At 40.0% G+C, this 1,111,810-nt stretch overlaps 7 protein-coding genes and 1 pseudogene across 8 annotated transcripts; 5 read left to right on the forward strand and 3 right to left on the reverse strand.

Annotated features, from left to right (window-relative positions):
• Positions 1 to 99,332: 99,332 nt before the first annotated feature.
• Positions 99,333 to 130,765, forward strand: TNIP2 (TNFAIP3 interacting protein 2). The gene is made up of 6 exons (XM_036762409.1): positions 99,333 to 100,433; positions 112,962 to 113,264; positions 120,285 to 120,374; positions 123,982 to 124,248; positions 125,759 to 125,878; positions 129,668 to 130,765. The coding sequence occupies exons 1-6, from the start codon at positions 100,026 to 100,028 to the stop codon at positions 129,953 to 129,955; spliced, it is 1,476 nt and encodes a 491-aa protein (XP_036618304.1). The 5' UTR covers positions 99,333 to 100,025; the 3' UTR covers positions 129,956 to 130,765.
• A 27,127-nt stretch (positions 130,766 to 157,892) lies between these two features.
• Positions 157,893 to 409,163, reverse strand: FAM193A (family with sequence similarity 193 member A). Of its 2 annotated transcripts, XM_036763452.1 has the most exons (22): positions 409,117 to 409,163; positions 283,512 to 283,577; positions 268,703 to 268,948; positions 247,913 to 248,079; positions 246,741 to 246,908; positions 237,371 to 237,605; positions 220,813 to 220,937; positions 216,477 to 216,624; positions 213,497 to 213,574; positions 211,156 to 211,268; positions 210,777 to 211,019; positions 202,512 to 202,665; positions 201,761 to 201,940; positions 199,175 to 199,426; positions 188,500 to 188,698; positions 186,210 to 186,482; positions 185,367 to 185,649; positions 184,646 to 184,832; positions 184,080 to 184,310; positions 180,627 to 181,452; positions 165,926 to 166,007; positions 157,893 to 158,815 (listed from the first exon to the last, which is right to left on the reverse strand). In XM_036763452.1, exons 3-22 carry the CDS (start codon positions 268,823 to 268,825, stop codon positions 158,722 to 158,724), a joined length of 4,161 nt encoding a protein of 1,386 aa, XP_036619347.1. In that variant the 5' UTR covers positions 268,826 to 268,948; positions 283,512 to 283,577; positions 409,117 to 409,163; the 3' UTR covers positions 157,893 to 158,721. The 2 variants fall into 2 exon arrangements, with proteins under 2 accessions (XP_036619347.1, XP_036619346.1); XM_036763451.1 differs by lacking the exons at positions 201,761 to 201,940; positions 283,512 to 283,577; positions 409,117 to 409,163 and having other exon boundaries at positions 268,703 to 268,899.
• Positions 278,724 to 309,193, forward strand: LOC118854893 (annotated as a pseudogene).
• A 34,076-nt stretch (positions 409,164 to 443,239) lies between the features above and the next one.
• RNF4 (ring finger protein 4) lies at positions 443,240 to 522,027 on the reverse strand. The gene is made up of 8 exons (XM_036764134.1): positions 521,942 to 522,027; positions 475,215 to 475,387; positions 466,789 to 466,909; positions 465,691 to 465,770; positions 453,433 to 453,442; positions 452,516 to 452,675; positions 446,965 to 447,013; positions 443,240 to 446,130 (listed from the first exon to the last, which is right to left on the reverse strand). Exons 2-8 carry the CDS (start codon positions 475,221 to 475,223, stop codon positions 445,981 to 445,983), a joined length of 579 nt encoding a protein of 192 aa, XP_036620029.1. The 5' UTR covers positions 475,224 to 475,387; positions 521,942 to 522,027; the 3' UTR covers positions 443,240 to 445,980.
• A 17,451-nt stretch (positions 522,028 to 539,478) lies between these two features.
• On the reverse strand, positions 539,479 to 713,472 carry CFAP99 (cilia and flagella associated protein 99). The gene is made up of 17 exons (XM_036765417.1): positions 713,390 to 713,472; positions 696,545 to 696,671; positions 694,773 to 694,775; positions 678,748 to 678,892; positions 674,202 to 674,296; positions 620,323 to 620,435; positions 607,044 to 607,221; positions 606,032 to 606,112; positions 586,771 to 586,848; positions 583,068 to 583,139; positions 574,084 to 574,172; positions 564,603 to 564,807; positions 562,108 to 562,249; positions 560,641 to 560,792; positions 553,770 to 553,975; positions 540,635 to 540,815; positions 539,479 to 539,637 (listed from the first exon to the last, which is right to left on the reverse strand). Exons 2-17 carry the CDS (start codon positions 696,653 to 696,655, stop codon positions 539,479 to 539,481), a joined length of 2,010 nt encoding a protein of 669 aa, XP_036621312.1. The 5' UTR covers positions 696,656 to 696,671; positions 713,390 to 713,472.
• Positions 713,473 to 714,605: 1,133 nt separating this feature from the next.
• ZFYVE28 (zinc finger FYVE-type containing 28) lies at positions 714,606 to 927,030 on the forward strand. The gene is made up of 13 exons (XM_036765515.1): positions 714,606 to 714,661; positions 768,330 to 768,470; positions 789,341 to 789,478; positions 791,074 to 791,276; positions 800,940 to 801,029; positions 802,858 to 802,947; positions 812,252 to 812,353; positions 839,195 to 840,532; positions 897,236 to 897,390; positions 903,371 to 903,487; positions 904,525 to 904,629; positions 924,065 to 924,168; positions 925,131 to 927,030. The coding sequence occupies exons 1-13, from the start codon at positions 714,623 to 714,625 to the stop codon at positions 925,260 to 925,262; spliced, it is 2,754 nt and encodes a 917-aa protein (XP_036621410.1). The 5' UTR covers positions 714,606 to 714,622; the 3' UTR covers positions 925,263 to 927,030.
• Positions 927,031 to 1,003,033: 76,003 nt separating this feature from the next.
• MXD4 (MAX dimerization protein 4) lies at positions 1,003,034 to 1,056,520 on the forward strand. The gene is made up of 6 exons (XM_036763059.1): positions 1,003,034 to 1,003,289; positions 1,004,232 to 1,004,331; positions 1,018,383 to 1,018,412; positions 1,039,282 to 1,039,396; positions 1,049,751 to 1,049,910; positions 1,051,392 to 1,056,520. The coding sequence occupies exons 1-6, from the start codon at positions 1,003,226 to 1,003,228 to the stop codon at positions 1,051,538 to 1,051,540; spliced, it is 618 nt and encodes a 205-aa protein (XP_036618954.1). The 5' UTR covers positions 1,003,034 to 1,003,225; the 3' UTR covers positions 1,051,541 to 1,056,520.
• Positions 1,056,521 to 1,074,322: 17,802 nt separating this feature from the next.
• HAUS3 (HAUS augmin like complex subunit 3) lies at positions 1,074,323 to 1,097,052 on the forward strand. The gene is made up of 6 exons (XM_036763457.1): positions 1,074,323 to 1,074,386; positions 1,085,254 to 1,085,346; positions 1,087,750 to 1,088,769; positions 1,090,355 to 1,090,794; positions 1,092,808 to 1,093,036; positions 1,094,879 to 1,097,052. The coding sequence occupies exons 3-6, from the start codon at positions 1,087,849 to 1,087,851 to the stop codon at positions 1,095,110 to 1,095,112; spliced, it is 1,824 nt and encodes a 607-aa protein (XP_036619352.1). The 5' UTR covers positions 1,074,323 to 1,074,386; positions 1,085,254 to 1,085,346; positions 1,087,750 to 1,087,848; the 3' UTR covers positions 1,095,113 to 1,097,052.
• Positions 1,097,053 to 1,111,810: the final 14,758 nt, after the last annotated feature.

The following is a 1,111,810-nucleotide window of genomic DNA, read 5'->3' on the forward strand; positions in this document are numbered from 1 at the left end:
CTAGCCCTCTATCCATTTCACCAACTACCTGCCCCTTACTCACTACGGCCTTGAGCAAGTCGCACTAGAAAAACTCAGTCAACTCATAATCTCTCTTGAGGTATGTGGAACATTTTATACCATTTTATATCAAATTTGTAATTTCAATAAGACTCAGAGTCTGAACTGATTAACCAGAAGAAAAGCCTGATCCTAACAGTCTCTTTGTTCTCCGAGTAAACTCAGAATACCTCTATCTTATGTCAACAAGCCCAGATGGAGCATTCTTTCCTCTGTCCATGGCCATTAAGGATGAGACCTTTAGCCCCGAGAAATTATCTTGAATTATGTGACTTTTTCTTATCTTAATATTTCATGAGCATATACTATATTATGGAATGTTAATGGTAAATTAAACACAGAGATCTTGTGTTGTAATTCCAATTGATGCTTTGTCAACTATCCTGACTTATTGTATTTACAACCTATTCCATTAAGGAAAATCCTTGTCTTGTATCATGGTTAAACATACATGGGGGTCATAAAAGTGATATAATGCAGGCTGCTGTGTTGGGACTAGGAAAAATGTATACGAGTTTTTCATTTCTTTGTTCAGGCAGTCTGAACTTATGCTCTGGCTCCTTGTATGTACAAGTAAGCTAACTCCACTAGCTTTAAGAGAATAAACAATATGGATTTTTCTATCACCTAGCTTGCTTGCCTCCTTTAACCAAACTCTCAGGTCAACAGGTACTAGGACACATGTCAACATCTGTATACTTTTAAAGACCCTGTATTTTCCTTGCATTGACCAAGGAAGTGCACGAATCAGAGCAAGAACTGTAGATAAGTCAGACAAGACTGGATTTTTAACTAATTTCATGGAACTGTTGCAAAGGATTCTGTCTCCTACATCTCCTTTTTAGTAAATGCATCTGGAAAAAAAAATAACAGAGAAATTTCCATTTGTCTCATCAGATTTCATTTCCAATCCCCTCTATTTCTGAGAGGACTCTATAATTAGCACCTTTTTTTCTTTTCCTGAAGAACAAACCATTCCGAATACAACATGTTAAGTAAGTACCAAGCATGTGACCAGATATAATCATCATTCCATTTTCTTCCTAAAAAACAAAAACATAAAACCCCCACACACATCAACTTCCACTTAGGTCCTACAAGGCCTGGAGGAACTAGGGAACTCTCTTTCCTTAAAAGGATACTTTGGGGAATTTCCCTTTCCCCTTGGGCGAGGTCTGGGGCTGTCTTGGCTGAGCTGGGTTACCTCACTCCAACTGAGAGAGCTCCTTCCCACCATTTTATCAGCTATAAATTCCCCTAAGTATGCTTTCCCTGATTTATGTTTGTTTGTTTTTGCTATTGACTTGGATAAATAGGTTTCTTTGCTTAAAAAGCAGAGGGGCAGATTTACAGATGAGGGCAGCTAGGTGGCCTAGTGGATGGAGCACAGGGCCTGGAGAATCTCAAGAAGACCTCTTCCTGGATTCAAATTTGGCCTCAGACACTTATTAGCTGTGTGACCCTGGGCAAGTCACGTGATCCTTTTGCCTCCATTTCATCATCTATAAAATGAGCTGGAAAAGGAAATGAGAAACGACTCCAATATCTTTGCCCAAAAAACCCCCCAAAACCAAATGGGATCATGAAGTGTTGGACACAACTGAAGAACAAAAAGTTTTGCAGAGACACTAATGATCTGTAACTATCATTAGTAGAATCACAAAATGTCAGTATGGAAAAGCTGATTCTGTTTCATAGCATATCTTAGACCAATTCACACTGAAGCAAGAATTTCCTTTCTGACATTCTAAGACTGGTGGTCATTTAATCTCTGCTTGATATGAGGTCTTTTCCAGAAGCCTAAACCATAACTGACTAGCTCTAATGATTAGGTGGTCCTCCATTATGTAGATCAAAAGCTGCCTGTTGTCAACTTCTACCCGTTTGTTCTTTGTTCTGTCCAGTGGGGCCAAGCTGAATAAATGCAATCCTTCTTCCACATGACAACCCTTCAGGTGTTAGAAGGGAGTTATTATGTCCCTTCTAAATCTCTTCTTTAGTTTTCTCTAGTTCAGAAGAGGGGAGGATCACTTTGTCAAAGGAATCTGGGTGGGGGGCTTTATGGAAGAGTTTCAGAATCCCACAATAGGAGAGCTGAAATGTTGGATTCTAAAAATGTCACAGTAACCCCTAGAAAATAAAGCATAAATATGGAAGTATGTTTTACATGATTTCAGATGTATAACTGATATTATGTCATTTCCTTCTCAGTGAGTGTGGTAGGGGAAGGGAGGAAGGGAGAGAATTTGGAACTCAAAATTTGGAAAGAAAAGAATGATAATAAATAAATAAATAGATGTGTGGGTATTTTTTAGAAAAAAGATAAAAGCATAAAGCTGAGAATATCAGAGCTGGAAAGAGCCTTAGAATATAGGACGTACACTGTCAGAGATAGAAGGAATCTTGTGTTATAGAAAATAGACTGATGGAGCTGAATGGGGCCCTAGAATAGAGACTATAACTCCTCAACTTCTTTCGTGTACCCTTTGGTTCGAAACATCCTGGCTTCAACCCACTACCTTGCTCTGATGGGCAAAACCTGGATTTATCCTAACTTGTTTGTTTTACCAGTTTCAGCCTGCCCCCTCAATATAACTGATATAACCACAAATATTTTCCTAGACCTAGTCTGAGCTTCCCCCTGCTTTTCACTCCCCTTTCTTTCTGAATGCTGTGTGATGTCGTTGTCTCCTACTACTACCACCACCACCACTACTACAACCACTACCACTACTACTACCACCATTACTACTACTAATTCTCCTACTACCACCACCAGTGCTACTATTACTACTACTTCTACCACTATGATCTCTGTCCAGGTCTCTAATTTCCTTCCAATCTGGGCTATTCACCATTCCCTGTTCCATCCTGCTCTCTTCTGTCTCATCCATAGCATGGTGGAAGGCTACTATAGTTGGACTTTGGAGTCCTGGTTTGAATCCTGACTGTTACTTATCTATACAGGAAGTCAGGAGACCTGAGTTCTGTCACCCAAATCGGCCACTGCCTAGGGATGTGACTTTGGGCAAATCATCAAGAAGAAGGGAAGGGCTTGGGGTGAAGAGGAAGACTGTGACCCAGGTATTGAACTCAAATCAAGGACCATTTTCTTTTTTTTTTCTCATGGACCATTTTCCACATATAGCCTTTTGTGAATTCCCCAGATGATAGTGCCCTCGATCCCTAACTCCTTTGTATTCATCCTGTATATATTATTATATTTATTTATATATCTTCTCTTCTCTTCCTAACCCCCTCCTACCACCCACATAGCAGAGGCCAAGAACTAGCTTCTAGAAGAAGACATTCTTTGCTCCCCTCCCCTCACAGCTGGGTGGGAAATCACCTCTTTCAATTGGTTGGGTAGCTGGAGTGGGCTGTAGTTTTAAAAGAACCAGAAAGTCTTGTCCATCTCCAATATAGGCACTATGAACTGAATGGGGTGACCTTCCTCTCCCTTCTCCTCCTTTCTTTTTGGCCCTAAGATCCCACAAAATTGACTTGAGGTTTTGTTCTGGTCTTTTTGGTTATAGGTATATGGGACTGAATTCCTACTGGACCCAGATTCGAGCCATGGTGACCTTGGGGACAAGATTCCAGGCCATCTATTGCATCATGCCCAGCAAGGAAGCCCTGAGAAGCCAGAGTGCCTAGGACTTAAGTCCAAGGCTGGGAGGGGGCACACTGGAATTGGAACTTGGTGGGACTTTGTTGTGCAAGAACTGAACTAAGCTTGAACCTAATCCCCCTACTTCTTCGAGGGTGTAAGAGGAAGCAGTTTATGTCCCCATGTGTTGGGAGGAGTGTTTTTCTATTTGTTCTTGCTATGTTTTTGAAATAAATATTCCTTCATAAAAGCTAATCTGACTGTTAAGTGGTTAAATGGAATAGTGGCACAGGGGACCCCTAAAATTGAGGGGGAGGTTGGAACCAATGGCCAAGGGACTAGGCACTCCACAATACCCCCCTCTTTAGAATACCTTAGAACCCTGGGGGAAAGGGGGAAATGAAACCTAACCTTCACGTAGTAGGGGCCAGGGTAATATCTGTTATATTAAGATCAAACACTATTTTTTATAGATCCAACTATAGGTATAAATGTATTCTGTGCCTCTCTGATTATCAATACCCAGTCAGACATAAAACAGAGAAACAGATATGCTGTAGAGGAAGTCCTGTGAGTGTAATCTATATATTCACATCTCAGGATACTTCAAAGCATACTGACCCATAACTTGGTGCACCATGGATTCAATAAATAAATACTTCCCAGATGTGACCTGGTTTGCTGTGTCATGATGCTATTCTTCCACACAGGGCTAGTCAGACCCCAGCTATTATCTATCCATCTGGTAGCTCATGCAAAAAGATCTCGCTGTGGCAACTACCCCTTTTCTCTAACATGTAAAGGACCAGGCAATTGGCTTTGGTGGGGTGTATTATGCTAGCTTACTAAAGGGAAGTTTCTCCACCAAAACCAAAACATTCAAAGACTTGCCTTTGAGCCCAGGACTGAAGTTGAATAAGGTTCCGTTCCATCAGCACAGCATGCCAAAGTTGCTATTCCACAGAATCTTAGAGCTGGAAGGGATCTCAAAAGTAATCAGTCAATAAGCACTTAGTAAACACTTACTATGTGTCAGGCACGTGCTATGCACTGAGGAGCTGGTCTGACCTCTTTCCTGAGTAGGAACTCTCTCTCAACATCCTTGACAAAACACCCACCAGCCTCTGCTCAAAGCCCTGCAGGGACCGGCAATGCGATTTCCAAGGCAATCTATTCTACTTTGGGACAGCCCAGACTCTTATCAGTCAGTTGAGTCAACAGTCTCTTACTAAGTGTCAGACACTGTGCTAAGCAATAAGAATACAAAGAAAGTCAAAAGGCAGTCCTTGCCCTCAAGCAGCTCACATTCTAATGAAAGAGAAAACACATGAACAACTCAACACAAACAAAATATATACAGACTAAATTGGAGATACCTGTAATAGTAGAGAGAAGGCACCAACATTAAGGGCAATCAGGAAAAGAAGCTAGAATGCTTTCCTTTATAAAAAGCCATAATCTCCCTGCCTATAACTGCTGCTCATTGCTCCTAGTCATTAGCTGAACTTCTTGAGACCAGGGTCTGTCTTTTGCCTGCCTTTGTATCCCCACCCCTTAGGACAGTTCCTGGCACATAGTAGATGCTTAGTAAATGATCGTAGACTTGTTTCTTGATGAATTCTGCCCTCTGAAGTGAAGTAATAATAAAAATTTTAAAAAGTAATAATAATAACATTTATGTATAAGGTCTGCAAAGTACTTTACATGTGTTATCTCATTTCATCCTGACCTTTTTTTTATATTATATAATTTTATTTCTCCCCTAATTACATGTTAAAACAATTTGTAACATTTTTAAAAAGTTTTGAGTTCCAAATTCTCATTTTTCCCTTCCCCCCTCCCTGAGACAGTAAGCAATCTGATACAGGTTGTACATATGCAACCATGCAAAACATTTCCATATTATTCATTTGTATAGGAAGATAAAGGAAGGAAGGAAGGAAGGAAGGAAGGGAGGGAGGTGGGAGAGAGAGAGGGAAGGAGGAAGGGAAGGAAGAAAGAAAGAAAAATAGTACGTTCCAATCTGTATTCAGACAATATCAGTTCTTTCTCTGGAGGCAGATAGTTTGTTTCATCATGAGTCCTTTGGGATTGTCTTAGATCATTGTTTTGCTGAGGATAGCTAAGTTTTTCACAATTTATCGTCATTACAATATTGCTATTCCTGTGTATAATGTTCTCCTGGTTCTGTTCATTTCACTTTGCATTAGTTCATGTGAGTCTTTTCAAGTTTTTCTGAAACTATCCTGCTTGTTACATCCTATAGCACAATCCAATTCCATCACAATCATATACCACAACTTGTTCAGCCATTCTCCAGTTGATGGGCAGCACCTTGATTTCCAATTCTTAGCCACCACAAAAAGAGTTGCTATAAATATTTTTCTCACAACCTTTTCTAACCTGCCTTTCCCATGACAGACTTTCAAATACATTTCATTCTTTCATTTTGTTTCATTCTTTCACTTCCCCACTCCAAATCTCTTCTTCAGGCTAAATAACCCCAGTTTCTTCAACAGAATCTCCTGTGACATGCCCTCTGGAGCCCTCACTATTTTGATTGCACCATTCCCCTTACAATATAGGATCTAGAACAGGATGCAGTATTCTTGACCAAGGTAGAGGAGAGTAGGCCTTCCCTGTTCTGGATGCTATGCTTCTTAAGGCAATCTAATATCTAATAATTTTAGATAATATATAATTAGATAATCATCTAATCTTTTTTAAATTTTTTATTTTTTTGCAGAGTGGGGGAAGGCAGGGTAATTGGGGTTAAGTGACTTGCCCAAGGTCACACAGCTAGTAAATTTGTCAAGTGTCTGAAGCAGAATTTGAACTCAGGTACTCCTGACTCCAGGGCCAGTGCTCTACTCACTGCGCCACCTAGCTGCCCCTATAATAATCTAATCTAATAATTTTTTTGGCTGCTGTGTCACAGTAATGACTCATTTTAAGCTTGCTGCCAAAGTCCAGACTAATTCTCCATCTTGTTTTCCTAGTGCAGAGATAAATAGGAAGGTGACCTTTCCATTTCTCAAATAAATAAGTGGACAATAGTGGTAGAGGGTGGCTTCTCTTGATACTTCTGGATGGGAGAAGGCTACTATTAGCCCTCCAAGGCAATGGAGCTGATGATTCAGTCCAAAGCCTTCCAGCTCCCCAGTGACTAATGCACCAGCTGTCCCAGCATAGTCAGGCGGATGTCAAATCACCAGAGCGGTGGGGCCACAGACACCAGATCTCCAAGGTATCCTGTTGAATAAACAACAACATTGTCTCAAAAGATCAGAACTGACTTCTAAAGTGGTCTACACATGAGGCAGAGATGAGGAAGGTGTCTTTGCAGGAAAACCCTCTGCCCCTACATTTTGGGTATCTGTGGGAAGCCTTTGGGAACAGTGGCGAAGTCATCTTAATATAGCAGCACGATGGTAGGCTCCAATGCCCTCCCATGCAGATTGCTGCATCAGGTTCCTAGCAGGTCTTCCTGTCCCCCCCCCCAACCCCATTCATTTTGTACATACTGTTGGAGTCTTCTTCTGCAAATGGATCTGATTCCAATTCATAAACACCAGAATCAATGAATCATAAAGCTGGAAGGGATTTAAACAGCCAACTGGATCAATGTGTGCCTGACAGAGAATCACCTTAACAATACCACAGACAAATGGTCATCTAAGCCTCTGCTTTCACATCTCTGGTATATGGAGCCCACAAAATATGTAACAAATATGGCAACCTGGAGACGCTCATTCAAAGAGGTAAAGCTGTCCCATAGACACTTTCTGGAATTGCGACTCAACACTGTAATATGGCTCTGGAAGAGTATACTTTATTCAAAAGGAACAGAATGCAAAGCCCTGGAGAGTAGCTGGTAGTGAGCATTTGGGTGGGGATCAACTGCAGTAGAAATGGCACCCTCCATTAATAGCAACTTGGTAGACACATTACCACTGGAGATATCCCGTTCCACTTTGGGCTATCTCCAATTATCAAAAGATCGTAGTTTTGGAACTGGAAAGTCACCTAGACCAACTCTCTCATTTTCTAGATGAGGAAGCCTAGGCCCAGAGAGGGTAAGGGATTGGTCCAAAGTCACACAGGTAGAATATTATAGAGCTTTCTGTCAGTCATATCTGAGATTTGAAGGAACAGAGACAAAGCCAAAGTGACCTTAAGTGAACTACAGGATTTATTGATAACTTCTAAACCGCCAGTGAAATACTTATATCAGAATGTATGTGCCTCTGCCTCTCCAATGTCCTTGGTCTCTGCTTTGATCTCAGTGTTGGAAATGAGGCTTCTCTGTACTTTGGAAATTGACTTTACACAGATTAACAGATCAATTCAAATGGACCATGCATGTCTAAGACCCATACAGTTTTATGCTAAGGAAGACAAGGGCAACTGGAACATTTTAAATATGCACCAACCAGGGACAGCTAGGTGGCACAGTGGGTAGAGTACTGGCCATCGAGTCAGGAGGACCCGCATTCAAAGCCAGCCTCAGACATTTACTAGCAGTGTGATCCTGGGCAAGTCACTTAACCCCATTGCCTCAAATAAACAAACAAATAAATATGCACCCCCCCTAGAGTAAGCAGACCTTTCCAATACAACAATGGGCTTTGGATTAATTCCTTTGCTATCTGAGGCTTTGCTAAAGGATTCCTTGGTCACTTTAGCCATCCATATCTCTAGAATCTAGAAACATCCAAAGTCTAGATATTTTCCCTCCTCCTTCTGGGAAAGGGACTCCTGTAACTAACCTACATAAAATTCCAAATCCAGAACTGCTTCCATAAAACCACATTATCTCCTTTTTTAAAACAAAAATATTTTATTCTCCCCCTCAGTTACATGTAAGGATAATTTTTAACATTCCTTTAAAAATTTTTTTTGAGTTTCAAATTTTCTCTTTCCTTCCTTCACTTGCCCCCTCCCTGAGACAGTAAGCAATTTGATATAGGTTACCGTATTTCCCCATGTATAAGACCTTAATTTTGGGGCCCAAAATTTGAAAAAAAAATGTATTACACTAAGTTATTGAACTCAAGTTTTATTCATCTGCTCATAGCTTTCAGGTATCTTTTGGGCAAGTCTGGCGCGTGTATGCATGCTTAATCCATTCCGTTCCATGAACCTGAAGCACCAACTGTGTCCTCCTTTGAAATCAGTAACTTATTTTCCATCAGCAGTTCCTTTTGCCTCATGCTGAACCACCTTTGTGGACATAGGAATTCCAATTGCCCTTTGCTCTTCAATCTATATCTTTAATACCCCCTCTAAATCAGGCCATTTTGCTGACTTGCCTTTTATGGCCTTCTTCTGCCGTGGCATTTTCAGTAGGGTTTCTTCTTCCCGTAGCCAGTCTCGGATTGTTTTCTCAGTTGGAGGAGGACCAAACTTACATTCAGCAGCACGATTTCTATTCACTTTTGCAAAATGGATCACTTTTAACTTGAATTCAGCACTGTACAAAAATCTTTTCTTTTTTTTTTCTTTTTTTGTCATTATTTATTTATTTAATATTTTTCATTTTCAGCATTAATCTTCACAAGAGTCTGAATTACAAATTTTCTCCCCATTTCTACCCTCCACCCCACACCAAGATGGCATATATTCTGAATGCCTGAAAATCTTTTCTGAACCATTTCTGGGCAGAAGGTGGCAAAACATAACCTAATATGCCAGTAACAAATGTGAAACGATGAGCGCAAAGACAACAAGCACGAAAAAGTGGGAAATGCAAGTAAAAAAACTACAACCACTGTATAAGAGACACCCAGTTTTTAGACCCCAAATTTTTCAAAAAGGGGTGCATCTTATACATGGGGAAATGTGGTATGTCTACCTGAAAGTTTGGTTAAAGGAGGCAAACAAGCTAGGTGATAGGTAAATTCATATTGTTTATTCCCCTAAAGCTAGCAAAGCTAGCTTACTTGTACATACAAGGAAGCAGAGCATAAGTTCTGACTATCTGAATAAAAGAATGAGAAAGCTTAAATACATTTTTAGAACAGTCCCAACTCAGCATGTTTATGTCACTCGAATTTATGCTCTCCATGTATGTTTAATCACAATATAAGAAAGGAATTTCTTAATTGGATAGGATTGTAAATAAAATAAGATAAGAGAGTTGACAAAGTGTCAGTTGAAATTATGATCCAGGACATTGGTATTTTCTTTACCATTAACATACCATAACATAATGTATGTCTATAAAATATTAAGATAAGAAAAAGTCCCATTATTCAAGATAGTGTCTCTTAAGAGTCTCATCCTTAATGGCCATGAACAGAGGAAAGAATGCTCTTAAGTCAGCCCCATCTGGGCTTGTTGACATAAGAAGAGGTATTCTCTGAGTTTACTCAGAGAACAAAGAAGCTGTTAGTTCCAGGATTTTCTTCTGGTTGATTAGTTCAGGCTCTGTCCCTTATTGGAGTTACTAAATTGATATTAAATGATTATCAGTTATAATGCTCAATCAAGCAAAACATATTACCATATTACTCATGGTATGAAAGAAGACACAGACCCAAAGGAAACATACACACACACACACACACACACACACACACACACACACACACGCACAAATACAGAAAATGAAAAACAGTATGCTTAAATCTGTATTCAGACTCCATCAGTTCTTTCTCTGGAGGCGGATGGCATTTTTCATCATGATTCCTTTGAAATTATCTTGGATGATTGTATTGCTGAGAACAGATAAGTCATTCACAGTTGATTATCATACAATATTGCTGTTACTGTGTACAGTGTTCTCCTGGCTTTGCTCATTTCACTCAGCATCAGTTCATATAAGTCTTTCCAGGCTTTTCTGAAATCCATCTGCTGATCATTTCTTATAGCATGGTCATATTCCATTACAGTCACACACCACAACTTGTTCAGCCGTTCCCCAACTGAGGTATTGGCTCCTGTTTTAAGGACATTTCCCTTATATTGGGCTGAAATTTGCCCCACTAGCAATTTTCTCCATTGCTCAAAGTTCCTCTTTCTAGAACTAAGCAGAGCAGTTGTGCTTCTTCTTTTACATGCCTGCCCTTAAATTGTTCAGTCAGCTTTTACCCCTCCCCTCCCCTCCCCTATTCTTTTCTTCCCTAGATTAAACTTGTTCAATTCCTTGTGTATTACAGCCCCTCCTCCTCTTACTATCCTGTCACTCCTTTCTAGACTCACCCCAGCTTGTCTATATCCTACCTAGAATGTGGCACCCAGAAGTGAGCCATGTGCAGTCAAACTCTGCCCAGAACCAAGTAGAATGAAGCTGTAATCTCCCTCATTCTGAATATCATGTTCCCTCAATGTAATCATTAGGTTTGGGACTATCTTGTTACTTTGTTGACTCTTTTCCCCCTTCGTTTGCTTGTTTAAATTTAGTCAGATGTGAAAAATTTATATATTTTAATGCATCAAAACAATCATGTGCAAAGTTGCAAATACATAAAGTGTCCACAATCACTAAGTACCTGAAAATTTTAAAGGCTAATTTCCTCTGTGCATTATGGATTCTAATAAGTCCATTCAACTCATGTTGAAAGCCTAAAGACAGAATAAAACAACTTTTCCTATAGAATAGGTGTTTGAGATTTTAAAAAAAAATTAATAATACTCTGGATATTGCTGGTGACACTTGTTCTGAGCAGAATTTCTAGTTTATCATATCCAATATTTACTGATTATAAAGACTATCTTTACATTGCAAGATAATTATAATATATAACATAACAACGATACCTAATAATTTTCTTTGTGAAAAAGTTTCCACAACTTAAAAAAAAATGCTGATTTTTATTAAACTTGAAATCCACTAAAAAAAAAACTCGGATCTTTTTCATATGAGCTATTGTCTCTTTATCCCATTCTGTACTTGCGAAGTTGATTTTTTTAAATCCAAATGTGTGTGTTATGTATTCATATCTCCTCCATACTGTCCTTGTGGAATTGATTATTTGAACCCAAGTGCAGAACTTTACATTAATAACTACTAAGTCTTATGATTCAATTCAATAAACATTTATAAAGTACCTATTAGATGCAAGAAACCATGACAAATTTATCCCACTATTTTAATCAGTAGAAATCCAAGTTCTGATATAGAACATTTTATTTATTCCTTCCAAATTCATTCCATCTACAAGTCCAGCTACAAGCATGGCATCTATGGCTTCATCCAAGTCATTAGTGAAAATATTGAATAGCCCAGAGCCAATGACAGAACCTGAGGGCAATCTACTTGAGATCTTCCCTTTAGGTTGACATCAACCAACTAGTTACTTGTTTTGGCAAAGATTTAATAAGCACCATTTATCATGTCCCTAACAATTCTCTTCTCTCAGCTAAACAACATCTATTATATTTACTGGTCTTCATATGGCATGATTCCCAGTCCTCTCACCATCTTGGTCATCATTCTGTAGTCAGGGGAGAAGCTTGGAATGTTGCTGAATCCCCTCCCATCCTAGGAAATGAGATGGAAAAAGTAGCAGAAGACTATTTAGCCCATTGCTCCAGGCCAAACATTTAGGATTGCAATAATGACCATTTGGGGGGGGGTGTGTAGAAAAGATACGGCAATCTCAATAAATTTTAATAATTATGTAAAGAATTTAATCTACAATCTGTTTTTATAATTTAATTTTTAAATTTTAGATCATGGATCTCTATTATATATAGTTTGCTTTTTAAAAAGTATATAATTAATGCGCACATTACTTTCAAAGCTGTTCTTGCACATTTGAAAAAAACACCAGTGTTTTTCACTGAGGAAATTATAGACTGTTAGATTCATAGAGGCAGAAGTGTCCTGAAGTATCATCTAACCCAGTGTCTTCATTTTATAGAGATGGAAACTGAAGCTCAGAAAGGCGAAATAATTTGTCCCAGCATGCTCAGTGTTAGTGGTAGAGCTTTGACTAGAACCCAAGCTTCCTAATGCCCAGTTCAGAACACTTCTCTCTGATACCATCTACATGTTTGTTAGAACCTACATTTGTCAAGAAACCCAATTTCATCGCAATGACTTGTAATGGCTCCTCAGAGACCCATTTGTCAATTTCACAATGACAGAAATAATATCGTATTGGTCCATCTCGGATTAGATGGAAGCAGAAAGACAGATGAGGTATTGATTGTTTCGTATAACCTTGAAAGTCCGACAAATGACCCATCCACAAGTGTCAGGAGCAAGCTATGAAAGACTTCTTCACCCTTCTCTGTTCCATCCTCAAATCCCTGCTTTTGACCTTCAACACTACTCTCTTTCTCCTATTAATCCCTGAGACCTGCTAGGGCTCCCACTGATTACTTTACTAATGCAGGGTGATATGGAAACATTGTAGTGTGTGGCTACTTTTTTGACTGAATGTAGAGAAATTAATGAGAAACCACACTTCTTAATGCTTTTCCGGTCCTAGAAAACATCCAGTTGGCCTGTATGTTGCTGTTGTTTTTCAGTTGTATCTGACTCTTCATGACCCCATTTGGGGTTTTCTGGGCAGAGATACTAGAATGCTTTGCCATTTCATTCTTGAGCTCATTTTACAGATGGTGAAGTTGAGGCAAACAGGATTAAGCAACTTGCCCAGGGTCACATAGCCAAATTTGTCTGAGTGTCTGAGGCCACATTTGAACTCGGGTCTTCTTGACTACAGGTCTGACCCTCTATCCACTTGTACTACCTAATGACCCTATGCTAGTTGCAACAAATTATAATTCTATGGTGATTCTAGAATAGGATTAGACTTATTCTGTATAGCTCTAGTGCTCAATATGAGGAAAATAATCAGAACTGCCTGAAAATTGTACAGATGATCTTGGAAGATAATGAGTTCCACATTAATAAATGTATTCAAGTGAAAACTGGATGACTATTTATGGAGGATTTATGTGTATTTAGGGTTTGGACTAGTTTCCCTCTGAGATTCCTTTCAACACTAGAATTCTGTAAGAAACATGAGCCACTGATGCTCATTGGTGGGTTTTTTTTGGCTTTGGTTCATTAATTATTATTATTATTTTTAATTTAACAAGCATTTCTTTTCTCTCCCACTCTCCTTACCTCATTGGACAAAAAATATGGAAACTCTCATTAAAAAAAATATGCATAGCTAGGCAGGGTTCCCTCACAGCTTGCAGTCTAGGGAAGGGAGAGGACCCCAGCCTCAAGGCTCCCAAGGATCCTTCCCCCTTCCATTTAGACTAGACGAGTGTTCCCTCTTAGGGCCCACGTACCTGCTTCCAGCCCCCCAGGTCTGAACGGTTCAGAAGTAGGGTTAGTTAGACAATCTCTCCATGGAGAAGTTGGGGCTTGGAAGGGCTTTGGCGGGGTAGGATGGGTGCTGCCCCTGCTGGGTGGAGCCCAGGAGCTGCCTTGACTTTTCTTTGTCACCTGCTTCTTGTACTGACCTTGGAGTTCACTGAACCACCCATCCAATAAACTTGCCAGCCATTACCTCAAAAAAAAAAAAAATTTGCATAGCCAAGCAAAGCAAATCTCCCAATTCACTGTTTCCAAAAAATGTATGTCTCATTCTACATTTTGAATCCATCACCCCTCTCTCTTTCAGAAGGTGGGTAGAATGCTTTATCTTTGGTGCCCTGGAGTTATGCTTGGTCATTGCATTGATCAGCCTTCTAAAGTCTTTCAAAGTATTTTGTCCTTACAATGTTATCGTCCAAATTGCTGTAGTTCATCTCACTTTACTCTGTATCAGTTCATACAAGTCTTCCCAAGTCTCTCTGCTCCCATCCCCTTCTTCATTTCTTATAGCACAGTAGTCTTCTATTATATCCATATAACAGAATTTGTTTAGCCACTCCACAACCGATCCTTAGTTTCCATTTCTTTGCTGCCATAAAGATGTTTGCTCTCAAGTGCAGCCGGTGCCTTTCCCCCGACACACTGGGTGTCTTCTGTGTACAGCTGTATTGGACAGAGCTTTAAACTTGGAGACAGAAGACCTGAGACCTTGTTTCAACTTTTACAGGAGTCAGAGCTGGCAAGGAGTTTAGAGATCATTTGGTACAATCACCCATTTTGCAGCTGAGGCACTTGTATAACAATTGACAAATCACTTGCCATTAACAAAAAATAGATTGGACTAGATCAGGTTTTCTTAAACTGCAGTCAATGGATAGACTTCATAGGGTCCATGATCTTGGGATAGGATACATCTTTCATTTCACTAACCACTAGCTGAAATTTAGTATTTTCTTCAATTATGGATACAGGCTATAAGCGTTACGATGAGGGATCCACAGGCTCCACCAGATTGCCAAAGGGGTCCATGGTACAATAAAGGTTCAGGATCCCTGAACTAGCTGGTCTGAAGGTGTCCCTGGCTCTGTCATTCTGTCTTCTAGAGCTGCCTGAGGCAGGTATTACCGGAGCTGCTTGGGAGCAGCACAACAGCTTGTACCAGACACAGTTGAGGAGAGACAAATGGAAAGATATGGAGGTAAACATGGAGGAAACGTTCTGGTTCCTCGACAGGTCTCTGACTTCCCACTTACTCCAATCGCTTAAATGACTCCAGGTCCAAACTACTTGATAAGTTAAAGATGACCCATGGGCCATGAGCATGTTTCCCCAGGTGGTCCAAACACAATTCCTATGTAACTCTAGTTTCAAAAACTTTTTGTGCCTAGTCTAAAGCATAGATTCAAGATTGATTGAACAGGCATATGATCACTTGCTTGAAGTGGGTGAGGTGACATGATTAAGAAAACCACTCAACCTCATAGTTACTTATTGAAGCTCCCACCCCAAGAAGCCCCCCCTTTCAAGTTGTCTTATTAATAATTCTCTTCCCCCCAAACGCATCATCAATCAGCCTACGCAATGGCTGATTTTTCTATTTTAAAAAGCAAAACACTAGCACTGCATTTCACACCCAGGGCCCCAGATCAATATTTGAAAGTGACAGTTTCTATTTTGGGTGCCTCACTTCCTTACCTGAGGCTAAGTGAAGTTACCACCCCCGGATTTGGGTGTTTGTGCCAGGGACCGGGGGTGGCTGTGTTTTGTACACAAAAATAACTTCTGGTTGTTCTTGCTCTCTTAGCTGCCCACTCCAACTTCTCCCAGGTTCACATGACCTTTAATAAGACTCAATACTCCTGAAAGGGGAAGTTGAGGTGGATGTTCTGGGTGGGGGGTAGCAAGAAGTTTCACTCCCCACTCCAAAGCCCATGATTCACCAGCCAAAGGTTGGACTGGAAGCCTGGGGCTGAGCTCTGCTGAGGCGGGTTGGGCTAAATAAGCTCTAAGCTGCTAAGATTCTGTACGAGATGATGAGACTATCATCCTCATCCTCATCCCTTGCATTGGTGTGGTGCTTTAAGTTTCAGAGTACTTTCTTCACAATAGACTTTCTAGGGAAGTAGTGTCCCTATTTAACAGATAAAGAAATTGAGGTTCTGAGATAGAAAGTGACTTGTCCATGGTCACACAGCTAGCCAGCATCAGAACCCTCCAACCTAGGTCTTCTTTTCACTCTACCAAACTGCCTCTCTTTTACTGTTAGAGCTATAAAGCAACTTAGGGCACACTTCCTTATTTCCTTACTTCTCACTTCCTTATAGGATCATAGATCATAGAGCTGGAAAGGATAGTAGACGTCAGCTAGGCAGCTAGTTGGTGCTGATAGAGCACTGAACCTGGGGAAGACTTGAGTTTAAATCTAGCCTCGTTACACTTACTACCTGTATAACCCAGAGGTTAAGTCACTTAACCTCTGCCTGCCTTCATTTGTATAATGATCCGTGGCCTTTAGCACTGTTCCAATCTACCATACTCCCTCCCTAGAGCTGAAAGGGACCTTAGAGATACAATCGTCTAGCAGCCTCATTTTACAGACCAAAGTAGCTTGATCCAAGACACTTAACAAGTCTGTAGCAGGGGCAAGATTCAAACCCAGGTCTTCTGACGCCAAATCTAGTGTTCTTTCTAATACATCACAGTTGCTTCAAATTTCAGATAAGAATAATTATAGTATTTTGTTGTTTGGTCATTTCAGTTGTGTCCAACTCTTCTTGACCCCATCTGGGGTTTTCTTGGCAAAAATACTGATGTGGCTTGTGCCATTTCCTTTTCCAGCCCATTTTACAGATGAGAAAACTGAGGGTTAAGTGACTTGCCCGGGATCATACAGCTAGTAAATGTCTGAGGCCAGATTTGAACTCAGGAAGATGAGTCCTCCTGACTCCAGGTCCAGTGCTCTATCCACTCTGCCACCTAGTTGGCCCTAATGATAGTATTACTAATTTCCATTTATCTAGTGCAAAGGTGGCCTTGAGGCCGCAGGTTCCCCACCCCTGACTAGTGCTTTACAAAATGCTTTCTGATGATATTGATGTATTACCACCCTCTTTTCACAGATAAAGAAAGTGAGGCCCAAAGAAAAAAAATGACTTGTTTAAGGTCACACAGTGAGCTAGAGCCAGAGAAATCTAGGACTCATATCCAACTGTCCTGACACTTCCTCTATCTGATCCTCTGCCCAGCCCAGTGCTGGCACATCAGCCGATTGCTCCATGTCCATTCATACACTCCAGTTTGGAAGGCACATGGACTAACTGGTTGGCAGACTCCAGAGAAATGGACTGGTGAGGAAGAGAAGAGGGCAAATATAAGAGTGATTTTTGGTAGCAGGTTAGATTATAAAAGCAGCTAATCCCTAGGAGCTTTAGTTAAGGTTGGGGCGATGCTAGAACAACAGCTGGGCTAGAGCAGATGGAATAGGTCTATACCAGGAGTCTGAGGGTAAAGACAACAATGGATCACTATCAGATAGTCCAACAAGTCTGTAGAGATCCTTGAAAAATAAATAGAAGAGACTAATCTGGACCTCCTACATATCCACTGGACCCTGGTGCCAATCAGTAAGAGAGAAAAGTGGAGGACCGAGTCTCTGCCACAATTATAGTTTCTGAAATACCTAGCTGACAGCTAGTGTTTATATAGTGCTTTAATGTTTTCCAAACACTTCACAAATATTTTCTCATTTGATCCTTACCACCACCCTGGGATGTAGGTGCTATCACTCTGCCCATTTTACAGATGAGGAAACGGAAGCATACAGAAGCTAAGTGACTTGCCCAGGGTCATAGCTAGAAGAGGGTCCGAGGCAAGAATCAGACTCAGGTCTTTTTGAAGCCAAATGCTATCCATGCTCTGTCCCAAGGGCCGTCTAGCTGATGCCATCAACAGAAGCCAGGATCTAAGGCACAATCCACAATGACAGCCTCATCCTCTTGGTATAATGGGAAATGAATTTGGAGTCAGAAGATTTTAGTTTCAAATGCCAGCTTTACCCCTGGTTACCTATGTGACTTGGGCAAATCACTTTCCCCCACTAGCCCTCCATTTAAGCTTCTACAAAATGAATGAACTAGGCTCGATGTCCAAGTGAAATTAGATTAGAATTGCTTTCAGGTCTCAGTCCTACAATACTGTGTGGTGTATTCCTGCCTCCCATGGGAAATGGGACATAGCACAATGAATGCCGTACAAAGAACCCCAGAAGTTAGATGAATAAGTTAGTTGAAGTTAGTTCTTTGACAATCCCAAATTAACAATCATTTTAAAGAGCCCAGATCTAAACTAGCTGGTGGGTCTAGAGATTCTACTAACTCCTCAAATACAGAATTACAAAATTTCCTTAAACAAACAACATTTTACCCAGTTCTGTTAACTGATGAGGAAGAGATCTGAGGTTGCACAACAGGCAAGAGCTTCAGCAGCTCTGACCCCACCTAGGTTAGAAAAGAGAGAGAGTTGCTCATGGAGCTAAGGCTCAAATAGTCCAGTTAATTGAAATAGCTTCCTGCTGGCCTCAAACCATGTTGAAGAGGCTTTCTCTTCAGCTACTGGCATTAAAAAGCCCATTCATATTGACCCTGGCTCTTCAGACTTCCAAGGCTGCTGCAGTTCTCACATCCTTGTCAACTGACCTGGCTCATTTCCATAAGGAGATGAGGAATGCCCAAAGAACTGCTGCATTCTTATTAAGTATTATGCTATGGCTAATTAAATGTCCTTTTGTTAACTGTTAAAAAAAAGAAAAGAAAAGAGAGAACATTTAGCCAAGGTTAGCTCTAGAGTATGGAATAAAAATGGGTAGATCTTTGATGATATAAATTTGCATCATTCCTGGGGATTATGGGAACAAATGACCAAGAAGGACTCCATTTGGTTTGCAATGGCTCAATCCCCAAATTCTGGTTCTCCTTATCATTCCCCTATGTTAAGTTATGGGACTTTGGCTATTGACTCTGAGGGAGGCCATAAAGAGCTTGTGTGTTTGTGTTCCCTTAGGTGTTAGTTTGTAGGTTTTAGTTGGAGTAGCAATATATTATATATTGGAAATATCACTGGGTCTAGAAGCAAAACAACTAGCTCTGCCAAGTTGAGAATTTTGTTATTGAGTTGTTTCAGTTGTGTGTAATTCTTTATGACCTCATTTGGGGTTTTCTTAGGAAAGATACTGGAGTGCTTTGCCATTTCCTTCTCCAGCTTACAGATGAGGAAACTGAGGTAAACTGGATTAAGTGACTTGCCCAGGATCACATAGCTCGTAAGTGATTTGAACTCATGAAGATGAATCTTCGTGACTCCAAGCCTGGCATTCTAGCCACCTAGCTGCCCCATAACACAACATAGAAAATGTTATTTTGTAGCTTTCTAAGTCAACATACAACTCTGTTTCTATTTGAGGTTGATATTGCTGGTCTAAGGCATGATTTTTCCAGTGAAGTTTGAAGCCGACTGGAGACAAAGGTCAGGGGAGTTGGGGAGGTTGAGGAACTGGGAGGCCAAGGTTTTTGAAAAGGGAGGGGATTGAGGTGGAAAAGACTATGAGCCAGATTTGAGGATAAGAGAGAGCACCCTACAGGTCTGTATGTGACAGATGAAAGGACCTGGATAGGATGGAATAAACTTTAGAGGTGAGGTAGCTACTGAGTGACATGGGCAGAGGGAAGGTCTGAAAGTGGTACTGTAGAACAAGGAGTATGCCAGCTTCTGATCCCTTGTGGCAGGAAGTAGGAGAAAAGTAGCAGCCAGCCATGGAGGGGATGTAAAGGAAGATGCTATTTTCAGGATAGAGCTAGGCGTTGGTGAGCACCAAAAGATGGAAGGAACATGAGAGGAAGCGATCCAGGATGAAGGGGAGGGAGTTTGTTAACAATAGAGAAGGATTCTTGAGGTCACAGTGGAAAAGGAAAGCAGAAGAGGATAGGGAGTAGGGAGGGCTGGGACTAAATATATTATTGGATGGTTGGAGGGTGGTGGCTGGCATGAGTCACTGTCTACCCTGATGATCCTGAGTATGTCATGCGATGTTGATCCCTGCTCTCTCTCTCTCCTCTCTGCTGTCCCCCACTCTCCTCTCTCTCTCTCTCTCTCTCTCTCTCTCTCTCTCTCTCTCTCTCTCTCTCTCTCTCTCTCCCTCTCTCTCTGTCTCTCCCTCCATCCCTCCCCTCTCTCATTTGATCTTTATAAGAACCCTTATGGGCCAGGCACCATTACTAACCGCAGAATCCTAGTTCTTTCTCAAGGGTGAGGGTCAGAGATGTGCAGTCTGGTGAGATGGAAAAGCTTCTGAATTTGAAATCCAAAGAAGCAGGTTTGCATTTTAATTTTGGCTCCACTACCACCCATCCATAATACTGACCTGCATCACCTCCAGATTATCCCTTCTGCCCTTTCTGTGTCTAAAGTTTCCTCCTCTAAAAAACAAAGGCAGAGGAGATGATCTTTCAGTCTGAAACTATGGTCTCTAAGAGGCAGTATTAAATAGCAGAAAGTATTGGGGCTGGAGTCAGATGTACAGGATTAGAGCCCTACCTCAAACACTTACTGGCTATGTGACAATTAGTAAGCCACTTAAGCCACTTAAGCCCTCAGTTCCTCATCTGTAAAATGGGGATAATAATATTTATACTACTAGATGGCTAGATGAGACCCCTTTTTGCCTGGAAGGGAGATAGCAAGGGCTGGAATAATTGATGAATATCTGTGAATGTAGTACTTAACTCCAAGAATTCTACCAACTCCTGTTTTTAGTTGTCACGAATGAGGCACTCAGATGGTTTTCTTACCCTAAATTGGAGACTACAGTTCCTTTTGTCTAATGTCTGTGTGCCTCAGTTTCTTCATCTGTAAAAAAAGAGAGTTGAACTTGATAGCTTCTAAGGACCTTTTAAGCTCTAAATCTATGGTTCTATGAGTTCTTAAATTTTTTTTTTATTTAGCATTTTCTTTTTCCCCAGCTACATGTAAAAACAATTTTAACATTCATTTTTAAAACTGAGTTCCAAATTCTCTTTCTCTTCCTCCTCTCCCCTCTCCCATGAGAAGGCAAGCAATCCTATATAGGTTATACATGTGTTGTCAAACAAAACATTTCCATAATAGTCATGGTGTGAAAGAAAACATAGACAAAAAAAAAAACTACCCTCAAGAAAAATAAAGAAAGTAAAAAAAAAGTATGCTTCAATCTGTATTCAGACACCATCAGTTCTTTCTCTGGGATGGATAGCATTTTTCATCATAAGTTCTTCAGAGTTGTCTTGGATCATTGTATTGCTGAGAATAGCCAAGCCATTCACAGCTGATCGTCTTAGGATATTGCTGTTACTTTGTATATTTCACTTTGCATCAGCCCATGCAAGTCTTTTCAGGTTTTTCTGAGAGCATTCTGCTCACCATTTCTCAAGGTACCATAGTATTCCATCATAAACGCATACCACAACCTGTTCAGCCATTCCCCAGTTGGTGGGCTTCCCCTCAGTTTCTAATTCTTTGCCCCCAGAAATAAGTCACTATACTTTTTGTATATGTAGGTCCTATGAATTCTGTATAAACCCGCAGACCCCCTAAGATTTGCAGGTTACCTGGGGTTCTGACAGGAAGCCTCCCCCAACCACTGTTCATGCCAGAGCTTTCCCCCTCTATCCTGTATATAGCTTGTTTACACCTATGTGTTTGCTGTCTGCCCTATTAGATTGTGATTACACTCTTCAGGGTTTGCCTTTTGCCTTTCTTTATATCCCCAGAATTTAGCACAGCACATGGCACATAGTAGGTACTTAATAAATGCTTATTGACTGATTACCATTGTCTGGATAGTAACTGCATCTTCCTGGGAGCAGTTATGTGTGTGTCCTCATCGCCTCAATCCAGATAAAAGACAGACACCCAGTCAGTGACAAGGAAGTGGACTGAGGAAAGTGCATGTCTCCTCATATCCTTCATGTACAACTGAGCATGTCCATGTAGTTCAATCACTATTCAATAAACTTTGTAACTACAGTTTATGTTGAGTATGATTATATCTCAGCTCTTTGAGATCTCGAACCTAATTAATACAGCTACCTGTTTCCCAAGGGTTGTTGAGAGGAAATGAGAACTATGTAAATATAAGTTGTTATTATCATACTCTGCTTTGCATTATGTTTATTTGTGTTCCTGACTCTTGCCTTCTACCATACCTTGAGCTATCTGATGGAACAGGCAAGGTCTTATTCATCTTTGTAACCTCTAAGAACTTAGCATGGGGACCTTCATATAGTAAAATGTTGAATGAATTGAATGAAGTAATCAGAAGTTTCAACCAAGCCCTATTCCAATCTATGAGCGTCTACAGAGACCTGGAAAAGGCCTCTGGATTAGGAAATGGTGGAAGGATGTGCCAAGGAATCTGTAGTCCAGTGGAAAGAGCCCATGGCAGAATCAGGAGAACTAGGTTATTTCTAGTTTTCATCTCTGCCATTAAACTCTCTATCAATATGTCATTTCTTCTTTCTGGGATTCAGTTTTCTTCTATAGGAGAAATATCTTGACAACTTTGGAGTCAGGAAGATCTTGGTTCAAACCCTGTCTCCAACATAGCCTGATCATGTGACTGTGGTCAAGTCACTTAACTTTTTAGTGCCTGAGGCAAAACTAAGGCTAGGAATGCTTGAGTGGTGGGAATTTCAGCACCAGGAGTTCCCTATGTCCCTGAAATTACAGGTCTGCACCACAGCAAGGTGGTGCAATAGAGATCCAGGACTGGAGTCAGGAGGATCTGAGTTCAAATCCAGTCTCAGACAATTACTAATTGTGTGAGCCTGGGCAAGTCACTTAAACCTGTTTTCCTCAGTTTTCTCATCTGTAAAATAAGCTACAGAAAGAAGTGGCCAACTACTCCAATATCTTTGCCAAGAAAATTCTAAATCCCTATTTGGGGATTAAGACTCATTAAAAGTCAGACACAACTGAAAAAAAGACTGAACAATTACTATCATTGCCCCTCAAAAACAAAATTAGTGGGTTGGATTAGATGAGGGGTTTTTAACCTTTTTTTTTTAAATTAGAGATCCCTTTTGGAGTCTGGCGAAGCATATGGACCTCTCCTCAGATAAATATTCTTAAATGCAGAAAATAAAAAGGATCCCAGTTATATTAAAATACAATCATCAATTAAAAAAAAAGTCCCAGACCCCAGGTCAGATAACCCCCTAAAGCCTCACTTAGCTCTAATATTTCATGTTTAATTCAATTCATTTAATAAAAATGCATTGGGCACTGGAAATACAAAACAAAAATGAGATGGTCCTTCTCTCAAGGGGCTTACATTCTGATCTATGAGATTCTTCCTTTCAATGCTTTATGAATCTTTCAATGTCCCCAGATTTCTCAAGGTGAGTGTTAACTAATATGCAGCAAAGGACCCAACACAAGTCCGGGCCCTGAGGGAAGGTGCTGGGGATACAGGTCTAGGAGTCTGAGGAAATGCAGAGTGACTTCATGAACTTGCCCTGTAGTTATCCCTGTGACATTCTATGGAAGAAATGAGTGCAGAAAAGGAGAAGAGAAACCTGCACAGCCAGCCCTCCATGAAGGATTGGAAATGCCGTAAGCACACCATCTACTGGATAGATGTAAAAGCAGCCTGAGGCAGATGCACCTGGACACCTAACTCCATAGGCCACTGTGGAGAAGGAAGAGACCAGAGAACCCTCTGATAGTGCAGGTGTGGGAACCCTTAACCTATGGGCTTCTAGGCTATCTGGGCTGGAAGTTCCTCATTGGGTATGCATTGCACTCTGTTCACAGCCACCAGCCATCTTTCTATTTGCCTCTGCCTGATACTTTTAGTTCCTTGGAGGCAATAGATGAAATGAAATATGAGTGTTAGATATTCTTGATCCACTTGGTCTTTCCTGTGTGGATGGACAGGCCAGACTCTTCTAAGTTCTTTGGAGTCAGTATCTCACTCCGTATAGCAACACTGGTAGGATGTTATTATTGAAAAGATGGGCATTCACTTTGATGGGATGCTTGGAACCAGTAAAAGAGCTTTGCAATTTCCCCAAAGCAACCAACCCCATCTAATTATGTGGTATAGAGGACAGAGCACTAGATCTGGAGCCAAGAGGATCTGAGCTCAAATCTGACCTCAGGGTACAAACAGAAGCAAAAGGTAGTCCCTGCCCTCAAGGACCTTATAATCTAATGGGGAAAATAATGTGCAAACATATAAGGCAATGTGAGCTATACACAGAATAAATAGGAAATAATTAAAAGAGGGAAGGTACTGGAATTAAGAGGACTTGGAAAGAGGGGAGAAGGTGGGATTTTAGTTCGAACTTAAAGGAAGCCGGGGGGTAGTTGGAGCAGTGGTCTTTGTCATGGTGGTAGTTTTCAAAGACCCTAGCATTTGTATTTAAATATGGAGGAAATCACGTTTCTTGTTGCCCCTCAGAGGTGGTCTTGAGGTCTCTCCCTGATATCTTCACCCCATTCCCAAATTAAAGTTGTTTTGAAAAACTGATTCATGTGTACCTTTGATATTGATTGCTTTAGAGATCAAAATTTCTGATTTTAACTCAGCTTGGTGCCTAATCATTTGATCATGGCGCCATCTTGTGGAAACCTACAGGACTGTTCATGTACATTGATCATTTACTATCACAGTAACTTAAACTCAATTCAATTTCATTTAAATACATGTTTATTAAGTACCTACTGTGTACAGAGCTCTGTATGGGGAATTGAGGGAGATAAGTGACATCCTATCCTCAGTCTAGTGTGGGAGGCAGTATAGTACAATGAATTTGCAGTCAAAGGACCTAGATCTGCTATTTATTTCCTAGGTGACCTTGGACAAGTCACTTAATCTCTTTGGGCCTAAATTTCTTAACCTGTAAAATGAAGGGGCTAGACTAGATGACCTCTGAAATCACTTCTGGCTCTAGGCATATGATCCAAATGTAGGGGAAAGACACAAACATAGAGATACAAATAAAATCTAGTTTGCAGACTTCCGTGGAAGGTCAATACTGATTAAGGGGATTTAGGAAGGCTTCATGGAGGATGTGGAATTTGAGATGTACATGCTGAGATGCGTAGGATTTCAACAGGTGAAGAAGAGACCCCGAGACCCTACTGAGGCTGGATAGGTTTTCCAGCTTCACTTTACCAAACCATACATTTGTGAATCTATAGGCTTCAGTTTTCCCTCACTAACAAGGCCCTGACCCCCCATTTGTGACTAAATATCTTCAGGGATGTGATTGCTGAGCAGCAGGTCTTTGAGAGATTATGGGAAAACCTCCTGAGAGAGAGGTGATAGACTCAGGGTACAGAATTTTTACACATAGCTAATGTAAGCACTTGTTTTGTTTAGCTCTTCGTATGTCTTAAAAGTTTTGTTTTTCTTTTTTCTTATTAGGTGGAAGGAGAGAGGTAGGAGGAAAAGACAATTAATGCTTGTCAGCTGACCAAAAGCTAAACAAATGGTAAATTTTTTTTAAATAAAAAAGAGGAAACATGCCCCAAGCATGGAGAAACAGGCAAATATTGTATTAGACTAGAGTGGTCTGGAAACCATAGGCCAGGAAGGTAGATGTTAATTCCTGGCAACATGCTAGAAATATTTCTAAGTGATGATTTGTGAGCATTTAAGGAAGGGAAGTGACTATTACTAAGAGCCAGGATGCCTTCATCAAGAACAGATCATGCCATACTAAACTCATTTCCTTTTTTTTTGACAGAGTTACTAAAGGGTAGATCAGGGGAATGCCATAGACATAATATGCCTAGATTATAGCAAAGCCTCTCAGGCAAGATAGAGAGATGTGGGCTAGAAGACAATATCTAACTAGTTGAATCACGTGACCAAAAGAGTAACAGGAGATGACTCAGTGTCACCTTGGAAGTTTTCTAATAGATCTGAACTTAACCCTGGGCCATTTAAGATTCTTATCAATGACTTGGGTGAGGGCATAGAAGATACTTGCCAAACTTCCTAATGGTGCAATTGGATGAGATTGCTAACAGATTAGATGGGAGAATCAGGATCCCCAAAGATGTCAAAAGATTAGAATGATGGGTTTAATCTAATAAAGTGAAACTTAACAGACATAAATATAAGTCCTACACTTGAGTTAAAAAAAAAAACAATTTCACAGGTACAAGATAGGGAGAGGTGTGGTTAGACACAAATTCAAGGGTCCCCAAAGTCATGTCATACAACTATTGATGATAGGAACTGGGTAATCTGAAAGAGAAAGGACTTGGGGGAGATGTGCTAGCTGTCTTTGCATATTTGGAAGACTTTCACATGGATGAGGGATTAGGCTTATTTTGCCTGGCTCCAGAGGATAGAAGTAGGCGCAGAGGAGAGAAGATTTCAGTGCAGTGTGCACCTTCACTAAAGTCCTTCAGGCAAAGACTGGGTGCCAGTTGTCAGATATCTTTATTTATTTGTTTTTTGCGGGGAGGAAATCAGGGTTAAGTGACTTGCCCAGGGTCACACAGTAACTACTTGAGGCCACATTTGAACTCAGACCCTCCTGATTCCAGTGTTGGTGCTCTATCCCCTGTACCACCTAGCTGCCCCTTGTCAGATATCTTTAGAGGCAGTCTTGTTAAAATAAGCATTAGATGAGATGGCATCTGAGGGCCCTTCTAACACTTAGATTCTGTGATTTTTTAGGGGACTGCAAGTTTGTTATGAGTCAAAAATGTGTCACCAGAAAAAAGGGAATGGGGCCTCAGGGGGCATTAAAAGAGATCAAGAGTCCAGAATGAGAGAAATGACAGTCTCCCTGTACTTTACGCTGGTAAGGCTGCATTTTGAGTGTAGAGTTCCATTCTGAGTAATGCATTTTAGGAAGTCCATTGACAAACTAGAACGTATCCAGTGGAGCAGGGCCAAGATGGGATAGTGACAAGGTCAAATGAGGATTATTTGAAGAAACTAGGGATCTATACCACCATTTTGCACAGAATTAGGAATAGGTGATGAAAATATAAAGGGAAAATCAGTGGTATAAAATCAGAATGGGCTACTACAAAGAGAGGAGACTAGATGAACATCTATTATCAGGGGGAATTCCTGATTGATTATAAGTTGACCTGCAAAGTGTCTTCCAATGCTAAGAATTTTATGGAATTCTGGGTAGCATAACCTCCATATTCTTCAAAATCCAACTCGGGTCCCACTTTCTCTGGGCTGTCTTCCTTGATCAATCCTCACATTGATTTCTCCCTCTTCTGAATGGGATGCAGGCACTGGGTATCTTGTTGGTGCTTCTTTTCAAGTTCATACATAATCCGTTTCTCCAATAAATTCCTCCTGTGCCTCACTGTGGTGTGGAAGGGGCCCTCAGTTCTTGAAGGCTGTGCCAGAGGAGGCTAGCAGGTCTGACAAAGTTAGAAAGGTTTTGAGTACAAACCCCAGGGCTATCCTAGAGCCAGCTGGAAACAGCTCAAGAGAGCTGATAGTTGAATTTTCAGTGTGAGCATTTACACCTTAGAAATAGGTAAACACTCCAAATCAGGGCTTGATTCATGGTTTTGTTGATGGTCTGATGGAGAAAATATTGATGTAGATTAAACTTAAAAGTGAGTCCAGTACATTTTTTCCCCAGAGACCTAGTTGTTAAACATTTGCCAGAATACTCCCAAAGGAATCTATGATAGATTATACGTCTATCATTCAAGGATCATTCTAGCTAAGTTTGTAGAGGCTCATGATTAAGTTTGTCTAAGGGTGGTCCATTTTCCCAACATAACAAATCTAAAAGGCTATTGAATTGGAAGGATTATTATTTGTTAATGGAGGGAATGCCCCCACCAATGTAACCACTTATCACTGAAATACTGAAGTATTTAAAAAGTTACCAAGTTCTGCCCACCCTACGTTCACATCCTTGGAATCCATTAATCAACAAGCATTTTTTAAGTGCTTACTAGGCCCTCGGCACTGCTCTAGGCAGACACTGGAGATACAAAGACAGAAATGAAACAGTCCCCGCTCCCAAGGAGCTAGTATCCTATCCATCTTCTCCTCCTTATACCTGTGGCCTCCACCTTAGAGTCAGCCCTTTGTCACTGTGCTGAATTTCATGTATGTGAGTCTGGTTCTTCCCACTCCTGTCCAGGGCTGTGAATGGACTGCCTCGTTAGGTGGTAAGCTCCCTGCCATTGAAATTTTGTGAGAAACAGATGATCTATCAGAGATGCTAAAGAGGGTGCTGGAGTAGGAAGGTGGGGTAGACTAGATGCCCAATAAAGTCCCTTTTGTCTCTGAAATTCTATGATTGTATATTTCAGTCTCTGAAATATTTCCCAAATCTTTCCACCACCCCTTCAAATCCAGCCCTCCCATTGCAGCCTGACTAACTTTCCTTATGCAGAAATCTGCCCACGAAGGTGCTCCAAATCCTTCAATATCCACCTCTTGACAGATTCAGGTTCAAATTTTTTTTGCAAGGTGTTCAAGGCAGACACATGAATTTCTCTTCATCCTCAAGAACTCAACTCAAATGCCACCTCCCCCATGGAGCCTTCTCTGATCTTCCTTGTCAGTAAAAAACATTCCCCCCACCTTGGACCTCACTATCACTTATTTGTACATCTTTTATCTCTTATGTAATATTGTGTTTTACAACTACGGATTATAATAGAGTCTTATCATCCTACTAGATTTTAAGCTTCCTGAGGTCAGAGACTCTTATATTTAAACACTCTCTTTCCCAATGCTTAGCACAGTGGCTTGCCAAAGATATGTGTTTTTTTTAAAAATTGAATTGAATTAAAAGATTTTAGGTTGTTCCATGAATATTTGGTTCTTGGAGGATGGGTAGGATTTGGATAGGCAGAGAGGAAAGAGAATGGGGAATCATCAAGGTATCAATCAATCAAGGATGAAATCAGCATCTACTACATGGCAAGCGCTGTGATAAGAACTTTACAAATATCTCATTTGATCCTTATAACAATCCTGGGAGGTGGGTACTATTATTATCATCCCCATTCTACAGTTGAGGAAACGGAGGCGGACAATGACTTGACCAGGGTCATGTAGCTAGCAAGCATCAGAGGTTGGATTTGAACTCAGATCTTCCTGATTTCAGGGCCAGTGTGCTTATTCATTGAACTAACTAGCTGCCTCAAGCTATAAGTATTTATTTAACACTTACTTACTATGTACCAAGTCGAGAGATTCTATGGTTCTCAGATCCAATAGGTCTATAATTCTATACAGTACTATTATTAGATTTGCATAATTCAGCCTAGGTAGAGACACCCAGGACTCTTACCATTAGAGCTGCCCACAGGATAGAGCCTATGAGCCACCTCTAGCCATGTAAATCATGGTCAGAATCTTTTTTTTTGTTTCAGGGTCCAAGGGTTTTGTAAATGGAGAAGTCTTTCTTGCTCATCTAAAGGAGAAAAAGGAAGGAAGTGGCTGTGGGATTTTTCAGAGGCACTGGGCCAGTCTCATCCCTGTAAGGAGGGTGTGTGGGGCATCTGCCTATATAAGGAAAAGAATAGCCAATGGAGTGTACCAGGAGTGAAGCCCCAGAGAGTGTCCGATATGCAAACCCACCTAGCTCCTTACAGACACTACCCATTAGAGGGGTCTCCCCAGCTAAGACCCTGGAAAGGAAAGTCCCACTGTGCATATATACTTCATGGAAGAGGTGGCATTTGGATTGAGCTTGGAAGGAAAGGTGGAAATTTAGTAGGAAAATGGAGGAGGAATATGAAACAGCTGAGGCAAAGACAAGGTGTCTAGATTGTTAGGAGGATGTTCCCTACTCCTCTCCCATACGCAGAACCCAGGAGATAACTGTCAGAGAAGAGACAGCAGGAAGAGTGGATGTGAATATTCTCACATGATATGTCCTGTGGATAGGGAATAATCTGGGGGTGGGGTGGGTTTTAACCTGGGTGTTTGGACAGAGCAAAGCTTTTAAACCCAGAGGATTCAAACCCAGGGCCCCTGAGATCCCAAATTCAGCTCTTCATGATGTCTCATAGAAGTCTAGAGTATCTGGACTTTGGTCATCAGCATCATGCAGATTGGTGTAGTGGAGTCAGAAGACCAGAGTTTGATTCCCAGCTACAGATATTTGCTCATCTGTGCCTTCATGTGTAGGCTAGAGGCACCCAGTGTCCAACAGGGGGAGCTGCTGTCCCTCCACCACATCTCAAACATTCCTATTGTGCAATCTTCCCAGGGATGGAAGTTGAGCTCATCTGTGAAGGCTCCAGAGCTTGGCCTCTCAGACCAAATTGGCAGTACATGTCATCACTGCTCAGGCCTCCTTTTAAATATATACTAAAATAAAGCCTCACGGGGCCACCTAATACTCTCAGGGGAAAGCAGACAGGCCCCATGGACTCTGGACTGCTTTCTCTAGAAGTACAGCAGTCAGGGACATACACAACAACCCTGAAGAAGATGGGGGGTGGGGGGAGACTTCTACCTGCCACCCCCACCCCCACCCCCACCAAAAGCAGTCCCATTGTGAGCTCCCGAGAGCCTAACCTGGCTGCTCATTTCCCTACTCTCCATCCATTCCACCATGATTCTCACAAAAAATGAGCCACTCTGACAAGAGTACCCCAGCACTGAAAGGAATACAGAGCTAGCTTAGCTACTGCTATCTCCCTAGACTAGTTATCTATACTCATGTCTGTTTGTGGCCACAGGTGGGCTCCTCCACCCTGTGCCATTATCATTAGACTGTAAGTTCCTTGAAGTGTTCTCCTGTAGCACAATGCCTGGCACATAGTAGGCACTTAATCAACATGTAGTGATTTGACTCACTTAAGGATCCTCTATTTACTGTGTGGAGGCAGGTAGGTGGCTCAGTAGAGACCGTTGGGTCTGGAGTCAGGAAGACCTGAGTTCAAAACCTGCTGTCAGGATCAAATGAAATAATATTTGGGAAGCACTTTGGAAACCCTAAAATGCTTATATAGATCTAGTTAAGTATTATTGCTCCATTTTACAGATGGGAAACTCAGACTCAGAAAAATAAAGTTAGTTACCAAAGGTCTCATAGTGTCAGACCCAAGATTTGAATGACACCAGGTCTCCTGATTTGAAAGCAATTATTCTCTGTGTAGACCACTAGGTAGTACAGCGGATAGACTTCCTGGCCAACAGTCTGGAAAACTCATCTTCCTGAGTTCAAATCTGGCCTCTGATACTTACTAGCTGTGTGACACTGGGCAAGTCGGAAATGACAAATCACTCCAGTATTTTTGCAAAGAAAATCCAGAGTGCTGTGGTTCACAGGGTCACGAAGAGGTGGACATGACTGAAGGACTGAACAGCAACATTAATATTTCCTGCATAGGCCTCTTCTCTCCAGCTTACCTAGAAGCTCCTCCAAGGCAAAGTCCTAGACTTCTTTTCCATCTCTTGCCCTGGACATGTGTTCCCTAAGGGAAAGGCATAGGTATGGGTGTGCTCCTCTCTTTCTTTCCAGACTATAAGCAGCCTGAGGAAAGAACCTGAAGCTCTTTTTCTGTCACAGTAGGTCTGAGAAGAGGGCTGGACATGAAACAGGGTTTGAAGGACAATGTCTGTTCTCAGAAGGTAAATCATATTATTCCTTCCTGGCTGTGAGAAATAACTTATTCAGGCTCGGGAGGGGTGAAGATAAAGGAAATGAAGTTTATTGACTTTACTAACTTCAGTGGCAGGTGCCTCATAAAATAGACATACCCTCCAGAAACAAAAGTAAGCCTTAAAAACCCATGCCGGACTGCAAAGTCCCTCCCCTGTCTCCCCATTGGCTGGGTAATACAGGGCTTACAACTTTCTGATATGCCTACTACATAGTGCCCCTTGACATGTTCCCCCTCCTGCTACATGTATTGTATGACCACTAAAATGAAGCTTTAGCCCCCCAGAGGAGAAGTAATATTCATAAGCTTATTATACATGAGCATTCCAAGCAAGACTTAACTTTTACTCTACTTAGCTGACTTCTAACCTCAAAACAAGATAAAAACCAGTTGGATCCTTGCTTTTCTTCTGTTATCTTCTGTGTGAGACGTAACTCTCTCGTTATCTTCTGTGTGAGACATAACTCCTTCGTTAGGTCTGCCATTCTGCTGATTGTTATTCTGAATCTATGGAAACAAATTTCTCTGTTATATCTCTCAATTTCCCTCTTCTTCTGCTAGAAGATAATCTAGTACTAATCTATGGTGATAGTGTCTTCTACAATCAATTTATTTTCCTGCATTTGCTGCAGGTCAAAAGACTTTCTGGTATGTATAGATCCCCTAGATTTCACAAGTCATATATTACATAATTTCTGTGGAAACAAGAGTTCTAATCATTTCCCACACTGGCTAAGGTTAGGACCTTATATGGGCTGTGGATGGAGGGGTTCAAAGAGAATTTGTTGTTATTCAGCTGTGTACAACTCTTCATGACTCCATCTGGGGTTTCCTTGGCAAAGATACTGGAGTGCTTTGTTATTTCCTTCTCCAGCCCTTTTTACAGACGAGGACACTGAGGTAAACAGGGTTAAGTGATTTGCCCAGGGTTGCATAGCTAGTAACTATCTGAGGCCGGCTTTGAACTCAGGAAGAGGAGTTTTCCAAACTCTGGCCCAACACTCTATCCACTGTACTACCTGATTGTCCACAAAGAGATTATTTAACTTCAAGTCAGGAGACCTGAGATCATTCAAATCTTGGATCTGACGCTAACTGTGAGATCTTGAGTAGCTAACTTTACTTTTCTGGGTCTGAGTTTCCCAACTGTAAAATGGGACAATAATACTTAATAACTAGATTTATATAGCACTTTAGGGTTTCCGAAGTGCTTTACAAATATTATTTCATTTGCTCCTCACAACAACCCTGTGAGCTAGGTCCTATTATTATCCCATTTTGCCGATGAGGAAACTGAACCATAGGGCAGTTAAGTGACTTGCCTAGAGTCACATAACTAATAAGCATCTGAGGCTGGATTTGAACTCAAGTCTTCCTGACCCCAAATCCAACATCATTCTACCCTCTGGGCCACCTAGCTGCCAATAATTACACTCTCTTTCTCATGGAATTGCTGTTAGGTAAATCCTTTCTAAACTGTATAGTGATGTAAATTATTATTATTAGTGTTTTCTCATGGTCTCAGCCTCACCAACGGACATTACTCAGAGGAGTCCGGGGTGCTGATTAATCCTTTCCTATTAGAAGGAAAGGGGGTGAAAGAGTCACAACCAAGATGTCCCCACAGCCAAGAAGTTCAGCATTCTTTCTCTCTACAGTGGGAAACTATAGTTTGGAGAAAAGAAGTCACTTGTGCAAGGCCACTCAGGAACAAACAGGACAGCTTTGAAAGTTACATGTTGAGTTTCATATTTACTTTAAAAGAAACACAAGCCTTCCTTAGTGGAGGCTCACGGTTTCCTATACAATCCCTGCGGCTCCACAATGCATGTGGAATTGTATGTTGGAGTTTAAGTTGAGAATTTAAAACAAAACAACACAAAAGGATCCAGGTCCTGCTGGAGTTTTAGCAATGAGCTGAGTAACAAGGTGTCAGGGTAGATGATGAATGGTTCCAGACTCTAGAACCAGAACCAATCTTCCAGGGTGGCTGCCAATGGGAGCAGGGTTCTTCTGAAATTACAAGAGGGGCCAAGTTGGGTATGGGGAGAAGCTGGTATGGAGGGTGCCACTGGATGGGGAAGTGATGTCCATTAGGGACAGGATCTGATTTGTAGCCTCCTAACTTTTCTATGACTGTAGTTCTTCGCTCCAGGCTAGAGAACTAAAAGAAATACTTGTACTTTGATGCTGCAAACACCTATGGTCTCATCCTTTCTATAATCTGTTGGCAGAAGGAGCCCCCTGCATGAATGAAATAATGGATGTTTACGTTATTTTTATTAGCAGTACTTGGGAGTTATGGTGTACCAAACAGAGCATTGGATCCACACCTGCATTCAAATTTTCCTTTCACAGCTTGTCACATAAAGTCAGAAGATCTGTAATTTTACGCACACGAGTAGGCCATTCATTGGCACAGGTTGCTGCCTCTCCATACCTTAGGAGACATTCTATGAGTTACTACAGCCAAAAAAATAAAAATAAAAATCATCCCTTGGCACCCTCTCATTTGATGAGCCTTGGAAGGGTTTATATTTCTCTGATGTGGGCCTTTAAGAAACCAAGACCATCTTCATGTCACAACGGGGCATTTGAAGAGGGCTTTAGTGGCAGGGGAAGAAAACAGACTATTGAGACCTGGGAGGGACCTAAGAAATCAACTAGCCTGGGCCTTCCATGGCACAAAGAATGAATATTGTCCCAGGGTCATAGACCTAGAGCTGGAGGGGAATGTAGAGAACTTCTCATCCAAACTCCCATTATACAGAGGAGGAAACAGATCTGGAGAGCTGAAAATGACTTGTCCAAAGTCACACAGAGAGAATTGGGGCAGGGTGGGGCCTCCTGACTCTCAGGCCAGGGCTCTTCCCAGCTGTGTCCAGATTTCTCCTGGGTTAGGATGGCCCTGGCTGCCTTCTCTGACCCCTTGGTAAATAGATGTCAAAGGCTTTACGGAGCCTTCTAACATCAGGAAACTTCAAATTTTCTCCCTCCCAAAGAATGATTAAAAACTCTCATTTCTATAGTTAACATTTATATAGCACTTACTGTATGCCAGGCACTGTTCTAAATGCTTTGTAATCATTATCTCATTTGGTCCTCAAACCAGGGAAATAGGTGCTATTATTATCCCCATTTTGCAGACGAGGAAACTGAGGCAAGCAGAGGTTTAGCGACTCACCCAGGGTTACACAGATAGTAATTGTCTGAGGCCACATTTGAACTTGGGTCTTCCTGACTCCAGGTCCAGCTCTCTAACCACTACACTGCCCAGTTGCTCCTGGCATGGTAAGGCTTACAAAGCACTTTCCCCACAACAGCCCCATGAAGCAAGAAGTATAAAAAGTATTATTATCCTCACAAAGATTGAGCCTCAGAGCAGGAGCATGAACTGGCCAAGGTCATACCACTGGTGAATGTGAAAGCTGGGATTTGAACACAGGACTCCTAACTACTGACCCAATACTCCCTCCATGCTTCTGAATTTCATACGCATGACTCTTCTTTCCTGTGACCTTTATCTGTAGGATGTAGGCCCTTGAGGGGGTTTACCATGGGACTTTCACAGACTATTCATCCTTGGGAATTTTCCCACAGTGTTGAGGCAATCAGTTAATTCATACTTACTCAGTGCTTGCTCTGGGTCTACCCTTACATTATCCTTCCTAGCTTTGCGTTCTCAGCTGTGCTCTTGACAATATGTGATAGAATCAGGTTTTCCAGATGGGTTAGAGTTCCACAAGGTGAAATTTAACCTTGGGAGAAAGTCCACACTCACCTGAAAATTAAGGATCAGGATCCAATTCCATGTAACCAAAAGGCCAGGCTAGTTTTGTGTCAGGATTTTTTGGGAAGAATCCAGAAGCAAGGGAAGATAGGACTGAAAGGATTTAGAGCCATAAGGGACCTTAGTCAATCAGTCAATTAACATATATTTATTGGGCTCCTACCATGTACCAGACACAGTTATATGTTGGTGCTGATCAATCATTTCAGTTATGTCCAACTCTTCCTGGCCCCATTTTAGGGTATTTTTGGCAAAGATATTGGAGCAGTTTGCCATTTCCTCCTCCGGGTCATTTGACAGATGAAGAAACTGAGGCAAACAAGGTTAAATGACTTGCCTGGGCCACACAGCTGGTAAATGTCTGAAGCCAGATTTGAACTTAGAAAGATGAGTTTTCCTGATTCCAAGCCCAGTTCTCTACCCACTGTGCCACCTAGCGGCCAAAGTTACTACTGACCTCTTAATTGCCAGATTTCATGGTCTCTTAATTCTCCTTTTCGACTTCCCTGTATTCTTCAACATTGTTGATCACCTTCTCATCTTGGATATTCTTTCCTTGCTAGATTTTCATGGCACTGCTATCCATTGGTTGTCCTACCTGTCTGACCTTCTGTCTCTTTTGCTGGTTTTCATTCACGACAAGTTCATTAATGAAGGATATCTCCCAACACTGTTCTGGGACTTCTTCTCTTACCTCTTTATTATCTTACCTGGTGCTCTTATCAGCTCTCATGGGTCTGATGACCGTCACCATGAAGATGATTCCAAAATCAACATATCTAGCTTTCTCTCTCTTTTGAGGTTTAGACAGTCATTTCCAACTGCCTCTTGAACATCACAAACTGAACATCCTAAAGGCATCTCAAACACAATATCTCCAAAGCATGGTGCCCCCAAATATTCCCCTCCTCAGAACTCCCCTGTTACTATCAAGGGCACCATCATCCTCCTAGTCACCAAGGCTCGAAACTTCAGTGTAATCCTTGACTCCTCATCCTCATCTTCCAAATACAATCCATTACCAAATCTTAACATTTCTACCTTCACAACATCTCTAGTATACATCCCTTTTCTCTACTCACACAGACACCTCTCACCACCTGTCTCTTGGACTACTACAATAGCCTTCTAACTGATCTCCTTGACTCAAGACTTTCCCCATTCCAATCAGGGAAGCCCAGCAACTTCTTACTTCCAGAAATAGATGTCAAGTCTTCTGTTTGTTATTTAAAGCTCTTTGCAAACTTGTCCCTTCCTACCTTTCCAGTCTTCTTACACCTTACTCCCCTCCCCCACCCCATAATGAATCCACATGAGACATGAGCACTACCTTCCATCTCCTATCTTCTTCCCTATTTCCCATTAACTGTTCCCCATACCTAGCACACATTGCCTCAGTTCCACCTCTTGGTTCCCTGGCTTCTTTCAAGGCATAACTCCAATTCTGCCTTTGGCAAGGGATCTTTGCCAAGCTCCTCTACTGCTGGTGCCTTCCCTTTATGGACTTTCTTCATCTACTCTGTAGATGTCTCCTAGTGATCTACTTGTCTCCCCTCCCATTAGAGTGTACATTCCTTGAGGGAAGAGACTGGGGTTTGGTTTTTTTTTGTTTGTTTTTTTTGTTTGTTTGTTTGTTTTTTGTTTTTTTTTGCCTTTCTTTGTATCTCTAGATCTTAGCACAGTGCCTGGCATTTAGAAGGCACTTAAGTTCTTGTTGAGCCGATTGACTAGATTAAAACCCAGGCCATCCATAGAATGTCAGAGCCGGAAGAAAACTTCAGTTCTCCTTCAGGTCTGATGATTGTTATAATCCCTAGTATGCCAGGTGGATGAATATAAACTCTTGCACTTTGGCTGAAGCGAAAACTGCCCAAGTTGAGGTTGAAGTAGTCCAGGTAGACAGCAATTCATGCAAAAAAGATATGGATCTCTTAGTTGACCACAAGCTCAAGCTCAACTCAAACTCTATATAAGTCAAGAGTGTGATGTGCAAATTAAAAAAAAACCACCAAAAAAAAAAGTAAGTTGATCTTAGGCTGTATCAATAAATGTCCAAAAAGAGAGGGGGGATAGTACTGCTGAATTTAGTAAGGCTGAATTTTCTTCCCCAGTTAGGCCCCATCTAGAGATTTATTCTTTTTTTTTTTTGAGGGGGCAAGGCAAGGCAATTGGAGATAAGTGACTTGCCCAAGGTCACACAGCTAGTAAGTGTGTCAAGTTGTCTGAGGCTGGGTTTGAACTCAGGTCCTCCTGACTCCAGAGCTGGTGCTCTACTCACTGTGCCACCTAGCCACCCTGAGAGTTATTCTTTTTAAAAATGTTGTAAATAATATTTTATTTTTTTTCAAATTACATGTAAAGACAATTTTCAACATTCATTTTTATTAACTTTTGAGTTCCAAATTTTTCTCCCTCCCTCTCCCTCTCCTCTTTTTCTCCCCCTTTCCCCAAATGGCAAGCAATCTGATATAGGTTATACACGTGCAATTATGTTAAACATATTTCCATGTTAGTCATGTTGTGAAAGAAGAAGCAGAACAAAAGGAAAAAAACACATACAAAAACAAAGAAAGTGAAAACAGTATGCTTTGATCTGCATTCAAGACTCCATCAGTTATTTCTCTGTATGTGGACTGCATTTTCTATCATGAATCTTTTAGAATTGTTTTGGGTATTGCTGAGAAGAGCTAAGGCTATCATAGTCGATCATCACACAATCTTGCTTTTACTATGTACAATGTTCTCCTGTTCTGTTCACTTCATTCAGCATCAGTTCAGGTAAGTGTTTCTATGTTTTTCCTGAAATCCACCTGCTCATCATTTCTTATAGCACAATAGTATTCCATTACATTCATATACTACAACTTGTTTGGCCATTCCCCAATTGATGGACATCTCCTCAATTTCCATTTCTTTGCCACCACAAAAAGAGTTGCTATAAATATTTTTGTACATGTGGGTCCTTTCCCCCTTTTTTAATGATCTCTTTGTGATATAGCCCTAGAAGTGGTATTGCTGGGTCAAAGGGTATGATAGAGAACTATTTTTAATACTAGGACCACATTTTAGGAGGTGTGAGCTAGAGTATGTCCAGAGGACAGCAAACAAGGGAACGTGTAGCTGAAGACACTGGTGATAATTACCCTGGAGAGGACTGAAGTCCATGAAACCACAGTATCAGTCCACTGGAGTGGGAGACCAAAGACTTGAATCTGAGTTTCTGTTCTGGTTCTAGGTCACACGCTAGCTGTGTGACCGAGAACAAGTCACTTCACCTCTGATCTATAATGGGAACAATGTTTTACTTATCTATCACGCAGAGCTGTTATAAGATGAAATAAAGGATATGAAACTGCTTTATAACTATGAGTCATTCTACACATATATAGGAGGATTCTTATTACTGGGAAGTCCAGCACTCCCCATCCCTTCACATTTGCTGCCCTCCCTTCTTCTATGGCCCTTTCTTAGTTTGGGAAGGCTAGGATATGAGAGTTGGTAGCAAAGTGATAAGTTTGGCACAAAGCCCACTAAACAAATTCTAGGTGGCTCTCACTTTAAGGAAAACCAGTAGCTGATAGTCCAGACACATTTAGATTGGGTAAAGATTGGTGAGGCTCAGGAAGGAGTAAAATGCTTGGTACTTTGCAAAAGGGTTCACCCCCAAGATTCCTTCAAATACCAAGCTTTGCTCATGCATTTAAAATAGAATCTAGTGTAGAAAAATTCTATTTGCTCTCATCATTTCAGAAACAAACCCACTGTGTAAAGTCTATTTATAACCCCAGTTATAATTTTATTATAAGATGTAAGGATACTACTACTAATAACTTACATTTATACAGTGCTCTAAGCAGATACATAACTAGAGTGGGAGTGAATGGGACTCTTTCAGGGTACCAAAATTTAAAGGGTGATGACAATTTCAATAGCATAGAAGTGGTTCTAGAGTTTTGCAATGTTAGCAAAAATGATTGATTAAAATTCTTCCCCCCAGAGGATGTACCCCAGGTGAACTTCTCCCCAGTTCACCTTCTCTCTACTCCCATTCCTCCGTAAGATTCCCCCCCAGAATCAGTCTTACTGTGTCCCAAAGTCTCCAATGATAGATGCTAGTATTTCAAGGTTTCTCCCTCACCCTACCACTGAACTGATCTCAAGGCAGTGATTTGAAGGCATGTTTCACATGGCTTACTCTGGGTGCACATCTTGTAAAGCTCATGCCAGCTGTTCAAATTGCTAGTTATAGCTCCAGCTTTAAGGTTCATCTTAATGTTTTACATGATTACAATTGTATGATATATATCAGATTGCTTACTGTCTTATGGAGGGTGGGGGAGGGAGCGAGGGAGGGATAGAATCTGGGACTCAGAACTTTTAAAAAATGTTAAAATTGGTTTAACATGTAATTGGGAAAAATAAAATATTATCAAAATAAGGTTCATCTCATTTAAACCTCACCACAACCCATGTGGAGTAAGTACTGCAGGCACTATTATCCCCATTTTACGGATGAAGAAACATCAGTCCCTTGTAGGGGATCAAAAATTCTCAACAGGGCCTTGTGACCTCTAATCATCACAGTAGCCTCAAGCAACTTAAGGAATAATTTTAGATGAAGGCAGACATGACCCGTTTATGGCCAGATCATGTGATTACTAATACTGTGGACTTCTGAGGTACTTCTAGACCTCTTATATCAAAACCATTTCCCCCACTGGTCTGAAGCTGTTCCTTAAAAATCTACTCTTAAAGATTTTCTCTTTCAGGATTAATGCATTTATTGACCCTGAGAATGTCAGCTCTGGGAGGGACCTGAGAACTGGAGATTTGCTCCAGAATAAATTAGGGTCACTCACTGCATCCATTGGAATGAAAGTTCTAGTTCAAGTTTTAAAATGAGAAAGAGACTCAATCAGTTTCTTCTACCCATTTCAATTCCTTCATTTGGAGGCAAATGCTTCTCCAAATGAGTGATTACTTGGTTACTCAGTATCCATATTAGGAAAGAGAAAGAGGACAAAACCCACATACAAGACTGAGTTGTAGAAAAGAGATTAAAGGCTATTCTCTACAGACTACTGCAGACGGGAGTGAGATGCTGAGATCATCCAAATCGGCAGCCAGTTTGGGGTGATGCTCCATCAGCTCCCCAGATTGTGCTATTGGTGTGGCAGCTCCAAAGGTGGCTTTTTGCAGAGGAAAGGTCCTACTTCTTACAAGATTTAGAGACAGTCTCCCCTCTTCAGGAGTCCCAGGATGTCGAGTGTGGAGAACAAGGTGTTATCTGTTGTCTCCATTTCCAAATCTGTTCTTTGAGATCTTGGAAAGTAGTCATTGGTGGAGCGGGATGAGAGTTGGAGCATAAGATTGGAATGTTTCCTGATTTGTTTGAGATTAACTAACAGGAAATATGAAGGGTCTTAGTTATGATGCTAGCTACAGTGGGATTGTTTGGGCCCGGATGGACACATCTGTGATGTTATAATTGAGGAAAGAAGGAGTCAACATATTCTCTGGTTTTAGGGAAAAAGCAAAAGATGATAAACAACTTACATTTGCAGGATACGAGTCAATTGATAAAGACAAGATTCTCCTCCAGAATATCTGTCTATTGGCTAACATCAAGAGAATGGCTTTGGGTTGTTTTATCAGAGCGAAGGTCAAGGGAGGTTTTTTTTCCCCTTAGGATTCTCCATAAGAATACTAATTGACATTCTATAGGGTCAGGTGAAGTCAAGTCAAGCCAAGCCAACAAGCATTTAGTAAGCATTTACTAGATACTAAGAGCTGGGTTTATGAAGAAAGGCAAAAATAGTCCCTGTCATAAGGAAGTTATACTCTGATGGGGAAGACAACATGTAAACAACTATGTATGTGCCAATACTGGACAGAAGGTGTTTGCATTGAGTGGGAAAGATCTCTTGCAGAAGGCGAGATTTGAGCTGAGACATGAAGGAAACTAGGTAAGCCAGGAGGTGGAGGAAAGGAGGAAGAACTTTTCAGATATGGGAGACAGCCAGCACATAGTAGGTGCTTAATAAATGTTTATTGATTGAAAAACTTCAAAAGTCCAGTCAATGCAATGACCAATCAAAAGAACTAATCTTTACATCACACTTTAAGGTTTGCAGAGCTCTTTGAACAGATTTTCTCACTGGATCACGACTTTAGAAGACCAATGATGAAGCACGTTTCTGGCCTCTTGACAGAGAGGTGGTAGACTAGGGGTGCAGAATGAGACATATATTTTCCACCATGGTTTTTGTCTTGATTTGTTTTGCCTGATTATGTTTCTCTATTATAGGGAGAGAATTCTAATTGAAGGAGGGAGTTAGTGGTTTGTGATAAAGATGCAAAAAAAGAGCACCAATAAAACATTAAAAATATGCAGAAGAAAGCAAAAGAGTTCATTTGGGGAGACAAAGAGGGCAATTTGTTACTACTTTGTCAAATTTAATATCCACTTAAAGCTATCATGTTTACAAGGTCTCATATAATCCTCTTTTTGTTCTTTGTATATTTCAATGCTTGTGTTTATTGAGGAAGTTCATAACAAAAAGAGAAAAAAATTTTAAAAGAAAAGACAAGAAATAACATCAGAGAAGAATCACTCAAAGAACTTGGGATGTTAATGTGGAGAAGCCTTTGTGGCCGCACAATTGAGGTCTTCAAATATCTGAAAGGCTATCACAGGGAACAGAAAGATTAGATTTGTTCTGCTTGGCCTCAGAAAGCAAAACCAAGAACTATGGAGGAATATTGCAGAGAGGCAGGTTTTAAGTTTGACACAAGGAAAAATTCTGGGACCATCTGAGCTATCCAACAAAGGAATGGGTTCCCTTAGAGTTGGTGAATTCACTGTGTCTAGAAGAGTAGAAGCAGGGGTTGAATGACCAATTGTTGGGGAAATGGTGGAGGCGATTTCTACAATGGGTAAGGTTGGGTTGGATCCCTTCTGAGATTACTTCCAAAGTTATTATTCAATTCAATTCAACATGTATAAGTGCCTACTATGAATGAGGGAAGCAAAGACAGACAAAACCCATAATTCCTAATTTCAGGGAGTTTGCAATCTATTGAGGGAGGGAACTAAACAAATACACAAATAAGTGAGGGAAAGATATTTGCAAATGAGAATTTCAAACAAATAATTATGAGAAATTCAAGGAGGAAGAGATTACTTTCATCTGGGGGTGGGGTAGGGCCTGGGAAGACTTCATGGAGGTGATGACACCTGAGTTGGGCCCTGAAAGAAAGAAAGCATGCCAATAGCTGAAGAAGGGAGAGAATCAACTCTAGCCATGGAGGATTGAGTAAGCAGAGGAATTGAGATTGGATGGGGTATGATCAAAATGGAGAACAAAGAATGGACTAGAATGTAGTATATACAAAATGTAAAGCTAAATGTATAGGTTGGAACTAGATATGGAGGGCCTTGAATACCAGGGTTAGGAGTTTATTCCTTATTTGGTAGGCAGTGGTGGGCAGCTGAGGGCTTTAAGCAGAAGAAAGATATGATTTGAGCATGCATTAGGAAGATGATGTACACAGATTGAGGGAAGGATTGGAGAGGAGAGGGCCTGGAAGTAGGAAACCAATTAGGCTATCATGATGGTCTCAAAGAGAAAAGATTAGGGCCTGAACTAGGGTGATGGGAATGGGAAGGGGGAAGAAGAGATGGATGTGAAAATTTTTGCTGAAGATGAATTGACAGGATTTGGCAACTGGTTGGATACGTGGGAGTAAAGGAGAAGGAAGTCACAAAGATGACTCTGAAGTTTCAAGCCAGGGTGAGCGGGAAGATGGTGTTGTCATGAACAGAAATAGAAAGATTGGGGAGAAGCAGAATTGGGAGAAAGATGATAAGTTCAATTTTGGATAGGTTGAGTTGGAGGTGTTGCATTGGTAGGTAGGTGGAGATTTAAGATGGAAGCTCAGGGGAAGAGATTAGGACTGAATATAGGCTGGGGAATCATCTACATAGAGGTGATAATTGAAGTTGATGGACAACTCACCAAGCGAAAGAGTGTAGAGAGAGAAAGAGAAGAGATTTATGGGTCTGTGACTCTAAAGGAATATCAGGGTGACCCAGAAAGAATGACTGAATGAAACGTTTATTAAGTACCTATTAACTGCAAAGCACTGTGCTAAGCACTGGGAATACAAATAGGACTGTAAGACAATCCCTGCTCTCAAGGAGCTCACATTTTAGTTTATTTTTTAAAAATTTAATATTTTATTTTCCCCCCAATTATATGTAAAAATAATTCTAACATTTTTTTTTCAATTTTTGAGTTCCTAATTCTCTCCCTTCCTTCCCTCCCACCCTCATTGAGAAGGCAAATGATGACAAGAGCTCAGGAGACCTGAGCTTGGCACAATACCTGGCACATAGTAGGCTTATCGACTGACTGATACTAGTACTAGGTCTACCACTGTAGCTCCATGATATTGAGCAAGTTATAGGACTTTCACAGGATATGGAACTGGAAGTGACCTTGAATGAAAGAATAAATGTATGAATTAAAAAGTAATAAAAAAAGTATTTGTTAAACATTCACCATCTGTCAGGTACTGTGCCAGGTATTTTGGATATAAATACAAAAGCAATAGTCTTGCCCTCAAGCAGTTTATAATCTAATAGGGAAAGACAACACACATAAAGGAATGATGGCAGGGGAAGGATGTTTTGATCTGGAAAGTCCCAGGGATGGTGAGTAAAGACATAGGGCAGCTCATTGATAGCATTTCCAGAAACAATGGTCCAGTTGATTGGTTTACTGACCTTACCAGACATTTTGTTCAACTCTCTCATTTTACAAATGAAGAAACTTAAGGTCCGGAGAGAGAGAGAGATTGGTCCATAAGTAGCAGAGCTGAACTTGGATTTTTCAATTCCAAATCAATGAGGCACGGTATGACACCAAACTATTACTTTTTACCTCTCTGAGTCTCAGCTTCCTGGGCTAAACAATCTCTAAAGTACCTTTCAGTTCTGATTTGTGCTATGATTTGTTTGCTACTTTATTGTACTTCTCTGAAGGCTCCTAGTTCCATAGGAAAAATCACTTCCCCTTTTCCCAACAACCCAAGAGTAGGATCTGGAGGAAGAAGCAAAACAGTAATCCTCCAAGGGAATTTCACTCAACACATTCATCAATCCTTTCCTCTGAAGTACCTGTCAGACCTTAACTCAGTCATGTGCTGAGGAATATTTAACAACTAATTCTCCATAAACTCATAAAAAATTTTTCATTTTTATATTTATTTATTTTTAATCTTCAACATTCATTTTTATAAAACTTTGAGTTCCAATTTTTTCTCCCTTCCTTTCTTCACTGCTCCCCAAAATGGCATGCAATCTGATATAGGCTGTACATGTACAATCATATTAAACATATTTCCCCATTAGTCGTGTTGTGAAGGAAGAATCAGAACAAAAGCGAAAAACCACAAGAAAGAAAAAAAAGAGAAAATAGTATGCTTCGATCTGCATTCAGCCTCCACAGTTCTTTCTCTGGATGTGGATAGCATTATCCATCATGAGTCTTTTGGAATTCTCTTAGATCATTGTATTGCCGAGAAGAGCTAAGTCTACCAAAGCTGATCATTGCACAATGTTGCTATTACTATGTACAATGTTTTCCTGGTTACTAAGTCAAATTTATAAGACAAGTCATTTCCCAACTGACAAATGGTCGAAGGATACAAACAGTTTTCAGATGAAGAAATTAAGGCTACCAATAGTTATATTAAAAAAATGCTCTAAATCACTATTGATCAGAGAAATGTAAATTAAAACAACTCTGGGGTATCACCTCATACCTATTAGATTGGCTAACATGACAAAAAGGGAGAATGATAAATGTTGGAGAAGATGTGGGAAAATTGGAACACTAATGCATTATTGGTGGGGTTGTGAACTGATCCAACCATTCTGGAGAGCAATTTGGAACTATGCCAAAGGGCTATAAAAATGTATATGCCCTTTGACCCAACAATACCACTACTAGGTCTGCATCCCAAAGAGATCATAAAAAATAGGAAAGGACCTACATGTACAAAAATACAGCAGATCTTTTTGTGGTAGCAAAGAATTGGAAATTGAGGGGATACCCATCAATTGGGGAATGGCTGACCAAATTGGGGTATGTGGATGTAATGGAATACTATTGTGCTATAAGAAATGATGAGTAGATGAGTTTCAGAAAAACCTGAAAAGATTTACATGAACTGATGTTGAGGGAAGTGAGCAGAACCAGAAAAGCATTATAAATAGTAACAGCAACATTGTATAAAGACCAACTTCGATAGACTTAGCTCTTCTCAGCAAAACAATGATTTAAGACAATTCCAAAAGACTCATGATGAAAAACGTTTAAATTTAATCTACATTATTATTTACTCCATCATTTTCTTAAGTCTAGACAATCAACAAAACAATAAATCAAGGCCTGATTTGTAGCATTTGTCATTTCAAGGGCTCCAGAGCAATATGAACACACTCTTCTCTTAACTCCACGCCTTGGATCAGGACTACAGTCATTCCTTCCACATCTCCACTTTCCCCATTACAGTTTTGATATATTGAGAGTCAGCATAAAACATTAAATGGGAATTTCAGGGGGAGCTTTGTGGAAGCCACAGAAGACACGTGAAGGCCAATAGATGACACAGAAAAACTTTAGAAGCTCAGAAACGCATAAAGTATATGTATAGTATTATATAATATCAACATATTTTATCTTTTAATACCATAATAATTCAGACTTCTTCTCTGGTATGAAGGGAGAGTCAAAAAATTTTATGCAGATTTCCCAGATCATGGGGGCACAGTGCCCCTAACCCCCTTGATGTGGAAGGGATAACTGTACATTATTTTCCATTAACCACTTCATTACTGCTCTTCATTACCTTTGAATATTCCGGGTTTATCCAAATCCTCCTTGCCCTTCATAACTCAGCACAAAACCCAACTTCTCTATTTCAATTCTATTCTACTCGGCAGTTAGTAAGGGCCTCCTATGTGCAGAATACTGAGAAAAATACATACATAGAGACATAGATAGAGGCAAAGAGACATAGAGAGACACAGAGATAGCATTTATTAAGTTGCTTACTATATGGTGGGCACTGTGATTACAAAAATAAGCAAGACATTTTAAATTGCTTACCCTCTCAGCAAGAGGGAAGAGGAGGGAGGGAGAAAATTTGGAACTCAAAACTTAAAAAAAAAAACTAAATACTAAAAATCATTTTTGTATGTAATTGGGGGAAAATAAATTAGTATTTAAAAAGCAAAAGCAAGCAAGAAAATACCTGCCCTTAAGGATCCTATATTTAAATGTGTAAAGAAAGGGCATAAAGGTGAACTAGATGGTGGCATGATATGGACATGGCTGGAAGACACACTAGCCCTTGGGGAGACAATCATACAGGTACCTTGTTCAACAATTTAGCTTACAATCTGCACACACCTTCTCATCATGCATAGTTTTTGTGCCATTGTCCCATTCCCTAATACTTAGCCTCCATTGCTAAAGAAAGGGACAACACTACAGGGCTGGGGGTCATTTTGAGTTTTTAAAATTTTCTTTTCTTTTTTTTCCTTCTTATTTTTATTAATTTAATGTTTTAGTTTTCAATATTGATTTCCCCAAGATTTTGAGCTACAAATTTTCTCCCCACTTCTACCCTCCCCCCACTCCAAGATGGCATATATTCTTATTGCCTCGTTCCCCAGTCAGCCCTTCCTTCTGTCATCCCACTCCCCCCCATCCTCTTTCCACTTACTTTCCTGTAGAGCAGGATAGATTTCTATGCCCCATTCCCTATATATCTTATTTCTCAGTTGTATGCAAAAACAATTTTTTCTTTTGAACATCTGATTTTAAAACGTTGAGTTCCAAATTCTCTCTCCTCTTCCCTTCCCACCCACCCTCCCTAAAAAGGCAAGCAATTCAACATAGGCCACACATGTATCATTATGTAAACCACAATACTCATGTTGTGGAAGACTAACTATATTTCCCTCCCTCCTATCCTGTCACCCTTTATTCAATTTTCTCCCTTGTCTCTGTCCCTTTTTGAAAGTGTTTGCTTTGGATTACCGCCTCCCCCTATCTGCCCTCCCTTCTATCGCCCGCCCCCTTTTTTTTTATCTTCTTCGTCCTTCTCTCCTGTGGGGTAAAATACCCAATTGAGTGTGTATATTATTCCCTCCTCAAGTCAAATCTGATGAGAGCAACATTCACTCATTCCCCTCACCTGCCCCCTTTTCCCTTCCAACAGAACTGCTTTTTCTTGCCACTTTTATGTGAGATAATTTACCCCGTTCTATCTCTTCCTTTCTCCCTCTCTCAATATATTCCTCTCTCATCCCTTAATTTTATTTTATTTTATTTTTTTTTAGGTATCATCCCTTCATATTCAACTCACCCTGTGCCCTCTGTCTGTATATATGTATATTCCCTTCAACTACCCTAATACTGAGAAAGGTCTCATGAATTACACACATCATCTTTCCATGTAGGAATGTAAACAAAACAGTTCAGCTTTAGTAAATCCCTTATGATTTCTCTTTCTTTTTTACCTTTTCGTGCTTCTCTTGATTCTTGTGTTTGAAGGTCAGATTTTCTATTCAGCTCTGGTCTTTTCACTGAGAAAGCTTGAAAGTCCTTTATTTTATTGAAAATCCATATTTTGCCTTGGAGCATGATACTCAGTTTTGCTGGGTAGGTGATTCTTGGTTTTAATCCTAGCTCCTTTGACCTCTGGAATATCATATTCCAAGCCCTTTGATCCCTTAATGTAGAAGCTGCTGGATCTTGTGTTATCCTGATTGTGTTTCCACAATACTCAAATTGTTTCTTTCTGGCTGCTTGCATTATTTTCTCCTTGACCTGGGAACTCTGGAATTTGGCAACTATTCCTAGGAGTTTTCTTTTGGGGATCTTTTTCAAGAGGCAATCGATGGATTCTTTCAATTTCTATTTTACCCTCTAGTTCTAGAATATCTGGGCAGTTCTCCTTGATAATTTCTTGAAAGATGATGTCTAGGCTCTTTTTTTTTTTTGATCATGGCTTTCAGGTAGTCCAATAATTTTTAAATTATATCTCCTGGATCTATTTTCCAGGTCAGTGGTTTTTCCAATGAGATATTTCACACTGTCTTCCATTTTTTCATTCCTTTGGCTCTATTTTATAATATCTTGATTTCTCATAAAGTCACTAGCTTCTACTTGCTCCAATCTAATTTTTAAGGTGGTATTTTCTTCAGTGGTTTTTTGGACTTCCTTTTCCATTTGGCTTATTCTGCCTTTCAAGGCCTTCTTCTCCTCATTGGCTTTTTGGAGCTCTTTTGCCATTTGGATTAGTCTATTTTTTAAGGTGTTATTTTCTTCAGTATTTTTTTGGGTCTCCTTTAGCAAGTCGTTGACTTGTTTTTCATGGTTTTCTTTCATCTCTCTCATTTCTTTTCCCATTTTTTCTTCTACTTCTCTTACTTGCTTTTCCAAATCCTTTTTGAGCTCTTCCATGGCCTGAGACCAATTTAAATTTTTCTTGGAGGCTTTTGATGTAGGCTCTTTGACTTTGTTGACTTCTTCTGGCTGTATGTTTTGATCTTCTTTGTCACTAAAAAAAGATTCTAGAGTCTGAATTTGAGTCTGTATCTGTGTCCTTTTTCTCTGCCTGGCCATGTTCCCAGTCAACTACTTGACCTTTAAGCTTTTTGTCGGGATATGACTGCTTGTAGAGTAGAGAGTGCTTTATCCCAAGCTTTAGGGGCTGCGCTGCTCTTTTCAGAGCTACTTCTACTCCACTGTCACCGCAAGTTCTGCCACAGCAGTTCTCCTCTTCCCTCAAGAACTGCCAACCAGTATGGTGACCCAGATCCAAGCAGGGCAAAGCAAGCCCTGCACTCCCACTCTGGTCTGCCGCTTGATTCCTCCCACTGTGTGAGCCAGGGACTCTGGGAGCAGCTGATGCTGGAGCTCTGAAAGCAGCCACAGGAGCTTCCTGCTGCTGCTGCCACCACTGCTGCACCACCTCCACCACCCCCAGGGCTGGTGGCCAGACTGCTTTCTAACCCATTTCCCACTAACCTGCTCTGTGGTCTTTGGCGTTTGTGGGTTGAGAAGTTTGGTAACTGCCACTGCCCAATGATTCATGGCCCTAAGGCCTGTTCTGGGCCAACTCCTGGTCTGGTCTATTCCAGGGCAGCTCATGCTGGGCTGCACTCTGCTCCCAGCACTGTGCAATAGAACCTTCCCAGCAACCATACAGGCCGTCCTAGGCTGGAGACCTTCTTCCCTCTGCCATTTTATGGGTTCTGCAGCTCTAGCATTTGTTCAGAGCCATTTTTTAACAGGTGTCTAGAGGGATTTTGGGGAGAGCTTAAGCAAGTCCCTGCTTTTCAGCTGCCATCTTGCAGTTTTTAAAATTTTTTAAGGAGTCTTCTGTCTTTTTTAAAAATCCCCAATAATTGGTACAGTACCTGGCACATAGTAGGTACTTAATAAATGTTTTTTGAGTTGAACCAAACTGAATCTTGTCTCCCTGACTAGAGTGGGGACTCCATGGGGGCAATAAAAGAGGTCTTATAAATAATAAAACCAAACACCTTCATTATGAGGAGGAAGGAACTGAGCCCCACAGAGATTAAGTGGTATGCTTGAGATAATATAGCCAAAAGGTGGCAGAGATAGAATTCCATCTAATCCAGGTCTTCTCAGTCCCAGTCTAGTGTTCTTCCACTGTTGTATGCTGTTGCCTCAAAGGCTGTGTCTTCTCCTGCCCATTGCATCACAATGGGAGCAGTAGACCTAAGCATAGACCTGGTCGTGTAGTAGACAACCAATGAACATCTATTCAGTTAGACGTAATTATCCAAATTAACATCTATTTTACAGGTAGCTGGTGTAGCCAAAAGAAACTTGAACCAGGACTTAGGATCCCCAGTCTGGCTCTGCCACTGATGTGCTATAAAATGAGACCATTGAATGACATGACTGGTACCTGAAGACTCGATTAATCATAGGATAATAAGAGATCGTAGCAGTCATCTAATCCAACACTTTCACTTTACAGAGGAAGAAGCTGGGGCCCAGAGAAGGGAAGGGATTTGCCCGAGGTCACCCAGCTCATTAGTGACAGAGTCTTCTCAGGCTCTGGTCTCCTGACTTCTCATCCAGTGTTCTTTCTACTACCCCTAGACTGGTCCCTATTGGATAAGAGATTTGGAGTTGGAAGGTCAGACCTCCTCATTTGTTGCAGAAGAAAAATGAGAAGATCAAGAGAAATTGAACTAGTTGCCCAAGATCACACAGCTAGCAGGTAGAAGAGATGTGATTCTGACTCCAAACCAAGTACTCTTTTCCAAGGCACCACGTGGCCTCTAAGATACCTTGATATTGTTCTCACTGGTTGATAATCCATTAACAAATGATCACAGATGTGGAAGGGCCCTGAGAAGATAGAGTTTGGAATACCTTAGCTGGAAGGAACTTTTACGCTCACCTAGCTCGGGAATTCCTAAGCTGGGGTCTAGGGACCCCCAAAAGGGCTGTAGATAGATTTCAGGGGGAATGTGGGTGAGGAGAACATTGCATCTTGATTTTCACTCACCTCTAATTGAAATTTAGCATTTTCTTTGCTCATGAATGAAATGATAACATCATTCTGAAAAGGGGTCCATAGTTCTCATCAGCCTGCCACAAATGGGTTCATGACTCGAAAAAAGTTAAGAATCCCTTACCCCGCCTGTCCTGTCATCTTAAAAATGAGGGAACTGAGGCCCCCAAAGGGGAAGAGACTCACCCAAGATCTGCGAATCTAGGGGTAACCCTGTGACTCAAGGCCGGGATTGATGTTAGGAGATCTGGGCAAGCCCCTTAATAAGTCCATTAAAAGGTGAAGCTATGTATAGGCTCTTCCCCCTTCTCACTCCTTCTCTGAGCACTCCCACCTCTCTGGGGGAGTAGGAGAGGGTTGCTCTATGACATGACATCTCTCAGGGCTGGAGTTTCTCGGAAGGCATCTCTGGGTCTCTATGACTGCATGATGGCCCCTGAGAAGCCTACGGGACTCTTGTCTAAGGCAGTCAAATCAAGATGAGTCGATTGAAAACGAAAGGAGAGCTTGAGCGGCAGAAACCAAAAGCTGAGTAACAGTGAGACAGAGTCAGAGCCTGGGTCAGGCCAGGTACCAAGTGGGAGTTCAGATAAAAGAGCTTGTTTTTCCATTCCTCAACCCCTCCCAACCATGGGTTAGTTTTGCTGAAAAGGTCCCACATCATGACAAGGGGTAGCCCTTGCAAGGCAGTACAGGATGGATTTGGAGTATGGAGACTTGGATTTGAATCCTGACTCTGACACTTAACCAGCTATATGACCTTGGGCAAGTCACTTTCCTTGTGTGGGCTCCAGTTTCCTCCTTAGTAAAATGAGGGACACAGGGCTATATGATCACCTGGTCCCTTCCATTTCTGACATTCAATGATTCTATCATGTATATCATATATTCTTCACATAGATAGGTATGACAGCTTAAAGGTTCTAAAGTACCTTTATACATGCTCTCATTTGAGCCTTCCAACAACCTTGTGAGAGAATCAGGGCAGGGGATCTTCCACCCCCATTTTACAAATGAGGAGCCTGAGATCCTGAGAGGTGAATTGGCTTACCCACAATTCCACAGTGAACTAGTGGCAAAGCCAGGATTTGGAAAATCCATTATGTCCTGCTTCCCTGGCCAGGTTAGCATGCTCCTCCCTGTTCCTCCATGACCCTTTCCACACCTGAGGTTCCCCTCCTGCCAATTACTTGGCAGCCTTTTTCCTAGAGAAAACACGTACGTCCTTACCAGGCACAGACATCACAATAATAACAGATCACATGTCTCTCTTACCTTATGATTTGGAAGCTTTCACATGCTTTGGAGGCAGGTGGTGTGGTATCTAGGGGGCTGGTCTTGGTGTAGGAATCCTATCTGTGACATTATTAACTGCATGATCTTGGATAAGTCACTTTCTCTAGATTCTAGAGTCTAGAAGCTTTCTTTTCTTCCTCTGTAAAGTGAGAATAATAGTATTTACCCCACAGACTCAAATGAGATATGTGCAAAATGCTTAGCAACATTTAAAAACACTATATCAATACCAGCTAATCAAGTCATGTTGATGAATATTTACTAAGCACTTACCATGAGCACAGCTGACACAACACAAGCAAAAGAAAGACAGTCCCTGCCCTCAAGGAGCTTATATTCTAATAGGGGAAGACAATATACAACAGGCAGCTTAAAAAAAAAAAAAACAAGGGGGAGGCAGGAAAACCTCAGGCCATGGTAGCTAAGTCCAGAGAGCCAGAAACAGAGCTGGGAAAGGAATGAAGGGCAGCTGGTCTGGACCCTTCTTCTAAATGGAGTTCTAGGAGGAATTTCCTGATGAATTGCTAGTATTATTATGCCTCATAACAACCCTGTAAGGCAGGGCATATACCCATTTTATAGACAAGGAAATTGAGGCTCAGAGAAGTTGAGTAACTTGTCTAAGGTCACACAACTAGTGAATAGCAGACCCTAAACACTCAGGTCTTCTGACTCTCAACCCAGTCCAAGCCACATATCATGGGCGAGTGAGAAGAAGAGTACTGGATTTTGAACCCAAGGGCCTGGGTTCATATTTACTGACTCTCATATTTACTATCTACGTGACCTTAAGCAAGTCACTTTACTTTTCTCAGACTCAGTTTCTCATTCGAAAAGTGATGGGGTTGGATGAGATGGTCTCTAAGTCTCTGATCCTAAGGGCTATCACATGGAAAAGAGATTAAATGTGTTCTTCCTGGCCCCAAAAGGCAGAATCAGGAGCAAGAACTAGGTGGAAATTATGGAGGCAGATTCCAGCTTGATATAAAGGAAGAGAAGTACTCAGCTCTAAATTTCCGGTCCTATGATCCATATACACAGACATGAGAGGAGTTAGGAGGCAGTATGATACAGTGGAAGGAGCACTGACTTTGGAGTCAGAGGGTCTGGGTTCAAATTCCAGCTCAGCTATTTACTACATGTATGATTTTGGGCAAGTCACTTTTTTTTTTTAAAAATAATGACAGCTTACATTTATTTAACATTAATTAAACTCTTGAATTTACGTAACATGCCATGTACATTATCTTATTTGATTCTAATAACTCTCTGAAGGAGATGCAAATCTTATTATTCCCATTTCAACAGAAGAGGAAACTGAGACTCATATATCTCACAGCTAGTAGTGGCAAAATTGGTCACACCTTTGAATCTAGGTCTCACCTTGGCCTCATCTTTAATATGACGATAATGGGGGGCAGCTAGGTGGCTCAGTGGATAGAGCACTGGTTCTGGAGTCAGGAGGTTCAAACCCAGGATCAGACACTTACTAGTTGTGTGACCTTGGGCAAATTGCCTCACCAAAAAAAAAAATTAAAATTAAAAAATTAAAATGAGGATAATGGATTTGTTGACGTCTAAGGTGCCTTGTATCTCTAAATCCTCTGAGTGAGAGCTAAAAGGAACATCGTGGAACACTGGATTTGATCCTCACGTTGGCAAAGGAGGAAACAGACCTAGAGAAGAACTGCCTTGGGAAAGGTCATATACATCCCAGATGTGACTTCAAATCCTGGGCTCTTCTCATTGGGCCACCCTACCTCCCTGTAGTCAATTACACAAACCCACACATGTTCTTCTAAGAAAGGCTCGCTCCTACATTCGCATCCTCTGTTCTTTCAGGCCCGGGGCCAGGCTTGGAGGAAGGGCTTCCTGGTTGACCCAAAGAACGGGTGTTTGGGGAGCCCAAAGAGCAGGGGCGATGGAGGGGGAGGAAGTCCTCGGTGAGTGGGAGGTGGAAACCTCCCTGAGAGGAGCATGCCCCAGTTCCTGGGAAGTACTGCTTAGGGCAAGGGGGGCTGATGGGTTTTTACCCCATACCTTGGCCTTATGCCCAGACTGTGCTGTTCCCCTGCAGGCTGGCTCCTCCCTCCCTGGCAGTGGCCCCATCCTTTGGGGGAAAGGTGGAGCTGGGCCCCATGACGTGGGCCTGGCACTTGATAAACAGTGTGAGCAGATTTCCCTCTACCCTCCCAGGCTTTCCATCCCAGGTTTTACTCCTCCAAATCCACATGGCACAGGGACACCTTAGGGGAGCCCCTCAAGCAGGGCAGCCGGTCTGGGGGCGTGTGGGAGTGAGGGGGGGGAGGAGGGAGCCTGATTCTGGTAGAGGAAGAGATGATTTCAGCCCTTACTGTAACAATGACACCCAGGGACTCTTCTCATGAACTCAAGCCGTGTTGGGGCAGGAAGGGGGCAGCTGCTGTGTTAAACATTTCCAGGATTATGTCACCGCCCCTGAACCTCATCACCGTGAACGTCTTCCAGAGTGCACTGTGTGAAGCTGAAGGGAGGAGGGGGGAAGGGAAGAAAATGCAGCTGTTGGGTTTGTTAGAAATCCAGCAGGCTGGGCTGGGGCTGAGGCTGAGCAGGAAAACACCCTCAAACGGGTAAAAAGTGCTGCGTTCAGAGCCAGTGGACCAAGACAATCTAGGCCAGGGGTAGGGAACCTATGGCCTCGAAGACACGTGGCCTCGAGGCACCCGGTTCCCCACCCCTGGCTAGGCCCTACCAGTCAATCAACAAACATTTATTAAGGGCCTACTATGTACCAGGCCCTCGGCTAGGGGCTTGGGATACAAAGATAAAAGTCAAACAGCCGCTTCCCTCAAGAAGACTGCATTCTATCAGGGGAGACAATGTGTACATATATAAGTAAATACAAACTGAATACAAAACAGATACAAGGTAACTTTGAATGGAAAGGCTGAGAACTCTTGACAGAGGCAATTAGGTGGTACAGTGGATGGAATATTGAGCCTGGAGTCAGGAAGACCCGAGTTGGAATCTGCCTTTAGACACTTCCTAGTCACATGACCCTGGGAAAGTAAATCAACTTCTCTCAACTTCAGTTTCCTCGGCTATAAAAATGGGGATAAGAGCAACACCTTCCTCTCAGAGTTATTGTTAGAATTGAATGAGATGCACGAAAAGAGAAGGTTCTTAGTAGAATGCTTGTTACCCTTCCCCTCTGTTCTCCTACACACACCTTAGGCAAGTCACATTCCCACTCTGAGCCCCAAGTTTCCCCTCTGTAAAATGAGGGGATTGGATTCAGTGATCTCTAAGGTCCCTGTCGATGGGCAGCTACATGGCACAGTGGAGAGTGCCAGGCCTGGAGTCAAGAAGACTCATTTTCTGGAGTTCAAATCCTGCCTCAGACACTTATGAGCCGTGTGACCCTTGGGAAGAGACCTAACCCTGTTTGCTTCAGTTTCCTCAACTGTCAAATGAGCTGGAGAAGGAAATGACAAACCACTCCAGTATCTTTGCCAAGAAAACCTCATTTACCCTGTTTGCCTCAGTTTCCTCAACTGTCAAATGAGCTGGAGAAGGAAATGACAAACCACTCCAATATCTTTGCCAAGAAAACCCCAAACGGGGTCATGGAGAGTCGGACAAGGCTGAAAAGCGACTGAACAACAACTACCTGCCTGACGATTCCTATTATATTCTCAGACTTGGGGATACAAAAATAAAGAGGAAAAAAGTCACTGGCTACCAAGTAGCTTATAGTCTACTCCCGAGGGAGGATCTGTCATATGGAAAAATAAAGACATGAGTGAATTAAGCACATTTCTTCTCCTTATGACTCTCCTTCATGAATTCCATGCCCAGGCAAGCTGAACTACTTTCCGTTCCTAACACACTATGCATGCTCCAGCCTTTATGCCTTTATCCTACAGAACCTTGGTGCCTGCAGGGAGGTGCTGAGACTCTGGGTCCCAGATGTTCCAGCAGGGGCTGGATGATTCCTTATTGAGAATGTTTTATTGTTGTTGTTAATCATTTATTGTCAAAAAAGGATCAATGACATCATGAGGGTGTCTTGACTTCTATGTAAATTGGATATAAATGAGGCAGAGTTTCGAAGTCATCAGCTTAACTCTCTCCTCCAGAGTCATCAAAATGCAGGGGTGGGACAAAGGTCAAGATGATTGCGGATGGCCCAGGGTGACCTTGGCCTTTCTGAATTAAGGTCTTTCTCAGGTCTCAGTTTGTCTGAGGCAATGCCCACTCAGTTACTAAGACTTGAGATAAAAGATGGCCCATTTTACCATTATAGAGATATTAATCTGGGAAGAGAAGATCCTCAGGGTTTTTGGTTAGAACAGAAAACAATTGCTATGCAGGGAGATTTGGGTTTAAAGATATAGTCAAGTAGCTCCATTTAAAATACAATGGACTTTTTAAAAGCCTGTCTTTCCAAAGCTATATTTCAAGAAATCAAAAATGAAAACTGCACAGGACAAAAAGTCAATTGTCTCAACTTTTTGAAAAAAATACCAGAATCAAATAAATGAGAAGGAAAAGGAAGAGGAGGAGGAAGAGCAGCAGCAGCAGCAGGAGGAGGAGCAAGAGGAAGAGGAGGAGGAGGAAGAGGAGGACAAGGAGAAGGAAAAGAACAAGAAGAAATAGGAGCATTTTCCAACTTCTGCTGTTTTAGTGGAAGGAGAAGAAAGAAAAGGAGGAGGAGGGGGGAAGAAGCAGAAGAAGCAGAAGAAGAAGAAGAAGAAGAAGAAGAAGAAGAAGAAGAAGAAGAAGAAGAAGAAGAAGAAGAAGCAGAAGAAGCAGAAGAAGCAGAAGAAGCAGAAGAAGAAGAAGAAGAAGAAGAAGAAGAAGAAGAAGAAGAAGAAGAAGAAGAAATAGCAGCATTTTCCAACTTCTAATGTTTTACTGGAAGGAGGAGAAGGAAGAGGAGGAGGAGTAGAAGGAGGAGAAAGAAGAAAAGGAAGAGGAGGAGGAGGAGAAGAAGCAGTAGCAGCATTTTCCAACTTCTGATGTTTTAGCGACATCCATGAGAATAAATTCAATTCCCATTGTTATAATCATCAGGTAATGGTACTAATTCCACTTCTTTCTGTATCAGTTCATGTAAATTTTTCCACGTTTCTCTGAATTCTTCCTACTTGTCACTTCTTTTGCTACAACAGCAATATGCCATTATATTCATATCCTGCACTTTACTCAGCCATTCTTCAATGGATACACACCCACTCTGTTTCCACCTCTTTGCTCCCACAAAAAAAGTGTTGCGCAAAGCACCTTCTTCACAGATACAGAGTAAGAGTATTACTGAGACGTTAGCACTTACTCAAGGTCACACAGCTAAGTAATGGCAGCAGAAATTAGATTAGAAATTAGGAGACCTGGGTTGGAGTCCCAGCTCTGCTACTAACCAGCTGTTTGACCAACGGCAATAAGTCATTCCCCTTTCTAGGCTTTAGTTTCCCCTACTATAAAAGAAGAGTGTTGGTTGAGTGCCTTCATTTTATAGCTAAAGAAAATGAAACTCAAAGAGGGAAAAGAGCTTAATTTAGGTCACACAACTAGCCAGTGTCAGAGATGGGACCAGTACTCAGGTCTCCTGCCTCCCAGTCTAGAGCTATTTTGGCTCTATGTACAGTTCAAGCAATGATATTTGGCATGCAGCCCCTTCTTCAGCCTCTGTATAATTCTTAAGCTTGCTGGATCATCAAAGAAAGACTCATGGTCACTAGCCTCTATTTCCCAAGTCAGGAAAATAATCAAACATGTTCTAAAAAGATACCAAACAAAATCTCTTAGATAAAAAGTGTTTCCATGGATACTTTGTCACACTCTATACAACATATCTACTCTCAGAACTCCCAAAGCATCCTGGTTACTTTACTTCTATGAAAATTTTAAAAAAAACTTTTGCACAAATAAAAGCAAAGTACACAGAATAAGAAGAAAAGAACTATACCAAGGGGAAAAATCTTTGCAATTAACATCTCTGATAAAAGTCAGACATCAAAAATCTATAAAGAATTAAGACAAAGCCAAGAGCCAGATTCTTTCTCTCAATCACTGGATGAAGTGATTAAAAGGGTATGCTAAGCAGTTCTTGAAAGAAGGACAAATTACCAAGAATTATGCCAACTATTACAGTAATGAGTAATAGTTAATAGATAAGTTTGAAAGTGTTCAAACTGCGATAATCAGAGAAATGCAACAACCAATTCTAAGATACATCATCATATTCATCCATTAGATAAAGATACTAAAAAATGAGAAAATTCAGGGGTGGTAAGGCTATGGGAATACAGGCATGTTTTTATACTACTGATGATGTAAAGAAATGGTTTAGCATTTTGAGAAAGCAATATGGAATTAAGCCATAAGAGCTACAAAAACTTATTCCTATCCTTTGACCTTTGCAGTCTCACTTTAGGGACTGTACAAGGAAGCTATTGACAGTAAGAAATGACCTCTGTGTACACAGACCCATTCCTGGCAGAAAAGTTCTGATTGCAAAAATCTGAAGACAAACCGTGTCCAAAAATTGAGAATACCTGAATAAGCTGTGGTTTTTGAATATGGAGGAAAAATATGACATACTTTTTAAGAAATGACTAGTGTGAAAAAGAAGTATATGAAGTAATAAAAAATGAAGAAAACAGAACTATAAGAACCATGTACACTCTGACCTGATTGTTGATAGCTATGTAAATAGAGGTGACAATAACAGCAACACAATTCTGAGAAATACACAGAAAAGAAATTCAGAAAGGGTCATTGAAACAAAAAAAATGATTTTATTAATTTGTCAAAATTAATACACATTTGGGAGTGGGGCGGGGGTTTAGTTAGGTGGGGTTTTTTCTAAGCAATCTGCTGAAGTGATAGTTCTATGTGCAATCATGTACAAGTACTTTTTGTTACTATAATTTTTATAATTTTCTGTTCTTTTGTTCTTAATGGTGTTTTGGAATTGTACTTGTGGCTGGAAGTTATAACAAAATTTATCATTGTAACTGCTATGCCTGAGCATGACCCTCTTCCTTTTCCTGTCTCCCAAAGAAGGTATGAAATTCCATGGACAAGGTCAATTTTTGAGCAAGCCATGAAACAGATTCACCCGATACCAGTTATCCAGGCAGCCTATCCCTTTTTTTCCTGTCATCTGGTGTGAATTTACCTTTTTGGGAGTCTTTCTGCACCTTTGACACCATATTGATGATGAAGTTCATGAGTGGTCCCTGTACCTAAGCTCTACCTTGGGCTTGGTCCTTAAAAGGGATCTAGCTATACACAGACTCTAGAGTCTGCAAAGATATCCAGAGAGGAAAGTGACTACAAACAGATTCAGATTGATCCATATTTCCTAGAGAGAGACTCTTCCAGGGAACCATGTAAATATTCATGTGATTAAGGAAGTAATAACAGAAGCAACACCCACAATTTATATAGTGCTTTAAGGTTGCAGAATACTCCACCAATATTGGCTCATTTAGTCCTCACAACACCCCTGGGAGCTAAGCGCTATTATTATTCCCACTTTACAGGTGAAGAAAATGAGGCAGACGGAGGGTACATGATTTACCTAGGGTCACACAGCTAGTACCTGAGGTCAAACTTGAACTCAGGTCTTCCTGACTCCAGGAAGTTATAGCTGGAAGTTATAACAAAATTTATGTACTCCATCCACTGTAGTACATAGCTGCAAGGGAGACAGAGACTGAGGAGGAATTCCTGGATCAAGCAGAGGAGTTTCTGGACAAAGTCAAGGATTTGAATCAAGCTGGAAGTGGAGAGAGGCAGAATGAAGGTACAACCTCCATGACAAGGAAGAACAAACACAGACCTTGCCTGGTACTGTGAGTCATGCGAACTATGCAGGTACAGAGGAAAAAAAGCCTCCCCTCGACTGACCCTGACTTCTTTTCCTAGTCAGAGTAATAAATTTGGAGTCACTGCAGGAAGCCAAGTTCTTTTCCCACCGAAGGTGGTGTTTCTTTGTCTAGTAACCCCAAGTTCTTTCAATTTGTGTAGGGGGGCGGGGAGTCACCTAGAGAACAGTATGAGTCTGAAATCATTTATGTTCCTTAGGAAGTCAGAGGTTCATTAGAGAGGTAAGAATACTTGTTTTCCATTTTCTTTAGGGTTAAATCAAATTGGTCCTATGGTCAATGTTCTGTTTGCTTAAGTGTTTGCTTGGGAGCTGAGAGACCATAGAAATATGGCTTTATAGGTAGAAGAGATGTTAGAGACTGGCTAGGACAACCATTTAATTTATAGATGAGGAAACTGAGGACCAGAGAGGATAGTTTACTTTTTCTTTCTTTCTTTTTTTTTAGCCTCCTAGACATGAGTCAAATTCTGAAGTTCCGAGAAAGAGGAAACTCACAGTAGGAACATGAGCCAAAATGAAAGATTATTGTGAGGAGTCTTCATGATTACACCCAGTATGTGTAAGCTCAGAGTCAGCTCTGAGTCACGGGTTATAGACTACATATGGGCTATAACATATACATACATGTATGTATGTATGTCTGTATATGTGTGTACATACCCATATATATTTTATGCATACATATTCATGATTTTAGTATATATATTTATGTTGTGTTTGTGTTTTATTTTTATTTATCTTTATTTTTATTTTGCTTTATGTCATTTTACATTTATAATAGCTCTGTGTGATAGATAAGTAAATCATTGTTCCCATTACAGATCAGAAGTGAAGTAACTTGTTCTTGGTCACACAACTAGTTTGTGACCTAGAACCAGAATAGAGACTCAGATTCAAGTCTTTGGTCTCCTACTCCAGTGGGCTGATACTGTGGTTTCAGGGACTGCAGTCCTTTCCAGGATAAACAGCACCAGTTTCTTCAGCTTCAAGTTCCCTTGTTTACCATCCTCTGGATATACTCTACCTCATGCCTCCTAAAATGTGGTCCTAGTATTAAGAATAATTCTATACCCTATGATCCAGCAATAGCACTAGCAAGTCTGTGTCCCAAATAGAAATTAGCAAAGGATGAGGCTTGGTGTGCCTGGGTTATAGTCACATTATGAATGACCTGAGTGGCTAATACCTAGCCATGGGTGGCCAGTGGTGGGAGAGGGACAAATCAGGAATGTGATAGTGCATGAAGATGGGGTATAGTTGTGTTGGAGAAAAGCCCATATTGACTATCTTTGGGAAGTGTGGGATAAGACTCATCTTTCCATCCCCTGGTAGATTAAACTCCTCCCTTGGGATTTTTATACACAGGGCCCTGAAGATACACAGCCTCAGTTCATAGATCACTGATCTAAGACTAGAGGGAAGGAGGAAAAGGTAGGTGACAGAAAGTTGAACCCTGAGATAGACATAAGAAAAGGTTAGGAGAGGATAGTGCTCTAGGGTCAGAGAAAGGACAGGGTCAAAAATCTAAAAATACACCCACTTTTTAGAAGAAACCTTTTTACAACATCTGCCCACCAACATGTACCCCCTACACCAATGATAAGGTTTCCTTGGATGCCTGCAGGAAGTGAATGACCTCAAACGTCATCAGTGTCAAACCAGCTGTGAACCTGGAAATTGTAAGTGGTTGTGAAAGTCTTTTGAAAGAGGAAAGGGGTTTTTGTAAAGACACTTTCAAACAGGAGGGGGATGGGAAGCTAGAGACCGAAGGAAGTAGTATCAGAGAAGAACGTGGGAGGTGATGCCTGGGGGTACCTGGGCTCAGGAAGACAGGAAAGCTGAATTTAAGGCCCTGCTTTGTCATTATCTTGCTGTGAGATTTTGTTTAAGTCACTTTCAACCCCAAGATAATCCCCTTGGTTTCAGTGTCTTTCTATGCAAAATTAGGCTGCATGAATCAAAGACTAGAATTTGGGTCTTATTTTTCTTTTTTCTCCATTGTGGGGGAGTGGAGAGCCTAAAAAGAAAGAAAAAAGAAAGGAAGGAAGGAATGAGCAAAAGCAAGTCAACAAAATATTTTTGAAAAGCACCAAGACAATCGAAAGAAGGCCAGAAGGAACAACAGGAAAACAAGGCAGCTTTAAAAGTAATATGTTGAACTTATCATGTGCTTAAAAAGAAAAGGAAACTGCATATAACAGATTCACAGTTTCACATTCAACCCTCTCTTTCTGTTCTACCATGAATATGGAAGTGGTCATTTGAATTGATGTTCAAATTCAAAATAAACAAAAATAGGGAGAGAAGAGAAGCCTAGCATCCATCTCAGCTCATTCTGAAGGAAGTAATAGCCATGCTCTCTGGAGTAGTATGTTTTATTTTGGCTGCCGTATTTTACAAAGGAAATTGATGAACTAGAATGAAACCAGAACAGAGCAACAGGCTGATGAAGAGATTGGAGACAATACTATGCAACAGTCATGAAGGAGCCAATTCAGTATAATCCAAGCAACTTTTAAGTACCCCCTAGATTTAAGCCACTGTCCAAGGTACTGAGGATACAAAAACACAAAATAAAGCCCAAAATCCAAAATCACCACCAATAACAACAACCAAAAAACCCTCCTATTTTTAGGAAGGTTACATTATTTAGCCTAGAGAAGAAAAGACTAAGGAAATAATCAATTCAATACACCAACTGCTCTAGTGGCTCCGTAACACCACTAATGTGATATTATCTATCTATCTATCTATCCATCTGTCTGCCTATTTGTCTGTCTGTCTATCTATCTATCTATCTGTCTATATACATTCCTTCCAGTATGCTGTGTGTGAGTTTCCCTCAAATTCTCTTAACATGGAAAGTATACCAATGGAGCACAAATCCTGCCTGCTAGCTTTTCCTCACTCTCGTTACAGGCAACCTTCCCATCTCCTTTTTTATTCCAACATATCTTTAATGACATGCTGCTTGTCCTGTGGAAGTCCTTGTTGGTATTATGTTCTTGCCTATTCACCACTATCTTGCATCTCTCCATTGCTCTTTGAATGATCATCAACTTCAATTTTTTGGAGATCATAGTTTCTGTCATTTATAGCCCTATAATATCATAAGAAGAATCTCACTGGTTTTAAAAAAAAAGATTTTTAAAAAAAGATGCTTCAGAGCTGAACTTGGGATCATTAAAAGAATCTTGCAATTTCCAAAGGCAATCAATTGCACTTTCTTCTTCCTGTTCAGTTCTTGTCCACTTGCGGTCTCCGTTACAGCAAATGAAGAGAGAGCTGGCCAGTAAGACTCAGTTGCATTCCATGTCAGACAGAAAAGCTCTGTGAGCCTGGGCAAATCACTTAACTTCTTTTTTTTCTGCATAAGTAATAACTTTATTGTAACTTGACGTGGTGAAATGCAAAATTATTTTTAGCAACAAGATACAAAAAGTATCTGAATATTAACATCAGCTGGTTAAAAAAAAGAGGCTGGCTGGTTTGATGCAAATGTTTATATATATTACGAATTTTCTAAATCATACCTACCCCAATACTGGTCTTTAAATCATTATAATGATGTATTCATTTCCAAAACAGGACTAATTTAAGTTAAGCCTTCATTCTAAACACCAAATACAGAATTAACTGGACTGCTGTGCATTATGATGAAGTCAAACATCTGAAGAATTCCCACAAATTCCTTTTCAAATATAAAGTCCATTTACTACAAACAGAAAATAAGCTACAAGTCTAATTCAATTCAGCAAACATTTATTAAGCACCTACTATGTACAGAGCACTGGTTAAATTAGTTTAAACTTGATAGTTTATAAGAAGCTCTGTGTGTGTGTGTGTGTGTGTGTGTGTGTGTGTGTGTGTGTGCGCGTGCACTCCTGGCAACTAAAACAAAATATTTCTGAGAAGAGATTGAAAATTGATTGAGGATGCCAAAGAGCCTTTGTTCATGTCAGTTATAGCTACCAATTTTTACCATATTAGAAACTGAAATGGATAACATTTTTGGGGGGAAGCAATCAGGGTTAAGTGACTTGCTCAGGGTCACACAGCTAGTAAGTGTCAAGTATCAGAGGTTGAATTTGAACTCAGAACCTCCTGATTCCAGGGTGGATGCTCCATCCACTGTGCCACTTAGATGCCCTCCAATAACATTTAAAAATACAATATTTATTAATTCATTAAAATAACAATAAATAACATTTTTTGGGGAAAAATACCTCTATTTCAAAAACAAAAGGGGAAGCTAGGTGGTACAGTGGATGGAGCTCCAGACCTGGAGTCAGGAAGACCTGAGTTCAAATCTAGCCTCAGACACTCCTGAGCTGTGTGACCTTGGGTAAATCACTTAACCCTATTTGCCTCAGTTTTCTTATCTGTAAAATGAACTGTATAAGAAAATGGCAAACCACTCCAGTATTTGGGGCAGCTACGTGGTGCAGTGAGTAGAGCACTGGCCCTGGAGTCAGGGGGACCTGAGTTCAAATCTGGCCTCAGACACTTGACACATTTACTAACTGTGTGACCTTGGGCAAGTCGCTTAACCCCAATTGCCCTGCCTTCCCCCCTGCAGAAAGAAAATGCAAAAAAAAAAAAAGAAAACAAAAAGAAATTAGTGAGAAGAATGTTACATATTTTTGAAAATCTCTTTAATTTAGTCTGGACAGGAGACAGCTAGATTCTCATATGTGTTTCTGTATCCATTCTGTTGCAGTATGCTGTTTTTGTCGAAGTGTATGAAGAAAACCTGGCCTCACACAGATATATGGGTATAGAGAGCACTGGATCTGGAGTCAGAAAGATCTGGGTTCAAATTTAACCTCATGAACTTACTGGCTGTGTGACCCTGGGCAAATCATTTAACTTCTTTTAGCCTTAGTTTCATTGTCTGTGAAACAGGGACAATGATAGTAACTGCCTCTTGGTGTCATTGTAAGGATAAAACGATACATTTGTAAAGCATTTCGCAAACCTTAAAGCACTATATAAATGCTAGTTATTATTATAAAAAGGAGCATTAAAATTATTAAAAAGGAGCCTATTAAAATAGGCAATTAAAATAAATTTAGTATTTATTATGAAAATGGTTTGACCTCTCAGACTCAGGCTCTCAGGAGCCATCAGGGGTTCACAGACAACTCTTTGAGAACTGCTAATCTAGACAAAAAGAAGTCTTCATTCTGTGTAGATATTTAGATCAAACTCTTTAGAGTGCATGTCGATTTCATTGAGGAGTCTTTGCAAACTGCTAGGCCTTGATGCAACTAATACATCATCCTCAAATACCTGGATTGGTCAGACCTTACCATCTACAAGGAATCCCTTTTCATCTTAGACTCTTGTGCCAGATTTTCTCCGTGAAAATGGGGAACTCCATTGGTGATCTCCATTGTTACCTCTTTCAAGGAAATCTTGTATAATTTTGACATATGCATGGGAGACATCTTACAGGAGAAAAGCCTGTAATGTTCCTTTTTGTTCTATTAAATCAAGTACTTTTTATAGTTAATGAAAAATGAACAGTGGATTCTTGTCTTCTCTAAGTCTTTCAGTCAGTTGTATAATAGTAAATATGGCATCTCTAGGGGCTATCTCTTATATAAGCCTGTCTGTTCTCTTTGAATAGCCTCACACAGGATGCTCTGAATGTATTTGTTATTTACAGCTTCCTTTTTCATAAAACCAGGATGATTCAATAGAGTGAGAAATTCATCAACTTTCAGAGTATCTGATCTGGAAAGCCCTTCGACATCATATTACTCGAACTCTTAATCTTTATAGCCTTCTTCTTCAGACGTGGCTCTGGTGCCTGACTACTTCTGAAAATTAAATACCCCCTCAAAAGATAAAGGATGCATGGAGGAGGGGAAGGGAGCTGAAGAGCCTGATGCTCTGAAGGTCATTCCCAAAGAAGAATCCCCAGGAAAGTTCTGAGAAATGGGGGAATTGTTGGGAATAAGGATTCAGTTTCCCAAGGTAAGAGGTAACTGGGCTGGTGTGGCAAGCACATCAGACTTGGAATTGGAAGAGTGGAGTTTGAGGGCCAGGTATGTTGCTAACTTGATATGTGACTCTGGGCCTTTTCCCGGTAAACCACCATGGTCTGGCACTCCACCCACATCCTTCCCCATTCAGGGTACTTCTAACCAGGAGACAATTCTGTCTTCAAAGAGCTAGCTCTCGATCAGTTGTAAAATAAGTGGGGTTGGATTCAATGATCTCAGAAGTCCCTTCTAGCTCCTCCTAATTCTGACATTCTGTGTTCTCAAGTCCTTTCCACATTCTATTTTCTCAGGTCCCTTCCAGCTGTGATTTTCCATGTTCTCAAGTCCCTTCCACATTCTAACATTCTATAACTCTTTAATTCTATAATTCAACTCTGAATAACAATAATTGCAGGTGTTTAACATTTATAAAGCACTTTGTAATGGAAGAGGTATAGTTTGTTCAAATGATTAAGTTCTACTTGTGAAATAATCTCATTATCTCATAGTCATAGGATTAAAAACTGGGAGGAACTTGGAGATTGTCTACTCCAACTCTCCCTTCCCAATTAAGAAATAGGTCCAAAGAAGAGAAATGATTTGTCCCATGCCAGAGATTGTTGGTAATAGTGCAGGAACTAGAATTCATGTCTTCAGATTCCTCTTCCTGGGATGTGTTTTTCTCTTGTTTCGTAGTGAGTAGAAGGGGAAGAATGGTGGTGGTAGTATAAGCTTTTGACTTTCTCTACAGATATGTCAAACCAATTGAGAACTGGTTCTTTGGGGTCAGCGTTGTTGTAAACAAGGAGGGGGGAGCAGCTAGTGCAATGGATATAGGACCGACCCTGGAGTCATGAACCTGAGTTCAAATTTGACCTCAGACACTTAGTAGCTGTGTGACTCTGGGCAAGTCACCTAACCTTGATTGCCTCTAAAAAGCCAAAAACAAAACAAGCTAAATTGTAAGCAATATGTTTAAAGTGCCACTCCCTTTGTGTTACAGTGGAAAGAACATGATATTGGGAATCAGAGGACTCTAGCTCAATATCCTGCCTCTCTTACATGATCTGGAACAAGTCCCTTCATTTTGGGGGGCCCTGAAAATTAGGGGGTAGCCTTTAAGACCTCTTCTCTCTTTAAATATATGATTTTCTGATCTTTTGCAGAGTCTGAACAGAATTCTGGAGGCCTGCCAAAACTAGCTCACGTCAGAAATGATAGGAAATTAGGTCAACAATAAATCAATTTTTATAAATGTTCTTACTGTTTACCCCTTCCATGTACAGCTTCTCCTCCTGCTGTGAAGTCTGGCCTTCCCCTATGTATTCCATGCCTGAGTTATTATTCCTTTGATTCTTTCAGGGAAATGGGGAATTTTTCAGACTCTCACCATCTGCTTCTCCCACCTTCAGAGAAAACAGCATGGACCCTCTCTCCAGCCCTTCCCAGCTATGATCACTGATGCTCCATGTTCTCATAAAGTAGCAGCATGGGCCTGATGACTGGGCTGATGTTTGAGGGATTCACCAGCAGGTTGGCTGAAGGGTGATGAATTTTTCAATTGTAGCAACCCTCTGAGGCCATGTGCTAAGTAACAGAGGGGAAATGGGGGGCAATGGGGATGTCATAGTAAGCACTGGTGGGAGGAGCACCACACCAGAAAAATTACAGATTAGTGAAGAAATGAAATAAAGAACATCTGTCTCTTGGGATGACTAACTTGTTCAGTCAGCAGCTCTGTACCACTTTCCCCAAATACCCCATAATCTATGGTTCCCTTCGGACATGTTCCTAGTTCTCACAAAGCAATACCTTCTCATACATGCAGAATATTTGGTGTTGGGTTGTTTTTTTTCAGTTGTGTCTGTTCCTATTTGGGGTTTTCTTGGCAAAGATACTGGAGTGGTTTAGCATTTCCTTCTCCAACTCATTTTACAGATGAGGAAACTGAGGCAAACAGGGTTGAATGACTTGCCCAGGGTCACACAGCTAGTAAGCATCAGAGGCCAGATTTGAACTCAGGAAGATGAATCTTCCTGACTCCAGGCCTGGTACTCTATCTACTGTATCACCTAGCTGCCCAAATGCAGATATACTCACAAGCTTATTTTACTTACCCAGAAAGACTTGCTATCCTAATCCTCCCTAAGCTAATTCCTGCTCTCTGCCTGAGTGATCCCCGCGGTTCTCTTTTCTCTTGCTTCTAAGGTCTGTTTTGGCTCTAATCTATGATTTTATCATCCCCTGTGAAACACTATCTGCCATATTATTGTTTAGATTGTGATGGCTTAGAAGGAGTGTAAATAGCAATTGTTTTCTGTTCTGGCCAGAAACTCTGAAGGTCTTCCCCTTCTAGATTGATATTTTTGTGATGGTAAATCAGGCCATCTTTTGTCTCAATTCTTACCTAGCCCTTAGTCATTAAATGGGCATTGCCTCAGACAAACTGAGGCCTGGGAAAGTCCTTAATTTGGAAAGGCCAAGGCCACCCACTGCCTCCTAGGCTATGGCCAGTCATCTTGACTTTTGTCTAGCCAACAGACTTTGATGACTCTGGAGGAGACTTTGTGCAGCCCTGACTCACTTAGTGACATCATTGCTCTTCTTGGGAACAAAGGATAAACGACAATAGCCCTGCCCCTTCTCAGCTCTCTGATGAAAGGAATTCCCTAACCTACAGGCAGTCACCCTGCCCATAAGCAATTCCTAGGACTCCAGCCTTATGCTCTGGGCCAAGGCAAGCTTGAAACCTGTTTCTAATAGGCAGCTAATAAGATGTGGAGAAGCAGCATGGTGCATCGCCAGGGCCACTAGACCCAGAGCCTGAAGATCTAACTTGGAGTCCTGGCTCCTCCTCTAACAGCCTCCATTTCTTCCTTTTAAAAATGTGATAATACTAAGTTCACAGAATTGGGGGTGGGGTGGGGAACATAAATGTGAGTTTTTATCATTTAAGGCATAAGTAAGAAAACCCCACCAGCCTTCCCCAATGACCTGTCATTAATGCCTAAAAACCCTTAGAGCTCCTTTGCTTTGAATTAAACTTTGCTCTATTCAAGCTTTCTCTCTCTCTCTCTCTCTCTCTCTCTCTCTCTCTCTCTCTCTCTCTCTCTCTATCTCTCTCTCTCTCTCCCTCTCTCTCTCTCTCTCTCTCTCTCTCTCTCTCTCTCTCAATATCTCTCTCTCTCTCTCAATCTCTCTCTCTCTCTCTCTCTCTCTCTCTCTCCCTCTATCCCTTTCTCTCTCCCTCCCTCTCTCTCTGTCTTTCTCTCTCATACAAGTTTACCAGGGAGGAGGATCACTGATGCTCATGAACCCTGAGTTACGGCAGGTATGAATTTATCAGAATATTGTCCTATGTTATCAGAGCTAGAAAGAGATCATCCAGTCTACACCCCCAATTTTACAGACAAGGAAACAAAAGCTTAGGGTGGTTAAGTGACTTGATGAAGACAACTGAGCCTCAATGGAAACCACACAGGACAGGATTTGAAGTCAAAGGACTTGAGTTCCAATCCCATATCTGTCACTTACCATTGGTGTCATTTTAGCAACTCTCTGGACCTGTTTCCTCATCTGCAAAGTGAGAGATCTAGACTAGATAGCCTCTGGGGTCCCTCCTAGCTCTAAATCCAGGATCTACCCAGCTAGTTAATGTCAGAGTCAAAACTTGAATTTGGCACTCCTAACTCCCAATCCAGTGCTCCTTGAACTGCCTCACCCTGGGAGGAAGGTGGAGGAGGGATCATTGAAGGAAGGTGGCCACCTCAGCCATTGGACAGGAATACCCTTCCAGAATGGCATGCATGCTTCTCCCTTGTCTTCCCAAATCAAAGCCTCATCTCTGTCCTTAGAGTGGTATCTTAACCTTCCTCCCCAAATACATCCTATCCTGAGGCTTCTCCTTTCCCTAAGAGCCTAGGTTGGAGCTAAACCAATCTTATCCTAATCAGAGGAAGTCATCTGGTGCAATGGAAGCAAGTGTGGGTTTAGAGGTAAGTGGCTTAGGTTTGCCTCCTAACTTTGCCACTTTTAAAGAGGTGTGACTTTGGGTAAGTCATTTCATTTCATCCCAGTACAGTAGCCCTGGTTCACTTCAGCCACCCAATAGTTTATTTTCCCTTCTTACTGACTCTCAAAATCTGCCCTCAGTAAAGGTTCTGACTTTCAATCCCTTCCTGTTCAGTAACTATCAGTCTCAGACCTCCTTCTCTTCAGGAATTTGCATTCTTAGTCTTGAGCAAATCATTCTTATTTCTGGACCACAGTTTCCATTGTAAAATGACAGAGTTGAAGTACATGGTCTTTGAGGTTCGTTATAGCTCTGACATTCCAGGGCCTGTGTTCTAAAATCCCTTTATATGCTGAAAAATCTGATGTCTCTGATTTAACATGCTGTATTCTAAATGTACTCTGACTTTCATTCTATATTCTAACATTCTATGAATCAAGGTTCCTTCTTGCTTTGACATTCTCAGTTCTATGTTTCTAAGAGTCTGTTCTTTGGGCTCAAATATTCCTTAATTCCGAGTTATGAATGAAAGTCTCTGTTCTTGTGAAAGGGGTGCCAGATGGGAAAGATATTTTGGGGAGGATGAAAAGGCCTTCAAAAAGGGACCCTTGAATTTACAGCCTATGGAAGCTGACTGTAGACTGGTCCTATGGGATGTCTTCCCTAGCTATATGCTTTATGAACCTGTGTCAAACATTTATTCAACCTTTAATGGCAAGAAGCCTGATAAAATTGAAACCAACAGCAGTGACCCAGGACTAAAACAAAGCCTTCTCTAGTCTGATCAGCTTCTAAAGTCTTTTGAAAAGTATTGATTGAGGGTTAGCTAGGTGGCACAGTGGATAGAGCACCAGACCTGGTATCAGGAAGACCTGAGTTCAAATCCAACCCCAGACACTTACTAACTGTGTGACCCTGGGCAAGTCACTTAACTCTGTTTGCCTCAGTTTCCTTATCTGTAAAGTGAGCTAGAGAAGAAAATGACAAACCACTCCAGTATCTTTGCCAAGAAAACCCCAAATGGGGCCACAAAAAATCAGACATGACCAAAATGACTCAATAAATCCCAAAGGAAAATGGCAAATGCCAGAGGGGCTGTGGGAAAATAGGAACTTTAATGCATTGTTGGTGGAGCTGTGAATTGGTCCAGCCATTCTGGAAAACAATTTGGAACCCCCAACCCCCAAGCTATTACATGGAATATGCCCTTTGACTGCTAAATCTATACTCCAAAGAAAACAGAGAAAGAACAAAAGAACCCATATGAACAAAGATATTTATAGCAGCTCTAATTGTGATGGAAGAGAATTGGAAATTGATGGTGCGTCCACCATTTGGGGGGACAGATGAACAAATTATAGTATATAAATGTGATGAAATACCATTGCAGGGGCGGAGCCAAGATGTGACTGGAAAGCAGTGAGCTCCCCGCCGAGTCCCTCCAAAAACCTATAAAAAATGGCTCTGAACCAATTCTAGAACTGCAGAACCCACAAAACAGCAGAGGGAAGCAGGGCTCCAGCCCAGAACAGCCTGGATGGTCTCTGGGTGAGGTCTATCCCACACGGAGCTGGGAGCTGGGAGCTGGGAGCTGGGAGCTGGGAGCGGAGCAGAGCAGAGCCCAGCATGAGCTGCTCAGACCAACCGGACCAGGAGCCGGGCGGAGCAGGCCCTAGCACCCTGAATCAGTGAGCTGCAGCAGTTACCAGACTTCTCAACCCACAAACACCAAAGACAGCGGAGAAGGTTAGTGGGAAAAGCTGGGGGAGTGGAAGGAGTTTGCTGTTCGGCCACCGCCCCCGGGGCAGCGGAGGTGGGGCAGCTACAGCTGCTGCCGCTTCTGGCCTCAGGCCCACCTGGTGGGAGGAATTAAGTGGCGGATCAGAGCAGGAGTGCACAGCCTGCTGAAGATCTAAGTCCAGTCCGGGTTGGGGGTTCTTCGGGAAGGAGGAGTGCTGGTGTGGCAGAGCTGGCGCATCCCCCCCAAATGTGGAACATAGAACTCTTTAGTCTACAAGCAGTCATACCCACACTGAAAAACTCAAGGGTCAAGTTAGCTGGTTGGGAATATGGCCAGGCAGTGAAAACACACCCAGATTCAGTCTCAGACTTTGGATTCTTTCTTTGGTGACAAAGAAGACCAAAACATACAGCCTAAAGAAGTCAACAAAGTGCAAGAACCTACACCAAAAGCCTCCAAGAAAAACATGGACTGGTCCCAGGCCATGGAAGAGCTCAAAAAGGATTTGGAAAAGCAAGTTAGAGAAGTAGAGGAAAAATTGGGAAGAGAAATGAGAAGGATGCGAGAAAACCATGAAAAATAAGTCAATGACTTGCTAAAGGAGACCCCAAAAATACTGAAAAATACACTGAAGAAAACAACACCTTAAAAAATAGACTAACTCAAATGGCAAAAGAGCTCCAAAAAGCCAATGAGGAGAAGAATGCCTTGAAAGGCAGAATTAGCCAAATGGAAAAGGATGTCCAACAGACCACTGAAGAAAACATTACCTTAAAAATTAGATTGGAGCAAGTGGAAGCTAGTGACTTTATGAGAAATCAAGATATTATAAAACAGAACCAAAGGAATGAAAAAAGTGGAAGACAATGTGAAATATCTAATTGGAAAAACCACTGACCTGGAGAATAGATACAGGAGAGATAATTTTTTTTTTTTTTACTTTTTTTTTGCAGGGGGGAAGGCAGGGCAATTGGGGTTAAGTGATTTGCCCAAGGTCACACAGCTAGTAAATGTGTCAAGTGTCTGAGGCCGGAATTGAACTCAGGTCCTCCTGACTCCAGGGCTGGTGCTCTCCTCACTGCGCCACCTAGCTGCCCCCAGGAGAGATAATTTAAAAATTATTGGACTACCTGAAAGCCATGATCAAAAAAAGAGCCTAGATATCAAGAAATTATCAAGGAGAACTGCCCTGATATTCTAGAGCCACAGGGCAAAATAGAAATTGAAAGAATCCATTGATCGCCTCCTCAAATAGATCCCAAAAAGAAATCTCCTAGGAATATTGTTGCCAAATTCCAGAGTTCCCAGGTCAAGGAGAAAATACTGAAAGCAGCCAGAAAGAAACAATTTGAGTATTGTGGAAACATAATCAGGATAACCCAAGATCTGGCAGCTTCTACATTAAGAGATCGAAGGGCTTGGAATACGATATTCCGGAGGTCAATGGAGCTAGGATTAAAACCTAGAATCACCTACTGAGCAAAACTGAGTATCATGCTCCAAGGCAAAATATGGATTTTCAATAAAATAGAGGACTTTCAAGATTTCTCAGTGAAAAAACCAGAGCTGAATAGAAAATTTGACTTTCAAACACAAGAATCAAGAGAAGCAAGAAAAGGTAAACAAGAAAGAGAAATCATGAGGGACTTACTAAAGTTGAATTGTTTTGTTTACATTCCTACATAGAAAGATGATGTATATGATTCATGAGACCTCAATATCATAGTAGCTGAAAGGAATATGCATATATATTTGTTTATGTATATATATGAGTGAATGTGCATGTATGTATATATGTATGTGTGTGTGTGTGTGTGTGTGTGTGTGTATATATATATATATATATAAAGAGAGAGAGTGAGCGGGCACAGGGTGAGTTGAAGATGGAGGGAAGATATCTAAAAGAAATAAAATCAAATTAAGGGATGAGAGAGGAATATATGGAGAGAGGGAGATAGGGAGAGATAGAATGGGGTGGATTATCTCGCATAAAGGTGGCAAGAGGAAGCAGTTCTGTGGGAGGAGGGAGGAGGGCAGGTGAGGAGGGAATGAGTGAATCTTGCTCTCATCAAATTTGGCCTGAGGAGGGAATACCATACATACTCAATTGGGTATCTTACCCCACAGGAAAGAAGAGGGAAGAAGATATTAAAAAAGGAGGGGGGGATGATGGAGGGGAGGGCAGATGGGGGTGGAGGTAATCAAAAACAAACACTTTGGAAAGGGGACAGGGTCAAGGGAGAAAATTCAATAAAGGGGGATGGGTTGGGAAGGAACAAAATATAGTTAGTCTTTCACAACATGAGTATTGTGGAAGGGTTATACATAATGTTACACGTGTGGCCTATGTTGAATTGCTTGACTTCTTAGGGAGGGTGGGTGAGAAGGGAAGAGGGGAGAGAATTTGGAACTCAAAGTTTTAAAAACAGGTGTTCAAAAACAAAAAAAAAAGTTTTTGCATGCAACTAGAAAATAAGATACACAGGCAATGGGGCATAGAAATTTATCTTGCCCTACAAGAAAGGAAGGGAAAAGGGGATGGGAGGGAAGTGGGATAATAGAGGGGAGGGCTGACTGGGGAACAGGGCAACCAGAATATATGCTATCTTGGACTGGGGGAAGGGTAGAAATGGGGAGAAAATTTGTAATTCAAACTCTTGTGAAAATCAATGCTGAAAACTAAATATGTTAAATAAATAAATTAAAAAAATAAAAATAAAAAAAGTTTAATCTTCAAAAAAAATGAAGGGGACAGTTTTAGAGAAATCTGGGAAGACTTGTATGAACTGATGAAGTAAGCAAAATCATCAGAACAATTTGTACTATAACAATAATGTAAAGACAAACACTTGGAAAGACTTCCTCTTCCAGGACCAAGCTTGATCACCATAATTGTACTGTATTCAGTTTCATTTTCTTAGATTATTAAATCTGGAAGGAATTTTAGAGCTCACTTAATCCAACAAAGATTATATGTTAACACAGAGTCCGTAGACCCCTGCCGTATTTGTGGATAAATTTCAGGAGGGTCCATGGGCTTGTATGGGAAAAAAAATTGCCACTTTATTTTGATAGAAATAGTTTCTTCTATAATGCTATGTCTTGTGTTTTATGCCTTTAAAAAGATTATTCTGGGGCAGCTAGGTGGCTCAGTGAGTAGAGAACCAGCCCTGGAGGACCGGGGTTCAAATCCGGCCTCAGATACCTGACACACTAGCTGTGTGATCTTGGACTGCCAATTGCCTTGCTTGTGACCCCCAATTGCCCTGCCATCCCCCCTCAAAAAAACCCCAACCCCGCCAAAACCCCATTATTCTGAGAAGAGGTCCATAGGCTTTGCCAGACTGCCAAAGGGGTCCATGACACAATAAAAGATTAAGAACCCTGGATCCAGCCCATTTTCCTCATTTTACAGAGGAGAAAATTGATACTCAGAGATGTTAAGTAACTTGCTGTAGGTAACACTACCAGCTAAATGGCAAAACCAGGATTAGAACCAAGTTCTTAGACACCCCTGTCCAGTGCTATTTCTCCAGACCATGCTGGCCCTTTATCAATTACTTTGGAGCTCTAGATGTAAAAAAAAAATTAGCTCAAGAAATGGATGTCAAAGGTCAACCCCAAATTTAGCTTTGTTTTGCGCCTGAGAGAGCAATTCATACTGCCTGCTCTCCAAATGGCAGGTTAACCTCCATATGACATAGGGACAGGGGGATGGCTGGAATTCCGTGGGATTCTGCAGCCATGGAAATTCCCCGTATTCCTGCTACAGATTCTGGGAAGCTAGGGGAGGCACAGATCCAGCTGGCCTCCTGGTCATGCACTTGTACATCATTCAAAAAATTCCTAGAGGGTCATGGCCCTCAACAACAAGGAGAAAGAGTTTTGATATTGAAAATGTCCTTAACTGAGAACTCTCTGTTCCAGGATGAAGCAGAGATCTGGGAGGGTTAAGGTTTAGAAGGCAGGAAGGGAGAAGGGCTCTCACTGTCAGAAAGGAAAAATGCCAAGCTCTGTACTTTCAATCAATCACTAAGCATCCTTCTCCAGTTTATTTTACAGATAAGGAAACTGAGGCAAACTTGCCCAGGGTCACACAGCAAGTGAGTGTTTGAGGCTGGATTTGAACATATGAAGATGAGTCTTCCTTCTTCAGCTCATTTTACAGATGAGGAAACTGAGGCAAACAGGGTTAAGTGACTTGCCCAGGATCACACAGCTAGTGTCTCAGGCTGGATTTGAACTCAGGTCCTTGACTCCAAGGCCCGTGCTCTCTATTTACTGTGCCACCTAGCTGCCCCTAATCCATCCTTTAACAGTGAATCTTCCACAAACCACAATCAGTCTGTAATCACAGTACACTTGGACTCTGAAGGATATTCCAGTCCTGACTTGTTCTCTGGTTGTTGAGTGTTATATAAGATGGCTTCAAGCTTTTCTGAATTCAGGGACAATGTGTCCCCTACAGCCCTTGGTCTGGCCTAAGTATAAAACACATGGCCCACACATACCAGATCCCTCCACTCAAAGGATTTTTTTCTCCAGCCCTCGAGGAGACAAAGTAAAAGACTAATAGTTCATTAAGCTTGACAAAGCACTGAAGAATAGTCATTGGTGCCTTTTGTTTTTGTCACAGTAATTTCTATATGGATTATTCCTCTTCCCATACTGAAGCCCCCACCTCCCTTGTAATATGGTTTAACCCTTTGACTCCCAGGCAAAACCCAAAGGTGTCAGGTTCTAGAAATGGACTGTTCCAGAGTTCACCAGTCTGGCAGTCTTTTTTAACTTGGTATTGAGTCTTGAGGGAAGAGGAAACCAGAACATCTTCCATTTTGCACACCATGTGGGAAGAAGAGTGGCAGGCAGGGGCGAGTATGTGAATCTTCTGAGAATCTGGTGTGCTTTGGTTGCACACCATAATGGGGACTGATAAGAACCTTCCACCAGCTTCCTGTGAATGGAGAGGAAGAGAAAGGAAGGAAGTTCTAGGTCTCTCCCTTGGCCAGCGTTTACTTCCTAACTGTGTCCCCTTATACTTTGTGTATGCCCATGTGATTTAAAAAAAATGATCAGGGAGAGACACACTCTGTGTGATTAATGCTGATGAACACAGAGATTTGGGGAGAGGTCTTGACCCCTTTAAGGAGATGAGAGACATCCCTCTTTCTGTACAAGTTGAGGCATTGGAAAAGGCTGATACACATCTAGTCTGTATTTCACATAAGCAGGACAAATGTAGGAAAATCATATTAAACTTGTGATGGATAATGCTATCCACATTCAGAGAAAGAAGTATGGAATCTGAATGCAGATTGTAGTATACTAGTTTCACTTTTTAAAAATATTTCCTTTCTCATTGCTTTCCCCTTTTGTTGTGATTCTTCTTTCACAACATGACTAATGTGGAAATATGTTTAACATTATTGTGCGTGTATAACCCTCATCAGATTGCTTGCTGTATTGGGGAGGGGAGAAGGAAGACAGGGAAGGAGAAAAATTTGGAATCAAAATCTTACAAAAATGAATGTTGGAAACTATCTTTATAAGTAATTGGGAAAATAAAATACTATTAAGTGCAAAAAGGAGGAAGTCATAGAGAAATGTTAACAATGCAGATTCAAAGTGTGTCACGTTATTCTTTTCCTGGAAAGCCAGCTGTTAAACATTTATCAACACATGGTGGCAACTATTTCAAAAGAAAAATAGTTAAGTAAATAAAAGATTCTTTGACCATATGTGGAACATTCTATCTTCCTAGTCCCCCATCTTTTTGCCAAGAGAAAGAATGTATATTTCATTATCTTTTTTCCAGGGTTATTAATTTTTCCCAGCTGTTCTGACTTTGCTTTCCACTTAGTGATCTTTTCTTTCCCATTGTTATAATCAGCAGGCAATGGCACTAGTTCCACTTCTTTCTGTATCAGTTCATGTAAATTTTTCCATGTTTCTCAGAATTCCTCCTATTTGTCATTTCTTTTGCTACAACAGCAATATGCCATTATATTCATATCCTGCACTTTACTCAGCCATTCTTCAATGGATACACACCCACTCTGTTTCCACCTCTTTGCTCCCACAAAAAAGTGTTGCGCAAAGCACCTTCTTCACAGATACAGAGTAAGAGTATTACTGAGACATTAGCACTTACTCAAAGTCACACAGCTAAGTAATAGTAGTAGAGATTAGATTAGAAATTAGGGGACTTGGGTTGGAGTTCCAGCTCTGTTACTAACCAGCTGTTTGACCAAGGGCAAATAAGTCATTCCCTGTTCTAGGCTTTAGTTTCCCCTACTATAAAAGAAGAGTGTTGGTTGAGTGCCTTCATTTTATAGCTAAAGAAAATGAAACTCAAAGAGGGAAAAGAGCTTAATTTAGGTCACACAACTAGCCAATGTCAGAGATGGGACCAGTGCTCAGGTCTCCTGCCTCCCAGTCTAGGGCTATTTTGGCTCTATGTACAGTTCAAGCAATGATATTTGGCATGCAGCCCCTTCCTGAGCCTCTGTACAATTCTTAAGCTTGCTGAATCATCAAAGAAAGACTCATGGTCACTAGCCTCTACTTCCCAAGTCAGGAAAATGATCAAACATGTTCTAAAAAGATACCAAACAAAATCTCTTAGATAAAAAGTGTTTCCATGGATACTTTGTCACACTCTATACAACATATCTACTCTCAGAAGTCCCAAAGCATCCTGGTTAATTTAATTCTATAAAAATTTTTAAAAAGCTTTTGCACAAATAAAAGCAAAATACACAGAATAAGAAGGAAGGAACTATATCAACAAAGAGAAAAAACCTTTGCAATAATCATCTCTGACAAAAGTCTGACACCAGAAATCTATAAAGAAGTTTTAGTATTTACGTTCACAATATGTTTCTTCTTTTTTATCGTGTATTTAAGTTTAAAATAAATTAAAATAATTTTTTTAAATCTATAAAGAATTAAGACAAAGTCAAGAGCCAGATTCTTTCTCTCAATAACTGGATAAAGTGATTAAAAGGGTATGCTAAGCAGTTCTTGAAAGAAGGACAAATTACCAAGAATTACATCAACTATTGCAATAACGAACAATAATTAATAGATAAGTTTGAAAGTGTTCAAACTGCAATAATCAGAGAAATGCAACAACCAATTCTAAGATACATCATCATACTCATTCATTAGATAAAGATACTAAAAAATGAGAAAATTCAGGGGTGGCAAGGCTATGGGAATACAGGCATGTTTTTATACTACTGATGATGTAATGAAATGGTTTAGCATTTTGAGAAAGCAATACGGAATTAAGCCATAAGAGCTACAAAAACTTATTCCTATCCTTTGACCTTTGTGGTCTCACTTTAGGGACTGTAGGAAGCTACTGACAGTAAGAAATGACCTCTGGGTACACAGACCCATTCCTGGCAGAAAAAGTTGTGATAGCAAAAATCTGGAGAGAAACTCAGAGTCCAAAACTTAGGGAATACCTGAATGAGCTGTGGTTTTTGAATATAGCAAAAAAAAAATATGACATATTTCCTAAGAATTGACTAGTATGTAAAAGAAGTATGGGAAGACTTATATGAAGTAATAACATAAGAAGAAAACGCAACTATAAGAACCAGGTATACTCTGACCTCATTGTTTACAGCTATGTAAATAGAGGTGACAATAAGAGCAACAGAACTCTGAGAAATATGCAGAAAGGAAATTTCAGAAAGAATCACTAAAAATGATTTTATTATTATTTTGTCAAATTAATACACATTTGGGAGTGGGGCTGGGGGTTTAGTTTAGGTGGGGTTTTTTTCTAAGCAATCTGCTGAAGTGATAGTTTTATGTGTAGTCCTTTACAAGTATTTTTTGTTACTATAATTTTTATTGTTTTCTATTCTTTCGTTCTCAATGCTATATTTGAATTGCACTTATAGCTGGAAGCTATAACAAAATTTATCATTGTAACTGCTATGCCTGAGCATGACCCTCTTCCTTTGCCTGTCTCCCAAAGAAGGTATGAAATTCCATGGACAAGGTCAATTTTTGAACAAGCCATGAAACAGATTCACCTGATACCAGTTATCCAGGCAGCCTATCCCTTTTTTTCCTGTCATCTGGTGTGAATTTACCTTTTTGGGAGTCTTTCTGCACCTTTGACACCATATTGATGATGAAGTTCATGAGTGGTCCCTGTACCTAAGCTCTACCTTGGGCTTGGTCCTTAAAAGGGATCTAGCTATACACAGACTCTAGAGTCTGCAAAGATATCCAGAGAGGAAAGTGACTATAAATAGATTCAGATTGGTCTATATTTTCTAGAGAGAGACTCTTCCAGGGAACCATGTAAATATTCGTGTGACTAAGGAAGTAATAACAGAAGCAACACCAACAATTTATATAGTGCTTTAAGGTTGCAGAACACTCCACCAATATTGTCTCATTTAGTCCTCACAACCCCTCTGGGAGCTACGCGATGTCATTATTCCCACTTTACAGGTGAGGAAAATGAGGCAGACAGAGGGTACATGATTTACCTAGGGTCACACAGCTAGTACCTAAGGTCAAATTTGAACTCAGGTCTTCCTGACTCCAGGAAGTTATAGCTGGAAGTTATAACAAAATTTATGTGCTCCATCCACTGCAGTACATAGCTGCAAGGGAGACAGAGACTCTGGACTGAGGAGGAATTCCTGGATCAAGCAGAGGAGTTTCTGGACAAAGTCAAGGATTTGAATCAAGCTGGAAGTGGAGAGAGGCAGAATGAAGGTACAACTTCCATGACAAGGAAGAACAAACACAGACCTTGCCTGATACTGTGAGTCATGCGAACTGTGCAGGTACAGAGGAAAAAAAGCCTCCCCTCGACTGACCCTGACTTCTTTCCCTAGTCAGAGTAATAAATTTGGAGTCACTGCAGGAAGCCAAGTTCTTTTCCCACCGAAGGTGGTGTTTCTTTGTCTAGTAACCCCAAGTTCTTTCAATTTGTGTGTGGGGGTGGAGAGTCACCTAGAGAACAGTATGAGTCTGAAAGATCATTTATGTTCCTTAGGAAGTCAGAGGTCCATTATAGAGGTAAGATTTGTTTATGGTTTATGAGCTCTGGCAAAAAATGTTTTCCATTTTCTTTAGGGTTAAATCAAATTGGTCCTATGGCCAATGTTTTATTTGCTTAAGTGTTTGCTTGGGAGCTGAGAGACCATAGAAATATGGCTTTATAGTTAGAAGAGATGTTAGAAGAGACCAGCTAGGACAACCATTTAATTTACAGATGAGGAAACTGAGGACCAGAGAGGATACTTTTCTTTGCTTTTTTCATAAATGCTATTTTTTCCAATTACATGTAAAGATAACTTTCAACATTCTTTTCCCCATTTAATTGTATTTTCTTTTTTTCCAGTCACATGTAAAGATAGCTTCAACATTCACTTTTATAAGATTTTGAGTTCCCAATTTTTTTTCTCCCTGCCTTCCTCTCTTGCCAAGACAGCAAGCAATCTGATATATGCTATGCACATACAATAATATTAAACATATTTCCACATTAGTCATGCTGTGAAAGAAGAATCGGAACAAAAGGGAAAAACAAGAAAGAAAAAAGAAACAAAAAAAGAAAATAGTATGTTTTGATCTGCGTTCAGACTCCACATTTCTTTCTCTGGATGTGGATAGCATTTTCCATCATGAGTCTTTTGGAGTTGTCTTACATCATTGAATTTCTGAGAAGAGCTAAGTTTATCAAAGTTTGTCATCACACAATGTTGCTGTTACTGTGTACAATGTTCTTCTTGTTCTGCTCACTTCACTCAACATCAGTTCATATAAGTCTTTCCAGGTTTTTCTGAAACCACCTGCTTATCATTTCTTATAGCACAATAATATTCAATTACATTTACATACCACAACTTGTTCAGACATTCCCCAGTTGATAGGCATCCCCGCAAATTCCAATTCTTTGCCACCACAGAAAGAGTTACTATAAATTTTTTGTATATATGGGTCCTTTTCCATTTTTATGATCTCTTTGGGATACAGACCTAGTAGTGGTATTGTTGGATAAAAGGGTATGCACAGTTTGGTTACCCTTTGGGTATAGTTCTAAATTGCTCTCCAGAATGGTTGGATCAGTTCACAACTCCACCAACAATGCATTAGTGTTCCAATTTTCCCACATCTTATCCAATAGTTATCATTTTCCTTTTTTGTCATATTAGCCAATCTGATAGGTGTGAAGTGGTACCTCAGAGTTGTTTTAATTAGCATTTCTCTACTCAATAGTGATTTAGAGCATTTTTTCATATGACTATAGATAGCTTTAATTTCTTCATCAGAAAACTGCCATACCGTTTATCAATTGGGGAATGATTTGTATTCTTATTAATTTGACTCAGTTCTCTCTATATCTTAAAAATGAAATGTTTATCAGAAACATTTGCTGCAAAAATTGTTTCCAGTCTTTCTGCTCTCCTTCTAATCTTGGTTGCATTGGGTTTTTTTGAGCGAGACATTTTTAATTTAATGTAATCAGAATTATCCATTTTGTATTTTGTAATGTTCTCTATATTTTGTTTGGTCATAAATTCTTCCCTTTTCCATAGATTTGACAGGTAAACTATTCCTTGTCTCCTAATTTTCTTATGGTATCACCCTTTATGTCTAAATCATGTTACCATTTTTGACCTTATCTTGGTATATCTTATGAAATGTTGCTCTATGCCTAGTTTTTGCCATACCATTTTCCAGTTTTCCCAAGTTTTTGTCAACTGGTGAGTTATTATCCCAGAAGCTGGAATCTTCAGGTTTATCAAACAGTAGGTTACTATGATCATTTACTACTGTGTCTTGTGTACCTACCAGGGGTGGAAAACTTGTGGCCTCAACGCCACATGTGGTCCTCTAGATCCTCAGGTGTGACCTTTTGACTGAATCCAAATTTCACAAATTGTTTGGTGAAATTTGGCTTCAGTCAAAGGGCCACACTTGAAGGCCTAGAGGGTCACATGTGACCTCAAGGCTGCAGGTTCCCCACAGCTGATATCTATTCCATTTGTCCACCACTCTATTTCTTAGCCAGTACCAAATAGTTTTGATGATTACTACTTTATAATATAGTTTTTGATCTGGTATGGTTGGGCCACCTTCTTTTACAGTTTTTTCATTAATTCCCTCCATATTCTTGACCTTTTGTTTTTCCAGATATTATTTTTTCTTGCTCTATAAAATAATTTTTTGGTAATTTGATTGGTATGGTACTGAATAAGTAAATTAATATAGGTAGAATTGTCATTTTTATTATATTAGCTTGGCCTAATCATGAGCAACTGATATTTTCCCAATTGTTTGGATCTAACCTTATGTGAAAATTGTCTTGTAATTGTGTTCATTTAGTTCCTGGCCTCATCTTTGCAGGTAAACTCCCAAATATTGTACATTGTCCACAGTTATTTTAAATGGAATTTCTCTTTCTATCTCTTCTTGCTAGGCTTTGTTGGTCACATATAGAAATGCTGATGATTTATGTGGGCTTATTTCATAGAGGATACTTCACTTTTTCTTTCTTTCTTTTCTTTTTTAGACACCTGAACATGAGTCAAATTCTGAGGTTCCAAGGAAAGAGCAAACCCAGAGTAGGGACATGAGCCAAAATGAAAGATTATTGTGAAAAGTCCTCATGATTAAACCCAGTATGTGTAACCTCAGAGTCAGTTCTGAGACATGGGTTACAATGCATACACATGTATGTGTGTGTATGTATATCTATATGTGTGTATGTATATGCGTATATGTGCATATACACACATACTCATGTATATTTTATGCATACACACTTATGGTTGTAGTATATATATATATATATATATACATATATATGCATGTATACACATATATTATCTTTATTTTTGTTTTGTCCAATCCCATGATTTCACTGGTGCACAAAACTCCTAACAAGGAGACCTTCCTAATACAGATGATCACCTTTTCTGCACCCTGGGGTCCTAGAGAGTTGCCTGGGGCACAAAGAGATTAAGCGATTTGCCCAGGGTCACACAGCATATTTCAGAGGTGAAACTCTGCCCAGCTCTATCAGATTGCGAAACCAGCTAGCTCTCTGTCCATTGCATTCTGCTGCCTCTCCATCCTCCTTACATACACATAAAGAAATCATTTTCCTGAGGCACACATCTGAACATATTACTCCTTTTCTCACAAACCTTTGATGGCTTTCCTTTGCCTCTAAGATAAAATACAAATTGCTTAGACAGGCAGTCAAGGTACTCCAAAATCAGGCATTAACTGACTTTTCCAGCCTCGTCTTACTTAGCCCTTCTCTCCCCCAGCCCGGGTCTTCTACATTCCAGACAAAAAGGACCATTTGCTCTTCCTGGCTCCTTCTGTCCCTCTGCATTCTTGCAGGCTTTTTTCCCCCCTGAAGCTCCTTCCTCATTGTCATCAATTCCTCCTTTCCTCCTTGGTTTAGCATAAAATCCCCCTTCTCCAAGAAGCTTTCCCTGACCTGATTCCTGCCTTCCCCAACTCTCCCTTTTGATTTTTTCTAGAGCATTTTGCCTGACTCTCTCCTTTGCCCCTATCACATTCTGCTTTATACTGCCTTTATTTGTCTGCTTATATTCTGTTTGGAGAATATTCTTATATCCTCTTCTTTCCCTTCTCCTTTAGGGTAGAGACTGTGTTGTTTTTCATTTGTATATCCTCAGACTTGAGCACATGGACCAGAACTTAGAATAAATGTTAATTGAATTGAATCAGTTAGAGCACCACAACTCAGAAAGGTCCTGGCCTGGCCACCAAATACCTGAGCTTTAGTTTTTGCTCCACCAATTGTTTTGGGCAGCTAAGTGGCACAGTAAATAGAGTGCCAGCCCTGAGTTCCACTTCCAGAGTTAAAATCCAGGACATTTATTAACTGTGTGACCCTGGGCAAGTCACTTCATCCCGTTTGCCTCAGTTTCCTCATCTGTAAAAAGATCTGGAGAAGGAAATGGCAAACCACTCCAATATCTGACGAGAAAACCCTAAATAAGGTCACAAAGAGTCAGACACGAGTGAAACAACCTAACAACAACCACCACTACTTACCAGCCCTAAGGCTGCAGGCCAATTTTTTCCCCGTTGTGGGAATATTTTTTCATTTATAAAATGGGTTATTGTAAAACAACATGGTGTAGTTAAAAAAAATTAAAGCAATACACTTGGAGTTAGCCCTGGACACAAGTCCTGGCTTTGCCACTATAGGCAAATAGTAATCTCTTTGATCATCAGTTTCTTTATTAGCTAAAATGGGGTGAAAAATAATAACCTCTCACTGAGTTGTTTTGAGGAAAGTACTTAAATGTGAGCCATTATTAATAGATAAGGAAGGGCTTTGATAGATTCAAAATGTGATACTGATGTGAAGTCAGTGGTAGAGAGGAAGTTGTTCAAAACAACAGAATGTTTGAAGGAAAAGGAAGTTTTTACTTTTTAGGGACTTAGGGAAGAGGAAGAGGCAAGAGGAGGGTTGGGGAGGGGAGATATCAACTGAGTGATTCCTACACTCTGCTCGGGCAGATCTGTCTACACTCTCTGCTGCCTCCTCCCACAGACCCTGCCCACTCTGCCTTTCAAAACTGTTGTTCATGGTATTCCCTCATTATTTTCTGCCCCATCCCAGCTGGGAGTGTCTCAAACCTGTCGGAGTCATCCAATTAAATTCCCCCTCTAAGCCACATGAGGGAAGTAGAAAGAATACTGGTCTTGGAGTCAAAAGATATGGGTTTGAATTTGACTGCTCTACGGCCAAGCGGTGTGACCTTAAGCAAAGTCAATTACCTTTTTGCATCTCAATTTTTCATCTCTAAAATGGAGATATTAATATTGCTCTTACCTATCTCGAGGTAATGGAGTTCAGAGTTGGAAAGGACCTCTGTGGCCATTTAGTTGAATCAAAATACTCAACAAATAGTCATCGGCCTTTGTCCAAAGACTTCCATTGAAAGGGAAGCCACTAGCTCTTGAGGAAGCCCATTCATTAATGCTTCCTCATCTACCTATGAGGAGTCAATCCTATTTGTTCTATTTTTTAAATGAGAAAGGAAATCTCTGGGGAGATTCTGCTGGTCTTTGTGGGGCTATGGGCTACAGGAGTGAGGTGGGAATTTACCTGGGATCAGGTAGGCATTGTGGAGGATTACCAATGGCAAGAATGGGCCCAAGGTACAGGTGGCCAGGCCATAACTGAAATGTGTATTCTTGAGCTGCTAACTTTACCCCTGAGAAGAGTGGCAGAGTAGGGAGTTGGCCTTAGAGTCAAGATCTGCATTCAAGTCTTCACTGTGACCCATCCTGGCTGTGTGACCCTAGACAAGTCACTTAATTTCTCTATTCCCTCAGAAGCTCTCTAAGACTATAAGTTGCAGAGGAGAAAGTGTCAACCTGCATTGGTAGGGGGGTTTACTCATCTAATACCATACTATCTACCAATAAAATCATAGGTCTAGGCCTTATCCTCTTCTTCTCCCAGTTAAAAGAGGGGAAATGAGGAGAGGAATTAGTAGCTGACACCTCAGAAGATCACTGAAGGCTTTATGGGAGAGGTGCATTTGAGTTGGGCTTTGAAGGATAAGTTTCAACAGGTAGAAATGGGATGTTCATTGATTTTCTAGACATAGAGAGGTGCAGTTAGGTGGTGCCATGGATAGAGCACCAGGACTCATCTTCCTGAATTCAAATCCAGCCTCAGATGTTTATTAGCTGTGTGACCCTGGGCAAGTCACTTAACCCCATTTGCCTCAAGTTTCCTTATCTGTATAATAAGCTGGAGAAGGAAATGCCAAATCACTCTAGTATCTTTGCTAAGAAAACCCCAAATGGGGTTACAAGGAGTCAGACACAACTGAAACCAAAGGACATAAAGAATAATGAGAATTAAAGTAGAGACTCTGAAAAGCATAGAATACATTTTCAGATAGTGAATAGTCCTTCTTTAGCTCCAATCCTGCCTACATATTGCTGCTAGAACCATCTTTCTTATTATACATGGCATTACTTAGCTCAAAATCTTTGCTTTGTTGGCTCCATTTCTATTCCCTACCAAGTAAATTTTGAGTTTCTTTGCTTGGCATTCAAGGCCCTCTATAATTGGCTTTACTATTTACAAAAGGCCCTTACTTTTCTAGCCTTATCTCATACTAGTTCCTGTCATGAAGTATCAGAATCAGAAGAGACTTTGGAAGCTATTTATCCAAACTGGACCTAAGTCAATATCCTCTCTGAAACAACTGACCTCTGTTTAAAGACATCCAGTGTTTGGGGAACTCCTGAAGTAAACTATTTTGCTGTGGGACATAGCTGTTAGGAAATTTTCCCATCCCTCTTGCTGAAATCTATATTCCTTCAATTTCAGTTCATTGCTCCTGGTTCGATCCTCTGGGGACAAGGAGAATAAGTCAGAATCCTCTGCTACATGACAGTCCTCCCAAAATACTTGAAGGCAGCTTTTAGTTCTCCATTGAGTTCCTTCAACTGATGCTGAGATGTTTGTTGTCAATAAGTATTTGTTCACTTGAAGTTAAATCACTTCCAGGTGGGAGAATCTGGGAATCTGGGGATATTTCCATTTGTGGGCTTGGAAGACATTGAAATGGGGAAGGGGGTGGAGTATACATCACATGCTCTACTAGAAAAAGTTTAGTGCAGAGCAGTAACACATAGGATTTAACAAAAGACGAGAACACACTTCAAAAAGAAACAAACTCCCGTTGCTCTTTTCTTGGCTCCACTGGAAATCTGCTCTCTCCCCACGTCCCCCACCCACTCTGGACTTTCCTGCTGTCCTACAAAACTGGAGAATCTAAGAGTTGGGAGAAACCTCGGAGATCATCTGGTCCAAGCCTTTCATTTTGCTTATGAGGAACTGAGGCCCCAAGACAGGAAATTACTTGCTTGGAGTCACACAACTAGTTTATAACAGGATAAAGACCAGACCTCCTGAGGCTTATCCCAGAGCACTTTCCATGACTCCAGCTGTTCTCTGGGCCTCCAGAGGTGCTGAGTACATGGAGTGTGGAGGCAGTGGGAAACCACCTTGGGTCTATTCATCGGAGCCTGTCTAGGGGCCCAGCCCTTAGACCTCAGGCCTTCTGTGGCCACTCCACTGCCTCTGAAGAAAAGTACAGCCAGGCTTAGGAGCAAGGGCAGCTTGGGGAGCTTCCTGAGCACTCATTTCCTTCTCAGGTTTTCAATGACCATGTATATTTGTATATCTTGCTGTACTTCACACATGCCCCTCCCAGTTAATTGTAAATTCCTTGATAGCAGGGACTGTTTCATTTGTGTCTTTCTATACCCACTGTCCAGCCCAATGCCTTATATGCAGTGGGTGTTTAATAAATATTTAATTGAATTGAATATTGCATGATCTCTAGTGTTCTCACCATGACTCTCCTCTGGACCAGTTCCAGTCTATCAATGTCTTTCCTAAAATGTTGTGCTCCAAACTGGAGTTATACTCTGTGGTCTAGGAAAACTGATCCACTCTGAGCCCCCTAAATAGGCAGTGTGTTCTCTAACTTCATTCATAACTTCAATTCCTATTCCCTATGCCTAGGATCAATCAATCAATAAATAAGTAGTTATCAAGTGCCTACTATGTGCCAAGCGCTATCCTAGGTGCTGCGGATACAAGTACAAAAAATGAAACAAATCTTACTTTGCCAAGACTGTATGTTTTAATGGGGGAGACAAGTACATATAAAAATATACACAGCATGAATACAAAGTTAAAAGATACAAATATGCATGGAGTAGTTAAATACAAGGTTGGGAGGGGACTAACTATTCTGGAGATCAGGAAAGGCTTCATGCAGAAGACAGTGTTTGAGCTGCATCTTAAAGTAAAAAAACAGCTCTATGAAGGGGAGATAAGAAAGGAAGGCATTCTAGCCATGGAGATAGCCTGTATAAAGGCAGAGATGGAGTATGATATGTGAGAATTGCCATGGGCAGGAATCCCCTCCTATTGAATTTGTACACATCCTGTAAAGGCTCAAAAAGATCCTCAAGATCATCTAACCCTCTCATTCTGTTATAAGGTCACCCACATGACCTTGAGCAAGTAGCTTAATGTATCAAAGCTTTATTTTACAGATGGAGAAACTGAAGTCTATTTAGATTAAACCACGTAGGTCATATGAGTGATTTTATAATAGAGCCCAGATCCTTCTAATTCTAGACCTCTTTCCATTTCACCACTCTATTGAATGAACCAGGAGTGAATGACTGAAAAGAGTAGTGTAGGAGCAAGCTGGAAAGAGACAGTCAAATCTGGTAAGGAAGACTAGAAAATGTTACGTTTGTGAAAGGTTGAAGAAAGAGGTCCCTGCTGATTCTAGTCGGTATATCTACCTGTCATGGTTAATTTGTATGACTTAAAGTAGAACTGAACTGAATATCTGAAGCCAGTCTCAGATTAGAGCTTATGAACCTAAATCTCGATTGTTCTAGTCCATCCTTTCCAATGGATAGTAGCTGCAATGCATTATTAACCCTGCCTCTCACTAGCTGCTCTAGGGAATAAAGAAGGTAAAGACACATTCCCTATTTTCAAGGGGCTTTCTATAAGAGATGTCACAAGGGAACCGATCAATCAATATTTATAGAGTACCTACTATATGCCTAACACTGTACTAGGCACTGGGGGGTGCAGGTGGGGTGGAGAGAGGAGAATAAAGGAAAGACATGACACAGTAACTATCCCCAAGGAGTCTCAGTAATACTAGAATATATAAGTAAAATGAAAGAGATGAAGAAAAGTACTCTAGGAAAGGAGGAAGAAGAACCCTTTCAGTTGGGAGGAGGGAAGTTGAGTCAGATGAGGTGTGTGTGGGGGCAGTAGCAGGCATATTGGAAAGAGCCCTGGAGGGATGCTGGACTAAATCATGTTATATGAATATAATACATTATTACTACCTGTAAGAAATGATAACTGAAAAATTCAGAGAAACCTGGAAAGACATATTAACTGAGGCAGAATGGAATACATAGAACCAAGGAGACAAAACGTTACATGATGACCACAGTAATGTAAAAGAAATCAACCATGAGGGACTTCAGAACTATGATCAATACAGTGACCAGTCATGGAATGATGGTGAGGAATGATGATGAAGCATGCCTCTTGACTCTTCACAGAAGGGTGGTGGACTAGAGGTGCAGAATGGGGGATATATTTTCAGACTTGGTCAATGTGTTGATTTGGTTTTTATTTTTCCATTCAGTCATTTCAGTCTGACTCTTCATGACCCTCTTTGGGTTTTTTTTAGGGGGCAAAGATACTGGAGTTGTTTACCATTTTGTTCTCCAGTTCATTTTACATATGAGGAAAATGAGGCAAACAAGGTAAAGTAACTTACCCAGGGTCACAGAACTAGTAAGTGTCTGAGGCTGGATTTGAACTCAGGTCTTTCTGACTCCAGGCCCTGCTCTCTATCCACCTAGCTGCCCCAGTTGATTTGTTTTACCTAATTATATTTATTTCTTAAAAGCAAGAGTTCTTTTTCCTTTCTTTTCTTTCTCTTTCCTCTCCTTTCTTTCTGGGAGGAATCAGTGGATTGTAACACTGAAAGAGCATCAATAAAACTTTAAAAAAAAGGAATTCTGTCCCAGGAGTCAAAAGACCTAGATTTAAGTTCTGACTCTGTCCTAGCTTTGTGCCTGTGCTCCATCTCTCTAAACTTCACTTTTCTCATCTGTAAAATGGGCATAATGATTCTATAGCCTACTTGGGGTAGTTTTGAGTAAAAAGCTCTGCAGACTCTAAAATGCCAGAGAAAAGGAGATTGCCGTGGTTGAAGATGTAGGAAAAGGAGCAGAAAATGTCATCAAGGATTTGAGCTTGGGATCTGGGAGATCCCCAGGCCTGTAGGTAGTAATGCGAGGGGAGGGGTTTGTCCAGGGTAGGTTGGGAAAGAAGCCGTGCTTCTTTGTGGGGAATGCCTCTAGGTTTCAGAGGGTAAAAGGTCACAAATAGACTGACATTTGGGTGTCAGCTGTAATCATGTGATGGCATGTGCTATATGAGTGCATCGGAAAAAATGTCTTGGGAGAGAACAATGCTTAATGGGCAAAGGCCAATTGGGGGTGGGGTAGCAAGAGCAAAGAAAATGCCTGAAGTAGCCTGAGGAATAGGAGGGCAATGCTTCAAAATCAAGAACAGAGAAAGGTTCAGAAGAAGGTGGTTCATAGAGGCTAAAGAGATGGGCTTGGGATCCGAACATGCCAGAGTAGATCCCAGTCTGATTCTGACACTAAATAGATGTATGGTTGTGAGCAAATCACTTTTCTGAACTTCACCTTCCTTACCTGTAAAATGGGAGTAATTACTTGTAGTACCTACTTCATATGGTTGTGGTGATTCTCTAAATGAGGGTATGGAAATAAGGCTCTTTCCAAACTTTAAAGCACTATATGAATATTTGTCCATTATTTTAAAATTATTTATGTCTTTTTGTATGTCAATGAGTCACTAAAACTTTTATTAAGCTCCTACCATGTGCCATTCTAAGATTACCTGTGGTTCTGAGATTCTCTGTGACACACTAGATAGAGTGCCAGGACTGGAGTCAGAAAGACTCATCTTCCGGAGTTCAAATCTGGCCTTAGACACTGACTAGCTGTGTGACCCTGAGCAAGTCCCTTAACCCTGTTTGCCTCAGTTTCCTCATCTGTAAAAAGAGCTAGAGAAGGAAATGGCAAACCACTCCAGTATTTTTGCCAAGACAACCCCAAATGGAGTCATGAAGAGTCAAAAAATGACTGCAAACAACTGAATAACAAGTGCCAGGCACTGTGCTAAGTGTTGGAGCTATAAAGAAAGAAAATCATAGTCCCTATCCTCAAGGAGCCCACAGTGTAGTGGGGAGGCAACAGGCAAAAACTGTGTACAAACAAGCTATATACAGGGTAGATTAGAAAACTATCAACAGAAGGAGGGCACCAGATGGGGGCAGGGTTAGGAAAGGCTTCTTGTAAAAGATGAGACTTTAGTTGGGATTTAAATGAAATCAAGGGAGTCAAGAGGCGGAGGTGAGGAGGGAGAAAGCTCCAGACATGAGGGGCAGCCAGTGGAAATGCTGGAGCTAAGAGATGGAGAGTCTTGTTTGAAAAGTGGCAAGGAGGCCAGCGTCACTAGATGAGAGAGTATATGGGGAGAGTAAAGTGTACGAAGATTAGAAAGGTGGGAAGGGGCTAGGTTATGAAAGCCTTAAAAGCCAAACAGAGGATTTTATATTTGATCCTCTAGATGACAGGAAGATACTGGAGTTAGTTGAATGGAGGGTGATGTGGTCAGACCTGCACTGTAAGAAGATCAGTTTGACCTCCAGTGAGTGGAGGATAGAGTCGGGAGAGACCTGGGGGAGGCAGATCCACAGGCAGGTTATTGTAATAGTCAGGGTGTGGGGTGATGACGTCAGGGTGGTGGCAGTATCAGAGGAGAAGAGGGGAAATATCTGAAAGAGGTTACAAAGGTAAAATGGACAGGGCTTTCAACAAATTGAACATGGTGGTTAAGAGAGAGGGAGGAGTCTGAGATGACACCCAAGTTGAAAGCCTAGTTGACCAGGAGAATGACAGTACCCTCAACCATCATTGAGAAGGTCGGAAGAAGGAAGGGTTTGGGAGAAAAGGTAATGAGTTCAATTTTATACATGTTAAGTTTAAGATGTCTACAAGATGTCCAGTTCTAGATGTCCAACAGGCATTTGGAGATAGGAGACTGGAGGTCGGGAGAGCAGTTGGAGCTGGATAGGTAGATTTGAGAATCATCAGCATAGACATGCTAATTGAATCCCTGGGAGCTGATGAAATTAGCAAGAGAAATAGTATAGACGGAGAAGCAAGTGGGTCCAGGATGGAGCCCTGGGGTCACCCCGGGTTATTAGAAGTTACTGGACAAAAATCCAGCAGATGAGACGCTTGGTAGATGTTTTATTTTTATATCACCCGCATTTTCCAGTGTATTCTTGCTCCTCCCAGAGAGCAATCCTTTGTAACAAAGAATAAGAGGGGAAAAAATTCAGCAAAACTAACCAACACATTGAAAACATCTGACACTATACAGAATATTCCACAGCCATAGTCCTCCACCTCCACAAAAGGATTGAGGGGAGGTGCCTTTTCATACATCTTCCTTGAGGCCAAGCTTGGTCATTATAATTGCACAGCACTAAATTTTGATTCTTCTGCTGTTTCCATTTACATTATTGTCATTGTATGTATTGTTTTCCTGCTTTTATTTATTTCACTTTACTTCAGGACATATGAGTCCTCTCATTCTTACCTGTATTCTTCTTATTCTTAGTTTCTAACAGGGCAATAATATTACATTACATTCTAATACAAATGTCTATTACCAATCCCTTCAGTTGTGCGCTCTCTCTCTCTCCCTCCCTCTCTCTCTCTCTCTCTCTCTTTCTCTCTCTCTCTCTCCCCCTCCCTCTCTCTCTCTCCCTCCCTCCCTCTCTCTCTCTCCTTTCCTCTCTCTCTCTCTCTCTCCCTCTCTCTCTTTCTCTCCTTCTTTCCCACTTCTCTCCCCCCCCCCACCAATCTATCTAGTTATCTGGGTATCCCCATGGTTAGCACAGTGCCTAGCAAACAGTAAGTGCTTAATAAATGCTTGTTGCCTGACTGAGGATAGCTTAGTTTCATTCACCTCTTCCTTTCCAAAGGATACGGGAGCCCAACATGGTCAGCACCTCCTTCTAAGTCTATAGTCTGGGAAGAACCCACAGAATCTTCTACATCTTTGAAGGAAAGGCTCTGAGGAAATACCCTAGGGACGGAGCAAATGCTAATCCTCCTATCACCAGTTCAGAAAACCTTTTCCTCACAGCTATATGAGACAGTTGGGGGGGGGGGGCGGGGAAACACAGCATCTCTTCCCATGATTTAGAATTTTTAAACTCCATACAACCCACCATTTCCTGTGGTCAAGAAGAGTCCCCTGTCTTCCCACAGCTGTAATCTTTGTGGAAAAACTTAGGGGACTGAACGGGGCGGGGGGGGGGGGAAATCAGAGGGGAAAGCTGGTAGAAACAGCGTTACGGGCCACCTCCCAGAAGGATGATTCAGTGGACAGGCCCTAATATCCTGGGGGAAAGCCCTCCGGGGTTCTCTGTAAGCACTCCCATGCATAGGAAATTTTCCAGGAGAAGGTTCCCTGGACCGAAGCACATGAAGGTCCCAAAGCCCTGCAGCTCAACATGTACTAAGGAAAAAAGTCAGCATGGGGCCGAATGCCATGATGGAATTTAAAATAGGAAGTAGGGCAAAGGGGGAACTAAAAGGAGTTCAGACAAACCTTTAAGACAGCCAGTAAGTACTTCCTATCCCCTGTTACCTAGTCATACTTGGATAGTTGTTTTTCTTTTTAAAAAATGTTTTTATTGATGCTTTTGCATCACCATCAATGACTAATGTCTTTCTATGCTTCTCTCCTATGCTATCATTTCTCAGTGTTTGAATATCCCATTACATTTGTGAGCCACAGCATATTTAATCATTCCCCAGTAGATAGATATTAACTTTGTTTCCAGTCCTTTTTTGTGCTCCTCCCTTCACCCACATTGTTCCTATGAACATTTTGGTGTACATCATACCAATCTATTTTATCATTCTTTTTTTGAATTCCTCGGGGTATATGCTTGGCAGTGAGATCTTTGGGTCAAAGAGCATGAACTTTATTGCCACTTTTCCAGCATGATTCCAAATTGCTTTCCAGAATAGGGGCACCAATTCACAGCTCCATAAATGGTGCCATCGGTGTGCCTATATTTCCATAGGCCTTCCAACATTGGCTGTTTCTATTGTAACACCTGTTTCACTGGGCTCTCCTGTAGAGATTATAGAAGTTGTCCCTGTATCTTTTAGAACTGGGTGGGAAGGGAAGGGAAGTATTTGGGAATGGGCATTTAGTTTTATAATTATAACTCATTCTTTGAGATCTTTCTATGAAGTATAAGTGTGTGTGTATGTGTGTGTGTGTGTTTGATCTACGAGACTCCCTAAGACAAAATATGGAGAAGACAGAAAACCTCTGATGTAAGAATCAATAAATTAACATCGATTATATCCAGTGCCAGGCACTGGACAAAAGCAAAACTGTTACTTTATGATCATTATAAGATATTTCTGTGAAGAGATTGTGAGGAATTGATGATTTATAGTACATTCTGGAGAGATTTACCTATGATGGTTGCTTAAAGGAGAAAGAAAAAGGACTAACTTAATTTCTGACTGAATTTAACTCTTATCTTGAGGAGAAATGTGAAGAAGATTCTTGAGAGACATTAGTTGATATCATGAGTGAACTGAATAGTGGGACTGTGTTTCCAGAAATAAACTTCATGTGTCACTAGAGAAAGGGTTTGAGGTGAGTCTAGCTGTGATCTTTCAAACAGCTAAAATATTGTGAATAATTGTGACTGTTTTTATTATCGATTTAGTTTGTTAAAAATTATATGCTCAGTAATGTTAATATTTAATCATAGAAGATTAAAGGATTTGATTTAAAATGAGTAATTACTATTGGAAAAGGAGGTTCTCCAGTTTGCTAAATAACATTTAATGAAAATATTGTTATATGGAATGGTTCTCTGTTAGGTAGGAAGGAGGATACTGAGAGGCATTTTGGTGATGTGAAAATAGGATATCAGTAAACATTCATTTTTAAAATAATATTTAAACCATCTCTAGCTAAGAGATTGTAATTTTATTATTTAATAAGAAAATATACAGATAATTCTGGATTATTTCAAAGCTCAAGATAAGATTAAGAGAATGAGAAGAATCAAGTAGCAGACGGAGGGGTGATGCAAATGAGGGTGGTCAGTTCAATGCAGAAAAGAATGACAGTTGTAACCATAATACCAAATTGCCACCATCAGCTGCTCCCTCTCCACCTTCCATTTCATTTGGCTCTTAAAGATAAATGTCAGTTATCTGTAGTCTTTGTGGGAGACCCTAGCAGAACAGGTGTTATACCTCCTTTTGTCATCTTTACTGGATGTGTGGCTACACTTCCAAGTTGTGTTCATTTGTGTTTTTCTTATTAGTGTTATTAGTCTTTATTAGTGTTCAGGAGTAATATTTCACTCTGTAGTATTCAATTCTTTGGACAGTTGTTTATTCATATCTGTTGGCCTCTTACACATTAGGGAATAACTCTTGGTCTTATTTGTGTTAATTCACTATACATTTAGGTATCAGAGATATCTGATGCAATTGTTTTTTCTTAATTACATTTTTCTGGTCTTATCGTAATTGCATTGATTTTACATCAAAGCTTTTTAATTTTATGTAATCAAAATTGTCTATTTTATCTTTTGGGATGACCTCTATCCCTTGGTTAAGAATATTCCCCCTGGGAAAGTGCCTGATCTCTGTCTCTTCTACTTTTTTATAGTGTGACCTTTTAATTTCAGATCCCTATCCATTTTGACAACTGATTATTGTCACATAAGGATAAATCCAACACTTATTTGCAGAACAATTACTAGGTGTTTAGCCCTATACTGTCCAATGAAGTAATACATTAAGACACCATCCTGTCTTCCAGCAACTTACAAGTATCTACTTGGGGGAGATGAGACATATACCTGCAAAACTGAAACAAAGAGGCAAGGTCACTTTTTAATGATTTTAAATGGACACTGGCCTGGGAACTGGGACATCAGGACTCTGTCCCTGACTCATTAGCTTTGGAACCTTATTTGGGTGTTCCCCTGTAAAATGAGAAGGGTGGACCTAGATAATCCCTAAGGTCCCATATAGTCAATGATTTCCTGACTTTTTCATGGGAATTGCAACAAGGGGCACTCTCACAAATTCAAAACAAAAAAACCAACAACGCAAAATTCCCCAAATTGATGCAAGACAAGGCACTGAGACCTGTGGAGAGAGGAAGTATGGAAAGTGGGAAAGGAAGCCCCTCCTCTCAGCTCTTGTAGTTTTATCCTGTATTATTCATTTGCTTACTAGCACATACTAATACATATTTTTGACTATCTCGGATATTCATTGAATAATGGCACTTAGATTTTGAAGGAATTGTAGAGCATTTTGTCAAACAATTCCAAACTATGAGAACTGGAAGGAATCTCACATCATCTAATCTAACCATTACCTGAATAAGTGTCACTCCTATAACAGTTGTAATTAATGATTGCCAGTGAAAGGAGGCACTCTTCCTCTGGAGGTAGCCCATCTCACTTTTTCATTACCGTAATCATCAGGAAGTTTGTCCTCCCATCCAGCCTAAATTAGCTTCTTTTCAGCTTTCACCCATGGCTCCAAGTTTCACCCTCTAGGGCCAGGCCAAACAAGGCTAATCCCTCTTCTTTTTATAAATTATTTTCCAAAATTATGAATTTGAACACCCCATCCCTCAAAGGCATTTTTATATGAACACATAGCAAAACACAAAAAGAGGATTCATGACTCTTTATCTCCCAACTTCTTCATTTTTACTGGCTGTCCTCTGGCCCTGGAACACTCTTCACCTTGTCTGGCTGCTTCCAAGTCTTAGCTAAAGTCTTACCTGCTATAAGAAGGCTTTCCCCATCCCTCTTAATGCTACTAGCTACTAATGCTACCTAAACTACTCTGCTGAGTATCTCTAGTTTATCTCATAACAGTCTTTTTTTTTTACATAGCCATTTGCATGTTGTCTGATTAGATTGTGAGCTTTTTGAGGGCAGGGATTATCTTTTGCATCTTTGTATCTGCAGTGCTTTGCACAGTGCCTGGAATGTGTTGTTCAGTCATTTTCAGCAATGTCCAACTCTTTGTGACCCCATTTGGGTTTTTTTTTTTGGCAAAGATATTTGAGTGGTTTGACATTTTCTTCTCCAGCTCATTTTACAGATGAGGAAAATGAGGCACACAGGGTTAAATAACTTGCCCAGGGTCACACAGCTAGTAGGTGTCTGAGGCCAGATTTGAACTCAGAAAGATAAATCTTCCTGATTCCAGGCCAGGCGCTCTATGCCCTATGGTGCCACCTAGCTGCCCTGCCTCTAATTTAGGAGGTGCTTAATAAATGACTTGAAACCCTGAATGAAGCATAATCTCTCTTTAAAACAATATGCCTTCAAATACTGGAGACATGATGTCTTCTCTGAATCTCTTCACCTCTAGGCCACACATTTCCAGTTTGAATGGATCCTGGTTGTTTACTTCTGCAGCTTTCTGGATTATCAATTTCCTTCCTCCAATGTGACCCCCAGAACTGAACAGAATATTCTAGATATGGTCTAATCAGGGCAGAAGTAGAGCGTGATGGTCACTTCTTTGTCCAACCTTCTCATTTTACAGATGAGGGAACTGAGACTCAGAAATGGAAAGCCTCTTGACTAAGGTCAAAAGTGACTTGTCCAGGTTAGTCCTTATCTGATCCCAAGTCCTAGGGCCTGATCCAAATCCAGTGCTACTGCTTTTACTTTATAGAGTCATAGATCTTTTATTTTTTAGTTAAATTTTCCCCAAAGATCTATTTTCTTTCTCTCCCACATTCCATCCCCTTCCCCCACCCCAAGCAAGAAAATCAAAATTCCCTGTTACAAACATGTATAGTCAAGCAAAACAAATTCCCACATTGGCCATGTCCAAAAAAAAAAAAATGTCTTCATCTGCACTGAGTCTATCATCTCATGGAATCACAGACCTTTTTGGAGGGGGGAAGTTACCTGGAACTGGAAAACAGGTATTGCCCTAGCTCATTCCACTACTAACAGATCCCGTCTTTCAAACTGAGGCGGTTGGAATATATGATAAGAAATACTTTGGTTTGGTGAAAAGGGCACTTTGGATTTGTGTCAATGATCTGGGTCTGAATTTCAGTAATTTACTTACTGGTTGTGTGACTTTGGGCAGGTCACTTCCCCTACTTTGAGTTTCAGTTTCTTCTCTAAAATGGCCTAGCTGATCTCCAAGGGCCTTGCAGTTGTAAATGCTAGGAGGCAGAGTTGGGGAGACAAAGAGAAGCGCTGGACTCCAGCGCTCAGGAGTTCCTAGGCTGGTGGGAAACATAGACTCAGACCCCGGGCAAGCGCAGCTACCGGGGACAGCTGCCCGGGCCGCGCTCTCCTTCCTTCCGTGCCTGCGCAGGACCACAGGGCACTGGCCTAAGCAACCACCCTACTCCTCTGGTCCCTGCCCCGGAAAAACGGCGCAGGGTAGGCCAGGCTCCCGCGCAGGAGGAAAAGTCCCAGGGAATGCTCGGGGAGAGCCCCAGCAGGAAATTCCCGTTGGCGTGTGCTCTCCCCGCCCCGCGCTGTCTGGGCCCTCCCCATCCTCCTCCCCTTCGGTATTGCCTAGTTCTAGCCCCAACTTCCTAAACGCCGCTTAAAAGCATCTAGAGGTCCAGGGCCCCCGCCCCTCCTCTGAGCCCCCAAGCTCCCATCTCTGGCCGCAGCTCCAGAGCAGCGGGGCTCCCATCTGACCCTAAACCCACCTCCCCAGCTTCCCCCTTCAGCCGGGAGCCCCCCGAAGGCCTTTAGCCTCGAGAGCTGCCTTTGGGGCTGCTGAAGCCCGAATCTCCAGCGGACACTGACCCCGCTCCCTGCCGGGACCCTGACCCCGCAGCCCCTCCTGGGCCTCCTGCAAGGACTCCGAGCCCAGCTCTCTGCAATGACCTTCATCTCCGAGCCCCTCCTGGGCCTCCGCGGTTCCTGAGCCCGGAGCCTCTTCTTCGCCTTCTGCGGAGCCTAAGCCCAGCTCCCTGCAAGACCTCTCATCCCGGAACCTCCTGAGGAGCCTGAGCCGGGCTTCTTGAAAACACTTTCATCCCAGAGCCCTTCCCTGGCCTCCTGCAAGGACGCTGAGCCGGGATCCTTGCAAGGACTCTCCTCCCGGAGCCTCCGCTTGGCCTCCTGCCGGGATTCCGGGCCCTGAGCTTCTTCCTGGCCTCCCGCTGAGCCTGAGCCCGGCCTCCTGCAGGGACTGTCAGAGCCGAGCCGCCTCTTGACCTCCAGTGGACTCCGGGACCGGGGCCTCTCCTGGGCTCCTAGCTCGGGCCGGCTCCCTGCCGCCATGTCGTCTCTCCGGACGGAAGATGCTGGGGCCAGCACGAAGGGCGCCCGGCCCGGGCCCAGCGGCGGGGAGGTGCCTCCGGCCGAGCAGCTGGAGGAGGCGGTGGAGCGGCTGCAGCGAGAGAACCGGAGGCTCCGGGAGCAGGCTCCGCGTGCAGCCGCGCTCTGCGGCCTCTACCACGAGGCTGTGCAGCAGCTGAGCTTCCTGCGGAGCCAGCTGGCCTCCCGAGACTCCCTGGTGGCACGCCTACGGGCTAGTCTGGCGGCTTATGAGAGCTCCGGGCCCGCAGTAGGGCCCGGGCCCGCGCCGTCTCTTGTGGACGGGCTGGTGGAGCAGGTGGCCCACCTCAAGGAGCAGCTCCGCGAGCAGGAGACCAGCGCTCGAGCCCGGGAGGACGGACTGGAGCAGGTAAGGAGGATCCCTCTCCTAATTCCCCCCACCCACCCCGCCCTGGTCCCCACCCTCCCTGTCCCCAACTCTGTCTGCCTTTCCTGGGGTGGCTGAGAGCCACAGCTCACTTGGTGGGGAACAATCAGAGCTGGCCCAAAGTACAGTGCCCGCTGATTGACTGGGTGGGCTGCCTCCTAAGGTAGTAAGCTCTCCATCACTGGAGGGGTTCAAGAAGAGGCTGATGTACTTGTTAGGAACTCCATAGAGGGGGTTCCTGCTCACATACGGGTTGGACTAGATGCCCTCTGAGATTCTGTGGTTCTATAGGGGCAGTTCGAGCAATTCCAAGGTGGAGGAAACCACTAAAGTTGGGTAGGTTAGAGAGCTCCCCAGCGCTAGAGATGTTCTGCTTTAAGTAGGGGACTTTGTGGAGGGGATTCCTGTTCAGGTTTTCGTTGGACCATCTTTGTTGCTTTCAAGATCTAGATTGCTGAGACTGTCAGAGTTGAAAGGAACCCTTTAGGGAGGTCATGTAGTCCAACACCATTTTATAAGGGAGGAAACTGAGGCCCAATCAATTAACAAGCATTTATTCAACGTGGACTTTGTGCTGGGCACTGTGCTGAGGCCAGAGAAGTTAATTGATGTCATCTGTTAGCAACTTTAGTGGCAGATTCCCAGACCACTTTGCACACTTCACTATCAACAGGTGCCTCAGTTTTCCCGTTGTTTAAAAAAAATGGTTGAACTACTGGCTATGTGACCTGGACAAGTCACTTAACTTCCCCATGCCTTAGTTTCCTCATTTGTAAAATGAGTAGGTTAGATTTGTTGACCTTTGAGATTTTTTTCCAGCAACAAATCTATATTCCCATGACTAGGTGTTTTCCTCTAGTCTTTTCCAGAAAAAAAAAAAATCCTGATTGCATTGAAACAGTAAAAGCTTATTAAGACTGGCATTTGGAGTGTGAATCCCTTGCATATAGTAGAAAGATCTTGACACACCTGTGTTTCAGCCCTTTGTTGTTGGAAGCCCTTTCTCCAGTAAATTCAGTTCCAACTTAGTTGCCTGGGTGCTTCTCTTGGGTTTCCCCATCTGTTAAGTGAGGGTGTAGGACCAGACTAGATAATCTCCAAGGTTTCTCCCTGCTCTAAAGGGGACTTTAGGCCATGAATGTTTTAGCTGGGAGGCACCTTGGCAATTATCTAGTCTGGTTCAACCCTCTCATTTAGCAGATGGGGAAACCCAAGAGGGGCACCCAGGCACATAGAGCTGACTCAATTGTGTTCACTAAAGATGTAGATTCTAGGATGCTATGCTGCCTGTTGGATGGTTCTTATCCTTTACCTTCACTTTCCCCCCAAATGCAAGGAGGCACAAGGAGATTTACAGACCTTTGATGCTTATTCCATCATTTATTCGTTTTCTAGGAAAGCAAAGTCCCCTGTAAGCTGAAGTGGGAGGTTAATATACTTAATGTTAGAGATTGAGTTTGGCCACCAAGTTCCTGTTTAGTGGCTCAAATAGCTCTGGGGGCAAGTCTCTTCCATTGTTTTGTATGCCTCCTCCCTTACTCCCAACTAAAAGAAAATTTGAGTTACTGAGGGGGATTTGACTTAAGCCCTGAGTAATAGAAAGAAAAAAGAACTCAAATTTGTCACCAAAAGTTTTTAAAAAGATTAACTTTTCAAAACAAGAGTCCCAAACTGGGATGTTAAAGGGCCAGGGTTATTTTTTTTTTAAAGCTTTCTTGATGCTTTAAAAAATCACTCACTTAGCAGAACCAGGAGAACATTGTACACAGTTAACAGCCACATTGTATGATAACTAACTGTGATAGACTTGGCACTTCTCAGCAATGCAAGGTTCTAAGACAACTCCAAAAGGCTTATGATGGAAAAAACTATACATATCCAGAGAAAGAATTACAGAGTCTGAAAGCAGATCAAAGAATACTATTTGCTCTCTCTCTTTTTTGTTTTGTTTTGTTTCTTCTTTCTCGTGGTTCATTCCATTGGTTCTAATTCTTTTTTGCTACATGACCAATGTGAAAATATGTTTAATGTGAATGTATATGTAGAGCCCATATCAGATTGCATGCTGTCTTGGGGTGGGGGGGAGGAGAAAACTTGGAACTCAAAAGCTTGTGGAACCGAATGTTGTAAACTAAAAATTAATTAATTTTTAAAAATTGCTCCCCTCCCAATATTCCCTACCCCCATAAAACCTATTTTTGTAACATGGTAGTATAGTTGAGCAAAAGAGAGTGGCACATTGACCATGTCTCAGAGCCTATGGCTCATTCTGCACCTGTAGTTTGCCATGTTTACCAATAGAAGCAAGCTAAGTTTTTAGCATCAGCCCTGTGGAGTAAAAATTAGCCATTGTCCAAGATCTTATGAGACCCAGGGCTGTAATCTGGAGTATGCCTCTAATAGCTGTATGACCTTGACCAAGTCATGTCCATTCTCTGGTCCTCATTTTCCTCGTCTGAGATCCTCTCCAGCTCTTGTATCCTATGATTTTCTTTGATTCTCTAATGAATGGGGCAAAGTTTGACATGTCTGAGAGGATTGATCTCCATGATCTCTAGTTGTCATTGAAGTCTCTTAAGCAGGCACTCAAGCTTGAAACAAAGAAGAAAAAATATGATCCTTCTTGAGTCCTCCAAGGATCTGTAATTTTGTTAGTATGGGGGCTCACCCAGCGTTTTTCTGGACTCCTCACTCTCCCTCACCCTGTAAAATACAGTCAGTTGCCAAATCTTGCTCTTTCTACCTTCACAACATCACTGGCATGTGACTTTTCAATTCACTCATACAACTACCACTTGAGTTCAGGCCCTCATCACCTACCCCTTAGATTAATGCCACAGCCTTTTAATTGTTCTCACTTCAACTATCTCCCCAATCCAGTCCACTCTATACATGGCTGCCAAGGAATTTTCCCTAAGGGCACATCTAGCCATATGACTCCCTTACTCAACCCACTCCAGTGGCTTTCAAATGGCTCCAGGACAAAAAGATAACTTCCCTTAGCATTTAAAGTCTTACACAACCTGGTCCCAGCCTATCTTTCATTGGCCCTCTGCAATCCAAGCCAAACTGGCCTTTTCTCTTCCCTAGACACAAACTGCTGCATCTCTCATCTTGGTATCTCTGTCCTGGCTGTCTCCCATGCCTGGAATGTACTGCTTCCTTACCTCTGTCTCATAGAGTCTTTTAGAATGTAGCTCAGGCATTATCTCTTCCCATCAAGCCTTTCCTGTTTCTTCCAACTGCTAGCACCCTCCCTCCCAAACTATCTTGTACGCAACTATTTTGTAACTTTGTATTTATTAGCTTTGTTTTTGTTTAGTCATTTTCTAGTCATGACCTGCTCTTTGTGATACCTTTTGAAATTTTCCTGGCAAAGCTACTGGAGTGGCTTGCTGTTTCCTTCTCTAGCTCATTTTACAGATGAGGAAACTGAGGCAAACAGGGTGAAATGACTTGCCCAGGATAACACAGCTAGTAAGTGTGTGAGGCCACATTTAAATTCAGGAGGATGAATCTTCTGACTCCAGGCTTAGCACTGTATCCACTGAGCCACTTAGCTGCCTATTAGCTTTATAGATGTGGTATATATGTATTAGTTGCCTTCTGCATTACAATATATACTTCTTGCAAGGAAAAATTATTTCATTCCTTGTAATTGTATCCCTAAGTGCCTGGCACACAGCATGTGCTTAACGTGTTACCAGCTATGTGATCCTGGACAAGTCATTCAACCTTGTTTGCCTCAGTTCCTCATCTGTAAAAATGAACTAGAGACGGAGATAGGAAACCACTCTAGTATCTTTGCCAAGAAAATCCTAAATGAGATCACAGAGTCGGACACGTTTGAAACAACTGAACAACATGTATTTATTGATTGAATGATACTGATACCTACCCAAGTCCTAGAAAGCTGCCCTAGCTGAAAAACTCATCCTTCTTCTCTCCATACCCCCTTTCCAAGAGCAGCCAACCCATCAGTGAGTTAGACCAGTCCTCAGAGAACAGACGCACAGGTAGTCATCAGGCAGATCCTTCACCTTTTCCTACTTTGTGGGACGTGCTAGTGTCAAGCTCCTTAAAGTTAGCTCCTCAGTGTGATGAGGTTGTGAGTGGAGGAGTATATAATGAACATAATAACACTTAACACAGTGTGCTTCTATACCTGTTAACCTCATTTGGTCCTCAAAACAGTCTCATGGGACAGATCTTCCATTTTGTTACATGAAGGTATTGAGTCCAGATGAGGTTGAATGATTTTCCCACAATCAAATGGCAAATTAATGGGGCTACTGGTTCAGAGAAATCTTTGAATTGGAAGGTGACCTTTTACATCAGGGGTTCTAAAGCTCTTTTGTGTCATAGTTCCCTCTGGCAACCTGGTGAAGCCTGTGGACCCCTTCTGAGAATCATGTTTTTAAATGAATAAAATGACGTAGGATTACAAAGGAAACCAATCATATCGAAATAACATATATATATATACATTAAAAAAAAACTCACATACTCCACATTAAGAAGTCCTGCTCTGCACCATTTAGGCCAGCCCCTTAACCCACACAGGCGGAATCCCCTCTCTTGACTCCCTAGTAGGTGTTCTGTCAATCTTTCCTCCTGTGCACTTTCCACAACACCTCACTGTCACCACAAATACTACAGGAAGCAGCCCTCTGGTAGGGGGAGGGAGTTAGACTGAATGGTCTCTGTGATCTAAGATCGCAGCTCTAAGATTCTATAGGTCTGTGAAATGTGATAACCTGGGAATCCCCAGATCATACTTTGAAAGCCACTGTTGCATGGTACCCAGGGAGATGGATAGTCTTTGGTATGCTAGACATCATGCTATTCATGAAGTTAATGCACACATCCAATTTGCTTTAGTTTTTTTCTTCAGTTTTTGCAGTCATTGTGATGAAGTAGAATGAAGTCTATTGATCAACATACACTGATTAAATGCAATTAATATGCCAAGAACTGCCAGCCTGAGTTTTAGACTGAGAAGCTAGAGATCTGGGATGAGATTCTGATCCTGTACTTGCGGGTGTATGCTCTAGCTAGCTCATATCCCAACTATTACACTATCTATGTAATCCTGAACATAATCCTTTATCTCTTTGAGTCTCAGTTTCCTCACCTCTTAAATGAAGATAATAACACTTGCATTAGCTACCCCTGAGGTTGCTGTAAGAAGAGTGTTTATAGAAATGGGAGCCATTCTTAAATTACATAGAGAGCTTTGCAATTAGGTATGTGTGGCCTCTCCCCAAATCTGGTCAAAGGGGCTGTTCTCTCGATTCCTACCTTCTGTCATAAGTAAGGAGGTACAGAGAACCTTGCCACTTTTCTCTGGGTCACTCCATATCTTTCAGTATCATGGGGCCTGAACTGAGCAAAAGATGTTGTTGTCTTTATAATTCAACAAACCTAGAAGATCTGTCTAGCACTTCTGTGGGTGCGTGTCTGTGGGTATGCGCATGTGTGTGAGTGTATAATTCACATTTCTCTAAATAAATCATACAACCTCACAACAACCACATTAGATTGGAGTATAAGGATGATTATCCCCATTTTATAGACAGGGGTACTAAGGTTCAGAGAGGTGGTGTCTTTCTCAGAGTCACACTGCTTTACTTGTTAGTGAGCCAAAGTGATATGTACCCAAATACATATCAGTATCGAATGCAAATTGGCATATAAAATCATGGGATCTCAGAGGGAGCTGTAAAGCATCTCAATCAAACTCTCATTTTAGCAGATGAAATTGGGAGAGGGAACTAACTTGTCCAGGGTTACATAGTGGAAATGCTGAGGTAGGAAAGACCACTGGACTAAGTCAGGAGATAGGAATTCTAGTCCCGGCTATGTGATCTTCAGTAAGTCTTAAATGATCCCTTTGGCCCCCCCCCCAATTTTCTCATCTGTAAAATGAGGAGGTTGGATTAGATTAGATGATCTCTAAGAATCCTTTATAGTTCTAATATTCTGGTGTTCTATGATTAGGTAGGACCTGGGGACTATAATGAATATAGGGGGCATGTGTGTGTGTGTGTGTGTGTGTGTGTTTTGGTTTGGCTTGGGTTTTGCCCCAAGCTTCTTAACAAGGCTGTATTAAACTCTTTACGCCTGAAACTTGGGTCCAGTGTATTGGAGACAGATCTGGTGAACTGAGGAAGTAGCAACTTTGAGACTTTCCTTAGGGACTTGGGGTCTGCATGCCAAAATGCCAGCATTTGTCAAAAAGGAACTCCAGGCCAGGGTTTGGCTGCTACTGGGCTATAGTAAGCACTGGAGCAGAATTTGAGTGGAGGAACTGCCCACAATGGAGTAGGGACGATTGCTCATGTTTTCATAGCAGTTTTTGGTTATAAAGCCAAGATGGTACTGTGGGAAGAGTGCCAACTTTGCAATTAAGTTAGTAAAAATGTTACCTCATTTGGTAACGGCTCTTGTGTTCTAAGAACTAACAGTAATTAGGCAAGCTGTGCTGTAAAGAAAGGCGGGCTTTGGTCTTGGCTGCATCATTGTGAAGATAGCTTGACGCTTATTTTAAAAAGATGGGGTGTGGGGGAAGCCCTGAGAACTGTCTTCTAATAGGGTCGGATGTCCTGGGATGACAGACTCAATCAAAGTCTTTCTTCAGGCTTGTGGTTGAAGATTTCTACCTTGGCTTGCAAGGGGCAAAGTTGAAACTCAAAGCTAGGTCTTCAGACTTGAGTTCAGGCTCCTTCCCCTCTGCAGGTCTGCACTCTGCATCATGGTCAAGTTCAGAGTCTTTGAAGCTAAAATTCTGAAAATTAATTTCAGAGTGGGAAAGGCTAGGTAGCTCTTAAAACGTGTCTGTGCCCTGTGCTTGACAAACCCAAGAGTGCCTTTCCACTTCTTACTTTATTTTTCTGCTTATTTGTTCCAATAGTTCTATTGTTTTTGTCCAGCTAGTCCATGGGTTCTTAATCCTTCTTGTATCATGAAGCCTGGCTGGCAGTCTGCTGAAGCCTATGGACCTCTTTTCAAAATTGTATTTTTAAATACAGAAAATAAAATATAGAGAATTCCAAAGGGAACAGATTATATTGAAATGCAGTTATCAAAATAATTTAAAAAATACACACAAGTTCACAAACTTCGGGTTAAGAACTCCTGAGTTAATAGAATGATATTTAGGGCAATCGCAAACAAAAAAAAAGCTTCTCTACTGATATCCTGCTCTGAACAAAGCCAAATCTCTCTAAAAAGGGGAACACCCCCTCTGTCAGCAAACCTGCAGGGAAATTGAAAGAGATGATTTCAGTTAGAGAGGTGAAGCTGTAATTTATCATGGCCCAGAAATGGACTTCCAAGCATCACTGCCCACGTGACCTCACTTGAGCAAGTCAGAAGCCCACCATGATCTCAGGTGCAGAGTGCAGACCTGGTGGGACAATTGCACCCCTCCAAGGCCAGCCTTGGGGTGGTGATGAAAGCTCACACGGAGGAGGAAAGCTTTTCAGGGTTGCAAAGAGCTTTTCTTCGATATCTGTAGGAAGCTTTCCCCAGGCCCTCTTCATTCTAATGCTGCCCCTCTGTTAGTTTCTTCCTGTTTATCCTGTAGGTAGCTTGTTTTGTGTATTTGCATGCTGTTTCCCTCATTAGACTGTAAGCTCCTGGAAGGCAGGAGCAGCCTTTTGCATCTTTTTGTATCCCCTGTGCTTAGCACAGTGTCTGGCACATAGTAGGCACTTAATAAATGTTTATTGATTGATCATAAGCTTCTCCCATTCATAAAGAGAGGTCCTGGGTGTCAGACCCTCAGTCCTTCACCAGGCCTGGATGTGAAGCCTTTACAGTCTAGTAGGACCTTCCAATCTTACCCACTGCTGGCATAGCCCTCCGAGAACCCCGCCTCACCTCCATGGCATGATGGGGACTTTAGTAGAGAACTGCCCACCATGGTAGCTCACAGTTCTTTAGCCATTTATGGTTTGTGGGGTCTTGGGAAAAATATCAAACCTGTTTTTGTTTTGTCTTTGTCAGTCAAGACTTGGGTTCAAATGTCTCCTCTGAGTCTTACTAGCTATGTAACCCTGGGCAAGACACTTAACCTCTTCAAGCCTCAGCTTTGTCTTCTGTAAAATGGAAATAATAAGACCTGTAATTCCTCCCTCCCAAAGCTGTTTTGAGGATCAGATGAGATCGTGTCATATAAAAGCCCTTTGAAAACTTCAGAGCTCGATAGGAATGTCAGGTATAATTATTACAGGGTGCTTTTTGCCGCAACTCTGTGGGGAAGGCAGTATAAAAGTTATCTATGTTTTGCATATGAGTAAACTGAGTCTCACATTGGACTTGTGGCTTTCCCACTGTCACATGACTTGTATACAGTAGAACTGGGACTCAAATCTGGATCTGTCAGTTGTCAATTCAGCATTCTTTCCTTTGGCAAAATTCATCCAACCAGATATTTATTAAGCACCTGCTGGATGCAATGCCCTGAGCTCTGTGATAGGGCAAGTTGGAAAGACAGAGAAGCCCTTCTGTTTTTTTTTCCTTTTGACCACACTACTTTTTCACTTAACCTCTATTAGCTTACCTTCTAGGGCTGGGGTTCTTAGCCTCTTTGCCTGTCTGGATACTCTGTTGAAGCCTACAGACTTCTCAGAATAATGTTTTTAAATGCGTAAAATAAAATGCATAGGATGACAAAGAAAAACAATTATATTGAAAAATGATGCAAATATATGTATTTATATATGAATAAGATCACAGATATCAAGTTAATATGCCTTGCTCTAGGATCCCAAACCAGAGGAGACTTTATAGATGACCTAGTTTGACACAGCCCCAGCTAAATCCCAATTCCTTAATTTTGTAGAGGAAAAAACCAATTCGTTTCAAAAAGAGGATGTGTGTTGCACATGGTCAAGCAGGTAGCACAGAGCAGGGCCAAGGTTGAGACCCAGGCCCTCTGGCTTCTCAGTCCCCCAGCTTTCTCCTCCTAGAGGATGACATTTCTCTCTCTGTTTCATCAGCTATCTTCATCTTCCCACATTTGGGGCACAGTGATTGTCATTCCAGTGAGACCCAGACTTGTCAAAGATCATTTGATACTTCTCCACTCTTGGAGTAAATATAATATATGTTACATATGATCCTGTCAGCTTTCTTCACTTTGGTTTTTTCCTCCCAGTGGGCAAGCCCATGTGTAGTCTTAAACAGACTTCAGGCATGGGATTATCCAAGGGAAGTAACTGGATGTACCAAGCAGCAATCAGCCTAATCAGGCAGCTTCTTGGCACCTGCACAGGGTGGAATACATAGGCACACACAAGTTACCTGGGTGGTTATCATAACTGAATAGATCATATCAAACCTTGTCTCGAAAGAGGACTTCCCCTCTTCTCTTCTGAAGAACTGAAAGACCCATCCCAAACCTCACACTTTCCAGCCATGCTCATTCAAGCCTACTAGTGTTTAAAAGTTGCTAATGAGGAACTTGTGATGCTGACAAACCAATTTTCAAAGTGATTTCCACCCCCATCCCCCTTTCAATACCCTGAGTTACACCATTGGTCATATCGAAGTTTCCTTAGCCAGAAAGAAGCAAAGAATGGAGGGAATGACCCAGATGCAGAGGAGCTGAGGTTGCCCTTCCCTCCCCCATGCAGGCAAAAATCCAAGGTGGTTGCTCTAAAAGGCATCGTGTCCCCACTTTCTGTAGCATCTTTAAGGCTTAGGAAACACTTTCTTCAAGACAGTGGTACCTAGGTAATGGAAGTATAGTAGATTTCAAACTGATAAGAACCTTAGAAGTTATCTGGCTAAACACCTTCATTATACAGATGAGAAAACTAAGGCCCAGAGAAGTTTGGTAACTTTAGTTAAGTAAATTAAATAACTCCCTCTTAACACTCCCCTTTCCTTACCTCTGTTTCCCTGTTGAGTTTAATGAAGTTCTTACATCAAACTCTGTGTACATACACAATGTGCATGTATGGGTCTGTTCAACTGTCCTTTTTCTTATTAACATAAGAATGAGGTTCAGATAGAGAGAGGCTTTTAAGAAGGAACTTGCCAAACTAGGATGTTCTGAGGAAGGCAGCCAGGAAGGTGAGAAGACAATACACTGTACATTTTGCCAGAACTGGGGATTTCTAGCCTGGCAAAGAGAAGACTCGAGAGGAAGGAAATGTGATCAGAAGCTCATTGAAGGCCAAAATTGGAATATCATCTTCAGGTTCATCTATTCCCACCCTATCACTGATAAGTGGGGAAATGAAGGCCTAGAGAGTAAGCTCTGAGATCCCTTCAAGATCCTGTGACTTACCCAAGGTCACACCCAGAGCCAGGATTCAAGGACTTTGATACCGTTTCCCCACCCCCTACCCTCAATCTGGTGCTCTTTCTATTATACCAAGCTGAGAATTGTCTTCAAATACTGAAGGGCTGTCATGTCAGTCAACAAGCATTTATTAAACACCTCCTGTGTGCCAGGCACTAAAAATAAAAATAGACTTGTTCTGGGTCACTTCAGAGGGCAGAAGTAGAACTATGAAGCTCAAGTTGAAGCTAGATTTCAGCTTAATATAACAAAGAGCTTTCTAAAATTAGGGCAGCTTCTAGAAGTAATGAGCCCCCTCTCCCTGGAAATATTCAAGCAGAGCTTATACAATCCGTTGGGGATATTCTTTGGAGGGGGGAAGGCAGGGCAATTGGAGTTAAGAGATTTGCCCGAGGTCACACAGCTAGTGAGTGTATCAAGTGTCTGAGGCCAGAGTTGAACTCAGGTTCTCCTGACTCCAGGGCCAGTACTCTACTCACTACACCCGCCACTTTGCTGCCCCCCTGTTGGGGATATTCTAATGAATGGAATATTGGGCTAGGTGATCTTTAAGATACCTTTCATCTCTGAGTCTGTGTTTTTATAAGAGGGAAGTCTGTTCACTTCACAATGCATTTATTGAGTACCTACTATGTACTATATGCTGAGGATATAAAAACAAAATTGAAGATAGTCTCTACCCTCAAGTAGCTTCCATTCTACTGGAGGAGGAGCAAAGTAAATTAAAAATTTATACAAAGTAATTTCAGAGACTGGGAGGGGTAGAGTTAGTTAGTTGAGATTCTAAGTTAAGCCTTAGGGCAGGTAGGTGTCTAGGTGGATAGAGCACAAGCCCTGGTGGCTGGAGGACCTGAATTCAAAGACAGCCTCAGATACTTACCAGCTGTATGACCTGGGGCAAATCCCTTAACTCCTATTACCTCCGAAAAAGTAAAGGCTTTGTGAAACAGGTAGTTTCTAAATTAGTTCTAGAAGGAACCATGTACTTCAAGAGGCAGGGGTGAGGCCAGAGAACATTCCAGGCATGGGGCCCATTCTGTGAGCCTAGGAAAAGGCATGGAGGTTGGAAACACAATATCATGTGGCAAATAGGCCAGTTTGGCTGGAATTCAATTCAATTTAAGAAACAATTTCCTCCCTGACAAAGTGGTTTGTAAGGAAAGTAGTTTGTAACTCTTAAAGGATTGTAGAAAAGAGAGCTTATTATTATCTAATCCATTCCCTTTTCTCCTAAGCAGCGCTCATCACGAAATTAAAATTTTAGAGTTGGAAGGAACCTTAGAAATAAACTTGTTCAATCCATTCAACACGGATTGAACAAATGAGGAAAATGAGGGTCCGAGGGCAGAAAGTAATTAAACTAAGGTCATACAGTGAGTTGGTGGGAGGGCCAGGACTGGAATCCTGGGCTGGTGTCTTGGGGTGCCAAGTGAAATCAGGCATTTGGGAGACACTATTTAAGAAAAATACTCCCCTTCCTTAGTAATAGTTTCCAATGTCTTGCTTCCACTGTGATCTAGAGGTTCAGATTTTTCTAATTCTGGTGTTTCTCCCTGCTGTAAGCAATACGAAAAGGTGGAAATGAAGATGAAGTGGAAACGTCCATACCATTGGCAAGCATGGTGGGGTGGTGGGGTGGTGGGGTGGCTGGGTGGGGGAGTGAGGGGATTGTAGCACAGTTGATGGATTAATGAAGTCTCATCTATTCACATTTTTTTTTTTTTGGCACACAACCTTTTTATGAAACTTTGAATTTTACAAACAGAAAATTGACTATGATTGTAAGGTTTGGGGTATTTTTTTTTGTCTTTTAAGAAACGATTGAGTTGGGAGGTGGAGAATTTCTTCCCCTACTTCCTCATCACAAAACATTCACATCCCAGCACTTAGTCATTTGTCAAGTAGTTTGACCACTATGCAAAATTCTTTGATGACACAAAATGTGCCATTATATTCTAGCACATGAAAACAAAATGTAAGATGGAATTTCAGAATGAAAAAAAAAAAAACAAACTTGTAGGCCAAAAAACTCCCCGGTTAATGATCAGTCGAAAAAACCAGGGCTTGACCGGGAGTGCGTTTGTCCCATAACGATGGTGAATTCCTACAGCCGCATTGGCGGCATTCTTGAATCATAGGGGACTTCCAGTTGGCTGTTTCTTTGTCAAACGGACTTTGTTAAATGTCTTCCTTAGGAAGTGAAGAAGCTGACCCAGCAGCTGGAAGAGAAAGAGAGGGAGCTGGAGCGGCTGCTCAGGGAGCCCCAGCACGAGCGGGAGCGCGAGATCCTGCTGCTGCAGAGGAGTTTGGCGGAGAAGGAGAAGGTGCAGGCTACGAGCGAGGTGCTCTGCCGGTCCCTGACCGATGAGACCCATCAGCTCCGGAGGACTCTGGCCGCCACCGCCGAGATGTGTCAGCACCTCGTCAAATGTCTAGACGAGAAGCAAAGATCTGGAGGGCACAGGGAGGAGAAACCCGCCTTGGAGAGATCTAATAAGGTACACGGTGCACTTCCAAGACTCAGTTTATCTGTAAAATGTAGGGTTTGATTCATTGCCGTATCTGCTTCATTCTCCTCTCTGTAAAGTGGGAATAAGAGTGGTGCACTGACCATCTCACAGGGTTATTCTGAGGAAATATTCCGTAATACTGGAAACACTAGAGGAATTAGAACGTTTGTTCTTATTTCTAGTATTCCAAGGTCCCTTCCAACTTGGAGTCCTGTGTTGGTTCAGCTGGCATTTAGATGGTACTTTTAGATGTGTTAAGTGTTTTGTCATCCCATTTGATCCTTGCACTGGCCTTATGAGGTAAGTCCCATCTTACAGATAAGGAAACTGAGTCTGAGAGGCGGAGGGACTTGGCCAGGGTCACACAGTAAGATTTTGATTTGATTGATGTATTTGAACTCAGATCTTCCTGACTCTCAATCCAGCTCTCTATCCCCTTTACCCTATCATTTCCCAATGTGGAGGGGGAGAAATCAGCAACTTCTACCTCATAAAAGCCTGTGAGCCTTCAAAGTAATTACTAAAGTCACATTTGCATGAGAAGCTTCTCTTCCTCTCCTTCCTCAGTAATAAAAACCACATAGTTTTGGGGCAAGGCTCTGAGAGTGAGAGATCCCGTGATCCTTTCTAGAATGACTACAGATGCAAAATACAATTAGAGGTAAACCCAGCCCAGCCTGTTCTTCTGTGATCTGGCTAAACTCAGATCGGAGGACACTCACTCACTTTCGACTTTGTGCAGGAAGCCTCCGTGGGAATGACACTTTAAAATAATTACTTGTTTTCAGCCACAATTTAGGAAGTAAGTAGGAAGAGTTCACAGGATCATAGATTCAGAGACCATCACATATAGAGAAACAAATGAGATGAAGTGACTTGACCAGGGTCACATAGCTCGTGAAGTGTCCACAGCAGTATTTGAACCCATGACTTCTCGAATCCAAGTCCAACTCTCTTCATTATACAACACCTGACTCAGAATGTGGGAGAGACTATACCATCTATAAGCAGAGACAGGGACAAAGCACATCTTCTAGGCTACTGGATTCAGAGTTCTAAGATTCTATTTTTAAGGTTTCAGTTCTTCAGAGACTGTTATGTTCCATGACCTGAAGCCATAGGCTATCAGCAGGAGAATGTTAGTATTAACAAAATGTTCAGTTATTGTTTCTGGGAGAATCCTAAAGTTATTAAAAGAACTTAACAGTTTCCCAAAGACAATATAGCCTATTCCTCTCTTCCTGTTCTATTTTGGTCTCAAATCTTTGTCTAATTGCAGTGTGTGTGCTTATGTATCTATATACATGCACACACATACATACATGTACTCTGTGCGTATACATACATGCTTGTATATACATACATATATACACACATGTGTACACGTACATATATATGGGGCAGCTAGATGGCTCAGTGGATAGACAGCAGGGCCTGGAAGTCAGGAAGACCTGAGTTCAAATCCAGCCTCAGACACTCACCAGCTGTGTGATTCTGGGCAAATCACCTAACCTTTGTTTGCTTTAATCCACTGAGAAGGAAATGGCAAATCATTCCAGTATCTTTGCCAAGAAGACTCTATGGACAGTATTGATGTGCTGTGGTTCAAAGGGTCACTAAAAGTCAGACATGGCTGAACAACTGAACAATACATATATATACACTGCATCTAGACAACGAGTTTTGTACATGTACAGATATAAACATTTTTACATTCAGGCATATATATATACTCGCATATATACATACACACATATACATACCCATATATCTGTGTTTATGTATATATAATTATGTATACATACATACATATTACATATGCGTGTATATATATGTATATGCCATAGGGTAAGCTCTATCAGTCGTCCATTCAACTGTGTGTCTCAAAATGGATAAGATGTTCTTTATCCACTTGGTTTTTCCTATGTAGGTAGTTCATACTCTTTATAGGGTGATAAGGCATGTGCATGGATAAATCCATGACAAATTAGAATATGAGAAGAACATAGAGTACAAAAATGCCATGAGGTCAGATGAGAAAGAAATCACTTCCAGTTTAAAGGATCAGGGAGGGCTTCATGGAGGAGGTGACTTTTGAGCTGGGCCTTGAAGTATGGGTAGTAAGTCTATTTCTTGGCATTCTTGGCATAAGGAGCAGTGTGAAAAGTGATCTGAAGGTATGAGACTCATTCAAAGCATGACAGATTGTCTAGTTTGACTGGAGTATAGCATACATGATGGAGGGAAAACTGTGAAACTAGGTTGGAAGCCAGATTGGAGCCTGACTACAGAGGGCTCTGAGTGCTAGGCTAAGAAGTTTCCTTTATTTGGTGATCAATGGGGAGCCACAGAAGTTTTCTGAGGAGTGGAATGATGGAGTACAATGGTACCTTATGTAGGATTGGTGGTACCTTATGTAGGATTAATCCATCCTACATCCAGGAAAGGATGAGAGATGAGAGAAAGATGGGAAGGGAGGAGATCTGCTAGGAAAGAAGTGAAATAGCCCAGGTGAATAGTCCAAGTAATGAAGACCTATCTGGGAATAGTAAAGAAGGGACAGATAGAACCTGCAGGGCTGGCAATGGTGTAAAGAAAGGCATCAAAGATGCCACCAATCACATGGCCAAAGAATTTAGAGTTGGAAGGGTGGTGCAGCAGGCAAATCATTATATTTAGATTTGGAGGACATGATTTTGAAACCTACTTACTAGGTTTACTCATTACCAACTCTGTAGCCTTGGGCAGGTCACTTAATACCTAGAGATCATCTAATCTGACTCCCCCCCACCCCTTGACTGAGGAGGAACAGGCAAGTTAAATGGCTACCCAAGATTAGTTGAATAATTAGAAAGAAGCCAGGGTTCAAGGCCAAGGTCCTCTGACTCCAGAGAACACCATTGTTTTTTCTATACTAGGACACACTGCCTGGATGTTCTGCCTGGATGATATTGATGGGTGTTCTTGGATGGAATAGGAAATTCAGGAAGGATGATACTATCTAGGCAGCTAGAGGCAGAGAATTTTTCACCATTTTCTCCCTTTGGAGAGCTATGGCCTCTCCATAGTGGGAAGAACTATGGGCTGGGGAGTTAAGCAACATGGGATCTAGTCCCAGTTCTGATATTCACTGGCTGGATGACCTTGGGTAAATTCCTTCCCCTCTTAGGAGCCTCAGTTTTCCTACTTGTAAAGTGAGGCAGGTAGACGATATGATGATCTCTGGGGTCCCTTGTAGCTTTCATGTTCTAGGATTCTGTAAGAAGTGGATCCCATGGGACTGAGAGGTGGTGGAAAGTAGAGTCTTTCTGAGAAAACAGCTTGGTGTTACAGGAATTTTGCAGGTGACCACTACGGGGATAGTGAGTATGTGGAGGAAGTTCTCTGGGAGCTCTCTTATGATCTTTGGGGAGTCTCCAGGAGGAACATCCCATTTCTGAAACTAAGAAAGAAGCTACTGGTTTGGTGATGGTGGGGTTTCCCCTCCCCCTACTCCTTAGCATTTTTGGGAATCATTTCAGCATTTCCCCTTTCTTTTTTAAAGTCCCAAACATGTCTTGACTGACCTGAGGTAGAAAGTGAGTTTTCGGTTTGGGGTATTCAGGGTGTGTCTGGTAGTCTGGGGCAGCAAAGCATCACATTACTCTGCCTAAGACTGGGTCAAGTTTATACTCATGTAATTAGTCAGATTGCTTCAGGGACTCCCCTATGGGAGAACAGTTGTCAGATGTGATTCCCAGATTGTTTGAGGGGAATTCTGGATAAATATAGATTGATAGAGAAAATGAATCACAGAATTTCGTGACTGGAAGAGACCTTGAAGACATCTGAATCAACCCATCATTTCACAGGATTACACTCTGCAACATAAGGTTGTTGGAAGGTGCTCACCTGGTCCACCACTCTCATTTAACAGAGGAAAGAACTGAAGTCCAGAGAGATTAAGTATCTTGGCCAAGATCCTCAGTGTAGTAAGTGGTGAAGCCAAGAGGCCCATCTTGGTCTTTCTAGTTGGGCTCTTTCTAGTAGCCCACACTGCCTCCCCAATAGGCAGTCAGCCTCCCCTTGAAGACCTCCAGTGACAGAGAACCCCCTTTCATACCAATTTGGAGAAGTTTGAATTGTTGAGTTTCTCTTCACCTTAAGCATAAATCTGCCCATCTGCAACTGCCCTTGCAACTGCTCTCCATTCTGCCATCAAGGGTCAAGCAGAAGATACCAGTCCTATCCTTCCACATGACAGGCCTTCAGATCCTTGAAGCTAGCAGTCAGAATGGTCCTTCCCCCAAGTCCATCTTCTGAATAGATTTGGGGAATTTTTCTGAGTGACCAGACTAACAGTAGAACACTGAATTTGTGGCAGACAGCGCCCTTGGAAGCAGGTCCTAACTGCCTATTACTAGCTATATCACCAAAAGCAAAGTCCGTTCACATCTTTGGGACTCAGCTCCCAAATGTGTAAAATGGGAATCAGAGGAGATAATGTATTTAAAGTGCTTTGGGAAACTATGGAGTGCTGTAGAAATGTGTGTTGTTATTATTTTTACTAAATTTCATAGTTTAAATGGTTAGTTTCCTCATTTTAAGCAGCACATAAACATTTCTGGTCACTGTATTTCAAGCTCTATTTAGGATATACACGCAGAAATGAATCTCCTAATTCTGCCCCAGGAGCATAGATTTTATGATTTCCATAAACTACATAATGTGTACATTAAGGTAATGCCATCTTTTGATATGGTATTCATTCATAGAATGTTAGTGTCAGAAGGGTCCTTGGGTGTCATAGAGTTAGACCCCGTCATTCTCCAGACAGGAAACAGAGCTGAAGAAAAGGGGCTTGCTCTAGATCACATCACAGTCTTAGGAACTGAAGGGATTTCAAAGATCATCTGGTCTTTCATAGAGAGGGAAGCTAAGGTCCTGCCGTCTTCCAAATGCCGTATGAACTCCTGGCTCTTCATTCATTCGAGCTCCTACACAGTCCAGCTTGAACTGATCTGTTCAGCCTTATCTCATACCATTGCTTGTCACATCTTCAGCCGAGCTAGTATATAACTTGCTGGAGGTCACAGCACCATTAGAACTCAGGTCTCCTGACTTTTGGATCAGTGCTCCTTATACTGTATAATAATTAATAATAATAATAATGGCATTTAGATGGCACCTACTATGTGCCAAGCACTCTGCTAAGCACTTTACAGATATCATCTCATTTGATCTTTACAGTAACCCTGGGAGGCAGATTACAGATTACAGGCAGGTTACAGATGAGGAAATGGAGGCAAATGGTGCTTAAGTGATTTGCCCGGGGTCATACAGCTAGTGAGTGCCTGAGGAGGAATTTGAACTCGGGTCTTCCTGATTCCAGACCCAGTATTCTACTGACTGTCCTTAGGTATCTGGTTGCCTTTCTAAAAATAATGTCTTTAGAAAGACCTCTAGAAAGACTGTGTTTTAGAATGTTTAAACGTACGTGTTCTAAGAAAACAGTTTCAACTTTTAAGACAAGGGGGACACACGCTGAGCCCCTGCTTATACCACTCTGAGGCAGCTGCTATTCGGAAAAATATTGGTCTTGGAGTCAGAATGTTGTTGTTGTTCAGGCATGTCTGGCTCTTTTGAATGGGATTTTCTTGGTAAAGGTACTGGAGTGGTTTGCCATTTTGCTCTCCATTGGATTAAAGCAAGCAGAGGTTAAGTGACTTGCCCAGGGTCACACAGCTACTGAGTATCTGAAGCTGGATTTATTTTAACTCAGGTCTATCCTGACTCCAGGCCCAGCGCTCTATCTACTGGGCCACCTAGTTGCCAAGGAGTTAGAACACATCCGTTCTAATTCTGCTTCTGACACTTAGTAGGGAGTGTCCTGGGGCAAGTCATGGCCTGTCTTGGAGCCTCCGTTTCCCTGTTTGCAAAATGGGAATGATAACATTTGTATCATCTACCTCTTGACCATGGGGAAAATGCTAATGTAAACTTTAAAGCCTATGGAGATTGGAATTTATTATTCATTATTTTTTGAACTCTTTTCCCTAAGCTACAAGCAATGAAATGGTTTCTGGCTTTTAGGACTAATTATTTTAACACTCCATCCTGTAGGGGTTGGAGTCTGGAAGGGGAACGTCCTCACCAAACGTTGATATCCCCAAAGTGCTAGTTAGCACGTTGACACCTGGGGCTCCCCTTCACCTCCCAACTTCAAAGTTATTTGCTGCTTATCTCTTCCTCCTCTCCCAAGTGTCTCTTTAGACAAAAAAGTACAAGTAAGCAAAACAAACCCACTCATTGATTGGAGCTGATAGTATATTGCTCATTCAGGGCCTTTCTACTAAAGAGAGTTGAGGTCTTCCTCTTTCTCAGTCAAGATTGTTCAGTGCATTGATTTGAGTTTTAGTGATTCCAAATTTTGTTTGCCTTGATTTTATCATGGAGATCACACACACACACACACACACACACACACACACACACACCATTTATTCTGTCTAGAGCTTGTTTGCACACAGGTGTTTGCACTCTGGCTCCTCCTTTACACTGTGAGCTCCTTGAGAGCAGGGACTGTCTTTTGCCTTTCTTTGTAGTCCCAGCCCTCAGTACAGGGGCTGGGCACATGGCAGGTGCTTAGGAAGTGATAGACTTTGCATCATTTGGGAGGTTGTGTTTGTTCTCTTGCTTTTCCATTATTCTGTGTAAGTTCAGGCAAGTGTTCCCAAGCTTCTCTGAATTCTTCCTACTGTCATTTCTTATAACAGAATGATCGACCATTCCAGTGATGAGCCACTGTTTGTCTTGCTAGGCCCCAGTCTTTGCTGCCACAAACAGATGAGTTCTTATACTGCCGCTTTAATGTGATCGACCCAGTTTGAATTTTGAAGTAACTATAAGCATGTGAAAAATTCCTCTTTCAAACGAGGCTGGGAAATGGCCATTACTCAGTGGTTGTTGAATCTGTGTCTCATGGAAGGGAAGAACGGCATAATAAGGTATTTTTTTCTTCTTCCATAGCTACAGTTTCCTGAAGGTGATGTCTCAGTTCATGGCATTATCTGTAAATTACAGGAAGAAAATAGGCTCCTGAAGCAAAAAGTCGTTCATGTGAGTATGTTTCTCCCTGTTTCATATTTGTGGGAGGAGGGTGTGGCAAAAGGAGCATGGTCCTCAGAGTCAAGAGACCTAGGTGGAAATCCTAGGTCTGACACCTCACTGCTCCGTGACTTTGGTGACTTCATCTCTCTGAGCATCAGCTTCCTCATTTATCAAATAGTGATAAGAAGATTTCCATCACTTTCCTAACAAGATTAGAGTAGTACAGAAGTGGCCACCAAGAAGAGCTGATATCATTAAGGCTGGTCTGGGGGTCTGCCCCTCCAACTCCAGATTAAGAATGACTGTTTCAGTACCACTTAATATTTTATAACAATCCTGTGAGGTAGCTGGTGCAGATTTTATTCCCATTTCATAGGTGAGGAAACTGAGGATAGCTAGTGGATCCAGCTTACCTCTCCAGTCTGATTTCACATTCCTCCACCTCATTTCCTCAGTGTTACAGTCAAACCGGGCTATTTATTGTTCTTTGTGACATGTCCATTGCCCACCTCTCAGCCTTTGCCTAGGATGGACCCCCTGCCTGGAATGCACTACTACCTTGCCTCCTCCAATGAATTCCTCAGCTCATGTGCCACCTCATCTAAAAGGCCTGTCTTGATTTTTCCTTCTCATTGGTTAGTGCCCTTCACAACTCCACCAGAAATTACTTTGTATTTACTCATATGCATTTTGTATCGACTTTTCTATGTACATGTAGCTTCCTTTATCATCATCATCATCATCATAGCTAGCATCTATGTAGCACTTTAAAGTTTACAAAGCACTTTACAAATATCCCATTTTATCCTCATGACAGCCCGGGGAGGTAGATGCTATAGCCTTACTTTACAGGTGAGGCAGACACAGATTAAGTGACTTGTCCAGGGTCACACAGCTAGTGAGTGTCTGAGGCTGAATTTGAACTAAGGACCTCCCAACTCCACAGGTCCTGTGCTATTGCCGCCTTGCCACCTAGCTTCCATTAGAATAGATGTTACTTTAGGGCGGGGACTATTTTATTTTATTTTTTACTTTGTATCACCAGTGCCTGGCACATAGTAGCCACATGCTTACTGAGTTGGAATTTGAACCTATTGGTCCAGGGCTCTTTCTAGTATACCAGGCTATCTCTTATGACCATGACCAATTCTACAGGAATTATTTTAAGTATTCTAAAGCCTTGACTTTGTTTGGCTACAAGAAGGGATGGAACACTTACGGCCTTGCTTCATTTGGGGGAGGAAGTGGGGAGGAGGAAGAAAGGGAAAAATAGGGGAAGTCTAATGGTCACTATAAGGAAGCAATATAGTTTTTGGTTTTTGTGTTTGTGCGTGGGTTTTTTTTGTTTGTTTTAAATTAAATTTAAGATACTGGGGAAGAAATCAGCCCATGCTGGAATTTCTCAAAGCCTCCTTTTTGGTTTTTAGAAGGTTGCTGATCACATTGTGGTAATGCTTCCAATCACCAAGTAGATATTTTAGAGTTAGGAGGCACTGAAATGATGTTCTAGGTCAAACCCCTCCTTTTAAAGAGGAGGAACTGAGATCCCATTGCCTTCCAAATAAAGTATAAATTCACGACCTTCTTCATTTATTCGGCCTTATTCTGTCCTCTCCCACCTCTGCATTTTGCTTATGCTTTCCCCTGTTCTAGCAGTGGCTCCCCCCTCCCCCATCTCCATCTGTCCAAACCTCCTTCCTTCAAGGCTCAATTCAGATGCCACCTTTTCCATAAAGTTTTCCCTGACTCCTTCCCTCTCTTCCTATCCCCCTCCTCCTCATCCCATGGGAAAAGTGCCCCTTCCTCCTCACATTCCTGGAGCACTTTGCTTAGACCTTCTCTCATTCTCCTTTGTAGTGCAATTACTTCTGTGCTTTTCCCTTCCCTTCATTAAACTGTACTTCCCCCACAAACAGAGCCTGTACTGGATCTCTTTGTTTCCCCAGGGCCAACCACATTCCCCTCTGCACATACTAGTAGTTTGATAAATGCTTTTAGAAATGAATTGCCCAGAGAGAAGAGATTTGCCCAAGATCACATTACGAGTTAGTGGCAATTCAGGGCTGGAATTCAGGTTGATGGTGTCTGGATTCCCACGCTAGTGGTTTTTTTTTTTGTTGTTTTTTTTTTGTTTTTTTTCTGGCCTTAAATTGCAGGAGAACAAATAGTTCTGGGCAGAGTATTATATGTATGCAGCAGACAGTTAACACAGTAGATTCTACTCTGTGAAATCACTGGTTAAGAGAACCAGCTAAGTAGCATTAGATGTAATTGGTTTTTTTTTAATCCTGTAAATAACTTAAGCATTGAATGATAGGGGAAAATGAGGATCCATGAGAGTGGCGGAGCCACAGGACCAGGGTTCAGAGGTGGCACTAAAACCCTAGGTGGATGGTGTAGGTCCCTGTATAATGTCCTCCTCATCAGTCAAGCATGCATGGCCCTGCTGCATCAGGGACTGTAGAAAAACAAGTTAAATTAATGTGGGATTTAGAGCCAGAAGGAACTTTAGAGAGAAATGATCAAGGGCAACACACTCATTTTACAGGGGAGGAAATGGGTCCAGAGAAGGGATATGACTTTCCCAAGACGGCATAGCAGGTGGCAGAGTTTGAACCCTGGTCCTCTGATTCCATTACTCTCATACATCCTTTTTTTTTTTACCTCTTTCCCTATCATTTGATACTTAAATTATAGGTACTGTTGCCATGAAAATCTTTGAATAGAGTTTGCATTTTTGGTTTTTTGTAACACTCTAAATGTGTGTGTGTGTGTGTGTGTGTGTGTGTGTGTGTGTGTGTGTGTGTATTCCTAACTATAGAATTCTCAGGACAAGGGGCATAATTCCTTTTCTGACTTTTATTGCATACTGTCAGGTATGCAGGTTTGTAGTTTAGATGTACTTCTTTCTCCATCACTCCAGTCCTATTGAATTTTGCTATTTAAAAAAAATTTTTTTTTGTCGATTTGATGGAAGTGGGGTGGGCCCTTGAGGTTGTCGCAGATTGAATTTCTCATTATTAGTGTAGTTGAGGATTTCTTTTTCTTAATGATAATTAGCAATCTATGTTTCCTTTTTTCAAAATCACCTGTTTATATCCTTTGTTTATCATTGTGGTTTGGGAATTATTGTAGTGACTTATTTACAATTCCTTATATATTTTAGATTTTTTAAAAAATCTGATCTCTTTGTCATGTTATCTTTTCTTTCAGTTTATTACTTTTATCTTAATTATATTGGTTTTTGTTGTACAGAAATTTTTAGTGTGTGTGATTATATATTTAGACATCAACTCTATAATTATAGTTTATACTTCCTTATATGTCTGTACTTCCTTCCATTTGCCAAACTTAAAAAAAAAAAGTCTCCCTTCCATAACCAAGACTGTCCATTTATTGTTTTTAAAAATAAGTGGGATAGAGTTGAATATCTAGCACTTATATAAGGCACAGAAGAAAACAGTTCAGCAGAAGGGTGAACCTTGGTGGTGGTGATAGTGGGGCTTATTTATGGTGGGGGGTGGGGGTAGTTGATGGATTTCCTCTTGAGGTCTTTTGGGGAAAGAAAATGCCTGTTCTGTCTTCACTAAGCCCAATTCCGACTCTTCTTTCTCAGGTGGAAGATCTGAATGCCAAGTGGCAGAGGTATGATGCTAGCAGGGATGAGTATGTGAAGGGCCTCCATCTGCAGCTGAAGGAACTGAAAGTCCTTCCTGAGCAGGGTTTGCCCACGAGCCCAGAGCTTATGCAGAAGGAGATTTTCCGACTAAACAAATTGTTGGAAGAAAAAATGGCTGACTGCTTGAAAGTAAAGCGGGAGCTGGAAGATATCAAAAAGGCAAAAGATGGAGACAGTGAGCGGATACAGATGTTGGAGCAGCAGGTCAGCAGGGGTGTAGTCACTTGGGTTCAGAGAAATTTTCTGCAGAATAAGAAATCCTTTCCATTGATAAACCACAGCTTGCTCTGCTAGACCTCAATCAATGGGCACCCTCCTTGCTTCCACAAAACAGATGTTTATACTGTGATTTTATTATGATCAATCCAGTTTGATATTGAAGTGATTATGTCACTAAAAAGATATTTATGGTAACATTAAACTTAATTTAAGTATCAAATGATAGGGAAAGAATTTTTTTTTGGGGGAAGAGTTTTTTAAAGAAAGTGACATGGACTTTTAGGTGGAAATTTGTTTCGGTGGGGTGGAGCGTTGAATTTTCCAAGTGCCATAAGATTGAGTGCTGGACGAGACCTTGGAGATCAGTGCACAAACATTTATTAAGCCTGCTATGTACCAGGTATTATTCTAGGCCCCAGAGATACAAAGACAGAGGTGAAATAGTTCTCCTCAAGGGGCTTACATTCTACAAGGGGAGACATTATACATATATATAGATAGGTATATACAGAACAGATTATGGTGGTAGAAAATGATAGATTTGACAAGTAATTGAATATGGGTGTGAGCACCAGTACAGAGCTGAGGATTGTTAGTGGAGTTGTGAACCTGGGTTCTCAGAAGGATGGTAGTGCCCTCAACAATAGGAAAGTTCACAAGAAAGATGAAAGAAAAGGAAATGATGTCTATCTTGGACATGTTAAATTTGAAATGCCTTCAGAATATCTTGTCCTAAATATCCAATAACAATTGCTGATGTAGGAAAGATGTTCAGAATAAAGACTGGACTATACACACCCATATATATATATGTGTATATATATACGTACATACATACATACATACATACATATACCTACATCTACATATAGACACACACACATGCGTATATATTATATATACATATATGTACAAATCCAAGTGAAAATGTAAAGACAGAATAGAAGAGGGTCTAGGACAAAGCCTTGTGTAACCCCACAGTGAAGGAGCATGACATGGATGAAAATCCAGCAAAATGAATGGGGAAGTAGCTGTCAGACAGTCAAGAGGAGAAGTGAGAGACTTAGAGAGTGTACAGGAGGAGAGGAGATTTAATGGCAAGAGATGCTGCACAGAGTTCAAGAGGGATGAGGATTGAGAAAAAGCCATTAGATTTGGCAATTAAGAGATACTCTAACTCTGAAGAGAAAGAGTTCCAGTTGAGTAATGAGGTCAGAAGCCAGACTGCAGAGTGTTCAGAAGAGAGTGAGATGAGGGGAAGTGGAGGGACCCAATCTCGATAGCTTTCTGGAATTTAGCAAAGAAAGAGAGGAGAGATTTAGCTTCCCCATCTTGAGTATGAGGAAACTGAGCCTCAGTGGGGATGATCTGATACTCTGGAGGGTCACATTAGTTTGTGGCTGACAAGCTCAATCTGTAGAGAAGAGGTGGACCGTCATTGGCAAAGTGTCTCAATGCCTCTGAAGGGAAGCATTTAAGTTTTATCTGTTTTCAGGTGCTCGTTTACAAAGATGATTTTACGTCAGAAAGAGCTGATCGGGAACGGGCACAAAGCAAGATTCAAGAACTTAAGGAAAAAGTCGCAACCCTACAGCACCAGATATCCAGGAGACAGGTAAAGCACTGAAATAAAATCAGAAAGATTTTTATTGTGAATTTCCTTTTAAAGGTTAATCAACCAACAAAATCTGATGAAGCACCTACCATGTACTAGGCACTGCCTCCAGCTGTCTGACTCCAGGCTGGCACTTCCCCAGGAGTCAGGAAGACCTGAATTCAAATGCAGCCTCAGAAACTTAGTGGGGTGACTTTAGGCAATTCACTTAATCCTCTGTCTGCCCTAGTTTCCTCAACTGTAAAATGGGGATAATAGTAGCACCTACCTCCCAGAGGATCAAATGAGGATATTTACAAAGCACTTAAAATAGTGCCTGGCTCATAGTAGGTGCTTAATAAATATTTAATCCCTTCCCCTAGGAATAACTAATAACAATAGCCAGCATTTATAGAGCACTTTAAGTTTACAGAATCTGCTTTAAATATAGTTATCTTTGAATGAGCTTATCAAGTAAAGGAGAAGTGGGCTTCTATTACTACAATGAGCCAATGACTTATTAATAAAACCATTTTGCAGTTTTAAATCTAATCACTTGACTTGACTTTTGTCTTTTAAAAAAGAAAATATATAATGTGTAAATATGTTTAATATGATTATACATGTAAAGCCCATATCAGATTGCATGCCATCTTGGGGAGGGGGAAGGGGAGAGAGAGGGAAAATTTGGAACTCAAAATCTTATAAAAGTGAATGTTGAAAACTAAAAATTAATTAATTAATTAATAAAAAAGACCATATTAATGCATATCATATATACCTTTGTGAGTATTTTCTTAGCCAGAAATGTATCTATTGGGGATGCAGGGGATCACTAGTTTCGAGATGTTAAAGTCAAGAACAAACCAGGATCAAGAGTAAAAAGAAAACACACAGTGAGGGGGAAGTAAGCAGCTAATACCATAAAATAATTTTATAGATAACAAGGAGGAAAGTGGAACAGATTCTTGAAGGTTAGAAACAAGAACATTTTTTTAATTGTAGAGCTATGGAGTCACTTTGAGTGTTTTTTTACTTTGCCAATAAACCAATTCAAACATGGAATAAATATATGTACATATATATGTACATTTCATTCGAACCTCATGACAATCCTGTGATGTGAGTGCTGTGATTACCCCCATCTTACAGATAAGGAAATTGAAGCTGAGAGGTTAAGTGACTTACACAGCTAGTAAAGTCTTCCTGAGTCTGGGCTTAGAACTCTTATCTTTTATGCCACCTACCTACCTTAAAAGAAAGATGAAAGAAAGAAAGAAATAAGGAAGGAAGGAAGGAAAGAAAGAAAGAAAGAATGAAAGAAAGAAAGAAAGAAGGAAAGAAAGAAAGAAGGAAAGAAAGGAAAAGAAAGAAAGAAAGAAAGGAAAAGAAAGAAAGGAAGGAAGGAAGGAAGCAAAGAAGGAAGGAAGGAAAGGAAGGAAGGAAGGAAGAAATCTTGCCTGCAGGGAGCTTATATTCTCCCTATGGAGGCAATGTGTATATGCAAAGCATATATAAGATCACTCAGGAGTGAGCTGGGGAGGATCAGGAAAGGCCTCACAAGAAGTGATATTTGGGTTGAGCTCTAATTATAACATTTTTAAGTATAAATTTTTTTTAAAACTATATTTCCAATATTTCAAACACGTAATGGTTAAATTATTTTTGCCCAGTAAAGAAATGCACTTGCCCTCTCTTATGTTGCTTTAGTGGAACTCCTGAGGTTCAGAGCCTGAAAGGGACCTTAGAGACATCTAGTCTAATTCTGTCATTTCACAGATGGGGACACTGAGGCCAAAGGAGGTTAAGTGACTTGCACAAAGTCACACAGGCAGTAATGCTGAGGCGACCACAGATGATTAGTGTGCTCTGGGTTTGGCTAAATTCTCATTGTGCTCAAGTTTTAGAAGCGGAATAGTGAGTTCTCTCCCATTCTCCCTGTTAGATTGACACTTAGCCGAGCTGTAAAATGTTTCCCTCTTACTCAGCCTCAAACTGAGACCATTCCACCAAGCGTAGTGTTTTCTACATGGTGACTTTTAAATATTCAGCCCAATTTTTCTCCTGTGTGAGGTAAGGCATCAGGATGCTGTGATAGGGTGGTGGAGAGTGTGTCCAATCCCTAAGCCTGTGGATGCTATAGGGGCTAGTGTACGGTGGGCAGAAGTCTGGAAAGCATGCTGTATCCATGCGGGTAATAAGGGAGCACAAGCTCTGATGAGGTGAGGCCTTCTAAGTAGAAAGTAGAAAGGACAGGCTCTGCTGTGGCCCACGGGTCATCGGAGCATTTCGTGATGGTGTGGATAGCTTGCGTCCTTCCCACTAGGTTGTAAGGGGTCATGTTTTAATTTATATTTATATTTATGTCTCTCCCCATGACTAGCAAGGTGCTAAATAAATTCTAAATAGCATTGGAATGAGGAAGGAGGAAAGATAGTAAAGAAGAATGAGCACTGGCTCACCAGTCACAAGATCTTGGTTCAAAATCCCACTTCTAATGGGGAATTACTTCACCTGCCTGGGTCTCAGTTTCCTCATCTGTCAAAGCCTGAGAGATTTCTTATAACTAACTCTTGATCTGTGATTGACCTGGGTTCAAATCCTGGCTTTGCCACTTGATGCACATGTGGCCTTGGAGAAGTTACTTTGCTTCCCTGAGTCTCAGTTTCTTCATCTGTAAAAGGACCAACTTGCATTTGCTGATTCTCAATCCAAGATCCCTTCTAGTTCTAAATCTATGTTCTTAGGAATGTGGGTCAGAGTAATGAAGGAAGGCTTCCCAGACAAGGTAGGACTTGAGCCAGGCCTTGGGGGATGAGGAGGATTTGGATAGCCTTGGTGGCTTTCCCATGGCTGATTTCACTTTTTAGGAAAGCAAAAGGGAGTATATTCAGGCAGTCACCAAGTATTTATTAAGCACTTATTATGTGCCAGACACTGTGCTAAGCATTTGGGAAACAAAGAAAGGCAAAACCCCAATGCCTGTCCTCAGAGAGTTGACATTCTAATGGGGAAAAACAGCAAGCGAACAACTGTGCACATACAAGATATGTATTTGTGTACATGTATATGGAAGGTGGCCTTAGAGAGGAAGGCCTCTTGCAAAGGGTGTAATTTGAGCTGAGCCTTGAAGAAAGCCAGGGAAGCTAAGAGGCAGAGGTGAAGAGGCAGACCCTCACCCCAAACACTATTCCTTTATGACGCTTCCTGCAGGAATTCTTTCTTGACACTCTTCTGTCTAACTAGCTGACAGTGAGCTTTTCCTTCTCAAATTTGCATAGACCAGATCATTCCTTTGCCTGAGCTGGTAGGTGGCACAGTGGATAGTGATAGACTTGGAGTCAGGAAGACCTGAGTTCAAACATGCTTTAGAGCTTACTAGGTACGTGGCCCTGGGCAAGTCACTCAACCCTGTTTGCCTCAGTCCTCTCATCTGTAAAATGGTGATAATAATAGCCCCTACCTCCCAGGATGGTTGGGAGGATGAAATGAAATAACTTATTTAAAGGGCTTTGCAAACCTTAAAACATAAGTGATACCTATTATTGTCATTATCACATCCTCCCTTATAGATACCTATTTACGTATGTGTGGTCTCGCTTCTGAGAGCAGGGCTTGTCTCTTTTTCATCTTTGTATCTCCAGCACCAAGCATGGTGTCATTCGTGCCATAGGTGCTTAATAAATGTTTACTTGAGGTGAGATGAATTGAATGTAAGAATGTGTAGCTGGCTTCCATGAGGAAATGCTTTTAAATGATAAAATGTCAAGGAATGGCCAAAAGACTCCTAACTCTGTCTTTCCCCTGCAGGAGTCGAGAGAGACAACAGGCCACTGTAGGATTCACACAGGTCACAAAAACCACACACAATGCCTAGAGACAGACATTGCAGAGGCCTTACTTAGGGCAGAGGCCCCAAGCACAAGGAGACCTGTGACACAGCCTGACCAGCCTGAAATCCAAGCAGACAGAGGAATCTCTGGCCCTGACCTGAGAGGTCAAGGTCAAGGGGACCTTCACTGCCCTCACTGCATGAGGTTCTTTCATGATGAGGAGGGCGAGGAATTTCTTAGACACGTGTCTGAATGCTGTCAGTGACCAAATCACCTGAACAAGTGGGTCAAAGGCAGGGCCAGGGTGAATCGGCTGCAGAAACTCTCCAGTCATTCAGTTGGACAATCTGGTCCCCTGAAGGAATATGATTCACTAAAGATACGGGAACAGGTATGGGAGAACTGATCTGCCGATGGACTCAAAACCTACTGCCTAGCACACTGGAGTGGAGAAGGAGAATCAGCTATTGGATCTCTCCAGAAAGGACAGAATGGTAGTGTACCAGGTGATCAAGTGCCTGGTAACCAATTGGGCAAGGTTCCATCCCTTCAAGGATGAGCTGGGAGGAATAAACAAAAATTTATCTTTCTGTTGAAGAAAGCACCAATTTCTAATAGTCAGAATTCTGACTCAGTCATTTATACCTGGTTTCAGTTCAGTTAACGACGGTCAAAACTGTTATTCAACATGGGCAACATGGGTGTAGAAGATGGCTGGGGTGGGACAGTTTGAATGAATCTTGCCCATCTTTGGAAGGGACAAGCATTCCTGAGTGTTCTTTCCAGTGGCCTCAGAATGGAGCCCAGGGGGCCCGGTCTATCAGATATAGGACAAGACCCACATTGATGCTACATCAGAGCTTTCACATGCTGCAATGTGTCAAGTACGGATTGTAGAAGTGTGGAAAGCATTCAAGTCATACAGATGAGCCAGATTTGGCTCAAAAACTGGGGTCTGAATATCACTGCCCTGTCCCATGTGAAGGGTGGGGAATAGGCTTCTGGAAGCAGCAAAGTCCCCTTCTGTTTTTGCACTGATGTACCTTGTATTGGCAAGTTGCAATTTTTTTCCCTTAGGTGTTGAGAAATTTATATGAAAATTTAAAAACATATTTTATATTCACTTATTTTTATAATAAAATATATTGATGTGAACTATTGATGTTTTCATGTGTTTCTTCATCTAAAACTGTGATTTTAAAAAAAAGATCGAATAATATGAGGCTGTTGGGGAGTTCTTATGACCAAGAGTAATTGGACCTTCTTGGACAAGGTGTACCTATCACTTGGAGGTCTGATGACTGTGGGTCAAAGATAGGAGGCCAATCTGAAAGGAAAGAAATGTATTAATATGTTAATGAATACTAATCTTGCTGAATAGCAGCTTCAGCTACCTAGGGCACAGATTCGGTTTTTATAAGCTTTCAGGACCACTTAGAGTATACAGCTAACTACAACATTCTACAGCAAGTCAGGATAGAAAAGTAAACAGGAGAGAGAAAGGTAGAGAAAGAGAGGGATGAGTCAAGGGAGAAAGGGGGAATATTTGGAATGTAACTAGCAGGATTTATTATAAGAAAACATTCCCCATTCAAGGGTAGGAAATATTTTTATAAGTGTGAAAGAAGATCTTTTAGATAAAATTGCAGGGTCTCTAATCAAAGGACAGCAAGTAGTTGTTACAACAGTGGATGAGACCATCAACTTTACCCTGACTTTGAACAGTTTGTTATATTTTATTTCCCCTTCAATAGCAACTGGAGACTTTCTACTGTTTGGCCGCTAGCTGATTGAGGAATTAGTCTATCAAGTTGTTGTAAAATAATTGTGGCTCCTATCTTTCCCCTACAAGGCCAAGGACAGATTCCTGGGGCATTTGATCAGAGACCTTCCTCTAGAATGATATGACTCCATTTATCACTGCTCTTTGGCCTCAGTCATTCAATCCATTTTGAATCTACCTTTACCATCTAGCCTATGTTTCACCCCATATTATATCATCCCACATGTCCCTGTACTTGGTTAAGAGCTTAACAAATGCTAGCGGATTTGATTGCTTTTGTCCCCTTATCTACAAAGATATGAGACCTTTTGCCTAATGCGATGCAATTTTTGTAACTTTGTATCCCCACCGCTTACCACTAGGTGGTACATAGCAGTACATGCTTGTTGAATTGACAACTAAATCCAGAGGTTCTAGCTTTACAGAATTTCTGACCAACCATTCTGCTCCATTTCATCAGTCATCATGCCAGTCTGGTATTGTAAAGAGGCCTATTCACTGAATGGGCCTTACCTCACTCGAGGTGAGTACATGAAAAAATCTAAGCCTAAAAGGGCCCGGGTCTCCCATAGCATCCTGGGTCATCTCTAGTCATCCTGATGAATCCAAATGGCTCTGGAGAAGTGAGGCTGGTGACCTTGCACAGCCCTCCCTCACTCAAATCAAAGTCAACTGCAAGTCATGTCATCATTTCCCTGATGTCATGGTCCTCTTCGAAAATGAAGGACAGTGAGCTGCCTGAAAGGGGATCCAGCTAGTTGGGTAACTCAGCTCATCGCTCTCTTTCCCTCTTCTCCTCCTCTCCAAAGGAAGGTAAATTTTGATGGCCAGAAGCTGCCCACTTAACTTGGGGTTTACTGGCTAGATTCCTTTCTTTCTCTTTCCTTCCTTTCCCCCTTTCTTCTCTTCTCTTCCTTCCTTCCTTCCTTCTTCCTCTCTCTCTTCTCTCTCTCTCTCTTTCTTTCTTTCTCAAAACCTTAAACCCAGTTCACTCTGAAGCTCACAGATTGGAGTAGTTTTAGTTATCATTCGTCATGGGTGACCTGAATTAGGAATTTTGATTCTGAATTCTGATGTTTGGTTTGGCTGTCTCCACTGTTCATACAATTTCCCCCCTGATTCCCTGCAGTCTTCATATTTATTGCTCTTTAAAACAATAATATTACATTGTTTCATGTAATATTCTATTCCATTATGGTCCATTAGTGCATTATACGTAATATATAATTTAATAAAGGGTTAATATTATGTGACAAATATTTTTAGGGTAATCAATAGATGGTGTTTATATAAATAATAAAATATAGAATAGTAATAATGCATTATAATGAATATCATATATCTACTATATGTATATAGCCTACAATGGGTTCAACTATCCTTCAGGCATTGAGCGCTATCTTCTAGATCAGAGGTTCCCAAACTTATTTGGATTACTGCCCCCTTTAAAAAAAATTATTCAGCGTCCCCTTGGAAATCTACTTTCTTTAACGGTTTCCCTTTAATGTTGGTTTTTTTAAAATTTGCATCACTTCAAAAAATACAAAATATTTTTTTAAAAAATGACTCATTTTAAATTTAATAATTTATTGTAAATTTGTGGTTTTTTCCTGCATTGAAATGTTGATGACGCAATATTGAGACATGTAACCGTATAGTACCGTATTGTAAACAAATCATTACACGCACATGTTCCTGCAAATGGACTTCCCCACCATGCACAATACGCTCACCTGCCAACACTTGCTTTAGACCTATTGGCAGATTGGACCGGACTTGACCACTGATCGGTTATAACTTGGCATTCTATGAGTTTGGGAAGTAATGTAATCACTATGACTTTAACTCTGTTACACAACTGATGAAACAGGTATGAATGGTTCTTCAAAATTTTCTTCTCTTCTCTTCTTTCCTTATGCTTCCACTGCCCCCTTATTTTTATTCAATGCCCCCCGATTGTACCTGAGGCTACTATGGCTCCTCTGGATCATTCCAGCGCCCCCAGGCGGTGGCATCAACCACTTTGGGAACCTCTGTCAGACAAAACCTTTCCTGATGGCCACCCTCCCCAGTGATTGCTAATGTACTCTCTCACGTTGTCTCCCCTGACAGCAGGGATTGCTTTAATTTTGTTTTTGCATCCCTAGTAGCTAGCCCAGTACCTGGCACATAGGAGTCAATTTATAAGTGCTCGTTGGTTGGCACATAAATTTATTTCTAGGGTTTTTATTTTGTTTTATTATTACAAATAATGCTCCAATGAAAATTTTGGCACATGTGGGAATTTTTTTTTCTTTTTGTCATTGACTTCTTGGGATATAAACCTGGCAGCAAGGTGCCTGGCCAAAAGGTATGACCACGTTAGTTATTCTCCATGTATAATTCCAAATTGCTTTCTTGAATGCCAAACTCATTTACTTTACAAAAAAAGGAAACAGGCCTGGAACAAGGCTATGGCTTCCTCAGAGTCACGAAACTCTTGGTGCCAGAGCCAGGTCCAAAAGCCAGGTCTCTTTAGCATCTCTTTTCTTTAGATTGAAAGCTAAATTTATTCCCAAAAGGAACTGGAAAAAGAGAATCTCCAAACTTCATGGCAACAGGGTCTAAAGACAGAGAAGGAGTTTCATATACACTTTGCATTAAGTTTATAGAAGCTTCAGCACTTAAAATTCTTTGCTGAACATGCATTTATTAAATGTCTAATGTGTGCTAGACAGAGACAGAAATGAAACTGTCCTTGCTCTAGAAGATCATGCTCTCAGGGAGACAACATGTACATAAAATACAAGGTAAATTTTAACCCTAGGAGTCTTGTTGCTGTTCAGTCATTTTCAGTCATGTCTGACTCTTGATGACCCTATTATGTCATGTGTAATATATAATTTTCTTGGCAAAGATACTGGAGTGGTTTGTCATTTCCTTCACTAGCTTATTTTATGGATGAGAAAACTGAGGCAAAAACGGTTAAGTGACTTGCCCAGGATCACACAGTAGTAAGTATCTGAGGCCAGATTTGAACTCATGAAGATGAATCTTTCTGACTCTGGGCCCAGTGCTCTATCCACTACATCACCTAGCTATCCCTAGGATCTTGGGGGTTAGGAATTATGGCATGGCATGAAAGGGAACACTCTGCTTAATTCACAGGTTCTTGAAATAAACCACTGAGAGAGTTTTTGAAAACAAGAGAAAATCTGTTTAAAGACCCTTTTTTGGGGTCTTTAAATATCCACCATTAGGGGAAGGTTAAATAAATTGTGGAACATTCATGTAATGGAATACTATAATGCAATTATGACCAGAAAATATGAGAATGCAAAGACATCTGGAAAAATCCTTATGAAATAATGCGAGGCAGAACCAGAAGAATGGAGTACCCACTAATCACTACCATATGACTGTCAGTAAATAAGAACGGAGGGACAAAGAAGGGTCAGAGTATTGTAAAGGAAAAACCACCAAAGACCCAGTTTGAATCCGCTACTCAATAATAAATGACTTGGGGTGACTGATTCACCAATAAGCATTTATTAAGTCCCTGCTCTGGGCCAGGAACTGTTAAGTTCTGGGCAAGCTGCTTCCCCGCCCCTACCACAGGCCTCAGTTTCTTCTTTCAGCCTTTGCTACAACCTTCTCCTCTCAGGCCCTCCTCCTACCCCTGGGAGCTCCCTCACCTCACTCAACTTCCTCCAGTGATTGGCAGGATTCAGATAGAGCCCTTAGGCCCAGGGGCACAGGGAGTTAGAGTAGGGGGCCTGGAGGCAGGAGTTCTAATCCAGCCTCGGACACTTACTAGCTAGGTGACCTAGGTAAATCGTTCCACCTCTATTTGCCTCAGTTTCTTCACCTGTAGAATGGGGATGATAATAACAGCACCTACCTCACAGGTGATGGGGAGCGATTAGCATAGTGCCTGCTGGCACGTAGTAAGGACTCTATAAATGTTAGCTGTTATTATCATCATTGTTATTAGTAAATGAATCTCAGAGGGGGCAGGTGCCCTGGGAATGCTAGTGCCTGCCCCTGGATCCAGGGGACCTCTCCACCTTTTGCTCTATTCTGAACTCTGATGACTGAACCCCACCCCTGGGCCCCTTGCTGTCCCTGAGCACTGAAATCCGTTTCTCCTCCATTCCCAATGACCTTCCCCTCTCCTTTCTTCTTCCTTAAGAATGTCCAGATGTCTTGGTCTGGCATCTCTCCCTCTTTCCTTTCCTCCCTGCCCCCACTCCATCTTTGCACTTTCCAGAACACTGTTGTGTATTTTTTAGGGATTAATTACAAGGCAAAAGAGAACATACACATTCAGAAAAGTCATTATAAGAAGAAAACTCCCCAGTCCTAATCTAGGTGACCTCAAACTTTCTAGGGTTGGAGAAGGGAAGAGACTTGCCCAACCAAGATGGCACAGTGAGTTAGTGGCACACCAGGCCTGCAGCTCAGGTCTCCCGGCAGAGAGCAGTTCCTTCCATTACTCTACACTGCTACCCAAATAACCTCCTAGCACATGTGGTCTGTCTAAGGTTAGAAGCGCTGCCCTGGGGGCCTTCAGGCATCCCTCCCCTCCCACCCAGTTCTCACTGAGTGTGGAATCCCCAGACCTGCCTTCCCCACAACCCCCAAGGGGCCTCCGAGTGGAAACAAATACAGCTGCGCCTGCCTACTGATGGGGGTGACTCGGTGGGAGCTGAGAGCAGCCGGCTGGGTGAGCTGTTCTCGGAATCACTCTCCGGGGGTGCCCAACCTTGACTGTGCAAGAGGGACAGCTACCTTTCAAGGCTTGAGTGGCCACACCCACAGGGCAGGAACTGGGCCTGGAGATGGGGAGATGCCCATCTGGCAGGCCCCCCTTGCCTACTAAATCCTGGTGCTTATGTATAGCCAAACCACCTTTGATTTTTTGCACCTCAGTCGATTTGATGGCTGGTGCCGCAAATCAAAGATGAACAAAGCTGTTGGGTGTGTGTGTGTGTGTGTGTGTGTGTGTGTGCGTGTGTGTGCGTGTGCGCTCGCGCGCGTGAGCACTTAAGGAAGAAAAGAGAAAGGGAACCAGATGTCTCTTCCTGCTCTGTTAACTCAAAGCTAGTTCCTGTAATTCAAAGCACGGAGATTTGCTGCGGTGGCTCAGCTCTCTCATCCCTGCCCCTGCCCTGCATTGGCAGGCTCTCACTTCCAGGAATATAGGAGAAGGAAGCTTGCAGTCTCAGGCCTTGCCCTCAAGGACCTTCCAGTTCAGGAGAGGCAGAGAAAGAGGAGCCCCAGGCCCTAACCTTGGGGAGTTCCTGGGTTGGAGAGAAGATGGAGGAGAGAAAGACCCAGGGCCTGCTCTAGCTAGGGAGATGGGAAGAGCAGATTTAGGCCCTGCCCTCTCAGTCTTGGGGAGTCAGAGGAGGAGCAGGCTCGGGCCCTGCCATGATGAAGCTTGGGGAAGACAGGACTCCAACCCATGGAACACAAAATACAAAATAATCTATTATGAAGGTACTAGAATCTGGAGTCCTGAATTCTAACCCCCTGTGAGATCTTGGGCCAAAAATATTTGTTCTCTTGTCCTCAGGCTCCTCTTCTGCAAAAAGAGACAGTGGACCTTTCAGATCTAAGCTTCTGACTCACAGTCATAACTGTTTTTGTCAGAGGCAGTAAGCGCTGTGAGACCTCAGGAGGAGATGAGGTTGGTATCGGGGAGGGCTTCTTGAAGGAGGTGGAATTATACAGGGGTCTACAGGGACGGCAGGAATTTCAGCAAGTGGAAAGAGGGGCATTCCTGAAACTGGTTATGGTGTAGGCAGGAGAGGATGGGATTAATTTGGGAAAGGTAGAGTTATTGGTTTTGTTTGGGTGTGTGGGAAGGGGAATGGGGAAGGAAGGTTGGAACCAGACAGTGGTAGGCCTCGAATGCCAGGATAAATTTGGCCTTAGCCCAGTAAAGACCAGGGAATCACTGATCAGAAGAGTACCTTGAGGAGATGATAATAATAACTCCTACTTCTATAATGATTTTTAAAAATCATTTTCATTAAAATGATTAGAATAAATTTAATTAAAATCTTCTTTTCCTCACTTATTTCTGAATATTGTGTATCTCTTCTTTTTCTGTCTCATGGAGTCATTTCTTGTGAAAGAGATTAAAAAAAAAAGAAAGAGAAAAAAATTTCAGGAAAACCAACTAAGACGTCAGTAGTTTCTAACAGTATATACAATAGTTTATACTCACAGTCCCCCACTTCTATAAAGAGAGGAGAAAGCTCTTCTCATCCAAGAAGGCTGCATCCTTGAGGAGACTAGGAGTTTTGTTCTGGTTTTTTTTTTTTTTGGAGGTGGGAAGGCAGAGCAATTGGGGTCAAGTGACTTGCCCAAGGTCACACAGCTAGTAAGTGTGTCAAGTGTCTGCAGCCGGATGTGAAATCAGGTCCTCCCGACTCCAGGGCCGGTGCTCTACTCACTGCCTGCACCACCTAGCTGCCCCCAAGACTAGGAGTTTTATGAAGTCAGGAACCAGGTCTTATCTGGACTCTACAATGCTCGGCACAAAGTAAATTCTTAATTGACTGTGAACAAATGTGTGATTGCAGTCTCTATGGAGCTGGATCCCAGGGGTAGCCACGTAGTCCACAGATAAGAAGGTCTGGCCCTTAGTAGAAAGGGAAATCTGGCCACCTGAACAGGAACCTGCCTGGGGAGGAACGTTAGGGGCTTTCCAGCTCCTCAATTTGGACATGATGAGCTGGAATGTGGGGAGAACAGCGGGGAGTAGTCCTGGGGCAGGGAGGGTGAGCACATCGCTGGGAAGCTTCAGGGCCCACAAAGCACAGAATGAAATATGAGCCCACAGTCAGCCCCTTTTACTTTCTCTTTTAAGTGTCTGAGCTGGTAGTGGTGGAGGTGGGAGTGGTTGGTCGGGGAAGGGGGCAGTCATCTGCCTGTGTCTCTTGTTTCCTGCCCAACCTCTCTGAGGCTCATCAGGAGAGACTGGGCCCCGCCACAGATCCCTTGCTCTGAATCGGATACAGCTCTAAAGAGGCCCTGAATCTGGCCCATGAAGTAAATGAATTTAAAACATTGTCCTTCATAGAAGGAGGAAACACTCCTAACACACATGGGGTGGGGGGGTGAGGCAGGGTGGGCTGCTCTGAGCTGTGTGGTGGGCGGGGGAGATGGGTTGTCCAGAATTATCCATGCTCTCTCACTCATTCCCCTTCATGGCTGCTGGGCACAGAGTGGCAAGGTGACCACTAGAATGCTGAAGTTGGGAAGGATCTTGGAGCAAAAAAATGTCAGGCTGAGGACTCTCTAGTCCACCACCATCCCCCTTCAGTTTACAACTGAGGCCTTATTCTAAGTCATAGAGTAAGCTAATGGCAAAGGGGACTAGAACTCTGGAGGTTAATCTCTGACCAGGCCTCTTCAGTCCTGACCTTGTCCTACAACCTGCTGAATTCTTCATTTGTCCCCCACAAATGAAGGCTCCTCACATCACCAATGTCTGGGTCTCCAGACATCACTCAGTCCACCAAGAGATGCTTTGAGCCCATCAGAGCAGAGCTTCAATGCAATTCATTTCAACATTTACTATCTGAAGGCCTTGGGCTAAGCTAAGCACGGGGGATACAAAGCTAGATGTAGGAAAGGCCTGGTTATCAAAGAGCTTGTAATCTATTCTGAGGGATATGACCTACAAAAGGATTAGGAAGACACCAGGGGGATGTACGATGGCAAATGAGAAATCCAAAGTGCTCAGGAAAATCAGGGGAAGGAGGGTCTCTTTCATCTGGGTGTGTGTGTGGGGTGGGGGGAGGATGTGATGTGGAAAGGCTGCCTTCCAAAGAATGACCTCCAGGCCCCATCTCTTCAGCTGGAGGGAGTTCAAGGATGGGTGGAGATTTTGTTGGCTAACCAGGCAATAATCAGCATTTACTATGTGCCAGGTACCGTGCTGAGTCCTAGGATTATGAAGAAAGGCACAAACAAAACTTGCCTTCAGGGAACTTCCATTCCAATGCGGGAGACACCATGGAAAGAACTAGGCACCTAAGCTATATAGAGGAGGTGGGAGATTGTAATCTCCTGTGGGGAAATACCAGCAGCTAAGGCGCCTGGGATAGACCTTTGGGAGGTGTCTTGAAGGAAGATGGGGATGCTAAGAAACAGAGGTGAGGAGAGAGAGCATCTGGAGCATTGAAGACAGCCAGTCTTTGGCCAATGTAAAGGCCTGGAGGTGGGCAGCGCATTGTCCCCAATCATTGCCTTGCCTCGCCTCTGCTATACCCAAGTAAATGTTAGATGACTAGCCTAAGGTCACTCAGGGAGTCAGTGGAAAATTCTAGATCAACCTGATATAGTGGGAAAAGTCAGGAGTCAGGGGATCTGGGTTAGAATCCTGGCTCTGGTACTTCTTACCCGTGTGACCTTGGGCAAGTCACTTCCCTTACTCTAGTCTTCCGTTTCTTCCAACCATAAAATGAATGGGTTGGACTCTTACTTCCTTTCCAGCTCTGAATTCTATTATAAAAATATTTATGGTTCTAGGGGTTGGGAAGGAAGACAAGGCTTTGAGAACAAAAGGCTTTTCTTGGCACTGGCCTCTAAGGTCACATCTCCATACCCCTGAGGCTGGAGGAAGCAGGATGACCTGGACCGTGGCTTAAAGTCCTGGCATGATGGGCTTCTACCCAGGATTTGAGTAACCCTAACGAGGACTGGGGAAAATGTATTTCCCTGGAATCCTGGAAGTCTAATCAAAAGGAAGAGGGAAGGAGAAAACTACCTATGTATATCCATCAGCCTAAATATCATAGAGAGTAGCTGCGATAATAGGAAGAAGACCAGAAGAAGAACAGGCCACCTAGAAATCAGCAGAAGACAAAAATCCAGGAAAAGGAGCCAGAAATCAAACCTAATGCCTTTATTATCTATATACACACATATGTCTCAAGTTCGTGAGGTCAGGAAAGCAAACTAGAGATTCCAGAGCAAAGAGAAAAAATCGACTTCTCAGAGAGAACCAAGGCCTGGGTCGGTGATCCTCAAGGCAGGAGGGAGTCATTGGATTTTCTGGAGGAGAGGAGATGGTCAGACCTCAGCTTTAGTGAAATCCATTTGGTCATCTTATAGAGAATGGATTAGAGAGAGGCTATTGCAATCATCTAGACAAGGGCCTGAACCAGGGTAGTGGTTGTGGGAACCAGAAGGCGCAGGGTATGAGGGAGGGTGAGGACAAGACCTGGCACTGATTGGCTATGAAGTGTGAGAGAGGGGGAAGAGCTAAGAATGATCCCCTGAGGTTTGAAGCTGGTGACTAGAAGGACTGCGGCATGCTCAAAGGAAAGAGGGAGATTAGAAAGGAGGGTGGGTTGGGGCCTGGGGATGGAGTGATTCTATTTTGGACATGCTGAGTTTGAGATGTTGATGGGATAAGCAGTCTTGCCCAAGGAGAGGAGCTTACCCAGCAGAAGCCTGGACATTTCGTCCAGTTCTCTTGTTTCACAGAGTCCTGTTCTTAAAACCTATTTTGAACAATAGTCCATATCCACCCCTGGAAAATGGCCAGTGCTGTGGCATGAAATGGTGATGCACAGTATTGGTAGTAAAAACAAAGACCAGAGAGATACTCTCCTCCCCCCAACCCAAGGCCATTCGCCTATACTAATGGCAATTTTACATTTTACAGATGAGAAAACAGAGGCCCATGGAGGTTATATGACTCGCCCAAGCCAAGGTCACATGGTTAGTTCTCAGAGATGGGATTCGAAGCCAGATGTCTAACTCTACAGTCAGTGCTAAACAAGATACTCCTTCTAGGAAACTCAGACACATTCCTTGACTCATTGATAACCAAAGTATTTATTCAAAAATTTTACTAGTAACTTACTATGGCTCCCTCTCCCAGATTGTCTGCTTACTAGATCCAGGTTTGGGGTAGGGATGAACTGTCCTAACCCCTTTCTCCCCTTAATTCATCCTCAACAGACTGATGTCTGAGTAAAGGAATCTACAGGGGCTTCTGCAGCAAGTATTATAAATGACCTTCTCCTAGGCATAAGGTTGGCACTAAGAGGAAAGGGGAGAGAAGCAGAAGAGAAGCCACCAAGAACTTAGATGGAATTGGAGAGAGAGACCACCTGGAACAGTGAACACTTCTTATAGCCCCAAGAGTTCTCTTGCCTTCGAATATGGAGACTGGACTGCAAAAGAACACTTTAGAAGAACTGAGCCACTCTGGTCAGAAGAGTGTTTTCTTATTAGCTGCGAACACACCTGGAGAGTTTTTTTTTTCCTGGATAGTTCATTTGTTAGAGAGTTGGTCCATAGGGAAAAGGAATAAACATCATTATAGGAGCATAGATCGGAACTGGAAGGGACTGCCAAGGTCATCTGGTCCCTGTCATTTTACATTTGGAGAAACTGAGACCCAAAAAGATTAAATGACTTGCCCAAGATCATACAAATAATAAGCAATAGACCCAGAATTTTGAATCCTGGTCCTCTGGTTTCAAAGTCAGCACTCTTTCCATTGAATGACTCATTTTTGTTGTTACTTTTGTTGCTTTCTGTTGTATTTTATACTGTATCCCCTTGGATCACCAAGAGAAGCTGTAGAGTGACTGCAGAGTGACAGGGGTGAGGGAGCAATCCTGGACTTGGACCCTGCAGTAGCTCTGCTTAAAACACAGAATCACTGACCCTGCGCAGGTCTCGGAGAAGAAGGTTGCTCACTGGAGGATACTACCATGGGCTTGAAATAGGAGTCCTATGTTTCCAATAACTTGTAAGAGCTTTGTGTGTGCTTATGAGAGGGAGCTGGTGACTACCCTTTGGGTTGGGGAGGGCCAGTTCTTGGAGGTTTCAATCATCTTGCTTGGGACAAGGTCTTAAAAGTGAAACACAATATTTTTGGGTACTTTGTGTCTGGTGGTACCCTCTTTACATAAAGGGCCTAGACACAATGGGCCAAGCCTTACCTGACCCTGGGCTAGTCTGTGAGGGAAGACACACTGCTATGATTTCCTATCCATAAGCCTGAACGATTAACCAGCTATCCTGTGCTCTGGAGAACCTCTGAAGAACTTCATTGCCCAGGGCACTTCCTGAGATCAGAGAATCTTAGAATTCAATTCAAATGCTTACTAGGTACCTACTATGTGCCAGGTACTAAGTTAGATGTGGCTGTTGTGGTTTGTCCTTTGTTTTTGAAGAGGACCAAGGACCTCATGCTATGATGCCTTGGCTAGTATGTGAATTGGATTTAAGTGAGGCAAAGTTGCACAAAGTCATCGGCCTCTCTCTCTTCTAGAGTCATCAAAGTCCAGTGGCAGGACAAAAGTCAGGATGGCTGGAGATGCAGTGGCTCGGGATGCAGTGGATGACTTAGGCATCTTTGATGTCTGACCAAGCTCTAAGCGCTCCACAGTGCCTGCTTCAGCCCCTTCATGGCAGTTGAACAAATTGTTCTTATCTGTCCATTCCAGCTGGGGAAATCTTCTTATACTTGGGGTAGATTCCCTGCCCCCCACCCCCCCAACTCACTGACTGGTTTCAGGCCTATCCGTTACCCTCAAACTGGCTTAGCCCATCTGCCAAGATGGTTTTACTGGGGATGTGGCTGCCGCACATGCTACAGCTTCTTGGAGCCACAGGTGAGAGGTGGGTGAATCAGGTGGACACCAAAGGTGGAGGAGCAGCTCTGAAAAGGATCGGCAGCCCTCCCACCGGCACTAGTGTTCCTGAACGTCCCATACACCCCACTCTGCTCGATATTGAGAATACAATGATAAAAATGAAAGTCACTGCCCTCGTGAAGCTTATCTTCTGCTGAGTGGAAGCAGTATGTATATGGATAAATGAATACAAAATATAAATGGAAAGGCCTCTTGAAAGAAGCGGCCCTAGAGCTGAGCTGTGGTGGGATCTGGAAACCCAGAATCACAGAATGCCAGAGCTGAAAGAAACGAGAACGCTGAAAACTGAATTTCAGATCTAAAAGAGACCTCAGAGACAATTAAGTGTGATTCCTTACTTTACGGACTAGGAAACTGAGACTCAGAGAAGGGAGGGGACCCATCCAAAGTTATGCGACTTATCAATCAACAAACATTTATTAGGCACCGACTATGTGCCAGGCAGTATGAGTGTTTTGGTAGGATAGGCAGGGCCCTTTCCATTTTACTCTTCTTTCCCCTTACAGCCTCTGACCCCAGATATCTTACTGCAGGTTGGGAGTGATGAAATGAAAGACAGGGGAGAGGGAATAGCATTTGGAGCATAGCAGTTTACCTCTCATGTGTCCCTCCACAATCAAAACTTCCCTATTCTATCCTGGAAAGGACCTATTACTTGTTGGAATTACCCTCCACTTAGGAGCTAAGGGATTATGAGGCAGCATGATCTGATGCAACGATATCTAGTTTAACACATTTCAGCTGTGGGGCCCTGAGCAAGTCTTCACACCTCGGTTTCCCCATCTGTATCTCCCTCCCATGGCTGTTGAGGAATGACCTTTGTCAGCCTTAAAATGAGGCTCTTGTGCTATTATTATTCATTCATTTGACAAACATTTATTATGTGCCTCCTATGTGCAAGGTTACAAGGACAGAAGATAACATTGGGAGGTAGCGCACTAATAAGTGGAAAAGTTGCTGGGTTTGGAGTCTAAGGACCTGAGGTCGAATCTTGACCCCACCACTTGTTACTTGTATGACTTCAGGACTTGTTTCCCTATCTGTAAAAAAGTGGACTATATAGACCCTGAGGTGCCTTCCAGCTCTAACCCTGTGATTTGATGAAAATTAGCCAAGCCCTGCCCATGAGGAGCTTACAAACTCATTGGGGAATACATGTATACAAATCAGGCAGAGTTCAATGAGGACAGAAGACATAGTGTTCTAGCCACTTTGGGGAGGGAGGAGGGAGATGACCACATGCAACCAGGGGGATCAGAAAGCTTTGTGGAGAAAGTCACGCCTGATCTGGACCTTGAAGAAAGAGAAGGATTGCGACAGAGGAAAATGAAAACATTCCAAAGATGATGAATACACAGAATAAAATCTGAGAACAGCAAGTATTCTAAATCGTGTGGAACATAGTGTGTGTGAAGGTTAGGAATGTGAAACAAGTCTGGAGCCCCGGGGAGGCTGGAGGCAAAGTGTGGAGAGCCATTGATGCAAAACCAAGATACATATAAGATACATGGTCTTCTGGAGACAACGGTATAGCCCAAAGGGTGAGTAATAGTGGACTTTCAAGAACCCACCAGGCTGGTAGAGAGATATTTTGGGAATCAGGGACCTTCCCAGAGTTCCTCTCAGCATACCACAGAGATGGCGGTCAAGGGCCAGAGTTTGCCTGATTCTTTGGGCCCCGAGACTGAAGCGGTAGACAGAATGTCAGTGTCAAAACAGAAAGCCGCAAGCCCTCTGTTTAGTAGTTCAGCCTCCCAAAGAAAATGCACCCCCCACTTCCTGGGGCTACCCCCACCTCCAGCCCTGTCCTTGGCCCACTACTGGCTTCAGAAATGGGGAGCTGGGGTCCTGGCCAGGGGGCTCAATGATTCCAGCACTTAAGGTCAGGGACAAGGTGAAGTGGGGGAAAATCCCGGGGCTACTTTCTGGGTTAGTGAAGGGAAACCTCACATCCTACACTGTGGTAAATGTTGTGGGGGTGAGATGGTGGCAGAGGTGGGGCAAGGAATGCCCTAGAACAATCTTCCTAATAACCATCTTACTCACCAAACCTTCAGTGAGTACTGACTGTGCAGTGATGAAGTGGGCAGGGAGGTACAGAGGAAATGTGGAGAATACAGAACCACAGAGGGTCAGGACTAGAAGAGGTTAATAACACAGAAGGTTCAAGTTGGGAGACCTGAGAATAAAGAATATAGAATGTCAGAGCTCGAAGGGACCTTAGAACATGGACCATAGGATGTCAGGGCTACTAAGACCTTAGAACATGGAATATAGAATGTTAGAATGCCCATCTGCAGGGAAAAAGAACTGGGGTCAGCCACAGCACAGGTATTTGACATAAACAAAATTTCTTTATAACCAACCAAAGGAAAGTCAAAATGTCTCTAACCCCAAACTATCCAGATTGTCTTTCTTTCCTTCCTTTTCTCTTCCTTCCTTCCTCCCTCTTCCTCTCCTCTTCCTCCCTCCTTCCCTTCCCTCCTTCATTCTTTCTCTTTTCTTCCTTCCTTCCCTCCCTCCCTTCCATCTATCCTTCCTTCCTTTTTTTTCTCCCTCCCTTCCTTCCTCCTTCCTTCCTTCCCTTTCTTCTTCTCCTTCCTTCCTTTTTCTACCTAGGCTTTCCTGAACCCCACTGTGAATCCATCCCTATGCTAAGCTCCATTGTGGTAGAGGCAGCTAGCACGCTCTGGGGAGCTCCCAGTGTAGGGATCCCCCATCCTTCGCTGGAAGTCCAAGGGAGAGCTGGTGCTGGCAAAGGGGAGGCCTAGAAAGAGGCCAGAGGTTGGCTCGCTGTACTCCAGTCATTAAACTAAAAGTGGTTTGCCTCTGGATGGAATGAATGAATGAAAGAATGAAAAAGCATTTACTGAGTGGCTATTCTGTGTTAGGTACTGTGCAGAAGACACAAATTCAAAAAGGAAGAACCAACAAATAGTTAGAGGAGGGTTGCAGGGGCAGGAACTTCCAGGGTGGCAAGGCTGCTGCAGTATGGTGGAGAAGGTCAGGAGAATCAGGAGTGGAGATGACAGACGAGGAACACGGACTGAGGAGGCATTGGGGCACAAAGAGTTTCTGGTCCGGCAAGTCATTGAACCCTCAGGCCTAAACTAGGTGAAAATGCATGAAGTCAAATTCTGCAGAGCGCAGGGAGAGCATGAGAGGTGGAAGAGAGACAAGCAGGGGAGCCCTGACGTACACGGAGCAGTCTGAGATGGCAGTTGTTGTTGTTGAGTTGTTTTAATTCTGTGCAACCCCATTTGGGGTTTTCTTGGCAGAGATAACTAGAGTGGTTTGTCATTTTCTTCTCCAGTTCATTTTAAAGAGGAGGAAACGGAGGCAAACAGGGTTAAGTGACTTACCTAGGGTCACACAGCTACTAATTATCTGAGGCCAGATTTGAATTCAGGAAGATGAGTCTTCCTGACTTCAAGCCTGATGCTCTATCTGCTATGCTGCCTACCTGCCCCAAGTTTAGGCTTTACCCTGCAATGAATTAGACTCGCTGAGCAGGGAAGGGATGAGGCCAGAGCTGAGCATTAGAAAGGTTTGACTTATGTTGAAGCTGGGTCTAAAGTTTCTCTTGTTACAGCCTGTCTTGGCAGCACTTCCTGCCCCCCCCCCTCCAGACCTTCCTTCTCTCCTCTGGTTCCCCTTTCCCTATGTCCCAAATTGCCACACAAATTTTCTGAATTACATGGTTCTGGCAATTTCCTGGTTGCAACACTTTTTTTTAAATTGTGAGATTTTTTCCCTTTGGAGTCAGAAGAGATCCAGCTCTGCTACTGATGCGTTACCTTAGGCAAGTCAAGTATCTTGGATAGGTCTCAGTTTATCACTCTGACAAAGAAGGGATTTGATATTATTTTAATTCTCATTTCACCCCCAGAGATGGAAAAGAGACTTCTACAGCTCTGTCCTGCTAACCTCACGAGAAGTACAGGATCCTAGAATGCCAGAGCTATAAGAGACCTTGGAACATAGAATATCAGAACCTAGAACACAGAATGTCAGCTCTGGAAGGAGCTTGATAGCATAGACCATAAAACATCAGTGCTGGTCGTTGAGTCCAATCTCTTCATTTTACAGAAGAGTGAAAGAATGAAAGAAGAGGACACGGTAGAATTCATTCCCCCAACCCATAGTAGGCCCTGCTCCGCCACTAACTTTCTCTGACTGTGGGCAAGCCTCTTTCCCTTTCTGGGTCTCAGTCTCTTTTTCCATCAAATGGGGCTAATAACCCTATGTTGTAGGCCACAATACTGAACTCTAGAGAAAGCCCAAAGAGACCAAAATCATGCTGGCGGATCTCAAGGCATCAGCCAGAAGAGGAGGAAGCATCTGGGATGATGTGGGGGTGAGGGTCTCTTCTGACTCTCTTGGACTCATACAACATCCAGATAAAGATAGGCCCACAGGCAAGATCAGTCTCTCTGCAGCCTCCTTTTATAGGGGCTGCTCAGAGCTGAGAACACAAAATGCTTTCTCCATCCCTGGGGACATGAAGGAAAACTAAACGACAACCAGAAATCAACCCAACATCACTCAGCTAGTAAGTTGCAGAGTTGGAAGGGATCTCAGAGGCTGCCTAGTCTGTACCTCAAGAATGTCCTCTATAACACATTCTACAGTACGTTACTGAGTCCTGCAGACTTTTCTCAGCCTTCAGCCTCCTTGACTTCTCTGTAGCAGTGGATGCTGTCAATCAGGTTCTACACTTGCACACTCACTCCTTTCTGGGTTATGGTGTCTCTTGCTGTCTCTCCCTCTTCCATAGTCCCCTTAGCTAGACTTTCAAGCATGTCACAACTGATTAGTGGGTGTCCTCCGAGGTTCTGTCCTGAGCCCTCTTCTCTTTTCTCTCTGTATGCATTTGCACTTGTACTTACGGGTTACCATGAGTTCATTGCTCATGTTGATGCAGTAATTTCCCAATCCATAAACCTAACCCTAGTCTCTCTTCTGAGCACCAGTCCCATACCACCAAATGCCTAGTGGACACTTTGAACTGGATATCCTGTAGTCATCTCAGACTCAACCTATTCTAAACAACTCATTATCTTCATCACCAAACCCAACCCTCTTCCCAACTTCCTCTCTTCTTATGGCTGGAACGAGGGCCATCGTTCTATTCACCCAGGCTGGCAAATTTGATGTCATCTTTGACTTCTCTCCCATTCGCTCCACATTTAGAATTAGTCACCAAATGTCACAAATGTCTTTCGCTACCACATCTCTCACATATGTCCAAGGAGTGTGCTGGAACCAGCTCTAAGCTTGTGAGACTCAACTCCGAAATTTTTCAGTAGGAGCATTTATTTACACCTCAGAAATTGGCAAATGCTAAATAAAAATCGAGACTCAATGTATTCTGATTGTCTAGACCAGGGGGTGGGGAACCTGCAGCCTCAAGGCCACATATGGCCTTCTAGGTCCTTGGATGTGGCCTTTTGACTGAGTCCAAGTTTTACATTACAAAGCCTTTTATTAAGGGGATTTGTTCTGTGAAGTTTGGATTCAAAGGGCCACACTTGAGGACCTAGAGGGTCTCCAGGCCACAGGTTCCCCACCCCTGGTCTAGACTTAATGAAGTGTTAGTAACACTTAACATTAAAGTGTATGTGTCTATCCGTATAGTCTACCTCCCTTACTTCTTCTTCCCTTACCTATCCCCACCTCCCAGCTCATCCCTGCCCTTCCCTCCACAACTTCTTACTCTTAAGTTGCCATCCTCATCACTTCTTACCTGAACTATTGCAATTGGCCTCCAATTGTACTTTCTGTCTCATGTCTCCCTCTACTCCAATCTATTTTCCACTCAGTGTTAAAGTGATTTTCCTAAAGTACAAGTCTGACCATTCCCCTTCTTCAATTTCCCTCCCCCAACCTCAATAAACTCCAGTAGCTTCCTATGCTTCTAGGATCAATTATAAACTTCTCTGTCTAGCTTTTAAATCTCCTCATGGTCTGGCCCTCAACCTACTTCCAGTCTTTTAACACATTAATCCCCTTCAAGAGCTCGATAATCTTCCAGTGTCTCTGATAAAGGTCTCATTTCTAAAATACATAGAGAACTGAGTCAAATTTATAAGAATATAAGTCATTCCCCAACTGAGCAATGGTCAAAGGATATGAACAGTTTTCAGAGGAAGAAATTAAAGCTATCTATAGTCATATGAAAAAATGCTCTTAATCACTATTGATTCAGAGAAACGCAAATCAGAACAACTCTAGGTACCATATTATACCTATCAGATTAGTTAACATGACAAGACAGAAAAATTATAAATCCTGGAGATGTGGGAAAATTGGAACACTAATGCATTGTTGGTGGAGTTGTGAACTGATCCAACCATTACGGAGAGCAATTTGGAACTATGCCCAAAAGGCAACCAAACCGTGCATACCCTCTGACCCAGCAATATCACTTCTAGGGCTGTATCCCAAAGAGATCATACAAAGGGGAAAAGGACCTACATGTACAAAAATACTCATAGCAGCTCTTTTTGTGGTGGCCAGGAACTAGAAATTGAGGGGATGTTCATTAGTTGGGGAATGGTTGAACAAGTTGTGGTATATGAATGCAACAGAATACTACTGTGCTATAAGAAATGATGAGCAGGTAGACTTCAGAAAACCTGGAAAGACTTATATGAACTGATGCTGAGTGAAGTGAGCAGAACCAGGAGAACATTGTATATAGTAACAGCCACGTTGTGAGATGACTGACTTTGATAGACTTAGCTCTTCTCAGCAATGCAAGGAACTAAGACAACTCCAAAAGACTCATGATGGAAAATGCCATCCATATCCAGAGAAAGAAATATATAGAGTCTGAATGCATATTGAAGCATACTATTTGCTCTCTTTTTGTTTTGTTTTTTCTTTCTCATATTTCCTCTCATTCTAATTCTTCTATACAATATGACTAATGTGAAAATGTTGAGTAAGAATGTATATATAGAGCCTATATTGGATTGCATGCCATCTAGGGGAGGAGGGAGGGAAGAGGTAGAGAAAATTTAAAACTTAGGAAATGAATGTTGAAAATTAAAAATAAATTAAAAAAGAAAAAAGAAAAAAAGAGCTCGATAATTCAGACAAATTGGCCTTACTGTTCCTCATACAGCACTCCATCTCCTCTCTTGTGACTCTACACTTAGTGTTCTGGAAGGTAATCCCTCTTCCTCATCTCTACCTATTAGAATATTTGGCTTTCTTCAACACCACTCAAACACCCCCTTCTTCAAGAGTCCTCTCCTCACACCCTCAGCTGCTAGTACCTTCTCTTCTAAGGCTACATACCTGCCATCTATTTGGTCTTTATCTTATATGTACTGATTTTTTTTTTGTATTCTGTCTCCCCCATGAGAATGCAAACTCCTCAAAAGTTTCATCCTAGAACTCAGAAGAGAGGTTGGTGTTATAGTTTGGGGTTCCATCTGCACAGAGATGATTGAAGATTTGAGTTTGAATGAGACTGTCAAGTAAAGCAGGGTAGAGAGGGAAGAGAAGACAAAGAAACATCCATTAAGAGTTGTAAAGAGGGTAAGGAACTCAGAGAAAGTGAAAGAAGAAGGAGAATGCGTAGTGTGTGTTAGCTCTGTAGTAAAGAGAACTTCAGCTGGAAAAGGTGGTCAACTGGGTCAAAAGCTGTAGAGATGTCAAGGAAAAGAACTGAGAAGGGGCTGTTGGATCTGGTGATTAGGAGATCATTAGTGACCCCACAGAAGTTTCAGCAGTCATGGGGTTAAAAGTACAACTGCAAGGGGTGAAGGAACAAATGGGTGTAAGGAAGCTTGCCAGCATCGCTTGAAGACAACTTCTGTGATCTGTTTGGGAGGGAGGGAAGTGTTGCTTTCGGCAGATGCCATGAGTTAGGAAGAACAGTGGGTTTACAGAATAAGATGTTTTGGATGGTGAAGAGCAGGCACTCATTCTCCTGGTCTGGGAGGTGGTCAGGGAAAAGGCTCAGTCACCCCTGGAGAGGCCTTTTGATACAATTAGCTTCTGACGGGGGTCAGGTTTCCATGAATTTAAAGAGATGAAGTCATCTAAAAGAAAGCGAAAAGACGAAGCATTTGTTTATCAAAAAGTAGCATTTCAAGAAGGTACATGGGTCTGGGGAGGGGGAGGGGTTGAGCCAAATGGGGAGAAGTGTGTGGCACTGGTAGAAGTAGTGGAGGAGATGGGATGACTCTGGATCACAGGGAATAGGACAGCAGGAGATTCCAGGACTGGGGAATTACTCATTGATCGGGACCCGCACCTTCCAGACTCTTACGATGCCTGCTAGTGCAGGTGTTCTCTCTTGAGACTCCAAAGAACTTGGGTGAAGGCCCCGGAATTCACACCAGACATCTGGGCCAGAAGATAGCCACCTGGAAATAAATCCCAAGGGGCCTAGATGAACTTACCTGCAAGACCAACTCATCATCCCAAGGCGGTAAAATTCACAAGAGAATTTTGTCGTTCAGTTGTTTCCGATTCTGTGACCCTATTTGGGTTTTTCCTGGCAAAGATACTGCAGTGGTTTGCCATTTCCTTCTTCAGCTCATTTTATAGATGAGGAAACTAAAGCAAACAGGGCTAAATGACTTGCCTGGGTTCACATAGCCAAGTATCTAAGGTCAGATTTGAACTCAGGATGAGTCTCTCTGATGCTGGGCCTGGCACTTAATCTGCTGCACCACATAGCTGCCCCTACAGAGAGAACACATTTAGCTTTTAACTAGGTCTGGCATCTGTGATCCCGTTCAATCAGACAAGAGGCCTTTGTTTGAGACTTTCAATTCTAGGTGTGGTGTCTCAGGACTTTTTCAAGAAATTTGTCAAACAAGGGAAGTAGAAAAAAAAATAGGAAAAATGGGAAAGGTAGAAGACGCATGAAAGAGAGGCGATGACAAGATACAGGATCCTGTGGAGCTACTTCCGTATGTCGTCTCCACCTGTGTGACCCTAGGTAAGTCACTTCATCACCAGCACAATCCTGTTTCTGAATCTGTAAAATGATAGGAATAGCACCTACCCTACAGGGGGGTTGTGAAGGTCAAGGAGACAATTAATTAATATTAGGCACTTTGCAAAACTTAAAGCACCGTAGAGGTGTGAGCTACTACCAACTAAGGCAACTCATCCCCTCCCACAGCAGGTTTAATTGCTAGGGAATTCTTTCTAACTTTTATAGGCCAGAGCGGGTACTCCTTTCAACCAAGATGGATTACAGCCTAAATTCCTTTATCCGCTTTCCTTTTCTGTAATATCAGGACAAAATCCCTCCTTCCCAGGACTGTATAATAACGGCTAACATCTACGTAATGCTTCCTATATGTCAAGCACTGTGTTAAGTACTTTGTAATTACCTCATCTGATCCTCACAACAACCTGGGAGGTGGGTGCTATTATTATCCCCATTTTACAGAGGAGGAAACTGAGGCAGAGGTTAAGTGACTTGCTCAGGGTAACACTGCTAGTGTCTGAGGCTGGATTTGAATTCAGGCTTTCCTGACTCCAGGACCAGCACTGTTCACTGTGAGACTCCCTCAATATTCTCTATTATGAACATTAATTTAATATTCTTTAGGTAACGAGTGAAGTGAGTTGTCTAAGATGACTGGTAAAACTGGCCTCATAGATCGGTATGCTCTATTTGATTCCACTGGAGTTCTCTCTCAGCTTCCAAACTAAGATTCTTCGAGTCCTGAATTCTGGAGATGCCCGTTAATAAATGACAGGTATCTCAGAGAAAGAGCTACAGCCTGGGGAGTCCGGTTACTTAAGTCCTGGTCCTGCCACTCCTTCATAGGCATAGTGTTGGGCAAGTTACTTTCCCTTTCCAAGCCTCAGTTTCTTCTTTTATTTACCGGGAGCAAAAATCCCAATGGGTTCAAGTTCTCCTTAGGAGCCACATGACCGAGGCAATCACAACCCTGCGTTTGCCTCAGTTTCTCTGTAAGTGAGGATACCTGCATACCTACTTTACAAATTTAAACAGCTTATTTTTCTATAGAGCTTTACAGCTGGTGAAGTATTTATATGACCACTTTTGATGCTTGCAGCAATCCTGAGGGGTAAATGCTCTTAAAGCACTATAGAAATGAGTAATTTTTAGATGGCTCCCACGGTCCTTTTATTTGGAAGTTATCAGCTTAACGGACTGGATTGGGTCTCTGGAGCCCAGGTGGAGCTAAGAATGTCCACTGGGATCCCTGGCAGGCCTAAGGCAGAGACAAAGGAAATGAGAAATGAAGAGGACAAATAGAGTATAGTAGAGACCAGAAAATAAGAAATAACAAGAAGATGAACAAGAGGGACAAGGAGATTAGCAGAAGCAGGCAGGTCACTGTCAGGATACTGGGGGTTCATGTCATGAACACGCAGTAGCATCTATGTATCATAACCTCGTTTGTTCTTGAGGGCCTATGAAGGGGTCCCACCTAACAAATCACCCCATAATAAATTCCAGGAACTTTACTTCAGGGGTTGCATGGCTATTGTCAGGGCTAGCACCTGAACATAGCTCTAACCACAAAATCAATATTCCTTCCACTGAAACTCACTCTCTGTTCCCAGATAGTCTTGCCTTTATATCAAATTTCACTCTACAGTATGCTCTATACTTATAGGTATTATAGTGGAACTCCAGTGGAATCTCACATTCCAAAATCACTAAGGAGTAAGTCAACAATTCATTTCACCCCTCATAAAGAGCTGTTCTGGTACCAACTGTCTCTGGTACCAATTCACTCACGGGTAAGTTCCCTTTCTGGGCCTGTTTTTCTACCTGCAAAATCAATTGGAATAAAGGTCATTTTGAGCTTTAACCTTCTGTACTTGGGGTTCTAAGCACATTTTCAATTCTGACATTCTGTGAGACACATATAGGCATATATGAGGGGAGATGTCTTTAAAAAGCAAGCCTCAAAACACTTTAAATTTGTTCCCTTCATGAAACATATCAATACAAATCCTTCCTTTTCAATGGTACTGCATTGTGAGAAATAGTATTTCTTTCCATTTCCTACATTCAAGAGTTGGATAAGGGGCAACACTGACATACTCAATTTCTTGATTAAAAGCACAAGGTAGAAAGTTTTGAAGGCAGCTTGTATCAATAAGAGTACATCCAAGGAAACACAAATTAATCCTGAGAAAACCCTTAAGTATGTAACTATTCAAGGTAGGGAGAAACATGATGGGGAATCCATTCCAGATCTAGAAAGGAAAAGAACCATATATTCTGTAGCCTGCATTTCTTTGAACTAAGTCCCTAGCCACACAAGTTAACACTGTATGAAGACCACTGGGTCAGGAAACTGCAGAGAGGCATTCTAATCTAGCAGAAAGGGGATTGGATTTGCAGTCGGAAGATCTGAGTTTAGTTCATTCCTGAATCTACTACTTAGCTGTGCGAACCTAGGCAAGATGATTTCACTCTGAGTTTGTTTCCTCACCTGTAGAACTGTTTAAGAATGTATCCCCTGCTTTCCTTACAAGAATTTTGAGGAAATTGGCTTGGATCACAGAACTAGAGCTAGAAGGAACCTGAGAGATCACGTATCCCAACCCCTTCATTTGACATGCGATGATGTGATGATGAAACTCAGGCCTAAGGATCTTCAGTGGGCCTACTGGGATAGGTTACCTCTCACATCATACATGTTCAAGAAATCCTCCCTTGTTGCCTGATAAAAGTTGGGAAATTTGGGGTATTGATACAGTGTCAATTTGCCCTACTTACAAAATCTAATTAATACTCCACTTCCCTCCAACTACAGAGACTACAGCTATGCAGCTCACAGCACCATCTACTGCTGTAACTGAGAATGACTTAAATTTTAGTAAAAATCAAAAATATAAAAAACATAGGCTTCAGAGCTACAAAGGCTATTTTTAGAAAATCAAGGGGCAGCTAGGTGGCGCAGTGAGTGGAGCACTGGCCCCGGAGTCAGGAGGATCTGAGTTCAAATCCAGCCTCAGACACTTGACATACCACCTGTGTGACTTTGGGCAAGTTACTTAACCCCAATTGCTGTGCCTTCCCTCCTCCAAACCGCCCCCCCCATCAAGATATATATACACATACATATATGAGGAAATTAAGGTCCAGAGAAGGAAAAATAATTAGCCCCAAGCCAAACAAAATGTAGGGCTGGGAATCAAGCTTGGATCCTTGGACCCTAAATCTTCTGTTCTATTATATCACAAAAGTATGAAAAACTTTTGATTTTTCTTTTAACTTATTTTAGCATCCTAAGGGGACTGAGTGCCTTAGGGGACTCGGGGGGCAAAAAGTACTCACATTGACATCAAATGTGTGACAGCTTAGGAGGAGCAATCACTTCATCATGTTTATAAAATGGAGGTATTGGATTCTGATCTTTCGGGTGTGTTCCAGACAGATCAAGGCTACAATGAGATTCCAGAAGTCTCATTTTCCTATTAACTAAGTTTATAGTTGCATGATTCCCAAGGAGGCCAAAGGTCTTGCCAGTTTCAAAAAACCTAATTGTTTACTTTAAAACCTTACTTACAGGACAGCAAATGAGGAGGTCTATTTTACATCGGATAAAGCATAAGGCAGGTTGATGTACTGGAAAGACTACTGGATATGACCCCAAATCCAATATTCTTTTCAGTACATCAGCCTGGGTTTATATCTGGCCCTGCTGCTGTGACCTTCCCTTTTCTGGTTCTCAGATCCCTCTTCTGTCCCCTTTCAGCTCCAAATTCTGTGACTGAAGGCATAAAATTTAGTAGTATCTCTTTAGAATTCAAGGCCCAGATCACCTGCCTTAATATTATCCCTATCTGCCCTACAAGAGTGCAAATGTAACCCCAGTTTAATGACGAATACACGAGAGAATACAATTTAAGTGACTCATCCTAAGTGACACAGTAATTGGTATCAGCTATGGAGATTGTAACTTGGGTTTACTCACCCCCTGGTCTTATCCACTTTGGTTAAAGAATCCATGATATGGATAGGTGAAAATGCTCCCTACATGAAGAGTGCTGTTGAGCGGTGTATATTGAACGCTGTATTTCTCTGAGTTGGAAATGACATGAAGATTAAACGTTTACCTCAAATCAGATCACATAAATTGTCATCTTAAACAGTAAGACTATGCAAAAAAGTAAAAGAACTTCTAAGTCTTGTGGCTTCTATTTTTTCTCTTGGAGATAGAAGACTATTCTTTGCAATGGGAGAGACTAATCGGTTGGTGTTTGGTAATGTTACTGCACAGTTTTGTAAGGCCTGTTCTTAGCAATTCCCGTAGAAGTGGGTCACCAAAATTCAAGGTCTTTTGTCAGCAGTCAAATTAGGTAAAGAGATTTGATCCCTTTCTATATATGTATGTTTAAAATGTTTATATTTTTAAGCTTATAGCACTGGTCTTGGGGCCAGAGTTAGGTTTGAATCCCAGCTCTTCCACTTTCAAGCCTGGCTGAAAGATCTGAGACAAGACACTAAACCTATATGGGTCCGTTTTCTTATCTGTAAAATGGTTTTGGGCTAAATGATCTCTGGGATTCCTTCTAGCTCTAAAAAGTCTTTTGTAGAAAGTACTTGGACCTTGAATCAGGAGACCTGGGTTTATATCCCACTTTACTAAACAGTGTTCCTAGGTAAGTCGTTTCCCCCTCTCTGAGGCTCATTTGTAAAATGGTGAGAATGTAACCTACCTCACAAGCCTGAAGTATTTTGTAATCCTTAAAGCAACAATAATCTTTATTTTCTCACTTTGGTCCTGTAATCTATCACTGAAAATTTAAAAAAGAAGCTCTTCAGAGGGAGCTGGAGAAGAAAAAGTTGCCCTCCTTGAAGAATTGTTTTACAATTTGAGAGCTGGTTGTCATGGTAACTTTCTGTCCCATGAATGGAATTTTTGATGAAACAGTTTATCAAATTAAGCTGTATTTTTCCCTTGGTGAAACATATCTCCTAAGTCTTACAGACGGCTGTGGGGATTTAGGTCTGCACATTGAGAAACAAACTTATACTACTGATATAGCTATAGGTTAATGATTTTTCTTTTTTAACCATCATAATACTCAAAAACAGTTTAGCAATTCCTAGGGGGCTGTGATCAGATGCAGTGTGGGGAGCACTGACCCCAATAAAAGAATAGATCTTTTAAATACGAAGGTGTTATCACCAGTGCACTGGGTGGTCAAGATCAACTTGTAATAGTCTAAGTACGCCACCACTCTGATGAGAGAGGGACAGCCAGCCAAAATGGCTAAAATCAAGACATTTCTTATATACCACACATTTCTTACTTTACTCTATTGTGCAGACATTGTCACAGAACCTCAGCAACTGAAAGAGACCTCTACAGGCCAACTAGTCCAACCCTTTCACATCTGAAGTAGGCAGTCATGCTGCCTTTGCTTGAAGACTGTGAGTGAGAGGGAACCTATCTATCTGTTCCACCTTTGGATGCCTGAGTGCTACAAAGCCTTTCCTTCCATTAAGCCAAGCTTGAGTTCTTTACATCTTCTACCCAATGTGCCTCGTTCTGCCATTTGGGGCCAAGCAGACCACAGCCCTTTGGGAGGAGGAAGGGGCCTTGGAGATTTTCTAACTCTCTCATTAGACAGATGAGGAAACTAAGGCCCAGAAAGGGGAGAAGGTGGCAACAGAAATAGAATTCAAATCGAGATCCTCTAATGCCAACTGCACATGTGTCCCATTCTCCGTCCCAACAACCCCAGCAGAACAAGACAAGACACAAGTCTTCTGCCATACTAATGTATTCCATCTTTCAAAAAGAAAGACATGATTTTAATATTACTTAACAATATGTTAAAAAAGTAGCCAGTCAGGCTTCAGTGTTAATACAATTATACACTCTATAACAGATTTGATAGTGTGAGTATTGTTCTTTTTTCCTTTTTTTTCTTCTTTTTTTTTTTTTAAACTTTCTCGTTCTGCAAGTATTCTTACACAAGCTGGCTACAAGTCGGGGGAAAAAAATCAAACACAAATAGCGTAACTTGTACACTCTTAAACAGTAGATTGTGAAAGAGAACTCAAGAAATGCTTGTCCCGTACAAGCCTCCTTTCCATGAAGTTGTGGTGGGAGTAATTCCGGAGCAGATGAAAGCAGCGCCGATGATGAGAGGTCCAATCCTTTATCATGGATCAGGATGATGAGAAAACAGAGCTAGATGCGGGCGGGTGTGGCAGGCGCCACTGCAAATGATGCAAACGAGTGTTCTGGCCTCCACCCAAGCCTGGGAAGCAGTTGATAGTCTCTGAGGCCAAGGCAATCAGGAGGAATTGGAAAAAAGCTAATGTTCCAATTCCCACAGCGTACAGCTACAATCAAATAAATCTCACTCACAGACTACAAGCACACAAGCTAACAAATTCAGGTAGAAAGTGGCGATTTCTCAGGCCGCAAGAATTCTCAGGCCGAGGGGTTCAGTGCAGACCCACACGGCTCTGGGGACAAGGCAAGGCAGCACCGGCTCAGACCCGAGAAGCTCTCAGCGCTCGTGGCAGGAGGGCAGGGCAGGGCGAGTCTCCTGGGCTCCTGCAGGGCTTCCTCCTGAGGCTGTCTCCATTCAGTGGGCAGCAAAGGTCGTTTTTTTCAAACTAAAATTGGACCAGTTGATGGAAAGTCTCTGCCTTGTCTGTCTCGCAGAATCCAAGCAGAACCTATAAAAATACAAAGCACAAGAAAAAAGAATGGAAAGAAAAAGAACAACATTCTCAGCCCCAAACAGTATCACTAGACAGGTAAAGGTTTTTATAACCTATACTGACTCACTGTGTAACTTTGGAAAAGTTACTTCCCCACTTTTTGTAGACCTCAGTTTCCTCACCAGTTAAATATGAATTAGATTTAAAATAGCCTACATTTCTGTAGCACTTTAAGGTTTACAAAGTGTTCTCCTCAAAACAATTCTATGAAGTAGATGGCCTAGAAATTATCAACCCTTCCCCCATATTAGAGATGATGAAACTGAGGCACAGAAATAAAGTGACTTGCCCAAAGTTCACAAAGTTAAGCATCGGAGCAGGGAGCAAGGATTAGAATCCAGGTCACCTGACTCCAAATCCAAAGGCCCTTTCCATTGTACTATTCATGTATACGTCTACTAGACAGATACATCACTTAAGTCCCTTTCATTTTTAAGGTTCTCTGATATGTCACTAATATGTCACCTAATTACCAAATCACTGACACTGCAGGTAGTATTGAAAATGGCAAAATACAATTTAATTCCAGTCAACAGAATGTTAGCCACAGTTTTAAGGACAATTGACTGAGGTCAACAATTTAGTCCCAGTTATATATTTATCACTAGTCCTTCATACTAATCAAATATTTACTGTAATGGACTTTTTGGGTTACAATGCATAAAAAAACTCACCAAAGGAAAAAAAAAATCTACATACAAACAGTATCAGGTATGTATAAACATGTCAGGTACCCCCTCAATATATGGCAAGGCTACATTCCAGACAACCTGACTATGAAGTAAAGTTCTCTATGTGTAACAATATTTTGTTTTTTTTTTTTGTACTTAGAACTGGAAATGCTGCCTTCTCTCCACTGTCTCCTGCAGCCAGACTTTGGTTCTTGTCATGGAGAGAATATGACAGAGATGACCTATGAAATCTTCAATTCTGAACTCTACAGCATTTCCATTACTCAAGGGAAACCTGTATTAGCATGTGCATAATGCCTTTTGCTTATTCCACTCACTTTTTTCAAGAACAGGAAAGGACATTGGTTAGCTTCCTCTCTTAGAATGTAAACAAACAAAGAAATTTCTTATATTGGGATAAAGACAAATATTTCACGGAGGACACTAATTGTGAATAGTGGTTTACCAAGTACCGTACACAGACCATGGATTACTTGTGAGGTTTTTCTAGGTAGTCTGAAAAAGATATACTTTGTGTAGAAGAATCATGAAACTCGGACCAAAATCTCACTCTACTACTTATTAGTCACGTGAGCATGGGGAAGTCTCTTCCTATCTTTGAGACTTAATTCCCTCATCTGTAAAATGGGAGTAATAAAAATTTATACTGCCTACCTTCAGAGGTAATGGATGTGAAGTACCCTGTAAAAGCTAAAGCACCATACAAATGTGAGCTCTGATTATTTTTCCTCTCCATAAGTCCTACTCTGAGACCTCACCATAGTGTTGAGATGATGCTGAGTTCTCAAGGGTGTGTCACCATAGCATCAGCTCTGAAGAACATAGAGGCATATACAGAGAGGCATATCAATAGTAAACAATAGTAAACTGGCCACTAAGTGATAAATTCTTTGGCAATAGCAACCCATGAAACAAAGAAAACTATACAATAGCCCTCAAGTTTTACGGGGTCCCTTCTACTTCTGCAATGGTGGAGGAGGTTGATGAAGGGGCACAGGACAGATGAAAAAAAAATGTTGTAAAACGTGGTTAAAACTTAGGAAACAAAAGAGGCCAAAACTTTGTGGACTACATAAAAGCCTCACATTCATACTCAAAGTATTTATATGATGACTACTTTGTTCACAAACAGAATTAGGAGGCACTGGATAGAGCAAGTACTAAAGAAAGGGAAAAAACTAGAACTTATATAGAAAACTTTTCACTGATATGGGAGGTGTCTTTCCTCTGTGATTATTTCAATACCCGCCCCCCCCAACAACTGTTTGCTTAAAACAATTAATTAAGCAAAGGCATCTGCTACAGATGTCTACTGGGGAGTCATTTCTGAAACAGCTGTCTATGTGTAGTCAGACCCACTGACTTGTTAGAGTCAATATAAAAGATTAATACCTAACTAGAATAAAAAAAGAAACTCCTGCTTAAATAAGTTAACAGATGCTGAAAAATGGATGAGAACATTAATGGACTAACACTCTATCTTAAGGAAGTTTAAATAACTTTTGAACAATCATTACAATAAGGAAAATAAAACAGCTTAGAAACCACCTCTCCTAGCCAATCATTCCTTTGCCAAATGGAGACATATCAAACAAAGGCAATCATATTGAAGAAATAAACACATTTGTAAAATCTTATAGAGGAGGATGGTAGATTATTAACAGTATTATCTCATCAGACAGAGGCAGTGGAAGGAAAAACAAGGCTACAGAAAGCTTGGCCAGGGCATTCTAAAAGCATGTAAGGAAGAAACTAGATTAAGCACAAGCAAAAACTGGAAAAGATCTGTCTCTATAACAAACTCTTTTCTTTAGCAGGGGGGCATTTGGACTCTAACACTGCACTTCCCAATATGTTTGGATAAGCAAGTAGAAAGGGCACAAAAAGAAAATAAAGGAAAGAATAGTTGGATTACACCAAGTATATTCAGAAGAGTTCATGCCAGAGGTGACAATTTTGATAGCACTGAACAACACTTTATGGTGAACTTATCAACACAGATTTTAATACATGAAAGACAAAAAAGGAGGACTATATATGAAACTGTAAACCTATTATGTACATAAATTTAACAAAGTAATAAAAATTATCTTGTTTCCACAAAATCTTTAAGAGAATTTACATATACCAAGAGCATCTTTATCATATTTCTATAGCACGAAAGGTGCAGAATATAAAATCTCATGTTATCTGTGGACTATAAAATAGCACTTGATTCCACAAAGCAAAATGACATTTAAGTTTAATTAAGGCTTTTCCTCCAAAATGGATTCTCCCCTGCATTGAGTCAAAATCATACAAGATTCCCTGACCAAAGCAACAAAGTAAACAATTGACTTGAACAATGCTCTGATTATTATCAAAGTAAGGCATTTTTCCAGTCATCTAGGTTCCCAATTTCAGAATCCACTTCAAATCTTGTCTCCCTTACTCTTCTTTATATACAGTAAGTTGCCACATCTTGTTAATTTTGTCTGCATAACATATCTAACATCACTCCTTATTTCTCCACACATGTGGCCATTGCTCAGTTGTAAGCCCTTATTACCTCTTGCCTGGACTATTACAATAACCTCTTAATTTCTCACTGCCTCAAGTCTTTTATCTTTCTAAATCTTTCCTCCATACAACTGTGAAACTTGAGATTCCTAATGCATGGACCATGTTATTCTCTTATTCAAGAAGCCCCAGTGCCTCCCTCTTGTCCCTAAAATGCATTTAAGAGAGTGTCTGGCATTTAAAGCCCTTCACAATATCGCTGCAGCCTATTTTTCCCTTCATGCACACTTATGTTCTGGCCAAAATATCCTCTCTGCTATTATTTCTATGCCTTTGCCAATACTGTCTCCCCTGACTAGAAAGACCTCTTTACCTGCTTGTCTTTAGAATTCCTAGCTTCCCTCAGGGGTCAATTTAAGTGTCAATTATTAAATGACCTCTCCTTTCAGATTCCCAGTTGTTAGTAAGAGCCACCAAATTACACTGTATATAATTTGGATTTACTTATCGCTGTACATTACTGCCCTTCCCCCAAAAGGATGCAAGCAGGACAATTTCAATCGTCTTTGTATCCGCAACACCAAGTACAATGTCTGATACCTAGCAGGTGCTTATTAATACATTCTGCTGAATGTAGGCATTAAACAGGGTGATGTGCTTGACAAATAAGCTGTCCATTGCAATGAAGAATATCCACATTGGAGCTCAAATATCCATATATGAACTTGCATGAGTCATTTCCATTTCTTGGCCTGTTTTCTCATCTATAAAATGATGGGCCTAGACTACTGCAATAACCTTCTGGTTGGTTTCCCTGACTCAAGCCTCTTCCCACTCCAATCATTTTCCACTCAGTTGTCAAACCAATCTTCCTCAAGTGTAGGTCTGACCATGTCACTCCCTCCATTCAATAGATTCCATTGCCCCTACTTCACTTCTAGACTCAAATATAAAATCCTCTATTTGACTTTTAAAGCTCTTCATAACCTGGCCCCTTCCTACCTTTCTAGTCTTCTTACATTGTACCTTTGTCAGGTAATCTGTGATCTAGTAACACAGATCTCCTTGATGTTCTCTGCAAAAGAAATTCCATCTCCCAACTCCAAGAATTTTTCACTGAGTATCCCTTATGCTTGAAACTCTCTCCTTGTCTCTGCCTCCTGCTGTCTTGGTATTCCTTTAAGTCTCAGCAAAAGCCCCACCTTCTACAAGAAACCTTTCCCAATGCTCCTTAGAACCCTCTTTCAAGACTGTCTCTATCCTGTTTGCATATAGTTATTTTCATGTTGTCTCCACCATTACATTAAGAACCATCTTTTCACCTTTCTTTGTATCCCCAGCACTTAGCATAGTGCCCAGCACACGGTAGTCACTTGAATGCTAGCTGCCCAAGTAGATAATGTTTAGAGTCTCTTTTACCTCTAAAATCTTACAATCCTATGAAAAAGAACTAATCTAGGAGGTAGTAAGAACTCAAGTGTTTATGACCTGGCACAGCAGGGTGAAGTTGATTCAAGACTCAGAATGGCTTCTACAACGCCTTAAAATTGCCAAGACTTAGCTTAGCATGAAGAGACTGAAAGCAAAGAGCTTATACTGGAATACAGAGTTATTCTAAGGGCTACTGAAAGAAAATACCTTAAACAATCATCAATTTATTTGTTTGCTTATTTCTGCAGAGGCTAACGTCTATCTGAAGAATTAACTTCATAAAGTCATTCAGTATCTGTGCTTAAGACTATTACAATTCACCACTGACAACTGGACCATTGTAAACTATGGCACAACATCAATATTCCATGCTTTAGAGGAAAGGATTACTGACTGACTTGACTGAAAGAGGTCAAGATTTCCCCTTGTGAACCAAGGGGAATGGACATGCTAGTCTTTCTCAAACAATGGATGCTTTCTATAGGCTAATTATTTGATTATGAAATGTAAACTAGTTGGTATGAAAGCATGGGTTGGTGGTAAGAGTCCTGGACGTGGTGTCAGAAGAGCAGGGGGTCCAACTTACTATCTATATGGATTTGAGCTAATAATTTCATTTCTTTGATATTAGTTCTTCATCTGAAACCTAGGAATAATAATATTGTCTTCCTAAGCAACCTCAAAGGAGTTATGAGGATCAAATGAGATAAATTATATAAAATACTTTACAAACTGAAAAGTGCCATAGATACATATTGTTATTATTTCAACCACTATTTTGGTCAAAAAAATCTAATTTGGTAGAACATCTACCATCAAGAATTTGCTAATGTTTACCAAAATTATACAATCAAATGAAAAGGGCTTTGGATTTGGAATCAAAGAGCCTAAGTTTGAATTCTGTTTCTTCTATTTGCTTGTATGATCTTTGTCAAGATACTTCCCCCTTTATGGCCTTAGTTTCCCCATTTACAAAATGTTGGAACAGGTGGTTTCTAAAGTCTCTCTCTTGAAGTTCCAAATCATATTATTATATATTAGGTCAGCGAATTCTTAGTTAACCCTGGGACATTTATTTACAGATGAAATCAGTCAGCTGGTATATTGTTTTAAAAGTGAGAAGAAAAAAAAATCAAAGCTGTAGTATTTGCTTCATTTCCAGAATTCAAAATGTTCTGCTTAAAAGAGTTTACTTTCATCTGAGTCTTTAAAACATGAAACTGACTGCTTCTCTTATTCCTTCACGTGTAATATGCAACACCGTAATAACCATGTACGTGATGAACACCTATCATCACTCCTATTTCTTAAGTGGGAAGGGGGAACCTCATATCACCAGAGGGGTAAGTGTTTTGCTCAGGCACGTGTAAATTAGAAGATCAGTCATTAGCATTTACAACCTCTCAGTATCCATTAGTAGCCTTTTTTTCTACACAGAAATAACTGCGATGAGTATCAAAGAGGCTTCTTCAGATGCCACTGAAGCTCTACTTTGTACAACTCTGAAACCATGTACCCAAACAAAGTGGAGGAGCTGCACAATTCCATATATTCAGGACCACCACAAACTCAGTGTCCAGAGTTGCTCTTCTTTCATTTGACACTAAGGTAGTAATTTTTAAAGTGGCACATTTTAATGTCTGGGTTCTTGTCACTGATATATATTACTCAGAAACATTTCTGTTTTTAGATAACTAATGGGAAAAGGCTGTGGCCTACTCTATGCTGACATATACACATTGAGAGGAATACAAATTGTGTGATTATTATTTCTACACCATGATCTCAACAAAAATTGTTCCATACTAGTTGGAAAGGATAGCTTTGATTTCTGAGACTTATATGTTTGTCCTTATATATGTAGCCAGATTGGATCATTAGCTCTTTAAAAGCAGCATCAGAGGTTGTGGCCCTGGAAGGCCTCAGTAGCTATATTTGGAAACATAATTCATCCTCAATTTCGGACAAGGATAGAAAAGGTGAAATAAACATGGCTTGTTTCACCAAAGCCAGATTTATCACAAATGGACTTAACAAAGGATGGTCAAAACCCAGAATTTTTTTTCCCAAATTCTAACTAATTCAGAGTATTTTCACCAGTCCCCCTGAAACAGCTGTCACTAAGCTCATACAGTTTATTCCACAGCAGCCTTCAATCAGGAGCTACAGTCCTAACTCCATAACATCATTTAACACATGATTTTAACAAGAAGCCCAGCAGTCTGAGGTTCCTTCATGAAGGCAGCAAAAGGCTCTACAAACCCCAACAGCCCATGAAAGCATCACTTTATTATTGAATAGCAATATATTGAAAAGCAGGAAATGTCTAGGTAAGGTAAGAGTTTCTGCTGTTGGAAAGGGCAATGGGAATGATAAAGAAAAATGAAAGGAGAATAGTGAACATGTAACCACTACTCTGTCAGACACAAATTATAACATTTACCTTTTAAAATACTCCACTTCCCTCTCGGTCTCATCCATATCCACACTGTCTAGATCAATATCTTTGGGCAGAAATACATCATCTGCAAAATCAAAGAGAAGAGGTCAAATTAACATAAGCTGGTTATATCACTAAAAAATAAACCAGAACAAATTTTAACTCCAGGAACTGGCTGTAACAATTTTATAGATTCATCTTTTTAAAAATTTATAAAAAATTATGACATGCAAACATATAAAACATTATAACATGTTATAATATTACAATCTCACAGGCAGATTACTTTAAAAATTTCAAAACTAGGTAAAAAGAAAGAAGATTTATGTTTTTTTCAACTATTATAAAATATGTGGGCTCAGGTGTTTTGCCACCTTCCCCTATGCCTGGAATGCTTTTTACCCACTTCTACCTGAAGACATCTCATCCAACCTTTCAAATGCCTCCTATTTTACAAAGCCAGAGGCTTTTAGAAGGCAATATACTTTCTCCCCTCAGATGCAGATCTCTGCATTTCTTTTTGTCCATATAATTTTTTTGGTAGTTATTTGTGTTCTTGTCTTATTTCTTCTACCAGACTCTAAGAACCACGAGGGAAGGGCCTGTATCTTATTCATCTTTATATCTTCTTTCCCTCCTTGTTAGTCTCAAGTATTATGTGATGTCATAATGGGTACTTATTAAATATTTGTTGATTCTCACTGTTGATTTCATGTACCCTTATTTTTGTTCAAACAATATTATACCAAAGACTTAAACAAAATGTGCTAAATTTTTACAAACAAAACAAAAACTCTATTAAATTAAATTTGTTTATTGAGACTAAGACTTTCTAAAGGAATAATGACGATTATAAAATGGTGACAGAAGCAAAAAGGACAGTTTTAACACGGAATAAAATTGTGGTTAAGTTTGTATAAGCTGTACTTTTTGCAGTATGGTCAAAAGGGCTGGTAGAATAAGAAAATGGTTATAAAAAATGATGCACTAAAACTAGATGTGGAATCCGTGAAGTTAAGTTTTAGAAATAACAGTTGCAATAAGATGGCTATTTTGTCACAAACTTTCATTGAATTCAGATAAAAATTTAAAAAAATATTCCTAAGATTGCACTTCAAGGTGACTAGCATAAAGCCTGTCATGTAAAAGTTGAATACTTGTTTACTGACTGATTGACTTCACGTAACATTTGACAGACCATCAACATGAAAATCAACTATCATTTGATTGAAATGAGTCCTCCATTAAAAATAAATTAAAAGACTAGAGGAAGGAAGGCCTCCAATGGGTTGAGTAGATTCTTTATGGAGGATTTATAGAAGGGCATGGACAAGAATTACATAGGATAAGAAGGTACGTGTTCTGTGCTGGTGGAGGTAGTGCCCAATACCAAGAAGATACATTCACTGAAGCATTTAAATATAAGAAAAACAGAGATTAAAATGCCATGCCTTTTAACAATGATAACTAAAAAAAAAAATCTAATTCTAACACAACTTATATATCAATAACAAACGCTATCAATTCAATACAAGTCAGTATTTGAGTACTTACTATAAGCAGAGCCTCATACAAAGTGCTGTGGGGGAGACAAGAGAAGTGTCTCATATTTTACTGATCATCTGTGAAGTAGGATAATACATACTAAGGCTTTTTTTAAACCTTAAATTGAAAGCTGTCTATGCTAGTAGACTTGCCTAATTTCTGCTGTATAAAAACATAGACAGAGAAGAAATTAACTCTAACTTTGCAGTTACTACTACAGCCTTCAGATTACAGTGAGATTTAGATTAGATGTGAAGAAGAATATAACCACAAGTATAATAAAATACTTTAGGAATATCAAATTAGGTTAGGAGACTAATACTTCAATACTTCAAGAAACTGCTTTCACTGGAGAATGCACTGCCTTCCAACTGGGTAGATCACAACTCTTCTACTTCTGAGTTGACTTGTCTTCAAAAGTTGCTATGGCTGAAGAAAATCATCACCTCTCTGATGATGAGCCTTTTGAATTTTTCTAGGTTGGTTTTCTGCAACCAGACACATTGTCCCCAGTTAGGATAATATTCAAAGTCTTCCTAAGGTTGGAAAGACCTGCTAGTTTACACTCTCCTGTATTTTTGGCTTTTGAGAACCTAGGATCACGCCAAAACATAAAGAACTAATTTTAAAGGAGGAGCAAAACACAAAAATCTAAATTATTTGTGACTAAGTGGTTTGTATATTACACATTCACAGTCCATATGCAAAAACATATTCATTTATGAATTTTAAAAAAAGGATATGACTTAAAAAAACCCCAAACTCAACCTACTCACTCTAGAAATGGCAAGTTAAGGAGGAATCATTATAGTCTAGAATAAAAGCTGAGAACAGCAACAGAAGATAGTTAAGGAGTTAACAGTTGTGAATGTACTCTTTTTCTTAATTCCCCAACTTTACCACTTCTTCTCCATCTCCTTACCCATAACTCTGGTACTTTCCTCCTAGCCTCAGGCCCTCCCTCCTTTCTCCTAGGCTTTTGGAAATGGGTGAAAAGGTTCTGTTGTATGAAGAATTAGTTGAGGGTCGGGAGAGCTTAGGGGAAAAGATGATTTCATATAAACAGAAGCTGCTGAAAGCCACTTTCTGTGAATGGCAGATGTAGACTGATATTTCTCCTACCCCCACCCCTGCTTGAAAGATTGAGATCCAAGACTGGAAACAAAACCATAGGCAACATTCACATGAACTCAGCCAACAATATGTTGACAACAAGCAATGAATAACTGAATGAATGAAGCATTTATTAAGCGCTTACTATGTGTATAACACTGTGCTAATTGCTAGGGACAGAAATAATAGGAAAGCAAGACCATCCTTGCTCTCAAAGAACTGACATTCTAATGAGAGAAAACACATTAGCTAGGTTAAATGGATTTATGAAAAAGGAGAGATTTATGATGGCAATTCAGGATCAGATCATCATTGCCACCAGAAGCCAATGTAGATTGTGCAATGTAGATTATGCAAGGAAATGACAGAAATTATGCAACACGTTATTATAGGCTATAAAAGCTTAGCGCCTATTAAATGCCAACAACGGGTCCTGATGGTTAGAATTGTACATAGGAGACTGCTATCTTTCATGGACAAATAACAAATCCCTGTACTACAAATGCAGGTGTTAAAGTATCGTGGAGAACCTAACCAGTAGTATAAGAATAGAATATATAGAATAAGTGTTAGCAAAGACCAAAGTGTTGTCCACAATGATCCACAAAAACTTAAGAAAAATACTTTCCATAGGTGTCATGCCAAATATGCAATCTCCAAGCTACATGGAATGAAAAGCTTTCAAAATAGAGAAATTTAGTAGGGAATTCAAAATTATGTGGGAACAGGATGAGGTACATATCAATCCCTATTGTCCTACTATCAACACTGTAACAAAGATGCTTTCGGTAAGCTTACAGACGGATGAACATACATCTTATACTTCTATTCAACTACAGAAGGCAATTATTTTCTCCACCTGTGCAATAGGTCATAGAATACTAAATATAAAATAAGAATAGCAGGATATTAACTCGTCCCACGGCCATGTCTATCTGAACTCCAGTGAAAAATCTGAGAAAAACATCATAATTAACAATTAATAATAACAACAAAAATGGTCTCTTAAGGACTTGTGAAGTTCCTCAAATGCATTGTCTTACTCAGCTTCATAACTGTTCTCTGATGCAGGCACTGTGTTGTACAAATAAGTAAATGAGAAAGCATCAGAATGAACGAGGCACCATAGCATCGTGGGGGAAACACTGGATTTGGAGCCAGAGATTTCAATTCTTGCTCTGTTACTTATGACCTATATGACCTCAGGCAAGCCACAACATCCCTTGACCTAACTTTCTTCCTCTATAAAAAAAAGGGGAGAGGGGATATGATTAAATAATCCCTAAATCCCTTTGCAGCTATATGATCCTGGGTTGAATCCTATGAACACCTAGCACAGTACCTTGCTCATATTATGAATTTAATAATCATTTGTTGAATAAAATTATAAAATTAAGCCATCTTAGAGAAGCAACCTATATAAACTTGAACCTCTGACTGCATATACAATAGTCTACTCCACACCCTCTGCTACAATGGCAGGAGGTACGTTTTCCTTAGCTTTTTTTAAGGGCCAAGGATGGTCATTATAATTTTAGAGAAAACTTTAATTGCTAAAGAATACTTAAAATAAGTAATTAAATGAGGCTCAAATTCAATTTTTTGCTGTTATTGTTGTTCAGTCTTTCAGTCATGTCCAACTCTACATGACCCTGTGAACTTTGTCCACAGGGGTTTCTTGGCAAAGATATTGGAGTGGTTTGCCATTTCCTTCCCCAGCTCACTATACAGATGAGGAAACTGAGGCAAACAAGGTTAAATGATTTGCCCAGGGTCACACAACCAGTAAATGTCTGAGGTCAAATTTGAACTCAGTTTTCCTGACTCCAGAATCAGCAATCTATCCACTGTGCCACCTAGCTGCCTTTCCAATTCAATAACCATTTGCAATTGGAGATCAGTTCACAACAAATTTGAATGCAGGAATGGGGTTAAGGGACACTCTCTCTTTAAAATATAAAGGGACTAGGGCAGGCAAATCTTACTGCTCATAATGTGAATGTCCCAATACACATATATGGAAACAAGCAAAATTTCCATTTTCCCCTTTGCTCAAGCAGCTGAAAAGTAAACAAGACCATAGAATTTTCCTCAAGAAGCTAGGATAAATTCATAGTATTATGGTTCTAGATAAGGTATCAGTATTTGAGAATAAGTGGAAGGTGAAAAATAGGTAAAGAAAATAGTCAATAAGTATTTATTAAACACTTAATACTTTGTGCCAGGCATTGTGCTAAGCACTGGGGATACAGAGAGGCAAAAGATAGTTGTCCTCAAGGAGCTCACAATCTAAAAAGGGAAGCAATAAACAAGTATCCACACACAAGCTATATACAGGATATATAGGAAATAATAGAGGGAAGGCAATAGAATGAAGAGGGATTAAGAAAGACTTCCTGTAGAAGATAGGATTTTAGCTGGGATTTGAAGGCAAACAGGGAAGCTCGTAGGTGATGAGAAGAAAGGGCATTCAGGTATAAGGGACAGTGAGAGAAAATGGCCAGAGCTGAGAGATGGAGTACTTTCATGGAATGCCGGGGGTCCATCATCACTAGAATGAAGAATGCTTAGCAAGGAGTCAGATGTAAGAAGACTGGAAAGGCAGGGGGTGGGGGTGCAGAGGGAGAGAATAGTTTACAAAGGGCTTTGAATATCAAACAGGGAGCTACTTAAGTTTTGGAATATTGTGGTGACAAGGTCAGACCTGTGGTTTAGTAAAATTACTCTGGCAGCTGAATAGAGGATTGACTGGAATGGAGAGAGACTTGAGGAAGGTCGACCTATGAGCGAGCTATTGCAACAGCACAGGTGTGAGGTGATGAGGCCCTGCATCAGAGTAGTGATGGCATCAGAGGACAGAAGGGAGCATATCTGAGGTTTTTTTTTCTGTTTATCTTATTTTATTATGATTTTTTGGTGGCCACGTTACACCGCTGACTCATGTTGAACAAATATTCATCTTTTTTTCAGACAAATAGCTGCCTAATCACATATTTCCCTGTAGTCATCTAAGACATAATGGGAACATTTGAGAAGGTATTCAAGAGGTTTTGCAAGATGAGACTAGCAGATGTTGGCAACAGATGGGATATAGGAGGTATGAGATAGTGAAGAGTTGACCTAGGTTGTGAGCCTGGGGGACTCGAAGAATGGTGTTGCTGTCTACCGTAACAGGAAAGTTGGGGGTGAGGGAGAGCTGGCTTAGGAGAAAGATGATGAGTTCAGTTTTGGTCATAATGAATTTAAGGTGTCCACTGGACACCCAATTTGAGATGTGGGCAAGGCAGTTGGAAATGCAAGACTGGAGGTCAGCGGAGAAGTTAGGGCTGGATAGGTAGGTTTGACAATCATACCCAGAAAGATGATAATTAAATTCAAGAGGGTTGATGAGACCACCTGGCAAAAGACAGAGCCTTGTGGGGTACCTGTGATTAGTGCGGATGACCCAGATAGGGATCCAACAAAGGGGCCTGAGAAGGAGCAGTCAGATTCGTAGGAGGAGAAGCAAGAGAGAGAAGTATCCTGAAAAACTAGGGAGAAGATAGTATCAAGGTGAAGAGGGTGATTGACAGTGTTAAAGGCTGCAGAGAGAACAAGAAGAACGAGGATTGAGAAAAGCCTATTAGATTTGCTAACTGAGAGATCATAGGTAACTTTGGAGAGCAATTTCTGGAGAATGATGAGGATGGAAACTGGACTGTAACGAGTTAAGAGGTGAGTGAGAGGAGAGGAAGTGGAGGAACTTACTGTAGGTGGCCTTTTTCAAGGGATTTTGCGTACAAAGCGCCGAAGAGATATAGGATAATAGTGGGGATGGAAGGATCAAGTGAGAGTTTTCTGAGTTTGGAGGAGTCATGGGTTTATTTGAGGCAGGAGGGAATGAGCCAGTAGAAAGGGAGAGATTGAAAATGAGAGGGGGAAATCTGATGGAGACAAGATGGAATGGAATCACCTGAACAAGTAGAGAAGTTGGCCTTGGTAAGGAGTAAGGCCATGTCATCATGTGAGATGGGATGAAGGAGGAAGTTAATGGCAGAAGGCACTTGAGTGACAGGAGACAGGGCTCCATGGGATGTTTCAGAAGACCTGCTGTGGAGAGTGAGTTGATATGGGAGATGTAGTAGGACTACACAGCAGGAGGGAGAGCCCAGTTGAGGTTGTGTAACATACATTTGAAGTGGACAAAGAGAGAGACAGATTGAAGGATTTTCTCTACCTTCATTTGGCAGCAGGTGTAGCATGTATGTAGAGTGAAGGCGGTAAATGCTTGTGATCCAAGGCTGAGGTTTGGCAGGGTGCAATCAGTGATATGATAGGGGGATAGGGGTTCAAGAGAAGGGGGCAGTGTAGAGGTGAACTTGTTCATTATGGTGTCAAGATGGGGGAAGAGAGGAGAAAGTATGGTTAGTGGAGGGGTGATGGCCTGGGAGAGAATTGAGGGTTCAAGGGATTAGAGGTCACAGTGTGGATCTACAGTGTGGCCAACAGATTATGGTCAGATAAGGGGTTTTCAGATATGCTGAATATGGCAGTAGTACATTTGTGGGTATAAGATCAAGACTATATCCACAAAGGTGTGCAGCTGAGGTGGGGTGGTGTAGTGGGTCATGGGAAGTGAACAGGATGAGGAATTGAAAGGTTAGAGTTTTTGAAGGAGTGTCAATTATGTATGCTGAAGTCCCATAGTATGAGGGCAGGAAGGAATTGGGGAGGAAAGAAAGATTTCAAGTCAGGTCCTGAGCTCATTGAGGAAGGAAGGGGAGTGGAAAGAGAGTATCTTGGAGGTTTGTAGACAATAGCTATCCAGATTTTGACAGAACTAGGACAGTTCTTACCTAAAGTAGGACCCTCTAAAAAATTACCAACAAATGTGCATCTAGTTTCTGTCTGAACATCTCCATTGGCAAGAAGCATACTACTTTATGAGATAGTGGAACTCCCTTGATGGATAGGTGACTAATAAGGAATTCTTCCTCTATTCAGAACAAAAGCCTGTGTAACATTTCTGTAGGATTATCAGTTATTAAGATGCAGTTTTACTAAGCTTTAATGCAAATTACTCTATAAATACTAAGAATGCTAGTTGACAACAAAAATGCTTTACACACATTATCTTATTTGAGTTTTCCTATAACTTTGTGATGTGGGTGCTATAAACATTACTTCCATTTTAGGGATGAGGAAACCTAGGCTCAGAGTTAAATGACTTGCCACGGTCTCAGAGATATTAAATGCCAGAGGGAAGATTTGAAGCTTTTTGGCTTCAAGTCCATACTCTATTCACTATAACACACTACCTCCCCCTTCCTTTTTTAAAGAAAAAAGTCAAAACTTCAAACATTAAAAAAAAAATCTAAGCCTTAGGGAATTAACATCAGCAAATGTTGAAGCAGTAAGTTAAGCTGGAGAAAACCACTAAGGAAATCTACTAGAAGATAAAAAGTCTATTTCAGACTAATGCAAGTAATTCTATCAGATGGTTACTGAGATTCCCTGAATAAGATTCTCTTTTTGAGTAGAAGCAAACATGAGAGTGACATGATGAGACCTGTGATTTAGAAAAATCAATTTAGAAACTATTATTGAAGACAGATTGAAGAAGAAAAAGACTGGGAGATCAAGTCTAAGCAAGAAGTGATAAATGGATTCCTTTGGTGTTAAAGTCTACAGACCCCTTCTTATAATAGTTTTTAAAGGTACAGTATAAAATAGGCACGATTTCAAAGGAAACCAATTATACAGAAATTTATAAAATAAATATATATACATATACACACGTGTATGTCTGTTTTCAAGGACCCCAAGTTAAGAAGAAAATAAGCATTTGTATAGTGCCTGCTATGTATCAGGCACTGTGCCAAGTGCTTTACAGATATTTATCTCATTTAATCCCTATGAGATGGGTGCTATTATTGATTCCATTTTACAGTAGAGGAAATTGAGTCAGACAGAAGTTAAGTGACTTGCTAGTGTCTAAAGCTAGATATGAATGCAGATCTTCCAGCCCAATGCTCCATCCACTGTGCCACCTAGAACCTTTGCCCTGGAGGGTCAGCAAACCTTGCAATGATTTAGAGTAAGGACTTCCTATGTGTCCACTGGATAGGTGGAAAGTGATTTTTCACTCCTCAGATTTGCCTAGAGTATTTTCTCCCCTGGATTTTGCCTTTGCCCTTATCACATTCTATTTTGTAACATAGTTATCTATGCACATATATAAACTCTTTGTTCTCAGCTCTCCCATGTAAAATAGGAGTGCCTTGGACTAGAAGATCTTTAAGGCCTTTTCCAGTTCAAACCACTTCTCATAATAATGTTTCTTTTTTGAAATCCATGATTGAAAGGTTAGTTAAATAAACACTGATTTTTTTTTCCCAACCAAGTTCACAGACTCCCTAAAATCTATCTGCCAACTCTCTGGGATATCCATGAATTCCAGGTTATGCTTGCCTGCCCTAGTGGTATCTAAGTTGCTTGACGACAGTTACTGTCTCATTTTAGTCTTTGTATCTGTCCCCTGCACCTCACTGAGTTCTGCCATATAGTCAGTGTTAAATATTTGTTGATGTATTGCTTCTCTTTAGCTTTAATTGCAGTTGCTGCAAGCATAATGTAGCATGTGAAAAACTTATAGGATTATAGATTTAGATCTGGAAAATCTTTTCACTGAATAACGTATCTTGAAGACAAATTACTATCTAGCTGATGTTATACAGCAATAAAATAATTCAAGATTCTTGCAGAGAATATGAGAAGCCTGCCTACTGAAGGGAAAATAAAAAATCATAATGATAATGGGATAACTGCAAAAGATTAGTTAAATCAAAACTGAGCCTGCTCTACCTTGAAGCCTAAAGACCCAGATTCAAATCCTGGTTTCAGTTACACAACACTGGACTATTTCTCCTACTGGAGCATCAGTCTCCTCATCTGCAAAATGAAGATAATCATAATTGCATTATTCTATCTCAAAGGGTAGTGGTGAAGAAAGTGTTTTGTAAACCTTAAAAATAGTAAATTTGAGTTATTAGTACTTATTAGCAGTAGCACTGCCCAAGCTATACTTTGGTACCGGGTTGAGTATTTAAGAAACAAACTGTCTGCTGTGGGTCATCAGGGTACAATGTTCCACTTTGGGAATGAAAAATGACATGATTGCTGCCTTCAATCAGTCAATCAACAAGAATTTATAAAGCATTTATTGTGTGTCAGGTACTATACCTAGTGCTGGGAATATGAAGAAAAAGTAAAAAGAGGCCTAACCAGAAAAGGGCTTGCATTCTAATGGAGGAGCCAGCCAGTATGTAAAGATAAGTTATATTTAAAGTTCCTTCAAGGAATTTAAGTATAACATGGGGAATACAATACATAAACAGATCATCATGATGCAAGGTTGTGTCAACAACCCGGCTGGCAGCTTCTGTGGGGGTATAAGATTCACCCACAGCCAGTACCCAGAAAGCTGCCAACAGCATAGGTTCTTTTGATCTGCTTAATTAAGGAAAGCAAGGTGAAGGGGTTGACAAGCTTACTTTTAATTTAAATATCATTCAGTTAGTTCAGGGGAAAAAAACCAGCACCCTGAACTTCAAAACAAAATGCAAACAAATTACAAACATCAACAGACTTTGTCTGATTCAAGTCCCAACAGATAGTTACCAGAGTTCAACAAAGTTTCAACATCCGGGTTTACAAGCTGGAGGGCTCCTTAACTACAGCTGCCCGGAGTCTCCTCATCAACACCATCTCCAGAGCCCCGCACCAATAGCTCTGTCCTTCCTTCTTATAGGGCTTCAGACATCATCAGACATCATCTGAATCACCAGAGCTCAGGCTCTGGTGATTGGTTCTTGAGTTGGCCCCTCCCCTTAGGACCCTGGGAGGTTCACATCCACATGGATTACGTTAACACCTAATGGGGTTTGGGCCTGGGGCTTAGCACCTAGTAAAGCTCACTGAGATAAATTGAGTAACTCAAAGAAAACAAAGGCCATTCTGGTTACAAAGGTAAAATGTAACAGGAGCGAAAAAGGAGATGACTTTGAACTGTGTGGGGAGAAGTATGGAAAGCAGGGGGAGGTGGTGCCAGGATGAGAGAAAATTTCAAGAAGGTAGTATCTGAGATAGGACTGAAAGGAAGAAGATATCACTAAAGAGAGAAGCCAGGGAATGTCTCAGGCATGGAATAAATTCTAGGCATGGACTCTGATGGCCTGCATGAAAGCTGAGGGGTAGAAAAGGCAAGATAAGAATACAGAAAAACAAGCAGTCTAGTTTGACTGGAAAATAGCGGAGGAATAAAAAAGCACTTATTAAGTGGTTACTATGTAGACAGAAGTGTAGATACTAAAGCAAAGATTCACTTAGGGGAATAATCAAATAAGTCAATTTTCATCACGCATAGCATTTATAGCACTCATGTCATTTTATACATAAAATTTTAGGCAGGCCTGAGTATTGTGTCTATGGGTGCAGTTACACGTTACAGAAGAAAGCAGCAGCTCTTAAAGAGATTCAACTCGAATGACTGAAACAAGCTCTGGGCACACCATTTTCATCCTGTTCTTTCCTCAGGATTCTGTTAACAATTGACTGAATGTAGGATGATGACATCTTAGGATGTTATTGTAGCTGGTATGGAATGAATGCAGGATATGAAACCAGCCAGGTTTGAGTATGAGCAGCTCTAGGTTTAAACTTACCTGGTTTACCATGCGTAAGCTTAAAAAATCCAGTCCTGGGACAAATCTAGAGATGAGTATTATGAATGAACGTTCCTCAGAAAAAAAAAAAGGAACAGAAAACCAGAGAAGGATCCAGAAATCTAAAATGTTAGTAAATTTCTGACAAAAACCCACACCTTCAATATTTAATTCCCTAAGAGCTTATGCTATATAGACCATAAAGCTGTGTTCTATTAAGGACTTTTTATATAATGCACAGAATTGGCAGTCTTTGAGATTGGCAGATTCTCAAAGGGCTTACAGTTTAAGTTGACAAATTTAAATGTTTCAATTGTCAAAGATAATGGCAAAAATGGTTTTTTTTTTTCCATTAGCTTCTATTTACACAGTGTTTTAAGGTTTACAAAACATTTTCTTCGCAATAACCCTGTGAGGTGGGCAATACAACATTACCATTTTACAGACCAGGAAATATACAGAGAGGGAGAAAGATGACTTGCCCAAGGTCACATAGCTGTAGGTGTTGTGGCTAGGTTTTGAATAGCCTAAATAATGCTTTCTTTCCATTCAGGAGTAGAGAACCTGTGGCCCTCTAGGTCCTCAGGTGCAGCCCATTGACTGAATCCAAACTTCATAGAAAATTTGTTTGGATTCAGTCAAAGAGCTACACTCGAGGACCTGGAGGGCACATGTGGCCTTGAGGCTGCAGGTTCCCCACCCTTGCATTAGATCATGCCTCTCCCATCAAAGAATTTTCCCATTCACCTATCAAAAAGTGGAACAAAGGTTTCCCTGGATTTTCTCATTTCCTCAACCTTCACATCTTTTAAAAACAACAAAAAACCCAAATAAACAACTCTTCCAAACATATTCATCTTATGAACAAATCAAGTCATACATGTAAGACTTTTTACGTCTCTAAGAAAAATGACTGCCTCTGTGTTAGAATCAATGTAATTATTATATCATCCAATTCCTAGGATTCTATACTTCATTTCTTTCTTGATTTTTCTCAGGGGCCCCAGATATCTGCAACTTTTATACATTTTGTTGTCAGGTATTAATGAGGAAAATATTTCATATTTCTTAGCCTGTCTGCTTCTCTTACAGACAGCTGTAGGTGGTTTAACCTCTTCTATTTCTGCTGCCACAGATGAGTAAGTTTCCTATTCACCTACTTAGTGAGTATCTTTACAGGAGACAGAAAAGACCTGAAAGTGGCAGAATATATATTTCTCTTTGCTTGGCTTAGGTATTCAATCCTTAGCTTATTTCATCTTTCCAGCCACAAATTTATCATCCTGTGCCCTTCTTCTGTCATGCAATCTCAGAAAAGTATTAGTGAAATGTGAAGAGGATGTTGTAATGTGTGGTAAGAGTTTTCAAAAATTGCAGTTGTTTTAGTGCCACTTCTCAGTGAATTAACTGTCCAGGCAAAGTGACAATGACCAACACAGGAAGAGTTTTCTCTCTCAAGTCAACCATAGCAAAGTAAAAACAGCACCACACTGATTAGAATCCTTACTATGTCAAAGAATGAAAGAACTGGGAAGGTGTAAGAGATAACCTGGTTCAGCTCCCTCACTTTGTATACTGAGACCCAGAGACAGGATGTGATTTCCCCAAGGTCAGAGAATCAGTGAGAGCACCAGGACTTGACTCCAAAAGCTTGCTTCCAAGTTCAGGGCTCTTGTTCACTATGCCAAACAAAGTTACTCCCCCTTTCAAGGTTCTCAGCCCCTAACTAGACTGGTCCTGTTCTTATGTGTGACCTTGGACTAGCTGCTCTCAGCCTCAGTTTCCTCTTCTCTAAAATAAGTGGGTCAGACAAATAAATTCAATGATCCTTTGCAACTCTGACAATGTATTATCTATATACTGGTGCAGAAAGATGGATGCCATGAAATAAGAGATATCCTATGATGACAGAAGGACATAGAGCACCACAAAGAATAGTGAGACTTAAGAACTGAACAAGGAAACCTAAAATCCAAGTGAATTCTCATTGTATTATGTGATCACAGAATCTTTAGTGCTTAGGATCTTCCCTCATGCCTACAAACACTATTTATGTGAAGAATGGAAACTAAGCAACTTTAAAATAACCTTTCCTTCTGCATCAAAAAATCATTCAATAATTTCAAATCACTCTGAAACTTTGACTTATTAGTTTTTTTCTTCCTGAATCATGCTGCTGATGTCGACTATTTACTTCAAAGATTACTTACCTCTACAAATTATTTTAAGATATAGTTTGAATAATGTTATCAAAAGTTAAGATTGTATAAATTAGAATGGAGTTCATTTTTAATTCTCTTTAATTGAAACTAATCTTATTTCTTGTTAGCCTCTTACAGGCCAATCAACTTGACTAACTTTACTCGCATTAGTGAACATCCTCCTATCATTTTATCTTCAGGAATTTATCTCAATTCTTGAACATTTAGCAATGGTGCTATTACACAGGTGACATGGTGTGCAGAACTTGGGAACTGAGACCTGGGTCTGAAGCCTAGGTCTGATCCTTATTATACTACCCCTCTGCAGCCAAAGACAAGTCACTTCATCTCTATGGGCCTCAGTTTCCTCATCTACAAAAAGGGCACAACAATGCTTGCACTATTTACCTAACACAGGAATGTCATGAGGAAAGGAGCTGGTCAATTTTAAAGCACTATAGAAATGCATTATTATTATACATGGATTATGACACATTTAATTAAGATGCGACTGGAATCTAAGTGTAAGGGAAAACTAAAGTTCACTACCTAAATGAGATAGCTTGAAAAGATACTTTAATCACAGCAGTGGCTCCCCCTGAAACATACTATATGTACTATGAATCAGTAAAAATGTTTAGTACCAAGCTTCGCATTGGCCTCATTCCCCTGGTCCATTCAGGTGAAAAGTCCCTACAAAATGCAAAGCAAGAACAAGGCACAATGTATGTACAAAGTATGTACAATGGCAAAATCTTCCTGTGACATTTTCATAGGATCACAAATTTAGAGCTGGGAGGGTTCCTGAATAGCATATCTGGTCCTTCTCCCTCACTTTATAGATAACCATATTGAATCCCAGAATGGCTTGCTCAAGGTCACAGGACAAAAAAATGAAATGGCAGAACCAGGAACCAAATCTATATTCTGACTCCAAATTTAGGGCTTTCCCCCAGGATATTATACTGCCTCTCAGAGATTAATCAGTCAACATTTTATGTGCCAGGCACTGGGCTAAGCACTCACCAACACATTGTCTTTCTAGCCATAGGTTCTTCACTAAAGACCCTAGATATTATGTCATCTTCTGACAAATCACACACTTAATCAACCTCAACATGACTGTGTCTGAGCTATATTTACCAATTGAATTGTTGACTTTGTCTCCTTTTTTCTTCTTATTTTTCTTGTTCTTGCCCTTCGGCTGTGGAGAATCTGCCAATACTAATTTGTTGTTTGGGGGCTGCTCATTTGGAGAAGGGGATTCAATTAGGATTGGCAGCGGTTTTTCTTCTTTGACATGATTTAGTTGCTTTCTGTTGTTGTTGTTACTGTTGACTTTTTTCTCCTCTTTTCTCTGCTCAGCAGAGGAGGTGAGTTCTACTGCCTTCACTTTGGGTTCTGTGTGGTTCCTGGGCCTGGGCTGGCTCTCGGGCACTTTGGGAGATTCGGCCGGCTTACTGACAGGCTTGAGCTTTGTTTTACTGTTCCCCTCTTTGTGGTGGTGCATTATGTCAAAGAGGAATGAAAGCGGTTCATGCTGCTTCACACCCAGCTCTTTTTGGAAAAGGAGTTTAGAGTCTCTCGAGTTGCCTGGACTAGATAGTGCACAAACTGTTTCAGGCCCTGGCCTCTGTTCCAAATGATTAACATGCCTGGAAGGTGAACTTGAGGAGGTTTCTGTTTTCTCAGACTGCTCAAGGGTGCCGTTTTGTATCTCCTCAGAGCTAGGTACTGACTCTTTTGTTGATTGGAAATTCCTAGCAAGCATGTCCAACTTTGGACAGTCTTTATTTGTTCTATCTTTTTTCTTTTTCTTTACAGCTCGTAGCTGTTGGAGCTCTTGAAGCCTCTGGAATTCCTCTTTGAGTCTTTCTTCTTCCTCTTCCTCCCGCCGCCTTTGTTCCTCAAGGAGCTGGTGATGTTCTCTCTCCCTGGCTTCTGCTTCAAGACGAGCTTTCTCTTCTAGCTATAAAAAAGTGATTTAAAAGTTGACAGTAAGTACTCTAAATTAAGACAAATAGGAAAAGTTAGGATGACATGTGATGAGCATATGTTAAGGAAAATTATTCCTATTAAAGAAGAATGACATATTAAAAAGTTATGTAGGGCTAAATGTTTAAAATATATCCACTCAAAATTATTTCATAAGGAGTAAAATAAGGAACATATGTAGTAATATAACGTTTCTGAGTTAAACAAGAGTCCTTATTATGTCTCTGCTAATGCTAAGCACATCAAAAAAGGTAGTACGATATTTATATATGATGCCCATGAAATTACAGTACAATTTTCACTTGCAATATCTTGCATTGTGCTCTGTACGTGCACAAAGAAAACCAAGTGTCAACTATCCGTTTCTGCAACTTAAATACTAGATTTATTGGGCAGTATTCATATGGTACTTAATTGTATATGTAATATCACTCAATAAGCACAGATTTCTAGAGTAGATGAAGGTCGGATGCCAATGCATGAATATATGTAGGTATGACATAGAAGAAATAAGGATATAATATTGAATTATAATTCAAGAATATTTCCTCTCATCTCAGGACAGACATATAGAAAGCCTTTATATGGTAGGATAGTGCCTTTAAAAAGTCAGCAATGAATGGAAAAAATGATCTCTGAACATTTCTGGTACCTAGAAGGGCTGGGAATTAATTTTTATTTCTTGCTTGAAAAAGGGACACAAATTCCGGAAACTCTAAGTAAAAAAAATTTCATCTGTCTAGGAAACAAATAAAAGTCATTAAAAATTTTGTCACTGGAGAAGGCAAAGATTTTTAAAAGTAGACTAATTTCTGGGACCAGACTTATCTAAGAGTTCTAAAGATAGAAATTTGGTCTATATAGGTCCTAAAACCAAATGACAATAGAACCATAAAAATTTATCAGAGTGATAAAATCTTAGAGTTAGAAGGAATATCCAATGTAATCTAGTCACAAGTTCTCCCTAGTTTTTTACTGGTAAAGTGATAGTGATATACAATAGTTGATAGTACCCACAGTAGGAGCCCATAGTTGGAAAACGCAGCTGGGAAATCCTTCACTTGCTCCATTAGTGAGCGTTCTGATGTTTTACTCCTAGTGCTTAAAGATTCTGGTCTATGGATCCTGAGAGGTCTCTGGGCCTGACCCTATCATACCCTCTGGCAAATGTTTCAGCTCAGGTTTTCCTTTGTACAACTAAACTACTGAACTTAACTATTTTACTTTATTTGAAACTTAATCACATGGGGAAAAATAGCTCAAGAAACAGAAATATTTTACTATCATTTTCAGGAAAGGATAAACAATTTAACATTTGTTCTTACAAATCAAATTCTGAAACAGCTCTGTGGGAAGAATCATGATAAAAATATTATATGAGCTAGATGACTGTCAGAGAAAACCATATACTCTACTACACAAGCCTATGTGGAAAGGAATAAACATTTATATAGCACTTACTATGTGCCACGCACTGTGCTAAGCACTTTACAAATGTTATTTCATTTGATCTTCATAGCAACCTTTGGAAGTAGGTGTTATTTTGATCCCCATTTTACAGCTGAGGAAACTCAGGCAAAGAGAGATTAAGTGACTTGCCCTGGGTCATCTAAGTATCTGAGACTGGCTTTAAACTATATATCCTAGCAGAACTTGGTCTTTTAGAGCTGCCTATGACCAAAGTGCTCATTTGTTAAAAGACACTCAATTAGTCAAAGCTCATTTGCTTCTATAACATTCTCCCGTTATCTAAGGTGACTGATATCTTGTTTCACATTCTATTTACTTTTGTTAAGGTTAACTGAACAAGAGTACCACAGGGCCATTACTGAGGAGATGCCTGAAATCCTTGTACAGTGTACAAGGGATGCCTGACTTACTTAGTGGTGTAACCATGGCCAAGAATTAGCTCCTATCTGGCTGTTCAGCACTGCTCTCACTCCACAAATAAAAAACAACAGTAATGGTAGCATACCAGACAGAATAGATGGGGAGAACAACTATGAACTATTACAAAGGTCTACATCCCTCACATCCTTTGAACATTGATCATTTGGACAAAAACGACTTTAGTCTTCAATTGACTGCCCTTTTCATTCTTGAGTTCTCCTTCCTCTACTGCCTCTATATCTCTGTATTTCTTTGCCTCTTCCTGCAGCAACCAAAGCATTTCTTTTTATTCATTTAGACCCTTGGAAAAATAACTAAACGTATTGAAAACTACATTTCTAAACACATGCCCCTACATGAAAATATAGGTTTATCTTTTCTTGACGAGAGAGGAGTATGATTTCAAGTTCAAATGTTTGGTGTTTTTTTTAAACCCACAAATACTCTCCTCCAACACTGCAAGTGAACCATATTTCAAGTGAGCAGTAGCAGTGAACTTGCAAGATGTTTTCTATAAAACGGAAATGTACAAGTTGTAATCAACTTGCATTTTAAAATCCTATTGAACAAAGTGTATTTTCATAAGAAATACTACGTTACTGCTAAATTAGCAAGTTTTTTATGTGCCATCTCCCCACACATGTTAAAATTCCTTTAAAGAAATTTGGAATTGTTGCAAAAAACGAAGTAATTATTTTGTTGCTTTTTTACCTTTCTTTGCTTATGTCTTGCTCGTTTGGCAGCCCGAGTACTGCTCACTGGTTTGGTCTCTGAACTGTTTATAAACTGTAACAAGTCTTCTACCTTTCGATGATCAACGACACTCTCCCTTTCTGAGATTTGATCAGTTTTTTTTGGCTGCTCTTCTTTCCTCTTGGTTAAACGTAAACGGAGCTTCTCCCTCATTTCTGCGTAATTTCTACTTGTTGGTGCAGCTGGTGGCTAAGAAGATTTAATGAAAACATTAGATAGAACTTCTAAGTTTAGAAGTTATGGATGCGAACATCCAGATAACACCTTTTTAAATGCACTGCAAATTAAGTACAATATAACAAAATATGTCCCTACTTAATTTATAGTATCAGAAGCTTATTAGCAATAAAACCTACATATTTCATAATTAAAATACAATGTAAGATGTTTAAAAAATCAGTTTTAGAATACCAAGAAATAATAATTTCATCTAAGGAAGAAACATCAAAATATGCCTATGTGGATCTGTTATGAGTAAGATGACAGAAAAACCATCAGGCATGAAATCCAAAAAAGGAACTTACACCGCCATGCCCGAAGAACTCACAGTAACAACAGTCACAGTATTTTCCTTCTTTCTGGTTTGTGGATGTTGAGGTACTAGAGCTGTGCTCAGAACAGCTATCTTCATCTTGGCTTTCTTCTCCATCATATTGCTGATGGTCATATGCACTGCTGTTTTCACAACGATGCCCTTCACAATCAGGGTCACTGTATAGTTTAAAAAAAAAACACCACCACCTCCCATTAATACACCAGAGACATACGAGTCAGCAGCTGGCAGTTAGGAAGAGAACTTTGCTATAACATGATGTTAATGCCCACATTAAAAGCAAAAGCACCCACTTACTACAGTGCTTCCACTAGAAATAGTGAACCTTGAAAAAAATAATGACAGAAAATTCAGAAGACTAGGGAATCTTTAAATGGCTATCCAAACTTGGGCAACTAATCGCATTCAGAGAGCTGGACTAGCAGTCCTCTGAGTTCCACTGGGATTCTGTGAATATAATCTTAGACTGGAACTGTGTGGCTCCTGCCATGACAACCATGAAAACTAAGCAGACTATCATGTTGAAATATGCTACAACAAATATTTCTTTGTAACTCTTTGGTTTTAAAATGTTCATTGAGGAGGGAATTCAATTCTTCTATATAGCAAAGTTAATTAGTCAAAACTCAACTTTAAAAAAATAAGCAGCATTCACAACTGTTGATTTACAAAATTCAGGTGTGAAGACTCACCTGCATATACTTGGTGGAGCACTAACTGAGCTGTCTGTAGTAGATGTAGGTGGTGCTAGGGTGGTGGGACAAAGCCCTGAATGTGGATCCACAAATCCAGGAGCTGTGGCAGCAGTTTTGGGAAAGGATGGTGCTGTGAGATTTGCAAGATGGGGTGTGGAGGCTGGTGAAAGTGCAGCAGGAGAAAGAGAAGGAAGAGATGCTAAACCAGTAGGGCTATTTCTTGGTGCAACTGGTGCAGAATGTCTATGATCCTCTTTATTGATATTGTGAAACACTTCACCTAAAATATAAAGAGATCAAAGCAGTTCTTTAGTCAGGTACATTTTAACCCTCACATTCAACATACTTTCTTTAATGTTATATTGACACTTTATCCACTAGTGACTCAAACTAAAGATAATGTAATTGTTCACACCTATGATACTATATTAGCTAAACACCAATCTAATTTAGGCTTCTTTAGTACAAATTTGATGTTTCTCCTTTATTTCAAAAGAGCTCAAAAGATCTGTGACAGGTGCCTAAAGATTATGTCAACAGTAAAAATACTACAATTCTGCAAATGTACACTGAAAGTAATTCATTCTTACTACTACAGAATAGAAGATTTAATTCCTATGCATCACGTACAAAGATTTAAGACAAAATATATTAAAGGGACAGGCTTAAAGTTAAAGAAGAATCCAACACTGTGGCAAAAACTCTATAACTCAATGCTGTGACTACAATGTATTGTACCTTACGTGATAAACAAGCTGAGTGATCTCAAATGGGTTTAAAACTTTGGTGTGACTAAATTAAAACCAACTATTAATGGTTTACGAGGCTATGCGCTGTTACCTATTGATGAAGGTCTCTTGGAGGATACTTTAAATTGGTTGTTGCTGGATTGCACTGTGGTAGCAGTGCATGAGACAGAGGAAGTAGCTGAAGATGTTGCCATAACAACTTTATTAGCTTCCATAAAAGCATCTTGAAAATTGTAGAGACATTTCTTTTTTGCAGCATTTTTTTTCTCTTTACTATCAGTAACTGTAGTAGTTTCATTGCCAGATGTGGTAGGAAGTGCTTCAGGTCTTATTTCTGAGAGTGTTGGTCCTAATATGTCACTACCTTTAAAGAAGAGATAAAAAATTAAGAGTTTTATGATTAAAAATATAATTCTTTCTAAAGTACAGACTGGCAACCAAATACCTCACTGTTTGCATATAGCGGTAACATTAGGTTTTCCTGGTCTGGGGAAGACCGATCTCTAAAAGACAAGTATTACATTTATTAAGTTTATTTATTAAATTTATTTATTTGTTATGATATATATTATATAATATGTAATAATAAATAAATTTATTAAATTTATCTTCTCTAAAACCTAAACTACTCAAACAATGGATTTCTCCACTATGAATGAAAGTTTAATGTTAGGTTGTTGGAACTTGAACTGTGCCATTTCTTTTCTCAAAAGTCACTGGAAAAATGTATAAGGTTTGCTCACAATTCAAGATATATGAGATACAGGAAAAAGAAATAAGTGGCAGGGTTAACTCCTTCTGTCACTGCACTTACATAACTCCCAAGGTTTGAGACCACAAATAGTTGGGAAGGCCAATGAGCAGTCAGTTTTCAAAGACATGGAGGCACAAAAAAATGTATCTTGGTAATGGTAAAGGGAATGTCAGTTAAAAGTGGAAGTTAATATGTTCAGGTTAGCTATTGTCTTATTGTACTATGGATATAATTATATTTAGATTGAGTAAACAAATTACCCAAGGATAACAAAATTATTGATGAAGAGCTAAAATGAGAAAAGTTCCTTAGTGATAGGCAGTAGATTCAAAATTTATACTTCTTCCAATAAAGGGATTAACTAAACATACTATTTTGGTCTATTTGTCCTTTCCAGGAAATTCTTATTAAGTACAGCTTAACTAATTAAAACTATTAGAAGGAACAGAATAGGAAGGTGGGCAAATTTTGAAGATTAAGAGAAACAGAAGGTAATTAGAGATACAATAAGGGATGAGAGAGGAAGAAAGGGAGAGATAGAATGGGGTAAATTATCTTGCATTAAAGTGGCAAGAAAAAGCAGTTCTGTTTTTGGGAGGGAAGAGGGGGCAGGTGAGGGGGAATGAGTGAATCTTGCTCTCTTTGGATTTCACCTGAGAAGGCAATAACATACACACTCAATTGGGTATCTTACCCCACAGGAAAGAAGGAGGAAGGAGATTAAAAAGGGGGGATGACAGAAGGGAGGGCAGATGGGGGAGGAGGTAAATCAAAAGCAAACACTTTTGAAAAGGGACAGGGTCAAGGGAGAAAACTGGATGAAGGTGGATAGGATAGGAAGGAGCAAAATATAGTCTTTCACAACATGAGTATTGTGGAAGGGTTTTGCATAATGATACACATGTGGCCTATGTTGAATTGCTTGACTTCTTAGGGAGGGTGGGGAGGGAAGAGAATTTGGAACTCAAAGTTTTAAAAGCAGATGTTCGGAAAAAAAAAATTTTTTTGCATGCAACTAGGAAATAAGATATACAGGCAACGGGGCACAGAAATCTATCTTGCCCTACAAGAAAGAAAGGGAAAAGGGGATGGGGTTGGGGGAGTGGGGTGACAGAAAGGAGGGTTGACTGGGGAATGGAACAATCAGAATATATGCCATCTTGGAGTGGGGGGGAGGGTAGAAATGGGGAGAAAATTTGAAATTCAAACTCCTGTGAAAATTAATGATGAAAACTAAAAATATTAAATAAACAAATAATGATTTAAAAAAAAAGGATGTTAAAATTGTCTTTACATGTGATTAGAAAAAATAAAATACTATTTAAAAGAAAAAAAGAGAATTATTATGACCAATGCACTGGTCAAAAAATTGGTTTACACAAGTATTGGCAGTATAATTTGTCCCAAGCCTGACAGATTTTCATTAATAACCAATATTTCAAATCTACCTGTAACATCAACAAGTAATAGTCTCATTCATATTAGTAGCATAATAAATATATTACAGAGCTCAAATCTTGAATATTAGGAGATTTTAGTTGTAAAAGTAAATCCATACATTCTAAATTACTCCACTCATTCACTCAGTTTAAAGTTTTAGGAAATGCAACAAAAAACCAATCCTTACCAGAAATTGTGTCTGGCAAAAAAGTGGCAGGATTCCAGTTCTTATCATTCATCATTTCTGATCCCCAAAGACTTATGAATTTAGAACTATTCCAGTCTGGAGTACTCCCAAAACAGCTTGGATAAATATGGTCTTGAAGAGATGCATTGAATACCTGATGTTTATTTGTATGATTCTGAACAGGTGCTGGTGGTAAAGCCTGCAAAAATTAAAATAATTATTATCTAATTGCATATTCTAATTAATATTCCATTTATCTCTAGGGTCACTCCACAAGCAACAGGCACAGTATTAGGGAAAACTTTCCATACACTATAAAACTAAATTCTAAGGTAAATACATTTTACAAGACTAATTTAATGGGATCATCTTTTTAACAGGATACTTAAGAGACTATCTAGTCGATGTGTTTTTAATCACTTTTTGCATTATGTACACCACTTTGGCAGGCACATCTCAAAAAAATGTTTTTAAATACATAAAATAAAACATACAGGATTACAAAAGAAAACAATTGTAATGAAATAAACTATCAAAACATATTTTTTTAAAGTTCATCGACCCCAGTTTAAAAAGCTCTGATCATTTTACAGATGAGGAAGCTGAAATTGAGACAGCTGAGGTGGCAAGCTGCCCATGGTCACACAACTAAGTTGTAGCAAAGCCAGGACCGAAACACAGGTTCTCAGTCCTACTTTACTGTTCTTTCTAAAGGACCACACATAATGTTGACCTTTATTTATGGTATGTAATTATATGCACTTATGTAAGCATATAGGGAGATTTATCTATTCACACTGATACTGGCACACAAAATATACTAGCTGGGTAGTTTACATAAATTGCAAGCACTTGTGTACTGTACATTGCTATTAATGAATACAAAGAGTTAAACTTTAAACAGGCTTAGATTTTAAAACTTAAAGGAAAAATTCTAACAATCTTAAACCCACTAATTTCTATCATTTGTCCCTCATTACTTTTAAAATAAAATACATTTTTGCAAGATTAGGATTTTGTTTCAAGATTTGTTCCAATAGGCTACTTTTTCATCTTAGGACACAATGATTGTGACTATGGAGTTAACTTTGAGACCACTGATGTGTTGCAGGACAATGAAAATAAAGTTGAGACCAATGCTGCTTTCTCACTAGCTCTTCCAATGGCTGAAAAAAAATAGTTTAGGTTATTTGATTTTCCAAGGTCAGCTATGATCAATGGCACTCTTTTAAGCAGGTAACTTATTCATTCAGTAACTAAGGGACATGAGTTCAAATCAAGAACCACTTCTTTCACGAAGCTGCCCACACTATTTCAGCATTCACTGATCTCTATGCTACATATGTGACCTCACTAGCACAGACACTCCCTCCAGTGGTACAGAGTGCCAGCTATCCATACTCTTATTCATGTTCTCATGTAAATCTCACCTAATGTGATAGAAGCATTCCTCTAGGTCTCATGTAATTATGTAGGTACCAATGGAACATACATGCTGCCCACTAGTTAATCTTACATCTTGCTCCATGATAAAGCCATCTCCATTTCTGGCCTTACAGTTTTTTTGATATTATCTTTAAAGTTCTTTCTGGTGCACAATTCATTGGTAACCAGTGATAGCTCACATTTCAATATGCATCTCTCCACTGGCCTCTGGGTGACCTACAATTTTAAATATTGAGAGACTGCAGTATTCTAAGATTTACAGCCATATTGCACCAACAAAAGAATATTGGTGTTCAAAATGAGGTCTTTTTTGGGGGGGAAAGAGTGAGGTCATTAAAAGCTTTGTACAATTTGCCAAAAGCAACCTACAGGAACATACATTTAGAGCTAGAAGAGACCTGAGAGGTTATATAGTCCAATTCCCTCCTTTAAAAATTTTATTTTTTTATTCTGAATTTAAATACCAAATAAAATGAGCACTTTTAGAAATACTGGCTTTTCCTTTTAAAACATATAATGGCACAAGTAACTTTAAAAAGTTGACTTGTTTAGGTTTCCTTCTTTTTTCCTTTGTGCTTAAAAAAATGCTCTAATACCACCCCTTTTTGGGGGAAGAGAGGAGGGATGCAACAAAGTGATAGTAAATGACAGAACTGAAATGTAAACTAAAATCCTTTGACTCCAAATCCACTGCTTTTCTCACTAAATTATACTGATTCTTCTGTCATGTTCTATTTATTCAATTCTGGGCCTGGATCACTGTCCAAATTAAACATACTAATGAACCAGCTCAATAGGCTATTCTTCTAAATGCATACATAACATAGTCTGAAAAATAGGTACTCTTTATATACTTGACTTGTTCAGTGTCAACAGTAAAGTCAAAAATTTGATTACGGATATGATTTTGGAGACTTATTTGGTAAGTTCTGGGGCTTGCTGCAATCAGCATAATGTCATCTATAAATAAGAGTATCTGTATAATTTCACAATCTGTAAGAAATTCCTCATCTATCTGACAGCTAAGTGGCACAGTGGATAGAGTGCCAGGCCTGAAGTCAAGAAGACTCATCTTCCTGAATTCAAATCTGACCTCAGACACATACTAGCTGTGTGATACTGGGAAATCATTTAACCCTGTTTGCTTCAGTTTCCTAGTCTGTAAAATGAACTAGAGAAGTAAGTGACAAACCACTCCAGTATCTCTGCCAAGAAAACCTCAAATGGGGTCACAAAGAGTAGGACACAACCCAAAATGACTGAACAACATCTGTCTGGACAACCTTGGGAAATACTGAAAAGAATCTCTCTCTCTCTCTGTCCTAATTCATGCCTTGATTTGTTATTGCGGGTGTGTGTGTGTGTGTGTGTGTGTGTGACCAAACAAAATAATTTTAATACATACAAAGGCGACACCATCTTGTTGGAAAGGCGTGTCCAAAGGTACATTTTGTTTTACTGTATCAAATGATAATTTTCAGAGTGAACAAGCACAGTGGAATCATATTCTCTGCACCTCTGACTGAATTATGTTAACTGTAAATATGTGGACGGTGACAGAATATTGCTTGGGAAAGCCTAGTTGTTCTTTTCTCAACCCTTTATTAAAAATTTCCTCAATATAATTATTCTTATTTAGATTATTTTAGATATTTTGATTATTTTATATTTGGTAGAGATGGGCAAACCTATGGGTTGGCTGTCATTGATTTGATCTTATCTTTTCAATAGTAATAAACCCGAGATTACCTCCCCTCCTTTGGAATACTCCCACATTAGGCATTCAATACATGCTGTTGTCTTGAATTGAATTTCTAATCAACTCTTCTGTAAACCATTTTTCCCCTCCAAAACTTCTCATTGTTTTTAGGAATGATACTGTTCATAATTTTCCACCACCCTTCTCTGCAAACTTTTATCAATGAGTTTATAACCTAAACTCATGTTGCCACGTGCTGCCATATTTCTCTGGCACAGAAATCGACTATTTCCTAGTTGAAAAGGTTACTAGGATCTTTAGGTCTCTCACTGTGATGAATGATTTACATCAGTTAACTTCCTGACAGTCTGTTCTATTACCCATTTACCAGCTTTTAAAAGCATTAAATAGGTTTAAATAGATTTGGGTAGAGGACAACACAAATTTTCATTTGTACTCTTCCAATTTGGTATTGTATTATTGTTAATGAGTTGTAAGTTGATTTAGAAATGAGTTCTGTATTGATACCAAAAGAATTTTCTGTAAGATAAAATATAATCAATTCTTTAATGTTGTTATTCAGCGTTCACTGTATTGAATCCCTTATGACTATGAACAAAGTTATTTATCACGTATCTGAGGAAACTCATTTCCCTCCAAACTTATTTCTGTCAAGGGCACCATCATCTTTCAAGACCACATGTTGATAAACTTTATCCTTGACTCTTCATTCTCCCTCATCCTATGTATCTCATTGGTTGGTGAATCTTATCATTTCTACCTCCATAACATCACCTCTCATTTGGACTACTGCAGTATACTGAAAAAAATTTTTTTTAACATTTTTATTTAAAGTTTTGAATTCCAAATTCTATTCCTTCCTTCTTCCCTCCTGGAGATGGTAAACATTCAGATACAGGTTATACATGTTCAATTATGTAAAACACTTCCATATTAGTTGTTTTGTATAAGAAGACTAGAATAAAAGAAAAAAATTAAAGTGAAAAATAGCATGCTTCAGTCTATATTCAATTAATATCAGTTCTTTCTCTGGAGATAGTATGCTTCATCATTAGTCCTCAGGGATTGTCCTGGATCATTATATTGCTGAGAATAACTAAGTCATTCACAGTTCTTCATCGAACAATATTGCTGTTACTGTGTACAATGTTCTGTTGGTTCTGTTCCCTTAATAAATGACAGCCTTCTGCGCTATGCTGAAATCTCCTTGACAGAAGAACTTGTCTTTTACTTTTGTTCCCTATCCTTTTCCCATCAGTTTGTTGAAAGAGTGGTTCTCACTAAATATTTATTGACAAGATGCACAATAAAGTACTAGCTACCAAGGAAACTAGAGGTTGGAGGAAATTAAAGGAGGATAGATGGGGAGAAAGAATTATATACTAAAAAAAAAAAATACAAGTCAGATCAAGTTGAAATGCTTACCACATTCCTGTATAAAGAGCCCTGGTCTTGGAGATAAGACTAGTTGGGTGCAAATCCTAGCTCTCTTGTTCAACAGCAGCATGGCAAGTCACATCACTGCCCTAGGTTTTCATTTCCTTACTTGTCAGATGAAGAATTCAACCAGATGATCTCTATGGATCTTTCCACGTTTAAGTCTTACGAACTACCTGAAATTTGGCTAGCTGATGTTTATGTGGACTAAGAAGGCTTTCATTTTAAAATGGCCATTCATTTTACAGATAGTTAGGAAATTTTAAATAATATTTTACTAGCTAATACAATTCATCATTTTACAACCATTTCTGAAGTTAAGGTACAAAGGCCAACTACTCACCTAGGTTCAGTTTCTACTTAACAAATCACAGCAGTTTTAAAATTTACTTATCTGACTGTCCCAATTCATCTACAGTCAAAAATAGTTCAACATCACTATTTGCTTAGAAAGAAAAAGGCACAAATTTTTAAACTGTTTCAAGTTAAGAGATGCTTAAATGATGAGAATTTAATTAGAGTTGCAAAACAACAAGGATTTCTGATGAAAGTCTTATTGGCCTGAAGTGATATCAGATATCATGGAGCTAATAATCCTGCAGCCGGGAAAGTGATGTAAAAATAAACAATATTATCCATGAAACTTAACAGCCATGCAAGGGAAGAAAGGAAGTGTAGTGGAAACAGTGATGGAGATGAAGTCAAGACAAACCTAGATTCAGATTTCAGCTCCAGAACTTCCTAGTCTCATGACTCTAGGCAAATCACTTCACACACTGAGTTTTAGTTTTGTCATTATGAAACATGGATAGCGTCACTTATGTGACCTGCCTCAAAGTGGTGTTATAAGAAAACTTGATAAGCTTTCGGAACTTAAGAGAAGTACAAAAGAGTATGCAAAGTTAGAGGCAGGAAAAATAATGTCTGACTTGTGTGGGAGTTAAATGAAAGCTTCATGGAAGAGATCACATTTGAAACAAGCAAAAGAGGTAACAGACTCAGAAATGTTTAGCAATAAGCTTATGGCCAAGCTGGGAAACTAGAACCATGATCTCTCAAGGTCCAGAGAGTCTCAGAGTTCATGTTTAGAATGACAACTGTGGAATAATATGAGGTTCAGAATCACTAAAGAATAATTTGTATTTATTAGACTGGAAAGGCCACAAAGTAAGCTCACCTGGTTCTTTTTGTTTTAATAGAAAATTTTATTATGTTCTTGGTACACCGCAAACATTATTGCTAATAAACATGGCTGCTGAGACATCTGCAATCCATTAGAGCTAAAATAAATTTCATTTGTATTTATCTAGTGAGGAGAGGCATCTCTACCCCAAATAAAATACATTCTAGTCGAACATTTAAGGGCCATCATAAAAACAGGAAACATAAGTCTAATTGACAGAATTTTTACTGGCTGGAATGAAAACGATAGGCCATCTTCTAAATCGTGGCCTATCTATTACAAAAGAATTCTAACTAAGAAGGCATTTCTGGCTACTTCACAGTAAGCAGAAATTTATATTAACTATAAATAACCATACTATGCCAACCCTCTAAGAGGAATATGCAGATTAAGTAAGATTTTGCTATATTTACCACTATAAGATAATCATACCGAACTTCTCTTTTTGTCCCAGAAAACTCTACAACCACGGAAACAAAGAGGTCAGACACCATTTCACTAAGTCAATGTCAGAATTTATTCATGACTTCATCTTTCAACTTAGGCCTTTAACTTATCTGATGCTCAACTCTTCAAGTTCTGTTTGTCTAAAATGCCGTCAATTTTGCTTTTGCCCAGGACCACCAGAATACCATATTTATTTAATATCATCACATTGTTTCCCCTCAAAGGAAAAATTTCATAGCTCTCTTTACATTCATCATTCAAGACACTCTCTAGCCCCTCTCCCTCTCTTACCTGCAAAACACACACACACCCCATCTCCTTTCCAATGACAGTGCTTTGTACACTGTTCCATTTTTTCCACATTGCCCCTCTATCTTAAGGCCCCTTCTTTCCCATGGTCTATGTTTTTTAATGAATGTGAATGATTTTCATTCTTTCTTATTAGAACTCCATCACTCTATTACCTTACTACAACCACAGAAACTTATTTTAACCTCAGATGATCTTATATTTCAGAATACAGATGGAAAGAAGCTTTGTGTGATCATGACACAACACATTTCATGATAAAATAATAGTAGCAGTGGCAGAACAACAATAACTAGGACATGAGAATATCTTGGTTTTACAATATTTTATTTTCATGAAAAATTTGATGCAAGGTATAAATATCTTAAGTGTTCTGCACATGCACATAAAATAGTCATGATAAAGTTAGAAGCAGAATCACAAAATCTCTTTGAAAGAAACCATATCCCTTATCCATACCTTGGATTGTTTTTAAAAATCACCAAGTTAGAACATATTCCTTAAAAGTTTAAGTAGGGATATGGTATGGAGATTTTTCTTAGGAGCGGCTGTTCCTCTTTCTCTCTCATATTCAAAGTAGGGTGGTGCTCATAAAAGAAGCATTTCTCCACTTGCTGAGATAGAACATCATAAACAGATAGACAAACTCTACAATAGGTGTCCTTACACTAACAGATTAAAGTAAAACTTTGAATTATATTAAGAACTAAAACTGTCTTTGTGGTAGACTGGGAGAAGAGAGATAAATGAACTTTTATGTCACTAACACCTGTAAGTAGGCAGTTTGTCCTATCTGCATCACCAAATGCAATTTTTCAGTAGTTTGTTATCATTAGTGACATAATTCAAGGACTCAATCTGGAAGTTTAATGGCTGGGAAAAAAGAAGGTGGGGGGGAAGTCAACAAGCATATATTAAGTACTTACTATTTGCCAGACAAAAAAATTTGTTATTATGAGCAACTAAATTATTAATACTTAAAGGACAAGTAGGATTAATTCTAAAAAATGAATATGCCAGAAAGATATATTTTTTTTCTTATAAAATTCAATAATGGTATCTCTCTGTGTCCAGTTTTGGCTTTATCAAATTTAAACAGGTGGCCAGGACACCTGACTGTGCAAGGTAAGAAAGGCAGACCCAGGTCATTACCTAAAAATGGTTAATAACCCAGAAATAAACATACTAAATACTGCTAGCAATAAATACTGCCAAAGAATCTGGAAGAAGATAACAGACTCAGAAGCAATTAATGATGGCATGGCTTCATGAGAGTTCCAGCAATTTTAGATAATCCTCAGTACATACAAGTGTGCATATGTTTTAAACTATACCTTCAATCAAGAGAACTTCAGCACATAATTCTGCTGGCAATCTAGTTCTTTGTTAATTTCAAGCATCTTCAGGAAATACCATTTTTATATTACTTGCTATTACGGAAGAGGTCTCAGAAGTAATTTAGCTCACCCTCCCATCTACTATAGTAATCCCCCTGACAACAGTCCTCTGCTTGAACACTTGCGAGCTCATTTCTCAATACCTGAAGACTTGTCACCTTTAAAACGAAGGTTATATTACTAGTAGGGCTCAATTTTTTTCCACAACATCTTGCCACTATTAACCACTTATGAGTTGGTATCATTTTTTAAAAGCTAAAAATTAAGCAGCTAGCTAGAAGCGATATTATGATCTTTTTGTCATATAATTTTCCTTAGTTTCATGTATATACAGACTCATTTTCATAATGGAAGCAAATATTTCTGGCATTTGCTTCCATCTAGGCCAAGGCTGTCCAACTCTAGGTTTTTATTGAAACAATAGACAGTATATTTTGATTTCCCATTTTAGTGAGAGCTCTGAGCTCGGCTTTGTTTACTAAAGCATTTAAGTAAATTTCTATGCTTGTAAGAGGGCTGCATAAACCTCACTGTGGGCTACATGCAGCCTGCGGGCCCCGTTTTGGGCAGCCCTTATCTAGGCATTTAACTTCCCCAAGTTATAGTGAAGATTCTCTAGTTTTTGAAAGGTATAATGACAACATAGGCATACAGAGAATTATAAAGACTAGGTAAAATAATCATTTCAATATCAGGTAAAAATGAAATATTTGATTAAGCATACTTTTTTTCTCCAATATAAACATCAATATTCAGCCAATGTATTGCCCTTAATTTAATTTTCCTGGTATTAACATGAGTATTTGACATGGGGTTTAGCCCTGAATTTTTAATCCTATCTTATCAGCATTATCTCTATCACTTTTGAATTGTCTGTGGTCTGGCAGTTTTTACAAATCTCTTAGATCAAGGGTTCTTAACTTTCCGAAGTCCACGAACTTCTTTTAAAAATATATTGATAAATTAATTTTAATATAATTGGTGTCCTTTGAGGTCCTATGTATTTTCTCTTCATTTAAAAAATATTATTCTGAGAAGTCTATAGGCTTTACCAGACTGCTAAAGGTGTCCATGGTACAAAAAAGGTCAAGAATCTCTGTTTTAGGTCAATAGGTAGGACTACCACGATACAAATGTTAAAATGAACAGTAATAAAATGGTGCCAGGGCCCAAATTGCTTTCTTTCAAATGGAATTTTCTTTATCATGACTCTATGCACCACTTCGGGGCAGGGGTGAGGGGAAATTAAATATCTATGAGGAGGACAAGTATTACCAATTGTCATTACCTAAAATATACCCTGTTGGACTTTCCTGATTTTGAGAAGCATAGATCAATCTTGTAGGTTTTCTACCAAGAAAAAACTATAGCAGGGCATCCTGTATTGTCCAGACATAACTTTGCTCCCAAGCAATACAGATTTGAAGTTCAGAATGCAAAGTGACTATTCTCCAACCTAATCAACTCATCAATAGGAAAATAAAGGCTCAAAGGTAGGTCAAAGAAATGATAACAACCGTGAACGGAAAAACTTGAAGTCGGATATACAAAAAATACTGTTATCATGTTAAAAAAAATCAATGCATAACAAAAACTTCTAAAGTCATATATCAGAATAGTAGTCAGACAACATTATAGAATACTATGAAAGTGGAATTATCACCAAGAATCTAACCTAGTTGGATACGATCTATACGAACTACATTCATTAAAAAAACAAACAAACATTTATTGAGCAACACCGTAGAGGACACTGTTAGGTGCCAGGGGAAAAGCAGATAAGTTTACTTCTCTATGGAGTTTCTAGTACAGTAGGAATAGGACACAAATGCAGAAGATGATAGTTTAGACGAATGATTTTTTAGCCTTACTATTCTATAATGCACTGAATGCTACGTATCTAGGGGGAAAGGTCATTATCAAATGGGATAATCAGTGAATATATTCTAATTTAAGATCTTGAAAAGAATTTCATTTTTTGATCTTCTATAGCTATCCCCAACACACCAAAATAGTAATAATACATTAAGAAAAATATTGAATTAAAATCACTATTAGTGATAAAGAAGAACAAACAAAGCCAAACTGAAGCAATACTATATACTGTGTACTATATAAAGATAAAACTACAAAAAACAAAAACAAAACGAAAAACAAAAACAAAACAAAAAACCAAAAAAACCAAAACCATGTGGAAGTGCAAGCCACTAAATCCATGGAGTTCCATACAGTTTACTCCAGCATAGTGTGCTGCCCACAATAAGCACTTGATAAAGATTTGCTGAATGAATGAAAGTGAAAGATTATTTTTTAATACAGTGAACCAGTATGAAATCGTGATATGGAAAGAGCACGGAGAGTCAGGAGATCTCAGTTCTAATTCTGCTCTTTCAAATTTGGAGCTCTGTGACCTTGGACTTAAGTTACACTTCTCCTTTCTAACAGTGAGTTTCTTCATTTATTAAATAAAGAGACTGGACAAAATAATCTATAAAAGTTCCCTCCCACTTTAAATCTCCATGGTTCTAACTTCTTTCTTTTCAGGTATATTGCATAGAGTATAGAAAGGAATATTTGAGGAGGTCTGGTTCACAGTACAGCTAAGAATGGACATTCTTCTTTCCAACCACCCAGTTTTATATACGTGTTTTCATAATGTTTATTCATTCAAGACAGAAGCAACTGGTTAAAACTGCTCTAACAACAGATATATGGCAGCTCTTTAATATGACTTACCTTACTGTGTGTAAAGGGGGATGCCGTATACAAAGTAGGGTGAATAAGAGGACGAGGCAGATGTGGAATAGTATGTAAAGGTAAATGTCCATGAATATGAGGGTAAAGGTGAAGTGCAGGATGTGCAGGTTTTTCTGGGTTCATAAACTGGTGACCAGTAGGAAGACGGCCAGCTGCCAGTGCTGATGCAGTCAGACCAGAAGCTTCTTGTTTACAGACATGGCATTCACAAGTATTTAGACCTGGGTCAGCCTAAAATGAAAAAAATATTACCTATTTATTAGATAAACTAAGGAATTATCTTTAAAATCTCACAAAATGTAATTTGTCTCTGAACAGCAGTTAAACTACAAATACAAAGATTAAAAAATGCATTATGAACAAGCATGAGCAATGCTGGATACAAATCAAGGGAGTCAGAATAAACCTAGTTGTACTCTCCCCCTCCATCATCAAGGCTCAGGATTACCTTTAAAAATATGAACAGCAACTTAACATATGCTAGAACCATTTAAGTATAGTAGTGCTGTCACAGAATCTTTGGACATGAAGTACACTTATACAGGAGAAAGATAGACACATTCGCACTGTCATACTCTAGTTACTGCCAGCAAGAAATGGACCAGATATGTTGGAAGACTTCATTTTAAATGGAAATATTCAAATCTTAATAAGTAGTATAAAAGAAACGGAAGCAACAGAAGCCACATCTATAAGTGCAAAATGAAAAGATCTTTGAAAAGCCTTTCATTTTTGCAATCTTAATGATCAATGCAGATTGTTCCACAATTGTTCTGACTCTATCACTTGTCAAATTGGCTGAAATTAATGGATTTGCCATGCCTGGCCTGATTTGCCTGCAATACATCTACATTGCCTAAGTAAATTATCCAAACTGCAAAGAAAGCTAATAAAAGATTTTAGAACTGCCATACATGGCACTAAATTGTGATCTGATTTACAGAAATATGGAATTCTACAGATTTCATCCTTTTATATGAGTACTAAAGGCCTTAGATTTGTTAAATCAAAGTACAAAGGCCCTTTGAGGCAATCAGTCAACCGAGAGAATTTTTAATGAACATAATCAACTAAATAAAAGTGGAGAGATGTTAACAAAAATGAAATTTCTATTCATTTGTAATTTCTTTCATAAATGAAGAATAGGCCTATAGCACTCTAAAAATCACTTTCTCAAATGTAAGAGTTGCTTATTTGTAATTTGGGTCCTTCCATTTCCCAAAATGAATTAGCATTGTTCGATGCTCTTTCCATCTAGCATGATGGCATAATTTTCTCCCTGCCTCCACCAAAACCCCCAACCACTCCTCATTTTATCTCACATAAAATTTATATGGCTAGAAATTTCTAATCAAGTAGAGGATTACTTGTGTTAATCATAGAACCCAGAGATATTAATTTATCCTGAAGATTACTATTATCTTCACTGTCATTTAAAAGTGAAGTAACCTATAAAAACACACATAGCAAATGAAACGTCCCAAGCTGTAAGGATTAAAAATATCACTACTTTGCACTCATACAGTAATTCCTCATGAGAACTTTTTGATTTGGCTTGCCAAGATTGTTTTATTAAGCTCATAATAATCTCTGAAGTTGCTAGGTGGCAAAAAATAAAACAATCCCCCACCTGCCCCCCATTTGAGTAGTGGAAGAATTAAACTGTCTATGGGTATGTGTCCTTGGAGAAATGGAAAATGAACAAAGAATCGTGACAATAGTGGAGGGTTACTTATTTCAAAACTGGAGTGTGTGTGTGTGTGTGTGAGCGTGCGCGTGTGTGCATGGTCTTAAGCCCCAAAGAAAAAACTTCACAAAGGGTACCCTTCATTACAAAGCAGATCTTTGAGAGAGAAAGAGGACAATCTTTTTGGAGATATAATAATACTCCATTATTGTTTATATAATTTTATAACACTCCCTTTATCTTTCTTCTAAAAGACATATTTGAAAGAAAAAGTAAATTAAAGTCCCACTTTGCTATCTTGTGACACAGAGGAAATGCTTTGTTCAAAAAGAGTAGAAGAGGCAGTATAACTCTGGCAGGCTCCATTATACTGGAAAGGCTTTAAGATCTAAAAATGGAACGTATAGATACCAGGTCAGAAGGGCTTGTCATCAGACTTGTCATAGGTTAATGAATTTTCCAGACATACTAACTCTCTAAAATTATCTATTAAGTCCTAAAGGAGTTCTGATCTGCTTTGGAGGTAGTAGTGCCCTCCTGAATAAAATCAAAGATCACCGAATTAGGTAAGTAAAAAGCATTTATAAAGTTAATTTTGGAGAGTTCTGGGAAGACTGTGATATCCTTTGAGATAAATGGGTTACTGCAAAACTAAGCTTTGGTATTATGAATTGAATCAAAGGAAATAAAGTAGAAATGTGGCTATATTTAATAATGCTTTTGGTGGGGTGGGGAAGATAAAAAAAAAAGAAAAAAGAAAAAGAAAACTTCCCTTAATCTGAATCTCAGAAGTTGATGACTTTATGATATAAAAAAAAAAAGTTCAGAAAGGGTCATATGTCAAGCTAAAATACCTTTAATAACAAACTACCCTATACCTGTTGACTTGGATAAGATGGTGGTGGACTATCCACTTTAGCTTCATCTTTTCTGGGACTTCTTTTTCCTAGAGTTATTTCTTCCTTTTGAGTTCCTGGGGGTTCCCCACTGCTCTCTCCATCTGCTTCTTCATCATCAGCTTCTGAGGAACTACTACTAGTGCTGCTTACCTGAGGAGACTTTAAAAAAATTTTTTTTAAAGAAATTATGTTTTTCAAATAAATCCCTTTGGTGTTTATTAGTTTGTAATAAGAAAGCTGACTACAAGTTTAAAGTTACTTATTAATTGACAATTTAGAATTCTGTAAATCTGGCTGTGTAAACTCACATTGATTCATTTAAAAAAAAGTCCTGGACAGAAGTCCAAACTATGGATAATGAAATTTCTAAGATATAAAATATAATTCTATTATGGATTTTTAAGAAGAAGATAAATGGGAAGATATGGTGCAAATTTTATAAGCTAATTGTCGTATCTTATATACATTGACCTTTGACAGAATCAATGCACATAGAACCATAGAAGAAGAGTTGGATGGGATCTCAGAAGACATCTGATCCAACCCTCTTACCTTACAAACTATTAAAAGAATTCCATTAAGACTTTTGGGACACATATATTGAAGAAATGACAACCTGAGTTACTTCTGGAAAAAGCGTGCATGACTACCAACATAAGCAGATTTTAATGCCATCAACGAGGCATGTTAGGCAGCTAATTCCTTATCTATGACCAAATTCATACTGTACCTCATCTTTCAATGCCATGTTTTCACCTCCACCATTTAGTTCACTATGGATTCCATTCATGTTGGCTACAACTTCTGCATCATCATAGTTATTCAATGGATAAATATCAGCAAATTTAGCTGATAAAGGTGCAACATCTTCATCATCACTACCACTGAGGAGCAAAAACAAAACAGGACACAAAATTGTAAGGCCATTCTGGGTAGAGGACACTTCAAAGCTACTATTAGTAATAATGATGATAGCGTGGCAAAGTGCAAAGAGTACGGCATATGAAGTTAGAAGATCTAAGTTCAAATCCTGCTGTTAGGTACATAATAGCTCTTCAAACTTGGGCAAGACTTGCCACTGCTGAGAGCTCAAGTTTGCTTTCCTGAAATATAAGGAAAATATTTCTATTACATACTCTACTAGATTATTCTTCATGAACTACTCGGCAAACTTTAAAATATTTTATAAATGTGAGTTGCTACTACTGTTTTTACTATGACAGAACTCACAAATGTCTTGCTCTTTAAGATTTACATAACCACTTTCCTCCCAATAATCCCGCGAGGTGGTAGTGTATTGTCATATACAATTTATAAATGAGGAAATTGGAGCTCCAGACAAGGGATGTCAAATTTCTAATAAAATGTCACAGAATTATTGTTAAATTATATTTTAGTGCTGCTTAATTAGGAAAACAACATGTAACAATAGAAGCAGTATGGAATTCTATGGTGTATTACTATACTATATTGATGTAAACTATACTATTAATATACTGACAATTTTCACTTTATGTAAGTGGACTGCTATGCAGACCTCTTGATTTTTATATAATGTGAATTTGCCCCTATTTACCTACTTCACTCAGCCTAGATAACAAAGGTATACACAAAAGAATACTTTTACGCAATTCATAAGATATACTACAATGCAGACATACGAAACACTGTGCCATGATAACAAAGAGAATTATGAAATGAAAGGTAAAGTTAATGATAAAGTATGCACAATACTGTACAGTAAAGTTAACACAGGTGTGCAGTATATTGCCTCTTCCCCACCCACTGCACCTAGCCTGGTGGTTGGCTGCCGTGCAGCTTTTTAAATGAAGCCATCAAGAGATGTTTGGACAGTGGCTCTCTTTTTTTTCCTTGTATATCTGATGATAACAAGCAGTATTATATAACCTCAACTAGTCTTTGAACTTTTAAAAATCTTTAAGTATTTGGATCCCTCTTTTCAATACAAGAAAAAATTTTACTCAAATAATGAAATGCTTCTGCCAATTGTACTGTTGTTGTGAACCTTTTCTGGTTTAACCTTGGGTTCCAAAGCTTTCCTTTCTCCTTCTGCAGTCTTTGCAACCAGCAGCTCGATCAGATGCTCCTTTGTCAGGCCTTCTCCATGAGACTCAATCAACTCCTCCACAGTATTCTCATCTACTTCTAGCTCCAATTCTTGTGCTAATTTTACAATCTGGTTACTCACTTCTTCCAATGTTTCATCTTTGTCAAATCCACAAAGAACTGCCGGCACACTTATCCCCAAGCTCTTTTCATACATGTTTTTGTTACATCTTCCCATGCCTTAGCATGGGAATATTCTAGGTTGCATAGTAAATATTATAGGACTTCCACGAAGCTCTCAATGTCGAGTTCTCTTGTTGTTGTTCGGTTGTTTTAACTGTGCCCGACTCTCTGTGACCGCATTTGCGGTTTTCTTGGCAAAGATATTGGAGTGCTTTGCCGTTTCCTTCTCCAGCTGATTTTACAGAAGAGAAAACTGAGGCAAACAGGGTTAAGTGACTTGCCCAGGGTCACACAGATAGTAAGTATGAGGCCAGAGTAGAACTCAGGTCCTCCTGAATCCAGGGCCCATGCTCTATCCACTGTGCCACCTAGATGCCCAGTCAAATCCTTATCTGCATCCAAAGCTGCAATTGCCTGAGCAAATGTGTAAATAATATGCCTTGCAATTTGAAATCATTCCCTAATCCAAAGGTTGTAATGAGGTAGTGTTAGAGGGGAAGACAGACCACTTTTACATTTTCATTAAAATTATCCATATGGGGAGGGTGACCTGGGACATTATCCAAAATAAGCAGAATCTTAAAAAGAATGCCATTATTATTACAAAACTTCTTGGGAAAGAACCAGTGCATAAATCAGTGCTCAAAGATGACAAGAGTTATCCATATCTTAGGGTTACTGAAATAATGCACAAGTACTGTTGCCTTGCTGATTCTTTTCTGAGCAGCGCACAAGAAAAGGTTTTAATTTGCAAGTCCCAGATGTATTCCCTCCAAGCAGAAGAGTAACTATTTTTCAAAGCTTTCTGCCCTGGCATAGTTTTTCCTCCACTGAGATGTAGGTTTAAGATGGCATTCTTTGATAAAATAGGTCAGTTCTCTCTACAGGAAAGATTTGCTACGGCAAAAGTAGGGACATTATTATTTTTTGTAGGAACTCTGGGAATTTCTCTGCTGCTCCAATATCTGCTCTAGCAGCCTCTCCTGACAATTGCACATTATGAAATCTTGCATGATTTTTAAATTGTGCAAACTAACCACTGCTTGCCATAAATACGTGAGTTCCCTCAGGGCATTTTATCTTTAAATCTTCAAAGAGGCTTCAAGCCTTAGCTTGAATTTGTCATCAATCTTAAAAGAATATTCTTTTAAGTGTGGTCTTCTATCCGTATAGTTAATAGTTTCTTCATCTGTAGAACAGCACCTTTCCTTTGTTTCAACAGTTAAGTCAATGTCATGCAAGCACTGCTTTTCGTGTACTCCTGTACCAAGGCACCATCCTTCACCATGTTATTCATAGTCAACGCCGCAAGACTAAGCTCACACGTTATCAATGACAGTTTTCTAATTAAGAGATGGTTCACTTTTCCCCCCAAGAGTATGTCTGCCACCAGCCATGGTACAAACATAAGGATCACTACTGAACAGAGTGAAAAGCAAAGTATCACTCCCTGTCCGCAGACATGCAGGAATTGACTTAGAGATGCTTCTCAGCTTCCCCAAACTGTTTAAGCTGTCTGTATCACACAGACTCTGCTTTGCATATGGAATTTTTGTAAATTTTTTTTGGAATGTGGATTTCTTTCAGAATTCTTTATGTAGAGTCAAATTTGTGTAATGTGAATTTATGTAAAGCAAGAACTATCTGTACTATGTATGATAGTATAGTATAACATACTCTACTATTATATGTATATTATGTTTTTATTAGAAATTGTATAGAATATTACGTAGTATACTATTCATTTAGAATACAGTATAGTGTACTATTGTATGTACACAATATTTATACTATACACACACACCATTATTGTATACTACAGTGTTATGTATATAATAGTATACTATACAATATCCTATAGAGATAGTATGCTATATTATATAAAGTACAATAGAATAGCACACAAAATACTATAGTAACACCCAATAGAAATCCACAGAAACCAATATACTATTATTGTATATTAACAGTGTATCATACAAGACTATAGTATATAATAGTATAATAAAATAATATACTATAGAAATCTATGTTTCATATAATAGTATACTATACACTATTGTATACTATATTATTATATACTAGAATATTATGATGATGATACTACACTGTATTATATTACACTATTACATCGTATGGAAGAGCTTTTTCCTTCTAACAACCTTATGAGGTAGTAGTACGAATATCACAAGTCCTTTGTTATGCTTAAGGAAACTTTGAGGCTTAGTGACATGTCAAAAGTCAGACAGAAAAAAGCGGTGGAGCCAGAACTTAAAACCCCTCTTGACTCCAAATCCGACGCTTTTCCTACTAACCTACATTTCCTCTCCAAAACTCATGAGAACTGGAGAAAATGTGTGACAATAAAAATAGGTATCCATACATTTACAGCAGGTGGGTGGCACAGTAGATAAGAGTGCTGGCTCTGTAGTCAGTAGAACCAGAGTTTAAATCCAGTCTCAAATGTTTAGTTGGCTGTGTGACTCTGGGCAAGTCCCTTCACTTCTGACTGCCTCAAGTTTCCTCAAGTGTAAAATGGGGATTACAGAACGTATTTCACAGGGTTGTTATAAGGATCAAACAAGACAGTATTTGTAAAGTACTTAGCATAGTTCATGGTAACACAGTTAGTAGATGTTTAATAAATGCTTGTTCTTTCCCCCCTCACGGTCTTCAATATAATCTGGATATGCTAACAATGTTGGGGTCAGACTCTGCATACATGCCATAAGAAAGGATAATGTAAGTATTTGGGGGGACAAATGTACTTTCCCCAGATCTTCCCCACCCGACGGCAAAAGAGGAAGTCAACACACACCATAACTAGCAATTTTGAGGCCCTAGAGAAAAACAAATGCATTGTCTTAAATAAAAAAATTAAAAAGACAATGTAAATGTGGTAACACAACAAATGCTAACATCAGTTTCACGTATTAATATCAAGAGGCCATAGAGGCAATTTTCTTTTAATTCTTTTTAAGTAATGACAAAATTAATAAAACGCACCATCACATTTCTCAAATAATGAGGTTTACTGGAAGACACAAATTAGAGAATACCAGTGTGCTAAAGCCCTTGTGTTGTCCAAATCTACCCACTTCAACTCTGCTCTCTGTAATTAACAAACTTGCTTTCATCATAAACTTTCCTATTTCTCATTTCTTCCATCTTCTGGCACTTACGGACACCTAGCTCTCTCCTGCTGACACTGTACTTTTATACAATTTCCCCCAGCTTACTGGTCATGATGGTGGAGTATTCCTTGATTTCTGTGGCTACATCCAGATACTCCCAAGGGTAACACCATTCAAATTTATCACACAAGCATTCTTCCACAGTTAAGTGCTCTCCTCCCCAAATCTTTCTCTCATACTTGGAAACTTCAACTTATACAACAGTAGTCCTCCAAACACCCTAACTTTCCAGTTCTTTCATCTACTCAATGCCTCTTACCTCTACCCCATTTCAACTAGATAGTCACATGCCTCATCTTTTCATTACCCACAAAAGGTTCTATATTCATGAACTCCAAAAGAGCTTTATCTGACCATAACTTTTTTATCATTCAATCTTTTCCTGCCTTACAACTCCTATCCTTATTCTAGATTCTCACCTCCACTGGCTGTACCATCTTCCCTTCAAACCCCAACCTTCCATTACTCTCTCCATCTGCCACAGTTACTACTATTGAGAGGCTGCAGAGATAAGATGGAGAACGCAACAAAACTGTGCTGTTTGGGTCTACTACAACTTGTGTTACATATTCTGAACTGAGCCTTCCCTGATCCAGGGTATCTCTTTCACATTCGTTTCCCTTCTTAGTTTGCAACACCCATCCTCACAATGGCTCTTCTGAACTTTGTCCTTTCTTCAAGCCTCCCACAGCACCTGCTTCCCTCACTCTCAACTGAGGACCTCACCTTACACTTCACTAAAAAAAAATCCAGAGCCATTTGTCAATAGCTCCTTCTTATTCCCTCCTCATATCACATCCCTCAGCTGTCTTTCCCTACCATCTCTTCTTTCACCCATCTCTCATGAAGAAGTAGGCCTTCTCTGTGTCAAGGCAAAATTCTTTTTTATGCCTCCTTGATCCCCTCTCCTCTCATCTTCTCCAGCAGATTTCCCTATCATCCTTACTCTCTTGCCTATCTTTAATCTTTCCTTAACTACTGTCTTTTTCCTTGCTGCCTACAAATACACCCATGTCTCTCCCATCCTTTAAAAGAAACGAAAACATTACTTTATCCTGCAAGCTGTCATCCTTTATCTCCCCCTTTCATGGTTAAACTCCTTGAGGAAATCATCTGTACTTGTCACTTCTTCTCCTCTTTCTCTCTTAAACTCTCTTCAGTCTGGCATCTGGCTTCATCTTTCAATTGCAACTGCTCTCTACAAAGTTACTAACAATCTCATAATTATTAAATCTAACAGTCTTTTCTCAGTCTCTATGCAGTCTCTGACACTGTTGATTACTTGGCTTTTCTGGATATTCTCTACACTTAAGGTTTTCCCAGCCACCTCTTGAGGTAGGCTTTCCTACCTTTGGACAGTTCTTTTTTATTTTTAAAATAGTATTTTGTTTTTCCCCCCAATTACTTGTTAAACAATTTTTAAAAACTTTTAAAAATTTATTTAAAGTTCCGAGTTCTGACAATATAATATCTATCTTAACCCTTGCGACTTTTGTTCAACATAAGAAGGAATGAACATGTAACCAATGGCAAATGAAAATAACTAATACGTCCATTGAAACCATCTATTAACCATTAAATGTCTTGTCTATATTGTTTACTTGAGGAAACCTAAGGAACGCCAAATCAATTTTTCATATTTAAGTTATATAATTTAAAACTGAAGGAACCTTAAGGATCATCTAGCAGTCAATTCCTCACTTTGTAGATGAGGAAATTGAGAGGTTAATAAATGCCTTGGCTAACCAAGGTCACAAAGCATTGAGTAAGAGAGCCATGATCCAAATACAGGTCTTTCTGCTTCATTAGACGTGAAATGCCTGTGATACTACTCTATTTAAAAACCTTGCCTACTAAGTATAAATTCCTGATTCTGGTGTTTTTGTGATCTGCTATAATTTGGCTCCAACCTATCTTTCTCATTTTACCTCATTCCATTTCCTTTCATGCTGAATGCAAGCTCCTTCTTCAAGGACTCTTTTGTTTTGTCTTTTTATTCCTGGAGAATAATGTAGTGCCTTGTACCTAAAATGCACTTAATGAATATTTGTTAAACTGAATACACTCTAGCCTCCCAAACTGAACTACTCCATACACTACTCTTACCCAAGTCCTCCTCTTTGAGTCTTTTTCCACACCATCACACCTCAAGAACAAAAGAGATTCCATGGACTTCCACACATTTCCTTCTGGTGATAACCTTTTTCTATTTCTTGAAGACCCAACTCAGATGCCACCTCTCCCATGAGCTTCCCCTAATTCCCCTCCTTCTCTCCTCCAACCTTACCAAAGTTACTTTTCCCATTTCAATTGTTTTATCACTTTGATGGACCTTTCCTTTGCCCTCATCTTACTCTGCCTTGTACAGTTACTCAATCTGCTTCCCCTATTAGAGTATAAACTCATTTAGAACAACTGTGGCAGATCTATTTCTACTGTCAGTGCTTATCACACTGCCTTGCAGACAGAACACTTTATCACTATCTACTAAACGAATAGCAGCTTATATTCATGGAGACATGGCACATTACACACTTTACATCAACTATTTCAAACCTCGGCACAAGGGCTATAACAATCTTCTATTGTAACTTCTTATATTTATAAACAGGAGAAAAACTTTGAGAAATGAAACATGTCCAAGGTAAGTAAATGGAAGAACTAGGACCTGATTCCAAGTGTTCTGACTTCCAGTACTACGTTCTTTTCACAAGGTAACAAAGTATTTTTGTTCTGTGGCCATTAAAGATAAGTGGTTACTGAATAGACTGCATTCATACCAAACTATGACTAAAAATATTTCTTTAGACATTTTCCTTTTGTTCTGGCAAAATAATCTAGGCTTTTATATAAGCATTGGTTTTCAAGCCATCCCAGGATAATCCCTTACAAAGAGATGGTGTGTATATGTGTTTTTTTTTTAAGTTTACATATTATTTTGAGACAGACTGATGAATATTATTGCAAAATTTAAAAAGTATTTCAGAATTATCAAGAATTTGGGCATAAAGCAAGATAAGAAAAGGAATGCAAATAAATAGTAAGGATGCCCCAGTCTCAAGAAATACTGGAATCGTTCATCTAGAATAGGAATTAACTGGCAATACAACTGAATTAATTCCAGATTATTATATAATAATGGAGCTTTAACAAAAAGCTTAAAACTGAAAAAATTCAAGCTGCTTCCTGTTAAAATGTCATTATTGTTCCAGGGAGAAAATAACATATAAAAAGACTATTAAATTTAACACTAAAATAATGAAAAACTTGCTTCTACCAAACTACATAAAATTTTAAAACTCTAACTTTATAGGCAATCCCCAATGTGCCAACATGGTTTTCTTTAACTGACAGTTTATTTTCTGTTTCATTTAACAAAAAACTCTTGAAGTTCAAGCTATATATTCCAGTATCTTTTAAAAGCTGCCTTTCAGAAAAAAAAAATTAAGCTATATTTTCTTTAGACAACTTTTTTACCATTTATCTATGGCTCTTTTATTGTTAGTTTACTGAAACTTTAGAAACCTCACCAAAAAAAAATCAATACTTACAAATTTGGGGCAGAGCCATTGTCTGTGAGGATGAGTCTGGGATGTTGCTGTATTGTAATAGGAGAGCTGGAACCTGACCCTGAGCTTGCTGATGACATACTAGGTGGGCGCATCTCAGAAAGATAGTCAGGAGCAGAATCAACTTGTAGTGGCAGTTGGTTAATATGCATGTCGTCAGTGATTGGTGAGTCCATGATGCCACATGTAAGGATGTGGGAAAGGCTGCAGTCATCACAAGTACATCTAATTAAGAATTAAGGAGAATTATAAAGATATTCAACACAAAACTAAATTTTTTTAAAAAAGAGTCATTCTAGTTTTCCATTTGGTAAAATAAAGATTAAATATTTTCTAACGAGTACCTATTGGTGAGGCTCACCTTCTCCTATAATTACAGTTAGGACAGTCAGGCATGCTCAGACGTGATGACAACATATGCCTCATGGTATCTGTGAAGTTGTTCTCTCCTGCTAGTGCTTTCTTATTATTTAGCTAGAGTAAATAAAGAAAAGAACAGTTTAATTTTACAATACATTTTCCAATCAAATAAAATTCAAAATGCAAATGATTATAGAAATAGTCAAGTCTCTCAAACTACATATATGTCCTCACACCCAAAACATGTATATTTTATCTCATACAGACAGAATCACAGCTGCAGGCCTTGGCAGTTACTCTTTGAAGCCCCTCACTTGGCCATAAGGAAATGGAATTTGCAAAGAGATGAATTAGCTTCCCCAAGGTCACACAGAGGGAGAACGTGACAGGGTATGGAGGTGGGGAGAGGTAAGAAGGGAGAGAAATGGTTCATGTGTGATGTATACATCATGGGAAATGTATCATGTCTCAGAAGCTGGCCTTCTATTCCACGTACCATATTGCTTTCTAAGGAGTTTCTTATCTAAATTAAATGAGAGGTCTTATACAAACAATCTGTTATACTCATATACGCTAATTTGTTCAGCCATTGCCCAAATGATAGCTATCTAATTGCTTGCTGGATTTTTGCTTTGTTTGTTCTTACTACTACCAATACTGCTACTAGGAACACTATTGTGCAGATAAGACCCGCTTCTCCCATTAGTAACTTCTTTCAGGTATAGTCAGTCACAGGGTTCACCGAGGCAAAAGGTCCACAAGTCTCTCTCCACTCCACTATATCTTCTAGTCAGCTGCCAAAGTGATCTTCCCAAAGCATAGGTCTGACCAAATCGACCCCTGGATTCACTAAATTTCAATAACTCCCTATTGCTTCCAGGATCAACTATACAATCCTCTGACATTAAAAGCCTTTCATTACCTGTCCCCTTACCCTTTTCCAGTCTTCTTATATGTTCCTCTCCCTTCACATACTGTGAAATCCAAAGACACTGGCATCCTTGCTATTCCTAAATGATACCGTATCTCCTGAATTTGAGCATTTCCAATGACTGTCTCTCATGCCTTGAACTCTCTCTTTCCTCATCTCTGCATTTTGACTTCCTTCAAATATTAGATAAAACCCAACTTTCTACAAGCCTTTCCCAGTCTTTCTTGATCTTAATGCTTTCTGAGACTGAACCCCAGTCTCCAAATTTATAATGTATATATCTTATTTTTATATAGTTGTTTGAATGTCATTTTCTTCATTATGCTCTTAGTTCCTTAAGAGCAGGGACTATTTTTTACCCTTCTTTATGTCACTAGCACATAGTGCAGTGCTGGAATATATTAGACACTCAATAAATGCTCAGTGATTTACTACCTGACAAAAAGGTTGGAGTAATAACTCCACCATAAGAATATGACATGCCCTCATTATACAACAGCCACATGGACATTTAATTTTTTCTATATCTCTACTTATTTGATGGCTGCTAAGTAAAAACTCAGAGTTGTTTTAATTTACACTTCTCAGATTGTCAGTGGTTTTTTCATATGGTTGTTGAATATCTGTGGGGTTTTTCCCCCCAAGAATTACCTGTTCATCTACATCTGACCTACATCTACAATGACATCTACATTTATCTATTGAAGAATAATTGTTATAATCATGTCAATCTTTTATAAATTCTAGATGTCAGAATGATCATAAATGTGAAATATAAATTAATTTTCCCAGTTTGTGTTTTTACTTCTTAATCCAGGATAACTATAAGCTATTTACCATAATTTTCTCAATTAAACAAATTTCTGTCACAATTCTCTAGATCATGCTAAGTATAGTTAAGAGAATTAGGCAGTGCAAACTCACTAACAAAAAAAACTTCATTACTGAATGACAATCAGTATAAAATAAGTCTATCTTAGATTCAATCACCAGAGGTAGTTTAGTTACTGAAGTACTACAAGGACCTCAATCATAAGCTAAACTCAAATTATGATCATTATAGACAGTATTATGATGAACTTTCAGTACAGTATTAAAAACATACTCAAAATTCAAATAATGAACTTTAGATATACTAAACATTGAAGTTGTAACATTTTCAAGAACTATTTCACCTGTTAATACTCCTCCCCCAAAGTGGAACAAGTTAATAAAAGTGAGAGAATTGTACTATATAATTTTTAATGTCCTTAAAAGCTCTAAATCTTTATACTATGAAGAAACCTGTGAGAAAAGCAGTAAGCCAGGCTGATTATCATTGTCTATGCCCTGGTAAGAAATATCAATGTGCCTGACTAATAAGTAAATTACTTTGTCAACCAAAACTTCTTCATTAGGTATACAATTTTACCTGTTCTTCAATAAATCGTCTTTGTTTAAAAAATTCCCAGTCTTCTTTTAACATGCGCTGTTTGGTTTTCATTGCCATCTAGGTAAAAGAACACATGAAAATTACAATCTATGTTAGTATAGAGCCATTTCTAGGATGCCTAGATCTTCAAATGACATATATGATCTATGGACACCAAAAACACAATGGCAAAAAAATATATTACTCGGCATTTCAATTCAATTTCAATTCTTGAAATCATTAAAAAATCTTCATAAATACTTTTCTTGCATGACAAAACATACATGCATATGGTTAAAAAAAAAAAGAGACCACAGAATCCAGTTCAACAGCTGAAGGAAACCTCAGAGGCAATCTCATCCAGCCTCTTTACTTAAAGATGAGGAAACAGGGGTATAAAGAGGTTAAGTGACTCAAGTACAGACAAGTAGTTAAAAAAAAGAGATAGGACTAAACTCAGGGGGCCTCTGATTCCAAAGCCAGTGCTCTTGCCACAATACCACAAGTTTAAAATCTTATTTGAGAAAGGCTCAATGTACAGCTGAATTCCCTGGTTTAACTTTTAGGCATAATTAAAAATAAATAAATAAAACAGCCAAATTACTGAGTTAATTTAAAATATATGACACCTGAAATTCTTAATGATTGTAATTAACTGTTTAATTGTTATATGATCAGGGCAAAACCTGCTCTGTGACTCTAGCTCTTCACTCCAAGGTTGGAGTGCCCACCACTAGAGAAATCAAAGAATCACATTGGGAGTCTAAAGACCTCAGAAACCACTGAATCCAACCCACTCACTTTACAAATGAAAATAAATGAGTTTCAGTGAGGTTAAGTGACTTCCCCTGGGTCATGTGGGTAATAAACAGCAATACATTTAAATATGGATTCTCTGATTCCACCAGAATTCTCTTTCTTTTCTCATCTGTTACAGTGTGAAAGTGAGTTTGGTGCTCTGGAATCAAACTGGAAAAGCTACCAATATGCTGACAGGTTATGTCTCTTCCATTAGAATTAACCTAGTTAGATATAGAGAGACTGATCATCACACAGCTGGTCAGCAGGTTAAAATGTTTAAGCCAAAGTAACTTATTTTGTGAGGGGTATGTGATCTATGAGTACTTACAAGGAAGAAAGCATATATCAAAAAAAAAGGGCACACTCCACCATAATCGAGGTGGCCCTCAGGTCCTGTGGATTATCCAGCTATCTACCAGGACACCAGTTCCTATATCAGAATCAGTCAATCTGCCCTCCCATCCCTCATATTTGTTTTAATAGAACTGGACCTGCTGAGTTCAGTGCCCCTAAACTACGTACACCACTCTCCTAACCCTGGTTAAGTCACTCAGTTTGGGGGCTTCACATCACTCATAAACTGAACTTTTCTGATAGGTGGATAAATAGAAATTTATTTCAGTAGTCAATCAGTCAGTAAACATTTATGAAACATTCTTCTCTGTATCAGCCAATGTTCTAAGAGCCGGGGATACAAAGAAAGGCAAAAGTCAGTCCCTACACTCAAGAAGCTGACAGTCTAACGAGTGAGACAACAAGCAACCAAATATGTACAAACAAGCTACACAGAGGAAACATTGGAGATAATCAACAAAGAGGAGGGAAGGCATTTGAATTAAGAGGAACTGGTAAAGGCTCTCTGTAGAAAATAGGACTTCAGAGGGACTTGAAGGAAGCCAGAGAAGTCATGGGGTAGAGATGAGGAAAGAAAGAATCCCAGACATGGAAGGCAGTCAGTGAAAATGCCCAGGATTGGGAGATAGTATTTCACTGTTTGAGTAATAGCAAAAAAACCCAGTGTCATGGGATGTCAAGAGTACATGGAGGGTGAGTAAGGTATAAGAAGAGTAGAAAGGGGGGTGGGGAGGAGTTATGGAAGCCTTTTAATGCCAGAGGATTGATCTTGGAGGTAAAAGGGAACTATTAAAATTTAATGAATGGGGGCCAGAACGACATGGTCAAATCTGTGCTTTAGGAAGATCACTTTGGCAGCTGAGTCGAGAATGAACTGGAGTGAAGATAGACTTGTAGGAGAAGGCCAACCATTAGGTTTCTGCAGTAATTTGGGTGAGATGATGAAGGCCTGATTCAGGGTGGTGGCAGTCTCAGAGAAGATAAGGGGGCATATACAATAGACATTAAGAAAGTATCTTCAACCCACTGTACCTAGCTAGTCAAAGATTATGCTTCACATTCTATCCAACTGCCTACCAATATATCAGGATCCTGTCACCATTTATGCTTTCCCAAATACTCCTTGACTCATTTCCCTTTTCTCTCTAGTTCTGGAAAGATAATAAAATTATCACCAACGCTATTTATAAATTATAATTTTATATTTAAATTATAATTTTATATTCATGCATATAGATACATCAATGTATATAGATCAATCTATCTATATATCAATCTTGCAATCCATATATGTGTGTATATATGGCAACAAAGCACTACAGTACTACAGGGCATTCCAGTGAAATCTATCCATCCATCTGGATTGCAAGACTGATATAAATCATATATGCATGTATGTACACACACACGTGCACGCGCGCACACACACACGACCTAACAAAACTTGGAAGCAGGCTACTACCACATGTTCCCATTTCAGTACCATTAAAAGTGGCCAAAGGAATATCAAAATAGTCAGGTAGGAAAGACTAAGCTTCCACGCTAAGAGTGGGCTTCCTTTCCTGATGTTTACACTGCTTCACTCAGCATCAGTTTTCATCAATTTTATACAACACAAGGAGAAGGGCTGCCACCTTGTAGTCTCCCTGAAGTGACTGCTACCCATTTTAGATGTAGAAATATTTGTGAATATATGTAGACATACACATACAAAGCTTGATCTATTCACGATTATTTACACATACAGTACACTAATATATACATTGAAAACATCTGCATACAGCACAGATACTATCAAGCAGACAACTTGTTATAAAATTCTCACCTGTTCATCTACATAATCATCTATTCTTTTCTGACATTCAAGCCATTCTTCAGCAACTCGACCCATCTCTTCTTCTAAGTGCTGATACCTTTGTAATAAGGTACTATACATATCTTCGCTACAGGAATCATGTGATGTTGTCCCAAGCCTGAAAAACAAAAAATCTTTTAGTAGGAAATCGAAAAAACTACCACTGAAATAAATGGTGGATACAAATAACCAAAACGTTTCATTTATTTAAAGAAAAAAATTCAAATCAAATAGGAGATTTCAAGGATACGTGTGTGGAAGAGTTGCCATGGTCAATTTGGTGATGAACATTTTCAAGCTTAGATCAAAGTCTTTCTAGTTTAGAAGGATGTAATAGGTTTACATTCCATCATCATAGTCTTTGAGAACCCAGAGATATCTTCACATCATAATAATACATCAGAGTACAATTTCAGCATAGAAGGAATAAGGTATTCATATTACTTCCTAAAATCTTGCAGAATGCTAAATAAAGTTCAGTTTTAGCCACTAGTTCAAGAGGTAGGAACTTTTTTTTTCTATTAAGATCCACCTGACACAACCTGGAAATGGAGGCTTAGGAAACACCTTTGAAGCCTTGCATCAATCAAAGGCCATAAGTAATAATCAACTTAATTTCGTATGTATTCAGCTTATGATAAAGAAAACAGTTCTCATCTTCCAAAATTAAATGGAACATAAATTTATAATGTCCAGTTAAAAGAAAGAGAAAGAACAGAAAGAAAAAGAGAAAAACAAGAGTAGAAATGCAACTGGTCTAAAAGTAATAATAAAAAAAGAAAAACAACAACAAAAAAAAGAAAAACATCAACAAGTTTAATGGGACATCATACCTCCATGCTACTAAAGGTGAACTGTGTTTTCCATATTATAGGAATGTACAGGGCTTTTCCTCTTTGATGCCTCTATTGTTCACTGACTCAGGTTAAGAAGAGGAGCTAGAGTAGGCCTGAGCTAGAGGGTTCCTATTCTTTTCTTAGTTTTAGTTTTCTTATATGCAAAATGGATAATATACAAATGGACTATTTAGAGGTTTGGGGGCTATTATAAGGAAAGCTTTTATAAGCCTCAACGTGCTACAGAAATTTGAATTATTACTATCGTGACTATGGGGTGAGGATTAATGCTATGAAGAATAATTTCAATTCTATTTATTTTGGGCCTTAGACCTGGTCTCTTTTAAAGAGCTGCATATGAGAGGTGGCATGGTAAATAGAGAGGGGTGCTAGACTTTAAAAGTTAAGAAGACATGGAAATCCTGCCTCTAATGCTAGCTGGGTCACTATAGGCAAATCATTGCCTTCTTAGTCTCAGCTTTCTCATCTTTAAAGTGAGGAAAATAATACCTATAGTATCTCCCTTGCTGGCTTGTTGTACAGCTCAAATGAGATAACATATGTACAGTACTTTGCAGACTTTGTACCATTATAGAAATGTCAATTATAACGTTGTTATTATTGAGAGTATAAGCCCCCTTTCAGTACAGGTTTTGTGTCTTCATGTTTTGCAAAATTCCTGGCATAGTATAACAAAGATCTAAATGTGGAAAACCTAAAAGAGGAGAATAATTCAAATCATGATATAGAACTCTCAAGCAGAACTGACCATCTGAAGTTTTTATTGTGGTTCAACAGAAACATGTCAGTCTGAGTGAACTATGCCAACAATTGGAGGGGACCAAGACCAAGACTTAGAGTCTGAAGGGACCTTAGAGCCTCTTTGCTTGCCTTCCTTTAGATATGAAGAAATTGTGGAACAGAGAAGTTAAGTGTCTTGCCCAAGGTCATTGAGCCAACCATTTGGCAAAGCAAAGACTCAAACCTAGCTCCTCTGGTTTCACTCTCAGAGCTCTTTTCATATTATGTGGCCTTCCAAGGATATGTGAAGCCACCAAAATATAAAAACAAACAAATATGCATACAGCTATGGAACTTTTTCCATTTCTTCTGAAACCTAGCTGAATATTTGAAAGAATCATGATTATAATGTAAAAAGTTTAGAATTTCCAAAAGGTTAATTGATTCTCAAGTTTCTGGGTATGGATTTCATGTTGGGGAGGGAATAGGCAGAAGTGAAGAACATCAAATTAAAGGCAGATGAAATGATAAAAGGGAAATGAAGAGGCAGAGAGAAATAGTGAATGGGTTCTGGGAAAAGCATAAACTACATTCATTTTAAATTTCTGTGTCATAAATACGTGACCAGTTCTAAACTAAGGGGCTTTTATTTGTAAAATTAAAGACCTGAAGAATCCATATCTTCTTCATGTTCTACAAACTGCCTTGCACAGGAATACGTACCAAATAATCACTCAAACACTCATGATATTACTCCAGGAATATAAATACCCCACTTTTTCTAACCATAAGCCACAGATTATGTAGGTTTTTTGCCAGAACAACAGCTAACTATTCTATCATTGTAATCTCTTGCTTTCTCAGTTTCTACGTTATTCCTTTTCATGGTCAATCCTGAATCCAGTTTCTACAGTTTTAGTTGTAGACTCACTAACAATCTGAAAAACTGAAATATCAAAGGAAACACTAGCTTTGCAGCCCATACTCACTGATATCCGCTTCCTACCCCTGCAAGATAGCAGATTTAGTCTCCTTTTCTAAGTTATGAAATATAGAAGATCAAAGATGTGATCACACTGAGAGCAAAGCAGGGGGATGTTTCCCAGTGCTCTTCTTGGCTCATTCTGGGTTAACCAGCACCCAATAATAAGGTATAAGATATTTTCCAAGACAAAGTTTCACTGGAATCCAGAGAGGAAAACAAAATGAGTATTCCATCTCATCAATAACAGCATTAAGTATTGACAGGACTGATGAAAAACAATGTTTAAGAAAAACTTTAATACCTTAATTTTAATTTTTCTAATATGAGACAGAATCTGGCAAATAAACAGTATACCTTCTGTGCAAAACTCTATACATAAGGAAGTTCTCATAGTAGACTGACTAGAAACGATCATATGCTAAGCATATTTATTGTAAATTTACAATGCTGACATTGAAATAATTCTTTCAATTTTTACTGGCATACTTTAAAAAATGGACCAGAAAAGTAAATGAATGAATACTGTACAATTTCATTAAAACGATTAGTATCACAGTGTCTGAAGCAAATACAAACAGTACAAATACTTTACGGTACTAGGCTTGCAAATACTTTATTAAGTTTTCACATATGCATGTTATGGAAACATTTGTACATTAAACCCTCAACTTTGAAGTTAAAATTAGGAAAACAGTTCAACATGGGCCAAACTAAGATGAGGTTTACTTAGTCCCGATAAAGAAAATTGTATGATACCTTATAAACAGCACACTTTTGCCCATTTGGGGGGCAATGTGAACAAATATACGAATATCTTTCAAGGGCCATTTATCATATTGACTTGTCCTTATTACAGTGCTCACCAAATAGTAGGTGTGTGGCTTTCTCACCAGACTAATTTGTGTTCTTCTATAATACTGATTTGGTTTTTAATTACTTTTTATTATTAATTTAATAAATGTCAAGTAAGATGAACAAAAAACAGCTGAGTTTCAGAAAAAACTTAAAAATGTATTTTAGAACCCTCATTACTTTGATTCCTCTTTCAAAGATGTTTCTGGTTCATTTTACTTAATCTCTGCAATACAATGTGGGACTCCTCACCAGGGCACTCATTTCCAAATCTCAATGCTTCATCTAATATAATAAATATTTTGGGAGAAGATCAGAAGAAAGAGAGAAGATACAGAAAGTAAAGAGAGGTTAGAATAAAAGAAATGATGTAAGTCAAAAATGACTGAACAGAAATTAAACTATTGTTTCCTCACTGTTTTTTCTTAGTCTTTTTCTTCCACTAACTTTCCTGTCTTGATTTTTCAGGAAGTAATTCTGTATAGGAATGTGCAAGCACAACCTTGTTTCTGTATGTGTGGAAGAAGTGGGAGAAGATGACAGCGAGGAGGGAAAGAGGGTAAAGATCTCTTAAAAGGTAACAGGATTTGGCAGTGGGAAGCAAAGACTGGATAGATATCTCAGAACTTAGAGTTTGAAAGGACTTTAAAGACCTTCTAATCACATTTTACTGCAAAGAGATTTAAGGCCCAAAAAGGTTTCAGGAAAAGAAGTAACAAAATTAAAAAAATAATAATTGTATTAGGAAAGGGGCAAATAGTATTCAACAATAATTTACTAAAATAAGACTTATCCCTTCTTCCTAAGAGTTCTTGTGACTGTACTGTACCAAAGGCAAATAAAGAATACTATTGTTACCAATATTAATTTCTTATACATATTAAACAAATACCTGAGCTGTGAAAGCAGTGTCGGCAAGCTGTTCTGGAGGAGTGGTTCAGAAAAGACCAAATTTTCAAAGAGGTGTTTATTGTGCAGTTCCCAAGTCACCTGGAATTTTTTCAAATGCTCATTCTCCTAGTTAAAAAAAACAAAACACATACAAGCACACACAAAATATACTAAATGGATGAAGAAACATCAAAATAACCACATGTCAAAAATATGGGAATACTTGCTTACCCATTTTACATTAATATACCCAGGAGTGGGTGTGTGTGTGTGTGTGTGTGTGTGTGAATTAACTGCTGGATACCTAAAACTGAGCTATGCAACACATCTTTGAAATACCTAACATTCTTAAACACTAAAACTTCTGAATGGTTTTTAAAACATCTCAAAAGTAACAAGTTACTAGTAAGGTATTAAAGATTCTCTCTTAGTGCATTAAAGAAGTTACGTAATTAAAATGTAAACAGCTTAAACTTTTAAAATAATAACAATACTAGAATACAAAGAATTTATTTTCTTAAGTTTTGGGGCTACCTTATAAATTTCTTCTCTTTAGCAACTGTACTAACCTGATAGACTAAAGCTACTTCTCTAGTAATGAAATTCTCCTTTGTCAAAAGATTGTCTTCTATTTCTTTAATTAATGAATTATGTTAATTGAACTACTTACAATGATCTTTGAGTTAAGACATGATCATCACAAACAATGATACCAAGATTAACCTATTACTGCTTCTTGTATTTGAGTATCACACAACTAACAGTACTGTTTCAGTAGCAGAAATTATTGATATATAACCTATGATACTGATTTTCCTCCAAAAGATATGGATGTTCTTTTTTGCAAACAGCTGGTCCTGTGTGAAGCTGTGCTTCTGATTCATTAGTTGCATATCTGATCTTCAAATTGTGTCATCCCATCTTATATTATTCCTTGTTTAACAACGAACAGTTTTTAGAAACTGACAGTGTTACCTATTATTGTCTCTATTTAGGCTTCTTCAACCACTGATAACTAATGGCAAATTGTTTAAGTTCTCCGCTATCATATAACCTTTTCACATTTTTACTATCTAACCAAACTGAGTTGAAACAAGTATGGCTGGGATGTTGGTGGACAAACTACACTCTGGGGCTTCTTTGCCATTACCTTGCCATTTCAATGAATATGTCTAAGCATGAATGACAGATTAAACTAGTCCAGAAGCAAAATGTGGTATTTTCAGTAAGTCCCACCCTTGCAAAATACACATAGCAGATTGATGGAAAATTCAGTCCAGTAACATGCCATCATTGTTTATAACCTCTGGTAATAAAAGACAGGGAAACTGGCATGAAAAACAAATCCACAGAAAATCTTAATTTGTCAGTAATTTTCAATATGCTCTTCTACCTACAGTTTCATCTTTTTGTTTTTATTGTCTCACAAAGGTGTTTTTTAAACTTAAAAATGGACTAAAAGAATGGCAGCAAAAGGGAGAAGAGAGAGAGCCAGATATTTTCACAAATAAGGCAGTTAGTCCTGAAGATGATGCCATTGAGAAACAGTTATATATTGATATAATTATAATAATGTGCAATTACATATATATATGTAAATCTAACTGATCCAGTATTAGTAGAACATATTCTAAAATTACTTATATACTCCTTCACCAGGTCTTTTCAGGTATGGAAATCTTGACTTTATAAGCACCGTATTTTAACCAACTGTAACCTGCTGAATGTCTTCTATAAGAAGGTCAATCTTGAGAAACCTTTTTCAAGAGGAAGCATATAGAAAAACCACAAGACTTACTAAAATTACATTTAAAAATGTGGCAGATTAAATTTGGAGTTTAAGTAAAATTCATTTCATTTCTTCAGGGAGAAATTTAGAAGTCAGGATACAGGTCTGGCAAAAGCAGAGTTCCAATCACTGATGAAGTAGCTTGCTAGAAAACTAAGGCGTTTTATTTCCCATTCCCTAGGAAATTAATGCAATCCCACTATCATGGAAAAGCAGATATATGAAAAGTCTTTGTTGAAGTGTTTCATAAAAGTCCAAAATCCTGCTGTCTTGTGAAGTTAAATCCAGATTTCTTGATTATCAACACCTTTAGGCATGATGTATTTTGCAGATATGTTACAGTAAAGCTTTAAAACTAGTCTCCTGATGTTTTTGCATGACTGGGTAAAATAAATAGAATAAATGTAATCTCAACCATTTCTGCTTTTCCATAAGATTGGCAATGAAGATTATTACATGAAATACAAAAATATTTTCCTGAAAAGTTTCAGTATTTTAGTAAGTACCTGAAGTTATTCTTGTCCCTTTAAGTAGGTGCTGCCAAAGTCAGGAAGAAAAGAGCATCAGTAGTAGAGAAGCAGCTTTGGTAAAGTCACTGAATATTAAGGTTCATGTTCCCTATAAACAGCATGCTGCAAAATTCATGTCCATCGTAGAATACCAGAGACTGAAGTTCTGTCACTGAGGAAGCTAACTACTAATAAAGACAGTATAAGAAACAATGCTAGGATGTCCAGTAAATAGTGTTGCTAATTAAAAAGATGCTTCAGTTGTTGCCAAAATCATCTTTTGAACTTTTCTTTTGTAGATAATGATGGAGATGTATGACATCAAAGGGTATTCCTTCCATATTTCATGAGCAGAGGAAAGTCCATGCAGACTGATCATCAAGCAAGATTAGACTTGGGTATCCTGGTAGGCTGCCATCAAGTATAAGGGCTTTAATTCTAAAGTGCTAAGTTCAACAGATGGAACAATATCCATATTGACACATCTATGCAAATTATTCAAACTGCAGGTAGCACTGTCAATGCCAACGGAAAGATGAATCAAGAATGTTGCAGCTTCAATTCCTTTTCTAGCTAAAGAAACCAGCTTTTAGAACTATGGTCATCCTGCTACAATATCTAATAAGCAATAATTACATGAATAACCCAAATTAATTTAATTACCTAAGGTAAGACTTCGGCCTGTACTAGCAGTTAAATCAAACAATGCCAACTGCCCCCTTGAAAGTAATAGGAGTTTTGAATAAGAAATGGTACCAACATAAAACTGAGAACTTCATTTTTTTAAAGCTACGTTTGTTTTCAGGAATGAACTGAAGTTAAAGAAGACAAAGATAAGTAATGTTAAACTATATAATTTAAACTGCATTACTTTGACTACTTTTAAATGGTCCTTTAGGAAACACAAACATATGGCCATAAGATCTCTGCTATATTTACTTACAGTATTTAACTAAAATACCAACCCATTATCAAATTATTTGTAGTCTATTAAATTTATTAGACCACACACTCAAGCCCCCCCCCCTTTAAAAAAAGTAAACTGCTACCAATTTGCTATGGCAACATGGTCTAAAGTAACTTTTTTTAGTTTCTTAAAATGGTCTTCATCTCTAAAGAGCTGAGAAGGCCTAACTTTAGACAGCAATCTCTTGAAGCTATATACCAAAGAATTTAATTCCTGCACTGCCTGGAGGAAAGACTAGGAATATGTTTGGTTTGGGCTAAGTTTTTAACATGAGCTTTCTGTACTGACCATAGTCTCTCCATGCTGATCTTGGTTTGGTGTCTCTTCACCTGCACAGGGGCAAAAAGTCTTAATGCTTGTTCTTGAACCTCTCCAAATAGCTGGACTCCTTTGAAAGGAAGGAAAATCAGTCACAACTTCACCAAGAAAAAATGGTTGGAGGTCTAAGACTTTCCCCCCTAAAGTTATAAACTATGTCCTGAACAAGAAGCCTTACACTGAAATTTATAAAAGTTACAAGATGATATACTCTTTCAAAAGTCTATCCCTTAGAAGGTAAATGGAGTCCATTCTATTTAATCAACCAATGCAAACTAACCACAAATTCCATGTGACACCACTTTCCCTTGCCTCAGTTGTGGCAAGAAAAACCAATAAAAATTCCAACGATCTCTCCACGCACTTCTACCAATTAACTTACATCAAATGTAAGGTTTTAAAAACAAAATCTGAGCAGAAAATTAGCCAGCAGAATGCCTCTGGATTTTAACTACTATTTCAACACATCAGTCTAAGAGAATATATAATCTAATTTCATACATGAGAACAGAATCTTAGATTGTCAGAGTTCTCACAGATCAACACCACAGGTTATTTCTTGAGTGTTCCACCTTTTGATAAAAGGGGGAAAAAAAGAGAGGAACACTAAGAGAAAAACCCTGTAACTTAGATTTATCACTGGACCTAGAAATACTACTATATACCATGGAGAATAAAGGTTTCACGACATTAGGTTACTCTCAACACTTCTGGTAATAGCCAACATCATTTACCTATAATTGAGAATATAACAATTTCCTTCATGAATACTGGGTTAAAAGGAAGAAGGTCTGGGATAAAACCTGATTGGTCATTTCTCAACAGAAAATAGCAACATTGGAAATGACATAGATGCATACAAAATAACTAAAAATCAGGTTTTAATTACTTTGTTTTGCTTTTAGTTAAAAATTACTCTTAACACTATTATAAAAAGACCTCAGAATAAGTGAGCTTTTGTTACCACCTATAGTTATTTTTGAAGAAAATGTTGCAATGGCAGAGCTGATTCTATGACATATAAAATCATAACATTCAGCACATAGTAAGTACAGTGTTGAAATGAAATGTAAAGGTATCCAAGATGATATTTTCAATTCAACAGGTACCTGTATATCAATTCCCTAACCATATATTCAACATTGTATGAGGGGATCAATATTTGGGCTTTTCATTTAAATATAAGTTCTTTCCATATTTCTGGTTAGAGTAGTTTAATTCTACTAGATTATAACGAACTTGAGTTCAGAGACCCCAACTTAGGAGGCAATGATTCCATGGAAAAAATGCAGGCTTTAGAGTAAGAGGACTTGGCTTCAAACCCTAGCTCTGCTACTTACTAGTTGGGTAACCATGGGTAAATTACTAAAGCTCTATAAGGGGGCTGAACATGATGACCTCTACGGTCCCTTCCAGCTTCTAAATATATTGCAGCACCAAAAACAATGTCATACAGACTAAAGGATGTCAATATATATCTATGAAATGGTTATGGGTTCCATACTCAAAATTCTGTGGGGGGAAAAACAGTGAAAAGGATGACTGCCACTCAAATGGTCAGGTATGGTTATTTGAGATGGAAAAATAATTATCTATACCTCACTCATTCAAATATTTGTTGAGTACTTACCATGTGGAAAACTGTGCAAGGTACCATAGGACAAGTATTAAAAGATATGATCCACAAACCTGAAGGGACTTGTAATTTAGTAGAGAGAAAAGAGCTGAGGAAGACATGCACATAGCTATAATACAAGGTAGAAAGTATGAAGTGTCAGAGGAAACACAACAGATCATGAAAGAAGTTATGTCTGGCTATGGGTTATGAGGGAAAGCTTTATGGTAGAGCTACCATCTGAAGGGGATCCTGAAGGATGGATAACATTTAAAAGGAAAAAAAAAAAGGGAGGAATAGCAATCAAGGTAGGGAGAACTACACAAAAAAAGGCAAGAAAATGTACAGCATATTTAGGGAACTTCTAGTATGTGAGTATGGCTACAAGGCAGGGCAAATGGATACTTGTGACATAAGATTAGAAAGATAGTATGGAGTCAAAATTATGGAAGGTCTTGAATGCCAAGTTAAGGAGACAGAGAAAGAATCAATTACTAAGCACTTAATTTATGTCAGACACTGTGCTAGGTTCCCAGGGTACAAAGATAAAAATCAAACCATCTCTGCTCTCAAGAAGCTTACACTCTCTCAGTTGAGACAACATGTACATATATAAGTATACGTGGAATAAATACACAGTAATTTGGGTAAAGAGAGCTATAAGACCTGGGAAGAAAAGGAAAAGCTTCATGTAGAAGGTAATATACGAACCACTGAGTCTTGAAGGAAATAAGGAATGTTAAGAAGAGGAGATTAGGAGAGTGCATTCCAGATAACAAGGGATAGTCAATAGAAAGGGAGATGCAAGATGGTCTCATGTATAAGAAAAAGAAAGAAGGCCAGTTTAGTTGGACCACAGAGTGTGAGAGGGGGAGTAATATAAACATGGTTGGAAAGTTAGGTTGGGATCAGGTTATGAATAGCTTTAACTGCCAAAGAGGAATTTGTATTTTATCCTAGAGAAAATAACATGGAGTCACTAGAGGTCTGACAGGGTCAGATCAACTCTTTAAGAATATTTTTTTCAGGCATCTAATATGCCTGAAAAATACTGAACTAACATTCTTCTCTCTCAAAACTTCCCTAACTTTATTTCTCTTGAAATATAGCACTAACATCTCAGTCACTAGAATAAACTAAATGGTAACCAAGATGATGAACAGCCTTAAGATCATTCCACATGAGAAATGGAAAACATGGAAATGTTTAAGAGGGAGAAAAGAAAACTTAAAGGAGATATGGTAGCTTTCTCCAAATATCTGAAGGTCTGTCAAGGGGAGGGCAGAAGTTTCAAAGAAGCAATTAAGACTTAATATAAGGGAAACCTAATAATTATTCACAAGATTGGTAGACTTTCTTAGAAGTTGGAGAGTTCCCTGTCACTCGTGAGTCAAACATGGGCAGGATGAGCACTTCTTAGGTATTCTTTGGCAGCTACAGGTTGGAATACACACACACACACACACACACACACACACACACACATATACACACACACACACACACACGCACGCACGTGCGCGCGGGCATGTTCAAGTGTGCCTATGTTTGTATGTATGTAGCCTCTAAAACTTTTTCCAAATTTGAGATTCTATCATTTTTGACTCTTCCCTCTCTTACCCTCCATATAAAGTCAGATCTTAACAATTCTATCTGTGTAGTATCTTTCCCATCTTTCCTTTACTTCACTGCCAACTCTGATGGTAGTCATTTTTATATTTATGTCTTTACCTTTTTTTCACCTAGATTAATGTAGTGAGAAGACAGTCAGCCCATTTGTTTCACATATCTGGAGCTCTTTCAGCTCTACTCTGTCTCTAAACGTTTGTCTATGTCACAGAAATACAGATTCCTTCCAAACTCCTTTCTCTTCCTTCAAAATCCTAAAGTCCCCACTAAAGTCTCTGGCACTGTCAAATGGTTCTACATTAGAGAAAGATGTGGTTTTCTCAGGAGAAAGGACATTAAAGAAGACACATAACCATCTGCTTTTTCATTGCAAAGTCCCCATTAGGACTTTCAATCTAATTTACAACTGAAAACTCCTATGTGTTGGTTCCTCCATTAGAATGTGAGTTTCTTAAGAGCAGGAACTGTTTCCACTTTTCTATTTCTATCCCCAATGCTTAGAATACAGCAAGTATTTAATAAATATTATTCATTCATTCATTGAGTGCCAACTTCCCCATGAAGTCTGCCCTATGAGATGATCTCTTCAACACTCAAATGTCTTTTGGCACTAGGCCTTCAAACTTATCATTTTCCTATTTACCAACCATTTATGTATGACTTCTTTTGTTTTATTGGACTGTGACTTCCCAAGAACAAATCCCTGCAATATTTATCTTTGTAACTGTAGCACCTACCCCAATGGGTAGGTACTTAATAAATATTAATATAGAGCCTGATAATTTGAAACTAAACTTAACCTAGATTATTTTATTTTGTAATCATTAATCTATTTAAAAGAAGAAAACAACAAACCACCAACACTATAAAGCTTAATCATTTAGTAAATCGTTACAGACACATTGTAATTAAATAAAATGCACTATCATTTTGGACTAAAAAGTAGGTAGCCAATTCTAGAACATATTTTTTAAAACGTAATTTTATTACCATCAAGTAGAAATACTAACTGAACTAGACTAGCCAAATATTTACATAATAATAGTCTTTAAGGGCATCTACTTTAACGATACAGAACCATGATGTACAATGAGTATGCCAATTATAAATAAATGGATACTTCTAAACTACTTTTCAATGTTCGAAAAATAGTTGGTTCTCTTAAGAAGCTGAAATAAATCCTTTCTCCAAACTTTTTTTTTACACAAAAGTTCAAATGAGATCATGTATGAAAACACTGAGGAAAACAATATATGAATATAATAGTGTTTACTAACTTAGCAAACATTTTCTTCAATGTAATTAAAGTTTACTTTTTCCTAAGCCATCATAAATTCCAAAATACTGGGATTGGAATGAATCAAGTGTTCTATGAAATAACTTTCCTTAATACTTAAACTCTCACCAGCCACTTAAGGTTATTTCGTCTACTTTTTAATGCATTAGTAAGTGTGTTAATATTCTGAACACACACACACACACACACACACACACACACACACACACACACACCCCCACATTCAAATCTCTGAAGAACTGAACATGACATAAATTACGGCATAGAGAGTTGATTAATGTGGATCTGTTACACATCAGAGCAAGTGGCTGCACCCTGATCTTCTGAGTACAGTACTCTTTCCATTACAAGTTACCTTCTCCTTGATTTGAAACAGAAATGGAAAGCAAACTTCTGGCCCTTGCAGACTATACAGTGTAATTGGAGAGCTGTCGGACATGATAATACTTATAAATTAACATCTATATAAGCTCTAATTAATATAATGTAAATTAGGAACATAGCTGCAATGGAATAAAGAAATGACTGATTATAGAAATTTAAAAAGAAGTAAATTTGGGTCTGATGTAAGAAAAAGCTTCCTATTAAGAGTTACCCACATACCTCAGGTACATCTCCTTTACTTCAAAGGCTGAGTGCCTAAATTTCCAGGCCTTGCTTTCTATCCACACACATGCCCAGCTCCCATATCCTCCAAACAAGAAAACCAAAAACCTTCCCTTGATCTTTTCCCCAACTCAAACTATTCTTTTCTCTCCTAGACTTCATTGCTAAACTGCTACAAAGAATAATCTATACTTGCTGTTTCAATTTTCTTACTACTATTCTGTTCTCACTAATGTAATTACTAAACTACCTTCTGCAAAGTCACCAATGACATCTAAACCGCCAAATCATCTAGGTCTCCTCCCATTTTTTATCTCCCTTGACGTTTCTGCAGCATTTTACAATGCTGACCACAGTCTCCCTGTCTTGATGCTCTTTCTACCTGTGGCATCTGTGAACCAGATCAAAGGATCATAAGAGCAGCGGTGAAAAGACTGTAAAGCTCACCTAGTGAGCTGCCGGGTAACTTAGTGGGTAGAGTGATGGACTTGGGAGTTGGTAGAATGTGTGTTTGAATTCTGCTTCAGACACTTCCTGGCTGTGTGATCCTAAGCAAGTCAAGGAACTTCCCTCTATCCTGGCTTCCTCCTCTGCCAAATGGAGTTAACAGGACCCATCTCATAGGAATGCTAGGAGGATCCGAAGAGAAAAGATCTGTATAGTGCATGATAAGTATCAGGGTGCTGTACAGATGCTAGCTATAGTAGGCAGCTAAGTACACCGGACAGAATACTGGACTTGGGAGTCAGGGAAAACCGAGTGCAAATCCTGAATGAGACACTAGCTGTGGGATCCTAGGCAAGTTCATTTAATTTTCCTACCTATAAAATGGAGACAGTAACAGCACCAATCTCACAGAGTTGTGAAGGTCAAATGAAACAACATACAGGATGTGCTTTGCAAACTTTAGCTATCTAGTCCAACCCCCCTCTTTTCATAGATGAAGACTCTGAAGCCCAGACCTGGAAACTGATTTGCCCAATGTCACACAGGTTACAGTGGCAGAACTGAGATTCAAATCCAGGTCCTCTGACTCTAAATGTAGCAACATTTTTTAACGTACCACAGGGCCTGGTTCATCTCCTACATCTCTAACCACTCCACTTAGTCTCCTTTCCTTGTTTATCTTTCTCCTCACACCTGGAAAATGTGGATATTCCCCCCAAGACCCTATTCTCTTTTCTTTCTACATTCTCTCTTGGGGTCCTTTTACAGGATGGGTAAGTGTTTATATACACCCCCTACAAACAAACACATACACACCTCCTCTGCATTATTCTCCTGCATTTCTAATTGCCTACTAAACACTTTTACCCAAATTTTCTGCCAGCCCCTAAATTAAAATGTCCAAAATTGAATTCATCACCTTCTCTCACAAATTAGTTGCTCCTTTCAACTTTTACATTATAAAATTACTGGCATCAACATTTTCCCAGTTACCTAGGCTTGAAACACTGGTGTCCTATTTGACTTTCCCCTCTTTTTCAGCTCTCACATGCAATTAAGTTGCTAAATCTTTTTGATTTCACTTTGAATACATTTCTTGCATTCATCAACTCCATGTAACTCGCAATACCATCACCCTAACTCACAGGCTAACAGATCTAGATCCACAAGGGATTTCAGAGGCCAACTAGTTTAACACCCTCATTGTAAAGATAATGAAATTAGCACCCAGGCAAATTAAATGATTTGCTCAAGTCCACAGAGGTAGTTAGAGAGGGAGCATCTGAACAAAGGTCCTCTGAGTATTGTTTTTAATACCGTATGTGGACTAATATAATAGCCTCGGACTAGTACCTTTCCAATCCATCCTTACATAGCTACCACAGTATTCTTTATAATGCTTGAAGCCAATTATATCACTCCAAGGCTCTAAAATCTTCAGTTGCTCCCTCCTGTCTAAGGGATAAAAGATCTTCTCTTTAGTGAGGAATTTAATGCTCTCCACAATCTGGTTACTGCTTAATCTTTCAGCCTTGTTACACACAACTCTTTAGAGTATTCTCTAAGTTCCAGGAGCATATGATTACTGGCTGTTCAATCTCCTTCTGCTTGCCTCTATCCCTATGTACTTGTGTACAGGCTGTTTTCCATGCTAGGAATATACCTGATCAACATCCCTGCCTGTGGAAATTCTCTTCTTAGCACAGCCCAAGCACTACTTCCAAATGAAGCATTTCCAGATTTCCCACTTCTCTAATCAAAGTAATTTTTTTCTACTTATATTTTCTCATAGTCCACTTCAGAGAAGTAAAGAACAGTGGATAGATGGCAGTAGTGGAGAAGGACCTGGTCCATGAGTCGGAATGACCTAGGTTGAGTTCCACCCCTAGCAAATACTGGCTATGTAGCCCTGAGCAAGCCACTACCTTCTCAGTACCCCAGGTTAAGCTCTGAGAGCAGGGTGTACAGCAGATGTAGATCTACATGGTCAGAGCGAGGTCTTGTCTCCCATACCTCCTGCCAAAACAGGTGTGCTTCAAACACTTTTCATATACCATCTATTAGATTACAAGTTCTATAAGAAAGAGATTGTGGAGTTGTTCACTTTTCATTCTTCACCTGGCCTAATCCCTTATATTTAATAAAGGCTTGCTGAATGGAATTGAAGCTGGTGAAATTATTTGGTAGTAGTTTACCAGAAAGTAAGTTTAAAGAAGGAAGGAGAAATGAAATGAATATTGTCAGACACAATTGTGGGAGATGTGAGCCTGAATAAATTGTGAGGTAAAGGGTAATTAGTTGTGTTTCAGTCTAGGAGATGGGATTTGAGGTGACTGCTCATAGATGAAGGAGCTAAAGTGAAATGAGTAGAAGCAGAACACTAAGTACAGTAACAATACTGTAAGATGATCAACTGTGGATAACTTAACTATTCTCAGCAATACAACGATCCAAGACAACTCTAAAAGACTTATTATGAAAAAAATTATCCATTCACAGAGAAAGAACTGATGGAATCTGAAAACAGACAGAAGCATATTTTTTTATACTTTCTTTCTTGGGTTTTTATTTTGGTCTATGTTTTCTTTTACAACATGACTAATATGGAAATATGCTTTACATGACTACATATATATAACCTTTATCAAATTGCTTACCTTCTCATTGAGGGGGGTGAGGAGGGAGAGAATTTGGAACTCAATTTTAAAAACAAATGAAAATTGTTTTTACATGTAATAAATAAATAAAAATAAAATACTTAAATTTTTTTTTAAAAAGACGGTGCTAAATTAGTACTAGACATTGAAATTAATTTTGAGAGTGTTAATTCAATACAATAATGAAGCCATTTTGTGCAGTCAGGAGAATAATAATATACAAAATGAGTTTTTTTTCCCCAGAAGATTGTTCCTATTGCAGAGAACTTTGAATAAATAAAGGATCACAGAATCAGAGACTTCTGAATTAGAAGGGACCTTAGAATCAGTCTAGTTCAATGGAACCATTTTATAGATGAGTTGACTTAACCAAGGTCACAGGGGTGGTAGAGCCAGGATTTGACTCAAAAAAGGAATGTGAGAAGCAAAAAACTAGGCTATACAAGGATCTATTAAAGGACATGAGTATATTTAGCCTGGCAAATTTGCAGGACTCAATATTTGTTTTCAATGCAAGTATGTGAAGGGCTAAAACATAAAAGAGGGATGTTACAGAGACTACTGTACAAGAGCAGACTAGACTAGCTAACCTCTGAGGCTCTAAGTCTGTGATCAGTCTGAAGTAAAAGCACGCAGGCAGTAAGACCAGCTGATGGGGCTGTGGAGGGGCAAGATCACCAGTAGGCTAGACTGGTGGCTATAAAAAGGAGCAAAGAGAAAAAAAAAAAGGAAGATGTTTCAGAGGAAGAACTAGTAGATAGAATGATATGCTGATAGACTACATAAGAAGAGGACTAAAGGGAAGACAGAGGAGGAAGAGGCAAAATTATTAACATCTCATTTATCTAGCACCTTATTAAAAAGCTTTCTTCGCAACAACTCTATGAAGTATATAGAATAAGCTTTATTATCCCCATTTTATAAGTTACTTCCAAAGGGAATAGCCGTGATGTGCATGATACACTGGGGAAATTAGGAAGGTGTACAAAGGTAGATAGAGCATGGTTCCTTAACCTGGAGCCTGGGAATGTTTAAAAAAATTTTTTTTTTGCTAACTCTGTCAATGTAATTAGTTTCCCTTGTAATCCTATGTATTTTATTTTATTCATTTAAAAACAAAATTCTGAGGAGTCCATCAGAATGTCATAGGGGTCCATGATACCAAAATAAAAAAAAAAGAGTTGCAAACACTCCTGATGAATACAAAGATTAATTTCTTATATATTAATTTCTTCAGTTTCTAATGTATACAAAGCTTAATTTTTCAGGTAGGATATTCATAGTATCAGAGATTGAGGGCTAGAAGGACCTCAAATAGCCATCTAGGGAACCTTCTCAAAACACCTATGACATCAGAGGATATCAAAGCAAACTTAGATATTTTCAAGTTAACTTTTGATAGGTGAAATTAAACATCAGAACAAAAACGAATCAGATGGAATAAAAAATGACCCATTTATCCACATCATGACGTTTGTTTTTTTAACAACTGTATAGTTAGAAATAAATTCTCTGGTGTCAGTCCAGAAAGTTTTAAACATCCAACCTCTAGTGAATTAGCAAAAGAAAAGAAGTACTTAGAACTCAGGTGTAGTATTTTCCCCAGCTCCAACACTATCTCCTTCAATGTCTTTACAGATGTTGCTGGTTCGGGTAAGCAGTTTGATAGTTTAGGGATTTAGGATATTTGAAGTACAAGAGAGTGAAGAAATGAAGAAAACTGCTACTGGGTGGCAAGAGGAAGATCTGTGAAAGGCTCAATTTCAACTCAGTTCCATTGCTTTGACTTACCTCTTACAAAGTAAACTATACAATAAATTGAACTATTTCCTATTTCCCAACGGCACTTAAAAAATTTATAACCCTATTACTTGGTTCATGTCATTCTATTCACTTAAAAGGAAGTGACCTTTGAATTAGATTTTAAGATAATTTCTAAGTGTTGAGGATAGGGCTTGTTTGAAAGCTGGCCAACAGTCCAATATAGCTTGAATATAGAGTACATGGAGGGAGAATCTTGGATATAGATATCTAGACATAAAGAGTGGTACCAGATTGTGAAGGAATGGGATGCCAAGCAAAAGACTTTTACCTTCTTTTGGAAGTGAATAAGGAAGGGCTCAACAAAAGATCTTTGAACAGAAAAAGGACATGAAAAAAATTATTCTATCAGTGGTATGAGGTACAAACCAAGGAGAGAAAAGAGTAGAAAAGAAAATACCTATAAGAAGGCTATAGTAAGAGTCTATGTATCTAGCAATAAGGGGCTAGACTGAGGTGGCAACATAGGAAATAAATATAGGTGTACAAAATATTTCTGAGGTTGAAATAAAAGCAGCAAGTGATTTGCTGAGAGGCAGGAGGAAGGGGAGGAGTCAAAGGTAACTTTTAGGTTTCATATGTATGACTAGGTGAATAGTGGTACCACTAACAAAAAGGTAGGTCAAGAAAAGGAGCAGGTTTTGGGGTAAAAATAATAAATGTAGTTTGAGAAATGTTGAGGTAGATGGTGGGACACAAAGGCAGAAGTGTCTGCTTCACCAGATCATATGTTATGACACAAGTACTATTATGATCTCTTTACTGAGATAGAGAAATATTTTGCCACCTATGAATAGACAAAGAGAAAAATTTAGCCACAAATGTTTAATTTATATATTGCTATCATTTATCTTCTAATCATGAGATAGAATCATTATTCTTAGAGGTCTCTAACCATCTCCTCTTAAAGGTGGGATGAGGGAACCAGAAAGGTTAAGTGACTTGTTCTAGGGCATAGAATAAGCTGGTATCACAGACAAAATATGCAATTTTATCTATATCAGAAGAGTAATGAAAATGTTTTTGCTATTAAAGGGTCTAATAATTATATTTTTCTGGGGAGAAAAATGTTTGAATTCAACTAATAAAAATAAAAATGCCTTTTTTCTCATTCATGCTCTACATCTCTAAGGCCTCTTCTGATAGATAAGGATTTCCCAGGCAGGCAGGACATCTTGAGGGGAGGTAAGTGGCATGAAGGCAACTGAAATGACAAAACAAAATCATAACACCAACTCTACCCTTTGAAGGTAAATTGCTGGGTGTGATCACGAACATACTTCAGTACCACAGTTAAATTCTAAGTTTGGAAGACTATGAAGGTTAGGAATTCTATATAATATTTATTTAATCTCTCAATGGTATGACATTTATCATAGACATACTTAAATATAGTTACTCATTTTTATGAGATGATTATATTTTAGGTAATTGCTTAAGTTTTTTTTTAAACCCTTTGGCAACAAACTACAAAAACTTCTTAGACTGATTATTTTAAGAAGTTCAGGGAAATTCTTAGTTATCTGATATAAAATACTTTAAAATAAGTGTTCACTAAATTTTTATTCATAATTGTTCCTGCTTGTGAAGAGAAAAAGCCAATAAATGTTAATTTAGCAGAGCTACATAAATTCTATGTTAAAACTGCCAAAAATTTTTGTTCATGTTTCTGAAATAAACTTTTTGAAAATATGTTGAAATTCACTCTTTATTGACACTCTTCCCCTATTAATATCAGAGGTGATAATTTGAGATGGGGGCAAGGGAAAAACAATGGGTAAGGATAAGGCTAAATATAATGAAGCCATTCATCTCCACCCATGGAATCAGTACAGCTTCCTGCACCATGACAGCTTTACTGTCACCACAGAGCAGAGATAGTTAAGTCAAGGTATGGATTCAAGATCTTCTCAGGTTTTATATGAAACTCAGATTGGGCTCAGAGAACATATTTACATCTGGAAGGACCTTAAAGATCATCTAGTCCAATCCCTTCATTTTATAGGTGAAGAAACTAAGGGCCAGAGATATTAAGTGACTTGCATAACACATCATGCAGGTAGTAAGTAGCAAAGTTGGGATTGGAGGTTGGTGACCTCTGCCTTGGAACACTTTTCCAACCAGTGTCATGAAACTTTTGAGGCAATCTTCAAAGCACAACTTGGTGGAGTGGGGAGATGGGAGGGGGAAGGTGGTCCTAGATGTTCTCACTTTTGTGAATTTTTGATTGGAGGAAAGCTGGAATAGTAGTAGTTGGTGTTAAAAAACTGGAAAAACAAAGAAGGAAGGTTAAATATAGGGTACTTGAAGATGTAAACACTACAGGTACAAGGGGAGGGGCAGATATCTAGGTCTATTCCCTATTTTATCCTTGCAAATTCATAGGTATGACTGGATTGCCTTTAAAACTTCAGATTGATTAAAATATGGATTTCTAACAAAGAAATACTTATTTTGACTGAATCCAATAGAAGAATAAGTATTCCATTTCCCTATTTCAATAAACTAGATTTTCAATTTATAGGCCTTTAGTTAGAGAACTGTCTGTGTGTTCCAATTAAGTGGTAACCAATACATATGTTGACCAATCCCAAACAAATTTTGTCCTTATTTCATACACTCATCATGTTTTATTTATGTGTCTTGAGATCATCTGGCAACCAAAACTCCACTTTCATCAAACATTACTTGAACATTCACCCTTGATCTCGTCTATCAAGCAAATTTCAGAAGGAACACTAAAATTCAAAAAAAAACAAAAAAGGATTGGAGATGGGGACTCAAAACACAAACTAAAATGAATATACAAGTTTGCAAGTAGCAAGGAAATGCTGCTGCAAGAAAATATGAAAAGCATCCAAAGTTGCTTTTTTAAAAATGACTCATCAATTTTTTCAATCTTACCAGAGTGACAAGGAAAGAGCTGATTGTGCGTGCTGCCTGACAGAGTGCACTATATTCCTCAAGGAGAAGTGAGATGAATTGATGTGCCTGTGGGGGGCCTTGTATTGTTGATGTTGCTTTAACTTTAGATCCCAGAGACAAATGTCTGAGGAGTCGAACTTTCATTTCCAGCACATATTCTCTTGCTTGTTGTTCCAATCGCTGGTAGAGCTGATAGGGGTCCCTTTCACAAAGCCTAAATATGTATAAAAAATTGTGATTAATTAATAAATATGACTAACTTAGCTAACAACCAAAATAGTATAGTCTACCATTTCCCCTCCTGTTTAATTAATTAGCATATTTACCCTTAAGATGTTTATTTTCATTAACAGTAATAATGTTATTACAACAATAACTCACATTTATATAGCTCTTACAAAATGTTTTCCTCACAATAAACCCAGGAGGAAGGTAGAAGAATAAAATATTATTGTTTCCTTCATACAAATATGGAAACTGTCCAGGGGTAATAAACGCCAGAGCCAAGACTTAAATGCAGACCTACCAACTCTAATTCAATGTACTATGTTCTACATTCTGGAACTTACCAGTGGTATCTACACCTACAAAATGCTTAAAGTAAAGCATATTCTCATGCAAGAGATTTATCAACTTTAAAGTAGACAGTTTTATAGAATCTAAGCATCAAAACAGTTAATAACAAACTGGTATTACACATATTCCAACTTTTCACACTGAATACTTAGGACACACTTAGGCAAAGCACAACATAGCCTATAAAAGGTCATCTGGCATCTGAGAGGGGAAGAGAGGAGCAAGGGAAGGCAACACACACACATATATATATATATAGCACTTACTATGAGCTAGACATTACGCTAAGTGCTTTTACAAATATTATCCCATTTGATTGTCATAACAACCCTGAGAGGTAGGTACTATTATTATTCCCATTTTATAGATGCGGAAACTGAGGCAAATAGAAGTTAAGTGACTTGCTTATGATTACAAGGCTATTAAGTGTCTGAGGCCAGATTTATATTCAAGTCTTCTGACTACAGGCCCAGTGCTCTATCTACTAAGAACTTAATTAAGTGAAGACTTCAGGCAAGTAGGAACCTAATACCTTTTCAGTTTGCCCACTCCCTTTTGAATAGGATTAACAGATGAAAAGTTTCGCTTTATGTTAAGTCTGCATTTGCCTCTTTGCAATTCATACAATCACTTTACACTTAAGTAACTGAAAATGGCATGCTATGAAAGAGAAGGAATAAATGACTGAAAAAGCACTAATTATGTTCCTTGCACTTTGTACTGTGCACTAGAGACAAAAAGAAAAAACCAAGGCTAACCCCTGCCCTCCTGGAGCTTACATTCCAATGATAAAGAAAACACACAGGGGAGTGGAGTATTATGCATCTACAAAGTCACAAGGAAAGTGAGTGTAAGATGAAGAAGATGAATCACAGAATCTGAGCTGGAAAGACTTTAGAGGCAATCCAGTCTAAATAATACTCAAATATCCCTGCCACAATGCACTCAAGTGGTCCAACTTCTGTCTTTTCTGGTTGGGGGGGCGAGGAAGATATAATCATGGTCAACCTTTTCCAGCGGGGTATAATTTTTATTCTCAAAATAAACGGTAAAGTAACAGTATTGTCTTCATTCATTAGTAAACAGAAATGTCTCAGAGAAATAAGTAGTGTTGCTACTGAACTCAATCTAATACATTATAATTAGATTTTAAAAAATATCTCTTAACCATGACTTCTGATGAATGATGATATTCACTTGAAAACTACCATGAAAACGATATTCCCTAGCCTCCTTAGGTTGAAAGGCTAGACAAAATGGATCAAAATTTTGAAAGATGTGAAACCTCAGATATGGAGATAATAGATGAAATAAAAACTAAATTGAGCTCTTTGTTTCAATACATAATTAGTCACCATAGAGTATTTAAAGAAACATTAAAAAACATTTCAGAAATTATCTTTACCTTCCATGAATAAAAATTAAATGATAAATATACTACTTTGAAAAAGTTTGATATTTTGTTTCTCTCCCAAAGAAAGTTAAGTAACAAAGAACTCTCTGAATCTAATGGAGGTTAAACAACGTGACACAAGGGATAGAGTCCTGGACTTGGAGTCAGGAAGTCCTGAGCTCAAACCTGACTTCAGACATCTTGTGTCTGTGACCCTGAGCAGGTCATTTGACCTTAACCCCTCCCTCCCCTCTGATTGTTGTGAGAATAAAATGAGATAATATCCGTTAAAGTGCTTTGCAAATCTTAAAAGCATTACATAAATGCTAGCTGCTGCTGCTGCTGCTACTACTACTGCTGCTACTTTACCAGTCTTGAGGATAAGCAATAACACCAATATAGAATACTGAATAATTTAAAGAAGTTCATATACTTAAATTTTTTTTATTGATGCCATTTGCTTTTAAATCACAGAAATTTCTAGTCCTCTTTTCAGCATTTAAATTTAATTTCATGAACTGTCCCTTCTCCCGAGACTTCTCCAGTCTCTCTACATTTTAACCCCTCCAGGCACTCTTCAATCTAGCATGAAGCTCCTCAAACACGACTTGCCACTTGACATTTCCCTGCCTCAGTATTGGCTATCTCCCTACCCCTTCATAAACTCCCATGCCTGGATTGCTTTTCTCCCTCATCTCCAGCCCTTAGTTTCTCTGGTTTCCTTCAAAACTCAATTCAAAGCCCACCTTCTCTAAGGGGCCTTCCAGCTGCTAATGCTTCCCCTTTCATAATACTTGCAGTCTACTTCTGTATGTACCTAGTCACTTACATGTCACCTCCCTCATCAGAATATATTTTCTATATTAATTAAGGTCAGAGACTATTTAAACTTTCTTTGCATGCTCAATACTTAGCTTAGTGCCTGGTTCACAACAATTGCTTAATAAATGCTCACCAACCTTCCTGGTAACAAAGGAAATTCAGGTAAGCGAAATCTACTAATGTAGTACCTACATCTGACAGTGTATGCAACATTTCTAAGCACAACCCTATGTTGAAAGGAGAAAGGTAAAATGCTGACTATGTAGCAAAATAACAACATACATGTCCTTCACTTGATTCTCACTCCAAAGTCTTATATTTGGAAGGTGGTGACCCTAGGATGTCAAATGTAATACTATCTGGGACTTAAGTTCATGGTAGTTCTTAGAAAGCCAGAAAGGCTTCAAATATGAGTAACAATGGACTGGCCTAGTTAGTGTGGAAAGGCACAACACCACATAGTTAGCTACCAGGTAGACAAATGCTGAAATTGTGAAACTGCCAACTAAAATGTGAAGAAATTGTGATTTCAGTGAACAGACAGTTTGGATAGAATGGACAGAATCCAGGGAGTGGATTTTCTGAAAGTATATTGAAATACTCAAGTACACATGTATGTGTAATGCCAAGTGGTTTCCCATTCTGGTATTATACTTTATTAGATATATCTCTAATCCCTCTATCCCTCAGTCTGTTTTCAAACTGACAGAAAGGCTGACTTCTCTTGCTTCCCTTCCCAACCATAAACCAGTGTAGAGTTCAATTTGACAATGTCCTCTATTCTTGAATCCCTTACCCTCTTGTTCTATCACCATTCATGCCATGTCAAAATACAAGCCTGAAGAACTCCTATCATCTATTTCCTTTGCTCCTCTCACTGATGCTGATTCAAGACTGAGTTAGCCCCACATCAGAGCTGAGTCTATCACATGTTTATGTTACCTAATTTCAATTGGGTCCACTCACTGCACTGCTCAAAACAATCTGTTTAACTTTCCCTACTGCACTGCCCACAGATGTTGTTCCAAATGTTCTTTTTTCTTTTCAAGCCTACCGGGTCTCCCCCTCTTCCTGCCTTCTCAATTGAGGACCTCACTTCAAATTTACCAAGAAAGTTGAGGCCTTACACCACGAGCTCTCTCTTCTCCCTTTCCCTTTATCTTAAAACCTATTGACACCATTCTCCACTCTCAATAGGTATGTCTCTGATCCTATCCTCTCCCATTTTCTTCCCAAAGATTGCTCCTTCCCCAATCTATTCTCTCTAATCAAATGAGAAAAGTCAATATGTACATTTTAAAAGCTATATAAATGCTAGCTAGCTAGTTTTTGGTTTTCCCTTACTTATCAATTCTTTACTTGCTGGCTTCCATTATACCCACCATCCCCTATACTGAAAATGCTCACCAGAGCCCACCACCTCTCCTCAAGCTACTGTCTTCCAAGTCTTAGAAAAAGCTGTCTATACTCATTGCCTCCACTTCCCTTCTTCTCATTTAGTTCTTAACCCTTCACAACCTGGATTCAAACTTCATCTTTCAATTGAAACAGCTCTTTTTGAAGTTATTAATTTCTTAATTGCCAAGTCTGATGGTCTTCATCCTTCAGTCTTTATCCTTCTTGATCTCTCTGCACATTCAACACTGCTGACAAGATTCTTCTCCTGGATGATCGTTCTCTAGGTTTTAGTTTGCTCCTATATTTCTCCTACCTGTCTAACCATTTCTTCTCAGCCTGTTTTAATGGCTCATCATTCATCCTACACCCCTTAATTATGGCTCTGTCCAGTGTCCTCTTCTCTGTTGTTGATGTTCAGTCATTTCAGTCATGTTAGGCTCTTCTCGATCCCATTTGTGTTGTTCTTGGCAAAGATACTGGAATGGCTTGCCATTTCCTTTTCCACCTCATTTTATAGATGAGGAACTGTGGCAAAAAGAGTTAAGTGACTTGCCCACGGTCACATAGCTTATGTCTGAGGTCAGATTTGAACTTAGGAAGGTAAGTCATCTTGACTTCAGGTCTGGTGTTCTATCCACTGTGCCACCTAGCTACTCTTTCTTCTCTCCATATTATCTCTTTTGGTGATCTCTTCAGCTTACATGGCACTAGTTATTTTATGTGGATAACTCCAAGATCTTGATGTCTAGCACTAGTCCCATCACCAAATTTCCACTGGCTAATTCAATGTATATATTTCATAGAAATTTTAAATGAACCATGTTCAAAACAATTCAACATTTTCTCCCAAAAACCTACTCCTCTGCCAAAACCCCCTATTTCTATCCAGGACACTACAATCCTTCCAGTCTCCTACGTTCTAATGTTAGCATTGTCTCCAACTCTTCAATCATTTTTTTAAAAATAAAAATGTACTTTTTATTTTTAAAATTAATTTATTTATGGAGGGAGCCAAGATGGCAGCTGGAAAGCAGGGACTAGCGTGAGCTCCGTACCGAGTCCCTCCAAAAACCTATAAAAAATGGCTCTGAACCAATTCTAGAACTGCAGAACCCACAAAACAGCAGAGGGAAGCAGGGCTCCAGCCCAGGACAGCCTGGATGGTCTCTGGGTGAGCTCTATCCCATACGGAGCTGGGAGCTGGGAACGGAGTGGAGCAGAACCACGTTCCTACATGGAAAGATGACATGTATGATTCATGAGACCTCAGTATTAGGGTAGCTGAAGGGAATATGCATATATATATGTTTATGTATATATATAAGCGAATGTGTATGTATGTATATATCTGTGTGTGTATATATATGTGTGTATATATATATTATATATAAAAGAGAGAAAGAGCAGACACAGGGTGAGTTGAAGATGAAGGGAAGATATCTAAAAGAAATAAAATCAAATTAAGGGATGAGAGAGCAACATATTGAGAGAGGGAGATAGGGAGAGATAGAATGGGGTGGATTATCTCGCATAAAGGTGGCAAGAGGAAGCAGTTCTGTGGGAGGAGGGGAGAGGGCAGGTGAGGGGGGAACAAGTGAACCTTGCTCTCATCAGATATGGCCTGAGGAGGGAATACCATACATACTCAATTGGGTATCTTACCCCACAGGAAAGAAGAGGGAGGACGATAAAAAAATAAAAGGGTGGCAATGACGGAGGGGAGGGCAGATGGGGGTGGAAGTAATCAAAAACAAACACTTTGGAAAGGGGACAGGATCAAGGGAGAAAATTCAATAAAGCGGGATGGGTTGGGAAGGAGCAAAATATAGTTAGTCTTTCATAACATGAGTATTGTGGAAGGGTTATACATAATGATACACATGTGGCCTATGTTGAATTGCTTGACTTCTTAGGGAGGGTGGGTGAGAAGGGAAGAGGGGAGAGAATTTGGAACTCAAAGTTTTAAAAACAGATGTTCAAAAACAAACAAAAAAAAGTTTTTGCATGCAACTAGAAAATAAGATGTGCAGGCAATGGGGCGTAGAAATTTATCTTGCCCTACAAGAAAGGAAGGGAAAAGGGGATGAGAGGGGAGGGGGGTGATAGAGGGGAGGGCTGACTGGGGAACAGGGCAACCAGAAAATATGCCATCTTGGAGTGGGGGGGAGGGTAGAAATGGGGAGAAAATTTGTAATTCAAACTCTTGTGAAAATCAATGCTGAAAACTAAATATGTTAAATAAATTTAAATTAAAAAAAATTAATTTATTTTCAGTTTTCAACATTCACTTTCGTAAGTTTTAAAATTTCTCCCCCTCCCTCCCCTAGATGGCCTGCAATCTGATATAGACTCTATATACCTTCATTCACTCTTATATCCCATAATCAATTATTCACCCAATTTTGTCATCTGTACCTCTATAACACCTCTCCTATCCATTCCCTTATCACTATTCAAACAGCTACATCCTTAATTTAGGCACTTATCACCTGTTGCCTCATAAATGATTTCCAAACTTCAGATTCCTCCCTTCTTTAAATCCAATCCCTATAGAGGTGCCAAAGCAATTTTCCTTAAGCATAGATTAGAACAACTTAATCCCCTACTCAGTGAACTCTAGTGACCCTCTCTAATCACCTATAGGATAAAATATAAACTCTTCTGTTTGTCTTCATTCTGGAGTCCCAGAGAGACTCCTGGTTTCCCTGGTTTCTTCCAAGGGAAGCCTTTCCTAGTCTTACCAGGTGTCAGTGGCATTTCCTTGAAGATTAACTCTCCTTTATTTTGCATGTATCATATATTTGCATGTTCCCTATTCCTAATAATAATAATCTGAAATTTTATTTATGAAGGGTTCTATTACCTAATATTATTTCTACCTCTACATCATTATCTATTTTAATAAAAAAATATTCATTGTACTAGCTTGCATAGTGGATGAAAGTAGTGAACTCCAAGTTAAGAATGAAGTTCAAATCCTGCCTTAGACACTTACTAGCTGTTTGACCCTGACCAAGTCATTTGGCTTGTCTGCAAAATAGGGATAATAGTAGCATCTACCTCCCAGAGTTGTGAGGATAAAATAAAAAATCCGTAAAATGCTTTCCAAATTTTCAAGCACTATATACTGCCTAATTTATTACTGTTGCCATTGTTACCACCAACACAAAAAGAGATACTGCATTAGAAAACGGTGAAGCTATAGTTGCCATTTTATGAATGTATTTTCTTCAAATAGAAGTTGACAAGATGTTTCTCTTAAGGTACAAAATGTTCCTTTTGCAGACTGTTGCTAATTGTTTGCTTTTCATCATGCTGATCAAAAGCTGATATGTATCAAGTTCTTAGATCAAAGAGGAAGACAATATACACTAACTAGAAAACCACCTGCACATTTAATCCAACCATTCAGCACCTAAATGAGAATTCCCTCTATGACATATTTAACAAGAGGTCACCCAGCCTTTTTAATCAAGAGATGAAGTGAAACCCAACTCACTTCCAAAGAAGCCCATTCCACTTTCGAATAGCTGTAATACTTAGCAAGTTTTTCCTACATCTAGTCTAAATTTCACTCTTTGCCACTTCTAACAATTGCTCTTAGTTCTGTTCTGTCAAGCCAAGCAGAAAATATCTAATCTCTTTTACCTAATGATACTTCAAGATGCCTGTCATACTTCACTTTTCTCCCTACAAAACTTTTTTTTTCTCTTCTAAATTACAGTTCATGCCATATGAAGACTGAATGAAGCAACTACAATTGTTCAGAAGAGAAAAAAATTTTGGAGGGAAGAGAGGTGAGGCATAATAGCTATTTCTACCTCTTTAGATTCTACTGGTTGCCCACCTCTAGACATAACAACAAAACAATACAAACTATAGGTTTTGAGAACATAAGAAGTGAAAGATGATGATAATAATAATAGCAGCTCACATTTATACAGAATTTGTAGTTTTGCAAGTCATTTACCATAACTACTTCACTTGATAGAGTTCCTTACCTTCTAGCTTTTCTTCCAAAAAAGTATTTGCTCAGAATAAGCAAAAAATTCAAAATTCAGTCTACCTACATATGTACTTATCTGTGTGAAAGGCCACATATGGATATTTTTGGTTTAAATGAAACTTTGCACATCTATGCCTTCAATTGGGTTTGTGTCTGTGTTGGTAATCAAAATGGGCTCCTTAGCACTTAGTTCAACAAGTGCCCTTAAAGAGTTTGGCCTTTGTTTCCTTTGATTAATTCAGCGTCTTTGATTGAGTCTTTCTAGGTGCTAAGCCCCAGGCCCAAACCCCTATCAGGTGTAAAACCTTAGTGGGTGTGGATTGGCAACTAAGGTGGGGCTAACTCCAGGGAGGACCTACTTTACATGTCTGGGAGAGCAGAGGCTTTTAGACCACGTGGGTTTAAGTCTGCCTCTTTGTGATGATTCTAGGTGATGTGGGTGAGTCGCATGTGTGACTCGCCCCTGACGCTGAAAAAGATATAAAAACCAGGGGCTGGCTGGCTGTTCTTTGGAGCTCTTTGGCACAGCAGTGGTGGCGGGTGACTCTGGGCCAGCCCTTGTTCTGAGCTCCTGGGCTGAACCTAGATGTTGGTAACTATGAATCTGTACTGGGTCTGTCTGTTAATGTTTGTACTTTGTTTGTAATTTATTCTGAAGTTCAGGGTGCTGGCTTTTTCCCCTGAACTAAGTGAATGCTGTCTATATGTTGGATTAAAGTAAACTTGTCAACCCCTTTAACCTTGCTTTCCTTATTAAAGCAGATCAAAAGAACCTGTGCTTTTCCAGCATGCCGGCAGCTTTCTGGGTGCTGGCTGTGGGTGGATCTTACACCCCCACAGAAGCTGCTAGCTGGATTGTTGAAACAGTGTCTAAGACTTTTGGCATAGCTTTTTGAAATAATAAATGTCCAATGCTAATGTAAGTACAGAGCAATTATTATGTATAAGACAATGTGTAAAATGGACTAGCAATAATAAATGCCCAACAAGAATGGAGAGATAATGGAAATAAGAGGTTCTTAGGCTGAATACCATTTGAATTAGTTTATTTAGGAATAAGCAAGGATGATAGAAGCCATTAAGACAACAGCTTGTTTTGTAGGACCAAAAAAAAAAAAAAAAAAAAAAAAAAAGGGAAGGGAAAGAATACATACCTGTCCACGAGCTCTTTCATGCCCTCTTTATCAGGAACTAGAGATTGGTCTTGGTCATCTGCCAAAGGGGTCCCAGCTTGACGATATATACATCGGACCATATATCGTACTTCTGACCAATAATTCTGAAGTTGCTGAGATTCTCGTTCAGTCTCTGCTGAAATTTCTCTGTTAAATATTAGAATCACATGAAATATACATTATACTGACTAATGTACTACCAATAGCTCATATGATACTGAAGGACAGGAATGGAAAAATATATTTCATTAAAGTGTTTTCTTTGTCTCTTGAACCCAATGAGGCCCCAAAGTACATAATCAGCTGTCTCTATATTTGTTAAAAACCTTAACAATTAATAACTCAGAGGAAAGGTTAAAATGCTCTGTTATGGAAAAAAGAAAATTAAGAGGCTACATATTAGATTGTTAAAGAGAGAGAACATTTCATTTTTGCCTTTATACCTATAGTATTTGGCAAAGCATTTAACACATAGTAAGTGCTTAATCAAAGTGATGTGAATACATGAAAAATTATTAAAAGTAGAAAGCCAGTGATCAAGAGTTTTCTCTTGATATCATGGAAAAAAATAGGAAATTAAGTTAACAAGTAGGATTTCACTTAGATATTAGAAAGAACTTGTTAATGAAGGATAAGGAAATGAAAACTAAATATTTTAACAGGTTACAAAACTGTCTATCCCAAGAAATTTCTAATAGCATGCAAATAACAATTTTGAATGGAATAAGCACAGACCTATCAGAGGCTCACTCCTGTTGTAAGACTTCACCATTCTCTGACCACTGCTTTATCATCTTTAGCACCAATTAAGGGCTTAGTTTTTAAACTCTTTACGGGAAAACCTATATTTTATAAAGATCATGTCTTACATTACTCAGCACTGAGAAGACAGTAAGAGCTAAATAAATATTTGCCAATAGTATTTTAAAAATTGCCATCAAAAATCCACAATTTATTATGTCCACCAATACATGTTTAGTATTGGCACCACTAGATATTTTGGTGAGGCAGAGATTGGTTTGCTTCCTATGAACCTAACAACATTTTATTTTCCAATGATGGATCATATGTGAGTTTACCTCAGCTTTTTTTGAGCTGAAACCACTTTGTAGGTGATAAGCAAACAAAAAAAAATGACAAATGTCTCTCACCTTCGTTCATTACATGCCTCACAATTACATGCTATATCTGAAGGTGTGGAATTACTGAGATCTGCGGAGGGTACCGTCTGTGCTCCAACAGTAATTCTCCCTCCTCCTACTGATTCTTGCTGTGATCCACTATTTCCAAGAGGGGTGTGCAAAAGGAAATCTTGGTTCTAGATTTAAAAACACACACAAATACAAGACATTCAGAAACCAAAGTAATCATTTTACAGTTACTAAAGAATACAATAACTAAAGAGAAAAGAATGTTTTAAGATGTTTCAAAATTTTATTTAAAAAACTAAATTGAAAATGCAGCATATGCTGTCATTATCTAAGGATATGCTTGGAAACAAAAATTATTCATTGCTTTTGCATTTTTAGAACCAATGCCATAGACATAAAGACCCTCCATGATTTTTTCCCCCTTCATTTACAAAAACTTCATTATACCAGAAACTTTTGGTAATCTCATTTTCTAAACTGTAATCTTGAAGATTATCACCATATGGGTACTTTAGATGTTAACTGACATTAAATTATATGGGGACAAAAAGCACACTACAAAGTAACCAAAAGTCAAACTATTTTAAAGCATTCTATGACTGCATATAATGAAAATGTCCAACCTTGAAGTACATGGCCTAAATAGATGATTAAAAAATACAATTATTACAAACGGAGAAGATGACACTTTCATCATGATTTTTAATTGTGTTATTTAGTGATAAAATTCAGGAACAGTATTTGCTATGTCCAACATTTAAGTAAAACTCAATAGAGGTTCCCAAACTTACCTGACCTACTGCCTCCTTTTCAAAAAAAAAAAATTACTCAGTACCCCCTGGAAAGCTACATTCTTTAACCCTGTAACAGCGCTGTTGTTGGTTTTTTTTTTTGGAAATTTGCTTCATTTCAAAAAATATATAAAATATTTTTAAAAATAACACATTTTAAATTTAATAATTTATTTTAAATTTGTGGGTTTTTTCCTGCATTGAAATTGATGACATAATATTGCATCATATAATCAAATAGTATTGTATTTTAAACAAGTTATCACATGCACATAGTCCTGCTGATGCATGCTAGACTTCCTGACAACGTGTGCCAACATGTGCTTAAGACCAGTGGCGGACTTGACCACTGATTGTTTATAACTTGATTTTTGTGTGTTTATTTGGAAAATAATGCAATCACCACAACTTTAACTCTGTTATACAACAGATGATATATGTACAAAAGGTTTTTCGAAATTTTCTTCTCTTCTTTCCTTATGTTTCCACCTCCCCCTTATTTTTATTCAACGCCCCACTCCCACAATTGCACCCAAGACTACTACTGCCCCTCGCCACTGTTCCAGTGCCCCCAGGGCATGGTACTACCCACTTTGGGAACCTATGCTCTACACTATGGAGAACTATATTCAAGCTCACGAAAACCAGTGCTATAGACAGGAAAAAAATCCTGTTATTCAGCAAGGGACAATTGAAATAAGGTAACAATTGTGTAATGGCCCAAATCAGTATAGTTGTATATATTCCTTCATAAACACAGAGCAGCAAATGTGAGATCAGAGGAGGAGCATGATACTCAGCTGGAGAAATTCACTTGTATTGTATCAATCTTTTTGTTTGAGACCAAACCAAACAAATGGCTAAAATGGCCTTTCTCAGCCATGGTATTATTCACGCATTAATCCAAACCATACATGGCTCAGTAATGGCAAAGGTAAACATGGACATTTATATTCAACAAAGGTTACTTCCAAAGGGTGTAAAAATGTCTTAAATGAAAATCAAATGAAATAAAGATTTTTCTATTGATACAGTCTCTGTATTATTTTTTCCCGGAAGAAATCACAGTGTCCCAGAACAGCAGAGTCTCTCTAGTGAAATTCAGAGTAAAGAGAATTAAATTGGCATATACATTCATACTCAAAAAAATTCAGTGTCCATAGTATAAGAAACCCAAAATGGGGGGAGGGGGAGAGAGAGTGAGAGAATGAGAATTAAATATGTCAGAAATGAAGAGGAGTAAATTATGTTGCATTGCATTTGGGGAATTCTACAGTACATTTAATGATTGCAAACTATCAACTACGGCAAAAGCTTATAGGCTTATAATACCTGCAAATAATGAAATGAACATAGAAGACCTAAAATTACCAGAGACTCTTTAGGAAGTGGAACTTCTGGCAAGACAGAAAAGAGGGTGGTTATGAATAGGTAACTACAATACCTAAAAACAGTACCAAATGTGCCAAATGAAAAAGAAAAAAGGAACTAAGAAAAAAGAAACAGGTAAACACAAAGAGGCCCGATTATTGTAGATAAATAGGATAAAATGGAAAAAATCTTCAGGAAAAAATAAGATTTGTTAACAATGACACTCCAGAAGTGAGAATGATCATATGGCAAGAACTTCCAGAATTGTTTAGAATCACATTAGTAAGACAAAGAGATCTGAAAAAATATAAAATTAAGAATAATACTATTTAATGAATTCAAGACTAATGAAAATCGACAATGTAGAAGACTTTAGAATATCACAGGAAAATACGAAGAGAACAAAAACAAATATAGTGATGGAAAAAACAAAGTGAAATAAAGAAACGACAAAATAAGAACAAACTTCAAATCTCTACAAACTTCGCAAATGAACTCAAGTTTTAGATCTAAAGCAACAATCCGAAAATTACTGGTTTCCCTAGAAAAATATCAAAGTCTAAATACTGTATTTCTAGAAATCATTCAACAAAAGCGGGGCTTCTTCAACTTTTTCCACTTGTGACCCCTTCAGCACTTCTCAAACTATGGGTTGCAATGCACAATTTAAGAAGCACTGAATAAAAGTTCCTAGAAGCATTGGAAATATATGTAAGACTATAGAACAACAGAATCCACAGGCTGATAAAGAGGAATTCTAAGCTTAATTCACCTAGAAATGCAATGAAAAAAGCTCACAAATATAAGGAAACAACTTATTAAAAAAAAAGCACTAAATGAAAATAAACAACAAGAACGAAAAATGAAAGAAGGGTGGGAAACATGATACACAGGAGATCCTCATTATTTGAGTATTAATTATCTGAATCTCTTTCCTTAAGAAATTTTGAGACTATATTTTGTTTTGGCTTCTACCTCTGATTTCAATGATGTAAAGAACTATAAATTTAGCAAAATTTTCTTACTACCAATGCACAACAGCAATCCTACTGTAACTTACTATCTCAAGAGAGATAACTGGGGTGCTGAGGGGTCAAATGATTTCCCTAGGATCAAAGTCAATAAAGAGGGGGCCTGGAAAGGTCTTCCTGACTCTTAGCTAGCTCTCTATATGATACCTCCCCATCAAAGGTTGCTTAGTAAAGTGAAAGCTGTCTTAAATGCTAAAACATCTATGAATGTGCTGACCAGTTGTAAACATTAGTCTTCACACTATTCAATCCTCCTTCTATACTTCACACCAATTTCTATTGTCTGTTACCACCACCAGCACATCCCTCCAACTCTTCCAAAATCTGTCAGTTTCTGATTGTCAGTTGGGCTTCAAAGCAGAATGATCCAAAAATTTCAAAATTAAGAGAGGCTCTTTGGGAAAATGTATGTAACCTTTGAATATTTTTGCATAAATGTCCCTATTTATGATCTTGTAACAAATTCAAAGCTGAAGCAAAATATTATTGTATTACTTACAATCCTGTTACCTTGCTTTTTATAATAGAATATAATTGCAATTACAACCAAAATTTTCTTACATAAGGTAAAACGTCTTAAAAAATCTTATCTGATAGAATGTAAACATCGTGAGGGCAATGCTCTCTTCATTTATGCTTTGTAATTTCAGTGCTGGGCACTGAGATAATATTTAATAAATATTTATACAATATATTCATAACATCTAGTTTCATATTTCAAGTTGAAGTCACAATCAAACCTTTATTTTTCACTATAAACTATAAAATGTCCAACATTTCATGAGGATTCACTTAATTTTATTAATTTTGTAGTTACTTTGAATGGGATTTCCCTCCTGGATTTTAAAAACTGCTATATGAAAATGCTATTGATTTTTTATTTTGTAACCTGTAATTTTAATGAAACTATTGTCTCACCATTGTTTAACCATGATGACAACCTTCCAACTTACTTCTCTTGCACTCATGCAGATATCCTCTACTTAGAATGTCTCATTGAAGAACTATCTGTACAATTACTGTCCATTTTGATGTCCAAGTTCTAAAGTTGTTTCTTTCAAAAAATAATGATAGTATCTCACAATTATAGAAGTGCATAATATTTACAAGTCACCTTTGTGTGACCAGAGGAAGTGAACTGTTAAATGATCAGCTTATGTTCCAACAAGAAATGATTGCTGGGGAGGAAGGGACAATATGAAATGAACCACTTTGTTCTGATAAAGTCTAGGTCTGATAATAGTACAGCCTAGTTATGACCACAGCATATCTCTCCAATTATTTAGTCCTTCCTTTACTTTATGAACACTGTATTGTACTTAACTTTATTCTGTGTGTCTTACAGATTGGCTACAAAGGTCACATACATAGTGTGAGAGAGGGGACCTTTAATTTTGATTCCAGCACTAACTTCTATGATCTTAAGATTTGAGCTTTTGCCAGCTGTTGCCAGCCACCTGAAACAAAGTCCTTTTCCCTGAGAGGCAATTTGAGGTATCAGAGCACATACAGGCATGGAGTCAAGAAATACTGATTCAAAATTCTACCATGGGCAAATCGTCTAACTTCCCCAAGCCTAAGTTTTCTCATCTGTAAAACAGGGATTGTAATGACACTGATGCTAATTGCCTCACCAGGTCCCAGGAGGCTTAAATGAAATATATACATACATACACACATACACACACACACATAAAGTGCTATGTGAACTTTAAAGTATTTTATTATTAATTTAGCCATGTTTATGGCAGTGAAATAACTGATATTTATTGAACATCTGAAAATTGGTAAGACATTTTACATTATATAGATGATCAAAAAACGGAATTTGCCCACAGTATCACCCACTGCATTCACGTAGCACATGATCACTTTTAAAGCCCCTTTACAGACTTAAAACTTATCTATCCCAAACAGAAACATGCGAGAAGGGAGTAAAATACTTTCCTTAGGCATTTTACAAAAGAGAACATAGAAGGAGATATAACTTATCCAAAGTTCCACAATGACTCAGTGGTAAAACAGAAAAAAGTCCTTATATGCACACACACACACACACACATATATACATACACACATGGTAGTCTCTTTCAGAGCTAGCAAAGAATGTGAAACAAAGTAAATCCCAATGTACTGGGGAAGGGCGAAACAAATTGTGGAACACGAATGTAATGGAACATTATTACTGTGCTTTAAGAAATGAGGAATATAATGAAAACAGTGAAGAGAAAGATCTTCATGAGCTGATAAAGAGTGAAGACGACTCAAGAAAATAATACATACATGACTACAACATAAACATTAACAGCCACAAAACAGTGAATGCTGCAAAATTATAAAGAACAAGCACATCTCCAAAGAGCTATGGGAAGATACACTCCCACTCCTCTGCAGAAGTGGGAGGTCCTAGAGTAAGATACATTATACCCATTTGCAGACTTTTTCCATATTGTGACCAGTTATGCTGAATCTTTTCCTTTTTATTCCTATGAAAATGTTGTTATATGTGACAACCCTGGGATAGTGGAAAAGGAAGGCTGTAGAGGGAAATTATGATGATGTAAAAGGCAAATATCAATAAAAACTTATTTTAAAAGACATTCTTTTTATGTAAAAGCCTTTTAATTTTATGAAATTAAAATCCTTTTGTCTTTTGATGATCTATCACCTTAATTTTTTGATTGCTTAGGGAAAATTTCAAAATATCTATAAGGTATTTCAACCTTTTTTTTAAAATGATGTGATCTTTTATATTTTAGGTTATGCATATACTAGGAACTGCCTGTGGACATCTGTGTAAATTACTAATTTAAACCAAATTTCTGCCAAACTATCACCTACTTTTCAAGGCAATTTGTGATAAATGGGGAATCGTAATCTGAGGGGCTTGTGTGCAGGGTTTTGCTGAACACTAAATTGCGGTGTCCAGCACTTCACTGCTATGTCTGGCTTGCCTGGTCTGTCCTAGTCATCAGAATTAATAAACATTTATTAAGTACCTACTATCTGCCAGGCACTGTGCTAAGCACTGGGAATACTACAAAAAAAAAAAGGCAGAAAGACATCCCTGCCCTCAAGGAGCTAATAATCTAATAGCTGCAGTAATAATGTTATTACTTTTATTATTTTTTTAAACTAGTAGCAATTAGTTTTGATAACTACTGCTCTATAATATAATCTGTGAACTCATAATACTATTAATTCTTTCACTCTTGATTTTCTAATCCCTATTTTCCTTAAAACTGAAGATATTCTGTTTCCCCAAATGAATTCAGGCATTTTGACTAATTCCATATGTTAAGTATCCTTGATACTTTTAATATTTCATTAAATCAGATAATTTAGGTAGTGTATTAATTTTTAATATGTTAGTGGATCATAATCATGAACAATGGTTTGCCACTCTATTTTAAGGCTTGATTTGTTTCTGTAACAAGTATTGCATAGCTGTATGTCTGGCTAGGCTAACTTCTATATATTTTTGCATTTATACTTCTTTTTATAGGATTTATTAATCATTTCTTTTTCCCCTTACTTTTTTCATTTCAAGATATTTGTTCTTTGGTTTTAATTACTCACTCACTTGTAAGTAAATAATTCTGAAAACTTTTATTTGTAAAACAATGGTCATCTTAAGAAATCCCCTCAGGTTCCCCTCTTGCAACCAATCTTGAGTAATTAAATATAATGTATCAATCTGGTGGTACACCCATTTTACTAGAAAACACACACGTATACAACCAAATGAGTTCGGTTTTTGCTCCAGTCTATCTGTTCCTATATTATGCAACAAGACCAAAAAAAAAAAGATATGATGGTATAATAAACTATATCACCACCACTGGAGATTACCAGAAACCATAAAAGTGACAGCATTTTCAGTTACCAACCTCTTCTTTTTCCGATTTTTTAAAAATTGAAAGTGTAAACGGCAATACACAAAACATAAAAATCAGTCAGAGAAATGGAATGCAGAAAAATATTGTCGAATGTATCTTTTATTTACTGTAAACTTAAATGTATATCTGATGAGCATTTTTTGTTTCCCTAATAACAACTACTCAGTTTCAACATTTCCTTTGAAATTTTGTGAATTAACTTTTCATGGGTTATCTTTGCTCATCTGTCCGCTCATTTAAACAAATTAAATATGCTTCTACAAGCATTTATTATGGTTACCTCCTAAGGTGTCCTCCATTAACCACAAAAATAAAAAACTGAAATTCTCATTAATAAACATGTATAGTCCAACAAAACAAATTTCAACATTTTCTATTCCAAAAATGCATGTACAGTACTGAAAACTGATTTAGATACTGGCTTAAATTAGCCATATGAAATCAATATTTCTCCAATTATTTAGGTCTGTATTTCTGCAAATTGTTTAACAGCTGGATTATTTTGTTCCTGAGTGTGTCTTGGTAGATTCACTCCTAAATACTTTAGTTATAGTTTCTGTAGTTCTTTGAATTGAATTTTTCTTTCTAGGTTTTCCTGCTGGGTTTTGATGGTTAACATATAGATACGCATGAGTTATATGGAGTTATTTTATATTCTAGAACTTTGCTAAATTTATTATTTCAATTATTTCTTTAGTAAATTCTTTGGGGTTTTGTAAAAATAATCAAATCATCTTTAATAATCAGTAATTTTTCCCCTCAATCAAGCTTATTCCCTCAATTTCTTTTCCTTATCTTATTTTTATAGCCAGCATTTCTAGCTCTATGTTAAATACCAGTGATGTTAATGGCATTCTTGCTTTATTCCATATCATGTTAGAAAGGCTCTTTTTTCCATTAAATATGTTTGCTCGGGGTTTTAGATAGGCATTTCTTATCATAAGAAAAAGCCCATTTATTCCCATGCTTTTTAGTGACTTTAATAGAAATGGGTGTAGGATTCGGTCCAAAGCTTTTATTGAAATAATCATGTGGTTTTAATTATTTATATTAACATGATTAATAATCATGTTGAATGAACTTTCGTATGAATCTCACATGGTTACTGTATACAATCTTTCTGATATGTTGTAGCCTATTGGTTAATATTTTATTGAAAATATTTGCTTCTCATTAGTGAGAATGATCTATACTTTTCTTCCTCTTTTCTCTACTTGGTTTAAGTATCAAGAGCATATTAAATGTTTATTAGAATTCACTTATAAATCTATCTGTTCTAAGGCAAGTGATATTTGACATTTAACTTCTTTTTCTGATACTGGGTCATTAAAATAGTCCATTTCTTCTTCCATTAATTTGGAGATTTTACATTTTTTTCCTAAGTAATATTAATTTCTTCTTCAATTGTTGTGAATTCTTCTTTTTCACTTTTGACATGAACAATTTGGGTTTCCCCTTTTCTTTAAAATCAGATTAAATGTTTACCTCTATTATTAGGGTTTTACTCCCCCCAAAATAAAAACAACACCAACAAACATGCATGAGCTTTACCAGTTCAATATTCCCTCCTCCCCCCCAACCCCGACTGTCAATCTATTCTGTGATGATCAATTTTGGTGAAGATGCCACTCAGAGTTGAGAAATATATAACTTGAATTTTGCTTCCATTGAGTAATTCCCAAGGATCTATCATGTCTAATTCTTTTAAAGTTCTATTCCTACTCTTTCTTGCTCATCTTTTGGCTAGATTTTTCTAGGTCTGAAATGGATACTAGTATAATTCTACTCGTCGTTTAATTTTTCCTTTAAGTAATTAGATGCTATACTATTTAGTGGAATGTATATGACTGTATAAAGTATGGACACAGATATTATAAATGATGCCTTTAAGTATAACACAAGTTACTTATTTTTTAAAATTGAGATTCTATTTACTGCTGTCTTACCTATAATCGGAACCTTTTTTTTTTTAGTTCAGCTGAAGCATAAGGATTCAGCTCTAGATACTAATTTTGACTCTTCCCAAATCTTTATAATTCTTGTAAAAAACTTATTGTTGGATTGTTTTTTAATTTATTCTGCTTTCCTCTTCTATTTAATGAATAAGTTTATCCTATTCACACTCATGGTGATGACTGTTAAATGTATATTTCCCTCCATTCTGTTCTCTTACACTTTCTTTCCTTTTTACTTCCTTCCCTCATTTTATTAAGTGGTGATAAAAGACATGGATTTTGTCTGACAACTGGGATCTATAAATGAAATGGCATGAATATACTGTTTTAGCTTTTCTCTTTATCTTGCCCAATACTTGAAGCCAGGTTTTCACTTTCTTCTTTTCCATTTAATGTTTCTGTCATATTTAGTTTTGATTATAACTATTACCTTACTAATCCTGCCTTCCTTCTTAGATCCTTCTCCCCTCCTCCCCTCCTATCCCCTCTCCTATTTCATTTTTTGGTTTAATGTATTTTCATTCTGCCATTTTTATACACAGTTGGAAGGAGGAAAGGGCAAGAGTATGTAGAAAGGTGCGTGGATGTAATTGTATTCAATCATCCTTTTTCTGTTTCAGATCAAAGTGAGGCTCATGGAATGCCTATTACCCCAATTCCATCCCCTCTAATGAAATGTTCTTTATCATATGTATTCCTATTATGTAATAGTAATAATTTTCTTTCCCTATTTCCTCTATCTTTCCCATATCATTGCATTGCATCCCATCCCATGCATATCATTGCCATTTCTATCCTACCTTGAGATCATTAAACAGAACAAAATCTCATAAAAGCCTTGTGTCAGTCATATGTATCTTTTCCTATGATTCTTAAAGATGTTAGGATTTGGAGAGACATTTATTCCTTAGCCCCCATTCCCATACTGACAATTTGTCCTCACAAAGGACCCTTCTATGTTTATCTTGGCTCTTGCATTTCCATTTCACAATGTCTATTCTGGCCATTTTTATAAAGAATTGTTGGGAATCTACTATTTCAGTAAAGATTTGTTTTTCCCTGTAGAATTATACTTAAGTTCTGCTAGATTTTAATTTTCTTTTTGTTATTAGCCTTTATCTTTTGGAATACCATATTCCAAGATATCTTCTTTATAGAAGGGGCAGTTGCTAATTTTTATGTCATGCTGCTTCTTGTTACTTGAACTCTTTCATTCTTTCATTTGGCTACTTATAGTAAGTTCTGGATTTTGGTTATGATATTTTTGGGAGTTTTCATTTTCAAGTTTCATTTTCTTTTTACACTTTGTCCTTTCGTAATTTGGATAATTGTTATTTTCTTGAAATGTGCTTTCTAGGCTCTTTTTTTGGGGGGGGGAGAGTGGTCATGATTTTCAAACAGCCTGATAAATCTTAAGATTATCTCTCCTTGACCCAGTTTCCAAATCTGTTGTTTTTTATTTTTTAACCTGTTGATTTTGGTTTACTACTTCTTGCTCATTTGTTCATTCACTCATTAATTCATTGTTTTCTGTATGGTCCATTTCAGTTTTCAGGGGATTTAGTTCTTCAGTGAGGTTTTTCATCATCTGTTCTAACTTATCAATTCTCCTTGGCATTCTTTCTTCTCTAGCTATTCCATTTTATATCTCTTGCTTCATAGTCTTCCAATTATTCTTATCCTTGTGACCAGGGCATATTTTGTTTTTCTCTGAGAGGTTTTATTTATTGTGGAGTTGCTCTTTACTTTGGAATTTACTCCCTTTGAGTCTTTCAATCTAAGGCATTTCATTATAGTATTTATGCTATGATTTGCTTGGGTTGCTCATCTCAACAGTCTTAATAATTAGATAGGGGAAGGAAAAAGGGGTTGTGCTTGGGTCAAGATCTGCTCTTATATTCCGGAATAGCATGGTCAGGCTATGCCTGGTCCTGAGTGTATTGGCCAAGAACACTGTCAAAGGACTCTGGAGTTGCTCTCCCACATTGGGCTCTTCCCTCTTGCCACAGAGCTCAGGAACAGTCCTGTATTAGGTTCTGCCCAGAGCCTTTTTCACTTCACTACTGGGCTCAGTAGCTTCTTTCACACTGGGTTACTACCATGGGGTTTCTGAGTTAGCCTGGGATAATCCTTCTCTAGGGCCCTTCTTCTGGTACTTTTGCCCTGTTCAATTCCATTTGGAGCCCTCCTCCTTCTCCATGCTTTATACTTACCCCAGTTTGTACCTTAAGGTTTCTTCAGGATTCTAGAGGACCTTCTGTGTGGCTATCAGCAAAGTGAAATGGTCTACAGGTGATTTTCCTCATTTATTTTTAACTGGTACATTTAAAAAATTTTCTGGGCTGTTTATGGAATCTAAATTCCTCTAACTCCTGGCACATCACCATCTTACCACCTTTTATAACTGATTTTTGTCAAACTGATTTTTATCCTGCTACTTTAATGAAATCTTAAGTCATTTTGATTTCTTTCTCCAATAATTCTTTGGGGTTTTCCAAATAAGCCATAGTAACAATCCTAATAGGCGTAACTTGATAATCTTTCTGAAAACATTTCCATCTTTAATTTTCTCTGTTGACTTATCACTAAGAGCATTTCTAGAATATATCAAATAGTAGTCAGGAGAGGGGTCATACTTATATTTACCAAATGTTTACTGGAAAAAAATTCAACTGTTCCACTGCTCAACATATTCAAACCAGAACTTTTCATTATTTGGCCAAACCCTCCTGTCTTCTGAACATTCTTCTTTCTCTTACAAGAAAGCTCTTAAGTTTTAGATATATACTTTTAAACTTGTCAGGCAAGTGTCCTTCCATTCTTATGCTCCTAAAGGATAAATTTAAATGAGTATAATATTTTATTAAAGGTTATTTTTTTAAAAATTCATTTTAAGAAATAGATATATAAATGGTTTTAGTTGTTCGTGACTAATTTAATTACTTTCCTAATGTTTTAATCAAGTCTTACATTTCTGATGCCAATCCAGTTTTATTTATATAAATAAACAATTCTTTGGATATATGGCTACAGTCTCTATGCTGACATAATATTTAAAAATTTAACATCAACATTCATTAGCGTGATTGGTCTACTACTTATTTCACTGCTTGATTCCCTCTTGATTTGAGTATGAAGTGACATATTTGTCTCATAAAAGAAGCTTGGTAGAATGTGTTTTCTTAATTACTAAATGGTAAAGATGGAAATAGTCACTGGAATGGTATCAATAAAGGTACTGTTAATATGATGCTGCTGGATTTTATGAATTAGTCTAAACATCTGGGAAAACAAGGGAGAATTAGAATAGCCACTAAAATCTTTAATCGTGATCCAAAAACATCACAACTGGGCATAAAAAGGGTGTTCCTAAAGTCTGGACACATAGGCAATTGACGGCAATGTGGAATTACTGCATCAAGTTCGTGTGAATCTTGCAAAATTTGCATCACAAATGATGGAAATCATATTGAAGATGTTATTTGTTAATATTCCAACTAAATAAAATGTTGTTGAGAATTTCATTCATTTTATTTCTTGAAAATATGCATTTTTGCCTATGTGTCCAGACTTTAGGAACACCCTGTATAACAAAAAGATAAAAAACAGAAGGGTTCTATATGTAAAAACACATATAGAACATTTTGTGATAACAAAAACCTAGAAACAAACTCCAGCAAACAGATAATAAAAGATAGTCTCCCTCTTCCGGGGTAGGGGGAAAGTTTGAAGAGAGAAAAGAGTATGAAGGTAAGGTACAGACTATTACATACCTGTCACAGTGAGGAAGTAGGGAAAACTAATGTTATGACCCTGGCTGAGAATGGATGGATGATGATGCCCTCAAAAGAAAGAAGAGGGGTGAGTTTGGCAGAATAATAATGAGTTCTATTTTGGATATGTTGAGTTTGAGAAGTATATATGTCATCTAGTTTGAAATGTTTAATAGCAAACTGGTGAGGCAAGAATGGAGCTCAGCAGAAACTCAAGGGGAGGATTTTACATAGTGTTTTATATTGTGCTTTAAGGTTCACAAAGGTGCTTTACAGATACTATCTCATTTGATTCTCACAACCCTCAAAGAAAGATGCTATTCTTATCTCCCTTTTATACATTCAACAAAAACTCAACCAACCTATACACACACACACACATATACACATATATATATTACACACACACACACACACACATACACATATACGTACATACATACATACATATACATACATATATATATATATATATATATATATATATATATATATATATATATATATATATATATATATATATATATATATATATATATAGTACCTACTATGTTGCAGGTATTTGTGCTAAGAGCTGGGGGTACACAAAAAGGCAAAAGACAGTCTTTGCCATCAAGGAACTTACCATCTGATGAGTAAACAATATGTAAACAAATATACAAAAGCAAGTTAAATACAGGATAAATAAGAAATAATTAACAGAGGGAAGGGATTAGAATTAAAAGGGGGTGGGAAGGGCTTCTCGTGGAAAGTAGGGTTTTAATTGTGACTTAAAGGAAGCCAGAGCAGAGGAAGGAGAGCATTTTAGATATGGGGAACAGTGAGAGAAAATGGCTGGAGTTGAGAGATGTCTTCTTCATGGAACAGCTAGGAGGCCAGTGTCACTGGATCAACAAAGTCACATTAAGGAGTAAGATGTAAGAAGGCTAGAAATGTAGGTGTGGGCTAGGTCATGAAGGGTTCTGAAAGCCAAACAAAGCATTTTATATTTACTCATGGAGGCAATAGGAAGCCACTGGAGTTTACGGAGTAGAGGGGTGACATGATCAGACCTGCATTTTAGGAAAATCATTTTAGTGGCTGAGTGGAGGTTGGATTGGAATAGAGAGAGACTTGGGGCAGGCAGACCCACCAGCAGGCTATTATAGCAATCAGGGTGTGAGATAATGAGGTCCTGTACTAGAATAGTGGCAGTGACAGGAGATTGAGAAAAGGAGGAGAATCTGAGAGAATTTGCAAAAGTGAAATCAAAAGACCTTGGCAATAGCTTGGATATTGGGGATAGGAATATGAGAGACAATGAGGAGTCTAGGATGACTCCTAAGTTGTGAGCCTGAGGGAATGAGAAGATGGTGTTGTCACCATAATGGGAGAATGATAATGAGTTCTATTTTGGACATCTTGAGTTTAAGATGCCTATTGGACATTCAGTTCAAGATGTCTCAAAGGCAGTTGGAAATACAAGGTTGGAAGGCAGCAAAGAAATCAGGGCATGAAAGAAAAATTTGAGACTCATCAGCATAAAGATGGCAAATAATCCATGGCAGCTGATAACATCACCAAGTAAAGCGGCAGAGAGGGAGAAGAGAATCATGATAAAAAGAGATCTGCCCAGCGTCACATAGTTAGTATGTGCCTGAAGCAGGATATGAACTGAGACCTTCTTGACTCCAGGTCCAGTACTCTAGCTACTGTACTACCTAACTACCTCATCTTGAGTGACCTGCATAATTGAACCCACAGGATCTGATGCAGTCACTTTTCACTATTTGAGGAAGGCCATATTTCAATGAGACAGGAGCTATTGAATTAATTAAGTATAACGCCTAATAAACTTGAATTGTTCTTAGTGGGATAATGAATAAATAACAGTGAAAAAGTAAGATACAATTTGGAACTATGCTTCCAATGTTACTAAGCAGAACACACCCTTTTATCTAGAATATTACAAACAGACATAACTCAAAGAGATCAAAGAAAGAGAAAAAGACTCTACATGGAAAGAAACATGGTTTAATTACCTATACATATGTTATATTGATTTAATGTTACTCGTGACAATAACAGCTAGCATTTATATGATGTTTCAAGATTTTCAAAACACTTTGCTAGTATTACTTTACCACAACCCTTGAAAGTAGGTGCTTATTATCACCCCCATTTAACAGATAAGAAAACTGACATAGAGATTAAATGTCTTGCTCAGGATCACACAGTTACTAAGTGTCAAGCTGCATCTGAACACAGCACTCTATCCACCTAGCGGAATGATCTTAATTAAATGTATTGTTCTTGTTCTCTTTTCCTCATTCAATTTCCTCCCTTTGGGGGAAAAAGATGCACTATTTGTATATTTCTGCAAAATAAAAGACACTTTCAATTTTTACTCAAATACTAGAAGTATCCAGGTTAAAAAAAAAAGGGGGATCCAGATTCTGAACTATCTTGTATGTGATTTAGATAACAGCCATCATTTCTTGCTTGTTTTTGTTTTTGAAGAGGTAAATCAAACGTGAACATAAAGATGAGACAAATCTTTATGATGAAAAAGCCAATCACTAAAATTCTAGTTAAATGACTACCATATCTTCAAAACTTAGTATAGGTGTCACTCTCCTCAGTTAAGCCTTTCTGGATCCTTGCCACACCTATCCCCAGCCTGTGCTCTTTCCCTCCTGAAATTACTTTCCATTTGCCCATCTTGTGTCCATGTCATCACTCAGTCGGATAAAGCTACTTAATAGAGGAACTATTTAATTTTCTTTCATATCCCCAGCACCTAGCACATTGCAGTTATTTAATGTTTATATGCTGAACTGAATTAGGAATCAAATCTCGTTAGAATAATTGCTTCTTTTGGCGGGGGTAGGGGGTGGAGGGGATCAGGTTACTAGGCTAGTTGTTAGAAAGGATACAGCATACTTGGATTTTAGCAACACATATTCATCTTATTATTTTGGAGAAAATTGAGCCATGTGCCTGGATGGTAGTAGGTAGATTCAGAACTGGTTGAATGACTGGACTCAAACAGCAGAAAATGACATGGAAAAAGTTGTCTAATGGAATGTCCTAAGGATTTGTCCTTCACTCTGGGTGAGTCACTTTTACCCCTAAAATGTAGGCAGTAAGAAGCAGAAAGGCTCAAGTATAAGGGAAACACCCTACACGAATTACCAAAAAGTGGAATCTCTCAGGACAGTAGATTCTCTTTCATTAGATATTTTCAAGCAAACCTTCAATGATCCTATGTTAAGGATGTAACTAACATTTTATAGGCACCTATGGGCCAGGCACCGTGCTAAGGGCTGGGGGTACAAAGAAAGGTAAAAGACAGTCCCTGCCCTCAAGGAGCTCACAATCTAACTGGGGAGATAACATACAAACAACTACGTACAAACAAGCTATATACAAGATTAATAGGAAAATAATCTACAGAGACAAGGCAGTAGAATTAAGAGAAGTTGGAAAATGCTTCCTGTCGAAAGAGGGATTGAAGCTGGGGTTTCAAGCCAGGAGGCAGAGATGAGGAACAAGAGCATTGTAAGACATGCCAAGTGAAAATGCCTGGACTTAGGAGATGGAATATCCTTCCTGAAATGCAGCAAATGTTGCTGTCAGTGATACTGTAAGGGGTAAGAAGACTGGAGAGGCATGACTAATACATAAAATTACATATATAAATTACGAAGAAAAAAACTTAAAATACAATTATAAAAATCGTTTTTCAAAAAACTAAATTCATAGACTCTCAAAACTCTATCTACGGACCTACAAAAGGGGTCTGTGGACTTCAGCTTAAAAGTATCTACTTTAGAGAAACTCCTTACTATTTGCTAAGTGTTTAAAAAAAAAAGTCATATATCCCTTCTTTCAGTCCTGAGGCCTTTAGTTACTACTACAAAATCATCATGAAAATGGTAGTGTCATAAGCAAGCTGAACTATAGTCTATACCTAAAATGCCCTAGCTCCTATAATTATTCCCTATTATCCAAACTAAAAGGATAGTAGGAGAGGATTTATGTTCTTCAAAAGGAGCTTTCTTCTTCCTCCTCATCAGAAGGGCTCATTCTAGGATGTAAGTCCCCATAGGTGTGCATTATTCTATTACACAATTCCAAAATTTCATTTACATTAAGAAGTCCTTCTGTACAAGCAACTTTAGGCCAAAGACACTATTAAAAATAAGTATAATTAAAACCTCTGATGGCAAAAAGTAAAGAGGAATTAAGAAGCCTCCTGACGAGCATGAAAGCTTACCAACAAAAACCTGCTAAGATCATAGCAACTGGTCCCATTACTTCTTGTCAAAGAGAGGAAGAAGTATTAGATTTTATATTCTTGGGGCTCAAAGACCACTACAGATGCCAACTGGAAACATGAAATTAAAAGACACTTGCTCCTTCGAAGAAAAACTATAGCAAATCTGGTCAGTGTACTAAAAAGCAGAGACATCACCCTTCTGACAAAGGTCTGTATAGTCAAAGCTATGGTTTTTCCAGTAGCAATGAATGACTGTGAGGGTTGGACTTGTAAGAAATGCTGAGTACTGCAGAATTGACACTTTCAAATTGTGGCACTGAAAAAGCCTTTTGAGAGTCCCTTGACAGCAAGGAGGTCAAATCAGTCAGTTCTTAAAGAAATTAGTTTAGGCTATTCACTAGAAGGTCAAATACTGAATCTGAAACTTAAAACACTTTGGCCACATAATGAGAAGACAGGACTCAGTGGAAAAGACCCTGATGTTGAGAAAAATTGAAGGCAAAGAGAAAAAGGGATGGAAGAAGATGAGATGGACAGAGAATATCAGGAACAATGAACGTGAACTTGGACACACTTGAGAGATAGTGGAGGACGGAAGGGCCTGGCATGTGTAAACATAGGTTTATGAAATGTAAGATATGACTAAATGACTGAACAACAATAAACAATTAAAATCTTATAACACAAAATAAGGAGATTTTATACTACAGTTCCATTTAAGCTTTCTTTTAAAATCCAGAGTTTAAGACTAAAAAGGTGAATTTTTGGCTCAAAGTTTCTCTAGGAACTGACAATGTTTATTCCAAGCCCAAGAAACATGCCAGTTACCTGGTAACTGCTCCCCACATTCAACCTCCCCTCCCCCAACAGCAAGCAATACTTTAAGAAATACAGCAGCATAGCTGCCAGTATCAAGATAAAGAGCTTCTCTAAAAGTAACCAACTAAAAAATTAAAGTAACCAATTCAATCCTATCAAAGAATAAGCTTGAAAAAGAAAGTGAAAGACCGTATGTACAAAAATATTTACAGCAGCTCTTTCTGTGGTGGCAAAGAATTGGAAATCAAAGGGATGCCCATCAATTAAGGAATGGCTAAACAAACTGTGCTATATTAATGTAATGGAATACTATTGTGCCATTAGAAATGAGGAGCAGATGGATTTCATAAGAACCTGGAGAGACTTATATGATCTGATGATGAGTGAAGGGGGCATAACTGGAAGAACACTGTACACAACCACAGTCATTTTGCTTCTGTGATGACTAACTTTGATAGACTTGGCTCTTCTCAACAATGCAAGGTTCTAAGACAGCTCCAAAAGACTCATGATGGAAAAGGCTATCCACATCCAGAGAAAGAATCACAGAGTCTGAATGCAGATTGAAGCAAACTATTTGCTCTCTCTTTTTCTAAATTTTATTTTATTTTTGATTTTGTTTCATCTTTCTCATGGTTCATTTCATTGGTTATAATTCTTTACAATTTGATTATTGGGAAGATAAGTTTAGTGTAAAGGTATATGTAGAACCTATTATCAGATTACATGCCATCTTGGGGTGGGGAGTGGAAGAAAATTTGGAACTCAAAAATTGTGGAACTGAGTGTTGTAAACTAAAACAAAACATAAAAACAACAATAATTAATTAATTAAAAAAAGAAGAGGAAGAAAGTGAAAGAGGACCAAGCCAATGCTACATCAATAACTGTTTTTCTTTTTCCTGTTGTCTAGAAAGGGTAATGTATTCACTGGAACATGAGTAAAAAGGTTCTAATTACTGAGTCCAGGAAATTTATCCTTATGGGGGGGAAGGAAAGAAAGGAGAGGGAAGGTCTAGTTCTCTTTATCTGGAGGAACCAAAGTATTTCCCAGCATGAACTCAGAGGAGGCTTGGAAAAAAATAGCTAGTTCAAGAATCATAGGAACAAGTTTCCTCTAATACAGAAAGGACTATAATAGCCTAGTTAATTTCGACTTTCCAGTCCCCACTCCTTGCAGACATCAAAATAATATTTGTCAAAAAGTTATCTCATGTCAATGATCTTCAAGAATTGAGTTCAAGTTCTCTTTCAAAGGACTAGGCATAATACTAATAACATTTATAGGTTTAACTAAAATAGAAAAATTAAAGATCAAAGACACAAAGACCTAGGAAAATAATAAATGGACAAGTGAAAAAATGAGAATGAAAACCATCTATGAATGGAAAACTCACAAATGGAGACAACACTAAATCAGTCTCCCATAACATAAAAGCAACAACAAAAGACAGAGAGAAAGAAAGAAAATGATGAAGTCGAAATTCTGAAAGGTGGTAAATTAAGGCTGACTTCTATCTTCTTTTCTTACACTCACAGCACTATTATGCTAAAAATAGTTCAGTAGTCATCTATTCAAATCCTGTCATTTTACTGATCAGAATGCTGAGATTTAAAGACATTAAGTAACCTGTAGAACATCACAAACATAAGTGAAAGAAGATCTGGGTTCTTATCCTCAGTTCACTACCAGAGTTCAGGCCTCTTAGAACTACATTCAGTAGCCTCTCTAACATAACCATTTATGTCTTTCAAGCATATAGCAATAAAAACCTAGCATTTATTTTCAGTTCTCCTTGGAGCTTCTATTTTTTCATGTACTATTTCCATATTGTCTCAATTCTTTTTACCTTGCCCTTACTTTAGTTTTTTCTTCACCCAGTCTATTCACTTCTTAAAGAGTTTGGGAGGGTTCAGAGGATTCAGAGTTAGTTCAAAGGGACCATAAAAATTATTTAATCCAACCTCTTCATTTTATGGATGCTGAAACTGAGTCCAGTCAAGTGACTTGCCCAATGTCCTACAAACAGGAAGCTATTCTGTTTTCACTCTGCCCTCTTTTTACCTCTGGGCCTTTGCACATACATGGAATGGACTCACCTTTAAAGCCTCATGTCTATAGGATGAAGTTCCTCCTTCCTGAAAGACCCAACTTAGAAGCCTCTCTTTCTCTGAAGCCTTCCTTCTCTGACCCTCTCCAGGATGAAAACCACCTCACTTCTTAAATTTTCTCACAGGTTCACAAATTTAGGGTCAAAAAGGACCTTAGGAGATCATTTAGTTCACAATTTTCATTTTACAAATGAGGAAACTAGCCCAACAAAGTGAAGTTACTTGCTCAAGGTCATGCATAATAAAAGCAACACTCGGGATTACAAAGGACACCTTCAATTCTAAATACAGTGTTTTTCTGTGCTCCATGCATGTACATCGTGTTGATCCTATTCTTCTTTTCATCATGATTATCCTTTCCCATCTCATTCAATTAGCTTGCAAGTTCCAAGAATACATGAACTTATGTCATAACCACCTTTGTATGCTTGGCATTTACCTACTAATAAGTTCCTTAAGGGGTTTGCTGAATTAAAAAATATTTTCGTTCTAATAATTCAATTTCTGACCTGTGGTTTCATGAATTACTTTTTAGTGTTTCTCATGCTCCCTCCCCCTCCACTTACATAACAATTATGCTTCTTCAGCTCACTGAGCCAAATGTAGTAATTTACTTTCTTGGACAATTTATTATGTAAAGTGCGCACACGTGTTTGCGCACGCACACGCACACACACACACACACACACACACACACACACACAGAGGAAGAAAACAGCTGGAAATATTTATTTCCAAACATACTCCAGAATATCCTTTATTCACCCAGGAACACTCACCATAAGAGATTGTTCCAAGGTAGCATGCCTTTCTTCTTTCTCAACTGTTCTTCGACAGTCTGGACATACCCAAAGTGGAAGATGCAGCATACTATTTGCTTTAGGAGATGTAGAAAGTGCCATTTTGCTAGAATTTTTAATCCCACTCTCTGAAAGTGAGGAATCTTTCCGCTCACTTCTACAAAGAAGACAATGCTCTCCAGTTGTATATGGTGCTCTCTGACCCAAGCCAAAAGTAAATGGAGTCTGAAACAGATTAAAAACGTTTACGCTTTCAACATATTATATAAACAAGTTCATCTTTTACCATAAATTGACATTTTTTCACTGAGCCACTAAGCTATTCAGAAAGAATAAAAAGTCCATGCAAATGATTCCTAATGATCTTGACTGATATGTACTGTTAATGTTCTAGAGCCTCACGATATGTCAAGTCAGACAAACCAGTCATAACAAACACTTTATTTAGGTGGGGGCTTGAAAGTTATTCAATTTCTTTAATCCATCTAGAAATCTCATTCACTACTATTCTTTGCTGGTAATAGATAACATAATATTGAGGGGAAGCATATGGAGAAGCAAACCTGTTGTTCAACAATTCAGGATAGCCTCTCTTTTACAGGTAATGCTCCCCTTAATATTTCTATTCTCAAATTGTTCTCAGTTAACTAAACTATACAAGCTTACCCACCCAAAGGGAAACTGTCACCATTCCTTATTTCTTTTGGCTCCCCACTGAACCTACTAATTAATGCCTGGCCCCAGGCTTTACAAGGAACTACAACCCAGAATGATTTAAGAGGACGACATCAATGTCATATTGGCTGGTCCAGTTTTAGGTTTTCAGACTAAGCCAAAGTACTTAATCTATAAAGATGGATCTCAAAACTTCCTTTTAGCATTGTTAAAGCTGTTATTTGCAATAAGATTAAAACAAAGATGGCTATCAACACTAAGGAGCTATTTAAGTAGATGAGGTAACACAAAGAAGAAAATATGATCTGTGCTGAAAAGAAAAAAAGAAACAACTGATTTAAATCAAAAGATGAGCACGTACATAATGCACCTTAATTAACATATCACTTCGGACAATGTGATTTATAGTTTATCACCTACAGACCTGCAATTTAAAGGAACAACAACAACAAAAAAATTAAGACTAAATGAGCTGCCACACTTAACTTGTACATTAAATGCCGAGGCTAACAACATTAAGAAAAAGACAAACTACATATCAAGTATAATATGCCATCCAAATCTATATACTTCTCATTCTAAGAACATTAAGTACATACGCTGTGCCATAAAGGAGACAAGATAGAAAGATAAATATGTAAATCTTCAAGGAACTTACAAATTATGACAACAAAGATAGGAAAGGAAGAAAGAAGATAAGAAGAGGGCTAGATGCTAAAGTTATCAGCATAACTGATATTTACTAGCTGTATGATCCAGAATAAGCCACATAACCTCTTTGTACTTCTTCTCTTATGAGTAAAATGGGGGCAAGTACTTGTACTATTTATCTCATAGGGTGGTTCTTTGTAAAACCTTAAAGTTCTATATAAATGTGAGCTATTATCTGTCATCTCATCTTCACTGTCAGATTATATAAACTATAAACTCCTTGATGGTAGGGACTGAGTCTTCTTATTTATCAGAATTTTCCCGCTCTTAGTACATAGTATGAACTTAATAATTAATAAACACTTGTAGAAAATTATCACATTAAAGCAATTTGAAATTATGAGAAGTAAAATAACCATAATATCTGACCTAGAAATTATACAATGAGACTTATACCCCAAATGATGCAAAAACAAACACACACACACACACACACACACACACACACACAAACACACACATTTATAGCAATACTTTTTTGTAGTAACAGAGAACTAGAAACAAAATAGGTTCCTATCAATAGAGGAATGACTAAACAAGTGCAGGTACATGAACATAATGGAATATATGACATAAGAAATATAAAATATGATGAATACAGAAGGATGAGAAAACTTATTTGAACTGATACAAAGTGAAATAAACACAGCCAGAAAGAAATACACAATGAGTACCACTATTTAAAAGAAGCCATCCTCTACTCCTCTCTAACCTAGTCCTCATATCCAGTAAGTTGTCATATCTTGATTGGTTGGCTGGTTGCTGTCTTTTGTTCTCAAAGAGGACCAAAATGATATTATGCTAGAGTCAAGTTTCAAGGTGTTCGACTCTGGCTGATCAGACTAATATGAGCTTGGAATGTTCTACCATAGGTTGGGCACAAATAGTCCATGTGAACATTTGGGGGTAGATTCTCTAAATTTGTGCATCTTTCATTTCTTTAGAGCTACTTCAATTCTGCTTTGCTCATACAGCATAGCACCTTCTCTGACTAGGGCCCATCATCTTGACTGGTCCTCTGCCAGTGTCTCCCAGGTCACACAATCAATTGCAAAGTTCTTAAGACCTTGAGAGTGTCTTTGTATCACTTCTTCTGACCACCATGTGACACTTGCCCTGTGTAAGTTCTCCATAAAACAGCCTTTTTGTCAAAGTATACATTTTGCATCCAAAGAACATGGCCATCCCATCGGAGTTGCACTCTCTGAAGCAGAGTTTGAATGCTTGTCAGTTTAGTTCGAGAAAGGACCTCAGCATATGGTATCTTATCCTGCCAGGTGATCTTCAGAATCTTCCTAAGACAATTCAAATGGAAGCGATTCAGTTTCCTGACATGGTGCTGGTAGACTGTCCAGGTTTCACAGGCATACAAAATGAGGTTAGCACAACGGCTCTGTAGATCTTTAGTTTGGTAGTCCATCTATTAGCTTTTCTTTCCCGTAACTCTCCTATGGAGCCTCCCAAACACTGAGCTAGCTCTGGCAATGCGTGTGTCAACTTTATCATCAATGTATACATCCCTAGAAAGTACACTACCAAAGTAGGTGAACTTATCCACAGCATCCAAAACTTCTCCATTTGCTGTAACTGATGGTCCCACATGAGAGCATCTGTGTTTTCTTCATGTTGTTAGGCCAAAATTAGCACAAGCAGAAGACAACTGATCCATACTTTTCTCAGCTTCAGAGGCTACATTGAGGGCACAATCCTCTGCAAACAGAAAATCATGCACCCACATTCCCTCCACTCTGCGTCAAGGTCATCTACCCCACTGATGGTAAATTCTTCAATCTGAAAAGGCTATAAGCCAAGGCCAAATCTTGCAATTTCTTTCTCTACTATATTTCTCCCACAGATCTCCTCTCCATTCACACAACCACCACACTAGCTCAAGTCCTAATTATCTCTCGCTTGGATTAGTGCAACAGCCTTCATCTCTCTGCCTCAAGTTCCTCCTCATTCCAATCCATCCTCCACACAGCTGCTAAAGGAGACGTTCCTAAAGAGTAAGTCTCACCATGTTATGTTCTGGGTCAATAAATTCCTGCGGCTCCCTCACCTCCAGAATCAAATTCAAAGTCCTTTGTTTGACATTTAAAACTTTTTACAACCTAGAGTCTTCCTCCCTTTCCCACCTTCTTACAGTGCATCCCCTTCACATACTCCTTTGCCATTTTTCCTAAATGACATTACACCTCTCATCTCTGAGCCTTGGCTGTTAACTCATGCCTGGAATGCTTTTCCTCCCAATCTCTTAGAATTCTGGGTTTCCTTAAAGATTTAGCTCCAGACTTGTCTTTTAGTCTATACTTATCTGCTAAGTTCTGATTTCTGTATGGTGGGTCTCCCCCATTAGAATGTAAATTCCTGAAGAGCAGAGATTGTTTTTCCTATTTCTCTGTATCCCAAGTAATTAGTGCTTGCTGAAAAAATAACAAAAATAAAAAATAGAATGATGCAAACTTATAATGACAAGCTTAGCTCCCAATTAAGAGATATGACAAGGCATCTTCCTCTACTTCTTGGCAAAATCTAGCATATGATGGAATATAACATGTTAAGTTTTACAATGTTAGTTTTGCTGAACTGTCTTTTCTTCTTCTTCTTTTTTTTTTTTTTTTAAATTCTTTGTTACAACAGAAAAGTGAAAGGGGGAAGGATACCCTAATAAACACACCCGCAGTATGGCTCACAGAAAGAGATGCCATGGTCAAGCTGAGTCATCTACTGGTACCACCTTAAGTATGACCTTCCCTTAGACTTTAGCAAAGAGAGTCTAAGACTCTGAAATCAAAAGCCCTGAAAATATCAGTGTTCCCCAGTCTACCAGCCTAGCACCCACAGCCATTGTCAAATTTTTGTATATAATAAGCACTTAATAAAAGCTTTTTGATTCATTCATTAATGAAAATTTTGAAAAGTTATTGTAATATCTTGTTTAAAAAAAGCTTTTCTCCTTTCATCTCACCATCAGTGCAGAGGGTATATACAAAGCACTGGGAATATAAGGCTACAGGATTTTACAGTTGGAATTGATATGCCTATATCTTTCTCATCCCTAAAATACCCTCATTTGACCTAACCATCCCTATCTGCTATCATTCTATGTCTCTCATTCTCTTCTCTTCTAAATTCTTTGAGAAAGGTGTCCGCACTATGTGATTCCACTGCCTTTCTTATTTTGCAACCCTCGGCAATTTGGCTTTTGACTTTGATTATCTATCAAACTCTTTTCAAGATCATAAATGACCTTTTTCTCCCATTTGTTTATGAAGTTTTTATAACTCAGAACATGATCTATTTTAATAAACTATACAGCAAAGCTGAAAAATGTATATTTTCTTTTCTACTTTAATTTGATAACTGGCAGATATAGAATATGAAACTTTTCAAAAGGTCTGAGTAGGTCCTTAATGTTGTTATTGCTTGTCTTATAGTTAATTTGCCTTGGTCTGAAAAAGGGTGATGATTCATTCTATTTCTTTCAAACTTACATCTTTTCTCCATTTTGATCCCTCTCTGTATTCTCCCTTTGCAGAAGATGGTGGAAGATAAAGAATATGATCAATACTAGTGATATGTAATGGAAGAGATCTACCTCCAACTCTACTTTCTCTCCTTTCTTCTTGTCATCAATCAATCTTAGCTTTGTTTTTCTTTATTTTTAATTTTCCCTTTATAATTCACCTTATAATGCTGAAATTTTTTTCCATGTGACTATTCCCTACCTGACCTATTCTTTCCCTGTTGTATGTGAACCCATACCAGACTCTTTGTGTTTATAAAATCCTCTTTTTTTCAGTTCAAATAAAGTGAGGTCCATATGATGCCTGTTGCCTACACGCCTTCCATTTTTGTATACGTTTATCATGCAACTGTGAGACATAATTTTCCTCTCCTATTTTTTTCCAATAGTCCTCTGTTCATATTTTTTCCCCTTTCTTAAGACCATCCAAATACTATGAAAACACCACCCATCTGTTTATCTTATTTAATTCCCTCTGTAACACTTGAAAAATCATTAGGATTCTAGTACTTTTCTATAAGAAATGACAAAGCAGGATGATTTCCAAAAAACCTGAGATGATGCAAAGTGAAGTGAACAGAACAAGGAGAACATTGTATATAGTAACATAAAGATTATAAGGATGGTCAATTGTGAAAGATTTAGCTACTCTGCTCAAGACAATGAGGTGAGACAATGCCAAAGAACCCATGATAAAAAATGCTATCCACCTCCAGAGAAGAGAACTCAAGAACCCCAGGGCATATTAAAGCAATTTTTTTTTTCACTTTCTTTGTGTTTCTTGATTTTTATTGTTTTCTTGTGGGTTTCTTTTGGAGACTGAAGGTGGAGAAACATAACTAACATTGAAATAATTTTTTAAAAAAGAAAAAATCATTAGGATTCTAAAGGGATCCTTGTTTCTCTTCTTTTCCTATCAGAATGTGAATATTTCACATTAGTTGGACCCTTCTTATTGCTCAAATATATTTCCTTTTTTAGATTTCTTGATTCTGGTGTTGTCTTTTCTAGATATCTACTCAGTTTTGGTATTTTAATACAGAATGCTTGAAAGTCTATTATCCCATGAAAGATCTATTCCTCACTCCCCACCCCTCTGCCACCTCCCCTGCCCTGCCATGGTTATATTTGGTTATGGAAGCTAAATTATTTTTTATCATAATCTTTTATTTTTTGGAATGCCACATTAATAGGTCTTTGCTTCTTTACATCAAGAACTGCCAGGTATGACTGTGATTCCTAACTACCTGAACTCTTTCTGGATGCTTGCAGTATTTTTTCCCACTGACTTGGAACCTCTGAATTTTGGGCAGGAAATTACGGAGGATTTCTTTCTTTATATAGGCATATTCTGAATATGGTTTTTTAAAATATGGCATCTGGTGGGGTAGAGAGTTTGGTCATGGTTTTCTGGAAGCCTGATTTAAAATTATTTCTCCTTGACCTGTTTTCCAAGTCAATTGCTTTGATAGTGGATACCTTGTAGCATTTTCTGTTTTTTTTCCTGATATTTAAATATTGTTCTAATATTCATAAACGTCTCAAGTAGGTAAGAGTTCTACTCGGTCCATTCTAATATTGAGAGAGTCCACTACCTGGGTGAGACTCTCCATCTTCTAACTATTTTATTCTCCTAATTTTTTCTTCCACAGATCTGTTTTTTAATCTTTTGCTTCATTTCTTCTTTGTACTCATAGCACTTGCTATGAATCCATTTCTGCCCTGAGGTTCTGCTTACAGTTATAATGGAGTTTACTTTCTTCTTCTGGGTTATCTTTTTACTATTTTTTCTTGGTATTCATATCTTTACTCATATATCCTTAGTTCTTGATTTGGGACTTTGCACTACGGTTAAACTTCAAACCCTACAATATCCCTATAAATGAGGTGGTCAGGCTGTTTTGTTCCTGATCTAGTTTTCCTAGGTTTCTGCCTCTGCCTTCTACTTCCCCTCATGTGTTTGAACTATGAGCTTTGTAGTCTTCCAGTTTCTTGCTGCTATGTTCTTCTATCCCTTAGAATTCTTTTAGTCAGCCATGGGCTTCTGTTCTGTTTACCTGGGTTCATGGTGATTTCTAGGACAAGATCCTGTTTCCAGTATCCACAATTTTTGGCTATCTTTTTGTGCAAGCCTGGACCAAATGAAGGAGCTTATTCATGTTTTCCTCCTCTATTTTCTTGGTCACTGTTCAATCTATCATTCTTTCTAAATTACTACTCTGGATCCTAAATAAAAGTGGTAAAGGTGGGCTCCTCCTTCACAAGGCCATCTGAACAGGAATACCTCTTGCTCAACTATTAGCAATTTATCTCATTCCCTGCAACGCATGCTCTTCAAGCCCCAATCCCTAATACTGCAAATGACTGATCATCCCATTTCATTAAGATCTTACTATATAACTGGAACCCCCTTAATTACCCTTCTTCCATTCCTCCAAACATCTCAGCATTATCATTTATTCTTCCCTCCTTCCTCAGATTGCAGAAGAAATGATTGACTAATATCTTGCCCAGGATAATCCCACTAGATGTGCCCCAGATCTCACTGTCTTTTGGTTCCTCCAAGATCCTGCTATAGCAATCATCCCTACTCTCTGATGTCTATTTTCAGTCTCAATTTTCTACTAAATCTTTCCCACATAGCAACAACATCTCCCTGAAATGAAAAAACAAAAAGCAAAAAAGCTTTCCTTGTACTGGCTACTGCATCCAAGCACCATCCTATTTTTACTGTCCTTCACTTACAAAGTTCTTAAGAAAGTTATTGAACACTTGGATTCCCCTTGAAGTCTGGCTTTTTCCTACCTGCTAATCTAGGTCAAAGGTCACCAATGTCTTTTATCAGCAAATCTAACAGCCTTTCTTCAGGTCTCATTGTCCTTAGTCTTCCCACAATACATAATAAGTTAACTACTCCCCTTTAGATACTGTATTCACCCTCAGTTTCAGAAGTATCATTCATTGAATTTTCCTATTTTTCTCAGCATTCTTCATTTTGTCATTAGGAGGCAGCATAGCATGGTGGAAAACACTAAGCTTGTGGCAGGAAGACTTAAATACTACTTCCTCTACTTACAGCTGCACAACTCCTTTTCATTTTGTTTTGGAGAGGGGAAGGCAGGGCAATTGGGGTTAAGTGATGTGTCCAAGGTCACACAACTAGTAAGTGTGTCCAGTGTCTGAGGCTGGATTTGAACTCAGGTCCTCCTGATTCCATGGCTGGTGCTCTACACACTGTGCCACCTAGCTCCAGCTGTACAACTCTGGGCAAGTTACTTTACACCCTTCTGAATTTTGAGGCAGTGGAGTTGGAGTCAGAAAGATCAAACTTAAAAACTTCTCTCAAACAGCTATGATATGACTGTGGACAAGAGCCTCTCTATTCCCTTCATCTTTAAAACAAGGGGTTGTTTAACATCTATTTCGTCTTCTAGTAGTTTGGGTGTGACATATTTTTATAGATAATCTTCCATTTCTTTTTTAATTTTCAGTTCCACTGGCACAGAATTATGTATTATAGGTTTTAATAGCTATTTTAGTTCTTCCATTTTTTGTGATTTTTTACCTTGTTCATTTTAATAATTTAATTTTTCTTTCTTTTTGATCAAGTTACCTAAAAGTTTATTAATTTTAAAAATATATTGTGTTTATCAATCCTTTCTTTTTCCATTTTGTTATTGTACAAAAGCAGAAATATAATTTTTTTTCCTAAAAGACTGCTTTATCTGTATGTCAATAATTTGGGTGCATTGTCTCATTGTTCTCATTCTCTTTCACAAAGTTTTTATTGCTACTCTTAATTTAGATTGTCACTGGTAAGTCCAAGTTTAGGTCAACATCTTTAGCATTTATTTCTAATAAAAATTACTGTATACATTGTAATATAATCTAGTAAAAGAAGCTTAGTATTTCTGCTTTTTTCCATCTGTTTATAATTTTTCTGTACCAGTATATCTGTTTTTGTAAAGGTAACACCTGGCGCTGAGAAAACGGGTATTCTTGAAAGTCTCTATTAAAAAGATGCCTTAAGTCTTTCAGTTCCTAATGCTCTAATATTTCAGTTTTATATTATTATTTTTATTTATCTTTTTTAGATTTGTACAACCCAGAAAGTGACATGAAAGGCTGTCATAAATTTTGTTATTATCTATTTGTCTTTCTAATTCAGGCAACTTTTCCTTTATGATTTTAAATGCCATGATATTTTAGACATATATGGTAAGTGTTGATACTGGTTCATTGTCGAAAGTTCCTTGAAGAACAATGTAGTTTCCCTGTTTATCTTTCTTTATGGTATGAATTTTTATTTTTATTTCTTTTGCATTTTTGATCCACTCCCTTTAAGCCAATACTTGCTAGTCCATTCCCATAGGCTCACCTCAAATACCCATTCTTGTTTCCTTAGTTCTCGAATCCCAAGTTCTCTGAATTTGCTTAAATTTAATTTTCTTTTTCTTTCAGCTTATTCATTCATTTCTTCTCCTCTTTTGGCCTTCTCATTCCTTCACAGTTAATTGGTTAAAAATCTGCCCCTTCTGCCTCCCCTCTAAACTCTTGTTTAAACTTTCTTTTACTGCACATTTTCTTTTACTGTACCCTTCCAAGAAATTTTTGTCTTGTCTTCATAGCAATCTTCTCCTCCAGTTTATAAAGTCCTATGCCTTTCAAAGCTGTTTTTCTATTCTCCTGCCACTTGCTCTATCTTGCTGACTACAAAAATCAGTATTCCTTCAATATTCACCTAAAGACAAGGTAGGAATATATTACTCTCCGCTCATTTGCTTTCCCATTCCCCATTTATGTGACTTCCCACTTGGAGGAACTGCCATTCCAGCAAGAAAGATATTGTTTTAAATCAATCCAATCATTTTGGAAAGCATTTTGGAACTAGGACCAAAAAATTAGTAAGCTATGTGTACCCACTGATGAAAAGATGCAACTTCAGGGGTGGAGACAAGATGGGGACTGGAAAACAGGGAATCACTTAAGCTGTCCCCCATATCCCTCCGAACACCTGTAAAAAATGGCTCTAAACAAATTCGAGAGCTACAGAACCCACAGAATAACAGAAGCAGGTCAGCAGCCAGGATGGCCTGGATGGTCACTGGAAAGGGTCTATCGCACCGTGCTGAGAGCGGCACGCAGACCAGCGTGGGCCATGCCAAGACATACCAGGGAGGAGGAGATCCAGCGAGCAGGCCCTCAGGACCAGGAATCACTGAGCTGTAGCAGTTATCAGACTTCTCGACCCACAAATGCCAAAGACCACTGAGCAGGTCAGTGGGAAAACTGCTAGATTTCAGTGAGAAGTATGGAGTCTGGCCCAGCCCCAGGGCGGAGGTCATGCTGAGGCAGCAGGAGGAAGCTCCTCTGGCTGATTCCAGAGTCCCTGGCCCACCCGGTAGGAGGAATCAAAGAGGCGGATCAGTGAGGGAGTTCAGGGAGTGCTTTGCTGGCACAGAGACAGGGTTTTCTTGCTTTGCCCTGCTAGGATCTGGGTCGTGATCCTGGTTGGTGGTTCTTGGGGGAGGAGCAGCACTGGTGTGGCAGAGCTTGTGGTGGCTTAGAAGTAGCTCTGAAAACAGCAGTGCAAGGGTTCTGAAAACCTGGGACAAAGCACTCTCCATTTTCAAGGCAGTCATAACCCGACGAAAAGCTCAAGGGTCGAGTAGTTGGCTGGGAACATAAGCAGAAGGCAGTGTAAAAGGACTCAGGCTCAGACTATAGAATCTTTTTTTTTTTTTTTGGTGACAAAGAAGATCAAAACATACAGCCAGAAGAAGGCAACAAAGTCAAAGAGCCTACGTCAAAAGCCTCCAAGAAAAATATGAACTGGTCTCAGGCCACGGAAGAGCTCAAAAAGGATTTGGAAAAGCAAGTTAGAGAAGTAGAGGAAAAACTGGGATGAGAAAATCATGAAAAACAAGTCAACGACTTGCTAAAGGAGACCCCAAAAAACATTGAAGAAAATAACACCTTAAAGAATAGATTAAGCCAAATGGCGAAAGAGCTCCAAAAAGCCAATGAGGAGAAGAATGCCTTGAAAGGCAGAATCAGCCAAATGGAAAAGGAGGTCCAAAAGATCACTGAAGAAAATACTATCTTAAAAATTAGATTGGAGCAAGTGGAAGCTAGTGACTTTATGAGAAATCAAGAAATTATAAAACAGAACCAAAAGAATGAAAAAATGGAAGACAACATGAAATATCTCATTGGAAAAACCACTGACCTGGAGAATAGATCCAGGAGAGATAATTTAAAAATGATTGAACTACCTGAAAGCCATGATCAAAAAAAGAGCCTAGATATCATCTTTCAAGAAATTATCAAGGAGAACTGCCTTGATATTCTATAGTCAGAGGGTAAAATAGAAATTGAAAGAATCCACCTCTTAAAAAAGATCTCAAAAAGAAAACTCCTAGGAATACTGTAGCCAAATTTCAGAGTTTCCAGGTCAAGGAGAAAATATTGGAAGCAGCCCAAAAGAAACAATTTGAATATTGTGGAAACACCATCAGGATAACACAAGATCTAGCAGTTTCTACATTAATAGATCAAAGGGCTTAGAACACGATATTACAGAGACCAAAGGAGCTAGGATTAAAACCAAGAATCACCTACCCAGCAAAACTGAGTAAAATACTCCAGGGCACAAAATGGACTTTCAAGCTTTCTCAATGAAAAGAACAAAGCTCAGTAGGAAATCTGACTTTCAAGTACAAGAATCAAGAGAAGCATGAAAAGATAAACAAGAAAGAAATCATAAGGGACTTACTAAAGTTGAACTGTTTTGTTTACATTCCTACATGGAAAGATGATGTTTGTAATTCATGAGACCTTTCTCAGTATTAGGGTAGTTGAAGGGAATATATATATATATATATATATATATATATATATATATATATATATATATATATGTGGACAGAGGGCACAGGGTGAGCTGAATATGAAGGGATGATATCTAAAAAAATAATAATAATAAAATTAAAGTGTGAGAGAGGAATACACCAGGAGAAGGAGAAAGGGAGAGATAGAATGAGGTAAATCATCTCACATAAAATTGGCAAGAAAAAGCAGTTCTATTGGAAGGGAAGAGGGGGCAGGTGAAAGGGAATGAGTGAATCTAGCTGTCATCGGATTTGACTTAAGGAGAAAATACACACTCAATTGGGTATCTTACCCTACAGAAAAATACGGGAGAAGAGGATAAGAGAGGGGGGATAATAGAAGGGAGGGCAGGAGGTAGTCAAAAGCAAACACTTTTGAAAAGGGACAGGGTCAAGGGAGGAAACTGAATAAAGGGGAACAGGATAGGATAGTGGGAAATATAATTAGTCTTTCACAACATGGCTGCCATGGAAGTGTCTTGCATAAGGATACATGTGTGGATTATGTTGAATTGCTTGCCTTCTCAAGGAGGATGGGTGGGCAGGGAAGGGAGAGAATTTGGAACTCAAAGTTTTAAAAACAAATGCTCAAAAAAAAAGAGCCATTTTTACATCCAACTGGGAAATAAGATATACAGGCAACGGGGTAGAGAAATCTATCTTGCCCCACAAGAAAGTAAGGGGAAAAGAGATGGGGGGGAATGGGGTGACAGAAGAGAGGGCAGACTGGGGAAAGGGGCAATCAGAACATATGCCATCTTGGGGTGGGGGAGGGTAGAAATGGGGGGAAAAAGATGCGACTTCTAGTTTTCTATCCCAAAGATATCAAAGAAAAGTGAAAAAGACCCACATGCATAAAAATATTTATAGAAATTCTCACTGGAAATGCAAAGAACTGGAAACTAAGGTGTCAGTACGGACGTACTGAAGAAGGGCTATATAAATTATGTTATATGGATGTAATGTAATCCTACTGTGGCATAAGAAGTGATGAAAGAGACAGTTTCAGAGAAACCTGGGGAAACTGCTATGAACTAATGCAGAGCGAACAGAGCCACGAAAAAAATTCTATACTAACAGCAATGGTCTAAAAAGAAAGAACTCTGGTCAAGAGAACAAGAATATGCATTTATACCACTACCATCTATCAGGGACTGGGCTAAAGGCTTAAAAAAAATTATCATTTGATCCTCATACATCATTAGATATTATTGACATGAGGTGATATTTATATTTTTTCTTTCAGGTTTTTTAATCTGTATGTTTTTCTGGGAGATCTGTGTTCCTTTTCATCTCTGTGCCTTCAGCCTTTAAAGTCAGCAGCTCTGGTCTATCAAGAGGTTCTATTATATTAACATTGTTGCCTTTTGCTTTTCTTCTGCCACATTTCCCTACACTTTGGTATTTTTGTGTTCTAAATCTGTTGGTTTCTCTTAGCTTCTATCTCTTTTGAAATTCTCCATCATGTATTAATTTTTCCTACTTTGTGATTTTTAATTCTGCATTAAAAGTTATGAGCTCTGTCCCAATTTCACTTCACTCTTAATTCTGGAGTCTCATGCTACTGTCCCATGATCTCTAGAGAGTTCATAGGATTCTCTCTCTCTCTCATTCATTCAGTAATACTGGTTCATTATCCTTCGCATTTATTTAAAGTGCTGAAGCTCCTTTTTGAGGTTTTATTAAGTTTGATTATTTTTATGATCAGCTCCAGGATAAAATATAAAATCATGTGCTTGGCATTCCTACCCTGTCCTACTCTGACCTTTCCAATCTTCCTATACCATACTCAACCTCAAGTACTTTGCAAAGCAAGGACCCCAGTCTTCCTAATTAAAAAAAAATTTTTTTTTTTGGCAGGGAAGGCAGTGCAATTGGGGTTAAGTGACTTGCCCAAGGTCACACAGCTAGTAAGCGTGTCAAGTGTCTGAGGCTGCATTTGAACTCAGGTCCTCCTGACTCCAGGACCAATGTTCTACTCACTGTGCCACCTAGGTGCCCCTTCCTGCTAATTTTTACATAAGATATTCCACCTCCAGATTCTGGTCATTTTCAGTGGCTGTCTCCTATGCCCTTTCTTTCCTTCCTCATCTCTCCCTCCTGGCTTCCTTTAAGTCTCAGTAAAGATTTCACCTTTACGAAAAGTCTTTCCCAATTCCCCTTGATGCTAGTGTGCCTTCCTTCAGTTGATTATCTCTAATTCTTGCTTGTACATAGTTGTTTACATGCTGTCTTCCCCATTAAACTGTGAGCTTCTTAAAAGCAGAACTTTTTTTTTTTGGCCTTTCTTTGTATCCCTAGAGCTCAGAGCAATTACTGGAATATAGTAGGAGCTTAATAAATAATTATTGACTATCTTACCAAACACTCACTGAAACCTTTGTAATCTTACTTCCATTATCAGCATTCTCTACACCTTACTTTGGCATTCGGAATCCTCTACAATCTTTCCCTAACCTAAATCAGTAGCATTATTTTTCAAATATACCCCTTTCTCATTCTTGTAGATCAGTCAAACTGGACAACTTATTGAATACAAGTACCTTCTACTTTCTTACCTCTTATGTGTAGCTACTATGCCTGGAATATCTTATCCTCCTCAGCTCTATATGAAGAAATCTTACCCTTTTCACATGGAGACCCAATAACACCTCTTCCTGAAGGTTAATAAATCTACTGGATTGCTCCTTCCTCTGATCTTGCACATCGGGGTTTGCACATCTTTTATGCATTTATATTCTATTTCGTATAATTATTTCTTTATCTTTTACTTCACCCGATAGTTTGAAGGCAAGGTATGTGCTATTTCTTTCTTTCCTTCTGCACCTGGCAAGGATAATATTCTGCACATAGTAGGCTGTTAAATGTTTGCAGACTGAATAACAATAAATATATGAAGGAATAGCCAAATATTCCAAAGATCAACTTTTTGCCCACCCACACTGAAATTTCTGAATCAGAAAATCCCATATCAGACTGTTCATACCTGAGAAACACCTGGGAAATCTGAACCAACAGGGCCATCAGCAAATTGGGTACCATTTAATGAAACCTAGGAAAAATTAAAGCATATGATTAAGAACATGGCAAGAAATAAAGGTGTCTATTCCTTCCATGTTTCACTTGCTAACCAATATCAGGCTTAAACTATTTTCTTAGTAAATGCCCCTACTACTATTCTTCTTTTTCTGTTGCATGTAACTAATTTCTTTCCATGGTCCACTACCCCCACATCACAGAAACTTTCTTCCCAGAGGTTCTAATTTGTAACACTCAGGTGTAGCTCTTAACAAGTCCCAAGAGGTAAGTGCCAGGAATAAATAAAATGTTCCCCTTCCTTAAAGGAACAGATGTTCTGCCTCTAGGTTGCTGCTACTATGCATTAGTGGCTGTTCAGTATTAGTACATCATGATGAGCTATTTTTTTCTGGAAATCTGATCCTTTCCTTTCCTTTACATTCTCCAAAGTATGATCAGCAGAAGATTCCCTTATCCATGCACCTTCTTAAAGGGTGGTTTTTTTCCCCAAAAGACAAAAGGGGGGGGGCAGTGAGGGTGGAGAGAGACGCTACAGTGAAGTATTTTCTTCTTTTTTTTAATGTAAGGCAAGGGATGAAAACAGGTAAAACTGATACTACTCAAAATCCCATTTAAATCTTGCATAACACACGACTATGTATTTATTAAAAGACTCAACAAAAAACATAAAAGACTCAACAACTTAATTATTTTTTTTTATTATGATGACTTCACTTTTTTTTAAATTTAAATTTATTTATTTAACATATTTGGTTTTCAGCATTGATTTTCACAACAGTTTGAATTACAAATTTTCTCCCCATTTCTACCCTCCCCCCCACTCCAAGATGGCTTATATTCTGGTTGCCCTGCTCCCCAGTCAGCCCTCCCCTCTATCACCCCCCTCCCCTCTCATCCCCTTTTCCCTTCCTTTCTTGTAGGGCAAGATAAATTTCTACACCCCATTGCCTGTGTATCTTATTTTTTAGTTGCATGCAAAAACTTTTTTTTTGTTTTTGAACATCTGTTTTTAAAACAAATTCTCTCCCCTCTTCCCTTCCCACCCACCCTCCCTAAGAAGTCGAGCACTTCAACCTAGGCCACGCATGTATCATTATGTATAACCCCTCCACAATACTCATGTTGTGAAAGGCTAACTACATTTTGCTCCTTCCCAACCCATCCCGCTTTATTGAATTTTCTCCCTTGACCCTGTCCCCTTTCCAAAGTGTTTGTTTTGATTACCTCCACCCCCATCTGCCCTCCCCTCCATCATCCCCCCCCTTTTATTTTTTTTTATCTTCCTCCCTCTTCTTTCCTGTGGGGTAAGATACCCAACTGAGTATGTATGGTATTCCCTCCTCAGGCCAAATCTGATGAGAGCAAGGTTCACTCATTCCCCCCTCACCTGCCCTCTCCCCTCCTCCCACAGAACTGCTTCCTCTTGCCACCTTTATGCTAGATAATCCACCCCATTCTATCTCTCCCTATCTCCCTCTCTCAGTATGTTGCTCTCTCATCCCTTAATTTCATTTTATTTCTTTTAGATATCTTCCCTTCATCTTCAACTCACCTTGTGTCTGCTCTCTCTCTTTTACATATATATAAACACACATATATATATACACATACATACACATACATACATATACACATAGATATATACATACATACACATTCACTTATATATATATATACATAAACACACACACACACACACACATATATATATGTATGTATATATATATATATATATATATATATATATATATATATATATATATATATATATATATATATGCATATTCCCTTCAACTACCCTAATACTGAGGTCTCATGAATCATACACCTCATCTTTCCATGTAGGAATGTAAACAAAACAGTTCAACTTTAGTAAGTCCTTTGCAATTTCCGTTTCTTGATTACCTTTTCATGCTTCTCTTGATTCTTGTGTTTGAAAGTCAAATTTTCTATTCAGTTCTGGTCTTTTCACTGAGAAAGCTTGAAAGTCCTCTATTTTATTGAAAATCCATATTTTGCCTTGGTACATGATACTCAGTTTTGCTGGGTAGGTGATTCTAGGTTTTAATCCTAGCTCCATTGACCTCCGGAATATCGCATTCCAAGCCCTTCGATCTCTTAATGTAGAAGCTGCCAGATCTTGGATTATTCTGATTGGGTTTCCACAATACTCAAATTGTTTCTTTCTGGCTGCTTGCAATATTTTCTCCTTCATCTGGGAGCTCTGGAATTTGGCGACAATATTCCTAGGAGATTTCTTTTTGGGATCTATTTGAGGAGGCGATCGATGGATTCTTTCAATTTCTATTTTGCCCTGTAGCTCTAGAATATCAGGGCAGTTCTCTTTGATAATTTCCTGAAAGATGGTATCTAGGCTCTTTTTTTGATCATGGCTTTCAGGTAGTCCAATAATTTTTAAATTATCTCTCCTGGATCTATTTTCCAGGTCAGTGGTTTTTCCAAGGAGATATTTCATATTGTCTTCCATTTTTTCATTCCTTTGGTTCTGTTTTATAATATCCTGATTTCTCATAGAGTCACTAGCTTCCACTTGCTCCAATCTAATTTTTAAAGTAATATTTTCTTCAGTGGTCTTTTGGACCTCCTTTTCCATTTGGCTAATTCTGCCTTTCAAGGCATTCTTCTCCTCATTGGCTTTTTGGAGCTCTTTTGCCATTTGAGTTAGTCTGTTTTTTAAGGTGTTGTTTTCTTCAGTGTATTTTTCAGCATTTTTTTGGGTCTCCTTTAGCAAGTCATTGACTTGTTTTTCATGGTTTTCTCGCATCCTTCTCATTTCTCTTCCCAATTTTTCCTCTACTTCTCTAACTTGCTTTTCCAAATCCTTTTTGAGTTCTTCTATGGCCTGGGGCCAGTTCATTTTTTTCTTGGAGGCTTTGGTTGTAGGCTCTATGACTTTGTTGTCTTCTTTAGGCTGTATGTTTTGGTCTTCTTTGTCACCAAAGAAAGAATCCAAAGTTTGAGACTGAATCTGGGCGCGTTTTCGCTGCCTGGCCATATTCCCAACCAACTAACTTGACCCTTGAGTTTTTCAGTGGGGTATGACTGATTGTAGACTAACGAGTTCTATGTTCCATGTTTGGGGGGGAGGTGCCAGCTCTGTCAGACCCGCACTACTCCTTCCCCAAGAGCCCCCAGTCCAGACTGGGCTTAGATCTTCAGCAGGCTGTTGCACTCCTGCTCTGATCCGCCACTTAATTCCTCCCACCAGGTGGGCCTGGAGCCGGAAGTATCAACAGCTGCCCCACCTCCGCTGCCCCCGGGGCTGGAAGCCGAACCTCGAATTCCTTCTACTCCCGCAGCTTTTCCCACTAATCTTCTTCACAGTCTTTGGTGTTTGTGGGTTGAGGGATCTGGTAACTGCCGCAGCTCACATATTCAGGGTGCTAGGGCCCCCTCCGCCCGGCTTCTGGTCTGGATGGTCCACACCATTCAGGCTGGGCTCTGCTCCATTCCGTTCCCAGCTCCCAGCTCCCAGCTCTGTGCGGAATAGACCTCACCCAGAGACCATACAGGCTGTCCTGGGCTGGAGCCCTGCTTCCTTCCCTCTGCTGTTCTGTGGGTTCTGCCGTTCTAGAATTGGTTCAGAGCCATTTTTTATAGGTTTTTGGAGGGACTTGGGTACGGAGCTCACTCTAGTCCCTGCTTACCAGCCGCCATCTTCAACTTAATTATTTGGAAATGGAAAAAATTATCTTACATAAATATCAAATTCTTAAGTATATAAATTGTTTTATTTTCAAGTATATTTGCTGAGCACTGGGCAAGTCTTCAAAAGAAAAATCTCATGGAGGAACATTTACATCTAACACTGTTGGGAATCAATTTATTTCAATTATTATTATAGTATATAAACCAAACATGATTAAAACTGATTTACACAAAGGATTGATTCAAATATCTAAAACAACTATAGTATCAAACTACAATAATTCAGAAGCCATTTCATAGGATCACACATTTAGTGCTGAAAGATCTAGAGAGCTTAAAAATCATCTAGTCAAACACCCTCCCTTTACAATTGCAGAAAATGAAGCCCACAAAGCTTAAGTTGACTTGCCCAGGGTCAGACAGGTATTAACTTGCCTTGACTGAACCTAGTCCTTTTAATATTCTCTTCTCTTTTTACTAGTCTTATTAATGGAATTAAAACTATTCTAGAACCATAGATGGTCTAGAAAATGGGAAATTATCAAAGAAGTAGAATAGTTGTAAAACAGAGAATATAAAATTTTTTTTTTAAACTCCAACCCATATGAAATAATTACACAGAAAAATTTTCTTAACAGTATCAAAAACCACATCACTGGTTTAATATCTAACAACTGATACAAGTATCAAATGAACAAAATAATAATTTCTATTCTTACACACTATGCACCAAACTTGATATTCTCTACATTGAAATTTATAAAAAGGAATCTCATATTCCAAATATGAATGCTTTTGGTTTTTAAATACGATTACCTTTATATATGTGTAAATGATTAACATAAAAAAGCAGCTACTACAACTTGAAATGTTATGTGTGTATACTCATTTGTAACCAGAGGAGGGAGCTTGGGTCCCTCATTTAACTAACAACAAAACTGCCAAAGGGTGGTCAGCCCCTATATGATTGTTTAGAAGTGGAATTAATAATATTGCTAGGGAAATTTTGCAATGACCTAGTACAAGCTGAAGTATCCTAATTTAATGTAGAAAAAGTCAAATTTTTCAGTATAAGTAGTACATACTGTACACATTATTTATGTTTGTGACATTCTCATTTCTGGTTATATAGATGCTGAAATATATTAATAACAAATACATTTCCTAAAACTATGTTACCTGCTGATAATGTGACAGTATAATGAGAAGGCGCCTATTAGTAGGCCTGGAGTCAGAAAGACTGAAATTCAAATCTAACCTCAGGCACTTGCTAGCTGTGTGATCCTGGGCAAGTTACTAAATTTGTTTGTCCCTGTTATCTCAACTATAAAATGGGAATATAATAACAGCACCTAACTTGAAGGATTACTATGAGGATCAAATGAAATAATATTTGTGAAATGCTTAGCACAGTCCCTGGTATATGAAGTACTATATAAGTGATTATTCTCTTCCCGAATATTTCTTTCTTGACAAGGCCACCGATGGAATTATCTAATTTATAGCAACCCGATACTGAGGCTAATTAAAGGGTACGAAACATTTAGAGATAAATACAATCCTACCTTCATCTTAACATGATGCAAATAGCATACAATTTTTTTTTAATTTAATGCTTGAATTCATTTTGTTTAGTCGTTTTTAAGCAGCCTGCAAAATATTTTACAGAGTTCCACAGGTAGAATAAATTTGGCATTTAGGGCACAAAATATTAAGTATGTACCATATCCTTAAGGTATATAAACACAGAAACAGACTAATATACTCACTCTACTAGTGTGTATATTTCATAGTAATTTTTCCCCATGTAGTACATCACACTGCTTTTACTGAAACAGGGCTTTAATATTTAGGAGGGAACTAGTAATGCAAAGGTCTACTATTATAGTACTTGCTGGGAAACAGTATTTGTGGTGTTTCTGCCTTAAAGAAGTGATGAAGAAAAAAATCAACAATCCTCACTAATTACTTACACAGCACGCACTAAACTATCTAGGGATTTTACACATTATGGAAGAGAAAAATACTAAAGGACCCCCTCCCTGAGAAATGAGTCTTAAGAAACACTGGGTTAATTAAGATGAGTAAATCTGTGCTCTTGAGAGAATAAGTAGCTGGGTACTACTTAGCCACTGCTAGAATGAAAAATGTGAATAAAAATTGACACCATATTTCTCAGATCAACCAAGAAGAAGAGTAGACAATGGATGTTAAGGTATAACTTCTTGCCCTTAGACATATGACAGCTACTGTATTTCCCCATGTATAAGACACACTCTTTTTCAAAAAAATTTGGGGTCTAAGAACTGGGTGCATCTTATACAGTGGTTGTAGTTTTTTTTTTACTTGCATTTCCCACTTTTTTTGCGCTTGTTGTCTTTGCAGTCATTTTGTATTTGTTACCAGTATATTAGGTTACATTTTGCCACATTCTGCCCAGAAATGGCTCAGAAAATATTTTCGTACAGTGCTGAATTCAAGTTAAAAGTGATCCAGTCTGCAAAAGTGAATGGAAATCTGCTGCTGAACATGTAAGCCTGGTCCTCCTCCAATTGAGAAAACAATCTGAGACAGGCTACAGGAAGAAGAAACCTACTGAAAATGCCATGGCAGAAGAAGGCCATGAGAGGCAAGTCAGCAAAATGGCCTGATTTAGAGAGGGAATTGAAGGTACAGATTGAAGAGCAAAGGGCAATTGGAATTCCTGTGTCCACAAAGGTGGTTCAGCATGAGGCAAGAAGAACTGCTGATGGAAAAGAAGTTACTGATTTCAAAGGAGGACACAATTGGTGCTTCAGGTTCATGAAACAGAATGGAGTAAGCATGCGTGTGTACACGTACCAGACTTGCCCAAAAGATGCCTGAAAGCTATGAGCAGAAGGTCCTTGAACTTCATTGCATTATTGTATGAATTTTATGATGAATAAAACTTGAGTTCAATAACTTTATGCAATACATTTTTTTTTCAAATTTCAGGCCCCAAAATTAAGGTGCGTCTTATACATGGGGAAATATGGTATTTATCCTATTTCAAATGATAAAAATCAGAGCACATCAAACTAGAAAAGACTGATTATACTCCCTAAGCCTCCTCCAACAGCTCAGTATAGTGTTGATTTATTTTTTTAAGTACTGACTTTGGAATCAGAATACCAATGTTGGAATTCCAAGTTCTATCATTTAAAGGTGATGAGTGCACAAGCCCAACTTCTGATATAATAATGTGACCATAAGAAAATCATTTAGTTTTTAAGAGCCTTAGGCACCATTTAAGACTACATCAGTTATTAAACTAAAAACATTTTGGACAAATAAAACCAATGCAACCAAGATTAGAAGGAAAACAGAAAGCTGTGAAATAATTCTTAGAGCAAGTGTCTCTGATAAAGGCCTCATTTCCCAAATGTGTAGAGATCTGAGTCAAATTTATAAGAGTACAAGTCATTTCCCAATTGATAAATGGTCAAAGGATAATAACAGGCAGTTTTCAGATGAAGAAATCAAAGCTGTCTATAGTCATATGAAAAATGCTCTAAATCACTAACTGATTAGAGAAATGAAAATTACAACTCTGAGGTACCATCTCATACCTATCAGACTAGCTAATATGACAGAAAGAGAAAATAACATATGTTGGAAAAGACGTGGGAAAAATGGGACACTAAAGCACCTATGCTGAAGTTCTAAACTGATTCAACTATTCTGGGAAGCAATTTGGAATCATGCCCAAAAGGCTATAAAATCGTGTATGCCCTTTGACCCAGCAATACCACTACTAGGCCTGTGTCCCAAAGAAATTAACCAAAAACAACAAAAAAGGAAAAGGCAAAAGACCTATAATGTACAAAAATATTTATAGTAGTGCCAAAGAATTAAGAATTGCCCTTCAACTGGGGAATAGTTGAACAAATCGTGTTATATGATTGTGATGGATTACTATTGTACTGTAAGAAATGATGAGTAGGATGCTCTCAGAAAAGCTTGGACTTACATGAGCTGATTTGAAGTGAAATGTACTGAGTACAAAGTAACAGCAATATTGTAAGATGATCAGCTGTGAATGACTTAGCTAATCTCAGCAATACCATAATCCAAGACAATTCCAAAGGACTTATGCAGATCAAATCAAACTTTTTTTAAGCTTGATTTTTCTTGATTTTTTTTTTGGTTTGTTTTCTTTCACAACATGACTAACATGGGAATACGTTTTGCATAACTCCATATCCTCAGAGACCATCTAATCCAATCTCATAATTTTACAGACAAGGAAATTGGAAGCCAGGGATGTTAAGTGTTTTGCCTAAGGTCACATGGTATGGAGATAGTAAGTCTCCAATGAAGAATTTTAACCCAAGTCTTAAAAATCCACTGCCATTCCCTAATCTATTAAAGCCAAAATTAGGGCTCAGAGATTTTAAATGACTTGCCCAACTTCAGTCAATAACAAATAACTGGACTCAAGTGCAGCTCTGACTCTAAGTCCACCAGTCTTTTCACTTCAATACCTCAGCTGAAGACTACAGAAACCCATTACATCTGTCCTTCCACATTGAAACCCAAGTATTTACCCATAAATTCCTCAACAGTCATACTCAGATTAAAACAGAATTATAAAATGCCAGAGTTAGAAAAGATCTTAGGCCTCTGAGTTTAACTTTGCACTCAATGCATTCTTATTTGAACTTTCACTAAATTTATTTTTAATATATTGTTAACTAATTTAGTTAACTAACTTTAAAGACCAAGAAACTGTTTTGCTGTCTGACACTGCTGATTGTTAGATATCACTTCCTAATACTAAACCAAAAATCTGTAGCTTTTGCCCACTGTTCTATTCATTGGAGTCATATAAAATAAATCTAATCCAACTTCACATGACAATTCTTCAGATATTTAGAGATAGTTACTATACCTTTTGCCCTCTCCCCCATTCCCTTTTGCGTTCTATCTCTTCAAGCACTCTGCATAAGAAATGGATTCTACCATGCTGGATGTACTCCAATTTGCCAATATTTTTCTTGAAAAGTGGGGGGTGGGGGGGGAGGGATGGTGGCAGTACAGCCAAGATGGTGGAGAAAGGGCAGTGACTTGCCAGAGCTCTCCCCAAAATCCCTCCAAACACTTTTAAATAATGCCATAACATCATCCCTGGAGCAGCAGAACCCACAAAAGCATGGGGTGAAATAATTTTCCAGTGAAAGACAACTTAAAGGTCAGAAGGAAAGGTCTGTTGCACCGGGGTGAGAGTGGAGCCCCACCAAAACAGACCTAGCAAACCAGGAGCAGACCTTGGGAGTCACAGAATCAGCAGCGGCAGCAGCTACTTCTGATGCTCTCCAACTACAGACAGTAACGGGTCAAACAACTGTTCAGGAGATCACAGAGATCTCTCTGCTAGAACTGAGGACCCTCATGACAGTTCCAGGACAGAAAAGAGTGTTTGTGGTCACTCATAGACCAGAGCACGGGCTGCAATGATAGTAAAAACACACCTCTCCTTAGAACATACCATCTTGGAAAAACTGAAAACTTATAGGTCCCTAGAAGTTATCTCTGAAAACAGCTACACAAAACCCCTGAAGCTTGGGACAATGAATCCACCCTGGAAGCAGAGCTCTACTTTAATAAAGAGTTAAAAATCAAGAAATAGGCTGGGAAAACGAACAAACAAGAAAAAAAAATTCTGACCACAGAAAGTTACTATGGTGATAAGGAAAATCAAAACATACACTCAGAAGAAGGTAACAAAGTCAAAGGTCCTATATCCAAAGCCTTCAAGAAAAATATGAATTGGTTGCAGGCCATGGAAGAGCTCAAAAGGGATTCTGAAACTCAGGCAAGAGAGCAGAAGAAAAATTGGGAAGAGAAAGGAGAGTGATACAAGAAAATCATGAAAAAAGAGTCAACAGGTTGATAAAGGAGACACAAAAAAAATTGATGAAAATAACACCTTAAAAAACAATTTGACCAAATGGCAAAAGAGGTCTAAAAAGCCAATGAGGAGAAGAATGCCTTGAAAAGCATAATTGGCCAAATGGAAAAAGAGGTACAAAAATTCACTGAAGAAAAAACTCCTTAAAAAGCAGTAGTGGCCAAAAGGAAAAGGAGGTCCAAAAGCTCACTGAATAAAATAATTCCTTAAAAGTTGGAATGGAGCAAATGGAAGCTAAAACAAAACCAAAAGAATGAAAAAATAGAAGACAATGTGAAATATCTAATTAATATTAAAGGGTGAGAGAGGAATGTACTGGGAGAAAGGGAAAGCTAGAATAGGGTAAATTATCTCACATAAAAGAAAAAAGAAAAAGCTTTTACAGTGGAGGGGAAGAGGGAGAAGGTGAGGAGTACTGGTGAACCTTACCCTCATCAGAAGTGGCTCAAAGAGGGAAAACATGCACACTCAGGTATAGAAATCTATCTCACCCTAGAGAAAAGTAGGAGGGGAAGGGGATAAGAGAAGGGTGGGGGGTGGGGGGTGGGGATAGAAAGAACACACTGGGGGAAGGGGTAAGTCAGAAGCAAAAAACTTTTGAGGAGGGACAGGGTAAAAGGAAAGAGAGAATAGAATAAATGGGGGGTGTGTGATGGAAAGAAACACAGTTAGCAATAATAACTGTAAAATTTTTTGCAACTTTTTTAAAATTTATTTTTCAGTTTATAACATTCAGTGCCACAAGCTTTTGAGTTCCAAATTTTCTCCCCCTTTCTCCCTTCCTCTCCCCCCTCCCCAAGACAGCATGAAATCTGATATAGGCTCTACATATACATTTACATTAAACATATTTTCATATTAGTCATGTTGCAAAGAAGAATTAGAACCAATGGAATGAACCACAAGAAAGAAGAAACAAACAAAAAAGAGAGCAAATAGTAAGCTTCAATTTACATTCAGACTCCATAATTCTTTCTTTGGATGTTGATAGCATTTTCTATCATGAGCCTTTTGGAGTTGTCTTAGAACCTTGCATTGCTGAGAGGAGCCAAGTCTATCAAAGTTAGTCATTGTACAATGTGGCTGTAACTGTGTACAATGTTCACCTGCTTCTGCTCCCCTCACTCAGCATTAGTTCATATAAGTCTTTCCAGGTTAGCACAATAGTATTCCATTACATTCACATACCAGAACTTGTTCAGCCATTTCCCAATTGATGGGCATCCCCCCTCAATTTCCAGTTCTTGGCCAGCACAAAAAGAGTTGCTATAAATATTTTTGTAAATGTGGGTTCTTTTCCCATTTGTATGACCTCTTTGGGATATAGCCTCAGAAGTGGTATTGCAGGTTTAAAGGATATGCACATTTTTATACACCCTTGGGCATAATTGTGAAAAAAAATTTGAAGCAAGTTTCTCTGATAAAAGCCTCATTTCTCAAACACAGAGAACTCAGTCAAATTTTAAAAAATAATAGCCATTCCCCAACTGATAAATGATCAACAGATATGAACAGTTTTCAGATGAAGTCATCAAAGCTATCTACAGCCGTATGAACAAAATGCTCTAACTCACTACTGACTGGAGAAATTAAAATTAAAACAATTCTAAGGTACTACCTCATAAGTACTTATTAGATTGGCCAATAGAGCAGAAAAGGAAAATGACAAATGTTGGAGGGGATGTGGGAAAAATGAGACATCAATGCACTATTGGTGGAGATGTGAACTCATTTACCATTCTGTAGACTGTAAAGCAAATTTGAACTATGCCCAAAAGGCTAAAAAAAACACACATACCCCTTTGACCTAGCAATACCTCTATTAGAGCTGCATCCCAAAAGAGAGAAAAAACAAAAATGAAAAGGACCTGTAAGTACAAAAATATTTGTACTAGCTCTTTTCTGGGGGCAAAGAATTGGAAATTGAGGGGATGCCCATCAATTTGGGAATGGTTGAACAAATTGTGGTACGTGATTATGCTGGAATACTATTGTGTTATAAGACATAATAAGCAGGATGCTCTCAGAAAAACCTGGGAAAACTTACATGAGCTGATACAAAGTGAAAATGTACTATTTACAAAGTAATAGCTATATTGTAAGATGATCAGCTGTGAATGACTTAGCCATTCTCAGAAATACAATGATCTAAGGCAACTCTGAAAGACTAACGATGCAAATTACTATCCATCCCCAGAGAAAGAACTGATGGTGTCAGAATACAGATCGAAGCATACTTTTAAAACTTTATTTTTCTTTAGGATTTTTTTTGGGTCTCTTTTCATTCATAACATGTTGCATTATGTTTTGCATAGCTACACATGTATAACCTGTATCAAACTGCTTGCCTTCTCAATGAGGGGGTTTGGGGAAGAAGAAAGGGAAAGAATTTGGAATACAAACTTTTAAAAATGAATATTAAAAATTGTTTTTACATGTAACTGGGGGAAAACGAAATACTAAATAATTTCTTCTTTTTGAAAAGTGGTATCCAGGACTGAATATCGTACTGTGGATATGGTCGGATCACTAGAAGTTACTTTTTTTAATGTAATCAAAGCACTGCTTCTTTGCCAGACCTGCAACTTTACTGGCAATGAGGACTCAACTACGAGGGAAGCTCCTCATACAATAAAGATCAGCACCGGTTGTACAAATTACAGTCAAAGTTGCTTGGGGCACTTATAGGTTAAATAACTTGCCCAGGGTCACACAGTTAGTATGTGTCAAAGTCAGAACTTGAATCCAGATCTTCCTTATTACCACATAAAATGGTCTGAGTTCAAGATCTAATACTAGCTTCCATCTCCCCAGTTTTAAAAGTAACAAGCATTCATACCTCAAGGTTAAACTACTGCAGGAATCAAGTTGTACTTGTACTTGTAGACAACTAGATCATTCTTTGGAGAGAGTTCTGGAGTTCAGATTTCACTCACTGTTGCAATCCCACCAAAGCAGGATTTTGGAAACTTTAAACTGTGTCAGCAGAGCTAAAATTAATAAAAACAGGGACAAAACCTAACATTTTATCAAGAGATATGACAAACTGCCAGTCTTTTACATGGCTGAGATAACTTTGTCACTTGCTTCCACTGCTTAGGAAAGGCTATTTCTGTACTTAGCTTATATAAATCCTGGTACTTAATAAGTACCTTGTAAATAAATACCTGTTAATTGATTTTTCCAGAAAATATATGCCTAGAATATCCTATTCAGGGGGATAATAAACAAAATACAGATGGTACTTATTAAAGATAGCTGAAAATAGGTTAAGTTCCTGGGATCATAAAAGTGCCTTTTAAAATTCAAAATAATTACCTTAGATGGGTATAAGTATAAAAGTGTTTAAAGCTACTATAAAAAAATTGCCATATTGTTAATGTTACAATTTGACTCTTAGATACACCTTGAGATCTACAAACTTATGAGATCACAAAAATATCAACACTATTTTCTTTTCAATGTGTTTTTAAAATAGCTTTCTTTTAATTATGAAATATGATCTTACTACATGCAGGGGGGATCATAAATTTTCCAAGTTTATAATACAAATCAAAAACAGGATTGCTAACAGAAATGTTCGTTACAACAAACTGGGTTCATATAGCTAGTCACAAGCACAGCCAGGACTATTACCTGGCATTCCTGAGTTCTCTTCTCACTAAACCATGCTGCACAGACTACCTTTAAAGTTACTAAATTCCTAGGACATAATACTAATCAAGGGAGTAAACAGGGTGGTTTGTGAAACTTCCAAAGAACATTAAAGTACTAGACAATTAAGGCATCACTTACTTATTGGAATGTTAGTGTATCATTCTGTAGTAGTAAAGACCTATAAGAGGATTCGTATCAATGAAAGAATGTCTCAACAAATGGAAATATTATGTATGTAATGGAATATAGAAATATAATCATTGCAGTGGAAGTGATGAATTTAGTTGAACCTGTTGAAAGTGTTGTGAACTGATGCAGAACAAAATAAGCAGAACTAAGACTACAAAAGTCTGATCAATACAGTGTCAGATTGTAACTTCAGAAGACATCAAATGACACCTCCCAGTTTCCTGACAGAGAAGTGATGGATTAGAGGTATGGAAAAAGACATTTTCAGAGATGGGCAATTTATTTTGCCTAACTCTACTTATTTGTTACAATGGTAATCTTAAGACACTCAAGAACAAGAATGCTTCAGTGCTTTGGGTAGATAAGTCATAGAAGATTTATGGAAAATCATAAGCAAGAATCACAAAGGATGAAAAACTGTAATTTGGCTATGATTTGTATAGGTGAAAGACATACACATGGGGATGAAATTACAGGTCTTTTCCAAGTTTCATGGAAGAAAATCAGGAAGTTTTATTTTTCTGTGATTACTAAAGTTCTAGCTATAAGAAGTCAATGATTGTTATAAAAAGAATGAGACTCTGCTACTGAAACTTGTTAACAGTGTAGTATGCCATGGTGCATTACAACATAAACACTGCTAGATTCAGAGTCAGAGGAGCTAGTCATAGTGCTTGTTTCGTTACCTCCGAGGTATAGTATATAAAGAGGCTTTATCTGCAGTTAAGAAACCTAGTTTCAAATCTGTACTCTCTGCCACTTACTATATTTGTTACCTGGAACAACACATATTAACTTCAAAGGTATCTTGGTTTCTTCTATAAAAATGGCACAGATTAGACTGGATGGATGACCTAAGGTCTCTTCTACTCTAAAGCAGCTGTCTCCTGAGGGAATTCACTCTACTCTTAGATAACACTGATTGTGAAATGGCCACTAAGTCAAAAGAAAGAAGGCAAATAATAAGATGACACCTAGCAGTCTCTGATGAACAGAAGTCACCTAACTCAGATGAGCTACATACTAGTTTGTAGTAGGAAAGGTGAAGGTGTGATTGCTGAGTACTGAATGATGAATTTTCAAAGATCAAGAGAAATTGGATAAGTATTACAAGGCGGGAGGGGGAAAATATTGTCCCAATTTTCCAAAAAAAGAAGAGAAGCCTAAAAACTGCCATATATAGTCTGTCACTAAGCATTTATTAAGCACCTACTATGTGCCAGGCACTATACTAAGCACTGAGGATGCAAAGAAAGGCATGACAGGCCCTGCTTTCAAAGAGCTCAGAGTTTATTGGTGGACACAGAATGAAAACAGCTATGTACAAACAAGAGATATACAGGATAAACTGGAGATAAGCTCAGAAGGAAGGTACTAGCATGGGGAGTAGAGGGTAGGGAGGAGGAAAGGCTTCTTTAAAAATGTAGGATTTAGAAATAAGATATACAAGCAATGGGATATAGAAATCTATCTTGCCCTACAAGACAGTAAGGGGGGAAGGGGATTTGGGGGGGGGGGTTGATAGAAGGGAGGGCAGACTGGGGAAAGGGCTAATCGGAATGCATGCTATCTTGGGGGTAGGCGGAGGGGAGGGGAGAAATGGGGAGAAAATTTGTTACTCAAAATCTTGCGGTAATGAGTAGAGAAAATGAAAAATTAATTAATCTAAAAAAAGTAAGATTTGAGCTAAATGCTGAAGGAATCCAAGGAAATCAGAAGGTAGAGATTAGGAGGGAGAAATTACAGGCATGGAGGAGAGCAAGTGAAAATGCATAGAGTTGGGAGATGAAACATCTTGTGCAAGTTAGAACAAGCTCCAGTGTTCCTAGATCTCACACCTTGTCGTGCTGCGTAAAGTTAAAGAAAAGTATTAGAGAAAAATAGGAAGGATTCAAGTTATAAAGGGCATAGAATGCCAGAGGATTTTGTATTTGATCCTGGAGAAGATAAAGAGCCAGTGGAGTTTATTAAATGGGGGTTGGGGCGGATGTAGTCAGATCTTCACTTTAGGAAGATTAATATGAGAGCTGAGTAGAAAATGGAGTGGAATGGAGAGACTTGTGGCAGTGAGACCAACCAGGAGACCATATATAATACATATGAGAAGTAATAAAGGCTGACACCAGGATGACAGCAGTGTCATGAAATAAGGGATCATACATGAGAGATGTTACAAAGGTAGAGTCCACAAAACTTGGCAACAGAATGGATATGGTGTGTAGGGGGTGTTTGAGTAAGGGAGGAGTCAAGGATGACACCTAGATGACTAAGGAGAATAGTGGGTACCCTGAAAAAAATAACAAGGATGTTAGAAAAGGAGGGAGGGCTTGGGAGAAAAGATAATGGAGCAGGTTCTTGACATGTTGAATTTAAGATTTTTACAAGATGTCAAGTTCAAAACATCTAATAGTTTGAGATTAGAGACTGGAGGTAAGGAAAAAAAGTTAAGATGACCAAGTGAAATAGTATACAGGGAGAAGGAGGGTTCAGGACTTAGCCTTAGGGAAAGTCAATTATTAGTAGGCGTAAACTGAATGAAAATTCAGTAAGGAAACTGAGAAAGAGTAATCAGAGAGGTAAGAGGAAAACCAAGATACCAAGTTGGAGTACTGTCATTTACTTTAATGCCTGGTAAAATTCTAGAGCTTGTTAATAATGGGAAAGGAATGGTCACAAAAAACTACAAGATTCATCAAGAAGTAACATCATAGCACTGGGCCTGGAGTAAGACCTATGCCCAACTCTGGTATCAGACACTATCTGTGTGATCCCCTGGACAAGTGACCTGATTACTGTTTGCCTCAGTTTTCTCACCTGTAAAAAGGAGACAATAACAGCACTACCTCCAAACGCTGTTGTGAGGACTAAAGGAGATATCTGTAAGGCAGTTAGCAAAGTGTCTGGCACATAGTAGGCATGTAATAAATGCCTGTTTTCTTATTCTTTGTTAAAAAAAAAAGGAAATTCGATTAATAAAGTAAATAGACTAGTTGAGCTTCCAGGAAATGTGATAGATATTATTTATCTAGACTATACAGAATATTATGTATCTTTCTTTCAAGCTTAAACACTGTTGATCACTCTCTCTCCTTGCTATTCTCTTCTCTCTAGATTTTTGAAACACCTACCCATCAGACCACTCATGCTGTCCTTTGCTGAATTCTCTTTCAGATCATGCCATCTAAACCACAGGCGTCCCTTAAGGTTCTGTCTTGGGTCCTTTCACCTTCTCTTCTCCCTCTATACTACTTCACTTTGAGAGAGCATCAGTTCCCATAGATGACCATATCACTCCCCTCCTCAATAAAATCCAGTGGCTTTCTATTGTCTCTATAAGCAAAAATAAAATTCTCTGTTCAGCATTCAAAACCCTTCAGCCTAGCCTACTACTTACTACCTTTCTAGTTTCCTTACACCTTATTCTGCAACATGTACTTGATCCAGTGACACTGATCTCCTGGCTGTTCCATGAACAAAAGGCTCCAGCAGAAGATGTGGGAAAATTGGAACACTAATGCATTGTTGGTGGAGTTGTGAACTGATCCAACCATTTTGGAACTTGGTACAATGCCCAAAGGGCTATAAAAATGTGCATACCCTTTGACCCTGCAATACCACTTCTAAGGCTGTATCCCAAAGAGATCATAGAAATGGGAAAAGAACACACATGGACAAAAATATTTATAGCAGCTCTTTCTGTGCTGGCTAAGAATTGGAAATTGAGGGGATACCCATCAATTGGGAAATGGCTGAACAAGCTGTGGTACGTGAATGTAATGGAATACTATTGTGCTAACTTGGAAAGACTTACATGAACTGATGCTGAGTGAGGGGAGCAGAAGCAGGCGAACATTGTACACAGTTTACAGCCACACTGTACAATGACTAACTTTGATAGACTTGGCTCCTCTCAGCAATGCAAGGTTCTAAGACAACTCCAAAAGGCTCATGATGGAAAATGCTATCCACATCCAAAGAAAGAATTATGGAGTCTGAATGTAGATTGAAGCATACTATTTGCTCTCTCTCTTTTATGTTTTGTTTTTTCTTTCTCATGGTTCATTCCATTGGTTCTAATTCTTCTTTGCAATATGACTAATGTGAAAATATGTTTAATGTGAATGTATATGTAGAGCCTATATCAGATTGCATGCTGTCTTGGGGTGTGGGGCGGGGGGGGGGGAGAGAAAACTTGAAACTCAAAAGCTTGTGACACTGAATGCTGTAAACTAAAAATTAATTAATTAATAATAATTAAAAAAAGACTCCAGCTCTATGCTGTAGATATTCTCTCAAGTCTCTCATGCCTGGAAATTCTTTCTCTTATGACTACTGACTTCCTTGGATTCCTTTAAGTCCCAACTAAAATCCCTAAATTCCCCAACCTCTCTTAATCCAACAGTGCCTTTCCTCTGTTAAATTATTTCCTATTTATTCTGTATATAGCTTGCTTCATATATATTTGTTTGCATGTTGTTTGTTTTCCCCATTACACTATGAGCTCCTCGAGGGTAGGGCCTATCTTTTGTCCTTTTTGTAATCCCCGTGCTTAGAACAGTGCTTGGCACATAGTAGGCACTTAATAAAAGTTTACTGATTGATTATGCCATTAATGAAGATAAGATGGAGAAATATGGGCTCTACAATAATACAATCAGGTCAGTTTTAACCAGATTCATGGCTAGACTCAAAGACTAGTAACTAATTTTTCAATCTCAACTTGGAAGAATGACTTCAGTAAAGTACCCTAGAAGGCACTTGGTGCTTTAGTCCTGTGCTATTTTAACATTTTATCAATACTTCGGATAAAAACCCAAAAGTCACTGTTTATAAAATTTTCAGATGAGGGATCAAAGGAACTTAAAATTTAGAGCTGAAAAGGACCTTAGAGGCCACAAAGACCAACCCTCACCTCATTCTGCAGGTGAAGAAACCGAAGTACAGAGTAATTAAGTGACTTGTCCAGAGTCATATGGCTAATGAGCTTCTGAGGAAAGATCTGAAGCCTTCTGAAGATACTCCTGACTCCAAATCCAGTGTCCTGATCACTGTTATCATGTTGCCAAACACACTGCTCGGCAGAGTCAAAGTTCAAACCGATAATGACAGGATAGAACACTAGGTCAAATGACATGAGATGAAAACTTAATAGACACAGGCAAGGTTTCATAAACTTACTATTTTTTAAAAAAATCAATTTCACAAGTATACAATGGAGGAGATGTGGCGAGGTACCTGTAAGGGCAAGCAAAGTGGAACTTTTTTCTGCTTTTTTGTTTTGGAGTGCTTCCCAGCACTGGGGCAATTAAGTGCCTTTGATTGAGTCTTGCCTTTGTAGGAAGGCCCACACCCTTTCGCTAGTTAGGGGAAGAGAGATGTGAGGCACTCTGACCCTGAAGAAGTGTATATATACTCTGAAGTCATCCTTTTGTTTGGGGCTCACTCATCAGAAAACTGTTGGTGTGGAGACTCTGGGTATGCCTTAAGGAGCCCCACCAACCCCCCGGCTTTGAAGACCCAGATATTGGTGCTTCTCTCTCTGGTAACTATGCATGTATAGCTTTGGTCAGACAACTAGAAGCCTGTCTGTTGATTTTTGTTATTTGCTCTGTTTATATTTTCTCTTTTTATATTTGCTCTTCAGGGTGCTGACTTTTCCCCTTGAACTAAGTGAATGTTATGTTTGAATGTATGATTGATTAAAGTGAGATTGTAAACCCCTTAAAGTTGTTTTCCTTAGAAAGGCAGATCAAAGGACTTATGCTAGCAGACTTTCTGTGTGCTGGTGTTATTAGTCTTATGCCTTCAGAACAGCTGCTAGCAACACTGTTGTTACAGTACCAACCCATTAAAAAAAAAGCTGAAGTTTTAGTAGAGTCTATGGTACTGATGCAGTAGCTAACAAAGTGAATACCATTATATGTTGCATTAACCAAGAAGTAATGTTTAAGAGTTTGACCTGGTCAAAGTATATATGGAATATTACATTCATTTCTGAGCACCATATTTTAACATTAATAGTTTGGACATCCTTCAGAATAAGGATGAGAAAGAGAAAGCTGAGAAGGATTATGACAGCTGGCTTTAAGTATATTTAAAGGGGCTGTCAGAAAAGGGAGTTAGACATGTTCTGCTTAGCCCCAAGCGCCAAAACGATTAAGTAATCAGTGGAAGTTGCAAAAAGAAAGACTAAGGATGATATAAGGAAAAACTTCATAACAATTACAACTATGCAAAAGTGCAATGATCTGCCTTGATACAAGTGGTGAGTTTTCTCTCATTGGAAGTATACAAAAAAAAGCTAGTTGATACTGGCTATGTTGTAGAGAGAATTTTTGTTCAAGTAGACCTGTATGACTTCTGAGGTCCCTTACAATTTTGAGAGTGTTATTAATATGTGCAAACAGATCTCATATCATTATGCATCCTCATCCCCCAATTATCTTTTCTAGGTTAAACAATATCTAAACTCCTTCAGCCTATCCTTACATGGCATAATTTAGAGTGCCATAACAATCCTAGTCAGGCTTTTCTAAGCTTCTCAATAACTTTCCTTAAAGTGTGACCTTTAGAAACTTAGTTCTGTTCTTTTCATTTCAAGGCGACTAGGTTACACCAAGGATAGAGTGTTGGACTTAAGAATTAGAAAAACCAGAGTTCAAATCCTGCCTCACATACTAAATAGTTGTGAAACCCTGGGCAAGCCACTTACCCTCCCTTAGCTTTAATATCCATAACATGAGGATAATAGCACATACCTCATAAGGTTCTTGTGAGGATCATATTAGAACTGCTTTGCAAAACTTGAAGTTCTACATAAATGCCGCTATTATTATTTCATAAACACCTAACAATATCTTTCAATTGCTAAAAGGGGCAATATTGGTAGCGTAGTGAAATGGATAGCAGTGTAGTGAAAATGGACTGCAATATTTGCAGTTCTGTGTTTGAGGAAGGACATTTCCTTTAAGTGTAAAAGTATGTTATCAGGTTATTCTCTTGTAATTTGCCTACTACCCATTCAAATAAAGTTCACAGATAAAATTTAGGTCATTGCAAAGTTCTGGTTACAACTAATAGCTTAAGAACTCCCTACAATGATGCGAATAACAACCTTCTATGACATAATAGCTGGCCTTCAATGGTTTCTGTAGCCAAAATATTGATCAACCTATAGTTGTAGCTGCTCTTCCTCTTTCCTTTCCCAGAAATTACTTTATATTTACTATCTATAATTATTTCAGTACATGTCATGTTCTACAAGCTCTTGTATAACACAAATTCTTTGAGAAAAAATTGTCTTACTCGCTCAGGAGAAAGCACACTGCCTTGCACAAAGCACTTAATAAATGCTTCCTGAATAAATTACTCTCACCTTAGCAGGGTTAGCACCCAAATAACAGGCATATCGTATCACCTGGGCTATACCTAAGGAATTTCTACCTTCAAAGTAATGCCAGAACTCCATCGGCATACCCTTTAACCCTGAGTCAATTCTATATCACAAGGAAATATTGGATCAGGACTTTGATTCTAAAGGTACCTATGACATGCCCAAAGGTACAAATGAAAAAGGAAGCCACTAAGGAAGAAGAATGAACAGATGACCAACAAGGCTGACTCTAATGGGAAATTATAAGTCCACATGGTCTACTCTGTTCAGTACTGATATGACTAAATGACAATGAATCATCATGGACCATATTTTTCAAAAATATTATACATCTTACAGCATCCGAAGGACTTTGCAACACATTCTTCATTTTCAAATTATTAATTATAACAGGTCTTGGTTGATGTTTAAGCTCAGTTTTTAAGCCAAAAAAAAAAAAAAAGGAAATAAAGAAAAGTGATATAATGACAAAAAACCATTTCATGCAAATTACCAATGAAAAACTTCCTTCCAACTACAAGTAAAAGAAATGAAGATTAAAGCAACTCTAAGATTTTGTCTCATCCCAGAAATATGGAAAAGATACTAAAAGACAGAAATAGTAAGTGTTTTAATTCATTCATGGCAGAGCTGTGAATTGGTCCAACTACTCTTAAAAACTATTTGCAGCTATGCTAGAAAAGTGATTTATGGCTTATATCCTTTGACCAAGCATTCCCATTACTAGGCATTTACCTCAAGAAAATCAAAGACAAAGGAAAAGGACTTCTATATGCCAAAATATTTATTTATGGCAACATTTTATCTGGTAGCAAAAAAAACCAGCAAATGAAGTGGTGGTGCCCAGCAAGTGAAGACTAGGTTAACAAATTGTAGTATACCAAGTAAATAGAGTATTATTGCCCTTTAACAGGGTAGTATGAACAATTGAGATTAGCTTATAACACAAAATCTGAGATTCAGTACTAAAAGGAGCCTTAGAAGTTATCTAATACCCAAAAGGTTAAGTTACTGAAGCAAACAGTAAGTAATGGAATGGGGATTTAAAACCAGGTCCTGTGACTTCAATATAGAAAGAATCATATGCATTGATGCAGAGCAAAGAAAGTAAAACCAAGAATATATAGCATGATCTTAAAAATAACACACCAGAAAAGAGCACTAAGTTCTGTTGTCTAACAGAACTATGCAATGAATAAATATTGAATCTAGAGGCTTAAAGAAGATAGGCACCTCCTCCTTCATATGGAAATCATGGACTATAAGAGCAGAATGTTGCAATACATGATTAAGATGGTAGTCTGTGTGCTTAACTGAACTTTTCTTTGGGGGAGGGAGAGGAAGGGATTACAAATAGCCATATTTTAAAAAATTTATCAAAAGGGCAGGGTAGAAGCCTAATAAGAAATTTTAGCACACAGGAGAATTATCTTGGTACAAAAGTAGAATGATCAGTCATGCAGAGCAGGTAGAAGAGTAAAGAGTTCTCAACGTGGAACCTAGAAGACTTGAGTTCCAAACTTGCCTCAAACACTATAGCCAAGTCAATTAATCTCTCTGCCTCAGTTTCCTCTATATCAGGGCTGTCCAATCTTAGGTTTTTATTGAAACAATAGACAATATATTTTGATTTGCCATTTTAGTGAGACCTCTGCGGTAGCTCAGCTTCCTTTACTAACGCATTTATGTAAATTCCTATCTTGTAGGCAGGCCATAAATTGTACTGCAGGATGCATTTTGGACAGCCATGCTCTATAATAAAAGTACCTATATCACAGGGATCAGACATACGTAACAGCCTTCTGCAAACTTAAAGCATTATGTAAATGCTAATTATCATCATCATTGCCCCATCTAATTTAATCCACATATAATTTTTAAAAAGCTAATTTCTAATAGAATGTAATTAAAAGAAATATGATAGCACCAGGCACACAGTAAACACTTAAGGGCTTGTTGATGGTAGGAAAAAGCCAGAAAGTAATCTGCCTATCCCTACTTTTTATTGACTTTATTCTAAGAATCCTAAGTGAGTTTGAATTTCCCAACATGACAGATGTATAAAAATGTGGAAAAATAAAGAGTTGAATGAGAAATGTGATCCAGATTGTAAAAGAGAGAAAACAAAATGAAATGGGCTAAGTTTAGAGAGAAGACTGGAATCAACACTAAGTACAGTAAATTGAATTACAATACCTAATCTTCAGAATTAGTTAAAAAATACAAATTACAAACACTATATTTTAAAATATAATAGTATTTGTTTGCAATACTATTCTACAAATTCAGGTATGAAAGTGACACTTTTCAGGTTATGTGAAATAGAGTACAAGCTCTAGGAAGGTTCTATCATGTTGTAAAATCTTTAGGTATAATCTTGGCAACACAGTATGTATCTGCTTTCCAAGATAAGTATGGAAAGGATCATATCCAGTAAGCTAGCGAGTTGGTGATAGGCCATGGCAACTCATGATAAAAATAATATAAGAAGAAATTAAAAAGTATTTGTTAATCTCCAATCAAATACCAAATTAGAAATACTGAAAACCAAAGGAGAGATGAATAAAATTGAAATCCAGAAAACTATTGAACTAATAAATAAAACTAAGAGCTAGTTTTATGAAAAAAAAAAAAGACAATAAAATTGATAAACCTTTGGTCAATTTGAATAAAAAAGAAGAAGAAAAGCAAATGACTAGTATCAAAAAGGAAAAGGGTGAAATCACCTCAAGAAGAAGAAATTAAAACAATAATTAGGAATTATTTTGCCCAACTGTATGACCATAAATTTGATAATGGATGAATATTTATAAAAATATAAATTGCCCAGATAAACAGAAGAGGAAGTAAAATACTCAAATAACCCCATCTCAGAAAAAGAATTCAAACATGCCATCAATGAACTCTCTAGGAAAAAACTTCCAGGGCCAGATGGATTTACAAGCGAATTCTGTCAAATATTTAAAGAACAATTAATTCCAATCCTTTATAGATTATTTGGGAAAATAGGCAAAGAAGGATTCCTACCAAATTCTTTTTATGACACAAATATGGTACTAATTCTGAAACCAGGAAGAGCCGAAACAGAGAAAGAAAATTATAGACCAATTTCCCTAATAAATATAGATGCAAAAAATTTAAATAAAATATTAGCAAAAAGATTACAGCAACTTATCATGAGAATAATACAGTATAACCCAGTAGGATTTATTCCAGGAATGCAAGGCTGGTTCAATATTAGGAAAACTATCAGCATAACTGATCATATCAACAACAAAACTAGAGGAAACCAGATGATTATCTCAATGGATGCAGAAAAAGCTTTTGATAAAATACAACACCCATTCCTACTAAAAACACTAGAAAGCACAGGAATAAAAGGGAGTCTTCCTTAACATTATAAATAAGATCTACTTGAAACCGTCAACAAGCATTATTTGTAATGGGGATAAGCTAGATACATTCCCAATAAGATCAGGAGTGAAATAAGGTTGTCCATTATCACCCCTATTATTTGATTTGGTACTAGAAATATTAGCTGTAACAATAAGAAAAGAAAAAGAAATTGAAGGAATTGGAATAGGCAAAGAAGAAACTATGTTATCAGTCTTTGCGGATGATATGATGATATACTTAGAAACCTAGAGAATCAAGTAAAAAACTACTTGAAATAATATATAACTTTAGCAAAGTTGCAGGACATAAAATAAACCTACATAAATCCGTGGCATTCCTATGTAACACTAACAAGCCCAACAGCAAGAGATGGAAAGGGAAACTCCATTTAAAGTTACTGTAGACAATATAAAATATTTGGGAGTCCACCTGCCAAGACAAATCCAGGAACAATATGAACACAATTACAAAACACTTCTCATACCGATCTAAATAAATGGAAAAACATCAGTTGCTCATGGTTAGGCCGATCTAATATAATAAAAGTCTAGATTTTACATAAGTTAATTTATTTATTTAGTGTCATACCAATCAAACTACCAAAAAGTATTTTATAGAGCTAGATAAAATAATAAAAAATTCAGCTGGAAGAAAAAAAGATCCAGAATATCAAGGGAATTAATGAAAAGAAATGCTAAGGAAGGAGGCCTAGCCATACGGGATATTAAAATGTATCATAAAGCAGCAATCATCAAAACTACTTGGTACTGTCTAAGAAATAGAGTGGTGGATCAGTGGAATAGATCAGGTACACAAGACGCAGTAGTCAATTAATATAGTAATCTACTCTTTAATAAATCCAAAGAGTCTAGCTTCTAGGATAAGAATTCACTATTTCCGCAGGCGGTTTGGAACCTGCAAGAGGGAGGCTATACGGCGGGCTCTGAGGCTTGGGGCGCTCGCCCGCCAGCCCTGAGTCCGCCGCCAAGAATCGAATCGCCAGCTGCCGGAGGGAAGCGCCGCTGCTTGCCGGTGAGGCCAGGCAGATCCCAGTTCCGGTGCCGATGATCCGCCTTCCCCGGGGTCCAGACGGCACCAGCTGGGGTTTCAGAGCTGCCTGGAGCCGGGACTGGTTACTGGTTCTTCTGTGGAGGTGGCTGAACAGCAGGCCCAGGCTGCCCTGCAAGAGCGCTACCTCCGGAGCATCCCTGCCATGGTGAGGCGTCCCGTGCACCTTACACTGCACGAATGCGTCCAAGTGGACGCCCGCTTTGGGGCCACAGACCTCAATGTGGTCAACTTCCATGTGTCCCAGCTTCAGGCGCCCCTCGGTGTGCAGGGCAAGGCCTTGCTCCACTGCGGTGACATCATCTCCTATTCTTTCCAGCTGTGAGCTGGACTACACAAGAGATAGAAAACGTTATGAAATGTAAAATGGGTAAATTTTGATTACGTTAAACTGAAAAGTATTTGTACGAACAAAGCCAGTGAAACCAAAATTAGGAGGGAAGCAGAAAACTGGGAAAGAACTTTTATAACCAGTGTTTCTGACAAAGGCCTCATCCCTAAAATATACAGGGAAGTGAGTCAAATTTATAAGAATACAAGTCATTCCCTAATTGAGAAATGGTCAAAGGATATGAACAGGCAGTTTTCACAGGAAGAAATTAAAGAAATCTATAGTCATATGAAAAAATGCTCTAAAATCACTATTGATTAGAGAAATGCAAATTAAAACAACTCTCAGGTATCACATCTCTCCTGTCAGATTGGCTAACATGTCAAAACAGGAAAATGATAAATGCTAGAGAAGATGTGGGAAAACTGGAACACTACTGCATCGCTGGTGGAGTTGTGAATTGATTCAACCATTCTGGAGAGGAATTTGGAACTATGCCCAAAAGGATATAAAAACATGCATACCCTTTGACCTTGCAATACCACTTCTAGGGCTGTATCCCAAACAGATCAGACAAGGGGAAAAAGGACCCCTATGTACAAAAATATTTATAGCGGCTCTTTTTGTGGTAGCTAAGAATTGGAAATCAAGGGGATGCCCATCAATTGGAGAATGGCTAAACAAATTGTGGTATATGAATGTAATGGAATACTACTGTGCTATAAGAAATTAGGAGCAAATGGATTTCATAAGAACTTGGAGAGAATTATATGATCTGATGATCAGTGAAGGGAGCAGAAACAGGAGAACATTGTACACAATCACAGACACATTGCTTCCGTGATGACTAACTTCAATAGACTTGGCTCTCTCAACAATGGAAGGTTCTAAGACAGCTCCGAAAGACTCATGATGGAAAAGGCTATCTATATCCAGAGAAAGAATTATGGAATCTGAATGCAGATTGAAGCATACTATATGCTCTCTCTTTTTTTTCTTTTCTTTTTGGTTTCCTTACATCTTTTGCATGGTTCATTTCTTTGGTTATAATTCTTCTTTACAACTTGATTATTGGGAAAATAAGTTTAATTTGAAGGTATTAGTAGAACCTATATCAGATTATATGTTGTCTGGGGCAGGAAGAGGGGGAGAGAGAGGGGGAGAAAATTTGGAACTCAAAAATTTGTGGAACTGAGTGCCGCAAACAAAAATTAATTATTTGAAAACAAATTTGTTAAAAGATATGTGCCAAACATCATGTTAAGTGATAGAGATAAAAATATAGAAGCAAAGATAATCCTAACCTTCAAGGAGTTTAAATTCCAAGGGAGATAATACATAAAAGTGGTGGTGGGCAAGGGAGGGACAGTTCCAGAAATCAAAAGGGTCATTAGAGAGAACACTGACACACCTCTTCTAGAGGCAAGGACAGAGTTGATTTTATAATGGCTCCAGAACTCTGGGGAGTTCAGGATGCAGATGGGGGTGGGGGGGTGAAGAGCAGCAAAGGGGGCACAATGAAACAAGGAAGAGGAGGATGACTCAAAACTAAGGGAGTCAAGTGCAGTATGGCTAGGGCTTTTTTGAAATAACCCTGCACTCACCAATAAGGATAGAAAGATGGAAGTTCCTGGAAAGAAAGGATTTAAAACTCCAAGGAACGTTAAAGGTAGGGAAGGAGTGAGAAAGACAAAGCAGCCATCACTCCTCTGTGGCCCTTTGCTCTTCCCCAAATAATGACAGCAGAGTAGTGAAAGACAGAAAAAAGGAGAGAACAGTAAGGATCACACAATTTTCAGACTATTGAAAAATCTCAACATAGATATTGGTACTTTAGATGTGAAATCCCTGTGCAATAATCAACCAGTAGATATTCTACCAATGTTGTTCTTCCTACTACCAATGAAAGCAAGAGACAAAATAAAGGTGTAGCTAAATAGAAGAATGACTCACAGGTTCTCCCTAGAAAACCAAATAAAGTAGCTGTCAAAATAGGTTTGATAATGGGTTTACAGACAACAAAAAACATTTCATGGAGCAAATGCTCATCTTAATATTGAAGTGCTTGACAGAAGAATTTGCAAAAATATTATATTAAAGTAACTGCAGCTAATCCACTTATATGTTCCTGAGGACAAATTCTATGAAGAATTCATAAAGATTCTACAAATTAAATCATATACTTTGATACTCTCACTTCAATGCACAGATGTGTATAGATGAAGATCACAAAAATTGTTTGAAATTAAGGTTTAGGAGTAATCTAGGAAGCTGAGAAGACAAAGGTAGAGAGAAGTACACAGAAGCCTTGCTCCTTCATACACAACATGAATACTTTGAAAAAATAATTTAGAAATGTTTTAACATGGCAAGTACTCAACATCACAAAAAATTTTAAAACAGACGAGAAATAGAGCATTACTGAAATGGGAGTTAATCATGAATAAGATGTGTGCATATAGGCCAATAAATTGTCTCTTAAAGGGAAAGAGAAAATGGAATATAGACAGAATAAAAATAAGAAAAGCTATGGCATATAATTAAAACTAAAAACCTAACCTATATAAACAAGTTTTGTCACTAAAAATGTGAGAACAAGATGGAAGAAACATCTATCGCAACTATTACCATATCATTTGGAAGTTTAACCAATCTACTGCCATACTGAGGAAACGAAAAGGGTTTCAAAATCACATTAGTCAGCAAATACTTGATCTCATCAAGAAGAAATATATAGCAACCAAGGGTAACACCAGTTCTGAATATAAGCTTGTTTGTAAAATATCAGAGAGAAGGATTGTGAAGAGTATAATGGAAAAAAAAAACAGTAAGAAGTGAAAGGAAACACAAACTTAAAGAAAGTCCCAAAGGATAAAAATCCAATTTAAAAAAAAAAAAAGGTTTTGCAAGATTTATAAAGACCATTGTTACAAAACTATCACTAAAAGCAGCACATCCACAACATGTAGATGCTAGCAAAGTTCCAGATGTGCTTCTTACAGAAATGGAAATGTCCCTGAATAAAACGGAGATAGGCAAAGCAGAGGCAACTATACCAACTACAAAAAAAGAGGTCTGGGATGGAGACAATACAATATTGGGCTTTGTTAATACTTAGGAGAAGCAATTCTTTTTGTGGCTTTTAAAGCCCTTCGTAACCTGCCCCCGCCCCACACCTTACTCTCCTCCACAGAATCTACAATCAAGTAACACAGGCCTCCTTGAGGTTTTCTGCATTAAGACATTTCATTTCCTGACTCTATGCCTTTTCACTAGCTGTCACTGGATAGGGCCCAGAACACTCTCCCCCTCCATACTGCTGCTTCCTGACTTCCTTTAAATCTCAGCTAAAATCACCCCTATTTGTGGGAAGCCTTTGTGAGTCTCCCTCAATCCTAGTACCTTCCCTCTGCAATGAGCTCTAATTTATCCTGCATTTATCTTATTTGTACATAGTGGCTGCTTGCTGTTTTCTCCATTAGATTGAGAGTTCCTTGAACGAAGGGCCTGTTTTTGCCTTTCTTTGCACTTCTAGGAATTGCATAGTGCCTGGCACAGAGGGAGTGTTTGATAAATCCTTGCTAATATGTTGACTTGACAGGCTCAAAGAGAGATGGTATCTTCAGATGAGAAGTTATCAGGAGGGAGGAAACAGGCTTACACAAGTGATATTATACAGTAGCCTACACCTTTCACCATCACAAAACTGACTTAAACCTGTGAAGGATACAAGAGTTCATTACTTTTGCTTGATGATTAAAAAAAGAATTTGCTTGGGAATATAAAAGGCCACCTAAAAGGCTTTCTTCAACAGTGTCTCCCACAGACATGAAAGTAGTGGACAAAATAACCAGAAAGTTAAAACAAATGAGATACAACTATCAGATTAATTATAAAATAGGGAGATATATACTTGCCAAATGTGTCTGTGATGCACAAGATTCAGGGAAGAGTGCAAGCTGAAAAGGGATTCCGTATGGTTGGGGGAGTCCTCTTTGTAGATGATTTTGTGCAAATTGCATCAAATCCCAGAATGCTGCAGAACTTCCTAATGAGATAGGTGTGGCCTAACAATTAACTGAAGGAAAACAAAGTGAATAAAGAATACTTCTGGTCTAGATTTTGCTATAGAACTTGTCCATCAGAGTGTGAGTGTGAGTGTGTGTGTGTGTGTGTGTGCGTGTGTGATGTGCATACATACAGGACACACAATTATGAAGAGACTATGAATTGGGCCCAGAACTAAACAGGAATGGGAAAAGGAACTAGAATGACTTAGGAAAATGATAAAGGTTATTTTAATGACACTAAGATTCTCCCTAAAACCTATCATGTTGTTGTAAAGCTATAAATCATGGAAAGCAAAAACTTGTAAAGAAAAGAAATTAAGGATCAAGCAAAGAATAATGGAGACATTTGTGACGAACCTAAGGAATTAGCAACACATTACCAAATTATGAAGGTGAAGTGGTTTAAAGGACTTCATAACAGAAATGTCTGACCAGAAAAAAAAGATAAGTCACATGGCAAAAATGAGAAATAACAAATGGATGACCCTCATGCTCCATGAGTAATCACACAACATAAGGCAGGAAGTCCCTTAAGACCCTTTGAAGCAAGCTTATGGGAGGACATAAAGGGGAATCTCTCAAGATAGAAATGGAGTGGGATGATCTGACATTAATGGAGTATTGCCTCTATCAGGGCTGGCCAAAATGCAGTGGGTGGTGTGGTTTATGTAGCCCACCTACAAGCGAAGAAATTTACACAAATGCTTTAGTAAAGGAAGCTGAGCTACTGGAGCTCTCAATAAAATGGCAGATCAAAATATATTGTCCATTGTTTCAATAAAAACCTAAAGTTGGACAGCCCTGACCTACATCATTGACAACACAGAACTATTAGCATACTAAATGAGTAGAATATTTACAACCACAAAAAAATGAATGAAGCAAGTCAAATCAATAAGGATTTATTAAGTGTCTACTATATATAGGCCAGGCACTATGCCTTATATTACATTATGCCTTATATTATATTATAAACAATGAAGATACAAAGAAAGACAAAAATGATTCCTGCATTCAAGTTACTCATATTCTCATAAGGGAGAAAGCAGGCAAATAACTATGCATAAACAAAATTTAGGCAGGATAAACTGGAGGTCATCTCTGAGGGAAGAGCATTAGCATTAAGGGGGAATGGGAAAGATTTTCACAAAAGGCAGGGCTCTAGCTGACACTTGAAGTCAGAAGGCAGGGGTGAGGATGCATGACTTTCTAGGCATGGGGGACGATATGCATGTAAAAGGCACAGAGTCCAGAGATAAAGAGTAAGTGGAGGGGAGTAAGATATAAGAAGAGTAGAAAAGTAGGACAGGACTACTTTTAATTATGAAGGGCTTTAAAAGCCAAACAGACGATTTTATATTTGATTCTGAAAGTGACAGGGAGCCTTGGTAGTTTAATAAACAGGGGAAGAAAGGGGGTAATGTGGTCATACCTGAGCTTTATAAAGACCATTTCACAGTAGAATGGAGGAATGGAAAGAGACTTACAACAGGGAGACTTATAACTAGAAGGCTATTAAAATAGTCCAGGGGTGAGGTGATAAAGGTCTGTGGTGGCAGTAGGAGAGGTAAGAAAGGTGTGGGTGTGTGTGTGTGTGTGTGTGTGTGTGTGTGTGTGTGTGTGTAAAGGCAGAAACCATAAGATTTGGGAATATATGGGGGGATGGGGGGGGGTGACGACAATAAGAAGTTAAGGAGGGCACCAAGGTTGCAATGCTGAGTGACCATGCGGATGGTGGTGTCTACAATAGTACAGAGATGTTAGAAGAGGATTTGGAAAAAGATAATGAGTTCAGTTTTGAATATGTTGAGTTTAAGATGTCTACAAGATATCCAGTTTCAGACGTTCAGTAGAGTTAGAAATGTAAGACTGGAGGTCAAGAGAGAGCTTAAGGATAGATAGAGAGATTTGAAAATCATCTGCATAACAATGATAAGAGAATCCAGGGGAGCAAATGAGATCACCAAATGAAATAGTGTAGAGGGAGGAAAAAAAGAGGGCAAGGGCAGAACCTTGGAGGACATCTATGGTTTAGTGAGCATGGAGATTCAGTCTAACAAGGAGCAGACAGGTAGAGAGAGCAGTTTCACAGACACCTAGAGAGAAGAGATTATCAAAAAGAAGGTAAATGACAGCGACCAGAGAGGTCAAAAAGGACATTAGATGTGGCAGTTAAGGTATCAATAGAGGGGCTGAGCCAAGATGGTGCAGTAAAAGCAGGGATTCTAGACAGTACACCCTCCACACTGGAAGCAGAGTCCTACCTTAACAAAGAGCTCAAAAGTCAAGTAATTGACTGGGAAAATTAGCAAACAGTGGGGAAAATAATCAGACTATAGAATACTTTCGTGAAAAGGAAGATCAAAACATACAACCAGAAGAAGACAACAAAGTGAAAGCTCCTACATCCAAAGCCTCCAAGAAAAATATGAATTGGTTGCAGGCCAAGGAAGAGCTCAAAAAGGAGTTTGAAAATCAAGTAAGAGAGGTAAAGGAAAAACTGGGTGGAGAAATGAGAGTGACAGAAGAAAACCATTAAAAATCAGTCAACAACTTGCTAAAAATGCTGAAGAAAATAGCAGCTTAAAAAACAGACTAACTCAAATGGCAAAAGAGATCCAAAAAGCCAACGAGAAGAAGGCCTTAAAAAGCAGAATTAGCTAAATGGAAAAGGAGGTCCAAAAGACCACTGAAGAAATTACTCCTTAAAAATTAGAATGGGGGGGGGGGGGGGCGGAGCCAAGATGGCGGCTGGTAAGCACAGACTAGAGTGAGCTCCGTACCCGAGTCCCTCCAAAAACCTATAAAAATGGCTCTGAACCAATTCTAGAACGGCAGAACCCACAAAACAGCAGAGGGAAGCAGGGCTCCAGCCCAGGACAGCCTGGATGGTCTCTGGGTGAAGTCTATTCCACATGGAGCTGGGAGCTGGGAACAGAGTGGAGCAGAGCCCAGCCTGAGCAGCGTGGATGATCCAGACCAGAAGCCGGGCGTAGGGGGCCCTAGCGCCCTGAATATGTGAGCTGCGGCAGTTACCAGACCCCTGACCCACAAACACCAAAGACTGCGGAGAAGGTTAGTGGGAAAAGCTGCGGGAGTGGAAGGAGTTCGAGGTTCGGCTTCCAGCCTCAGGGGCAGCGGAGGTGGGGCAGCTACAGCTGTTGTTACCTCCGGCTCCAGGCCCACCTGGTGGGAGGAATTAAGTGGCGGATCAGAGCAGGAGCGCAACAGCCTGCTGAAGATCTAAGCCCAGCCTAGACTGGGGGTCCTTGGGGAAGGAGGAGTGCGGCTCTGACAGAGCTGGCACCTCCCCCCCAAACGTAGAACATAGAACTCGTTAGTCTACAATCAGTCATACCCCACTGAAAAACTCAAGGGTCAAGTTAGTTGGTTGGGAATATGGCCAGGCAGCGAAAACGCGCCCAGATTCAGTCTCAGACTTTGGATTCTTTCTTTGGTGACAAAGAAGACCAAAACATACAGCCTAAAGAAGACAACAAAGTCATAGAGCCTACAACCAAAGCCTCCAAGAAAAACATGAACTGGCCCCAGGCCATAGAAGAACTCAAAAAGGATTTGGAAAAGCAAGTTAGAGAAGTAGAGGAAAAATTGGGAAGAGAAATGAGAAGGATGCGAGAAAACCATGAAAAACAAGTCAATGACTTGCTAAAGGAGACCCAAAAAAATGCTGAAAAATACACTGAAGAAAACAACACCTTAAAAAACAGACTAACTCAAATGGCAAAAGAGCTCCAAAAAGCCAATGAGGAGAAGAATGCCTTGAAAGGCAGAATTAACCAAATGGAAAAGGAGGTCCAAAAGACCACTGAAGAAAATACTACTTTAAAAATTAGATTGGAGCAAGTGGAAGCTAGTGACTTTATGAGAAATCAGGATATTATAAAACAGAACCAGAGGAATGAAAAAATGGAAGACAATGTGAAATATCTCCTTGGAAAAACCACTGACCTGGAAAATAGATCCAGGAGAGATAATTTAAAAATTATTGGACTGCCTGAAAGCCATGATCAAAAAAAGAGCCTAGATACCATCTTTCAGGAAATTATCAAGGAGAACTGCCCTGATATTCTAGAGCCACAGGGCAAAATAGAAATTGAAAGAATCCATCGATCGCCTCCTCAAATAGATCCCAAAAAGAAATCTCCTAGGAATATTGTTGCCAAATTCCAGAGCTCCCAGATGAAGGAGAAAATATTGCAAGCAGCCAGAAAGAAACAATTTGAGTATTGTGGAAACCCAATCAGAATAATCCAAGATCTGGCAGCGTCTACATTAAGAGATCGAAGGGCATGGAATGCGATATTCCGGAGGTCAATGGAGCTAGGATTAAAACCTAGAATCACCTACCCAGCAAAACTGAGTATCATGTTCCAAGGCAAAATATGGAGTTTCAATAAAATAGAGGACTTTCAAGCTTTCTCAGTGAAAAGACCAGAACTGAATAGAAAATTTGACTTTCAAACACAGGAATCAAGAGAAGCATGAAAAGGTAATCAAGAAATGGAAATTGCAAGGGACTTACTAAAGTTGAACTGTTTTGTTTACATTCCTACATGGAAAGATGATGAGTATGATTCATGAGACCTCAGTATTAGGGTAGTTGAAGGGAATATGCATGTATGTATATATATATATATATATATATATATATATATATATGTTTATGTATATATATATAAGTGAATGTGTTGTTATGTATATATCTATGTGTATATGTATGTATGTGTATGTATATGTATATATATGTATATATGTGTTTATATATATATATATATGTAAAAGAAAGAGAGCAGACACAGGGTGAGTTGAAGATGAAGGGAAGATATCTAAAAGAAATAAAATGAAATTAAGGGATGAGAGAGTAACATACTGAGAGAGGGAGATAGGGAGAGATAGAATGGGGTGGATTATCTCGAATAAAGGTGGCAAGAGGAAGCAGTTCTATGGGAGGAGGGGAGAGGGCAGGTGAGGGGGGAATGAGTGAACCTTGCTCTCATCAGATTTGGCCTGAGGGGGAATACCATACATACTCAGTTGGGTATCCTACCCCACAGGAAAGAAGAGGGAGGAAGATAAAAAAAAAAATAAAAGGCAGGGGGATGATGCAGGGGAGGGCAGATGGGGGTGGAGGTAATCAAAACAAACACTTTGGAAAGGGGACAGGGTCAAGGGAGAAAATTCAATAAAGCGGGATGGGTTGGGAAGGAGCAAAATGTAGTTAGCCTTTCACAACATGAATATTGTGGAAGGGTTATACATAATAATACATGTGTGGCCTAGGTTGAATTGCTCAACTTCTTAGGGAGGGTGGGTGGGAAGGGAAGAGGGAAGAGAATTTGGAACTCAAAGTTTTAAAATCAGATGTTCAAAAACAAAAAAAGTTTTTGTATGCAACTAAAAAATAAGATACACAGGCAATGGGGCGTAGAAATTTATCTTGCCCTACAAGAAAGGAAGGGAAAAGGGGATGAGAGGGGAGGGGGGTGATAGAGGGGAGGGCTGACTGGGGAACAGGGCAACCAGAATATAAGCCATCTTGGAGTGGGGGGGAGGGTAGAAATGGGGAGAAAATTTGTAATTCAAAATGTTGTGAAAATCAATGCTGAAAACCAAATATGTTAAATAAATAAATTGCATTAAAAAAAAAATTAGAATGGGGGAGGAGGGGCGGAGCCAAGATGGCAGCTGGAAAGCAGGGACTTGCCTAAAGCTCTCCCCCAGGACTCTCCAAACACCTATAAAAATGGCTCTGAACAAATTCTAGAACTACAGAAGCCACAAAATAGCAGAGGGAAGCAGGGCTCCAGCCCAGGACAGCCTGGATGGTCGCGGGGTAAGGTCTATTGCACAGAGCTGGGAGCAGAGCAGAGCCGAGCGTGGGCTGCACCTAGACCAACCAGACTGGGAGCCGGGCAGAACAGGCCCTAGCACCCTGAATCAGTGAGTTGTGGCAGTTACCAGACTTCTTAACCCACAAACACCAAAGACAACAGAAAAGGTTAGTGGGAAAAAACTGCTGGGACAGAGTGAAAGGAGTTCATGGTTCTGCCACCACCCACTCTGCAGAGATGCTGCAGCTACAGAACTACAGCTGCAGTTGCTTCCAGCCCCAGGCCCACCTGGTAGGAGGAATTAAGTAGCTCATCAGAGCAGAGCCTGCTCAGACCTGAGTCCCAGTTCGGGTTGGCGGTTCTTGAGGAAAGAGGAGCACTGGTGTGGCAGAGCTTGCTGTGTAGAAATAGCTCTGAAAACAACAGCCCAGCCCCTCAAGCTTGGGACAAAGTATTCTCTACTCTACAAGCAGTCATATTCCAACAAAAAATTCAAGGGTCAAGTAGTTGGCTGGGAACATGGCCAGGCAGAAAAAATGGACTGAGATTCAGACTCAGACTTTGGAATCTTTCTTTGGTGACAAAGAAGACCAAAGCATGCAGCCTGAAGAAGTCAACAAAGTCAAAGAGCCTACAATGAAGGCGTCCAAGAAAAACATGAATTGGTCTCGGGCCATGGAAGAACTCAAAAAAAAAATTTGGAAAAGCAAGTTAGAGAAGTAGAGGAAAAATTGGGAAGAGAAATGAGAAGGATGCGAGACTATGAAAAACAAGTCAATGACTTGCTAAAGGAGACCCAAAAATATACTGAAAAATACACTGAAGAAAACAACACCTTAAAAAATAGACTAACTCAAATGGCAAAAGAGCTCCAAAAAGCCAATGAGAAGAATGCCTTGAAAGGCAGAATGAGTCAAATGGAAAAGGAGGTCCAAAAGACCACTGAAGAAAATATATATAGACAGAGGGCACAGGGGGAGTTGAGTATGAAGGGATGATATCTAAAAAAAGGGACAGGGTCAAAGGAGAAAACTGAACAAAAGGGGATAGGATAGGAAGGAGCAAAATATAGTCTTTCACAACACCAGTATTGTGGAAGGGTTTTACATAATGATACACATGTTGAATTGCTTGGCTTCTTAGGGAGGGTGGTTGGGGAGGGAAGAGGAGAGAGAATCTGGAACTCAAAGTTTTAAAAGCAGATGTTCAAAAAAAAGGTTTTTGCATGCAACTAGGAAATAAGATATACAGGCAAAGGGGCACAGAAATCTATCTTGCCCTACAAGAAAGTAAGGGAAAAGGGGATGGGGCAGGGGGAGTAAGATGACAGAAGGGAGGGCTGACTGGGGAATGGGGCAATCAGAATATATGCCATCTTGGAGTGGGGGGGGGGAGGGTAGAAATGGGGAGAAAATTTGTAATTCAAAATCTTGTGAAAATCAATGCTGAAAACTAAGAATATTCTTATTTCAGTGTGCTAAAGAATTACAGGCTACACATTCTCTTTGGGAACACCTCTTTGGCTCTCTACCATCCATGTGATTTTTCTTCTACAGTGATCACTGTATCTTACACTTGTGCCAGGAGAGAGAAATCCATGAAGCAGCTGCCCTAGCTATACCAACTGTTGCAAAGACTCTGCATGGTTTGTGAGATATGAATCTCTCTCAAGTTGAAATTGCAACTTTTTTTAATGGATGCAATGTGTTGTTTTACTTGTTTTGGGTGTTAAATAAATATCAGAATTGTTAAAAATAAAGGTTTGATGTGGGGCCCAGAGATCTTCATAGTTTTTCACATTCATGGAGGTCATGCACTCCTAGTCTTCCTCCTCAACCCTGCCTACCCCAATGAACATTAAAGTACCAATGTACTTCTAGCCTGGACAAAATAGGGAGATCCAGCCTCAATAAATAAATATAGCTGAGAGTGGAGGTATTGGAAATCATGGGAGATAACAGACAGATTAAGGGGCTGAAAAGCAGAGGGAAAAGTAAAGTAACAACAGATTATGCTCAAAGAAATTTCATAGTTCCGAATATGGAAGTGGAACATTAATGGATGATGGCAAGATCAAGCACATCATTTATCTGTATATAGCTGAGGAAGGTCGAATGCAAGTAGTTGAGGGAAATGAATACATCAAGAAACTAAGAACTTACAGAGTGTTTGAGGGAGTATCAATAGGTATGCTGAAGTCTCCCATTATGAAGGAAGGAGCTGGAAAGGAAATGAAGACTAGGTGAGGCATTGAACTCGCTGAGGAGGGCCGAAGAGTGTCCTGGAGGTGAATAAACATGGTTAAAATCTTGGCTGGGTGATAAATATGAACTGAATAAGCATTAAAGGAGAAAAGATTACTTTATGATGAAGGGATAGGGAGAGACTGCAAGTGGCAAAGGGAAAGCAAGAATTATTCCAACTCTCCCACCATGCTAATGAGTGAGGGGAAATGAAATTGCAACCAGTTCTGGAAATAGTGGTTAGGGATGCTTTGACAATGGAGGAACCAAGTCTCAGTCAATGCAAGAAGGTGAAAGGAGTAAGAAAGGAAAAGTTTTAGGATAAAAACGATTTCATTACATAGGTAGCAGGCCTTTCAGAGGTCACAGTTAAAATGGTACATACATCTTGGGTGCTGAGTGTTTTGGAGCGTGGGTTGAGAATGGAAACAAGGGATTAAGGAGTAGGAGAGGGGAAATGGGATTAGTACAATGACAGGGGTTTTAGAATCACTGGCATGGTGAGAGTATGATGGGGTGGAATATGGTATCACTGAGGAATGAGTTTGGGCAGATTATCTTCATCTCCAGGGAGCCAGGCCGCCAATATGGAGTGAAGCACTCACATGAAGAAATAACCAAGCCAACTATGGAGGGCGGTACACATGGTAGAGGAGAGAGAAAAGAGGTGCAGGGAAAGGGTAACAAACTTCCAGCTCTGAAAATACACACCACAAACATCAAGTTGCCCATTACTACCATATGGAAGAAGCATGACAAGATCAATAAGGCTAGAAGAAGAAAAGAGAAGGCCCAGAAGAGAAGGCCCAGGCTGGCAGTGGGTGAACAGCTCATTCTAACAATATACTTGGGAAATTGTATTTCTAAACTAAATTCTATTCCAAAACGTTGTTACATATGTCTCCTCTGTGAATATCAATGTTAGAGTAGATATTTTTTAAAAGCCATATGAATTTCCCTATCACAAAAACACAACTAAAATGGAAACTAACAAAATATTATTCCATAGCCATATGTCCCTCCCCAAACAAAACTCACTTCACTGTTGTGTTTTTATACACAGAAGCATCTGAACTAAATTATGCCTGGAAACATAATGGGAAAATCTTCTGAGTATTCTGGGCATTTCAGTATTGACAAATTTACAAATTTCTATGGAATTATTAATAAAATGTAATAAAACAAGGATTGCTATTTTGTTCTACTTCTGTAACTAAAAGGTACAACAAGGTACTAAAAAGTATGAATTCACTCTTCTTAAAAGAAAAACAAGAGCTTTTGCTTTTTAAAGGCCAAGAGAACTAAGTTACCTTTAAGCTAAAGTAAATTAAAAATGGATGGCAACAATGTTCAGTTTCTGCCCTATAAATGATTCATTGTGACATCTAATGAATGAAAACCTCTAAGTTGTTTCTATATACTCGACTGAGAATAGAAATAGCTTCAAATAAGGTGCTGAGATGTTTCATATTAAGATAATCCAAGTTTTCAACCTAACCTAAATGTATGTCTAGATCATGAACAGCATTCAATATCTAGTTAAAAACTTTATGTTTCCGACACTTGACCTAGCAAAAGGGAACACCATTTCAACAAAGTATGGACATACAGGCACCACAAATTACAAATACCAATCTTACAAACATCTTATTGAGAAGAACTGCTAGTCAAATACTTCTTTCCTCCTTGCTGAAAACAGAAGCCAAGATATACTGGGCAGCCAGTACCACCTCATGTCTAGCATGAGTAACTGTCTGGCCCAGCATTCTATTTTTATCCAATCACCTTACGCTGAGAGTCTGTGAACACACTATGTTACACATTTTTTTCTTTTGTGTGTTACCACTTAAAGCTCAATTAATCCGATAAAAGATAGTCTCTTTCCTGTATCTTTTTTGACCCCTTTCCCTTTTCTCTGCCAATATTTTGAAAACTCATTAAGGGTTCCATTTATGAAGTAAATGATAGTCTTATTCGTAGCTCAAGTATAGCCTTAATAATAAAAGTCTAGTTAGAAAAGCCATCAGTTTTGAAGCAAAATTTGGCACAACAAGAAATATCTGCCTTTAAATTTTATTACCAGCGAATTCTCGAATCTCTGAGACACTCTACAAAAGTTTCCATATATATAATCCCCATCCTGCTCTACTTAACCTGATTTTCTTCAAACACATAGATTGTTGTATATTCACCAAAGGGTATACCCAATTCTACAAAATACAAAATTATTATGCCTCCTCCATCCTCAAAAAGCCCTAATTTTATTTATTAATCCCCACACAGTATTATTCCATGTCTCTTCTGCAAACGGCATTTTCTCTGTAAAATATATAGTCTTAGAGAACTTCCTGGGGCACAGAATTTTTAGTAACTTGCCCAAGGTCCACACAGGCAGTGTGTCAGAGGTTAAGGTTTGAAATCAGATTTTCTTGCCTTCCAGGCCAGTCTTACTATATATTTAAAAGTAATTTTTTTAAAACACCCATAAAAATGAGATGGGAGTATAATATAATTGCTTCAGTCAGTCAATAAGCATTTATTAATCCCCTACTATATGCCAGGAACTGTCCTAAGCACTGAGGAGACAAAGAAAGGCAAAAATCAATAGTTTTCATTTTTAAAAAATTCATTCATTATATTGAAATTTCATCTTGATTTGGCACTGCTATCAATAGTTTTGTAAATAAAAACTCTTTCTTAATAAGTTTTTAGCAGTATATTATCCCTGTGTAAGCAAATGAGTATCTTTAAATACAGCTTGTTTTATCCATCTCCAATTTAAAACAGGAAGATTTTAGTTTCTCAATTAATTCATCACCAGAGTTTTTTTTTAACAGGTGATTCTCCTCCCCACAGTATTAACTGCAAGTAGAACCATTCAAATCTACTTTGCATAAGCATCAGTTAGACCATACCAATACTTAGTTTATCTGTGATCAACCTATTCAAAGCAATCAATCCTTGTGATGTCCAAAAATATCAGTTGCAACAATGCCAACTGCAACCAAGATTGATAGGAAATCAGAAAGCTGGGAAATAAATTTTACACATATTGTCTCTTATAAAGGCCTCATTTCTAAAATTATATACAGAGTTAAATTTTTAAGAATATAAATCATTCTCTGATTGATAGTCAAAGGGTATGAACAGCCAGTTTTCAAAGGAAGAAACTAAAGCTATCTATAGTCATATGAAAAAATGCTCTAAATCACTAATGATTAGGGAAATATAAATTAAAACAACTCTGAGGTACCACCCCACACCTATCAGATTGGCTGATATGACAAAAAAGGAAAATGATAACTTTTAGAGAAGATGTAAGAAAATTAAACACTAATGCATTGTTGCTAGAGTTGGGGAGCAATTTGTAACTATGCCCAAAGGGCTATAAAATTGTGTAAACCCTTTGATCCAGCAATACTATTGTCTGTATCCCAAAGGGATCATTAAAAAGGGAAAAGGACCTACAGGTACAAAAATATCTACAGCAACTCTTTTTGTGGTAACAAAGAACAGGAAACTGAGAAGATGCCCATCAACTGAGGAAGGGCTAAACAACTTATGGTATATGAATGTAATGGAATACTACTGTGCTATCAGAAATGATAAGCAGGTGGATTTCAGGAAAAATCTAGAAAGGCTTACATGAACTGATGCTGAATAAAGTGAGCAGAACCAAGAGAACACTGTACATAGTAACACTGTGCAATGATCAACTATGATCGACTTAGCTCTTCTCAGCAATACAATGCCCCAAGAAAATACCGAAAGATTCATGGCTATCCATATCCAGAATATCTGAATACAGACTGAAAGCATACCATTTTCCCTTTTTTTGTTGTGTTTTTTTTTTTTGTGGTTTTTTCCTTTTGTTCTGTTTCTTTTTCCACAACATGACTAACGTGGAAATGTGTTTAACATGATTGCAACTTATATCAGATTGCTTGCCACCTGGAGGAGAGAAGGGAGGGAGGAAAATTTGGAACTCAAAATCTAAGAAAAATGAATGTTGAAAACTATCTTTACATGTATGTAATGGAAAGAAATAAAATACTATTAAATGAAAAAAAAAGAAATAGAATAAACTACTTTTTATAAGGAAACAAAACCCAAAATATATCAGTTGCATTTTGTATAATTTATGTAATTTTTGCCGGAAAGTTCTCATTGTGACAGACAATCCTTCAAGATTCTGTTTCAAATGACCCAGAAACAAAGTATTTCTTTTTTCTCCCAAAATTTTATTATTTTTAGCATTCTTTTCTTTTTAAGTTTTGAATTCCAAATTCTCTCCCTCCTTCCCACCAGACTTACTGAAAGGGCAAGCAATATGATATCGATTATGCATGTGAAATTCTGCAAAACACATTTCCACATTAGCCATATTTTAAAAAAAGCCGGAAAATTTTTAAAAGCTAAAATTATACTTCAATTTGCAGTCAGAGTTCATCAGCTCTCCCTCTGCAGATAAGAGAGCATTTTTTCAGCATGAGCCCTTTGAAATAGTTATGGATCACTGTATTTATCAGAGTATCCAAGTCTTTCACAATTGACTGTTACAACATTGATGTTGCTGGGCACAATGATTTCTTGGTTCTTCTCACTTCACTACGTATCAGTTCATACAGTTCATGTCATTTTTCTGAAAACATCCCCCTTCGTCATTTCTCATAGCACAACAGCATTCTATCACGATCATATACTACAATGTATTCAGCCGTTCGCCAATTGATAGGCATCCCCTCAATTTCCAATTCTTTGCCACCACAGAAAGAGCTGCCATAAATATTTTTATACATATAGGTGTTTTCCCTTTTCTTTTATCGCTCTGTAATATAGATCAAAGAGTATGCAGTTTTATAGCCCTTTGACCATAGTTCCAAATTATTACCTAGAATGGTTGGACCAGGTCACTACTCTATGCCCAGTTTATTAGTGTACCTATTTTCCTTTATCCCCTCTAGCATTTGTTATTTCTGAGAGGGGTAAGGCGGTACACCACAGAGTAATTTGCCTTTCTTTAAGCAGCAGTGATTTAGAGCATTTTTTTCATATGACTATAAATAGCTTTGATTTTTTTTTTCCTGAAAACTGTTCATCTCCATCGACCATTTATCAACAGGGGAATGGATCTCATTTTAAAAAATTTGACTCAATTCTATATTTATATTTGAGAAACGTGGCCTTTATCAGAGAAACTTGCTATAAAAATATTTAATATTACTTCATTGTCTACCTTTTAGCATAATACAGTTTCCCCTGGTTATTTCCTTTAAGTCTATCTTTGCTTTTGCTTTGACTGAGATCATGATTGCTATCTCTGCTTTTTTTGTTTAACTTCTGCTGAAGCATAATAAGATTCTGCTCTAGCCATTTACTTTAACTCTGTGTCTGTTTCAAGTATGTCTCTTATAAACAACCTAATGATGGATTCTGATTTATAATCCATTCTGCTATATTCTTTTATGACTGAGGTCATCCCATTCACATTCACAGTCAGAACTGCTAGTGTAGAGTTGAACAGGTTCACCCTCCATTATAAAGCTCTTCCTTGCTCTCATCTTTTTATACGAGAAAATTTCCCCCATTCTACCGTTACCCATTCTCCCCTTTCTCACTTCATTTCTTCTAGATATCATTCCAACATAATTGACTTATACCCATACGCTCTGCCTGTGTGAACTCCTTTTAACTGCCCTAATAAGGAGAAAGTTCTTAGGAGTTACATGTATCATCTTCCCATATAGGAATGTAAACAGCTTGAGTCCCTTGTGATATTTTTATGCTTCTGGAATCTTGTGTTTGAATGTCAAATTTTCTTTTTTTTTCTCTTTTTTGATTTAATATTTTTAGTTTTTAGCATTGATGTCCACAAGATTTTGAATTACAAATTTTCACCCCATTTCTACCCTCCCCGCCACACCAAGATGGCATATATTCTGATTGCCATATTCCCCAGTCAGCCATCCCTTCTGTCACCCCACTTTCCCTTACTTTCTTGTAGGGCAAGATAGATTTCTATGCCCCTTTGCCTGTATACCTTATTTCCCAGTTGCATGTAAAAACAACTTTTTTTTTTTGAACATCTGCTTTTAAAACTTTTGAGTTACAAATTCTCTCCCCTCTTCCCTCCCCAACCACCCTCCCTAAGAAGGCAAGCAATTCAACACAGACCACAAGTGTATCATTATGCAAAACCCTTCCACAATACTCATGTCATGAAAGACTAACTACATCTTGTTCCCTCCTATTCTGTCCCCCTTTATTCAATATTCTCCTTTAACCTTGTCCCTTTTTGAAAGTGTTTGCTTTTGATTACCTCCTCCCCCATCTGCCCTCCCCTTTTTTTTATCCCCTTCATCCTTCTTTCCTGTGGGGTAAGATACCCATTTGAGTGTGTATGTTATTCCCTCCTCAAGTCAAATCTTATGAGAGCAAGATTCACTCATTCCCCCTCACCTGCCCCCTCTTCCCTTCCTACAGAATTGCTTTTTCTTGTCACTTTTATGTGAGATAATTTACCCCATTCTATCTCTCCCTTTCTCCCTCTTTCAATATATTCCTCTCTCATCCCTTAATTTGATTTTATTGTTTTAGATATCATCCCTTCATATTCAACTCACTCTGTGCCCTCTCCTTCTATATAAGTACATTCCCTTCAGCTACCCTAATACTGAGGTCTCATGAATTATACACATCATCTTTCCATGTAGTAGTGTAAACAAAACAGTTCAACTGTAGTAAGTCCCTTGTGATTTCTCTTTCTTGTTTACCTTTTCATGTTTCTCTTGATTCTTCTGTTTGAAAGCCAAATTTTCTATTCAGTTCTGGTCTTTTCACTGAGAAAGCTTCAAAGTCCTCTATTTTATTGAAAATCCATATTTTGCCTTGCAACATTGTACTAAGTTTCGCTGGGAAGGTGATTCTTGGTTTTAATCCTAGCTCCATTGACCTCTATCATATTCCAAGCCCTTTGATCCCTTAATGTAAAAGCTGCTAGATCTTCTGTTATCCTGATTGTGTTTCCACAATACTCAAGTTGTTTCTTTCTGGCTGCTTGCAGTATTTTCTCCTTGATCTGGAAGCTCTGGAATTTGGTGACAATATTCCTTAGAGTTTTCTTTTTGGGATCTTTTTCAGGAGGCAATTGGTGGATGGATTCTTTCAATTTCTATTTCACCCTCTGGCTCTAGAGTACCAGGGCAGTTCTCCTTGATAATTTCTTGAAAGATGATATCTAGGCTCTTTTTTTGATCATGGCTTTCAGGTAGTCCAATAATTTTTAAATGATCTCGTCTGGATCTATTTTCCAGGTCAGTCGTTTTTCCAATGAGATAATTCATATTGTCTTCCATTTTTTCATTCCTTTGGTTCTGTTTTATAATATCTTGATTTCTCATAAAGTCACTAGCTTCCACTTGCTCCAATCTAATTTTTAAGGTAGTATTTTCTTCAGTGGTCTTTTGAAGCTCCTTTTCCATTTGGGTAATTCTGCCTTTCAAGGCATTCTTCTCCTCATTGGCTTTTTGAAGCCCTTTCGCCATTTGAGTTTAGTCTATTTTTTAAGGTGTTATTTTCTTCAGGATTTTTTTGGGTCTCCTTTAGCAAGTCAATGACTTGGTTTTCATGATTTTCTTGCATCACTCTCATTTCTCTTCCCAATTTTTCCTCTCCTTCTCTCACTTGCTTTTTCAAATCCTTTTTGAGCTCTTCCATGGCCCGAGACCAATTCATATTTTTCTTAGAGGCTTTTGATGTAGGCTCATTGACTTTGTTGACTTCTTCTGCCTGTATGTTTTGGTCTTCTTTGTCACCAAAGAAAGATTCCAAGGTCTGAGTCTGAATCTGAGACTGTTTTTTTTCTGCCTGTTCATGTTCCCAGCCAACTACTTGACCCTTGAGTTTTTCGTTGGGGTATGACTGCTTGTAGAGTAGAGAGTACTTTGTTCCAAGCTTGAGGGGCTGCACTGTTGTTTTCAGCACTATTTCTACACAGCAAGCTCGGGCCCACACCAGTGCTCCTCCTCCCCCAAGAATCACCCACCTGGACAGGACTCAGATCTAAACAGGCTCTGCACTCCAGCTGTGATCCACCACTTAATTCCTTCCACCAGGGGGGCCTGGGGCCAGAAGCAACTGGAGCTGTAGCTCTGGAAGCAGCCTCAGAGCTGTATCACCTCTTCTGCTCCCAGGGCAGTAGCCTACTGGGAACTCCTTTCCTCTGTCCCAGCAGCTTTTTCCCACTAACCTGCTCTTTTGTCTTTGGCGTTTGTGGGTTAGAAGTCTGGCAACTGCCACAGCTCACTGATTCAGGGCGCTAGGGCCTGCTCCGTCTGGGTCCTGGGTCTGGTTGGTCCGGGTGCAGCCCATGCTAGGTTCTGCTCTGCTTCGCTCCCAGCTCCATGTGATAGACTTTACCCAGCGTCCATCCAGGCTGTTCTGGGTTGGAGCCCTGCTTCCCTCTGCTATTTTGTGGCTTCTGTAGTTCTAGAATTTGTTCAGAGCCATTTTTATAGGTGTTTGGAGGGTCCTGGGGGAGAGCTTTAGGCAAGTCCCTGCTTTCCAGCTCCCATCTTGGCTCCGCCCCCCTGAATGTCAAATTTTCTATTCAACTCTGGTGTTTTCATCAGGAATGCTTGAAAGTCCTTTATCTCATTAAATATCCATTTCCCCTCGGATTATACTTAGTTTTGCTGGGTAGGTCATTCTTGGTTGCAACCCCAATTCCTTTGCCTTCCAGAACATCACATTCCAAGCCCTCTGTTTCTTAACATGGAAGCTGCTAAATCTTGTCTTATCCTAACTATGGCTCCACATTTGAATTGTTTCTTTCTAACCACTTGAAGTATTTTCTCTTTGATTTAGGAGCTCCGCGATTTGGCTATGATAATCTTGGGAATTTTCATTTGGGGATTTCTTTAAGGGAGCAATCCCAGATCACTCAGAGAGTGATCACTCTCATTTCTTTCCCCAATTTTTCCTTTACACCTCGTATCTCTTTAACTCTTTCAGGAATTCTTGTTGGGCCTGGGTCCAAATAGCATCTTTCATTGAAGCTTTGCTTGTAGCTATTTTCATACTGTCATCTTCTGAGTTTGGATCTTGGTATTCCCCGCCACCGTAATACCTTTTTATGGTCAAATTCTTTTTCTGTTGTTTGCTCATTTTTCCAGCCTATTTCTTGACTTAAAATTTTATTTTAAAGTTGAGATTTGCTCACCTGGAGGTGGGGATGCACTGTGCCACGCTTCAGTCCATTTAGTTCTGTTGTTTTCAGAAACTAGCAAGTTTTTGTTGTTTCCACAGTGGTATGATTCCCAGGAGGGGAAAGGTTCCTACTCTCCTGGTTTACACTCTGGTCTTTACATAGGAAGGGCCCCACATTTCCTGCAGCCATAGTGGCTCCTCTTTGCTTTGGAATTGTGACCAGAAGGACCCCTGCTCTCTTATGATTTGACTACTAGGGCTCCTTTCTGCCCTGGAACTGTGACCCAGAACTAAGTATGGGCAGCAGAGTTGCCACTCAGTACCAGTTATACCCAGTGCTAGGAAAGGGTCCCCTATAATCTCTCTCTGTTTGTCTGACCCCCTTACCATCTCCAAGCGGTGAAGTCCCAAACTGTTGCTGCTATACCTGCTACTGCCTCCACTATGTGTGTTGGCCCTAGACAGGCCTCCACACCAATGTCATAGATTTCTCCTGCCAACCACTTTAAGTTTTCTTGGGTCAGAAAAACGTCTCACTGCAAACTTTTGTTGGCTTCAAAATTTGATTAAAGGTATTATTTTAAAGTTGTTCAGAGAGGAATATTGGGCGAGGTCAGCTGGGCAGCTGCCCCAATCCACCATCTTGGCTTGGAATAAAGCATTTGTACAAAATAAACACAGAGGTTTTTGTTCTTCATCGATAACAACACTTATGAATACTGATGACATAGTGAATCATATATCCCAGATTTGGGTTTTTGTGTTTCTACTTTCCAATATTTGAACTGTTTAGTACCTTTGCGTGTAGCTGTTTGAACTACTGAATATATTTTTTCCTTCAAACTAGTTATGTACTTATCCATCACAAAAGAATAGTATTTTATTCTTCAAAAGTTGGAGGCAAAACATTAGGACAAATTTAAAATTAATAACTGTTAGTAATTTGAAACAATTTCATTTCCCAGGTTATAGCATTTCTTTAAATTTATACTGGCAGTGGGGGGGGGGGTGTTATGTGGGATGGGGACACAAGACTGTATTTAATAAATTTAACCGCACTGAGAAATATAACAGACTTAACGGTACTTTTAATTTCCACACAAAAGTTATTTTAAATTTAGACATTTCACATTCAAATGCAACAAGCAACAAGAAGACACAATTCATCTGTGTCAAAATTCTACCCAAGACTACAATTAACAGTGGCAAATCATGTCCATATAAAGATTGGACCACTGTTAAAACTAACTGCACTTATACATATTATACTAAATCAGAGCTGCAATTACTTTTAGTTGAAGTTTATTCAAGTAAGTCGGCCTTTTGACTTTGGTTTGAACTTGTTACAGAAAGAAAAAACAGTATTTACATAGAGAAGCTATACTCAAAAATAACCAATAATTTTGGTCACTGCTTCCTTCCTCAAGAATCTAGCACACCTTTCTCCAAGGAGACTCATGCCTAAAGTCTGAAAAACTTTCAAGGAATGTAATTTTTATTCTACTATATCAGCGAAACACAAGTCCTACTTTGATGGCTCATCATGGAGTGAAAGTGATCCTGTGTTTTCCAAGGTTATATCAACCCCATATCCAATCAGTTGTCAAAGACTGCCCAATTTACTTCTGTAATGTCTCCCGCATATATCCCCTTATCTCCTCCGACACTTCCACTACCCTGACACAGGACCCAGTCACCTCACACCTAGACTACTGAAATAGCCTGCTGGTTGGTCAGCTGGTCCATAAGTCTCTCCCCACCCCAGCCCATCCTCTATTCAGCTGTCAAAGTAATCTTCCTAAACCATAGGTCTGACCATGTCACCCCCCTTCTACTTAATAAATTGCAGAGGCTCCCTGTCACCTCCAAGATCAAACAGGAAATACTGTTTGGATTTTAAAGCCATTTATAACCTGCCCACCCCCCAAGTCTGAATACCTTACACTCCACCAGTACTCAGAGTGACAATGGCCTCCTTGCTGTTCCTCATACATCACTCTATTCCCTGATTCTAGGCAATTTCACTGACTGGCCCTAATGCCTGGAACTCTTTCCCTTCTGGCTACTCTAACTTCCTTCAAGACCCAGCTAAAATATCTTGCCTACTACTGGAAGCCTTTCCCAATACTCCTTAATTCTAATGTCTTCCCTCTTATTGATCATTCCCATTTTATCTTGTATATAGCCTGTTTATACAAAGTTGTTTGCACATTGTCTCCCCCACTAAATTACGAGACTGTAGTGATAGCCTTCTGCCTTTCTCTTTAAGACCTGTACTTTAGCACAGTGCCTGATAGAGAGGAAGTGCTTAATAAATCTTTAATGATTGACTGATTAGAAGGCTTCAAGGGTATTTCTAGCATATGAATGGATAAATTCATTTTCTCCCAATCAAACTATGTATGGAGAGGCCACTTGATAATTTTTTGGGGTCACGGCAATGCATTAAAAAAGAAACAAAGAAAAAGGATATCAATCTTCTCTGATCCTATATTATTTCTGCAGTGAGAGAAGCAAGAGTAGCAATGACACAGTCAGAACATGCTAAGATAGATGTTAAACCATCTATAAACATTTGCCTCTGGGTTTTTATACATATGTGAGACTCCTTGTCCAAGGTATAATGTATGTATACTACAATAGGCAGTGAATCATATTGCCATTGGTATTCTTACTATAAAAGACAGGCAGAAGGCAGAAGGAAGTGTGAAGTAAATAAATAATGTCTCACATTCTCCTTGGAATAGGCAAACAAAAGAGATGGCAGAGGAGGTTTGATTGTGCATCCAAAGGAAATTTTTTTAAAAATATCACCTCTTGGGCTATGTTATCAGAATTATAACTTAAATAAAGCAACATCTGCTGAAGGGAGTAAGAGACAGAAAAAGTCTAGAAAGAACCTATAAGACTCCCTCTAAATTAAATCAGAATATCATCATACTTAAGAGTTGGAATGGACATTAAAGGTCATCTGGTGCCACTTTCTCATTTTTACATATTAGAAAAGAGAGGTCAAGAATAATTAAGTGATTTTCCAAGGTTACACAGGTAGTAAGTGGCAGAACCAGGATTTTAACTAGCCCAAGACGTGTGACTCCAAATCCAGCACTCTTTTTTTCTGCTGCATCATTCACTCATGTTCCATTTGGTACAGTATTCCACATCCCCTTTTGGAGAAAAGGTTAGGTTCCAGGGGAGACTGAAGCCCTATTCTCCTATGAACTTCCTTCAGGACCTTAGACCAAAGAATCTCAAGAAAGCCCATGTGGCAAAACTCTCAATGGCTTTCAAATGCCACATTAATAAGTCCCAAGCATTCTATTCAGCAATGTTCTAAATTCCCAATAGTCTTTAGGGAGAGGCCAGGAGTACATGGCTGGTAGGCCTAGAGATATCATATTCCACAGGAGGTTCTTAAAGAATTGCAAGCAATTAAGACCTATCTCTAGTTATTGAATACGTATAGTCTCCTTTTTAATCCTCTTTGGTCAATAGGTACCTTCTAGGTACCCACCAGAAGCTTCACGGCAAGAAGATGCAAGGCATCAGGTTATCTATCACCTAGGATCCCTCCTCCTTTGAATGGTCCTTCTCTTACTTTAACCAGAGGCCAATTCTAATCCAATAATGGTAAATGCAAAATATACCAGGGTAGGCCTTACTCATGCTGGCCTGGTGATTCAGATTTAAGACTAGAATGAAATAATGCTTTTGTAAACCATCTAGAAGTTAACAAAATGAAGTTTAATTAGAAGTAACATGGCAAAGATATTGGGCAAGGATACAATTTTGATTTATTTGGCCATTGCCTCCTCATGCATGCAAGATTTTGTACTTGGGTGACCAGGAAATTATGTCAATGCTTTGAGCCTTAAATCAATTAAGTCCCCAGAACAGTTTCAATACCTCTGTAAGAAAAACAAAAACAAAATACCAGCCTAATTTACTAGGATATCTAGGATTGGCATCTTACTACAGATGCCAATCTTCATTGGTGGAGGGAATTCCTCAGTGGGAGTTCCTTTAAATCAATGAAAGTATTGGTCTGGTTAAAAAAAATCTTTAAATAGATACTAAATAGACAACTAAAAGCTAGCATAATACCTAGCATTTACATAGCACTTTAAGGTTTGCAATGTGCTTCACATATATTATCTCATTTATTTGTCAGAACAACTCTTGAGAGATAGTAGATGCTGCTATCATCACTATTTTACAGATGAGGTAAGAAAAGCTAAGTGACTTGCCCAAGATCACACAGTTGGTAATTGCCAGACACAGGGTTCAAATTCAGGTCTTCCTGATTCCAAGTCCAGAACTTCTTTGCACTTACACCACAGTGATCTTTATTTTAATGACAGCAAGGTCCAAGCTTTCCCTAAGCTATTTTGAGGCTTGATCTCTCACATCTTCATAATTGTGATGCCTCCTTCCTGGATTTCCTTTGTATAAAGTCCAACTGCCTTATCCCTATTTTTATTTTCCAGTGCCATTTTTACTTTCTCTATAAGCAGAGGTACAGGTGAGTCATTGTCTTCAACAGGGAAAAAGAGGCTGGTTAAAAAAAAAAATCTTTGCAGATCTTTTCCATCTTTTGAATTTGTTCTCCTTCCATTTTTGTCCTCAAATGGCCTTAGAATGATTTTGTTTTTAGTCTGGTCTCTTAACAAGCTTTCTTTAAACTAGTTTTATCTCCATAGCTTTTCTCACTTTAAAACTGAAAAAAAGAAAAAAATTAACCCCTACAACAGATGCTCCAAACATTGTCTTCTCATGCCTCTTCTCCTACCTCCCATTTAAAAACAGGCTCTCTTCAGTTCTAATGAGAAAATTGAGACCTTTTTGCTATGAGCTTCTTCTCACATAGTCTCCATTTCATAAGCCCTCAAAAACATTCTCTCTTCTTTTGCTTTAATATCTGATGATGAAGCATACCTTCTCCTTGCCAAGGCTAAAAATTCTACTTGAACCACTGAGCTCATCCCTTCTGGTTTCTTCTGGCAGACTGACCCCAGTTATCCTCACCCCAATATCTTCAATCTCTATCTACTGGCTCCTTCATTCATGCCTACAGACGTAGCATAGTTCTCTTCATTATTAAGAAAAACACTTGAGTCCTTTCCAAACCTAAGAGAAACAACTACTTAACCATGGCAACTAGAGTCATGTACAAAGCTGGCACAAGCGAGAAGGGAAATAAAAGAGTCCAAGGCTCAAGCTCAGGTACAGGGGAAGGTGTTACAAAGACAGCAATTGAGGAGGTGACACTACAGGTCCAGATTAGTACTTCAATTACTACAATTTGGAAGTGAAAAAGTTTCTCCACGTTGTTATTACAGTATCCAATAGTCATCAGATTTCTGCTCAAGAAGGACCAAAGGAGATAACTGCTGGGAGGTTTCTTGTTTTCTGGCATCACAAAAGAGAGCCCTTGAAAAAGGGGAACAGTTCTTCGACAATTCTCAGTATTGGCTTTGGTGCTGGGAATGGCTGAATGTCAAGAAGGTAAAGGCCTCTTAGCTACCTTGCTACAGATGATTATGCCAGAAGTGTCTTCATCTACCATTTGCTGCTGCTTCTGTTCTTTGTCACCTATTTACATCATGAGTTCCATTATGAATTAACAAGATTTCGCATCACTAACTATGAGCACCAAAATATTAAGATCTGGGACTTAGTCCTTCCAAAGGGAGAGGGTAAAGCCTGGAATTTCTGTGCTTAAATCTTCTTCATATTTAGTCATTCCCAAGGGGTCTTTACATTGCTTGTTGTCTTTTTTAATTTGTTTTTTGGTTTAGGTTTTTTTCCTTGAATATGCACTAATTTCTTCCTCTATTTTTGCCTATATCAGGTTTCTCACATCCCCCAGATCAGGGCTGTCCAATAATGGTTCTAAGATCATTTTGAGAGATGGGAGGTTTTTTAGAAGACATTTAGATAGGACCTTGCTAACAAGGGATGAAAGACTACCTAGCCAATAAAAGTTAGGCTACTTCTACCTTATAAAGTATATAAAACATCTTAAAAAATTAATTGGTTTAGAGGACTAAGGTTCTAATGAGTAACTGGTCTCCTAAGTGCACAAGGAAATCAGGGGCCTCTCTCTCACGATTGACAAAATACTAAAAACCAGTTCATTAAGATGGCAAATATGGAGGCAGGAAAGTTGCTCTTAACTGAATCAATTTTGAAGCCTTGCTGATTATCCCTTCCATGAAATTGCTAAGTAAACTTCCTTTTGTTAACTATTAGATGGTCTAGAAATACAAGTATGTGGCACAGTGATAAGAGTACTGGACCTGAAGTCAGGAAGACCTGAATCCAAATGTGGCTTCAGGTACTTCATAACCATATGACCTGGGGCAAGTCATTTAAACTTTGCCTCAGTCTCCCCATCTGTAAAATGAGAAAGATAATAACTTTCTGTAACTATTGTGAGGATAAAATGATTTAATACTTATAAAATACTTTTGGAAATCTTAGAGCACTATATGAATGCTAGGCATTATCATTATTACTATTATTATCTAGTATTACCAAAGAATTGGAAATGCATACCACCAATAAAGTAATGGTACATGGTGGTTGAAAAGAACATTATAAAGAAGGAATTATTACTAAGGAGAATTGGAAAAAAAGGATATCAGAAAAATACAAGTGAAAAGGATGTGCTGGTCAGGTGGTAAGAGCAAGAGATAAACCAATGGACATCCCTTGTGCTCATTAACACCTTGTGATATCAAGGGAAATAAAGGAAAACTTCCACCACAGTAAGTAGAATTTCTCTGGCGGGCATAAACAAAAGTCTCACAAGTTAGGCAGACATGGAAGGGTTGCTATCTGTATTGTTGGTGGGATGATCCCCAACAAGAAAACTTGGTTGGCTCTGTGAAAACAATTGCACAATATCAGAATGTAAGAGATGTAAATTAGCTTGGATGCTATCTATTTCCACTGAAAGAGAATTCCTTCTTACAACATACCTGACAAATGGTCATACTGACTTTGCTTAAAAACTTCTATTAAGGGTAAACTAACTACCTCCTTCCAAGGGAGGCCTTTCCACTTTTGGAGAGTCATCAGGAAATTTTCCATATGTCAAGTCTAACTTTGCCTCTTTGTAATTCCCCAACTTTTCCCCTAGATCTACTCTCTGAAGTCAAACAAAATTAAATCTAATCCCTATCCCTACAAGAGCCCTTCATTGAACTTGAACAGTTACCCTGCCAACCCTTAAAACCTTTCTTTTCCAGGCTAAATATTTTCAATACTTTCAACTGATCCTAATATGGCAGTACTTTGCCAGCCTAGCTTCCATCCTTCTCGCAATCTTCTCCATTGTCCAGTATAACATCTGGTATCCAGAACTTAAAACAGTACTCCAGGTGTGGTCTGACCAGTGCAGAGTACAAATGAATCCAAACAAAGTTCTAAAAAAATTTGGATATGGAGAGAGAACTTCACAAAGGGGATTGAGACAGGGACCAGTAAGGCTTCATGGTATCCCTTTAAAGTTTGAGAAACTTTAAAGGAAGAGAAGAACTTCAAAAGAGATAGACTTCAATGGAGATGTGGGGAAATCTATTACAGAAAAAAAGGGCAGAGAGAGCCAAAACAGACACGAGGGGGCATGATGAGAATAAAATATAGAGATCAGTCTGGAATGGTTGCAATGTAGAGTAATAAAACGAATAAGACACTTGCAAGGGCATTTACACTTTACTCACATTTTACACGAATTCAAACTCTATACTCAAGCAGTGGGGTACTAATGAAGATATCACAATAGAGAAATGACATAGTGGTACATTAGGAAGATTAACTGGGCAGCTATGTGGAGTATGGATTGGGCAAGAAGACCAATAAAGAGATTGTTACAAGAGTATATAATCAGGAAGAGATGTTGGCCTGAACTGAATATTATAGCATTACACCTAATGCTATAAAGGGGAAGTTTAGGAAAACAGTGTTATAAATGTAACAATATACAGCTAAGTTTCTGGACCTTAAGTAGAATTTGGCTATAACGTGTTTTCTTGCAACACAACACAAATCAAGAAAACACTGCTAGTTTGAGAACCTGTCTTTTAAATATCAAAGATCTTAAACTATTTTCCTGGTCTCTTCTAAAAGTTCGATTTTCAGCTGTAATAAAGCATCTAGGTTTTCCACTTTAATTCATGAATTTTAAAAGAAGGTAAAACAAGCCATAACCAACAAACACCTTAAAATCTAAATTCTAAAATGCAGGTACAGAATAGGGTCCACTTTAAAAAAAATTTTTGCCATCTTATTTTTGAGATTTTATATAATTTCTAATAATTCATTAAAAAGCTATCATCTACCTCCAAAATCTAAGTTTCTGAGTAACTGATTAATTTAGATATAAGAACATATAAGCAATATCCTATAAAAATGCTATCTCCAGAAAGAAAAGTGATTAACTTTGAGGACAGATTGAAGCTTTTTTCCCCTATTTTCTTTATTTTCCTTTGGTTGCTTTTATTGGAGGATGGGGGCTGCAGGGGGAAGGGGAACACGGTTAATATGGAAATATGTTTTGCAAGACTTCGTGGCTTGCCTTCTCAATGGGTGGGTGAGGGGCTGGAGGGAGAGAATTTAGAACTCAAAAAAGAATATTTTGGTTTTTTTTAATCATAAAATTGCAAGATTTCAGAACCAGAAGGGATTTTAGAGGTTATTCATTCTACAATCCTTCCCTTCACCCAAGTTCCCAACCTCACTGCTTAACTCCTTGCTCCACTCACCCCACAAGCAGTTGCTACATCATGCTCTTTCTAAATTTAATGTCTCTCAGCTAGGTGATATAGTGAACAGAGCACTGGACTTCAAGACATTAATATTAACTCTATGTCAGATACTAGCCTGTGTCAGATATTAGCCATGTTATTCTAGACAAGTCACTAACCTCTCTAAACCTCAGTTTCCATATTTGTACAATGAGGATAATATCAGCACCTCTCTCATAAGATTATTGTGAGGTTTAAATGAAATAATATATGTAAAGTACTTTGCAAATCTTAAAGTGCTATAGAAAAGTTTTCTATTATTGTTATTCCTATTGGTGCTGCCCTAAAGCCAAGAAATCCTCAAATGGGGTCACAGAGTTGGACACAACTAATGAATACAACACAAAAGTACTACAAACTACTATTCCGCACTTCATGCACCCTATGGACCTTCCTGCTGTTGCTTTCCAGGATCCACCCATGACTATTCTACTATGCCACAGAAGCCTGCTCATCCTGGAATTTCATTCATCCCTAAAATTCTCACACTGAAAATATATTTCACCCTACATCACTTCCTCTGATTTGCGGCTTCCTTCCAGAACTTTCATTTCAAGGAAAGTGTCCAGGCCACTCATATTTTCATTCCTCTTCATGACTCCTCACGACTCTCTGGACTTTCCCTATCACGCTCTGATGAGAGCACCTTGTCCCCAGTCCTCCTTTAAGTTTCCTTTTACGTATTATCTTCCCACATTAAAGTGAAAGTTTCTTGAGGGAAAAGACTGTCTTTAAGCTTGTATTTGTATACCCAGCAGCACTGTGCCCGGCACATAATAAATATTTCTTTATTTCCTCATACATAGTACCCCATGTCCAGTTTCTATGTCTTTGCAATCCCCATCCCCCATGCCTCAATGCAGTGCCTGAGTGGTAGGACCTTAATGTTTATTGTATTGTACTGCGTGTCTCTTAGAATCTCCATCAGGATTCAACTCAAGCACCATTATCTAAATGAGGCATTTCCTTACCTCCACACCTTTCTATCCATTTTGTATATGCCTAGGTGTGATGTTGTTTTCCCTAATAGAATGTAAGTTCCTGGAGGGTAATCAATTAACCAAGGACTGTTTCATTTTTGGTTGTGCATCCCTAGAGCGAGGCCACCTTCTCCCATTGATGAGTTCTTTGGATGCCCTCTAATATGAGGATAGGCCTTGGCTGGCCATGTGTCATTCCCCTCCTAGTTCTGGTTGATTGTCCAGACTTCATCACCATAAATCAGCAGCCTTCTCTCCCTGGAATATCCCTTGCCAAACAGGATCCCTTCTTCCCTTGGTAAGCTCCTTGTAGTGGGCCTGCAATAAAGAAAACGTGGTCTAGAGAGTTTAAAGGAGTTATCTAAGGTCATAAGGCTAACCAAAGGCTGGCAGCTGGTACAGGGGTTGGGGGGGGGGGAGAAGTAGAATCCAAAGCATCTAATTAAGTTCAATATTCTTTCCACTCCTTAAAAAAATGAATCACTACATATGAACATTCATTTAACATGTCTTTATATTCACAACCTGATGAAGTCAATAATGCTAACATTGCCCCCATCTGTCCAAGGCCCCACAGCCAACAAAGTTTTCGATCCTGCTGATCATCCTCTTCTCTCCAGGTTTTCATTACATAGCTCCTCTCCTGGTTCTCCAACCTACCTGACCTCATCCTCAGTCTCTCCAAGGTTCTGTCCTATCCCTATTCTCGCAGATTTCATTAAATCCTATGAATTAAATAATCATCTCTATGCAGATAAATCTGATGTACTTGTCTAACCTTAACCTCTTGCCTGGCCTCTGATATAGCCCCTCAAACTATTGGATATTTCTAACTGGATGTCTTGTAGATAGCTTAACTCAGTATCTTTCCTCTTCCACCCAAACCCTCTCCTCTTCCTAATATCTTTATTACTGTTGAGGATACTACCATCTTCCTAGGGACTCAGGCTCACAATCTAAGCATCAGTCTTATCCCTTACTCACTTCCCGTGTACTCCAGGGATATTGACCTCCTTGTTCTTTCTCTCACAAGACACAATAATTCCTAACATTCTGTCCAACTGTGCTTCATGCCTGGAACTCTGTCCCTCCTCATCTCCACTTCCTGACTTCCGTCAAGCCTCAGCTACATTGCCTTCTTCTACAAGAAGTCTTTCCCAGTCCTCCTTAATCTTAGTTCCTTAGCACTGCAAGTATTTCCAGTTTTATTTCTTTTTTTTTCCTTTTTTTTATTTTATTTTTTTTAAATTTATTTAACATATTTAGTTTTCAGCATTGATTTTCACAAGAGTATGAATTACAAATTTTCTCCCCATTTCTACCCTCCCACCCACTCCAAGATGGCGTATATTCTGGTTGCCCTGTTCCCCAGTCAGCACTCCCCTCTGTCACCCCACTCCCCTCCCATCCCCTTTTCCCTTCCTTTCTTGTACAGCAAGATAGATTTCTACACCCCATTGTCTGTGTATCTTATTTTCTAGTTGCATGCAAAAACATTTTTGTTTGTTTTTGAACATCTGTTTTTAAAACTCTGAGTTCCAAATCCTCTCCCCTCTTCCCTTCCCACCCACCCTCCCTAAGAAGTCAAGCAATTCAACATAGGCCACATGTGTATCATTATGTATAATGCTTCCACAATACTCATGTTGTGAAAAACTAACTATATTTTGCTCCTTCCCAACCCATCACCCTTTATTGAATTTTCTCCCTTGACCCTGTCCCCTTTCGAAAGTGTTTGTTTTTGACTACCTCCACCCCCATCAGCCCTCCCCTCCATCATCCCCCCCATTTATTTTTATCTTCTTCCCTCTTCTTTCCTGTGGGGTAAGATTCCCCATTGGGTATGTATGGTATTCCCTCCTTAGGCCAAATCTGATGAGAGCAATGTTCACTCATTCCCCCTCATCCGCCCTCTCCCCTCCTCCCACAGAACTGCTTGCTCTTGCCTCCTTTATGCGAGATAATCCACCCCATTCTATCTCTCCTTATCTCCCTCTCTCAGTATGTTCCTCTCTCATCCCTTAATTTGATTTTATTTCTTTTAGATATCTTCCCTTCATCTTCAACTCACCCTGTGTCCTCTCTCTCTCTCTCTCTCTCTCTCTCTCTATATATATATATATATATATATATATATATATATATATATATCTATACACATACACACACATATACATATACACACATAGATATATACATACATACACATTCACCCACATATATACATAAACATATATGTATGCATATTCCCTTCAGCTACCCTAAATACTGAGGTCTCATGAATCATATTCGTCATCTTTCCATGTAGGAATGTCAACAAAACATTTCACCTTTAGTAAGCTCCTTGCAATTTCTTTTTCTTGTTCTTTTTCTTGATTACCTTTTCATGCTTCTCTTGATTCTTGTGTTTGAAAGTCAAATTTTCTATTCAGTTCTGGTCTTTTCACTGAGAAAGCTTGAAAGTCCTCTATTTTATTGAAAATCCATATTTTGCCTTGGAGCATGATACTCAGTTTTGCTGGGTAGGTGATTCTAGGTTTTAATCCTAGCTCCATTGACCTCCGGAATATCGCATTCCATGCCCTTCGATCTCTTAATGTAGACGCTGCCAGATCTTGGATTATTCTGATTGGGTTTCCACAATACTCAAATTGTTTCTTTCTGGCTGCTTGCAATATTTTCTCCTTCATCTGGGAGCTCTGGAATTTGGCAACAATATTCCTAGGAGATTTCTTTTTGGGATCTATTTGAGGAGGCGATCGATGGATTCTTTCAATTTCTATTTTGCCCTGTGGCTCTAGAATATCAGGGCAGTTCTCCTTGATAATTTCCTGAAAGATGGTATCTAGGCTCTTTTTTTGATCATGGCTTTCAGGCAGTCCAATAATTTTTAAATTATCTCTCCTGGATCTATTTTCCAGGTCAGTGGTTTTTCCAAGGAGATATTTCACATTGTCTTCCATTTTTTCATTCCTCTGGTTCTGTTTTATAATATCCTGATTTCTCATAAAGTCACTAGCTTCCACTTGCTCCAATCTAATTTTTAAAGTAGTATTTTCTTCAGTGGTCTTTTGGACCTCCTTTTCCATTTGGTTAATTCTGCCTTTCAAGGCATTCTTCTCCTCATTGGCTTTTTGGAGCTCTTTTGCCATTTGAGTTAGTCTGTTTTTTAAGGTGTTGTTTTCTTCAGTGTATTTTTCAGCATTTTTTTGGGTCTCCTTTAGCAAGTCATTGACTTGTTTTTCATGGTTTTCTCGCATCCTTCTCATTTCTCTTCCCAATTTTTCCTCTACTTCTCTAACTTGCTTTTCCAAATCCTTTTTGAGTTCTTCTATGGCCTGGGGCCAGTTCATGTTTTTCTTGGAGGCTTTGGTTGTAGGCTCTATGACTTTGTTGTCTTCTTTAGGCTGTATGTTTTGGTCTTCTTTGTCACCAAAGAAAGAATCCAAAGTCTGAGACTGAATCTGGGCGCGTTTTCGCTGCCTGGCCATATTCCCAACCAACTAACTTGACCCTTGAGTTTTTCAGTGGGGTATGATTGCTTGTAGACTAACGAGTTCTATGTTCTACGTTTGGGGGGGAGGTGCCAGCTCTGTCAGAGCCGCACTCCTCCTTCCCCAAGGACCCCCAGTCTAGGCTGGGCTTAGATCTTCAGCAGGCTGTTGCGCTCCTGCTCTGATCCGCCACTTAATTCCTCCCACCAGGTGGGCCTGGAGCCGGAAGCAGCAACAGCCGTAGCTGCCCCACCTCCGCTGCCCCCGGGGCTGGAAGCCGAACTGCGAATTCCTTCCACACCCACAGCTTTTCCCACTAACCTTCTCTGCAGTCTTTGGTGTTTGTGGGTTGAGAAGTCTCGTAACTGCCTCAGCTCACTGATTCAGGACACTAGGGCATGCTCTGCCCGGTTGCTGGTCTTGCTGGTCCACGCCGCTCAGGCTGGACTCTGCTCCACTCCATTCCCAGCTCCCAGCTCCGTGTGGGATAGACCTCACCCAGAGACCATCCAGGCTGTCCTGGGCTGGATCCCTGCTTCCCCCTGCTGTTTTGTGGGTTCTGCCGTTCTAGAATTGGTTCAGAGCCATTTTTTATAAGTTTTTGGAGGGACTCCGTACGGAGCTCATGCTATTCCCTGCTTACCAGCTGCCATCTTGGCTCCGCCCCCCCCTCCAGTTTTATTGCTACATAGCTTGTGTGTGCAAACTTATTTGCATGTTGTCTTTTCCACTATCATTAGATTGTGAGTTCTTTGAGGGCAGGGACTTGTTTTTCACCTTTCTTTGTATCCTTAGCACCTGGCAAAGAGTAGGTGCTTAATAAAATTTCTGGGGACCATAATAAATAGCCTATTTAGCTCTCAAACACATCTTCTCACTCCAAACTTGTTCCGCTAAACCAGGTAACTACCATTTATTTTTCTCCATTTACCTTCTTATATCTGGTTTTCTAGAGACAAACTCATACTATCTTCAGCCAATTCTTAATTAGCATGATAATGACTAAGGGAGGGATAGCTGGGTTCAGAAAGATAAAGGATGGCATAAAGGCTTAAAAAGAGAGATAAAGAGATAGAAGATATATTATTCTGAATAAGATGAATGAGAGAGAGGAAGTGAAATATCTAAAAATCCCCCAAAATGATGCCAGTAAATGGTGTGGAGTTGGAAAGAACTGACAAGTTATTTGCCCTTTCTCCTTTGCCCTTCTTGATTAGAATTAATAATCAATAGAGTAGAATGGTCAAAGGGTATCCCAAAAGTCTTACAGCAGTCTTAAGCTAAAGCTCAACCATCCTAAGATTTCTGGGTCATCTGATAAGGAACAGCGGAGAACAAAATATGTCAGTATAACTCATAAATGGCATGACTAGTCCCTAAATAATCAGGAATTCACCGAATTTGAGAACTTCTGATTGTACAAGTGAAATAAAGTCCTGAATCTAGAAATATGATTTAATTCTTCTTCAAAAGGAAAATATGCAGACATTTTCGCTTTTAGAAATTAGCTTGCCAGAGGAAGAATTTATTTTCACAAAAAACACTGCAGCCAGAGCACAACATCACACATCTTGGTGACTGGATCCTCTATAAATATCTGTATTACTTTTGTGGGAAACAATGGGAGGAGTTTTGTTTCCACAGGATTAAAAGCACTCCCCCAAGCTTTAGCAGAATGTAAGTCAGGTGACTGGTTCTAATCAGAGCTGTGATCTAGCAGAAACCAGACTTCTGATCCAGTAAAGGGCTAGAGGCTTATGTGCATGCTTAATGAGCTATTTGGGAGGACTGGGGGCGGCGAGCATGATGTGGGCAGTTCAGGGGGTTGCATCTGGCCAACGAAGAGCCAGGCAGAGATTCAAACTGGAAGGCAATAAAAGGGCTGGCATTTGCCTGAGTCCTTGTGCTCTCCTATACTCCAGTCAGAATACCCATTTATTACCCATTTACTCAGAAAGAATAAATATAAAATATAATGAAAACCTTCCTGGATTTCCCACAAGTGTTGTTTACCCTTAGACTAAGTATGTTTCTAACAATTTGGGGGCTTGTCCGGGATTTCTAGCATCAGAAGAAGGAAAATTCACTGTGGAGAAAGGGAAGTGACCCTATTGATTTCCAGCTGGCCCGAGTATCTGCAGGTTGGAGTCTCTCTTCTTCAGACTACTAACTTCCAGGGACTATTTTTTGGAATCCTTGGAAGCCCAGGAATGTGAGTAAAGAGACTGAATGAATGGCCTAGAGACAGAGTTAAGTCAGGTTCCTGAGAAACAGCAGGGAAAATCTGGGATCTAAGTACTGCTTTGTTATGTCTTGCATTCTAGGTTGATAAGTCAGATTTGTGGAGAATGTGAAGGGAGATCTAGAAAAAAAAAAAAAAGTACCGAGGAGAATGGATTTTCTCTGAGCATTTTATCTGAGAAAGCCCGTTGGGTTAATTTGCAAGCTAACTGGGAAAACAGTGAGTTAACCCAGGATAAAACAGGATAAAGGAGCTAGAACTTCTTCCTCTTCATCTCCCCTTGCCCTACCTGCCTGCCTACTTCAGCAGCCTCAGGATCAGGCAGACAGGAGAAAGGGATAAAAATACTTTACTTCCTTACTTTTAAGTTGAAGACAGATCAGGGAGAGGCACATTGATTTGCATTTTAAAACCATTCACTGCCTCACATAAAGGAGGAGGTCTGTAAAGGAGGACACAGCCAGAAGTTGATTTGTAGATTTGAAGAGTAAAATGTGTTAATGCTTCAGATAGGTCTGAATTCGAATTCTAAATTGTTCATGTATAATGTCTTGTCTGTGTGTTTGAGAAAAGTTTTATGCTTCATGCTTCTGTAAGGGAAAATTTGAAATCCAGCTTTGGAAAGCTTTTGAGGCTTGGAGGGGTTAATTAGTAAAACAAAAGATCTCAGGTAGGCTGCTGGAGAAAGAAAACTGAGGCAGGGGAAAGGAAATTTGCCTCTTTTTAGTATGTAAATTGGTAAGTATTTTCATTCCTATCTAGTTTCTTTAAGGTTCAGAGCAGAGAGAATTGAATTAAGTGAAAAAAAAAAATCTTTTTAAAAAATATTTATTTGAAATGTTTGAGGTAGTCTGAGTAAAGATTAGGAAAGAGAGAGAGATTAAAGCTGGAGTGAGAATATGGAGGGCAAAACAGAAAGAAGAATGGTTTGGATGGGCACGGAGGAGCAGCAAACCCATGTGTTCTCAGCCACTTTTTCATCTTTCTTTAGAAGACTCGGGGACTTTAAGGAGTACAGGAAGTTAAGTGAAAATGAAAATTTGTAGCCTCATTTGTTAACCAACAGAGAAAGTTATGGAAAGTTAGAAGGAATTATTTCTATCCACATTTCAGGATGGATAGATCTGGAGGTTTTATTAAAAACTGGGTTTAATAAAAGGCTACTGACGATAGCAAAGACATTGATTACTGTGATTTGTAACTATTCAATTACTTATTAATCTCTAAAAGTTTCTGCCTGAAGGGAAAAAGCTATACTTTGTTCAAATTCCTCAGGCCATTTGTCTTAGCTAAGCTTTTTAGCTAATCTAATTCAAACCTTTTGTAAAATTTCCTCTGAAGAATGGGAGTAGGGAGTTGAAATGTCTAAAGTTGTTTTTTTTTAAAATCTTGAGTCTCAGAAGAGATGGGACTTCAGCCTTTATTTTTTCCTAAGGCAGGGGAGGTGGGCCTGTTCAGTGCTAGGAATATATAGCTAAATAAAATATGTCTAAAGGAATATATAAATACCAGGATGTAATTAAAATGTTTACATATTGTTATCTGGCAATTACTGGCCATACTGGTAACTTTGAAGGTGGTTTTTAAAATACCAAAAGTAATACGATCAATAACTTCTATATGTGATAATCTGGAAATGTAATTGATGTTATCTTATTTCTAAATTGTATTGTATTTTTAAAGTTTTCTTAGGTTGTAAAATTTGAGGGACCACCATTAGGTAGAACTGGTGTTAAAGCAATTTTAATCTGGGTTTTGATATATATGAACTGATCTCTTAAAAGGGTATGATAAAATGTGGTAATTTGAAACTTATATTTGGTCATAAACAAGTAATATTATTGTAGCAGATTTTCCATTTGAAATCTTGGCTATTTATGAAAATATATAGTGGGATAGTTTCCATGCATAGGTGATGAGATGAATGATTTTCTAAGCAATGTGATTTAGAAATGCATTCACCTGAATTGATAATGGGCTGTTTAAAAGCAAATTCTCTTACCTAAATGTTAAGAATTGTACTGTCAGAGAAAAAAGATGAAAGGGTTAAGAAACTGTTCTACTGTACCATTTCTGTAAATTAAGAAATCATAAAAACTCCAAGTTTTGTCTTTATTCAAAAGAAAGTTTCAGTTAAAATTGTTTTGCTATTAATCAAGTATTTACAAAATTATGTTTGTAAAAGGAATCTTGGTAATTATGCAAAGGCCTTGTTAGGGATCTCCTCTTGTTGTCAATTATGTACAAAAGGCTTATAGAATTCCTATTGAGTAAATGAGAATCCTTGGAAAAATAGAGGTGTGTGAGGTAAATAAATGAAATGTGAAGACTTCACAGGGGAGGATGAGTATAAATATTCATATCTATTCATATCTATTTACAGGAGTGTTGAAAATCAAGATATAGGGAAGGGGAAGATTCTGAGTCCGTGAAAGTCTGATGGCTCAGCCTCTGGGAAAGTTTACCCTGAAACTTTTTGTTCTCTCTTCTGGTTCTGGTTTAAAGATTTGCTCAGTAAGAACAGGGTCATAATGACCTGTTTTTCTCTACTGGAAAGAATGGAGAGGGTCTCCCCCTCCCTTTGTCCTATTCTCCTTCTTTAGATTTATAGATGTCACCTCAGTTGTAATCATTAACTAAGGGAATGGGAATTGGAGTTTCTGTGGCTCAATTTCCCGGTTCTTTGTCTAGCTTTGGTGCTCAGATTGTAAGCCCACCTCCCAGACAATGGTGAGAAGGGTGAGAGGTGGGCGGGAATTCTCTTGTGGTAGGTATAATTACGGGTGCCTAGCCCCTTGAAAAGCACCTCCCTTGCTGGATTCGTTCTAGTGGGGGATGTCCAATTCTCAAGAATCGAATAAAATTTATTTCTGTTCCCACCCTGAGATGGCTACTTATTAACTTTAACTGGTGAGGGTCTTTCATCCCACACAGAGGGGTGTGATTTTCAAGCCATCTATGGATATATCTATGTATGTTAATCTGGACTACCACATTCACTATCTATGTGAGATTCCAGAATGTAATTTTTATTGCTATATTCAAAAACAAGGGGAGGAAAGGATACTGAGTGAATTTTGAAGGCCTAATAAACTTTGTTATTGTGATAAGGCTACTTTAATGGGAACTGAACTCCCTCCCCAATGTAAACACCTTTTGGCAATTTGAGAATTTGGGAATGAATCCCAATATTTAAAGGTTTCTTTTTGCTTTAAGGAGAAGAGAGATGCCTATCATTTTAGAGCTGCCCAACTGATTTTCTTCATGAAAGTTTAAGTGATTATTCCTCTTAACATGAGGATAAATTTAGAACTATTTTTAAAGAAAGGGAAAGTATTTGTGGAAGAAATGTTTCGTAAAACTTTTTGTATCATTTGTTGTAATAATGTGATACTGAAGTTTATATTCAAACCCACTGTGAATCCTAAGAGTTTCTGGGGAAATCCAAATGTCTGGAAGATATGCTTATATAGGAGGTTAAGAGATTAAGGACAGAGGAGAGACTCTGGGACTCCTTAAACAGCATCCATAGTCTTCCCATTTTCCATTCCTCTTTTTTTTCAAAGCCCAGTCCTTCTGAGGACTTGTAAGATGTAATCTAAATGAGGTACCCAGACAGGTCTGGGCAAACACTGATTCCTCCCTATTGTTGAGTGAGATGGAAATTGATGTCTCTTTGATCAGGATCCTGTGACCTAGGTCACTTCTCAAGATCTCATTTTAATACAGCTCCCCTCCCAGCACACAGGCCCATCAGTTGGGATCCCTTGGAACCACCTACTCTTTGAAGGGCCTAAGTTTTATAACTACCATTTAGGAAGACTAGGAACTAATTTGTTTGGGGTCGTGATTTTAATGTTAAAATCTAAAATTGTTAATTGATTACTGCAAGTGGAAAGGAGAAGATTGGATGAAAGCCTTATCTGACTTGGTTCTTGCCCACTCTTCTTTTTTTTTTTTGATGGAAGTCTTCAAGCAGGGGAATCTGAATCAGCCCCTCCCCAGGATCCATTACCATTTCCCATTATTTTGTAAACTCACAAGGTCCCTGGAAACCATTTTTGTGGGCATGGTCATTAGCCTAGGAAAAAGAATAGGTTTTAGCTCCCAAACAAGGAGCCTGATTAGCTGAGAATTTGCAAATAATCTCTAGTAACTGGACAGATTTTAGGACAGATTTTAAAATTAGAATTTAGATGTGAGTTCTGATAAAGTTTTGCATAATGCAAATATAGGAAATCTTGCTGTTTCCAGTCAAATAATGGATAAATTGGTAGTACTCTGGTATAGTCATATGAAAGACAGAATCCCCAGAATAAAAACATTTTTTCTAAATGTTATGGGAATAATTAAAGGAAAAAAAAATAAAGATACAAATGCAATGTTGAATCATTATCCCCTAGACTAAGGCTGGAATTTAAAGTTACTGTGTATCTATATGGAATAAAGTCCTTACATATCTCAAAATGATGTAAGAGAAACTAATATAATTGACAATTAATTAGTGGAAATAAATCAGAGACATCTTCAGTTTGGGGAAAAGAATTTCAGTGTAAGTTTCTTAGAGGGAGATAACTTGTGGAATACTTTTACAATGATGGAAGAGTTAAGTGTTTCTGTTTTGGTTAGAATTCATTCACGACCTAAAACATAAAGTTAGTGTTTGAACCTATCATATTTTTTATATTTTATTTTTATATATATATTTATTTATATATCATATTTATTATGGTTCAATTCTTGAAGTATATCTCATTAGAAGCTTAGGAAATAGATGCAAATCTATTAGAGCAATAACCTATGATCTTAATGGGAAAAATTTTATAAACAAGTGTAAAAATGCATGCAAGCTATTTAAGGCTCACTTTAAAAATGTTCCTTGCCCATTGAGAGATTATAGTCATATCCTAAACTGATTATTGGAACTGGCTATTCAAAGACTTAATGGGATTGTTAACTGACTTTTTCTGAGTATAGCTCCAGGTATGGATATTAAGAAAGGCTGTCTGAGCCATTGATCCATCCCAGCAGCCCTGTGAGGGGCGAGTATGAACTACAGGTATGATCTCATGGAAAGGCTGGAAAAACAGCCATTCAGCCTGAGCTGGGGCAGGATTTTTCTGACTTGGTTCCTCAACTGAAACCTGGCAGACTTTAAGCCTGGCTCAATGGAATTTGCAGTTTGACACAACTTCTGCCTGGAGTTGACATGAAGTTTGGGAAATATTGTTCCCTTACTATAAGTTATGTCCCTAATCTCTTAGACAAAAATTTCTATAATCAAAAAGTTTTGTAAGCACAATAACAAATCTATCGAATAATTGATTCTGGAACATCTTAGGCTATTGTAAGAATGAACTATTAGGCTTAGGATTTTAGCCCAAGCAACAACTAGCTATTTGGACTTAATATCTGTTACTAATGTGTACACACACACACACACACACACACACACTCCTGTACACATTAGGGTCCTTTATTTGTAATAGTATGGAGACAATTAGGTCAAGGGCTTGTGAGAATATTATTTTGTTACTTAGTTAATATCATACTTGTCTCAAGTTTTGTTATAATCAGTTAATGTTAAAAGAAGAATGGCTTATGGTTTATTTTGTAAATGCCCTAAAAGAAACATGATTTAATACAGGGCTGTCCAAAATACAGCCTGCAGTGTGATTTTATGTGGCCCATCTGTGGGTTTTAATTTGCACGAGCGAAAAAATAAAATAATAATTTGTATGGAATGCATATTAGATTTTTAAATTCCATCGCTAATAAATAACCTCCTTGATGTTAATTTTCTTTGGTGTTTTTAAGCAGTATTAAGGATAGAACATATCAATGGAATTTGCAAACCATCTATGGGATATGTTCCATCTGTACAATGCAGACTAGTCAGTACGCACCTACCTTTATACTACTGTGTTTATTTTCATGCTTCGTGCCTTCGCCTGTCGTATTGATGACACCCATTCCCTCACTTTCTACTGGTGTACTGTATTTTTTATTCTGGGTGAGGCCCTGAAATAATTATTTTATTTTAATGTGGCCCTAAGATAACCTGAGGTTGGACAGCTCTGATTTAATATGTACTGTGTTAAAAATTGATTATTTAATATGTTTATGTATGTACTGGAGTTTGTTATTAATTCCTTAGTGAAGTCTCATTCTCCTGATGGGGGAATTAATAATGGATTAACGTAAAGTATAAAAAACTAGGTTCTAATGGGAATCTTTTAAACATGACAATTGGCTAAGGTTTAAATTTTGGTTTTGTAAGAGTGATAACTTAAAATTGCACCAAAGTCACTTTGTAGGAGAGTAGACAAAAAGAAATTGGGATTCTACAAGAAGACAAGAAAGAAATGTGTGGGGCAAAGAGATGGGATAATGAGTCTTGTTTGAATCACACTGAGATTGAGATACCTATGGGACATCCACCAGATGAAAACATTAAGTGGGAAGGAGGGAAAGCATAACTGGAACTCAGGCGAGGCATGAGAGGATATGTAAGGTAAGGAGCCATACTGGTTAGTCAATAAGCATTTATTAAGTATCTATTACATGCCATACTATATATGCTTGCCTACTATGCTAAGGATATAAAGGAAGGCAAAATATAGTCTCTGTACTCAAGGAGCTCAAATCTAAAGTGGGAGACAATAAGAAAACAACTACGTACAAAGAAGCTATATACCGGATAAATGGGAAATGATCAATAGGAATAATCAACGAGTAATCCAATAAACAAGAAAAGCATTCTAGGCCCAGGGACAGCTAGAGAAAACATCTGGAGCCAAGACAGGGTATATTGTTTGAGGAACAGCATGGATAGAAGAGTAGGGGGTATTGAAGAGGTAGATATGAAGGAACAAGAAAACAAGAGGGCTAGGCTTTGAATACCAATTGAAGCATTTTGTATTTGTTCTGGGAGGTGACAAGAAGCCATAGGAATTTACTGAGAAAGGGAATGACATGATCAGACCTGTACTTTAGGAAAATTATTTTGGCATTTGGATGGAGGATGGACTGCAATGTGGAGAGATTTATGGCAAGCAGGGCAACCAGCAGACTATTTTTCCAGGTTTTTCTGAAAGAATCTTGCTCATCATTTCTTATAGTACAATAATTCCATCATAATCACATAACATAACTTGTTCAACTATTCCCCAGTTAATGGGCATCCCCTCAATTTCTAATTCTTTGCCCCTAGGAAAGAGCTGCTATAAATATTTTTTTAAAAAAATCTCTTTTCAGATACAGACCTACTGGTGGTATTGCTAGGTCAAAGGGTGTGCATGGTTTTATAGCCCTTTGCTGAAGCACAGTTCCAAATTGCTCTATAGAGTGGCTGAATCAGTTAACAACTCTACCAACAGTGCATTAATGTCTCATTTTTCCCACATTCCCTCCAACATTTGTCATTTATCTTTCCTGACTTACTAGCCAATCTAATAGGTATGAGGTAGTACCTCAGAATTGTTTTAACTGGCATTTCTCCAATTAATAGTGAATTAGAGTATTATTTTCATATGGCTGTATCTTTGATTACTTCATCTGAAAACTGATATCTTTTGATCATTTATCAGTTGGGGAATGGAACCAGCCAGCTATCGCAAAAGTCCAGGCATGGGGTGATCAGGTCCTGCATAAGGATTACAGCAATTTCAAAAGATAAAAGGGGACATATGCAAGATGTTTCCAAGGTAAAGCAGATGGTTCTTGGCAACAGATTGGATATGGGATTAAGAGATAGTGAGGGGCTGAGGATGACAACTAGGTGGTGAACCTGAGAAACCATCAAATATGGTGGTGCCCTCCACGGTAACAGGGTAGTTTGGAAAGAGGGAGTAATAAGGGAGAAAGATAATGAGTTCGGTTTTAAACATGTTGAATTTTAGAGGTCTCCTGGACATCCGGTTAAAGATGTCTAAAAATCAGCTGAAGAGAGAGACTGGAAGTCAGCAGAGAGTTTATGGCTGGATAAGAAGATTTGAGAATCATCAGGAAAGAGATGATAATTGAATCCATGGCAGTTGATGAGATCACCAAGAGAACTATTTATAGAAGAAGAAAACAGGGTACAGAAGATACCTTTGGGGGATACTCACTGCTAGTGGATGGGACCTAAATAGGGATCCAACAAAGGAAAATGAGGAACATCCATACAGGTAAGAGGAGAACCAGGAGAGACTGGTGTCCAAAAAACCTACAAAAATGAGAATATCAAGGAGCAGAGGGTGATCAACAGTTTTGAAGGTTGAAAAGGGGTCAAAAAGAATGAGGATTGAGAAAAGGTCATTGAATTTGGTAATTAGGAGAGCAAAGGTCACTTGGGAGAGGGCAATTCCTACGAAATGATGAGGCTGTAGGGAGTTAAAAAACAGTGAGAAGAGAAAAAGTAGAAGCACCTATATAATTCAGTTCATGTGTGCTGATGGCATCACGGTAAGAATATAAAGAGCAGAGTTTCTTAAGCTCAGTATCAAATTTAGACTTTTAGGGCTCTGGTTATTTTCACTAACATCTGATTGAAATGTAACAATTCCTTCAATTATAAATTTAAAAAAAATATTCTGAACGGGTCATAGTTTTAAATAGTCTACCAAAGGGGTCCATGGCACAAAAAATGAGAAGAACCTTTGGTGGAGGGTATCAAGATGGCAGAGTGAGAGGATGCATTTTTGCTTAGTTCGCCTCCTCCACATTAGGTTAGAAAATCTATCAGACTAAATTCTGAAATCATGAAAGCCATGAAAAAATTTAAATGAATTATTTTTCTAGCTTAGGAAGACAATAGAGGAGGCTGTGGGACACTGAGATGGGAAATGTGGAGGAGCACAGTGGTAGCATGGCAAGTAGCATTCCAGCACACAGAGACAGAACAGGGGCTGAGATAAAGAACCAGGGCAGAAGGCACCAGGAGACAGAGAGATCCCAAGGAACCCCTGAACTAGCACTGGGAGGAGGAACAGGAGCTACCTGGTAGGTCTGTCACCCATTACTGCATTCCAGGTCACAGTTCCAGGGCAGAAAGGGGTGGCTGACAGTAAACAGGGCTCCTAATTGTGTAAGGAAGAAGGAGCAAGAAAAAAGTTTCAGAATCTTGGCTGTGTAAATCTGAGCCCAAGAGCAAAGTTCTAATCTTTAGCCTACATAAGGTTGCAGTGGAATAACCAGTGCAGGAAGGAAGAAAGGGAGGCCAGGACTTATTCTGTACCCACAGAATATCACAAGAGGCTAATAGTGACTGAATCCAGCAGCAATCTACTGAAATGCAACCATACACAAACCAACAGAACCAAACCTGAGTTAGGAGCTTGTAGAACTCAGACAAGAAAGGAAGGGCAAGGTCAAGGGAGGTCTTGTCAAGTCAACAAGCAAATTTTAAGTACTTACTATTTTGCTAGGCACTGTGGTAAGTATAGAGAATACAAACAAAGACAAGATATGATTTTTATTCTCAAGGAGAACATATTCTAAGGGGTAAATAATATGCAAACAACTATGTTTAGAGAAGATAAATATAGAATAAATTGGAGATAATGTCAGGGGGAAGGCCACAACATTAAGGCAGACTAGAAAAGATTTCTTGCAGAAGGTGGAGCTTTACCTGAGACTCAAAGGAAGCTAGGGGGCAAATTAAAAAAAAAAAAGGCAGTGAGCAGAGTTCTCCCAGAAACATCTTACTTTGGAAGCACCAAAAATTTGAAAGACTCCAGAATAAACCTTGAAAGCCACAGGACATAAAAAAGACACACACTCAGGGCAGACATTCCTCCCACCCCAAGAATGAGCAGTACAAAATCAAGAAGCAGGCTAGAGGAATGAAAAATAATAATAATAACAATAATTATAAAAAACCCTCACCATAAAGAGCTACTATAGTGACAAGGAAGGTGATGACCAACACAGAAGATTATGACTTGAAAACATCTACAAGCCTCAAAAAAAATTCAAACTGAACAGAAGCCCAACAATAAATCTTAGAAGACTTTGACAGATTTTTTAAAAGGAAAAAGTATTCCAAAAAATAAATAAGAGCAGTAGAGGAAAGAAGGGGAAAAGAGAGCTATGATAAAAGAACTATTTGCTTGGTTAAAGAAGTACAAAATCTTAGAAGCTAAAGACTCCATGAGACATCAAGAAGTAAAAACACAAAGTCAAAAGACTGAAAAATAGTAGAAAATGTAAAGGATCTCTGAAGAACAACTAATCTGGAAATTATATCAAGGAGAAATAATTTAAGAATCTTTGTGTGTGAGGTAGTGAGAGATTAAAGTGTGAAGACTTCATAGGGAATATATCAATATTTAGAGAAAAGGGAAATGAGATAAATTTGAGTCTGTGGGAATCTGATTATTTAGCCTTTAGGAATGTCTTTCTTCCCTGAAGTTTGTGTTCTTTCTTCTAGTTCTGGTTTAAAGATTTACCAAATAAGAATAGGGTCACCGTGACCTGATTTCTTTACCGTGAGAGAGAAAAGAGGGTTTCCCCCTCCCCTTTTTCCCTATTCTCTTTCTTTAGATTCACAGATGTCACCTCAGCCTAAGTTTCGTTTTCCTGTAAATCATAATGGTATTCCCCTCTCCCCATCTCCTATTTCCCCCTATAAGGTAATTCTGTGCTTGTATTGGGTAAAAACTTATTTCCTTATTCCTGGTTAGATTGTGAGACCACTTGACCCTGCCATTGGGAATGGGGGTCCAGCCTCTGGGGGTGGGATTTCTTAGAATTGTTTGTACAAGGGTATATAATTCCCTGTTTGCCTTCTGTATCCCACCTCCTCCTGCAAGTCCCGTCCTGGCAGAGGATGCCCTTTTCTCGCGAGAACTGAATAAAATTTATTTCTGTTCCCACCCTGAGATGGCTCTGTATTAAAAATTATTTTTTTTAATTGGTGAGGATCTTTCACCCCACACATTTGGATGACCTGAAAGCCATAAACAACGACAGCAGCAACCTAAATATCTTATTTCATGAAATTATAAAACAAAACTTCCCAGATATCATAGGACCACTGGGTAAAGGAGAAAGTGAAAGAATACACTGGTCACCTCCTGAAAAAAAAAAACCGCAAAATGAAAACTTCCAGGAATATTACAGCCAAAATCCAGCTCACAGGTCAAAGAGAAAATAGTTCAAATAGAAAGATTTTGAGTATGGCAGTGCCACAGTCTAGAACATAAAAGATTTAGCATTCACCACTGTAGAACATGATATTATTCCAGAAGGCAAAGGATCAAGGATTACAGCCAAGCATTACTTACCCAGCAAAACTGAACATAATCATACAGGGGGGAAAAATGAACAATTAATGAAATAGAGGCCTTTCAAGCATTCCAGAAGAGAAAATGAGAGCCAAATAAAAAATGTGATATTCAAATAGAGGAGTCAAAAAGAGCATAAAAAGGTAAAAATGAGTAAAAAAAAATCACAAAGAATTAAATGAGGTTAAATTGTTTAATTCTTATATAGGGAGATAAGACAAGCAGCCCTACAGAACATTATTATCACTAGAATTCTTAGAGGAAGTCAACTTACAGGGCCTGGGTGTGATTCTATTATGTTTAGATGGTCTCAAAAGAAGAACGGAAGGGCTGGGAAGAATAGATTAGAAGATGGATAAAGGAGAGGAATAACAAGGAAAATTAATTCACATAAATGGAGCATGCAAGGAAGAGTTAATACACTGGAGGGGGCAGCTGGGATGTGGAGTAGCAGTATGAACTTTTCAGTAAGGGAAAAAATACACATATACACACAGCTAGGTACAGAAATTAATCAATCCATTTTACCCGATTGGAACATAAGAGGGATAAGGATTAAGGAAAAGTGGGGCAAGGAAAAAGAGGGAGGACAGATTAAGGAAGGCAGTGGTCAGAAACAAAACAGATTGTCAAAGAGGACACAGTAGGAAACAAAAAGGAGACAGTTTGTTTAGTTAAAAAACAAAAAAGATAAGAGAACTACACAGTTAGCAATTATAACTGTGAATGTGAATGGGGAGACACACACACAAAATAGAAGATGACAGAAGAATGGGTAAGAAACCAGAATTCAATAATATGTTCTTTACAAGAGACACAATCAAAACAGAAAGATAACACATAAGAGTTAAAATAAGGAAGTAGAGTAAAATCTATTATGCCTCACATGAAGTTAAAAAGACAGGAGTAGCAATCATGATCTCAGACAAAGCAAAAGTAAAATTAGAAATAATTACGAGATTAGCAAACTACATTTTGCTAAAAGATATCACAGACAATGAATTAACACTGATATTATACATATATGTCCCAAAGAGCATGGAATCATGTGGCCAGAGTGGCCTTTGTTTTCTTTGAGTGACTCAGTTTATCTCATTGAGCCTTGCTGGGCCATGCCTGGGAGCAGAGAACTTCCTGTGTGACCTCTTCTGGGGCAGGAAGCCTAGAAACCCATGCCTGTGAGCAGAGAACTTCCTGTGTGATGAGTCATGGGGCTGGCTGAGGGGAGGTGTTGACTCCAGAGCCACGCCCTATTGGGTGTTAACCTAGGTGAAGTGGCCAACTCAAGAACCAATCGGCGGTCATTCAGGCGGCACTTGATGATGTCAAAAACTCTATAAGAGGGGAGAAGACAGCTTGAAGCTTCCTCTTTTTCCTTTTCCAGTTGGCGCGGGAGCAGTGGCAAGCGTGACTCCGGGCCAGCCCTTGCTCTCAGGTTGGGCCCAGATGTTGGTAACTATGAATTGTATTGGGGCTGTCTGTTGATATTTGTAATTTGTTTGTATTTTGTTTTGAAGTTCGGGATGCTGGTTCGTTTCCCCCGAACTAAATGAATGTTCTGAACCTCAGGGTGCTGGCTTTTTCCCCTGAAGCAAGTGAATGAATCTGTATTTGGTCTGTCTCTTGATCCTTGCCTGTATGCCCCCCTGAACTAACTGAATGCTGGCGTTTTTTCCCCCTGAACTAAATGAATGTTGTCTGTATGCTAACTGAATGCTGGATTAAAGTAAGCTGGTCAACCCCTTCACCGTGCTTTCCTTGTTTAAGCAGATAAAAAGAACCTGTGCTTTCCCGGCACGCCAGCAGCCTCCTGGGTGCTGGCTGTGGGGGGATCTTATGCCCCCACAGGAGCCACAGAAGCTGCCAGCCGGATTGTTAAAACAGATCAAAATTTTTAAAAGAAGAGATAAATGAGTTATAAGAGGGAACAGTAAAATTAAAATAGTGGGAATTTGGTTAGATGCATCTAACCATAAAATAACAACAAAAGAAGTTAAGAAGATGAAGAGAATTTTAGAAAAGCTAGATATCATTGCTCTTTGGAGAATACTAAATGAAAAAGGAAAGGAAATATACCTATGTCTCACCAATGCATGGAACCTTAAAAAAAATGACCATGAATTAGAGATCATAAAAACCTCATAAATGAAGGAAAGCAAAAATAGTAAATGCATCTTTTTCTGATCATAATGTAACTAAAATATATTCAATAAAGGGCTTTTGAAGGATTTTTTTTTAAAAAAAAGGAAGTAAATTAACCCTACTAAATAACCTAATCCTAAAGAATGACAGGGTCAAAGAATAAATTATAGAAACAATGAATAATTTCATTAAAGATAATGAGATGACATACCAAAATTTGTGGGATGCAGCCAAAATAATACAGGAAAATTTTTATCTCTATAAACACTTATATCAATAAAAGAGATAAGGAGCAGATTAATGAGTTGGACATACAACTAAAGAACCTTTAAAATGGCCAGTTAAAATATTTTCAGTTAAATACCAAGATAGAAATCCTGAAAAATCAAAGGAGAGATTAACAAACTTGAAAGTATAAAAGCCACTGAACAAATAAAAAACCCTAAGAGCTAGTTTTCTGAAACAATAAGAGATAACCCATTATCTAATTTAACTTTTTAAAAAAGAAAACCAAATTAACATTATCAAAAATCAACCAATGAAGATGAAAAACAGCAATTTAAGAGATATTTTACCCAACTATATACCAATAAAACTGACTATAAATGAAATGGATGAATATTTGCAAAAATATAAACTGCCCAGATTAAAAGAATAGAAATAGAACACTTTAATAACCCTATCTTAGAAAAAGAAATTAAACATGTCATAAACGAACACCTTAAGAAAAAAAAAAACCTAGAAGCAGATGGATTCATAAGTGACTCGTACCAAATATTTAAAGGACAATTAATTCCAATACTACTTAAACTGCTGGGGGAAAAAGCAAACAAAACAGGTAAAGCAGAGAGTCCTACTAAATTCCTTTTACAATACAAAAATGGTCTAGATACCTAAACCAGAGTCAAAAAAGAGAAAGAAAATAGACCAATTTACCCAATGAATACTGATGCAAAATCTAGAAGTAAAATACTAACAAGGGGATTGCCACAAAAATCAAACACTAGGATCAGACTGAATTTATACTAGGAATTCAGGAATGGTTCAATATCTGGGAAACTACAACCACAACTGACCTTGTTAACAACAAAAACCACAAAAATTATTTCAACAGATACAGAAAAAAGCTTTTGACAAAATACAACACATTCCTATCAAAAACGCTAGAAAGCACAGAAATAAATGGAGTTTTCCTTAAAATGCTAAGTATGTACAACCAAGATCAAGCATTAGATATAGTATGAATAAGCTAGAAACATATTCAGTAGAATCAGGAGTAAAGCAAGGATGTCCATCATCACCATTACTACTAAATACCATACTAGAAATGCTAGCTATAGTCATAAAATAAAAACAAGAAATTGAAGGAATAATAATAATAATAAGGAGGAAACAAGACTATTACTTTTTGCAGATAATGTGATTGCTTACTTGGAGAACTCCTAAAGATTCAACTAAAAAAACTAAATGACAACTTTGGCAAAGTCACAGGATATAAAATAAACCCATATAAACCATCAGCATCTCTATATATTACCAACAAAACCTAGCAGGAAGAGCTAGAAAGAGAAATTCCATTTAAAATAACTGCAGATAATATAAAATACTTGTGACTCCATCTACCAAGGCACACACAGGAACTATACAAACATTTCATAAGAACACAGATCTAAATAAATGGAGAAATATTAATTGCTCATAGGTAGGTCAAGCCAATATAATGAAAATAACAAAATTTCTTTAATTAATTTACTTATTCAGTGCCGTAGCAAACAAAATACCAATGCTTTTACAGCTAGAAAAAAAAATAACAAAATTCTCTGGAAGAACAAAAGGCATAGAATATCAAGGATCAATTTTTTAAAAATGGGAAGAGAGTCGAGCAGTACCAGATCTCAAACTCTAGTGCAAAATTGGAATCATTAAAAACAATTAGCTACTGGGTAAGAAAAAGAAAGATTAGTAAGTGGAGCAGATCAGGTACACAACATATACAAGCAAATGAACACAATAATCCACACTTGAAAGAACCAAAGATACCAGGGTACTGAGGCAAGAATGCAATATTTCATAAAAATTATAGAGAAAACTGGGTAGTCTGGCAGAAACTAGGTTTATCAACATCTCACACTGTATAGTAAGATAAGCTCCACATGGGTACATGCTTTAGACATAAAGGCGTGATATAATACACAAATTAGTGAAGTATAGAAGAAATTACCCACCAGATCCCTGGAGAGTGAAATAATTCATTACCAAACAAGAGACAGAGCGGTTCATAGGAGTTAAAGTAGATAACTAATTACATAAATTAAAAAGGTTTTGAACAAAGAAAATCAATGCTGTTAAAATTAGAAGAAAAGCAGGAAATCAAGTGGGAAGGGAAGGGGGAAAGAACTTTGCAGCAAGTTTCTCTGATAAAGGTCTTATTTCTAAAATATATAGGGAACTGAGTCAAACATACAAGAATAAAAGCCATTCCCCAATTGATAAATGGTCAAGTTATGAATACATAGTTTTCAGAGGAAGACATAAAATCTATCAATAGCCATATGAAAAAAAAATGCTCTAAATGACTAACAATTAGAGAAACACAGATCAAAACAACTTAGGTACCATCTTATACCCATCAGGCAGATCAAGATGACAAAAAAAGGAAAATGACAAATTGTGGAAGGAATGTGAAGAAACAGATACTAATGTATTATTGGTGGCACAGTAAGGTAGGTCTTCCAACTGTTCTAGAAAGCCATTTGGAACTATGGCCAAACTATATACCTACCCTTTGACCCAACAATACCATTAGTGGGTCTATACCCCAAAGAGATCAAAGAAAGAAGGAAAATACCTAGTTCTAAAAAACCATTTATAGCAGCAGTTTTTGTGGCAGGTAGCAAAGAAGTGGAAATTGAAGTGAAGCACATTTATTGGGAATGGCTGAACAAGCCACGGTATAGGAATATGATGGAATACTATTGCACTGTAAAAAATCATGAAAAGGATGTTTCAGAAAAACCTGGAAAGACTTGTAAGAACTAATGGAGAGTAAGAAGAGTAGAATCAGGAGAAGAATTTATACAATAACAACACAGCAAAGATTATCAAATATTTAGAACTTTGATCAACACAATGACCTAAGATAATTCCAAAGGACTCATGATGAAATCTGTTATCAACCTCCAAACAGAGAACTGATGGACTCAAAGTGAGGATGGAAGAATTTTTTTTTTCTTTTTGTTACTTACCTTTTTAAAATGTGACTAATGAGGCAATTTGTTTAGCATGTCTATATATATTTGTAATGTCTATACATATTTGTAATTTTTCTTGCCTTCTTGATGGATTGGAAAGGGGGAGAGAGGATGGAAGAGAATTTGGAACTTAAGGTGGGTGGTTGGCAAGATGGTGAAGGGGAAAACACAAAATGACCATAATAAATTTAAAGAATGATTCAATTCGCCCACCAAAAAATAATGAATAGGGACAACATATAGTACATTTTTGTAAAAACCAACACCACAAATAACTGACATTTATGTAATGTCTGAAAGTTTGCAAAAAGCTTTGCTTTCATTAAATCATTTGGGCTTCCCTGTGGAAGTACTTCAGGTTATTATTATCCTTATTTTTGAGAGAAGAAAGTGAAACAAGTGACCTATCCATGGTGATGCACGGTTTGTTTAGAGCACTGAAGAACTACTGGTATTGTCACTCAAAAAATGAAGGAGAGTCAGCAGGCAGACAGACGAAACTCATGAGTAAGTCATGTGATAAAGTAAGACTCGCATCTTCCCACACTAGCTAAATTGTACAGGTCATCTGCCAACGAAACAGTTTAGTAATAAATGATTTTTAAGTAATACCAGCATAATTAAAAAAAAAGTTTTACATAATAGTCATATCCCACTTTTTTGCAATGAAAATTTGTCATAAAATCTGCTACAATTATGCAGTGAAATACAGCAATCATTTTCCATCCTTTGTCTCTTAATACTATCACCAAAATGTCTATTAGGAATTTGTAGTATTACACAGAAGTCAAAAATAATTTCTTAACATACTGTTGTTATTCAAAAACTTCAATCTATTCTAAACTGATCAGAAAAATTCATCTTCTACACTTTCTCAATGAAAGAAAATGCTTATACCATCTTCAAAAAGAAAAATATTGGGGCAGCCAGGTAGTACAGTGAGTAAAGCACTGGCCCAGTTATGTGACCTTGGGCAAGTCGCTTAACTGCAATTGCCCTGCCTCTCTCCCTCCAGAAACAACAACAAAAAAAACCACCCAAAACATTAATGCCATTCAGTCCTATGACTGATGATTTTCATTTACAAAAACACATTTTCTCTCTATAGCATGTTATAGATTACAATAAAGTCCTCATTCTCCCTGACAGCTTCATTTTCTCAGAGCTTCTAAAAAGCAAAAACCCTATCTAGTACTATTAAACCCCTAAGCTACAGTTTTGTTTTTAATTAAACACACACACACTTCTACAGTACCTATCATCAGTATCCTCAATAATAGCACTTATTTGCTGTCCAGTATTTTTTAAATGTTTCAAGTCTTCATGCCTTCCAGGTAAAAGCTCCTGGAAGGCAGAGACCATTTTCCATAGCATATTATACAACATGCATACTTAATAAGCACTGAAACTAAAGCTGAATTCCAGTCCTCGATACCAAAAAAATTAGGTAAAACTTATTCTAGATAAGTATATTCACCTTTGCAAAATTCAACACAGAATTGTTACAATTTACAAAATCCCCAATTCTTTTTAAAATGACTTAAAGAATTTTAGTACTTCAAGGTCAAAAAAAGTTAAATGATTTGACCTAAGTAAAAGAGGTGATTTTTGACAAAGCAAAGAACGAGGAATCTGATGTCCAAAATCAGAGTCCAGTGTTACTTATTGTTCTAAAATTTTATGCTCAAATCTTGAAGCATTTGTCCTTTATTATATGAAGAAAGGTACACCTTTCTTCATTCTGGCTCTTTCCCTCAACAACAATATGTTGCACCTAATCCTGGATACTTTGTACTTTTGAGTGAGAGTCAAAAAACCAGGATTTGAACCTTAGATCTTCCATTTACTACGTGATCTACGGCAAAGCACTTAATTCCAATGCCCTTCTGTTTTCTCAATCTATATAATAAGCGTAAAAATATCTGTACTACTTATCTGGCAGGGTTGTTGTGAGGAAATCAATTTGGATGCTTTAATTAGCTGCTAATTAAGTCAACTATTATTAATATTACCTAATATCACATTTTGCTGCCACTCTACCTCTAAGGCAATGGTAATTTATGGCACATGTAGTAGCATCTGAAAATACTAAGAATCCAGTAATAAAATTATAGGTAAGATTTCTGGGTTAAGCTTTTTGCCACCTAGATCTGCTGCCATCCACTTGTATATATCTTTGCATACTTGTCTCAAAAGTTACCTAAAATCTTGACTGAACAAATGAACAGATACATGCCAGGATAAGTGATTTTCCTAGGCTTATTAAAGAATGGTATCTAAAATGAGTAAAAATGTTGCCCATTCTTGGCCTGAACTATATTTTATAGAACCAATGGATTTACTACCAACTTTCTACTGGACTCACTACAGTAGCAACATTTTCTCCTTTGTACTCCATCAATCCTGAGCTAAGCCATATCTCCCTCCCCCTCCCCAGCTGTGGCATTAGCTATCTGTGTAACCCCAGGTCAGAACTTCTCTCAGGGTCTCAATTTCCTCATCTCTAAGATGACAGAGGGTTAAGACTAGGGTTAAGCTGACCCTTTTCACCTCTAACATTCTTTGACGGCTTGCCTACTCTACCTTATCAATTTTACATATTTCCTCTATGGACCTTCCACTGACTATAGAAATTTTCCATACATGGTCCTGAAGAATTTTTTAAAAAATAGTATCCTCCTTCTTGTCCTTAGAAAATTGGGTATAGTTTAGAAAAAAGTGTTAAATGAAAAGAATACTACTCCCTGGTCAAGGATTTTAATGGGTCCCTGCTGTCCACAGGCTAAAACACAAACTCCTTAGCCTGGCATTTAAAGACCTGCAAAATCTGGCTACAGGCTACCTTTTTAGACTCATTTCACACTTCTACTTTATAAACTGGCCTACTTGCTGTTCCCTAACCTCATCATTCTATCCACTACTTCCAGGTCTTTACAAAGTTTGCCCCCATGCCTAGGAACACATTCTTTCTTCATTTCTACCTCTTAGATTCTGTAGCTTCCTTCAACATACAACTCAAATGCTACCTCTTGATTCCCTGAATGGGTAATACTCTCTCCCTATTCATATTTTATATGTACATACTTACCTGTTACATCCCCAAATAGGATGTCACTGGCTCGCTGAGGGCATAGATTTTTCCTTTTTTTTTTTTTTTTGAGCTGTGTATGCCCAGTGCCTTGCCCAGAGTATGCTTAGTAAATGTCTTTGAATTGAATGTACACTCAGCTGGCCACTTGTACTTTCCATTGGCCTTTTTCCATCGTCACAACAGCAAAGGCAACTTCCTAGTAAATAGGGACATGCACAGTTAGATGATAGAAATGAAAGCATTCTTAATCCATTTAATGCTGTCGCTGTTGTAGTAGCCTTAAGGTTACAGGTGAAGGAACAGAATGTAAAGGTGTTTAGAGTCTCTGCTTTATGGTTCAGTTTGCATGAGAAAGCCTACAGCATGATTAAATCAGCCGCTTGAAACCTTGACAGGTTTCAAGTTCTTTGTTAATTAAGCTTCCCCCTAAATCCTTACACATTCAAATGTTCTTATTTCAACAATAGGTAAAATCTGAGCTACAAAAGGAGTGAAAGGGGTTTTATAGAATATTAGAGTTGGCCTAAATCAGATTAAAATACAACTGGGAAATAAATAAAAATACAATAAAACACAGACAATGTTAATGTGATTTTCTAAGTCAATATGCAAATGCAGGGAACCTTATATATAGATTCATGGCCCCCATTTCTATTTGAGTTTATTGTTGTTTGTCCTTCGTTCTTGAAGAGGACCATTACATCAGGAAGGTGATGCCATAACATACAAGTGAACTGGATTTAAATGAGGGAGGGCTGTGCAAAGTCACCAGCCATCTGGGTCCAGTGGCAAGATCAGGATGACTGGAGATGGTCCCAGATGCAGTGCGAGACCCTGGCCTTTTTAACATAAGGTCTTTAACAGGTCTCAGTTTGACTGAGGTAACACCTCATTCAGTGATTAAGGAAAGGTAAAATAAAAGGCAGAGAATGGCCTCTTTTACCTAGGCAAAACAAAGGAAAAAAAAATTCAAGCACTAACGAGCCAAAAAGATTAACACACAATTTAGAAGTTTCCACTATGAAAAAGTGGAGAACTTGGAAATACAAGATTCCAAAAAGCAGTGTTACAGCTAGGAATAATCTATCCAAAAAAATTAACTCCAACCACACATGGGGGGAAAAATGATCTTGAACAAAATGAGAAGTTCCAAGCATTCCTGATGAAAAGACCAGACCTGAAACGGAAACTCTGAAGTCCAAACACAGGAGTTAAAAGAAAATAAACTTGCTGACTGGAAAAAATAAAATAAAATGTCGCCTTAAAAGAGAGAATAGAAGGAAATGCAGAGAAGCAGGAGTGTTTTAAAAGTAACATAGAGAATTTATTATAAACTTTAAAAAGAAAAGCAAGCAGGAAAGTCATTAAAATTCTGATCTTGACTAATGGTGAAATATACCTCCATCCAGTTGCTGAATGAGACACATTGTCAGATACAGAGGGGTTAGAGGGATTTATGGTGATTTGTTTCACTAAATGATGGGCCTCCTTGTCCTAAAGAAATGTTTTCTTGGGTATAGAAGTGTTAAGTATGGAGGAGACAATGATTTTTTTTTAAATCATAAATAAAACATTATTTAAAATAAAATAAGGAAATAAACAGCGATTGTTAGAAACCTAAAGAAGCTGCAAGCTAAAAGGGTATTATCTTGAAAAGGTAATGAAAAGGAGGAAAAGAAATAAAATAACTAGAATATAAGGGGCTGTCTCAGAACTGCCTCATATATAATTGGGGATGGCCAAACAAATTGTGGTTTGTAAATGAAATAGAATGTTTTTATATTAAAGAAACAACAAAAGAGATTATTTTAGAGAATCCTGAGTAACATGAACTGACGAAAAGTTAAGTCTGCAGTACCGGAACAATTTATACAAGAACAGAAACATCGTAAAGAAAAATAACTTTAAAAGTATCAAGAACTCTGACTGCTGCAATGACTAACCATTTTGTCAGGAGACTAATGATGAAGAATGTTACCAATCTGACAAAGAGGTAAGTGATGAACACAGAGTGTAACGAAATATACTTTTGGGTATTGCTACTGTGTAACTTAAATTACTTCTGCTTGCTCATGCTTATTCGTTAAAAAGGAGGATTTTTTTTTCTCCCTCTCAATTTTTAATGGGCGTGGCAGAGGTTTAAGGGGCAGCTAGATGGCACTGGGCCTGAAGTCAGGAAGACTCATCTTCCTGAGGTCAAATCTGGACTCAGACACTAGCTGGGTGACTCTAGGCAAGTCACTTTACCCTGTTTGCCTCAGTTTCCTCATCTGTAAAATGAGTTGGAGAAGGAAATGCCAAACCCTTCCAGTACCTTTGCCAAGAAAACCCCATATGGAGTCACAAAGAGTCAGACACTACTAAAGGATTAAACAACAAAAAGGGGAAGGTTAATGATAGTAATTTTTTAAAAGGTATTAATGTCTTTAAAACTGCACAGAAAAGAACAGAAGGGTGTTCAGAAGGAAACAGACAGCAGGACAGTTTTGAAAGCAACATAGAATTTACACTTTTCTTAAAAAATCAAGCAAGCAGTGTGAAATGGAGGTTCACAGTTTAATACCAACTTCTTCTTTTGTGTTCTGTATTATGGAAATGCTCTTTTTGGTGTTTTAAGTTTAGGCTAAAAAATTTTTAAATTAAAAAAAGGCAGAAGCACCAACCTTGTAGAATGTGGTTTATGTTGTCAAATACAGTGGATGGTTTGTTTTTGCTGAATTTGTTTTTCTCGTAATACTTTTTACATGAGAAGTCTTGCTGAGGGAGAAGCATGGAAGATACATGAGGACATGAATATGATATAAAACCAAAAGCCTTAATACAATTTAAAAGGTGGACAGATTGGGGTCAGGATCTGAGTTTTTATTTTATCCTAGAGGAAATAAAGTGCCACTGAAGTTTCTTGAAAAAGGTAATAAAGGCAGACCCAGTTCTGGACATGCTGAGTCTAGAATGTCTATGGGACATCCAGTTCAAGATGTCCAGTAGGTAATTAGATATGTGAAGCTGGAGGTCAGGAAAAAGGTTCAAGAAAAAGATAAATAGATCTGAGAATCATCTGCATAAAGATGGTAAATGAATCAAAAGAAACTAAGGAAATCACCAAGAATCAGAGATGGAAAGGGCCTTAGAGGTAATATAATTCAACTCATCAAAGAATAAGAACCCTCTAAAATATTCTCAGCAAGTAGTCACCTAGTTTTTGTGTAAAGAGGTTTAATGAGTGGGAAGCCGCTGACCTCCATAAGTTGCTCATTCTAGAGTTGGAGAGCTGTAATAGTACAAAATTTCCTAAGACAGAACAAAAAAAGGGGGCCACTGAAACATTTTTTAAAATGCACAAAAGAGAACAAAAAGAAGTTCAGAATGAGGCACAGACACACAGAACAGTTAAAAGCAAATAGTATTATTTATGTTATAAAAAACTAGGTAGTCTGAAATAGAGAGTCTCTCATGTTCTACTATGCATGTGGAAACACTCATTTCTTGGAAGTTCAAGTTCAGATTATGTCTATAAAGATTAGGTGATCCCTTGATATATGAAGTTTGAAACATTTAAAAATTATAAGGAATCTGAAAATGTCAAAAGTATTAGAGTTTCACTGCTCTAAGACAATCCTACCATGAAAGCTAACCACAGACAGACTGGAATCACATGTAATCAAAAACAAGAAAACTAAACAAATATAAAATATATATCATAGGCTATTGAAAATAATCTCTATAGAATGCCTTGATATATGCAATACTTAATACATGCAATCTTCTTGCAGCTGCTATGCTCTTAACTTTCATCTCCATTACGGCTTTGGCTTTCTTGAGGTATAAAGCCCAAAAGCATATACAAATTCCTGAGAGCTGTTCCTATTTGTCTCTAGTAACTTCATGATGATAATGAGCATTACATGAAGTACAGCAGGGCTCTCCCCTCTCTCTTCTGGATTTTATGTCCCTTTTAACGCAGGCTAAGATGACAGGCATGTTTCTCCTCGATGGCATGACTCATATTTAGTTCTGCAGTCTAACAAAAAACTCAGGTCTTTTTTTTATGTTAACTGCCATCAATTCAACAAATATTTATTAAGTGCCTGCAGGCAAAGCCCAGCAGTAAGTGTTACAAAAGATATAGCTAAGTAAGACAAGGTCTCAATATTCATAGAGTTTAGAGATTGGTAGGTTACATATACGTACACATGTCTATGTGACACAGGTCACATATATATATATATATATATATATATATATATATATATATAAAACACAAAATTATACAAAAGTACACAAAATCTCAAAGTATTAGTAAGCCATGTTGAGTAGTTCACAAATAAGTTATTTCCATGGGGTAGATAATTCACTTCCCAGAGGAACAATGTGTCATCTTTAAATTTATTAGTTTTACTAATGCACTTCCCTCCTAACCACTTATAGAAATGAACAATAAAATCTGAATTGACAGACTCAAACACCTATACTACTTCACCCATATGGAACCATTTGTTGTGTACATACCTTTTGTAGCCAGTATACGAATAAGTTCTGTATCTGTAGCAAAACAGTTCCTCCAAAATCACAGTTTACTCAATTTCCCAAAACTGCCTTTTCTAGAAACTTAGTCAACGGCTTTTTAAAAATCTAAATAAAGTATATGTAGGTATAACCATCCACTAGTTATCCCTATGTGTATATGCTTATGACGGAACTATTAAATTAAGCAACCATGTAGGTAAAAGTATATTGTATTAGCCCTCTAGTTTTTGTTCCTCTCCCAGATCCATTTTTGACTCTCCCCAGACTTCCTCTACAACGCATGAGAAAGCTCTTCACTCTGGTAGTTCACTGAACCCCTAGACTTCACAGGCTAGAAGTACCTTCTGCTCCTGTGGCCTCTCCCTTGGATCCACTAGTTCCTCTCAGATTTCTATTTTAAGGAGGTTTTCATTCTTCTTCAGGCTGCAATCCTGACTTTTCTCTCCCAGATTTTCTTTACAATGCCCCAGTTACAGGTACTTTCATGACCTCCCAGGACAGACCCCTCCACTTCTGTATAACTATTTTCTGTATCAATCCTAAATCTGTCTCTCTCTGTAACTTCACTCACTAATGATATTTCTTCCCTTTGGAGCAGAATTAAATGAATGTAAAAAAAAAAAAAAAGAATTAAATGATTAATTAAAAGAAATGAAACTCAGTACAGAGTTTTCTAGTTTGCTTTTGAAAAGTAATTTTCAGCGTATACACACACACACACACACACACACACACTCAAAATAAAAGGGAGAGGGAAAGGAGTGATTTGTTCTATTAACTTCAGTTAACATGTTCATCACTAGATGTTTGTTTACAATGCCCATAGGTTGTTAAGTACTGTTAGGCTGTCCAGAGTAACTTCTAAAATTATACACTGCCCCTGCCTCAAAGCTGTTTATAATCTAATAGGTCAAACAAAATAAATATTCAATTAGGATAAATAGAAATACATACAAAGTTATCCCCTACTTTGTAAAAATTCAATAAACATTCTAAGTTTTCAAGCAAATTAGAAAGCAGTACTATCACCAAAGTATTCTTCCTTTTAAAAAGAATTCATATATATAAAATCGGTCTACTTGTTCATTTAAGTGCTTAGATTTAAAAGCCCATTTCCCAGCCTCTCCATTAAGAAATCTATAAACCAAGCAGCAGACACCTTGAATGGAAAAACTTCAAGAGGTAAAGCAAAAGCTATGCAATAAAACCCAATAAAATGACTTTAAATGAAAAGCAAAATCTGATTTACAAAAACCTGATTTATATACAACTTCTAAGAATTACATTAACTTGAAAGGTTTTTACAAATTGTCCTGAAAGTGGCAGAAAGATTGAGGATTGTAGTGGACAGAAAGCTTAACTAGACAAAGTTTTCTTATTTACTGTAGTTAAACAAGTGTTGGGCTTAAGAGAATGGGCCCATATTCTATCTCTGACAATTATTAGCTGTGTGATCATGGATAAGTGAGCCTCTCTTCCTTCAGTTTCCTTATAAGATGGGAATAATTGCATTATTTAGCCCAAAGGGTTGTGAGCAAAGGAACGAAAGGAAAAGTATTTTGTAAAGTTTAAAGCCTATACAAATGAGTTATCTCATCTTTTAGAATTATTCTTAGAGATAGCTGGACCTTGAACTATAAGGAAGAAAGCAACACCATGAGTATTGGGAAGAGATATTTAGGACAGCTTAAGAAGGAAAGAGTGATGGTTTTGCTCTTTACTACCATTATGCCTTTGATTAAGTCACTCCCCTTTCTGAAGGCCTTTCCTTATCAGTAAATAAACATGTTAGAGGAGATTATCTCCAAAACCACGTTAAGCTCTAAATCCTTTATTCCAATAAAAAGGAAAACTAACTCTGACTAGTCTAATTAAACAGGAATATCATACCAAAAAAGCAGTTTCCTCCTTCTGGTGGGGAGGTGAGGGATGAGTGCAGATGACATTAGATATGGTGGTTTTAACATTTTTTTGTAGATTTGTTCCAAGGGACTAAGGCAAACAATAAAACCTTTTTTAAAATAAGTAAGCCCTAGGTTGCTTTGAAAATAAGTATGGATGGAAAAACCTATGTGGGGTATAAGAAAAGATGGGTAGATAGAACAAGAGTACAGAGCAACGACATTTAGCAAAAGCAAAACAATCAAACATGACCTACTGCAATAATATATAAAAATTTAAAAAACTTTTTTTTTTGGAAATAGGTTTATTTCCCCCCACTCATCTTTAAATATCCCCCAAAATATTTAACAAAAATAAAAAGGTATTTTATACTTTGAAAGTAATAAACAGGGCTATATATACAGCAATAGTAGGAAGAAAGTACCAAAACTCATCAATCCTCTCTCCTTTTCTACTGGTGAAAAAATATTTTAATAACTACAATACAGATCTTGCCACTCTGAGATACCTAGGAGGATAATGAATAGAACACTGAGCCTCAATTCAGGAACACCTGAATTCAAATGTGTACTCATACTTTAGCTGGCTGTGTGACCCCCAAACATGTCACTTAACCTGTTTGCCTCACTTTCCACAACTGTAAAAACAGGAAATAGCACTTACCTCCCATTGAAGTATAGGGATCAAGACATATTTGTAAAGCATTTATTACACATAGTCTATGCCTAATAATGGCTTATTTCCTTCCTTCTTAATTTTAACTTTGTGCTACAAAAATTTCAATTTTCCTAATAATACAAAATAATAAAGGAAAAAAGGTCATCAAGAAAAATTCTGGTTGATCAAATTTGAAAGCAATGAAATCAGACTTTATAAGGACAAAATTAAGCTACTTAAAAAGTAAAGACTTGATTTATTATGTTTCTCTAGTAAACATTAAGGAATACAACAGCTTTCATGAATGACTCCTAAAATATTCCTGCCCTTAAAAGACACAATGAAGAAACCAGCAGCCAAAATAAAAATCAACAGTGTAAATATCATGAATAAACATCAGTTGAGTTGGCCTTGGGGCTCATAGAATCTAATTTGAGTTACTTTATATAAACTGTATGCTGATCTTATTCCACTTGTTAGATTTTAAACCTTTTTAAGAAAAGGATTCTCAAATTTAGAGACTGTGTAATTCAAATCTCTCTTTTTATCAACAAATCAACTCAGACTGACAGATTAAACTATTTGCCCAAATTTAATAAAGTCAATCATACAGCTGGGTCTGGAATTGGGTTGGATGTCCTGACTCTTAGTTTAGGGCTCTGTCCAGTGAACCATCCTGTCCTCTCCTTCATCCTCATAAACAGATGAAATTTTCAACAGTACCTTTTATTTCAGTTATGTAAAACATTTCCATATTAGTCATTTTGTACAAGAAGACTCGAATAAAAGAAAAAAAATCAAAGAAAGTGAAAAATAGTATGTTTCAGTCTGTTCAATCAATATCAGTTCTTTCTCTGGAGGAGGATAATATGCTTCATCACTAGTCCTTTGGGATTGTCTTGGATCACCATACTGCTGAGAATAGCTAAGTCGTTCAAAGTTGATCATCCAACAGTATTGGTGCTACTGCATATAATGTTCTCCTGGTTCTGTGCACTTCACTCTGCATCAGTTCATGTAAATCTTTCCAGGTTCTTCTAAATTATAATTCCATTATAATGATATATCACAGCTTGTTCAGCCACTTCCCCAATAGATGGGCATCCTTTGCCTTCCAATTATTAGCTACCAAAAAAAAAGAGCTGCTACAAACAGATCTTTTTTTCCCCTTTCTGGGATATCAACTTAGCAGTGGTATTGCTGGATCAAAGGGTATGCAGTTTTACAGCATCTGGGGCCTAGTTCCAGATTGCTCTCTAGAATGGCTGGATCAGTTCACAACTCCATCAACAATGCATTACTACTGCAGTTGTCCCACATTACCCCCCAATATCCAACATTTTCCTTTTTTTGGTCATATTAACCAATCTGAGAGGTGTGAGGTGCTATGTCAGAGTTGTTTTAATTTGCATTTCTCTGATCAATAGTAATAAATCACCATTTAAGCATTTTTAGAGCATTTTTATCCATACAACTATAGATAGCTTTGATTTCTTTGTGTAAAAACTACCTGTTCTAATCCTTCCACAATTTATCAACTGGGGAATGACCCATATTTTTATAAATTTGAATCAGTTCTCTATATATTTGAGAAATGAGGCCTTCATCAGAGATACTTATTGCAAAACTTTTTCCCCAGTTTTGTTTTCTTTATAATTTTGGTTGTGCTGATTTAGTTTGTGCAAAAATCTTTTAATTTTATATAAACAAAATGATCTATTTTATATTTCATAATGTTCTCTACATCTTCTTTGGTCCTAAATTCTTCCGTTATCCATAAATCTGAGAGATAAGCTATTCCATGCTCTCTTAATCTGCTTATGCTATCAACTTTTATGTGTAAATCACATATCCATTTTGACCTTATCCTGGTATATGGTTTGAGGTGTTGGTCTATACCTAATTTCTGCCATACTATGTCGAAGCAGTTTTTGTCAAATAGTGAGTTTCTGTTCCAAAAGATGGGATGATTAGGTTTATCATATGTCAGATTACTGTGGTCATTCACTATAAATTTCTACCTAATCTATTCCATGGACCCACCACTCTACTTCTTGGTCAGTACCAGATTGTTTTGATGATTACCACTTTATAATACAGTTTGAGATCTGGTATGGCTAAATCCTCATTTTTTTAAATTGATTCCCTTGATATCCTTGAGCTTTTGTTCTTCCAGATGAATTCTGTTATTTTTTTATAGCTCTATAAAAATAATTTTTAATAGTTCGATTGTTATGGCACTAAGTAGATTAATTTAGGGAGAATTATCATTTTCGTTATACTGGCTCAGTCTACCCCCAAGCAATTAATATTTTTTCAACTGCTTAGATCTGACTTTATTTGCGTGGAAAGTGTTTTATACTTGTGTTCATATGGTTTCTGGATTGGTCTTGGCAGGTAAACTTCTAAGTATTTTATACTGGTTTACAGTTACTTTAAGTAGAATTTCTCTTTGAATTTTGTTGCTGGACTTTGTGGGATATATATAGAAATACTGATGATCTATGTGAGTTTATTTTATATCCTGCAATTTTGCTAAAGCTGTTAATAATTTCAAACAGTTTTTCAGTTGATTCCCTAGGATTTTCTAAGGATAACAGCGCATCATCTGCAAAGACCAATAGTTTTGTTTCCTCATTGCCTTTTCTAATTCCTTCAACTTCTTTTTTCTCCTCTTAGTGCTAAAGTTAATATTTCCTAGTACAATATAAAATGTTAGAGGTGATGATGGGCATCCTTGCTTCACCCCTGATTGTACTGAGAAGCCTTCTAGCTTATCCCCATTACAGATAATGCTTGCTGATGGTGTTAGATAAATATTATTTGTCATTTTAAGGCAAGCTCCATTAATTCCTATGCTCTTAGGGTTTTAACACAAATGGGTGCTGTATTTTGTCAAAGGCTTTTTCTGCATCTATTGAGATAATCATATTATTTCTGTTAGTTTTGTTACCGACATGGTCAATTTTGCTGAAGAGTTTTCCTAATATTGAACCAGTCCTGCATTCCTGGTATAAATCCCACCTGGTAATAGTATATGATCCTTGTGATATATCACTGTAATCTCTCTGCTGGTATTTTATTTAAAATTTTTGAATCAATATTAATTAGGGAAATTGTGCTATAATTTTCTTTCTGTTTTGGCTATTCCTGGCTTGGCTATCAGCACCATATTTGTGTTTTGAAAGGAATTTGGTAGGACTCCTTCTTCACCTAGTTCTCCCAATAGTTTATATTATATTCGGATTTTAAATGTCTGGTGGAACTTGCTTGTGAATCTATCTGGTCCTGGGGATTTCTGCTTACAGAGTACACTGATGGTTTGTCTAATTTCTTTTTCTAAGATTGGGTTAAACATTTTATTTCTTCTTCTGTTAATCTGGGTAATTTATATTTTTGTAGATAGTCATCTATTTCATTTAAACTTTCAAATTTATTGGCATATATAATTGGACAAAATAACTCCAACAACTGTCCTAATTTCCTCTTCACTGGTGGTGAATTCACCCCTTTCATTTTTGTTACTAGTAATTTGGTTTTCTTTCCTTTTTTATTAGTTTAATAGTTTTCCTACTTTCAATTTTTATTAATCTCTTTTGATTTTCAGGATTTCCAATTTCATATTTAATTGGGGATTTTTAATTTATTCTTTTTCTGTTCTTCTTAAATTTGTATGCCCAACTCATTGATCTGCTTTTTATCTTTTATTGATGTAAGCAATTGAAGATAAAAATTTCCAGGGGCTGGAGCCAAGATGGTGGTTGGAAAATAGGGACTTGCTTAGGCTCTCCCCCAAATCCCTCCAAACACCTGTGAAAAAAGGCTCTGAACAAATTCTAGAGCTACAGAACCCACGAGACAACATAGGGAAGCAGGTCTCCAGCCCAAGACAGTCTGGATGGTCGCTGGAAAGGGTCTATCACACTGTGCTGAGAGCAGCCCGCAGACCAGCATGGGTCACACCAGGAAAGACTAGGTCCTGAGGAGAAGGAGTGGAGGAAAAATTGAGAAGAGAAATGAGAGTGATGCAAAAAAATCATGAAAAACAAGTCAATGACTGGCTAAAGGAGACCCAAAAAAATACGGAAGAAAATAACACCTTAAAAAAATAGACTAACCCAAACGGCAAAAGAGCTCCAAAAAGCCAATGAGGTGAACAATGCTTAAAAAGCAGAATTAGCCTAATGGAAAAGGAGGTCCAAAAGACCACTGAAGAAAATACTACCTTAAAATTAGGATGGAACAAGTGGAAGCTAGTGACTTTATGAGGAATCAAGGAATTATAAAACAAAACGAAAAGAATAAAAAAATGGAAGACAATGAGAAATATCTCATTGGAAAAACTGACCTGGACAATAGATCTGGGAGAGATAATTTTAAAATTACTGGACTACCTGAAAGGCCATGATCAAAAAAAGAGCCTAGACATCATCTTTCAAGAAATTATGAAGGAAAGTACCCTGATATTCTAGAATCAGAGAGTAAAATAGAAATTGAAAAAATGTACCGATCACCTCTTGAAAAAGATCCCAAAATGAAAAACTGCTAGGAATATTGCAGCGAAATTCCAGAGTTCCCAGGTCAAGGAGAAAATACTGCAAGCAGCCCAAAAGAAAAAATTTGAGTATTGTGGAAACACAATCAGGATAACACAAACTCTAGCAGCTTCTACATTAATACATCAAAGGGCTTAGAATGTGATATTCCAGAGAACAAAGGAGCTAGGATTAAAACCAAGAATCACCTACCCAGCAAAATTGAGTATAATACTCCAGAGCAAAATATGGACTTTCGAGCTTTCTCAATGAAAAGACCACAGCTGAATAGAAAATTTGACTTTCAAATACAAGAATGAAGAGAAGCATGAAAAGGTAAACAGGAAAGTGAAATCATAAGGGACTTACTAAAGTTGAACTGTTTTATTTGCATTCCTACATGGAAAGATAATATTTGTAACTCATGAAAACTTTCTAAGTATTAGGGTAGTTGAAGGGGATATACATATTTTATACATACAAATATATATGTAGACACAGGGTGAGTTGAATGTGAAGGGATGATTTCTAAAAATAAATAAGTACAATTAAGGGGTGAGAGAGGAATATATTGGGAGAAGGAGAAAGGGAGAGATAGAATGGGGTAAATTATCTCACATAAAAGTGGCAAGAAAAAGCAGTTTTACTGGAAGGGAAGAGGGGGCAGGTGAAAGGGAATGAGTGAATCTTGCTCTCATCAGACTTGACTTAAGGAGGGAATAACACACACACTCAATTGGGTATCTCACCCTACAGGAAAGGAAGGGAGAAGGGGATAAGAGAAAGGGGATGATAGAAGGGAGGGCAGATAGGGGTAGGAGGTAAGCAAGAGCAAACACTTTTTAAAAGGACAGGGTCAAGGGGAAAAAACTGAATAAAAGGGGACAGGATAGGATGGAGGTAAATATACTTAGACTTTCAAAACACGATTGTTATGGAAGTGTTTTGCATAATGATGCATGTGTGGCCTATGTTGAATTGCTTGCCTTCTCAAGGAGGGTGGGTGGGGAGGGAAGAAGGGAGAAAATTTGGAACTCAAAGTTGTAAAAACAAATGCTCAAAAAAAAATAGTTGTTTTCTACATGCAGCTGGGAAATAAGACATACAAGCAATGGGGTATAGAAATCTATTTTGCCCTACAAGAAAGTAAGGGTAAAGAGGATGGGGGGGGGAGTGGGGTGACAGAAGGGAGGGCAGACTGGGGAAAGGAGCAATCAGAATATATGCCACTTTGGGGTAGGGGAGGGTAGAAATGGGGTGAAAATTTTTAATTCAAAATCTTGTGGAAATCAATGTTGAAAACTAAAAATTATTAAAGAAATAAAGAGCAATATATATACATACAAACATACACATATGTGTGTATATGTATATATACATATACACACATATATATACATATACACACACATACACACACACACACACACACACACACACACACACACATATATATATATATATGATTTTCTCCTAAGTACCACTGGCTGCATCCCATAAATTTTGGTGAGTTGTTTCATTTTTGTCATTTTTTTTAAATGAAATTATTGATTGCTTCTATGATTTGTTCTTTGGCCCACTTGTTTTTAGGAGTAGATTATTTAATTTCCAATTATTTTTTAATCTCTCCATTGTCTATTATTGAATGTAATTTTCATTGTATTATGATCTGAAAAGGACGCATTTACTATTTCTGCATTTGGTTGTGCGGTTTTTGTGTCCCAATACATGGTCAAATTTTGTGTAGGTACCACATATTCCTTTCTATTCCCATTCAATTTTCTCCAGAGATCTAGCATATCTAACTTTTCCAGAATTTTATTCACCTCTTTAACTTCTTTTTTGTTTATTTTTTGGTTAGATTTATCTAGTTCTGAGAGGAAAAAGTTGAGGTCCCCCCAAATATAGTTTTATTATCTGCTTCTTCCTGTAACTCATTGAACTTCTCCTTCAAAAATGTAGATACTATACTATTTGGTGCATATATGTTTAGTATTGATATGACTTCATTGTCTATGGTACCTTTCAGCAAGATACAGTGTCCTTCTTTATCTCTTTTATTTAGATCTGTTTTTGCATTTGCTTTGTCTGATATCATACTTGCTGTCTTTGCTTCAGCCCCTTACCTTTACCCTGTGTGTATTTCTCTGCCTTAAAAGTGTTTCTGATAAACAATATATTGTAGGATTCTGTATTTTCCCATTCTGCTTTCCATTTCCATTTTATGGGTGAGTTCATCGCATTCACATTTATAGTTATGATAACTAATTCTGTATTTCCCTCCATGTTATTTTTTATCCTCTCCTCTCTCTTACTCCCACCCTTTCCTACCTCACAAATGTTTTACTTCTGATCACTGCCTTGGCCAATATATCTGCCCCTTTTATCAGTTCCCCTTTGCACTTCTATTATCCCCATCTCTTTTTCTTCCTTATAAGATAACTGTTTATATCCAACTGAGTGTGCATGTTATTCCTTCTAAGCCAATTTTGATGACAGTAAGATTTAAGCTTTGCCTATCACTCCCAACCCCATCTCCTCCTCCATCATAATAGTTTTTTCATACCTCTTTTATGTGGGATATTTTACTCCATTCAATCTTTCCCCTCCCTCTTCTTCCAGTGCAATTTTCTTTCTTACCCCTTTATTTTGTTTTTTGGGTTATCATCCCATTGAGTCACCTTATATCCCTGCCCTCTGTCTATATATACCCCTTCTAATTGCTATTATAATAATAGTTACAAATATTATCTTGCTATACAGAAATATAGAGTTTAACCCTATTAAATTTATGTTTTCTCTTTCTTGTTTTTTTTTTAACCTTTTTATGTTTCCCTTGAGTCTTGTATTTGAAGGTCAAATTTTTTATTCAGCTCTGGTCTTTTAATTAGAAATGCTTCAAAGTCCTCCATTTCATTAAATATCCATTTTCCCCCCTGAAAGATTATATTCAATCTTGCTCAGTAGATGATTCTTGGTTGTCCTTTGCCTTACAGTATATCATGTTCCAAGGCCTCCAGTTCATTAATGTGGAAGCTGCCAAGTCCTGTGCAATCCTAACTCCACAATAATTTGAATTTTTTTCTTTTTGTCTTCTTGCAACACTTTCTCCTATCTGTGAGCTCAAGAATTCGGCTATGATGTTCCCAGGAGTTTTCGTTTTGGGATCTCTTTCAGACGATGATCAATGGATTCCCTCAATTTCTATTTTGCCCTCTGGTTCTAATATATCAGGGCAGTTTTCTTTGATAATTTCTTGAAAAATGTTGCCCATGCCTTTTTTTTTTTTTTTTAATATCATGGCTTTCTGGTAGTCCAAGTAATTGTTATATTATCTCTCCTGGATCTATTTTCTAGGTCAGTTGTTTATCCAATGAGAAATTTCACATTTTCTTCTATTTTCTGTACTTTTTTGGTTCTGTTTTATTATATCTTCATGTCTCATAGAGTTATTAGTTTCCAATTGTTAAGTTCTAATTTTTAAGGAATTATTTTCTTCAGTGAGCTTTTGTGTGTCCTTTTCCATTTGGCCAATTCTATTTTTTAGGGAGTTATTTTCCTCAGTAAGTTTTCGTATATTTTTTTCTCACGCTACTGATGATTTTTTCATGATTCTCTTGCATCACTCTCATTTCTTTTCCCAATTTTTCTTCTACTTCTCTAATTTGGGTTTTAAAATCCTTTTTATGATCTTCCAGGCATTCTTTTTGAACCTGAGACCAAATTACATTTTACTTTGAGGTTTCACATGTAGTCATTTTGACATTATTGCCCTCTTCTAAGTTTATGCCTTGATCCTCCCTATCACTGTAGTAACTTTCTATAGTCAAGCTCTTTTTTTGTTTGTTTTTTGCTCATTTTCCCTTTTTTGTTTTTTTTGGTGATTTGGTATTTTTATGGGAGTTGGGCTTGGGTCCTTCACTGTCCCAAGCTTTTGTGCTGGGGTTCTGGTCTTACTGCTGGCTTTCATTGGGCTTCAGGGCTTAGCTGCTTGCTTTCTCTGATGGGTAGTCTTCCCTTCTGGCTTGTAATGGGGGGGGGGACTCCCCATTGGTCTCCCGTGGTTCTGGGGTTTAGCTGCTGGCCTGCTCCAGGGTGGGGCCTCGCTGCTTGGTTGCTATGGCCCTGGAGGAGGGATCTTGTTGCTGGTCTATAGCAACGGTGGGGTCTCCCTGTTGGCCAGCCTTGGTGTGTGGCTTCACTGCTGGTCAGCAAAGTAGATCAAGGCTTCTCTGGTGGCTTGTGCTGGGGGTGTGGCCTTGCTGAGCTGCACAGACTGCTCAGTAGCCTAGGTTTGCAGGAGGGTGGGGCCTCACTGGTGGATTGCCTTAGGCTTGGAGGCTTGGTAAAGGCCCCCTGCTGTGAGGCTGGAGGCTGCTGGCTCTTGAACCTCACTCTCCTTCCACTGCAGTGAGAAAGACCTTGTCTGCTAGGCTGGTAAGCTGCTTCCCTACTCCTTTTAAATTCTGAGGTAGTTTTCTAATTGTTTGGAGGGGAATTTGGGACAGCTTCAGAGGGTTCCTTTCTCACTCTGACATTTTAACAGTGCCATTTAAAAAATACAACATATTAAAAAAAACTAATCTGCCAAATAAATGAGAGCACTTTTTCTACAATACATTCAGGCAATGAAATGAGGTCTGGAGTTTGAATTGGACCACCTACATTTAAATTCTGCCCTTGCTTAAAACCTGTAACTTTGGGCACCAAGTCACAACCTCCTTGGGTCTGTTTCCAGATATGAAGAACAAATGAGATGGACAAGACTTCATCAGCATTCAATTTATGATCCTATGATCCATATCTACAACTATTAGGAACAATAAGTTACCTTTTCTGTTTCTACAAGTAACACTAAAGAATCACTCTGGAAAACATAATTGTTCTTTCATTTTACAGCAAAGACTGGGCTTTTTTTTTTTTTGAACATATGTATATTTGATATAAGGATTTTTTTTAACAGAAGGGATAGGTTAAAAAAAGGGGGGGGGGATATATAAGATTTTTGGTCATTTAAAAAATCCATAATGTTTTTTTAAAACCAGGTTCTCCTCCACTCCTACCCATAATGCTAATTTTTCCATATTACTGACAAGGAGGGGAAGGAGTACTAAAACCAGGAAACCATTCCCTTCAACACTGAAAACCAATCTGAAGCTTAATTTCTTGGCATTGTCTGAATGGCAATGCCAGGGAAATAGGCTGTTTGACTGTCATTTGGCGTTAGGTTCCTTTCAGCTCAAAATCTAAAATCCTACTATGCTACTGCACATTATTAGAGGAAAAAAAGGTAAAACTAATCAAAGAACCATCCACCAGGTGAAACACAAAAAATTCAACCACCCTCATCTGCAAGAGACTTGGACTGCTGGAAAATTTTGCCCCAGATCTTTTTGAAAGGCTTTCATAGTAGAACAGCAGAGGAGTTTTAGGAGTCCAAAGAGTCAATATTCCAAAAGGCTGAATTATTAAATTTTGCACTCAAAAAAGTAACTCATAAGTCTACTAATATATATCAGCAAGGAAGGATATCATGTAAATGGACATGTTTAAATGCTTAAAAAAAGCATTTGAATTCACTTACACTATGTTGTTTGCCCATTTGATGGCAAACAGAAATAACTAATTTTCACTTCAAGCATACCTGTAGAATTAATTATTGGGTCAAACTAGTTCAGTTAAAAAAAAAAAGTATTTTCATAGAATTTCTGAGCTAGAATATAACTTTATCTAGCCCAATGTCCTGGAAGACACACAAATTCTAGCTATATTACCACCAAATGAATCAATAAATGAAAAGCACTTATTAAGTACTTACCATATGCCAAGTCTGCACTAAATTCTGGCAATACAAATACAATACAATCTGTACACTCTATATTCTAAAAGAGGAAAACCACTCACACATGGAAGTGGAGGCTAAGTGGTAAACAGAAGAATTTAGGAAAAAGTCCTGTGGCAGGTCACTAGAGACTTCTGCAGGCTATACTCAAGCCATTCACTGAACATTCCACCCAACCTTTATCACAATATCTTCATTTCACACATGACTCCACAATTAGAGTCTCCATTAACTTAAGGTTATTTTATACCAAAGCATACTATGACCAAAAAGGCACAGTACCTGTAGGGCAAAGAGAATCATGAGATCATATATTTAGAAGTCACTAAGTGCAACATATGCTGAAGTAGGAAACATCAAGATACGATAGAAAAGTGCATTGAAATTGGGATCACAAGACCCAAGTATTCAAATCCCAGAATAAAGAAGAAACATTTTTATCTCTAAACATGAAGATTATTGCAACTTGAATTTATATAGTATACTATACAAAGCACTTTGCTCATCACAGTCCTATGAAAAAGGTACCACCTAGAATAACCCATGTTACAAATGAAGAAATAAGCTCCAAGAGCTCATGAGGTCAGAAAGCAAGGAAGTATCCAACCCAGTACTCTGGTCACCTTAACTCCTAAATCTGGTATTCTTTCAACTACCACAATAAATTGTTTGATTCAATCTAGAATAGCTACAAAAGCATCCTTAGAGAATTTTACAAATGCAATTAAAACTGTGTGCATATTAATGTACAAGATATTTCTGCCAGACTATTTTCTAGTTTTTCCAATAGTTCTTATCAAATAAGGAGTTCTTTCCTAAGTAAATCATGTTTTCCAGTATAGTGAATACTGGATTACTGATTTCTGTTATTTCTGATTCTTTTCCGCCTTACTAGCATGTTCCATCAATCTACTTTTCCTTCTTTTTTTCTTTAAACTCTACCAATTGATTTTAGTGACTGCTGCTCTATAAGATAGGTTGAGATCTAGAAGTACCATTCCCCATTAATCCTTACCTTAAAAAAAAATTTTCCCTTTAACATTCTACATCTTGTTTTCCTTCGCACGAATTCTGTTATTTTTATCAAGTTTGGTAAAGTATCTCTTTGACGGTTTGAATGGTATAGCATCAAAACTGTAAATTAGCTTTGGTAGTACTATCTTTTTTACTATACTGTCCTGGCCCAACATGCACACTGAATACTCTTCTAGCTAATGGGTATGTACAAAAAAACACAAGTAAAACAATTCTAGCATTTTTAAAGAATTTTTAAAAATAAAAGTTATTACTGGACTATACTATTAAATTCTACTTCCTCCATGACATCTCTCAATTCAATAAATTAAGTACCTAGGTATAAGATAATGTGCAAAGTCTCTCTCTACCCACTAAAAGTACAACTTCCAAAAACAAAAAGTAGAACTTCCAACCATTCTTTTAATGCTATAAGAATAATTATTTTCCACAACAACCAAAAAAAAAAACACAGACGTAGTGTAATGGCAAGCAAAATGGGACTTTCACTGTTTTTTCTTTTGGAATGCTTCTCAGCACTAAGGCAATCAACTGCCTTTGATTGAGTCTTTGATTGAATCAAGAGTCTCTGATGACCTGTTTAAGTAACAAAAGTTTGAGTCACATGGTTGTGACGGCCTCTGACCCTGAAGAAGCATGTATATATACTCGGGGGTAAGCATTTTGCTTTTGGGACTCACTCATTGGAAGAGTGTTTATGTGATCTGTCCAGACAAGACTCTGGGCAGCTGTTAAAGAGCCCTCCGGCTTTGAAAACCCAGATGTTGGTATTTCTCTCTATGTGGTAACTATGTATGTACTGCTATGGACAGACAGAAGCCCTGTCTACTGATTTGTTATTTGCTCTGTTTATATAATTTCTGCTTGTAATTTCTGTTTATGTTTTCTCTGAAGTTCAGGGTGCTGACCTTTTTCCCCTGAACTAAGTGAATGATATGTGTATGTTTAATTAAAGTGAGACTGGAAACCCCTTAAAGTTGCTCTCCTTAGAAAAGCAGATCAAAGAATCTGTGCTAGCAGCCCTCCTGTGTGCTGGTGTTGTTGGCCTTATACCTCCACAGTAGCTGCAAGCACCACTGTTGTTATACCTAAGGACTAATTTTTTTTCCAGACACAATCAATACACACACACACACACACACACACACAAGATCCCAGTAAGAAATGGAAAAGCAGGGGCAGCTAGGTGGCGCAGTGAGTAGAGCACCAGTCCTGAAGTCAGGAGGACCTGAGTTCAAATTTGGCCTCAAACACTTGACACACTTACTAGCTGTGTGACCTTGGGCAAGTCACTTAACCCCAACTGCCCTGCCTTTCCCCCTCCAAAAAAAATATTTAAAAAAATGGAAAAGCTGATCAGTGGAATAGATGAGGTTCCAAACACAGACTAGCAAACAAATATGGTAGAGTACAGTTTGCGATAAACCCAAAAACCCCAAACCACTAAAGTAAGGGCTTACTCTTACCAAAACTCCTGGGAAACTAGAAAACAGGCTTAGACCAAAGATCTCATACCATAAACCAAAATAAACTCTAAATGGATATATGTATTCTTGATTTAAAAGGTCACATAATAAGCAATGAGATTAAAATTAGAATGGAAACTTAAATGGAAAAAAAGTCTTTGAAGCAAATTTCTCTGATAAAGAAAGATCTAATATCTAGATATATTACAGACGTGATTCAAACATGTAAGATGAAGAGTCATTTGCCAATAGCTAAGTGGTCAAAAGACATGAACAAGCAGTTTTCCAAAGAAGAAAGCTATCAACAATTTAAAAAATGTTCCAAATCACCAATAAGAGAAAAGAAAATCACAACTCTGAGACTCTAACACATACCCCATCTCTTTGGCAAGATGACAGAAAGAGAAATTACAATTATTAGAAGCCCAGGGGAAGACAGTCACACTGATATTGTAGGATTAGCTGCAAATTGGTTCAACTATTCTGAAAGGCTATTTGGAACTATACCCCAGTCATTAAACCAGGCAAACTCCTTGACCCAGCAATACTTTCACTATGCATATATCCCAAAGAGATCAAAAAGAGAGGAAAAGGACTTATTTTGTTCAAAAACATTCACAGCAACTTGCTTTGTTGTAACAAAGAACTAGAAACAAAGAGGATGCCCATCAATTGGGGAATGGCTAAACAAATTGTGCCATATGAATATAATGGAATAGCACTGTGCTGCACGGTGACAAAAGTGACAGACTTAGAGAAACCTGTTAAGACTTATATGAACTAATGGTGAGTGAAGTGAGAAAAATCAGAAGAACAATTTACACAATTATTAACAACTATAAAAGACTTAGGAACTCTGACCAATACAATGAACAACCACTACTCCAAAAAACTGATATAGCATGTTTCCAAGACAGGATGACATTTTTGGGACATGGTGGAGATTTGTTTTGCTTAAGTATGTTTATTCGTAAAAATGGAAGAGGGGTGTTTGGAGGAGAACTGGGAAGATGAGCAAAACAGGGAAATAGTGATAGTGATGTCAAAAAAAGGAAGAAAACAAAGACAAGAGTGTCCATGATTCATTTAAAAGAATGCACAGAAGTGAGTAGAAAGAGGCTCAGAGGGAGACAGAGATAAGCAAGACAGTATTGAAACAAACAGCTGACAATTTATTATATTCTTTTTAGAAAAAAATGAACTAGATACAATGAGATTTGTAGTTTCACATGCAATCTTTTCCTATTTTTTTAATATAAGAAATGTTCGTGTTTTTCATACTTAAGTCCAAAACAAATTTTTTTTAAAAAAGCATATAATCCCTAATGTCTTGGCAATTCTATTCCACTGGTCAGATGTCATAACTTTGAAAATGTTTCAATAAATAAATGATGTGATAGAACTGGACGAGGATTAGACTTGTGATTTCAGCTGTCTATCCACTACACCAAGCTGCCTTTCCTTAAAGAATTGATAACTTAAAAAACAAAATGAAACAATCTAAAATATTTTAAATATCTGTTTAAATACCTATATGCTTTAGATTAGATTACCGCTCTCCTTTTAATCAACTATTTGTATACCTGTCCTTCTCTTCCCCCATTAAGATTATGTTTCTAGTTTCTATATGTCCTATATACTGTTTCATAACCAGGCCCTAAACAGTTAGTAAATGCTTGTTACTCTGAAAAGAGTATCCTTAACTATTGTAAAAGAAAGGACCACCTCTATCTATTGCTTCAAGAAACCACATCAGAAATACCAATTAATTTTGTTGCACATTAGAGAAATTAATTCAGGTCAGTTGTCTTTTTTAAGATTTGAATTCTTGACCCAAGATACAACTAATTTGAAATAAACTCCCTTTTTCCCCATTCATATGGAGGCAGCATTACAAGTGAAGAGAAAGCTGGCACTGGAGGCAAAAAGACCTGGCTTAAAGCTCCACCTGTGACATATAATGGCTGGCTGTGTGACTTTGGGAAAGTCACTTAACCTCTCAGTGTTCTAGGCAACTCTAAGTTTCTAAGTTGCAGAAAAGGTGCAAGCCTACAGTGATAAGGGAAGCTTTTTCAACAGTGAAACTGTTGAACTCACAAGTCTATTCCCTATCCCTATTTTCCTCACCTATACATAAACAATTTTCTCCTTTAATCTCTGGTGTTCACATTCTTTGTCATTATTAATGACATCACATTATGAGAATAACTAGAGTAGGATTTACTTTATCTTATGTTTAGGAATTCAAAGCAAATTCCATATTATTTTTGATACCATCAGTTAATAGTAATAGGAAAAATTCAGCAAACAGTCCTACTTCTCTTATATTTTTAAAATACAATCTCTTCAAAAACATTTTAAATGATAAAAGTAAAATCTATTCTTTTATTCTTTATCTCTCTCTAGTCTAGCTGCATAATTACTATGCACAGGGCATTGTATTAAATGTTGTGCGGGCTAAAAAGGCACATTAAGACAGCCCCCACCAGAAAAGATCTTACAGTACGGACGATGAAATAACATTTATACAAATGAACTGGAACAAGTTATAAATGCTGAAAGACAGGTATAAAATGCTATAAGACTATGGAGCTGAAATGGATCATGACTAGCTGGGAGAATAAAGTAAAATTTTCATGGTTCTAGTATGGCCTTAGGCAAATAATTTAAACTTATCTGGTCCTCAGTTTTCTCATTTGAAAAACGAGGGGTCTGAACTAAACTTCTGGACTTTTCTAGCTCTACATTCTAGCAAACTGGGCAGCTAGGTGGTTGAGTGGATAGGGAGCCAAGCCTAGAGTCAGGAATACCTGTGTTCAAATTTGACATCAGACACTTACTAGCATAATACCCTAGGTAAATCACTTAACCCTGTTTGCCTCAGTTTACTGATCTGTAAAAATGAGCTAGAGAAGGAAATGGCAAACTGCTCCAGTATCCTGCTAAGAAAAGCCCAAATGGGGTCACGAGTCAGATACGACTGAACAACAATACATCCTAGCAAAAGTCATTTGAGCTTAATCTTAAAGGATGGGCAGCATTTAAAGGGAGAAGGCGTGAACATTCCAAACAGTTGGAAAAACTAGAGCAAACAACAAGGAAGTGGGAAAACACAGGGTATGTTTGAGAGATGGTCAAGAGTCTTGTCTGGCAGAAAGTACGTGAAAGTATATCAGAAGTTCCCAAAGCAGGCAATACCAGCCCCGGGGGACAATGGAACAATCCCGGGCAGGTAATAGTAGCCTTGAGTGCAGTTGGGTGGAGTTGAATAAAAATAAGGGGGCAGTGGAAGCCTAAGCAAAGAAGAGAAGAAAAATTTGAAAAATCATTCCTATGTGTTTCATCTGTTGTGTAACAGAGTTAAAATTATACTGATTACATTATTGTCTGGCATTGTCAGAAAGTCCAGCATGCATCAGCAGGAGTATGTGCATGTAATGACTTGTTTACAATACGCTACTACGCAATACTGCATCATCAAAATTTGAATGGAGGAAAAACCCCACAAATTTAAAATAAATTATTAAATTTAATATGCATTTTAAAAATGTTTTACATATTTTTTAAAATCATGCAAATTTCAAGAAAAACCCACACAAAACATTAAAGGGTTAAAGAAAATAAATTTCTAGGGGGATGCTAAGTAATTTTTTTTAAAAGGGGGGGGATAGGTCAAATAATTTTGAGAACCTCTGAAGACTATACAGTAATCAAGCTAAAGAGTTTGTACTTTTTACTGAATAGGCAAAGGCATTTGGGGCAAAGGATGAAAATATCAAAGTTATGCTTCAGCTTCAGAACAGTGGCTCCCAAAATTTTTTTTTTATTCACTCCATAGTAATCTTTGATCTTAGGAATTATAGCACACTAAATATTTAAGTTGACAATACTATAGGACAGTTGGGAGGCTTGTAGTCTTCTTTCAATAAGAGTATCCATTGTTTGTTGTTAGTTCCAAATTGTTAAGATTAGTGCATACAATAGGCAAGTGTTATTTATTCTGCAAATACTATACTTATATTGCTAAGTAAGTGAAATTTATATTAAGTAAAATTATTCATAACTTTTTTCCTCAATGTAACTCCAAAATTTTATAGAACATTTCACAAACTCACCTTTCAAAAATCACTGCTTTAAGTAGATTAATTAACCTGTAGGTAATGTTGGTAAGAATGAATTGGAGGGGAATCAATAGTTCAGGCAAGAACTGAAAAGGAGCTCAACTACCAAGGTGGACATAAGGGAAAAGGAAAGAGGATAGGCAGGGGGAAAAAAAACCAATAGATTTTGAATGAAGAGAATACTGAGGTAAGGAGGAGTTAAATACAACATGTTTCAAGCCTGGGTAACCTGGACAAAGGTAGTGACATTAACATAAACAAGAGAGTCAAGACGAAAAATTTTGTAAAAAGAATTAAGTTCAATTTTGGACCTTTTTGTGTATTTCATCTCTCCTTTTCCATTACTGGCTCTTTCTCTTCTATCCATAAACATAACCAAGTTTACTCTATTCTTTATTTAAAAAAAAATCCCCCCAATGCACCAACCCTTGATGGCAGCCATCACTAAACTTTTTGGAAGAAGTCTGTATTGTGTCTGTTTCTCTATCATCTATACTTACTCTTAATCCTCTTGTAATATAGCTTCCAACTCCCTCACTCTTCCAACATGCTCTTTCAAAGGTCACTAATGATCATATTGGTTAATCCACTGGGCCTCCTCAAATCTTTATTCTCTCATTGATAAACATCTCTCCTCCATTACCTTCTCTGGCATCTCAGCATGAGGAAGAATCTCAGCATGAGGAAGAACCACAAAGGTCATCCAATCCAACTCTTTACCTGAACAATAATCTACATCTAGCACTGAACTCTCCTGATTGTCCTTCTACCTCCCTGGCTACTTCTTTCAGGCTCTATTAGTTCCTTTTTCCCCTTCCCACCCTTCATATGGACATTTTGCAAAGCAGTATCCTCAATTGTGTTTTTCTGTATTCTCCAGACTCACTTTTCATCTACCTGCAGGTATTCTACTATTACATCTTTGTGGTGGATTCTAATCTGCCCCTCCTGTTTCCACCTCCAGTCACTTCATATCCAAATGCTTCCCTCTTTCCTCCCTACCACCCACACATCTCCGCTCTGATGTCCTGCTGGCATTCCCCAAATTCCAAAACCAAAATCATTATCATTGTTGTAAAACTTATTCCTCCCTCCTGAATTTCATATTGCTGTTAATAGTACCAAAATTTTCCTAGTCACCCACACTCAAAGCCTCCAGTCATTTCTTTCTCCTTTAACTGCCACAGCCAGTCACTAAATCCTGTTAATTCTACCTCAGAATCTTTCATATCCATTCCCCCTTTTTCAATTCAATGGCTACTTCCTGCCTTTACTACAACATCCTAACCCAACTACCAGCTCTCTACCAAACTACTAGTCTCTCCTCTCTCCAATCCATTCTCTCTCCACTGCCAGACTAAGCTTCTTAATACACAGTTCTACTCATCCCATTTCTTGGCTCAAAAATCTTCAATGTTTCCCCAATGCCTAACAAAAATTAAGTCCAAATATCTTACACATGAGTATTCGAAGCTCCTCATTAGCACCAATCTACCTTTACAACTTTATTTCACCACACTACTGCCCCTTTCAGCAAAAATTCAATAATAGCCAAACTGAACCATTCCATTTCCCAAACACAGAGGCTTTCTTGCCTTTGTGACTTTGCTTACAACCTTTTTTAGTAATTAAAGCACTACCTCTTCCCTATCCATGACTGTTCCTCCACACAAATCTTTGACTCCCACGAGGCAGCATGACCAAGTAGAAAAAGCACTGATCTAGACTTCAGTCTTGTCTTTGACACTTCTTAGCTGTGTGATAGAGCACTATGCTTGGAACCTGGAAGCCTCATTTTCATGAGTTCAAATCTGGCCTCAGACACCTTACTAGCTTCATCAAGTCACTTGACCCTATTTGCCTTCAGTACTATACTAATAATTTTGTACATCATAAAACACAAAAATAAATTTTTAAAGTTTAAAATAGTATTTGATCTTATTTATTTTTCATTCTCAGAGAGGACCAATAACCTCAGGAAAGTGATGTCTTGACTTGCAAGTGAATCGGACTCAAGTGAGTCAAGGCTGTGTAAAGTCACCAGCCTCACTCTCTCCTCCAAAGCCATTTGCATCCAGCGGCAAGACATAGATCAGGACAAATGAAGATGATCTCAGATGCAGTGGGAGACCTTGGCATTTTTGAGCTAAGGTCTTCCTGAGGTCTCATTTTTTTCTGAGGCAATACCCATTCAATGATTAAGGTAAGGTAAGAATAAGACAAAACATGGGCCCTTAACAGAAGAAGGGAGTGACACAGACTTGTGTTTAAGGAAAATCATTTTGACAGTTGTGTGGAAAATGGATTAGAGAGGGAAGATGCTTAAGGAAAGAGATCAATTAGGAGGTTACTGTAAAAGTCCACAAAAGAAGTGATACAAACCAGAACTAGGGTGATGGTTGTGTGAGTAGAGAGATGGAGATAGACAGGAAAGATATTATGAAGGTATGTGTAACTGACTGTATTACAGCTTTATAAACCAACACTACTACTAGAAGACTACAAAAGCTACAAAGTTATCCTTACCTTTTGACCCACTACTGGGCATGACAGAAAAGTGATTGAAAAAAGACAGCCACCTCTAAGCTATGCCATATCTAGGTAGGGTGAGTGAAAGCAGTGAGTCAATGATGACACTGAGGTTGTGAACTTCAGTGACTGGAAGGATTGTGGTGCCCTCAACAACAATAATGAAGATTAGAAGCGGGGGGGGGGGGGGGGGGGGGGGGATTGTAAGAAAACCTGAGATACAGATAACAAGTCTATTCATAAATACTCATCATGTGACCCAATAAAAACAGTAGCAGGTAAATTATAACTGTCATAAAGAGCTGGTTCTGAATCACACAGGTTAAGATTTTATAAAGAGGAGAGACAGAGAAAAGTGGGGGGAGTGGCGGTATAGAGGGATAAAGGCAGGTGTAGCTGTATTAGAAACAAGCCCCTCCCTCCCAGGGAGGATGAGACATAACCCACATAATGGCTGCTTAGAAGCCCCTTTTGAGTCAAGCCATAGTTCCTAGAGAGTCCACTTTGGAGACCACTGACCTAAGGCAGAAGTCTGAACAGTATCGTTCCTATATTCAAAACTCTTCAGTGGAGTCCTACTTTCCAGGATAAAATACAAGCACTTGAGTCTGATGTTTAAGACCCTCTTTAACATTGTACACAGTAATAGCAACATTGTTCAATTATCAACTACCATAGACTTGGCTCTTTTTAGTGATACAGTAATCCAAGGCAACTTCAAAAGACTCATGAAGGAAACTGCTATCCATATCCAGAGAAAGAACTATGGAATCTGAATACAGATTAAAGCATACTAGTTTCACCTTTTCTTCTTTTTTCTTTCTCACGGTTTTTCCCTTTTGTTCTGATTCTTCTTTCACAATACAACTAATGTGGAAATATGTTTAACACAATTCTATATGTATAACCTATATCAGATTGCTTCCTGTCTTGGGAAGGGGAAAGGGAGAGAGAAAAATTTGGAACCCAAAATCTATAAAAATGAATGTTGAAAACTATCTTTACATGTAATTGAAAAAAAGTAAAATACTATTAAGTGGGGGGGGGAAGACCCTCTTAAAAAAAGACCCTCTTAGATGGTGGCTAGAAAGCAGGGACTAGCGTGAGCTCCCTGCCAAGTCCCTCCAAAAACCTTTAAAAAATGGCTCTGAACCAATTCTACAACTGCAGAACCCACAAAACAGCAGAGGGAAGCAGGGCTCCAGCCCAGGACAGCCTGGATGGTTGCTGAGTGAGGTCTTCACGCACGGGGCTGGGTGGAGTGGGCCCTAGCGCCCTGAATCAGTGAGCTGTGGCAGTTGCCAGACTTCTCAACCCACAAACACCAAAGACAACAGAGAAGAATTGCAAAACCCACAAAATAGTGGAGGGAAGCAGGGCTCTAGCGCAGGACAGCCTGGATGGTCTCTGGGTAAGGTCTATTCCGCACAGAGCTGGGAGCGGAGGGGAGCCGAGCCCAGCATGGGCAGCGCCGACCAACCAGACCAGGAGCCAAGCAGAGCATGCCCTAGCACCCTGAATCAGTGAGCTGCAGCAGTTACCAGACTTCTCAACCCACAAACGCCAAAGACAACAGAGAAGGTTAGTGGGAAAAGCTGCTGGGGACAGGGGGATGGAGTTTGCGGTTCAGCCACCACCCCAGGGGCAGCGGAGGTGGGGCAGGTACAGAACTACAGCTGCAGTTGCTTCCGGCCCCAGGCCCACTTGGTGGGAGGAATTAAGTGGCAGATCAGAGCAGGACTGAAGAGCCTGCTGAAGATCTAAGTCCAGTCCAGGTTTGGGGTTCTTGGGGAAGGAGGAGTGCTGGTGTGACAGAGCTGGCACATCCCCCCAAGCTTGGAACATAGAATTCTTTACTCTACAAGCAGTCATACCCCACTGAAAAACTCAAGGGTCAAGTAAGTTGGCTGGGAAAATGGCCAGGCAGCGAAAACGGTCTCAAATTCAGTTCCAGTCTTTGGAATCTTTCTTTGGTGACAAAGAAGACCAAAACATACAGACAGAAGAAGTCAACAAAGTCAAAGAGCCTACAACAAAAGCCTCCAAGAAAAACATGAACTGGTCTCAGGCCATGGAAGAGCTCAAAAAGGATTTGGAAAAGTAAGTTAGAGAAGTAGAGGAAAAATTGGGAAGAGAAATGAGAAGGATGCTAGAAAACTATGAAAAACAAGTCAATAACTTGCTAAAGGAGACACCAAAAATATACTGAAAAATACACTGAAGAAAATAACACCTTAAAAAATAGACTAACTCAAATGGCAAAAGAGCTCCAAAAAGCCGATGAGGAGAAGAATGCCTTGAAAGGCAGAATTAGCCAAATGGAAAAGGAGGTCCAAAAGACCACTGAAGAAAATACTACTTTAAAAATGAGATTGGAGCAAGTGGAAGCTAGTGACTTTATGAGACATCAAGATATTATAAAACAGAACCAAAAGAATGAAAAAATGGAAGACAACGTGAAATATCTCATTGGAAAAACCAGTGACCTGGAAAATACATCCAAGAGAGATAATTTAAAAATTATTGGACTACCTGAAAGCCATGATCAAAAAAAAGAGCCTAAATATTGTCTTTCAAGAAATTATCAAGGAGAACTGCCCTGATATTCTAGAGCCACAGGGCAAAATAGAAATTGAAAGAATCCATCGATCGCCTCCTCAAATAGATCCCCAAAAGAAATCTCCTAGGAATATTGTCACCAAATTCCAGAGCTCCCAGGTCAAGCAGCACCTTCTACATTAAGAGATCGAAGGGCTTGGAATATGATATACTGGAGGTCAATGGAGCTAGGATTAAAACCAAGAATCACCTACCCAGCAAAACTGAGTATCATGCTCCAAGGTAAAATATGGACTTTCAATAAAATAGAGGACTTTAAAGCTTTCTCAGTGAAAAGACCAGCGCTGAATAGAAAATTTGACTTTCAAACACAAGAATCAAGAGAAACATGAAAAGGTAATCAAGAAAAAGAACAAGAAAAAGAAATTGTAAGGGACTTACTAAAGTTGAACTGTTTTGTTTACATTCCTACATGGAAAGATGATGTGTATGATTCATGAAACCTCAGTATTAGGGTAGATGAAGGGAATATGCATATATATGTTTATGTATGTATATGTATATGTGAGTGTGTATGTATGTATATATGTATATGAATATATCTATAGAGAGAGAGAGAGAGAGCAGGCACAGGGTGAGTTGAAGATGAAGCGAAGATACCTAAAAGAAATAAAATCAAATTAAGGGATGAGAGAGGAATATACTGAGAGAGGGAGATAGGGAGAGGTAGAATGAGGTAAATTACCTCGCATAAAAGGGGCAAGAAAAAGCAGTTCTATAGGAAGAGAAGAGAAGGCAGGTAAGGGGGAATGAGTGAATCTTGCTCTCATCAGATTTGACCTGAAGAGGGAATACCATACATACTCAATTGGGTATCTTATCGCACAGGAAAGAAGGAGGAAGAAGATAAAAAAAAAAGGGGGGGGGGATGATAGAAGGAAGGGCGGATGGGGGTGGAGGTAATCAAAAACAAACACTTTGAAAAGGGACAGGGTCAAGGGAGAAAACTGAATAAAGGGGGATAGGTTAGGAAGAAGCAAAGTATAGTTAGTCTTTCACAACATGAGTACTGTGGAAGGGTTATACATAATGACACACATGTGGCCCACGTTGAATTGCTTGACTTCTTAGGGAGGGTGGGTGGGAAAGGAAGAGGGGAGAGAATTTGTAACTCAAAGTTTTAAAAACAGACGTTCAAAAAAAAAAAAGGTTTTGTATGCAACTAGAAAATAAGACACACAGGCAATGGGGCGTAGAAATTTATCTTGCCCTACAAGAAAGGGGATGGGAGGGGAGTGGGGGGACAGAAGGGAGGGCTGACTGGGGAACAGGGCAACCAGAATATATACCATCTTGGAGTGGGCGGGAGTGTAGAAATGGGGAGAAAATCTGTAATTCAAACTCTTGTGAAAATCAATGCTGAAAACTAAATATATTAAATAAAAAAAAAATTTAAATCTGGTTCTGACCAGCCTTTCCAGCCATAGTGTACACTACTGCACACACACAACAGTCTAGCCCAACTAGACTACCCTGCCTCAACATTTTATTTTCTACCTCTGTACATTAGCACAAGCCATTCTTCATGCTTAGCATGCATTACCCTCATCTTTTTCTCTCAGGATCCTGCATCTTTCCCTCAACCTTCGGACCAAGTGCTATCTTTCTTTTCTGGGAAACTTTCTTTGACCACCCCATTTGTTACTGCTCATTTACTCATCTGTGTACATACTCTATCACCCAAAAAATACGTATCTTTTTATCTTCAAACTTAGCACAATGCCTTAACACAAATAGCAGGTACTTAATAATTGCTGAGCTCAATAGTTTGAAAGGCATCTGACCTTAGGTTTTATATTATTAAACCTTTCCTAATACATTTACCTGAGAACAGGGCTACATATTGCAAAAATTGTAAAATGAAGGAAGAAATGAACAATGATATTACTTCTTGTACTTTAGAAACAATAGCAATGGTAATATAAATTTAGAATAAAGTGGTTATGACAGCCTGTCCTCATTCCAAGAAACAGACAAAGCCTTCTGGAGGGGCTGATTATAGCAGCCCCCTTCCCAATATAAGTTTGGTTATCAACTAAGAAAAAATTTGAAAAAAAGGATAAGAGACAAGAACTTCATATCAAGCCTCATGTCTATAAAAGGTGTAAAAAAAAAATAACATGAGCTAGGACGTGGGGGAGAAGCAAAGGAAATTCACTCCTAGATTTGTGAATAGGTCCAACCATTCTATAAAATAAGTTTCTTCTAGAAAACTACTATTCATTAGAGCAAAGGACTTTGTCTTAAAATTACAAAATTATCCACATCCTTTTATCCAAAGAGTCCATTATTAGGAATGACAAGCAAGTAGACAGTTATCTCTCAAATATGTCAGCTTCCTTCTTCCATGAAAACTTGTACCCTGGGACCTTGGTAGACAGTAAGCCCTTAAATACATGCTTTTTTATTCATTCATTCACCTCATTCATTGCAGCACCATTTATAATAGCTCAAAGTTGGAAACAAACCAGGAGCCCAATAATAAGGAAATGGCTGAACAAAATGTGGTATCAGAATGCAAATGTGGTATAGAAAAGAATGCAATTAAATATTCCTGATCCAGAAAGAAAGATATCAATGAAGAACAATATGGGAAGATAAGTATTTTATTAATGCAAAGTGAGCAAAATAGAACACTAATATGTACAATTACTGTAACTAGAGACAACTTTATAGAGACAAATGTTTGCTAAACAGTAACAAATGTCTCATTTTTAAAATGTCAGACAATATTGATACTACGCAATCAAGTACAAACTCTTTTAACAAACAGAAAACTATTAAAGTATAATGTTGCATTACTATCAGTTTATTTTTATATGCCATTTTGCTTAACTGTTTTTGGGGATTACACACTGCAAAAAATTCAATTGTGAGCAGAATGAGATTTTGTATATGTTGAAACAAAAAAAAAATCTTAAAAATGAAAAAAAATTTACCCTATTTTCCTAATTTTGAATTTAAAGTTTGCTATAACATGGTATTTACTCACAAAAATTGATTTCATATACCTAAAAGCAATTTTGGCATGCTGTATGTAGCTCTGAAAAGCCACCTTGTAAAGTATAACATTATACTAATTTCTTTAACTGAAATAGTCTTCATATAAATATAAATACATCTTGAACTATCTTACAAAGAAGGTGTTTTCCAAACAACATTTTTTGCAGGATGCTAATCTGCAAAGATTGTGGAACATGTCTTTTATGGTTATCACCAAATAGGTGCCACTGTGTTCCACAGTGCTTTAAAAAATTCAACCTTGTCTTGTACTCATTTTTTTTTCAATAAGAAATCACTTTTTAAAAATCCCTTACTGTTCCTACAATTTCACTATTTAAATGGTAATTCTATTTCTTTCATCTTGCTTAATTTAGACTAAGTTAGACTTAATTTGACTAAAAAACGTCATGGTAGTGGTTGTTACTATTTGTCCATCCTGTGTGTGCTAGATTGCATTAGTGTAGTCTAGTACTTGATTTCCCAGCTATTGGATTCAATTTTAAAATCTTCAATACAATATCTGATAAGCACAGTACTTAGGTTCCTTGCACCAAATGTATTCAAATATTTGATTTCACTATTTATCAAGCATTAATTTTTTTCTACCCAAGGAGCGATTTAAATAGTAATACCTTTCTAAATGGAGTAAAAGTGTCCTATGCATCTTTGTGGAAAAGTATATCATTAGATTAGATATCAGCAATTTAAATCCTGGCATTTTCATAATAAATTTTTTTGGAGGGGGTGGTGGGATATTGCAATATCTTTTGCTTTAGGGATTTAAATGACTTACATCAAAATTGATTGTGATATGATTTTTTAAAAATCCAACCATTGTCCCTCCTGGTAATGTTATTATAAAATTTACAATATATTTTCTGGGAAAAGTTTTCCAATTTGAAAAAAAAATTATATAGATTTCTGCTTATAGAATTAAATTCAATTTAGAAAACACTTAAGTACATACTAAGTAAAAGCACGACATCAGATGTTGGAAATAGGAGGGGGAAAAATGAAACTGTCCCTTCCCTCAAGGTGCTGACATTCTATCTATATCCAAGCAGATACAAAGTATATACAAACTAATTTCAAGATAAAGAAAGTGAGAATAGTGGAAAAGGCAAGGCTACATTGTGACATGTGAGCTGTGCTTTGACAGAAGCTGGGAATTCTACATGGCAGAAGTGAGGAAGAAGTAAATTCCAGGTATGAGGAACCACTTGTGCAAGGGCATGGAGAGAGGAAATGTAATGTGCACAGAGAAAAGTCAGAGGGCCAGTCTGACTAAAATGGAAAGTATGTGCCAGGGGAGTTACATGAAATAATACTAGCAAGGTAGGTAGAAGTCTGATTGTGTAGGGCTGTAAATGTCAGGTAGAGAATTTTGGTTCTCATCCTAGAGGAGACAAGGAGCCATCGAAAATTTCTGAGTAAGTATATGACATGTTCAAATCTGAACATTTCTCAACTGCATGAAAAATGGACCAAAGAGTAGAGGCTGGATGCAGGAAGCCCAGTTAGAAGGAGGCTATCGTAATAGTATAGGTGAATGGTGATAAGCAGCTAAACTAGGGTAACAGTCAAGCCAGAAATACTGTGGAAGGAAGACCTGGCAACTGAATGGACATTGGGGTTGAATAAGAAGGAAGCCAAAGACCCTAAGACTGAAAACCTGGGTTAATTAGGATAGTGTTATGATCCAGAGAAATAGGAGATTTTGGAGAAGTGTTGGGGTAGGAAATATGAGTTCTGACTTGGGTGAGTCTGAGATATCAATAGGACCTTCCATGGGGGGATGATGTTTGGAAGGAAATTGATATATAATACAGGACTACAGTTTATGTCATAATTTAGGGCTGGATTTAGGATTTGAGAGTTAGCTACATAGAGATAATTTAGGTCAAAAGATTAAGTACAGAGGGAGCCTTGGGGTACATTCACACATAGTGGTGGAAGGAAGCAAGGAAGGCCGTAAAGGTAAAGTCAGTTAGTTTGGAAGAGAACCTAGAAATAACTGAGTCAAAAAGGCCAAGGAAGGAGAAAGTGGCCAATGGCTGTAAAGACTATGTGCAAATTATTTAAGGTTTTCACTAAATTTAACCTTAGCATGAAACCTTTAATTAGAGTATTTTTAATTTATATTACAACATTACTAGAATATTATAGTTCGAAAAAAAGATGGATATTTGTTTCAAGGAAAAGTTTGAGGTCACTAAAAGCACTCTATCATTTCTCAAAGGCATTCTAGACCACTCTCCTGTTCAGTTCTGGATTCAATTCATTGCCCATCCACAGTAAATGTCCCAACATATGTGTACTGACAGACTAGGTCTATGAGTTAGCTATCAATCTGTATACAACAGTGTGAGCAATGTATTTTTTCATCCATTTGGCTTTTCTTGTGTAAATAGGCCAAACTCTTCTGAGACCATGGTATTTTATGACTTACAGCTCACAAGTAAGAATTAGTTATCGATTATCCAAAGAAAGCATAAAAGGCATCTGCATGAATAATCTGCAATGTCTTACCAACTGACTGCACAGTAAAACATGGTGTTTATTCAAATCAATCAACAAGCATTCATTAAGGACTCACCGAACACCACGTACTGAAGATAAAAAAGAAAAAGACATAAACGCTCCTGCTTATAGTCTGGTAAACGATTTGGTACTATGCCCAAAACGTCACTAAACTGTGTACATACTTTGACCCAGAGATACCACTACTAGGTCTAGAACCCAAAAGGATCGAAGAAAGAGAAATATATAATTTATCTATACAACACTTAGAGAAGCCCTTTTTGTTACAACAAAACACTGGAAACAAAGAAGGTACCTATCAACTGGGCAATGATTGAACAAGCTGCAGTATATGAATATGAGACCTTATTATACCATAAGAAATGTCAAATAGATGGTTTCAGAAAAATCTGCGAAGACTTGTATGAACTGATATAGAGTCATGTGAGTAGAAGCCAGATAACAGTTTACATAATAAGAACAGTACTATAATGAAAAACAACCTTGAAAGACTAAATAACTCTTATCAATGGTCATCAAACAATGACCAGTCATGATCCCAGGGGATTGATGTACTATACTCACCTTCTGACAGAGAGGTGATGACCTCATACAGCAGGATGAGACATACATTTTTGGACTTGGTCAATATGGAAATTTGTTTTGCTTGACTATGCATATTTGTTACTAGGGCTACGTTTTGTTTTTTTTTAATGGCAGGGAGGAAGGTCAAAGGGGGAGTGAGTGGGCCCAGCTATAATAGGATCCCGGACCTAACAAAAATAATGTACAGAAAGAAAAGAGGGTCATTTAAACATTTTTAAATGCTCAGAAGAGAACGAAATCAAAGCCAGAAAAAACAGAAACAGAACAGCTTTGAAAGTTATATATTGAAGTTAAAACACATTTAAAAGGAAAAGCATGTTGTACTCGTGAAGGTTCACGTACAATCCTCTTTCTCTAATCTACTCTGTACACGGAACCATTCATTTTATTTGGTGCTAATAAAGTTCATAAGTTTTTAAATAATGCTTTTTAAAAAGGAGAGGAAATGGAAACACAGAAGGCACAGAATGTCGATAGGTGGCTTTTTCAAGTAGTTTGGCTGTAAAAGAGAAAATAGATCTAAAACAATAACTTGGTGGGATGTCAAGATCCAATGAAGAGTTGGTTTTTTTAAAGATGAAGAATATCAGAATATTTTTGTAAACAATAGGGAAGAAATCAATGAATAAGGTCAGGTTAAAAATCAGGGAGAGATCAGAGACAATCAAAGGGATAAGCTCATGGAGGAGATAGATGGGAAATGGATTAAGTACACAAATCTTAAAGGAGTTGGAGTTTGCAAAGAAAAGAATGACTTCTTCCTCTGAAACTAGAGCAAGGAAGAAAAAAAGTAGGAAAGAAAGCAGATAATGTGAAATTTAGACTTGGACAAAAGAGGGAATTCAAGGATGTCAGAGAGACATAAGAGCAGAAAAGATGTGAAACAAAGGGAAACCAATAATAGCCCATGCACTCTGCTGGAATTCACACAAGGTGACATGGAAGAAGGTCCCCAGCATGCTTACAGTTTATGGGAAGACAAGGACTCATCCAAAGGACAAGAAGGTATGAATGGGTTTCATTTCACTTGCATTCAGGGGAAGAAAGATCCCTCAAAGCAAATTTGTATTAAACATTAATCCGCTTTATATCACCCTCATGAAAAAAGTAAAAATTATTGTTATTTAGTTAGAACTAAAAAAGTAGTATGGCATAGAGTGAGTCTCCTCAGTCTGCACAACTTGGGTTCAATTTCCTAGTCTGACACATTCTTGTTGCCCAGCCCTACACGTCATAGACACTTCCAATGCCCCCAAGCAACAAAATTATGTATTTCAGAGCAGATGCAAATTGGCATTGGTGGAAGGAGCTTCCTCACTAGAAGTTCCCTATACTAATGAAATCACAGGTCTGGTTCCTCACCTTCCACACAAAAAAAATCAAATGTTACATATACATAACAAGACTACCAAATAAAGATCCATACACTTCAAGTTATAACTGTTATCAAACACACACACACACACACATATATATATATATATATATACACAAATTCAAGGTGTGACAAGAGATGAGAAATAACACCACAAATTTACCTATAACATCAAAGAATTTCAGAGTCAAAAGGAAAACTTCAGCAGCCTGCTTCAAGTCATATCTACAAAGAATTCCCTCTACATACTACATAACCATAAGCAGTTATCCAGACTCTGCTTGATGAACACGAATGAGTGGTACACTCCGCTACCTGACAAGACAAGACATTCCACTTTCTGTGAGCTCTTATTGTTAGGAACTTTTCCTGACATCAAACCTAAATATTTTGCAACTTCCATCTTATTTCTACTTCTATTTTATGGGGCCAAAGTAAGTTCTATCCTTTTCGTATATGACACTTCTTCAAATACTTGAACCCAACTAATCGGTATCCTGTCCTCTGCCCCAAGTTTTCTCTTCTCAGGCTCTAGTTCCTTCAAATGACCCTCATTTAATTATGAACTCAAGGTCTTTCACCAACCTAGTTGCCATTCTTTGGATGTTCTCCAGCTTAACAAAGTCCTTCCTAAAATGTGGCACCCAAAATTCCAGAGCTCCCAGATCAAGGAGAAAATACTGCAAGCAGCCAGAAAGAAACAATTTGAGTATTGTGGAAACCCAATCAGAATAACCCAAGATCTGGCAGCTTCTACATTAAGAGATCGAAGGGCTTGGAATGCGATATTCCGGAGGTCAATGGAGCTAGGATTAAAACCTAGAATCACCTACCCAGCAAAACTGAGTATCATGTTCCAAGGCAAAATATGGACTTTCAATAAAATAGAGGACTTTCAAGCTTTCTCAGTGAAAAGACCGGAACTGAATAGAAAATTTGACTTTCAAACACAAGAATCAAGAGAAGCATGAAAAGGTAATCAAGAAACAGAAACTGCAAGGGACTTACTAAAGTTAAACTGTTTTGTTTACATTCCTACATGGAAAGATGATGTGTATTATTCATGAGACCTCAGTATTAGGGTAGTTGAAGGGAATATGCATATATATGTTTATGTATATATATATGGGTGAATGTGTATGTATGTATGTATCTATGTGTATATGTATGCATGTGTATGTATGTGTATATATATATGTGTTTATATATATATGTATATATATATGGAAAAGAGAGAGAGCAGACACAAGGTGAGTTGAAGATGAAGGGAAGATATCTAAAAGAAATAAAATGAAATTAAGGGATGAGAGAGCAACATACTGAGAGAGGGAGATAGGGAGAGATAGAATGGGGTGGATTATCTCGCATAAAGGTGGCAAGAGGAAGCAGTTCTGTGGGAGGAGGGGAGAGGGCAGGTGAGGGGGGAATGAGTGAACCTTGCTCTCATCAGATTTGGCCTGAGGAGGGAATACCATACATACTCAGTTGGGTATCTTACCCCACAGGAAAGAAGAGGGAGAAGATAAAAAAAAAAAATAAAAGGGTGGGGATGATGGAGGGGAGGGCAGATGGGGGTGGAGGTAATCAAAACAAACACTTTGGAAAGGGGACAGGGTCAAGGGAGAAAATTCAATAAAGTGGGATGGGTTGGGAAGGAGCAAAATGTAGTTAGCCTTTCACAACATGAGTATTGTGGAAGGGTTATACATAATGATACATGCGTGGCCTAGGTTGAAGTGCTCGACTTCTTAGGGAGGGTGGGTGGGAAGGGAAGAGGGGAGAGAATTTGGAACTCAAAGTTTTAAAAACAGATGTTCAAAAACAAAAAAACAAAAAAAAAAATGTGGCACCCAGGATTTAAAAGAAAAAAAGTCTTCACACAATATGAATCATTGCTTAATACAAAATGTATACTAAACTAGCTAGAAAATTTTAAGTTACAATATTAAAAACAATGAAAATAAATGATATTCTTTAAGAAGAAAGGGTTACAATATCACAACCATTAAATTTCAGCTTTTGCTGGCCAGTTAAAGATTTCAAAAAGAAAGAACACTGACTTTTTTTTTTACAGTATTTTAATTCAACAAATCTTTTTGCAAAAATCTGCCTATCTAAAAAGTATAACAGCACAAATATTGTAAAAATAAGGGAATGCCTTAAACTAACAAGAAAAAATTAGTATTTAAGCCAAAATCAGTGAACAAAAGTGAACACATCTCATGTATACACTAGTATCTTAATTAAAAGTGAAAACAATAGACATCAGTCCACTAAAAATGCATTGTCAATGGTGTTATGGACTCAGATGCAGTAAGGGTGAACACTAAAAATACTGAGTCACTCAAGAGCTCTCTACAGCCACACCATAACAGGACCCATAGGATAACAATTTCACTCTTTTTTTCCTTATTAAATTATTCATCTTAGTTAAATCCTTTATTATTTACTAGGCCACCTAGAAGAAGTCAATGACAAGAGATCTTTTTTTTTTTTTTACTACTTTTTACTACTGCTTACTCTTTTTTTAACTGATACCATCCAGAACAATCTCCAAAGTCCTAAAAGTATACCCAAATGTATCCTATAGATTCATAATCAAATCCTAACTGTTAATTACATCAGATGATCACAGGATGCACATCAGACCGACTTTTAAAAATTACTATTTTCACTTCTCTTTCAACCAATATGAATACAACTCTAAATTACAAATGCTTCCCTAAGTCTTGCTTTTTTCTCTCCCTTTATTCAAACTTTTATCATGCTCTATTTACAAAAGAGTGACTCCCACCCCAAACTACTTCACTTTTCTCATCTTTTAGCATAATTACTAAAATAACCCTAAGTCTGCACCAAAATGCTCATATATTATTTGGTATCTTAATACCTAGTGAAACCAGCTTGTTTTCATACTAAAGAAACTATTATTTGAGTAATTGGTGCGTTTGATTTGATTTCATCTGCTTATTGAGCAAACAAAATTCTGATATTTTAAATATTCTTCTGTTCAATACATTAGTAGATAGAAGGTTAATTATGTAAATAAAGAGAAGCCCCTTCTTATACTTTCCCCTCCAGGCAATGAAAGATTTAAGCACTTAGATGAGAAAAATACACTTTAAATTAGAACTGCAATTTAACTTACAATTCTAAGATATTTTTACCTAAGTAAGAATATTTTCTGTTAATGAAGTATTTCTTACTCAAGAATTTTTCAAGTTCTGAAAAAATCCCTTCGTAATTCTGGTTTTGGCTAAAAGGATGAACTATCTCACAGGTTTCATTACCTTAGGTTTTCATTATACACACTTCTGTTCAGAGAACATGACCTTGAGTGTTTTAACTATCTTCTTTTCTATCATTAGCCCCTGTTTACAAAGAGGGAATAATATAGACCAAATATTAATCTTAAAGAAAATAACAAAATACAGCACAATAAACCAATGTTTTGGCTTAGCCAAGTTTTCTTACACCAAAAATTCTTTCACAGAACCATACTCTTCAATTACAAAAATAAAAATTTCTTTTCCTTCTCTCCCCTGCATGCTTCTTGCTTAACCACCTGTTACATTTATAAATTCCCCAAGCTGTCATTTACTACACCTTAACATTAAAGATATTCCTTCTAGTCCTTATTTATACTTCTAGACATTATCTTCCAAGGTACCCCATGTGTAGAACAAAAAGTTAACAGGAATTAGAGGCCCATTTTGAGAAACACATGTTGCTGTTGAGTCGCATCTGACATTTCATGACCCCATTTGGGGTTTTCTTGGCAAAGATACTGTAGTGGTTTGTCATTTCCTTTTCCAGCTCATTTTACAGATGAGGAAACTGAGGCAAACAGTAAGGTTAAGTGAATTGTCCAGGGTTACACAACCAGTAAGTGTCTGAGGCCAGATTTAAACCTGGGTCTTCTAATTCCAGGCACTTGGCCACCTCGCTGTCCCAGAGAAAAACATACCTAAAGATTTATAAAGTAGTTAAAAGATTTTGAAATTCAATGTCATTCTGTAGGTTGACAGTATAAGACAGGCTACTGAGAACATCAGGATTTTGGGTTTTTTAGATATTTATCTAGGATTGATAAGTAACTGAGAACAGATTATTGCTCTGTAACATTAAATATCCGAATGTGATTGACAATTTATTATATACTTGCAATGCTACACAAGGTCTAACATTTGCATACTACTTTTTATGTTAGTATGCTACTTTTTAATGATCAGATACTCGGGCAGATTTTTTTACACAGTTAAGGAAAATATGGCCAATTATTTAGTAGACGACACCGAATAAATAAGTCTTCCTCAATGCACCTTAGAGACTCTATAAACTACCCTGAAAAATCTCAATGAAACAAGTGCACAAGTCTTGCCTTGTGTCATGTATCCAAAGAACCAAAGGACATTTCTCTGTTTAGGCCACTGGGCAACAAGGATCATTGGTAGCTAAAATGCCAAACCAATTTATCATCAGACTCCAAAATAAATTCAGTTACATGTATTTTTAAAACTTTTAAAATATTAAGGAGAATAAGCACACTTAAATTTAAGATTTTATTATAGTATCGACATCATGCTTGGCTTTAATGAATATGCCATACAGTACACTTGCATTAATTTCCCATCTACATTCATTCCAGACTGATTCCAACACGGTATGTGCTAGCTCACATAAAACAATTTCTGTCTCATGGATCTTACAACCTCTCCAGCTAAAAATTTCTTTTTAGGTTAGTTTCTTCATTTGTCCTTACAGAGCAAAATATCAATGTTATAAGAACGATTCTAATGTTAAAGAAATTATCCTGCTTTTCAGAGAATGAGCAAATGACCTACAATGACTATGCCAGTTCCACAGATGGTAAACTGATAAACAGAATAAAAGTGGCAACAATGATTGGCAGACTCATTGTATACGAACCTTTCATAAAAAAATAAAAATAAAAAATGTGATTTCTTTTCCACGGAAGAAATTACTTTCTCTCCAAATAATTGACTTAAAAAACCAAACATACGCCTGAATAACTGAGATCAATCAAACCAAAAACAATTTAAAAAGCAGTCCTTCAGTCAGAGGATGAATAGCCCAAGCTGTTACCTCTGGATGAAGTACTTTGATAGGCAGTCTGTTCAACAATGACCCACTCAGAGGGGGGCTGGGAGAGGGTAGGGAACTGGAGATGCCCTCTTCCAAACTACGTATGACAGGTGCACGAAAAAAAGGAAGAAGGAAAATGTGAAATATCTTAAGGAACACTGCATTTCAAAATAAAGCACTATTCACAGCTGAGCCATGCCATGAGCACTCCAAAACTTTTTTCAAGAATGATATATACTCAAGTGTAACTACAGTGGAGAATGTCGCAAGTAAAAAGCTTTCTATATCAAGTACCAGAACTGAGTCAAGAATTATTTATGATCAGCATGTGTAGGTATAGGAAAAGGTCTTAAAACTGGGAGAGCTAGAAAAGCTTTATTATTTTATAAAACAAAGTCAAAAACAAGCAAAGGAACTAGAAGGTCATCACATCAGAAAGTTCTTTAACTACTAATGTCTGCTGTTTTGACATTCTTTTTCAGACAAATGTATCAAATGATATATTAATATCCAACTTCCAACTGCAGGTCCACCTGTCACTCTCTTCCTCTCTTCAGAAAATACAACTTCAGATGCAATCCACAACCTCAGAAAATTTCTCAACATTGTTTGGTTGTCTTTCTTGACAACCATCAGGGTTTTTTTTTTTTTAGTGACCACCTATTTTTGACATGATTTAAGTGGCCCTGGACCAGGAAAATCTAGCAAAGAGCTTTAACCCTGGCCAATTCCCCTCACACACCCCTCATCAATACCCCCTTCTGCCCATTAGTTAGTGTTCTCTCCCAAGTGTACCTGTCCCTAGGCTTCGCAGGGAGCCAACCTTTAAAAGGCAAAGGCTGCTCTGTAACAGACGAAGAGTTCTGCCCTCAGAGGATGATGCCTTCAGCCAGGTTCCAGTTATATCCCTCAGAGGGGCGGGGAGGCCTAACCCCTGGGCTTCCAGGAAAGGGGGGTGGAGGGTGGTAGGAGAAAGGAGTGGGGCGGGGAAAGGGGAATTAGGCCTCCAGAGGCAAGATGCTTTTCAACCAGGCGTGAGGGACAGGGGCAGGGTCGCCCCCTCCCCTTCCTCGCCTCCCCTCAAGTATCTGCAATGCCTGCTCCTCTCCAGTCTGGGGGACCGCATAGTGAACACACCCCTCTGGGGCTAGGGGCCAGAGGGGCGCTTAGGGTGATCCCCTCCTTTTCCTCCACTGCGGGAGGTGGGGGCCCCGCTCCCCGCTCTCGGGCCGGGGGGCGTCCCGGGCGACGGCTAACACACCCCTTTCCCGTCTCGCGCTGGGGCCGGGCAGCCGCGATTTGCCTCTCGGTCCAGCCCCTCCCCATCCCGGGGGAGCCCGCACCGCGGGGGGCGGGGGGGGTGCCCCTCTCACGGCCCCACACACCCCCTTCCTCTTCCTCCTCCGACTCGCAGCCGCTTACCTCGCCTCCTACGGGACCGCCCCCAGCGCCCAGGGGCCCGTTGGGCGCCGTGGCCGGGGCCGGGGCCGGGGCCGAGGCCGGGGCCACGAGCAGGCCCGCCACGGCGCTCTGCGGGGGTGCTGTGCCGGCGGGCTGGGGGCCCCTCAAGGCCGCCGCCGCCTGGGCCATGGCCGGGCCGGCCTTGCCGCCTCCGCAGCCGCCGCCGCCGCCGTTACCGCCGCCGCCGCTCCCGCCGCCCCGCTTGTTCTTCCGGCGCTTGGCTCCGCGCTTGGCGTCGGCCGGACTCATCCTTCGCGAGGCCGGGCCGTGAGGTGGGAGAAGTGAAGGGACGAAGGCGGCCAGAGGGAAGGAAGGAGGGAGCAGCAGCAGCAGCAGGAGAAGGAGGAGGAGGCTGAGGTACAAGGCGGCGGGCGGAGGGGAAATGGGGGGAGGTCACTTCAGAGCCGCCGGCCGGGGCCCAGCGGAGGGAGGGCGGCTTCGCGGGGCCGCCTCCCGGGCGGAGAAGGGCGGAGGGCGGGCAGAAGCCGCTCGGCAGGGTCTAACCGGGAGTTAACTTAGTCCCCTTCGCCGCCCGCCGCCGCCGCCGCCACCGCTGACCAGAGTTAAGAGTCCAATATGGCGGACACAAGGGGAAAGGGATCCCAGTTTACGTCGGGGGGGAGGGGGGGTGCGAGAGAGCGAAGGGAGAGGGGAGGGGGGAGGGGATGTGGGCTCTCTCCTCCCTCCTCCCTCCTCCCCCCTCCCCTCGCTCTTTACTCCTCCCCTTCTTTGCTCCGCTCCCTTTTTTCCCTTCTTCCACCCAACAGCCCCCCCTCCTCGAACATCCTCTCGGCCGCGCAAAGCACGACGGGGCTTGGAGTCCACGCGGCCCCTGCTTCCCCTGACGGCTACCTGAAAGAGGGACTACCATTCCCGCCGGGCCTTGCGCGTGGCCTCAAAGACTGGGTGAAAGGGGGGGTGTTGGGAGAAGGGAGGGGATGGGGGGGGCGAATTGGAGGCGGAGGGTGAGGTCACTGCCTCGCTTCTTCTCCCTCCCTACGCTGCGCTCTCCCTTCCACCAACCCACCCTTCTTTGCGCGCCTGGGGCGTTGTGGGATCCGTAGTTCGGTGGGGTAGGGCCGGGGTGGTTCAAGGCTGCATCGCCACCCTAGACAGTCAACTACAGAGCTGGAAGCGAGGCGTTCTGACTCCTTGACAGGCCACACACTACTATCACTCTCTCCGACCCTTCCGCTCGACTCACTCCCGGGGGATCCCGGAGCTCGGGCTTACGAGAACTAAGCAGGGCCTGGGGAGGTGGGGGGAGGGGACGCTTTGCGCGTGAACCCTATTGGACGCAAGCGTCTACCCCTCTTTCCCCGCTTGGGCCAGCCCCAGAACGAGATGGCCCCGGCAGCCGAGCGTCCCGCGGGGGCGCCTCCTGGTGCCCTGGGGTGGCACCTCCGAGGCCGATCTCCCCACCCTTGGCAGGGGGGAGGAGCCATGCTCCCGAGGCTGCTGCTCTGGCTCCGGTGCCTGCTCAACACGGCGGTCCATCCTTGCGCCTGCTGTGTGTCCCCAGTACCGTGGGCACTCCCTTTTTAAAGCGAGTCGGAGCATGTAAAGCGTCCTGCCGACCTCGAAGAGCCTGGAAAGGCCAACGAGTTCTGGTTTGGACCCCAAGGCTTCTTAACCTTTGTGTACCACCGGGGAATACTAGCTGGTCGACCCTCCCAGACTTTCTCAGTCTCCTCTTTTTAAATGCAGAAAAGAAGATTCCTGGGATTACAAAAGAAATCAATTATATTGAAATGCAGGGATCGGCCTATTTAAAACCACCAAGTCAGGGACCCCAGGTTAAGAACCCCGAAGTAAAAGCAACCTAGTCCTGAGGCATCTTAAGGCATCTTAATACCAGTTTGGGAGCCTAGAGGTCCAGGATTCAAGTCGTTTCTAAGCATAATAGTCCCAAGTCACTTGATCTCTGGGTTCCCCAGGGCAACTCTAATGTGGTACAGAACTGACCAGTTGGAGAGATCAGGGGTGCGCGGTGAGTATTTCTGAAATGCTCTTGAGCACATTGGGAGGGACCAAAGGGTACATCATCCTCTTACATGGGAAGAAGCTGAGGCCCAGAGAGTGGAAGAGATGTGCTCAAGGTCTCCAACTGATCCATGTTGCAAGAGGAGATTGAACCCAAATCATCCGCCTCCCCACTCCATAGAGGTGGGCTCCCCAGAGTCCAAGGAGTCGAGCTGGAATCCCACCTTTGACGTTTGGGAGTCCTGAGGCCATGGGCAAGGAGTTGGACCTCCAAGAGCCCCAATTTCATCACTTGTGAAATGGGGGTAGCAATTGCTTGGTCTAAAGTGGTGGTTTGATTTGTATAGGGAATTCCTAGTGAGGAAACTGCCTTTCTCAATGCAGTAATTCACTGGGCTGTTGTGAGGATCAGATGATATGATGGATGTCAAGCATGGCCAACTTTGAAGCCCTGTATAACTTGTCAGCTGTCACTGTGCCAAACGGTTTCATGGCTCCAGGCCTACTTTCTCTTTGACCATATAGACACAGTCTCGGTCCTTTTCTACTCAGTAACAGTGAGATGCAGTGGGAAAAGCCCAGCATTAGGAGCCAGAAGAAGGTAATTCTAGTCACTCTTCTGCCACTAACTTACCTTTGTGATATTGGGCAGTTTACTTAAAATGGCAATCCCCACTGCAAAATGGAGCTGATGGAAGGAATCTTGGAGGATAAGTAGTCAAACCAGGTCATTTTACAGGTTCCAGCGCAGGCTCGGAGAGGTTAAATAATGTATGGAAGGTCACATAGATGGTAAATGGCAGGGGCAGGGTTCAAATCCATGTCCTCTGACTCCAAATCTAATGCTCTTTACACAGTATTGTACTATGCTGCCTCTCATTAGACCACCTCTCTCAACACTTCACCTTTAGATTCCATTAGGCCCAAGGAAAACAACCTTATCTAATGATAGCTTTTAAAAGTCTTCTAAATCATTTTACTATTTCTGATGGCGGGCAAGCCTGTAAAGCCACAATTCGTAACTGTCCTTATTTCTACAACCCATTACCTTTACAGCACTGCTGTGAAGTAGAGTAGCCAAGTATTATTCCTATTTTATAGATGAGAAAACTTGAGGCACAGAGAAGTAAAATGACTGGCCCATGTTCATAAAGCTAGGTGTTGGATCTGGGACTACAATGCACAACTTCTTACTCCAAAGCCAAGGTTCCTTCTGCTCTACCACCTCCCTCACAGAGTTGTTGCAGGAATCCCATGAATTAATATGTATCAAGGCATTGTATTGTAATCATGATGCCTTCTATAAATGTCAGTTGTTATAAATGTAGCCATTACTATTATGTGGTAACCTCACTAATTTGGCTGAGACAAGTTTGTGAACAAAATGAGATAAATTAATTATCTCACAATGCATAGCTCTTTAATGTTGCATCACAGTGAATCATACACAGGAAGGCCTTTAAAATAACAGAATTAAGTTCTTATTTTAGAAATGGAAGCACACTGAAGGAAGGAATCATTAATTTAGAGTTAGAGAGCCAAGTAGAGATAATCTAGTCCAACCTTTAAACTTCACAGATAAAGAAACAGACCTTACAAAGGAGAGAGACTTTCCCATTAGAGGTGATGCGGTGGGTGGTAGAGCTCTTGGATTTGTTAGATTGGGCTGCAGTCCCAGCCCCTTGACACCTACCAGCTGTATAATCAGGCAAATCATAGCCTTTCTTTCAGTGTCCCCATGCATAAAATGAGAGTAGGAATTTTGACAAAGTCTCTCAAGCTATCCTTGTGCACAAAGTGGAGAGGGCAGCTCGGTGGGTAGTAAATCAAGTGGCTTCAGAACTGGTAGGACATCTGGCCCCAAAGCTTAGGGAGAGATGCAAGGGCTAGTGTCAGCCTGGAGGTTTCTCTAATATGATGTCCCAGGGATCTATTTTTGGCCCTGAGCTGGTCAACATTTTTTTTATCAATGACATCAGTGAATATATGTATAGATCGCATGCCTATCAAGTTCACAGATGATAAGAAGCTACCATGAATAGAGATCTAAAAATATAATAGGAGTTTGGAACATTGGCTAAATCTAACCATGAAATTTAACATGTAACTGGAGAGTTGGTTGGTCTGATGGAAGGGACAACATTTCCCATAAGGTTGCATGGCCTCAAAGATGGACCCGATTGCCCTTCCTCAAAGTGAAATCCCATGAGACATATATATATATATATATATATATATATATATATATATACCTGGGCCCAAGAAAGCTCATTATAGAACGCCAGAGAAATATCAGATGTAAATACAGAAAGTCAGTTTGAGGGCATTTAGTGTAGGCAGAAATAGCCCTACACACATCAGGAGTGTCTGAGGACATCACAGGGCAAGAATTGATTTTCATAAGGACAACTCTGGCTCCCTAGGGAAAGGTTGCTTCCTGTAAGGACCCCAGGAAGAAGTTACCACCACGTAGTGGAAAGAGCTTAGCATACAAAGGAAAGGAAGTGCAGCTAAATGAACAACATACACAATGACTACTATAACATAAATAAAGTCAACAGGGAGAAGCCACAGAACCATCACATACAAAAGTCAATGTGTCAATCTGTCGAAATTAAGGATTTAGTGAATATTTATATAGCACTTAGAAGTTTGCAAAGTGTTTTATATAGGTTATCTCATTCAGTCTTCACAACAATCATGAGAGGTAAGTGTTATTTTTATCCATATTTTACAAATGATTAAACTGAGGCAGAAAGAAGTCAACTTGTCCATGATCATGAAGCTAGTAAATGTCAGAGGCAATATTTAAACTCAGTTTTCCTGACTCCAAGTCCAGCACTCTACCCATTTACCACCTAGCCGCCTTAGTACCTCTATCTGCAATGCCCTCTCCACCTCTTCTTTGCCTTACCAAAGACTACCTATCCTTCATGGCCTTGCTTAAGCCCGCTGCTCTAAGAATACTTCCTGAACCACTATTCCCCTCAGCAATCTCTTTCCTGAATTCTTCTATGTGCAGTTCCATACTGCACAATTTCATACTTCATTATATTCAGTCTCATCTGGTTCTGTAACTGTTCTGCCTGTGAATCTTTTATCTACAGCTAGATTGTGAGTGTCCTGAGGACAGGAATGACATCATCTCATTTTGCTGCCCCTCACACAGGGTCAAGCCTAATCGAAAGAATAGAACCGAAAGAACCCTGGAGCAGAGGCCATCTAGTTGCTAATAGCATGAGTTCCAACTACAACATTCCTGGAAAGTAGCGTTTAGTTAAGCACTTTCCCAGATGTACCCCATTGCAATCCTCCCACTTTGGGATACTTCTCATAGTTAGCATCCACCGTGAGTTTTCTTCACCTGACTTAGGATTGAAGAGGAAGCTAAGTTCCCAGGGGCTACACTAATGAGGCACTACTAGCTCTGGCAGAGATGGAACCCCGCTACTCATCTCCAGAAAGTTCTAAGCAGAGTGATGAATTTTTCAGTCAACAGCTCACGCAGACCTTCTCCTAAAGTGTAAAGGCACTGCAGTCTACACCAGTGGACCCACATCAGGAAAGTTGTGGATCCATGAAGCACCGATAGATCTTACTGCTAAAAACTTCTTTCTAACAAACTGAAATCTATCTCCTCATAGCTCCCACTCATTTTTCCTAGTTCTGGCCAATGGGGACTAGCAAAACCAATCTAATTTTATGTAGCACATTACCGCCCTTCAAATACTTGACGACAAAAGCTAGATTTTTCTTCTCCAGTCTAAATATGTCCAGCTCCTTTAAGTTATCCATGTAAGCTGTGGCATTGATTTCCTTCTTTTTCTTGGCTACCCTCTCTTAGATACTTTCCAGATTGTCAGATTGGAAGAGCTGGTGCAGTATAGTGGAAAGAACATAATTTAGAGTCAGAGGACCTAAGTTAAAATTTCAGTTCTACAATTTCTGACGTTATTTTGAGCAAATCATCTTCTCTGGGCCTCATTTTCCTTTTCTATAAAATGTAATGATTAGACTAAATGATCCTCAAGATCCCTTATAACTCCTCCATGCAACCCTTATTTTAGAAATTCCCTTCAGACATGATAGCCAGAAGCCTAAAGATACTCAGAGAAAGGTCATAACAGAGGAGGCTGAACCAAGTCTGATTTCACAGGGCCTAAAATTTGTGGGTGATCTGAACAGGGATATGCCAGGGAATGTGGAGGCCAGAATGTTCCCTTATAATTGGGTCCTGAAGCCAGATGATTCTCCATTCTGATCTGTCAGAGAAGCAGTGGAAAACAAACCCAGGTCCCATAATGGGTCACTGCCCAAGAAGACAAGAGTGGTCATAAATGTCTTGTATACTCAGAGCAAAGAAGACCAACTCAACAACCAGGTGAACATGTCAGGATCTGGGAGGGGATGAGGAGGGGATTGCAAGATGCCTGAGGACAGCATAATGTCCATCATCCAATTGGTGCTTTTTAGGACTACAGTAGTGGGCAAAACCAAATCTCAGGTTGGAGAAAGCAAAATAACTGGGCAGAGAAGGGCTGGGGTCAGCAGTTGAAATTTAACAGCCAAAAGATGATGCTGAAATCATAAGCTACAGTAGATGGTAAGCCCTGGTCCCAGCCATTCCGTCCAGAACTACAGTAGCAGTGGCATTCCAACTACAGAGGGACGAGAATCAAACAAGGCATGCCCATTGTGTCTAAGAGAATAGTAGTGGCTGAGGCCCTAGCTCAAAACCCCAGTCTAGAAATTGAGGCTAGAGAAATGTGCAAATGGAAAAAGACACCAAACACAATAAAGTCAGACTGTAGGTTAAGAGAAACTTAAGAGGGAAAACCAGAACAGAACTATAAACAGGTTCCTATCCTCCAAACTGTCTTGGCCACAAAGATTACAAAAATGCCTGGAAGAAATGAAGCAAAAGATACAGTGAAATGTAGATGGAAATTAGAACATTTGAAAAAAATTGAAAGGAGTGAATACCTTAAAAACTTTACCCAAGTAAATAAGTAAGATCCTAGGAAAATAGAAGGAAGCAAATAGAACCCATTGATTCCATGAAACAAGACATATGGGGCAGCTACATGGCACATGGATCGAGCATCAAGCTTGGAGTTGGGAAGACCTGAGTTAAAATATGGCCTCAGACACTTGCTAGCTGTGTGACCTGGTCAAGTCACCTCACTTGCCTCTGTCTCCCTAACTCTAAAATGGGGATGATATAATAGCACTTACTCCCCAGGGTGGTTGTAGGGATAAAAGGAGATAATAATTGTAAAGCACTTAGCACGCTGGGTAACTATGTGGCATAGTGGAGAGAGTGCTGGGCCTGGAGTCAGGAAGACTCATCTTCCTGAGTTCATATCCAGCCTCAGACACTTACTAGTTGTGTCACCCTGGGCAAGTCACTTAATTAAGCCTGTTTGAATGAGCTGAAGAAGGAAATGGCAAACCACACCAGTATCTTTGCCAAGAAAATCCCAAATGGGGTCAGAAAGAGTGGGATGTGATCAGCAACTAGCATAGTCCCTGACACATTGTCAACATTATATAAAATTTAGCCATCATCATCATTATTATTGTTATATGTTAAAGTAAAAAACTGAAAAATAGAAGAGTATCTTTTCTTGAGGTGTCCTGTCAAAGACAACTGACATGAAAGATGGTTATAGGAGAGAATTTAAGAATAATCAAACTCTGTGAAAAACATGATCAAACAAAAAAATCTTCATACCGGTTTTCCAAAAAAAAAAAAAAAAAGAAAGAAAACTGCTAGATTAGAACTAAAGGAAAAATGAGATTAAGAAAGAATTCCCCATTCACCTTCTGAAACAAACCCAAAATTGAAAACACCTACGAATGTCATAACTGAAATCCAGAATTTCCATGTCAAAGAAAAAATATCGCAAGCAGCCCAAAGAAAAAGTTCAGATACCAAGAACGACACCCAGGATCATGCAAGACTACTATGAAAGTACATCAATGGAGAGAAAAATTTGACTGATACAGGCATGCCTCATTTTGTTGCATTTTACTTTATTGCACACTTCATAGATATTTTATTTTTTACAAATTGAAAGTGTGGCAACCCAGCATGGAGCAGAACTTTTGGTGTCGTTTTTCCAATAGTATATGTTCACATCGAATCTCCGTCACATTTTGGTAATTCTCGTAATATTTCAAGCTATTTCATTGTTATCATATCTATTATGGTGATCTGTGGTCAGTAATTTTTATATTACTATTGTGATTGTTTCAAGGCACCATGCATGAACCATGCCCATCTAAGACAGTGAACTTAATTGATAAATGTTGTGTGTGTTCTGACTGTTCCACTGATTAGCCATTCCTCGTTTCTCTCCCTCTTCTCCAGCCTCCCTATTCCCTGAGACACAGCAATATTGAAATTAGGCCAACTAATAACCCTATAATGGCCTCTTAAGTGTTCAAGTGAAAGGAAGAGTCAATTGATGTGGCAAACCTCATTGTGGTCTTATTTTAGGAACCTGCCACAGCCACCCCAACCTTCAGCAACCACCACTCTGATCAGTCAGCAGCCATCAACATCGAGGCAAGACCCTCCACCAGCAAAAAGATTATAGTTCATTGAAAGCTGAATCATATAGATCATTGAAAGCTGTTAGCAGTGTTGGTAGTGGTAGATCATTTTTTTAAGCAATAAAATGATTTTTAATTAAGGTAAGTATACTGTTTTTGTAAACATAATACTATTGCATATGTATATAGATTATAGGATAGTGTAAACATAACTTTTATATGCACTAGGAGACCAAAAATATTCATGCAGCTCACTTTATTGTGATATTTGCTTTATTGCATTGGTCTGGAATAAAACCTACAGTATCTCTGAGATATGCCTATATCTCACCTATATCATATATCTCAAAAGGCATAAGATAAAGGCTTACAACCAAGAATAACTTAGCTACAAAAATTAGTACCACTACGACTGGGAACAAAATGGAGCTTTAATAGAGGACAACTAAGCATCCCTAATGAAAGACCAAGGCTTCAGAGAAGCTTTAAAATATAAACATAGGAAACGAGAAACCCAGAAAGATAAATATATTTGAGAAATTGGAAGGGGCTAAATGAATAAATTAAAAAGCACTGAATAAGCATTTACTGTGTGAAATTATACTAAGCATTGGGAATGCAAATAGAAAAGCAGGGCAGTCTTTGCTCTCAAAGAGTTCATATTTTAATGAGACTAGACAATACAATTTTCAGTTACAAATCAGATGGAACTGATCAGTGATACACTACAGCACCAAAGCAGAGGGTAATTTATCTTCATTCATGTTATTTTAATTGATAAAACCATTTCTCTTTCTTAGGTTGAGCCACCTAGCGGCAGCAGGGTGGCTCAATGGGTACAACATGGGATGTGGAATCAGGAATATCTGACTACAAGCCCTGGTCTCACATGTTGCCTAGCAGTGTGACCTTGGGTGAATCACTTAGCTTGTCTGTCTCAGTTTCTTCATCTGTCAAAAGGGGATGATAATAATAGCATCTCCCTCACAGAGTGGCTTTGCACAGTGCCTGGACCTTGGTGCTGTTGAGTGGTATCAGTCTCTCATTACTGGTGGACCACAGCAAGCTTGTACCTGTACTGTCCATGGGGTTTTCTTGGCTAAGATACTGGAACGCTTTGCCGTTTCCTTCTTCAGTGGACTAAGGCAACCAGGGTTAAGTGACTTGCCCAGGGTCATGCAGCTAATACGACTCTGAGGCCAGATTTGAACTTGGGTCTTCTTGACTCCGGGCCCAGCACTCTACCCACTGTGCCACCTGGCTGCCTCTGCCTGGACATAGTAGATGCTACGTAAATTATTGTTATTGTTGTCGTTATCATTACCTGCCAAAGACTTTGGTGAGAACTTTTTTCTCTGGGTCTGCTGCAGAGGCAGAGCTGCATAGTGCCTGCAGAGGTAGTTTTCAGGTTGTGTCTCCATAAGGTTTGCTCCCGAGAGGACTTGGATGGAAGCAGGGCCATTGCTAGGGCTTTTGGGCCTACGTGCCTATTCCAGGCGATGGGTCAGCCATTGTGTTAGCAGTGTTGGTAGTGGTAGAAATGGATGTCAGGCTGCTCCTCCTCAAGCAATATCAACAACAATCAGGATGAAAGCAGGGTAGCTGCTTTTCCCAAGGTTGTGAAGGAGGTGGTGGCCAAGGAAATGGCGATGGTTTAACCTATTAGGTACAGACTTCCCTTGGTCCCTCCCTTGAGACAGATAATGATGATGTGTTTATGTTCTGACAGGAAGAGAAGAGACAAGAAACAGCTGCCCTTTAAGAATCCCACTGTCTTCAAGGGTCACAGTGAAAACTAAGAAAAATGAACACAGTACCTGGGTAGGATTTTGTTGTGTTTTATTGATTTTAAGAAAGGAAAGAAAAAGAAGAGAAAAAAGGTTGCATTAGAGAAGAAATGAGGAAGAACCTTTTCTTTCTTATAACTAGGATGCAGGAGAAGAATATACAAAAATGGATAAAAAGGTTGGGAAGACTTCTCTCTTATCTGAACCAGACAAAGGAGGGTTAAAAACACACATACACACACACACGCACACATACACAGAGTTTGGTGTAGAAATATATTAAACTGAAAAGGGAAACAGGTAAGGACAGAAAGGAGAAAGAGAGGTTGAAGAAGGGGGTATAGGCTGCCAGGGAGCAGAGGCCCTGGTCAAAGTTTCAGAGCAGAGAGGAGTGTGAATACTTGTGGTTTCAGGGGAGCATGGGCTATTCCTGGGTAAAGACCAGAGCACAGACCAGGAGAGTAATGATTACACCTCTCCCTGAACCATACCACTTTGGAAGCACCAAAAACTTATAGACCCCCAGACCTACTTTTGAAAATAGCAACACTAAAAAGGCTTAAGCTTGGGGTAGTGCCTCCCCACCCCTAGATTCAAAGTCAAGAAATAAGCTAAAAAAGTGAATAAACAATGACAACAAAAAAGAGCCTGACCATAAAAAGCTATACTCAGAAAAAAACAACAGTGTGAAAGCAGCTACAAGCAAAGCCTCAAAGAAAAAACACAAATTACAGGAAAGCCTAACAGGATCTCCTAGAAGACTTAAAGAGATAAGAATGGTAGAAGGAAATTTTGAAAAAGAAATTACAGTGATGCAAGAAAGTTACGAAAAGAATTAACAACTTGGTAAAGGAGGCACAAAAATATTGAAGAAAATAATACTTTCAAAAACAGAATTGGTCAAATAATAAGAGGCATAAAATTCACTGAAGGAAAGAACTCCTTAAAATGCAGAATTGACCAAAAGGAAAAATAGCTATAATATGTCTTTGAAGAAAATAATTCCTTAAAAATTAATTGGTGAGTGGAAGGTAGTGTTTCCATGAGACGTTAAGAAACGGGCAGCTAGGTGGCACAGTGAGTAGAGCACTGGCCCTGGAGTCAGGAGGACCTGAGTTCAAATTTGGCCTCAGACACTTGACACACTTACTAGCTGTGTGACCTTGGGCAAGTCACTTAACCCCAACTGCCCTGCCTTCCCTCCTCCAAAAAACAAAAACAAAAAAAGAAACAATAAAACAAAGTCAAAAGAATGAAAAAAAATAGAAGAAAATGTGAACCACCTCATTGTTAAAACAGATGACCTGGAAAATAGAGGAGAGATAATTTAAGAATTATTGGACTAGTTGGAAGTCATGATTAAAAAAAAAAAGAGCCTAGACAACATATTTCAAGGAATTGTCAAGGAAAACTGCCCTGGTATCTTAGCTCCAGAGGGTAAAATAGAAATTAAAAAAATCTACCCATCACCAAATGAAATCCCAAAATGAAAAATGCCAGGGACATTATAGTCAAATTCCAGCTCCTGAATTACAGAAAAATACTGCAATCAGAGAGAAACAATTCATATATCATGGAGCCACAGTCAGGATCACATAAGACCTAGCAGCTTCTATGTTAAAGGATGGGAGGACTTGGAATATGATATTCCGGAAAAAAATGGAGCCAGGATGACAACGAAGAATGACCAGTCCAGCAAAGCCAAGTATAATCCTTAAAGGGGGAGGGGGAATAGGTATTTAATGGCTTCCAAGCATTCCTGATGAAAAGACTAGAGCTGCATAGAAAATCTGACATTCAAACATAAGACTCAAGAGAAGCATGAAAAGGTAAACATGAAAAAGAACATAAGGAACTTAATATGGTTAGACTTGTTTACATTCTTATATGGGAAGATGGTACATATAACTCCTAAGAACTTTCTCATTAGGGCATTTAGAAGGCATCTACATAAACAGAGGGCACAGGTTGAGTCAGTTATGTAGGGATCTCAAAAAAGAAGAGTTGATAAAGGAGCATGCATTGGGAGAAGAATGGATAAAACTGCCTCACACAAAAAAGTATGCAAAAAAGAACTTTTGTAGTCAAAGAGAAAAATGGGGTGAGGGAGTAACACTTGAACCTCACTCTCACCAGAATTGGTTGAAAGAAGGAAGAGTATCTACATATCTGTATATATGTATGTGTTTATATATTTATGTATATATAGGTGTGTATACATACATGTGTGTGTGGTATATACAGATACAACAAAAGTTCTCAATTCAAATAAATTCACATCTTGCTCCTGCAGGCCTGAAGCTTCTCCAGGTACTGGGGGAAAGAAAGGGGGAAGGCATTAAAGATGCCCAGGCTGCCGGGGCAGCAGACCCATGGAGAGGCCTGGACCACGTGGAGCCCCATGAGGAGAGGAGGAGGTCTGTGGAACAGTCCACTTGCATTACCAAGGCTTCTTAAACTTTTTCCACTCCTGACCCCTTCAGCACTTCTTTAACTGTGGGTCAAGACTCCATACCTACAGTTTAAGAAGCACTTCAGCAAGAACTGAATGTGTGTATGCATATGTCTATGCATAAACATATACATGTAGACACACGTGGGTATAGAAATCTGTCTTACCCAACAGTGAAGTAAGAGGTGAAGGGAGAAAGGGAGTGGGGAGATAAAAGGGAGGGGAGATTAAGGGAGGCAGTGGAGAGACGCAAAACAGACTTTTGAGATGGGACAGAGTAAAGAGAGAGAAGAATAAACAGAAGAAAATAGGATGGAGAGAAATAAACAGTAATCATAACTGTGAATGTGAATGGGATGCATTCACCTATAAAATGAAAGTGGATAACAGAATGGATTAGAAACCAGAAATCCAACACTATGCTGTTTACAAGAAACACACTTGAAATAGGACATATGTACAGAGTTAAAATACAGGGCTGGAGCAGACTCTGTTATGCTTCAACTGAGATTTTTTAAAAGGGCAGGGGTAGCAATTGTGATCTTAGACAAAGCAAAAGCAAAATTATAAATAATTAAGAGATTAACAGAAAAACTATTTTGCTAAAAAAAATACTATAGGTGATAAAGTAATATTAATAGTAAATATGTATGTACCAAATGGCATAGCATTCAGATTCTTTAACGAAAAGTTAAAATGATTGATGGGAGGAAATAGTAAAACTATACCAATGGGGGAGCTCAACTTTCCCCTCTCAGAACTAGATTAGTCATCAAATAAATAAGAAGTTAAGGAGATGAATAGACTTTTGGAAAAGTTAGGCCTCTGGAGGAAATTGAATGGTAATAGAAAGGAGTATACATTTTTCTTACCTCCAATATGGCACCTTCACAAAAACTGACCATGTATTAGGGCACAAATACCTCACAAACAAATGCAGAAAATATGGAATTCACCTTTTCAGACAATAATGCAATATAACAATAAAGGGGTATGGAAGCCTAGATTAAAATATTAATTGGAAACCAAATAATCTAATCCTAAAAGAAAGAGTAGGTTAAAGAGCAAATCATAGAAAAACAATAATTTTAGTAAAGAAAATGACAACAATGACACAACATACCAAAACTTGTGGGATGCCGCCAAAGCTGTACTTGGGGGAAATTTTATATCTCTAAATGTTTACAGCAATAAAAAAAAGAAATACAGGAGATCAATGAAGTGGGCATGCAACTAACAAACCTAGAAAAAAAACAAATTAGAAATTTTCCAAACACCAAAACAGAAATCCTGAAAATCAAAACAGTATAATTGAAAGTAAAAAAAAAAAAAAGCTCATTCAACTAATAAGTAAAAAATCCACAGTAAAATAGATAAACAATTGATTCATTTCATTAAAAAAGGAAGAAAACCAAGTTTCCATTCTCAAAAATGGAAAGGATTTACAGGTTAATTCTACCAAACGTTTAAAGAACAATTAATTCCAATGCTATATTGACTATTTGAAAAAATAAGTAAAGAAGGAGCCCTACTAAATTCTTTGTGTGACACAAATATGGTTTTGATATCTAAATCAAGGAGAGCAAAAAAAAAAAAAAACACTATAGGCCAATTTCCATAGTGGATACTTTAAGTAAAATATTAGGAAGATTACAGCAATATATCACAAATATCATGCAACATGACCAGGTGGGATTTATACCAGGAATGCAGGGCTGGCTCAATATTAGGAAAACTATCAGCATAACTGACCATATCAATAACAAAAACAACAGAAAATACGACTATCTCAATAGATGCAGAAAAAGCTTTTGACAAAAGACAACACCCTTTCCTATTATACATGCTAGAAAACAGGCATAAATGGAGATTTTCTCAAAATGATAAGTAGTATCTTTCTAAGAACCAAGAGCATGCATTATCCATAATGGGGATAAAGTAGTAAACTTCCTAATAAGATCAAGGGTGAAGGAAAGATGTGCATTATCATGACTCTTATGTAATATTAAACAAGAAATGTTACAGAAAACTATAGCAATGAGATAATAAGATAGTGAAGAAATAAGAATAAGTAACAAGAAAACAAAGTGATCACTCTTTGCAGGCAATATGATGGTATAATTATGGAACTCTAGAGAATCAACTTAAAAAACCAGTTGAAACAATTAACAATTTTAGGAGAGTTGCAGGATATAAAATAAACCCACATAAACCAGCATTTCTATATATTACCAAAAAAAAACCCACAGGAAGAAATGAAAAATTCCATTTAAAATAACTGCAGACAGTATAAGATATTTGAGAATCTAGTTGCCAAAACAAATTCAGGAACTATATGAACACTATTGCCAAACACTTCACACAAACAAAGACAGATCTAAACAACTGGAGAAATATTGCTCGTGGGTAGGCCAACGCAATATAATAAAAATTGTCAATTCTACCTAAATAAATTTACTTATTCAATGCTATACCAATCAAACTACCAAAGAAGTATTTTATAGATCTAGAAAAATAAATGACAAAATTCATCAAAGAAAAAAAGTTCAAGAATATCAAGGGAGTCAATGGTGGGGGGCAGAAAGGGAAGAATGTGAAGGAAGGCTGTCTAGCTGAACCAGAATTCAAACTATATTACAAAGCATTAATCATCAAAACAATCTGCTACTGGCTAAGAGTCTCAGAGTGGAGCATCAGTGGAATACATTAGGTACATAATGTACAGTAGTAAATGACCATAGTAATCTAGTGTGTGATAAACCAAAGGCAAGAACTCTAAATTACTTTACAAAAAATTCTGAGAAAACTGGAAAGCAGATTGGGAGAACTAGGCAAAGAGGAACATCTCACACCAAAAACCAAGATAAGGTCAAAATTGGTACATGATTTAGAGATAAAAGGTGATAAAAGCAAATTGGAGCATGGAAAATTTTACCTTCAAGATCTATGGATAAGGGAAAAGCTTGTGACCAAATAAGAGACAGAGAATTACAGGAAGTAAAATGGATAAATTACATAAAATTAAAGTTTTTGCACAAAGCCAAATAAACCAAAATTGAAAGAAAAGCAGGAAATTGGGGGAAAGTTTTTGCAGCAAGTGTCTCTGAAAAAGGCTCCATTTCTCAAATATATAGGGAACTGAGTCAAATTTATCAAAATGAAGGCCATTCCCCAATTGATAAATGGTCAAAGGATAAGAATGCGCAGTTTGCAGAAGAAGAAATAAGTCATATGCAAAAAATGCTCTAAATCACTTCATTAGAAAAATGCAAATTAAAACAACTCTGAGGTACCACCCCACACTTATCAGATTGGCTAACAGGACAAAAAAGGAAAATGACAAATGCTGGAGTGAATGTGGAAAAATAGGGACATTAATCACTACTGGTGGAGCTGTGAACTGGTCCAACCATTCTGGAGAACAATTTGGAATAAAGAGCCATGAAACTCTGCATGCCCATTGACTCAGCAATACAGCTACTAGTTCTGCATCCCAAAGAGACTAGAGGAAAAAAGTAAAAGGACTTATACGTACAAGAATCTTCATACTAGCTCTTTTTGTGGTGGCAAAGAATTGGAAATCGAGGGGATGCCTGTCAATTGGGGAATGACTGCACAAGATGTGGTATATGATTGTGATGAAGTACGTTTGTGCTATAAGAAGGGGGATGGTTTGAGAAAAACCTGGGAAGACCTATATGAATTGATACATAGTGAAATGAGTAAAACCAGGAAAACATTGTGTACAGTAACAACAGCAAGGAGATCATTGGACAGAGTAACAGCAGTATTGTAACAATGATAAACTCTGACAGAGTTAGCTACTCTGATCAATACAGTGATCAAGACAATTCCAAAGGGCTCATGATGGAAAATGCTGTCCATCTCTTGAGAGAGAACTATGAACCCTGAGTGTAAATTATTTTCCTTGCTTTCCTTGCTTTTTATTTTTTTTGCAACATGGCTAACAGAAATGTTTTGCATGATTTCACATATATCACTGATTGCTTGCCTTCTCAATGTATGGGGGAAGGACAAAAGGGAGGGAGAGAATTTGGAACTCAACATTTTTTTTTAAAAGAATGTTTAGAATAAATAAATTCTTTAAAAAGAAAAAAGTTATTGAAGCATTTTTAAAGAACATACTGAAGAGTATTGTGAGAAGATAGTGGACGTAGAAGACAAAGAGGTGCCTACATCCCATACCAACATCCTCCTGAGGCTTAGCAATGAACTAGTCTAAAAAGAGGTAAGAATAATTACCAAAGACTCCTCCATTTGTTTCAGGGATACAAAGATCATCTCCAGAATCCAATGGAGATTCTGAAAAAGACAAGCTGGGATAGGTGAAAAGTGTGGGACTGTCAGGGATGTGCTGGAGCTAGTTCACACCCCTTGCAAGAGCCAACTGTTAAATTTTCAGTGTGTGCTTTTATACCTCACAAATCAGCAAATGCTATAAATTGAGCTTTATTGCTTTGATGATTGTATAGACTTAAGAATGTAATGCAAAAAATGTTAATAATGCAGTTTAAACTTAAAAAGTATGTCATATGTGCATTGTTTTCAAGGAGGTGGAGATCCAGTTATTAAACATTTACCAGCAGACCACTAAGGTCAGGGTAGCTCACTGGCCTGAGCCCAGTGGCAAGACAAAGTACCTTAGGCAAAGACCAGCCTATTTGGATCCCCAAATAACTTGGCTACATGTGGCAAGCATGAGGGATCCGGGGCCCACAATTGTACTAGCAGGCCAAACCTTTTACTAATTGTTGTGTCAGTTTAATCGTGTCCAATTCTTTGTGACCTCTAATAGCAGTAGAGAGGTCTTTGGCAAAACCAGCCTGGGGCATTCTCTTAGTGGCAGGAGCCACAGGAAGTTGCAAACACTAACAGCCCAAGCTCAGCGGTGGGAGGAAGGCCCTAAAAAAAAAAAAGGCCAGCTTGGAGCATCTCAGAGGTTCATTGCAGAAGCTCAGCTCGCCCTCAGGCTGAGTCAAGCGCCAGAGTAGCCCTCCTCTCACCTGTCCCTTGAAGGAGGAGCTTAATCTTGGTCACCATCCTCAGGATGAAGCAAGCCTTGCCTATGCTATTCAAGCATATCCTCCCCTAGCCCCAAAAGATGCTGAGGCTGAGGCATTGGACAAATCAAAGAAAACTCTGGAGGCAGCTAGGTGGCTCAGTGTATAGAGCACTGGCCCTAGAGTCAAGAGGACCTGATTTCAAATCCTGCCTCAGATACTTATTAGTTTTATGACCCTGGGCATGTCACTTAACCCCAAATGTCTTCCCCCTCCCCCCCACAAAAAAAACTGAATGCTCTTAGTATACCTTTGAGAAACACCTATACGTAAACCCTGTGGAAGACAGTGACCCCACAGACCTAAGAGAAAAAAAATTCTTGACCACAGGATTATAAAAGTACCTGGAAGAAATAAAACAAGACATACAAAATAGAATAGCCAGAGAGGAAAGAACAGCACAGAAGAAGAATCAGTATCTTAGAGAAGATGGTGGTAAACCTCACAAAAAGTAAATGCTCTGAAAATCAGAATGGGCCAGATAGAAAACAATGACTCAATAGCACAAAAAGTAATAAAATCTAAAGCTTGAAAACAGAGCAAAGTGTAAGAATTATGTCAAAAAGCACTGTTTGGAAAACTAATTAAGGAGAAAAAATCTTATATTTATTGGATTATCCAAAACTGATGACCAAAAAAAATGTGGATTTACCATATTTCAGGAAATTACATATGAAAACTGCCCAGCACTTTTAATACCATAGGACAAAGTAAAAAAAAAGAACCCAACAATTAACTCCTGAAAAAAACCCCACATGAAAATTTCTAGAACTTCCAGGGCAAAGAAAATAAAATACAACAAACAGCCAAAAAGAAAGAGTTCAAGTACCTAGGAGCCACTCACTGTAAGGATCAAGCAAGAGTGGGAAGTTGACTGTATGAGGGAGAAAAGAACTCAGAATACAACATTCCAAAAGGCAAAAGATAAAGACTTATAACCAAGGATTGACTAGCCAGCAAAACTAAGTATAATCTTACAGAGAGGGGGAAAAAAACTGAACCTTTAATAGAGGCTTTCCAAGCATTCCTGATTTAAAAACCAGAACTGAATAGAAATTTTAAAATAGAAACACATAAGCCAAGGGAAACATGGAATGGGTGTGTGTGTGCGTGTGTGTGTGTGTGTGTGTGTACATGCACATTTGTTGAATTGGGATTGAATATGTGCTGATAAGAAACAATTTATCTTCTCAAAATCCCAATAACTTTAAGGATCATGAAAAAAGGTAAAAATGCAAGGGACAGTGGACCAGGAAGGAGAGGGAAATCACTATCATATAATAAAAGTATAAAAGAACATATAATCATGGAAGAATGGGTAGGGTAAAGGGGCATTCCATGGACCTCACTTTAATCTGAAATAAAGATTGAAAACAATTACATATACACACATTTCGGTATGGAAATACATTAAACCCTAAAGGGAAATGGGGGACAGGGAAAAGAGGAGAGAGGGGTCTAAGAGATAAGGCAAAGACATGTAAGGAAATAATCCTAATGACCAAACTCAAATATTGGAGAGAAGAATGTGAAGGGGCAGAAGGGCTTAAAAGGAAAGTTTTCCCTGTACAAGGGGAAAGAGAAGAGCTGCAAGACAGAGGAAACTAGACATTTCACATATAAATCACAAGTATCAGGCAAACCCTCAATTTTAAAACACTTTTTTTCTTGTAAAGAGAGGGTGGAAGGAAGAACAAAGTATGAAAGCACAGAATGAAGGGAAATACATATTTGACAAGTATAGCTATAAATGAGATGAACTCACGTAGAAAACAGAAGATTGCAAAATAGATCAGAAAACAGAAAACCAAGTTGTTAACCAGAAAAACCTGAAACAGAAAAATTCACATAAAGTTAAAATGTGGGGCTTGAACAAAATCTATTCTGCTTCGACTTGCCTCAAAAAATCAGGGATAGAAATCATGATTTCAGATAAGACTACAGTAAATATAGACATGATAAAAAGGGATAAATAGGGAAATTAGATTATGGTTAAAGGGACCAAAGATAAGAAGTCAACAGCAGTACTTAATATATACGAATCAAATAGCTTAGCATCTAAATACTTAAAGGAAAAGTTCATTGAATTAGAGGAAAAATTAGATAGCAAAACAGTAATAGCAAAGGACCTTAATCTACCCCTTTTAGACTTAAACAAATTAACCAATACATCAAAAGGAAAAGTTCTCACTATGCCCAAAAAAGGAACTCATTTTTCCCTTAAGCCCTCCCCACCCCCACCTTCCCTATTATCATAGGGCAAGACATTCTCCCAGTCCCTCAGGCTGGCAACCTAGGAGTCATCCTGGATTCCTCACTATCTCCTATCTGCCTCCTCACATATCCAAGCTGTTGCCAAGGTCTGCCAATTTCACCTTTATAACATCTCTCAAATATGTCCCTTTCTCCTCTGACACCTCTACCTCTCTAGTACAAGCCCTATCACCTCAAGCCAGGATTATCCCAATAGCCTGCCTCAAGTCTCTTCCTGCTCCAGTTCATCCTCCATTCAGACACTAAAGTGATTTTCCTAACGTGCAGTTTTAACCATGTCACCATCCCCACCTCCACCATTCAAGAAAATCTAGAGGCTCCCCATCACCTTCAAGATCAAATACAAAATGCTCCGTTTGACATTCAAAGCCCTTCATAACCTAGTTTTCTCCTGCCTTTCACATCTTCCTACACTTTACTCCCCCACACATCCTCTTTGATCTAGTGACACAGGCCTCCTGGCTGTTCCACTCCATTTCTTGGCTCTGAGCATAATCTCTGTCTCTCATACAGGAATCTTCTCCCTCCTCTGCTCCAACTACTGAGCTGTCTGGTTTCCTTTAAGTCCCAACTAAAATCCCATCTTTTCCTGGAAGCCTTCCCTAACCCCTCTTCATTCTAGTGCCTTCCCTCTGTTAAGTATTTCCTGTTTATCCTGCATATTGCACATATTTTGCTTTGGATATATTTATTTGCATGTTGTCTCCTCCATTTGACTATAAGTTCCTTAAGGACAGGAACTGTCTTTTGCCTCTTTTTGCATCCCCAGTACTTAGCACAGTGCTTGGCTAGGTTTTAATGAAATCATTGGTTAAAGTTAAGAACATGAATGAATAGAACTTTAGAAAAATTAGAGATAATAAATCTCTGTCAGTTACTGAATGGGAATAAAAAAAGAATAAACATACTGTTAAGATGTATACAGCACCATTACAAAAATCAATCATGTACTGGAGCATAATGACTGATTACAATGCAATAAAAATTATCTTCAGTGTAAAGGGTCCTTGAATAAAGAATTAAAATTAGAGAAAAACATAATTTTCAAAAACTGGTATATCAAAGAACAAAGTATACAAACAGTAGAAAGTTATATCAAATAAAATGTCAGTAATTTAGATACCATACTAAAATCTATAGGATGCAGCTGAAGTAATTCTTAGGGGAAATTTTATGTCTCTAAACAATTTCATCAATGAAAAAGAGAGAGAATAAATCAATGAGTTGGGTGTCCAACTACAATTTGAATAATAATAAATAAAAACTCACCAACTAAGCAACAAAGTAGAAACTCTGAAGGGACTCACTTTTAAAATAAATTTATGTAACCCAAGGATCTAGCCTATTTGCATGACTGTCTTCATTGGTGGACAATGCTCTATGCCTGCCCAAGGGCATGAAACCTGGGCAAAGAGAGACTCTTGTTCTTCTGACCTCCAGCTTCAAGAGAGGACATACTCAGTTCCAGATCTTTATGGGGGGGCAGGAAGGGGGAGGAGGGCCCCACGGGATGTGTCACAGAAGGAAAGACAGACTGGGAAGAAGCTGACATATAAAGGAGTTGGCACCTCAATCATGTCCTCATTCCCAGCTTACCACATTAGAGACTTTGGGGAATTTCTCCTTAGGTAAGAAGTGGCACTCTCTCTCTTTCCCTCAATCCATCCCTCTCTCTCTCTCACACTCTTTCTTTCTCTGATATCTCACTCATTCATTCTGTATATTATCTGACATTCTCATCTACATAAATTCTCTGATTTGTTTTCTATCAGCTTAGATAAATGGTTTTATTTGCTATTCACTGTGTCTCTGTGTAACTGGGATTTGGTAGGAAGGGAGTCAAGCCTTTACATATTTAGCTTGGAATAATTCTTCCTCATTAAAGGTTAGTGATCAGGAGTGTGACTGGAACCTAAAACTTATTTCATCTAGACTAACCGTATTTAGGAGGGTGGATAGATACAATTCTAGCCTTATGCTCTCTTCCTCAGGAAAGCAGAGTGGCCAGCCTCATGGCACAGTCTCAAGTCTTCCTTGGAGAAGAGTTGGCAGAGGAGACTAAAGATACCTAAACATACTCATATGGACACACATAAATTACACAGGCAATACACACACTTTACACCAATAAAATAAACAGATAGTTTGATTTTTAAAAAGAAAAAACTAAATTGCTCACATTAAAAATAAAAAAGGAGCACTTATAACAATTGCAGAGGAAATAAAGGAAATTATCATAAACTTTGTTCACCAATTATATGCTAACAAAACTGGTAAGATAAATGGATGAGCACTTACAGAAATAGCCAGACTAACAGAAGAAGAATAGGTTATTTAAATAGCCCAATATCAGAAAAAGACATTGAACAAGCCATAAATGACCTTCTAAAGAAAAAACTCCAGGACTAGATGGATATATAAAGTAAATTCTATCAAACACTTAAAAAATAATTAATTCCAACAGGACAATATTGTTTGTAATAATGACACTTTACCACTCTTTCTCTGAGGCAAATATGGTCTCAATACCTAAACCAGGGACAAAGCAGAGAAAGAAAAAAAAAACACAAACTAATATCCCTAATGAACACTGATGCAAAAATTTTGAAGAAAATATTAGCTAGTAGGCCTCAACAATGTACTAGAAAGATGATACACTATGACCCAATTGGGTTTATACCAAGAATGCAGTGTTGATTCAATATGAGGAAAAGATTAAATAGAACAAATCATGTTAATATAAATAAGAAAAATTTTGCCATTATATTAATAGATGCCAAAAAGGCTTTTGACAAAATCCATCTTCTGTTTCTATTAAAAACTCTGGAGAGCACAGGAATAAATGAACCTTTGCTTAATATAATAAACCATATCTATCTAAATACAAGAGCAAACATTCCATATAATGGAGATAAGATAGAAGTCTTTCTGGTAAGATTAGGGGTAATGCCAGAATGCCCATAATCAGTATTATTTAACAGATGCTACCTGTATAAATAAGAGAAGAAAGAGAAATCAAGGAAGTAAACTTAGGCAAAGAGGAAAAAAAGTCACTTTTTGCAAGTGATATAAGGATTTACTTTAAAAACCTTAGTCAACTAAAACATTAATTGAAACAGTAATTCAGCAAAGTTGCAGGATATAAAATAAATTCACATAAATCATTAGTACTCTTGTATGTTAGCAATAAAACCTCGTAGAAAGAGCTAGAGAAGATCCATTCAAAATATCTACAAAACTATAAAATATTTGGGAATACCAAAATATACCCAAGAACTATATAAAACATTCTTTGCAGAAATAGAAACCTAAATAATTGGAGAAACATCGATTGCTCATTGTAAGATTGAGCCTAGTAAAATAGTAAAATTATGTCACTTCCTAAATTAATCTACTTATTCAATGTTATACCAATCTTACCACCAAAGGTATATTTTACAAAGCTAGAAAAAACTGTAACTTCATATGAAGGAACAAAAGGTAAAAAATATCAAGAACACTTAAGAAAAAGAATTGGGAAGGAAACTATACTACAAAGTCACAACTGTTGCCCTATTTCATCCTGGTTAAAAAATAAAAGAGATCAATAGTTAGAACAGATTAGGTATGCAATGCGTACAAGCAAACAAACCTAGTAGCTGGGTAGTGTTTGATAAACCCCAAACTCTAAAATCAGTGTTAGAGAACTGTAACTCATATCCATCAGACTGGCTAAGTTGACAAAAGGAAAGCAATTTGGAACTGGGCCGTAAAAAAAATTTTTTTTAAACCCAGACCTAGCACTACAATTAGCAAGCCTAGACCCCAAAGAGATCAAAGAAAGAGGGAAAGGGTTATGTACAAAAAATGTATGACAGCTCTTTTTGTAGTAGCCAAAAATTGAAAACTTAGGGGATGATATCCTCCTATTAGGGAATAACTAAACACACTATGGTATGTGAATGCAATAGAATATTTTAAGAAGTGGCAAAATGGTCAATTTCAGAGGAAATCAGCTTTCATGTTCTTGCGGTCTGAAATTACAAGGTCCAGCTGAAATGCCCCCTTTACTCTAGGAACTGTTGGGTTAACCAAACCCTTGGTAGTCTCTGGCATTCTTACCACTTTTCTAGTCATGTTAAAATGGTATCCGGCTGTTGGATGACGCCACTGCTCAGATAATAGTTGCAGCAGCACAAGACATGAGGAAAGTTTTCATACGGTGGCACTGACAGAACAAGACATTGCTCATCTCAGCCAAATTTTCTTGTGCCCCATTTAAAGGGACTAAGTCTAATCTCGCTTTGTGAATACAACACCAATCTGCAACCTGGGTAAACAATACATCCCTCAAAAAAAAAAAAAAGATTAAGGCTGAATCCATAGACTTCTTGGCCAAAACTTGCTCTGGTTTGTTGGCCAGCCACTGCTTGTAAAACTGAAGGATTGCCTGTGTTGGTAGTTGTTCCATCCTCTCTGGGGCTAATAGGCAGTCATTAAGCTATAGAGATAAAACCTTACTAGTTTTGACTTTACTGGCTAACTTATGAGATGCTATATGCAACCAGGTCCATATACTGCACTCTCATTCCCAAACTCCCCCTGCAAACATTCAGTAAATGTCTTATGGTGGTAGGTCATGCTTAATTATATTCTTCACTCCATCACTGAGGAAATGGCTAGAGAGTTGACTCAAGTTATTCTTGGAGAATACTATTCTTGAAATAAAGAGAGATATAGGATAAAAAATAAAAGTATTAAATGTGTCTAATTTCTGCCATGGTGTTAAATAGCAGCACTTTGTGGTATAGTGAAGAACTGGAAACAAAATAGATTCCTATATCACCAGGGGAATTACTAAACAAACTGTAGTATATGAACGTACTTCAACTTTATTGCACCTTAAAAATAATGAATCTGATGGATTTAGAGAAACTTGTGAAGACTTGTATGAACTGATACAGATTGAAATGAGCAAAACCATATGATGGCCACATTAATAATGTGAGGGGAAACATCTTTGAAAGACTTCAGAACTCTGACCCAAAGTAATAGCCAATCGTGACATCAAAATATTAATAATGAATTGTTATTTCCTACTGGCCTACTGGCAGGGAGATGATTTACTAGAGGAACAGAGTGAAATATGATGAAGCTATTGATGTGTTGTACTTAATTATGCATATTACAAGATAAGGACTTTTGTGGTAAGGGGAAATGGGTTAGTGAGTGATAATGGACAAGAAATAAGAGCAACAATATAACATTTTAAGATGCAGAGAAGAAAAAAAATTGTGCAAAAGAAGACATAAATAGAGCAATTTTGTAACAGGGCAAGAAAGGGAATAAGCACTTAGCACCTACTATATTCCAGACACTGTGCTAGGTGTCTTTTTTTTAACAAACATTATTTATGATCCAAAGAGATTAAATAAAGAGGAAAAGAATTATAAAGAATTATATATTATATATATATAAATTATAAAGAAATTATAAAGAACTGGAAACTGAAGAGAAGCCTATCAATTGAGTAACAGCCCAACAAATATGTAATGTACATATACTGGATTATTGTGCCATAAGAATGATGAAACGGATGATTTCAGAAAAACCTGAGGCTAGTTAGTATAAATTAATGCAGAATAAAGTGAGCAGAACCAGAAGAATAATTTATACAATTACAACACTGAAAAAAAAATTGAAAAATTTAAGAACTCTGATCAATGCAATGAGCAACCATGATTCTAGAAAGCCCATGATGAACATGCCATTCAGCTCCTGATAAAGAGATGATGGACTCAAATGACACATAATTTTTTTGCACGTCACTAGAAATTTGTTTTGACTATGCATATTTATTACAAGGGTTTTATCTTACTCCCCCCTCCACCTCAAAGGAGGGAGAGGAAGTGGGAAAAATAGAAAATTCATTTTTGGTAGTTGTAAAAAGGAAAAATCATAGGTAGTAATCATGATCTCGAGTAAAGCAACAGTAAAAATATGCATGGTTAAAAGAAATTAACAACAAAACTACATTGGCACCACAGATAACAAAATAATATTAAAGGTTAATACATATGCATTGAATGGCATAACATCGGAATACTTAAAGGACAAATTAATTCATTTGTAGGGAGAAGAAAACAGCCAAACAATAGGGGAGAAGTAAATAGCCAAACAACCAAATAGTTGGTGACCTGAATATGCCCCTTTCAGACCTAGACAAATCTAACAAAGAGATAAAAAAGAAGTTAAAAACCTGAAAAGGGCTTTATTAAGGTTAATTAGCTTAGGATAGACCCCTGGCAACTAAGTACAATGGTTTGTACATAATTCGTTGCTATGCATGGCACCTTTAAAAAATTGTACTTGTCCTAGGACATAAAAACCAAAAGCAGAAATGTTAAACACATCCTTCACAGACCTTAACATACCAAAAAAAAAAAATGACAATCAATAAAGGGCTTTTGAAGAAAGGATTCTAATGGAAATGTAAACTAAATCATACAACACTAAAGAAATGGTAGGTCAAAGAACAAATTATAGACAAATAGGTAATTTTACCAAAGAAAATGAGACAATATACAAAAAATATAGGAATGTAATAGGCAGAAATTTTGTATCTCTAAACATTTTAACCAACAAAACAGAGAGAACAGATCGATGAAATGGGCATGCAACAAGAAAAACTAAGAGTAATAAAAAAAAAGAACCAACTAAACACAAAAATAGAAATTCTGAAAATCAAAAAACAAAATTGAAAACAAAAAATCCATTGACTTGATAAGTAAAATGAGGAGCTTTGGGTAAGGAGGAGGGAAGTAATAAAAAAGATGTACTTTGTGTTGATATGATTTTTTTTAAAGATAGAGAAACTACTGTAAATGGCCAAAATAAAAAATGAAAAAGAATTCACAAAAATAGAGGTGAAATAAATGAAGTTACTATTTGTCCAATTATATAACAAAAAATTGATACCAAAATAGATGAACGTTTTAATAAATTATGAAATATGTTAATGGAGCAAGAAATTAAAAACTAAATAAACCCAATCTCAGTAAAAGAAACTGAATAATCCATAAAGGAATCCTAAAATAAAATAACACAAAATCAGATGGATTTACAAATGAAGCCTATTAAACATTCAAAGAACAATTAATTTCATTGTGTAAATTGCAAAAGGGCCAAGGAAAGGAATCCTACCAACCTCCTTCTATGAGGAAAATAATCTCTTGATAGCTAACTAAGAAAAAATATAGTTGAGAAAAACTATACACCAATATTTCTAATGAATGTTGATATAAAAAAAGAGTAGAAAGTTAGCAAAGAAGATGTAACAATATTATAACAAGATTATGAAGCATAATCTGAATCTTTACTAGGAATGAAGAGTTGGTTTAGTATTAGAAAAACTAAACATATATGCCAATTTCTGATAAAAACAACAGAAATTGTATAATTAGGTCATGACATCATGTTGTAGTTGTAGAGTTACTCCCTTACTCTAGAGCTGTCTTGGATACTCCTGGATCCACACAATTTCTTTATCATTGGTGTCTTCTATTTATATTTCTACTTTTGTTCCTGAAACAGATAGGACAAGACTCAGACTGCTCCTGCTTCTTTGAATGGGATGGTGGGCCCATTTGGTCTTAATCTATATTTCCTGGGTTCCCCATGGATCCTTTTCTTCTGCTGGTGTCTGTCCTACACTAAGTGCTGGCAGGATCCAAGCTCCCCTACAACCTCAGCATGCAGAATACTGTGTTTCAAGGCAGCACATGTCAAAGTTATCACTACCCTCTCAATAGCGGGTTTGCTGCTCTGCTGGCTCCCCTTCTTACATCCAGGCCCACAGTTCTGGAGGTGCTGAACTGCCTTAGGGCCTCCTACCTGGATCACTCTAGTGTTCAGAGGCCTGCCTCTGGAATGTGCTTCCCTGCCTCAGGGATTTCTAGTAGAGCACTTGGGCTGTGGAAGCTGGAAAGGTTCCCAGGGCTTTGTCTGCCTTGACTTCCCTCCTCTGACTGGGCTCTCTTCTCAGGGCTGTAGGCTTCTGGGTATCCTCCTTTCCCAACCTAGGCTAGATGAAGATACTGTAATTTTTTTTTTTTGGAGGGGGGAAGGCAGGGCAACTGCGGTTAAGTGACTTGCCCAAGGTCACACAGCTAGTAAGCGTATCAAGTGTCTGAGTCCGGATTTGGACTCAGGTCCTCCTGACTCCAGGGCTGGTGCTCTACTCGCTGTACCACCTAGCTGCCCCAGTTTCTCATTTCTTAATCATTGATGCGTTTGGGACTCTTTTGTTTTCTCTTTTCTGGATTTCTTTTGTGAGAATTAGGCTCTTTTATAGCTATTTACTCTGCGCTATTCCAATCCTTTCATTTTACAGATGAAGAAACTGAGGCCAGAGAGGTTAAGTAGTTTCCCCAAGGCCACACAGTAAGCATTAGGGGCTGAATTTAGCACAGTACCTGCCACATAATAGGCACTTAATGTTTATTGAATTGAATTTGAACTCAAGTCCTCTGACCCCAGAGATAATTCTTTTTACACTGTACTCTGCTGCCCTCCCCAATTAAAAAAAATTTTTTGTTTTCAATTTCTGTAATCCTTTCTTCAGTTTGCAGAATTTCTACATTTGTGTTCATCTAGTGGGTTACTCTAGGTTCCAAGTACAATCTGTACAGGTTCAGACATCAAAAAGCTCATGAGCCCATACTAATGAATTTACTTGTACATTGAACAGAAGGCATATTAATTAAAAGCATAATTTTCCATGTGGCATTTTCTGAGGTTTTTTAAAAGTATGATTTACTATGCTAATTGTTTTCCTAATGCTTGAACAGTTCTTATATTTCCTAGTCAATCTAGTCACAGGAAGTAATTTAAAAGTATTTTCAGTGTTTTTACATTAATATTCAATAATCTATATTTTTCCCTCAGTATTAGCTAACTTGTATATTAGGAACATATTTTTCTCACAGAAGAAATTTGTCAGAATGTCTATTTTGTTTTATTTCTGAAAACAATTTATAAAATTATTTATAACTTTTTAAAAATCTTACTTCATCTCAGGAATTTTTGTTGAATTTGCATCCAAACCATGTTTTTCTTTGAAGGTTTGCTTTTTTTTCTACATATTGTGGAGTCATTCTTTTCTTCTGGGCTTCTGTCTTGAAAATCTGTCACCATATTAGCTTTTTATGGTGGGATTCTTTTTTTGTCTCATCATTCTCTCAGCTTTCTTCCTTACTTTGGACTTTATGCTAGTACTAGGCTCTGGGTACTTCTAGAGGTAATGAATACACTGATCTCATTGCTGCTTTCTTTGAATATTGGGTAGTGTGTGTTATTGTAGTATCTCAGAGAGCTCAGGTTAGACACCTGCAAGCTTTCATGCTCCCAAAGCAGAAACACAGAGAGGAAAGTCTTGATTTCTGACCTCCTAGTCTGAGATCTACAAGCTCCTGACCTAGTTTGAGTTTAAGCAATAGGCCTGGGGGCTTAGTTTGTAGTTACAGTAGACTGCTACTTAACTCAGCTACTGTCAGCCATCTAGAAAGCTCTGCTGATTCTGTGACAGAACTGTAAGCTTCCCTGGGGTCTGGGGTTCCTGCCCTGATAACTCCTCTGCCGGCTTCAGCCTGGGCTAGAAACTGGAATCAAGATACCATTCTGCTCCTGGCAACCTAAAGTCCAAGCCACATGGCTGCTGCTTGCTTCTGAACTGCTCTTTGCTCAGTCCACAGACCAGAGCCCAAAAATACTCTTTGTCCTGAAACACCTTTAGATGCAGGATCCCTGCTCCGTCTCTCCTGGATCTACAATCCAGAACTGGATAACGAGCAACAGAGCTGCCAGTTCGCACCTGTTCCTGCATCCTACACAAGTTTGGGTCCCTCTATGCTGGATCCAGGACCCCTTCTTGCCCCAGTGCAGTCGGATGCTCCTTGAGGCACACTCCTGCTCAGACCCCATGCCCAGCATCCATAGATCTGTTTGTCAAACTATGCTGATCTGGATGGAAAAAATAACTTGCTGTGATTTTTTTTCTTGGATTTCCCTATCAGTGTTTGGTCTGGATCTGTCTGGAGGGATCAGGGGAAGGAAGAGCTTGATGTATTTCTTCTTGCTATTCCATGATCTTGGCTCTGCCTTCCTCGTCTGTAATTTTAAAAAACATATCAGTGGCCTTTTATAAAAAAACACTACTGTCAAATCCTTCACCTCCTCCCAACTTGCCCCCCCCCAAAAGAGATACAATCCAGAAAAACAAAACCACACCATGATCATGTCCAAAAATGTGTCTCTTTCTTCACTTTGAGTCCATCACTTCTCTGTCAAGAGGTAACATGCTTTTATTTTAGATCATCTGGAGATATGATTCATCAGTGCATTGACCAGTTCTTCAGTGTTGCTGTCCTTGCATAAATTGATATTGTTCTGCTCACGCACGTGTGTGTGTGTGTGTGTGTTGAGCAGTGTGCATTCAACTCTCTTTTGTCTATTTCAGGTACAGGTGAGGTCAATCTAATATTTGTTCCCCCTACCCTTCCTCCATGTTTGCATACTCTTCTTCTCATGCACCTGAACAATTACAATAAACAGCCAGTTGCACATTCTTACATTTCTCCTACATTAGCATATTCCTTTTTGCTCCTTCTCTTTGACTTCTTCAGACTCTCAGAACAGAACCAACCCCCTCCCAAGACTTCTGTTTTTCTTAACTCCTTCAACACCCTTTGAGGTTCTGATTTCTTCTCCTATTAGAATGTTGGCACTGCATCATTATACAAAACCTTCTTCCAATTGCTCAAATAAATTTACCTTTCAAAGTTTCTCTTGACTCGTGTTTTTATTTCAAAGTTCCTACATGGTTCTGGTCTTTTCATGAGATTTCTTCAAAATTCTTTTGTTGTTCAGTCATTTGAGCTATGTCCAACTCTTCATAACTCCCTTTAAAAAGTTCATTTTCCCTGTTGTAGGATTATACTCAACTTTATAAAATTATTTTTGGTTGTAAGCTGATGGATAGATGACTACAGACAGACAGATGAATGATGTGTTTTGCCTTTTGGAATATTGTATTAGATCATTTTTATAGAAGCCAGGTCTTCCATGATTCTGACTGTAGTTTCTTCATACATGAACTGCTTTTTAATGGTTGCTTGCAGTATTGCCTTTTGTCTTAGATGTAAGAGCTCCAAATTTTTGCCATGACATTCCTGAGACTTTCCCTTTTGATGTTCCTCTTAGGAAGTTATTAATGGATTCTATCTTCAATTTGCCCTCTGGGTCTAAGATATCTGGACAGTTTTCATTTATGATTTCCCAAAATACAGTACTTAATATTTTTTATAATTTTCAAGAAGTCCAATGATTCTTAAATGATCTCTCTACCTATTTGCTAGGTAAGATGGTCTGATCTATTCTATTTTCTTTTTGTTCTCATATTTCTCATTGCCTCACTGTAATTGATTTGTTTGCTCTAAGTTTTCAGAAATTCCATTTCTTGGGTAAGGTTGGCTATTTTCTCTTCTATACTATGGATTCTTCCAATTCTTTCCTCCAGAGCTTTTATTCCAATTTTTATCCTTTGCTCCTATCTTCTAGGTCCTTCTGGAAAATATTTTTTCCTTGAAGTCACTATTTGCACTTGTTAAAAAAATACTTTTTCCTTCTGGGGGACGTCTATTTACAATAATTTTTTATATTGATTGGTTTTGTTTTATTCATGTCTCCAGCTTTAGATACTAAGTTAGGACTTTCTGCCAAGGCCAGGCCTCACTCCTATATTATACTTTTGGGTAGAGTGGTTGGCCCTGCTGGGTTTAGTCCTGGGTCCCCCCAGTTCCTTAGATCCCTTCTGGAGCTTTCAGGTTTGGAGTGCTGGTTGCTAAGGGCCCTCTATGGCTACAGAATGCCAGGCACCTTGGAGCCTCAGGCACCTGGGCTGTCCTAGTCTGAATGCTGCCATACTGACTTGAGCAATGCTAGCTGGTACTGCTGTGCTGCTGTGGTTGTTGCTGCATCTGCACTGGTCATCAAGACTCCTACTATGGGTTTATAAGCACCTTGGCCCTTGATTTCCGGAGTGTGGAAAAAGTTCTTATCTTGAATCATGAATTCATCTGCATGAGAATTCTCAGAAGCAAAGAAGAGTGAGTTTTTTTCTTTATTTCTTAGATCTCTTTTTTTCCTTATTGATCAGAATAAGAGAAAAGAACATAAGAGTAAAGCAAACAACAATAAAAGAATAACTTTCAAATTCAATCTGAATACAAAATATAGTGTTTGGGTAGATTCTTATAAAAAGTTTATTTCCAACTGTTATTTTATTAATAAAGGATAAATCTCATTTATAATCATAAACAGATGTTATCTGTTCACATACAAAGGTTTAATATAATAGTTGGCTAACTTTTCTGGGGTTTCTATCATGTTATGATTTTTGCTTCTTGCCCTTGTCTTCCACAGAGAGAAGATGGGGGTACAGGGCACTAGCTTTTAATATTTGGCGATTCTCTTATTTGAAATTTGTCCTTTTGGGTTCTCAGCAGTGAAATGAAGGTCATTTGAGTCACTTTGTCCCTGAAAAAGTCAAACCCCATTTTCTGCAGACTTGAATTTGTCTATAGAATATTTTTTTCTCTTCTCATAGGTTCTACCTAAGTTGAAATTAAGTAAAAGGAGACAAAGACATTGCTAACCATGAGTAATAGTTGGGGGCCAATTTTAGGGGTTGGTTACATCCCATCCAGGCCCCAGAAGCTTTAGAAAAGTAGTAGAGGTTTCCTGGTACAGAGTCTACAGTTATTCTAGCGCCCTCCCTATGTTGGGTTCAAAACACAGCAGAAAATCTTCATTCCTTCAGTTCACTGTGGCTTGATGCTACATTATCCAGGGAGTCCCTGTGGTCTACTGGGTCATGCATGATGTTTCCAAACTGTGTAAGAAAATACAGCTCTAAGCAGTTACCTAATTTATGAAATCTAACAGGGCCTAACCGAGGTGGGGATGGACTTCTTTGCCAGAGCAACAGTTTAAGCCCAAATGGTCCTCTGGTTTAGGTCTCAATTATTGGGTTCGTGTCTTTTTCTCTCCAAAGAAAGTGACCAAACCTTAAAAGGGGTAATGTCCAAGGGTCAGGAGTTAGGGAACTGTAACCCAGAACCTAAATTCAAGGGTCATTGGCCAACAAGTTCTGCCTTGTTGCAGGTGTAACTTGCATACTCAGAAAAATCCCCCTTTGATATTTACTGGTGGCTATATCATCTCCTGGAAGTTTACTCCTTGCACTTAAGTTCAAGAAGATCTTTTATGGGAGCCAAAAGATTTTTTAAAAGATATCAAGTCTCAAAGAGTGGGGCCAGCTTACCACAACTGTGATTCCCTTGCTACCATTAGTGGGACTTGTCTTCCTTAACGCTAAGCAGCACAAGGTCTCTAAATTGTGAGCTGAAGTTGGCTGATCCTTGATCTTAAATAACTGTTTTTTCCCCTTTATCATCACTTCAGACTTTTTCCTCCTTTCTTTTTGCCTCCCTCTTTAAAAAGAAGGGAGCAGTGAAATAGGAGGAATTTAATCACAATCAAGACAAATAATCTATAAATCAAGTGATCTGTTTTTACGTCTCTGTTCCCTTGTGCTATGATGGAGGTGTATAGAAATACATATAATCCAAGGTAAAAACATGATGGGCAAAGGAAAAGTTCAAAATGGTCTAGGAAAATATGGGAAAGAAGTCACTTTCAGCTTGGGGACGGGTAGACAGGGAATTAATAAGGCCTTCATGGAAGCTGAGACTTAAAACAAGAGTCTTTCTAGGGGTATAAAGAAGGAAGTAAAGTAAAAGGCCGGACAAGACTGGGGAACTGCTCAATGCAAGACCCCAAACATGAAACTAAGACTATACCAGTTAGGTAAAAAAAAATAACGTAGAAGCCAAAATAAAGAGTACACTTTGTACATCAAATTAATGGGTTTATTTTCATCTTAATTAACAACAATTTAGCTGAAGTTCAAAACAGACCTGACACATGGACATGGATACAATTTAAATAACAAAAAAAAATGAACTATATACACAAATAAAGTAAAAGTATGATTTTTACATAATCAGCCTGTTTATATTTTGCAGTTCTGAAAAACTATATTGCTACACTAAGTAATTAACTACAACTAAACATTACCTTTTCAATTTAGATTTACAATGAAATAATACAGTAACATTTGTGATTGACAGCTTAGAATTGGGCAGGTATAGTTTTTCAAGAAGAGTCACAAAACAAATCAGCTGAAGAACCTGCTATGTATTCTGTAGGCTTTTTTTTTTTTAAGGATCTTACACATCAGTACAGTTGATACAGGACAAAAATAAATATTTACTTGGAAATACAAACTTAATTAAAAATACCATTCAAAACTAATGCTAGAGCAGGAAAGCTATACACATATTAGCTCAAATTAATCTTTAATACACTCTTATTCTTGACTTGATGGATAAAAATATGACAAACTCTAATTAAAAAGATATTTAATGTAATTTTTAAAAGTCAGGGTTGCTAGTACAACTACTGCTTTTTTTTTCCTGTGGCAAAGGGGAAATGCTCATTTTAAATTAAGTTTTATACAGTAATTTGTTGCATTAAACTTAAGGTTGGTTATCAGTAGCAAAGCTAGAATTGCCCCCTTCACAATTTTCTTTCTAAACAGCCTTAACAAAACTTAATTTTGTTTTAAGTAAATTATTCTAACAGGGTATGGAAAAGGAATATAAGATTTTAAGAACCCTTAACTGATGTGAAGAACAAGCAATTCCAAAGTACAGAGTAAAATTTACCAGCTTTCCCCAGGTAAAAAGATAGAAACAAAGGATAAAACCCAGTTTTTCAGTGGGCAAGAATCATGTTTGTGTGGAGGCAAGACTGCATCAACTCAACAGGCATAGACCATCAGAAGCAAAGGGTTTCATGGATGATGAAAAAATAAATGCACCAAAAGCTTCTTAAAATAAAATCTAGGCACAGATTCAAAAAATTAATTCCCACCACAAAATTGGGGGTGGGGTAGGGGGGAGGGTGTGTGAAAAAAACTCAATAGAACAGTATTGATATCATTAACAACAAACAGGCAGAGATGACTTGGACTGAAGTTGCAGAGAACTGATTCCACCCCCCAAGCAGCTATGTCACAAACTACTTTCACCACCTGCAAAACACATGGGGAAAAAGAGCTGTTCCCCCTGCACCCAATCCCTTGATGGATAGACAGTAAAGGGACAAAGAGGCAACAACACAAAATGGTTTTTATTACAATACAAAAACTATTTTTTGTGCCCCCTATTTGTATCTTTGGGGCAAGTTTATAACACTACAGCATTATCAACATTCCTGAGAATATGAACAGCAGATAGACGTGGCAAAAAGGGGCATCCTTGCCACTGTCGATATCCAGCCTTTCGGAGGAATGTGAAAGTCTGAACAAACTTCTGCCCCAATTCAATTAGAATTTCAAAAGCAAGAAGCTTTATTACACAGTTGAATCATTAAGAAGGAGGGAACCTAGTCAGCAATCTCACTTAGGATATGGTTTAATTTCTGTGTGCAAAAAAGAAAATTATACCACTGGTCAGAGACTGGATCGCTCAACTCTTTTATATGCCACTAATTTAAAATGCTAAGTGGCCTAAGTTTTTATAAAGGTCTGACACAAAGATCTCTAATAATGATAAATGTCTGCGATAGCTAGATGAAAAATTACGTCTTACAGGGTGTGAGGTAAAGACTGAGTTCTCTAAGATAGAATTCAGCTTTATGAAATAGCCCTCTACTCACCAACTGCTGATTACTCAATTAGGTAATGGGAGGGAAGAAAACAATGGACACCAATTAAAAAAGACTATGATATGAAATCTCTATGAAGTAGAAACACATAGCTAATGAATGATCAAGTGAAGCTTGGAAAGTCTGGGCCTTGCCAATAAGAAATCTTTTCATAATAACAAAAATAAAAAGCCTCCAGTGAGTTTGCTTCCAGGTTCCAGAGAGACCCAGAGCCGCTGTTCTATATTTAAGTGTGCTGGTGGAGAAAACCCAGCAGTTATACCTGGGGAGCTTTATTTCTGGCAGTTCTGCAATTTCTTCAATACATCAGTGTATTCTTTTTCCCTGGGGAAGGCCCAGGGCCTATCATTATGTCCTTCATTCTGCTAGGCTGTGAATCAAAAACAGGTTTTTACACCAAGGAATGTGAAATGGATGGGCCTGCAGGGAGCAAGACTCAACCACTCTTCCCACCTATGCACCTTACAGGTGGGAAGAGGCCACTCATCTATGCCAATGTCTTACTTTTCATTCTTTTAGAGTTATTAGATTCAATTACTTGATTAAGGTGATTTTGAAACCCAAGAGGTCACACACCCTAATGGTACAGAGAAGCTGTGTCAAAACACAGGAACTTTGTTGAGAGAAGACATGTGGCTCAGCTAACCTTTACAGACCCCTCAGAAATTCAGCCCAACCTTATCAAATGTGATAAAACAAAAAGCTAGGTTTATGACAGTGAAGTGTGGACCATAAAATCTGTTTACAAACACCCCAGGTAATCGTTTTTAAAATCAGTTCTCCTTACTGTCAGGTATGTTGACAACCTCAGGACATTTTCACAGCAATCCACGTAAGGCTGTCCTGAGAAACATAGTACATATCATATATATATTGGATGATACTGTTTCTGGTTCAGCTTTTTCCGGCAAGTTGGGCAGGAGCTAGCATTTCTAAGGGCATCACGGAGGCATTGGCTACAGAAGACGTGACCACATTTTGTAGAGACTATAAGTCGTCCACTTTGCAAAATCTAGAAAAATAGCAAACAGATAAATTCATGAAGCTAGGTCTCTACAAGATAGCTATGTTCTTCATACTTAAAAACATTCTCAATATTATATGCTGGTGGTAGTTAGCTAAAAACAATAGGGCAACAGTTTTGTTACTGATAACCAACCACTGGGACGGTTAAGGACACACAAATTCTAGTAACAGTATATTCTTAGACAAGTCCCTTCTTCTGTGTCTCAGCTTCCCCACCTATAAAACAATGGGGCTGGACTAAATATGGGCAAGGAGGCCCTTTCTTGCATTGTTTTCAGTCTTTGAAAATATCCCTAATGGGACCCTTTGGAATAAAAAGGCCAACAAGAACCATAATCTTAAGGCTTGCCCTAGAATTGTCTAGTTTGGCGGACCAAAAGAGAGCTCTTCAGCAAACATGTCATCCTTCTCTTAACAGTATAACACTTGAGCTGACATAATCAATCCTAAACTAGAATTTCTCCAAAGCTGTATAGAAACAGTCACCATTTCTATAAAATGCCAATACAATGTAAAAGGACTTCCTTAAAGTCCTCAATCTTTTGTACCAGGTACCAAGTATAGAACACATAGTTAACACATAACTAGAAAATTCACACAGCGTAAGGACGTGGAATACTATTTTTTCAATAAAAGTACTTGCGACTTGGCCAGACAGTAATTTAATTTTGCCTTATGATAGTTCCAGGTGTGTTAGGATCAGACTAAACTGAGAGAGAGTAATTTCATTTCTAAAGAAAAATCTCCCCTCTAATCTAATTCTTTCACTGAAGCATTTTGGAGGGAAAACTTATTAGATGACAAGCTGTAGTTTTCTTACCTCTGAGTATCCATCCATGCAAATTGGACAACTAACAGTACCAGAAGGCCTAAAAACACAATGATTTGGATCAGTTTTACAACAAAAGGAAAAAAATCCCATTACTTGGTAGTTGATACCTTAAATAAATAACCAATTTTCCCCAAGATGATAGAATAACTTATAGAATTTGTATAGTGCTTTCAAGCTTTAAAATGCCTTACATACTGTATGTATAGAAAATATATGTGTAACTATATATATATAATATATGCAGAAAAATTTTTAAATACATTTTTTTTCCTCTTTCTCTATAAAAGACTCCTTCAACCCAAAGAAAAGTTTCTTCCATGGGAAGTATTAGTGAAGCAGTAATAAGGAAGTAAAAATATTTGAATAAGAAAATTCATTTACCCTCTAATCAATTTCAAATTATTCATGGCTTTTTCTTCAACTACAATTATCCACATCCCATCTTGGCTGAACATAGGATCTGAAACAATGGAAACTACCTACTATTTGATCACACTATAATGTGAAGATTTGTTCCTTATGGAAAACAAATATGTTTCACTTAAGCCCCCCAGTAGAAAGTTTATCTTGTAATTTAAAATTAAGAAAAGGTACTTCACACTTCTAGATCTGGAAGAGACACTTGTACAAAACAATTACTCTTTTTATACATGTAGGGACAGAGCAAGTTCTACTTCACTTAATTTACAGGTTATCCTCATCCCCCAGGATCTTAGGTCTCCTTCTGATTCCTAGTCAAAAGGGAAAGGCCCAAAGGGGATCTTCAGCAAAGATTAACAACAATATGCTTGGCATAATAAATGGAAATGAGTGTCTCAGATAAGGCTCTGATTAATCACAAATGTTTTCCCAAAGCCTTTCTAGTGTAGGGTGGGGCAAAGACAGAAGGTCATGCTCCTGGAAAATATCTACTCAAAGAAACAACTGACCACTTCTTTAATGGTGACTCAAATTAGAGTTGAAAGTGTGTATAGGACTTTCAACTCTAACAACTGGAAGAAAGGATAAGGATAGCTGATTAAAAGCCTATCCTTGAGCAATTAAAAAACAAACAGTAACAAGCTCTACTTACTTTATATACAATTAAATAAACTCACTTTTGATTTGATGTCCTCTTTATTAGATTAATACCTAATTTCATAATGAGAGCACCGTAAGTTCACACTTTCTCATGTAATTGGTGGCAGCAGGGCTTTGATAAATAAGGCTGAGTAAATCCTACTCTAATGAAAGCAATTCCTTTCAGTTTTAACTTCTTAAGATACAAAGTAGGAAGAACTCACAATCATCTTTCATAGCTACCTGTACAACCCTGGAAGTAGAAGGTTTTTTGAAAACTACCATAGAACAATAATACATTTTTAGCAAACAAAGTAATGGGACAAAGCCCCACAACTCCCATAAAAAATACATGCAAAATCCATACACCACTTAGGAAACACTCAATCAACAAACATTTATTAAGCACCTACTATATGCCAGGTACTGTACTGGGGACACAAGTACAAAAAATGAAAAATCTCTATATGTGAAGAATTTACATTCCAAATAAAGAAGACAAGCATAGACAGTTCTCACTTTAAGTTCTGCAGACCCGTAGGAAAGACCCGTAATAAATTTGCCCTTACCCACCTATTTCACTTAACCTAAATAACAAAAGTATACACAAAAGAATACCTTTATGCAAGTCGTAAGATATACAGAATTATGAAATGAAAGATAAAGTTAATGATGAAGTATGCACAGTACTGTAAAGTTAACACAGGTGTGCGGTATATTGCCTCTTCCCCACCTACTACACCTAGCCTTTATCACTGGTGGTTGGCTGCTGTGCAACTTTTTAAATGAAGCTATCAAGAGATGTTTGGACAGTGGCTCTCTTTTTTTCTCATATATCTGATGATAATAAACAATATTATATAACCTCAACTAGTCTTGAACTTTTAAAAATCTTGAAGTACAAGAAAAAAATTTTACTCAAATGATGAAATGCTTCTGTCAGCTGTACTGCTGTGAACCTTTCTGGTTTAACCTTGGGTTCCAAAGCTTTCCTTTCTCCTTCTGCAATCTTTGCAGCTAACAACTCAATCAGATGCTCCTTTGTCAGGCCTTCTCCATGAGACCCAATCAACTCCTCCACAATATTCTCATCTACTTCTAGCTCCAATTCTTGTGCTAATTTTACAATCTGGTTACTCACTTCTTCCAATGTTTCATCTCCGTCAAATCTATAATTGTGAATGTGGACTTTCTTCAGAATTCTTTAATTAAAGTTGAATTTGTATAATATGAGAACTGTCTGTACATATTTAAGTATGTACAAATAAATGCAACGTAGTTAAATACAGGGAGATTTGAGAAAGGCACTAGGCTGTTAGGGGAGTGGCAGGGTGGGGAATTGGGAAGGGGATCAGGAAAAGCTTCATGTAATATTTGAGCTTCATCCTGAAGGAACAGAGGAGATTATGTGACATGGAGGTGAAAAGTGAGTGTATTTCAGGCATAAGAGATAGGCAGTGCAAAGACACAAAGATGGAAAGTGAAATGCCCTGTATGAGAAACCAGGACAGTTTCACTGGATCAGAGAGGAAGACAGAGAGAGGGGAGGGAGAGAGAGAGGGAAGTGGGGGGAGAAAGAAAGAGGGATGGAGGGGTAGAGAGAGATAAAGAGAGAAAATATGAATGTGTGAAGGGGGAGGGAAAGAATGTACAATCAGGGTTGAAAAGATAGTTGTGGCAAGTTATTAAAGGCTTTAAAAACTAAATAGAGGCAGTCATTCAACTATTTAATATTTGATCATAGAGGTAATAGAGTGCCACTAGAATTGATTGCATAGGGGAGTCTTTATCCACCCCTTAAGGAAAATCACTTTGTCAGCAGTGTGTCGGGAAAGACTTGAGGCAGAGAGACCAACAAGGAGGTTGCTACAATAATCTAGGCAAGAGGTAATAAAAGAATGAATTGAGGTGATGGCTGTTTTGGCAGAGAGAAGGGATCTAACAAACCTGAGAGACTGGAAGAACAGGGAAATTTGGAAGACAGTGGGTTTGAGGTGAAAGTAAATGAGTTCAGTTTTGGCCATGGTGAGTATGAGATACCTCTGGCACATTCAGTTTGAAATGTCTAGCTGGCAAGTGATGCCTTTTGGCTATCCCTCATACCTGAAATGTACTCCTTCCTCCCCTCCACCTCTGAACATCATTGATTTTCTTCAAAACTCAGCTGAAATGCTATCTTCCACAATATATCTAACCTGATCTCCCCAAAGCTGGCTGCTAGTGCCTCCTCAAATTATCTAATATTTATTTTCTATATACTTTTAGATGTCCATACAATCTTTTCTCGTAGAATGTATGATGCTTTAAGGGTAGGGAGACAATTGGTATTCTACATCTCCAGAGCCTAGCACAGTACCTGATAAAAAGGAGATGCTCAATAAAGGATTGATTAATTGATCCTAAAAGTATTTAAAAATGAAACTGGGAGGATAACTGACACACCAACAATGCAAAAGATCTACTCTAACTAAAGACAGTGAATCTATCAAATTAGGATTCTATGACAGCAAAGATGGAAAAAGACTTAGATTAGACAAAGTACAGAACACAGGTCTATGCTAGTGGCATCAAATGTTTTGAAGGTGTAAGTGATCAATTTTCAAGCCATCTAAAATAAGAGTGGATACCAAAAGCATTGAAAACAACATGGACAGTGTTACTCCTAAAAAATAGAAGTTAATTAAGAAAAATACCAACAGCTAATGATTCTTATGCTTAGTATTCTATTTTTACAAAATCTTTATGACATAATCTATCGAAGGATCCCTTGCTGAAGGTATGAGAACAAGTAGGCTTTCAGAAATAATCTTATGGATGATTACCTTTCTATAGAAATAGCCAAATGGGCTTGTTTGCAGACTACCTAAAAAAAGCATCTGATTTAATAAGGCAAAGTGCCATTTAGATGGTTTTCTTCTAACAAATTATTTCCCATGCATATCAAAATCATCCAAGATCTCTTAATACATCCAACAACACAGACCACTTGGTTCAATGATCCTCTGATTAATATCAAGAAAGTTGTTCAATCAAGAGACAGACATGAACTTGCCAAAACTATCTGCCACTGTCATAGGATGTCCAGAACAAAACACAAATAGGGATTCTCTAAAAATGGTGAGGCCCATCAAGTGGCTGTTTGTGAATGACAATGTGGCAATTACATCAAGCCCTGGAATATTGCAGAACCTTCAAATGAGATCATTATATCCACCAAGTTGAAGAATACCAATTGTCTAGACCTGGAGTTCTTAACCTTTTTGGTGTCACTGACTTCTCTGGCAGTCTTGTGAAATCTATGGATTTCTCAGAACAATGTTTTTAAATGCATGAAATAAAATACCCAGAATTACAACAGAAATCAATCATATGGAGCTGGTCCATCCTTATATATTTTGTACAGACACTGCAGATGAACAGTAAAGTGTAGCCCAGAACTGAACAGGAAAAACATCACAGGCCAGGTTGTATTTGAAAAGTGTGTATCATCTTCAATGACCTTAAACTTCTTGAAACAAAAGCCTGTATTTTTAACATCAGTATTCTTCTAGTTAATTCTATCTGTGAATCATGAAATATTATACTATTTTAAAAACTGCAAGTCACTGAAAAAGATAGATGGATATACAGTGAGTACAGATCAGGTGCAGCATGTGACCAAGTACAAATTGCGTGCAAAAGGCAGAAGAAAAGATATCACAGTATATGACAAAGAAGAGGAAGTGGGGTGGTCAAAAAGCCAAGACAGAAGTTTAATAGAGAGAGCATAAATGCTCCATTGGTACCCACACAGAGTCAAGAGAAGGCCCCCAGTATTTTGGCCAGACTCCCTAGCAATGGGTTATAGGAGGACATGGATGAATCCAGTAGGATGAGGAGACATGGAATGTTTGTAATCTGCAGCACCAAAGGGAGTTCCAACCTTAATGAGACCACAGATTCACCAAAGCATGTTTTAAATATCCCAACAAGTACTATTTTGTTGTCTCATCGTAATATGTAGGTGTTCTCAAAAGTTATGCCAACATAGTAAAAGTTTTATTCAACTAGAAAGACTTCAAGCATAAGTCTCATAACAAACTCTGTCTGCTGTTCAAAAACCAATTGAGCTGTGCAGAGGCATTCACTATCAGAAGGCTAACTACCAGTTTTTTGGCGACACAAAAACTACCTACTAAGGTGTAGAAGTATTGCTATCTACATTGGAGGAAGCACTGACATTACTGAAATCACGGGTCCTAAAAGCACATATTTCATAATATTCCCGGAGATAAGCCCAAAACAGATCTTTCTCTTTAGTTATGAGAAGAAAGATTCAGTTAAGATAAGTATATAATCAAGTAAATTAGACACAAGATAGATGAATTTTTACTTAACGCTCCCTAGGAACTGGTAGTTTTGAAAAGATTATATGCTTACTTTATGTATTTTCATGTATTTCTATATATCAAGTATGAAGAGAAAACACCTGAGTACATACCTTATGCTTGATGTTTCTTCTTCCAGAACAACCGATTCTCTGGGAGGATTTTCTGTCACATACACATCATTGTCTCTTGTTTCTTCATCATCGCTACTCAAAACGCAGCTGTCAGGCTGTCCTCGACTTACCCTTGGGTTTCTTCTTTGCCTTCGATTTTCTAAAAATTAAATTGAAAAAGGGAAGGTTAATGAGGATTCCAGCCTTCTCAGGGTAACACATCACCACTGGCTCTCATCCTGACATGTGTATGTTCTCTCTCAATAAAGCCCAGCTGATGACTTCTGCAATCATTTATCTCTATAAGACTGTCTCACTTGACCAAACATTGATGTTACTGTCCTAAGTTCTCTAGAAATATCTTCCTTGGCTCCCTCTTTCACAAACCCAGGATACTTTTCCCTGATCTATCAAGTTCTCTCACTGCTGCACAAGATACCTCATTCCTCTCCTACTGGGAAGTGCTCACTAAACCCCATCTTTCCCATATCTCCTGCCAGTCACAAGGCTTTCACTAGTGCCTAGAAAGGGATCAAAGAGATAGAGATCCCAGCAAGGAGTTTCAGTAGGGCTCCTAAGAAAGCCTAACTGTGAGTGGTTCACTACTGAATTTGTGACGCTGGCTTAGGTCAAAGAAAGTCAGGTCTTAGGCTTCTGAGATTTACAGAAAGGATCTTACAGTAAGGAAAGAAGATGAGAAATTTTTAAACCCAACATCAGCTGCTTACAAATATGAAAGCTTTAGAGCCTAGGTGCCAAGCTTAACAGATTGTGAATGAGATTAATACAACCCTCTCTTTTTATATCCTCTATTTACACTTAGGACCTCTTTTTGAGCCCTGTTAATACTAAAACTCTGTGATTCAAGGGTTTTTTTTTTTGTAAGATGCGATTAAATGTGAAATGTTGCTACTTACCTTCAACAAACTTGTTTAAGAAACAGGAAGGAAAAAAAAAGAAATGATTAGAATTTGATTTCAAGCATTCATAATTATGAAGCATTTTTAAATATAAAAGTGCAGCACAGCATATCTTAACTTCAAAATTTCCAGAAATAACGTGCTAATAATCAACTAACAGACTAACAGGGAAAAAGTGATATAAGGAAAAGGGCCCTGAATCTGGAGACAAAGGACTTGAGAGCTCAAATTCCCCCTCTGATGTTCACTTTCTGTGTGATTGTTAGCAGGTTATTATCATCTTTGGGCCTCAGTTTCCTTAAAACAAAGGAACTGGGCTTCATTTCCTTTGACAGCCATTACAGTTCTGGATTTGTATTATGATCTTATGAGATAAAACCTGTGATTAAGGCAACAGAGGAAAAGGGTGCTGTCTGCAAATGACCAAATTCAGGGAACAATGATGACAACAATAGCTGGCATCCTATAGCACCTGAAGGTTTGTAAAGCTCTTGCACACCCACACACCCAGATCCACACCCCATTTAATCTCAGCCTGAACACATGGCCATAAGATTCTCAACTGCTTCATTACCTCTATGAAGAAATTTCTCTCTTTCCCACCCCTTTTACTGAAAAACAAAAGGTCTTATTAAAACTTAACATTAGGAATATTTAGTGTTGTTTAGGTAGTATTTAAACTGTGTACCAGGCTATCACCAATATTAATCAATAGCAAATTAAAGCAAAGCACTTATCAAATTGTCAATTCAATTTAGCTCAGAACACTTATGTTAATCTCTATTAACACAACACACTTTAAATGTGAAGGAAAAGATTTAATATTTGTATATTTAATTTTAATGTTATACATATAGACAGACTAAAAATGCTAGATATAAATGTTCAACAAAGATTCTGGTCTTGCTGACTCTCCATAAATAATGATATATGTGATCACATACTTAGTTATTCGGGAAAGCAGATGGACAAATTTGGCAACCTCGAGGTCATTTCAAGTTCAAGGATACTATCAATTATTTCAATGTAGGAGGAAGGCAAACAATATATGTGGTATAAACCTTCAAGTTTCTTCTAGTGTAGCAAGTATTAAGCAGAAATTCTCTAATCCCAGGAAATTAAAAAGCTTTAAAGTAACAAAGTCTAAGAAATTCTATTCTATTCTTTTGAAAAGAGTAGTTCTCAAAGTTTCAAAGACTGTAGTTACTGGGGGACTCATTATTTGACAAAAACTACTGGGAAAAATGGAAAACAGTCTGGTAGAAATGAAGTTCTGACAACACAAGTGAGAAAGAGATAATCAAGAAAGATGAATATCTTAGTCAAAAGTCTTTGTGTTTCCTGACATAGTATAGCAGTAGCTTAATGAAATTAAAAGAAGTTAGGCTATTTAGCTGAACAAACTGAACCTAAAATTAAATACTTAAAGAGAAGATGGCTGAAAGAACAGTCATCTCAAAAGCCCCCAGAAGATCAGGAGTTTGTCAGGAGAAATTTCCAAGGGGAGCCTCAAAAGACTAATGTTTTCATTTGAAATACAGGAAGTCCAGAGTAGTAAGAAAAGTTCTCCAGAAATCTGATGAGTTTGTGCTATAGGTACTCACTAACTACTAACTTAATCACATCTTCATATTTGTATATGGGCTAGAGGAATGCTCTTTTACAGTATGGTTTATGAAAAAGGACAAGGTGGATAGACAGGATGGAAGAAATAATTCACAAAGGAAATTAGAAAAATGTCCCTTAGGCATAAAAATCTCATTATCTTTTCTCTCACATTGTCTTTTCTGAACTTTCCCATCATTATCCAGGGCGCTCCCATCTTTCTGGTCACCCAAGTCTGCAATCTGTATCATCCCTTCCTTCTTCCTCTTGCACTCCAGATATCCAGTTGCCAAATCTTATCATTTCTTTCTCTGCGCTAACTCTCAAATGCATCTCCTCTTCATTCACACAAGTACCATTCCAGTTCAGCTTCTCATCACCTCTGACCTAGACTACGGCAATCACTACCTAACTGGTCTGTCTCAAGCCATTTCCCCACGCCAATCCATCCTCCACACAGGTGGCACAGGAAGCTAAGTAACAGTGTGCATAATGCTGGACTTGGAGTCAGGAAGTACTGAGTTTGAATCCAGCCTCAGACACTTAACTAGCTGTGCAACAGTGCTTCAATTTCCTCATCTATAAAATGGGGCTAATTAAGCACTTACCTCCCAAGGTGTTGTGATGATCAAATGAAGTAAAATATGAAACACTCTGTAAACCACAAAGCACTTCAATGCAAGCTGCTATGATTTTCCTAAAGCTCTGACTACGTCTGTCTGTCTGTCTCTCTCTCACACACCCACCCACACACCCACCAATGAATTCCAGTGCCTATTCCCTCTAGAATCGAACTGATCAGCATTTCAAGCTTTTCACAACCTGGACTGTTCCTACCCTTCCAGTTTTTAGACACAATACTCATCTCCATACACCCTATGGTCCAGCCATACTGGCTTACTTACGGTTACTCACACCTGACGCTCCATGCCCATCTCCTGCCTTTGCACTCGTCCCCTCCTTTTCTGAAATGCTCTCACTCTCAACCTCTGCCTTTTAAAATCCCTGTTTTCCCTCAAAATTCAGCCCAAATCCCGTCTTCTGCTGGAGGCCTTTCCTGGTCCCCTAGTAGCCGATGCCTTCCCCTCTAACATTACCCACCACCTCCTCTGTATATTTCTTACGCATACCTATTTACATGCTGTCTCCACCTTTAGAACATAAGTGCCTTGAATGCTGGGACTGTTAGTTTCTTTCTATGCCAGTATTTAGCCCAGGGGCATGATAAATGCTTGTTGATTATAATAAAAGGAGATGAAAGGGACCTAAAACTATAAAAATGGGAACTACTAGAGCTAAAAAAAATTATACAGATTATCCCCACACAGGGGTAGGGGTTGTCGGGGCTGGGGGTAGCATCCTCTACAGAGCAACCAGAGGAGCTGTCAGGTCCTGACAAGTATAAGGAAACCCATTACTAGCCCCAAGGGTTCATGGGTTGGGGCCTTCTTAATGACAGAGAAACGGTTACAGGGAAGCCAAATCTGGCTGTTTGAGAGGTGTGATGGCTTCTTGGATCATGTGTAAAATGTGACAGAATATATTCTGATAAATATGAATGAGCAGGCATTTATTAAGGGATTACAAGGTACAAAGTATTGTGCTAAGTGCTGGGAATGCAAACATAGAAAGTCCCTGTTTTCGAGGAGTTCACATTCTAACAAGGGAATACAATATCTAGAGAAAGGTTCAACTTCAAATAAGATAGAAAGGCCTGGTGAGTCCTTAGAGAGCAGTCAAAAGGAGGCTGACAACTGAGCAGGAGAAAAGAGGATGATAATGCATCATCTTCAGTGTCCTGGCCATTAATAAAACAATATATATTTCTGAAGATGGGACATTTGACTGTGTTGAAGACTTTGATTATAATAATGTCACTTTTAAAAAATTTTATAAATGATTTACTCATCACCCAAAAGTGGAAGAGAATAAAAATATTGTCTCCATTTTACAGGTAAAGAAACAGACTGGATGACTAGAAGGATGATGTTGTCAGGAGAAATGGAGAAGGATGGAGGAGGAATAGATTTAGGGGGAAAGATGAATTCTGTTTTTGACCTATTGAACTGAGATCCCTACAGGTACAAACACTCAGGTGGAGATTACAACAAGTAGTTGGTAACAAAGGACTTGGAGGTTAGAGAGATATGGCAGCTGGATATGTAGTTTGGGAGTCATACCATTAAAGATGACTTTTATGTACTCTAGTGTCTAACTGAAGGCTATGAGGATGCAGGTAATATTTTTACTTTTTTTTTTTTTTCCAATATAAGGCTAGGACTTGAGACATGAAACACGAGAGTCAAAGAATAAGATTTTATTTTTTGGAGGGAAGGTGTGGTGGGTAAAGAAGACTGGCTAAGAGAATATAATGATTCATTAGTGGCAAGGAGAATTGACAAATGTTTGGCTAGAGACAATAACCTCATCAAGAGGGCTTTAAACTGAAAATTAAAGAAATGACAGAAAAACAATGGAAGATTTCTTAATTCCCAAGAGAAAGTAGCTGTGAAGAAATGATAACACAGTAAGTAAGGAGGTTGTGCAGTGTAGCAAAGAGAACACTGGTCATGGGGGTGAAATCCAGAGAATGAAGGGGCTGCTGATCTGGGCCCTTGCCCAACATAGAGGTTCCCAGAACAACAATAGAAGAAGGAGGCCATGACTCACAATCTTGTGTCTTAGCTTTGAATTAGTTCTGCTACTGATTACCTGTGTGACCTTTTGGCAATTTATAGCTCTTTTAATAAACAGCAACAACAGCAGCACAAGTTAGCCACTGACTAGCTATATGCAGTGACAGTGTTTTTAATTGTCTTTTAAAATTCTGCACTGATTTCCACAGAGCAAAACTCCCTCATTTGAGGTGGTTCCATAGGAAGCTTACATAGCAGCCCAGTGAGACTAAAGGATCTGAAAGTATTTAATCTCCCATAATCTGACATCTGAAGGGATTAATCTCCTTATAATAGGATCTTAAAATTGAGAACGTGAAAGGACTTTAGAGGCAGGTCATCTACTCCAATCCTTAATTTTGGAGATGAGAAAACTGAGGCCCAGGAAGGTAAGTGACTTGCCCATGACACAGCTACTAAGTAGTAGAACTGGGATTTGAACCTAGGTTCTCTTAACTCAAAATTCAATATTCTTTCTTCACATCAGATTTTATTCAAAATAATCCTGAAATGCATGGGATTACACAAGCAAAGTTACTGCATGTTCAATTATGTTTTCTTGATCTATTCTCTCCTTGGACACCTCTGAATACCAAAAACCTAGAATTCACCAGATTTTATACAAGTTGTCTAATAAATAATTAACACCTTTACCATTTCCTCTAACCAGTGTGTTTCTGTAAAAATCCTTCTGTTAGCCACTTCTCTACTGGAAAATCACTATATATGGGTCAGATATCCTATGAAAACAGAAACAAGTCACAAACAAGGACGTAGGATAATATAACAGGCAGACAAAAACCCTCCTTGGGGGTAGAAGCAGAACATGATTTGTTTCAATATCATCCTCTGTTACTTAGCACAAGACTGAACTGAACATTGAGAATTCAGTAAAACTGTTTAACTGAATTCAGCAAATTGTCTATCATCTAAGCAAGAAAAAAAGAAAACTTATCGAATATCGGAAGTGAAGGAGACCTTAAAATAATTTAGTCTAATACCTATACTTTGCAAATTAAAAAAAGATCTTAATTTTAAAAAATATTTAGAATTGTATTCCCCTCTTTCATCCCAAACAGGAGGCGCTCTCTCTCTGTTTGAGTCATGTTCTTTGAAGCCTGTCACCACTTTTGCCTACAACTATCAGCAAAATCAGGCTCACTAAAAAAAATAAAATAAAATAAAAAGAATCCAAGACAGTTTTACATCAAGTAAAATCCAGTCACTCTTTCAGGCTACAAGAGTTCTAATTAGTTCTTTAGGGAAATTGTTTTATAGCAGCTAAACTAATGGTTTTACTCCCTGATGTATTTTCATCAGATTTCATCAGACACTAAGGGGACTTTATTAGCTCTGGAGAATTAAAGAGCATTCTTTTTTTTTTGCCATATTTCTTTCCTTACTTAGAAAATGACATTGTGAACTTTTAATAAAGGAAAGAATCTGAAGAATTATCATAAGTTTTCCTTTCTTCCTCAGTTATACTTTTCATGATATTATCCTTAACTCTAAATTTGGTCCTTAAATATCCTGACAAGTTTAGGGAATAATAGATGGTGATTCATCCATTTTTAATAAATTTGGTGTTTAATTAATTAAAAGGTAGCATGAGACTAATCATATCCAGGCATAGGAATTAGATTTCATTTTGCCTTTGGATGGCTATATAATTTGCACTGCCATAATATTTTGAAATGTATTAAATTGTACAATAAATATAATTTACCTTGTGTTGACTATAATTTCTGAGAGTTGTAGGAAAAAACTTGAAAATTATGGAATCACTACATTTTATTGAGAATTACAAAGTACAGCATTGTATGGATGTATCCATTTAAAAATCCTTTAAGTATATTATTTTGTGATAGGTCTACTGACCAAACAAACTTGTTCTTATTCCTAAAGAGGCTTTGGATATATCACAATCAGCTACCTGATTAACTTTAGTAGTTAGTCCTAAGAGGAAAAGACAGAAAGCTTCCCTACCTTACTCCACACCAGCCTGGAGCCACAAAGAAAAGAAAGCACCAGGTGGCAACCACAACCACAGGATACTCAAATCTTGCTTGTGAAACAATAATTGGAAGTTTATTGCTTGCTTTAAAGACTCAGGAAAGGATCTGTCTAGCAAGTTGGGCAAACATTTATTTTTCAACTAACGTTTCCACAAATCACTCACTATAATCCCCATCTAAAGTTGTGAATGTAATTGTTTAGTAATAAAAACTAGGCAAAAGCCCAACAGTACGATGAGGTTCAATGCTAAATCAAAACAACAGTATCATATGGACCTCTAACAAATCTACTAATATTTGTTATGAAATCACAAACCTCTCAACATTCCCCAGATGAACAATATTAGCTTAAACTCTGAGATGTATTTCCTCAGTCAAAAAGAGAGTGGGATTTTTCACACACAGACTAAGGAAAGTAGGAAGTGAAGATGTATCCAGGCATAAGATCAAATGAAGATGCTGAAGCCTGTGCTAGACACTGGAACTAAGTTTAGGCGAAAGAACCTTATCTAACACTAAGAAAAGAGTCTAGATAAAGAGAATTTAAAATATTTTTCATTTAAGAAACTGAAAGATCATTTATTACGTAAGTCCAACATTTAAGATGGTTACTGTTAAACTAATCAAATGGCATAGTATATTTTGCTTGACTGGACATGTGATTTCATTGATATAAGAAATCCCTGATGAAAACTCCCTTTATCCGTGCAAATGAGCACATTCTGGGGGATATGAGAGGATCACTGGTGCAAGGTCACACATAGGGCAGAAACAGGCTCTAACCCAAGAGAGTTCTCTTTTTAAAAAATTCAATTTCATTTTATTTTGAGGCCCAAATTCTCTTAATCCCTTGTCCCTCTCTCCCTCCTACTAAGAAAGCAAGAAAAACAAAGCTCATTACAAATATGCAGATTTATGAAAATCAAATTCCACCATTGTCCATGTTTCTCCCTTCCCCCCAAAAAGGAAGAAACAAAAAACATGCTTCCATTTGCATTGTGAGTCTATCGGTTCTCTGTGTAGGAGTGGATAGCAGGTTTCATCATGAGTCCTTTGGATCTGTGATCCGTCACTGTGTTGATCAGAGTTGATTGTCCTTACAATATTGTTGTTGTTATTGTATAAACTGTTCTCCTCGGTCTGCTCACTTCATTTTGTACCAGTTCACAGAAGTCTTTCCAGGTTTCTCTGAAAAATCCCCTTCAAAATTTCTTACAGCATAATAGTATTCCACCATATTTATATACCATACCTTGTCCAGTCATTCTCCAATTATAAGCATCTCCTAAGCTTCCAATTCTTTGCTACTACAAAAAGAGCTACTATAACTGCTTTTATACACATAGGTCCTTTTCCTCTTTCTTGGATGATCTCAGATATTCTTGACTCTGAGGCTGGTTCTCTGTATCTACTCTGATATTCTGTCTCTCCAACCAGTATATTTTATTTTATAATCAATTGCTAGCTCTTTAAAAGAAATTCAAAAAGCTACAAAATATGTACATAACAAGAGATCATGAACAAGTTAACTTTACAGAAAGTGATGCTAGATTATGGAAGAGAAGGGCTTTGAAGAAAGAGCACAGCAGATTATAGATTGACAAGTAATAGATAAGCTGGATGGAGCAATGGAATTACAATCAGGAGATATGAGTTCGAATCCTGGCTCTGACACTTAAGCGATTATGACTTGAGGCCTGCCCTTTCACTCTAACCTCAGTTTCCTCATCTATAAGTTAGGGATGATGTCTGCAGTACTATCTTTAAGTGAAGTTCTCCTGAGATGGTTCATCATGGTGCTGGGATGAATCCAAGTTCTGGAAGGCTATGCCAGTGAAGCACAGACTCTAGTAGGTCACAGAAAACCGAAAAAGCTTTAAATATGGGCCCAGTGATAAGACTGCATGTTTGAAGACTAGCCTAGCTAGTTGGAAAAGCCTCATTACTCACAGTTTAACTACTCAGGGTAGGGAGGCTATAATTTGCATTAGTTAAAGGATGACCCACATTGATGAAATCACACATCCACAAAATAAGAGGTGTTAATAATAACAGCATTGTATTAGAAGGAAGTATTGTGGTAGAAATGTTTGATAAATCTTTGATCAGTGAATGAATAATACGGATTCTTTATAAGGACCCTACCATAAAGAATTCCCTGCATATAATTCCCCCGCAAAATGTCAAGATTCATGAAGGGGGTGGGGGAAGGGGCAGGAGCCAAGATGGTGGAATATAGGCCAGGAACCAGCTAAACTCTCCTAACATTCCCCATCAAACAACTTTAAAATAATGCTTCAAATCAAATTTTAGAATGGCAGAACCAACAAAATGTGAGGAAGATATTTTTCCAGACTAAAACAACTTAGAAGTCCACAGGAAAAAGTGGGTATAGGCTTGAAGCATTGCAGAAGCATCAGTAGTGGGCCTTGGAGGCAGCCTCAACAACAGCAGCTTTAGGAGCTCTCAGCCCAAAGTTGATATGGGAGTCAAAAGAACTGGTCAGAAAGAAATTATAGGGGAAACTTTGGTGGCACTGAGTAGAGCTGGTGCTGAGTGGCAACTCTCTTGTCCATGGAGTTCTGTGTTGCAGTCCCAGAGCAGAAAGGAGCACCTCTGATCAGTCACAAGAGAGCAGAGGCCCTGGTCACAGTTCTAGGACTAAGAGCAAGAAGAGCACTAGGACTTGTGGCTCTCTCAGAATAACACCTCTCCCAAGATAACACTACCTTGGAAGCATCAAAATCTTGCAGACCCCCAGAACTAGCTTTGTGAAAACAGCAGTGAAAAAAAGTCTGAAGCTTGGTACACTGCTTCTACAACCACAAGTGAGCACAGCCCAATTTTAACATAAAGTTGAAAGTCAAGAAATAGGCTGAAAAAATGAGCAAACAACAACAAAAAAGAATTTGATGATAAAAAGCTACTATGCTAGCAGGGAGGAGATATAAACTTAAAAGATGCTGTGAAAATAGCTACAAAGAAAGCCTCAAAGAAAAATGCTAATTGGACCCAAGGCTAAGAAAAGAAATGAAAACACTGCAAAGAAAATTACGGAAATTAACAGCTTGGTAATAGAGGCACCAAAAATAATGAAAATAACACCTTGAAAACAGAATTGACCCAACAGAAGAACTACAAAAGCCCACTGAAGAAAATAATTCTTTAAAAATTGGAATTCGGCAAGTTGAAGCTAATAATGCCACAAACTTCAAAAAACAATAAATAAAGTCAAAAAAATGGAAAAAAAATGAAGAAAATGTGAAATATCTCAGTGGAAAAACTGAACTGGAAAACAGATCAAGGAGATATACTTTAAGAATTACCAGACTATCTGAAAGTCACGGTCAGAAAAAGAACCGCGACACCATACTTCAAGAACTTATCAAGGAAAACTGTGTCAATATCTTAGATCTAGAAGGTAAAACAGAAACTGACAGAATCCACCAATCACCTCTTAAAAAAGATCCATCTCAAAATTAAAACTTGATATATTGGGAGAAGGAAAAAGGGAGAGACAGAATAAGGTAAATTATCTCACATAAAAGTGGCAAGAAAAAGCTGTTATAATAGAAAGGAAGAGGGGGCAGGTGAAAGGGAATGAGTGAATCTTGCTCTCATCAGATTTGACTTAAAGAAGGAATAATATACACAGTCAATTTTGTACCTTACCCCACAGGAAAGTAGGGAGGAAGGGGATAAGGAGCGGGGGCAGATTGAGGGAGGAGGTAGTCAAAAGCAAACACTTTTGAAAAGGGACAGGGTCAAAGGATAAAAATGAATAAAGGGGGACAAAAATATAATTAGTTTTTTAAAACATGACTATTATGGAAGTGTTCTGCATAACAATACACGTATAACCTATATTGAATTGCTTGCCTTCTCAAGGAAGGTGGGTGGGGAGGGAAGAAGGGAAAGAATTTGGAACTCAAAGTTCTAAAGACAAATGCTCAAAAAAAAGAGCTGTTTTTACATGCACCTGGGAAATAAGATATACAGGCAAATGGGGCATAGAAATCTATCTTGCCCTACAAGAAAGTAAGGGAAAAGGGGATGGGAAGGAGTGGGGTGACAGAAGGGAGGGCTGACTAGGGAATGGAGCAATCAGAATATATGCCATCTTGGAGCGGGGAGGAGGGTAGAAATGGGGAGAAAATTTGTAATTCAAACTCTTGTCAAAATTAATGCTGAAAACTAAAAACATTAAATAAATAAATAAATAATGGTTTAAACTAAAAAAAAAAAAAAAGATAATCAGGAAAATTAAATTACTACATTATGCTAAAAGGTATCATAAATAATGAAGTTATATAAAAAAAATTTTACAATAAGTTTTTCTGATAAAGCCTCATTTCTCAAATATATGAAGCACTGAATGAAATTTCTAAAAGTAAGAGCCATTCCCCAACTGATAAATGGTCAAAGGAGATGAACAGCCAGTTTTCAGAAGAAATCAAAGCTGTCTATAGTCATATGAACAAATGCTCTAAATAACTATTGATTAGAGAAAGACAAATTAAAATAACTCTTGAGGTACCAACATAAATGACAAATTCTGGAGGGAATGTGGAAAAATAGGTACATTAATGAACTGTTAGTGGAACAGAGAATTGGTCCAACCATTCTGTGTTTTGGGGCAGCTAGATGGCACAGTAGATAAGAGTTCTGGCACTGAAGTCAGGAGAACGTGAGTTTAAATCTGACTTCTGATATTTCAAAGCTGTGTAACTCTGGACAAGTCACTTAACCCTGTTTGACTCAGTTTCCTCATCTGTAAAATGAGCTGGAGAAGAAAATGGCAAACTACTCCAGTATCTTTGCCAAGAAAACCCCAACTGGGGTCACAAAGAATCAGACATAACTGAAACAACTGAACAACAACAACTATTTCAGCAGCTAGACAGAACAATGGCTAGAGAATGGGGCTTGGAATAAAGAAGTCTCACCTTTGTGCATTCAAATCTGGCCTTAGACACTAGCAGTGTGACCCTGGATAAGTCACTTAATTGTTCACGTTAGTTCCTCATCTGTAAAATGAACCGGGGAAGAAAACGGCAGACCACTCTAGTATCTTTGCCAAGAAAACTTCAAATGGGGTCCTGAAGAGTTGGACATGACTGAAAACAACTCAACAACAGCAACCACCAACTATTCTAGAAAAGGAACTGTGTCCAAAGGGCTATAAAATTGTGCATACCCTTTGATCTAGCAGTACCATTCTAGGTCTATACCACAAAGAGATCAAAGAAATGAGAAGAGCAATACAGTAAAACGACAATCATGTAGGCTTATGTAGTGTTCCAGATTCTGCCCCATTTAAGTCCATGACTTAGGGCAAGTCATTTGGCCTAGATGATTTCTAAGGTCCATTCTAGTTCTGACTGCCTGTCATTCTAAGTTTTTCCATTGTAACCGGCTACCTTTGCCAAAGGGGACCAAGCACTGGGAGTTATCAGACTCAGTACAGCAGAGAGACTAAGAGATGTCCATCACAAAAATGCTAATGTCCATATTACATCAGCAAGTATATTTTAAAATATCATGAAATGAAAGGAAGGCCAAATTACTCCCAGTATAACACATGACAGCAATAGGCCGCATAATAAAAGGGGTGTTCTATTTTTTAGGGCTGGAGATCGATCAGATTCTTTGTTAAGAAACATTTATTTCCAAAACAGAGGCACACATTTCCATGTCTTTATGTTTATACAACTAGATATCCTCTTAAGTACTTAAATAACTTCTGGAGAATGTTCTAAAGCATTACATTTCTTATCTTGGATTATACAGAGTGATAAAGGACTATATATATGATATACCATGTGAACAATAATCTGCTTGCTGGAGGGTAATATTATTACTGCTCCTCTGAAAGTAATTTCTACTTAAGATGTGACAGTCACTAGACCAGTTTGACTGCCCAGGTAGCCTCCAACTCAATCTGTACTATTGATGCTTACCACCACAGAATCATTGTGAGTTAGATCCACTACCACCGGTTCAGTAGATTCACAGGTGAGGTCCACCACCTCTTCTCCAGCTTTAAAAAGAAGCATTTTATAACAAGCATCAGGAAAACTGATAATAAGGTCCGGCAGAGCTAAATAATTACCCCATACCCATGCAAATTTGACCCTAGAGAAAGAGAGAGATCATCAGAATATATATCCTAATACTAAATCTCTCTAGTCAAATACCAGGCCTTTTTTTTTCTTTTATTAGATAGTCTGCCCTGCCTTGAGCCTGGAATTAAGACCAATCTTGGGATTATATACGCACTACCTTACAAATTTGGAAGACTCAATGAAGAAAAGCTCCCTGTAAATATCTAAAGACAACATTGGCCTTTAATATGACAGGTTATAAGTATCACCAAAAACTCATGCTTAGGAGGTAGCAACACAACAAAAAGCTACAAATAGCTAATGTTATTTTTAAAATCCTTGCTGAAAACAGAAATGAAATAGAGATAACTGAAGTATCAGGAGCACAGTAAGAACTACTACATGGCTCCAAGCAATGATTTAAAATTACTTCACAAGGCAGAAATGATTTGGCAAATGTTACCTTTTGTGGAAGCCTTTAAGATCATTTTGGTGCAAGGAGGTTAAGCTGAACATGCTCACAAGGACAGCCTAGCATAAAATTCTCTCCTTCACCCATCATACTGTCAGTTCCATGACTTTAGAATTTTCTTATAACTCATGAGCTTTATATTCTCTTTATGAAAAACCATGGAAGAAGGTTATGGACTTTTATGAAGTAACAGCAAGACAAAAGGATAAATTTAAAGAAAAAAAGAGAGCCTATTACACTGCAAATCTTACACACTGTGAATTACCAGTTGAACCAAATTATCTCATTTTTCAAGTTTTAGAAATCTTGGAACATTTTGGGACAAAAATAGGAATCCAAGGGAAAGGCCATAACAAAAATTGGCTTTAAATTTCGAATAAAAAATTTTGATGATGGATGTTTCCAAAATAATTCTCAATATTTTAGGTCCTATAATATCTTTCCGAAAAAAGAGGCTCCATCAATTTTATTTGTACACTTACCACTTTCTACAAGTTCTATTGGCTCAGCTTCTGAAGTCATCTCCGTTGTTGGACCTACTAATCGTTCTCGTTTTTGAGCCTGCCTAGAATTTGTTGTTCCACCTCGGCGCTTTCTTTGAGTCTATTAAGGATAAAAATAAATTAAATGATTAATGGAAGATCAAAATTATTTCAACTCAGATCTAAGAGTTTACATAGTGTTTCAACAATCTGGCTAGCAGCTTCTGTGGGGGTGTAAGATCCACCCACAGTCAGCACCCAGAAAGCTGCCAACACCACAGGTTCTTTTGATCTGCTTAACTAAGGAAAGCAGGGTGAAGGGGCTGACAAGCTTACTTTAATTCAGCATACAAATATCATTCATTTAGTTCAGAGGAAAAATCCAGCACCCTGAACTTCAGAACAAAATACAAACAAATTGCAAACATCAACAGACAGACCTTCTCTGATTCAAAACCCAATACATAGTTACCAGAATTCAACAAAGTCTCAGCATCTGGGTTTACAAGCTGGAGGGCTCTTAGCTACAGCTGCCCGGAGTCTCCTCATCAACACCATCTCCAAAGCCCTGCAGAAATGGCTCTGTCCTCCCTTCTTATAGGGCTTCGGACATCATCAAACGTCATCTGAATGATTGGTTCTTGAGCTGGCCCCTCCCCTTAGGACCCTGGGAGGTTCACATCCACATGGATTAGGTTAACACCCAATAGGGCATGGCTCTGGAGTTAGCACCTCCCCTTAGCCAGCCCCCACCTTGGGCCCCACCCCAGTCACCAATCCACACCCACGCAGGTTCCACACCTAAAGGGGGTTTGGGCCTGGGGCTTAGCACCTAGTAAGGCTCAATGAAATACACTGAATTACTCAAAACAAAAGCCAAACTCTTCGATCACTCGTTGAATTAAGTGCTAAGGAGCCCATCTTGCTGACCAACACACAGAGGTACACATTTCACATTTGGCATTTGAGTTTAACAATCTATTGCACAAGTCCAGGATGAGGAAGACATGTAGATAGGAAGCAGATCCCATTAAAACAAAAAACAAAACCAGACTGATTTTTAAAAGACAAAATCTGCCTGTGAAATGGGAGCCAAAAAAGTTTATGATAGCAGCAGCTCATAATTATATAATGCTGTAACGTTTAAAAAGTCAGATGTAGATCCGATCTTACGGCTGCGCACAAACATACATCTGGTGTCCACAGTCAGGGCTTGTGATCATCTCCTTACCCTCCAGACTGCGTCTGGAATAAATACCAATTGCAGATACCACATTTTAAGGACACTGAAAGCTGGAACACAACCTGAGGAAGATGACTAGGATGGTGAGGGGACTCAAGATCATACCATCTTAGGGCTGCTTGAAGGAAATGGGGATGCTTAATATAAAGAGAAAATTTGTTGGGAGACGTTAAGTGATCTTCAAGTATCTTAAGGGTTGTAATGTGGGAAAAGGATTAAATGTTCTGCAAGACCAATGGGTAGCAATTAGAGGAAGGCTGATTTCACATCAATAAGGAAAAAATTTCCTAGCAATTTAAGCTGTCCAAAAATGTAATGCCCTGATTTAGGGGATGGTAATTTGCCAGTTACCACATTTCTTCAAGTGGAATCTAGATCAGAGGTATCAAAAACGCAGCTGCAAAACTCCTGAGTACCACAGGAACCAGATGAAAAATATTTAATAAAATAAATACAATAAAAATAGATGACGTTAATACAGTGTTTTCTAAGTCAGTATGCAGCATGCAGAGCTCCTTGTGTACAGTTTAGTGGCCCTTGTTTCTATGAGTTGGTGACAACTTGTCAGGAATGATATGGACAGGACTCATGATTTGGGTACAAACTAAATTAATGAAATTTCAGGTCCCTTCTAACTGTAATACTTTGATTTTATGAACACAAACTTGTTAACTTGCCAGCTAAGTGTCCTTTGGATTCCAATTAAAATCCTTTCTCATACATTTTAGAATCCCTTGCAAAGTGCTCATCATTCATTTGAAGATCCACACACGGTTTTTTGACTTATTCTTTTTTCCCTACTTGGTCACAATTTTTCTTTTGCTTTCATTAAATGAAATAAAATCTGTTTAAACACAACTGCTCAGAATTTCTTTTTGTTTGGAAAGACTGAACAAACTGTGATTAAATTTGATATATTACTAAAGCCGAATTTGATGGCACAATATAGTATAGCAGTGATCTTGGGTTTTTCAGTATTTTATCAGCTGAGCTGAAACCCCAGTAGGGCTTAAAAAGATGGTAAGTGGAGGAATGAGTGATTTGTCATTTAATGCAGAACACTGCTAAATATGGAGAGGTTCATTACCAAAGAGTTAGTCATCAGGCAATTATTTGTTTTAGCCACAGTAAGTCATGATAATCATCTATCCTAAAGTGTAGGGGGACTGCAATCATAGAATTTGAGTTGGAAAAGACCTTACAAGTCACTTAATCCAACTTCTTACTGAAAAGGAACCTTCTCTTTAACATCCCTGGCTAAGAGTCAATGGAGACTGAAATGCCCGAAAGCTTTAAAGAACAGGGAACCCATTATTTCCTGAGGAAATTCATTTTACTTTGGGTCAAGCTTTAATTGTTGAGTTTTTCTTTATATTGAGCCAAAACCTGCTTCTCTGCAACTTCTACCCACCACTCCAAGGTTTACAATCTGAGGCTACAGAAAATGAGTCCAATGCATCTTCCGCATGAAGATCCTTCACACAGCCGTGGTGTCTCCCCTAAATCTTCTCTTTTAGCTTAACATTCTCTGTTCCTTCACCTGATTCTTAGATAGCACGACTCCATCTTGTAAACATCCTTCCTAAAATGAGGCACCCAAAACTAAACAGTATTTTGGGTGCGGTCTGACCAGAAGAGACTACAGTAGAATTATCACTTCCTTTTTCTGTACAAGATGCCTTTCTGAAAATAATGTAGCAATTATTTTACTAATGTAAAACAAGGGAAGATGATCACAAAGCTCTAAAATCCTATATTCCCCAGAAAAACCTCCATGACCTTGGCATACGAGGAAAATTTCTATTTAAATACTTGGTCCTTCTTGGTCCTGGGCCCTTTGTCTCGGCTTGCAATGAGAAGATTTAAAACAGTCTTCAAGTTTCCTATGAGCTATGTAAGGGGCAGGGAGGGGTTGGGGGAGAGGAGGGAATAAGTGAATAACTATTTATATAGCACCTACTATGAGCCAAGCACTGTGCTAAATGCTTAAAAAAAAACCAACAAGTATTATGTCATTTAATCCTCACGACAGCCCTGTGAGGTAGCTTCGTATCTCATCTCCTTCACATTGAACTAATGCAGTCAACACTTGACAGTCATAGTTTAACTTAAAGTATCTGAATACTTTTATTAGTAAGCTCATTTTTACCTTTATGTTGAGAACTGCACATATTTGTGATTATGCACAGCAGAGAAAAAAAAGAGAAGTGGGACAAGAAGTTTGTGGAGAGGCTGGTATCCTACTAGGTGCTTCACTGGTCTTGTTCACCCTACTATTGTAAAGAGCTCCCTAGGCATTCACTGTTTATTTTCACTGTTTTCCTTTAAAACTCAAGTTTTGTGTTGCAGTTATGCCCCCAAAGCATAGTGCAAGTCCTTCAGGCTCTAAGCTGAAGAACACAAAGTCAGTGATGCGGCTTAGTGAAAAAGTAAAGATGTTAGATAAACTTCATACAGGAACATCTATAGCTGCTACAGGCCCAGAAATTATGCACAATGCCAAAGTCACTGATAGATTATTTCAAGCTGGTGCTTCACGATCTCCAACACCATCCCACTAGCTGTGAAGGACAGAGTCAGAGGTGATGTCAAGACCTCATCAGTCTTGGCGTCTTCTGACAGCAGCAACTAAAGTCCCAGCAACCTCTCCTTTGGTTTTCAGAGAGCAGCCAAGGTAAAGAGGTTTGCAACAATACAGTATATATAGTACAATGCCCTTACATTCTGACACAGCAGAAAGTAAGATTCATAATTAAAAAACGTTTTAGTTTTAAGAATTTTATTTGCAGAGCCAGGAGAACGTTGTGCACAGCCACAGATATATGGATTCCGTGAGGACCAACCCTGACATACTGCGCTTTTCTCAGCAACCTAAGGGGCAAGGACAACTCCAGGGGACTCACGATGGAGAATGCTATCTTCATCGAGACAAAGAACTGCGAAGTTTGAATACAGATTGAGGCACACTACATGCTCGCCTTTTTTGCTTCTCTTTTGTTTTTGTTTTTGGGTTTTTTTTTTTGGTTCTGTTTCTTCTTTCTCATGATTCATTCCATTGGTCAAAATTCTTCTCCACGACTTGACTAGTGCATAAATTAATTCAATGCGAAGTTATACATGACAGTTATATGAGATTCCATGCCGTCTTGGGGAGGGAGGGGGAAGGGAGGAGAGAAAAACTGGAACTCAAAACTATGTAGAACCGTGTGTGGTAAACTAAAAATAAATAAAGAAATTTATAAAAAAAAAAAAAAAAGAAAAGAAAAAAAAAAGAATTTTATTTGCTGTACAGTATTTATGATATCATAGATTTCATGTTATGAAAAGTGAACATTGTCTAAAATCACCTTTTTGAATTAAGATGTTAGCACAAAAAGTCAAAGAATACTAGGGAATTACTAGCGAGAAAAAATGTTTTGCATGTTACCAATTTTATTTTGGATACTGCATAGTTTGTTAGGAAAAGTACATATTATCAAGCAATGTTTTGTTACAAAGAATTGTATGCAGAAAAGCGTGCTTTCAGTAATCTCTAGTGAAAGATTACAGTTTCTGGTGGTCATGAGAACCTAACCCCTTATTCTCACAAGTGCAGTATATCAACAATCATGTTTTTTTTTTTTTACTTTTCTACTATTTTCTAAGAATGTTACCCCTATGAAAATTAAGGATTATATTTTGTTCTAATTTTCTTTTCTCAAGTTGAATGGTGACTTTTAAAATTTCTTTCTAGGATGTCGAAATTAATAATGTGCTCATCAATTTCCCACAAGGTTATTTCCTCTACCAGTTATTGTTTATTAAGTCTTCCTTTCATCGTAGGTTCTCACATTACCTATTCTAGGAAGCAACTATTATTTTGATACAGATTCTACCTTTATAAAGTCAAGAAGTATTTATTAAGTGCCTACTATGTGCCAGATATTGTGCTGAGTACACAAAGAAAGGCAAAAAAATCCTTACTTTCAAGGAGGAGGGTTCAGTCTAGGGGGATAACAACATGCATACATCTAAAGCTATGTGCAAGGCAGAAATAATCTTAGAGGGAAAGAACTAGAATTAAGAGGGATTGGAAAAGGCTTAGTTCAAGGAAGCTAGGAGAGATAGATGAGAATAGAGAGATTTCCAAGCATTGGGTACAACTGGAAAAAGGTACAGCTGGAAAACAGAGTCAGGAGAAGAGAGGGCTTAGGAAGAAAGACAATAAGTTCAGTTGAGTTTTCAGATGTCTACAGGACATCCTGTTCAAAATGACCAATAGGCAATTGAAGATGTGAGACTGGAGCTCAGGAAAGTGATGTTAGGGCTGGATAAATAAATCTGATAATTATCTGCATAGAGATGGTAATTGAATCTATGGTAGTGATTCACTAAGTGAAATAGTATAGAAAAAGAAAACAAGGTCCAGCACAGTCTTGGTTGATACCCACAATTACCAAGGCATAACATAAAGATCTACCAAAGAAGCCTGAGAAGGAACAGTAGGACAAGAAGGAAAAGAACCAGGAGAGTGCAGCATTTTTAAAATATACAAAGAGAGTGTATATCATGCAAAAGAGAGCGGTCAGTAATGTCAAAGCTGCAGAGAGGCAGAGAAAGATGGGACTGAGAAAAAGCTATTAGTTTTGGCGATGAGGAGATCACTGACAACTCTGGAGAGAGTTCTTTCAAGTCAGAAGCCAGAATGCAGAGTTAGAGAGTGAAAAAAAAAGTGAGGCAAGGTTACAGCTGGTATTGCTCAAGGATTAGCCATGAAAGGGATGAGAGATACAGCTAGCAGGGATGGACAAATCAAATGAGTTTTCGTGCCTGGATGAAACATTCCCAGTGAATAATTACAGTTCAATCTTAGCACAACTTAGACAAATTGTTCATTCATTTAGATATATGTATTTACTATGTGTAAGGCACCATGCCAAATGCTATGGGAAAGACAAGTACGGTAAGATACAGTTTTGACACTCAAGAAGAATGAAGTCTAGCAAGATGAAGAGCTGGCATATGGAAACAAAACACTGAGTAGGATAGAAGCAATTTTGGATTTTGAGTCAGCTAGGCTTGGATTCAAAACACTGTACTGCCTCTTACTAGTGGCAGATCTCACAAATTAACTGATCCTCACCTACTGTCTAACCTGAGGGGATGCAATTTCTTTTTGTGTCCTTGGTGAAGGATACCATGATCTGAGGGTCTTATCTCATGTGGCTTAATATTTATGGCCAGAACATTTCTATGTGCTAAAAATGAACAAGCAATCAATCGTACATGAAAGACTATTAATATCTATGTGAACAACACTGAAAACACATACTTGGAAACAAGTTTATATAAGATGGTTAGTTAAATATCTTAGAGTTTGACTAAGTATATAATCCAATTAAGTAAATAACACACATTATATGCCACAGAAGTTAACTTATCACAAATACAAATGTTATTTTTAATTTTCAAAAGTAGAATTTATTCTATGTAATATGCAGTCTGAACATTATGTTTAGAACTAGTTAGCTAGCAGAGATAAGATTTGAATTGGTAAGGACCTTAAAGATCCCCTAATATGACTTACTGATGCATGAACTCCTCTCCTCAAAAACCTTTAATATACTACCTATGGAATGAAGTACGATTGCCTGAACCAGGCACGCGATTCTCCATATCCTCCTTCCAACCTTATCTCATACTACTTACTCTAATTCACTCACATTGCCTCAAACAGAACCCTCCCTCTACCAATATCTGACTTCCAAACCCTTCTTTGACTTTAGGGCAAGGCTAGGGTCTCCTCTACCTGCTTCTGACCCAGACCCAGATGACATGATATCTTACTTTTTGTCACAGGACTTTGTTTTCACCAATCTTCTGCACTAATCTCACTCTACCTTTTATTTGTGTATCCTAGATAATAGACATAGGTCTACAAAGTGACTCCAATTTCCTTATTTTATAATCAGGAAATGGAGAGAAGCCCAGAGAAGTTAGGTGCCTGTGTGTGTGCGTGCACATGTGTATGACAAGCCAAGAGCTAGTTAACTAGTAGAGATGAAATCTGAACATCTTCTCCCTCATATATTGTAATCTTCCTAAGGTTACCAGGTCTATGCTATAGGCATCTTTGTATCTACACTGCTTTGAACATAATAGGCACTTGATAAGTGTCTGCTGAATGAATCATTCAAACCCCACATTAAAAAACTTTTATCTTGCTTTTATATAACCTTTTCCAATTCAGTCTCTTTCTCTACCCAATGAGTCATCTCTTTTAACAAATTAAAAAGAAAAAAAGTTTAGCAAAACCAGTCAACATAACTAATTTATGTACATAATATTCCACACAAACATTCCCTTACCTCTGCCAAGATGGAAAGGAGGTATAGTTTTTTTAACTCTCCTCTAGGGGTGAGCTTCTTTTATAATTGCACAGTATTATATTTCGTCGTTGTTCTTTTCAATTATTTTATAGTCATGGTTTCCCTAGTTCTGCTTCCTTTACTCTGAATCAATTCATATAAACCTTCCCATGCTTCTCTTAGAGTTCTTCATATTTTATCATATCATATAGCAAAATATTTCATTACATTCATACATCACAAATGGTTTGGCCATTTCTCAACTGATAGTGATTTATTTGGTCTTGAGTTCTTTCCTATCATGAAAAGTGCAAGAAAATATTTTGATGTATGTGACCTAGCAGTTGGCTATCTGACTCAAATGTAAAGATGTTTTATGCATTAAAACAAAACAAAAACCTTAATTCCAAACTCATTTCCAGAACAGAAACCCAATATTTTATAACACTCAGCTGAGGCCCAGATCAGAAAGGTCAAGTGGCTGACATATTCAAAGTCAGTGAATTAGAGGCAGAACTAGAAAGCACCCTGACTTTCATGCTACAGTTCAATTCAATATACCACTAAGCAGTTATGAGAGATGGTATAGTTCAGTGGCTTAAACAACGGACTAGGTCTAGAGGTCAAGATTCTCCTTCTGGTTCTTCTACTAATTCACTTTATGATCTTAGGCAAATAATTTCCTTTCTCTGGGCCTCAGTATTCTAAAATGAAGGCATTGGAATAAAGGATTTTTTAAGACTTCAGCTTTAAGATTATATGCCCTTATTCTTGAAAAATAAAATAAAAACCAATGAGATGATTTCTATGGATTTTGTTAAAATAAAAAAACTTACTGTGCTCATGATGTTTCTCAGATCCAAACAGAGAGAAAAATGATATATATGTATGTGATATGCCAAAAATATGGCAACAATTAAAATCTTCAAATCCTTATATATGCTTGTGGACCATTTCTTTAGCTTTCACAATAGCCCAAAGTGCAGATTTCCAGTAGTAGTTTTAAAACCTGTTTAAAAAAAAAAGATAATATGTAGATAACTGTTACCTAATCATCGGTAAGATTCAGCTCAAGACCAGACAGCTTCTTGGGGAAGCATTTACTGCTGTATGTAAAGTGCTTTTGAATTGAATATAGGATCAAAGATCAACCAGAGAAAAGATCTGATAAGTCTTAGCTGGCAGTGCAATACAAGATTTGATTTATTAAAAAACAAAAAACAAACCACTCCCTGCCTCCACCCCAACCAAAACATTAAGCCTGTTACACATAATATGGACTACGCTAAGTCCAAAGGAATGAGTCAAAAATCACCCAAAATAGCAACTCTTGCCTTAAGGGAATAAGCACACCCCCCCCAAAAAAATCACCCACCATTTAAGTACAAGCAGTTCCTGCTTATACTCCCTACACTCATCTGGATTGGGGGGTAGGGGAGAAATGTATTAACACCTGGGGGTGGTGGAGGGAAGGGATGGTTAAGGGAATTTGGGAAAAAAGGCTTTAAGGAAAATTTTCAATCAAATGCCACTTAATACTAATTATACTACATAAACTTCTGTAAACCACAGTGTGGTCAGGAAGTCAAAAAAGCATTTATTAAGTGCCCACCATATGCCAGGCATTGTGCTAAGCGACAGGGATAAAAAGGCCAAAACTAAAACCAAATCCAACAACAAAGTTGTTATTCTCAAGGAGCTCACAATCCAATAATGCAAACAAAATATATACAGGATAAGCTGGGGCCAATGAACAAAGGGAAGGCATCATCACTAAAGGGGATCAGGAAAGTAAAAGGCGGGATTTTTGCTAGGAGGATTTTAGCTGGAAAAAGTCAGGAGTTGGAGATGAGGAGGGAGAACACTCTGCATGCGGAATAAGCTGGTGACAACAATCAGGACATGGAGTGTTCTGTGCAAGGAACAGCAAAGACACTAGTGTCACCCATTTGAAGTAGTGGGGAGAATAAGGTATAAGACTGGAAAGGTGAGAGGGGGCCAGGTTATAAAGGGCATTAAAGATCAAAGAGAGGATTTTATATTTGATCCTGAAAGTAATAGGGAACCACTGGAGTTACTGAATGGAGGGACATAATTAGATCTGCATTTTAGGAATATCAATGTGATAGCTGAGTGAAAGAAGTATCAGAGCAGGGAGAGACTTCAGGCAGGGAGACCAACCAGAAGGCTAGTGCATTACAGTCCAAAAACAGCTCTGAGGTACCAACTCACATCTATCAGATTGGCTACTATGACATAAATGCAAAATGATAAATATTGGAGAAGATGTGGGAAAATTGGAACACTAATGCATTGTTGGTGAAGTTATGAACTGATCCAACCATTCTGGAGAGCAATTTGCAACTACTCCCAAAGGGCTATAAAACTGTACATACTCTTCGATCCAGCAATACCACTACTAGGTCTGTATCCCAAAGAGATCATAAAGGGGGGCAGAGCCAAGGTGGCAGCTGGAAATTAGGGACTTGCTTAAGCTCTCCCCCAAATCACTCCAAACACCTGTAAAAAATGGCCGTGAACAAATTCTAGAGATACAGAACCCACAAAATAGCAGAGGGAAGCAGGTCTCCAGCCCAGGACAGCCTGGATGGTTGCTGGGAAGGGTCTATCGCACCACAATGGGCGCAGCCTGGGAGCAGAGCACAGCCCACCGTGGCCCATGGTAGGCCAGACCAGACCGAGAGTCAGCTGGAACAGGACTTAGGGCCAGAAATCACGGACCTGTACCAGTTACCAGACTTCTCAACCTACGAACGCCAAAGACCAAGGAGTAGGTTAGTGGAAAAACTGCTGGATCCCGTTAGAGAGCGGTCCAGCCCCAGCCAGGGGGCGGGGAGAGGGGAGGGGGTGCGGAGGGGGTGCAGTACTGGCTGTAGCAGCAGCAGGAAGCTCCTGTGGCTGCTTCCAGAGCTCCAGCATCAGCTGCTTCCTGAGTCTCTGGCTCACATGGTGGGAGGAATCCAGCAGTGGATCAAAGTAGGAGTACAAGGAGCGCTTTGCTGGCGCAGAGGCAGGTTCTCTTACTTTGCTGTGCTTGTATCTGAATGACAGTCCTGGTTGGCAGTTCTTGGGGGAGGAGGTGTGCTGCTGTGGCAGAGGTTGCAGTGATGGTGGACTAGAAGTAGCTCTAAAACAGCAGCACAAAGCCCCTAAAGCTTGGGACAAGGTACCCTCCACTCTGAAGGCAGTCATACCCTGACAAAAAGCTCAAGGGTCAAATAGTTGGCTGGGAGCATTAACAGGCAGCGAAAAAGGACTCAGACTATAAAATCTTTTTTTGCTGACAAAGAAGATCAAATATACAGCCAGAAAAAGTCAAGGAAGTCATAGAGCATACATCAAAAGCCTCCAGAAAAAATATGAATTGGTCTCAGGTCATGGAAGAGCTCAAAAAGGATGTGGAAAGGCAAGTAAGAGAAGTAGAGGAAAAATTGGGAAGAGAAATAAGAGTGATGCAAGAAAATCATGAAAAACAAGTCAATGACTTACTAAAGGAGACCCCAAAAAATACTGAAGAAAATAACACCTCAAAAAAGACTAACCCAAATGGCAAAAGAGCTCCACAAAGCCAATAAGGAGAAGAATGCCTTAAAAAGCAGAATAAGCCAAATGAAAAAGGAGGTCCAAAAGACCACTGAAAAAAATACTACCTTAAAAATTAGATTGGAGCAAGTGGAAGCTAGTGACTTTATGAGAAATCAACATATCATCAAACAGAACCAAAGGAATGAAAAAATGGAAGACAATGTGAAATATCTCGTTGGAAAAACCACTGACCTGGAGAATAGATCCAGGAGAGACAATTTAAAAATTACTGGACTACCTAAAAAACCATGATCACAAAAAGAGCCCAGACACCATCTTTCAAGAAATTATCAAGGAAAACTGCCCTGCTATTCTAGAACCAGAGGATAAAATAGAAATTGAAACAATCCACCAATCACCTCCTGAAAAAGATCCCAAAAAGAAACCTCCTAGGAATATTGTAGCCAAATTCCAGAGTTCCCAGGTCAAGGAGAAAATACTGCAAGCAGCCAGAAAGAAACAATTTGAGTATTGTGGAAACACAGTCAGAATAACCCAAGATCTAGCAACTTCTACATTAAGGGATCAAAGGGCTTGGAACATGATATTCTGGAGGTCAGTGGAGCTAGGATTAAAACCAAGAATCACCTACCCAGCAAATCCGAGTATCATGCTCCAAGGCAAAATATGGACTTTCAATAAAATAAAGGACTTTCAAGCTATCTCAGTGAAAAGACCAGAGCTGAATAGAAAATCAGACCTTCAAACACAAGAATCAAGAAAAGCATGAAAAGGTAAAAAAGAAAGAGAAATCATAAGGGACTTACTAAAGTTGAACTGGTTTTTTTACATTCCTACATGGAAAGAAGATGTGTGTAATTCATGAGACCTTTCTCAGTATTAGGGTAGTTGAAGGGAATATACATATATATATATATATAGATAGATAGATATAGATATAGATATATATGTGTGTGTGTATATATATATGTGTGTATTATATATATATATGTATACACACACATACACACACACACACACACACACAGGGCACAGGGTGAGTTGAATATGAAGGGATGATATCTAAAAAAATTGAATCAAATTAAGGGATGACAGAGGAATATATTGAGAGAGGGAGAAAGGGAGAGATAGAATGGGGTAAATTATGTCACATAAAAGTGGCAAGAAAAAGCAGTTCTGTTGGAAGGGAAGAGGGGACAGGGGAGGGGGAATGAGTAAATCTCGCTCTCATCAGATCTGACTTCAGGAAGGAATAACATACACACTCAACTGGGTAACTTACCCCACAGGAAAGTAGGGGGAAGGGGATAAGAAAGGGGAGATGATAGAAGGGAGGGAAGACTGGGGAAGGAGGTAATCAAAAGCAAACACTTTTGAAAAGGGACAGGGTCAAGGGAGAAAACTGAATTAAAGGGGGACAGGATAAGATGGAGGGAAATACAGTTAGTCTTTCAAAACATGATTATTGTGGAAGTGTTTTGCATATTGACATACATGTGGCCTATTGCTTGCCATCTTAGGGAGGGTAGGTGGGGAGGGAAGAGGGGAGAGAATTTGAAACTCAAAGTCCTAAAAGAAGATGCTCAAAAAAAGATGTTTTAGCATGCAACTCGGAAATAAGATATACAGGTAATGGGATACAGAAATTTATCTTGCCCTGTACAAGAAAGTAAGAGGAAATGGGAATGCGGATGGGGGGGAGTGGGGTGACAGAAGGGAGGGCTGACTGGAGAGCGGGGCAATCAGAATATATGCCATCTTGGAGCGAGGGGAAGGGTAGAAATGGGGAGAAAATTTGTAACTCAAAATCTTGTGGAAACCAATGTGGAAAACTAAAAATATTAAATACCACAAAAAGACCCAGTTATTCTCTATTATTTCTAAGATCAAATATTATTTCACCTTTATCTTTTGAAAAATGTCTGTTTTATAATGTATGTAATTATGTTGGTATGTAAAAATGTCCATTTTATAGTATATGTAATATTATATATGTGCAAAGAGATGATAAAAAAGGGAAAAGGACTCACGTGTACAAAAATATTTATTAGCAGCTCTTTTTGTGGTGGCAAAGAATAGGGAATTACAGGGATGCCCATCAATTAGGGAATGGCTGAACAAGTTGTGGTATATGAATGTAATGGAACACTACTATTCTATAAGAAAAGATGAGCAAACAGATTTCCGAAAAACCTGGAAAGACTCATGTGAACTGATGCTAAGTGAAGTGGGCAGAACCAGAACATAATTATATGCAATAACAGCAAACTTGTGTGATGACCGACTATGATAGACTTAGTTTTTCTCAGCAATACAATGATCCAAGACTATTCCAAAAGACTCGTGATAGAAAATGCTATTTGAATCCGGAGAAAAAATGTGGAGTCTAAATGCAGATCGAAGTATACCATTTTCACTTTTTTGTCCTCTTTTCTTTTTCATGGTTTCCCCCTTTTGTTCTGATTCTTCTTTTACAACATGACTAATGTGGAAATATGTTTAACATGATTGTACATGTAAAACCTATATCAGATTACCTACTATCTTGAGGAGAGGGGAGGGAAGGGAGAAAGGGAGAAAAACTTGGAACTCAAAAACTATCTTTACATGTAACCGGGAAAAAAAATAAAATACTATTAAATGAAAAAAGTCTACAGGATATCTGATTTGAAATGTCCAATAGGCAGTTGGAAAAGGGAGCCTGAAAGCAGAGAAGTGAGTGCTGGATAAGAGAATATGAGAATCATTACCATGAAGATAACTGACTACATGAAGACTGATGCGAACACCAACCCAAGTAATATAGATGAAGAAGAGAAGCAGGCATGCAACAGAGGAGACACCACGGTGACCAGGTGGAACCTGGATAAAGATCCAGGAAAGAAGTCTGAGAAAGAGTAGATAGAGAGGAGCCAAGATGATGCTGTGAAAGGATGGAACTACCGGAGTTCTCTCACAAATTCTGTCAGATATGTCTAAAAAAGTGAATCTGAGCAGATGAGAGAGTTAGGAAGCACTAGTAGACTGAGAGGGGTGGGAGCATGGGGCATGCAAAAGGGCACCAGACCAAACCAATCAAGAACAGCAGAGGAATCCAGCCAGCTCACTAGTCTGGGAGGTTACTGGGTGAGTGAAAATGCCACAGCAGGTACAGGCCCAGGGCGGAAGTACCAGCTACGACCGCGATCAAGCCTCAGGCCTTTCAGCCCGGGACAGGAGTCTGTCAGAAAGCAGAGCCTGCAGCCGCGAGAGCAACTACCCAGAGGCCTCCAACCCACAGTCTAAAGGTTTGAAATGCCTTCTTGAACATCCAGGGGCCATGATGTCCAGGTAAAACGGCTCTCATCCCTGCTTTGAACAAACTCAGAGAATACTACCTCAGGAGAAACAGAGGAGCCAGAAGAGGGGCTTCAGTAGCTAGAGAAGTTGGGGAGAGGGCCCTTCTTGTAGTTGTGGGGGGAGACTAGTGCACGAAGAGAGGTGTCTCAGCAGCCCTCACCTCAGCAGAACAAGGAGAGTAACTAAGCCCCAGGGGGCTGGAGCTAACAAAGGTAAATGCCAGGCCTCCACACGTAGCTTTGCACAGCCAGGGGAAGTGGCAGACACCAGCACACAAACTGCTGAGACCACCCATGCTGCAGAATAGTCCTGGGGAAGCAGAGACTAAAAGCAGCCAGACCACCCCTCCCCCACAAATCAACAAACCAGAGGCCATAGCACATAAAGCTAGATCCCAACACAAGAAACTCGGGACAGAGTCCCCTGAGCCCTAGAGGCAGAGATCCACTTTAGAAACCAGGAGGGAAAAAAAAAAGGACAGTAAAAAGCTTCCAAAGACTATTGATTCGTATTGTGTTGATAGGGATCAAAATACCAATTCAGAAGAGGACAACATGGACACTACACCTACATCTGAAGCCTCAAAGGGGAAACTGAACTGGTCCCCAGACCAAAAACCATTCCTGGAAGAACTCAAGGAGTACTTTAAAAACCAAATTAGGGAGCTAAAAGAAAAAAATGGGAAAAAAAACTCATTGAGGAGAACAAATTTTTAAAAAGTAAAATTGGCGAAATGGTTAAGGATAATCAGAATATAAATGGAAAAAATGTCACATTGAAAAGTAAAATCAACCAAATGGAAAAGGAGACAGAAAAGATAAAGGAAGAAAACAAAACATTAAAAATTAGAATTGGGCAAGTCGAGGCTAATGATTCCATGAGACATCAAGAATCAATCAAACAAAATCTAAAGAATGAAAAAAATAGAAGAAAATGTGAAATATCTGATTGGAAAAACAACTGATCTGGAAAACAGATCCAGGAGAGACAAACTAAGAATTATTGGTCTACCTGTAAGTTAGAATGAAAAAAAGAGCCTGGACCGTATCTTCCATGAAATCCTTAAGGAAAATTGCCCAGAGGTCCCAGACCAGAGGGTAAAATTGTCATCAAAAGAATCCACCAATCACCCCCTGAAAGAGATCCCAAATTGAAAACGCCCAAGAAATATTATAGCCAAATTCCAGAACTACCAGGTCAAGGAGAAAATACTACAAGCAGCTAGAAAGAAACAATTCAAATATCATGGAACTATAGTCAGAATCACGCAGGATCTTTCAGGTTTTACACCGAATGACAGTAGAAACTGGAATATGATATTGTGAAGGGCAAAAGAGCTCGGACTACAACCAAGGATCAACTACCCAGCAATATTGAGCATTATTTTCCAGGCAAGGAGATGGACATCCAATGAAATAAGGGAATTCCAGACCTTCCTGATGAAAAGGTCAGAGCTGAACAGAAAATTTGATCTCCAACTACAAAACTCAAGAGAGACATAAAAAGGTAAACGGGGGGAAAAACCCTAGTTAATAAACAAGGATAATTAGTTACATCCTTATATAGGATTATTTTATTTTATATATATATATACACACACACACACACATATATATGTGTCTGTGTATGTGTGTGTGTGTGTGTGTGTGTGTGTGTGAATCTTGAGAACAGTATAGTTATTATGACAATTGAAAGATATTCATAGACTGTGGGTGTCAGTATGAAATAACCAATATAATGATAAGATATAATTAAGAGACATAAAGGGACAGTTCTGGGAGAAGACATAAGGAGGTAGTAGAAAAGGGTTAATTACATCAACTGAAAAGGCACAAAAACATTATAGTAGAGGGAAAGAAGGGAAGGAGAAGAGCAATATTTGACCTTTACTTTTCATCAGATTTGGTTCAGAGAGAGAGTAACATACCCTGATAAGTACAGAAATCTAACTTGTCCTACAGGCAGTAGGAGGGGAAAGGGGAAAGAAAAGACAGGGGGGTAGTCAGGAGGGAGGGAACAAGCAGCAAGGGGAAAAAGTTAAGATAAGGGCAGGGAATCAAGAGGGAGGGTAAACTGAGAAAGGCAGAAGTCAAAAGCAAAACTGTTGAGGAGTAGAAGGGAAAAGGGAAAAATAAAAGCATAAACAGGGGAGAAATAGGATGGAGAAAAAGACACAGATAGCAATCATAACTGTGAATGTGAATGGAATGAACTCTCCCGTAAAATGGAAGCAGACAGCAGAATGGATTAAAAACCATAATCCTACAATATGCTGTTTACAGGAAACACATTTGAAGTGGGGATACACACAGGGTAAAGGTAAAAGGATGGAGCAGAATACATTGTGCTTCAGCTAAAGTAAAACAAGCAGGGATAACAATCCTAATCTCAGACAAAGCAAAAGTAAAGATAGATCTAATTAAAAGAGACAAGGAAGGACACTATATACTGCTAAAAGGCACCATAAACAATGAAGCAATATCATTATCTAACATGTATGTACCAAGTGGTATAGCATGCAAATTCTTAGAGGAGAGGTTAAGTGAGTTACAGGGAGAAATACACAGCAAAACTGTCTCAACCTCCCCCACTCTGAACTTGATAAATCTAACGTCAAAATAAACAAGAAAGAAGTTAAGGAGATGAAGAGAATTTTAGAAAAGGCAGATATGATAGACCTCTGGAGAAAACTGAATGGGGATAAAAAGGAATATACTTTCTTCTCAGTGGTACATGGCACATACTCAAAAATTGACCATGTACTACGGCATAAAAACCTCACAATCCAGTGCAGAAAGGCAGAAGTAGTCAATGCATCCTTTTCAGATCATGATGCAATAAGAATCATTTTCAATAAAGTACCATGGAAAAATAAGCTAAAAATTAATTGGAAACTAAATAGTCTAACTGTAAAGAATGAGAGGGGCAAAGAACAAATCACAGAAACAATAACTTCATTCAAGAGGATGACAATGAGACATCATACCAAAACTTATGGGATGCATCAAAAGCAGTTCTTAGGGGAAGTTTTATATCACTAAATGCTTACATGAATAAAACAGAGAAAATGCAGATCAATGAATTGGGCATACAACTGAAAAAGATAGAAAAAGAACAAATTGAAAATCCCCAATTAAATATCAAACTAGAAATACTGAAAATCGAAGGAAAGATTATTAAAATTGAAATCAAGAAAACTATTAGATTAATAAAACCAAGAGCTGTTTTATGAAAAAACCAATAAAATCAATAAACTTTTGGTCAATCTGATAAAAAAAGGAAGAAACTCAAATTATCAGTATCAAAAATGAAAATTCACCTCCAATGAAGAAGAAATTAAAACAATAATTAGGAATTATTTTGCCCAATTGTATGCCCATAAATTTGACAACCTTAGGGATATGGATGAATATTTACAAAAATATAAATTGCTCAGGTTAACAGTAGAGGAAGTAAAATACCTAAATAACCCATCTCAGAAAAAAAAAAATTGAGCAGGCCATCAATGAACTCCCTATGAAAAAATCTCCAGGGCCAGATGGTTTTACATGTGAATTCTATCAAACATTTAAAGAACAATTAATTCCTACACTTTATAGACTATTTGGGAAAATAGGTGGAGTCCTACTAAATTCTTTTTATGACACAAATATGGTACTAATACCCAAACCAGGAAGAGTCAAAACAAAGAAAGACAATTATAGACCAATTTCCCTAATGAATATTGATACAAAAGTTTTAAATAAAATATTAGCAAAAAGATTGCAGCAACTTATCATGAGAATAATACACTATAACCATGTAGGATTTATTCCAGGAATGCAAGGCTGGTTCAGTATTAGGAAAACTATCAGCATAATTGATCATATCAACAACAATACTAGCAGAAACCATATGATCATCTCAACAGATGCAGAAAAAGCCTTTGACAAAATACAACACCCATTCCTATTAAAAACACTAGAAAGTGGGGCAGCTAGCTGGTGCAGTGAGTAGAGCACCAGCCCTGGAGTCAAGATACCTGAGTTCAAACCTGGGCCCTCAGACACATGACACATTTACTGGCTGTGTGACCTTGGGCAAGTCACTTAAGCCCAATTGCCCTGCCATCCCCTCTGCGCAAAAAAAAAAAAAAAAAAAAAAAGATAAAAAAACTAGAAAGCACAGGAATAAATGGAGCCTTCCTTAAAATAATAAATAGCATCTACCTAAAACCATCAACAAGCATTCTTTATAATGGGAATAAGGTAGACGCATTCCCAATAAGATCAGGGATGAAACAAGGATGTCCGTTATCACCCCTATCATTCAATGTGGTACTGGAAATGTTAGCTGTAGCAATAAGAGAAGAAAAACAAATTGAAGGAATTAAAATAGGCAAAGAAGAAACTAAATTATCACTTTTTGCAGATGATGACGATTTACTTAGAGAACCAAGCAAAAAACTACTTGAAATAATAAACAACTCTAGCAAAGTTGCCGGATAAAAAATAAACCCACATAAATCCTAGGCATTCCTACACATTACTAACAAAGCCCAACAGTAAGAGATAAAAAGAGAAATTCCATTTAAAGTTACTGTAGACACTATAAAATATTTGGGAGTCTATCTGCCAAGACAAACCCAGGGCCTATATGAACATAATTATGAAACGCTTTGCACACAAATATATTAAGTCAGATGTAAATAAATGAAAAAACATCAGTTGCTCATGGTTAGGTCGAGCTAATATAATAAAAATGACAATTTTACCTAAATTAATTTATTTATTCAGCACCATACCCATCGAACTACCAAAAATTATTTTACAGAGCAGGATAAAATAATAACAAAATTCATCTGGAAGAACAAGTAAGTCTAGAGTACCTAGGGAATTAATGACAAGAAATGCTAGGGAAGGTGGCCTAGCCATACCAGATATTAAATTGTACTATAAAGCACCAGTCATCAAAACTATTTGGTACTGGCTAAGAAACTGAGTCGTGGATCAGCGGAATAGGTTAGGTATACAAGATGCAATAGTCAATGATGACAGCAATCTACTCTTTGATAAACCCAAAGAAGTCAGCTTCTGGACTAAGAATTCACTATTTCACAAAAACTGCTGGGAAAATTGGAAAATGTTAGGGAAGAAACCAGGCATAGATCAATATCTTACACCATATACCAAAATAAAGTAAAAATGGGTTCATGATAAAGGAATAAAGGCTGATATTATAAGCAATTTGGGAGAGCAAGGAATAGTTTACCTATCAGATTTATGGGAAAGCAAAGAATTCATGACACAAGAGATAGCATCACAAAATGCAAAACAGACAATTTTGATTATATTAAATTGAAAAGTTTTTGTATTAAAAAAGGCAATGCAACAAAGATTAGGAGGGAAGCAGAAAATTGGGAGAAAATCTTTACAACCAGTGTCTGATAGAGGCCTCATCTCTAAAATATACAGGGAACTGAGCCAAATTTATGAGAATACAAGTCATTCCCTAATTGAGAAATGGTCAAAGGATATGAACAGGCAGTTTTCAGGGGAAGAATAAAGATATCTATAGGCATATGAAAAAATGCTCTAAATCACTACTGATTAGAGAAATGCAAATCAAAACAACTCTTAGGTACCACATCTCTCCTGTCTGACTGACTAAAATGACAAAGCAGGAAAATGATAAATGCTAGAGAGGATGTGAGAAAATTGGAACATTGTTACATTGCTGGTAGAGTTGTGAACTGATCCAGCCATTCTGGAGAGCAATTTGGAACTATGCCCAAAGGGCTATAAAAATGTTCATACCCCTTGACCCTGCAATACCACTCCTAGGGCTGTATCCCAAAGAGATCACACAAGTGGGAAAGTGATCCGTATGTACAAAAATATTTATAGTGGCTCTTTTTGTAGTAGCAAAGAATTGGAAATCAAGGGGATGCCCATCAATTGGGGAATGGCTGAACAAGTTGTAGTATATGAATGTAATGGAATACCATTGTGCTATAAGAAATGGGGAAGACACGCACTTCATAATAACCTGGAAAAAACCTACACGATATAATGCTAAGTGAGCAGAGCAGAATTAGGAGAACAGCATAGACAACCACAGATATTTTGATTCTGTGATGACTACCCTTGACAGATCCCACTCTTCTCATTAATACAAGGTTCAAAGACAACTCCAAAGGGCTCATGATGGAGAGAAGTATCTACATCCACAGAAAGAACTATGCAGTCTGAACGCAATTTGAAGCAAACTATTTGCCCTCCTTTTTTTTCCTTTTTTGTTTTCTTTTGGTTTTTTTCATTTTGTTTCTTCTTTCTCATGATTCATGCCATTGGTCATAATTCTTCTTTACAACTTGACTATTGTGTAAGTAAGTTTAATGCGAAGTTATATGTAAAAGATATATTGGATTCCACGCCATCTTGGGAGGGAGGGAAGAAAATCTAGAACTCAAAATCATGCGGAACTGAGTGCTGTAAACTAAAAATTAAAAAACCTTAATTTGAAAAAAAAAAGAGTAATCAGACAGGTAGGAAGCAAACCAAAAGAAAGAAGTGTCACAACTTAGAAGAGAAAAACAAGAAAGGGATTACTGACAGTTTCCATAGCTGCAAACAAGTCAAGAAGGATTATATTTGAGAAAGTCAATTAAAATTTAAGCTTGGCAGCATTAGTTGAATGATGAGGGTGGAAGGCCAGACTGTACAGATTTAAAAAGAGAATGTAAGGAAGGAAGTAGTGGCACACACTGAAAAAGAGACATGGGTCTATATGGATAGGATGGGGGAGACATGGGCCCATTTGTGGGCAGCAGGGAAGCAACCTATAGACAAGGCAAGATTCAAGATTATGGAGAGAGCAGGGTTGAGAAAGGGGGAAATGTGCTGAAGATGAGAAAGAATGAGATTATTTGTGTATCTGGAAGGGTTTGCCTCAGCAAAAAGGCCTGAAGGAGGAGCTAGTGGAGAAATATGAATGATGTATGATAAGGAGAAGCACCTAAAAAAGGGCTCTGAGCAGTCAGACTCAAATTTTTTTTTTCCTGTGAAATACATGCAGAGTTCTTAGGTAAGAGAGTGGACAGAAGAAGATATAGGTTGGAGGTGGAATTAAAAGGTCTGGAAAAACCACTTTGGTGAGTGGGATAAGTAAAAAAATTGTGGTTCAGTTGTGCCCAACTCTTTGTGACGCCATGGATCACACTGTTCATGGGGTTTCCTTGGCAAAGATACTGGAGTGGTTTGCCATTTCCTTCTCCAGTCGATTAAAGCAAACAGAGATTAAATGACTTGCCGAGGTTCACACAGCTAACAAGAGTCTGAGAAATAAAAAGATCAGGGAAGTATAAAGAAACTGCCTTGCTACAAGGAGGGCCCAACGGAGATTATGTAACAAATTCATAGCGCTCCCAGCCAGCAGTGCCATAATTTTCTCCAGCTTTCTTCAGCGGCATGTGAATAAAACTGAAGGCAATGGCTGGTGGGAGTAATGCCAGACTGGCAAAAGGATAAGGGGAGCATGGGACTTGAGAGAAGAGGGCAGTAAGAGTTGATCTGGTTCCCCAAGGGATTAAGATAGTGAAAGAAGAGTACGGCTACTGTGCAGGGGTGATGGCCTGGGGAAGAACTGAGGGGTTGAGGGATCAGAGATGGTAGAAGGACAGCAGATAAAGGGATTTCAAAATTCACAAACTTGGAAATGGAATATCATGGTGACAGCAAAATCAAGAGTACAATCCATATATAGCTCAAGTGGGATGAAAGAGTATGTCATGGGAAATAAGTCATTGGAAGAAGTGGTGGGTGGTTAAGATGTTTGATGGGATGAGAATCAATACATACGCCAAAGTCCCCTAGGGAGAGGAAGTTGTGGGAGAGAAAAAGATTATGAGCTAGGTAATAAACAAACTGAGGAAAGAAGAGTGTCCTTGAGCTAAGTGGAATCTTGATTGTGTGCTAAATACGGCTTGAGTGAACCTCAGAAGAGTAATGGAGGTAGAGGGAGACAGAGCCTAAAAGTGGTCATGGGAAACTAGGAATATTCTAACTCCCCAATCTTAACCAATGAGTCAAGGGAATGAGTTAAAGTGCAACCAGTTCTGGAAAGGAGGGCCAGAGAAACTGTGTCAAAAGGTCTCATTGAGAACCAAGAGATGCAGAGAATGGAAAACATGAAAGCAAGTCTGTTACCTCTGGAGCAGGAATTCCGGAAAGCACAGTGGAAGAAGTGGGTAGTTTTAGACAAGGATGTTAGAGGGGTTACGTTGGGGGGGATGGGAAAAAGAGAAGTAGGCAGCAGAGAATAGAAAAGTGGGTTGGAATACTAAGGGAGAGTTCATAATCACTGAAATAGAGAGGACATGAAGAGAAGGAGTTTGTAAATCAAAGAGGAATGAATCAGGTAGATTATTACCATCCAAGGGATTAGGCCTCAGGATGAAGTCCTCTGAGGATATTGTGTGAGGTAAACAAATGAAATGTGAAGACTTCACAGGGAAGGATGTGTATAATATTCATATATATGTATATACGTGTGTGTGTGTGTGTGTGTGTGTGTATAAACAAATGTTTAGAAATCAAGAAATAGAAAAGTGAAAAAAAAAAATTCTGAGGCTGTGAGAGTCTGATGGCTCAGCCTTTGGGAAAGTTTACCGTGAAACTTTTTGTTCTTTCTTCTGGTTCTGGTTTAAAGATATGCTCAAAGAACAGGGTCATAATGACTTGTTTTTCTCTACTGTAAAGAATGGAGAGGGTCTCCCCCTCCCCTTATCCTATTCTCCTTCTTTAGATTAATAGATGTCACCTCAATAGTAATCATTAACTAAGGGAATGGGAATTGGGAGTTTCTGTGCCTCAATTTCCCAGTTCTTTGTCTAGCTTTCATGCTCAGATTGTAAGCCCACCTCCCAGCCAATGGTGAGAAAGGTCAGAGGTGGGTGGGATTCTCTTGTGGTAGGTATAATTATGGGTGCCTACCCCTTGTAAAGCGCCTCCCTTGCTGGATTCGTTCTAGCGGGGATGCCCAATTCTCAAGAATTGAATAAAATTTATTTGTGTTCCCACCCTGAGATGGCTCCTTATTAACTTTTAATTGATGAGGGTCTTTTATCCCACACAATATTAAGCAAAATGTATAGCTTGGAGGTGGCCAATGGAGAAACACTATAGAATGTGGTGTTTCCTTCATTCCCCAGCACACAGATTTTCAAGGCAAAGTGATTAGTAGAGGGAGTACAACGGAATGGCATTTCCCTCCTTCCCTGGAAGGCTTAGGCCACGCAAGTGTTAAGACTGTACCTATGTAGAGAATCAAAAAATTTGTAGTTCAGCACAGTACCACATAATCATGGAACACAATACTACAAACTGCATAAATTATGATAACATACTAACAACCATTAAAATCAAAGTGATGTTTAAATTTGCTATTCTATTGCTATAATTAACTAAAATTCTGCTAAGCTGCTACTGCTGCCATAAATCTAAATTGAAGATATAACATAGCAATTCAAGAGTCCTTAATTTAGGTTTTACGAAGCACTTTTCTCACAACACTGTGAAGAAAATAACGCATGCATTATTAAACCCAACTTTCAGAATGAAGCTCACTGGATTCAGTGACTTGTCAGAAAGTCATACAGCTAGTGTTAGACTCAAAATTTCTAAGTGATCTTTCCACTGTATTATACTACCTATCCTTTCACATATATGTATATTTATATGTATATGTATGTATATGTGTATGTGTATGTGTGGGTGTATATATATATGTGTGTGTGTGTATATACATATATATATGTGTGTGTGCGTATACACACACACACACACACACACACACACCCATATGCACATTTTTTTTTTTTACTGTTATAAACTTGACAAATAGAAAACATGCGGGGTGGACCCAAGATGGCAGCTGGAAAGCAGGGACTTACCTGAGCTCTCCCCCAGGTCCCTCCAAACACCTACAAAAAATAGCTCTGAACAAATTCTAGAGCAGGCCACAAGGCCCTGAATCATTGAGCTGTGGCAGTTACCACACTTCTAAACCCACAAACGCCAAGACAACAGAGAAGGTTAATGGGAAGAACTGCTAGAATGGAGTCAAAGAAGTGCCCCAGGCCCGGGGGCTCCAAAGTGGTGCAGCTCTGGGGCTGCTTCCAGCTGCAGTTACTTCCAGTCCCAGGCCCACCAGGAGGGAGGAATTAAGGGGCGAATTACAGCAGGACTGCAAAGTCTACTTGCATCTGAGTCTTGGTCTGGGTTGGTGGTTCTTAGGGGAGGAAGAGTCATGGTGTGGCAGAGCTTGCTGTATAGAAATAGACCTGAAAACAACAGTACAAGGCCCCTAAAGCTTGGGACAAAGTAGTCTCTACTCTACAAGCAGTCATACCCCAATGAAAAACTCAAGGGTCAAGTAGTTGGCTGGGAACATAAACAGGCAGCGAAAACAGTCTCAGATTCAGGCTCAGACTTTGGAATCTTTCTTTGGTGACAAAGAAGACCAAAACACACAGCCAGAAGAAGTCAACAAAGTCAAAGAGCCTACATCAAAAGACTCCAAGAAAAATATGAACTGGTCTCACACCATGGAAGAGCTGAAAAAAGATTTGGAAAAGCAAGTTAGAGAAGTAGAGGAAAAATTGGGAAGAGAAATGAGAGTGATACGAGAAAACCTTGAAATACAAGTTCAATGACTTGCTAAAGGAGACCCCAAAAAATACTGAAGAAAATATTGAAGAAAACAACATTTTAAAAAATAGACTAACTCAAATGGCAAAAGAGCTCCAAGAAGCCAATGAGGAGAAGAATGCCTTGAAAGGCAGAATTAGCCAAATGGAAAAGGAGGTCCAAAAGACCACTGAAGAAAATACTACCTTAAAAATTAGGTTGGAGCAAGTGGAAGCTAGTGACTTGATGAGAAATCAAGATATTATAAAACAGAACCAAAGGAATGAAAAAATGGAAGACAATGTGAAATATCTCATTGGAAAAACCACTGATCTGGAAAATAGATCCAGGAGACATAATTTAAAAATTATTGGACTACCTGAAAGCCATGATCAAAAAAAAGAGCCTAGAAATCATCTTTCAAGAAATTATCAAGGAGAACTGCTCTGATATTCGAGAGCCAGAGGGTAAAATAGAAATTGAAAGAATCCACTGATCACCTCCTGAAAAAGATCCCAAAAAGAAAACTCCGAGGAATGTTGTCGCCAAATTCCAGAGCTCCCAGGTCAAGGAGAAAATACTGCAAGCAGCCAGAAGGAAACAACTTGAGTATTGTGGAAACACATTCAGGATAACGCAAGATCTAGTTATTTGCTCAGGGCTCTCACTCTTGGTTGCCCTGAGCAAATAGCTCCGTCTTTTCTTCTTATACCGTTTCAGATGTCATCAGACGTCATCTGAATGACCAGAACTTAGGCTCCTATGATTGGCTCTTGAGTTAGCCCCTCCCCTTAGTACGCTGGGAACTTCACACCCACATAGGCTTAGCACCCAATAGGGGTTTGGGCCTGGGGCTTAGCACCTAGTAAGACTCTGGGCAGCTGTAGCTAAGAGCCCTCCAGCTTGTAAACCCAGATGCTGGGACTTTGTTAAACTCTGGTAACTATGTATTGGGATTTGAATCAGACAAGGTCTGTCTGTCGATGTTTGTAATTTGCTTGTATTTTGCACTGAAGTTCAGGGTGCTGGATTTTTCCCCTGAACTAAGTGAGTTATATTTGTATGCTGGATTAAAATAAGCTTGTTAATCCCTTAACGTTGCTTTCCTTGGTAAAGCAGATCAAAAGAACCTGGGCTTTGGCAGCGTGCTTGTTGTTGGGCCTGTGTTGGTCTTTCACCCCACAACAGCTGCTAGCCAAATTGCTGAAACAGGTAGAAATGGGGACAAAATCTGTAACTCAAAATCTTGTGGAAATCAATGCTGAAAACTAAAAAATATCAAATAAAAAAAATCTAAAACAAAAAAATGAACATTTCTATATATGCAAAAGCAAAAAGACTGCATATCAAACCATGATTCTATTACGTAGGCCTTATTTTTAGGTGTTTACTTAATTTAAGAGTAGTTCTAATACTGCCATACTTGTTGTAATTACTTTCCGAACTTTTTTATGTTTCCTGCTACGTATTTTTTTAATGTTTCATTTGCGATCTGCTCTTTCTGGAAGGTATTAATATCACAATTCTCCATAAATCTCTCTTCTTTTTAAATTAGATATTTTAATGTTTTCCCCAATTACATGTAAAAACAAATTTTAAGATTCATTTAAAAGATTCTGGGTTCTAAACTCTCTCCCTCCTCCTCTAACATTTCCCTGCTCTGTAATGAGGAAGGCAAGCTAATTTTATATAGGTTATACATGTATAGGCCATACAAAACATATTTACATTATTAGTCAATACTGCTGTTACTCTGTACAATGATCTCTGAATTCTGATCATTTCATTTTGCATCAGTTCATACAAGTTTTTCCAGATTTTTCTGAGAATATCTTGCTTATCATTTTTTATACTACAACAGCATTCTATCATGAAGGGCAGCTAAGTAGTGCAGTGGATAGAAGAATGACCTTGGAATGAGGATCCTGGACGAGTCATTTAGCACTGCCTCAGTTCCTCATCTTTAAAATTAGCTGTCAGCTTTTTTTACTTTAGCTGAGGCACAATATATTTTACTCCAGCCTTTTACCTTTACCCTATGTGTATCCCCCTGTTTCAAATGCATTTCTTGTAAACAGCATATTGTAGAATTATGGTTTTTAATCCGTTCTGCTATCTGCTTCTGTTTTGTGAGAATGTTCATCCCCTGCACGTTCAGGGTTATGATTTCTATCTGTGTCTTTTTCTCCATCCTAATTCCCCCTGTTTATGCTTTTATTTCTCCCTTTCCCCTTCTCCTCCTCAACAAAGTTTTGCTTTTGACCGCCACTTTCCTCAGTTAACCCTCCCTCTTTATTCCCCTCCCTTATCTTACTGTTACCCACTTGCTACTTCTCCTCTCCCTTCTGACCACCCCCCTCCCTTTTTCCCCCCTTACCCTCCCACTTCCCGTAGGACAAGTTAGATTTCTAAACTTATCAGAGTATGTTATTCCCTTCTTGAACTAGATCAGATGACAGTAAAGCTCAAATACTGCTCTTCTCCCTCCCTTCCTTCCCTCTACTATAATATGTTTTTGTGCCACTTCATTTGGTGTAATTTACCCTTTTCTACTACCTCCTTACCGCTTCCCTCATAGCCCTCCCTTTATATCTCTTACTTATATTTTATATCTTTACATCAGTTAAAAAGCAGTAAAAAAAGCAGGTGTAGCAATCCTAATCTCAGACAAAGCAAAAGTAAAGATAGATTTAATTAAAAGAGATAAGGAAGGACATTATATCCTGCTAAAAGGCACCTTAAACAATGAAGAAATATCATTGCTTAACATATATGCACCAAGTGGTAAGGCATACAAATTCTTAGAGGAGAGGTTAAGGGAGTTACAGAAAGAAATAGACAGCAAAACTATAATATTGGGAGACCGCAACCTCCCCCTTTCTGAACTTGATAAATCTAACCTCAAAATAAATAAGAAAAAAGTTAAGGAGGTAAACAGAATTTTAGAAAAGGCACATATGATAGACCTCTGGAGAAAACTGAATGGGGATAAAAAGGAATATACTTCTTCTCAAAAGTACATGGCACATACTCAAAAACTGACCATGTACTAGGGCATAAAAACCTCACAATCCAGTGCAGAAAAGCAGAAGTAGTCAATGCATCCTTTTCAGATCATGATGCAATAAGAATCATTTTCAATAAAGTACCATGGAAAAATAAGCTAAAAACTAATTGGAAACTAAATAATTTAATTCTAAAGAATGAGTGAGCCAAAGAACAAATCAGAGAAACAATTAATAATTTCATTCAAGAGAATGACAATAATGAAACAACATACCAAAACTTATGGGATGCAGCAAAAGCAGTTCTTAGGGGAAGTTTTATATCTCTAAAGGCCTACATGAATAAAATAGGGAAAGAGGAGATCAATGATCTGGGCATACAGCTGAAAAAGCTAGAAAAAGAGCAAATTGAAAACCCCCAATTAAATACCAAATTAAAAATAATGAAAATCAAAGGAGAGATTAATAAAATTGAAACCAAGAAAACTATTGAATTAATAAATAAAACAAAGAGCTGGTTTTATGAAAAAACCAATAAAATTGATAAACCTTTGGCCAATTTGATTAAAAAAAAGAAAGAAGAAAATCAAATTACCAGTATCAAAAATGAAAAGAGTGAGGTCACCTCTAATGAAGAGGAAATCAAAACAATAATTAGGAATTATTTTGCCCAATTGTATGCCCATAAATTTGACAACCTTAGAGATATGGATGAATATCTACAAAAACATAAACTGCCCAGGCTAACAGAGAAGGAAGTGAAATTTCTTAATAACCCCATATCAGAAAAAGAAATTGAGCATGCCATCAATGAACTCCCTAGGAAAAAAAATCTCCAGGTCCAGATGGTTTTACATGTGAATTCTATCAAACATTTAAAGAACAATTAATTCCTACACTTTATAGACTATTTGGGAAAATAGGTGGAGTCCTACTAAATTCTTTTTATGACACAAATATGGTACTAATACCCAAACCAGGTAGAGGTAAAACAGAGAAAGAAAATTATAGACCAATTTCTCTAATGAATATTGATGCAAAAATTTTAAATAAAATATTAGCAAAAAGATTGCAGCAACTCATCACGAGAATAATACACTATGACCAGGTAGGATTTATTCCAGGAATGCAAGGCTGGTTCAATATTAGGAAAACTATTAGCACAATTGACCATATCAACAACAAAACTAGCAGAAACCATATGATCATCTCAATAGACGCAGAAAAAGCCTTTGACAAAGTACAACACCCATTCCTATTAAAAACACTAGAAAGCATAGGAATAAGTGGAACCTTCCTCAAAATTATAAATAGCATCTACCTAAAACCATCGACAAGCATTATTTGTAATGGGGATAAACTAGATGCATTCCCAATAAGATCAGGGGTGAAACAAGGATGTCCATTATCACCCCTATTATTCAATTTGGTACTAGAAACATTAGCTGTAGCAATAAGAGAAAAAAAAGAAATTGAAGGAATTAGAATAGGAAAAGAAGAAACTAAATTATCACTTTTTGCAGATGATATGATGATTTATCTAGAGAATCCTAGAGAATCAAGTAAAAAACTACTTGAAATAATAAACAACTTTAGCAAAGTTGCAGGATATAAAATAAACCCACATAAATCCTCAGCATTCCTATACATTACTGACAAAGCCCAACAGCAAGAGATAGAAAGAGAAATTCCATTCAAAGTTACTGAAGGCCCTATAAAATATTTGGGAGTCTATTTGCCAAGACAAACCCAGGGCCTATATGAACATAACTATGAAACACTTTTCACACGAATAAAATCAGATCTAAATAAATGGAAAAATATCAGTTGCTCATGGTTAGGCTGAGCTAATATAATAAAAATGACAATTTTACCTAAATTAATCTATCTATTCAGTGCCATACCAATCGAACTATCAAAATTTTTTTTTTACTGAGCTGGACAAAATAATAACAAAATTCATTTGGAAAAACAAGAGGTCTAGAGTATCTAGGATATTAATGAAAAGACATGCTAGAGAAGGTGGCTTAGCCACACCAGATATTAAACTGTACCACACAGCAGTAGTCATCAAAACTGCTTGGTACTGGTTAAGAAACAGGGGTGTGGATCCGTGGAATAGGATAGGTACACAAGTAGGAGAAATCAACAAGTTTAGCAATCTACTCTTTGATAAACCCAAAGAGGCCAGCTTCTGGGCTAATAATTCACTATTTCACAAAAACTGTTGGGAAAGTTGGAAAATGGTAGGGCAAAAACTGGGCATAGACCAATATCTTACACCATATACCAAAATAAAGTCAAAATAGGTTCATGATTTAGGAGTAAAAGCTGATACTATAAGTAATTTGGGAAAGCAAGGAATAGTTTACTTATCAGATTTATGGAAAAGTAAAGAATTCATGACCCAACAAGAGCTAGAGAGCATTACAAAATGCAAAATGGATAATTTTGATTATGTCAAATTGAAATGTTTTTGTAAAATTAGCTGTCAGAAGAAAATGGCAAAACACTCCAGTATCTCAGCCAAGAAGATGGTCATGGAGAGTCAGACACAACTGCAAAACGACTTAACAATACAACTCCATCACAATCATATACTACAACTTGTACAGCCATTCCCTAGTTGATGGGCACCTCACTAGTTTGCAATTCTTTGCCACCACAAAAAGCAGCTATAAATATTTTTGTACATGTAAGTCCTTTTCCTTTTTGTTTTTTATCTCTTTAGGATACACACCTAGTGGTATTGCTGGATCAAAGGGTATGAAATGGTTTTATAGGCCTTTGACCATAGTTCCACATTGTTATCCAGAATAGCTGAATCAGTTCCCAACTTCACCAACAGTACATTAGAGTTTCAATTTTCCCACATTGCCCTCAGCATTTGTCATTCTTCTTTTTTGTCACATTAGCCAATCTGAGAGGTATGGGGGTAGTACCTCAGAGTTGCTTTAATTTGCATTTCTCTAATTAGTAGTGATTTAGAGCATTTTTTCATGATTATAGATAGCTTTAGTTTCTTCATCTGAAATCTGCCTATTCCTATCCTTTATTTATCAACTGTTAAATGGCTTTTATTTTTATAAATTTGACTCAGTGCTCTATATAGATGAGAAAGGAGGCCTTAATCAGAGAAACTTGCTGTAAAATTTTTTTACAGTTATGACTACTATGTGATCATATTCATCAGACACTTTACTGTAACATTCAGGGAATGCTGTTATTTTTCTTTTTATTATTCAGACCACTGACTCAGTTTGAGTATTCTCTTGGCAACCAGAACCTGAGTTTTGACTAATCTGTCCCAGTTCAATGAGAAGTTTATTTTTTGTGAAGCTTTTACTTTTCCTATTTGAATGCTCTTATGATCTAACAGTTGTAGCTGATGGGTATCTGTGAATTATCTTTTATTAACTTGAAGTAAATTGTCTGTAAAATAGGTACCCTCATTTTATATTATCCAGAAACCTGAGTTGTTGTTGCTTATATGCACTGTCAAAATTTGGTAAACTTATTATAAATACGTGTGTTATGTATAGTACATATAGATAGGCTTAATTTTCTTGTTTTTCAATGTTGATTTTATTTAATTTTTTTTTAAGAGGAGGCAATTGGGGTTAAGTGATTTGGCCAGGGTGACACAGCTAGTAAGTGTCTGAGGTTGGATTTGAAATCAGGTTCTCCTGACTCTAGGTGCTCTATCCACCGTGCTACCTAGCTGGCCCTATTTTTTTTTTTTTTTTGGTGAGACAGTCAGGGTTGAGTGACTTGCTCAGAGTCAGCTAGTTAAGTGTCAAATATCTGAGGACAGATTTGAACTTAGGTCGTCCTGATTCCAGGACCAGCGCTATATTCACCACACCACCTAGCTGTTCCCGCCCCCCCATTTTTTTGTGCTCATTTTCCTTTTAATCATATGTGTACATGAGCCTAGACCAGCCACAGCCCCAGTGTCCTTAGTGCTGGCTCAGTGAGGGGCACTGCCCAATCATTCTGAGGAGGCCCAAGTGGCCAGAGATGGCAGCAACTCTAACCAGGGCACAGAGCATGTGGTTGGGCCATCTCCAGAGCCCCTAGAGGCTCCCGTCAATTCAAAGGAGGAAATGCTGGGAAACAGGTGTTGGGGTGTGCTTAGCTTTAGAAGGGGAAGCCACAGAGAAGAAAAGGGAAGCATTGCAGAGGGAGGGGTTTCCAGTGCCCCCCAGGGGTCTCCATCCTATTTTTCCCCTGTTTATCCTACTCTCTCTCTCCTTTCACCCTGTCCATCCTCAAAAGGGTTTTGCTTCTGACTACCATCTCCCCCAACCCTCCTCCCTTCCATCACACCTCCCACCCACCCATAACTTTCCTGTGGGGTAAGATAGGATTTCTATGCCCAACTGTATGTTATTCCCTTTTTGAGCCAATTCCAACGAGAGGAGGGTTCAAGCACTTCCCTCCACCTCCTCCATCTTCCCTTCCATTGTAAACACTCTTTCATGTCTCTTTTATGTGAGACAATTTACCCCATTCTACCTCTTCATTTCCCCTTCTCCCAGTGCATTCTTCTCTCATCTCTTAATTTTATTTTTTTCTTAGCTAATCATCCCATCATATTGAACACCCCCATGGGACCTGTCATAGATTCCTTTCAATTGTCCTAACCATGAGAAAGTTCTTAGGACTTACTAATATCATCTTCCCATGAAGGAATGTAAACAATTTAATCTTATTGAATCCCTTTCTATGCTTCTCTTGAGTCATTCAGCTCTGGTCTTTTCATCAAGAATGCTTTAAAGTCCTTTCTTTCGTTAAATATACATTTTTTTTTCTCTGAAGGATTACACTCAGCTTTGTGGGATAGGTAATCTTGGTTGTAATCTTAGCTTCTTTGCCCTGTGGACTTATCATATTCCAAGCCCTCTTATTCCTAAAAGTAGAAGCTGCTAAATCTGGTATTATACTGTGGGTCCAAGATATTGGATTTCTTTTTTTCTGACTGCTTGCAATATTTTCTCCTTTATCTGGGAGGTCTGGAATTTGACTGTAATATTCCTGGGAGCTTCCATTTTGGGCTCTCTTTCAGGAGGTGATCAGTTGATGCTTTCAATTTCTATTTTACCCTCTGGTTCTAGAACATCAAGCCAGTTTTCCTTAATAATTTCTTAAAAGATGATGTCTAAGCTCTTTTTTGATTCTATCTTTCAAGTACTCCAATAATTCTTAAATCGTTTCTCCTCAACATATTTTCCTGTCAGTTGTTTTTCCCATGAGATATTTTACCTTTTTTTTTTTTTAGTTTTCCATTCTTTGGACTTTTTTTTTAAATTGTTTCTTGATGTCTCAAGGAGTCATTAACTTCCACTTGCCCAATTCTACTTTTTAAGGAAATATTTTCATCAATAAGCTTTTGGACTTCCCATTTGGCCAATTCTACTTTCTTTTTAAAGAGTTCTTTTCTTCAGTGAATTTTTATGCATCTTTTTTTCATGTGGTCAATTCTGCTTTTTAAGCATTCTTCTCTTCATTGGATTTTTGGGCATCTTTTACCATTTGGCCTATTTTGTTTTTTAAGGTGTTATTTTCTTTGGTATTTTGTTTGCGTGTGTGTCTCCTTAACAAAGTTGTTGATTTTTTTCATTATTTTCTTTTATCACTCTCATTTCTTTCCGCAATTTTTCCTCTACCTCTCTTATTTGATTTTTAAAATCCTTTTTGAGCTCTTCCAGGAATTCTTTTTGGGCAGCTTTGGATATAGCAGTTCTGACTTTGTTGCCTTCTTCTAAGTTTGTGTTTTGACCTTGCCTGTCACCACAGTAACTTTCTATGGTCATTCTTGTGTGTGTGTGTGTCTGTGTGTCTGTGTGGTTGTTTCCTCAGTTTTCTAGCCTATTGCTTCACTTTTAACTTTGTGTTAAATCTGGGGCTTTGCTCCCAGGGTCCAAGGGGCACTGTCCAAACCTTCAGATTTTTTTGGGCAGTTGTTTTAGAGCTAGTTCTGGGGAATCGGTAAGTTTTTAGTTCTTCCAAGGTTGTATGATCTATGTTTACTACTCTCCTGACCCATGCTATGGCAAGCACTCTTTTCTGCCCTGGAACTGTGACCAGAGTCTCCACTCCCCAGCAGCTACAAGCTCTTGGTGCTAGTGCTCCTCCTTGCCCTGGGACTATGATCCAAGACTGCAACCTGAATCCGTGTATGGACAACAGAATCCTGCACAGAGTGCCAGCAAAGAGATCCTATCTCCTCACCAGTTGTCCTACCTCCTTACTATCTGTGGGCTGAGAGTTCTGGAAGCCACTTCTACCATTAGGGCCCTCAATTCAGTTACCCCCAAGGTCTCCTACTGGTTTGCTAGGGCACAGGTCATCTCTCACCTTGGTGCAACAGACCTTTCCTGCTGACCTTCTAAGTTGTCTTGAGCTAAAAAATTGTTTCACCTGTCTTTTTGTGAGTTTTGCTGCTCCAGAATTTGTTTCGAGGTATTATTTAAAGTTGTTTGGAGGGGAATTTAAAAGCACTCAAGGGAGGCCCTGCCTTTTCTCTTCCTTCTTGGCTCTGCCCTCAATCTCTTCTCTTAAAATACAAACAAGGGGGCAGAGCCAAGATGGCAGCTGAAAAGCAGGGACTAGCGTGAGCTCCCCACCGAGTCCTTCCAAAAACCTATAAAAAATGGCTCTGCACCAATTCTAGAACTGCAGAACCCATAAAATAGCAGAGGGAAGCAGGGCTCCAGCCCAGGACAGCCTGGATGGTCTCTGGGTGAGATCTATCCCGCACAAGCTGGAAGCGGAGCAGAGCCCAGCATGGGCGGCACGGACCAACCACACCAGGAGCCGGGCGGAACGTGCCCTAGCGCTTTGAATCAGTGAGCTGTGGCAGTTACCAGACTTCTCAACCCACAAACACCAAAGACAACAGAGAAGGTTAGTGGGAAAAGCTGCAGGAGTGGAAGTTCGTGGTTCGGCTACCGCCCCGGGGGCAGCGGAGGTGGGGCGGCTACAGAACTACAGCTGCAGTTGCTTCTGGCCCCAGGCCCACCTGGTGGAAGGAATTAAGTGGAGGATCAGAGCAGGAGTGCAGAGCCTGCAGAAGATCTAAGTCGACTCCAGGTTGGGGCTTCTTGGGGAAGGAGGAATGCTGGTGTGGCAGAGCTGGCGCATCCTCCCAAGCTTGGAACATAGAACTCTTTAGTCTACAAGCAGTCATAACCCGCTGAAAAACTCAAGGGTCAAGTTAGTTGGCTGGGAATATGGCCAGGAAACGGAAACGCACCCAGATTCAGTCTTAGACTTTGGAATCTTACTTTGGTGACAGAGAAGACCAAAACATACAGACAGAAGAAGTAAACAAAGTCAAAGAGCCTCCAACAAAAGCCTCCAAGAAAAACATGAACTGGACTCGGGCCATGCAAGAGCTCAAAAAGGATTTGGAAAAGCAAGTTAGAGAAGTAGAGGAAAAATTGGGAAGAGAAATGAGAAGGATGCGAGAAAACCATGAAAAACAAGTCAATGACTTGCTAAAGGAGACCCCAAAAAATACTGAAGAAAATATTGAAGAAAACAACACCTCAAAAAATAGACTAACTCAAATGGCAAAAGAGCTCCAAGAAGCCAATGAGGAGAAGAATGCCTTGAAAGGCAGAATTAGCCAAATGGAAAAGGAGGTCCAAAAGACCACTGAAGAAAATACTACCTTAAAAATGAGATTGGAGCAAGTGGAAGCTAGTGACTTGATGAGAAATCAAGATATTATAAAACAGAACCAAAGGGATGAAAAAATGGAAGACAATGTGAAATATCTCATTGGAAAAACCACTGACCTGGAAAATAGATCCAGGAGAGACAATTTAAAAATTATTGGACTACCTGAAAGCCATGATCAAAAAAAGAGCCCAAATATCATCTTTCAAGAAATTATCAAGGAGAACTGCCCTGATATTCTAGAGCCACGGGGCAAAATAGAAATTGAAAGAATCCATCAATCGCCTCCTCAAATAGATCCCCAAAAGAAATCTCCTAGGAATATTGTCACCAAATTCCAGAACTCCCAGATCAAGGAGAAAATACTGCAAGCAGCCAGAAAGAAACAATTTGAGTATTGTGGAAACACAGTCAGGATAACCCAAGATCTAGCAGCTTCTACATTAAGGGATCAAAGGGCTTGGAACATGATATTCTGGAGGTCAGTGGAGCTAGGATTAAAACCAAGAATCACCTACCCAGCAAAACTGAGTATCATGCTCCAAGGTAAAATATGGACTTTCAATAAAATAGAGGACTTTCAAGCTTTCTCAGTGAAAAGACCAGAGCTGAATAGAAAATCTGACTTTCAAACACAAGAATCAAGAGAAGCATGAAAAGGTAATCAAGAAAAAGAACAAGAAAAAGAAATCGCAAGGGACTTACTAAAGTTAAACTGTTTTGTTTACATTCCTACATGGAAAGATGATGTGTATAATTCATGAGACCTCAGTATTAGGGTAGCTGAAGGGAATATACACATATATATGTGTGTGTGTGTGTGTGTGTGTGTGTGTATGTGTGTGTGTGTGAAGGGATGATATCTAAAAAATAAAATCAAATTAAGGGATGAGAGAGGAATATATTGAAAGAGGGAGAAAGGGAGAGATAGAATGGGGTAAATTATCTCACATAAAAATGACAAGAAAAAGCAGTTCATTGGAAGGGAAGAGGGGGCAGGTGAGCAGGAATGAGTGAATCTTGCTCTCATCAGATTTGACTTGAGGAGGGAATAACAGACACACTCAATTGGGTATGTTACCCCACAGGAAAGAAGGAGGAAGGGGATAAAAAAGGGGGGATGATAGAAGGGAGGGCAGATACGGGGAGGAGGTAATCAAAAGCAAACACTTTCAAAAAGGGACAGGGTCAAGGGAGAAAACTGAATAAAGGGGGACAGGATAGAAGGGAGCAAAATATAGTTAGTCTTTCACAACATGAGTATTGTGGAAGGGTTTTACATAATGATACACGTGTATGTTGAATTGCTTACCTTCGGAGGGTGGGTGGGGTGGGAAGAGAGCAGAGAATTTGGAGCTCAAAATTTTAAAAGCAGATGTTCAAAATAAAAAAGTTGTTTTTGCATGCAACTGGGAAATAAGATATACAGGCAATAGGGCATAGAAATCTATCTTGTCCTACAAGAAAGTAAGGGAAAAGGGGATGGGGGGGAGTGGGGTGACAGAAGGGAGGGATGACTGGGGAAAAAGGCAATCAGAATATATGCCATCTTGGAGTGGGGGGGTGGTAGAAATGGGGAGAAAATTTGTAATTCAAAATCATGTGGATATCAATGCTGAAAACAAAAAAATATTAAATAAATAAAAACCAATTTAAAAAAAAGCTGCTTAGACCAGCACCTTATACTATATCCCACAACATATTATTCTAAAAGGATATGCAACCTTAATATTAAAGATCGTACTATGAATAAATATCAAAGAAACTGATCATATACTTCTCACAGCCATGGGTAAGAGATGTATTCTTAACCAAACAAGAGATAGTGTAATTATTAAAAGAAAAAAAATAAAACAGGTAACTCTGTAAAACAAACAAACAAAAAAGAATCTTCTATTTTATCAGGGTGGGAACTCCACATACCATCTTATAGTCTTAGAGAGTTGGTCAAAAAGTTAACTAACTAACTTGTTAATAGAAATGGCTAGTAAAAATTAAAGGCAGAATTTGAACTCAAGTTCTCCTGCTTCCAAGACCTGCAGTACCCATTTTGCTACAATGACTTGGAAACATGGAAAGACCCATAATGATGCATGTCAAAAACTTGATACAGAGTGAATTCAGCCTATCTAGAAGAATACACAGAATGACAACAGCTTACATAAAGAGAAGAAGGGAGACATGGCCAAAGAAGGCAGAATTTTGGACAGGCCTAGATGGGGACATAGAACAGAAATATCTCATTATGTGATTGTTAATTCTTTTCATTTTGCCTCACTAAAAGTGTACAAGATCTTGCCCTTGATTTGTGTTTTTGCTGATTATTATTAAATCTATACTGTTTTTAAAAACAGCTTCTAAAAGCACAGTAGGTGAGCAATAGCAAGTCATTCTCGATTGTGAGGAAAAAAAGTGTTATTTTAAGGAAAGTTAATTTGGCCAGATATATGCATATAGACACAAATAGCGACATAAACACATGAGATAATACACTTTTAACTCTTTGCATATCATTGTGCTATTATGAACATAAAATGGATTTGGAGTCAGAAAACATTGGCTTGAATCCCAACTGGTATGACTACCTAAATAGTAATGAGGAAATTGTTATGTAATGTTAATTGAAGGTGGGGTAGTTCACAAGGTAGAAAGGTGAGACCAGATTTATAAAACACTCATACAAGTACAGTGGATAATCTATATTTAAGTAGTTTTAATATTTATAGGGTGCTTTTCACACAACAGCCATGTGAGATAACTGGAACAAGTACGATCTCCATTTCCCAGTAGGGAAACTAAAGAGTCTAAGAAAATGTTCATTTCCAGAAACGTTCCTCGGCATACAAGAAATCACAAGAGCAATTTTCTTCCTTACTGCTAAGCAAGAGTGTTACCACAATGAAGTAGGACTTCTTACATATATCAAGTACTCGGTACTGCTGAGTCTAATACGCTCTTCGCTCTAATGATCTCAGAGTATGTGAAATAGCTTCTCTTCCAGGCAAAGAATGAATTTAGCTTGGAGAGAAATACATAAGAAGGCAAGCCTTTGTATTAACACAGGTTTTCTTCCCTGAAAAGGCATTTAGAGTTACCATACTCTGGACTTTAATTTCTTCATCTGCTAAAAAGGAAAGCATTGGATTAGATGATCTCTAGGGTTTTTCCTAGCTCTAAATTCTAAAATCCTAATTTAAAATGCTAACTTTTCCATAGAAACTTAAGTGGCTGCATTCTTTATCAAGGCCCTGTTGGCCAACTTTTTTTTTTAATTATACTTTAATCAACATTTATTTTCTAAAATTTTGAGTTTCAAATTCTCTTCCTCCCCCCACACATTAAGAAGACAAGCAATATACATGTGAAATCATACATTTCCATATTAGTCATGTCACAAAAAATAAAAGGCAAGAAAAATAAGCGACAGCATGCTTCTTCAGCCTGCATTCAGAGTTCATTAGTTCTTTCTCTAGAGGCGACGAGCATTTTTCATCATGACTCCTTTGGAACTATCTTTGATCACTGTATTGATCAGAGTAGTTAAGTCTTTCACAGTTGATCATTGTTACAATATTGATGTTCCTGTGAACAATGTTCTCCTAGTTCTGTTCACTTTATTTTGCATCAGTTTATATATATCGTCCAGGTTTTTCTGACACCATCCCTCTACGCTATTTCTTACAGCACAATAGTACTCCATCACAGTCATATATCACAACTTGTTCAGCCATTCTCCAACCGATGAAAACCCCCTTGCTTGATGTCCATCAACCATACTACACAATGGTGATACAAAAAAAAAAATCAAAAGGCAGTCCTTTCAAGAAGTTCACAATCTGATGGGAGAAAGTCAACACATAAAAAAGAAGCTGAAAGGGGGGAAAGGGAGCAGCACACAGCCCTGGGCATAATGAAGACCAGCAGTTAAATTAGAAATTATAAGATGGCTCCTCTGGGTCCCTTCCTTAAATGGAGGACTTGGGAGGAGCTCTGATTCTACCCTCTCTCCTATCTAATCATAGAGAGGGAGAGGCTCCAGGAGCAGAGGATACTTAGGAGGTTTCAGAGTTGATGTGATCTTGCAGGAAGATGAGTTACTGAAGGACAATGATGATGTCCAGGAAAATGGCCCAGTGGGGAAAAGATGGTGTCTGTCCTGGGCCTCTCCTTAAATGGGGGAGGCACATATTCGTTCCAGAAGGAAGAGGTGGTCAACATTGGCCTATGCTGCAGAATATCAAAAAAGAAAAATAGAAAAGAAAGCCACTGGACTCAGGGACTGATAAGTCACTGGTACCATTTCGGAGAGCTCAGCTGAGTAATGTCTGCATATTTAATGTATTCTAAAGTATTCAAAATAATAACAAATAAAACCATATTTAATGATTCAGTGGTATATCTACTGCACAAAATTCCTTCCCTGACAATTATTTACATTTAAATCTTAAGTTCAACACAAAAAGAAATGTCACATTTTCAAGCATTTACTTTCTTTAAATTGCCATCTCCCTGTTCACTCATTCTGCTGCACTTTTGCTTTTAATGATCATAGTGAATATTTCTTTTCCTCTGATTTTCCCTCCCACTTTACATTATTTCATTAAGGTCTTTCAATATTTCTTTATGTTCTTCATATTTTCTATCTTAATTGTACTTTAATTTTCATTAAATCAGTATACAACAATTTATTAAGCCATTCTTTTAATGTCGGACATTTTGGTTGTTCCCAGGTTTTGGCTATTACAAATAATACTGGTATTTCAGTGTATGTTCTCAACAATGGAATTACTAAAACAAAGGGTATGATTATTTTATATCTACTAAGTATTATCAACTGACCTCCAAAAAAATTCTGTAAAACTGTAATTCTACCAGCAGTGAACGTAACTGTTTTTCCACAATTTCAAACAATATTGCCATCGAGTTGCTTTTTGCCAATCTGACGTATGAAGTAGTATCTAAAAAATTGTTTTAATTTGTATTTTTTTGATCATTAGTGAAGTTGACTGAACATGATGAGTAACTGTTTGCTTCCTCTTTTGAAAATCATTCATGTCTTTTGGCCACCCTGTGAACTGTGAAAGCCCTCTTTTTTTAACATCACTATTGCTTTTTAAAAAACTTTTTCCAACAGCAAAAAAAAGTCTTCTCTCTCATCCCACTTCTCCCATTTGAATGAATTTTTTTTTTAAATCTTTTTTCTAACATATATAATCAAGCAAAACATGTCCAAAAGAAATTACATTTCATTCCTAACTCTTGAGTCTTTCACCTTTTTATCAGTAGGTTAGTCAGCATGTTTCATCATTTGTCCTTTGGAATCACAGTTGGTCATTACACTGATCAGAGTTCCTAATTCTTTTTTGTTTGTTTGTTTATCATTTGTTGTCTTTGTATAAATTATTCCCCTGGTTCTGTTAACTGAACTCCATATTGAGTTCACATCTTCCCAGGTTTCTCTACTGCCTGCTCCTCCCTACCCCTGCCACTTTTACCATTTCTTATGGCACAAAGTTTTCTATCACATTCATACACCATAAGTTTTTTGGTCATTCTCCAATTTATGGGAGGGGGGAGAGGGAAGGAAAGGAGGAAGCTATAACAACAAGCAGTTATAATCCATGCAAAAGCCATTTCCGTAAATGTCTATCTTGATAACCTGTGCCCATCCTCGGTCAGGAGGCAAGTAATGCTTCATTACAGGCCCTGTGGAAACATAGTCATTCACTGAATTGATCAGACTTCTTATTTTTTTTCTTTACAAAAGTTTTTTTTTCTTTACAAAATTGTTGTCCTTGTATAAATTGTTCTTGTTCTACTCCATTCAGCGTCAACTCACATTCAGGTTTCTCTAAAATTTTCTTCGCTCATTTCACACGGTGCAATAATATTCTATTACATTCACATACCACAATTTGTTTAGCCATTCCCAGTTGCCCTAGAAGAGGTCTAAGGTATCCCCTTAGATTCTGGCACTTTTCTATATCCATCCCTTCCCTCTCTTTTAATCTCTCATTCAGGATCAGGAAATTTGGTTTGCTTGCAATTATTACTCTTCTACCCTTTCTCTCCCTCTCCTCAAGTTTCCCTGCTAAGTTTAATATATTTCTGTGCTTTTATGATATTTAATATATTTCTATGCTATTGCTTATCTGTTTCAGATAAGAATGAAGTTCATTTGACGCCCACTCTCCTCAACCCTTCTTTCATGTTCATATATTCTCTTGCATCCCAAATATTAGTATGTTAGCACTACAACATCCTATGGCTCCTTCCAATTGCTCAAATAAATTTACCTTTCTAGGTTTCTCTGGAGTCTCTGTTTTTGTATCTCCAAAGTTCCTATTCAGCTCTGGAATCTTCATAAAAAATGCTTGATAAATGCTTCATAAAAAACGCTCTATTCCATTAAAGGTCCAGCTATACACACAGGGGATAGAGAAGGGATTTCCTCTTGGTCCCCTCAGTCAACACTAGTGTGACCATAGATGGGAAACGTGTAGCCTGAAAGCTCTGTGTTCAGAGGTAGAAATAAAGGGTTCCCCTGAACCTTGCAGCACTAATACCCAGGCAAACTAAGCTCAAGGATTCTGAAGATCTATTGCTCTGAACCAGGAGGCAACCTGGAAACTAGGTCAGTGAAGAAAGGTAAAGGGACCAAGTCTGAGCCCTGTAGCAGGACCAACTATCCTACCCAAAAGTGTAGCTTGGTCCTGGTGCCTCTTCTCCCTTGTCCCCCAAATTCAGGAGCTAAAAGTTGGAGAGATGGTTGTAGGTGCTTTTCTTTTGCCTTTTGAATTATATTTTTGGAAACTGAGGGGAGGATGCTTACCCATTGGGGAATGGCTGAACAAGTTGTAGCATATAATTATGATGGAATATTATTGTACTATAAGAAATGATGAAGGAAAATAGATGGTTTTAGAAAAACCTAGAAGACTTACATGAACTTATGGAAAGCGACGTGAGCAGAAAAAGAACATTGTACATACACATTAGCAGCAATATTGTAAGGATGACCAACCTGTGAATGACTTAGCCACTCCAATCAAGACAATAATCCAAAACAATTCCAAGGGATCCATTACAAAAAATGTCATCCACCTCCAAAGAGAGAACTAATGAACTCTGAATGCAGACTGAAGCATACTTTTTTAAACTTTATTTTTCTTAGAGTTTTTGTCTTTTTTCTTTGCAATGTGGTAAATCTGGAAATGTTTTGTATAACTTCCTATCATATTTGATATATAACCACCCCATCCACAGCTACTCCAGCAAAACTCTGAATTTTGCACCAAGGTGAAAAATGAACATGAAATCCAAGACGAAATTAAAGTAAATGAATGTTCAACCCCAGTACTACATAAAAAGTCAGCCAGAAACACACAGGGAATAGAGAAGGGATCTCCCTTTTCTTCTCCCTCACATCAAATTATCAAATTGCTTGCCTTCTCAAGGAATGGGAAGGGTGTGGGAGAGAGCTTTGGAAGTCAAAATTTTTAAAAATGAATTGTTAAAAAAATTGCACATGTAATTAGGTAATATTTAACAAAATAAATAAAAATATATATTTTTTAAAAAGCACTATACAGAGAAAGAACTTTAGAGTCTGAATATGGATGAAAGCATACTATTTGCTCTCCTTTTGTTTTGTTTACTCTTTCTCGTGGCATTCCTACCATTGGTTCTAATTCTTCTTTACATCATGACGAATGTGAAAATGTTTAATATGAATGCATAAGTAGAGCCTACATCAGATTGCATGCCATCTTGGGGAGGGCTTAAGGGAGGCAGGGGGAGAAAATCTGAAACTCAAAATCTTATGGAAGTGAATGTTGAAAACTAAAAATAAATTAATCTAAAAATATGTATTTTGAGATCTTCTGTTTAGAGAAACTGCCAGGTTTTGTGAGAGCCTAACTGTGGATCCTTGGTACTTGAACTTACTTTCTGGATGCTTACAGTATTTGATATGGGTGCTCTAGATTTTAACTATGACAATTTTTTTTCCTGTTGGATTTTCATTCAAGAGATGGTTTGGCAATGGGATTTAGATCTTCATTTTGCCCTCTAGTTCAAACAGATCTGGGCAGTTCTTATCTATGATTCTTGAAGCACAGAGTTCAAGATTTTTAAATCAGGGAGTTCAATGATTCTTAAATTCTCTCTCCTTGACCTGTTTTCCAGGTCATTTTCTAAAATATATCTTATATTTTCTTTTTATTTTTCTTCAGACTTTTGATTTTGTTGGAATATTTCTTCCTGTGTCCTGGAGACACTGATTTGTTTGGTCTATTCTAGTTTTCAGGGAATCTTTTTACTTGCATGTTTATGACTTTTCTCTTCTAAGTTACTTATTTCTCCAGTTAATTATTTCTTCCAGAGCTTATTTTCATTTTTTTTTTTTTTTACTTCTAGGTACTCACATAATCCTTGTGGAAAATCCTTTTTTTTTCTCCATTGCATTTCTACTTACATTTGCAATAATTTTTGATGCTGGGTTGCTTTCTTTATTGTTTTCTCATCCCTCTAACTTTTAGCTCCTGAATTTGAGGGACAGGGGAGAAGAGGCACCAGGACCAATTCTCTGCTGCACTTTTGGGAAGGACAGTTGGTCCATAGGGCTCAACTTTGGTCCCCTTACATTTCTTCACTGGCTTAGTTTCCGGGTTGCCTCCTGGTTCAGAGCAATAGATCTTCAGAGTCCTTGAGCCTGGTCTGCAAGGCTCAGGGGAACCCTTTACTTCTACCTCTGAACACAGCTTTCAGGCCACACATTTCCCATCTATGGTCACACTAGGGTTCACTGCGGATTTGGGGGTGGGGGGAAGAAGGGGAAATCCCTTCTCTATTCCCTGTGTGCTTCTGGCTGACTTTTTGTGCACTGCTGGGGTTGAACATTCATTTACTTTAATTTCTCACTGGATTTCACGATAATTTTTCAGGCTTGGTACGAAATTCAGAGTTTTGCTGTGGGTGGATTAGCTATATAGCAAACCAATACAGGCAACCGTTTTGGCAGAAAATTTCAGCTGCCTTTAAACACTAAATTTTCCCCTTTATATTATCATGCTCATTGTGTAAACTGTTATTCTGGTTCTGTTTGCTCCTTGCTTCAGGCTACAATACTTCATCCATCCAAAGTTTCTTTGAATTGTTCATATGTACCACTTCTTAAGGCACAGTATTATGTTACATTCATATACAATTTATTTATTTCCCCAACTGATGGGAGCCTACTTTAATTTCAGTTTTTGCTCTAAGTGCTGCTGTAAATTTGTGTTTATGTTGGATTTTTATGTCTTTGAACTGTTGGGGAAGGTGGAAAGGGTGGTGGTGTGGGTGCTGTGAAATATGGTCAAGTAATGGAATCACAATTGTTTTCCGGAATGGTTATATCAATTATCAGTTCCACCAAGAGTTCATTGGTGGCACCTGTCTTCCTGAAGTTTCTCCATCATTTTGTATACCTTTTTGACATCTTTGTCAAAAGGAATGAGGTGATACCTCAAAGTTGTTGTAATTTGCACTTCTAATAGAGACCTGAAACATGGTTTTCATGTGGTTTCCAGCTTGCATTTTTTTCTTTTGAAAACTACAAGTTCATATCCTTTGACCACTTATCTCTAGGAAAATGACTCATTTTCATATGTTGTGTCAATTCCTCATACATTTTGGATATCAAACCTTTATTAGAAATAACTGATAAAAAGAATATTTTCTCTTTCACATGCCCCTGGGGTCCATAGGGGTCCAAGCAGAAAAAGGTAAGAGAAGACAGTCCACCTCAACCCACCAGGCTCTCCAACCCACCCCAAACTACAGATTTAGACAGTCAAGTGGTGCTTGGTACAGATTAAGTGCTTAATAAGGGTTTGTTAAAATTAATTTTAAGTATCTCCTCTTAGAGTTAAACCCCTCAGTCATTTAAATCACTTTAATCCCATAGTTCTTCTCTCAAAACATAAGTAAAATAAATTCCATCTAACAAATGGAAACTTAACCTGGGATTGAAAGGCACAGCAAAAAAGAATTAGCTAGTCTCAGATGGATGACTGCAGCTAGAAGCACTTTAGAGATCGCCTAGTCCAACCCCGTCATTTTACACAGGAGAAAACACTCAGAGAAATAGAGGGCTGGAATTAAAAACACCAAGTCCTTTTATTCCAAATCTAGTGCTCTCTCCACACCAAACAGGTGGCTCTGAATGGCCAGAAAACAGCAAAATATTATGGAGACAAAAATGACATAAAAAGTCAGGTAAAAAGAAGGATTCCTAGCAAAATATACCAGAGACCAATGATAATAACGCACAATATTAGGTGACATGGCACAGTATGTCCACAGGAATAATGTTACAAATAGGCAATTAAATGGTGCTGAGACTTTATGGTAGGGCATGTTTATATTGTATTAAAGATGTGATTGAGCTTGGACACGCTTCAGGAGATACTGGAGGATAGAAAGGGCGGGCATGCCATATGGTGCACAAAGCACTGGACAGGACTGAACAACAATATACTTAAAATACCTAACTTAAAGGTCTGTTGTTTTTTAAAAAAATTGCTTTCTAAAGCTTAAAGAGCTATGAAAATGTGCATTTTTAAGTATGATGCTATGAGAATTTATTTCTCTATGAAGAATAGATATGAGCTTATAAATAAAGAGCTTAGTAAACAGATTTCTGAAGTTATAAAAGGGAAGAAAGCAGATTATATGCTTGAGTAACAGGGAAATAAAGGGTTGTATTTAAGGACCACCAAAGCAACGAGCTTTCTGGCTATTGTGGGTTTTCTTTTCATTTCTTTTTTTTTTTTTTTTAACAAATTGAAGGTTTGTGGCAACCCTGTGTTGAGCAAGTCTGTCAAATTTTTCCAACAGCATATGCTCACATTGTGTCTCTGTGTCACATTTTGATAATTCTTGTAATATCTCAAAGCTTATTATTACTATTCTATCTATTATGGTGATCTATGATCAGTGATCTTTGATGTCACTCTTCTAATTGTTTTGGAACACCATGAACTACAATCATATAAGACTAGGAACTTACTAATAGATAAATGTATGTGTTCTGAATGCTCCACCCACCCGCTGTTCCGTCTCTCTCTCTTTCCTGGCCTCCCTATTCCCTAAGACGCAATAATATTGAAAGTAGGCCAATTAATAACTCTACAATGGCCTCTAAGTGTTCAAGTGAAAGGCTGTATCAATAGATACAGCAAATTTCACTGCTGTCTTTAATTTTAAAAAACTGCCACAACCACCCCAAACCTTCAGTAACCCCCACCCTGATCATTCAACAACATCAAGGTAAGACTCTCCACGAGGCAAAAAGATTACATTTCACTGAAGGCTCAGATGATGGTTAGCATTTTTAGCAATAAAATATTTTTAATTAAGGCATGTACATTGGTTTTTCTTTAGACATAATACTATTGTACACTTAATAGACTACATTATAGTATAAACATAACTTTTACACGCACTGGGAAACCAAAAAATTTGTGACTCATTTTACTGAGTTATTCGCTTTATTGCAGAGTTCTGGAACTTAATCCTCAATATCTCTTTAGTATACCTGTAGTCTGCCACCTCAAAATATTATAGCAAGGGAGCACTGGAGATCACATATTAACTATGCATTATGGTAACACTCTAAAATCAGTCAAGAGCAAGTGCCTGGTAACTGTTTAATTTCCTATTTACTGGTGATGAATTCATCCTTTTCATTTTGATAATGGTAATTTAGTCTTTTCCTTTCCTTTTTTTAACCCAAATTAACTAATGGTTTTTCTGTTTTACCGAATTTTTTCATAAAACCAGCTTGCAGTTTTCTTTATTAGTTCAATGGTTTTCTTACTTTCAATTTTATTAAGCACTCCTTTGATTCTCAGGATTTCCAATTTTGTGGTTTACTGGAATTTTCCATTACTTCTTTTTCTTTCTAGTTTTTTGGTTGTTGCTGAATGCCCAATTCATTGATCTGCTCTTTGTTTTATTGATGTAAGTGTTTAGAGATATAAATTTTTCCCTAACTACTTCTTGGCTGCATCCCATAAATTTTGGTATGTTGTCTCATTACTGTCATTCTCTTCAATGAAATTATTATTTCTATGTTTTGTTCTTTGACCTACTCATTCTTTAGGATTCGATTAGCTAGTTTCCAATTAATTTTTAGTCTACATTTCCCTTGCCTGTTATTGTTTGTTTTATTTAATTATGATCTGAAAAGGATACATTTAATATTTCTGCTTTTCTGCATCTGGCTGTGAGGTGTTTATACCCTAATACATGGTCAATTTCTGTGTCAGTGCCTTGTGCCACTGAAAAAAAGATATATTCCTTTCAATTTCCATTCAATTTTCTTGTTTAATTTTTTTTTGTTGTTAGAATAATCTAGTTCTGAAAGGGGAATGTTGAGGTCACCCACTCATATAGTTTTATTGTCTACTTCCTCCTATAACTCATTTAACTTTTCCTTTAAGAATTTGGATGCTATACCATTTGGTGCATATATGTTAAGTATTGATATTACACAAAATGCAAACTGGATAATTTTGATTATGTTAAATTGAAATATTTTTGTACAAAAAAAGCCAATGCAACAAAAATTAGGAGGGAAGCAGAAAATTGGGAGAAAATCTTTATGACTAGTGTCTCTGATAAAGGCCTCATTTCTAAAATGTACAGGGAACTGAGTCAAATATATAGGAATACAAGTCATTCCCCAATTGAGAAATGGTCAAAGGATATGAACAGACAGTTTTCAGAGGAGAAATTAAAGATATCTATAGGCATATGTAAAAATGCTCGAAATCACTACTGATTAGAGAAATGCAAATCAAAACAACTCTTAGATACCACATCTCTCCTGTCAGATTGGCTAAAATAACAAAACAGGAAAATGATAAATGCTGGAGAGGATGTGGGAAAATTGGAACATTGTTACATTGCTGATGAAGTTGTGAACTGATCCAGCCATTTTGGAGAGCAATTTGGAACTATGCCCAAAGGGCTATAAAAATGTTCATACCCTTTGACCCAGCAATACCACTTCTAGGGTTGTATCCCAAAGAGATCACACAAGTGGGAAAAGGACTCATATGTACAAAAATATTTATAGCGGCTCTTTTTGTGGTAGCTAAGAATTGGAAACCAAAGGGATGCCCATCAATTGGGGAATGGCTGAACAAGCTGTGGTATATGAAGGTAACGGAATACTATTGTGCTATAAGAAATGAGGATGATATGGACTTCACAACAACCTGGAAAAACCTACATGACATAATGCTGAGTGAGCGGAGCAGAGCCAGGAGAACATTATACACAACCACAGATATATGGATTCTGTGAGGACCAACCCTAACAGACTTGGCTCCTCTCAGCAACACAAGGTACAAAGATAACTCCAAAGGACTCACGATGGAGAATGCTATCTACACCCAGAGAAAGAACTATGAAGTATGAATGCAGATTGAGGCACACTTCATGCTAGCCTTCCCACCCCCCCCTGCTTTTTTTTCTTTTTCTCTCTTTTGTTTTTGGGTTGGGTTTTTTTTTTGGTCCTGTTCCTTCTTTCTCGTGATTCATTTCATTGATCACAATTCTTCTGCATAACTTGACTAGTATGCAAATTAATTCAATGCGAAGTTATACGTGGAAGTTATATGGGATTCTGTGCCATGGAGGGGGGGTGGCGGGGAGGGGAGAAAATCTGGAACTCAAAATTATGTAGAATCAAGTGTTGTAAACCAAAAATAAAAAAAAAAGTATTGATATTACTTCATTGTCTATGGCACCTTTTAGCAAAATATGGTTTCCTTGCTTATCTCTTTTAGTTTTTCTATTTTTTCTTTGTTTGGGATCATAATGGCTACTGCTGTTTTGTTGTTTTTTTTTTATTTCAGCTGAAGCATAATAGATTCTGCTCCAGCAGAATCTATTATGTGTGTCTCTTTGCTTCAAGTCTGTTTCTCGTAAACAATATATTATGGATTATGGTTTTAAATCCACCCTCTATCCTCTTACATTTTATGGGTGAGTTCAACCCATTCACATTCACGGTTATGATTAGTTATTTCCCTCCATCCTATTTCCCCCACCGTATATCCTTCCTTTTCTTTCTTTCTTTCTGTCCCCTCTCTCCTCCCCACCCCCTCTCTCTCCCCAAAAGTGTTTTGCTTTTGACCACTGCCTCCTCCAATCTTCCCTGCTCTTTGAACTAACAATACCACTACTAGGACTGCATCCCAAAGAGATCAAAGGAAAAGGAAAAGGTCCTATATGTATAAAAATTTTATAGCAGTTGTTTTTGTGGTGGCAAAGAACTGGAAATTAAAGGGATGTGCATCAATTGGAGGATGACTGAAAAAGTTGTACTATTGTGCTATAAGTAATGACTAGGCAGGATGCTTTCAGAAAAATCTAGGAAGTGAAGTGAGCAGAGCCAGGAGATCTTTGTACACAATAACAGCAACAATGTATGATGATCAACTATGAATGACTTAGCTATTTTCAGCAATACAGCAATACAAGACAATTCCAAAGAGCTTATGATGAAAAATACCACCCACCTCCAAAGAATTGATGGAGTAGTCTAAATGCAGACTGAAGCATAATTTTTAAAACTATTTTATTGGGTTTTTTCTTTTGGTCTGTGTTCTCTTTTACAACATGGTTAATACATGGTTAATACATAAATATGTTTTGCATGACTGCATGTGCATAATCTATATCAAAGTGCTTGCTTTTTCATGGTTGGGTAAAGGGGTGGAAGGAGGGAATTTAAAAAATTTTAAAACAAGTGTCAAAAATTGCTTTTACATGTAATTGAGAAGAAATAAAACATTTCTTTAAAAAGAAAAACAAAGAATAAAAAATAAGAGTAAAACAAAGCTTCCTACTTAATAAATCAGAATTTTCACCCATATACCTAATGGTAGGGAAGCACTGTACTAAGCACTTTATAAATACTTTCCCATTTGATCCCCACAAGGAGGTGCTGTTATTATCCCAATTTTACAGCTGAGGAAACTGAGGCAAAGTGACTTGGTCAGGGTCATACACTTAGTAAATGCCTCAAGCAAAATTTGAACTCAGGTCTTCCAGACTCCAGATCTAGGACTAGACACTCCACTACCCAGCTGCCAATAAACACATATCTCCATTTTAAACTACTCCAAGAAGCCACTCAGATCCCTCCTCTATATTGTGCCAGAATTAAGAGTTGTGACACCCACAATCAAAAAATTAGACAAGTCTGAAAGACCAAACATTTAAATAAAAATTCAATTAATCTGAAATACCATTCCCTCCCTTCATTTTACCCACATTCAGCAAAAACTTTCCTCTTTGCAAACTAGGGCAAATCAGCCCTATTACACTGAAGGAAGATGGCTCTCAATGGGTGTTTGTCATTACCCAAACCAGGCACCATTCCTTCCCAAATCAGCAGGAACTTCTACAGTACATGTCAGCAGTTTACAATCCCTTTACAGTCTTAAAAATTACTCAGGACCCCCTAAAAAGCATTTTTTTTTAAATGCAGGTAAGGTACTGATCAATATTTATCATATTAGAAAGTAAAATGTTGTGGCAGCTAGGTGGCACCGTGAGTTGAGCATGAGCACTGACTCGCCCTGGAGTCAGTTGGACCTGAGTTCACATTCAACCCCAGGAAGTAAAATGTTTTTATTGTGAAAAGTTTTAACATTGTCAACTTCCTAAAAGGGTCCTGGAGGACCACATTTGGGAAGCACTGGTATATCCATCACACTGCCTTTTCATTTTCATTTAATTGACTGCTCTCCTTGTTTGTTGACTTTCTTATTCCTTACATTATTCCCAAGGCCTTCCTCTTACCTTAGTCCTTTGTTCTCACTATGCCTCTTTATTTTGATGAACTGATTTTCTCTCAAAGCTTCAACAAATGACTATATTTCCAGGCCTAGCCTTTTTGTTTGTTTTGGTTAGGAGATTCAGTCCTTCATCTCCAACTACCAACAAGACACCATCCCCCTGAACGTCTCACTATAACCTCCAATTCAGCATGTAAAAGAACAAATTCATATTCCACTTCAAGTCTGCCCTACACTCTCATCTCTCCATTTCCCCTAATGGCACTACTATATTCTTAGTCACCCATGCATGAAACTGCAGTTAATCTTCGATACAAAGAAGAGTAAGGTAGAAAGGACACAATCAGAAATACTACATATTATGGGGCAAATAACTTACTCAATCTGGAATTCAGTTTAGTACTTCTGTAAAATAAGAAGGCTATACTAAATCAATTCACAATCATTTCTTAAAGCCTTATTATGAATCAAGCCATATGCTAGGCATTGGGACACGAAAGAAAATACCATTTTGTAATACTTTATGCTCCACAAAATGGTCTTTGTCCCTCTCCAGGTTTGATTTCTCTACACAGGCCAGAAAACTCTTCACCCTAGAAACTCACTTGACTTATGGAATCTACACGCCTCCCTCTGATTGGCTGGTTCCTCCAGAACTTCCATTTTAAAGAGAAAATGAAGCCTGTCACGTCAGGTCTTCACTCCTCTCCAAGCTACATTGTTGCTGCTGCTCTCCATGGCTTTCTCAACAAAGCCTCAGTGCCGGTCACTATTATCCCCCCCCCATGCCTTTTCAGCTCTCTCATGTATTGTCTTCCCCAGTTAGAATACAACTCCTTCAGTCTCCCTGCTTGTACTTGTATTCCCTGAGCTTAGCACAATGCCTGACAAAGTTACTGTTGTTGACCTGACACCCTATAACCATCCATCCAACCCTTTATGTGTACACGTATATATGGTGCAGGCATCCTTGCCCACATTCCTTTAGTAACATTTCAGTTATCAATTCACATCTTTTTATTGTTTGTTGTTCAGTCATTTCAGTTGTGTCCAACTCTTGGTGAGCCCATTTAGAGTTTTCCTGGCAAAGATACTGGGGTGGTTTGCCATTTCCTTCTCCAGCTCATTTTACAGATGAGGAAACTGAGGCAAGCAGGGCTAAGTGACTTGTCCAGGATCACACAACTAGCATCTGAACTGCCCCACCTCCAAGTTTTATCTTTAAGTGCCTAACAGATCGGTCTTTCTAAAGCCAATTTCATCAGGTTAGCCCACTATTTTAAAAAAAATTCACTCATCATCTCAAACTTTTGGTCCTACAATTTCCTTACCTGTAGATGAAAATACAGCTCTTAGCCTTTTTTGTGAGTCATGGAGCCCTTTTATCAATGTGCTGAAGTCAATGAATCCCCTTTCAGAATAATCTTTATAAATGCACAAAATAAAATACTTAGGATTTCAAAGGATACTTTGTACCTACCTTCTGACTAAAAGAAAAAAACTACCTTAAATGGGGGGTTTTTCTCTCTCTTTCTCACACATACCCTTCCCACCATGGGCTTCAAGGACAGATTTCTAGGAGTGCATATATTTGGATGGGGAAAAAAATGTATGTTTACTAAAAATTTTATGTTCACCTTAACTGAAATTTAGCATTTCCTTCAATTATTTAAAAAATATTCTGAGAAAGGGTCCACAGATCTCACTTGACTGCCAAACGGGACCCTGACAAAAAAGCTTAAGAACTTGTGACCTAAATTAAATCACTTTTCTCTTTCAAAAAATATTTTTGGTGGGTCAATAGCCTTTGAAAAACAAAAAGGCTGTCAGCCTGGTTAAAGTACTAGCACAGCAATCACACTTTTTTTCAGGGTCTCCTCTCCACTCCCAGTACCCTTCTCATTCAAATTCACATTTTAGATCACTACTTCAGGGGGAGGGGATGGAAGGTCAACCCTGGAGCACAACTCCAGAGATTAGCAACACGCATACTGACACATCTCTGGATAAATTCAACCCAAGAAAGACACACAACCGAGGAATTCACAGGAGGCTTAAACCTCTTCTAAAAAAAGCAAGAGATAAGCACAAATATTCACATAAATACATGCAGGTAGATGTCCCAGAGGCCATAGATTCAATATATATTCAAAACAGATTTATCTACGTCCAATATAGATCTATTTATATTTAATCTAAATTTATCTACATGTCATATGTAGATACTGAATATATATACATAGATATTTCTCTATATAGCTTATCTACCTGTATGTTCAATATATAGATTATCTATAGATACACATAACTAAATAACTATAAAGATATACCTATCTAGACAGAGATTCACGCATGTTTTCAAGAGTCTTCTTAGCCCAAATAAGATAACAGATTTTTGGAAATAGTCTCAAAACACTCGCAGACCAAGACACCCACATGCACCCACCTATGTGGATAGACAGGGATACAGGGGAAGGACCCTGAGCTGGGAGTCAGGGGTCCAGTGTCCCAGGGGGACTCTGTCTCTGTGCAGGAAGTGTGGCACAGGAGCAAGAGCGCAGAGGCAGGACGAACAAGGAGGATACTACGGAGAGAACGAGATCTTCCAGTCCCGGATGCGACACCGGATTCCGTGGCCGTGGACGGATCCCTTCACTGCCCTAAAGGGAAGACAGCAGGACCTGCAATCCGAGACCAGGGCGGACCGAGTGCCGCCTTTAACTCTAAAAGCGCTTCATCTCCCTGTCTCTGTTTCCTGCTCTGTAAAATGGGGCGAATTCTGCTGACGTTCCAGACTTGATTTACCTCACAAAATTCAACGGGAGAAAAAGGCTTTGTAGCCTCGGGGCACTTCAGCAAAGTTCACTGGGGGAGGGGGGGGGTCTCTCCCGGGACCCCTCCCCAGCAAGTTTGTGAAGCTCCCCTCCCCCCTCGCCCGGCCCGGCCAGGCTCGGCGGGCCTCACGCACTCTCTTCCTCGTCTACAAGGGCAGGCCGGAGAAGCGCTGTGGAGCCGAAGCGCAGCGCGGGCGGGGGTGGAGAGGAAGTGGGAAGATGGGAATGGGGGAGGGGGGGTCCCCGAAGGATCGAGCCAAGAACAGCGCCGGGCTCGCTTAGGCCCGGGGCAGGAGGCCCAACCTGATCATCTCTGTGGCTCGGTTCCCAGCTCCCGGGGGGGCCTACGCGTTCTCCGGGGTCCGCACATCCCCGCTCCGAGACAGGGTGCCGCGCGCGAGGCGGGGCGGCGCAAGGGCGCCTCAGAGAGGAGGCCCCCACCGTCGGGCCCACTACCAGGGCGATTCAGCCCGAGGCCCGGCCCGGCGCCTGCCGCGGCCCCCTCGGACCTGGGCGTTCTCGACCCGGCCGGGCGGCGAAGCGAGGCCTCGCCAGCCTTTCCTTCCCCTCCCCGCCGCCCTTCCGCTCGGCTGAGCTCAGCTCACCTCTCCTCACCGGCCCGCCGCGCTGACGCGGGGACGTCCAGTCACCGAGACACAGAACCAAAAGATGCACCACCACAGCCGCCGCCGCCGCCGCCGCCGCCAGCCCAGCAGCACTCTAGAGCTACAGCTGCAGGTCTCCTCCCCCTCCGGCCCGAGAGCCCGCCCCCCACGCGCGCCCATTGGACGCTGCCCGTTGTGAGACCGCCTTCTCCTTCTCCCCTCCCCCGCCCCACGCGCCGAACGCGCTCTGGGATTGGCCCCCAAGGTCTCTCGCTCCTATTGGGTGAGGGACCCGCCCATCTCAGCTTGAATTCTATTCAGTTTCAATTTTACTTTTATTAAGTGCCTAATGTGTGCAAGCCCATATGCTGAGTCCTGAGGGCACAAAGACCAAAAAAATTAAAAACAGTCCCTGCTCGCAAGGAGCTTACATTCTGCCGGGAGGATCGCAGGCACTAGGTAAAGGGGCAAAGGACTCCTCCCCAGTGCGCCGGTTTAGACCCGCCTTAAAGTTCTCCCTCCCCTTCTTCTACCCACTGGAGCCATTCCTCCCCATGGTGGGTCCTTTGCGCTGTGGCTGTCGGAAGTTGTGGTTTTTCGGGTTGAAATCCTCTAATGAATGAATGAAAAAGCATGTATTATGCACTAACGATGTATGTGTCCCAGGCGCCTCGCTAGGTGCTGGGAATATAATTACAAAAGTTGCCCTTGCCCTCAAGGAGCTTACTTTCGAATAGGTGGATACAACCCGTACAAGAAGAGTGTGTTGGCAAGGGAAGGAAGTTTGGGGGATGGGGAAGCGGGGAGGGCGGTCCCAGGGACCGTGAGTCCAGCTATTGGGCAGGATTTCACGCCCTCTGCGGATCTGGCAGGTGACCTGGTTAGGTCCCGCTTTTCTGGTGAATTGGCTAGATGGGAGGTGAAGTGTGGGGTCACCTCCCAAGAGAAGTCCCTCCCAAAGATATAAATCAGTAATTTGGTTAAGGTGATGGGATCCCAGGCAGGAAGGGGTGGTTGTCGTAGGCAAAAGTGTACTGGACTGCAGTAAAGGGCTGAGTTCTAGCCTGAGCACTCCAGTAACTACCTGAATGACCTTAGATAAGGTACTTTCCTTTTCTGGGCCTCAGTTTCCCCATCTGTTAAATGTAAAATAAAGGGGAGGAGATGTTAGAGGTGGTCTCTAAAGTCCACTTATGTGATGAGGTTCCACGTTCCGTGATTTTCTTGGGTTAAATGCAGCCTTTGACTCCCTGCTCATTCTTTTGTCACCTTCTCTCTCCCGGACTCCCTGTTTTGTTTTGTTTTTAAACTGATGGCATCTTGTTTCTAAGTCACATTCATTTCCATCTCCCTTTTCCAGCCCCTTCCCAGCAAGCCTTCTTTTATCATTAGTTAACAAAACATCTAAGATAAAGAAGACATTCCTTGAGTCTTGCCCAGCCTTCCTAATAAGCAGCTCTTATGAAAGACTGAACAACAACAGATGTCGTTTAATTGGATTGCTCAGACACCTTTAGTAGCTCCCCCATGCATAAGCTGTGCTGCTTACCACAAGTGTAAACTTGGGCAAGTAACTACCTCTCTGGGTCTCAGTTTTCCCCTCTATAGATTGAAGTGAGTTAAATTAGGTGATGTCTGTGTATCTTCTTATTCTAAAAAAATACTCTTCTGACTCCATTGTCTTTTTCAAACCTTATTATATATGTCACAGTCAGGCTGACATCTTTGCTATCCTCCATCCCTGAGACCAACGTTGTTCTCATCCAATTCTATTGAAATTCAAGGCTCAGCTCAAAAACTGTCTTGCTGGTTTCACTGTCATATCCTTAACATCTGCTACCTTGCTGCCTACAAAACATTCCCATGTTTCCTTTATCCTCAAAACACTTTCACTTGATCTGTCCATCCCTGTCTATATCTTCTTTCTCCTTTCCTTCTTTTCTGCCTTCCTCTTTCTTTTCTTTCATTCTGTTTTTCTTTCCTTCCTTCTGTTCTTCCTTCCTTCTTTCCTTTCTTTTCTTCCTTCCTTCTTTCCTTCCTTCCTTCCTTGCTTCTTGAATACACTCTTTGAGAAGTCTGTCTACAATCGTTTGCCTCCAATTCTTTTTTTTCCTTATTCTCTTAACTCTTCAGTTTGACTTGTAGTTTCATCATTCAACTGAAATGGACCTCTCCAAAGTTACCAGTGATCTTAATTGCCAAATCAAATAAATAACTTTTTCTCAATACTCATTCTTCCACACTGTTGATCATCCTCTTTTTACGAATATTTTCTCCTCTCTAGGTTTTTGTGACACTAATTTCTCCTGGTTCTCCCTCCTACCTGTCTGAATATTCCATCTTAGACTTCTTTGCTGAGTCTTCATCTGGGTCCCAATACCACAAGGATCCATCCTGGGCCTACTTTTCTTCTCCCTTTATACTATTTCATTTAGTAATCTCATCATTCCCCATGTACTGAATTATCTTTATGCTAATGCTCTCAGATCTATTTAGAAAGCCCTGATTTCTCTGATGACTTCCAGGCTCCCATCTTCAACTGCCTATATTGTACATTTAGAACTGGATATCCTATAGACATTTTAAACCAGTAGTGGAGAACCTGCAGCCCAGAGGCCACATGTGGCCCTCTAGGTGCTCAAGTGCAGCCCTTTGACTAAATCCAAACTTCATAGAGCAAATCCCCTTAATAAAAGGATTTGTTCTGTAATGCTTGGACTCAGTCAAAAGGCTGCACTTGAGGACCTAGAAGGCCATGTTGTGGCCTCAAGGCTGCAGGTTCCCCACCCCTGTAACTTTATATGTCCAAAATGGAAATCATTATCTTTTCTCCAAAACCTTCCCTTCTTCCTAGTTTTTCCTTGTTACTGTTGAAGGCACTACTATCATCCCAATTACCCATACTCACAACCTAAGTGCTACCCTCAACTCATTCTCATTCCACCATATCCAATCTTTCGCCAAATTCTCTGGATCCTACCTTCCTAACATTTCTTTTATATATCTCCTCTCTCCCTGTTGCTGGCTCTAATCACCTGGAATATGGCACTAGGCTTCCGGTTGGCCTCCCTCCCCCAAGTCTCTCTTCACCTCTGGTCCAGGTTCCACTTGCCAGCCAAAGTGATCTTCCTAAACTACAGTTCTGATCATGCCACTCCCCTATTCAATAAATGTCAGGGGCTCCCTATTGCCTCCCGGACCAAATGTCAACTCCTTTGTCCTCTAAAGTTCTTCAACATCTGAAAGGTAGCACCATCCCACATTTCCTGTCTCTTCTTACACCTCACTTCCCTCCATATGCTCTACCATTCCTTTGGTGTTCAAAGACACTTCATCTATTGACTTTGTGCATTTTCCTTAGCTATCCCTCATGTCTGAAATACTCCCCTCAGCCCCCTGGCTTCCTTCAGGTCTCACTTTCTGCAAAAAGCAATTCTCCTCAGTGTTAGTGCCTCCTGTTTGAGATTGTCTCTAATTTATCCTGTATCTATGTTGTTTGTTCATATTATTTACATAGTGTCTTCCCCCATTAGATTGTGAGCTTCTTGAGGACAAAAGCTAATTTTGCTTTTCTTTGTTTCTCCAGCCCCCTTATAGCAAAGTGCCTGGCTCATAGTAGGTCTTAATAAACACTTACTGATTTAATTTGCTTCCTTGCCTTTTTTATTCATGTTGTTTTTCCTCTGCAAAAATTATTCCTGTCTACTCCAATCCCCCAATTTCTCCTTCCTCTGACTTTCCGATTTCACCCACAGCCGTCAGTCAATCAATCCTCCTCATTGTGGGGCAAACCTAGATAAGGCAAGAAGCTCATGCCTTATAAGAGTCCTCATCACTAGGGGCAAATGAAGACTTTTACATATCATGCAGGAACCACAGGGTTATAAATTCAGAAGGAACCTTAGAAATAATTTAGTACAACTGCTTCATCTTACAGAGCAGGAGACTAACGCTCAGAGGAGCTAATGGTGTGCCCAAGGTCACACCTGCTGCTTCCAGCTCTAACATTCTAAGATTCTTTCCCAGGCCCAGACAGACTGGCCATACATCTGGCCAAACCAATCTATCCGCACAGCCTTCGGTCTCAGCCAAACCACTGTTTTCTTTATCCTGGGCTAAATCTGCCATCTACTGGCCAATTACATGCAGACCTCAAATCCCGTTTTTTTTTTGCTGGGGTGTCTCTGGGAAAAACAGCTTTGTGCCTGTGGGAAAGTTCGTGGGGAGGAGACCAGAAGAGAGTTGGATTAGATCATCTTTAATGCTTCTGATACTCCATATTCTGTGATTCTAAGTTCTCTTTATTTGACATTCCATGTTCTAAGTCCCATTACAGTTCTGATGTTTTATATTCTATGTTCAACATTTATTAACAGCGAGCAGGATATGAAAGGCATCATGGAGTAATCGATACAAAACTAGCCTTGGATCTAGGAAGATCTGAGTTCAAGTCCTTTGACACATGCTAACCACAGGACCATACATAAGTCACTATTTCTCAGTCCTCTAACTACTCTCTTAAAATGCATAGAAGATGCTGACCTACATCAATAGGGGAAATTTCCTCATTCAGGACTTTTCTTTACCAGTGAGGTCATAGGTATTGTCCCTATGCTTATCGTGTGCAAAGCATTGTATTTAGCACTGGATATCCAAAGACAGACATGGAAGTATCACCGTTCTCAAAGAGTTCACATTCTTCTGGAGGTTTGTAACTCTAGCACAGGTGAGTACAGTACAAGGAAATTTGAGGGAAAGTAGGAACTGCGGGAAGGGGTTGGGGAAGGCATCATATATGAAGTGGGACCTGGGTCTTAAAGGAAGATAATGATTCCAATGGGCATTGATCAAAAGAGAGTGCGCACTGTTCCAGGCTCAGAGTACAGGTTGAACAATCTCATGGAGGCATGAGATGGAATGTTGAGTTAAGGGAACAGCTATAGTATGGCCAATTTGTTTGGAACATAGAGTTCATGAAGGGTAGTAATGGCCAATGAGGCTTCAAAGGTAAATTGGAATCAGACTGTGGAAGCCCTTAAATGTTTGCATATGATCCTAGAGGCACTCAGGAGCCCCCAAAGTTTGAGAATGGGAAGTTATACATTTGGAGGACTGCCTTAGGAAGACTATTTTGAGAGCTGTGTGGAGGCTTGGTAAGGGGCGAGTCTGAGAACTGTGACCCTAACTAGGGGGCAATTATAATAGCCTAGCAGAAAGGTGATGAAGTTAGAAAGGCTTGAATGTGAATGGTAGCTTTATGAGTGGAGAGAAAACGACAAATGTGAGATATTTTGGAGAAAGAATTGATGGTGCTTGACAGTTTATTACACGGGGTAAGAAGCAGGGGATTACTCTGAGGTTGCAAATCTGAGTGACAGAAATAGGTAAGTCTGGAAAAGGGGAGGCTTTGGTAGGGAGACAAATTCTGTTTTGGACATGTTGAATCTGAGATGCCAATGGAACTTCTAGATGGGGATGCCTGTAGAGGAGTTGGAAAGGTAGGACTGGAGTTTCAGGAGAGAGTTTATGATTGGATATATTATATAATATATATATATATATACACCCACATATACATTATACATACATATGTGTGCGCATATATATATATATATATATGTTTCATTATATATGTATGTAATGGAAACTAATCAGGAGACTCACCCAAGATTTGTTGGACCTTGGGACAGTTCTGGTGAGCCACATGTATTTTAGCTCCAGGTTGAAGGACCTGGCCCTTTGGGATGACACAGCAAGCCCTAAATGGTCCTCTGGTCCCCATGTGATAGGGGTGGGAAGCGGAAAGAGTGCCAGTTAAGTTTAAAAGGAGAGATTTCTTTAAATTTCTCTCAACTCTTCCTCTTTTTTTTCTTCAGAATGAACATGAAATTCCCTCCCTGAGATCTGGGGTGAATGGTCATGGTTCACACATAGCAGTGCGCACATGTGATGCCCAGATGAGCCTGAGCTAGGACCCTGGCTGCCTTCTCTGCTTTCTTTTTCTGATCATAGGTGACCAAGCAATGATCATGAGAGAATGGATTTTGCTGAAAGTGTCTACCCTAAGAATTTGGGAACTCCTGTTTCCATAGTCAATACCGTTGGAGAAACCTTCTGAAGCAATGATAGTGCTTCTTGGAGGTGAGATGACTAGCAAGATGAACTGAAGATTTGGCCTGGCTTGCCAGAAGTAGTGGACCTGGAAGGAATTGTATAGACAGTGCAGAGCTGAGGTGAAGGTGAAATACCCATCTGACAATCCCACAGAATGTCCCTTGTTTTAATGTTTTAAGTATCAGCCTCCCAGAAGAATATAATAGGAGTTATGTTATTGCTTCAAATTTGTCAGTGAGCACTGGTCTTTTTTTAAGAGTGTGTGTGCATGTGTGTACATGCATGAGTACTTTTCTATTCCCTTTTGAGGAGACCCTAAACACCATTCAAACCTCAGCTTTAAGTGATTTTTCCTGAGACTCAAGGGTGTGAGTGGAAAGAGCCAGAAAGTTTGAGAAAAAAGATCCTGACCTCTCTTTTTAGGGGATGAGGAACCCTCAGGACCGAACTAGGTTTGTACATGTGGAACCATTGTGAGGGATCCCTTTAGAGAGGGAGGGCAAACATCTTAGCCCTGAGAAGCTCAGCATGTTGTTACCTATATAATGTTTGAGTCATCTGAGTAAGTTGATATTTGAACACATTTGAGCGAATGAGATCGGCAAGGGAGAAAGTGTAGAGAGAAAAGGTGACACAAGACAGAGTGCTGGGGGATACACACACCTATGAGGTAGAAAATGCTACACACAGTTCAGCAAAGGAGGTTGCTGAGGGTGACCAAACAGGTAGAAGGAGAACCAGGAGAGAAGTTAAGGGGATGAAACATATGTAGAGGAGGATAGTGAAAAGTGCAAAAGGCTAGAAAAAAGGTCATCAGACTTAGCAATGATCGCTATTGGTGAGCTTTGGGAAAAAGGGATAGAGTAAAGAGCCACATTGTGAGGGGTTGAAAAGTAAATGAATGGTGAGAAGTGGAGGCAGTGAATGTAAATATGTCTTTTTAGGAGTTTGGTGTTCATTGGGAGAAGTATAAGATAATAGCCTGAGGGAATAGCAAGGTCAAGTGAAGGTTGTTAGGTTGTTAGAAGGTTGAAGGAGGAGATCTGAGTATGCTTATGGGTAGCAAAAAGGGAAAGATTGGAGGGGGGAGGGAGAGAAAAAGACAGACAGAGACACACAGAGAGAGACACACACACACAGAGACAGAGAGAAAGAGAGAAGGAGGAGGAGGAGAGGAGAGGGGAGAGAGAGAGAGAGAGAGAGAGAGAGAGAGAGAGAGAGAGAGAGATAGAGAGAGAGAGAGAGAGAGAGAGAAGAAGAAGAAGAAGAAGAAGAAGGAGGAGGAGGAGGAGGAGGAGGAGGAGGAGGAGGAGACAGAAAGACACAGAGAGATAGACGGGAGGAGAGGAAGAGACTGAAGGAGTTAGAGGGAGGGAGAAGGAGGGAAAGAGACAGAGGAAATGATGGAATTCTGTAGGAAAGGGGAAGAGATGGCATCAAGGGTTCAAGTAAAGCTTTTGGTCTTAGCAAGGAGAAAAGGGTCACCTTACTCTCAGAGACTAAGCAAAAGAAGAGAAAGCAGGTAAAAAGAGGAATTTTGAGGAAGATGAGCCATGCTAAGATCTTTTCCAGCTCTCACATTCTATGATCTTAGCATTAGGAGTTGAGAGAGACTATACAGGATGAGAGGGGATGAGCAAAGTCAAAATCAGCAGCAAGGTCAAGTAGGATGAACACTGAGGGAAGGGTGTTGAGATCTCATTGGTGACTTTGGAGAAAAGTTTCTTTCAAGCTAGATTGCAAGACGCTAGAAAATGGGAGGTGAAGAAGTGGAAGCAATGAGTATAGACTTTTTCTGGAAGGTTGGCTGTGAAAGGAAGAGGAGATTTAAGATGACTGAAGGGACTGCAGAGTCAAATGAAGGCTTTTTTTTAAATAATGAGGGAAATTTGTAGGCAGTAGAGAAGGAGCCAATAGATACGGAGAGCTTAAAGATTAGAGACAAAAAGGAAATACAGTTAAGCTTTTCACATCACAGAGGTTAGGGGATGGGGCCCCTGCAATCTGGAAAATCTACTTAAATTTCTTTTGGCCCTCTCTTGGTAGTAGAGAATTATTATGGTATTAAAAGATAAAATATGTTGTTATTATACAATACTATACGTATGTTTTATGCATTTCTAAGTTTCTAAACTTTTTCTGTGTCATCTGCAAAACTCCCCCCAAATTCCCATTTAATTTCTTATGCAGACCCTCGATATAGTGAAACCACAATGGGGAAAGTCCTAATATGGGAGGGAAAGCTATAATTGAAGAGGCAAGTTCTGGAAGGACATGGGTAGGGAAAGGATCGAGGCTTAAGTAAAGGGGTTGGCACTGGAAAGAAAAAAGATATCCCTTTCTTTAGAGACTAGAGTAAAAGAGGAGAAAATGGAGGGGATGATATAGAGGGTTTTGAAGCATGGAATAGGAGAAAAGAGGGATCTTACAGCTGATTGCCTTTATTCTCAGTAAAGTAAATCCTCTGTTGAGAAGGAAGAGATAGTTTGCAGAGATGGGGATTGAGGAGAGAAGAAAATGATAATAGATGTAAAAACGCTTTGAAAACTGTAATGGACTGGGCAAATGCCAGCATGGGTCAAGCTGGCCTTAACCTGAGGCAGGGGGAGTATTCAAGGACAAAGAGAGAATTCCCCTCCCCCAGAGGGTTCTGCATTTCTCATTCTCATCCCTCCTTATGGATGGAGAGGTCCTCCCCAGGGAAGAAATTTGGGGAAATCTCATGCTCACACTAAGGAAGAAAAGAGCTTTTGCTCTAGGTATCAGAACTGATACAGATCCACTACTGGTCCATGGATTTCCTCAGATGCAAATATCTTCCTAATATACAATGCTATCTCTCCCACGCTAGTCATGAGTTCCATCCCATCAAGTAAGTCTCCTTGATACCTGAGGTCAAATTTGCCTCCTTTCGTTATTATTGTGACTTGGCTTTGCTTGTTACCTGTACTTTGGGCATTTGTGTGTGGCTGTCAGGCACCATGGGTTTTATTGCCGGATCATTTGATTTTTTTGCCTGTGAATTTCTGGGCATTTTTATTCTCTTTTCTACAATGAAGCTACTTCATGTGTTATCTATCTCTATAGACAGACAGACAGATAGATAGATAGAGTACATGGCTTTCAATCTTCACCCTCCTCTTCAGTTTAGGTCCTTTTAATTTGCAAGACTACAGGCAAAAGCATTTTACTAGCCCTTATCAAGTGCCTATGTTAGTTGTACTCTATGCCTGGACAAAAGGTCATCACTCCTATGTTTTAAGGCATGGCCCAGAAATCCAAATCCCATTCTTAGATGTCATCTATAACTATTTATGTCCCTTCAGCTATTTATTCATCCCTCTACCCCCAAGTGAAAGAGTACTAGGAGCCAACAGGCAGAGAAAGAGATAGAGACCCAAGAAAGAGGAAAGAGCTTTCTAAGGGAAAGGATGCTGAGAGCTAGAGAGAGAAGACAGATGAATGAGGAGGGGAGTCACGCATCTTCCCAGACTCCTCCCTGGAGGAGGCACAAGTGCCAACAGGTAGCTTGCAGGGCACCAGGCGCACAGGAGCAATGGTGCCAGATAGAGTCACAGACTTATGAGTTGGAGACTCAGAGGAAAAGGAGCTCACCAGACAGACTGGAAGGAGTAAGAGAGGTCCAATAGGGAGCCATGATGTGAGGAAACGACCTAGGGCCTAGGCCTATTGATTTACTGGTACTTTGAGACATATGGGCTCTGTGGGTTCCCAGGAGAGAATGAATCTACAAGACGGGAGGGGTTGATCATTCACTAATTCTCTAGCAATCCCAAATCCCTTCCTCTTGCTAGGGGCCCCTCCCAGGGTACTACTTAAGTACAGAGGACTACAGAGGACCCTAGGGAAGGTAGGGCTCACCAGGTGGGAAAAGTTCTTTGACTCCCTGGCAACACTGTGTTCTTTGCCCTGGGAGCAGGTCTCCATTCAGAATAGTATTAGAGCTGGACTATATTGGTCCATAGTCTAAGACCTAACTAAGGCAGAAAGAGAATGTCTTGACCATTTATAGGCTCAGGTTAGAATCATTTGTGTTTTCTGTCGGGTCAAATAAAAACTGTTCTATATTGTTTGATATTTTTAACCTGGATATTTACATGGAAGGTGAAGGCCTGTTTAGATGAGACAAACATTCCCTGGGCAGGAGCAAAATGAACCAAATTATGATATTCCTAAGGGGAAACCTTAGGGGGAGGCTTAAGCCAACTAAATAATCATTAGAATCCAACAATTATTGGAATCTTGAGGCCCAGAGTCTCAGGTTCTAGCCACAGGTCATACTAGATTCCTTCCAGCAATACAGTTGCTGCCCATGTGAATCATCAGAAGCTGGTAGTAGTCTAAGGCCATAACAAGTCATTAGCGGTTGGTTCTCTGTCATGTCCTGGATACACACCCAAGGAAGACAGCAGAGGAGGGGAGTCACGCACCTAGTTATCGTCAAATTCACAAATTCCTGCTTCAGTACAACAGGGGGTCAACCAACCACCCACATTTGTCACTTCTTCCTCTGACCCTGGGTGGACAACCTTTCATTTGGTGGTATTCACATCATATTCGTATCATTCATTCATTCATTCTTTTAGAAGGAAGTCTCCAAGACTCGCTCATTTTAGAGGTGAGGAATTTGAGGCACCCAGAAGAGGCTCCTAGTCTAGTGGGTGTGTGTGTGTGTGTGTGTGTGTGTGTGTGTGTGTGTGTGTGTATCCTGGGTCTCCTTATCTTGCCTAGACTGCAAGTGCAGCAGCCACTCTTGGACCTGGTCCCACTATTGGTACAAAGCACTGAAGCTTTGACCTTCTCCATTTCTGATATAGGTGGGTTCACCACCACCAGCACCCCAGGGCAGCCTGGTGGCCCACTGCTCTGGAGAGTTCCCCATGTTGGTGCCACACTTAGTGTGTATACTTCGATCGGCTTAACCCTACTACAACTCAAAACTCCTGAGCTCAAGTAATCCATCAGCTGCAGCATCCTCTGGTAGCAAGGATTACAGGTGTGCACCATCACACCCAGACCTACTGTTATCTTCATCACATTCTACTTCCATTCAAAATCACTTTTGCCACCTTGCCTATCCCAGTTCCCAGAAATCTTCTATTCCACAAGGGTAGCAAGGTAGACAAAGTTTACATCCTTTCTGAAAGCAATTCCTCACTGTTGCTGTAGCTATCTCCTGAACACACCAGGACTTGGCAATGGATAACTATAACAGGTGTTCTAAACATTTATTCCAATGGCTTTTACAGAGACAATCTAGGTGATTGTACTAGGGCACATGATTTGGGGGTAAGGGTCAGCTCACTGCTGGTATTAAGTTTGGGCAGTGACTCAGAGAGGCAGCTTGTAGGAGAGAAGAGGATGGCTCCATGTCTGGTACTAAGAAAAAGATCTAAGGCTCATATATATGCTCAGCCTCCTCACTTTTCCCCAAACGATCATCTCCTTAAAGAGACTAATTATGGCTTTTTTCCCCTTCAAAGTTATTCTTGGTGGTCATTTTAAGGTGGTCTCACCTACACAGAAATATTAAGAAGACAGGTACTATGCCCTCTTGGCTTCTCTCTCTATAATCTTTCCCTTGGCAATGTCATTTACTCCCATGGCCTCAACTACAACCTCTATGAAGATACCTCCCAAATCTTTATCTCCAGGCTATTCCTCATTCCTCTCTGGGCTCCGTTCTTGATTCCCCAGACATTTTCCCACCATGCCACAGCAGCCTTCTCACCCTGGAAGTTCACTCTGCCTCTGTAGCCTCCTCACCTCATCCTGGAAGCTCACCCTTACCTTCTCACAATGGCCTTCTCACAATGCAAATACACCCCGCCCCTGCAGCTCTTTCCTCTGATTGGCTGATTCCTCCCACAGCCTCCACTTTAAGAAAAATGCCCAGGTCAGCCATATCTTCATTCTCCTCTGGGCTCTGTTCCAGAATTTTCAGACTTTCTCCATCATGCCCCCATGCAACTACCTTCTCCACTTCCCTCTCCCCTTCCATCTTCCTTTTATGTATTGTCTTTCCCCATCTTAGGTCCTTGAAGGCAAGGATTAAGTTTCTTTCTGCTTGTATTTGTATTCCCAGGGTTTTAGCACAGTGCTCAGCACATAATAAACACTTAATAAATGCTTGTTGACTTGACTTGGCCTCTTGCTAAATAAAATCCAGACCCCTCCACCCACCCCATTCCCAGCACATCAAATTCAACATGTCTCAACCAAGTTCCTCATTGTCCTCCCAATTTAATAAACATCTAGTACATGCCATGGACTGTGTCAGGCATCAGGTATTAATAGGAAGAAAAAAAATGAGACAGCCCCTGCCATGTAGAAGCTTTAATTCTACTGGAGGATATATTGTGCACAGATGAGACAAGGTAATTGGAGAGGAAGCACTTACTCTTCTTTATGACTTCATTACTTCTGTCTGTGGCACTACCATTTACCAGGTGTCCCATGTTTGAAACCTTAGGAGTATTACGGGACCTTTCCTCTTCCCCAGTGCCTTGTCTCAAAGCAGCTGCCAGGCCCTATCGCTTCCTCCTCTACAGTATCCATCCCCACCATCGCTTTTCCCACAGCCACAAGCACTACCTGCTAGGACCCTTGCCCGAGTCTCCTACCAAGTCTTCTTACTTCCACTCTCTTCCTTTTCCAATCTAGCCTTCTTATAGCTTTCAGACTAGTCTTCCCTTATGCATAGATCCAATCATGTTGCTCCCCAAGCTTCGGACCCTTCTGTTTGCCTGGTATCTACTGAGTCAAGTTCAGATTCCGTAACTAGGCATCTAAGATCCTCCATGACCTAGTACAAACCTAACTTTCCAACCTTATTTCACATGGTTCAACTCCACACAATCTTTGCTCTAATCAAACTATTTATCCATTCAAACTATCTTCTAGATTCACTTTCTGCTTTGTGTTCTCTGTGTTTTTGCCTCCCTCTCTCCCTGCTTTCTACCCGTTGTCACCACCTGTCCTTTAAGGCCCAACTCAAATGGCACCTCCCCTAGGAAGCCTTCCCTGATCTCTCTTTTTGGTGATGATCTTTTCCCTACCAACCTCACATAGCATGCTATTTGCACCACAGTAATGCGCTCATCATAGAAGGATAGATTTTGAGCTGGAGAGACCATCATTTTAGGAAAGGCCCCTGCTGTGCTTCGCCTCCCTCGTGCCTGGAAACTCTTTGGAATCCTCCTCTCCCGCTGCATCGCTGCTACCTCTCTCCCCTTCCCGACTGCCCCTTTTAAGTGGTTTTCCCTCGTTAGCAGTAAGCTCCTTGAGTCTAAGACCTGTCTTGTTTGCTTGTATTTATCTCCAGGGGACTTGGTACTGAGCCTGACATATGCTTTGCCTAGCTATCTCCTATTAGATCACTTAGACCAACCCCTTTTTATGGAGTCGCTAGATGACACAGGGGACAGAGTGCTGAGCCTGGCATCAGAGGGATCTGAATCCAGATCCAGCAACAGACACTTATTTGCCGTGTAGCCGTAGGCCAGTCAGTCACTTAACCTCTGTTTGCCTCAGTTTCCTCAACTATAAAACAGAGATAATTGCAGCACCTGCCCCTCAGGGTTATTGTAAGGATCAAGTGAGATAGTCTTTGAAAAGCCCTCAGCGCAGTGCCTGGCACATAGAAGTGCTACCTGTTAGTTATTATTAGATGTGGAAACTGAGTCCAGGAGGGGTTTTGTGATTTGCTCAGGGTCACATAGTTATTAACTGCTCATGGCAGAATTTGAATCCAGGTCTTCCAAACTCCAAATCCAACAGTCTTTCTACTGAACAAACTGCCTTTGATTTAGTGTTTTTGCACTGTTGTTATTGATGCTTATATCTCATTCCCCTATTAAACTTAGGCATGTACAGACAGGGACTATGTCTTGTCTAAAATGTGTATCTTCCTCCTTCCAGAACAGCACTCTGCACACAGTAGGCCTTTAAATGTTTGCTGAATTGAATTGAACCTTACTCTCATCCAAATTGGCTCAAAGAAGGAATAACATTCGGTTGGGTACCATCTATCATACAGGAAAATAGGAGGGGAAGGGGATAAGAGAAGGTGGGGGCTGATTAAAGGGAGGGGGAGATGGCAGTCAGAAGCAAAACACTTTTGAGGATGGACACGTTGAAAGGAGAGAGAGCATGATAAACAGGGAGAAAATATGATCGAAAGAAATATACAGTAATCATAACTGTGAAATTTTTTTACAAGTTTCTCGGATAAAAGCGTCATTTCTCAAACATATAGAGAGCTGAGTCAAATTTGTAAGAATACAAGCCATTCACCGACTGACAAATGGTCAAAGGATGTGACCAAGCAGTTTTCAGACAAAGAAATCAAAACTATCTATAGTCATGTGAAAAAATACTCTAAATCACTACTGATTAAAGAAATGCAAATTAAAACAACTCTGAGGTACCATCCCACACCTTTCAGATTAGCTAATATAACAGAAAAGGAAAATAACAAATGTTGTAGGGGATATGGGAAAATTGAGACACTAATGCATTGTTGATGGAATTGTGAACTGATTCAACCACTCTGGAGAACAATTTGAAAGTATGCCCAAAGGGCTATAAAACTGTGCATACCCTTTGACCCAGAAATACCACTACTAGGTCTGCAGCCCAAAGAGATTAAAAAAATAAGGAAAAGGTCCGATATGCACAAAAATATTTATAGCAGCTCTTTTTGCAAAGAATGTCCATCAATTTGGGAGCGGCTGAACAAGCTGTGGTATATGATTATGGTGGAATACTATTGTCCTATGAGAAATGATGAACAGATAAGAAATGATGGGCAGGCTGATTTCAGAAAAACCTGGAAAGACTCATATGAACTGATGCAAAGTGAATTAAACAGAACCAGGAAGACATTGTACACAGTAACAGCAATGATGATCAACTCTGAATAAATTAGCTATCCTCATCAATACAATGATCCAAAACACTTTCTGTATTTTTTCATTTTTTCCCCCTTTGGGTCTGTCTTCTTTTACAACATGGCTAATATGGTAATATGTTTTGCATAATTGAACAGGTATAACCCATATAAAATTGCTTATTGTCTCAGGAAGGGAGGGGGTGAAGGAGAGAAAGAAAATTTGGAACTCAAAATTTTTTTAAATGAATGTTAAAATTGTCTCTATATGTAACTTGGGAAAAAATTTTTTTAAAAGAAAGGATGAACTTGATGCTCTCAGAAAAATCTGGAATGACTTATATGAACTGATGCAAAGTGAAATAGGTAGAACAAAAGAACATCGTACTCTATAATGGCAACATTGTGTGATGATCAACTGCAAATGACTTAGATATTCTTAGGAATATACTGATCTAAGACAATTCTAAAGATCTTATGATGAAAAATGCTATCTACCTCCAGAGAAAGAACTGATGGAATCTGAATGCAGATCGAAGCATATTTTTAAAAAAAACTTTATTTTTCTTGGTTTTTGGTGTTTGGTTTGTGTTTTCTTTCACAAGATAAATAACATGGAAATATGTTTTGCATGACTACGCATGTATAACCTATATCAAATTACTTGCCCTCTCAAGGAGAGAGGAGGGAGAAAAGTTGTAATTCAAAATTTTTAAAAATGAATGTTAAAAATTGTTTTTACATGTAATTGGAAAAATAATTAAACAAAAAAAGAAACTGAAAAACCCCTCCATATGTGTGTTGAAGTTGAACACCTCAGCCCAACTACCTGAGATGTGGTCCTAGCATCATTTACACTTTTTGGGGGAGAATCAGGTTGTTCTCCCAGCCCAGACATCTGACACTCTGTTCTCCTACTCCCTTGCCTGGATCATGGAAAGGCTATTGTTGACTTTAATATCCTTATACCCTTACTGAAGGACAGGGACTGACCCCAAGAGCCTAGCTGAAGACTGGGAACCATGATAACTGATAGAACAAATGAGCCCCTTCTCCAAAAAGGGGGGTGGGACAAAACTTGCACACATCCATAAAACACGTAATAAGGGCAACAGATAAGAATCTTGGCCCATTCAATTCTAAGCCTTGCAAGCCACTGAAGAATTCTTCTTGCTCAGTCTACTACTCTGTGACACTCTCTAACAGGTGGGGAACCTGTGGCCTCAAGGCTACATGTTGCCCTCTAGGTCCTCAAGTTCAGTCAAAGGGCTGCACTTGAGGATCTAGAGGGCCACATGTGGCCTCGAGGTTGCAGGTTCCCCACTCCTACTCCAACCTTTCCTTCTTCCACCCGCACTTGCCACTGCCCGTATAGGAGGATCCTGGTGGAAACCTCTTTTTGGCTGTCTAAAGCAGAAAAGCTTTGCACCTACACAGAACCAACTCATTTTGAGATTCTGCTCTATCATTTCTGATTTGCAGTGGAAGAGTTCTAAGGGAAAGCTTCCTCAACAAGGTAGCATTTAAAATGGATCGTAAAGGATAAACAGAATCACAGGACTGGATAATCATCTGGTCCCGTCCCCTCTTCTTAAAGATGAGAAAATGAAGGCCCAGAAAAGGAAAAGGCCTGGCTTGAGGTCATACAGGTAATTAAGTGGCAGTACCAGGATTCTTGCCCAAGTCTTCTTATTTTAAAGCCAGTCCTCTTTCTAGTAAACCACAGCTGTGTGGTGGAGATGAAACAGGATGGGATGAGATGGCATGGGACATGATGGCAGCATCAGCTCTTTCAGGCTATAGGGAATAGTGTAGAGAAGCCTAGTGCACATAAGAGGGAGGACTGGTCGCCCCCTTGCTCTTCTGGACTTATTTTTGTTTTCTTCTGTATGTTTTAAAAGAAACATTTTATTGAATTTTTTCATATTTATCACTACCCAGTAACCCAAAGCCCCCCACCCCAAGAAAAATCCTACTTTGCAATAAATGAGTATCATTAAGCACAAACAAACAAACAAACATTGGTTATATGAGCCACCAACCCTACAAACAGGTTTCCTTCTCAGAAACAGAGGGAAGCTTGGCAGGGAATATGGCAAAAGCATTCCTATGACAGAACATCTGTCTGGGAGAGAACCCCCGCGTATGGATTGTGGAGGGTCCTGAGGGAGTGAGGAGGTCATAAATAACTCATAAAAAGATGAGACTGCCTGAAGCTGGAGGGCTCACTTTGTACCCTCACATATTTTAACTCCGCAAGAAAACTGACAGCGTATGGCTCTGACGCTGAAGCCACACAGTAGATGGTCCAGGATTCTCTAGCCAATGCTCTTTATTCCTTTATCCCCATTAATCCCTACCCTGACTTACTGTCCCCTCCTATCTCTGTGACAGCCCTTGAATGTTCTGGGAACCAGGCTTCAGGGAGGCCACTTGGCTACCTTCACTGTGTATCCAAATCCTCCAGGGCTAGAGTCTAGCTCCCAGGGGGCTGTGGGCAGAACAAAGGATTTTAAGACCTCAGGATGCAAGGCTGAGCTCCACTCAGCGTTGACACATGGTACTCCTCTCTCTGTTCTGCTGCTCTGGTGGCTGTGTTTCTCTGGAGTCTCTTGTAAAGTTTTTCCCGGCTCTCCTCCAACATTTTCCAGTGCTGTTCTTCGAAAGGAGTCTGGAAAAAGGGAAAGACAAGACCGTCACTTGGTGGGCCCCCCACCTGCCATCCCCAAAGACGAAACTCAAGTTACCCTGCAGGTCCCAGGGTGATTCCTCTGCATAATGGACTTTTCATGGTCTCAGGTCATGTCCTCTACTGACCCAGAGCAAGTTTTGACCAGAACAACATCCTGGCTCAAAAGGTCTGGTTTTAAAGTTCCTTCCAAGAGTCAACTTACATACCATATGTGTAACCAATCAGGGGCTTGGACCAGCTGACTATGAGGTCCTTTCCAACTCTAAATCTATGACTCCATGATTTTCATCCATAGAAGAAGGATAATTATGCTGAAAGGTATCTTTTGGGGAGGCATGGGGTGAAGTTGTGGGTCTCCCTTGTCTCACCTAGGCTGAAAGTGCCTTACCACTGCTCAGCACAGAAGCTTTTAGCAGCTCTATTTCCAGTCTAGACCAGTTTGCCCCTCCTTAGGGAGCCTGCACCCTACCTGTCTCTGCTACCTGCCAGGGCCCACCATATTGGTATTATACTTTACACCACTGTGGCTCAATACTCACAAGCTCAAGCAATCCCAACAGCTTTAGCATACCCAGTAGCAGGTACCCACCATGCCAATCTCAAAAAGATGCTTTATAAGGTTAGCTTTCAAGAACAATTACTGAGCGTAAAGAGGCTAGATCATAGTACTCACTCCCTGTCCTGTACCCTGCCATATGGGGGTTTGGCCAGGGTACAGTTCTGAGTCACATAAGGCTGGAAGCAGAGCCCAAAGCTCCACTATGGGTCCCCTGGAACCAGGAAAGGTGACTCTGAGCATATCCCTGGGCTGGTCCCCATAGGCCAATTCACCCTTCCCACACTAGTCTCCAAGTGCTGAAGAAACACACTTTTTAGCAGCCAAGCCATGATGAGAAGCCAGGTCTCCTGCATTTGTCTAGCTTGGTGTGAGCTGGAGCCCACTCTGCACAGCCCATCTTTCCTGCAAAGAGTTCACCTTGGGCCTGAGCCATGGTTCTAGCTCTGGCTTGGCCTTCTGGGGTCCTGCCTTCAGGCTTTCCTCCTTCTTTTGCCGCTGCTCCATTAGCACCTGGATTTTCTTCTTCAGCTCTAAATTGCGCTCATCTTGACTGACAGCTTTGGGTGTGTGGAATTCGAGCCTTTTTCTTTCCTCAATCCTGGGCAAAAAGAAACGGACACAAAAAAGCAAAGAGAAATGGGAAGGACTGCTATTCAGAGTAATACTTATCTGTTTACTTATGGACAGGCTCGGTGACTTTGCTGCTTTGGGAACTTCCTGGCTCTCTGCAGATGGGCATCTTCTCAGCAAGCTAAAGGGCTGCCTTGGCCACTGAGAGACTTAATTACTTACCTGGTGTCACACACAGCCAGTATGTGTTGAAAACAGAACCTGAGCCCAGGTGTCTTTCACTTTAAGGCTTACTTTCTATCTGCTATACCTCATGACTTCTCATCATTTCTTCTTCTTATTGTTAAAATGAGAAGTACATTTCTATAGAATTATTGTAAGGTTTGCAAATTACTTTCCTTATTTATATGCCTGTTAGTGCAAGTGGAATTATACAGATGAGGAAACTGAGGCAGAGAGGGCAGGCTCATATGGTAAAGGCATGACAGAGCCAGGACTCCAGTTCAGGTCTTCTGACCCCTGGTCCAACGCTCTTTCCTCAGTCCATGTCACCTTTCAAAAAACAGATCTACTCCCTGCCTTTGGTGAACTTGCATCTTAAGCTGGGGAAGGGACAAACATGGAAGCTGGGACACAGAAGACATTCTAATCCCTGAGATTGAAGAGCTCTCTCTCTGTCATTGATGGGAAGCAGTGATCTAAACTGGAGAGGGGTGCTAATACATAACAATCATCCCTGATACCCTCAAGATATTAAAGAAATCAGAGCATTGATTTATGGCAAGAATTAAATGGGCTGAGAAATCCAGGTTGGGTAAACCAGAAAGAATGCCCGTGCTAATGAGCTCGTGGATGGAATGATCAAGTGAAGCAATCTTCCCTCAATTTCATAGAACCCTTTATGTTTACTAAGTATCGGTATCTAGGTAACACATTGTCTTTTTTTTTCTTTCTTTTCTTTCCTTTTTTTTTTTAAACTGGCAACACATTGTCATATGCTGGACCTGGAGTCAGGAAGACCTGAGTTCAAACTCAGCCTCAGACACTTCCTAGCTGGGTGACCCAGGGCAAATCACTTGACCTCTCTGTCTCTGTTTCCTCTAAGATGAGGATAATTTAGTACCTACCTCCCAAAGTTGTGAGGATTGAATGAAATAATATCTGTAAAAGTGCTTAGAACGAAGTGTGGCACATAGTAGGTGCTTAATAAATGCTTATTCCCTTCCCCCTATACTTTCTGAGTGAGTACATAATACTTGCTCACCTTTATTTATAGCACTTTAAGCTTTGTAAAGTACTTTGCTGACATTGTCTTCACAACAACCTGGGGAGCTAGGCGTTATTCTTTTCCTCACTTTATAGCTAAGGAAACTGAGAAAGTGAAGTGACTGGCCCAAGGACACACAGCAGGAGAGAAACTCGGGTCTTTTGAGTGTGAGATACCAGTCCTGTTAGGGAAGGCTTCGGGGAGGAAGAGAGCCTCAATTTTGGCTACCGTGGACCTTGTCTGGACTCCTTGCATGGACTGGGGATCTCATCACTGGAGCCTCTTGCCCTGGGGTCGAGCCCACCCCAGTCCCATTTTTCCTCCAGATGTGATTCGTGTCCACATCTTTTTGTAAGTCTTTCACCGAATGCACTGTGGCCCTACCGCTTATTCTTTCAGTATTTTGTGGATCCTGGCCAAGCTCTCCGGCTCTCACCAGATCCGTTCTCTCCCACTTGTGCTACAGGACAGGCCCACATCCTTTCCTATTCTTATGCCTCCTTAATAGTTGTTTCTTGCACCACTTGAAAGTATTAATGCCTTCTGTTCTTCTTTCCTCATAAGATGCCCCACTTCCCCACTGATCAGAATCCTACTTGTAAACAAAGAATCATAAGATCTTTTCTTATTCTTTGAAGAGTAATGGAAACACCTGACTAAAAGTTAAGAATTGTTTGGCTGCAAGCAAACAAAGAGGTTAAAAAAAAGTCACAGAGCCACAGGCTTAGAGTTGGAAGAGACCGTGGAGGTCATTGAATCTTCATTTTACAGATGGAGAAACTGAAGTAGAGGAGGTTAAGTGACTTGCCTAGGGTCACACAGCTAGTAAGTATTTGAGGTAGGATTTGAACTCAGGTCTTCCTAACACTAAGGCCAGAATTATGAAGGCAGAATTTATGATTTCAAAGAGAATCATATATATGTCTGAATGGTTCCGAACCGGAGGATATAAGGAATTCTCTAAGTAGAAGGAAGAAGAATTAAAGCATTTATTCAAGCTCCAAAGTAGCAGACCCACGAATCAGTGCCCCCATTTTGATATCCTTGTCAAAAGCTTCCAGGCCCAATAAGTCCACCTCACAAGAGTAACCAGGAGGTTATAGAAAAAAAATGATGGCACTAAACCAAATCATATTCGTGTTTCCCACCTCTAGTAAGAAGATTACCCACTGGCCTCAAGCCCTTGCTCAGCACTCTCCAGTCCACACGCGGGTCAGCCCTGCTACCAGCAGCTCCTGCTTCTTCAGCTCCTTTGGCTTCGGCTTCGGCTTTGGCTGTAGCTGTTGCTGTCGCTGTTGCGGTTGCTGGCTCCAACAAGTCTCAATCTCCAAGCTGTGTTCTCTCCTCTTATAGAGTTTCAGAGGTCATCGAGCATCATGTGAATGACCAGAACTTAGGCTCCTGTGATTGGCTCTTGAGTTAGCACCTCCCCTTAGTTAGCCCCACGTTGGGCCTCACCTTAGTAACCAATCCACACCCACATAGGTTTTACACCTAATAGGGGCTTGGGCCTGGGGCTTAGCACCTAGTAAGACTCAATGAAATACACTGAATTACTCAAAGGAAACAAAAGCCAAACTCTTCAAGGGCACTTGGTTGAACTAAGTGCTAAGAGCCCATTTTGCTTACCAACACAGCATTCTAGCCACTCTGCTTCTCTCCACACACATTCCCACTCATAGTATCCCACCTTTCTACCAAAAGAAGGGAGAGGTATACTTCATCATCTGTCCTCTAGTGACAATATTGGTCACTGCTTTTAATCAGAGTTCAGCTGCCTTTCAGTTTTAATTTATATCTCTACAGTTATCTTTCTTAAGAGCTTAAAATAGCTAACATTTATGTAGCACTTGCTATGAGCCAGGCATAGTGCTAAACACTTTGCAGTTTTTATCTCATTTGATTCTCAAAACAATCCTGGGGGTTGGGTACTATTATTATCCCCAATTAACAGATGAGGAAACTGAGGCAAATAGAGGTTAAGAAACTTGTCCAGGGTCACACAGCCAGTAAGTGTCTGAGGCTGGGTTTGAACCCAGGTAGTCTTGACACCAGGTCCAGGGCTCTGTCCATTGCTTTTCATCAGCTCATCCTTTTGCTGGTCCGCTTGTCACCTAGACTAGACACCATGCCCTTTCAGCTCTGGAACTCCTACCTTGGGGTCCTTGCTACCCTGACTGGTGAATGCCCCAGTGACCCATTATAGAACTTAGCTAGGCCCAGCTTCATTTGACTCTCCAGCCATCTTTTCAACAGCCATTTTGCTGTGCATTTCTTTTATGATTAGAAATTTGGAGCATTTTGGTTTTTTTTTACGATTGTTGATAGTTTTCGATTTCTATTTTGAAAACAGCTTATGCCTTTTGACCACTTATCGTTGGGACGATCTATTTGTTTTTACACACGCACCATCACTCACAATATGCTTCAGCCTTCTTACACCTACTGGGCTTCTTTCCATTATCCTTTGATTTCCCTTCTGAGATGACAGGGTTCAATGACGTACAATCACAGAGCATCACTGACAGACGGACCTTTGTGGTGGTGAAGGATCATGGAAAGGACTGAACGGTTAAGAAAGGAACCATGGGTCCAGTTTCACTGAAACCGTGCCAATACAACTACCCTGGGAGCCATGTAGTGAGACTGTTATCCATTTTACAGGTGAGGAAATGTGTTCATAGAAGGTTAATGACTTGCCCATGATTGTTGTTGTTGGTCCTTTGTTTTTGAAGATAAGGGATGACATCACAGGGTGATATCTTGACTTGCAAAATAGGGTTTGAGTGAGGCAGAGTTGCACAAAGTCATCGGCCTCCCTCTCTTTCTGTCATCAAAATTCAGTAGCAAGACAAAAGTCAAGACGACTGGCAATGGTTCAGGATGCAGTGGATGACCTTGGCATCTTTGATGTCTGACCAAGCTCTAAGCACTCCATAGCATCTGCTACAGCTGCCTTCACAGCTGTTGAAACAGATTATTTTCATCCACCTATCTCCTCCTCTTCCTGCATGTGGTTATGTAGCTACTAACTGGCAGAATTAGAATTTGCACCTGACCTGTCGATTCTCACTCTGGCACTCTTTCTATGGCATGATAGCAACTCCAGGATCTCTGAGGAACAAGCAACAAGTGGGATGAATGGAGAGGAAAATGGCAGCTCTGCTCACCTGACTATGGGGACTGTACAGCTCTGTTCTTTATAGGGTCAAGCCCTTCAAGGGGCTGGGGTGTGTGTGTGTGTGTGTGTGTGTGTGTGTAAAGAGCATGCTTGGAATCAGAGTTCAGTATTTGGCTCTAACACTTACTGTGTGATCATAGGCAAGATATTTCACTTTTCTGTGGATAATAATACTTACAGGGTGCTTGTGAGGGGAGAGTTTTGTCAACTATAAAGTCATATAAATGTGAATGATCATCAACATCATTTCTCTTTCTCTAATGAAAAAATGTGACTTCCATTTGTTTCATTTGTCCATTCCTTTCCCCCAACTCCCAGCCAGTACAATATCAGGGAGGTTTGAATTCACATAATTGTAGAATGTATGTTGAATTAGAATTGATATTTTATAGTTGGGCAGCTAGGTGGTGAAGTGGATAAGAGTAGTCAGTCCAGAGGTCAGGAAGACCTGAGTCCAAATCCAACCTCAAGCACTTACTAGCTATGTGACCCTGGGCAAGTCACTTTGCCCTATTTGCCCCAGTTTCCTCATCTGTAATACAAGCTGGAGAAGGAAGTGACACACCACTCTTGTATCTTTGCCAAGAAACCCCAAATGGAGTCATGAAGAGTCATACACAACTGAAACAACTGAACAATAACAAACAACAATTTTATAGTTACAGATAGCTCTAGTGTTGTGAAAGGATACTCTGTACTTGGAACAGTCAAAAGACTTAGTGTATCAACAATCCGGCTAGCAGCTGCTGTGCGGGTGAAAAACCAGCACAAGCCCAACAACAAGAACACTGCCAGCATAGGTTCTTTTGATCTGCTTTACTAAGGAAAGCAACGTTAAGGGGTTAACAATCTCACTTTAATTCAGCATACAAATACCATTCACTTAGTTCAGGGGAAAAAGCCAGCACCCTGAACTTCGGAGCAAATACAAACAAATTACAAACATCGACAGACAGACCAAATACAATTCATAGTTACCAACATCTAAGTTCAGCCCGGGAGCTCATAACAAGGGCTGGCCCAGAGTCACGCTCGCCACCACTGCTGTGGGTAAGAGCTCCGAAAAAGAGAAAGCCAACCCCTGGTTTTATATCTTTCTCAGGGTCAAGGGTGAGTCACACAGGCGACTCACCCACATGACCTGAAATCATCACAAAGAGACGACTTAAACCCACGTGGTCTAAAAGCTTCTGATGTCCCAAACATGCCATTCAAACCCAGGTAAACTAGGCCCTCCCCTGAGGCAAGGAGGTCACCAAGGACTCCCAATTTAATCAAGGAAACAAAGGCCAAACTCTTCAAGGGCACTTGGTTGAACTAAGTGCTAAGAGCCCATTTTGATTGTCAACACACTTGAGTTTCAATCTGTTCTACTGTGTGACCTTAAAGGTAAGTTCAATTTACCTACAGGGGCTCTAGTTTCTTCCTCTGTAAAATGAAAGTCAGTCATCCCTGTCCTGCTTCCCTCATTGGGCTATGATAAGCATCCAGTGTGAGCTGTGATATGTAAAGTGATAAAGTGATGTGTAAACGTCAGTTTGGCTTACTTTATACTCAACAGAACTCAACTTCCCTAATTCTTGGCCTTGTTATTCCTTTTGGTTACTTTAGCCAAGAGTAAAGTGATGCTTTGAACTGTGAGCAACTACTTCCTCTGGAACTGGAGGAGGTAGAGAGTGGGGTGTAGAGGGGCAAGCCAATCAAATGAGAGAAGGTTTGTGAAAGTACTTAGCATAGTGCCTGGCACACAGTAGGTAGGTGCTAAATAAATGCTTACTTCCTTCCCTAACCAGACATGCTCATTGGTGAAACCACACCAATGTGGCTGCCATATGCTGGTGATCCCATTCGGGCCCACTCTTAGAATAGAGAAGGACATACATCTCATTTTGATTTTTGCTATGCTCTACAGTAAGTCAGTGTGGCCTTGTGGAGATAGCGCTGGGTTTGAGATCAGGCTTTCAGTCTCAGCCCTTGGACCTTACTAATGACAGCAATGATTCTTCATGCTACCTTAGGATTTTCTCCTATAAAAGGTGAAGAATGGTGCCTTCTAACATTATTCTAGAAAATAACTTTAAATGCTCAAAAGACAAGTTCTTAAAAAGATCCTACTAGAAAATATCTTTCCCTCTTTGTACCTCTCTTAGGCTATGTCATTTTATTCTGCCTTATAGCTATTATATATTTATAATGACTAATTGTAGATTTGGGGTTTTATTTTTTGTTGTTCAACTGTTTTCAGTCACGTCCAACTCTTCATAACCCCATCTGGAGTTTTCTTGGCAAAGATATTTGAGTGGTTTGCCATTTCCTTCTCCAGCTAGTTTTACAGATGAGGAAACCGAAGTAAAAAGGGTTAAGTGACTTGCCCAGGGTCACACAGATAGTAAGTGTCTAAGGCCAGATTTGAACTCAGAAAGATGAGTGTTCCTGACTCCGGGCCTGGCACCCTATCTACTGCACCACCTAGCTGCCCCTGTATTTTTAGAGTAATTTAGAAAACTTTAGCATGTCTTTATGATTATAGTTTATATTTATTTTTACATGCAACCTTACGCTTTAGAAGTTTTCTTTGTTATAACAAAAGAGGGGTGTATGCTAGTACCAGCACAGCCTCAGGTTTTTTGACCTGCTTTATTTTGCCATCTGTTTCTGTTGTCATAGTTGTATCTGTTAAATTTCTCCCTAGATTACTCTCTTCCTTTTTCCCAGACCCCCATCCTATATAACAAAGATTTTTTTAAAAGAAAAGAAGAGTTCCAAATTTTCTCTCCCTACCCCTCCTCCCCTCTCCCCCTCCAAGATGGCATGCAATCCAACATAGGTTCTACATACACCTTTGCATTGAACTCATTTACATAACAGTTCAGTTGTAAAGAAGAATTATAACCAACAGAATCAATCATGAGAAAGAATAAAAGAACCCAAAAAAGAAGGAAAAAAAAAGAGAGAAAGAGAAAACCCTCCCAACAAAACTAATATTACATTTAGGAATCTGAAAATATGTGCAATATTCCACACCCATGGACTTGCCACTTCTGCTACAGAGTGGAGGACTGTGTCTTCTAATATGTCAAGAAACAATTTTTTCACTAACAAAATGACAAATCTTTAGCATAGTTGAGTACTATTTCTATAATTTGGTCTTTGACTCAATAATTATTTAGTATATTTTTTGTTTGTTTTCATTCAGGTCTGCATATTTTATTTGCATTTTGTTAGTGATTACAAGTTTTATTGCATTATTGTTTGTAAAGGATAGGTTTGAGTTTCCATCTTTTTGCACTTGTTTATGAGCTCTTTGTGTTCAAGCATGTGATGAACTTTTTTTTTTGGCACAAACTCCACAGGAGCCTTAGATATATATTCTCTGAGATTTCCATTAAGAAATCTTCATAGGTACAGTTTTTCCAACATTTTGTTCAATTCTGTAATTTCTTTTTTGTTTATCTTTCTGTTGTATTTGCCACACTCTGACAGAGGAATATTAAGACCACCTAAAATTTAATGTTTTATTATCTAGGTCTTTTGTTTATTTTGATTATCTATCTATCTATCTATCTATCTATCTATCTATCTATCTGATTAGCTATTTAAACATCTGCAGTATTGGAGAACTCACTGCTTCAAGCAGCCATTTACAATTCTAGATAGTTTTATTCAATTCAATAAGCATGAATTAAGCACTTACTGTGTATAAGGTACTGTGCTTTAGACTCTGATGATATGAAAAACCAAAAATGAAACATCTCTTAAGGAACTTATGTTCCATGAGGGGGGCTACAACATGCATAAAGAGAAGTAAATACAAGGTAATTTGAGGAAGGAGAAAAGACACATTAGCTAGCTAGAATTAGGAAGCCTTTGTGGAGGAGGTATTCCATGAGCCGAGTCTTGAAGAATGAGTCTGAGAGGTAGAGATAAAGAAGGGAGACACGTCTGCTCTGGAGGATGGCTTGTGTAAATGCATGGAGGCAAGAGAGAGGATATTGATTTCTGAGGACAGCTAGTATTTCAGGCTGCCTAGAACACAGAGTGAATGAAAGTGAGAAGGAGTAAAGAAAGCTGGAAGAGTAGGCTGTGGCCAGATTGTGAAGAACCTTCAACATTAGGTTGGGAAGTGTCTATTTTATCCCAAAGACATTAGAATTATGTTCCTATCCTAGTGTGGGAACAAATCAAGTAATTACTCTTTGATAAAAGTATCTTTCCTCATGGAGTCTGGCGCAGCAGAAAAAAGCATTTACGGGGAGTCAGGAGAGCTGGCTTTGAGTCCAGCTTTTCCATTTACTAGTTATATGACCATGAACAGGTCACTTCCTCACTCTGAGACTCAGTTTTCTCCTTCACAAAATGGAGATAGTTAGCCCTGCCCTGCCCTGCCAGCCTCACAGGGCTGTTGTGGGAGGCCTATGAAAGTGCTTTGTGATATATATGTAAGAGATTATTGTTGTAATGAGGGCACTAGCCGAGGAGAGCTCCTGACATTAGAATGAGTAATATGTCCCATCCCTGTTAGCCCATGTGGAGGCTTGATGAGCCTCCTGCCAGGCATGCATAGCGTAGAGACCCCTCTCCCTATTTCAGAGCATGAGCAGGTATCCTCTTAGGATAAGGCTGGCTTACTGAAAAAAAAAGCTTTTTAATTGCCTGCTCAACCAGAAGTGAGTGTACATACAAAGGTTTGAATGGAAAATATTTCCTTCTTTCCCCTATTAGCCTTTAAGAGGAAGAACCGCTGTAAGCTTCCAGCTTTAGCTGCCTTATCTCCCTACCCAGCTTCCACGTGTGTGTGAATGCATGGTACCTCTGTCCCAAGTCACTATGTAGAGGAGAGAGTACGCCCTCATTTTGCGGGGAGGAGATGTTGTTGTACTTCTGTCCTTCCTATACCTTCTTGGCTACTATTCCTTTGTAAAGCCTAATAGATGTTAATTGGTTAAATGATATTGGAGAGCACATTGGATGAGGCCTCATTAATAAGAAAACATAACCCTTTAGGATTACCCCTAGAACTTGGAGGAGAGAAGGAGGAGCCCCTCTAGGGGACTTGATGTGCTAGGCTAAGTGGCAGTTAGGATCATAATCCCAGAGCCTTCGCTACATTATTTTGAAATTTTATCACCTTTGAGCACATGTGGAATCTTTTAGACGCATGAAATTACCAGGTGTATAGGACACTCAGGTGGACCTCCTTATTGATACTGGTAGGATCACTGGATTTAGAGCTGGGAGAGGCCTCAGAAACCACCTTATCCAACCCTTTTCATCTAAAGGGATGTGATTGAGGATATCTCTAGATATCTATCCTTGATAAAACTCCCAGAATCTTTGCAATAAGAAGCTAATTAATCTACCAAATTCCCAGAAGAAGAGAACAGAATTAGAAGCCAAAAAACTTTTAAAAAGAGTCAGAGGATATTCCTGATAAGAGTGGAAAGGACACTGTAGACTCTTACTCAAGGTTTGAGTTCCCCTCCATTTCTGCAAAGTAAGAAGGGAAAAAGCATTTATACAGAGCCACTGTGTTAAGCGGTTTTTACAAGCAGTATCTCATTTGAGCCTCATAACAATCCTGTGGGGTAGGTGCTCTTATTATCCCCACTTGAAGAAACTGAGGCAAACAGAAGTTAAATAACTTGCCCAGGATCGTGTACGTAGTATAAGTGTCTGAGGCTGAATTTGAACTCAAGTCTTCCTGACTCTAGGCCAGGAACTCTTTTCACTGCCACCTAGCTGCCTATGGGAATGATATCTGCACAGGAATATAGGATTCATGATACCTACATTATTTACATTTTGGGATAGTTGTGAAGTTCAAACGAGATAATGTATGCGAAATTCTTTGCAGCCTTTAAAGCACAGTATAAATGACAGCTATTGTTTGCTAATTCAATTAACTAGTTAATTAATTCATTAATTTCTCTGGTCCCTTTTGGCCCTGACATACTACACTCTCTGTTCCCTCCTAGCTTTAAAGAAACTTTCTCTTCTAAGTTCTAAGGGCCTTTCCAGCTTTGACATTCTGTGTTCTAAGTTCCAAGAGAGGAACCTTCCAGCCCTGACATTCTACAGTTCTTGACATGTTCTAATTTAAAGGATCAGGGCTAGGGAAGTGAAGCCAATTTCACTGTCCTATAGGGTGGCTCTGGCAGTCCTATTTTACAGTCCCATCAAGCAGGAAGCTGATAGGCCTCTTATTTCTGGGGTTAAAGGTATCATGTGACTATAACTGATGCTGTGGCCACACAGCAAAACCACAGTTTTGTGACTGCCTGCCTATGGAAGTCTTTACTGTATATAACTTGTTTAGTTGGGAACAAAATAAAACTCTTGGTGATGCTGCCTAAGAGCCTGTTTGCTTAAGAAACCTTAGTCATCATCCTTGGGCTGATTGGGGCTGGCCTTTAATAGACTCTGATTTGCTGACATGTGCAATGTGGGTAGAATTACTTGTTGATCACAGTAATATCTCCTGAACAGGAGTTTGGGGACTAGCACCTTAATTCTTGTCGTAACAAAGTCATTTTCCAGCCTTTTTTCCGTCTCCTGGGGTGGTGGATGGTGTTGACGACAGGCTATCTCTGATACTGAACTTGAGGACAGAGAAAGCCTGTCTTTTAAACACCCCTACAAGAATGCCACTGGCCTGTTGGCCTTGTAAGACCACTAAACGGGAACACCTTTTGGGGTTCGGAGGGCGGGTGGGGTTTAGCTGAAACTAGATGCTGCAGTCCAACTGGACCACTTGTGATCCCTGGTGCATGCCCCCAGCTGTCCTAGGTCCCTTGGCATCTTTACCTACACTGTTCCCCTGCCCCCCAAATTTCCATTTGCTAAATTCTAGCTCAGCCCTCAATATTTAGCTTGAGACCTTTACTAAAGTCCTCCTCTGATGCCTCACCATAATATGGGGAGAAGCTCACAAAGGCTGAGGGAGTGGCTATAAGCTCTGGCTGGTCCAGGAATGGATCATTATATCTGTCAACCAAGGAGTAACCTTGATAAGTTTCAGGGGGCTCAGATAAGTTTCCTGGGGCTCTCCACCAAGAAGGATGGCTGGGTTTTTGTTTGTTTGTTTGTTTTGGCCTCAATAAGTCATAAAGATTGTCTACTATGACATGAAGGGCTGGAATCTGCATTGGGGGCAGGCAGATGATTGAAACGAACTCTACTCACCTCCCAGGGAAGTACTATAACAATACTAAGGAGATACTGGACTGGGAAGTGCTTTGTAAATCAGTAACATTCATGTTTGAACAGGGCCTCCTCCTAGACCAGCTCCCCCCTTGGACAGCATAGAGCCTCATGTTTTACAGCTCTTTGGTGCACTTACCGTCTAATACCATATGTTATAGCTATCTGCGTCTGGGTCCTAGGCAGCCAGTCAATCAACATTTATTAAGTGCCTACTATGTGCCAGGGAGTATGTAATGCTAGGGATACAAAAAGAGGCAAAAAAATGTTCCCTGCCTTCAAGGGCCTTTACAATCTAACAGGGGAGACAACAAGCAAACAAATAGGTACAAACAAGCTATATACATAGGATAAATAGGAAATGATTGAGAGGGAAGGCACTAGAATTCAGAGGCTGGGAAAGGCTTCCTGTAGAAGATCAGGTTTTAGCTGAGACTTAAAGGAAGTCGGGGAGACCAGCAGACAGAGATGAGGAAGGACAGCATTCCAGCCATGGTGGACAGCCAGTGAAAACGTCTGGAGCTGAGAGACGGGGTGTCTTGTTAGTGGAATAGCGAGGACCACAGTGCTACTGGAGTGAAGCATACATGATGGAGAGGAAGGTATTACGATGACTAGAAGGATAGGAGGAGACTAAGTTATGAAGGACTCTGAATTTGAAACAGAAGATTCTGTATTTGATCCCGGAAGTGCTAGGGGTCAAAGGGAGCCGCTGGAGATCAGTTAGTAGGGGCTGACATGGTCAGATCTGGGTTTTAGGAAAGTCCCTTTGGTGGCTGAATGGAGGATAGACTGGAGTGGGGAGGGACCTGAGGCAGGCCGACCTGCCCTGGGCTATTGTAGTAGTCTAGTACAGAGGTGATGAGATCCTGCAGCTGCATCAGAGGAGAGAAGGGGCCATATCCCTCTGCTAGACTCACTGCCATGGGGATGGGGCCATGTCCGCCATGTCTTATCTAAACTTTGCATCCCAAATGTTTCTTAGATGAATGATTGAATGAGTGGTTTTGAGCCCCCTCACTAGCCTATTTTTCCTTCTCCAGATGCACTCTCATTTATCAATGGCCTTCCTAAAAGGTGGTGCCCAGAATTGGAAGTTCCAGTTCAGATCTGGTGTGACAACACCAGAGGACAGTGAGACTATTGTGTCCCCTTGCACTTGACTTTGGAGACGGTCGGTTAAGATCTAAGATCACGGCTTTTTTGGCCGCCATGCCATACTGGTGAGTGGTCTTGAGCTTGTGGTCACCTAAGATCCCCACTTCACCCCTCTAATGCCACCCCTCACCAATCTGCCTCATGGGCACTGCTGCATTCTCCTACTGGATACTGACTTTAATGCTGCTGCTCTCCCACAGGCTTCTCGGCACATAGCAATCTGTTCGGCCTTTTCCAGAAGCTTATTCATCTTAGCTTGCTTTTCCCGGATGATCTGGTCCCGCTTCTCTTCTTCATCTCGTTTCTGCTGTTGCTGAAGCAACAGCAGCCGTTCCCGAAGTTCTACCAAGGACATTTCCCCAATGAGGCCATGACCAGCATCCTAGAGAGAGCGAGCAATGGAATAATTAGGATGGAGATGTCCTACTGCAAGATGGTGGAGCTGAATCTGTTTCAAATGGCATAAAACATATGATCATAAAAAAACTGTGTATAAGACAGTGTATAAGACACTGAAAAATCACTGTCACCCAGATGTTATGGTGAGACAGCCCTCTTTCCTTTATGGGAATTACAGGCATGTAAGATTTCACAGAACTTTAGAGCCATCAACAATCCCCTCATTTGACCTAGTTGTAAACTGAGGACCACAAAGGTTGAACGACTTGCTCAAGGTCATGTCATGACTTGGGAGTATGGCTGGTTAAGCGGGAAGAGTACCAGACTTGGAGTCAAGGAGATCCGGACTTGAATTCCAGTTCTGACAAACTCACTAGCTTTGTGACCATGAACACATTACTTCCCCCTTCTTAGCTTCAGTTTTCTCACCTGAATGGGGATTATAATTCTCATACTTCCTACTTACCAAGTTTGTGAGGAAAGCAGTCGGGTGAAAAGAATTGTGACTTACTTTGAAAGATTAATGATTTCATCTGTGTGGATACTCCCTTCATGCCCATTGGCAGGTAGTTTCATGAGTTTCTTTGGCTGCACCAATTCCTCCTCTAGTGACCAACCAGAGATGGTGATGAGCTCTGCCACTCAGTTAGGCTGGTCCTCAGACAGAGCACACAGCCAATTGCTAGGTTCACACTGCAAGCTTTCCTAGCTTGAAGCAAAGCGCTGCCAGAGGTTGTACTTTGCTAGTAAAGTGTTTGGGAACTCGGCCATCTCCACACAATGATTGTACAGGGTCACAGATTTAGAGCTGTAAGGGACCTGGGAGATTTTATAGATGAGGAACCTGGGGCTCACAGAGGAGAACTGACTTGCTCAAGGTCGTATGAGACTGTAACTAGAAGACCTGGGATCCAAAACCAGGTCCTCTGACTCCAAATCAAGAGCTCTTTCCACTGTACATTGCTGCCTATTTGGAGGAAGGATTTCCTGGAAGACTGTGTGAGTTATCACTGGTGTCAGGGACAGGATTAAAATGCAGGTTTCTTGAATCTCAGTTAAGTCCTCTTTCTCCATGTTATAGTTCTAGTATATATATGTAAAATACCCTGATGCCCTAACCCTAAATTCCCTTGGTCATCCCTGAATGATAGATCATCAAGAAAAGTATGGAGAAGTGGGAACCTAAGGCAAAGGATGGATTTTGTTGTTATTGTTAGCTACTTATTGAGACTATCTTTATTGGGAAGGGAGAGAAGTTATTTGATTGTGGAACAGGGGAGAGAGGGAGTGTGGTCTCTCTGGGTTAGTAACTTTGGCAGTAGACAATAGGGTCCTGAGAGGAGGTATAGTTTACAGATCCCCTGCAGAAGTAGGCTGCAGGACCGAGCCTGGCTGAAACTGTATTCCTCACTGCACCCTGCCCAGATTTCTGCTCCCAGGGAAAACAGAATAAATAACTTCCTTTACTTCTCATATTTCCCTTCCTCTTCTCCCTCAAACCAACAACTTCCTGGATGGGACGTCAGGAACATTTATGCAAACTCTGAGAAGCAAATGGGAATCCCAGGGAAAAGGAATAACAGGAGTAGCCAAGGCTGAGGGTGGGTAAAAGCTCCCTATCTGGGCTATTGGGTGCTGGGTGGTTTGTAGGGCTCCAACAGGAGGCTTGGAGATGTTGACTTCACCATTGCCTTGTTCTTCATGGGGCAGTAGTGGTGGCCTCACGATGCAAATGTCCATCTGGGTCCTCTGTCTGGCTGAGGACTGTGTCTTTCTGGACCGTATCTTGTGCTGTGCCTTGCACATTTTACAGGGCTTCTCAGGCTCAGGCAAGACCAGCTGGTCCATGAGGATGACGCTATATGTTTAATCTTGCATTTGGCTACCTCTTGGATGGGCTTTTCAGTCTCATACAGGGGCTGGAACTCAACAATACCCAGTCAAATGTTTTGGATCCTTGAACTGCCTCTATGACAAGCAGCATCTCCTTTAGTTTGGAGGCCAGCTGATCAACATTCGTATGACTTTTGGCAGCTATGTGGGGAATAGTTTGGAGAGGGGAAGAGCCTGGGATAGGCAGATCATTTGGGATGATAAATTGTGATAGACCAATGTGGACTGGTATAAATAAAGAGAAGGGGGTAGATGCCAAGGGAATTATGGCAGTAAAATCGACAAGACTTGGCAACCAATTGGCTATGGGGAGTAAGGGCGAATAGAGAGCCAAGGATGACTTAGGGGTTTCAAGCCTAGCTAACTAGAATGAGTGGTGTCATTGACAGAAATAGTGGAATTGAGAGGAAAAGATGACGTCTATGTTGAACGTGTTAAATTTGACACGCCCACAGCTGAAAATGTCTAATAAATAATCGGTGATCAATTAATGATGCAGGACTGTTCCTTAGGAGAGAGACTAGGGCTGGATATAAAGATCTGAAAATCATTTGCATGGAGCCAATAATTGAACTCACAGGGGCTGATGAGATCACCAAGACAGAGTGCATACAGAGAAGAGGGCTCAGGATAGACCCTTGGGGCACACTCACAGTCCGTGAATACGACATGGATGGCGGTCCATCAAAAGAAACTAAGAAAGAAGAGCCAGAAAGTTAGGAGAAAAACCATGAAGGAGCAATACCATGACAATGCAGAATGGAGAGACTATCTAGGAGGAGAGGGTGGTCAGTAGTATCAAATACTACAGAGAGGTCAAAAAGCATGGAGGCTGAGGATGGGTCGTTGAATTTGGCAATTAAGAGATCGTTGGTGGCTTGGAGAGTGTAGTTTTGACTGAGTGATGAGGTCTTCAAGAAACGTTTCCATGACTTTGGAGATTCTTGTTTGGATATGATTGGACTAGATGGCATATAAGGTCCCTTAAAACTAAGAGTCTGTGATTCTGACATCCTCTCTGACCAATCCAAAACATATAACCATCTAAATCCTTGCTTCAAACTCACTCCCAGAATATTGCCCCTTCTCACTTTCTATTCTTACTCCAGTGTGTAATTGAAACACTTTCTCACTGCAATTGCTGACTCTTTCCATCAACTGACCATCCCTTAGGAAATTTTCTGGTTCTTAAATATCTTCTTTCCAAACCCATCTTGTGGAATTGCAGACAATGTACTTCCCCTTGCAGCCTCCCTTCTAACTCATTCTTGGGCTCTCACAAGTAACCCTCTCCCCATGCAAACTCATTCAACCAGCACAAATGTTACTCCTCTGTCCTTTCTCCAGCCTCTGAAACACCATCTGTGAGGATGCTTCCTGAATATCTTAAGTAGGCTCTAGGAATAGTAGGTAGCTCTGGGCCCCCAAGCCCAGGTGCACAGCTATTCTTCCTGCCCAGAATGACCCTTAACGTTCTGATTCTCTGACATCTGATCTGAGATATCAGATTTTGGAGAGAAGCAGGTGAACTAGGCTCCTGACCAGGCCAAGTCAGCTTTTGCAGGAAAGCAGCTCCAAGGCGCCCGCTTTCTGCACTCTTTATGCACAACACCCAGAAAATAAGTCAGAAAACTCCCTTCTTAGAATCTTTCCTAGGGAGCTGATATGATGCAGAAAGGTTCAAGATCAGGACAGCATCCAACACTGGGACTACATAGACACTGGGGAAACTAAGTCAAGATTTGAACAATCAGTATCTTCCTTAAAGGATCAAACCAGCTTCAAGAATTGCATGGTGATATACTCCAGATAAACCAAACCAGACAAAGAAAAACAGGATAGGGTTGACACAAAGGAAGGGAATTAGATCTAAGGTTACCCAGGAGCTATATCAGTCAAACCATTTGGTGGCAAGACTTTAGTTATTATAGTACTTGTGAGGTCAAGGACTGTCTTGCTTTACGTCTCTACGTAGCAAGCATTTAGTGTATAGTGAAATGAATTAAATTTTGCATTGGAAACTGCAAGACATCATTTTCTATGCTTTTGGTGAGGTCTTTTTGTTTCTTTTAGTTATTTGCTTGCTTTTTGAAGTAAAATTTCCTTCTGAAAAAACAAAAACAAAAACTCTCATCTCTTGCTAAATTAGGGGGAAAGTGGATTTACCCCTCTTGGAAAATACAGGCAGGCTATTAGTACATGTCTACTGGTCTGTCTTGGTGGCAACTGCGACCATCTCAGTTCCAGAGTCACAGAAGAACTTCCAAGGTCAGCCAGTCAGCAAGCATTTATTAAGCCCTTTCTGTGTGCCAGGCACTGTGCTAAGTGCTGGGAACATGAAGAAAGTAAAAAACAGTCTGTGTCCTTGAGGAACTTACATTCTAATGTGGGAATCAGCAGGCAAACAATTATGTTGCTGTTCGTTCAGTCGGTTCTAACTTTTTGTGACCCCATGGACTATAGCACGCTAGGCCCTTCGATCCTACATTATCTTCCAAAGTCTGTCCAAACTCATGTTTGTTGCTCCCATGACACTATCCAACTCATCCTCTGCCATCCCCTTCTGCTTTTGTCTTCAATCTTTCCCAACATCAGGGTCCTTTCCAATGAGTCCTGTCTTCTCATTATGTGGCCAAAATATTTAAGCTTAAGCTTAAAAAACTATGTACATACAAACTATATAAAGGATAAATTGGAAATAATCTCAAAAGAAAGGCACTAGCTTGGGGAGTGGAGAGATGGAGGAAGAGAGGTTTCTAAAGCCAGTAGGATAGAGATGAGGATGGAGGGCATTCTGAGCACAGGGCACAGTGAGTGAAAAAGCCTGCAGTTGGCAGATGGAGCATAGTGTGTGAGAAACAGCAAGGCCAGGTGTTACTGGATTGTAGAATAAGTGGGCAGGATTAAGTATGAAAAGACTGGGAAGGTAGGAGGAGGCCAGATTGTAAAGGGTATCTTGAGCTCCTCTGCTCTTTGGAACACATCATTCCATTCTCTACTGTGTTTTATGGCGAGTGCAGAATAATCTTATGCTATTCAAAAGCCTTTTCCTTGATACCTGGTGTCCCAAAAGTCTTAGTGCAATGTTGTTTTCTCCTAAATAGCTTAAAATTAAAAGCAAAATAAAAGTATTAAGCATTAAAACAATATCCTGTATTGAAGGTCTTTCCCCTGGTCATTTGTGGAGATTATTGTTTGTCACTGGCATTGTTAAATTTAACCACTGTGTGTCTTGAAGTTTGCAGCACAGGGGTTTGTTCCCCTTCGACTCCCTGGGGTAATCTGAGGATTCTTTTGATTGACGTTTGTTCAGAAGTTCTAGACAGTTTTCCTATATTATTTTTTTTACATTATAGCATTCAGGTTTTTTGACTTGTCATATTCTTCTCAAAAGACCTGTAATTCTTAAGTTGCCTCTATGCATCTTGTCTTTGAGATCAATATGTTTTGCTTGTAGTATATAGTTTTCTTTTAATGTACTTTTTTTGCTTCTCTTCTTTCAAATTGTCCTTCACTTCTGTCTGTTTTTGTTTCCAATCAGTTCTCTCTTTTGTTTCTAGATGCCAATTTCCTTTCCTTCAGGCCTGGTGAAAGATCCCACACCGTGTTTCTCATACATACTGCCAGCTTATCCCAGTTCTTTCTGTTGCTTTGTTGTCTCGCTGACCACAGTGTGTTGCCACTCTATTACCCAAGGCAAAATAAGCTTCTCCCTTTCCTATACTCCTCCCTTCCCTCCACATGCCAGGGTGAGGGTCAGAGTTGAGGACTGTTGTTTGTTGCCACCAAATGGTGGGGTAAGGATATGAGCAAGGGTGGGGTTGGCTTGCAGAGACTGCAGCAGCAGTAAGGGAACTGCTGAGTGGAGGATGCAAGAGCACAAGCTTTTGGGTCAGATTGTGCTACCCTGCTTAAGCATGGGGGCCAGTAGGGGAGCAGATACTGAGTGCATACATTAGCCTTCTCTGCTGTTGGCTCATTGGGCTGTTACTTCATTAGGGTTCTTGGTGTCTTAGCCTATGGAAATAGCTAAAATTGCTTTGCCTCTTGTGCATGGGTCTTTTTTCAGAGGGGTAAGAAGTCATGAGTATCAGAGAAAAGGTCCAGTTTTCCATCTTGTTGGCCATGGAACCCAGATATCAGGAGGAATGTTTTGTGGTACCACTTGGAAGTTTGAATCTTTAATCCAGTCTACTTTGGCATGATCAACCCTCAATGCACTTCACATTCTATCCAAACTGGACAATTAGCTATCCCCTGAAAATTTTCTGTCCTTTCTTGCCTCCACAGATTCAAGCAGACTAAACCCCATGCATGGAACATACTTCCTCCTCATCTCCAATTGGAGAAATATTTATCTTCCTTTATGGCCCTTCTACCTCAGATATCACCTCCTCCATGAAACTCTCCTGGATTCCCCCCAGCTAAAGACCAATGAGTGGTCTTTCCTCATTCAAATTCTGCTAGAGCACTTTGTCTGCATCTTTTCTTTCACCTTATGATGTACTATTTACATGTATATGTGTGTGTGTGTATATATACATATATACATATACGTACATATATATGCTGTATATACATGTTCCCACCTCTTCCATATAAATTCCTTGGGGACAGGGAATCTATTATTTTTTATCTTCTTATCCTGTCATGGGCAGTAGAAATAAATAAATATTTGTTGAATTAAATGGAATTAATCTTCATTGTTAATAGAAATATCACTGTACAAATATGAGCCACTCTAGATAGACTTACCTTCGTAAAGTCAAAAAATCGTTCCTTTATCACGGGAAGAGACTCAATTGATCGGAGTTCATGGATCCGTTCAAATTTTTTCTTGTTATCTTCATTGATAATCTCCAGCCTCTTCTCATGTAGTTGCTTGATTTCTTGAGTCACTTCCTGGACTTAGGGGGGAAAACAACTGATTTTCCATGGTGGAGAGTGTTGTGTAAGGCATATACACACACAAACATACATGTATGTACACACCTATACATATATATTACATATATATGTGGATAAATGGCAAGGGGTACAGAAGACCCAGGCAGGCAGGAGTGATCACACGAGATAGCATCTTTCATCTACCCATCTCCTGAGCCTCCCAAGTAAATTGTAAAGTTAGTACAAGGATCACTATTCCCTCTCCCACCCCTGCCCATTCTGCTCCTGACTTCAGACTTCAAAGCCATGCTTCAACTGATATCTTATCCTGAAATTTTCTTTAGTGCCTAGGGCCTTCTTGCCTCAGAATATACCTTTTTCAGGCTAGTTGCCTTCTTCCATTGGTGAATTCCTCTTGGAATCTCCATTTTGTGGGATGAGGGTACAGGGGAGCAGGCTGGTCAGTCATCTTTCCCCTCCTGGCCTTGCTTCTAATTTTCTAGACTTCAAAGCTGTGCCTCTGCATTGGGTGTCTTAATTCCTTACCTACCAATCCACTTTGTTTTTTTAGCTTTCTTTTGTGCTTGGTCTCCACTAATTAGAGTCCTCCCTCCCTCCTTTCTTTCCTTCCTCCCTCCTTTCCTTCCTTCCTTCTTTCCTTCTGTCCTACTCTTTTCTCCTTCCTTCTCTTCTTCCTCCCTCCCTTCCTTCTTCCTCCCTCATCTCCCTTCTTTCTTCCTCCCTCCTTCCCCTCCTTCCTTTCACTTTATAGATGAGGAACTAAGGAATACAGAGCAGATGACATGGTTTGACCAAAGTCACTCAGCAAGTTAGTGTGGAAGCCAGTCACTGACAGAGATATACCAAACAGTGAAGCAGACAAGCTCCATGGTTGACTCTCCCTTTATTCTTTTACTTTATAGGGTCGTGGCTGCTCCTGACTTCAAAACCATGTTTCAGCTGCTGTCTCATCCTGAAATTTTGCTCAATGGATGATACATTTATACCTAGGAGGGACCTTAGAGATCATCTGCTTCAATTTCCCCACTTCACAGACGGATAAACTGAGGCCTATGAAGGTGAAGGTTCTTGCTCAAGGCTACACAGCAAATAAAGTGGCAGAGCTGGGATTTGAACTCAGGCCCCCTAAGCTGTAACTCCAAATCCAGTGCTCTTTCCACTAAACAAGGTTGCCTAGACAGGAATATGAGTTTATAACCTTGGCTTTACCTCCTCCCACCCTGACACACCATCACCTCCCCAACCATTTTTTCTCCTAGGGCCATGATACTGAAGAGTTCTAAGTTCTCCCAACCCAGTCTGGCCCCCTAGTACCTAATTGTCGCTTGGTTTTCCGCAGCTTTGCTTGGACAGTCTTCACATTTTTGTGGCCCTCTGCTACTTGTTCAATCACTTTTTTCCTTTTCTTTTTTTCTTTAAGGCACTGCTTTGTGTACTCATTCTTCAGCTTTGCTATCTACTTCCCACCATGTCACCAAAGGGTGGCGGGGGGAGGGAGAGAGACAGAGACAGAGAGACAGAGAGAGAAGAAAAATGAGAAAAAAAAACATGCCAATGTGACTTGTAAAAAGCACAAGCTCCTGAACCAGAGAAGTTAGAGATGGAATAGAGCACAGAGCTCATCCAGTTTGATTCTCCCCATTTCACACAATGGGCTCCTCCCAGACTCCTTGTTTTCATTAATGGCCAACTAACCAAAGCCCCATAGGGAGAGAGCTCACTCTCCTCCTGAGCCCACAGCAAGGCAGTGGTTGGGGTGTGGAGAGGTCAGTAACTATGTGGCCTTGGGCAAATCACTGACCTTTCCTGGGATTCATTTCCCCCATTTTTAAGAAGAAACAAAGTCAGATTAGATGGCCTCTAAGGTCCCTTGAAGCTCTAAATTCCATGATCCCTTGATTGCTCAACACTTTACACCCAGGTGTCCCTTTCATTAGACCGTAGACTGATTTGGAATTCAGTTTACCAGAGGGAGAGAAGGCACTGACAGATTTATGTGGTAGAGAGTTCAAACTTAAGAGTATGACCTGAGTCAGAATCTTAGCTCTTCTACTTAGTGTGTGCTCTTGGAAGATTCACTTAACTGCCTTAAGCCTCAGTTTACTCTTCTGTAAAATGGGGAAGTCAATGCCCTCTAAGATTCCTTCCAGCTCTAACAGTCTATGCATCTATAAATAATGAATTTAGTGCAGATTAAAACCTCCTATATCTAGGATATTGAGGTGGTTTCTGGCCTGGCAAAGTCAAATCCAAGTCTTCCGAAGACCACGGTGCTTTCAGGACTGATTTTGCTAGGATTGTGGGATCATGGAATTATAGAGCTGGTCCAGATCTCGGCGACCATCTAGCCCAAGCCCTTCATTTTATAAATGGAGTCTCAGAGAAGGGAAATGGCTTGCCCAAGATCATATACAAAGTGTCACAATTTTGCCTTTTTTGTAAGTAATTCCTTCTTTTTTTCTTACGTTCTCTGGAGGTACTTAAATGTTTGTGGACTGACTGATTGGATGAATGATTGGTTGATTGGAGGGAGAAGAAATAATCAAAATCCCTGGATGAGCATCATAAAAAAGCAAATAAAGCAATTTGGATGTTTCAAAGCTTAATTTACTCCACATTCCATTGCACACTAATATCTGGCATAAAACAAGCCACCTGTCTGCTGAATAAATGAATGAAACAGCCACTAAGTCAGAACTTGTTTTCACAATTTAGTTAGCTAGGGAGGCTACTTGCTCAGTAATTATCACACACTTCAAAAAGTGATTTTGACTGTCTTACTTTTAAATAAAGGAAGAGAAAGCCACTAACACTCACTGAGGTCTTACGTGAATGTTGAACAGAATCACTGAATCTTAGAGTTGGAGGGGCCAAGTACAGGAATCTGTCTTGACAACCTCCATGGCTTCTGGTGATGGGAAACTTCCTACTTATTTAGGAAATACCTGCCATTGCTGGGTGGCTTTGATTGTTAGGTAGTTGTTCCTTGGATGGAAGTGAAATGTTTCCCTATAACTGTACCCCACTCCTCTGAAGTCTGTGCTGTGGGACCCTGCAAAAGTCTCATCTGTCTTTCATGAGAAGTCTGTCAGATTTTGAAAATTTTTGATGCCATCTTCCCTTTGCCCCTAAGGCTTCTCTTTGAGTTAAATGGGGCCAATTTCTTCAGCTGATCTTTGTAGGTGTCACTTGTGAGGCACGATTTTTGAGTACCTGCACCATTCTGGTGGCCCACCTGGGCACCTACTCTATCTTATCTCTGCCCTTCCCAAGACATAGTGCCCAGAATCACACACTGTAGTCCAGATGTGGCCTAGCCAGGGACCATAAGCGCCCTTATTCTGGACATTAGTGAACTATACAAATATATAATTATATTAATCAATTAATAAAATGATATAAAGCCAAGCACTGTGTCAAGGGCTTTTACAAATATTATCTCCTTTGATTCTCACAACAACCCTGAACTCCCATTTTAAAGATGAGGAAACTGAGACAAACAGAGGTTGAATGACTTGCCCAGGGTCACAGAGCTAGTGAGGGTCTGAGGCCACATTTGAACTCAGTTCTTTCTGACTCCAGGCCCAGCACTCTATCTACTGTGTCACCTAACTGCCCTTTACTTAATTCAACCTAAGATGCCATGAGATTGTTTTGGCTTCCCAAGAGCCAAAACAGAAATAAATAAATCGGGTTTTTTATTTCTTTTAGGAAAAGCCAACACTAACTTGTTAGCTCTATCGCCTGTAAATCAGAAAACAAACTCATAAGCCAGCCCTTAACCCACTGGGAGGAGCCCGGTACATCACCATTTCTTTCTTCTCTTTGGCTTTCTTGTAGTTCTCCTTAGTGAGGTTCTGATGCTGTATAATCGCCTCTTCCCGGCTTAGCTTCCCCAGCAGCCTCTGGTACTCCGCCTTCGCCAGCTTCTCCTCTAACTCCTTCTCTTGTAGCTTCTTTTGCTGTTCTAGGAATTCTGAGAAGCCTTTGTATCCTTGCAGGAGGTCTTCAACCCTGCGGGTAGGAGAAGAGGAATAGTAACAACAAAAGAGAGTAAGAAACTACTTACTGGTTAATTCATCTGTGTGAGCCTTAGTTTCCCAATCTGTAAAATAGGGATGATTACACCTGCGCTATCATGCTCACAGGGTTGTTTGGAGGCCGGTATTATGGAAATGTATGATTGTTAGGGGATCTATAATACGGGTAAGAATGTGACAGGGGTTAGAGCTGGTAGAGAACACTCTCCTGGGTGCTGCGGATGGGACTGTGTCGTTACGCAACAGGCTTCTTGCACTCAGGAAGTAAATTCTCTAGTTGAAGAGCAAACAGTAAGCGACATGTAAGGAAATGAAAGACAATATGACAAAATAGCGGGAAGTGACTGGGGAAGGAGCTGGACCCTTCTTCTTCAGGGAGAGGAAGCTCTAAGTTCAAGTGGATAAACACTGGTGAACTCCTGGTTACACGTGTAGAATCTACCTAACGGCATTCCACAAAAATGTAGTTTTAGATGAAATGACGTCATGGGGGTGGTTAGCTTTATGGGGATATCTAAGTAGTGTCTGGGGAAGAGTGAAAGAGGAATAATACCTGTGAGCATCAGTGAGCACAGGAAGAGACTGAGGGGTGGGGTTTCGTGAATACGAAGTCCTGTATTCAGAGGGAAAGTTTGACTTGAACTGCATATAGAAATTGTTGTTGTCCTTCATTTTCAAAGAGGACCACGACATCAGGGAAGTGGTGACATCACTTGCAGTTGACTTTGATTTGAGTGAGAGAGGGCTGTGCAAGGTCACCGGCCTCACTTTCTCCTCCAGAGCCATCTGGATCCAGTGACCTGATATTCATCAGGATGACTGGAGATGGCCCAGGATGCAGTGGGGGACCTTGGCCCTTTTAGGCCAAGGCGTTTTCATGTGTTTAGAGTTGTGGCAGCACAGTGGACGGAGCACTGGACTGGGAACTTTCCTGAGTTCAAATATGGCCTCAGATACTTACTAGCTCTATGACCCTGGGTAAGTCATTTAATGCTGTTTGCCTCAATTCCTCATCTGCAAAATAAACTGGAGAAGGAAATGGCAAACCACTCCAACAACGCAAATAGATAGCAAACTTGATCTCCATAGCTGCTGGCCTGACCTATGTTGGCTCAAAATAATATTTAGATAAATCTAGGTTTTCTCTGTAGTCACCCCTAGAATCTAGAAGGATGATGGAGAAGAAGAATGAAGTGAAACAATTTTCCTGAACAACCATAATTTGTCCCATAAGAGTAGAATAAACATTTAGAGAGATCTCAGCCTGTGATAAGCATGGGTGGAACTGAATGGGACTGGGTTGACTTGGCTTGGGGTTCTTGGACATACGAACAGACTCCAAGTATATGAAGAACTTTAAAGTCCAGAATGATCTGAGGCCCACGATGAATGATGACAATTTAAAGCTATGTGGTGGGTAAGAGGAAGGTCAAAAAGAGAGTGAGGACCCCTGATGAGGGATGCTTGGGATGATACGGATGACAATAAAATGGGCAGAACTACTCAATTCTTGGCTGCTTCCATTTTCTTCTCTTAGGAGAATGGTTATTGAATGAGGTAGAAAAAAAGATGGTTATCTGGGAAATGAATTTCGAGATAAATAAGGAGATGAATCAATGACAAACATTTATTAAGCACCAACCATGTGCTGGGCACTGTGCTAAGCCCTGGGAATACAAAAAGAGGCAAAAACCAGTTGCTGCCCTTAAGAAGCTTATGGTTTAATGGGTAAATCAGGGCTATCCAAAACACGGCCTGAGGGCCACATGAGGCCTGCAGTGTGATTTTATGCTGCCCGCCTTTGGGTTTTAATTTTCGTGAGTGAAAAAATAAAATAATAATTTGCATGGAATGCATATTAGATTTTTTAACTCCATCACTAATAAATAATCTCATTGATGTTAATTTTCTTTGATGTTTTTAAGCAGTATTATGGACGGAACATATCGCACAGAATTTTCAATCCATCTGTGGGATGCGTTCCGTCTGTACAAGGCAGACAAGTCAGTATGCACCTACCTTTGTACTGTTGTGTTGTTGCTTTGTTGTTTTGTGATTGCTTTCACACTTCGTGCCTTTGCCTGTTGTATTGAGCCCCCACTTTCTATTAGTGTACTGTATTTTTTATTCTGGGTGCAGCCCTTGAATAGTTATTTTATTTTAATGCAGTCCTAGGATAACCTAGGGTTGGACAGCCCTAGGGGTAAATGATGAACGAGAGAGAGCCTAGCCACTTTGAATGAGTCTAAACCATCTGTCAGGGGTGGATTGGGGCATTGAAAGAGGTGGCTGATGTGATGGCTCTTTGGTATCTTTTAAATATCCACAAAGATATCATGCCAGAATGTCAAGTGCAATGGTGAAATTTAGGTTAACTATACCTGCAGCATTGTTCTGATCTACCAGCCCAGTCAGAAAAGGAAATAAAGCTAGTCTTGTGTGACTGTTATCGATGAATTCATGCTGGCTCTTAGCATTCAGTCTCACTTTCTAAATGCTCACAAGTCAGTCTTTTAATAATCTATCCTAGATTTTTGCCAGGAATCAAAATCAAACTCTTCAGCCAAGAGTTTGCAGATTCTACCCAATTCCTCCCCCCCCTTTTTTTTGGAAAATTGGGACATTTTCCTTCTCCAATCTTATGACACCTCTCCAGTTTCCCACAATCTTTCCTAAAATGTAAGTTTGCCCATGTTCCCCTGTCAATAAACTCCATTGGCTACCTCTAGGAACAAATAAAAACTTCTCTCTTGGGCATATGAAGTCTTTCACATCCTAGTTCCGACTTACATTTCCATCCTTATTCCAAAATAAGCTTTTTCATAAACTCTATGGTTTACTCCAACTTGCCTTCTAATTCTTCCTCCTACAGGACACATCATTTCCTCTTTCCACACGTTTGTACAGAATACTTCTCATGCCTAGAATGTACTTCTCTTCCTCACCTCTACCTCTCAAGACTCATTAGTTTCCTTCAAGGCTTAGTTCAGGTATCATCTTTTAACTGAAGCCTTGCTTGATCCCTCCATGTGAGAGTACTTTTCCCCAAAATAGGTTTGTACCTATTTTGTCTATGATGATATACATATCATTAACATGCTCACTCCCTTAATAGAATGTAAACTTCTTGAGGGCAGGGACAGATTCACTTTTGGCTAGGTATCCCCAGTACCTAGCACACTGCCTGGAACATTTTAAGTGTTTAACAATTGTTTGTTTATTGACAAAGAGATCTGTGTGATTCCCCCCTTTTTAAACACAAAAGGGCAACTGGTTCCAAAGATATTTTGAACTTGCAGAAGTTGAGTTCAGTTTTAAGAGCCTTCATTTTTTTTTCAGTTCTCTTTTCCTTTTATCTCTAAAGCAGCCAGATGGCTTCTTCTTGTCCTCAGTTCACTCAGTGCCTCTTTGCTGTGAGTGGGGCTACTATTCAGCATTATCTTAACAGCAAAGATTCAGGACCACACTGATATCCAGTCATCAGGGAATGGCTGAGTCATTTGTGGACTATGGAACACTGTGGTATATGAACTTAATGGAATATCACATTCCAGTGACTTTTCAGGGGGAAGGTAAAGTAAGACATGATTTCATCAATAGAGGGGCATCCTGGTATGGCAACTCCTTCCACTGACGACAATCAGAAACTTTTATATAATTTATACTCTTGAGAGCTGCCTTTTGACATTGAGAGAGTAAATGATTTGCCTGTGGTCCCACAACTATTATATGTCAGAGTCAGGACTTGAATCCTGCTCTTTCTCATTCCAAGGCCATGTTGTCTCATATTTCTCCATATAAAATAACAGTCAAATCAACAAGCATTTTATTAATGCTTGTCTATTATATGCCAGTCAGCATGCTATGCATTAGGGATACAAGAAAGGCAAAAAGAGTCCCTCCCCTTAAGAAGCTCACTATTTAATGGGGGAGATAATGTGCAAACAACCGTGTACAAACAAGATATTTACAGGACAACTTGGAGGTAATTTGAGAGGGATACATTACTAGCACTACAAGGATCCTAGAAAGACTTTTTGAAGAAGGTAGGACTTTAGCTGAGAAGTGAAGGAAGCCAGGGAAACCAGGAAAGCCAGGAGATGGAAATGAGAGGGGAGAGAATACCAGGCATAGTGGAGAGCCAGTGAAAATTCATGGAGATGGAAGGTCTTGTATGAGAAACAATAAAGAGGTCAATAAAGATCATAGGATCATATAGTATGAAGAGTGGAGTAAGGTGTTAAGAAGACTGGAAAGGCAGTAAGGGACTAGGTTCTGAAGCATTTAAAAGCCAGAGGATTTTATATCTGATTCTGGAGCTAATAGGGATCCTGGATCTTATGGAGCGGTGGAGTGATGTGGTTAGATTTCTGCTTCGGGAAGACCACTTTGATAGCTGAATGGAGGATGGACCAGAATTGGGAGAAATCTGAGGCAGGGGGATCAACCAGAAGGCTACTGTAATGGTCCAGGTGAGGCACGATAAAAGCTTGCACCAGGTGATAGCGGTATGAGTGGAGAGAAGGGGATATTTACAAGAAATGTTTGGGAGGTAGAAATGATAAGATTTGATAACATTGTGGAGATGAGTGAAAGTGAAGAGTTGAGAAGGAGGACTAAGCTGTGAACTTGGCTGACAGTAATGGGGAGGTCAGAAAGAGCACAGAGATTGCGAGGGAAAGGCGAAGAGTTCAGTTTTGACAGGTTGAGCTTAAGATGTCTATGACACATCCAGTTTGAGACATCCGATAGCAAGTGAAGATGTGAAAATGGAGGTTAGGAGAGAGGTTAGGGCTGGATAAATAGATTTGAGAATCATTAACATAGATGGCGATGAGATAACCGAGCAAAACAACATAGACGGAGAAGAGAAAAAGACCCAGGATAGAGACTTGGGATACCCACAGTTAGCGGGTGCAAATACGAATAACAGAAAGAAAAATGGAAAAACTTATTAAAAGTGATACAAAGTGAAGAAAGCAGAATCAGAAGAACACTACATACACTTCTTATAGAGATGCAAACAGTAACAGCTACAAAAATCTGGAAATACACAGAAAATGAAGGGCAAAGAAGAACGTGTAAATCACTAAGATGTCTGATAGTGCTCTGTTGGAGTCATTTACATATTTTTGTTAAATAAGCTATGAGTCATGGAATTCTGGTTGTTTATGTACTTTTTGAAAATTTATTTGAAAGTTTGATTTTGTTAAGGATAATCAAATTTATTCTAAAATGATTTTTGTAAAAAAAAATTCTAAAAAGTTTCTCCGCCCCCGCCCCCACCGCCATTAGTGTTGTCATTGATGGTTGCAAACATTTTTTTGTCAGCTGTTAGTATAAATCACTTAACCACTCTCTGTGATATAGAAAGACTCAACTGGAGAAAAAGACTCACACTGAATTTATCTGCAGGTGATTGGCTGAAGAACAATAAAGAGGACCTTAACTTTAGAAACACAGATCTATGCTGGATGGCCACAGCTACAGAGATCTAGAATCACAGCTCTAGAGCTGCAAGGGACCTTGGATGTCAAATCCAACCTCTTTGTTATACAGATAAGGAAACTGAGGCCCAGAGAAGTTAAGTCAGTTGTCCAAAGTTACAAAGGTAGACAGAGGCAGAACCCCTTTATCCTGCACTAGTGATGTGACTACAAAGTGATATCGGTTAGGACAACTTTAGGAGGAAAAGGCCCACGCATGAGTACGTGAGGATGCAGGGTGACATGGGAGTGTAGGTGGATGTGCATTTTGAGCTGAGTAGTGGTCTTTTTCTCCCTACCCACAATGCCACCTCACTACAGGTAGGAGATTAGGAAAAAAGGAGCATTAATGAACAGGTACGGTAGCTAAAAGTCATAGCATTACAAAATTTCATAGTAGGAAAGGGCCTTGGGGGTATCTAGTCGATTCTGTGCCTGGACAGGAAGCACTTCTATGATGTCCCTGGCAAGCTTGATGACCATCACAGAGAGACAACCCTTCACCTTCCAAGGCAGCACATTCCACTTTTGGACAGCTCTAAGAATTCCACCACACACCCCCCCCCACTTTTTTTTCTCCCTCCATTTGTGTAGGGATTTCTTGGCAAGGAACTTCCTCTACCAATCAGTTTCTTATCTTCAATTTAAAGGGAAGGGACTTGTCTGGGTTCACACAGCCAGGATATGTCAGAAGCAGAACTAGAACCCAGGTCTTGCTGACCATGAGGCCAACTCTTTACCCACTACAGCCAGCTGCTTTTCATTTTTTCCTAGTATTAAGCCAAAATATGGCTCTTCAAATTCCACCTCTTGGTCCTAGTTCTGCTTTTTGGGGCCAAGCTCAGTACAGGTAACCCCTCTTGGACATCCTCACCTGGAATAGTCTTCAGTTCACTTGGGATGCTCCATAGGTCGTCAATATCTTTCTTAATTAAAATAGTATATGTGCTAAGCACCTTACAATTATTCTCTCATTTGATCCTCAGAACCAAAAATCCTGCAAGGTAGGTGATATTATTATCCACATTTCACAGATGAGGAAACTGCAGCACCCACAGGTTAAGTGACTTACTCAGGGTCACACAGCTAGCAAGTGTGTGCGGCTAGATTTGAACTCAGGTCTTCCTGACTCCCAGCACTCTATCCACTGTGCCATCTAGCTGCCCAGCTTCCTAAACTGTAGTGCTCAGATCTGAGCACAGCAGTCCAGATATGGGCTGATCCGGGCTCTCATCTCTCTCTTTCTGGCTTCTGCACTTTTACTGACACAACCGAAGTTGGCCAAACATACTTTTGTTTCACATCAGTAAGTAGGCAGGGAAAACTCTGCCAGTCTAAGTGTTTTTGCCCAGGGTGTTGGTCTTTCTTTTATACTTTCATTTTTCCAGAAACAAACTATTAAGTGCATTTAATGATGTCATTACATTGATTATGCAGCCACAGGGAGGGCACATGACTTGGGTCTATTTCTCATATTCAATCACCAAAGAGTTTATGGGAAAGTGAGGATTTTACAATAGAGTAATCCGACATTACTAGAAAATGGAAAGATTTATCATATTTCAGGCATGGGTGTATGTGCAAATCACAACCAAAAAGGACATTTTTTTCTTTATGCCCAGTATGCTGTAATGATATGCTTTCATTATGTTCATGCTAAGTTGGGCTATAAGGAAATTTGGCCACAGAGGCAACCCAGGACATAGAGAACTCTGATGAAAATGAAATCTATTCTCTGAGAAACAGTACATCAGGCTGATCTCTAACAGGGAAGAGATAAACTCAAATCCTCCCTGACATGTTTGTCAATTGATTTGAGAGTCCTGCCTCGAATTGGGACGTTTAGAGAGGCAGTAGGGTTAGGCGGCTCCAGATAGGCCCAATGCGGGCCCTTATCATTGGTTGCTTCACACCAGTGTCCTCCACCCAATTTAACCCTTCATTAACCTGTCCTTGGGCTTTGCCAACATCTTTTCAAGTACAGTGAAATTATCCAGATACATCAAGGCTTCTGAGTACCCGTTCTATCTGGTCACCAACCACCTTCTCTAGAAGACACTGAAAAATGGCAGGGGCCCCAGAAATCCCTTGGGGCATGTGTTCAAATTGGTGGACTCCTACTGGGCAGACAAAGGCCATCTTCTCCCTGTCTTCCTCTGCCTTGGGGATGATAGCACTGGCCACCAAGGTTAGTTCTAAGAACCACTGGCTGTCTAACAGCCAGCTTAGGGCATCTTGAATTCATGTCATGGAGTACTGGTCTTAGTAATTCTCTTGTTTCAAGTCAGATAATCTTCACACATCCAGATCTCTCTGGGCTTTTCCCCTATCCCCACTTTAAATGAGGGATCCTGACTATAAGACTCTGTGATGGTGCCATTCCTTCAGATGATTTCTAAAGTCTTCCATCTCAATTAGGACATTTTTTTCCTGAGGCCACTGCCAAAAAAGGGCAGGAGCTGTGGAGACGGATTACGCGTGCTGTGCATCCCACTCACACTGTGAAGAATGTGCCAGATCTCATATTAAGTCTTGAGGCACTGGAGAATCACCAAAAGCTGCACTTTTCTGGATTAGATGTATATTTCTATGGTTCTTTCATGCCCTCTGCAACCTCTGGCCTCGATATCCTTGTATGTTTCTTAAAGAAAATTAGATTGCTGGGGTGTCCAGGTATTGACCCCCTACTTGATGCTTACAAGGTCGCCAGTGCTTTTAACAAGCTAGAGTTTATTCAATAGATGTTCCCAGGTATTGGCATATTAAAAAGGGAAACATGAGGGGAACATGGCAACAGCAAGAAGAAACCCTAATGAAAGTGTTAGCCTGGCTAGGGTAGGGGCCTGTTGTCTGAAGCCACAAGAGGAAAAGCCTTCTCTTGGTTGTGGCAGGAGGAAGGCCGACTGTGGTCTGCACCAACTTGTGGGGAATTTAATTCCCAAAAAGAACCCTTTTCTATAGGAGGGATATATTTTTCTTCCTTGCTCCATATGACATAACTAGAACCAATGAACAGAAACTATAGGGAGATTAACTTCATTATAAGTGGTCCAGGGGCTTCCAAGAATGTAATGGGATGCCTCAGGACATATAGAATGGGTCAGGAGTAGAGACAGGACCAGAATTCTGGTCTCCTGACTTCCATTCTGCCCCTACACAATGACATGGATGTTCAAGGTCTGTTTGTGCCTTTTCCACATATAGAGCCTTCAGGGAGATCAGAAACTTGCCAGCCAGGCTTTTTCATCATGGCTCCCCCATGTTGGTATTGCTTCATGGTAGAGGCCCTCGAACACAGAACATGGCTCGACCATCTGTTGCACATGCTTAGACCACACCAAATCCTTGTTCATCTAGTGGGCCTGCCAATCCCAGCCTGGAGGAAAGAAAATCTAAGAAGACAGTGATTGCTATCTTCAAATATTTCCTTTTGTAGAAAGGTGACTTGTTTCTCTTTGCCTCCAAAAGGCACCACTAGATGCAGTGGGTGGAAATTGAAAAGAGGCAGACTTTGGCTCAATGTAAGGAATTTTCCTAATTAGTGAAGTCCCATCGCTGAAGGTCTTTAAGTGAATGGCCACTTGTTGGGGATAGGATAGAGGGGATTTCTGATCAGATACAAGTTAGATTAGATGCCCTCTAAGGAATGTCCTTTCCAAGTTTGAAGTTCTGTCATCTATGATCCCTTCTCTTTCCCTTTCCCCATATCCTCCACCCCTACCCCTGCCCCTTAGTGCTGAAAAGAATCCTTTCTAGGTCAGTACCTGCGAAGCTCCTTCTCTGCTTTATGTTGGTATAGGGCCTCCTCCCTGTAGAGAGCTGCGGCATTGAGTTTCACAGGGATGTTGTCAGGCTGTCAGAGAAAGGAGGGCACAGAACTTGGTTTAGTCATGTGAATCACAATGTTTAGGACCCAAGCGCTTTCAAAGGAAACAGAAAGCTGAGGCTGGCATTTCTGTCACCTTAGATCCCATTCCAAGCACAGGCACAAATGGAGCTTAAAGCTCAAATTGAAAGCTCTCATTGGACAACTGCTGACAACATTGTCAAGGCCTGCCAGAGGAACTAAAAGTTGTTAGTATTTTTCTTGACACAGAGAGCACTGAAAGTTCACAGGAGCATGTGGTGTAGGAGGGAGATCACTCCTCTGACCAGCCTGCCCCACAGAGAGCTCTCATTCTCTCTCTCATTCTCTCTCTCATTCTCTCTCTCTCTCTCTCTCTCTCTCTCTCTGTCTCTCTCTCTCCCTGTCTCTCTCTCTGTCTCTTTCTCTCTCTCCTTCTCTGTCTCTCCCTCTCTATCTCTCTCTCTGTCTCTCTCTGCTCTGTCTGTCTTTCCCTCTCTGTCTCTCTGTCTCTCTCTCTCTCTCTCTGTCTCTGTCTGTCTCTGTCTTTGTCTCTCTGTCTCTGTCTCTCTCTCCTCTGAAGTCATACAGTCGTACAATTTGTGCCATCCATTTGTCTCTTGGCATAGTCTGCCAAGTATCAATTATCTTTTCATGGGTAATGCTTTTTCTCTCCTGTGAGCTCCCTTGAGGTCAGGTGCATTGTCCTGTTGTACTGTTAAGTAAGGATTTGCCGATTAATTTGTTATCAGATTTTACAAAGGGAAGTTGATAAGGAAAATTATTTTTCCGATGAAGATTAAAAAAAAGAAACATGTACAAAGTGCCTACAGTGTGCATGGCATTTGTTGAATGCTGTGGATATGATGATGAAATAAGACTTGTCCCTGCTCTCAAGGAGCTCACAATCTACTGGGATGAGCTTACATGTACACAGATGAATATGAGAGAAGGAAGAGTACATGGCAAAGGGGCAAAGGGGAGATCCAGACAAAGTGTTTTAAGAAAATTTGAGGAAGGAGAGATTACTTTCAGTTGGGGGAATGTAGGAAGCTTTTTTTTTATGAGGAAATTGGGGTTAAATGACTTGCCCAGGGACACACAGCTAGTAAATGTTGAGAGTGTCTGGTCTGAGGCCAGGCTTAAATTCAGGTCCTCCTAATTCCAAGGTCAATGCTCTATCCACTGCGCCACCTAGCTGCCCTGTGGAAGTCTTTTAAAATTCCATCTGGAGGCAGAGGCAGGATGGTAGAGTAAAGGCAAAGACTCACCTGACCTCTCCCAAATTCCCCTCCAAACAACTTTAAAATTACACCTCAAGATGAATTCTGGAGAAGCAAAACCAACAAAAGGATGGAGTGAAACAATATTCCAGCCCAAGATGACCTAGGAAGTTGGCTGGAAAGGTCTGTCTCACTGGGTTAAGAGGGGAGCACAGTCCAGTGCTTACCATAACCAGCAAGGCAACAGTGAGACCCTGGGCCCATGTAAAAGGAAGCCAGTAGCTGGCCACACCTGGCACAAGCTAGCAGCAGGCCTTGGGGGCGACTGAATTAGTAGCAGTGACTTCTAGCACTCTCAGCTCACAGACAGTAAGCGGATGGAACAACTGGTCAGAAGGAGATTACAACGGACCCTTTGCTAGCACTGAGTGCAGAACTCTGTTGCATTGTTCATACTTGGTTCCAGGTTGCAGTCCTGGGGCGAAGAGGAACATTAGCACATTAGAGTTCCCAGCCACTGGGGAGTGGGGACCATGGTCACAATTCCAGGGCAAAAAACAGTACTTGTGGTCACTCATAGACCAGAATATGGGCCAGAGGAGTAGTGACCATACCTCTCCTTAGATCATACTACCTTGAAAGAACTAAAAACTTATAGATCCTCATTACTAGCTTTGAAAACAATAGAACAAAATACTTGAAGCTAGGCACAGTGCCCCCTCCACCCCAGAAACAGAGCCCAAATTTAACATAAAGTTAAAAGTCAATAAACAAACTGGAAAAATGAGCAAACAACAGAAGAAGAACCTGACCATAGAAAGTTACTATGGTGACAGGGAAGCTTAAAACAAACTCAGAAGAGCACAACAATATCAAAATGGCTACATGTAAAGCCCCAAAGAAAAAAGCAAATAGGTTCCAGGCCCAAAAAGAACTCATGAAAAATTTCAAAAGGCATTTTAAAAATCAAATAAGAGAGGTAGAGAAAAAATTGGGAAAAGAAATGAGAGTGATGAAAAAAGAAAATAACACAATAAGCCAAATGGTAAAAGAGGCACAAAAATCCAATGAAAAGAAGAACTCTTTAAAATGCAGAATTAGCCAAATGGAATAGAAGGTAAAAAAGCTCACTGAAGAAAGTAATTCCTTAAAAACTAGAATTAGGAAGTGGAAGCTAATGACTCTGTGAGATATTAAGAAACAATAAAACAAAATCAAAAAAATGAAAAAAGAAAAGAAAATGTGAAATATCTCATTGGAAAAAACAATTGACCTGGAAAAGAGATTGAGGAGAGATAATTTAAGAATTATTGGACTACCAAGCCATGATCAAAAAAAGAGCCTAGACATCATGTTTTAAGAAATTATTAAGGAAAACCACCCTGATGTCCTAGAACTGGAGGGTAAAAGAAAAATCAAAAGAATCTACCACTCACCTCTTGAAAGAGATCCCAAAGTGAAAACTCCCAGGACTAGTATAGCCAAATTCCAGAACTCCCAAGTCCAGGAGAAAATGCTACAAATAGCCAGAAAGAAACAATTCAAATATTGTGGAGCCACAGTCAGAATAACACACAATTGAGCAGTTTCTACGTTAAAGGATCAAAGGACTTAGAATATGATATTCCAGAGGGCAAAGGAACTAGGCTTATAACCAAGAATCATCTACCCAGCAAAACTGAGTATAATCCTTCAAGGGAAAAAGTAGATATTTAACGAAAGAGAGGACTTTCAAGCATTCATGATGAAAAGACCAGAGCTGAATAGAAAATTTGACTTTCAAATACAAGGCTCAAGAGAAGCACGAAAAAGGTAAATGGGAAAGAAAAATCACAAATGATTCAATAAAGTAAAATGAAAAATTAGGTATGACAGACCTCTGGAGAAAACTGAATGGGAATAGAAAGGAATACGCCTTTTTCTCAGCAGTACATGGAACCTACAGAAAACTGACCATGTATTCGGGAATGAAAATCTCACAAATGCAGAAATGCTGAAGTTTTAAATGCATCCATTTCAAATCTTGATGCAATGAAAAAAAATTTGATAAAAGGCTATGGAAACAGATTGAAAATTAAATGGAAACTAAATAATATAATCCTAAAAAATGAGTAGGTTAAAGGACAAATCATAGAAACAATCAATAATTTCGTTAAAGAGAATGACAGTAATCAGACAATATAACAAAATTTATGGAATGCAGCCAAAGCAGTACTTAGGGGAAAATTTATAGCTCTAAATGTTTACATCAATAAAACAGAGAAAGAACAGATCAATGAGTTTAAAAATAGAGAAAGAGAAAAATAAAGAACAGATCAATGAATTTAAAAAAAACTAAAAAGAGAACAAATTGAAAATCCCCAATTAAACACCAAATTGGAAATCCTGAAGTCAAAGGAGAGATTAGTAAAACTGAAAAACTGCTGAACTAATAAATAAAACTAGAAGTTAGTTTTTCAAATAATAAAATAGATAAACCATTGGTTAATTTGATTTAAAAAAAGAAACAAGAAAGCCAATTTACCAGTATCAAAAAGAAAAGTGTAAATTTACTACCAATGGAGAGAAAATTAAAGCAATAATTCAGAGCTATTTTGCCCAATTATATGCCAATAAATATGAAAATCTAAGTGAAATGGATGAATATTTACAAAAGTGTAAGTTGCTAAAATTAACAGATGAAAAAATAGAATACTTAAATAGCCTTATTTTAGAAAATGAAATTGAATAAGTCATCAATGAGCTCCCTAAGAAAAAATCCCTGGGACCAGATGGCTTCACAAATGAATTCAACATTGAAATATTTAAAGAACAATTAATTCCAATACTATATAAATCATTTCAAAAACAGGCAAAAGAGTCCTACCAAATTCCTTTTATGACATAAACATGGTGCTGATGCCTAAACAAGGAAGAGCTAAAACAGAGAAATAAAATTATAGACCAGTTTTCCAAATGAATATTAATGCAAATATTTTAAATAAAATACTAGCAAGAAGATTACAGCAATATATCACAAAGAGCTTACACCATGAGTAGGTGGGATTTATACCAGGAATGCAGAGCTGGTTCAATATTAGGAAAAGTATCAGCATAATGACCATATCAATAACAAAACCAACAAAAACCATATGATGATTTCAATTGATGCAGAAAAAGCTTTTGACAAAATACAACACTCACTTTTATTAAAAACTCTAGAAAGTATAGTAATAAATGAACCTTTCCTTAAAATAATAAATAGTATTTATCTAAAACCAATAGCAAGTATCATCTGTAACAGGGAGAAGCTGGAAGTCTTCCCAAAAAGATCAGGGGTGAAACAAGGATTCCCATTATCACCACTATTAGTCAATGTTGTACTAGAAATACTAGTTATAGCAATAAGAGGAAAAAAAAAGAAATTGAAGGAATTAGAATTGGCAATGAGGAAACAAAATTATCACTCTTCGTAGACAATATGATGGTATACTTGAAGAATCCTAAAGAACCAACTAAAAACTGAGTTGAAATAATTAACAACTTTAGCAAACTCTCAGTATGTAAAATAAACCCACATAAATCATCAGCATTTCTATGAATTACCAACAAAGTCTAGTAACAAGAGATAGAAAGAGAAATTCCATTTAAAATAATTATATACAATATAAAATACTGCCAAGACAAACCCAGAAACTACTTGAACACAATTACAAAACACTTTTCACACAAATAAAATCAGATCTAAACAACTGGAAAAATATTAATAGCTTGTGGGTAGGCCAAGTCAATATAATAAAAATGACAATCCCACCTAAATTAATTCAGTGTCATACAAAACTACCAAAAATTGTTTTACAAAGCTAGAAAAAGTAGTAACAAAATTAATCTGGAAGAACAAAAGGTCAAGAATATCAAGAGAATTAATGGAAAGAATGTGAAGGAAGGTGGCCTAGCAGTGCCAGATCTCAGACTGTATTGCAAAGCAGTAATCATCAAAACAATACAGTACTGGTTAAGAAATAGAGTGGTAGATCAGCAGAATAGATTAGGTACACAATACACAGGAAGAAATGACCATAGTAAGCTTGTGTTTGATAAATGCAAAGATCCAGACTTTTGGGACAAGAAGTCATTATTAACTTTTAAAAACTGCCAGAAAAACTGGAGAGCAGTTTGGCAGAAATTAGATATAGCCCAGCACCTCACACCGTATACAAAAATAAGGTCAAAATGGGCACATGATTTAGACCTAAAGGGTGATATCATAAGCAAATTAGGAGAGCATGGCATAATATGCCTGTCAAGATCTATGGCTAAAAGAAGAATTTATTACTAAAAAAAAGATACCATTATGGGATGCAAAATGGACTCGGTATCAGAAGACCTGGCTCTGAATCCTCACTCTGCCACTCACTAGCTGTGCAATTTTAAGCCACTTCCTCCCCCTCTTTGGGCCTCAGTTGCCTCATCTCTAAAATGGGGGTAATGGTGCTTATAATATCCACCTCACAAAGTTGATGTGAGGATATAGCTTTGAAAAAAAATCTCAAATTTTAAAAGAATGTTAGTGATCATTTACATTTAGGCCAGATATAATAATAACAATAATAATAATAATAATAATAATGATAATAATAATGATGATGGTTCACAGTCCTAGCGCAAAGCCCTTTCCCCAAAACAACCTTCTGACATATGTAGTACAAATATTATGGACTAACTGTTGGGGAAACAGGCTTAGTGAGTTTAAGTAACTGGTTCAATTCAATCCCAGGCACCCAGCTTTTGGAAGGTTCTGTGCAGTTCTCATATGAAAGGGTTTTCATTTGAAAGGGACTAGGAACGGGGAGCTGGGTGCCTGGGGTAGGGAACAAATCTTTAATAAAAGGATTTGTTCTGTAAAGTTTGGATTCGTTCAAAGGGCCGCACTTAAGGACCTAGAGGGCCACATGTGGCCTCAAGGCCGCACGTTCCCCACCCGTCTTAGCTGCCTAATGTGAGATCCTAAGTCCATAGGCTTCCCCAGACTGCATAGGGGTCCATGATGCTGAAAGGGTTAAGATTTCTGCTGTAAGCCCTGGCCAAACTGAACAGTTCTCTGGCCCCCACAAACATCCCTTGGACCTCCTAGAGTGCTAAGTTGGCACCTTTTGATGAACTTAGCACGTGTCCTAGTTATCTGCGGATGTGTCTGATTCCCTTGCTAAACAGAGGTCATCCATTGTGCTTTAAATCTTATCTTTCTCCATATTGGGTGGCCACACTAGCTACTTTTTTTAAATGGCTCTCATTTTTACATTTTTCATTTTATTCTCACAAGAACAGTGTGAAATCACAATAACAATAGCTGGTGTTTGAATCTTTTATATTCTGCAATTATTAGCAATACTCGCTAGACAGGACAGCTGTTATAATAACCATGCCGGATGAGGAAGCTGAGTTACAGAGAGCTTCCCTAAAGTCCGGAGAAAATTAGTGGCAAAGCTGGTGCCACTGGAAGTTGCTTAACTTCAGTCTGCCTCAGTTTACTCAACTGTAAAATGGGGATAATAACAACACCTACCTCCCAGGCTTGTTATGAGGATCAAATGAGAGACCATTTGCAAAAAGCACTTAGCATGTTGCGTGGCACATGGTAGATGCTATATAAATGCTTATTCCCATCCCTCCCCCCTACTGGGACGAAGGCACTCACGGATCTTTCTCCTGGACCGCCCTGCTCTGTGATAAATGGCAAACAATGGTAAGAACAAGGATGCCTTATGCTTCTCTTTGTCATTCATTTTTTAAATTTTGAGTTCCAAATCCTCTTCTTCCCTCCAGCTCCTCCCTCACCCATTGGGAAGGTAATATAATACCCACTGTGCATGTGAGGCCATGATGGTTACACTTCCAGAGCACTTTACAGTTATAAAGCACACCATGAACCTTAGTAAATTGATTAGACATAAAACTTTGAGGCACAAGTGTGAATTTGGAAAAATTCCCTCTTACCCAAAGGTGGAGAAATGAAATAATGGATGGATGGATGAATGAAAAAGCATTTATTAAGTATTTACTGTGTACAGGGCACCTGTGCTAAGTACTAGAGGGGGGAGGGTATAAATTCAAAAACTATACTGTTATTGCCTTCAAGGAGCTTACACCCTAATAGGGAGAGATAGCATCCACAGGAGAGTGGGGATCAGGAAATAGTGTTTTAGTGTGGGCAAAGAGAAGCTTTTGAATGAAGGAATGGTAATTGCTCACTCTATGATGGCCACTCCTACCCACTAGGACTTTTGGTAAGCTGGAGGGTTATTCCCCAACTCTTTCTCCAACCATTCAACCAAAACAAGCTGGGCCAGGGTCATCTCGGTGATGATAAGAACTCTTGTTCTATAGTATTTTCTAGCACACAAAGCATTTTTCTTACAACAGCTATGTGAGAACATGCTGGGTCTCAGAGAAGGGAAGTGGGCTGGCAGAACCAGCTTTGGACTCGGGTCTTCTTCAAATCTAGGATTTTTTCCATGACACTACTTTGCTTCTAATTCAAGGTCAGGTGTTGGGCCTCAGTTTGAATGTCATAACCACTGTGTTGAATCCAGGATATTCATTGTATTTAGAGTTGGAAGGATTTTAAGAGGTCATTGACATCTACTACAATACTATGAATTTTGAGAAGAGGAAAAAATTATCTTTTCACAAATATTTTAGAAACTTGGCTTCTTAATTGAAAAAATATGTGTATGTATGTATATACATGTATATATACATATGCGTAGATACATATGTATATACATAAAAAGCATTTACATACATGTATATGTATGTAAATATATGTGTGTATATGTGTGTGTGTGTTTTACATGAAATTTTGGAGAGCAATCTGGAATTATGCCCAAAGTGTTATGAAACTACTTATACCCTTGGACTGAGCAATACCACTACCAGATCTATTTTCAAAGACGATCAGGGAAAAAAGAAAAATAACCTATATGTTCTAAAAAGGTTTATAGCAGCTCTCTTCTAGTAGCAAAGAATTAGAAATTGAGGGGATGCCCATCAAGTGGGGAATGGCTGAACAAACTGTGGTATATGATTGTGTCGGAATATGACTGTGCTATAAGAAATTATGAGCTCAATGATCTTAGAAAAAACATGGAAAGACTTGGCACAAAATAATGAAGAGTGAAATGAGCAGAACCAAGAGAATATTGTATACAGTAACAGCAATTTTTTAAGAATCACTTTGAATGAATGAGTTAGTTTTACTATTATAAATACCCAAATTAACTATAAAGGACAGATAAAAAAAGATGCTATCTGCATCCAGAGAAAGAGCTGATAGACATATGTATAGAATGTTTTCACATATATATGTATATATATACATACATGTGCATACATATAAATATACATATATGGGTATATATATATATGTCTATATGTATAGACATATATATTTGTGTCTAATGGTAGCCATCTCTAGGGTGAGGGAAGCAAAAAGGAAAAAAGAAATTTACATGATAACTTTGTTATATATATTTAAAAGGAAGAGCAAGTTGTACATAGTAGATTCACAGTTTCATATGCAATCATCTTTTTATTATAATGTTATGGAAATGCTTATTTTTTCCACAAATTAAAAATAAAATACATTTTTAAAAAATCATCATTTGTATTTAGCTTCAAGTCTTGAAAGTTCTGTACATACCTTATAGAAGACCAAGGGAAGTTTCGACTTGGTTTTGTGGGACACCTTAAACTTATAATCAGGTTGCTGATTCTATAAGAATTTCAAAGGAGACGTTAGTGTGGAGGTTTCTAAATGGGTGCCTGAACACAAATGTTAGACCTGGGAATTTTATGTAGCTTCCACCAAAGTCTCCAAACCCTCCTCATGAATACTGCCCATCACTTCATGGCCTCATTACTTCAGTTCTGCGGATCTGCTCTTGGTGGTACTTATATCAAGGATTACCTCAAGAAACCCTGTCCAAGCCTCTCACTCTGTGGGCTCAACTGAGTCAGTAGAGGGCATTGATATACCTTGAGGGTGTATCAGTGCAGAAAAGTCATAGGGGAACATAAGCATCTGTTACAGATAGACCCAAGTTTGGGGGAGATGGGCTGAGTTAGACTATCAGCTCCTCAGGTACCGCTTGTCTCTGTTGAAGCAAACAGCCTTCTGGTTTCTATGTGCTTGGGAATCTTTGCTCGTGTCATAGTTATATAAAAACAACCTAGTACCAATCCATCCTGGCTTTGGGGTTAATCTTCCAATTCGGACACTATCCCCTCTATATCTAGGCAAGGACTGCCCTTTCACTATTCTTTACTAATAAGAGGCATGGGTCAGCTCTAGTGTGGGTAGAATATAATAAAACTCAAACATTTGCAAGATAACCCCTAGAGACTTACTAAAGTTGAACTGTTTTGTCTACATTCCTACATGGAAAGATGATGTGTATGATTCATGAGACCTCAGTATTAGGGTAGTTGAAGGGAATATGCATATATATATGTTTATGTATATATATAAGTGAATGTGTATGTATGTATGTATCTATGTGTATATGTATGCATGTGTATGTATGTGTATATATATGTGTGTGTTTTTATATATATGTATACATATATATATACATATATATATATGTAAAAGAGAGAGAGAGCAGACACAGGGTGAGTTGAAGATGAAGGGAAGATATCTAAAAGAAATAAAATAAAATTAAGGGATGAGAGAGCAACATACTGAGAGAGGGAGATAGGGAGAGATAGAATGGGGTGGATTATCTCGCATAAAGGTGGCAAGAGGAAGCAGTTCTGTGGGAGGAGGGGAGAGGGCAGGTGAGGAGGGAATGAGTGAACCTTGCTCTCATCAGATTTGGCCTGAGGAGGGAATACCATACATACTCAGTTGGGTATCTTACCCCACAGGAAAGAAGAGGGAGGAAGATAAAAAAAAATAAAAGGGGGGGGATGATGGAGGGGAGGGCAGATGGGGGTGGAGGTAATCAAAACAAACACTTTGGAAAGGGGACAGGGTCAAGGGAGAAAATTCAATAAAGCGGGATGGGTTGGGAAGGAGCAAAATGTAGTTAGCCTTTCACAACATGAGTATTGTGGAGGGGTTATACATAATGATACATGCGTGGCCTAGGTTGAAGTGCTCGACTTCTTAGGGAGGGTGGGTGGGAAGGGAAGAGGGGAGAGAATTTGTTTTAAAAACAGATGTTCAAAAACAAAAAAAAAGTTTTTGCATGCAACTAAAAAATAAGATACACAGGCAATGGGGTGTAGAAATTTATCTTGCCCTACAAGAAAGGACGGGAAAAGGGGATGAGAGGGGAGGGGGGTGATAGAGGGGAGGGCTGACTGGGGAACAGGGCAACCAGAATATATGCCATCTTGGAGTGGGGGGGAGGGTAGAAATGGGGAGAAAATTTGTAATTCAAACTGCTGTGAAAATCAACGCTGAAAACCAAATATGTTTAAATAAATAAATTTAAATTAAAAAAAAATAAAGGCATGTACCACCAAAAAATAAAATAAAATAAAATAAAATAAAATAAAGATAACCCCTAGAGGAGTTAAAAAAACAAACAGAAATGAAAAGGAAGCCACTAGCCCGATGTGTCCAAAGTCATGCCTTGACTGAACATAGAGCTTTTCCATGGAAGGTATGTGATCTGAGGACATTACTTGTAGGCCTCCAGCTATCAAGTAGGAATCACAAATTAGAAAGAACAGCCTACACACACATCACCACCAACGTAGTGGAGGGCTGTGTGGATGAAACCAGGATTCAGCCCGAGCTGGAAGTCTATGGCAGTATCTCCTTGTCAAAGGAATGAATACAGCAATAGGGGTCCTATAATAAAGAGACAATTAAGGAACAAGACATAGGAAGAGATCTCCAGCTAGAAACAAGTCATCTGCGAATCCAGCCTGAAATCCTGCATAGTCTGTGTATGTCAGGATGCTCAAAGGGGATCAAAAGCAATTCCAGGCTTTGCCAGACTCCTAAAGATATATGGTCTCTCCCCAAATCCTGGTTCCTAACAATTGATTTGTTCGTGTGATGATGAAAACCTGAGGCCTGGCACTCTGTGTGAGTTTCTACACTCAGATGAATTTATTTCCTGTGTCTTTTGCCACCTTGGGGCTTTGCCACAAAACTGACAGAAGATGGGAGTGCCCAAAGGGAACAGCTTGGCATGGTCCCAGACACTGCAGAACCATCAATCCACAGCAGGAAGATTCATGCTGTAGGACTTAGCTTCCAGGGTTGTGAATGGTGGCTCTCTCACCTCTCCTCAATAGCTGGGCCTGCAGGGGAGCCGCCCCTCTTGTCCAGATGAAACCACACTGTGGCAGCCTTGAGGGGCTCCTCTTCACTGCTTATTTGTGCCCCAGCTGCTACCCCAGCTTCTGAAGGAGTCATTTGCAAGGATCAAGCATGGGGTCTATTCTGTGGAGGCAATCTGTCCCTCTTTGCAGTGGCTGGCCCAACTCAGTTTGGCGGTTTCTGCTTGAGCCAGAGCCCTGGGCACTGGTTTGGGGGGCAGGAGGGGATGTGTTTCCTCCTTTGCATCCTGGATAGGGTGTGTGTCTATAGTCTATGTATGATTGTGAGGGCATCCATTAATAGGGACAACAGGGTAATGAAGAAAGCTAGTTTCATGGTACTCTGGGTAGACTTATGCTTAGAATATGGTTCTGAGACCCCACCAAGTCTAACCAGGAAAGAGAAAGTACCCTCATATGTGTGCAATCCTGAGATTCAGGGGATGACTGAGTCATCAGGAGACACCAGAACTTCCTCAAGAACTCCTCAGGGCCATGTATGGTAGGGTGTACATGTGTCCAGAATTAAAAGATCTAAGCTTGGGCAAGCAGCTGGGGATTAGATAAAGTGGTCATTGTCCTGTACTCCCTTTGCCTTAGCTTTCCAATCCCTGGCAGATGCCCTTAGTTTCTTAGATTCCCTTAGTTACTCTGGCCAACCACACCTCATTTTGGCATCTTGGGGGCTGGTATCCTGCAGTCTTTCTGGTAATGGATTCCTTTGGCCTCCTTCTATTTCCTGTCTTATTACCCTTTAGACATGGGGGGAATTATCCTTCTCTCTCCTGCTTCTGCCCCTGCCCTGGGGATTTCCATATCTATGACAAGTGCTGGTCCTTCTATCCCCAGGGTATGACATATATACCAATGATGCTCAGATTCAACTTGGCCATGTGACTCCTCTAAGGATGACCACTGGGTAGAATTCAGTATTACACAAAAAGATTGTTTTGACTTTTAAAAAAAACACCTCAAATCTACTCTGTAATGATATAATACAGAAAATGGGGTAGGATTTAGCAGGTGCATGATAAATGTTTACAGGTTGATTGATAAATTTGATTTACCGATTCTGATTCCTCTCTTTTTTCTGGTCTGGTGACTGCACAGCTATATGTAGCCATGTTTGCTTCCAGGAGTAATGCCTAGAGATAAAAACAAGAACATCTATAAACATGTTATACTACAATGATATCTGTTTGTCTCTGTATAACTATAACATACTAAGATGTTTAACTATTAGAAATAATGAAAAATATAAATGAACCAGTGTACCAAAATTAAAATGGACCTCATTCTAGCTCTGGCTCCTTACATCATCCCTCTTGCCATGGAAGACTCAACTGAAAGGTGGAATTGTTGGTATATATTTGGCCTCTTTAATTAAGTAGTGATAATTACCACACACAGAAATAATTTCTAATAAATGCATTACACATTTTAATGTGCTACATATCTGAGCTACTGTTATTTTTGCCTAGAATTTTCAGTAGGGGAGACAAGAGTAGGGCCATATGAACAACATTGGACTTGTAGTTCTAAAACTTGATTTTGGGGCTCAGATCTGCCACAATTCAGTTGCTTCTGTACTCAGATAATGGATCCAGTGGAAATGGGGTATGAGGGTGCCTATGGAGGACACCAATCTCTTGAACTCTGAAGTTGCCTGTAATTAGTAGAAAAAAGCAAGAAGAAGAACTTCTAGGTGAAATTATCTTGCCGATTTTAGGTCTGACCATGAAACATCTGTCTCCTGCTCAAAAGTCTTTAGCAACACTAATTCACAGAATTACAGATGTGTAAGGCATCTTAGTGACCATCAAGTCCAACCCATACCAGAGGAAAACACCACAAAACGCTCTACTAGAAACTCAACAAGTGGTCATCAAGACTCTGGTTGAAGACTTCCAGTGAAGACGAATCCATGACCTCCCGAGGCAGCCCATTCCATTTTTGGTGAGCTCTAATTGTTATATGGGCACATGAGTGGCCTGGTAGATAGGGTGCCCAGGCCTGGAGTTGGGAAGACTCATCCTCCCGAGTTAAAATCTGGCCTCAGACACTCACTAGCTATGTGACCCTAGGCAAGTCACTTAATCCTGTTTGCCTCAGTTTCCTCACTTGTAGAATGAGTTGGAGAAGAAAATGGCAAACCACTCCAGGATCTTTGCCAAGCAAACCTCAAATGAGGTCACAAAGAGTCAGACACAACTGAACAACAATTGTTATGAAGTTTTCCTTGATATCTAGACTATATTTGCCTCTTTGCACTTTCTAACCACGGTTCCTAATTCTGCCTTCTGAGGCCAAGTCTGGTCCCTCTTCCTTCTAGAAACAGCCTCTTTTGTCCCCCTTAAACTTCCTATTTTCCAAGCTAAAACCCCAATACTCCCTTCACCCACTCCTCATAAGGTAGGACCTTGAGGCCATTCAACATCCTGGTTGCTCACTCTAATTTCTCAATGTCCTTCCTGAAATGTGGTATCCAGAAGTGAACATGCTACTCCACAGCATGACCAAAGTAGAGTAGAAAGGGAAGGCCACCTCTTTATCTCTGGAGGCTATGCTTCTTTTAATGTAGCATTGGCTTTTTTGGCTTCTGCATGGAGCTGGCAGTCTTTCAGGATCCCCAGATCTTTTAAATTTTTTCTGATGAATTCTGGTCCAGCCACTATTCCCCTATCTTCTCGTTGTGAAGATAATTATTTGAACCCAAATGTAAAATTTGGCTTATTCCTATTGAATCTTATCTTATTTGATCCATCCAGTATTCTACACTGTCAAGATCTTTTTGGATCCTGATTTAGTCATTCAGCATGTTAGCTCTCCTTCCTAGCTTTGTTTCCTTCACAAATTTGACATGCATGCCCTCTATATCTTTATTTAAGTCATTAAGAGTGCTCAAGGCCATGCACAGATCCCTGGGGCAATCCACTGGAGACTTCCTTCTAAACTGACTTAGAATCGTTCAGTGTATGATGAATGAACCATTAATTCATTCATTGAACTCTGCACCTTTGATAAGTGCCAGGCACTGTGCTAGGCATTTTTTTTTTTACAAATATTATCTCATTTGATCCTGACAGCAACCCTGTGAGGTTGTTATATCCTTCCTTTCTGAAGAGGACCAGTGACATCACAGGTAATGTCTTGACTTATGCTTGAATTGGATTTAAATGAGGCAGAGTTGTACAGTCATTAGCCTTACTCTCTCCAAGTCCGGAGGCAGGACAAGAGTCGAGATGACTGGCAATGGCCTGGGCTGCAGTGGATGACCTTGGCATCTTCAATGTCTAAGCTCTCAGCACTCCACAGTGCCTGCTTCATGGCTGTTGGAACAAATTATTCTCACTTGCCCATTCCTCTGGGGGAAGTCTTCACATGCAGGGGGGAGACATCTCCCTAAGTAACTGGGTTTGAGGCCTCTGGGTTACCCTTAACCTGGTTTAGCCTATCTGCTGAGATGATTTACCAGGGGGTGGCTGCTATACATGCTCAGCTTCTTAGAGTCATGGGTGAAAGTTGAGTGAATAAGGTGGAATGAAAGGTGGACAAGAAGCCCTGAGAAGAGCTCAGCAAGCCCTCACACCAGAGGTGCTAGTCCTCCAGAACACCCCATACACCCCACCCTGTGAGGTAGGTGCTGTTATCCCCATTTTACATTGGAGGAAACTGAGGCAGGCAGTTTGCCCAAGGTCACACCACAAGTTAGTGTCTGAGGCTGGATTTGAATGCAGATCTTCCTAACTCCAGGCCTAATACTCTATCCACTGTCTTGCTAGCTGCCAATGGTAGCTTATGAATGGCCTACTGTTTGGGTCCAACCATTCAAGCAGATGTGATTTCACTTAATTTTACTAATGTCTAGCCCACATCTTTCCATACTGTCCATTAGAATAACATGAGAGATTTTTTTTTAAATCAATCCCTATGCCAGAATCTAGGTAAATGATATGAACAGCATCCCCCTGTTCTACCAGTTCAGTAACGCTGTTCACAAAGCAAATAAGATTAGTTGGGCAGGGACTGGCCTTGCCATAAGAAGCCATAAGCTCATTTTCAGTCTCTGGGGCAGCATCTCTTGCCCAAGGGTCTCATAGAAAGCTCTTCGCAATCTGACTCCAATGCTACTTGAGTTTCAATGAAGGGTAGTCTGTGGGTTAGCTCCCACTCAACACTATGGCTGTCAATACCCCCCAGCTGTGTTTAATTAAATTAAATTAAACTCAATTTGACAGGCACTTATTAAGCACTTATTAGATAAGAAGCAGTCTGGAATAGTCAACGTAGAGATGAGTTGGTAAGTTCTGGGTTGAACCTCCACCTTTGATACATACTGGCTGTGTGGCTTTAAGCAAATTATTTAATCTCTCTGAGGCCTGGGAAACCAAGCCTACACATTAAAGAGTGGGTGCTACTTTGGTAGAGAGAGTTTCATCACTGGATGTTTCCTACATCAATGGAATCACAGATCTGGATAATGTTCTGGGAGACTCTGGCAGTAAATACCAAGCAGTCCTACTCCTCTAGAAGCTTGTATCCTGCTGACAGAAGATGGCATGTACACAAATAATTAAATACAAAGAGGTTTTTTTGGTGAGGGCAGAGCATTAGTAACTGGCAGGATGAGGAGATGCCTTTTGTAAGTGGTAGCACTTAAGGTGAGCTTTTAAGAAGACTAGGGATTCCAGAAAAGTGGCATGAGGAGAATGTTCCAGGTATCAGGGACAGCCTGGGCAAAGGCATAAAGGTGGGAGACAAGAATGTTGTGTATGGGATAAAAATAAGTTAGCTAACTTAGCTGGAATGTGGAGTGTCTGAGGGAGAGTAATAGAAAATCTGGAAAAATAGGTTGGAGTCAGACTTCAAAGGCTTTTAATGACAAACAGGATTGTTTGTTTTCCTAGAGACAATATGGGATCACTGAAGTTTCTTGAGCAAGGAAACTTCTTAAAGTTTCTTTTAATTTTGTGGGTTTTAGAATGGATATTTCTCTGAGGAAGTGTGTAAAAGTTGTAGTTTTTAAAGAGCACACTTCATTGACTGTTAGAGATATTGCTATGGCTGTTGGTATGGGAATGTCAAGCATTTCAAGGCTCATTCAAGTCCACAGTGAAACAAGATCAGTCATGCCAAAGCAAAGAGGCAAGTGTCACTGAAAACAAAAAGCAATGTAAAGAATCGACAAAGTACTGCAGCAGAAGAAACTAAATGATTCTCAGAAAATATTCAAAGACCTTTTGAGAGATCTGGTGCCTGTCAGGGTTGTATTGATTCTTCCATAGTGCAATATAGGCTTCTTAATGTTGGAAGAAAAGTGACAAAAACAGTGAAGAAAAAAAAACCCACAACTATTAGTCATTGTTATAAGGAAGAAAAAATGGTTGTCATGGGCAAGACAGTACTTAAAAACTGGAGAATCCAAGGTTATTAAAATAATTTTTTAACTTTAATTTAATTTTTACTGATGAAATTCATTTTTTGTTCAAGGCTATATACTAAAACCATTATCAGAAGTCCAAGTGAGCCTATTACATCTAGGCATCTTCATTAATTCCACCCCAAAATGTTTTGGGATTGTTTTACTTCCAAATTCTTCCCCATTGAAGGAAAGATGATTTTTAATAAATATATTGATAGACTGAGAAGTAGAATTTCTTGGGAATGATAGGAATTCCCATATGGAGATAGATTACTACAACATGGCCTCATATCATACTACCTATCATGAAAATTTAAGAAATTTATCCAAGAAATGAGGATAACTATGCTTCTTTGATGGGAAAACAGCCTATTTAAATCCCGCTTAAAACCTATAATTAAGACTAGACTTGGGAAAACAGACTGTTTATTAGAAGTATACTGAATAGCCAATGTAGTATGTGATTTCATGATAGAGAACTTAAGGAATATGCGTCAAAATCTTGTGAAGTCAATGTCAATCGTACACATCAAATAACTGTAGAAAAGTGAGAACACTGTATATTTTTAAAAGACATGAAAGTTTGAAAGGTTTACTGTATATGTTAATAGATTTAATTATTTAAATTTTCCCCCATTTATTTTGTACACCACTGAAGGAGGAGAACCAGAAGGGAGCAGGGTCACAAAAACCCTGGGAGGACCATGTATCCAGGAAGAGAGAGTGGCCTACAGTGTCAAAGGCTACAGGGAGATCAATTAGGATGAAGACTAAAAAAGGGCTGTCAAGAGTTGGCAATGAAGAGATTGGTGGCAACCTTAATGAGAGTAGTTCAGTTGAATGATGGGACCTTGTGTGAATTACCGCAATTCTTTAGACCTCAGTTTTTTCATGTATAAAAGGAGGGGATTGAACTAGAAACCCCCACAAAGACTCTTCCCCATTAGAAATCCCATGATTCTGTAGAATTGTAGGAACTGAGGTTATTTGATGTCTCTCATTTCCTGCTGAAGGTTGAGCCAACCCATAGGTATTTAAGCAAATATCCAAGCTCCAGAAAGGAGTAGAAGGGGTGAAGAGGTTTAGGTAGGGAGAAGAACCAGCAGAAACTGAAAAGCCAGGTTAGGCTGGTCCAAGGAGCCTACAGAGTGCCAAGATCCATCCAAGGAGCTTTATGAGGAGAGGAGGAAAGACTGGTCCCAAAGCAGATTTTGAGGCTGGAGAGTCTGAGCTGATAGATCAGAGGATCGAAATGTAGGGAATGCCTCAGAACTGACCATTTGTTTGGCTTGGTTTCTCTCCCCAAAGTCTCAGACCTTATGTGGCAGTTACTAATAGTTCTTACCGCCCCACCCCCAAACCCCCATCCCTGCTCAAAAATGCTGCTGTGGTCAGGGTGGGGTCGACTATGTCCAGGCTTCTTTCAGCAGAATTCATGAGACCATGGGCTTGTACAGAAGTGTACAGGAATTGTCACCCAGTGCTAAATAATGACTGGTATTTTCCATAAGAAGGCCAACAGAGGGCCTATTCAGAATCCTGAACAATGGGTTTTGAATGGAGTTCCCAGCAATGCCAGGGTTTGACTCTTTCACTAGCTGGCTTTCTCTTTAAGTGAGGTTAAATGTCAAATCGGTGCACTGCTCATCTCTTCTCAGAGGCATTTAAATCTCTTTTTCCCCTGGTTTTTGGGAACTACATTCATGGCCCCTAAAGCTTTCCTCTTTTGAGGATTATTTTGCAATTACTGAGTACAGGTATTTTTGTTTTTTAGAAACTAGGATTGGGTGGCAGCTAGGTGGCACAGTGAATAGAGTACTGGTCCTGGAGTCCGGAGGACCTGAGTTAAATCCAGGCTCAGACATTTAACACTTACTAGCTGTGTGACCTTGGGCAAGTCACTTAACCTCAATTGCCTTCCCTTCCCCCTCCAATCAGCCCCCTCCAAATAGAAACTAGGTTCACAGGCTTTTTAAAAAACCAGATTTGTCCACACTCATAAACCTTGTTTCTGATACTCTTGCTGAGATTCTACTAATGGATATCAGCCCCAAGTATTAGGTGTTCCTTCCTTAGAGGAAAGTTCAGTATGTATTCACTAAAGAGACAGTTTTAGAAAAACTTGCACAGTAAACTTTTTTCATTTTCTTATGACCTTAGGCCAAGCACCTTCTCCCTTTCTGGGCCTCATTTTCCTGATCTATAAAATAAAAGGGTTGGGCTGAATCAGGGCTTCTTAATCTTTTTGTGTGTGTGTCACAGATCCTTTCAGCATTTTGGGGAAACCTGTGGACCCTTTCTTGGAATCAAGTTTGTTAGTGACATTTGTGATCAAAGGAAATGCTAAATTTCAGTTAGATGTTAGTGAAAATAGTGAAAATAAAGACGTAATTTTTTTTCTCATCTAATTCTTCTGCAATCTATTCTCAGACCCTTGCAGTGTCAATGAACTCCAGGCTAAGAATTCGTGAATCGCTAAGGTCTCTCCTAGTTCTATGAGTTTGTGTTCTTTGTTAACAAGTCTTATCTATTATTTGATAAAGCAGTCAAGTTCGATTATTTGCTGAAACAAACTGGTGTATTTTGTTGATAGCCCTAATTAGTAACTGCCAGGGTCTGAGACTTGCTTCTCTATCAGATGGGATCTTTCTTCAGCAAATGCTGTCCCCATCCTCTGTCACATTTTCTGACACAGTAGTAAGCAGATTTCTCTGCAAAATATGGCAGGTGGCAGCTTTGACCTCCCAGTGGTTTTATCCTTTCATATTCAAACTACTTCTGCAGCCTGAGGCCCTTCAGTCAAGTCTGATTTTCTCTCTTCATTGTCTGGCTACCCATTACAATTCTTATAACTTCCTTACATTTCACAACAGGCATTTTAAAGCCCCTTTCCAAGGCCTGAGAGAGATAATTTTCCTTCACTGAAATTACTTTTCAAAGTAACAACAGAGCATGATATACTTCCTGTCAACTCTCCCTGTGAAAAATTGGAAAGCAGGAAGAAGCCAGGGCCTCATGCCTGCCACATGATCTTCGAGGAAAAATTATCTGGTGTTTTTGTCCTTTCAGGGCTAGTCTGGCACCTTCCCAGATCTGCCATTCCATCCCGTGTGGTTGTGGGTAAATCACCTAACCTTTCTGGGTCTCGGTTTACTCATTCATAACACAGGGATAACAATTCTTGCCTGGGTCCCTTTGAGGAGTTGTGGGTTTACAATGAGCTATCACGAGTGAAGTGTTTTGTAAACCATAAAGTACCATAGAAACGTCAGTTGTTTTTGTTATGGGTGGGGGTGCTGAAGCCCCTCATGTTCTTGTTATTATTGTCACTGTTATTAATAATACAGTCTTTGCAACAGTCCCAGGGAACTAATGATCTTGCTCCATGCTTCTTGGGGCTCTTTGGGCCGCCTTGGGCCTGCTGATGTTGGGGCCTTTCTTGCCAACCCACAAGTCCCTCAGACAGCCACCGTAGCTTCTTCTCTCTCCATGGCGGCTTTGGTCCGCTTCAGATTTGGGGAGCAGGTGACAGGATTTTGCTATTAAATGAGCTCTGATTATTCACACCTGTGCTGGTTCACAGCCCTCACACATTCCATTGCTTCCCCCTGGGATAAACCTGCCCAAGCTTAGCTGGCTGAGCCCAGAGTGGGCATAGCAGAGCCAGCCTGAGATGGTGTGGGAGCTGGTGTGGGCACATCACTACAGGCTGGGTGAAGTGGGAACACTTACAATGAAAGTGAAACTCTGGGGAAGATAGCTTTCATCAGATTGACAGGCTCCCCTTCCTCTTCTGGTATCTCACATCCTGTACTTCTCCAGTACTTTTGCCTGTTAGCTTGAGTATCTACTCTTGATCATCAATCAGTTTTCTATCATCTCATCAATCCCTTGAATCTTGTCCCATCCCAAGAAATCAACCCTGGGACCTGGCCCAGGCTGGCCTTGTCATTCATACTTGTGTGGATTCTGCCTCATACCTTGTTTCTTTTCCCTCAGAGGCCAGCTCACCAAATTGCCAGCATAATTGGCCAAGATGAGATTGGCCCGAGGTCACACAGAGCCAGGAGCGTATTAATGAAGGATTTTCTGTTACCATAATCAGGGTGGCAGGGAAGTTGATTTGCAGGGGCAACAAGGCAGTGCTGGCTTCCAAGAATTAAAGAGTGCACCAGCCTCTTTCTCATTTAAGGCTTCCAGAAAGCGACGTATAAATAATAATAGCTACCATTTAAGCAGCACTTTAAGGTTTGCAAAGCACTTTGCTAGTATTATCTTATTTGACCCCCACAACAACTCTTGGCAGGTAGGTACTATTACTATTAGAATGTAAACTCCTGGAGGGCAGTGACTATTTCTTTCTCATTTGTATCACCAGCTCAGTGCCTGGCCCATAATAAGGTCTTAATAAATGTTTATTGATTATCCCCATTTTACAGAGGAGGACACTGAAGTAACTAGGTTACACAGGGACTTGCCTAGGGTCATGCAGCTAATAAGTATCTGAGGCTGGATTTGAATTCAACTGTTGCTGACTCCAGGCCCATTCAGTACACTGGGTCACCTAGCTGCACTGGAAGTACACAGGTCTCTGGGTTGGTTTTAGGTTAGCCCATTACACTCTAGTCAGAGGTATGGGTTTTGAAATAAGGGAAAGGAAGAACAAGTTAGATGTCTTTGCAGTACAGCAATGCACGTCTAGACATGGCTTCTCTGCATGGCTTTTCCATGTGTGTTTTTCCATGGGGAGGGGAGGTGGAGAGGAGTCTGGGGGAGGGAGTCTTGTATGTTGGACTGTGCTGTAAGTTTCAGTACGTCTTAGGCACAAAATGGCAGTCAATGATGACCATGGTACAAGGTCAGTGACAACTGCATCCTTGATGATACCTTCTGAACTCTTCTCTGTTTCCTCCCGGGGTTTGGTTAGAAGTCTCAGGACCCTTGCAATCAGTAACCGTGGGACCCTAGCAATTGGGTAAAGAAGGCTTATCTAGACTGGCCTGTTGCCATTGAGTCAAGCCCCTTTTAGCAAATGTAGGATGAAGCTCTTTTTTTCCCTAAGAATGCTAATGGTTGAAACAATAGAGATAGGGAAATGAAGCCTGGAACAAGGAGAGAGTTAATCGTTTGCTACAAAATGCTGTGCAGACAGTTCAAAAAATACAATTTGGGAACCAACCCAAGTAGAACACCTTCAAGGACAAGGGAGGCAGGCTGGATCTAATGATGAATGCTGCTGTAGCCGGTTCATGCCAAAGCATTAGGATTTGTTGGGCACAGATGATCCAAGAAACATGGACCACAGATTCAGAGCTAAAAGAGTCACCTGATCCAGTCCCTTCACTTTACAGATGAGGAAACTGAGGGTCAGAGAGGAGAAGTGACAGGCCAAAGTTTGCAGTCTCAGGAAAATGTGGGACTCAGTATCCAGGTCCTTTGATTTAAAATCCAGGCTCCTGAGTCAGAAAATGGAAGATGAGGTAGAACTGACCAACTCTTAAGGCATCTGTACATAGTTACCTCAATCAACCAAATCAATAAAGAAGAAAAATAACACCAAGCCATTTATGAAGTGTCAGGCACCGTACTGAATGTTGGGCATACAAAGACAAATGCCGAATAGCCCTTGACCTTACATTCTAAGGATGAAAATAACACGTGTCTATATGCTATGTGCATAGGTACATATATGTACAGGTATAGGACACATGCAAAACAGATAGTAGGAGGACCTTAGAAGCCCCCTACTCCAACTCTCTCATTTTATAGTTGAGGAAACGAAGGCCTAAAGAGGGGAACTTTTCCAAGGTCTCATTAGGACTAACTGGTACATTAAGGATTCAAACCCAGCTCTTCTAATGCCAAATCCAGACTGGTTTCCATTTTGCATCACACTCACTACCCTCTCAAAGCAGCCATTGCATGTTTGGATAACTCTGGTTGTTGGAGCATTTTTCCTTTTATCAAGCTGAAATTTACCACCTTACAATTTCCACCCACTATTCCTAAATTCTGTCCTCCTGGACAATGCAGGACAGATGGAATTATCATTTCCCTTCTCCATGTGCCAGCCCTTCAAATACCCGAAGGCAGTTACTATGTCCTTCCCTCTCCCTTCTCACCAAGTAAGTTTTCTCTTCCTCCTGTTAGATATTCCCAGTTTTTTCAAAGAATCGTCCTAAGTTGTTTTCAGTTCCTTTACCATTCTGTTCACTGCCCACCGTTCTGTTCACTGCCCTCCTCTGGCCATGTTCCAGCTTTCCCACCAAGGTGCTTTTTAATTCTAGGGAAACTCTTATGACTCTCTTCCTGCCTGCCATGTCTAACTTCTGTTGTGTTGAGGCCCCATCCCTTCCCTCAAGACCCAGTGCAGGTAATAACACCTTCAGGCAGACTTCTCTGATGCCTTTGGTCCTCAGTTAATTGTTTCTTTTTTCCTATTTTTGGAGGGGAGAAGGCAGGGCAATTGGGGTTAAGTGACTAACCCAAGGTCACATAGCTAGTAAGTGTGTCGAGTGTCTGAAGCCGAATTTGAACTCAGGTCCTCCTTACTCCAGGACCGGTGCTCTACTCACTGTGCCACTTAGCTGCCTTTAAATGTTTCTTAAATACATTTCTTAAGGACCTCTCCTTTGCACTAATCCCACTCTCTCTTGTTAGAGTTATTTGTGTAGTCTTTTCCCTCCAATTACTTTGTAAGCTCCTCACGGGCAAGGACTACCTGTTTACTTGGGTATCCTCAGCTCTGAGCACAGTAGTCACTTAACAGAGGTTGTTGAATGGAATTTCATGTTTTCTTCTTTTAATGGTGGTTTTAATGTGGTTGCAGGAAGTTCATCATCTGATTTTATTAAGGCTCTTTAAAATGTTTCTATTCATGGCTTTCATTGAAGGGGGATGACCTTTGGTATCACACACCAAAACATTTTCATACATCTATTTGGTGGCAAGTGGAAAAGGACTCATATGTACAAAAATATTTATAGCTGCTCTTTTGGTGGCAGCAAAGAATTGGAAACTGAGGGGATGCTCGTCAACTGGAGAATGGCTGAACAAGTTATGCAATATGATTGTGATGGAATACTATTGTGCTGTAAGAAATGATGAAGGGGATGGTTTCAGAGAAACCAGGGAAGACTTATAATGAACTGATCTGAAGTGATGTGAGCAGAACCAGGAGAACAATGAACATAACAACAGCAATATTATAATGATGATCAACTGTGAAAGCCTTAGCTGCTCTGATCAATACTGTGATCCACAACAGTTCCAAAGGCCTCAATGAAAAATGCCATACACTTCCAAAGAGAGAACTAATGGTCTCTGAGCACAGACAGAAGCATTTTTTCCCTTCATTTATTTTCATTGCCTTTTTTTGCAATGTGGCTAATGTGGAAATAAGTTTTGCATGACTTCATATATGGGCATATTATTTCTTGCCTGCTCAATGAGTGGGGGATGGATGGAAGGAGAAAATTTGGAACTGAAAATGAAGACAAATTTTTTAAAAATACCCTTTTCTGCTCCTCACACATACTGGCTGTGTGATCCTGGACAAGTCACTAAACCTCTTGGTGTCCATGGCAGCCCTCTCAAACTGCAGAACAATTGCTGATTCACTTTAGCATACGAAATTTCCTCACTAGGAATTTCCTTACATAAATAATGGGACTAGGAAAGAAAAATACATCTGCTACCAGAATAGTCTACTTTGAAAACTAATGCTATAGATGAGGGAGCTCCCAGGTCCTACTAGATACCTTTTCCTTTAGCTCTCTGCCCATTCTAGTCTGCATGCAAGGTGGTTTTCAGGTCAGCTGACTTGCCTGCCCTGAGGAGATGGTCAACTGCCTTTGGAATTTAAATTCAGAATTAATGTCATCACTTTCGGTCTAGCATCTGATGCAGGACATGCTGCCAGGAACACAATGACCTTTATTTTATTTTATTTTTTGGATTAGCACTCTGTGTAGGCTCCTTGCTTTCCTGGTTTGGGAGACTAGGTCTGAAAGGCCTTGCTCCCCTTCAAGGATAAAAAATCCTGCAGTACTAGAGTGTTATCGTTTGGGGAGGGCATCTGGGGGGTCTGGGATGACAACTTCTCGGCCCTGAACTAGACCTGACTTATAGCTTGGAGCCTCAGATTGATTATCTAAAGTGATGCATTCTGTCTCCTGTATGATTCCCACTGGCAGAAAATCAGCCAGTTTCTGCACGTAGCATGAGAACATTATGAAAACAGGCTGGTTTGGAGTAGGGGTGGAGTGAGGAGGACAGGGAGGGGAAAGGATGAGCCTAGGAAGATCTGAAGGCCTCCAGCTGGGAGCTGCAATTTGAAGTCAAGGCCCTCTGACATTTTTCATTTGCATGTTTTATTTGGGTTATTATCACAGATTTTTTTTCCCGTGTCTACAGTCTCCCTTATACTATTAAGGCTTTACCAGTTGGAGGGAGGACACAGGACAATACACAGGCCTACGTGTTTTTTCAGCTGGGGCTGGTGTGCAGGGAAGGGATTTTTAGCATTTCTGCCCTTTTCCTGATTGGATTCCATGCTGCATTTGATGTTGGTGTGTACTTGTCCAACTAGCCCATCCTTGGTGAGGTTTATGGTGTCCAGACATTTATCACTAGCTGAGTCACTCTGGCCATGCCACTTAACTGCTCTCAGCCTCAGTTTTCTCATCTGCAAAATGGGGATAATCATAGAACCCACCTCCCAGATTGTTTTGAGGACCTGATGAGATGACATGTGAAGTGGTCTGTGAAATGTTAAAAGCCCTACGTAAACAATGCTTGCTTTTTTGGGAGTAATGCAGTGTACAGCTATAATCCTCAATCAATCAGGACCGCTTTCCAACCTTCATCAGTAGACTAGGTCCAGCCTTCTTGCTCTACATTCCCCCAAAGCATGTTCCTGCTTGACCCAGATAAGAACCCCACAAAACTCCGCCAGATTTGGGGCACCCATTTCTACCCAGGGCTCCAAGTGGACCTGTCTCCCTGACTATCATCCCTGACTACCCTTCTTACTGAATTTCCCGCTTATAAATCTGCCTTGCTTTACTTTCTCTCTCTTAACTCTCTGTTTTGGGGTACTAAGCCCATGGTTTGGAATTGTGTTTACAGGATTATACATAGCTAGAGAGCTGGAAGGGGGCCTTTACATAATCTAGGCCAACCCTTTCTTCCCTCCTTTTCAGAGTAGGAAACTGAAGCCCACAGTCATTAGAGTCAGATCAGTAGCAGGGCTTGGATTGAACTCAGGTCTTCTGCCCTGGAATTCGGAGGCTTTCTTTTTTTTTCTTTCTTCTGTATCCTGCCTTCTCTTTTATTCTATTATTATTTATTAGAAGGTTAGACTTCTTTGATGACTTCTAAGATAACTTGTAGCTCAAGAATCCTATGTATCCCTCACCACAGTGCTCTGCACACAACATGGGGAGCATGTAAAAAACTGCTATAAACATATAAAGAGTAATATTTTTTCACATTCCCCATATGAAAGAGTCAGACATATTTCCTCAGGAAAACAAAATCTTAAATTTCCAGGACCGTTTGAGAAGGCCACAGAGATGCAGCCATCAGCCTGAAAAGGAGTATGGTGACCCAGATAACGAGACTAGGCTTTTTTTCCACTTTGGAATGAATAATGATTTATGATACTTGAATAGTGAAAACAGCCTTTTTGGGGGGGCACAAAAACGGACACACTAGCTGCTGTTAAAAGGTCACTCTGTGTGTTCTCCTCTGCCAACTGAACCTTCTGAAAACCCTGTAGCCATCAGAGTGCCACTGAAGCCTTTACTCTCCTGGAGTTGTCGGCTGGAGGTGAAAGCCACTTCCCAAGGTAAGTACAGGGGCAGGGCAGAGAACAGCTCATGGCTTATATGGGAGGGAAGCTGGCATTATGTAAGGGGTGTCAGCTTTTTAGTTTCACGCAGGACTACTTCCTATTCCTTAATTTTTCATCCCAGTCTTGCAATTTATCCTTCTAATCACTTTATTTAGCAATTTCTCTTGGGGTGGGGTTGGTTTGCAAAGTGGTAGAAATCATGAAATTATTCTTGTACCCTTCCTCTACCAATTCCCTTTGCCTGCCTGTCCATGTGCTGGTGGCACCACTGCTCCTAGCATGACCCCAGAACAGAGCCTCCTCTCTGGCTTCAGTGTCTGAAGCTCTTGCAAGGGGCCACTTCCTTATGGCTTCTATTACTTGTAGTTGCTCACGTGTGTGTAAAGGGTGCTGATCAAGGTGGTTATTTGGACATGATGAACTTACACGGAGGTGAGCCTTTGTCTCCATGGAGTAGATGGACATACCCACTGGTGTCTTGTTGAGAGGGTGGGATGGCTCCTGATTGGGTTGCAGGGCCTGGGCCTGTCTCTATCATGACTCACTGACCAGGGAGGTGGGGGATAGAGGTGACCAGAGCTTCTTGGAGGAGATGCTGCTTTCTTCTCTTTCGCTTCTGAAAAAGTAAGCTGACAGATTTGCTCAGTCTTCCAGTTTTTATCTTTTCCTGGTTCAAAAGCCCATGCATAGACATTGTTATTCTTCCAGTAGGCACATGACAGCCTTGGGGCAGAAACATGTGAGAGCTGTGTGCATGCCTCCAGCTCTCTGAGCACTGGTCAGAGATCAGAGAGTGGACCCTACCAGTCTATGAGATGGCAGCAGCTTGGTCCAGAAGAGAATTTTGCAGAAGTCCATAGCAAGAAGTTGGTATGTGCATGTTCATTTAGCCTGAAGGGAGGTTTCTTGGACAATGTTCTTGAACCTCAATCTCCTCTGATTTTCTAGGCATCATGACCCAATGATGTAGTCTCTCAGCCAGCGAAGGGAGATTTCTTGGGCAACATCAGCCTTGAGTATTTTCTTGTGGACAGTCCAAAGTCAAGAGTTTGGATGTTCTTCTAGGGCCCCCTCTAAAGCAGAAGTTTTTAACCCTTTTGGTCATGGGTAACATTGGCAGTCTGCTAGAGCCTATATACTGCTTTTCAGAATCATGCTTTTAACGCACAAAATAAAATACATAGGATTACAAAGGAGACCAATTATATTGGAGAAAAGCTATCAAAATATATTTTTTAATGACCTAAGGGTAACCCCTATGGAGAAGGGGATTTCCTGAAACATTTTAAGTGTGTTTCTTGGAGACAGACGATCACCCATTAAGCCCTACAAGCAGAGGAACTTCTAGGGTTAAAGCCACGTTGTGAGGAGGCAAAAGACTGAGATGTTGCCACCTCCTATTATTATAATGAATTTTTCAGACAGTGAGAGTTTCTATGAGAAGGTTGTTGCTTATTCAGCAGCCCTGTCTATGTCTACACAGAGTGGCATCATGAGTGTGGGAGTGACTGTGCAGGATTCTGTGGCACAGAGGTATTTCACGAAATGTCAAAGGGGTGTCCTGGTGGCACTTCCAAGTTAAATGTCCTTCTGAGGTGAACTCATAGACTACTGTGAGGCTTTCTGTGTTTTCTGTGTCTGTTTATAGACTTCCATGAATCCCTTTTGCCATTTACATTTGTGCGGGGAGAGATAGATGTCGTCTTTTAGGAGATCTGCACTGTCTACCCGTCTCCTCTTTACCTGTGTCTGTGGAAACAGAGGCAAAAGGTGAGCTATCTTTGGAGATTTTCCTGGAGTCAGCTCTGGGTGGAAGCAAGGAGCCCATGAGACAGAAGGACTTCTTGTGGTTATTAGGATCGCACCCAGTCTGTGTGAGCCTAGGATCACGAGGGGCTCCTGGGCCATGGAGAGATCATCAGGACCTCAGTCCCTATTCTGGGAGAGACCTATGGTCTGCTTCCAGATGAACGAAAAAAGGGTGTGGGATGCCCAGCTCCAAAGGTGGTCATGAACCAGCTAGCTGGTAATAACTAAAAACTTGGTCCTATGAAGGGTCTCATTAGAAACGGAAGGGCAAGAGTTCATACTAATGATTATGCTGGAACAGCATCCCTGGAATACCTCAGTCAGCTGACTGTCATAGAGTGGTATTTTGGTTTGAGTGCAGGGAGGCCTCAGAATGGGAGGAAGCTTGGTGCCCTTGGTCAAACTATTGGTGGTGGCTGCTGCCTTCTTGCCTTCTTGATGGTAGAAGATAAAAAAGATTGCAGAGTGCCTGGATTTCTGTAGTCCCAATACCACCCATCTCTTAAACCTGATCCATGGCCCTTAAGACTTCCAAATGCCAGGGATACATACCCCATCCTTACTGGGTCCCTCCACCCACCTCTGAGCTGTCAGCCTTGACCTGTGTATTTCCTTCCCCTGCACAGCTTTCTGCATACTGACCATTATATTATCGGAGGCAATCCACAGCTTCATGGCCCCAAATTTCAGCTCCCTAGCCCTTAGGAGAGTCACATATAGCAGTAGGGAACATGAAGCTATGGACAGCAGGTCAAGAACAATTGGAGAAATGGTGTAAGAGGGGGCTGGTTTAATGGGGATGCATTTGGATATCTTTGTCATGGGGTATGGAGGTAGTATTGAGGAGCAAGAGAACAGCTGCTGCAGTAAGGTACTGAACTGCTGTGATGGTGACTGCTATGGAGTACAGATATTAGAAATCTAAAGCTAAAAATTAAGCATGAAATGTTGCTATGTAAGTGTCATGTGAATTGCTACCAAGGTCCAATTTCCTATGACACAGGCATACCCAAGAAAATAGGGAAGGCCTCATAATGCATTGCCAACAATCCAGCCATCATCAACTGGGTGACAACATTATCACTGTTACACCTTTCAACGTTCTCTGTGCCCAAGGCCTTAGGCAACTCACAGCACAGGCTGGCACAAAGGTCTTCTCCAGGGACACACACAACATGAAGGAATCCAGGAACACCAAAGGTCCATAGTCACATTGCTTCACTATGAGAACATCTCACCCAGTTTTTTTGGAGAGCTGGAAGGCACCTCAGGGTCCACCTAGCCCAAGTCACACATTTAAAAAATCCTTACCATAACATATGCAACAAGTGGTTAATCAGTTTTAGTTTGCCATGGTTGTTGAGTCATTTTAGTCATGTTCGACTCTTCGGGACCCCATTTGGGGTTTTCTTTGCAGAGGTACTGGAGTGGTCTGACATTTCCTTCTCCAGATCTTTTTACAGATGAGGAAACTGAGGCAAATTACCATCAGTCAGGCTGACATGACTTGACTTGCCCAGGGTCACACAGCTAGTGAGTGCCTGAGTCCAGATTTGAACTCAGGTCCTTCTGACTCCAGGGCTGGTACTCCACTGCACCACCTACATGCCCTAGCTTGAGGACCTCAAAAAAGGGGGAAGTCCTGCACCTCCCAAGGCAGTCCTTACTACTTTTGAACAGCTTGATTTGTTAAGAAGTGGGTTTTTGTTTGTTTGTTTTTCTGATATGAATAAATTTCTCTCTTTGCAATTCCACCCATCACTGCTGGTTCTTCCCTCTGGGACTAAACATACCAAGCTTAATAGTTTATCCCCTGTATTAACTCTGGATAAATACATGAAGATATCTATCAAGTAGGGTAGCTAGGTGGCAGTGGATAGAGGGCCTGGCCTGGAGTCAAGAAGACTCTTCTTCCTAAGTTCAAATCTTGCCTCAGACACTTATTAGCAGTGTGACCCTGGGCAAGTCACTTAACCCTGTTTGCCTCAGGTTCCTCATCTGTAAAATGGACTGGAGAAGGAAATGGCAAACCACTCCAGTGTCTTTGCCACTGAAAACAACTGAACAGCAACAAAATCTCAGGTCCCATCAAGTGTTCTCTTCTCCAAGCTAAAGCTTCTTCTAAAGCTCCTCATAAAACATGCGCTTGAGTCCCTTTACCATTCTGATTGCCCACCTTTCGTTTTCCTTTTGCAAATGTGGTATAATGTGGGAGAGCCTGAAATAGAAGCCGAGAGGCCCGGCTCTCCTTGCTTTTATAAAAAGTTACCATCAGGCAGCCTCCGAGTGGGAGAAAAGCTGCCATCTACCTTGGAGCTGTCTGTAGAATTCTCTGCCTTTCTTCTCCCACAGATCAACTGCCTTGTTTGGCTGATGGTGTAAACAATTACAGCCATTTATTTATATGACCTCCTTTCCACTTATTCCTAGCATACAGCTCCATAGTGATTAAGTAGGTCCTTAATTAAATATGGGTGAGATGAACCTTGCTCTGAGTGTCCTGTGATTAGAATAGAGGACAGTCTTCCTGGTCTGTGGCTCATGTAGCATGATCACGTACAGGGTTTTAATTTAGAAACCTTAGCAGGCATGTCGGATAGAAATCCATCATTTGGGGGATTTCTGTGAAGTTCAAGTGTAGATAGTAACCACTTACTCATATTTGGGCTACTACCACAAAGCGTTTAAAATAAATGACAGCTTTGGTGGTCAACAGACTTAGAGAATGTACCAGCACTAGCGATTGTACCAGAGACACTGGTGTTTCATGGAAAGAACACTGGACTGAAATCCAGAAAACCGATGTTTTAAATCTAGACATAAAACACACTAGTGGCATTACCTGAGACAAATCCTTTCAGTTTTCTGAACTTTCCTTATCTGTAAAATGGGATCGCCATACACACTCACTTCCTCAAGAAGCAACAGGCCGTGTAGGAAGAGAAATAAATTTGCAGTAAGGAGACCTGGGTTCAGATCTAAGCTCTGTCAGGAGCTACTTCATTTACAGATCATGGTTTTCACTCATCTGTAAAAGGAGGGGACTAGCTGATCTCTAAAATCCCTTTCAACTCTCAATCCGACGACTCCTTTGGCTATTGGAGAAAAGCACTCTGTCGGCTATACGGCTCTCCTAGAAATGTCAGCTCTTCAATAACAGTCCCACTGCATTTGTTGACTTAATGCCCTACAGACTTTCCTTAGCAGCTGCACGAGGAGAAATAAAGAGACTGTATCTTACCTCTGCCCTTCGGCGATTCTTTTGCTTGATTATGCCCAGTTCTTTCTGTATTTTTGGATGGTTATAGGTGCTCCGGGGTACCTGTTCGAGGTGTCATCCACTTAGATTATTAAGTACACCAATATGAAAACACCAAGCAGCAGTCTTAAAAGAAACACTTTGGTCCATAACACGAATAATCCCAACAATCCTTATTTTCATCTTAGGGAGCCCTCATACAATGAAGCATGCAAGGCTGATGAGCGTAAAGCTACCATTCACTTGTACTTCAGAAATCCTGTCCTGAAAAATGCAGCTTTTGAGTTAGACTCCTCTGCTTCTGTTTTGTTTGGCTGAGACTCCCGTGTTCCTTGTAACAGTGAGTTGACAAAACTGTTGCCAGCTGACCGTGTGTCCCAACTCCATGGCCAGACCATGACACCAGCAGCAGTGTTGTTCAACTATTTTCAGTCCTGCCTGACTCTCTGTGACCCCATTTGGGAGTTTTCTTGACAAAGATACTGGAGAGGTTTGCCATTTCCTTCTCTAGCTCCTTTTACAGATGAGGAAACTGAGGCAAACAGGGTTAAGTGACTTGTCCAGGGTCACTCATCTAGTAAGTATCTGAGGCCAGATTTGAACTTGAGTCTTCCTGACTCCAGGCCTGGCATTCTATCCTGCACTGTACCACCTAGCTGCCCTGGGGCCTTAATTCAATAATATCTAAAATGAAAAGGTCAGATTAGGTGATCTCTAGGTTCCTTCCAGAACTCAATCTATGAACCTATGAACTCTGGCTTGACAGGACCCTGTGTAATGTCTTGCCGACTGTCTAGGATCACAACATGGGCTCTATGCTTTCCCCTGGGATCATCATTTCCCTAGGAGCCTATCACAAGCACACATCAGATCCCAGCCCCTCCTTAGGAGGCAGGGGTTGACCATTAGTGGTTTTCTTCTAGTTAAGTCCTTATCCTCTTATATTAGGACTGCATAAACATTCATGTGAACTGCTAAAGTAGTAAATACTTACTGGTTCTGGCTTCTTCAGAACAGGAAGTACATCAGGAGCTAGAATGCCTCTGGGCTTTGGGATGGTCAAATTAAACTCCTTCGGCTTGGTTAACTTTGGGAACTTTACGTGCAGGACTGACCTGTTCTCTATTACATCACTCAGGTAGTCAATCAGCGTTTGTATTTCTGGTTCCCATCTTGAAACAAGGGCAACAAGAGAAAAGAGTCAATTCAGTTGGTCAACAAACATCAAGCAACTGGTTTGTTTAGACTGTTGTACTAGACAAAAGGTTAAATCAATCAATGAATAAGCATTAACAAGTTAAGAATCTATTATGTGTCAGGGATGATGCTAAACACTGGGGGCACAAAAAGAGGCAAAAGACTGTCCCTACCCTGAAGGAGCTTACAATCTAATGGGGGAGAGAACATGCAAAAATATATACAAATCAAGCTGCATATAAGATAAATAGGAAGTAATTAGCAGTTGGGGAATGCACTAGAATTAGGAGGTGTTTGGGAAGGCTTCCAGTAAAAGAAGGGATTTTAGATGGGGCTTAAAGGACACCAGGGAGGTCAGTAGATAAAGTGGAGTAGGGAGAGCATTCCAGGAATGGGGGACAGCCAGAGAAAATACCCTGAGCTGAGAGGTAGAGTATCTTGTTTCTGGAATGGCCAGGAGGCCAGTGTTGCTGGATTGAAGGCTATGAGGCAAAGAGTAAGGTGTGAGAACACTGGAAGGGTAGGAAGGGGCAAGGTTATTAAGGGCTTTGAATGCCAAACACAGCATTTTATATTTGATCTTGGAGGTAAGAGGGAGCCGTTGGAGTTTAATGAGTGTGTGTGTGTGTATGTGTGTGTGTGTGTGTGTGTGTGTGTGTGTGTGTGTGTGAGGGAGAGAGAGAAGGAGGGAGGGAGAGAGACTTGGTTGGACCTGCTCTTTAAATAAAATAGTCCCTGCCCTCATGGAGCTTATAGTCTAGCAGAGATATAAAACATGCACAGATAATGATGATACACTCTACATGACAAATACGCCAGAGAGATGCATACATAGTGCTGTGTGAGGGAAGAAGGTTGAGCTTAGGAAAGTCCTCATGGAGGAGGTGATATTTGAATTGGGTTTTGCTATAATTACTATTCATTAATAATAAATAAAATAATATTAAAACTTTCCAATAAGTATTGGATTACCAGCCTCTTTCTCTGTTCCTGCCCTACACCCCCACTCCCAAACCCAAACTATACCAACCAATGGGTGAGAGGGAGATGAGGATACCCTATGGATAGGAGAGCATCCTGGGCTCAGGGACTGGCAGAAGCTAGTTCCCACAGATGTGGGAAAACATGGGGCTTGTAGAGTGGAAAGATGAATAGGAGGATCAATCTGCTGCAGGAGCCTAGAGAATATGGAGGGGTCTTGAATACCAAGCCCTTAGAAAAGCAGTTTGTGGGTAGCTCTCTAACAACCCAGATATACTACATATTGTGAAGAGCAGATGAAAGATATTATTGGCCCCTAATATCTTGTAACTAAGATATTACAACAAATAAATGTTAGCTCTTACTAAGTGGTGCAGTGGGTAGAGTGCTGGGCCTGGAGTCAGGGAGACTCATCTTCCTGAGTTCAAATCTGGCCTCAGAAACCTACTGTGTGACCCTGGGCAAGTCACTTAACTCTGTTTGCCTCAGTTTCCTCATCTGTACAATGAGGGAGGAGGAAATAGCAAACCACTCCAGTATTTTTGCCAAGAAAACCTCAAATGGGGTCATGAAGAGTCAGACACACCTGAAACTATTCAATAAATCACACTTAGGTCTCCTCACCAAGGCTACCCCAGGTTTAAACTACTCTATAGGTCTATAGCTACTTAAAATATGGATCACAAATCCTCACCAACGTACATACATTTGCTAGTCACCAGAGGACAATACAGTGGTTTGCCCAGGGTCACGATGATAGCATGCATCAGGGCCAGGACTTGAATTCAGGTTTTCCTGGCTCTAAGCCTGGCTCTCTACCCACTACTCCATGCTACTGCTCACCATTAATTCTGTTTATTTACTAAATGCCTTCTATCTGTGCTTTGAAGCCAAGGTGGCCATTATTAGCTAAGTTGAAGTATGTGAGTGAGAGCAACGGTGTCTTAATCATGTTGATTAAGAGATTATCTGAATTCACTGTGCGACCATCTAATAGACAGTAAACAGAGGGGGTTATTAACCTAATAAAAAGAGCTGGCAACTGCCGTCTGAAATAATGGCAATTCATTGAATCACAAGGCTATCCATTGTGCTCAGAGTGTTCAAAAAGGAGCCAGTGGATGGATTTGTTCAGGGCACAATTTTATTAAACTTAAGACACCAAAGACGAGGTGAGATTGAATAGAAAAACTAGAAATTGGGAAACAGAAGGTGGTGCTGATGGAACAGCCAACTCTTGCCTCTCCTGGCCCTGTTTTTCTGTTGACTTTCATTTTAATGCTTAGTATTTAAATTAAAACTACCCTGGATGACAGATCCTCATTTCTCTTCTCTCCCCACACCTTGGAGGTGATTTGCGTGAACCACGCAAAAATATTCAGGGACTCAGCTATTCCAGTCATTGCTCTGGCCCTGAGACCAAGGCTGCAATGCAGAGAAATGAGAAAAGTCTCTAAATTTAGGGCAAATTCTCTCAGTGATGTCAGTAGGCATCTGCATGTGTGGGGAGGAGGAGAGCCGAGAATAAGCATTCTTTGTTGGGAGACCAGGGAGGAATTTTGCCCTCATCCGTGGCTTGTCAGCTCTAGTTATGAGGCATGTGTGTAGCCTGGACGAGGTCTGAAGACCTTGGGGGTCAGGGTGGGGGGATGTTACTATCTCCCCAGAAGCTTTGAGCTTTTCTATGACAAGTGCATGTTGATGTTATAATCCCAGGCCTTTGGCCAGAAGGGACAAGATCACAGGTTGAAAGCCAGGAGGGCTCTAACTCCTGCATTTTACCAAAAAGAAACAAGGTTAAATGAGTTGTCTGAGGTCACTCAGGTAGTAAAGGGCACATCTAGTATTTGAATCCAGTTCTTCTGACTTCCAATCCTTAGCACAAAATAAATTCCTGTTTGCTGCGGAGAGTGGGATTTTCTGGCATGCTAAATGTGCATTTGTAAGAAGTTCTATTGAAAAGAGTTTCTTGGTGCATTCCTTACTCACCCCCAATGCAGTATAGCTTAGGATGCTTCCTTGGCCTATCACTAATCCAATCTCTGCATTTATGGTCAGGCAAGAAGGCAATAAGCATTTATTAAACACTTTCTACATACCATGAACTGTGCTAAATGCTGGGGATGCTAAGAAAGTCCACCCCCCACCAAAAGCCTTCCTTTGGAATTCACATGGAAATGTAATGAGAGAGACAGAACATAAAGAACTATATGCACATACAAAATATATACAGAAAGTATATATGGGGGGGGAACATTGGCAGAGGGGAGGAATGACCAAAAGTTTTTCTAGAGAAGGTAGGATTTGAGCTGAGTGGTAAAGGGAGCCAGGGAAGTGAGGAAGGAGGGCCTGCCAGGCAAGGGGCACAGATGCAGAAGCCCAGATCTCAGTGATGGAGTGGAAATGTGGGAGCAGTGGCGAGGACAATGAGACTGGGTTGTTGAGTGAATAGAGGGGAGTAAAATGTAGAGAGACTGGAAAAGTAGGAGGGGGCCAGATGGTGTAGGGATTTAAATGCTAAAAAGAGTTTGATCCTGAAGGTAATAGGGAGCCACAGGAGTTTAAGGAGTGGTGGATGGCAGTCTTTCACTTGTTCATCTGAGCAACATTTATTAAGCGCCTACTATGTACCAGGCACTGTGCGAAGTGGTGGGGAAATAAAAAGAGGCAGAAAGACAACCCATGCCCCCAAGGAACTGTGCTTTATGAAAATCACTTTGGGGGCTGAGCGGAGGATGGACTGGAGAGAGGAGACACTCAAGGCCGGGGACTGCCAGAAAGCTATTGCAATGGTCCAGGTGAGAGAGGATAAAGGCTGATTGTGTGAGCAGAGAGAGGTGGTGTATACTAGAGACACTGGAAAGGGAGAAACGACAAGCTTTGACAGCAGCTTAGATACACGGTGTGACAGAGTGGTGAGTTGAGGTGGCAAGCCTGGGCGACTAGGAGGACGGTGGCCTCCTGGACTGGAAGAGGGGAGAGGTGCCTACTGGATATCCAGTTCGAGATGTCTGAAAACCAGCTGAATATGCAGGACTGGCACATGGGATATATAGATCTGGGAAATCCTCTGAATAGAAATGATCAAAGAACCAATGGGAGATGGTGAGCGCCAAGGGAAACAGTATTGAGGGAAGAGAGAAGAGGACCCAGAATTTTGGAAGATGCCTGTGGACAGTAGGCATGGTCTAGATGAAAATACAGCCAAGGAGACTGAGAAGGCTGTCAGGAGAGGAAGAACCAAGAGAGAAAGAGTGAGAAACATGATGAAATCTTAGATAAGAGAGAGTAACCCAGAGGAAGGAAATCCTCAGTGGGGTCAAAGGCTGCAGAGAGGTATTAAGGGATGATTGAGAAAAAGCTCTGGATCACCAGGACTTGGGGAATGAGTTATTGGTTTGACCTCAGTGGTGGTGGTGGGGTTTCAGTAAGCCTCAGAACAGTTTCAGGTTCCCAATAAGTCCTCAGCATACTAAAAAGCCATTCAAGCTCCCACATCCATATCAGAGAGGCACAGCAAGTAACAAGTTTGTGCCCCCATGCACAACAGGACATTTTTCTCCTGAAAATTTAAAACGAGAGCTCTGACACAGCCTTACAGTATGACTCCACTGCAGTAAGGTTTCATCTCTTCAGAACGAGAAGAGAAATAAACTTGGAAACTGGCCCAGACAGACAGTTTAAAGGGCTAAAAGCCAGTAGCACCTACTGGTAAGGACATCATAAAAAAAGTGTTAACTGATGCTGCCTTTAAATGTTGCCACCCATTAATGTGCCAGAGAGGCTCATACAACATTCAGAAATTCAGAGTCAAGAGGCCTGACTCTTACGTGAACAAGGTGTGTGACCTCGGCTAGTTATTGTTCCTCTGAGTTTCAATTTCTTTATCTATAAAATCGGCATAATGATGTCTGTACTACCTAGTTCACAGGTTTATTGTGAGAAAAGCACTTTGTGATACTTAGAGTGACTTGAAGGTATGAGTTGTTTCTAAGAGCCTAATCGAGCATTTCAAGGAACAGAGACAGCCCTTGGACTCAGCTCATCTAAATAGGGGCCTTAGGGCCAACCAGGACTGTGATAAACACATGAGAGTAAATAGACACATCTGCCAATATGTACATAAAACGGCCCATATGACAAGCCCAGAAAACTGGCCTTACCCTGAACTGCAGGCTGATTCTGAGTGGCCCAAGAGGGTCAGCCTGGGTGGGTGCTTTTATGCCCAACTGGATAAAGGGAACTTTTGCAGATGCACCAACTGAGGCTCAGCAGAACCTAACTAACTTTGACTATGCCAACCGTGAGAGGCCAACGGAAGAGGAACACTGAGGTACACTTTGGTGTTCGGAGACTGCGCTTAATAGACTTAGTCAATGCAGCTGTTTCCATCTGTGTTTTCCTTCTTCCTCCTTCCCGCTAAGCAGGGGTTCTCAATCATTTTTTTCTGTTGTGAAGCCCTTTGGCAATCTGATGAGGCCTATGGATCCCTTCCCAGAGCAATGTTTTTAAGTGCATGAGATAAAGTACCTAGGATTATTAAGGAAACCAGTTACATTGAAATAGTGACCAAAATATTTGAAAGAAAAGTTCACAAGCTATGTTCTGCTCCATTGCCTACCATAGTGCCTGGCACAGGGTAGGCACTTAATAAATATTGATTAATTGATTGATTACTTTATGAGGAAGGGGCCTCATTGCACCGGGCTGCATTAGAGTTATGGCAGGTAGGCCCTGTGCCAGGCTGCAGGGGACATAAAGATGAATGAAATATGGTCCATGCCTTTAAGAAGCTGATGATCTAAACAGGGGAGATGAGACTGATACACACGTAAGTGCTGGATTTGGAATCAGAAGGCCTCAGTTCAGTCTCGGCACTGCCACTAACTAGCTGTGTGGCATTCAACAAATTACTTAATCTGGTCTTCAGCTGCCTCCTAAGTAAATGGGGGTAATAATATCCACACTGCCTTCCTCAGAGTGCTGGACTGAAAATCAAATGTTGTCATTTATATAAAGTGTTTGGCAACTGTAAAGCACCATGTGTCAGACTCTTCATGACCCCCAGGACTTGTCCATGGGGTTTTCTTGGCAGAGATACTAGAGTGGTTTGCTATTTACTTCTCCAGTATGTCCTCATTTTACAGATGAGGGACTGAGACAAATAGGAATTAAGTGACTTGCCCAGGGTCACACAGGTACTAAGTGTCTGAGGCTGGATTTGAACTCAGATCTTCCTGACTCCAGGCCTGGTGCTCTATCCACTGCACCACCTAGCTGCCCCATAAAGCACTATACTGAGTTATTATTATTACAGATTTTATCCTCAGAAAGGAAGTCCAAAGGAAAGGTTCAGACAGAGTGCCATAAGAGATTTGAGGAGCGACCACTCCCAACGGGGTGGGATAGAAAGGACAACAAAACTATGAACATTGGTTTAGCTGAATCCTTGCACCCAGTAGGAGCTTAATAAATATTTGTTGGACGGAGCACTGAAGTAAACATGATGGTAAAAAGTAATTGTCTCAGAATTAATGTGCCATGAGAATCTGTTGTCCCTATAAATCCTCGGATTGCTGAGTTCACAGATCTGATGGCAATGTTCATCTTTCTTACGTATGCACCACAATAAACCCCTGTGTGTAAAGGTAACCTTTGCTGAGGTAGCTGTAACTCTCTGTTCTGATGTCATGGAGCTACTCCCCAGAGTCCTCAGCCCTGCATCTAGCTCCAGCACCACTTCACAATGCAGTATGATCTCTCTCCAGGTGTTCCTGGGGGACTTCGGAGCAGGATGGTGACCTTGGTTGATCTTGGATTTAGGCTTGGGGTCTTACACTGTGATTCTGGCAAGCCCAGGCACCGAGGCTTAGTGCACCTAATCAGGGTAGACAGCACTATGATGTGTGCCTTTGAGAAGCTCCATAATAATCTCAAACATCACAACATCTTCTCCCCAAAGGGGTGGCTTGGAGATGGTCCTGGATCCTCAAAGCCTGTGTCTGGCCCTGCCAAATTGTAAGGGCTTGGGGTGTGGACTCAATGATGGTGGACTAGCCTAGTTAAGTGTGGAGGGACTCATCATCAGAAACTCATGAAAATTGTCTCAAGGTGGAAGGGCTGAGATCTACATTGATGCAAGGAGCAGCTGTGCAAATAGAGTCATGGATCCTTAAAGAATCAAAGCAGAATAGTATCCAAGAGGATTACAAATCACATAAAGAGCTAAACCGTATATCAAGTGTGACATAAAGTAAATGCGCTATGTAGTAGAGGTTGAAGAACACACATTACTCATCTCCAGTGTATTTGGCCAGACCTTGTATTGATTCCAGATTGTACCAATCCATCTACCTTCAGGAGAATCCTGCCTGGAGTGGGCAATGGATTAGCCTAACTCAATCAGAGTCAGTTCTTGCAGAGACAGGGGAGGGGGATGGGGCAAGGGATTGGGTGCCATTTTACCAGGCCTTGAAGAATAGAACATCTCTGGGGAAAGAGGTCACACTCTGATTTGGGATCCAACAGGAAAGACAGAAAATGGTACAGAGTCAAGCCAGGCTTCATGGGGCTGGGCAGGATTTTCGAACAATCTAGTCAAGGACAGCAGTGCACTACGAAATAGAATGGAAGGTGTGCTGGCAGAATGCCACTTTGTCTCATATAACTTCTCCACTCAAGATAGCATTGTTTTATGCCTGTAGTATGCTGACTTTACCCCCATCCTTGCTTTGCTTCAGTGGTGTTGCTGTGGGTACAAAGTAGGAATAAAAAGAGTAGGTGCTGCTGCTAATTTTTTGGGGGGGCAGAGTAACAAATGGGAGGTCTTAAGGTTTCAAAACCCCCTTTTCCATATGCCTATGCATCAACCCCCACTGCCCTTCCTTAGGCTACAGAAACAACAGTTTAAAAGGCTCTCCCTATTCCACCAGACACTCATAGACACAGTTAACTGCATATATGTCACATCCCTTTCCTAAGATTTTAAGATTGATAAAGTCAGGGATTCTGTCTTCTCTAAACCTTAAAAAGTTAGTAGTTCTTCTAGTACCTAGCACAGTGCTGTGTACCCAATCAGTGTAGAATTCAGGGGTGGAGAACCTGTGGCCTCGAGGCTACATATGGCCTGCTAGGTCCTTGGGTGTGGCCTTTTGGCTGAGTCCAACTTTTACAGAATAAATCCTTTTAGGAAGGAGATTTGTTCTGTGAAGTTTGGATTCAGTCAGAAGGCCATACCTGAGGACCTAGAAGGTCACATATGGCCTTGAGGCCACAGGTTTCCCACCTCTGGTAGATGTTTGTTTGGATGAATATATGAAGAAACACAATGAAGTCTGCATGTGAAGTATGCATGTGTCCTTTTCAAAGTTGCCACCAATGATGGTGCCTCTGCTCAAGGCAATTGCCTTCAGTGGTAGGAGCAGCACTGGTGCTGGGAAGGTGAGGAAGTGTGAATCACCTGGAAATGGAGCGCCTGCTTTGGGATAATGAGTTGCCTATTAAATGTGGCCTGAAGCTGTGACAAACTGCTGGTGTCATCTAAACTAACCACTATTATTCTGCTGCTGAGAGGACACTGAACCTGAGAAAGACAGAATGGGCACAGGTTACCAGCTTCAAGTGAGATGCTGTGACCATAGCCGACTGGGTATCCTGGGTTCTTTCCCCTCTGTGCCTTGATGATTGCACGTGTCTTTTCTGGAATGTACTTCCTGCTCCCCTCTACCTATAGCTTCATTCAAGGCTCCCCATACTCTGCTTCCTATGCAAAGTCTTTCCTGCATTCCCAAGTTGTTAATGTTCTTCTCGTTAAATTATTGTGTGTATACTTATCTGTTTTCACGTAGCCTCCTCCCAGTAGAACGGCAACCTCCTTGAGGGCAGAGACTGTTGGTTGCTGCTGTTTTTGTTGTTTGGTCTTTGCATCTCCAGTGCCTTGTATATTGTGGGTCTTTAATAAAAGATTGTTGGGTTGGTTTGGAAGATGCCCGATAGTGGTCCTCTGGGCATGCCTTGTATATAGGGAGCCATAGAGGTGAGCAGTATGGAGATTTGGGCAAAGCAGATACCAAAGAGAGAAGGGCCAGTGATGGCATGAATGCCTGCAGGCCCAGCTATTAGCTTCTTGTCTGCTTCCTACCAAGACCATTTCATTTGACTTTCCCTAAGGGCACATTCACTTCTGAGGCTCTGACCTTCAGAGCCTTGGGCACATGTTTTTGAATATCCTTAATGGTCTCAAATCTTCATCCTTTAAAGGCGGCTCTGATTTTTGGACATAGTTAAAAGCTATTCAGAGCCAAGTTCCTTGAAGAGAGTGGTGATCAACCAGCATGACCGCTGAAGACAACAAATGAGTTAGAGACCTTGAGAAATGGGACCAATTTCCTTGTGTTCCTTCTAATTGATTCCGAAGGTAATTCCCAGAGTGTGTATGTGAATGTGAACAATGGCAAAATCGCCGGAATGTGCATAGCCTTCCACAGGGAAACAACATTAATTTGTCCAGATTCATTCTGGTGTGTTGGCTGTGCACCTCGAGATCGTACATTTATGGGATGGATCCGCAGTAGCTATAACAGACCCATCTGTCAAGGCTCGGTTCAACGTCCTCAGTGAAGCATTTTCTGACCAGCTCAAACCACAAGCACGGCTCACATTTCTAAATTCCTAATGCGATTTTCCTAATTACGGAACTCTGTGCTTTGTGATATACTGTCATCTTCTTCTGTAATTGCTTAATGTGCATTTTCTCTGTAGCTAGCCTGTAAGCTGGTTAAAGGCAGGGTCTCAGTTTTCTTTCGGATCCTTGGCAGAGGAAACCAGATTTTATCTCCCTCACCATGATGTACAGTACTGGGCCCACCCTGGGCAGTGTGGTTTAGTGGGAAGAATATTGGACTAGAAATCAGAAGGCCCAGGATTTTCACCCCAGCTCTGCCACTTGCGGACTAGCTTTGTGACATCGGGGTGAATTGTATCCCTTCCCACGTCCCAAGCTTCTTCCTATGTAAAATGTTGGGGTTGAACAAAACAGCCTCCAATGTCTATTTCATCTCTGCCTATGTGGGTGGTGAAAGAATCCTTACTGAGTGAATGACTAACAGAATGTACCAAATGCATTACTGACACTGTATCTTTTCCCCCTGATTAAGTCCAGCAAGCTACCAAAAACTTGTCTTGTGTGCGCTTTAAGCACAGAAGTTGGGGCCACATAGCACAATGGAAAACCCCCGGATTTGGAAACAAAGGACTTGAGTTTGAATTCTGATTCAACCTGCATAGTTTTGAGCAATGCTTAACTTCCCTGGGCCTCAGCGTCCTCATCTGTAGGATAGATAGGAGGTTAGACTAAATCACTTTTAAGTTTCCTTTCAGCCCTAACTCTATGATCCTAAATTAGAGGGATGCATCTCTCGCCTCAGTATAGTCTGAGGAAGGGCTCTCTAACAATCAGAGCTGGTCAGCATTGGAAGGAGCTGCCCTAGGAGGCAGGCAGTGCCCTGGTGGGATGACTTCTGATCAGGGAGGTTGTAGGTGGGGTTCTTGCTCTAGGTAGGTGTTGGCACAGATGATGGACTGGGGAGCGTTGGGAGGAATTAAAGAAGTGACAGGATCATAGGACATAGAGTGAGAAGAGGTTGGAGAGATCATCTGGCCCTGCTGCTTGAAGTTCCCAGATGAGTAAAGGGCTGCCACTAGAGGGCAATATTAAGGATTTTACATTTTGTTGGTGTAGTCTATCCATCCACCATTGCAGTCTGCACCTTAGTAGGAGGTCTTCAAGAGCTGCTATGGCTAAAAAATTAATCAGCTTGTGACCAACCTGCTCATCAGCCTTTCCAACCAGTCTTCCCACATCATGTATACAGTATAGAACTGGGGCCCTATTCAAAGCCTTTTTAGCTTGGTAAGTCTGATCAGAGGTAGCACAGTGGATAGAGCCTTGGGCCTGGAGTCAGGAAAACCCAGATTCAAGTCTGGCCTCAAGACACTAAACTTGTTGTGGGACTCTTAGCAAATCCCTTTACTTTTACTCAGTTTCCTCAATAGTAAAATTGGGCCAGGGTTTTAGTGAGCATCCAATGAGGCAATATTTGTAGAGAGCTTAGCATGGTGCCTAGCGCAGAGTAGGTACTTAATAAATACTTGTTCCTTTCTTTCTCCTCCTTTCCCCACTGGACAGATCATCATTATTATGAATTATTTATTCCAGGGCCCAGGCATCACATGAGTAACTGGCCAGTCCTCCTTGTAAGATGCTGGTTATCTCAGTTCCACCTCACAGTCACAGAGCCAAGGGATGAGCTGCACACTCAGATGTAGAAAAGCCTGGGTGCTGAAGTCCATAATTAGGGTGGGTAAACAACTGAACTCCTACAGTGATATTAGGCACAGAAGGCCTTGGGAGTGTGTTGTTAATTACAAAATCATGGAATTCTATGCTTCGAGAGTTGGAGCTCAGAGATCTAGTCCATCCCTTCATTTTATACACTCATTTATTTACTGAATTTTATTTATTAAGCACTGACTGTGTAAGGCAATGTGGCTCTGGTGTAGCTCAGATTAGGGAAACTGAGCTCTGGAGTAGGGCAGTAACTTGCCAAAGGTTACCCAGCAGGACTAGAACTCAAGTTTTTTGAGTTCCACTTCAGACATTTTCTACTACACCACACACCCCCGTTCTTTTCTTGTGTATGTTTTAGCTCCTCAGCTGGAGAGAGAGCTCTCCTTCAGCACAGGGACTATGTCTTATTGACTCGAGAACCAATATGGTATGATAGTAATTCATGTTTGTGTTGTGCCTTAAGGTCACTGAGAATTTTCCTTATGACCTGGTAATAGAGGAAGTTTAAGAATTATTATCCATATTTTATAGATGAGGAAACTGAGGTAAAGATGAAGCAATTTGCCTACAATCACCTCAATGGTAAATGTAGGATCTAAAATTCAAACCCATGCGTCTCCTGGCTCAAATCCAGCGGTCTTTCCACTACTGGAACCAGAGTCAAAAGACCTGGCTTTGAGTCTTGCCTCAATGACTAACTAGCTATGTGACCTCAGGCAAATAGGTCATTTCTAGGTCTCAGTTTTTTCATCTGTAAAATGGGAATAGTAAAACTTATCCTCTGCCCTGTCCCCGTCCTAGGGGTGTTATGAAGATCAAAGGAGATCACATGGGTAAAGTGCTAAATCATTCAACAAACATACAAAGGTTAAAAAAGACAGGATCCTTGTCTTCATGGAGTTTACAGTTTAGGAGGGGAATAAAACAAACTCCAGGCCCAGCACTCTATCTACTGTGACATCTAGCTGCCCAAAGTGGTGAAACAGTGGATAGAGCACTGAACTTGAAATCAGGAAGACACGAGTTCATGAGTTCAAATCCAGCCTCAGACACTGACTGACTGTGTGACCCCAGGCAAGTCACTTAACCCTGTTTACCTCAGTTTCCTCATCTGTAAAATGAGCTGGAGAATGGAATGGCAAACAATTCCAGTATCTTTGCCAAGAAAACCCTGTAAAGAGTTGGACAGGACTGAATAAAATGACTAGAACGAGAAATGCCTGCAAGGACAGAGGCAGTTGCTCTTATACAGTCAGTATGTAGTATGCATTACACAGTCAGTATGTAGTAATTCTTCAATGAGTTCTTAAAGGAGATGCGCCAATGGCCACAGAGACCCCAGGACTTGTAGGTGCGACCCAGGTGATGGTGTGCTGGTAAACGTTTAACATGGCTCTTGATTGTGGATGGGGGGAAGAATGTATGCTAGACACACTTAAATACAATATGCGTTGTTAACATTTTCTCTATCACTTTTTTAAAGTTGGATAACCAACAAAACCACAAATGAAGCCCTGATTCATAGTGTTAAGGCATAAATGCTCACGCTGAGAATTTAACAACCGTAAACTGGTTCTAGCTAGCTCCAACACAACCCTGTACCCAGGGAACCTTCCCATACTGTTGATATAAACATGAGGAAAGACATGTGAAACTTGTGTCCTATTTCACCAGTACGGGGAGCATGAGGTTCCACCCACTGTGTTGTGAGAATGACACAACTTACGTTTATGTTGACGCTACTCACTTCAACAATGGCTCAATCCAGGTTTCCTTTACATAAGAGGCATCATAGATTAAACTCCATTCATCTTTTATCCATGTGGTCAAGTTGATGATGTTGAAGAAAAACTTGAGAAACTGAGGAAAGAGTATTGACCTTTCAGTTATCTATGAAACACCAGGTGCACAGTCATTTCTGTGGCTTCAATTCCAGTTTTCTGATCTGCCCATAGGGAGTTCCCTCCTATCGGTCTCCCAGGTGTTTGAAGTCCAGCATGCAAATAATAGCCTACTGAATTTATTGGGCCTGAGTGGAGGGCTCAGTGGGGTCGGATGTTGCCTTTCCAGGTTCCTGTCCAAAATGCTACCAAAAATGATACCATAGGCTTTATTCTATAACTTTTGATGTGTGGGTCACAACCACAGCCTTAGAATCTTCATAGAAGTGGAAAATTAAAAAAAAAATCACAACCAGTGTGTCACTCAACTATATGGCCAGTTGAGAGGCACACTCTACTTAGCCATGGTTTGGTGACAGAAGAGCAAGAAGGGAACACACGGTGATATAAGAATCACTGTTAACTCCAGCCATAGGGATGCTGGATAGCGATCCTACATAGTGATGCTATGAAATCTTAGTGTCCTGGAAAAACTCGAGATATTGAACCAGGCGAGAGTCACTCCACACCAAGAAGTGAAAAGCCTAGATCACCTGTCTACAAGATACCTCCAGAGAATGGCCAGGGCCTGCAAAGTCAATGCATTGCAATCATATATCGCCTAAAATGGAGTTAATCAGCCTCCCTGGTGAATAAGAAGAGAACTTGGGATATTTGAGGAACCAGTTCACCAGAAGAACTGATTCACCAGTTACAGATAGACATTTGGTGCCAGATGATGGCCCATTCAGGAAGGATTTGGGTCAAAATGTAGATGAAAGGAAGCCAAATTTTGGTGGCTCCTTAGGCATGAAGGACGCAAAAAAAAACTTGCCCTAGTCTGGGGGGAGGGAACCTCTGCTTGTACAAAGAAGGGACAAGGCAGGTAATCCAGAAACCATCCCTTTCCTGCCCAATACTATAAATATGGAGCCCAGAAGAGAAGCCACTTACAAAGCTTGACCCCTTCATGGCTGGAGATAGTATCATTCATTAAACCTGAGCCATCCATATGCCAAGATCAGGGGTTAGAGGCTATTAGTCCTGAGAATATTGGCTTATCTATGGAGGGAGAGAGAATAGTTGTGACAGTGAATCATCACAGAAGTCCCTAGCTTATCTAATGATGAGGCAAGAATGCCACCCAAAAAGTCTGGGCGCGTACTACCTTTAGGGGATGCTAACCCTGATAATATAGTATATGTAGTATGTATCTACATTAAGATACTTGTATATAACTAAATGTACTGATTGTATATAGTCCTATGGATTTGATCTATTACATACCTACATCTACCTATGTGTTTTATCTACTGGATGCAGTTATTTCATATATACCACACATACTTGCAGGTGGTCTAAGTATCTTGACGCTTCACATGTCACTTTGTATAATTTTATGGATATATATGTGTATATATATATATATATGTATATATATATATATATACATATGCATATATATGTAATGTGTGGGGCAGCTAAGTGGTACAGTGGATAGAATGCCAGGCCTGGATCAGGAAGACTCATTTTCCTGAGTCCAAATATGGTCTCAGAATGTTACTAGCTGTGTGCCCCTAGGCAAGTCCCTTAACCCTGTCTGCATCAATTTCTTCATCTATAAAATGAGCTGGAGAAGGAAATGGCAAACCACTCCAATATCTCTGCCAAGAAAGCCCCACATGGGGTCATGAAGAGTCAGACATGACTGGAAACAGCTGAACAACAACAAAAATATAATGTGTGTCTACAGACTAAATATATACCTGGTATAATTTGCAGGGACTGCAAATTTTATAATCAGGGAAGGATGTAGAAGACATGCATGATAGAGGAGAGAAGTAGTTTAAGACTTACTTTTCCATAATTCCATGGCATGGCATTGAAGAAAAGGGCTTACTTTCCCATAATGCCATAATGCCAGGTACCATGCCTGTTAAGGGAGGGAGGATGGCAGAAATCTGGGAGAATCATGGTCCTTATCTACGATACAGCAGTGGCAGTGGCCAGGGCATTGATTCTTGGGCATATGCCAGAGAAACTGGGCCAAGCAGTGTGGGAGTTGTGACAGTTTTGCTGTTTGCATGGCATATGAAAGACTAGAGTTGAGGTGTTTGTAGACACTATGTTCAAAATCAACTTTTTCTACTTTTACTTCACTGTTCATGTTGTGAATGATTTATACAGAACCAGGGAATGACCCCTCTGGGGAGAGAAAAAGAAGATGGCCCTGTTTTCTTGCTATGGAGGCTTAGATATGAGTTCCATTTGTAACCTTTAAATGTTTATTAAATTATGCTTTATGTTCAAATTTTTATTAGCCTTGTTTTTCCTGCAGATACTTTAACACAGATTCTCTTGGGAGAAAAAGCCAGTAATCAGCAAAATTCAAGGGTTCTCTGATTTATCAAGGTCAGGGCAAAACACAAATCCCCTATAAAATTTCAATCACTCACTTACCCTTTCAACTATCCCTGCAATGAAGAAAGTTGTTTGTGGCAACTACCCCTCCCCCCACGGCTGTCTTCTCTCAGCCCTGCAATGTCCCAATCTCCTGATACTCCAAAAGAGGGGAAAGGGCACCAAGGCCTGGGGCATTGCACAGAAATTTGCCTACTTTACAGTCTTGCCAAGGGCAGGCCCTACATGCAGCACTATTGGTATGGAAGAAGGGTCAGGTGCAGTGGGGTATTGGAAGAAACACTGGACTGAATGGAAGTTAGGAGGCTTGATTTCTCTTGTCATTCAGGGGGCAGTGCTGGTGTGTGACAGCCGTCCACAGTTACTTGCCCAGAAGAACAAGAAGGATGGATTAGTCCTGCCCACTCTAGTTTAAAAGCCCTCTAGTACATTCAGCTTCCAGTGAGTGACAAATTGTTTGAACTTCTTTGGTTACACACAGACCTTTTTTCTTACTTCGGCTTTCTATTTCTAGCTGGGCCCAGACTCTCAGACCATCCAGTCCTCCAATGGGATACGAGGGCCCAGACAGTGTAGGCATCTTGCCATCTATCTCTCTACCAGGCATAGTTTCCTTTCCTCCCCTGGGCTTCTTGCCTTTCGCTCAGGGAGCCACAAATCAAACCAATATTACCTGTACTACTAGAATGACAGGACAATCTACTGCCCTCTAAGGCTACTCACAAGCTCTGGGACTACTTAAGGTAAAGCTCCTGTCCACGGCCACCATTCCCAATATGTCTCCCTTTTGTAGAAGATAAGATCCTTGAGGGCAGGAGCTGTTTCACATGTATAACCCCAGGACCCAGCACAGTGTCTAGATTAGAACCCAGTAAGTCACAAGGAATACTTGTTGATTGATTTCTTGACTCGTTTGCTACCTGGCTTTTGTTAACCCTTGCTTGGATTGTTGATTATTCCTGCCTACTTAGATCTGGTGGACTTCTTGTTGCTACATGCCTCATGTCCCACCCCTTTCCATTGGCAATCCAATTGACTGACCCTTTTGCCAGCCCTCTTATTTTGGTAACTGACCCTTTTCTATTCCCTCACCTGTGGCCTTTCATACACACGGACTGTACCAGGAGGGCACACCAAGCCCCCTATGGAATTGGGCTTCATTTGGTCCTGGGTTCAAAAATCAGCTCTTCAGTTTACTATGTGTGTCAACTGGGGCTACTCATTTCATTACTCTGGGCTTCGGTTTCCCTCCATGTAGGTCAGGTTCTCTGGATGTCCATCCCCTTTACCCCGGAGAGTCTAAGTGTCCCTCCCCAACACCCCCCCCAGTTCTAAGTCCTATAATTATTTGACTTCAGGAAGACTCTTGGTTGCCTCAGGTCATAAGTTCCCCTTCTCTAGCCTAGAACCTACAAAGAACTAAAAGACACAGGACAAGGTTTGACCAGATGACCTCTAAATTCTTTCCTAGCTCAGACATCCTGTGATTCTGTCATTTTAGTGGACAAAGAGAGACACATTTTCTTTGTTCCAATTCCCAAAACATTGGAACAATACAAAACACATTCCTACAGAAGGTCACTGGTTTTGTGTGAGTTTGTGGGGCAGAGAGTGGTACAGGGTAATATCTGGATCCTTTATACCTTTAATATGCTATGACCAACTCCTCAAAGCAGGCTGGGAAAATCCCCGCTGTGCTCAGTATTTTCTGAGGTGATAAACCCCAGCTACCACCTCTTTCTTTTATTCTCCTTCTCTTTTCCGGATTTAGTAAGGCTCTGCCAAAGATGATCTCAATACTTCTGTGGGAGGATGGAGAGCACGGAGAATGCCAAGCATCTGCAAGTTTAAACTGAGGAAGAATATTCTAAGATCCTTAGAATCATGTTGAAGACAGTGTGATCTGCCAATTGCTCTGGAGACATTGTTGGCCTAAACATGCTGACTCAGCATCACTTTAAGATATAAATTTGTCTTATTGTACACTCTTCCTAAAAGCGATTGCTCTGAAAATGTCGCAGTATTTTCAGGACTCCTGCAAGGTCTGATTGCTTTTGAGGTTGGTTCCAAATTCTGCTGTAATAGCTGAGACATGGGAAGAGAGAATGGTTTTGACTATGGGTTCTGGCACATAAAGGGTTATGTTCCCAAAGAATAAAAGCTTCTAATGAGCAACATAAACTTGAAGTGTTTAAGTAAAAAAGATCTCTTACAGCCTGGCAACTAAGGAAAGCCAGCAAAGCCTTGGAGAATAGGTAATCAGCATCACAATGAACAGTATGCTCCTTTCTTGCTTGGGGAAGTACTGTTTAGCCAGGGGATTTAAGGAAAAAGGGGAAAGGTTATTACTGAAAGTAAAAGCAACCCAGGCCACAGCCGGGTTGCCACAGGCAGAAATGGTTTAGTAGGAGAGAGAGTAGGCCCTGGAGGTAACCTAAGATCTTCCTTATGTAAATGTTTTGGGTTCATCTGCTGACCTATGGGGAGGGCACATGGGCCAGGAAGGAGAGGACAATTAATAGGGCACCTGCCTCTCCTGCCTCCACCCTCAGGTGCCTTATGTACAATGACTGCGTTTCCTGCCTGTACCAGATGAGCGGTCAATTTCTCATTAAAGTGATTCTAGCTCAGTTATAGACAGTCTAGGCTGTACATTAGTGAATCTGAGCTATGACTTTACCCTATTCCTCAAGCAATGTGTTGGAAGGCCCTAGCTAGATATTACACCCGAGTTCAAGGGACTAAGAATATTCAGGGAGAAATATTTCAATAAATTGCTTGAAAATTGGAATTGTAGGAGAAAGAGGAGGAAGTTTGCCCAACCTTGTGTCTGTGTGACTGAGGATAAGCTAATTGGATCGAAATCTTTTCTTAGGATAGGAAGAAGGGAGACTGAAAGGAAAGGGGGTGTGTGTAAAAGTGGCTTACCTATCATTCTTTAAAAATGCCTAGAAGCAAGCACAATGGGAATTTTCCCAGCTTGTTTTTAGTAGGCAGTCACAGAACCTTAGAGTTACTGAAGGTCAGGGCTCTTAAAAGCCTCAAGATCATTTAGTAAGGATAACTCTTAACAGCATAAACTCAGCTGTCTACTCTGGAATCAGCCCACTGCAAGCCCTGATGTAAAGAGAATGGGTCCTGTCTCTGTGTTCCCAGGAGAAGAGTGGACAGGGAACCTGCTCCTCTGTGTCTCTCTGTAGTCAGTGGTAAGGAACTGGAAAATCAGGCCTGGATGAGGCTGTTGTGCCTTTGTCTGAGAGGTTACTGTCTCGATATCTATGGAAGAAGGCAGCACCTCCCATCAATGCCATCCTTTTACAGATGAGAGAAGGGGCAGAGAGGTGAGCTACCTGAGAAATCACATGGCAAGTTAATGCCAGAGCTAGGATCAGAGACCCTAAGCTTTCTAATTCTTAACCCGGTATTCTCTCCCCCCTACCTCGCTGCCAACCCTTCAATATTTTAAGGAAGTCTCGAGAGCATGAACCATCTGGAGTATATGCCCTCTTTCTGATCATAAAAATAGCTCATTTTCACAACCCTTTTTACTCTCTGGGAACAAATGACAAATGTGTAATTTCATAGTCAGGGAACAGTGTCAAAAATATATGAAGTTATGAAATGGAGAATCGGTTATTTACTCCTCAAAATGCCTGAGACTTGAATGCCTTGTGTATACTACCATAGATCACTTAAGATTGGAACAGATTATTACAGCTGAGCTTCTACGGTGAGCCCTGTCTGCAATGGGTATAGGAGGAAGAGTGATTTAGGATAGGTTGCTGACTGCCAGCTAGTGGACTTGGTTCCATAACGGTTTCTCTCCCCTCTAACAGCTAACATGTAGCAGCCTGCTCTCCTCCACCAAGGATCTGCCTCTTACTCTTTGGGCGAGCTCCAACTTTCATCCTTCAGAGGCAGTGGCGTTCCATGATTTGTGGCCTTGCAGCATCACTGGAAGAATACTGATGTGATGCTAAAAAGTTGGATTTTGGTTTCAGAAATTTGGAGTCACCAAAAACATTGTATAGTTTCTCAAAGGAAATCCAGTCTGTTTCTTATTCTTTTGCAATGCTGGGACCAGTTCATTGCACATCCAGAGTGCCTGCCCACCCATAGTATATACACACACAGATACACACACACGCGCACGCACACACACATATACCTCTACACATACATACATACTTACATATACGGTATTCCAAAAGTCTTAGTGCACTTCCAAGCTTTAGCATCTTAAAAGGGTATAAGACTTTTGGGGACATTTGTACATATTACACATATATAAACACATATATTCAAACATATATACACAATCTACATCTACATAATACATATAGGGTAGGTATGGGCTCATTTTAAGTTCCCTTTTAAGTTACTTAAGCTTAAAAGGGCACTGAGGCTTTTGGGACGTCCTGCACATATATAAACACACATACACACTAATATTATTAAATTACATATAATATATATTATAAAATCATATAATGTATACACACACACAATGGACCTAATTTATAGCTGTCCATCTAAATGAATAGCTTCATCTGGATAGTAGGCATTATTCATATTCTGGATTTTTTCCATGTGAACAGGCTAAATTTTTCTAAGAGATTATGTATCTTAATTTCAGAAGCAGGGTAACAGATATGATCATAGTGACGCATGTACAGAAAATGAGGTGGGCCAGTTAAGTATTGAAAGAGATGAATAACTAAGAGACAGACACCCACCCCCCCCAACCTCCCTCCCCTGCCAACACACACACACACACTTTACTGGTAACTGTACCACATAAAGACATCTAGAGGAAGGTCTTCAGAATGGTGGGTGGACCTTCCCCACCCCTGAGTCCTCTGGGATTTACACAAGGAAATGGACAAGAGTTCCAGGCAGGAAGAAAAGGCATGGGTAAGTTTTGATCTGTCCTGTACCCACATCAATGAGGTTACAAACCTATTGAAGTTTTAAGTTGAGTGCCATCTAGGTAAGCCATTAAGACAGACATTTTGACTTTTTATCACTTTACTTTCCCTCTAGGTATAGTGGTGATAATAATTCTCAGTAAGTAACTCATGCTTTCTAAATTCTCAATTATAATGTGTCTGCCCTTCCATAGATCACACAGAGGTTAATAAAGAAGGGGTGGTAACGAAGATAGCTCTTTAGTGGTAGGAAGTTTGGGCAAGGCTGTTCAAATGTGCCTATGTAGTGGCTAAGTGTGACATTCTCTGTTTCTCCTGCCTCTTCTCTTTACTTTACTCCTTCCTTCCTTCCTTCCTTCCTTCCTTCCTTCCTTCCTTCCTTCCTTCCTTTCTTCCTGCTACCTCTCAATGAAAGAGCTAAAAAAATGAATGTTTATGAAGATCTTCATATAACAAAAAGATTCCCTAGCCCCTCCTGATAACCTGCTGATCTCAAGCACCATTCTGCACAACTATAACTGTACTAATTACCACATAGGTCACTTTTGTGGAGACAGTGTAGCACAGTGGAAGGGGCACTCACCCTGGAGGCAGTGGATGGGACCTCACATCTCACCTCTGATGATGACCACCTGCATCACCTTGGACAAGTCACTCCACTTTCTTCTGTTTCTTCATTTGTAAAATGAGGGGGTTGGAGTAGATGGCCTCTGAGGTCCTTTCCAACTCTCAGAGATCTATGAAACTCTGTAGTGCTTTTCAGTTACAAAACACTTTGCATACATTATCTCATTTTATCATAATAATGAGAACTCACATCTATACCACCCTTGACAGCTTAAAAGTACCTTACATCCATTATCCCTTTTCATGCTCATCACAACCCTGGGTGATAGGCAGAGAAATAGAGTGATCCCTATTCTACAGAGGAAGAATCTCATGGTCAGAACATGAGGTGACTAGCCCAAGGTTATGCACCAAGAAAGTGGCAAAGCTGGGGCTCAAATCTCATCTCCTGACTGCAGGGCTAGAGATCATTAACACACACCCCCATTCTCTCTCCCAACTCCCACGCTGAACTGTCTTTTGGAATTTATTGTAATGGGATTTGAGTTCTAATGTTTAGACCCTGCCCTTGGAATCCAAAGCACATTTTCCATCATGCTGGGCTTTTTTAGCATTAACTGCTTTGTTAGAAAAGTTCCAACCACACTGGTCAAGGAGGAAGGCTCTGCCCAAGGCAGCAGAGATCACAAGAACAGGCTAGAGTTGCCAATATTTCAAGGGGACTCTTATACCCTCTGCTTGCTGTTTTCTGGATACCATTAGGGAAACTGGGCCCCTAGCAGCTCTGATGTCATAGTGCAAGTAGGGGATACAGGGAATGTGGGACCACGATAATAGCACAAAGCATCCACTCTGTACAAGACAGAAGGAATGGCATTGGGCTTAGAGTCAGGAAGGTGAGTTTAGATCCCACCTCTGACACTTAATAGGTGTGTCACCCTGGGAAAATTATGTAACATTTATGTGCTTCGAACACAATTCCCTAGGCACAATTTTATGTACTAAGTTGCCTAGGGGCTGCACAGAAGGAATAGGATCTCTGTTGGTGGAGGGAATTCCCCCATTGGGAATTCTCTACCCTGATGAGGTCAAGAAGCTTCATGTATGTAAAAGACGCTATATTCAGTGCTAGGAATATAAAGACACAAATGAAGCTGTCCCTGTTCTCACGGCGCCTACGTTCTACTGGAAAGTTATAGGAAGAGTGCTGGATTTGAAGTTGCCTTACCTGAGTTAAAATCCTGGCTCTGCACCTTGCTGTGTGCCTAGGATATGTCACATAACCTATATGTGCTGGTTTCCTCAGTTGTAAAACGAGGGGATTGAACTAGATGGCCTCTCTGGTCTCTTCCAGATCTGTGAAAGGTAACTTGGGCACCGAGGTTGTGTCAGATAAACAGTCATTTTTACAAACATCTCTGGCTCCCATCTGGAGTGTTTTCCCTTAACTCCATATTAACTTCTCCAACTTGCTCCCCGGCATGGTGCCTTACTCTGGCATCGGCTTCTCTCGCTCCAGAAGTGATCCCTGCTTAGTCTGGTCATCTATGACCTAATACTTATGCACTGAACATAAATTTATTTGTATTATACTTATCTGTGTGTGAATCATGTCTTCCCTGCCGGATCATGAGCTCCCAGAGAGTAGGGAACATACATACATATATATGCATATGTGTATTTTTTTTGTTTTGTTGTTGTTCCATGAATACCACCGCCCCGCCCCACCCCACCCCGGCACCAGGCAAGGCACTGTCATGGTAGGATGCTAATTAACATTTGCTGAAAGGTCAACTCTGAGTGCGTGATGTCACTCTTACTGAACATTTCTTTCTCAATCAAAACCTATCTGATTCTGGGAAGGTCTATAGTTAATTCGGCAGCTTAATGACATTCCTCAGGGAGATTGCAGACCTTGGTCTGCTTACTCATCTTGCACACAATGCCTGGCATGACAGCCAGCTCCTGACGAGAAGCTGACACTGCAGAGAAGCTCCCTCTCCTAGGGGGGCAGGGTGGTCAGTGGGCAGCACAGTGGGAACGATGTTCCAGGGACAGCTGAAGGAGGGGTTGTCATGTCACAGCACACCAGACCCGGGCTCCAGAAAAGGTTGGGCACTGCTCCCCCAGGGCTATATAGACGACTCTCCGTCACTGGCCTAGGGAGCATGGTGGGCACAGAAGAGAGATCCCTGGACCCGTGACCCCTGGCTCTGACAGTCACTGCGTAACCATAGGCAAGTTAATGGATTTATTATCTCAAATGAGATAACATTTGTAAAAGTGCTTAGCACAGCACCTGGTATTTAACACATGCTTGTTCCCCTCCCCTTGCTGAGACTCAGTTTCCTCACATTTAAAAGTGGAGATGACAGTATTTATACAACCTGAGGAAAGAGCTTTGTAAACCGTAAAGTGTAATTGAAATGTGAGCTACCATTACTGTTTCCATCAATACTTTGAGGATCTCTGACTTTTTGGTGTGGGCAGGCCTTTCACTGATGTAGATTACAACCCCTCTATGACTTGGCAAGCAGTATGGGTAAGGGATACACAGTCTGCTTGGGGGAATGAACTTGGTAGAATCTTGGGTTCTGCTTCTAAAACAGAGGATCCTCTGGCATGATGAGCCACCGGGGAGGCACTTTAGTAGAGGATTATTATTAGCACTAATAACACACACACACATATATATGTACATATATATATACATATGTGTGCATGTGTATATATATGTATGTGTGTATATATACATATACGTATACACACACACACACACACACATACACAAACACACACATATTGTGATCCTTAAAGAGAATTCTAGTTTGGGCCAGAGAATTTTCTCCCAACAAAGAGACTAAAAGATGAATTGAAAATCTATGATACAAGATCATAATCCAAGTGGGTGATGGATTTACAGTCAGAGAAACTGTGTTCAAATCCTGGCAGGCTCTGTCACTTGTGACAAGCTAAGTTATTCCTCCCTGTAAGCCTTAATTTCCTCTTCAATAAAATGAGGGGGTTATATTTTAGATGATCTCTGAAGTCTCTTCTGGCCCTAACATCCTATGATGCAATAAGTAACTTCCTGAGTTTGGAAGACTTTTTTTTTTCTACCTCTGGGTTTTCAGGTTGAATAAACTTCAGTTCTAGAAAAGAAGGTAAAATGAAAAAATGCATCTCTAATGGAGTCAAATCACTTCAGACACCCTAAAAATAAATTTCTCACTTTAGTATGAGACATTTAGAAAGGCACTGGTTGTCGGCCCATCTGCCAGGCAACAATCCTGAACACCTACTTTGTGCACAGAGCTGTCTGAAACTCTGTGGGGGAATTGCAAAAGAAATAGATAACAATGGGCCACAATTTACAACCTAAACAAGATAAATACTGATATATCCTGAAATGTAGGAACCTCTAACAGCAGTGTTGAGAGTTCTGGTTCTACTCCTTAATATTTATAAAGCTTTCTTCATAACGACCCTGGCAGGTACCCAAGTGACATATTATGCTTCCCACTTTACGGATAAGGAAACAGAAGTTCAGAGGAAGGAGATGCCTCCATCCTGGTTATACCATGTCAGAAGTGGTATCTGGGAACCATATCTCCTGCCTCAGAATCCCAGAACACTAAAGATGCCAGCCAAGAAAGGGCAGCTGTGAGCCTGAGGCTATCTATAGGTGCAGCATGGAGCAGCTTTGGAGCTGGTGTTTGTTATGCGCATTTTGAGAAACTGGTCTCTGCATGGTACGGTAAAGGAAGGGAAGTGGCCAGAGAGCTGGCATTCTGCTAAAGTAAGCTTGAAGAGTCTGAGGGGTATGGAGCTTGGAAAAGGGTGAAAGTGATGGTGGGGGAGAAGATTCAGTGAGTGATGCAGGAGGGGGAGGGAAAATGAGCGAATGCAGTCGCTGTCTGGATCGTGCCTACCCTTAGCACCCCAGGCACTGATCTGTAGCAGCCCTCGGAGCAATGATGAGAAGCAGCTCACGATTTCTGGTCTAATCAGTCATTGGAATTGGGTTATTTTAAGATTTCATATTCTGCTTTAGAAAGATGGTGTCTGGGACTGTGGGGTCTGGATGATCAAGGGTACCTGGAGATCAGAATGTGCAGGTCTGTGAGTGTCAGCGTCATGACAAAGTTGGAAGGAACCTTAGAGATGATTTAGCTGAACATCTTCATTTTTATAGATGAGGATGCTGAGGATTAGAGAGCTAAGTGACTTGCCTGAGGTCCTCTGGCATGATGCTAAGTAGCAGAGGCAGCACTTGGACCCCGGTCTTCGGAGTCTGCACCCCCAAACACAATGCTCTTTCTACTACACCAAACTTTGCCCTGCTCCAAGCTCTCTTTCCCTTACATTACACTCTCAAATTGCACAACCTTAAATTCAGTTTGTTAGTCAATTAAAATTTATTAAGCAGCTACCATGTGCCAGGCACTGTGCTAAGTGCTAGGGATATAAAGAAAGGCAAAAGGCAGTCGTCCCTGCCTTTAGGAAGTTCACAATCTAATCTAAAATTCCAATTCAAAGTTCACAAGAAGGCAACACATAAAAAAGAAGCTGTCTCAGTATGTTTCTCAGTTTCCTCACCCGTAAAATGGGTAGAATAATACACAGGGTTGTAGGTGTATACATTTTTGTATATTGTGCTTTGTAAATTGTAAATCTCCAAACAAATGATGATGATGGTTGCAATTAATCACAGCATACAAAGAGATACACAAATGCGAAGGGGGCCATTCCACAAATAACATTAAGATCTTATTGGACCAGGCACCAGAAAAAAAAAAATTTAAAGAAATATAAGACACAATTCTAAACTGGTATAGTAGGAAAAGCACTGGACTTGTAACTATGAGGCATATTATCACAGAGGTGTCCAATAAATACCTACTGAATAGAGAAAAAAAATCAGAAGGGGTTCTTGTCTGCTCTCCTAAGGTACAGAATCACTTTGGTAGATATGGGGAGAGCCATGTATTTGAAAACAGAACTGGAGTTTATTTCAGAATCTCAGCTTCAACACAGCTAAGTCATCACTAGGTTTTATTTCATGAAGCTCCAATGGCTCCCAGTTGCCTCTAGGATAAAGTACAAATCCTCTGCTTGCCATTTAAAGCCCTTTCCATTTGGGTTCCAGATGACCTTTTTAGCCTTGTTACACATTGCTCCCTTTTCTGACCTCTCCAGTCCAGCCATGCAGGTGCACTTGCTGTCTTTTACCTGTGATGTTTCATCTACCACCTGTGGACCTTTGCAGGCTGTCCCCCATGCCTTCTTCACTTTGGCCTCTTAGAATCTCTAGCTTCCTTCAAAGCTCAGTTCAAATTGTTCTTCACACATAAAGCCTTTTCTGATCCCCGTTCACCCGCCTCCCCTGCCTGATTATCCCAGTTGCTTTTGTCCCCTTCCACAATTACCTTGTATTTATTTATGTAAGGTGTGTGTGTGTGTGTTGTTGTTGTTGTTGCCGCCCAGGTTGTATAAGTGCACATCCACATGAGGCTGTAGTAATGTGGCTTGCAGGAAGATGTGCACAGATCCCTCCGGCATCTTGCCCATCTTGCCCATCCCTCTTTGAGAGAGACTTGGACTCCTACTGGGAGAGGAGCAGATCGCTAGGCTGGCCCGCCCTCTTGTCTTCAGAGAGGGGATACCAGATGAGCATTATATATGCCAACCTCTCTCAGTGGTGTTAATTTAGGGGAAATAATTTGAGTTCACATTGCTTTTTCTGGTCACAGCCCTTCATAGGGAAGGAGCACTGCAAATACTGAAGAGCAAATAAACCCATTTATCCAAGTAGATAGCATGCAGAAATAACAGAAGTTATACAGATTATACAACATACTAAACAATAGACAGGGTAAATGAGCTCTCCTATTGGGAACGAGAGAGACAGAGACAGGGAGAAATGGAGAAATGGAGATGGAGAGAGACAAAGAGAGAGAAAGAGATCCCAAATCTCACCCAAGGAGAAATTCTCTAAAGCCTTAAGTGCAGCCAGCTGGAAATAGAGACGTGCTCAGGGCACCGGGTCCTCTCCAGATCTGCTTCTTCCTAGAGTCTTTTCTCTTCTTCCAGGAACCTTTCCCTGGAGACATCTTGGAATCACATGTATTAGTCTCTCAAAGTCAGAAGTCAGAAAACAAAGAATTCTCCTCTCTCTGGGGGCTTACCAACTCTGCCCTTTACATAGGCAAGGAGTATCAAATTCCCCTACCTCCTAAATAGTGACTCTCCTCCAATGTTGATTCTTATGCAAATATGTGTGCTTGAGTCCTGGGTTATGTTTCTCTTTGTACATACTGTTTCTTCTAATAGATTGTAAGTTTCTTGAGGGGAGGGTTTGTTCCATTTTTGTCTTTGGATCTCTAATGCCTAGCACAGTATTCTTTTAATCAGAACTGTGATTTCATTGCTAGAAAGGAGTTCTCCAAGAGGATTATCAATGCTGGGTGGCACCTGTTCTAAAACTTAGTCTTAGGGAGTTGCCTAGAGTACTAAGAAGTCAGTGACTTGCCCAAGGTACAACCAGTACGTGTCAGAGGTGGAACTTAAACCAGGTTTTCTTGATGCCAAGGCCAGCTTTTTATCCAATTCAGCACATTATCTTTTGCTCATTATACAGTAGGTGTTTGTTTAATGAATACTTGTTGATTGAAGAGCAGGTTCCCCCTCACTGGAGGTCTCTTAAGTAGAGCCTTGGAGGACCATGGTCATGGTATGTTATATAGTAAGGATTCTTTTCAGGTAAGAGGTGGGCTATAGAAGTCCCCTGAGGTCCCTTTTCAACTCTTAAATTCTGATTCTATGATGTTATCAAAACCAACAAGTATGAGGAATGTAAATACATATGGAAAGAGATTTGTGGAACAATGCAAGCTTAGAAAACAAATTAGGAGAAACAATTCACACTAATTGTGATCATAGAAAAAGAGAAGTGACCAGGTCTGAACGAATCCTGATGGGGACCAAAAAAGAAGGGATTGAAAAGTTATGACATTTTATGTGTTTATATTTATTTTAAATGTAAATAGATGGAAAGTAAGTCTGATTGTTGTTCAGTGTTTGATATTATTTATAATGACTCATTTAATAAAAACAAGAATGAAATGATGCAATATACTGGCTGGTAGAATAGGCTGGTAGCCTTAGGCTAAAAGGTCGAAACAGCTAAAAGCACAATGGTCAATGGTGTATCTACAGAGAACACTCTGTCTTTGTGGGGTTGCGAGAGATCTTAAGAGGAGCAGACTGCTGGCTTCCTTTCCATTACATGGCTGATTTACCAACACCATTATGTGATGGTGAGCTGTGACCCTAGAATTATTAGCACATCAAAGAGCTTGGGAAGATGCACACACTAACCGCAGCGCAATTATACTCGGGAGATGACAGGAAGAGGGAGAATAACAAGCATTGGTTAATGTCTGGCTATTTCCCGCAGAAGCTTCCCCGATCTGGCCAAGGTGTTGCCTGACACAACATGTTGTGTGATGGAGTGAGAGGCTTCCAGACTAGACACTGCTTTTACAAGAAGTTCACCTGTAAAATGATCTCAGACACGGGCAGTCAATAGAACCAGGAAGGGCTTGTCAGATATCAATAATGCAGCTCTTACTGACCTGGAGCTGTTGGTAGCAGTGGGAAGGGCTTAGGGCACCTAAGCTTACATCCTGGCTCAGACTTGCAGCTATTGAGAGGGCACAATCTCTTGAAGGCTTGGCTTCCTCACTGTGAAACTTCAATAACAATGCTTGTACAAGCTAATTCATAGGGTTGCTGTGAGAAAAATGTTTTGTAAACTGTAAAATAAAATGTTATAGATGTAATTTATTGTTATGTTTTACCATTATCATCACTGCCAAGCCCTTTGATGTGATCTGTGCCTAAGATCTCAGGCAACCTATAGCCTAGCTTATTGTAGAAGACGTCTCCCAGGAACATCACTGGGAGAGTATTGCTGTTACAGAGGTGAACTTTAGTTCCAGGGAATAATTGAAATGACTGAAAGTGCTGCCTGGCCTCCTAAATGGAAGATATCCTGCTCCTCTCCTATTTAACTCAGAGCCTCACTCATTCATTGTTTGGCTACAATCCCTGCTACAAAAATTTCTGCTGCTGAACTGATTTTGCATGGATGTAACTGAAGAAGACCCTTATTGTTCCAGGGCTTGATGCAATTACCCCAACGTCTTCCATAACCAGAATCATCTAGTGGATTTCACCATCAGTAGTGAAGTTGCCTTCCAACTGGACTCTACACAGGATTATTCCATAACAGTGGCAAATTGCTCCAGTGAGCACATGGAACCTTGTTGTATATGTACCTGATACTATGGTTACATTCATCAGGGAATGTTAGGTGATGCATGTGGTAGAAGGCTTATTGAAGAATGGTTTTTAAGACTGTGTTTTGTCCTAGTGAGGCAATTAAAAATAATTAATAAACAATAAATACAAGATCTCATAGTTTCTATACTTTTCAGTCAATTATATGACTATGAAGATGTGCTCTATTGTAGAAAATCATTAGCAGAAATCTCTTCTCATATTTTAATCAAGGATACCCTTAATGTGTACCTGGGCCATTCTTAAGAACATTTTACAGAGATAAAAAAATTAGATATACTGGGGTCTAGCCAATGCACAGAGCACCTGGGGCAGCATTTCTCCACATGGAGAGACTGGGGAGCTGGGTTATGAATCACAATGACATGTGAGAAAAGTCCTTTGGAGAGACTGTAGAATATGGACATTCTTTAACCGCTTCTGGTTGACAAGCCATGTATGGAAGAGGAAGCTCTGACTGTGGAGGCATTCAGAAAAATCAGCATTGGCCACCTCCTCTTTGCCTCATTCACTTTTGGCTTCATTTGGTGGCTCCTTAGCTTGTGGTGTCCAGTGAAAGACCATGCTGTTAGGAAAGAAGCCTTAGGGCCTTCTCTCCTATGAGGTCATGTGGCCCCAGGAAGCATGCCTCAACAGTACTTGGCATTTTTGTTTGTTCTTTTCCATTCTAGATGGAAGGAATGGGGTCTGTGACCTGGGAAGTTTCAAAAGGTTGAGAGAGCGAGCTTCAGGAACCTGGGAGACAGAGTTCAGACCACATTTTACATCCAGAACAGCACCAGTGCCCCAGTGAACAAGGAGTGACCTTCAGGAACAGCACTTGAGACCCAGAACAATAGCAGCTGCGATGTGGACTCAGGTCAGGCCACATCTAGACATGAACTTGGTGGGACCTGCTCTGTAGAAAGAGCCAAGTTGAGCCTGCTTTCTCTAAGGTCAGGTTGGTGTAAGAGAAAGTGTGTCTCCAAGGCATTGTGGGGAAACCTTTACGTATTTGCTCTTGCTATCTTTGAAATAAATACCTTTTTAAAAATTTTTTTTTATTTTTTTATTTAAATTTATTTATTTAACATATTTAGTTTCCAGCATTGATTTTCACAAGAGTTTGAATTACAAATTTTCTCCCCATTTCTACCCTCCCCCCACTCCAAGATGGCATATATTCTGGTTGCCCTGTTCCTCAGTCAGCCCTCCCCTCTATCACCCCCCTCCCCTCTCATCCCCTTTTCCCTTCCTTTCTTGTAGGGCAAGATAAATTTCCACGCCCCATTGCCTGTGTATCTTATTTTCTAGTTGCATGCAAAAACTTTTTTTTTTTTGTTTTTGAACATCTGTTTTTAAAACTTTGAGTTCCAAATTCTCTCCCCTCTTCCCTTCTCACCCACCCTCCCTAAGAAGTCAAGCAATTCAACATAGGCCACATTTGTATCATTATGTATAACCCTTCCACAACACTCATGTTGTGAAAGACTAACTATATTTTGCTCCTTCCCAACCCATCCTGCTTTATTGAATTTTCTCCCTTGACCCTGTCCCCTTTCCAAAGTGTTTGTTTTTGATTACCTCCACCCCCATCTACCCTCCCCTCCATCATCCCCCCCTTTTATTTTTTTATTTTCCTCCCTCTTCTTTCCTGTGGGGTAAGATACCCAATTGAGTATGTATGGTATTCCCTCCTCAGGCCAAATCTGATGAGAGCAAGATTCACTCATTCCCCCCTCACCTGCTCTCTCCCCTCCTCCCACAGAACTGCTTCCTCTTGCCACCTTTATGCAAGATAATCCACCCCATTCTATCTCTCCCTATCTCCCTCTCTCAGTATGTTGCTCTCTCATCCCTTAACTTGATTTTATTTCTTTTAGATATCTTCTCTTCATCTTCAACTCACCCTGTGTCTGCTCTCTCTCTCTCCTTTATATATATATATATATATACATATATATATATTCATAGATATATACATACATACACATTCACCTATACATATATATACACAAACATATATATATATATATATATATATATATATATGCATATTCCCTTCAGCTACCCTAATACTGAGGTCTCATGAATCATACATGTCATCTTTCCATGTAGGAATGTAAACAAAACAGTTCAACTTTAGTAAGTCCCTTGCAATTTCTGTTTCTTGATTACCTTTTCATGCTTCTCTTGATTCTTGTGTTTGAAAGTCAAATTTTCTATTCAGTTCTGGTCTTTTCACTGAGAAAGCTTGAAAGTCCTCTATTTTATTGAAAATCCATATTTTGCCTTGGAGCATGATACTCAGTTTTGCTGGGTAGGTGATTCTAGGTTTTAATCCTAGCTCCATTGACCTCCGGAATATCGTATTCCAAGCCCTTCGATCTCTTAATGTAGAAGCTGCCAGATCTTGGGTTATTCTGATTGGGTTTCCACAATACTCAAATTGTTTCTTTCTGGCTGCTTGCAGTATTTTCTCCTTGATCTGGGAGCTCTGGAATTTGGCGACAATATTTCTAGGAGATTTCTTTTGGGGATCTATTTGAGGAGGCGATCAGTGGATTCTTTCAATTTCTATTTTGCCCTGTGGCTCTAGAATATCAGGGCAGTTCTCCTTGATAATTTCTTGAAAGATGATATCTAGGCTCTTTTTTTGATCATGGCTTTCAGGTAGTCCAATAATTTTTAAATTATCTCTCCTGGATCTATTTTCCAGGTCAGTGGTTTTTCCAAGGAGATATTTCACATTGTCTTCCATTTTTTCATTCCTTTGGTTCTGTTTTATAATATCCTGATTTCTCATAAAGTCACTAGCTTCCACTTGCTCCAATCTAATTTTTAAAGTAGTATTTTCTTCAGTGGTCTTTTGGACCTCCTTTTCCATTTGGCTAATTCTGCCTTTCAAGGCATTCTTCTCCTCATTGGCTTTTTGGAGCTCTTTTGCCATTTGAGTTAGTCTATTTTTTAAAGTGTTGTTTTCTTCAGTGTATTTTTCAGTATTTTTTTGGGTCTCCTTTAGTAAGTCATTGACTTGTTTTTCATGGTTTTCTCGCATCCTTCTCATTTCTCTTCCCAATTTTTCCTCTACTTCTCTAACTTGCTTTTCCAAATCCTTTTTGAGCTCTTCCATGGCCTGGGACCAGTTCATGTTTTTCTTGGAGGCTTTTGTTGTAGGCTCTATGACTTTGTTGTCTTCTTTAGGCTGTATGTTTTAGTCTTCTTTGTCACCAAAGAAGGAATCCAAAGTCTGAGACTGAATCTGGGTGTGTTTTTGCTGCCTGGCCATATTCCCAACCAACTAACTTGACCCTTGAGTTTTTCAGTGGGGTATGACTGCTTGTAGACTAACGAGTTCTATGTTCCACGTTTGGGGGGGAGGTGCCAGCTCTGTCACACCAGCACTACTCCTTCCCCAAGAATCCCCAACCCAGACTGGGCTTAGATCTTCAGCAGGCTGTGCACTCCTGCTCTGATCCGCCACTTGATTCCTCCCACCAGGTGGGCTGGGGGCCAGAAGCAGCAGCCTCTGTAGCTGCCCCACCTCCGCTGCCCCCAGGGCCGGAAGCCAAACGGTGAACTCCTTCCACTCCCGCAGCTTTTCCCACTAACTTTCTCCGAAGTCTTTGGTGTTTGTGGGTTGAGAAGTCTGGTAACTGCCGCAACTCACTGATTCAGGGCGCTAGGGCCCCCTCCGCCTGGCTCCAGGTCTGGTTGGTCTGCGCTGCTCACTCTGGGCTCTGCTCTGCTCCGCTCCCAGCCCCCAGCCCCCAGCTCCCAGCTCCATGTGGGATAGACCTCACCCAGAGACCATCCAGGGTGTCCTGGGCTGGAGCCCTGCTTCCCTCTGCTGTTTTGTGGGTTCTGCCATTCTAGAATTGGTTCAGAGCAATTTTTTATAGGTTTTTGGAGGGACTCGGCAGGGAGCTCAAGCTGGTCCCTGCTTTCCAGCTGCCATCTTCCCAATTGTCAATAAATATCTTTTTATAATAGCTACTGTGATGTTAAGTAGCTAAATAGAACAGGAGTGCTAGGACCTGGAACCTAACAATGAGGAATCACAGCTGGGGGTGGGGTGAGGCTTGAGCCAATGGAAACAGTCAAAGAAAGAACCTCCAACTCCTCAGTGTGCCTTAAAGGGAAATGAAGCAGGCCTGGATCTGGGTGAGAGGGCCAGAGCAACATACTTCCAAGACATATGGGATGATATTTGCTGATACCAGTCTTTCTGGTCATCCTTTCTTCCCTCCCTCCCTCCTCTCTCTCTCTCTTTCTCTTCCTCCCTTCTTGCCTCCCTCCCTTCCTTCCTCTTTCCTTCCTTCCTTCTTCCTTCCTTCTTCCTTTCTTCCTTCCTTCTTCCTTCCTTCCTTCTTCCTTCCTTCCTTCCTCTTTCCTTCCTTCTTTCTTTTATAATAACACTCTTTTCTTGTTCTCTTGGTATATTCCTTTCTATAAGATATTTTTAAAATTGAACCCTCAGTACCTTCAAAGTAGTATCACTCCCAACATTTTTCCTTCATATATTTCGCTAGGTCAAACCACTTTCCTCAATTCCATGTTCTTAAGTACTTTTTTCAATTCCTCATGTGGCATATTGGACACTTTTGAACATTAATATTGTCATCAATGATAGTAGCTTTGATATGTTCACAGATCATTCTCTTGAAGGTTTTTGTAATGATAAGAAAGTCAGCATATGGATTAACAGCGGCTGAGGTCACCTCAAATCACTTGTGTGTGTTTGTGTTTGTAGGTGTGCATGTCTAATAGTACTCTACTTCCCCCCCCCCCATTCTTCTGCATCATCTCCTCTTTGAGATGGCTTTTTTGGGCCTTAGTTCTTCCATTTGTAAAATGACAAACTGGACTATATGACTTATAAGATTCCTTCTGATTCTAAATTCTGTGCAGGCTAACCACATTTCCCTGCACTGCAGATAACTGTAACTGATCATCAGATAAACAAAATTTTGCCTCATGTGTAGATGGAGGACATATCTACGTACAAGGTGGCTGGCCATCATGTAGAGTTTTCACAAAGTGTAAAATTGTTTTAGTATGTTTAATGTCACATTTTAACATATGGCGACATAAGTTGCATTTTACAGATGAGGAAACTGAGGTTCAGTGTTGAGACTTCTGAGTAGTCACATAGCTTAAGTGAGTGCCAGAGCTGGGATTCAAACCCAAGATCAATGTCGCTAGGGTTTCCTCCTCTTAAAGTAGAGTTTCTCTATTCTACTGCTTCCATTGGCTTGAGTCCCCACCAGCTGCATTTCCTCATTTCCTTCCTACCTAGCTCTTGCCAAAGCTAGAAGCCAAAAGCATATTGGCATGGTTATACTGAGTAAGTCAAAATGGAAAGGTTTGTTTTTTTAAATAGAAGCTCAAATGTTTTAAGACAACTAGTCTCTTGCACTTTTTCTTCACCTTAGACCACATTTTCTTGTTTTGTCCTTCTACATCCTAAATTTGTCTCCTGCTTCTAATTCCTGCCTTATTATAACCTTTTGGTAACTGATCCCTTTACTGTGAACAAACCACTGATTGTTTCTGGTTCATCATTGACATAATTAACCAATCAATCTGTATTCAATTGTTAAATACCTACTATATGCCAGAACTCTGCTAGTCACTGGGTACACAAAGACAAAAGCAAAGTAGTCCCCAACCTTAGGGAGCTTACATTCTAATGGGGGAGACAACATACAGTCATATACAATGCAGTTTCTGAGGCTGAACTGTAACGAAGTATGGATCAATTCTCTGCCACGTGTGCTGATTTTGGCCTGACAATTAACAGCAAGAAAATACAGGTTCTCCATCAGTCAGCACCACACCATCCATATGTGGAACCATTATACTGACTGGAGAAATTTTGAATGCTGTGGATAAATTCACTCACCTTGGCAGCATACTTTCCAGGGACGTACACATTGACGATAAGGTTGATGCACGTGTTGCCCAAGCTAGCTCAGTGTTTGGGAGGTTCCAAAAGAAAGTGTGGGATAGAAGAGGTATTAGGCTGCCTACAAAACTGAAGGTCTACAGAGCCACTGTGTTGACCTCATTGTTGTATGCCTGTGAAACCTGGACAGTCTACCAGCACCATGCCAGGAAACTGAATAGCTTCCATTTGAATTATCTTAGGAAGATTCTGAAGATCACCTGGCAGGATAAGGTACCAGATACTGAGGTCCTTTCTCAAACTAAACTGCCAAGCATTCAAACTCTACTGCAGAAAGTACAATTCTGATGAGCTGGTCATGTTGTTCAAATGTCAAATGTATATTTGCCAAAAAGACTACTTTATGGAGAACACACACAAGGCAAGTGCTCGAATGGAGGTCAAAAGAAGCAATACAAAGATACCCTCAAGGTCTCTCTGAAGAACTTTGGAATCAATCATGTGAGACATTGGCAAAGGACTGCCCAGCATGGTGTGCCAGTATCAAAAAAAGGCACTGGGATTTATGAGCAAAGCAGCTCCAAAGAAATGTCAGATGCACCAATTTAGAGACATCTCCACTCTAAATGTTCATGTGTACTATTTTGCCTGACCTGTGGTGGAGCCTTCCAAGCTTGTATTGGCCTGATCAGACATAGTTGGACACACTGTACCTTGACACCAACATAGTGATGTCATTTTGGTCCTCTTTGAGAATGAAGGACAACAACCAAACCATATACAGAACACACAAAACAGATGCAATGTAACCTTGGAGAATAGGGGTGGACAGGCAGGCACTAGCATCCAGGGGAGAGACCAGGAAAGGCCTCACTGGAGTCTAAAAGGAAACCAGGGACTCTAGGATGGAGAAGTGGAAATGGAGTACCTTCTAGGGATGGGATACAGCCTGTGCAAATGCACAGAGGTAGTTGTTGTGAAGGAAGAGAAAGAAGGGCAGGTTGGCTAGATCATAGACTACATGGAGGGGAGGGATGTGTAATGAGGGTCTCAGTTGAGAAGATAGGGGGAATGAATTGGTGCAAGACATTTTAAGAGGGAAGAGAAGGTTTAAAGCAGCTGCTGTGGTAAATGAGATAATGAATCAGTTAGGGAGAAATAAAAAGATTTCTTTGATGTGGTGATGGCCCAGTTGAGATTAGATGATAAGTCTGTATCAGTTTTGCTCAGCAAGATTGTGTGACTTCATGGATATGGCACCACTCAGTTGTAATATTATGTAATATCAGCCATTGTAATATCATGGAAAACCATGTTAGGAAGAGCTTTGGCTGTAGCCATTGTTTGGGGTTTTCTCTTGGTATCAACCCTAGCTCAGGTCATTGTGGTATGTGACAGTGGCAAGAACACTGGATTTTCAGTCACAGTACCTGGGTTCAGATCTAGGCTTTTCTTCTCACTACCTATGTGACCTTGGGCAAGTCATTAACCTTTCTGGGTCTCAGTTTTCTCATCTGTAAAACCAGGGGGAAGCAGTGTAGAGTACTGGAAAGAGTGCAATATTTAGTATTGGAGGCCTTCTGCTTGAATCCTGGGGTTTGCTACTTACCACCTTGTGACCTAAGCTACTTCCTCTCTTAGTTTCCTTATCTCCTTAGTCTCAGTTTCCTTATCTGCAAAATGAGGACATGGAATTAGATGAAATAAAGGTCCCTTTCAGACTAAATAAAATTATATAATCCTATGCTTGTATTGCTATTTTTGTTTTTGACTCCTTTTTTGGGGGGCATCACTTACTGTCTCTCTGTGTCCAGCTCCCTATCTTCCTAGTTAGTGACCTTACTCTTTGCATGACAATTCTTCCTCTTCCCTTTAGAGAGATCTCCTAGCTATGCCTCCCTACTTCTCCTGAAACTGGGCCGGCATCAATTAACACTAAAAAATTTGTTTAGCCATAGCCCAGGATGAGTCCTGGGCCTGGAATATTATGATCTAGACCATGTGGGGATTCATCTCCCCCTTTACCCCATGTAAACAGTTCAGGCCATTTCTTTTCAGCAAACACAGGTGTGAATGAGGAGGCCCTGTCATGTTCAGGGGCTTGAAGAGATTAGAGCCATGTCATCTGGATACAGGAGCATCTGAAGAACCATCATCATCAACAGGGAATTTTACATGAACCTTGGGCAGGACATAATCTACGACACCAGGAAACACTGCATGTCTATTTGTTGTCCTGCTTCCGATTTTATCTACAAATGCTCTTGGGATGATCTGCTCTAGCTGGGTTTCATGCCAATCACTCTGCAAACTCATTTCCCCATCAATTGGCTTTAACTGCTTTAGGATTCTATTCATAGTCTTCCATCATTCTCTTCCATAACGTTTTGCAAATGAGTTTGTCCTATAAGATCATGCAACCTATGATTGCCATGTCTCTCTCTCCTTGGCCAGGAGATCGAGTGCTTGCTGACCAAGGCAGTTTCTGAGCTCCTTCAGCTTTATTAATGGCGACTTTTCAATTTCTCTAAGAAATGGTGATAGTCAATATCTTTATTTCTGTCTATTTCCCATTTTGGGTGTTGACAGCTTCTTTAAACAGCTTTGGTCGAAGTTGTTGTAATGGCACAGCATGTATTCCTTTCCCCTCTTCTAATCTGGTATTGATTTTTGCCTTTGCTCTAATCAGGCAATCTGAATGCACACAGACAGTAAGTTCTGAAATGACTTCTACATCAGTTATCACCTATTTCCTGTCTTTCAAAATACAATTTCATTTTTTTAATGATGTTGTTTGGGGCTCACCACATTCATCACCTTCTAAACTCTCTTCTTGATCTAAGAATTCATGCTGTACAGGGATGAGTTTTTGGAGTAGTCTAACGAGTCTTTGGCCTCTTCCATTCTATACATGTAGTAAACAGAAGAGCCAGATTCAAGAAGAATGACTGCAAATGAAATATGTGTAAAGTGCTTTGTAAATCTTGTAGTGCCACATAAATTCTAACAATTATCATTATTACTGCCCTGCCACGCTTGGAAGGCACAGTCTATCCATGGGCACTCTCAAGATTCAGATTTCCTGGTTAGTCTTCTAGTCAGTGGTTTGTGGTGAGATCTAGTTTCCCTGATCCTGGTAATCTAAGACCCCTTCACTGTCTGCAGAAAGAGGTGGGAGGTGAATGGGAACCAATCCAGTGTGACAAGAAGTAAGGTAAATTTTAAAAACAATGAACAATCTTAGAACAAACATCTTGGGTCCACTGAAGGGAAAGAGCAAATAAATAAGAAAGAAGCCTGAGAAAAACTAAAGTCTACCAAGGGTGGAAGCGCCAGTATCAATTAATGATTCCCAGGCAAATGCAAAAAAAAAATCCTGATGCTCCTCTCTGAGAGATTAAAGAAGAAATGACTTAAAAAGAAAAACCATGCTGAGCTACTGGAAGCAGTAAATCTGTAAAGGATGGCGATTATGCAGAAAACAACGCAGAGCAAACAAAAAGAGCAGAGGCAGTAACAAGCACAATTCTCCTAAGAGAACAAAGACAAGGTGACACAGAAGGACAAACTGGTGAAGAACACAGCCAGACAGCATAAAGAGATGGTAATAATTCTGGGGAAAGTGACAGATCCAGAAAACAGATCAAGAAGGTCCAGATTGTGTATAATAGGGATATCAGAGCAAACAGAAAAGGCCACTGATGTGGGAAACGTAAAATGAGAAAGAATGAAAGAAAATTCTTCCAAACTCTAGAGGACAGAACTGAGAGCAATAGGGAGGCTTTATAAGGAGCAAGATTCTAGAATAACATCGAAAAAACTTCCTAACAGTTTAAGTTGTTCTCAAGTGGAATGGATTTCCTTGGGGACCAGTAATCTCCGTCTCACTGGAAGTATTCACCTGAAGATGGATGACCTTCTCTCAGGGGCACTAAAGAGAGGATTTACCAAGTGACTCCACTGATCATCTATGCTAAACTCCTTCACAGTAAAAGTCAGGAAATTGGAGCTCAAAGGGTTTGTATGGGCTGCTCAAGGTTAGATAGCTGGTAGAAATGGGTCTTTTGCCTCATTAACCAAGTATTTTTTAAAAATCATGCTTTTTCCCCAATTACATGTAAAAACAAATTTAAATTTTTTTTCTAAAATTTTGAGTTCCAAATTCTCTCCCTCCCTACCTTCCCTCCCCCCTCCCTGAGACAGTAAACAATCTGATATAGGTTATACATGTGCAATCATGTGAAACATATTTCCATCTTAGTCATTTTGTGGAAGAAAACTCGAACCAAAAAGAAAGTAAAAAATAGCATGCTTTTTAGTCTGTGTTCAGACTCCATTAATTCTTTTTCTGAAGGCAGATAGCATTTTTATCATGAGTCCTTCTGGACTGTCTTAGATCACTGTATTGCTAGCTAGTTGTCGTTCATCATACAATACTTCTATTACTGTGTTCAGTGTTCTTCTGGTTCTGCTCACTTCACTCTGCATCAGTTCATGTAAGTCTTTTCAGGATTTTCTGAAAGTATCCTGCTCGTCATTTCTTATAGCACAATAGTATTCCCTCACAATCATATACCACAACTTGTTCGGCCATCCCCCAATTGGTGAGCATCCCCTTAATTTCTAATTCTTAGCTACCACAAAAAGAGCTGCTATAAATATTTGTGTACAAATAAGTCCTCACCCCAGTCCACCCTTTTTAAAATCTTTTTGGGATTGAAACAGTAAGGCAATAATAATCATTATTATAGATGATAACTGTCAAAATGCCTATGTAGTTCTGTATCTCAAAGTATGAGAGACTCTCCACATAGAATGTAGAAAAAGTAAACCATTTATTCAGACATCAGACAACCATATCCCACAAGCCATTTATCCAGTCTATCATAGCAGAAAAACATCCCAAAACCTCTCTGACCCCCTGCTGGGATCTTCCCCAAAACAAACTCTTAGTATGGCTAAGTCAGCCTGTTTAGTTCTAACAATCACGAGGGCGGCCATTAGCAGCCATCAGTAGCCATAACTGTTCTCTCTCTCTCTATCTCTCTCTCTCTCTCTCTCTCTCTCTCTCTCTCTCTCTCTCTCTCTCTCTCTCTCTTTCAGCATTTCCTGTAATATAACTTCCTTTTCCTGTCAGAAAGCTCCTCCCACCACATGTAACTTAGGCTACCTGTGATGTAAGCAGGTCACATGGCCTATTAATGGGTGGGAAAAATCTTCAAATTTAAATTGCTACTACTACTAGTAGTATTGCTAGATCAACGGTATGCACATAAATATTTTTGAAGTACTTACTGTATATGGAGCCCTGAGCTAGACAATGGGGTAAATATAATATTTAAATGATATGTATGGTCCTTGCCCTCAAGGAGTTTATAGTTTCATAGTGGGATAAGACCCAAACACAGAAAATTATAACATACAATATCATATAATAAGTGCTTTCATAAGATCAAAGAATTTAAAGAAAGGACTCTAATCTAGCAAACTGAGGACCAAAGAGACAAGCAAGTGATTTGCTAAAGATCACTTAGCAGGCAGTAGCAGAATCAGGACGCTAAACCAGATCCTTTGACTTTTGTTCTAGATCTCTGTCCACCAAGCTGTCTCTCTATATTGGATAGGCTATCAACCTATCTCACCCGTAGAACCCCACCCCCCCACCCCTGCCATCTAAAATTCTACAAACATTTTCCATAAATTAAAGACATTCTTGCCAAGCATATACAACAGGTGCATAGGAGCAAACTCTGCAGCAATTCTTAGGGAATAACTTTCCTCACCCCCAGGCTGCCATTTTAAAATTTACAAGACAATGGTTAAAGCTGAAGAAAGTAACTGGGGAGGGGGGGAGAAAGAGGAGAATACACAAAGTTAGGGAGTGAAAAAACCCCTCAGGGTCTGTACATCAGACCAAAGCGACCTTTTTCTTTCAAGACAAAAGAAGAATTTTTTTTTTTTGGTTTTTGGCAGGGCAATTGGGGTTAAGTGACTTGCCCAAGATCACACAGCTAGTAAATGTGCCAAGTGCCTGAGACCAGATTTGAATGTGCCACCTAGCTGCCCCAGACAAAAGAAGAATTAAAGGAGCTGAAACAATTGTCCACATAATTCCACAATTGCAAAGATCTCTCTCTCTCTCTCTCTCTCTCTCTCTCTCTCTCTCTCTCTCTCTCTCATTCAGTGGAGATTAGAGAGTAAAGGATGCAGATAAAAATGGAAATAAAGGCATGGAACCTGGAAAGATAAATTGGATATAACAATGGGTAAAGTCAACATTACGGAGAAGAAATCAGGAAACTTGACAATGAACCCTAAGCTCTGCAAAGTCTCCTCAAAGAATGCTGTTCAATCCACCTTCTCTTGGCTTCAATTCTAGCCTTAGTGTATTGTATGAGCTGCATGAGATGATCTCTAAGGTTCCCTCCAGATCTAATCCGGGATCCTATGTAAACATTTATCAAGTGCCTGCTAGATGCCAGATGCTAGGGACACAAAGATAGATACAGCACAAACCCTGCTGCGGAATAGCTATCAATCTAATGAGAGGGGAAATGTGCATAAAGGAGAATACAAAAGAAAGGTCCAGGCCAGTCCTTTTACAAAACAGTTTTGGGCCACCAGGTCTCAAGGGAGAGGTGTGGGAGGCAGGCTCATCCAAGAAAGATAGACTCCATGGTAACACCACCCCCCCCACCCCCGGGATTTCCAGCAATCAGAACTGTCCAACAAAAGAAGGGGCCATTTTGGGAAGGGAAGTCTGTGGCATCCAGGAGAAACAAAACTGAAAAGCTCAAAGCAACATTCAGAGGCTGGCCGACTGCTTATCAACACTTCAAAACATCAATGGATCAGTGGTGACCTCATTAGTGTGGGTGCTTCTTGCCCTAGTGCCAATCACAGCCCCTGCCATGTCTTCTCATCCTGTACAATTCTAGCCCCCTCCTCAATCTGGAAATCCTCCATAACGTCTAAACCCAACTCCTCCCTAGAGGATCTTGGAAGCCTTGCTCTTGATCCTTCTAAGATTTTGTGGTTCCCAGTGTAAACACTGGACTGTTCACTGGTTATCCCTCCTTCTCATTCTACAATCTGGTTACCTCCTTTTCTGCTCATACATATTCTTAATAATTCAAATGAGCTGAACAAGCATTACTAAATTGCTACCATGTGCCAAGCACTGTGCCGGGTGCTGGCAACAGAATGAGATAGATTCCTCCCTCAAGGAGATTACATTCTTCTGAATAATATCTTGTATGTTGCTTCTCATACGCAAGCTACCATTGGGAATATGCCAACTGCAGGGCCATCATGCCTTGGCAAGTTCTAGGACACAGGGTCATAACAAGGGTAAGGTAAATGAGACACTCTCCTAAGGCATTCAAAGATGAAGGGGGAAGAGAAACATAGCAGAGATGCATTTATTATCTCAAGTATAATGTGTTATTAGACTGCGGGGGTGGGGAGGCACAATTTTATATTCTTGTCTTAGGTGAAAAATTAGTTAGTTACAGTGCCGCTCAGGAGGCATAGATAACTATCACAGTATCAGGCAAAGCACAATTCGCTGCAAAATACATGAAGCAAGATAAATGACTACATGCAATAAATCACACATTAAACAATAAAACTTTAACATACTGAATGAATATGCACCAAGAAACCTAGTCACAAAACATAAAAGGAAAAAGCAGGTAGAATTGCAGAAAAAGAATAAAAAGAAATGCAATTATAATTGGAGACCTTACAGTATCAGACTAGATAATTAAAAATACAGTAAGAGAATTTTAAAAATTAAATGAATAAGGTAGAATTAATTGATCATAACAAATGGCTTAATAAAAGGACCTTAATCATACATCCAGCACTCATTAAAATAGAGTATGTTTGAGGTCATGAGGACAACAGTCATTTATTAAGCACCTCATGCACAATGTATTGTGGTAGATGTTGGGGACTGAAAGATGAAAAACAGAATAATTTCTCTCCTCAACAGATTTGTAATGTATATGAGGGAATTATTAAGAACAGAAAATCTCCCAGCCACTTTCTCAGATCACAATGAAAGCAAATTAGGAAAAAGATAACAAAAATACAGTTGAAAAGGGTTCATTGTATTAAATCCCTGCACCAAAGTCTAAAGTTCAGGAGGCATAGAGGTGGCCCTGGTTTTGAGAGCAGCCTCATGGCATAGAGAGGTTCCCAGCCAGAAGGTTGGTCATAAATATACACACAATATACACATATGCACACATAACACACATAAACAATTGGTACAGACACACATGTCTATGTACACATCTATATACACATATACGTACACATGCACTTATATATCCACATACTTGTATATATTTGTGATTGTAACTTGCCCAGAGCATCCATTAAGGTGTGTACAAGGATCTGCATGGGCTGAGGGAGTACCCACATGGATGGAATCAGGGATCTTTGAAATACTGTAGGATTACTGACTTGCTTAGCCCCACAATAAATTTGGCAAATGAATTAGGCAGGTAATTATATTTTCGATTCCAGACAATTACTCCCATTTACAAATGTTTTAGAAGCCACAATAGCTCTTGAAAAGTGTCCAGTGTGGAAAAGCACAAAGTCCAAATGCTGCCCTCCATCTGTCATCCGAATTGGCTAGTATAAGCTAGTCCTAAATTCCTGCTAGGAAAAGCTAGGTAAGAAAGTGAAACATACTTCCTAAATTGGAGCTCGGTTTTTTAATGTGGTTAGTAATGGCACTAATCAAATAATTAGGCTTGACAATAGAAGTGATTAAAAGGAAAAGAAGTCATGAATATGTTAACAACTTCTTGCAAATGTAGAAGAAGCTTGATGGGGGTTCTTTCCACACAGAGCAGGGTGTTCCCCATTGCCTAGAAGAGGAGGAATGTGGAATGGGCTCTGTGCTTGAAGCAATGTCTCCACTCCTCTGTCTCTGTTCTCTTCCCCTCACTCAGACCCCAGGCACAGGTTCTTTCTTACACTTTCCTTCCTTTTCCCCTCTTCACTATCTTCCCTCCGAATTTAGAATTGATTTTGCTTGTGACTAATACCTCTCTCAATCTATCCTCCTCCCTTTTCTCTCTCCCTTGTTCATTCCTGTTCCTGTTGAGTTCAATCAATGTATTTCTACACCAAACTCTGTGTGTACATGTGTGCGTGTGCATGTGTGCGTGTGTGTGTCTCTGTGTGTATGTTCTACCCCTTTAACCAGGTCAGATGAAAGTGAGGTTCAAGTGATGGCCACTCCCCACCCTTCTTCATTTGTATTCTTATACTTGCTGCCCCCTCCCCCCATTATATGAGATGTTTTCCCTATTCCTCTCCTTTTCTTCCTCACAGCCCAGGCATCATCCTCATTCTTTCTCACCTCACACATCTAATTAGTTACCAAGTCTTACAGATTCCATTTCTCCTATATGCCTCCTTATCTCCTCTGACACCGCCATCACCCTGGTGCAGGCCATCATCACCCCCCTCTGGACTACTGCATTATCTTTACATCAGTTCTCTGCCCCACTCGAATTCATCTTCCACTCAACTATCAAAGCGATCTTTCTAACAGCTCTGATCGTGTCACCCCTTGACAACTCTAGGGCTGAGTCTGTGATCTGCTCTTTGGAGAGATTGAGCTCTGGGCAACCTAGCCTTGCTGGCCTAGCTTGGAGCTGAGTGTACAACCCTGGACCCTCTCTCCCTCCACCCCTCCACTCATCGTTGTCCTGGGGCAAAAGTCAGAAAGAGTCCAAGTGTGCTCTGAGTCCTCATTATGGCTTCTGTGGAAGATCCTGCTCTGCTTACCTGGAACCTGATCAGCTCTGGGTGTCTTCACTGCTGGCCTTGTTCACAGCTCTGGGCATGGATGGGCCAGAAAAGATGATCCACTATAGTTTCTTCTTTAATTTCCTGATCATTACTCAGTCTGGCACTCTTAGGCAGCTGCTATAGTAGTTGTAGGAGAACTGGGCTTTACTGCTTCTCCTACTCTGCCATCTTGGCTGGTCCTCATGTTCCTCACTTCAGATACACTGAAATCCACATGTTTTAGCCATGATGGATTTCTGCACATCTTTTGTACTCTCATAATTCGAGCTGTGGAGAGGCATGCGCAGAAACCCAGAATGTTGGGTGGCAGAGACAACAGAAGCTATTTAGGCTAACCGTGCCCATTCCTGAAAGGGAGATTGAATGGGTAGACCTCTAATTTTCCAGATAAAGAAACTGAAAAACCAAAGGAAAATGACTTGCTTAATTAAGATCACATAGGAGTAAATAGCAGAACTAAGATTCTAAGCCAGGTCCAGCCCCAGAGATTCCAACTGAGTTGAAAGAGAACTGAGAGAAAATGTAGTCTAACCAATCTATCATTTTCTAGATGGAAGAGGCTGAGAGAGGAAGGGGCTTGCCAATGTGCTCCCCTAGAAATCATCCTGGCTCATGAGAGGATGTTAGAAGCATGTCTTCAGGAAGGCATTCAGAATGAGCATTCTGAGAGGCTGTCTCTCATTTTCATACTGTTGCTATGATTATAAATCTGTTGAGGTTTTTTTTGTCTGATGCTGGGAGGGGCATGGATGTGGCAGAGGAATAGGTGGGAGCAGTTGCTTTTAGATTTTCTTCTCCAGGTGTTTTTAAATAATCAGGTACGCAAGGCAGAGTCCTACCCATTTTTTGAAGGCCAATTCAGATGCCACTTTCTCAATGAAGTCTCTTTGATTCATCCAGTAAGTAATAATTTCTCCCCCTGAATCTTCATTTCTTGGGTAAGAAAATCAAAATTTTAGGTGTGCGAAAGGTATTTTCATCATTACTGTCAATAGAAAGAAAGGGCCCCAGAAAAGAAAGGCATATAGGGAAAGACCAGCAGACTAAGATGACGGTGACTTTGAGAACAGGATTTGGACTTCTGGACCATGGGTTAAACTCTGGAAAGCATGAAAAGGGATGGAGAGTATCCAACAAAAGCTGGTAAAATCATCTTTGCCTAAAATCTTGCAACTCTTAGCAAAAGGGCTTTAAGCTGAAAAAGGAAGGGAGAGGGAGAAAACTGCCTACATGTAGCCACCAACCTGGATACCATAAAGAGTAACTGCAGTACAGAAATAAGAATAGCAGTAGAGATGCTCAGAAATTCACAGGGCTTAAAATTACCCAAGTGTGGGTAATAAACTAAAAGAACTAGAGATGCTAACAAGAATAATGTGAGGAGGTGGCTCATTTGATATACTAGGTACCATTGAATTTGGTGGAACGAGACTCATGCCTTGGAATAATGCTCTGGAGTCCTACGTCTCATTCAAAAGGAATAGGACAGGTAAAAGGATGATGATATGATGTTAACAAGATATATTTGTGAGGAAATCTGGGAAGCAGAGGAGGAAGGTATGGTAAAGTACATTGGGCTGAAGAGCAGTGAAGGCAGAAACAGAAGGGATATTGCCATCAAAGTATAATCAGACCACCTGGACAAGAGGAAAGAGATAACAGATCACAAACCTAGCACCAAGACATGATATAGAGATGGGAGACTTGGATCAGCGGATATTTGCCAGGCCTCCCTACAACGTCAGAGCAGCTAATATAATTTCTCAGCTTGCCTTTACAATGACTTATTTCCTAACTAATGAGGTTTACATCTATTCTGGGTCTGATGCTCACAATAAACAAGAACTCATTGCTGAGGTGGAAATGATGGGGCTCTTGGGAGGTCCTGACCAGCCCATTTCAGAATTTTTGATAGAAAAGGAGAGGAAACCTGGGGATAGTCTGGCATGCATCAAAGGCTTTTGGAGAACAGATTTCAAGAGGTTGAGAGAAAAAAAAATGGATAGGATCCTATGGCCTAAAATTTCTATAGGCTCAGGGAAGATAGGAAACTCTCAAGACTGAACCTTCTGAAGATGCAAAGAGAAACAATTCCAATAAAGAAGAAATGGAGGACATGTTGGCCCATTCATACCTTAGGGAGAGTGCCTAAGTTCCAGTGATTAGGACTGATTTGGTTGTCTTGGTCTTTGGGGGATGGAGTTCAGAGTTGTCATTTTGTGCTGAGCATATAAAAGGGAATTTTCCTGACAGAATTGGGCCTTTTCCAGGAGATCCTGAGACAGGTAATGACAGACCGGAAATCTAATAGTAGATCTGGGTCCTGGCAGGGTAAAGGCCTACGCATCCACATAGGAATCAGTAATGGCAGGCATAGGGGAACTATGTATCTGCTCTGCTCATACCCCCATTGCCTGAGAAGGGAACTCCCAGACACCAAGCTCCTGGCTCAAACTATGAATAAGAAATGGTAGAATTTTTTAGCCCAGCAAAGACAGCTGCTGATGGTACCTGTGCTATTTTCTGGGAAAAAAATGCTGAGTTCCTGAAACCCCAGCCTTCTGGAGGAATGGCAAGAATTCAGAGCAGATTTTGTCCTTCACTATTACTGATAATGATTCGTACAATGCAGGTTGCAAATGAAAGAGGTTGTCTTTTAGAAACTATAAATTTGTTTCCTTCCAGGTGGAAGTCCTAGTCTTTATATTCTGGGTAGTACCATAAGAAGCTGGAGGTCTGTATGGGTACTTGGGATTGAGAAGGACTGGCAAGAGAAGAAAGAGAATGGTATCAGTTATTTGTGTTTTGTGCATTCTGTTTGTGAAGTGAAATAGTCTCTGCTGAGATGCATTGCTATCTTAAGTAATTTCATAGTAACTGAAAAGTACCTTCCCCACCCCCATCTCACAAGTGGACTTTTATCCATATCTTTGGAGACCTAGCCCTCAGCTATATTCTGGAGTTACTAGAGGGAACTTTGGACAAATGGGGGCAAAAAGTCAAAGAGATGTGATTTTTGAGGTAACCATCCAGACTGAATCTATTTCATTTAAGCACTGAGCTAGGGGTGCTGGGACCCAGGTTATATAACTGGTCAAATTCACTACTTAGGAACCTCTTCCTAGATTCAGTTGAGGCATACACATCCAACAAAAATGTAATTAAAACATGACAGTAAGTAACAAAAGGAAAAAATAGGTCAGATAGCTACCATATGAAGCACCCATACCCAATGGGCTGCCATCTTGCCATCTTTCCCAAAGCTACCAGTGACTTACAATCCTATGCAATTCCCAGACAACCCAATTGTTTGGGAAAAAGACAGCTCATTTAAACTCACCTGGTGGTGTAGGGTTCAAAAAGAATGCAATACACAGTTCCTGCTCAATCACTTCTCTCAGAGTCTCAGAACAGCACCTAGGCATGCCTCAGGAACTATACCACCCCACAGCAGGGACAGTCCCACTCTGCTTTCCCCTTCTCTGCCTAAACCTCTCCCCACCATGGTCCTCCCTCATGCTGCCCCTCTCACATCAATGAGAGATTCTTCTTGGGTTGCTTCTTCTCCTCGTTTACTCCATCCCATTAGAGTTACATTATCTTTATCAACTGGGTGCACTGAAAGCTGCTTCCCCTCCTCTCTCTCAATGGGGATGTAGTTCTAGAACTAAACATAGCATTCACCCCCTGGACTCACCACCCTGCAATGGGGGTACTGCAGATAGAATTTACCTAGTATTTTAGCAAAGCCTTTGAAAAGTCTCTTATTTAAGTCTTGTGGATGATATGGAGAAATGTGGGATAGTTGATACTAGTTAGGCAGATATGAAATTGGTTAGACTGCCAGACACCTCCCTCCCCACCCCAAATAATCATTAGTGGTTTGAGGCCTCAAAGAAGGTCTCTAACGGATGACTTGGGAAATCTGTGCTTGGATCTATGCTTTCTTCACCCATTCCTTCAACAAACACCTGTTAAGCACCTGGGCTAGGTACTGGGGAAGATATAACATTTAGATAAGAGAAAGTGTTTGCCACAGGCAAAGGGAAGAAGATCCTGTGCTCTTGGATGTCTTGAGTAGTCTAGTGCAGATAGTAAAGAGATTGGGGAAATCTTCACATGAATTGCAGGCAATAATTCCACTTTCAAGAACGGATCTTGCAAATGACTGAAAATCACTCCCCATGTGGCGTCCCTGGTAACCCTTGCTATGGTGTCTGTACTTATCTTAAAGGCAGTGTGATGGGATACATTTGACTCTCCTTGGCCAGAAAGACTGGCCTTTCGGATTCATCTCTCTACCTGTGCAATTGATCCAACAGGGGTAGCACTTGTCATTGGGAGACTAGGGGGTGGTGCACTTGAGTGGGTGGTACCTCTCTTGTTTTTGTTGTTGAGGGCAGGTAGGTGGCACAGTGGGGGAACTGGAGTCAAGAAGACCTGAGTTCAAATCTGAATTCAGACATTTACTAGCTATATGACCCTAGGCAAGTCACCAATTTAAAGTTAACTTTGACAGTTGTCAGCACTGACAACCATTTGTCATTGGGAGACTAGGGAGAGGTACACTTGAGTGGGTGGTACCCCTAATGAAGCTTACTGTCAGAGGATTACCCATGGTACACAGATGAGTTTTTGGTATTTTTTGCTAAATACAGAGGAAGGATGGATGCCCCAACCTTGATGCTGGCAATAAGGCAGGGGAGTGGGCCATTAATTTACTCCATAATTGGATTTCAGAGGCTTTGAGCTATTTTAGGCAGGGCTGATTGTGATTATGATTGTCAGTGCTGATTGAGATTTTCAGGAGGGGGTTGACTGGTGGCTTGGGGTGGTGGAGAGCTGGACCCCTTGGCTCAGTACCACAGGCAGAGCCTATGCAGAAGTCAGGGCTAGGTGAAGGGAATCTTCCTTTCCCTAGGAGCCTTTCCTACAGTTAAGGGCCAGGAGCTCTAGAACAGTAGCAGAGTGCTAGCACTTGTTCAATATGTTTAGTAAAGAGAAAACAATCAGTTGTAACCCCAATGGGAGGACAATTGACTCATAGGAGTCATTCCTGGGTCATCACCATCTTATGGGTAGATTTATGCCCTTAAATGAACAAGAGATGAAAACCCCATGTGCTTATGTGAACAAAGTATTTACCTAATCTAACTCTCTCTGTCACCAGCAGCCCTGCTCCCCTCTTTTGTCCCTAGAAAAGGCATGGGGAGTTGTGAACCCAAATTGATTCCAGGAGGCCTAATGATATAACAGAAACTGCTACCCATTACCCCTCATTTCTGACCTCCTAGGAAGACTGTAAGGGGCCCACATTTATACTAGGCTAGATATATAGGATACTTACAAGACAAGGAGTACAGCCAGGAAAGAATGGAAGATGGCCTTATACATTTGATTTGGACACTGAATAATGGATTATATCCTTTGTGCTGGTCAATGCCTAGAAGCATTTCAACATTTCATTAATGATATTTTTGCTGATCTTTGGATCAATTTATTGTGGGATACCTGGGTGACATTTAAATGTATTCATACTATGAACAGGAATATCTCACCCACCTACAGGATTCATACAATTAGTTGTCATACTATGGTTCCTATTGCAAACTGGAGAAATGTGCCTTCCATCAGCCCTAGATGACTGTTTCTTTCCAAACCAGTCTGCTAGCTGTTGCTTGAACTGGCTTCTCCAACTTGTGGGGATTTACGCAGCCTGTTCTCTCTTCCTGGAATGCCCTCCCTCCCCATCTCTGCCTTTTAGAAGGCCCAGCTCAGGTACCACCTCTTCTGTAAAGCCTCATTCCCTCCCATCCTCAGTTTACCTTGTATTATACTTGTTTGTATATATAATGTAATATATATTATATATGAATATGTAGATATTGTATACATTGCATATATACAGATAGTATATATTGCATGTATTGTATATATAATGTAAAATGTAAGCTCCTTGAGAGCAGGAACTGCTTGTCTTTGTACGCTCATCACCTAGCACAATGCTTTGCATATAGTAGGTGCTTAGTAAATGTTGAATTGATTCATTTTAGAGCTAGATGAGCTAAAAATGGATCTGGACCATGTGCAGGTCATATAGAGTTGGGCAGCACTTTCTGATTTAAAGCCCTTGCAACACTTCCTGGGAATTGTGAGTTTTATCAATATTTTTTACTATATTTATACTGGAGACAGCTAGGTGGTACAGTGGATGGGGCATGGGGTTTGAAGTCAGTAAGACCTGAGTTGGAATCTTGCCTTACCAGCTTACTAGCTGTGTGACCCTGGGCAAGTCCCTTAACTGCTGTCTGCCTCAGTTTTCTCATCTACAAAAGGAGGCTAATAATAGCACTTATCTCATAGGTTTGTTGTGAGGATCAAGTGAGCTAACACATATAAAGCACTTTGCAAATTTTGCAACAAAAGCTATGTAAATGCTGTTATCATAATAATATTATCATTATTATCATTGAAGAAACCCCTTACTTTACAAAAAGAGGTCTAAATTAGACTGGTCCTTGGAACAAGAAGGGACCTTCCAGACATTGAAAAAAGGATTTCTTATTGTTCTGCTTCCTCAGTACCCCAGCCGTTTTGTTGTTATGGCCCTTGGGGCAGCCCTTATATGAAAAGGACAAAGAGAATCTAAGCTTACACATTATGACTGCTTGTTACCGGCTTTCCAAGTTAGCTTACCCTGGCAGAAATAAACTATGCAAAAAGGATAGGGAGTCCCTGGCAATTAAGGTAGCCCTGGAAATGGAGAGTAATAGCATCTGGGTAGGTGGGAGAATCTATACTCATGGTCAGTTCAAACAGATCATGGAAATTGAATATATTTTAAGGAAACACATAATCCCGTGGGGGTTGTGGAGGTGGGCTAACACATGCTGAGCACGTTAGGGCTGCAGGCCCTTAGAATCCATTTAGTCCAATCTCTTCATTTTATGGATTAGGAAACTGAGACCCAGTGAGGTTGTAACTTGCCCAGAGTCACCTAAGTACTGTGAATTTAGGTCCTTTGATGCCCAAACCAGTGATCTTTCCATGTGCCACACTTCAGTTCTCCCATTTGTCCACCTGGATAATTCATGTGCCAGGGATAAAGAATACCCTGGAAGACAGATGCATTGTCCTGGAATGTGGACTCAGGGGAATCCATGGAGGGGAGAAAACAGAAATGCTTTTTGTAACTAGGGGTGGCACAGATACACTTGAAGGCTGGGATGAGCCTAAGCACCAATAAATCCATGAAGAGCTAGTGGCATCCCCACAGTGCCAAGAGGGGGTCATGCAGATAGATTCACCAAGATACCTTACTAGGGAGAGATACAGGCGAGAAGTGGAAGAGAGATTTGATCTGCTGCAACTACTAATGCCCCAACTGAGCACATGCCCCTCTGTGTTAGATGATGGATTATTTGGCAAATGGCAGTACACAAAAAACCTTCTGAAAGCCATGTATTTCAGTCCATGCAATGTTGGCTGACTCCTCTCTAACCCTGGTTCCAAGAAAGGGTAGATTAACATACTTTCATCTGGATACTCTCACAAATGTGCCATCTGACTCTGTGTCCCAAGTGGCCCCTGTACCCCGAACACCTTAGAGTTTTCTAAAGAATGAGAGTTGCACAATAGAGACTTCCAGTTGGTGGTTCGGTTTGTGGCCAGATTCTGGAAGAGCTTCTAGATGAGATTAGGAATTCAGATGCTTCTTACAATAGTATGCCAATCCATAGACCAAGAGCCAAGTTTTGCTAGGAGTTAAAAGTGTTCTTGCACTGGTGCATTTGAAAGAACTGGAAACAGTAATTGTCTTTGGCAGAATGTGCTTGCATTTGTGTGACACATTTGGTGCTCAGGCAATCCCTCTTCTGGGATGCACATGGCTCTAATACCCTCTGGCTCTATTTAATAGACATCTCAGAAACACAGCAATTGCCCTGGCAGCACAGCACATTCCACAGATGGGACTCTGTACACCCTCTGCAGGTCCTCATCCAATCCTGGTGGAGCAGATGTTTCAGCAACACTGTTTCATCTTTGTGAGGACACCAGGAGTTCCTGCAAAGGGAAGTAGGGCCTCTGACACAAAGAAGCACTGTCCTTACAATGCTCAAAATTAAAAAAGAAGCTGTGTGAGAGGATGGGGAAGGGATGAGACAGATGGGCAGTTGTAGCAGTCTGGAGTTCCCTTTTTTCATTCTTTGACAATCCCTTCTTGGTTGCCACGTTCAGTGCAAAGAGGAGGCAGATACTGCAGTTGATCTGGGTCCCTGAGCTTCAGGACTTCCTGCTTGCCATTTAGGGGACTGGGGCACTCAGAAGCTGCCCTCGGAGCTAGGGGCTATGATTGACTTGTGAGTGAGCATTTGGGATTAGGACTGCCAGACTGTGGAGGCCACAGCTGTTGTGGTCCCTGATTCTCTCTCCCAGTGGACAGAACCAGAGGAGGAAGAGCTGAGACCATGATTAATGTATCTCTCAACTTGTAGCAGTGGAAGTCAAGTCAGATTCCAGGGCAGGGGTGAGCCTAGAACAGCCAGCACTGACAGCTTTTTGGAAAATGGTGAGATGTTGGGGGCAGATAACTCATTCTCACCATACTTTATCCTCTTTCCCCTACTTACAATGTCTAACTCCATGGCATATATCTAACTCTCAGACATATACCACCTTCTGTAAATTTTTCTATAACTTTCAAGGATAGGTGATGCAGGAGTGTACTACTTAATACCCCAGAGTGATAAGGGTAATCAAGGGGATTGGTTGGAAAAGGAAGGCTCCATGTAGGAGTACTTAATAACATTTTTCCTTTTATTTTAATTATGGTCAATAAACGATGTAGCCACATTATGCTGAGTACCAGTGACCTATAAGTGTAGGAGCTTATTAAGCTGAAAGAAGAGAATCTATATGCAAGAGAGGGTCTGGCCATAGGTTTCCTACTTTAAATTTTTTTAAACAATATTTCATATCACTCCCTATTTCAAATTTTGAACTGGGCCAGCACCAACACTTGAAGCCATGTAGTTTGGTGGCAGTGGCTGGGGGTGGGGTGGGTGGGGAGAAGTAGTGTAGGTGTTGCCAGATTGAGCACTCTCTCATCCACTGGTGATATTGCAGTAGGGACAGGCCTTTTGGAGACTAACCCTCTGGCATGTGCCAGGAAGGACCTGAGGTGGAAATTGGGCTGGGGTTCTAGAAGAGCATTACCTGGTGAAAAACCCAAGATACTGTACTCCAATCCTGTGTAATTAATGTAATGACACACTGATTTTCTGTAGGCTTCAGGAAAGCAGCATATAAGCCAATTTGGAATGCTACTACTACAGTGTCCAAAATGTCCCACGGTTTTCACACAAAGCAGCAGCATGTGAATTTTATAGGTGTCACAGTGAAAGTGGACCTGATAGCAGGGGAACAAGCCCTGGGCAGATGATCTTTTGCTGGAATAAGGCAGTCAGATCTGATTACAACACACACACACACATATGCATGTATGCACATGTGCATACATGCATATACTTATCATAATGAAAGCCCTTCTGAGACCTTGGTGAATGTTGCCTAGGACCTTTTACCATCACTCAATGGTTGAATCAGTAACATAGGAAATGGAGCTAGTATGTTCTAGAAAATTCACCCTGGATTCTAGATCTTTTACCTTAAACTTTCATATCCTCCAGTATTCCTACATTAACAGCTAAAGTGGCCAGCCCCAATTTGAGTTGGGTCATAGAAGGAATAAGAAATGAGGGAAATCCTAAATGGCAAATGACAGATAAGTCACTGCTAACATCTATACTGCAGAGAGGGCTTAAATCTAATGACCAGACATGGAAATGGATGGAGGATATCCATACCCTGGTACTTGTTAGGCCAGAGCCCCCGGAAGGACTTAAGAGGCAGATCATGTTAATACCAAATATGGGACAGAAGAAATCCACTGAGGCTGTGCAGCATGGAGGAGTGTAGTAACAAGGGAGGGGTGGAAGAAGTCAACTGAGTCTCCACGCTGGGGGTGAGAATCAGATGCTCCCTCCAGATCCAGTAGGTTTTGAGGACAACTCTGCTCTGCTGGTGTGAGCTGGACGGAGTGTGCCAATCCTTGTAAGGGTTTCAACTGGGTGGAAGAGAGGGAGGGAGAGTAGTATGGCTTTAAGGAGCTCACAGTGGCCAGTTGTAGTAGATAGGTATTTCTTCCTTCTGCTGTCCTTGTGTAATGTTAATGGAATAGGAAGAGCTTCCCCATCCATTAATAGGCTGATGTGACCACAGGTGTTCAGCTCACAACTGTGATGCATCCTGTCACAAGCAGCCCCTTGCCGGAGGAACTTGCTTAAAGGGAAAGGTTGCTTATTGGAGAGGCTTGCTTGCTTGCTTGAAGGCTTTTACACCTTTTGGTAATTAGGCATTGAAGCAGGAGGGTTGCGAAGCCTTCTGGCCATATATATATATATTCTGAGGTTAGCATTTTGCTTTAGGGGCTTACTTATTGGAAGAATGTTCATGTGATTTGGCCAGATGAGATTCTGGGAAGCCGTTAAGGAGCCGCCACCGCACCCCCCGCCCATCCCCACCCCTGCTTCCCACTTTGAAAACACAGATGTTGGTGCTCTCCTCTCTGGTAACTATGTATTGCTTTGGTCAGACAGTTTGGAAGCCCTGTCTGTTGATCTGTGCCAATTTCTCAGACAATTAGAAGCCCTGTCTGTTGGTCTTTATGCTAATTTCTCTGCTTGTATTTTCTCTGACATTCAGGGTGCTGACTTTTTCTCCCTGAAGTAGTGAATGATATACATACATATATATATATATATATATATATGTATATGTATATATATATATATTTAATTAAAGTAAGACTTCTGACTGCTTTAAAAGTTATTTCTACTTTAAAAAGCAGATCAAAGAACCTGTGCTAGCAGGCCATCCTGGGCTAGGGTGCTTGTTGTTACACCTTGTTATGTATGAACCTGGCTTCTAAGCTTCTCTGGACTATGCAGGCAGTTGAGACAGCTGGGTAGTACAGATAGATTGGGCACTTTACCTGGAGTCAGGAAGACCTAAGTTCAAATCCAGCCTCAGATACTTACTAGCTGGATGACCCTGGGCAAATTATTGAGCTTCTGTCTGCCTCAGTTTCCTCAACTGTAAAACTGGACTAATACTAACACCTACCACCCACGGTTATTGTGAGGATCGAATGAGATACTATTTGTAAGGTACTTAACAAATACTTATTTCCTTCCTTCTTTCTCTACTTCTAGGAAAGCAGGTGGACTAGAGCTCATGTGGTATGCCTGGCTTTTCAGGGGCTTTGCTGGTGGTCCAGAGGAGATCAGCCTGCTGTGGAGATCAGTGCGAACCATATGATGACTGGCATCGTCGCTTTTGATGCTGTGAATTATTGTGCTTCTTGTCCTACTTCATATCCTTGAGACTGCTTACAGAAACCAGGGTTCATGATTCCTGAGCCCACTGCTGCAATTGTTCCAGACTTTATGTTTTTCTTTGTTGGAATTTCTGACCTTTAATTTCACTATTCCTTGGCACTGTTACCAATTAATGTGTTTGTGCTGAGTCATGCTGCTTATTGCATGCCCTTAGGTTGCCCCAGCCAGGACAGTCCTATCCAAACTACATTTTCTAGTTGGTTCATGTTCCAGTGACAGCTGTGCTTCTATGTACCCCAGAGAATGGGGATTCTGGAAAAAAAATGGTGCATTGGTCCTGTGCATATCCTTTGACCAATAAACAGCTGATTTGCACTGTCAGCAGTGCTGAGACAGCAGGCTGAGATGAGAGAACTTATTGGGTCAATCATCAAATAGTAGATACAGTGAGACTAATACAATGGTTCATTTTGGGGTCCTATGCTTCAGAATGTAGAGGACAGCCCAGAGGTAATATGAGTGGAGATGATGTAACCTGTACTGTGGATTTGACCCCAGAGCTGTCTATATGATCCTTTGTGAATGAGCTCAGTAATTGGATCTTATAGCCATGCATGCCCCATATCCTGAGTCATCTTGTATATTTTCCTCTCACCCCATCCCTGACACTTCCTTCCCATAACAATTTAGAAAAGCTCAGAAAAAGTCCATGTCATGTAAATGAGACCAAATCTAGTTGGGATCCTCTGATCATTGTTCTGTGATGATACTCATGAATTCACATGAATTCAGTCGGTAAACATTTATTAAGTGCCTACTATGTGTTAGGCATTGTGCTAATCAATGGAGATACAAAGAGAGGCAAAAGACAGCCCCTGCTCTGAAGGAGCTCATAGTCTAACAGGGGAGGCAACATGCAAAAGATTCTGTACAAACAAAATACACAGAGGATAACTGGAGGTAACAAGGGAAGGCACTGGAATTAAAGCAGATTTGAAAATAGGTTGGATTGCGGGGTGAGTGAGAGGCAAGGATGATGCCTAGGTGAGAGCCTAGGTGTCTGGGAGGTTGGTGGTGCTCTTGACAATAACAGGAAAGTCTGGCAGAAGGGGAAGTTTGGGGAGAAAAGGTAATGAGTTCAGTTCTGGACATACTGAGTTTAAGATGTTTGAGTTTGAGATGTCCAACAGGCAACTGGAAATGAAGATGGTAGGTCAAGAGAGAGGAGGGCTAGATAGGTAGATTTAAGAATCATTATCCTAGGTCTGATCATTGAATCGATGGAGCTAATGAGATCATCAAGTGAAAGAGCATGGATGGAAAAGTTGCTTTGCATAGGCTCTCCTTTTTTGCCCTTAGCCCATACCCAGAAGTGCTGGTTGGGTAGATGATCTGGGCTTCCATGTCAAAATCACACATCAGAGCTTGATCAGCATTGGAATACTTTGGTCTGCACTGGAATACACTACATAAGCTCCAGAACTGGTCACCTATTCTCCTTGCTCCTCTCTGCCAAATCTCTTGGGTCACATGTTTGTCTACTCCTCTGATTTTCCAAGGCTGTCATCCAGTTGAACAAGTATGCCCATCAGACTTCTTGGGCTATCAAGGAACAAGATAATGTAAATCAGTCTTGGAGTTCATTGCTATGCCATGGCATTCCCTGCCCTAGCACATCCACTCAGATTCCTTTTTTAAGATACCTTGAAAGTCAGTCTTTTCATATTGCCCTCTCCCTTGAGGACTTCTCCTTTGGTCCATTCATTCCTCCTGCTTTAATATTCTAAAGCACTGTTTCCTCTTCCTCATATATTGTAGCATACTAGGCACTGAAATGTTATGATCCAAATGCAGTTGTTCCATGATTATCAATGATGCAAAGAGATCACTACAGAAAACCACCAAATCTGTTCAATTGTTCAATTGATGAATGCTTTTAATATGGGTCATTTCATTACTAAAAGGATGAGTGAATGAATGAAACCTAATTAAACACCTCCAGTGTGCCAGACACTATACTAAATGTTTGGGATACAAATACAAAAGTGAAGCAGACCCTGCCCTCAGAAAGTTGACAGTCTAACGAAGGAGACGATGCCTACAGAGATGCTGGCTAGGGAAAGGTGTTGTGATTTGGAGGTGAGTAACGTGATGGGGTTTTCAGCTAATGCAGCCTTTGCAAAAATGAGGGGATGTTGATCTGATTTTAGTTCTTGGAGCAGGAGACAGAAAAAGGTGGGGAGAATAAATGTGCATGGTAGCAAGAAAGATGGTAAAAAATGGCCAGAGAGAAGCATGTTAAGGTCTGGGGATGGCCAGATACAGTGGAGCACTACCATCAGTACAGCATGGTGCCAGGGTAGGTGTTCAAAGCTGGCTTAGCTTCTCCAATGTACAGTCTTTGAAAGTCTTGTTCATAGGGTACAGCAGTGAAAGGGCAGAGGTCAGGACAGCTGGGGTGAAAAATGGTCTGTTTCTTATCCTTCTTCCAGTTTCATCTCTAAATTTTCTTGGAATGATATGGTTTATTTAGGTCTCACACTAAGGTTTCTGTATAATTATCTTCCCCTCTACAGCTCTTGGTTTTGTGAAGTGAAACTGTTTGGAATCTTGTTCCTCCCTTTTCTGTAATGTTTTTCAATGAGTATGTACTATAAAGCCAATATTGCCTCAGTTGCCACTGCTCTAGCCTTGGCAAGAAGATTAGGTGTTTGTTGAAACATTTTCTGGGCTTCTTTAGCCTCTTCATTGTGGTGAATACTTTATGTTATAAATCATTTCTTTTTTTTTGGAGGCAATTGGAGTTAATTGACTTGCCCAGGGTCACACAGCATAAATTATCTCTATAAGAAATGATGATAATCAGAATTAACATCTACCTTCATCCATTTCTGTTTTGAAGTCAATAATTTATTTGATCAGGCTAGAAGTATTATAATTTATAGACTGCATTTTCTCTTTGTTTTCCAAGTTGACACTGATTTGACCTTTGCTCTGATGAGGCAAAATCTAACTGCATGCAAATTATTTTAATATGACTTTCATGTTAAGATGGTTCATTTCATTTTTGCTCAATGTCATTCAGTACTCCTTACATCTTTTTGAAGAAAGTATCCATGATATACATCCAGGAAGCACCTGAATAGTTTGCAAGTCTTTGATTTTTTTCATTTCTTAATCCCAAAACACATTTCCATTTTTTTTTGTTTTTCTTCTCTGTGCCTTTCTTTACATTGTAACAGCACATATATGTATTTGGTTTAGAAGATCTTGATGATCTATTCATAAAATTTCTCTACCCCTCTTCATCCTTGGCCACATATGTTGATAATAGGCTGTGTTTATATTAATTGTCATGAGCACAATGAGGCTAGATGACTAAGTGTCCCATGAAGCAAAGAAACAAACAAATAAATAAATTTGTCTTTGGACACAGGCTAAAATAAATTCTGCCCATTTATTTGCCTCTCCAAGACCATTGTTCCCTTTTGTGTGACATTATTCCATACTGTTGCAATAAAGAACTAATATTTAGGGGGTGGAGCCAAGATGGCTACTGGAAAGCAGCACCTTGCTTAAGCTCCCCCTGAGGTCCCTCCAAACACCTATAAAATGGCTCTGAACAAATTCTAGAGCTGCAGAACCCATGAAATAGCAAAGGGAAGCAGGGCTCCAGCCCAGGACAGCCTGGATGGTTGCTGGGAAGGGTCTATTGCACTGCGCTGGGAGCAGAGCAGAAAAGAGCCCAGCCTGGGCCACACCAGGACCAACCAGACCAGGAGCTGAGCGGAAGAGGCATAGTGCCCTGAATCAGTGAGCTGTGGCAGTTACCAGACTTCTCAACCTGCAAATGGCAAAGACAACAGAGAAGGTTAGTGGGAAAAGCTGCTGGGACAGAGTGAAAAGAGTTCACAGTTGGCCACCATGCCAAGGGCAGCTGAGGTAATGCAGCTCTGAGGTTACTTCCAGAGCTACAGCTGAAGTTGCCTCCAGCCCCAGGCCCAGCTGGTGGAAGGAATTAAGGGGCAGATTAGAGAGAGAGTTCAAAACCTGCTTTGCCCAGCCTGAATCTGGGCTGCAATCCTGGTTGGAGGTTCTTGGGGGAGAAGGAACGCTGGTGTGGCAGAGCTTGCCATGGAGAAATAGCTCTAAACAGCAGCACAAGGCCCCTAAAGCTTGGGACAAAGTACTCTCTACTCTACAAGCAGTCATACCCTGACAAAAAACTCAAGGGTCAAGTGGTTGGCTGGGAACATGGCCAGGCAGCAAAAACGCACCCAGATTCAAACTCAGACTTTGGAATCTTTCTTTGGTGACCAAGAAGACCAAAACATACAGCCAGAAGAAGTCAACAAAGTCAAAAAGCCTACATCAAAAGCCTCCAAGAAAAATGTGAACTGGTCTCAGGCCACGGAAGAGCTCAAAAAGAATTTGGAAAAGCAAGTTAGAGAAGTAGAGGAAAAATTGGGAAGAGAAATGAGAAGGATGCGAGAAAACCATGAAAAACAAGTCAATGACTTGCTAAAGGAGACCCAAAAAATACTGAAGAAAACAACACCTTAAAAAATAGACTAACTCCAATGCCAAAAGGGCTCCAAAAACCCAATGAGGAGAAGAATGCCTTGAAAGGCAGAATTAGCCAAATGGAAAAGGAGGTCCAAAAGACCATTGAAGAAAATACTACCTTAAAAATGAGATTGGAGCAAGTAGAAACTAGTGACTTTATGAGAAATCAAGATATTATAAAACAGAACCAAAGGAATGAAAAAATGGAAGACAGTGTGAAATATCTCATTGGAAAAACCACTGACCTGGAAAATAGATCCAGAAGACATAATTTAAAAATTATTGGACTACCTGAAAGCCATGATCAAAAAAAGAGCCTAGATATCATCTTTCAAGAAATTATCAAGGAGAACTGCCCTGATACTCTAGAGCCAGAGAAATTGAAAGAATCCACTGATCACCTCCTGAAAAAGATCCCAAAAAGAAAACTCCGAGGAATATTGTCGTCAAATTCAGAGTTCCCAGATCAAGGAGAAAATACTGCAAGCAGCCAGAAAGAAACAATTTGAGTATTGTGGAAACACAGCCAGGATAACACAAGATCTAGCAGCTTCTACATTAAGGGATCAAAGGGCTTGGAACATGACATTCCAGAGGTCAGTGGAGCTAGGATTAAAACCAAGAATCACCTACCCAGAAAAACTGAGTATTATGCTCCAAGGCAAAATACGGATTTTCAATAAAATAGAGGACCATCAAACTTTCTCAGTGAAAAGACCAGAACTGAATAGAAAATTTGACTTTCAAACACAAGAATCAAGGGAAGCATGAAAAGGTAAACAAGAAAGAGAAATCATAAGGGACTTACTAAAGTTGAACTGTTTTGTTTACATTCTTACATGGAAAGATGATGTGTGTAATTCATGAGACCTCAGTATTATGGTAACTGAAGGGAATACACATACATACACACACACACACACACACACACACACACACGCATATAGACAGAGGGCATAGGGTGAGTTGAACATGAAGGGATGATATCTAAAAAAAAATCAAATTAAGGGATGAGAGGGGAATATATTGAGAGAGAGAGAAAGGGAGAGATAGAATGGGGTAAATTATCTCACATAAAAGTGGCAAGAAAAAGCAGTTCATCGGAAGGGAAGAGGGGCAGGGGAGGGGGAATGAGTGAATCTTGGCCTCATCAGATTTGACTTGAGGAGGGAATAACATACACACTCAGTTGGGTATCTTACCCCACAGGAAAGAAGGAGGAAGGGGATAAAAAAGGGGGGATGATAGAAGGGAGGGCAGATAGGGGGAGGAGGTAATCAAAAACAAACACTTTCAAAAAGGGACAGAGTCAAGGGAGAAAACTGAATAAAGGGGGACAGGAGAGGAGGGAGTAAAATATAGTTAGTCTTTCACAACATGAGTATTGTGGAAGGGTTTTACATAATGATACATGTGTGGCCTATGTTGAATTGCTTGCCTTCTTAGGGAGGGTGGGTGGGGAGGGAAGAGGGGAGAGAATTTGGAACTCAAAGTTTTAAAAGCAGATGTTCCAAAAAAAGGTGTTTTTGCATGCAACTGGGAAATAAGATATACAGGCAATGGGGCATAGAAATCTATCCTGCCCTACAAGAAAGTAAAGGGGGATGGGGGGAGTGGGGTGACAGAAGGGAGGGCTGACTAGAGAATGAGGCAATCAGAACATATGCTATCTTGGAGTGGGGGGGAGGGTAGATATGGGGAGAAAATTTGTAATTCAAAATCTTGTGGAAATCAATGCTGAAAACTAAAAATATTAAGTAAAAATGTAGATACTGTAAAAAAATAAAGGTTATTGTTAACATAAATAAAAATAAAGAACTAATATTTAATAATTATGATAATAATAATAATAGCTAGCATTTACATAGTGTCTAATATATGCTGGGCACTGTGCTAAGTACTTTTCAAATATCCCATTTGACTCTCATAGCAACACTGGGAAGTAGATATTATTATTATCCCCATTTTATACATGAAGAAACTGAGGCAAACAGAAGTTGTGACTTGCCCAGGGTCACATAGCTAGCAAGTACCTGAGGTGATATTTGAACTCAGGTCTGACTTCAGGACCAGGGCTTTATTCACTGAGAAACCTAGTTGCACTATGATGGATACCAACAGTTAAGTTGATGTTTATGTGACCTAAGAATTGTGATTCTTAAATACTATGATTTTTTCTGCCATGACATCATTTGACAATGGTGGTCCCCAGAAAAGCCCATACAGGAGTAAGCATCATTTTGTATTTTTCTTTATTTCACAGGGTACCAAAGAACTAATTTAATATTTAACCCACCGGTTATGAGAATCTCCAAACTTAGCTAGGCTGGTCCATTGCCTATCTGTGAGACCATATTGAGTGTGCTGATTCTCACCAGACACTTTGAGTGAAGGAATCCAACCATGAGCACAGCTGGGCTTTCTTGAGGATGCCCCCAGTTCTGACTATGCAGTCAATCAAAAGAGGCTTCTCCACACCATGTAGTTAGCAGACCAAAACCACTGGTATGATGTGTGTGCATGCTCCCTAGTCTCTCCAAGTCTCTTCCATTAGACTTGCTCATGACTCTCCCAGAAACAAGCTCCCCAGACTCTCCACATGGGGAAGCTGCATCAGCCATGTGGGCTGGCGTACTCTCTGCGTGTACTATATATCCCCATCATAAAAACATTCCAGAATTTTGCCAGAAATAGAAGTCAAGTTCAGCGATCTAGATGTTGAAAATTCTATTTTTTTCTTCCTTTACCCTTAGAAAAAAAAAAGACAGTTGCCTAGTTCTGGTCCTAGGAAGCAGAGCTCCCATTCTCTGATATTTTAAAGATGTGGAGGCAAGACACATACAGAGGCCAGCTACTGCTCAACAATCATATCTATGGTTCTTTCTTGAACTCACTGAGGACAATCAAACATGCTTTTATTATCTAGCCACTAATCTTGGGTTTCAATGACCTATTAACCATTTTTGTTCTATTCTTGCCAGATCAAGATTATTCTCATTGGCAGAGAAAACAGAATGAAAATGAGAGATAAGAATAGCTCTATTTTCCTTCTAGTGTTTATTATCATCATTACAGGCATCCTGAATCTTTCTTTGATCTTCCACTTAAGCCAATGTGACTTAAAAAAAGCTCATTTTGTTGGCCAGCATTTGTCATTCATCTCATACTAAGCCTTGCTACTCCTGACACCATTCTTAGAGAATCACCTGTCTTTTCATTCATTTTTTGCTTACATATTCTTTATTTTAAAAAATGTTGGTCAATGGCCACCTCTTCCATAAGAACTTAATATTTATTGTGATAATTTCATTCATTTTTGAGAGTTTTTATCAGGTCATAGGGACCTGATGATAACTACCTTCAAGTATTTGAAAACATTAGACAAAAAATGATATTCGTCAACCCATCTCTAGCTAGCACCTCCCTGAAAGAGTACAGAATAGAAAAAAACTCTTGTCTCATGGGTGGAGGGGGAACAAGGTACATTCTCCTATTTCCACAGGAAATCCTTAGCAGGACTGCCTGATGAAAGTCTATGCCACTTTGAGTCAGCTTCCCACAACCTTTAACTGCAAGGATTCCTGTCTCTCTGACACAAGACATGCCCCAGAGAATTAGGAGGGGTTTAGAAAGTGTTAAGGGTGCAGTTGTTGCTGCTGCGCATATCACAGAGTCACTACCTCCTAGTTCCTAAATATTGCTTCTTTAACATCCAGCTTTGACATCAGGCATAACCATGGGATACCCCAGTGCATAATACTTCCTCAGAGACCCATCGCATACATAGGGGAACACAAATCAGACAAAAGAGAAAGATACGCAGAAACTTTGATACAGGCAGTCCCCTACACTGGGGCCTCTTTTCCTCCTCACTCTTGGATTCTCCAGTTCCCTTCAAGGCTCAGCTCTAAGTGCTACTCTCTGAAGAGGCATTTTCTGATTTCCCCAGATGTTAGTGCTCTTCCTCCCAAAGTCACTCTGCTTCTCCAGGACTAAACCTGGGCCACATGAGCCAGCGGTATTCTGGAGCTGCATTGCTGTGACTGACTCTCCTGTCCTTCCTCCCAACACATATACTTCTGAAATTAGTCTAATTGATTGGACCAAGCACCAGTTTTTAAGGAAGTACTGCAGCAGCTGTTACTTCTTTTGTTCCATAGAATAACTGCCATGCCTTTTTAATGTGGTAACAGCTTGGCCTCCAAGATACAGGTTAGTACATTGGAGGTTTTTTTTTCCTTTCTTATGTCTATAATGTTACTTTGTGCTTTGTATATGATAGGGTATTTTTCAAAGTACAGACATTCTTCCATTGATTTTTTCAGACTAGACCTCTGAGGTATGTAAACAAATAAAATAAATAACATCATGATGTGTGATCTAGAATTAGTTCATAAATCAAAATGGACAGGGGGTGCTAAAAATTCAGAGACTAATTATTGAAGGAAATATGCTCTTAAATAAGTGAAATACACTCTGCTGGAGACACAAAGGATGCAGGGATCCCTGCAAGGGAGAAGAATGCATACACATACAACACAAGAAAAGGAAGGGCCATTCACTAGACAGAACAGATCAAGCATCCTAGAGAAGCTGAGAGTCACTTCTCAGAGAATATTAAGCAAGTGCTAAGAAGGCTAGCCAACACCAAGATAATCAGAAAGACTCACATATCCTTTCCCAAGCTTTATAGGTATGACTGTGTGGGCTTATTATCATGTGGATGGGGTTATGACAGCTATTCACTTTTAAGACTCTATCCATAGGTTCCCAAAGTGGGCAATACAGCCCCCTGGGAGGCACTGGAATGATCTAGAGAGGTAATAGTAGCCTTGGGAGCAATTGGGGGCGTTGAATAAAAATAAGGGGACAATGGAAGCATAAGGAAAGAAGAGAAGAAAATTTTGAAAAACCATTCGTATATGCTTCATCTGTTGTGTAACAGAGTTAAAGTCATAGTGATTACATTACTTTCCAAATAAACACACAAAATGTAGTTATAATCAATTAGTGGTCAAATCCGCCAACAGCTCTTAATAGGCAAGTGTTGGAGGTGAACATGTTGCACATTTGCCAAGAAATCCAGGGATACATGCATGTAATGACTTGTTTACAATACAATACTATATGGTTACACAGCATCAAAATTTCAATGCAGGAAATACCCCACAAACTTACAATAAATTATTAAATTTAAGATGCATTATTTTTTCAAAAATATTTTTTGAAATGATGCAAATAAAAAAAGTTAAAGGGTTAAAAAAATACATTTCCGGGGGATGCTGAGTAATTTTTTTTAAAAGGGGGCAGAAGGCCAAATAAGTTTGGGAGCCTCTGCTCTATACAGTGTCTTCATGGAGCACTGCTGTACCCTTGCTGGTTTAGCACCACAGACAGTAGCCACCAATGTCTTTAGCAAGTTACCAAGCAAGTATTACTTAAAATAGCTTGCATTATACATAATACCTTAAGGTTTCCACAGTGGTTCATTTCATTTTAACTAATAAGAACATAATTTAACCTGGGTCAAAAATGCAAGTTTGGAAACAAGATAATGTGGATCTCTTTCTATATAAATATAAAGATTATAGCATCATTAAAATGAAAATAATGATTAAACTTTTCATTTCCCAGGATTTGTAGGTACAGTACCATAGAGTACTCAGTAATTGAGGCTTAAAAGTAACTAATAATAGTTTCATAAATAAGGTACTTTATAAGAAACTTTTAAAGATAAACATTGACTATTCTATATGGTTAAAAAAGAATTAGCTTACCTTACACATTTTGGCACTATCCAGAGACTTGATAATTTTACTGAAGGACTGGAGACCAATTTTATCCAGGCAAAAAGTAGACAGATAACAAATAACTAATAAAAATACATATTAAAGCATGATAAGAAAGTTGTTATATATAATTACAGAAACAAAAATATACATGTAATACCTATTTCAGTGACTAGTGATGGACCCTTCCCATCAGACTCCATTTCCATACTCAATCATACTTATTTTTTTTCAGTGTTATCTCTCATTAGGCAGGATAGCGCTACACTCTGCTGGAATGAGATTTGGATAGGGCAACAAAATTGATACATTGCCTTAGCTTGGACTTTGATTAGATTGATTTTGGGGCTGACTACAGTGAAGGGTATATAACACTATACAGTGGATTTTGAAAGTGAGAGAGAGGCATTTGGAGAGACATGATGACCAAGTGGGAGACTAGATGGGTGATTTATGATAACCTAGGGGTTTTAGTTCCTGGGATGCTTGAGCAGCGCCTATTCTCAAAGTAGCAAGTATTATATCTGTGCTCCTGCCAGTCTTGGTATCAGATTTAGCATTTGGAGCATCTGAGCAGGGTCCAAGGGATGCTGGTGATGTAACAACTGGCAAGGGAATGAGCCAGACCTTGAATCAGAGTTCTGGGGACCCTGGGGGTGCAATCCTGTGTTTCTGTTTACCTGTGTAGCTGTGACCATGAGAATCACCAACACTTTCGCATAGTTCTCTAATCCTATCGTGAGTTAACTGCCCGTATCCACTGCTGTTTCACAGGGAGGTTGAAGTCCTATTATATAAGACTCTGAATTTCAAGCTTGCTCTCTCCTCAATTCCTGCTATGGCTAGGAGACTTAAGAGAGAAGAAATAGAAACATGGCCTAAAGTAAAGGGCTTTCTGCCTTAGGAGGGGTTGGATCTGAGGATTGACAAGAATGTCTAGCTTGTGTTCCACACAATCATACCTTCTGCTTCTTCTGTGCATTGACTAATCTAAACTGTGGGTTTAAATTATGACCTTACAAGAAGGGAAATGAATGGGGCAACATCTCTGTAAGAGAAAAGGAGGGGTCTGGCCAAGTCTGTGGGGGCTAAGCCAACAACTGTGACACACACTCTTAGGTAAAAGCCTGGTTTGTAGCAGTAATATAGTCATAGGGGTGGTGTGCCATGTGATTGACAGCCAAATGCCTCTGGAGTCCTGATTGTTTTCTATGACCCACAGGATCACACTTGCTACACTGAGAAGGCGGGGAGCTGCTCAGCTGGCCCAGCAGCTAACATGCCTGGGATATCACTTGATTGTCATAAACCCAATGTCAACAATGGAAAGGGGACAGCCGCATCTGTGTGTAGGCCTCCATTACCACTATGTCTCTCCTGGTCCTGCACTTTCACCATCAAAACAGATCACAGATTTGAGAGTCTCTCTCTCTCTCTCTCTCTCTCTCTCTCTCTCTCTCTCTCTCTCTCTCTCTTACTCTCTCTCTCGTCTATCATTTCAATTATCTAGATGTAACTCTGTATCTGTTTATCTAGGCCTAGATAGATAGAGAGATAGGTAGACAGATGTAGATATAGCAATAGATAAAGCTATAGACAGACACAGACAGAGATATATAGATATAGTGGGGGTGGCTGAAGGAGACTAAAGGGAACTCCCAGGAGTATGGGAAGATAGAAAAGCCCTTTGGGGAAGAGGAAGGATGTGAAGTTTTAGAACAGAAGCTAGGAAGAATAAAATCAGGAGTCAGCAACAGTAGATTAGAAACACTGTAGTCTGGCTAAGGGCACGTAGCTTAATTTTGTAATTTTCTATATTAATGCTTAGCAGCCCTGTAATAGGATGCAGGTTCATGGGTTGGAAATGACAGAAGGTTAGAGATGGCCAGAGTAAAGTGTAAAGAACTCCACACTTAGAGTTACGGGACCAGATCTTGAATCTTGGAATCAAAACTTTCTAGTTGTGTGATCATGGGCGAATCACTTAAACTCCCAGAGACTCAGTTTTCTCATCTGTAAAATGACTACTTATCTCTCAGAGTTACTGTGATGGACATGCCCTATAAAAAGCACCATATACATTCATTATTTTCATTCCCTATTCGGGCCCCTGTTCCCAAGGATGCAGCTAGCGGGAACCCAGAATCTTCCTAGCAGTATATCCAAATAGCACCAGATTACCAAGACTATGAGCTCATGCAGTTCTAATGCATTCACATCAGACTCATCTGAGTTGTAAAAAGTGACAGTAATTCTAATGGATTTATATGCCTATTTAGAATCTGAATCACAGTGTTCTGTACTCTTACAAGTAGTTCTTGACATTTAGAATTAGCTGAATTCACATTTATGACCAAATATCAAAAAAGGCTATTAAAAATCTTCAACCATATAGACTATATTTAAAGAAGGTGTATTTATACTACAAAACTATTTGCAAAGGGAGCAGAGATAACCTAAAATGAAATCTTAGGGCAAAAATGGCATCATAAAATGTTAGTTATATCTTTAATAGTAAAGAAAGTCAATATAGCATTTTGGTAGTTGCCAAAGTACTGCATATATATCTATATCTATATATATCTATATCTATATATCTATATCTATATCTATATATATATCTATATATATATAAAATCTCTTTGGAGCCTTATCACGACATTGTGAGGTAGGCACTAAAAGGATTCTTATTGCCATTTTACAGGGGAGGACACTGAGGTTCAGAGTGGGTAAGTGACTAAGCCAGGTCACATAAACTAGTAGCATTCTACTAACAACAAAATTGAGCTGAGTTAATGTAATTTTTTTTTTTAGAAAAGCTTCCTATTTCTGCAAGCTTTGATGTTTGCATGAAGGTGTGTGCACGAAATGACTGCATTGTGAAGAAGGAAGGGAACTAGACTTGGAATCAGTGACATTCTCTTTCAGCCCTCGGCTTCACTACTTCCAGGATCCATTAATGATGACCTTGGGCAAGTCATTTTAACTCTGAGCTTCAGTGTTCTCCTCCGTAAAATGAGAATGACAACATTTTCCCTCTCCAATGCACAAGTTTGATATGAGGCTCACACTAGGAAATATATGCAAAAGCAGTATTTAAGAGCTATACATATATACGTACATATATATATTTAAGGCATCAGTTGATACTTGGAAAGAACCATGATTATATTGGTGGTATTATTTCCTTCACTAAAGCGAAGTGAAGCCCATTAACATTTCAAGGAATGCCATGGCCAGAAAATTCGTCACTTGGGAGTCAGCCTTCTGGTGATAAGGTTATCATCACTTAGTCCTTGGAAGTCAGATCCTCAGTCTGCTGTCCAGCCTGAATTAGAAGATTTTTGAGCTTAGTTAGAGCTGAGAGAGCCTAGCCTGGCTTTTGAGGCCATGCTCCATGCATGGAACTGTATTTTAATGGAGGATTGCCGCCACTTCATTTATGCTCTCCACTAAGGTTACAGTGGATAGTTTGTTGAAGGCCAGGACACTGGAAAGTAAGCTCTGAGAGGTCCTACTAAGCTGGAGAAGCTACAAGAACGGATCCATTAAGACAAAAATAGACTACACACTTGGTTATCCCAGGACTAGCCTTGCTCATTGTGGAACGGCTTCTTCTAGGAGGCTGGCAAGCAGATGAGGATAATTTTTGGCCAAAGCAACTCATGAAGGTCTGAGGCTTTGCTTCCTCTGTCAGCAGATGAAGTAACAACATTAACAAAATCATTAAGCTTTAGGGAGACAGTGGAGATTTGGATTCAAAAGCCCAGGGTGCAAAACCCAGCTCTACCACTTACCACCTGTATGTCTAGGGCCAAGATATCTAACCTCTCTAGACCTCAGGTTCCTCAGATGAAAGGTAATTTGAACGGGTTGGACTATATGACCTCTAAAATTCCTTCCAAGTCTAAATCTATGATACTATTGGCTTATCCACAACAATTGGTGTGTTTGTGTGTGTGTATGTATACACACACACACACACACATATTTTTGTTTTTGTTCAGCTGTTTTCAATTGTGTCTGACTTTGTGATCCCATGTGGGGTTTTCTTGGCAAAGATACTGAAATAGTTTGCCATTTCCTTCTCTAGTTCATTTTATGGATGAGGAAACTGAGGCAAATAAGTTTAAGCAACTTGTCCACGGTCACACAGCTAGTAAATGTCTGAGACCAGATTTGAACTCAGGAAGAAGGGTCCTCCTGACCCCAGGCCCTGAACTTTATACACTGTGCCATCTAGCTGTTGGTATACATACACACATACACATATTCATACATACATACATGCAAATATACATACACCTATATATATATAATATCAACTATATTATGAAACTAAAATTTTCTTCAACGTGCATACAAAATTTCCATCCTGATATTCTTTCTTCATATTTGAAAATATAAGAGTTTGAAATACCAAGGTTAATCAGGATTAACCAAGGATTAACCAAGGATTGAAGAGCATTAATTTGGATTTTGCTGAATTCTTGAATTTCACACTTGAATTAAATCAGTGCTTAAAACCACATACCTGTAAAGAGATTGTAATCAGACCACAGATACTTCTTCCCAGCATGTGCGTAAAATGCAGTGACCACCACTTCCAGTAACTTCTTATATTCAAGACATCCAGAGAGAACTTCCAAAATGAAGCTTTCATCTTTAATATTGAGAGTCTAGAATTTTTATTAAAACAATGGATTATAAATAGAGAAACCAGGAAATCCAATAGAAACTCATCCCGTCCTCAGATGCCCCCTCTCCATTGCCTTGGGTGACCTTCCCTCTCCCACCCAAACCAAATGAGAGCGATCACTCCCTTTTCAGATTTCAAACAGCACTTTCTTTAGACCTCACCCTCCTTTGCTCTCAGCTCATTCTTCATTGCACCCTGGTTATTTGTGTGCATGGCTTTCTCTCCATTCAACTGTAAGGTCTTTGAAAGTATGAAATGTGCCGTCTCTATCTTTGTATCCCCAGGGCTAAGCATAAGCCTTGGAACAAAGTAGGCATATAAGAAATTTTTATTGATCAGAAAAGTAGGATGGAACCAAGTTGTAAAAGACCTTAAGTGCCAAGCTAAACTCTCCTCTATTATGTCCATGATCCTCTTTCATTAATTGCCTCCATTCATAAGTAACAATAACAGAAATACATATCATAAGACATACCCTCCCACATGCATATGAATAAAAGGCTAAAGCAGATACAGGCTAAATCATATTGTAAGCAACCATAATAGAGCATTGTAATAGGAAGATAAACATTTCCTAGTCCTTAGGGATTTCATCAAGAAACTAATAACAAGGCTTAGTGCCTCTTTTGGAAACTAATTGAAATCTGATCCAAAATAGTACTAGAAGGGTGATGTGGTCAACTAGCCCACCAAGCAGTAGGCAAACATGTCTTCTCTTGCTTTGTTTGTGTTTTTTGCTGTCATGAATGCAAAGAAGATGATGATGGAGTTTCCATCCTTTTCTTTTTCCCTGAAGAAGGAATTAAGGGACAAAACTAATAAAGGCAATGAGTCAGCACATAGCCTGGGGGGTTTGGGGAAAAGCAGAGTTGGCAAGTGAATTAGAGTCCTGAGTCATCCATGGCCCAGAACTTTAATTTTTAATGAATTTGTGGGCTGATTGCCAAACACTTCTTCAGAAAGATTTTGTCTCTCTAGTGTAAGATAATACCAACTCGGTTTTTATTAATTACGTATGAATTTTGTAATTGTATATATACATTTTTAGTAAGTTTAAAGTCCTTGGCTTTATCACTTTAGGCCATGATCTCATCAGATCTCTAAAGAACTGGGGTCAGGCCTGGTCAGCATTTGGCCAAGAGATTTTGAATGATCTAGGTAATACAGGAAGCAGGGTAGTTGCTGGTAAATGACACTCTTTCTTATGATTAAAATTTGGCTCAAGGTCTATTTACTTTAGGAAATAGATTCAGAGTAGGCTCATAGAATTTTTAGAGTTAGGAAGGCACTTAGAAATCATTTGTTTGACCACTTTGTTTTAACAGTTATAGAAACTGAGGTCTAAAGAATTTGATTTGCCAGGAACATCACATATGTAAAATGAAATATCACTCACAAGGAATCATTTGAAGTCAAATGTACTGGAGAAATAGTAGGAAACCTCAATCCTAGGCCCAGTTAGGGTTACCAAAATCAAACTGTGGCCCATCAACAGGCAAGCTTTCCCCCTTTTCTATCAAAGAGAATAATCTTTAGTGTGAAGATCAGAAATAAAAATGGTCAACAAGAAACTGAAACCCAAGACAAGTATGAAAAATTGCAAAAGGGCAGTTAAATGGGCTAACTGGTTTCAGGTCGCCATTCCCAAATGAGCTATATGTACATACCGAAAGAAATCACACAAGTGAGAGCTGATCTGCTGGTGGTCTTCAAAGGTTATAGGACTTAGGGTACAAATATTATCCTAGTATTCCACAAGGGGGAAGAGTCAAACTATATCTAAATATCTAAATAGCTCAACATAAGTTTCTGGCAAAATTCTAGAATGAATAATTAAAGGGAAAGTTTGTGAGATCTGAAACAGTAAAATGAAGATCACTAAGATTCAGTGGATTCATTAAGAACAAATCATGCCAAAGTAATCTTATTCCCCCCACCCCTTTTTCTGACAGGTTACTAGATAGGCAGATCAGGGCAATGACATGGACACAAGAGATGAAATGGACAATACTTCTGTGAGGTAGATTTACAATTGGTTGAATGACCAACCTCAGAAAGTGGTGATAAATAGATCCATATCAAACCAGAGCGAAGTTTCTAGCGCACTTTACAGGGCTCTGTACCTGGTCCTATCTTAGGGCTTGGAGCTATTCTTGAACACAGGCTGTAGTTCCTCCAGCCAGGATCATGGAAGGACCAGAAATGCTAATCAGTCATGCTGAGTCAGGAACTAGAGGTTTTTCACCTGAAGAAAAGGAAGAAGGCTCTGGATCGAAAGCATGAGTCAGTATCAGATGATCCCAGTAGTGATGGAATCACAGAAAGGAGAAGGGATCATAGAGTCATCTAAACAAAGCCACTTATTTTACACATAAGGAGAAATGAAGTGATTTGCTCAAAGTCACAGAAGTCATTAGTTAGTAGCAAAGCTAGGATTTGAATCCGTATCACATAACTCCAAGCTAACCCTCTTTATACTATACCACACAGTATTCAAGGGAAAGATGAAGAAAGACTGTCTGGCATTAGGGAGAAGGTTTGGCTACTAGAAATATAAGAAGAGTACTAGTTCAACAAAGTCACTCATCTTGGACTTCTTTGGCTTTTCCACTATATTCCTGCACTGGGTATCTCCCCCCTCCATGTTTCAGGTATGTTTTGTGTGTGGTCATCCCCCATTAGATGATAAGCTCCTTGAGGGGAGGGCTCTCTTTATCTCTGAATCCCCACTGCTTAGCACAGTGCCTGACACAAAGAAGGTGTCCAATAAATATTTATTGACTGACCATCATATCTGGCAATTAAGCAATCACTGGCAAGTCTGAGATGAGAAATTTCAGTTGAGGGACGAGGTCTGAAGCCAGACTGTAAAATGATGAGGAATGAGTTAAAGGAGAGGAAGTGGAGAAGGCAAGTATAGAAAGCTTTTTCAAGGAGTCTGACAAAAGGAAAGATAAATGATCATAGGTGAGGGGATGGTATGGTCTAGTGAAGATATTTCAAGGATGGCCATATTTGAAGGCAGTAATAAAGGAACCTGTTGATACAGAGAAGTTTGAGAGGAAGATGATAGAGGGCACAATTTGCTGAAAAAGATTGGAGGGAATAGGATCATGTACATATTTAGAGGTACTGGTCTTGGCAAAGGAGAAGGGTCATCTCTTCATCGAAGACTAAGAGAAAGGAGGAGAGAATGGGTGACCAAAGGAGTTTGAGGTGAAATGAATGGGAGAAGAAATTCAGGGTGAATGGTCTCAGTTTTCTCAGGAAAGAAGAAAGTATACCACTGTATATGATTGTAATGGAATATTATTGTGCTATAAGAAATGACAGGCAGGCAATACCACTACTAGGTTTATATCCCAAAAGACATAAAAACAAAAGGGAAAAGGACCTACATATACAAAAAATATTTGTACCAGCTCTTTTCTGGGAATAAAGAATTGAAAATTGAGGGGATGCACATCAATTGGGGAATGGTTGAATAAGTTGTGGTATGCAATTGTGATGGAATACTATTGTACTACAAGAAATGATGAGCAGGAAGCTCTAAGAAAAACCTAGAAAGACTTACATGGATTGATGCAAAGTGAAATGTAATGGGTACAAAGTAATAGCAATATTGCAGGATGATCAGCTGTGAATGACTTAGCTATTCTCAGCAATACAATGCAAGACAACTCTGAAGGACTTAGGATGAAAAACGCTATCCATCCCCAGAGAAAGAACTGATGGTGTCTGAATACAGAGTTTTTAAATCTATATCTTCTTTCAAAATATGACTATTATGGACATGTTTTGCATGACTATACATATATCACTTATATGAAATTGTTTGCATTCTCAGTGGGAGAGGTGGAGAGGGAGGAAGGGAGAGAATTTGGAACTCAAAGTTTTAAAAACAAATGTTAAAAATTGCTGTTTGCATGTTACTGGGGAAAATTAAATGTTAAATCAATACAAACAAACCAAAAAAAAAAAAAGAAATGACAGGCAGGATATTTCAGAAAAACCTAGAAAGACTTACATGAACTGATCACACAGTAAAGTGAACAGAACCAGGAGAACACTGTACACAATAACATCAATACTGTTCGATGAAGAATTGTGAATGACTTAGCTATTCTCAGCAATACAATGATCCAAGACAATCTCAAAGGACTAATAATGAAGCATACCAACTGCCTCTACAGAAAGAATTGATATTGATTGAATAGACTGAAGCATGTTATTTTTCATTTTCTTTCTTTTTCTTTTATTCAAGTCTTCTTGTACAAAATGACTAATATGGAAACATTTTACATAATTGCACATGTATAACCTATATCTGCTTACCATCTCAGGCAAGGTGGAGGGGAGGAAGGGAGGGAGGGATAGAATTTGGAATTCAAAACTTTAAATAAAAATGTTATATAAAAATTTTTAAAGAATAAAAAAAGAAAAAAAAAGAAAAATGTACCACTATTCATACTTGGAGAAATGGTCCTCTATAAATGGAATCAGGAAGTTGGAAGGCTAACTAATATATTATATAATTAGGATCCATAACTATCTTAGGCTAGAATGTTGGCCTAAAATTTTAAAATTTAATTTTAAAATCTTGTACTTGAGTTCAAATGGTGAACCAACCAAGTTCAGAATAGAAGAGATAGGGCTAGACAAAAATTTATTTGAAAAGGACTTAAGTTTTTTAATGAATTGGTAGGTTAAACAAGAAGTAAGAGTAACAACCAAAAAAAAAAACCAAACCCAAAAAACTAATGTGCTTTAGTGTCTAGTATGATGGAGGTGACAGTTACATTGAGTTACTCCTTGGTTAGCCCCCATTAGGAATAACATATCTGGCTCTGGTTTAGGGTTAGGTTTTGGAAGGGACATTAATAATATGGCTCATATGCAGGGAAGGACAACAAGGCTAGGGTCCTATATAGGGCCACATGAGGGAAATGGAAATATTTAGCCTGAAGAAGGGGAGATTTAGGGGGGATGTGTTCATTGTCTTCATGTATTTGCTGTAGATGGATTAGGTTTATTCCGCTTGACTCCAGATAGCATTTTAGTCATGTCTGACTCTTTGTGACCCCATTTGGGGTTTTCTTGGCAAAGATACTGAAGTGGTTTGCCATTTCCTTCTCCAGCTCATTTTAAAGATGAGAAAAATGAGGTAAACAGGGTTAAGCAACTTGCTCAGGGAAACACACAAATGTGTCTGAGGACACATGTGAATTCAGATCTTCCTGACTATAGGTCCTGTATTCTATCCTCTGCACCATCTAGCAGCCCAGAAGTAACCTTAAAGATCGCCTAATTCAACCACCTTATTTTTAATATATGTGAAAGGAAGCTCAGGGAGAAGTGAATCTAATGTTATGCTATACGCTCAGGGCTAATTTGGATTGGAACTCAGAACTCATGTGCTAAGTTGTTTCACTGCTACCTGGCCTACAATTTTGTGATTTTAAAAATGTTAAATTTGGAGTCACAGGACTTGGGTTTGAATTCTGGCCCTGCAGTTTTATGAATTTGGGTAAATCACTTAACGTTTCTGGGTTCCATTTCCTTCCTGTGGTAAATGATGGGGTTAGGTCAGATGATCTTTAAGGATCTTCCAGCCCCAAATACTTTGATCATGTGTATTTCCTTTAAAAGGGCAGCTAGAAAAAACAAACATAGAAATAAAAGGGTGGCTAGGTGGCACCATAGTGCATACAGCACAGGCCCTGGAGTCAGGGAGACTCCTCTAAGTTCAAATCTGACCTCAGACATTTCTTAGCTGCGTGACCCTGGGCAAGTCACTTAACTCTGTTTGCCTTAGTTTCCTCATCTGTAAATGAGCTGGAGAAGGAAATGGAAAACCACTCCAGTATCTCTGCCAAGAAAATTCCAAATTTAGTCACAAGAGTCAGAAATGACTGAAAAACAAGTAAAAATAATCTTTCTCTTTCAATGTTTATCACATTTTCTGACCACCATTTAGCATTGTGGAATTTTTTGGGTAGGTAATTATAGTATTACTTGTCTTATGAGGTGTAGATTAGAGACAGTGTGGTATAATGGATTGAGAGGTATATATATATATATATATATATATGTATATATATATATATATACACACACACACATATCAATGCCTGAGGCAGCTCTCCAGAATTGCAAAGCAGATTCATATCTATATCAATCTATCTATCTATCTATCTATCTATCTATCTATCTATCTATCTATCTATCTATCTACCTCTCAATGCCCTGGGCAACTCTCCAGAACCGCAAAGCAGATTCATATCCATATCTATATCTATATCTATCTATCTATCTATCTATCTATCTATCTATCTATCTATCTATCCATCTATCTATCTACCTCTAAATGCCCTGGGCAACTCTCCAGAATTGCAAAGCAGATTCTATTTTATGTTGGTAGGGGGCATCCTTTTCTGGGAGTTTCCTACCCAGATAAAATCACATATCCCATTTAAAAAGTAGTGGGGGGGGGAGCATATAGGCAGCTGTGTTCCATCAGTGTTTTCTCTTGGTTTAAACAGCAGTCAACATCTATTACATAGCTCAGAAAGTTCTTGGCAGACTTTCACATCACTGTTGTTCAAACTAACATGGTCACGGAGTATTTTGGGTCTTGAAATATATTGGTAGAACTGATAAATAGTGGCTCCATAGTCAAGACCATGGGTCACTTAGGGACACTTACACTAGCCAGGACCAGAGCTATGACATGGACAGATGACAGATATTTATGAAAACAAAACACAAGGCCGAGGTTAGGATTGGAGGATTCATTCACTCAAAAAATACTTAAAACACCTACTATATGCTGGATGAAGGAGGGGAATCTAGAGTTTAGATAAGACATGCCCTCTGCCCTCATGGGGCTAACAGTCTAAAAAGAGAATAAGACACAAATATCGATAATTATACTTTATTTCATGATCTTACAATATATTGTTCTTTAGCTTTTTGCTCACATTTGGGGGGCAGAGAAAGAAGTGTAAGCACTGGGAAGAAAAAGGGGAGAAGGGGGATGCTGTTGGGGAGAGGATATAAATTAACAGAATTTAGACCTAGAATGGCTCCTGACAGTCATTTAGTTCAATCTCCTTATTTGATAAATAAAGAACCTCAGGCCATTGAAGAGAGGTGACTTGCCCAAGGTCACACAGGCTAGATTACAGACTTCTAGATCCAGATAGATCTACAGATTTGGAACTGGAAGGAAATGTAGAAGTCAACCAGCCCAACTTCTCATTTTATAGATGAGGAAACTGAGTCTGTGACTTGCCCAACATCACAGTAGCAGAGCCAGGATTTGAACCCAAGCTCTTTGATTTCAAATCCCATGCTCCTTCGACTGGATCACTTTAGCAGAGGTGGGATTAGAGTCAAGGACTTTTGACTTCAAACCCAATGCTTTTCTCACTGCACAATGTGTTTGCACTGGCTCCTAGAAGGGTGTGGATAGCAGAGGTAATTGTGTCTCTTGACCCACATGGAAAAAAGCCTTGCAGAGACATGGGGCAGGAGTTAAAACTGACTGAGGCAGAGAGAGGAAGGCCCAGAGGATGTGGCACCCAAAGGTTCAAAGGCTTCCTCTAAACACTTTCTCGTACCCAAGGTCATGCAACCATATGACATAAGGTCCTCCTGACTGTGAGGCCAGATCTTTATCCATTACACCACACTGCCTCTCATATATCCTTATAGAAGTCAAGTTATAACCACTTACACAAAAACCAACCTAGCACTAAATGGTGAGAATGGTACAATTCACACTGTACAGAGCATTGGGGTGCGTGGAAGACAGTAGGAGAAACACTAGAGGATTCAACCTGTCTTTACTTAGATACGAATTTATAAGGGTATGATTGTATTTTCAGTTTTCTGTTTGGTTAATTTACTTGCCTTAACTCCACACATGGAGGCAAGAATACTTGCCTACAATCATAATGGTTCACTCAGCTCTGTTCTTTCTGCCTTTGAAACTCTTCACCCCTGGGTTTTAAGACTCAATTGCTATTTCTCTGATTCAATTTTTAGATTTTTTCCCCCCTTACAAAACATTTTGTGGTAAAAAAAAAAATCACAAAATCTGCTAAGTGAAAAAAGAAAAAAAAGCACAACTTAAAATGATTGGTTATATTATTTGCTTGATCTGTCACAATTATGGGAAAATAGAGAAACAGCAAGGGGTGCATTTCAAAAGTGGTATACAGGGATTTAGCAATGTGGTCTCCATTAACAATAATGGGAATTATGCAGCTGAATCTCTACGTGATGCTTTGAAAAATGTACCTCTGGATAGTAGCAGCGATGATGGTTTTCTTTTTCCTCAGAAAACAAGCTTTATTAAACAAGATTCAGAATCTTAAAGGAAAAGATGAACTGGGTAAATAGATGGCTAGGGAAATAACACTTTCTACTGCAAAGCATGTTTCTGTAGCGTGAGATGATGGATTTAGAATCAGAAGACCTGGGTTCATCTTGCAACTCTGTTACCCTGTGAATAAGGACAAGTTCATTGACCTTTCTGGGTCTCAGTTTCTTCATCTACACACAAAAATGGTACTCAAATGTCCTTTAGCTCTAAATGTCAGACCAGAAAGGCAAAACTTCAATTGCTATTAGAGTATTAGCATTGGAAGAGACATCGGACATCAGTTGGCCCAACTCCTCATTTTACAAATGAGGGAAACTGAGGCCCAGAAGAGGTAAAGTAGCTTAAAATGACAGAGCAAGGTAGTGGCAGGTTGGGGACGATGGAGAACCCAGGTCACCTATGTTTCAGCCCAGCAGTCCTCTGGTGACACCACGATGCAGCCTCAGAATTTTTAAATGCCAGAGATAAGAGATAACAAGTATAGTGGAGAGACAGCCAGACTAGGAGGTGGCAAATTCAAATCTCCTGCCTCTAATGTCATCCTAAGCAAGTCGGGTATTCTCTCAGCACCCCAGGCGTCTCTTTAAGACCCTAAGTTGTTGATCAGGTGCCGATTTGCTTTGGAAGAGAAAATTCCTCACCCAACCAATGAAATCACAGATCTACCTTGACTCTTATCCTTTCCCTTCCTCTTCCAAAAAATAACAAAGACCAGAGATCTGAAGTGAATCATATAGCATCTTACCGGTAGAATTTTGTCGTTTGTTTATGTAATGGGATCTTCTAACATGAAGGCACTCTGCATCCTGCCTTTTCCTACTATGTGGGTGGGAAGAGTCTCTTTGGATGGCCTGAGTAGCCAGAAAAAGGTGACATCTTTAAAATTTCCAGACCACAACAGTCAGTCTCTCTGTGTGTCTCTCTGTCTCTGTGTCTCTCTCTGTCTCTCTTTCTCTGTCTCTCTCTTTCTCCATTCCCCCTCTTTCTCTTCCTTTCCTCCTTATCTTTCTGGCTCACCCTCTCACTCTGTTTCTCCTCCCCTCCCCTCCCCCACTTTCTTTCTCTTGCTCTTTTCAGTTGCAAACACAGGAAAGAGAGAGACTGTCCCAGTCTAGTAGTTTTTATAGGCTACACAGTCAGTCAAAGGAGGTTACTTGTACTAATGCAGGAAGACACAAGGTACCTCCATGTTAGGAGATCTGGGCATGCTGAAAGCTCCATAACATGCCCAGTTACATTTGGTAATACCATAAATTATGAGTAGTAATGGCTTGTGTCAAAGAGATTTTTAAAGGCTTGCAACTAATAACCATGTTTTTCAGCTGTTACCTCCTTTAGAAGTCCTCAGAGTAGGCTTGTACCAAATTTAAAACAAAACAAAACAAAACAAAACTAATTTCCATGGCTCCTTTTGCTTTGTGAACAGATATTCAGTAATGAAAAAATCCAAAACATAAAAAGTTAAAAAGTATTCAGTGAAAAAGTATGATTGAAAGAATGGACTAAGCCAAGTCAAACACAATGTAGGGAGGATGGATATTGATGTTGGATTTAGAAAGATATTTCTAGTGTTGAAATGACTCTGATTGACAAAGAATGTCAAAAGCTCAAAATCACAAGACTTTGGAGCCGGAAGGGAGCCAATCTGCCATCTCATCCAACCCTTCTGTTTTACAGAGGAGAAAACTGAGGCCCACAGTGACTTGCCCAAGGGCATACATCCAATAGATCTTCTTGACTCCAAGTTCTAAATTTTTGCTTTATATCACACTTCTCCCCAAGTCAAAATGTCTTTTAGCTTCTTTTCTAGGCTCTGTGATTTTAGCTGTAATGTAAGCAAGGACTCATGAGGAAGCTTTTCAAACGAATGATCCTACTGTATTAAGAAACACATAATCTCACAGGTTTATAGATGTAAAGGTCCTTGGAGGTCATTAAGCTTAGCCTCCCTCATACTGCAGTTGAGGAGGCTGAGAACCAGAGAGGTTAAGACAAGTAATCTGCCCAAAGTCACCCAGGCAGGATCACAGACTTATAGATGGAAGGAACATCGGAGGTCATTTAGTCCAGACCTCTTATTTCAGGGAAGAAGAAACTGAAGGTCAGAGAAGTTGAGGAACTTGCTTAAGGTCCTATGTGGAGTGTCAAAGCCAGGATTCCAACTCAGCTCCTCCAACCCCCAAATCCAGAGTTCTTTCCACCATGCAACACTGCCTTACAATGTGAGAAAAGCATGAGGAAAGGATACTAAGGGCATGAGATCGGCCAGGAGCCACTGGGTCTAGGTCGTCCATCAATATATGCAGAGTCTCTGTCAGGTGGGCATGTCACACAGTCTCAGCAGAGACTAAGCACATACCTCAAGAGGGCAAAGACATTTGCCACATGGACACGTTTCAAGTATTTTGAAGAGCTGGAGACTTTTCTAACATTTGAGATCTACTATTAGAAATTTGTGGAAAAAATGATGCTATCGTCCCAAGGCGTCACAATGATCTCTCTCATGGGTATATGGTTGGGAAATTAAAAGGGAAAGGATAAAAGAGGAAATCTGGCTTGGAGCTGCTAGTACTATTTGGAGATGAGGGATGAGAAATGTGGGCAGATTACATGAGATCAATCCATCAACAAGCATTTAGTAAGCACCTACTGTGTGCCATGAACTATGCTAGGCTCTAAGGATATGATGACCCAAAGAATTTTTAAAAAAGCTAAATAGCCTCTGCCCTCAAGGAGCTCACATCCTATTGATGACAGTCACCCATACATAAATACAGGATATATACAAAGTAAATTGAAAGTAATTTTGTGCATGTGAGGGAGGGGTGGTGTGTAGATGAAATCAGGAAAGGTCACAGGTAAAGAGTGATGTCTGAGCTTGGCTTTGAAAGAAGCTAGTGATTCTAGGAGTCAGAGGTAAAAAAAAAAGAAGCACATTCCAGCCTGGAGATCAACATGTACATAGGTATGATGGAATACCGCGTAGCCAGATGATGCACATTGATGAAATATATGTAATGTATATTATGTACTTGTGGGTGGCCTGCATATTTGGGATAACTGTTGTGCAGACTCATGGATATTTATGATGTATGCCTACCGATGAGCCTATGCAGCTATAAATTTACAAAAAATACAACTTTTTAACAGAGATGACACAACATGAGTAGGGATTACCTGCCCTTGACGAAGCTTTCCAGTGTGGCATCAGGTGCTTACAATAATGAGGCAGACACTGTTGTTCCAGAAAGTTCCAGTGTGCCATATTCTTGTGGGAGTGGGTCAGGCTGTACAAGCTTAGAAGAGTGAAGGAGAGAGGATGATGACATCTGGGGAGTCTTTAGTATTCCTGAGCAGTCACAAGCAGATGGAGCCAAGCTAGAGAAGGGCTGAAGAAAGAATCCCCAAGACAGATCAAAAGCCACCAACAGACAGACTGGGAGTCATGGTCAGGGTGAGGAGAGAAGAGGGAGCCACAGAGAAAAAAATAGTAAGGGGCTCCAGAGAGACAGAAGGATCAGGAATTTCAGGGGACCACGTTACAAATTAAAACGATCAAAAATGTTCTGTTTCTACTTCCTTGTAAAATAGAGATGTGTTAAATGAAGAAGGAAACAGCATGAATTTTATGGAGATGTTGTGAGATGTTAACTAATGCATGCCTATAAAAATGCATTGAGATTCTTTGATATAAAGTCCTATTGCATTCATCTTTTCTAAATAAAGGCAAGCATTAAATGTTTGGGGCTGTTAGGCCTTATTGGGAGGCCTAGATTTAGAGCAGGCCTTGATGCAGGCTCATTCTCTGCTATAAGCTGTCCTCATTTTGTTCTTAATGCTAAAGCTAAATTTCTTTCTTTTTTAAAAAAAATTTATTGTTTTACTATTTAATGTTTTTTAGTTTTCAACAAGATTTCCACAAGATTTTGAGTTACAAATTTTCTCTCCATATCTACCCTCCCCCAGCCCAAGATGGCATATATTCTGATTGCCCCTTTCCCCAGTCTGCCCTCTCTTCTGTCACCCCACTCCCCCCGCAACCTTATCCCTTTCCCCTTACTTTCTTGTAGGGCAAAATAGGTTTCTATACCCCACTGCTTGTATATCTTATTTCCCAGTTGCATGTAAAAACAACTTTTTTGAGCATTTGTTTTTAGAATCTTAAGTTCCAAATTCTCTCCCTTCTTCCCTCCCTACCCACCCTCCTTGAGAAGATGAGCAATTCAACATAGGCCACACATGTGTCATTATGCAAAACACTTCCATAACAGTCATGTTGTGAAAGACTATATTTCCCTCCATCCTATCCTGTCCCCCTTTATTCAATTTTCTCCCTTGACCTTGTCTTTTTTCAAAAGTGTTTGCTTTTGACTACCGCCTCCCCCAATCTGCCCTCTATTCTGTCATCCCCCCTCTCTTATCCCCTTCCCCCTACTTTCCTGTAGGGTAAGATACCCAATTGAGTGTGTATGTTATTCCCTCCTTAAGTCAAATCCAATGAGAACAAGATTCGCTCATTCCCTTTCACCTGCCCCCTCTTCCCTTCCAATAGAACTGCTTTTTCTTGCCACTTTTATGTGACATAATTTACCCCATTCTATCTCTCTCTTTCTCCTTCTCCCAATATATTCCTCTCTCACCCCCTAATTGTATTTGTTTACTTTTAGATATCATCCCTTCATATTCAACTCACCCTGTGCCCTTTGTATGTATATGTATGTATGTATGTATGTATGTATGTATGTATATTCCCTTCAACTACCCTACTAGTGAGAAAGGTCTCATGAATTACAAATATCATCTTTCCACATAGGAATGTAAACAAAATGGTTCAACTTTAGTAAGTCCCTTATGATTTCTCTTTCTTGTTTACCTTTTCATGCTTCTCTTGATTCTTGTATTTGAAAGCCAGATTTTCTATTCAGTTCTGGTCTTTTCATCAGCTTGAAAGTTCTCTCTTTCATTGAAAGTCCATATTTTGCCCTGGAGTATTATACTCAGTTTTGATGGGTAAGTGCTTCTTGGTTTTAATCCTAGCTTTGAACTCCAGAATATCATATTCCAAGCCCTTTGGTCCCTTAATGTAAAAGCTGCTAGATTCTTGTGTTATCCTGATTGTGTTTCTACAGTACTCAAATTGTTTCTTTCTGGCTGCTTGCGATATTTTCTCTTTGACCTAGGAACTCTGGAATTTGGCAACAATACTCCTAGGAGTTTTCTTTTGGGGATCTTTTTCAAGAGGCAATTGATGGATTCTTTCAATTTCTATTTTACCCTCTGGTTCTAGAATATCAGGGCAGTTTTCCTTGATAATTTCCTGAAAGATGATGTCTAGGCTCTTTCTTTGATCATGGCTTTCAGGTAGTCCAATAATTTTTAAGTTATCTCTCTTGGATCTATTCTCCAGGTCAATGGTTTTTCCAATCAGATATTTCACATTGTCTTCCATTTTTTTATTCTTTTGGTTCTGTTTTATAATATCTTGATTTCTCACAAAGTCTCTAGTTTCCACTTGCTCCAATCTAATTTTTAAAGTAGTATTTTCTTCAGTGATCTTTTGGACCTCCTTTTCCATTTGGCTAATTCTGCCTTTCAAGGCATTCTTCTCCTCATTGGCTTTTTGGAGCTCTTTGGCCATTTGAGTTAGTCTATTTTTTATGGTGTTATTTTCTTCAGTATTTTTTTGGGTCTCCTTTAGCAAGTCATTGACTTGTTTTTCATGATTTTCTTGCATCACTCAAATTTCTCTTCCCAATTTTTCCTCTACTTCTCTTACTTGCCTTTCCAAATCCTTATTGAGCTCTTCCATGGCCTGAGACCAGTTCATGTTTTTCTTGGAGGCTTTTGATGTAGGCTCTTTGACTTTGTTGACTTCTTCTGGCTGTTTGTTTTGATCTTCTTTGTCACCAAAAAAAAGATTCTATAGTCTGAGTCCTTTTATGCTGCTTGCTCATGTTCCCAGTCAACTACTTGACCCTTGAGCTTTTTTGTCAGGGTATGATTGCCTTCAGAGTGGAGAGTGCTTTGTCCCAAGCTTCAAGGGTCTTGCACTGCTGTTTTCAGAGCTACTTCTACATAGCAAGTTTTGCCACAACAGCGCTTCTCCTCCCCCAAGAACTGCCAACCAGGACTGTAACCCAGATCCAAGCAGGGCAAAGCAAGAGAACCCTCCCTCTGCGCCAGCAAAGCTTTCCCTGCACTCCCACTCTGAATCGCCCCTTGTTTCCTCCCACCATGTGAGCCAGGGGCTCTGTAAGCACCTGATGCTGGAGCTCTGGAAGCAGCTGCCAGAGCTTCTTGCTGCTGCTGCCGCCAAACCACCTCCTCTGCCCCCGGGGCTGGGGCCGGACCGCATACTTCTCTTGCCCAGATCCAGCAGTTTTCCCACTGACCTTCTCTGTGGTCTTTGGCGTTTGTGGGCTGAGAAGTCTGGTAACTGCTACAGCTCAGTGATTCATGGCTTTGAGGCCTGCTTGCCTGATCTCTTCCACCCTGGTCTGTCCTGGCATGGCCCATGCTGGGCTGTGCTCTGCTCCCAGTACGGTGCAATAGACCCTTCCCAGTGACCATCCAAGCCATTCTGAGCTGGAGACCTGCTTCCCTCTGTTATTTCGTGGGTTCTGTAGCTCTAGAATTTGTTCAGAGCCATTTTTTACAGGTATTTGGAGGGATTTGTGGGAGAGCTTAAGCGAGTCCCTGTTTTCCAGCCACCATCTTGGCTCTGCCCCCAAAGCCAAATTTCAATGTAATGGGGTTCAGTTTCCTGACAATGAAGGTAGAATTACCAGTAGCCTTTAGCATATTTAGCCTGAGCCCAGTAACTGCTTTAGGAACCACATAATGTGAGCTACTCCTTCTACTCTGAACCGTTGTCCTGGGTAGCCCATTTTTATTGGCCAGGGCCTTACTCTGTCCCTGTAGCCCACCTTCCCGTTTGAAGTGCTTCTGATGCATGGATTTTTATCGGAGAAGTCAAGCTCCGAAATTCTGCAAAAGGTCTCCCCCTCCCATGTCATAGCTGAATAAACTTATTAAAGTAATAACTTGTAGAGAGTGGCTTTCTTTTTTAGGTATATTTTTCCCACTTGAAAAATGAGAATAATAACAATTTCTTCCTTACTGCCATTAGGACAGGGTAATGAAAGAAGCAATGGATTTGGGGTCTGATGTCCTGGGTTTGAATCCTGGGTCTGCTAAATCCCATGGAACCAACCATCAGATAAAACTTCTCAGTGAGTGAACACACCATGTAAGTACAGTAAAATACGGTATCATGCTCAGTATTGCTATGGGGTGAGAACAGGTTGAGTCACAGAACATCAGAGCTGTAAGGGAACTACCTGTGGCTACCCACTCCCCAAATCTGGGTAAACTGAGACCCAGAGAGAAAGGACTTGCTCAAGTAAGTGGTGGAGATGCTCCTGGAACTTAGGCCTCCTGACTCTTGCTCAGGCATTCTTTCTCCTCTCACCTGCTGCTCTGTCAAAACAGGCCGTGGAAGGGAAAACACATTTCTGGATTCAATTGAATTAAATGTTCATGAAATGGAATATTGGTGCTTGGCACTGGGGGAGATGCAAAGTTTAGATAAGAAACAGTCTCTGTCCTCGTGGAGCTTATGGGTCTACTGGTAGCTAGGTGGTACAGTGGATAGAGCTCTGGGCCTGGAGTCAGGAAGCCTGAGTTCAAATTCAGGCTTAGACACTTCCTGGCTGTGTCATCCTGGGCAAATCACTTAACCTCTGTTAGTCTCAGTTTTTTCAACTGTAAAATGGGGAAAATAATAACACCTACCTCCCAGGTTGTGAGGATCAAATGAGAGATTTGTAAAGTGTTTAGCACAATGTCTGGCACGCAGTGGGTACCACATAAATGCCAACTGCTTCTACTACCACTCCTCCTCCTCCTCCTTCTCCTCCTCCTATGCTATGCATAGACAACCCTATTAGGGGCTTAGGCATTATAAAGCGCTTTAAACTCATTAATCCATTTGCCCCTTGCAACAAGCTTGTGGGGTAAATGCTATTATTATTCCAATTTGACAAGTCAGGAACATGAGACTGAGAGGTTAAAGAACTTGTCCAGGGTTACCTGGCTTGTCATAATAAGTATGATGCAAAATAAAATATCAGAAACATGTAAAATATGGGAGGATCAAACAAAGTGCTTCGTGGGAGAGGAAAGAGGAAAGCTCATGTCCAACTAGGAGAAGAGCTTAGCAGGATTTGACTTTACTAGTTTGCTAGTCAATACCTTAAACAGAGGGGGCATATGTGAGGATGGAATAGGAGGAAGAGGAGGAAGAGGAAGAGAAAGAGGAGCTACTCTGATACGGTCATTTCATACAAACATATATCCTCTTCTTTATTTTTATTAATTTCTATTTACTTTATAATATTAATTATTAATATAATTTATTTATTATTCATATTTTTCTTTCAGTGCATTTGGGTATAGAGAAATGTACCTGAAGTTTCATTAACAATGTTTTCTTTGACAATTAGTCAAAAAAATTTATGCACTAAGAAGCCCTACAAAGAAAAATGAGCAGGACAAGTTTGATGTAGTGAGAAGAGTAGCAGAGGAAAGATGCTTTACACACATTATTGAATTTGATCCTCACAGCAATCCTATGAGGTAGGATCTGTTATTATCCCCTCTTTACAGAAGGGAAAAGTGAGGCTGAAAAAAAAGCTTAAGTGACTTGTTCAGGGTCCCACAGTTAGTAAGTGTCTGAGGCAGGATTCGAACTCTGATCTTCCTGACCTTACGGCAAGTGCTTTGCCATTTGTGGCTGTGTGATGTCCCTTCACCTCTCTGGGCTCTCATCTTTGAAATCAGAGTGATAGACCAGTTGATTTCTAAGGCTTTTTACAGAATAGCTCTAAATCCTTTGAAAATGTCAGTAAAATAAAGATATAATTATAGTATATTCAGTGGAAAAGGTTAGCGCTTAAAAACATTATATTTTAAAATTATAATTAGAGTTACACCAACTCTTGAACCAATTATTATTGAAAACTATTTAAAACATAAATTTACGATGTTAACTCTAATAATTTTCAAAGTCATAATCCAATTTCATCTCTTTTTTTTAAAGAATAAAAGGAAATAGGATATAAATGTAACCTTTCTTGGAAAAATAAGCAAACGAAAAACATGAAACACATCATGGGTGCAATTTCCTATCTCATTGGTTAAACTTTTGAGAGAAAACAGCACAGTACCAGAGATTTAGCATACCTGCAAAATGTTAGACATCTCTTCTAGGACATGCTCAGGACTGTCAGCTTCAGGATTAAATTTGTCCAATTGTTCAATGATAGGTTTGATACATTCATTAAAAGAGGCCATCTTTGCAGTGAAAACCCTGAAATGGAAGGAAATTGTTATTTTTTCATGCTTTCTTTATAATAGTCATATAAAATGAGAAATTCACAAGGTTACATTCACTATACATTATAGGTCAATAGTCAGGGCTATCTAAGGAAAAGTACCAAGCACATGAAGAGAGAGGCATTAATGACAGCTGACAAATATACACATGCACATATACATATGTATACTTGTCAACTGTCTAATATCTCCTGTATATATATGCAGCACTGCATAGTTTATAAAGCTCTTAATGCACATTATCTTAATTGATGTTGACAACCACTCTGTGAGGTGCAGTGGATAATACAGGTATAACCATTTCTACCTTACAGAGGAAGAAACTTAAACATAGAGAAATGAGGTGATTGACTTCTCATACTGTTGCCTCTCAAGGACAAAACATTACCAGTTATCCATTAGACTTGAACTATCTAATCACGTGCTTTTCTAAATGGGTAAACCTCTCTCTAATAACTAATATTCTGCCTTGGCTCACTCCTCCATGGTTAGCATATTCTCAGCCCATTACAGGTGCTCAATCCCAATGACTCCTAACCTTTGGCTTTGGATGTGCCAATCTTGTTGCCTATACCCAACTGGCTGGTCTTTTACTTGCCTCCACTTTAACCTTATCTACTCCCAATGTCACACTTCAGATTTGCCTCAATTCCACTGTGCCCTCTAAAATGCTTGTTCTATAGTTATTCTTGTCCATAATTATTCTTAAACCTCTTCCTTTCTCACTCTTTCCATTTTCTGGCTCTTCTGATTTCTGGAAGAAACCAAAATGATACTGACTTGGTTCACTAAAAATTTATGTTTCTCTCATGGGTGATATTTAATTAAAAGGCAAACTGAGGCAATTCTTTGAGCAAGATAACATTTTGTTACCAGAGGCATGCTGCCTATCAATACCTCCATTCATGCCAAAGACTCTGAGTAAAAGGATAGTTCCTTTTTTTTTTGGTTTTGGGGAATATAGAACAAAGAAAAGAACGGGGTAGATGACATCATGGGATTTAGGGCAAGATGACTGATTACAGAGCTGAGGCACAGAGAACAATATGATTGGTTGGAAGTTTGGTAATGGGGGCTAGCAATGGCCCTCTCTTTCTCTCCTGAGACTAAAAAGTGCTTATTGTTGAAGTCCAGGTGCAGTCACAGCCCAGAGTTTTTGGACAGCAAACCAGGCATCCTTGAAAGATAGCTTGGTGGTGTAAAGACACTAAACGTGACTCTCTTGAGTTCACATGAAGTGATCACATGATCAGTGATTAGCAAGAGAGCTGAATTTTTTAACTCAACCCATTACATACCAGTTGAATTCTGAACAAAGTTCAGAATCAAAGACTCATGACTTAAGCAATTACAGGACAAAATCAAATGCGCTTATAAACAGGATCAATAAGAAAATGATACAGAATCAATCTTAACCATTTCATTACCTAATTTCAACTGGTCCCTCACTGCAGCAAGGCAATTCTTTTCCAGCTCCCTAATCAATTTACTATCCCACCTTTCACTATGGTTGTTCCAAATCTTATCTGTAATTAAGCCCCCCAAGTCTTCCTATCCATCCAATCCTTCAGTTAAGGAACTTGCCTCACACTTCACTAAAAAAAAAAATTAAGACCATTTGCCAAGAGCTCCCCTTTCTCCTCTCCTCTTCATCTCACAGATACAGTTATGAAGATGATTGTCTTCACCATCATCCCTACTCTGTCTCTATCTCTAGACTTCCCTCTTCAAAAATATTAAGATCTCTTAATTGCCTAATTTAATTACCTTTTCTCAATCCTCATCCTTCTTGACCTCTCTGTAGCATTTGATACTATATACCACTTCCTCTTGAATGCTCTCTTATCCAATCAAACCTAAATAGGGGTCTAGGCCATAATGTCCCTTTTGTAAAGCAGGTGAACTTAACCTAAGTATCCCTTCCAGTGGTGCCTGGAACTTAGACATTGTGTGCCATATGCTGGGTGTTCTGCTCTTTGGTTCTCTGTCCAAGAGTCAGAGCTAGAAGCAAGATGGATGATGACCAGAAAAGGAGACTCAGAAAGGAGCATTCAGAGGGGTCCAAGGAGATCCAAGAGAGTGTACTGTCATCACAACCTAGGGAGGAAAGGGGATCCAGGAACAATTGGCAGCCAATGAACTGTGTCAAAGGCCTCAAAGAAGTCAAGAAGTTTGAGAATTCAGAAAAGAGCAACAGATTCTGTAATTAAGAGATCACTGGGAATCCTGCAGAGAAGTTTCAGATGACTAGTGAGGTTGGAAATAAAATTTCCACGGATGGAGAAGAGGAAGGAAGCAAGCAGAGGCAATGAAGATTAGTAACTTTCTGGAAAAGGAGGCATCAAGGGCACAGTTGGGGACTGGTTTTGATTAGGAGAAGGGCCACAAGAGAACACAGTTCATAAAACATTAAAATGCCTGTAACCACTCTTATTGAGGTCATAAGTGGCATATCCTCCTTTCTACTTTTGAATATGTTTTCACTAAGCATAACTAATGACTTGTTTCATTGTGGTCCTATTACTCCTTAATCATGATTACTTCTGGAGTTCTTTTTTTTTTAATTGACCTCTCCTTGACTGTTAAATCCTGTCTTGCTGATACAGTGGCCTGGATGTCTTGTTTCCATCTGAAATTTAATAAGGCAAGGACTAATCAAGTAACTTTTACCCTAACCTTTCCTCACTCACTGGCCATCTTCCAATTGCCACTGTTCCCATGCAGGTTTGGAATTTTGGACTCTTCTGAGGTGCATCCTATGGTGCATTTTCCCTTTGAATACCTTGCTATCTGCTTTTTCCTTTGGGGAGAATTTCTGGCCTATGCATTGGTTCCATTGGCCTTGGACTCCTTTCCCTTTGTAGCCTCCATGATTTTCTTTCCTAGTTGTCTTGAAATGGTGCCACAACAATGCCCCTCTTGCCAGACATTTTGACTATGCCACTTCATTGCCCCGAGTTCTCGACTGGTTCCTTGTAGTATTCCACAACATCTTCAGCCTCCCGAGTCCAGATAACACGTTTCTCACCTGTTTGTGCTTGCCTGAACCACCTTCTTGTGTTTCTGTTCTCCGTCAGCACCACGGCCAGAGTTAGCAGGGAAGTTGGAGAGCATTAAGATGAGTCAGCACCATACTGAGGAAAAGTACTGAGACAACCAGTGAAAGCAGATCTGCACCATGCTGACTTTATGGGTATGTGAGAGATCACATGTTATGGGAAATTTAAGGACGAGAGCCTAAGGCTTTTATGAACAGGAATCTTTCATAATGTCACTATGCTTGGGACTTTGTACCCCTCATTAGCTTGGGGTCACCTTTACCACAGAGGTTGGTCTTTGAGCTAGGGCATTCCAGATACAGTCTTGTTTGCACACTAATATTACAACTCGCTGAGACTTTGCTCCCACCAACCTCAGGGCACACGTATTTGAGATACACAGACACAATACTCTTTTATCTAGCTCCTGTATTTTTAGGAAAGTCAAGATACTTTCATTCCATTACTATACTCTGGATTTTACATCTATGATATTTCACAATCCCAAAATACCCTTTCACCTCAAATCTATCAAGGCCCATCCCCCTCTTATTTATAACTTTGTTAAAGCCCCACTTTCTAGATGAGGAAAGATCCTCATTTTTCTCCAATTTCTTTCTATCTATGGTGTCCAACCATAAGCAATTTAAGAAGCATAAGCTCATTAAGTGCCTTTTTGTCCAGTTCAAATCTCAAAAAAACCCAAAATTACTGAGAATAAAAAAGACCTGAGTAAACGAACCTTCAAAAGCAACTAGTGTTGGTATGGATAACTCATTTGCCAGGAATGTTAAGAGGGGATTTTTTATTCAAATATGATTTGGACTAGCTCTCATCCAACTCTCTGACTCTGATTCTGGGAGAAGCAGTGTCATTAAAACTAAGTCACCATGAAATAATGAGAGTCGCTAACCCTTCTGACAAAGATTCATAGAATCTTAAGAGTTGGAATGGACCACAGAGACCACCTCATCTAACATCTTCCTTTTTACAAGTGAGGAAACTGAGGCCTGGCAAGCATAGTGTTAACTCAAAAGCATCTGCATTGAGTGGAATACCAGACTGTGATGACTGTTCAAAGGAGAATTAACAGGTGGTGAGGGAGAATTTCCTGTATCCTTTTATCTTCCAGGTACTTCTTATATCACACTTTGCCCATAATCCCCAAACAAGGCTGACAGGGTTTGCTTGAAATATAATTGTGTGGTGCCCCAAATTACCTGGCTGTTAGGATCTTAAACTGGGTGCCCTTGTTTCTTCCTAATCCTTTAGATATAAGTACATGTTTAACCTATTTCTTCACCACTTTGTTTCAATTTGGCTTTTTTTCCCCATTTGTTAGGCTGACATGACTAGAACACAGAGTTAATGAGCACCCTTCTGCCTGCTGCTGCTGGTGGTTTCTGCATTAGTGTCTGGTCCCTGCAGTGGGGAACACTGTCCTTCTTTGCCTTCTCCACACTGCCACCCTTCTCCAGGAATTTCCTGGTGTTCCCTGAAGCACATGGCAAACAAGTGACATTTTGTAATGCAGGCGGCTTGCGGCCCAGGAAGGAGGCGGGGAGAATTAGGTTTGCACCACGCGATTGGCATTATCACTATTATTTTGGAAGCAGGTCTTTTTACTATTTTACTTCTTCACTTTCTGTGCTCATGCTGTCTTTCAAACTGCTGAAAGCTATTTACGTATGCAATTGTCAGTGAAATTAAAATGAAGAAGCCCCACATATTCTAAGTCAAATCACGGATCCAAAGTATAGGATAATGTTATTATTACAATGTACTGATTGGATCACTGGGAGAACTAGGCTGAAGTACTTCTTTTCCATTTTGAGTGGTAAGTACAAGACAAATTACTTTAAATAGTTTTGAACTAAGCATATATTAGCTAAATAATTCTCATCATGTGCTAGGTGCAGTCCATGACACTTTCTTAAAAGAGGAGCTCCCTAGCACTTATGGCTATGAATAACAAAATTTCAAACCAGCAACTTTAGAATGGGAAGAGACATGAAAGGTCATTCAGTTCAACCCCATCATTTTACAATTTAGGAAACATATACCATGAAAGGCTAGTGAAAAGATCAGAAACCCTGGAGTAAGAGGGCATGAGTTCAAATGTCCCTTCTGACATCTGTTACCTGCATGCTTCTAGGCAAGTCATTCAAGTTCTCTGGGTCTCGGTTTCCTCAACTGTAAAAGGAGAAGTTTGGCTACATGGCCTCTAGGGTCCCATCCAGCTCTAAATCTCTGATTCCAAGTGACCTGCCCAAAGTCATGCAGCTAACAAGGCCACGGCAGAAATGAGACTCGAACCCAGATCCTCTGTCTCCAGGTATGTGTTTTCCCCACTGAATCGCCCCAATGCCAGCAATTAGCACAAGGCTCAAAGTTCAATGGCAAATGGGACTAGTTTATTGTCAAACACTTTGGGGTGAAAAAACCCTTCCCCAAAAAACTTGGAGCAAATATCTGTGGAAAGCTGACATAGGAGAAGAAGGTTTGCAATCTGAGAGGAGGTCCTGGGTCAATGGGGTATGATAAATTTGCCAGACCTAAGCATGGATGTAGAGAGCAACTATAATGTCTCTTTTGTGAGATCTCACCTTGTTTTTGTGGAGTCCTTTGTATCAAAAGATGAAGCAACTTGTAATTCTAGGGCTTCGCTTTGAATTTTTCAGGGGTGATTGATGTGGGTACGTTTTCTCATCATGTCAAGTCAACAAGCATTTATTGAATAAATGAATGACACGCACAAATGCATGCGCGCGCACACACATGCACACATATTTGTATAGTGGTGAGTATCCTTGCTTTTCACATGAAGACCAGGGTTCAATGCCCTGACTGGGAGCCACAGGCAGTGAGGTAGTAGATAGAGGGCAGGGCCTGGAATTGGGAAGCCTTTTTTTATCTTCTTCCTGAGTTCAAAGCTGGTCTCATACACTTATTAGCTGCTTGACCCTAGGCAAGTCACTTAACCCTGTTGGTCTTTGCTCCTCATCTGTAAAATGAGCAGGAGAAGGAAATGGCAAACCACTACAATATTTCTGCCAAGAAAACCCCCAATAGGTCACAAAGAGGCAGATATGACTGAAATGACTGAACAACAGCAAAACTTTGGGGATACAAATGGGAAAGGTGAAATTCCCTGCTCCCAAGTGGCTGACATCCTGATGCATGGGGAAGGTTACTGGTCATCTAGTCTAGTCCCCTCATTTCAGAGATGAATAGGTCAAGGACCAAGGGGGGTCAGGGACATGCCCAAGGTCACTCAGAGGAGGCATTTGAACCCAGGTCCTCTGATTTCAGAGCCAATGTTCTTCTCATGGTACCACACTGCCTCTAGTTATACTCTTTGCTAAACCATCCACCCAGCTGCTAAGATAATTTTCTTTTTTAAAATAAATTTACTTATTTTTAGTTTACAATATTCAGTTCCACAAGCTTTTGAGTTCCAAATTTTCTTTCTCTCCTTTCCACGCCCATCCCAAGATGGTGTACAATTTGATATAGGCTCTAAATATACATTCACATTAAAAATATTTTCACATTGGTGGAGCCAATATGATGGCTGGAAAGCAGGGAATTGCCAAGGGCTCTCCCCCAGGACCCTCCAAACACCGATAAAAAATGGCTCTGAACAAATTCTAGAACTGCAGAACCCATGAAATAGCAGAGGGAAGTAGGGCTCCAGCCCAGGACAGCCTGGATGGTTGCTGGGTAAGGACTATTGCCCACGGAGCTGGGAGCAGAGGGGAGCAGAGCCCAGCGTGGGCTGCGCCTGCACCAACCAGACTGGGAGCCAGATGGAACAGGCACTAGCACCCTGAATCAGTGAGCTGTGGCAGTTACCAGACTTCCCAACCCACAAACACCAAAGACAACAGAGAAGGTTAGTGGGAAAAGCTGCAGAGGACAGAGTGAACGGAGTTCCCGGTTTGGCCACCACCCCAGGGGAAGCGGGGGTGGTGCAGCTACAGAACTACAGCTGCAGTTGCTCCCAGCCCCAGGCCCACCTGGTGGGAAGAATTAAGGGGCAGATCAGAGCAGGAGTGCAGAGCCTATTTAAGATCTGAGTCAGGTCCAGGTTGGCAGTTCTTGGGGGAGGAGGAGTGCTGCTGTGGCAGAGCTTGCTGTATAGAAATAGCCCCGAAAACAACAGCTCATTCCCTCAAGCTTGGAACAAAGTACTCTCTACTCTACAAGCAGTCATACCCTGACAAAAGACTCAAGGGCCAAGTAGTTGGCTGGGAACATGAACAGGCAGCGAAAACGGTCTCAGATTCAGACTCAGACTTTGGAACCTTTCTTTGGTGACAAAGAAGACCAAAACATACAGCCAGAAGAAGTCAACAAAGTCAAAGAGCCTACATCAAAAGCCTCCAAGGAAAATATGAACTGGTCTCAGGCCATGTAAGAGCTCAAAAAGGATTTGGAAAAGCAAGTTAGAGAAGTAGAGGAAAAATTGGGAAGAGAAAAGAGAGTGATGCAAGAAAACCATGAAAAACAAGTCAATGACTTGCTTAAGGAGACCCAAAAAAATACTGAAGGAAACAACACTTTAAAAATAGACTAACTCCAATGCCAAAAGAGCTCCAAAAAGCCAATGAGGAGAAGAATGCCTTGAAAGGCAGAATTAGCCAAATGGAAAAGGAGGTCCAAAAGACCACTGAAGAAAATAGCACCTTAAAAATGAGATTGGAGCAAGTAGAAGCTAGTGACTTGATGAGAAATCAAGATATTATAAAACAGAACCAAAGGAATGAAAAAGTGGAAGACAATGTGAAATATCTCATTGGAAAAACCACTGACTGGAAAATAGATCCAGGAGAGATAATTTAAAAATTATTGGACCACCTGAAAGCCATGATCAAAAAAAGAGCCTAGATATTACCTTTCAAGAAATTATCAAGGAGAACTGCCCTGATATTCTAGAACCAGAGAGTAAAACAGAAATTGAAAGATCCACCAATCGCCTCCTTAAAAAGATCCCAAAAAGAAAACTCCTAGGAATATTGTCGCCAAATTCCAGAGCTCCCAGATCAAGGAGAAAATACTACAAGCAGCCAGAAAGAAACAACTGGAGTATTGTGGAAACACAATCAGAATAACACAAGATCTAGCAGCTTCTACATTAAGGGATCAAAGGGCTCAGAATATGATATTCCGGAGGTCAATGGAGCTAGGATTAAAACCAGGAATCACCTACCCAGCAAAACTGAGTATCATGCTCCAATGCAAAATATGGATTTTCAATAAAATAGAGGACTTTCAGACTTTCTCAGTGAAAAGACCAGAGCTGAATAGAAAATTTGACTTTCAAACACAAGAATCAAGAGAAGCATGAAAAGGTAAATGAGAAAGAGAAATCACAAGGGACTTACTAAAGTTGAACTGTTTTGTTTACATTCATACATGGAAAGATGATGTGTCTAATTCATGAGACCTCAGTATTAGGGTAGCTGAAGGGAATATACATATATATATGTGTATATATGTATACATACATACTGTATATATACTGTATACATATATGTGTGTGTATATATATATGTATATGTATATATATATATATAGACAGAGATGATGTCTTAAAAAATAAAATCAAATTAAGGGATGAGAGAGGAATATATTGAGAGAGGGAGAAAGGGAGAGATAGAATGGGGTAAATTATCTCACATAAAAGTGGCAAGAAAAAGCAATTCTGTAGGAAGGGAAAAAGGGGCAGGTGAGGGGGAAAAAGTGAATCTTGTTCTCATCGGATTTTACCTGAGGAGGGAATAACATACACACTCAATTGGGTATCTTACCCCACAGGAAAGAAGGAAGAAGGAGATAAAAAAGGGGGGACAATAGAAGGGAGGGCAGATAGGGGGAGGAAGTAATCAAAAGCAAACACTTTTGAAAAGGGACAGGGTTAAGGGAGAAAATTGGATAAAGGGGGATAGGATAGGAAGGAGCAAAATATAGTAAGTCTTTCACAATATGAGTATTGTGGAAGGGTTTTGCATAATGATATACATGTGGCCTATGTTGAATTGCTTGCCTTCCTAGGGAGGGTGGGTAGGGAGGGAAGAGGGGAGAGAATTTGGAACTCAACGTTTTAAAAAAAGATGTTAAAAAAAAGTTTTTGCATGCAACTATGAAATAAGATATACAGGCAATGGGGCATAAACATCTATCTTGCCCTACAAGAAAGGGAAAAAGAGGATGGGGGGGTGCTGAGCAAGGTGACAGAAGGGAGGGCTGACTGGAGAATGGGGCAATCAGAATATATACCATCTTGGAGTGGGGTAGAAATGGGGAGAAAATTTGTAATTCAAACTTGTGAAAATTAAGGCTAAAAAATAAAAACATTAAATAAATAAATAATGATTTAAAAAAGAAGAAATCCAACATAAAAAAATATTTTCACATTAGTCATGTTATAAAGAAGAATTATAACTAATGGAATGAACCATGAGAAAGAAGAAACAAAACAAAACAAAAAAGAGAGAGCAAATAGTATGCTTCGATCTGCATTCAGACTCCATCATTCCTTCTCTGAATGTGGATGGCATTTTCCATCATGAGCCTTTTGGAACTGCTAAAATAATTTTATTAAGGCACAAGGCTGCTTATATCCCTCCCTCCCCCAATTAAATCTTTGGTGGCTCTACATTGCTTCTAAACTGAAATACAAGTTCAATGGTGCTATTTCAAGCTCTCTACAATTTGGCTCTAACCCACTTGTCTCTTCTTATTTCATATTAACCCTACTCATGTAACCAACCATACAATTACACTAATTATTTCTCAGACCCGATATCCCATCTCCCACCTCTGTGGGAGATCATCTTGGCTCAAGCTCTTCCTTTCTCATCTTTAATGCTTAGAATACTAAGCTCCTTTAAGGCTTAGCTCCGATGCCACCTCTTCTTTGGAGGCTTTCCTGATTTCTTCCACATTGCCTTGTTACTGCTTTCTCCTTGCTCAAATTGCCTTGGATATATTGTATCCTGACAGTTGAATGTAAGTTCCATGAGGGCACCTGTTAGTGTCTTGAACATAGTAGGTGCTTAATAACTGTTGAATTAAATTGGTGTCTACTTTCCTTGTTCAGACTCTCACTGTGATTGGTTTGATTTGCCTCTCATTGTCCAGTTGCTTCGTCTTTCTCCTTGGCCCCTACATCCTAGGATAACTCCCTTTGTGCCAGCATGGAAAGGACAAGACTGCTTTCCTTGTTCCCAGTCTTCAGCCTGTCTTCTGGGATCTGCCTCTAACTGTTCCTTGTCTCCCCAATTATCTCTGACCCATGGCTTTGTTCTGACTAGTTTGTATATTTTTCAGCTGAAGACTGACCCCTTTGTTCCTGATGCCTGACCTGGCTCCTGACACTTGATAGCTGCCCCACATCTCGCTCTAGCTTTGTGCCTTGATTTTATAGCCAGCTCCCTGAAAGCACACATGCTTGGTCTTGACTCAAACTTTTTCATCTCAAGCAAAAGAAATGATCCCCCACACTCTGACTGTTAGAGCAGGAAAGGGTATTTCCAGCAGGGATATGACACATAGGCTAAAACCAATAGTAATCCAGGAAAGAATGATATTAAAGTGATGGAGAGAGGTCAAGACAAAGTGCTTTAGGAAAATCTGAGTGGGAATAAATTACTGTCACTTGGGGCCTGAGGTTTTAGGTGTGGAGAAAAAGAGAAGGCTCCACAGACAAGGCGGTACCTAGGCTGAATTCTTAAGAAAAGAAAAGAATTCAACAGAAATATTTGGAAATACCGTCATTTCTTCCATATGACAACATTAAGTAAAGTGATAACAATAATATCTGGAATTTTATAGTGCTTTAATGTTTACAAAGCACGTCACATACATTATCTTATTTGAACAAGATCAATCATGTTTGGGAAGAGGGAGGATGCAAAGGGAATAGCAGAAGAAATCAGTAAAAGCAAGAGAAAAAAGCAATATATTCATATTAACTTCCAAAAATCACCAGTGAAAGAAAAACATGGAGTAAAAATCTGTTTTTCACTGGAACAATTTTGAGAAGATTTTTTTTTCTTTTGAGGCACATCTACCCTCTCTCACAAAATGTGATTTGCACAGTATTATAGTAAACAAATGAATGTTACATTTTTCAGAGAGTATTTAAGCTCAGACTTTCTAACTCCAAATAATTTACTCACCATTCACCAGCACTGTCATACAGCATGTTTACAAACTAAACCAAGAAAGCTTCTAGGAAAAATACTGCTCTTGACAAATAAATGAAACATAAGTGTGCTGAGGTATCCGTGTGTGTGTGTGTGTGTGTGTGTGTGTGTGTGTGTGTGTGTGTGTGAGAGAGAGAGAGAGAGAGAGAGAAGAGAGAGAGAGAGAGAGATTTCCTTTGTGTTGCTCTAATGAGAACAAAACGGAATCTGTGTGAGCCAGACTTTTACCATATCTTAGTGCTATTTCTTGTAGCGATGTTATCAGAATAATTCATCTAACTAATAATGATAGCTAGCACTATTATATCACTTAAGGTTTGCAAAGTGTTTTACAGATATTATATCATTCGTTTCTCACAACTCTGGGAGGTAGGTACTATTATCACCCCTATTTTAGAGATGAGAAAACCAAGGAAGGCAGAGGTTGTGACTTCCCAGGGTCACACAGCTAGTAAGTGACTGAGACAGGATTTGAACTCAGGTCTTCTTGACTCCAGGGACAGAGCACTGATAAGCTATAACACCTAGCTCTCTAAACTAAAATTATTCCATTGCAGAAAAGAGTTCAGATACAGTGACCCTGACTAATGTCAAACATCTCTTTAGTTTTTAATATTTTTTTTAAATTCTGAGTTTAACAAACTGCAAAAGAAAAAAATAGGATTTCCACATAAAATTAACATTTCCATATATACAGTAGAACAAAAAAAGATGATCATGTATGAATCTATATTACAGACAACTTGCTTTCTTTTTTTTGGAGGGGGGAAGGGAGGGCAATTGGGGTTAAGTGACTTGCCTAAGGTCACACAGCTAGTAAGTGTATCAAGTGTCTGGGGCCACATTTGAACTCAGATCCTCCTGACTCCAGAGTGAGTCACTGAGCCACCTCAGTGCCCCTACAACTTGCTTTTTAAAAGATATATAATAAATTTGCCATGTTACATTAAAAACTATTCTGCTTTTCTGTGTTTCTTCCTGATTTTCTTCCTGTTCTCTTTTGTGCATTTTCTTTTAAATGCTTCAATGACCCTTGCAACACTATTGCTAGCCTCCATACCCCTAAGTCTACCACCCAGTTTTAAAAGATATAAAAAAATTTGTAACAAACGCACATTCATATAAAACCAATCCACACGTTGGGTAAGTGGATCTTTGAAAATGAAACTTCTTAATAGGCTAGAGAGGAAAGAAACAGAAATAATTAAACTCAATAACCCAGTGTTAGATAAACCTGAAAATATAAATTACCTAGGGAAAAAACTCTCTATTTGACAAGAACAGCTGAGGAGACTGGAAAGTGGTATGGCAGAAATTAGGTTTAGCTCAACACCTTATACCATATGCTGCAATAAATTCAAAATGGATACATGACCTGAATATTAAAGATCATACCATAAGAAAAAATTAGAAGAGAAACAGATCATGTGCTTTTCACAGCCATGGCTAGGAGATGAATCATTCACCAAACAAAGAAAATAGGTGATTACAAAAGATAAAACGAAAAATTTCAAATACCTGAGGTTGAAAGCCTTTACATGAACAAAATTAACACAATTAAGGAAAAAAAAAGAGAAGTCGTCAATTGGGAAAAATTTTTGTATCAAATATACAAATAGACCTGATAAAGGTCTGATAGCCAAGATAGATAAGACAACTGGTAGAAATGATAATCAAAACAACTCTTAGGTTTCACTATACTCCAAGTAAACTGGCAAAGAAGACCCAAGATGGGAAAAGTTAATGTGGAAGGAGTTATGCAAAGATAGGCACACTAATAAATTATTAGTGGAGCTGTGAATTGATATAACAGTTTTGGAAAGTTAACTGGAATTATGAGAAGAGAGTAATGAAAATGGTAAAATCCTTTGACCAAGAGATTCCACTGCCAGGCATATATTCCAAAGAGGTCAACAACGAGAGGCCCCATGTAAATGAAAATACTTATAGCAAGAATATTTAATGTTAGCAAAGAACTGGAAACAAAACAGATGCCCATCTTTTAGGGAATAAATAAACAATGCATGGTGCATGAATGTAATGGAATATTACTGAGCTCTAAGAAATGATGACTATGACAAACACATTAAAGCATAGAAAGAATTAGTTGAACTGATACAAAGGGAAGTAAGCAGGATCAGGAAGATGACATCCACAATGACTATAACAATATAACAACAAAAAGAAACAACAAAAGAAAATGAAATGCTGAGAAATTTTAATGACCAATCCTGCGCCTGAAGAGATATGAGAAGGCACCTCCTTCTACACAGAACAATACATAAAATATCAGATTTTCTTTGGTGTCAGTTTTGTTGTACTTTTATCCATTTTGGTTCTTTATTATAAGGAATGACTCTTTGGGATGGAGGAAGGATATATTGGGAAATACCGGTGATGTAAAGACAAAAGATATCAATATAATTTTATTTTAAAAATTAAAAAAAAAAGAAAATGAAGTTTCCTAAGAATGAGAGCTGTTCAAAATTGGAATGGGTTGCTATGAGAAGCAGTGACTTTCCCATGTCTGGAGGCATTCAGGTAGAGGCTGGATAATCACTTGTCGGAGGTAGTATAAGGTGGATCCTTGTTGCTTAGATATGGATTAGGCTGAATGCCCTAGGCAATCCCTCCCAACTCTGTGGTTTTTTGATTCTATGATGTTAGGAAAAATAGTATTCTGGGAGGCAGCCTCATATCATAAAATGGTGATAGGCCAGAAGAGGCTGTTCTGGCTACAGGGAATGAATAAATGGCATTACTGTGCAATAATGTAACGTATCAATATACAGGGTATAGTAATAAAGGAGCATACGTTAAGGTTTCAAGACTTTTCTCATAAGAACTCACAAGATGGGTAGTACAAGTAATATTTTATAGATAGAGAATGTGAGAATCTTAGAGGTTAAATCAAATCAAGTCGACAAGCATTTATTAAGTACCTACTATGCATGGCTAAGTAACTTTCCTGTAGTCATACATAATTGGGGCAGACCTGGGATTCAGTTTGATTTCAAATCCAATGAGCTTTTTCCACAAGACCAAAGCTCATTTCAAAGGATTGCCTTCCAGCAACTGCATCTGCCCAGAACAGTCTCAAGTTCTGAAGTAAATGAAAAAAGGCCTTAACTAGGCAGCAAATAGCAGGAGAAGCAGAGAGACAACTGTGTGTAAAATAAAGCAACAGAATCAGAAGCCAGAAATACAGTAACAGAGGGATCAAGTGACAGATGATGGCCAGAGCAGGAGGCATTTTTGTAACCTCAAGGTTATGTCTGACCAATGCCTTTCTCCCCATCCCACCCCCCTTCCAATCAGTTCTCCGGTCTGATTAATTTTATCTCTGAAACAACTTCTGTCTCTTCTTCTTTGTTACCACTGCCAACCCCACCCCAGTGCAAGTTCTCATTACTATTCCCCTGAACTTTTTGCCTCCAGTCTCTGCTCTTTCAAATATCCAATTCATCCTTCATGATGCTGCCAGCATATTATTTCTTATGTAGAGATCTGGTCATGGCAGTTCTCTCCGTCCAGGAAGCCCAAGTGGCATCCTATGGCTAACCAAGTACATTTTAAATGCCTTTGGCTGGCATTCAAGGTTCCCCCACAATTTGATAGCATTCTGCCTGCTCTAAACTTTTATCTTCCCATTATCCATCTATATGTTTCATTCCTCTCCAGGCTGTACTTCTCACTTTGTCTCCCATGCCCCAGAAATCTCTTCATCCTGAGAGCTCACTTCCAACCCTGGAATTCACACACTAGACATACCTTCTGCCCCTGTGATTTCTCCCTCTGATTGGACAGCTCCTCCCAGAACTTCCATTTAGGAAGGATGCCTAAGCTAGCCACATCTTCACTCTCTTCCAGGCTGCGTGCCAGATTTTTTTTTCAGCTATGCCCCAGAAGTGACTTCATCCTGGAAGCTCCAGCTATCCCCACCTCTAAAAGACCTGTACACTTCTGAATTAATCTTTACTTGCTCTGTTCTCCATGTCTGAAATGCCACCCTCTCCCTTAACTACTTAATCATTACTCATTCTTTACAACGTAATTCAAATGCCTCCCTTTCCAGGGAGCCTTCTCTGATTTCCCCAACTGGAAACAATGATTCTTAGACCTCACATGGTACTTCCACCATACCTGGAATACATTTTCTCCCACCTCTACCTCTGAAACTCCTTATTTTCCTTCACAGTTCACTTCAGATACTGCCTCTTCTGTAAAGCCTGGCTTCTGATCCTGCCGCCTCCCCACTTGTTAGTGTTCTCCCCGGACATCCACTGGAAGGGGTCTCATTTGAGTGCCTCAGTGGCTATATAATATCATTGACTTAAGATGCTCCCTTCACTCACGAAGATTCATGTCATGCCTTCCAATCCTTTGCATCCATGTCCACCATAAATTCTCTGCAGGGGCACCACCAGCAGGGATGAGGACTTTTCTCTGATCTCTTTATGTTACTGTGGATAGCAATGGAGAAACTGGGCTGGGCATCAACTATTTCTCCTTCTCTGCACACGATTTGACCACCTTTTTCTCTTGTCATACGTCTTTCTGGTGACATCCTTGAAGAGGCTTCTCCTGTGAAATTCTTCATTAGTGATACATCACAGTCTGCTCAGATCCCTACTCGGTAAGTGAGCATGTCCAAGTTTTCAACTCTTGCCCCCCAAAGGGTGGTCTTCACTTTAGCCTACCTACAGCTACTTTAAAAAAAAATCTTGCACTTCTACACACATGTTTGGGGTGATTTATGATAATTATCATCATCGCTAATTCAACAGCTACTTAACAAGATCCTATTATATTCAAGTCCACGCCTTCAAAGACCCTGCAGCTTAACAGGAAGGATAGCCCTTATAAATAGTCCAAGTAAACTATGATGGGATAAAGGACAAAAGATAGGGAGATAGTTCACTTTCGGGCTTAAATAATTTACATAAAGAATTTAGTCAGTCACTACTCAACAACTTCTCGTATCTTGCATTTTAGGTGTGCTAAACTCTTTGACACTGTGGTTATGAACGTAACTGGGGCAAAGTTGGTTAAAGGCTCCCTAAAGCTGCTTAGGATCACGAGATCCTAAGATTTTGGATGTGAAAGGAACCTCAAGAGACCATCGAGTCCAACTCCTCCCCCCTCCTTCCCCGCCCCCGTTACAGACGAAGAAACTGAAACAGATTTAAATAAAATTATTTAAATTTCAGAAAACCAGCATCTCCCAAGGTGTTAGACTTTTGGGGAGGGGGAAGGGAACCTGAAAATAAGCAGGGATGACCTCAGAAATAAAGGCGGGTAGTCTCAACGAGGCCTGAATAACCTGCAAAAAGAGGACAGCCCAGTTCCTGAGTAACTTCAAGTGTCAAAAAGATACTAGGTGATCGCCGCAAAAACCTGGTTCTCAGGAACCCCCTTTCCTTCTACCATCCTAGACTTGCCTTCCCCAAAACTGAACTCTTCCGTACAGATTAGGTCAGGACACCTGTTGCTCACTTCCAACTCACGGAATCTTCCTTTGGCGTCTACACAACCAGAAGCGTTGCCTAGGCTAGCGAGCCCGCAGGCTTCTGGGAACTGTAGTCCATCACCCGTCTGCTCTTTGCTTCGGGGTTGGGGGGAGGGGGAAGGTGAGAAAACTACTCAAACGGTGAGCAGAGAAAAAAGAACGCTTGTTTGTGCGCCGTCGCCCAGCAACCAGAACGCGGAGGAAGGGGTGAAAAGAAAACCCTTCCCCTCCGACCCTGACCCCTCTCCCGCAAAGCGACTACGATCCCCAGAATGCAGAGCGCAGATTAGGCGCCCCAGAGACTACTACAATTCCCAGAGTATCTTCTCCAGGAGGAACACGGTGCCCGAGGAGCTCGCTTTTCGCAATGCATCCTGGGGCTTGTAGTTCTCCGATCAAAGCTCGTCATTTGGCTGCGTTTCTGATTCCCTCAGAATAGGAGCTGGGGAGCTTCTCCAGACCCAGAAGAAACGTGATGTGCGGGTGTTGTGCGCTCTGTCTTTAAAAGCAAGGGTGAGAGGGAGCGCACGACCTTGCGAGGAGTGATTGGGCGGTCGTGGAGGGCTTTCTCAGCCACCCCCACCCCCCCAACTCCCACTCCTAATTCCCAACACCTCCCCTCCGACGAGCTTGGATAGCGGAGGGGAGGGGGGCTTCCGGTGCGGACGGCGCATGTGCCCAACCCCTGGGGCTGCTGTGATTGTGGAATGTTTTGGGGCTGTCAGTGAAGGGAGAGAAGGCGGCTGAGCGGAGGAGCGCGCTGGGCTGGGCTCGAACCCGAGGCAGCCGGAGCCGGATCCCGAGCCGGATCCCGAGCGAAAGCCCCTCCCCCTCCTCCCCTCCCCGCCCCCAGGCAGCGCGTGTCGCGCGCCGGTCTCCCCGCCGCGCGCACCCCTTCCCCTCCCGCCCGCCCCCACCGCTGCCTCCGCGAGCCGCCCCGAGGGCTCAGTGCTGTGGAAGAGGAGGAGGAGGCGGTGGCGGCGGCGGCTGCTGCCCCCGCGCGCTCTGGGACCAAGCCTGCGGAGGAGCTGCCGCGACCGGCCCGTCCCCGCCGTGGCGTCGTCCTCGCTGTGGTCCTCGGTCTCCCTGTCTCCCTTGGGCAGCCGGTCCCCAGGGGCGCCACCGCCTCCCCGGGGGCGGGGGCGGGCGAGAACCGGCGGAGGCGATGATGAACAGGTTCCGAAAGTGGCTGTACAAGCCCAAGGTGAGCAGGTGCGAGGGGGAGGGAGTGCGTGTGCGCGCTTGGGTGCGCGCGCGAGTGTCCGCGCTCGGGCCGGCACGGGCGCCCCTGCCCCATCCCATCCCGCTGCTCCCCGCTGGGCGAGGCAAGGACCTGGACGTGGGCGGTGGCAGGCTCGGGCCAGCTTAGCCCGGGGCACGGCGGGCAGTCTCCAGCGGGGCCCGCGCCGTAAGCTGGTCCCCCTCGGTGGTCGCGCCGCGCCACTCAGCCTGCCTGGGGGCAAGGAAGACTAGCCAGTCGCCTGAGTCAGTCTCTGCAGGCGTGTGTGTGTGCGTGTATATGCATGCATATGTGTGTGCGTGTGCGTGATCACTAGGGACAGCATCTCCCGCCGGGGACCAGGATGTCCCTTGTGACAGTGGCCAAGTGTGTGCGGGCCGGCGGGCGGGCGCCTGGGTGACTTCTTTTAGCTTGTCATCCCTTCTCCCCTGGCTCGTTTTATGGAGATCTCGGACTGTTTGTTGAGCACTTTTTCCGCACGTCCTCCCCCCGCTCCTCCATAGTAATAATAATTCAGATCCTTTTAGCTCCTAGAAGACTGACAGAGAGCTTTCCTTCACCCCTTGTGAGACGAGAGTGCAGGTACTGTCCTTCTTGTTTTACAGACAGAGGCATAGGGTTTTGCCAGGGTCACTCAGTCCGCAAGTAGCGTAATAGGAACTCGAACCCATGTCCAGTGCTTTCTCCACTGCGTGACTTCCATAGCAAGAAAATGGTTTTGAAGGATAGTTTAGATCCTGTCTTCCTTCTCCCTTGTGTCTTGGGCAGGGACACAGGATTCTAAGAGTCACTTTCCCCGGCTCTTCTAACATCCAGGGAGTAGGGGTCTTCTTGGATTGGAGGTAGGGAGCATTAGGAGCTGACAAAGCTTCGGAAGGTGGGGACCCGAAGGGTTTCTTTCTTTGCCCGGGGGCTGGGACTCCCTTCGAGTGCACGACTGAGTCTCTTTGAAGGGTATTCCTGCGGGAGTTGTTCTGGGCGGATAAACCTGCGCTGCGGCTCTGAGCTGGGTCAGGCGTTGCAGCTGCGGCTGCGGCTCCCCGGCAAACCCCTCGCTCTTGCTTATCCCAATTCGGGCTTCATGTTTTTGGTCCTGGCTTTAACCAGTTCTGTGTTTGTCAAAACCACTAAAGTCCCAGGTAATCGTCCCCACATCCCGACCCTAGTAAAATAATATTTCCTCGTAGTTATTGATTTTAGGCTAAAGAGTTGTTTTAAACCTGTCTCCCCTGAAGGACCCCTTAAATATATGCATGTTTAAGCATTTATAAATGTGTGTACATACATATATTGAGTGGGGACAGTAACTGTGCAATACCCAATCAGTTCTATTTGAAAAAAGCATGCTAGAATGTTGTTTTTTTTTTTTAATGATAGAGATACCTATTTATGTCCCCGGGGTACTAGCTTTAGGCAGAAAAACCATTTACAACCCACCCCCTTTTCTATATTAATAAAGTACTAAGAGAAGGTACCCAAAAAGTTAAAATTTTTGCATCACCGAAGCTCTTATTGAACTTGAACTGTATAGCTGAACTGCTGCAAAGTTCTCCCTGTGAAATTTGATTCAAAATTTACCTCTTTTCAGCCATTAATTTTGATGTTGTTATAATTTATTAATGTTTGTATTTTTATTTTTGAAGGCAACCAAATAATTTGGTGGTAAAGTTTTTTTCTCAGAATGTATGTTTTTAATTTTTCTTGATGTTAATCAAAAGTTTGTTTTTCTTCTAAAATTTATCCTTTTATGTAGTATACCTTCTTATGCACTCCACATTGAAAAAAAATTTCCAAATCCAGATGTGTTTGGTATAAGTTTGTTTGGTTGAATATAATGTATTAGTACTTGTAAATTTAGTGTTATTTCTTGTGGTATAACTTTCTCACCAATTAAAACAAAGAGACCATTTTGTTAAAAGGTGATTTTTTTTTTGGAGCAGTAAATTCACAAAACCTCTTAATGTGTAAACATTTAATAGCTCACATTCCTGTGGCATTTTATTACTTGTAAATAACAAAGTTGTGTCTTATGTGTCCACTATAACTTTTCTGTGCCTAAAAACAATACACTTGATATTAGTATTTTTAGAGGAGACTGTTTTGCTAGTTTTTCCACAGAAAAGTAGCTAATTTCAAAATGAATTCTCATACTACTTAGGAAAGTGCTTTATCAGTCTAGTTTATAGTTGTTTTTTTTCTTAAAAGCTGTAATTCTTAGGTTGTTAATGAGATGTTGTGTGTAAGGTATTCAATAAATATTATTGATTTGATAAAAAATAAGTCATTCTATGACAAAATAAAATATAGACACCTTTTTTGTTTGTTGATTTATGTCAATTACAGAATAGCAGTGTTTTGGTTTTAGTATGTTTTGAGGTACCCTGAAGAATACTTTGTAAATGAGAGCTATAAATAGAGCACACATCCTTTTAGGTGTTCCGTAGAACTAAGAATTTTATCACTCTTTGACTATCTTCAGTGTTTCCTTTTATTTTAGTGCCATCTTTGGGTTATGAGAATAGAGCAATATGTACAGTTATTCCATTGTTAGCCAATGCCACGAAGAGCCAACCCAGCACTTTTCATTCATTTGTGGTATCTGTGAAAATTGGTGGGAGTAAGTTTTAACTAGGAAGGTTGTAATTAAATTTAATCTTATTGAGATAACCCCTTTTCTTTGATGATTGTGTCATATAGAGTCAAAGTGGTACAGTCAGTGAGTCAGTAAACATTTATTAAGTATCTACTATATTCCAGGCACAATGCTAAGAACTGGGATACAAAGAAAGGCAAAAGACAGCCCCTGCTCTCAAGGAGCTCAGTCTAATGGGGGAGACAACATGCAAAAAACCTTGTACAAACAAGCTATATACAGGATAAATTGGAAATAATCAACAGAGAGAAGTCACTAGAATTAATAGGGATCAGGAAAGGGTTTCTGTAGAAAGTGGAATTTTATCTGGTACTTGTAGAAAGCCAAAGAAGCCAGGAAGAGGAGGAGTATAGAAAGCATTTTAGAAGTGTGGGACAGCCGGTGAAAGTGCCTGGAGTTGGGAAATGGCATATCCAGTGTCACTGGTTTTCAGAGTATTCTTGTGGGGGGGGTGGTGGTATAAGATGTAAGAAGACTGGAAAGATGGGAGGAGGGGTAGGTTATGAAGAGTTTTGAATGCTGATGGTTTTTGTATTTGATCCTGGAGGGACTAGGGATCCACTGGAGGTTATTGAGGGGAGAGAGAGAGGGAGAGGGAGAGAGGGAGGAAGAGAGAGAGGGAGGCAGAGAGGACAGCAGACATGGTCATATCTTTTAGGAAGATCTCTTTGACAAATGAATAGAGGAAGAACTGGAATGGAGAGAGCTTGTGGCAGAAAGACCAACCATGAGACTGTTGCAATAGTTTAGGTGTGAGGTGATAAGGACCTTGCACTATGGTGATGTCAGTGTCCAAGGAGTGAAAGGGGAGAAGGTAAAATGAAGACTTGTTAGCAGATTGTATATGAGGTATGAGAGTGACTCTTAGGCATAGTATCCTACAACTATGAATTTAGAATTGTAACTGATAATTAGAGATTTTCTAGCATAATGGTCTTATTGTACAGCTGCAGAAATTGAGGCATACAAAGGGAAAGTGTTTTAACAACAGTCAAACTGGGCAGGCTCAGCTTATACAGCTAGGTCATTTGACTCTAGGAACCAATTCACATTTGACTGTAGGCAAGGCTGCCATCTTACCTCTGAGCTGCCTCATCTGTAAAGAGATAATAAACTTGCTATGTCGATCTTTCAGGGCTGTGAGGCAGTGCTATGTAAATGTGAATTGTTACCATTTATAACATACATGTGACATTTAGCTCTAGCTTATAGAGCGATCTAGAACACCAGCTATTATGTGCTATTGAAGTTGAATTGTGTCCCACATCACCTCTAGTGTGGATAGCCATAGTGGTAACTTGTGATGGTTGTTAATGTCTTTGGGAGTTAAATGCCTGAATTTTTGATTATTTGACTCTTTGAGAAGGTCTGTCTTATTTTATGATTTTTTTGCTTTAGCACCTAGGAGATACTTAGTGTTTACCAAATTGGTTTTTTAATTGCCTGGATTAGAATGATTCAGTCATTCAAATAGCTTTTTGTGTTCAAATAAAATCTTGGATTATTAATTAAATGTGTTTATGTGTAATGTCTAGTCTAATACAATATTTGGCACAAATAAGTACAATCTCTGAGCTGGAGAGCTTTACAGTTTAGAATAATTAGCTTGTTAAATGTAGGTGGAACCGTATGGGGAAATTCTTGCAGGATTTGAGGATCTCTTACTGCTGATTTGAATAGCTATAAAGGTCATACCAGGAATTCACTATAAAATTTATATTAAGATTCTAAAACTTAATTTAAAGCCCCTTTTAGTTAGAATGTAGTGGAAAATATTTTGAAAACTAAACTGATCATCTTTCATCTTGGACCTAATTGAATGGATTTGTGATGTTTAAAAATATTCTGAGGGTGATATTTGCAAATTCTGATGTTTGAATTCTATTAGCTAAGTGTAGAAACTGAGGTGATTAAAAAATAATAAAACATAGTATTTTAATACTGTTTAATACTGATATTTCAGGAAATTTTTTACATTAAATTTGTACCATTTAAAAAATTCTTCAATTATGAATAAAATTTAAATAATTTTCATTGTTTCCTCTGTGTTGAAGGTAAAGGAGATGATAGAGGAAATCAGTGATTTTAGTCATTAGAACAGTCTTGAACTCTTATCCATTAACAAAAAAGTGTTGCCTTTTGATATCTTTTGCAATGCAATGCTTTTCAAAAGGTATTGGCATTTTTTTAACATTTAATTTTTTATTTTATTTTTTCTCAATTACATGCAATTCTTTTAAATTTAAAAAAAAATTTTGAGTTCAGATTCTCTCCCTCCCCCTTCCCTTATGAAGGCAAGAAATTTGATATATGTGCAGTCATAACATTGGCATTTTAAAAATTAAATTCTCTTTTGAGATATGTAGCATCTTTAAAACTTTCTATCATGCTCTACTTTTTTTTAAGTTTCCTATCAGGTTTCTTCTTAGGTTATAACTATTTTGACAAAAATAATTGGTTATATTTAATAGTATAAGTGGGAAAGGAAGAAGATAGAGTTGGGAGAAAGGAGAATATAGGGTGGCATTATTGTAGGGCTTCATTGGCATACAAGTAATCTATGCAGCTTGACAGAAATATAGTCAAGAAATAATTTCTGTTTTCATTATTGGGTAAGATTTAATACATATGTGGAATAATCATGTTGATGTTAGATTTTTTGATGAAGTTAATTGCCCTTCGGTAAATCATCTATAGGGTTAGTAAGGTTGTGCACATTATCATTACTGTTGTATAACTTCACTGATGCTTTCATGTCTTTTAGATTTTTATCAGACTAATTTATTAAGTAGTCTAATTAAGACTGTCTAATGTACTTTGGGTATATTTTGAAATGAAATCTTATGAAGTTATCAGCTAACCTTCTGTTAATAACCCGAGTTGAACTGCAGTTGGGTAGTGGCAGAAGCTCTTTTGATTCCCTAGTTGGTCTTTTAAGGCCCACTCTGACTTCTAAGCCTTCTAAGATTGGCTTGCCTTTGCTAATTCAATAAAAGATTATCTATTAGCCAACAATTTAAGTGTAAATGGCTCCTGTGCATAGGTGCTAGGCAAAAAAAGAAAGAAAGACAAGACTGTATCTGAAAGAGTTTGTAGTCTAGTTGGGAAGATAATTGAAGACAGTTTTCAGAAATCTCCCTCCTTGGGTATTCTCTTCACTGATGCAAATCCCAATCCCTGTGCACTTCCTTACATTCCAGTCTCTCCTCAACACTGTACTCTGGTTTCTGACTCTACCACCTTAAAACTGCTCTCTTAGAGGTCATCGATGACTTCTTAATTGATGAAGAAATGAATTCAAAATTATTTATTAAGCACTTACTATGTACTAAGCACTGGGAATACAAATATAAAAGTGGCAATGGTTCCTCCCCTTAATGAATTTACTTCATAGTAGGGGATAAGCTATCCAGGGGAGTGGTGACCCCTGGCAGCTGGTGAGAAGGTGGTCAGTCAGGCAATAAGCATCTATTAAACACTTACTATATTTCAGGCACAATGCTAAGCCAAAAACACTGCCCTTGCCCTCAAGAAGCTCACATTCTAATGGAGGAGTTAGTGAGAATAGAAGGAAGGTCATCTCAGTTGGAAAGTGTTGGGGGGAGATAAGTGGGAAATGTGAGACAAAAGGACTCTTCCAGCAGGTATGATTTGAGCTTATTTTTATGGGATGTTCTAGGAGGACTAGCAAGTCTGGTGGGAGGGCTACTCATCCACCTTTGGTGTCCTCCTATCACCTAGCTCTCACCTGTGGCTCCAAGAAGCTGGAGCATGCACAGTGGCCATACCCTGGTAAACTGTCTTGGCAGACAGGCTAGAAACCAGGCTGAGGGTAACTGAGAGCCCTCAAACTCATTGGTGAATTAGGGGGGTGGCTATCAGAAGCATGTGAAGACTTCTCCTGGCAGAATGGGTGGAAGAGAACAGTTTATTCCAGTGGCCATGAACGCAGCTGAAGCAGGTGCTGTGGAGCACTTAGAGCTTGGTCAGGCATTGAAGACACCAAAGTCAATCTACTTCATCCTGGGCCATTGCCAATTGTCCTGACTTTTATCTTGCCACTGTACTTAAATGGAGGAGAGAATGAGACTTAGATGGACTTAGATGGAGGAGAGAATGAGACTGATGACTTTGTGTAACTGCCTCAGTTAAACCAATTCAAGCACAAGTCAAGACATCATCCTGTGATGTCATTGGTCTCCTTCGGGGAGGAGGAGTGGGGAGAAGGACAAGTAACCAAAGAAGCTAGGGAAGCTAAGAGGCTAAGATGATGAAGGAGAATGTTACCAAGAGGGGCCAGCCTGTACATATAAGAGATAGAGTGTCATTTTGATTGTAGCTGATTTTAGAGCGCATGTAGAGAGAGTAAAGTGGAGGAAGACAGGAGAGGTAGGAAGAGGCCGGGTTAGGAAAGGCTAATAGGGGCATTTATATTTTACTTTGGAGGTGAGATAATAGGGGACCACTGGAGTTTGAATGTGTATGGGGGGGTGAGGTGGTCATTGTGGTCAAGCCTGTGCTTTAGAACTATCATGACTGCAGTTGTGTGGTGGATGGATTAGAGTAGCTAGAGACTTGACTAGAGGAGACTGGTTAAAAGACTATTGCCATAGTCCAGGGAGGAGGTGATGAGATCATGAAGAGAGTAGCATCTCTGTGAGTATAGGAAAGGGAGTGTATATAAAAGGTACTATGAAGGGAGAAGGACCCAGATAATCAGAGTGTAAAAGCAAAATATGGCTGGTGCCGCCTAGATATAGTGAGTCATGGGAAGTGCTCAGTCAGGACAGTGGGGAAGGGGGAGCCTGAGGTAAGAGTTTGGGAATTGAAAAAGTTAAGGATTTTAGAGTATAGTGAGAACTAAAAATCCATTGGCTTTTAAATCTTTTCTTTATGGTGTATGTTTTGTATCTGCTTAAGTGTGTGTACATTTTGTTATTCATAGAATATAAACTTCTTAAGGACAAGACCTGTTTTGTCTTTGTATTCTTATACCATAGTCCTGGATGCAGTGAGAGACCTTGGCCTTTTTAAGCTAAGGTCTTTAACAAGTCTCAGTTTGACTGAGCCAATGCCCTTTCAGTGATCAAGGCTAGGTAAGAAATGAGGCAGAGAATGGCCTTTTTTACCTAGGCAAAAAAAAAATGTGGGAGGGGAAGACCCTCAGGGTTTCTGGGCAGAACAGAAACAATTGCTATTTACATTCACTCTGAACCAACCAGGACCCAAACAAGTTGTCCTGATCTATATCTTGCCACTGGACCCAGATGGCTGAGGAAGAGAAAGTGAGGCTGGTGACTTTGCACAGCCCTCCCCCACTTAAATCCAGTTCACTTGCATGTCATGACTTCACCTTCCTGATGTTGTGGTCCTCTGGGAGGACGAAGGACAAACAACAACAGTCTACCATAGTGCCTAACAGGATGATGCTTAATAAATAAATACTTGTTGATGGTTTGATCCTCAGAGGGGTTTTTTGTTTGCTTGCTTTTTTTTGGTAACATTTGATACTGTCATCCACTTTCTCCTGGATATTTCTCCCTCCCTTGAGTTCTCTAAAATTGCTTTCCGCTCTTAATGGAATCCTAATAAAGCTGCCCCATCACCAGTATTCTAACTTCCTTATGGGCCTCACTGAAAAGCAGACATAGCCTGATTTGACCACACAATCTGGCTTTAACCACACCACAGGCCCCCAGACTCAACATCTTAACTTCCTCATATATATTTCACTGCCTCACTAGAACAGCAGGCATGTCCATGTGATGGAATCCTAGCCACTGCCTCTAGCCAGCAACTGCCCTCAGACCCATTCTTTGTATTCCTCACAGAAACAGCAGGTATGTCCCTGCACTCAACCACAGCCACATCCATCTGATCTCAGACTTGACCACAATAGCCAGCCAATCAGAAAGCAGCACCACCAGAATGCCTGAACAGGATGTGGACCCCAAAACAATAGAAGAGACTTTACCTAAGTAGGTACCTGCATAGTAATAGCAAAAACTGTCCTTTAGGTGAACTTATGACATATAATATCATTATCATACATACATGCCCCCCCAAAGGGTTTTTCTGTATGTATTATGGGAAATCACATTACCTAATCCCTTGACAAACCCCTCCTGCTTTTTTACTATTCATAATTTTTGTTGTGTAATCGGTATCATTACAACATTACATGCATTACACATTGTTACACTATAAAATTGCCTGTCTTGTGTTAGTGAAGTTGCCAGTTCTTCTTTAGAACTCAGCCTGCTGGAGAGTGTAGTTCTCAATAAATGCCTTTGCTTGGGTTGGAGATGGTTTGAATCTGCAAATTCTTTTGAGTTGACCCCACAACACACCATGAAACCAAAACACCATTCATTCTTGGTGATCACAGCCCTTTTACCTGGTGTAGGTGTCTACCTGTCTTCTTTCTTGAACCTACTTTTCTTCTTTTTCTGTACTCTATCCTTCGGCATTCTTATCTACAACTGCATTCAGTTACCTCTATACAGATGATTCCCAAATTTACGTATCCAGCCTTAGCCTCTTCCCATAAGCTCCAATTTCTCATATTCAGCCACTTCTTGACGTCAAACTCAGCTTCTCCAAAATAACTAATTTTCCCCCCAAACCTGCCCCTCTTCTCAAATTTCCTATTTTTAACTTAATATAATTTTAAAAATAAATTTTATTTATATATCTTATCAACAGTCAACAAGCATTTATTAAGCATCTACTCTGTGCCAGGCACTGTGCTAAGGCCTGGGGATTCAAAGAAAGGCAAAAAACAAAAATAAAAAAAAATCAACCCTGCTCTCAAAGGCTTTGGAGTCTAAAGGGAGAGAGAACATGAAAGCAACTGTGTTCAAACAAGTTAGGTGTAGGCTAAGTTGGAGATAATCAAGAGAAAAATCACAAAAATTAAGGAGAACTGAGAAAGGCTTCTAACAGAAGGTAGGACTTTAGGAAGTCAGGAATCAGAGATGAGGAGGGAGAGAGTTTTAGTCATGAGGGACAGCCAGTGAAAATGCCTGAAGGCGGAGATGCAATGTCCTGTATAAGGAACAGCAAGGAGACTAGTGTCAATGGATTGCAGAGTATGTGAAGTGGGGAATAAGGTGTAAGGTGATGAGAATGGTTGGAAGGAGCTAGGTTATGAGGGTTTTATATTTGATCTTAGAGGTAGCTGGCAGCCACTGGAGTTTGTTGAATGGGGGTGGGGGTGGGTGACCTGGTCAGAGCTGTGTTTTATGATCACTTTGACATCTGAGTGGAGGGTGGATGGAAGTGGGAAGAGGCTTGAGGCAGAGAGACCAACCAGCAGACTATTTCAGTCATCCAGGCATGAGTAATGAGTGTCTGGACCAGGATGGTAGCAGTGTCAGAGGAGAGATGGAGATCCATGGGAGATGTTATAAAGGTAGAAGTGACAAGACGCAACAACTAATTGGATGGAGGGGGTGAGAGTGAAGAGAGGAGGATGAAACCTTGACTGTACACCAGAGCAGGAGAAAACCCTTTCTCATCTTGGTGGAACTTTTCCTTTTAACAATAAAATACTTCTACCCTGTCTCCATAGCTGGCATCCAAGGAAGAAGCCTCTGGGGAGAAGGGGTCTGCCATCCCTGCTACTATGTACCCCAACTGCCACCAAGCCCAAGGGCCATGAGAACACCAGTGCCCCCAAAACACCAGCCTTTCACCCAGCCTACCCCCTGTAGCCATCATTCAAGCGAGTGACTTTTGAAGAGTTATGACTTGGCACCTGCTTCCTCAGCATCCATAGCTACTGAGGAACCAGAAAACAATGCTCTTGGGACTGTCATATGGCTCAGTAGTTGTGGTTTTATTAATGGAAATGGCAGTAAAGATGATGCGTTACCATCTGCTTTATCGCTGCACCCTAAAGGCCACTCACTGTAAGCTTTTCCATCTGACTTCCAGCTGAAACTTCTTATATGTGTTATCTTCCCCATTAGAGTGTGAACTTCTTGAGAGGAGGTGTAATGGTAATCAGGGCAGGGCTTTTTTGCTGTTCTTCTCTTTTGGGATGCTAAGGCTATCAAGTGCCTTTAATGAGTCTGGCCTTTGTTTGAATGGGGCAGGTGAAGTGGGATCTTTTTATCTTGGAGTGTTTCTTAGCACTAAGGCAATGAGGAATCACTGACTGGAAACAATGTATATGATGTGGTACTAGTAACTGAACAACTTCCCACACCCTGGTGTTAGTGATTTCCCACATCCTAAATGGTGAGCCTCGAGTCTCCAGGGTATATGTGTTGGAAGGTTACACTTTTGGGGGTACACTCATTTAAAGGGTGACAAGACTCTGGGCAAGCTGTTGAAATAGCCCCCCCCTCGTCTTTGATAGCCCAGATGTTGGTGCTTCTCTGGTAATTATGTGTTGCTATGGATAGACTGGTTTGTGTTATTTGATCTGTTTATATAATGTATGTGATTTCTAATTTCCGTTTGTATATGCCCTGAAGTTCAGGGGGCTGATCTTTTACCCTGAACTAAGTGAATGATATATGTATATTTAATTAAACTGAGATTGTTAACCCCTTAAAGTTGCTTTCCTTAGAAAAGCCAATCAAAGAGCCTGTGTTGGCAGCCTTTCTGTGTGCTCTTGTTGTTAGTCTTACACAGCCACAGTGTTCAGCAGCAACATTGTTCATTCAGTAGGAGCTGTCTTCCTTTTCTATTTTTATCATTAACACCAAGCTAGGTGGTCCAGCGGATAGAACACTGGGCTTGGAATCTGGAAGATTCCTCTTCCTGGTTTCAAATCTGGCCTCCCACACTTACTAAATGTGTGACCCTGGGCAAGTCACTTAACCCTGTTTGCCTCAGTTTCCTCATCTGTAAACTGAGCTGGAGAAGGAAATGGCAAACTGCTTTAGTATCTTTGCCAAGAAAATCCCAAATGGGGTCATGAAGAGTTGAACACAACTGAAAAAAGCATTGAGTGAAGGGCTTCAAATATGGTAAGCATTTAAATACTTTTTCACAAATTAATTAAACAAAAACAAGCAATTCAGAGACTATATCCAATATTCTACCCTAGTATTCTCCCAGCCTTTTGCCATAAATAGAGATGTATCCAACTCCCCCTTTCCTATTGATGAAAGATGGTGCCACCATCTTTTTGTACTCAAAAGCTCAAGATTTTTTTTTTAACTCTTTCCTCTCCATTGACAAGTCTTATAAGTTTTACTTCCACAATCTATCTTGGATGTTTCTCCCTCATCTCCTCACACTGTCATCACCCTTGCTCATCACTCTGGTTTCTAGTACTTAACATGATGCCTCACATATAGTAGGTGCTTAATAAATGCTTGTTGACTTGTTCAGACCCTCTTCTCACTTTTGGTCGATAGCCTCCCAAGTGATCTCTCTGTCTCCTATTCAGGTTGTACTTCACAGAATCATCTTCTTAAGGAACAGGCTTGACCATAAAACCTTGAATGGCACTTTATTGCTCATAAGATAAGGTATAAACTCCTTAGTTTGGCTTTGTATGCCATCCACAATCTGGATTCAGTCTTTTTTAGCTTCATTTCTTCCTGTTGTTCTGTTACCTTGCAGTATCTGTTTACCACTTGGGCTACGCATCTCTTTTTACTCTTTCCCCTACATGGCCAGTCTACCTCCTTTTAATGGGGAGGCAATCTTATTCCTCCAATCACATTTTCTATTGCATTTTGGATTAGTCGTAATTTTAATTCTTCTTTGGTCCTGGCACTTCTTACATATGTTGTCATTTCCTGTCTCAGAGGGCTAGGCATTGAGTGTTAGAACTGCCCATGACCTTGGTCATTGGCTTTGCATCTCAGGTGTTTATACTCCTCTCTGCTTAGCATAGTGCAGTATTTCCTGAACCACCAGGCCTTACATTCTTCACTCCAGCTATGCCTTCTAGGTCACCTGAGCCTTGATGTTCATCCATCCTGCTGTAGCACACTGAGGACCAGAGGACCTTTCCATCTTTCCTGCAACTAATTCCTCTTCTATGTATTAGCTTCTCTTGCCACCCCCCCACCCCCCAGCTAAATGTGAGCTCTTTGAGAGCAAGGATTGTTGCCTTTCTGTTTTTATTACCAGTACCTTAGCTCAGTGCTTGGAACACAATAAACACTTAATAAATGCTTTTCCATTCATTAATGTAACTTAACTAAAGAATGTTGATGTTGGGATCAGCTTTTGGAATGTCCAGCACTTTGAGATGATTGAAAGTACTGGATATATTCCAAAATGCAGTTCAACCTAATCTTTTGCTCCTCAATTCTGGATCTAGATCATGATGCACCTGTATTGCTTTTACAAGAGACATATGTATGTGTATATATATATATGTATATATATAAATCTGTATATATATATATATATGTACACAGACATATATGTTGACACATTGATTCCATGGACTGCCTGTTCAGTTGCATGACAGGCAATATATGTTTTCATTCCATTTGTTTTCTAGTGTGTCTGATTAGTCCTTTCACGTTACTGTAGAGTTATCTGAACAAGCTTTGTGATATTCTGGGACATAGATGTGATTACTGTGTTAGCAGCTGTGACAAGGAGTATTTGTAGAACCTCATTATATATAGGAAATATTTTGGTTGGGACCAAATGAGGGTCACAGGATGATAGATTTGTAGTTGAAAGGGATCCCTAGGGGCCATTCCAGCTTTCTCATTTTACAAATGAGGAAATTGAGGGAGGCCCAGAAAAGTGAAATTACTTGCTCAAGGCTGTTCAGGCATTGAATAACAATATTAGGATTCAAATGCAGAAATTCTGAGGCCAAATCCAGTACTCTTTTCGGTATAACTTATCTTTCATGGAGCTGATGAACATGGCCTTTTTCAACAAAATCCTTTTAAGGATATTTGGACTTTCTGATATAAAGATCATTCCTGATACTCGTTCTGTCAGTATTTTTCCAATTATTTCTTTCAGTTCTTTGTACTTGTAACACTGCTTTTAGTGGCCTTCACTGCCTGGAATCCAGACAGGTTTCAATTTCTCTTTTACCCCAAGGTTCTCCATACTCAGCAGGGAATCCTGGCTGGATCTCCCAGGTTCAGCGGAGATTGTCATCTCAGGCACCTGGAACTAAGAAGGACAAATGGAACAGAACAGAAACAAAGGTCCCAGTCCCATTTCTCAGAGCCAGGATGAAAAAGAGGGAGAGCAAAGGAGGAAAGTCTTTTCCTCTGACAGGTCCAGTTTGTGGTGCCCACTCTGGGAGTGAACTCCAACCTTCACCCAAAGAAGTAGACAGGAATAATCTGAGCCCCAAAGAGTGACTGTCTCAGTTTGGTGCTCAGTCAAAGTTGGCATGCAGGGAGCCTCCTTTGTTAGATGGTCTTGGCCATGTCTGCTTACAAACATCTGAGAAATCTCACAGGTCCTCCTCAATTATAAAGTTTCTCCTATCCTAATATATGGAGCCTAAAGTGGAGTTAGTTTCGATTTTGGAGTATTTCCCACATAATTCAAAGAAAATCATCCTTGAGTTTGGGGACCTTTGAAAGTATTGTTATTTTATGATTGTGATTGATTTTGACCTATTTTATATAGTTTGAGAAAGCAGTGATGTGAATTAGAGAGATGCTTAAGCTGAAAATACATAGTGAGCTCATCAGGTAAGTCATTAACTTTATGCATTATTAGTAATTTGCACTTGTAAGTTCCCAAATAAGAACATGTATTCACTTTTGCATCAGACCTGCACAACTTGGCAGTAGGTAAGGGCCAAAATTAAAATAGGCCAAACTTCTTCAGGCAGCAGACAAGTTGGACTAGAGACAGACTGAGGATGGTTGGTTGCCATGGGTCGTGTGACAAACAGGAGAGTCCATAGTGGCAACCCTACATTTTTCCTAGGCCTCTCAAAGTCCTCTGATGGGCTACAAGCAGCCCACAGGCCATATGTTGTGCAGGGCCTGACTTACATGTTTTAAGCTTTTAGATTTTGTAGAATGGAATGTCATAGGTGGGGAAAACATTACACACTAAGTTTATGAAGTTTTTTGTAATTGATACCAGGTGGGCTAAATATATGGAAACATATGCCACAATTCAGCCTCCAAATTAAAATGGATAATGGTGTTTAATTGTGTAGTGCTTTTCACTTAGAAAGTTCATTGTTCATGTTATTCTGAGGTATTGTGGTTTTTCTGTTTCATGGAAAAATGATCCAGTCTACATCAAAGGGAGTTCAGTTAGCAAGACCATTACCACACATAGGCCCCAATTTTTTGGACCTCAGATACCCTCTTTAGAATCTTAATGTTTTTGGAATGCTTTTACTGCAGAACTTTTGCATGCTCTCCTGGTAGTAGGATAAATATTTTTGGTTATGTCCCTTTCGTTGATTTTAAAAAAAAGACCTTTTTTTGACATTAGCCCTTTTGTTTTCTACCATTAACCAAATAATCATATTGTGATTGTTATTCCCTGTGTGATTTTTATAATTATGACTGTCAGTGTACCTTTAGCTTTCTGTATTAAGAAATCTTATCACTTTTTGCCATTTCTACATGATTTCCACTTGGCAAGGCAATTCTGTGCTTCCAGCTTTTGTTTGTTTATGGGGTTAGAGCTTGGAAGGACCTTAGAGGTCAATTCCAATTCATTTCATAGATGAGGAAACTGAAGGTTAAGTGTACAGTGAATAAGTGTCTGAGACAGGCTTCATACCCAGGTCTTTCTGACTCTAAACCCAATATTTTATCTATTGTGTCATCTCATGTTTTATCCTCTGATGGAATATAAACTCCTTAAAGTCAGGGGTTATTTTGTGTTTGTCTCTGTATCCCTAGCATCTAGCACAGTGGCGTGTGGTAACTGTTTAATAAATGCTTGTTCATTGATTGATTTATTGACTGTTTCTTGGGTAGTCTTTCTACTTTCTACATTCTTATTTCCAGTAATCCAAGATGTCTCTAGTTACATTAAGGAAACTGTAACATTTCTGTATCTGTTTGAATACTCAAGGGCAATTTTTATCTCATCAATGTAGACATTATTTCTAGTGATACAAGTTATTAACCTTCCAAGCAGCCTGTGCAACCATTGTAAAGATACTTCCTTGAGTTTTTCATAGAATACGCACTTAAAATGTTGAGGGCTTCTTCACTTAATACCGACTTTAGGAAGATGCCATTAGAACATATGGACTGTCTGTCCCCTGAGTATCCTTTCCTTTTGTCATCATCTCTTCTTGCAGCCTTCTCTGAGTTTGTCTTCTCCTTCTATTGTTCATTTCCCTGATGACATTGTTTACTTTGGTTCTTGTTTGTAGTTCATAGTGTTCAGATTTAGGGCTAGATACGTCAGAGCCTGCTCACATCCATCCTCCACGTTATCCTCTGATATTCATTTTTTATTTTTTATATGACACAGAGCCATATAAAAACACTGGTAAAATATTCGTATTAAAAAATGAACCCTCTTTTTCTAGAAGAAGTTTGGGGTCATTAATGGAGTTTTTCAATTTCCTAACAGCCAGCAAACCTGTTTTCTTTTAATTATGGGCCGACCTCATTTTCCATTTACAGTATCTGTCCAAGATATATATGCTACTGGACAGATCTATAGGTTGTCTATCTAGGGGCATGTTTGTATCTGGACAATAAGTATTCTTCATCCATTTTTTTTCCTATGTAGATGATTAGGCTAAACTTGTCAATGGTTATGAATTTCTTCAGGGAGGTTTGTGGCTTGATGAGTGAATGCACAGTCCTTGCCCTCAAAGCGCTTACGTTCTAATAAGGGAAGAAAACACATATGGAGACTAGACATGGAAAATAGTAGTGGTGGGGGCTTACTTATCAGTACCCCAGGGGCAGAATTCCAACTGCTGAGTTCTGGTGGGAGTTCTCCTTAAAGCAGGGTTCTTAACTTGGGATCCATGGATAGATCAGGAGGTCCATGAACTTGGATGGAAAAAAATGTACCTTTATGTTCAATAACCTTTAGTTTCGTTTTTTATTCTATTTTACTTTATACATTTCGAAACTTTCCGAAGAGAAGTTCTTAGGCTGCCAAATCCAGACTGCCAAAAGATGTCCATGACACAAACAAGAACCCTTGTTTGAAACTTTCAAGTCCGTTGGTTCCTGCTATTTTCCCCTTACACAAATGTTCTTTTTATACAAAGTGCATACAAGGTGAGTTTGGAGGTCTGGAGATACTAGTAGCTGGAGGGATCAGGAAAGGCATCATATAGAAGGTAACACTTGATTTGAGCTTTGAAAGAACCAGGAATTCTAAGACCAGTAGGTGATGGAGGAGTGTGTGCAAAGGTATATGGAGACAGGAAATGGAATGCTGTGTTTGAAGAACATCGAGAAAGTGTTTGACTGGACAATAGAGTTAATGAAGGGGAATAACAAATAATAAGGCTGGAAAGGTAGATTGGGTTTAAGTATAAAGGGCTTTAAAAGCCAAACAGAGGAGTTTGTATTTGATCCTAGAAGCATTAAACATGATTAGGTTTTTAAGAAATCTAACAATGAACTTATTAAGGAGTAACTTTGGAATTTTAGAACTGTGACGAGCCATATGCTAAGCATATGAAGCAAAAACCATTTTACACATTTGCATATCTTGAGTGGCAGAATTCAAATATTCATATTCATTTGCCTCTGTACTTATCTACCCCTACATAAAAAATTAACTGATTCTGAAAGTACTGAATTATCTTAGAGCATGTTCAATGCAAAATATACTACTGATCTGTTAGTATTTACTATTGTGGTGAAATTGTTCAGTCATGTCCAACTTTTAGTGTCCCTGTGGACAATAGCACACCAATACTGTCCATGGGATTTTCTTGGCAAAGATACTGGAGTGGTTTGCTATTTCCTTTTCCAGTAGATAAAGGCAAACAGAGGTTATGACTTGCGAGGGGTCACACAGCTAGTGTCTGAGGTCAAATTTGAACTTAGGTCTTGCTGACTTCAGCCCAGTGCTTTGATCACCAAGCCACCTAACTACCTCAAGAATTTGCTATTAGAGATATGTAATAAGCATTTTATTTGTAATATCTTTTTCTATTGAAGTGCTTGCTTTATTTTCCTTTGTGAAAATAAAATCAAAAGAATAAAACTGGCTCAAGAGAGAGGGCAAAGATATTCAAGACTGTAGAAACCAAAAGCTGTTTAATTTCTGGTGTGGATATGGAAATTGCCTTAAAGAATATATAGACATTGACAGAAACTCTAGTAGTTTAGACTATACCTCAAAAGGTTTTTTTGAATTATTTTCCCCAAAATTTATTTTGGGAAAATAGTATACAAAAATCATACCTTTTTAGGGACAGTAGAGGCCTGACCAATTTAGTGAATTCAAGTTAACTATGGGAGTTTTCAATTTTATTTTCCAGACTCTCATTTGTTAACAAAGGTAGATGGAGGTGTAGAGGTCTGAGCATTATCAGTTTATCAGTAGAGCAAGAATCTACTAACAAAGTGGGTCAGTGGATACCTCAGTAATGCCAGAGATCTAGAGGAGGGGAGGCAGCTCATTTTTATAAACCCCGAACAAAGGGGCAGAACCTGGTAGGCAGGGAAACACTCTGATTGGTTACTGGGGTGACAGCATCGTAGGGGAAGAGACAATATGATTGGCTGGAAGTGGGGAATGTGGAGTTAGTAACAATCCCTTCTTGTGGCTAAGAAATGGTGATTGAGTTCTCCAGCCTGCAAGGTTTGTTGGTGGGACAGAGATAACAGATTCTTGGTGCTTCTTAGCATCCAGCAAGGCTTGTTAGTGAGATAACAGATCCCCTTTAATTGTACATTGTTATGTAAAGTTTCCCCCGTATGTTCCCTGTAAGGATAGTTAGAGATAATGTATTTCCTGGAATTATTTTTTTTTATTTCCCGGAATTATATTAGGCTAACCAACAGCATTGAGATGACAACAGATGTCCTGGAATTCCATGAGGACACCTTAAGGGTATAAAAGATAACAAGTTTCTTCTAATCAAAGTGACTTATAGGGAAACAACTTTAAAACCTTAACTCAGAACCAAAGGCTGTACTTTTAAATCTATGTATTTCTGAACTTAATTTAGAGACAAAGAGGCTTGGTATAGACAGTTATACAAAATACAGAAAAGGATTAATTACAGAATAAAATCAAGTGAAAAACAGCACAAAATCAATTTAGTTTTCTCAGTTCTTCCTTTGATTCTTGGGAGGCCACACCTTCCATGAATCATTTAGCCCAATTAAAGTTACAAATAAAGGTATAATAAAAATCACCTAAGTCTTATCATCCTGTAATGCTTAGTAAAGCTGAAACAATGATTGAAGAAGGGCTTATGAAAAAGGGGTTACAATTTTTGCTTGTTTTAACACTGTTAACATATGGGAATAGGGAGTAAAGAAATTTTATCCCAGATATTCAGCTTTAGTAGGGCTAACTTGAGAGAGAATGGCCCCAAAACCACCAGGCCTGACCTTATGACAATTCATCCCGTGATCTTTGAGACCATCCATGACTGGTGCATTGACAAACTCCATCGAGGGCAGTCCTCTTTGGTAAGTAGGCCTTACAGAAACAGTGGTGCATGGGGAAGGAATGAGAGGGAAGGGTGGACGTTCAGTCTCTTTCCTAGTAACCCATTCCTAATGTCCATTTCATGAGCACATCATATCTTAGGGCTCAGATGTCTCATGCTATCATCTCATTTCTGAAAACTGAAACTTCTGAAAAAAATGCCTCTTTTGGGCATTCTGGGATGCGCCTGTTCTCAGATCAGCTCTGAAGGCAGGGGCTTCTCTGACCTAGAAGATCTACTTCTCTGGTTCAAGTTACTTATAGAGATTCTTCGATGTTTCTGCTATAATTTGGTTTTCTAATAACTAGCTCAAGTATCTGGAACTCATAATTCACCCAAAACTTCAGAGAATTTAAGTTTTTACATCTCCCCTGCTGTTATCTAATCCTTGTACCTGATATAGACACTACTATAAACAGGCCAAAGGGAGAATTCTAAAAGAAATCCACGAGGGCCTGACTTGTAAGATGGCTTTTCTGGCAAAGATTACTATTTACCAAAGTAGACCTGTAAGCTAGGGTGCAGAAGAGGAAAACCTTCCATTTTAAATTAAGCTTTAAAAAATACGTCTTCTACTTAATTCAGTTTTGAAAGAAAAGAAAAAAAATTTACATTACATCTTTTTATCTTTATGTAAGGATAGTATCACTATATCAGCCTGAAAGAAAAACCATTCTTACACATGAACATACAGTTCTTAAGCAGGTGACAAGCTCAAAAGTTCTTTTTATTTAGTTGGTTAGGGAATTGATACGCCCTACTGGCATCTTAGTGTTTTTAACATGAGCCAGCAGTAACTCAGATGTCTTACCGGCTACCTGCTCTGATAGAGAAACTTGCTATAAAAATGAAAAAAAGGAGGGACTTAGTTATACCAGGGAGAAAATACTCCACTAACTCTGTTTGACTCTAGGAAGTAGTTATTTGATAGCCAGTGACGTAGGAAAGTGTCACATTATTCACAGAGTATGGAGGACAGGCTTATAATTGACTGAATGGGAAATTTTCTTGTTTAGGAAACTGAGTCAAGAAGATCCTACCTTAGCCCAAGTGCTAAGATCATCCCCTTAACCTTGCCCAGGGACAGATATGTACCTGTAGCAGTTGTCAGATTGAAGCACATTTCCTTGAACTTGTTATTGTTGGTGATTTCAGATTTTCATACCTGGCATCAAAACTCAAAGCAATGTCAAGTTACAATCCAGCAACTTTTTACCTTGAAAAGCAAAATCTCAGAGTGAGTAGCATGGCAGCTGACTCCGTACATTAGCAGATGTAATTTTCTAAGGGTTGTGTGGTAGACCAAGAAAATAAAAATAAATACTCTAAATTTCTTCATTGTGGCTGGGTGCTAATACTCATCAATTTCACAACTTGCAATCAGCAAGACTGTGGTAAGCAGAGTGGACGATCTCTGAAGGCAAGCGCAACCTGAAGAGATGCATGTAACACAATTTTAATAGCAAGGTATTATTTCCATTCAGATATCAGAAATCTCAGAGGCACAATAGGAATACAGTAACAACAAAAGCATGACACAAATCCCATAACAAGTTTTGATGATAGCAGCATGGGTAAATGTATTTCCCAATCATCCTTCATAGAAAGCCGTTCATTCTATCACAAGTGGTTTTTGAGCTCACAATCCTTATAATTTGGAAAAGCATTAGTGCAAAACACATTTCATTAAAGATATAACAAGTGCAACAAGAAGGTAACACAAACCTGCAACAGCTGGGGGTGGAGAGTTAGTGGGAGGGTAGATACTTCTACTTATCCCTTTAGACCAGGAAACAGAGGTGATGGGGAGTGGTAGTAATTTCTATTTGTCCTAATAGGAAGATATGCCTCGTTGTAAATGAAGTCACATAAGACAAACGAATCTCACATTAAAACTACTGGAAAATACGTATAAGGCTCTACTGGTTTAAATTGATGACTGTAATTGTTAGGTCACATTAGAGTATACTGGGCTAAAGATTACAAGCCATTGTTGTTAAACTTTCTCACTCTGCTATTCTAGGTGGAGGGCTTTATTCTGGGTGGTGGCCCAGGCAAAAGGCTCTAATTACCCTAATAGGGAAACACATTTCTCCCTAAATTAGTTTTAAGATAAATGTTAATCAAATAAAATCACTTCTGGTTTTACAATCACAAGTGATACCATTTAACACCTCAATTTACACAGGACCATTAGATACTAGCACTTTTAAACCCAAAGCCTATTGTTATCAATTTGACTTGTTTTCACAGATTCCTAGTGGCATTTTTCACATTGCTATAAACAAACCTTTTCTTTATTCTCATTTAAATCACTCAAAGAGCTGAATCTATTCTTTGTGTTCTTAATGTAGCCTTACTGTATACTTTCAAGAGGGTGGCCTGACATTACCCAGAGACATTTGCCATTTTCTGCAGTATTAACCTTGGAAAGGTTTTTTTTAAGGACAGAGCACTGTCTGTCTAAAATTGCTAACAGGAAAATTTTTCTTAATTCTCTCCTAATTTCCCAATCATATCCTACGTTATTTTATAGAACTTTTACTTTGTATTTTCAGTACTTATCAATTGCTGTTCAGTCATATCTTGACTCTTCGTGATTCCACAGGTTTTCTTGGTAGATACTGAAGTGGTTTGCTATTTCTTTCTCCAGTAGATTAAGGCAAGCAGAGCTTAAGTGACACAGGGTCACGCAGCTAATAAGTGTCAGAGGCTAGATTTGAACTCAGGTCTTCCTGTTACCAGGTCCAGCTCTATATCCACTGAGCCATCTAGCTGCTTTATCAGTTTATTTTTAAAATTAATTTCCCTATCAATAACATTCAGTGTCAGCTGGCTCGTATAGTTAATAGAACAATATTGTGCTTTAGATCTGTGTTACACAGTTTTATCCTAGTTAAATCAGTTGACTGATAACAATTCTGACATAAGATGGTATACTAGCCTTTATGGGTTTCAGGAAAATAAGAAAATCAACACTAAGCTTAAAAGTGCTATTGCAGCAAGCAGTGCTGGGGAGGCTGACACCACATAACCCCTGCAGGCCTAACAGAGTCAGTATCTAGATTCTGAAAAGTGGAAAGGGGATTAGCTTTTATTCACTCTTTCCCCCAAAAGTGACAAGTTTATTGTTTTAAAGAGGAAAGAGGGGGAAAAAAGGAGAATTGAACCTGTTGGCAAGCAGCAGTAAAAAAAGGATTGGAACTGCAAACAGCTCTTGAGTGTCAGTGAATTTTCAGGAACAGTTGGCAGCTTAAATTTATCTGGCTCTTAAGAGCTGCCTCCATGAAAAGAGAAAGACTTGTGACTGACTTAAAAGTAGGTAAACTTTCAATTTGCAAGAATGTTTTATGAACTTAATTGTTTAAGTAAGCCAGAGACAAAGCTCTGAAGATTACAAACTGGTTCAGCTCCCCCTTTTTCTCTTCCCTCTTTAAAACAATAAATTTGTCACTCTCTGGGGAAAGTGTGACTAAAAGCGGATCCATTTTCCACATTTCAGATTCTAGATAGAGTTTTCTCTGTAGATTCAATATTCCTCTCCTTTCTTTAAAATACCCAGATTATGTTCTATAATGTTCAAATCAGGAGAACTGCATTTTTCAATTTATAACATTTCTTACAGAATGATTTTACAATAGTAGCATATATTTTAAATATTAACATTTGACATTCTAAATTGATTGTATTTGAAACCAATATAGAGAAATCTTGAACAAAGTATACTTTAAGGACAAAAATTTATTTTTGCAGTTTTTAAACACATCGCCCTGATGTCAAATATTGGGAGACAACATGAAAATTAAGCTCAACAGCCGTAATCTGTATCTAATATCCCCCAGGGCTAGTTTTACCTTAAAGTCTATATTTAATTCCTCATATCCTCCTTCTTTCTGCCTTATCTATTCCACAAATATTCCCACCACTTCTTTTTTTAAAAAAAATTATTTATTTTTAGTTTTCAACATTCACTTCCATAAGATTTTGAGTTCCAAATTTTCTCTCCATCTCTCCTCTACCCCCACCCCAAGATAGCATGTAATTTGATATAGGTTCTACGTATATAGCATGTAATTTGATATAAGCTCTACATTGAACCTGTTTTCACATTAGTCATGTTGTAAAAAAGAATTAGAACCAATGGGAGAAACCACGAGAAAGAAGAAACAAACAAAAAAAGAGGTAGAGCAAATAATATGCTTCAGTTTGCATTCAGACTCCATAGTTCTTTTTCTGGATGTAAACAGCATTTTCCATCATGAGTCCTTTGGAGTTGTCTTGGATCCTTGCATTGCTAAGAAGAGATAAGTCTATCAAAGTTAGTCATCACACATTGTGGCGGTTACTGTGTACAATGTTCTCCTGGTTCTGCTCACTTCACTCAGCATCAGTTCATTCAGGTCTTTCCAGGTTTTTCTGAAGTCCTCCTGCTTGTCATTTCTCATAGCACAATAGTATTCCATTGTTCAGCCATTCCCCAATTGATGGGCATCCCCTCAATTTCTAATTCTTTGCCACCACAAAAGAGCTGCTGTAACCATTTTTGTACATGTGGATCTTTTTCCCATTGCTGGATCAAAGGGTATGCACATTTTTATAGCCCTTTGGGCATAGTTCCAAATTGTTCTCCAGAATAGTTGTATCAGTTCACAACTCCACCAACAATGCATTAGTATTCCAATTTTCCCACATCTTTTCCAGCATTTATAATTTTCCTGCTTTGACATGTTTGCCAATCTGATAGATGTGATATGGTACCTCAGAGTTGTTTTTATTTGCATTTCTCTAATCAATTGTAATATAGAGAATTTTTTTCATATGACTATAGATAGCTTTAATTTCTTCATTTGAAAACTGCCTCTTCATATCCTTTGACCATTTATCGGTTGGGGAATGACTTCCCACCACTTCTCTTATAGTTCTTAACAACATGACCTTCTTTCAGATAGTAGAATATCTAGCCTGGGCCCTAAGCTTAAATTTTTCCTCTTCCTTATCTTTTCCCTCTTGGTCATGCTGGGCTGTATCATTTAACTCATCAGTTCCTTTCTCCTACTACCCATGGCAATTAAAAAAATGATTCCTTACTTCTGGTTGAGACTGGTTGTCAAAGCTAAATAATAATTTGAAGGTCATGTGGATCACTTGAAATATGACCTGTTTAGCATCTTTGCACAATCTATATATATATTTTTTAAAGCAGTTAGGAGGTTTTTCTGGAAATTGAAAGTCCTGGGATAGACAGCACAAGTGGCTATAATCTACAAAATGTAGTTTCAGAAACCAGTTAAATCTGGATGGATAATATCTAATGTTTAAAATCAAGTTTAATTAGGCTCCTTAAAAGTAAGGATTATGTTTTACTGACCCTCAGGTTGCTCCCTGATTTAGACAAACTGCTGTCATTTGGGGGTCAAGAAGAAACTTCAAATTATAAACTGTCTTTGAAATCTTACTGAAGTTGACTCCCAGCAGTCTGACACTTTTAAAACTAGCATAAAAAACCCCTCACTCCCTAAAACAACAAAAGCAGTCTGTATGTAATCTTTTCTTCTCCTGAAACAAACTCCACAATGTTGAGGTAACCACAAAGGCATAACATCCACAAATGCAATCACTTCATGGCCAGTTGATGTTTAAAGATGATTATGTGTGTGCTTACTTTTCACGGCCACAAAAAAAGTTAGTTTACTCTATCCCAACACAGAAACACGGAAAGATAGACACACAAAGACACAGAAGCAGAAATCAACAGTAACAAGACTGACATTTTGTAGGGCGTCCCCCACAAGTCTTCTCTGAGACAGTAAATACGAGGATTCAATCCTGATGTTAGTTGGAGGCTTCAGTAGAAGTCTCTACTTTCTTTATGAATTTGGCCTCTCCTTGTCTAGTAAGGGACCTTTTCAGTTTGGAGAAATTAAAAAGATCTTTTACCAGTCTGATTTCCAATTAAGATATTTGGGTGACTAATAGAGACACTGTCTCTGAGAATGTCCTTCTAAGGTTAATTGTTTATCAAGAGTCCCTCCCTGAGGAGACATGTGGTTCAGCTGAGTGGCCTGGTCATAGGCCAGATCCTTCATTCATAAATCTAATAAAGTTTCAGTAATATCTAAAAGGAGTCCCTCTGTTAGTTCATGGCATTCAAGCTGGTAGCCAGTTTTAGTTCCAGAATGGGTAGTCAGTTGATGGGGAAGGAACTCATGGATTGCCCAGGTATGTTGATGCTTTTTTTCAGTTATTTTTTGGTCATGTCCACCTCTTTGTGACCCTTCTTGGCAAGGATACTGGAGTATTTCCTCCTCCAGCTCATTTTACAGATGAAGAAACTGAGACAGACAGGGTTAAGTGACTTGCCCAGAGTCACACAGCTAGTAAGTGTCTGAGGTCAGATTTGAACTCATGAAGATGAGTCTTCCTAACTCAAGGCCCAGGGCTCTATCCATTGCACCATCTGGCTGCCCTGTTGGTGCTTTTGGTATTTATTTGAACAGTGACAGTAGAGTATAATAATGTGACATTCCCAAAACACTAATGAACAATTTTACGTATATCATTTGGACATGTGCCATTTATTTTCAAGATCATTGTATAGCAGCCTGAAAAGTAGTCAGATCGAAACAAATTAGCACCACTCTGGAAATGATAGATGTTGAATCTTTGCCTAGAACATTTTCTTTCAATCTAATTTTTTTGCATCATAGAGGTTAGAAGATCTATTGGCTCATAGATTTAAAGCCAGAAGGGACCTTCTGAGGTCATCTAATCTGAAACCCTTATTTTACAGATGAGCAAACTGAAGGCAAGAAAGATTGTGATTTGCCCAATCCACAGTAATCAAATTCCCATGCTATAACAAGCTGACTCATTGTGTATTTTTTTCCTTTGCTACTGGGGACTCTAAGAACATTGAAACCACCCTTGGGGCATGGTTGAAAAAGCTTGGGAAATATCCTGCTGCTCTGAGAGTTGGATTGGAACCAGCTCTAGAGATCTAGAATCCTCTAGGATGTGGTTGCTAAATATTAGAATGTTGAAAGGAAGATAAAAAAAACAGTGGAAATTGAACTGAACTGAAGAAGAATACTTCAGACAAATTCATGACCATAAAAAGGTCACTAATTGAGTCCACCCTGAAGATTGATCCGAGCAGGGTGTGCTAGGGCCCAAGAGTGGATCTGAATTGAACAAGACCCCAATGACCCAGTAAAGAGGCTTTAGAGCCCTAGCACAAATTCCAGAACGGACTTGAACCAGACCCAGGATGCCTAAGGATTCAGATGTTTGGGCTGGGGCCAGGAAATAAATGTCCAGGGTGCCATCCTTTCTATCTGGCTTAAAAAAAAAAAAGTATGGCAAGGCTTATGTCCTCTAATTACCAACATTACTTGTCTGACAGTCCTTTTGATATACATTATCCTGGCTTAGCAATTACATTCTCCTCTGCCCCAGCTTGTTGTATATAATACAGAAGTAATAATCTTCTTGTAAGCCAGCCTCAAAACAGGTTGGATAATATTACTCCTTGCTTGAGAAGTTCCAGTGGCTCCCTATTGCTTCTGAGATAACAAGTGCCCCAGTATGATATTTAAAGCCAGCCACAAGCTTGCTCCAGTTTACATTGTTAGGCTTATTTCCCTCCTTACACTCTGTGTTCCAGCCAAACTGCCCAACTTTGTGGCATCTGCCTCCTTCCTTGCCTGTCCCTACGCTGTCTGTCTCCCACTACCTTTCTCTCACTTCTCTCTTCACAGAGTCACCAACTTTCTTTCAAGGCTCTACTCAAATACTGTCTCCTACATAAGGTCTCATATGATTTTCCCAGTTGCTAGTACCTCTCCCAGTTACTTAGTATTTGTTTTGTCAGTTGGTCGTTAAATATTTATTAAGCATCTACTGCTTACTAAGCATTGTACTAAGTGGTAGAGTTTAAAAAAAAAAGGCAAATCACAGTCTGTGCCTTCAAGGAGTTTACAGTCTAACCAGAGAAGACGGCATATAAATAGAAGCTGAAAGGGTTGGGGGCAGAGGAAACCCAAGGTGCAGGGGCATGATGAAGCCAGGAGTGCAGCTGGTGGAAAAGGATGAATTGGATGTGCTGGCTGCCCTCCTTAAATGGAAAATACCAGAGGGCCCTTCACTGTTGACCCTCCCCCCTTTTATTTACTTGTTTGTGTACATGTTTATATAAAGCACTTTGCAAATCCTAAAGTGCTGTATAAATGGGAATAATTATTAGCTAAGATGATAATATAAGCTCCTTGAGGGTAGAGATCCCCCCCTTTTTGTCTTTGTATACCCAGTACCTAGCCCAGTACTTGGCACATATTAGATCGATTAATAAATGCTTATTCAATTGAATTGAATTCATTTCTTTTTACCTGGGCGGTGGTAAAACCCCCTTCATTGGTCTCTCTGTCCCTTCTCCCTACTAATTCATTTTTCACACCTCTCAGAGTAATCTCTTTAAAGCAGGTAGTTGTAATAATATCTTACTTCCGATAAAAACACCTTGAGTGCCTACTGGTTGCCTAATAAAAGTAACTCACATTACTAAAGTGCTTTAAGATTCACAAAGCACTTTCTTCATGACCCTGTGAAGTAGAGAGTGCAGGTGTTATTCTTCCTATTTTGGAAGAGGAAATGGAGGCTTAAATTAAGTGACTTGTATGGGTCACACAGCAGTTTTCTGATTCCACACTGCCTACAAAATGACATCCTAACTTCTGGGCCAGGCAGTGTGGTATAGGGAAATGTACTGTTGGCTTTAAATTAGTATGCCCACGTTCAAATCCCAGTTCTGACACTATTTTGCTTTATTACTTCGGGCAAATTACTTAACCTTCCTGAGCTTTGGCTCTCATCTGTAATATAGAGGTGATAGCCTAATAAACAGGATTGTGAAAATTAAACTAGTACATTATCTGTACATACACATATTCTAATTAATGTAGTCTGTTAGCTCACATCAGGCTTTAGCCAAATTAGGCTGCTTTGAGTTTCCTGATCATTACCTTCCTTAAAGGTTCACTTTAGGCACTACTTCTTCCATGAAGCTTTTTCTGATTTTCTTATCTAAGTGATCTTGATCTCTCTCTATTTGAATCTCTCATTATGCTTTGTTTGGACTTTTTCCTACCCTTCTGTATGAAAATATTCAGACTACAAATTAAAATGTCTTAGCTTGTTAGCCACAAATGTTTAAATTTGATTCAATTAATATTGTACTAAAAGTGCCACATGCTACAATGAGCTGTAAATGGGTATATAATCTAGATATAAACGCTCACATAAACAAATTAAAGGAGGGAAGGAGTAGGTACCTTTTGAAGCTATGGAAAGAAGAATTAATTCTTGACCAGACAAAGGGTTGAAAGGACCATGGGAGGTAAAATGGATGATTTTGATTATATAAAATAGAAAAGCTTTTCCATAAATATTGTGGTTAAAATTATAAGGAAAGCAGGCAACGGAAGAAAAGAAATTTACAATCAATTTCTCTGATAAAGATCTTATATCCAAAATATATAAAGAACTGATTCAAATTCATAAGAACAAGAGCCTTTCCCCAGTAGATAAATGGTCAGAGTAGCCAGTGGGTGCTGCGTGCCATATACTGCACCGCCTAGCTACTTCTGTTGAGATCAATCAGGGAAGTGGAAAGAAAACTTTAGAGGGGAATTAGGGCTGATATTTGTTCCAAATGTTGGCCTTCTTTCTGTTTAGAGGTATTTCTTTACATCCGCATTTTAGTTTGCTAAGAACAGAATCTGCATAAAAGCATGTTCAGCAGATGTCAGATCATTTAGATGGTAGTAGGAGGAAATACATCTGTATGACCTGTTAAGTAAAATGTAGTCATGTATATGGGTCCTAATTTAAGCTGATTTTTACCACCATTTGTTCTGTGTGTTCCTTTTTTAATGTATTATCTTAGGACCTAGGCATATAGTTACCTTCTCCGCTCAGGATTTTGGAGAATGAGTTTTTAATTGTGCATCATTTGGTCATCAACAAATGTATAAAGGACTTATTTTTTAATACTTCACAAAGGGAGTAACTTAATACATAGTTTTTATTTACTTTGCTTTAAAATTAATTTTACAATTCCCTTATTTGCTTTACAGAAGAAAAAGATTATGTATTTCACCTAGGGTTAGCTGTCAACTGTTGAACTTCACCATATTTAATTTATTGAAAATTTGTAACTTCAAGCTAGACTGTGCTGGTTATCTTATTGAATATATACTACTTTGCAATTCATGAAGGAAGGGTGTTGAAGTTCAGAATGCTTTATGTCAGTAATCTGGCCATTCTTTACCTGGTAGAGTGCCTATCTTTTTAGGAAGAAAAAAAATCACAAATCAGTTATGAGTAAGGTAGGTCAAAGGGTTAGGTATTGTACTTTAGGTGCAGGTAGTATTATATGCAACATTCCTCAGACTTGAGGAAGGAAAGAAATTATGGAGGAAATATAGAGGACAAGTAATGTAAAGACATGCTGCATGATAGCTTGAGGGGATCATAAGGTCAAGTGAAGGTGTGATTTTCTAAAAATTAATTAATTATTTTAGTTTACAGCTCTCAGTTCCACAAGTTTTTGAGTTCCAAATTTTCTCCCCTTCCCTCTCCTCCCCTCCTTCCCACCCCCCCGCCCTCGCCCCAAGACAGCATGTAATCTGATATAGGTTTTACATATACCTTCACATTAAACTTATTTTCCCAGTAATCAAGTTGTAAAGAAGAATTATAACCTATGAAGTGCACCATGATAAAGGTGTAACAAAACCAAAAATAGAATAAGGTGGTTTTTTTTTAAGAAGATAGAGGGAGCCTGGGCATGTTTGTAGGTAAGAGGGAATAAGCTAGTAAGAAGCAAAAGACTAAAGATGAGAGGAGGAAATGATCTGTGGAGCAAACTGCTAGCTAGCAGAAACAAGGAAGAAAGTGGATCAAAAGTACCAATAAAGTTGTTAGCCTCAATTAGGAGAAAGGCCACCTCTTGGAGCAAAGGAAGAGGGGAGAGCTCATAATTGATCTCTTCTGTTTCAGTGAAGTAGGAGGCAATGTGTTCTACTGAGAGGCATGGGAATGGAAGTGTGGTACTGAAATCTTGAGAAGAGAGTGTATTTGGAGCAGATGCTTTGTTAAGAGTAATACTCGATCAGAGAGTAGTAAAAGTATTGCAAAGCAATAGTGAGGGCTCAGCTGAGATGACATAATGTGAATTTTTAATGAACTCTGTATATGTGCATGATTGCTGATAGTGGTGTTTCATAGTACAAGGTCAATAATTAGGAAGGCGGATGGTGGGGATAATCCAGAATTTAGGATTAGAGTGAGAATGGAGGTGTAAGATAAAGGGCAGGAAATTCTGAGGAATGGAAGCACTGTACAGATGATCTGGGAAGATGAAGAAGGGGTTAAGGAGTGACGTAGAAGGAAGCATGTAAGGTCAGGAGATTATTAACAGAGATGGCAATTTCAAAGTTTGAGATCATGGAGGAAGCCTTTGGGTGATGATGAGAGTTCTAAGGTTTAACCAGCCCTGAGAATTGCTGAGGTTGAGTGAAGATGTGGGTTGTGAGTACTGAAGAGGTTAATGAGCTGAGAGGTTGTGTTTGACAGGCCTTTACTACAGATGCTGAAGTTCTTAAGTATGAAGGCCAGGGGTGAAGGTGGCAAGATCTGTAAGCCAGGTTCTGAACAACTAGGAGGGTGGTATAGAGGTTGATAGATTACAGCAACAAGGATAAAGATGAAGGAGTGGATGCCATTAGCATTGATGATAGAGTTAACCTCAAAGGAAGAGAGACTGTAGACTGATGGTGGCCAAGGGGAAGGTCTCAAAGTGACAAGAGGATGGAAGAGGAAGGCTGACTCCTCTTTTTGCACCAATATGTGAGGCTCTAGAAAAACCAACTGCATTAGATAAGGTAGCCAAGAATGTGTTGTCTTCTGGAGAGAGAGCCAGGTTTCTCTGAGCTTCAGGAGGTGGGATTCTTCTGAGATGAAGAGATATTGAATGAAAGGGAGTTTGTTATAATAGATCTGGAAGTTCCAGAGGACAGTTTGAAAGAGAATTGGAAGAAATAGAGCTGAGATGAATTTGAATGAGTACAGGGAAGAAGTGAGGTGAGGTGGGGTGGAGGTGGGAGAAGGATTTTTTTCCTCAGTTGATTGCAACTCTGATATTTAGGAATAAGGGGCAGGAGGTAGGTGTTTGCCAACTATAGGATTGTGTGAAAGGACCAGTTGATGGACCACCCTGATCCCCACAGGGTCCTATGACAGTTAACCACGTGTCATTTCTAAACACTGGAGATTAAGAGGTAGAGGTATTCTGGCCAAGCATTTAGGTAAGTATATATCTGGTGATTAAGACTTATGGGTCAGATTGAACTCACACTCTGTAGTCTCATCCCAAGATGGCATGGATGAAGCATGCGCAGAAGGCACCTCCTATGTGAAGTACTCAGCTCCCATTCTCTGAGAGCCTAGCAGTGTGGTTTCTTTAATAGTGCTTTTGGTTACCTGAAACTTCTTATCTCTGATGGTTTTAAGCTAGTATATTATCCAGGTTAACACAGAGTTAATTGTTAGCCCTTCTCCCCCCCTCCCCGCCCCCATTTTTGCATTTAGTAAGCATGGCTGTATCAGATAAGCATTTATTTTTAACATAAGTTGATAATTTTTTTTCTTATCACCAGTTTGCCCCAACATCCTTTCCCCTACCCTTCCCAGAGCCATCCCATATAGAAAATAATATTTTAAAGATGAAAAAAGTGGAAAAATTTGGCATAGCTGATCCAGTACATCAAAAAGTCTGAAAATGTGTGCAGTGTGAAACATTTGTGGACCTCCCACCTCTGCAAAGTGGTGGGGTGGCAATGTTTTCTAGTATCTGTTCTTTCAAGCCATGCTTGTTCTTTATAATTTTGCAACATTCACTTTTAATATTTTGCTAGTTCTTTCTGTTTATATTGTTGTAGTCGTGTATATATTTTTTTTGGCTCAGATAAGTATTTATACTTGAACCTCCTGTGAAGAAATCTAGAGTGCTATCCTATAAAATAATGTTGAGAATATTTTTGGAAAACTAGTTCAGACTTTCCATGCAACTAAGAATTCTACTGTAATTTAAAAGGGGAAGGCAGTTATTTAATGTTTCTGTTTGGAAAAGGGAAGTAGTCAAGGCCTGTAGTCTTATTTTATATTTTATAACTATGAAGTAGCTAAAGTTTAAGCTAGGTTCAGACTTGCGTAAATATTCTGAAATAAAATAACAGAGTAACTATTTCATTCTCTGGAGAAATGAAAAATAATTTATCTGATAGTTTATTCAGTTAGGTCTAACAAAAATTTATTAAGGACATACAGCTTAATGATGCATTGCTGCCTCTCTCTGTGAAGAAAAGGTGATAGGCTTTTTTTTAAAAGAAGTTTTATAGGTCCACTTCCAAGGAAGGAACAACAAGAAAAATATTTTTTATTTTGTCTGGATCTGTAAAGGGTAAGAAGGGCCTGTTTGTTATATTAATTGAAATTCTGGAATTGCCTGTTTATGGACATATTATGCATATATCTATGAAGCTGGGTTGCCACATTAAACTGGTACAAACAGTACTAGGAATTTAAATTGTAGTATCATTAAAACATGGGAAAAGGACTTAACAAAAGAATAAAAAAAGGCTTATTTTTATGTTAAAATGATGAAAATAGATCATTTGTTATTTGTCTGGGTTATACAGGGAATTAAATCAGTTAAAAAAAAAAGAACAGAAGTGTTGATAAAGAACCACAAGATGGAACACTAGTTAGAGTAAGTTTTGTAAAATGTTATGTTACTAAACTGTAGGCAGAAAAAGTCGATTCACCAAAGTATAAATGGAAATTTTTATTGAAATTACCAGTAAATATTAGCTTTCATTAAATAATTTTTATGATTCTTTTAGTACTACTTGTGCTTAACCATGTTTTAGAGGGAAAAAAACTAATTTATAATTTTTTGTAAAATCAACTCATTGAATTTTGATCCATTTTCTTCTGTGGCTATTTATTTCATACTCATTTAAAACAGATTTATATAAATAATCATAGAATGTGATTAACCCTATTTTATTTTATTTATAGTAGGAAAACCAAAGCATGCAAATACAAGTTGGAAATCTATAGTTACAAACAGATTACAAATGTTAAAAGTAAAGGGATACAAATAAAACGCATATGTCATGGAGTCATGCTTTTATTATTAAAAACTAACGTTACATATATTTTATGCACCTGTATAACAAGTGAAGACCAAATAACAAGTGAAGACCAAAGTTTGGCTAAAATCAAGTAAGGAACTACTTTTTTGCTTTTAGGCTATCATGAAAGATATTAATCCTTAGCTTGTTTACCCTGATTTTTCTGAGAACTATATTTACTGAAATAAAAGCCTTTGGGAAAATGTAAATGTATGAATGTTTAGTCTACTTTCATTGATAAACAACAGTACCCAGTTTAAAAAATTACAGTCTATAATATAATTCTATCCATGGTCCTAATAAATCAATTTAATAACATTCCTAAGATGTCCAAGTCCTTTTAATATATCCCAGCACAACTTATTGAGGCTGCTATGTATTAAGCACTATGGAAGAGATAAAGATGAATAATACACTTTCAGGCACTAATTAAAATAAAAGGCTGTAGTCACTAAGGGACAAACAGTGAGTTGTAAGAACCCTTTTACTTGGGGGAATCAGGATGACGTGATGGAGGAAGAAGCATCATGCTGGTCTTTGGAGACTGGGTTAGTATTTTAATAACAATCAGGTGAGGGACATTTGAGGCAGATGGACTGCAATAATAAAAACCCAGATTCTTCCCGACATAACGAGTGATCCAATTTGACTGGAACTCAAGGTTCATGTAGGGCAATAGCAATGAGTAAGATTGGAAATATACACTTGGACCAGATTCTGTAAGGAACCAAACGTCTTTTAAGATTTTTGGAACGTCAAATGAGATTTAAAGAGCTATGCTTTAGCATCAGTTAAGTAGAAGGGTGTTTGATTAAATGAACATATGAAAAACTACAAGTGGAGAAGGCCAGTTGGAAGGGTTGTTTACATAATACATGGTATATTTTCCAAGTAGAATGTAAGAAAGGACAGTTGCATTTTTGTCTTTTTATCTCCAGTCCCTGGCAAGAGTCCCTAGTACATGTAGACACTTGATAAATGTTCATTGAATGGAATTGGATTGAATTGGGGATTGAACATAGTTGTAGATAATAGGGTAGAAAAGGAAGGAGGGGATGATTATATGTAGAAAACAGAGTTGACAAGACTCAGTTAAATAAGTTGAGCATATTGGAGGGGAAGGAGGGAGGGGGGGGAGAGAGAGGGAGAAAGGGAAGTGGGGGAGAGAAAGAGAAAGAGAGAGAGAGAGAGAGAGACAGAGAGAGAGAATTGTGAAATTTTGAGCCAATAATATGATTGAAAACTTGACTGGTGCCAATCCTTAGAAGTTAGTTTGAGAGGGATGATAATTAGTTCTCTTTAAGACATATCATATTTGAGGTGCCAATTGGACAACCAGATGGTAATCAGAAATGGAGGAGTGGAACTTGATTAGAGCTAGAGCCATACGTTTGGCAGTCAGTTACATAAAAAACAACCGTTGAATCAATTGAAAATGGATGTCATTGCGAAAGGAAGAAGGTTGAAAACAGAGGATTTTGGGATAGTCCTACATTTAGGTGCTAGAAAGCACCAGAAATAGAAACTGAACAGTCAGAGGGAGGAGGACCAGGTTAGTACGTTGTCATAGAAGCCCTGTCTTTCTGCCACCTCTGCTTAATTGCTCCTGTAGTTTCTGGAAGTCTGAAATGATTACATTATTTGAAGCTCCCTGTCTTTTTTGTGGTTAGCCCACCTGAGTTTGAGATATGGTAGTTGTTTGTCTAGTCTGTAATTTCATTCTCTGTGAATATTTGTTTAGTGAAATTGTGTTGTGTAGAGTTTTCCCCCTTCAAGTTTATTATTTACTTATTTTAAACTTTTTTTATTTTAAATTTTAAATTCCAAATTCTTTCTCTCCCACCCCTCCCTAACCCATTGAAGAGGCAAGCAATACGATATCAATTATGCATGTGAAATCCCATGCAAAATACATTTCCATGTTAGCCATGTTAGCCAAAAATAAAGAAAATGAAATATATATGTATGTATGTGTGTGTGTGTGTGTGTGTGTATTTCAGTTTACTATGTGGAATTTCAGTGCTGCGACAGTGGTTGGAAATATCCCAGTACTTTTTTCTTTAATAATTTCTTATTATTTAATGGGACTTAACTTTTGCTGTTGAAACTTATCCAAGGCTCTGAATATGATGTTTCAGTCAGGTCCATTTTATTTGCACCCAGTTAGTAATCTATACAGGACTTTAGTTTGCCAGCGAGGTTACTGCCCTTTTTTGTTTGTTTTATTAATGCCTTTTGTTTTTTACATATATAATAGGGATATCTATCTGTATACCGGCCATATAGTTTGTTGCTGCTAAAAGTCAAGAAAGCTGTTCCTGAGACTTGATTGGTCTGGGGGGCTAAATTTTGAGCCATTTATATATTTTTTTGATCTTTAGACAAAAAAGAGACCAATCTACATGGAGTTAGTGCCCTCTCAGACTTTACAGTTGACTCACTGCCATTCCAGTCACCATACTTAAACTGACTAGATACATTTGTGTATGGAGATGAGGGAGACATTATCTACCTGAATGAAATCTTTTCTGTCCCCACCACCCAATGCTATGGCTAAGTAAATCTCCTTTTTTGTTAACTATGAGTGTCTCATTCTATTCCATTCTCAAACCTGAACTACCAGACCAGCTTGAATCAGGCATGGCTTATGCCACTTTAATGTAGAAGGCAGAATTGCATTGAAATAATGGCTCACATCATGATTGAAGTGAGGGAGTGATGATTCAGTGCAGAAGTTTGGATGTTTGGATGTCTAAATACTGCAGTATGTCATGCTGTGACAGTGGACTTTCTGGTGGCATATGGCGAGGCTTATCAATGGGACAGAGAGAAGACTCCCAACGACCTAAAGCAGTTAGCGTGGTGGATGCTAGGGGTCACAGAATCACAGAATTGAGAGTTGAAAGAAACCTCAATGGCCATTTCATTCAATTCATACATTAAAGCAATTCTCATTGTAACAGAACCAACAAATGGTGGGTTGTCCATCCTATGCGTGAAGACCTCCAAGGTGGGGGAAACCCTTCACCTCTCCAGGCAGTCCACTCAACTTTTGGACAGCTTTATTCATTAGGAAGTTTTTCCTAGTATCAAGCCTAAATTTGACTCTCTGCAACTTTCACAGATTGCTCCTAGTTCTTCCCTCCGAGCCCAGCTCTAGTGCTTCCTCCAGACAGCAGGCATTCAGATCACTTGAAGATAGTTATGTTGGTTCCTCTGAGATTTCTCTTCTCAAAGCTAAACATGTCTTATTCCTTCACCAATCTTCATATGACATGGATTTAAGGTCCTTTTGTGTTCTGGTTGCTCTTTTCTGAATACTTTTCAGGTGATTAATGCCTTTCTTGAACCATGGTGTTCCCACTTACATCTTGAGATTCTGTTTAGAAGGCAGAGAAATACAAGTATTTGCTGGGGGCTAACAGGAAGTTGACATCATATAAAAACAGTTTTGGCCATGTTTGAGGTGCTAGGGGCCAACTCAATGGCTGTATGTACCAGGCTGTTGGAAATGTGGGAATGGAGGTTTAGGGATAGATAAAGGTGGAAATAGATAGTAATTTTTGAGCCATATGCTTTTGAAGTTGTGGCAGTGAATGAGATAGCTGAGGGAGAGGGTATGAAGAGGCAAGTTTGCTGTGTTCTGAACCTTGAGGGACACTTATGTTGAAAGAATTAGAAACCAGCAAAAGCCAAAGCCTGACTACTTCCTACCTTCCCATTAGTCTTACATCCTACTACCCTCCATGTACTCTGTGATCCAGAGACATTGATCTTCTTGTTGTTCTTCATATATCTTCTGACAGAGAAGCAGGAGAAGGGCCACGGGAATACAAGCAGGCATTTAGAAGAAGGAGGTATTATCATAACATCTGGTGGCACAAAAAATATTAAGGAGGAAGAGGACAGACAAAAAGGCACTGCAATATAGCGACCTTGGAGAAAGCAGTTTCAGTAGAAACCCAGGTGAAAGGGTTGAAGAGTGAGTGGGTAGTGAGGAATTTTGAATTTTATACTGTAATGTCTCAAAGTTCTATAAAAATTAGATAATTCTATAATTTTAAGTCATACATGTAACAAAAGCAAACTTCTTTCCCTCATAAAATGTCAAGCTTTTAGTCCACTAGAATTGATGTTGTTTGATAATAAAGCTTTTCTTTGTAAATCTGTCTTTTGAAAAATATGCATTATAAGCCTGTAAATTTATGCCTGCATATGGACAATTTTCTGTTACTTTTTAAAAAGTTTTATTATATATGTTCAATGATGTGAAAATTTTTAAAAAGTTCACAATAGAATTTAACTTGGTATCTTTGGGAAGTTTTTGCCAAATATTTTAAAGCTTTCATTCTAGAGACGTTCATAGCCAAGCATTAAAATCGAACTTTTGGTGGGAGCATGGGGTCGAAAAACATCTAATTAAAAACTGCATTTGTAGATGAGAAAATAACTATAATTAATGTATATTTATTTTAGTACTTTTTTCATAGCCATGGTGACTAACAGTAGATGCATTGAGAGAAAGGCAGAAGTTATACCTATAATAATTTGAATTTTAAAATTTATGTGAAATCATCCAAAGTGTGGAGAGAAAGCCAAGTTAAATTTCTTATGGTATGGAAATGTTATTAAGTAACAGATATTTCCATTTTTGTGTTGTCTTTTATCATTTGACATTGACTTGAAATAGGATCACATCAGTGGTATTGTCTTTCAAATATGGGACCACAGAGAGAGTGACCCTCTACTACTCCAGGGTATTACATTGAAAGAGGAGGAGAGTTTTTGTCTAAATCTGTTTTGACCTTAAAATCTTCTAGGTTTGAATCCTCCTTTTGCTTTTTAATTAGCTATGGAATCTTGGACAAGTTTTTAAAACTCCTTGGGCTTAAGTTTCCTCATTTGTAAATTATGAAAGCTGAACTAGGTAATTTCTTTTTTTTCCCCAGGGCAATCAATCAGAAATATTTATTAAATATTTACTATGAGTCAGGCACAGGGGACACAAGGAAAGGTTGAAACAAGACAAGCAAACAACAACAACAAAAACCCCAAACTAGTTTTTGTCCTAGAGGAGCTTACATTCTTTTTTAAAATTATTATTATTAATTTATTTATTTTCAGTTTTCAACATTCACTTCCATAAGTTTTAAATTTTCTCCCCCTCCTTCCCCCCTGCCTCCCCAAGATGGCCTGCAATCTGATCTACACATACATTCCTATTAAACCTATTTTCACATTAGTCATTTTGCATAGCAGAATTATAATGAATAGGAGAAGCAATGAGAAAGAAAAACAAAACAAAAAAGAAAATAGTTTGTTTCGCTCTGCATTCCGATTCCATAGTTCTTTCTCTGGATGTTGTTGGCATTTTCCATCATGAGTCCTTTGGAATTGTTTTAGGTCCTTGCATTTCTGAGAAGGGCTGTCTATCAAAATCATTCATTGCACACTGTGGCTGTTACTGTGTACAGTGTTCTCCTGGTTCTGTTCCCTTCACTCAGCATCATGAACTAGGTAATTTGTAAGGTCCATTTGGCTCCACATCATCTGATCCTTTGATCTTCAGCTAAGTATGCTTTCAAGGCATATGGATAGCCAATAACTTGTTCCTTTCCCCTTGACTACTTACAATATTAATAGTAGCTAACATTTATATAGCATTTAACTATGTGCCAGATGCTGTGCTGAGAGCTTTACAATTATTATCTCATGTACTACTCACAACCCTGGGAATTAGGTGCTGTTAATATCCTCATTTTACAGATGGGGAAACAGAGGCAAAAAGATTTTAAGTGACTTGCCCAGAGTCACACAACTAGTAAGTATCTGAGGCTGGATTTGAAGTTGGGTCTTCCTGACTCCAAGCCCAGTGCTCTATCCACTGTGCCACCTAGCTGTCCTATGAAATGTCAAGATCAAATTTGGATTTTTATGTCTACGTACATACTACAAGTACGTAAGAGAAGAATTATGGGATACTGGGGAGATAAGGAAAAAGGCAGCATAAATGAGGAATAATGGAGTAAGAAGAAAAAAAATCTAGTTAGGATTAGAAAGATCAAGGAAAAGAGGAGTGGAATGACCTATGTACAGCCAGATCCTGACTAGTATGAATAATGAATCTCATGATATGGTCACATTGTTTGAATTCACACTATTTGAAGTTATAATTATGTATAAAATATAGCCATTGGTTCCAGCCTTTTGGAAATATACAGTACATATTCAAATAATGTGACCACTTCATGGGTTCCATTGTTTGTGCTAATTGGGGTCTAGCTGCATTGCTTTGTTTTTAAAAGTGTTAGTTAGGCAAAGAAGCACAAGCATATTAACATTTTACAGAATAGTAAGCAGAAAAAAGGAAAGGAAAAATAGACTCTATGCAAGTGCCTTTTAATGACTGGGACTTGTTTTGTTTTCATTTCTAATTCCTACAGAGGACTTTATTAATTTCTACTGTTTTCCTAGGAAGAGGTCCATAACTATAGGAGTAATAATGACCTATGTTTATTTAGGTAGTCAATAAGGATTTAATAAAGACCTAATATGTGTCAGGCATGCACTCAGTGTGTTAGGTACAGAAGATAAAAACTGAGAGAAATTATTATTAAATAACAACAGGTGAGATCCCTAACCTTTCCTAAAAATTTACCTAGACTGTCTCATCTAGATAGAATTGTCTCACTCAACCAGAAAATCTTACAAAGAGTTTAATCTAAGGTGACTTCTAGCCCATTGCGTTTCACTCAGGCAGTTTTGGGCAAGGGTGGGTAGATTCTTTGTCTATATTGCCCAAGACTGGGGGTAGTTTGGAAGTAAATGACATGATCAAAGTCATAGTCCCACCTCTCATTATAATATTCATTCTTCTCATTAATTGTTAACCAGAGTCAATTGTCATCCTCAAGAACAAGCACTTTTCCAAGAGCATACAAGTGTTGATTGGGTTCCATGAGGAGTATTTGGCATTTGAGAGTGTCACTGACACCTTTTATTAACTATATGCTAGCATGATTATTAAAATGATTAATTATCCAGAAATTATGTCTCTTGAACTTTTTATATATCACAAAACATAAAAGTGAAACAGTAACTATCCATAGAGATCTCACAGTTAGCCTGGGGAAACCATGTACTTCAAAGAGTAGATACAATATAGATACAGGATAATTTTAGAGGAAATTAACAGCATTGGGGAGACTAGGAAAGACCCATGAAGAAACCTTGAACTTAAGCTCTTCTGTTTGACTTTTAAAGCCATTCATAACCCGGCCCCTTCCAACCTTTCCATTCTTCTTAAACCTTATTCCCCCTCCATGTACTGTGATCTAATGACACTGGCTTCGTTGCTTGTTCGTCACACAAGACTCCCCATTTTCCGACTGTGGGCACCCGCAGTGGCAGTTTCCCATGCCTGAAGCACTTTCTCTCCTGTTTTCCTGGCTGCCTTGAAGACTCTGCTTAAGTCCTACTTTGTGTAAGAAGCCTTTTCCAATCCTCCCTAATCTTAGCACCTTTCCTTTGTGATTATCTCCAGTTAATCCTTTATATAGCTTGTATAGTCTAGTTGTTTGCCTGTAGTCTCACCCCATTCGCCCAAGCTTCTTGAGACCTTGTTTGCCTTTCTTTGTATCCCCAGTGCATAGCACGGTGTCTAGCACAGAGCAGGTGCTTTTGATTTGACTGATGTGAAAGAAATGAGGGAAGGAGCAAAGGTGAAGAGAGTAAATCCTAGGCATGGGAGACACCAATGCAGAGACAGAGATAGGAGACAGATTACTGAAGGGGTGGTAAGAAGATCAGTTTTGTCTAAATTTGCGTGTGTGTGTGTGTGTGTGTGTGTGTGTGTGTGTGTGTGTGTGAAGGAAAGTAACAAATAATATGCAAGGCTGGTAAGGCAGGTTGGGGAGGTTATGAAGGTCTTAGAGACAAGGGAACCACTGGAATTTATGGAGAAGAGAGAGATTTTGAGGGAGGGAAGGGAGGCCAATGAAGAGTCTATTGTAATTGTACAAATAAGGACCAGAAGAAGGTGACAGCTATAGCTGCATAAAGAGAGGGAAGGGGAGAGGGATATGAGAGGTATTGTAGAGGTAAAAATGACAAGACTAGGAAGTTTTTATGTGGAGTGTGAATGCATAGTTGAGAATGATGCCAAGTTTGAAATTTAGCATGACTGAAAGGATGGTAGTGGCCTAATAAGGAAGTTTGAAAGAGAATTGATTTTTTGTGTGAAATAACTGTTTTGGAAATTTAGTATTTGAAATACCTTTGGGACATCCAGTGTGAAATGTCCAATAGACAATTGGTGAAGCAGGAGTGGTGCTCAGGAGAGAGACTAGGACTAGATGTATAGATCTGGGAGTCAGTGGCATAGAAATGGTCATTTAACCTATAGGAACTAATGAGAGTATAGAAAGTAAAGGGAATAGGGTCCAGGATGGATTCTTGGGATATGACCCCCAAGGGTTATGATATAAATGATGATCCAAAAGGACACTGAGAAGGAAGGGTCAGGCTGGTAGAAGGAGAAGGAGTGAATGAAAAAGCATTTATTAAGTTCTATAACTATGTGCAAAACACTGTGGTAAGCCCTGGTGACAAATAGAAAAGCAAGACAGTTTCTATTTTCAAGAAGTTCACATTCTGATTGGGGAAAACAACACATTTAGGATGTGTCAGCATCAGGTTGGATGGAAAAGGCTCCATCCATGGTTCTTGAGGTGCCCTGGCAAAATAGTAACGCATCTTCTTTAATAGTACTTCTGTGGATTAAACCATATTTATTTCTAATTCATTTGACAAGGACTTTGGCAGTGAGGGCTTTCTTTTCTTTGTCTTGAGTATTTTTTTTTATTGGTGAGGACTGTGAAATGTGAAGGGTTGAGGGTGGAGAGTGGAGAGCAGAGATCTCCCAAGAAACTCCATTTAAGAAGGGCTCAGGCCAACCATTTTGTCATTTTCTCATTCAATTGTATTCTTCTAGCATTCATTATGCCCCCAAACAGGTACCTCTCCTCCCTCTTTTCATCTTCCTTTTGTGTATAGTCTTTCCCCATTAGATTGTAAGTTCCTTGAGGACAAGGATTGTATTTTGCCATTCTTTGTATCCCCTGAACTTAGCATAGTGCCTAGAATATAGTAGATGTCTAATAAATGTTTATTGGCTGAGAAAAATTAGGAAAGTGTACCTGGCTTTCCTTTGTGGTGGATTTGAGTGATTATGGGTAGATAATTACATATGCTGTCAGACAAAGTTGGTTTGTTTTTACTGAAATGTCTTTTTTCCCGTCTTAAAAAAACTTTAATACAAACATGTAGCTTGCTAGGTAGGGAAAGGTGAAGGTTATATTCAGAATTGTATGTGATATAAAAACGAAGAGCCATTAATAAAATGTTTTAAAAATTCTTGTTCAATTAAAATGAATTTAATTAGGATTACAAAATCACATATTTTTGAGCTGGAAATTCTTCTTATGTCATCTAGTTCATCCCTTTAAAAAAGATTAGAAGATAAGAGTCAGAGAAACTAAATATCTTGCTCACATAGGTAGTTAGGGACCACAATTTGAAGTCATATCCTTTGATGCAAAATCTAATACTCAGAATCACAAAATTTTAGAGTAAGAAGGGACCTCAGTGGTATTATAGTCCAATCCACACCTATAAAGAACCCCCACTATAACCTGCTGGACAACTGGTCATCTGGTCCAATTAGGACAAACCCTCCACTCATTCTCCCTCCCCCAAGCTGCCTGTTCCCTTTCAGGCAGCTCTATTAGTTTTTCCTGCAATCAAGCCCAAATTTACCTCTTCGCAACTTCAACCCATTATTCCTGATACTTCCCTCTGGAGCTAACTAGAACACTACCCTACACTACACTGTTTTAATTATTTTAATTTATTTTCTTAATTTTAATGTAAATGTACTCATATCTTATGGATGTGGTTTAAATATCTATGGCAGTTGATATCTCTGAAATCTTTTGACTCATCTTCTAGCCTTTGTTGTGCAGCCTACCTAAACCCTGTCCATTTTCTGCCCTGCCCTTGCCACTGCTGTTGATCCACCCTCTAAAGTGGACCACTAGAAGTCTTGATGAGCAGAAGCTTAGTAAACCACTTGAGTCTGAACTCTCTGGGACCATGCAGCCTCATCATCACTTTGGCCTTTGGCATATAATGAAACTAACTACCATTTAGCAGTAATTTCTTTGTCTTCAGATTTCATTGACAGTGGGAATCTCTGACTCTATGCATTTCTCTTCTAGTTGTATATGACTTTGTTGGTCATTTATGAGGATCTCACATTTAGATGTTTGGTTTTTTTTGTCAGTTCTGTGATTTCATCAGTATGAAGAACTCCTCAAGGAGGGCTTGTGGAAATAACACCAACATAGATTGCCAAGGATTGTCAAAAAACTATGTGTTTCTTAGCCCCTGCCCCCTTTTCTGCCTTCTGGCCAACATCACTTAAAGAATAGAGAGGGTGTATGTGGGTCTGAGGGTCATTACTGTATGTATTTTTCTTTGTTTAAATGTGGCTAAATGATTTGTTAGTTACTGGCCAGCATGCTGATGATAAAACTATCCAAATTCAGCTAGATTGGTCCTTAGATAAAGATGCAGTTTGTCTCCAAGACCGTATTTGAATTTTTTTTTTAGCCTTGTAGAACCTATCAGCACTTCAGCTCCACTGCTATGGCTTTTGAGAATCCAGAGATCCCTAGATCCCCTAGATATAGGGAGTAGTGAAGCATCAGATTAAGTCTTCTATGGAGAATCACCCTTTTTTCTTCCTTTTTTTAAGCTGTTTAAATTGAACTTAGTAGCAGACTCCTCTTTTCTAGGATTTTAATATAGAAGTTTAATTTGGGATCCTAATTTGTGTTTGAGAAGCAACATAGCATAGTGGATAGATTGCTGGCCTTGGAGTTAGGAAGACAAGGATTTTAACATTCAAAACACAAAATGAGATTCTGTCTTCCCCCTGCCCCCTTTCCATCTATTGCAATTGGAATTTCTCTAGGCATACTTCAGAGTATGTGCCTCTGGGGAAAATTCAAGAGGTTTATGTTTGTTTTAAAAAATAACTCTTATTAAACTCTGCAAAGAATAATTATAAAAAAGAAACCCAGTAGTCTATTTTCTTGTAAAAAGGGAATTTTAAAGAGCTAGAAATTTGATAACATTTTCATATAGTAAAATACATATATTTCATTTTACTGGAATCTCCTTCCCTAAGTTAGAAACTAAGAAAGCCAAAATACCAACTTGCCTTGAAGAGGCTGTGTTGGAATCTTGTGTTTTGTTTTGGTAATTTTTTGTGTTGACATTATTGGACGACTACATTATGATTTATATATATATATGTAATATGTATATATACACACAATTTTATCATGAAATTAAATAACTTGTCATTATAGAATAGTATTCTATGACATATAAGAATTAAATCTTAGCATCTAGAACAACAATGTTATAAGAGTCATCTGATTCTCTGATTCTACCTTTTATCTTTAGGTAATGTTAGATTTAAGCCATCTATAACTATTTCTTACTATCAGTAGAGAATATGCTTTGGGTTGTTTTTTTTCCTATGGTAGGGATGGATTTATGAAGATTGATCTATATTTTTGCCTAATTCCTTAGGTTAGGGATGAAGCCTTGATTTCATTAATATGGTGCAGTAAGTCTACTAGCTGAAATAGCATGTATAAAACTCTATTAATATACATAAATTATGGGAGAGGAAAGTGGCATAGTGGGTATGCCAGGCCATTAGACTTTTGTCGTAATTCACATATTTTACTTCTTTCTGCAAACTGAATCATCCCACAGCAGAGCTAAGCTACAGATCCTCACCTTATTCCTCCTCTCCTTTATATCTCTATATAAATATAGAGGCAGTTACAGATGAGGACATTTCTCTTAGGCCTTATGAGTCTGCATTCAGATTGAAAACATCTTCAAATTCTGTTGTGCTAGTGTAGATAGAAGGGTATTGGTTATTGAATGACAAGGCTTATTGCCAAGGTACTTTGTTTAGAAACCTCTCTCCTTCCCCACTTGCTAGAAAAGCCATTAGAGGTCATCTCATTTTACATAGGAGGAATCTGAGTCACAGAGAGCCTTAGTAACTTGACCAGGTCCATATAAGGTAGTAAGTAGAAGGGGATCTGACTCCACATCCAATGTGGTTTTTTTTTTACTTTGCTTTTTTGTTCATGTTCATTGTATTATGATATTTGTAATTTACATGTGACAGGTTAAGTGGACATATTGGTAATATTATCTAATTGTAATCGAACTAACATTTACAAAATGAGCATGTAGAGAAAGGCAACCATCAAAAGCAACTGCCAAGTAAGACTAAGAGCCCTGAAAATAATAGTGACTGCCAGATTATGACCTCTTCTTCTAACTTTACCCTGAGCAACTCTTGAGGAGATGTGTCCTGGCAACTGCCTCTCTAGATACTGCAGCTCCCATCCTCCTTGGCAATCACAGCTATTGAAGATCTGGAAAAGAAAGTTCTCACCAAGACCTTTGACATTGTCAAATGACTCAGTGTTAGTAATAAATGCCATTTTATCGATGGAAATGACATTAAAGATAATTCATTAGTAAGGACCAGTGGGCTTTCCCTTCCATCTGACTTGGGGCTGAAGCCTTCTCTTGATATGTGTGGTCTTCCACTATTAGCATGTGAGCTCTTTCAGAGCAAGGGGTATCTTACCTTTCTTTGCATCCACAGTGCTTTGCATATAGTCAGCCTTTTCTTTCTTTCATTTGTTCCTGTTGTCTCTCCGCCAGAGACTCTGATCCTCATAGGCAGACCATCTATTTTGGAATGTGGCTTCAACTCTGCTCTGGATAAGAGAAAGTTTTAGGTATAGTTTGACTTCCTAAAATCACAGAATGAAATAGAAAGAATTTTAGTGGCCACTGAGTCCAACTTATACTTGAAAGGAATCTCCACAATATCCTACCTGACCTCTGAAGGTGAACATACCACCTTTCAAGTTGACCTATTCATTGATCCTGTTTCTGCCCCTGGGCTGAACAGAACAAGTAGAATCCTTTTTCCATATGACAGCCCTTCATAAACTTAATAGATCACTCTTATATCCCTTCCGAGTCTTACCTTCTCAAGGCTAAGCCTTCCTAGTTGCTTCGAATTGATCCTTATATGACACAGAGTCAGCGTCCTTCATCATCCTGGTTCCTCTTTTCTGGACATACTATAGCTTATTAATGTCCTTCTTTAACAGTGGCAGCTAGAGCTGAACACAGTACTATGTGGTTTGAATAGGGCTAAATATAGAGGAACTATCACCATCTAATTCTTAATGCAACCGAAGATATTATTATCTTTTTTAGACTGAGTATTTAAGTCCTACACTGGCTTTACTGTTGTGCAGTAGTAGTATTTTCTTACAAGAAGAGCCACTCATCTGTATTTTTGGACATGCTTCCTCAGGGCCACAAAATACACAGCACATTGCTGATTCATTGAATTTGCAGTCCATTAAAACTCTCAAATCTTTTCCAAGGATACTATTAATATGCCTCCATCTTTCCCATTCTATTCTTGTGAGGTTGATTTCATGAACTCATGTGTAAGACTTCCAATTTCATCTTGTTAGATTCTATGCAATGCTATATATAGTCTGTCAAAGTTTCTTTTTGGGTCCTGTATGTTAATTCTTTGTCCCAAATTTGCATAATCTGTGAGTTGGAAGACCGTGCCATCTATTCCTTTAACCAAATAATTGATAAAAAAAATGTTAAACAACACAGGATATTAAATATGTTCCTGAAAAAGCAGCATGGTAAACTGGAAAGAGCAATGGATTTGGAGGCAGAGGCTGTAAGTTGAATGGCTCTACTACTTAACTATTTGTATGATCTTGAGAGCGTTGCTTAATTCCTGTAGGCCTCAGCTTCTTCATCTGTAAAAAGAGGGAATTGCATTAGAAGATTTTTTTCTTTAAGTCCAACAACTTTGCATATGTTAGGGAAAAGGGAAAAGAAGCAAATTATATGTTCTTGTTGATATGTAAAAAGTATATTAGTAGGAAATATTTTTATGTAATAAAAATTACATGTAACCATGCAATGCTAACATTCATTTCAAAGAACATTGAATTTTATAAGACCTTAATTTTCCTATATAACCCCTGCTTTGTAAAGTCAATAAAAAGGACAATCAATCCAAATCATCTTTGTGTGTTCCTTAAGGGAACCCAAATAGTAAATTTCCCTTTCTTGTTAAGTTCTCCTTAGTTTCATAGGAATTGAGTATTTAAGTCCTACACTGGCTTTGCTGTTGTGCAGTAGTAGTGCTTTCTTACAAGCAGAGCCATTCATCTGTATTTTTGTACATGCTTCCTCAGTGCCACAAAATACACAATTTAAGACTAGTCATTAAGTGGTTAGATGAACATTTGTCAGTTGAAAATTACTCTGAAGAAAGTCTTTGAAGATAATTTCACTCTTTCAGATCTTGAAACATTTGTTTATGGCTCCAGCCAGAATTCACATATATGAGATGTTCAGCCACGTACAATGAATAGCTTCTCTATTTGCTTAGATGTCCCATAGCAATTATACTCCATGAACATGCTTTAAGTGAGTTTGACCTGTATCATTAAAATGGAAGATGCTAATTTGCTAATCTCATTTTTACCAGAAATAAAACTGAATAAAGTTTGTTGAAACAGAAGATATTTTAGACATAGATTCTATAAGCCCTTTCTGATTTTATTAGATATCATAGCTGATAGAATCTACTTTCTTAGACATTTAAAATAGGTGGTTTAGTTCTAACATTGGCTTAGATATCATAGCTGATAGAATCTACTTTCTTAGACATTTAAAATAGGTGGTTTAGTTCTAACATTGGCTTACAGCAGTGGATGGAACCACATGACCCGTTTGGTCATCATATAATTTTGAGATTCTCGATGCCCAGGTTTAATTAGTGATTTACTTAATGGTCATGAAATGTTGATTTAGAACACTTTGGGATTTTTTCATTCCATCTAACATTCTCCAAAACACCAGGGCTAGGCCACTGTGGGCATCTTGCCCTTTTCCCTATTTCTGAAGAGTCACTCTCTTCTTCATACTTCTTATGGGGGTAGCATAATTAAATCAAATAATAACTTTGCTGCTAGAAAAGGCAGGACAATCTACTGTCCTACTGCTTTACTCACAATCCCTTTGATAGCCTAGACTAAGGCTGCCTTTCCTAACCATCACTCCTAGATATGTGCTGTATTTCCCTAATAGTATATGGTTTTTTAATATGATTTTTTTCAGTATAGGAGCTATATCACTTTCTTATTTGTATAAAGTGAGAAGAGGATTAATAAAGACACCACTGATTGTCTGATCTCATGTACCTATACCTATCTCTCACTTGGTAAAAATCATAGAATATAAATGGCCAGCTAATAGAGGCAGTGAGTCTTAAGGTCTTAAAAGGTTTTATGTTAAATTACCCCTTTACGAGCTGTAAAGAATCCCCCTCTCCATCAAAATTTGATGGAAGTAGAGGGTAGTTAGCCATTGGTTGGCTATTAGTGGCTGTTTAGAAAGCAACATATACTCTCTAAGAAGTCTCTCAGGTTAAGGGACAACTCTGAGGAATATGACCCCTGGCAACAGAGAAGATCCATTTGTGGTAGAAGAACCTAGCCTTTGAGAGTAATTTATTCCTCACTTTGGGGGATGGGGTATGATTTCTTCTCCCTTCCTTCCCTATCAGGCCTGATATCCTGCAGTAAAAGAACTAACCCAGTAGAAAACAGTGTACCCATGTTTATGACCTCTAGCAGTTGAGAAGAGCACCAACCCCAGCCATCAGTAATTGAAAAATCTCACGGTTAGGGCACCAGGCTGAGCAACCTGCCCAGTAAAACCATTGCAATCATGGGGATCAACATAAAAAGAACCATGAAAAGTGCAAAGGATAGTAGAATGCTGGGGTGCTTGAGCTGAGTTGTCCCAGACCACATGTATTCCTGAAATATGTGCCTTTCTACTGGTATATTCATAGTTCATGCCTTTCGTCTCCCTGATGCTGTGAGTGCTTGAGACAGGTTTACAGGGGCAATACTTTATTACTGTTGTTCTTACGATACTGTCCAATAAATGACTTTTCTTTGAGCTTATTGTGTTTATACTTAAGGGGGACTTGTGAGCTAGTTTTAGGAGTGCTGTCTTGTACAGTACCTTGAACCTGGAAGTAATCACCTCGCCGCCCTCCTTTGGAGATTTAACTTGAAACTAGAGGGGGCAAGGACTTTGTATTGCCAATGCCTGCATATAGCAGGCATTTAATAAAAACTTGTTAGTTGACTGTTTATTGCATAACTGGAAATTTTTGTATTAAAATGAATAATATAGATAAAATTCAAAGGGTAAAGAAGACTTTGGAAGCCGTAAAGGAAAATGCAAGGAATGAGAAGGAAAAAAAGGGTAAACCATTCTTGGAATTGTAGTTTCATAGATAAAAGATCAGTCATTTCATACCCCTCATTTTACAGATAAGGAAACTGAGGAGACTCAGAGGCGTCAAAGAAACTGCAGAAAATCATCAAATTTCATTTTCATTGGCCATAAGGGTGTTGGGTCCCTTCTCCGTGAAAGTTGTCCTCAGTTAAGGTGGGATTAATGAACTGAGGACCACTGCTCTAGGCTAAGAGTCCTGGGCTATCCTTACATGGGTTTGTTGGGAGATGGTGGTCCAATTGATGAAGTGATGGTCCAGTTGATGCGGTGGTTGGTTGATTCACCTGGTTCATGTCAACCCTGTCTCTCTTTTAGGATGCCTTACTACTCTAGCCAGCCTGCTTTGTCCCCTTGGTGGCAATTCATGTTGATGGTGATTAATTCTGAGATTAACTTTCAGATTGAAATTACCTTTTACCAAGAAGTAATTGTACTTTTGTAATTAAGACAAAAAAGGATTTATTAGGGACATATGAAACACAGTCAGAGCTATGATAAAATGCACCATACAAAAACTTGATAGTTGGTGTATTTTTTTCCTGCTAATTAACAGCATGAGAGTAGTTTTCAGAGCCAAACAAGTTTGGCAAGTCTGGGTGTTTTTGTTTCAGAATACACTCTTTTTTTGGGTCAAACTTTTTTCTTTTAATTTGATATATGTTATCTTAACCATATGCCTCTCTCCTTTGAGACTTCCCACAAAACCAAATGTTTTTACTGTACATTTTGTACTTAATTATACCTTTATATTATTTTTAAAAATTATTTCATTTATATGAAGGGTATTTATGTGTGTGTTGCCCACATATGTTATGTTTATGTCTACATTGGCACGTTTAAATGGTTAACAGGGACTTGTGAATAGATTATACTGGAATCTCCGCTACCCCTTTTCAAGACAGACTTTGATTCCTTCCTAAAGGGAAGCAAGAAATTAGAGCCACGAAACTGAAGCACCTGCTCTCCTCAGAGAGATATGAGTTCAAAATTATATCTGTCTTCCCCTTAAATATTGCTAGTGTAGGAAAATAATTTTAAGGCTCAATTTGCCTTTCTCACAATTCTCTATTAATGGTGGAGTGCTCCATGCTATATACTTGACTACCTTCTCAACAAATGCTAGTTTTACAAATACTATCACAAATAGTAATGAATAAACCTATTTATCAAGGTAATAGCAAACAGATATCAGAGTAGTTGATATATTATAATCTATGTAATTATAATATATCAGACAATACATAGAGTGAATGAGCTCTCCCACCGAGAGTGAGATATATCAACTCAACTAAGAAAGAGTACCTCTCATCACCCAAGAGGAAATTCCCCAAAGTCTCTAGTGTGACAAGCTGGAAATCAGAGATATGTCAAGTTCTGGTTTGTAGACATGTCGGCTTATTCCCAAAGTATTTCTCTCTCCAGGGGCCTCTCCTTGAGCTCTTCCAAGTGCTTGCCAACTCTCTTCTCTTGAGTTCTTGCCAACACCACCCCTCATATACACATGGAGTGTTGAATAATTATTTTTTGACAAGTGAGGATAGTCTTATGCAAATATATCAGGCTTGAACATTGGGTTACATATCTATACATCTGTCTGTATACAAATAACTATAGACATTTATCTACATATAATATAGATAGGTAGTTGTAGATGTATCTTCTCTCTCCAATAAGATTGTAATAGCTTGAGAGTAGAGAACATGCCAGATAATACTGCATAGTGCCTAGCCCAGTGCTAGTTGATGTTCAATAAAATATTGGGTTCAAAATTTTACCAGTGTTTATTCCGCTTTAGAGGGATCCAGGGGCAGGTACAAGTCCCTAGGGCCAGGTAGATATGGTAAAGGTAGTTGGGACAATTGCCATCTCAGCATCACAGACCTCTCCTGCCAGCCTCCTTAGTTGCCTTGGGCTCGAAAAAATGTCTCACCCTGACCTTTTGTTGGTTATACTGATCTTTAATTCGATTTGTTGTGTTATTTTAAAGTTGTTTGGAGGGGAACGTTCAGCTGGGTTGCTGCCTCTACTCTGCCGACTTGGCTCTGCCCCCAGTTGGGACAATTAATGAGCAGCAGAATAGGTTCCTAGTTATGTTAGGAGTTAAGGAAGTCAGACACTTTATTGAGATAATCAGCGCAGTGCATGTGAGATGTCATTTGATCTGTTCCTTGAAGAAAACAGGATTCTGAGACATGTAGATAATAATAAAAGCAAAAGCTTATGTGGTACTTTCTCTCCAGAGTGCTTTACATACATTTCGTTTGATTCTCATAAGCCTATGAAGTGGGTGTTATTTATTAAACTCATTTCATGGGTGAGGAAACTGAGATTAAGCAACTTAACTAGAATAACACAGATACTAAGTGAAGTAAGATTTGGACCCCAGTCCTTTATTCCAAACACAGAGGATGGCCTGTGTGAATGCATGGAGCTGGCAGATAGAATGTCAGGTTTGGAGAACATGTCGTCTGGTTTAGCTAGAATTCAAAGTTCATAAAGTAGCATAAAATAAGGAAAATATTTCTGTAGCAGCATGTATGGACTTATTTATGTGTATGTTTTTTCTCCACATAGAATGTAAACTCTTTGAGGGCATAAACTGTTTCATTTTTGTCTTTTTATCACTATCATTTAGAACAGTGATTGGTACTTGGTAAGTGCTTAACAAAAGTTTGATTGACATAGGCTTTGCAAAGGAGTTTTCCACTGTCACAGAGGACATCTTATGCAGAAGCAAATGAAAGGGACAGTCTCCAAATAAAAATATCCTCTAAATTCTGTTTATATGTGACATTGTGCTGATTCTACCAGCCCTGAAACACAGCAAGCCCTTCTAAAAGAAATGCGTAATCAAGACTTCAGTCTCACTGACCTCAAAGGGAAAAAAACACTATAAATGGGAAGTTCACCAGGGAAGGAAGGAGCAGCACTGTATCCGCGCCTCCCCCAATACCAAGGGTTACCCCTAGAACCCTGAGCAGTGGGTATTTGAAATGTAACAGGGCAGTGTGTCCTGTTCTGGGAGCCTTAGACCTGCCTGCATTAGGGTAGGTTTGGTGAGCGTACTAACCTGAAGACTAAAAATTGGGAAGTAGGAGCAATTACAAACGGCAAAAGGCCAGATTCCAAGGCTTACCCCATGGAGTTGCAAATTATGAATTCTTCATATGTTTAATTAAGTTCTCTTTTTTGCTGAAATTAATTGGATGAGCCAACCACTATTTCTTCCTCTTATCTCTACCTTTAGAACACAGGTATGGGAAGGCAATATCTCCGAGTGTTAGAGGCTGTTTAAAATGCAGTTGGAAAATATTTAACGAAATAAATAAAAATGTAGTAAAACGTAGATAACATTTTAAAACTAAGTTAACATGCCTCCGTTGCTATTTGAGTTTGACACCACTCAAGAAAACTTGAGTGGGGCACAGCAGGACATAAGATGTGACATTGTGCTTTGAGCTGTGTTGCTGCCAGGACTGTCCTGTTGAAGAAATGTCACGGCGGCATATGTCGCCCTGCCCTGGTGAAACCATCTTTCCTTTTTTATCTTTAAGTATACATGTATGAGTAGATCTGCATTAACAAGTAAGATAATACTGTTCATCTGTATCATCTTTGCAGAGGTCAGATCCGCAACTTCTTGCTCAGTTCTACTATGCAGATGAAGAGTTAAATCAAGTAGCTGCTGAGTTGGACAGCTTGGATGGAAGAAAAGATCCACAGAGATGCACATTACTAGTCAACCAATTTCGTTCATGTCAGGTAAGGATAATATAGGACAAGATCAGCTTATAAGAGCTCATTTTTATCAATTAATTTCTAATGTGACTTTGGTTAAATACTTTATTAAATGTATGTGTGTCTGTTAGTATTGCTTAGCAGCTGTGCTGTGTCTTCACACTATAGGCTATAAAAGAAGTATAAAACACAGTCTCCAACAAGGAGCTTACAGCTTAGATGGGAAAAACACATATATATGAACTGTCTTTTTTTGCAAAAGACCACACATAAATAAAATACTCATTTGTGCATGATAAGATTTAATTACAAAAGGATCATTGTGGTCAAAAGTAAGTAACCTTGCCTCCTGATCTGATTTGATGGAACATCATATCCCAAGGAGCAAATAAGATAAAGATGAATGATATAATTGCTAAAGTAAAATTATGTGAACATGGTTACCAATCTCAGTGCTAGTATCTTTAGGCAATAGATTTAGGATTGACTTGAATGATTGAATTTGAAGTCAAAGGATGTGCGTTCAAATTCTGGCTCTGCCATTTCCTATCTCTGTGTTAATAAGAGAGTCAGTTAATGTCTATGCATTTCAGTTTCTTTATTGTAAAAATTAGAATGTTATATTACATGAATTCTAATGCCTCTTCCAGCTCTAGAGCCATGATCTTTTGCATCACTGAGAATTTGGAAACTGCTTCTGGTATGAAAGTTTGGTATATAAGATAGCTAGAGAGAACTCTTCTAAATACAGACCTAATAGACTGCCAAAATTTTTACCATCCTAGCAGATGTCTGCTAGCACATCAATTCAATTGATTGCCCACTAAATTCATACTACTGTGATAGGCCTGTTTCCTCCATCAGTCCTCACTTGTTGAATTCCTACCCATCCTTAGAGTTAACTTCTAAAATTATATCTAAACAAGCTGCCAAAATTTTTACCAGTCCACAAAACTTTCACTAGAACTTTAATTTATTCCAATAAATTAAACTTTTTTAAAAAGAAGAATTTACTATGTTTATAACACTGTGCTAAGTTGGGGCAGTGGGGAGAGCCAACATTTTGATAAGACACATGCTCTGCTCTTATGGGGCTTACAGTCTAACGAGGGGACGTGACACAGACACAAAGGACTATAAAATAAATTAATTAATTTATAATTTATAGGGAAGAGCATGAGAGAGAGAAAAGCAAAATGTAGCATTAGGTCTGAGAGGGAAGAGGACGTTATTCATTGTGAGGTTCAAGGAAGACTTTTTAGGGGAACTAGTTTTTGAATATTACATTTATTCATGTATGTATCATTCTTCCCTTAAGTCCTGGCTAGAGGGTAACTCCACAAGATCAAGGGCCATATTTTATCCAAACTTTGTACCTTCTCTAGCATCTAACATGGAGCTGTACACATAGTCAGTACATAAAAATGCTTGGTGAAATAAATTAAAGTTCTAGTGAACATTTTGTCGACTGGTAAAAATTTTGGATGGAAGATCGACCTCAACTTATTTTCACTTTCCTTTGCTTCAGGCCTAAAGAAACTGTTCTCACTTGTACCCCTCTCTCCCCCACACAGCCCCCTGAATTTTCTCACTCTGCTTATTATCTTTCCTTTGTTTGGCTGGGATGGATATCCAAGGATGGATAGAAGTTCAACAGGTGTAGGGACTGATAGAGAAACATGCCTATCACAGTAATGTAAATCTAGTGGGCAATCAATAAATTATCTGATGAGTGAATAATAGTAATGTGACTTGAAGAACAGTGGTCTGTAAAAATATCATTCTGGTATCAGAGCCATCAGCCCTTTGCTCTTCACTCATGGACTTGATCAGGGTATAGCATCTATTACCCTCTGTCATCCATTGAAAATGCTCTTGTCCTGTGTGTTCACACATATAAAAGAATTAATCAGAAAAGTAGACTGGAAGAGTGTTGAAGGCAGGGACTATTTCATTTTTATCCTTGTATCTCTAGCACTTAACACAGAGCCTTTGTAAGGCTCTGTGGTAAATGCTTAATAAATTTTTGTTGAAAGAATGGAGTTTGAGTCCATGTTGCTTCAGTTCTATTCTGAAATTGGATATAGTCTCTATTTGGTGTTGTGTTAACTTGGAAATTTTATGTTTTTGTAGGTAATCCTCTATTTCTTTTATATAGTCTCAGTTTTGCTGACATTCACCTCTATATAGTAGATTCTGAGAATTCTTATTTTATTTTTAAAATAAAATTTTGTTAATATATTTTCTCTTAATATTTTGTAAATTTCTCCCTGTGCTCCTCCCCTCTTCCTTCCTAGAGAACAACCCTTCTATAACAAAAAATATTTTTAAAAGAAAAAGGAGGAAAAAGAGAAAAGGCAATCAACAAAGCTGATCAATACTTTGAAAAAAATCTAAAAATATATGCTGTGTTCCACACAGTGGAATCTTCTCCTCTCTGCCCCTGCAAAGGAATAGGGGAGATTTCCCCTCATATCTCTTCTTCTTTGGGTTGAGCTTGTTCTTTGTAATTTTACAAAATTCACTTTTGATTCATATCCTGCCATTTTATTTGTTGTAGTTATTTTATATGTTGTTTTCTTGGTTCTGCTTACTTCACTCTGTATCAATTCACATAGGTCTTTCCATGCTTCTCGCTATTCATCTTGTTTATCTTTCTGTAACACAGAAATATTTCATTACATTCATGTACCAAAATTTGTTTGGCCATTCCTCAATGGTTAGATACCAACTTTGTTTACAATTCTTTGTTGCCACACAAAATACAACTATAAATATTTTGGTGTATATTGGGACTTTCTTTTTCAGATAATTCTTTTTAACCCACTATTTTTCTTAGAGTTTGAGGCATGATTTTTTTTTCTGGTTGCAATATGTAAATCTCTCAATCAAAGCTTTGTAGTCTGTAGTTTTCTTGTATTGTTACATTCTTGTATTCAGGTTTTTTGATGTATCATGTTCTTATGGGAGACCTTAAGTTATCTCTGCACATCTTGTTTTCAAGGTTAGTTTAGTGCGTTCAGAATTTATGCTTTTTTATGTTGTCACTGTTGTTTTTCTTCTGCCAAATTTTCCACCCTGCATTGTTTTTATGTTCTACTTCTTCTAATGTCTCTCTTCTTAAGAAAAATTCTTTGTTATGGATTCAGTTTTTTCTAATCCTCTAATTGTGTTTTTAATTTTTTGCATCAGGGGTTCTATTTTCTGGCTATTCTCTTTATGAATGTTATTTCTTTTGAACTAACGTGGAGTTCTTTTTTGTTGTTCTCTGCCCTCTGGGTGAGTACACAAGATTCTGTCTTTCATCAAACATTTTTGGTTCCCTTTCCTTCATATTATAATAATTGTTAAGAGGGCTCTGTATTCTCTTTGAGGTTTTATTCATTCTTCCTTCTGGCTGTAAGGTCCTCCCTGTTGATTTATCAGCATGCGTGATGAACTTTTATTGAGGCTTTTCTTCTTGATATGTTTGGTTTTTCCAGCTCTTTTTTTGTATTATCTGTTACTCACTTTCTGGACTCATTTTCTTTGCTGGTAAGCAGATTCTTAAGGCCGAGTAACACACCTGCCTCAGCCCCCTCCCATTGAGGAATATGGGGTTTTCCAGCCTGGGTCCCTTTTCTGAGTCCCTTTTCTGGAGGAGTGGAGGGAGAAGATTGACCTCAACTTATTTTCACTTTCCTTTGCTTCAGGCCTAAAGAAACTGTTCTCACTTGTACCCTTCTCTCCCCCACACAGCCCCCTGGATTTTCTCACTCTGCTTATTATCTTTCCTTTGTTTGGCTGGGCAAGATCAGTTTCTACTACTTCTAGTGGGATGAAGGTAGGGCAGGAGTGTCCTAATGGAGTCATTGAAGCTTTGAAGGGTCCTTGTCCTAGATCTTAGGTTCTAATCAAAAGGCCAGGATGTTTTCAGTCAAGATTTATCCTTTTCTCTCCTTTCCTTTGCAAGGCTGGGAAGAACCTGGAAACGGAGAAAATGAGGAGTGTTCTGGAAGTATCACTGCAGCATCTGTGGGTCCCTACCTTAGAGCTAAGCCTCACATTAGCCTGCAGGTTTTCTTATCTTATGTAAGCACACAGAAGGTAGTGGGAGGGAGATGCTAAATATGCACTCTAAGGTTTAGAGTTTTCTGCTATTTCATAAAGAATTTACCTCCTCAGGATTCTGTTGTATTTTAGGTTTAACTATAACTACTCTACATTTAGTACGTAATTCCTTTGGTGCTAGAAGTGGGGTTAAAGAAAAAAAAGTTATTAATCTTTTTAATGATGGTCATGTGACCTAAACTCTGCCAGAATATTAGTTTGACACTGTGATACCCAGCTCTGTGTCACAAGTGACCTGTCTGGCTTTCTATTTGATATGTATAAAGTGCTTCCACATAGGAGTTATGTGAAACCTTACCTACCATGTTGGTTCCCAATTTGCCCAACCAACTTTTTGGTGATCCACCTTACTGCTATTTTGAAGTCTTTCCCCCAGATCCATGTATGCATGGCCCAGGCACAGATCATTCTCTTTTAATTTAAATAAATAAAACTACTTATTCCTTCAAATTCCTTTGCATTGCAGATGTGAGTGTATAATTTTCCATCTTGCATCATTTCCAAACTTCTGTTCTCCAACTTGATATCCATGATGAATGCATTCAGAAGTCCATAGAAAATGGCATCCAATTCAACGTATACCAGCTCTGGGTAGATGGGACTTTCTTTCTTCATCAATTGGCATATGATTCTATATGTAGTTGATATTAACCTAAACCCTAAATAGTGAAATGTACCCAATTAGAATAGAACTAAGGCCCAGTTTTTTCCCATTACAATTTGCCATTTACCAAATTCATAGTTAACCAAATGGTGCCTGTAGAGAATTCAAATGAATAAAATCAAGAATGTAAAATATAGAAAATTTTATAATTATGCTCATTTTTGCTGTTAGATTCTTATCTGGAAGCAGAATTTTGTTATCTTTTGACTTCTTTTGTCTAAAGTCATTCTTCACATAGAAAAATATGTTCAAATTCACAAATTTACTAACTTCATGTAGTCCTCTGCCACAATTAAAGAGCTGCATCTTAACATTCCACTGGCCAACATAAAAAAGTAATTCAGATAAAATTTTATAATGAAAATCCTAATTCCATAATTATCAAATTAAAAGGTTAGGGCATTTCTAGTTCTGTCGTTCAGTCATTTTCTTTTCTTCTTTTCTACTGCAGTCCTGATGGAATTTTATGAAGGCTTTTTTCTCTCAGTAACACTGTCAGCATTTCTCCCCCACCCACAGTTAGAAGTTGATTGTGATCTCCAAATTTTTGTAGCTGCTAAAGAAAGTGTAGTACTTTCCCAAATCAAAGTAATGCCTAACACATTGATAATACTTGCATTAAACAGAAGATTCACAGAGATTTATATATCATAAAGTCATCATTTCAAGCTTTGAATTTCTATCAGTCTTCTAGCACCTGTGAAATAGAATTTACATATTATTAGGAAAATCATTTCTCTTTTCAGGGTTATAAATTTCCATCAAATACACAGAAATGCTCCAGGCATTGTTACTGGCTGGACCTCATCCCTGGAATGCTCTTCCCTCCTGGAATCCCTCTTCATTTATGCCTCATTGTTTTCCTGGTTTCCCTTGCTTCCTCTAAGACCCAGCTAAAAGCTTTTCCCAGTCCCTCTTAATTCTAGTGCCTTTTCAGTGTTGATTATCTATCTTGTATATAACTTGTTTGTACATAATTGTTTGCATATTGTTGTCACCCCCCCACCCCCACCTTGGATTGTAAGCTTCTTGAGGTCAGGGACTATCTCTTGTTTTTCTTTGTATTCTCAGCACCTAAAACAGCACCTGGCACATAGTTGATGCTTAACAAATGCTTATTGATTGATTTTCATTTTTTTCCCATATTTCCCCCCTGTATTCTAGTCAGTATATTACTGTGCAAAATTGTCTTAGAATAGGGGAGAGAGAATTTTTTTCCTCAGACTTTTTTTTTAATCTTGGCTCTGCCTATTTACTGATTAAATCTCTACTTTTACGCTTAATACACTTACCTTTTCATTGATATGTATATAAAAGTTCAATTAACTTTACACTTTCAACTTTACTTTCAATTAACTTTACATTTTCTTTATACTAAAACAGTTTAAAATTCAAAATGAGATACAGCAAGTGGTTTTAGACATATTCAAGACATTTTATTTACTTTCAGATGCTCAAATAGATCTGTGATCATCACATCATCTCAGAAGGTCCCTCCCTGCATGCATATTTTAACTCATGCATGCCCATTTATCCAGTGCAATTCTTGTCTGTGACCCCCATAATGTTCCCCAGGAGAAGGTAGCTACCCAACAAACTAGAGGGTCACGATGGCACCATTGAAATGCTCTAACTGTCCACCTATCATCCTATGCCCTTGCCCAATAACTAACCCTTCTTATCTTCGTAGCCTATAGTTCCTTAATAGCATCCTTTATGCCTCTTCTTCTGTAGAGTTCTATGTTGACAGTCTCTTTTAGTCTGCTCATGCCAATCATGTGCTTCTCCATTGTCCTGTGTGTGATGCTCGTTTTTAGTTCTGCAGAAGAACTTATGTTCCAGACTCTTCTGCCATAATGTAGTGCCAGTAGAATGTTAGTACTGTATTATTTTAAAATTTAAATCTTTTTTGGATAATCTGAGTTGATAAACACCAGACAAACATAAATGTTCCTATAAACAAGAAATATAAAAGAAGATTGTATTTGAAACTCTTCATACTTTATGGAAAGTTTTTTAAAGTATATACTAAATTCACTACATAATGCCAAAGCTATCCTGCTTGTGTTTCCTTCTGAACTTTCTCCTGTTTTTATCTGTGCATATTTCAAAATGTTTTATTGATGCTCTTTATTTTCTTTTTATGCCATTACTATAATCATCTTTCTTCTCCTCAAATTTCTCCCTGTCCAAAAAAACCCCTTTCTCTTGTAACAAATTAGCATAGTCAAGCAAAACAAATCCATATATTGACTGTGTCCAAAAATATAAGTCTTGTGCATCTGTAATCCATTAAAAGCTCTATCAGAAGGTAGAAAGCAATTCACATCATCAGTCTTATTTGGAGTCATGATTTGTTACTGCATTGATAAAACGATCCTTAAGACTTTGAAAATGCTTTTTTTTTTTACAGTGTTATGGACATTATATGAATTGATTTCCAGCTTCTGTTAGCTTCTCTCTGCATCAATTGATAAATTTTTCCAGTTTTTAAAAATATATCCTTTAAATAATTTCTTATAATAGTATTCCATTACATTAATATACCATAATTTGTTTATCCATTCTCCAATTAATGGGCACTCCCATAATTTCCATTTCTTGGCTACAACCAGAAGTGCTGCTTTGAACATGTGGGTTCTTTTTTTCCTATTTGATCTTATTAGGGTACATGCCTAGTATGGGTTTTGATGGGTTAAAATAAGGCACAGTTTAGTGCCTTTTGGGGAATGGCTCCAAACTATTTTCCAAAATGACTAGGCAAATTCTTAGTTCCATCCAAAGTACACTAATGTTCATGTACCATAATGTCCCTTTGATAATTTTACCTTTCCTTTTTGATCACCTTTGCCACTCTATTACATTTCAGGTAGAACCTCACAACTGTGTTAATTTGAATTTCTTTTAGTGTTACTGATTTGGAGCATTTTAAAAATGTGGTTGTTGATTGCTTCTTGTTGTTCAGTCGTTTTTCAGTCACGTCCAACTCTTCATGACCCCATTTGGGATTTTCTTGGTAAAGATACTGGAGCGGTTTGCCATTTCCTTCTCCAGCTCATTTTACAGATCAGAAAACTGACACAAGCAGGGTTAAGTGACTTGCCCAGGGACACACAGCTAATAAGTGTCTGAGGCTAGATGTGAACTCAGGTAGATAAGTCTTCCTGACTCCAGGCTCAGCCCTCTTTCCACTGTGTCTCCTAGCTGCCCCCTGTTGATTGCTTATTTCTCTTATTTTCAGAACTACCTCTTTTTATCTTTTAACTTATTTATCTACTAAGAAATTACTCTTGTTCTTGTATATTTGAATCAGTCTGTGGAAGGAGCATTGGTGCTGGTGGCAGAAGTCCTCTGTCAGTACCTTTGTGTTTGACTCAGGCCTCAGTTTTCTCCTCTTTGAAAAAAGGGACTGGATTTCATGTCATGGAGCTCCTTCCAATTCTAGATCTCTGATATCTGACCTTTATTGGAGACAATTGCTGTAACAATTTTCCCAGTTAATTGTTTCTGTTAAGATTTTAGCTGTATTGAATTTGTTTGGGCAGAAGCTTTTTAATTTTATGTAACTCTAATTGTTAATTTTATCCTCTGTCATGTCTATCTCTTGTATAGTTAAGAGCACTTCTCTCTATATTTGTGAAAGGTATCACCCTCCTCTCTCCTTTAATTTGTTTATGCTATAGCCATTTATATCTAGGTCATTGGGGAATATGTAGTGTGATTTAGTTCTAAACCGAGTTTATTTTCTTTTTTAGTTTTTTTAAACATTCTTTTCTTTTTAAATTTTGAGTTCCAGTTGTCTTCCTCCCTCCTACTCTCTCCTACCCACTGAGAAGGCAAGCAAAATTATATCAATTATGCATGTAAAATCGTGAAAAACATATTTCCATATCAGACATATCACAAAAAAGCAACAAAAAAATAAAACTAGAAAGTTATACTTAAGTTTGCACTCAGAGTTCGTCAGTTCTGTCTCTGACAGTGGATAACATTTTTTCATCATGAGTCCTTTGGAATTGTCTTGGATCATTGTTTTGTTCAGAGTAGGCAAGTCTTTCACAGTTGATCATCATTACCGCATTGCTGTTACCATGAACAGTGGTCTTCTGGTTCTTCTCACTTCACTTTGCATCATTTCATATCATAGGTCTTTCCATGTTTTGTTTTGTTTTGTTTTGTTTTTTTCCTGAAACCACCCCCTCATCATTTTTTATAGTACAACAGTATTCCATCACAATTATGTGCCACAACTTATTCAGTCATTTCCCAATTGATGAGCATTCTATCAATTTCTAATTCTTTATCACCACAAAAAGAACTACTATAAGTATTTTTGTACATATAAGTCCTTTTCCTTTTTCTTTGACCTCTTTGGTGTACAGACCTAGTAGTGGTATTGCTGGGTCAAAGGGTATGCACTGTTTTATTAGCCCTTTGGGCATAGTTCCAAATTGTTCTCCAGAATGGTTGGACCAGTTCACAACTCCACAAACATTGCATTAGTATCCCAATTTTCCCTTAACTCCTTTACTATTAATCATTTCTGATAAGTATGATGTGGTACCTCAGAGGTTTTTTAAATTTGCATTTCTCTCACCAGTAGTGATTTAGAACAGTTTTCATATCTTTTCATATCCTTTCACCATTTATCAATTGGGAGATGTCTCTTATTTTTGCAAATTTTACTCTGTACCCTATATATTTGAGAAATTTCTCTTATCAGGGAAACTTGCTATAAAATTTTTTTACATTACTTCATTGTGTATGGTACCTTTTAGCAGAATATAGTTTCTTTCATTATTTCTTTTAATTAGGTTGATTTTTACTTTTGCTTTGTCTGAAATCATGATTACTACCTCTGCCTTTTTTACTTCATCTGAAGCATAATAGAGTCTGTTCCAGCCCTTTATTTTAACTCTATGTGTGTCTTTCTGTTTGAAGTCTGTCTCTTGTAAACAACAGGTTGTTAGATTCTATTTTTAATCTGCTCTACTACTTCGATTTTATGGGTAAGCTCATCCCATTCACATTCACAGTTATGATTACTGTGTATTTCCCTTCATCCTGTTTTCTTAAGTTTATCCTTCTCACTCTTTTTTTTATCTTTTCCCTCCTCAGAAGTCCGTTTTGCTTCTTACCATTGCCTGCTTTATTCTACCCTCCTCTTTATTATCTCCCCATATCGTTTATCCTCTTCTCTTCTTATTTCCTTAATGAGTGAGATAGATTTCTGTATCCAGCTGAGTGTGTATGTATATTCTTCACTTTTTGAACCAAATCTGATGAGAGTGAGATTCAAGCATTGTGCCCCCAACCATTTTCCCTTTCGCTATAAAAGCTTGCCTCTTATGTGAGAAAAATTTCCCCATCCCATCTCTCCCTTTCCCCTTCTTCCAGTGCATTGTTCTTTCTCACTTTTTTTTGGAGATCATCCCAATGTAATTGACTCACACACATGCCCTCTGCTTATGTAGATGTCTAATAGTAATACAGTTCTTAGGAATTACAAGTATCATTTTCCCGTAGAAGAATGTATTCAGTTTAAACATATTAAGTCCCTTATGATTTCTCTTTCATGCTTACCTTGTTATACTTCTCTTGAGTCTTATTTTTACATGTCATATTTTCTATTCAGCTCTGGTCTTTTCATTAAATATCCATTTTTCCCCGTGACGGATTATACATAGTTTTGCTGGAAAGGTTGTTCTTGGTTGTAATTCTAGCTCTTTTGTCTTCCTGAATATCATATTCCAAACCCTCTTATTGAGGCAAAATGTCACATAGAAAGAGTATTGGATTTGGAGTCAGATGACCTACATTCCCATTCTTTTTTCCTGTGTGACCTGGGGACAATCACTTAATCATTCTGTGACTCAGTCTAAGAAGAGATGGCAAGAATAAACAAAAGAACATACAAAAAGATCTTAACATCACCGATAAACATAATAGTGTGGTTACTGATCTAGGGTCAGACATTGTGGAGAATGAAGTCAAATGGGTTTTAGGAAGTATTACTAACAGTAAGGCTAGAGGAGTTGATAGAATTCCAGCTGAGCTATTTAAAACCCTAAAAGATGATGCTGTTAAAGAGCTGCAGTCAATATGCCAGCAAATTTGGAAAACCCAACAGTGGCCACTGGATTGGAAAAGATCAGTATATGTCCCAATCCTAAAGAGCAACAATGTCGAATAATGTTCAGATTATCAAACAGTTGCTCTCATTTCGCATGCTAACAAGGTTATGCTTAAGATTCTGCAAGCTAGGCTTCAACAGTATGTGAACAAGAATTACCAGAAGAGCAAGCTGGTTTTCAGAGAGGCAGAGGAACTAGAGGCCAAATTGCCAACATTTGCTAGATTATGGAGAAATCAAGGTAGTTCCAGAAAAACATATACTTCTGCTTCATTGACTTCACTAAAGCCTTTGTGTGGATCATGTTAAAATGTAGCAAGTCCTCAAAGGGATGGGAGTACTCTATCATCTTGTCTCCTGAGGAACCTGTACACAGGCCAAGAAGCAACAGTTAGAATCAAACATGGAACAAATGATTGGTTTAAGATTGGAAAAAGAGTACCATAAGGCTGTATATTGTCACCTTATTTATTTAATTTATTTGCAGAGAACATCATGTGAAATGCCAGATTGGATGAATCAAAAGCAGGAATTAAGGTTACTGGAAGAAATATCAACAATCTCAGTTATGTAGATGATACCACTCTGATGGTAGAAAGTGAAGAGGAATTAAGAAGCCTCTTGATGTGGGTGAAAGAGGAGAGTGTAAAAGTTATCTTAAAGCTTAGCATCAAAAAAAATTAAGATCTTGGCAGCTGGTCCCATCAATTCCTGGCAAATAGAGGGAGAAGAAATGGAAGCAGTGCCAGATTTTATATTCTTGGGCTCAAAGATCACTTCAGACAGCGACTGCAATTTTGAAATTAACAGACGCTTGCTCCTTGGGGAAAAAAGCTATGGAAAATCTGGAATGCATACTAACAAGCAGAGACATCACATTGCTGACAGAGGTCTATGGTTTTTCCATAGCTGTGGTTTTTCCAGTAGCAATATATGGCTATGAGAGTTGGACTGTGAGGAAAGCTGAGTGCCATAGAATTGATGCTTTCAAATTGTGGTGCTGAAGAATGCTTTTGGGAGTCCCTTGGACAGCAAGGAGATCAAATAAGTCAATACTTAAAGAAATTAATTCAGGCTACTCACTGGAAGGTCAAATGCTGAAGCTTAAATACTTTGGCCCCATAATGAGAAGATGAGACTCATTGGAAAAGACCGTGATGTTGGGAAAGATTGAAGGCAAAAGGAAAAGGAGATGGCACAGGATGAGATGGATAGATAGTGTCATGGAAGCAACAAACATGACAGACTTTAAAAGGTAGTGGAGGATAGAAGGGCCTGGCATGCTATGGTCCATGGGGTCACGAAGAGTCAGACACGACTAAACAGCCGAACAGCAACAAAGCAAGGGCATAGGATTCAATGACTATAAAGTCTCTTGAACCTCTAAAACTGTTATCCTTTGAACTCCATAGAAAATGAGTGCTCCTTGGTATATTTCTTTTTACTGTAATATTAATTAAGTTGGGATCTTTTTTACTATTTTAGAATACTAAATTAATTAAGTGTCTTTGATTGAGCCTTACTAGGTACAAAGCCCCAGGGCCATACCCCTAATTACTAGGTGCTAAGCCAACGTGGGCTTGAAGGCCTCAGCGTCCTAAGGGTTGTTGCTAAGACTAGAATAGTAGGCACCTAAGTTCTGGTCGCTCAGATGACGTTGGATGATGTCTAAAGACCGTATTAAAAGAGAGAGCAGAGTTGTTTGCTGGGGCTCTGAGCCACTGGAGAAGTAGTGGGTGACTCTGGGCCAGCCATTGTTAAGAGCTCCCTGGCTTGTGAACTCAGATGTTGATGCTTTTTGGTAACTATGAATTGGGATTTGATCTGTTTATATTGTGTATGTTTGTAATTTGTATTTGCTCTGAAGTTCAGGCTGCTGGCTTTTCCTCCTGAATTAAGTGAGTTTATATGTATATGTTGGATTAAAGTAAGATTGTTAACCCCTTAACATTGCTTTCCTTAGTAAAGCAGATCAAAGGAAACTGTGCTGGCAGCGTTCTCGTTGTTGGGCTTGTGTTGGTCTTTCACCCCCACTGCAGCTGCTAGCTGAATTGTTGCAACATTTACTTAGCCAAGGAATATGAGGTTTAAGCTTAAATGGAGAGTCCAACTTTATTACCCATTCTACTTAAGACTTTTAAACTAATTATTGAAATTAGACCTTGTGTATGAACTAGAGGGTAACTATTAAATCTAATAGTGATGTGGAATTAGAACCCTTATGTTTCACTGGAGCAATATCAATTGAACAAAATATTGAGTATTTTATAGCCAACTAATTGATTTTTGTTTCCTAAACTAAACCACATCCCCACATGTTTGAATATGTTCATTTTTAGCTTATAATGCAATTTACTGTAATTAGCTAATTTGACTGTTCCATGAAACTCTGTTAAACTAGGTATTCATTTGGTTACTATGCATTGGACAGTTCATCTAAACTGACTGGCATTCTTCCAGAGTATGGATTGCTAACTCCATCTGAACTCATCATGTAGATAATTGTCACATATTCCTTTTGTAGGTTTTATGATGGCAGAAGCTTGTAGAATCAGGAAAAGAAATGAAATGTCTGTTTTTTTTATTAATGCTGTCATGGATACAAGTCAAGAACTGCTATAGAATTGTGAAAAATGAAATAATTGGGGATGTAGAAAATTACTTTAAGAAATGTCTGCATATACAGTATTTAAACAGTTCAAGGTACTAGTTACAGAACATTTATCTGTTTTTATTAACCAGTGAGATTCATTTTAAATCACAAATCAATCTCCAGACAAGGCCTTATTCTTGCAGAAGAAGTCAGGCTGTGTAGAGATGTTTTATTTTCAAGGAAACTGGACAGTTTATCATAATGAGAAATGTTACTTCTGAAAATCAAATAACTAAAGAACAGTTCAGCTGAATCTTTTCAGTAATAGAATGCAAGAAAAACTTCTTTTGTTTTTAGCAGTTTAAGTTTTATTGTCCTTAACCCATACTATAATCTAAATTAGAAAAAAAATGCAATTAAATATAACTTTGACTTGGATCACTGAGGAAATTAGTTCTAAATCAATGTAAATATTTTATTTGTGTACTTCCATTATTTAATATTTTTAGTTTTCAACATTGATTTCCACAAGATTTTGAGTTACAAATTTTCTCCCCATTTCTATCCTCCCCCCCCACTCGAAGATGGCGTATATTCTGATTGTCCCTTTCCCCAGTCTGCCCTCCCTTCTGTCACCCCACTCCCCCCAAACCTTGTCCCCGTTCCCCTTACTTTCTTGTAGGGCAAGACAGATTTCTATACCTCATTGCCTGTATATCTTATTTCCCAGTTGCATGTAAAAACAACGTTCTTTTGAACATTTGTTTTTAAAACTTTGAGTTCCAAATTCTCTCCCTTCTTCCCTCCCCACTCACCACCATGAGAAGGCAAGCAATTCAACATAGGCCACACAGGTATCATTATGCAAAACACTTCCATAATATTCATGTTGTGAAAGACTAACTATATTTCCCTCCATCCCATCCTGTCCCCCTTTATTCAGTTTACTCCCTTGACCCTGTCTCTTTTCAAAAGTGTTTGCTTTTTATTACCTCCTCCCCAATCTGCCCTCCCTTCTGTCATCCCCCCTTCTCATCTTCTTCCCCCCTACTTTCCTGTAGGGTAAGATACCCAATTGAGTGTGTATGTAATTCCCTCCGTAAGTCAAATCCAACAAGAGCAAGATTCACTCATTCCCTTTCACCTACCCCCTCTTCCCTTCCAGCAGAACTGCTTTTTCTTGCCACTTTTATGTGAGATAATTTACCCCATTCTATCTCTCCCTTTCTCCCTCTCTCAATATATTCCTCTCTCACCCCTTAATTTTATTTTTTTAGATATCATCCCTTCATATTCACACCCTGTGCTTTCTGTCTACATGTATATATATGTGTGTGTGTGTGTGTGTGTGTGTGTGTGTGTGTGTGTGTGTGTATTCCCTTCAGCTAACCTATTACTGAAAAAGGTTTCATGAGTTACAAATATCATCTTTCCATGTAGGAATGTAAACAAAATGGTTCAACTTTAGTAAGTCCCTTATGATTTTTTTTCTTGTTTCCCTTTTCATGCTTCTCTTGATTCTTGTATTTGAAAGTCAAATTTTCTATTCAGGTATGGTCTTCTCATCGAGAATGTTTGAAAGTCCTCTATTTTATTGAAATTCCATATTTTGCCCTGGAGTATTATACCCAGTTTTGCTGGGTGGGTGATTCTTGGTTTTAATCCTAGCTCCTTTGACCTCTGGAATATCATATTCCAAGCCCTTTGATCCCTTAATGTAGAAGCTGCTAGATCTTGTGTTATCCTGTTTGTATTTCCACAATACTTGAATTGTTTCTTTCTGTCTGCTTGCAATATTTTCTCCTTGCTTTGGGAATTCTGGAATTTCGCTACAATATTCCTAGGAGTTTTCTTTTGGGGATCTTTTTCAAGTGGCGATCAGTGGATTCTTCCAATTTCTATTTTACCCTCTGATTCTAGACTATCAGGGCAGTTTTCCTTAATAATTTCTTGAAAGATGATATCTAGGCTCTTTTTTTGATCATGCCTTTCAGGTAGTCCAATATAATTTTTAAATTATCTCTCCTGGATCTATCCTCCAGGTCAGTGGTTTTCCAGTGAGATATTTCACATTGTCTTCCATTTTTTCATTCCTTTGGTTCTGTTTTATAATATCTTGATTTCTCATAAAGTCACTAGCTTTCACTTTCTCCATTCCAATTCTTAAGGTGATATTTTCTTCAGTGGTCTTTTGGACCTCCTTTTCCATTTGGCTAATTCTGCCTTTTAAGACATTCTTCTCCTCATTGGCTTTTTGGAGCTCTTTTGCCATTTAGGTTAGTCTATTTTTAAGGTGTCATTTTTTTCAGTATTTTTTGGGTCTCCTTTAGCAAGTTGTTGACTTGTTTTTCATGATTATCTTGCATCACTCTCATTTCTTTTCCCAATTTTTCCTCTACTTCTCTTACTTGCTTTTCCAAATCCTTTTTGAGCTCTTCCATGGCCTGAGACCAATTCATATCTTTCTTGGAGGCTTTTGATGTAGGTTCTTTGACTTTGTTGACTTCTTCTGGCTGTTTGTTTTGATCTTCTTTGTCACCAAAAAAGATTCTATAGTCTGAGTCTGAGTCCTTTTATGCTGCTTGCTCATTTTCCCAGCCAATTACTTGACTTTTGAGCTTTTGGTCACGGTATGACTGCTTTCAGAGTAGAGAGTGCTTTGTCCCAAGCTTCATGGGTTTTGTGCTGCTATTTTCATGGCTGCATCCATTCTGAGGTGGTATGATGCTCCTCTCCTGGCCTGTGCTCTGGTCTGTGAGTGCAAGCACTCCTTTCTGCCGTCTCCATAGTCACCGCAAGCTCTGCCACACCAGAGCTCCTTCCCCCCAAGATCCGCCAGCCAGGAACTCAACCCAGATCCAAGCAGGGCAAAGCAAGAGAACCTTGCCTCAGTACCAGCAAAGCAATCCCTGCTCTGATTTGCCACTTGATTCCTCCCACCATGTGGGCCAGGGGCTCTGGAAGTAGATGCTGGAGCTTCCTGCCTCTGCCACCACGCCAACTCTGCCACCCTTGGAGCTGGGTCCAGACCGCACACTTCTCTCACCCAGAGCAGTTTTCTCACTGACCTGCTATGTTGTCTTTGGTGTTTGTGGGTTGAGAAGTCTGGTAACTGCCACAGCTGCCAGTGATTCAGGGCCTTGAGGCCTGCTCCACCTGGTCTACTCCCAGCCTGGTCTGTCCTGGTACAGTCCATGCTGGGCTGTGCTCTGCTCCCAGGATGGCACAATAGACCCTTCCCAGTGACCTTCAGGCCATCGTGGGCTGCAGACTTGTTTCCCTCTATTATTTCATGGATTCTGTAGCTCTAGAATTTGTTTAGTTTAGAGTCATTTTTTACAGGTTTTTGGAGGGTTTGGGGGAGAGCTTAAGCAAGTTCCTGTTTTCAAGCAGCCATCTTAGCTCTGCCCCAAGAAAAATTTCTTAACCATTACCTCAGTAATATAACAGAATCACAAGTGGTTTTTTGTTTTATTTTTTGCTGTAATAGGCTAAATTTGAAATGAGGTACCTCAAGTTCACATTTTACTACCCTTAAAACTTATTTTATATAATTTAGGATGATTTAATTTTAAATGAGTGTGGCACTAGACCTTGAATCTTGATATTTAGGTTTAGTTTTAACTCAACTGTTGGTTCATTGGGTGAACTTCAGCAAAATCTTCAAATCAGTTTAAATTTCTAAATATCATTTGGAAACTAAACCTTAATTATTAAAATAACACATATGACTTGGGAGCTATATTTTGGTTCTGCTCTATCAGGAGTAGTCTATACTAACCAGTAACAGCACAACACAGACACAGACACAAACACACAAAGAATAGTGCAGTCGATCAGTCAAAAGCATTTATTCTATGTGCCAGGCACTGTGCTAAGTATTGATGATACAAAGAAAGGCAAAAACCTTCAGTGAGCTTGCATTCAGTTAGAAGAAATAACAAGTAAATAACTATGCACATATGAACTATAGAGAGAGCAAATGGAGGGCATTTTGGGAGGAAGACTCATTAGAAAGACAAGGAAAGGCCATTTGATGGCTAAGCCAGGACTAAAACCCAAGTATCCAGATTCCTATTTCTGTCTTCTTCCTAAAAGATTCATAACCAACTTTTCCTCCTTACTGTGCAGAGCACTAAAACATACACTAAAAATTAGGAGTATAATATAGCAGAAAGAATACAGTACTAGTTTTGGCTTTTTCCTGAATTTCTTCATTTATAAAATGGGAGGGGAGGGAGAGGAATAGGAGTAGTTGATTTTGAAGCTTCCTTTCAGCCTTGTAATTCCATGATACTGTTATTCTAAATAAATTAAGAAGCATGTCCTTCCAAAATGGAAGCCACTATCGTGCAGAATCAAAAAGGTAATCAGTTAAAAAGGAAGGGAGAAGGAGAAACCTGCCTGCCTATAACCACCAGGCTAGTTGTCATGGAGTAATAAAAACACCTGACATTTGTGTAGCCCCTTGAATTCGGTACTACAGATGTTATCATTGCCATTTTAAAGATAAAGAAGCTAAGACTTCACAGAGGTTAAGTGTCTTATGCATAGTCACATAGCTAGCAAGTGTCAGAGATGACTCAAGAAGACTTTTATGAACTGATGCAGAGTGTAGTAAGAAGAACCAGTGGAATAATTTATTTAATACAAATAAAATTATAAAAACAGACAACTCTGAAAGACTTAGGAGCTCAAATCAATGCAATGATTAACTACAATTCCAGAGAACTGATAAGGAACTGTACTACCCACCTCTGGACAGAGAGGTGGTGGACTCTAGAGAAGTTTGAGACACTTTTTTTTAGACAAAGCCAGTGCAAGCAAGAATTTGTTTTACTTGACTATACATATTTATAAAAGTAGTTTTGCTTTTCTTTTTTTGTTGAAGGGAGGTGGGAGAGAGAGAAGGCAGATTTTTATGGCTTAAAAATTAAATAAAAAATAAAATCTGGCTTGGAGGAAGGGAAGAGTCAATTGGGGAGAATAAAAGGGTTCCAGTTTAGCAGTGAGGGTCCAGTTGACAACAGAGAACATAAATTTGTAATTGACTTAGTTGGCCTGATTCTGCGACTCCTACTAGAAGCATTCAGCAGTACATGAGATGGAACAGAAAAAATGGATGACAGGTGTAACTCTGGGTTGGGGTTTGGCAAGGCATGGGTATTAATAGGAAAAAGTGGCAACAGATTCATTGACAAGAGGGCAAGAGATTGTAAAAAAGGAGAAAGCCATGATAGAGAGAAGGTAATAGATGGGGAAATCAGGGAAGGACAGATTAACTGACTTTTGCGATTCTTGAACCAGATGTCCCATACACTCTCAAAAAATGTGTTGAAAAAAGAAATATTGAAAAAAGAAATAACTGTTTCTTTCTCACCTTCCCCCTCACGCCAGCAAATCCTCCCCTCTTTTGAACTTCCTTATAATTGCCAAGGGCATCACCATTATTATTTTTTTCACTTTTTAAAGTATTTTCCCCCAATTACATGTAAAAACAATTTTAACATCCTTTTTACAAATTTTTGAGTTCTGAATTATCTCCCTCCCCACCTCATTGAGTAGTCAAGCAATTTGACATAAGTTATATATGTGTAGTTATGCAAAACACATTTCCATGTAAGTCATACTGTGAAAGAACACACAGACAAAAAAAAAACAAGAAAAAGCTCAGAGTTGTTTTAATTTGCATTTCTCTAATCAATAGTGGTTTAGAGCATTTTTTCATATGACAATAGATGATTGATTACTTTGTCTGAAAACTGCCTGTTCATATTCTTTGACCATTTATCAATTGAGGAATGGCTTTTATTTCTATGAATTTGACTCAGTTTTCTGCATGTTCGAGAAAGGTACCAATTATGTATTTCCCTCCTTTCTATTTTCCCCATTTATTCTGCTCTCTCTTTCTCCTTTCACCCTGTCCATTCTCAAAAATGTTTTGCGCCTGACTTTTACCTCCCCCAATCTTCCCTCCCTTCTATCACACACACACCCTTCTCTTATGCCCTTCCCTTCCTACTTTCCTGTAGGATTAGATAGATTTCTAGGCCCAACTGAATGGTTGTATTATTCCCTCTTTGAGCCAATTCCAATGAGAGGAACATTCACATGCTCCCCTTTTGCCTTCCCCACTTTGCATCACCATCATTCTAATCACCCAGGCTTATAACCTTGGAGTCTTCCTCAACTGTTCATTGTGACTTACCCCACATATCCAATAAATTAAAAAGTCCTATTGGTTCTATCTTCACTGTATCTCTCAAATACATCCTCTCCTTTTCATTCATATGGCAAAAAATGTTAGTTCTGACCCTCATTGCCTCTTGCCTAGACTATTGCAATAAATAGCCTTCTCCCTGCCTCAGATTACATACTGTTCCAATCTATCTTCCACAAAGCAGCCAAAATGATTTTTCTAAAGTGTAGGTCTGTTCATGTCACCTTCCATTCAGTGAGCTCCAGTGGTTCCACGTTACCTCTAGAAGCAAGTAGGAATCCCTTGTTTGGCATTTAAAGCTTGTCATTACCTTGCCCCTTCTAACCTTTCCAGAATTAGGCAACTCCCTTTTCTTCTTTGGACTTTAGCTTCTTAATTTGTAAAATACAGGAATCGAATTTCTTCTGGCTCTGAAATGATATGATTCTCTGAAATTTCCTTGACCACATGAACTCCTTTGCCAGGTTGTTTTTATGTATTTTGTACAGAACTTGAATGCCGCAGACTCTTAATGACCCCATCTGGGGTTTACTTGGCAAAGTTACTGGAGTGGTTTGCCATTTCCTCTTCCAGCTCATTTTACAGGTGAGGAAACTGAGACAAATAGGGCTAAATGACTTGCCCAGGGTCACATAGATAGTAACTGTCTGAGGCCAGAGTGAACAGAGTGCCAAATCTGGAGTCAGGAAGACCTGAATTCAAATGTACCCTCTGATGCTTATGACCCTGTGTGACCCTGGACAAGTCACTTAACCCTATTTGCCTGTTTCCTTACCTGTAAACTGAGCTGGAGAAGGAAGTGGCAAAACATTCCAGGATTTTTGCCAAGAAAACCCTAAATGGGGTCACAAAGAGTCAAGTATATATTATTTACCAATAAAAGGAATGTCTCTTTTCAGATGATAAACTCGAAAATACTTGTTAAACCTAACCATAAGGGGCAGCTAGGAGGCGCAGTGAGTAGAGCACTGGCACTGGAGTCAGGAGCACCTGAGTTCAAATGCGGTCTCAGACACTTGACACATGTACTAGCTGTGTGACCTTGGGCAAGTCACTTAACCCCAATTGCCCTACTCCCCACCCCCCAAAAAAAAACCTGACCATATTATTTTAACCTAGTTTGTGGGGAAGGAGAAAGTTTTATTTACATAATTTTAAACTATTTCTGTTTCAGGATAATGTGTTAAACATTATAAATCAGATAATGGATGAATGCATTCCGAGTGATCGAGCAAATCGGGATTTTTGTGTTAAGTTCCCAGAGGAGATACGTCATGACAATCTGGCTGGCCAGCTTTGGTTTGGAGCAGAGGTAGGGTTTCTAATTTTTGTGATCTTATTTTTGTAATATATATAACTAAAAAATAAATATGCTTTCTCTTGGTATTTGAAGCTGAAACAACACAGACTTTTATCTATCTATTACTTTAAGTTTTCAGCTTGCTTTCTTCAAAACATTTTTTTTAAAGGAGGTAAAGCAATTATTCCTGTTGTTACGGAATCTGAGACTGAAAGGAGTTAAACAGCTTAGCCCAGGCCACATGTCTAGGAGATGACAGAACTGGGATCTGAATCTAGGTCTTTTAACTCTTCCCTAGGGCTCTTTCTGCTATACTGTGCCATGGACATAACTTTCCCATTCATGTATTAAAGAAAATAAGATTTAAATTGGACAAATTGCCATCTGTTCTCAGAGTTACTTTTTGTTTAAAGAAGAGGATCTGATTATTTTTAGTGAGTACAGGAACAAACTGGGAACCATAGCTTAAATTTACATATATTTTTTTTCTTCAATTTTGGAAGCAAAAAGAATTTGAGTAAGTTTAATCTGTTGATACTTTCGAATAACTTTGAACCTTTTTTTAAAAAATAGCTTATTATGCTTTCTTAAAACTTCATTTTGTCAGGACTGCTATTAATAAATGTCATTTTCCTGAGCATGCCAATTAGACTTATTTCCCTAGGACAAGTGTGCTCAACTTTTTTATGAGAAAGACTTTATTTTCTTGACATCTTGAGATCTTCACAACTTTTCTATTAGGGGAGAAAGGGAGCTGATTTTGAAAACTTAGATGATTTGTTATTTCCTGGAGTTTGAAATTGATTAGTCGGTTAGTCACGTTCTACTCTTTGTGACCCCATTTGGGGTTTTCTCGGCAAAGATCCTAGAGTGGTTTGCTATTTCCTTTTCCAGCTCATTTTACAGATGAGGAACTGAGGCAAACAGGGTTAAGTGACTTGCCCAGGATCACACACCAAGTAGGTGTCTGAAGCTGGATTTGAACTCAGGTGTTCTGATACCCGGTGCTCTATCCACTGTACCCCTTACTTGCCCCCTTTCAATATATGTTAAGTGCAGTAAGCAAATGAATTGGAAAACTCTGGCATGGTCTGAGAGAAAGGGGATTAGAGAAGTTTCTTGGAACCCTGTTAAATAAATAGATTACATTAAAGATAGCAAGACATTTCCCTAGTTTTGTTTCTATCTCTATCTTTACATATTAGTGAAAATTTGTTTGACTGACATAGGAAAAGAGAATGCTCTCATAGGAATATCTTTATACTGTATGCTAGCAGAACAAACAGTTGTAAAATTCCTAGAATTACCATTTTTTTGAACACTTGCCGCATGCTAGACAAGCAACTAATTCAGAAAAATAGGAACTTAAAAATCACGTAGGGAAAAGCAAATTAATTTTAAGCCTTTTTGTCAAAATATTTTCTTAGAATCAGTCTTTGTTTTGCTCTAATTCCTGGTGTTTTGTAAATAACGAGAATCATAGGGCCAACAAGATGTATCTTGATGTACTTTTGTCTGTTTGGACAGTTATAACTAAGGAAGTTTATATGACAAAAATTATATTTGTAGTTTAAACTCTAACTTTCTCGTCTCTCCTGTTTTAACAGTGCTTGTCTGCCGGTTCAATTATCATGAATCGTGAAATAGAGAGCATGGCTATGAGGCCACTAGCCAAGGATCTGACACGTAGCTTGGAAGAACTTAGAAACCTCATTCGGGATCAAGCCTTAAGAGATTTAAACATTTATACCGAAAAAATGAAAGAGTCTCTCAAACATTTTGATGTCCTTTTTGCTGAATTTGAGTTGAGGTAAATTTTAAATGCTATAAATGCTTGAATGAACATTCACAAGTATAGCTTTCAGGTTATCTTCTTACGACTATGACTAAATTTTCAAAGCTTTGAGGTTTATATTTATTTCCTAAGCAGAAAGATTGATTCTTTTAGTAAGTTGAATGGCCAAAAAACTAATTACATTATGGAGACCCTTCTAATTGTGGGCAAATCCCAATGTGTGAAACCAATCATTTAATCAAGCATTTACTAAGCACTTCTTATGTTTCAATTGATTCATGATCTCATTAATATGAGTACTTCTTCCATCAGAGCATATCAAATTCCTATCCCTTTCTCATCATGTGCAAATCTTATCCATATTCTTTTATTCACCCAACATGCATGAGGTCTTCCTTTAAGGGAACATTGTTAACCTTTTTTATGCCTTAATCCCTTTGGCAGTCTAGTGAAACCAGACTCAGATCAATTTTCAGAATAATGTTTTTAAATTCATGAAATAAATATTGAAATTTTATCAAAATGTTGAAAAACCAAGCATATGGACCCCAGACTAAGAATTCTTGCTCTAGAGTCCAGATCTTTTATCATTAAGTGCAGTATAGAATTTTGGCTGTCCATCTTTTGTCTGTCACTGCGTAACTAACCCACCTTGTTTCCTAATCATATATCTCCTGGATGATGTATTTTTGGAAAAAAAATGCAGTTTTATCTTTTGTTTTTATTTGACAAATATTTCCCAGTGTCACCATACTCCCAGAGATCCATCTCTTATAACAAATAATAAAAAGGGGGGAAAAAGCACAATGCAGCAAAACTGACCAGCATATCAAAGAAGTCTGACATCATCAGTAATATTCTGCAACCATAGTTCCTTATCTCAACTAAGAAGGGAGAAATGTGACCTCTCATGTTTTTTCTGGTCATTATAATTTTACAGCATTCTGTTTCAGCTTTTTTTGGTTCTTCGCATTTACATTGTTGTCATCAAATGTGTATTTTTGTTCCATTTTTGCAAGTTTATTTCAACCTTTTCATCTTTCTCTTTATTTGTCCTACTTATTATTTCTTACAGCACGGTAATATTCCACTAGGTTTATGTACCATAATTTGTTTAACCATTATCCTTTTGATGGACATCTACTTGTTTCCAGTTCTTTGCAACTACAAAAAGTTCTGTTAAATATTTTTGGTGTATGTGGGTCTTGCTTTTTATCATTTGTGTCCTTGTGGTATATGTTTAGCTCTATGATAAACTAAATTCCTTTGTTTAGTTTTTAAGGTCTTCTACTATTCCTGAACCCAACCTATCTTTTCACCCTCATTGAACATTTCCCCCTTCCTATACTCTTCAATACAACCAGCTGGCCTTCTTTTCTTTCCTCCTACACACATTCCATTTCCCATCTCCATTTTCCATGGCTGTCCCTCAAGCCTGGAATGTACTCCCTCCTCGCCTCTGCTTTATAAAGTTTCTCTCCTCTTTTAAGATGCAACTCAGACACCATCTTCTACACAAAGCCTTTCCTCATCCCTTCCAACTGCTAGTGTACTCCCTCCCACCTATTTTGCAATGAACTATTTTGTATATATTTTTACTTAAGCAGTATATTTTTATATGTGAATGTTATGTTCTCCCATTAGGATGTAAGCTCATTTCAAACAGAAATAATTCCTTCCTTGTTACTTATATCTTCAATGCCCTAGCACATAGTAGGTACTTAATGAATATTTGTGGATTGATTTATTTTTGATAAGTATTTTAGTCATTTTCTCAGCATTATTTTAAAATGATGTCCAGAATGCTCATACTAGTTCACAGCTCTACCAGTAGTGAATTAGTATGCTTGTCTTTCTGTCAGCCTTTGACTGTCATTGCCAATCCATGAGATGTGAGGTGAAAACTCAGAATTGTTTTGGTTTGTCTTTCTCTTATTGTTAGTAATTTGGTGTATTCTTTCATATAGTTGTTAATAATTTGGAATTCTTTTTTTTTACATTTTTAAAATTTAATATATTTAGTTTTCAGCATTGATTTTCATAAGAGTTTAATTACAAATTTTCTCCCCATTTGTACCCTCCCCCCACTCCAAGACATTTTTGTTGCCCTGTTCACCAGTCAGCCCTCCCTTCTGTCACCCTACTCCCCTCCCATCCCCTTTTCCCTTCCTTTCTTGTAGGGCAAGATAAATTTCTACGCCCCATTGCCTGTGTATCTTATTTTCTAGTTGCATGCAAAAACGTTTTTTGGTTGTTGTTTTTGAACATCTGTTTTTAAAACTTTGAGTTCCAAATTCTCTCCCCTCTTCCCTTCCCACCCACCCTCCCTAAGAAGTCAAGCAATTCAACATGGGCCATATGCGTATCATTTTGTATAACCCTTCCACAATACTCATCTTGTAAAAGACTCATTGTAATTTGCTCCTTCCCAACCCATCCCCCTTTACTGAATTTTCTCCCTTGACCCTGTCCCCTTTCGAAAGTGTTTGTTTTTGATAACCTCCATCCCCATCTGCCCTCCCTTCTATCATCCCCCCTTTTTTATCTTCTTCCTCCTTTTTCCTGTGGGATAAGATACCCAATGGAGTATGTATGGTATTCCACCCTCAGGTCAAATCTGATGAGAGCAAGATTCACTCATTCCCCCCTCACCTGCCTTCTCTTCTCTTCATACAGAACTGCTTTTTCTTGCCACTTTTATGCAAGATAATTTACCCCAGTCTATCTCTCCCTATCTCCCTCTCTCAATATATTCCTCTCTCATCCCTTAATTTGATTTTATTTCTTTTAGATATCTTCCCTTCATCTTCAACTCACCCTGTGCCCGCTCTCTCTATACATACATATATATATATGTATACACACACACATATAGATATATGCATACATACACACTCACATATACATCTATACATAAACATATACACACACACACACATACACACACACACACACACACACACACACACACACACACACACATGCATATTCCCTTCAGCTACCCTAATACTGTGGTCTCATGAATCATACACATCATCTTTCCATGTAGGAATGTTAACAAAACAGTTCAACTTTAGTAAGTCCCTTGCAATTTCTTTTTCTTGTTCTTTTTCTTGATTACCTTTTCATGCTTCTCTTGATTCTTGTGTTTGAAAGTCAAATTTTCTATTCAGCTCTGGTGTTTTCACTGAGAAAGCTTGAAAGTCCTCTATTTTATTGAAAGTCTATATTTTGCCTTGGAGCATGATAGTCAGTTTTGCTGGGTAGGTGATTCTTGGTTTTAATCCTAGCTCCATTGACCTCCGGAATATCATATTCCAAGCCCTTTGGTCCCTTTTCTTCCTTGTGTATGTATGTGTATATATACGTACACACCTACATATATACATACATTGACACACACATGTGTACATATATATACATATACATATATATACATATATGCATATTCCTTTCAGCTACTATGATACCGAGGTCTCATGAATCATACACATCATCTTTCCATATAGGAATGTAAACAAAACAGTTCAACTTTAGTCTAAAGTCCCTTATGATTGCTCTTTCTTGTTTACCTTTTCATGCTTCTCTTGATTCTGTGTTTGAAAGTCAAATTTTCTATTCAGCTCTGGTGTTTTCACTGAGAAAGCTTGAAAGTCCTCTATTTTATTGCAAATCCATATTTTGCCTTGGAGCATGATACTCAGTTTTGCTGGGTAGGTGATTCTTGGTTTTAATCCTAGCTCCATTGACCTCTGGAATATCATATTCCAAGCCCTTTGGTCCCTTAATGTGGAAGCTGCCAGATCCTGTGTTATCCTGATTGTTTTCCCACAATACTCAAATTGTTTCTTTCTGGCTGCTTACAGTGTTTTCTGCTTGACCTGGGAGCTCTGGAATTTGGCAACAATATTCCTAGGAGTTTTCTTTTTGGGATCTTTTTGAGGAGGCGATCAGTGGATTCTTTCAATTTCTATTTTGCCCTCTGGCTCTAGAATATCAGGGCAGTTCTCCTTGATAATTTCTTGAAAGATGATATCTAGGCTCTTTTTTTGATCATGCCTTTCAGGTAGTCCAGTAATTTTTAAATTATTTCTCCTGGATCTATTTTATAGTTCAGTGGTTCTTCCAATGAGATATTTCACATTGTCTTCCACTTTTTCATTCCTTTGGTTCTGTTTGATAATATCTTGATTTCTCATAAAGTCACTAGCTTCCACTTGCTCCAGTCTCATTTTTAAGGTAGTATTTTCTTCAGTGTTCTTTTGGACCTCCTTTTCCATTTGGTTAATTCTGCCTTTCAAGACATTCTTCTCCTCATTGGCTTTTTGGAGCTCTTTTGCCATTTGAGTTAGTCTATTTTTTAAGGCGTTGTTTTCTTCAGTGTATTTTTCAGTATTTTTTTGGGTCTCCTTTAGCAAGTCATTGACTTGTTTTTCATGGTTTTCTCGCATCATTCTCATTTCTCATCCCAATTTTTCCTCTACTTCTCTAACTTGCTTTTCCAAATCCTTTTTGAGCTCTTCCATGGCCTGAGACCAGTTCATGTTTTTCTTGGAGGCTTTTGATGTTGGCTCTTTGACTTTGTTGACTTTTTGCTTTATGTTTTGGTCTTCTTTGTCACCGAAGAAAGATTCCAAAGTCAGACTGAATCTGAGTGCGTTTTCGCTGCCTGGCCATATTCGCAGCCAACTTACTTGACCCTTGAGTTTTTCAGCAGGGTATGACTGCTTGTAGAGTAAAGAGTACTTTGTTCCAAGTTTGAGGGGATGTGCCGTTAATTTCAGAGCTATTTCTATATAGCCACTCTGCCACACCACCACTCCTCCTTCCTCAAAAACCACCAACCCGGACCTGACGAAAATCTTAAGCAGGCTGTACACTCCTGCTCTGATCCGCCACTTAATTCCTCCCACCAGGTGGGCCTGGGGCTGGAAGCAACTGCTGCTCTAGTTCTGTAGCTGCACCTCCCCCCACCCAACCCCCACCCCGCCCCCAGGGCAGTGGCCAAACTGCAAACTCTTTTCACTCTGTCCCCTGCAGCTTTTCCCACTACCCTTCTCTGTTGTCGTTGGTGTTTGTGGGTTGAGAAGTCTGGTAACTGCCACAGCTCACTGATTCAGGGTGCTAGGGCTTGTTCCACCCAGCTCCTGGTCTAGTTGGTCCGTGCCACCCACGCTGGGCTCTGCTCTGCTCCCAGCTCTGTGCGGGATAGACCTCACCCAGAGACTGTCCAGGCTGTCCTGGGCTGGAGCCCTGCTTCCCTCTGCTATTTTGTGGGTTCTGCAGTTCTAGAATTGGTTCAGAGCCATTTTTTATAGGTTTTTGGAGGGACTCGGCGGGGAGCTCATGCTAGTCCCTGCTTTCTAGCCGCCATCTTGGCTCCACCACCACCCCACCCCCCACCACAATCTATCTGGAATTCTTCTTTAAAAATTATTTATTAATATTTAACCACTTTTCTATTGAGGAATGGTTTTTGGTCTTATATATTTCTGTTAATTGCCTAAATATCTTAATACCAGATCTTTATCAGAGATTTATGGTAGAAAAAAATTTTTTCCCAGTCACTTCCCTTCTTATCCTAGTTGCCTTAATTTTGTTCATGCAAAAGCCTTTCAGTTTCGTTTGATTGAAATAATCTACTTTGTCTTTCGTAATCACCTCTATCCTTTGTTTGATTTAGAATCCAGTTCTAGATATCTGATTTGCTTCTCTTCTGACTTTTTCAATGGTATGACCTTTAATATTCGGGACATATAACCAGTTTGAGTTTAATGTGGCATGTGGTGTAAGGTCTTGGTTTTAACTATGTTTCTTCCATACTGCTTTCTAATTTTTCCAGTAATTTTTGTTAAGTAGAAGCTTCTTACCTGGGTAATGTATATTTTCAGGCTTATAGAACGCTAGGTTATTTCTCATTTTTTTTTCTACTCTGTTCTATTGAAATATCTTTCTGGTGTTTTTTTCCAATCAGGAATGGTTTGGATTATTGCCATTTTACAATATATTATGGTGTCTGGAATTTGAGGTGTGCTATTTCCATTTCATTCCTATCTTTTTTTCGTTGTGTCCCTTGATAGTGTAGAATTTTTCTGCAAATATTGATATTTTTACCTTGTTTCATAGTTTGATAGCACTGAATTTAGGTGGTATTGTCATTATTATTAAAGCATGATCCAATATGAGGACTGTTACTCTAGTGGTTTAAGTTCTTAATCAGAGATACTATTTTTTCTACCACTTCTTACATGCAAGTCGTCATTATAAATATGTTACAGTTCTTCATAATTACTATGAGGTTCTTAGTTGTTTTTTGGGTCACTCACAGTTTTGCTTCTTCTGAGGTTATATTATCCTATAATCCATAGTCCTATAGCATTACAGGAAAGGATAGTAGTATTAAGGGAATGTGTTTTTGTTTCAAGGACCAGCTTGAAATTTTTAAAAATGCCACGCAATTTTCTTGAAGAAAATTAGCCTGTTTTCTCATTATTCAATTCTGGACTTCGGCATTACCCATCTGCAGTGGCTGTGTACATTAAGCATACTTAATGGACGGACTCCGTATGGTCTCTTCATCCAAGTGTATATCACTGTCTGAACAGTAGCTCTCCATCTACTTGGTTTTTCCTGCATGGATTGTTAAAGGTTTATCCATGTGTTTGGTTCTAAATGATTTGGGAAAGTCTAAGGGAAGTCTAAGATAAGTTATTTGCCTTCAAGGAACTTGGGGGACAAAATAAACAGAATACAAATTCGAGAATCAAAAGCAGTTCAAGAGAGTAAGTCACAAAGTTTTAAGTATTAAGAGGACCAAGATTAGAGACAAGTACTGTAGGCATGAACATCATCTCACCAGATTATATGGAGGTGCTAGGCTTTGAATAATAGAATAGGAATCAGTCTTCCTACCCTTCATATGCAATGTTTATCGCTGCCTCCATGCTTTAATCATATTACCCCACCCATCTGAAATGTCTTTTTTTTTTCCTTCAACCTGCTGCCGTCCTACTTACCCTTTCAAGTTGAATCCCTCATTCTAGGGAGGAGCTGTACCAGGTCCAGAGTACATGATGGGTTCCTACTACTAAATCTATGGTTTATAAGTCTCCATTGATGCATTCACATTTAATAGCCAGTTGACATAATTAGCTTTAAATCAAAGGTCTTTACTGAAATTTCATGTAAAGAGAGTGATTGTTTTTCTGGAATAATTTGAGCATACTTCTTCCTGTAAGATTGAATGATTTCAAGGACCCTGAAAAATTCTGTGATTCTGGTATGTGCACACAGAGTTCCCAAACCACCTTGTACAGTTCAATTAGTTCAATTAAAAATGTATGGATTAAGTTCCTAATAGCATGCATGGTAGTATCAAAACATTCCCACTATAAATGTCCTAAAGCAGTAATCATCAAAACTAATTGGTACACGTAGGAAAAAGACAAACAAGTGCGTGGAACAAACTGGATTAGCAGGCATCACCTAGTAATCTATTAACCCGAGGACCCAAAATATTTGGAAAAGAACTCCCTTTGGATAAGAACTGCTGGGAAAGCTGAAAAGTAGTTTAGCAGAAATTTAGATTTAGAAAAGCTATCTATCTGTATGACAATATAGGCTTGTACCATGTCACAATAGGCTCAAAATGGATGTGAGACATAAATGTGAATGGTCATGCCATGAAAAAGATTATGAATGATGGAAATTGAGTACCTTTCAAAGCAATGAAACTTTAACTAGGGCAAGAATTCTTAATCAAATGAGGGCTGCAGGACCCCACAAAAGAAAAAATAGCTAATTTCGACTACATGAAACTAAATACCTTTTTGGTCAACAAAATCAATGCATTTAAGAAAAAGCAGGAAAAGTTTCACTTGGGGAAAAAAGCTTGCATGTCAAATATTACTGTTACTAATTTCTAAGATATGTATGGAATTAACAATTAACATATTATTAATTAAAAAATTATCACAAAATTATTAATAATTAACAAATTATTACATAAAAAGGCACTTCCCATTGCAAAAGTGATCAGAGTTTGTGAACAAAGCTTCTCAAAAGAATTGCAAACTGTTAACCTTATGAAAGTTTGCTCCAAATCACTAATAGTAAGAGAAAACTCTGAGGTTTCACATTGTGCTCAGCAAATTGGCAAGGATGACAAAATATGTAAGAAGTCAGTGTTGGAGGAGCTTTGAGAAGACCAGTACACTAAATCGCTGTGGAATTGCCAATTGTTTCAACCAATGTAAAAAGTGATGTGGAATTAAGCTGCAAAAGAGACTAAAATTTCCATAATCTTTGACCCACATCCGGCATATTCCCATAGGATATAACAACAACAACAACAAAAAGGCCCCTGCTACATGAAAGTATTTGTAGCCATACTTCTTATAAACAGCAAAGAATATTGAAGAAAATAGATGTCTGTAGATTGAGGGATAGTATTGTACCATAAGAAGCAACGAAAGTGATAAATTTCCAAAAACATCTGAAGACTTATATGAACTGATAACAAAACTAAATAAGCAGAACCAGTAAAACAATATACCCGATGACTGTTAGTGTAAAGAGAAACAACAGAACAGAACAAAATACTGAAATTGAATGCTGCATAATTAAAATGACTAATCTTAGTCCTAAAAAATTGTTGAGAAAAAACACTTCCCTCTCTTCATTATACTAGAGATTGGTAATTAAGGATGTGCTAACACAGTCAATATGTTCATCGAGTTTGATACTTATTTTTTCCTTTTTTAATCTTTGTTACCAAGAATTAGTTCAACGAATAGGCTTAGATGAGGAGAAATATTTATAAATGAATGTGATATAAAAACATGGCCGAAAGATATATTAAAAATCTACCTGCAGATTTCACTGTTTTACTCTCTTTAGACTGCTCCTTTCCTTTTCTTACTGAATAATTTTTACTTGTCTTCAGGATTTGGACAGAATTCCGTGTGATCCCTTCTGAGAACCCTATGAAAATCTACTCTCTGAAAGCCTAGAGTTTATGGTCAAACTTGACTTTGATTTCCTTTCCTTCCCTAACACAAATTCTAAAATAAAGAGAACATAAAACACAGATTAAAACCATAAATGCACTTTGGAGATAAGGAATGCATGCAGCCATCAAGAAAGGGGCAAAGCTTTGAGGAGACAGATTAAATAAAAAAATAGTCCTGCATTTTGTCACTTGAATTGGTACTTACTACATGATTTGGCTCTCCATTGCTGCAGCCAGTTTGCAGTTTCTTTTGGATGTTGGTGCTCAAGTAGTGACGTTTTACCTGACTTAAAGTTTTCATAGGAATCACAGTATTGTAGTTCTCATTTCTAATTGTTTTCTTATTAGAAATGAGAGAAAACAAACCATTCTGCAACATTGAAAAGACAGGTAAACAATTCTAGGGAACTCAAGCCAAAATTAATATTCCAAAATATTATTACTTAGAAAACAGTTAATAGATATGTCACTTCTTTCAGTAACCAAGCAACTATGGTTATGAATGATTTTCATTTTTACTTTCATTAAAAATTGCTGCATTTGTGAAATTGGTGATATTATAATTAAAATGTTTATTTGTTTGGTTTTAATCAAAGATATCAAGCTGTTTGGAGAGACAAAATTATAGCATTTTATAATTAAAACATAACGCTTTGTTGTCTTTTTAGTTATGTCTCAGCCATGGTACCAGTCAAGTCGCCAAAAGAATATTATGTACAACAGGAGGTAATCGTGCTTTTTTGTGAAACAGTGGAAAGGTAAGAATACAACATATAAGTAACTAATTCATTATACTTTTTGTTTCCTGCATTTTAATCTTTCATAGAATTAACAAGTAACTGATAATTATGGAATATCTTTTCCTAAGGGATGAGGTGAAGGTGAGGATGGGGGCAATTTTGGCCTAGCTAGGTCAGTGTTGAAAATTTTCAATATTTTTCTTGTGGAGCCCCATGTTAAATTATTTAGATACAGATAAATTGTCAGCCAGTTAGTCAACAATCATTTATTATACATTTACTATGTGCCAGAAGCTGTGCTAAATATTGGAGAAACAAAGAAAGGTAAACACATGCAGTTGTCAGCAAAAATTGAAACAGGTTAGAAGGATGAGTGGAAGCTAATAAGATTAAATTTAGCCGTTCAATACTTCAGGGATCCCTGTCATTGATTCACTTTAGTTTGACAACATTTATTAAGCACTTGATGTGTACAGGATAGTGTAGATAGACAAAAATGAAATAACCATTCCTTTTAAGGAGCTTATGTTCCATCAGGGCAGGTTTCAGGGGAAATGGACAGGGAATATAGACTATAACCTTACATAAGGAAATAGGAGGTCGTTTGAGGAGGGGGAGAATATTTACAAAGCAAGGTGGGGCCTGGGGTGTATCAGGAAAGACTTTATGCATTTGGTGGGTAAGTCTCAAATAAAGAAAAGGATTCTAGGAGGTGGCATTGTGGATACTGGGGATACGTTCTATGAAGGCACAGAGACCACAAATGGAATCTTTATTTTGGATTATTTTCATTGGAGCTTTATAAAAGATATGAAAAGAAATATAAAAATGAGTTGGGAAAGGTAGACAGAAGTCAGATTGTAAAGGACTTTGAATGTCAGACTGAGAAGTTCATATTTTATCCTTGAGGCAGTAGGGAGCCAGCAAAGGTAAATGAACAGGGGAATTACTTAGTCAGACTTGTACTCAAGGAAGAATATTTTGACAACTATGTGAATTAAAGATCAGAGGGAGGAAAGGCAGGAATGAAACTAATTAGGAAGCTAGTGCTATAACCCTGACTGGAGGGGACAGTGGCCTGGGCTGTAGTCATTGTGTAAGTGGAGAAAAGGGGACAGATTATGTCCCTATCAACCTGGGACTTTGTCATCCACTCCTGTCACCAAACCCTTTGGGACTTCAGGACCTTTTTATCTGCCATGAAGCTGAGTTTGCTTCTGTGTGATGGCTCAGTTAGAACCTGAGTTACTGGAGAACAGGGACTGTCTTACTTTTTCTGTTTATACCCTCAAAGATTAGTACAGGGCTTTTCATTCATTCATTCATGACTCCTCAGGGACCATAATTCTGGATCCAATAGTATAACACTACTTTGACAGTAGAATGTTTCTTTCTCAAAGTCTTGACTTATTAGCAAAACTTTCCTTCATTGGTGAGCTGGTTTGAGAAATAAAGGATCCTTCTGTGGTTCCCCTCCCAATCAAAATTTAAAAGGTTTTAGGTGTTACCAGTGACACTATGAAGGATAGTGGACTGGGGGATACAGCTATAAGTATCAGTTATTAACAGTGACATCACCAAGGAAAATGGCAAGCTAAGCTTATGCTGTAACATTAGCGCCTTGTCTAAGGTGTTTGTTTCCTCCTAATTTGGTTGGGGTAGCTGGGTGGAGAAGTGAAGATGAGGGAAGAATTTTGCATTTGGGCCAGTGAATTGGTTAAAAAAAATGGCAGCCATCACTTCTTCCCCCATCTTTCTTGAAATTGCAAATTTTCTGACTGTTGATTGTATATAATCTGCTGAAAAAGTAAGAGGTTATTAACAATGTCCTTTTTTAATTGGCTAGAGCTCTAAAGCTTGGATACCTCACTCAAGACATGATTGACGACTATGAACCAGCATTAATGTTTACAATTCCAAGATTAGCAATTGTATGGTAAGTATTAGGCAATATTTGAGAGGTTTTGCTATTTCATTTGGTGCTTCTGGAAAAGTCAATCGTTTTGAGGAAATCTGATAATAATGGTACGTAAGACAACAGAAGCCAGGATTGTTTTAAGGCGAAATTAAATAATAACTACATTTTACATAGAATTTTGTGCTTTTCAAAGAATATTTTCTTTTATTTTAATGTTTAATCTTTTCAACAACTTTTTGAAGTAGGGCAAATATTATTATCCCCATTTAAGAGATAAAGATAATAAGGCATAGAAAAGTTAAGTGACTGGAACCAAGTCACACAGCTCATTGATAATTCAGCCAGAATTAGAACCAAGGCCTCTTGATTCTTAGTCTAATTTTCTTTACACAACACCAAAACACACCCCAAAAGATAAATTACCACCACTTTTTAAAACCATGGAAGTAATCTAGTGTGATGTAGGGAATGAAAGGCCTTTTACAATATGGCTGTTTTGTCGTCATTATTGTGTCTTGAAAATGGAATGCTTGATGTTTTATGACAAAGGTAGATAGTGACTTCAGGAAAGCCCTGGAGAGTGGTCTTACAAAGCCGTATGTTAATGGGCAGAGTCTCCAGATATTTCCAGTGCAGGACATAGGCTGGAGCACAGGTAGAATCAGGTTGCAGGCTCTCTAGAGAACAAGCAGAGACAAACAGTAATCATCTTCAGGAGTCCCAGAATGAGTCGAGTCTCAGAGCCAGAAAAGCAATGTGGAATCATCCAAGACAATGGGTTCAAGATGGGGGCAGTCAGGAAGTACAAATACACCACATCTTGGTGCTGGCGTGTGTGCTGCAGGGATTCAGGATAAATCGTACTAGGGAGAAGCAGTGGGAATTATTCTCTGTCTTCAGTCTGTCATTTGCCAAATCCGATGGCCTTCTCTAAGTCCTCCTCCTCTTCAGCGTCTGTGACCATTGACCACCCTTGCCTCTTTGATGCTCTCTCCTTTCCATGTCTCTGTGGTATTGATCTCACACTTATCTGACCCTTCCTCCTCAGGCTTCTATGCAGGTTATCATTATCATCCCACACTCTGACTGTGAGTATCTCCCCAGGCTCTGTCCTGCCCTTCCCTCCTCTCCCCTCTCCTCTGCTCTCTTCTCCCTACACCCTCTTTTCCCCGAGACCTCAGCTTTATCTTATCCGAGCTTATCTCATCTCAGCTTTATCTTATCTTCATCTCTGTTGCAGGAAGCTCCCAAATGTGTGTGTGTGTGTGTGTGTGTGTGTGTGTGTGTGTGTGTACAGATACTCTAGCCTGAGCTTCTAAGTCTCCCTTCTGAACTTCCTCCAGGTGCGTAATTCCAGTAGCCTATTGAACATTTCAGACTAGGTGTCCAGTAGGTATCTCAGACTCACCATGTCTAAAATGACCCTGTTATCTTTGCCCCCTCTGGGTACCCTGTTTCTGTAGAGGACCAGACTCTCTGGCCACCCCAGTTTGCAGCTTTGCCATTCTCTGCAAAGGTCCCTCAGTGTCAGCTCAAACATATAGTCACCTCCCCACTCTTGTTTCTACGTCCACACCTCTCCCTTGAGTTCCTTTCTCTCTACTCACATGCCTACCATCTTGGTTCAGGACTTCCTTATCTCTTGTGTGGACTAAAACAATAGCTTCCCAATGGGTCTCCTTGCCTCAATTTCTACCTTCACTCCTCTGTTCCTCACACAGCTGGTCAAATGAGCTTCCTGTTGTGCAAGTCTGACCACGTCTTGTTGTCATTCAGTCATTTCAGTCGTGCCAGCTCTTCATGGCACCTTTTTGGGGTTTTCTTGGCAGATACTGGAGTGGTTTGCCATATCCTTCTCCAGCTTATCTTACAGATGAGGAAACTGAGGCAAACAGGGTGAAGTGACTTGCCAGAGTCCCATAGCTAGTATGTGTCGGAAGCCGAATTTGAACTCAGTTCCTCCTGACTCCAAGGCCTGGCACTCTATCTACTGCACCACCTAGCTGCACCTTACCCACATCACTCTCTTCCCTGTGCTTAATACACTCAAATAGCTCTGTATTGCCTCTGAAATCAGTTCTAGCTTCCCTAATGTGGCTTTTAAACCCTTCACAACATGCCTCCAAACCACCTTTACATCATTTTATGCATTATTTCTCTTCTTGTACACAAACTGGCCATATTGCATCATCTGCCATCACCATGTATTTGTACTCTGCCTGTCCCACTTGTCTGGAGTATGCTCCCTCCTCACCTACGGCCTCTTAGAATCCCTTGTTTCCTTCAGAACTGCCCCAGTATCCTTCTGTGCAAGACCTTTCCTGGTCTCTCAACTACAAGGATCTTGGTCCCTGCCCCCGCCCCCCACATTGTATTTATTTTGAATCTATTTTGCATATATTGATATATTGCTAGAATGTAAGCACCTTCAGGAGAGGGACTGTTTGTCTTTTGTCTTTGTAGCCCCAGTGTCTGACACACAGTAGGTGTTTTCTAAATGTTTGCTGCTTGATTAGCTTAACATTTGCAAGGCCAGTAAATGGAGATATAGAACCTAGGGAAAAATCATTCAGACTTTCTTATTGCCTACAAGTCAAATGCAGTAAGTTAAGCATTTTTTGCTTAATTAATTTTAATAATTAATTTTTTATTGTAAAAATGGAGGAATTGGGGATCGGAGGAGATAAAATGGGGTAACCTTCTGTCTACAAGGGTGCTTTCCTCCTGAACACATCTCATTAGTGAAAGAAGGTGGATGAAGAGGGCAGCTGGCATGCCTGACAATTCAGATAGTTATGGTTCAAGTAGTTGGGATTCAATAGTTAAGGAGTTTCTCTCCCTACTGCAAAAAAGGATCATGTTATAAGGCAACGTGGTCATGGGATCAGTTGACGCCAACTTCAAGTAACTGTGGCGATTTGTCTTAATATGGGGTTGGTGCACGTTTTTAAGATTTGGGAAGAACCCCTGAAAATGGAGGCTCTGAGTTTATTCAGATTATTCCATTTATTCAGAATCAGGGCTCCTTTTCTTTCCTACCGCCTCCCACAAAATAATATGCAGTATTATTCACTTCACTGTGTTTGCTAATGTGGAAGGAAAGATGATCATCAAAGAATTTCCTTAAGCTTATCAAGCAGATGTTGCAGCTGTGGCAAGTGCAGCTAATAAATTTGTAGATACAGTTTTTCAGACCAATCATAGGAGGAACTTGCTTCTAGAAAAAAATACAAATGCCAACTAAATATTTATGGAACTTCACAATCATATTCGTGTTTTTTTAAGTTAATGAAATATTTTAGAGAGTCAAAGAAAATAAGACTGGCTACATTCCCACATTGGGAGGCTGTAAAATTTTTATATTCCCATTCATATCTCTTTGCCACAAGGCAACAGTGAGATAATTATTTAAGTTATTATGTTTCCTTTTCCTTAAGATTCTTTTTTTCAAAAGTCAAAAAGAACAAAACAAAAGGCAGCACCTTTTTAAATTGCAGTAGAGAAAATGTAGCTTAAAACCTGTCTTAAACTTTGAGAAAATCATTTGTCTGAGGTGTTTTTTTATTAAGTAAATGGATCTGAATAGGTTCTGTTTATATATCACCTACATTTCCCAATATATCCCTCCCTCTTCCTAAAGAAAGCCATCCCTGATAACAAAGAACAAAAATAAGAGGGAAATAGTTCAGCACAACTAACCAGTAAATCAGAATCAGTAGATCAGAAAAGCCGCGTCATCTTCCCACCTATCTCCCTCTCCTGCAGAGAAGCAGCAGTGGGTGGGGCAGTTCGGGAGGAGGGGGGAAGGAGGGGGAGGGACTGCCTTCTCTACTCTCTTCAGCCAAGTTTGATCATTATTATATCACCAATTTCTGTTGTTCTGTTGTTTCCATTTCTATCACCTTAGTCATTGTGTATATTGTTTTCTTGGTTCTGCTCGCTTCACTCTGCATCAGTTTATATTTTCGCTATTCTTTGTATTCATCATAGTCAGCATTTCTTATTGCACAGTAATATTCCAAGGTAATTTTTCAAAGCTCTTTGATAATTTTGATTGCAGGGAGTGGGATTGCTGGCATGAACAACCTTAAAGGTTGCTTTGAATTTAGGTGAATGTTACGCTTTTTTTTTAGAGGTGGGTTAAACCACATGATATACTTCTGTCTTATCAGTTGCATCAATGGAAAATCTCATTTTCTAAGCAAATTTTTTTACTTTGAAGTCAAGCCAGTTTCTAATTATAATATGAGAATTTCTTCCCCCACCTTTGTACTTCAACTTACAATAGTAAAGGAATTAGTAAGTATTGTTTTTTTAAAGAAATAGATTAATCACTTATCTAGTATCACCCTAAAATTCTCGCTTCCCTCTTAGTTCCAAAGAAAAATTTTTTGGCTCCATCATCCTGAGGTTATATTCAAGGACCTCTATCTAGCCTCAGACAAGAAATGAGTAAAACATATTCAGGTGGAACTCCTCTAAAATAAAGTATATCCAGATAAATGCTTGGGCCACTGTAGAATAGTGTTAGTCAATCTGAAGCTAGAAACACATTTTCTTTGAAATTCTTTTCAAATTATTCACTTTTACAATCATCCCAGTGTCAATATGGAAAAAAGCCATGCACTAATAGTTGTAGAAAGTTATTACATATACTTTTTAAAGAAGTTTTATCATATTTTATTGATAACTTTTGTTTTTACAACATTCTTTTCCAAATATAAACTTCTAGTGGGCCATCCCTGTAATAAAGATTTTAAAAAGAAAATGGAAAAAAAGGAATCTAGCAAACCTAACCATAATATCAACCAATATTCACATCCTACATCAAAGGGTGCTTGGTCATGTCCCTCTTATATTAAAGAAGAGAGTGTGTGTATAGGCAAAAAAAAATTGTGTTTCTAGGTATTTTTGTTTTATTTAGATGAACACTTATTTTTTTTAATGTACTAAACCAGACTTTTTTTGTCTGTCTGGTTCATATTTTTCACAGCTCTTCCTGTATTTATCATTAATTATGCCTCAATGTTTTGACCATGTGTTATTCTAGAACAGAAGGGATCGATGCAGTTTTTATTTACATAAAACTTTCTTTTAAACATGACCAATCCCCAGAAACCCAAATCCCATTTCCTCCTGATTGACAGAAACAGAGGATAGCCTCCCTGGAAATCTCAAATACTTGGGCCAATCCCAAAATGATTCTGGGGCAGGCCCGAGGAAGTTTCCTTGAACCCCATGGAACTGCCACGTGGATATATATATGTCCTCTTTTCCTACCCATACATCCAAGATATCCATAGAGGTTGCAGCATGGGTGTACTGTTCTAAAAGTGAGGTCCAGGCACCTGCCTCAATGCTCCTGCATACCCCACCTGACCAAGACACATGTATGTATCTTTGGTCACCAGGGAGGCAGTGCCACAGCATCAAGAACCTCTCTCTCCCATTCTTGGTACCTGCATTCCAGGGCTCACAGAGAGGGGCATTAGGGAGGGTGCTCTCAGTAAACCAGCCTCCAAGACAAGAAAATTCCTAAGACACCAAGGTGAGAAAGAAAGAACTGGGAGCATATCTCGTAAATTGCAATATTTTTCCTGTATTCATCCTCGGATATTATCCCTCATGTCCTTTTTTGTGGTAACAAGTTAACAAAGTTAGGTGGGATTTAAGGTATGAATGGAGTCTAGATTTTGAAGGGACAATGGGAATATCAAATAAGATATGGCAGACCTTGAAGTAAATAAGGTCATATGCTGAGGATGGTACAATTTATAATTTAAGATGAGGACAAAGTGCTCAAACTATAAGTCAAAGGAAGAGAAGAGAGGTGCCCATTTAAATTGCTTTGGAAGACTTCAGCATTTACTTTATCTGATGACTAGGCTGCTAAGAAAAGAATCTATGAAATTAAAAATTACGCAAGACTATAATTAACATTCTCAGTCATGCAGAAAACAATTTTATTAGAGATGCCCTGTAAATGGCTATTAGTAGAGTTTTCTAACCTTTAGAAATATGTATTGAATTCTTCCAGTATCCAGGTTAATGAAAGCAAGCAGCATGTTATCTCTTGAAAGTTCACTCTGTTTCATTTTTATGTCCACAATACCCACTCATGTCTAGACAGATGAGCTGAATTATGGGGTCACATCTTTGGATTCACTCACGCAGCAGCTGAGGCTGTTAATAGGGAGACTTGAAAGAGCAAAGATTCAAACTGTTGCAAATTGGGAAGTTAGTGATATGGCAGACACATTGTCATAAAGTTTCTCCTTTTTTATTAAACGTACTTTTTGGACCTCCAATACAATCTAGGGTGTAGTTAGAAGAAGAGAGAGAAACTAGAGATAAAATAAGGGACAATAAGTAGTAGAAGGCTGGGACTTTTTTACATCTCCCCTGAATACAGACTATTTAGTAGAGATCCTAGACCACAACAAGAGATCACTGGCTCTGCCATTTGTCTCTTCTGTTCCAAGCTCTCTTGGATTTCTGATTCTTGGGCAGCAGCCAGTGTCTCCTGCTTCAGTGTGGATCAGTCATCTCTCACTTGCCTTCTTGATCCCAGCATAAGGAATCCCATGCATGACGCAGTGCTATTAGTATTTCTTTGGATGATGGGAATTACAGTTCTCCAGCTCCATGGAAAATGCTTTGGAATTGTAATCAAGATGGCCTCTGTTTAAGTCTCCTCTCTAGTCTTTCCTACTGGACAAGTTACTTATAAATTCAGTGCCTCACTTTCCTTATGACAATAATCATATTACCTTCCTACAGAGTGGCTGTGAAGAAAATACCTTACATCACTATATATTTATATAGACATTTGATGTAGCTATAAATAGTTATATGGAGTTATTTAGACAGGTTATTTTTTTCTAAATTGCCCTAACGCATCTGATTAATAAATTGTTCTAAAATTTTGCCAGAGGTAAATATCAATCTGACTATACTTCTTATGACCCATATTTTCACCTTCTTTAAAAATAACAGTGGCTTTTGCCCTTCTCCAGTTTGCTGTTGTAGTCAAACAGCTGTATCTAATCTCATGTCAGTTACTTACTAGCTGTGTAACCCTGGGCAAATCATTTAATTCATTTGAGCCTCAGTTCCCTCATCTTAAAATGGGGATAATAATAGTACCGACCTCATAAAGTTGTTAGGAAGATAAGATTAGATAAGAATGTATTTAAAGCACTTTGCAGATTTTATTGAGCTATTCAAATGCAAGCTTTCATTTGCCTTCAGAATGTCTAGTTGTGGAATTCTAATTTTTCTGTAGATTTTCTTAAAGTCCAGGCTTCATGCTATCTATTCATCCCCACTTTTTTTCTTTTATTACCAACTCCAATGTAATGCAGTTACTTTTCTCCAAGGTTGTTCCCATTTCTGCATCTCCAGATAATTTTGCCTACATTGGTCAGGATTTTTAAGAGTGGCTACTGTTTCTCTTGTTGCTTTCTTAATCAGGTGAAAAATGAAATTGTCATTAACCCTACAGTTTCACTTTCTTTCTCTCTCTCTCTCTCTCTCTCTCTCATATGTGTGTATATATATATACATATATATATATGTATAATCTGTCTCTCTCTCTGTCTCTATATATAAAATCTGTCTCTCTGCTTCTCCCTCTCTCTCTCTCTCTCTCTCCCCCTCTCTCCCTCTCTCAGAAATACTATATTTTATCCATGAAATTAAAGCTTCAGTCTTGGCAGATTATTTCCTAGTCACTGTAAAGTTCACCAGTAAACATATATTTCATAAAATATACTAAAAGAAATGGGAAAAACTTCAATGTCATTAAATTTACCCTTCTTCGACAAAATTTCATCTTCTTTTAACTAGGTCTACTCATGTCCCTTTCTGCCTAGTTCTTTAAATTTGTTTTGCTTCAAATTTAAATCACAGTAAAAATTACCAGCAATAGAATCTTTTAAATTACACAGTAAGTTGAACACAGTTACAATTCGGGTTACAATCAACACAGCAGAAGTCAAGATGTGTGATGTTTCTCTTCAGCTAGACATTGCAGATGCATAGTCTCACATTAGGGGGTTGATTAACACCAGAAATGAAATGGTCAACAAAGAATTCTCATTTTATTTTCAAACTCTTTTTTCTTCAAATGAGCCATTATCTTTGAGTCATAATATAGTCAGTAACATCTATTGCGTCCCTGTTACATGTAGGGAACTACATTGGATACTTTGGTAAAGTAGAAAGTAAGGTCCTCCTATTTACAGAATTGACAGGTAAATAGAAATAAAAAACACCAATACAAGAATTAAAGCCTATGTACTACCTGCTGTGTCTATGCAGAGATAAATATATGCAGATATTTTTCACTGAAGAAAATAAGACTAACATGACCCTTTTCTGCTAGATTTACTGTTTATGACCAGAAAATAGAAGGAAAGGTTTCTTCATTGTTAAAATGGAAAAACTGTAAATAATTTGTTTGAAAGATAGAAACAGTAACATATGACATTGTCTCTGTAACTTCTTTTTCCACATGCCCCCTGAGATATCTGGGGATAAATATGACCAGTCTGGAGGTTTTCTCCTTCATGATTACTTTCGTCTTTTTTTTTCCCTTTGATGGTTTGCAAAAAGTTAATGGCTCATCTTAAGTTATATAATTTTCTTTTTTTTGAAAAAATAAATAATTTAAATGAAATGTTATATAGTTTCATATATGGTCATTTTAATTCTCATTTATATATATTTGTACATTTAATGTTTATTTTTGCTGAAGGCTACTAAGTTTGTAATAATTTTTAAATAGTTAGAAAATTCCGATAAATAGGTCATGTTGTAGAGTGGAAAGACAATTGAATTTGGATTCAGAAGGCCTGGGATGAAGTTATCACACTTCCGCTAATGAGTTGGGAGACCTTAGGCAAATTACTTAACCTCTCTGGGCCTTAGTTTCTTCATCTTTAAGATGAGCATAATAATACCTACTTTGACAACTTCAGAGTTACTAAATCACTTTTTAAATCTTAAAGTTCTAAATGTAAGCTGTTATTATTATTCTTTACTTCAAAAATAATTAAGAAACTTGTAATATATTCTTTAGGGTTTTGTTTTTAGTAGATTCTCATTTTGGTTGAAGGAGTCTGATAATTTTCTTTGCATTAAATGAAATTCAATAATGAAGTCATCACACAAAAATGAAAAAAAAATAACTAGTAGCGAGGACAGTTCATAAGGCTATAAATCCACGTAAGCAATTTGCATATTATTTTAGATGTTTATCTTGTATATTTTATTTATTCAGTGTTTATATAAAATAGGAACTTTTGTATCTTGAATACAGTGGGCTTGTAGTTTACTCTGAAGGACCTTTGAACCTGGACCGTAAGGCAGAAGATATGTCTGAGCTGTTTAGACCCTTCCACACTTTGCTAAGAAAAATAAGGCAAGTAGTAATTGACTCCTCTTTCCTCAAGTTATAATTTTCTTCCCCTGAAGTGAGAATGTGTGAAATTATAGAATATATCAAAGAGGGTACAAAAATGGCTTATGCTTACAATTTCCTCATCATTTCCTTTTTCTTTTTTCTTCACATATGCCATTTTGTGAACCCAGCTGTTACTTCCAACTGTCTATCTTAACTGGCATTTTCAAATTTTCTTTTGTGTTGTTATTAGCATTTTATTTGCTTTTTGCTTCTGTTCAAATATTAACTTGCATTTTATGAAGGAAATAGAGAAATTAGTCTCTGAAATAAATTTTCATTTTTCTGTGAATTGTATAACCATTTTATCCAAGTAATACCCTGCATATTTTATTAACAGAAAAGAGAGACACATTATAGCATTTTAAAAAAAATTATTGACTTCCTCAAGGGCAGTGTTTACATGTAGGAAAAAAGCATACTATTTCATTTATCAAATATATGTCATTTTATATTTTTTCCATAGCCCAAGAATGACCTATATATTGTATTGAATAAATGCCTCTAATTTATCTTCAGATCTTTGTTGATGACCTACTTATATTTTTACATTGATCTATAATTAAAAGTCAAGAAGACTTTTTTATTTGATTTTAAGTTACTTCACCAATGCTAAGATCAGTCACTTTTTTAATATGTTGCTTGCACTGGCAATTTTGCATCATAGAAGCTATTAGCAGCTTCTGTTCTGAGATTTACTGTTATTTATTTGATAGCTTTTACTTTACAAATGAGCCTTCTTTATGTTAAACATTTAATTGATCTCTTTTCCTTCTATTTCTAAGCTATTTCTAATGCTTGCTATCCATCAGACCTAGAAGTTAAACTGTAATCTGTGCCTTGAAATTGATGTTCTGAGAATTATTCCAAGTGTATTAAAAAGGGGCCTATGACTAGTGAAACTGAAATAGTCATTTAATTATTTAAATGTTTGAAAGTTGCCAATTGAATTGTTTATTCCATAGTTTGCTTATAACTAGTGTTAAGTAAAATGGATTGACTTTTGCTCTATTTTCCCCTTTTAATTGTTGCTACTCTATTTTTTCATTAAATTTAATTATGGGATTATATGAAGTTATTCAGAGTGCCTTAAACTTTCAGTTTTGCCTTGATGGTTTCAGCAGTATAATTAGTATGAAATTTATCATTGAGTCCGATGTTACATTGTACTTTATTTCACTATACAGTTCCTGAATCTTTTCTTGAGCTTCCAGATCATTAAAATTGATATTGTTTATTTTACTGTAAGCTTCTAACATTTAACTTGCCAGTACAATGCTTATAGCACTACATACATGTACAATTTAATAGGAACCATTTAATAATGAAGGCCACATGCCGACAATGTCTAGTGCAGTAGCAGCTTGATTGGAGAAACATTTATTTTGAAAAAGCTTTTTCTCTTATAGAGCTTGCTGTATAATGATTTTGGGGTAATCTAAACACGACCAGGTTTCTTATTCTTTTGAGCTAGTAACTGATCATTTCACCACCTTACTGTTGCTTCTTTCATGGAAAAAGACCAAAATAAACAAATCACGTGATTCAGAAATAGCTAATTATAAACAATGAAGAAAATGATGAATTTTTTACCATAGAAACAGAGCACCTAATTACAAATAGTAATAATAATAACAATGACAGTTGCCACAGAATCTGAGTTGTGAGGAGCTTTAAAGGCCATCCTGTACCTGAACAAAAATCCTCTCTTACAGCATGTCTGAAAAGTCTTTTTTTAACCTTTGTTTGGAGACCACTAATGAGGAGGGAACTCACTGCCTACCAAGTAAGCCCATTCAGTTTTTCAGGGGAAAAAAAGGGTATTTACTCCCATTTCTTCTCCTTCTACCCTCACTCATTCTTCATCCCTTTGCAGTCTGGCTTCTGAGGTCTTCACTCTCCTGAAGCTGATCCTTCCAGTTATCATTGACCCCCAAACTTGATGGCATTTTCTTAATCCTTATCATTCTTTACCTCTTTTTAACATTTGAGATTGTTGACTACTTTCTCCTGGACTTTCTCCTCTCTCTTCTGGGAATTCTTTCTTGGTTTTCCTTCTACCTGTCTGATTTCTTTTTTTCAACCTCCTTTCCTAGATCATCATCCATATCTTGCCTCCTAACTGCAGGTGTGCCCTGAGGCTCTTTTCTCTTTGTGCACACTTTCTGAGTGACCTCATTAACTGTCACAGTTTCAGTTATCATCTCTATACCTAGCCCTAAATTTCCTTCTGAACTCTGGTACCCCATCACCTAACCCTATTGAACATTTTGAACTGGATGTCCTTCCCATAGGCATTCAAACTCAGCATATCCAAAAAAAGAACTGTCTTTCCCCACCCCCACAAAAAACTTCACCCCTTTTTTTGAACTTTACTGTTTCTGCCAAAGATTTCATCATCCTTCCAGTCATGCACTTTTACCCTGGTATAATCATTCTCAAATCCTGATTCTTCCTCACTCTACATATCTAATCAGTTTGCTAGTCTTGTCATTTCTGTCTCCCCAACATCTCATGCGTCTATCACAGCCCAAGTAGCAGCAGCAAGTACCAAATCATGAGTGCAGTGTGGGGACTAGACCCTACTGCTCCTGCTTGGCCCAGTGTTCTTCACCCAAGCTAATTCTAGGCATATAGACAGGGACTGAACATGTGATGTCACTGGCATCAAGAATTTACTTTTCCTTTTGATCATTTATGCACTTTTATTTTCAGTTTTTAGTAAGAACATTCCTTAGTTTGGGAAATTAACTTTTAAAAAATCAAGAATTTAAGAAACAACCTTGGTATGGTGAAGAAAGCCCTGGAGTTGTAGTCAGGGACTTCAGTTTGCTTCCTCTGTGAAGCTGAGCAGGTGTACCTCTTTGGACTCTTAACTCTCCTCTAAGAACACAGAGATAAGAATGTTGAACTTCTCTTAGCACCAAAGAAGACTCCCTAATTTTTAAGACAGAGGTACTGTCCACTTGGACAGAGTTCTGGCTTTGTTTTCCCTTTTCTCCTCAAGCTTGGATTTCAGCTTGTCCTTAGCACCTCTTCTATCAGGCAAGAAACTTCCAACAAAACCTACTCTTTAGCTAGCATGGTGACGCTGGTAACATCATCTTGCCAGTTCTTCTTCCTGGGTCATTCTGTGAAGCATCCTTCAGTAGCAATCTCTGACAAGCAGCTTCCAATCCAATAATCCTTTTACACAAGGAGAGCTATACTAACAATTTTACTGATGAGGAAATCTGTGACTGGAAAAAAAGCTTCTTACAAGGATAACCAACCAAAGAAATGTTAGGATGAAACAACAGGTGAATACAATTTCTTCGTCTCTCCTTTTGAAGCTAGGCATGCTGCTGCCTTTCTCTGTGGCTTTGAGACCTTAATAGATGACTTCACACCTATTTAAATCTTTAAACAGACTTAGCAACTCAGTCTGGAATGGCAACAAAGCCACCAAAGTCTGCCGTTTTAAATAGAAGCATTGCTGTGATCCTGAAAATAAGCTGAGGTTTGGAGCGAGGTTGCAGGCAATTGGCCAGAAGATCTCTGTGTTCCCAGCTCCAGTTCAGCATCTCACAATACCAGTTTCATTTTCCTGTGTTTAGAGCTTAGCACCTTAGCATGAAGAGATGCCTCTTCCCCCATCTCTAGGTCAACCTGGCAATTTTCCATTAAAATCATTTGAAAAGTTGTGGTATAAAGAAATATATAAAAGTCTGGGTCACAAACTACAAAGACTATGTACCATGCTGCTCTAGAAAATTATTCTAGAAATAACCAGATTCCTTCTTTCCTTTGAATACATTACTTATACTTTCTGTTGTAATTTTTGATTTCTAATCCACTAGTTCACCTCTATCATATCCTTAAACTAAACTCACCTCTAAGAAATCTTCTTAGATTAATTCTACCCTAAAATTAATCTTTCCTTGACTTTTAATCACTTTTGCACTTAAATTTTCAGTTTTTAATAAGGGTGTCCCTTAGCTTAAGAAATTAACTTTTGAAAGATTATTAATTTAAGATACAACCTTGATGTAGTAAAAAGAGCACTGGACTTGTAGTCAGAGGACCTGAATTCACTACCATTTTGAAACTGAGCATGGCAATTCTCCTTTCTGAGCCTCAGTTGAATCGCCTATAAAATGAAGAGTTGGATTAAATGTTTTTTAAGTTTTTTCTTTTTAAAAAATATATTTATTTTACTTATTTTTTGTTGGATTTTGAGTTCCTAGCTATCTCCCTGTCTCCCTGCTTCCCAGCTCTGCACTAGAGAAGGTCAACTTTTATACAAATATTTTTGTGAAATCATGTAATATGTGCTTCCACATATCGACTTTTTTCCTCTGGAGGTGGATAGATAGCATCTGCTCTTGAAACTCCTTTGTAGTTGACTTGAATATTCACGTTACTTAGAATAACTTAGTCACGAACAATATTGTTGTTACTATACACAACGTGCTCTTGGTTCTGCTAGTTTCACTCTTCATTATTTCTTATAAGTCTTTCCACATTTTTCTAAAATCAACGTGCTCATCCTTTCTTACAGTAGCACAGTAGTATTCCGTAAGTTCTGTCTTACTATAAAGTCTCTGGTCTACAAATAAATAATAGTGATAATATTTATTGATATGTGTTTGGTGTAATTATAATTTGAAGTAATGTATATCTGCTGAGGGCAGTAATGCCAAAGTTGGATAATCTCTGATGACTGGGTAACCTGTTGTTATGTCAGTGTTTTGATAGATCTGTGGTTTCATCGATGTGGATATACCCTCCAGTGAAGGTTGCAATCCTTGCTCTTCTTAAAAATCTTCTGGGGTTCTATCTAACATTCTGAGGACTTTCCTCTAGATTTATCTTTTTTATTACTAAAAAGTTTTAGTTGAAATAACATTAAACATCAACACAAATAACTATATTTCCTTAATAACTGTTTAATCCATAAATGCACCATGACACATTTTTAGTTCCTCCAAGTACCTTTTGAGATTCTTTGTCCTTTTATCTCTTCATACTACATTGGAAATCCATCCTATCTAATAGTTATTCTTCATTCTTTCTATATGATCATCTCATTTTCCCTAATCACATAGCTCTCTGTTTACATACATTATCCCTCATTTGTTGTAGTTTTTTGTAGATATTCATTGCCTTTTCATGCACCCACCATATACCTCTCCGTAGCCCTTCTAATGATGTTCAGCTGTAATTTTTTTATTGTGTTATTCTGTGATTTGCAGCTATATAGCAGCACTATATTACCTTTCCTAATATTTTAAGTGTTTTTTCATCAACATTCATTAGGGAAATTGGTCTATAATTTTCTTTTGTTTTTGCTCTCCCTGGTTTAGGTACTAAATTCGTATTTGTGTCACTGAAAGATTTTGGTAGGGCTCCTTTTTGCCTATTTTTTTCACAAAGTTTATGTAGTATTGGAATTAATTGTTCTTTAAATGTTTGGCAGAATTCATTTGTAAAATTCATCTGGTCCTGGGGATTTTTCTAAAGGTGTTCATTGATGGCTGGTTCAATTTCTTTTTCTAAGGTAGAATTATTTAAGTGTGCTATTTTTCTTCTGTTAATCTTGGCAATTTATATTTTTGTAAATACTCATCTATCTCACTGAAATTGAGATTATTGGCTTTTGGGGCACATGATTGGGCAAAATATCTCTTAATTATTGCTTTGATTTCATCTTCATTAGTGGTACAGTCACCCTTTTCATTTTTGATGCTGGTAATTTGTTTTTATTCTTTATTTTAAAAAAAATCATAATAACCAAAGGCCTACCTATTTTATTGTCCAACCTCCCCCATAAAATCAGTTCCTAGTTTTATTAGTTCAGTGGTTTTTTTACTTTTTATTTTCTTTATCTTTCCTTTGATTTTCAGGATTTCTATTTTGGTGTTTAATTGGGGATTTTTAATTTATTCATTTTAAAGTTTTTTTTAGTTGCATGCCTCATTGAACCTCCCTTTCTCTCTTGAATTGATGTATACATTTAAAGATATAATTTTTCCCATAATTATTGCTTTGGCTACATCGCATGAAATTTGATATTTTTGTTTCATTGTCATTATCTTTAATGAAATTATTGGTTGTTTCTATGATTTGTTCTTTGACCTACTTGTTCTTTAGGATTAGATTATTAAGTTTCTGATAAATTTTTTTATCTATTCTTCCAAGGTCCTTTGTTGAATGTAATTTTTTTTGCATTATGACCTGAAAAGGGTGCATTTAATATTTTTGCTTTTCTACATTTGTTTGTGAGGTTTTATGCTCCAGTAATACATGGTAATTTGTGTGAAGGTACCATGCATGGATTCCCATTACATTTTCTCCAGACGTCTATCATATCTAACTTTCCTAAAATTATATTCATCTCTTTAACTTATTAGTTATTTATTTTATGGTTAGATTTATCTAGTTCTGCGAGTAGTAAATTGAGGTTCCCCACTTGTAGAATTTTATTGTCTATTTCCTCCTAACTTTTCCTTTAAGAATTTGGATGCTCTGCCACTTGGTGCATATATGTTTAGTATTGATATTACTTCGTTACCTAGAGTACTTTTTAGCTAAGTGTAGTTTTCCTGATTATCTCTTTTAATTAATCTATTTTTTGCTTTTGCTTTGTCTGAGATCCTGATTGTTACTCCTGACTTTTTAACTTCAGCTGAAGCATAATATATTATACTCCAGCCCCTTATTTTAACTCTGTATCTTTCTGTTTTAAGCATATCTCTTGTAAACAGTATGTTGTTGGATTTTGCTTTCTAATCCATTCTGCTATCTGCTTCTGTTTAATGGGTGAGTTATCCCATTCATATTCATAGTTGTTATTAACTGTATATTTCTCTCCATCCTATTTTCTTCCATTCATTCTTGTCTCTCTTTTTTTCACTCTTTCACTCCTCAAGTTTGTTTTGTTTCTGACCACTGCCCCCCTTAATCTGCCCTCTCTCTTACCTTCACCTTTCTTTTATCTCCTTCACCTCCTACTTCCCTATTGGATAAGACAGCTTTCTATATCCAGGTGAGTGTATGTTTGTGCTTTGTGTGTGTGTGTGTGTGTATTCCTTCTTCGAACCAGTACAGATGAAAGTGAAGTTCAACAGTGGTCTGACACCTCCCCCCATTTTCTCGTCTACTGTAAATACCCTTCCTGGTCAACTCTTCTATGTGAGATGATTTTTCCAGTTCTTCTTCTTTCTCCCTTTTCCCAGTGCATCCCTTTTTCTCCTTCTCCCATTTTTGAGGTCATCCCCACATAATTGACTCACATCTATATTTATGTAGACTACTTTTAATTTCCCTAATAATGATAAAGTTCTTAGGAGTTACATGCATCATCTTCTCGTATAGGAATTACATAGTTTAACCTCATTAATTCCCTTATGATTTCTCTTTCATGTTTATATTTTTATGCGTCTCTTAAATCTTATGTTTGAATGTCATGTTTTTTATTCATCTCTGGTCTTTTCATCAAGAATGCTTGAAAGTCTCCTATTTCATTAAATTCCATTTTTTTCTTGAAAAATTATACTCCATTTTGCTGGGTAGATTTTTCTTGGTTGTCATCAAAGCTCCTTTGCCTATTGGAATATCAGGTTCCAAACTCTCTGTTCCTTTATTGTGGTACCTTCTAAAACTTATGTGATCCTGAAACTTATGTGGCTCTGTAACATTTGAATGGTTTCTTTCTGGCTGCTTTCAGTCTTTTCTCCTTGACCTGGGAGCTCTGAAATTTCCTATAATCTTCCTGGGCATTTTCATTTTGGGGATCTCTTGTAGGAAGTGATCATTGGATTCTTTCAATTTCCATTTTGCTCTCCATTTCTAAAATATATGGGCAGTTTTCCTTCATAAATTCTTGGAATATGATATTTAGACTATTTTTTAATCAGGGCTTTCAGGTAGTCCAATAATTCTTAAATTATCTGTCATCAATCTATTTTCCAGGTCAGTTGCCTTTTTTTTTCCTTTTTTGTCAATTGTTTTTCTGATGAGATATTTCACATATTGTTTATTTCTTTTGACTGTGTTTTATTGTTTCTTGATGTCTTGTAGAATTATTAGGTTCCACTTGAAAAGCACTCATTTTTAAGGAATTATTTTCTTTAATGAGGGTCTGTACCTCTTTTTCCATTTGACATATTCTGCTTTTTTAGGAATTATTTTCTTCAGTACTTTTTGTGCCTTTTTTTTTTTTACCAAACTATCTCTCTTTAGATAATTTTCTTGCATTGTGTCTTTGAAAAGAGAAACTTAGGCCAGATCTTTTAGTGATTATAGATCTCATTTAGGAAGCTCTGAAATGTTCTGGGTACCATCTGCAAATAGGAACATGTCAAAGATCTCACCGTGTATAGAGAATCCCTCTTTCACTTTGATTCAGGGTTTATCTTCCATGATGGTGGCAAACACCTTTGACAGGCATATATTTTCCTGGTTCAAGTTTCACGTGATAATAATAATCAGAGGATCATTGAACAAAATTATCTCTCTTATATATTTTTTGAGAAATCATAAATTTTACAAATGCATAAGAAACACCTTGTTGGAGGAGAGCCTTTAAGACAGTATTTACTCTACTAATTCAGATGCTTTTGGTTTTTATAGTCAACAAACACAAGTCCTTTAAGATGTTATATTTGCTGTACTCTTCTGTCGTTTGTATGACTGCAAAAATGTGGTCTGCTATAGAACAGTGTTTACAAAAACCTGTCTGGGGGGGCAGAGTCAAGATGGCAGCTGGAAAGCAGGGACTGGCTTAAGGTCTCCCCCAAATCCCCCCAAACACCTGTAAAAATGGCTCTGAACAAATTCTAGATCTGCGGGACCCGCAAAATAGCAGAGGGAAACAGGTCTCCAGCCCAGGAGAGCCTGGATGGTTACCAGGAAGGGTCTATTGCACAGTGCTGGGAGCTCAGTGCAGCCCAGCGTGGGCCGCACCAGGACAGACTAGAGCTGGAGTCAGCCAGCCAGAACCGGCCTTAGGGCCATGAATCATTGAGCTGTGGCAGTTACCAGACTTCTCAACTCACAAACGCCAAAGAGCAGGTTAATGAGAAACTGCAGGATCAACTTCAGAGCGGTCCAGCCCCATCCCTGGGGGTGGCAGAGGTGGTGCAGCAGCGGCGTCAGCAGGAAGCTCCTGAGGCTGCTTCCAGAGCTCCAGCATCAGCTGCTTCCTGAGTCCCTGGCTCACACAGTGGGAGGAATCTAGCAGCACATCAGAGTGGGAATGCAAGGAGCGCTTTGTGGACACAAAGGCCATTTCTCTTGCTATGCCTTGCTTGGATCTGGATTGCAGTCCAGGTTGCCAGTTCTTGGGGGAGGAGGAGCGCTGCTGTGACAGAGCCTGGAGTGACAGTGGAGTAGAAGTAGCTCTGAAAACAGGAGCACTTGGATCCTAAAGCTTGGGACAAAGTACTCTCTACAAGCAGTCATACCCTGACAAAAAGCTCAAGGGTCAAGTAGTTGGCTGGGAACATGAACAGGCAGCAAAAATGAACTCAGACTCAAACTCAAACTCTAGATTCCTTTTTTTGGTGACAAAGACAATCAAATCATACATCCAGAAGAAGTCAACAAAGTCAAAGAGCCTACATCAAAAGCCTCCAAGAAAAATATTAATTGGTTACAAGCCATGGAAGAGCTCAAAAAGGATTTGGAAAAGCAATTTAGAGAAGTAGAGGAAAAATTGGGGAGAGAAGTGAGAGTGATGCAAGAAAACCATGAAAAACAAGTCAATGATTTGCTAAAGGAGACCCCCAAAAATACTGAAGAAAATAACAGCTTAAAGAATAGACTAACTCAAATGGCAAAAGAGCTCCAGAAAGCCGATGAGGAGAAAAATGCCTTAAAAGGCAGAATTAGCCAAATGGAAAAGGAGGTCCAAAAGACCACTGAAGAAAATAGCACCTTAAAAATTAGAATGGAGCAAGTGGAAGCTCATGACTTTATGAGAAATCAAGATATTATAAAACAGAAGCAAAGGAATGAAAAAATGGAAGACAATGTGAAATATCTCATTGGAAAAACCACTGACCTGGAGAATAGACCCAAGAGAGATAATTTAAAAATGATTGGATTACCTGAAAGCCATGATGAAAAAAAGAGCCTAGACATCATCTTTCAAGAAATTATCAAGGAGAACTGCCCTGATATTCTAGAACCAGAGGGTAAAATAGAAACTAAAAGAATCCACTGGGGGCAGAGCCAAGATGGCAGCTGGAAAGCAGGGACTAGCGTGAGCTCCCCTCCGAGTCCCTCCAAAAACTTATAAAAAAAGTGACTCTGAACCAATTCTAGAACTGCAGAACCGACAAAAAACAGCAGAGGGAAGCAGGGCTCCAGCCCAGGACAGCCTGGATGGTCTCTGGGTGAGGTCTATCCCACACGGAGCTGGGAACAGAGCAGAGCGGAGTGGAGCAGAGCCCAGCGTGAGCGGCGCAGACCATCCAGACCAGGAGCTGGGTGGAGCGTGCACTAGCGCCCTGAATCAGTGAGCTGCAGCAGTTACCAGACTTCTCAACCCACAAACACCAAAGACAGCAGAGAAAGTTAATGGGAAAAGCTGTGGGAGTGGAAGGAGTTCGCAGTTCGGCTACCACCCTGGGGGTAGCGGAGGTGGGGCAGCTACAGAAGTACAGCTGCAGTTGCTTCTGGCTCCAGGCCCACCTGGTGAGAGGAATTAAGTGGTGGATCAGAGCAGGAGTAAAGAGCCTGCTGAAGATCTAAGTCCAGTCCAGGTTGGGGGTTCTTGGGGAAGGAGGAGTGCTGGGGTGACAGAGCTGGCGCATCCCCCCAAGTGTGGAACATAGAACTCTTTAGTCTACAAGTAGTCATACCCCACTGAAAAACTCAAGTGTCAAGTTAGTTGGCTGGGAATATGGCCAGGCAGTGAAAATGCACCCAGGTTCAGTCTCAGACTTTGGATTCTTTCTTTGGTGACCAAGAAGACCAAAACATACAGACAGAAGAAGTTAACAAAGTCAAAGAGCCTACAGCAGGAGCCTCCAAGAAAAACATGAACTGGTCCCAGGCCATGGAAGAGCTCAAAAAGGATTTGGAAAAGCAAGTTAGAGAAGTAGAGGAAAAATTGGGAAGAGAAATGAGAAGGATGCGAGAAAACCATGAAAAACAAGTCAATGACTTGCTAAAGGTGACCCAAAAAATACTGGAAAAAATATTTAAGAAAACAACACTTTAAAAAATAGACTAACTCAAATGGCAAAAGAGCTCCAAAAACCCAATGAGGAGAAGAATGCCTTGAAAGGCAGGATTACTCAAATGGAAAAGGAGGTCCAAAAGACCACTGAAGAAAATACTACCTTAAAAATGAGATTGGAGCAAGTGGAAGCTAGTGACTTGATGACAAATCAAGATATTATAAAACAGAACCAAAGGAATGAAAAAATGGAAGACAATGTGAAATATCTCATTGGAAAAACCACTGACCTGGAGAATAGATCCAGGAGAGAGAATTTAAAAATGATTGGACTACCTGAAAGCCATGATCAAAAAAAGAGCCTACATATCATCTTTCAAGATATTATCAAGGAGAACTGCCCTGATATTCTAGAGCCACAGGGCAAAATAGAAATTGAAAGAATCCATTGATCGTCTCCTCAAATAGATCCCAAAAAGAAATCTCCCAGGAATATTGTTGCCAAATTCCAGAGCTCCCAGATCAAGGAGAAAATACTGCAAGCAGCCAGAAAGAAACAATTTGAGTATTGTGGAAACCCAATCAGAATAACCCAAGATCCGGCAGCTTCTACATTAAGAGATCAAAGGACTTGGAATACGATATACCAGAGGTCAACAGAGCTAGGATTAAAACCGAGAATCACCTGCCCAGCAAAACTGAGTATGATGCTCCAAGGCAAAATGTGGATTTTCAATAAAATAGAGGACTTTCAAGCTTGCTCAGTGAAAAGACCAGAGCTAAATAGAAAATTTGACTTTCAAACAAAAGAATCAAGAGAAGCATGAAAAGGTAATCAAGAAAAAGAACAAGAAAAAGAAATTGCAAGGGACTTACTAAAGTTGAACTGTTTTGTTTACATTCTTACATGGAAAGATGATGTGTATGATTCATGAGACCTCAGTATTAGGGTAGCTGAAGGGAATATGCATATATATATATGTTTATGTATATATATATGTATAACTGAATGTGTATGTATGTATATATGTATGTGTATATATGTATATATATATAGAGAGAGAGAGAGCGGGCACAGGGTGAGTTGAAGATGAAGGAAAGATGTCTAAAAGAAATAAAATCAAATTGAGGGATGAAAGAGGAATATATTGAGAGAGGGAGAAAGGGAGAGATAGAATGGGGTAAATTATCTCACATAAAAGAGGCTAGAAAAAGCAGTTCTGTAGGAACAGAAGAGAAGGCAGGTGAGGGGGGAATGAGTGAATCTTGCTCTCATCAGATTTGACCTGAGGAGGGAATACCATATATAATCAATTGGGTATCTTACCCCACAGGAAAGAAGAAGGAAGAAGATGAAAGAAAAAAAAGGGGGGAATGATAGAAGGGAGGGCAGATGGGGGTGGAGGTAATAAAAACAAACACTTTCGAAAGGGGACAGGGCCAAGGGAGAAAATTCAATAAAGGGGTATAGGTTAGGAAGGAGCAAAATGTAGTTAGTCTTTCACAAGATGAGTATTGTGGGAGGGTTATACATAATGATACACATGTGGCCTATGTTGAATTGCTTGACTTCTTAGGGATGGTGGGTGGGAAGGGAAGAGGGGAGAGAATTTGGAACTCAAAGTTTTAAAAACAGATGTTCAAAAACAAAAAAAAAAGTTTTTGCATGCAAGTAGAAAATAAGATACACAGGCAATGGGGTGTGGAAATTTATCTTGCCCTATAAGAAAGGAAGGGAAAAGGGGATTGGGAGGGAGCGGGGTGACAGAAGGGAGGGCTGACTGGGGAACAGGGCAACCAGAATATACACCATCTTGGAGTGGGGGGAGGGTAGAAATGGGGAGAAAATTTGTAATTCAAACTCTTGTGAAAATCAGTGCTGAAAACTAAATATATTAAATAAATTTTTTAAAAAGGGCAGTTGGTAGAAGGGAGGACAGATAGGGAGAGGAGGTAATCAAAATCAAACACATTTGAAAAGGGACAGGGTCAAAGGAGAAAATTGAATAAAGGGAGATGGGATAGGATGGATGGAAATATAACTAAGCTTTTACAACATGAGTATTGTGGAAGTGGTTCACATAATGATACATGTGTGATCCATGTTGAATTGCTTGCCTTCCTAGGGAGGGAGAGTGGGTGGGTAGGGAAGAGGGGAGAGAATTTGGAACTCAAAGTTTTAAAAGCAGATGCTCAAAAAAAAGTTGTTTTTGCATGTAGCTGGGAAACAAGATATATAGGGAATGGAGCATAGAAATTTATCCTGCCCTACAAGAAAGTAAGGGGAAAGGGGATGTGAGAGGAGTGGCGTGACAGAAGGGAGGGCTGACTGGGGAATGAGGCAATCAGAATATATGCCATCTTGGAATGGGTTGGGGGGAGGTGGAAATGGGGAGAAAATTTGTAACTCAAAATCTTGTGGAAATCAGTGTTGAAAACTAAAATATTAAATAAAAATAATAAAATTCAGAAAAAACCCTGTCTGTTCCTTTTGCATACTTTCATCAAGAATTTGGTTGATACATATATTGTTTATCACCAATTTTTTTGTAGAAGGAAAATGAACATATGGGTAAGTAGTTTCTGATAATCTTTTGTTCGCTTTTTTCGTGTGTGTGATAGTGATACCTGAGAATTTTTCGACGCCTTTGGTATTCATCCTTCTTTCATGTACCGTGAGAATTGGCATTCTCAAAATTGAGTTATTACCAACACAGCTTTTCTCTATGTATAATGGCTAACATTTGTAGATCTTTTTCATTTTTTATCTGTTTGTTGTCCTTCCAATTCCATCCTTAAATGTCTTTAGGGTGACTTTGCTTAATTGAGCGTCTTGCCAAGCTTTTAAGTTTTTTTATTTATTTATAGCATTCATTTTAAAAAATTTAAGTTCCAAACTCTCTCCCTCTCTTCTGTCCCTCTTCTACCCATTAAGAAGTCAAGCAATATGATATCAATTATACATGTAAACTCATCTTGCCAAGCTTTTGCAAACACTTTCTTCCCTTCAATTCTGTTTTATGACAGTGCTGCTCATAATCTTCTGCCATCCTTTGTAAGACTTTGTCAGTGAGTTGGTATTCTAAAAGAGAGTTCCCCTTGTACTTGACAAGGAGAGTAAGTGTTTCCTGGCTGCAGCTGGCTCTTCTTCGATGTGACAATTGACATACTACCTTAGGAAAGTTCGATAATTTGTGTCAGTGTCTATTCTGTCTATTTCTGATTTCTCAGTGTCAACAGCAAGTTTAAATAGGTTAGATCAGCTCTGTCTCAATGACCCATGATATCTTCTTTTTATTCTTCCGATTTAATGCTAATTTTGATCTCCAACAAATCAGGGGTATGAGTAGACATGGACAGCTGATTCAGAATGGACTCCCTATTCAGTTGACAATCAGTCCTTTCGATTCTCCCTCCATCTCTCATGTCTGTCCCCGTCTCTGCTTCACATACCCACCATCTTAGTTTAGGTTCTCCATCACTTCAGCTGGATTATTACAATAGCCTCTTAGTTGGTCTTCTTGCCTCCTTCCCTTCCCCTTGCTAATCCATCTTCCACACTGTTGACAAGCTGACATTACTATAGCATGTCTAACCATTTGACTCCTTTGTCTAAATGCAGCCTCCTTTTTCAGGCTTATGTAAGAATATTATTTCTATGTCATGAATTGTCTTTTCCTTTCACAATGGTCAGCTTGTTGATCCCTGTATGTAGCATTCCACCTCCTTTCTTTATTTCTGTATGCTTTTGAAGTACATACTTGCAAACACTCCCCTATTACCTCTGCATCATTTATTCATCCCTAACCTCTTTCAAACTTCTGTCCAAGTGCCACCTCCTTTGGGAAGCCAGTCATAATCTCCATGGTTGCTAATGCCTTTCCTGCTGAAATTGCTTTGTATGTATTTTGTGTGTATTTAATTTTCTAAACATGTGTTTCTATCCCTTTCCTCTTCCCCCATAGAATGTCAGTTTCTTGAAGGCAGAAACAAAGGTTTTTTTGGTTTTTTTTTCCCTTTGTATCCTAGCACATTGTCTGGAATGAGGTGGATAACTTATAATGCTATTTTGATGAATTAATGAATGTTAAAATAGAAACTGTTTCATATTTTGATCATAATACTTGGTATTGCTGCAACCAGCTCCTCCAGATTCTTCCTGAAGAAAGTATTTATTTTCATTTAATTTTAGATTTAGGGACCACATAAAACAGTGGAGTGTTCTTGGTATAACTGTTCTTTTGGAAGTTTTTTACCTGTGGTTTTTAATGTTTTTAAAGTTCATTTATTACTCAGCTATCTGTTATGATAACCAGAGACATATTTTTCAGGCATATAACTTTACCTTCTATGTTAAGTTCAGTGTGCCTTTTTAAGCCAATTCTTTCTACTGGTTTTTCCTAAGAGCACATGCTGAATGAAATATTGTGTTATTAGAACACATTTATCATGCCAACAGTTCTTTATCTGGACAGAGACTATTTTTTTATTCCTTTGGCTTTTGAACATAAAAATGTTATATAGGTGTTGGTTTAGTAAAATTACTTCTGACTATAAAATTTAATTATTTGTAATTTATCATTTTTTATCTTTCAGTTATATGTCTTTCTGACTCCTGTGCCTGTAATCTTAATTCTAATTCCTTACTTTTAGTGTTTTCAAGAAGCTTTATCATCTTCCCAATCTTACTATATGCCAAACTTTGTCTCTAGCTTTTTTTTGGTTTTCATATTTAGTTGAATAAGACTGCTTTCGTTATTAGCAGCCACAAGTATCGATTAAGCACTGACCATATGCAGAACATTGCACTTGATGCAAGGGCTATAAAGAGGCATAAGACAAGATACTTGCTATCAGGTTGGGGATAGAACATAGACATATAAAGATAAGGAAAAATATAAGGTTGTATACACTAAGTACCGAATGAATGTCACAGGCTCTTAAAAAATCCACTTCATCGCAGTTACTTCATGAATTACATTTCTGGCTCAGCAAATATTATCTTTGTATATTCCTTGTGTGTTGTTTGAAATTATTTAATTCACGTGTCCTTGTTTGTCTGCTTATACATACACATTCATACACACACACTATATATATTAATTTGTATATATTCGTTTATGTGTGTATATATATATATATATATCACCTCAGTTTTTCATATGGAGCAAAGTTTTCAGCTTAGAGGGGAGGGGAGTTAAGCAAAGCTTCAGGAAGGACAATAAGATGTGGAAAAGGGGCTTCGGTAAATAGGATAGTGAATCAGTGAGAGAGGTGTGAAAGGACTGCCTCGTCACCATGAAGGCCCAGTTGAGATTATGTAACCTAAATTGGTAGAGGACTTAGTCATTCCTGATTTTCTCCAGCTTCATTCAGCAGCTTAGGAATAAGACTGAAGGCAGTAGATTGTGGGAGGGACCCAGAGTTGAGGCTTGGCCAGGCAAAATCAGCAGTGAGATACATGAGGCCACAAGGGACTTGAAAGAAGAGGACATTGTCAGTTGGAACAAGGGGTCAAGATTGGGAAAGAAGAAGAATATAACTCAGTGCAAAGGTGATGGCTTGGCAACGGACTGATGGTGAAAAGATTGGTGGTCATGCTAAAGACAGAGGGAAAGTTGGAATAACAACAGATTATGTTCAGATAAGGGAATTTCAGAGATCATGAACATGGAAGTGGAACACTTGTAGATGATGGTAAGATCAAGGGTATGACTGTTGAAGTGAGTAGAAGAATAGGTCATGGGCAGAGATGTGCTGGTGACAGCTTTAACCCCAGTCATTCCCTACAAATCAGGGCTTGAGTTATTGTTTTGTTGATCATCTACACTTAAGAAAGTGTTAATAAATGCAGATTAAACTTAAAGCGTGTGTGTGCAGGAGATGGAAACGTAGCAGGAAGCAGCACAGTGGAGCCCTCCTCCACAAAACTCTACCAAACAGACCTGGAGAACTCACCAGACTGAATCCTGATGGAAAAATCCAGAAAAAGTAACAGTAAGTCATTTGGCTAGCATCAGCATAGAGAGACAGACTCATACTAGGGCACAACGATGGAGACAGGCCAACTGGCAGCTTTGTGATCCATTGTCCAGTTCTAAGTTATAGATCCAGGACAGATTGAGAATGAGGCCAATGCCAGCATGTGGTATGACTGGGTAGGGAGGCCCTGGACCATATACCAAGAAAATAAGAAGTTCAGAAACAGAACAGGAGCAGGAACAGAGGGTTCCAGCATCTAGCCTGCAGAAGAATAATCAGGGTAGGAATCCTAGATCAAAGGGAAGCCTATAATTCTGTCACTTTGAACTAACAAAGCTTTGTAGCTGGCTGATAAGGGGCTGAGTCTAGCAGCATTCTGTTGTTGTTCAGATTGAAACCCTCACCTAGAAAATTGCAAAGATCAGACCAGGGGCAGCAGTCACATTTTGAGAGTCCTAAAAGCCTGCAGGTCCCCAACCTGTCCTTGAGATCCTGGAATAACATAAAACTCAATACTCCAAGGAAGAAGCAACAGGACCAACCCAGAATTTCCCTCCAGAAGTGCAGCAGAGCCCTGCTCTCAAGTTCAAAGTCAGAAATTAGGCTGGAAGAATGAGCAAACAAAAAAAGACTCTTACCATAAAGAGGTATTATGAGGTTTGTTGTCATTTCTCCTTTATGTAAAAGAGGATCAGTGACATTATGAGATGATGTCTTGACTCATGTGTGAATTGGAATTACATGGTGCAAAGTTGCACAAAGTCATCAAACTCTCTTTCAGAGTCATTGAAGTTCAGTTTCAAGACAAAAGTCAAGATGACTGATCATGGCCCCGGATGCAGTAGATGACCTTGGTGTCTTCGATGTGCCACCAAACTCTATGGCACTCCACAGGGCCTGCTTCAGCTGCCTTCCTGATCCTTGGAACAAATTGTTCTCATCAGTCCATTCCGTTATGGTGAGAGGGAATCTTAAAACACAAATCCAGAAAAAGAGAATGACTTCAAAATATCTGCAAGCACTGCCTCTGAGAAAATCATAGCTTGGGCATAAATTCAGCTAGAATTTCCAGAAGAGAAGAATCAAGAGGTTTTTTTTTTTTAAGAAGAGTTAAAAAATTTTAGTTAAAAAAATGTTTTTATCAGTGAATTAAAAGTGCTTGAGGGAAAAAATGAAAAAGAAATGAGAATTATTAAAGAAAGAAGTGGAACAGGAATTAACAGCTTGGCAAAGAGGTACAAAACCTTACCCAAACAACAAACTCCATGAAAATTAGAATGGACCAGATAGAAGCCAGTGATTCCATGAAACAACCAGAAATAGAGCAAAGTTGGGGCAGAGCCAAGATGTCGGCAGGAAAGCAGGGACTTGGTTAAGCTCCGTACCCCAAATCCCTCCAAACACCTGTAAAAATGGCTCTGAACAAATTCTAGAGCTGTGGGACCCACAAAATAGCAGAGGGAAACAGGTCTCCAGCCCAGGAGAACCTGGATGGTTGCCGGGAATGGTCTATTGCACAGTGCTGGGAGCAGAGGGCAGCCCAGCATGGGCCATGCCGGGACAAACCAGACCCAGAGTCAGTCAGCCGGAAGAGGCCTTGGGGCCGTGAAACAGTGAGCTGTGGCAGTTACTAGACTTCTCAACCCACAAACACCAAAGAGCAGGTTAGTGGGAAACTGCGGGATCGAGCTCAGACCTGTCTGGCCGCCAGCTGTGGGGGTGGAGGAGTTCGTGTAGTTGTTGGCAGTAGCAGCAGTAGGAAGCTCTTGAGGCTGCTTCCAGAGCTCCAGCATCAGCTGCTTCCTGAGTCCCTGGCTCACACAGTGGGAGGAATCTAGCAGCAGATCAGAGTGGGAATGCAAGGAGAGCTTTGTGGGCACAAAGGCAGATTCTCTTCCTGTGCCCTGCTTGAATATGAATTGCGGTCCTGGTTGGTGGTTCTTGGGGGAAGAGGAGTGCTGCTGTGACAGAGCCTGGAGTGACAGTGGAGTAGAAGTAGATCTGAAAACAGCAGTGCTTGGACTCTAAAGCTTGGGACAAAGTACTCTTTACTCTACAAGCAGTCATATCCTGACAGAAAGCTCAAGGATCAAGTAGTTGGCTGGGAACATGAACAGGCAGCAAAAATGAACTCAGACTCAAACTCTAGATTCCTTTTTTGGTTACAAAGAAGATCACATCATACACCCAGAAGAAGTCAACAAAGTCAAAGAGCCTACATCAAAAGCCTCCCAAAAAACTGTGAATTGGTCTTAGACCATGAAAGAGCTCAAAAAGCATTTGGAAAAGCAAATAAGAGAAGTAGAGGAAAAATTGGGGAGAGAAATGAGAGTGATGCAAGAAAACCATGAAAAACAAGTCAATGGTTTGCTAAAGGAGACCCCAAAAATACTGAAGAAAATAACAGCTTAAGGAATAGACTAACCCAAATGGCAAAAGAACTCCAGAAAGCCAATGAGGAGAAGAATGCCTTGAAAGGCAGAATTAGCCAAATGGAAAAAGAGGTCCAAAAGACCACTGAAGAAAATAGCACCTTAAAAATTAGAATGGAGCAAGTGGAAACTCATGACTTTATGAGAAATCAAGATATTATAAAACAGAAGCAAAGGAATGAAAAAATGGAAGACAATGTGAAATATCTCATTGGAAAAACCACTGACCTGGAGAATAGACCCAGGAGAGATAATTTAAAAATGATTGGACTACCTGAAAGCCATGATCAAAAAAAGAGCCAAGACGTCATCTTTCAAGAAATTATCAAGGAGAACTGCTCTGAATTCTAGAGCCACAGGGCAAAATAGAAATTGAAAGAATCCATCGATTGCCTCCTCAAATAGATCCCAAAAAGAAATCTCCTAGGAATATTGTCGCCAAATTCCAGAGCTCCCAGATCAAGGAGAAAATACTGCAAGCAGCCAGAAAGAAACAATTTGAGTATTGTGGAAACCCAATCAGAATAACCCAAGATCTGGCAGCTTCTACATTAAGAGATCGAAGGGCTTGGAATACGATATTCTGGAGGTCAGTGGAGCTAGGATTAAAACCAAGAATCACCTACCCAGCAAAACTGAGTATCATACTCCAAGGCAAAATATGGACTTTCAATAAAATAGAGGACTTTCAAGCTTTCTCAGTGAAAAGACCAGAGGTAAAAAAAAAAAAGGCAAAAAAATAAAAATTTAAAAAAAAGAAAAGAGCAGAGCTGAATAGAAAATTTGACTTTCAAACACAAGAATCAAGAGAAGCATGAAAAGGTAATCAAGAAAAAGAACAAGAAAAAGAAATTGCAAGGGACTTACTAAAGTTGAACTGTTTTGTTTACTTTGCTACATGGAAAGATGATGTGTATGATTCATGAGACCTCAGTATTAGGGTAGCTGAAGGGAATATGCATATATATATATATATATATATATATATATATATATATATATATACACATATATATATATATAAATGAATGTGTATGTGTGTATATATGTATGTGTACATATATATGTAGAGAGAGAAAGAGAGCGGGCACAGGATGAGTTGAAGATGAAGGAAAGATATCTAAAAGAAATAAAATCAAATTAAGAGATGAGAGAGGAATATATTGAGAGAGGGAGATAGGGAGAGATAGAATGGGGTAAATTATCTCACATAAAAGAGGCAAGAAAAAGCAGTTCTGTAGGAACAGAAGAGAAGGCAGGTGAGGGGGGAATGAGTGAATCTTGTTCTCTTGTTCTTGACCTAAGGAGGGAGTACCATACATACTCAATTGGGTATCTTACCCCACAGGAAAGAAGAAGGAAGAAGATGAAAGAAAAAAAAGGGGGGAATGATAGAAGGGAGGGCAGATGGGGGTGGAGGTAATAAAAACAAACACTTTCGAAAGGGGACAGGGCCAAGGGAGAAAATTCAATAAAGGGGTATAGGTTAGGAAGGAGCAAAATATAGTTAGTCTTTCACAAGATGAGTATTGTGGGAGGGTTATACATCATGATACACATGTGGCCTATGTTGAATTGCTTGACTTCTTAGGGATGGTGGGTGGGAAGGGAAGAGGGGAGAGAATTTGGAACTCAAAGTTCTAAAAACAGATGTTCAAAAACAAAAAAAAAGTTTTTGCATGCAACTAGAAAATAAGATACACAGGCAATGGGGCGTAGAAATTTATCTTGCCCTATAAGAAAGGAAGGGAAAAGGGGATGGGAGGGGAGTAGGGTGACAGAAGGGAGGGCTGACTGGTGAACAGGGCAACAAAAATGTCTTGGAGTGGGGGGAGGGTACAAATGGGGAGAAAATTTGTAATTAAACTCTTATGAAAATCAATGCTGAAAACTAAATATATTAAATAAATAAGGAAAAAAAAGTTCCTGACCCTCTGCTCTTCCAAATCAACCCTGTTATTATTTTTTCTGGGTTAGCAATTTTTTTTTAGTAATTCAATTGGGATGGTATTATATCAATAGTTTAGTTAGGTAAAATTGTCATTTTTTATTATATTAGCTTTACGTACCCATGCACAATAAATATTACGTCAATTATTTAGATCTAATTTTGCATAAAAGGTGTTTTGTTTATATTTGTATAGTTCCTCTGTTTTGGCATGTATACTCTCATATTTTTTATGCTGTCTAGTTATTTTATATGATCCAGAGCCATTGATTAATTTGGCAGACAGCTAGTGTAGTTTCCCTATTTTTCTCAAGTCTGATTTTAGTTTTAACTTTGTCTGAAATTGTGATTACTATCCCTGCTTTTTTACATAACAAATTCTACTCCTGATGCAGTTTTTTTTAGTTTGTACGTCAGTATATAATGTCTTGGATAGGAGCTTCAGGAGGACAGTCAGTTATGTTTAGAACTGAGTAGAGGGAAGAGATCATTGAGTCTCATTTTGGGACTCAGATAAAATTCAATATAAAGCAATAAATATCCATTTCAAGAAAGCTATATAATAAACTACACATTATTTTCAAAGCTGCCCAGCTTTTCTTTTCTTCCTTGTATGTTTTATTTTGTCCTCTGCTGTAAAACTTAATTCCTGCCCCCAAGAAGGCTACAATTTAGCACAGCTAAAACCATGCTAACCCTAACCCAAACCCTAAATGTGTGCACACATGTGTGCAAAAGTCCATGTTTTTAATGCCTAGAGTATCAATTCTCTATGGCTGAGAACCATAGAATATTCTCATATATATCACAATTTTTAGCAATCCAAAGGGCCAGGGAAGGATGTATAACTTAGTAGGTACAGCATATTGCCCAGTTGTTTCTTGTATAAGAAATGCATGAAAGATGTCAATAATAAGAAAGGAGAGCTAGTTAGATAACAAGAGTGAAGGATAACAAATGGCTGGCCCAAGTCTTGCACTGGTGCCTATAGAATATTAAAAGAACTAAACAAAGATTTCTGATATTTCATATGAATCTTCCATGGAAGATTTTTGGGAAGACATGAACGAGAAAATACAATCTATATGTATGAAGAAAATGTTCACTCTAGTCTGATTCTTCAAAGCATTAAAGAAATATTTTGTGCACATGGCTAAAACTATTCAGAGCTTCCATAAGACCTTTTTAATCACGAGCCAATAGAAAGCTAAATTTTATGAATAAATTTAATTTTTACGTATTGTTACATGATACAGTTTCTGGAGTAGTCCTCTACCTTGCAGTGATAGCATGATTATTCTTATAGACTCTGTATGTCTCCCTTTAAAAACTATAATTAATTTCCTGTACTAAATGACATTAGTCATTTAAATCTACTAACAAAGGAGTGCAAGACTATTAAGTAGTCTTCAATACCACAGCTTAAGCAGTATTATGCATACAGAAAATGGTGAGAATGCTTTCATTAAATGGTCTTGGAAATCTACAAATGGATTATTTATATTCATTTATCTTTTATTATCTCCAGTAATCAGATTGTCAGAAGACATACATACAGCATTTTAGAAATTTTAGTAATCACTTTGGTGACAATTCTGAATGTAACATAGTAAGAATAATGCTAGAGAAAGATTGTACCCATATTAGGAAATTAATGCCTGAATAAACAGAAGTGAAAAAAAAAAAGCATGGAGGGGAGTGAAGGACTTAGGTGCGAAGTGTAATCTATAAAAATAATTATGGAAATTTTAGTAACATAAAAGTTGTGAAACAGGAAAGGACTAGATGTCTTGTGTTTTTATTACAAAAATTAAAAATAATTAATTTTATCGAATATGAGTAATTTATATGATAGTCAATTTGCTGCCAGTGTATGCTATTTACTTTGGTCATTCTTTAATTTACAGCTAAACTCTATCTCTGAAGAATTAAAAAGGAATGAGTTAATTTCTAGGAAACTAAATGATTCATTGTGAGAGATAAGGTGTGCTTAGTTCATCCTTTAAAATATTATATTGCCAATACATAAAATGGCACTGGGTAGTAGAAAGGCAATGTGATGTAGAGGAAAAGATAGTGTCTCTGCTGTTTACTAACTTTGTGACTTTGGAGGTGGCATGGTTCTTATTTGAACCTCGGTTTCCTTATCTGTAAAATGGTAATATTGGATTAGATGGTCTCCAATGTTCTTTCTAGGCTTAAATCTTTGATCCTTCGATTGGCACTATTATAGCCTTTATTCATAAGGCTGCTGTGTCACCTCCAGGATCAAAATGGCTTTGTTCTGGAGCACTCACTAACTAGAACTAATGTAATCTACAGATATTTATTGAGTTCCTGGTCTGCACCTAGTATTGTGTTAGGTACTGTGGAGGATACAAAATTGAATTGTGCATGGATTCTTCTCGTAAGAAACAGGTTTTAGAGGCAAAAATCATACACATGAAACATCTGTAACAATTAAGTGCTGTCCTTTGGGCTACCATTTAGTAAGGTAAAACCCAAACTATTTCCACTCCCTTAGGGGTTTGTAAATTCTATCAAATTGGCCCTTTCCTTTTTTAAAGGAAGAGGTAATAGTAGGCTATCCAAGGCTTACCTTTTATGGAGCCTGCCTAGTGGCTGAGTCCTATGAATTTGTCTATTCCCATTTCTATCACCCTAGGTCAAACCAGGCTAGTCTGTTCACTGCTACTCGTTCTCACCTTGCCTTCTCCCCTCAACATGCTTTGCTCAGCCTATGCCCCATACATGTCATGGACTCCTTTTACTCTATCCCTATGCCCGCACAGGGGCAGCCCAGGTGGTAAAGTGGATAGAGCACCAGACCTGAAGTCAGGAAGACTCATCTTCCTGAGTTCAAATCCACCTTCAGACACTTATTATCTGTGTGACCCTGGGCAAGTCACTTAACCCTGTTTGCCCCAGTTTCCTCATCTGTAAAAAAGAACTGGAGAAGGAAATGGCAAACTACTCCCATATCTTTGCCAAGAAAATCCCAAATGAGGTCACAAAGAGTTGGAGACGGCTGAATAGCAACAACAAAATGCTCACAGGTATCTGCCTAAAAATTCTTTCCTTCAAGGCCCAAGCCAAGTCTTGTTTCTCCCATGAAGCCTTCCCCAATTAGAAATGATCTTTCATTCTTACAGTTTCTTATAATACTTTGTGTGGACCTCTCTTTTACACTTATTACCTAATTTGTTATACAATTTTTTGTGTATATATTTTCATAACAGATTATAAATTCTTAGAATGTAGGAACTTTGACTCCTTCCTTGTATAGTCCTACCACTTAGTAAAAGGTCCTAGATTTTACATACTAGGTACTCAATAAATGTTGGCTTGAATCAAATCACTTTGGTACAGACCTCATCTTGAGAGTGTTTAGCCATAAGTTAGCCAGATAGAAATGGCTGTCTATTGCTTCTTTGCATATTTTTCTCCAACTTCTCCCAGTATACTGACTTACCTCACCCCTCTGTCAAATGAACTATGTCACTAATGTATGTGGGTTCTGATTTTCAAACATTATTTACAAAGTTTCACTTATCCTAATCACTTTGCTTACAATTGCTTCACAATTTACTTACACTTACACATATGTATATTTGTACAAAATCCATAGTTACTACATTTGGGGACTCATGCATGGGAACCAGCCCTAACAGTCACAGAGAAACAGGGCCTTTATAATTTTGATGGAATGCCTCCAGAAGCCCTGTTCCTCTCGTCTAACAGGATGTAAATAAGCCTCATTTTTCAAGTTGTTTTTATGTTGTGTTTTCCTTTGGCTACCTTATTGATCTGTGACACACCATCATTTAAATACACCTAGTTCCTTTATGGATCTTGCAACTGTTCATTCATAATTTTACATTCCAGTATCATTGCTGCTTGCCATAAAACAATTTTAATTTGATACTACAATTACTGTTGACACATCAATATAAAATCCATTTTAGTTCACTTGATTTATACATTTCCATATAGCCACAGTTACCACTCTACAGTAACTCATGCAGGGGAGCCAGACCTTTGGAGAAGTCCCAGTAAGATAGGCCAGTCTCTGTTAAGCTATGTCAACTTATTGATTAATCAGTTATCAACTTTTAGTTCTCTCCAGCTCCACCCCAGAGTCCCATTGTATATATTGTTACTGGTACTATTTAACAAAAATTAGTTGACCTTATTACTAAATATTATAGTTAAGTGGTTTAGCCCCATGATGTCAAATTCAAATAGAAACAGGGGCCACAAAAGCATATATAGGGATCCCTGTAGGCCACCTATTGACTTAGAAAATAATATATTAACATTATCTATGTTTTATCATTTTTTATTTCGCTAAATATTTCCCAGTTATATTTCACTCTAATTTGGATGTACCTAGGACTGCTGTGGGCCATATAATGCTACATGTTTTGACACTTCTGGTTTAGATAACCATAAAACCTAAAATATACCTTAACTGGTGAAAATGTTGACTGTCATTGCCATTCTCTTGCCTCCCTGATGGAATAATGTTCAGAGAATAATTCCTAGTCAATAGGAAAGAGAAAATTAGAGATAAAATAAGGAGTAGGGTACAAAAGAAATTGCCACATTGATCTATGATCTGCTTGTCAAGATAATGTTTCTCAAAATCATTGCAGTACTACCTAGTAATAGATCTGCACAATATATTATGCTTTTGTTACACATCAGAATTTACTCAGGTTGCCTAGTTTCAGCATTCAGCATTCAGATCACTGCAGAGTAATTGTGGTTTCAGAAAATGAGTTAAATAAAATATTTTAATATACTGTTCCCTAAGACCTTGAAATGATTGTATTTCTCATTTTAATTCTTGAAATAGTATTGCTTATGCATCACAGTTAATTAGAATCTTGTGTATTATTTCAAATAGAATAAATGCAGAAATGATTAGTTATCTTCAAAAAGAAAGGGAAATGATTTCAATAGCAACTCTCCACACTGAATTTTAGAATTTTTTTTTAAGCAAAAGGAATTGCCCTTTAATTTGAGAAAAGTCTTCCCAAAGGATCATTTGATTTTCATGTGAAATGTGTCCAAATTAAATCAAATAAGATCAAATGTCTAAGAAAAAATATAGTACCTTTGGGGGGAAATTTTAATACTATGCACAGATTTTTTAAAATTTCCTGATTATCTACTAGTGGTAGAAATTTGTTTTTAAATGTGCTTTTAAGTAAAATGAGAGGAATTTTTTCTAGAAATTTAATTCTTTATTTCCCTTTTGAAATTTGCAGAGATTTACTGCAAACATTGACTGAAGAAGAACTACATACACTTGAACGGAACCTTTGCATATCCCAAGATATGGAGTTCTCTGTCAGAACAGATCCAGAAGTGCCCTCTGTCATTGCACCCACGCTAGCTGCGACTTTCGCTCCTGAGCAGCTTTCTGTCACAGCAGAAAATACAGAGGCCGAATTAGCCTGCTCAATGCAATATGATGAACAGGAACTGGAACAGCTCAATCAGATGGTTCACAGGGTAGGAGATGAAATGTCCTCTCTCCTTTCTCCACCTAGTGTATGCCAGTCTCCAGCACATAGAGCTGGCCTAAGAAACAACTCGAGTGCAGAGGCCTCACCAAGCAGGTCAAATCTGGAACATTTAAATGATGAAGAGGATAGAGTCTTTTTTATGGATGATCTTGATGGAGCAGGAGAATCCCTTGCTAGGCCAGAGCCAGCTAGTGAAACTTTGGTTTGGATCAACAGCACTTGTCAGGATCTGTCACAGGAAAGGGACACTCAGAATTTAGAGAATAGAGAAGCAGGAGATGGTTTACGCAAAAAAGAGATGGAAAGTGATTTGAGCAATAACAACAATATCGAAGAGAGCAAAATGCAGAAAATGGGGCTCTCCGTCCAGAATTCTTGCAGTTGTCTAGACACACAGTTATACCTCAACGGCTGGGATATGAGTGCGGAAGATGCAGAAACAGCAGAAATAATAGCCCATCGGACCGGTGGAATGAAGATCTCTGCGACTGTCATATTTAATCCTAAATCTCCTACTTCTTCTGATTCACCTGTAACTACACCAGAAGCACCGAGTAATTGTGTTCCTGTGCCCAACTCAAGAGCTGATGAAGAGGAAAATGAATCCCATCAGCTCAGCATTGCTGCCACCAATTGTCTCATTAACTCGTGCGTGTGTTGTGGTAGCTGTGAGGACAACAGGGAAGATAATACAGAAAGCGTAAAGACTAAATGTGCTCCAGGAAAAGTTATAAAAAATGCCTCTTACAGTCTAGTCAAATCTAAAGAAAAGGATCACATCGATAAGTCGGCTAGTTCAGCGTCCACTCCAGAGACACTAAAAACTGAAACTGTCCCTACGGAAAGAGACTGTGACCAGCAAGAACCTAACCACTGTCATTCCTCCAAGTGCCTGGCACAGAACTCAGGTTCACACGCGGAAAGCGATGATGGGTCAAGAGTTGAAGGGAATGTGTCAAGTCAACAAAGACAACATGAAAAAAGAAGACAGCCGAGTGAGAAGCAGTCAGAGACCAGAAGGCAAAGTAGAAGCAAAAAGACAGGCAAAGAAGGAGTAAAAGCAAGGCCTAGTTCCAGGTAAGATCATCTGCTGATTTATATTCTTTTGTGCCCCCCAAAAATTGATTTCTAAGTTTTTTGCCTTTGTTATTTAATGGTTTTCACTCAACGTTCAGTGCATATGTAGTATCTCAAATTAATTATTTCAAATTGAAGGAATGTTGATGTAATTACACCACCAGATCTGCTGTTTGTATTTTTAATTAATTTTTTAAATAGTATTTTATTTTTTCCCTCGGTTATATATCAAGAAAATTTTTAGCATTCATTTTTACAAGATTTTGCATTCTAAATTTTTCTGCCTCCTTCCTTTTCTCCCCCCTTTCTAAAATGGTAGGTAATTTGATATAGATTACACATATGCTGTCATGTAAAACATATTTCCATATTAGTAACAGTTGTAAAAGAAGAAACAGATCAAAAAAATGAAAAAGAATAAAGAAAGTGAAAAAATATGCTTCGACCTGCATTCAGAATCCATCAGTTCTTTATCTGGCTGTGTATAGCGTTTTCCTTTGTGAGTCCTTTGTACTTGCCTCATATCATTGTGTTGCTGAGAAGAGCTGAGTCATTGATAGTTGATTATCACACAAAGTTGCTGATACTGTGTACAATGTTTTCCTGGTTCTGCTCATTTCACTTTGCATCAGTTTGTACAAGTCTCTCCAGGTTTTTCTGAAATCTGCCTGTTCATCATTTCTTATCGCACAACAGTATTTTACAGTCACATACCACAGCTTGTTCAGCCATTCCCCAATTAATGGGCATCCCCTTGATTTCCAATATTTTGCCATCATGAAAAAGGTTGCTTATAAATATTTTTGTACATGTAGGTCCTTTTTCCTTTTTATGATCTCTTTGGGATATAGACCTAATAGTGGTATTGCTGGGTCAAAGGATATACACAGTTTTATAGTCCTATATATAAACTATAATCTATAATCCTGTAGTTCCAAATTGCTCTCCAGAATGTTTGGATCAGTTCACAACTGCATCAACAGTGTCCCAATGTTCCCACATTCTCTCCAACGTTTATCATTTCCCTTTTTTGGCATATTAGCCAACCTTTTAAGGTGTGAGGTGGTACCTCAGAGTTATTTTAATTTGCATTTCTCTAATCAATAGTGATTTAGATAATTTTAGATGCTGTAGCATTTGGTGCATGTATATTTAGTATTGATATTACTTCATTTTGTATGGTGCCTTTTAGCAAGATGTGGTTTCCTTCATTATCTCTTTTAATTAGGTCTATTTTTGCTTTTGCTTTGTCTGAGATCAGGCTTGCTACCCCTGCCTTTTTTTTTTTTACTTCAGCATAATAGATTCTGCTCCAACACCTTGCCTTTACTCTGTGTGTGTCTCTCTGCTTCATGTGTCTCTTGTAAATAGCATATTGTACGATTCTGGTTTTTGATCCACTCTGCTGTCCACTTCCATTTTATGGGAGAGTGCATCCCATTCACATTCACAGTTATAATTACTAACCATGTATTTCCCTCCTTCCTGTTTTTTCTCCTGTTTGTCCTCACTCTACTTTCACCCTTTCCCTCCTCACAAACATTTTGATTCTGTCTTCTGCCTCCCCTGGTTTTCCCCTTCTTCTGTCAGTCTGCCCCTTCCCTTTACATAATTTCCTCCCCTCCTACTTTCCTGTCAGGTATGATAGATTTCTATATCCAACTGATCATGTATGTTATTCCCTCTTTGAGCCAATACTGATGAGAGTAAGGTTCAAGTGATGCTCATCACCCACCCTCCCATCTTTCCCTCCACTGTAAAAGATTTTTTTGTGCCTCTTCATGTGAAATAATTTACCCCCATTCTACCTCTTCCCTTCATTCTGTACCCAGTGTACTCTTCTTTCTCATCCCTTATTATTTTTTTTGTTATTCCCTCAAATTCACCTTATACCTGTATCCTCTGTCTATGTATATTCCTTCTAGCTGTATTATTAGTGGTACAGTTTTTAAGAATTGCAAATATCATCTTCCCATTTACGAATGTAAACTGTTCAGCTCCATTGAATCCCTTATGTTTTCTTATCCCTTTTTGGGCTTCCCTTGGGTCTTGATATTGAAGATCGAATTTTTTGTTCAATTCTGGTCTTCTCCTTATGAAAGCTTGAAATCCTTCTATTTCATTGAATTACCATTTTTCCCCTTGAAGTATTATAGTTAATTTTGCTGGATAGGTGATTCTTGTTTGTAGTCCTAGCTCCCTTGCCTTCCAGAATATCATGTTCCATGACCTCCTATCATTTAAGGTTGCAGTTATGTATCAGTAATTAAGGTGGGACTTTTTTATTGTTTTCTCTTTTGGAGCACTTATTCAATCAAGTGCCCTTGATGTGTCCAGCTTTTATTTCTTTGATTATATCAGAATTCTTCAATGACCTCCTTACCTCAAGGGAAAGCTTAGTTTACATGGGTTTGAGTCACATACTAGTGACGCCAGAAGCTTTTAGGTCATGTGGGTTTGAGTTGAATGTTGTGATGCCCTCTGACCCTGAACAAGGTGTATAAATTCAGAGGTTGACATTTTTCCTTTGGGGCTCTCATTCACTGGAAGAGTGTCATGTGACTTGAAGAGACTCTGGGCAGCCATTGTTAAGAGGGCCCCCCCCCCCCCCCGCCGCCCCCGGTTGTAAACCCAGATGTCACTCTCCTGGTAACTGTGAATTGTGATTTGAATCAGACAAGGTCTGTCTGTTGATGTTTGTAATTTCTACTTGTATTTGCTCTGAAGTTCAGGGTGCTGGCTTTTCCTCCTGAACTAAGTGAGTTATATATGTATGTGTGATTAAAGTGAGATTGTTAACCCCTTAAAGTTATTTTCCCTAGTAAAGCACATCAAAGAACCTGTGCTGGCAGCTCTTGTTGCTAGTCTTTTTGGACCTTACACCTCAACAGCTGCTGCTAGCCAAATTGTTACAGGCTGCTAAGTCCTATGTAGTTCCAATTGTGGCTCCCTGACATTTGACTTGTTTCTTTCTGGCTGCTTGTGGTATGTTTTCCTTGACCTGATAGTTTTGTAATTTGGCTATAATGTTCTTTGGAGTTTTTATTTTGGGATCTCTTTCCTGAGGTGATCGGTGGATTCTTTCAATGCCTATTTTGTCCTCTGGTTCCAGGATATCAGAACAGTTTTCCTTGATAGTTTCTTGAAAGATGCTGTCCAGGTCCTCCTTTTGATTATGGCTTTTAAGTAGTCCAATGATTCTGACATTGTCTCTCCTGGATCTGTCTTCCAGATCAGTTGTTTTTCCCACAAGGTATTTTATATTTTCTTCTATTTTTTTCATTCTTTTGAATTTGTTTGATTTCTTCTTGATGTCTCATAGAGTTATTAACTTCCACTTGCTGAATTCTAACTTTTAAGGAGCTGTACTTTTGTACTTCCTTTTCCATTTGGCCAACTGTATTTTTTAAGGAGTTGTTTTCTTCAGTGGATTTTTGTATCTCCTTTTCCATTTCGCCAGTTCTCCTTTTTAAGCAGTTGTTTTCTTTTTCCAAGCCATTGACTCATTTTCCATAATTCTCTTGCATCACTCGCATTTCTTTTCTTAAAAATTTTTCATCTACCTCTCTAATATGATTTTTAAACTCCCTTTTGAGCTCTTCCATGATTTCTTTATGGGCTTGAGACCACTTCCCATTTTTCTTTGGGGTTTTGCCCATCAGTGTTTTGACCTTATTGTTGTCTTCTTCCTTGTCACCATAATAACTCTCTGTAGTCAGATTCTTTTGTTGTTGTTTTTTGCTCATCTTTTTTGGCTTTTTTTCCTTTCTTTTAAATTTGAGCTTTGCTCCCTGTGTGGAAGTGGCACTGTCTCAGGCTTTTTGTGCCAGGGGCTGCTGCAGGCCTTGGTACTTTACCTGGTGCTGTACTGATGTTGCCCTGAGGCCCACGAGGGACCCTTGTGTCTGGAGCTGTCCTGACTGGGTGGGAGTGGGAATAGCTGGTGCTGCTGGAGGCTTTAGGGATCTGGCAGCTTACCTGATACTGAGCCAGGGTCCTAGTGCCGATGTCTGGTGCATTCCGATGCTGGTGGGGTGTTTCTGCATTTCCCCAGGCTACACTGAAGCACTTGTCACTGGAGGCTGCCTGTTTGCCCTGGGCTACACTGAAGCATGTGGCAGGGCTGCCTGTTTGCTTAGGCACCAGTATGGTTGGCACCTACCTGTTTGCTTGAGGCTATGATGAAGCACATGGCAATTCTCGGGGCTGGAGTCTACCCATTCCCTTGGCTGTGTGGAGGAGGGGGGCCTGGTGTTGGCATTTGCCTACTCTGCCACGCTGGGGGTCATCTTCTACTGGTTTGCTGAGAGGGAGCTTGCTGCTGGCTTGCTGGGTCTCTTCCTGTCCTGGACTGTACTCTCCTTTTACCCAAGTGAGACAGACCTTTCTTGCCAATCTTCCACAATTCTTGAGCTAAAAAATTGTTTTGCTCCATCTTTTTGCTCCTTTGCTGTTCCAGGATTTGTTTTGGGGTGCTATTTTATGGTTGTTTGGAAGTGATTATGGGAAAGTTATGGTGATTTATGGCTTACTCTGCCATCTTAGCTCCCAGAAGTCCTATTACATACTAAGATCTTAATAAATGCCTGTTTTCTTCCTCTATTTGTTTATTTTTATACTAACTATGGAATGCAAATGAGTTTGAAATTGCTATGAAAATGAGTTTATACTAGCCGTGTGACCTTGGGCAAGTCACTTAACCCCAATTGCCCTGCCTTCCCCCCTCCAAAAAAACAAACAGACGAAAATGAGTTTATATGACTTCCATGCTCTGAAACTAATAGTATTTGTATTAGAATGTAAGCTCCTTGAAAGCAGGTATGTTTTCATTTTTGTCTTTGTATCCCCAGCACCTAACACAGTGCCTGGTATATAGTAGGCACCTTCTAAATGCTTATTGAATGGAATTTGCATAAAATAATTCTCCAGTAAGACTATAACATTTTTATTTACATTTGATATTGAAAATGCTTTGCAAATTATGTGATTACTGAATCACAGAATCTTATGTCACTGTTTTATAATATTTACACTGTCAGCTGATATAGTAAAGGGCTTCTTAAACTTTTTCTGCTCACAACCCCTTTAGCACTTCTTAAACTGTGGGTTGAGACCAACAGTTTAAGAAGTAGTATATTTGACCCTAGGTTGGAATGCTAAAAGTTGGCCTTCAGAGTAGTCATATTTCAGTATTTATTTTTATTACCCATTTTAAAAAGTCTAAACTTTCAATTTATTACCAAAATCTTACTGCTAATCCTATTTTTTTAATTGTTCTGATAGAATCAACGAATATTTTGTAGTAATTTAATCTAGGACTAATTATACTAAATACGGTGCTCACACATTTGCATTTAGGTGCTCTTCAGTCTTTTCATTTACATCATTTTAGTTGTGTATTTGTTCTCCCATTTCTATTTTCTTTTCATTGCATTGAGAACAGTCTTGTGTTACTAGGACATGAACACAAATAAGTATGTGATAAGGTTTGATTGAGAGTGGGAAAATTTGCTAGGAAAGTATTAAGGGGTAAAGTCACTTTATTACAATACAGTATTAGGGTTTGTTCACCAAGATCAGTATCAGTCATTCAACAAGCATTTATTAGGCACTTTATATGCACCAGGTGTTGTGTTAGGCCTGAGGGATACAGAGACAAAAAAATGAAACACTTTCTGTTCTCAGGGAACTTATATTCTATCAGAGGAGACAGTGCATGCTTATAAACTATTTATAGATCTGTGGGTCATCTGTGTAGAGAAAATATTTTAAAGCCATATTAGCTGATGTGGTCACCTAGAGGGAAAATGTAGAGAGGGAAGGGAAGACGTTCCCCCTCCAGCTGCCGTGCACACACACATGCACAAACTGGTATGTTTGACAAGCGTGCAGAGGAGACTGAGAAGTAGTAGTCAGATAAGTAGGAGGAAAACCAAGAGAGAGTAATGTTGAAAAAAACCCAGAGAGGAAAGTATCCAGGAGCAGATGGTGAACAGTGTCATTCAACAGAGATATTTAAAAAGATGAGGACTGGGGCAGGTAGATGGCACACTGGATAGAGCACTAGCCCTGGTGTTAGGAGGACCTGAGTTCAAATGTGGCCTCAGATACTTTATTAGTTGTGTAACCCTAAGCAAGTCACTTGTCCCCAGTTACTCCCCCCCCCCAAAAAAAAGACAAGGACTGAGAAAAGATGGTCAGATTTGGAAATGAAGATTATTAGTAATTTTGAAGAAAGCAGCTTTAGTTGAGTAATGAGTTCACAAGACAGATTGCAAAGGATTGAGAAGTGAGTGAGAAGAGGAGATTGAGAAGAGAGGAAGTAAACACAATGAGTGTAGCATGTGTAGTTTTTCTAAGAGTTTGTCTGAAAAAGGGAAGAGAGATTGAGGATGATACCTTTTGGCAATTGTATGTCTAATGAAATTTTTTCTTAAGGATGGAGGCAAAGGGATTATTTGAAAACAATAGGGAAGGAACCAGTAGTAGAAAATTTTAAAAAAATTAGAGGCAGGAAAGAATGATCAAAGCGGGGAGATCTACTGGAAAAAGTGGAGGGGATGGTTTCAAAAGTTCCTTGACAAGGAAAAGGGCCAAATCACATATGGGAGGAAAGGAAGGTAGAATAAGGGATGATAGCAAGGGTTTTGAGCTCAAGAGTAGGCAAGGGAGCTCATATTTTCCCAATAAAATAAGGTGCAAGGTCTATAGCTAAGAGAGCAGGAAGAGGAGGAATAGGAAGCTTGAAGAGAAAAGTAGGACCAATCTGCCCAATTTGCACAATGGGAAATTTAATATAACAATTACTGCTTACTGGCAATGAGATAAAACATGAAGGGAACTTTGAAAATATCTTTTTAAAAAACCAAAATACCACTATTGGCAAAGAATTGGAAACTGAAGGGATGTCCATCAAATGGAGAATGGCTGAACAAGTTGTCATACATGATCGTGATGGAATACTATTATGCTTTCAGAAAAACCTGGAAAGAGTTACATGAACTGATGCAAAGTGAAATGAGCAGAACCATGATAACATTGTACACAAGAACAGCAACGTTGTGTGATGATCAACTGTGAATGACTTAGCTGTTCTTAGCAATGTAATAATGTAAGCCAGTGAAAATGCTTTGATGAAAAATGCTATCTCCAGAGAAAGAACTGATGGAGTCTGAATGGAGATCAAAGCATCCTTTTTCTTTACTTTTATTTTTCTTTTTTTTTTAATTTGTGTTTTCTTTCACAACATGACTAGCATGAAAATATGGTTTGTATGACTGCACACGTACAACCTATATCTAATTGCTTGTCTTCTCGGGGAGATGTGGGAGGGAAGGAATTTAAAATTCAGAATTTTTAAAAACAAATGTCAAAAATGTTTGTATATGTGGTTATGGAAAAAATAAAATATTAAATTTAAAACAACATAATTAAGCTCAAAACAAGATGGACACTAAAGTGTACAGTAATAGCTACAAGGACTGCACCTGTGATTTCATCACATGGAGCTCCAGCAACGTATCTTGACATCTTCTCTATAACTTATGACCTTAAAGCATTGATTGGAGCTAAAAGGGTAAGATCACATAACCGTTATAGCAAATTTTAATAGTGTTTTGATCTTTCCACAGTTACAAGTTAGAATAATTTCCACATTTTTTTTAAGTTTTGAGTTTCAGGTTCTATCCCTCCCTCCCTTCGCTTTTCCCTCCCTGAGACAGGAGATGGTTCGATGTATTTGAGCATGTGTAGTTATATAAAAGAAAAAAATAACTGCTGACTTATTGTCATCATCAGTTAATATGAATTAAACACTAAGTAACCAAGATAATATTTCACATTCTCAATTGCAGTGGCATAAGTTCAAAACTAAATTTTATAGGGTCCTTGATTTAGACCTGGAAAGGACCTTTGAGGTTATCTAGTTTTATCCCCTCACTTTTACAGATAAGTAAATTGAGACCCATAGAAGTGAAGGAATCTGTTTAAGGTCACTGAAATAGTAAGTAGTAGAAGCCAGTGATTTGAGCTCAGGTATTCTTTGTCTTTTAACTTTCATCTTTTAAAATTTTGAGTTCCAAATTCTCCATCCTTCTCCTCCCTTAGAAGGCAAGCAATTGGATTATACATGTGCTAATATTTCCATATTAGCCATTTTGCAAAACAAAACACAGACCAGAAGAAAAGGAAAGAAAGAGAAAGCAAAAAAAAAAGTATGCTTTGATCTGCCTTCAGACTCTCCTGAACTCAGGTGTCCTAACTACAGATCCACCACTGTTGCTGACTGAATATATGTGCTGCTCAGATAGCTACTCACATCTCATTACTCGTTTAGATCTTCTAATGGCAAAATTGTTATCGTCCAAAGTAGTAATTTTGCAGACTACAGAGGAGATAAAAAACAATGCTCTTTCCTTATGATAAATTTTTTTAAATGAGTTGTATTTCAGTAAGTAATTGTAACATTAGCTGTAAACATTTTTTTTAACCAGTAATAGCCAAAATCGGTCAAAGTCTTGATGTGAACAGCACTAGGAGTAAAGGGCATATGAAATAATTAGAAGATTATATTCAAACAGTTCTAAAGTATACATGTGTGGGTGGCCATTAGGGGACAGATGAACCATTTAGTGTAGGTCAGTGCAGTCTTTGTTTAAGCAAATGCCAAAGCTGCAGACTCCATTGATTTTTCCTTGTTCAGACTGGGTTCTTTACATGTCCCACGATTGACTTTTCTGCTGGCATTTGTACTACTGATTATCTTTCTTCTCTAGACTTTGTCAACATTACAGTATCTTCAATCTAATCCTATTTCTCCGTTCACACCTTCTTTTTTCTGAAATAGTGAGTTCTGGAAGAAGTTGATTTACTGTACAAGTCTGACTTTCATGAATTTCATATACACGTCAGTTTTAGTGGGAAAACACTGTGGGATTTGCAGTAGATGTGAATTGCCTCTTCCTCCTGCTCTTCTTACCCTTTTGTCAGAAGATGCAGTTGTCCTGAATGTAATCAATATGACCTTTCTAGAGCCCTTCTATGATTGTGCAATCAGCATAATGATAGTATGTGATGTTTATGTGAAACTTTTATTCCTAATGTATTCATAATCATTTCATTAATTCATTCTGCATCCTTGAGAAGTAGGTTATTATCATTCCTAGTTCATAGATAATAGAATTTAAAAAGAGAGTAGAAGAGAATAACTTCATCTTTATGGGGAAATCTTTGACAGACCCCAAGTACAATTTCAGAAAATCCAGACCATTGACCAGTCTTGAGTTCTGTTATCTCACAAAGTTATCTAGGATATCAGATTGTTTCTAAAACTACATGTAACCCAGTGAGCTTATGAAAGCACTATACTGTAACAGAAAGAGTACTGAGCTGGCAGTTAGAAGATAGGGGTTCAAAACCTAGCATTTCCACTTAGCGGCTGAGTGACTTTGGACAAGTCGCAACCTCTAGAAGATTAGTTTCTTCATCTGTAAAATGTGAATACTAATACTCATGGTGCCTTTTTATGGTATTGTTCTAGGGATTGGTAAAACAAAGCACGTGAGAACATTTTATAAACTCAGTCACTGTACAAATATAAGGGTAAGGGTCCCACAACTAATGATACTAGTGCTCCTAAAGAATGTGAAGGGTTTCAGAAGGTGTTGTCAAAGACACAGTAGCCATGAACTTTGTGATACAAAGTCATTATTGTCCCAAGGACTCTTTAAGGTAGGGGTGTGTGTGTGTGTGTGTGTGTGCATGCATGCACACTTTTGTGTGTATGTACATAAGATAGTTTGCATTCCAGACTATCACATGATTTCCCCAAGAACGCATGTATAGTACAGGAGAACACAAACACTGATATATAGGCAAAGCCATCTATGGGCAATCAACAGTTATCTACTAGGTACCTACTGTATGCCAGGAACTGGATTAGGCCCTGGTGCTGCCAAGACCAAAGAACAACAGCTCCTGCTCTAAAGGAGCATCAGTTTCATCAGGGGAGACAATATATACATATATGAATCTGTACCGAATAGATAGATACAAATAAATACACAGTAAAGAGATAGATACAAATAAATACACAGTAGAGAGATAGATACAAATAAATACACAGTAGAGACATAGATACAAATAAATATAAAGTAGAGAGGGGTAGGGAATCAGGAAAGTGTGAAGAGAGTACTTCAGCTGAGTGTTGTAGGTAGGAAATGAGGAATTAGTTGAGGAGAGAGTACATTCCAGACATGAGGGGTGGCCAGTGCAAAAGCATGTAGACAGGTGATGGAGGGTCATTTTATCATGTGAGAGGACACTGGTATGGTATAGTAGAGTGCTGAGCCTAGAGTCAGGGAGACATAAGTTCAAATATGCCCTCAGACACAAGCTGTGTGTCCTTGGACAAGTTACTTAACCTTTTTGTGCCTCAATTTCTTCATCTGTAAAATGATGAACTTGGATTTGTTGGCCTCTGAGATTCCCTTCCAGCCCTCCATCTATGATGCCATGATGTTCCTCCCTCAGGAGTTGAATTGCTTTGCAACACTACGGTCTCACCTTCCCCTCCCTTCTATTACCACAATTAGTTCTGTAGCCATGGCCCAAGGAGCTGGTTTTAAAACACAAACCCAGGGGGTCCTTGGTTTTCTCTGTTTTTATCTACTTCTATCTAGAAGCCTTAGAGAGGAAGAGAGGCTGATGCCTACATTGGGGCTTTTGCTGCCTTCTTATTCTCACAACTCTACTGCCATGCTAATAACACTCATTATTATTGTTATCATTATTATTATTTCTTGACTCTGCTACAAATATAGGTATATCTTGCATAGCATTCCTCCCATAACCAATGTCTTTTGCAGTAAAATATGTAATTTATTATAGTCAAACCCCACTGTAATATTGCAAAACTTCATCAGATCATAGGAGTTGTAATTGCCCTTAGAAGTCATCTGGTTCAATGTCTTCATTTTACAGATAAGTCCAGAAATTAAATTACTGATCCAAGGTCACACGAGTAGTCAGTATCGTTGCTGGAAGTTGAACTCACTGTGCATGCTGCTTCCTTCCTTTGTCTGATTATTTCAGATAGCCAATTATAGATCTAAGCTTAATTCTCTCTCAAATATTGTTCATTTAATTTTTTTACTATAGCAGAATTAGCTAGCAACATTAGGTGGGTTACACCTTGATATAGTTATACAAGCCTTCACACTACTTATAATATACTTTAATTATCCATGTACAGCTTGGATGGCAGGCTTAGTTTAGTTTCAGCCCTGAAAGAAGTTCAACACCATAGGTATGTATAGTCTGTATTTCCACTAATAAAAATATACTTTCACTAAAAGGAGAAAACAAATGATTGGCTCATTCAAAAGTAATAAGAACAGTAACATTCTAATTTGACACTAGGCACAAGTACAATGTATGTTGCACTATTAGTATTTGCTGGGATAAGAAATCAGAAGGAAATAGAAGTTTCACATTTGGTACAAATCAAATTATATGTGTGTATATGTATATATATGTATATACATATATATGTATATACATATATATGTATATAAAACATGTATTATAAAATACTACTTTATCAGTCAAAAGCAGACAGTCTTCAGCAGGGGATAACTGGGAGAGTTGACCCTAAGTAGTAGCAAGAGTTCCAGTTAATCCCGTTCAGATTTTGAATTTTCTTGTTAGCAGATGACATTTTCAGTATTGAAATGTAAATTTTTGTTGAAATAGAGTTCATTTTCTTTAGCCTCATCACAGATCACAGTTATTTATAGTATTTGACTGGAAAACTCACGCTCAACAATTCTTTTTTTTTTTAACTCATATTATCCCACAGAAGTGGTCAGCCTCAACAAGGTCAAAGCTAATTCACTGTCCTAAGAAGTCTATAACTATTGCAGTTAATATTAATCTCCCAGTAAAGAATATTTTAATACCTTGGTCTACTAGCTGGAATGGCATTTCAGGGGTTTCACTGAATGGCAAACCCATCTTTTTATGGCTATGAATGAACCAAAATGTAAACCTCTTTCTATATTAACCTCTATGGAAACAATAAACAGCATTGCATCATTTATAGGGTCACTTTCAGTGATTCCAAACAAGAAACTAATAAGTATCATCAGCATCAAAGGATCCAGCCAAGGTGAAATAATTTCCCAAATGACCCAACTCTTGAGTAGCTTTCTACTTAAGGCCTTTTGATCCAGTGGAGAGAATTGATTGGTAAGTTACTTTTCCTCTTCAAGGTTTAATACAATATTGTTTAAAAATTCCTTAACAGAGTAGTTCTATTTTTTAATGACGTGACAACCCTCTGTTCTTTTTTTTTTCCTAAGGTGACAACAGCGCTGGACCCCTAACCTTTCACTGAAGTTAATCTTCATTTTGATCGCCATGTAAGTCTTACAGCAGGTGTAATAATTGGTCCCCTTGTTTCATTTATTTAAGACTTTATTTAGGATTCAATAAATGATGTGCCAAGTGATTGATGTTTAGTAGAGGAAGTTTCAAAGTAGAAACTGAGGAAAAGCTCAAGAAAAATACCATGTTTTGTGTAAATTGGTAAATGTTGTTACTAGCTATAGAGAAATGTATTTCCAGTAGACACTTAAATAAAGAAAAATGAAAAATAGCAGAATTACCTGAAATGGATGCTAATTTGAAGTATACCAAAGATCTGTTGGACAAGATGCTAAGAAACTGGTATTATTTATGTTTTTAAAATAATGCCTCATGCATATTTCTCTAAAAACAAAATCAGATAAAAAGTTGGGTTAGACAAGCACAGGCCTACATTCTCTAGTGTGCAGCTGACACAAGACTGTTGAAACAGAACACCATTTCACAGTGTTGATCCCTGGAACAGGATCTTCCGGATAAGGGAAGAAATGGGAATTCTGAGAAGAGAAGGAGGAAGATGAAAGAACCCAAGAGGGAACTGAATTTTTTTTAAAAAAGGATAAGACACAGTGCTTGAGAAGTCTGAGGTGGAGAACTGAGCTGCAACAGATATGGACTCGTTCACCTTGGGGTAGCTTCACCAATTATGAGGATATAAGCAGCAGACAGCCAGGTGAGACTGATGTCCTGTGGCTATAAGTGACAAGACTCGTGGAGGCTAAGGTTTTGTATCAAGTGTACAAGTGAGGAAACTGAGGCAGATCGTTTAAGTGACAGTTACACTTATAGTAAGTATCTGAGGCTGGATTTAAATTCAGCACTTCCTGACTCTTGACCTGGCCCTCTAGCCACACCACTTAACTGTAGATTTATTTCCAAAATACCTGCATTAAAACCAGCAATCCATGGGAACTCCCTACTGGAATAGAAAACAGGCTATATAAATAAACTTTTACAATTAAAAATTAATTTCTTCATTCATCATGTCTTTAATAACTTTTAAGTTACTCTATGCTATATGCCTTCCAGTCTTTTCACTCTTTTGGTTCCATTTATCTCTGTATTTCCCTGTGTTTTCTCTTCATACTATTTTAGGCAGTTTATACTATTCCTTTTGATATGCTTTCTTCACTTTGTGTTGCTTAATTTTCACAATTTAAGATTTTTCTTCATATCTGTCTATTTTAATGGCATCATAATATTTCACTGTACTGAAAGGACATGATTTATTCAGAAATTTTGAGATACCTAGCTTGCTTCTAGTCATTGATACAATAATATTGAGATGTAGTGGATAGATATCTTTTTTACCTCAATAGCTCCTTTTAATTTATTGATGACACTTTTAGGATCTATTTCCAGTAATGGGATTGTTGAATAAAAAAGCACCACCAGGTTTGTAACTTTCATCAATTCCACCAGATTGCTTTCCAGATCTTTACGTGTCAAAAAGTCAGATCAAAAGACTTGCTTCTCCACAAGGCTGAGCTTTGCTCCTCTTGGTAATTTCCTGCAGCATTCTTTTAGGTATCATGGGGTAGTAGAGAGAGCCTGGGCTCTAGAAGACCTGAATTCATATTTTGCCTGATACATTTAAAAGTGGTGAGACCATGAGCATGTTCCTTAACCCCCATCTGTCTGTTTCCTCATTTGTAGAATGAGGGCAGTAGTGGCATCTCCTCCACCAGGTTATTGTGAGGATCAAATGAGGTAAGGAATAGAAGGTGCTTTACAAATGGTGCAGATTTAGTATTATTATCATGCTGTTGTGTTGAGAAGTAGAGCTGGGGAGAAGAGTTGCTGCCATGATTTCAGACGAGGTAACAACAACAGTTTATAATGTTGAAAGAAAAATGGGGAAACTACTACTTAAAGGCACTATAGACAAAGAAACTATAGTTTTAAAATGTATATCCCTAAATTACATTTTTGTTATTCAGTCACATCTGACTCTTTGTCACTCCATCGACCATAGCACTCCAATGCTGTCCATAGGGTTTTCTTGGCAAAGATACTAGAGTGGCTTGCCATTTCCTTGTCCAGTGGATTAAGGCAAACAGAGGTTAAGTGACTTGCCCAGGGTCACACAGCTAGTAGGTATCTGAGGTTGGATTTGAACTCGGGTCTTCCTGACTCCAGGAAGTATTCTCTCTACTGAGCCAGCTAGCTGCCTCTAAATGGCATAGTGTATAAGTTCTTAAAGGAAAAGATAATGGGATTGTGAAAAAACATTAGCATAATTAGGAAATATTTTAATATGCCTTTCTTTCAGAGTAAGATAAATCTAACAGAAAGATAAATTTAAAAAAAAGAAAACCCCAACAAATGATTGGAAAAAATAAGTTGAAAAAACTTTTGATGTTTTCTGAGTGGGAATACCAAAAACAGCCATATTTCTCAGCATCACTAGTAATTTTACAAAAGTTCACAAGAACACAAAGAAATCCTAACTGTAAAAAGGCAGAAATATCAAATGCATATTTTGCAGACTATAACTCAAGAAAAATAGTAACTAATAAAGAGGGGGCATTAGCAATATAAACAGACTTAAATGAAGGCCAAGTAATAATAATGCTTTTTATTTCTTTTGTAAAGTCACCTTGGGTTTTTTTTGTTTAGGTAATTTTATTTATCCCCTTTTTTAGTCAGGTCACCTAGTCTTTTCAAGGAAGCAGCTTTTAATTTTACTTATCAATTCTGTAGTTGTTTTCCATTTTATCTATTTCTCTAATTTTTAAAATTTCCTTTTTATGCTTTTGTTAATATTCTGGTTTTTAATTGCACATTAGTTAATCAGTCTTCCTTGTTTTAAAAATATATTTGGTTCATTCATCCTATTTTGCTAATGTATACTGTCAGACATTTTTTTCTTTTGAGAGCCAATTTTAGCTGTCTATAGTGATATATCATTTTCATATGGTGATTATTTCTGTGGCTTGTTCATACTTGGTCTATAGTTATGAAGTCACCACAACTGAGAAATATGTACATCCTTTAATGTTTTCATTCAGAAGATGTAAGTTTTTCAGTTCTAAATTTTTCAATAGTTTGTTCAGGTATATATTTTCCTTTTTAAAATCTTTTTTAGATTTGTCAAGCAGAGAAAAAAAAAGAGGGAGAGAGAGAGAAGGAAAAGGTCCCCTATAACTATTCTGTTACTATCTAAATCTTTCTGCAAATAGTATTATATCATTGGCTACATATATGTTTAATATTGATATTGCTTTATTGTCTGTAGTTGTTTTCAGTAGTTCCCCTGTTTATCTTTCTTGATACTGTAAATTTTTATTTTTGTTTTATCTAATAGCATAATTTCAACTCCTGCTTCTTTTTGAGTGACCTAATACATAGTAAATTTTGTTTGTTCCAGTCACTCATTTTCAACATTGTACATATCTTTATTTTTAGATGTGTTTTTTCTGCTCTTCTCTGTAGTTTTTATTGGATTGTTTAATCCTTTCATTTCTAAAATTATGATTTTTAGATTCATGCTTTCCACCAGTTTGTTTCATACAAATTTTATCCCCTTCCTCTTTTAAGTAAGAACTTTGTCCTCATGATTAGTTTTACTTTCATTTATTTGAGGCTAGTCTCTTCCAATAGGCTTTTCCCCCTGCCCCTCTACTGTTTATCTGGTTCACTTCAAGGTTTTTAAAAAATGAACTTGAATTTCTGATTTATCTTTCTTTTTGTCTACTTTTCACTCCCTTTTGACCATCCAATTTCTGTACCCATTTTTCAAATCTTCCCTCCCTATCCTACCCCATTCACCTCTTAAGTTGCAGTCTTTTGCCACACACTTTTCCAAGAAGTTTTCCTTTGCTTAATCCTCATCGTTTCTCTTTCTTTCCAGTCTATTCCAAATTTTATTTTCTTATTCATGGGTCGCTTATTATTCTTTTATTCTGTGTCCTTCATGAAGCTAAGGTTTCTAAAATATCAGATTGAGGTTCTTCTCCTGTCCCATTTATGTAGTGTTGCTTTTGTAGATTTTATTTTTTGCTGTGCTTTGCTCTTCAATGTTGAATAAAAATAGTGCTGTGTGGTGGGAGTCATTCTGTGCCCCAAGTCATGAGGTCCAGAACAACTCCATCCAAACCATCCAAACTGTAATCAGTATCCATTACTAAAGCTGTGTTGTCTCTGGTTCTGTGTCCCACCCTGCCCACAATACCCCTACCATTCTGAATATGAATCCAACTTTTTTTTGCCTTCCCTTCTCCTTATTCTTTAAGTTACCCTTAAATTTTTAACCCTGTAGGTCCCCTTTATGTCTTAATAATCCTACACTCTTCTTGATTTTATTCCCAAAATTAATCTCTTTTTTAAAAAGCTAAATATGAAAGGAAATTGATTTCATAGAGTGGTGGGTTCTTGATAATTGTACTTATTTACCTTGGGTGGCCAACAACATTCATTGCTGCAAAGAAGTCAAGAAGAGTGAGGCTTGAGAAAAGGCCATCAGATTTGGGGAGTTTGGGAAAGGCAGTTTCACTTGTGTGAAGAAGTTGGAGACTGCATTGTGAAGGGTTTAAAAGAGAGTGAGAGAATAGAGATTGAAGGCAATAAAAATAGACAGATTTCTCCCCAAAGGCTTTTGGTTCATAAATGAAGGGGAGATACAGGATAATAGCTGGCAGGTATGGTAGAGTCTAGTGAGGGTTTTTAAAAGGTGAGGGAAGACTTGCGTGTGCTTGCAGGTGTCAGGGAAGAAGCCAGTAGATAGGGAAAGATTGAAATTTTGAGAGAGAATTATACAGTATAGAGAGTAATGATGGCTGAATTCGTAAGAGAAGACTGAGCCTTTGCAGAAGGTTAAAAAAACCCAACTCAGTAATTACCACCAGAGAACTTTAATATTAAGAGCTTTTATCCAGACTCCTCTGCCCCACTCCAGGCAATCGCCCACTCTTGCCATCACAATGAACATACTTGTTGAGTCGTTCCCCAAATGATGAATACCTCCCTTAGTTTGTAGTTATTCGCTAGAGCAAAGGAAGTTGCTATAGACATTTTTGTACGTATGTATCCTTTTCCTCTTTCTTTGATTTCTTTATGGTATAGGCCTAGAAAAAGAGAGTGAGGAGGGAGGGAGGGAAGGAGAGGGAGAAGGTCCCCTCTAACTGTTTTTTTTTTCAAGTATCTCTTAATTGTCAAATCTGATAGTCTTTTCTTAGTCTTCATTTTTCTTGACCTTTCTAATGCATGTATATAATATTATTGACTACCTTTTCTTGGATAATCTGTCCTCTTTGTATTTTCGTTGCACTGCTTTCCCCTGACTCTCCTACCTGCTCCTTGTTAGTCTGTTTTGATGAGTCCTAATCTGTATCATTCTTCCTAACTATAGGTTTTACAAGAAGTCTTGGTCCTTAGTTTTCTTCTCTATATATGCCCTCTTTTCTCTTGGTGACCTCATTAACCTTTATTAGTTTAATTACCATTTCTATTTAGGGAACTCAAACACCTGTATCCAGCCCATGTTTCTCTTCTGGACTAGACAGGTATCTCTTCCAAAGTCCAGTCCTACATTTTTATTCAGTCATTTCAGTCATGTCCAACTCTTCATGCCCCATTTGGGGCTTTTGTGGCAAAGATACTGGAGTGGGTTATCATTTCCTTTTCCAGCTCACTTTACAAATGAGGAAACTGAGGCAAACAGGGTTAAGTGACTTAACCAGGGTCACACAGTACATGTCTGAGGCCAGATTTGAACTCATGAATATGAGTCTTCCTGACTCCAGGGCTGGCACTCTATCCACTATGCCATCTAACTGCCCTCCCCCAGCCCCACATTTCAGACTAATATCCTGGAGATACCTTAAGTTATCTTTTTTTTCCCCCAACATGGACCAGGCCAGGAGACCAAGCTGTGTTTATTGACTGTCCCAGACAAGGTGCATGATTGAACGTAAAAAGGTCCCTCTGAGGAACTGAGCCCCAGCCTTCCTTGGGGGGCTAAATAGCCCCCCAGTTCCAACACCCAAACCTGTCCCCCACCCCACCCCTAAAAACAAGGCACATATGTACATAGATAAAATAAACAATGATTGGGACTGGCGCTGAACCCATAAATAACAAAGAATACAAAACTGGTCCACAAACCCTTCCCATGGTCAACAAGCTGGGGAGAAGCCTGAGATGGGAGAAATCAGCAAGAACAGGTGGCCTGGGGCGGGCCCTTGGTTAGTACATGGTTTTACTTTCTCTACTGTGTTCCCTGCCCAGTAGCCAGCAAGCTCTGCTTGGACCTTCCACTGAAGTATCTAAGGCCAGGAAGGCCAAGGGTCCCACAGGGGGCTGCTCCCTCCGTGCTGAGGGCTACGTCCCCTGCCTTGATTTGAGAGGCTGGCCCAATCCAGTCTTCCCCCATCCTAATCCTGCCTCCAGGCGCTCCCACAGCTCTTTTTCTGTGTCAGAAGGTGAGGTTGGGCACTACTTCCCAGACCTCCTTCCCGCTCTTAAGCCTGAGGCTGCTGGAAACCAAATAGCCTCTAGGAAGTGGCCCCGACTGGCTGACTCCAAGGGTGACCAAGGCTTCAGGGAAGACATTTGGTCCGTGGTGAAAGCAAAGCTACTGGTCTGTGGTTCTCAAGGGCATCTGGGCACTGCCAGCAAGCAGAAGACAAGGTCTGCCAAGCCTCAGAATTGCCAGGCTTTCCAGGGTGGTAGGGAGAAATCTACCCCAGAAGGGCCTTCTACCCAAGGGTTCCTGGTGATACAGTAACCCCTCTGATTGAGGGTGAAGATGGCCTTTGGACATGTCTGTGATGCTCCATCTGAGGGACCCCCTGGCCAGCAATGATGAGGGCCTCCCCCAACACTCCCCTGGAGCTGTGAGAGGGGCAGGGGAGCGGCATCTGCCCACAAGGACAAAGCCAGCCCTGGGCCTCTGCCCTGGCCTGAGAGGGGAAGAAAATAGCATCTTTGTCCCAAGAGAAGGAGGGCCCTGCTGGGCATACCTCTCCTGGGTGTGGGGAGGCAGATAGAGCAGCTTTGAGAGGCCCTGCCCATTTTTGAACTAAGAGGCCTGGGTGGGGGGCACAGGCCCAGGGAAGAAGTTGGGCAGACCAAGGCCCAATCACGGTCACTTCAGCTGAAGAATTTGGGATATAAACAGAACAAGGACCAGGACGCCCAAGGAATGGAAACGAGCCCCCCATCCCCCACCATCCAGATGGTTCCACTGATGGTGTCACTGGGCCATCCCACTATGCTCCAAGGTGCCCTCCCCACTTGGCATCCATTCAGACGCTGATTGCCCCAGTAAGTGTCCTGGCCCAGCTGGAGCCCAAGAGAAAGAGACAGAGGGAAGGAGGAAGACAATGAAGGAGGATACCATTTTTTTTTTAGAAAGTTAAAAAAAGATGATTTTATTTCATGTTTGCCCTGAGGACTGCTGCCCCTTCCCCTCCCCCATTTCTGTGACTCCCCCGCAGCTGGGCTCTTTAAGTTATCTTTTCCCCTAAAACCCTTATGTCTGATAAACTTCATCATTTCTGTCAAGGGAATCATTAGTCTTCCGGATTCTCATGTTCATATCCTTGGCATTATCGATAACTCTTTAACCTCAAGATTACTCACCCCACATAGCCAGTCGTTTGTTGGATCTCACCATTTCTGCCTCCAAAATATGTTTCAAGACCAAACTCCTCTCTGTTCCACAACTCACCCACCTTCCAAGTTCAGGTCCTTATTACCTCATGCCTGGACTATTCTAGTAACCTCCTAATTGAGCTCCTCAAGTCCCCCTCCTCTCCAGTCCATCCTTCTCACAGCTGCCAAAGTGACTTCCTTAAGTGCAGATCTGAACATGTCACTCCCATCCTCAGGTAATTCCAAGTGTCCCCTATTGCTTGTATGATAAAACATAAACGTTGGTTTTTATAGTCCTCCACAATTTGGTCCCAGTCTATCTCTCTGACTTTATTATACATTACTTCCTTTCCTGCACTTAACAGTCCAGACAAATTGGCTTTCTCTCATTTGGTCACAGCCTTCCACCTTTCATCTCTATGCCTTTTCACAATCCACCTTCCCATGCCCCCCACCCCACCGGGAACACTCCCTCTGTCCCCTCAGAATCCCTTCCTTCCTTCAAAATCCATCTCAAGCTCTGAGGCAACTAGCACAGTGGATCAAGTATACAACCTGGAATCAGGAAGACTTGAATTCAAATCCAGCCTCAGACATCTGCTAACTGTATAACCCAGGGCAAGTCACTTAATCGCTACCTGCCTTCAGCTTAACTGTAAAATGAAGATAAAAATAGTACCTAACTCATAGGGTTGTTGTGAGCATCAAATGAGAGAATATTTGTAAAAATGCTTAGCATACTGTGTGGTACTTAGTAGGTACTTAATAGCTATTTGTTCCCTCTCTCTACTTTCCTCTCCCTCAATCACCAATTTCTACATAAAGCCTTTCCTGACTCCCCCTAATCTTGTGCCCTCCCTCCCAAATCGCCTTGTATTTAACCTTATGTTGTATTACCCTTCTGTGAGAGTAGACTAGGGATTGGAGTAGGTGGTGAAGATGGATGCCCACTGGTCAGGACAGAAAGCGTCCCAGTGCTGTGACCCAAGGGACTGAAGGGATCAAACCTAGGTCCTTTCAGACATATCCTAATGGAGAGGGGAAAGCACAGACCTGGGAAGAGATGGAGCTCACCAAGAGGAGCACGTCAGCAGCCTTGGCTTCACTGATGCTCAGGCCTGCTTCCATTGCCCAAGAGTAGAAAAGCCCCAGAGGCTTTGGAGAGTGAGGATGCCAAGCTCCTGACTGGGCTGGGCACAGGGGAGATGAGGTACTGAGTATAGGCCAGGCAGAGGTGAGGCAGACAAAGTGCTGTACACTCTGTACTGCGGAGACAGGTGGACACAGGATTTCTCCTCTCCTCTACACTGTCTCTTCCCTGTCCTCTGGCTCTCTGCATGAGTCTTCCTGACCAACCTTTGTTCTTCAAGAATTTGGTCATTTGTTTTAAAAGAAATTGGTCTCTCTAAGAGAACGTGGTTGGTTATGGTACTGCTGATTTGTGTATGTCCTTAAGGTAAAGGTCTCCAGGACCAAGCAAATGAGGCAGAACTCTGGAAGAGACAATAGAATTTATTATTGCCGGGTGTCATTCTGTGATTAAACTGGGGGCTCAGAACAACAACAGACATGTGGACAGTTCAGATTGTTTATATACTTGCATATGGTTATGTTGTATATATGCAATGTAATATATACGATATAACATAAAACACAACATGCATACATATACATGCACCTGTATACATATGTATGTGTGTATATAGATATCTATTTCTTCTATTTACATATACATACCTACGTACACACACATATATCCCCCAAAGACAGAGAAAGCTTATGTGAATCAGGACTACTAGCTAAACATAAAACGAATCTGTCCCCATTCCTGCTCCCTCAGCAAGAACTGAGGGCAGACTAAAGAGATAGTAACACCTTGAAGACATGGCTTAGAGAGGAGCTGGGAACACACGGCACTGCCCACAGAAGAGTAGGGGCTGACCAAGTAGGGGGAACTAACTCTGTTCATGAACTTTTTACCTTCTACCCCACATGCCGCTGGAGGCACGTAAACTCGCTATTAGGAAGTGTTAGGTACGTAGTGTACATGTACAGGTCATCTCCCTTGATAGAATGTAAACTCCCTGAGAACTTAAATTGTTTCATTTTTTTTGTCTCCATATCCTAGCACAATGTGTGATACATAGTAGGTATACCATAAGTGTTTATGATTGGTTGATGGGATAGGATAAGGAGCTTTTTGTTATATATTTTTTAAGATTTTAGTTTTTCTTAGTTCATCTTTTCTATTCTTATCCATATAGATTACGCAATGTAGATACACACTTATATACATATGTACACACACATGTATGTGTGTGTACATATGTATATACATGTTGCTTATTTCATAAATTCTTCAATAGTGAGCTAACTTAATTACTACTCTTTTAAGACATCGCTTATCTGTATTTCATGTCTCTATTGCAGTTCTAAATTTGTGTCCTCTTCAATGTGCTCCAGACTTAGGAGCTGGTGACTTATGTTTGAATTCTACCTCTAGCACTTATGTATGACGATAGACAAGTTAGTAAAACTCTGAGTCTCAGTTTCCTTGTCTATAACATAAGGATAATACTTTAGTACCTACCTTACAGAGTTGTCATAAGGTGCAAATGAGATTATTTGTGTGTGTATGTATATATTTAAATTTGTCCACCCTAAAACCCTACAAGGCTTTTATTATCATTTATCATATTGTGAAATAATTTTTAAAGTGTTTAAGCTCCAGTTCTTGAAATATCTGAAAGAGGAGGCTTAACCAAACATGTGGAAGTATCTCAAATATTTTTACTGAAAAAAGGTGATTGAGAAAACTCCAATGGCTATTGACCCTTATGCCTGCTTTACTATCTCTAGAAAAAAAATCTCTCTGTTAATAATATACACTCATATCAAGGGTGTTTTTGATGAAATGAGAACAGTCAGGCTTTTACAAATGATAATTTTGCAGTGGACCACATCTTTATAGTTACACAATTGACTGAAAGGTACTAAGAATACAAGGCCCCATGTGTCTTGTTGGTTTACTATTAACTATTTAAAAGTCATTAATTTTGGTAGAGTAGAATACATCTTGAAAGGCTTTCCTCTGATGGGATGTTACCCATGAATATCATAGAAAGATGACACATTCAGATGATATCCTGAATGTGGTAGCTGCATTTTGTTACTGGTTGAGCCTAGTGTCTGAGGCTCTGGTACTGTTTGAGTTCTTGGTGTTGAGAGGCCTGGAATCTGAGGTTTCCAATAGAATTTAAGTTTCTTGAAGGCAAGGACTATTTAATTTTTGTCTTTATATCCCCAGCACCTGGCATAGTACTTGGCACATAGTAGACTTTTAATAGTAGGATTGTTGATTGAATGGATCAGTGATTTTAGACCGCTCCTGGCACCAAGAGGCCTGATGTTTGGGTACTTATTAAGTGATTTCTAAGGGCAGAGGTGAGGTTATCTTTCTCTGACACTTAGGTGAAGGAGTGTGTGTGAGATAATGCTTCACATATGGTAGCACGTTCTAGGACAAGGAGGACTTCAAAATCAGTGTCAGAAAGTAGCCAGGTGTTGACCTTCCCTGTTTATCTTAGGTCCATTGGATAGGGACAGTGACTAATGAAGCAGAGACCCAGCTCCAAGTACCATCTGGTGGCTGACCTATCTCAGCACAGGCTGACAATAAAGATCATGTCTTTGCCTGTGTTCTAGTTCCCATTTTTTGGCCTTATTAGAGCACACTGTGATGGAACTACTAGAATTGATTAAAAAAAACTGAAACAGTAACTGGTTATTTCTTTTTTGGTAACAGTAGTAGTTGTTCTAAACACACTTTTATTGCCCTTTAGGAGTTTCCAAAGCACTTCCCCCACCCACCCATACACCCCCTTTCCTACTTTCTACTTTTTATAGATAGTACAGATTTTATTATCCTCAATTTATAGATATGGAGGCAATGGGGAGATGAATTGACTTGCCCAGGGTCATACAACCAAGCGTCACAAGTTCAGATTTGAACTGAAGTCTCCTGCCTCCAGGTTCAGTGGTCTTTTGGCCGTACTGTACTGCTTCCCTAAGAGACTGTTTAATGTTTGTGATGATGTTTATTGCTTGCTATGTTCAATCCCTTCCAAACTCACTTAGTGAATAAGGCATTTAATGGATCCTTAAGTGTGAGGCATCTAATGGGACTACAAGCCTTTAACCTCTTCCAGTTCTTAACTTTGAGCCATATTTTCCAGTGTACTTTTCACCAGCTTTCCTTGTATGCACCTTTGTACTGAAATCACCAAGTATGTGTCTACTTGGTGCTTGGAAGACCTTGTCAAGCCTTTGTAGCATTCTCTTGTTCTTTATTTCCTGCAGCAGATGTTAGTACATCAGCTGCAAGGATCTTCATAGGGCAGTTTTTGTTTTGATTTTTGGTCATTGTGAGCGCTACTAGAGGAGATGACCAGTTATCCCATAAATTATGATTACTATTGCCTCTGGACATATGATAAAACCAACTTTGCCCACTCCTTTTTTGTCTCCAGCTTTCTTTTTATCACAAGAATGTCAATGTAAATGGGATTTATTTGTAATAATATGTTGATTCTTTGGCCTTTAAACAGCAAAGACTGAGGAATAATTTGTATTTTTATTTCATTAATTGTCACAGCCAGATAATTCATTAACTAGTGGCAGTCTTTGGTAGGTTCATAGATAGCAGAATCAACTTATCACCCTAACCATACTCAGACCCTTTTTAGTGTGGCAGAATCTAACAGAGCTAATTTTGTACTGGCTTAGTTAGCAAGAGCCCAGGTTACCTCCACTCCACAATTAAGTACTTGAATGGAATTTTTATGGAACATAAGGAAGAACAGGTGGGACAACTCCTCACTCTGAAGTTTGGTAAATCCTCCTAATAGTCACTCAAAAATATGCAGTCGCCTACCCTAAAGACTTTTATAGACATTGCCTTTTGATTGCTAAGGGAATCAAGATGTATGGCTATATTCATATTACTGCAATCCTTAAAACTATTCAGTTTTTCCATTTTAAGATATTCTCTGATGAGGTTTCCTTAAGAATTATAACCCTTTCTGTTGGAATGAGCTACATAATGGATAGAAGCAGATTAATAATTCTTATAAAATATATTTTTATAGAATGCTTTGTAGCAACCTCAAAGCTTTATGAATAATTACTGTAATGATGACATTGACAAGAATTATATCTCCTTAGCAAAATACGAAATTGCTATTACCTCCCTTGGTAGAATATAGAACTAATGAGTCAGATCTCAATGTGTAAGGCTCTTTCTGGGGCACTCTTTAGGAAAATTTGCTAGTCATTTAAGACCTTCCAAAATGTTACCCTGCTGTCTTGAAAAATTTAAGATCCCTAACTTGCTCTCAAAGTATTATATGGATTGGTGACTGTATTTCTTATGAATTATAACAAAATTGATCAATAGGTTAAGAAATTAAAACAATAGTTTTGGACTACTTGCTTTATCTAATCAACTACATGTTTGATAAAACACTATAAAAGACTTTTCTTCAAAACTGTACATTGTTTGCCATAAAGACTAATTTGAATGTGACCTTTTGCCATCAAAAGATGCAGCAGCATGTTTAGACAGAGTCATAAGGCCTGTCAGACAAGGATATTGCCCTTACTAAAGAGAAGATTCAATGAACAAACTCAGATTCCTGACTCTTTCATGTTCCCTGGAGAGTAGCTTTCCATTTATTGATTTCTTCATTGAAATCATATCTCCACTAAAGTTCTTCTCTGGTGCCACATCTTGAAGTGGAGTTGAACCTGGGTTTTTGAGGGTTGTCCCAGCAGACCACAGGCTTACTTACCCATGCTGAAAAGCTTTTAAATATGACCCAGGGATGGATTATTTGTCTTTTGTCTGAGGACAAGAAGCTATGAGTAATACTCTTTTCATTAGAGAAATCAAATTGCAGTAATTTTAAATCAAAACTTTCCTCCAATATTGAAGCAGTTTTACAAGAATTTATAACATATTATTATATTAAAATTATTTGCCATTTTAGCCCCGATATGTGGTCACATCTTGAGAAGTAAGACATTTTTCCTGAGTTGTACTGGAGAAAATTTTAAAAAACCGTTGAGTTTAGACTCAGAGGACCTGAGTTTAAATTTCAGCTAAAGACACAGTAAAAAGTAATTTTCATAAGAAGGAAAAAAGGGTAGTTGTCTGAAGAGACTGATGTTGATGCACAGGGAGATCATCCACAAACAGATGTAAATAAGATAGGTATAAAAAATTGAAGAAAATACAGCTAAGGATGAATAGAATCACATGGCACAATCCTGTTAGTGTCAAGTGCTCTAACAGTCATATTTTGTCAAGAATCCTTTATTGCATATTTATCTGACTAACTTAATATTCACAAGACTAGACATTTCAGACACTTTTGAAAGTATTTTCATTCTTAACCCAGACTTTGCGAAAGCCATGATATTGAGAGAGAGATGTGTGTGTGTGTATGAATGTCTATGTAGATACGTACAGCAGATACAAGATCACTGGGAATGAGGGTTCAAAAGGTCTCATGTAGATGTTGGCATTTGATCTGAGTCTTGAACAATACTAGGGATTCTCAGAAGCTGAGATAAGGAGGCAGTGTATTCCAGATGTGAGGTCCAGCCGGGAGATGAAAGGTAGCACATCCTGTAAAAGGAATAGAAAGAAAGCCTGTTTGGCTGGATGAAAAAGTACATGAAGTAGAGTAATGTGTAAAGAGGCTACATTAAGAAAGATTGGGCTAGTTTGTGAAAGATCTTAAATGCCAAACAGAAGTAAGTGATGCAGAAACCTTGAAAGAAAAAAAATAATAAGGGAATTTTTCCAAAAGAAAGAATATCTCTAACTGGGGTAGATATCAAGATGTTCGGAAAGAGGGAGGAAATGAAGGGGGAAAAAATCTCAGAAGTGCATAGATTTCAATGTCTTTCTTTTTTGTGTATGTGATTCTATTTAGTTTGTATAGGAAAGAGTGGAATACTAAAGCTTCATCTCCTAAATAGACCTCTGACTTCTAGGCATAACTGAGTTATTGGTCTAACCCTTCAAGAAATTCTTCTAGCATTTTCACTTAATGTTTCTACTGAGTTAGTCTCAGCCAGTGGTATCAAGCTCGAATAGAAATAAGGGCCAATAATCCATACCTAATGATCCCTGTAGGTCACATGGTGACTTAGAAAACCACATTTTAATACTTTCTCTTTTATTGTTTTTTAAATTTATTTTGTTAACCATTTCACAATTACACTTTAATCTGGTTTGAGCCACAATGTGAGTGTTGTGGGCTGTGTGTTTGACACCTTTGGGCTGGGCTACAGCTCCAGTCGAGCTCCCAAAGATCAAACAAGGAAAATGAAAGATGGCAAAGGGCTGAGGACAGAGGGCAGGACAGAGTCCTGCCTCTGATGTGATCTCTGCTACTGGCAGCCATCTCAGGCTCACAGGTAAAGATAGGTTCAGACCATGATCTTCAGAGGCTCATTAGAAAATCCCCTTTGGGATGAGAGAGGAACATACTGAGAGAGGGAGATAGGGAGAGATAGAATGGGGTGGATTATCTGGCATAAAGGTGGCAAGAGGAAGCAGTTCTGTGGGAGGAGGGGAGAGGGCAGGTGAGGGGGGGATGAGTGAACCTTGCTCTCATCAGATTTGGCCTGAGGAGGGAATACCATACATACCCAATTGGGTATCTTACCCCACAGGAAAGAAGAGGGAGGAAGATAAAAAAAGTGGGGGGGATAATGGAGGGGAGAGCAGATGGGGGTGGAGGTAATCCAGAACAAACACTTTGGAAAGGGGACAGGGTTAAGGGAGAAAATTCAATAAAGGGGGTTGGGTTGGGAAGGAGCAAAATATAGTTAGTCTTTTACAACATGAGTATTGTGGAAGGGTTATACATAATGATACACATGTGGCCTATGTTGAATTGCTTGACTTCTTAGGGAGGGTGGGTGAGAAGGGAAGAGGGGAGAGAATTTAGAACTCAAAGTTTTAAAAACAGATGTTCAAAAACAAACAAAAAAAAGTTTTTGCATGCAACTAGAAAGTAAGATACACAGGCAATGGGGCATAGAAATTTATCTTGCCCTACAAGAAAGGAAGGGAAAAGGGGATGGGAGGGGAGTGGGATAATAGAGGGGAGGGCTGACTGGGGAACGGGGCAACCAGAATATATGCCATCTTGGAGTGGGGGGGGGAGGGTAGAAATGGGGAGAAAATTTGTAATTCAAACTCTTGTGAAAATCAATGCTAAAAACTAAATATGTTAAATAAATAAATTTAGATTAAAAAAAAAAGAAAATCCCCTTTGCAGACAATGGTAGACTTTATGGATGAAGAATTAGATGTGCTTCCAAATTCATGTGCTTCTGTAAAAGAGGAAAACAACACGTTCAATTGCTTCGGCATCTTCGGACCCTCAAAAAGACAAGAAGGTAGGCCAAAAGAAAAATGCTTCAGCAAGACTGTGATTGAAGAAAAGATTTTGGAATTTGATTGGTCAGTAAACATTTATTTAATGCCTACTATGTGCCAGGCACTGTGGTAAGCACTGGGGATACAAAAAGAGGCAAAAGATAGTCCTGCCCCCAAGGAGCTTACAATCTAATGAGGGAGCAACCATCAAGTACTTCTAAAAACATGAGAAGAGTAACTGGACAGCATGATTTTCTAAAGAAAAAATAATAACAGAAGAACTTTAGCCCATTATAGATGGGCTAAAGAGAGAGACAAAATAAGACATTTATAGGCATACTTCATGTCTGTGATTTTGCACGTTTGCTTCAGCGTACTTACCTCTGTTTTTGAAATAACAGTTGACATAATAAATTACCTATGTCATTCCACTTGCTCATTCTTTGTAGTCTAGAATCACAGTAACCTGACTTAAGCAATAAAAAGCTGTCCCATATTCTCTGTGATCCCTTTCTACCCACCAGTAGTAAGATCTAGGTTCTCACTAGCCCCCACTGTTGGTAGCAGTTCGTATGCTGCTGATTAAATAGCATGATGGAGTAGGAAGAGGTCAGTAAGACCTCTGTTCATGTCCTGCTTCTGACACAGACTGTGTGACCTTCGGCAAGTTTAACACAGAGCCCAGCACATAGTAGTTGTTTATAAGTGTTTACTGAATTGAATTGAAATGGCCTCTCAGTGTGCTAGTCAACTCTTTAAGAGAAGGTGTCAGCCTGTGTTGGTGGAGGAAGCTTTTTCACCTTTTTCACAATATACCAGTGGAATCACAGTCCAATTCTTATCCCTATCATTCAACATGTGGAGTGACATGGATGCCATCGCTCAGCCCTATGTCAAACTGCCCTGTCCATATAATATGTGAACTATCCTGAGTGAAGAGTAGGAAGTCCATTTCTCAAATGAGAAGGATGTCATTACCTCTATGTTCACTTTCAATATTGCAGCATTATTAAGTGGTCTCACTTACAATATCATTGATAATTTTTAGGGAGAGTAAAAAGGCTTTTTTGAATTATTAACAAAATAAAAATTATTTAAAAATATTATTTGTGTATCTCATTTTTAAATTTCTATTTTGAGCATTTTTCTAATGTATGTAATATTAGTATAGTAGTTCATATATATATGTATAAGTAAATGAAGGTAACATATATGCAATGCGTGTTTGAAAGTTCTTTACTCACAGGGTACATAATCAAAAGTTTGGAGATCATACTTCTTTTGGGAAGTAGATTTGTCCAGATGTAGGATAGTAGTCTCTATTGTACTCCAAAGCTTAAAGAGACTTAGAGAGCATCCAGTCCCAGCCCCTCATTTTTATGAGAAATATGTACATTTCTTTTTCTCTATATGTATACTCTTGCTTAGAAATACCACATTTGTTTAGATGGTTCAGTAGGTAGAGCACTGAATCTGGAGTTAGGAAGACTTGAGTTCAAATTCAGCTTCAGACATTTATTAGCTATGTGACCCTGGACAAGACACTTAACCTCTCATCACCTTAATCTGCTAGAGAAGAAAATGGCAAACCTCTCTAGTATTTTTGTCAAGAAAACTCCAAGGACAGCATGGTCCATGGGGTCACAAACAGTCAGACATGACTGAATGACTGGACAACAATAACAATTAACACACTTACTTGGCTTGTTACGATAGATTTCACTTTTGATAGTGATGCAGTTGAATTTATTCTTATCCTCTCCCAAGAATTTGATGTGTTAAATATATGACGTGATGCGTCAGCATTTGAAAACCCAATTTTAAAGCATAGTTGCAAACTTGTGAAATGGATTTTTCAGCGACATAAGGGAAAATGCTACAGTTTTCACCAGAGTTTTGCACATGGTTCAATATATAAGAAACAATCAAGCTTCATTAGAATGTAATAGAAAAAATTTTTTAAAATGTGTAAATAGCTTCAGCCCATTGAATTGCTGCTGGTGTTTCGGATGCTTCTAACCTTGGTTCTGGAAAAACTAATGCTTTTGCAGCTTCATTAGAAAATTACCATGTTTTACGCTGTTGTTTATACATAGCAGAGTAAAGATGACTGGAATTACCAGAAGGGACTTGTACCTTGGCCTACCAAGGGCAGGGCAGTGGGAACAGTCCACCGGATGCAGGAAATAAGGGGGCACATTGTCTGTAGAGAATTTAAAAACAATAATAAAGCCAACTAAAAGTCTTCTCTGCTTTTTATTATCACTATGTGCTAGCAGTTTTAAACAGTGGCAGTGATAAAATACTCCTCCCTGAAAGAAATCTTTTGTCTAAGAAGTTACAGAAGATTGCTGCATTGACCGCAGTTGGGCTCCTTCTACCCGAGGAGCTCACATTCATTTCATTTCAGGAATAAGTTCATAATTGTTTGGAATCCTTCAAGATCACTTCAGACCGAGTTCCTAGCTTCGGTTCCTGTGGTACTACATATTCCTGCATTTAAGCAGTAAATTACGAATATACAGTGATAGTACACTGATTATAAAGATGAAGAAATGAACTCAAGTTACTTCATTTCTGTCATTCCATGTAATTTCTTGGAGTTCTTGTTTTTAAAATTTTAAATAGTGAAGCATAGTGCAGACTGTAAGTACAATATTTGTGTTTGGTAGGTGCAAATTTTAGTTTATGCATGAAATATTTTGAATATGAATACTGTCTTTAAAATTGAAGTTTATTATTTTTAAATTGTCAGTTGTCTTAAAACTAAAGGATGAATCAAGAAAATAAAATGTTAAAATCAGTGGCACAATTTAAAAGGGGGGGGAAGGACAAGCGTTTATGGATCACCTACTGTGTGCTAAGAGCTTCACAAATATTATCTCATTTGCTCCTCACAACAGCTCTTCAAGGTGGTTGCTATAATAATTAGCCTCGCTTTGTAACTAAGGCAAGCAGACTTAAAGAAGCTTGCCCTGGGTCACACAGCTGAGGTTGTGTCTGAGGCTGGATTTGAACTAAGATCTTCCTGACTCCAGGGCTACCAGCTGCATTTTATTTTTTAGGGTTTTTTTACAGTTAAGAAAAGAACCTTAAAAATAAAATATTACGGTAAAAAAGGAACAAAGTAGTAAATTAATACTTCTTGACTACATTAATGTATCTTTTGAAAGAAGGAAAAGTACACACAAAGTTCAGTGAAAGGATATTTTCACTGAGAGTGCTTCTTTTCTGACTATTATTAGTATTTGTTTCATTTCATGATTATTACTGAAAATAATTTGTTATATAGAAAAAAGGGATATTCAAAAGTGATCTACTTCAGTTGTCAGCTATGCTGGGGATGCCCTTGGCTTGTGGAGACCACCTTGTTTCCTGTTACTTAGTTGTATCAGCTAGTTTCTTCTGCTACGTAAATGAAAGCATGGGTTACCGTATTTCGCCGTGTAATCATCACTACCACATAATCGTCACACCCTGGTTTTTTTTCAGTCCAGAAATTGGTTTATAACCTTTCATTGCATAATCGTTGTGTGGTATAATTCTGTTCATTAGGCCACTTAAAAGGTAAACAGAGCAACAGTGCATTCACCAGTGGCATATGGATACACATTTATCTTTTGTGCATTGCCAGCCTTGAGCCTAGAATTCTTAGTTCACCCGCATTGTCAGTGTATTTCCGAAAGCCAACTTGGGTGGTTTGTTTAGAGTGCTGCAGTACTAACAGGATGGTAACCCAATGCAATGAAGAGCAGTAGGTGCAAGGGGGGCAGGCAGGCGAAGCTGCCACGAGTAAATCACGTGATATGGTAAGACTTGCATCTAGTTTTAACATATATTCACAAGTATTCCATACAACCTAATCCTGCACCAAAAACACTTTAGTAATAAATGATTTTTAAGTAATACCGACACAAGTTGTTTTTTTAAAGCTTCACATAATGGCCACACCCTACTTTTTTGCTAAATTCGCCACAAAATCTGCGATGATTATGCAATGAAATACGGTACACTTGTTTATTTATGCACATTGTGATCATTTAGGTTTGAATTTTAGTTCAGGCATCCATATCTCTTTGCCTACACTTTGTAATGGCCTCTTGGTCTCTAGTTTTTTACTCTAATCTGTTCTCTCTCATCTATCCTTCAAATAATGGCAGCATCTGCATGCATGAGTCTGATCATGTCACTCCTCAAAATGCTTCAGTGATCCCTCATCACATTCATGTTCCCAAGCAATCCCCAGCTAGGGGACTTGCCCAGGGCCACAGACTTAGGAAGTGCTGAAACAAGATTTGAACCCAGGTCTCCTCATTTCTGCCTCTTGGCTTCCCTGGCTTCCTTCAAGTCCCAGTTAAGAAACCTTAATGCCAATTAATGTTAATACCTTCCCTTTGTGATTACTTCTAATTGACCCTGTATATACCTTGTTTGTACATAGTCTTTCATATATTGTCTCTTGCCTCAGAATGTGAGCCCCTTGAGGGCAGGAACTATCTTTGTCTTTGCTTTTATCCCCACTGCTTAGCTCAATGCTTGGAACATACCAGATGCTTAATAAATGCTTGTTGACTATTGTTGAAAATAGTAAGAGAGCTATTGAATTATTTAATATGATTTATCTTGGAGAGAACAAATAACACATTTTTAATTGAGAATATCCAGTTACTTCGGTCATTGCCAAGTTTTCTTGTCATGCTTTTCTTTCTGTAATTAAAAAAAAAGTTTACATCTTGAAAAGGAAAAGATATTACCATTCTCTGGGAAATTCTGTGGTACTATTTCTAACAAGTTTGGATGATAATTTCTATCTTCATAGCTCATCCTCCTTGATAATATAGTACAACCATAATTCTGAGTTTGTGACAGGGTTATATTCCTCTGAGATGATTGAATGTTGGTTCAGCAGGACCAAATAAAGAAAGCTGAGCTATGAAGAAATGAACTTTTGTGTAATTGCAGGTATCTCTTGTAGCAGAATTGTCAAGGGAAATTACCAGAAAACAAATTAAAGGTAAATAGATTAGGGCTTAAGTTTGATAGATTGTGTTATTTTCCTCAGTGAGCTGGCCTCTCTTTGAAGTTTGATACACTTATGGATTCATTTGAAAATTCAAAATCACAGATTTATAAAAGAACAAGGTTCATTTTCAAGGGGATATAATAGGTTCCATTCAAACATACCCCATCTAAGAAAACAGTATTTCCATATATGTTCTAGAGTTTAGAATATTACTATGCCAACCAGACCAAACCGGCCTCAAACCTGTGGGTGGCCAGAGCCGAACAGAGCAGGCTGGAGACAGGAGAGTCAGAAATCAAACAAGTTTAATTTCTAAGTGAGGGAAACGGCTTGCAAGCAAAGAGGCAAACTAGACCCCACTCCTAGTGGGGGGACGCACCTTAGCGTAGGCAGCTCTCAGTACATATACTGGTGGCTGTGTGGTGAGCCGTAGCCCTGACAATGAGGGGTAACAGCAGCAGTGTGACAAGCTTGATTCATAGCAGGGCTTCATGACCAGAACTTGTCCAAACTTGTCCCGTGCTCAGACAACACCTGGTGCTGCTCAAAGCAACACAACAGTTATATGAAACAAGTCTGGGACTTGGCTGTGACTGAGATCATCCAGAGAATGAGCACAAAGGATTGCTGTTATGCCAAGCTCAGGGCACGGCTTGCTTGCTGGGCCTTAGCTCTGGAAAACAGGGAGTCTCCTAATAGTATCTTGACAAGGCGTCACATTAGTTTTGGTAGAGGTTTAAATTGAGTTTACACTGAGTTTGAACTCGAGACCTCGAGCACATATGCAAATCCCCAATTTGAAATTCTCCTAGATGGTAGAAGAAAGGATCACTTAACTGGACTAAAACTGATTACATTTTAAATTTAAAGTTAATTTAAGGCAGTGGTAATAAAAATAACAACTGAGATTTGTGTAGCACTTTGAAGTTTACAAAGTTCTCTACATACGTCATTGGGCTGATGTTCACAACAGCCCTATTATGTGAGTAATGTGGTTATCATTATCTCCAGTTTACAGATAAGAAAACGAAGGAAAATTAAGTGACTTGCCTATGCTCATGCAACTAGTAAGTTTTGGAGCAAAGCATTCAAAGTCGGGTATCTTCAAATTTAGTGATTTTAGTCAGAGCACCTGGTTTTTAATTCTGACTACCTTGGGTAAGTCATTTAAATTCTCTGAGCCTCATCTTTATTAATCTGTAAAATGAGAGGGTTGGACTCAGTGATGTCTAAGGACCTCTCCAGATGTAAATCTATGATCTTCCCAGTCCAGTAGTATTTACAGTACACCACCACACTCCCTCTTAGTGTTTCTTTGGGTGTCATTTCATGTCTTACATTGTGAACTATAGAGAAGCTCTGGCACATTCATCTGTAGTACAGCTATTAGCTGAACACCATGCATAATAATGGCTTTGACTAGGCTAAAGAAAGGACTGAATCCTTGTAGCTGGAGGTGGGTGAGAAGACTGATCTTCTTCCCTTGAACCTACCCCTTCACCAAACTTCCTGTATCTGTCGAGGGCACCACCATACTTCAGATCATTCATGTTGGCAACCTCTTCATCTTCTCTGTGGGCATCCCTTAAACATCATGGTAGTTGAAGTTTGCCTTATGCTCATGGAGGGAAATGGGGCAGTAATTGGGTCAGTGTCAGCAACTGAATGGTGCGGGCAGCCTCTACCGGTGTCTGTGGAACAGCAGGCCTCCTCCCTTCCCCTGAGGGCTTCCTCTCATCACCAGGCTTTAGGACTTCTCCCTGATGTAGGCTCCACCTGGGGCCCTTTACCCCTGATGCTGAGTTCACAGATACACCTGCGGTATTTTTTCACCCCAGGCTTCAGGGTCTGTTCTGATTGGGTTTTGCCTATGGCCTTTCCCTTGAAATTTGTCTGGGGCCACTGGGACCTACTGGACACTTCTTGGAACACTTTCAGGCTGTTCTTTCTGCTAGGCCAGGGCTAGGTTGGGGCCCTTTTGGGACTGATCAGCTATCTGCCTCTGTCTCGTGAAGTACTGTGCTGTCTCCTCCTCCCTGAGATCCCCAAGGCTGCTCCTTCCTCAGCTGGGTTTAGGGTGCCAAACACAACTTCAGGAAAAGCTGAAGTTTACCTGCCTGGCTTTGGTGGATAGTGTTGTGCTGGAAATGCCCCAAACATGTCAGTCACTCGGGGAAAGCTCTAGTGTGGCTAGTCCTGGGCTCCATGAAACCCAAGCAGAGACTGAGTGATGTAACCCTACTTGGAATTTTCAGGAATGGCTTACCTGCCCTCCTCCTGCTGTGCTTGGGTCCTGTTCATCCCAGGATCTCAGCAAGACTCCCAGGATCTGGATTTGATGGTGGAATCATAAGTATGAGTCTTTCCAGGGCCTGGTAGAATGGCACATCTCTCAAACAGGGCCACAGTGTTTGTAGGGGATCTGGGATGCTCAGCATCCCCTATCTTCCCACAATATAAAGTCTTCATAGTCATCATTTCTTCTAGAACAATAACGTTCTATTATCTTAACTACATTTTTGTAGCCATTCTGGAATTGATAGATATCTGCTTTGTTTCCAATTATTTATTACTACAAAAAGTGCCACTGCAATTATTTTAATGTATAGGAGACCTTTCTTTAGGTCTCTTAACTCCTTGGGATATACACTTAACTTAGGTCAAAGAGTATGGCCAGTCTCTTTCTTTGCATAAGTCTAAATGACTTTCTAGAATAATTAGACCAACTCATAGCACCGATAGTGTATTTATTAATGTGTCTGTCTTTCTCCTAGCCCTACCAACATTGACTATTTTCATCTTTTGTTATCTCTGCCAATTTGCTGCGTGTGAGGTAAAATTTCAGAGTTGTTTTGAATTGCATTTCTTTTATTAATTGTTATTTGGAGTAACATTGTGTATGGTTGAGAATAGTTTACAATTTGCTTATAAACCATTCATTATTATGTGATCATATCCACTGAGGAATGGCTTAAATCTTAGATATTTGTGTTGGTAGAGGAACATCTTTTGATAGTTTGCATTTGTAATTGCCACTTAATTATATCTCTAGGAAACAAGCCAGTTTATAAGATTAAGTGCAGACTGTAGTATCAAATTCATGAAGAAATTTGGAATTTGGGACAAGAAAGGAATATTGATTGACCCCAGAATCAGGGACAAATGGTAACCAAAGTGCCTTTTCTCAGGAGTTTCAAAACCAACCTTTTTGTCTTGTGAATTCAGCTATTTACCTTAGGTAGAGTCAGTGTTTCATAGAATCAGAGATCATTTGAGATGAAAGGGACTTCAATAGTCTAACTCCTCCATTTGCAGATGAAGAAACTAAGACCCTGGCAAATTAAGTGACTTGCCTATTGATCACAGAGATCTAGCCAAAACCTCTTGCCTTCAGTCAGGTAAGGGTATTACCCACATTTTACAGAAGAAACAACTGAAACCCAAAGAAGTTAAGTGACTTTGAGTAAACTTTTATTGAGTTCTTACTGTACACAAAGCACTGTGCTAGGTGCTGAGAGAGATGCACAAATAAATAAGATGCCATCCCTGTCCTTATGGAACTTATAGTTTATCATAGACCATCTCCAAGTTAATTAAACTGTTGGTATTGCGAATCAGTCTCTATTCAACAGTCATCAGATTGACACACTGTAGAGGTACTGAACCATATTCATGCAGTCGTTTTCATTATGATGAAACCAGAAGACATAAAGAGGTTGCAGCTAAATAGAAGAAAGGCTCCCAGGTTCTCCTTGGAGAGTCAAATAAAGAAATTAGCAGAATTGGTTTCATCATGTCCTCAAAGGCAACAAGAAACGTCATTTAATGGCACACTTGGTCATCTTGCCTTGCAGTGCTCACAATGTGCGTAAGCAAACAAACCACCATGAAGATAAATGCAGCTTTTGCACCAACATCCGTTGTAGAGGATGAAGAAGTATTGAAAGTTTATGAAGAACTAAACAAGACCCTTCTAACAAAGTCAACATATTACTTGATATTCGTTGACTTCAGTGCAAAGGTGAGCATGGGAAAGACAGATAAATCTATGCTGCAAATATGGTTTGGAAACTGAAAATGTAAACATTAGATAAGGGGATTAAAAAAGTATCATGTTCTGATGTGAAAACTATTGAGGAGAAGCAGTGTAATAAAGACAGTGGATAGAAAGTCATTCTTGGGATCAGGAAGATCTTAGTTCAAGTACTCACTGATCAGCTTGCATCTTCTCAGGGCTTAGGCAGGCAAAACAGTTGTCAGAATGCACTGGTAGAAGTGGTTTCTTTACCATGAGTTCCTTATACCAATGAAATCACAGATCCAAATCCATGCCCCTCCCTCACAAAAATTACTTAGTATCATAGCAGGCAAAGATGAAAAAAAAAAAGCAAACGGAAGTGGAAAGGGGAAAGTGTATCAGAGATCCCAAGATGAAGTTCTAATATTTGATAAAGGTATTAAGAGTTGATGTGCATCCTTGGATCCAGGATCCCATTGATATTCTTTCCTCCAGCTTGATACACAACTCAAATATTCTTCTTTAAACTGCAGATTTTGGCTGGGTCTTTCCGTAAATCCCCCAGGATTTACCAGACATGTCAAAGGTCTTCTAGTTCTCTTAATATTTTGTGGGTACCAGTTCAGTTCAATTCAGCAAACATTTGTTAAGGACTTATATGTTCCAGGTACTGTGCTACATACTGGGGGTACAAAGTCAAAAAATGAACCAGTTCCTGCTCTCAGAACCTCAGATTGTAGTGGAGACACATGTGCACAGATAAATAGGTACAAAACAATTTCTGAGTCAGAGGGGAAGAGACAGTATTAACAATAATTCAACATTGGGATTATTCCTCTGTTGTCCCTTGCCCTCACCACATAAGGAGCGACAGCCCCATCTTCTTCTCAAGTAGTTCATGTCTTTGATAGTCCTTTATATCACTTCTACAAGACAATGTGTCCACCAAGATGATGCCTTCTGTGCATAGCTAAGATCATGCAAGATTATAGCTGCAACTACAAATAACTTTTTCAGTAGGCCTCTTTTTTCAATAACAAAGGAGATATGAAACAGGAAGATGTTTGCTGTTATCATTAAGAATGTACTATGCAAAATTCAGATGAAAGAGAGATTTCTCCTAGATGGTGAAGTCCCCAACATGTTCCTTTTTGCATGTGACCGTGTGTCAATTGCACCAAACCCCAGAACTTTACCAGGCCTTGCCAGTGAAATCTATAGACAAGCAAAAGAGATCACCCCAGAAATCCACATAGAAAAAAACCAAGCAGGTGATGGCACATAGTTAAAGGGGTATCCCACTGAATTAGTCCATCAGTACACATAGTTTGGACTGCCAGTTAAGATGGACAAAGAGTTGAATGCAGAACCAAACATGAGAAGGAAGGAGAGCTGGATTTGGTTGAATTTCTATAAGATTTTCAACTCACAGCACAAAACATAGGAATTTTGTTTACAGTTGTATTAAATTTGATTGAGAGGCAGTGTAGCATGGTGGGTAGAAAACAAGCCTTGAGTCAGAAGGACCTGGGCTCAAGTGCTGCGTCTAACAAATGTTAGATGTCAGTGTCACTAGATCACAGATTACATGGCGAGGAGTAGAATGTTAAAAAAAAATGGAAAAGTAGGAAGGGGCCGACTTATGAAGGACTTTAACAGGCAAACAGGATTTTATATTTGATCCTGGAGGTAATAAGGAACGATTAATAGTAGATAGTAGGAGTAATCCAAAGAATAGCGTTCCCCTACTTCCAGAGGAGACTCAGGACTAGTGCCTGGTAAAAAGAGCACCATGTAAGGAGGTAGTACCTTCTAGACATGGAAGACTGCTTTAGAGGGTGAGAAAAGGTATTTCTATGGCTTTAAATCAAAGAATAGAGTTATGGTTATCAGTTTACAGCTAATTCAGGAGAGGCATTGATGATACATGATAAAATTGGGTTAAAATGAGAAAGCATTAAGAGAGATTAATAAGGAAATAATCTTATTTAAAGTTATTACCCTAAATGAGAGCATATCAGTCTTAAATATCTATGCAAAAATAATATTTTGATATTTCAGGGATCCCTTCTTTCATTTGTGTAGCTTTTCCCTCTGTAGATTCAGATCATATCTCCTCACTCCTTAGACTATAGCTTAACAAGCTGCCGTGGCCAAAAAATTCACCACCTTGTGAGGAGCATTCTAGTAATTAGTCTCTCCAATCTTAACCTGGATCTTCATCTAATCACTCACTAGCCATGGACTTGAAATCTTTCTGACTTTCCAGAGCTTGCTCTATACTGCTGCATATAGCCTTTGAGGTCCCACACACTGCAACAAAGCCATACTTTAGTAGAAAGTATTGAATAATGTAGTACTTAAATTTATCAAAAAAAATCAGTCTTACAAAAGGAAATAGATAGTTTATGAAATAAAGGGGTAACAGAATTTGTGTAGAAAATAGATAGCCAATAATATCAAGAAAAAAAGACTGAAAAATTAATGCAAAGAGACTTTAGCCATGCCACGTGACAAAATCTACTATAAAACATTAATTCTGGGATGTATAAAAATACAAAGTAAATCACTGGAACAGAACAGAGAATCCAGAAATTGATAACCTGAGTATGACAAAACACCAGGGAAAGGAATCATTCAATTAAAAAATATATATGTATGTATATGTGTGTGTGTGTGTGTATACACACACACATATATCTATATATACACACACACACACACACATATATATATATATATATATATATATGAGAATTGGGTAGCAGTAGAGCAAAAAGTGAATTTAAATACCCCACACCGTGAATTACCATAAACTTCAATTGAATTTATCATTTCAAATTATTGCACCTAATTTACAAATTGAGAGGAAAAAGAATATATTTACCTCCTTTGTGTGGAAGAGAAATTTTTTTATCACACAAGTGGAAGAAATCATTGGAAACAAAATTGATGGATTTGATTATACAAAAATAAAAGGATCTGCATGTTTAAAAACACAGTTTCAGCCATGAAAAAGAGAAAAATCTTTACAATAAATATGTCTGATAAAAATTTATCATCCAGAATGAATAAGGTACATTGCCATAAAAGAACATAATACCCATTTCCCAAGGGGAAAATGATCAAAGGACATTAGCAAACAATTTTTGATGGGGGGGCGGGGAACAAATTGTTAACAGCTACTTGAAAAATATGTACTCTCTGTAATGATCAAAAATTAAAATTAATGCAATAAAAGTACCACTTTATGCCCATCAAATTGGCAAAATACCTAAAAATATTTGATGTTAGTAGGACTATGAACTGGTTAAGCTTTTCATGGAAAGCAATCTGAATTTATGTTGAGTTACAGAACTCGATGTATCTTTCGATACTACTATTACAATGACGACTACATCCTATGAATAGATCTGGGGAGAAAAGACTTCACTAGACAAATAGGAGCCTTCTTTCCAATAGTGGGGCAAATGAAAACTATCTACATGTCCAAAAAAAAGGAAATAGGGAAATCAAATTGTAATATAGTGATATAATTGAATAATATTCTGCCATAAAAATGATAAGTGGAAACATTACCATGTTCCTCTAGGTAGTACATACCCTTGGCAACCTGGACACCCCAGTTGAGCAGTAGCTGCAAAGGATACCCCAGTTGCAGGTACTGCAAACACCCAATTGTGCTGATGAGAATGTTTAGAAAGGAAATAGAGTCCCAAACAAAGGCTGTTAACTTCTCAAGTCAACCTGCCTTCCCTGATTACACTGGCCTACCTAAGTATTGCTTCAGTGGGGTAAATAGAAACATGCAAAACTTGTATGTAGTGATACAAAATAAAAATAAAAAAGAGGCACAGTGATGAAGTGGAAGGGACCCTGGAGTCCAAAGACCAAAGTTCATGCATTGGTTTTGACATTAGCTTTGTGTAACCCTGGTCAAGTCATATAACCCTTGTCCAAGGGTCACATGAGTAGTAAGCAGCAGAGCTGGATTTTGAACCTAGCCCCAATTTCCGTAATTAATTGTTTCCTAGGTTTTTAATGGGTTGGAATAGATTATCTCCAAGAATCCTTCCAAACCCTGAGATTCTGTGAATATCTTATATTTTCCCTCTGAGTTTGTTTTTCCCAGGATCCTTAAAATATTGAGACTTCTCTCAATCCATCTATTGGTCTTCTAAATACTTCCCTAAGTATTTATACTTAGTATTTATAATACTAATAAAAGTATTTATAATACTAATAAGAATCCTGAAATTGTAGGTAGCTTCTGTGTCTCCTAAATAGAGTATAACTTCTTTTTATGGAGCAAAATGTTAACATTTGGTTTTATACCACTGCCACTCTGACAGATAAAAGTGATTTCTTGCTACTCATACTTATCATTCATCATTTATTAAACACCTGATATGTACAGGCCCTGTACTTAGCCCTGAGAATCAAAGATATAACCTATAAGTTTTTCTATAGTAGCTTACAGTCCAATTGGGCAAAAATCATATACACACATGTATTTAAGGAGGATTTTGTTATTCTTTCTTAGAGTTTAGTTTCTCAGGATCCATGGCAATCTCTAGTTTCCGGGTGTTAGATAATAACTCCCAGAATAGCCCCAAGGATCCTAGGTAGTAATTCCTAGAATCATAGTGATAGGCAGTCCCACTGAGACTATGCAGTGAGACATAGGGGTGACATAATGTGATACTTATTACACTTGTGCTGAACGACAATATTGCTAAAGTTAGCCTATGAAGCTATTGCTGGCAATATGCCTTCTTTGTCTGTTGCCCTATAAAGCAAGTGGGCACTGGTCAGTAAGTGGGGAACACATAGGGGAATATGACAGTTTAATGCTGTGTGTGCCTTGATCGGCTCCCATGAAGGCTTGGGGGGAATCTGTGTTTGCCTCCACCAGCCCCCATTGAGGCTTAGGGGATTCCATAGGAGTTGTAGCTCCTACTATATTCTCGCTGGCCCCTGAGAGAAGGGTGATTAGGGAATGCTGTAGGAGTTGGTGCTCCCACTATCAGCAACTCCTTCTTGAGAAGACTAGACTAGAATAAAGTAAGATTATTAACCCCTCCGAAGCTGTCTTCCTGCCCTTCCTGTATAAGCACATCAAGAGTGAACCTGTTAGAGGCTGTCCAGTGCCTCCTGTGTGTTATTTGTGAAACAACATATAACTGTGAAACAATAGAACATGTGATGAATTCTAAAAAAGGTCCAATGAAAGTAAAATACTATGAAACTCTTACACTGTCTGAAATTGCACTCTTCCTCCTAGAATGGTCTAGGATTCTTGATTAGCACAATCCAGATTCCCCTCTCTTCTCTCCAGGAGTGGGATCCAGGGCCTTGATACTATCCAGATTTTCTCCCCTCTTCTTTGAAGACCAGGACTGCTGAGTAGCACTGTCCAGAACTGCCCCATTTTCTTTTGTCAGGAGGCTGGGTCAGGAAGTTTTTCTTTATATCTGCATTCCAGTTCTTTCCTAGAGCTGTGTGGCTCCTGTCTCTATGGCTGCCTTCTCTGAGACCTAGGGTTTCCCCCACTGCTTCTCCATGGTCCATGGTGACCAAGATCTCTTACCACTCCACCTCTGCCCTGGTTTCTGCCATCTGGTTGGCTGAAGGCTGTGCCGCTGCTTCTTCATCTCTGCCATCTCTAGGGCCATGGTTGAGAGGAAGTGTTGCTAATTTCTTGGGATTATGTCCGACTTTCCTTTTCTTAGGTCTTTGGTCTGTCTCTGCTCTTCCTGGATCTCTGAAACTCAGCCTCTAACAGGTCTATCTACCACCTTTTTAACAGGCTCAGGCAGTACAAATCCATAGCCTGCTTTAATCAAATCACACCCTAAAGCCAGAACTCATACATGCCTCAATAAAGTATGCATGAGTCAACAGTTATCCAGACCAAGAATTCTTCCTATTCCCATCAAGGCCTTATGATCAAAGTCCCAAATGAGATGTTTATAAGGTTGATTAAAAGCTAAAAAAAGAAACAGTCCCAAACAAAGGCTTTTAACTCATCAACTGGACCTAGCTTCCCTAGTCACACCTTTCTGCAGAATTACTGTTTCAGTGTGGCACCACTTGCTTAGAACACAGAACTGGTTACCATGACTAATGTTATTAATCAGTCCAACACAAACATAATGAAACTATCTTGCGAGGAACAGTCAAATGTATGCGTGCAGGACTGAGCCAGTGTCTCTGAGTTTGGGGAGAGAGGGCAATAAACAAGGGAGTGTGGCAAAGGTCATCTAGTTTAAGATGATTGGCCTAACAGGATTTCACCAAGGTTGGGCACATCATAATGGAGGTTGGTTACAATGTCTTAATACCATCATAAAAATATGTTGGCCAGGACAGTTATGTGGGAGTACCCTCATGCTTTCACTTTAAGTTCGTTTTCTTTCCTGTTGTCAAACTTTCAGGCTACAAAATTCTTCCCCAGAATGGGGAGATTATGATTAAGCCTTAGAAATTTTTGTTTATTATTTTTAGGGCAGTTTTTTATATTTAACAGTTTGTTTCAAACATTGCTCTCAACTCCCAGTATAGTTCCTTCTTGATACTGAAGAAATTACCACTGATACAGCAGAGCCTTTTGCCTTCATTTACTTATGGTTGGTGCTTATTCATGTGGAGTAGGACTTAACATTGTTACCTTTGTCCTTGGAACTTTCTATAAAAGATAAGTATGTACTTCTTAAAGTACAAGAGGATGTTTGAGGGATGCCATGTGCAAGATTGAAACTCTGTTCAAGATATATAATGGAAAGATTTTTATACCATCTGTAGAGACCATCAATCCCAATTATTGTTAATTTGTTCTTCTAATGGTTTGCTTTACAAAGGATTCCCATGTCCTCAAGAATCATTCATTTGATTTCCTAACAAGAAACACCTCACCTGTCTGCTTTCCAGCCACCTTCCCACCCCTCCTTTCAGCCCTGCATTTTACTTCTTTGCAGTTTGCAGAATGACCTTGCCTCCTACTTTACTGGAAAGGGGAAAGGAGGAAGGAAAAGGGAATAAGCCTTGCTATATTGTCTGCTGTGTACCAGTGCTAAGTGCTTCTTACAAGTATTAGCTCACTTGATCCTCAGAAAAAAACACTTAAAGGTAGGTGCTGTTATTATCTTTATTTTACAGTTGAAGAAACTGAGGCAAACAGAAATTAAGGGACCTTTCCCCAAGGTCACACAGCTTGTGTCTGAGACTGGATTTGAACTCAGGTCTTCTTGACTCCTGAACTCTATCCACTGTGTTACCAGCTGCCTTTCACTGGGGAAGATCAAGGCTTTTCAGAAAGAATTTCATTACCTCAAAATTTCCCTTCCTGAATTCTCTTAATCATCTCAGAGGAAGAAGGCTCCCTCATCTCCAAGTCTAACCCCTACATGGGTGTCTTAGATGTCATCTCACAGGCTTTTCAGGTTCTCACTATTTCAGTTATTCTCCTTATCTCTTGGAAGGTGCTACAATGGAAAGAGTGCTGGGTCTGGAGTCTGAAGACCTGGCTTTCCATCCCATCTCTGCCACCTACGTGGCCTTGGACAAGGCATTTAAGGTCCTTTGGACTGCATTTCCTTCATATATAAGATGAGTGGGTTGGACTAGGTGACTTTTCAGTTCCCTTCCAATCCTAAAATCTATAATCTCAAGTCCTCCCATCCCCACTAACATAAAAGTTAGAGCTGGAAGGCTTTGGAGTGCATCAAGGCCAACCCTCTTATCTTTCAGATGAGGAAACTTAAGCCTAAGGACATTAAGGAATAGGTACCTGGAAGAGGGAGGATTCAGATTCACATCCTCTGACTGCCAATCAGGTGTTCTTTCCATGGCACTCCCTTGCCTTCCTTAAAAATTTTCCCTCACCTCTGTCTGCAAACATGCTCACTCCCTATCCTTAAAGAAAAAAAAATCCCTAAACCCTGCTCTTCCCTCTAATTATTATGCCTATTTTTTTCACATTTGTGTCCTACTCCTAAGTAACGTATGAGAGATTGGATTTGTGTGTGCATGTGGCAGGGGAGGGAGGGAGGGGGAGACAGAGAGAGAGGGAGACAGAGAGAGAGAGAGAGAGAGAGAGAGAAAGATTACCTATTTCTTTTTCAGATTTGTGTCCTATTCCTAAGTAGTGTGTAAGTATGAGAGATTGGATGTGTGTATAGAAGAGAGGGGCGTGGTTAGGGGGTCAGGGTCTGGAAATCTAATACTAGCAAGTAACAGTGGATGATGTTTTCAGAGAATTTCAGTTCTTTGGCTCACCCTGAAAATCACAAGAAAAAATGTTCTTTCTACTTAGTTCTAAGCCTATCCTATAGCAGCCCAGATTTCCATAGAGCTTCAAGGATTAAAGAATGCTTTCCTCACAATGGCCCTGTTAGGTCAGTGGTAGTGTAGGTGTCATTAGCCCTACTTTATCGAAAAGAAAACCCGGAGTCAGAAGAATGCAGTATCTTGCCTCTGGTTGCACAATTAGTAAGCATCAGAGCCACAATTCAAATGCAGGCCTCTCATTGCAAATGTAGCACTCTTTAGAGTATGTCATCCATGCAGCCGAGTCAGGAAGTGAGTGTTCCATCAGGTAAATAGCATTTTTGTAGTGAATAGTAATGGATGATATACATGTGGGACTGCACAGAACTAAGGGCTTTCCATTAGAAACCAAGCTGATTCCCATAACAAACAGTGACAGTTACTTAAATAGAAAACCCAACATAACACCCAGGCTGGAAACATCAGACATGTTGAACTCCTCCCTTTCCTTCCTCCCTTCTCCCCCATTCGAGTCAGTGGCTGAGTCCTTTTGATCCATTTCCACAGCATTTATTTCATCTGTTTCTCTGCATTCCCACTGCTACCACCCTAGTTCAGGCCTTCATTATCTCTCAGTTGCAGTATCACAGTGGTCGTCTAATTGGTCTCCTTGACTCCAGCTCACTTGGCATGTTGACTTGAATAGATCACAAGATCCCATTAGGCACTCAGTAAATAATGAATGAATATGTTTTATATAAACTGAGAAATTACTGTATAGCCTCAGAGAGTTTATAACATGTAGAAAATAGAATGAAGAGAATGTTCATAATAGGCAGAGGATGAATTTAGGATATAGCCTCTTAAGAGTCAGAAGGGTTCTTCAAGGTCATCCAGCCTAATTCCTATGAAATATGTGAAGCACATAGACTTTGGTCTTGCGTGCTGTCTATTATGGGTATTCCCTCCACAGGTCAGATTGCAACCCATTCATGCCTTCTTGTTCTTTGTCATTGTTTTTCCTTATATGCTCTGTAGGGGACCTACAAAAGCACAAGAAACCTTCCTTTGACTGAATCACCCCCTTTGTCAGTCATACATGTCCTCACTAATGTATTTTCTACTGCATCTTGTGCACAAACTGCCACTAGCATCACTGGTATCCAAATAGAAAAATGCATAATAAATATAAGTTGGATCTAATAGAGATTATTTACGGTTGGATTTTTTAGGAGCAGTGTGAAATTGATGATAAATGTTAGTTTACAGGGATATAGTACAGTCTTTGGGTTGCATGTTTTACCTTAATCTCTGTCATCATAGTTCTAGATAATAGATACCACAGTGGCACCTGGACAAACTATGTGTACTTGCTACTTATTAAGACACAGTCATCTGCACTATTTTTCTGATCAGTAAAAATGCTTGTGTCCTAAATAAATTTATGTTCCCTGTACCTGTGTACTCTATGACCATGGATGGCCTCAATGATTTTCTGTCCTAAAGCATTCTACTTCTTGAAACCCATTGGATCTATATTAAACAAACCCTCCCAATCTGCCTGAAAGTTCCCATGAATCTTAACAGTCACATTTAAAGGCAATTAAGCAAGAGAAGCAGAAGCAGAGAACATTGTTTAAAAAAAATGAAGTGTGCCATTGAATCATGTAGTAAGAGAGAGCTGCCCTTCCCAGCAATGAATAATCAGTGTCCCTTCCTCCTTGCCCTAATCTACCAAAAGAACTAATTGTTCTTTTGACACCACAGTATAAACTGCAGGTTTTATGGCTCTTAGTCTTTTATTGAAGTTCAGGGACACTTCACTTGATTTCTCTCTCAGTATATTATATTCCTGCAGTGGTGACATTTGGCCTGATTGGCTTTTTTAAATCTTTTGTGCTAACCATTTATCAAATTGGCCAGGACTTAAAGGTTGAACTTGAAAGGCTTTTTTGCCTACCTTGATGGGAGTTTAGCATCACATATCTTCCCTACTGCAGTTTATAACATCACTTTTACCTAATTTGATGCAGAAACATAATTGCCTGCCAGGAGTAGGGGCTTGGGATGCCATCTGCTGCCACTAAGCATGGCTTCTTGAATTCATCATGTTTAAGGGTAAAATGAGCCTTCAAGTTGTAGTCTTGAATATATGTAGTTTATATAATCAGTTGGTCTTTGTAAGATTTAAGAACTTGATTTTTATAAATGTACATTTTCTCTATATTCCTGAGCCCAAAATATTAGTTTACTTCTTGGCTTCTTCCCAGGAGGAAGAGGTTAGAACAGGATAGAAAGTCTTATCAAAGCTCTCCAGGGAATCACTTGAGTAGCATTTCTGTGATATGCAAAGAGTAAATAGCCTCAAAGTATAAGTACATATTGAATAATAGTATGTCGTGCCCTAGTTTAAATAAGTCTTTTTTTAACATTGAAACTTTTTATTTAAAAGCACAAAATTCCAATAACCGTAAGAAGCATAGAAAACCCACTTAGTAATATCCATAATGTGGCTGTGGTGAAAAGAGGAAAGGAGTGAACTTTTGTCAGATTCCACTATTGTGCTAACCCACCTACCTGGTTCTACCTGGGTATCTTGGCTGAAACCATGTAGAACCAGACAGCAGAGAAGGGTTTTTTTCCTGCCAACTAACTATCCCTTTCCTACAATGGCCAGAAGAAAAGGTAAGAATTGATAACAAAACATTGTCACAGGCAAGATTGTTGAGGGTTTGGGTGAGAAGTAAGCATCAAGATCAAGAAAGGGATACAGCAGAATGTGAGGTTTAGAGATATCATCAATCCCTCAAAATTTCTGGAGGCACAAAGCCCATTGCAAGAAGCTCTTTTATCTCTAGGTATAGAAATTGATATTCCAATCTATCACCAGTGATATCTCAAGTCACCCTCTCTTCTCTTTGCAATAAAGGAAAGTCTTAATCTTATCCCTGTTTCCACACACATTTCCCTACATAGGGGTTGAGGTGAGTCTTTCTATATCCTTAGATCCTTTGATACAAGTGGCTTTTTTCCTCACCCTCTCCCTTTTGGCAATACTCATTGAGACTGTTTTATCCTCAATAAGGGCCTGGAGGTGGTAGGGCAGTCAGATTTAGCCATCGTCAGTGAGGAGAGGAAGTGAAGAGATTCAGTGGATGTTAGGAAACAGTAGTAAGAAGGTTGGTTGAAACACTTCCAATGGTGGTAATGTGTGTTTAGGTACAGAGATAATATGGTATACCAACCAGAAAGAACCAGTACTAACATACAAATCATTACAATAACGTTAGACACATCACCCCTAGAGGGGCCAATGGCTTTGTATATATAATTATGCTATCTGAATGTGGGCTATGAGTGGCAGTTTTATACTTTAGTTAGTCTTCTCCACTGGGGTGATGTGAATGTGTATACAAGTACACACACACACACACACACACACACACACACACACACACACACACAAAACAAGCTATGATCATCCACTCTCTTGAACTAGGCCAAGGGAAATCTCCTATAACTAAGACACTATGCCTCATAATCTACCTTCACGCTAACTCAAGACAATACCCTAGTGACCTGTGAATACTCTCTCTTCAGTCCTGTCTCCAGATACCTGTCAGAATTTGGGAATGGGAGAAGGAAAGGGAGATACTATTTTTTCAGTGTTAATAGCTTCTAATATTGTTGATGTAAGTCACATTGGAGTTGTTTAGGCCATATCATCTTCTCATTTTTATTCTTTAATTTGGTGTTGATTTTTAACATTGTACTAATAAGTAAGTAGTCTAACTGTATATGACTGTATACAGACAGCTGATTTGAAAATGATTCCCATGTCAGTAACTAGTTATTTCCTGCCAAAATATCAGTATCATCTTGTTGTAATGTTCTTGCCATGTCCAGCGTCTTCCAGCTTTCTTTTTGAGGAAAATTTTAATGACCTACAGTCCTAAGGTATCTTCTGTGTAGTCTATACAAACCTTTAGAATCTCTCATTTCTAATGGCTGAACTCTTTTCCAGCAAAATTTTCACATGTTCTCTTATACCCACTTTTGCTTTGAAATCAAATATTAAAGAATATGTTGATTTCATTTGAATTAAAATATCAAGATCTTCACAAAATTTCTCTACTTTCTCATCCTCCACAATTAATGTTAGTGTATAAGCTATGTTTATTTTCATGGCAACATTTTCCAGATATTTTCATGAGCACTGCAATACAAGCTGATTGTTACAGGAAATTATATTTCTTATTGCTGAAATTTCCAGAACTATATCAAGTAAGTGGGGAGTTTTCTTCTAGATTGTCTTTCACTTCTGTATATTTTTATTCCCAACCTATTGATCTCTCTTTTGTTTCTTTGGTAAGACTTAACATCACAGGGTCCAGTTTTTCTATTCTACCCATTATTTTTGCTGTGCAGGCTTTAAGTTCTGCATTCATAATTCTCATTTCTCTTTTGAACCACTCAGGAACAGCATGTTGTGGTGCCATGTTCTTCTAACTTTCTGTAGGGTCCTCTGTCTCATAAAATGTTGGATCATTTTCCATTATTTTGCAAAAACTTGTTTACTGGATCTAGAAGCCCACTTGCATTCTGTTGTTGGTGTTCTCCCTGCTGATGTGTCTGTTTATGTTCAAGGTCTTTGAGTTTTCTTCTTTCTGAGATTTTTGTTTATTTCCCCTTTATTTTCTACTATTTTTCACCTTCTGAATATCTCTGATGGTGGTTTCTTTGGGAGCTGGGTCTCAAAGCATCTCAGCCCCCTCTCACATTGGGCAATTCACAGTTTACCAGCCTAGGTCTCTGTTCCAAATGACTTTTGTGTGTACAGAACTGATCCCAGCTGGATGCCAAGTGTACTCTAAACCTTCCCTCCCCACCCCCCACATACACACAGTGTCTTGTCCCATTCCCTCTGTTCCTCAGTTCTTGAGACTGGCATCAGCAATTCAGAGAGCTACCATGCTGTTTCTGTGGCGTTGTCCACCCCAGCACAAGCAGTTCTCAGCTTTGCCACACTGGCGCTGTGGGGTAGTCTGCCTCGGTGCCTGCAAGTCAGAGATTTGCAGTTGGTGCTATGGTGCTATGGAGTTGTCACTGAAGTGCTAGCTGGTTGTCACAGCCTCCAGCATACTTTTGCATCCAAAGAGCTACACTCATCATTGCACCGGCTGTAATGCAGCCAACTTCCACAGTTAGAGCTGGAGTCTCCATAGCACTGGAAAGTGGGGAGTGGAGATCCAAAGTATAGAGCTGGGTTTTGTTAAAATCCCATGCGTCAGGTCTTTGGTTCTGCTAGCTCAGCCTCACCATAAGTAGTATGGAAGGTAGGAGAGGGGTGCTACTTGAGCTTAGGGTCAGTGAACATCAGTTCGTGGTTTGTTTATCTTCTCTTTGATACTGGGTGTCCTGGGCCATGGAGACAGCTGAAGTTGCTTTACCATTGGCACATAATTTCTATATTGGAGGGGTTTGACATGTAGGGATTATGAAATCTATGATCCAGTGACACTGGTTCCCTTGATGTTTCTCACACATGTACTCCATCCCCTGACTATGCCTTTTCCCTAGCCATCCTTCAAGCGTAGCATTCTCTCTAGCCTCATATTTGTCTCCTGGCTTCCCTGGCTTCCTTCAAGTATCAACTCCTTTTTTCTGCAAGAAGCCTTTCCTGGAGCCCTCAGTGCTACTGCCTTCTCTCTGAAATTACCTCCAACTTACTTTGTGCATTTCTTGTATGTACGTGATTGTTTACATATTTTCTCCTGCATTAGAATGTGAGCCCCTTTAGGGTGGGGATGGTTTTGGCAGCTAGATGGTACAGTGAATAGAATGCCAGCCTTGGAATCAGGCAAACCAGACTCCAAATCCTATCTCTAGCACTTACTAGCTCACTTCCCTCTCTCACCTCCAGTTTCCTTATCTGTAAAATGGAGATAGTAATAGAACCCCCGCAGGGTGTTTGTGAGGCCTAAATGAGGTAACGTGTAAAGGACTTTGCAAACCTTTAAGTACTATATAAATGCTAGTTGTTACTGCTGCTGCTGCTCCTGCTGCTACTGCTACAGCTGCTGCTACTACTACTTTTCTTTGTATCCCCAGGTCTTAGCACATAGTAAGCACTTAATAAAGACTTGTTTGATTGATTGAAAAAATAATAAATTTCACCTGGAGAAACAAAGGTCAGGAGTCTCAAGGGTAATAATGAAGAAAGGCAGGAACGAAGGATACCTAGGAGTACCAGGTCTAACTATACTGCAAAGCAGTGATCATCACAACAATTTGGTGCTAGTCAATAAAGAGAAGTTGATGAGTGAGCTGATTAGAAACAGCACGTAGAGAAACAAACAAACCTGGTTGCCTAGTGCTTGATAGACACATAGACCCAGCTACTTAGGAAAAGACTATTTGTCAAAAACTTCGGGGAAAACTATAAAGCAGTTTGGCAGAAATTAGGTTTAAGCCAATACCTCACACCGTATGCCAAGATAAGCTACAACTGGGTATGTGACTTAGATGTAAAAAGTCACATCATAAACAAATTAGAGGAGCGAGGTTCAAATTTCCTTTGGAATCAGTGGATAGAGGAAGAGTTCATGAACATACATGGGATATAGAGAATCACAGAATGGACGTGTTATTGAAAAGGGGTTTTTTTTGCACAAACAAAACCAATGCAGATAAAATTAAAATGGAAACAGTTATATGGAAAATATTTATAAGTTGTTTCTCTGATAAAAATATTTCCATTATAAATAAGCAATTGATTCAGACTTATAAGAATACAAGCCATTCTCCAATTGAGAAATGCTCAGAAGTTATGAGTGGGAAATTTTCAAAGGAAGAAATTAAAGTTATAAACATCCAGACTCCAAATCACTGACAAATAGAGAAATGCAAATGAAAGCAACAATGAGTTCCCTCTCACACCCATCAGATTGGCAGACATAACAAAGATGGATAATGACAAATGTTCCTGGGGCTGGAGGAAAACAGGAACATTATTACATTGTCGGTAGAGTTTTGAATTGGTCTAGCCTTTCTGGGAAGCAGTTTGAAACTATGCCCAAAAAGTCACTAACCTGTGTATATACTTTGACTCAGCATGACTACTTTGATCTCTTTGGGCCCTTGTCTTGTTGTTGTATGTCGTTTGTTCTGGAAAAGGACCAATGACATCATGATGTGATGTCTTAACTTGCTTTCATTAAATGGCCAATAATAGCCCTCCCCCCAAGCCTCTATGGCTCGTTGTTTAGGTTTTGAGGGCTTAGAATGAGTGTAAATAAATAGCCTTTATCTCAAAAAGATTAAAGAAAGAGGAAAAGGACATCCATTAACAAAAATATTTACAGCATCTCTTTCTGTAATAGCAAAGAGCTAGAAACTAAAGGAGTGCCCATCAGTTGAGGAATGGCTGAAAAATTTTGGCACATGAATATGCTTGAATACTATTGTGCCATGAGAAATTACAAAAAGGATGGATTCAGTGAGACTTGGGGAGATTTGGATGAAACTGATGCAGTGATTTGAGAAGAACTAGGAGAATGATTTGTATAATCACAATATTGTGGAGGCAGATTTCTTTTAGAGACTTAAGAATTCTGATTGGTATAACGACCAACCACAATTCCAGAGGACTAGTGATGATACATACTATTCAATTTCTGAAACGTGAGGAATATAAGTGAGTGGGATGGTGAAGCCCTGTCATGGAATCTGGACTAAGAAATCACCTGACCTATAGGAATCCGGAACTTAGAGAAGCCAGACCCACTTCCTTCCTACTACCACCTCAGCACGAGCCTCACCAAATAAGGATATAAGTGTTCTTAAGAATTGTGATTGGCTCAATTAGCATTTCCTTGTCCCCTGTACCTGGTTTAGATTTCTCATGAAATTGTGAGCCTGGACCCCACCAATGAGAGTAAAAAGCCAGTGGTGTGGCCGGTTGTTCCTGTTAGGGTATAAAAGCTAAGTTCTGCCCTCTGGGCTCCACCTCTCCCTACCAATTTCCTGTCGGTTCAGAGACCGCCCTTTCCCGAGGGATCATAATAAAATCACTTTCTGCTTTCTACTTCAGAAGCCTCTGAGTTTAATTTTGAGTTTAGTTTTTGTCCCACACACAAGGGACCATATAAAACATTCATTTTCAGACCTAGCCATTGTGAAAATGTGCTTTGCTTGACTATGTATATTTGTTACTAGGTCTTTATTTTTCTTTTATCTGTTGGATTGGGGCTTGGGAATGAGAGAAAATAAATGCTTGTTAATTGAGAAAGAAAAAAAGGAAGTGGTGATCACAAAGAGCCATAATGACTTCATCAAGAACAGGTCAAGTCAAACTCAGTTCATTTCCTTTTTGACAGCATTCGTAGACAAATGGCAAGGCAGTCTGGTATATAAAATACAGGACTGGTCTTAAGAGTTAGAAAGAGTAGAGTTCTGACATATGATTTAACTTCATTGTGTCATTTAACTTCTCAGGGCTCCCAGCAACTTTCTGCGACAATAAATACAGACACATTGCCAGTCTACAATGGCAGAAGGCGTTTCTATAACAAAGGGAACCACCTACCTAAAGAAATCATGGGCAAGACACTTACCCTTTCTCAGCCTCAGTTTCCTCATCTATAAGATGGAAATCATAATAGCACCTACCTCACAGTGTTATTGTGAAGATTAAATATTTTTATTAAAATATTTTTATTATTATTAAATTCACAATCAGGTATAAGTTGGACTAGTTGGTTCCTATGATTCTGATTTTGTGGAATAAACACAGTCTGTATTCTGGACCATACATCAAGCCTTCTTAGCATGGTAGAACCTGACAGAGCTTCTTGGGTTCATGAAGAACCCAGGATAACTTCATATCTTGATGAGACATTAAAGTAGAACTTCATGGAGTGACTTGCACGTATCAGTACTTGATAAATATATATTGAATGAATTATATGAGATGTCACCAACCTGTCATATAGGAAGACACAATCCCCAAAAGTCTCGGCTTTGGAAGCCTTATTTAGTGCCCTGGCATATTGAAATATGCCACGTAGCATTGGTAACGAACCTCAGCAAATAGCACCAGGACCTGATTTTAGATGATGGTCTCAGATTCCTCCTAGCAATCATTTTAGGAAGATTTGAAGCAGTTTGGTACAGTGTAAAGACTGAAGCAGTATGACATAGTAGAAATAACAGTGGATTTCAAATCAGAGGAGCTGGGTTCAAGTCATGGCTACACCATTTCCTACTGTGTGATCATGGGAAAGTCATTATCCCTCTGTTCCTCAGCTTCCTTGTCTTTACAATGATGAGTTTGTACTGAATGATCTCTAAGGCCCCTTCCAACGCGAAAAATCTGTGACCCTGTGATTTACAGAAATGTAGCAGACTTTACTAATTTGGCTTTTTATTCTTCTCTCTTCTCTCCCATCACAGTAGAAAACCAATGTGTAGTAGAGAAAGGAAAAGAAACAAAGGGTCTGTTAATCCACAGGATTGATAAACACGGCCTGAATAATGTGTAATACCACTATAAGCCTCAGGGAGATAGCTACCCAACAGGGTCTTATTTAAACTTTGTAGCTCTTTTCATGTCTAACCAAGTGTTCTGTACAAAATAGGTAATTTTAAAAAGTTTTTTGCTCAGATGGTATGCTGCTCATTTTAGTGTTTAAACAGCTGCAGTTGCATATTGAAACCTTCAGTTGACCTAATACCACTCATGTTATAACCTGAGGGTATGGATAAGCTATCTCTATCTCTTTTTAGTCTCCATGGAGAGATGTACTGAATGGAAACTGAAGGCAAGGAAGATATATAGGATCATGTAAATATAGCTGGAAGGGACTTCCAAAGTGAGGAAACTATGAACATTCTGTTTAATGATTTTTCTGGCTAACTTAGTTAAATAAGATGAAACCACTAACAGTCAAAGATCCTTCCTCCCAACCTCCTTGTTCACCTTGTGTGATCTTACAGAGTAGTTAGTTATCACTGTTAATTGGTTTCACCACAGTCATTTCCATGTCAGTAATCTGTGTTGTTGTGCCAGTCTATAATTATCATTTGATTTCAAGTGACAGTGTGCTGTCAAAACTTCAGAGTTCTGCTCTTACTCCAGCTTACCGCCACTGGGATAATGAGGTCTTGGACAAATACTTGCCTTCTTCCTTTGGTTTTCTCACTTGGAGAACAGGGATATTTAAACAGTTTCAAAGATATGTGCTGACAAATATTGATGAACTGCTTTGAAAATGCTAATTTTTACAAATATTGCACCTGGTATTACTTCCACCATAAATAGTTTTTAAAAAGAAAAAGGATGCTATGAAAGAAACCATATTCAGTACAATTATCTTAGGAAACCATTGATGATAGAGCAATCTTCCTGTGGTAAATCTTTTTCTTAATTTAAATCACGTATTATAAGTCCTTTATCCCTTTTAAAAAATATAGTCTGAAATAAAGACTTCATTGGACATTCAATTGGAAAAGAAGCCATATGGGCTGATCTTGTAGCAAGAGTAGAGATAGACAAACTGAGTGTTGCACTAGTATCCATGAAATACTAAAAAAAAACTCAGAGGAAAACCTATAACTCATTGGGTGGATCCTCTAGGCAGTTCTGAAAGAAAGACACAGGTAGGAATTACTCAGGATGAGATGAAATTGATGGGTTGCAATCTGTACCAGGGAAAGGACTACCAGTGCTGGTGAGATCACAGATCCATTAAAGTATAACAGTGTCATCATATGAAAATATTGGCAAACACAGACTAACGTTTGTTTATACCACTTGGCAGTGATGGGCTCTCAACAGAAATAATCCAGTAAGAGGTCATTATCTAAAAAGAGAAGTGAATGTCTGTTAACCACCCTTCACCATATGTGCTTTTTGAACAGCAGCATCAAGACAAGCTCTTGTTCCTCGGATGGCCCTGACCAGGAGGAGATCCAGCTGGCCTTACAGGCCGCCAAAAGGGCTACGAGGGAAAAGATCAGATCCAGGTTTCACAGTAGCAGTGACCTAATCCACCGGCTTTTTGTCTGCATATCAGGTATGATCTATGCATTTTAAAAAATTTCTTTGGATAAACTCAAGATAACTATTACTCTTTGTAAAGTCTCAGGGTGCTTGAAAATCTCATAGAGAGAAGGTAACCCCTCCTACAGTTTATAAGCTTTAACACTGGAAGATTTTCGTAGTACATTTTTTTTAAAACAAGGCCCAGGAGGGACTTGACAATTCCATCTAGATAGTGAGTGGATATGAACTGATAGATTATAAGTTTGGCTTAGCCTCTTCTTCCTAATATAAATGGATAGTTACACATACCTAGCACTGGAGATGATTTTTAATATCACCAACCAGCAATATGTAATGTTGAAACCTGCCTCCTTAGGTAGAAGCAATGGGGAGATAGATATGTCAGCTCAATATAAGGAAAAATTTTCCTAATGATTTTAGATGTTCAGAAATTGAACATGCTGCCTCAGGAGGTAATAATAATGATGATAACTCACATTCATGTAGTACACTAGGATTTACAAAGGAAGTGTTTTTCTTCTCAATGGCCCCATAAGGTACATAGAATAAAAGTGTGATTATCCCCACTTTACAGAGGGAAAACTGAGCCTTATTTAATCAGCAAGCACGTATTAACCACCTACTATATGCCAGGCACAGCACTAAGTACAGTGGATACAAAGATAAAAATGGAACCGTCTTTGCCCTCAAGGAGCTTACATTCTATCAGAGGAGACAACATGATAGATAGATAGATAGATAGATAGATAGATAGATAGATAGATAGATAGATAGATAGGAAAGAAAGAAAGAGAGAGAGAGAAGGAAGGAAGGAAGGAAGGAAGGAAGGAAGGAAGGAAAGAGAAAGAAAGAAAGAATATGGACCCAATAAATACAAAGTAGCTAGAAGCTGGGGAGGGGGGATCAGGAAAAGCATCATGTAGAAGGTCATGGGGTTTGAGATGATTCCTAAGGGAAGTCAGGTATTCTGTAGGGCAGAAGGGAAGAGAGTACATAGTAGGCATTTGTATATTGCAGAGGTATGAAGGTGGGAGATTGAGGGCCATGTGTGAGGAGCAACAGTAAGAAGGCCATTTTAGCTGGACTGTAGAGTACCGGAAGGACAATAAATCTCTAATGAGACTAAAATGGGAGATCAGGGCCAGATGGTGAGGGGTTGAAAGGCCAAACAGAGGAGTCCATATTTTATCATGGAGACAAAGGTGAGTAATTGGAGTTTACTGAATAGGGAAATGACATTGTCAGACTGCTTTTGAGGAAAATGACTTTGGCAGCTGTATGAACTGGAGAAACAAGAGACTTGAGGAGACCAATTAGTCACCACTGCAGTAGTCCAGGCAAAAGGTGATGAATGTCTAAACTCTGAACTATGGGTAGAGGGGCTGTCTGAGGAGCAAAGAGGGGACAGATGCAAGAAATGTCGCAGAGGTAGAAATAACAAGAATTGGCAACTAACTGGGACTATAAAGTGAGAGTGATTAATTGAGGATAATTGTGAGGTTGTAAATTTCAGAACCTGAAAGAATGGTGAAACTGGTTTAATTAGAGTGGGAAGTCCTTTGGGGGGAGTTGTAGCTAATAGTGTTGATTAGGTAATGCAGCAAGTAATGAAGAGTCTTGAATGGCAGCCTAAGTTTAGATGGAATAAGTAATGTCAGTTAGTTATAGAAATCCATTCTAGGGAAAGATTCATTTTTCATCAGTGTAAGTTAAATTGGAGAGTGTAGCCACTAAAGTTGGGGGAACAATAAAGAGGCTAATATAAAGTAGTATGAGATAGAAGGCAAGAGCTTGCATGGTAGCAGTGGAAATAGGATCATAAGTTTAAGAGCTGGAGCAGCCTTAGAGGCCACCTGATCCAGCCCCCTCTTTTTATAAGGGAGGGAACCCACAAAAGTTAAACAACTTTAAACTCCAGTAACTTTGACCCCCCCCCCAATTTTACAGATGGAAAAACTGAGGCATTATCACAAAGCATGCTTATGTTACTGTGTATATCATGAGAACTAATTGGTATTTTGTGTCACTTAGTAGGAAGGCCTGTTGTTTCTACACTTCTTAAAATGTCCTTTCCTCTCATTTCAGATTATCCAAATTCTACCGTTTTTCCCATCTTCTAAAGCCTAGATCACATTGCCTGATCTTCTTTGCTAGAAACAAACTCTCCTTCCTCTGAACTTTCATCAGACTTTGTACCTCTCTTATTTTCTAAATTTCCTTCAGCTTTATTGCATATTTCTTACGTCTCTTATGCTAGACTGTCAGATCTATGAGGATGAAGACTTGCTTGTCTTTGGATAGCCTAGTGTCTAACATAATGTCTGACTGTCACTGGTACTCCATTAATATTTCATGGATGGGCAGAAGCATGAATGAGTGAATGAACAAATGATTGAATCATCTGATCTGTGTTTCATTTGACAGGTAGTGAACAGCAGTTGAATTAGGACCAAGATGTAGCTATCAAAACAAGCAGGGAAAATTACTGGATAGGTCAGGACAGATAACTAAAAGCCTATTTTCTGCACAGCCCTGTATCAGGTGCAAATATCATCTATACATACATACATATGTACATATGTATGGACGGACGGACGTATGTGAGTGGATACATATGTATACACTCACATATATTTGGAAGGGCATCTGGCCAGACCCCTTCATTTTACAGAGATGCTAGGTAGCAAAAAGACAGAGCTGGGAGTTAAACCTGGGTTCTCTGAATGCAGATTCTGGGTTTGTGCCATGGTGCATACCCCCTCCTTATAGAATGATGGAAAGAAGTAAAGTCATTCCTTCTAACCCCAAAGTGGGGTATGTTACTACCTACTTATGGAGATCTGGATAATGTCTTAGATTTTGGTTAATCAGATACTATGATTTTTCTTTTTTTTTAATTTGTTTTTTTATTATTTATTTAATATTTTTAGTTTTCAGCATTGATTTCCACAAGATTTTGAATTACAATTTTTCTCCCCATTTCTACCCTCCCCCCCACTCCAAGATGGCATATATTCTGATTGTCCTGCTCCCCAGTCAGCCCTCCCTTCTGTCACCCCACTCCCCCCATCCCCTTTTCCCTTACTTTCTTGTAGGGCAAGATAGATTTCCATGCCCCATTGCCTGCATATCTTATTTCCCAGTTGCATGCAAAAACAACTATTTTTTTTTAATATCTGCCTTTAAAACTTTGAGTTCCAAATTCTCTCCCCTCTTCCCTCCCCACCCACCCCCCCAAGAAGGCAAGGAATTCAACATAGGTCACATCTGTCATTAGGCAAAACTCTTCAACAATACTCATGTTGTGAAAGATTAACTATATTTTGCTCCCTCCTTTCCTGTCCCCCTTTATTCAGTTTTCTCCCTTGACCCTGTCCCTTTTTGAAAGTGTTTGCTTTTGATTACCTGCTCCCCCATCTGCCCTCCCTTCTGTCATCCCCCCTTTTTTATCCCCTTCCTCCTTCTTTCCTGTGGGGTAGGATACCCAATTGAGTGTGTATGTTATTCCCTCCTCAAGTCAAATCCAGTGACAGCAAGATTCATTCATTCCCCCTCACCTGCTCCCTCTTCCCTCCCAACAGAACTGCTTTTTCTTACCACTTTTATGTGAGATAATTTACCCCATTCTATCTCTCCCTTTCTTCCTCTCTCAATATGTTCCTCTCTCATCCCTTAATTTGATTGATTTTTTTTTACTTTCTTTAGATATCATCCCTTCGTATTCAATTCATCCTGTGCCCTCTATTCATATATATATACATATATATATGTATATATATATATATTATATATATATATATAAGTATATTCCCTTCAGCTACCCTAATACTGAGGTCTTATGAATTACACACGTCATCTTTCCATGTGGGAATGTAAACAAAACGGTTCAACTTTAGTAAGTCCCTTATGATTTCTCCTTCTTGTTTACCTTTTCGTGCTTCTCTTGATTCTTGTACTTGAAAGTCAAATTTTCTATTCAGCTCTCGTCTTTTCACTGAGAAAGTTTGAAAGTCCTCTATTTTCTCTGTTTTACTGAAAGTCCATATTTTGCCTTGGAGCATGATACTCAGTTTTGCTGGGTAGGTGATTCTTGGTTTTAATCCTAGCTCCATCGACCTCTGGAATATCATATTCCAAGCCCTTCAGTCCCTTAATGTAGAAGCTGCTAGATCTTGTGTTATCCTGATTGTGTTTCCACAATACTCAAATTATTTCTTTCTGGCTGCTTGCAGTATTTTCTCCTTGATCTGGGAGCTCTGGAATTTGGCAACAATGTTCTTAGGAGTTTTCTTTTGGGGATCTTTTTCAGGAGGTGATCAGTGGATTCTTTCAATTTCTATTTTACCTCTGACTCTATAATATCAGGGCGGTTCTCCTTGATAATTTCTTGAAAGATGGTATGTAAGCTCTTTTTTTGATCATGGCTTTCAGGTAGTCCAATAATTTTTAAATTATCTCTCCTGGATCTATTCTCCAGGTCAGTGGTTTTTCCAATGAGATATTTCACATTGTCTTCCATTTTTCATTCCTTTGGTTCTGTTTTATAATATCTTGATTTCTCATAAAGTCCCTAGCTTCCACTTGCTCCAATCTAATTTTTAAGGTAGTATTGTCCTCAGTGGTCTTTTAGACCTCCTTTTCCATTTGTCTAATTCTGCCCTCCTCATTGACTTTTTGGAGCTCTTTTGGCATTGGAGTTAGTCTATTTTTTAAGGTGTTGTTTTCTTCAGTACTTTTTTGGGTCTCCTTTAGCAAGTCATTGACTTGTTTTTCATGGTTTTCTCATATCACTCTCATTTCTCTTCCCAATTTTTCCTCTGCTTCTCTAACTTGCTTTTCCAAATCCTTTTTGAGCTCTTCCATGGCCTGAGACCAATTCATAGTTTTCTTGGAGGCTTTTGATATAGGCTCTTTGACTTTGTTGACTTCTTCTGGCTGTATGTTTTGGTCTTCTTTCTCACCAAAGAAAGATTCCAAAGTCTGAGTTTGAGTCTGAGTTCGTTTTCACTGCCTGTTCATGTTCCCAGCCAACTACCTGACCCTTAAGCTTTTTGTTGGGGTATGACTGCCTGTAGAGTACAGAGTACTTTGTCCCAAGCTTGAGGGGCTGCACTGCTGTTTTCAGAGCTACTTCTACACAGCAAGCTCTGCCAAACCAGCACTCCTTCTCCCCCAAGAACTGCCAACCAGGATTGTGGCCCAGATCCAAGCAGGGCAAAGCAGGCTTTGCAGTCCTGCTCTAATCTGCCACTTAATTCCTCCCACCAGGTGGGCCTGGGGCCAGAAGCAACTGCAGCTGTAGCTCTGGAAGCAGCCTCAGAGCTGTACCACCTCTGCCACCCCCAGGCGGTGCGAACTCCTTTCATTCTGTCCCAGCAGCTTTTCCCACTAACTTTCTCTGTTATTTTTGGCATTTGTGGGTTAAGAAGTCTGGTAACTGCCACAGCTCAATGATTCAGGGCCCTACGGCCTGTTCCGCCAGGCTCCCAGTCTGGTTGGTCCTGGCACAGCCCACGCTGGGCTCTGCTCTGCACTGCTCCCAGCTCAGTGTGATAGAGCCTTCCCGGCGACCATCCAGGCTGTCCTGGGCTGGAGCCCTGCTTCCCTCTGCTATTTCGTGGGTTCTGCAGCTCTAGAATTTGTCCAGAGCCATTTTTATAGGTGTTTGGAGGAACCTGGGGGAGAGCTTTAGCAAGTCCCTGCTTTCCAGTTGCCATCTTGGCTCTGCCCCCCATGATTTTTCTTAATGGATCCATGGGATAAAAACAAAACAAAACAATAATCTTTCTTTTCTCTTCACCCAGACAAATCATTCCCCTCAATGAGAGTAGTGGAGACTGTTGCCTCCATGACTGTTCTAAGGGCATGTTATCCTTGTGATTATTAATTTTAAAATGTAATTTTTGAAACATCGTGATAACACCTTATTTTTGTTAATTGATTTGATATAAATGAGGAACTAGTCGTTGGTTTTTCCCCATCTCTCCCAGGTGTTGCTGATCAACTGCAAACAAATTATGCAAGTGATTTACGAAGTATTCTTAAGACCTTATTTGAAGTTATGGCAACTAAGCCAGACACAGAAGATGGGGAAAAGTTAAAGAAAGGTAAGTATTGTGAGTGAAATGTTTATTTAATTCATGGTTCTGCAGTATCTATGACAAGAGTTTGAGTCATACAGAAAATCATGTTTTATAGCTCTTATTAAAACCGTCTTTAGATGGCAATGCTTTTACATATAGTAAAAATGTTTCCTCCATTAGAATTGGAGCTCTGAGAGCAAGGACTGTCTTTTTTAATTTGTATTCCTAGCACTTAGTACAGTGAAGAATAAAAAAATGTCAGCGCAGAATAAGCACTTAGTAAATGCTTTTTCTTTCATTCACATTTTTAGAGGTGCAAACTCTTTTAATCGGTATATTTATGTCTTCAAATTGTTCTCAGTTGTATTGTTTGAATCCTTATTTGAGAATGAGACAGAACCACCTTTCCAAGCTCTGTGGTTATAAGAAAACATACAACCACCTAGGACTACCTCATGCTACTTTCTCAAAACTCCATACATATACAGATGATACATATACATATGATAGATTGTAATGCTAGTAGTAACTTTCATTTGCATAGCATTTCTAGATTTACAAAGTATTTACAAAGGGAGTACAAATATAATTACACTCATTTTGTGATGAAGAAACTGAGTCTCAGAGAAGTTAAGTGATTTGGCTTGGTAGCATAAAGCTAGTAAACATCAGACCTTGGACCTGAGCCCAGATTTCCTAACTCCCAAACTATTCATGTCCAGGGAGAAGATAGCATTTACATATCACAGACTTTCACAGTTAAGAAGATGCAAGGACTGGATTCAAAGCCAGATCCTACAACTCCAAGTCCAGTGCCTTTCTACTACCTCACAGCGGGGCTATCCTGAGACAGCATCTTATTTTAGAAGACACCCAAAGCCTTCCTTTCACTCTAGTCTACTCTGAACCTCTAGAGGGAGCTTTAACATGTAGGGTATCCATCCCTAGAGGTCACACAGAATTTTTGACTCTTGACTCCAGGCTCCATTTTTTTGCTGTAGAGGATGAATTTCTTATGGACACATATCAGTGTATTCAAAGTGCTGTGCTTTATTTTTCAGTAAATCAGAATTTAAGAAGTGCAGCTCTGGAAGACTGTGCCCTTTGCCAGGAAACAATATCTTCTTCTGAACTTGCAGCAAAGGCAAGAGATGGAGACTTTGAAGGTACTTTGGAATTTCTGTGGGATCCAATGTGGGAGATTCCAGAGGGTGGAGAGAGCATGGGGGGAGGAGACAGAAAGGAGGAACAATGTTCAGCTTCACAAATAGAGCTTAGTAGAAGCAACAGCAAAGTTCATAAATCAGAAATTTCAAAACTCTCTCTCTCTCCCCCTCTCCCTCTCTCCCCCTCCCCCCCCCCAGGGGATGCTGGATGGTAAGGCAGGCTCCGGTGTTGATCATCCCATGATGCGGAGGCCCTCCTGAGCATGCTTCCACCACTCACTCCCCGTTGCCTTCCTGTGGGCCCTAACAGTACAGTCCTCTGCAGGGTTATTGCTTTCCATTTATAAGGAACTCAGCCCTCTCTCTCTTTGTGGAAACATGGCTTGATTTCTTTTCAAATTCAGGACCTCACAAAATATCATTGCCTCTAGCAAAAGAGGGGAATGAAATGTTCATGCTTTTCTCACTTATAGCCTGAGGGTAATTACCAGCTCCCAATTTTAAACCAGGAATATATTGATCTTAGTTTCTTGCTAGGCAAGCAAAGTATAATACCAGCCTCTGCCACCAACCCATCTCACAGCATCTCCTCTCCTCCCCAGCTGTCTCATATTAGCTCCAAGCCCCAAGACCTAATTCTGCTGACCAGATAGTCTCTTGTCTTTGGAACAGGGAATGCTTTATGTCCCCTTCCTCTACACACAAGGTCAATAAGTAAATTAGAAATGTTCAGGTATGTTGGCCAATATTTTATATTACTGTTAAAAAGCTTGAAAACCATAGTATGCTTTTAAAAAGAGAGAGAAGCAAAAAAAAAAAGTTGAAGTGAACAGAGAGCCCTTAGGGACACTGGGCTTCCTCTCTGGAGGAGTCACGAGGTGAGGGAAGAAATGCATGAGCTGCTTCCTCTCCTCTCCATCCACCACCAGCTCCATCAGAGGCCTCGGTGTTCACTGGACTTGTGCTCTCTGGGTTCTGTCCTGCTCCTCCCACACTCCCAGCTGTTTCCTCTGCCTGCCTCACATCTCGATTGTGATGACCTCTGCCTCTTTCCTGCTTGTCTTGCTCATTTGGCTTCTTTCATTTCCATGTTCCCCTACTCACAAGCCCTTTCCCCGAAAGTCAGCCTTAGTGGTATTCTGGATAGTCAGCTTCCAAGTCAGTGTCAGAAACCCCTTTGGAGCTTAGAGAGTGCTGCCATTAGACAGCCCCATCTCACCTTGCTCTATCTCAAAGCCTTTTGCCAGCTCTCTGAAAGGTGGGTTACATCCCTTCCCAGGGCTACAGTGTTGTGAAAGAAGAAAAAGTAAAGTTATGGAGAACAGGCAGCACCTGAAAACCAGGTAGGAAACTGGCCAGATGGGAACTGGACTGCTGAGAGTAAGGCCAGCTTGGCCTGCAGCAGTCAGACTCAAGGTGGTTTGTTTTGAGTTTTTTAAAAAGCATTAAAAAATCCTCAAGAAACCCAGAGAGGCTTACATTTGTTTCTCTTAGCTTGGCTCCTTTTGGCTGGGCTGGCGCTGACTACATTGGCATGGCAACAGTTGGTGTGCCCTAGATAGAAACGTTTTCATGGCACAGAAATGCCCCTAAGGTTAATGACACACCTAGGGCAGGAAACAAACCCAGAATTTTTAAGCATTTTGGACAGTTTGGCAGAACTGAGCAGTTCAAGATGTTAGCGTAACAGAGCTCCACTCCCAAAATGCAGAGTTCTTCCCCCCACCAAATCAGTGCACAGACCACTAATTGTTTCTTCAAAAAAGACTGAATTTCCCTTTGCCTGGTACAGCTACTGAATCGCCTCAGACGTGCTATGATCCAGCTCTCCAGGGCTCCTCAGGGAAGGGCTAGGTGAGAGTCTAGCCATCCTCAACAATAAGTCTCCAAAAGGCATCTCTTGATTTTACTGCTTCCATGTCTGGTGCTACAGAGAGATGTGATACCTTTTGATAAAGAACACTGTCATTCAATTTCCTCTCTTGGCTCTGCTCCATGTACATGTGTGCCAGTAAAAAAAAAAACCCACTAATGTGGCATCTGGCACTGTGGAAATGCGTACAACTGAACAACATAAACATTTTGGAAACTGGAATAAACTGGCCTTAATTCATAGGTTATATTTAATTTTACAGAGATAGAACATAGTGTAGGAAACTAGAATGAGCCATGCTCTTGCTTTTGGAGTCAGAAAGCTTGGATTTTATTACCATTTCTGAAACTCCCTGTGTGAACTGGGCAAATCTGAGCCTGTTTCTTCATCTCTAAATGAGCACTGAATTCAACAGTTTTTAAGATCCCTTGCAGCTCTAATTCTCATGATCCCATGATCTTTTCTGAAAATCACTTTTTTAAAAAAAATCAGCCCATGCTGGTGAAAATTTTAAAGAAAAGCTGCAATCTCTGCAGCTTTTCCCTAGAATCACAAATTGATAGGTTAGGAAGCCACTATTAGTATTGGGCATTTCTCCTGCTCTGTTTTTAACCAGGCATAAGTTCTTAGTGTCTGCATGCTTTGGGCTATGCACAATTCAAATCTTGCTTTTGGAAAGACTGATCTGGTGAGGGTACCTACCCACTAAAAGCCAAAGAAGAAATATGTACTCTTTAGTCCTGATCCTGTTAAGTCTTAGAAGAGTCACATATCTTATCTTTTATCTTAAGGAACTGAAAGGAGAATTCTAACACGTGGGAAATTTTATCTTTATTTTCAGGTGAAGTTGTAGGGTGAGAGGGCAACAGAAAGTGGGAAGGGAAGCAAACAGTACACATTTTTTTAAATGTGATTTGCAGCAGTCAACACAAAAAGTCTTTTAAAAAATTCCCTAAAAGCAAATGAAGTTATATTGCAGGGCTGTGTGCCAGAGATACTGTTTTGTTCCTCAGGAGTGTTTTGAATTGTTATTTTTTTCTTTCCAATAAATAGAGTAAAAGATTACCCATGCTATTTCCCTGAAAAACAGTATTAATCCATTTAAAAGTGTAATTATATAAATATGAAAAAGCTTTATGGAGGGAATAAGATGTTGAAGCAGATAAAGTTGAAAACGACTCAATAATAATTTCCAATTAATTTTTCTATTGTGCCAGGATCACTGAAAGTATTACTAAGAGCAATAAAGGAAGCTCACATGCTCAGATATAGAAAAAGATTTGAAGGGAAAACATATGTCAGAAAAGAGAATAGCAAGTACTGGAAAGCAAAAGTGTTCATTCTAGCATGTGTCATAAGTCAGCCTTCTTTTGAAAAACAAAACGTGAATATGTTTTAAAGTAAAAACTGAGGATTTTTGGCTCTGAGATAGAGGCTATCTTTGGCACATTCCAGCAACTTGAAGTATTGCCTACTGCTCTGATTTGGATTTTTAATAAAGAGAGTCGTTTGGATTGATAGTTTTTATGCTAAGGAGACACCCATGAGAATATGGAATAGCAATGCCTTTTGGGAGGAAATTAGAATCAGATCTTGCTGTTGGGCTTACCATTTTTTCTTCTTGCTATATCCAGTATTGTCCTTCTCCAAGTAGGAATCACTGGATCTCAAAGTTAGAAGGAATGTCAGGGACCACGTAGACCAACCCATACTAAATAAGAATCCTTTCTACAAAACACCAAACAGGTGGCCATCGAGGTTTTTCTTAAAGGTCCCACTAACTCTGAATGCAGTACATGTACTAGGAGGTTGTTAGGAAGGTAGGTTTTTTTAAATCAAACCTGAATGTGCCTCTTTATAACTTCTGTTCTTTGCTTTTAGTTCTGTACTCTGAGACCAAACAGAACAAATCAAATCCCTCTTCTATATGTCAGTCCTTCAACTACTTCAAGACTGTTCTCGTGTTCCCCCAAGTTTTCTCTTCTCCTGGTTGCCCTTCTCTCAATGCTATCCAGTTTATCAATGACCTTCCTAAAAATGTATGGCCTGGAACTGAACATTACAGATGTGATGATCTAACTAGGGCAGATTGGATCATCATCCCCTAGTCCTTGACACTATACTTCCCTCACTCTACATCCTAAGATCTCATTATTTTGGGGGCTGCCATATCACACATTTGGCTCATTGTGCTTGAAAGACAACTAATATCAATTTATGTCTGCTCAGTCTTCTTCTATCTTGTACTTGTGATGTTGATTTTTTTAACACAGGCATGAGACTTTATACTTAAGTCTTTTCAATGTCATCTTATTAAATTCAGCTCAGTAATGGAGGCTATGAGATCTTTTTTGGAACGCTACCCTTTCATTGAGTATGTTATCTGCAGATTTGATGAGCATGTCACCATCTATGCCTTTATTCAAGTCAGTAATAAAAGTGCTACAGAGCCTGGTGCCAGGCACAGATTTCTGAAGCTCTCCACTAGAAAGAATGCCACTTCCGAGATGACTGAACACATTAATGGTTACTCTTCAAATTCAGCCATTCGTTTGATTCCAAATCTACCAAAATGTACCATCATCTAACCTACATTTATTTTCTATGAAAATAACGTGAGAGATTTTGTCAAATGCTTTCCTATAATTCAGGTAAACTATAGCTTCAGCCATCATCCTGATCTACCAGTCATATAACCCTTCCAAAAAGGGAAATAAAATTAGTCTGAATGGCCTCTCTTGCTGAACCCAAGCTGGCTCTTTGTGATCACAGCTCTCCTTTTCAACCTATTTACTTGCCGTTTCCTTAATAATTCCAAAGTTTCCCCAGGACCTGAAGTCAGTCTCACTGACCTATATTTTTATAAACTCCATTCTCTTCCCTCTTTTGGAAATTAGGACAGGCTTTTGTCACTTTGATTATCCTTTTCTCCTTTCCTCTCTCTCTCTCATATCCATACAAGCTGTAGCTCTTCTCCTTTTTATGGTCAAACCCCTAGAAAAAAGTTATCTACACCTGTTGCCTCTTACCATGCAACTTCAGCTTTGCCCTTCAAGGTCACCAGCTGCTAAATCCAGTGGACTTTCTAAGGTGTTATTCTACTCAACATCTACAACTTTTGACATCAGCTACCTCCTCTCTCAGACAATCTCTTCTCCCTTGACTTCTGGGATCTTGCTCTTTCCCCCTTTTCTTATTACATGTCTGTTTGTTCCTCCTCAGTGTTCTTTGCTGGACTATCATCCATTTCCCTCTCCTCCATAGCTCACTCCTGAACACTTGTCTCTTCTCTCCCGTAATTAGATCTTGTTAGTTTCCATGAGGTTCAGTTAACAACTTAGTTCAGATTACTTCCAGATCTATCTCTCTAGCCCTCATCTCGTTTGTGAGGTCCAGTCCTGAATCACAAACTGCCGGCTGGACATCTCCATCTGATTGAACCACTGGCACCTCCAACTCAACGTGGAACTCTTTATTGCCCCCTTTAAAACTACTCCCCTTCCAAACTTTCCTACATCAGTGGAGGGCACCAACATTCTTCAAGCCTCTCAGGTTCACAGCCTCAGAATCATCCTCAATTCTTTCTTCTCCCTCATCCCATATATATAATAATTTGCCGAGTCTTATTGATTCACCCTCCACAGACTCTCTGGCATCTCTCCTCCCCTCTCTACTCACATAATCATTACCTGAGTTCAGACCCGTATCATCTCCCACAGGGACTGTTGCAGTTGCCTCCTAATTGATCTCCCTGCTTCCAGTTTCCTTCCTCTCTAATACAGCCTGCAAACAGACACCAAATTAATGTTCTTAAGGCACAGGTCTAACAAATCATGCCATTCCCTTGCTCAAAAATCTTCAATGTCTACCTGTTGCCTCTGATAGAAAATGCAAACTCCCCAACTTGGCATTTAAGGCCCTCTATAGATGCACCTCCTCCTCCTTTTCCAGACTTATTTCGTATTGTTTGCCTTTCCTTTTATTCCAACTGACGTACTGGCTATTCCCTTAACTTAGCAATCCACCTCACTCCATCTTGCATGTATGTGTCTCAAACATGTTTCTTCTTTACCTACATCTTAAAATCCTTAGCCTCCTTCAGAGCTCGGAATAGGTGTCATCCCCCTTAGAAGCCTTTCATTTTTCAATGCTCTCTCTCTCTCTTATGTTTATTTACTGTTGTATACATCATATCCTTCCCGCGTTAGAATATAAACTTATTGAAGTTTAGGACGATTTCGTTTTTACCTTTGTGTTCTCAGAATTTAGTACAGTGCTTTTTATATAATAGCTGTATGATAAATGTTAGTTGAATAGAATTAAATTGACTAACCACACTAAGCTGCCTAAGGAGAAATTGTGATGGACTGAGAAATATCTGGGGCCTTGGCTTGAAGTTTTCGCCCTATCAGTATGTTCCAGCCTTGCCTTCTTTGACTCTGAGGCATCTCATACCAGCCTCCAAGGAGAGATTTACCATATACTTTGCCCCCTTTTCCACCCTCCATGTATAAACACACATTATTTTCTGTGATCCTTGATCTCATCCTCATTGAAATAAGAAAACTCCTAGAACTCACTAAGCCGTGTTTTATGATTGACCAGAGGGGGTCACTGTCGCATTGCCTATAGCTTAATGATGTGCAGGGCTCTTGGCCCTGCATGTCATGGGACCAAAATTGGTAATAGAGCCAAGATTATGCTTTGGCAGTGCTGAGGACCTCTGCTAGGGCCACCATCTGCCCCTCCACAGACCAGCCTGGCCAAATCAAGTTTAATTTGTTCCTTCCTGGAAGTTCAGTTAAATATGTTTAGCCTACCCTTTTCCACCACTACCTTTGAGACAAAACATTCTAGACTTGATTTTTATCTTTAATAAAAAACTGACTTTTTCTTTCTACTTTCTGTGTTTGATAAATTGGAATTTCTTTGGGGCTGTTTAAAAATCATCTTTCCATATGTTATCACCATATTACCAGTAATTTTTTAAAAATTACCTGTCTTCTGTGTTTACCTAAAATTTTTAATAATTTTCCACTATCGCAATGATTCTTTTATCTAAACTATTTAATTAAGTGATTATCTTTCTACTTTTCTGTCTGCATTTTCTTCCAGTACTGTGGATTTTTCTTATTAATTTGATGGTGCTTAAATTCTTCTTTCCATTAAATGCTCTTTTTCTGCCTTTCACATTTGACTAATAATTTGCCGTTAGCCTCTCAGTTCACATGTTCCTCTCTTCTCCTCTGTATTTACTTTCCTGAGCACTCAAATGACTAAGCCTTCTCCCTCACAGAGCCATTTGGCATAAAGATAGAATTCTTCCTCTTCCTGATACACAATTTATACTGCTTGGCTGATCTCAAAAGTCCTTACAGAGAGGGTTTCTGAGACTGGGGATTCATATGTTTTCATTTTTTTCCTGCACATAGAACTTATGGAGCGTAGTGGCTTGGGAGCAAAGTAAAAAAAAAAAAACAAACCCAAAACAAATGTAGTCAATGTTCTATGGAAACAGTTTCCAGTTCTGTTCTAGGGTTATGCGTGCAAGTTAGTTCACAAAGCCGGCTGCATTTCATGTCATCTTTAGTTTTATCCTCTTGTAAAAGAAGTTTTGCACAGTATTTTTGAAAATTTGTTGCAGAAGAGTGGCTGGTAGCCCATCTCATCATTGTTACACTTAGAAATATACCTGCCACAGACAATATAGCTTCCCAAAATGGTCTGGGATGGAGCATTCAAGAAACAAAACAGGGTCAAAGGAATACAGAATACTACAAGATTAATTGTTTTAGAGTAACCTTAAAACCCCAGAGTTAGCTGCTGATTCCCTCCCAACAGAGAAAGATGTGATGACAATTTGAAAAATTCATCAAACATTTTAAATATCTACTATGAGTAGCAGAGCATGGGGCTGAAGTTGGAGGACCTATGTTCGTATTCTCCCTCTGACGCCATCTCTGTGAACTTGGGCAAACCTCTTAACTTCTCTGGGACACAACTTCCTTGTGTGAAGTGGAGATAGTCCCACTAAGGTGACTTCCAGGTCCAAGTCTACGAGCACTATGATAGTTACTGATGGAGGTATAGAACGTGGCCATTGCCCTCATGGAGAGTACAGACTGGTAAGGAGCATGAAATACACATACTAAAATCACTATGATACAAAATAAAACAAGATAAGGACGTGAGAAAGTACAAGGTCTTACGAAGGAAGGGTCATTTTCAAGGAGTTGGGGAAAGAAATATGACATGTGAACTAGGTCATTAATGATAAGGTAGAATGTCAACAGATAAAGATTTAGGGAAAGAATGAAGGAACCTGAGTAGGAGGGAATTGCAACCACAGGGTGGAAGATTGTGGAAGGTCATGAATGCCAGGCTAAAAAGTTTGGACTTTTTATTTGATAAGCAGTCAGGAGTCAATGAAATATTTTGATCAGAGGAGTAACATAACTCACGTTTATATAGCCCTTTAAAGTAAACCTTCTTCTCCTGGTGATATCAGATTAATTGCTCATTAGCTAGGAGAAGTAGGAGATAGAAGTTTGAAACATGAGAAGAATGGGTGAATTGTGGTGCAACTGGAATAAATGATAAAAGGGAGGAGGGATGGATGTTGATGATTGGTTTGGCACATGAGGATGTTGAAGGATCCTTAGGAAATTCAGGTAGGAGTTGGCCTACAGGTGGCTGAAGATGTGAGCTTAGAGCTTGGTAGAGACATCAGGGCTAAAAAGAGAAATCTGTTGAGTAAAAAGATGGAAAAAGGCTGAGGACAAAACCCTGTGGAACATCCAAGAAGATAAAGAAGCCAGTAAGGAAAGCAGAGAGGGGAGAATACAAAGAGAAAAGGAAAACCTCAATATATAGGCTAGCTGTGAAGTTAAGGAAGGAGAAGGCCAGAAGGAGCAGATTATCAAGTGTCAGACAGAGATGTTAAGGAGGATAAGGACTGAAAAAAAGGCAACCAGATTTGGAAACCACAAGGTCATTAATGACCTTTGAAAAGGCAGTTTCAATAGATTAATGTGGAGAGATTCCAAATTGCAGAACACTGAAGATGTGGATAGTGAGGAAGTAGAGACATTGGTAGATTATTCTTTCAAGGATAGCAGAAAAAAAAGTGGAGAGAGATAGCTATGTTGTAGTAGTCACTGAAAAAGTCTATTAGGTTTGGGAAGGCCTGAACATGTTTGTAAGCAAGTGGGAAATGGCTAGGAAATGAGGAGGAACTAGGTACAGTGTAGTACAATACAAGGCAAGGCAAGACAGTGTAGTACAAGATAAGACAACAAACATTTATTAAGCTCCTGTTGGGTGCATAACACTGTGCTAGATGCTAGAAGAGATACAGTTTAGTTAAGTCACAGTCCTGCCCTCAGGAAGCTTACTGTTTAATTAGGGGTATAGAATATGAGCATATGCTGTTGAAAAATGGCACTGATGGGCTTGCTTGAAGCAGGGTTGCTTTTATAAAAAACAAACAAAAACAAAACAAAAAACTGTAATACCTGCAAAGTGCAATAAAGTGAAGCGCAACAAAACAAGGTATGTCTTCTAACTAAGGAGCCAACACAGATGGCAATAATACGCTTGACCTGAAAAATGAATTTTAGAGAATTATTAGAGTTCTGTGGGAGATCTAATAGGGAAGGTTGTCATCAGCGAGAGGGGGCAGGAAGGGATTCCTGGAATAGACAGCATTGAAGATGGATTTTAAATGATGTGTAAGACATATCTAAGCAGATCAGTGGATAAAGCTCTAGACCTAGAGTCAGGAAGATCTGAGTTTAGATTTGACCTCAGATACTTACTAGTTGTGTGACCTTAGGCATGTCACTTAACCTTGATCTGCTTTAGTTTCTTCATCTGTAAAGTGGAGATAATAATAGCACCAAGAGCTGGCTGGCCTCCCTCTTTTGCACTGGCGGCACTTTCTCTCATTCCTCCTAGTTCTCTGGTTGAGGTGAGGGAATTGCAATACTCCTTGTTCCCCATTACCACTTCCACGTTCTCTCTCTACCACCAAAACTAAGTAACCTCTCCTCCTTTCAGGTTCACTTAAACCATGTTTACCACCCAATAAAAATCCTGATAGCTGTCTACAAACCTCTAGGACACTCTCCTTCTTTCCTCGATGAGTTCAGGGCCTCGATCATAGTGACATACTCCCCTCACGCACTCTAACCTCATAGTTCCTCAGCTTACTCATTTCCCTTGACTCTTCCACCCCACTTCAGGCACACACAGAGATGATTGAGAAATGATCTTGCCATCACCCACAGATGGACCACTTCCATGTTCATGACCTCTGGAATCCTTTATCTGATCACAATCTATTGTTATTCTGCCTCTTCTTCTGCCTTGCAACCCCAGAACCTGTTCTTCATCCTCATTGCAACCTCTAGTCCTTCCATCCTTAAGTTCTTTCCCAGTCCATCCCCGCCATGCACAAGCTGGACTTTCCTTTCTTCCCTGTCTTGAATGCTTGATGAAGGAATTCAATCCCACGCTGTCCGCTTCTCTTGAATCTCTTACCCCTTACTATATTACCAGTCTTACCCTGCCAAGCCTGTCTTGGATCCCTCCCACTATCCCACTGCCTTCACGCCTACACACATGCTGCTGAACAAAGCTGAAAGAATATCTCAAAACTGGTGCCTAAGTCCATTCCAGATTTATGTTATATAACCTCAACTGCCTACTCACTGATGTATGGCCATCTTTTACACCTCCCTAGCTCACTATCCTAGACGTCACTGTGGCTCTTACATACCTTTTCTTTCCTCTTCAAATATCCCGCAGCTCATCTGATGTACACCCTCTAAGCTGAGAACCTTACCGTTTACTTTTTTAAAAAGAGGCCATTCACTCCCTTTCCCCCTCTTTCTCGTCTTTCATCCCTCAGATGCCTTCTGCCACTATCTCCTCCTTCACTCCTGTTTCACATAATGAGGTAGTCCTTCTCCTTGGTCTTACATCTACAAGTGATCCCACTTGATTCCATCTTCTCCTGCAGATTGCCTCCTCTATCATTCCTACCTTATCAATTACCTTTAATCTAATGGTTACTTTTCTGCTTCTTCTACAAACATACCCATCTCCTCTCCCATCCGCAAAAAGCCCTCACTTAATCCATCCATTCTCCATTAGCTATCTCCCATATTGTCTCCATTTTGTGGCTAAAGTCCTTGACAGTTTATCCTCAGCTGGGTGCCTCTACTTCCTTTCCTCTCATTTTCTTTTTGATTCTCTACAAAATCTGGCTTCTGACCTTATCATTCTACTGAAAGTGCTCTCTCCAAACTTACTAATGATCTCTTAATTGCTGAATGTAATGACTTTTTCTCAATCCTTCTCTTTCTTGATCTCTGTAGTTTTTAACCACCCTCTTCTCCTTGATACTTGTCAGTTACTCTCTTCTCCTTGATACTCTTTTCTCTCTAGGTTTTCATGACACTGCTCTCTTCTGATTCTCCTTCTAACAGACTATTCCTTCTCAAATTACTTATCCAACACTATCCTCTATGCTGACCTCCAGTCTTCCATATCCAACTGCCTATTGGACATGGCAAACTGGATGTCCCATTTTAAACTCAGTGTGTCCAAAACTGAATTCATTGTTTACCTCCCCACCATCTTCCCCTCTTCCTAACTTCCCTATTATTGTTGAGGATATCACCACCCTCCCAATTACCCAGTATCACTCACTGTATCCAATCTGTTGCCAAGGATGGCCTATTGATGTTACCTTTGGAACGTCTCTTGCATATGCCACCTTCTCTCCTCTGACACCACTACTATCCTGGTATAGGCCCTCATTACCTCATGCCTGGACTATTGTAATAACCTGCCAATTGATCTTCCTGCCACTAGTCTCTCCCCACGCCATTCCATCTTACTCCAAAGTGATCTTCCTAAAGCAGAGATCTGACCACGTCACACCCACTCCACTGAAATTGCAGTGGCTCTCTATCACCTCCAGGATCCAATATAAAATCCTCTGTTTGGCATTCAAATCCCTTCCTAACATACACCCCCCCCACACCTTTCCAGTTTCTTTATGCCTTACACACTTCTTCCCAGGTACTCTGAGGTCCAACAACCCTGACAACTTTGCCATTCTTGAACAAGATACTCCATCTCCCAACTCCGCACATTTTCTCTGCCTCCTGACTTTCCTGGCTTCCTTCAAGTCCCAGCTAAAATCCCACCATGTATAAGAAGATTTTACTGATCCCCCTTAATTCTAGAGCCTTCCCTCAATTGATTATTTCCTATTTATTCTGTCTATGCTTGTTTATGTTTTGTTGTATGCATGTAGTGTCCCCCATTAGACTATAAGCTTCTTGAGAGCAGGGACTTTCTGTTGCTTTTCTTTATATCCCCAGTGCTTAGTGTAGTGTCTGGCATATAGTAGGTGCTTAATAAATGTTAACCGATTACCTTCCAGGACTATTATGAGGATAAAATGACAAATATCTATAAAATGTTTTGCAAGCCTACAAATGCTAGCTATTTGTGTTATCACTAAGAGGCTAACAGGTGAAGGTCAGAAGAACATTCCAAGTGTAGGGAGCAGACCAAACAAAGGCTTGGAGTTTTGAGAACATGGTGTGTTTTCAGGGGACAGAGAATTGTCTGATTTGACTGGAGCATAGAGTTCTCAGAGGTGAGACTGAAAAGATAGAATGAGTGCAGGTTGTAGAACATCTTAAAGGCTTGGATTGATTAGGGGCATGGGGCAGGGTGGTGGTGTCAATAGGGCATTGCTACCGATTTCCGAAAGCTATATAAAGAATCATTTGTAGAGGAGGGAAAGAAGGTGGAAAGACCTGGGTAAGGAGGCTGTTGCACTATTCCTGGCGGGTAAAAATGAGTGCCTGTAGTTACGGTGATGAAGTTGGAAGAGCAAGGAGCAGACTGATGGGAGAGATGCCGCAGAGGTGAATTTGATAGGCCATAGGATTGTGTTAGATTTGAATCCAAGAGAAGCCCAAGATTAGTGACATATGAGACTTTGTGAACAATTCTTCCTTTGATACCACCCCCCAAAATGGTGTAGCAAGGTGTGAGTTTAGCAAAAAAGATAATGAGTTTTTTTTAGATGCATTGAAGTTGAGGTCCAGAATGAGATTTACATTTTTAGAGAGGAAAGGTATGTGAATGTTTTGCATGACTGTGCTTATTTATTTGTTTAAATAAGGACAGGGATGGATTTTGGAGGGGGCAGAAAGAAGTGACAATTATGACCAAAAAAAGCTTTAAAAAAAGGAAGAAGAGGGTCATTTTTAAAATCCATAGAAGAGGATAAATTCAGGAGACACAAACAAGCAAATTAGCTTTTGAAACGTTCTTTTTTCCCCAGGCAAATCCTAGCTGTCTTTCATCTTTATCCTTTTCCACAAAACCTCCCTGGACCATTCTCCCTGATCTAAGCTCTGATAGCATTTATTATTAGTATCACTCATCTGACACTTAACCATAGAGATAAGAATGTAGGGTGCAAAGAGCACTGGGTTTGGCATCAGAGAACCTAGGTTTAGAATTCCTGACTCTTGCTTATTAGCTGTGAGAAGGAGGACAAGTTCCTTAGCCTCTCTGTACCTCATTTTGTTCCACCATCAAATAAAGGGGTTGGACTAGGTGATCACTAAGGTCTCTTCCAGCTCCAAATGCTGTAGTCCTGCTTCCTGCCTACCAAGTCTCTTCTGCTCCATTGGACTTATTATTATTTAGCCTCTTGTGTTTATTTATATTTGTGTTTTTCAGGCTTGTTAGTAAGCTCCTTACTTTTTATAGTCATCATTGTCCTGGTGTTAGAGTTAACATCCTTAGAGTTCGTATTCTGCCTTTGAAAATGACTAGCTGTGTGACAATGAGGAAGTAGCTTAACTCCTTTGTTTCCATTTCTTCATAAGCGAATCTGTAATAGTAGTGCTTTTTTCACAAGGTGTCATGAGGAACAAATGAGATATTATATTCTCATTGTATGTGTTACAAGGTTTGGGAAAAAACAAAAAAAAGAAACCACTATTATTATTATTATTACTATTCCTTTAAGTGAGCAAACATACAGGGTGTTTTCATCTTTAACCTGCACTAAGACTTTTGGGACAGCCTCTATACGAGGCCCCTTTGAGGACGAGTATTACATATAGAATGTCCTCAAAGCCCTAGTGCAGTGTCATGATTTTAAAGCTTTTTTTTTTTAATTGCACAGCTGCACCAAGACTTTTGGGACACCCTGTATTATTTTACCTCTTTATATCTTTTAGAACAAACAGCACAATGTCGTGTGTGTAGTAAGCACTGAATGGCATTGGAAAGGCAACTTTAGACTCTAGATAGAGCTCTGGACTTGGAGTTGGGAAGATCTAAGTCCAAATCCTACCTCAGACACTTACCAACCGTGTAACCTCAGATAAGTCTCCTAACCATTCTGTGCCTCAGTTTCCTCATTTGTAAAATGGGGAGGGGTGGGTTCGACAGCATGTAGGGTTTGCTCTAGCTTTAAATCCATGATACTGTTATGTTATGGACGTAGAGTCAGGAAGACCAGGATTCAAATCCTAGCAAACCCGTCCAGTAGAAGAATGGGCTAACTCAGGAGGTGGTAGGTGAGAGGAGTCACCGTCTTTGAGTGGAACTAGATGATTGCTTGTCAGGGCCATCATAGAAGGAAAACAAAAGGTAAAGTCTGAACTAGACGACATCTGGGAACTCACCTAAAGAATTTCTGTGATTTTCTGTGATTCAGTGAGAAGCAAAACAAAATAAAATCTTGTTATATTTGACTTCAAGAGCATTTTTTGGACGTTATATGAAATGGTAGAATGGCAGATATGGAAGGGACCTTAGAGGCCACCTAGTCCAATCTGTTTATTTTATAAACAAATAAACTGAGACTCCAAAGAGAAGTGACTTGCCTAAGGTCACACAGCAGCAGAGCTGTGAGTGGCAGGACAGGCGCCGAGAATCCCTGAATCCCAGTCTTTTCATGACACCCCAATCCCACTGCCTATTGAAACCCTTCTTTTAGGTTTGTGTTATTTTTTGCTTTTGCCTTGTTCTTTGTACCAGTTCTATCCCTCCTGTTTTAGCTGGAGAGGCATTAGAGGAGCCCATAATCTCTGCCAAGGCTAACTTCTTTCTGATGTGCTTTTAAAACCATCCCTTCCCACTCTAAGACCGCCCCTCCCCCATTGATCTTTACTACTCTCTCAAGAATCTGCCATTGCTGCCTCTCTCCTGATTCCTTGCTTTCTATGAGCAAACATGCTCAGGTTCCCTCACTTATTAAAATACCTTCCCTTCACCTTTTTACCTTCTTGAGCTATCGTCTCCATTTCCATAACCTATACTTCTAATTCCTCACTACCTACATAGTCATCAGTGCCTTGAAATCTGGGTTTTACCTCTACCTACCCTACTAAAAATGCTTTCTCAAAAATCAGCAGTGATATTATTATCAAATTCAGTGAACTTTTCTTGGTCCTTATCCTCCTTGCATTTGGTACTGCTGATGCCGATCTCCATTCCATACACACACACACACACACACACACACACACACACACACACACACACACACACACACCCCTTGATATTCCTTTCTTCTTGCTTCTGTTGACAGCATGTTCTCAGGCCGTCACTTGTCTATACATCTCCTTTTCCTCTTCCTAAAACCAATTTGGATATTTCCCAGACTCCATTAGCTCTTTTCTTCACTCTTTCCATGTTCAGTATTCTTCCTTATAGCTAACATTGTCACCACCTTTATTGATAACTCCAAAAAATTTATGTCTTCAAACTGGACCTTTCTTGTTGGCTCCAGACCTACATTTCCAACTGACCATGTAGAAGTTGCAGTAGCTCCTCAAACACAACATATACAAAACTGAACTTTCCCTTAAAACCTTCTGACTTCCTCATATCTGACACTACATATACAATGACACCAAAGGTCAACTAGCCATGCATGTTTTAAACTTCTATTCCTCACCTTTCATATCCAGTTAATTTTTTTCAAGTTCCTTTGATTTTTACTTCAAAATACCATATATGCCGTCCTTTCCATTTTTCTCCCCCCATCCCACAGGACTCTCACGTTTATTTTTTAGGAAATGTTTATTGATAACTTTTGTTTTTATACTTTTTTACAATTCTCAGTGTATCTCTCCCTATTTCTTGAGAGAAATCCCTTATAACAAAGAAGTTTTTTTAACAAAACATCCAGTTCAGCCAATCTAACTAACATGTCGAAATAGCCTGGCAACATATTCAGGGTTCCACACTCATAGTCCCACTGCTCTGAAGAAAAGCTGGGGAAGATACACTCATTCTCATATCACTTCTTTGGGAACATGCTTGGTCATTATAATTTCACAGCATAAGTTTTGATTACTTTGTTCTTGTAGTTCTTTGTATTTAAATGATTATAGTCATCTGTATATAGTTTTCTTGCTTCTTCTGTTCTGGGCTGGGCCAGACTCAGGCCACTCCCCTAGTAGTTTAAGTACAATATTGGAACAAAATGAAACACTAGTAAGTCATTCAACAGTTAAAAAAAGAGCTTGCTTAGCCATAGCGAGAGAAGTGTACTCAACAAGGATAGTCATTGAGGACACCTCGAGTTGCTTCTGCTAAAGGAAACTCACTTGCCTGAGTTACTATATTAGGAAGGCAGAATTTATGATTTCAAAGAGAATCTCATATGTGCCTAAAAGGTCCGGAACTGCAGGATATAAGGAATTCTGTAGGCAGAAGGCAGGAGAACTAAAGCATGTATTTACACTCCACAATAACAAGCCCACAAACCAGCGTTCCCATTTTGATATTTTCATCAAAAGCTTCCAGGCCCAATAAGTCCGCCTTACAAGGGTAACCAGGAGGCCACAGAGAAGCGAGATGGTATAAGGCAAAACTGTATACATGCTTCCCCTCTACGGTAAGAAGATTACCCACTAGCCTCTAGTCAGCTCTGCTACCGGCAGCTCAGCTTTGGCTGTAGGCATCTCTGGCTCCAACCGGAAAAGGAAAGGAGGATCTTCAAGCTGTCCTCTCCCCTCTTATAGAGTTTTTGACATCATCAAGCGCCGCCTGAACGACCAGGGCCGATTGGTTCTTGACTTGGCCCCTCCCCCTAGCATAGACCACATTAACACACCTCCCCTCAGCCAGCCCCACGACTCATCACACAGGAAGCTCTCCGATCCCTGGCATGGTCGCTGGGCCTCCTGCCCTGGAAGAGCAAGCCCCAGCGTCCAGGGAAGCTCAACGAGGCAAGCTGAGTCATTCAAAGAAAACAAAGTCCATTCTGGCTACAGTTACCCATCCTGATTCAGCAGCCAAGAATCAGAATATCCTCTGGAGCTCCTGGTGGCTGCTTTGAACTCAGGCAATAAGGAAGTACCCTCAACAGTCCGAGCCTGTAGTTCTTTGAGTTGACCAAGTCAACAGGAAGGTCTCAGTACCTTTCAAGGAAAAACCAGCCTAACTTGCATGAGGAGGAGGGGTTAGGATACTGTTCCTGCCAGTTTCTTTCACTTTGCACCAGTTCACATAGGTCTTCCTATGCTCTGCATATATCATATACATCATGTTTTTATGTGCAGTAATATCCCACTAGCACTATGTAGCACAGCCTGTTTACTTTGTTTCTAGTTCTTTGCTACTACAAAAAAGTGCTGCCATAGATTTTTTGATGCCTATGGGTAGGATCTTTCTTTTTGTCATCTACCTCCCTGGGTATATACCTAACAGTAGAGTCAAAGGGCATAAACATTTTAGTCACTAGGCCTCTAGATTGCCTGTGGTTGGATCAATTCACAGCTCTACCAGCAGTGTGCCTTAGTGTCCCTATTTTTCCATAATCCTTCTAACATTGCCTACTCGGAACTTTTTTGGCCATCTTTGCCAATTTGCTGGATGTGAGGCAAAACCTCAGGGTTGTTTTGAGTTGCAATTCTCTTACTCTTGGTGATTTGGAGAGTTTTTTCGTATGGTTGTTAATAAGTTTCAGTTCTTAAAAGATATGTTTATTCACATTCTTTGATGTGAATATCTTTGATGTTTATCTATTGAGAAATTAATTTTGGTCTTATAAATTTATATTATTTCTATTAGTTGCCTATGCATCTTGGATATCAAACCCTTATCAGAGATATTTGGTAAATATTTTTCCTAGTCACTTGCTCCTCTCAATTTTGGTTGCATTAATTTTATTAATGCAAAGCCCTTTCACTTTCTTATCATAGAAATTATCTATTTTATCTTTTGAAATTGTTTCTCTCCCTTGTTTGATTAATAATTCACCCCTACATGTAGCTGTAAAAGTCACATGATTTGCCTCTTCTAATTTTTTATGGTATGTTCTTTAATATTTAGATTATATAGCCATTTTGAGTTTATTGTAGTAAAATGATGCAAAATGTTGGTCTAAATCTAATTTGTGACAGATGGGTTGGGGGTTTTTTTTTTCATTTTTTTTCTCAGCAAATCATGTCAAATAGGAAATTCTTTCTAAATAATTTATATTTGGATTTTTATCAAATACCAGGTAGAATTGGATTATTTTTGATTCTTCATTGTCTAGTCTATTCCATCGACCTTTTATATTTTTAACTAATACCAAATAGTTTTGTTGATTCTTTCTCTCCTTTCTGTTTTCTACAGCTACCATCTTGATAAAGCTCTAGGTCTTCCCATTCCTACATCCTACTTACTACTCTCTTTAAACATTAAAGTCCAGGCTGTCCTTCACTACCGGTGCCACTTTCTCCATGACACCTCCCCTGATATCCCCCACCATCCTCAGACCTCGTCATACTTTGTATTTCTCTTCTGCGTTCGCCTACTTTGCCTTATAATTATTTGTGCGTAGAGCCCTTGCTCGTCTGCAAACTGTAAACTCCAAAGATCCAGGACAGGGTCTTTACTCATCTGTTTGGTCCTCACCGCCTCCACCAGAACTCAGGCAGTGTTTCATATTGAATTGAGCTGACTCAGTTCTCACTGCTGTAAACTCTAAAGTAGTTTGCTGAGTAGGAGACATCGGGTCATTGCTGGCTGGACTTTTTCACCGGCAGCTTAGAACTAGATGGAATACGTTGACGTATTTGAGTGTTGGATGTTTTCTTCTAGGCTCTTGCCTTTAGTGTACCACCATAGTGTACCACAAATGTCATAAATCTGAGAGGTGATGGGTAGATCCTTCGGCTATGTTTTTGAGACGGATGTAATTTCCAACACTAGTAGAGCCAGAGACGTTTTTTCCTGTATATTTTTCATTGAGTATAAATAAAGAAAGAGAGGAAGGCAGATAAGGAAATTCAGAACTCAAAGGTTGCTATCTGTATCTCTTTATCTAAATCAGTTGTCTAGCCTGTTATGCTCTTGAACTGTGTATTTATAGAACATATTCCACTTGCTGCCTCAAAATCTGTATTCAGAGTGTCTTCAGTTCTTCTACTCCAACAATGACCCAAAGTTTGTTGGGTTTCTTTTTCTCCCTTCAGCTTGTTGCAATGTCTGCTTTGGCTTTTCTGTTTTGGACAGATCCTCCTGAATGGGTACCGGATGAAGCCTGCAGCTACTGCACAGCTTGCAAAGCTCCTTTCACTGTCATTCGGAGGAAGCACCACTGTAGGAGCTGTGGCAAGGTACTGAGCTCGAGGGGGGATGTATATGTCACTGGCATCGGGGGGGGGGAAGAGAGGCCAAAGGGCTGCAAGTGGCCAAGCTTAGAAAACAGTGGCATTTCTACCTGGGAAGTTCTATTCCTTCAGATTCCTAAATGTAGTAATATTGCCTTTTAAGAGGCTCTGAGTAGAAAGCCTGAACAAAGCGTCAGATGCTTCCTCTTCCCTGCCAGCACCCCCTAGGATTCATTTATTCCAATAGCCTGTACTACCGAGGACAGATTGGCTTTTTGGCTATAAGACTACCATTTCAAAAAAGAGAGAGAGAGAGCTGCTTTTAGAACTAGAAGTGATGAGACAATGAAATATAATAATTGAAATAGCAAAAGGTCAAGATGGCTGCCACCAGGGTAAATTACACGAACAAGAAGCAAGCGAAGCAATTTCTTTTGAGGGTATATGCGTGTTACAGTAATCTGAACGGTCATTGTTTAGGGAGGAGAATTACTAAAAGCATTCTCCTAAAATTTCCTAGCCCAGGAAACCAAATATTATCAGTGAGTTTTGAGTTTCACATTATCGAGGTGTGCTTAAGTGATTTATTGATTTTTCATATTACCATAGGAGGAGCTTATGGGAGGGTTGCAGTACAAGGTAATTTGCCTAAATATTGGGGGGTATGAAATAGGCAGTGGAGCTAAGGAATTAGTTTAAGTTAATTTTTTAAAAATATATTAACTTATTTATTTATATGGCATATCTGAGCAAAAATGTCCTAGTAAGTTCATTACCTACCTATTCAAGTCCATTTTGGACACTTTCCAGAAATAAAATTTAAAAAGATGACTGAGAGAAATATAGTGAAACCCACAAAGGGAGTTAACACTCCTTAATGGAAGCCCAGCTTAAGGGACTTCAGAGTGGGCAGCTGATGTCCAGAAGGTGAACCTGTGTCAACAAACCCATCTCTTTGTGTGTTTCAGATTTTCTGCTCCCGCTGTTCTTCCCACTCTGCGCCGTTACCTCGTTATGGTCAGATGAAACCTGTCCGTGTTTGCACTCACTGTTACATGTTCCATGTCACACCTTTTTACAGTGACAAAGCTGGCATTTGACATATTAAACTAGTGGTCTATTTAATGAGTCATACATGGACTAAATTCTATGTGACTTAAGCCAAGAACTGACTGGAAAGAAGGCCCTTGTCAGAAACATGTAGGCTTTAAGCATCCATCATAATATATTTTGTACAGATGGTTTTTATTGCATTTTCCTAAGCTGCTAAAGGGAACTCTGGGGAGCCCATAGCACTGGGGCTGCAATAGTCTTCCACACATTTCTAACATTAACATGATACCATATGATACAGGAGAAACACGCTTCATGAAAAGAGAGGGGGTCCCTATTTAAGCTACCAAGGCTTGCATTGCTGCCCATCTCCCAAGCACTCACTTGTGTCCTCCTTAGAGGAAACCACTTCCAAGCTGCTCACTGGCTTTTGGCAGACATTTTCTTCCTCTTGCTGGCTAGCCTTTTTAGTAAATAAACTCTGGCCAAACATTACCAAATTTACACAGAATGTGTACAGAGGCAAAGTTATCTTTGAAATGAAGAGGAAGCTCTTGAGTTTCCAGAGCTGTACATTGCTGTTGCCTTTTGTTTGGGAATCATAGCAATAACTCTGAAGCTCTACTTTTTTGTTGTTACCTTGTTTTGCATGGGGTGGGCATTATTGAGGATTCATTATATCTGATACCATTTCTTCCACCTCTTGGTTGTGTAAAAAAATGAGAATAAATATGAGTTTTATTTATATCATCAATAACAATAATACAGAATAAATGCCAGGGGCATTGGTAATTGGGGTGAAGGTTCAATACAAAATATTTCTTTTTATTTTTGGAAGTTTTGCAAAACAAGGGCACTGTTATATGTGGGGCTGTTTATGAAACCAAAAATATTTAAAAGACAGATATTCAGACTGTCCATTTTTATTCAAAAAGTCCTAAACATTTACTTAACACTTTAGGGATACAAAACCTGCAATATATCATTTATGGCATAATTTTATAAATCTTTCTTAAGTCACTTTTTTTTTCAATCAGTTGTAGGCCTGTCTTAGGAGAATGTATTTAAACCAGTAGGAAAATAACTTCTTGTCCAAAGGGGAAAATACACACAGTAAGTGATTTTTTTGTACAACAAGAGGTTTATTTTCCAAAGTATCTGCTCTAAGTTTACCCACTGGTAAAGAACTTGCTTTTACCAGATTCCAGACTTTGTTTCTTTGACATCCATATTGATACACAGTATTTCATCACAAAAGACGCAGAGAGCTGACAAGAAAACTCTGTGTTCTTTCCTTCAGAAAAGAATCTTATTTGACAAGGCAGACACAACTGGTATATCCCTTTTGATGGTTTTCTGCCCCATGCAAACGGATCAGATAAGATTCCCAGGTTTTCTTGGTTTCTCAGTTCTGTTGCCATTTACATAATATGCAACCACATGGCATCAGGCATAGGAAATGCACTGGAGTGCTCAATGCAGTGTTAGTCATATTATCATGTCTGCACGTAGATTTTGTTTTGTTTCCTTTTTGTAACTTTCCTTGCCAAATCCTAAAGAGGGGATCTCAGTGATGGCCCCAGTTATTTTTGGCTCAGCATGATGCAGGTCTCTCATGCCAACGGGAAAACTGAGGAGTGTGGTACCAAACAGTGATACCTATTCAGGCTTCAATCTCAGGCTTCACATTGCAATGATTATTGCAGTTTTATTTTTGAGAAATGACAAACCTAATGCTTCTTTTATAGGATTAATAAATAAATAAAATTTAACTGTGACATTAACATGCACAAAAGTTGCTTCTTCTGTAAAAAAAAGTCTTATTTAATGGAGTGAATCTTATTTATTCTAGCTTATTTTTATTCTGTAAATGCTGTAATTCAAAATCATTTCCATATATATGTGCATATATATATATATATATATAAGGATCTCAGACACTATAGTTTCTTATGTAAATACAGACTCCTATTTCTTTTACTGAAAAGCACAATGATTCTATCAGTACTAATATGCATTTGCCTCAGAAAAGACTTTGGTCTTATGATCATCTCTTCAGATAATTAAAAGGTCAGGACTTTCTACTTCCATGTGCTGGGTGGCTGTTTCCTTTTGTCTCGCTTTACAAGGAAAAAGGTAACATCTTACCAAACAAGTCAATTTTAATCCCCTTAATCCACACATGAAAGAGTGAGTAGGGGCAAGTATATCCCATTAAGGCACATTTTTGGCCATTTGTGCAACAATAATTCACAGATCTGCTATCTCTGCAAAACTGTCAGAAGACTTCGACCCAGGAACTAGAACCATAGAACAAATTCCATGAATAACTTTCCTGAGATTTCAGATGGGCCTCAGTCCTTCCTGCTTGGACATGACATGGCACACTCTTGAGCTACTTACTAACTCCACTGTAGTTGTGAGCCTGAGGGCAAGAACAGACTCTCAGACATCTGTAAGCCTATCTTGGATGATCTGTTGTCTCATTACTAGTCCACTGTGGTCAGAGAGACTAGATGAGCGACAATAGAGTTGACACGGAGTTGAGGCACGGAGATAGAGCCTACCTTGGTGAATTTTTTAGTTGGCACATCTAGAAAGGTAGAAAGTGTGATGTTCCTTCCTCATCCCTCTGGTAGTCAGTTTCAAGGAAGAATGAAAACAAAGTATGGTACACCTGTGCATGCATGTGCGTGCGTGCGTGCGTGTGTGTGTGTGTGTGTGTGTGTGTGTGTGTGTATTTAAGGAAAATTAGGGGCACCATGTTTGGGGTGTTTATTTAAATAAAAACATTCTCATCTCGTAAGGACACAGTAAGGAAGCAAGGGGCCAGAGGAAGTAATGAACTGAACTCTGCCCCAAAATGGATTTCCCAAAAGAAAGCCCAGAATATCAACCAGTGAAAATAAATTATTTTCTTCCTTTGCCTAATGAGTTTCTTTATACATAGTAATGGGTGTATATTATTTTCTGATAGTTTTTATGACAGTCCCAAACCTTCTTCTTTGAAAACTGACACTTTAATTTCCCCTCAAGAAGATAAGGTCTTCTAATGCCAATCAGCCTTTGGCTATATGGGAAGCCAAAGGCATGTGAGCCAGTATCAGTAGTGTGAACTGTGAAAATATGTGGAAGCCACACCTCCTTCTGCCTTGCTGCCCCGGCATTCAGTGCCTTCAATAACCAGCCCTCCAAGAACCTAGGTCCCAGGCTGCTGTCAGGCAAAGGGACAGGACAGCCCTCCAAGAACCTAGGTCCCAGGCTGCCATCAGGCAAAGGGACAGGACAGCAATCTTAATTCCTTCCTTCACCAAGTCTGTCCATTCTTTCTATTATTACTCAAGCTCTTGCCCTCCAAGACAGTTCTCCACAGGATCTCAGAACCTTCTTTGCCTCAAATATACATTTCTTAATCATTTAAGTTATGCCATTTGCCATCATACCAGATCCCAAGCATGTTAATAAGCATGTTTAACACTTGTTTGTGGTCTCCATATAAACCCAGTTGTTTACTCTGTAGTAGACTGGCTATCTAACTCCAGGCAGCAGTATATCAAAAAGGAAGGGGTCTTTGCTACCCTTCCCCCAATCTTCCCTGTGTCTTCAGAGTCCCTCACTGTATCTCTCAAGATTTTAGGGTCCCACAGTGTGGGAAAGTCAGAAAGGAATTAGAATCTAACTCACATAGGACATGCAGAGCCTGTGTGTCAAGCTAGTGACTTGGCCAAAGAATTCTAAGACATGCTCAAACAGTTATGCTCTTTATGATTTCTGAATGCCCCACTGGGGATGGCTGAATGGCAACAAACCAACCCCCAAATTTCATTAAAGTTTTTTAAGCAGACTGATGATGTGATCAGAGCTGTGATTTAGGGATGTTAATCTGGCAATGGTATGGCGGATAAAGTGGGGGGAGAAAAGGCAAAAAGAAATGAGACTAATGGGTTACTGTAATACTTCAAGCAAGAAGTAGTGAAACCCTGGAGCAAAGTTTTGGCACTTGAAATAGGAAGGAGATGATAGAGGACATTTTGGAGGCAGAATGGAAGCAGAACTAATTGACTGCAAAAGGAGGGGCTAGGGTTAAAAAAAAAATGTTTTGGAGTTGGAGAACCTGAGTTCAAATCCTGGATCTGCTGCTTATGACCTGTGTGACCTTGGGTGACACTTAACCTCACTGTTGAGAGAGTTGGACTGGATCAAGGGTGGGGAACCTGCGGCCTGACCAAATCCATTCACGGGGCCTCGAGGCCACATCCCTAAGAACCCTTCAGGTTCTAAATCCATGACCCTAAAACTGCAAGTATTTTGAATCTGAGTGACTAGGATGATGGTGATGCCATTACCAGAAATAGGGAGGTCATGGAAAAAGAAGTCTTGGGGGAGATGATGATGAACTTAATGGGGATAGAGGTTGGGACTGGAATTTTAAATATTTGGGCAGAGATGGTAGAATTGAAGACATTAGGAAAAGATGAGATTGACAAAGAGTATAGGGAATAAGGATGGAACTGCAGGAAATGCTTCTATGTCAGGAATATGCAGAGGAAGAGGAGACAAGAAAAGAGAACTCAAAAAGGTAAGGGAAGAGGCAGAATAATGAGGTATAACCAAAGTCAAGGAAAGAGAGAGATTCTGTTTTGGAGTGTACTGTTTTTAGAACCTCCCTAGGTCAGAACAGAATGCTCCTGAAGAAGCAGGCTGAAAGCATATCCCTTGGCAGTTCTGGACTGTTGGGAAAGTCGTGATTACCAAACTCTAGCCCACTGCTTGTAGTAGGCACCAGCAGGCAGCACTCTGGACCATTTCAGGCTTGGTCAGGAATGCTCCACAGCTGCAGTAAGCACAGGGCATTCCTTTGAAAGACAAAGAAAACTCCTTTGTGGCCAAGTTTACTCTATCTTTTTTCACAGGCAGATTAGACCTGACTCTTAATCACCCCCAGTAGTCACTCAGCCACCAGACCTTATGGTTTCTACCCTTGTTAACATCTCTCCCTCCCTGCCTCAAGTCTCTCCCACTCCAGTCTATCCTCCACTCATCAGTCAAAGTGATCTTCCTAAAGTGCATATCTGACCATGTTATCCCTCCATAAATTCCAGTGGCTTCCCATGGCCTCCAGGATCAAATATAAAATCCTCTGTTTGGCTTATTAAACCTAGCCACCTCCTACCTTTCTAAACTTCTTATACTTTAACTCCTCCCTGCACATACTATACAATCCAGTGACACTAGCCTCCTTGTTCTTCATTTCATGTGATACTCCATCTCCTGACTCCAGGCATTTTCACTGGCTGTCTCCCATGCCTGGAAATCTTCCCCACCCCCATCACCTTCTAGCTTACTTCACATCCCAGCTAAAGTCCTGTTGTCTTCAAGAAGTCTTTTCCAGTCCTTCTAAATGACAGTGCCTTCCCTCTGTTAATTATCTCCAGTTTATGATGTATATATCTTGTTTCTACATAGGTGTTTTCATGTTGTCTCTCTCATTAGACTATTAACTCCTTGGGAGCAAGGACTGCCTTTCCCCTTTCTTTGTATCCTCAGCACCTAGCACAGTACATATCATTACATAGTATAGAGCACACAATACATATTAAGCACAGAGGTACTTAGTAAATGCTAGTCAACTGACAGGCTCTTCCTAGTCCTGTTTAATCCTAAAAGAAAAGTTTAGCTTTTTTCTAATTGACTGAGTCAGTTGCTCTAAGACAGTAAAACAAGGCATGTTGACATCATCAGGGAACAAGCTAGTTTTAGAAATCAAAGGTGGCAAGAGAGGAAATACTTTATGGGCATCATTGACTTTCAGTAGGGTTGAGGCTATCCCTCAACAAAACTGAATTTGGTCTTCCTCAGCCTCCTACTTCATCTTATAGTATCCTTCCCCTATCTGTCCTATGTTCTGTTCCTACAAGACCTCTCCCAATTAGCTGAAAACATTGGAAAATGACCTAATAATAGCTCATCCCTGAGTAAGTGTTGTCCCAAGCAGGAATGCTTGTATTTTCACTCTGGCAGACTGAACTTCAAAATTACAAACAGCAACAACCACCAAAATTGGTTTCTTTGACCTAGATACTTTTCCCACCAATGAAGATCTTGCCCCCACCCCACTTTGATAAATGGTCTTCACAAAGAGCCAACACTGAACAGATCAACACTAAGTAGTGAACTTTCAGGTGATAAGTCTTCCTACTGAAAAACCTTTAGAATATGGAAGAAGGAGCTACAGAATAGTTGTTAGAAACCTCTGAGGTCCAACTCCCACCTGCAACAGGAATCCCTTTAATGGTGGGATGGAGATATTTAGGGGGAGGGATGTGTATAAGCTTGTATATAAGGCTATCCTAAGTTATCGCCTCACCCTGTGAGTAGGGATGCATGTCAGTCAGTCTGCAAGCATTTATTAAGCATCTACTATGGGCCAAGCACTGTGCTAACATCCTGGGGTTACAAAGAAAGGCAAAAAGCAGTCCCTGATGTGAAGGAGTTCATATGAGGTTGGTTGGAAATTTTTGTGTGGTTTGGTTTGTTTTTTTCTAAACAGTGGTATTACCTTAAGAGATGGCTGCCACGCTTTCCCATAATCCTGATGCACACAGTTGGCATAAGGCAAGGTGGTAGATGTGAACCGCCACCAGATAGGACTCTTTGTACCTTCTAGAATTCACAGCTGCTGTCAGACCCTGACAGCTTTCAGACTCTTGTTGTTTAACACAGAAAATATCCAAAATAAACAATGGAGAAGTGTGGTTTATTAATATTGTTATTATTTAATAATTATTGTGAACTTCATCTCAATTTCTCTTTAGCTCACATGTAGCATAGAGCCCTGAAATGGAAAATTTCTAGAAATTGCCAGAGTAGGCCAGGGGTCTAGATGTCGAGCTAGGTTTATGTTGACTTCCAGGATCATTCCAAAGTGAAAGACCAGTGTTCTTCCACAGGAAGGCCTCAGACTTACAATATCCAGAGGCTGGTTCCAGCTCCCCAAAAGCCTGCCACTTGATACCTTCTGTCCTGAGCCCCTTTTTAAAGAAAGAGTGATGCTCCAGCTACAATCGAGTCTTGGGGTAGTTTTTAATTTGAATACACATGACAGAAATCCAAGGGCAGCATCACTCTATGACGTGCAAACTAGAAGAGACTGTTCTGTACAGAGAAGTCTGAGCCTATAAATAGGGCTGAGCTTGGAAAGGAAGCCCCACAGTGTCTGCCACCTGCCCTTCCAAGTGCCCCCCCACACCCTCCTCCTCCCACAGCCTGTCAGAACCTAAGTGTTTCCTGAACTCCCTCTCTTTTAGACATCAACCCTTCAGAGCCAGGCTGTTGAATCTTTTCTCATAAATAGCATCTGTAGCTTAGAAAATGCTAATCTTTTCAAAGTCTCCTGCTTAGCTCTGAAGCTCTAACTGGGGAGTTGCAGGTTTGGCCTGCCACCTTGTGGCCAAGTATGGCACTGCTAGAGCTTCTGAGCACCTTCACAGGATTTAGGAAGGAATTCTGCATTCAGAGAAGCTTGTCTTGGGGATTGCCAGACTGCTCAGTCAGAGCCTTAAATTAAAAGGATTAAGGCCACGTTTCTGACATTGGTCGTCCAAGGGGCAGAAATTTGGGAACATTGAGGGAATTGCTATTTTTATTGAAATTGCCCAAGTGGCAAAGCCTTGAGGTTCAGCATCAGGGAATATTAAACTTGGTTTAATATATATATAGACTGGTGTGGTAAAAGTATTTGACTTGGAGTCAGAAGGCCTGGTTTAAATCCTGAGTACTGCCATTAACTGTATGACCATGGGCAAATCATTTAATAACAGCTCCTGTTTCTATGGTGCTTTAATCTTGGTCATAGGAACAAAGACATATTTCTGAGAGTGACCTCAGAGGCCATTTTACAAATGAGGAAATGGAAGTCCAGAGAGGTTAGATAACTTGTGTAAGGTCACACAGGTATTGAGAGTCAGTGAGGATTTGAACACAACTCCTCTGACTAAATCAATCCACTGTACTGCCCTGCAGTGTTCTCCATGTCACCCTTGTGTCAGAGGCACAAAGTACCCAAGTACATTTCAGGAAATGTCTCTGGCTCGTTGGGCTCACACCAAGGTGATCTAGGGACTTCAGGACCTGAGACTCTCTTGTAGTTCCCAGCTTCCCTTATAAGCACATTAAACCACAAGGCTCACAACATGAGCAGTTTTCCTTGTAACCCAATGAAGACAAAAAAGACTCACACCCAAGCCCAGAGAATAGAACAATATCCTGCTTCTCTCCTCCCTGGGGGTGGTCAAGGCTTTTTCCTACATGCCGGTGCTCTCCTCTGTCTGCACATTGGTATTTGCTTCTAGGCACAAATGTCAGGAACCACTCCTCCCATTATCCTTCACAATTCTGCTGCTGCTGCTCTCAGCTCCCAAAAGGTGGTGTTTCTGTCAACACTAGCCCCCTCACCTGCAACCCCCAGCTGTCCTCAGTTCCCATCAGGTAGATGGGGATGTTATTTCTGGCCCCATTCACTGTCCACCATTTTCAGCCTCTCATTCCCATAACCAGCTCTCTAACAACTAGACATAAAGGAATCCTTAAGCTCCAAAACACTGCCTGTTGTTACTTTTAAGCCTTTTTTTGCATATGGTCCCCATTGTCCCAGGTCTTATGCATAAGGCCCCAGCATCCAGATGGTATATTTTTTACTCATATCAGTACTTCCCATTGGATCCAGAGATTTGGGGGTAGCACTTCCCTCTCTGCACAGTCTTTTCTCTGTGGCCTGCCTTCCCCCAGGACAGCTACTCTGAGTTATTCAAATTGCCTAGGCTGCTTCCTAAAACATGTTTGTTGTTCAGTCATGTCTGACTCTTCATGACCCCATTTAGGATTCTCTAAAGATTCTGGCAAAGATACTAGAGTGTTTTGCCATTTCCTCCTTCAGCCCATTTTATAGAGGAGGAACTGAGGCCTACAGGGTGAAGTGACTTCCCAGGGTCACACAGCTAGTAAGCTTCTGAGACCAGACTTGAACTCAGAACAGTGAGTCTTCCTGACTCCAGGTCCGGCATTCTGTCCACTGTATTCCTAGCTGCCTACCAAAGCATCTGGGTAAGAGAAAAGAGACACAGACATTTGCACTGTGGTGAGAGGAGAAAGCGTTCTAGTCCTTGTTCCATCCATAACAACCCCAGGAAGCAGCCTGTCATTTCCCAGTGTTGTCAGCCTCATCTTACTAGTGAGCAATCTGAGTGAGGCCCAGAGAGGACAAGTGACTTCATAGGCAGGATTCAAACCCAGGCCTCCCGACTCAGATATGGCTCTTGCTCTACCATCCCTTCTCTGTGGCTTACAGTTCTGCGGCACTTTAATTTACAAGGTAATTTCCTCTTTACTTTAAAAGGTGGGTAGTAGGTACTGGTATTGTTTTGCATATAAGGGAGTTCAGGCTCAGAGAGCCGACAGAACTGGCTAGTAGTTGACTCTCTGACTTTCGGTTTCTTCATACTTATTTCCCACTATTCTCACGAATGCTACACTCCAGCCTGACACCTCCCCTTTTGACACCTCCCCAATCTGACCCTCCCTTTGCTATATGCTGATGCACACAGGCTGTTCTCCCTCCTCAACTATGCCTCTCAAAATCCTCCTGGGCGGGGCTTAGCTCAGGGGAAGCCTCCCCCACCCACTCCCACCAACCCCCTCTTATTACCTAGTAATACACTTTTCTGTAGGTGTGCTCTGTCTCCCCAGTGGAATGTAAGCCCCTTGAGGGCAAAGGACTGTCACTGTTGTCTTTGTATCTCTAGTTCCTGACACACTCTAGATGCTTAATAGATATGGAACTGAATTGAATCTGTAAAACAGAGTCAAAAAATGCTTGCACCATCAACCCCACAGCTTTGTAAGGAAAGCCCGGGTTTCCAGACCCCCCATCTCGGGGAGCCTTTCGCTTCAGCCAAAAGATGTCCTCATTGTTTCCTACCACCAAGTTTATCTCTGAATCTCTGCTATCATTTTATTTTCTATTCATTCATCTTAGTGTGTCCCTTCTTCTCTGGAAGGAAGACAGAGATGGAGAGAGAGAGAGGGAGAGAGAGAGAGAGAGAGAGAGAAACAGGGCCGGTGGGGGGGGGGGGGCGGGGAAGGAAACAAGGAAACAAGCATATGTTAAGTGACTGCTATGTGCCAGGCACTGTGCTAAGGGCTTTACAAATATTATCTCACTTGATCCTTACACAGCCCTCAGAAGTAGGTGTTATTATTATCCCCATTTTACAGTTGAGAAAACTGAGGCAGGTAAAGTGATTTACCCAGGGTGACACAGTGTCTGAGGGTGTATTTGAACTCAGCTCTTCCTCCCTCCAGGCTCAGTGCTTTATCCAGTGGACTACCTAGCTGCCTCTATAATGGAAGAAAGTACTGGATTTGAAGTCCAGAGACCTGAATTCTAATCCTGGCCCTGATTCTTACTAGTGGTGTGGTGATCTAGAGCAAGTCACTTAACCTATGGATCCTCAGTTAACTCCTTTATAAAGCAGAGCTAAATAAAACTCACATCAACCACCTCACAGAGACCTCATCAAAATGTGAGCTATTGTTATTAATATTAGCTGGATAACACTGGAGTTCTTTCTTCTTCTTTTGTGAAAGTAAGGAATAAGAAAACGATCCCTCTGTGCTCACTTGCCTTCTGTAATCTATAATCACACCGTATTTTACATTTCTTTGTTGCCCTAGTTCCTAGCATTGAGACTTGGTATGATGAGGGATGCTTGGTCATTGCTAGTTATTGCTCACTGATTATGATGCTGATATCCAGGCTAAACATCCCCAGTTCCTTCAACCACTCTCCCAAGGCTAGATGAATCTTTGCTGGGGATTCATGTTTCAGGTAGGAACAAGACCAGTCCAGACCCACAGAAGAGTATCCTGGTGGACTAACTAGATGTCGCTCCCCTGACCCAGCTCCCACAGGCAAATTGAGAAACACAAATGCCTATGGGTAGTGAGCTAGCAAGGGGTGGGATCACATCGGGAGGTCTGGAAAACACCAAGACCTAAAGGCCACAGGACAAGACAAGTAGGGCCTTCTTTAAAAAAAAAAAAAAAAAAAAGATTAAGAATAATTCCCATTTCTGAAGTGCTTAACAGGTTGCAAAGCATTCTCCTCACAAGCCCCCTGTGAGGTAGATAGATAGTTCAAGTACCTCATTTTGCAGATGAGAAAACCAAAGATCAGAGAGGGAAGATAAGGTATTTTTTTTTCGAGTCACAACCATTCCTTTTATTTCACTTCCCAAAATTTCCCAAGACGTTTGTCAGTAGGTCCACCATGAAAGTCGGACCCTTTAGTCTTAAGATCAATCCGTCAATTAATAAATATTTATTAAGCACCTACTATGTGCCAGGCACTGTGCTAAGTGCTGGAATTTCTTTTTAAAGTTTGGCTTTTAGGAGTTTATAATTAGTGAAAATATCAGCTAAATGGCACATGATATATGTCCCCCGTTAGAGAGAGATTCTCTTTTTTTTTCTTTTTATTTTTTCTCTTTTTTATTTAATATAGTTTTCAGCATTGATTTTCACAAGAGTTTGAATTACAAATTTTCTCCCCATTTCTACCCTCCCCCCCGAAGATGGCGTATATTCTAGTTGCCCTGTTTCCCAGTCAGCCCTCCCTTCTGTCACCCCACTCCCCTCCCATCCCCTTTTCCCTTCCTTTCTTGTAGGGCAAGATAAATTTCCACGCCCCATTGCCTGTATATCTTATTTTCTAGATGCATGCAAAAACTTTTTTTGTTGTTGTTTTTGAACATCTGTTTTTAAAACTTTGAGTTCCAAATTCTCTCCCCTCTTCCCTTCCCACCCACCCTCCCTAAGAAGTCAAGCAATTCAACATAGGCCACATGTGTATCATTATGTATAATCCTTCCACAATACTCATCTTGTGAAAGACTAACTATATTTTGCTCCTTTCCCAACCCATCCCCCTTTATTGAATTTTCTCCCTTGACCCTGTCACCTTTTGAAAGTGTTTGTTTTTGATTACCTTCTCCCCCGTCTGCCCTCCCTTCTATCATCCCCCCCTTTTTAATCTCCTTCCTCCTTTTTTCCTGTGGGGTAAGATACCCAATTGAGTATGTATGGTATTCCCTCCTCAGGTCAAATCTGTTGAGAGCAAGATTCACTCATTCCCCCCTCACCTGCCTTCTCTTCCTACAGAACTGCTTTTTCTTGCCACTTTTATGCGAAATAATTTACCCCATTCTATCTCTCCCTATCTCCCTCTCTCAATATATTCCTCTCTCATCGCTTAATTTGATTTTATTTCTTTTAGGTATCTTCCCTTCATCTTCAACTCACCCTGTGCCCGCCCTCTCTCTCTCTCTCTCTCTCCCTCTCTCTATGTGTGTGTATACACACACACACACACACATACATATATACATACATACTCACATATACATATATATACATATATATATATGCATATTCCCTTCAGCTACCCTAATACTTGCTCCAATCTAATTTTTAAGGTAATATTTTCTTCCGTGGTCTTTTGGACCTCATTTTCCATTTGGGTAATTCTGCCTTTCAAGGCATTCCTCTCCTCATTGGCTTTTTGGAGCTCTTTTGCCATTTGAGTTAGTCTATTTTTTAAGGTATTGTTTTCTTCAGTTTATTTTTCGGCATTTTTTGGGTCTCTTTTAGCAAATCGTTGACTTGTTTTTCGTGGTTTTCTCGCATCATTCTCATTTCTTTTATTCTCTCTTATTTCTGTTAGATATCTTCCCTTCATCTTCAGCTCACCCTGTGCCTGCTCTCTCTCTCTCTCTGTGTCTCTTTCTATGTGTATGTATATATATATATATATATATGTCTCTCTCTATATATATATATATATACACACACACATACACATACACACACACACATAGATATATACATACATACACACATATACGTATATATACATAAACATATATATACATATATATACATATGCATATTCCCTTCAGCTACCCTAATACTGAGGTCTCATGAATCATACACATCATCTTTCCATGTAGGAATGTTAACAAAACAGTTCCACTTCAGTAAGTCCCTTGCAATTTCTTTTTCTTGTTCTTTTTCTTGATTACCTTTTCATGCTTCTCTTGATTCTTGTGTTTGAAAGTCAAATTTTCTATTCAGCTCTGGTCTTTTCACTGAGAAAGCTTGAAAGTCCTCTATTTTACTGAAAATCCATATTTTGCCTTGGAGCATGATACACAGTTTTGCTGGGTAGGTGATTCTTGGTTTTAATCCTAGCTCCATTGACCTCTGAAATATCATATTCCAAGCCCTTCAGTCCCTTAACGTGGAAGCTGCCAGATCCTGTGTTAACCTGATTGTTTTCCCACAATACCCAAATTGTTTCTTTCTGGCTGCTTGCAGTATTTTCTGCTTGACCTGGGAGCTCTGGAATTTGGCAACAATATTCCTAGGAGTTTTCTTTTTGGGATCATTTTGAGGAGGCGATCAATGGATTCTTTCAATTTCTATTTTGCCCTCTGGCTCTAGAATATCAGGGCAGTTCTCCTTGATAATTTCTTGAAAGATGATATCTAGGCTCTTTTTTTGATCATGACTTTCAGGTAATCCAATCATTTTTAAATTCTCTCTCCTGGGTCTATTCTCCAGGTCAGTGGTTTTTCCAATGAGATATTTCACATTGTCTTCCACTTTTTCATTCCTTTGGTTCTGTTTGATAATATGTTGATTTCTCATAAAGTCACTAGCTTCCACTTGCTCCAGTCTAATTTTTAAGGTAGAATTTTCTTCAGTGGTCTTTTGGACCTCCTTTTCCATTTGGTTAATTCTGCCTTTCAAGACATTCTTCTCCTCATTGGCTTTTTGGAGCTCTTTTGCCATTTGAGTTAGTCTATTTTTTAAGGTGTTGTTTTCTTCAACATTTTTTTCAATATTTTTTTTGGTTCTCCTTTAGCAAGTCATTGACTTGTTTTTCATGGTTTTCTCGCATCCTTCTCATTTCTCTTCCCAATTTTTCCTCTACTTCTCTAACTTGCTTTTCCAAATCCTTTTTGAGCTCTTCCATGGCCTGGGACCATTTCATGTTTTTCTTGGAGGCTTTTGATGTAGGCTCTTTGACTTTGTTGACTTCTTGCTGTATGTTTTGGTCTTCTTTGTCACCAAAGAAAGATTCCAAAGTCTGAGACTGAATCTGAGTGTGTTTTTGCTGCCTGGCCATATTCCCAGCCAACTTACTTGACTCTTGAGTTTTTCAGCAGGGTATGACTGCTTGTAGAGTAAAGAGTACTTTGTTCCAAGTTTGAGGGGATGAGCCGCTAATTTCAAAGCTATTTCTATACAGCCAGCTCTGCCACACCAGCACTCCTTCCTCAAAAACCGCCAACCTGGACCTGACGAAAATCTTAAGCAGGCTGTACACTCCTGCTCTGATCCACCACTGAATTCCTCCCACCAGGTGGGCCTGGGGCCGGAAGCAACTGCCACTCTAGTTCTGTAGCTGCACCTCCCCCCCACTGCCCCCAGGGCAGTGGCTGAACTGCAAACTCTTTTCACTCTCTCCCCTGCAGCTTTTCCCACTAACCTTCTCTGTTGTCTTTGGTGTTTGTGGGTTGAGAAGTCTGGTAACTGCCACAGCCCACTGATTCAGGGCGCTAGGGCTTGTTCCGCCCGACTCCTGGTCTGGTTGGTCCTGACAATGCCGGTGCTGGGCTCCGCTCCCCTCTGCTCCGTGCGAGATAGACCTCATCCAGTGACCATCCAGGCTGTCCTGGGCTGGATCCCTGCTTCCCTCTGCTATTTTGTGGGTTCTGCAGTTCTAGAATTTGTTCAGAGCCATTTTTTATAGGTTTTTGGAGGGACCTGGCAGGGAGCCCACGCAAGTCCCTGCTTTCCAGCTGCCATCTTGGCTCCGCCCCCAAGGTGTTGTTTTCTTCAGTATATTTTTCAGTATTTTTTGGGGTCTCCTTCAGCAAGTCATTGACTTGTTTTTCATGGTTTTCTCGCATCCTTCTCATTTCTCTTCCCAATTTTTCCTCTACTTCTCTAACTTGCTTTTCCAAATCCTTTTTGAGCTCTTCCATGGCCTGAAACCAGTTCATGTTTTTCTTGGAGGCTTTTGTTGTAGGCTCTTTGACTTTGTTGACTTCTTCTGGCTGTATGTTTTGGTCTTCTTTGTCACCAAAGAAAGATTCCAAAGTCTGAGACTGAATCTGGGTGCGTTTTCACTGCCTGGCCATATTCCCAGCCAACTAACTTGACCCTTGAGTTTTTCATCGGGGTATGACTTCTTGTAGAGTTAAGAGAACTATGTTCCAAGCTTGGGGGGATGCGCCAGCTCTGCCACACCAGCACTCCTCCTTCCCCAAGAACCCCAACCTGGACTGGACATAGATCTTCAGCAGGCTCTTCACTCCTGCTCTGATCCGCCACTTAATTCCTCCCACCAAGTGGGCCTGGGGACAGAAGCAGCTGCAGCTGTAGTTCTGTAGCTGCCCCACTTCCTCTGACCCCAGGGTGGTAGCCAAACAGCGAACTCCTTTGTTCACTGTGTCCCCAGCAGCTTTTCCCACTAACCTTCTCTGTTGTCTTTGGTGTTTGTGGGTTGAGAAGTCTGGTAACTGCTGCATGTTTCAACAATCTGGCTAGCAGCTTCTGTGGGGGTATAAGATTCACCCACAGCCAGCACCCAGAAAGCTGCCAACAGCACAGGTTCTTCTGATCTGCTTAATTAAGGAAAGCAAGGTGAAGGGGTTGACAAGCTTACTTTCAATTCAGCTTTCAAATATCATTCACTTAGTTCAGGGGAAAAAGCCAGAACCCTGAACTTCAAAACAAAATGCAAACAAATTACAAACATCAACAGACTTTGTCTGATTTAAATCCCAACACATAGTTACCAGAGTTCAACAAAGTTTCAGCATCCGGGTTTACAAGCTGGAGGGCTCCTTAGCTACAGCTGCCCGGAGCCTCCTTATCAACACCATCTCCAGAGCCCCGCACAAATGTCTCTGTCCTCCCTTCTTATAGGGCTTCAGACATCATCAAACATCATCTGAATCACCAGAGCTCAGGCTCTGGTGATTGGTTCTTGAGTTGGCCCCTCCCCTTAGGACCCTGGGAGGTTCACATCCACATGGATTATGTTAACACCTAATGGGGTTTGGGCCTGGGGCTTAGCACCTAGTAAAGCTCACTGAGATAAATTGAGTCACTCAAAGAAAACAAAGGCCATTCTGGTTACACTGCAGCTCACTGATTCAGGGTGCTAGGGCACGCTCCACCCGGCTCCTGGTCTGGTTGGTCCGCGTCGCCCATGCTGGGCTCCGCTCCGCTCCCAGCTCCCTGCGGGATAGACCTCACCCAGAGACCATCCAGGCTGTCCTGGGCTGGAGCCCTGCTTCCCTCTGCTATTTTGTGGGTTCTGCAGTTCTAGAATTGGTTCAGAGCCATTTTTTATAGGTTTTTGGAGGGACTTGGCAGAGAGCTCATGCTAGTCCCTGCTTTCCAGCCGCCATCTTGGCTCTGCCCCGCCAAAGATAAGGTATTAATGGTCAAACAGCTGCTAAATATTAGAGCCAGTAGTCAAACTCAGTCATTCCCTTAAGGACTCTTAATTTGGGGACCATGATCTTGTTTTCTTTAATATTTGACAACTGGATTTTAATATAATTGACCTCCTATGTAACCCTGTGGATTCTATTTTATGCATTTAAAAACATTATTCTGAGAAGGGATGGGTAGGTTTCTCTAGACTTCCAACTGAAGAAGGACAAAACAATTTACTGAGGACAGCAAAGGTGGTAGAAGCAGGATTCAAAACCACATCTTTTGAACCACAAAATCAGGGTTCTTTCTACTGTACTATCTTGGAGCAAGAAGACCCCTTCTTAAGGTCTCCATCTGCCACTTACTAGCTACAGCTCAAGCCAGACTGACCTTGTAGCTTCTTTTGAAAGCTAGATTTTTAGAGCATGAGTACTTTTTAGGTACAGTACAAAGTGAAGTCCTTAAGGCATTTGAGTCAACATGGAGGGAAGTCTCTAATGAAGAGCCCAAGGCTGTATTTGCACTTATTGCATTAAAGATTTTTATAAATGAGTTTGATCTTTGCAACCTGGTAGAGTTAGATTTGATGTAAGGAAAAACTTCTTTGCAATTATAACCATCCATGAGCAGAATGGACAACCTTGAGAGGTGATAGGTTCCTCTTCCTTGGAAGTCTTCAAGTGAAGGCCATTAGGTGTGTTATAAAGGAGACTTCTTTTTTTTTTTAGAAATATAAGACAGACTGGAAGGCCACTGTGATTCTGGATGAATGTGTAGATGGCATGCTTATCAGATCTACAGATGGAAGAGACAGGAAACAGGTTGGATGACTAAGGATCCAAAAAGAGTCCAACAGGCCAAATCTAATTGAATGAAATTTAACAGAAGTACTATATTTAAGTCAAAAAAAAAACTTCATGATTATAAGGTAAGGGATGTTTGACTAAATAGAGTAAATAGTTCACGGGAAAAAGATCTGGACATATTGGTTGGCTGTGAACTTAAGGGGGAGGGAAGGCAGCTAGATGGTGCAGTGAATACAGCTGCAGGCCTCGAGCCAGGAAGACTTATCTTCTTCCTGAGTTCAAATCTGGCCTCAGACACTTACTAGCTATGTGACCCTAGGCAAGTCACTTAACCCTGTTTATCTCAGTTTCCTCCTCTATAAAATGAACTGGAGAAGGAAATGACAAATCCCTCCATTATCTCTGCCAAGAAAACCCAAAATGGGGTCATGGAGAATCAGACACAACTGAACAACAACAAGCTTAAGAAGAGTCAGAATCTGGGTGTGGCAAACCAAAAAAATGAATGCACTTTTACAGTGTATTAATAAAAATCCCAGTATCTAGAAGGAACAAAATAAGAGTCCTACTGTGCTGCCCTCTGCCTGGGCATATTGGGGCCAGTGCTAGGTACCATAGCTTAGGAAGAACACTGACAAGCTGAATCATGTTTGGATCTGAACCAGTATAGTAAGGGGAAGGAGAAGACCAGTCAAAGGAACTTAGCAAGTTTATCTTGTAGAAAAGAAATTTAGGGGTGACACCCCATGTGTAAAGAGCTATTTTATGAAAGAGGGATTTGCCTTATTCCATTTGACCTCAGAGGATAAGACTAGGTACAGAGGGCTGGTCGTAGGGTGCCAGATTAGGTTACACATGAAGGAAAAACTTCATAAAAAGGAGAGCCATCCCTCAGTGGAATGGGCTGGCTCAGCAGGCAATGTATTCGTCCCTCTAGCAAGAGGAAGGATTCTTCTCTTCCAACAAAAGTCTAGATGGCAATTTGGGGACACTCAACTGTGGGTTGAATGAAGTGACATCTGAGGACCTTTTCAGCTCTGAGATTGTATGACTGTATTAATCCCATGATCAAGAAAAAGGCACTTCAACTCTCTGAGCCTCAGTTTCTTCATCTGTAAAATAAGGATAAAATTTGTACTATTTGCCTAACAGGGAGATTGTCAGAAAATCTGCCTCTAGAGACCGTTAACTACATAATAGCCATATTTTGTTGTTATTACTGCCTGTCAGGTAAGGAAAGATCTAGGACTGGTATATGGTAAGAACTAAGTCATCATTAGGTGATGGCTCTCCAAATCATGAGGCTTCCACCCCCTTTTTTTAAACCTTCACTAGTGACTTCAGTTAAGTTCCTGGTATCGGTTCACAGACTTGGAGCACTCCTTTCCTTAAAAAGCAAAGGGACCTCCTTTGCCAAGAAAGTTTTAATAGCTCACCATGAAATTTATAGCCTTTCTGGAATAGAGTAATTTAAACCACACATGGGAAAGTGAGGCCTGTAACAGTCTAATCTAATTTAACACTGGGTGATCCATTTTATGCTCTTCCTCAGAGCACTTTGCATCCAAAGGAAAATTCCAGCCGGGGCCCAAGGCCAAAGGGAGGAGAGTTGTCTGTGGGGTTGGCCTCCCCAGGGGCCCGAGGTAACTCTGCCACGACTTCCGGCCAGTTTAAGCCACTTCCTCTGTGTCCCACTTGCCTGAACACAACAGCCTTTTAGTGGAAAGCTCTCTGGCCTGATTCCTAGTCCCTGCTCCCTTGTCCAACCTTGGGCCTCTATCAAATAAGAGAGTTGTGTTTAGTGAGTGCTAAGGTCTGTGTCCCTAACTCTTCCTGAAAGAGAGGTGCAGCCAGACAGAGTTGTCAATTGAGAACTGACCTACTGTAGAGACAAGGGGAGTTCCAACCTCAGAATCAGAGTCCCTGGGCTCAGGGTCCAGCTCTCCTGTCTTGAGAGTTGTGTCACCTTAGGCAAATCATCTGATCTATCTGAGCCTCATTCTTCCTACCTGTGGAATGGGAGATGTGGACTAAGTGATCTCAAAGGTACCATCTAACTCTAGCATATGATCCAAACTATAGGAAACCTCTATGCCTGAGCAGGGCCTGATTTAGAAATCTAACCAGGCAGTCACACACCTGGTGTGATTTGAGGGGTGTCAAGAAGGTCCTCGCTGCCTATTACAGGGCCTGAAACTCTACCATTTAAATTAATTTGGTTGCATTAGTTAATACCCTAACCAGGTTCTCTTTTGGGGGGGGGGGAGTGGGGGAGATGGGGATGGGTGGTAATAAAATGTAGAGATAATTTGACTCCCCTTGTTTAATGATACTAGGTTAGAGTAGTAAAGTGTACTCTACTCACAAGGCAAGAGGGTTCCTCCAAGGGGCAGCCCAGTCCTCACAGGTAGCACAGTGGGATTGAGTAGTTATGCTCCATAGGTAATATAGCTAAAGGTTTAGGAAGTTTCCTAACTGCAAAAACACCTGCTCCCTCCCTACCACTACCATCTTGGTTCTCATCTCTCTAGGTTCAGACTAGGGTTTAAATTATAAAGTTATTGGCATATAATATTTCATAAATTTATCACAAATTTGGCTTGTTATGCCCAGAACTCTAGGAAATCTCCAAAAACATAGCTTGTAACTCATTTCTCATTAAGATTCTTATTTCCTTCCCCGCTTCAAGCGGTGTATAAGGAAAACACACTTCCATAATGTGTGGCTTAGAATACTTTTACTGTAAGAAATCAGAATTAAAAGACTCAGGCAACAAAGCAGTGACACTCTCTACTCAGGAGAAGACCAGCCACTGAAATGAGAGCTCCCAAAAGCCCTTGGCTAGAGAGAGCTAGTAGTAGTAGCAGCAGTAGTAGTAGCAGCTAACAGTAGTAGTAGCACCAGCAGTAGTTATAGTACCAGCAGCAGCCCCCATATCAGCAGCAGCAGATTCACAGTCGGGAACCACATTCTCCCAAGAATGTCTTCTCTGAAGGAGGTACGGCCCCCAGAATTTCTGCTCAGCTCCTTGCCACAGGATCTGTCTCCTTCCCCGGCTTCATTCGTCAGGTGTCCTAGGTGACTCCAACCTCCTAGCAGCCTCCGACTCTACATGTCTGACAGACACTATCCAGCCATTTTTCTCCTCTTCTCTCTCTCATCTCTGAAATCTTTCAACTGTCTTTTTAAAAAGCCAGTTCAATATAATAATTAATGAACATTCTATCACTTTATATCTACCTATCAACCCCCAATTTCTAGTCCTTACGGTAGAAAGGCCTAGGTGGAGAACAAGGGACTACAAAACAAGAATGTGCCTGCAGAGGAAGGTGCTAGGGAAACATCCATGTAAATGGGATTCCAGTATGTCCCTAACATGTCAGGTTCGATGAGTTTAGAAGAAGCCTTTCCTCCTAGTGGAGGGATGGAAGAGATGGGGTACTTCCTGAAACTGCTTACACCAAGACTACTTGGGGACCAAACCCTTCAAATAAGGCTCAAAATGAAGAATCTCTCATGCTGTATTCTATTCCCTCTCTCCAAAATACCAATGTCCATGACACCTGCCATTTCTAGAGCAAGAAGTAGTGACTTCTGATACCCCATCATGGCAGAGGAGCCAATTGAATATTGTGTCTAGAAGACTTTTTCATATCTGCCATTCAGGGCAGTGAATCAGAGGAACTACCAGGGCTAAGAAGCGCAATCTGGAGGGTCATCCCCAAGACGAGAATCAGGACATAAGGGTAGTGCTCTTGAGGTATAATGCAAAGAGCCCAGGCCTAGGGAGTCAGAAGCCCTGGGTTCTAGTTTCCACCCCACCACTTACTAGCTTTGTGATTATGATCTAAACTCCAAAGGAAGCTCCCTGTTATCCCCAGAATCAAGTCTAAAATCCTCTGTTCCACTTGAAGCCCCTCACAACCTGGCCCCTTCTACCCTTCCAGTCTTTTTGTACTTGACTCTTCTCCACCCCCTCTACAATCCAGCCCCACTGGCCTACTGTTGCTCCTCACACAGATGTTTCCATACATGTGCACTGGTTGTCCCCCAACCTTGGAATGCCCCCTCCTTGCTTCTGATTCCAAGACTCAGCTCATGGCCCACCTTCTGCAGGAGGCCTTCCCCAGTTCACCATGCTGCTAGTTCCTTCTCTAGGATTGCCTTCCATTTACATTGTCTATATCCTGTACGTACACAGTTAAAGAAAGCTCAGAGATCCAGTGACTTGCCCAGAGTCACCCATCTATAAGTGTCTGAGGTCAGATTTGAACTCAGTTCTTCCTGATTCCAGGCCTCGTACTCTATCCACTGCCCAATTTTCTACTTCTGTCACCTTGGGCAATTTAGGTAACTTCTCTGAACTTCAGTTTCCTCTTCTAAAGATAAGAGAGTTGGCTAGATGACCTCTAAGGTCCCTTCAGGTCTTAAAGTAATGATAATGTTATCAAGTATCCAAGAGAGGATCTTCTTATAAGAGGAGCCAGTGACCCACCTTCCCAGGCTGGAACAAGTAAGGGCCAGGAGGCTTAGGCAGGCTGTGGCCATGCAGACCCCAAGGTGACTGAGCGCTCCCTAAAAAGATGTGGTGTTGAATGGAGGGTGCCTGCTTAGCTCATGGGCTCAGGGCTGAGCCTGAGGACCAGAAGCAGCCATATTCTCTGACCTGTTTCTAATGAGTCCCCTCCAACTTGGCACACACTTCAGTTCCTCTTGCCTCAGTTGCTACTCTGAGGAATCGCTGGGTCTCCCAGGTGCCTTGCCACGTGTCTGAAAAGTTTGAACCAGCTTGTTTTAATCTGCTCCATTTACCTTCCCTATCAAGCAAATGCAAATTCAAGTTGAACCAGGTGTTTTTACTATCTGGTACCACCTTGAAAGCAAGCCTCTCTTGGACACAGATGTACTGTATGGTGAATTTGCCCTTATTGTAAAAAAAAGGCAGGTCCCTCTCTTGAAATATGACTGTGGGTAGTTCCCTCACTGTCTCCCAACTCCACCTTACACATTCTGCACCTTTGCTTCCCCCACTGCCCTTAACTTCAGGGTCCTCCCCCTCCTTTCTGCCTCTGTCTCCCCAAATCCTCCCATGTTGGAGACTCAGGTCAAAGCCCACCTCTTCCAAGGAGAAGGCAGATGAGCCCTCCAGGCAGAATCACAGCAACTCAGAGGTGGGAGAGCCCCCCCTCCCCAACAGCTCACAGCAGTTAGTGACTCAAACATGCAGCTTGTCTCCTGATTATTTATCTTCCATTTAGAAGATTATTTGGGATTTTTCTCTGTTTCATGTGTGTTCACAAGTGTGAAGCTTATTGAGCCAAGCACAGGGTCATGACCTCTGCTCTTTTATTCCTCACAGCCCTCACGAGGCACAGGGATAGGTGCATAATGAGAATTTAATACAGATTTGTCAGAATTAATCCATTTGAATAAGAGAGCCCATCACCTCTAAATACCCCTTCCCAGGAGTGCAGAGAGAAGAGGCAGATGTTGGTGCCTTATATGGAAGAGCTGCCTAGTGATCAGAGCTGTCCAGAAATGGAGTAAGCTGTTGTAACATAAGGGAGTGAGCTCCCTGTCACTGAAGATGAGCAAGTAAAGACTAGAAGATCACTTATCAGGGTCGATTTTGGTGGGGATTGATCTAGGTGACCTCAGAAGTTCTAAGACTCTAAGTAGGGTGTGTGTGTGTGTGTGTGTATGTACATGTGCATACATTGGACTGGAAGGAAGGGTTGGTAAAGGCATAACTGGGGCAATCTGGAACAATAGAGATTTAAATAGCCTGAAATACCATTTATTCTAATCCCTTCATTTAACCAAGGAGGAAACGGAAATCTAGAGAAGGTGGGGGACTTAGAGAAGGTGATAATAAGGGGCAAAGCCAGGACTAGGCCTCAGGTCCCTTACCTGCTGACCAGCCCAATATCCTTTCAACTCTAGATGCTGCCTGCCTTGGTTGTGTCCTCCCCCAAAGTTCTCCCTTGTGTAAGGGTGCTGGATCAACATGTTATCAGACCCCCAGCTGTCAGACACTGAAGGAAAAGCAGACTGTAGTTGCTCAATCCTCTCACCTCTTCCCATGAGTGCTGTTGTGTTTCTGAGTCCCAGAGAGCTCCCTGGAATTGGCCTCTATCCCCACCTCACTGCCTGTTATGACCTAGGTGGCTTTTAGCAAAGTCACCTGACTTCCCAGGCCTTACTTCCCTCATTTAAAAAAAAAAAGATTGGAAGGAGTTGGGCTAGATGGCCTCAGAGGCCCAGGATTCTGTGTTCTGCAGAGAAATATTGGATCACAAGGGGCCAGTCAAGTAAATTAAGTCTGAGTGGTGGGGGAGCCTCTAATGAACCATTACCACTTAAGGAGAATAATCACTCACATTTACATCGTGGGGTTCTCTGGGAGGTGACACTAGTGCAAAAAGTATGACCTTCACTGGACAAAAGAGGAAACTAATTCTGGAACAGGTCAGCTAAGATCACAGCCCAACACTGGTCTTTTGATTCCAGGAACCTTGCTTTTTCCCTGCCTTCTGCTGCTCTTCCTCATTGCTAGGGAAATTTCATGTAGACACCACTTTGCAGGAGAGAGACAGAGATAGAGAATATGTGCATGTATCTGTGTGTGCTGCAGGTGGAGCTCCTCTGCTTACTCTTCAACTGTCATAAAAGGTCCTTGCAAACTGGGTATTCTCCCCCCCAGAGGTTCCCTTTCCCCCAAGTTCCTGACCCCACAAGTGCAGCCCAAAAGCATTCTTCCTGGCTATGAAAGGGAGGTGGCGTTGCTCCCCTACCAAAGCATGGCTGGCCCAGGCACTGCCCCTCTAGTGTCTGGTAGGCCTGGGATTGGCTGATTTTAGGATCTTAGGATCATTAATCTAGAACTAGAAGGGAATCGGGCCATCTAGACCAATCCATCCTTTTTTATGGGTGGGGAAGCTGAGTCCCAGAGAGGTTAAGTCACTTGCCCCAGGTCACACAGCAGAGATGGACTTGAACCCTCTGGCTCCACAACAGGTGCTCCTACTTCACAGTGCTGATTTCTGAGTAGGCAATGCTGTCTGCTCCCTGGAGGGTTCAGGACTGGTTACGTTCCACCCAAGAAATCTTCCCTGGGTGGAGTGCCTGACTCTGCAGGGTGGAGACTGCACCCTAACCTAGCAGCAGAGGGCATGGAATAAAGACAGCTAAGTCTAGGGAAGCTGCTGGGCATCCCCAAGGGCTACGAGGATGGATTGGACATAGAATGAAGTCTTACACTACTGAGTTGTGCCACCCAAAGGACATGGGGCCCTTTCAGGTAGTTCAGGAAAGCTTGGAGCTGAGGCCAGCAAAAGTTGGCCAGAAAACATGTTAGTTTTCAATCAATAAACAAGTATTTATTAGGTATTTACTATGTGCCAGGAACTGTGCTCAGCCCTGGGGATACAAATAAAGGCAAAAACACAACCCTGCCTTGAAAGAGCACATTCTAAAGAGAAAATTTATGTGAAAAATTATGTCTGTAAGACACATGTAGTGTAAATGGAAGGGAATCTTAGAAGGAAGGCACTAGCGGTGGGGAAATGCTGAGATTGGGAAATGTCTCTTGGAGAGATAAGACCTGAGGTGGGTCTTGAAGGAATCTAGGAAACCCAGGAGGCAGAAATGAAAAAGAGCATTCTAGGCATGGGGGCAACCAGTTGAAAGGCACACAGTCAGGAGGTGCAATGACAGCCTCGTTGCCAGACTTTTGGTGCGGTCTTTTCCTGGATAAGGGACTAACACCCAAAGAAGGTGAGGAGTTTACTTCCCTGGGCTGGAGAGCAAGCTGAGCACTGATCCCTGGGGTCCTGGCACTAATTCTTGCCATATACCACCAGACCACCCATCACTGCCCTACTTTTGACAAGGGACACAAGCCAAGGAGTGCAGACAACAATGGCCCCTATGAAAATATGTCATCTGGGGAGTTCCAAAAGGCATGAACGTTCCTCTTCTTGGGGGATGCTGTACTCTCTGTGCCACTGGAAATTGGGAATCCTGCTCATTCGGGCTTAGCATATTTGTTTAGTAAAACGACAACAATAATAATAGCCCCCTCAAGGCCTAACTCATATTCTATTCCATGAAGGGACTGATGAAGAGCAAACTAGGAGAACACCAGTCAGGGTGAGTCACAGGAGGAATCTGGGGTGCCCTGTGACTGCAAGAATCCTAACCTGGAAATGCTGTTAATAAGATTAGCGCCCCTGCCAGGGCAATGCAACTGATCCTATGATCCAGAGAAATAGACAGGGTAACCCTACTAGGAACCATTGTGATGATCAACTTGACAGCGAGGACAGTGGAACATGTAACACTACTTAACATTTCAGAGCCACAAGGAGGCCAGATATACTAGACCAGGAGCTCTTAACTTTTTGTGTATTATTGACCCTTTTAAAGTCATCCCTTGGATAGGCTGGACATTTATTTCAGGGGTTAGAACCTGACTGGTCTCCTAGCTGGCACAGCCTTGGCATCCATATATGAGCTATGCAAGAAGTCTGATTAATTTAGGCCAGGGACTATCTCATTTTTGTAGGCAGTCAGTTAATGCTTACTGATTGATTGACCCTAAGATGGTGTTCCCTTACCTCGAGATTTAGTTTCTGAGAACTTTCCATCATTTCTAAAGAACCATTCCACCTTCAAAGGACTCTGCAGGCTCTGAAAGAGAGGATTCCAAAGATATACCAGGAATGACAACAACTTCACAGAATAAATGCACCATTCCCAAGACCACTTGGAGAGGGACCAGACAACAGCTGTCTGATGGATAAGTTCCAGTACATTTACTTTAAAACTCCCTTCATTGCCACAACCTGAATATTGAAAAATAGGGATCAGTTCACTAATAGTGGAATCTCAGGCAGGATGGCAGAGAGACATTTGGGGGAGAGCCTTGCTAGCTTCCACACACCCCCATGGCCAGTGTTAAATTGCCCTGGGGCATACTTCTGTCAGCCCCCTTCTGCCTGTCACATGCAGTGGAAGAGACCCATGTGGTTAAACAGCAGTCTGAGTGTTTGGGATGTTTTGAAGATTCCACCATCCACACCCTCATCCACAGGGTTTATTTATGAATAAGAAGACAAGCTGCTCAACCCCCATGGGGAGGATCATCAGGCTGTCCTCTGGGACTGCTAGTGTTAGAATTCATGGAATCATACTTCCCACTACAGTTTGACCAGTTCTGGTTGCTAATTTGATTTAAGTCAACTAACTTATTAAATGCCTACTATGTGCAAGGATTTGTACTTGGCACAAAGGATACTGAGAAGAAAAATAATACTGTGTCTACCCTAAAGGAGTTTATAGTCTAATGGAAGAAATCCAAATATATACACTAAAAAAACTTTGCTAAAAGGTTAAATATGATAAGGGTAGGAAAATAAGGTTCCAAAATGCTCTAGGAAATTTGAGGGAGAGATTGTTATCAGCTGGTGAAAAGGGAAGACCGTAAAGGGGGCAGGTAAGAAAAGACTTCTTCAAGGAGGGAACAGCTAACCTCGGCTTTGAAAAAAGAGAAGGGTTTCAATAAACCAAGATAAGAGGAAGGGCATTCCAGGCATTGGGGATGATGTGTACAAACAAAAAGGTGGGAGAGAACAGGATAAGGTAAGGGAACATCTAGATGTCAAGTTTAGAATGTTCTTCCTTCTACCAATATGAAATCTGCCTCTGCTTTTCTCCTTGAAGCTCCTAATTCTTCCCTCTGGGGCCAAGAGAAACATGGCTAATCCATCTTCCATATGAGTTACAAAGCACTTGCCAATTTCAAATTCTCATCTCTACTTTGCTTGGTGCTAGTTATATTGAGATGAAAAACATAGTCCTTTGCACTTAAGGAGTTTCAGTTCTATTGGGAGAATGTTTCATACATGTAAATAATTACGATGCAGGTTAGACACTGATTAAGTGGATAAGGGGGGGTCAGAAAGAGTGGTATGTAGGGCTCAAGGAAGGAAAGGTCATCTTAAAGGAGAAAAGTTCTCCCCTCTTTGTGTGTATCCTGCATTCTATTGCGCTTCGTGGAAAACAGAATCGGGCCTTACCCTTCGGGGGCTCACAGTCTGATACAGGAGATAGAGAAGGAACAACCTGGAGACTTCCAGGAAGATGGAAGAGTGAGAGGTTACAAGAGAGCCTAACTCCTGAATATCCTCCTCAAAAAGAAAAAAAACAGGGAAAGGGGGGAGAAAGAAGCAAAACTATCAAAAGCCCCTCAAAAGAAGTTTTTAGGGGAAGAAACCTCAAAAAACTGAGCAAAAAAAGTTTTGCCACAATGGAAAAAATATTATAGAATAAAAGAAACCAATGCCAAAAGGCCAGAAAAAAACATGTGGAAATAACATGTACAGAAGTATCAGAAACAAATCTAGAATTTTCTCAAGACAAAAATGAGATGAATACGAAATAAGAAATGAAATGAGCAAAAATATCATTAGATGAAGCAAAGGCGGTACTGGGATGACTAAGAAATCTCAGAGCAGGAGGAAGATGGAACAAAAATTTAGAAATATCTGTGGAAATTAGGAACAGATCAATAGACTATGAAAAACAATTGTTTTACTAGAAGACAGAATGGCAGAAACAATAGGAGAAACCAAAAAAAATCTCAGAAAATTACACTGCTATAAAAAAAATTGTAATCTGTGATATATATGGAAGAGGCAGAAAAAAAATAAAGTTAAGGCTTCCTAAAAACTGCTTGAAGAAACTAATCTGACCATGATATTTCAGGAAAACAAACAAGAAAATTTCCCAGAAATGTTGCAAACCAGTAGAATTCACAGGGCAGCAATGTTAAAAATTCAACTCACCCAAACATAAAAGATTATAGATTTAGAGCTAGAAGGAAACTTAGAAGTCATTTTACAGATGACAAAACTAAGGCCCAGAGAGGCTAAGTTATTTTCCAAAGGTTGTACTTCAAAACTATAATGACAAGGAGATGATTTGGTAAGCAGTCAAAAAGAAAGCTATCATATATTAAAACTGCACAAAATTCTCCTACAAAATACAAAAACGAGAGAAGAAACTGGAATATGCTATATAGAAAGTTAAATGAAAAGGACCTCATCACAAAATCATCAAAGTTAAGTATTCTTTTAAAATACAAAAAAAAATACAAAAGATAGTCATTTAAGAACCTACTTGAAGAATTTGTGGTGAAGAGAATCAATTTTAAGGCAACCTTTGATATACAAGACCAATAAAAACATAGAGCCTGAGATCCATCTTGATGTTGGGTTCTGAAGTTAACTTGTACCAGCAGTTACTGTCCAGGGTGGAAAAGTATGAGAGGGAAAAGACAGGCCTAGTACTGGCCAAATACAACAAGTCTGAGAGGGGCTTCACCCTGTGAAGACAATTCTTGGAGAAGATGTCCCATTTCTACTGTATCTATCTTGACTATTTCCAGACAAGTTTTGAATGGGTCAGGGTGCAGGTGGCATACTACACTGAGATGCGTGATATCCTCAGGGACCTAACCCAACAGCCTGGCAGCCTATTTACACAGATGAGCAGCACAAGAACAGGAAAATGGGGCCAAGCTGAGCAAGCTCCATCATAGCCGATGATTGAACTCCAAGCTGAAACCCCTTTGGGGCAAGATACTTATACCACGTGTACCTTTGTACTCCCAAATCCAATAAAGCTGACTCCATGGTAAAGGACATTAGCTATAATAAAAGATAGCCGAGGCAGCAGCACCTGCCAATGATCTATCACTAGCCTTTAGACCAAGTCTCTTGTTAGAGAAAGAACTCCGCCTCTTACATACACCACCCCCCTTGGTTGCAGATGGGCTCATTTTAGTGCCAGGACATAGAATGTCTAGTTCTAAGCAAGGTGCTATCCGAGAGACTAATACTAGCAGACAATGAAGATAGATGATTAGTTTAGAAGGAACAGCCATGGCGGGAGGGGGCATTTTATTTCTTAAATAACCACCCAACATAAACCAGTTTTCCACCCCGGTTGGTAACTCCAGCTCATGGGCAGCAGCTATATGAACCATTCAGCTCCAACTGGAGGCAGGACACCGAAGTCTGGGATCAGACAGTGATTTGGCTTTTAGGTCACCCATGTGCTAATTTGCTTTATTGTCTTGTTTCTGGTGGTGAACCTTTCACCTTAAAAGCTGTTTTGTGTACAGGTTAGAGAGAAGTTGGTTGAATAATAGAGCTATGAAGACAAAGGAGAGGAAACAAAGCTGTTGTCTTCCTTGGCCTGCCAAGTAAGAGACAAAGCCCTGCTCAGGCTTCCAAGTGTTAACAAAGCTAGTTTCACATACAATTTTGGACTTGGCCAATATGGAAATTTGTCTTGCTTGACTATGCTTATTTGTTACTAGGGTTTTCTTTCTTCCTCTTTCTTTCTTTTTCTCTTCCTTCCTTCCTTTCTTTCCTTTTTTTTCAATGAGGGGAGTTGGGAAGAAGAAAACAAATGCTTGATAATTGAAAAATAAAATAAAATTTAATTTAAAAAAAAGAAAGCTGGTCATATCTTCTTTCCAGTCTTCCTACAGTGCCTCAACTAAGCATTCCAAAGTTTTCCATTTCAGGAAAACTTCTGGAACCTATAAGCCAGTTTAAAATAAAAATTTAATGTTGGTTTTCTAATCATGGGTAAAGTCAGGAGCCTCATGGAAAGGGCAGAAAGTCTGGCCTCCCCTGACTTCAAAATTGAGGATTTTATTTTTTTCAAGGAAACTTTAAATAAAGACTATTCAACTAAAATGCTAAAAGAAAATAGTAAAAATAAAAAGTTAAGTAAGGTGGAGCATGGAGCGTGGGTACTCCCAAAATAACATTAACATCTGAGACAGGAAAGAGAACAGGAAATTCAGGTTTTTGAAGGTCTAGGAGGGGCCTTAGAGGTCGTCTTGTTCAGTGGCATCAAACTCAAATAGGAACAGGGGTCACTCAATGGTACATAAAAATCCCTGCAGCAGGTGCGTATTGACTTGGAAAACCACATATTAACATTATCCACATTTTATCATATTTTTATTCATTTTATTAAATATTTCTGGATTACATTTTAAAACGGCTCAGGCAGCAGTCAGGAGTGGCTGTGTCGGACACCTCTGACTGAGTCCATTTTAGATCTCAGTCATTTAGTCCACCTTGCTGTTCAGTCACTCATTTGTGTCTAGCTCTTCATGACCCTATGGACCACACTGTCCATGAGATTTTCTTGGCAAAGATCCTGAAGTAGTTGCCATTTCCTTTTCCAGCTCATTTTACCGATGAGAGAATTGAGGCAAACAGGGTTAAGTGACTTGCCCAGGGTCACACAGCGAGTGACTGTTTGAGGCCACCTTTGAACTCAGGTCTTCCTGACTCCAGGCCCAGTGATCTATCCAACTAAGCCACCTAGCTGCCTCCTTTAGTCTGTCTACTCTCCCTTATTTTACAGATGAGGAAAGAGAGGCCCAAAGAGGTCATGAGACTTGTGTGTGACAAAGGGCAAAGGCAATAAGCAGCAGAGTCAGGATTTGTACTCAGGTCCACACTGCCAGAGCCCAGTACAAAGATAAAAATGAACTAGTCCTTGTCCTCAAGGAGCCTAAGGGTGACCTTAAAGAAACTCTGCTATCTTAGAATGGGGATGGGGAAGCCCATGTAGTAAGATTTCTTTCCAAAGTTACAAAGCTGGGGGGGGGTGGGAAGCCTGTTGTACTCTTAACAGCCAAACTAAACTAAGAACTTACAAGTGGTTCTCATATACCTAAAAGAAAATGATTGGTTCTTACTACCCAGGCAGAAAGGGCTATAATACGCCAATATTAAGACAAGTGTTTCTTTCACTGGGGAAGAGAATCTCGCCAAATGAGGGCTGCACTGGCAGCTTCAATACGGGCAGTAAATAACATCCCCCACAATGGCTCGGCCCATTCTTCTGCCTTACTTCTACAGGCAGAAATGCATCTATCAGTGGCACCTGCAATCCCAATCTGGGCTGCAGTCTCACCCCTGCACTGATGACTCTTCCATCTCTATTTTCAGCCCATGGGGTATGGTGGAAGGATCACTAGATTCAGAGTCAGAAGAGGCCAGTCTGAAGCCAGGTTCTGCTACTTGTTGTGTGGCCTCAAGAAAGCCCCTTTACCTTTGCTGACTTAATTTCCTCATTTGTAAAATAAAATAATTGGACCAGGTGACCTGTGTTGAGCCCCTTCTCAGGATAATGTTTTTAAATACAAAAATAAAATGCATAAGACTAGAAGGAAACTAATTGAAATACAGTTATCAAAACCTTATTTAAGTTCGTGGAACCCAGGTTAAGAAGCCCTGCCCTAAAGCCTCTTGCAGCTGCAACCTTTTGTTTGATACTATTGGTGGGGATGTCTGGTGTCTCCTTCTCTGCCTCAGTTTGCCCCAAGGGCTGTCCCAGGAGCCAGGAGAAGGAATCGTCTCCAGACAGAGGCCCAGTCAGGACCTGAGCAGACAGGAAGCAGAAGGCCGGTGTTTCTTCAAGCTCCAGAATCCAAGGTGGGAAGAAGCAGGAATATAGTTGCAAAGGGCCGAGACTCAGGCTGGGAAATAGAAGGAGACAAGGCACAGGAAGCACTCCGGGGAGCTGACTTATTTCTGACTCAACAGGCCTCCCAAAAGTGTGGGCTGTTCTTCAGAGCAGCTGCTCCTGTCCTTTCTTTCTCTCCTATGCTAGTTTGGGCCTCTACCCCCACACAACTCGGGAGATCCAGGAAAAGCTCTGCCTCCCCCAGCCTCCCCTTCCCCCCAGGGTGGGAAAAGCAGGGTGACTCAGAATTGTTCAACTCACACAAAGGAAGGGCCCTTCTTGCCCTTGTGCCCTTCCACGATGCCTCCTGGCTGCTCTACTCACAAGATCCTCCATCCTGACTCTGGGCATTTTCACCCCGCTCACCTCAATGCTCCCCCTCCTCACCTCTGCCTCCCGGCTTCCCTGGCTTCCTTCAAATCTCAGCCAAAATCCCTCCTTCTGCAAGAAGCCTCTCCTGGTTCCCAGTGACCTCAGTGTTAGTGCCTTCCTTCCTAGATCATCTCACTGTATTCTGGCTGCATCTTGTTTGTACACAATGGTTTTCTTATTCTCTCCCCCATTAAACTGTGAATTCCTTCAGCGCAAGGGCTGTTTTTGCCTTTCTTTGTATCCTTGACACTTAGCACAGTGCCTGGCACACAATAGGTGCCTGATAAATGTTCGTTGATTGACTTATGGCCTGATGTGAAACACCTAAGGGTTGGGAGAATAATAACAGTAATGATAGCAGCTAACATTTATGTAGTACCAACTATGTGCCAGGCACTGTGCTAAGTACTTTACAAATATTACCTCCTTTGGTCCTCACAACAATCCTGGAAGGCAACTGCAGCAGATGGATTAAGTGACAAGGACGCACAGCTAGTAGCAGCTTGCTGAGATCTCTAAGCTAGGTCATCTCATGACCCCACCCCCACCCCACTACTGCCACACAGAGTTAGCCAATACTGCACATTAGGGCAGGAGTCACCATCACTTGGGCCTTGCCCCAAAGAAGGCCGAAACCATGAGTTTTATAAGAAGGATCAGAGGACTGTTCAAGCACTTCTACTTGAGGTTCCAGAGACTGGCGAGAAGCCCTCACTAAACTAGCATGGAATATGAAATCTTCTAGCATTTTTCAGGAAAGGAAGAGGGAACATATCTAGAACATAGGCAGGCTGATGCAAGATAACTTCCACCTCTGAAAACAGGGGTTGTTTGGACCACCAAAGGTGACATTACAAGGGGGATTGTGGACATGCGACTAGAAGCAGAAAAGAGGGCAATGGTCATCACTGGCATGCAGAAGTAGAAGTGCAAGAATTAGAAAGCTAGGAAACAGGCCAGCAAGGCCCTTTCTTCCACAGATTTTGGAAGGTAGATACTCACCACTCCCTCTCTTCCCTCTCATTTCTCCTTGAACACAGGACTATATCATCATCATTCATACAAAGCGAAATGATACACTGATGATCTTTGAAAGTATTTAGCACAAAAATAAGTATCACCAATTTATCAAGTAATTTCTTTATATGGAAAATGTTAGCTTTAATACAAAATCCCTGCCATCCATCCATCCATATACCAAACGTGAACACAACAATCTGATGAAAGAGGATTATATCTCTCCTGAAGGATCCAAATAGACCTTTCAGGTGCCAGTCCCAGGAAAAACCTATCTTTACAGAAGAGAAAATTGAAGCCCAGAGAGAGATTAAGTGACCTGCCCATGGACACACACACCCACCCCTAGGAAGTCAGTAGCAGGATGATTCACCAACTCACACTCACACTAGCAGGCTAGGTCTTCAAAAGGTAGTTGCCTGCTCCCCTCAGGATTCTAGGGGTGATCTTGAATTAGAAGGTTGTGGATTTTAATACTGGTGCTCATGGGCCCCCATCTCATGTATTACCACAATATCAATCAGTTGGTTGACAATTAATTAGCTTTTACAAGGGATATTTACTGTGAAGTCATAGAAAGAAGTTTACAAGAACAGTCCACCCAAGTGGGGTGGGCACATCCTACCTTCTGCACAGTCCATGGGGAGAGTGGGCTCAAAATTTGGTGTCAATCAAAATTAAAGGTAATGAGGCATTCAGGGATTACCTCATTACAACTCACTCTAAGACTTTCTTTCCACCTTCAGAGAGCCTCCATCAAGTTTGCTTCAGGGTGGTATATTGATAAATTAGTTGCTCTCTTGTTTAACTGGGCTGGCTCCTTTCAGGACAGTTTCTCAACGGATGGTTCAATCCTCTACTGGGTTGGGTCAAGAAGGTGCATCAGTGGCTTTCTCACTGGATCTGGCTGCTGCTGCTGCCAACTTCAGTGGTCTCTGCTACCAACTCTGCTTGCTGAGGGGATCTCTGACAGCTCTTCTGGCCGTCTGAAGTTCACAAGGTTATTAACCCATTCAATTCCATCTCCAGATACTCCTTAACATAAGATCAGAAACACAAAATTCCATCTCTATATGCTCCTTCACCTCGGATCAGGGAAGAATAAACACAAAAAAGAAACAGAGGCACCATCCATTCATGGATAACATGGTACCTAGTTGGGGAGGGGTAACATGGCTTACTGCTGACCTCCCACCCCCCAGGAGGCTCACTGCAGCCTTCCTCACTTAAAAGCCTTCTAAGAAGATAGCCATGTATTTTTGCTCAAATCTTTTTATGCATATTCACCTCCTACTCAGCTTCTCCTGAAATCTTGCAGCTCCTCAGCCAACCCAAAAGACTTGTCACCACACTCCCAGCCCTTTAGTTACTCATGGAAAGAAGAAGGTTCACTAACCCTCTGTGTAGTAAATTGAAACAGCAGAGAATGTTATGCATTCTCTAAGGTTAGGGGAAGGGCCCGTTTGTCATGCATGCTCAGCACAGGGGCCTGTATGTGGTGGTGCCAGGTGAATACACTTTGACAGAAGAATGAATGAATGGGTGTGACGTTTCCTTGGCCCACAGAACAGGTAGTAGCAGCCCCGGGAGCCCTTAGGTGTAGAGGGAGTAGCAGAACAGATTCTCTGTTGTGTGGGGAGTTGGGAACCTTCTTGGACTAACATTGCTCCTATCTCCCCTTTTCCCCACCCAACCCCACCCATATTCCGGCTGTGGCCACTAGGTGGCACCTGGTTCCAGGACGCTTGACATATATTAAGCATTAGCCCTACTGTAGGCTTGTTGTTATTCTAACTATAGGGGCAGGGAGTGAGTAAGGGGGAAAACACGAAGAGACGAAGGCGAGTGGCTGAACTAGGAGCCTTGAAGCCCTTCCAAGCTCCCTAGACCCCTTCCCATTATTCCAGGGTAGGGACAGGTGGTGATAACCACAGCTTGTGGTAAGTCCTAGGTAATTTCCTGCCCCCCTCCCCAGTCTCCCACTACAACCTTTCACTTAGGCACCAGGGACTTTCAGGATGCCAACTCCCCAGAACTTTCAGCCAAGTAGGTGGAAGAGCCCTGGCCTGGGAGGCAAAAGCCCCTCACTTTGCCAGTCAAACTCATCGTGTGACCCTGGGCATGTTCCTTTCCCTCTCTCCACCTTTTAACATAGCAAACTTGTGACTCTCGTGTGACCCTCCCAGCTCTCACATTCTCTGTTCTGAACTTCCTTCCAGTTTGGAAAAGTTCTACTCTGGTCTAAGCTCCTTTCCTTTTCTAGAGTCCTAAACCTGGATCCAGACCCTGCTGTCCGATGCAGAAATCCCATACTGCTTTCACATGCATAACAGAAACCACTTGGGGCTTGCTTATCTAGTGCTGTGGATTTTGAACAACACCCATCCCTCCCTCCACTGTGGCTGATAATAAAAACCAGAGCATGCTGAACCCAATCATAGCTCCCCACTGAGGAAGGCCACTCCTCAGAGAACACTTGGATAGCCAGTAAGGACATGCATGCAATAGTATGGCCACATGTGAGAGAAAAGTCCTGGTCCTTTCATCAAAAACCTGGGTTCAAATCTGATCTCTCCTACATATTATCTATGTGACCTTGGAAAAGTCATTTCCATTCTGGACTTCAGTTTCTTGCCCTACAAAATAGAGGGGTTAGGTCAGATAACTTCTCAGGTCCCTTTCAGCTCGAAATAGCATGTCTAAGTCACTCAGTTTTCTCATCTTTAAAATGGGGATAATAATGCTTTCGATCCTTACCTCCTGAGTTGTTGCGAATCAGTCAACAAGCATTTGTTAAGTATCTGCTATGTGCTGGGCATTGTAGGCACTGGAGATACAAATATAATGAATGAAACAATCCTTCTTTGCAAAGGGCTTACATTCGAACAGAGGCAGACAATAAATTTATACCTAAATATACAGAATAAATATAAAGAGAATAAGTACAAAGTAGTTCATTACAGGGTATTTAACTAAGTGCCAGCTATTACAAAGTAGTTTAAGAGGGAGGACGAGTGGGGAGGATCAGGAAAGGCTTCATCTGGGGAGAAGGGAGCTGGCCAGGACAAAGGCTAAACAAAGACTGGAGATGGAATGTCATGTGATGAACAGACCACCATTTTGGCTGGGTTACAGAACGCAGGAGGAAGAGTCACATATAAGACAGGAATGACAGGTTGGGGCAAGGCTGCGTGAAAACTAAGCTAAGGAATTTATTTATATTAGATCCTATAGACAATAGGGAGCCACTGGAGTTTGCTCAGGAGGAGAAGAGACGAAGCGCCTACTATGTAACAGGAACTGTCCTATGCGCTTTACAAATGTTATCTCATTTGATCACAACAACTCAGGGAGACAGGTGCTATTATTATCTCTATTTTACAGTTGAGGAAACCAAGGCAGGCACAAGTTAAATGACTTCTCTGAGTCATACATATCTGAGGCTGGATTTGAACTCGGGTCTTCCTGACTCTAGCCTGAGTAGTATCACCTAGCTGTGAGAGTGGCATGGCAGGCGGGCAGCAGATGAAATGTAGTGAGAAGAGTCTTGATGTGGGAACACTAATTAAGAGTCCATTGTACAAATGTAGGCGAGAGCTGATGAGGGCTTGAACTCGGGTGGTAGCAAGGTGAGTGGAGAGCAGTCAGATGACAGATGATGTGGAGACAGAAATAGCAAGATCTCAGTACAACTAGATGGCACAGGGAGTAGAGTACTGGCCCTGGAGTCAGGAGGACCTGAGTTCAAATCCTGCCTCAGACACTTGACACATTTACTAGGTGTGACCTTGGGCAAGTCACTTAACCCCAATTGCCCTGCCTTCCCCCTCCAAAAAAAAGAAAGAAAGAAATAGCAAGATCTGGCAAGTGGTTGGATATGTGGGGTAAAGAACAATGAGGAGTCAAAAATATCTTCTAAACCTTACCTCCCCAGAGAAATGAGAGCTGTGCATACCTACTGTTAAAGTTGTCACACACACCCTGGTGTGTCTATACTTCCCACTAACATTGTAGGTGATCTTCTGTGAGGTTGGCAGCATGGGGAGATGAAGGCTGAGGGAGGGGACAGAAGTCAGTGGCAGAGGAAACAGTGAAATCCCTGCTCTCCAGGCTGACTCCAGGTCCAGGGCTCCCACACTGCCCAAAGAGAGAGAACAAGATAGAAGAGAAGATAATCCAGGTGGGCAGTGCTGGTGCAGGCTCGGCTTGTGGGAGAAGGATGACATAGCTGTGGACCAGAGCAAGCAGGGAAGACTTTCTGGAGAAGGCCCTGCAATGCTACAGCTGTGTTATCGGACTGTGACCTCAGCTATAAATTAGCAGCGTGATGTGGCAGCCCAAGAAAGGCTAATGCCATCCTGGGCTGTTGTGGACAGAAATAAATGTCCAGAATGAGAGATGTGATAGTGTTGCTGTGTCTAGTGGTCTAACCCTGCCTAGACAGATCCAACTGGTGGATTGTGTTCAGTTCAGGGTATCACATTTTAGGAAGGAAATTGACAAGCTGTAGTAAGTCCAAAGGAGAGAGGCCAAGGTCCTTCCAAAGGCAAGGACACTGGAAACTTTGCCAGACAAGGATCTGTTAAACTGAGTATTTTTAGGCTGGAGAAGGCTTCCAGGTTGGAGGTGGGAGAGGAAGTGAACAGTCATTGTCATCGGATCTCAGAAAGGTTGTTAAGTGGCAGTTTTGTTCTGCTTGGCCCAGAGGACAGAACCAGAAGCTATGGGGAGAAGTTGCAGAGTGACACATTTCCATTTGATATAAAGAAAAATGTCCTACAATGAGTGGTAGCAGTCCAGAGGATGCCTCAAAAGCTAATTGCCCATCAGTGGATATCTTTAAGCAGGGGGCTTAGCTGTACATACCACGAAGACAACTCAGTGCCACCAGCTCTGGCCTCATGCTGGGCCTTGATGTATGGGTTAGGATATGAAAGAGAGGTGGTTCCAGGTGGGGGGAAATTCCATGAGCAAAGGAGACAAGACTAAGCAGGCGAAGTGCATTTAATGAGATAGTAGGGAGACTGTCCCTGGACTCCAGAAAGTATTCAATAGGAAGGAAGCAGTAGGGGAAAAGTCTGAGTGGGCCAATACGTGGAGGGTGTTAAATGCCAGACTAAGGACTTTAAAGTTAGAATCAGTGGAAAAAAACCATGAACTTGGCTTCAAGACACATTTCTGCCACTTATAGCTGTGTTACCTCATACAAGTAATAAAAATAACAAACAGTAAATAGTAAAACAAATAATAAAAGGAGTCTATGATTCTGTGATAGTCAACAGAAAGCCCTTTAAAGATTCTCAAGCAGAGCAATGACAAGAGTTACTCTATAATGAGGCCTCCTCGGGCCTCATCTGGCTGAGCCACACACTCCAGGGGGCTCTGGGTCCAATCTCTGGGGCCTCAATTTCCCATCTATGTCAAAATTATTGTGCTTTTGCTTCAAGTCAAGGTCATGGGGAGGGGAGGTTAGGTGGGCTTTCTGAAAGCTAGATAACAGAGCCAGGAATAAAACTCGGGTTCTGGGAGGGCTACTCACTGTTGAGCAAGCTATCTCCCTCGGATCACAACATCAGAGCTAGGCAGTTCCTTACAGATCATATAGTTAGCCCAATCCTTCATAAAAGAAGTCTTTCCTAATATTTCCCAGTTATTAGGGTGTTCTCCCTCCTCAAATTACCTTTTACTTATCTGTGTATGTGTTGTATCCCTTTACCCCAGTAGACTGTAAGTTCCTTGAGGTCAGGGACTGTCTCATTTTGTCTTCCTCTCTCTAGCACCTATCCCAGTGCCTAGCACATAGTGAACATTTCATAAGTGCTTACTGAATGGAATCAAATGGAAGGGACTGAAGCCCCAGAAGGGGAAGAGACTCATCTGGCATCCCAAAGTCCGTCAGCAGCAGAACCAGGACTTGAATTCAAGGCTTCCTCTTTCCCATTACACCACCCTCCCCTCCCCCTCTCCTTCTCTTCTATTCCTTCTTTCTCTCATACTTTCCCTTTTTTCTCTCCCTTTATCCCTCCTTTCTTTTACTTTCTCATTCATTCAACAAACTTAGTCATTGCCCATCCATTTCCCTCCCTATTTGCCTCTTTCCTTGGTACTATGGAAAGAACCCAGGATTTGGAGGCTCAATATTCAGTCTACACTGTCTTTCTTTCACATAGTGTGGACACTGTTATTCTGGTTGTGTTTTCTCAGTGTCTAATTACCTCATCTAAATCTTTCCAAATCTCCTTACACTCCTCACGTAAGGGCACCATGGGATCCCATACACTAGAATGCCATTGTAGCAGAGTAGGTGACCACAGGAAATTACAATACCCAGAGTTCTGTGGGGCAAAGGCATATGGCAGAAGGTATCCAAGCAGGAATACTGAAGAAGAAAAAGCAAAAGGAAGAATGGAGTAGAAGAGCCAGGAGGGCAGAAAAGAAGAAAGACTCCATGTTGTGTTGCTGATGTGGAAAGCAAAGAGGCTTCACGAAGGATGACGTCATGGGAATGCCCAGGTGGCAGAAGCAGAAGCAGATGGTAGCTACAAAAGGGGCAGCAGTAGGAAACAGACTGTGTACTGGCGGGGGGGATGTTGTCACCCCAGGACCAGGGAATCACAGCTCTCAAGCTGCTGGGACTTAGGATCGGAGGGCCATCTATTTAGAAGAAGGGATCTTATTGATAAAGCACAAAGCAAAATCCTCTCATCTTCTGGATCCAGGCATTGAGGCCTCGGGCAGTTAAATAACTTTGCTTAAGGTCCCGCTGATAATCAGAGGTAGAGGTAGGTATTTGAACTCAGGGCTTCCCTACAGACAATGTGAACGTGTTCCTTGCTAGAGCACTATCCTTGGCCTCAGTCCTATTGACGTCCCGCTCAGTCCCGCTCTACCATTATGTGTGTCTGTGTTCAAAGTGCAAAACTTCTGAGTGAAGTAGAGGGCGCTATCTGTGCACAGAGAGAAGTGAGAATGGTGGCGCCATCTTCGGTCAGTGGATCTTGGCGCCATCTGCCAACTTCTGGACACTGAATATTCCAAAGATAGTCATAATAGGATCAGGATATTCAGAGAGGTTTAACAACCTGCCTACAACAACAGTTACTACGACTACTGCTGACAACAGTAGATCATACTATAGCATCACGATAGCACCGCAAGGTTTGCACTTGGTGTCAGTTACCACATTTGATCCTCATGATAGCCCTGGAAGGGGAGTGCTGTTATTCTTATCTACAATTTACAGGTGAGGAAACTGAGGCTAAGAGAGCTGACCCAGGGGCACACAGTTACTAAGTGTCTGAGGCTGGATTGATCTGAACTCAGGTCTTCCTGGCTCCAAATCCAACATGATCCACTGTGCCGCCCACCTTATCACCTGCCAATAAACTTCAGAGGCAAAATTCAGACTCACTTCTTTCTTCATTCTAAGTCCAACCCTTTCTTCTATGCCACATGGTCTTAGGGACTGGAAAGAATGTCGTATTTGGAGCTAAGAGGACATAGGTTCAAATCCCAGTTTTTCCACTTATTACCTGGGTAGTCTGGGGAAACCTACTTAATATTGGTGCTAGGCCTTGTTTTCTTCATCTGCAAAAGGAAAAAGTTGAACTGGATGACCTCCATCGGCCCATCAAGCTCTGAATCTGTTCTCTCTTGGTTCCTGCAGGAGAGCCTTAGATGTGCTGATTATGGAGTCTAATCTCCTGATTTTGCAGAGAAGGGAAACTGAGGCCCAAAAAGCCTAAGTGGCTTTCTGAAGAGCACACAGGTTCCAGTTCTTTGCAATCTCAAAATTCTCTCTATATCCTCAGTACCAGTCATTTGTATTGGAGTATCCTCCTTCGTATGGTCAAAAGATACCAGTGCTAGAAGGGACCTCAGAGATCACACAGCCCAGCCTTCTCATTTTATTAATGAAAAAGGCAGGGGTTAGGGCAGGGGTGGGGAACCTGCAGCCTCAAGGCCACATGTGGCCTTCTAGTTCCTTGGGTGCAGCCTTTTGACTGAGTCCAAGTTTTGCAGACCAAATCCTTTTATGAAGGGGATTTGTTCTGTGAAGTTTGGAGTCAGTCAAAGGGTCATACTTGAGGACCTAGAAGGTCACATGTGGCCTTGAGGCTGCAGCTTCCTCACCCCTACTTAGGGAAATGATTTATTCAAGGTCACACATATAGTAGGTGGCAAAGCCACAATTAAACTGAGGCCTTCTGACTCCAAAACCTTCTTGCCCAGAGAGTTCTGGAAACCTGCTGGAAAATCCTTACTGACAAGTTCTCCATTTTCAACAGCCCTCATCAACCACCAGAAACTCCTATCATGACCACACTTCCTACTGGTGGTCAAGTCACATTTTTCCCAGTTACAGCTAGGGAGGCTCCTTGAGCCCCTGAAGAGATTCCATAAAAACCCTGGTCTTATCAACATCATGTTGAGAAGCCTTCCTTGACGAAGGATGACTTTTCATCCAGGATGTTTTTCTTCTTGGCCTCAGTGTCCAGCTGCTGCCTTCTGATAAGTGGGTTCCCTTCAGAAACAAAGAGGCAGCTGCTCTAGAGCCAGAGGTTCAATTGTGGCTCTCTATTTATTGGCTGTGTGGCCAAGGGCAGGTCACTTTTGCTCTCTACACCTGTTTCTTTACCTTTATTCTTGTAAAATGCAAATAGTAATCCTTGCAATCAACAGACAAGCTTTGCTTAGGGTTCCACTACGTGCCAGGCACATAAGGACATAAATACAAAAAAAAAACCACAACAAGGAAACAATCCCAGCCCTCAAGGAGTTTACATTCTATCAGGCAGGACAACATGTAAACAGATATTTGTACAGAATAAATACCAAATAAATCAATATGAAGTAGCATGGTGGGAGGGTGGCACTAGCAGTTGGGGGGAGGGGCAAGGAAGGCTTCATATAGAACACGGTGCTTGGATTGTATTTTGGAAGAAGAGTTCTAGGAGTTTGAAGTAATAAAGGCATGGGAGTCCAGCCAGTCCAAAGCCGTGGTGATGAACCTGTGTCAGACCTGAGCTACTGGGGTAATACCTCACTATTCAATAAGAACTACTGAAGAAACTTCAGAAATGATAGATGAACCAACATCTCATGTCATAGACCAAGATAAACTCAAAATGGATACGTAACTTAGATCATAAACAAATTAGAAGAACAAAGAAGAAATTACTTTTGGAATCTATGAGTGGGGGAAGAACCCCCAAAAAAGGGATGGAGACAATCACAGAAGATGAAATGAACAATTTTGCTTCTGTGAAATTAAAAAAAGGTTTTATACAAGCAACCTAAATACAACCAAAATTAAAAGGAAAACAGGTAACTAGAGGGGGGAAATATTCATAGAAAGTTTCTTTGATAAGGATCTCATTTCCAAGATATATAAAGAACTGATTGAAATTTATATGAAGACCTATTCTTTAATTGATAACTGATCAAAGTATATGAATAAGCAGTTTTCTAAAGTAGAAAATCCAAGCTATCAATAGCCATGGGAAAAAAATTCTCCAAATCACTAATAATCAGACATATGCAAGTTAAGACAATTCTGATGCTATATCTCATTCCAAAAAGATTGACAAGGTTGGCAAAAAAGAAAAATGACAAATGTTGGAGGGACTGGAGGAAAACAGGCTATATAATGTAGCTGTAAATTGCTACAGCCATTCTGGAAAGCAATTTGGAATTATGCTCAGAAAGTTGTTAAAAGTGCATACTCTTTGATCCAGTGATACCAGTAATAGGCCAATACCCTAAACAGATTTTAAAAAAAGACCAATAAGATGCATATGTACAAAGATGATAATAGCAACCCATTTTGTGGTGTCTAAGAATACTCCTATGCTGTAAGAAATAATGAAAGAGATGGTTTTAGAGAAGCCCTAGAAGACTTGTATTAACTGGTACAGTCAAGTAAACAGAACCAAGAGAACAATTTATACAATGACCACCACAAAAAAGACAAACAACTTCAAGAGACGTAAGAATTCTGAATATTTCAATAATAAGCTATGTTTCCAGAGGATCCACAATACACTATGCTACCCTCCTCCTGCCAGAGAGGTGATGACTAAATGAAACACACATTTTTGGACATGGTCAATTCAGGAATTTGTTTTGCTTGATGGCATATTTGTCACAAGGATTTGGGGATTAATTTGTGGGGGGAAGAGGAAGAAAAATAGATATTGGTCAACTGAAAAAAAGATTAAATGATTTTTTTAAAGACACAGAGATGGGAGATGGGAGGTGGAGGATAGTGTGTGGGGAACAGAGAGAATGCCAGTTTGGCTGGACATTAGAGTGTGAGAGGAATTTTATAAATGTGGCAGGGAAGATAGGTTGTAGCCAAGTTGTAAAGGGCTTTAAAATCCAAAGAGGGAAGTTTATACTTTATCCCAGAAGCACAGGGCTGTTATAAGAACACTTTGCAAACCTCAAGGTACATAGCCATGAATTATTATTATTATTAAGAAGAAGAAAATTTATGGCTGGTACAGGCTCAATCATCTTTAAAAAAAACCCAACACAACTCTACTCCCATTTTTATAGTAATTTAAACTTTAAAAAGGTCACCACCATCCTATGAGGCAAGGGGTACAAGGACTATTATCTCCATTGTACAGATGAGAAAACTAAAGGGGTTAAATGGACCTGCCCAAGAAGTCAAAGCTGGGTGAAAAAAGCCTTGCTAGTGGTCACTGTATGACTTGTTGGAAGAGGAAAGGTGTTAAGCATGATGTGAACCTGTACCTAGGACCCTAGATTATGACAAAATTTATATTTTACCTAGAAAACCTGTTTCTCCTTTTGACTTCACTGTTTCTGTCATTGACACCACCATTCACCTCTTTTCCCATGGTCAAAACCTCTCTGACTTACCCATTTCCCTCACCTCTCAGTTACCAGGCTCTCTCAACTCTATCTCCGCAACATCTCCTATCCCTTCCTCTGTGTACCCACATCATCAGCACTTGCCTGGACCATGGGAGTAGCCCAACTCCCCTCTCTGCTTTCTCTTGTCCATCCTTCAGGTCAGAGCCAGGATAACTTTCTTATATGTAGATGAGGTCATATCAGTCTCATTCAAAATCTCTAGTGGCTCCCTCTTACCTCCTAAGAAATTAAAATAGCCAATAAGAATAGAGTAGATGAGTTCAACGGTAGGAACAGCTCATTTGGGTTACATATCCAAAATCAGAGCACATGTAAACATATATAATGGGTAATATGGCACAGAGAGCTGGCCTCAAGAGCCTGGACAGGTCAGATATGTGTCACATGGGCAAGTCCCCTAAATTCTCATGCCCCAGGCTCATCTCTAAGATTACATAAGTTACAAAAGAATTGCTGATCTACATAAGTGAAGGGAGTTTACAAACCATGAGGTCCCTACCCCAATGAAATCATAATACATGTGCATGAACATATACAGACACATGAATGTAGGCATGTAGTGAATATCAGCAGTGTTTGGGGGAGGAGGGGAGAGGGAAGGCACACAGTAAGCACTTAATAAATGTGTGTGAGTGTCAGTGATCTCACAAAAACCCTAGGAGGCAGGTGCTATTATTATTCTCACTTTAAAGTTGAGGAAATCAAGGCAAACAGAGGTTAAGTGACTCACCCAGGAACACACAGATAGTAAGTGTTTGAGGCAGAATTTGAACTCAAGTTTTCCTAAGTCATGGCCCAGCCCTCTATCCATTGCACCATCAGCTAACTGTCAGAGCTCAGGACAGTTGTCTGGGATATAACTAAGCTCCAGACATGGGACATGTATAATACTGCAAAGAGGATCAGGAATTGCTAGAGAAAGCCACAACATTGAGTCACACTATATGTTTAAGTTGAACCTGAGTTCAAATCTGGCCTCAGAAACTTACTGGCTGTGTGACCCTGGGCGAATCTCTTAACCCTGATTGCCTCAGTTTCCTCATCTGTAAAATGAGCTGGAGAAAGAAATGGCAAAGCAGTATCTTTGCCAAGAATATCCTGTGGACAGTATTGGCATGCTGTGCTTCATGGGGTCACAAAGAGTTGCACATGACTGAACTGAACAACAGTATGTTTAAAGTGTGTGTGTGTGTGTGTGTGTGTGTGCGCGCGCGCGCGCGCGCGCACACACATATATTGTATATATAGATTTTGGTCTCATGATTTGGAAACTCCTGAACTCCTTAGTACTATGTGGTCCAGCAGATGTGCCTAGGCCTGTAAGAACTAGGGGACTTACCCATGTGGCCCACAGAGAGCAGGCAGAATGTGAAGCAAGTTCATCCTGGCTCGGAGGCCAGCCCTCTATCTCTGCGCCACAGTGACTCACCAGAAGGATCTGTGAGAAACATCAGGCTGACACGTAGGAAGATAACCATAACAGAAGTGTCATGAACCCCACAGAGGAGAGTGCCTGCATCCAGAAGGGGAGCATAGTCAACAGTGTCCAATGCGGCAGGGAGGTCAAGAAAGACAAGGCCTGAGAACAAAGTCACAGGGTTTAGCAGTGAAGAGATCATGGGTAACCTTGAAGAAGATAATTTTAGTCAAGAGGTAGGGATGGAGGCAGGTGACTCAGTGGATAGAGAGCTGGGCCTGGAGTCAGGAAGACCTGAGTTCAAATCCCGCCTCAGATACTTACTAGCTGTGTGACCCTGGGTGAGTCACTTAACCTGTTTTCCTTAATCCATACAGGGTCACAAAGAGTCGGATACGACTGAATGGCTGAGCAACAACAGCGGGGATGAAAAGCAGAAAACAAGGTGTTGAGAAGTGAATGGGAGATGAGAAAGTGGAAATAAGCAATGTGGACACTCTTCTAGGAGTATGGCAATGAAATAAAGGAAAGCTATAGGAGCACAGCTTGAGAGATACCAAGACCAAGTTAAGGTTTTTTATCAATGGGAGGGATTGGGAAGGGGGGTAGGTTTTCTGGATTTCATCTGAGGGTAAATGGCTTTACTCAAACCATATGGCAAGGGGAGAGGGCTTGAAGGCCACTCTTTAGGCCATGTGGCCCCCAGTGGGCCTGGGTCTTTGACTTTTTTCTTCACCCATTTCTAATCCAAGTGCAGGGAGTGGGGTCCTGATTTGGTTAGGGAGCATGAGACATGAGGATCCTGAGGAGCCTCGTAAAAGCCCGCACTGCCAGCTTGACTTGAACTTGGTAGGATTAATGCTATGTAGAAACTGAGTCAAACTGTGAACCTAACTCAACCCTCCCCAACGGTGGAGGAGGCAGGGTGGGGATTCGGTTCCCAGCTGTCAGGAGAAATGTTTGTTTATTATTCTTACTATATCTTTGTTGCAAATATCCCTTTAAAAAAAAAGTCAGGGGAGATCTGTGTATGTTTGATGGAAGCAGAGCCAGTGGACAAGGAGAGGAAATGTTACAAGAGACAAATTTCCAGAGGAGACAAGAGTGGGATGGCACAGAGGGCACCAGTAGAGGGGCTGAGGTTGGTAAAGAAAAGGAACACCTAATCCTCTGAAGCTGAAGGAGAATTTGGGGAATTTAAAAAAATGTTGGCAAGGGATGAAGTCAGGAGGAATATTATAATCCATGTGTTAAAATTACCGAATCACAGAATAGGAGTTGGAAAATACCTCTGAAGGCATCTAGTCCAACTTGTACAGCAGATGTTTGGCCAAGTACAATATGAACGACTAATGATTATCCAGCCTTTCCCTGCAGACTGGAACCCACTACCTCCTGAGAGAGTCTGCTGTACCTTGGGATCGTTCTAACTCTTAGGAAGTTATGTGAGCCTTAGTTGGAGGAACTGGAGATGTTCAGTCTGGAGAAGTTTGGGGCCCAGAGAAGAGGGGAGGACCCAGATAGAGTATGTGAAAGGCTACCCTTTGGAATTTTCAGCTTAGGCCCAGAGGGCAGAACCATGCACAGGGGGTGGATGTTGCGGAGATGCCAGGTTAGGCTTGGTGTCAGGAAAGCCAGTGGAATAGGCTGCTCTTCATAGAAAATCTTCAGCAGGGCCTAGTTGACCCTGTCAGAGTGGGAATTCCTCTTGGGCATGTGTTGTACTAGAGGGACATCATCCTGTCCAACTCTAAAGTTTTGTTTTGTTTTTACACATATATATATATGTATGTATCTCAAACCTACAACTTCTACAACTCCCACCTATTTCTCTAAGCAGACCAAATCAAATCTTTTATCCATATGACAACCCTCCAGATAGTTGAAGGCAACAATTCTGTGACCCCTGAGTCTTCTCTTCTTGGGCTAAACCTCCTCCCCAGTTCTTGTAGCCTAGTCTCAAGGCCCTTCACCCTTCTGGTCATCTTTCTCCTGTACCCCCAGATTTCCAGCTTAAAAAAGCCCTTCCTAAAATGTGGTTCCCAGAACTGAACTCAGAGACTCACTTTCTTGTCTTGGCCTGGACACTATTCCATTGTAGCCATCCCTTCCCACCCTAACCTCCCAAGCTATTTCTAGGCTTTTAAAACTTGGTTCATTATCAATTCAACTATTTTCTCTTGAGCCTCAACTTCTTTTCCTCTCTCAATCTCTTCCTTATGACCATTCAGTATCAATCACATGACCTACATCAAGGTGATTAAAAGGGACAATTTATTTAAAATAGCAATTAAGGAAACCCTCCCCCTTGCCCTCACCCCTGATACACACACACACATACCAGTGGCCCAGACTGTCACCTCCTAACCCCCACGGACAGAGAATCCAGGCAGTCCTCTGGGCCCTTTACATTCATCCACTTTCAGCCAAGGAAAGGAGGAAATGGTGAGTTAACAACTTGCCCACAGGATGACCACAAAAGGGGTTATGTTTTCATGGTGGGGTCACCTTGTCTCTTTCCTGGTAGAGCATGAGTCTGCAGGATGCTGTAGCATGTGATTCCTGTGTAGAAAGGCTGAAGTCTCTCAGGACTTCCCTGGGAGATGGAAGAGACCAAGATCCAGCATGGAAATGCAGGGGGGCAGGAAGAATCTCAATGTCTTCAAAATCCAGTGGTACATGGGCTAGCATGGCATGGCTTGGAGAAGATCCCCAAATCAGAAGCCATTGCCTTCCTCCATGTTTACCTTCTCCCCTTCTCTTTCCTAAGTACAGTAGCATGGCTTTCAAAACATCCTACCTCAGAGACACCCCTATGCCCACACAGCCCTTGCCAATAGCCACTATTCAGGACCCTCTGCCGGAGAATCTCTTGGGCTCCAAAAGCAACGTGGTAAGCCCAAGAGCATATTAGGTTGTTTGTTTTTTTAGCTGATGTATCGCACTAATCTAGTGACCCATATCAAAGTTGGAGTCTACTAAAATCCTCAAATCTTTTCAAATGAATCACCAGTTAGTCACACCTTACCCATCTTATATTTGATCTTTTTTGATATTATAAGCTGATCTTTTTAGACACCAATATTAGATTTTAATCCGTTCCTATTAAACTCCATCTTTGTAGATTCTTCTCAAGGTTCTGGCCTTTCCAGGCCTTTTTAGAAGCTCACTTTGTCATCCAACATATTGGTTGTCCCTCTTTGTGACAGCTGTTCATTGCTAAGCATCCTATTTCTGCATTTATTCAAGTCCCAGGCCAAATACAAATTCCTGAAGAACTCTACCTCCTCCCCAGTTGACAGGAACCATTAATGACCACTCTGAACCCAGCCATTCAAGCACTTAACTACACCACCATCCAGCCACTGTCTCTCTGGTTTGTCTGCCAGGACAGCATGATGGACTTGTTCAAAGTCTGAAAGCTAGGCAGAATGCCTGCAACACCATAAATGGAGTTAAGCTGGCATGACTCGATAAGGAAACCATGTTGGTTCTTTGTGATCATTCGTCCAGTTTCTCCATTCTCATCACCCGCTCCTTTGAGAATGTGTTCTAGATTTGTGTAGGGATGGCATTCAAGGACCATGGATTGTAGTTGTCAGGCTCTCCTTGTTGTCTTTTCTTGACTCTCGGGGTACTACCTGACCACTTCCCAGCCTTGAAGCATCTCTCCCATTCTCCCCAGTCTTGCTAAGATCCCCCCAGTGGCTCAACAGTCCCAGCCCTGGGATGTCCATACTTCATGCACGGCTGGTGACTTGAGCTCATCACTGCAGGCAGGAATTCTCTTCTTATTGCCTTCCTTATCTTAGGTTTCAACAACCTGCAGGTCACTTTTTTCTGTTCCTTCCAGTCCAAAGATCATCCTTCTTGGCAGGAACAAACAAAGCTGGAGTCCAGCGAGCTAGGAGAGTGACTGGGCAGTCGGCAGATGGCAGCAACAAGCATGGTGAGTGTTCTAATAACACTTAATAATATCTAGGTAGCACGATGGAGAGAACTTAACCTGAAGTCAGGAAGACATGAGTTCAAATCTTGTCACAAACCTACCTCCTGGCTGTGTGACCCTGGACAAGCCACTTAACCTCTGTTTGCCTCAGTTCCCGCATTTGTAAAATGAGAATAAGAACAGAACCTACTTCCAAGCCTCATTGTGAGGATTGAGTCAGAAAACATAATTCAGCTGCTGTGCCATTGTATGAATGGTAGCTATAACATTGGTGGTGTTGTTGTGATGATGCTATGTGACTCTGAATAAGTTACTCCCCCTCTCTGGGCTAGTTCTTCATCTGTCAATTGCCAGGGTCGAACTCTATAATCAGTGAGCTCCCTTTTGGCCCAGTCAGTCTCTGTTCTGTGATATCACTGTTTCTAAGGTTCTCTGCTTCTCAGGACTGAAGCCTGCAGTCCAGAGCTCACTACAGGGCCTTGCAGATCTCAGCATTCAAGAGGCAGGGGATCAGTGAGAGCCGGGGCTCTCAGGGAAGGCTGTGCTGACGCCAAGGAAAGCACAAGGGGCCCCAAAGGGATTTCTTGTTTCAGGGGCCCCTGTTTTCCAGTCTGCCTGCACTAGCCTCACAAGGCTGAGTTTTAGCCAAGATGCTGAACTTGCTTGAGAGCATACCTCTGTGGCTGGAAGAAGGCCAGGCACCATTGGTCTCCCCACTTCCAGGCTACCCCTGTTATTTTATCCTGTACATGCTGTCAAACTCATCTCCAAACTTCCTTCTGGGATCACAGAGATTAAAATGACCTTAACAGATCTTCTAGTCCAAGCCCTTCATTTTACAAATAAGGAAAATGAGGCCCAGGAAGGGAAGTGACTTACCCAGGGTCACACAGCTGGTGAGTGGCAGACCTGAGATCCAGGTCTGCTGACCTCAAAGCAAATGCTCTTCTCAGGAGACACTGAGTCTTCATCAACACCCATGTCAGTATTTTCCACTGCTGGCAAGCTTTTCCTGCAATGAACCTGGCAGTCCTAGGATTAGTCTCATTCCCTTTCATTTCCACATACACATCCTAAGATCAAAGGCCCTTAGAGATCATCCCTCCAGGGGATCTCCCTCCTTCTTGTGCCATGGGCCCCTCTTGTCATCTGGTGAAGCTCAGGAACCTCTTCTCCGAATGACGTTTTTAAGTGCACAAAATAAAATACATTCCTTTACAAAGGAAATTAATCATATCGAAATAAAGATGTATTTTTCCATCCAATTTCAAGGACTCCTGAAAATCTATCTACAAACCCCCCACCATAAGCCCCAGGTTAAGAAACATTTACCTTATCCAAACTCTCATTTTACTGAAAAGAAAATGGGATCCCAGAGCAGGAAAATGCATTATCAAAAGGTAAAAGGCAGGAGAGTTGGCATGTGGGCCCAGTGCCTCTGACTGAAAAATCACTTCCCACTATACAATGCACTCATCGAGTCAACAAGCATTTACTAAGCACCTACTATATGCCAGCCATTGTGCAAAGATCTGGGGATACAAAAAAGCACAAGACAATGCCTGCTGAAGAAGCATGTAAACCATGTTGTTGTGTTTGTCCTTCGCTCTTGAAGAGGACCACGACATCAGGGAAATGACATGACTTGCAGTTGACTTTGATTTGAGTAAGAGAGGGCTGTGCAAGATCACCAAAAAAGAGTTCAGTGGCATAAATCTAAATTTCTCAGCCTCTCCACAATCTAGCCTTACCATCTTCTTCCTCCCCTCTATACCTCCCGAGGTAGGCCAACCTCTCCACTGTCCCCATGGCCCTTTACCTGCCCCATTTAGCTTTATTCCTATTTCTTCACTTTAGCCAATGCCGGTGTCCTCTCCATCCAGCAAAAGACTACTAGACCTAACTTGTTAACTACGCATGTGGTGAGAAAAGTCTGGCACTGATCTTCTAGAGGTTGCAGGTCTAGTCTCAGCTCTGCCACTGACTCAGTCTGTGACCTAGAACAAGTCCACTCTCCACTCTGGATCTCAGTTTCTCTCACTCTAAAAAGAGGAGGCTAATAGAGGTGATTTCTCCAATCTCCCTTCTAGCTCTGATTCCACTCAGTCCAGGCCCACCCACGGTGGGTTTGTGCTCTGTGTCTAACTCATGGACTATGAGGCTGACTCTGGTGGTCAAGTCCACTGCCAAACATTTGGGAAAAGTCCTGGTCACTAGTATTTCACAGATGGAGACAACTGCCTGGTGACTGGGGCGGGGGGCAGCAGGGAGGAGGGCTCTAATTCTCGCCTTTCTTTGTGTCTCTAGCCTAGTTTTTTTTTTTCTTTGCTGGAAAGAATTGCAGGTGCAGAAATTGTATGTGTCATTAATTGGCCAATTTGGGGGGCAATTAGCCACTTGCCCCCTCCTTCCCAATGACTAAGTGGCCAATTGAGTCTGTAATTAGCCCAGCACAGATGGTTTCTGTGCCTTTCACGTTGGGAGGGCATAGCTGCCTTGAGAGACAAGGAGGCAGGGCCAGGGAAAGGGTGCTGGAGTGAGGGGGAGACCACCAAAGATTTGTATTTGAGATTCAGTTTTCTAAACAAGTCAGTGGACTCTTCTCCACTTTCGAAAGGTTCCTTTGGGTTTCAGTGGATGCTGGGACAAGCCTCTTCTCCCCAAGAGCATGGGGATCAGAGCATCAAAAATGCATATCTAGAAATTATTTCACAGGCCATCTTGTCCAACTCTGTCATTTTACAGGTAAAAAAAGCGATCCAGACAGGCTGAGATTTACACAGTTAGTTAGTGGCAAAGGTTAGAACCAGATAGAGCCTATAAATCCTCCTTTATGAGAGCACACAGAGACGATATGATAACAACAAAACTAGCATTGACAGAGCACTTTATAGATATTATCTCATTTCACCTTCACAACAAGCCTAGGAGGGAGGTCCTACTCTTATTCTCCTCTTGACAGACAAGGAAACTAAGAGAGACAGCATTGGGTTTGTGAGGTATGATTTGCCCAGAGTCACACAGAGACTGTTTGAGGCCAGATTTGAACTCAGGTCTCCCTGACTCCAGAGCCAGCAATCTCTTGGGTCCGCCATCTAATGGCCTAAGAGGTTCCCAAGAAGCAGTGTAGCTCATTCTGGATTTGGAATCCAGACTGCTCCTTACTGGCTCTGTGGATGAGGGCAGCTCTAGGTCTGGGGTCCTGCAGTCTTCTGACTCCCCATGTGGTACCCTGTTTCTTAGGCCCCGCCCCTCTAGCTAGGAGCCTGGAGCATATGGTGGGTGAACACGTTCTGCCCCAGGTAAAGTTCTGCCATTTCAAGGCTCTGGGTTCTCACCATTTGATTTAATTTAACAAGTGGTTATGGATCACCTGCCTGTGTGCCAGGATCAAGGCCAAGATCAAGAAATAGGCCTTGGCCTCAAGGAGCTTACATTCTACTGGAGAAGAACAAGAACACCCAGACAAGTAAATCAGAGATACACACGAGGGGATCTGGGGAAGTCTTGTGGGCATGCCCTCCAGCAGGGCAGATCCCAGGCTTCCCCACACCCCACACCATAACTCAGCGAGAGGGTGAAACATTCCTTACACCACAGCCTCTGGAGATGAGCCTTACCTCTCTGTCCTGAGCCAGGCTGGTCCTCCCACAACAGACATTCTGAGCCCATGCTGCCTTTCCAATACAGTGGGTCCTGCCTGCTGTCATGTTCTTTCCTCTAGCACAGTGATGCATCAGTGTGGGGTACCTTCATGGGAAAGACTGGGATTGCAGTAGAGGACAGCAACTGGGTTCCCTCAAATTCAAAGTCTCAAAGACCTCAAGGATCATGCAAGCCACTCCCTTCCTCCTGTCATTTCAAAGAGGAGAAACAAGGCCCCAAGCAGGAAAGTGACATATGAAAGGTCATACAATGACCAGAGTGTCAGAGCTGGGACTCAGATTCTCTGGTTCAAAATCCAGATCATTTCCCCTCCACCATGAAGAGAAAACAACTGTCCCAGGCCTGGCCTGGGCTGAGCTCAAGGGTTAATTCCAGAGGCCCCAGAGCCCCTAGTGTCTGTCTAGTCCTGGTGCTGGGAGGAGCCAGGCTCTGATGCAATCTCCACAGGGCACTGGAGCTCCCAGCACTGGAATCTCTGCTGGACCCTAGAACAGCCCAGGGACAAGCCAGGCCTGTGCCTGGGTCTCCCTCCTAGCTTGGGCTGCTTGTAGCCCTTCCTAGCCCAACTGCAGTATGGCCCAAGGTTATGGACAAAGGAGAGTGGAGGAGGGGGGTGAGTAACTAATCAGTCAATAGGCATTTATTAAACATAGGCCATGTGCTGGCCACTGGCCTAGGTGCCTGAGATACAGGAAAAAAAACCAACTAGTCCCTGCCCTCAAAGGAGCTCACACATCCAGCTCCTACTGGCCTTACCCTCCACCTCATTCTGTGTATTCTCTGTACTGTGGGAGTCATGTCTTTCCTTCAGACTCTGAGCTCCTCGAACACGTGGGTCTGAGCTTTTGAATTCTATTCCTTCCCTACCTTCCTCCTCTCCATCAGGTTAGACTGCACGAGCTTCAATGGGGTGGAGACAGAAAGAGAAGCAGGCCTCAAGTCAGAAGACAAGTGTTTGAATCCTGCTCTGACACCACCAGGCTGTGCTAACAGGCCAGATACCCCTCTAGGGCTAACAACTTGCACGGGGATGTTGTGAGCAAAGTGGTTCATAAACCTTAAAGTGCTACACATAAGCATGTCCTCTGTATGGGGTCCTGGGCTTGTCATAGAGGGCATCAAGATGAAAAACAATGAATTCTCTGCCTTTAAGGAGCTAATAGTCAAGCAAAGAAGACAGGACAACCATTAAAGGACAGGGCTAGAATAGATGATCTCTAAGCACCCTCTCAACTAGATAATCATGCCACAAAGGATTGAGCACTGTGGGATGAGAACATGAAAATGAGCATATCATAGTGATCTGTATAAATATCAGCGAGTTCAAAGCTGAAAGGTCATCTAGTTCAGTCCTACCTTTTTAGAGCTGGCTGGCTTATCTCCCTGCTAGACTCTAAGCCTCTTGAAGACAAGAAATGTATCATTTTTCACCTTCATATTCTCAGTGACAACTCAGGATCCCACACAGAAGAGGTTTAGTTTGAACAGACAGCAAAATATCTGAAGGGGAGTAGAATGAGCTAAGTCTAGACCTTCAGGTGGTTTGGAATCTTGGTGGGGAGGAGCATTAATGCCAGGCAAAGGAGTTCAGCCTTTAATCGAAGGTTCATCGATGTAGAGCTGGAAGCAGCCATCTAATTCAACACCTTCATTTTATGGATGAAGATACTGAAGTCCAGGAAATGACTTGCCCAAGGTCACACAGCTAGTAAGTTGTAGTCAGTAGATCAACAAGCACCTGTATTAAGCCAGGCACTGTGCACAGTGGGGCTACAAAGAAAAGTATTAAACATGGTTCCTGACCTTGAGGAATTCACACTCTAACATAGATGCAAAAAGAAATACATTTGAACTTAGATAGATAGATACAATAGAAAGGGGGAAGTAATCTCAGATCAAAGGCAGTAGTAGGGGTGGGTAGAGATACACAGTATCATTACTACTTTTTTTTCTTTACATCCTCACTTCTGATTTCACTGGTTTAGAGAAATTCCCTTTACTCTCACTGAGAGGTGGAGTGACTGGTCCAGGGTCATACTGCCAGCTTGAAATCTGATCTCCCTGACTCCAAGGTTAGTCTCTATTGATTAAGTAGGACATGCTGCCAGGGGCAGCTAAGTGGCACAGGCCTGGAATCAGGAAAACCTGAGTTCAAATCTGGCTTCAGATACTCATTACCTATGTGACCCTAGGCAAGTAACTTAACCCTTTTTGCCTCAATTTCCTCATCTGTAAAATGAGCTGGAGAAGGAAATGGCAAACCACTCCAGTAGCTCTGCCAAGAAAACCCCAAATGGGGACCTGAAGAGTCAGGCATGAGTGAAAACAACTGAACAACAAAAACAGGTCATGCTACTCATCATAACACAATAATAGAACCCCGAGACTCTATATCAGGCAGCTCCTTTCCGCTGTCCTCGGCAGCCTAGACCACAAGGCTTTCTGACTTCTTGCCTCTGTTTGCTATAGTACTTTTGCCCCTTCTCTCACCACCAGCCTGCCTGAGGTGCTTGTCTCTATCTTGTGCTTCCGTGCCTCACGCACAGGGTAAAGCAGAGAGCCTTGATGTCAGGACACCTGGGTTCAAGGCTAGTATCTGCTACTCACCTGATTTGTGATCAAATCAAGTGACCTCTCTGGGCTTTAGGTTTTTTCCACTATAAAATCAATGGATTGGGCAAGATAATTTCTAAAGACTTAGAACTCTAAAAATCTCTGGTTCTATTCTAATTGTTTTTAATCAGCTGGGGACTGGGAAGCCTGACAACCGAACTGTTTTTGTACCCTTTTTGAGTGGTGTACAAAGTAACCATGAATCCTTCTTAGCAAGTGCCTGAGGGGGCTGTTCAATGGGTAAAGTGCATGGACTTTGCAACAGTTATTTTGTTTACCTTAAATGCCTCTTCTTCTTCCCCTTCCTTTTCTTCTTTTCTTTCCTTCCTTCCTTCCTGTCTCAGTTGTGGGCTGGTCTAGAGACCACAAGGAAAGCCGGGTTTCAGATAGGAAAACTGTTATCCTAAGTTACCGATTAGAAGGTGGAACATTGCCCAGCCACCATCCATTATCCCCCAAACAGAGGTTAAGTTGGTGGTTGGCCTTTTACCAGAGAGAAGCCATGAGGGTATGGAGCTCGGCAGAGGTAAGATTGGATGAGTAGAGGGAGGGATCGAAGAGAAGGCATGCTGCTCTAGGAAAGCCGTCTGGAGTTGGCCCTTTTCAAAAGAGAGCTTGGGAGTCCAGGTTGGCTACAGAAAGAGGGGTGAGTACTGGGAACCTATGTAGTCTGCTCCTGTCATGAGTTTAACAAAAAAGATAGATCTCATCAAATGGATACATCACAACAGGACGAGTACCAGAGTGGCAGGTGGAAGACCCTGGGCTCAAGGGCTGGCTGGCTCTGCCCTTAACATACTAGGTGTCCTTTGCAAGTTATGTCCCCCCTCTTGGCATCTCCCTTTACTCATTTGTAAAAGGAGGAGTCAGACCATCATCACTCTTGGCCCTCTGCTTCTAATGACCTTGGGCAATTAATTAATTTCCTTCCCTTGGATCTCAGTGTCCTCATCTGTAAAATGGGGAAAAAAACCCCACTCCAGGTCAAAAGAAGGAGCCTCTGATTACTTGGGGATGCAATTTCCAAAGCCCTGCCTACTTGCAAGATGATGATCCTCATTCCCCAGTGAAGCGATCGTGGAAGGGGGACCTGGACTCCAGCTTGTCAGTGCTGGAGAGGATTTAGGCGGGTCGGATCGCCTCATTTGACAGATGCGCTAATCTGGTGCCCGGAGAGAAAAAGGCACAGGCATTTCCCAGAGTCACAGCGAAAAGCGGCAGAGTCAAGACCGGGGACTCCCAGCCCGGAGCTCCTCCTCCCTGCGCGCCAGCCCACGCCTGGTAGAGCCGGAGGCAGAGCCAGAGAGCTTCCGGGGTGGACCAGGGCTTTTCGCTGGGTGGATCTGAGACAGGCTCGAAGACTAGCCAAGGAACTTAGGCGGTGGGGGTAGGGCAGCAGAGGCCTCCCGCTGTGCTAGGCTTCCGGATTGTGAGACAGACCCGGGAAGGCGGGTGGCTCTCGCTCAGCAGAGAGCTCTTGGCAGTTTCCTGGACAGCCACGTGACGGCGGCGGCTCAGGGCCCGCCTGGGATCAGTGAGGCTCCTCTCTCACCACCGCAGGTGGCCCCGAGCGTTGGGGAAGAGTGGGAGCTGGGCTGTTGCCCGGGGGCAGGGGACTGGACCTCTGGAGGCGTCGTCCCCCCATCCACCTGGTAGAGCAGGTGTGCAGATGCGTGGGATGGCAGAGGCCCGGGGCTTCCCCTCCGGCCTTCCCGCCTTCCTTCTGTTTGCTCTCTCCCTCCTTCCCTCTGCCTGCCCACTCCGTGCTGCTGCCCGCTTCTCTCCTTCCCCTCTTTTCCTTTTTAAAAACGTTCCTATTTCATTGTTATGCAGGAAAAACTTGAGAGTTCAGTTCTGGATTGTGCAAACTTTATTTTGTGATCTTGGAAAAGTCCCATTGCCCCTCTGTACCTCAGTTTCCACCTCTGTATACTGAGGTCAGCCTAGGTTCCTTGTAAAAGCCCTTCTAGCTCTGTGAAGACCTGGGTCCATATCCCATGAACTCCAATTCCCTCATCTGTAAAGTGGGTTCACAACAGCACCTACCTCATGGGGTTGTTGTGCAAAGAGCTTTGCAAACCTTAAAGCTAGCTAAACAATGCGATTATTTTCATCTACAAAGAGTCTATGTGTCAGTCTGTTGCAGCTCCTACATCCTACAGCCCCCTTCACCACCACCTGCTCTAAAACAGAAACCAGCAACATCGGTTTCTTGGGTCCTGATGTCACCTTGTGAAATCATTTACCATTTATATTCCTTTTTAGCAACTAACTCTTTCCATCCTCACCTACATCCCTCTCTTGCACCAGCTTCCAAGTTGGGAGTCCAATCTTTTCACTGTTGTAGCCACTCACCTGACTGCTGGGCAGAAGCTGAGACAAGGTTAAAGTCCAGGACAGGATCATATAGCTGCAAGTGTCCCTAGAAGAAAGAATTTCAGAGCTGTAGTGTATTACCAAACTTTCCAAAACCTGCACATTATCTGTGGTGGCACCAAAAGTGTAATACAGGGCCAGCTTCCCAGAAGTTCTGCCAATATACCCCCTACCTGCAACAGGCTCAAATGCCTCTAAATGGAGCTTACAGCTTCCACTATCTTCCTTCCAATCAGATGAATTTTTCGCATACATAGATCTGATCATGTCACTCCACTCAAAAACCCTCAGTGGCTCACTGTTGCCTACTGAGTTAAGTTCAGATTCCTATGCCTCCTGGCTTCAGTCTACATAGCCAGCCTTGCCTCACACTTACTCCTCCCAAATAAATTAATTAGAACTTTTTCCACAGTGGCTATTCCAAACCTCCTCTCTTGTCAAGCCATGGCACCCCCTGCCCTGCCTCCTCTGCTGAAGATCTCACCTCCCACTTCACTGAAAATGCATCAGGTGCTGCCCCTTCTCCCCTCCTCATCTCACATCCCTTGGACACCTCCCACTGTCTCTGTGTTCACTCACATCTCGGAGGAAGAGGTGGCCCTTCTTCTGGCCAAGGCAGTCCCATGTACCCTTGATCCCACCCATCCCAACCTTATTACCTTTAGTCTCTCCCCAATCACCTGTTCCTTCTCTGATGCTAAATAAATCCAAGCCCTATAGTTAAAAAAAAAATTCCTTGTTCCCACTACTTCCACTAGCTATCATTCTATACTTTTCATCCCCTTCTTGGTTATATTCCTTAAGAAAGCCACCTTCCTTTGGCAATTCCACTTCCTGTCCTCTAACTCGATTCTAAATCTAGCACTGATTCCCCCAGGCTCAAGGAAAGATCTTTTGGGACCCAGCTTAATTCTATGTCTGAGCTCCTTCTCCCCAAACACAGAAGTGGAATAGGGGAGAGGGAAAGGTACTTTTTTTCTTGCCACATCTTCAAAGTAAATATCCTTTTGTAAAAGCTAATTGATATTAACTTGTTAAGTGGAACTGGGGGCACCAGTCACTGGTGGCTAATAGGGGTGGGGTGGAAGAAACAGGTCAGTAGCACTAGAGAAGAGACATCCCAACATCCCATCTGGGGTTCTCCTAAAACCCTGAGGAGGCGATGTAAAAGCCTGGCCCTGGGATAGTGGGGTAGAGAGCACTCCCGACATTACCGCTCCAGGCTTCTTACACTTGAATCCCCTTCCATACATTCTGTGATCCGGTCAGCCCCGCCTACCTATTGTTCTTTCCTCTTGGTCCTCAGCTTTGTGACTTTGGGTTGGGCGTCCCCAGTCCCAGGAAGATTTGGTCTCCTCGTTGCTACCTGGTAGTTTTCTGGGCTTCCTTTCAGACTCAGCTCGATTCCCAGCTGCTACAAGGGGCCCTCCCCAGGCCTCCCAGCTGCTAGAGCCTTCCCCTTCAAGATTACTTTCCATCCTTGTTATTTATACGTTGTCTCCTCCCTTAGAAATTGAGCTCCTTGAGGGGAGGGAATGTTTTTAACTATCTCTGTATCACTAACACTTAGCACAGTGTTAGTACTTGAAGAATGCTTTTTTATTGACAAAAATCAGTGATGTGTACTCTACACCCCAGGATCACAGCCCCAGGCGGAGGATCTCAGAAGCCAGTCTGTACCTGAAGAACAATCCTCCCCATAGGAATCCTCCCAATGAGTCATTATCGAATTTTCTCTTGAAGCCTTCTCTCAAGGAGACCCCAGCGACTTCTGCTGAATGCGGGTCACTGACAGCAGCTTCTTGCTGGCTGCTCCTGCTCTGCCCCCTGAGGCCAAGCAGCACTGGTCTAATGCCTTTTCCTCAGGACAGCCCTTTCAGTGCTTTAGGACAGCAATCACGTCTTCCTTCCCCCCTTCCTCCAGGCTTTAAAACCCTACTTGATGTCACTGCCTCCAAAAAGCCTCCCTTGATCCCTCTAGTTGGAATTAAAAAAAAACCCTTTTCCCCCTCCTAAGTCACACAGAACTTTTTGTATATTACTTAAGCAAATGTATCACGTCTTATTTGGCATTATAGTTATCTGTATTGATGTATTTTCCCTCTATTAGACTGTGAACTCCATTAGGGAAGATTATGCCACCAAGATTCATTATCTTGGAAATGTTTGCATTTTCTTTTCTTGCTAATAGCGTCAAAGTAATTGATGTTAACTGGTGAATGGAACTGGTTAATAGTCACTGATGGCTAATGTGGTGGTGGTGGTGGTGGGACCCAACTTTGAATCTCCTCCATCTCTCTACCCCCCCACCCCACCCCAAACACAGGACTCTACACATAGTGGGTGCTTAATAAATGGTTTTTAATGGAACAGAATGGAACATAAGCTGCTGTCTTATACTCAGAGGACCTAATTTCAGAGCCAGGCTCAGCTACTTGCTATCCGTGGACAAACATCACTTGACATTTCTGGACCTCAATTTCTTCATCTATAAAATGAAAAGAGATGGCTGAATCTGAAGTGTCAAACAAGCTGTCCAAACTCTAGTAGCCAGAACCAGATCAAAATGTAATTGGGAAATAGCTAACAAAATAAATAAAAATACAATAGAACATTTCGGTTGTTATTGTTCAGTCCTTTGCCAGTCGTGTGTGACTCTTCATGATCACATTTGGGGTTTTCTTGGCAAAGATACTGGCGTGGTTTGCCATTTCCTTCTCCAGCTCATTTTACAGATGAGGAAGCTGAGGTAAACAGGGTGAAGTGACTTGGCCAGGGTCACACAACTAGCAAATGTCTGAGGCCAGATTTGAACTCAGGAAGATGAGTCTGCCTGACTCCAGCCTGGTGCTCTATCCACTGCACCACCTAGCTGCCCCCAGCAGAACACAAATGACATTAATATGGGATTTTCTAAGTCAATATGTAGCAGGCAAGGATCTTTATGGATGGCTTAGTGGGGTCCCTGTTTCTAGCTGAGTTTGATACCCCTTGGGCAAGATGACCTCTAAGCTTCCTCACATCTCTAAATCTGTCATGGTATGATCCTGTGATTGCTACCCATTCTTGCCAGTTATTAGCATAGTTTGGTACCACAAAGTCATGCCAATTTGCATTTATCTTATTATTAGAGAGTTTTGGTTCCCCTTAAGGTGATTGCTAACCACCCATGTTTCTTCCCGGAACAAATATCTGCTAATATCTCCTAAGTATGGGTGTGCTGGGACCTCTCCTCTTCTCTTTCTCTACATACACTTTCTCTTGGTGACCTCATCAGCTCCCATGGGTTCAATTACCATCTCTCTGCGTATTATTCCCCGATCCATATATCTAGCCCTAATCTCTCTCCTGAGTTCCGTCACTGACTACCTACAGTACACTTCTACTGGGCTGTCCCATAGGCACCTCAAACTCAGCATGTCCAAAACAGAACTTGCTATCTTTGCCCTCCCCCTCCCTTTCTCTTGAAGAGCCTTCTAGCCAGTCACCCTCTCTTCATTCTCCCCAGTCCCTCATATTCGGTTGCCAAATCTTGCTGATTCTCCTTCCACATCTCCCATATCCATCGCCTTCACTCACACCACAACCACTCTGGTTCAGGTTCTCATCATCTTTTAACTGGACTGTTGCATTCGCTTCCTAATTGGTCACCCTGCCTTCCATTTCCAATAACCCTTTCCAGTCCCCCTCAATACTGGTGCTTTCCCTCTGAGATTTTCTCCAATTTACCCTGTATAGAGCTTGTTTTTACATAGGGTTTGCATGTTGTCTTCTCTATTAGGCTGTGATCTTGTTGAGGGTGAGGACTGTCATTTGCCTTTCTTACCACCACTTAGCATTGTCCTCGACACATATAAATGCTCATCTTGACTTCCCTCACGTCAAACCATCCTCCAGACATCTGCCAAAGTGACATTCTTAAAGCACAGGCCTATTCGTGTCATTCCAGTATTCAACAAGTGGTTTCCAGTTGCCTCTAGGATAAAATACAAACTCCTCTGTTTGGCCTTTAAAGCCCTTCACAGTCTGACTCCAGTGGACCTTTCTAGGCTGATGACATTCCCCCTTCCTGCCCCTTCCTCATTCCCCTCCCCCCCCCCCAGCTTTCCACATACTACACTCCAGCCAAACTTGCCTCCTCACTGTTCCCATTATTTCATCTCATCTCTCCATGTCTTTGCACAGGCTGTTTCTCATGCCTGGAGTGCATTCTCCCAAGCGCCACCTTCTTGTCTGGTTCCCTGACCTCCCCACTTTCACCTTGTACCTGTTTTATGTGTGCTTGGCAGATGCCTGTATGAGGTATGCTGCCTCCCCTATCAGAGTGGATGCTTCTCAAGGGCAGGAGCAATTTAGGTTTTGTCTCTCTATTTCCAGCCCTTAGCCCAGTGCCTGGCTTCTATCAGGCATCTCATAAATACCTGTTGGCTGGTTAGTGTAGTCCTTTCCTCCCCTCCCCTCTTACAAATTATTTTATATTTATCTATCTTCATATTGTTTCCCCACCAAACTATAACACTCTTGAAAGCAGGGACTGCTTCATGTTTGTCCTCATACGGCCAGCACATAGCACAGTGTAGTGGCTTAAGCACGTACTAGTGGCTTTAAAAAGGCTTCCTGGATGAATGAAGGATCCTCTGATCACCACAGAACAAGACCTATGGGCCCTCTCTCTCCATTCCTGTCAGTTTATGAATACAGTCTGATATTTGGTTCCAGGAGCTGCTAGCTTGTTTCAATTGACCACTGCAAGATTCCAGTCCTGTCTGGATACACACTATGTGTAAGCATGGAGCAGAATCACAAAATGTCAGAGAGAGATCTCAGAGACTATCTTAGAGCCCAGCCCTTTCATTATTTAAAAAAAAAAAGCCCAGAAAGGGGATGGAAGTTGTCCAAAGTCACACAGTAAGTAATTTGAATTGAGGTCCTTTGACTTCAAATCAGGGACTTTACACACACACACACACACACACACACACACACACACACACACCCATGCTGTACACAGACAGGCTTCTTATACTCACTTTAAGCCACTAAGCAGGTGTGTGGCCCCAGGTGTGGTGGTGTTAAAGAAGAAAAGAGAGTTGCTACATAAAATCCCCAGAAGAGTCACCACTGTTTGCCCCCTATAAGCCTAATTATTAGCTCTAGTTTGTCGTGGTTTGGAGGCTACCCTGAAGGCCAAAGAAAGGCTGTTGAGTCTCCATTCCTGGACTAGAGTAGGTGGATTCCAGCAGCCTGTGACTGATCATAAGTGGCCTATCTCAGGTCCCACAGCAAGTCTGAGGCTGTGGAAAGAAACTCAACACTTGGTCTAGTGAAAATGGGGGATGTGCAGTAGGAATCGGCATTTGATCTTATTGCTATTATTACTAAGGAATAAGATCATGATGTCTTATTGTTTCTCCAGCTTTAAGGTTTATAAAGCATTCGTCTGAAAACACCCCTGTGAAGAAAACAGAGCATTTATTATTCTCATTTTACAGATGAAGGAATTGAGGTTTCAAGAGATTTAAGCAGAGCGTGGAACATATTACCTAGAAGATTTATGGATAGGGGAAGAATTTATGAATAAACAAGAGATAGAGAGCATTGTGGGATGGTAAAATGGATAATTTTGATTACATTAAATTAAAAAGGTTTTGTAAAAATAAAACCAATATAGCCAAGATTAGAAGGAAAGCAGAAAATTGGGGAGGGGGGAATTTATAGACAGTTTCTTGGATAAAGGCCTCATATCTCAAATATATGGAGAACTGAGTCAATTTTATAAGAATATGAATCATTCCCCAACTGATAAATGGCAGTTTTTGGAAGAAGAAATCAAGGCTATACGTAGTCATATGAAAAAAATTCTCTAAATCATAATTGACTAAAGAAATTTAAATTAAAACAACTTTGAGGTGCCATCTCATACCTATCAGATTGGCTAAAATGACAAAAGAGGGAAATGATAAATGTTGAATGGAAAAATTGGGACACTAAAACACTTTTGGTGGAATTGTGAACTGACCCAAGCATTTTGGAATTTTGCTCAGTTATAAAACTGTATATACCCTTTGGCCCAGGAATACCACAATTAGGTCTGCTTCCAAAGGTGACCAGGGGAAAAGGAAAAGAAACTATATGTTCTAAAATATTTATAGTAGCTCTCTTTGTGCTGGTGAAGAACTAGAAATTGAGGAGATGCCCACCAACTGGGGAATGGCTGAACGTGTTGTATATGATTGTGATGGAATGCTATTGTGCTGTAAGAAATGATGAGTTCAGTAATTTTAGAAAAATGTCAAAAGACTTGCATGAAATAAGGCAGAATGAAATGAGAAGAACCAAGAAAACATCATATACAGTAAGAGCAATATTGTTTGAAGAGTAACTGTGAATGACTTAGCTATTCTGAGTAATATGAACATTCCAATCGACTATGAAGGACTTCTGAAAGAAAATGCTATCCACCTCCAGAGAAAGAACTGATATATGGAGGTGTGTATTGCATGGTGCCACACATCTATATCAAATGCCTTCTCTAATGCAAGCTTGGGAGTGAGGGAGGGAAACAATTTGGAACCCAAAATGTAATAGAAATATATTAAAATATAAAGAGACTTAATTGACTTCTTGGGGATCTGTAGCTGACTAGTACTGTAAGTATCAGAGCTGAGATCCAAAGACAAATCTCTTTGGAGCCTAGTCAAAGTTCTTTCCATTACCACCAACCCAATACAAAAGGGCATGGGATGTGTTATACCTATGGCTTAATTCTACAAATTAGTTGTGGGAGGGTGTGTGATAGGACAGGTCCAGTGTCCAGGCCACAACCTGGAAAGCAGCTGGATGTCTCACAGGCTTGTTCCCATTGTACAGGTGTAGTCACTGACTACCTCTTGTGAGAAAAACAAAGTGAGCCATCTAAGGCTCAGGATTCTACCCAGTCCATCAGACTGCAACATCTCTTTAATTTTCAACGCCAGTCCAAATCTTCTCAGTACTTCAAGGCCCAGCTCAAGATTTGCCCCCCAAAGGAAACTGTCCCTGACTGCTCTTGTCCACACAGATGTCCCTATTTTCTGAACTGTTCCACATTCTCATAGACTGCGTCCTATAAGCCTGTAAATGATACTATATATTTCCACATGGAGGTTGCAGGGTCAGAATCTTAGTCATCACATCTTAAGAGTCACCAAATTTGTCACAGAATCTCATATTCTGAGTCACAGATTCTTAGAATCATGGAATCCATTGAATCTTGGAATCATGGGACCTCAGAAGGTCACCAGTAGGGGCTCACACACTGAAGCTGCTCAGATTGGGTCTGTATTTTATGTTCCATCACAGTTTTCCTCTAACTCTTCTAAATGAATGTGTCTTGCCTCACTGATCAGATTGGATGAATTCTACATCAGAACCTTCTCTTCTTTTTCTCTTCTTTTTTCTCTTCCCTACAGAAGAGCTGAAGATAAGGCTGGGCATGCCGGCAGACTCTGGCAAGTTGACTATTTGGATCTGAACATGAATACATGAAACAGGATGCCGCAGAATTCTCTCTTAGAAGGCAGGGAGGCCACTGTGAGCCAGGGGAATGCATACAGGCTCTGGAGGCAGAGGACTGGGGCTTGAATCTGGTCTTTGCCACTAATTACTTGCATGACTTTGGGTTGTGGCATTTGACCTCTGTGGGTCTCTGCTTCTGGCTCTGCAAAATAAGGACTAGATCATCCCTCTAAAGGTTCCTTCCGGCTCTAAAAATATGATCCTAAGATTTCTAAGCTTCTCTCCTGGAGTCACATCAGTGTCTTGAATCTGGAACAGAGGAAGTCCCAAGGAAGCTATCAAGGGACAGTTTGTAATGTGAATTTTTTTTAACAAATACTCATTTTTTTTCATGTCTGAAAACCCTACTTTCTATTTTTAGGGATTGAAATAAACTGCTTGTATTACAGCAAAGACTCAAAGTCTCTCGTCAATAATAACACTGTGTATGTACATAAGTTTTAAAGCTTGTCCAGAGGCTTCAAATACACCTTGTCTTGGCTCTGGTAAAGAACCCCCCTTTAAGTCCTAGCTCTGCCACTAACTACCTATGTGACAAGTCATATAACCTGGGTCTCAGGTTCCTCATTTGTCAAATAAGGGGATTAAATGAGATGATCTCCAAGGTCCCTCCAAATTCCCTTCTAGTTCTGACATTCCATATTCTAAAGTTTGTGACATCTCTGACATTCTATGTTCCATGGTCCCTGACAGCTCTGATGTTCTACATTCTTTCTGTTACATGGTCCCTGACAACACTGGTGTTCTATATTTTAAGGCCCCTAATAATTCTGACATTCTATATTCTAAGATTCTTGACAGCTCTGACATTCCATATTTTAAGGTCCACGACATCTCTGACATTCTGTGTTTTATGTTCCATGGTCCCTGACAGTTCTGATGTTCTACATTCTCTATGTTACATGGTCCCTGACAACACTGGTATTCTATATTTTAAGGCCCCCAATAATTCTGACATTCTAACGTTCTAAGATTCTCGACAGCTCTGACATACCATATTCTAAGTTCTGCGACATTTCTGACATTCTGTGTTCTATGTTCCATGGTCCTTGACAGCTCTGGCGTTCTATGTTTTAAGGCCCCTAATAATTGTAACATTCTATGTTTGATGGTCCCTGACAACTCTGATGTTCTATGTTCTATGGTCCCTGAGAGCTCTGATGTTCTGTGTTCTAAGGTCCCTGACAACTCTGATATTCTATGTTCCATGGTCTCTAATAGCTCTGACATTCTATGTTCCACAGTCCCTCCTAGCTCTGACATTGTATATTCTAAGGTCCTTCCCAGTTCTGACATTCTATATTCTCAGGTCCCTGACAACTCTGACATTCCATGTTCCATGGTCCCTCCCAGCTCTGACGTGCTGTGTTCCCCAGTCCCTAACAGCTCTGACATGCTATATGCTATTTAAGATGTCTTCTAGCTCTGTAGATCAACTCTACCTCAGTCCTCCCTAATCAGCTGGAGCCCAGGCCCCTTGCCATCCAGCAATCCTGTCCAAACCCTCACCACCAGGCTAGCTGGCCATGGGAACCCATTCCACATCCAGAGCTGCTATCTCTCTTCTCTCATCCCAATTCATAGGCAGATAAATCAATACCCGAGCTAGTGCCTGGGGTAACCACTGCTGTGGGGAAGGGGGTGACAATATAGTGTATTGTAGTTAGCAAATTCTTTCTTCTTTCTCTTGAATTCCCTGTAATTTTTAATGGGAGACTGTTAAGAAAAAGTTCCCTTCCCTTGGCACTACTCCCTAATCCTCCACTCCCATTCACCTCAGTCCTACCTTTCCTGTGTACCTAGTCCCCCCTGCCCTCCCTCTGCAAAGCTCTATTGTGTTTTTGACAAACCATCATTCTTACTATCCCTCTTCCCCATCCCACTCCTTTCCTTGCAGTCATGAGTAGCTGGCTTCCCTCCCCTCCCCTTTCAAGTTCCTACATCCCTGGCCACCTCTTCCCTAGATGCACCTTCTCTCAGCTTCCGTACTTCCTCTATCCCACATCCTCCACTGGACCAGGAAGAGGCTGTTGCTAGACTCCTTCCTCCTTGCTGCCACATCCAGGGCCTCCCTCCTGCTGCCATCATCACTTAGCAACCTCTCCTTCTAGGTTCTCTTGATCCAGACAGACTGGCCTATCTAGAGCCCGGTGGCTGTTCTCTCTGGGCTCCCAGCATATTTCTGCTTTCTCAAGGAGCTCAGCACATAGTCCTGCCTTTAAGCATATCCATGTCCCCTCAAACACTCTGGCTTCCCAGGTCATCACCCTCCCCAATTCCCATGCCCTTCACCTTCATTCCACCTCAGTTACACACAGAGGTGCTCATTCCTTTCATCTCACTGTAACCCATAACTGTTCTACCTCCACAATTCAAAACTCTCAGCTTCTGCTACGTGATCAAAACCTCCTATCCTCCTATTTCTCAGCATTTTTCTCACCCTTCCTAAACAAATTGCACATCCTCACTTCAACTTTCACCAACTCCAAACTACTTGTTTTCCCTAGACCTTAGGTCTAGCCTCACTTTCTTCCTTTTGAAACCTTGGCACTAGAACTAACCTGTTCACTATCACCCTGTTCTCTACCCACAGATCCCTTGGCCCTTTGTCCAACTGCTGATTATTCTTTTGGAACTCCAGCACTGGATCTCACCCATCCCCTCTTACTCCACCCCCACTAACTGCCTTCTCTGCTACTCCTGAAATACATACTGCTTGGAAGTCATACCACTAACACTGGCTAGGGCTGCCACAAACACCCTCTCTAATCCCAACTGGATCCTCACCTCTTACACGGCTCTCCTTTATTTTCCCTGATTGCCTCTCTGTCCAACTCCACATGGTGTTCCCAGTCATCTGTTTTTCCTTCAAACCACCCATACTTGCCCTCTTCCTGTCCTCTCAGCAGAGGACCTAGTCTCATATTTTACTGGGAAAAGAGAAGCTATCCTGGTGACCTCTCTCCTCTTCATGTCCATCAGTTTCACAGAGATTTCCAAAGTTTTCATTTTGTAGCCCACTTTAACACCTAAAGCCCTCTAAACATGATTTTCTTCCTGGTCCAGTTTCAGAGGAAGGGATGACTCTTCTCCTTGCCAGGGCCTCAGAGAGCTGGAGCCTGAACCATCCCTTCCCCATCCCCAATCTTCAATCTTCTCTCTCCACTGCTTCTTTCCCTGTGGCCTACAAACCTGCTCAAATCTGGCCATTCCTTAAAAACAAACACCCCACCCCCAACTTCTTACTTTACTTTGCCATCCTGTCAAGTTACCACTCTCTCTCCTCCCTTTCATGGCCACCCCCCCCCCAAATGCTGCGGACATTGTAGGGTCTCTCTCTACTTCCTGATATCTCACTCCTTGATCTCTGAAAAGCTGGCTTTCATTACCCTCCCCTCCCTCCCACTGTTATGACATTGCTTTCTCCTGACTCTCCTCCTCAATGTCTGGTTGCTCTTACTTAGTCTGGACCATCATCCATGTCCCACTCTCTATTGGGCTACCACACAGGACTGTCCTGGGCCATCTTCTCCTCAGTCTTTATTGGCTTTCTCTCAGTAATCCCATCACCTCCGATTCATGTCTATGCAGATGACTCCCAAATCAACATATCCAGGCATCATCTCTCACCTGAGCTCAGGTTCAACATCCCCTATTAGATAACACCACCTGTTATGTTTCATAGGAATCTCAAACTCACCATATCCAAAATGAAACTCATTATCTTTCCCCTAAAATCTGACCTTCCTCCTAATTCTCCTATTTCAGTCATAGGCACCACTATCCCTCCATTTAACCCAGGTTTGTGACCTCTGGTGTCAATTTCAACCCTTCATTCTCCCCTCCCTTCCACATCCACTTAGTTATCAAACTTTGTGGAATCAGTCTATACAACATCTCATGGCACCACAGAAAGAACGCTTTACGTAGAGTCAGAGGGCCTGAGTTCAGTTTCTGGCTTGGACCCTTTATTATCTAGGTGACTTTAGGGAAGTCATCTAACCTGCCTGGGTCTCATTGTCCTCATCTGTAAAATCAAAGGATTGGAGTAGATGATGTGTCCAACTCTAGATTGAGGAGCCTGTGATCTGCCCCTTCTCCCTGACTCAAGCAGCCACTGCTCTTGTGGCTGTACCAGGGGTTCCTAACTCGAGAATCTTGATTTTTTAAAAAGTTATTGATAACTTCATTTCAATGTAATTAGTTTCTTTGTAATATTATGTATGTTATTTTATGCATTTAAAAACATTATTCTGAGATGGGATCCATAGAACCACACTGCCAAAGAGGTCCATAAACGATTAAGAACCCCTAACCTACACCATTATGTCCTGGGTCAAATCTACCTTTCCGGGCTTTTTTTCACGTTACTCCTTCTCACTGCCTCCATCTGCCAGCTTTCCTGGCGTAGTTGCTAATGCCAGCACACATTCTAACTTTTAACTCTGTGAGAATGTAAAGGTTATGCACCATGCTTGAAATGCCTTCCCTCCTCAGTCTCAGACTCTCCACGTTTTTTCAAGGAAGAAGCGCACTGTCTCTGTCCTCCAAGAGGATAGAAAAGACACTATGTATACACAGATGATACAAGGTAGTACAAAGCAGTTCTCCAAAGATACAAGGTAATAAGACCCACCAAAGGAGACGGCCAAACAAGGTGCCATGAAAACTCTGAGAACAGAAACATCACTTTCCCTGGGGCTCTGGGTGGAATGTCAGGGAAGCCTTCATGAAGGGACTGGCACTGGGCTGGGCCTTGAAGGAAAAGAAAGATGTGGAGGGGGCAGAAATAGGAAAAAGCACGATGGAATTTGTAAAGAATGAACGTTTCAATTTTGCTGGAAAGTATAGTTTGTGAAAATAGCCTAGAAAGGTAGCTTAGAGCTGGGTGCTGGAGTTTCTAGAGCGGGAGCGGATCTATGCATCTGGGAGATGATGTTGATGCTGTGTAATGGATGAATTGGATATATATACACAGATAAGTAAGTACAAAATATATACAACATTATATATGGCGATTTCAAGAGGCAGCATGCACTAACAAGGAGGGATGAGAATCAGGAAAGGTCTCCTGTGGAATAAGGGGTGCTGGGATAGGGCTCTTAAAGAGGCTGTAAGTGAAAGGGGATTGCATTCCAAACCTGGGGGGACCACCTGTGCAAATGTTCAGAGACACGAAATAGAAATATGTGCATCAGAAATATGGAGCAGACCAGTCTGACTGGATCAGTGCGAGGAACGGCAAATCAGCCTGGAAAGATACAAGTGGGAGCCATATTGTAGGGGGCTTAAATGAAAATGCTGAGGATTTTTGTACTTTACTGAAGAGAAAAGGATGATTCTTGAATAGGGAAGTCAGTCAATCAAGAAACATTTGTTAAACATTTTTTATTCTAGGCACTGTGCTAATTACTGGCAAAGGAAATACAAAGAAACTCAAAAACAATTCCTGTCCTCAAGGAGCTCATGTTCCAACACGTGAATAACAAGGTACATACAAGATATCTACATAGTAGAAAGAATGCAGTATGAGAGGGGAAGGCACCAGCAGCTGCCAGATTGGCAGTACACAGGGCATGAGAAAGGCGTCCTATTGAAGGCAGGATTTGAGCTGAGCCTTGAAGGGAGTCAGGGAAGCTAAGAGGAAGAGGTAAGGGGGGGCATAGCAACCAAGGCACTGAGATAGCCCATCATGTTCAAGAAACTGCAGAAAGACTAGCATTGCTGGCTCTGGGAGCTTATGGAGGGGATCAAATGCTAAGAACCTAAAAAGGGGCCAGGTTGGTGAAGAGCATCAAATGCCAGACAGGAGTTTAAATAGGGAGCCAATGTGGTTCATTGGCAGCTGAACAGGGCATCAATTGGAACAGGGAGAAGCTTGAGGCTGGGACTATTATAACAGTCCAGGTGAAAGGGGCAGCCTAGTAGAGGTGATTAAGGTCAGAGTAAAAGGGACATAGGGACATTTGATGGGGGACAGGCACTTCCTAGGCTGGCTACCTGTTTCACTCACCCTGCTCTGGGATGGCTCAGCTCTGACAGATGAGGACAAAGGTTCTTACAGCTGCAACAGAACCCAGGGAAGAACATCTTCCTGAGTTCCAGTTGGCACTGGACCCTGATTTCTGCAGACCAAGCTGAACAGAGACTTTAACTCAAGAGTTTCCGCATCATATGAAAAGCATGGTGTTTATGGGAACTGTGCTGTGATATTCCTTTACTTGTTCAGGGGAAGATTCAAGTGGTGTATGACCCAGAACTCCTGAGAGCAGGTTAGTCCTGTGTGCAGGTACTTCTGGGACCTAAAAGAGCAGCGGGCTTCTAGTTACTCAGTAGATGTTTACTGTTTATTTTTATACGTGGTCTCTTTGTTTTTAAGTATTTTTTTATTTACTCATTGATTCTATGTGGAGTAAAAAATTTCCCATGCCACATTCCAGCATATGGATATGCTTCTTTGGGGGGAACTAATTCCATTAAACCAAGGTCACATGGCTGGTTTTCATGAAATGCAGTCTATTCAAAAGGAGGTATAGTTACCCAGTTGGGTAGCTCTACAAATTGACACATCCCTTAGACAAGTAATCAGTTACTGACCCAAAGAGAGAGAAAGAGCTGGATAAGAAATGCCTCTAGTCAGGACCATATCATGTACAGAATATATCAGCCCTGACACTTCAGAGGGACAGCTAGTCAGACCCAGACTTGTCTAGGAAAAAGAGAGTAGACTGAATTCCATTTGGGAAACTAAACGGGACTCCCACTGGCCCCTATCTTTGCCTTGACATAAAAACTTGTTTTTTTGACATCAATATCCTCCTGAGGATGTTGTGTAGCCACACATTATGGAGTGCCCTAATTTCCAAAGAAAGATTACAGATAGGACAATGGAAAGGCAAAAGGTGGGCAGAAGTATGCTGTGACATGTTTCCAGCTTAGCCACTTGGTGGTCCTGATAGCCACTGACTCTCCATTTGGTTTTCCCCATGTGGATTGTTAGGATAAATTCTTTTGCATAAGCCCCTCTCCCAGAGTTACTTTAAAACTACAGGGTGGACTGTTTCTGATATGCTCCCTGACTTGGACATGGGTGCCATGAGGGATGCCAGGATCAGGAAGAGAAATGACAATGAAAGTAGTCTATGATGCCCACTCCTATGTAAACTCAGCTATAGTCTAGTTCCTATCCTCTTCCCATACTTTCCACTATACACGCTGGACCTTTTTTCCTGTTGTTAACATACTGCCTTTCAGTCTAGGTTTCTTCTCACTTTCCTTCAATTTTCTGTGCCCCACCTCCCCCCACCCCAAACTTAGCTTTCTCTGGAAAATACTACATCTCATGGTACTTTCTCCAATCATGACTCTTCTTCCTTTCACACCTTCTGATACTCTGGGGTAGGAGGATATGGCAAACACCAGTGCCACTGCCAGACTATCCTTCTGCCACCATCACTCAGCAACTACTTTTCCTCCTCTAACGTTCAATCTGTCCCATCTAGATTCTTGTTTCCATCATCTATGGGCCTCCAAGTCACTCTTCTTTCTTCCCCAAAGATTTTGTGTCTAGCTCACAGTCTTCTTCTCCTTAATAATCCCACCTCCTCAGGGCCAGGAGAACGTTGTGCACAGCCACAGATATATGGATTCCGTGAGGACCAACCCTGACATACTACGCTCTTCTCAGCAACCTAAGGGGCAAGGATAACTCCAGGGGACTCACGATGGAGAATGCTATCTTCATCCAGAGAGAGAACTGTGAAGTTTTAATGCAGATCGAGGCGCACTACATGCTCGCCTTTTTTGCTTCTCTTTTGTTTTTGTTTTTGGGTTGTTTTTTTCCTTTGGTTCTGTTTCTTCTTTCTCATGATTCATTCCATTGGTCAAAATTCTTCTCCACAACTTGACTAGTGCATAAATTAATTCAATGCGAAGTTATACATGACAGTTATATGAGATTCCATACCGTCTTGGGGAGGGAGGGGGGAGGGAGGGGAGAAAATCTGGAACTCAAAACTATGTAGAACCGTGTGTGGTAAACTAAAATAAATTAATTAATTAAAAAAAAATAATCCCACCTCCTTCAAACATCCCGGTCTCTAAATTCCTCAAATCCGATGACCTCTCTCTCATTTACTTCAACCATACACGAATGAGCATACCTTAGACATGACCCTCCCCAACTGAATTTGCCCCAGATGCTGGAATTCCGAGTTATGGCTCTAGACAAACACCTCTGGCAAAGCATACGCCACCCCGTTGTTTGTTTGTCTGGGTGCTGATGAACAGAAGATTGTTGAACAAACTTATCCATGGTTTCATCTATTGAGGAATCTTGTATGATATCTACATGTATACAGAGAACTTTAAGACTGCGTTTGGCTCCTATGGAGCCAAATGCTGAAAAACAAACAAACCCATAATCCATAGGAATTTGAGTTCCCTAAACCTCTGAATTGACTGTATGATTATGAAGACATAGTTTGCCATGGAAAACTGTCATAATAGCATGAACATTCTCTTCTCTGCTAATAATAATAATAATAATAATGGCATTAAATCAGTAAAGCATCTAAAGGTTTACAAAGAGCTTTGCATAATCAATGAAAGCTGGCATGTGCATAAAACTTGAAAGTTTGCCGTGTACTTTACAATAATATCTCATTTGATCTGATTCTGCCACTTACGAGCCATGTGACCTTGCTCAATTCCTCTAAACCCTCTGAATCTCAGTTTCCCATCGTTAAAATATCTGCCCTCCCTACCTAACTTACATCAATGACCTTGTAAGCCATTAAGCTCAATGTAGATGTCCACGGTTGTTATTACTATACTCGTCACCATGTGAAGTTATGGAGAATGGCTGTCCTACAATAGAATCCCAATGAAGGAGGGATTCCCTGTAGGTCATGAGGCCCTCCGGATGTTCTGATTTGTGGAGGACATGGCACTGGTGGCCCCAAGACCCAGAATACTACAGAGCCACCTCAATGATATCCATAGCCCCTCAAAAGAGACTGACTCAATGCAGTCGGGAAAGACCAAGTTGATGGAGGAAGCCTGTTGTCCAGGGTGTGACGTGCATGTTGCAAGTGGGTAAGCAGTCTGCTGAATGAAAACACTGGTGTACTACATATCTTTGCCTGACCTGAAAGTGAACTGGGAGAAAAGAGTAGGCTGAAGTACATTTGGGAAACTGCAGAGTTCTACTAAGGATTCCAAGCAAATGCCAACTTTTTTAACATCAATATTCTCCCAAGGATGTTCTATGACTGCAAATCCTGGCACTGCACAATGGCTGAAGGACCATAACTGCACATGACTCCAAGAAGAAACACAGGATAGGGGAAAAGAGGCAGCAAAATGTTACCAAGGGTGGCATGCACCTGAGAAGAATGAGAGGCACTGTCAAAATGACTGGAAAAAAGAAGGCAGACCAGTCATATATCAAGTAAGAACAAGTAAGAATGGGCACACAGCCAGAGTGAAGCTCTGCTATCCCCAAATTTTAAAAGGATCAGAGAAAAGCCTCACATGTTGGATGAACTGACTCTGGACAACCTAAGGAAAGACATGAACAAGAATCTCACATGATGAGAAGGGACAAAGGGTCTGCAATCTGCAAATGGAGGGAGTACACCAGTAAGGTCACAGACACAATGATGCATTATTAGTGTAAGCATTAGGGAGAGGGATTGGACCTGTGATTTCATTAGGATAGGGGACTCCTTCTACCACAGCAGGTCAGCCTCTTCTCTGCAACTTATGGCCTTAGAAAACTGCCCGAAACACAAAGTAAATGACTTGCCCCAGGTTACAGAACCAGTGTCAGAGGCAAGATCTGAATTGCCAGCTTTGAGGTCAGCTATCATGTGCCAGGGTGCTTCTCAGGTGGTCAGTGCAGACTGCTGTGCCTACTTCAAGGATAAGGGGATGCAGTCTCAGAGATGGAATTTGTATAAGATGAGCAGTGGAACTGTGATTTGAACCCTGTTTTTTTTTAATATCATGTCCAGTGTTCTTTCTGCTACACCAGGCTGCCTCTATGAGTGATAACGTTAATAATTCAGTAATTCCATTATCTACTATGGATGCTGCCTCCACCAACATGGATCAAAGCCCCTCTATGCCTTTGTAGATGGTCTTCATGAGTTGCTGTGGCTGAAGATACCCATACCCTGGATCCATAACCTTTTAATGACTAGGCCTCTATACTTACCTAGGCCAGACCCCCATGAAGTCTTTCCAGCTGGGTAGAGCTCTTCCTCCAGTAGCACAGTTCTAAAGAACTCCGGGTCACTTCTATGCTGCAATGAAGCATGAGGAAGATCTTAGTAGAGATTAATAATTGCAGCAGCTCACAGTTCTATGGTGCTCTATGGATCACAAAGTGCTTTCCTCAATCTAATCCTATAAGGTAAATAATGCATCACTATCCCCATTTTAAAGATGACAAAAACTGAGGCTCAGGGAGGATAAGTTAATGGCTGTCACTGCTTGTCCCGTGCTACACCTTTCTTCAATCCCCTCAACGCTGGTTCCTTCCCTCTGAGATTATCTTCAATTTATTCTGTGTATATCTTGTTTGTACATAATCTTTTGGATGCTGTCTCTTCCATTAGATTGCGAGGTCCTTGAGGGCAAGTTTGATTTTTGCCCCTTTTTTGTAACCCCAGAGCCTAGCTTAGTGCCTGGCACACTGGTGCTTAATAAATGCTGGTTGACCTTACCCCCATATGTTACTAAACCCAACCTCTGGAACACACAAGCAACAGAAGAGCTGCCCATGGTCAGCAACATTCCAAAAAGAACTAAGTCAAAGTAAACCATGGAATGTACGAATATGAACATGATAGGGATCCTTAGAACATAAAAGGTTGGAGCTTTAAGTGATCTCAGAACGCAGAACAGAGAATGACAGGTCTGAAAAGGGCCTTAGAACAGAAAACCCTAGAACTGGGAGAGATCCTTAGAACGCAGAATGTTAGAGACAGCCTTAGTGACCTTAGAACAGAGAATGGCAGACCTGGGAAGGACCTTAGAGACCATGGGGCCCATTCCCCTAGTTGGACAGAGAGGAAAACAGGCATTGACTGGATCTTAGCTCTAGGGTCATGGGTTCCAAGTTGGGCTCTGTTATCTCCTATCTGTAATACCTTGGACTGAGTCTTTCCTCAGTTTCCAACTGTGTAAAATGAGGGGGAGCTCCTAAGTGAATCCCAAGATTCCTCCCAGTTCGACATCTATGATCCAATGAAACCGGAAGCTTTCTGTCCAAGAGCCCACCGCAAGCCACAGAAGCAGGACTTTAAGGCAAGTGTCCAGGGGTCGAGGGCTGTAACCAGGTGGCCTACAAAAGGACCTCCCCTCCCCCAAAGCCAGGCCTAGCACCTGTAGCATCATTTTCGCCTCTGAGACTGTCTTTTAAGGCGGGTGTCCCAGCTGATGGTTTGCTGCTTTCACAAGTCTTGGAGACCAGAAGGGAGAAGGGGAGTTCCGTGTAACGGTGTCCTCAGCGCGAGTCCCCGCCTTCTCCCTCGCCCTAGACCTCTCATCCCAGCTCCTAACACACCGGCTTAGGCCTGGCCACTCCACCAGCCCAGACTTCCTTTCCTCTTGGTAACGCAGTCCGCTCCGCCCAGCTCATTGGCCAGCCTCCCTCCGGTCCAGCCATTGGTCCGCTCCCCGCTACTTTACATAGCCTCCTCACGACCAATCATCACCCAGCGCCTACTTAACATGCACCCCGACGGCCACTCAGAGAGCGCGGGGGCTGGGCCACCACGTGCTGTTGCTAAGCTTCGGCTTCTAAATTGTTACTATCGCGGCCGGCCTATCGGAAGAGAGATTCAGATCTGTCAACATTCTCTTCCCCAAGCTTAGGGGGTTCGGCCCGCTTCCATTGGTCTCACTCACCCCTAGTTCCCGCCCCCAAACCCAAACGGCGGATTTTTATTGGTTGTTCGAGCCGCCCATCGGTCTTATGTGTCAATTTGAGGGCCGGAGCGAGAGGGTGGTGTATAGGCGACTTGGAAGTAGGCTGGAGTGTGTGAACTCGGTGCAGTTGGGCGCTCGGGGGTCTGCTCTATAGGCAGGGAGAGGAGCCAGAGCCAGGGTGGGGGGGCTGGGTGTTTGCCGTCTGGTTTCTCTGGGGGGGGGTGGGTGGGGGGGGACTGGTGTGAGTGACAGAGCACCAAAAGTATGGAGTGGAACTCTCTGTTACTCCTCCTGGAAGCAGCCGAGTACTTGGAGAGAAGAGACCGAGGTATTCCCAGAGTTGACTCTTTTTCAGAGCCCCCCCTCCTTTCCTTTCCGCTCCCCTCTCTCTTTGTTGTAAGCTGCTCTTCCCCCCCCGGGGGGGACGCCCTTTCTTTTCCCCCTCCTCTCTGCCTGGAGCCCCGGCTCCCCCTCCGGTTCCCCGCTGGCTCCGAGGCGCACGGATCCTACCTGAGGTTTAGGGGCCCGGGGGAGGCGGGGGAAGATACTTTGTTGCAAAACCAACCAACCAAACAAACCAAAAAAGCAACCGAAAGGAAAACTGGAGCTTCTAGAATGTGGAAGTGCCTCGGCCCGAGAGAGGCAACCTCTCTGGAAAAAACAGCCTCCCTGCCTGGGTCCCCGTGTCACGTCTCGGTGTGTCTCTCCCCCGTGTCTTTTCTCTTGATTTTCTATCTGCCTCTGGGTCTCAGTCTGTGTCTCTGTAGCGCCCGACGCTGGGAGGAGGGAGGGGCGCTCGGTGACTGTGGCCGTGGCATTGACTTCCCTTGTCTATTACGGCGTCTGGCTGTTACTGTTAAGAGCGAGTTACATTGCCTCCTGCCTGCCTCCCTCCCCCACCGAGGGCCGGGCCGCCCCCTTCCTAGCTTAGTCCTTGGTCTCCACAGCCGGTTACCCCTACCCCTCGAAAGACAGCTCGGGAAGATTGGGACATGCTTACTCGCCCCTATCCCATCTGCAAAAGGACCCGTGGGCTGGGAAGAAATCTCTAGTTATGGGAGAAGGGGGGAGGGGATAGAAATGTTGTAGGGTGTCTGTTTTTTTTTAAATCCGGGCACAGCTGCCCAGATCCGGCCGGTCAGCCAAGCCCCAAGGCTAGGGAAGGATCTGGGGTAGGAAGGGTGGGGTGGGGAGAATGGGGGCTGAGAGAACCGCGCCCTTGCGCCCCCCACTCCACCCCGGCCCCTAACGCGTGTGACTTTGTCCCTAGAAGCCGAACACGGCTACGCGTCGGTGCTGCCCTTCGACAGCGAGTATTCCAGGAAAAAAACAAAGACGGCCGCCTTGGCCAGGAAATCTCAAAATAACAGGTAAAAATCTGTCGACCCACTCCACCCAACCCGTGTAGCCCCAGCTCCCCTCCTCTTCCCACACCCACACCTCTCCAGCTACTCGGACCACTTTGGCCATGACCTGCCAGTCAGGGACTGAGAGTCGGAGAAACTGAGACCTTCCCTCCCTCTTCCTCTGCTTCCCCCAGCCTCTTCCTACCCATCTCGGGGACCTGGCCCCAACCCCAGATCCCGTCGCCATTTTTCCCCTGGCCTGGGCTGGGCTCGGCTCTGTTTTGATCTCGCACATAAACACTGCCACGCGTACAGCCTCTCTCTGCCTTGGCTCTGCCCGGCTCGATAACCCAGCAGCACGGCAGCAGCCTGGATTGCCGCCCCCTCCCTGCCCAGCTCAACCCCCACCCCCACCCCACCCTTAGCAGCAGTGTCTGTGTGTCCGTCTGCCCAGGGACGGATGTCAGCCCACCCCACCCTTCCTAGCGCTGATGGTGGTGGGCGGGAGAGGTCTGGGTTTTGGTTGCCTGGGACACTTCTCCCCCCCAAACTTCTTAGTTTTGTTTTTAAGGCAGGAAGAGTCATGTGGAAGCCCAACCCCCACGACTTTCCAGCTCGGGGACTTTAAAAAACAGTCACTAGCACACACTTAGAATTCCCTCCCCTACTCCCAAGGGTCTGCAAAAGAAATGCTCTTTCTACCTTTCTTTGTACTCAGAGTACAGTGCCTGGCACGTAGTAAGCGCTTAAAACGTGTTGACTGACCGACTTTCCCCCAAATAGCAGATGCGCCAGTGGAACTTGGTTGGTCGGTCAGTCTCTTGAGCTGAAAGGGCCCCATCCACGAGTGCAATCCCCCTCCTTTCGAGGATAGGGAAACTGAGTCTCAGAGAGGGGGAAGGGTCTTGCCCAAGGTCATGCAAGTTTATGACATGTGCTGGGGCTTAGAACCTGTGTCTCCTCCTCCGGACTCCCAAGTCTGGGCTTTTCTCTCCTCCCAACCCCAGGTTTGCTGTCTGCCTTTGAGGTTCTCACATCTGGACAGTGGTTTCTGAGAGTTCCAGTCTGTAGGCAGCCCCCACCCCCACCCTTGATTTTAATTGGAAAGCGGCCCCTGCTGAATGAGGGTGCGAACTGTGCCCTCCCCTCCACCCCCAGTCAGGGCCGGAGGAGCCCTCGGATCGGATCAGCTCGGCACTGGCTGAGGCTCCCTGGGCCCTAGCTTTGTTTGCCTAAGCAGACCGTGCCCAGAGAGCGCTGTGTACGTGCCGAAGATTCTCTTAAAGGGGCCGCGCCTTGTTACGTGGTAACTCCTCCAGGTCCTTTCTCCTCCACCACCACTTACGGTGGCCAGATAACGGGCCTCGGGCTCATTGTGCTTAACCCCTGCCCTTTCCCCTGATTTCCCAGCCATATCCTTCTACTTTTCCTTCCTAAAAAAGGGGAAGGGGAAGCAATCATGTTCTTGTCCATCTGAAGGAAAATCCTTTCTAGCAGAGGGACTTGAGAACGGCCTCCTCCTTCCCTGGTCAGTGCCCACCCTTCCCCCTCTTCCAACTGTGTGGCCAAAGAAACAGCAAGGACCAGCCCATTGGGCATTTATTAAGGGCCTCTGGTGTGGCTGGGCATTGTGCTAGCTAGGCCCACCTGGGACAGCAAAAACAGGCAAAATGGTCCCTGCCACGAAAGAACTTCCAGTCTGGTGGTGGAGGTGATCTGTGAATAAATAAGTGTATATTTAAAAAAGCAGAGAACAGGACAACCTTGGAAGGGCCTTTCCTCCCACAGCTGGGGGTGGGGAGGGGCACCAGAAAAGGCCTCATTAAGCTTTGAGAGACAGCCAGAGTTTCCCAAGGACCAAGACAAGACAGTGCTGTATAGTGTGGACCACTGAACCTAAATTAGTGTTAGATCTGGGCCTGTTCTTAACTAGCAGGGTGACCTTGGACTTCCAATTTATAGGCCTCAGTTTCCTCATCTGCACAGGAAGAGGTGTAAGATCTTAATTTCTAACCCTAAACCCTGTGAACATACCTGAAACCAAGGTCCCAGCCCAGACCTTTTCTGTTCCAGGGACCCTGAACTAGGACTTGAGAGCAGGAGGAAGTGCTGGGGGGGGGGGGGAGTTGGGGGACAGAGGAGGTGGCTCTAAACAGGGGAAGGAAGGGAAAGACTTTCCCTCTGCCTTCCTTTGTGGAAACACCCTGCTTGGGGGTGGGGAGAATATTTTCTAATGGGAGGCAGCTGTGGTACCATGGAAAGAACACTAGATTTGGAATTCAGGTTCTACTGGCTATGTGACCTTGGGCAAGTCACTTGATGTCTGTGCCTTAGGCTCTTCATCTGTAAGATGGTGGTAGTGATACCTGTGTTACCCGCCTCACCAGGTTGCTTCAAGGAACAAACAAGTGAGAGAAAAACTTGGTAAGCCATACAGGGCTCTTTAAATGCCAGCTGCTATTATTGGCGACGTTTTTCTTACTTGTTCACATGCCAAGCAGGTCCCTCGGAGCAGCCTGGCTTTCATTTAGAAACTGGGGGTCTGGGCACTCATTGGTCACTTTGGGTTAGTGATAGTAGAACAGGACCTGTGGGTGAAGTCTCTGAATGGGACCTTCAGGCTATGTGGCAGCCTTAGAGCAGGGCAGTTCCTTGGGCCCAGGTAAGCAAGGCAGTGGTGTGTATTGTTTCCCTGCAGCAGCGTGTGTGTATGTCTGCATGTGTGTGTACACATGCACAAGAAATCCATGTTGGCAGGGCCTCTCCACCATTGCCTGTCTGGTCTATCCTTGGCTTTCTTTTTCCCTGGTGCTTTGCCAGAAGTTGGGGTTGTTTGTGCCTGTCATCAATCAAATGCAGCAGAATCCAAAGTTTTATTGTCTGGGCAGTGTGGTGACATCCACCACAGGCAGGACTTCTTCGTATAAGATCTCCAGATTTTCTGCCCATCCCAGCTTTCCCATCTCATGCTCCTCTCGTGTGGTCAGATGATTTAAAAAAAACACAACAAAAACAAACAACTGCATACTGTTTGGATTCTGTGAGTCTTCTTGGCGTCTCCCCCATGCACAGTGGGTCTTTGCGGTGGCTGCGTCTCCCTGGGGACCAGGGTTCCCACATGCTAAAAGCCACAAATGATTCATATGTAGATCTTCATCAATACGTGAACACTTTGTGCCTGTGAGAGAAGCCTGCAAAGACCTGAAAGGACAAAATGAGGGTGGTGGTCCAGGTGATCTCCAAGAACCCTGCCTACCCTGCCACTGCAGGCCCAGAAGAGACCTGGATCTGAATCCCTGCTTCTGCAGGGATTGTCTATTGTCATTTCACATCTTGGGGCTTCCTGGGCTCCCTTGTCTATAAAATGATCAGGTTAGACTAAGTAGTCTGTAAGGTCCCTTCCTGTTTTGCCATTCTGTGCCCTCAAGTTCCTTCCAGCTCTTGGGGTGAGGTTAAGGGTTTTGGTTTTTTTGTTGTTGTTTGTTTGTTTTGCTGCATAGCATAGGAGGGGTCTCGCTGACCGGCCCGCTGCTGGGCCAGGCCCTTCCATCCACAGCTTCTCAACTTTCTCTTTCACAAAAGCAAAGCTCAGAAAACCCCGGAAAGTGGTAGACGTGTGACCAATAAGGAATCATAACAGTGTCTCCTATTAAAGATCGGCTCACTAAGTGCTTTCCTCACAGCTTACCTGTGGAGGAAGTAGGGACCAGCATCGTTATCCCTGTTTTACAGATGAGGAAACTGAGGCCCGATGAAGTGATTTTGCTTTGTGTCACCCAGCTAGTTAAGTGTCTGGGGCAGGAACTGGGGCTAGGACTTTTGACTCTGTGTCTGAGATACTTCTCAGATCCCTTGGGAGTTGGAGCCCATTTTCTGGCCCTACTCCCAAGCTAAAATGGCAGGGAATAGGTGCTTAGCAATGCTGGCTTCCTTGTAGGGCCAGTCCTGGGGTCTTCTGGGCTCTTCCGCTGATAGAGCCTAAGGGAAGACGATTCTTGGTGTTTGGTAACAGGGGATTCTCCTCAACCTTGGTGTGGTTCCCCAGTAGTCAGCAATTCTGCGTCTCCCCTCTTCGGTGACAGTGTGCCTATCCCTGTGCTCAGGTGGGGTGGGTGGGTAAGTTAGGCAGGAGAGATAGGCCTGTTCTCGTCTGTCATCTAATTTGCTTGAACCAGCTTGAGAGACAGGACCTGAACCAGTAAAATAATTCAAACACAGTCTGACGTTAAATCTCTGTGAATGCCCTGGGAGCTCAGAGAAGGAAGAGCGGTAAACGTTGGGTTGTGCTGGTCAGTAAAGGCCTCCTGGAGAAGGGCTGGGCTCAAGCCAGGCATTGAAGGTGCCTCAGCTCAACAAACGTGCACCTACTATGAGCAAGGGTCTGTGGGAGGCCCTGAGGAGACAGACTTAGCTCCCACATAGACCCTGCCTTCAGAGAGCCTCCACTCTCATGTTGAGGAGGGAGACCATAGGGAGAAACATACAACTGAAGTGAAACTGAGAGATGATGCCCTTTTGTCATAGGCAAAGAGAGAGGTGCCGTGAGAAGTTTTAAGGCAACACCATTTTCATCTAGGTGTCAAAGTGAATAGAGTGCTGGGCCTGGAATCAGGAAGATCTGAGTTCCAAGCCAGCCTAAGAAACTTACTAGGTGTAATGCTGGGCCAGGTCACTTAACCTTATTTGCCTCATTTTTCTTCTCTATGTAATGGGGATAATAGTAGCACCAATCTCTCAGGGTTGTGAGAACCAAATGAGACAATATTCGTAACATGCTTAGCACAGTAGCTGCCATACAGTGGGCGCTATATAAATGTTTGTTGCTGGTGCTAGGAAAGATTTCATGAATGAGGGTATCTGAGGTCCTCTCCAACTATATCATATCTCTTGAGGGTGGACCTTGGAGAAAGAGTTTTCAAGAAACCAAGATTTGAAAGTGGGTTAAGTTGACAGTCTTCCTATATATAGGGTAAGGAAAGAGACAGAAAAAGATGGGAAAACAGGCTGGCCCAGGGGTGGGGAACCTGGCCATGTGGTCCTCTGGGTCCTCAAGTGTGGCCCATGGACTGAATCCACACTTCACAGAACAGATTCTTGGAATTAGTTCTGTGAAGTGTGGATTCAGTCTGTGAAGTGTAGATTTAGTCTGGGAGGTGTGAATTCAGTCAAAGGGCTGCACTTGAGGATCCAGAGGGCCATGTGTCCTCAAGGCTGCAGGTTCCCCACCCGTGGGCCAAACAACAGGTCATTTTGGTTGAAATGAAGAATATTGGAAGGGGAATAGCATGACAAGGCTGGATGGGTAGGTTGGAGGCTGAATTCAAAGGGCTTTGGATGGACAGCAGTTTCTACTTGATTCTGAAGGGTTTTGAGTAGGGTAATGACATGGTCTCATGTTAAGAATCTTCCTCTTCTGAGTTTGTGAAAGGTGGTTTGGAGAGGGAGGAAGAGCGAAGAGAGGCCTTCAGTTAGGAGGCTATTACAGAAGAAATGAGGGTAGGATCTGGATGGGCAGAGAAAGAAGAATTAGACTAGAAAGCCTAGCAGAAGGAACATAGGCCTGGGAGTTAAGGAACCTGGTTCTGCCCTGGCCTGCTGTGTGGCTTGGACTGTTCAAGTTGTGTCTCTTGGTCTCCGCTTCCCTCATTTGTAAAATGAAGTGGTTAGGCTAGAGGGTATCTGAGGTCCTTTCCAACTCCGATGACCTCAGATCTTGTGCAGTGTAGTAGAGAGAGCGCCAAGTGCATAGTCTGAAGACCCGGGTTGGAATTCTGCCTTAGCTGCTTATTCCTTGTGTGACTGTGGGCAAGTCACTTCCATCCTCTGGCCCTCAGTCACTTTATCTGCCAGCAAAACGCAGGGGTTGCAGTTCTTTCTATGATCCTGTGTGGGAAGAGTATCAGGATTGTAGAGATGCCATCCCTGATGAAACAGGGAGAGATTCCACTGGAGGAGTCAGATGGGCCCCCAATGGCCAGGCTGAGGAGTTGGCCTATAATGGGACAGGAAATATGCAGCCAGTGTGGCAGCGACTGTGACTCCTGGATGTAAAATGATAAAAGCCTTGTAAGCGCCTATTCCAGGTTGCTCAAGAGTGGGCATTTCCTCTGCTTCAATCAGGCTGCCTGCCTACGTAGATCCTTCCAGGAGAAGGGACAGTGATAACCGTGTGCAAATCAGAACAGCTAAGGGGCAGCAGCTAAGCTCGGTTCAGGAAAAGGAAGGGGTGAAACATGTATCTTTGTGCCCTCAGTAGATAACTGGGCCGGGGGGGGGGGCGGGCTCTGGGTGCAAAAAGTTGCCCTCTTTAAGGATCTACTTGCTTGTATAGTTCTGTCTAACTGTTTTGCTTTGTTTCAAGAACAGGTTTGATGTTGGGGATTGGTCTGTATGGGGAATTGTTGTTTTTAAGGCACAATTTAAAAATGTTTAAAAAACAATAAAACAGTTAGAGACAGAGAACGAAAGAAAGAAATGATCTCAGGGTCTGGAGCCAGGCTTACAATACCTGCCTTCTTGGTATCACAGCTGTATATTAGGAATATTAGCAGGGTAGGTTAAAGACTGGCAGCTAGGTGGCGCAGTGGATATAGTACCCAGCCTGGAGTCAGGACAACCTGAGTTCAAATGTGTCCTCAAACACTTACTATCTGTGTGACCCTGGCCAAGTCACTTAACCTCATTTGCCTCAGTTTCCTCATCTGTAAAATGAAATGGAGAAGGAAATAGCAAACTATTCCAGTATCTTTGCCAAGAAGACCCCAAAGGGGACCATGAAGAGTCAGATACAATTGAAACAACTGAACAGCAACGAAGGTTAAAGAGAGACTGGAGGTCGGCAGACCAAGTCAGGCTAAAGCGATACGTAGGATTTGGATAGACTAGGATAGAGAAGTAGAAAGAACCCCGGACAGACAGTCACGAGGTCCAGGGTAGAGGTTCTGTCACTGATTTATTGTGTGACCTCAGACAAGTCACTTCCTAGGGTTGGGGCAAGGGATTTTCATGCATATTGATTGAAGATCATCTTAAGGTCTCAATGACTTTTCAGATGCTGGGATTGAAAGCTGGAAGAAACCTTAGCAATCGGTGCATATTAATTATTGCTTGCACTGCGTCTGTATGAAAACTTTCCCCTCATTTCCGGTTTACTCGTTCCCTGGGGGCGAATGTTCAGAGGAGGCTGGCCACAATGGTGCGGGCCTCCAGTCTATTCCATGTGAAGTCCAGTGGAAGGACCTGGGAAGAGAGAAATGTGTGGGGACGTGTGAGCTGTCTCATTTTCTAAGGACTGTTGTGAGCTTCTCCTGTTTGGCTCTGAAGGGCAGAAATAGGAGAGTGGAAAGTAAATTAAGTCAAAACCGAGCTGTCTAAAGGTGGGCCCAGCTGTCTTGAGGGAGTTAAAAGTTTCCTTCTCACTGGAAGCCTTTGAGCAAAGACTGGACATTCAGCCACCTTTAAATGGTGTAGATAATAGATGTGTAGGTGTGGGTGGGACTGGTTGGGACTAGGCGGCTGGTTCCCTTTCAAAGCTGAGATTCTATGATTTTGCAGAAAGGTAACTGAGGTTTGGAGAAGTGAAGGTAAAATGGTAAAAGGCAAGACTCAAACTCAGGTCCATTGATCTCAGTTGATTTTAGTATGGTTCCTCTTCACTTTGATGTTTCCCTAATGAGTGAAGCTGTAGGGGAGAAGTGAGTGGATCAGTGCTGCTGGATAAGGTTGGAGCACTGAGATGAAACAATTCTTCCCTTCTAGTCCCATGGTTAGATTCTCCCAGTTGGACCTCTGTCCCATGATGGTGAACTTTTGAAAGTTTTCAAACTTTCAGAAGGACCAAGGATGATCAGAAGAGCCCAGGTCCAGGAGGTTGGTGGCCTTGGGGTTAAGTCATGGATTTGCTACTGACTCATTTACATGACCTTGGGCAAATCACTTCCCCACACTGGGCCTCAGTCTCCCCATTTGTATAGTGAGGGTGTTGGCCTAGATTGTGCCTTTACTATAAGACCATGTGACTGGTATTCAGATGTGAGCCTCTGTTGTCAGAAGAGAAAGGCACTCAGAAATTGGCTCAAGGTGGGAGGAGGGAGCACTATTGATTATTTCAGAGAGGCCTCCTAAGGGAGACCTTAGAACATAGAACATCGGGACAGAAGGAGCTCTTGGCCGGCACCTCATCCAACCCTTTTATTTTACAAATGGAAAAGCTTAGACAGAGGGACGGGGAGTAGCTCATTGGAGGTCCAAGAATTCATCCAGAGCTGCGACTCTTTACCTTAATACAGCTTCCCTCCACCCCCACGTTTTGCCATGATGCCACGATTTGCCACTAAGGTGGAGCTCTCATGGATGTCTGAGCGTTTGATAGCTGTGGTTTTGTGAGCTCTGAAATCTCGGGTGAGGCAGCTCTGTGAGTCCAGAAGTAGCATGGTACCGACTGGGGAGGCTGTTAGACCTGGAGCCAGGGAGCCCTGGGTTCTGATCCCACCCCAAAGAATAACTGTATGAAGATTGATTTGAGGAACTTAGATTTGGAACTGAAAGAGAGAGCATCTCATCCACCCCTCCCATGTTCCAGAAGAGGAAACTGAGATCCAGAGGGGTTCAGTGATTTTTCCAGAGTCACATAGGTACTAAGTAGCAAATCAAGGCATTTGAACCCAGGCCCTGAGACTCCAGATTCAACACTTTCCCCGTTGTGTCACAATGCTTCCCTGGCAATCTGTAAAATGGGCAACATGATGTTTCTGCCACCTGTTTATGCTCTATAAATCTTAAAGCTCTACAGAAACCTTAGTTGTTTGTTCAGATGGGGGGGAAGGAAGCTGGGAGGGAGGCAGGCCAGGTTTGACAGAAGTGAGGAATAGAGGCGAGTCATTTCTCAAGAAATGGAAATTGAATGACTTCTGACAACCAGGGCTCCTGCAGCTGGTAGATAACGGTAGTGGTCAGTTCTATTTCCGGGCCTCACGTCATGATGACTATGAATCCCCTCCTCCTCTAAGTTTCTGTTTTCTGAAAGGGGTGGAGGGAAGGCTGAGAGGAGGAGGAGGAGGAGGAGGAGGAAGACGAGGACGACGGCGACGGCGACAGCCTCTGTGGATGCAGCTCTCCTCGTACCTCGAGAAAGGCACAGCCTGCTCAGAGGAGAACAGGAAGGCAGATGGGATAGTCTTCCCTCAGCTAGTGAAGGAGCACGGTGTGGTGGCGGGGGGTGCCCTGGTACAGGCTGGACAAGAAATGGTGGTGGGTGGGGAGCCATTAGCAGGATTGGCCTGTCAGGGATTCTTCACAACAACAATAAATTAAAATAACTATGCCCATTATTACTACATTTATTAAAGCAAGCATTTATAGAGGTCCTACTATGTGCCATCCACTGTGCTGAGCACTTTACAAATATTACCTCATTTGATCCTCACAACAACCCTGGGAGGAGGTAGATGCTGTTATTATCCCCATTTTACAGTTGAGGACCTGAGGCAAGCAGGTTTTGGTTTTGTTTTTAGTGCTTACGCAGTTAGGAAATGTCTCGGGCTGAATTTGAACTCTTGTCTTCCTGACTCCAGGCCCAGCTGGCCGCCTCACAGAATGTCACAGGTGGAAGGGCCCTTAGAGATCATCAGGTCTAGCCCCTCACTTCATGTCCACGGGAACCAAGGCCCAAAGAAAGGGAAAGGACTTTTCCAAGATCTCTCTACTCCCACCTCCAACAAGTCTCCTACTTCCAAGCCTGACTGTCTTTCTATTGTTCCTGTTGCTTGTAGCTCCTGATACGGGAAGCCCCAAGGTGAAAGGGCTTGGTAGGGCTCGGTGTCAGAGTCTTTGGCTGGGCTGGGCAGCAGATTTGGAGTTGGGGGACATAGGTCCAAATCCTTGCCCTGCCTAGCAGTTGTATGCCCTTTGGGAAGTCACTTCCTCTCTGGGGGCCTTAGTTTTCCTCATCTGTAAAGTGAGGGTGATGTTTCCTGCCCTCATTCCGAGGTTGTGTCAGGCTCGGATATGCTCCTGGCTCTAAGGCACTGTGTAAACCTCGGCCCACAGCAGCCCTAGGTCTTAGAGCTAAAAGGGCCCCTGGCAATCATCTGGTTCCACTTAGCATTGTATGGAGAAGGGAAGGGAGGAAGCGTTTATGAAGCACCTACTGTGCGCCAGGCACTGGGCTAAGTGCTTTTCAAATACCAACTGAACAAAGGAGGCAGAAGCCTGTGTCTTCACCTTCAAAGCCAGTGGTAGTCACACTGTCCACTCTACCTGCAACATGAGCCCTTTTGTTAGCAGAAAAAGTTCTGGCCTAGAAGTCAGGAGACCTGTGTTCTCAACTGTCCTGAACAATTTAGATCTAGTTCCTCTCACTTTCCCTAGATGTGAAGTGAGGTAGGTAAGCTCAGTGATAATTTGCAGCTCTAATGTCCTCTAAACAATACTATCTCCTTTTCTAGTACGCTTCTTCTGTAAGGAGAAACAGCTGTCTGGGACATGTTTGGGGGCCAGCTCACGTGCAGGAGGAGGAGTCAGGTTCCATCACTTTAGGATGACATTTTTTAGGCACAGTTTCCAGTCTGGACCCCCATGAAGGCTAAATGGGCAAGCGTTTTGTGAAGTCAGAAAAATCAGGTCAAAATAGGCACAATTTTCCCACAAGGCCCCTCTTACTTCCTCTTGACCTATTGAAATTCTTCCTAACCTTTAGGGCCCAGCTCATCTCTCCCCTCCTCCAGGAAGCCTTCCCTGACCACCTCAGCCAGTGGAGATCTCTCTCACCCTGCACTCATAGTGCTTTCTGTGTGTGCCTCTAATTCTGTGCTGCTTCTTGTAGTTAGTTATTTTGGTGCCTTGGCCTTTTCGCCTATCAGATCATGAAGTCCCCAAGGGTAGGTAGGGGCTGGATCTTGCGACAGGACTTAGAGTTTATTATTGACAATAATAGTGATGATAATATATCGATTATTCAGTTTAATGTTTTCACAGAACAACCCTCTGAGCTAGGGAGTACAAATATTATTGCCCCCATTTGACAGGTGAAGAAATTAAAGGAAAGGGGGTATGGTAGGCCTGTGGCCGGGGCAGCGGAGATGGGGCTCAGACCCAGGCTTCTGCTTCCTTACCTGTCTCTAGCTCCCACAGGGCCTAACACGAGTCCCCAGTTACAGGATGTGCTCAGTGAATGCGCATTGGTCAGTCAGTCTCGGAGGTTACCAAGTAAAATGGGGCGCACCCCACATGAGGTAGACCATGTTCTTTCCCACCCTCTGATCTTTTAAAAAATGTTATTGATATCTTTTATTTTCACATCACTTTTATTTACAAATATATCCCTTCCCACCCAGCAAGCCAGCCTTTGTGCCAAAAAGAAAAAAAGAAAAAGAATTTTTTGAAAAAGAAAGAGTAGCTAGCGTTTATATAACACTCGAAGGGCTATAAGTGCTTTACAGATAGTCTGACTTGATCCTCACAGGGACTTTGGAAGATAGGTGCCATTATGGTCCCCAAACCGAGGCAGTCAAAGGTGAAGTGAACCTCCCAAGGTCACATAGTAAGCATCTGGGACTCCAGCTGTGTCCATTGGGCCACTTGGCAATTAGCAAAGCTAACCAACGTGTCTCCTGAGCCTGCCAGTATAAGGACTGCACCTGTAGTCCAGCACCTCCTCAGTGAAGAGAGGAAGACTTACTTTTTTAATCTCTTGGCAAACTTGGCCAAGCTGGGCAGGTGACAGAAGGCTAGCTGCTGTTGTCATCTTTTGGGTGGTCTGAGATGGCCAGGGGTGTTCTCTCCCTTCTTTTTTTCTAGGTCCACATCTGAGGAGAGCACAGACAGAGCATGGGAAATGGGTATGGGTCAGCAGCTGAGAATTCTGGTCTCAGGGCTGTTGGAAGCAGGCACCTCCATGTCTGAAAAACCCTACAATAGGGGTCAGTTGAACTTTGGGAAGGTCTTCAAGGTTTCTCCCACATCCAACAGGATTGAGAATCATTCTTTCAGAGTCTGTATTTGGTAGAACAAGGAAAGGAAATGCATTACGGTCTGTGAAGGAGACAAGAATGTGGCCGTCCTGGCGGTGGGAGTGAGCAAAACCGTGAATTGAGAATCAAGAGGTCCCCATTTCTTCTGGCATGTGGTGCTGCATGGTAGAAACCTCCTCCAGCCTCTGTGTCTTCATTTTTAAAATGTCTTGCCAGCTTTGGAGAATGATGGTGAAGATCAGATCCAGTATGGATGGGAAAGCCCCCTGTGAAGGGCCAGCTGCGGCTTCTTTTCCTAATGGTCACCTCCTCTTGGTGTTTGTTCAGGCCTTCCTTGGGTCGTGGGAGGGATGGGAGGAGGGATCTAGGAAAGGAACAGAGGACACAGCTGATCCCCTCTGGGAGTTGTATGTGGAAAGACAAAGCTTCTCTTGCACACAGAGCCCTTAGTTAACATTTCAGGGTCTGAGGGAGGAGTTCTCTAGGAAAATAGAGAAAGGGAGAAATCCCTGTGGGTTGTCCCTCTCCAGGAAGGCTTACTGGAGGAAGCAGGACTGAGTTGGTCCCTGAAGGCCAGGACAGCCTTGGAGAGAAGGAAAGGAGGGGAAGAGGCATTTCAGGTAGGAGAAAGGTGAATGAACCAGGTGGGAATGAACCAGATGGAGGGAGGGCAGGAGTAGACAGCTTGGACTTGGGGGTGGGAATGTGTGTTGTAGGGAGCTGGAGGAAATCAGGGTGGAGACATAGGTTGTAGCCACGTTGTAAAAGGCCATGAATGTCAGGCCCAAGAGTTTGTGTTTGTGTGGAAAGGAGGCATTATAGCAACAAGCACTGAATAAGCGCCTGCTGTATGCAGAGTACAATGATAGCAGGACAGCATCTATCCTCTGTGAGTCACATTTTGGTTAGAGATTTTGTTATTGTAAATACTGTGAGAGAAGTGTCAGAGGTATGAAACAGTTGGGCAGGGTCTTCCCATGCAGGGGAGGGGTTAACCATGGTCGATGAGGCCGTAGAGCAGAATGGCCTGGCAGACTCATGAAACCTCACAGCTGGATGGACCAGCTCGAGACAGCACTGGGGCCATCCTCTGCCTATGACAGAGGATGTCCCAGCTCAGTGACTGGGAGCCTTGAGGCGTGGGAGCTGGCCAGGCTTGGTGAACACTGCCCCCCACCCCGGGGTGTCTGAGTTCTAGTCCTAGCTGATTGAGGGGGTCTTGGGCCTATTAGAGGATTTAGAGCAACAAAAGGCCTTGGAGGGGCTGTTTTACAGATGAGGAAACTGAGGCCTGGAGGCAAAGTGATTCAAAGCCCCACAAGTAGTGAGTACAAGGGGTTATTAATATTAATAATAGTATAATTCAGTTACATTTGCATATGTTATAATATTACTATTAATCATTCCTATGGCTATGCCAAGTGATTGAAATGCCAGTTATATGCCCAGGCTTGTTCTAGGCACTGGGGATACCATTGTTCCAAATAAATCAGACCCTCCTCAGTGAAGACTAGAACTGGAAGGGGGCTAGGAAGCCATCTAATCTAATCCCTTCATTTTACCGATGAGGAAATTGAGACCCTGTGCCTAGGGTCTTGCAGGCAGTTAAGTGACAAAGACAGGATTTGAACTCATGTCTTTTGACCCCAGTGCTAGTGTCCTTTTGGCTCTCATCATCAACCTTGTGAAGGAGAAGAGTATAAATATCCTTATCACCATTTTACAGATGACAAAACTGAGTCTTAGTGGACCAAAGGGACTTGCCCAGAGTCCCATAGCTAGTCAGTGTCTCAACTGGGATCTGAGCCCAGCTCTCCTGCTCTCCTCCCTCTGCTCCTACGTGGCGTTTGTGGGATTTTGAGATGCCTTTGAGGAGCCCTCCCTGCCAGCGTCAGGGCTGAGCTCTGACTGAAAGTTGGCCTCGGACTGGCTTCCAGCGTCTCTGCTTCTCAGCTCTGTCCCCATTGCTCTCGAGCTGGGAGGCCCTGGGCAGTGCACCCAGGCCACCAGACTCCCTGACCAGCTGATACACAGATTGGTTTGGGTCACAATTATCCATTGAGCCGAGGACTTACTTCTGTTTTTTGTTTGTTTTTCTCTGGACAGGTCTTCACACAACGAGCTAGAAAAGCATAGGTAAGTGCCCAAAAGATTTTTTTTTTGTCATACTATAGAATGGCTTTCCCATACCCAGACTTCTATCTGTCCATCTATCCCCATGTCAGGTTAGAGGAGGCCTGGAGTTGGCTCAGTCGATGTGTCTGAATTCCTTCCATTCTGCCTCTGGGCTAGCGTGGCTTGAGACAAGTCTGTCCTCTGATTTCTGCTTACACTGAGCATGGGCAGAGCTCTTCTCCCCCATCTTGGCACCCCTCCCTCAGCTACTGCTGCTTTTTTTAAGGCTGTTTCTGTATAAATGTTTGTGGGGAAATAGAAGCTTGGGGGGGGTGGTAAAGGGATTCTTACATCAGAGGGGAATTGTCAGGGTAGGGATCAGTTGGATCCCACCAAAGAAGCTGCTGCTGGGGTTGGCTCATTGATGATTATCTAGGGGGAGTCTGGGTTTCTTGGGATCCCATGTGGGAGAAGGAGCTTCTGTGTAGGGAGGAGTCAAGCCAGGCTGGATGGGCCTGAGCATCCAGCTGAGCTGGAGCCCTAGAGTCAACAGTAACTCACATGCGGACCAAACCCTTCATGGCCACAGGTGAATTCATCAAACAGAGGCTGAGATCCTAGGCTTGCTAAGACTGTCTCGGTGGGACTTCATCCCTGCCAGGTCCCTACCAAACTGGAAAGGCTTCAGGCACTCAATCAACAGATATCTACTACATACCTTCTGTGAGCCAGGCATGTGTTAAGAGCTGGGGGTACAAAGATAGAAGCTCAACAGTCCCTGCCCTCTTGGACTTTCCATTCTTCTTAAAGGAGACAGCACGTATCAATCCAAAGTTGAGGTTTGTCTTTATTTGAGCATGTCTGTAGTTTGTTTTATCATCACATAGGGACCCTTCCTAGGAGGACCTGCAACCAAAGCAGACCCCTCTCTGCAACTTCCAAGTCTAGAGAGCTGCCTGGGCACACTGAGAAATTTGGGGACTAGCCTAGGGGCATATAAGCAGTAGGTGTCAGAAATGGAGCCTTGAACTCAGGTCTTTCTGACTGAATTCAGCCCTGTGCCATACCACACTGCTTTCCACATATTTTTTTTTAAAAAAAGGCAATTTTGGGAGGGAGGTACCCTCAGCTGGAGGGATTAGGAAAAGCCTTCCTGAGTTTAGAAAGAAACTGGGATTCAGAGAGGCAGCTGGGACCTGATGAGTGTATTCAGTTACATTTGCATATGTTATAAAAATTGTTTTCTATGCCATATTAAGCCTTCTAAATAGTGCAAGTTTTATTATTTCCATTTCACAGATGGAAAAATTGAGTCCCAGAGAATTTCAATACCTTTCCCCCATGATTACATAGCTAATGAGTACAGCAGTTGGAATTTGAATCCAGGAAGGCCTCCTGACTACCAATACTAAATTGTGCTTATTGTCTCAGATCATGGTGTTTTGCAGTGGGTGGAAACTCAGAGATCAATACTGTTCAGCCTCCTCATTTTAGAGATAGGAAGACCAAGGTCTTTGTTGAAGGTCAACTAGGCTGTAAGATGGCCAGATTTCTGACTTTAAAGGCAGAGCCCTTTCTGACCAAGAACTAGGGCAGCCTAGTGCACATTTATGCAGATGGATTGATCTGTTTGAGCATAGCAGTTCATGAAACCCTCTACGGAGGCTTGGAGGAGAGGAGAGAGCTCCATATTTTGACCCACATGAGAAAAATCATGACTTTGAGTAGTTTACAAAGGGATTTAGTACAAATATTACCTTCATTTTCAGATGAGAAAATAGGCTCAGAAGTTAAATCCAAAAGGTAGGTGACTTGTCCAAGGTCACACAGGAGGTGTCACGGGGTCAGCACAGAAGCCTTAAGTCTCTTGGCCATGATGCCTGGTTGGGAGGCATCACTGCCAATTAGTTAGATGGTTAGCATCAGAATGGGAAACCCTGTTATGGATGTGGACTGATCAAAATATATTGACCACCTACCTTATCTTGTACACTGGGCTTCTCTTTAGCCTGAAATTGTGTTAGCTTTTTTGCCTGCCTTATCACATTGAACTTGAGATATATTAAAAACCCCATATCCTATGAAAACAAACTGTTCAGTAGCCATACTTCCCCTGCCTTATTTATACTTGTGACATTGATTTTTTGAGTCCATGTAGGACTTTACATTGACTCCTATTACTAGATTCTGACTGGTCAGCTCAGCCAGGTCTTTTTGAATCCCAACTTTGTCACCTAGCCATGTTAACCAATCTTAAGAGCTTTTTGTTATCTATGCCTTTTTCCATGTCATTGATAAAGATACCAAGCAGTACAAGAGCAATCACAGATCTCAGGAGCACTTCACTACTGACTTTCTTCCAGGTTGACATTGAACCACCAATAAATGACTTGGGAGACTGGCCACTGAACCTCCGCCAAAAACCACTAGTCCACTTCTCTCCATCTTGCTCCGAAAGGGGGGCATGACTTTTGTCAAAAGCTCTTATCAGATTGAACTAAAACACACCAGTTGGACTCCTTTGATCTGCCATCCTGGCGACCCTAGCAGAAAAGGGAAGTTGGGTCAGCTTGGCATGATCTGCGCTTGATGAGGCTGTACCAACTCCCCCTACCTTCTAGCCATTTACTACCTACTGCTACCACTACCACTTCTAGGTATTTGCTAACTGTTGCTTTACTAATAGGTTCTAGAATTTGGCCAGGAATCCAAGATCAGACTCATTGGCCCCTTGTTTGTAGAATCCATACTGTCTTCCCTCTTTCTTCCTTTTTTTTTTTCCATGCAAAGGTTAGAAGCCTCCCAGTGACTCTGAGATTCCTTCCAGCTCTGAGATCCTTCTTTTCTCCTCTTCCCTCCAACTCTATTGCGAAATGACCTGTTCTTCTGTCTCTAGGTTTCCCATATTCTCTGTAATATTGTGTTTGTTTGTACCCTTTCCAGATTGTGAGCTCTGTGAGGACAGGGGCCATATCCTAGTCATAGGACCCTGGGGGTGGGGGCCGGGGGCCGGAAGGGGCCTTAGGGGCTATCTAGTTCAGTCCCTTCATTTTACAGATGAGACGACTGAGGCTGAGCGATATACTGGTAGTAGTAATAGTAACAAAAGTGGCATGCAGACACAGGTCTTCCAGGGCATCTGCATGTTTGTAACAGAAAACATGGGGCCCTGTGCAAAGGAGATGGATGCCCAGTCAAATCTGGAGTAGGGAGGGAGGAGCGGCACATCCATACCCTGACCCCTCTGCGTATGACCTTGAGAGGGAGGCTCTCCTATGGGTGGGAGGACAAGGGCAGGATGTTGCAAAGAGGTAGGTTCCAGACCTGAATAAGGAGAAACTTGATAATCATTAGCAGTATCCAAACGTGGAATGAGCCACTTTACTGTGGGTGTTGGTTTTTTTTTTTAAGGCAGTCAAGGTTAAGTGACTTGCCCAGGGTCACGAAGCTAGTACATGTTTGAGGCCAGATTTAGACTTGGGTCTTCCTGACTCCAGGGCCAGTGCACTATCCATGTCACCTAGGGCCCCATAATGAGTCACTTTAGTAAAACCAGCTTGACTTTCCCATTGATGGAGGCATTTAAGTGAGCCTACTTGTACAAAGGATCCAGACTAGGTTCCCCTCGGCCACCGGCCCCCATATCCTGCAGCTCTGAGACTCTGTGCTCCTGGGATTTATTCCCTTGCTAGGGAGCATAGAAAACTTCATGTAAACTCGGAATAGGAAAATGAAACAAAAGTATAAATTGGGAATGATTTTTCTTTCAATATTGAGCATCACTCTCATGCATTTAAAAAGCCAATTTGCAGTTACACAAATCCAATTATTTATAAGCTGCCCAGAAATGAAACTCTTATGTAACATGAGGCTCTCCACTGCTGGGGAGCTCCATTAGGAGCTCCTGAAGGCTGGGGAGGGAGGGAGGGGCAGAAGGCGTGGGATGGTAGAAATGAAAGCTGTCCTGTCTCTGTGGTTTAATGTGGATTAATGCAGCCTTGAAGAGGAGAAGCAGTGTGAGGGCTAGCAGGCCTTGCTTTGCCACTGACACTCTCTGTGACCTCAGGAAGAGTCCCTTTTCTTATCCTCAGTTTCCCCATCTGTCAACTGGGAACAGTCCTATTGATCTCCCCTTCTGTGTTAAGGGTCAAGGATTAAATGATTCATCTCAGAGGGCCCTTTCCACCCCCTGCCTACTTCCAGCTGTTATGTTCTGAGATTCGGTACAGTGAGTAGTGCTGGAAAAGGGGCCCTCCAGGGGATAAAATAGGTGCTGCCTGATAGGGGTCAGGCAGGTTGTATCCTGTAATGAGAAGTAGAATGGGGGGCCCAGGATCACAGCCTTCACTTAGAATCCTGACTCTGCCCCTTCTTAAGGAAGGGACCCTGGCTGAGCCTTCTCCTGCCTCTGATCCCTAGTTCTCTGTAAAATAGAATAATCCTGGGACTGTTCCCTTCAGGGACTGTCAAGGAAACCGTAAGGCATTCCAGAAAGGTAAGTTCTTATCCTTAGGACATCGTAGTGGAGAGATCACTGGATTTGGAGTCAAGAAGCCTGGCTTCCCATCCCAGCTCTGTGAATCACTAGCTGGGTGATCGTGGGCCTCAGTTTCCCCCTCTGTGAGACGAAGGACTTGGATTAGATTAGAGATTCCTAATCTTTTTTGTGTCATGCCTTTGGGCAGTCTGGTAAAGCCAGGACCCTTTCTTAGAACCATGTTGTGTAAAGTAAAATCCATAGGTTTGTAGTGGGCACTAGTTATCTTGAAATATAGTAATCAAGTGCAAATTTTTTTAAAATCCACAGATTGCAGGTTAAGAATCTCTGGAGAAAATCATTTCTGGGGTCCCTTTTTACCTCTAAATACTGTGTTATGATGACGGTGGTGGTGGTGGTGGTGGTGGTGGTGGTGCTGATTGATGATAAGAGAAAGTGTGCCCAGTTTCCCAGCCACCTCCTGTAACCCGTACATCATACATCTTTCCCCCTCCGAACCAGACCTGGGTACGTGAAGCAGACATTGTCCTCTGCCCACAGGTGTTTAGTAAATGTCTGGGGTCAAAGGGACGGCCTGCCTGCCTTCCCTGGTCATTTCAGGCCCTAGGTGGGGCCAGAACACACAGTTCTGCAGCTTGTGTTTCCTGGAAGGGGAGTCTCCCCAGAGAGGCCCTTGTCTAGAAGAGCCTGAGCTGGGGACAGAAGGTTCAGAACAGCGGGCCACCTGGGGAGTGGCTCGACACTCACGTAGGGCTCTGTGTTCCCTGACCCCCTGCAGCTGATGTCTCACATACTCTCACATACCTCGAGTTTCTGCCAAGATCACATTTCCTAAGGGAGCATTCCCATCCAGGCTCCTCTGGGGAGGCTGAGAGGGCAGGAAATTAGCCCCATGCGGGGCTCAGAGGTCACAATGGGAGTCAGATACTGAGCCAGGATTCAGATAAGAACAACCACTGCCGTGGCACCTTGAGGTTCACTGAGCCTTCTCCTCAAAACAACACTGGTACAGGTCACGCAAGTTCTATGGACCCATTTTAAGAGGAAACTGAACCTTAGACTTAGCTCCCACGGGCTGGCCACACCCTTATCTGCTTTGGGGGACAAAGCTCACATGATAGGAGCAGAGAGGGATTGAAAGACCCTCATTAGATGGCAGAGCTGGAGATGACCTTGGCTTTGGAGCCCAATGCCCCAGCAACAGCAGCAGAGGGGCAGAGCCTGCTATCAGCTCCTAGGAGAGGGGAGGCCTTCCTGGAGAAGGGTTCCAGGGCAGCCCACTGTAGTGAGCATGCATCTTCTTCATAGAGCTCCCTTTAGAATGCACTGGAAGGCCTTGGGGGTGGGGGTGAAAATAAGGAAAGTATTCATGTGTCTGCAGGCAAGCATGCTATACTAAAAAATTCCGTTCACTTCAGTAGGCCTTTATTAAGCACCTACTGTGTGCTAGGCACTAGGGACAGGAAAACAAAAGGGAAACCAATCCCTTCCCTTAAAGAGGAAGTACAGACAAAATAATCCCTAAGGGAGTTGATGGATACTTGGGAGATGAGGAAAGGTCTCTAGTGGCAGGGGCAAGGGATACCCAAGCTGCACTTGGAGGGAGAGCCACTCTAGGAGTCAGACAGCCTGCATTTGATTCCTGGCTCGTTACTGCCTACCTATGTGACCTTGGGCAAGGGACGTGGCTTCTCTGAGCTTAACTTTCCTCCTCAGCTGCATGAGTCCTGCAGGCAGCCCCATTCTTGCTGGAGCTGGTTTATGCTAGCCGCAGAGGTGCAGGAGTCTAGGGGAGGGGTTCCCTGCAAAACTCAGCCTGATCTCCATGAAAGGGACAGGACAACTCTCCCTTCCTCTCCTTCCTCCTCCACCCTATTCAGCTATCTCTCCATCTACATCCAACCCTCTGAGGTCTGGGTGCTCAAAGACAGGTCTCATCCTTTTTACATGACCATGCCCACTTCCTGGCCGAACAAGTAAGTAAGGTTCAGCACCCTAGATCTCTGTACTGAGAGGGAGGTTGAGGTAGGGGATCTGTGAGGTCACTTCCTACAAATGAGCTATTCCAAAGGGTGCCCCCAGCTGCCTCCCCTGTGTTCCAAGAGTCTCAGGCTTTATAGGGTTTAGAGCTAGAGAAACTGGAGCCCAGAGAAGGCCCCCAAATTGCCCAGGGTTACACAGGTTATAAGTGGCAGAGCTGGGACTTAAGATTAGGACTAATGTGTCTGAGGCTGAGATTCTTTCCATGACGTCACACTGCTGCTTCCCACTAGACTCTAACCATGTACTCAAGTCGTAGAATGTGAAATGTCTCAACTGGAAAAGAACCTTAGAGTATAGGCAATCAGAACTAGAGGGACCTTACTGCAGAATATTGGAGCTGGAGACACTTAAGAACACAGAATGTCAGAGCTAAAAATGCTTGGAACACAGAATGTCAGAACTGGAAGGGATCTTAGAACATAGAATGTCAGAGCTGGAGACACTTTAGAACACGGTGTCAGAGCTAGAAATGCTTGGAACACAGAATGTCAGAACTGGAAGAGATCTTAGAACATAGAATCTCAGAGCTGGAGACAGTTTAGAACACAGAATGTCAGAGCTGGAAGGGATATTAGAACCCAGTGTCAAAGCTGGGAAGGGCCTTAGAACACAGAATGTCAGAGCTGGAAACATTTTAGAACACAATGTCAAAGCTAGAAATGGTTGGAACACGGAATGTCAACTGGAAGGGATCTTAGAATCTAGAATGTCAGAACTGGAAGGCAGCTTAGAGGCCGTCTAACCCAACTCACTCATTCTACAAAGGAACATGAGTCGTAGGGAAGGGGGAGGTAACTTGCCTGAGGGCACATGGCGAGTTAGTGACAGAACTGGACTTCCAGTCTGTGACTACTTGGCTCCAGCTCTTTCCACTAGTTGAGTCGCCTAAACAAGACGGTCATCTCTAGTGGTGCTTTGGATCCTTGACTAGGCCTGTCACATCTTCTGTATCTTGGTAGAAAAGGGCATCCTTTTCCCAAAGGCCTTGCCCTTTATTCCTCCTCCTTCTTTTATCCTTTCCTCCCTCCCTTGGCTCCCCAGCTGGGAAATGTCTTCTGTTACTTCCTTAAATTGTTGGTGTTCTGGCCCCGACCTCCGCCCAGTGCTGGAGGATGGCTTCTGTGAGGCTTGTTCCTGAGTCCCAGCGCCTTTCTTTTCCTTGCCTTTCCCTGCCAAGTGGGGCTGAGTGAGCCTTTGGGTCCCCTCAGCAGCCTACCCTCAGCTGGATTATGACAGAAAAAGCAGAGCCTGAGGAAGTGACCCGTCCAAAGGAATGGTGAACCTCTGCCCCTGAAACCTTGGGGTTTGAGAGACCAACCAGGAGCCGTAGATTTGTATGATTTATTCCCAGGCCAGTGTGGTCAAAACATTTTGTTGTGGGAAGGGAGCGGGAAGCCTTGAGTTTGAATCCTGCAGGCCCTGTGTCTCAGTTTTCTCATCAGTAAAATGGGCACAGTGATACAGATCTATATCATCTGCTTCATAGAGTGGTTGCGAGAAAAATCCTGTATCAACTTTAAAACAGTAAAGAAACAGGAACCGGTAGTAGTCATGGTACTAATCAACAGTACTTAATAAGTTGGTTGGGCAAGTCCCTTTGCTTCTCGGGGTCCTCTATTTTCCTGTCATTTATGACTTTAAAATGGCCTTTTCTGTAGCTAGGATTAGGGCACCACGAATGGTAAGCTTGTAGAAACCATCCCGGTCCTCCCGAGGCTTTGTGACTTTGCGGTGGTGCCCTCTCTCCTTGGAGGAACCCAGCCTCCCTTTTTCTGCCTCCTAGTCCTGTTGCAGGCAGACCCTGCTTAGTTAGGATTTCCTTATGTTGATTGTCAGAGCTGCAGAGGCGTTTGGAGAGGACCTGGTCTAGAACCTCCCTGCACAGGAGTCTCTTTCTAGAACCTCCCGGACCTCGTAAAGCCGTCTAGCCTTCTGCTTGAGAACTGCCCGGGGACAGGGAGCTCTATGCCATTAAATGATGAAGGTCAGGACCAATATTCCTTCAGTCAATCAGCAAGCATTTATTAAGCACCAGCCACGTGCCAGACGCTGGCGTTCAGTGCCTGTGGCACCCATGTTTCTAGCTTTTAAGGCTTCCAAGGTGCTGTCCTACCAACATACCTGTGAGGCAAATGATGCCAGGATTAGTATTCTCATTTTATAGACAAGGAAATGGAAACTGTGAGGAGCTTTTAAATTCTTAGTGTAGACATCCTCCCACCCACGCTTATTAAAACAAAACAAAAGTGACCAGAATGAGATGTTTTGTTACCCACAGTTATACCAAGAGCTTTGTGCTGAGCAGTGTGTCTGCTCTTATCCAGGTTAGATAGTGACATGCACAAAGCATGCAGCAAAGGAAAGACGGAAGTGATCTACCCGAGGTCACACAGCTAATAAATAAGTGGTCTGAACCCAGCCTCCTGACTCCAAGTTCATGATTCACACTGTTCTCCTGGGCTACCGTGTAGTGGGGTGTATGCCTAAACATCCTGTGGGCTGCCTGGATTTTACATTTTCCTCATAATTTGGAGGGGTACCTCTGCATTAACTTGGAAGCTCCTCAAATCTGGGCCCACATCCTTTTTTTTTTCTTTTGTAACAGCCGTTTGTCTCTATCCAAAATGGGGCCCTGGGGACTAGGTTGGGTGAGGCTGGAATGATGGGAGTAAGCCTGGGAAACAGCACCTGAGGGGGACAGGGCATGCATGCTTCCTCAAATGGCCAGGCCAAAGGGAAGTTGATTAAAAAAAAATGAACAACACAAAAGTTCTTTCATATCTTAAGAGTGACAAAGCATTTCCTTTACTACCCTGTGATGTAGATAGTATATATATTTTCACCTCCATTTTACAGGTGAAGAAACTGAGGCTTAGAAAGTCGAGGTCATGTGCTTTCCTTATATCTAGCATGCCTGCCCCTCCCCCCTTCTAGTGTTGAATTCCTGCCTTTAAATACCACCCTCTTTGAAGCCAGCCAACACAGAGCACATGAACTCATCTCAGTGGTGCAGGCGCCGTGTGATGTTATGTGGGTATCTCCGTTTTATTCCCCAGTTAGACTGAGCTACAGGGAGGCAGGGCCTTAGTCCGGACCTTCTTCAGGCCTTGTTTTTTCTTTAGTGTCTAGCAGTGTTCTACACACAGTAGGAAACAAGGCAGGTATAAGGGTAGGGAAAATCCTGAAGCTGGCGCTTGGGAGCCTTGGTTTGAACCCTGGCACTGCTGCTTGGATGACGTTTCTAAGAGAGCCCCCACGTAATAAAATCTCCGAGATGGAAGGGACCTCAGGTCACAAAGTCCAGCCTCTTGTCCCAGTCTTGCCTGGGTGACCCCTCCCTGGACCGCACGCAGTCCTTTGCTGCTTGCTAGGGACATGACCTTGGCCAAGTCCCGTAACCTCTACGGGCTTCAGTTTTCTGATCTGTAAAATAAGGAGGTTGGGCTACCTGGCCCCTGCGGGGCTTTTTTGTTTAAAATCAACAGTCTTCTGCTTCCATATCACTTAGTGGTTTTTGCATCATTCCCAACTCCCGACTTTGGATTGAAAAATGATCGTGTTGATTTGAAATTGCCCCATTTGGGAACATGAACGGCCCCCAGGGTTTGGGACCTGGGCAGGTCTTGACCTTTGCTCCCTAAAGCTGTCTGTCCACAGTGTTTTCTCATGACAACCCTATGATACAAGTAGCACAAGTGCTATTATTATGATTTTGCAGATGAGGACAGTGGGGCTCCGGTCACACAGCGGCAGAACCCGGGACTCGAACTCGAGTCTTTTCTGACTCAGGTACACAGCTCTATCTATCCCTTGAGCAGAATTTAGGAAACAACTGTGTGGGTTTTCCCTGATCCAGCAGACTTGGGACCCCATGCCTCTGTGAAAGGGATAGTTGTCCCTCTGGCCTAGAATGAGCGTCTGTCATGAGCAAAGCTTTATGTGCCTTTGTGTCCCTGGACACTGAGTTCTTCCTGGGCTGAAAGTTTGGGCACCAGGTAAAGAATTTCTTGTCTGCTACAAGCCATGAAGAATGTCTACTACTCTGAGGAGAGGCTGCTATCTGCTTTAGTGGAGAGAGTGCCCATGGTGATCAGATCAGAGGGCAGAGCTCAGAGCAGTGGGTAGAAGTAGCAGTGAGTTTAAGTAGAAGGCTTCCTTACTGTCAAAGGTATCCAGAAGTACAGTGGGCAGCCTCATGAGGTAGTGAGTTCCCCATCACTATTGGTGTTCAAGTGGAGTCTGGGTAAGGATGAGTAAGGGAGATTCCTATTCAGATACAGATTAAACTGGAAGCCCTCGGAGGGAAGTCTAAGTATTGAAGGAAAGAAGGAAGGATTCCAAGTCCTTCCTCTCTCTAGCCCTCCAGGTCTAGAAAATGGAGGCAATTTCTGAATTGATCAGGCCTAAAGGGTCAGGGCAGTGGGCTGCCGAGGAGGGGACAGTGAGAAGACTAAATGCTTCCTTTCTCAGGAGGCCCAGATTCTAGAACAGAGCCTGATGACAGAATCTCCTAAATTTAGCGCCTCCCGTTCTTTTTCCCAAAAGAAGTCCTTGCCAGTCCTCACCCCTGGAAGCTGCTGATGGACCAGCCCCAGGAAGTAAACAGATCGGGCCTGCATTTCCTAAGCCCAGGACACAGTGTTTCCCCCGGGCTGCACGGCTGAGACACAAGTGCCCAAAGCCGCTTTGTCATTAGGTAGCGGACAAAGTGCTTCCAGAAACCACCGAGATAAGAAAAATGGATTTGGATTCTCTCTGAAAGGCCGTGGTGAGCTGGGAGGAAGCACCCCGTACTTGCTCGGTTGTCCCAGGCGACTTAGTAACCCAGTGTTTGTTTCCTGAGGCCAGCGTGGTTTGGGGAAGGAGCCAACTTGGAAGTCAGAAGACTCCGATTTGAATCCTGACTCTGCTGGTTGCTAACTGTGTGATCAGTCAGCCTTTACCTGCTCTGGGCCTCAGTATTCTGATCTGTAAAATGGGGAGAATAATACCTGAACCCTGTGCCTTGCAGGGATATTAGGCAGGGAAAAGAATTTTGTAAATCTGGAAGTTGAGAAAGAGATGTGATAGTTTGTGGTCATTAATAAGAGCTGCATAAACAGGCCTCAGGAGGAGAATGTGGCAAACTAAAATAAAGTGTTTTACAAATGCAGCAGCTTCTGAGGTCTGCGGCACATTTTCCCAGTCTCTTCCACCTTCAGCATCCCTATTTGCAGGCTTAGGTGGTAAGAAGTCACACGCAGCCCAATGTCTTCTGCCTTCTTCATTTTGGCCCAGAGCACCAGATCCAGTTGGAAGATGGGGGCTTGAGTGTAGGCCTTGCCACCGTTTCCTAGCTGGGCCACCGAGCAGGCCGTTTCACTGTTGAGGGCTTCAGTGGAAATTGAAGCTTTTGAAATGGAGATTTGGACTGAGCAGCTTCCAGGCTCTCTTCTAATTGAATTCCCAGGGTGATGGTGAGGTGGTGGGTTGCTGTTGGTTTCCTACCCCCAGATCATGCAGGTTGTGCTCAGCCTGCTACTTGGTCTCTGATATCTCTTGTGTCTCCACTGCTCCATGATCCTTGATGTGATGAGTGGGCCCTCCCAGACCCAGCGATCTGATTGTTCCAGGATGTTTCCCCTTTTCATGTTAGCCAGCCTTCTTAGCAGCAAGGACCCGGGGGCAGCTTGGCCCTTGCAGGGTCAGTGGGAGGGTGTTTTTGAATGGGGATCCTGGACTTGGGATTAGGAGACCTGGGTTCAGATCCTGGCTCTAACCCTGCATTAACTGTGTGGTCTTAGGTAAATGACTTAATTTCTTGCCATTGTGTTTTTTTGCTAATACCTGGCCCACCTACATCACAAGGTTGTAATGAAGAGTTTTGTGACTATAAAGTTCTTTAGAATGTGAGCTATTATAATTATTTGTTATTGTTATAGTGAAGACTAGGCTTGCTGGCAAACTAAGAGAAAAGGAGCCAGTATAGAAGAGACTGAAGACTCAGGAAAGGAGATGATTGATGGAACAAGGGCCAGCATAGGAATGACCTCTCACCTACCCCATTGACTCCAGGCCCTTCTGTGGCAACAAAATTCCTTCTCAGCCTGGCTCCAACCCACCTTTCTAGTTTGTTCATACATAACTTCCCTTCCTGAGCTCAAACTGGCTTCCTTTCAGTTTCTCACATTCAAAAACTGCATTTCCTCCCCCCGTGCTTTTGTCCAAGCTGTACCTCATGCCTGAAGTGCATTCCCTCTGCGCTCCTTCTTAGAATCCTCCTACATGAGGCCTTTTGAGATTTTCCTCTCCCAGGTGCTAGTGCCTACTCCAAAATTATTTTATTTTCATTTTAAAGGATGTTAATGAAATTAATCAACACATGGGAACAGAACTCCCAGCACCAAGCACATGGCACATGGCTTTGAACATAGTAGGTGCATAACAAATGTGTGTGGTTGAAAATGCTGAGTTGGGCAATTGGATACAGCAGTGGATTGACTGCTAGGCTTAGGAGTCAGGAAGACCCGAACACAGACCCTGCCTCAAGTCACTGTGTGGCTCTGGGCAAGTCAATGAATTTTGGGTTTCTGCTTCTCTTACCCACCCCTGCCCCTTCACAATCTGCTTTGTTTATCATACTTGAGTAAGTAGAGTGGATTGTCCATGCCTTGAGAGTACAGTTTATGTAATTTCAAAATGAAACTTTGTATCCCCAGAGCTTTAGCACAGGGCAGCCATTAATGTTTGTTAAAGGATGGGTGGAGCGGAGAGGGAGGACATTCAGGTGGAGAGGAGACATTGAGGGGACTGGCCTGAGAATGTCATTTCTCTAGTTTCAGAGCCTCTGCCCCTCCCAGGAAGGGTTATAGCTGTTAGGAAGCGGTTGGCCAGTTCTCAGCGGCCATTTGTTGGAGGCGTCCCCAGAGTCCGTGGTCCAGCAGTGCTCCCAGGATCCCTCTGCAGCCGCTCCTTAGGTGCCTTTGGCATCTGGGGCAGAAGGAATCCCAGCCTGAGGGCAAACCCTGTAGTCAAAGAAGGAAGGAAAGATTCAAATTTGATTCTATTTCAGGTTTGAATTTACAATGAAGCTTCCACTTTCCATCCCCCACCCCTCCCCTCAAATCCAGAAGCCTTAGGGATTAATGGCGCTACTACTACTAAGAGCTCACATGTCTGTGGAGCATTCTGGCTTAGAGGGCACTTGTGTTTATTATCTCACTTCTTTCTCACAGCACCCCTGGGAGATGGACATTCCAAGTATTATTGGTATCCACATTTTCAGAAAAAGATGAGACAGCAGAAGGTAAAAGAGGCCAGGTCACTTATCTAAGATGACCCAGCTGTTAAATAGGTTGAGGAGCTGGGACTTCAAAATACCCACATGACAAACATGTGTCCATGTGGACAGAGGACTCGATGTTCTCAGATGAAGACTACGGAGCACTTTCCATTAGTGTTTCTAGAACATGAAAGCACCACACAGGTTTGGGGTGGAGAGGCAGAGGGTAGTCCAGGCGGAAGTGATATAATTCTAGAAGAGTTGAGGCATGCTAGACTGTGGAAGGCTTTGAATGCCAGGAGGGTGAATTTGAACTTGACTTGAAGGCAATGGCCCGCATGGCATGGTGGATGGGACACTGGACTCAGAGTCCCTGGTCCTCTCCCCACTCCACCCTCCATTTCCACTTGTCTTTCTCCCCCTTTCTCTGGACTGTGTAGCCCAGAGAGAATTTCTCAGGCCTTTTTCTACCATCTTGTCAAGTTTGAGATACAATGTACCAAGGTTCTGCCTTTATACATTGATGAGGGGAAAACATTTGGTCCATTCCTGGGCTTCAGAGCCCGCCTGACATATGATCTGGGCAGTGCCACATTACTGGGCACCAGGGCTGTGGGCTGGCAGGGGAGCCTCAGTGGCACAGACCCAGTAGACACCTAGATCTCCTGTGAGGCCGACTCATGAAACTGAAGAGTAAAACCCCAGCCAAATAGCACAGGGAGATGGTGGGTGCCAGTCTGGCAGGACACACTGTACTTGCCCCCTCCCTGTTCCCCAAAGACCTTAGACCCCAGGCTGAAATTTTAAATTCTAGGCTCCTGAGGGAAACTTCTGGCAGACCTTGTGAGGACTGTGCCCCCTGTCTCCCAATGTCCTTTCCCTTCTTTTTCTATCCTACTCAGTTCCTATCTTATCCCTAATGAGGTGTTAACTATAGCTTGATTGAGGGTTTCTCCTTCTGGGAGTTAGCCCTCGCATAGGAGACTGAAAAGCCTTCAGAGCTCTCTAGAAAAAGAACTCTGGGCATTGTGGTAGACTGGGGCATATCTGTTGGGCGGTGTGGTCAGAGGAAGCTTCTCCAGCCCCAAATCACACCACATAGATCCTCATATCCTGCGTCTGAGTGGGGCCATTCCTGGGCATAGGAACACCTTCCAGGGAGGGAAGGACCCCTAACATCTCTGCATCCATGCTTCTGATTTCACTGCCTTCTCCGAATTCCCTTGGCTAGCCTGTTAGCTCATAAGACTGAGAGCCATCAAATGTAAGAATAATAGGATTTTTAAAATGACAGAATCCTAGCATCCCAGAGTCTTGAATCATAGAACATGGATTCTCAGAGCTAGCACAGACCATAGTAGTCACCTGGTCCACCTTCCAAGAGGGGGAAACTGAGACCTAGTGGAGCGGGAATGGCTCACTGATGACCACTATAGCAGCTATAGCCAGTCTGGGGTTTGCACCTAGGTTTGCTGAGCCCGGAGTCAGTTCTGTTTTCTTGCCTTGTGTTGCTTTTGGATTCCAGTGAGCACACTGCCAGTGCCTTGGGCCTAAGTGGAGGCTCAGGACATGGGATCCCTGGCATCTAGCACAAGGCCTTACCCATAGCAGGTACTTGGTGAGTGCCAACTGAATTGAAGGTGAGATGCAAATGGGAGTTTTGGTAAAGGCACCTACATAACCATAGTTTGTCCCTTCATTTGGTATCCTGCACCAGAGAGAGACTATGTGCCTGCCCCATGGCCCTTAGAGTCTAACATGGGGAATGGTGCAGACCTCCTGTTTTCTTCTAGTTAAGTGTGAGCTCCTCGAGGGCAGATTTTCTAGTTTTTGTCTTTCTGCTCTGGGGGCCTGGCACACAGTACGCACGTCAACACTTGTTAAATTGAATTGGAAACACAGGTAACTGCTGAATCTCTGCTGACCTCGGGTTGGTGAGGAACAAAGCACCCCTGAGATCTGAGGGTCAGTATCATCCCTGATGGATGGAAATGGAAAAAGAACCAAAGGGGAAGTTCTCTAAATGGAGAAAGGCCGGGAGTGGTTCAGGATGTCGGCTTAGCTAGCAGTGTCTGGAAGGTCAGGAGGATGTCGGCCTCCTCCCCATAGGGTTCAGTTAAACTGTTGTGTGCCTGACTGGGAGGTGGTGGGACCTTGAGAGGCCTGAGTGTACTGGCTCCCTCAGGTATTGACAGCTAAGCTCGAAGTTAGTGGAAAGAACATTGTCCCAAGACCTGGGCTGCATCCTGGGCTTTAGCAGAATTAGGCGAGACATTCCCCGTCTTTAGGCTTTAGTTTCTTATTTGTCTGATGAAGAAGTTGGACCGGGTGACCTCTAGGTCTCTTCTAGCACCAGGTGTATGATCTTAGGATCCTGCTACTCCTGCTGCTGCTTTGTGAACCATATCCAGGTCAGGGAAGTATTGAAACCTTCACTGTCATCCACCCACTGTTGCTTCCTTGGGTCAGACTTCAGCCATCAGCAGCCTCTGACCCCATCCCCCCCATATTCAACCTTTCCCTGTCCTCTCACATCCACCCCCTTCTTTCTCTCCTCTGACACTGCCACCACCCTGATGTAGACCTTTATCATCTCATGCCTGGATCATTACTCTAGCCTGCTGATGGCTCTGCCCACTCCAGACTGTCTTCCTTTCAGCTGCCAAAGTCATGTTCCTCCAGCTCGGGTCTGATTTCATCACTTCCAGCTCCATTCAATAAACCCTAGTTATTCCCCTCTTATTTCCAGGATCAAATATGAAATCTTCTGTCAGATGTTCAAAGCCCTTTATGGCCTGGTCCCCTCTTTTTCACTCTTCTCCCATCTTCCTTCCCTCCATGTATTCTGTGCTCCAGTGACACCGACTGACCTCCTTCCTGTTCCTCACAAGACATTCCATCTCCCAACAGCCTTCATTGTCACTGACTGTCCCCCCTGCCGGGAATTCTCTCCCTCCTCACTTCCACTTCCTGGCCTCCCTGACTTCCTTCAGGTCTCAGCTAAAATCCCACTTTCTACAAGAAGCTTTTCCTGTTATGCTTAATGCTACTTTAAAGGCATAGTCAGGTCTCTCTGGCTTTCACCGAATAGGCCCCAGCCCAAGCCTCACTTGCTCATTGTTTGGGTTTTGATGGCTCAGAGTGAGCGTAAATAGCAGTTGTTTCTGTTCTGGCCAGAAACTGTGGTCTTCCCCCTCCCCCATTGATTCTTTTGTGAAGGCAAAAGCAGACAATCTTTTACCCCAATTCTTATCTAGCCTTTAACTGCTGAATGGGTGTTGCCTCAGACAAACTGAGACCTGGGAAAGGCCTTAGCTTAAAAAGGCCAAGGTCTTCCACTGCATCTGGTGGTCCTGACCTATGTCTTGCCATTGAACTCTGGAGGAGAGAGTGAGGCTGATGACTTTGCACAGCCCTGCCTCACTTAAATCCAGTTCACTTGCATGTCAAGACATCACCCTCCTGTTGTCGTGGGTCCTCTTCTAGAATGAAGGATGACAACAACAAACAATACCAGTACCTTCCCTCTGTTGATAATTCCCAGTTTACCCTGTAGGCAGCTTATTCGTACAGCTGTCTCCCCCTCAGACTGGGAGCTCCCTGAGGGCAGGATTGTTTCTTGCCCTTCTTTGTATTTCGAGATGCTTAGCACAGTACTTGGCACTTAGTGGGCTCTTAGTAAATGCTTGTTGACTGGCAAATTCCAGATTGTTCAATTTTAGCACGTCTTACTCTGTGATGTTCTGTGGTTACCTTCGAAGGGCCATCCTAGCTCTGACACTCAATGGGATCTGTTCTAAGGTTCCTTCCAGCTCAGACGTTCTCTCAGACGTTCTCTATCCCTGTCAATCCTCCAAAGTTCTCTGGGACTTCACATAATTACAGAATATGAGAGCTGAGAAGGCCTGAAGAACACAGGACACAGAATGTCAGAGTGACAAGAGATACCATCTAGTACTGGGGACCCCAGCAAGTCACAAAAACCTAACCTGAATCCCCACTTTTTTCTTCCTCCATCCTGTTAATTCCCCACTCTTCTGCTCTTGGTTCAGCTGTGCTTTAGACACTTTCAGACCCAGACTTCTGCCTCCAAGCAGATTAAGTGACATCTCCATTTTACAGATGAGCCCAGAAAAGTTAAGTCTCTCCCCCAAAGTCAGAAACATCAAAAGTAACTGAGTGGCGACTAGAACCCCAGTGTCCTGGCCCGCAGGTCAGTGATCCCTGGCCTACCAGGCTGTCTGAACTAAAACAAACAGATTCTGCTGTCCTTCCCCCTCCCCCCCCAATATTATCTATCACTCTGCTGCTAGCTTTCCAGACTAGTGAGGATCCTTGCTGCACGTAGGCTGGTGCTTGGATGTCAGACACACTATTAATGGCCTCTATTTGAAACCCTTCCAAGGCTTGTGCACCACCAGCATAGTCTTAAAAGCCCAGGGTCACCTCCATACCATGAGAAGGAGGAGGACAGTCTTCATGGAAGAAGACAACCCATGACCCAGAACAATAGCATGAGTTTTCTTCTTTCTCCTCTCTGCTGTCTTGAGCCTTCTCTCTCTCCCTCCCTCCCTCATTCCCTCTCTCCCTTCTCCCTCTCTACCCTCCTCCTCTCTTTTTCTCCTTCTCTCTTTTTCTCTTTTCTCTCCTCTACCCTCTATTTATTTCCCTTCCCCTCTCCTCTTCTTTCTCTCCCTCTCTTTCTTCTCTTTCTCTCTCCCTTCTCTTTCTCCTCTCTTTCTCTCTCTGAGACACACACACACACACACACACACAAATTGATGAAGCCATGCCTTACTCATGTGGCTGCTACCCATTCTCTGTGCTTTGTGAAAGGATAGAGGCCAGGAGTTAGCCTTTGTGGCCTAGGGTTACCTTACTTTCTTTCTTCCAGATTGGCTTTTTCCCTCCCTGTTATTTTCTGTCTCTCTGGGCCTGGAGTCCCCTGGGGAGCCTTTCACTTCCCATCTCCAGGCATGGTGAGAAGTTTGCAATATCATGCTTAACTAAGGGGATAGGCCGTAGATCCAGTGTGTGCTTGGGGGGTGGGGTGGGAAACATGGCCGTTTCCATCAGTGGCATGGAGGCCTCCTACATGGAGGATTGGGAAAGGGAGGCATGGAAATCTTGCCTAAAGCACTACCTGACTGCACCTGTAGTAGAGCTGGTCTTTCCCTTCTCCAAGAAGGCCAAGGTTTGGGTGTTTTTTGGTGTTTTCTATAGGCAGAAAGCATTTCGGTGGTGGTGGTGGTGGTGGTTTTGGTCTCATTTGACCCATGAATTCCATAAGCATTCGACCTGAGGAGGCATAGTGTAGTGGAAAGAGTTGAGTCAGAAGACCTGGATTTGAATCCTGACTTTGCAACTTACTATGAAACCTTGGTCAACTCTCTGTGCCTCAATTTCCCACTCTGTAAAATGAGGGGGTGGCGGTAGCTGCTCTCTGAACTCTCTTCTGGCTCTAAATCCTACAGATTCTGAGGGTGGGAATTGATCTTGTAGCCTTTGGAGGTGGGGCAGGAGCCAGCCAAACAAGACTTATATAACCGTTTATGTAACCAGCAACAGATGTCAGCCCATAAGGCTCATAGGGACTCTGGAACTGTTCTCCAGGGGGTCTTGTCAGACTAGAGGAAATCTTTGGGAGACAGTCTCCACCCTCCCCAGTGCTAAGGGGGAGAATGGATCTGGCTAAGTTTTCCTTGTCCGCTGGGATTCTGAAAATGCATTTCAAATGTGTTCAAGAGAAATGAAAGTATTTTTAAAAAGGAAGCTATTTCTGACAACTTTCTGCCTGGGGGAGGGGGATGGCGAGGGCAAGATGGTCCTATAGCATTCCACTCTGCGTGGCTGCCATTGAGGTCTCCTGGGGGACGCTTGTGAAGGTTGTTTCCCAAAGGAGATTCCAGGAACAGGGACAGAAGGTCACCTTGGTGGCTGCATGGAGTGAGGTGTTTTCACGTCTCTTCAGCATTTCCATCATCATAAACTCTCAATTCGTGATTTTCAGGATAATGGTTTGAAGTGCCTTCGGGGAGTCAGAGGCTGAAGTTCAGGTCTCAGCTGTGGTCTTTGTGAGTCATGTGACTTTGAGCACTCCCTTCGACTCTGTACCTTGATTTCCTCATCTGTTAAATGAGAAGAAGCCTGTATCATGTGATCTCTAGGTATCTTTTAGCTTGAAGTGCCATGGTTCTAGTCTGAACTACACAAGGAGAAAACAATGGTGGGGGATAGTCTTGGGGAGGTAATGAGTTCCCTGTCCCTGGATATCTTCAAGTGACAGTTGGACAACCACTAGTGATAAGTGCACATCTTATCCTTAGTCTTTTCCCATTTGCAGAGCTCATGCCTCACAGTAACCTTAGGAGATTAGGAGTCTAAGGATTAGTCCCATTTTACAGATAGAAAGACCTAGAAAGGGGTAATGACTTGTCTAGAATATAATGGTTAGTCTATGTAGGAACTGGAACTCCAAAATAGACTTTTGGATTTGAGAAGGGATTCAACCATCATCTAGTCAAACCCAGGTCTTTCCATCCTGGATCCAACGTCCTTCCACCAGTCCAGCAAAGTGCAGAGAGAGGGGGTCCAGCGAGGGATGACTTGTGTCTCCTCTGCTTCTCAGAGGGGCTCCAGAGGGGCCTCCTGCTATGAGCAGAAGACACAAAAATCCAGAATGCTTTAAGGCCCAAGCACTTTCCTAGCAGATGGTACATATAGCTTGCTTAGTTTATGGATGAGCAAATTGAAACTTAGAGAAGCCCTGACTCCCTTCACTCAGTAAGTATCAGAACCAGTCATCACCTGAGATTGTCTGACACCAGGACCACTAAGCTGACTTCTGATGTCCCTCAGTTGTGTGGTCTTGGAGATTTTCATCGCCTGCTAGACGGGAGCAGGCTAACTTGGTGGCGAGGTGGGACTGGCGCCATCCTAGGGCAGATGACAGGTATCGAACTCCCTGCCGATGCTGCCCTGCTGACTCTATAGCGGGAGCAGATGAATTGGTTGGTTTTTGGGAACAGCATGCTGGCCAACACAGTCTGAACTGATTTCTTCCTCCTCCTTCTGTCCGTTTGTTTCAGACGAGCCAAACTGCGGTTGTATTTGGAACAGCTCAAGCAGCTTGTGCCCCTGGGGCCGGACAGCACCCGCCACACGACCCTCAGCCTTTTGAAAAGAGCCAGGATGCACATCAAGGTATGGAAGCACCTTCCACAGGTGGAGGCAGTGACCTTACCTGCTCAAGATCAGGCTGGCTTTTTGCTTCCCTCATCATTTAGAGGATATATTTGTCTCTCTTGGGGTGGGGCCTTTGTGGCAGCTCTCTGGAAACTTTTTAGCACAGTTAGGTGGACCTGGTGTCCTTCAAAGCCTAGCTTTGAGCCTCCACCTCCAGGCATCCTCCCGAGAGCACCCTAACCAAGCTTTCCTCCAGAATGTTGTTGCACTTAGTTCCAGTCAATTAAAAAAAAACAAATCATACTAAGTACCTACTATATGCAGATATGGGCCTAGTGATGGACTGTGTGTTGTGGCATAATGTGTCGTGAATAGAGCACTCATTTTGAAGTTAATTGATTCAATCTGAGTTTGAATCTTGGTTCTCTGCTGCTTCCTACTTTGTGACCACAGGCAAATTACTTAACTTCTCTGGGCCCCTCGTGGAAGTGTCCTCTAGCTTCTTATGGTTATTTAAGGACCAGCTTGGCTAAAAGGTTCTTCATCAGAAGGCTGACTACCAAGGGATGAATTAGATAATACTTGAACACCGGGAGGAAAGTTTTTGTCTATGCTAGTTCCTAAGGGGCTCCCTTATAGAGAATTCCTTGTAATTTGAAATGGGCCATTTCCCTTCCTGAAAGACTTGACTCGGCTATATGAACCCACTTGGTGTAACTGCCCTTGTGAGCCTCACTCCGATCTTTCCCTCTGCTTACAGGAATCCTCTGCTGGCCGCCTTACACAGGACCACCCTTTTCAAAACTCACATTGCATTCACAGTCACTTACAATACTATTCCAAGTATTTTTCCTGTTTTAACTTCCCTTGAGGCCTTCCATTCCCCCTGCAATGCTTCCCTTTGGCGTGGCAGTGATTCTTGGTTCCCAAAGGCTCTACTGGCAGAGCACAAGCTCTGATATGCCCTGCCAGAGGACTTTGCATATGGGCCCAGCAGTGGACTGGATGTCTGCCATCCAAAAAGGAACTAGCCCAGTGAAGTATGGAGAGTCTCATCACCAGAAGGGGGCCCAGCAGTGGATGACCTATTTTTTTTCCTCTTAATAAATCATAGAGACAGGCATGAAGTCTTCATTGGTAAAGCCAGCACCCTTTCACATATCCCTGAAATATGTTCAGGGCCTCATGCTCAGTCCTCTGCCCTCAGGGAGCTTCCACTGTATTAAATATGATGAGATATACATATGTCAGTAATAAAATGATTAAGTGCATAGGAGAAAGCTAACAAATTGGCCTAAAAGGTTTGATGAGGGAGAGCTTCCCCTGGGAACATCAGGAAAGGCTGTATCATGGACGTCGTGGGATCAGGATGCCCATCCAACTGGCTTCCCATTCTTACTAACATCATGGTACCAGATCTGGGCCTCGAGGGAATGAAGGGAGGGATTTCAGCCAACAGAGATGGAGAAGATCCATTTCAGGTATTGAGGAAAGCCTGGGCAAGGTCAGGAGAGGGCAGGAGGAGGTCAGACAATCTCAAGGAGCCAAGACAGTTGGACTGAAACATAGATTTGTACTAAGGAGAGTATTGTGAACTAAGGCTGACATGTAAATTGGTACTAGGTTGTGTAAGACCTGAAATGTCAGGCCAAGTATTTTATTGGAGAGGCACGACGGACGAAGGAGGTTTTGAATAGAAAAGTGACGTGATCAGACCCGTACACGAGGAAGATAATTTTGTCTAAAACTCGAAGGATGGATTGGGGAGGCTAGACACGAAAGTAAGGGAGACCTGGTGGGAGGGTATTCCAATAGTCCTGACGAGTGGTAATGAACCTAGAACCAGGGTGGTGGCAGTGGCAGTGGAGAGGAGGGAGAATACATGTGAGAGATGTTATAATGATAGAAGTGACAGGTTTGGGCAGCCAAGGCAGTTGAGAGGTGAGTCAGGGAGGCATGAACTGAAAGACGACTGTGTGCCTAGGAGATGGGAAGAATTGTGACGTCAGTAGCAGAAATGGGAAATTTGAAAAGCTGGGCAGGTTTAGGCAGAGGGTGGGCAGGGTTGGGATGAAGGGAAATGATGAGTTAGGATTTTTACCTGTTGAGTTGTTAGTTGTACATCTAGGTGGGGATGTCCACCAGGCAGCTGGGATTCGGGTAAATGGAGAGTCTGACTCTTGGGCTTAAGGAATATTCCCCTGGCACAAGTAGAGACATGGCCCAAGAACAGTTCATGTGAAAGAGATCTTGGGATTCTAGTGAACTATGAGCCATATAAGCTAATGTCACCTGTGGCTGCATGGAGAGAATAAGGCTCAGGACAAGGAAGGAGAGGGGTACCCTTTATGTGACCCTTATCAGCCTGCTTCTGCACTACCAGGTGCTGTATTTCAGCAAAGACATTGACAATTTAGGGAGTGCTCTGAGAAAGAAGCCTGCTAGCATGGCAGAAGGGACTGGAGACCATGGCGCTGTGTGAAGATTAGTAATAACTGATAACTAAGGCTCATCTGAGCCTCCCAACAGCCTCGTGGGGCAGGCCTTGCCAGTATTATTTATCCCCAATTTATAGATGAGAAAACAGAGGCTTGGAGAAGGCCGGTGACTTGTTCAAGGCCTCCTAGCTAGCAAGTGTCAAGGCTGGCGAGTCTTCCTGCCTCTGTGTTTGGTGCTGTAGCCACTGTGCCACATGGCCCAAAGTGACTCAGAGGTCATTTTTGATGTGGATAAGTGAAAACTCAGGAGAGACGTGATGGCTGGTCTTCCAGTATTTGAAATGCTGTTGATGGGTGTGTGTGTGGAGAAAGGTGAGATGTGTTCTGCTGCTTGGCCTCAGGAGAACACTGAGTGGAACTTGCAGAATTTGGTTCAAAGTCAAAACTTCCTAAAAGTTAGAACCATCCAAGTGTGGGAATGTGCTGCTTTGGGGGTAGCAAGTGCCCCCTCCTGGGGGTTGCCATAGGCTCAGGATGCCCATCCATTCGGCTTCTCATCCCTTTCAGCACTGATGCACAAGGATGTGATGATACCAAACAATTTAGTCCTTGGCTGATAACTTGATTTTTTTTCTAATTGTGAGTGTGAATCTTGTCTCCCAAGAGGGACTAGAAGCTCCCTGAGGGGAGCGCCCAGGTCTCCTCCTTTCTCTCTCTCCCAGACAGCCAATAGAGCTGAGTTCTGGGGGCTAGATAGGCCAGTCATATTCGTAATTATCTCAGTTCTTATCAGCTTTTCAAAGCCTCTATCCTGGATCTGATCTTGACACTAGCTGTGTGACCACAAGCAAGTCCCTTCCCTCTCTAACTTGATTCCTTGTATGAAAAACTGGGATAAAAACCACAGCCCCTGCCTCTCAGGGGTCATTGCGAAAAGTGTGCTTGGGAACCGTAGAGACAGTAACGAGGGGTGTATCATGGAGAGGGTGGCTTATGGTTTGCAAAGGGCTTTACTGATGGTACCTCACTTGATTCATACAGGGTTGTGATATTAGCAGCCTTACTACTCCCCCGCTGCCACCACCACTGCTGCTGCCCAGGCCCACCTGGCAGCTGTGGGCTCTGAGGACCTAAGCACTTAAGCTTTGCCTTTGCAGGCATGGCACAGGCCTGACAAGAACTCTAGGACCTCGGCGCTCTCCACTGTCTTAATTGTTGGATGGTTGCGGGGAGGGGAGGAGGTCAAGGAAAGGAGCAGAAAAGCTGACAGGCATCTCTTTGCTTCCCAGAATGGCCGGCTCCACCCCGAGAGTTTGTTTGTCTCTTTGGGGCCTTTGATGCCCTAGCCTAAGCCAGCCAAGGGGCCCCCGGGGTGGGGGTGGAAAGAGAAGGAGAATAGCTCAGGAGGGCAGAGGGTTAGGGGCAGGTCACTGCCTCCCTGCCAATGGGCAGGGCCAGTGAGCTCCACTCAGAGCATGCAGAACAGCTGCCCCTATGCCCCTGCCCTAGGGAGAGAAGTGCAGCAGCTCAGATGTCGTGGATCAGAGGTGGCCTCTCCCTGACCCAAGGAAAGAAGGCACTCTTTGTACCTGGCAGGTGGGGAGGAAGAAAAGAGGGAGGGAGGCAGAGAAGAGTGAAAGAGGAGAGAATTGCTGATTGGGAAGGTCCCATCCTCTCCCCCTCTGATCGCTAGAGGAAGAGGTAATGACCCTTTTCCTCACCAAGGCAAGCCCACTCTTCCTACGCCTTCATTCCCAAAGAGTGGTCATTCTCCCTTCACTTGGAGACCCCCTAGTGAGGGGGAAGCCTCCTACTGAAGTGGTTCATCTCACTTTTGCATGGCTTTAATTATTAGGAAGTTTTATGAGAATCAGTTGATGGTCATTGAAGCAAAGGCTAGCCAGCCACTTGGCCAGCGTGTTTGTTAGAGTGGAGATTCTACCATACAGAACCTTCACTACATGGATTGGACTAAAGCATGGTGGAAGTCCATTCCCACTCTCAGATCCTGGGATTCTGTGGTGGGAGAGAGGGCAGAAGGAAGGATAGACAGAGGCATTGAAGAGAAAGAATGACAGGTCCAGAAACACACTTCTCAAGGATCATTAGGTCACAATGAGGTACAGGGAGAAATGACTTTTCCAAGGCCACAGGGCAAGTATGTAATAGAGCAGGATTTCTGTATTGTGCCAGGACTGCCTCATTCCAGGCAGAAAAAAGAAAGAGGAAGGAAGAGAGGCAGAGAATAAGAGTGAAGGTGAGTCTGGGTGGGCTTCTGATATTTCGTGTCCTCTACCCACCCCAGCCTTGGTGGAATCTTTGCCCACAGGCCTGACTGCTTCTTGCCCTCAAGAGCTAGCCCCGAATGCTTGGAGATACTGGAGAATCTTCAGACAAGTGTGGGGTTGGGTTGGATCCAAAATGTGACTTGGGCATTAGAAGCACACTGTAAGATTGTGGGGCAGCTTTAGGAAGTCCTTGTGGGATGTGAAATGGAGTGACCAAAAGAGTCATTCTCTAAGGAACAGCCAGGGGACTGTCCATACCTGACTGGCCTTGATCAAGGCTCAGGTTCAGTCTGGGGGGCCAGGGCATAAGGCTAACTGGGGTACAGGAACGGGAAGGTCATTCAGTCTTCTAGCTCTTCTTAACAGTATTTCGGGCCAAATAGTACCATCATGCAGTGACTCCCTGGAGTAAAGGATTCAGCCCAGTCCAACCTCAGGACAGAGGCACACACCCCGGGATTATCTGCACTGTGCTTCTCCCTTACAGCCATAGAATATCTGAGTTTATACGGATTTTGGAGACCACCTCATCCCAAACCCTCCTTTTGCAGATGAGGAAGCTGAGGCCCAGAGAGGGTTAGTGTCTTGGGTAAAGTCACATAGCAAGGTAAGGGCAAGGCCAGGACTAGAACCCAGGTCTCTCGATCTTTAGCCCCCAGCTCTTTCTGTTCTGCCCTGTGTTGTCACTTGAGATGTCAATCTGTGAATAAATGTATGCGTGCATGAAAAAGCATTTATCAAGTGCCTGCTGTGTGCCAGTACTTAGCACTGTGCCTGGCATATAGTGGTGTCCAATAAATGTTTATTCACTGACTGCTAGGTATTGGGATGCAGACAGAAAAGTGAAACAGCCCCTGCCCTGATGGGAGAAGGGATGGGGGGCAGAGACTGATGTGCTCTTTCCCATAGCAAAGGTAATACTGTTTTGACTGTTGTTCTCAGAGGGAGAAATGAAAAGAGCAGGAGGGTGGGGGAGACCTGGGGAGACCCAGCAAGGTCTAAAGCGGCAGAGCAGAAGCCCAGTTGCCTGGGTGGAACCTGATGTCTTGTGGCTGTTACAGCTAGAAGGCACCTCAAGGCAGATCATCTGGTCAACATCTTTGTTTGTCAGTTACAGAATTGAAAGATCTGGGTTTAAGTGCCCACTCTGGTTCTGACTAGCTTATCTTGGCTAACTAGGCTTAGGAAACCGAAAGGTCACCTAATGCAATTGTCTCCTTTACAGTTGAGCCCTAGAGAGATTCCAGTAACTTGCTCAAGATCACACATAGAGTAATTAGCTGAGTCAAGACTTGAACCTAAGTCCTTTGACTCCAAATCTAAGGCATTTTCCATCCCCCTAGGCAGCCCTTGTCTTTATAGAAGCTGCTGCTGCTGGCCTTCACTCTTTAACAGTCACATAGAGATCCCCTCAGAAACCTTGACCCTGAGGTATGATAATGGGCCCTCTACCCTCAGGGAACAGGGCTTGGATTCCTGTTTGTTTAAAACTAGGCCCTTTGCCAGTGGCTCCTGGGCACAGACACTCAAATGACCTTCTTTAATATACACTTAAAAAACAACTGCTCTGGAGTTCTAATAAACAGCTTAGTGTGGTAGAAAAACCCTCAACTGGATGATCTTGAAGAAGCAGCCTCAGGTTCTGGTCCTGGTTCTGCCCTGGACTGACTGACATCTTCACCTTGGCTGGGCCACATCCCTCTGGGCCTCAGCCTTCTCAATGAAGGGTCCCTTTCATCTCCAGAATTCTGTGATCAATATTAATTGATGCAAAATCTCAATTTAAAAATATTTTTTAAAGAATTGTAGCAAGTTTGTATGACAACTAAGTTAGTCTAAATTTGATGCCTGGTAGAGTTCTTAGGAGTCATACTGTAATCAGTAGGTTGGGAAAGTGTGTGATATACATATATATATATATATATATATATGTGTGTGTGTATATATATATATATCATATATATATATCATCTGTGCTTGACTCAGGTAGAATGATAAGAACCCTGAATTTAGAGAGAAGGGGGCTGGGTCCAAATCCCAGTTCTTTTACCTTTCAGCTATGTAACTTTGAACAAGCCACTTAACTATTCTGGGTCTCAGTTTCCTGGTCTGTAAAATGAGACAGTGGATGTCTAATGACATTTCTAGCCCTAAAGCCTGTGATTCCGTAAGACTTATCTCTCAATATCCTTCTAGCACTAAGTCCTTTTAAGTAGACATTTCACTATTTTTCATTATTCATTTCTTCAGTGTAACTTAATTTTGTAATAATAATGATAACAAGTCAGCTCAGTTCTATAATGCTTTATGGTTTCCAAAATGCTCTTTTCAAAACAGCCCTCTGAATCAAAGAGCTCAAGTGTATTTTTCTTTTTTAAAACTTAACTAATACCTTTTGTTTTTCTGTCACTTTTATTTTTTAATTTAAAAAACAAATGTGTGCTTAAAAAGCATTTGTATTTTTACCTGCGTTTATTTTTTAAATTAAAAGAGGTGATATAAAAACTAAAAAATCAGTAAATTTTTAAAAAGAAAAGCATACTTTATTTTTACATGCTTTTACAATCTGTCACTCCCCCCCTCCCTTTTCTGTAACAACAAAAGGAAAGAAGGAAGGAAGGATCATCATAAACATACACAGTCCAGCACAACAAGTTCCCCAGTTGACCATGCGTGAAAATGTATTTCTTAATTCTGTGTTTTAAGTTTAGCGCCTCTCTGGTGGGAGGTGAATGGCATGTTTCATCTTCCATATTCTGAGTTCCTTTACTATTGCGTTGATTGGAATCCCAAGGTCTTTCAAAGTAGTTTTTCTTCATGGTGTTGTTGGCCTCGTGTAAATTGTTCTCCTGGTTCTGCTCACTTCATTCTGCATCAGTGCATAGAGTTCTTCCCAGTTTCCCTATGAAATATTTTGTCATTTCTTATGGCACAATGATAGTCTTATTATATTCATGTAGCAAGATTAGGTTGACACTCCATTAGCTTCTGATTTTTGGCTACTACAAAAATATAGTACAAGTATTGTATTCTTGTACAGCTTAAGGAAAGTGACGCTCAGAGTGGGGAGAGAGAAGGGTTAGCCTTGGCATCAGTAAGAGCAGGGTTCAGGTCTCACCTCTGACCCATCCTGGCCCCGTGACCCTGGAACATGCCCTTGGCTCCTGACTGCCCCTAGCAGCTAAGACTCTTGAGTTAGAGTTCATGCTGACCTGCTTTGGCAGAGAGAGCCTCCTGGTCCTGATGCTCCGAAATCACAGGTCTGAGCCAGATAGAAATATTTCTCTGGACACACACATGTAGAGAAGACTGTGGAAGAGATGCATCTAGCCTGTACTTGGAATCAGAGTCTCAGGCTTAGAACTAGAAGGGATCTCAGAGACCATACATAGTTTTGGAGCTGGAGAGGAACATTCTTCAAAGAATGGTGAAAAATGTTGTCTTCAGATCCTTAAAAGGCTGCCTGTCACATGGAAGAGAGATTCAGCTTGTTCTCCTTGGGCCCACAGGTAGGACTCGGAACAATACGAGTCATCAGAGAGGCATATTTTGGTTCAGTCTAAGGAAAAAGTCTCATAAGAATTAGATGTATACAAAAATGAAATAGTCTTCTTCAGGAAGTAATGAGTTCCCTGTCACTGGATGTCTTCGAGTGGAGGTTAGTAGGCCACTGGTTGAAGATACTGGAATGAGGATTCCTGGTCGGGTCTGGGTTGGACTGGATCTCTATGGTCCTCCCAAACCGTGAGGCTCTGTGATTCTGTGGAGACCCACAGGCCTCTGTGGTGGCCAAACTGTAAAACTGGCTGTGTGGAGAGAAGGGAGAACAAGAGGGCCAGGTGAAGCCTCTTTGTGGAAGAGCGTTACTGCTCTGGGGAGCCCAGATGTGTTAGTGGCTTTGCCTACATGGCCGTATTTGTGTTCTGTTTTATGTATGCCTCTGGGGGAAAGGGGGCATGTAGTGGGCTGTGCTGGGAGCTGTCTGAATTCTCAGACACTAAAGGGCTGATTAATGCATATCACTATGATAGCCATGTCCTTTGGCGGGGCCTTCAAGCCATCCCCTGTTCTCTTGGCCGTGTGTGTCAGATGGCGTGAGGCCCTACAATCTGGCCATTGCAGGATGCTTGCAGTGGTATCCCAGTGTATCATTAGGCATCCATGGGAATTGGGGTTTGGAGTCAGGGCTCCAGACTTGGGAAAGACTGTTAAAAACAAAGCAAGGCCACAGGCGAAGAGGAACCAGGGTATGAGGCAAGGCTCTGAGGCAGGAACTTGGGCCCAGAGTGATGAGACGGGGCCTCCCAGGGCTGGGGGCCCTAATAAGGTAGTGGCTTGGCTGCAAGGAACCGTTATTCAGAAGAGGTACAAAGTCAGGGCCAGGCCGGCTGCCCCACTGCGCCACCCTCTTGCCCTGCCCCACTCAGCATTTTTCAGTGACTGGGAAAGGACGTGCTGACTGAATTTGCAAATGACATAAATCAGAGAGGAAAAGGTGAGAGAGCATTCACTACTCGATCTTTGGCAGACTTCATCTGTATCTGGACTCTCATTTCCCTGTTTGTAAGGTATGGGCTGGGGTGGGGGGATTATTTTAAATAGTCTCTGAAGCATGCAATGTTCTGTTGTGAATTTTGACACTACGGAGCAGCGGCCTGAAGCAACTTCATTAGGAATATAGGATTGAGAGCTGGCATTGGGGCGCCTTTGGGTGCCATCATTTATCCCAAAGGCCTCTCCCTAATTATGTCCATTACAACCAAGGCGCTGTGCTAACATACCACAAGTCCCTGCCTTCAGGGAGTTGATGATTCTGCTGGCTTTTTCTCTAGAGACTCCCGAATGGGGCTTTATTTGAGCTCAGGCTTTCCTGCCTTTTCTTCTTTCTCTCTGATTCCTGTCAACATCCTAATGCAAAGGACAGCCGTACTCCACTGCTATCTGGGAAATGGTATTCTGCCAAAATCTGACTTCCATCCACTTCCGGCCTCTTCTTTTCTCCCCTCTCCTCTCACTGCCAAGTCTCACTTCTTTTTCCTGACGAGGTAGAGGAGACCCAGTTGATTGCAAACATTGACTTTGTAAACCCAGGCCTTTGGATAGGAATGGAGAAGGGGACATAGCTAGAGAACGGGCTGTGCGAGGGTAGGTGAAAAGGAAGAGATTGTGCCAAGTAGGAATCGTCCATATTTTTGCCAATGGTGGGGGATAGAGAAGGTCCAGGAGACTGGTTCTTGGCTATTGAACCAGAATCTGTTTTTGGTGATGGTGATGATGAAGTTTCACAGGCTGCTGCAGGGTGTTATGGATTGGTCTCATCTGGGAAAACCATCAGGTCTCTGTGGAACTTATGTTCCCTTCTGCTTCTGACTCCGAATTGCTAGTTGGCTCTCTGTGGTCTTCATACAAATCATGCTTCACTGCTACACATCCCTGGGCCCAATAGTGTCCTGGTAATCTGAGCAAAACCCAAGTGAGGCCCCTGAGTAGCGCTTGGGCTGACCTTGTGCTTGTGAGGTGGGCTTTGAGTTTGAGGTAGGTGTCACGGTCCAGCCCTGTGCCTTAGCTGACCTTTATCTTTTCATTTCTTCCCTCTCCTGGTCCTCTCTTCTTCCCCTCCCCCCCCCCCCCCGTACCTCCCCTCAGAAATTGGAAGAACAGGACCGGAAAGCCCTGAACGTGAAGGAACAGTTGCAGCGTGAGCATCGCTACCTCAAACGTCGCCTGGAGCAGCTCTCGGTGCAGGGCATGGAGCGCGTGCGCACTGACAGTACTGGCTCGACCATCTCCACGGACTCAGAGCAAGGTCAGTTTGTGACAGCAGGCATCCACTGGGACCTTACCTTGTCAGCCTGTGCTAGAATTTTAGAAGACAAAGCGCCTTGCTGGGCTGAGCAGGAGGTTCATCTGTAGGCATCACCTTCCCTATGATCATTGTTGGGTTTTTCCCCTCGATCTGTGATTTCAGGAGTGTAATAAGCTAGTTTCCTCTGACGAGACTTCCTGTGCTGCCAGAGAGAGTTGCCTAGACACTGAGAATTTGTGACTGGCCCAGGGTCACCCAGTCACGAAGTTTCTTAAATCTGGGTCTTCCTGACTGAGTCCCATTTGCCACGATGCCTTCCTGTGTACTGATAACCCTCATAATTGTTCTGAGATGTCTTCTCCCTAGCTCCTTGTCAGGGGTCACTTGAAGTGTGACAGCTAGTTATTGGCAGGAATCAGGCTGAATAATGATGGTTTGTAACTTGGAGGTTTCTAAAACATGTTGGCCCACAACAGTGCTGTGAGGGAAGCAGGGCAGGTATTATCCCCGTTGGACAGGTGAAGGAACTCAGTCTCAGGGATAAAGGAATTTGACAAACGTTATGCTGCTAGTAAGTGGAGGAGCCATGGTTTGAACCATGTTTTCTGGTGTCTCTTCCCACCCCATACCCCTTCAGCCCAGCATCCTTCCCACTGAGCCAGTGATTCTCAAACTTTTTGGTCTCCAAACCCCTTTATACTCTTAAAAATTATTGAGGATCTTCCCTCTCCCTGAAGAGCTTTTGTTTGTTTAAAGTTTTGTCTATTGATACTTACCATATTAGACATTAAAATATCTTAGTATTGATATGAAAATAGTGTTGACCTCATGGGCTCCCTGAAAGGGTCTGACCATACTTGGAGAATCACTGCACTAGGCAATACCTCTCTTATTTATGTTGTGGATGTCCTCGCAGGCTTCCTCACCAAAGTAAAGCTACTTGTTCCCAGTTGATGTTATGGGAGTGACCTGGAGTCACTCTAGGCTCCCAACTAATCAGACCTGGCCCGGCCTCTACCAGGTGGGTGGAACCTTGGGCGTTAGGCTGGAGTTGGGGCAAGGATGAGTCAGGGAGGGAAGAAGCCTAAGGCAGGCTTTTCAGTTGGAAATGCCCCTTCTTCAGATAGTGGTCTGGAAGAGAGGTGGAGCAGAGCTGAATCCCTCCTATCGTGGCCACTTACTACCTGTTTGACAAGTCACCTTGCCACCAAAGGCCTTCCTCATCTGTAAAATGGGCCTTTTAGATGAGAGGCATCTCTAAAGTCACTTCTGGTTAGTTCTGAATACTATGATGCAGATGAACCAGGTGACCTTCGGCCAGTCACTTAACTTTTATGGACCTCATTTTCTTCATCTGCAAAATGAGAAATTCAGTCTAGATGATCTTGGGAGTTTCTGCTCTAAAGCCTGTGATTCTGTGCCTTCTAAGGCCTCTTTCTGCTTTCAAGCCTATGAACATGTGACTCTCTCTTCCCACATAGAAGTGGACATTGAAGGAATGGAGTTTACCCCAGGGGAAATGGACAGTGTTGGGAGTGCCAGTGATGCCGATGACCACTACAGTTTGGGCAGCGGCTCCAGCGACAGCAGCTACTCCCACTCCCGCAGACTGTCGGGCCGGCTCTCGTAGGGCCCGAGCGAGCACCCCCCGACCCCGTCCACCTCCGGAGCATCCAACTGAAGCACTTAGACCGACGACCGATTCCACCCGTGTCCACTGCGGCTCTCCCAGGAAACTCCAACCACTGGCCTCTGCTGAAGAAGCGGCGGCTTTGAACACCTGGTTCCTTGCCCTGGGACCACACCAAGTAGCTCTTGTCAACCCCGGTTTTTACTGCAGAGATCCGTGGTTAGGTACAGTTGTGACTTAAAGTTAGCTTGATGTAGCTGTAACTATAATTTTTTTTAAAAGTCATAATCATTCCATTGAAGAAGTATTAAATGTAATTGCTGGAAACACGCATGACGGTGTAAGAAGTTTAATAAGAAACCAAAAGCAAACCAAAAATCAGGAGAACGAAAGAAACCGAGAGAGAGAGAGATCCCTTGGAAATCTTGAAAAGTGACTGGACTTAATGCTGAGATTGTGGGCCAGCTCCTCCCTGGGGGAGGAGAAGGTGCCCCGACAGCACCCCCTAGCCTATTAGTGTTCTGGAAGCTTTGTTTGCCCTTAAGAAATGATGAATGGGTCATGGCCAACTTAAGACTATGTAGTAGAAACCCTTCCCACAGTTTTAAGAGAGGCAGAGCCCCCTCCCCTCAACCCCACCCTACTTTATATCACTCTCTAAAATGAGGTTTGCTCTGAGATCTCTCCCTTATTAACTAGTGACCACTGTGCTTCAGACTGGGTGGATGGAAAGCCAGGTTCAAGAACGACTTCGTGAGGGATGTTGAGTTGCCTTTGGCTTTGCAAGGTCAGCATCGGCGGGGCAGGGTGGCCTCGTGAGTGAGCTCCCAAGGAGACCGCCAGGGAGCAGCCCCAATTCCTTCCTTTTGTGGCTCTCGGCTAATCCTCCAGAGCTCGGAGACTCCATATTAATGCCGGCTCTTGGAGACAGAGGCCTGGGGAAGGTGGGGAGGCCCCTTCCCTTCTTTTTTTTTTTTTTTGCAGCCACTACTTTTGGTGGGAAAGGCCCAGCTATATTTCCAGTATTCTTTTAGAGGATGAGTAAATCAGTTTTCTCCTTTGCACACCATGTAACAGCATTTTTCTCCTCTTAAAAAATGCAAAAAAAAAGTTATGCTTTAAAACAACCCAACTTATATAGCATTTGTCCAGCTTTTCTGAACATATTTACCCATGTTGTAGCAATACTATGAAGATGTATTTTTTAATACAAATTCTGCTTAGTGAAGTCATTAGGGCTTGGCTTGCTGGGTAAGAAAAAATGGACCAGTCTTCGCATTAGTATTAGAGAAGGTCTTTTCAAAAAAACAAAAAGAAAAAAAAAACAAAAAAAGAAAGAAAATGGCTATAAACACTTTTAGATAAGTGGTTTTAGCAAGTGTAGTCTATATTTCCTGTAAGAGATTTTGTATTATATTTTCCTAAATGTTCTCATTTCCTTGCATTGGGAGGGAGTGGTACAGACCCAGAGTCCCAGGGACTCTTCACCGTTGTCATATCGTGCCTTGGTGACTGTGTGTGTCCCTCTCTTTGCATTGTTCAGAAGACAGTGAAGCCTGGCCAAGTGAGTAAGTGGTTTCCTCTGTGGTCCTCCATGTGAGCCGTCAGGTCTCCCTCAATCTCCCCTCCCAGGAATTAGCCAGAGCGGGGGACCTCTTCCTCCCCTCCTGCATCCCTTTGGAATGAGGATGGTGGAATGGGAAGGAGATGAGGGTTCCTTTTCTAGCTCCTTTTCTTAAGCGCACACACAGCCCTGTTATAGGAGTGGCTTATAAAGCTGGGATCTCTGTGAGACAGAAACTCATTGGCTTCTGAAACAAGAGCACATCGCTGTACTGTATCACGTCCTAGACCTTGTCACGGTGCTGCCATCTTGGATTTATTTTTTTGTAGTGTTTGAGCAGTCTTCACAATACTGACCCTCAGTCCTCAGACAAAGACCCAGCTGTTCATTCAGCACCCAATGTACGTGTCCTCCCATCGCTTTTACAGTACAGGATGTAGAAACCTGAAGACATTTTATGGCAGCTTTTTTTTTGGAGGGGGGTGCCTTGTTGTGCTCTTTCTTACCACAGTGGGGAATCTTGCTAACAAGGAAAAGATCCCCTTTGAGTTGTGTAATCTGACTCCCAGGCACCCCTTCCATCAGCTCGGGGTGGGGGCGGAGAAGGGCTCTGGGTCATCAACTTTGGCAGCTGATTCTGAAAACCATGAACCTTTTCTGTGATGCAGGTTTTGGTATTATGTTCAATATACCTTGCAGATGACTAAAATCCTCATTTGTCGGGGGGAAAAATACACAGCAATAGACTTATATTGTGGGTAGCTGAGAAACAGCAAACCTTTACTAGCTCCTTCGGTGCCTCTACAACTAATTTCCAAATCATGGAAACAAAATCATGAGTTTACTTTAAGTAACACACAAGACTGTTAGGCAGGTCATCCACAGTGAGGTTTTGATGAACTGTCGCTGTTCATTCGTTCTATAATGAGCATGCTCCTGAATTGTAAAGTGTTTCCTTTCCTGAGACCCTCTTGCACAGAACCTGCTAATAAATGAAAAATTTTAAATTAACAGAGGGATGGGTGAGATTTAAAAAATGAATGTGATTGTCATTGAATGCTAACTTGAAATGGTCCCTTCTCCATGTCCCTTCTACACACATCCCCTCTGCCCCCAAGAAGAATGTGTAGATGCCGATTTGGGGAGATCTTGCAAAACCCAATTGTCCTAACTTTATCAATACTTTTACAAATACTGCCAAGCCCAGAAGACAGAAGTGTGAAAGTGTGTCTCTACTTCTGATCATTTCTCTTAATGCCCAGCTGGTTCCCAAAGAGTGAGAATTCCAGAGCTACTCAAGCCACAGTCCATCCTGGAGCCACCAGGTCACAGCAGTGTGGAACACAAATTGTTTTTCCCTCTTTGGAAGCTGGTCATTAATTTGGACACCCCCCCGCCCTGCCCCACTGTGATTCGGCAACTGGTGTTTCCACAATTTCTTTGTTCTATAGATTTCTAACATTTTTGCTTAGTAATGGTACAGGGGAGGTGTGACTTTCAGGAGTGACTCCTCTTTGTCTTGTTGGGCTTAGGATTTTCTAGAATTAATTTTTATTAGAAAGGAATACATTAGTCTGACATTTAGAAATTAAATGTAACTGATCATAAATTCTTTCCCATTTGCCCATATTTGCAAGTGCTGTCTACCACTTACCACTTGGGAAATTCATTCCATTTCTGGGGGTTAGCTGTCTCATCTGTAAAACTGAGGATTCCATGACCTCGAAGTTTGAAAACTTCATGACCCTTTGTCTTTTTCTGCCATCTAGTACCAAGAAGCAGGGATTGCCTGTGGGAAAGGTAGCCTGGCTTCAAATAAGGCAGTTTAATTCCACCAGGACACTTTTGTACCAGGGTCGGTCACTAGCCGGGTTTACCAGCACAGGAGAGGATACCCCGTTGGCTACAAGGGCCTTAAGGGTTACATAGCCCAAACCATCCCTTACTTAACACTCTGGAAATGAGTGGACGTTGAAAAATTGCCATTTGCACAAATGCTAGAAATAGACATGGTAGCCCCGGGAGTGACTGTCAGCATACCCCAGCCTCTCTGAATAGTTTTTTATGCAGCATGGTTGCAAACTCACTTCAGTAAAATTTACACGTGCTCAGGACACAGAATTTTCAGATTTGATCGTGAATCATGACTGCATTTAAATTTTTTTTCTTTCTGATAATTTTTTTTTACCAAACCCATTTATCTTAATCGATGAACCAAAATACAAAGCCACGTGTAAGGACACGGAGCGATTAAGACCCTCCCATGCTCACCTCTCTTACCTTCCTGAAAGGAGGCCTGGGCACACAGTGAACCAGGAGGCTGAGCAGACAGTGCCCCAGGGCAAGTCTCACTGCCCTGAGCGTGGTCTGTGCTTACTCAGAGTGTTCCATTTTCTGGTTTCCTTAATCATCACCTACTATTGTCTTCTTCCAAAATATTTTCTCTGGATAATATAGAAATTCCCCAGTCATCCAAGCTGCAATCGAGAGAGCAGTTTCCAGTACACGGCCCTCTAGATCTCAAACATCAATGAAGGGAGGGCCTCAGATAAAGTCTTCTTTAGGGAATCTCTGTCCCCTAAAGTCTCTTAGTGTGGTAATATAGGACTCATCTTTTCTGACTAGGATAGGAGAGAGGAAAGTGAGTCTTGCTTAGAACAATGTCTCACTTTTTTAAGGAGGTTCCTGGTCAGTTTGCTTCATTAACCTCTCTGGGCTTCTTTTCTTGCTGCCCTTCTTACAAAGGGGAACAGGGTCCAGGGACAAAGAAAGTTAGTGGCTGGTGTGTTCCCATCCAGGTTGGACGAGATTAACTCTGAGGGTCCTTCTAGCTCCAAAATCTTGGGTTTCTATGTGAGAGATACAGAAAATCACCTCCCAGGCAGGTCTCTGGAAAAAAAAATGCCAATGGAGACAGGAGGCCTGGAAATGGAAACTCTCAAGAGACCCCATTTGGCTAGTTTGGTTAGTGATTTAGTGTTCCCTAAGGACACCCTCACTGACCCCCACCCCACACCTACTTGAAGGGTTCTGGATCTGCGGTCCTTCATCCTCAAAGCTGCACCCTCTCCTAGGTATGAAGGAGGCCACAAGAAGTCATCATTGAGGCTTCTGTGGAGAGACAGGCCGTGTTGATCAAGTTGCCACATCAGAGGTGCTGTGTGGAGTGGGAGAAGGGGGAAGAGGGAATCACTTGACTGGGAATTTCTTGAGGCGCCCTGGGCAGGTTCTGTGCCAGAGATATTTTGAATATGTACCTGAAAAGGAACGCTTTGTAGGTGGCAAGATGTATTATATTGTAAAGATTCATTTGTACACACGTTCCTGGTGCTTGCTGCTGCCTGCGGCTCCCACCAAAGGTATTGTGTTGTATCTGTCTTTCATTGTAATATAAATACAAATTTTTATACCTCATACATCTGTGCTGGTTTCCAGTATTTATTTCTTTTTCTTTTTTTTCCTTTCGTCTGATTTCTTGCTAGGTTTATATCCCCTTTACCTTGTTTTCCCAGCTATCTCATGCCCAGCCTTATTTACATCAAGGGCTACAGGAGATACTTAAAGCCCAAGGGTTCTTCACTATTTTTATGTATCATGGATATCATTGGCAGTTTGGCAAAGCTTACGGAACTCTTCTTCCAATAATGTTTTCAAATGTATAAAACGGTTTCAGAGAAAATCAAGAATACTGAAATAGTTATCAAATTATTTAAAAAAAAACAAATTTAGAGATCTCCAGGTAAAGAGCCCCCTTTCTAATGGCACTTGGGAAGTTTCAGGGCCCGGGGCCTCAAAGATTGGTCCTCATTCCTCAACAAAGCCAATGGAAGAAATCTAATACCTCTTCCAGCCTAAATCAGGTTCTCTAAGGAACATGTCTCTACTGGACAGTGTCATTAGTTAAATTCTAGCTATTCCATTCTATTCAACAAAACCCACTGTCTGCAGGGTGTAGTGCTTGGTGCTGAGGATACAAAACCAGGAATGAAACAACTCTGTCTTGAAAGAACTTACATTCTATACCTAGAAATAGTGAGACAGCTATTAGGTGTGAAATACACTAAAATTCTGACTTCTGCGCTCGAGAGTGGCTCACCCCACAACATGCTTGGGTGGCAGGTGGACTTGGAGATAAAGATAACGCTATTAATAACAACACTTAATGTGCTCTCCTGCACATCCCTGGGATGGTGCTATTGATACGAACATACAAGTTTATTTGATTCTCAAAGTAAATATACAGAGAAGATACTACTGGGGCATGGTGGGATTTGGAGTCGAGTCTAAGATACATGAAGGTGAGAATCTAAAGCAAAGATAAATATAACAGCTGATTTGAATGTTAGCTCTAACCTTGGACTAGATGGTTTCTAAGGGTCCTCACAACTTCCAATCCTATGGCTCCAGTTTTATAGAGGAACTCCTCCTGTTCAGAGAGGCTATCCTGATGGTACCTGGTGGTGACTTGCCTATTTAGAGTCATACCATGAGTCAGTGAGAGTCAGGACTTAGATTGAGTGTACTGCCTCCCAACCCCATGTCCTTCCCACCACACCACTGCTGCCTCTCTTACTCTTCTGCTAGGAAAGAACTGCAACTGGTTGCCATTCAAAGTGAGAACTGACATTTTCCACCCTTTGAATGAAACAGTGATGGGCCTGTGTTGCAGGGGAAGAGAATGGAATCTGCAAACTTTAGTTCCATGACCTTGGATTCCTAGCAGAATTCTACAACGTTACCAAAGAGCTGATGAATGAACATTTAGAAATGGAAGTAGTGATTGCAAAGAGCCATCATACCTCTATGGAGAATATTGGTCATGCCCCACTACATTTCTTTTATTGTCGGGGATACTAGACTACATATGGAGGCTACCAAGATTTTGGGGAAGCATTTGTTAAAAGCTCTCATGCTAATTTTGTGGAAAATTCTGAGAGACGTGGGCTACAAACGTCGTATGGTTAAATAGATTTGGAATTGGTTGAGTGAAAAAGAGTAGTAATTACTGGTTCTATGATAGCTTGGAAAGTTGTCTCCAATAAAATGCTCCAGGGATCTGTGCTATTTCACATTCTTACCAATGACTTGGATAAAGCCATAGATGGCATGGGTGAAATAACCAACATACTGACTGAGCAATCTCAAAAAAGCCAGACTGGCTGGACAGTGGGTCAAATCAAAGAGGATAGAATCAATAGGGGCACTCATACTTGAGTTCAAAGCATTACCTTCCCAGCTATAAGATGGAGGCCAGTAAGTCATCTGAAGAAAATGTCCAAAATTATAATGGACTTCATTGTGATAACAGCCAAACGGTGAATGTGAGTCTTAGGCTGCATTAAGAAGATAGTGCCAGGGACTAGCAGAGCTGAAGTAAATACAAGGTAGAGGGAGTTTTGCTCCAGATCTGGACATCCTTTGAGGCCCACTAGCTCACACAGTGGGGGAGGGGGGAGAGGGGGACATTTCCTTCCCTAAGTAGTCTGCTGGGGGATTCATTGAATGATTTATTTATTAAATTTATTTAATGAATTTTAAATTAAATAGCATGCAGTATTTAACTTATTAAATTAAAAAATAGTATTTATTAGATAATGAATATTATTTAATTTGTTAAATAAGTGACACTTGTATTTCATTACATCATAAATGACATTATTTGATTTACTACATGGTAATAAAGTAAATGCAATAAATATCTAAACAAATTAAAGTTAGATATTAAAAAATATTAAATATACATTATATATACATATTATATATACAAAATATACAAAAAATATACAGCCACTAGAGGGTCTTGTGGCTGGCATCAATCAATCAACAAGCACCTACTATTTGCCAGGCACTGGAGATACAGAGACAAAAATGAGGTTGTTCCAACTTTTGAGAAGCTTCCTCTCCCAGGCCTGTGGAGAAGGTAGCTCTCAACATGCCATCTGGCGTGGAATCGGCAGGAGATCATCAAAAGTCTCAGAGAAGTTAAGTGACTAGCTCATGATCACAAGATTTAACTGAGATTTTCTGACTTTGAGATCAGTGTTCTTTCAGCTACCTTTTCCACTTTGATATGTCAGAGTGCTTGTCTCAGTCAGGAAGAGCTGAGTTCAAATCCCACCTCAGACACTGCGTGATCCCAGGCAAGCCACTTAACCTTTCTCAACTTCAGTTTCCTCATCTCTAAAATGGGGATAATAATAATAGCAGCTACCTCACAAGTTTGTTGTGGGGATCGCATTAGATCCACAAACCTCAAAGTTCTATATAAATGCTGTTAGTAGCTGTCATCATCATTGTCATCATCGTCATCATCATCATCACTGTTACCACCACCACCACCACCATCACTATTACCACCACTACCACCACCATCATCATCACTGTTACCACCACTACCACAACCATCATCATCATCACTGTTACCACCACCACCACCACCATCATCACTATTACCACCACTACCACCACCATCATCATCACTGTTACCACCACTACCACAACCATCATCATCATCACTGTTACCACCACCACCACCACCATCATCACTATTACCACCACTACCACCACCATCATCATCACTGTTACCACCACTACCACAACCATCATCATCATCACTGTTACCACCACTACCACCACCATCATCATCATCACTATTACCACCACTACCACAACCATCATCATCATCACTATTACCACCACTACCATCATCATCATCATCACTGTTACCACTACTACCACCACCACCACCACCATCATCACTATTACCACCACTACCACCACCATCATCATCACTGTTACCACCACTACCACAACCATCATCATCATCACTGTTACCACCACTACCACCACCATCATCATCATCACTATTACCACCACTACCACAACCATCATCATCATCACTATTACCACCACTACCATCATCATCATCATCGCTGTTACCACTACTACCACCACCACCACCATCATCATCACTATTACCACCACTACCACCATCATCATCACTATTACCACCACTACCATCACCACCATCATCATCACTGTTACCACCACTACCACCACCATCATCATCATCACTGTTACCACTACTACCACCACCATCATCATCACTGTTACCACCACTACCACCACCATCATCATCATCACTATTACCAACACTACCACCACCATCATCACTATTACCACCACTACCATCACCACCATCATCATCACTGTTACCACCACTACCACGACCATCATCATCATCACTATTACCACCACTACCATCATCATCATCACTGTTACCACTACTACCACCACCATCATCATCACTGTTACCACCACTACCACCACCATCATCATCATCACTATTACCACCACTACCACCACCATCATCACTATTACCACCACTACTACCACCACCACGACCATCATCATCATCACTGTTACCACCACCACCACCATCATCATCATCACTGTTACCACCACCACCACCACCATCATCACTATTACCACCACTACCACCACCACCATCATCATCACTGTTACCACCACCACCACCATCATCATCATCACTGTTACCACCACCACCACCACCACCATCATCACTGTTACCACTACTACCACCACCATCATCATCACTGTTACCACCACTACCATCACCACCATCATCATCACTGTTACCACCACTACCATCACCACCATCATCATCACTGTTACCACTACTACCACCACCATCATCATCACTATTACCACCACTACCATCACCACCATCATCATCACTGTTACCACCACTACCACGACCATCATCATCATCACTATTACCACCACTACCATCATCATCATCACTGTTACCACTACTACCACCACCATCATCATCACTGTTACCACCACTACCACCACCATCATCATCATCACTATTACCACCACTACCACCACCATCATCACTATTACCACCACTACTACCACCACCATCATCATCACTGTTACCACCACCACCACGACCATCATCATCATCACTGTTACCGCCACCACCACCATCATCATCATCACTGTTACCACCACCACCACCACCACCATCATCACTATTACCACCACTACCACCACCACCATCATCATCACTGTTACCACCACTACCACCACCACCATCATCATCACTGTTACCACCACCACCATCATCATCATCACTGTTACCACCACCACCACCACCATCATCATCATCACTGTTACCACTACTACCACCACCATCATCATCACTATTACCACCACTGCCACCACCACCATCATCACTATTACCACTACTACCATCACCACCATCATCATCACTGTTACCACCACCACCACGACCATCATCATCATCACTGTTACCACCACCACCACCACCATCATCATCACTGTTACCACCACCACCACCACCATCATCACTATTACCACCACTACTACCACCACCATCATCATCACTGTTACCACCACCACCACGACCATCATCATCATCACTGTTACCACCACCACCACCATCATCATCATCACTGTTACCACCACCACCACCACCATCATCACTATTACCACCACTACTACCACCACCATCATCATCACTGTTACCACCACCACCACGACCATCATCATCATCACTGTTACCACCACCACCACCATCATCATCATCACTGTTACCACCACCACCACCATCATCATCATCACTGTTACCACCACCACCACCACCATGATCACTATTACCACCACCACCATCATCATCACTGTTACCACCACTACCACCACCACCATCATCATCATCACTGTTACCACTACTACCACCACCACCATCATCACTATTACCACCACTACCACCACCACCATCATCATCACTATTACCACCACTACCATCACCACCATCATCATCACTGTTACCACCACTACCACGACCATCATCATCATCATCACTATTACCACCACTACCATCATCATCATCACTGTTACCACTACTACCACCACCATCATCATCACTATTACCACCACCACCACCATCATCATCACTATTACCACCACTACCATCACCACCATCATCATCACTGTTACCACCACCACCACCACCATCATCATCACTATTACCACCACCACCACCACCATCATCACTATTACTACCACCACCACCACCCCACCATTATCATTTCAAGATCCCTAGGAGGTAGCCTCCTTTTCCCCCCAACACTCACCATTCCACCCTAATTCAGAGTCTTCTGTTTGCCCTCTCCACCCCACCTCACTCAAGAAGACATCTCCTTAATGGACTTGGAATCCCTTCTCAAGGGGCCAGAGCATCTCTCTCCTTGGGGAGAAGTCAGGCTGACATCAGTTCTGGGGAAAAGGAGCTCGAGGAAAGAGTTCCAAGTCCTTCCTGATTATTGGTTGGGGACCAGGGAAGTGTGAGCCCTGAGTGCCTAGAGAGGGGACCACAGCAGGAGAAAGTGAGGGGCCTGCGGAACTGAGGGTGGAGAAGGGAGGACAGGATGGAGAGGCTAGCGGGGGGCCCACCCCAAGACAAATTTTATTGACTGTGCAATATTATTGAGGATGGGGTCTTGAGCTCATGAAAGAACCACAGTGAATGAAAGAGGATAATAAGCCTATCATCAGCTATGTGTTCTAAGCCCCCTGACCAAGGTGTGCACTACAGAGGTCTAAGGCAGAACTAGGGGAAGGTAGCTTGAGCTGTTCCCTAGGGTGTGAAATTTAGAGAGCCAGGACTTCTTTTATTTGTCATTGTCCTCTAAGGAAGAAGGTGGGGAGTGGAGGCCGGTACTAACAGAGCAGAGCTGGGTGGCAGGCAGAGCTGTGTCTGGTCTGAGCTGGTACCAGGATGGTCTGGAACCAGCTGCTGTGAGGAAGCAACTCAAATTCAGCTCTGGCTCTTCTCCTGAAGAGAAGGGAGAGAGGGCACAGGCCATGGTAAAAAGCCTAGGCCTGGGGCAGGAGCTTCAGCCCTGGCCTGGTCAGTGCAGGCAGCAGCAGGCTGGGATGATGGGGCGTGGAAATTGTGATCTTCCCAAATTACAGCTGGCTCAGGCCCTTACTCCTCACAAAAGAGGCTGCTGGGCTGCTTTCCTTGGAGTGGGCGAAATTGCAACCAGAGTGCACCTCTGATAAGGAAGGGGGCCTTCCTTATCGCTCAGCTGCTCCTCCAGAATCATGAGAGCAGGGGCCAGTGCTCTGAAAGGGCCCGTGCCCCCTAGTGACACACCATTTAGCAATCTGGCCAAAGGAACGCTAGACAGGGAGCCAGGAAACCTGGGTTCTAGTCCCGGCTTGAACACTGACCCTAGGCATCTGTTTCCTCCTCTGTAAAATGAGGGGAGTTACACAAGATGGGTCTCTAAGATTCTTAAAGTTCCTAGCCATCTGTGAGTCTCTGAGATTTGGGCTCAAACCTGATTCCCCCTCTACTCAGCCTCAGTTTCAGTCAGAGACCAGTGGTCCTTCCTCTGTGTCCTTAGGTAAATTATCACTTCCTATTTCTGGGTCCTTAGGTCTTTTCCTCTGTCAAAGGAAGGAGTAGAGTTGGATGGTTCTGAAGGTTCCTTCCAGCCCTCCCCATTGTACATTAATGATGGTGGGGGTGGTTGTTTGGGGTGGGGCAGAGGGGGCGGAGCATCTCTAAGCCTTTTATCAGTCCCTTCCTCCAAAACATCTTGTTTGTTATATAATTTTCCTTTTATTTCCCTACAACCTAAGCAGGCCTCTTAGATGCTGATTGTGAAGACATGACCGACCTTAGCACCTACTCATAATGATTAGTAAAAAATGGCCTACTTCCTCTTCCTGAGATAGTCTCTCTCGCAAAGGCCTGTGGGTGTCTCAGGACATCTGGCCACAAGGACCAATGCCACAGGGTCTCTACCTCTCCTCTCCTACAGTAGTGTCTTCCTTCTTCCCTCCCTCTTCCTCCACCCCCAAAAAGGCACCTTTTATGTCAATTGCCCCTGGGGTGGTTTTAATACTTGCTCCAGGCACAAATATTCCTAGCTTTGTCTGCACAGTGCAATGGGAGGGACTTGTAAACCCACACTCCCGTTGGCAGAACATACTCAGAAATATAATCACAAACACAGATACCCTAACAGCCATCACATGCACACATGGATAGCTATCACATACACGTACAGGTGTGAGCACACACATATATACAAGTGCCCAAGTAAACGCCCAGTCAATAAACATTAAGCACCTACTATGTGCCAGACACTATGCTAAGAGTTGAAGATACAAAAGAGACAAAAGACAGTCCCTGTCCTCAAGGAACTAATAGGGAAAATGGACATATAAAGAGAAGGTGAGAGGGGAAGAGGGCATGATGAAGTGCAGAGGAGGGAAACCTGGTGGGAAATGAAAGATAGCACACAAGCATACACGCACACATCTACTCCCATATTTACTATGGTTTGGGTGACTGGCTGGTAACTGAGAACTCAGAGCTATCTCCCTCCTAATTAATCATCTACAAATATCTCATGAGCCAGTTTTCCCCTAATCTCTGGTGCTTTGCCCTGAGCTGGAAACAGGAAGAGGAACGGACCTCCTCCTCCTGAGGCAGCTCGAAGACTGGTGGAATCAGATGTGAAGCAAACTCAGTTCCCGTCCTCAGGACATTCACTGTCGGGTTAGGGAGACCAGATTCTCATGGGTGGAACAGTTGGAGAACCAGACTTGGTCTGAGAGTCAAATGCAGGTAATTGTCTGGTACAGATAAGTTCAGGGGGGAGGCGGGCTCCTGGGGCCTGGGGTGACTGGCAACAGGTGTGGCCTATGAGTGAGTCTGCTACCAGAAAGGAAAATCCTCATGGAATGAAAGGTGTATTTGTAACTGTGCTGAAAACTTTCTACATCCAGTTTTGTGATGCCCTGTGTTTGTCCTTAATGTTCCATGTTAACAAACAGCGTAATAGCACTAGATTTGCATGATGTCATCTTATTTTGGGTGTAAACCAAGTGATGTGTCCTATGTGCCAATAATAATTGGGTTTATTATTATCAGCAATAACAGCACAATGCATTTCTAGATGCCCTTTCTAAAAAGGGCTCGATGGAGAAAGCTTCCGGGAGCCATCTTTGTTTGATTCTTTCTCTTTTCTTCCTCCTCCCCTATCAATCCCTTCCCAGTCATTTCCAAATCACGCCATATAGTCATCCTTTTCACCCCTCTCCTACTGGAACTTGGACTGTGCCCTGGGACTTGGTGGGTGAGATATTGCCTTGTCTTGCCTATTTCATTTTTGTGTTTTTATCCCCATCACCAGGCATCGCCTGGTCAGATACTTAATAAATGTTTATGGAATTGAATTCAATGCATCTGGTACAAGATGCTAGCTAGAGTAATAATCTTCCTGATTCACTTGTAGCACCCTAACATAGCCCCAGTTGGCTACGCCCAGGTCCACAATGCTCTAGGGGTAATTGACTATCTCAATCCAGAGGACACTGTTGTGTCCTCTGACTCTACCTGACTATGCTACAATTAATCATAAGACATGAGAGTAAAGACTTCCTCCTTTACTTTCCTATATTCAAAAGGGGTATCATTTTGGTATTATTTCTATGTATTAAGTAGCAAATATTTGAAGTCTAGGAGTATGGTTCTTTTGGGCTTCAAGGTAAAAGACACTTTCCCTGGTCACTCCAAATTACTATCTTTCATGCCTGCCTCTGCCAGGTAGGGCACTAGGGGAAAATAGTTCTATACTAGACTTGGAGGAAAATAGGTAGTTGGATCTCAGCCAGTTTATCTTCTCCCACCATATGTGTATTATATAAAAGACAATCATAAATAGTGAGCAAACATTTATCAAAGCAAGCAAGTCCAATAGTGGTCAGGAAAGCCATACATATTAGTTTAGGTGACAGAATACGTAAGAGTTGGAGGCCCTGTGACCCAAGAAAGAGATGGATCCACCCTTAGAAGTCTATCTTTAGAAGTCTCCCAGGGCACAGGTGCTGAGAATTAAGATATATGTTATGGTATCAGCTTTCCTTCTCATGCTTGTGGCTTCCAGGGATCTCTCCTTCATCATTCAAAGTTCATGCCTTGCCTCTTCTTCCCTCATTTCTCTCCTCTCCTCTTTTCTCTCTCTCTCTCTCTCTCTCATTCTTTCACTCTGTCTCTTCTTTCTCCTCCTTCTCCTCTCCTCTCCTGTCCTGTTCTTAGTCATTCAAGAGTCTCATCTCCTTCCATGTCCACAGTGTCACAGGGCTGTCCAACAGGAATAACCAAGCCCACAAGGGGTTGGGGCTGGGACAGAGGGGAGGAGTTACACAATATTAAACCAAGCCACAATCACTCACACCACCGTTCTTCCAATACTACCAACTTCTCCCATGTGTCTTCTAGAGGAGCATTCATGTTGGTGCCTCCTGCTGCCATTTTCTGCCAGGGAACTGGAGCAGTTTACATTAGTTGGCTCGCAGCAGGGTGTTTACTTAGCATTCACAGTGGCAGCAAAAGCATTAAGTGTCCTGGGTTTCTTGGCTCAGCTCCACAGTCTAAAGGCACTTGTGGCAGGCCACTGGCATGGGAACTGAGGGAGAGTTGTAAGTGGCACTGGCTTTTCCCTCACACAACAAATAGACAAAAAAGATATGAGATCCCAATTGTCTCCCCAGATCTCTGGCTCCATTCAGTCAATCAATAAAATCAATCAATCTGCAAGCATCGATTAAATGCTTGCTTTGTGTCAGAGCAGTGCTAAGCACTGGAGATATATATACAACAATGAAACAACCTTTGCTCCCAAAAATAAGGGAGACAACATGCATATATAATGGCATATTTGAAACACCTACAATATAGATAACTTGAAGTGGGTGAGGAGGGGCAGGCACTAGCATCATGGGGGATTAGGAAAGGCCTCATGATCTTTTATTTTTATTTGTTTATTTATTTTTAGTTTACAACACACAGTTCTACATAATTTTGAGTTCCAGATTTTCTCCCCTCCTTCCCCCCTCCCTCCCCAAGACGGCATGGAATCTCATATAACTACCATGTATAACTTCGCATTGAATTAGTTTATACACTTGTCAAGTTGTGGAGAAGAATTATGACCAATGTGATGAATCATGGGAAAGAAGAAATAGAACTAAAAAAAACCAAAAAACCCAAAAACAAAAACACAAGAGAAGAAAAAAAGGCAAGCATGAAGTGTGCCTCACTCTGCATTCAAACTTCATAGTTCTTTCTCTGAATGTAGATAGCATTCTCCATCAAGGCCTCATGATCTTGAAGGAACTTAGAGATTCCAAGAAGCAGAGGTAAGGAGGAAGTACATTCTAGGCATGGGGAACAGCCAGTGAAAAGGTAGAGAGATGAGAGATGAAGGGTGTATTGTAACGTAGATTTTAATGTGTGTAAGGTTGATTTTTGTTATTCTTTCTTAAGAGTTTAGTTTCCCAGGATCCATGGCCATAACAATCTTTATTTCCCAGGCTCATGATTTGTAAACATCTCCACTGTGCTTGCACAGCATTATATAATGATACATAATATAAAATGTGTGCTTAAAATTGTAAATATCCATTGCGACTGTGCAATGAGATATAATGGTGAGATTATAAACTTGTGAGGCTATTGCTGGCAATATGCCTTGTCTATTGCCCTATAAATCAAGTGGGCACTGGTCAGTGAGTGGGGAATATGACAGTGTAATGCTGTGCATACTGTGATCGGCCCCCGACAAGGCTTAGGGAATTTGTGATTTGGGTAATGAACACAGGAATGCATGTACCTGCCTCAACTGGCCCCCATTGAGGCTTGAGGGGATCTACAAGCTGGAATGCTGTGCCTGTCTCCACTGACTCCATCAAGATATAGGGGTAGTTGCTCCTCCCCCTTCTCACCAGCCCCTGCCAGAAGGGTGATTAGGGAATGCTGTAGGAGTTGGTGTTCCCATTATCAGCAATTCCCTTTGAGGAGAATAGACTACATAGCACTGGCCCTGGAATCAGGTGGACCTGAGTTAAAATCTGGCCTCAGACACTTGACACCCTTACTAGCTGTGTGACATTGGACAAGTCACTTAACTCCAATTGCCCTGCCTTCCCCCCTTCAAAAAAAAAGAGAATAGAGTAGAATAAAGTAAGCTAGCTTATTTAACCCCTTATTGTGACTTTGTTCCTGTCTTCCTGTCTGTCCAAATCAAGAGTGAACATATGCTAGAACACCTGCTAGTAGTCCTCTTGTGTTACTCCCATGTCTCCTGTCTCCTGCCCAATAATTGGTGTAGTTGGTGTATTATCTGTGAAACAAAGGGTCATGTTTATGTCAGGAACAACAAAAAGGTTGATTTATCCGTACTGCAGAGAGCATGGAGGGGCCATGCTGTGAAGAGCTTCAGAGGCCAAATGGATGAATTCGCACTATTTCCAATGGACTGAAACCAGTTACCACATTTTACATAATTATAACTTCAAATAGTGCAAATTCAAATACATGCACCCACTTAAGGATATTCTTTATTTTACAGATTGAGACCTAGCTATATATTTGATCCTAGAGTAATGGGGAGCCACTAGAATTTATTTAGTAGGGAAGAGATATGGTCAGGCCCATGCTTTAGGAGTATCAGTTTGGTATATGGATTGAAAGGGTGAGAGGCTCCAGTTAGGGAGACCAATTAGGAGGCTATTATAATAGGCTAGGGGAAGAGATGATGTGGGCCTGAAACAAGGCAGTTATGCTGAGAGCAGAGAGAAGCGAGGAGAGTGAGAGATGAAGTAGAGGTAGATATAAGTTTGCAAACTGATTGATATGTAGAGTGAGAGTGGGGAGTTGAGGATGACACCAAGATTGAGAGATTGGGAAACTGGAGATATGATGGTGTCCTCAACAAAGAGTCAAGTTTAGAAGAGGAGAGAATTTGCAAGGAAAGATAATGGTACTTGTTGAGTTTGAGAGGTCTATGGGAAAGCTAATTTGAAGTGTTCAATAGGTAGTTGGTGATGCAGGACTGGAGCACGGGAGAGAGATGAGGGCTGGATTTGGAGATCTGGTTGTTACTTACATAAAGATGACAAAGGAACCTGTGAGACCTTATGAGATCCCCCAGTGAGGGAATGTAAGGAGGAGTGAAGAGGGTCCAGGACAGTCTTAGGGGACACCTAGAGATATATAAGACACATGCGAAGATCTCCTTATGCCAGGCTGGGCTCTTGACCATCCCCACCATATACTTTGCTTATTCTCACTCCTGTGCTTTTGCTCATGACTTTTCCCCTATCCGATATGCTCCCCCCTTTCCCTTCTAGGTCCTAACTTTCTAGGACCAGATCCATTTCCAACTCCTCCTGGATGCTTTCTTTGACTTTTTTTAATCCATTATACTCTACTCATTCTCTACTATCCTACAGCACTTAGCTTAGCATATGGTATACCCAACATGGCACATGATTCTGTATTATCTCATAGACCCTTTGGTATTTTCCCACAGATCACAGGATTTAGATACTTTCTGTTGGGAAGGATAACATATATACTCAAAATTTATAGCAAATTAACATAAAGTAATACAGCGGGGAGGAACTGTCATCTGGGTGAATACAGAAAAGCCTGATTTAGGAGGTGTACACTCTGGATATCTTCATGATGTCAGAAGAAATCAAGGAAGGCCCCAGCACATTGTGTGGCTTCCTTGTGATACATTTATGGTAGGTCATAGATAAGAATTGCAAAGTCTGGGCAGGCATGGGTGGGTTGCAATCTGCATCATTGGAGCAAATAGCCACATTGAATGAGATCATGGAGAGAGTCATTTGTGAATCCTCAGTGCCTAGCACATAAGTTTTGTCTGTTCAATTGAATTTGGATCATACAAATATGGCGCATACTGAATTGTATGTAATAACATTTCACTTGTCATGACCACATGATTCCAGGAGATGGTGCAAAGACGTTTTGTATTTTAAGTGGAAATTACAGGAAATAGTGAGATTTCAGAGCTTCACTGACTGAAAGCCATTTAATTCTGCTAAAAGGTAACATTTTCAATCCAATCCAATTGTTATCTATTGAACATCTACTGTATGTGTGTGTGTGTGTGTGTGTGTGTGTGTGTGTGTGTGTGTAATTCTGGGTTAGGCACTGTGGGAGAATACAGAAAAAGATGACAGTGTTTTTGCCCTCCATTCTATTCAATCCCATTCCATATATATTTACTGGGCTCCTACTGTATACCTAGTCCTCTGATAGGCCCTGTGGGGGATAAAAGAAATAGACAATATAGTCCCTGCCCTTGAGGGGTGTGTAGATTGTGTAAAAGAGTTGAGTTACACAAACAACTCTAGATAAGCAATGTGGTAGCTAGGGTGGAAGATTTGGAGTCAGAAAGTCAGTCAATAAGCATTTCTTAACTACCTTCTAAGTGCCAGCCATTGTACTAAGCCCTGGGGATACAAAAAGAGACAAAAGACAGTTCCTATAAAGGAGACAACAAGAATATAATTATGTACCAACAAGATATCTACAAAAATGCCTACAAAGATGTCTACAAAATAAATTTGAGATGGTTAACAGAAGGATCAAGTGCTGCCCGAGTACACAGGGTTAAAGAGTAGAGCTGGAGGGGATTCGGTCCAGACCAAGGAAGGAAACTAGAAGGGAAGTGAAGTGCTCAGTGTCCCAGAGGGAGTAACCAGGATCTGAACCCAGGTCTTCTGATTCCAAACCCAGACCTCTTTGCACTCACCAGGCTTCCTCACTTTCATAAAAGAGATAACTTTTGAGTCAGAATTGGAAGGAAGTAAAAGCTTTCTAGAGAAAGAGAAAAGGTGATGTAGTTCTGGGAGTCCCTAAGCGGGGCATTCCAAGGAAGAAGAACAATATACATAAAGGTAGAGAGAAAGAAAACAGGTCATGTTCTGGGGACACAAAGTGGTCCATTTTGACTGGATCATAGAGTAGATAGAAAGGACACAGTGCCAGGGAAAGGTAGTTTGGAGCCAAATTATGGAGAACGTTTGTTTGAGAGAGCAATGATTCCTAGAATACAGGGTCTTAATGAAGTCCTGGAAAGTTCTGAGGGTGTCAGAAATTCTGACAAAGATGCTTTATTCAATGTCCTCTAGTGAGGGACACCTGGCTGGGCCACTGCAGTTACATCATCTATAGCCAGCTGTTGACATAGGTGGGCAAGGTCAAATATTTCAGCCAGGAGTCAAGAGTCAACTCACAGCAGACATCAGAACCGAAGGCTGTTTTGCAAGCAGCTCATATATATATATATGAAGTCTCACCTTACCAAGGGGCTTTAAGTCCAGTGTGGTTGGTATAATTCACCAGGTGTGTGACTTGTTGGACAAAAACTTCTCTTATTATAGGTTTGCTTCTGCTTAAGGAGATGGATTTCAATTGTACACAATGCTGTCTAGGGCTACTATCTCAATCAATCAATTAATCAACATTTATTAAGTGCCTGCTATATGCCAGGTACAGTGCTAAAGCGGGATACAAAAAGAGGCAAAAGATAGTCTCTGCCCTCAAGGAGCTCACAACCTAATTGGTGAGGCAACGTGCAAATATATTCAAAGCAAGTTGGCACTAGAATTAAGAGGGGATGGGCAAGCCTTCCTGTAGAAGATGAGATATTAGTTGGGATTTACAGGAAGCCAAAATTGGCTATTTTGGGGATACAAAAGTATACATAAAGAGGAAGAAAGGGAATAAGCATCTATTAAGAGTCTACCATGTGTCAGGAATTGTGCTACATGCTTTACAAATATTACTGCTCTCAAGGAGTTCACAGACTAGTAGTGGGGAAGGTCAAGGACATAGTTAAGATACAAAAGAGACTATGATAAGTGCAGATGATGGGGTGCTTGGGTGCTTGTGCTTGGACCATGATTCTAACAGCCTCTGCTTTGGTGCCTGTGCCTGAACCCCAGTTCTAAAATCCATCTTTCCCTAGCTTCAAAGCATTGGCCTTAGCAGATTCTCTCCAGCTCAAGGGCAACATTCCTTAGCAAATCACATATCTCTACTCCTGATACTGTGGCCATCTGTGCCTACCTATAGAATTTATTAGTTTAGACTCCTATGTATTGCTAATTGGCTGTGCACTGGGACATAACAATATTTACTGCCTACTGATCTTACTGATATGTATCCTAGACACAGTCAAATGTACACTCCCTTACATTAATCTTGACTAACAAGACACTTGATGGAAGCAAGCTGGATGTCTTCAGCTAGCCCTGACTGATGGATGACTTAGTGATGTTTTATGGTCAAAACCACACCTCCTCCTAGCCCCACCTTGGGCTATTTCCCAGTGAACTCTGTGTAATAAGCCTGCGAAGTAGATACTAAAAGTGCATGTTCCTTTAAGAACTAACCACACCTTAACTGCTCCCTAATCCCACCCCAAAAGAACTAATCAAGACACTTGACATGTTTCCCCCAAAATTGCCCTAAATAAGATATAATTGTGCCCCCTTTTAGATTGCAGTTTCCTTAAGAACTCTTGCCGGCTGTAAAGCATAACAATAAACTTTTGCCAACTTGACTTAAAGATTACTTGAGTCTGTGAATTTATTCCAGACCACCTTGACTTGGGAACTTAAGTTTGGGATCCCTGAATCCCTGGTCTTTTTTCCCCCTCAACAATTTATGTCTATGAAAAGTAGGGGAAGGGGTCAGGGAAGGCTAGAGGAGGTGGCCTGACTTTGAAGGAAAGGTGAGACTTTAATAGCCCAAGGTGGGGTGGAGATCAAAGGGGAGCCTTCCAGGTATAGAGACTGACTGCCTTTGTGAGTAAAGCCAGGAAATGGCAGAGAGCAGGATGAGTATAAGGCAGAAAGTACTCTATTTTATCTGAAATGTAGAATATGTGAAGGGATGTTATAAGAGGTAAGATTGGACTAGTAGAGGTTGGAGTCAGATTGTGGAGGGCTTTGAATGCCAAAGAAAGGAGATTATACTTTTTTTAGTAGGAAATAGGGAACCATTGAAGGTTTTGGGGTAGAGAAGTAACTTGATTGGGAGTGAGGTCAGGTTTATTCCAAATACAAATCTCAAATTCACACATAAATGACAATTCACCCATTCTCCCCCCAAGATATTAATGTTATACCTGGATTTATATCTAGGAGAGGTTAAGTCAAGATGCTCCTTCTCAAATAATAACTTATAAAAAATTAACTTATAACTCATTATCTGACAATGAACGTGAACTTGTCATGCTCTAGAAAGAATTCTAGATTTGGGATCAGAAAACCTAGGTTATAATCTCAGTCGGGGCTTTGGGGGATATATGGAGTGAAGTACTTGGGTGATGAAGACCTAAGTTAGACCCCCTTTTCAAACACTTAGCTGTGTAATCCTGGGTAAATCATTTCGACCCTCAGGCTGTTTGCTTATTTGTAAAATTCGGCTGATAACGAGAAAGAGCATAAAGTTGTGGAAGGAGAGAGATGGCCTTGGGTGGCAAAGAACTGAGTTGAAAGCCTTGTCTTTTCTACTGGACCTCGGTAAACGTGGTTGTCCATTTAACCCATCAGTATCGCTCCAGATAATTCTAAGAAAACAGATGATAGAAAAGATGAACTCAATTTGGGAGTTCCCCAGAGAGATTCAACCACGATTCCAGGCCGGGGCAGTTTGATGGGATTTTCACAGATACCTATCGCAGTCCTTTTATAACTGGCGGATGGTCTTAATCAGAGACGTCGTGGGTTTGAGCGGGGCTTTGCTCATCCTAAAAAAAAAACCAAACCTCTGAAAAGGGGATCTCCCGCTCCTACCTCGGTTTTAGGAGGAGAGTGAGCTAAGGTTCGAATGCATCAAGGTCAGTCTTAGGTAAATATACTGGAAATAGGGAGAGGGGAGGAGAGGGCACAAAACAACAACCAAAAAAATCCCCACGACTCTCCTTCCTCTCCCAGTCTCTAAAGACAAGCCGTTCTTCGCTCTTTTGTCTTGAGAGCCATTGCGACTGCGCAGAAGTCAGACTCTCCGGCATCTATTCAGGAGGGGTCTATTCACCCTCCCCACTTGTTTTCCTTAGTACGACTGCGCGGTTAGACCCCGCCCCCTCCATCCCATTTGCTCTTCCGCGCCCTACCCATGTCTTTTCCTCAATATGGCTGCGAGCGGAGGTCGGACCTCTCCTTCTAGCTCCCCGACCCTCCAGCGGTACGGCGTGCGTGCGTGCGTGCGTGTTTGGAGTCTGCGCCTGCGCCAGCGCCTGCGCCTGTCAGTCGGTGTCGGCGCGTTCCCGTGAGGCAGTGCGGGCCAGAGGAGCGACGGTTGGAGAGCGCGGGATCTGTGAGAGGGTGAGTGGCTCTGCTGCGTGATGTCGTGTCCCGCGCGGGGCTGAGGATGGCGATTGCCCGGGCTTCTGTCCTCATGGGAGCGGTGACCGCTTTGCTCTCGAGGCAGGGTTGGGGTTGCAGGGGTTGGCTGAGCGGCGGGGCCTTGTTACTAGAAACCTGAGGGCGTCCGGACCGCCCGCCAGAAAGAGGCTCGTTAGGTGCTTTGAGATCTGCCATTCTGTCAGTCAGCATTTACTAAGCGCCTGCTGTGTGCTGGGCACTGTGCTACGTGCTGCCCTTCATCCAAACTCCTTCTGTGTGCTGGAATTGGAGATAGAGACAGAAAGAAAACAATTCTTGCCCTCGAGTAGCTTCCATTCTCCCTAATGGCCTTCGGCTCTGTGCTGTTTAACCTTTTCTTCGACAGTCTGGATAAAGGCGTAGATGACGTGCTTATCAGATCGATGCAATGACAGCTAGCGTGCCGGGTGATTCTTAATCCTTAATTCTTAATCCAAGAGCCTAGCAAGTAGCACTGCTTCCAGTTCAGAGTCCTTAGCCATCATGCTGTGAAGCAAACCTGGTGGAGATGCAGCCTGACAATCGTTCCTTCAGGTTCTATACTTAAGACCCAGAAAGGAAGGTCTTGCCCACAAAGGCTTTGGCACCATCAAATAGTTCAACAATCAGAAGCTGATGTTGTCTTATCAGTGGAAATGGCATTAAAGAAGCATTAATATCCTTGACCTGCCGGAACGGAATGTCTGGAGCCTCCCGCCTCCCGCCTCCCCTCCCGGGCTGGTCCGATTTCCACTCCTCCTTTTCTGCAGTCTCTGTGCCTGCTAGCAGGCTCGGTCGGCTGCAGCACGTGCATGAAAAGGACTGGAGATGATGTGAAAATCTGTTGTGGGGACTGGGAATGTTGAGCTCGGAAAAGAGGAAGTCGCAGGGATCAAGATCTGTCTTCAGATGGGAGGGCAGTCGAGTGGCAGAGGTGTTAGGCTTATTCTGCTTGACTCCAGATGGCCAAACAAGGAGCAGTGGGTCTAAGTTTTATAGGAGCCAGATTTAGGCTTGATATGAGGAAAAACTTGCTTTTATTTAAAAAAATATTTTCCCCCAGATACATGTAAAAACAAGTTTTAATATTAGCTTTTGAAAAATTTTGAGTTCCAAATTTCTCCCTCCCTTCCTCATGGAAAAACTTCCTAACTAGAGTTCTTAAAGTCGATCCTACTCTCTTAGGAGATAACGACTTTTTGTTGCTAGAATTCTTCAGTGAAAGGATGGATGCCTCTTTATAAGGAATATTATTGGAGTGATTCCTGCCCACGTATAGGTTCTACTAGATATACCCCCTTCTAGGTTCTTTCCAGTTTTGAGATGCTGTGATTGTTGTTAAGAAAGGTCTTTGTACACTTTACAGGTACTATCGAAATGGGAGATATTATTATTGTTTGGTTAATAATGGTTTGGGGGTGCATTGGAGAAGCTGGCATCGGCCTTGAGATCTCAGATTCATTCGTCTAGGTTATAAAGTGGTCACCCTTGAAACCATGAGCGTTTGAACCCATAGGTATTTATCAGCAGCCCTCTTTGGGAGGGCTTGTGGTGGAGGCAGGGGGTAGTAGAAAATGGGTTTTGTTGTTGTCGTTTGTCCTTCATTCTTGAGGAGGACCATGACATCAAGGAGGTGATGCCATAACATGCAGAGAAATTGGATTTAAATTCGGGAGGGTTGTACAAAGTCACCAGCCTCAGGGTCCAGTGGTAAGTTATAGATCATGACAACTGGAGATGGCCCCAGGTGCAGTGGGAGACCTTGGCCTTTTTAAGTTAAGGTCTTTAACAGGTCTCAGTTTCATTGAGGCACTTTCCAGTTAAGGCTAGGTAAGTGGCTTTTAGACAGTAGAGGAAGGAGAGGGAAGACGTTTTTTGCTTTGGGTCTTAAGCATGTTATGTACTTCTCAGAAAGGGTTGTCACTAGTGACAGAAAAAATAAACCTATTTGGGGTGGTGGGGGGTGGGGAGAGGAGGCTCTATCATTTTCTGTACTACACAATTTTGTAGTTGATCACATGCCAACTTGTTCTCAAATTGTTTAATTGAATCCAATATTTATACTGTGCCAAGTCCTAGGGAATATACAAAGACTAATACGGTATGAAGGTTCTTTACAGGTGGGGGGACATGAATGGAAAGCATTTAATGTGTACAAAGGAGGACTCTAGGATTGCAAAGTAGAGTCCTGGTCCTGGAGCCAAGCCTCAGACACCAGCTGACCCTGGGCAAGTCCTTTAACTTCTTTGCTTCAGTTTCCTCAACTGTAAAATGGGGGTAATGATAGCACCTACTTTACTTTGCAGGGATATTGTCAGGATCAAATGAGATATTTGTAACACGCTTAGCATAGGGCCTGGCACATAGTAGCCACTATATAATTGCTTACTCCCCTCCCCTGTGCCAAGTGCTGGGGATACACATAGAAAAACAGAACAGTCCCTGCTGTCAGGGAGCTCACATTCTAATGGGGGAGATAACACGATATAGAATGTTTCACTTGCAGGTCAGATGGGAAGTCTCATGGTTCTTAGGGTGCAGTGACATAGCAGATATGAATGCTTCTTTAATGTCATTTCCACTGATAAGACAACATCAGCTTCTGATTGTTGAACTATTTGATGGCGCCAAAGCCTTTGTGGGCAAGACCTTCCTTTCTGGGTCTTAAGTATAGAACCTGAAGGAACGATTGTCAGGCTGCATCTCCACCAGGTTTGCTTCACAGCATGATGGCTAAGGACTCTGAACTGGAAGCAGTGCTACTTGCTAGGCTCTTGGATTAAGAATTCTGGGCTGTCCCCATCAGGGTGTGAAGAGTTTAGTATGTCTGGCCCACGCTTCCTCTTGTGTCTCTTTCAGGGTGCTTTGTTGTTTCAGCTAAGCTGGCTTGCCAGTCTTGTGTGTGGCAGTTGGTTGACATTTGGTGGAGATGACTGGCCTCTTCCACAAGAGTTGCTAGAATATAAAACTATTCATAACAGTCCATAACTTACATAACATAGAGCATAAGTTCACAGTAATAGACAAATTGGTACTTAATATTTTTGATTACCAAGAGCTTCAAAATACTATGTAAGCCTGAGAAAGGGAAGATGAACCCCATGGGTTCAAACTCTTCTTCTGTTGTTTATTACTTGTTTGACTGGGTAAGTCACTTAATTTCTCCTCAGTTTCTTTGTCTTTAAAGTAATGGCGTAGATAGCCTGTGAAAACCCCTTTATCTTTGAGCATCTGATGACTGGAATTAGGTCTTACCTCTTCAGCCCTATCATTACCATATAAATAGATGCTCAGTAAGTCCTTTTTTTTTAGAATAAGAAAACTGAGAGCAGTCTCTTTAAGTTGTGTCCTCTAATTTCATATACCACTGGTTTTATCAGTCATGAATATTCACTGTGTCCTATTATTCTTTAATACTGTAGTTGAAATTCATTTCTTTTAAATAATATCTCCCTTTGAGCTTCTATAAAAATTCTTACAATAACCTTGTGAAATATGAAGGGCTGGTATTATAGATGAGGAAAATGACGCTCAGAGTGGGTAAGATCACAAAGTGGTAGAGCTGACTCCTGGTTCATAATTCACTTAATTTCGTTGAGACTCATTGTTCTCATCTATAAAATTGGGTATACCAGGTGATATCTAAAGTCCCTTCAGGTCCTAAATCCCATGATCCTCTGAATTCTTAAAGGAATACAAGTGTTCCTCCTACGGTTCATGTGGCACTTACTTTACCAGGTTTTTTAAATAGTTGCTCAGTGAATATATATTCATTCATTATACATACCCCTTGTGCTTTTCTCCTTGTGATAGCATTGCATTTTTGATCTATTAAGTTGTGCCTAGTTTTTTTTCTTATTATTATGAGACATAACATTATTGAAGCAAGTCTTTGAAGATTATAATTGTGTTAAAATTGTATCTTATTCTGGTCCCCCTGCTACCTCCTTCCCCTTCTAGTCCATATAGAAAGTAAATTTATAAGTAGCCAGTATAAAGGGGCAATAGTTGGAAATGACTTTGCAAAGGGCAGCCTGGAGGCTGAGAAACTTCCTGAAACCAGCCTGAAAATCAAAGGAAAATAATTTATAAATTGTATCATATATCAACTAAAATTCACATCCTGGTAATATGTGCTGAATCAGAAGAAGCCCTTAGGTGATGCTGTCAAGGTTCTAGTCCTATGATATGTAAATTACAGACCATCACAGCTCCAGACCAGCAGAGTTAAAAAAGGCGTTGATAACTTTGAGATGAAGATTTTGAAGTTCTAACTATGACTTTTAGATAATTTGGATATGTATAGGAGTTGCTCTCTTTCCCCAAAAAACCTTACAAAAATGAGACCTCAAACTCCTTCCTCCCCCTTCCATCTCTATATCTTCATGCTGCTTAGTGCTCCCAACTCTAGTCCGTAGTTATAGGAGTGATTTTTCTGCCTCTCCCCCTCCCCACCCCCTTCCGTGAGCTGTCTGCCTTACTTCATCATTCCATCTCCCTATTCCCATGCCACTGTCTCTCTGTATATCCCTCCCTGCTTTTCACCACCTGTCTCTGTGCCATATAAAGTGTGATTGCAGCCCTATTTCCCACTGCCAACTGTGGTCATTCCGGTGAATATCCAGAGAACAGGGCATGCCTACCTTCGTTTCAAAATTTCAGAATTTCATAAATTGATTATCAATCCAATAGGTATTATTCCCATTTAATTGGTGGAAATGGAAGCTACTGAAAGAAATTATATGACTAAAGGTTTAGAAAAGATAAATTCATTCATTTAAAAAAATTGTCTGATTTTTGCATGTCACCGAGATATGGTGGAATCAAAGAATATAGTTTGTTTTGAAGACACTTAATCTTTTTAGGAAACTAAACATAAACACTGAAAAAGTTAATTGATAATATATAAGGCATTATGTGATTAAGGGCCAGGTGAGTGTGTATAAAACAAGAAGTTTCCCAGAAGTTCAGGTTAAGAAAAGATCATCACAGACTCTCAGAGTTTGAAGAGACCTCAGTGGTCATCTAACCTGTACGTGAATGAACAAAGGTGATGGGAAAAAAATCTTAAGTATAGAATAAATACTTAAAGCTTTGTCTTTTCTTATGGAAAGCTGTGCATTGTGCTTTGTCTGTTATTTGTAGTGTCAGGCTACTTTGCTTTGTGATTTATAATGCTTTTTGGATCTTTAGCATGGCTAACTTTGTAAGCCATATAGAGCTTTTGTAGAGGCAAGACTATGATAATAAGGGCGCACAGCAAGCTCTGATCTGCATTGATTGACAAAGTTTTCTGTTTGGGAATTCTAGATGGTCTTTTGAAAAAAATGTGTATAAAGGAGCTTTATTACCATTTAAGGAATTAGTATGTCCCCTTTTGAGTACCACTTACCCTTATATATAACACCTGGACCTACCTTCCTAAGCAAAACTCGTGGTCGTCATTGTCAGGACCTTACTGATCCCTATCCATTCATTTAAAAAAAAATCCCTGGATTGGAGTGCTTAGGGGAACTTTATTGAAGACTTAAAGGATAGGTGGTGTTGCTCTAGGAGGTGAAGGAGGCCCAGGTAGTTCGTGAACAGAACAGCTTGAACACGGCATGAATATGCTTTCTTCCAATATTTTAGTCAGTGGGCCCAACAGCTTGGCTGAAAGGGATGGCCATTTAAGTTTATGTTTGTGTTGTGCTAAATTAGATGCTATATCGATATAGATAGTTTGTCTATAAAGTTACGGGTCTAATTTTTATAAGCTACATGTACCTTACCCTTTAATAGCATTTTACAATTTTCTAGGGACTTTTGCCTTGTAACTTTTGTTCCTAACAACAAATCTGTGACATGGGCTGGATAAGAATTATTATTTTTGTTTTATAGATAAGGAAGCTGAGGCTCAGAAGAGTTACCTGGCTAACTTGAGGTCATACAACTAATAAGTAACACAAATCAGGACTTGAATTACAGGTCTGACTGAGGTCCCATGAGATATCCACTGCAAATTAATTTTTTTTTACTTTATACTGTATTGCACCACCCCCCCCCAAAAAAGAACTTACAATCTAGTGGGAGGGATAGAATGGATATTTGTTCTAAATTATGTAACATTGACTATAATTACAATAAGAGTTCACAGATGGCAGAACTTTGTTGAGAAACACTGTGAGGTTGGGAGGTATGTTGACACAGATTGGTGACTATTTGGAAATGGGTGCTAAGAGAAAAGTTACTCTAAGGTTTTGAGCCAGTGTTGTAGAGACAATGAATTGTGTAGCAATAGGGACCCCTGCAGTGGGAGGTTTTTAAAAAATTGATATGATGGTAGGGGAAATCATGAGGAAATTTCCAGAAGATATGATATTGAAGCTCAAGGGAAAGGTCAGTAGATTTGGGAATCATCTTTCTGAGGCTGATGGTAGTTAAAGGAAATAAGTTCATGTAACACAGTGCCTTGAACATAACAGGCCCTCAAGTATTTTTCTCAGTGATTGAACAAATAGTAGAGTATCTAGGTAGTATCTGAATTCTATTTCTAATTTTGCCATTAACTGATTGTATGATGTAGACAAAACAGTTTACTTTGCTAGCTTTCAGTTTCCACATCTGTAGAGACAGTTAAAAGATTTAAGAAAGGAAACTGCATTTTGCTTAAAGGTACCATAGATAATGAAACACTTATTAATAATAAATAATATACTCAATAGCATAGCATCCAAATATCTAAAGGAAAAGCTAATTGAACTACAGGTGGAAATAGACGTTGTAGAAAGTAGCAGTTAGGGCCTTTTGACATCAAATCCAGTGCTCTTTCTACTATGCCATGGTAGGAGGTTTAGTTACTAAAATATTAAAAAGAGTTAACTATAAAACATTTTCCTCTCCTGGTTGAAAAGCATTAGCATATTAATATTTATAATGGTCCTTTAAAAGAAAGGGACAGAGAAAATTGTAAACAAATGGATATGTGAGACCATCTTTTTTATATATATATACATATATACACATATATGTGTATATATAATAAAGCCGTTCTGTGAAATTATTTTCAAACAAATACAGTTGGACAAAAATTGTCTAATGCAGAAAATTACTTTCCATGGTGACTAGGAATTCTTGGCCAAAAAATTTCTTCTGGCAATATCTTCCATTTTGTCTATGACTTTGAGTTGCTGATCTTAATGATGATACATGCATATAGTCTCCAGTTATTTTGGGTGCACAAAGGGCAAAATGGACAATAAAATTTTAAAGCAGTAGTTACTATTGATTCAGCCATGACATCGGTTTAGAAGTGTCTGAAAAATATGTCCTACCGTGTTTGTAGGCTCCCCAGCAGACTGAGTCTGCAAAATTGCTTTTTCCTTTGGAAAATTGACTAAGAAACTTTTCTACATTCCAAGTTATACTTGGAAACAACCTTTTTTTTTTTCCAGTCTTGTGCCCTTTTTTTGGATTTACATCTTTAAGAAAATTTTGGGTCCTGTAAGTTTAAGGAATTTTAAGAAATGAGGAGAGATGATTAGTTTCTCTTACTATTTCAATTTATTTCGTTTTCTATTATTTGATGGCAAGAGACTCTCCAAATTAATTGATCATTTGGTAACTCATTCTGCGCTAGGAAAAAGAAACAGAGAAAGTTCATGTATAGGACTTGTATCTAAATGAGATTTATTAGAGAATATTCTTTACATATGGTTAGAGATAGAAGGTGAAGACTACTGCTGTCCTCCCTGTCTGCATCCAGATTTAGGTGGTAGTGGTGTGGCAGCTCCCAAGACTGCTTTTCCATCTTTACTTTTTGGATCGGAAAGGACCCATCTTTTGACATGTGTAAGGATGCCCTTTTGGAGAGTTCTGGGAAAGTGGTGATTGGTGGAGAGGAAAGCAACATGCTATATGTTATCTTTATTTTCACATCTATGGTTTTGGGATATTTTAGCATAATAAATAGTTGAAGGAGATGAGAATTTGGAATTTAGAATGTGTTCCAATCTATTCAAGGTTATCCAACAATATGATACTAGATGCTTTGTGATGGTTTGGTCTCAGAATGACACTTCTCTATGAAGCTATAGTTGGAGAAACCTAATATTGGAGTTGGGGGGACAGAAGCAAAAAGGAAGTGAGAAGCAATTGAATTTACATAGATATTATACATACTAGTAGTGGTTAACACAGACAGGAGTTTTCCCAAAGAATTCTGCCTTTATGTTGCCTGACCAGTGTTAAGGGAATGGCTCTGCATCTATTCTCTCTCTCTCATATTAATTTTTATTGATGTCTTTTGATTTTTGTATCACCGTAGTTTCCCCCAGTATCCTTCCTTTCTGCCTCCTAGGAAACCATCTCAAATAACAAATAGTTTTTTTAAGACATGAAAAGACAAAGAAGAGGAAAAATCAACATAACTGATAAATACATTAATAAAGTCTGAAACTATGTGCAATATGCAATACTTGCCAACCTCCTACCTCTGCAAATAGGTGGGTCTGGAGTGGAGTGTCTTTTCATATCTTTTATTTCAAGCCATGCTTGTTCTTTATAATTTTGCAACATTAACTTTTGATTGTGTGTTTCTTTCCATATATATTGTTGTAGTCATTGTGTGTAGTCATTTTTTCTTGACTCTGTTTACTTCACTCTTCATCAGTTCATGCAGAACTTCATATTTATCATTTCTTTTGATTGCTGAAACCTCTCCCTCCCCAAGAATTGAGCCTTAAAGAAAAATTGCTCTGGCTCTCATTAATTGGCCAACAGTAGGTCCCAGCCAGGCCTCGCTTGGTCTTTGTTTGGGCCCACAGTGAATACAAATAGTGGTTGTTTCTGTTTTGGCCAAAAACCCTGAGGGTATTTCCCTCCTAGGTTGATTTTTTTTTTTCTCTTTTATTGACTAGGTAAAGAGGCCACCTCTGCCTCATTTCTTATCTAGCCTTAATCACTGAATGGGCCGTTGACTCATCAAACTGAGACTTGTTAAAGACCTTAGCTTAAAAAGACCAAGGTTTCTCACTACATCCAGAGCCATCTCCAGTCATCCTGATCTGTATCTCACCATTGGACCCAAATGGCTCCGGAGGAGAAAGTGAGACTGGTGACTTTGCACAGCCCTCCTTCACTTAAATCCAGTTCACCTGCATAGCATGGCATCACCTCCTTGATGTTGTGATCATCTTTCAGAACGAAGGACAAACAACAGCAGCAACAGCAACAGCCCAGTAATATTCCATTACATTCATATACCACAGTTTCTTTAGCCATTCCCCAATCAGTGCGCATCTACTTAGTTTCAAGTTCTTTGTTATCACAAAAAGTGCTGCTGTAAATATTTTGGTGTATATAAGGACCTTCTTATCAAGAATGACTTCCTAGGTATAAATCCTGTAATGGAATCTCTGGATCAAAAAATATGGATAATTTAGTCACTATTTGCATAATTTTAAATTGCTTTCTAAAATGGTTGTACAACTCCACCAAGAGGGCACCCATATGCCTATCTTCCCATAATGCCTCCAGCATTGATTATTGCCTTTTTTGTTTGTTTGTTTGTTTATTTATGTATTTTATCTTGAATATCAAACTCTTGCCAGAGAAATTTGGTACAAAGATTTTTTTTTTCCTTTTTACTGCTTCCCTTTTATCAACTAGGTGCATTAATTTGTTTGTGTGGAAACTTTTCAGTTTCACGTAATCAGAGCTATCTATTTTATATTTTGTAATTGATTCTATTCTTTGATTAAAAATATATTTCCTATTGATAGATGTGAAAGGTATGTGATCTTCTCTTCCAATTTTTTAAGTAGTATGATCTTTATCTTCATGTATCTATTTAGAATGTATTGTGGAATATGGGGTAAAATGTTACTCTAATTTTTGTCTGACTACTTTCTAGTGTTCTCAGAAGTTTTTGTCAAATAGAGTTCTTTCCTAAGTAATATATGTTTTCCACTTATCAAACACTGGGTTAAGTTCCATTGTTCCTGATTTTTCCCTTGTTTAGTCTATTCCATTAATCTCTTTTTTTAACCAATTCTAGATGGTTTTGGTAACTGTTTCTTTATCATTTAATTTGAGGTCTGGAAGTACTATTCCCTCTTCTTTCTCACCTCTTTTCATCATTTACCTTGATAGTCTAGATCTTTTGTTTTTTCCAAATGAATTTTGTTACTATTTTATTAAGTTATATTAAGTATCCTTTTGGCAATTTAGCATTAAATTGTAAATTAAATTTGGTATTATTATATTGGCTTAGTCGAGACATGAGCATTGAATATTCTTCTAGCTATTTAGGTTTCCAAGAGTAAAGCATCTCTGATTAAGACACTTAAACCTTTTTTTTTAGGGCTTCAAAATCTGAATGTAAAACCAGATTCTGTAGGCAAAGGAGAATCAACTTCTAATGTGTAAAGATTGTAGTGGGGGTGGGGAGAGAAAGGCTTTTAATTATGCACGTGTGTGTATGTGTGTGTACATATACATGGTATACATACACACATATATATGGGTGTATGCATGTATGTATTTTCTAACAAACAATATCTATTAATTTACATTTCTCAGAGGAAGGATTACACTTATAATTACAGAATTCTAAGAAGCAAACATATCCTTTGAAACAACATAAGAAAGGTCATATAGACTACGAATAAAGAACTATTGAGTGAATGGGCAGTAATAGTTTAAGGGTGCCTGTAACAGGTACTTGTGGGGAGAATATTTAATAGGTGACTGAAAAACTTAAGTGAGAAAACCTTCAAGAATAAGTAGATTAAGATTCTTTGAGTATCTGGAAAAAAAAAAGACTAAATGAATTTTTTTCTTTCTACAGGGATTTTTTTTCCTCCTGATGATATCCACAATTCGGGAAAACATATTTGTAAAGTATAAATTAAATTTTAAAGATTTCAGTTCAAGTTGAAAGGTAACCATTTCTGGGATACAATTTCTGAGCCAATTTCACATTTTGTTTTAGTTTAAATTTACCTTTTTGCTAATGTATTTTTGCTAAGGTCCCTAAGGGCCTGAGAGAGTGAACAAATACAACTTGATAGGAGTGGGGCATGGGTTCATCTGGGGCCCTGAGGAAAGATATGATAGGATTTTTTGTGTTCTATCTCAGTAGAGATTGGGGATGAAGGGGCAAGGGCTGGGAAAGTAGAATGTGTGGGTACCTCAGGAGAGCAGAAGATATTTAAGTATGTGACTCAAACCCAAGTTCAGCATCCCCTCTCTGTTTATTGTGACCACACAGCTTCTTATCTTGGCCTGGAAGGCATTTAGTTGTTTAACCCTGTCTCTTAGAAACTTTACTTTGCCCAAAAAGCCTAGCTAGGTTGTCAATTCTTAGAGTTCTTTTCCTGAATCATTAAATTGCTAGGTTCGGTACCTTTTGCATACATATTGCATACATAGTTTGCATACATAGTTTTATCCATCCAGTAGGATGTAGGGTCCTTGAAGGCAGGAACTGTTGATTTGTGTCTTTTCATTCCTAGTTTCTGGCACAGTACCTTTGCACATAGCAGTAACCTAGTAAATGTTTGTTGAATCTGCAGTCTGCTTTAATTATACTTCATTCATGTTGATGAAGAAGATTTTTTATTCTAAAGTGTCTTAGGGTACATAGCCAGTTTTTTCAAAATGTAGGCCTTATGAAAATTTTTAAAGTTTATTTTTTTTTTAGTAACTAGAGCCTCTCCTCACCATTCAGTAATGCATTTGTTGAAAGTAATAAACTTTTTTTTTTTTTTTTGGGAGAGGCAGTTGGGGCTCTGTGACCTTCGTAAGGTCACACAGTTAGTAAGTGTCAATGTGTGAGGCCAGATTTGAACTTAGGTCCTCCTGACTCCAGGATCTGTGTTCTATCCACTGCACCACCTAGATGCCCCTCAAAGTAATATACTTTTTAAAATGGTTTCAATTCCTGGATGATTCATATTTTGAGAACTTAAAAATTGAGGGAAAATTTCAGATCATTAGCCTGCTTTTCCCCTACAAATACTAATACACACAGTATTTTAGAAGTACTGGATCCTGGGCATAATTGATTTATGGACAATATATCAAATAGCAGTAGCTGGGTTTTCTAGTGCCTGTTGTAACATTTAATCCCAGATGTGTTTCTTTTCTTTCTTTCTTTTATTTTTTAAAGGGAAAGGGTGGGGAGAATGATATTTTTTGAACTTTGGAGTGATACTGTAGAGGACTATGATTCATACCATGAATTTAGGAGAACTTTCAGGGATCAAATGAGAATTTGGACTGTTCAGCCCAAGTTCAGAACTGTAATAAAGTTGTATTATATGATGCAGAAAATTTTTTAGTCATCTCCCCTTCCCCAAATGAAGTGAGTTTTTTAGTTTGCTAAATAAGACTCTCTTTGGTAGTGAATTCAATTCGAATGTTAAGTTCCTACCACTGTGCTAGGTGCTAAGGATACAAAGACACAAGAGAAGCCCCCTCTGTCTTCAATGTGCTTAGATTCTACTAGGGAAATAAAGAATATATACAAGGTATAATTTGAGGAGGGAACACTAACAATTGAGGGAATCAGGAAGGGGTTCACAGAAGCAATAAGAAACTTAAGAGAAAATTCACTTTATATTTCTGCTGTAGTAGACCACTCAAATTGTCTGAAAAAAATCTATATACTTTACACCAAGATCTTAAATTTTGACTGGAGGGTAATGTAGATATTGGGAGCTGAAATGGTTTGTCATCTGTCATATCCTCTAAGATCAGTACGTATCTTTGAACACATAGATTAGCTTGATAATTATAATAGTTATAAATAGTACTACTGTTGATACATTTTTTTCTTTTTTTTTGCAAGGCAATTGGGGTTAAGTGACCATGCCCAGGGTCATACAGCTAGTAAGTGTCAAGTGACTGGGGTCATATTTGAACTCAGGCCCTCCTGACTGTAGGGCCATTGTACCACAGCTACCTTTACTGTTGTATAGCATTCTGGTCCCTATCCACAATTCCCAGTAATTCTTTTTTTTTTAAGTATGCATTTAGTTTTTGGTAAACAACTCTTATATTTGAAGAAACTTAGCTACAGTGAGATTTCAGTTATTTGGTTAATTTTTTAAGATTAACTTAACTTGGGAGAACCACATCTGTGATATCTATCAAATATTTGAGTTATCCACTTCGTAGGTAAGTAGTAGAGTAAAAACAAAATGTTATTAGTGCACAAATTTATTTTGGATATGCAGCCTACTAATTTGTGAACTAATTCAATACTTGGTTTTTTTCATAGGAAATATTGTAGTTTTTAAGACAAATCTTTTTTTTTTTTCTTTGGTCCATGGATTTAAAGTGAAATCAGTATCCTGTGTGCTTGTTGCTTGGATTAAAAAAAAATAGAAATCAAAATAATAAAAACATATTCATAACAAAAAGTTTTATCAGTTAAGACATGAGTTGTGGAAATGAGTTTGTGGAAACTTTAAAAAAAATTGGTTATCCAAAGAGTGATAATCTTAATGGAGAAGATTTTGACTGGTTGTTTGAAACTGTTGAAAATAAACCTTTTTTGGAGTGGTTCTGCAGAAACGTAAATGAACAGCATGTATTGACTGAAAAAGAACTGCAAGCTTTTAGCACCCTTCAAAAATCTGGCCAGCCCATCCTAGAAGAACAAGCATTGGATGAAGTTCTTAAAACTTGTAAAACTTCTGATCTCAAAACATCTACTTTGGAAGGAATTGAGCTAGAAAAATTAGAGACTGAGCTCCAAGCTCTTCAGAAGTTAAAAAATCTAAAAATTCAGCGTCGTAATAAATTCCAATTAATAGCTTCAGCAAATAGTCATAGATCACTCCAGTTAAATGCTAAAGAAGAAGAAGTCACTAAAAATTTGAAGGAGAGTCAAGGATTTCTAAATGCTGTAAATACCAAGATAACTAATCAACTTCAAGATCTTATTGATGGAGTTGGGAAATTGACATCATTCTTTGGTTGTTCAGAGACAAAGCAAGGGACTACGCCACCGCCGCCGGTGTTTTTATCTCAACTTGCCTTGGAAAAATACTTAAGCCAAGAAGGACAAAGCACAGTAGCATTAACCTTGTATACCAAAAAACATTTCTTTCCAGGTATACAGGAGTTAGTTGAAAGTTCAAATGAAGAAAATTTTCAGCTTTTTGATATACAAACACCATCCATTTGTGATGATGATGCTAATGAATCTCATGAGGAGAGACGGCTTGAGATGGCTAGGCTGCAGCTGGCTTATGTTTGTGCCCAACATCAGTTAATTCAGTTGAAAGCAAACAAATGTAGCCTTCAGTCATGTATAAAATGGGCAGAGGAGAATCTTCAAACCCTGGCTAGCAAGGTAAGGTAAAAAATTAATTCTGTCATTTAAGGAGAAAAGTATAGTAAATACTATCAAATTATTTAAAAGGGGAGATAGTAGATACTTGTATTTCTTTATTGCCAATTTTTTTAATGAATAGCCACTGTGTGCCAGTGTTTGAAAATTTTGCAGTGATCATGTACTTGACTTTAAACTTCAAAACCAAATAAATATTAAATTAATTTCTACATAATGTGTTTCAAATTAACTTCTACATAATGTATTTTAATGTGTTTTTATATCCTATTCTGTTAGCTAATTCGGATATTTTTGTGGATATTTTTATTTTTATATGGTCATAGTATTTATATTATTCTTCTGGTTCTCTTTTCTTTGCTTCACATTATGGAATATCTTTACAAATTTTTTAGTTTCCTCAAGTTTATCATTTTTAATGGCATTGTAGTATATTGCACTGTATTGATATACTATGGCTCATTTAGCCATTTGCAAACTATTAAACATTTAAGTAGTTTTCAGTTCTTTGTAATCATAAATAACAACCAACACACACACTTTCCCCTTTTCTTTATGATAACTCTTTATGGTGTATTCTCAATAGAGATTGTTGGACCAAAGGGCATGAGTATTTCAGTAGCTCTTATGTACCACCAGTTTGTTTTCCAAGGAGATTCTATTAATATACAATTCTACCAGCACTGTATGAAAATACCTACATCTCTGCAACCCCTTGGGCATTGAGTTTTGTCATTTTATTTTTGCAAAGTCATCAACAGTTGATTATCCTTTATTAATTGAAGCCAGAAATATTGAGGATAACTCAAGTTTCACTAATTTGAACTGGAATTTGTAAACATTCAGATACTAGCAGCACTGTAATTTACCTTTTAAAAAAAGTAATGATTTAAAAAAATTGTATGTTATGGGTCTTAAAAAATTGTACATTATGGGTCTTCTGTTTGTGTAGTGACCTTTGTCATATAGTAGCTGGATGTATAGGTACAATTACTAGAAGTTTTAATGTGTCACTTTTTTAAAGATAGTAACTTTATCCAAAAACATCTATAAAAGGTTCTAATAATGTCTGTCCAAAAAAGTATTATAATCAGTTAATTGATATAGGAGACTAGCTCTCTTGGGAGAGTTCTTTCTTCACTTCAGAGAACAAAGTATTTTAAAATGTTCAGCCAGTCTCCATTGTATTGATTACAAATACAAATTGATTAAATGTATTGATTACAAAGGATCTTGTCTCTTAGTTGAAACAGGTCTTAGCAGACATTATTAGTTTGTAGTATTACTTTATGTATTAAGAAAACAATTTAAAAAGTAAATATTCAGTATCAAAGTAGTCTGTTCTGCAATTCCATTTTTTTTGTTTTTTCTTTCTAATATGTTTTCAGAATGCATAACTTTTTTGGCAGTATATTTGCCTTTGTAATTATATTTGCTTTAGTTTAGTATTAAAATTAATTTTCGTTTCCTGAATACACACTAAGTGTTGGCATAGATTGGAAGTCAAAATGCAAGATGAGAAGTTTAAAAAATGTTGGTTTTTTATGTTCCTAAAGATATTCTAAGTGTATTGCTTTTCTTTGTGTAGGCTATTGGCAAAGAAGATTTAGAGGCCAAAATTTCTAGCTTCAGCAGTGAGATACTAAAGCTTGAGGAACAAATCGCCCAACTGAATAATAAAACATTACCTGCTGTGGTAAAAGAAAATGCTCAGTTACTGAATATGCCAGTTGTGAAGGGAGATTTTGATCTGCAGCTTGCTAAACAAGACTATTATACATCAAGACAAGAATTAGTTCTTAATCAGCTGATAAAACAGAAGGCATCTTTTGAACTTCTGCAGCTAGCATATGAAATTGAGTTAAGAAAGCATCGGGATACTCACCGCCAACTTGAGAGTTTGACTCAAGAACTTAGTCAAAGTAATAGTGTACTGCATCAACGATTAGAAATGTTAGCTGACCCATCCATATCTCAGCAGACCCATCCAAGGAATACTATTGATACCAAGGATTGTTCTACTCATAGGTACGTGTCATGATTATGGTGTCACTTTGATGTTTTAAGGGACCTTTCATAGGCAATAAATGGTGGGATTTTATATTCTCTATACCTTTCAGTTAATTGTTTGACTATAAAGATAATCTGCTATAGAATATTATTTGTGGAAAAACTTGTTCTTTTCTCATGAGAGGCAGCATGATATAATATGTCTTGAAACTAGTGTAAACTGACTTTAAGTCATATTTCTGTGTGATGCTGGGCAGATTACAAAATTTGTGGCCTACAGGCCAGTGCAGCCAGGCAGATAAAAGTGTCAATGTGAAATGTTTAACAAAATAAAATATAACACAAGATAGTTAATGTTAATTTGTGGTTTTCTAAGTCAGTATGCAGCAGGATTGATCCAGGGATCTATCTCTTTCTGTTTGAGTTGGACACCACTGATCTAGCAACTCTGTAAGAGGTTTCAGAGAAGTGGTGACCTTTATTGGTGGAAGGAATTTATTCTCCTGAGCATTGTTTATACTATTGGAATTGGGATAGATATCCCTGTCTTTATCTCGTGCCATCATAAAATGTGTGTGTGTGTGTGTGTGTGTGTGTGTGTGTATGTATGTGTGTATGTGTGTATTATATATATGTGAATATTTTGTAGAGATGGCAAGGTCTCAGATTTTTTCCCAAGGCTTTGATATCCTGCCCTCTTTCATAGGCCTTAAGAATCAATCCCTCAATGCCCTCAAAATTGTCACTTCTAGCATAAGTATGTATTTTTGGTCTAGTTCAGCTTCTTATCCTTTCTTGGTTCTCTTTAGTTCCATATCAGCTTCTTCATGTTGCAAACTGAGAACTGAGATATTAGAGTCCAACTGTAACTTCACTCTAATTGTGGTGAAGAGTTTTGTCATAAAAATCTTGCTAGATCTTTTGCTTCATGTAAACTAGAGGCAAGTTAAATTATTTAGAGCAAAGCATTGTTAATTTCTACCCTAGTCCTGGCCCTTCTGCTAGCTAGGTATGTGAGCTTGAACAAATTACCTCTACCTTCTGCCTCCTTTGACATGTTCTCTAAGGTCCCTACTACCTCTTAAAAAAAAAACAACAAACCCAAACTTATAACAAATTCTGTTTCTTTGAAAGAAGAAGGACAGTCCTTCATAATTATGTACCTGGAAATTGACTGCCTTTGTTTTCTCCATCTCCCACATAAAAAGAAGTACGCTATCTGCCTTAGAAGCTTGTTGAAGTCTGGGAGTGGACTTTGCGTATGCTTCATCAAGACTTAATATCTTTTGTACAGGATTTTGTTGTTGGTGAGTCGTATCTGACTCTTTGTGACCTCCTTTGGGGTTTTCTTGGCAAAGATACTGCAGTGGTTTGCCTTTTCTTCCTCCAGCTTATTTTGTAAATGAGGAAATAGGGTTAAGTGACTTGCCCAGGGTCACATAGTTAGTAAATAGCTGAGATTGGACACTCAGGTCTTCCTGTCTCCAGGGCCAGCACTCTATTCACTGCCTTACCCAGGAATTAGCCAAATTTTACTCATGAAAGGACAGCTTACTTTACTGTATCACAAAAGCTAATTTGTCTAGGATGGGATTAATAATAATAATTCACATTTATGTAGCACTTGAATTTTTGCAAAGTACTTTCATCATGGTCCTGTGAAGGAGTTGATGCAGGTGTCTTAACAGCATTTTATAAATGATGAAACTGAGGCCAAGGTTAAGCAATTAGCCTATTGTCAGCTAGTGAGTGTTTAAATAGGGATATAATTATATCTAAGGTTTGGTAGAAAATGGAAACTGGGTACGTATATACTACAATTATTTAGAACAGTGTAGCTGAGTAGTGTAATAATCTTCTTGATTTAGTAATAGCTATCTTGATTTAGTAACAGATTCAGTAACAGGTGAATTGATTATTTTAAAAGCCATCCTCAAAATAGTCGCTAATATGATCTACATTTAAGAAAATGTTAACTTTACAACTGTAGTCCTATTAATCTGGTAATTCTTTTTAAAAATACTGGTTTAGGCTTTATCAGCTTTTAGAAGGGGAGGATAAGAAACAAGAATTATTCAGAACCTATGAAGGCCTGGAAGAAGTGGCTCAGAAACTGAAGCAAAATGTGTCTTCTGTACGAGATCAGCTGGCAATAGCTGCTCAAGAGCATTCTCTCTTTCTATCCAAACTGAACAATGGTGTGGATATGCTTTATGATACTTTGTATCGCGGAGGAAACCAGCTCTGGCTCAGTGATCAGGTATGTATTGGCTTTACGCTGGGCTCTGCATGTAGGTGGCCCTTAATATTTTTTTTGTTACGGTCATTATAATAGTGTTGTTTTAGTAAATTGCTTAAGATTCTCAGACATATCAGAAGACACATTAAAGTGAAATTCCAACTTAAATTTTATATTTTCTCTATTCAGGTTTGTTAAAGTTGTTCTCAAAGGAGACTTTTTAATATAGATTGTATTGAAATTTTAGATTTAGTACTGTAAGGTACTCTAGAGTCCATTTAATCAAACTTATTCATTTTTCATGAAGGGAAAGTGAGGTGACTTCCCTAAGGCCACACATGTAAATCAGTAGCTGAGCTGAGAGTCAAATCTAGGTGCTCTTTCAAATCCAGAGCTTCTTCCAATATACTGTCCTGCCAGTTTGTGTTTAAGAATACTGTCCTCTTGTTTTATTTTCTCACATTGAAGGGTCATATGGTAGCATCTAAACGGTTACAGAGACCTAACCTGTAGACTTCCTGAGTGCCTATTTGGCCTTGGTGAAGGGTTAAGATGGGGTCAGGGTGGTAGAATCACAAATTATAAGCTTTTGAGGTTAGTCACCTCATTAGAAAACTAGTTTGTATTTTAAGTTGACAAGTAGTTATGAAGTTTCCTTTGTAGGAAAGAAACTTTGTAGAAACTTCTTTGTGTTTCCTTAAGTTCTCTACTAATTAATTGGGGTATATGAAAGAAACCAACCCCTAAAATTTACATTATAATTAAGAGAATGAAGCTTATGTGTGCAAAAGAGTGTAAGATCATAATTTGCTGACATTCGGATTACAATCAGCTTTGGGAGGGAGTCTAACAGTATATTGTAAAGTAATTGCAAAGTGTCATATCAAGTCCAAAATGATATATTGAAGTGCAAGTTTAATATATAAATACTGAGGGAACATAGAGTAAGAGAATAGTTGCAGTGTGGTGGTCAATAAACAAAAGATTTCTAGAAGAGATAAATTGAGGAGAGTCTAAAAATTCTTGATAAATGTGGAATGAAAAGGTAGCAAGGATATTCTGGAATGTAAAATGGAATAAACTAGAGATGTGTAATAGACAAAAATGAACTAGTTGTGAGGAGCAGGGTGAATGAGTTATAAAGGTAGGAGAAATGAGGACTAGTTAGTAGGAGACTGAATATTTAAGCTGGGAGGAATTTTAATTTGTTGCATGTAAGCAGTTCCTGTTAAACTAGAATTAAGAGGCAGTTAGAGATACCTTGGGAGATGTCAAGTCATCGATCATCTTCAGGCACATGTTAGATTTCCACTTGTAGGAATGTTGTAGAAAGAACTTGGGCTTTAAGGAGCATATGGACCTTACAGTAACTTCTAAGCCCCTTTCCATTTCTAAGATGTTATGATTATGTGTGATTATGTTAATGGTAGTAAAGAGCTTCATTAAGTGCAATAGGTTACAATATGAAATACTGTTAATAATTATTTGAAAAGAGGATTTGCGTTGGATAACTCATCAAGTAGACAAAGCTTGTGCAGGGCAAAGACTGTTGAACTAGGAGTCAGGAGACTTGATTGTAAGCCTGGCTTTCCCTAAAAAGTTTGACACTAGATGATCTCTACAGTCCCTTCTAGGTCTATGTTTCTAGTCTGTGAGCCTCAAAAGTTGACTAATCCAAATCAGAGCACATTATAATCAATGAATAATTTTGACTACTAAGTTCTTGTATTTCAAAATAGTTTACACTGAAGAATTGTGAGATTAACACTTAAGCCTTTAAAATTGCTTCCTTTTATGTTTTGTAATACAAAGCATTATGTCTAGGTTCTGTATAACCGAAGTGTATGTATATTTTTCTTTTAGGAATTAAAGGAGCAATTTCATCAAGTTGACTCTCATTTGAAAAAGCTAAATCATCTGCTTATGGATATTCTTTCTAATGTAAAGGCAAAGAGAAGAATTTTGGCAACTGATAAACTATGTCAAATGGAACGAGAATTATATGTGTACTTTTTCAAAGATAAAGAATATTTAAAGAATATTGTGGAGAAGTTAGAACATCAGTTAAAGATTACAACAATTGGTCTTGAAGATTGAAAATTAATTATTGAAAACCAGATATTCAATATTATATTCATGCTATAAAATGTGTACTATTCTGACTTATATTGGGAGGGGCAACTTTTTGTTTCTCCTTATGCAACATGTTGGTCCAAAGTACCAGCAGCTTTTTGGAGAGAAGCTCTTGCCTAGGGAAAGGAGTGCGAGGTGGCCTTTCTCCCCCAATGGGAAAAAAAAGCATTCAGTTACATTGTAATGGGAATGTTATAATGTTCAGTTAGATTTCTTTAGTCTCCCATTTTGTCTTTTTTAAATGGAAAAGTTAAATATTTAAAATAATCAGATTATGCAAGTTAGCATTATAGGGATATGCCTTGGTGTATACAACAGAACCATTTCTTCAGTTGGCCATGAAACATTTTTCATTTATTGAATTTATTATAAATACCTGCTACAAGTATAATAATTACAGTTCCTATTTATGTAGCACTTCATGATTTACAGAGTAGCTTACCTACATTATTTCATTTGACCCTCATCACTACTGAGGTTTGTAATGCACAGCATTATTATGATTATTATCCCTGTTTTATAGATGAAAAAACTGAGGCCTCGAGAAGTTGTGACTTGGCCAGGGGTTCTAGTTAGTAAAGGACTAAGTTGAACATTGAACCCAGGTCTCCTTTTTACATTTCGTCATAACTGCTTCTCATTGTAGAATTTGGGAATGATGCTGAGACTGAAGAGGAAGCTGCCGTGTTGGTAATTTAGCACTGGTGGTGATAAAATAATCCTCTCTTTGCTAATAGGAACTAGTGACTGCCTTTATGTAACTGCTGTACACCCTGCATCATAGGGGAAAGGACTCTGGGGCTCACGCAACTTGACTTCTTAATGTTTGATAGGCATTATGGAACTGATGGAACAGTATAGAGACTGACAGTATTCTTGTGGCTTACAACAAGGCTCCTGAATAAATCTCAAAAGTCCATATAAGGAGTTCTTCAGGGAATATATATCAAGTTGTTCTCTCCTTTTATCCATTCTGTTGAAGTGAAATTCATATATAGGGTTGCTATATGTTAAGGGATACCAGTATAGCATTTTAAGCAATTAAAATATTCTAGAAACCATTAAATAGTTACATGGGGTCCTTTAGAACAATTTAAAGAAAATTAGTTATCATTATCATCACAGACACTGAATGCTCACTTTTTATGTCTATTGGGTTCCTTGTGGTTTTATGGATTTTGAAGTAGGCACAGTCACAATGTTCAAGAACGTTTTAACCTGAATATTTTTTTGTTAGTATATGTGCTCATTATTAAAAAGAAAAATTGTTATTAACATTTTAATCAAAGTTAAATAAGTAGATTGGTGATCCTAATCTCTTTTGAACAATTTATAACAATAAATCTTGGTATCCCAAATTCATAAATGTTATCCCCAAACTTAAAATAACAGTCCTACGCATCTCCAGAGATTTCCTTCTATAGTTTTTCCTAACTTTATTTCCAATTGTGTTCCCCTAAGGAACCAAATAAACACACGTACAACATTCCATATTAACAATATGAAATAATAAGAGCTGACATTTATACAGTGCTTTACAGTTTGCAAAGCAGTTTACATACACTATCTCCTTCCATCCTTACAGTAGACCTGTATAGTAAATACTACTGCTATTTTTCCCATTTTTTAGATGAGAAAACAGGCTTAGAGACATACACATACGTTTATGTCAAATGCAACATTCCTTCTACTATACTGTGATATGAACTTTTTGGCTTGCTTACATTAGTACCATCTAGAATTGTATTTTGCTGACTATAGATGGTTGATTTTTCCATGGCAACTTTAGTATTTTTCCCTATCTTTAGCTATCCATCTGGGTCAGCAATATGAGCTCAAGCAAATGAGCAGTTGGTACTTGGCATGAGGGGCATAGAATGGGGGGGGGGTGGGAGAAGAGAGAGAGAGAGAAACGCAAACACAAATGTAAGTGCTTTTTATGTTATCTCTCTTTCTAGAGCTCTTTGAAGATTAGCTGTTTTGTACTTCAGCTAGTAAAATTTAGTGAATAGAGCACTAGATTAAACCTTAAATTACTGAAAAATTCTGTTTTTTACTGTGCAGCTGACTGATGCATCATATATCATAATTCGGTCATTTAACCCTCTACTTCTTAGTGGCCTGTTTATTTAATGAAGCTGATTGATATGTATCCTGTGGATAGTGATATTAAAAGGCTTAGTATAAAGATTTTTTTGGCTCACATAATTTAGCTGTTTTGTTCATAATCCCAGTGTCTTATTAATTAATACACAGATACTGTTTTATATTTAGGATTTATATGGAAAATATGGAAAATCATGACAGAAATGTAGGCTTTGACCTCTCTAAGATACCGCTATCAAATGTTGCACAGAGGATTATGGCAGCCATGCATTCATTTGATTTAGTGGAGATTAAGAATTTCAGAGAAAATGAAAAAAGTGAGTAATTTTACATGAAGTTTTGAAGTTTCTTAGTTGAATTTTAAATACTTATAACAATAGCTCCTAAAGTGAAAATATACAGCAAACCTATTAGTTAAGAACTTTTAAATTGTGTTGGAAGCACTAGATGTAACACATTAAATTCCTTTTTAACACACCAAAGCCAAACATTAATGTTACTTTTACCAGCTTGATGCTGTTTGAGCATTTAATATGTTAAATCTCTTGTTTCTGTATTCCTTCTGCTCCTGGACTTTTAAAATATTATCTTCCCTCTGCTTATGAGCTGAGATAGGTTTTTGTGAACCTTTCTGGGGACTTCTGGGCTCTTTTATAGCTTTCAGTCCTGGTTTTAAGTCATTGAACTCCATAGGCTAAGACACATTCACATTTAATCTTCCCCAAAACCCTGACTTGTATTTGGAAGAAATAAAAATGCTTTTGTCATATTGATGTTATCAGTTAGCAATTAGAAGACCTTGGTTTGAATTTTAGCTCTGTTTTTGCCTAACTGTGCAGTTTTCTGTGAGTCATTAACTTTTTATGAGTACTATGTGTAAAATGAGGGGATTGGACTATATGATTTCTAGGGTCCCTTGCAGCTTTAAAATCTGTCATCTTATGAAATGAAGCCTTTAAATGAGATAATTAGAGGCAGTTAGGTGTCAAAGTTGGTAGAGTGCTAGACCTGCAGTCAGGAAGACTTATCTTCCTAAGTTCAAATCTGGCCTTTGGACACGTAATAGCTGTGTGACCCTGAGCAAGTCACTTTACTCTGCTTGCTTCAGTTTCTTCATCTATAAAATGAGCTGGAGAAGGAAATGGCATATCACTTCAGTATCTTTGCCAAGAATACCCCAAAATGGGGTCGTGAAGAGTGGGACATGATGGAAAAACAATTCAACAACAAAAACAACCTCAAGGAGATAATTACTAGTGTGTGTAGTAAGTAATTCACCCGTTCCACAAATATTAAGTTAATTTTTTAAAAAAAAGTTAATGATCTATTTTCCTTTCCCCCTCCTATCTACTGGAAAAAAAAAGAAAAAGCTCTTGTAACATGAACATAATTAAAAACAAATTCCTGCTTTGGTGTCTCAAAAATATGTCTCAGTCTATACCCTAAGTCCATCACTTCTCTGTCAGAAAGATTCTGTTCTATAAATATTAAAATCACCAAATACTCATATGGAGATGTGACCGTAATGCATGGGTTACCAAAGATAATTTTCCTAATAAAACAATTTTAAGTTATGAAATTGAAGGTCTTGGACAGTATTTGTAATTTCATCATCACTAAGGAATAAATATAATTGAATTGTTATGGTCACAATTATATTACAAAGGAAATAATCAAGAATTCGTGACTGAACATAAGGGCAGAAGGATGTTGCAGATGTCTTAGGCAGCATGTGAAGGATGGAATTTGGTGACAGACCCTGAGTTCAAAGCCTTCCTTTCTTATCACCTAGCAACTTGGACAAGTTACTTAACCTCTCTGGGTTTAAGGTCAAAAGGAAGGAGACTAGAATATATGTTTTTTTCACCTGTCAGATATCCTTGACTTCAATTTTTTTTTTCTTGGAAGCTTACTATGAAATGATTGTATTTTTGGTTACGTGTATTCTAAGGTTAAATGGGAATCTGGCCATAGCTTTTGGGGTACATGCATGACTGTGAAATCAGTACATTAAACTACATCTCATCCTAGAAGTAGGTTGGATTTTTCTAGAGCAATATTGATTAGGAGAGGAGTTGAAAATATGTAGCTAGGCCAGAAAATCACCAGAGAAAGCACTTAGCTTTCTGAAGGGAAAGAATTATGGAATTTTTCCCCTACTGAACTTGAAAACTTAGGATATTTATGGTTTAAATGGCAGTTCTGTTATTCCACTGTCAAGGTGTAATACACGTTGTATACAATTGTTTTTAATCTAACCCCAGTAAAGGGGTTTTTAAGATTAGATCAGTGGAGCCCACCTTTGGGCGAGTCTTGCCCAGAGAGATAGGCTTTGATTGTGGGCTGTATCTTGTCTGAAGACCGTCCTTGGCATGTGGAGCAATGTCCAGAGATCTGGACTTAGCTTCAGGAAAACCTGGGTTCAAGACACATGTCAGACACTTGGGGCAAGTTACTTAACTTCCTCTCTGAGTGTGTTTCTTTATTTGTAAAATGGGGATATTTGCATCTCCCTCACAGGATTGTGGTGAGGATCAAATAAGAATATTATTATTTTATATATACATATATGTATATGTACATATATACATACATACATGTGTGTGTGTGTCCCTTTGTATGGGAGCTGTTATTTCCAACACAGGGCTGGCTGGAGGTGGGGGACATTTTTTGCCACAGCTCTTGAATGTTGTCTTCTACTGAGGCAGAAGAAGAGGGATTGTGCCCTTTGTCCGCAGAGAGAAACAGCTGCATTTGATAAAAGCACAGGCTCTTGGTATATTAAAGGGTTCTAGACTTGTAGTTGTGTGCCATGCTTTGGTTGTTGTCTGTTATTACATAGTCAAAGAATCCTAGGATATAGAGCTGGGAGAGACAGTAGAGGTCATCGACTCTAACCCCTCCTTGTTTTACACATGACAAAATGGGGGTCAAGACAGTCACTTGTTTAAGCTGCAGAAGCAAATATCAGAACCTGGATTCAGACCTAGATTCTTTATATATAATTGGCACAGAAAATTCAAAGAAAGCAGATTATAAGTATTTAGGGCTTTATTATAAACCTTTTAAATACATTTAGAAAATTAAAGAACCTGCAAGAAATATTTACTGTGCCCAGACATTTCACAGTCTTCCTCTACCTCCACCCTGAAAGGCAAGTATATATATTGGTCTGCTTGAGGGATCTGGTTGGGTGTGGTTCTGGGACATTTGGTTTGAGTTCCTTTGTGTTTGAGGCTTTCTTGAAGGTTGGGTCACTTTCTAGGATATGCTATATGCCTTCACTTCTGTCAGAACCTCTGGATTTTGCTCTTGTTACACTCTATCTTGAATCACATTTAATTGTATGTATGTGGTATCCTCCAAATACAGCTAAAGTTCATTGAGGGCAGGGGAATATCTCTACTATCTAGTATAGTGCTTTGCAAGTAGTAGGCACTTAATAAATTAAGTTTCTTAGAGTCTCCTAGACTAAATTCAAAATTTCCAATAATACTCAGAACCCATTGGCCTTACACAAGTCTTTGTGGTAGACTGCCTCCAGAGATCTGAAAGCCTTTGAGAATAAACTTGAAACACATCGGATCTGGATTTCTATAAGAAACAGTCTTAAAAATGGGAGAAACATTTAAAATCTGATGAGAAGATAGGAAAGTGAAAAATAACTGGTAATTGTATGTGTTTGAGAACACTTTACAGATAGTAGTAGCTCTGGGCAGTTCTTTTACATTGTGACGTTGTCAGGAGACAATTACCAACCAGAGTCAAGTTGCACAAGCTAACTTCTGCTCAGGAGAAAAGATAGGAAAATTATTATAAATCACAGCTCTTATATCATCAAATTTTCTATGAGAGTTGGTCTTGAAAATCTGTCAAGAGTGATAGATAACTGAGCTAATACGGAGGGTGAAGAAAATTATTCAGTCGTCTGTAGAAAGTGTTGTTTATGGTCTTCTCTGTGTTCTTTACTACACTCCATCTGCCATCTTTGTGTCTTTCCTTTGGCTGTTCCCCATGTCTGGAATGCACCCCCTCCTTTCCTCCACCTAATAGCTCTCATCCTTCAAGATATAGCTTAGATACCACAGAGCCTTTCTTGGTTCCCCTTGCTCCATAAAAGCGCTTTCCTTCCCACGGTACCTTATATTTAACTACTCGCTCTGTGTACTATGTATATAGAAGAAAATATATTTTATAAATATAAACTTAATATTTAACTCATATTTAGTTTAAATGGACTCCCCCCCCCCCTCATTGCAAGTAGAAATTATTTCATTAATTGTGCTGTCTCCTAAGCACATAACATAGTAGGTGCTTAACAGATACTTGTTGATTGATTGCTAACAATACCAAATAACACCTCCGAATGCAAAAAAAGTGTGGGTTGATCTGCCCTCTTGCAGAGACTGAAAAAACTGAGAAACACCTCTCTACATGCTATATGACAATAATTCCTTGAAAGAGTGGAAGTGCTTTAAGGTAAAAAACAAAAAAAAATAGAATAAGAACCTAGACAGGCAGAGAGGAATCCTGGTCTTTTTCAAGAGGCTGAAGGATAGAAGAGCTATTGACCACTGAATCCTGGAATCTAAGCAATATGTATAGTGGTCATTGCAAGCTAAAACTTCTCAGAAAGGATACAGCTTTTTAAACTCCAAAGAAAATATGGTTGTACAAGGTGCCTCAGGAGAGTTACCTACTAATGGTCAGAGGGAGAAAATAGTAGTAGTGGTTGCTGAGGTAGCAGTAGTGAGATGGTACTTCTGAGGGGTACTGAGAAAGCTATTTGTTAGCCTTATGTAAACAATAGTAAGAGACTTAGTTAATAATGCTTATAAGATCTACTGTGTGCCAGACACTGCTAGGACTTAGCTGGAACTTGAGGGAAATGGGAAGCCAGAATGTGGAGATGAGGAGGAGGAAGAACATTCCAGGCCCAGGGAACAGCCAGAGAAAATGCCTGGAACTGAGAGATGGAATGTCTTGTGGAATAGGCAGGAAACCAGTGTCACTGGACTGAAAGCAAGGCATGGAATAAGGTGTAAGATGACTAGAAAGGTAGTGAGGGGCTAGGATATAAAAGCTTTTGAACACCAGAGGATTTTGTATTCTTGGAGGTGATACAGGGAGCCATTGGAGTTAATTGAGTAGAAGAGCAACATGGTTGAACCTGCATTTTAGGAAAATGACCTTGGTAGATGAATGGAAGGTAGACTGAAGTGGAGAGAAACGTGACAGGCTGACCAACCAGCAGATCTGGGCATCCTGTATCCAGGATGATGGATAGAGTTGAGATTTTTCATAGTTTGTCTAGAAGGAACCCAGAAAACACCAAGGATTATGAATTACTGACCAAGGAACCTAAAAAAGTTGGGGCACCGGTGGTATTTTAATCTCTTTTGAAGATTAAAGGGAGAGGCTTTGGGAAAGAGGCAGATAAAGGAAGTAAGACTTAGAAGATGTTTGAGAATAGGTTTGGCATTTCTGGATTACACTTTTAATGTAAGAAGGATGGGCTCATTGGCCAGAATCGAGTAAATCTAATGAGAGTTGGTAAGATTTTTTGCTTAGAATCTTCCAATATTGATGAAGAAGACTAAATTAAAAACAGAAGGAGAAAGAGAAAATGGCTCATCTATTTGCCAAGCCAGAAACCAGCGAGCAAGCAGGTACCACATAGGAAGATGAATGGAAGGAGAGGTCCAGTATTTCATGGGAAGCAATAACTTAAGAGAGTAGTCAATCCCATGTCCTTGGTGAGGTCATGTTACAGGCCCACATCAACTCCCTAAGGAAGCTTACAGATAGGACTGCCCAGTCACTGAGTGATCTTTGACAGAACCTGGGTAGTAGAAGTACAGGAGAACTTGAGATGAACAGATGTTCCAGTTCTCAAAACCAGTATGGAGGTGAAAGACTCTAGACCACTGAGTTTAGCCTCTATTCCTGGCAAAATTCTAGGATATGCTAATAAAGGTAGAGTTTGTGAGTGGAATAAAGAAAGAGAAGAATATTGGACTGGCATTGAGAGATGGTCTATGGACAGTCATTCAATCTCAGCCTTTTTTCATACCTGTAAAATGGGAAGAATAATACATGGATTTATTACTTTACAAGGTTGTTCTGATGAACTTTTCAAGTCATAACACACAGTATAAACATTAGTTATTATTAGGTGATAGTGCACTTAGATTCAGGACTGCTTGAATAACTGTACCTCAAAAGTGATAGATCAATGTCAGCTTGAAGGGAGCACCCCCAGGAATGTGTCCTTGGTTTTGTGCTGTTCAACATTTTTTATCCCACTGTTAACTACCTGTGTAACACTTTAATAAGTCACTTAATCTCCACAGGCCTCAGTTTTTGTTCTTTTGTAACAAAGGTTTTGGACCAGTTGACCTATAAGGGCCTTTCTTGCTCTAGAACTATTTTTCTATAATCCTGTGATTTGGATGAAGCCATAAAAATCATGGAAATATGCTATATTTCTAGATGGCACAAAGCTAGGAAAGTTAACATGTTGGATGACAGAATCCAAAAAAAGATTTTTTTAACAGGTTATAATGATGAGCCATAGTAATAAGGTGGAATTTAAAAGGTTATACATGAATTAAATCAACTTTACAAGTATTGTAAGGTACACCTCATATGAAAAAGGTTTTAGGTATTTAATGAACTTCAAACTCAATATGTAGCAACAGTATGATGTGTTAGCTAAAAAAGCTAACGTTATCTAAGCCTATTTGAGAAGTTTAGTGCCTAAGGGATGTGCTAGTTGTGTGTATTCCTTCCTGGTCAAACCACTTCTAGAATAGTTTTCAGTTCTTCGTGCTGTATTTTAGGAAGGACATAGACAAACTAGAGCGTTTCCTGAAGATGGTTGACAAGGCTGATGTGAGGTTCTGGAGACTATATCACACAAGAACCAGATGAAGGAACCCCTGGGGATGTTATCCTGTAGAGAAGATAATTTAGAGGGACATTATGGCTGTGTTCACGTCTTTGAAGGGGCATTCTGAGTAAGAGAGATTAGACTTGGTTCCTCTTGGCCCTAGAGGGCAAGATTAAGAGTAAGACATTTGTAGGCTTGATGTGATGACCTTCTTACTGAAGGTCTTTGGGCAAAGGCTGGCAACCACCTGTCAGGGATGTTGCAGTAAATTTGTTTTGAGGGACAGGTTGGACTAAATGGCCATCCCAGCATCCCACCTGAGGGTTCTGTGGTGCTTGGAGTGACCTCAGCTTGTGCATACTCACCTCGTCCCCCAAATGGCATCCTTTTTCTTGGCATGCTTGGTTACAGCTTGTTGAGCATTCCCACAGTTTACCTCATGTTGCCAGGTAACCTTTATTTAAGCAGTGCAGGATCACAATGTCATTTTAAAGTGATATTTTTCATTATGGAGAGAGTTAGAATATAGGTAAGGGCAGGAGCTGAGAAGAGAGATAGGTAAATATAGAAGAAGGCATTGCTCATTAAAATTAATATTTAGTTAAGTGTTATATTTGTTCTAGTTTGCCAGCTATTGTTACAGATTAGTTCAACAAGTATTTAATAAGGAATTTGTGCCTGGAAGTGAACAACTAGTGCAGACTATGGTATTGAATAAGTTAAAATCTGAAGTATATATGCTGTGGTATTAAACTGATGTAGTTTCCCAGTGGTCTTAAAGGTGACTAATGAAAGAAAATCAGAAAGAAATGTTTGAGGAAGTCATTGGGGAGACATCATTTGGGAATCCAATAGCTGGAACAGATTTGGAATAATTTTGTCTCTAATGTGTTCATCAGAGAATATCAACAAAATAGAAGTTATGAATTTCATAATAAATAAAATTCATTATTAAAGATCATATGCACACATACACATCATTGGTATATGCTCTCCATTATGGACAGACATCTACACAAAATTTTAAAATTCTCTTGAAATATTAATTTGGAATTACTATTTTTAAATAAAACTCTAGGACTTAGTTATATTGAAGTTCAGTGTTTTCTTGTATTAAGAAGGGTAGTTTATAAAAGTATACCAAACTAAGGTGAATTTGAGACCACTTGGACATGATGGTATTTTCAAATTTCCTTCTTTGGAAACTAAATCTCATCACTACTTTCTGCCACCTAGTGGGAGTTTTTGAGATTTCGGGAAAGCGTCTGTATATCTATTTCTAAATCTAGATGACAAAATTGATTGCTATGTGTTCAGTGAACATTGGAAATGTAAGAGATCTTGGACAAAACTCATGTAGCAGTACTACTACTTCACTAGTACTTCACAGATGAGGGAGAGAAAGGAGAATAAGGGAAGGGAATAAGCATTTTTATAGCGCCTACTATAAGCCAGATACTGTACTAGGTACTTTATAAATATTATCTAATTTAATCTTCACAGCAGCCCTGTGAGGTAGGTGCTGATATTATCCCCATTTTACAGTTGAGGAAACTGAGACAAATAGAGATTAAATGATTGTCCATGGTCACACAGGTAGTAAGTGTCTGAGGCTGGATCAGAACTAGTCTTGTTGATTCCAGGCCCAGTGCTGTAGCCACTGTACCACCTACTTGGCCAGATGAGGTGACTCAGCTCAAAAATGTCGTGACTTGCTCAAGACCATATAGCTAGTAAATAGTAGAACTTGGACTCAAGTCTTGTCTAGTGACCTCATTTTACAGTTGAGGAAACTAAGGGAGAAAGATCCAGTATTTTCTGTGCTTTTATAATTAGAATCATAAATAATAATAGCTAGTGTTTATATAGTACTTTAAGGTTTGCAAAGTGCTATATGTGTGTATATGTGTATATATGTGTATGTGTTTACACATATTATATATAATCTTATTTAATCCTCAATAATTCTGTGAGGTCTATGCTGTTATTATCTCCAATTTATAGATGAAGAAACTGAGGTTCGGTTTGAGAAATTCACTGTTGTACATGTATGTCATGGCTTTTATTTTCTACTATTCTCTCTTATCGCTGAACACCTATTGTACTTATGTGTTATGTGCTTTGTTACTTAATTATCTAATGTCTTTTAATGTACATTAAAGTCTTTAGTCTAATGGGATGGTCAGCTTCTTGAGTGTAAGAGTCAATGCCTTGTACTTCTTTGTATCTTTCCTGTCCACACTCCTCTTGACCCCCAAATAACACTAGACACAGAGGGGGTCTGTTGATTAGGAGTGGGGCAAGGAACCTTTCATAGGATTTTAAACTGAAAGGCACCTCTGAGATAACTTGGTCAAACTCCTCATTTTATGGATGATAAATTCAGAAGTTGAGTATTTTGCCCAAGGTTACCCGGAGCTAGGGTCCAAACTCAGATCATCTGAGTCTAAAATCAGTGTTCTTTATACTATGATCCTCTGCATTTAAAATACTGTAACACTGGATCCTTTATACCATCAATTTTCAGTAATAATGGCTATCATCTCCCCTTTCCTTTCCTCCCCCTACACACACTTAAATGCTACAGATCAAATTTCAATTCTTAACAGAAATCTATTTAACTTAGCAAAAAGCCAGTTCTTAGAAGGTTGTTCAAATATGAACTTTAGCACAGCTTTAGACAAATTTATCACAAAGTTTGTATTAGTCTGATTTGATTAGATTTTAAATATATTACAGATCAAGAAAATTCATGTTGGGCTTAAACATTTTCTTTTTAAACTATTTGCAAAGCACCTCTAAAATACAGTGCCACCTATATATTTTTGTTGTTCAATTTTTCAGTTGTGTCTGACTCTTCATAGCCCCATTTGCGGTTTTCTTGGCAAAGATACCATAGTGTTTTGCCATTTCCTTCTCCATCTCATTTTACAGGTCACACAGCTAGTAAGCATCTGAGGCTAGATTTGAACTCATGACAATGAGTTTTCCTGACTCTAGGCCCAGCACTCTATCTGCTGTGCTACCTTGCTGCCTTACCACCTATATCTAGAATAGAGTATTTAAATGCAGATGGCAAAGTAGTGATTCATAACAAACATTTCACAACTTAATCTTGATTATCCATTTTCCAAATGCTGTGATGTGTATGTTGTTAACTCATTTCTGCTTTCTTAGTTATTAAGGCAAAATTACTTAAATGCTTTATAGGAATTATTTTTTTTAAACAAATTTCCATACCCTGCACTTTTTTACTCAAGCTCTTTGGTATAGTAGAATCATAAAAATTCAAGATATGTCTCTTGGTTTATTTTCTGGGTGTTGGTAAAAATTTATGCTTATGTGTTTTTCTAGCACTTTTTCTTATGACGTGATGGAAATTTTATTACTTGCTTTCATGTTACAAATTATAGTTTGTAATATTGGGAAATAGTTTTGATGTGGATTTTAGATTTCCCAATCACTGAGATGCCTTTTTGCATTGCATAGATACTAAATTAGTGAATTATAATAGGCACTTCTGTAAGAAGATTTCCATTTTACTTTTTTTTTTTTTTGAGCTGGGACTTGTTCTATTTTAAAAGTTTATTTAGAATCTTCAAGCTGGAAGGAATGTGTAATTCCTCATTTTGTTGATGAAGAAATAGTCCTGGAGATGTAAAATCACCAGTTATAGAATGAGTAGAGGAAAGGGTTGGACTAGAATCTGATTTCCTAGGGAAGGCTTTTTTCCATTACATTGGCTTGCCTCCCATTCTTGAGGCTGTCATTCACTTTATCTCTTTGTCTTCCTATCTTTGGTCTCTTAGGAGTTAGGCCTAGCTTGGAGTATGTCACAGTCTGGTGTTGTCATTTGTTCTTTGTTCTTGGAGAGGACCTTGGCTTTGGGGTGGTGATGCCTGAAATGCTAGTGAATTGGATTTAAGTGAGGGAGGGCTGTGCAAAGTCAACAGCCTTTCTCCTCTGGAGCCACCTGGGTCCAATGGCCAGAAATGGATCAGGACAATTAGAGTTAGTCCAGGATTCCTTGGCCTTTTCAAGCTCATTTTGACTGAGGCAATGCCCATTCCGTGATCAGGACTTAATAAGAAAAGAGGCAGAGGATAGCCTCTTTACCTAGTAAAAAAAAAATCTGCCTGGGAGGGGAAGACCCCCAGGGTTGGGAGTGGGAGAGGGAAAAGAGCTATACCATCTCTTATGCTCTCATTTCCTATCTATGGTCAATTAACTCAGCCTTTTAGAAATCCAAGTCAAAACACAGAGAAGGAAGAAAGGACTGAGGATATATTGCACTCTGTTCAAACAGTTTTCTACAGTATTTGTGGTAGGATAGATGTTTCCAAAGAGGTGCTAATTTTTCCTTTGGGACTTTCCCTGTTGGTCCTTGGAGGGCATCAACTATGGGTGAAGTAAAATACTTAAGACTTCTTGGTGAGGGCTCTGATAACCCTTTAAAGCAGCCACTTTTCCTGTACAGTAGGCCAAGCACAAGGGTTTGTCACACTGCTTTAAAATCATCTGAAAAAAATCATCCTTCAAAGCAAACAACCAGAAGCCACTGTGCTGATTATTGAATTGGTAGAGCAGCATAACTGCCAATGAGGATACTAACATCCCTGTTGGGCATATCCCATTTTTGAGGCTTTACATTTTGAGGGATGGCTATTGGAAAAAGCAAAAAATAGGAACTTAGTGGTTTCTAGGTAAAAAGTTTGAAAATTGCTGTTCTGCTTCAGCTGTGAATTTGCTTCATCTGTCAGGGCTTTTGTGTTCTATACGTTGTATTAATTTTACTATGCGACAAAAGAGAAAAAATGTGGTGTGATTAAGTAACATGTAAGTAATGATTGGCTGTGTGATGAAATGAACCAGTGCTTATGTATCCAAATGAGGACTGTCCCCTTCAGACCAAGTCCCACTTTACAGGACATATATCAGTTGATCAAGAAGCATTTATTAAGCACTTACTGTGTGCCAGGCATTAGGGTACAAACAAAGATAAAAATACAAAAATTGTTCTTGCACTCAGGCATACATACTAATGAGGCAGGCAAGATGTAAAGACATCGGTACACCAGTGTTTCAACAATCCGGCTCGCAGCTGCTGTGGGGGTGAAAAACCAACCACAACCAGTTCACAGAACACTGCAAGCCCAGGGTCCTTTGATCTGCTTTACTAAGGAAAGCAACGTCAAGGGGTTAACAATTTTACTTTAACCCAGCATACAAATATCATTCACTTAGTTCAGGGGAAAAATCCAGCACCCTGAACTTCAGAGCAAATACAAACAAATTACAAACATCAACAAACAGACCAAATACAATTCATAGTTACCAACGTCTGAGTTCAGCCAGGAGCTCAACAAGGGTTGGCCCAGAGTCACACAATACTACTACTAATACACTACCACTACTGTGGGTAAGAGCTCCGAAAAAGAGAAAGCCAAGCTCTGGTTTTATATCTTTTTCAGGGTCAAAGGTGAGTCACACATGCGACTTACCCACGTGACCTAAAAGTGTCACCAAAATGGGACTTAAACCCACATGGTCTAAAAGCCTCTGATGCCACAAACATATCACTCAAACCCATGTAAACTAGGCTTTCCCTTGAGGCAAGGAGGTCATCAAGGACTCCTAATTTAATCAAGGAAATAAAGGCCAAACTCTTCAAGGGCACTTGGTTGAATTAAATGCTAAGAGCCCATTTTGATTGCCAATACAACCAGAGAACAATTTATATAACAACGACCTCATGAAGACAACTCTAATCAATGCAGTGACCAGAGGACCATTGGTAAAATATGCTAGCCACCTTCTGGCAAGTAATGGACTCAAGAAGTGGAGTAAGACATATACTTTCAGACATGGATAATGTGGGGATTTGTTTTACTTGACTATGAACATATTCATGACAGGGGTTTTATTTTTTTAAGTTTGGAGGGGAGGGAGTTGGCTGCCATGAAAAGAAAGAAAAGAGCCTCATTGAAGCATTCTAAAGAAAATGTATGGGGGAGAGGAAGATGTAAAAGGGAATAAGCATTCAAATAGCACCTACCATGTGCCAGGCACTGTACTAAGTGTTTTGCAATTATTTCATTTGATCCTCACTACAACCCTGGGAGGTAGGTGCAATCATTATCTCCCTTTTACAGTTGAAGAAGCTGAAGCAGACAGTTTCAGTGATTTGCCCATGGTCACCCAACTAATAAATGTCTGAGGCCAAATTTGAACTTAGGTCTTCCTAACTCCAGGCCCAGAGCTCGATCCACTGTACCGGTGTTGTGGAGAAGAGAAAAGAAAAGCCAGAAGATTATCAGTTACATATTGAATTTATTATATGTTTGAAAAGCAACCTGTACATAAGTAGAGATGCAGTTTTGTGTTCATCCTTCATTTTACACACAAGATACAAAACAGAGGAGCAAGAAGGTGACTTTAGAGGGGAAGGCTTATGTGGTTGGGAGATCTGGAAAGGCCTTCTGCAGAAAATAATGTTTGAGATAATTTTTGAAAAAAGGCATGTCAGAAGTCAGAGGGAAGGAGGGAAAGCTATTCCAGGCCTGGAGGACACAAAGTACAAAGGCCTGGAGAGGGAGCATGGTGTTGCCATAGCTCAGGATGAGTGAGGAGGACCTCTGTTGGAATTTCCCTAGTCTATTTATAAGAAATCACAAAGAAATCAACATTTTAAAAACCTGAAAATAGCAATGTTATCCACTTTGATCACTCACCCTGTTTATCAGACTCAAGCCTGAATGACTTTCTGCTGTCTCCATAAACAAAACTCCACCACCAAAAGATGAAAGATCTGCCCTCCATTGAGACAGCTATTTCAAAACGAAGAATGTGCTTTGAGCCCTGAGCATAGTTCCTGAAAAGGAGTTGCAGAAAGCTTTTAAACATCTTTTAAGCAAGTGTACAACTTCCCAAGGTGATGAGTTTGAAGAGAATAGCATTCATTTGAATGTATGAAATGGAGGTCTACTTGTTAAACGATTCATTATATTATAGTCAGGGTTCATGTCCTTTACGATATTTAAGTCAGACTGGGACTGATGATTCAGGAGTCTAGATATTTTACATGGAACAGATTAAAGGGTAATTATTGAGAGTTCTCATTCTGCATTCATTGGAGCTTATTGACCTTTTTTGCCTTGCTTTATGTAATTTTTCCCACCTTGGATATAGACCCTTCTACAGTTTTCTTAATTAGAGCAATAATTCTTTAGTGATTGAACATATCGCAGGTTCAGGTCTTCCTATTTTGCATTTGATAACTTGTTATTTAATAATAAGCCGATATTTACATCCAATTGTCTGTAGACTTTGTATTGAAAGGAAGGAAGAAAACAAGCATTTATTATGTGCTATACTGTGCTAGACACTTTACAAGTATTATCTCATTTGATCCTCATAACAACCCCAGGAGGCAGGTGCTATTATCACCTCCACTTTACAGTTGAAAAAACTGAGGTAAACAGGTTAAGTGATTTACCCAGGGTCACACAACTAGTAATTGTTTGGGATCAGATTCAAACTCAGATCTTCCTTACTCCAGGCCCAGTGTTCTCTCTTCTGCCTGCCTAGTTGACTAATGTGGAAGCATCCATCATATTATCCTTTGCCTGGTAACTTTTGTTGCTTATCACAAAACTTTTCAACTT

The sequence above is a fragment of the Trichosurus vulpecula genome, chromosome 6 (assembly GCF_011100635.1).
Source record: "Trichosurus vulpecula isolate mTriVul1 chromosome 6, mTriVul1.pri, whole genome shotgun sequence".
Classification (NCBI taxonomy): domain Eukaryota; kingdom Metazoa; phylum Chordata; class Mammalia; order Diprotodontia; family Phalangeridae; genus Trichosurus; species Trichosurus vulpecula.

What these genes read in the sequence shown, in the direction of transcription:
- TNIP2 (XM_036762409.1), top strand. Translation starts at nt 100,026, where the DNA reads ATGTCGTCTCTCCGGACGGAAGATGCTGGGGCCAGCACGAAGGGCGCC. An exon ending in CCTTGGAGAGATCTAATAAG is followed by an intron (nt 113,265 to 120,284) that starts GTACACGGTGCA and finishes CTTCTTCCATAG; the next exon opens with CTACAGTTTCCTGAAGGTGA. An exon ending in TACAGATGTTGGAGCAGCAG is followed by an intron (nt 124,249 to 125,758) that starts GTCAGCAGGGGT and finishes ATCTGTTTTCAG; the next exon opens with GTGCTCGTTTACAAAGATGA.
- FAM193A (XM_036763452.1), bottom strand. Translation starts at nt 268,825, where the DNA reads ATGGCACTTTCTACATCTCCTAAAGCAAATAGTATGCTGCATCTTCCA. An exon ending in ATGATTATGTAGATGAACAG is followed by an intron (nt 213,575 to 216,476) that starts GTGAGAATTTTA and finishes TCTTTTACCTAG; the next exon opens with ATGGCAATGAAAACCAAACA. An exon ending in GCTCCACCAAGTATATGCAG is followed by an intron (nt 184,833 to 185,366) that starts GTGAGTCTTCAC and finishes TAAACTATACAG; the next exon opens with TGACCCTGATTGTGAAGGGC.
- RNF4 (XM_036764134.1), bottom strand. An exon ending in GAAGAAACATCAAGCATAAG is followed by an intron (nt 447,014 to 452,515) that starts GTATGTACTCAG and finishes TTGTGTTTTTAG; the next exon opens with GCCTTCTGGTACTGTTAGTT. An exon ending in GCATGGATGGATACTCAGAG is followed by an intron (nt 446,131 to 446,964) that starts GTAAGAAAACTA and finishes CTATTTTTCTAG; the next exon opens with ATTTTGCAAAGTGGACGACT.
- CFAP99 (XM_036765417.1), bottom strand. Translation starts at nt 696,655, where the DNA reads ATGGCCTCTTTTAATGAATGTATCAAACCTATCATTGAACAATTGGAC. An exon ending in TGATTACAATCTCTTTACAG is followed by an intron (nt 674,297 to 678,747) that starts GTATGTGGTTTT and finishes TATTTTTATTAG; the next exon opens with TTATTTGTTATCTGTCTACT. An exon ending in GCAGAGAAGGAGCTTCGCAG is followed by an intron (nt 564,808 to 574,083) that starts GTACTGACCTAG and finishes TCCTACCCGCAG; the next exon opens with GGTTGAAGACCTCCTGCAAG.
- ZFYVE28 (XM_036765515.1), top strand. Translation starts at nt 714,623, where the DNA reads ATGATGAACAGGTTCCGAAAGTGGCTGTACAAGCCCAAG. An exon ending in TTTTGTGAAACAGTGGAAAG is followed by an intron (nt 801,030 to 802,857) that starts GTAAGAATACAA and finishes TTAATTGGCTAG; the next exon opens with AGCTCTAAAGCTTGGATACC. An exon ending in GCTTTTTGTCTGCATATCAG is followed by an intron (nt 897,391 to 903,370) that starts GTATGATCTATG and finishes CATCTCTCCCAG; the next exon opens with GTGTTGCTGATCAACTGCAA.
- MXD4 (XM_036763059.1), top strand. Translation starts at nt 1,003,226, where the DNA reads ATGGAGTGGAACTCTCTGTTACTCCTCCTGGAAGCAGCCGAGTACTTG. An exon ending in CTTGGAGAGAAGAGACCGAG is followed by an intron (nt 1,003,290 to 1,004,231) that starts GTATTCCCAGAG and finishes CTTTGTCCCTAG; the next exon opens with AAGCCGAACACGGCTACGCG. An exon ending in AGGAAATCTCAAAATAACAG is followed by an intron (nt 1,004,332 to 1,018,382) that starts GTAAAAATCTGT and finishes TTCTCTGGACAG; the next exon opens with GTCTTCACACAACGAGCTAG.
- HAUS3 (XM_036763457.1), top strand. Translation starts at nt 1,087,849, where the DNA reads ATGAGTTGTGGAAATGAGTTTGTGGAAACTTTAAAAAAAATTGGTTAT. An exon ending in AAGGATTGTTCTACTCATAG is followed by an intron (nt 1,090,795 to 1,092,807) that starts GTACGTGTCATG and finishes ATACTGGTTTAG; the next exon opens with GCTTTATCAGCTTTTAGAAG. An exon ending in AGCTCTGGCTCAGTGATCAG is followed by an intron (nt 1,093,037 to 1,094,878) that starts GTATGTATTGGC and finishes TTTTTCTTTTAG; the next exon opens with GAATTAAAGGAGCAATTTCA.